General features: G+C 33.1%; 3 protein-coding genes and 1 long non-coding RNA gene across 9 annotated transcripts; 3 read left to right on the top strand and 1 right to left on the bottom strand.

Moving 5' to 3' along the window:
* The first annotated feature begins 311902 nt into the window (after positions 1–311902).
* On the top strand, positions 311903–801620 carry LOC118189621 (GTP-binding protein REM 1-like). The gene is made up of 5 exons (XM_085820595.1): positions 311903–312034; positions 479803–481378; positions 685577–685665; positions 725112–725304; positions 789779–801620. Exons 2-5 carry the CDS (start codon positions 480466–480468, stop codon positions 790075–790077), a joined length of 1494 nt encoding a protein of 497 aa, XP_085676721.1. The 5' UTR covers positions 311903–312034; positions 479803–480465; the 3' UTR covers positions 790078–801620.
* Positions 801621–927485: 125865 nt separating this feature from the next.
* On the top strand, positions 927486–1061150 carry LOC118200414 (RUN and FYVE domain-containing protein 2-like). Of its 5 annotated transcripts, XR_004760085.2 has the most exons (18): positions 985371–985483; positions 987452–987602; positions 993165–993335; positions 996493–996610; positions 998351–998455; positions 999102–999225; positions 1003896–1003960; positions 1006204–1006275; positions 1008080–1008251; positions 1010689–1010805; positions 1016699–1016908; positions 1020962–1021059; positions 1025548–1025634; positions 1031400–1031529; positions 1037789–1037883; positions 1046085–1046211; positions 1053926–1054105; positions 1055356–1055496. XR_004760085.2 is itself a non-coding variant. In XM_035372388.2 (17 exons), the coding sequence occupies exons 2-17, from the start codon at positions 987464–987466 to the stop codon at positions 1055509–1055511; spliced, it is 1944 nt and encodes a 647-aa protein (XP_035228279.1). In that variant the 5' UTR covers positions 985371–985483; positions 987452–987463; the 3' UTR covers positions 1055512–1061150. The 5 variants fall into 5 exon arrangements, 4 of the variants coding, with proteins under 4 accessions (XP_085676719.1, XP_035228279.1, XP_035228278.1 ...); XM_035372388.2 differs by lacking the exon at positions 1053926–1054105 and having other exon boundaries at positions 1016741–1016908; positions 1055356–1061150; XM_035372387.2 differs by lacking the exon at positions 1053926–1054105 and having other exon boundaries at positions 1055356–1061150.
* Positions 1061151–1077392: 16242 nt separating this feature from the next.
* LOC146996264 (uncharacterized) lies at positions 1077393–1103704 on the top strand. The gene is made up of 3 exons (XR_015042157.1): positions 1077393–1077563; positions 1086119–1086250; positions 1103560–1103704. It is a non-coding gene; the product is annotated as an uncharacterized LOC146996264 (long non-coding RNA).
* Positions 1100829–1152317, bottom strand: LOC118203846 (methionyl-tRNA formyltransferase, mitochondrial). Of its 2 annotated transcripts, XM_035376140.2 has the most exons (9): positions 1152050–1152314; positions 1142242–1142296; positions 1138304–1138452; positions 1130312–1130434; positions 1122350–1122452; positions 1117992–1118067; positions 1116902–1116990; positions 1104631–1104795; positions 1100829–1100970 (listed from the first exon to the last, which is right to left on the bottom strand). In XM_035376140.2, the coding sequence occupies exons 1-9, from the start codon at positions 1152247–1152249 to the stop codon at positions 1100836–1100838; spliced, it is 1095 nt and encodes a 364-aa protein (XP_035232031.1). In that variant the 5' UTR covers positions 1152250–1152314; the 3' UTR covers positions 1100829–1100835. The 2 variants fall into 2 exon arrangements, with proteins under 2 accessions (XP_035232031.1, XP_035232040.1); XM_035376149.2 differs by lacking the exon at positions 1104631–1104795 and having other exon boundaries at positions 1152050–1152317.
* Positions 1152318–1153433: the final 1116 nt, after the last annotated feature.

The raw sequence follows: 1153433 nt of genomic DNA, 5'->3' as shown, positions 1-1153433 counted from the left end.
AAGAACTGGATTTTACACGTGGCGCCATCTCATGAATAGAAGTTGAAGTATCTGTCGGAACGCCACAGTACTCCCCCCCAAGTACCATCGGTACGTTGTTATAAGTACTTTGGGTTAAATTTAACCTTTCTTCCAGATCTGGTAGTTTTAGGTTGCTCTTTAACGGGATGTAAGCTTTCTTCCGGGAGTGATGTTGATGAGGAAGTTGTTGGATCTTGCATTAGAAATGCTGGTTTGAGACGATCGATTCCAATCACTGATTGTTTGCCATTGCAGATGATGGTGAAATGTTTCGGTGTTCGTTTGACAACTTTGAATGGACCATCATATGAAGGTGTTAAAGTTGGCTTAATTGCATCGTTGCGCACGAATACGTGCGAAGATGTCTCAAGCGCAGGATGTACAAAATAGCTTGGCTGGTTATGCGAAGATGCTGGGGTTGGCTAGATATTGCTCATGGTCTCACGTAAACGTTGAAGGAATGTTGGAGGGTCGATAACTGGAGTAGATTCTGGGTGAAAGAATTCACCTGGCAGACGGAGGGTTGCACCATATAACATTTCAGCACAAGTGCTACCAATGTCTTCTTTGAATGCTGCGCGAAGACCAAGCAAGACTAGGGGTAAGGCTTCTGTCCAGTGTGTGCTACTGTGGCACTTCAGACCTTGTTTGAGAGATCGGTGAAAGCGTTCCACCATGCCATTTCCAGATGGATGGTATGGTGTTGTGCGAATATGGCGAATGCCAAGAAGGGAGGTGAGGGATGCGAACAAGTGACATTGAAATTGTCGGCCTTGGTCAGTAGTGATGGTGGTAGGCATGCCAAATCTTGAAAGCCACTGGGAGATGAATGCTCGAGCTACAGTTTCAGCGGATATATTTTCAATAGGAATGGCTTCAGGCCATCTTGTGTACCGATCAATACAAGTGAGGAGGTAAGTGTAACCATTTGAAGGAGGCAATGGGCCAACCAAGTCTAAGTGTACGGTCGGTCACAAAAGTAATCGAACACCGGTACCCATTCAGAAAATTTACTTTTCCGTTGAGAAACAAAATTGTCTCCAGAGTCCATCTTGGTTCGATAGAAAAAAAAACAAGGATGGCTCATGTCCAAAATTGGCTAGGTGCATGAAACAAAATACAACATGACCTATCTGGGTGAGATGGGAAACAAAATGGCTGCTCACGTGATCCATTATTGCGCTCATAGAAAACGCAAAGTGTGGCTGCGGCTCGTCTTGGTTCGCGAAGAGTGAAAACCCAAAACGGTCTGTAGTGTCTACCTTTGTTGGATGAGAAAACAAAAGGATGGCTCATGTCCAATTTATTTAGGTGTGGGAAAAAATATAACGTGACCTATCTGGATGAGATGTCTCCAGCGATCCAGTATAGACTTTTTCCCCATCTGCAATAGGTGACATCTATAAACAATTTTATTGAAATCTCCTCGAAATATAAGAAACAGCTAGCTCGTGAAATTGTAAGGTATTCCCAAAAAATTCCACTTCTTGAAGAAGGAAAAACATCCTAGATGCAGATGAGGTAGAGAGAGAGAAAAAGCATGTTGCACTATGGAGAGCCCGCACGGTTCTGAACAGAAAACGTGAAATGCTTTTATAGAAAAGAGTTGAAAGTGAAAGTAAAAGCCGATTGCAAATTTTTCACTTGGTTGCTGACTGGGAAAAAATTTTCAGAGCTCAGAAAAAAAATTCTGAGATGTAAAAAAAAAAAAAAAATTGTTAATTTTTATCATGTCTTCTAGACATGATAAAAATTAACCCTACACACTTTTTGTGTGTGAATGTTGTCTCACTGTTTCTAAAAATAGACCATGACTCATTCTAGGAATTATATGTTTTAGAAAGGATGAGTCATGGTCTTTGGGTTTCTCCATTCCAAAGTAAACAAAGTGAAGACATCAAATTAATAAAAAAAAAGGAAGAGTTTTTTTTTTTTTTCAGTTCTGGAAATATTTTTCCCATTCAACAGCCAAGAAATATTTCCAGCCAATACAATTTCATTTTTACTTTCACTTTCAATTCATTTCTTATATCTATAAGAACATTTCATGTTTCTGTTCAGATCAGTGTGGGTTGTTCAAGACGCAGCAACTCTACTCCATCCCACAACCAGGAAAAAAACAGCCCACTCAATCGCTGAAATGGATTAAAAATAAATTCTTTCATACATTTTTAAACCTCAAGAGTGTTAGCTGTCATGGAAAGAGCCTTTTTTCCCCCTGAGCTCTAAGAAAATGTTTCCCAGCAGACTCAATCGCTGAAATGGATTAAAAATAAATTCTTTCATACATTTTTAAACCTCAAGAGTGTTAGCTGTCATGGAAAGAGCCTTTTTTTCCCCTGAGCTCTAAGAAAATGTTTCCCAGCAGACTCAATCGCTGAAATGGATTAAAAATAAATTCTTTCATACATTTTTAAAGCTTAAGCGTGTTAGCTGTCCTGGAAAGAGCCTTTTTTTCCCCTGAGCTCTAAGAAAATGTTTCCCAGCAGACTCAATCGCTGAAATGGATTAAAAATAAATTCTTTCATACATTTTTAAAGCTTAAGCGTGTTAGCTGTCATGGAAAGAGCCTTTTTTTCCCTGAGCTCTGAGAAAATGTTTCCCAGGAGACTCAATCGCTGAAATGGATTAAAAATAAATTCTTTCATACATTTTTAAACCTCAAGAGTGTTTGTACTCATGGAAAGAGCCTTTTTTTCCCCTGAGCTCTAAGAAAATGTTTCCCAGTCCACTCAATCGCTGAAATGGATTAAAAACAAATTCTTTCATATATTTTTAAAGCTCAAGCGTGTTAGCTGTCATGGAAAGGGCCTTTTTTTTCCCCAGCCCACTCAATCGCTGAAATGGATTAAAAATAACTTCTTTCATACATTTTTAAAGCTCAAGCGTGTTAGCTGTCATAGAGCTGCAGATGAGGTAGAGAGAGAAAAAGCATGTTGCACCATGGAGAGCCCGCACGGTTCTGAACAGAAAACGTGGAATGCTTTTATAGAAAAGTGTTGAAAGTGAAAGTAAAAGCCGATTGGAAATTTCTCACTTGGTTGCCGACTGGGAAAAAATTTTCAGAGCTCAGAAAAAAAATTCTGAGATGTAAAAAAAAAAAAAAAACTTTTTGTTAAGCGTCTTCTAGACATGATAAAAATTAACCCTACCCCCCTTTTGTGTGGGAATGTTGTCTCACTGTTTCTAAAAATAGACCATGACTCATTCTAGGAATTATATGTTTTAGAAAGGATGAGTCATGGTCTTTGGGTTTCTCCATTCCAAAGTAAACAAAGTGAAGACATCAAATTAATAGAAAAAAGGAAGAGTTTTTTTTTTTTTTTCAGCTCTGGAAATATTTTTCCCATTCAACAGCCAAGAAATATTTCCAGCCAATACAATTTCATTTTTACTTTCACTTTCAATTCATTTCTTATATCTATAAGAACATTTCATGTTTCTGTTCAGATCAGTGTGGGTTGTTCAAGATGCAGCAACTCTACTCCATCCCACAACCAGAAAAAAAAAGATGTTCTTTCATGATGAATTTTTTGGCTTTCAAGCTGGCTGCATGGGTGTTTTTTTTCGTGGTTTTTCCCCATGTGTAACGTGAATACGAGCCAGTTTCCCTTCCAAAGTCCTCCACGAAGGCATTTCTTAAGGCAAATAGCCCTCAAATGCTTTACCGTCCTCCGAATCGACTTGACCTCTCTCCAACTTCCACGGTGTCATTTGAACGATCGAGTCGGCTGTTGGAAAAAAATGTCTGACAGCTGAAAACAATATCTCCACACACCTTCACAAAACCTATTTCCAGGAGGAAGAAGCGTGTATTCAGCTCCAGTGCACAGCACAGACTGATTTAAAGCTGAAACGCGAGTGGTTTAAATAGATGAGAACCCTCTATAGAAATAATTTGAATATATCTGGTTTTGTGAATCAAGACGACTGGGAAAAAAATTCTCAGAGCTCAGAAAAAAATTCTGAGTTGTTAAAAAAAAAAAAAAAAAAAAAAAAAAAAAAAAAAAAAAAAACCCTTTTGTTAATTTTTATCATGTCTTCTAGACATGATAAAAATTAACTCCCTTCTCTTTTTGTCTGGGAATGTTGTCTCACTCTTTCTAAAAATAGACTATGACTCATTCTTGTGGAATTCTGTTGGGATTTTACTTTCGATTGGCTTTTGACTTTGTTTCAATTCCCCAGTTATCTATAAAAGCATTCCGCGTTTCAATTCAGATCCGTATGGGCTGTGGAAGAGGCAACACGTCTCTCTCTTTACCCAATCTCATGATATTCTTTAAGAATTTCTTAGCCATTTGTCAAAGAAGAGGACTATAATTGAAGAATTTATGAATTTGGGAACATGTCACCCATGGCAAATCTAAAATCTTGGAAGTGGATACTGGAAAGCCCCGCTCTGATTATAATTCTGAGTTCTAGCATGGGACATTTTTTAAATCAATAAGCTAAACTATTTTTCTAGTCTCATATTCTCTCGTGACTAGGGTTCCAGATTTGGGTAGAGAGAGACATGTTGCCTCATCAACAGCCCGCACTGTTCTGAACAGAAACGTGGAATGCTTTTATAGAAAAGTGAAGAGTTGAAAGTGAAAGTCGAAAAACGAAATGGGATCGGCTAGGAAAAATTTCTCAGAGCTCAGAAAAAAATTCTGAGATGTAAAAAAAAAAAAAAAAAAAAAAACACCAATTTTTTTGTTAATTTTTATCATGTCTTCTAGACATGATAAAAATTAACTCCCTTCTCTTTTTGTCTGGGAATGTTGTCTCCCACTTTCTAAAAATAGACCATGACTCATCCTTTCTAAAGAATAGGATTCCAAGAAAAGATTGGATGAGTCATGGTCTATTTTTAGAAACCGTAAGACAACATTCCCAGATAAAAGGGGATGAGTTAATTTTTTTTTTTTACATCTCAGAATTTTTTTCTGAGCTCTGAAAATATTTTCCCAGCCGATCTCATTTCGTTTTTCGACTTTCACTTTCAACTCTTCTCTTTTCTATAAAAGTATTTCGAGTTTCTGTTCAGAACACTGTGGGCTGTTGAAAAGGCAACACATCTCCCTCTCTACATTAATTGGGAATCCAAGATGTTCTAAAGAAGAATTCTTTGAGAATCTCTTAACCTTTCTAAACTTTAGATGAGCTAGCTGGATATTTCTTCATTTCTTTTTCAAGTATGGGTTCAAAGGATTCTTTGAAATAGTTGCAAGTAAGACGTTGTATCATTTTCTGTTATCATGAATCTATTAAAAAATTTCAATGCCTAGTTTTAGGGCTACCTATACCCGGCATGATTCATATGTTTTACTCTACGTTTTAGATGAGACCCTCTCTTAAAAACACGATTTTCCTATTCAAAGTTGAAATGAGTTTCTAAAAGCATGATTCTTTTAAAAAAACATGTGTGATTGTGTAGGTGTGGTGGGACGGTTAGATTTCTTCTCTTACGAGATAGTCATCTCCACGCTCTCGTGGTCGCTGAAATCTTGTGATGGCTCAAGTGAAAAGAGTTCATTTATTTTGACTTACAACCACGTTAGATTTTTTTGGATATCTCCTCCAACGACTCGTGGAACTCTTTTCCCTGATATCAGGTATGTTTAGCAGTGCACGCCCTCTGAAGTGAATCTCGGAATACTTTGACAAATCCTGTCGAGTGGATTATGAAACCATTTTTAAAGGACCTCAGAGAAACACCCATGAAGACGATACCAACGTGTCGTTTTTCAGAAAGCATGAAGGTGGTTCATGGTGAGAGATGAGATGGTAAAATAGTTTTTTCTTAGAAAGTTGAAAAAATGGAGAGTAGTAAGACACAGTCTCTTTTTTTCGAAACTGAGTAGGAGGGTCATTTTGAGATGAGCTGGAAAATATTTTCTGAGAGATTTGAAAAAAAAAATTTTTAAATAAAAAAATATATATATTATATAATATATATATTATATAATATATATTATAAATACTTTTTGTTCATTTTTATCATGTCTTCAGACATAATAAAAATGAACGACATCTCTCTTTTTTCTTTGAAACCTCTTTCAACCTATCTCGTCCTGTTTCTCAAGTAACATTTCTTTCCTGAAAAGTTAATTTCTTTAGAAACCTAAGACAACTCTTTTCCTGAAAAGCTAATTTCTTTAGACACGTAAGACAACAGGTAGAGACATCCTTCGAACCAAAAAGAGAGTAGAGATCCTTTTGAATAATGTCGAATAGACAAAAGACGAGTAGCCATTTCAGTTCTATGCTTTTTCCTAGGGACGATCCACGAAAGGGTCCTCTTTTGTTCACGAAGCGTGGTTCACCCATGAATGAAACACGTAGGCTCGAAACTTTCTAACATCTCTACCTCCACGGTGCAGTTTGAAAGGAAGGTGACCCACCCATCACCCCAGCTATGAAATGAAACGTCAAAACAGTGCACACGTTCTAGAATAAGAACCCTTGTAGACATTTGGGGGCTCTACAGCACAGACTCAACAGAAACAAAACGATAAAAACTTTCATAGATCCCAGAGAGTGGATGCTTAAAAATAAGGTGATGTCTCGTCGATCAAATCAGCTGTAAATAAATGTCTAAGAGCTGTGAAGAATGGATGGCCTACCTTCACAAAAGCTCTTTCTAGGAGGGAAAAGTGTGTATCCAAGCAGAATACACAGCACAGACTGATGTTAAGTCGAAACTGGAGTGATTTCAATACACAAGTATGAATTCGTTCTAATAACACTTTAGATAGGTCTCGTTTGACTCATCGAGTCGAGGGGGAAAACATTGACGTGTTGCCTTTCCAACAGCCCACACTGTTCTGAACAGAAACGTAGAATGCTTTTATAGATAAGAGAAGAATTGAAAGTGAAAGTAAAAAAACGAAATCAGATCGGCTGGGAAAATTTCTGAGCCGAGAAAAAATTCTGAGTCAGAAAAAAAAAAAAAAACTCTTCCTTTTTCTTTATTAATTTGATGTCTTCACTTTTTGACTTTCTACAAGGTCAAAAGAGTGAAGACATCAAATTAATAAAGAAAAAGGAAGAGTTTTTTTTTTTTTTTTTTTTTTCAATCTCATAATTTTTCCTGAGCTCTGAAAAATTTTTTCCCAGCCGATCCCATTTCGTTTTTTGACTTTCACTTTCAATTCTTCTCTTTTCTATAAAAGTATTCCGCGTTTTTGTTCAGAACAGTGTGGGCTCTTGAAAAGGTAACACGTCTCCCTCTCTCTTTACCCAAATCTGGAACCCATGATGATCTTAAGAAGAATTCTTTAAGAATCTCTTACAATTCCTGAACCTTAGACAAGCTGAATGTTTCTTTTTTGTATTTCGAAGCTATTGATGGATCAAAGAAGAAGATTTCAATGGAATGACTTCAACGTTCTAGGATAGAATATTTTTTCGAAATCTCTTCCTACTTTCGTCTACACAGCAATGTTTTTTACGAAAGTTTGGTCCTCTTTTACATTTACTTTTTAAATAGTTGTTCAAAGGGATTTTCGTTCTGCTGATTCAGGTTTCCCGCGCTTCACGCTACCCATCCTCACCCATTTCTAAAGGATCTCAGAGAAAATTAAAAGGGAAAGAAATAGCCTCCAGTGAACACAACTCCAACAACGACAGTGGATAGTTTTTTTCTGTCCTTCCAGACATATCACCGGTGACCGATAGGTTGTTCAGCCTCACGGGTGTCGTGAAATGGCACACCATGCCTGTTTCCCTCCCAAAAATGTTTCTTCGGAAAAGGGAAAGTTTTTTTCCCACCCCTTTGGAGATTCCTTTTCCGCATCGATACCCAAACCCATCGGCCAGAAAAATAAATTTTTTTAAGAACATTAGGTTTCTGAAATATATTACAAACATACGTATTCATTTTAATATTTTACCTTCATTGGATGAAATAGTCTGTAAACTCTAAATTTCTTAAATGATTCCAACAACATGAAATTTTAGTGTTATTTCATCAATCCTTTAAGTATATTGTGTCTCGTCAAATCCTTTTTATTTGAGATGGATGATTGCTAAACAAAATGGTTGAAATAGCATGATAAGAAGGAAAAATATGTTATGTTAGCAAATAATTTACGTGACATAAATATTATCTAACTATTTACACGGATCCAGCTAACTCAAACTGACTGTATATAAATTGTTTTGAGGGGGGGGATTAAATTCATCTTGTCACAGGTTTTAGCTAAATTGTATATACAATGTATTAGAAATACCTTAGAAACTTTAAACAATATAGTTGTAAGAGGTTAGAAGAAAGAAATAATAATACGGTTCTTCCAAGCTACTTTACGTAAGATTGACGAAGCATTGTAAGAAATAATAGATAAGCTCGTAAAATACATGTATGCGTGATTTATTAAAAATATTAGACTGAATATGTATCTTATATTGAGTTTCAAGAATGGAAATGTTCTTAAAAAAATTTATTTTTCTGGCCGATGGGTTTGGGTATCGATGCGGAAAAGGAATCTCCAAAGGGGTGGGAAAAAAATTTTCCCTTTTCCGAAGAAACATTTTTGGGAGGGAAACAGGCATGGTGTGCCTTTTCACGACACCCGTGTGGCTGAACAACCTATCGGTCACCGGTGATATCTCTGGAAGGACAGAAAAGAACTATCCACTGTCGTTGTTGGAGTTGTGTTCACTGGAGGCTATTTCTTTCCCTTTTAATTTTCTCTGAGATCCTTTAGAAATGGGTGAGGATGGGTAGCGTGAAGCGCGGGAAACCTGAATCAGCAGAACGAAAATCCCTTTGAACAACTATTTAAAAAGTAAATGTAAAAGAGGACCAAACTTTCGTGAAAAGCATTTCTGTGTAGACGAAAGTAGGAAGAGATTTCGAAAAAATATTCTATCCTAGAACGATGAAGTCATTCCATTGAAATCTTCTTCTTTGATCCATCAATAGCTTCGAAATACAAAAAAGAAACATTCAGCTTGTCTAAGGTTCAGGAATTGTAAGAGATTCTTAAAGAATTCTTCTTAAGATCATCATGGGTTCCAGATTTGGGTAAAGAGAGAGGGAGACGTGTTACCTTTTCAAGAGCCCACACTGTTCTGAACAAAAACGCGGAATACTTTTAGAGAAAAGAGAAGAATTGAAAGTGAAAGTCAAAAAACGAAATGTAATCGGCTGGGAAAAAATTTTTCAGAGCTCAGGAAAAATTATGAGATTGAAAAAAAAAAAAAAAAAAAAAAAAACTCTTCCTTTTTCTTTATTAATTTGATGTCTTCACTCTTTTGACCTTGTAGAAAGTCAAAAAGTGAAGACATCAAATTAATAAAGAAAAAGGAAGAGTTTTTTTTTTTTTTCTGACTCAGAATTTTTTCTCGGCTCAGAAATTTTCCCAGCCGATCTGATTTCGTTTTTTTACTTTCACTTTCAATTCTTCTCTTATCTATAAAAGCATTCTACGTTTCTGTTCAGAACAGTGTGGGCTGTTGGAAAGGCAACACGTCAATGTTTTCCCCCTCGACTCGATGAGTCAAACGAGACCTATCTAAAGTGTTATTAGAACGAATTCATACTTGTGTATTGAAATCACTCCAGTTTCGACTTAACATCAGTCTGTGCTGTGTATTCTGCTTGGACACACACTTTTCCCTCCTAGAAAGAGCTTTTGTGAAGGTAGGCCATCCATTCTTCACAGCTCTTAGACATTTATTTACAGCTGATTTGATCGACGAGACATCACCTTATTTTTAAGCATCCACTCTCTGGGATCTATGAAAGTTTTTATCGTTTTGTTTCTGTTGAGTCTGTGCTGTAGAGCCCCCAAATGTCTACAAGGGTTCTTATTCTAGAACGTGTGCACTGTTTTGACGTTTCATTTCATAGCTGGGGTGATGGGTGGGTCACCTTCCTTTCAAACTGCACCGTGGAGGTAGAGATGTTAGAAAGTTTCGAGCCTACGTGTTTCATTCATGGGTGAACCACGCTTCGTGAACAAAAGAGGACCCTTTCGTGGATCGTCCCTAGGAAAAAGCATAGAACTGAAATGGCTACTCGTCTTTTGTCTATTCGACATTATTCAAAAGGATCTCTACTCTCTTTTTGGTTCGAAGGATGTCTCTACCTGTTGTCTTACGTGTCTAAAGAAATTAGCTTTTCAGGAAAAGAGTTGTCTTAGGTTTCTAAAGAAATTAGCTTTTCAGGAAAGAAATGTTACTTGAGAAACAGGACGAGATAGGTTGAAAGAGGTTTCAAAGAAAAAAGAGAGATGTCGTTCATTTTTATTATGTCTGAAGACATGATAAAAATGAACAAAAAGTATTTATAATATATATTATATAATATATATATTATATAATATATATATTTTTTTATTTAAAATTTTTTTTTTCAAATCTCTCAGAAAATATTTTCCAGCTCATCTCAAAATGACCCTCCTACTCAGTTTCGAAAAAAAGAGACTGTGTCTTACTACTCTCCATTTTTTCAACTTTCTAAGAAAAAACTATTTTACCATCTCATCTCTCACCATGAACCACCTTCATGCTGTCTGAAAAACGACACGTTGGTATCGTCTTCATGGGTGTTTCTCTGAGGTCCTTTAAAAATGGTTTCATAATCCACTCGACAGGATTTGTCAAAGTATTCCGAGATTCACTTCAGAGGGCGTGCACTGCTAAACATACCTGATATCAGGGAAAAGAGTTCCACGAGTCGTTGGAGGAGATATCCAAAAAAATCTAACGTGGTTGTAAGTCAAAATAAATGAACTCTTTTCACTTGAGCCATCACGAGATTTCAGCGACCACGAGAGCGTGGAGATGACTATCTCGTAAGAGAAGAAATCTAACCGTCCCACCACACCTACACAATCACACATGTTTTTTTACAAGAATCATGCTTTTAGAAACTCATTTCAACTTTGAATAGGAAAATCGTGTTTTTAAGAGAGGGTCTCATCTAAAACGTAGAGTAAAACATATGAATCATGCCGGGTATAGGTAGCCCTAAAACTAGGCATTGAAATTTTTTAATAGATTCATGATAACAGAAAATGATACAACGTCTTACTTGCAACTATTTCAAAGAATCCTTTGAACCCATACTTGAAAAAGAAATGAAGAAATATCCAGCTAGCTCATCTAAAGTTTAGAAAGGTTAAGAGATTCTCAAAGAATTCTTCTTTAGAACATCTTGGATTCCCAATTAATGTAGAGAGGGAGATGTGTTGCCTTTTCAACAGCCCACAGTGTTCTGAACAGAAACTCGAAATACTTTTATAGAAAAGAGAAGAGTTGAAAGTGAAAGTCGAAAAACGAAATGAGATCGGCTGGGAAAATATTTTCAGAGCTCAGAAAAAAATTCTGAGATGTAAAAAAAAAAAATTAACTCATCCCCTTTTATCTGGGAATGTTGTCTTACGGTTTCTAAAAATAGACCATGACTCATCCAATCTTTTCTTGGAATCCTATTCTTTAGAAAGGATGAGTCATGGTCTATTTTTAGAAAGTGGGAGACAACATTCCCAGACAAAAAGAGAAGGGAGTTAATTTTTATCATGTCTAGAAGACATGATAAAAATTAACAAAAAAATTGGTGTTTTTTTTTTTTTTTTTTTTTTTACATCTCAGAATTTTTTTCTGAGCTCTGAGAAATTTTTCCTAGCCGATCCCATTTCGTTTTTCGACTTTCACTTTCAACTCTTCACTTTTCTATAAAAGCATTCCACGTTTCTGTTCAGAACAGTGCGGGCTGTTGATGAGGCAACATGTCTCTCTCTACCCAAATCTGGAACCCTAGTCACGAGAGAATATGAGACTAGAAAAATAGTTTAGCTTATTGATTTAAAAAATGTCCCATGCTAGAACTCAGAATTATAATCAGAGCGGGGCTTTCCAGTATCCACTTCCAAGATTTTAGATTTGCCATGGGTGACATGTTCCCAAATTCATAAATTCTTCAATTATAGTCCCCTTCTTTGACAAATGGCTAAGAAATTCTTAAAGAATATCATGAGATTGGGTAAAGAGAGAGACGTGTTGCCTCTTCCACAGCCCATACGGATCTGAATTGAAACGCAGAATGCTTTTATAGATAACTGGGGAATTGAAACAAAGTCAAAAGCCAATCGAAAGTAAAATCCCAACAGAATTCCACAAGAATGAGTCATAGTCTATTTTTAGAAAGAGTGAGACAACATTCCCAGACAAAAAGAGAAGGGAGTTAATTTTTATCATGTCTAGAAGACATGATAAAAATTAACAAAAGGTTTTTTTTTTTTTTTTTTTTTACATCTCAGAATTTTTTTCTGAGCTCTGAGAATTTTTTTCCCAGTCGTCTTGATTCACAAAACCAGATATATTCAAATTATTTCTATAGAGGGTTCTCATCTATTTAAACCACTCGCGTTTCAGCTTTAAATCAGTCTGTGCTGTGCACTGGAGCTGAATACACGCTTCTTCCTCCTGGAAATAGGTTTTGTGAAGGTGTGTGGAGATATTGTTTTCAGCTGTCAGACATTTTTTTCCAACAGCCGACTCGATCGTTCAAATGTCACCGTGGAAGTTGGAGAGAGTTCAAGTCGATTCGGAGGACGGTAAAGCATTTGAGGGCTATTTGCCTTAAGAAATGCCTTCGTGGAGGACTTTGGAAGGGAAACTGGCTCGTATTCACGTTACACATGGGGAAAAACCACGAAAAAAACACCCATGCAGCCAGCTTGAAAGTCAGTCGTTTACGTTTAACAAAATATGAAATGGATTTTATAAAAACATATTCGGATCGTATTCAAAATTGGATCATTCTATTGTTTTATCAGAATATGCCAGGTATAATTACGGGGCGCAGCCCCCACCCCACCTAACCAGGACAAGCCTGGTCATATGACTTTACATGGGAGCAAGCCCATCCAACAACAAACGACGAGCCAGCGATCCAGCCGTGCTCAAAACACTTAACAAGAAAACAAGAAAAACAAAAAGAAAAACTACAAGCCCCGGGAAACCAAGCATCAGGAACCGAGTAACATAAAAGTTAGTATAAGGAAAACATAAAGAAATAATAAATACGACCAGGGAATTTCACTTTATCCCTGGACCTAAGACATTCATACAAACGAACAGAACCAAATAATAATAATAACTGTTAACAACAAAAATAAGACGACGTAAGAACAAATAAACACATATACATACATCATTCACACAAAAATTCCTATGGCCTCTTTTGACGAATTTATAATCCTCATAATTTCTCTAGAATATTCTTGAAGATTTTTATAATTTTTCTTAAAGTCACTGTGAAGTTGTTTTCTATATTTAACCCTTGCACTCCGGGTAAAACTACAGTCTTCAAAAAAATGCTTCGAGTCTCCAAGATCATTGCAAACTTTACATTTATCACTATCCTGTAGTCCGAATATTTTTAAATAAGCTGGAAAACGACCATGTCCTGTTAAGATCTGATTGACATCAATATCTGTATATATTTCCATCTTTTTTCCTAAATGTATATTTTTTAACATGCCATGGTTTCTACTAGAGTGTTCCCAGCTGGTTTTCCACTCATAAAAGATATGATCAAATAAAACGGAGGTGGCTCTTCTTTTAGAATATGGTATATATTTCACAATAACATTCTCATCCAAAATAGCAGCTTTTGCCAATTCGTCAGCCCTCTCATTCCCATCATATCCAGCATGTGCTTTCACCCAGTGAATTTTAATATTATGTATATTTTTCAATTGTATAAATAAATTTTTTATATCAAATACTAAACGATTTTTATTTTCCGGGCCCGAGAGGGATTGCAGTACCGACAAGGCATCGGAATAAATATTTATGCAATAACCAACCTTTAAAGTCCTTTTAATCCAATTCAAAGCGTCAAATATTGCATACGTCTCGGCCTGATACACAGAGTTCATAGCGTGGAGTTTAAATTTACAATTATGAATCTCAATGCCATAAAAGAAAACAACAAATGCACCACCAATACCACCCTCGAGCCCCGAACCATCTGTATAGACATCCAATTCTTGATTTTTAAAATAGTTACAATCATAAATAATCAAAATTCTATTAGCAGGATGTATATGGCTATCATCAAAACTTCGGAAAGCATCGCTGTTAATGTTATAATTATCAATCTTTATTTCTTTCACCAAATCATTTAAAAGTAAAAATTTTTGATAGTAAAATCTATATTGGGAAGAGAGGGGAGGAATTCCTGCAAGAATACAGACCACCTCCGTAGAAACAGTCCTGAAAACTCTAGTAATGGCCAGCATCCAGCTCCTCTGCAAAGAATTTAATTTATCTCTTAGTCTAATCAGCTCCCCTGCCCTAGCACCCCAAGCACCTATACCATAAAATATTTTCGGTAATATAACACAGTTAAAATTTTTCTTCAATATTGGTGCTTTCTTTTGTAATGTCTCTACATTAAAAGTACTCCTATAAAAGTGTAAATTCCTATCAATATCTCTGTGTATAAGTTTAAAATGTTCAATAAAATTCAATTTTTCATCAATAACTACCCCAAGATATTTTATATTCTTCTGAAATCTAATATTTTTGCCCTCAAACTTCAATTTCGGGACTCTAGTCTTGGCACCTCCCCTAGGGAAAAAGAGTCCAAACGTCTTATCCACATTAAATTGAATATATTCACATTGACTCCAATAAATCATCTGTCTTTCAACTTCAGTAAATGTATTCTGAATTTTCTCCAAAGAGGTGCCACTGATAAGAAGTAAAATATCGTCGGCGTAGCATATAATCTTTGCATTAGGAACATTAAAACTAGTCAGGAGTGGGTTAACTATAAGGGCCCAGAACAGGGGAGCGCTACATGACCCCTGCGGACATCCTTTATACATTTGCAAATTTATATCCATGTTTTCTGACACACCCTTAAAAACTATACTTCTTCTATTAAAATAATCCTTAATAAGCATATACAACTTTTTTGTTACCCCTAAATCAATCAATTTGTTCAACACGGAGGACCTTCGTACAGAATCGAAGGCAGCTTTTACATCAAAAGAAACAATAACAACATGTTCAGTATTCTTCAATTTTCGTATTTCATCCACAACTTTGAAAATAGCCAAATTCGCTGATCTTCGCTTTCTAAAGCCATACTGACTATCCGCTAAATAATGTCTACCATTTAAAACATATAATAATCTATTCACAATCAACTTGTCCAAAACTTTAGCAAATACTTTTAACAAACACATAGGGCGATATTTTCCTTCATTTTTTGGTAACAAAATAAGTCTACCGACTTTCCAAGCAACCGGAAAAACACTCAAAGACAGACACCTATTATAAAGTATAACAAAAAAGGAGGGGTAACTTACAAAAAGTCTTTTTACTACTTTTGCACGTATATCATCAAGTCCCGGAGCAGCTTTATCTCTGAGATTTAATATAACTTCTCTAATTTCTTCATATGTAAAATCCACTTCATCTTCCAAACTTTCACTACTAAAGTCAATCTCATTATTATCCAATCTATCCATTTCATCTTCCCCAATATTGAGTGTCTTTCTAATAATTCGTCGATATTCCTCTTTAACATCAGTATCCATTCTATTCTCTTCATTTCGTAAGATAATCTGCCTTCTGATTTTATTTGTTGCAATTTTAAAGATCCCCTCATAATATTCTTTATTTTGAATAAAAATCTTATTTTTAAAATCACCCCTAACTTTTTTAATTTTCTTTTTATACAAAGCCAAGCATTTCTTATATTCTATTTTCCTTCTCATTCTTATGTCTTCATCTAGACCTTTTACCTGACAGCTCTTACGGACAGCACGAATTTTCCTTCTAAACAAGTCCAAATCTTGATTCCACCAATTAACATTTCCACCCTGTCGAATCTTACATCTTAAATCTCTCTTCATCCGTCCCTCGCTCTGTCTCTCAATATAAATAATCAAATCATTAAATTCCCTGGCATCATTTATATCAACAAGTCGATCCTCGATTTCCAAGACAAGTCTCCTCATTCTCCTACAGCATCTATCAATTCTTTTAAAACTGTTTGACAGGACAACCCCTTCTTCATTTTTATCACAAATATCCCCAATATTTACTACAATATAGTTGTGATCACTAAGCGAATTTTCCTCCAAGATATTCATATCAATATTCTCTATTACAACTCTTGGAGAACACAGCACTAAGTCAGTAAAACCATCTCCCCGTACGGAGGAAAACGTAGGTTTTGAATCCTCTTTGATAAAATCAAGTCATTTAAAATAATAAAATCCAAAGTTAAAATACCTCTCTCATCCAAACTTTTTGCCCCCCAATTAAAATTCTTTGAGTTAAAATCCCCAATAATTATAAAATCACATTTAAAATTAGATAAGACTTTCTCCAATCTCAAAAGGTATATATGCCAGGTATACGATTGAACAATTCTATTGAATCACATGATCTTGCCTTCTTGAAAGTCATTTTTAACGTTTCACAAAAATATATATCAGTATACGATGGAACCATCATGATCCGTTATTCTGACTGATGGAGTCAGCTGTGGATCATGGGATCTTTTGCCTTGTTGAAAAGGATTTGTTAAAGTTCCACAAAATATATCAGTATACAATGGAACTATCGTGATCCGTTAATTCTGACAAGTCTAGTCAGCTGTGGATCACGAAATCTTGCCTTCTTGAAAGTCATTTTTTAAAGAAATTTCACAAAATATAGCAGTATACAATGGAACAATAGTGATCCGTTAATACTGACTGATTGAGTCAGCTGTGGATCACAGGATCTTGCCTTGTTGAAAACAATTTGTTAAAGTTCCACAAAATATATCAGTATACAATGGAACTATCGTGATCCGTTAATTCTGACAAGTCTAGTCAGCTGTGGATCACGAAATCTTGCCTTCTTGAAAGTCATTTTTTAAAGAAATTTCACAAAATATAGCAGTATACAATGGAACAATAGTGATCCGTTAATACTGACTGATTGAGTCAGCTCTGGATCACGAGATCTTGCCTTCTTGAAAGTCATTTGTTAAAGAAATTTCACAAAATATAGCAGTATACAATGGAACAATCGTGATCCGTTAATCCTGACTGATTGAGTCAGCTCTGGATCACGAGATCTTGCCTTCTTGAAAGTCATTTGTTAAAGAAGTTTCACAAAATATAGCAGTATACAATGGAACAATCGTGATCCGTTAATCCTGACTGATTGAGTCAGCTCTGGATCACGAGATCTTGCCTTCTTGAAAATCATTTGTTAAAGAAGTTTCACAAAATATATCAGTATAGAATGGAACAATCGTGATCCGTTAATCCTGACTGATCGAGTCAGTTCTGGATCACGAGATCTTGCCTTCTTGAAAGTCATTTGTTAAAACTTCACAAAATATATCAGTATACGATTGATAAAATCGTGATCCGTTAATCCTGACTAGTCTAGCCAGCTGTGGATCACGAGATGTTGCCTTGTTAAAGTTTCACAAAATATATCAGTATACGAGGGAACCATCGTGATCCGTTGATCCTGACTGCTCTAGCCAGCTATGGATCACGAGATCTTGCCCTGTTGAAAGGGATTTGTTAAAGTTTCACAAAATATATCAGTATACGATTGATAAAATCGTGATCCGTTTTTCCTGACTAATGGAGTCAGCTGTGGATCACGAGATCTTGGCTTTTTGAAAGAAATTCGTTAAAGTTTCACAAAATATATCAGTATAGGATGGAACAATCGTGATCCGATTACACTGACGTATCTAGCCAGCTGTGGATCACATGATCTTGCTTTGTTGAAAAGGATTTGTTAAAGTTTCACAAAATATATCAGTATACGAAATAATAGCATGTTTTCTATAAAAACAGCTATTGAGTAAAACATTTCTAGCCTTGAAAAGCAAAAAAAGTAGCACGGGGAAAAATATTACCCTACCTCAAAGTATTGAAAGGAAATAAGAATACATTTCTATAAAATGGGTGACTGAATAAATATTTGTAGTCTATGAAATACAAAAGAGTAAGAAAAAAATGTTCACATACCTTCACAGAAGCTCTTCCCAGGAGAGTGAGAAGCGTGTATCCACGTTGAGTGCACAGCACAGACTGATCTGAAACTGAAACGCAAGTGGTTTAAATACATTAACGAGTTGCTTCTAGAAACCGACTGGGAAAAATTCTCAGAGCTCTGGAAAAATTTTAACACATTTAAAAAAAAAAAAAAAAAAACCCTTCCTTTTTTTTTCTTAATTTGATGTCTTCACTTTTGTTATTTCTACAAGGTCAAAAGAATGAAGACATCAAATTAAGAAAGAAAAAGGAAGTTTTTTTTTTTAATCTTTTTTCAGCTTTGAAAATTTTCTTCCCAGTCGTTAACATTTCGTTTTTGGACTTTCAGTTTCAATTCTTGGACCCATGATTTTCTTTTATTGATGTTCTTGTAGTATATTTCTATACAAATTCACTCCTTTTCCCCAAAAAAGATATCTTTTTTTATTTTTTTTACCTTCCAATTTGTATAGCTATATACTGAAAACAGGCATTAAAGTCAGTTTGTAGTACATTCCTATACAAATTCACTTAATTTCCCGAAAAAAAAAAGATGTCTTTTTTTTAATTTTATTTTACCTTCCAATTTGTATAGCTATATGCTGAAAACAGGCTTTAAAGTCCGTTTGTAGTATATTCCTATACAAATTCACTGCCTTCCCCCCCGAAAAAAAAAGATGTCTTTTTTTTTTATTTTTTTTACCTTCCAATTTGTATAGCTATATGCTGAAAACAGGCTTTAAAGTCCGTTTGTAGTATATTCCTATACAAATTCACTGCCTTCCCCCCGAAAAAAAAAGATGTCTTTTTTTTATTTTTTTTACCTTCAAATATGTATAGCTACATACTGAGAACACGCGTTCAAGTCCGTTTGTAGTATATTGGTATACATGGTCTATTTTTAGAAAGGGTGAGACAACATTCCCAGACAAAAGGGGGTAGAGTTAATTTTTATCATGTCTAGAAGACATGATAAAAATTAACAAAAAGATTTTTTTTTTTCATCTCAGAATTTTTTTCTGAGCTCTGAGAATTTTTTTCCCAGTCGACAGCCAACAGAAATGTTTCCAGCCAACGCGATTTACTTTCACTTTCAACTCTTTTCTATATAAGTATTCCACGTTTTCTGTTCAGAACCGTGCGGGCTGTCCAATGTGCAACATTACTATAGACGAGCGGTCCAATAGTTCTATGACAAAATATCGCTTTAATCTTTTCAGTAACATTATTGAGGATACTTTTCTTGTAAAAAAGAAAAAAAGTATTGTTTTCTTTCATCTAGGGAAACAATCATACCTTGGATGTTTAGAAGAAGATCCGTTTAAGTAAAAAAGATTAGCCCCATCGCACAACATCATCATGGGTTCTCAATCTTATCCCAAGAGCCCTGTGATCATTGTTTTTTTCAAAAGTCAGGCCAAAGTATTCCTTTTAAAACATTTTCTGTTCTTCCTGGGTGGGGGATTGCGTACCGAGAATGTATTTTCCACAAACCCCACGGATTAGAACAGAAATATATTACAATCATCACGCCATCGTGGTTTTCGAAAGACAAAACAATTCCTCATGAAACAACATCTTTTCTTCCTGGTTGTGAGATGAGGTAGAGATGTTGCATCGTCAACAACCCACACTGAACAGAAATGTGGAATGTTTTTATAGATATAAGAAATTAACTGAAAGTGAAAGTAAAAATGAAATCATATTGGCTGGAAATATTTCTTGGCTGTCGAATGGGAAAAAATTTTCCAGAGCTGAAAAAAAAAAAAAAAAAAAAAAAAAAAAAAAAAAAAAAACTCTTCCTTTTTTTCTATTAATTTGATGTCTTCACTTTGTTTACTTTGGAATGGAGAAACCCAAAGACCATGACTCATTCTTTCTTACACATATAATTCTTAGAATGAGTCATGGTCTATTTTTAGAAACAGTGAGACAACATTCCCACACAAAAGGGGGTAGGGTTAATTTTTATCATGTCTAGAAGACATAATAAAAATTAACAAAAAGTTTTTTTTTTTTTTTTCATCTCAAATTTTTTTTTCTGAGCTCTGAAAAATTTTTCCCAGCCGGCAACCAAGTGAAAATTCTCCAGCCAAGACGATTGGACTTTTACTTTCACTTTCAACACTTTTCTATAAAAGTATTCTACGTTTTCTGTTCAGAACTGTGCGGGCTGTCCAAGGTGCAGCATGCTTTTTCTCTCTCTACCTCATCTGGACCCAGGACCACTCTTCTAGAAAGAGCTTCTGTGAACACAAGCTTTTTTCCAATTTTTGACGTCTCACAGAATAGAAATCATTCCTCCGTTTAGGGGAAAATGTTTCCCATTTGAAAAGCTAGGACCCCTCGTTTGGATTTCATCGACGGACATGAAAGATATTTTCCCATGACGAAATCTCTCTATCCCACACCTTCTTCTAAAGTGAAGTTAAAGAGATTTTTCATACCGGGTTTTCAATTTTCACCTCAAATCATACCGTTGACGACGTGTGACACACAAACCGTGACATAAATTTCAGTTTCCATGACAGCTAAGAGTCTTGAGGTTTAAACAAATGTATGAAAGAATTTATTTTTGATCCGTTTCAGCGATTGAGTGGGCTGGGAAAAAAAGGCTCTTTCCATGACAGCTAACACGCGTGAGCTTTAAACATGTATGAAAGAATTTATTTTTAATCCACTTCAGCGATTGAGTGGGCTGGGGGAAAAAAAGGCTCTTTCCATAACAGCTAACACGATTGAGTGGGCTGGGGAAAAAAAAGGCTCTTTCCATAACAGCTAACACGCTTGAGCTTTAAAAATGTATGAAAGAATTTGTTTTTAATCGATTTCAGCGATTGAGTGGGCTGTGAAAAGAAAAAGCTCTTTCCATTACACCTAACACTCTTGAGCTTTAAAAATGTATGAAAGAATTTGTTTTTAATCGATTTCAGTGATTGAGTGGGCTGTGAAAAGAAAAAGCTCTTTCCATTACACCTAACACTCTTGAGCTTTAAAAATATAGGAACGAATTTATTTTTAATCCGTTTCAGCGATTGAGTGGGCAGGGAAACATTTTCTTAGAGCTCTGGGGGAAAAAGGCTCTTTCCATGACACCTAACACGCTTGAGCTTTAAAAATGTATGAAACAATTTATTTTTAATCCATTTCAGCGATTGAGTGGGCTGTGAAAAGAAAAAGCTCTTTCCATGATACCTAACACTCTTGAGCTTTAAAAATGTATGAACGAATTTATTTTTAATCCATTTCAGCGATTGAGGGGGCTGGGAAGCATTTTCTTAGAGCTCAGGGGAAAAAAGGCTCTTTCCATGACACCTAACACGCTTGAGCTTTAAAAATGTATGAAACAATTTATTTTTAATCCATTTCAGCGATTGAGGGGGCTGGGAAACATTTTCTTAGAGCTCAGGGGAAAAAAGGCTCTTTCCATGACACCTAACACGCTTGAGCTTTAAAAATGTATGAAACAATTTATTTTTAATCCATTTCAGCGATTGAGTGGGCTCGGAAAATTTTCTTAGAGCTCAGGGAATGTGTCTGCAGGTTGAATGCACAGCACACACAGATGGGAAGTCGAAACTCGAGTGGCTTAAATAAATATACGAAATTTGGGTCATCGAGTGACTAGAAAAAATTCTCAGATCTCTGGAAATAATTCTGAGTTCAAGCATCGGACATGAGAACAGAAATATATTACAATCATCATGTCATCGTTGTTTTCGAAAGCCAAAAGAATTCCTCATGAAAGAACATCTTTTTTTCCTGGTTGTGGGATGGAGTAGAGTTGCTGCATCTTGAACAACCCACACTGATCTGAACAGAAATATGAAATGTTTTTATAGATATAAGAAATGAACTGAAAGTGAAAGAAAAAATGAAATTGTATTGGCTGGAAATATTTCTTGGCTGTCGAATGGGAAAAATATTTCCAGAGCTGAAAAAAAAACTCTTCCTTTCTTCTATTCATTTGATGTCTTCACTTTTTTTACTTTGGAATGGAGAAACCCAAAGACTATGACTCATCCTTTCTAAAACATATAATTCCTAGAATGAGTTATGGTCTATTTTAGAAACAGTGAGACAACATTCCCACACAAAAGGGGGTAGGGTTAATTTTTATCATGTCTAGAAGACATGATAAAAATTAACAAAAAGTTTTTTTTTCTTTTTTCTTTTTTTTTCTGAGCTCTGAAAATTTTTTCCCAGTCGGCAACCAAGTGAAAATTTTCCAGCCAAGACGATTTGGCTTTTACTTTCACTTTCATCGCTTTTCTATAAAAGTATTCCACGTTTTCTGTTCAGAACCGTGCGGGCTATCCAAGGTGCAACATGCTTTTTCTCTTTCTCTATCTCATCTGGACCCAGGAACATTCTTCTAGAAAGAGCTTCTGTGAACACAAGTTTCTTTCCACTTTTTAATGTCTCACAGAATAGAAATCCTTCTTCTGTTTAGGGGAAAATGTTTCCCTTTTGAAAAGCTAGGACCCCTCGTTTGGATTTCATCAGCAACCGTTTATCAGGTTCTAGCGAAATTGGATGATTCATTCATGAATCAGAATTTCCCATCCGTGGTTTGGATTCAAAAAGATTTCAACATGGTTTAAGAAAAATCCTTCAATCCTATTTGAAAGGAGATGTCATGATATTGAAAGACATTTTTCCTTGACGGACATTGAAAGACATTGAAAGACATTTTTCCATGACGAAATCTCTCTATCCCACAGCTTCTTCTAAAGTGAACTTAAAGAGATTTTTCATACCGGCGTTTCAATTTTCACTTCAAACCATACCGTTGACGACGTGTGAGACACAAACCATGACATAAATTTCAGTTTCTATGACAGCTAACACTCTTGAGCTTTAAAAATGTATGAAAGAAGTTATTTTTAATCCATTTCAGCGATTGAGTGGGCTGGGGTAAAAAAAAAGGCCCTTTCCATGACAGCTAACACGCTTGAGCTTTAAAAATATATGAAAGAATTTGTTTTTAATCCATTTCAGCGATTGAGTGGACTGGGAAACGTTTTCTTAGAGCTCAGGGGAAAAAAGGCTCTTTCCATGAGAACTAACACTCTTGAGGTTTAAAAATGTATGAAAGAATTTGTATTCATTTCAGCTATTGAGTGGGCTGGGGAAGAAAAAGGCCTTTTTCTTGAGAGCTAACATGCTTGAGCTTTAAAAATATAGGAACGAATTTATTTTTAATCCATTTCAGCGATTGAGTGGGCTAGGAAACATTTTCTTAGAGCTCAGGGATAAAAAGGTTCTTTCCATGACAGCTAACACGCTTGAGCTTTAAAAATGTATGAAAGAATTTTTTTTAATCCATTTCAGCGATTGAGTGGGCTGGGAAACATTTTCTTAGAGCTCAGGGAATGTGTGTCTAGGTTGAATGTACAGCACACACGGATGGGAAGTCGAAACTCGAGTGGCTTAAAACATAAATATACGAAATTTGGTTCATCGAGCTGACTAGGAAAAATTCTCAGAGTTCTGGAAATAATTCTGAGTTCAGTCATGGGACATGAGAACAGAAATGTATTACAATCATCATGTCATCATTGTTTTCGAAAGCCAAAAGAATTCATCATGAAAGAACATCTTTTTTTTTCCTGGTTGTGGGATGGAGTAGAGTTGCTGCATCTTGAACAACCCACAGTGATGTGAACAGAAACATGAAATGTTCTTATAGATATAAGAAATGAATTGAAAGTGAAAGTAAAAATGAAATTGTATTGGCTGGAAATATTTCTTGGCTGTTGAATGGGAAAAATATTTTCAGAGCTGGAAAAAAAAAAAAAAACCCTTCCTTTTTTCTATTAATTTGATGTCTTCGCTTTGTTTACTTTGGAATGGAGAAACCCAAAGACCATGACTCATCCTTTCTAAAACATATAATTCCTAGAATGAGTCATGGTCTATTTTTAGAAACAGTGAGACAACATTCCCACACAAAAGGGGGGTAGGGTTAATTTTTATCATGTCTGGAAGACATGATAAAAATTAACAAAAAGGTTTTTTTTTTTTTTTTTACATCTCAGAATTTTTTTTCTGAGCTCTGAAAATTTTTTCCCAGTCGGCAACCAAGCGAAAAATTTCCAATCGGCTTTTACTTTCACTTTCAACTCTTTTCTATAAAAGCATTCCACGTTTTCTGTTCAGAACCGTGCGGGCTCTCCATGGTGCAACATGCTTTTTCTCTCTCTACCTCATCTGCAGCTCTATGACAGCTAACACGCTTGAGCTTTAAAAATGTATGAAAGAAGTTATTTTTAATCCATTTCAGCGATTGAGTGGGCTGGGGAAAAAAAAGGCCCTTTCCATGACAGCTAACACGCTTGAGCTTTAAAAATATATGAAAGAATTTGTTTTTAATCCATTTCAGCGATTGAGTGGACTAGGAAACATTTTCTTAGAGCTCAGGGGAAAAAAAGGCTCTTTCCATGAGTACTAACACTCTTAAGCTTTAAAAATGTATGAAAGAATTTATTTTTAATCCATTTCAGCGATTGAGTCTGCTGGGAAACATTTTCTTAGAGCTCAGGGGAAAAAAGGCTCTTTCCATGACAGCTAACACGCTTAAGCTTTAAAAATGTATGAAAGAATTTATTTTTAATCCATTTCAGCGATTGAGTCTGCTGGGAAACATTTTCTTAGAGCTCTGGGGAAAAAGGCTCTTTCCATGACAGCTAACACGCTTAAGCTTTAAAAATGTATGAAAGAATTTATTTTTAATCCATTTCAGCGATTGAGTCTGCTGGGATACATTTTCTTAGAGCTCTTTCCATGACAGCTAACACTCTTGAGGTTTAAAAATGTATGAAAGAATTAATTTTTAATCCATTTCAGCGATTGAGTCTGCTGGGAAACATTTTCTTAGAGCTCAGGGGAAAAAAAGGCTCTTTCCATGACAGCTAACACTCTTGAGGTTTAAAAATGTATGAAAGAATTTATTTTTAATCCATTTCAGCGATTGAGTGGGCTGTTTTTTTCCTGGTTGTGGGATGGAGTAGAGTTGCTGCGTCTTGGACAACCCACACTGATCTGAACAGAAACATGAAATGTTCTTATAGATATAAGAAATGAATTGAAAGTGAAAGTAAAAATGAAATTGTATTGGCTGGAAATATTTCTTGGCTGTTGAATGGGAAAAATATTTCCAGAACTGAAAAAAAAAAAACTCTTCCTTTTTTTTATTAATTTGACGTCTTCACTTTGTTTACTTTGGAATGGAGAAACCCAAAGACCATGACTCATCCTTTCTAAAACATATAATTCCTAGAATGAGTCATGGTCTATTTTTAGAAACAGTGAGACAACATTCCCACACAAAAAGTGTGTAGGGTTAATTTTTATCATGTCTAGAAGACATGATAAAAATTAACAATTTTTTTTTTTTTTTTTACATCTCAGAATTTTTTTTCTGAGCTCTGAAAATTTTTCCCAGTCGGCAACCAAGTGAAAAATGTGCAATCGGCTTTTACTTTCACTTTCAACTCTTTTCTATAAAAGCATTCCACGTTTTCTGTTCAGAACCGTGCGGGCTCTCCATAGTGCAACATGCTTTTTCTCTCTCTCTACCTCATCTGCATCTAGAATGTTTTTCCTTCTTCAAGAAGTGGAATTTTTTGGGAATACCTTACAATTTCACGAGCTAGCTGTTTCTTATATTTCGAGGAGATTTCAATAAAATTGTTTATAGATGTCACCTATTGCAGATGGGGAAAAAGTCTATACTGGATCGCTGGAGACATCTCATCCAGATAGGTCACGTTATATTTTTTCCCACACCTAAATAAATTGGACATGAGCCATCCTTTTGTTTTCTCATCCAACAAAGATAGACACTACAGACCGTTTTGGGTTTTCACTCTTCGCGAACCAAGACGAGCCGCAGCCACACTTTGCGTTTTCTATGAGCGCAATAATGGATCACGTGAGCAGCCATTTTGTTTCCCATCTCACCCAGATAGGTCATGTTGTATTTTGTTTCATACACCTAGCCAATTTTGGACATGAGCCATCCTTTTGTTTTTTTTGTATCAAACCAAGATGGACTCTGGAGACAATTTTGTTTCTCAACGGAAAAGTAAATTTTCTGAATGGGTGCCGGTGTTCGAATACTTTTGTGACCAACTGTCTGATTATATTGTTACAACCACGAAATCTCGAAATGTATGGGTTTTACAGTTGAGTACGTTAAGACGCAGGGAGACCTGTCATCCCTAGCTCCTACTAGGAATTCTGAAGATACTATTACAACCCCAAAATCTCAAAAATGATAGGATTTACAATTGAAATCGAGTCCCGAAACCAATCCAGCTGACCCTAGAGAGATTGGAAAGGAAGATGGATTCGATGGGAGGGAGATTATTCTTCTTTCGGGATGGAAACAATATTTGTACTGCTTTTCTTTCAAGAGGGAAAGGGGCATCCAATCCCACAACCTGTCGAGTGGACCCTAGAGAGGTTGAAAAGGCAGACAGATTCGACTAGGGTCGGTTTCGGGTTAAAAACGAAGAGCCGTTCCGCTTTTCTTCCAACATGGAAAAGGGTATCTAGTCTCACAACCTACAAACGCATCTTCTTTCAAAAAGTTAGAAAGGATTTTAAAATAGGTTGGAAACTATTTTCTTCTTCAAAATTCGGGAAAACAACAACATACGCTTGGGTTCCAAAAAACAGTTAAAGAAGGCTAAATGAACAGCCCGTCTAAAGTGAAATTCCGAAGAGAATAAATGGGTAAGGACTCATCCATCGAGTCGGCTGGGCAATGGGTTTCTTAGAAATTGAAACGGTCCACAAATAAACAACGTGGTAAACAATATCAACAAAATGGTAAAGCAAATCTATTGAGCTGGTCTCTCAAATCTCACCCCGCAAAATATTTTTAAACGTAAACAAGTCAACAACATAGTAAATACCATCAATAGAATAGGATAATAACATCGGCTAGAAGGGGAAAAACCTGTCAGAGAAGCAAAAACACAAAAGAGTGGAAGAAAAAATGTTAACATAATTTCACAGAAGCTTTTTCCAGGAGAGATAGAAGCGTGTATCCACGTTGAGTGCCCCGCACAGACTGATTGGAAGCTGAAACACGAGTGGTTTAAATAGCTAAGTGAGAGTTCTTTCTAGAAACAATTTGGAAGTCTTATTTTGATCATCGAGTCGACTGGGAAAAAATTCTCAGAGCTCAAAAAAGAATTCTAAGATGTAAAAAAAAAAAAAAACACTTTTTGTTTATTTTTATCATGTCTTCTAGACATGATAAAAATTAACTCCCTTCTCTTTTTGTCTGGGAATGTTGTCTCCCACTTTCTAAAAATAGACCATGACTCATCCTTTCTTAAGAATACAATTCCAAGAAAAGAATGGGTTGGGATCTATTTTTAGAAACGGTGAGACAACATTCCCAGACAAAAAAGGGGGGTAGTTAATTTTTATCATGTCTAGAAGACATGATAAAAATTAACAAAAAGTTTTTTTTTTTTTTTTTTTTTACATCTCAGAATTTTTTTCCTGAGCTCTGAGAATTTTTTCCCAGTCCACTCGATGATCAAAACAAGACTTCCAAATTGTTTCTAGAAAGAACTCTCACTTAGCTATTTAAACCACTCCAGTTTCAGCTTCAGATCAGTCTGTGCTGGCCAGTTCACCTGGATATAGGCTTTTGGATACAAGAATGGTTTTTCTCAACTCGCAGAAATTTGTTTCCAGCCGGCTCGTTTTCACTTTCCCATTCAACTCGTCTCTGATCTATAAAAACATTCCGAGTTTCAGTTCAGTTCGGAACGGGCTGTTGGACGCGCAATACAACAAGATGCTTCTCCTCCAGACCTGGAAAATACTTCCCTATTAGGAAGATAGAGATGCATAAAAGATCTCAAAAGATATTCTTTAAAGTGACATTGGAAAAAGGAGAACGTTATCATCAACAATTTTGTTTTGCTATTGAAATGGGAGAAAGAAAAATCACTTCTAAACATGCAAGGAGTTTATATGGAGAAGGCTAAATGTTTCCAGCCGACGTGTGTCACTACTAGTTTTTTTTCAAAAAAAAAAAAAAAAAAAAAAAAAAAAAAAAAAAAAACAGTGGATTCATTGTTATCGATAGAAGTATTTAGATTTCCAATCTACAGTTCAAGGTGAAATATAATAGCCGGAATCTCTTCCACTTAAAGAAGATAACATATTCTATCCTTTTCAAATCTTCAAATTGAAAAGGGGTAAGTTTATGTCTTTCATTCATACTGTCCAGCTTTACTGTTTATTTGTCATTACATTAGTGATTTGTTTGGCCATTTACATGATTTATCAAACACAACAAGCTAGATATTAGGAAAAATTATGTTTTTTTTCCTCCCTTCATGATATTTATTTTTCAAACATATATAATATTGATAAAGTTATTTCTTTTTCAATATCGTCAGATCCTGACACCCATTCAAAAAATCATTAATAATAATTTAATATCATTAATAAAATTTTGAAATCCTTTAATATAAATCTTTTTTATCAATTTATAGTGAAATAAAAAGGATCCTAAAGTCCTAACCCTTCTATTATTATCCCATTACTTGATCAAGGTGCCTTGAGCGAGAAATGGGGTAATATGAAAGGGATTAGGTTTTTATTCTCTTTTCTATTTTACGGTTAAAGGATATTCAAAAGGTTTATAGAAACCCTATATTTTTTTTAATCAATTTAATTTTTAGGTACCAAAAAAGAACTAGATTAAAAAAATATAAGACGGAATCAAAAATAACATAGATAATAATGAATAATTAAGGGTTCGAATCAAGATGAATAATGAGGAATCCACAATTTTATCTGAAAGGAAAAGGAAAAAGAAGGCCTACATGAAACATTATTGGTCATTGGAAAGAGTAAAAGAAGCAAATCGATGGAGATTACGAGAAAGGAGAAGAGATCCAAATGTTCGATTCAAAGAGAGGGAATACCAACGAATGAGACGGTGGAAATGTTGGGAAAACTCTCTTCCTAAACATAGACACAAGCATGACAGTACAGTATTCATACCAAATCCGACAATGGAGGAATGTCAAATTATTATTAAACGTATGAATATTTCGGAAGCAACAAAAACTATGAATTTTATTTTAATGAATTCTATGACTGGTATCGAAAACATGTGATGGCATTAAATATCATTATAAGAGAGCATTAGACGAATATGAAAAGTATCTGACTGAAGTAAAGAAGAAATCGCGCAATCAAGTGAAGAATAAACTCTGGTTTTTGTATCGCTTGTTAAGTGAGAAATGGGAACATCCAAAACAATCCAATATTAAAAGATGTCAAGGTCCTCTGCTTACATTAGATGACCTCAAAAAACTTAGAAAAATAGTTATAGATTGCTATGAATATGAAGAGATGGCTTTATTTATTCTTGTCATTCTTAAAACTGACTTAAAAGCAACTGAAATTTTAAAACTTCTGAACGAAACAGATCTTCGACGACATTATGCAGAAAAGAAATTGGCTTCGTCCAATATATGGGATCAACGTAATTGATTTTTGTATGAATTTCTTACTTGGGTTATTGCCGGCCCCCTTTTCCCTCGAAGATTAGATAGTTGCTCGAGAAGGTTAAAACGATTCTTTCGAAAGTATTTCCCGTATCGATCTTTTAATCCTTCCTATACCATCATTAAACGTTCTATGAAAATTACAAAGTATCGTAAACACATACGAGAAGAAGCTAAAAAGGAGATGGAATCAATAATAACGTAACAGCTTATTCTTTTACGTATCTCTATCTTCCTAATAGGGAAGTATTTTCCAGGTCTGGAGGAGAAGCATCTTGTTGTATTGCGTGTCCAACAGCCCGTTCCGAACTGAACTGAAACTCGGAATGTTTTTATAGATCAGAGACGAGTTGAATGGGAAAGTGAAAACGAGTCGGCTGGAAACAAATTTCTGCGAGTTGAGAAAAACCATTCTTGTATCCAAAAGCCTATATCCAGGTGAACTGCCCAGCACAGACTGATCTGAAGCTGAAACTGGAGTGGTTTAAATAGCTAAGTGAGAGTTCTTTCTAGAAACAATTTGGAAGTCTTGTTTTGATCATCGAGTGGACTGGGAAAAAATTCTCAGAGCTCAGAAAAAAATTCTGAGATGTAAAAAAAAAAAAAAAAAAAAAAAAAAAAAAAAAAACAACTTTTGTTAATTTTTATCATGTCTTCTAGACATGATAAAAATTAACTACCCCCCTTTTTTGTCTGGGAATGTTGTCTCACCGTTTCTAAAAATAGATCCCAACCCATTCTTTTCTTGGAATTGTATTCTTAAGAAAGGATGAGTCATGGTCTATTTTTAGAAAGTGGGAGACAACATTCCCAGACAAAAAGAGAAGGGAGTTAATTTTTATCATGTCTAGAAGACATGATAAAAATTAACAAAAGGTTTTTTTTTTTTTTTTTTTTACATCTCAGAATTTTTTTCTGAGCTCTGAGAATTTTTTTCCCAGTCGTCTTGATTCACAAAACCAGATATATTCAAATTATTTCTATAGAGGGTTCTCATCTATTTAAACCACTCGCGTTTCAGCTTTAAATCAGTCTGTGCTGTGCACTGGAGCTGAATACACGCTTCTTCCTCCTGGAAATAGGTTTTGTGGAGGTGTGTGGAGATATTGTTTTCAGCTGTCAGACATTTTTTTCCAACAGCCGACTCGATCGTTCAAATGACACCGTGAAAGTTGGAGAGAGGTCAAGTCGATTCGGAGGACGGTAAAGCATTTGAGGGCTATTTGCCTTAAGAAATGCCTTCGTGGAGGACTTTGGAAGGGAAACTGGCTCGTATTCACGTTACACATGGGGAAAAACCACGAAAAAAAAAACACCCATGCAGCCAGCTTGAAAGTCAGTCGTTCACGTTTAACAAAATATGAAATGGATTTTATAAAAACATATTCGGATCGTATTCAAAATTGGATCATTCTGTTGTTTTATCAGAATATGCCAGGTATACGATTGAACAATTCTATTGAATCACATGATCTTGCCTTCTTGAAAGTCATTTTTAACGTTTCACAAAAATATATATCAGTATACGATGGAACGATCATGATCCGTTATTCTGACTGATGGAGTCAGCTGTGGATCATGGGATCTTTTGCCTTGTTGAAAAGGATTTGTTAAAGTTTCACAAAATATACAAAATATATATCAGTATACGATTGAAAAAAAAATCATGATCCGTTATCCTGACTGATGGAGTCAGCTGTGGATCACAGGATCTTGCCTTGTTGAAAACAATTTGTTAAAGTTCCACAAAATATATCAGTATACAATGGAACTATCGTGATCCGTTAATTCTGACAAGTCTAGTCAGCTGTGGATCACGAAATCTTGCCTTCTTGAAAGTCATTTTTTAAAGAAATTTCACAAAATATAGCAGTATACAATGGAACAATAGTGATCCGTTAATACTGACTGATTGAGTCAGCTGTGGATCACAGGATCTTGCCTTGTTGAAAACAATTTGTTAAAGTTCCACAAAATATATCAGTATACAATGGAACTATCGTGATCCGTTAATTCTGACAAGTCTAGTCAGCTGTGGATCACGAAATCTTGCCTTCTTGAAAGTCATTTTTTAAAGAAATTTCACAAAATATAGCAGTATACAATGGAACAATAGTGATCCGTTAATACTGACTGATTGAGTCAGCTCTGGATCACGAGATCTTGCCTTCTTGAAAGTCATTTGTTAAAGAAATTTCACAAAATATAGCAGTATACAATGGAACAATCGTGATCCGTTAATCCTGACTGATTGAGTCAGCTCTGGATCACGAGATCTTGCCTTCTTGAAAGTCATTTGTTAAAGAAGTTTCACAAAATATATCAGTATAGAATGGAACAATCGTGATCCGTTAATCCTGACTGATTGAGTCAGTTCTGGATCACGAGATCTTGCCTTCTTGAAAGTCATTTGTTAGAGTTTCACAAAATATATCAGTATACGATTGATAAAATCGTGATCCGTTTTTCCTGACTAATGGAGTCAGCTGTGGATCACGAGATCTTGGCTTCTTGAAAGAAATTTGTTAAAGTTTCACAAAATATATCAGTATAGGATGGAACAATCGTGATCCAATTACACTGACGAGTCTAGCCAGCTGTGGATCACGAGATCTTGGCTTCTTGAAAGGAATTTGTTAAAGTTTCACAAAATATATCAGTATAGGATGGAACAATCGTGATCCGATTACACTGACGTATCTAGCCAGCTGTAGATCACATGATCTTGCTTTGTTGAAAAGGATTTGTTAAAGTTTCACAAAATATATCAGTATACGAAATAATAGCATGTTTTCTATAAAAACAGCTATTGAGTAAAACATTTCTAGCCTTGAAAAGCAAAAACAGTAGCACGGGGAAAAATATTACCCTACCTCAAAGTATTGAAAGGATATAAGAATACATTTCTATAAAATGGGTGACTCATAAATATTTGTAGTCTATGAAATACAAAAGAGTAAGAAAAAAGTGTTCACATACCTTCACAGAAGCTCTTCCCAGGAGAGTGAGAAGCGTGTATCCACGTTGAGTGCACAGCACAGACTGATCTGAAACTGAAACGCAAGTGGTTTAAATACATTAACGAGTTGCTTCTAGAAACCGACTGGGAAAAATTCTCAGAGCTCTGGAAAAATTTTAACACATTTAAAAAAAAAAAAAAAAAAAAAAAAAAAAAAAAAAAAAAAAAAAAAAAAAAACCTTCCTTTTTTTTCTTAATTTGATGTCTTCACTTTTTTTATTTCTACAAGGTCAAAAGAATGAAGACATCAAATTAAGAAAGAAAAAGGAAGTTTTTTTTTTTTAATCTTTTTCAGCTTTGAAAATTTTCTTCCCAGTCGTTAACATTTCGTTTTTGGACTTTCAGTTTCAATTCTTGGACCCATGATGTTCTTTTATTGATGTTCTTGTAGTATATTTCTATACAAATTCACTCCTTTTCCCCAAAAAAGATATCTTTTTATTATTTTTTTACCTTCCAATTTGTATAGCTATATACTGAAAACAGGCATTAAAGTCAGTTTGTAGTATATTCCTATACAAATTCACTAAATTTCCCGAAAACAAAAAAGATGTCTTTTTTTTTATTTTTTTTTACCTTCCAATTTGTATAGCTATATGCTGAAAACAGGCTTTAAAGTCCGTTTGTAGTATATTCCTATACAAATTCACTGCCTTCCCCCCCGAAAAAAAAGATGTCTTTTTTTTTATTTTTTTTACCTTCCAATTTGTATAGCTATATGCTGAAAACAGGCTTTAAAGTCCGTTTGTAGTATATTCCTATACAAATTCACTGCCTTCCCCCCCGAAAAAAAAAGATGTCTTTTTTTTTATTTTTTTTACCTTCCAATTTGTATAGCTATATGCTGAAAACAGGCTTTAAAGTCCGTTTGTAGTATATTCCTATACAAATTCACTGCCTTCCCCCCCGAAAAAAAAAAGATGTCTTTTTTTTATTTTTTTTTACCTTCCAATTTGTATAGCTATATGCTGAAAACAGGCTTTAAAGTCCGTTTGTAGTATATTCCTATACAAATTCACTGCCTTCCCTCCTCCGAAAAAAAAAGATGTCTTTTTTTTTATTTTTTTTTTACCTTCCAATTTGTATAGCTATATACTGAAAACAGGCTTTAAATTCCGTTTGTAGTATATTCCTATACAAATTTACTCCCTTTTCCCCAAAAAGATGTCTTTTTTTTAATTTTACCTTCAAATTTGTATAGCTACATACTGAGAACACGCGTTCAAGTCCGTTTGTAGTATATTGGTATACATGGTCTATTTTTAGAAAGGGTGAGACAACATTCCCAGACAAAAGGGGGTAGAGTTAATTTTTATCATGTCTAGAAGACATGATAAAAATTAACAAAAAGAATTTTTTTTTTCATCTCAGAATTTTTTTCTGAGCTCTGAGAATTTTTTTCCCAGTCGACAGCCAACAGAAATGTTTCCAGCCAACGCGATTTACTTTCACTTTCAACTCTTTTCTATATAAGTATTCCACGTTTTCTGTTCAGAACCGTGCGGGCTGTCCAAGGTGCAACATTACTATAGACGAGCGGTCCAATAGTTCTATGACAAAATATCGCTTTAATCTTTTCAGTAACATTATTGAGGATACTTTTCTTGTAAAAAAGAAAAAAAGTATTGTTTTCTTTCATCTAGGGAAACAATCATACCTTGGATGCTTAGAAGAAGATCCGTTTAAGTAAAAAAGATTAGCCCCATTGCACAACATCATCATGGGTTCTCAATCTTATCCCAACAGCCCTGTGATCATTGTTTTTTTCAAAAGTCAGGCCAAAGTATTCCTTTTAAAACATTTTCTGTTCTTCCTGGGTGGGTGATTGCGTACCGAGAATGTATTTTCCACAAACCCCACGGATTAGAACAGAAATATATTACAATCATCACGCCATCGTGGTTTTCGAAAGACAAAACAATTCCTCATGAAACAACATCTTTTCTTCCTGGTTGTGAGATGAGGTAGAGATGTTGCATCGTCAACAACCCACACTGATCTGAACAGAAATGTGGAATGTTTTTATAGATATAAGAAATTAACTGAAAGTGAAAGTAAAAATGAAATCATATTGGCTGGAAATATTTCTTGGCTGTCGAATGGGAAAAAATTTTCCAGAGCTGGAAAAAAAAAAAAAAAAAAACTCTTCCTTTTTTTCTATTAATTTGATGTCTTCACTTTGTTTAGTTTGGAATGGAGAAACCCAAAGACCATGACTCATCCTTTGTTACACATATAATTCCTAGAATGAGTCATGGTCTATTTTTAGAAACAGTGAGACAACATTCCCACACAAAAGGGGGTAGGGTTAATTTTTAGCATGTGTAGAAGACATGATAAAAATTAACAAAGAGGTTTTTTTTTTTTTTTTTTTTTACATCTCAAATTTTTTTTTCTGAGCTCTGAAAAATTTTTCCCAGCCGGCAACCAAGTGAAAATTCTCCAGCCAAGACGATTGGCCTTTTACTTTCACTTTCAACACTTTTCTATAAAAGTATTCTACGTTTTCTGTTCAGAACTGTGCGGGCTGTCCAAGGTGCAGCATGCTTTTTCTCTCTCTTCCTCATCTGGACCCAGGACCACTCTTCTAGAAAGAGCTTCTGTGAACACAAGCTTTTTTCCAATTTTTGACGTCTCACAGAATAGAAATCATTCCTCCGTTTAGGGGAAAATGTTTCCCATTTGAAAAGCTAGGACCCCTCGTTTGGATTTCATCGACGGACATGAAAGATATTTTCCCATGACGAAATCTCTCTATCCCACACCTTCTTCTAAAGTGAAGTTAAAGAGATTTTTCATACCGGGTTTTCAATTTTCACCTCAAATCATACCGTTGACGTCGTGTGACACAAACCGTGACATAAATTTCAGTTTCCATGACAGCTAAGAGTCTTGAGGTTTAAACAAATGTATGAAAGAATTTATTTTTGATCCGTTTCAGCGATTGAGTGGGCTGGGAAAAAAAGGCTCTTTCCATGACAGCTAACACGCTTGAGCTTTAAACATGTATGAAAGAATTTATTTTTAATCCATTTCAGCGATTGAGTGGGCTGGGGAAAAAAAAGGCTCTTTCCATAACAGCTAACACGCTTGAGCTTTAAAAATGTATGAAAGAATTTGTTTTTAATCGATTTCAGCGATTGAGTGGGCTGTGAAAAGAAAAAGCTCTTTCCATTACACCTAACACTCTTGAGCTTTAAAAATGTATGAAAGAATTTGTATTTTTAATCGATTTCAGTGATTGAGTGGGCTGTGAAAAGAAAAAGCTCTTTCCATTACACCTAACACACTTGAGCTTTAAAAATATAGGAAAGAATTTATTTTTAATCCATTTCAGCGATTGAGTGGGCTGGGAAACATTTTCTTAGAGCCTCTGGGTATAAAAGGCTCTTTCCATGACACCTAACACGCTTGAGCTTTACAAATGTATGAAACAATTTATTTTTAATCCATTTCAGCGATTGAGTGGGCTGTGAAAAGAAAAAGCTCTTTCCATGATACCTAACACTCTTGAGCTTTAAAAATGTATGAACGAATTTATTTTTAATCCATTTCAGCGATTGAGGGGGCTGGGAAACATTTTCTTAGAGCTCAGGGGAAAAAAGGCTCTTTCCATGACACCTAACACGCTTGAGCTTTAAAAATGTATGAAACAATTTATTTTTAATCCATTTCAGCGATTGAGGGGGCTGGGAAACATTTTCTTAGAGCTCAGGGGAAAAAAGGCTCTTTCCATGACACCTAACACGCTTGAGCTTTAAAAATGTATGAAACAATTTATTTTTAATCCATTTCAGCGATTGAGTGGGCTCGGAAAATTTTCTTAGAGCTCAGGGAATATGTCTGCAGGTTGAATGCACAGCACACACAGATGGGAAGTCGAAATTCGAGTGGCTTAAATAAATATACGAAATTTGATTCATCGAGTGACTAGAAAAAATTCTCAGATCTCTGGAAATAATTCTGAGTTCAAGCATCGGACATGAGAACAGAAATATATTACAATCATCATGTCATCGTTGTTTTCGAAAGCCCAAAGAATTCCTCATGAAAGAACATCTTTTTTTCCTGGTTGTGCGATGGAGTAGAGTTGCTGCATATTGAACAACCCACACTGATCTGAACAGAAATATGAAATGATTTTATAGATATAAGAAATGAACTGAAAGTGAAAGTAAAAATGAAATTGTATTGGCTGGAAATATTTCTTGGCTGTTGAATGGGAAAAATATTTCCAGAGCTGAAAAAAAAAAAAAAAAACCCTCTTCCTTTTTCCTATTAATTTGATGTCTTCACTTTGTTTACTTTGGAATGGAGAAACCCAAAGACCATGACTCATCCTTTCTAAAACATATAATTCCTAGAATGAGTTATGGTCTATTTTTAGAAACAGTGAGACAACATTCCCACACAAAAGAGGGTAGGGTTAATTTTTATCATGTCTAGAAGACATGATAAAAATTAACAAAAAGTTTTTTTTTTTTTTCTGAGCTCTGAAAATTTTTTCCCAGTCGGCAACCAAGTGAAAATTTTCCAGCCAAGACGATTTGGCTTTTACTTTCACTTTCATCGCTTTTCTATAAAAGTATTCCACGTTTTCTGTTCAGAACCGTGCGGGCTTTCCAAGGTGCAACATGCTTTTTCTCTTTCTCTATCTCATCTGGACCCAGGAACATTCTTCTAGAAAGAGCTTCTGTGAACACAAGTTTCTTTCCACTTTTTAATGTCTCACAGAATACAAATCATTCTCCTGTTTAGGGGAAAATGTTTCCCTTTTGAAAAGCTAGGACCCCTCGTTTGGATTTCATCAGCAACCGTTTATCAGGTTCTAGCGAAATTGGATGATCCATCCATGAATCAGAATTTCCCATCCGTGGTTTGGATGCAAAAAGATTTCAACATAGTTTAAGAAAAATCCTTCAATCCTATTTGAAAGGAGATGTCATGATATTGAAAGACATTTTTCCATGACGGACATTGAAAGACATTGAAAGACATTTTTCCATGACGAAATCTCTCTATCCCACAGCTTCTTCTAAAGTGAACTTAAAGAGATTTTTCATACCGGGTTTTCAATTTTCACTTCAAACCATACCGTTGACGACGTGTGAGACACAAACCATGACATAAATTTCAGTTTCTATGACAGCTAACACTCTTGAGCTTTAAAAATGTATGAAAGAAGTTATTTTTAATCCATTTCAGCGATTGAGTGGGCTGGGGTAAAAAAAAACGCCCTTTCCATGACAGCTAACACGCTTGAGGTTTAAAAATATATGAAAGAATTTGTTTTTAATCCATTTCAGCGATTGAGTGGACTGGGAAACATTTTCTTAGAGCTCAGGGGAAAAAAAGGCTCTTTCCATGAGAACTAACACTCTTGAGGTTTAAAAATGTATGAAAGAATTTGTATTCATTTCAGCTATTGAGTGGGCTGGGGAAAAAAAGCCCCTTTTCATGAGAGCTAAGCTTGAGCTTTAAAAATATAGGAACGAATTTATTTTTAATCCATTTCAGCGATTGAGTGGGCTGGGAAACCTTTTCTTAGAGCTCAGGGAATGTGTGTCTAGGTTGAATGCACAGCACACACGGATGGGAAGTCGAAACTCGAGTGGCTTAAAAAATAAATATACGAAATTTGGTTTGTCGAGCTGACTAGGAAAAATTCTCAGAGTTCTGGAAATAATTCTGAGTTCAATCATGGGACATGAGAACAGAAATGTATTACAATCATCATGTCATCATTGTTTTCGAAAGTCAAAAGAATTCATCATGAAAGAACATCTTTTTTTTTCCTGGTTGTGGGATGGAGTAGAGTTGCTGCATCTTGAACAACCCACACTGATCTGAACAGAAACATGAAATGTTCTTATAGATATAAGAAATGAATTGAAAGTGAAAGTAAAAATGAAATTGTATTGGCTGGAAATATTTCGTGGCTGTTGAATGGGAAAAATATTTCCAGAGCTGAAAAAAAAAAAAAAAAACTCTTCCTTTTTTCTATTAATTTGATGTCTTCACTTTGTTTACTTTGGAATGGAGAAACCCAAAGACCATGACTCATCCTTTCTAAAACATATAATTCCTAGAATGAGTCATGGTCTATTTTTAGAAACACTGAGACAACATTCCCACACAAAAGGGGGGTAGGGTTAATTTTTATCATGTCTAGAAGACATGATAAAAATTAACAAAAAGTTTTTTTTTTTTTTTTTTTTTTACATCTCAGAATTTTTTTTCTGAGCTCTGAAAATTTTTTCCCAGTCGGCAACCAAGTGAAAAATTTCCAATCGGCTTTTACTTTCACTTTCAACTCTTTTCTATTAAAGCATTCAACGTTTTCTCTTCAGAACCGTGCGGGCACTCCATGGTGCAACATGCTTTTTCTCTCTCTACCTCATCTGCAGCTCTATCACAGCTAACACGCTTGAGCTTTAAAAATGTATGAAAGAAGTTATTTTTAATCAATTTCAGCGATTCAGTGGGCTGGGGAAAAAAAGGCCCTTTCCATAACAGCTAACACGCTTGAGCTTTAAAAATATATGAAAGAATTTGTTTTTAATCCATTTCAGCGATTGAGTGGACTGGGAAACATTTTCTTAGAGCTCAGGGGAAAAAAAGGCTCTTTCCATGACAGCTAACACGCTTAAGCTTTAAAAATGTATGAAAGAATTTATTTTTAATCGATTTCAGCGATTGAGTCTGCTGGGAAACATTTTCTTAGAGCTCAGGGGAAAAAAAGGCTCTTTCCATGACAGCTAACACGCTTAAGCTTTAAAAATGTATGAAAGAATTTATTTTTAATCCATTTCAGCGATTGAGTCTGCTGGGAAACATTTTCTTAGAGCTCAGGGGAAAAAAAGGCTCTTTCCATGACAGCTAACACTCTTGAGGTTTAAAAATGTATGAAAGAATTTATTTTTAATCCATTTCAGCGATTGAGTGGGCTGTTTTTTTCCTGTTTGTGGGATGGAGTAGAGTTGCTGCGTCTTGAACAACCCACACTGATCTGAACAGAAACATGAAATGTTCTTATAGATATAAGAAATGAATTGAAAGTGAAAGTAAAAATGAAATTGTATTGGCTGGAAATATTTCTTGGCTGTCGAATGGGAAAAAATTTTCCAGAGCTGAAAGAAAAAAAAAAAAAAAAAAAAAAAAAAACCTCTTCCTTTTTTTCTATTAATTTGATGTCTTCACTTTGTTTACTTTGGAATGGAGAAACCCAAAGACCATGACTCATCCTTTGTTACACATATAATTCCTAGAATGAGTCATGGTCTATTTTTAGAAACAGTGAGACAACATTACCACACAAAAGGGGGTAGGGTTAATTTTTATCATGTGTAGAAGACATGATAAAAATTAACAAAGAGGTTTTTTTTTTTTTTTTTTTTACATCTCAAATTTTTTTTTTCTGAGCTCTGAAAAATTTTTCCCAGCCGGCAACCAAGTGAAAATTCTCCAGCCAAGACGATTGGCCTTTTACTTTCACTTTCAACACTTTTCTATAAAAGTATTCTACGTTTTCTGTTCAGAACTGTGCGGGCTGTCCAAGGTGCAGCATTCTTTTTCTCTCTCTACCTCATCTGGACCCAGGACCACTCTTCTAGAAAGAGCTTCTGTGAACACAAGCTTTTTTCCAATTTTTGACGTCTCACAGAATAGAAATCATTCCTCCGTTTAGGGGAAAATGTTTCCCATTTGAAAAGCTAGGACCCCTCGTTTGGATTTCATCGACGGACATGAAAGATATTTTCCCATGACGAAATCTCTCTATCCCACACCTTCTTCTAAAGTGAAGTTAGAGAGATTTTTCATACCGGGTTTTCAATTTTCACCTCAAATCATACCGTTGACGTCGTGTGACACAAACCGTGACATAAATTTCAGTTTCCATGACAGCTAAGAGTCTTGAGGTTTAAACAAATGTATGAAAGAATTTATTTTTGATCCGTTTCAGCGATTGAGTGGGCTGGGAAAAAAGGCTCTTTCCATGACAGCTAACACGCTTGAGCTTTAAACATGTATGAAAGAATTTATTTTTAATCCATTTCAGCGATTGAGTGGGCTGGGGAAAAAAAAGGCTCTTTCCATAACAGCTAACACGCTTGAGCTTTAAAAATGTATGAAAGAATTTGTTTTTAATCGATTTCAGCGATTGAGTGGGCTGTGAAAAGAAAAAGCTCTTTCCATTACACCTAACACTCTTGAGCTTTAAAAATGTATGAAAGAATTTGTTTTTAATCGATTTCAGTGATTGAGTGGGCTGTTAAAAGAAAAAGCTCTTTCCATTACACCTAACACACTTGAGCTTTAAAAATATAGGAAAGAATTTATTTTTAATCCATTTCAGCGATTGAGTGGGCTAGGAAACATTTTCTTAGAGCCTCTGGGGATAAAAGTCTCTTTCCATGACACCTAACACGCTTGAGCTTTACAAATGTATGAAACAATTTATTTTTAATCCATTTCAGCGATTGAGTGGGCTGTGAAAAGAAAAAGCTCTTTCCATGATACCTAACACTCTTGAGCTTTAAAAATGTATGAACGAATTTATTTTTAATCCATTTCAGCGATTGAGTGGGCTCGGAAAATTTTCTTAGAGCTCAGGGAATGTGTCTGCAGGTTGAATGCACAGCACACACAGATGGGAAGTCGAAATTCGAGTGGCTTAAATAAATATACGAAATTTGGGTCATCGAGTGACTAGAAAAAATTCTCAGATCTCTGGAAATAATTCTGAGTTCAAGCATCGGACATGAGAACAGAAATATATTACAATCATCATGTCATCGTTGTTTTCGAAAGCCAAAAGAATTCCTCATGAAAGAACATCTTTTTTTCCTGGTTGTGTGATGGAGTAGAGTTGCTGCATATTGAACAACCCACACTGATCTGAACAGAAATATGAAATGATTTTATAGATATAAGAAATGAACTGAAAGTGAAAGTAAAAATGAAATTGTATTGGCTGGAAATATTTCTTGGCTGTTGAATGGGAAAAATATTTCCAGAGCTGAAAAAAAAAAAAAAAAAAAAAAAAAAACCTCTTCCTTTTTCCTATTAAATTGATGTCTCCACTTTGTTTACTTTGGAATGGAGAAACCCAAAGACTATGACTCATCCTTTCTAAAACATATAATTCCTAGAATGAGTTATGGTCTATTTTTAGAAACAGTGAGACAACATTCCCACACAAAAGAGGGTAGGGTTAATTTTTATCATGTCTAGAAGACATGATAAAAATTAACAAAAAGTTTTTTTTTTTTCTGAGCTCTGAAAATTTTTTCCCAGTCGGCAACCAAGTGAAAATTTTCCAGCCAAGACGATTTGGCTTTTACTTTCACTTTCATCGCTTTTCTATAAAAGTATTCCACGTTTTCTGTTCAGAACCGTGCGGGCTATCCAAGGTGCAACATGCTTTTTCTCTTTCTCTATCTCATCTGGACCCAGGAACATTCTTCTAGAAAGAGCTTCTGTGAACACAAGTTTCTTTCCACTTTTTAATGTCTCACAGAATACAAATCATTCTTCTGTTTAGGGGAAAATGTTTCCCTTTTGAAAAGCTAGGACCCCTCGTTTGGATTTCATCAGCAACCGTTTATCAGGTTCTAGCGAAATTGGATGATCCATCCATGAACAGAATTTCCCATCCGTGGTTTGGATGCAAAAAGATTTCAACATAGTTTAAGAAAAATCCTTCAATCCTATTTGAAAGGAGATGTCATGACATTGAAAGACATTTTTCCATGACGAAATCTCTCTATCCCACAGCTTCTTCTAAAGTGAACTTAAAGAGATTTTTCATACCGGGTTTTCAATTTTCACTTCAAACCATACCGTTGACGACGTGTGAGACACAAACCATGACATAAATTTCAGTTTCTATGACAGCTAACACTCTTGAGCTTTAAAAATGTATGAAAGAAGTTATTTTTAATCCATTTCAGCGATTGAGTGGGCTGGGGTAAAAAAAAAGGCCCTTTCCATGACAGCTAACACGCTTGAGCTTTAAAAATATATGAAAGAATTTGTTTTTAATCCATTTCAGCGATTGAATCTGCTGGGAAACATTTTCTTAGAGCTCAGAGGAAAAAAAAGGCTCTTTCCATGACAGCTAACACTCTTGAGGTTTAAAAATGTATGAAAGAATTTATTTTTAATCCATTTCAGCGATTGAATCTGCTGGGAAACATTTTCTTAGAGCTCAGGGGAAAAAAAAGGCTCTTTCCATGACAGCTAACACTCTTGAGGTTTAAAAATGTATGAAAGAATTTATTTTTAATCCATTTCAGCGATTGAGTGGGCTGTTTTTTTCCTGGTTGTGGGATGGAGTAGAGTTGCTGCGTCTTGGACAACCCACACTGATCTGAACAGAAACATGAAATGTTCTTATAGATATAAGAAATGAATTGAAAGTGAAAGTAAAAATGAAATTGTATTGGCTGGAAATATTTCTTGGCTGTTGAATGGGAAAAATATTTCCAGAACTGAAAAAAAAAAAAAAACTCTTCCTTTTTTTTATTAATTTGACGTCTTCACTTTGTTTACTTTGGAATGGAGAAACCCAAAGACCATGACTCATCCTTTCTAAAACATATAATTCCTAGAATGAGTCATGGTCTATTTTTAGAAACAGTGAGACAACATTCCCACACAAAAAGTGTGTAGGGTTAATTTTTATCTTGTCTAGAAGACATGATAAAAATTAACAATTTTTTTTTTTTTTTTTTACATCTCAGAATTTTTTTTCTGAGCTCTGAAAATTTTTCCCAGTCGGCAACCAAGTGAAAAATGTGCAATCGGCTTTTACTTTCACTTTCAACTCTTTTCTATAAAAGCATTCCACGTTTTCTGTTCAGAACCGTGCGGGCTCTCCATAGTGCAACATGCTTTTTCTCTCTCTCTACCTCATCTGCATCTAGAATGTTTTTCCTTCTTCAAGAAGTGGAATTTTTTGGGAATACCTTACAATTTCACGAGCTAGCTGTTTCTTATATTTCGAGGAGATTTCAATAAAATTGTTTATAGATGTCACCTATTGCAGATGGGGAAAATGTCTATACTGGATCGCTGGAGACATCTCATCCAGATAGGTCACGTTATATTTTTTCCCACACCTAAATAAATTGGACATGAGCCATCCTTTTGTTTTCTCATCCAACAAAGATAGACACTACAGACCGTTTTGGGTTTTCACTCTTCGCGAACCAAGACGAGCCGAAGCCACACTTTGCGTTTTCTATGAGCGCAATAATAGATCACGTGAGCAGCCATTTTGTTTCCCATCTCACCCAGATAGGTCATGTTGTATTTTGTTTCATACACCTAGCCAATTTTGGACATGAGCCATCCTTTTGTTTTTTTTTCTATCAAACCAAGATGGACTCTGGAGACAATTTTGTTTCTCAACGGAAAAGTAAATTTTCTGAATGGGTGCCGGTGTTCGAATACTTTTGTGACCGACTGTACATGATCAAAGCGTCTTGCTGGAAGGTTAAATTGTTGAATGGGACTGTGAGTGTGACGGGATACTTTATACCGTTGACATCTAATACATGAACGAGTCCATTCTGTGATGTCTTGATTCATTGCTGGCCAGATAAATCTGTCTGCGATCAGCTTTTTGGTGGCACGGATTCCAGGATGTGCCAAATTGTGCAAGGCATTAAACACTTCACGTCTAAAATTGACAGGAATATAGGGACGTATTCTATTGTTCTCTATGTCACAGTAAATTTTAAGCGTTGGATCAATGTGCAGCGGTTGTAACTGAAGGAAGGTTTGTGGATTTGAGATTAGGTTCTTGAGTTCCTCATCATGCAATTGAGCTTTTGCAATTTCAGAGAAATCTGGAGTAGTGAGGTTGATATTGTTTACCCGAGACAAGGCATCAGCGACACAATTATCAGTACCAGAGACATATCTGATATCTGTACCAAACTGGGCGATGAAATCCAGATGTCGAAGCTGACGAGGAGAACATGAGTCAGAGTTTTTTCTAAAAGCGAAGGTTAATGGTCGATGATCGGTGAAAATGATGAAGTCGTGTCCTTCCAAGTTGTGCCGGAAGTATTTAACAGCACAGAACACAGCAAGTAGCTCTCTGTCATATGTGCTGTATTTCCTTTCTGCAGTAGTGAGTTTTCTGGAAAAGAATGCCATTGGGGAAAGTCCTTTAGTGGTATGGGCTTGAAGCACTGCTCCTATGGCCGTGTCAGATGCATCTACCATTATAGAGAGCTGATCACTAGGTGAGTGATAAGAAAGTGTGGCTGCATTTGCCAGATCGTGTTTGCATTGCACGAATGCTGCAGATGCAGATTCAGTCCAAGGGACAGCTCGTTGATCGTTTTTTTTGCTATTCTTCAGAAACTCATGTAGGCAGGCTTGTGTTTTTGCGGCATTTGGCAGAAAGCGTCGGTAGAAATTTAACATTGCTAGAAAACGCTTCAGTTCAGAGATGGTTTTGGGCTGGAGTAGGTCGTTAATTGCTTTGACTCTTTCCGGTAAAGGTTTGACTCCATTCTGGGTAATAAGACATCCAAGAAAGGAAACTGAGGGTTGACCAAGTACACATTTGGATGGATTTAGTTTTAATCCATGATCTTTAAGGCGAGTGAAAATCTGACGCAGATGTTTAAAATGTTCTTCCGCATCTGTAGATGCAACCAGGATATCATCAAAATATGGGATGCAGAAATCGAGACCAGACAGTACTTGGTGTATGAAACGCTGAAATGTTTAGCCAGCATTGCGAAGGCCAAATGGCATATATAAGTACTCAAAGAGACCAAATGGTGTAGTCACTGCGGTCTTGGGCACATCTTCAGCATGCACTGGGATCTGATGATATGCTCTGGCAAGATCGAGGGTAGAAAATATGTTTGTTCCATGAAAAAGATGGGTACAGTCTTGGATATGTGGGACTGGATATCTGTCAGGGACTGTGACGGCATTAAGTCGACGATAATCTCCACAAGGCCGCCAGTCACCATTAGACTTTTTAACCATGTGAAGTGGACTGGCCCATGGACTTTTAGATGGGCGAATGGTTCCCTGTGCTAGCATGAATTCAAATTCTTTGCGAGCAGCTTTTAGCATCTCTGGAGAAAGACGACGAGGCTTGGAAATTACAGGTGGGCCATGTGTTTCAATGTGATGATACACTTCTGGCTGATGAGTATGCTGCCCTGATTTGGATGGGTTTAAAATGTCAGGGAATTCTGCTAATAACCGATGAAACCGTGTGCTGCCCGATAAAACACTTATGTTGGTAGGTACGTTTGATATGTGAGAAGCTTGGCCCTGTGATGTCAGCTGAGTTGTAGCATCAATTAAGCAATTATTCTTGACATCCACTAGAAGGTGGAAATGTGTCAAGAAGTCGACACCAATAATTGCTTGAGTTACATCCGCAATAATAAAAGGCCAGTTGAAAGTCCGGCGCAAGTTTAAATCAAGTGTCAATAGTTTGGTGCCGTAGGTTGCAATTTGGGTACCATTGGCTGCATACAGTACAAGTTTATTAAGTTGGTGAGCATTTGTTTTAGTTCTCGGGAGCACTGATATGTCAGCTCCAGTATCTACTAGAAAACATAACTGAGTTGAACGATCAGCCAGTACTATTCTGTCGATGTGGCGGACATTCTGTTGGCCAGCAGAAGACCGCCCATTTAGTTTCCCGATTGTTCAAAAGTGCATGGAGGGGCACACTTGCGAGCTTGATCTCCAAAATTCATATGATAAAAACATATGCCACTTGTGGGTTCTTTGTACTGCGTTCGAGTATTAAGACGAGATGGACTCCTGCTTTGGGCACGAAATTTATTACGTGGGCCCTGATTTGATCGATTGTATCTCCGTGAAGCATGAAGACTTGTAGAGAGTTCAGATACTTTTTTGGTCAATTCAGCCACTTGTTGTTCGAGGGATGAACTGGAACGTGCAGCATTAGCAGCACTGACATAAGCTGGAGTAACAAGTTCATTAATTTTGTCAGCCATTGCTGCTAAACGGGTTAGATCTTCATTGGAAGCAGCAAGAATTATTTGTATGTTATTAGGAAGACGCGAAAGCCATAGTGACTTCAACAAGTCGTCACTAAAATGGCTTCCTGCCAGATCACGCATTCGTGACAGCAAGTATGAAGGTCGCTGATCTCCAAGTTCAAGTCCTTGTAGTAAAGTACGTATTTTTGAAGATTCACTTTCTGAATAGATTTCAATGAGCCGCTGTTTCAGTTTGGAGTATTTATCACAATCAGGTGGTTTGAGAATTAAGTCATGCGCTGAATTCAGAATATCAGACTCAATTGCTGCAACTACGTGGTTGAATTTTGTAGAATTCTCACTAATGCGAGCGATAGAAAATTGTGCTTCGATCTGAGCGAACCACAATGAAGGATTATTTTTCCAGAAAGGCGGTGGCTTCACCGAAACGCGTGTGATTTGTGGCTCTGGTGGAATATCGTCGGGCATACTGATAGATAATTTTCACTTTAAATAATAAACACTTAACAGCACAAATATTGTAGCATGAAGATACACTATTGATATTTTACCATGATAACAATAAATATTTTAACCATGCATAAAAAATTTACGTAATGATACACACACAAATAATACAGGGTCAGCAATTACACACACAAATAATATTTTACCGAAATGCATTTGAAAAGAAACCCCTATTTGAGAAAAAAAAAATGATGCGTTCATTTTGTATTGCGCACACACAAAATCACCACTTCACACTGCTAAGGCACTTTCGAAGGAAAAAGGAAATCACTCCTGTAGCACGTGGGAAAGAAATTCACTACTTTCGAACACTGAGGGAAGAATTTTGCCGTAGCACGTTGCAGAAAAATTACTGATGTAGCACATTTAGCGAAAATCACTATTGTATTACATTTGTCACAAAAGTTGAATGATCGAAGAATTATTGCACGACTGGCGAAGTCAGCGGAACGGAACATATCACATTGATGATTTGCTGAAGCTCCTTGCGATGTTATGCACGACTTTGAAAAAAACACAAGCAATATATATCAATACTTCTAGAAATAATTGAAGGGGTACGTTGTAGCATACGTTTAATGTCCATATTCGTTGTTATTTTTAGTCAGTTCTTCAGAATGCCTTGGATGCACGTGGCTTAGGGTCGTTGAAAATCCATTCTCAGTAGCGTGCTCAGTCAAAAGGTCACCACTTTTGGTGGTCGTGTGTGCTTAATGCATGATATAATTAAAGAAAATAAGAGTAGACAATCTCCTATAACAAAAGAATATATTAAGTACTAAATTACAATTTAAATTACATTGCAGAGATCAACATAGAGCTCGGAACACAGTTCATGCTACCTTCGCGTACAGTTGTCCAACGAGAAGTCTGAGTGAGTAAAGATGTCGCTTTGCTGCTCCGATTAAGAACTGGATTTTACACGTGGCGCCATCTCATGAATAGAAGTTGAAGTATCTGTCGGAACGCCACATACATATCAATAAGTGTGGTGTTAACTTATTCTGAGTCTTTACATGCGGAAAGATCTTGAATAATCATAATCGTGCAACTTTATACCTGTTACTTGTGGTGTTTATGTTGCAGCAGTATAGGTAATTATTTCTTAGATTCGATACATAAAACCCGAAAAGACAGATTCCTGTGGTTTACACCTTTTTGTTTCCTTTCTATCATCCACATCAGAGCACTTTTGGACTGACAGATTTCAAGTGTCCTTAATGTGCTTAAGCATAACAGTAAAAAATAGCTTATTTGAAATTTGAATCTTGGCACAAGTGAGTCGGTTCTGAACCATATTGATCAAGTTGCTGCATAGCAATGAATTATCTAGGATTTATATTTCAGAAAACACAAACAGTTCATTGCTTCTGGCAAAAAAAGGGGATGCAATGTCACAAAATAAGCGAAATGTAATCACAGAAAAACACAATGAAGTTCATTCACTATGACATAAATCAACAGTATTAAATCGATTATGTATTAAATCGATGAAGAATTAGCAATTTAAAAAAGACTGGAAGAAAAATAATAGATCGAATAAGAAGCAGACTATATTACTTAAAATGAATGACTCATAAAATTTCTGGGCTGGCATAAACATTCAGGAAACGTAGTGTTAGAAGAATTATTGTGCAATTTGAGAATACAGTCAATGCGTGGGAAGGTGCAGAAAGAACGTCTATGCATACAACGTCGAATATATAATTATTGTTTGATCAGTTGACTTATACGAAAACCGGTTCTTTAAACGAGAAACAGTGCTTCAAACGAAACATTTTCATTTAAGTATAAAATTATCTCGCTAGCTAGGCGAGACGCAGTTTTCAACGAAACATGTTTCGGTTAGGAACACTTCAGTAGTACACTGTTGGCCATTAAAATAGCAACACCGTGAAGAAAAGCAAATACAAAAAAGATATTTATTGCACGTAAACTGTATGGCATACGACGTGCAGTCTCCTCGCTGCCTCCAGACACATACACGGCCATCAGAATATCGCACGCTGAACAGGGACATGTCTGAAAAGACAACATTGTGACATTCTTTTATCCAGCTTTGTCGTTTGGTGCACCAGAATCACCGTTTCTCTCTATGCTGCATTTTCAAGGGAAGCCAAAGTAGTGGTCATCGTGTTGATAGTTCACTCCGCTGCAGGGCTTAAATTTTAAAATTATAAGTGCCGGAGCCTTATGGAAGACCGCCAGCAAAGAGCAATAAAAGTAAATAAATAAATTAAATGACTATTAAACTCATTAATAATTTTAAAATTAAACAGTTAATTATAATCAAATTAATTAATAGCTATTTAATTAAAGTTTATAGATTTTATTCAATTAACAATTATTATATAATTGATTATAATTTAATTGATAATTATTAGATAATTAATTATTATTTATTGAAATAATTAAAACTAAAATAAATGTAAAGCAACAAATTAAAATGTCATAAGCGATTTTTAATATAATTTTATTGCTAAAAATAAAATTTTCGAGTTAAAATTTCTACGGAAATTGTTATTCAGTTATATAAAAGAATTGCCGCAGCTTTCTTATTTAGGGCTCCGGTGCACTCCGGCTAGAATTGTAATTTATCTTAAAAATTGAGAAGTATCTTGCTGGTAAGAATTTCGTCTTAATATTTGAGGCATAACACTATATTCTGAGAAAACTCTGGCCGTACAAAGCACGTTTCGAATGAGAAATCCACTATACAACATTTTTTATGCAATACGTCAGATGTCTTTTCTCCCTCCTGCATGCGCTTAAATTCTAATCCATACCAAATCTCTTCTTCCTTTCACGTGCTTTTACCGTTCGTCACATCATTCCTTCCTAGTGTTGCAATTTTAATGGCCAGCAGTGTAGGTGAAGACAAGCTCATTTCCCGAAAAAAGCAGTGTGCTTATATAAGCCTTCTCTTGTCTTACTTAAAACTGCCTGAGCAAGGTTTATTCAGTTAAGCATATCGACTAACGTGTCAACGTTCTATAACTTTGACTACTTATTTCACAGTTTTGTTTGCATTAGCTAATGAGAATGTATCCGAATACTCAATATAATCCAAATGAATAAATTCGACAGCGACTGCATTACCACTTTCATGGGAACAAACTGATCTTACTGATGCATCGTCTGACCTGAGAACCAGAATTCTGACAAGAGTGTAATACAGTTAGAACTATATTGTTACTAAGTATTACAATAAGGCATTCAGAATCACCAAAAGGACAGACGCAGAGCTAGAATGGCAGTTTCTGGGAAGGATTGTGGGATAGCAAGAGTTACTGCAAATTAGTTGAAAGCTTCTACCATTCAGCATCACTTACCTACATACTCTAGACGTGTAGTTTTAAAAAACAGTGTTGTAAGGAAAGGTGGTTTGAATTTTCAGCGTCTGTTGCAATATCCATAACTCCTAGGCATGGAGAGCAGAATAGAACACTGGAGATGAACTCCTGCCCTGGATTAACTTTCAGAAAAAATCCTCAGATCTGCAGGAGACCATTCAGGCAGACGTAACTCCCGCGGGCTCCTACGGGCTTTATATATATAACATTGTACGAACGATAATGCTCAGTCAATAAAAGTTCCAACTGGGTACCAGTCCGGTTGCAATGATTATATTTGATGTGTTGTTCCATCTACTAAGTGCACCACAGGACCGAAGAGCCAATGACCCAATGAAAACGCCTCATATCTAACCATGTTGCGACCTACAGTCAATAGGCAGACAAGACAGTGCCATATGGTCCCTGCAGGTCCTGAACCATCCTCTGAATGAACGTATGTTCTAGTCCTGTAAAGACTGATTATACGTGGCCGAAACTGCCTATGTATAGATCTTAGACAGTAGCTTACCGATTTTCCGACGTAGATCCCCGGAGAGGGGGCATTGAGAGCAACGTTTATTCTGGTGTTGCGGCTGATAATTTTCGAATGTATCGGGTTAGAACTGGATCATGTTCTGCGATGAATTATGATTTTCGTTAGCTTGGGATTCATACGTGAAAGAAGATTGGCTTACCTTAATTCAGCATAGAAGTCCGAGTGAGCTGTGTACCCTTTGTCAACGTAAAACAACCATAGCTCTGTATATACTGGCATTATTATCTAGGCAGCCAAATTCTATAATAACCAAATTTTTACTGATCTTTCGCAGCCCAATAATTTATGGACAAGATCCTGCCAACTTCTGTATTGCCAAAACTATGGCGTTCGTCAGCGATCATCCTTGAGCAAGACAATAGCCAGCTGCATGCGGCCAATGCCTCCAAGGAATGTCTGTTTAATATTACAACCTCCCTTTTGCTTGCCAGATCTTCATTTTTTTTCCAAAAAGTGATATGTATGCATAAGGCGTGTTAGGACGACAGTTACAACCATTTGACAACGCGCATAAACCTGATCAACAATTAAAAACTCTTGTCAGCAAGTTTTGAAATTATGTTTCAATTTTGTTTCTGAAAGTGCTTATGGGAATGAAACCAAAGAATTGAGTTGGCACGGAAACTATTTATGTTCCGAAATATGCTCTTCAGCCAATATGAGATCAATTATGCACGGTGACTATCATTCTCTTGAAAGTTAACATTAGCATCTGGTGAAATAGCATCAATGAAGGAGTGTACGCAGGGCCAATGGTAGGTTCTTTGCCGCACGGTGCAGTCTTTACTGTCTTAACTTCTGCCACCCAGTGCTGCCCTAAATTCTAAAAAATTTGTCTTCCCTAAGTGCTATCGCCCGGTACGGCTGCACGGGCTCTGATCCTGGTCCTGAGTGAATGTGATCGGCAGCGATATTGTGGTAAGCTGTAGTGCTAATAGCTGTTTTCAGACTTATCAATGAAAACACTGTACTGCAGAGAGATATTTCCGAGAGCATAATTTCATTGCCGTCAGTGAATAGTTGTCTCTTTTACAGTTGTCTTTTTTTCAATCGTCAGGAGTTCACTTTTAGGGCTCTTGGGCCATGTTTATCAGTACCTCTCCATGGGTCCTTCGTCGACATAGGGAAGAGGTGGCAATGCATGAGTTGGCTGCTCTACTTATGCGGGTTAATCGGACCTGACCTCCCCCACGCTGCTCACTTATTCTGCGCATACTTTGGGAGTGGAATATGGAGAAAATTAGCGGCCTTCACAGGACTAGAAGCACCGTTCTGTTCAGTGTGCGCTCAGGCGCGGTAGGAATTCGTAATGATACTACCAAGGTCTGACTCGGGCTGAGTGATCGCTAAATAGTTTTTAGACACCCTTTGGTGTCACAGCATTCAATACTGTATGGCTTATTGCCGGGTCGGAACTATTTTAATCTTTATGGCATGGTAGGCCGCCAGATTCGGGCAGAACAAAATATCGCAGATCTGGAGCGACAACTGATGAATGCTTGGCAGAATGTGTCGCAGGATGACATTAGGAACCTCAACCATTCCTTGCCTCGACAAATTCAAACATGCATTGCCGCCAGAGGAGGTTCGACCAACTACTAACTTGAACACTCAATGGGTGATTGTGAACCATGAACAGGTACTATAACCTTGACCTTTTAATCAGTTTATTACCTGTGTATGAGTTATACATATATTCAATTTCATCAAAAACAACCACTTCCTTCATGGTGCTTGGATTTTTTGCAAAAGAGTGTAGTTTGTGTTCCGAAGTATGCTCTTCAATCAATTTGAAACCAATCATGCATGGTGACTAAGAGTATACTCATAGGCTTCCATCGTATTTTCATTTCTGTATTCTCATTCCTCTTGCATGTTTCATGATGATTATATAATTTTTCTAAATGCACACAGCTGATGGTTAAAGTACTCTGCTTTTGGGTGTTAAAATTGCTACACTTCCACATATGGATACGTCCATCATGATGGCTGACGCAGAACCGAATTTCATCATGATGTTGAAGCAGAACCTCTACAAAGAGGATGTGGTGGTACTCTTGTGTCCAATATCGTCGTTCGTCAATCTACTGGTATGTACGCCTGTCTCTGCTGCGTCACCAATTGAAAACCGCAATAACGGTCGCCGTCCTAACAGTTCGTGGTGCTGCAGACGTCATAGCGCAGTCTGTGCAGACACTTGTAGTCCTGAACATGAGGAGCCAAATTCCTGACTCAGGGCACGTGAAGTGATTGTACAATCCCGCAAAAGTCGAGACGAAAAGATATGGCTGTCCTCTAGGCGCTAGTGAACCGATAAACCCTCCAATCCTGGAGCAATCGATTTCTGACAGGTGCTGGTAGGAGTTTTTCGTTTATAATATGTAGGCGTAATACTCAAACGACCGATGTTCAGTTGCGATTTCTAAATGAAAATCGCGGTGTGACTTTACAATTATACACAATGCAGATGTTATTCATACCTGCTTTGTGTGCATGCGCTAGAATGCTGACCATTAACTATTTGCACATCCCACCATGTAGTACTTTAGGCAAATTTGACATTTGTTGCATGCCACAGTCATGGTATAGTAAGTTTAGCAGCTAGCAGTGTAATACCAATTTCAAGGAAGAAAGCAAAGTATGACAGTAGGGATTCAAATAGGTGGGAAATATAGTCCTCAAATATGTACTTTGTAGGTTATGTAATCATCAGATCCTGACTAAGGCAAGGGCATACGGGGCAGTTGCCCCAGGCCCCCACAACACAGAAGGGCTCTTAATCGACTAGAAAGTTTATTACTATAAAAATTTAAATATATCTAAAAAGTTCGCGTGTCTATTACTGAAGCAGTAAAGCATAGGAGGGTCCCAAAAAAGTTTTTGGTAAAGTCCCCATTTAGGCTAAGTCGGGCACTGGCAATCATGCTTCTTATATCATTGCTTCTCATTTCAGTTTGACAACAGCTTGGATTTTTTTCTGAAATCATATACGGCACATTATATAAGTATTAGGACCAAGCAAAGGAAACAGCGTGATTTAATTAATGCCAAGGTGATCAAGAGTTACATAGCACTAATAATTTACTATTAAAATTTAGAGGTACCAAAAGATATAGCATTGATCAAGAAACCAAGCTGCAGTGTTCTCATATGCTAGCATCCTTACACCAAGAATTGTGTTCTTTCCTAATAAATAATGCTGTATGATACATGATATCTCTAAATATTTATTACAAATATTACTGTTATGTGTAAAAAATTTGAATATTTACGAAACACTGCCTTCGAAAAACTTAAATTACATACCAAGGTAATTTAAGTTTTTCGAAGTGTTTCATTTAACTTAAAGTATGTAAGAGACATCTGCTAATGGAAGGGATGCTTTTGTGGAGGATTTTTGAGATACTGGCTTGTATTCATGTTACAATATTTTAGTTGGTTGTCAGGACGAAAAGGGGAAGTTCACTTTTTACCGAAGACTTCTACATATTTGTTAACATTTCAGGTTTCAATCAATTAGAATCTCCTGAGAAGTTAGAACAACTTCTATGAATTTAGGATAAATAGGAAAAAGTAGGGGGAAAAATAAACTTACTCAAAATTCTGAATTTTAAGTAAATTGAAAATTTGATTGAAATTTTCATTACAGCACCCAAGGAAATTTGACTTATTAAGAAAAGTTAGTATCCATTTTTGATAAAACTCTTAAGGTATTTCTCCGACTTTCTTGGCATGCTTTCATGATGTAATGGTCTACACACCGGGCGCGTATTCCAGACGTCCGTGGTTGGATTCCCGGCGAGAGCATTGCTCATTTTTCATCTTTTCTGCTTCCAAAAAAATACATAATGTCTCTAAAGTGGCGCTCAAACTAAAAGAGTGGTGGATGATGATTCTCCACACCCAGGATTTGGCGAGTGGGTCCCATAAAACCTCAGTCACTCTTTAAAAGGGGAAGTGTATAAGGTAATTCTCCCAGCTTCCTAGCATGCTTTCGTAGTGTAGTGGTCAGCACGCTGGGCACGTATTCCAGAGGTCCCTGTGAAGGCGTCACTAATTTTTTACTTCTCCTGCATAAAAAAAAAACAAAACAATATCTCTACAGTGCCGCCTGAACTAAAAATGATGGCTGATGACGATTCTCCACCATCAGAATTTGGCGATTGGATCCCTTAATCCCCAGTGCCCTTTAAAAGGTGGAGTATACAACGTATTTCTCCCAGCTTCTTAGTGTGCCTTCGTGGTGTAGTGGTCTGCATGCTTGGCGGGTATTCGAGAGGTCCGTGGTTCGATTCCCGGCGAGGGCATTGCTCATTTTTCATGTCTCCTGTTTTAAAATAACTTAATGCCTCTACAAACTCATCAGGGAAAGAGGAATTTAAATTATCACAAATTTTGAATTATCAAAGTTATGTTTGATTTATGAAGAAAAGTTAGTATCCATTTTTAAAACAACTCATCAGGGAAAGAGATATCTAAATTTAAATTATCACAAATTTTGAATTAACAAAGTTCTATTGTCTTTTCAAACTATTAGATATTAGAAATAGTATTAGTAAGTCTGAATACTATTATCAGAAGCTCTATGCTAACAGGAATAATTTTTTAATGCCATATCAGTGAAATCTCCCACCTGTTAGGTACAATTTTATCTTTATTTCCAACTTTAGCAATGAGATTCATTACATTAAAAACAAGAATTTTTATTTTAAAAAAAGTTAAAAATTTCCATAATTTTTAAATATTAAATCTGAGAACTTGCATTGAGATCATGCATTGACAAATTATGTATGAATAAAAAATTCAGGATGTTTATTTCATTAACACATCATGATGCTAAGTTTTTTTCCCCCCTTGAGAAAGTAAATAAAAATTCCATATTAAACATTTCTGAAATGTGAAAAAATTTAATAATATATAATATTGGATTAAAATTATAAATTTTTATTAAACATATTTCTGAAAATCTTTTAAGCATCATGCATATAGTTTATGTGAGAGAGCAGAAGCAAATAATGAGTAATGAAATAGCAATAACTAAATATCTACACAGTGAAATCTCTGCAAGAAGGGCATCCATGGCTCTTATCTTTCATGGAATCCATCATCTTATAGAGATATTTAAAGTTTAATATTTAAAAATGAATTCTGTGAAGTTTGATTTATGATATTAGAAACATTACTCATTTTCAGGAAGTGGTTGCCCCAATGATTTCACTGTAACTGTTAAAAATGATCAATAATTATAAATAAGTAAGCAGTAAAATCAAAACTTCTGCCCATTTCACAAACCACTGCATTTAATAATTGTTATTAACAACTTATGTTACCACACAGTGATGAAATAGGACATATACATATATAAATAGTAAACTATTACATAAGTTATATTAAATGCAATGAAATCTCCCTAAGATGACCATATAATGATTCCTGATGATTTTTCAATTTCTGTTTCTTTTAATAGCTTTTAGATTGCTCAAACAAGAAAATAACTACATATCATTAATGCTCAATAATAAAGCTTTTTTATGTTCTCAGAATTACTGTTAACTTTCAGAAGTTTCCAAAATTGTTTTACCAAAGATTTTGTACAATAATAAAATTTCATATGTGTTATATGTTAACTTTTGTTATACTTATTATAAGTAATGTACAGATCATAATTAAATAGCCAGATTAATTTTTCAAACTGCAGATTGGTATTTTTGCTTACATTGAAAACATCAAAATGGATGTACGTCCAATAGTATGTGGATTTGTGCCTTTATGCAAACAAAAGCAAGCTCTTACGATATAAGTTGCATTTAAGAAATATATAACTTACAATCGTTACACAAAATACAATAAATATCAAACATCTTTAACATGACTCATCCTCGCCATTTTAGGTCAATACTATTTCTTACTGCTGGATAGAAATTTCTATTAAAATTTTATATGCTGGATATGAAGGTTTATATATTCAGGAAAAACATGACTATTGATTTGACCATTTGTCATTTTTTATGGAAATTTTTTTCTATGTAATTTCATACCGTAGTCTGTTTTGTTTTTAAAACAGTATTTTATTCCTTTATTATAAATAAAATGACAAAATAATCATATTTATCACAATATGGTTTATTTTAAATCCTTTTTTTATTATTACTTATTTTTATTTTTCGCCTTTTGGGGGTTTCATTCTGTCCATCAGAATATATAAGTGAATAGTAAAAACTGATGTTGAGAGGATGAAGGATAATTGAATTTCTGTTAAATTATATTTAACAGTACATATCTAAAAAAATATAAATTTAATACAGATCTCCACTTTGCAAAAGGACAGCACTGGTGTAAAATCTTTAATAAGAAAAAATGGTAAAAAGTAATGAAGCAACTAAGGTGAATTTATATAGAAAAACTAACCTTTATTAAAGGATATTATATAGAATCCTTTTTTTTAAAAAAAGGACAGCTATTAAATCATCATTGGCATTTATTTCTGTATGGTTAGTTTCTGTGCTTGTGTCTCAGATGCTAATGTCTGAAATGTTGACTCATACCTGATACTCTGAAGAAACTTATAGAAATGATTCACCACGAAAATTTTATCACAAATGAAATCTGCTTAGGAATACACAGAGCTAAAATGTCTTACAACTAGTCCGAAGACAGTATGAAAATTATAATAATCTGCCTGGGGAAAATCTTAAAGCTGATAATGTAACCAAAGTCATAGGTAATGTTTTCAGTGCCCAGCTGAAGTTTTCGCACCCCCTTTTGTTTGCTAAGAACGGAAAATATTTAATTTTAAAATTTAGTAACATCAGTTTGCTCCCCTTGGGGGGGGGGCCAAGGGACATATGTCTACCCTCACTCCCCTCTAGCTATGCCCCAGGAGGTAACAATGAAAAGAATGTTACATGCGAACCACCATGCAAGGAGACCAATTGTCCTCCTTTGGTAGACTCTGTCCTTCTTCAAGAAGTGTCCTCCCAACTGTCTTCCTTTTCAATATTTTACAACTAATCTGTTTATCTCTGTATTAGTTAAATATGCTGCTTCGAAATGTTACACGTCAATGGTCATGTGATAGTGCAGTTCGAAAAAACATGATTATAAAATGCACAGACAGCACATTCTGGGCATATCAAAACATCATGCAGCCACACTTGTCATGCACCCTCACACTTTTGCGCACTTTACTTTGTTTATTTTAATGTGTCTATAATATTATAGTTCGCATTTACATCTGATGCAAATACAAATTTCCTTTCACTGTATAATTATTATACTCTGAGTATAATAATTGTGACAATATACTTGCAGAAGACTTGAAAAATGCAGTATTTGTAACAGTTTTATCTGAGGCATCGAATCATAATGAAACAAAATTGTATCCAATACTAGTAAGATATTATAATGTTAACAAGGGCACTCACATAAAATTTTTTAATTTAAAGTCTATTGAGGGCGAAGAAATTTTGGTGAACCATCTATACAGAGTAATAAATGAAAACAATTTGAAATATAAAGTTGTTGCACTAACAGCAGATAATACAAATACAAATTTTGGTGGGAAAAGATACAAAAGGAGTAAATAATGTTGTAAGGATCTTAAGTTTTACTAACGTTTATTTTATTTTAAATCTTTACTATCACTTCTTATTTTCTACTTCCGGCCAGAATTATAAGCGTGAAGGAGTTTATGCAAAGTTGTCTGGCGAACGCCAAGTATTTAAGTGTGGCCTTTTTGCCAAGCAGAAGAGAGGAAGCCGTGAGTTCGAAGCAGGCCGCTTACCTTAGAAGTTACGCAGTTGCTACTTTGCCTTCCAGGCCAGAGGTTTTAATCCTCTTGATAAATTAAACGTATTGTAGTGTTCACAGTCTCTGTGCTACATACGCTTTCTGTTATTATAAGGCCAATCTTATTCTAAAGTTAAATTAGAGTTTAGTTTTATTTTGATATCTTTTAAGTTAGACCCCGAGTGGAGGGTCATTGTATTCCGAAGTACGGAAGTCATTGTATATAAAGAAAAAATAAAGGGTTTTGTATACCCTTCGTCTGTATCCTGTCTACTTACTACAATTAGTGAACATAGCTTTAGTAAGCTCTCTGTTCTAGTCAGGTCATTGTATGTTTCCGAAGAAGGTTAGAAGAAACATTGAACCTGATAATGTCTATGAAAAATTACCAGATTTACTCTAAAAGAAAACACTAGGCATAGGTTGTAATACACATATTTTGTCAAATGCAATAAACATGGCATCATCTGCCATGCCAATTGATGTAGAAGTAATAATAACAATTTATTTGTATTTTAGTCGTTTTACGGTTCGTGTGACTGCTTTAAAAAAGTTTTGTGAAGATGCAAATGTCCTGCTTTGTTCGCTTTTTGTCCTCTTTTTCATTGTAAAAAGAAAAGGATCACTTTCATTAAATCATTTTCTTATAATATAAATGTTGTCCTTTTTTAAAATCATATCAATTTCTAAAGAAATAAAACATAAATAAAAGAAACAATCATATGATGACTACATAGATTATGTAGATAGAAGTACATGTATATTCGGTGTAAAAAATGAGTCCATTGGAAACTGTAAAGTGAGTTGTGAAATATCTGGTTGTGCAAGATATAGGAGACAGGTTGAAGACCACTTATTAATATCTAATTATTTGAATCTATAAGATCACTATGTCTATAATTTAGGTGCCCAAATGGGTCAAAAAGTTAAAAATTTGTTACACCTTGACTAATGTTTAGGATAATATACCTAGCTGTTAAAATTGACATCTGCAGATACTTCCTTAAAATTGTTGGTTTCCTTGTTTTCCCTGTTACATCATAATTGGTCCTACTTTTCTGCAGGCATTATATGAAATAAATGTTGCACCATAATTCTGCTTTCCAACTTTCTTCATAAAAGTGAAAAGATGTAAAAAAGAACAACTTTTTAAACAGAAACAGTAAATTTTACATAAGCTGCAATAAGTAGTGTAGTTAAATATAGTAATAAGCAATAAAATCTGTATCTAAAATTATCTAACATTCTCGCATTCAAAATTCCTTAGTTTTTAGTCATCTAAATTTTCTCAGTAATCTGCCGATTATGCCCTAATTTGTAAATAAAGATAAAACAATTGATATCTAAGACACTACTTAACAGTCTTACTTTTATTTTCAAAGAAAATATATCTATACTTTTTGCAAATATGCAGTTTTACGATTGTAAGGACAAATATTGTAGAAATCAACACGGAATCTCTGCATTGATGAACTCTGACATAATTGTTCATTATATATAAAAACAAATTCTGTTAACATGAAAATATATATGTGAACAAGTTTTTTTACATACACAATTCTTTTGTCCTAAATATTTATTTTTGATTGATTTCAAAGGTTGCAATCATAAAAATTCCACATTCATTACATAATATATAAAAACAAATATTTGAGAAAATGAATAATAATTGCCTTCCTTAAATCTTTTAGGGAAATATGTTTTTAATACAATGCAGGTTTCTTTTCATAATACAGTGGACATATTCAACAAAGAGCTAACAGAGCGTAATGTTCGGAAAAAACTTGCTTAGCAAAACAATCCATTATACAGTTTTTATAATATTTCAAAGATTACTCCACTTGACAATAAAACCGTAATATAATAAAACGTATCTCTCCATTAATTCAGTAATAAATAAGTAATACGTATCTCTCCATTAAATAGATAATAAAATATAACACAGATTTCAATCTGATTTCATGCATTTTAAAAACTACTGCACACTCCAAATATTATATACATATATGCCAGAAATATATATTTCTATTTGTGTATGTACGAAGAAATAAGAAGAAATAATAATAATCACATATCTAATGCATTTTTTTAGCAGACTGATTAGTTTTAATGCACGCGTATGTATAATGATAATCTTAAGTTCTTGCTACTATACTATAACACTAAAGAGAAGAGTCGTAAATATTTTGTAAAAACTTCCCCAAACTCATTCACATAGCAATTACAACATACGTAAAAGTATGATAACAAAAAATAACCAGTACGGCGATAAATAGCCAATTACAATAACCCTTCATTCGTCAATAGCACTCGTGTGTCGAGAGTATTTGCCCTGAGGCCGGTAAATATCCGGGTAAGCCTCCTTCGTCGGGTCTCAGATATCAGACAGATTCGTACATCTTGTACGAGTTCAAAAGGCCAGGAAGAAAAGATGGGACAAAATAAAATTTAAAATAAATGGCTCAAAAATAATAGAGGGGAAAAAAAAAAGGGCCTATAGAAAGAAAAGGAAAAGAAGTAGAAAATATCCTAAAATACGATTGTGTCCATGAGTGTAGTTAAAAGGAGAAGAATTTGTCTTCATTTACAATAAATAGTGTCTCACAGGTGTGTGTGTGTGTGGTGAGTGTGTTTGATAATGGTGAATAGATGTGTTACTGGGGAAAAAAATATATTGACGGTGTTAAAATGCTTCGTCAAGGTATTTAGCATGGAATACAAAGTAATATGTATGCTTGCATCCTGAGATATCAGCAAAAGTCATCAAACAAAAGTATATATTAATTTAACTAAAGTAACTTATGCTATTTTCGTTCCCAACATTTTCATACATTTTTCAAAAAACAGCAGCAGACAAACAACATAGAACCATATACAATACAAGACCACAACCGCACATACACACACACACACACACGAGTATATGTATTAAAAACACAAATTAAACATAGTATTTATTAATTTAACCATCATAATTTATTACAAGATTAATTATTTTATTATCATAATTTATTACTAGTTAATTAATGCTAGTATAACATAATGAGGCACACTGTTATTTATATAAGCTTATAGTTCTAAGAATTTATTTAAGGCAGTGAAGAATAAACCATCCCTTACATACGGACATTTAACAGATAGCAAGGAACAGTATGAGAAAAAATCGGTGAGGTATAATATTATTTAAAGGCGAAAATATATTTAAGCGATCTAAAAAAAAAGAGAAACCAGAAGATCCGAGAGGGAAATAGCGCGATGCCCTGAGTCCCCGATTTCCCCCCTCACGAGAATCCTCAAACAAGATAAGGGGAGCTTTGTAAGTGGTGACAGACGTGAACTGATAACGTTGGCGTCTGTTTGGAATTGATTCACAAAGGAAGCCACAAGCAATGAGCAATTTCAAGTATTTTTAATGCTAAAACTGATGAAAAGTTAAAATTTATTGATTTAAAGGCACTTATTTATAGAAATTTGATTTAGTTTAGATGAAAGAAAAGTACTTATCTTAAAATTCCAGGCTTTCGTAGTATATCCTCACATTGTCAGCTGTTTTATTCTCGTCAACATCGGAGCGGAAATTCTTTGGGAACATATAGGTTTTGTAGAAAAAACACTATTTCAAAGTAATTTAATTGATAATCACCAAGGGGAAAGGAATTTTTTTCACTTTTTTAAGGAGCGCTGCGAACGTGCACAGCCGCTTGCCTCGGTGATCGCAGCGCCCTTCCCAACGCTTTATTGTTTGGATAACGCGCGTTACGGTTATGTTTTCATTTATCTTACCTTGATTAAGGTCATAAGCGAAAGCTTTTTCGAATATATGAAAACATAAATATATTAGCTGTTTTACAATCATTGCACATTTGTTTTTCATCATTGCAAATGCTAGATAATATTACTTGTTGCATTTTTGACTCTTTTTATGCTCATTTTAGTTTACAAGCAATTTTATCTACACGCTTTACCTGGAATTAAATACTCAGATCTTTCTCAGCACTCCGTATTCCCCAAAACCGTATACAGGTGTAACACCAAGGAGGTTAGAATAGACGGTACAGGTCAGTCCGACGCCAACGTTTCGACGCCAACGGTTCGACGCCAACGTGTCGACGCGAACGGTTCGACGCCAGCGTTTCGACGCGTGGTTAATTCGACACGAGGTCGTTTCGACGCGGAGTCAGTTCGACACCATAATTTTTTTGCTTTTGTTTGACGCCATACTTTTCGTATTTTTATTTATTTTTAGAATAAGTTTGCATCATCATTCAAATAAATTTGGTGTCATTATCATTTGGTGTTTCACACCCCACATTATGGGAACTCATAGATGGTCTCAGGCGTGTTCAAAAATCAATTGATCAATGTTATGAACAGTTTGTACGGGGAGATGAACCACCGTACAAGGCTTCTCACTAACCTGGGACACAAACAACTAGAACACTTTCACACATATACACACATATATTTATTTCAAATATGCATGCAAACAATCGCCAATTCAATAAATAAAAATCAGTCATATTACTTATTTATATTACTTCATATTTATTCTAAAAATAAATAAAAATACGAAAAAAAAATATGGCGTCGAACTGCCCCTGCGTCGAAACGTACGGCGTCGAAACGTTGGCGTCGAACCGTTGGCGTCGAACCGTCGGCGTCAAAACGACCTGCTTTGAGAATAGGAGGGGGGAAAGAACTGTACTTTCTCCATATTTATATAACATTTACATTTACGATATTCCTAAGGACCCACAAATTACCATTGCTCTTTTCGCTGATGATATTGCAATTATGACCCAAGCTTCTACAGTTACTGATGTCCAGCTCCTTCTTCAACATCAAATCAATCATCTAAAATATTGGCTCACTCTTTTGAGGATTGCAGTTAATATCGAAAAATCAAAAGCATCGCAAAGGCCAAACAAATTTCACTCCACCTTACCTCTTCTGTTTGATGAAGAAATAGACTGGGTTGACGAAATTAAATATCTAGGAGTCATTCTTGATAAAAAATTGACTTTTCGGAATCATGTGGGCCTGTGTAACATCAACATGAGTACGTTTTACTTAGAAAGTCGTCCATGGGGAAATCCATTGCCTTCGGCTGATAGATCTCGTTTCCTTTGTCGTACTCAAATAATCTAAAAATTTTTCAAAAAGACTAACAGATGCATATAACAAAAGAAAATTAAGTAAATGCATATAAGGAAATAAAGTTAAGTAAATGCATATAACAAAATGGAAGTAAATGTATATAACGGGGAAAAAATGAGGTAAAACAAATTTTTAAAGTAAATTTTGCCACTTCAATATTTCAGTATTTTTTCTTGCATCACGTAGTATAAGTTATTTCATCGCCGGAAGGATGGCATAATTGGAAATTAAGGAGCATCTCGAGAGATAAATCGTGAAATTCGGCGAATATTTCGCAGCCGAGGATTTTCCTTACACTTTCTTTCAAGGAATCGGTTAGATAACAACGCATTAAGTTATATTTATTTTCAAACAATCAAGCTTTGCCAGTGTTAATTAGAATCGTTACAAGAGATTAAGATCTTGATTTAAGCTGAAAGTATAATGTAATACGTTATAACGCCCCACAGATATTTTTTTATTTGGTATCTGTTATCATCATTGGTTTGGTTATTTATTTCATTCTTATATAAAATTTTCTGGTATATGCTAAATTATTGTAAATTACTTTACTCGAAAAAGATTGTGAATGCACAGAAATTAAAGATTTGCCCACGCCAAAAATATTAAATATATATTGGTATATATGCATATGCTTGCAAAAAGCATGTATCTGCCTTTAACAAAATACTTAAATATTCATTAAATTATTCATAAATGTATTTGGAAATGAAGGATTTATTCATCCATAAACTTCTCTATAAGTTACTGTGAAGAATTCTAGTTATTAGATATATCTAAATTTAAAATGATTATAAATATTATCTAAATATATAATAACTTAACATTTAATTGTAAACATAAATTTAAATTCTGCTGACAAATACGTTTATAAAACTATTTAAGCAAGAATTGTTCGTACTGGAAAGCAATCTGTTAAAAGGTATTGTAAAGCAAATTCTATGAGATGCGTACTTAAGAACAGTGGCGTAGCGAGAGGGGGGAAAGGGGTGTATAATGCCCGGGCGCAGCTCACAGAGGGGCGCCAAATGGTGGTCTCCAAACAAGATTTTCATCATATCACTGTGTTTTTTCCGGGGGGGGGGGCTCACCAAAAAGTTACTTTGCCCCGGGCACCAGTTATACTCGCTACTCCATTGCTTAAGAAAGCAGTAAAAAAGAGTTTTTAGAATATGTATTGTTGAAATAAAGGGTAAAAAATATCGTAAATATTAAAAGAATTATTTCCTTAGATTCTATAATAAATAACTCAGTTACAAGTTTTGAATAATATTTAGAAAAATAATCCTTTTTTATTCCCTTTCAGAAATATTTATAGAAAGTCAAGTACATGGAAATCAGCACCAATATTTAATACATTTCACTATTAAAAATAAAAGGTGCTTTAACTTGAAATGGACAGAATAGAGCATTAATTATAAAATGACTCAGATTTTCGATTTAATGATGCCTCAGGAGCTAACAAATCTTCTCACATTTGAGAAAGTATTTTAGGAAGAAACTCTGTAAATAGAAAAGAAATAATGTGTAATTTTAATATTAATAATATTAATAATACAATCGTGGGTTATAATCGTGGGTTATGGATTTAAATTTATTAATAGTTTTGAAGATAAGATATTATTAGTATACCTGGGCGAAGATATTCAGGAAAAGAGGTGCACTTTGAAACTGAAGGTAAGTCTTTCTAAATGAACTTATTTCTATTAACAGTAACTTACGGCGGGAATTGCACTGCGTGGTAAACCAAGGTGGATGCATTAGATGGTCAGGTTAGGTTAGGTTATTTAATTACGGCAAAGCCTCGAGGACTATCTGCCTAAGGGGAGGGATGCCTTCGTGGAGGACTTTCTGGATGCACTTAGATGATACTGTTTCGTTTTATAGACTCTGGTATTAAATTTAAAACAGTTATTCCTAATATTTGAAATATAGCTTAAAGAGATTAATAGGCCCTTAATTTTAATTTAAAAACACAAACTGTTTTTGAAATACGTTTAAGTTCTTTTTGTCATCGAAAAGATTGTGGTGAAAGATAGAAAACGATTTATAAGTAAGTCAAGAATTCCTTTAGAAGTTATTATCTTTAATGAGATCACTTTGAGTAAAAATTGAACAATTAACATGGTAAAGCACATAACATAGAAATTAACCTGGAGCAATTAACAAGGAAAGCATCAATATTGAGAACTGATATTGATGAATATTATTCGAAATACAAACCTCTTGCGTGGAAGTTCGTGATTAGATAACGAACGGGACGATTCTTGCAGATACCTTTCTTTTCTAAACACACATGTTTCAGTTCTTTGAATCTCTTCATTAGCAAAATAAAACTCCTTCAGCAGATAGGTTTAATTTTTGAAAGGAAAATTAGTCACATGGAGACAAATTTTCAAACGGGGGGAAAGGAATTAGTAAACGAACTTTTGTTGGGGACCACAGGTGATTGCATACGTTTATTGACTTTTGTAGAGGTCCTGCACAACGCATTTAGAACAAGTTTTCGATTGAACACAGGATTAAAAATCATCTGCGTTTTTAGGTAAAGAATTACTTTCATAAGTGCCCCCTTTCTAAATACCATATCCTTTTCAACCATCACTTTTGTTAGTATTAAAAAGAATACATTCTAATAATTTCATTGGCGCAGAATATTTTGTATGGTACTTCTAAACGATTATAAAAGAATGAGATATTTGTATAAGGAAATTTCATACTTTATTCTCTTTTGTTGCTAGTTTTCAGGTTAGGTTATACAGATATAGAAAAGCACGCAAGAGCTATCTGCCTAGTAGGAGAGATGCCTTTGCGGAGGACTTTAAGGGAAAGTTGCTCGTATTCACCTAACATAAGGGGAAAACCCTGAAAACCAACCCTGCAGCTAACCCATTAGCCTGGGATCGAACTCCCAGTATTCAGCGGTTTAATCTTTCGGCTACTCATGAGGCTGCTAGTTTTTAGATTTTTTTTTCTGAATATAGTATTTGTTATTTATTGTTAAATTAATATACTTTAAGATGCGTATTATGAAAAAATGTGAAAATTTACATCTCATAGTTCTACACGTTTTTTGCTATCACATGAAAGATTTATTTTAAAATTCATTTTATTTAACAGGATAAAACCTGCATGAATCATTTTGAATTAAAACATAATGACCTCAATAAATGAAATAATGAAAACGTAAAAAAATAGCTCACTATTTTTTTTGAAGAATGACTTTTCGAAGAAATATATTTAAAGTCCCCCCCCCCCAGTGACTGGAACAGTTCCTGGCTACGTAACGGTTAGAATGTGGAACTATAATTTTTTTAGGTAATTCAATGAACTTTATCATGAGGCGAGGATGCAATCAAACTGGGATGCCTTCATAACGGTGCCGCAGCAAGGGGTAACGTGCACAAATTGAAGCTGAGTTTCTCCTTGAAATTGATTATCGGCATCCTTACCCAAGTACGATTTTCAATTTCAGTTACCGATTTATTAAATAAAGAAGGTATTATATAAATCTTCGGAATCTTTATGATCTCATTTATACTTCCAAATATACGAAACAATATGTCATACCTTTTTTTAATACTTTTTTTTTTCATCCATAAAGAGCCAGTCCAATTTTGCTAATGTTACCAACCTCGCTTCAAGCGATCCTGGTTGTATTTTTACACGTTATAAAAGTATACATCTTTTCTTGGGGAGGGAACCACGAAAAACTCCTATACATACGGCTCATTCGCCGGAATGTGAAATGGAGTTGATCTAGCTGTTTTCAGCAATATTACCGTGGGCCGCTAATGGATCTTAACAATAAAAAGTTTAAATACTGGTAAAAATTTGAAGCTAACGCATGATTTGCAACACTACTCCTTATATTCTTTATGGTGCATAAGTTGATGTATATTGCATATCAATACATAATTGGTCAGCGAGTTTCTTATCATATGTATTATAGCACGTGGTTTAGCAACGCTTCCTATTTTAAAAAGAAGCGAGTTTTAATTTTTCCATTCGAGTAAAAATTGTAAGACCTACTTCCAAGTGCTAATAAAGAGCTGAAATGCAGAAATAACAACTTAAATTTACAATATATTCACAAGTCTTGTAATTTATAGACACAAATTTTTATTCAGATAATTTGCTTCCATTTTCTTTGTATTTTTCTTATAAAGTTAATTAAGGCTTTTAATTATATACGAAAATTCTATCCTTATTTCTTTAATTCATGTGATGTCAGACATAGTAGCGTAGCTAGAGGGGGTTAGTTCGCCACAGAGAGCATAATTTTGAGGCGCCAATTTCATATGAAATAATATTTGATGGAGATTAGTCCTGTGAATCTTTCAAGCAAATAAAGAACAATATGATTCTGAACTACTTTAAGAAGAAAAATAAATTTTCCTGTAGATTAGTATCCAAAGGAATCTCAAAGAAGAAAAATAAATTTTCCTGTAGATTAGTATCCAAAGGAATCTCCGCGAGATTTCCACAGCTACGCAGTCTTATACCATTTTTATTCATTCAAAACTTGAAAATTACGAATATCAATTAAATTGTGATCTCGGTGCATTAAACCTACGGGGGGGGGTAGCGAGATTAAGCAATTTTTTCTTTCCAAATACGAGCGATATCTGTCAGAAGTAAATTTGTAATACGATCTACGTTTGTTTGCGCCCACTGCAGTACGTAACTGGAATATGAGCAGAGCTCGGTTGAGGACTATCAAAAGATTAATTATTCCCTCAGTTAAAGAGAAGTGTTTCAAAGTTTTATTTCCGTTATTATTACTAAAGAAAGCGAAACGGGAATATGAAAAGGTGGGTCCTATTGACGTTTTACTATTTATTCTAAAACACAGTTCTTCAGATAATGTAATTTTTTACTGCTGAGTACTCTGTAATAGGTGGCTTTGCAAACAAATATTTGTCTGTTTTGAAATTTTAAAATCATGGCATTAAATTTTTTTCAGAATTAAAGGTAGATTTTTAATGCATTTTTCTCTTTGTCGTTTTTACATTCAGTCATTTGCTTATACCAAGAGGAGAGACAAATTCAAAGACTGCCTAGGCGGACACACTCAGAGTCCGCCTTGGGCGCCAAATGTTCTAGCTATGCCGAATATCATTTAAATTGAAGAAATTTACAGAATAGATTATAGCTTTTCTAAGACAATCTTCAGCATGTCTAAATAATTAGGTTTTCTATGAAGACGATTGTTTAAAAGCAATGCTTTATGTATATTTTCAGAAAGACTGGTCATTTTAAGAGGTAGTCTTCTTAAGTTATCACACAAAAAAATTGGCTATAAAACATATGAGTTACATTTTTATTTTACAGCTCCTACTACTCTTTAATGCGGTAAAAATTTTATAATGTCCGATGCAGAATAGGCAAATCAAAATTCCTAAATAAGAAAGGATAAAAAAAATAGTACCAATGCAACACAAGGACAAAAAAAAGGGGCGAGGGGAAGAAAGATAGCTTTGATTATTAATAATTATTATCCTAGAGTTTATAATCTTATCCAAAAGCAAATTAGCGTTTTTTAAATATTGGAAATGAAATTTACTAAATCTACAGAAGGCAATGAGCAAATAGAAAGTATTAATTCATTACAGCGCTTAACATTGCAGAAGTGAAAGACAATCGCTGAATGTATATCCTTTCTGCTTTAAAAAAAAAAAAGCTTATAGACCCCCTATGAAGTCTTTTTCCATTCTAAAGTACTTCAGATGGTGCTTTTAGCTTAAGGGGTTGTGTTATTTAAATCCTAATGCGGTGTTGCTATGGTTACCCGGGTCATTAGCGTCAACTCTCTTTGGTAAAAAATTTCATTTTCACCTCGGCGAGAATCCTGCCAAAGGTAGCAACCCGTTATTCAGACGTCAGAATCAGAAAACAGGTGCAACGGTTAGCGCCATCTATTGCCAAAAGGCTACATTCATACTTTTCAAAATTCACTCTTAACATAGTTTACTTATACTAGATCCTTCAGTTCACTGATTTGGACCTTCGACCAGACACTCACCTTTTTCATCGACTGATTGAGGCCACCTGACCTTTACTTTCGTCTTTTTGTTTTACTGATGTTCTTCACGTGATACAGAGTATAAGGAGGCGCTGCTTTCTGAAACTGATATTCACTATATGTCCTTAATAGAAGGTGAAACTCAAACCGTAAATCTTGGCGCTCATGACCCATGTGTTGTACCTCTCACATACAGCGAGGATAAGTCTGGCAACAGCTGCAGGAAGAAAAACTTGGCAGTGCTGGAATGGCAACAGATATTCTATAGATTTTAATACTTTGATTTTGAGTCGAGGTTTTCTTTTGCGTCTTTTGCGATACTATTTGCGTACAAAATTTGAGTTTTTGGGTGAATGAAATGGAATTCGCTTCCCCGCTGCGAATATTAGTAAAATATATTTAGAAAATTAGCTGCGTTGGAAAGGATGAAGCCTTGTGTTTGAATTTGCGGTATTTTTCCTCTTAAAGTTGCGTCGAGTTCAGAATATTATGGCAGGCTTATTCACGCTGGTGCAGATAAGTTTAAATTTTTGTTATTGTGTTTATAGTGTATAACTTGCAAATATATGAATAGAATTCTATTAAATAAACATTTAAAATTCTGGAATGGTGTTTAAAATTTTAGATGTAGAGTATTCACATTGCTATGTCTGAGCCAGTGGCAGTCAGGTGTAAAGTAAAATTGTTTTTGCTCCACGACATAACTAAATCATTCGAATCAGGATTGCAATCCTGGCGATCAGCCAGGATTGCAATCCTGATTCGAATGTGTTGGGATTATTATATTAATATAGTTGAGAAAGTATTGTGTTTGCTATATTATATTATTGTAGAAGTAAATATTAATTTAAGTGTTATTTGGAAACGTAATGCGTTTTATCGTCTGTAATGTTGAATTTCGTATTTTTATTCGAATTAGTTTCAATTTTCAATCGAAATGCTATGCGTTAAATCGTCTGCAGTGTAAACGTAGAAAAGGTTATGCGAAATCTTCTGCTGTGATATTCAAAATAATTTTGTTTTACTGTGTTATGAATGTTAGGACATATTGTTATTTATTTTTATTATACTGAGTTATATTTTTGGAATTGCTGAGTAAAGACGTTTTTGACGATTTGTCGGATTGATGATAACATTACAGATTTTGAGTTTTAAGTGGGTCTGCATTTAAAGATAAAATGGATACTGATATGTTGAAGAAAAAGCGTGCGACGGCACGCAGTGCCTTTTCTAGGACGGCTAAGATTTTAAAAACCGAACTTTGTAAAGGTGTTCAAGCGGATAGAGATGTATTGAAAGACAAAATTTTGAAGTTGCAGATGATAATTGCTGAGTTGAGATCTTGCGATTCAGAAATACTAGATTCAATGATTAAGGGAAAAGCCACTGAAGATGGTCTAGAAACAGAGTGCATAGGCTGCGAAGACTATTCAGATGAGTTTATCACGCTTAATCGTCGGGTGAAAGAGAATATAGATAGTGCGGTTGATCGTAGTGTCAATACGAGTTCTAACACGGATAGTAGCTTAAGTGCTTCTAATGGAAAACGGTACAAGTTGCCGAAAATTCAAATTAAAAAATTCGATGGACAATTATTAAGTTACCTTACATTTTTGGGGTCAATAAGGAGCTTAATGACGTTGACAAATTCCATTATTTAGCTCAATCAATGTTACCCGGAACTCGGGCTAGTGAGTTGATAAATAGGTATCCTTTAACGGCTGAAAATTACCCGAAAGCCATTTCTGCGTTTGAGGAGCGCTTTGGAAACAAGGAAATTTTAACTGAGATATATGTGAGGGAATTGTTAAAATTAATTATCCAAAATGTACGCTCACAAGGAAAGGATCGGTTGCCGCTAGTGTCACTATTTGACAAAATCGAATCCCGTCTCAGATCTCTAGAGTCTTTAGGCTTAGTCCTGGATACTAATGTTTCCTGGTTATATCCCATGGTCGAGTCTTGTCTGTCTGCTGAGATCCTTCAAGTATGGCAGAGAAGCGTTTTGTTCAGTAAAGAAGGATCACGTCTCACAAATCTCCTGGAATGTTTGCGTAAAGAGGTCGAAGGAGAGCAGAGAGTTAAACTAGCCAAGTCTGGATTTGAAATTTCTTCTACTTCGCGCAATGAACATTTTAATTTTCGAGTCGAGGGGGAGAACTCTCAGAGGTCTGAAAAAAATTTCTGAGTGGCTGAGTTGTTAAAAAAAACTTTTTGTTAATTTTTATGATGTCTTTAGACTTCATAAAAATTAACTTACCCCTTTCGTGGGCCATTTATTTCTCTTCTGAATTTCTCTCGTTTTTTTATGTTTTATTACCAATTAAACAATAGCATTTAAGTAAATATATTTTATTTTGCCAAATTTTTTGTTTACATCTAAATTCTAGCGGTGGGAAGTATACTTCCCACGGGACCTTTTATGGTCAGAGAAAATTCAGTTTAAAGGCAATTATTTGCCATGAAAAGACGAGAAACATGTTGCAATGCACAAGGGTACTTCTGATACTACACACATATAGCGGTCCTCTTTTCTTGGGCCTTTGGGCTACATTTCTTACATCGTCTATAGTTGGAAACCATCTTTGGCATATGATTTCCCACACTGACTAAGCGTACATCATCCGGAACTGAACAACTTTTTGCTTGGAAGCTAGCAGGACGGTCTTTCTTTTTTCGAGGAATATCCGTCTATTAGTTGACGAGCTAATGCTATACGGAATATTAGCTGGTCTAAACTTCTATTTCTCTTGTTTCCTTGCCACAGTATAAAACTATTTATGATGCCAAGTGCTGATTTTTACGCAAAATCCTATGTGATATATCTGACTTCGAATCTAAAATTTTCTGAAGAACACAAAAACCTTGTCTAAAACTTAAAGGTTTTTTCAACTGCAACTTCAAAAATGATGAAACTTAACATCATAAACGAAAACTTAACATCTTAGGTGGAAAACATTCAAAGTGCTTTAAAGTAACAGCTATGCTGGCACGGTGAAGAACACTTTCTTTTAAAAGACAAAATCCATCTAGCCCTTTAGGCATATATCTCCATTCGCTGGATTCAGACTTCCGCTCCTACGTGTTTTGGACTTAAACGGCCGGACTGGAACTGGAACAGGACTGGATTAGGACCGGAACAGGACTGGATTAGGACCGGAACAGGACTGGAACCGGAACAAGACGGGAACCGGAACAGGACTGGATCCGGAACAAGACGGGAACCGGAATCTCTCATCCCCTGGCTTCTCCCCCGGGCAGGTCTATTCTGGCTCGAACTAAAATGAACTGCGGTGCCACTAAGGAAAGCACCTCCTTTATTGAAGGCGGTTGCCTTTACTACAGGCGATTATGAAAATATTTAACACCAAGTTCAATAAGAAAATAAAAGATAAGATGCCCATTCTACAGATCTTCTTCCTATTTGGTACCTTTGTGTTCTTTGATCGAAGCAATCAACCCCTCCCATGATATCGTTATATACGGCAACAGCTTTAGGGCAAGGTACTTCTGTTTTAGTACCATCTTTTTTTGTACGATTTACAGATGTAATAATCGCTGAATTATGTGCAGTAGTCAACAATGTAACAGCCTTTTTGTCCACCCACTTTATTGCAGCAACACCTTCCTTAGTTAGGAACACTGATTTCCCTCTTTGTAGTTTGTTATTAGCCTACAGTATTGGGGAAGATCCTTTCTTTGCAGCTTCACAGTCCCCACAGAAAACAGACCACTTATAAGTAGACTTTTTGCAAGCCTAAAAGATGTCAAATAGTTATCATAGGCTATAAGATGACCTGTCTGATTCACATCTTCCGTTAGTTTAGTTATCACTGTTTCTCCTAAGCTCAATATTTTATCCTTATTATCAGAAGTTTCTTTTCCACAATAAATTTCAAATTTTTGATTATATCTAGTCTTAGAGTCTGCTAAACACCACACCTTGTAACCTCTTTTTATAGGCTTCATTGGCATATATTGCTTCAATGAAGCAAAATTCCTTTGAAAGATATCATATATTCATCTATTCATAATGTTGACAAAGGTTCGTAGACTTTAGGTATGGAATCATTGAGCTGTGAGAGGATGCCTGACTTTATGGAGTTTATCATGCCCAAATTGCCTACATGGATTTGTGCTGTTATCGTTTACATGTAAAGTCTCAGTTATTTTTCTGAACCTCTTTGCGATTATTATTTTTGCTACTGATTGAAAATTGAGAATAGGGTCTGTGCTCCAGTAGTTTTTCAGTTCAGACAATTGATGTTTACCCATGAGTATATGCATACCTACCCATGCTTTCAATTCTTCTGATGTGATTTCTTTCCAGTTCAGGATAACGTATTTTGTGGTATGACCCTGTAAGGATCTTAAGTTTTACTAACGTTTATTTTATTTTAAATCTTTACTATCACTTCTTATTTTCTACTTCCGGCCAGAATTATAAGCGTTAAGGTTGTTATGCAAAGTTTGTCTGGCGAACGCCAAGTATTTAAGTTGTGGCTTTTTGCCAAGCGAGAGAGAGGAAGCAGTGAGTCGAAGCACGCCGCTTATCTTAGAAGTTTACGCAGTTGCTGGTTGCCGTCCAGGCCAGAGGTTTTAATCCTCTTGATAATTTTTAAACGTATTGTAGTGTTCACAGTTCTCTGTACTACATACGCTTCCTGTTAATATAAGGCCAATCTTCCACGTTTATTATTTTAAAGTTAAATTAGAGTTTAGTTCTATTTTTATATTTTTACGTTAGACCCCAAGTAGCGGGTCGGTGTATTCCGAAGTACGGAAGTTATTGTAAATAGAGAAAATAAAGGGTTTTATATACCCTTCTTGTGTATCCTGTCTACTTCCCACAATTAGTGAACATAGCTTTAGTAAGCTCTCTGTTCCGAGTCAGGTCCTTGCATGTTCCCGAAGAAGGTAAGAAGGAACATTGAACCTGATAACCCAATCTCTTCCTTTTCTTAGGCTGCTTTGCATATGAGTTTGTTTCGTCAACAATATTCTGTAATATTTCTTCGGTAAAAATCATGCCAAAATAATCCTTTTTTTTCTCAGTAGAATTGAATGATATTTTCAAAAATATTCTAATTTTTTAAACGTACCTATTGCACGCGGATTTTATACATGATGCAATAGCATTTTCACATTTCATCCATTATTTATTATTCAATATTAGATAGTTACTGCAGAAATATACAAAATAAGAAAACGTTATTATAATAAAAACAGTGTTTTACTTACATTTGTAGCAGAATCGTATAGTAATGCAAATGTCAAATCAAAACAGGTGTCTCGGAACAGATCTCACACAACGCGTTCGAACTTTCAAACAAAGGTAGTAATTCTGTTTTCAATCGATTCAACACAGAGGGTAGCACAATACTGAAGTGAGAATTAGAGTTCCCAACGTTATAATAGCAAAGCCAATATATTATAGTGGGTTTTGCGCTTCCCACAGGTGTATTTCCCAGGAACGTGTAGGTGGGAAGTAACCTTCCCACGGCCCACGAAAGGATTAAATAGATAAGTGTGAATTCCTTCTAGAAACAATTCTGTATGTCTTGTTTTGATTTTCGAGTCGAGGGGGAGAACTCTCAGAGGTCTGAAAAAAAATTCTGAGTGGCTGAGTCGTTAAAAAAAAACTTTTTGCTAATTTTTATGATGTTTTAAACATCATAAAAATTAACAAATTAAATTAACAAAAATTAACTACATTGTTAATCATAAAAATTAACAATGTAGTTCATTTTTATGATGTTTTAAACATCATAAAAATGAACTACATAACCTTTTTGTTTAGGATGATGTCTCACCCTTTCTAAAAATAGAATTCCTAGAAAAACAATGAGTCATCTCTTTCTTGGAAATCTGCTTTAGAAGCATGTTGAAACATGTTGAGACCTGATTCGAACCAGAATAGGAGAGGTAAAGTTAATTTTTATTATGTCTAAAGACATAATAAAAAATTAACAAAAAGGGTTTTTTTTTTTTTTTTTTTTTTTTTTTTTTTTACAACTCAGAAATTTTTTCTATTGAACTGAACTACGGTGCTTAACCACCAGGGTGCCTGGGCGCCATAGCCCTACCCCTCATCGAATAACATGATAAAAGTTTCGAATTATGAGAAATATGACTGAATGTGCTAAATAATTAAATGAGAAAGAGTTTAAATTCATAATTGCTAATAGTTAAATACAAATTTTTTTCCTTAAGTACCTAATTACTAATCCATACATAATTAACTATTTTTTAACAACTATTTCACAGAAGAATACATGTACACACAAGAGAAACAAAATACGAAGTGCAACGCCTTAGTGCCACTAGTAAAAACAAAAAGCAAGAAAAAAGAACAATATACAATAAAGAATCTGAGCAACAATTTGCATAACACATATACAAAATTACACATTACTAACATTTAGGATCGCCCTTGGGCGTTTACTGAAATTGGGGTCCCTAGTATCATAACAATAGTTAACAACCACAGGATTGTCCAGAAGTTCCTGTTTATCATAAAATGCCCTAGATAGGCGGCAATAAAAATCAAAAAGTTTCTGTATTCTTAACTCTTTACGAATTTGGCTATTCCGAATGTACCAGGGGGCATTACATATCATATGCAATACCCCGTTTTGGGCAGCTTGTAACTGCCTTCTCAAACGTTTGCACGAGTATGCCCAGACAGGGCATGCATAACTAAGAATTGGACGCAACATGGTTTTGTAAATGAGCAACTTATTATCAATAGATAGAACACTGTTTCGAGAAATTAAGGGGAAGAGTGAAGCTTTACTAGCTCGAAACTTCCTGAGAATATGTGTAACGTGTGGGTTCCATGTAAGAGATTTACTGAGGATCACGAAATTTTTTCTACAGCTCTGAGAGTTCTTCCCCTCGACTCGAAAATCAAAAGAAGACCGATCCAAATTGTTTCTAGAAGGAACTCTCGTTATCTATTTAGACCACTCGCGTTTCAGCTTCAGATTAGTCTGTGCTGTGGATTCATGCTGTGGACGTATTTTAACATTCTTTCCCTTCTACTGTTTTTTGCTTTTCAAGGCTATAAATGTTTTATTCAATAGCCTTTTTTATAGAAAATATGTTATTATTTCTTTTCAATACTTTGATATTTCGTTTTAAAGTATTTAAAGATTTGTTATTTCATATGTTTGTTCATATTTTGTGAAACTTTAACAAATGACTTTCAAGAAAGCAAGATCATGTCATCCACAGCTGGCTAGATCAGTCACGATCAATGGATCACGATTGTTTTATCGTATACTGATATATTTTGTGAAACTTTAACAGATGACTTTCAAGAAAGCAAGATCATGTGATCCACAGCTAGCTAGACCAGTCACGATCAATGGATCACGATTGTTCCATCGTATACTGATATATTTTGTGAAACTTTACCAAATGACTTTCCAGAAAGCAAGATCTCGTGATCCACAGCTGACTAGATTAGTCACGATCAATGGATCACGATTGTTCCATCGCGTACTGATATATTTTGGGAAACTTTACCAAATGACTTTCAAGAAAGCAAGATTTCGTGATCCACAGCTGACTAGATTAGTCACGATCAATGGATCACGATTGTTCCATCGCGTACTGATATATTTTGGGAAACTTTACCAAATGACTTTCAAGAAAACAAGATCATGTGATCCACAGCTGGCTAGATCAGTCAGGATCAACGGATCACGATTGTTCCATCGTATACTGATATATTTTGTGAAACTTTAACAAAGCCCTTTCAAGAAGGCAAGATCTCGTGATCCACAGCTGGATAGATCAGTCAGGATCAACGGATCACGATTGTTCCATCGTATACTGATATATTTTGTGAAACTTTAACAAAGCCCTTTCAAGAAGGCAAGATCTCGTGATCCACAGCTGGATAGATCAGTCAGGATCAACAGATCACGATTGTTCCATCGTATACTGATATATTTCGTGAAACTTTAACAAAGCCATTTCAAGAAGGCAAGATCTCATGATCCACAGCTGGCTAAACAAGTCAAAAAATAGATGGATCACGATTGTTCCAACGTATACTGATATATTTTGTGAAACTTTAACAAAGCCCTTTCAAGAAGGCAAGATCTCATGATCCACAGCTGACTCCATCAGTCAGGATAAATGGATCATGATTTTTTTTATTCAATCGTATACTGATATATTTTGTGAAACTTTAACAAAGCCCCTTCAAAAAGATAAGATCAGGTAATTCATAATAATTGTTCAATCGTATATACTGGTATATTCTGATAAAAAAACAACAGAATGATCCAATTTGAATACGAATATGGGTCTATATCCCAATATGTTTTATAAAATCAATTTCATATTTTGTAAAACTTGAAGAATGACTTTCAAACTGGCTGCATGGGTGGTTTTTTTTCGTGGTTTTTTTCCCCATGTGTAACGTGAATTCGAGCTAGTTTCCCTTCAAAAGTCCTCCACGAAGGCAAATAACCCTCAAGTGCTTCATCTTTTGTGTGTTTGTGTATGTGTGTGACGGTTAGCTTTCTCTCTTACGAGATAGTCCTGATCTTCTCCACAGGATGTATTTTGGATATCTTCTTCACTCTCTCGTCGTCGATGAAAATCTCGTGATCGCTCAAGCGAAAATGGTTAGAGTTCCCCCCCCCCCTGAAATAGGTTGATCAGAGAAAAAAAAATATTCTCTCAGGCTAAACAGAAATGGGTTGGTTTTTTTTTTTTGACTAAAGTCATTTCCGTTCGGTAGGTCCAGGTTGGAGTCTTTCCCCCCGTTAACGTTAACACTACACATAGTTGTAAAAAAGAATAGCCCTCTCTATATTTTGAAGCTGCCACGCGAATCCTGTCGAAAAATCTTCTTGAAACCCTTCAGGATCATCGTATTCGCTATGAGGGAAAAAATTAGGGTGATGTCTCGTCGGTCGGGTCAGCTGGAAAAAAACATTTCTAAGAGCTGCGAGAAAATGTTCCCATATCTTCATAGAAGCTATTTCTGGGAGGAAGAAGTGTGTCTCCAGGTCGAATCTACAGCACAGACTGATTGGAAGTCGAAACGCGAGTGGTTTAAATAGATAAGTGTAATTTCTTCTAGAAACAATTTTGTATGTCTTGTTTTGATTTTCGAGTCGAGGGGGAGAACTCTTAAAGGTCTGAAAAAAATTCTGAGTGGCTGAGTTGTTAAAAAAAAGAAAAAAAAACTTTTTGTTAATTTTTATTATGCCTTTAGACATCATAAAATTAACTACATACCCTTTTTGTTTAGGATGATGTCTCACTCTTTCTAAAAATAGAATTCCTAGAAAAACAATGAGCTACGGTCTATTTTTAGAAAGGGTGAGTCATGATCTATTTTTAGAAAGAGTGAGACATCATCCTAAACAAAAAGGGTATGTAGTGAATTTTTATTATGTCTAAAGACATAATAAAAATTAACAAAATGTTTTTTTTTTTCACAACTCAGCCACTCAGAAATTTTTTCCAGAGCTCGGAGAGTTCTCTCCTCGACTCGAAAATCAAAACAAGACAAATTGTTTTTAGAAGGAACTCTCGCTTATCTATTTAAAGCACTCGCGTTTCAGCTTTCAGATCAGTCTGTGCTGTGCACTCAACGTAGATACACACTACTCTCTCCTGGAAAGAGCTTCTGTGGAGGTATGGGAACATTGCTTCTTCTTGGAAGGTGTTTTCATTGGACGGATGGTTCTCTTTCTCTACCCAAATCTGGAACCCATGATGTTTTTTCAAGACGAATTCTTTGATTCTTAATATGTTTCTCTCTCCTTTCATTTCGGAACCTTAGATGAGCTGGATGTTTCTTTTCCTATTTCGAAGCTATTTATTGATCAAAGCAGGAGATTCCAATGAAATGACTTACAAATTTTGAAAATATAACCCTTTGAATATTTGGGGGGGGGGTAATCTATCCTTTGAGTCGATACTAGAACGCCCCGAGTGCCGACATCGTTCTAGGAGAAGAATGTTTTGCGATTGATTCCCGCTTTCGTCCACACAGAAATACTTTTCACGAAAGGTAGGTCCTTTTTTCCATTTCTGTGTTTTTTAAGTATTTGTTCAAAATATTCTTTTTTTTTAAACGCTTTCGAGTAAAACATTGTATAATTTTCTGTTTGTCATGAATCTTTAAAAAAAATTTCAATGGCCAGTTCTATTGCTCTATGTCCGACCTGATTCATATATTTACTATACGTTTTAGATGAGATCCTCTCTTAAACATGAATTTCCTATTATTAAGAGGTATAGAATCCTATTATTATTTTCCTAAAGGCATGATCCTTTTTTAAACATGTGTGTGTATGTGTTGTAGGGTTAGCTTTTCTCTCTTACGAGCTAGTTTTGATTTTCTTCACGAGATGTATTTTTTGGGCCACTCTCTCGTGGTTGCTGAAACTCTCGTGATCGCTCAAGCGAAAACGGTTCAGTGGGCCATTTCCATTGTGTTCAGTGGGCGACCCTTTGTTCACCCGTAGACAAACACGGATGCTCTAAACTTTCTCCTACCTCAACGGTGTTGTTTGAAATGAATAGGACAAACAAATCGCCATAGCTATGAAATGAAACACAAAACCGATACTTTCTAGAATAAGGACACTTGTACCCGGCTGGGTCTACCGCATGGACTCAACGGAAACGAAACGGGAAAGGTTTCCAGAGATATCAGAGAATCCATTCTTAAAAATCGGCTGATGTCTCGTCGATCGAGTCGGCTGGAAAAAACATTTCTAAAAGCTGAAAAATATGTTAGCATGCCTTTACAGAATCTCTTTCTAGGAGAGAGAAGTGTGTATCCAGGTCGAATCTACAGCACAGACTGATTTGAAGTCGAAACTCGAGTGGTTTAAATAGATAAGTGTGAATTCCATCTAGAAAGAATTTTGTATGTCTTGTTTTGATTTTCGAGTCGAAGGGGAGAACTCTCAGAGCTCTGGAAAAAATTTCTGAGTGGCTGAGTTGTTAAAAAAAACTTTTTGTTAATTCTTATGATGTCTTTAGACATCATAAAATTAACTACATACCCTTTTTTTTAGGATGATGTCTCACTCTTTCTAAAAATAGATAATGACTCACCCTTTCTAAAAATAGACCTTAGCTCATTGTTTTTTCTTGGAATTCTATTTTTAGAAAGGATGAGTGGTGATCTATTTTTAGAAAGGGTGAGATATTTGAGCTCTGAAAATTTTTTCCCAGCCGATCCGATTTCATTTTTTGACTTTCACTTTCAATTCTTCTCTTTTCTATAAAAGCATTACGCGTTTTTGTTCAGAACAGTGTGGGCTGTTGGACACGCAACATGTTTCTCTACCCAAATCTGAACCCACGATGATCTTAAGAAGAATTCTTTGAGAATCTCTTACCATTTCGGAACCTTAGATGAGCTGGATGTTTCTTTTCGTATTTCGAAGCTATTTATTGATCAAAGGAGGAGATTCCAATGGAATGACTTACGAATTTTGAACATGTCACCCATTGAAGATTTTGGGGGAAACTCTATCCCTTGAGCCAACATCAGAGCGACCCAAAAGCCGACATCGTTCTAGGATAAGAATGTTTTTTTCAAGATCTCTTCGCGCTTTCGTCTACACAGAAATACTTTTCATGAAAGGTAAGTCAGCTTTTACATTTCGTTTTTAAATAATTGCTCAAAGTATTCTTTTAAACATTTTCGAGATTTTCTGTGGTTTTCAGTTTATAGTGTTCGAGTAAAACATTTTATGATTTTGTGTTTCCCATGAATCTTTAAAACATTTTATTTCGTCGTACGATGCCTAAACGTGTGTAGGTATGTGTGGGATGGTCAGCTTTCTTCTCTTACGAGAGAATCTTCCTCTATTAGCCTCTCCACGAGATGTTTCTCTTGGATATCTTCTCTAACATCTCGTGGTCGCTGAAATGTGTGTCATCGTTAGCTTTTTCTGTTACGAGAGACTGTTCCGCTATTCTTCTCGCCAACATCTCGTGGTCGTTGAAATGGGTCTCCAGTGAAACGGTTATTGTTTTTTTGACTCAAGTGATTTTCGTTCTACAGATCTAGGTCCACTCCTCTCCGTTACATGAAAACCACACGGAGTTGTAAAGAAAAAATCGGCTGATGTCTCGTTGATCACGTCGGCTGGGAGGATCTTTTGAGATGGGCTGGAAATATATTTTCTGAGAGATTGGAATAAAAAAATGGGCTGATGATCACGTTGGCTGGGAGGATCCCGTTTGAGATGGGGTGGAAAAATTTTCCCAGTCGAGAGCCAAGACGATTTTTTTTACTTTCACTTTCAATTCTTCTCTTTTCTATAAAAGCATTACGTGTTTTTTGTTCAGAACAGTGTGGGCCGTTGAAGATGTAACATCTCTCTCTATACCTAAATCTGGACCCATGATCTGGATTTAAAAAGAAGAATTCTTTGAGAATCTCTTTCGATTTCTGAACATTAGACGAGCTGGATGTTTCTTTTCGTATTTCGAAGCTAGTATTTATTGATCAAAGAAGGAAATTCCAATGGAATGACTTGTGAATTTTGAACATGTCACCTGTTGAAGATTTTTGGGGAGGGATTTATTCTTTGATTCTAGAACGCCCCGAGTGCCGACATCGTTCTAGGAGAATTTTTTTCGAAATCTCTTCCCGTTTTTGTCGACACAGAAATACTTTTCATGAAAGATAGGTCATTTTTTACATTTCCTTTTTAAATATTTGTTCAAAAATTATTTTTTTAAAAATACTTTCGAGTTTTTTCTGTTGGTAGTCAAATGTTGATGGTTATACCTGATATGATTCGTATGTTTTTTTCCTATACATTTTAAATGAGACCCCCCGTCTTAAACATAAGATTTTCTATAGAGAATTGAAATACGTTTCCCAAAAGGCATGATGACTTTTAAAAAAATGGGCGTGTGTAGGTATGTGTGGGGGTGGTTAGCTCTCTCTTACGAGTCTTCTTCTATTCTCCTCTCCACGTGGTGTTTCTTAGATATCTTCACCAACCTTTCTTGGTCGTTGAAATGGGTCTCCAGCGAAAGGGTTAGATTTTAACTCAAGAGATTGCCGTTCTGCTGTTCCACGTTTTCCCCGCTTCACGCTGCCCATCCAATTATCAAAGCTCTTCTTGAGAGCAGCTACGAGAAAAACCGGGCAGTGCTGATTGAAAGCTAAAAATGTCTGTATAGATCCCATGGAGTGACCCATTTTTTTCAAGATATCAGAGAAAAAAAACTGAAAGGGAGATCGCGAAAAAAAAAATGGAGTCTCCGACATCCAGTGAACACAGCTCCAACGACAGTGGATAGATTTTTTTGTCTTTCAAGAGATATCACCGCTTACCGATAGGTTGTTTAGCAACATGAGCCTCCTTCATCCTTTCCGAAAGACGACACATTTGTATTTTCTTCACGAGTGTTTCCAATTTTTCTCTGAGATCTTTTAGAAAGGGTTCAGGAATCCACTCAACACGATCTAGGGAAGCTTCGTTTCAGAGGGCATGTGATATTGAGATAGGATTCAAACCAAAAAAGGGGAGGTATGTCGTTCATTTTGTGATGCCTTAAGACATCATAAATGAACAAAAAGTTTTTATAATATATATATTATATATATTCTTAGATTTTTTTCAAATCTCTCAGAAAAACATTTTCCAGCCCATCTTAAAACGATCCTCACAGCCGACGTGATCGACGAGACATCAGCCGATTTTTTTAAGAATGGATTCTTTGATATCTCAGGAGGAGTTTCCCGTTTCGCTTTCGTCGAGTCCTTGTTGTGCACTCAATCTCTCAGAAAATATTTTTCCAGCCCATCTCAAAAGAATCCTTCCAGCCGACGTGATCATCAGCCCATTTTTTTGATTCCAATCTCTCAGAAAAAATATTTTCCAGCCCATCTCAAAAGGATCTTCACAGCCGACGTGTTCATCAGCCCATTTTTTTAAGAATAGACTCTCAGAAAATATTTTCCAGCCCATCTCAAAAGGATCCTCCCAGCCGACGTGATCATTAGCCCATTTTTGATTCCAATCTCTCAGAAAAAATATTTTCCACCCCATCTCAAAAGGATTCTCCCAGCCGACGTGATCATTAGCCTATTTTTTAAGAATGGATTTTCTGATATCTCTGGAGGATTTTCCCGTTTCACTTTCACCGAGTCCCTGTTCTGCACCCACCTGGGTACAAATCTCCACATCTCTCAAGATGAGCCTTATTCATCCAGCTCATCTCAAAAGGATTCTCCCAGCCGACGTGATCATTAGCCCATTTTTTAAGAATGGATTCCTGATATCTCTGGAGAATTTTCCCATTTCATTTTCGTCGAGTCCCTGTTGTGCACCCACCTGGGTCAAATGTCCGCATCTCTCAAGATGAGGTTTCTTCATCCAGCCCATCTTTCATCTTTCTTGAACGAGTGTCATCTCTTCTTTAACGGATTCTTGCATGTTTTCTTGAACGGTTCTTATCTCTTCTTTAACGGATTCTTGGCCCACATTCATTTCTCCTATAAATGCAGCAAAGGCTGCCACAAACTGCCTTAACTGTTTCTCCATCGCTCTTGCTACAGGCACTCAAACCCCACTCCTAACATCAAATTTGTTGCGTGAGTGCGGATTCTTAATAGACTGAATGCATAAGTCTGATAAAAAGTTAATAAAATTTATTATCACAAGAAATAAAACAAAATGGTGAAATTTTTTCTCGGAGATATTCGTACAGTATTACAATATCACACAGTAGTTATATTTTAAACTACTAAAACGTTAAATAGAACACAATCGAAAGTGCAGAGAAAGCTAATCCGATCTCAAAATTACAGCAGCTAAGTAAACAACAACAACCAAGTAAACAATTGAAGTGCGATGCTTCTCTACGGCTTTTTAAAGCTTTTTAATCGTGCTCGAGAACGTTCTGGTAATTTCCGGTTTCTCGAGATTTCTGGAAACCAAAGGAATTACAATTACAGCTAGCTTAGTCAATTACATTTATTCAGTTTAATATTCATTTATTCCGTTATTATATAAATTACGAGACATCTATTTATTAAATGGGTGCGCTCCTGTATTTTTAATTTTTCAACGTAGCTTTCTCTTAAAACTCGTCACGCGCTGCATTGCACGGGGAATTGAAACAATTTTAATTACAGTTCTACTAAAAATAGCTAACTAAATACAAAATCCGTAAAACTATGTACAAATAACCTTTAAACACATACTCTGAACATAGGATTTTTAATAATGTCAACCGGGTATGATTTAGGTGCTAAAAAGCCAGGCATATGCAATAAATAATGCACAAATCGTTTAAGGATTGGATTGAACGGCATTTTTTTTTCCCATTATGGCAAGAGCATTAGAATTAATTGCTCAAAGGATGGGAGCATTCGTTAAGGATTTTCAAACGGAAACTGGGTATTGTTTGCATTGCCTACGAGGAAAAACATGCAAACTTGAAACAGCTAACTTATTTAACCAAGGAAATAAAATCAAAATCCAAGGCAAACTATCAGCGTTTGCACCTTTAAGTAATTGAGCTGCTTATCGGCCTACATGCTTTAATAAACAACACAACTTTTTTAATATGCGAATATTTATATTATGCTCACACGAACAAGCTGTATACACGATGATTCAGAAGTGAATTTTGTTCTGTTTTGTTTCATTAAATACTTCTTTTATAGGAGAGAAATATTAAATGATATGGGATTTTAAAATTTTGATCATAATTTATTAACTTTAGGTTATTACATAAAAATAACAGTTTGTATGGATACTTTACTGTTAAAGATTTCCATTATCGGAGTTCACTCAAACATACTTCGTTTGTTCAAGCGTTTCCTTAATAATTTTTAAATACGGAAAAAATTGGTATGTTAATTCAGAAAAAGTTCGATTTTGTGTCAAAATACCTATGTTAAAACAATGCTATATATAAATCTAATATATATTTTAAGTCGTGCTTTCGAGACATGGGAAACGCAAGTTAAATTTCGACAGTCGGTCCAGTAGAACTGGAGGTATAGAACTGACCCATCTTTTTTTTTTTTTTTTTTTTTTTTTTTTTGTGCAAGGTGTTACTTCATATGGATTTACAAATAAGGTATAGGATATACAAATAATTAGTATTCTAGCGCATGTACACAAAGCAAGTGTGTGCACCGCCATCATTTGCACAATGTGTACAAATGGGAAATATTGCACAGCGGGTTTCTCATTTGGAAATTGCATTTGAGCATTTTTGTTTGTGCAACAGAAATTACTGTACCAGGAATACTGCCCATTTGCGGTCAAATCACAAATAAAAAGAGAGAGAGAGACGCTAGAGCACTTGCGCTGTCTTTGAAGGTGAGATTTTTCCATGGAAAGGCCATGAAATAATTAAAAAAAAAAAAAAAAAAAAAAAAAAAAAAAAGAAATAAAAATATGAAAGCTTTCATATTTTACATTACGTCCAAACAGACTTTTTTAACGTTTCGCGTGTTACCTTTATTTATTAAATATCAAGTTCATCGCACTTAAACCATAAAATTCAATTCAACTGCAATATCGCAAAATAATTTAAGAAAAAACATATTTTTAGAATTTAGGATAGACAGTATCGCGGGGCTGGAGATAAATTTTTCTTTTTTTTTTTCCAGTAAAGCGTTGCCATTGTTCGCTTTGACATGGTTGAGTTTGTTAATCAAAAATTTCGTTAAAGTGTTACAAAATACGAAAATGGAAACAAAACAAATTTCAAATTCCAAATTAGGGCTTCCAGATGCCCATATTCGGTGGAAGATTACGTTATTCAAAATATGGCTTTAGGTGCCATTGTTATATCACAATGCGAGAACATACATACATTTATGCAGATTCTACATTATTTAATTTCTTTAAATATAACACGGGCTAATAATATTTGGTAGTAACAGTTTGAAAAGTGAACCGACATTTATAGTGAACCAACGCAAAATGTCAAAACGAAATTAATAGCCCTTTGGGCTAAAAAAATAAATAAATTAAAAATAAAAATCTGAAAGATTTCAGATTTTAAATTACGCCCAAAGGGACTTTTTTTTTACATTTTGTCTGTTACCTTTATTTATTAAACATCACGTTCTTCGCACTTAAACCATAAAATTCAGTTCAAGAGCAATATCGCAAAATAGTTTTAAATGAAGTATATCCTTTAGAATATAGAGTTTCGCGCGTTGGAGATAAAAATGATTTTTCTGTACAACGTTGCCGTTGCTCACTTTGAAATCGCTGAGTTTGTTACTCAAAAATTCGTTAAAGTTTTACAAAATATGGAATCGATAATAAAACTAATTCCAAATTTAAAATTTGGGCTTTCACATGGCTATATTCGCAGTAGGATTACGTCATTCAAAACTCGAAGGCTCTATGTACCTTTGCTTTATCACAATGCGAGAAATATACATACATGTATGCAGATTTTTCATTATTTAATTTCTTCAAATATAATGCAGGACTCTTAGATTTGATAGCAACAGTTTGAAAAGTGAAACGGACATTTATAGTGAACAAACGCAAAATCATAAAACGAAAACAATAGTCCTTCAGGGACAAAGCCCCTTTTTGGACTGAAAAAGATCTTAGCTTTAGAATTTCAGATACACGGTCTCGCGCGCTTGAGATAAAATTGTATTTTTTCTGTACAGTTTTGCAATTGCTCGCTTTGAAATCGTTGAATTTGTTAATCAAAAACTTATTAACTTCACAATTTAATTTATTAACTTTTATTATCTATTTCATGTTTTGTACTTATATTCGGTTGGAGGACTACGTTGTTCATAATTTGATGGCTCTACCGTTGTTTTTTAACAATGCGAGAACATTTATGCATTCATGTAGATTCTTCATTATTTAGTTTCTTTAAATATAATACATGGCTATAATATTTGGTGGCAAGAGTTTGAAAAGTGAATCAACGCAGAAAGTGAAAGGACGCAAAGGGCTGTTTTGAGAGCGCTTTGGGTCTTACGCTCCTTTGGGCTAAAAAAAAAGTACAGCAATAACCGTTAATTTTCATTCCTGAACGAAAGCGCAGTTATGAGTGTGTTGTTACGCCACACGTATCTATAACGGAATTAAATCGCTGTGCTTGGCGACAGTTTTACGTTCGGCGGGATAATATGTAAGTAGCAAAATAAGTAACAACCTGAATTTTGCTTGACTAGAAAGATTAATAAGAGTTCTGGGTAACTGGAATCTCCTGATAACACGCGCTCGAATAATCAGAATTCTGCTGTCCTTAAAAGCTTCATTATTTTAGTCTTCGCGATTCCTTACAGTACTTTCCAGTAATCACGAAATATTTACAGAAGTTATTTTCAGATTCGTTACATTTAAATAAAAGAAAACAACAGCGTTATTAAGATTGTAAAAAGTAGATGAATAATGCTTATGCGGATGGCTACAAATTCCCAATTATCTCGTACTTACACATTTCTTTCCTTGGCTGCCTCTTTTATAGATTATTTTTATCGAGTTCTTGATGTTTGAAACGTGAGAATTCACAAAAGTCAAAGGCTTTCAGTATTACAAACATATCCATTCATACGAGTGATCGATAAGTGAAAAGAAAACAAATATAACCTTTCAGTGTAAATCGACTTTTGCTGTTGTGACAGAGAAACTCATTGGTAATGGTCTTTTATCACTTTTCAGCATCAAGTTTTAAAAACTTTTCAAGTTTAAGGACGATAACTTTTCTTGGCATTAGATTTCAAATCAAACTTGTTCTGTAGCTCTTCTGCAATTATTGTCAGCCATAAATCTTTCCCCGAACAGTAAATCTTTAACCCAGTTTCTGAAATTAAAGTCTTTGCGAATCAATAGAGATATTCTTGGTATTTTGCTTGCGAAAAGAAAGGACGGAAACTGAGAAATACGTTACTGGCATTTAAAATTGTATTCGTATGTATAAAGTTATTAATTAATAAAACTAAGATAAATTTTATCTCCTTCACACGATAATGTCATATGTATTTAAATTTTAATTTGCCGAAAGGCTCGATTTCCGAGTTTTAAATGCTCAGTGAGGATGCAAGTACGTATTCTAATTACCCTCCCTTCTACCGAGATGATTTTAACTAAAATTGTTTGCAATGTGTTTTAGATTATTTGCAGTACCTCAAAAAGATCTTGATTGAAAATCGCAACGTTTTTATACTCAACAAATCTTTATGAATCGAAAGCTTGTAATACTCTATACGTATTTTTTTTACTATACTCGTAATTTACTCTTAGACTTGCAGTTAGTAGATAAACTTAGAACACAAATGATTTTAAATACATAAATTTAGAACATAAACGATTTCAAAATTTCTATTTGACTATTATCTGATAAAAATGTTAAGATTTTTAGAATAGATATATAATTTTGAGTAACTGCAAAATTTACTCTTCAGACCAGAATTAATTCCTCATTCAAGAAACTTAAATAGTAGTTATTAGACAGACATATAAGCAAGGACCTTAAATATAACGAAACGGAGAATATACGGATACTTTTTCTCAGTATTTTGAAATATGTCGTTTATGAATTAAAAAGAATCTCATTTTCTAAGAAGACTGATTTGCATAAAATATTTTCGGAATCTTCCCTACAATTTATGGCAATTCTTGTTCCATACTGAAGAGCAAAATATTTCTCTGCTTGAAGATGAGTGTCTCATACATTTCTTCCTAAATGCGTTTTCCCCTTTTTTGAGAGTTGGAAGAGAAACACATCAGTGTAAAATTTAAAATTAGGCAAAAGCCAACATTATTTTGTTGATTTTTGAAAAACGCAACCGATTTCACGGCGATCAGTTACAGATCAGTTTTTGAGGAGCAGAAATATATTTTTGCTCTTAAAGAACTTTTGAAAGACTACACTAAACGTCGATTGCTTTTTTGCTTAATTTTTAGTCCAAAGGGCGTTAGCCCAGAAGGGCTATTACTTTCGTTTTGGCATTTTGAGTCGAAAATTTTAAAAGTCTGAATCACTTTTCAAATTGTTGCCACCACTATCGCCCTGTATTATAGTTAAAGAAATTAAATAATCAGCATAAATTTATGTATGTTTCTCGCATTGTGAATAAACAACGGCACCTAGAGCAATCAAATTTTGAATAACGTATGTCTGGAAGTCCAAATTTGGAATTCGGAATTTGTTTTAATATCTATTTTATATTTTGTAAGCATTTATGTGTTTTAATTAAGAAACTCAACGATTTCAAACCGAGGAATGGCAGCACTATACGGGGGTGGGGAATTACCTACAGCGCGCGAGGCTGTATTGGAAATGCTAAAGATCTCCTCTTTTAAAAATACTTTGGGATATTTCTGTTGAATTGAATTTTATGGTTTAAGCGCGAAGAACATGATATTTAATAAATAAAGTTAACACATAAAATGTTGAAAAAAGCCCGTTTGCGCGTAATATTTAAAAAAAAAAAAAAAAATTCAGTTGCTTTATTTTTTTTAAGTTTTATAAATACTTTTATCTTGTTTTCAGTACTCTTATTTTGAAAATGAAATTAAGATATTTAATTTTTAAAAATCTTGAATATAATATTAAAACAGCCATAAAAGGATCATGCATATGTAATTAATTATATTTCAAAATATTAGCAGTTTTTTGAGTTTAAGAATTCTGCGGTTAAATTTAAGAGAGCAAGAATTCAGACAACAGGAAATGGCTTTCTTAAATTGCTATATGCAATAAACTCTAAAACTCGTTATACTAGATCTGATAAATAATATTTTAAGAAGAGAGACTCAAACACTGTTTGAGCAACTGAATAAAAAGTTATCGGCATTGGGACGAAATTGTGTTTTTGAACTTTGGATTCAGTGGCTTTATTCCATAATCATTAAGCTGAGAATTTTATGTGTTTTTGATGGCCTTCTCGCTATATCATTGAACATAATGAACATGCACTTTGGAAACGGCCTTGCGCACACGAAGAAATGTATCCACTCATTATGCCTCGCCAGTTGTAATAAATTTTAACAGTATGAATAATTAATATATTGTAGAAAGATTCTAAAGTTTAACTTTTTTATATCTGCAATCTTGTATGCATTACATTTTGAACAGTGGTAATTAAACAATCCATAAGAGAAATACTTGTTAGTTTCTTAAAAGATCGATAAAGCATGCATTCATGCTGGAAGGAAGGAGAAAAAAAAATAAGCGTTGGATTTTATCATTAAAAGTTTATCTTTAGTAATAAAAGTTTCAAGGAAACTGATTATTCTGAATTTATTGTAATTATGGCGAGAATTTTCTCGAGAGCAAAACTGCTGAACTTCGTGCATACAATTTAACTGGATACAATTGCATGCAATTTAACTTATCGCGATGTTAAAAAAAATCCAAATTTAATGTAGCGCAAGGGAAAGAATTTTTTTCATTGATTATATTTATTTCATAAGAGATTACATAGATAAAAATATTTTATTTTGTATAACAAAATACAAAACATAATTTTGTCCACAAATTTAAATAATATAATTAAATTTGCTTAAAAGTTTATCCCATTGATATTTAAACTAAAATGAAACAACCAAACTGGTTTTCGATACATTAGACGTAAAACTAGAATCATAACTTTAAAAAAATTTTCAGTGTACCAAAATTATATTTTATTAATTAATTTAATATTAAATTAATATTAAATTAAACAAAGCAATCATTTGTTTAATACCTCGAAGAATGTCCCCCTCCCCACTACATGAATTTTGTATTCTGAGATAACGGAAACTGTTGTCAGTAATTGCGGGAGATATTTGTTGGAAATTTCGCACGACAGCGATCGATTGGAGAAAGTGTGCAGTTACGCTTGAATAATGTGCATTTTCTTTATTAAATAAAAGTAACCCACTTGGAGTTTATTTATTATGCAATAATATCGCAAAAATTATTATTCTAGAGTTTGGCATTACTATTTCGAACAACTCATTTGAAACATGTAACATTCTGTAGCTTGAATTTCTGAGGATTAATTCTTATATTAATAGACATATTGTACCTGTTTAACTTCAAAACTGCTTAGGTGTTAAAAATGAAATATGAGATTTTCAAGTAACAATGTTTTTTATGAGCAAACTGAAATACTTAACTTTTGTATTCAATAAAAATTACTTTTTGATAGACGTAAAAAATAAAGCAATAAAATCAACAATAATATTCGGTTTTAGCGAAAGTTTCCCACCACCCCAAATATGTCTGCGCAAACAGTTAGCGTTGGCGTGTTTAATCATATTTTGTCAAACGGTTTCGACATTTGAAAGAAAGAGACATGCTTTAGAACACAACGTTGGAAAAAAATATCGTTATCATTAAGTATAAGGTGTCTGAAATGGAACTATCATGCAACCGGATTAGAACCATTATTTACTTCCAGTTCTGTTGCAAAAAGTCATTTACAGAATGTCACCAAATCATGTGTATAGCTTTAGGTACTAATGTTGTATCATATGACGCTTTGAAGATTTGGTACCGAAAGTTCAAAAACAAAGACTATGATATTTTAGAAGCAGAGCGCTCTGGCCGACCTACTGGTGCTGATGAGGCCCGCCTGCTAGAACTTGTGGAAGAAGATCAGCATGCAACCACTCGAGAGTTTGCTAAGGAGTTAGACGTTAGTTCTTTGTCCATTAGTCGTGCTATGCATCGCATAATCTTGACATGTTCAATCGCCAGGTGCCGCATGAGCTGACTCAAACACGTAAGGACAGACGTGTTCGGGCCTGCCCTAATGTGCTCGAATATAAACACAAGGACAAAATTCTGGACCGGACCGTCGCTTATGATGAAATGTGGATTTACTTCAACAATACAGGCCGAAAAGGGGGCTGGTCTGCGCCCGTTGAGCCCGTCGGAAGCGTCGCAAAGCGCAATTTGATTAACAAAAAGATCATGCTTTATATCTGGTGGGATTGCCGTAGTTTTATATACAAAGAGTTGTAGAGACATTAGGTATTTTTGGAAGCAAGCAAGATGAAAAATGAGCAATCGCCTTCGCCGGGAATCAACCACGGACCTCTGAAATACCGGCTCAGTGTGCAGAACCACTATACCACGAAGGCACGCTAGAAAAGCGGGAGAAATACCGTATATATTCCAGCTTTTAAAGGGCGACTGGGGTTTTTAGGGGACCCAGTCGCCAAATCCTCAGTAAGGAGAATCATCATCCAACACCCTTTTTTAATTCGGGCGCCACTGTAGGGACATTAAGTTAATTGGAAGCCGGAGAGATGAAAAATAGCAACCGCCTTCGCCGGGAATCGAACCACGGACTTCTGGAATACCGGCCCAGCGTGCAAAACCACTACATCACAAAGGCCCGCTAAGAAGGTGGGAGAAACACCTTATACTTATAGAGTATCTGGAAAATGTAAAACCCTTGACAGTAAGCTGTACAGCGAGATGCTAGTCCATGGTGACACTGCTATCAAGGAAAAATGTCGAACTGATTTTCAGCTCAAAAAGGTAATGTTCTATCAAGATAATGCAAGACAACATGTGTCTGCATTAACCGTCAGGGCTCTGTACGGACACGAATGAGATCTTTTGCCACACCCACCATACAGCCCGATATCGCTCCTTCAGACTTCAATCTTTTTTCACATCTGGAGCTACATCTTGCTGGTGCTAACTTCAATTTTGCACAGGATGTCCAAAATGAGGTTGCCTAATTAGTTAAGTGTTCATTTTATCCTTCCTGCATTGTAGCAAATTATTGAAATCGGGGTATATTATAGTTGCTTCTATTCGTACTTTCCTATTAAAATCACTGCTTCAGAACATGCCAACCTGTTATGCCAAATGGTTGGTCTGGTAATCATTGTTTTAATTTCATTCACTGACTCTTAAATTTTTCCATTGTTTATATGTGAGTAAAAGTTTTATATATATATATATATAGATAGATATAAACTTAAAGCATCTAAATTATTTAATAAATTGGAATAAGAGCAAGGCAGTTCCTCTATAATAAGCAAGCTATTCCTTACTTTTATTCAAATTTACTAATTAATTTAGATGCTTTAAGTATATTCTTCTTCAATTCTGCAGCTATAGCGCAGGACGGGTTTTTTTTTAAAAAAGTATTCTAATTTATAGCCTATATATATATATATATATATATATATATATACAGTACAATGTCCGTAATCCGGAATGATCTATAATCCGGACCTCAAAGCCACAAACCTTTTTTTTATATGCTTTACGCATGCGCGTTTAATGCATAACGGACGGTATAAGCTAGGGTAAAATTATCTTTATTGAGTCTAAGGCATTTCAGTTAATGTTGCAGATTGCGCTGTTCCTTAATCTTCTAATTGGATTCGGCATATTATTTTTTGCAGGCTGTTAGAGCAATTTTATAAAAATTAAGCTTGAACTTTCCATTTGTCAATTTCCAATTCCAATCCGCCGAAGAGTTTCCAATTCTGGAGCTGCCAAAGAATCTACAAAGCGAAAGTATGTTTCGATGTCCATAAAACGAAAAGTGGAATTGCTGCGAAAAACGGATAAAGGCATATCCGTCTCAAAATTATGTGAGGAGTATGACATTGGAAAGTCCACTGTATATGATATAAGGAAAAAGAAAAAGGAACAATGTGCGACGACAATGCCCCAATCATCAATCAATTAACGGACGGTGAAATCTGTAGTATGGTTCTACTCGTATATCCAGAAAATACCGCTTCTGATAATGAAGAAAGTGACAGAGAGGTTATTGAAAACGAAAAAGTTTCGATTGACAAGTTAGTTGGTATTCTCGACACAGCAATTACAGGACAATGGAACTTTGTAACTGAACAAGAAATTTGGTCTGCTTATAGAATTAAAGAGAAAGTATTAGCACAAAAAACGAAGCAACTTAAACAACTTACATTAAAATAAATGTTTAATAAAGTAAACAAATATATATTAAGCTTTTTTATAAATTTTGATCATAATTGCTCTTTTTTTCATAAATTACGGTTTTATATTTTTAATTGTATAATTTCTGCATGCCATCTTACCAGATTTAAATTGACGATCTATAATCCGGAAAAACCCCTAATCCAGAATCGCGGAAGTCCCGACGAGTCCGGATTACGAACTTTGTACTGTATATATACTGAGAGAGGGAGGGAGAGAGAGAAACATAGTAATATGCCAAAAGCAAAAATTTAATCAGTCCTGCCTTATAACTGCAGCATTAAAATAAATTAAACTTAAAGCATCCGAAATTAAAATTATTTGGAATCAAAACAAGGCAATTCCCTAAAATATTAATTATTGCCACCGCGGATAAATTGTCTAACATTATAGCTAAACAAAAATAATATGCGAATTCATCAGTAGAATAACCATTTAAAAATAAAAATGAAAATTGGTAATATAAATAAAAAGAAAAATTAATCTCCTTTGTCTGTAACCTTAATTCAGAACTCGGGGGTAGATGAATTAAAGTTTCATAAACTTTAATTAATTTTTCCCTGATGAGTCTTGAATTAGGGTATACTTAACAATGAAGTACGTACACTGAACACTTAAGTGTTCAGTTACGTGAAGTTGTATGTTTATCCGTTTCAACTGTCTATATTATCTGTTTAAAAAGCAAAACCGTATAGCTATCGGCATATTAAAAAATCTTGAGAATAATATTCGGCGATTTACTTTCCACAGTAATATTGGAAACTTTTCGCAGTCGGGGAATAAAGCCTTTTTCAGGTGGTGTTGTTAACACAAAAGTATCCTTGCATATGTTACGAGAAAAGAAAATGCATACATAGTTATAAGATCTTCAGTATTTGATTAATTGAATTAACTTAATTGTTATAGTTTGGATTCTAACGAAATAGAACGCATTGTTCTCACAAAATGGCAATGTGACGATCGTTTGCCTGTAAAAGAAGACTTGTTTCAGATATTAAAAACAGAAATCAATTCGTAAATGAAAAACTTTATATGGGATATTTTAAAAACAATGACTTCAATATCTGAGATTGGTGCCCAGAAAATTCTACAGTCACATCTAAAACTATCTTAAGAATTCTTGTCTTAGATTTAATTTCGAAAAAAATTGAAAAGAAAGAGCTTTATTTAAATTAAAGAAATAGTTCTAACTTGTTTATTTTTAGCAAATTTTTGCATGAAAGACTACACTGTCATTAAGTGTTTTTGGGAGAATGGAACTGTGAAAAATCAACCTTGTTTGCAGGAAGGTCGGGAACAAACTGGACACTTTCGATGTGCTGTTCATTGATTGCACGTAAGCACAAACGAAAGGGATACCTCGAAATCATTTCAATCCTTCATACGTTTTATTTTTAGTTCTATAAAGAGCAAATTTTTATAACTCCTGTCCAACAAAACCAAATCGCTATTATTCATAGATTGATGTTTGTAAAATAAATATCATGGAATACTCTTAACATCTATAAGGATATGCCGCATTCCCACATTAATGCTCTCGTTATGTAAGAGGGTAACATGTTCATTTGGTTATATGAAAGATCCGATCATCAAATAAATTAAAATTTTAGACTATTGTATATGTTCATTGAATTTAGTAATTATATAAATACATAACAATACGATGTAAGATGTTTTTTATTTGCACTATGTATTATTTGCACTATGTTTTTTATTTGCACTATGTATTACTATATTTAAAAAAGTAAAATATTTTATGCAGGTTAGTAGTAGGAAATATTTTAGCTGTGAGCATCTTAACCAGAACTGTCTTAGATTTTGGGCGAACGTGGAGGAAGTGAGTGTTATCGGAAGGAATTTCACTACTTGCAATTGCACTTGTATTGTCCTTTTCTATAAAGACAGCATCAGGAGACTTGTCTCCTGACTAATGAACAAAATTCGAATTACTGGCAGGGCTTAAACAGGCTGATTAGCTCCATCCCCAAATAGAGCAGCAACTTTGTAGGTGGAGTAACATAAGATCCGTATTTTATGTCTCTAGCTAGAAGCATCGTATTTTCAGCAAATGCAATTGCTGGCAGCATAAAACAGCTTCGGGCCACTAGTTCGAGACCACTTTTCTAAACTGATAAATGTTGGACAAATCTTTGTGATAAAACTTTAGATATGATTTTGTTGCTAAAATAATTCTTCAGTTATCTTCATGGTGGAATTTTCCATGATATCACGCATATGGAGTGATGTTCACTCTTCTGCGACAAAGCAATGGTCTGATAGACATGATCTTGGCAGGTGTCAGCGTCCACGATTGCTTCAAGAAATGGGGGCCGATAATTCGTTACCATGTTACGGCACATTAGACAATAATTGTCTCACAAAGTGCAAGAAAGATTAAATAAACAGAGCTAAGTTTTCAGGGCTCTGTGTTTGGTAATTTTAGTCATAGACCATACGAAATCATGCCTCATCTGCAAAAAGTCTGGTTGACAAACATGTAATCATAAAACGATTGCCAGAGATGCAGCATTCAGTGCGATTGCCAACATTTGCTTTCCCAACAAACTCATTAAATCCCTATCCGCTTCAGAAGAGTCCTCTTCGACGAAATGGTTGATCGGATTTTTATTTTACATTATTTATCAACATCTTACATACAATGTAATAATAATAATATAGTAAGAGCCGGATGATAGCCATGAACGTATATATATATAATTATGTACCCTCAACTGAGCGGTCCACTTTTAAACTGAATATTACATGTATAAATGTTTTATGCAAATGATAATTATATATTTAATTATTTATTTATTTAATAAAAAAACTGTAATTAAAAATTTTTATTTTAAAGCAAAATCATGACATTTTTCATGGACATTAGATCAGTGGCAGATGAATTGCATTTATAATTTTCTTTATGTTCTTCAACCATCTTTAATTTAATTTTATTTTACCTTACTTTATCTCTGGATCTTTTAGGGTACTTTCAGCGCTCTAGGCATGAGCAATACAGGCTTCTGTCGCCGATATTCGAAAAGCTAAAATGCTGGCTACTGTTGTCATGAGGGATAGGTAAATAACAGTATATTAAAATTATCCACGAACTTCATTTATACGAGGCTCCAACTGTACAGACCACCTAGGAAGCCAAAAATGCTGGAGTTAATCTGATCCGAACAATTATTGCTGGGGTAGCGCGGTGTTTCCAGCTCTTGAAGAAATGCCTGAAGTCACATGACAGTAGTAAGTCTGACGTGGAAATGGCTGGAGTTAAGCATGGATACCTTTCTTTAAATAATCTTTCGTAATTTATTTGTTTATCGACCTACTGGAGCGATTTTCAGCTTCTCCGCTAGTCATTCGCTGTTCCCCCCCGACATTCAGTTCATTGTGCATATCCAATTTAGGAATTCTCAATTATCGATACGTTTCAACGCTTTTTGTTTCTCTCAATAACCAACTTTCAATAATCCGATATGAAACTGCATTATACTTGAACTATATATGTGAATTTGATGCGCTACAGAGCTTCAACCGAATCCTACCGCAGTTCAGCTCAGATTTTGAATGAAATCCAGCGGGAGCTTCAAAACAAGACGAGTAGATAAGTAATAAGATGAGATATTATTAATTTATTACTTAATTATTTGTCATTAAATTCAATTTAATTTACTAATATATCTCTTATTTAATTTAAAGGATTTATTATTTTCTGATATTACTTTTGTTCACCTTTCCCGAAAATCTTGATTAAAAAATATAGCCTGTTGAAGACAAACTGAGCGAGAGCTAATCTAACTAAGATATAATGTGTCGCCATCTGTTGCTTAATGCTGTAAATAAAATGTTTCACGTAGCAGAAACTGAACACTGAATTGATTTGCAAGGACTGAAATAATTACCCTAACACATTACCATATCGAAGTACTGAGAATGAAATAGAAACATTTAAAATCCGATAAAATGTTGATCAAATTCTTTTACATTTCCTTAAAGAATGAAATAAAATATCTGGCGTATATTTTAAACTTCTAAATGCCAATGCTTCATGAAAGTTAAATTTGCTAAACTTTCAAATTTTCCAAAGTGTTAAAAATTAATTAAATCAATTTAATAACTTTCTTATTTAATTTTTTAAATTACCTATAATGAAAACTGGAAAACAGTATTATACTTTAGAAGGCATTTTAATTTCACTAGCATTAAAGTCTGATGTGTACTCCACATGACTTCTTTGTACGGAATATTAAATTATACGCAGTTTTTTTTCCTGCATTTCATTTAAATTCATTTCCTCGAATTTCATTTAAATTCATTTCCTCGAATTTCATTAGAGATATATTTCTCATTCAGTTAATTCAGCTCTCACTTCGCGGCAAGGCAAAAATACATAGAATCACAAAATATCTTCATTAAAAATTGAAAGATAAAACAAAAACATAAAACATCAAATTTATTTCAAACAATTAAAAAAAATTACAGTTTCTATGCAAAAACAAGCAATTCGGCCAGCAGGCAAGAAGGCGGATTTTTCGGTGCACAAAAACTAAAAGTTTCCTTTTGGTCACACTAGGCAAAAAGACACTGAAAGGGAAAGAAAGTTTTAATTCACTACTCTGCTAAGTTTCAAATGTAAACAAATATGGATGCTCTGGTTAAAAAAAATAAGGCTTAGCCGCACTTTAACAACTTTTAAATTGCTGATAATTCTACAACTATTACATGCAGATTAACTAAAGGCATAAAATCCTTTAACGGAATATAAGAATAACATAGTTCGTTTTTAAAGCAAAAAATGCACAATAATTTACTAACATATAAGAATAAAAAACTGAGTTCAATAGGCAGAAATTTCAAATAATTATACTTCCACAGATAACTGTTTTTTTCGATGTTGCACTTTAAATGCGTATTACAGAATTTCTTGATCAACAAAAATATAATTATTTATCCTTCTGAAATGTCGAACTAACTGTGAGTGGCAATTAAGGAAATGAAACGTTGCATCAAAGGTAATTTTGCGTTTCTATTTAAATTATGGCTATGAAACGCCAGGATACAAATTGCATTTGTACGAAACACAGTAAAGATTTCAGGGGATTTTACAAATGCAATGGATAAAGCATATACATTCCGTATTCTGCAATTTTACAAAATGCGAGAATATTCACCCTATTTATGTACAACAGCATGTGTTTAGTACTTAGCTCTGCGCAAAGTCACTGCTTTTTCATTAATTTTCTTAGCTCTTTTTTAGCACACTACGTTTTTAAAAAATACTGGCAAGCGGAAAGCTTTTGAGTGGTTTGGTGGTGGAGAAAGAGGAGTGGAAGACTCTCGGATCTGGTTTGCGGGGTTTTTCCGTCAAAGAGCTGCACGTTTAGTGCGGTACAACTATACCTGTAAAACTCTGCTGGATCACCCACCTCTACCTATATCTATTTCTGAAATACACAGTGGATAGAAATAGATGAATATATTCTTATCGCAAAATAGAATCAGTTTTTAAGAAAATATTTGCAGTAAGTATGTGTACATTACACGCATATATTGGATTTCCAATTAATCATGCAGTTTCAGTTAATTTAGAATTTTTTAAAGTTTAGCTCATATAAGTGCATTTTTATCTATTATCACAAATTCACTCTTGTGTCTAACATGCATTTATATTCGAAGCTGAGGAACTGGATTCCAAATGATTCGAAGAAAGTAATTTTAATGCTTTATTATTGTGTTGCGCTTGTTTAGCAAAGGATGGTTATAAGTTTTGCTAGCCTTGTGAAACGTAAATATCTCCTCTCTTTTATAGATATAATTAATTTGTTTTTCAAACAAAATATTCATTGTATGGCAAAGAAGAAATATTCGTTCAATAACTTCTATTAAGCAGGCTGCTAGTGGATAAATGTTAGAGAACAGATAAAACACTGATTACAATAAATCTTTTATTCGGAATTAACGCTCAGTTTTTAACTCCGCCATTTTCACTATACGCTTGAACTACCATATATAGATGTTTATTAATTACTAAAGTAAACAGTTGATTTATAATGTACATCCAATAATTCTCCCGGCGCAGGAAGTTTAATAGATTCAAAATTTCTTCATTCAGAAACTTCAAGAACGTTTAAAAGCTTGAAGTAATATATAAGCTTTGTTACTTGAAGGACATGCCTTAATTAAATAGGTTGTATGGCAAAGTAATTTTACAGACGAAGCTTTTATTCCGATTAAGAAGACGGATTTTTCATGAAGTAAGGGAGAGACAAACGATTTTATAAATTGTTACTTTTCTATTTTCGGAAGTCATGTTTGAGATAGAAGCATTTCCGCGTAACAGTACAAAAACACTTACCTTACTAGTTACATTATCTTGATCTAAAACTTACGAAACTGTGAATCAAGATAAAAAATACATCGATAAAGAAAATGCACCCATTCAGCATCATTTTACTTTTGCAATGATACTTACGGAGTTTACTTGAGAGGCTGATTTGCCAATTTTAAAATAAATGAAATTCGCTCATTCATTGTTTTCTTTAAATTTAACATTTGAGGGCTTTCAAATCGAGCTGAATGCTATTGCCATAAGTCTTCTTCAAATATTTCGGAAATTTTGTTAGATATTTAATCAAGTGCAAAGAGAAATTTGCGAATTCCTTATCAATTAACTTAGCTGTTCACGCGTTTTCAACAAACACACTTTTTGACAGATCTCTTAGCAGCTAACTAAATATACTAAAAGGATAAGTAAAATATTCTAAGCAGAGGTTTCTTGAACATGTCTGCATATATCACTTTGCTCTTGCAGTGTTGTAATCTAACGATTCTTTGGATTTGTAAATCACATACGTAGTGATATTTCATATTGATGTGTATACTGTAACGTTTCTCATTTTCTTTTCTGGAAAGCTTTATAGAAGATATGTTGTCCTCGAATATAATGTTAGCTTTCTGTAGAATGAAACCTAAGTCTTCCAACAGTTCTCTCATCCATCATAGCTCCTGCAAAGTAAAAGCTAGAGAGATGCATTCAGGTTCTGACGAAGATAAGGCGGCACAATTTTGTTTGTTACTTGTTAATGATCCTATATTCTTTCCTATCTGAAGTATGTGTTCCGATGTGGATTTTCTGTCAGAGCCGTCTCCTTCCCAATCAGGGTTGCAGATTCATTATTTCATTGTAGATGTAATTTGGAACTGATTCCAGTTCTCTATCGTATAACTTTAACTACACCATTCAGTCCGATGTCAATGGATTTTCTAATTTTCTGCTAAGTATGCCAGCTGAATTTACTGTATCGAGTCTTGATACGGTTGCTAAATATAACAGTACTCCCACTTCTTCTCTGTATTTCAGGTTATCCGGAAACATATTCTCATGTTTGTTTTTATTCTTCGTAAAATTCGCAATCATGGGTGTATAACATAGTTTCGTTTCTGCTTCTCCATTGACGTTCTCGATTATACTCCTATTAACTTGATGAAGTCTAAAGCTTCCATCCTTTTCTCTTTCAGTTTAAATTATTAGATATGTGGATATTTCTCCAAGATTTCGAATGTCAAAATACTCTTTGAAAATTTGTTCAACTTCTTGAATTGATGCAAGCTTGTCGCTCATGACTAATATATCATCAACGTATACGACTATTGTAAGTTCTCGTATTTTCCTTGTTTGATATGAAGGAACCTGGATCAGCCTTTCTTAGAATATATCCCCGTTTGCAACAAAATGTCAGCCACTTTGCGATTCCAGTTTTAGAATACCTGTTTTAGTCCATATATACTTTTGTTTAATTTACAGACATTGTTTGCTTTCCCGAAGAGACTTAATGTTCTAGCTGCTTCATGTATATTTATTCTTTCAGTTCTCCATATACACTGATGGCCATTAATATTACAACACCGAGAAGGAATAATCTGACGAACATCAAAATCACATAAAATGAAGAAGAAGTTGGGATATGCAAATGATAAGAATTTCAGTGCATTTAGACGACGCAGGAGGGAGACACGACATCTGAAGCTTTGCATAACATAAAAGTTGTGCAGTGGATTTCTTATTCGGAAAGCGCTTTGCAAGGCCGGAGTTTGCTCAGAATATCAAGTTATGTCTCGAATAATAAAAAGAAATGCTTACCAGCAAGTGTCGAAATTCGATAGAGGCAGGATCGTTACCTGTTTAGGATGTGGTATATCGTTCCGTGATATCGCCCGTCGCACTGGTCGACATCCAACCACTGTCATGCGAATATGGAATCAATGGGTTGCTGAGGGTCATGCGGAACGGCATGCAGCATCTCAACACCCTCCCATGAATTACGCCCGAGAGGACAGATATATTGTGAGGTCAGCCCTGCAAAACCATACAACCACATTACGGACCATTAGCCAGGAAATGGGCATGCTTGCAGTACGCCCAGTATCCGCTCGTACGGTGCCTCGACGTTTGAAGTAGCGTGAACTATCAGCGTGGCGACCATTACACCGTGTTATTTCAATTATTTCGTCGTGTGTAGCAAAATTTCTGAATTTATTGACAAAAGAATTATATAGCGTAATTGTAATTATTTAGAAACTAGAATTATTCTAGCGAAATTTTGCTTCTTTATTATATGATTTAATAGTGGGTTTTATTTCACTGAATTCTTATCTGAAAACCAGTGCTTCAATGCTATTTTTGTGTGTTAAATTTTAATTGGAAAATTGTGAAAATAAGGAAGTAATTTTTCTATGTAAAGAAAATCAGGAGGGCTGGCAAATTTTTACTACGCCATTTTCGGATTCCTGAAAGCAGCAGATTTGTTCGAGAACATTCGCTTCTGTCTTAGCTCTCTCGAGGGTGACTTGAGTACTGTTCTCCTTCAGTAAAGGTCAAGGCTTAATGTTAGGTTACGTAGGAAGGTCAACGAGTTTGGCTTTAGCTGTGTCCACTGTTGGCTTTCGGGCTTAGTGGCCGCGCTTGGGCAAAGGGTTGTTTTTTTGACTAATTTCGCGGAAAAGTGGTATTTAGTTGTTTGTGGGTGCGAAGCTTGAGATTTTTGGTTTCCTGTTGGTTTTTCGTTATGGCGTGAAAGATTATGTGATCTCGTCACTTTCTGCTTGCTCTCAGCCAAGAAACTTTGTTACAGTATGACCTCTGAGCGTGAATGTTAGGAGAGTTCGAGTTTTAAGAAAACAGTGCACTTTGCAGAGTTGTATGCCGTAGGCCTGTATTATAAGATTTTTCCTTCTTTTGGAGAACCTCTACTTTTAGCTAGCATCGCTTTTTAGTGAGCAGTGAACTAACTTAAGAATTTCGTCCATACTTAGACATAGTTAGATAACGAACTCGGATTTTGAGCTGGTTTATTCAACTCGAGATAAAAGGTAATCACCATTTGCCAGTCTAGATATCTTACTGTGGTGATGGGTGTGAATTATGGCGGTCTTCCATGGGTCAACTTAGCTTTACCGGTTAGACAACATGCAGGCGGTATCCAGGAGTTAGATCGACCAATTCTGTTTTTCCGAGGTCTTGATTTCCTTCGAGGGTGGTGCCGAGTTTTTACTGGATGGGTCTGATTCAAGTTCTTCATTATCCGTGTTCCTGAGCTTATGGTCAAGCAGGGAAAGGAGCCCTTGCTCGTTTCAGTTTCAAAGCACCGACGTCAACAATATTCTTTCAAGGTGAGTTCATCGAATCAATTATATTTCCTGTTTAGTCTAATATCCTTTTAACGGATAAAAATTTGATTGACTGTAGTTTTACTTGGTAGTCTTCCTGACTCCAGAAATAATATAAATAATTTTGCTTAAGGACTAAATTGAATTAAGCTTACTGTGTTAAAGGAAAAGCCTCTTTCGTCTGTGTGGCTGAGAACCAAGGTCTCCTCTTGAATAATTTAATTATTTCTCTTTGATGCTGACGTAATGAGTTCAAAAATAAGAAACGATATACTGTAGTAGTTGTTATAATTAACCAGGTACAAGAGATTATAATTGAAAAATTTGGGTACTCAATCTGTTTTCTTTAAAGTATTGCTTAATTGGATGTTTTCCATGTAAAAAATAGAGTAATCAACCTTTAAACTTTTTTAATAAAATAGTAATGGAATGAGCTTAATTTTGTCTGCCGATTGTTTATTTTATTCTAACTGATTACAGTATATTATTGTGAAAATAAGGAAGTCATTTGACCTATATTTCAGTATGTTTGTTACCTATATGCTTCAGTGTGGTTAAGTTAAGGTTGGAGAATTTTAATTCAATATGTGTATGGTCATTCAACCGGCACGAACCCGGCAAACTAATCACAACGCAAACAACCATATGCTCTGTTTAGTTAAGGTAATGAGTAAAGTAGATTCAATAAGTTATTGATGTAATAACTGTATTGCTTTGAATAGTACTTCTTATTAGTACCGAGGGATTTCATGTATAATCACTTCAAATGGTACCTTTAAGATTTGCGCTATTTAACATGATTGTCACCTCCTTGATAGGTCAAAATGTTACAATAGGCTTCCTATGACAATGCAGCATAGAGAGAGGTGGCGACTCTGGTGCGCCCAACGACAAAGCTGGACATAGTAGTGGCACAATGTCTTTTCAGACGAGTCCCGGCTCTGCGTGCAGTATTCTAATGGCCGTATACGTGTCTGAAGGCTCCTAGGAGACTTCGCGTCGCTTGCTTGCTTTCGATATCAGCATAGGGGCCCTGTACATTAGTGTGATAGTTTGGGAAGCCATTGGGTACACGACACGCACATCTGTAATTCGTATTGAAGGTAATTTGGACGCAGATCGGTACATTTCTGGCGTCTTACGTCCAGTGGTTGTGCCCTATCTTCGAGGCCTGCCAAACGCAATCTTCCAAAAGGTTAATGCAAGACCACATGTTGCACGTCGTGTTCTGACCTTCCTCGATACACAGGGTATTCGATTACTGTCCTGGTCTTAATGGTATCCAGATCTGTTACTCACTGAAAATATCTGGTCGTTCGATTCTATCTTCTTCTAGATTCAATATCTTGGTTTGCCTATTCTACTTCATTATCTGTTCTTAAGAATTTTGCTTCCTTCCAGATTTGTTCTTTGTCACGATTACAAATTACCTTAAATGGGAGATAGCTTCCTCTTTTGGAATAGTATCAAGTAGACCGCTGTATACATCGAATAATCCTCGTTGAATGTTATGAATTATTTCTCTCCTCCTAGTGATGTCGTGCCTATCGGTCCACAAATATCCGAATGTGTCAAGTCTAGAACTGATTTTGCTGTGCAATATGTAGCTTGGGATGTGGTAATTCAGTTGTTTTTGATGGAACATTCGCATTCTTTATCTTTTTCAATTTCTGTCTCAGTTCTTATTGAGGTTGTCAGGTCATCATTCTTCAGCCTCTTGATTACGTCAAAATTTCTGTGTCCTAGTCTTCTATGCCAAAGAACTATTTTATTTTCATTTCTTTTCGTAACTGCAGTTTGGCTTTTTTCTTTTGCGATTCGGTTATCTTACATAAATTTCCTCTTGTTTTAGCAATTGCAGCGGTTTTATTTTTCTTCTTTATTCTGCATGTATCTTCTTCAAATTCAAATTACACCATCTGCATACGATGTCCATGGATGTTTTTATTTTCCGCTCGGTATTCCAATAGAATTTGTTATGTCGGGTCTTGATTACTGTTGCCATATATAAGAGCGCTCCACTCTCTGTATTTCAGATTATCGGGAAAAAATGTCTTGTTTGAATTGCATGAAAAATATTCTCTTGTTCTTCATAAAATTCGGAGTCATGTTTGAGTAACTTAGTTTCTTTATAAAATATGTAAACCTCTTGTTTGTGATTTGTCCTGCTGATATTAGTCCTCTTTCGAGGTCAGGAATATATATAAAACGTCTAGGAATTTTATTTCTATTTCGTTATCTTCGTTGTCTGTATAGCATAAGTATCTTTCTCCGATATCTGCGGTCTTCATCTGAGTACCATTAGCAACTATTATTTACTTCGTTTTGCTTCTATCTGATTTCGTGAAAAGGTTTATGTCATCGGTGATATGATATGTAGCTTAACATGATTTATTTGTGATTTATTTGTTCTCCTATTCCTCGCTGTTCGTCTACGATCTCGAGTGTTTAGTTGATGTGGTCTTCGAGATTGTATTCATTTTCTGCTTTTAATGTATACAATTTTCTAAGAAAGTAAAGTTTGCTGGAGAGATTTGTTTCTTTCGTAAATTTCCTTTAATTCTTTCCAGAATTCTTTAGCTGTTATTTTATTTGCTATATGTAAAATCTGGTTGTCTTCTACAAGTAGATTTATGGTAGCTAGTCCTCTCGCCTTATTCACTCTGATTTCTTTTGATGGATCATTTGCGATTAAATCCCTTAAATCTTCCTTTTTCAGAATCATTTCTAGTTCGCAGATAATAGGAAGTTTTGTTTCTGTTTTCGAAATGTGCAGTACAGAACTATACTAGTTTTGTTTCGCGTTTCGAAGGCAGGCCTGGCTTTTTCCGGTTACCCAGTGGTAATTTATGAGAGAGTTTCCTTTCTATTTTTATTTTCATTCTTAATAGTTTAACACGATATGTTTTATGCATTCGAATGAAGTACATGCACTCAGTATCATAATTAAATGTTGAAGAAACGCGTAGTTCATTTGTTTGGCATCTAAATGCAGTTAACTGGCGATAAACAAATATTAAAGCAGAATAAAGTTTGTTACCTGATTAAGAGATAATCCAAGTTGCGAAAAATGTAGAAACATATTTATTATTAGCTGTAAGAAAGAGAAAAATATCGTGCGGCGATAGAAACACTTATCATCTCGCCATAGCAGAGCGTAAAAAAATATGTAAGAGAGAGTTTCTGTAAGATCTATTTTCAGTAAAAAGGGAGAGGTAACGAGGGAAAGCCTCCTCGTTTTCGTATCCGATGGCTATTCTACAACTATGTTATTCTGCGTTATTCTGTGCTCTCATATAACTATTAATATACTAATTTTGGTTCATACTTCTTTTAAATTATGAGAAACATTAAAATTTCATTAACAAAAGTGGTCAAGATTCTTCGTCTAATATACTAGATTACATCAAATTCAAGCGAGCGGATCTGTCCTTTGTTTTAACTTCACTACAGTTTTCTGTATCATTAATAATATTAATAATTAATAATTATAAACACACTTATGTATTATAATGACAGCATCGTACTTCTTACCTATTTAGTTTTTAAATTTATAATCCTACAATGAGGAATTCCAAATTCATGCAACTGAAATTTGGTACTGGAGGGGAAAAAAGTACTGCATAATTGAAAGAAAACTAAATAAGTCGGAGTAAAAAAAAATAAAAATTAAATTATACAGACACAGACACCAAATTTTTTACGGTTAAAACATAGCAAAAAATCCCGAAGACAAAGTATAAATTCTGTTAAAAATTAGCATAGATTGATCAAAAAGGGAAAGGCCACTGCCGGTGTGCATATATCGTAAGTGCACATCTGTATCGCCACCGAGGGAGTGACCTCTAGAAGGAACCATAAGCTTCCAGTAATATTTCTATCATTTCACATGGCCTTAGCGACGCTTTAAGCAAGATGGTTGAAAATGTTTTGCCTTGCAATTTAATGTTCAAAATAATCAAAGCATCGTGGGTCTCTTGTGAAAATTTGCAATGTGAAGTTAGATCAAGTATAAGCAAAATTATATATGTAAATAGTGGAAGTCTTAGCATTTTTTACTGAAGTCTATATGAAAAAATATTCTACAATGATAGCCAATGCAGAAAAGTGAACTTTACTAAACATTTAGTGTGTTAAATTTCCCTTTAACAACTATTCACTTAAATGTATTGCCAGCACAAGAAATACTCTTCAAAAGAATGGATTTATCTGATTAACAATGAACATATTTAATTTATTCCCTACTTTCCATAAGTTCTGATTAACTTTTAAGATTAACAATAGGTATGATCAGATCACTCATAATATATGTTCTTAACCTTACACTTTCAAAATAAAAGGAATGCAAGCATTGACATAAAAAATGTACTAGATTCATTGTAATATTTCCGGTTATTCTCAGTTCAATAAAAAAATATACACTTGAACTGGTTTAATCCGCATATCTTAGTAAATGCACAATATTCGAGGCTAATTGTAGCTTGAGTCATTTTCTCGATATAAAGAGCAATAATATACCACCAACATTCATCCGAATATCAGGCGGTGCGTGAGAAGATTCGAGAAAGTGAAATGTTGACGATTAAATAATCTTATAAAATGAAAGCACCACGGGATTTTCTACTAAAATTATAGAGTATTAATACGTCGTACATTTTTTAATTGTGAAACAAATGTAAAGTAAAATTTAAACAGAAACATGCGGTCACATACACAGTTTCAACGATTCAGTGTCACAAAGGCACTAGAAGCTCATCGGTTCATTTTTGAAACCCTTTCTTCTCTGGTGATACTGATGTGCACTTGGGAATCGTGCCGCCGGTGTAGAGTTTTCAAATGTGATGGTGAAGCGATAGAATGTTAGAATAAAAATAAAAGATTTAAAAAAAGTACAACTAAGTTTTAATTGAAGTAATGGAAGTGTTAAAATGTTGCATAAAAAAGTTTAACCTTACGGTTTACCATTTTTTTATTTAAAGAAAAAGAAATCCTCATGCACTACAAAGTATCACACGAGACTTACAAATCGTAAGTAAAAAAGGCAAAATTGTATGTAATATCATCAGTTTTCAATAATACAATAAAATCATACACAAAGATAAAAAAAAAAAAAAACAAGTAAATACAAAAGTGTAAAAATGTATAAAGAAATCATTTATAATGTTTAAAATAAAGTCAACAAAATCGTTGAAAGCTCGGTAGGCCGAAGCTGAAGATACAAAATCATAACGTTTCGGCGGCCAATGAATTCCAACTAATTTTAATCTACATTTCAATAGATTTCTTGCTTTATCAAGCAATGGGCAGTCAAAAGGCAGGTGGAAAACACTTCGCTGAACGCTAAGATTGTAATAACACAAATTGGAAGATGTCAGCTTAAATCGTTCAAGATAAACATTAAACTTACCGTGTCCAGACAAATATTGCATAACTTTAAAATTGAGGCACACGTCCTTAATTTTCAGTAATTAAATTTCAATAATATTTGTTTTGAATCTTTCAAAAATAGTTGGAAAGAATGTTTTTGTAACAGATCCCTTATCAAAAGAGATATAATCACAGTTCCACCGCTCAATCATTTTAGCTTTGAATGTTTTTTTAAAATAAGATTTTGGAATATTTACATCAACATTAATATCATTTTTAGTTGCATTATTAGCAAGCCAATCAGCTCTCTCGTTTCCATAATTACCCGAATGACCACGGACAAATGTAAAAAACACTGAAATACCCTTCTTCTCCAGATCTCCGAGAGACTGCTGTATATAAACAATAATATCATTACATAAAGGAATGTCATACATAAATAATTGTAATACTGTTTATCATTTGTATTACAATTATTTAAGTTGTCAAAACCCTGAAATTAGGAATTTAAAAACCTGTTTCTTAAATGAAGTTATTTAATTGTTAAATAATTAGCTAATTAATAATATTTTATTAATAATTAATAAAAATATAATGCATTTTTTTTTCAAAGGCGGGCACTTGCCTATGTCGGCATCGGCCACTACTAAGGAAAAATTATTAGCAGGGGTCGGCTGCTATATAATTCGAAAGCATCAAAGTAGTTAATTATTATTTTCGACAATTTAAATCCCCTTTAATATTTGTTTTGAATTTAAATACCGTCATAAACTTTTAACAATTAATCCCTGAAACTAATATTGCGCAATCCCTTTAGAAAAATTTATCTACATCTACACAGTTCTCTCTCTCTCTCTTTTTTTTTTTTTTTTTTTTTAACAGACTTCCAGTTTTTAAGAAGATTGTTTAAAATTTACTTGCGTTGATTAAACGCTGCTGCCGAGTTCATCTGATTTAGGATGTACTGTAAACTTAGATTTCCTCTTCAATATCTCTGAGAATGCATATTGATACTCTTAGAATTAAAAGAGCGCAGGTGTAGGATATTCAGAATCGATACCCGTAAAATGTTTTTCTGATACCAAGTCTGGAAAAGTTATAGAAGAGTATCTTCACTAGTACACTTCTTGACAACTTCCGAAAAGCGCAAAAAGTAGTTTGTAAAAATTTTTAATGCATGAAATGTGTTAAAAAGGGGTATTTTTTATATTCCTCAAAATTGTACTTTAAAAGAACTCCTCCAAGGTTTCGCTTTGGTGTTAAATTTTTTTATGCTGTCAAATGGGAAATCTGAATTTGTCTTCCGAAAGTGAAAAGTGAAAGCGGCATTTTGACATAGGGAAGAGGAATTAATAAAACTTTCAAGAACTCCGATATATTTTAAAAATTATTGGAAACAAAGTGCATAGTTTTATAATATATCTTATTTTTTCTTTTTTTGTTCTTCTATTTCATTTTTGGACGGGTTAGAGGAGAAAGGAACGTTTTTGAAAGAAGTAAAGTATCCATCGTCTTATTTTATCTTTTCTGAACTGTCCATATTCGTAGTAAGAAATAATCATAACCAGATAGTTTCAACGGGTTTCTGTTCTCTAGTTATATGTATTTAATTCTGTTCTCTAGTTATATATGTTTAAGTCTGTTCTCTAGTTATATATATTTAAATCTGTTCTCTAGTTATATATATATATATTTAATTCTGTTCTCTAGTTATATATATATATATTTAATTCTGTTCTCTAGTTATATATATTTAATTCTGTTCTCTAGTTATATATATTTAACAAAAAATAACTTATACTTTTGTTAAAGTTACGACACAACTTTAACAAAAGTAGCATAAGACAGTAGATTAAACTTGATTAAAAATTTCTGGCCCAATAATAACTTCAGGCGGAACGATCCTGATCCAGATCCGAATCCGAATTTTAAAAGGTTCTCAAATAGAAATAGTAGGAGTAAGGAAAAGGAAAATAAGACTTAGACTTAATGTTGAAAGATAGAGCTAAAACAAAATTTGATATGATTATTCTATATTAGTTTTAAACTTTTACCTTGAAATCTTGTCTAAAATCAAACGGCGAACCCTAGGTGTGCCCAGACCGGGCTCACCGATAATCTAGGACAACTGAAAGTCTGTATTCTTTGTTTCTCCGCATCTCATCGGTCAGTTCATTGACAACAATTCTCGTTTCAGCACTCCTTTCGAAGCTCTATTCAATCAGTGTGCCTCTTTGGGCATACCCACAGAATTAAAACGATAAGTGCTATCTTCACAAAATTTTACTTGTGTACTCCTCTAGGCCTAATTAGACAGCCTACCTTTTTTTTTTGTAATCAAAAACTCCGAATTTAAAAGGTAGCGTGCCGGAAAGAGTTAAAACATAACCCTTTCTAAACACGACCATCCATGATTATATAGGACTTTGACACTTCTGTGGAGGTGATTGTTTCAAAAACTATTAATGCTTATATATATGTTCTAAAAACTATTGGCCATTTTTACAGGTGATTGTTTTAAGGATGTGATCACTCGAAAGTTTTTCTATAATTACTTTCTAGTAGATTGTATACTTAATTTAATATTAATTAGATAAATGACTGATTATAAGTGTGAATTGTTCTATGAGAGTTTATAGGGCAGTATAACTGAAACTTTTCTTTTACAGATAACTATTGCGTATGTTTTTCAATGTACATAACTTGTATGCGGCCATGCATTCAGCCGAGTACACAACACTTGTATAACAAAAAATTTAAATTAAAAATATTTATAAGGTATTTTCTCTCTCCTTTCTGCATGCTTTCGTGGTGTAACGGTAGCACACTCGGCGCGTATTCGAAAGATCCAGGTTCGAGTTGCACCGATTTTGTTATTTTAAATTATGTTATTTAAATTTTGATTATGTTATTTTAAATTATGTTATTTAAATTTTGATTATGTTATTTTAGAGCAGGAGAATGAAAAAGGAGCAATGAGATCATTGCTCATTTTTATTCTCCTGCTTTAAGATAACATAATGTTTCTACAATGACGCCCGAACTAAAAAAGGAGGTGGATGATGATTCTTCACCACCAGGATTTGGCGACTGGGTCTCGTAATCCCCAGTCGCCCTTTAAAAGGGGGAGTATATAAGGTATTTCCGCCCTCCTTTCTGCATGCATTTATGGTGCAACAGTAGCACACTCGGCAAGTATTACAGAGGTCCGGGATCGAGACCCGGCGAGAGTATTGCTCATTTTTTATGACTTCTGCTTCAAAATATCCTAATGACTCTACAGATTAATTAAAAGTTTTATATTGTTACTTATAATGCTTTTGACATTTATTTATTTGTTTTCTAACTAATAATTCATTTGGGCTACTTTCTCATTACTCTCTTTTGACCCATGTGTTTCATGCCAGAATGTAAACGAGATAGCGAGAGTTGATTCAAATTAAAGTAGACTGAAGTGCCATTTAAGCAAGAATTTCGGAATTTAGTTTTAAAGTGTGTCTGCCTATTCCAGGCCAAATTGTGCTGTAATTATTAGCGATTTGCGTTAGCAACGTTAAGTGCTCTAGCCATTAAGCTTTGTCCCGCCGGTTTACTATAAGTCAGCGCTCTTTCTGCGCGATAAAGTAATCTGCGAGCCGTTAGGCTAACCTTGAAATTATTAGTTTTTTTGTTATTTTGTTAAACGAGAAGTGCTGGGTTTCCTGTAACCCATGTTGGGTCATTTGTTAATTTTATTTTTGAATAAAAGTGTCTTATACAGCCTTCTTCTGATTTCTGTTTTGTTTCACAAGGCTAGAAGAGAATTCTTTAATAGTCTTTTCAAAGTCTAATTCGTATGTTTTAAAAGAGAAATATACTTTACATGCTATATTATTTATTATATGGGAATTTAATTACAAAAATTGTGCTTATTAATTACATAAGTCTCATTAACTGCTGAGAGGTAAAAATCACTAATCACTGGTAGTTCGGTCCTAGGTCCGAGTCTCGGCTGGTTGCATGGTTGTTATCGTAGCTTTCCCCCATAGGTAACGTGGATACCATCTAGTTCCCCGTAAAAATCCTCCACTGAGCATCCTTCCCTTTCCATGTGATGCCTAATGGCGGAGCAAGTAATAAAGTAAGGAAAAAAAAAAAAAAAAATAATAGTAAAAGAAAAAAAAAAACTTACAGAAATGTGTTTTAATTACATTTGCAAGTTAAGTTCTTTCGAGCTTCTTAAAACTTTCAAATATATACATGTAAAAGTGAATTAAAATAGACGTTGTGTTTTATTCTTATTACAACTTTAGATATTTTACTTCAGTCAAGTCTCCATTTGAAAGGTTGTTTGAGAAATCTTGTATTTCTTTTATGATTTTGACAACTCTCCATTTGTTTACAAATTTGCAGAAATTTTGAGTAAACTCGGCTCTTGAACGTCAATTACTAAATATCTATTTCTCGCTATTTATTATATTTTTTTAATAATGTATAGAAGATATATAAAAAAAATCTTTTTAAACTTCTTTCTATTGTGATTTCTATTGAGTTTTGATAGCAATTAAATCATATTTGTCGGTTTAAAGTTCATGGCTAGCCAAAGGGATGCCATATCTATCTGTACGATTAATGTTAAACACAGGTATTATTATGTCTTAACGATATATCGAGTTTCAAGGGAACATGCTTTATTTAGTTATCTGTATTTGTTTAAATTTTTCAGTAAAAGAAAAAATGCTTTGTGATATTCTTCTGTTTTATTATAACTACAGGACAATATTAGAAATATTACATTTGATATAGCTGTGAATTTGCTATTGGTGGAATTTGTAAATTTTCTTTGATTTTGATGAATTGCTTTCGGCAATTAACTGGCACAGAATTTGACGGCACTGACAAATCATCAAATAAAACTATTTTGATGATATAACATAGTTGTATAAAATGAACCGAGAAATCAAACCATTGTAACTAAATATTGACTTAAAAAAAGATCGATGAAATAATATCAGATAAATATTATTCAACGATAATTCTTTTAAAAATCCAAAATTAGAAAGTTTTGATTGAAAAGCCATAAGAAGAAAATGCATAGTTAGTTTTGCCAGAACTTGTGAAAATTCATTCCGTTTTTTGCTGTTTGTTTTAGGCTTCTCTCAGGTATACTTGATATGCTAATATTATTTCAGAGTATATAAAAATAATAAAGCACATGAATGATTATATAAAAATTATTATATAAAAATAATAAAGCACATGAATATTTTTTAAATAGCATTGGTAATGAAATGCCTTTAATGACTGCAAAAAGAGCAAAAAGAATTTCAGAGACTGACGAATCGCCTGATATTACTCATTGAAAATTAAAACTTTATTGGGATTAGGAAATTGAATTGCAAGCCATTGGACATTTATCACGCAATGTTTTCCATCTAAATAAGTGGAATGATAATTTTTTCCATTGGGAGTAGAGTGATGAGGAGGAAGATTTACCGTAGGATTTAAAGGGAAAGGATGCATTAGGAAATCATCACAATATTGTAATTTAGACAGAGATGTAGAGGAAAGATGATAGGTATCGTCTTGAAGATGAAGGTTTCATCATTCTCATTCGGAATAAAAATATCTTTTCATTAAACTAACCAAATTTAATTAACAAATTTTTAAATCATTATTATTAGTATCATTACCGAGGATTTAATCTCTGTTCAAATCCACATATAGCGCCGGAGACTCGCTTCCAATTCTTATCTAATGTAAAACTGCATAAACAAAAAATAGGGGTTATATTAAATACTTGGCGAAAATAAACCGGCGCCACAATTCAATACAAGTGTGGTTGCAACACGTCTCAAACGTAGAAGCTAATTCCTTGTCAGGACTTTTGTTTCTCTTGATTTGCTTTGGAAACATGGTATGTCCTAAATAAGAACAGGGAGCTTACTCAAGCTATGTTCAAGATTTGTGTATAACAGGCGACACAAGCAGGAAGGGTATACGAAAAACTTTATTTTCAATACTTTACAGGCACTTCTGAACTTCGGAATACAGAGACCAACCACTTGTGGTCTGAACGTAAGAAATATAAAACTACTAACTAAAACTCTAACTAAAAGCTAACTTTGAATTAGTGTACAAATGCCTCGCACTAAGAGTGGCTTTTATTTAAAAAAAAAGGTACGTATGTTGTACGCCGAGCTGCCGAAACTACTATACGTTTGCAAATATCAAGAGGGCTAAACCTCTGGCCTTAAAGGCAACCAGCAACCGAGTGAAAACTCGTAAAACTGCAGTGGCAAGCGGCTTGCTTCCTAAAACTCCTTTTCTCTCTCCCGCTTGGCAAAAAGCCACAACTTAAGTACTTGGGCGTTAGCAAGACAATTTGTATAAACAAGTTAAAGCATTTAATTCTGGCCGGAAGTAGAAAATAAGAAGTGATAGTACAGTGTTAAAATAAAATAAACGTTAGTAAAACTTAGGATCCTTACAACCTTAAGCTTTCTTTTTAGTCCAGGCATTTCAGTACTACCTATCGATAATGTGTGTGTATTGAGAATACGGCAAAGCACACTAGGGCTATCTGCCTAAGGGGAGGGATGCCTTCGTGGAGGACTTTCTAAGAGAAACTGGCTCGTATACACGTTACACATGGGGAAAACCATGAAAACGCCCATGTAGCCAGCCCGTTCGCGGGATTCGAACCTCGGACCGAACTACCAGTGTTCAGCGATTTTACCGCTCGGCCGCTGGTGGACCTTATCGATAATGAATACCGATATTTGTGAGACCAAAGATACATCTCAAAAGAGCAACTAACTGACAGACAAAGATTACTGACTAAGATTAAAAACGACTGACTAACTGATAAAGATTAAAAATTTATAAAGGTGCCAAAGATCCAAATTTTTGTACTTAGAGTTTTCGTTATCCAATGTAAGCTTAATTCAGAGATCTGCGACTAATATTTTATGTGGGATTATTTGATCGAACTGCAATAATTAAAGAAATTTAAAATACGATGACTGGAAGTAAAATTTTATGATGGGTTGCACCTCAAATCCTGACGAAACACATTATTCTGAATGCAGGAAAAAAAAAAAAAAAAAAAAAAATCATGGGATGAATGTAATAATGGATGGGGAACTAATATTGAAATTTCACTAACAATGCTACAGACATGGTAGAAGGCTGTAGAGACATTAGGTTATTTTGAGGCCGGAGAGATGAATTAGCAATCGCCTTCGCCGGGAATGGAACCACGAACTTCCGGATTACCGGAGTACGCTGGGCCGGTATTCTGCCATTACACCACGAAAGCACGCTGGGAAAGCGGGAAAAATACCTTATAATGTAATCCTAATCATTCTGGTTCCTTGTTATAAAACGCACGTAGTAACAATGGTTGTAAAAATGTTCTAACTTTCATGTTGTTGCATCCTCATTTAGCCGGTTTAATCAGTAGTAAAAGTTAAATTTATTTATTATGTGCCAACATTGTCAAATAGGAAAGACGATTCACTTCGCAGTCATTTAAGGTGAAGATTTACGGAGTAGATAATAATTCATTTGGCAGAAGGTGGATCACCCAGAAATTACACGTGTAGTCTATTTAGATTGTGCGAATTCTTGAAAGACTACCTTCAGAGTATGAAATAAAAGCAACCTCCCTTTCACTAGAAATAAATTTTGAAAACCACTAGTATTCATTTGAAGTACTTTGTAATTAGGAACAAGCTTAAGGAGTAATTTTAATTGTAACATCATTTGGTCGCAAAGCAGCTCAGAGAAAGCAGAAGAAAAAAGAAGTTTGTGTGAAGAAGCGAAAATTTATTATAAATCTGATTCCAGAGAATATATATGGTACCTTGATGTAAAGACGATAATTTCCACTTTTATGATGAGTAACAGGAGTCTATTCGCTATGAAAAAAAGTATCAAGAAACTTTTCTTATTAGATTTAATATGCATTGTGGTTGGTAGTGCTGAAATGCTAGCTTTGCACTTTTAAATCGTTTTCGTGAGAATTATAAAGCTCATTTTGGGAACATATTTGTGAACCAAGCATAAAAAAATAGAATAAAATAAAATTAAAAAAGGTTTTTACACAATAAGTTTTTATTTAAACCTCATCATTAATGAACTAATACTAAAAAAAAGGAATTTTTCATATCATTTAATAAAAACGACAGATTAAATAATTCTCTCTTCACAAAATTCATCTACAATTTCGCATCACGCATAACAAAAGCATGGGGCTCCCTTTGTAGTAATATAAAAATAATTAATTATAACAAATGCATTTAAAAATTTATCTATTATTATCATCTGCGATACATATTTTAAAGTATTCGCTGTTTAGTGGTGAAATTTTAAATTAACTTATCTTTTACCCCTAACATCACTTCTGGCGGTTACTTTAGATGCTTCTAAATGTCGTAACTTTCTCATGAATACTTACGTTTATAGAGAACGTGAGTTTTGATTACAAATACTTTGTATATTAAATTTTTATGAAATAAAAACTTCAAAAATGAATTACATGCTAAATATTCTTGACTTAAGATAATAATCTTTACGTTGAGAAGTAGTATAAAAATAAATTTAATGCTTATAACTGAAACTATGTGTTTATCCGCTAGGCATATCTCTCCGGATTTATGTTCGTTATAAAACCATCGCAACAAACTTTGTCATTCCCCTCTAGTTATAGAAAAGATTTAATCATCTTAGGACGTAATAAAAATAGAGAGAGGAAAAAATCAAAAACCTGCGATGCTAGGTCTTTTATTTGCTTTAGCTATCCATGGGAAGAGACGTAAGAGGGCGCTCGGGAATTTAATATCCCTCAAAATGTCAAGGGCTTTATGCTCGAGTGAACCAGGTGTGATGATAGCGGTCCTACTCGGTACGATATTAAGATACTAAATTGATATAAGTACCTGCTGTCGCGGAAATGAATGACGATGTACTCCTTGAAAGAGAATGGTGAAAGTTAGGCAGATATTGCGGAAAATAACACGTGGAGAATTCCACGCATGTCTAAAGCAGGGAATTAAGTAATGAAAATTGACTTTATCATGCTTTGTTTCCCATCTGTCTATTTTTATATCCTATAAAAAGCAGAACTTGTGTTATTTGATGTTCGATAATTAGAAATTTTCAGTATTTCGAATTGGATGTGTTTCACAATGACACAAATTAGAAAATAATATTAACTGCTTTAGAAAATGCAAATTTTTCGTAACCACTAAAATTTGGTAATTGGAAGATTTTCCGAATGGTTCTGAAATTTATTTGAGTTTTTTTTCAAGATAAGCGGAAGTCGTAGAAATTATATCCTAAATCTTCTTCTTGCTCGCAACCGACAGGATAACTGCCGGTCTCCATTTTGATTCCTGGTGCAGTTCTTAGCTAACGGGTTGATTGCATTCATTACGCCTACTTTCTCTTAAAAAGCCCTCTAAGAAGACCTCCCTTTTAAGGTAGATAGGAACTGCTAGGTTTTGGCCTTATCAATTAATCAATCCAGAACTTCTTTATTGAATCCGTAAATATGTGGAATAATTTATTTCTTATTTTTGAATAATTTAGATACTGTACTGCCATCTTGATTTTATCAGCATTTGAAAAGCATTTTATAGAAAATTTTAGTTTTGTTTACAGATGCAGTCTACATTTTCTTTTAGAATTAGGTAAGAGGTTTGATATTTTAGCGTTTTTATTCTGCATTGTAGCACATTTTATTTAAGACATTCAGTAAATTTTATTTAGAAATTAAAAGATAAGATTTTAAACACTGTTTAAATTGCTGAACTTATTAATAAATACACAGAAATATTTCGTTATCAGTTTAAAGTAAATACACGCAATCGAGTCTTCTATTATAATCATATGATTTCCTGCTACTACAGCTTTCTCCTGAGAACTTTCCAATATTTTCACTTGATGTAATACCACAGCCAAAATTTATAGTAACACATATCTTGATTTTCTTGGGAAGTATTGAAAAATACCATATATCTAAATAGTTTTTATGATTAATTTGAGTAATAATATCTGTCTTTGCGAAATACATTTGTACGTTTACCTAAAAAAATGGATACTTTTCTGTTATCGGAACCGGATTCAGAAATGCATGCACGTATGTATGTATGTAGGCATGCATATATGTGTGCGTTACTTATATATGTGTGTGTGCATATACGCAAGTACATATACATACACACATAAATACATGTATGCATGTATACATATATTTCTGAATTCGGTCCTGATAACATTACCGAAAACTCTTACAGCTTTTTTAAACATAATTTTCCAAGTTTCGTTTAATCAGAATTTTTTCTGAATTTTTCGGCTTGATTTAGTTAAAGCTCATTATAAACTTAGCGTGTTTATGGGTAATTCGTATTCTTTGCGTAGCTTAGCTCAAAATTTGTAGTCCGTAGAACAAATGATAGGATTAGTTAGATTTAACGGGAACAACGTGCTGAAGAAACTCCCAGCAGCAAAATTGAAACAGTTGGAAATTATATTATCTCGCAGTAATATTTTAACGGCAAAACGGAGATAAAATGAGTGTTTACTACTTCAAAAATACAATGAAATTGAATGGTAAGAACAGAAAATAAGAGATGGAAGACTAATAAACCCATTATAAAACCTTTTAACGTTTTCGAATGTTATGATGGCCCTGGATAGAGTAAATTTAAAATTTCATTACTTATCTTTCTTTTCACTGAGAAAAATTTGCTAAAAGCTACAGAGATATTTTTTTGTTTAGCAATTTTTAATATTTATGTTTTATGTTATAAGAAAAGTTACACCATTAAAAAATGTTTCACACAAATTTTGTCTGGATGCAGCAGTGAAAAATTTACAAACTGCTTGTATTTCTTATCATGAAATGCATAAAAAGATGCATACTGGTAATATTCCGCTCGACTCGGGATCTACCTGAATTGTCGAAAACGGACTGAATGCATGGTTTGTTTTCGTGTTTTTGTCCATGTGTAAGCTGAATATTGAGCCTTCAAGAAAGTCTCCCCCCCTTCAGGAAGATAGCCTTGGTATACTTTGCCGTATTCCAATACTGCAACTTAATCTAAGAAAGAAATTAGAGTAACGGCGAAAAAAACTGGAGTTAAACATTTAAGGAAAGGTAGCAATGTAATTTTGTATTACATATTCCAGATTATTTTGAAATGTCTCGCTCTGCATAAAACAATTTGTATAAAATCTCTGTAAAGTAAAATGAGAAAGGAGATGTCCGTGACTTTAGGCCATCCAGAGTGCGTGATCAGTGTTCATGATCGCAGAGATACAAAACAAAAAAACTGGTTATCAATACAGATTTTATAAGTTAGTTCTTGGTTCGAAAACTTCAACAAATCATAGTACTAAAATTCTGATAGGGTCTTATACAAGAATTCAGGCTACCTCGACATTTCAGCAGTCTTAGTCAACTTGGTATGGGCTATACAAGTGCATGGACAAAAGAGGTCATTATTCATTCCATAAAATAATGTCGATAGATCAGTTGCATAATTATCTTGCAGATAAAATTTCTCTAGGAAAATGTTTCAAGTAGGCAGAAAAGGTCATTACTTAGTGGAATTGAGCTCTTAAAAGCTGATATTTCCAGCAGCAAACGCGAATAACCCCAGATCGTCGGACAGCTAAAGAGAATGGGTGACAGAGAGACCATGTGACAGACATCAGCATTGAACATGACACTACACATATCAAAAATATCTTTCCATGGATGTGTAGAGTCCAGGGATGTTCCCAGTGAGAATCAAAAACCTAAGATAATGTTACGCGCGCAATATACACAAAAGGTCAAACAAGGAATAAAAGAAAATGCGAATTGCAAAATATGTAAGATAAGATAATACTCAATAATATATTCAGGATACAATACACAATATCAAGTGATGAAATTCTTATCTCCTAACAGACAAGAAACTAAAGACTATCCTCTTCCAAGAAAACGTTATTTAGAGCAGGCCTGACCAACCTAAAAGACTTTGTGAGCAGCTTTGGAAATACTATATTTTATACCGCCGGGCCGCAATGTATATATATATAAATGTTTTTGAAGTGAAAATTTAAAACAGAATGCATTATTGCACACAGAATATCGAATATCATCTTACAGATTTCTTTGCTCCTGATGAAGACAGACCTGTAATCTCAATCGATCAAAATCGATTGAGATCTTGACTAAATGTACGTCAAACATGGGATTGTTTCTTTGTTAATTTTATATTCACTTTGGTGCGTTTCTCTGTTTTGGGAATACATTATTGTTACAGGTTCTTCTTATTATTCATACATTAAAAATAGCACAGTTACACATTTCTGACTGTACTTGATTATAAATGATAAAAATAATAATCACTAACACGATCGAATAATATTAGCTTTACTTTTATTAGTGTGATATTCATTTAGCTTTTCTTTCATTTAGTTTTTTCAAGAGGATTTCAATTAGCACATCGTAACTGATGTTACAAGTTTTCGTCAGTTAAAGATTCCCATGATTTAAGTTTCGTGAATTTTATTTTCGGGAAAAAACGTTTAGCAGACCTAAGTCGATACAAAAGCACTCACAACTTTCTATGTCAGATTTCTCAAATTAAAAACAAATGTATTGTGATATAAAAATCAGTTTTTAATTCTGATATTTGTAAAATGTGCTTCAGTTTGTAGTTGCACTATAAATCAATTAGTTCCATTTGGAAGTTTTCTGAAACTGACTCGATATCAACGTGGGAAGAAATCGAATATATTTCAAATAGTTTATCATGTTTGCCTAAATTGCTGAATTGACTGTCGCCAGCAGTTATAAGCTTTTTATTTCTTTGACATATTTGGAATTATTGTCATATTCCGAATTTTTAAATTCTTTCAATAATAATAATGATGAATGTTATTAACTTTTAGTTTCATTTCATATAATAACAATTTCTTCTAAAATGCTTTAATCTGGTTAAAAACATCAATTATTAACTTATCTTCCCCTTGTAAAAATGTATTCTTTTGATTTAGTTTTTTACTTTTTCCACAAAAAATGTTAATTTAATTAAAGTTAATTTTTTTTAACAAATTTTGCCAGTCTTCTAGAAAAGGCACTTTTCTAGACATCTATAAGCCACCAGCGGCCGAATGGTAAAATCGTTGAACTTTTGTAATTCGATTCCGATTTAGGATTAAATCTCGTTTGGGAGGGTTTGTGACCTTCGCATGTGTACATGAATGCGTACAAATTTCTTTTAAAAGTATGCTCCATGAAGGTGTGCTGTCTCTTAGATTGCTAGTCCCCGTATGTTTAACTATAATCGAAGTAATCCAGTCCAACAGAATGACAGAAAGAAATTGTCTGAGTATAATTTTTCTGTGTCCTGCAACCAAAATTTCACATTCATACTTTCTTAATTTCAAAGGCGTATTTTAATTTTTGTGTTTTAAATTTAAAAATAAGATTAAAGTGAAAATATATTGCATTCTGAATGTATTCAGAAGACATTATTGCCAAAAGAGATACGAGCAAAAATATTCCATTTGGTACTTTTATGAAAACAAATCTGAAGAAACTTTATTCGAAATTATTTCATTCCAGTTTGTGAGTATAAACGGAATTCTACTGTGTGCCTTTTAAAATGGACTGAAAAAAATTTGGCTTGAAAAATTAAATTATTTAAAGCTAACTTTTATCCGGCTGAAGAAAAAGCTGAAATCTTACAGAAGATTATTTCGCTGTCCGGAATGCCTAACTTCAAAACTTTGCAGCAGTTGTTCAAAGAACAGTTTGGTTTATTTAATTACACCAAAGCACGCGAGGGCTGGAGGGTTTTCTAAGGGTAACTGGTTCTTATCCACGTTCTGCATGGAAAAAAACCTGAATGACGACCATGCAGCCAACAGTTCACCCGGAATCGAACCCGTGCCGAAGTGTCACTGTTCAGCGATTTTACTGTTCGGTTGCTGCTGGGCTCTTAAAAAAGTGAAGCAGCTGACTAAATCCAATACATTAAGAACATGCACAAGTAATGTAAATGGTGTAACTAAAGATATTCATTCATACATCGTTCTGGAGTAATATTTAGAATATCTAACTATGAATAAAACGAACGCCTCGAGTTCGATTTCCAGCGAAGTCAAGCTGATTACTTCTTTTTTCAGTTCTAAAAACACCAGTGAATCCATAATCGCTAACTAAAATGTCATGGTCAATCCTTATTGCTTTTATGTGCTCGCCTGGTAGCCTCTTTTTCCCTTCGTAGACTTCCGTAGAAAGTAAAAGGCATTAATGGAGACGCTAAAATATGTACCTGTGGTGTAATCAGCGCATCCAGTTAGCTATTGGGAAGTCTCCATTTCAGTTCGTGGTAACAATATTGATTAATTTTTATGCTTTACTGTATAGAAAATAGAAACGGCTACCCAATCTGCAATAGTACATGATAAAATGATGTTGAGAGGAAATCTCTAGATTAAAATTAGTTTTCAAAATCTGAGAGTTATATAAGGTATTTCTCCCGCCTTCTTAGCATGCCCTCTTAGTGTACTGGTTAGCACGCTGGGCGCGTATTCGAGAGGTCCGTGATTCGAGTCCCGGCGAAGGCGTTGCTCGTTTTTCACCTCTCCTGCTTCCGAAATAGCCTAATGTCTCTACAGTTAAATTCAACGTTTTAAGGTAAATGAATGCAGAACGATTTTCACTGTCTTCTTCGTTTTGTTTCGGAACTGGAAATAAGCAAAGGATGTAGAATTTGATTTGTTTGTTTAATTATGAATTGTCTTTCATATCTGTTTGAATCAAAGGAAATTTTAATATACTTTTAAAAACTGTGATGTACTCAGTTTTGAATTTTTGAAAAGAGGTTTTATATCAGATGGTCATAAATTCGAATTGAATCACGTCAAGGATATTTAAATGCATACTATTTGATTATATGATCAAAATTTCGAGATGTTTCAGTGAAGAAAAATTGCTGTTGCTATCAGAATATTTCCATAGTACACTGAAATAACAAATTGTGAAAGTTTGAAGGTTCTATATAAGTAACGCAGAGGAAATTGGTTCGTCAGAAAGAGAAAAGATTTTCCTGAAACTGCAAAGTGCTGGAACGTTAGCTCATAATATTCTAAAATTAATAATTTAAATGAAAATAAAAGTAAGGAAGTGAAGCGATTTATGTCTAACAAGCTGTTAAACAATCTTTTATTCTGTAATGATTTATTCACAGAACACTGTATTATCATAATTATTGAAGGACTGTTCTGTTCTGCCGCCGTATATCAACATATATGCTACGACAGTTCTTTTGTGAAATTACACAGCTATGCAAAAAAGAATTTTTGTATATGATTTTACACCATTTGAACATCTTTTACTTAGACATAAAAACTGTAAAACAAATACTGAAAAATCTGTCAAAAAGAAATTATCCAGTTAAACTACGTATCTGCTGTGATTCGAATAAATGAAAATCCTAAATTTTAATCATATATTTGTTAACCTATTTTATCATACTTTCATCTCTCCTTTTATTAAACATTATCTCTTCTGTTAATAAAGGAAATAATCTTTTAAATAACAAAAGTCAATTTTTCTTCTTTCACTCTGCGAAAGATTCTTGTCAGCATCGATGGGTGATATTACTTTCATGGGAGAAGAAGTTTCTTTTCTTTTCTTTAAATTGCAACTACGAAAAACGCAGTGATCCACAAACAAAGCATTCAGCTCTACGGCAGATGCTGTTGAGGGTGTACTAAAAGGGTATTAAAAAAGAGGAGATTAGAAAGGAATGCTTAATTTCTTTGGAGCCTAATAATTTCAAAATTATTATTATAAATGTGTGTAAATCCATGATACTGGGTTTAAGTCATAGTCCGTCAGGTAAAGTACAGTTGCGCATGAGTGAATATGTAGCTGATTCAGTGAAATCGTAGACTGGCTGTAAGTTCGTAATGACTTGATTTGTCAGTTTTTATACTAGATGCTATATAGCTGAAGTGTAGAACTTTTAGATAAAATATTTATACCTTTTTCCGTGGGGTACAATTGCTAGTTGCCTGACAACTAATATGTGGCTTATGATATTTGTGACTATAAAGCCGTCGTTTGAAAGCTCCCAAGCATATAACAGGGATCAACTCTGAGCTTCATTTTATGCAAGTTACTATTTTTAGGATAGAAAGAGGTAGTAATAAAATCAGAAATGAGACATTCAGAAATAAGTTCTATTATAAGTAAAAATTTTTTTACATATTTTCTTTGCCTTAACACTCGTACACCACTCACACACATGCAGAATATCTATAAAAAGCATTTACGCTGTCTTTAGTTTAGCAACCATTGGTAGTAGACATGCACTTCCAATTAAAAAAAATGTTTTGAAAGACTCCAATATTCATACTGTAGTATATTTAAATTAAAGAAAATTTTAAAAGCTATGGAATCAATCTTTTCATGATTCCTCGGTCCCTGTACTTATATTTAATAGAAGTTTATGCGCATTAAAAAATGAAACACCAAAGGTTTGACGTCCTTACGGCAAAAATTGACAGATCTTTCAGGGAAAAAGTTTTGAAACTGAATATCCCGGAATATTTTTATAGTACGATTGCGAAATGTTTCGTGTTTTATTTTTTAGAATGATTATGAATTTAACCTTAACTATTTTAATTTTACATATCATATATTTATATATAGGTGAATAGGAATTTCTATTCCTTTTTGAGTCATGGCGAAAACAACCAACTACTGTTATGAATGAAATACTTAACTATAGCAAACGGATAATGCATTTGCGTTACAAAAAGAAACTACTGTAATGCTGTTTACCACCGAAATTCAGCATTTAGTAAAACTATGAGAGATACGGGAAGAAAATACAAAATTGTTTACCTTCATCGATTTAATTGAAAAAGCAATACTGTGTATGCGGGTACTATAAATAATTGCCCATGCAGCTTAAAATACCTGAAATCGATCTGCGACGTTTTGCTATACGTTTGAAGAGTAAAAATTCAGAAGTGAGAAAAAAATACAATTTAACGGATAAAAAATACGCATTATGTCATTACAACGGCATGGCATAGACCATTAAACAAAACATGCAGATGGGCTCATTTGCTTACAAGTTAATGTTAAGCGTGTTCGATGAGACTACCATTGGCTAAAATACTTTATTTGTTTTCGAGAAATACATCTGTATGTACATTCGGAAACATGGAAGTTGTCACAATATTGCATGAATTAGTAATATATTTTTTCCCCAATGGCAGATAGTGAACAATTACAAATGTAACCCAGTCCATTAATCTATACAAGGCCAGATGTGGTGGTCTCTTTATTATGAAGGCATCTAAAGGGCCGTTTCCATTGGGGTTTATCTGAGCTAACGAACACAACTAACGTAGTCGACCCATCTCCAAAACCAGTTTTTCCCCATAGGGCAGCAAGTTGAAAAATCTTAACTGCGGGCACAGCGGAGCTAGTCGGCACATGGAACTGACTCCGCTAGCTCAGATAAACCCCAGTGGGAACGGCGCTTAACAGGTGGGCCACCATCGCCTTTCCTATGAAGGGACGGACAGTTACAACCATGCCTTTTCCGGGATTCGAACCCAGGCCCTTCGGCATCGCAGTCAGCTTTCCTGACCACTATACCGACTGGGCGGCCGGCTACATCGTTATATCTGATATAACGATGTAAATACAGGACACTAGTAATGCATATCGCATGTACTTAAACTTTTATGTAACTCCATAACTACACATTCGTCAGAATGAGGACTGCGAAGGCGAAGAGAGTTGGCATAGCTAGAGATCTATTTTCTAACCGTATTTGACAAACAGCAGAGCACATTAACTGTAAGTGGTGTGCTGAAGCTCAGACAGTGTTAAAACCACAAGGAACTTAAAGTGGACAGAGGAATGCACTCTGAATCTCAGCTAAGAATTCTTGTAAAAATTCGAGATACCTTTGTTTTTTCTAACGAGTCGTTGTAGAATTAGGACTTAATGAACGGTTATTCAAAATACTGCACCAGAACTTTAATGGACCAGTGCACTTGTCATCTAACTTCTCGGCCCCATCAAGAATTGTCTAAATTCCAATAATGTAGGCTATATCAGTTTATAAACCCATCAAGGTGGCATACCGTCTAGTCCGAAGTTACAGAAAAAGGGCTGCATCATCTTTGACTTTCTTCACTAGTTGAATAAATCTTTGCTCATTATATCGAGGGCCCATCAGCGGCCGAGCGGTAAGTCGCTGAACACTGGTAGTTCCGACCAGGTCTTGATTCCAGGCGAACGGGCCGGCTGCATGGACATTTCCGTGATATGCCTCTTGTGTAACTTGCATACACGCCAGTTTCACAAAGGTATCCCTCATCTTAAGTAGATGTGTGCTTTGCCATACTTAAATAAACTGAATCATTATCTTGCGACAACATTCCAAGCAATGTTGTAGCTTGGTAAGGATACGTACTATTCTCGGGAGGTATTTACCGTACCCGATATTTATGTTTTGCCGATATCTCTCGTCCTGCTTTATGAATTGCTAATGTTATACTCTAAAATGTCTTTTGCTAATTCAGAAGTCAAACAACAAAAATCAGCGTTAATTTACAAAATTTTCACAGGACTAGTTTCGATGGTTTTACCGAACCATCATCTTCAGCTGCAAAACCGCAAATGAACAAGATAGGAATTAATGTTTAGATAAGATAAGAAAGCCTGGACAAGAATAAGCAAGTGGCGCCATCTGTTGGCGAAACCAGAACTAAAACATAATTTCTCTAAAAGCCGAAGGCAAATTTGGATTGGAATTAGGATCGTTAACTAGAACAGAAAGATTTTTATGAATGTGCAATGCCTCTAGAAAATCCAGTTCTCCAATAGAAGATGTTTTTTGAATAATTTTGGCAGCAGAAAAATTGAAAGTGTGATTTTCGGACCAACAATGTTGAGCAACAGAAGACTTCTGTGTTTCCTTTTTTCTAACATATGCCTCATGTTCTTTGACGCGAAATTTTAAGGCTCTCTTAGTTTGGCCAATGTAAATTAAACCGCACTGGCAAGGAATCCTATAAATACCCCAGGAATTCATATCGGGAATGGGGTCCTTGAGTATAGAAGTTGGAATTTTATTGATGGGAGAGTAAACAACCCGAAAGTTAAATTTCTGCAAAATATGTGCAACTTTATAGCTAATTGATGGAAAGAAGGGAATGACAGCAGAATTTTTATAATCTCCTAAAATAAGATTGTGGCTTTTAGTGTGTTGAGATGAGAATTTTTTAACTGCTTGATTAATAATGTTGGGTGAAAAGCCCCTGTCAATAGCTATTGCTTTTAAATAATTTAGTTCTTCATCAAGGGCTAGTTTGGAGGAGCAAACTTGAAGAGCACGGAAAACATAGGAATAAAATGAAGCTAACTTTTGTTTAGTCGGATGACATGATTTAAAGTGTGGTGGAAGGCAAACCGATGAAGGTTTACGGTAAACTGTAGTACTGAAGTTGGATGTGTTACGTGTGACCAGAATGTCGAGAAACGGAAGAGAATTGCAAGTCTCAAGTTCAAAAGTGAACTGAATAGCAGGATCAATAGAATTCATTGTTGAAAGAACTCTATTTAAATCATCTTTATTACCTTCAAACAGGGTAAAAGTATCGTCTACGTAGCGGAACCATGCCGGGAAGTTTAAAGTTTCAAACAATTTTGATTCATAATAATGCATGTAGATATCAGCCAGGATGGGACTGAGGGGGCTTCCCATGGCTAATCCCTCAGTTTGCTTGTAATATTTATTTTGGATTTATTTTGGACTTGTAATATTTATTTTGGATTTTGGAAACACATTTTGTTTTCCAAAATAAATATTACAAGCAAACTGAGGGATTAGCCATGGGAGCCCCCTCAGTCCCATCCTGGCTGATATCTACATGCATTATTATGAATCAAAATTGTTTGAAACTTTAAACTTCCCGGCATGGTTCCGCTACGTAGACGATACTTTTACCCTGTTTGAAGGTAATAAAGATGATTTAAATAGAGTTCTTTCAACAATGAATTCTATTGATCCTGCTATTCAGTTCACTTTTGAACTTGAGACTTGCAATTCTCTTCCGTTTCTCGACATTCTGGTCACACGTAACACATCCAACTTCAGTACTACAGTTTACCGTAAACCTTCATCGGTTTGCCTTCCACCACACTTTAAATCATGTCATCCGACTAAACAAAAGTTAGCTTCATTTTATTCCTATGTTTTCCGTGCTCTTCAAGTTTGCTCCTCCAAACTAGCCCTTGATGAAGAACTAAATTATTTAAAAGCAATAGCTATTGACAGGGGCTTTTCACCCAACATTATTAATCAAGCAGTTAAAAAATTCTCATCTCAACACACTAAAAGCCACACTCTTATTTTAGGAGATTATAAAAATTCTGTTGTCATTCCCTTCTTTCCATCAATTAGCTATAAAGTTGCACATATTTTGCAGAAATTTAACTTTCGGGTTGTTTACTCTCCCATCAATAAAATTCCAACTTCTATACTCAAGGACCCCATTCCGGATATGAATTCCTGGGGTATTTATAGGATTCCTTGCCAGTGCGGTTTAATTTACATTGGCCAAACTAAGAGAGCCTTAAAATTTCGCGTCAAAGAACATGAGGCATATGTCAGAAAAAAGGAAACACAGAGGTCTTCTGTTGCTCAACATTGTTGGTCCGAAAATCACACTTTCAATTTTTCTGCTGCCAAAATTATTCAAAAAACATCTTCTATTGGAGAACTGGATTTTCTAGAGGCATTGTACATTCATAAAAATCTTTCTGTTCTAGTTAACGATCCTAATTCCAATCCAAATTTGCCTTCGGCTTTTAGAGAAATTATGTTTTAGTTCTGGTTTCGCCAACAGATGGCGCCACTTGCTTATTCTTGTCCAGGCTTTCTTATCTTATCTAAACATTAATTCCTATCTTGTTCATTTGCGGTTTTGCAGCTGAAGATGATGGTTCGGTAAAACCATCGAAACTAGTCCTGTGAAAATTTTGTAAATTAACGCTGATTTTTGTTGTTTGACTTCTGAATTAGTATTTATTCGGCGTGTTATTGTGTCTTAATGTCTTTTGCTGTTAAATTTGCTCCTAGTGACTTGCCCAAAAGAGAATGGCTGAGAATATTTCTTTGTTTTCTGAGTAGAATTATATTTAGAGATGAGCCCTGGTCTTGAATGTAGATCTACTGAGAATAAAATGGAATATTTCAGTGCAGCCTGCATGAGCGTTTCGTTGCCATTTACTGTATAAACGAAACATTTCACAGTATTCTTCATAAGTTTTCATTTCTGTGTGTAGAACGTAGACTTGTCCGTCTGATGACAATGCATTCACATTTCTTACTTTTAATTTCCAACATGAATATGACGTTACAGTCCGCAAGTCATATATGCATAGGTTTATTTTTGATTTGATACGATTTCATTTGCATACATTTTAGAAATAAAGTTCACGTTTCGCTTTCGGAGAAAATTCGCATTTCGAGTAAACAAAACTTCGTGCGATATTTTTGCATACGCGGATATTTGTTGTACTCTTTTTCGCCTGCACAGTATGACTTCTCACATAGACTCTCGTACTAATACAACTTCATAATTGACCTGAATTTCTCCACCCCCCATATATTTTATAATTTTTCATCTACACATCTGCTGTATTTTTGACATATCTATTAGTTCTTAGTGGGGATGCAACTGGTTCCATTTGCTACGACATGGTTCGTTTTCTATACCTAGAATTTAAATCGATAGTTATGACTGACTCTGTTCAACAATTACTTATAGACGAACGAAATTCCCTGTTAATCTTGTATACGTGATATCCCATTAATGTGAACATATTTTAAAAGAATCACACAAAATCAACAAACTGGTAAGAGCGGTTTGCGACTAAAAACGTTTCACATAGAAGGATTTTTTTAATTTTGTTTATGTTTTAATCCAGATTGACAAATGACATTGTTACTATCACACTTTATGAAAAGATTGAAAAAAAATTAAGATTATGTAGCGTTTATTTGTTCACATTTGCGAACATGTTACAATGCTACCAATATTATAGCAATCTGTCATGAGGTCTCAGTTGCACATTATGTTTCAAAAGATTTAAAGATGCATATTTTTGCGATATTAACGGTGTGCATATGTTCTAACTGCATGTCAATTTCGCAATCGAGATAGAGGCGTTTAGGAACGGACAAATGGGCCTTTATATTTCTAACCCACATATTTCTAAATGTCAGTTGTACTGGTACGAATAAAAGTTAAAAAATAAGCTATAATCATACGAGTCTGAATGCTACCTTTACATAAAAACATGAATGTAAAAAGGATATTGACACCAATTGTAAATGCTGATAGCGGAGGTCTCAGTATCTATTACTGCAAAACATAATAATGGCCAATATACAGTTTTAATTCAAAACGGACATTCTTAGTTTCCAGTCCTACACATCTGCTGTATTAAATTTCCTATTGTAACTGCTCTCTGTTAAATGTATCTATATCGCTTATATAAGAAGTACTCTTCAAACATAATGCATTTATCTTATTCTCAACAATATATTTAATTTATTTACACATAAGTTTTAATGCTAAAAGCAGATCTATTTTCTTTTTTTAAACATTTGTAATCCTAATTTTTGGTAATGTTCCCATCTTCAGGTCTCAACGCATAGTAACCAGCTTAAATTCATAATATAAGCTGTTTTTGTTTGTACAGGCATAATATGTTTATGTAACAATACAATTAGGGCAGTAATTTTATTGTAGGAAAAAAAAAAAAAAAAAGCAAAATTTGTGTGGGAAAATTCTCAAAACTTTCGGGTTTGGAATTTAAATAAAAATTTCAAGAAAAACTTCTCGGTCAATGATTTACAACATTTTATTTTGGACGGGGAAAATTGTTTATCATAAAGAAGCGGTAATAAAAATAATTTGTATATAAATATAGAAATATAAAATTATTTATTTTTTAACTTAGATTTGTATTTTCAGAAATCAATAAAATGTATTCAACGCTGTATGTTAGATTGTCATCGAGCTGGATGGTGTTTATACACAGTACATTCAAATACACAGGTTTCTTCATTATAAAGTACATTTTAAGAAAAATATAATTTGGTACTCAAATTATTTGTCGGCACTAATAATTAATGAGAGGTGACTTTATGTAATCATTAGAAATGATTTTCTCTCGTAGATCCTCGTTATTCCTCGTATACTTCCTAGTAAAGTCCAGTGAAAGTTTAGGTTATGTCCTGGTTTGGATTTCGGAAAGAGATTATTTTACTGTGCATTTTTAAAGAAAGGTAATATAAAAATTAGTTAAATACAAGGATAACGAATTAAAAAACAAGATGAAAATAATAGAAAAAATCCGAAATTGATGGATTTGTTCGACAATTGTGATTCTTAGAAAATCCTTTAAAATTTATGAAAATAATCTTGAAAATTCGAGCCGCAGTAAAATAATTGCCTTAATTATAATTACCATCTTTACTGATTTAAGAACTTGTGATTTGTTGCGACCTTATACCAAGAAGCTGATTCTTAAAACAATAATAAAATTCTTAAGTCTATCAAAGTCAGCTGTCTCTCTGCACAAAATGTATACAAAAAAATACAAAGGAAAGCATTTACCAGAGAAGTGAGATAAGATCAAATTAAAAACTGAGTTTATGACAATCTGAAATAAATTATATGAAAATGTTAATTAAGATTATTCGTCTAAATTACAAGAGAGAATGATGAAGGATGTTATACGGATATTCAGGCAAGAAAAATAAGTCTAAAAATGGGCGAAAATGTTTTTTAAATATATGCATACGTGATGATTTAATTAAAAAACGTAAGTAGAGTTCTATTGTTCTCTTTTTAATTAATATTTGTTCTCGTCCTTATACAGAATTTCGCTCATTTTTTGTTTTGCTGTTTTTTTCTTAGAGAAAGTTATGTAATTAATTCTTTATTAAATTTATCCTTCCAAAAATATAAACACCAGTTATGGTTACTCATTATGGTTAACATTTCTCTTTTTGTCATAGAATTAAAATAATTTTGTTTCCTTTTTTTCCATACCATCATAATGCTATAAAATGTTTGTAGGTTATATTTTCATTTTTAAAGTTGATTAAATTAATGAGATTTCAGATCTTAGTATATGTAGCCCAAATAACATTGCATCAAAAAATTAAAACTTTAGGATAAGAATGCCACATTAGTTTCCTCTTTTTTTAAGTCATCAATATTCTCTTTTTGTGTAACAGGTTTCCTTCGCTAGTTACATCTGAAATTTTATTAGATTAAAAAAAAATAAATAATAAAATCTGAAATGTTTCAGATTTTAAATTACGTCCAAAGGGGCGTTTTTTAACATTTTGTGTGTTACCTTTCTTTATTAAATATCATGTTCCTCGCACTTAAACCATAAGATCCAGTACAACAGCAATATCGCAAAATAGTTTTAAAACGAGCATATCTTTAGAATTTCCGATACAGAGACTCACGCGCTGGAGATAAAAATGTTTTTTCTGCACAATGTTGCCATTGCTCGCTTTGAAATCCTTGAGTTTGTTAATCAAAAATTCGTCAAATTTTTAAAAATAGGAAATCGATCATAAAACAAATTTCAAATTTCAAATTTGGTCTTCCACATGCTCATATTCGTTGGAGGATTACGTTATTCAAAATTCGATGACTCTATGTACCGTTATTTTATGACAATGTGAGAAATATACATACATTTACGCAGATTTTCATTATTTAATTTTTTCAAATATAATGCAGGACTCTAACATTTTATGGCAACAGTTTGAAAAGTGAACCGACATTTATCCGTCCGACGCAAAATGCCAAAACGAAACTAATAGTCCTTCGGGATTCAAATCCCTTTGGACTAAAAATTAATTCCGAATTTATTACATTTTCTTTCTAAAAATGAACTTACATTACTTAATACTTATATTCGTTCTTACAAAATAAACCAACGAATCCTCTAGAAACTAAAACTTTACAAAAAAATTGGCTTCTACTCAAATATTCAAAGTTACGAAATATCTTAAAGTAATTGATTTGCTTTTCTTATGAAAATGAGTTGACATTTGCATCCGTGTTGCAAAATTAAATTAAAAGCAAAATTAAAAGCAGACTATTCGTTGTTACTATATCTGAAAATGCTGATCCAATTCCACTTATCACCAGCAGAGAAATAACGCAAAGATTTCACTCTGCATAGTCAACAGCAATGTATTATTTGAAATAAGTAGAAAAGTTTCCTTGTGCTAGTGTTTGCATTCTATGTGATTCTGTAGCTAAACACGGTCAGCAACAAGAGTCGGTTAGCATTTCTCTGTTCACATGAAATTAAGTGGATATTTTATTAGGGGTACTGCGACTGAATATAAGAAATTAATTATTTACGTTACTATTACTAAAAAAAGACAGCATGTGAACGCAAAAGAAAGCCAAATCTTACAGTAAAATAACGATTCCTATCATTTTTTTTCATTACGATTTTTCTCCGTAAATGAGAAGACATGGACGATACAGTTTATTTTGAACCGTTAAAAAATAATCAAGCCACTGATGTGGAACATTTATAATAAGCCAGTAATTTAAAAACATTTATAATCTTTAGCCAGTATATTTAAAGACATTTATAGCATTCAGCCAGTAATTTAAAAACATTTACAGTAAACGATGGCGTTTATAGTTGAATCTCGTTAACTCATGAGGAGGTTCTATTAAAATCATGGCAAACAGTAGTGAATCTCTCGTTATTGCATGAAAATAATTAATATCCAAAGTCTTCCAAAATTGTAATAAAGTGCCGAAAACTGAATTTTGCTATTCATTTGATTATATAAATATGAATACTTCTGTTTTAATACAAAGAACATGAAGATACAAATTGAAAGAGAAAATGATTTCTAAATTTAAATATTCAAAAATATTTAATAAACCCTCTGTTCGGCGAATATTTTTTGTAGATTTGTGTTAGTTCCCATCCCAGTCCTTTTACTTTGTCTTTTTATTTTCTACCACTTATTGTCAAATTTATGGATTCTGGTTACAAACGAAACAGATCTCAAAAAGAAAACCGCCAAGGTCTGTCCATCAAATTTAGTCTAAATACAATAAAATTAATTCTTGGCAATTAGTTGAAGGTTCTTATATTTCTTATATTCAGAAGGCCATTTTTTTTCAAATATTATTTAATATTAAATAATGGCTATACTATCCGAAACAAAGGGTAGGGAAAGGCTATTTATTTTACTAATTCTTATTAGTCTCATGAGAAGCCAGATGCTAATTAATTTTATCAATAGATTCGAGAAATAAAAAAGACAATAATAATGTAGGGTCATCCCAAATAGATTATATGTATGTGGCGCCCTCAGAGCTTACTGTTTTAGTTAGTTTAACTTTGGATCACGTTCTATTAGATACTCAATTTTCAACTCACGTCTTATTCCCTTGGATAATTCATAACAGACTTACATTCTTAGCTTTATAAAAGATTGATGGACTTCTGCGCTATCTTTTTGTTTCAGCACTGTGGAAAGATGGCGTCTTCAATTTTCATTATCCTGGATTCTTAATAATCTTTGTTAGTTATTTAATTAAGCGTGAAATATTTCGATCCTTTTGATTCAATTTAAGTTTAGAAACTCAATTCGTTTACAGATAATTCCATTTATTCTATAGGTTAAGAAACAGAGTGCGATTAAGAATCGACACACGATGGCGTTTATAGTTGAATCTCGTTAACTCATGAGGAGGTTCTGTTAAAATCATGGCAAACAATAGTGAATCTCTCGCTACTGCATGAAAATAATTACAATCCAATGTCTTTCAAAATTGTAATAAAGTGCCGAAAACTGAACTTTGCTATTCATTTGATTATATAAATATGAATACTTCTGTTTTAATACAAAGAACATGAAGAAACAAATCGAAAGAGAAAATGATTTCTAAATTTAAATATTCAAAAAATATTTAATAAACCCTCTGTTCGGGGAATATTTTTTGTAGATTTGTGTTAGTCCCCATCCCAGTCCTTTTACTTTGTCTTTTTATTTTCTACCACTTATTGTCAAATTTATGGATTCTGGTTACAAACGAAACAGATCTCAAAAAGAAAACCGCCAAGGTCTGTCCATCAAATTTAGTCTAAATACAATAAAATTAATTCTTGGCAATTAGTTGAAGTTTCTTATATTTGCAGTCAATATTACATATGAACATGAAATGCACATCCAAATATATTTTCAAATTGTAAGTTTTATAATTTATTTCATTTTATAATAGGCGGAAATATTTCTTATGAACTTTCGATTTATTAAATATGAGCATTTTATTTAAAAGAAATATTGCTTCTTGTAAGTATAGTCCAATTTTCCCTTGATGACTGCGGTGTGATAAGCGAGAAGCATTCTCTTAAATTATAATAAAAAATTATGAGAGTAACTTTAAATTCTACCATATACCTCACTCATTTCTCATTTTCAATCAGATAATTAGATAAAATTATAAGACTGAAACCTCACAAATGAAAATCAAAGGTAAATGTTATTTTGAGCTATTATTCATGTTGCAAAGCTTCAAGACATTAAGGATCTGGAAGCATTTACCCGAACACATTGGAGTTATTTCTACAATAAAAACAAGATTATTTAAACGAAATAACATCTATTATGGGTACTTGTAAAAAGTGTTGACTTAAGTTAATCAGTACCATGGGAAACTAGATGAGAGAGAATAATAGCACTGTTAAAGGCAATGACTGGAATGTCTTCCCACCATTTTAAAAATTGGTGAGAGATACAGAAAATAAAATGAAAATTAAAACGTTGTTGAGTAATAGCAAAATTATGTTAAATAGGAAATGATGTTTTATCTAAATAAATAATCGAAGTAAAAATATATAAACACGAATTTTCAAAATCTTCCTGTGCAAAAGTTACATTTGCAATCAACTTTCAGTCTAGTACACTATAGTTTCAGTGTATTAAAACTGACAATGCTTTTGCCATGTAACTTTCTATCGCGTTTTCTCCAAATTTAGTGTAAAATACAAATTTAGTAGTTTTATAAATTAAAAGGCAACAACGTTTAAAACGGTTAAAAGGCAACAACGAATTAAAACATCCTGAAACGAACTATTCCAAGAACAAACTTAGATTGACTCTTTCTGTGCTAAATTCTGTTTCTCTCCAATATATATATATATATATATATATATATATATATATATATATATAAGAAGGAAGGTAAAAGAGAAAAGCAATGTAGCGATCCCAATGCTTTTCGCTGCTTTCTTAGTGATTACATTACATTGGGAGCGAATCATCAAAGAGAAGATTTTTTTTCTTTTTTTTGGACAAGATATTGTCTTATGACAGTTACTGTAAACGTTTTTCCGCTTTTTGGAGGAACTTATGGAAAAAGAAATCCAGTGTAAATCAATATTTCCCGGAAATAGTTACATACAGGTGAAAAATAAACTTACGTTATTCTTTCTCTCTAATTCGGAGAAGGATTCGACATCATAATCGTATATGTAAGTTTAAAAATTATTTATCGTGATATATTTATGCAGAATGATATGTACTTTCGAACATTTCCAGAAAGTTAAGATAATATAAGTATTGGAAGCAAAGGTATCGAGGTCAGAGTAATAAGGTAATTTTGGAATTATAATCAAGAAAATAGAGCTTACTCATAGCCTTTTTGGTAATTTTAGGGAATTCGAGGTCAAATCCTTGGCTACTTGGAGGTTTAAGCGTATAGTGTCTTTGCAGCATAGGGAAAATTTAAAATAAACGGTGAACCGGTAGTCCTTCCAGTAGTTTGGTGCATAAAGAAAGGAAGGGAAAGGAGAACAATGAAATTGTTTATGCGTTCCGCTCCTTAGATGCAGGTAAACCTTCTCCTTGTTTATCAAAACATTAAATAACTTATCATTAAGATCAATAGGTTTTGACATCTTACGAAATTTTGTAATCACGCAATAAATATAAATATAAATGTGTATATTTGTTCCCTGCAATATTTGAAAGTCCTAACCATCTGAAAGAATACACTTTTAAACAACATTTCCTTCAGAACGGAACTAAACACCATATATTTCGAGGGCTCAGAATATTTTAAATTGAATTAAATGCTTTCACGAGTTTTCGCTAATTACGTTTGAAAGAAATTTGAAGATAATTCGATTTAATCGGTTAACGATTACAAAAATTAAAACCAAAGTTTATTGCAAAATTAATATTAAAATCACGCATTATTCTTTTCTGTTTACAATACCTCTTTCTGAAATATATTCTTAAATATAAAAAATCAAAAATTATAATAAAATTAGTGCTCTATTTGGCTTATTTCCAATTAAAGTTGTAGGGTTTATATTTATTTTAACTAACATTTATTTTAAGTTTAAACTATCTTTCTTGTCAAGCCTTACTTTCCCCTGGAATTGCCAATGCCAGAGTATGTAAATTTTAGTAGAACGCGCAAAGTATTCAAAATTGTCAGCGGAAGTAATCTGAGTTAAATAGAAGGGAAACGAGTTCGAAAGTGTGCTTTATTGCTTCACGAGCGTGGAGGTGGCTAGTTAGAAATTGAAGAACCACGCGTTTCGGCCTGTGTGCTTGCCTCGGTAGAGAGTTAAATCTTTCAACGTAATATTCAGAAGTTTGCTGAATTGTCAGCGGTATCTTAGAACGCGGTTAGATTAGTTACGCTTTAGAGAGCCTCGTAGGTAGTCACTTGTTATTATTCATTTTTTAGTTTCTTATTTTTATTTTACCGCCGGGTCGGCGTAGTTTGTGAGCGTCAAGAGCACGCATCTGTAATTTCTAAAGTTGAATAAAAAGGCATTTAAACCCTTCTCAAGACTTTCCAGTTCATAGCAGTCACCACTATTGTTGCGTGAATGTTGGAAGCGCGCAACATTACATTGGCGCCCGAACACTTGTCGAACTGAAATGGCCGAAAATTGGATGGGAGCTGCTGGACAACAACAAGAAATGGCAAGCCAATTGGAAGGATTTGGATACCTGGTCCAGATGATGAAAGCGTCAATCAAGCCAAACGTCAATTTCGACGGAAAAAAATTCGGTGGCGATATTTCTAGAAAGCCTCGAAAATCACTTCCAGCTCTACCCTGTGCCTGAAAGACAAAGAGTTGCCATCGCCACATCTGCACTAAGAGGACAGGCCTTGCTATGGTGGAATAATATAGGCAAATTTTTATTAGGGGAATTCGGAGGCCAGACATATACATTTGAAAATTTCAAAAAATTGTTATTAAAGGCCTTCCCCATAGTGAAAGATCGAGCAAAGCTAGAAGCCAAACTGTATAGTTTTATCAACGGGATATAGAAGAGTTGACGGACTTTATTCTGCGAAAAATTAAGGTGACGGATATGCTGTATGGGAAGAAACCCGACGCGGAGATTATTGAAATAATCTTACCAAGATTGCTACCTGCTGCTCAAGATTACTTCGAAATTAGAAACCCAAGCACATTGCAGGAGCTCTTCGAATTGGCGGTCAAGTTCCAAAATCGCAGAATAGCGGAAAAAGCTAGAGGGGCATCATATTCTCAAAGTATCCGAAGGCAATCTTCAAATGAGCAGACCAGAAATGCAAACCGCTCTTATGGGGAAAAGAGCTATCAAGCTAACTCATCAAAGCTCGAAGGTCAAGGCCCAAAAAGGAAATTTGAAAACAACCGTCCGCGTACCCAGAAGGCAGAAGTTGAAAGGAAAGCTTTAAACGAGTAGAGGGGCCTGTGAAAGCGAGGGTCCAGACCCCGGAAGTTTTAAAAAAACCCTCAAGAAGATACTTAAATACGGTCATCATAAAAAACTCACAATTACCAATTATACAAGTCTTGGTTGGCGATGTACCAGTAGAAGCCCTCATCGATACAGGAGCAGAAGGTAATTTTATGAGTGATATTTTTTTAAGAAGAATTTTAATAGGTTTCGATTATTTAAAATTAAAAACACAGAAATCATAGCAGCGCAAGGACAAACTTGTCATTGTATTGGAAAATTATCTTTAAAAATACAGGTTCAAAACGAAAGCCTTAAAGTATTAATTTTTGTAGTAAAAAACTTTCAAAGTCCACTTATTTTAGGTATGGAGTTTTTAAAAGCCGCGAAGGCCAAACTGAATTTTCAGGAAAGTTCTATCGTGCTGGAGATGGATCGGAGGTTGGTGGAACCAGTGGAACAACCGCAAGTCCACCTTAGCCATTTGAATGACTATGAAAGCCAAGCCATCCAGCAAGTGGTGAGTACTTTTTCAAACTTGCTTTCAGAATGGACTGGTAGTTGTCAAATAGTTACGCGTGAGATACAGTTAACTGCCGACAAACCCTGTAGGACTAAACCTTACCTCTATGATAAACAGAAAGAGCAAATCATAGAAGAACACATTCAGGAAATTTTAAAGAACGAAATAATAACGCCCATAAATAGTGAGTACGCGAGTCCAGTCGTACTATGTAGGAAAAAGAACGAGTTTCCTTCTTCGGATAAAACGGCTTGGAGGTTTGCTATCGATTACAGAAAACTTAATAGTGTTACTAAATTCCCAGTTTACCCTTTGCCGGTTATAGAGGAAATTATTAGAAAGATTAAATCTACAAGATACATGACTACGTTGGACTTAACGTTTGGCTACTATCAAATAGCTATGAGACCCGAAGACATACATAAAACCGCGTTTATAACAAAATCGGGCACTTATTCATTTTTACGCATGCCCTTTGGGTTGTGTGGGGCCCCATCAACATTCCAGAGAGCTATGGACGTTGTTCTAAAGCAGGGGTCTCCAGACTACGGCCCGAGGGCCACATCCGGCCCGCGGACAGATTTTGTCCGGCCCGCGGAGAGCTAGCATACTTGAAAACTCCTTTTAGAGAACATATTTTTTATAGCAAATTAAATTTAGTTTACTGAAGTATTCTAATTTTATGTTGAATAATTATTAATATGACATCTACATTGATATGGTCATGGGCTAACTACTCATAACATTGTTGTAGGCTTATTGTTATTGTTTTTGTGATAAGTTGGATAAAGAAACACAGAATTGTAATGAGTAAAGACATGTATAATATGCAGAAAATTTAACTTCAGTATATAATAACTAACAAATTATTGAAATGAATCCAACTAACATTTTATACATTTTAAATAAAAACATAACTTATACCAAGCATAATAACATATGAAATACTAATGAGATTTATGTAATTGAGATTTTCCACTGACAATAGTTTGTAGTTGTGGACTAATTTTACTTGTACCAATTATTAAAGAGATTTAAGATGCTCATCAGTTAATTTAGATCTGTAAACATTTTTTGTGTACTTCATTTTGGAGGTCCTCTCACACAAATAAGTAGTACCAAAAACAGAAAACAGCCCACGAGCAAATTTTTGCAAATTATCAAATTGTGTCAGTGGAAGACTCTTATAAAATTCCAACAAAGATGAGTTTTGATATTTGTTCTTAATTATATCACTGCACTGTAGATCAATCATTTCTATTTGAAGTTCCGGGGCTAGGGTTTCAATGTCAGTATCAAAAAGATTCTGAAAAATCTTAATTTGATTCGGAATGGCATCAAAGTCCGAGAAACGAGTATCAAAATTTATTTTCAAAGCACTCAAAGTTTCGATTGCAAAATCGATAGAAAACTGAGTCTCAGTAGTGTGGCTGAATATTTCACATGTTTTAAAATGGGAAAAACATTTACTTCGTAGTTGTGATTGAAACAGTATCAATTTCTTCCGGAATGATTTGATATTAGTGTATAAATCAGGAAGATGCTGGTTTTCTCCTTGCAATCTCAAATTCAGTTCGTTCACATGTTTTGTCAAATCAACATAGAATGCTAACTTCCACAGCCATGCGTTGTTTTGTAATTCAGTAAGAGGGCGATGCTTTTCATTCAAAAAAATTTCGATCACTGCTCAAAGTTCAAAAAAGCGTTGCAGGACTTTCCCACAACTAAGCCAACGTACGGCAGTATGATAAGGTAAGTCATTTTCTCCAATCTCTTCAATAAATTGTCGGAATTGTCGGTGATTCAGCCCAAAAGATCTGATAAAATTAACAGTTGATATGACTGGTTTCAGAACTTCAGACATATCCAAACATTTTCCGCACAACGATTGTTGATGAATGATACAACCTTTCATTTTCTACAGCCTTTGACAAAAGAGCGACCACTCCTTTATCTTTCCCACTCATGTTTTTGCCTCCATCAGTTGTATTACATTTCAAGATTTTCCATCGAAGTTTCTTTTGATTAATGGCCATATCAACTCCTTTAAAAATATCTGTACCAGTAGTTGCGCCATGAATACTATACATATGAAGAAGTTCTTCATGCACTTCATAGCTTTTATCTACTCCTCGAATATAAATCAACACCTGAGCAGTATCTGACACATCCAAGGCCAAAGAAAACCACTCAACATGTCCATTTTTGTCGAACAGTTGAGAGGATATATTTTCAGCAATGTTTTCTACCCTTCGAGCCACAGTGTTTGCTGACATACTGACAGTTTTTAAGAAATTTACCTTTTCAGGGCCTATTTCTTCGGCTACTGTAATTATGCATTCTTTGATCATTTCTCCATCGGAGAATGGTTTTCCAAGTTTTGCAATTTCAAGAGCCACACGAAAGCTGGCACGAGTTGCAGCCTCTTGTTCAGTTTTGAGTTTTGTAAATGAAAATTGCTGCGATTTCAATCCGCGCTTCATAGCTTCGAATTTTTCTGTCCGCAAACTTCCTGTATATTTTGAGTAATTTTGAAAATGTGTTGTTTCATAATGACGTTTAATGTTATATTCTTTGAGAACGGCTATGCTTTCATTGCAAATCAAACATAGCGCCTTGTTACTGCACTCAATTACGAAATACTGAATGTTCCACTGATCTTTGAATTTTCGCTTCTTTTCCGTATTACTAAATCACACACAAAAGCAACAATTCAAATCAAAATACTGTTACAAAGATGTCTTAAACACGCACAAAAACGTTTTAAGGAGGTACTCACTATTTTATTTCACAACAGTGTCATAGGAACTGACTTCTGTACGTGCTATTAGCGCCATCTGTTAGCGATAGAAGGTACTACCTATTTCCGCTTGTGTCCACCAGATGTCGTGTCACGTTAGTCCTCATGGCTCGTACTCTACGACTAATCTAGAAATTACAGATAATGACAGGAAAATTAATAATATGCAGTGTTGCCGTTTTGCGGACTTTAGTCCGATTTGCAGCCTTTTTTAAACGTTGCGTACTTTTTTTTTCATCAGTGGACTATTTCACTTTTTACTACCGGCAACAATGATAATATGGTTTTGGCCCTCGGAACTTACTGGAGTAATTAGTATGGCCCTAACGCTGGAAAGTTTGGAGACCCCTTAAAGCCTGTCCTAGGAAAATCAACTTTAATCTATCTAGATGATATAATTATAACGAGTAGTACGTTGGAACAACACATTAAAGATCTAGAAGAAGTTTTTAAATTATTAAAAGAGGCCGGTCTTACAATTAACGCCTCAAAATGCAAGTTCGCAACTAAAGAACTTAAGTATCTGTGTTATAAAATTTCGCAAAGGGGTATAGAAACTCAAGATTCAAAAATAAAAGCCGTCAAGAATTTCCCACCTTCCAACACCGCCAAGAAACTTTCTTCTTTCTTTGGGTTATGTTCTTATTATCGGTCATTCATAAAAGATTTTGCTAATATTGTTGAACCTTTGTTAGTAATTAAAAGAAAGAAAAGTAAATTCACGTGGACAGCAGAAGCAAATATCGCATTTGAAAGGTTAAAAGAAACGCTCATCAATGCCGCTGTTTTGAAATTCCCGGAGGGGGACGAAAACCTGGAAATTGCAGCAAATGCGTCGGACTATGCTGTAGGTGCTGTTATCATGCAAAATGGCCATCCTTTGGCATTTTTTAGTAAAACGTTGAACCCTACACAAAGGAATTAATTATACAGCTACAGAGAGAGAAACATTAGCCGTATTAATGGCTGTACACAAATTTCGAGTTTATTTCGGCAAAGCGCCAGTAACAGTCTTTTCGAATCATGCGGCTGTTGGTAGACTTTACTCTGGGAAAAACCTAACGCCCAGGTTAATAAGATGGGCTTTAAAACTTCAAGAATATAATCTCATAATTAAATATAAACCGGGTAAGGAAAACAATGTAGCTGACGCACTTTCTCGTATAAAACTGGACGATGAAGGAAATGAACTCAAATGCGCTGTGTTGACTTCAAAAATTTTAGATTCTAGAGAAACAATTATTGCTGAATTGAAAGCTGATCCTGAATTTGGAAGTATCTATGCATATTTGAAAGACCCCGAAAGCTTTGAACACACAGATATCGATGCGATAAGAAATAGAGCAGAAAACTATAAAATAATAGACAATTTATTATTTTATACGAAAATAACAAACGAAGATCTCGAGTACAAACCAGTCATCCCAGCCTCGCTTCGATTAAGCATTTTGAAGGAATTACACGACGCGAAAACAGCGGGTCATTTAGGGGTCAGAAAGACTTTAAAAAGGGTACGCGAGGTGGTATATTTCCCGCAATTATACAAAATAGTAACTGCGTATGTCAGGTCCTGCAATCAATGTCAGTTAATAAATGATATTAATTACAGCCCGGCCGGGTACTTAAATAGCATTCGCGCTACATTTCCGAATGAAATTTTAGGCATAGATCTTCTTGGTCCTTTCTCCCAGAGTGAGTTAAATAAAAATCGTTTTCTTTTAGTAATTGTAGATCATTTTTCAAAATGGACAGAAATTGTTCCACTTAAAAGCGCGTCAGCCAAAACAGTCGCAGATGCATTCTTACACAGATACATTTTAAAATACGGTGCACCGATAAAAGTCATTAGCGATAACGGTAAACAATTCGTTAGCCAAATATTTGAAAATATTTGCACTGGACTTGGCATACGCCATATCAAAATGGTTCCGTATAGACCACAGGCAAACATCGCAGAAAGAGTTAATAAAAATATTGTAAAAATAATTCGAAGTTATGTTAGCACACATCACACGCGCTGGGATGGCTACATAAATGAATTAGCTTATGCTTTAAGAACGGCAAATCACGATACTACGGGAAAAACTCCAGCAGAATTATTTTTAGGACGGAAGTTAATTACGACATTAGATAAATTATTCTTTGTGCAACAAAGAGAGCAAGAATTTAAACAAAATGATGTGCAAAAACTCATTGACCAGGCGGTTAAAAGCTCGGATACGGCAAGAAATAGACAAAAATTATACTATGATAGAAAACGCCGTGAAGCAGATTTTAAAGTTGGGGATAAAGTGTTGAAGCGGAAATTTTCTTTATCAAGTGCCCCAGACAATTTTACTGCAAAGTTAGCTCCAAAATTTGAAGGCCCCTATGTAATTCAGGAAATAAAGGGATTCGTATTGTACCTTAAGAACGAGAGAGGGGAAATTTGTAAAGCAAGTCCCGACCAAGTGAAAAAATATTATAATCAAAATGATTTTGAAATCCTTAAATTTTTCTTGCAGGACTCAAGCGTAAAAGAAGTGGAAGGTCAAGAAGTAACGTCACCCGCTCCACCACCCAAGAAGCAGAGAACTGAAGAGAAACCTAGCCCTTCTACAACTCATGCGACGGTACCGAAAAGAAGAAATGAAAACGTTCAGACTCCAGCATTTAAGAAATACAAGAAAGCAACGCCGCCGCGTAAAGAAGCTTTGGTAAAAAGGAAAAGACCACTTACAACGTATCGCAGTAGAAATCCTGCATCGAGGAGAACGCTTCCAGGGCCAGAGTGTCAGGTGCAAACAAGGCCGCCGTTCCCGAGAACGAAAAGACAGCAGGAGGAACGAAAAGACCACCACCAACAGAAGAAATTCAAGCATGATTCCAGACCGGAGGACGCCAAGACAAGCCATCCAGGGGCAAAACGGAAAAGACAGCAACCCGACGACTACCACTCCAAGAGCCCAGCATGCAGAGGGCGAAAAAGAAATGTCAACATGGACGACACTCGAAGGACACAAAGGAGACGACTGACGTCGATGAATTCCATATCGTGGGAGCAGTTTTGCCAGAAGAGGATGTCGGAGTTCTAATCATCGAAAACTCAAAGATAAGTTAAAATCTTCTATAAAATTTTTTTCTTTTGTTCTGAAATGTTATGCGTAAATACGAAGTTCTATGTTTTGACGCAAGTCAATTTGTTTCGGTTGAGACTTAGTTTTGTTTTACTTTATTTAGCTAAGGCAAAAGTATTATTTTCTTTAAGTATAAAATCTAAGAACAAGCAGTTTCTGTGGGTCGAAAGACTAATTCTGTTTTGTTAAAGCCAAAACTTGGCCGAAGATAAAAATAACTTCGTATTCTTGTATTAATAAGAAATTTAGTTTCAGTGCCGCCAGCTTGGCGAAGAATACGTAAAGTAAAAATTTATTTTTCTCTTATTCATTTTATGGTAAATTTGTAAAAATCATATGGATTAGAAATTTGTAAATATACGTAATACTTGAAAGTTATGTAAAAGTAGAATTTAGTCTGGAAGCATAAAATTTTAGATGCTAAAAGTAAATGCTCAAAAGAAATGAATTCAAATTTAAGTATTAAACTGTAGATAAAATCATGCTTTAGAGCGAAAGCCTGCATCTCTAAAGATGAATGAGGGGGAATTTAGAATGAATGTGTTTTGTAGGGTTCTCCACCTACACTTGAATTTTAAGAATGTTAAAATAGCTCATCGAGTTTTAGAATGTCGAGTAAGGTGTGTCTATATGGTCGTTGAATTCTAACAAATCATTGTGGTTAGGGGAAGTGTTGCAATACTAAAACACGAATATTTCCGTTTGACACTACACATGCTGGAGAGCCAGGGTAAAGTTAAATTCATGTTTGAATACTTGAGTGAATGTGAATTAAGCAGTAACTAAGGAAAATAAATCGTTCAAAAACAAAAACTTATTCAGTATCAAGAAAGTGTAAATTATAATGTATTTAGAAAGATACTGATACTTAGTCCTTCCAGATGCTGGAAGGAAGAGAACAGATTGATTGCTGAAGTCCAGGAAAGGTTGCTGTAAGAAGAGAGGATGAAATAATTATCTACAGAAATGTATTCTAACTTTTGTGAGAAAACAGTTTTTTTTTTTATGTAAACGAGGCTCTTAAACTTTAGTTCAGAATTGTGAAAACTTTTCAACAGGTCGTTTCTAGGACCTGCTTCCAAGTTTACCAAATTCTGGCAGCGGCAAATGTAGGGTTTATATTTATTTTAAGTTTAAACTATCTTTCCTGTCAAGCCTTACTTTCCCCTGGAATTGCCAATGCCAGAGTATGTAAATTTTAGTAGAACGCGCAAAGTATTCAAAATTGTCAGCGGAAGTAATCTGAGTTAAATAGAAGGGAAACGAGTTCGAAAGTGTGCTTTCTTGCTTCACGAGCATGGAGGTGGCTAGTTAGAAATTGAAGAGCCACGCGTTTCGGCGTGTGTGCTTGCCTCGGTAGATAGTTAAATCTTTCAACGTAATATTCAGAAGTTTGCTGAATTGTCAGCGGTATCTTAGAACGCGGTTAGGTTAGTTACGTTTTAGAGAGCCTCGTAGGTAGTCACTTGTTATTATTCATTTTTTAGTTTCTTATTTTTATTTTACCGCCGGGTCGGGGTAGTTTTTGAGCGTCAAGAGCACGCATCTGTAATTTCTAAAGTTGAATAAAAACGGATTTAAACCCTTCTCAAGACTTTATATACTTTCCAGTTCATAGCAGTCACCACTATTGTTGCGTGAAGGTTGGAAGCGCGCAACATTACAAAGTAACTTTTGTTTAAAAAATTAAACATGTTTAATATTGCTGCTTATTTCTGATTCCATGAACTTAACTTTCTATGTGGATTTCGGGAAGGAATAAAACAAAGTTTTATTAATATTATTTAAAACTTGTAAATGAATTATTATACAATTTAAAGAAAGAATTTTTTAATACTCTCAAAAATTTTTTTCTGACCCTTGAATTCAACAAAACACATTCTTAAAATTCTACTTTACTACTTCCTTACGTACGCATTTTATATACTGTGCTTTACAGCACCTTCTAATTAACTGTTAAGTATTCCGCAGTCCTATTTAAAAAAATCACGCTCAATAGCCTTTTACAAGAATGGCAGAAAAGATGGGAAAGGGAAAGCACACGGAAAAAAAACTTAGAAGTTCTTTCCGAAAGTTTACATGCTCAATTAATACATACAGTGAAGCACAAACTTAATTATACACTGGCCATGATTCCTTCTCACGTTATCTTAAGAGATTCGGCAAACGAGCATCAGAATTGTGTGAATGTGGTGCGGTAGGTGATGCAGATCACTACCTTTTCAACTCCTCACAAACCGATGCATTTAAAAATGCCAAGCAGTGAATACTGGCCGCAATGGGCGGAGAATACCTGCGGCAACAAGCTGACGAAAAACTAAAATAGAGGACGTGATCAGGCTATGCTCAACAAGGTACTTACAAATTCTCCCCGTACCTTGAGAATTGTATCTTCACAACTTAATTTTAATAGCAAATCAAAATACTACAACAACTGAAAATCAGCACTAGAAAAATAGCTCACCCCGTAGAATAGTAACAGGACTGTAAGAGCAAAACTATTGTAATGTAAGCATATTACTATCCAGTTTGTATGCACTTGATAAAAATAATATTGTAAAGCAATTTAAAAGGACATTAAAAATCCAGTCAATGTGTAAATGATTTACAAGTTTACTTTGAAGTAAAAGTATTACTCAGTAAATTATTGTAAATAGGAATTCAGATAATGTTTAAATGTGCACATAACTGTCCTGATTTTATGTAACTATCACACGTAACTTGTACAAGACAATGTTTGTAATTAACATATCTATGCTTATACACAGGCCTTGTATGCCCATGTAATATTTATATTTATATTTTATTATAGAAGAAATATTCCCTTCTGCCAGGAACACTGTAAGACTTTTACAACAAAGTCAGGTCAGTGCTTATCTCAGGCGGCACTCAGTACGAACAATTCTTGATTAAATAGTTTATAAATATATTTTTCAACAGCATTCAAATTCATGTTTACAGTTAAATGTTAAGGTATATATTTAGATAACATTTATAATCATTATAAATTTAGATATATTTATTCTTCCCAGTGACATTCAGAGGACTATATGAATAAGTAAATCTTTAATTTCCAAATACATTTATAAATAATTAAGTAAATATTTAGATATTTAATTAAAGACAAATGCATGTTTTTAAAAGAAAATCCATAAATACCCGTATTAATTTAATATTTTCCCTTTCGACTTGATCAAATTGTTATTTGTGCATTTAATATATTTTTCGAATAAAGTGATATTCAATAACTTAGCATATAACAGAAAGCAGTTTGGGGGTTTAAAGGTGTGCAAATTAGTAGAAACAGCTGCCACCCCTAGCAGGTATAACGGCTCTTACCCGGTTAGGCATGGAAGCGAACTGGGCTTGGATGACAGAAACGAGCAACTCATTTCATGCTGCTTCAAGTCTATGCCCAACTTCATCAACCGCATTAGCTGGAGAGGGGTGGAGGACCAATCTCTCAGCAATTCACGACCAGATGTTTTCAGCGGGTTACAAATCTGCAGACGGTGCAGGCCAGGTCAATAATAGAATACCCTGTGTATCAAAGAAGGTCAGAACACGACATGCAACATGTGGTCTTGCATTATCTTTTTAAGATAAGAGGGCATTTGGCAGGCCTCGAATATAGAGCACAACTTTGTCGTTCGCAAACATGCCCATTTCCTGACTAATGGTTACTGATATGGTTGTATGGTTTTGCAGGGCTGACCTCACAATATATCTGTCCTCTCGGGCGTTAGTCGTGTGAGGGCGGCGTTGAGCATGCCGTTCAGCATTACCCTCAGCAATCCATTGATTCCATATTCGCATGAGAGTGGTTGGATTTCGACCAGTGCGACGGGCGATATCATACAATGATAACAAACTCTCTATAGGCTACCATCCTGCCTCTATCGAATTCCGATACTTGCTGGTAAGCATTTCTTCTTATTATTCGAGGCATAACACGATATTCTGTTCGAATTCCGACCTTACAAAACGCTTTCCGAGTGAGAAAGCCACTACACAACTTTTTTTTTATGCAGTGCTTCAAATGTCACTTCTCCCTCCTGCTTCGTCTAAATGAGCTGAAATTCTAATCATTTGCATATCCCAACCTCTTCTTGCTTTCCTGTGATTCTGACGTTTGTCAGATCATTCCTTCCTGGTTTTGCAATTTTAATGGCCAACAGTGTATATACATATTCACATGAAAAATATATTTAAATGATATATATATATATCATTTTATTATATATATATATATATATATATATATATATATACATAATATATATATATATATATATACATATATGTGCGTGTGTAGTTTAAACACATTTTTCAAAATTTTCTTCAGAATTAGATACTGTTGTTAAAGGCCTTTCTCGAGCATGAAAAATAGGAATCAAATAAGCATTAATGGATAACTGAAGCATTTCATTATTTATTAACGTCTATTTGATCCCTACTTTCCTTATACAAGAAAGGGCTTTCTCAGAATTTTACAGAATTTCTAAAGATAAAGTTTCTTAAAATTTTAAAACTAAAAACATTCATTTTACCACTATCGGTAAAATATAGTTTTCCTATGCTAGCATAAACTGCTTCTAGACCTACTGTAAAGTCTGTTTAGTCGCTAAGAATAGAAGACGACTACAAGGGAGGAAGGGTGTAAAAGACCCTTTTATTGAACTCAATTATTTACAGAACACACGGTATTACGGGCTCATAATTTCACCACCTACTTGTGGTGAGGAACATAAACATAATGGTAACAAACTAAATTTAAAAGGAAGTTAGTAGTTGAAGACTACAAAAATTAATTTAATATAGCAGGTTGACTCAGAAACTTATATCGCCGTGAAATTAACTTCGGCAAGAAAGCGAAGCCGAAATTCAGAATTAAAAAAAAAAAATAGCAAAAATAATAACTTGCGCACTCAGTAACGAAAACAAGCTTTAATTAACCTTTCCGCTACTTCAGTTTAAAGACACTCTCTTTCACTCTATCTCATTTACATCCTAGCGAGGAAACGTAACGGAAACAAGAAGTGGGAGAAAAGGTTTACAAATTAAAATAACTATTAGTAAAAGTAACATAAACCATATATATCGTATTCGAAAATTAAAGTATTAGATCATATTTTAAACATAATTATATTTCTTTCCCAGATTTCTTTTAATATGAACTCAATTTGAAAATTTCGAAAACTTTCGTATATATTATTCTGGAATTTAAAAAAGGAACCTCCCGTGAAATGAAATTTTCGGGATTTTAGTATGGACCACTTTTGTTAAGGCGAAGTTCCAAATAAAGATCTCAGGTTCATATATGAATTTGAAAGGCCACCAACGCATTTATTGACGATGACGGACAGCATTTACTTTTTTAGCCTGAAATGTGGATATGCATTATAAAGATCAGACTTAATATTTTAAATAGCTAAACTTATGTTGTACATGCTAAACACAAAATACATTTGGATATTTTCTTTTCTAAACAATATTTCATTTTTCAATACTAATAACAATATTGCTGCCTGCTCTTTATTGTTTAAATTTCTGCTTTATGTTCTTCCTTAATTAACTAGTTCCATCTAATTCGTTTCCAAAACGTATTAATGTATCATACGTAGATACTCCTTAAATACTCATAGTTATATAAAAGAAGAAGAAAAAAAATTTAAATCTATCCAATAACATTCATGTTGAAACCTTTTGATAACGAAACCGAAAGTTCTTTATGAGGAAGGGGGGAGGAGGATTAAAGATCCACTCATTTTCAAAGACTTCCAGTCTGCTTGCCTTCTAACTAACGAATAAATATAAAACTCTTAATGCTCAAGGTGAAAACAAAATGTGAAATGCTTTCGTACTTCTAAATCCAGGTCATATTTAATAGTTAAAACACTTTCATTTTATAAAAACGTTACTTACGTTCTAAATTACTCATTTAGATTTACTTTGTAATTATAATAGACTTATAAATTTTTTTGGCTGGGTTTATTTGATTGCCGCAAAGCGTTTTCCCACATGTACATATATCATTATCTGAAATATACATTGCATAAAAATATGTGGAAAAGGGATCATAGCAAGTTAGATGCTGGTTTTGGTTTAGGTGGATATTGGTAATTTTTCTTTGCCTATTATCAACCAAAATTCAAAGAGTGTTTTGTCTTGTGTATCCCATATATTTTGCCAAAGACCTTTCTCCGGCTGGCCTGTTAAATAGGGAAATTGCTTCATAAAATGCTAAATTTATTTCAACCTATAATAACCAAAAATTGATAATCTGGGTACCCCCCAAAAAGGTTATATGTCAGTTTCGAAATTTATAAGTGGGCCCGCTAGCGGCCGAGCGGTAAAATCGCTGAATACTGGTAGTTCGCCCAGAGGTTCTAATCTCGCGAACGGGCTGGCTGCATGGGCGTTTTCGTGGTTTTCCCAATTTTTAGCGCGTATATGAGCCAGTTTGCCTTAGAAAGTCCTGCACGAGGGCTATCTGCGTAGGGTAAGAAATGTCTTTGTAGAAGACAGGTGACAGTGCGATTTAGCTCAATTCCGCCCCCCCCCCAGTTTTGATGGAGAACACCCCGGTGGGGGACGGGTACACTCCTCTCCCCTTCCACCAAACCATAAGAGAGGCTTTTGGTTCGCCGCATATTTAGAGTGCCGACACTATACATTTACAAACATCCTTGCCTTCTCCGGGATTCGAATCCGGCCTTGCGGCACGGCAGTCAGCGACTCTAATCACTGTACGGGTTGGGCGGCTTCGTAGAGAGTAATACGGAAGAACGTCACCTACCTGCCTTTTGGTACATTACAGATACTCGCCGTCTTTTAATCAATCTGTCTGTCTATTTGAATTACATAAAGAAATAATGTGAATGCTTATGCGTGTGCGTGTAATTGTATTACTCGGCTTCGCCAGCATAGCTACGATATTGCCTGCAAAAGTAATGAGAGACTCTGACCATTTATAACGCGATCCTGACTGGCACCTGGAAACACTAGCATCAGTTAGAAAAAGATCGAGTATTTAGGATAAACATTTTGAACATATGTGTGTGGGGGGTGGGTGGATGGAAACACCCTTTAAGAGGCAATGTTATTAATGTTCTAAAAATTTCTTGAATATTCTGAAAAGGTCCAAAAATTAAAAAAAATAAATATATCAGTATTTTATTAAAATTAATAATAAACAATAAACGCCAAAATTGTCTCCTAATAGTACGTTTTTGTCTTTGTTCTTGAATAAAAATCAAAGAAAATTCTTTTTAATGATTTATTTAAATAATATTTTACTAAACTAAGCGAGTGGGAATGTATGTATCCCGTGCCCACGAATAATGCTTTAAAATTCCTTTTTATTCCTAGCTTGCATAAAAGAGTTTTCACTTTTACCTATTCGTGACGTCGATACATACTAGTTTCTCTTAAAAGTCCTCTACGAAAGCAACCCTCTCCCTAGGAATAGCTCATGCGTGCTTTGGCGTAATCTAAACAAGCCAATCTGATCCACTCTTTGAGTACCTTCAAAATAAAAACTGTGATTGAATCAAAATATAATTTAAATATAATATTTCTTATTTTGTTAACATAAATGATCCTATTACGTAAATTCTGTTTGTGTTGTTGTAATTTATGCATCAATTTCTCTCCGCAAGAAATGTAAAATTGTGTGGTATTTGTTGCCACTGACTGAAATTCACTGACGCTGTTAATGGCTTTCCGTGTATAGTTCTTTAAACATTTCTTGAGTTAGAGGATGACTGGGAAAAGGAGATCCTGCAGTATATTTTACATTGCGTCGACGAATATGCATATGAATAGCCATGCAGACATTTTGAACGATGCAGATGATTTGCTAAAAAATTGCATACATACATATTTTAGTTGACACATGTAACAATGTTCGGTTTTTTTAAGAGGGTGGTAGTTAGCTGAATAAAGGCTGGCTGCATTCTGCACAGTAATTTTTTCGAAGTGAAAAATAGTTAGCAGAGTAAATAGAAAACTTTTAATACTGTTAATCGCATTGAGTAAACAAACAGTTATCAGGCTAAACTAAAAAATGCAGATCTTTCTCAAAAGAAAGATAACGCGCTGTGAAAGTTTTTAGCGGGAAGAAGAAAGCGCTGCTCAATGTCATGGCAGAAAACCGTTAATTTTCTAAATTTCATTAATCTAATTTTTTTCTGAGAACTGACAGAGACTTCCAAGAACAAAGAGCAAGATTAATCTATCATGAAACAATGACTGAAGTCAATTTCCTGTAGAGAAACTTAGAGCATTTATTAAAGAAAGTATTTTACTCGAAGCTAAATGATATTATATACACTCTTTTGCAACAAAATCGAAGCACCAGGAAAGAAGTGTTTGTTTTTGATGAAATTGAATATGTGTATAACTCATACACATATAATAAAATAATTAAAAAATCAAAGTCACAGCACCCGTTTACGGCTCACAATCACCCACTGAGCGCTCAAATTAGTAGTTGGTCGAACCACCCCTGGCGGCAATGCATGCTTGAATTCGTCGAGGCAAGGAGTGATAGCGGTTCCTAATGTCATCCTGCGACACATTCGGCCAGGCATTTATCAGTTGTCGTTCCAGTTCTGCGATATTTTGTGGTGCCCGAATTTGAAGGCCTATCATGTCCCAGACATGCTCGATTGGTGAAAGGTCTGGTGACCTTGCTAGCCAAGGAAGGGTATCAACTGCACGGAGGCAGTCTAGAGATATGCGAGCGGTACGTTCCCTGGCATTATCTTGTTGGAAAATGGCCCCAGGATGACGTGCCATGAAGGGTAATGCAACTGGCCGCAGGATGGTATCAACGTATCGTTGAGCTGTTAAAGATGTATGGAGGATGACTAAAGATGACCTGCTGTCATAAGAAACAGCGCCCCACACCATCACATCAGGAGTTATGGCTGTATGTTTTCATAAAACAAAGGCTGATTGGGACCGATGGCCCCGTCCTCTCCAGACACGAACACGGTGGTCATCTGCTTGAAGAGTGAAGCGGGATTCATCGCTGAACACTATACGATGACAGTCTGAAGGCAGCCATGATGGTCGGCTGCGACACCACTCCAGACGATTCATCGATGTTGTGGGGACAAAGGCAAACGTCTTAAAGGCCTCTGTGAGCGTAACCCCGCCTCAGACAAGCGCCGTGATATGGTGGACAGTACCATGGGAGGTATAGACGTGGATGTAGTGTGTTGAATAGTCGGCAATGATACCGTTGGAGCGGTTCGGGCCTAGCGAACAATCATCCTATCTTGCCTCGCATTTGTGATCCTTGGACTTCCAGAGCCTTCATTTCGTCGGCAATTTCCTTGTAGCAACCATTGCTGCCAACATCTTTGCACAGCAGTTTCTGTACGCTGCAGGTAGCGGCCTATTACTCGGTACGATCTCCCAGTTTCACGCAACCCTACAATGAGACCACGTTTGAAATCGTTTAGGTGTCTGTAAGGTCTTCGATATCGTCGTAATGGCATCTTTAGTGGCTTCTTTACGGAATTATGATGGCAGCAACAAAAAAGATAAATTTCCCTCCTCTATTACTGGTTTTATACTTTACAAATTGAGCATTAGAAATGCGCGCTATGATCACAATTCCTGTTCTTTTGCCTTGAAACTTTGATCATTTGTGTGTTCAATCAAGATGTTTCTGCATACCAAATTTCGTCACGATCGCTAAAGTCCTTCTTGGTGCTTCGATTTTTTTTGCAAGAGAGTGTACATAATAAATTTTAAATCTTTGAAGAATAATTATAATGTAGTGACAAGGAACAATATTAAGTAATATCATTCTTCAAAAGTTAGCCATAATTCAGTGTTAATATTCTTTGATGATGTAAATTCGTTGAATCGTACAAACATAAATATTGTTACGTGAGTAGGGTTTCGTAATGGATTGAATGCACACAGAACCGATGGCAGCTTGATGCAGTTTATATTGTTTCCAAAAATTAAATAATTAAATAAATAAATAAATAAAAATTACAGTACTGAAGCTTTTCGCACAAAAACACTCGCACATCTCTTCTGAGTATGATGGGGCATAATCAGCAGTTACCACTTCAAACTAAAGAACGTTGAACATACGGCAAAGCAAAGCGAAAGCTAGCAATGTGATTTATGAATAATCTAAGCTCAATACTCAGAGTTCTCAATACTTTGAGCTAAACTGAAAATTGGTGCTCTCTTCGACCTTATACAGCTTTTCTGCGACCGTCGAGAAATTTTCAGTATCTTCGATTTTTTGAAATTGCTGGAAGTCATGTACAGTTTTAGTTACATAGGGCTAGATACAATTACCGTTATATAGGTCTGCAGTTGCATATGAATTGGGAAAATTAGTTACCTAAAGATCCGGTCAAATGTCGCCATATTTTCGCCAAGTTTGGCAACATTGGGCGATTTCTCCCTAAATCTGGCGAAAACATTAGTTGCCAAAACCTTGGTACTATCTAGCCAACTTGGCGAGATAATCATGTTAAATGGACTCCTGTAATCCTATTTAAACTGGCCGTGCTTTGCATTCTTGAGGCCTTATCACCTTATCACGTTTCATGATGCAATGGATTGTATAATTCCACTAAAATTATTTATATACATACAAAATTCGTGATAGTAATTATATTTGTGCCTTATTTGGAGATACGTTTTAGAAAGCATGTGATGCAAAATTGCAGTGGGAGTTTTGGAAAAACCTGTTTTCTCTCAAAGAATTTTCATAAAAAAGAAACTACTTGTTAAAATTGGTTACAGTAATTCATGATTAAACAAATTATCAGAATTATTTAGAAATTCTTTTTGATTCATAAATAATGAATACAAAACATATATTTATTATTAAATGGGCTTTTCTGTGAAAGCAAGCTCCATTTTATGCATTATTTTGCATATTATGACCTTAGACGATCTATTTTTATTTATCACGCAGTTATAAAGTTGCTACATATTGGACTAAAAATTAGTAATGATATTCTATAATTTCCATTATTAAATATTATTTCTTGATGAGAAAACAAGAGCATTGAATAATGTAACAATACTAGCGTATTGTTCCCCAGTTAGACGATAAAGCATTTTTTTTTAAATTTGATTAGCTGCTGGGACCTGTTACTAATATATAAAAGTGAAAGATTCTCTGCACTTGTCTAGCAAACATGCAAACCTTATTAGACTGACAGAATCAAGATTTTGCATCCAAATAAGAAACTGATTTCAGTAAGCGTTCAGATATTAAACATATGAGATTTCAACCTTGTTTCGAAGGCAGTTCCTAGAAACTGCTTCAAATATTGCTGAAGTTTTGACAAGTAGAAAAAATATCTTTCTTAATTACCGAATTACGAGATAGATGTGAAACACGACTTACAATACAGCGAAATCATACGATTATCTTGTAGAAAAAAAGAATCAGTTGTATTTGTTGCACAGATAGGGTGGAGGATATCTAATAATAATTATAAGCTAAAACAAATAGTCAAAAGTTATCTAATAGTAGCAATCGTATAAATATGTAATTAATTACTGAATTTGCACAGAGCGAAGCTGTGTGTATGCATACCACACTCATAACCACAGCCTAGACACTAGAAATATATTATAATCAGAGTTATGCAATTATTTTTACAACGCCCCAAAATCTAAAATAATTGTTCCGTTTCAGCACTCCAAATATCTGGTATAGATAAAGGGTTAGTGCTGTATTTAGCAAAAAGATGTAAATTCCTCCAGTTGGAAGGTTCCTCCAGGATTCCTCCAGGAGCTGAGCAAAGGCATATGTTAGAATTTTTGTCTCACTGCCTAAATAATATTTCGCGTTTCGTTTTCAATATGTTAGACTTTCAGTTCCTTCCAATGGAATCAAACATTAGGTTTGATTGTGCTTTGCCATTGTCACCAAAATGGCTAATTCAGATGATGAGTCAAAAAGTAAGGAAAATTCTACAGTATTGTCATCTGATGAAAAACTAAAATTGTTTAATCGACATTGTCGAAATTGTAAAATTAAATTACAAAACTGGAAACGTCTTAGAAAGATTCAGCTCTAAATGCTGAAAAGCTGCGATTTCAAATTAAACTTGATATGGTTTCGAACATATTATCTCATATCAAATCGCAGCAATTGGAATATTACGATGTTGCTAATGATGAAATTTTATCGAGAGTAGATTCTGAAGAATTGGAAGACTGATTAGAGAAATAAGTTTAACCTTACAAACATTATTTTAAAGTGTAATTTAGTTGATAATTCCCTGACAAATAACATTGAAAATCCCAATTCTTTCTCTGTTAAATTATCAGATTTAAGCTTAACGGAATTCTACAGTTGTATTGAGAAGTAGAATAATTTTGAACATTAGTTTTATAGTTTGCTTATAGATAACTCTTAATAGAATGATATTCAGAAATTATTCTTTTTTTGCGTTCTGCATTGAAAGTAGAATTGAAATTTGTGGAAACTCAAGCAGAGAGCTTTCAGTCTTTAGTTGAGGTTTTAACTGATAGATATGAAAATAAACGTTTGATTGTTGAGTCTTATAATTTGAATATTTTAAATTTTGACAAAATACATGTTGAATCGTATAAGAGTTATAGAAATTTGTTTGATGTGTTGAACAAAAAACCAAGAGGTTTAAACCTTATAAAATTAGACTCTAATGAACTGCTGCATCAATTCTTAACAAATAATGTTATTAAAAAATTAGACAAAGAAACAAGAAAGGAGTTTAACGTCGACTGAATTACAAAATTTTGGAAAGTTCACGGAATATTTAGAAAAACGATCCCAAATGTTAGAAAATGTGCATGTTCAATTAATCGTCACCAAAAACTAAATCTGCTTACTCAAATAATAACAGAAACTTCATCTTAAAATCAAACAGTCCTCTATGATACCACGCGAATAAAAATTTTGAAATAAAAAGAACATATTAAACATGTTGTTTTTATCTTTAATTAACACTACATTATATGAGTGAAATTGTTTAGAACTATAGAGAAGCCTAAGGCTATTTGATAACTAAGAATATTTGATCTTTGAATAAGCAATGTACCAAATCAAATAGCGGAATTTTGAAATCTGGCATCACATTGAAAATTGTATCTTTTCCCAAAGTCTGATTATATATAAGTATTTTCGGAAATTCTATTGGTATAAGAAGCCATTTATTAAATGTGTTAAATCAACCTTTTTAAGTAAATATATTGATGATATTATTTTATATTATTTAGATCTTATAAAACTTTTTGCGTTGTTTTAAAATATCTATTTTTGTTGACCTAGTATAATAGTTATATAATATATAATTTTATAATATAATAGTTATATAATAGTAGATATATAGTTGCATAATATAATAGTTATAAATACATTGGTGGTCTTAATTTAATTTCTATGGCATACAGAATTTGTTTATTTTTTTATCCAAAACGAATTTTTACAGAAAGTACACGATAAAGGTATTTGTGCCCACTTTTCTGGGATATATGGTTATAGTGATCAAGTATCCCTATGAAGAAACTACCTATCATATAAAGGTATTGATGAAATGAAATTAATAATGTTCTAGAGATTCAGTTCCGTATAAACGATATAAAACACAGCTAAATGATAAATGTTTACAAGCGGGTGCTCCTTGATATTTTTGGCGAATCTGACACCAGTAATGACACTAAGGAACAATAAGCAATATGTCCAACATGGCTGTCAGCCAAAACAACGCCGAAAACGTATGTTACAAAAAAGACAAAAGCATTCACTTTGTGTGTTCTTGGCTTTGTGTTATAGTCAACTTCGGATGACTGCAGCATATACAGTTCTTTAATACAATTTATGTAGTCTCAAGAGGAATTCTCTTTCTCCTGATCCTGGCACACGCAACGCCACAAAACCTCTGCCAAGTAAGAATCAGAAATTTCATCTCCTGCTTAATCTGGCTCCACATGCCCTCAGTAACGTTGATATGAATGTCAGTTTCGGGGTCTTTATATGGTAAAGAATGATTTATTGACAAATGCTTGAAAACTTGATTACCGAGGCGATCATTGGCTTTCCAACATTTTGAGATAATAATGGTTCCAGGCGATTTCATGTCCAATAAAATCCCTTTCGTGGGATTCTTCACAATGAAAAGAAAGATTTTGTGTGTTACCTTTATTTGTTTTACCTTACCAGACACACTTATTTGTAAAAACGAGGGACAGCGATAATTTAGAATCAGTCAGCGAGCAAAAAAAATTCGGAAAACGAAAACAGTTTTAGTGTAGAAAAGGATCCCCAATTGGATTGGTGCCAAATATCGCCCCGAATAGACTTCATTTCCCCAATGTTATGACAACCACGTTTTTTTGGTTATGTGCTAATGTCTTTCTTAAGTTTAATCTGATTGGATTTTCGTGATCTATGTTTGAGTGAGTTGTACTACAAATTACGTATTTTGAGTTACTGGAATTTTAATTTCAATTAACTGACCATTAGCTTCCGCTAGCTGACTAGTTTTAAATGATCATTTTCCCATCGCTTTCCCCCAAAACGTATGTCTGATAAGATTAAAAAAAAATCGCTTTTCCCTTTGTAGAAGACCGCACGAAAGAGACATTGTTCGAAGTGACATCTCGGAAAATCTTGGCTGGAATCACCATCATCTCTGACTATCGGAAAGCCTATGATTGTCTCAGTGATTACCGTTTCAAACATTTGAAGTGAATCCTTCTCTTATGAATACTTTTATTGTTTTTCTAACATATATTTCCGGCGTATATTTGGCGCCATTCTTGGTAAAAAAAAATTCGCCAAAAATATCAAGGGGCACTCAGTTCTAAACTTTTACTACGAAAACGAACGATCAATTAGCGTCTGTTAAAATTCATATAATTTAAAATACAATCAAAATTAAAATATGTGACTTATAGTATGTGATATAAGTATTACAAATCACTTGGACCTCTAATCTAATCAGATAACTAAACAAAAAGATCCGATTACATTAAACTTAAAAAAAATTGCCGCAACCAAAAAAAAAAAAAAAAAAAAAAAAAAAAAAAAAAAAAAAAGGAATAAATAAATAAAAAATTAAAAAACAAAAAATTCTTAAAGGTTTCAGATTTTAAATTACGTTCAAAGGGGCGTTTTTTTAACGTTTTGCGTGTTACCTTTATTTATTAAATATCATGTTCTACGTACTCAAACTAAACACCATATAACCATAAGATTCAGTTCAACAGCAATATCGCAAATTAATTTTAAAATGAGCATATCTTTAGAATTTCTGATATAGAGTCTCGCGCATTGAGATAAAAATGTTTTTTTTTCGTACAGTGTTGCCATTGCTCGCTTTGAAATCGTATAGTTTTTCAATCAAAAATTCGTTGAAGTGTTACAAAATATGAAATCCATAATAAAACAAATTTCAAATTCAAATTAGGGCTTTCACATGCTTCTATTCTATGGAAGATTATGTTATTAAAATTTTGATGGCTCTAGGTACCGTTGTTTTATGACAATGCGAGAAACATGCATTTATTCAAACGCTTCATTATTTAATTTCTTTAAATATAAGACAGGATAGTATTTGGTGGCAACTGTTCGAAAAGTGATACAGCCTTTTAAAATTTCCACACAAAATGCCAAAACGAAATTAATAGTTCTTCAGGGCAAATTGCCCCTTTGGACAATAAAAAAAGGTTGCCTAAACATTAGGGAAACAGAAAACATTTTTAGTTGCCAGAAAACCGATACTAGCGGCCCTAGTCAATGAGGCACCCTTTTTTATACTAAAATCAACTAAATTAATTTTTACGGTATTTCTTTATAAAAGGTCTTTGTCGTTTCATATTTTTTTTGAATAAATATGGAAATTATTGTAACATTTTCCTCGCGACTAGATGTAAAATTATTCAAGGAAGCAATTATTATGCATGATTATATGGGAAACGATTTATTCATATAAAAATATGATGTTTACTCCACATGACTTCCTTGTACGGAATATTAAATTATGCGTATTTTTTCTTGCATTTCATTTAAACTTATTGGATTGAATTAAATCTACTTCGCTGATAGCGCATATACTACAATAGAATAAATGCACTCTAAAATTCACTATATTTGTTTACCACAGACACTCTGGCGCTAAGTTCCGTTAACAGCGCTACATTTCATTCATTTTATAACTCAGAACACAAAAATTTATATCATCTGAAGAATTATATAATCGGTGCCACATGCTCGATTCAAATAGTATAATAAATCTAAAACGATGTATAAAACAAATTAAACAAACAAACAAACAAACAAACAAATAAAAAAAAAAAAAAAAAAAAAAAAAAACAGAAACAGTTTTTCACAGACGATTTAGTATTTCTCATTCAATTAATTCAGTCCTCACTTCCCGAAAAGGCACAAATACATAAAAATTCAAAATATTTATATTAATTACGAAGTAAATCTTAAACACTTTATTTTCTCGAATAAATTTCAGAATGGATTAAACATGATTTAATTCGCAATAATAGAAGAAGACATTATCTATGTTACGAAGCTTAGTTTCTCTAGACTGGCAACAATTCAACTATTCCGCCAAGTTTGAAATGTAAACAAATATGGCAACCATGGCAAAAATAATTGGGCTTAGCCGCACTTAAACAACTTTAAAATGCTAATAATTCTACAAATATTGCATGGAGATTTACTAAAGGCAGATAAGAACAACACAATTCAATCATTTTTAAAGCAAAAAATGCACAATTTACAAACATATAGGAATAAAGGGAGGTGCCTCGTGTTACAGTGCGCCATTTTCGCCGCCATCTTGGTTGTGAATGTGATTCGACCTATTTTCCATGATTATTTTCTGAATTCTTGTGGTTCTTCGGAAATTGGATGCACGCTTATTACTGATTTTTGTGTAGTGCTCCTCTTCTAGTGTTTTTGTGTGAGATTTTTCTACATTTTCGAGTTATTTCGACTGTGATAGTGCTCTACGTTACACATGGAGAAAAACGAGTTTCCTCCGCTACCTGATAAATCTAATTCAGATATTGTGATTTCGGCTTGTAAGAAGACCATCTGTGGAATTTCTTCGGATCTTTTGGATTATGGAAATATTACGCTTGACCCGGACTGGCAAGATTTTATCGTGAAAGATCCTTGGACTAAAGATGATGTTTACCGTGCCCTCGTATTTGTGGATACAATCGACAAGGACTTGACTTCTCGTGGAAACAGTTGTGCTAATCTCCTGAAAATTATTAAGAACGAAGCCAGTGCTGCGGCAATCCAGGAGGACTGGGAAAAAAATCGAAGTGTTGGAAATGCTGTGAAAGATCACATACAAAGTAAATGCCAAAGTGTTCTTGCCCTTGATCTAAGTAGTACTGAATTTTCTCCTAATAATATACTCATTAAACGTTTATGTTCTGTAGCTAATGATATGTGTAAGGACAATGAAAAATTTCTAAGAAAGCTGGCCTAAATGTAAATAATGATGTTTTGAGCAAACTTAAGTCCAAGCGGCCCTCTAAAAAAATGGCCAAGCGGTCAATTAATGATGACCGAGATGAGGACGGATTTATTCTACCTAAGAATACCGCCCGCCCTAGTGAATTAATTAAATGTAATGTTGATATTCCTCTGGAAAATAAATTTCAAAAACTTAGTACAACTGATGATGATGTTCAAATTATAGAAAATGATGTAAATATGGATGATACTGTTAATGTTAAAAATGTTAATCCACGACTATAATGGTCAAGCCTGAAATTAAGTTTAACGACTTCATGAAGGTACTTAAAAAAGATGTAAAATGCGAATTTGCAGGCAAGGTGCAGGGGGACTTCTTAAAGATCTTTCCTGAGACTGAAGATGATCATCGTGACATAACTAGATACTTGGATGAGAGGAAAATTGATCACTGTGTGATTCTCTCAAAATTGGACAAACCGCTTAAAGTGGTACTACGAGGAATGCCTATCGACTGTCCGGTCGAGGATATTCATGAAGAGTTACTGCAGCTTGGCTACAAAGTCAGACGGGTAGCACAAATGCACCGCATAAAAGCAAGAGTCCCCATGCCCTTGTTTCAAATTCAAATCGAAAAAATGCCTGGGGTTGAAAAAATCTATGATATGACCAAATTTTTAGGAATCTATGTTACTATTAAACCATACCAAGTGAATGGAAGTGTTGTGCAGTGTCATAACTGCTAGCACTTCCACCACTCTTCTGAAAATTGCAAATTAAAACCCCGCTGTGTAAAGTGTGCTGGTCCTCATAAAACTGAAGATTGTTCCAGTAAATTTATAGAAAATGTAAAATGTTGTAATTGTGGACTGGGCATCCTGCGAATTATCGTGGGTGCCCCAAATTTCCTATTCTTCAGGGTTCCAAAAACCCGGCTACTAAATCTAAAACTACCTCATCTGAAAATAAACATGTAATTAAAAATAATAATTATGTAAAATCTGGTATCTCTTATGCTAATGTTGCTGGTAGTCAAACTGTTATAAAGCTTGAGACTCCAGTCTCTAATGAAAAAACTATAATTGTAACTAAAACCAGCAGTGAAACTAAGTTAAAAAAAATAAGAATTCTAGCAATGATGTAGGCCTCTCTGGTCTTTTTGAGATTATTAAGTTTATTAAGGACATTGTACATATGTTTAATGGTATTTATTTTATAACTGTGTTACGTAAAATAACCAGCCAAATGCCTGAGTTACAGGCCACGGAAAACGCTGTTGATAAACTGTTTTTATTATTTGAATTATTTGAAGAAATTTTTGGATCTGAAAATGCTGTGAATAATGAGTAATGTTTGTAATATTTTGAATGTAATTACTTGGAACGCAAATGGTTTATCTCAGAAAATTCATGAATTAAGAGATTTTATAAATGAGTACACTCCTGATATTATGTTCCTACAAGAACACAAGCTTGGCCCTGCCTCACCTATCTTTGTGCAGAATTATGTTGTGCACAGATCCAACAGAGCTCCTACCATTTCCCGCCCAAGGGAGGAGGCACTGCACTCCTGATAAAACGCTGTATCCCACATCTTTCTGTCACAATTCCGCAGCTTTCGGTCGTAGAGGCCTCTGCTATTACACTCACAACAAACACTTCTACAACATACACTTTCGTCTCCACTTACATGCCACCAGGACGTCATGTTTCGGCAGTCCTGGCTGACTTACAAATTTTACTTAGTCTTGGAAAACACATTATTCTAGGTGGAGACCTAAATGCACGACACCGCGCGTGAAACTGCTATAAAACAAACGACATTGGACGTGTAATTTTAAACTTAGCCCATACGGCAGGATTACACATAGCAGCTCCAAAAACACCAACACGGTACCCCACTATGTCTACTGGAATTTTCGATTTCTTCCTGCTCGGCAATACCCGTGTCCCGCTGGATATTTCCATGCTGGATGAATTATCATCAGACCATAATCCAGTTAAGATGATTCTGGACATTAGTGGTTATACCACAGGATAGACACCAGAGCCTTTCGGATTGACTGGCCAAAAATTTGGCAAAGCTCTCAACAACATACACTACACTCTACCTACGATACAGTCAGGGAATAACATTGATAGTTTTATTCAGGAGATCACTCAAAAAATTATCACTGCAAGAGACAATGCACAATATGAAGTTCCCAAAAGGAAAACTACACGCAATAGAGAATGAGCACAACTTATCAAGCAACGAAATGCTGCGCGAAGGAGATTTCAAAGACACAGAGAAGACAAGCAATAGCTGAATCGTCTTTCTAATGCAGTCAAGTCTCTTACACGTGCATTTCATTTATTAAGCATATTCTATTAGCAATTGAGTACCTTCATATCAAATTTATTAAATCTGTATTGCATATTTCATGTTATGTTTTAATTGTTTACCTGCATCCTCTCTGTCTTACTCCTCTGATCAAGGGCTTGTAATACTTTTGCACTCCTTACATGCAATCTATTGTCAATAACAACTTGCCTTTCAGGACATCCAGCTCGGTGGCTTTCTGCTCTTTACATCTATGAATAAGAAATTATTTATGAATTATATAAATGAATATAGTGAAGCATATTAACTTAAACAAACTCCTAACTTCTAGTACTAATTATATAAATTAAAAAATACATTTAATTAATAAGGATAATTGTACTAATTAATCGAAATGTCTAAACGTTCTACAAGGGGTAGGGCATTCGGCCCAGGTACCCTGGTGTACCAAAGCACCGCTCCATGGATTCCGGAATTCATATAAGAATAAAGAACCTGAGATCACTAAACTGAGTAACAGAGTGGATATATATATATACATATATTTATATACTTTTGATGCGGCCGATTGCAACCAAAATATGAGGTGCACATCTACATTTTATAGGAGTGCTATATACAAAATTTCAACGTTCTAAGTGTACTCGTTTTTGAGTTATGCGAGATACGTACGTACATACGTACGCACAGACGCCACGAAAATTTCTCTTCAGAATTAATTTTAAATCAGTTTTATAATTTTTTTTGGGGGAAAAAGAGTCCTTTACGCTGTCCTTACGTACAGATGTCACGCAAAAACATCGTTAAATTGCATTCGATAGAGGTGAAAATGGATATTTTCTTTGAAATATGATGCCTGAAACTTTTCGTGATCACAATACTTCCTTTTTATTTCGTACAAGGAAGTAAAAATGGTATTTTCTTATTATAGCGGTTCCTAACATTGAATAGCTAATCGACGAGAAATATCTCGCCACGTATTCTAATAACTCTCTACGTGTTACATCTCAGTTGACTGGCGATTAAATATTGGGGGTGGCTACAGTACGGAAGTACCAAAGAAAATATGTGATTAAATTTTGAAATCCTGGAGCAGGGAACTGCAAGATAGGTAATCTGATGACAATGACGATTTTTAGAGGTTCAATAAGAAGCGTACTTAGAGATTTCAAGCGTAATGGATTTTTTTTTTTTTTTTTTTGATGAAACAAATGGAAAATTCTAGCTTGAATGCAAATAATATTGTTATACGGGACGGGCAAACCTAGCTTAACAAGCACCTCTAATAACAAGCGAAGTTCGGATTGCCGCTTGAAGACAGTGGTAAGTAAACAAAAATATCCGTAAAAGTCAAACGCCAAATCATTAAGAAGCGGGAACGAAGTTTGAGTGCTCTTGATTGGACACGTAATCGGTTCACATCAATAGCTCTATTTTTCAAAAAGAAGCCTATGGTTTAGACAGAAAGCTCTGTATGGAGCATTTCAGTGCTTGAGTTACAGTTTTATACCAATTTGCACATTTTCCTGAGCATGTTTTAATGCATCATTATTGTTGTCACCAGAAAAATCTTCCTTGTCAAGTTATAATTTCAAAAATTCGTTTTATCTCGCTTGGTAAGACTAATAGTTTGAAACGAGGAAGCAAGGTTTACCGCATTGTATATATTATTTTTTTTAAACAGCAATAAAAAGGTGTAGAACCAACTCAAAATACGTACAGAAGGTTACAGTAAAAATTCATCTAAAAGAAAAGTTTGTGAACATCAGATGATAATAGGGTAATAGGAGCCTAGAAATTGTTTTCGTTTTTTCTTTCTTTTTCCATGTAAATGTTTAGAAATCTTTAAACCTAAATTTGATCTCCAGGGAGGCTTCACCTGTATTATATGCTTGTTAAAAGATCTAATAATAAATTGATTTAATTATGATTTAAATTAAATATGTTTCTTTATTTGTAACCAGCAATGCTCTTGCTAATGAAGGTTATTATCTAATGTAAATTTTATGTTTTTCTTTGGTACACAGAGCAATTTAATATCATCATTAACTTAAATCTTGGATTAAATTCCTACTTCAAAGTTTTTGTAGGGTCTTGAAAAAACCACTATAGAGCAGTATCGAGTTAATTTGATTGAAATAGTAAACTGAGGAGATTATAAAAATTCTGTTGTCATTCCCTTCTTTCCATCAATTAGCTATAAAGTTGCATATATTTTGCAGAAATTTAACTTTCGGGTTGTTTATTCTCCCATCAATAAAATTCCGAGTTCCATACAAAAGGACACCATTCCGGATATGAATTCTTGGGGTATTTATAGGATTCCTTGCCAGTGTGGTTTGATTTACATTGGCCAAACTAGGAGAGCCTTAAAATTTCGCGTCAAGGAACATGAGGCATATGTTAGGAAAAAAAAAGGAAACACAGAGGTCTTCTGTTGCTCAACATTGTTGGTCCGAAAATCACACTTTCAATTTTTCTGCTGCCAAAGTTATTCAAAAAACATCTTCCATTGGAGAACTGGATTTTCTAGAGGCATTTCACATTCAAAAAATCTTTCTGTTCTAGTTAACGATCCTAATTCCAATCCATCGTTGCCTTCGGCGTTTAAAGAAATTATGTTTTAGTTTTGGTTTCACCAACAGATGGCGCCATTTGCTTATTCTTGTTTGCTTTCTTATCTTATCTAATTATTATTTCCGATCTTGTTCATTTGCGGTTTTGCAGCTGAGGATGTGGGTTCGGTAAAACCATCGAAACTATTCCTGTGAAAATTTTGAAAATATAACGCTGATTTTTGTTGTTTGACTTCTGAATTAGTAAACTGAATTCAATTTGAATGAGCTAAAGTACTGTTAAATATTTTTCACTTCAACAAAGCTTTGAACACTCACAATACGCAGAATAACTTTGATAATACCTACAATAAACAGCCTTTCAGACAAACTTGAGAAAAATATTACTGCTTTCATAAATACAAACAATTTGCAAAATCAGATCACATTGTTTGACAAGCTGAATTTCAGTTAAAATTATTTCTCCCCAAAATTTCCTCGTGCTTTCTTTTGATGTTAAATCATTATTTACCAATGTTCCAGTGGAAGTTGCATTAAGATGTCCAAAAACTAGATTTCGTGAATTTCATTTCTCCTGCATCGATATTGATGAACTAATTTCACTTATTCAACTCTGTTTGAAACATACACATTTTGTTTTCCAAAATAAGTAGTATAAGCAAACTCAGGGATTAGTGATATCTACATGCGTTATTTTGAATCTAAATTATTTAAAACTTTAAACTTCCCAGTTATGCGAACGATACTTTTACCCTGTTTGATAGCAATAAAATGATTTAAATAATGTTCTTTCAATAATGAATTCTATTGATCCTGCTATTCAGTTCACTTTTGAACTTGAGACATCCAATTCTCTTCCGTTCCTCGACATTTTGGTCCCACGTGACATATCTGACTTCAGTACTACTGTTTACTATAAAACTTCATCGGTTTGCCTTCCACCACACTTCAAATCATGTCATCCGACGAAACAGAAGTTAGCTTCATTTTATTTCTTTGTTTTCCGTGCACTTCAAGTTTGCTCCTCCAAATCAGCTCTTGATAAAGGACTAAATTATTTAAAAGCAGTTGCTGTTGGCAGGGGCTTTTCATCTAACATTTTTAACGTGCAGTTAAAAAACTCTCATTGGAACACATCAAAAGGTACAATCCTGTTTTAGGTGATTATAGGAATTCTGTTGTTATTCCTTTTTTTCCGTCAATTAGCTATAAAATTGCACGTATTTTGCAGAAATTTAACTTTCGAGTTGTTTTCTCTCCTATCAATAAAATTCCTAGTTCCCTGCTTAAGGACTCCATTCCGGATAGGAATTCCTGGGGTATTTACAGGATTCCTTGAAAATGTGGTTTAATTTATATTGGTCAAACAAAAAGAGCCTTAAAATTTCGTGTTAAAAAACATGAGGCATATGTTAGGCGAAGGAAACACAGAAATCTGCTGTTGCTCAGCATTGTTGGAATGAAAATCAAACTTTCCATTTTTTTACAGCCAAAATTATTCAGAAAACGTCCTCCATTGGTGAATTAGATTTTTTAGAAGAGTTTCACATCCCAAAAACCTTTCTGTTCTAGTTAATGACCCCAATTGCAATCCATCTTTACCTTCAGGCTTTAAAGAAATTTTGTTTTAGTTTTTCTTGTTTCATCAATAGATGGCGCCGGGAGCTTAACTTCTGTCCAACTTTTCTTATCTTAACCCTTTATTTGGTTCATTTGCACTTAGCACCTGAAGAAGGTAGTTCAAAAACTATCGTAACTAGTAATGCAAAAAAGGAAATTTTTTTAAATTTACGCTGATTCTTAATGTTGGATTTTGTTTTTAATTTTTGAAGCTGTATTTCACTTAAATGAAATCTCTGTGAAAATAAAAATAACTTTCAGGTAAAATATAGCAATAATATCTTATTAAAATTATAAGCAATGGCAACACAATTTAAGGTTTTCAACCAATATGACTATGCAAATGAAAGCACTAATAAAAATTGTTTTGTGGATGAACAACAATAGGAAGATGCATAATGTACGGGTAATACCCCTCAGAAATAACAAAATTGCTAAATGAGATTTATATTCATTCGTTGGAAAAAAACAGAGGAAGTCACTAACTCTTGATAAAGAAATAGAAAACAAGTAGTCAAAGTAAATGCTAGCCGTTAATTGCTATAACTGGACAGGTTGTTTACGACAGACATGCTTGAAAATTTTTTGTCTCGAGAGATAATGATATCTTTGATAGTTTAATATACCAGTGAAATTTTATAAAGTGTTTCTCATGCAGAAAACGGTTCATGTTCTAAAAAACACTTTCTATCAATCCATGGCAGATTTCAGACAGTTTTTAATTACCTTCAGTTTTTTTAAAAGGAGACACCTGCGAAATACTTTTAATTAAAGATAACAAGATATGTTAAGATCCTAAATTACATTATGAAATCTTTAACATAATAACGATTAAAATAAAGTCGATGTTCATTGAAGTATATTTGTTTAACTTTTACAGATCTTTCTAGAGAAAAACTGCATTTTTTTTACTCATAAGTGTGACTTCTTATTCCTCGAAAACTTTTTTACGCTTAAAATTTTTATACCTTTCATGTCTTTAATTTTTTCAAACTTTATCTTTGTTTATACAGCAGTTTAATTAAATGAAGTAAAGTGAAATATGTTTGACTAGTTTTAATGGATCAAAACCACTTCATAAAATGTCTATACATTAAACATTGCTCAGTTATTTAAAATTTTTAAATGTTTACAGTGATTTCAATTTTTATTTAAATGGTGAGGAAGTTCGACTAAAGTTTAAGGACACGTAAAGACACATTTTTTCAGCAGTATCGTAATTATGTTTATTTAATAGAAGTTGTAAAATGTACTTAAAAGTCGAACAGAACGAGTTAAATTGTTTAGAACTTAATAAAATATTTTTTATAAATATTAATGTCTTCTTATAGTTTTATATAATAAATTTAAATGTCAGTATGGATAGATTCTTTAAAAAATTGACTATAGAAAATGTATAGACATTTCCTTGTTCTTATCACTAAAAATTATTCTCTCATAAGTTAAAACACCAATACAACACGAAAATCTTCATAAGCATTTAAGCAGTTTGAAAATTTATGTTACAATTTAACATTTAAGATCAGGTTACCTAATGGTAAGTTATAAAAACAATAAAATTCTAAATAATAATAATAAAAAAAAACTTTGAAAGCTTTCAAATTTTATATTACGCTCAAAAGAGAATTTTTCATTTATACATACGTACACGTTTTGAGGGCATTTGGGCTAAGGCCCCTTTGCGCTAAAAATATTTAAAAACAGCATATTTTAAAATTTCTGACAGACAGACTCGCGCCCTGGAGAAAATGCTTTATTCCATGCAATGTATTGCCACTGCTTGTTTTGAAATCGTTAAGTTTCTAAACCAAATTTCATTAAACTTTAAAAATTATGAAATAGATAATAAAATAAATTCGAAATTCAAGCTTTGGGCTTCCAGGTGCCCATACTCGGGTGGATGACTACGTTATTCAAAATTTGATGGCTCTAGGTATCGTTGTGGTTTAACAGTGAGAGAAACATATAAACATTCATGCAGATTCTTCATTATTTAATTTCTTTAAATATAATACCAGACGATAATATTTGGTGGCAACAATTTTAATAATGTGATTTTTAATAACAATTTTAATAATAAGTGATACAGCTGTTTATATTCATTTGATGTAAACTGCCGATAAAAGACTTCTCTTTCTTAAACCGTTAACTCTTCCGGGCTAACACTCCAATTTGGATTAAAAATAGAAATATTTGAACTTCCCTTCTGTACATATGAATGAAATTTACTGTTATATAAAACTAAGCCTTTAATTTTGAATAAAATTAAAAATATTGACAAAACCTTCAGTTCTAACTGCTTGGTGTTTGTTTTCCATTTAAATTTTTGAACTAAACTGATAAAAATAGAAATATAGCTAAATAAAAAAACACGTATCACTGTTTTAAGCAAAATTTAAAAAAAGAAATACGAGTGTGTTATACACAAATTCACCGTCACATTCACATTTTATTTTCAGTGCCGTCGATACATTTGCACAAGAAGCAAGAATTAGAAATTTTGGAATCGACCTATTAGTCATATAAAACAACATTAGCTGGAATATCTTATTAAAAAGTCTGGTAAAATGACTTTTAAATGATTAACTTACTCAGTGCTGAGCAACATACTTTTATAACAGAAAAGTTATATGAAAATCTTATGCATCTTCCATTAACAACAATGTCTATTTGAGATGAGTAGGACTTTATTGCAAAATGAAATCAATAACACCTCTTCGAGGTATTGAAAATTGAGGCAAACTAAAGAAGGAAATTTAGTATAAAAGATCTCGAAAAATATTAAATGTTAATGTGCCCGTACTAAATGAATGAATCTATAATAAGTAAAAATTTGAACTTTAATTTTAAACATTCAAAAGTAATTTTAAAGCTTTTAAATCTATCACTTTCATTGAATATGATAAGAACCATAGATAAGTGCAGCTTAATTGTTTTCTCCTTCACGTTTTTTGCAGAAAAAGTGTATCATAATGTATGCTATAAAATATGATTTTTAGGAAAACCATACTTTATTAAGAAGCTATATCAACTTTAGACATTAAAAAATAAAAGATAGAGCCAAAAACTATTTTATCCTTCATAATTAATTTTGAAGTCATATTATTAAGTTAAACATTTTAGTCTCGAAATTTCGAAGTTTAGAGATTTTTAATATCTTTTTCTGTCTCAAGTATATAATTTTTTTTCTCTTGAAGACTTGTAGGATGTCTCTTTTTGCAGACGCAAATTAAACGCCAAAAATGTCAGACTAGTATTTTTTTCTCGCGTTAAAATGTGTTTCTAGTTGACGCTGTTACCTTTCTTCTTCCCAAGTATAGCGTCGATTAAGAGGCTCACGTTGACAGGTTGAGTGTAATTAGTTCTTTAATCTCATGATAGATGAGTGTATCATGAGCACTAGTGCTTCAGTCATCTAATCAATAGCGGCTGCTTTACCGTGCTTAAAGCCTCATTTAGTTTAGCTCAAGAGTGAAAACAATTTGCTGTTGCAGGAGGTTTTTTATTAAGGGAAAAGAAAACTGAAATGTTCGAAAAGTTCTTAGAAAAATATGAGGATATTCAGACCATTCATGCATAAATATAATTTTTTAGTCCTTTCCAAAGATCAATAAGCAAAAGAAATTTAATATTTGCTAATTACCAAAGAGTTATTTAAAGACAGACGTTAATTTATAGTTTTAGTTATAAATATTAATCTAACAGTTTCGTGTATAGTTTCGTAAGTGGATCTCCCCCCCCCCATAAAAAAAGAAGGTTACAAGCATCAACGTTTGAAAAGTAATTGCAGAGGTAATAATTTTTCCATAGAGGGTATACAGATGCCACTATAGTTCTCTAGCACCGGTAATGGAGATAGGTAGAGTAAGTTCGCAGACGCGTCAGAGCGGTAGAAATGGCAAGGTGTTTTAGAAAAGTGTTCTCGCTTGGAGGTGCGAGACGTGATTCGTTATTCTGATCGAGTATCTGGATCGTTGCTGCCGCCACTTTGACAAGGTTACGTGAAGTCATTCGACGCAAATGCCCTGGCACGCTGAGTGATGGTGCCATCCTCCTGCATCACAACCCCGGCTCCATACTGCTTGTCAAATTCAAGAATTGCTGCAAATTTTAAGTGGAAAGTCTGGAGTCACTCCCCATATAGCCCCGATTTAGCATCCAATGATTATTTCATTTTTCCGAAATTGAAGGAACGCTTAACTTGGAGTGAGGTTATCTTCAGATAATGATGTGAAAGCAGCTACCGAGAACTGGCTCAACGGGCAGACATGTGATTTCTATCAAGCCGCGTTAGAAATGTTGGTTCTGAGTTCAGATAAATGCCTAAATATGCCTAAATAGATTAGGTAGTTATGTGGGAAAATATTAGGCAAGTATGCCTCTTAATTCCGTTTTATATTTTTTGTATGTTCTTAATAAATAACTTTGTGTTGTGACTTACCCCACTTGCCTGCTAGTTACATCAGAACAAGCCCGCGAAATTCATCATGGCAAGGAGAGCAAGACTGCGCTTATCGTTCGCAAAGCCTTGAGCACCATATAGGTGAAGGTTTGACTTCGATCTGTATAAATAAGAGAAAAAGGTGAACCTATTAACCTTGTAACCATTTTTTGCATTCACACTCCTATTTTCTGAGTATGCAGTCCTATTGGCATGGGGGTAGGAAAGCCAGCTGCCATAGGAAGGCATGGATGTTTATATGTCTGTAGTATCTCTGCGGCAGGCGCTTGAAGGTTATTAATTCGAGAACCCTTTTGAGAGAATTAATTGTAGGGGAAAATAGATGCAACTAAGGAGCATTTCGCATCCGTCTCATGAGGTTTTGTCCATCATAGTTCGGATAGAACTTCCGTTTTCTCGAGGCTGTAATTTTTGGTCGCCATATGTGGTGCACTTTGGACAACGTTTTCGTTGATGAAATAGCTAAATAAGGGATGGGTATGGCCATTCCGGATGGATGCATTACTCTGTAAGTATCTGGCATTTGAAACAATAACAACAACAACTTCTGAATACAGTGCCAGAAATAAGCAGAAGCTGTTAAGTATCTGTTCTTTAAAACCTTCTAAAACGGCGCCGAAATTCTCATAATATAGCTTTCAGACAGGCCCGATCCGAAACAGTTTTGCCCCCTCTTTGACATTTTCCTAATTAGAAAAGTCGTTAGTTCCCTTCCATGGATGAAGTAAAATTTACATGTTTGTCGGACGCTTACGTCCCATAGTAGAGGGGTTGCTAGATTTGCAATTTTTTCGATGATTATTTTGCTTTCATTTAAATGAATTTCTAAATAAATAGTGCATAAATAAATATGCAGTACTGGATGCATATCCAGTGCAAAATTTATTTAGAACAAAATATATGCAATGTTTATATTTCACTCACTATTTCTAATCAATCTCGTAAATAATTTGTGAATTTTTTAACTTTGTTTTCGCTCTTCATTTATATTCGCGTATTTTCGTATTAGAAATTAGAAAGCGAGAACAAAATTTAACAAAATATAGTAAATACGAACTAGATTTGTAAGTCTGCAGGCTGAAATGCGATTTTTAATAACATATTTTCATTAATAAAATAATGGTAATGACTAATTTAATGAAATAATAATAATAATATTTATTACCATTAGATGATTAGAATGAGATTCAATACAATTAGATTTTGAGATGAACTTACAGCAATAATAAAGCTTTACATAACAATAACAGAGATTTAAATCTGCTTTTTTCGATAATTTTGTTATTATAATATAAAAATCAAAATCCGAGATAATTGGTTGCGTTTAATCATTTAACTTTAACAAATATTACATTGGACTATCAGGCAAAGAAGGTATATCTTTAACAAGAATTTTTCTTTGTAAAATTGGCTTTTGTTTATGTTAGAGAAAAAAATCCGTGACCTATACATGCAATCATCAAAAGAATTTTGAGAACAGTTTTAAATGTTCATGAAGAATTAATTATACGTCAATTTCTTTTCATAGGTAGAAATTTCGTCTAAAACCATCGTTATGTCCAAAAGTTGAAGTCTATTTCATTTTCAACGAATATTCTATTTGCATATAATCTATTTTCTAATTTATTTTAGAAAGAGTAATCTTTCACGTTTTCAAAAGAATAAGGACATACTGGGTGTTGGTGTATTTTTTTATTTAAAGTGTGGAATTTTCTCTTTGAAAATATCAAAACTCATGAAGAGCAAAATTAATTCATGAGAAATAACTTTGAAATGCAATAATTCCATCGTAATATGAAATAGTGGAGAAAAGTGCAATACAGTTTATTTATTCACAAATAATACCCCTCATATGCGTAATTTATGTACTGTCGATTGAGAAATATAGGTTAGTAAATTAAACCGGTTATTTCGATACTTTTCCTTTATCAATATTTTTACAGACTCTTCAGTAGAGCGGTAAAGGCGGCTGAACACTTGTAGCTCTCTTGGGTTTGATTCCCGGCTAAATAGTTGGATTCACGGTTTTTGTGTAACGTAAATACAAGCCAGCTTCTCTTAGAAAGTCCTCCGCGAAGGCATAACTCCCCTTATACAGGTAATTGTTGTGTGCTTTGTAATTCAGTAAGCGAACAAAATTAATCCAATCAATACCGATAGCGTTCACGTGCTTTTCCGTAATCCAATCCTAATTTTCATACATTTAATAGTAAGTTGACATACACCTTATTACCGACAAAATAACAACCTTTTTCAAAGATATTTTTTTATCAACTTGTCTGAATTCCCTTTATCTTTTGAGGAGTATAAGAATTTCAGCAAATAAAACTGGCCGAACTTTTATAAAATGTAACTGATGTTTTGATTCAATTTAGAAGTAACGTGAGCTTTACTGATATTTAAATACTTTTTGCCAGATCTCATCCTAAAAGAGGGTCTAAAGATAAATTGATTTTATTTAATTTACAATCAATAAAAATCATTGAAAGCAATCACTGAATGAATGAAAATCACAAAAACTATTATGCATACAAGTCTCTTATTTATCTCCTGATAAATCAGACAAAATTGCCTACATAATAGAAGCACTTTGAAAGAGTCAACAGTTCTTAAGGGTTTTATGCACTCCACAAAAAAATGTCAAAATAAAATCTTATTATTCATAAACGATAAAAGTGGTTTTACCTATTTGCTAGAAGGGCATTAAATCTAAAATATTAATCTATTCTGATTTGTTATGATTAAAAAACATTAAATATGGTAAGCTTAAAGAGCGTGCAAAATCGCTGACGTTTTAATCATAGCAAAAGTCAGTACTAAAAAAATTAGCATTAAAATTATGAGACAGATTGAGAAAGAGATGACCTCTATTTGATTTTCAAGTATATTGGCGCAAGACGAAACCTGCGGTTTTTGCCAAAATGTAGCCAAACTGATAAGAGGGAAATAATGCGTAGCCAGCGGCTACTCTGAGCAGCGACAATGGACCACCCAGAGATCTACAGATAGGCGATTCTCTAAAATGGGGAGGGCGTGGATGGTACGACGGTTGTACCAATGCCGGCGTCTGAGAAAGTCATTCTTCTGGTACAACTGCTGTACCAACCGGCTTCGAGAGGTTAAAACCTTGTTTTATGGCTTAAGTTTTTAGTTGACTCATTGCTAGAAGATTTAGTATTATGATCTTCACGCTTGAACAGTTGTTTAATTTAAGTACCAACTCCTGCTACTGGTAAAAATATAAGAGTTGAATGAAAGATAGTGGCAATAGATCCGTAGTTCTGAAAACATTTTAGTACCATAGATACAAAAACTTCCAGTCTCTTGCAATAATCACTTGCCAAATGTACTATTTTGTGTCGAATTACAGGAAAGCGTCATGTTCCCTCAGCACTTCCATTTCTGTCGATATAACGCAGGCAGTACTGTGTAGCCCGGGTAATCTCCTGTCTACTTTTGTAATGGATCCGTCGAAGTAAATGTTTCATTTTGGAGAAAGAATTATAGTCACACGGATTAATATCGCTTGAGTTGTCCGGTATCGCATACCGCTGTAGGAGAGCCATGATAGCGTTTGCATTATGACCCTGTCCACTATCATGGAGGATATGTGTTTCGTCCCTCAAAATTTGAGAGCAGGCAAAACCTCGCGTGACAAATTGCATCCCTGGAACATCAGTTTTCAGCTGATATGATCCTGTACGACTATAATCTTTTCACGAAGACTACTCAAAGAGCTCCATTTCAGTAGTAGAAAGGTGGTTATCAGTTCTACAGGGCAATCGATGCGGAACATCAGCAGAGGTGGTCGTGCTGATTGTGTATGATGCCTTCCAGTAGTTTGGCAGAAGGTTGTAAACACGACATACACATTGTATGTATTTACATCTAATAAAGCCTTTTCACGATTAACGACATGTTGACACTACTTTTTATTTTTTGTGTATCTTACCAGAAACCCGTGTATCAACCCTTGTAAAGCTTACCAGAAATCGCTTTGGAAAGGTCATTCTAACTCTCACGAATAGAATGGAGTTATTCAAATGTTAATATTTCAAGGTATAGGTAAACATCGCATTACGGGCATGCAGGTGTAGAGTGATACCTCTTGTAGTATCACATCATTGAAATTCTGGTAGTTTATATCAGAGTTTCAATGCTTTTATACAAAATTTCAATGCTCAACACGTTAAGCGCCATGTTGGTCAACGGCGATTGACATCATACTTCCCCCTCGGACGGCGTTATTAGTCATAACTGATTGACAGTACTTTCCTTTACTATCGTGTTACTCAACAGCAACTGACAGCAGGATTTTTGCTCAGACGGCATCAGTCACTATTGATTGACGATATACAATTTAAAAAAAAATATATTTTTCTGTTAAATGTGCCTATAGAGATGATTAGGCGTTTGATTTCAGAGCAGGAGACGTGACATATGTGCAGCGCCCTCGTCGAGACTCAATCTCTGGACGTTCCAGTGCTAGCTGGACTTAATTTCAAATTACACCATGAAGGTAGGGAGGAAGAAAAACCTTATATTATCACCCACTTAAAAGGCGGCTGTGAAGGAGGGTATTCTAGTCGACCAAATCTTGTGGTGATGAATTATCATTCACCTTCTTGTTTTAGTTTCGTGCACAACTGCAGAGTTTTATAGACTTTTCTTTGAGTCAGCGAACAGAAGAAATTGCGCAGTGCCCTCGCCGAGATTCGAACTCTTGATCTTCCGATACTAGGCGGACGAGCTTTCCAATTATGCCACGAAAGCACACTGTAAGAACGGAGAAAAACCTCTGATATCATCTTTCGAATTCCATACAGAGCTCTGGTCTCCAGCATATTGCTGAAATCGGCTATCGCAAGCTAAATGGAAAGAAAGACAAAATAGGCTTCGCTTTTAACGAGTTAAGTTTACTGTCAGTTATTATCGCGTTGAGTGTCAGATTCCTAATATCAGTACTGCTAATAGAATAACTTATGTTTCCTAACCTTTCCTAAGCATCTTTGTTAAAGAGTTTCAATATTTTCCAGGAAAATCAGCTGTGTGGGATCTTTGCTACCAGAATAAGAGCAAAGGCAGTAAGGAAATGTAAAGCGGCGAAGCAATGTTTTGTAATCACTTTCTAGGAGATACCTTTATACAGTTCAACGACAGACGAATAATGATTTTGGATTGCATATGTGCATTTCTTTTTCCCCAGTTCTGTACTCATAATACATATTTGCTGATGGAAATATTCTCCATGCTCATCACTTACAACTGTCATCTAATAATATTGAGATATTTAGAAAGTTTATTTTAAGTGACATGTTACAAACCAGTGCTCGGTTAAATTTCCAGAAGCACTCAGACTAATACGTTTTCTGTAACTTTCTGCCTTTTAGTTTCCCAAGAAATCTCTTCGCCATGTTTTGAAAGATTTTGTGCATCAGATTTAGCGTTATTCGACATGTAATCAAACACAGAATTACTCATTATTTGTCTATTTGAGAATTAACAGAGATAACCTCCTTAATTCTGGTTTGGCTAATTTCGGAGAAATTTGTTTTAGAAAATAACTTATCCTTTTAAAACAATTACCTGTTCAAAGTGTTTCATCAAACAAACTCAAATGTGAAGACTTTTTTTTTTTTTTTTTTCTGTCGGAGTTTTTAAAAATAAAGTTCCTCTTTATGATTACTATTTCTATGGCTCAGAAAGCAACATTATTTTAACTACTCAAGTTGCAGTCCAAAGAAAAAGACTACGCTTATTGTTTCCTATAATATATGCTGCTAACAGAAAGTTGATATACTATTAACACCATCCTATTATGTAAACAGAATAACGAAATGGTGCTGACATTTTCTTTCTTCACATTTCCTATTTTGAAGTAAGACTGATTTGAAGCTAGCTTCTGAGAAGACTATGAATAGTCACCGTTCTTCAGGACTGTTCTGGTATTCCAAGACTTCGGGTAAGGAGCTTGTGTCACTGAAATATGCATCTTCGATTTGAAAAAAAATTATCATCCTTATTTTTCGTCTGAACAAAAACTCTGAATCTTGTGCTTTTTGTTAAGAGATCTCATAAATTTACTCCAATAATCTCAATACTTAGCTCGAAGGTATTGAGAAAAAAAAAATTAGGAAAAGATCATTGAAGTCAGATTGATTGTTGAAGACTGCGGCAGACAGCCAAACTGAGCTTCGACATCAAACAATAATTCCAGTAGAGAGTTTTTCTGCAAAGAACTGAGGTCTGATGGAGAAATTTTAATTTCGTAATCTAAATCAGGCTGAAAAATACATAAAAATCTCTGTTATTTTTTCTTATAAGTAATCCCTTTTAATTCATTTTTGCCACTTATAAACAGAAAACACAGTTGTGAAACATTTATTTACCTCTTTACTAGAATGTAGCCTATTTTTGAACTCACGTGGGATCTAAATATAGGTGTTACTTTATATTGGTTTGCTTAAATTTTCAGTTTACCATCAATGACTGCAAAGGCGATATCTGGTCGAAGACAAGATAAAACTAATAAAAAGAAAATCTGAAAGGTTTCAAATTTTAAATTACGTCCAAAGGGGCGTTTTTTCAAAATTTTTTCTGTTACCTTTATTTATTAAATATCACGTTCTTAGCACTTAAACGATAAATTTTAGTTCAATAGGAATGTAGCAAAATAACTTTAAAATGAGCCTGTCTTTAGAATTTCCGATACACAGTTCCGCGCGCTGGAGATGAAAAGATTCCCCCCCCCCGTAGATTGTTGCCATTCCTCGCTTTCAAATCGTTGAGTTTGTTACTCAAAAATTCGTTAAAGGTTTACAAAGTATGAAATCGATAATAAAACATATTCCAAATTTCAAAGTTGGGCTTCCACATGCCCATATTCGCAGTAGGATTACGTCATTCAAAATTCGATGGCGCTATGTGCCGTTGTTTTATCACAATGCGAGAAATATACATACATTTATGCAGATTTTTCATTATTTAATTTCTTCAAGTATAATGCTATAGTATATGCTTCAAGTATATGTTTCAAGTATAATGCTTCAAGTATAATTCAATGTATAATGCTCTATGGATGGGAATTAATTAGCCTCCTAGGCCAACATAATTCCTTTGTAACAATTGTGCGAAAATACAAGACAACACCAAATAATGCAGCTATCACGGCTCTTTGAAACATTTGGTACAATGGAACACAGACTGGTGCGAATTTATCAACAGAAGTATATCAAATTCCAGAACTGACAGAAATGCGTTTATGTTCGCCCATCTAATGATGCAGCTACTAGGGGCTTACGCAGCTATTGCTGTGCGTTATTCCGTGAACGCGAGTGGTTAATAAAATGCCATACTTTAGCTTACAAATTTGATCACACCTGAAAATTTCGTGGTGATTGTCGTTTCATGACATTCCCTAAAAGACTTCAACTGGAATCCTTCTAGAGAGCACGGCATTTTCCAGTATTAACCGGTTACCGCCTGTTAATTTAGTATGTGAAAATTAAATAAATAATAACTCAATTTATTAAGATTTGGACTTCTAAAAACTGTTCGAGGTATAGTCAAATGTACAGATTAAAAAATTATAGTTCAACTAATCAAAGTACTTATATTAAAGTAAGCTGAATTCTTTTACATTATACTCTCAGATAACTTTTATAAATTCATAATTAACCATTTATTTCTGCAATCTTCACTCAGATACGATTAAGGGGAAAATCATCTTTAATCGGCAACTATGATTCTGAATAACAGTATTCAGAGCAGTAATTAAATTTAATGCAGCTTTATTCAACTAATAATCCATTACGGTTTATGCGCAGTATGTTCTACGGGTTCGTGAATTTGAAGTGAATCATAACGACATTTGATGAAGAGTCAAAGCACTATTTATTCGTCAGTATTACCAGGACAGTTTCAAAGACGCGTTACAGTCGTCGAAAATCTACGACAAACACGTTGAAGCAATTAGCAGCACAACATTCAGGTTATCAGGCTATGACGGTAAAGCATAAAATACAGCTCCTGACTTGGTCGATCGCTCTTAAGCTAATCTCTGAAATCAGGACACTACTACTGAAATCAACATACTCTTTCACGATACATTGCCACTCCGCGTACAGACAGTGTTTTTGTAACTTTTGACTTGCCTCCGAGAACATTCTGGGAAAAACCTATAAGAGTACGTTCTAGAATGTTCTCACTCCATCTATGGCATATCGCTGGTTTCATCGCCAAACGGCCGATTTTATATCCTGGCAATCCTGCCTTTCCTTGACATTTTCTGGTAACCCTAAATCCGGTTTGCGGGGAAGCTGTCTTATCGCAGCAACGCTTTCGCAACATTACATTCCGTCCTCGAAACTATACTATGTATTAATTAACTCTCAACTGCTTTGCAAATAAAAAATCACAAGTGATACATAAGTATAAAAATAACTGCTTAGGAATATAGAATGAATTTTGCAAACTTAGTCATCCAGAGATTTAAAGTTTTACTTTTAAAATTATTCTTATTTATTCTAGCTCATTTACGCTATTTTATTTAGGCGGCTTCTTTCAGCATGGTGTTTAATAAAGCCGGTTGCCATATTTTGTTTGTGCCCGGGCTCGAATTCTGAGAGGGCATTGGTATCTATAGATGTTTACACACTTTGTTTGAGATGTAATATCGATTTTCCCATGTGGTTTCCAAGGCAAAGCTTTCTGTGAATAGATGGCTAGAAAACTAAACAGTTGACCATTCTGGGTGAATATTAACAAATAATTGTCCGGCATTGCATAAAAAGTTTTTTATTTACAGCCAATGAGCTACATATACACTTTTCGTTTGCCACAGTATTTATAATCCTCAGACATGTAAATCTTAAGCAGAAAATTGAAACGTATTCATCTCCGCAGACAATATTTACTAACTATAAGAAATGTAGTTTAAACAGATTATTAAAACTTGTCACTCATCAAAACATACCTTTCCTCCAGATAATAATCATCATCACGAGTTGTAAATATTCGCGAAATCCTTAAGCGTCTCATTAAATTAATGGGTATCGTTCTAAGGCTCAAAATGTCTCAAACTATGTTTTGACAGGAGAAATTGTTCCTTCAACACAGAAATTCGTCTCAGATAATGGGTGCGAAAGCTTAACGTTCAGCGATGTCAACTAAAAACCGATGAGGTGGACATGAAACGGGTATGAGGACAGGTGGTTGTTTACTCAAATGCAGCGAAACGTCAGACAGATAGAGGTCGTTTCGTGTTTGAAGGAGGATGTAACAATAAATTTTAGGGCGATAAATAACATTGTTGTGGGAATATGAAGTGACGTGATTAACTTTGAATTAGCTCATTGCCATAAGTTAGCTATTATGTTGGAATCATTAGGCATTATACTAGCACTATTTTCATTTAATTTGTAACAGTGATATAAAATGGAGAAATCCTATCGAAAGCATAGAGTTTAAAAAATTGCAAAACAAGAAAAAATACTTGTCAAACAGTAGCTCTTTAGAAAATTTCATCAGTCTATTTGACAGTTTATTTCGGGTTGATAATTTTTTAAGAAACTATAGAAATTAAAATAGTTTCAATCTTAGTCAAGAAATCTTAAAAATAGTATAACCTCATTATTATTGTAAAAATGGGACCCAATAACTAAATATGCTAACAGTGAAAACGTGATGCTTTATTCTTAAAAAATATGATGTTAAATTCGATGCTGAAAATTTGAATTAAAATTTATTCTAATACACTTGAAATGCATCTGTATACTACGTCAAGTCTGTAACTGCAAAACGTTTCTTAATGCACCAGTTTGTGCTTTTATATAACTTTTTGAAAATATCCGGATTTGTGAGGTACTTTATAAAAATCAAATTTTTGCAAGCATCTCACGGATCGGGAAAATTACGAAATAAAATATAGTCAAGAAGCCCATTTTTACTTCTTTATAGTAAGTAAAGGAAGTATTGTAATTGCGAACAATTTTCGGCTATCATATTTCAATGAAAATATCCATTCTGACTGCTTTCGAATCCATCTGAACGATGTTTTTGCGTGCCATGTGTTTGTACGGACAGAATAAAGGCCTCTTTTCCCCAAAATGGATTGCAAAATGGATTTTAAATGGATTCAGGAGAGTTTTTGTTTACGTCTGTACGTACATACGTACGTATGTATGTATCTCACATAACTCAAAAACGAGTAGACTCAGAACGTTGCAGTTTTGGGACTGTTATAACATGTAGTTGTGCTCCTCCCGTTTTGGTCGTAAACCGAAAGTTTATATATATATATATATATATATATATATATATATACCCACTCTGTTATACTCTCGGTGAGTTCCGTTTTTTATTCTTATATGTTGGTAAATTGGGCATTTTTTGCTTTAAAAAGTGATTGAATTATGTTGTTCTTATGTTCTGGTTAAGGCTTATATGCCTTTAGTTAATCTGCATGCAATAGTAATAGAATTATCAACAATTTAAAAGTTTTTTAAGTGGTACTAAGCCTAATGAATCGCCATTTGTTGACATTTGAAACTCATTGTAGAATAGTAAATTAAGTGAATTTCTGCACCAACCTCAGCGTCTTTTGGCCGACTGGGACGAAAAGTAAACTTTCGATTTTGTGCACCGAAAATGTTTTTTCGCCGGCCGAATTGCTTGTTTTTAAATAGAAACTCTAATTTTATTTGCAAAAATTGTTTAACTCTTTTAAATATATTTGATGTTTTAGGTGTTTCTGTATTTTATAATTTTAATGAATATGTTTTTAGTTTTTACTTCCTTGTACGAAGTAAAAAGGAAGTATTGTAATCGCGGAAAGCTTCAGGCAGCATATTTCAACGAAAATATCCACTTTGACCGCTTTCGAAGGCAATTTAACAATGTTTTTGCGTGATATCTATACGTAAGGACAGAATAAAAGACTCTTTTCCTCAAAAAAAAAAAAAAAAAAAAAAAAAAAAAAAAAAAAAAAAAAACATTGCTTTAAAATGAATTCTGAAGAGAATTTTTCGTGGCGTCTGTACGAACGTATGTACGTACGTATCTCGCATAACTCAAAAACGAGTAGCCTCAGAACGTTGAAATTTTGTATATAAGACTACTATAACATGTAGATGTGCACCTCGTATTTTGGTTTCAATCGGCCGCGTCAAACGTATATAAATATATTTATAAATATATCCACTCTGTTACCCGGCTCAGTGATCTCAGTTTCTTTACTCTTATATGTTTGTAAATTGTACATTTTTTTGCTTTAAAAATGATTGAATTATGTTGTTTTTATCTTCCGGTTAAAGTTTTTATGCCTTTCGTAATTCTGGAAGCAATATTTGTACAATTATCAACAATTTAAAAGCTGTTTAAGTGCGGTTAAGTTTTAAATAACACGGCGGACATATTTGTTTACATTTGAAACAGCAGAATTGTAGATTTGTTGCCAATCTAGAGAGACTAAGCTTCGCAACACAAAAATAACGCCTTCATTTATTATTGCGAATTAAATCATGCTTAATCCTTTCTGGAATTTTTTCGAGGAAATAAGCATTTAAGATTTACTTCGTAATTTTTAATACAGTTATTTTGAGTTTTTATGTATTTTTGCCTTGTCGCGAAGTGAAAACTGAATTAATTGAATGAGAAATACTCAATTGTCTGTGAAAAACTGTTTCTTTTTCGTTTTGTTTGCTTAATTTCTTTTATACATCGTTCTAGCTTTGTTATAGTATTTGAATAGAACATGTGGCAACGATTAGATAATTCTTTAAATGATACAAATTTCGTGCATTCTGAGTTATAATATGAACGAAATATAATACTGTTAAATAAACCTAGCGCCAGAGTGTCGCTATGGCTAACAAAGTGAATTTTAAAGAATGCATTTATTCTATCGTGGTTTATGTGCTGTCGACGAAGTAGGTTTAATTCAATCTAATAAGTTAAATGAAATGCAAGAAAAAATGCGTATAATTTAATATTCCGTACAAGTAAGTCATGTGGTGTACACATCAGATTTTTTTATGTAATTTTGCATTGCCACGAAGTAAGAACTGAATTAATTGAATGAGAAATACATCTCTAAGCAAATTTAAAAAAAAAAAAAAAAGTTTAAATGAAGTACAGCAAAATATGTGTATAATGTAATAGGCTATGCAAGGAAGTCATATGGGGTCCACATCAGATATTTTAATTTTCGGCAGAAGACAATACGTTAAGTCATTTAAAAAGTTCACATATTTTGCCTTCTAACAAGTAACTCTTAGAAACATGTATTAATATATAAAATCCTCAATTCAATATAGTAAATTGGTGATAAAGCTATAAACAAATATACTAGAATAAATTATGTAATCTAAGGAATGTTTGCTGTTAGAAGTATTGTTGTTGTTGTTGTCCTGTCCATATTACAGGGAACAATAGTTGCCAGAGCCTAGTCCGAACAGAGGTTGGACTTCTATTTCCATCCCCCCCAATTTTTAAAGAGAACATCCTGGGGGATCCGGGGGTCTCCCATCCCTCTCCCCTTCCACCAATTCACATGATAGGACTTTCGACTCATCGCATATTTAGAGTTCCGCCATGCCGCACCGATACTATACATTTACAAACATCTATGTCTTCTCCAAGATTCGAACCCTGGCCCTTCGGTACCGTAGTAGGCTTTCCTAACCACTATACCGCCTGAGCTACATTAAAAGTGTTAAACTGGAACATTTCAACTTAGTATTAAACAAAATTTCCAAGGTACAAATTTGCTCCAACATGCCTTATTGAATGTTACTTGAGTTTTAGTAGCGTCAGACCTTATATTAATTAGTAAGTGCAAAATAATAATTGATAACTAAAAAATAATTAGTTGTTAAAACTGACCATCGGAAAGTAACAAGCAACCATATATTTATTTCACAATTTTCAATAAAAGGTAAAATTTTATTCTACTGTTAAATTATTATTCAGTGAAAGTAGCATTAAAACAATTTTTCATTCTTATAGTATAGAAAAACTTTCCTTAATCTTTTGAAATATTCATGTATCGTTCAATGCATAATAGATGCATTCTCATCGTCAGCGGTTTCAGAAATAGAGCTCATTCGCATGCAGTGCAGATACTATACAATATTTATTTTTGAAGGAAAAAAGGTTGAATTCATAAACGGTTTATAAAAAAATAAATACAGAATATGCGTATGAGCTGCAAGAGCGGCGCATTTGTTTGGATCCATATATTCATGTAAATCTTCGGTTTAGAAAGTGAAATTCAATAAAAATACATGGCATGATTCACTAAAAGACGCTAAATTAGGAAACAAGCTCATGCGCGCAGTGAAGAAAATCGACGAGTAATAAATTGGAAAATGTCATATAAATTTTTATGTTTGTTGTTTAACTTGCTATGTGGTGCACAAAGATTTTAAACATTCTTAAAAAACTTAAAACAAGATTCCTAAATATTTATGAATATGTAGTAAGATTTCAATAGAAACATATTTTGTTTTAATCATCTTGAAAAATTTTTAAACATAAAATTAGCCTTAGCATTAGTTCAGTTTATGTACTTCATCTGATAAATGTAAAAAAATCCCAAAATATGGTTTATGATATACTTTTTGAAAAATAGAGAACATTTGTACTAAGTCGTAAAAACTTTTTATTAGATAATACTTGTAGTTAAGAATGAGCTTTTTCACAGTTACAAAATCTATATTTATAGTAAAGAAGCCAACAGTAAACGGATAAAGAAATATCGGAAGTGTGCAAGAACAACTCTCCAGTGGAGGAGATAATAAGAAAATTGATCACTGGTATTTTGACTCGTGTTTGAATTCCAGCGAATGTCTGGCTCCATGAGCTACTAAGTGAACTCGAAATACTAGTTTTGCTAGGAAGTTCTCGAAAGCGTCCTACCTTTTAAGCTAGCAACTCTCGAGTGCTTTAGCATGATTGACTAAACAATGAAACAGGAGCTTTGTAGATATAATGATACGGTTTCAGTTAATTATTTTTCTCTTAAAAAATTCTTTTAAGAATTTTGTTTTGACTTTTTGCAATGGAAGAATCTTTTTTGATAGAAGTATTATTCCATTCATTCATTCAAAATCTTAAACTTCTTTAAAAATACGCATGTATGTTTTTAATGACTGAACTGCTTCTAGTTATTTTTTCAGTGAAATTTCTTCTGCAATAAGAAAGCAACTTCTTGCAGATTCTCTATCTTGGAAATAATAGCTATTAAATACATTGTCAATGGAACTTGGGATTTTAGAGCTATAAAACTACTTTTATAAAAAGGTGGAGTTCTAAGTAAAATGCTATTGATTATGTAATAACTTACTTTTTTCTTCACTGACGCTTTTTATAGTTGACTAATAAAGCTGACGCATTAGACAGTTAATCCTTTTCTTAATTTTATGTTTTCCGCCTAAATTTAACTCGCTTTATTCTCTTTAGTAAACAATTAGTTCTTCTCAGATCGCAGCTTAGATCACAAACAGAATTGATTTTTAATATAAGTTAGGAGAATAAAAAATAAAATAATTAACTTATTTTTTAAAGAATGCATAGGTTCAAATTTACTTTGCGTATTTCAAATGCGTTACTATTTGAGGTAATCTGTCTGTGGATAAAAGTAACACATTCAAATAAGAAATATAATCATGTTTAATAAAGACATAATAAGCTCAGAAAAAGGGTAAGGAATTTTGCTTTAAATAATACTGCGTAGTTCGTTGTCACTGTTTCACGAAGACGCATTTTATTTATAAACTCAAGTATTTCTAAACGTTTCATTCCTACATTTATAACCTTTTTTGATTTCGTGCATTAATATTTTACTCCTAAGTAATTAGAGATTTTGCTGCATCAGGTAAGTTAATAAATGGAAGTTTGAATCGTTTGTTTTTTAAGTTACAAATCGGGAAGCTTAGGTATGTTGCTTGAAGTGTACGGGGACATCTGCTGTCTAGTTTGATATTTCATTATAGTCTCTATTTATAAGCAGAATAAGGAATCTAGCCAGTAAAAATATTGTACAAAGTACAATGTTAATGCGATATGGATTTATACGAATTTCAGAAGATATATTATATTTCAACACTTAATCAAAAACCTCAACATACACAGCAAAAAATGCGGGCATGATGATGTAATAGAGTTGAAAATATATTAATGAGAAATGAATTATATGGATTTTATTGCCTACGTATAATGGATGAAGTAAAATATGCTACAGAATAACATGCTTGTTTAGAAAAATGAACAAATCTTCGTTTCTGACAGCTATGATAAGTTTGGACGATCAGCAGCATGTTTTTAGCATCTGTCGTTTATAAATTTGTACAGGAAAAGCACCATTTTCATTGTACATAGGCGTATTTTGGTAATTTAGACAGAGAAAGAGTTATGAATTATTACAGCTAATTTGTAAACGATATCATTAGCGCGATATATTTTAAGCCTTAACTCGCTAGTTAACTTTATGTGACGGAGTTCAATTAATGCTTCGATTCGACTGAGGATATCTAGGCACCGATGGACCAAAATTTGAATACCGGAGAAGTCATGGATGGTTGTAGGTATACAGTGTTTGTGCGGTAAATGGGCATTTAAAATACACGAAGTGGCAAAAGTCCTCTCAAAAGATTGCTGATAGAGGAAGAGAAATGACAGACTCTCGAACCTCTCCTCCCGGGCTTTTCTTCCTCAAAACCGCGGCAGAACTACGCTTGTACACCAATGGTGAAATACTGGTGTCTCGCCCATTTCTACTTATATTTGAGAATATCCGGTTAGGTGTACACTTTTAAATAAACAACAAGGTTGCTAAAATATGCAACCTTTCTGTTTATTTCATACGTAGTTATGCCAATATTGTTTCTGTAAAAGCAAAGGCAGTTTCTCCAAACGTCTTGAATTTGTGAGGAATTTTCTTACCTCACACCTTCATGGTGTAAATAGAAGCACGTCTGGTTGGCAATCAGTGGGGGGTCGAGATTTTAAATTCCCGGCGAAAGCATTGACGGTTTTTCATGTTTTCTACTCCGAAATAAACCTAACAGTTCAACAAATTTATAAAACATTGCAAGCATGAAAAATGTATTCCGATAGACAATTTGTACTGCTCAGTAGAAATGTTTGAGTTTTTGAATTATTAAATAAAAATAAACTGACTGATATAAAATAAAAAACGTAAAATATAAACCAGTAAAAACACAAAAGACTCCTACCCAAAATTACTCTAAATGAATATTACATAATTGCTAGCTCTGACTAGATTTTTTCGCCGGTGAAATGTTATGTGGATAAAAAAATTAAAAAACTTTTTAACTAGTTGCTCTTTTTTATCAGTCACATAAAAGCAAATTAAAGTAACTTTTTACGTGGAATATGTGCATATAAAACATGTTTTCTGAAGGAGGATGGAAATATTTAATTTATTGCATCATTAAGCTGCAGCCATTTAAAGGTCGTTAATTTTTACGCTAAAAAGTGATCAAAACAGATGGAAATTACCTCTCTAATAATAAAATAAGATATCGATAAAATGTACTTAATTAAGACGTCGTTTTGAGATTAAAACTCATAATTCTTTTATAATCAGCTAATACTGCAGTGACAGAAATGTTTCTGAAGAACTACAAATATGAGTTATATGAATCTGTTTTTAAATTCTCACAATTCATTCTACTGCAGCATTTGATGCTCCGATGTAATGAATTGTGAGAATTAGGAAGAAATTAACATTAGATTGTTTTGGTTTTATTTCAAACAATGGTTCATTTTTGTCTAATTTTGTTTATGACAATCAAGCATTTCACTTCTATGTAATGACCTGATGTTCTTATTCAGAAGTAAATCACTTCAAAAAATGGTTATTATTCCAAACGTACAGCTATTCGCACATGTAATTAATTTAGTTTTCCTACTTAAGGTTTTTAATAGAGAAATGTTTTGTTTTCTTCCAAAACTTGAAAATTCGTTTTTGAGCTTTCAAAACCGTAAGATAGTATCAACCAAGCAGGAAGTAAATATATGATTTTAGTCTCTGCGTATAACCAGATATGAGATAAATATTCTGCCCGGACGAAAGGATGAAATTTCCATAGTTTCGCAACTGGCTAAGCAAAATCACTCATTCCAAGAAGCCTCCTTTATATGTATAGAGTAGTTAAAACATTTAATTTCTAACAATGCAAATATATGTCAATCTTTTTCATTCATGTGTTCTTGAATTGATTTACGCTAGTTTAATAGCACGTTGTTTGTTTCAGAGAGCATGATATTTCCTCATTCTTTTTTCGATACTCAAAGACGTTATATTATCTCACCGATCTACCTATATGAATTTTATTTTCAATTTTTATTACATATTATAATTTTAAAGTTCCTTTTCTATTAATACTTCTGTATTTTTACAATTATAATTGCTACAGAGAATGAAACAATGTATAAATTAGTATTAAAATATTGCAAAACACGAGAGGGTTATCAACGGTTTCCTTAGGCAAAATTTATTTGTATTCAAGTTACAAATAGAGTAAACCACGAGAAATACCTTTGCAGATGGTCTACTCGCCTGGGTTTGAATCTAAATCGGACTACCAATATTCATCAGTCTTAACCGCTCAGCCAATAGCCACTTAAGTGCCAACATTTGGTGAGATTTTTTAAAATATTTTTAGAATTAAATAATATGTTCAAGGGAATTTTAATATCTAATGTTACCAGAAAAATTCTGATCGTATCCCTGATATACAGCCTACAGTAAACTCGATAGGCAAATCTTTCAATATCTCTTTAGTTTTTGAGGACACTTTTGATGTAGAAAACTAATTTTAACATTATTCTCAATTTCGTATTAGTTTTTGTCTAAACGTGAAATGTATTGTTAAGCACTCTTGATGATGACTGTTAGTAGACTCTGACGATTATATTTTTATTCATTCTTATTTTTGGCACCACTTGGCTTTGCACCTCCTTGTTCATAACATTTTATCAGCTTAGCAGTTTTTTATGCTTGTTTACACCTCCAGTGACTCTATTATGTGACTAGTAATCCTGAAATCTCCTCAGATACATCCTGTATTTTAACTAATTTTCGTCTTTGTATTGCATACATTAGGAAACCATGTCCAGCTATTTCCAGGATTGATTTCGAAGCTTTCAAGTGTATTCAATTTGGCGCAGGGCTTTTGCCCAGGAACCTAGATGTCTGACACCATTTCACGGTCAATCAGCCAATAGTCAACCCAGTACGTACGAGAAGAAACAATACTGTGACTGAATGTGTGACATAATTTATTGCCTCGTACTTCGCCAAGAAACTACAAAACGCTAATGCGTAATAATTAATGAAAGACTTGGAGGATTGAAATAGCCCGAGAGTCTGTCTGCCTGAAACATACTTATTGAGGATTTAGTGCTAGCTTACTTCCATGTTTTGAGCTTGTCGTTATTGCGCGTAACTGTAACAAAAACGTGTTATACTGAGTTCTGCATTTGACTACTCGAGAACTGCATTGCATCGCTTTAGCTATTGAAAACAAAAAAACAAAAATATTTTTCCAAAAACAAAATGTTGCTCAGTTTTTGAAAGATAAATTTTTGTTTTCTCTAAGTAGTTATGGACTTGAGCTTTCCCTTGGGAACAATCTTCTACAGTGGCTTCATGTAAGGGCATAAAAGCTACCAAGATCCAATTCAATAAGAAATTCTGAAATGTTTTATGAAATTATAAATAACTCTGTATATTCCGTTGGATTTAAGATATAAACTATTCTTTATAAATCGCTTTGTTCATTAAGCAATTATAGGATGATTAAATTTGAAATATTCTTATGCATGTGGCAACACTGAGATCTGGCTATTGGTGAAGCTGAATAAAAATAAATAACAAGATAATTTTATGTTGAACTCAAGGCTTATACTTGTCGATGACGAAGTTTGCTAAAGATATGTATAACGTCAAAAATATTACCACTTGCGTATACATGTGAATTTTTGAAAATTTGTTGCTGAAATGAAGCATATTAAAGATAAATATGATTTTTAATTACAGTCGAAAATTCGGAAAATAAATTATAAAATTAATTACAAGCATAGAAATAAATTAAGTAAAATCAAATGATTACAAATCAAAATGCACTTATATGGATTTAACAGCCGTGTGTTAATTAAAGCGATTTCATATTATTGTAATTTTTACACACTGTTTCATTAAATAGATTGAGGATGGAAGTTTTGATATTTTTGGGTTAATAATGCTAATTTTGAAAGAATATTTAAGCAGTAAACAATAGAATTATATAAAGAGTTGTTGCTGATACATCCATTACATTAGTCAAAAAACCTCCAGCCCGACAGAGAATACAATAGCTTCAAATTATTAAATTTGGGTTCATAAATTTACAATTTCAGCTGAGCAGAATTCTAGTTTAGAATCAATGGCAAATTAAAATAGAAAGGGGAAAATGACCTTTAACTATTTAGCTTGTGTAAGAAATTTAATTACTTTTAACTTAAACCTGCAAGTAACAGCGGGTCTTAAAATTACGAATTCTGTTTGGTTTTGTGTCTTAACAAAATCGGGATGCCAACAAAATAGTTTAGTTGTACGTGTAATTTGCATTGTCATTTGGTTTCTAGCATTGATAGTTTCGGGTCTGCATAGAAAAACTGTGGGATTCTAGAATTATAGAATAAATGGCTAGTTTGCTAGAGGCTAGACAATTCTGGATTTGAGTTTATTGCTCTACTTCAGGATATGTGACGGAAAATATACCGGATTCTGTATACATATTTCTAAATGTTGTAAATAGTCGACTTGAATCATCTTAAAGTCGATCGTTTCGTCAGGAGAGATACTTTTGTGCATCAGAAATAAGTTCAGTAACCACATAACTATGCGTTTTAAGTATGCGTTTTATCTCTAGAACGTCTAAACTCGTCTTTTGGATGAAGTGTGTGAGAACATCATCTAGAAGACGAGCTGTTGGTGAAGAGTTTATCTCCTTCTACTTGAACTGCGTTTCACTCTTGGAAAAACGAACATTGTAATTTAATTACCTACAAAATTTTAAATGAATCATTCTTAGAATATGTTACAGAATGAAGGAAGAAATAGAAAAGTTTAACTTTCGCCAGAAAATATTTTGATGAAGGAGAGTTATTCCAATAACAAATTATCCAATAAATATGTTGAATTTAGAAAGGTGTGTAATAGCTGCAAAATTAAAAAAAACTGTTAAAGAATAAAATTGAAATTGACATTTTATAACCAGAGAAACATGTTTTGGCTAGAAAAGTACTTGTAAAAGTTATCAATATCTATGAGAAGATAAATAAGCATGAAAACGCAGATAAATATTGGTACATAATATCATTAACAGACACATTCTCTAACATGACCACTTTCACAGAAGACCGTAACAATTTAGAACTATAAGTTGACTAAGGAGAGTCTAAAACAATGCATGAGCTATTGTAAAATATTACTTTTTAAAGATTGTCAGAATTTTCTTGCCTCGGAAAAAACGTCATCACTTTGCTTTATGATCTACCAACTTATTGTTGGATTGCAAGCTTGGAGTTACCGTTAGTTTTGATTTAAAAAGAAGCTGTTTTGAATATGCGTTTAAACTGAGTGTAATATATTTCGAAAGCAGAAGAGACAGAATAGATCCAAAGTTAAGTAAATTAATAATTTCAAATAAAATTTATAAATGTGTAATTTTATGCATTAAACGAATTATAATTTACATCACATTACAAATTTATCTTGAGAAAGTAAAAATGTTCTTTTGAAGGGAAATCAAATGTATTTCTATGTCTGTGGAATGTAGTTAGAGATATAATAAGAGCTTGATTCAAAGCTGGCTTTTCTTAAAACAATATTTGTGTTCCCCGCAACACAGATTCAGGTGCAAAGAATTAAAATCTAGCAAATGTAATCCTGGCTCGCAGCTGTTTCATTCGCCGTATGTCATCGTTGTGTAAGCGTGACTTCTAGAACAGTAATGTAGTCAAACGATAGGTTCAGAAGAATCATTTAAACACTCTCACCCAAAAGGAAACTCTATTTTGCACAGATAAAGAATGAATTCATGTATGTTCAGAATATTGTTTTCTTCGAATTTGGCAGCAAGTTAGTTGATTCAACTTTCAATGCAGCTGCTCCCACAGCATTGGTAAATAGCTGCTGTTTCACTTGAAGCCATTTTGTATCCCTTTTATAAATTATTCAAGGTGGAAATTATATATAAAATTTATTAAAAAAATGTTGCTTTTACACAAAGTTCATCTACTTAAAATAAAATTGCCTTTCTGAATAGTCTGTATACCATATTTCGTGGTAATATCATATTCAGTAGACGGCTCAATAATTTTATTAAGCTAACAAATTAGAAATCTCGCCTGATATTTTTCATCCAAATATGTTTCTGGGTTCTTAATGGGATACAGTCGTGTCCTTATACTCTCTAATTCATATCCTTGGTTTCACTTATTCGAGGTTAAGTTTATTGTGCTATAGAAAAGCTCAGCAGGGCTATCTGCCTAAGGATATGAGGAAGGCTTTCTTCGTGGAGGACGTTTTGAGGTAAACTGACTCATATTCACATTACAGATAGGGAAACTACGAAAACAAACTATGCAGTCAACCCGTTAGCCTGGGATCGAACCCGGTCGAGTTTTAAATATTCAGTGGTCTTAGCCATCTATCACAGCTAGAGGCTAGTATCCAATAGGAAGGCTATTCTAAAATTTTACAGAAGGAAACATAACAAAACTTTTTACCATTCAATTTTTAATTTTTTTCTGTGTTAGAGGTTTTGAAGATTACATTTGTTTCTAATGGGATGAAATATGGAATTTAATATAACACGCACATTTGCATTTGCAATGTCGATAGAAAGCTTAGAACAGTTAAAAAAAGAAAATGCTTATAATGTTTTATTTCCTAAATGCTTGTTTATTAAATGAGAAACTGACGCTTCCTCATTTAATAAACAAGCATTTAGGCTCTCCGAAGTTACAGGTAGCTCTGTTTAAAACACTGTGAATATAAACTCCCAACAGGTTGCTTCAGTCTAATAGCTTTTTGTTGGCCATATTCAGTTCATCATCGTCAATACACTTATTTTTTGGTGGTAGAATCCCATAACTTTTTAAAAAAATCCACTATTTACTGTTCTATAGATATCAGGTCCCTAGGCTTAATAATTTGGTTTTAAAATTGCAGGAAAAATTAAGTAGTAACAATAAATGCATATATTTGTTCATAAAAACAAAACGTGGCTTATAGAGCATCAATCAGAGTTCATCAAACGAAAGCGGAGTCACGCTTATCCTTAACTGGCATTAACTCGTCCTGCTTGGCGAGAGTTTCACAGTCGACGAGAAGCAAGCGCAGCCAGTGGCTATATGTTTATTACCAATAAATATTGGTAGCTTATTCTGGGTTCAGTTTCCTGTGACTGACAGAAGCCACAACACACTTTTCTAATTTTTATCTTCCTCTATAATATTTTCTGAGAGTTAATTTTCTTCAGAGAATCTTCCACAAAACTATTTTCCGCTTCTTAAAAGCTATGTTTCTAATGTTTCTTGTGGAAGATAGATCCGTAGTTACAAACATCTAAATTATCGCTTACATTGGACGCAAACAGAGCAAGAAGTGTATTTCTTTTTGTATAGGATTAAAATAACGTTTTCATTACTTATGCTTAAATCGGAATATAGTGTTTTGATTTGAATCCATTTTCTGGCAACTGATAGAATAATGTGTTAAACAAACAAACAAAATACACAAACTAAATTTTGTTATGATTAGAATACGTATTGTGAAACTCAAAAATGGTCAGAATTATCAAACTTTTTTTACTGTAGGCAAAAGAAAAAAGAGGTAGTAAACTGCAAATTAACGCCTTTCAGATGTCAAAGAACAACATAAATATAAGCCGCCATCTGAATTTCCTTTCGTCGCTTCAACCCTTTCTATTCCAAACGTGCGCACATCGAATTGATTGCAAGAGACATCAAATATGACAGAAGCAGATACAAACGCATACCTTTAGCAGAATAGAAATGTGCAGATAGCGCTAGAGTTCTGCATGCGGCTGATAAGTTTCTTGAACATTTCCGGTAGTTGCCAGAGGAAAGAGATAACGATGTCATTGGAACGAGGGTATTTTGGAGAATGAGTACAGAATTCCATTTCATGGAATACTTTTATTTACAAAGTTGATGCAGTTCTCTTTCAGTGATACTGAACTGAGCAGGAAAATAGATTCTTTTTATTCAATATTTACACATTTACGAATAAATATTGATAATAGAAATGCAAAGCAACACTTATGAAGTATTAACTTTGCTCACAGTATATTTTCATTAACTGTGTTAAATATAAGGAAATGGGATAGCATTTTCCCTTTGTATTGTTCCTTTACTTTGTGCTTTAAGTATATTATTTAGTAATGCCATGTGAAATCTAAAATGTGTTTAAACTTTATGACGGTGTAAAAGTTAAAAAGTGTTTCTTTCGAAAGCATTTAGGCTCAAGCTGAAATTTACGCTCCAAAAACCGATAATATCTTCTTCTAGCCATAAGCAGTTCCTAAAGTAAGAAGAAATGTCATTTGAGGTATTGGGTAATAAGCCTATTTGCTGGTAATCAATCAACCTGTAAAATTTGTAGATGCGAAAGTTCTGCACAGATTGGTGGCAGAGGAAGTTAATAGACTTCAGCTTCCATATCCTAATCTGGGAACGAACTTCAATAAGCAAAATTCCGATCTATTCCCTTAGTTAAATAATTCAAATCATGGTCCTGATAATGAGTAAAAAACAATGTTTGATTATGTATGACAAAATAATTTTCAGTCAAAGCCTTTATTTAGTAAACATTTCTCATTTCTCCGAAAAAAAATTATTACTAGTTTAAAATTTTTATTAATAATAAAGATTATTAAACAGAACATATAGTGGCATAATAATTAAATTTTCCATATTTAAATATAGTAAAAATAAACAAAGGTAAAAAGTGATTGTGGAAATAAATCACACAGATATTTACAGATTATTTCTTTTCTTTCCTTATTCAGATATTCATCCGTTTTAGATGGATAAATGAAAAACAGTTTGCAAATAAGAAATTAATGCCACTAAATGTCTAAATGGATATTCATTTATCAAGATGCACCTATCATGATTCAGTTCTTAAACACAATGATTAACGTTAAAGAGCTGTCAGGACTTGTATGTTTTTTGACTTGCTTTGGAAATATAACGTATCCTGAATAGGAACAGAGAGCTTACTAAAGCTATGTTCTAGTACGTGTGGAATAGACGACACAAGCAGTAAGTTTATACTGGGCCCTTTATTCTCTAATACTTTACAGGTGCTCCCGTACTTCGGGATACAGAGACCAACCACTTGTGGTCTGAACGTAAAAATATAAAACTTCTAACTAAAATTCTAACTAAAAGCTAACTTTGAATTAATATACAAATGCCTAACATTAAGACTGGCCTTTTTAAAAGGTTACGTAGGTAGTACGAAAACTGCTGAAACTACAATACGTTTTAAATATCAAGAGGACTAAACCTCTGGCCTTAAAGGCAAGCAGCAACTGATTGAAAACTCGTAAGACTGCAGTGGCATGGCGGCTTAAAAGCCACAACTTAAATACTTAGGCGTTAGCAAGTACGATTTGCATAAACAAGTTAACGCATTTAACTCTGGCCGGAAGTGGAAAATAAGAAAGTATAGTAAAGTTTTAAAATAAAAAAAAGTTAGTAAAACTTAAGATCCTTACAGAGTAAGCTACTCAGAATCATTCATATTTCTTGATGAATTTTTCTAATATTTTTTAAGAATATGTATGTTTTTATTCCTTTTCAAAAGTCAGCCTTCAAGTTGCACTTTAATGGTTGCACTGGTCAAATGACCAAGCTGACCTAGAGGAATTATATTCAAAGCATGATTGAATCAGTAGTACGTTTGAGGTGTTTTAAGTATGCTTTGGACCTAAAGCTATGTTTCTAACATATCTTGTTCGACTGAGGTTTGTGGCAGTTAGTTTGTATAGCGGACTGATAATGTTTTACTAAGATAACTATACAGTATAATTAAGTTAATAATATTAGATGATTGTTTTAGTAAAAGCAATAGAAGAATAATATACAAAAGAGGTTTGATTAAAATCATGTTTAATTGCTCTGTAATAATGTTTTGACATAATGTAAACTGACAGACACCTACACCAGTGCCCATAAATTTTAGATTTCGATATGAATATTTTAGTATAAATTCTTGAAAAATTAGCTAGCAAAACACTTGAGATTTTATGGAGTAAATTTCAAAGAAAACAATTTGAAGCTTTAAATATAACTTTTATGACTACTGTTAATCGAAACTTTTCCTACTATTGCATATAAAACGTTTACAGGTTTTATTAAGGATCTTGCAATAATATGTACATTGCAAATTCTCACTCTTTTGGTACCGCTGTTACCCCCCCCCCCATTTTAGCTTCTGGAAATTCCTTTTAATATTGCATGTTATATGATAAATACGTATTGTTATATTTTAATGATTTATTTATGAAGGACAAAGTCGGACTCGTCGGGACTTCAGAGATTCCAGATTTTTCGGATTTTAGATCACCAGTTTAGATCTAACAAGATGTCATGTACAGATTCTAGAATTAAAAATCTATCAATTCAACAGTAATATCACAAAATATTTCAAAACAGTATATCTTGCAGAATTTCCAGTCACAAATTCGTTAAAGGTTTACAAAATATGAAGTAGATAATAAAAAAAATTAGAAATTCAAAATTTGGGCTTCCAGGTGGCCGTGTTCATGAGGATTACGTTACTCAAAATTTGATGGCTCTAGTTACCGTCGTTTTTCACAATGTGAGAACCATACATACATTCATGCAGTTTCTTTATAATTTAATTTTTTTAAATATAATGCTGGACGATAATATGTGGTGGCAACAACTTAAAAAATGATTCTCCGTTTATACTGAAACGCCACAACATGTCGTTTTGAGCCTAATAGCCCTTATGGGTTACCGCCCCTTTGGGCTAATAATGAAGCATTTCTGATCTTAAAGGCAACAAAATTTAGAAAAAAAGAGGCCTCATTAATTATATGCTGACATTGCTAAACATTTCTTTTAATATAAGTTGTTTCGTGTTTTAGTGCTAATATTTTTTTTTGTATAATTTTATAGATAGACATAAAAGTTTCTTTTCGAACAAAGTATTACAATTATCCTCTCAAGAGTTCCCACTAAACTATCAATGGAAATTTTTTCTTCAATATAGATAGCGAAATGTTTTGGATTTGGAACTAATTCTATAGATTTCGCCGTCCTTTAGTTGATTATTGGGGCACTGTTATGGCAATGGAATGTTTTGGAACTGGATATTGTTTGCTTTTTGTTTGCGATAGTCTTCAAATTCGTGGCCATTCGTGGTTAAGTTCAGCGAGCGCCCGCTATGCATTTTTACTAATTAACTTTTACTTTAAATTTTCTAAGTTGCTTAAGGGATGTTTCAGTGTCATGAAAGATCTGGATTTCTGAACTTTGAATTATTTCAGATTTTTATGAATCAAATGTAACATTTTTCCTTTGTGCTACCATGAGGGCTGTTATCATGAGATGTATGGTGTCATACAAGAAAGAATCTTGGTCTTATTTGTCAGGAAAGGTGATATATGGAAGTTTATGAACCTGAATGATCATTGACATTTTTGAATGAAAAAATATAAGCATAAAAATAATTACGCATTAAAGAGCTTCAAAAACCATCAGACGGAATATTCTAGTTATGTGACAACTGATAGAATTTCCTCCAAACTCTTAGGTTGAAACTATTTAGAGTATATCTAATGATGTTAGGGTACACAATTTGCTTAATCTTAGAACTGATAGTTGTAATAACAATTTTTCGGGTTCTAAGGAATAAATACTCTATAATAAGTGATCACTATAATAAAAATGAATTTAGTATAATCTCATCAGAGGGGAAAATATTGCAACGATCGTTTTAATGGAACGGTCACTACAGTGAACTGCCGTTATAGCGAGCATCAGGGGACACATGGGCATGCATAGTATATTAAGTTAAGGAGGGAGAAAAACGTTATGTTTGATGAACTTCAATTTTATATCTATGAAATGTCTAAATACCTGATTCGCATTTATAAATGATATAATATTTAGTTTTGTTCTTATACCACAATGTTCCTTGTCGTGTAGTAAGAAGACAATCGTTGCAATTTAGGCTGAGTTAATTTTTTTTTTCAAAATTATACGCCAACACTGAATTTAATTCATGATCTTCTACAGTTGTTGCTTCTTCCTTCTGAATTCAACGATTTCTACAAAATTATCTTTTTATAGCCATTTTTGCAGCGGTATTTAATCCGTACTCAAATAAACAATTGCAACGCATTCTCATTATGAGAGTCATGTCTTCAAGAACAATAAAAGTAATAAAATATTTTTGTGACCACATTCAATAGTGGTCTCCAGTATTATTTCAGTTTTGTTTTAATTCATTTCTATACGCAAGTTTTATCTTGTACGTAAGAGAAGTCTAAAACTTTTAAAGCCTAACTAACTTGGCTTCAATTAACGCGAACTTTAGCTCAGAGTTCTCAGAAAATGCAAAGGATTTTTTGCCAGAAACGTAGAACGATAACAAGCGAGCATCTCGATGTAAATATTTAACCGGCGATTATTAGAGTTGTAACTTTAAATTATAAATTCGTTCGCTATCAATACTACGCCTGATTTGCGTTATGGTGAGAGCTGGCAGAAGAAATAGAAAATATAATAAAGGATTAATACAAAAATAACGTGCTACTTAAAATATGCCTTATACATAAGAATTGAAATTGAATAAAAAATAGAGCTAATCTAATCTTACAAAAATGACCAAAAAATAAAACCACATTATGGAAAAGTCATTGTGCTCATATTTTTGGAAGACCATATGAAACTCAGACGAAATTACAGAAAATTTCAGGTAACAAGCAGTTGGAGAATGCAAGTTCCTAGAAAACACAAAGCATCTTCGTTAATACGTGATTAACACAAAAATTACGCTCTTCCGTTAAGCTCATTTAACAATCATTTTCCGTTCTTTTGCACTTGCCCTGCGACTCTGGAGAAACTCCGACAATTAAGGAAAGCGATTAAGTCCTTAACCGCCAGTCTAATTTGAAGAGATTCCTCAGTAATAATTATTTAAGCAAACAAGCATTTGTACTTCTAATCTCCGCGGTAAAGTACTTTTTTATGCTATCACATTTTTTAAAACTTGAGTGAAAAATCGAAGAATTTCGGAATATTTCAGCTCATTGTAGAAGGCAGTTTTATTTTATTAATTATGGCTTCACTATTTCGTTAGGGAATAAAATTGAAGAAGAAGCGTGTGAATAAAAAGGGTCTGAAATGATCTCAGAGATGTTTTCTAGAACAGTGTTTTTAAGAGATATTTAACAGTACAATTTTTATGTATCATGAAATCTATTAACTAAACTTCTTTCTAATTTTAATATTGTACTTTCCGAACAATCTTATGTTGTTCTTTCAGGTATATAACTGTACATAATTTAAAAACAATAGCTCTTTTACATGTATTTTGCACATCCTTTTTAAAATATAAGCATTAGAAGAGGTAGTTATGTTTTAATACAGTTTTTAACACATAAGGAGTTTCTTACTAAATTTGCAATAAAAAAGTCATATAAAATTACCAAACTGAGGTATTGGAATGTGGTTTTCGCTAAGGGTTTATCATATAGTTGGAAGTATTTTTTACCACAAGATTTGTATTTTTGTTCAAAACTTCCTCAATAGATGGGACTTGCTGTTCATATTCGCAAAATTGCGCAAATTAAAAACGTTCAAGATGTGTATCTAAGAACTTAAAATGGACTATTACGCTATTAGTAATACACTGACTACCAATAAGTATTTGGACACCTGTGATAGAAAAGAAAAACTAACTTTATTCAAAATCAATAGTTGGTAGAGTCTCCACGAGAGGTAATTGCAGCGTGGACCCTCCGGGGCATACTTTCCACAAGTCTTTGTATGACAGCTAGTGGTATTTTCTTCCGCTCGGCTTGGGGAAGACATAGAAGTTCATTCACCGATTTTGCACGGGTAGTGCACCCCTGAATTCGGGGATGCAACTAGTCACAGAGGTTCTCGATAGGGTTCAGGTCTGGACTCTGGGCAGGCCAGTCCATTCGATGAACTCCATTGGCACCATACCAAGCCTTGGTTAACATCGAAACATGACAACTAGCATTGTCGTCCTGAAAGTAACAGGGGTCCAACCGTAAAACTGCCACAACGTAGGAAGCACATTGTCATCCAAAATAGTGCAGTAGGCATCGGAGTTGAGCTTACCATGAATGGGGACCAAGGGTGACAGCCCATACCAGGAGAAACACCCCCAGACCATAATTCCACCTCCGCCGAACTTGACTGTTGGCACAATGCATTCTGGCAGGAGACGTTCTCCAACCCTGCCATCCAGACCCTGCCATCCAAACGGTAAAGGGTGAACCTTGATTCGTCACTCCAAAGAATCCGTTTCCACTGATCTACGGTCCAATTTCGATGTCAAAGGCTTATGGGCAGCAACACGACCATGAAAACCAAGCAGATGTGCTTCCTTACGGATGGTATTCATTGAAGCAATACCCCCGGATGCCTGTTGAAACTCCTCGCGGATGAGGGCCACCGGTTGGGTGCGGTTCTTCCGAATTTCTCTGGACAGCACTCGTTGGTCTCTATCTCCCAGTTTCGTTGGTCTGCCGACTAGGGGCACATTACGACAATCACCGCTCACCTTCCACTTCTTAATCACATAGGCCACTGTCGATTTTGGGTACTTCAGCTCACTAGATATGTCCCTTAAGGTTCGGCCACATTTGTGATACTCGATAATTATACCTTTCTCGAAATCAGAGAGCTCCGAACTGCGAGGTATCTTACATGCGACTAAAGCCGATGCTGTTTTCTACACGATATATACCGGCGGAGTCCGTGATGTACCTTAGGACCGCAGATATCGTCAAATACTTATTGGTAGTGAGTGTACTATAATGCATTTTTGAATGGAAAGAAATAAAATCCTGTATATTTTCTATTTTTTTCCAATTCTGTTCTAGTGTGATACTAACGTGAAAATTTGAACTAAAATATATCTTATTTCAAAGCGAATTATCTCTGTGATAAGTCTTCAAGGGCAAATTACTCTCTCACACGCTACTACGAGGTTTTTTTAAATATATCCAAACTTATAGAAAAATTTTTATGTTTTGTGTACTAACTGGAAAGTGGAAATAATAACCGGCAAAAACAAGGGAAAAGAAAGAAATAAAAATTATTCTCCGTACGTTTCTCATATGTTTTCTGAGAAGTGAAGGTACAAAACTTATTGAAATCCATTAGCAAATGAAAGTCCACTATGGTGAGGCATGTTCATTATTGCAGCAAGTGTACGATTGAAATAGGAAGTTCAGAAACGGCGTGACTTCTGTAGCATATGCTCCCCGTCTAGGTCAGGCACACCTCGTTGTTACACAGAGTCTATTGCAGTAACTAAATACATCGTGGTAGGCAATCGTCGTGTGACCGTGGATGAAATTGCCACAAATCTGAATATTATTCATGGCTCAGCACATCATATTATTCTTGAAGGGTTTAAGTTTCGCAAGTGTCTGCAAGGTGGGTGCCACTGCATATCACTCCAAAACTGAAAGAGTGACGCTTTGACGTCTGCGAAGAATTTTTACGGCGTTTTGAAGTAGTAAGTAATGACTTCCTTGTGAGAATCGTTACAGGGCACGAAATCTGGGTAAGCAAGCAAGGAATGGCGCCATTTTTCATCACCCAGATAGAAGAAATTTCAGACACAGCAATCTGCAGGAAATGGTATGCTGACTGTCTTCTGGGAGGAACGAGATGTTATTTTGGAGGACTAAACGCATATGGGAAATACTATCATTAGTGCGTCGTATGTTGAAAATTCATCTTCGACCAGCAATCATATCAAAACGAAGTGGAAATCTGACTACAGGTGTCCTTTTGCAACACGTCAGTGCTAGACTTAATATGACTTATGCAACAGTTGCAACCATCACTCGCCTTCATTTTGATTATTCTTCCAAATCCGCCAGACACACCAGAACCTCACCCCAAATGATTACCACATATTTGGACCACACGAAGTGTCAAGGGCGAGTCAAGTGAAAACTTGTAAACCTAATTCCTTTTATCATATGCTATCACCCTTCTTTTTTAAATAGTTTTCGATTTAAAAGTACCTATTCTGTGTTACTTTTATATCTTAGATGAATTTATTTTTACGTCAAAACTTAAAAATTAAAACCTGGGAATTCTTATCTCATTTCAACTGTGATTTCGTACTGAGTGAGTGTCTCATACGCTGTGTCTTAAAATTATATCTAATAACTACATTTCTCGTGTAAAACAAATTAAGAAAACTGTTCTATCATAATTTTTAGAATTAAAAATCTAGAGTTTTCAGTATTTGCTTTCGTAATTTAAAATTTATTTTGCTGTGGAGACCTGACGTCAACTTTATTCCACCAAATTACTATATAGATTATACAAATAGATTACCTTTACATCAATTTTCTATCTTTTTTATTATAAAATTTAATTTGAATTTACTGTAATTTATTTAATTTCAAAATGAAAGAAATATTTATTAGAAAAAGTTTTTAAATTTGTTTAAAAAAGTGCACTTTTGGTCAAGAATATTCCTAGTGGAATAACATATTTCAACTATAATCGGTTATAGAAATCAGTTCTACGTAGTACCACTTTTAATATCAGTTTGGTTAACAATTATTTTGTTTATGGTCACACTAACAAGTGAGTATAAACGTTTGGCGTGCCTTCATTTTTGGAGTCATAAACGAAAGCATTTGTTAAAAAAGGAAAAAAAAAATCAAATAATTTTGTATTTACCAGTACTTATCCATATGTACGCTTGATGGCTAGAAAAAATGTTCTTGTATTTTACATAAGCTGAAAAAAGTTTTATAATTTGCATTTCCAAGGAATCCATTAGTATTAAATAATTATCGTTATGAAGCTAAGGCAACTCTGTCATAGAGCGCGTTTAATCTTTAAAGTTACAAGCTTATATGTTGGAAGACTTTTCTGCAACACTTCCGATTATTAATGCATAAAATGTCAGAAAGGAGAAAACGATCCTTGTTAAAAATGGGCAAAAACGAGGAGTTTCTTTTTAAGGCAATGCGAAAGCAAAATTGTTTAGCTTTGAGATGTTTAAGATTATGCATTCCGCAAAATAAATTAAAGCAGATATGTTTCGTCTTGTTTCTTTTCTGCGGATGCTATTTTATTGAAGACTGCGTTAAGTGCTTCTTGGTATTTTTATTTGAAGTTATTTTGAGATCATGTTTTCAAGAATTACTTAAAGCGAGAAAGATATCGACTTATTCTTCTTTTCTTTTTGAATATTTCCTGCATATTTAGAGAGTATATGTATGAAATAGATAAACCCTTTTTTGACAACGACATCTGAAAGTAGAAATTTTAAAATAATGTTACAGAACAAGATTGACAATCATATTCTTTTAGGTAAAGAACTCCACAGCAGACTTAATTCTTTGAAACATTAGATGGCCGTCTTTGGGAGGTCTACTTTGTATAGATTTTTTATATTTTTCAATATACAGATTTAAATTTAATGACTTGTAATTTATTTGATTTAAAGTTATTAAATTTAAAAAAGAAAGAAGTATTTATTGGAAAATTATTGAAATGCATTCCCAGTTTTCAAGATCTAATAGAATCATGGATCTAAAATCAGTGATATATTGGGCAGAACTCTTAAACATAAAACTTAAATATAAAGTAATTGTTTATCTTGTCAAGTAAAGACACTCAGCTTATATCTGGAAAGAATTCCAGGTATACAAGATAAAACATGCAAAAAGTGTATAGAGCGTTTAGGAGTTTGTTAATGAAACATGGTAATATTTCGTGTAAGAACTATTAATATTTCGTCGAAATATAGTATAAATCGTTTATACTTAAACCTTTTTGTTGAGGAAATATATAGAGAGTAGAAATATTAAAACAGTCTTAAAAATGGATTTTTATTGCGTTATTATTTAACTATACTCGTGCTAAAATAATAAGCTACAATTGCCAAAAGAAAAGAAAATAATGTAAAAAGGGGAATGAAAACACCCAATTTACATATGAAGATCAGGGTGCCTTGCCAAATGCAACTAGATAACCAAAAATTGGCATAAAACACCGTAGTCACACCACAACGCTTCAAGAAGGGGTATGCCGCATGTTTGCTATAAATTTAGTTCGTAAACAGCGATATTTCCGTGAAATCTGAGATATCCAAAACGGAAAACAACAGCCAAAGATATCATTTGCACAATGAAATGCATTGAAGGGCTATCGGGGTGTTGCAGTCTGGTCCAAGACCATCTGCTATTGCGAGAGAGCTGAATGTGCATCGTTTTGTCATTAATAGGCTGTAAACGTGTTGCCAAAGGGATCCAAACCCCTGAAAAGACGTGGGTCTGGATGATAGAGGATTACCAAAACGGCAGACGATCGCTTTCTGTTATTATGTGCAAGACACATTATATTACTACCAGCACGACATCTGGCGTCTCATCTGTCTGTTACGGCAGAACCGCCCGTATCCCGCCAAACCGTGTCGCGTTGACTGCATGAAGGTGGACGGTATCCCTGACGCGTTGTGGTTTGCGGTACTTTGTTCCCATATCATGTCACAAGCGAGATTGAATTGGGCTTGTGAACATCGCAGTTGGACACCAGAACTGTAGGATTAAGTACTCTTTACAGATAAGTCTCGATTTAATATACAGAACAATTCCTGAAGGGCAGTGATACGGCGAAAGCCAGGGACACGATGTCGGGCGCCAGACATCGTCGAAAAAAACCAATGCAGAGTAGGAGGCTTAGTTATATGAGATAGGATTGCAACGAGCGGCCGCACCAATCTCTACCTGATTCTTGGTGGTTCCATCACAGATGTCCGATATTGCGAGGGAATTATTCATCCTTTTATCCCTGCAATGGACACTGATGCGATGTTTATGGACAATAACGTCCGCCCGGATAGAGCTCAAGTGGTGCGGAGTTATCTGGAGAATGAAGCCATTCCATATCTGCCATGGCCTACTAGATTACCGGACCTGAATTCCATAGAACATGTGTAGGAGATGTTGGGAAGACGATTAGCAGGTCACAGTGGACAGCCAAGCACCCTCCATGAGCTCTGACAGGCATTACTACATGGGCGCTACTGCCACAATGGGCGATCAATGACACTATTGCCAGCTTGCTTCACCGTTGTCAAGGGTACATTTCAGCTCAAGAGTATTAGACCCATTATTAGCGTGATATTTTCATTGCACATTCTTCCGCCCCATTTGATCTTGCACGATGTGATGGTCATAATACATGTGTTTTTATATGTCTTTACTGTTTGCTGTGAGGTCTAGTAAAGCCCCACCTAGCTCTTGGATCAATTTCAACGCATATCCATTAGTTTTTGTTTTATTCCGTGTTTTGCCTTTGTTGCCTATTTTTTGAGTAGTAGTGTATTTAAAACAGTTAAAAACATCCCTTTTTAAATTGCCTGTTCCGTTGCCTCAGCAGAGAATCAGAAGTACATTGCTTCCTCTCTGCCTTGTCTCATTCAAAATAATTGTTGTATTTAATTAATCTTGATTACTACTAAATAAAGCAATTTTAAGACATTAGTAAGTGATTAGTCTGTAGATGCACTATAAGCTACGTTTTGCGCCTGTGTTTCCCATTTTTGGAATAAATATAATTATTTCCTTTGTTGTGAATATTCAAAATTAACTTTGCAGATACTCTTTGTGATTGTTTTCTGTGATAAATATACATTATCATGTACTTTTCTGCAACATTTAATTCAGATAATACATGACTTTTATGTTACCCCTTTCCAATAACTTCCGTTTCTTCCGTTACTTTCACCACAGGGCAAATTAATGCTGTTTTAATAATAAATGCTTGTTTAATTTACGGAAAATGGTCATCCAGTTTAGGGTCATCAGTAACTTACCTGATTGCCGGTCTGGTTTCGATGAATGCTTAGCTTTTATTTGCTAGTATTGTTGGGAGAAAATTAGTTATGGTGCGCAAATTAAGAACTGATTCTTATTAATCCATATTTCTGTCACTTAATACAGCTTCTAATGGATAACACAATTTTAAGTTTGTAACAATGTAAGAAAGATAAACGACATAAATAAATAAACTCAAAAAATTTAATTTTTATTATTTCTTGAAGATTTTACACAAGTGTAACATATGTCAAAACTTGATACTATATAAAATTCCTCAGAAAAATGTTAGATCCTGATCAAGACGTACAATAGAGGAGTAAGCGAATTTACTGCTCAAACTCGTAATAGGCTTACTAAAAATAATTATTAGTTAGAATTAAACGTTAAGTTCGTTTTTAAATGTTACAAAATCATTACACACCAAGATGAGATGAGGAAGTTTTACGTCGGTTGATATGAAGAGTTTAAGTAGAATTATTTCAAACATTTCTTGTAATAAGTTCGCATCTCCTTTCGAATAACAGTCTTAACGGTAGCAAATGAATCCATCACTGTAACCGGCTGGTTCCCTAATCAAAGCCCACGAACGTTCAGTCAGTCCCGAAGGCTGTTGAAAAGTAGTCTCCCGAAGCAGAAATATCGAAGGTATATGCTTGGCGTCCGTCGAAAGCACTCAGGAACCTACGAAACGGGATCGAGAAAGACGCTCAGGAAGCTATCTCTGAAAAAGGTGCCGTATACAGAAATACGTCACACTGGTCGTTGTTCTTCTTGTCATAACCAATCACAGAAAGAGTATTTTCAATCCTTCTAAACTGAAAACAACAAAGACACTCAGAAAACAATCTATTCTTGAATATTAGCAGACTAAACAATATTTTAAAGTACATTCCCGGAATCTTTCAAGCTGGATTTAACACGCTGTCAGTGAATTTCTTTCTGCCTCTTCCTTTTTCTCTTCCAGTATTTGTATAGCATTTGCGTATACTGCAGCAGACTATAAACTCCCAGCATTTCTTGCAATGAAACATTGTTTCCATGAAAACTGAAATGTTTCATTTTTATTGTAATACACTCAAAAATGCTAACGGAAATTTAGTCAGGCAACATGAATATACTGTTAGTTTCAATATGGTCAAGATTTACTGCCGAATTTTGAAATGGTTTTTTAAAAATATTGCTGTGTCTTATTTCCGAAGATCCTTAACTTCATTTCTCTGATTTTTACTTAGAGTCACTGCGAATGAATAATATTCTTTCAGGAACAAATAGGATAATGATGTTTATATCTTTTAAGGGTAATTTCAGTATCACAGTTAATTTCTTCAAGAAAAGTTTTGACAAATACCGTTCTCTTGAGAACTGATTATTCAACATAATGCGCTTTCTTTCCACTGAGCTCTACAAATATCGAAATCTGAAATTGTAACACAAGAACATGGGATATTTCTTCACATTTTAACATCTCAAATCATTTAATGGCACTATGCAACTTTGTGCAGTTGCTAGAGCTTGGCTAGTTTGCTACACCCTCAAAACAGACTAACGTAAATAGTCGTTTCCTCATCCTTATTTCAAAAACTCAAAACAGTTCATGCTCTTTGATTTTCTTCCTGTCGTTTCTCTCATTTCCTCCTTTTGCCTCTTACGACAATATTTTCCTATATATGGCTTTAGCTAATCGTCGCAAACACGCCACAGTTGTCCTTCCACTGGTTGAGAAGTATGTCGTACAAATTTTTCTAAATACAGTTAGAGTCCTGAGAGGAAATTAAAATTATACAACACGCTTTCTTATTCCCGAGAGAGAAGCTAAGCGTTTAACGTATTAACGGAACTCCTCGCGTACGATAGAAACCCGAGCGCATTAGACGAAATTACTTTTAAGAAATAATATGCTCACTGGCAGTCTGTTTTCTCCTCTTTTCCAAGGGCAATCCTAACAATAAATAGCGCCAACCATCTAAAGAAAGCGTTTGTTTTTTAATTCCTCTCGTACCATTCATAAATTCTTGTCTCATCTACATGCTTTTTTCCACAGCAAGGAAAATTTAATGTAAAGAGTTTTACTCGAAGTGTATGTTTGAACTGCTCGGGTGATTTTTAGCAAATAAATTTAGTTGCTTTTTGAAATATTTATAAAGTTAAACTTTTCTTAAAAATAATATTATTTAGAAAACTATATGTTTTTAGAAGCATGAAAACGTATGTCTTAGAAGCAACAACATTTTATTTTCTTCGGCTATCCCAAAAATTCAATATGACGTGATTAATAGCGCGTGCTCTTCAGAAGTAAACGAATAAGCAGAATGCGAATTCTGTAACACCCACGGCTTGAGGGTTAATGAAAGAATTGTTTTAGCAAATTTCTTCTTATTTTTGCTTTCTGGTACATTCTCTGTTGCCTTAAAATTAATTTTGAGTCTGTCATTCTTTCCGGTGTGCAGCTGGGTATTCTTAGATATTTGTAAATTCTTTCCTTTTTCATAACTCCTTGCAATAACGTCTTGTTCATGGGTTTCTCAATGTTCGTCTTCTTTTGCTGAAATTTTATTTTTCACTGGCGCTGCTATGTTGCTAAAAAAGATACATTACTCTTTAGCTTTTTCCACGAGGTCCCTTTATTTTCTCTTGGTCTTCTTATAATATATTTTGAGCGTGTAAGGATCTTAAGTTTTACTAACGTTTATTTTATTTTAAATCTTTACTATCACTTCTTATTTTCTACTTCCGGCCAGAATTATAAGCGTTAACGTATTTATGCAAAGTTTGTTTGGCGAACGCCAAGTATTTAAGTTGTGGCTTTTTGCCAAGCGAGAGAGAGGAAGCAGTTAGTCGAAGCAGGCCGCTTACCTTAGAAGTTTTACTCGGTTGCTGGTTGCCTTCCAGGCCAGAGGTTTAATCCTCTTGATAATTTTTAAACGTATTGTAGTATTAACAGTTCTCTGTACTACATACGGCTTCCTGTTAATATAAGGCCAATCTTCCACGTTTATTATTTTAAAGTTAAATTAGAGTTTAGTTTTATTTTTATATTTTTACGTTTAGACCACAAGTAGTGGGTCTTTGTATTCCGAAGTACGGAAGTTATAGTAAATAGAGAAAAATAACCCTTCTTGTGTATCCTGTCTACTTCCCACAGTTATCAGTTATTGAACATAGCTTTAGTAAGCTCTCTGTTCCGAGTCAGGTCCTTGCATGTTCCCGAAGAAAGTAAGACGGAACATTGAACCTGATAAGCGTTTTTCTATTTCCAAGTCTTTTCCTCAGCTTGCTTTTGCATTAACGTTTTAAGGTATTTCCTCCCTCCTTCCAGCATAGCTTCGTGGTGTAACAGTAGCACACTCGGCGCGTATTTCGAGAAGTCCAGGTTCGAGTCGGATAGAGAGCATTCCATAGTTTTCACACCTCCTGCTTCAAAAATAACCTAAGGACCGAAAAACTTCAAGAAGGCGTTATTAACCGAACAATATGTATTCTAATTTGAAAGTTGGTCATCGTAAGTATCTACCGTTCTTTTGATTTCAAATGAAATTTTTGGCATTTCCTCTTACAAATTGTTTTTGAAATAAATAAGTTAAATTCTTATTTTGATAATAAATAAATCTTAGGAACTTAATTATTTTTTATACTGGAGTACGGAAAATTTCTCAGAACTCTTGTTACCTTTGAAAAACTATTCTTCTTATATATTATAGTTGTGGTTCCATCTTTCTTTATCGTAACTAAATGCTGTTTACTTTATTAATATATAAATTCCTTTCTTAAATTGATGTTTCCGGTTTTGAACAGAAAGCGACTTCTATACGAGGCATTTTCAGATTTCTCCTTCAAATTTTATTGGGGATCCTTATTTTTCCAACATCATTTTTCAGCGGAGGGATATTTGACCTCTCGCAGTGGCCTTGGAGGCTGCATTGCAGAACAGCAAAGTCAGCCAACTTCTGGTTCAATTTTATAATTGGTTTAGGTTAGGTTTGGTTATTTAATTACGGCAAAGCCTCGAGGGCTATCTGCCTAAGGGGAGGGTGCCTTCGTGGAGGGCGCTTTAAGGGAAACTGCCTTGTATACACGTTACACATGAGGAAAACAACGAAAACACCCATGCAGCCAGCCCGTTCACGGCATTCAAACCTCGGACCAAACTACCAGTGTTCAGCGACTTTACCGCTCGGCCACTGGTGGGCCTCTGGTAGCCAGAGAAGACTTTCCCCTGAAGAATCTCCGCTTCGTTCTTTTTCGGTTACCGCTAATTGGGCGACTTTTCCATCAACCCTCATCGCCAAGTTCAAAGACCTCATCAAAGGAGAAAAAGCTTCTGCAGCGTCAGCTTCATAGACGAGGAGGAGACGAACATTTCAAGCACCCAGCGGTGAAGAATGGCGCACTGATTCAAAATTCCTGCCTATATCCTGACATAAGAATGGACGGTACTGGTAGTAGAATGGGAACTGGCTGGAAAGAAGCTGCAGAATGGAGGAGAGCTTGACTTCCGATATCCTAAATTTTGTATGAGGGGCCCCTTCCGCGAATTGTGAAACTTTAAATAATGTTAAAGGTATGGTTTAATATTTTTTGTTTCTTCAGAAATGTTTGATGACCAGCCACCACCAATTTACCTCAAAATATAAATTTGTATCTCAAACATGTCACTAACAATAAACGTTAGAAATTTTTCCATACTTATGCTTGTTTGTTATAATTTTAATTAAATTTAAGACACTGGACCATCTTATCTAATTTACTGGGTTTAGTTTGCTTTATCACAACGCAAATAATTTTATAATTGGTCCGATGGAATTACTTTTTTATTTGTGTACACCTTGATCAATGCATAGGCCCACCAGCGGCCGAGCGGTAAGTCGCTGTACACTGGTAGTTCGGTCCGAGTTTCGAATCCCGCGAACGGGCTGGCTGCATGGGTGTTTTCGTGGTTTCCTCCATGTGTAACGTGTATACGAGCCAGTTTCCCTTAGAAAGCCCTCCACGAAAGCATCCCTCCCATTAGGCAAATAGCCCTCGAGCTTTTGCCGTAATTAAATAACCTAATCTAACCTGATCAATGCATATTTGTTCACTCATATTGCCAAAATAGCCAATGTCCAAAAATTGTTATAAGTATTTAGAAATTTCAGAATTGTTAAATCATTCCTTGCATATTATACTATCATGACATATTTCCTGAAGAATATTATAATGTAATGTCCTGAAGAATATGCTAAATATCAAATTTAGTATTGAACATAAATACACTAATTGTTCTTGAATATTATTTATAGAGTGATGTTGACATATTGCACTAATGTTAAATGAATATTGTTATATACTTAACATGTCACAATGATTTATGTGTTAATACCTGGAAGGTGGAAGATAAACATTAGTCTGAGCGACCACCGGATTATTTCACTAGAGTTAGACAATTTTAATTCAGAAAAGTAATAAACAGAGAATGAAACCGTGCCGGTCTGATAGGATGTCTTTAAAGGAAAGTCTAGTTACTAACTGTCAGAATACTGGAGATTTAAATACAGAAAATTAGATAGACAAATTAATTATACGGACTACAAAAGAGCTACATAATATCATGAATAAAACTTCCAAGATCTTTTCGAAATCCCATCCTTGTCGAACAAAAGAATTAACCAGTCAACGGAAAAAGGTAAGACTGCTGAGGCGGAGATATCAGAGTGAGACTTAAAATGAATTAGAGAGAAACAGACTAAGCATCATGTGAAGAAAAGAGGAAGCGCTTTATAAGAGTGATATTCATAAAGATAACGTATAAATCTTAAAATAATTTTTGAAAATAATCTTTCTCTCAGGTCATCTTTTGACTCTTAATACAACTTGGAAAAAGGAAAAAGCATCTTCCCTTTGCAACTTAATCATACAAAGAAACAAGATAGTTCTTTTATAATGACTGTCCAAGAAACAGTGAGTTACAATATTTCCTATCACCTTTTACAAGGTGATACATCGGCAGATACTGCAGAACATGCTTGGATAAGAAAATAAGCTATTAGAACTCAAATGATCTCGACTTTACGCATAATAAGATTAAAGCTACCTTTAAGATGCAAAATAAAGGTAGAGCACTAGATACGATCAAAGTGCTTAAGAACTAGTTGAAGAACTTTATTGGAAAATAACGAATATTTCTTGCATATCACGAACTTTTACTTTAACTTTAGCTGTTTTCCAGAGTCATGAAGAGTAGCTAATTTAGCTCTTTTTCCCAAAATAGGAAATGATAAATCAGATCTTAGTGCCTTCCGACCGATCTGCCTTCTTTTGAAGGAAGATTTTAAATAAACTACTAGCCTAGCACAAAGAATCACATACTTTATCTTGAACAATAAACTGTTACATCAGCACCAGTCTGGATTTATGCCGAGTAAAGAAATAGTGGATGCTCTGGACAATCCAATAATAATCATAAGAAACAATTATACTTGAAATTGGCCCACTTGCGCAATTTATGTAGATGTGATGTGCGCCTGTAATAATCTTTGCTGGTCGGGTGTACTCCCCACCCTCCTAGGTCTTAATTATCCAACAAATTTCTGCACTTTATTGTAGAATTATCTTCATAATAGAAAAGTCATCTATAAAAGAAATGACATCAGCGTCTTCAAAAATTATTGCAAAGTCGCACCTTAAGTATCTAATTTATGTCCAATTTTGCGAAATATTGTGGGTAATACTGCGTTATATTTAGGAAATGATATCACTTTTGAAGAGTATGCCGATGATATTATCGTCATTGTTGGCCGTAGAAATTGAACAGACTTAGAAAGAAAAGCGGAGAAAGCATTAGAGACTATAAAAATGGAGTGATTTATAGAAACCTAGTTTTAACAGCATTAAAACAAAAATATTAACATTTCCTAAGGTTTAAAATTGGTGAGCATCCATCATGATTACGATGGAAGAATGCCTCGTTTCGAAATAATGATATATTAAAATACTTAGCGTTCATTCCTGATGAAGAAATTAACCTGGATTTCGCACGTCTCGGAAATGCAAAATCGGGCACGTGCAATTTAACTTATTTAAATCGTCTTACGAAGCATAAATGAGAACTTAAGAGAGAAAATATGGAAATAATTCTAAGAGCAATTGAAAGTTTAAAGGATTGCCCTGTATTTGGCATTACAGTGACACGGTAAGAGCAGCAAATAAATTGAACGAAGAATACTAGTACATAAAAACTAAAGCGTTTTGTGGCAAACCAACAGCTACTCTTCAAGTTCTAATAGGTACTAGCAGAACAGAAATCAATTACATCTCTCATCTTACAGTTATTACATCTCTTTCACTTTTATAGAGGACTGCATTGCAAATGAACTAAATATACCAAGCTGTATACTGGAAGAAGTCCCAAAATTGAGGGAAAAATAAAATAAAAAAAAAAAAAAAAAAAAAAAAAAAAGATTACTTCGCACCATTTGTATGGCGTACGAACGTTCCCAAAAGAAAGAAAATACAAATTTTTACAGAGGGATCAAAGATCCAGGATAAAGTTCGAGTTGCATTTGTAGCTCATCAAGATTAGCAAGTTCTAATATGTCAAAAATTTGGACTAAAGGATCGAGCACAATTTATTAAGCCAAAGCAATAGCTTCAAAGTAAGCTTTTTTATGGCTAAACGGCTTTCTCAAAATTAATAAGTCACAATATACAGACCAATACACAACCAAAGCGTTTTAAAGGCGTTTTGTTTTACAAAGGAAACATCATTTGTTATTCAAGCGTTTCAAGGGATAATAAGTATGGAAATGAATATTAGTCCCATTACCCTAATCTGAATAATGTGACATATAAGTTATAAGGTATTTCTCCCACCTTCTTAGCGAGCCTTCGTGGTGGAGTGGTCTGCACGTTAAGCGCGTGATTGAGAGATCCGCGATTCGATCCCTGGCGAAAGCGTTGCACATTTGTCATCTTTCCTGCTTCTAAAAAATCCTGATGTCTCTACAGTGGCGTCCGAACAGCGACCGGCGAAGGCGTTACATATTTTTCATCTTGCCTGCTTCCAAAAATACCTGATGGCTCTACAGTGGCGCCCGAACTAAAAGAGTGTTGGATGATGATTCTCCACACCCAGGATTTGACGACTGGATCCTCTAAAACTCCAGTCGCCCTTTAAAAGAGGATATATAAGGTATTTCTCCCACCTTCTTAGCGAGCTCTCGTGGTGTAGTAGTCTGCACGCTCAGCGAGTAATGGAGAGGTTCGCGGTTCGATTCCCGGCGAAGGCATTGCATATTTTTCATCTTTCTTGCTTCCAAAAAATCCTGATGTCTCTACAAGGTATAGTAGGAAATATAGCTTCCGATAGCTTAATAAGCCACATTAAAAGATGTAATTACTATCCATCTTCCTATTTTCAAGACTTATAAAAAGAACAAAATCTCTAAATAAGTTTTAGAAAGTAGCAAAGATGATGGGAAGTGGCAGATACAGGAATATTAACTCATCCCACAAGTATCACTAAAAAGAATGAAAACAGATTTCATGCTAATACAATTAGCAACAAATCATGGAAAGTTTTTTCATATTTCCAGCGATTCTTAGGTAGAAATGTAAAATGTGGGTTTGGAACACCAGCACATACAACAGGGGCCAAACACTGTATTTGGCAATGTTCATTACTTTAAACTGCTAGAGCAAAGCATCTATCTGGATTTGCAAAAAAAATTCCGGTGGATGATTTATACTGCGATACAAAGTGTATGTATGCACTACAACAGATTATGAAACATATTATTGAAATCAAAAGCACGATGCTTACAAAAAATTAATCAAATTTTTATGTAAGTAAATCAGCAAGTACTGAAGAGCATGTAAAATTATAACATGTCCTATTTACATTTGTAAAAAGTAAGAGCAAAGAGAATTATATCAAGTCTTCTTTCCATCTGTACAAATCTTGTACACATTTCGTTCCGTACTTTTATTGTATTACTTTACATGTTTAACCAAGGACTATTGGGTCCCACTGACGAGGTTAACTAAATTTCCAGTCTAGTGCGTTTAGTCCGTGTGCCCTCAGCCGTATTACTGCATATACTGAGCAAATGGCCGATCAATTGTTTCGGCACGGGATTCAAAATTTTTTCCACTTGGTGTTGTTCTTCAATGAACGGAGAGGAAATTCAAAAATATCGTAGGTCTAGCATTAAAAATAATACTTTTTGAGTTTCATCTTTTACATTAGCTCTTTCGCACTGATAAATCCCGAGCTTATTCTTCCAAAAAGTCTGAAATGACCGTATTTAAAAATTCTATTTTGAGGTGAGAAAATCATTTTCTTTTCTCTTTAGAAAATAAACTGTTAGAACGTTAAAAGCAATCTGCTTCAGTGAGATCATTACTTTTTCTCGAGGCGTTTATGAGGTATTCGTATCGAGTACTTTCAACCTTAGTCCGGTCTAATAGCTTTCAAAATTTCATCACAGCCTTCTCATGATCCAGATGACATATAAGTCTAAAATGGTCTGTTTATGTAGTTTCAGTTTTATCTCAAGGGCAGGTTAATGCATATATAGGTGATCAATGAGATTTCTTTTTGTTGAATGAAAGAAAGTTTATTATCATTTTAACCCTCTGAGCATAATGTCCGGCTTTATTCGGTTATCAGAAGTTTTGCTACTTGGTATATATTGGCTTATAATTTAAGATATTTTGCTTTCTCACTTTCTTTAATAACGTAAATATCATCTTAATGAATGTAAGTTTATGAAAATACAGACTAAAATAAGTAATCACACAAACTCACTTAATAAATGTTATTTAAATACCGGTCTTTAAAGACGGATCTAAAATCCCTCGCAGCTCAGAGGGTTTTAATACATGAAATATGCTACGAAATTGTGTATATGATTTTTATTTCATTTAAATTCAGAAATGTTTTTTGTTAGTTGCAGGAAGAAAATTCAATACGAAATGTTTGAAAACCTGTGTACGGAACGAGTGTAAATGATCCTGATTTCATTAAAATAGAGTAATATTTTTGATTATTCATGGGCTTTGGAGCTCGTGTATATAAATTATAATTGCAATAAATGAGAAAATGTTCAAGTAATGACAAACTATTAAATCCATAAATGCTTGTTTGACTGAATATAAAATTCCATTCAAGCACGAACATTTAATTGCGAATTTAAATTTCCTCAGTTTCACTTTCGATAACAAGCACGTTCTATTCAACGCACTGCTGAATATAAAAAATCTGATGTGTACACCACATGACTTCCTTGCACGAAATATTAACTTATACGCATTTTTTCTTGCATTTCATTTAAACGTATTGGATTGAATTAAATCTACTTCGTCGATAGCGCATAAACCAGAATAGAATAAATGCACTCTTTAAAATTTACTATATTTGTTTACCATAGCGACACTCTGGCGCTAGGTTCATTTAACAGAGTTACATTTCGTTCATATGATAACTGAGAATGCATATAAATTTATACCATATGAAGAAATATATAATCGTTGCCACATGTTCTATTCAAATACTATAACAAAGCTAGAACGATGTATAAAAGAAATTCAGCAAACAAAACGAAAAAGAAACAGTTTTTCACAGACGATTGAGTATTTCTCATTCAATTAATTCAGTTCTCACTTCCCGACAAGGCAAAAATACATAAAATCTCAAAATATCTATATTAAAATTTACGAAATAAATCTGAAACACTTATTTCCTCGAATAAATTCCAGAATGGATTAAGCATGATTTAATTCTCAATAATAAAAGAAGCCGTTATTTTTGTTGTTGCGAAGCTTAGTTTCTCTTCTTAGTTTCTAGTCTGACAAAAAATCCTCTATTTTGCCAAGTTTGAAATGTAAACGAACATGTCTGCCATCGCAAAATTCATTAGGCTTAGCTGCATTAAAACAACTTTTAAATTGTTGATAACTCCTCCAATATTGCGTGCAGATGTTCTAAAGGCATAAAAACCTTAACGGAAGGTAAGAACAACATAATTCAATCATTTTTAAAAGCACAAAATGGACAATTTACAAACATATAAGAGTAAAGAAACTGAGAACACTGAGCCGGGTAACAGAGTGGATATTATATATATGCATATATATATTTATATACGTTTGGTGCGGCCGATTGAAACCAAAATACAAGGTGCACATCTACATGTTGTAGCAATCCTATATACAAAATTTCAATGTTCTGAGGTTACTCGTTTTTTTGTTATGCGAGATACGTACGTACAGATGCCACGAAAAATTCTCTTCAGAATTTATTTTAAATCAGTTTTATAATTTTTTGGTCGGAAAATAGTCTTCTATTCTGTCCTTACGTATAGATGTCACGCAAAACCATCGTTAAACTGCATTCGATAGCGGCCAAAATGGATATTTTCGATTGAAATATGATGCCCGAAAAATTTTCGCGATGACAATATTTTCTTTTTACTTCGTACAAGGAAGTAAAAAAGTGTATCAAATACTATGATTAAAATTAAATAATGCTGTTGTCTCCTATTATCAAAATTTCTGTTATATAAGTTGCATCCATTTGATGATACAACTTTTCATATGTGGAGTAGCAATGATATTAATTCATAGAAATTTTAAAGAATAATTTTGGTGTTAATAAACTTTTTGCAGAGCATTAAATACTTAATTGGATAATGAAAAAATATTAATTTATTTATTTATTATTATAATTTACTCGTTTATTTATAATTTACTTATTTATAATTTACTCGATTATTTTTTTTTTATAATTAACAGATTGTAAGGATCTTAAGTTTTACTAACGTTTATTTTATTTTAAATCTTTACTATCACTTCTTATTTTCTACTTCCGGCCAGAATTAAAAGCGTTAACTTATTTATGCAAAATTTGTCTGGCGAACGCCAAGTACTTAAGTTGTGGCTTTTTGCCAAGCGAGAGAGAGGAAGGAGTTAGTCGGAGCAGGCCGCTTACCTTAGAAGTTTTACTCAGTTGCTAGTTGCCTTCCAGGCCAGAGGTTTAATCCTCGTGATAATTTTAAACGTATTGTAGTGTTAACAGTTCTCTGTACTACATACGGCTTCCTGTTAATATAAGGCCAAACTTCCACGTTTATTATTCCAAATTTAAGTTAGAGTTTAGTTATATTTTTTATATTCTTAGGTTCAGACCACAAGTAGTTGGTCTCTGTATTCCGAAGTACGGAAATTATTGTAAAGAGTGAAAAATAAAGGATTTTGTATACCCTTCCTGTGTATCCTGTCTACTTCCCACATTTATTGAACATAGCTTTAGTAAGCTCCCTGTTCCGAGTCAGGTCCTTGCATGTTCCCAAAGAAAGTAAGGCGGAACATTGAACCTGATAGTGGCGCCCAACGAAGAAGAATAACCATGGCCGAATTTCAAGAAGAACCTGTGCTGCCTGCAGAAGCGGCTCAGAATCCAGAAATGCCAGCTGCCGCCCTGGAAGGATTTGGTTACATCGTCCAGACCATGCGCGCTTCGATGAAACCAGAAGCAACATTTAATGGAAACTCACAGGTAACCAGTTTTTTGGAAAAATTGGATGACCACTTCATGCTCTACCCTGTGCACGAGTTTCAAAAAGTTACCTTAGCTACCAGCGCTTTGAGGGGCCAAGCGCTTAACTGGTTCAAATGTATAGGCAGAAGTCTCTTGGGTCAAGCAGGAAGTCCCACCTATACTTACGAAAATTTCAAGACTGCCCTAGTAAAAGCCTTCCCTGTCGTAAGGGATCGTGCGAAATTAGGAACGGAACTTTTCAGTATATATCAGCAAAGAATCGAAAATCTCTCAAGCTTTATTTTAAGAAAAATTCACGTCTTCAAACTCTTGTATGGAAACCGTCCGGATCCTGAAATAATTCAAGTGATTTTGCCGAGGTTACTGCCCCAAGTGCAAGACTTTATTGAATTAAGAAATCCGACTACACTGGAAAAGGTATTTGAGCTAGCAATCCAGTTTGAAAGTAGAAGAACGGCGGACATTGAAAGAAGACGCCAATATCAACAACGAAACCAATTTGGTGCGCCAAGACCACAGCAAAGTCAAGCACACGGCTACGGAAGCAAAGCAAATCAGTGGGCAAGGAAACCCGAGCATTCAAAAACAGCCGGCGAACGTCGACAGTTCAATAGCAACCCAGGAAAAAAGTCTCAAGGCCAGTGGAAAAAGAAGGAAACATGGAAACAAAAAAGGATTTAAATTAAAACGGATTTCTGCTGACGGGAGGGTGCGGAAATCCGAAGGCCAAGAAAACCCCTCTTCCTACAAGTTAAATACAGTAATGGTGAAAAATTTGACTCTTCCGAAAATTGAAGTGTTGGTGAATAATATCCCACCCACCGCACTCCTGGATACAGGCGCGCAGTGTTCCTATGTGGCAGAAGATTTTTTTAGTAAGTATTTTCGTAAATATCGCATATATAATTCGGATAATACGACAGTGTTAGCAGCGCAAGGAGAAAGATGTAAGTGCATAGGTAAATTACCACTATACATCCGTATCAAGGACGAACAAGTAAAGGTTATGTTTTTCATAGTAAAGAATCTGCAAGCACATATTATCTTAGGAATAGATTTTCTTTCAGACGCACAAGCAACACTGGATTTTAATGAAGCGTCCCTTAAGCTGATGATGAAACCAGTTCAAGAAGGAAAGGCTGAACCGCCGATGTTAAACCTTGACCACCTGCCTAATGAAGAGCAACGAAGAATCCGACAAGTGGTAAGTGAATTTGCTTCGTTATTTAGTGACATTCCAGGATTTACTCAGGTTACTAACCATAGTATTGACACCGGAGATTCAATGCCAGTTCGCCACAAAGCATACCGGTATGATAAGAATAAGGAAAAAATTATAGAATGGCATATCACCGATATGCTACGTAAAAAGATCATAACGCCCATCTCAAGTAGTTATGCTAGCCCGGTGGTTTTATGTAAGAAAAATAATGACTATCCATTCACACATCCAAAAAGGTGGAGATTCGCGATTGACTACCGTAAATTAAACTCCATAACTAAATATCCGGTATATCCGTTACCTATTATTGAAGAAATTCTAAGGAACATAACATCGACCAAATATATGACGACTTTAGACTTAACGACTGGTTATTTTCAAATAGGGGTTAGGCCTGAGGACGTGCCTAAGACTGCTTTTATATCCAAGTCTGGCACTTATGCATTTCTGCGTATGCCGTTTGGCCTTTCAGGGGCACCGGCAACATTTCAGCGATGTATGGACATTGTGTTAAGGTCTGTTCTTGTAAAGTCCACATTTATCTATTTAGACGATATCATTATTACTAGTGATAATCTCGACCAACATGTACAGGATTTAAGACAGGTGTTTTCTTTATTAAATGAGGCCGGTCTAAAAGTTAATGTCGAAAAGTGCAAATTTGCAGCCCCTGAATTAAAATATTTAGGTTACAAAATATCTCAGAAAGGAATCGAGACAGACGAATCAAAAATAATTGCTGTACAAAAGTATCCGACTCCAAACACGGCGAAGAAGCTCTCTTCTTTTCTAGGATTTTGTTCATATTATAGGTACTTTATAAAAGATTTTGCAGCTATTGCTGAACCATTGTTAAAATTAAAAAGGAAAAAGGCAAGATTCTCGTGGACGGCCGAAGCCAATAGTGCGTTCGAAAAATTAAAGCAAGCATTAACGCAAGCCCCTGTGTTGAAATTTCCTGAAAATGATGAGAATTTAGAAATTTCAGCGGATGCTTCGGATTATGCGGTAGGAGCGGTACTTTCACAAAATCAGCAGCCCGTGGCATTTTTTAGCCGAACTTTAAATCAAACACAAAGAAACTATTCCGTGACCGAGAGAGAGGCACTTGCAGTTCTGTTAGCAGTGCAAAAGTTCCGAGTCTATTTTGGAAAGGCGCCAATAACAGTTTACTCTGATCATGCGGCGGTAACTAGATTGTACTCAGGGAAAAACTTATCCCCAGGGTTAATAAGATGGGCACTCAAGCTACAAGAATATAATCTGGTAATCAAGCATACCCCCGGAAAGAAAAATAACGTAGCATATGCCCTATCCAGAATTAAAATAGATGAAGAAGGTAATACTGTAAAGGTGGCAATGCTCACAGCATGTACAATAAATTCCCGAGAAACTGTAATAACCGAACTGGGTAAGGATCCTGAGTTTGGAAGCATTTATGAGTATTTAAAGGATCCTGAAAATTTTAGCCACCAAGATATTGTGGCGATAAGAAATAGGGCGGCCCATTATGAACTAATAGATGGTCTATTATTTTATACAAAAACTACGAATTCCAACAACGAATTTCGACCTGTTCTCCCAGCTAGTCTTAGATTAAATATCCTGCAGGAGTTGCATGACAGCCCTTTAGCTTCTCATGCTGGTATTCGAAGAACTATCCAACGCGTACGCGAGGCAGTCTACTTTTCTGAACTGCAAAAGTTAACAAGGGCGTATGTCCAGTCCTGCCCAACATGTCAAGCAGTTAATTATATTAATTTCCGCCCGGCCGGGTTTCTAAATAGTATTAAATCCGAATTTCCAAATGAAATAATTGGCATCGATTTATTGGGCCCTTTCCCAAAAAGTCAGTTAAATAAAAGTCGCTATCTGCTTGTTATGGTTGATCATTTTAGTAACTGGACCGAAATTGTTCCCTTAAAACGAGCCTCCGCGAAATTAGTTACTGATTCTATTTTAAATAAATATATTTTAAAATACGGGGCGCCCCTTAAAGTTATATCGGATAATGGTCCTCAATTTGTAAGTAATGTATTTGAAGACATGTGCCAAAAACTGAGCATACGTCATTTAAAAAAGGTCCCGTATCGGCCGCAATCAAATATAGCGGAACGGGTCAATAGAAATATAGTGAAAATTATCCGTAGTTATGTTAAAAATTTTCATAAAAGCTGGGATAACTATGTCAATGAATTTGCTTTCGCCCTTAGGACCGCAAAACATGATACAACGGGCAAAACTCCTGCTGAGTTATTTTTAGGCAGAAAGATTATAACGCCGTTAGATAAATTATTTTATGTGCAACAAAGAGCCCCAGAATTTAAAATGGGTGATATAGAAAAATTAATTAAAGAAGCAAAAAAGAATACTGAAGTAGCACAGAGAAAACAGAAACTTTATTATGACATGAAACGACGGGGAGTAACTTATAAAGTAGGGGATGAAGTGTTAAAAATTAAGCATTCACTTTCTTCAGCACTAGAAGATAAAACTGCCAAATTTTTTTCCACGATTTGAAGGACCATATGTCATAGAAAAAATAACTCACGCTGTAGTGGTGTTAAAAGCCAGAAATGGTGAAACGTGCTCCGCAAACATTGATCAAATAAAACCCTACTATGATCGTAATAAAATGAAAATTTTCAAAGATCTTTTGCAGGATACGGCACGGCAGACACGGCAGGCACAAGCTCCAGAGGTGGAACAACGTCAAGCACAAGGACAAGCCATTAGGAGGCAGGAGCAATTGAAAAGAAAGTTTCCCCGCTGGAAAATTGAAGGTAACAAGAAAAAGAAGCCGTTCCACAGTCCAGAAAAGAGAGCTCACGAACACCCCCAGAATGAAGAAGGGAGAAGTACGACGAAAAAGAAAACCAGGAGAAATAACGGCAACTATAACCCGGCTCCCAAACGGAAGATCAACTCATCGGATAGGACTCTCCGCACCAAATGTCGCAGAACTGCGAAAGGGCCACCAGCGGCGGAGGAAAAGTTACAAGGAAAATTTGAACGGCCAGCAACGAGGTCCAAGCAGGAACGCGAAAGAAGTGTCCCGGTTCCGCCAAGACCAGCTGCCATCAAACGGCCAAGACCACAGGCAGAGGCGAAAAAGAAGGTATTCAAGGGTGACCGAACTGGGGGAAAAAGAAAGCTTCTAGAGGAAGACACTGAAAGGCGAGCCCTCACAAGAAGGAGGATAAATCAAACCAGAATCTGCGCTACCTTCCAGGACTGGGCTCAGAAAAGAATGTCCGAATATCACAAAGATAAGTAAAACTTTATGTTACTTTGCAAACTTGAGTTAATCTTTCCTTCTTACTGCAAGTGGCAGATTTCAAAACGTTTTACCTCATGTGAGGTCTACCTTTATCGCCAAAAAGGCGAGAAATGAGTTGTTACCGACTTTGGTATTATGTTTTTCAATTACTCGCGCGTAAAACTAAAGTTGATGTATAATAGGAATATGTAAATACTTAAATATTGTAAAAGTTATTGTATAAATTTTATTTAAAACATTCTGGCAAGAAAGAAGTTTTAGTCTGAAAGACTTTTTGAAATGTAGTATTTCAATGTAGAAGAATTGGCACTTGCTTTGAAAAGAATAGAAGTTAACAATGTACTACTAATGTATGTTTTAAAATGCGTAAAATTAACGGCATGTTAATATGTTCTTATATACAATGTGAACTGTTATTTTAAATGTTAAGAAATACTGTGATATGGTAAAAGTGAAAGTAATGCCAAAAATTTTAAACTTATTCGTGTGACTGTAAAAAGACCAAATTATGGTGAATATGTGTTAAAGGTTGAATGAATATAGTTAGGCTCTCTGACGCTACACTTCAGAGTTAGCCACTTTCAGAATAGTACCTCAGGGTTTAGAGTTGAAGATAGGGTGTGTTAAGAGGTCTTGTCATGTTGAATTTTAACACGTTAGTGTTTTGATTGTAGGAGGCAGTGTGGAACACGTAGACAGAAACACATTCGTGTTTGGGGTTCTTTTACAACACATGTCAGAGAGCACGAGGAGAGATAATTAAAATAGTCATGAATGAAATAAGAATGTTAAGAGAAATATAAATATGCATATTACTTGCCATTTCATTGTGTAACATTTCATTAAACTAGTTTTCCTTCCAGATCTCTGGAAGGAACCAGATTTGAATAAAAGCTCCTGTTTAGATGCAGTACAGATGAAAAAATTGGGTGTCCATGGAGCTGCTATTGTAAAAACAATTTTTTTTTTAAATTTCTAGTTTCTAGTAAGGAATGTTTGTAAAAGATTGGCCTCGCGTTAGATTCTAGAGCTAAATGTTTTCAACAAGGTCGTTTTAGACCTCAGTTTCAAACTAATTAACTCTGGCGGGAAGTATGTAAGGATCTTAAGTTTTACTAACGTTTATTTTATTTTAAATCTTTACTATCACTTCTTATTTTCTACTTCCGGCCAGAATTAAAAGCGTTAACTTATTTATGCAAAATTTGTCTGGCGAACGCCAAGTACTTAAGTTGTGGCTTTTTGCCAAGCGAGAGAGAGGAAGGAGTTAGTCGAAGCAGGCCGCTTATCTTAGAAGTTTTACTCAGTTGCTAGTTGCCTTCCAGGCCAGAGGTTTAATCCTCGTGATAATTTTAAACGTATTGTAGTGTTAACAGTTCTGTGTACTACATACGGCTTCCTGTTAATATAAGGCCAATCTTCCACGTTTATTATTCCAAATTTAAGTTAGAGTTTAGTTATATTTTTTATATTCTTAGGTTCAGACCACAAGTAGTTGGTCTCTGTGTTCCGAAGTACGGAAATTATTGTAAAGAGTGAAAAATAAAGGGTTTTGTATACCCTTCCTGTGTATCCTGTCTGCTTCCCACGTTTATTGAACATAGCTTTAGTAAGCTCCCTGTTCCGAGTCAGGTCCTTGCATGTTGCCAAAGAAAGTAAGGCGGAACATTGAACCTGATAAGATGAGAAAATCATTTTCCTTTAAAACAATTCGCTATTTTAGCTTTTGTGAGTTGCTCACAGTTTAAACGTAGGAATTAAGTAAAACCAAGAATAATTTATACTCATCAAAAGGAAAGAGCACTGACATACTGTTAACATTTGAAAAGAAGTGAACAATCTCTTTTCAAGGTTTCACTAATCTTAAAAGAAGGTTATGATTTCTATTTAATCGCACTAACACATATAAGAACATACGTTCATTATAATGCAATGGTACACATGCTGTCATTTTGACCTATATGCACTTTTAATGTTTCTTATCTGTTACCTGACATTAACATATTATATACTGGTATACTATAAAGTTCACATATCTATTACATAAACAGTAATTAGACACACCTTATTGTGAAGCTTTTACCATTAAATTCCAATATGTTAGGACTCATCAGTCGCTTGGCACACGCTGCTAAACGCCGACTCAGTTTAATCTTTATTCACTGCTTACCAAATATACAAAGCATCCTTTTTGTTTTTCATTAATTTGTGTATGCTTTGGGAACGATTGTAGTATATTTGAAACTTAGAGAAAGAAGAAAATACCCTTTGTGTACTATTTATTAGTTATTTGTCAATGAATAAAATCTACAATTAATAAATCTGTAATAATATTTAACTTTCTTTATCACTAAATTCATTACACTGCAAATTTGTTCAATTATTAACAAATAAAATAAAAATTATGATTACGTTTCTAGGAAAATATTTTTAGTACAATTTGTAAATTAAATTTACTAATGAATTTCAGTTACTTAAATATTCTGCTTTTAAGTTAGTTTTTTAAAAAAAACTAATTTTCTTTTACCCAAGTTTATTTCTTATTCGCTTGCCCAAATCCGTTGCCATTCTCCCTTTATTAATAATGAAACAAGCCCACCAGCGGCCGAGCGGTAAAGACGCTGAACGCTGGTAGTTCGGTCTGAGGTTCGAATCCCGCGAACGGGCTGGCTGCATGGGCGTTTTCGTGGTTTTCCCCATGTGTAACGTGTATACGAGCCAGTTTCCCTTAGAAAGTCCTCCACGAAAGGCATCCCCCTCTTTAGGCAGATAGCCCTCGTGTGCTTTGCCATAACTGAATAATCCAATCCAAATCCAAATAATAATGAAACACCTTCTTTTAACCTATTGTTTCACCTCATCTGTAGAACTATCTTCTTTGGCTTATGCAATTAAACTGCTTTTGATATTTTTTATGACATTTAAACATTTTCTGAAAGCTTCATCACGTATTTCTTCTTTTTAACTTGTGTTAACATTTTATCTCAATATTTCATATTTTTGAAATTTACCCTTATATATTATAGTTCATGTAGAAAAGTACTGTTTAAATGCATTACTTAATTTTACCTACAATTACCTTTGTTCATATTCTGAAGGTAATTAATATTTCATACTTAGTTTATGAGTATTTAGTTCATAATTAAGGTGATCAAACATTTATGAATAAAACATTTGTAGAAACAATATTTCTTTTGTTTTCACAAATGTTTGTTCATAATGTGTCAATATAAACTGGGCACATTTCATAAGCTAAATTTGTTTTATACTTTAATTTTCTTTAAAAGTTTGGAATCAGATTTTCAACATTTAAATTAAAAATAGGAGGCTATTTTATTTAGTGTTTTTATTACTTCTTTACAAGTTTTTGCTTTCTTATTTAAATTTCGCAAAACCCTTTCGCCATTTGCTGGCCACGATATCATTGTCAATATGAAAATAGTGGGTTTCACAGAGGCCAACGGATAGCCGTTTCCGTCGAGATGGGCGGCCGACTCTATCAGAGACCCGATTCCAAGTGTCTCCTGGCTTCCTCTTTTACGCTTTTGGAGATCATCTGCTCGCTCTATAACGATTCAGCTGATTTCGATTGAGCTAGACTGTTTCTTTTTCTATCTAACTCTTGAGCAATTCTTTGGTCTATATTGCCCTGAACTCCATTCTCTCCTGAAAAGGAAACTTTATCTCCCTGGCTTAGCATCTATTTTCGTCGTTTTTACATTGTTTGATTTTTTTTTGAGGCTTTGCAGTCTAGTTTCCTTTTTGTTGAGGTTTTCAACACATGGCCCGCGAGCCACGGGTGACCCGCTGAAGGCATTTTAGTGGCCCCACATTTAAATATGAAGAAGAATTGAAGAATTTGAATAAATTTTGATTTCAGAAAATTGCTTTGTCAGCGTTTTAGAGCATTGAGTTTTGATTAGCACGCGGTATCGGAGCTTCGCATCTTCCTTCACCAATAGCGGAAATAATTCATACAGCAAGCTAATTCTGGTATCATCATTTAGAGTAACATAAGTTGCGCATTTTGAGACATCGTATATCCCGATACGTTAAATAGTAAATTTTCTACGAATTAATTAGCAAAGTTATAGCAGCGAATGTATGTACTCTTTGTGTACAGTGCTTTAAGACACAACAGAAGAGCCAAGTTAAGTTACATAATTGGAACCAAGTGTAAGTTACATAATTGGAACCAAGTGTAAGTTACATAATTGGAACCAAGTGTAAGTTTCATAATTGGAACCAAGTGTAAGTTACATAATTGGAACCAAGTGTAAGTTACATAATTTTAACCGGAATCGCATCGGAGCCAAGTGTAAGTTACATAATTGGAACCGGAATCTCACAAGTTTGAGACTATTTTCTTCAGCGTGCGTTAATTAGGAAATTAACTATCGCTAAAATAGTTGTTTTTGAAAGTGGTGCAATCAATCAACAGGAAGTAATCCCCCCCAAGCCATGCTTATTGCGTCTTAGCTGAACGAACGGAAGCTTCACAATAAATAACCGAACAATAGTAATTGAACAATAGCCCTTTACGTGCATAACTTCCGCAATTTTTAATCCAAGGCATCGGAACCACGTTATTTCTTTACAGCACAACAGAAGAAATTCAAAAATCAAAAACTGAAAAAAAATCGGACAGCGGATTCAAATTATATAAATTAATTTTTCTTTTTCTGGACTTTGTCGCAACGAAGAAACTCTCAACGCTCGCAGTGCGTTTTACCGTGTGTTTAAGTGCAGTGATCGTGTTACAGTGTGTAACGACCACATTTACTCATCTAAGCACAGCTATTGCGTTTAATTTTGTACGACAGTGTGTATTTATCCCACTAATAATTGGATTATCCTACGTTTTATAACAGATGAAGAACAGACGAAGCATTGCTGCAAAGGTAGGATTCAAATCATAAGAAATTTCTAAGTCATTTGTAATAAGAACTCAATTCTGCAGTCTAATTTATTTAATTGAACAATTTACTTATTCCTCTAAATTGTATACTGCATAAATTTATCCTTTGTCAATTAACTGTTAATCTCTGTTTCTGAGCTATAAATTCATCCTAATAACTAGACAAGCTCTAATTAGCTACAACTGTTTTCCTTATATTTCGCTAAACATATCAACGCTAATTCTCTCCCTCTTTTTTTCTTATATTTAATTTGAACCGGGGAATATTCAGTAGACACTTAAATTCTACAATTTCAATTCAGTTGTTTATACATATATATATAATGTAAGAAAGGCATACTAACTAAACTTAAAAGAAACTTCATATTAAAAACAATAACTACTACAAGCTGCTATTTTTTGGTTTATAGTATTATAATAATATATAAATTGTAGTATTAGTGCTATGGTGTTTAGTATATATATATATATTATAATATATATATATATATATATATATTATAATATATATATATATGTAAAAACTGTACACACATTGTATTATTTGGTTTATAATAATTTTAGTATATACATTATAGTATTTGTGCTGGGATGTGTATTATTATAGTGTATATATTATAGTATTTGTGCTATATTTTAGTATATATATGTGTGTTCTATATTTTAGTAATTTCGTGTGACACTCTGTGATTTGTGCTTTTGCTTAAACACCCTCCTACCTTGCACATGTGCCACTCGGAACTGTGAATCAGCGTAAGTACTCATTACCTGGTGAAAATAAGTGATTAATGACCTAGCGAATTAGTGGCCTATTGACGAATGCTGATCTAGTGACAGTAACAGATTTTTGCAGTGCTACATTTCAGTGATTTAGTGTAAAATTGGCTGACAATGATTAATACAGATACCTCTGCACTTCTGAATACAGCCAACCTCGATTCTCTAGTAAAATCCAGTGCCGTTTCTCACGAAGAAAAGATTGAAACATTGCACGCTGAGTGCACTCGAATAGCGCAAGTAAAACGAGGAGGGAAACCTCTGCTTCCCTTATACATACGGAATAGCTTACTGGAAACACTACAGGTCCTTAAGTCTCTGGAACTAGAAGGTCCCTTCTGTAGGGTACCACCACAGATCAAGGAAGCCTCAACCAATACGGATCACGTGGTTACTAATGGTTACTAAGAACGCAAAAGTTGCTGTCAACTCAGACACACTGCAAGAAGCATCTCATATTTCTCCTCATCTTCATACATTGGCTGAAATCCTCAAACCTCCTTATTAAGACAGACCTAAGAATAAGTTCCTTATTAAGACAGACCAAACAGCCCAGCTTGCTGATTGCGCCAAAGAAGAACATTTCACACACTGAGCTAAGAGAAGAATTACGCGCAATGGCGCCGATTTCTAAACTTCCAGTGGCTGTGGAAAAGATTGCAGTGCACAAGAAGGGTGTCTTCGAGGTGTTCTGCAAATCCCCGGAAGACCTCACACTCCTGGAGGCACAATTACAAAGAGCGGAAACTCTGGCAGACATTCAACACCCCGCAAGACGAAAGCCACGTTTTATAGTACACAATGTTGCAGAGGACACGAAGCCTGAGGAACTCGTGGATGAACTCAGTACAGCCACGGCAGCCCCAAGAAACACCTTTAGACCGCTTTTCAAGCCCAAGGAACGCAAGGAAAAGAACGTCAAATGGGTCTTTGATTGTGACCCGCATAGCTTCGCAGCAGCTCTCCGAATCAAACATTTATACACAGGATGGCATGCACACACCATCCGCGAATATCTCGGGATCAAGTGCTGCTTTAAATGTCAACAGCTTGACCACCTACAAGTCTCGTGTCCTTTGAAATATCAGTACTGCGCGTACTGTGCAGGTCCACACCCCGTGCGAGACTGCCACGCACGAAAACCAGCATGTATCAATTGTGGGGATGCAAATCATAAGCACGGAATGCAGTACGATACCAGGCACCCAGCTTACCACCATGCCTGTCCTGAGTATCAGAACAGCAAAACGAGTCAGAGACGCCACGGGATATTAACACAGACAATAACGGCAATGCCCAGACACAAGACACGTCTGTTGGTCATTTCCCTACACGAGCAGATCAAATGACAGATTTCAGCATACGACTCATTGACCAAAGTGCACTAAAATAGTTCAAATTAACCTCCAAAGAGTTAGAGCAGCAACGGCGCAAGTCAGTACGCCATGGAAACGGAAGCAGACTTCATCATAGCTCAGGAACCTTACCTTTACGATAACAGAGTATCCGTTTTTCCCCTCTCGTGGACTGTAATTCAGGGCAACACTGCAGAAGGCCCGCGAGCGGCAATAATATGCTGCCAACATAAATGGTCTCCCACCATCGTCCTAGCCTCACGCGATGTAATAACTATAGCTGTAGAGAGACACTAAACTTCAATGTGCTTATCACGGATGTTTACGTTTCACTATCTGAAGACATGACATACTCCTTGGAACTAATTCAGAGAACTCTTGTACAATATCCCAGTGCGTCACATTTGCTTGCAGGTGACTTTAATGCGTACTCGAAAGTTTGGAACTACCCAAGCATAGACGCAAGAGGGAGAACCATAGAAGATTTCGTGGCCAGCAATAACTTAACCTTGTACAACACTGAAGACAGTCCTCCAACGTATGAAACGGTTCATGGTAGGGGTTGGCCTGACCTAACCTTGACCTCAGCTTCATTGGCCCCATTTATCCAACAATGAACGGCACAATATTTACCATCAACTCTGATCATTTCTATATTACTTACAATATTTGCCATCCACATACGAGAATGACTATCAAGCGCTATAAGCTTACAAAGCAAAAGACTACACAATTCGTAAGTAAAGTTCGTTTTTCCCTTAGCAGGGCAGAGGAAGATCTCACAGCATGCACTACAACCCAGGACCTGGAGTCGTTCACCAGCTCTCTCATCTCAACAATACAGGACATCTGTAATAGTACATTTTCCCTGAAGACGCGGAAAACGCTGCATATGCCGAACTGGTGAACGAAAGATCTCCGAGCGCAGCACAGTAAAACACGCGCAATGAGAAGGCGCATGAAAGCAGAATACGACCAGGAAGCTAGGCTGGCACTCAGCATCTCATACCGAAAGGCGCAAGCGGAATATAAAAGAGCAATTCTTAAAGCAAAGCTTGCGTGTTGGAGAGACTTTTGCACTAATAACACGCGCAATGAGAAGGCGCATGAAAGCAGAATACGACCAGGAAGCTAGGCTGGCACTCAGCATCTCATACCGAAAGGCGCAAGCGGAATATAAAAGAGCAATTCTTAAAGCAAAGCTTGCGTGTTGGAGAGACTTTTGCACTAATAACACCGATTTTTATGGTACCGATATTTATCACCGCACTTTTCAAAACAGCACGAGGTAGTGTCTTAAACCACCACAGCTTCGCCATTTTGACAGTTCACCACCAGAGAAAGAGACTACAAAGGAGGCAGTACTCTCCAAGATCCTGGATGCAGTCTTTCCAAACGACAGTCATGAGGAATTCACAGAAAATTCTCACCCGGCATACCAGCTCTTCACGAAGGCAACTGACGATCCTTCCTTTCAGGATCCAGAAGTCAACGCTATTATGCGTATTCTGCCCAAGCGAAAAGCACCAGGCCCGGACTCGTTTGATTACAGCATAGTCAAAGCTGTACACAAGGCAAAACCCGGATTCCTCTGCAAGTATTTCAACATATTTCTGGAGCACAGGTATTTTCCAGTGGCATTCAAAACGGGGCAAGTAGTCCTCTTTGCCAAACCTGAGAAGCATCCGAATGACCCAGCCTCCTTCCGCCCGATATGTTGTCGGCAATAGGGAAGGTTTTAGAAAAACTTGCAGTCACAAGACTAAAAAGCATCACCTCACCCGGAAAACATTCCTGTAGCAGCTACAATTCGATTTCAGGGAAAGCATATCAACGGTCCATCCCTTGATCTCCTGCAGAAAGAAATCATGGAAGCTCGCAGTAACAATCAACACGTAGCTGTACTAAGTTTAGATCTCCAAAATGCATTTGATTTCTTGTGGTGGCCTGCTGTGCTCGAAGCTCTGCACACAGCTGATATTCCAAACAATCTTTTACGTTCTTTAAAAGTTATCTCAGCAACAGACAATTCATAGCTGCGCACGACGGAGGAATCATTACCAGACAACAGACCAGGGGCTGTCCACAGGGATAATGCGCTGGTCCAGTCCTATGGAACGTGACGTTCAATTCGATCTTGTGCACTCAGTGGCCGGAAGGAGAGAAGGCATTTGCATTCGCAGATTCATCGTCAGAGGGCACAGTAGGGACGTTCTTGAAGCCCGCTGCAATGACGTCATCTCGCAGTTTGACATGCTGTGCAACCAAACGAAGCTACGAATCTCGCAGCTCAAGTCGAAATATATAATATTCCATAAACCTGGGCAGACACTCCTTCGCAATCCATGTATTAACCTCAGACAAAAGAGAGTAAAGCGAGTGAAAGAACTAAAGCTTCTCGGCTTATTAATCGATGGAAAACTCTCCTGGCTCCCTCATCTGCGAGTTCAACGCATTAAAGGCCATAGAATAGCCTCTCGAATAAAGAGCATGTAAGGCTGAGACTGGGGGCTCTGGCCCCACATTCTAAAGATAATATACAGCACAGTGGTTGAAAAAATACTTATCTATGGGGCGGCCATATGGGCACTTCCAATGACTACGAGGAAACAACAAATTTTGAACAGCGTTCAACGCCCATTTGTTTTGGCCATCACGAGGGCCTACAGGACCACAGCGACTGCAGCAGCCACAGTGCTGGCTGGACTTATTCCACTGCACATACGGGCCCAAATGGAAGCGGTAACCGAAAAGGTCACTCTCCTTAAGCAACCTGCCCAATACCAGAACCTCCAATTCTCACCGGAGGACTTTGAGAACAATCTACAAGTTGCGGAAGTACACCCGGCCCTTTTCTGCAAGAATGTCCATGCTTACACAACGATGCTTGAAGACAACAACGATAACTCAAATGCCCTTAGGATTTATACAGATGGCTCCCAGGTGAATGGAAAGACAAGTTATAGCTATACCATCAAAAGAAATGGAAGCACCTCAAGGTCTTGGAAAGGCTTTCTGAGCGCAGGAAACTCAGTCTTTCAGGCGGAAACCGAAGCCATACGCCAGGCAATCCTAGCAGCGAGTCAATTTAGCTACTCCACCACACAAATACACACCGACAGCCTGTCAGCAATTTTTGCAATTCGGAATCCTTTTCACAGGTTGCCCATCATAGGGCGCTTTCAGCAAACCCTGCACCAGTGCGAAGGACGCATCCTCATCTTCTGCATTAAAGCACACGCTGGACATCAGGGGAATGAGGAGGCAGATTTGCTAGCCAAAGAATCCGCGAGCAATCTCGATGCGGAACAACTGGCCGCATCGAGTTACCAAAATCCTATGTAAAGAAGGCTGTTCTAAACACCGCACTCAAGCAATGGCAGGAAGAGTGGAATTCTATTCCGCAAGGAAGAAGGACCTATGAATTCTCTCACAAAGTCAGCCTTGACAAACAGATATCTCAGCCACACATCACCAGATTTATTACGGGTCATGGTCCATTCCCGGAATATTTTCTAGAACGAAGAATAACAAACACCAACATCTGTGTGTGGCCAACCAGGTAGTCCAGACCGTTATGTCACCTCCTGCCCACTAATACGAGAGTGACACATGCCGTTTTACAACACAGATCCAGCCTATAAAAGATTCTTTGTTCGCCAACCAGTAGTACTTAAAAAAACTCAAAAGTATTATGGACAGACTTGCAAGCATTAGGCCAGGACATGTGTGATTCGGCTTAATTACAACTCTATCCTTTCCATATAACCAGCCTTTATATCCAATGTACCTATGGCAACGTGCTTATGTATCGAGCCTTCATTAATTGTCACTTATTCTTACTTATGTCATTAATTGTCATTAATTATTTCATTAATCATCAGTGCACCATCAACAATTGTTGCATAGCATTACTTAAGTTATTAACTATCTAGATCAACGCACTCTAATATCAAATGCACATACATCATTCGTTTAAGTGTACCATCCCTGTCTATGTATGTAAAGGCTTGTAGAATAACACAGGATTATGTGTTATCACTAATCGTCATATGTAGTTTTACTGTACAAGCACCGTTTTCAGTGCATCTTCTGTAGTAATGTATCAGTGTTTAAGCGTATCATTTCTACTAATGTCTATATTGCCATGTAGGATAACACACGATTATGTATAATCATAAATTGTCATTTTTCGCATTAATGCACAATTCAGTGTATCAGTTTTATTAATGTATAGGCGTTAAAGATTTCATTTCTAATAATGTATACATAGCCATGCCATGTAGGAAAATTTATGTTCATGTATTTTTATTAATCGTCATCTTTCATATTTATCCACAAGTATCATCTTCAGCGCATCGTTTCTAGTATTAATGTTTAAGTGTAGCACTTCTACTAATGTATGTATAGCCACGTAGGACGCTACACGATTATGTGTATATATTAATTGTCATCTCTCGCAATGATGCACAAGCATTACACCCAGTGCAACAAATCCGGTAAATCCGGCTCTTCTTTAGTCTAAGTTCTAATTGACGTAGTGCTAATCCATAATACAGAATACACATATGCTGTTGTGTTGTTATGACTAATCTCGTTTGTCTGATATCAGAGTAAAACCTCGAAATTCATTGTAGCAAGATTGCGCTTGTTGTCAAGAGCATTTGGCTCCATACGGTGATTGTAGGACTTTTCTAAGTTCTGCCTCCCACTTTTAAAGGAGAGCCCGAGGGGGGGCGATTGTCCGATGGTCTACCTCCTTCCCCAACTAACTACCTCTCGAAAGAACTTTCGGATTGCACTCTATTTTGAGTGCCCCTATGCCAGACAGGCACTATACATTTACAAGCATCCCTGCCTTCTTCGGGATTCAAACCCGGGGCTTCAGTACCGCAACAGGCTCCCCTAACCACTATATCGTCTGGGCGTCAATAACCACCATTTCGTCTGGGCGACTTAATACGCATTTTGAAATAAAGTCTCTTCGTCTTAATAGCTCTAGAAATTGTTTTTGAAATTTCGCCGTGATGTACATTACTGCAGAATAAAACGATTTTTTTTTATATATGTGTGTAATTCAAATTGAATAGAATTTTTGTGCAGAAACTAGGAGCGGAAATTCAAAAGTTAATTTTCTTTTAGATTATACTTTTCCTCCTTCGAACTAGGTAATTGTAAAATGTTGGTTGTCTAAATCAAAATAGAAATGAGGTTTGTTTGCTTCCAATTAATTTTTTCCGATGAAATATTTTGTTTACTTAATACAGAATATATTTATTATAGTATTTGAATAGAACATGTGGCAACGATTAGATGTTTCTTCAAATGATATAAAATGAATGAAATGTAACGCTGTTAAGTAAACATTGTCGCTATGGTAAACCAAAATAGTAAATTTTAAAGAGTGCATTTATTCTATTGTGGTTTATGCGCTATCGACGAAGTAGATTTAATTCAATCCAATAAGTTTAAATGAAATGCAAGAAAAAATGCGTATAATTTAATATTCCGTACAAGGAAGTCATGTGGTGTACACATCAGAATTTTTTAATTTGATGCTATGCAGAAAATCTATATATACACAGCAGAACTAGAAAAAACAAGAAGAAAATTATGATATGTACTCGAAGACAGCAAAAGAAAACAGGATTTACGAAAGAAATTAAAATATAACATGAAGTTCTCCAGATTATAATTTCTATCAAGTTAATGCTATTGTAAATAGTTGCGTATTAGAATTTAATAAAACTTTCTCTGTATTTCAAATAATATTTTAAATAAAAGAAAACTAGGCAACGTATTTTCGAAGCTGAGAGGACTAATAATCGAAACACAGAAAATTTCTTTCCACGATTCAAGTTTTTCTTTTCTTATAAGTTTTCTCTTGACAATATTGCGGCTGCCTGAATCCAACTGCTAATCTGAATTCCAAGGCATGGTTTCGACTGCCTCTTAAGGTTTCATTATTTGTGGGTGCCGTTCGTCTAGTTTCGCTCGTGCAATTGCGATCTATCCTTGCGAAGCACCCTAAGGAGTACTCTCCAGGATGAGGTGGTTAAATGGCTGATGGGTGCGATCATTACCGATGAATACTTTATAGAATGTTTCTTACTACTAGGAAAAAAAAAACATTCTCCTAAGCAGTCATTGACAAATACTTAAGTTTGATAGATGATAAACGAATATGTGACAAATGCATAACATTTTCTAATGGGTTTCCACTGTATATCACTGTTATAAGAAGCTTTCACAATTTTGCTTGAGAGCTTTCTCATTTTTAGCCCAGAAGGGATATTAATTTCGTTTTGGTATTTTGCGTCGAAAACTTTAAATATTCGTTTCAGTTTTCAAATTGTTGCCAGCAAATATTATTGCCCTGTGTTATATTTAAAGAAATTAAATAATGAAGAATCTGCATAAATGTATGTATGTGTCTCGCATTGTGATAAAACAACGGCACCTAGAGCCATCAAATTTTGAATAACATAATTATCCACCCAAATATAGGCATCTGGAAGCCCTAATTTGGAATTTGTTTTATAATCGATTTCATATTTGTAACACTTTAGACAATTTTTTATTAACAAACTATTTCAAAGCGAGCTGGCAACACTGTATGGAAAAAGAAAAACATTTTAATCTTCAGCGATGGAGACTGAGAATCGGAAATTCTACAGATATACTGATCTTAAAATTATTTTGCGATATTATTGTTGAATTGAATTTTATGGTTTAAGTGTGAAGAAAATAATATTTAATAAATAAAAGTAACACACAAATTGTTAAAAAAATGCCCCTTTGGGCGTTATGTAAAATCTGAAAGTTTTCAGATTTTTAATTTTTTTGCTTTGTTTTTTACTCATTCTGATCCTTGTTTATATCCATTCAATTCAGAGTTATGTTAATGACTACCTAATAAAGCATATGTTAAGAAGACACAATATTATACTGATTACTTATTGCCCAAGATATCTTCTAACTACACTGGTGTGCAAAACTTAAGCAACAATGTAAATTTTAATCAGATAACCATGAAATTGTAGAAAAGGGGTTCTTGCGTTCAGTACAATGAACACACAATTGAGTAGAAAGGTCATGCGTATGCAAATGTCAAGAAAAAAAAGAAAGGTCACAGGCTCAACAAAGTGGCGTTTCGCGCGTTTAGAAAGCCTTCTATACCATAGGTATACCTGTTAGAAAGGTTGGTGGTGGCCGTCCCAGGTAAACAACTGCAGGAAATAACCGATATATAGTCCTGCAGACGAAAAGAGTCCGAAACCAGTCAGCAAGCGCCACAGCTCAACAACTGTGAACAGCAACGGGCGACAATTGTCGTGGTTTACTGTGTCCAAATACCTTCACAAAGGTGGCCTATGTGCCTGCCGTTCTGAAAGCTGCATCATTTTGAAAGTTGGCCATCGGCATCACCGTTTACAGTGGTGCAAGGAGGGCAAAAACTGGGCATATCATCAATGGAGTAGTATCCACCTTACGGATGAGAATCGTTTTAGTGCCACAAGCGATTCTCAACACAAATTGATTTGTAGAGAGGTCGGGACACGGTTTAATCTCAGTAACATTACGGAAAGAGACCGTTACGGTGTCCTGAAGATCTCGTCTGGAGAGGCATTATGCTGAACGGGCGGACGGAGCTCCACGTTTGCGACAGAAGTCCTGTAACCGGAGATCGCTATCGTCAGGAGATGATCCTTTCCCATGTGCGTCTGTTCCGAGGTGCCATTGGAGCAGACTTCATTTTTATCGATGACAATACACGGCCACACCAGACTCTTGCTGCTCAGAAGCTACTGAAAAGTGATCACTCGAATGGATTGGCCAGCGTGCTCCCTTAATTTAAATCCCATAGAACTTGTGTGCGATGCTTTGGGAAGACGCTTGTGACACGATTACATCCTCCGGGGAACACCCAACAACTGAAACAGATGCTGATTGAGGAATGGGCACTCTTACCTCAAGATCTGTTGGAAAATCTGGTTCTGAGTATAGAGAGACCGTTCGAAGCAACCATTGCAGTAAGGAGAGGGCATATACCATACTAAGGAACACCTGCTTGTTGTTCTTCCTCTTGTACAGACAATCATGTGTAACGATACTATGAGTTCAATAAAGCCGGTTTTTGTTTGATTCCATACTGTATGCATTGTATTCATTTTTAGAGCAATTATGCTGTCGTCATCGTTTAAATACAAAATGCTGTCTCTTAATTCTGAATTTCATGTCTCTCAGATGATTTCTCGTGGAGTTATGCCAAAAAGAACACCTGTTGTTTAAATTTTGCACACCAGTGTAAAACCTGTAGCCTTATGTGCCCTCTAAAACTGTTCTTACGAGTATATCCTTTGATATCGGTATTAAAATAAAAAGAATTTCTGTGCTGTAAGGATTAGTGATTAAATATTTTTACGTCAGTTGGAAGTAGGAGGTGTAAGATAAGCGTTTCCCTATAGATATATAGTTAGCTGGTGTTGTAGCACACAGTAAGTTTTCTATTGATCTGTAAACATTTTAACATTATTCTTTTGCAGTGTGTATAATCTTAGTTATCAGCCCAAGTTCAGGTTAAATATCGTTTTATTCATCTGTTATAATTTCAAAATTTTCAGAAAAAATGAATTTTAATATCAAGTGCTAAAAATACTGATGTGAGAAAAGGCATAAAAACTAGGTACTAGTCACATTAAATAAGCAGAACAACTATCATATAATTTATACTCCGTGAATTTTCAGACGCAGATGAAACAAGAATAGAACAATTATTGTTAGATAAATTTCAAGGGCGTTTATTTCTGATGTCATGATATTAAATAAAAATCATTAAATAAGTGAATCCTACATTCGGATATTAATATTTATTATAAAATACAACCAGCAAAAATAATGAACAATATTTGTATTTAAAATTGTCAGTTTGGTTTCCAATGAAGAAGATCGATAGATTCAATACTCAGTAGTGTTAGAATTTCGGAACCATATTTTAAATCAAGAAGAAAACTCTGAGTAATCTTTTATCATTGAAATTATCTCTTGAGAACTGGATGCGAGCAGATGTGACTTTGGTATAAGAAAACAAAATCAATAGTAAGAAGATGCGAATTGGAACAGAGCATGTTTAATGCAGTTCTGCCCTCTTTGCAATGAAGCAAAGAATGTGTTCATTCAGCCAATCTGCCCACAGACACGTGTTTAAAGAAAACTGAAAGTAAGATTATTGTAGAACCTTTTTGCAAGTTCTCCCTACGTAATCTGATGGTCCTGTACTTTTTTTCCTCTAACGTTATCAAGTAGAAAGAATAAAAAGATTCCATTGCCGAGATTTTGAAAGAGATAATATTCAGATTTTGTTTGAAATAGACGCTATCATTTTAAATAGCATGGTTGGTATTTAAATTGTTCGTGCTAATTTTATAACTAAATAAATTCAACAACATAATGCCAGCACCATGTCGAAGACATGGGTCTTCCTTTCTTAGCACCATGTCAAACACACGAATCTGTATTTCTTGAATTTATCCTATGGCGTTTATTATAGGCTATTTTACGACATTTTGTAGTGCACGAATAGAAAGTATATAATTCATATAAAATATTCTGAAATGAATGTAGAAACTGTTACCTAAGATTCATTGTTCGGGTTTCTCTTAAACCTGTTTTGGGAATATTCAGTTTTCTTAACTCAATTATTTTTACAAATTTGTGATTTGGGCGCAATTATGATAATCATAATTTTATGGCACAAGTAAAAAAATCAATAAAAAATCACACATACAGCAGAATAGGTTTCATTTTACCTTCCTTCTATTCTATAGCTAGTTTTAAAATTTGCATGCCATTGCCTTAGATACAAACAGTTGTTGTCTCTACGTCACTTAATATGCAATTATGAATTATGAATTACTTTCAAATGTAGGATACACAAATTTGGAAAAGAATGGAGCAGTTGAAAACTCATTTGGTAACTATACCCGTTTTTTAATTATACGGAAGTCTTTCTGAAATTTTTGAGGTGCAGCTAAATGGTACAGTGTAAACTTAACAACTCTTAAGTTCATTGATGTTAGAGAGGACAACTCTTAGCCTCCTCCAACATCAATGAACATTGGCAGATGAATCTTACAAAAATTAGAAAGTTTCATGTCATCCATATCTTGTTAACGATGAAAAATATGCTTTTATAGTCTCATTAATCTCATCTTCAGAATGAAAACGATTGCTGCGTAAATTTAGTTTAAGATTCAAAAATAGCCAAAAGTTACAAAATAAGATCAGGAGAATAAGGTGGATTTTCTATGCCTTTAGCATGATTTTGTTTAAGAAACGGAACTGTAAATTTTGCTGAATTAGGAGCTAAATTGTCATGATGAAGTATGATGCCCCTAAATTTCATTCTTAAAAGGTCTTTGGAAGGCACTTAGTGATGAATTAGTTGGCTGTAAAAGTCTTCGGTACTTCTAACTTGATGGAGCTGACCTATCCTGGACAACTATTTCTTCCCATTTTCTGATTTAAAACGACATATATTACTTTTTTCATTCCTTTTTAACTTTTAACTATTTTTGATTCGGGTTCATCTTCAAAGATTCACACTTGCTACTTATTATATTGGAACATAAAAAAAAACAGTATTTATGTTCCATCATCAGTTAAGATTTCAGAAATAAAGCGGTGTCCATCATCATTAAATAATTTAAAGATTTCTATGCTGATTCTTACGCGCTCCGCGTTTTGGTGTTCTTAACAGAACATAAATTAACATTTATGGGAAACCCAAGAACGAAATAACTTTTTAATATGCAGTTCTTCAAGAATAATTTTATGTATAGCTACTAATATTTTACTTGCATCTGTTTTATATTATAAGTGAGAGATATGTAATACATCTTACCCAAGAGTAATATAATGTAATACATCTTACCCAAGAGTAATATAATGTAATACATCTTACCCAAGAGTAATATAATGTAATACATCTTACCAATTACCCATCTTATTTTCTTGCGTAATAAATGCAGTATTATACTAAAGGTTGTATTTCATTTTGCAGTAATACTGAACGTATGTTTTGAGACCCAGTTTAAAAGGCTTTCTAAATGAAAGTTTAGAATCGAATCAAAAATTTTGAAATATATTTCAAGTTAGGAACTGCTGTGTACAGGAACAGGTAGGAAGCAGCGGGACAGCAGAATTTCACCTTTACCTGTTTAAGTATACGTTCTTCGCATTAACTGCGCAGTTCTACCCCAAGAGAAGAGTTCGAGGGGCTCCTATCCATCTTTATCTACCACCCAAATCATATGATAGCACTTTCAGCTACGTAGTATTTTAAATGTCACTGTACCGCACATACACTATGAACTTACAGACATCTATGCCTTCTTCGAGATTCGAACACGAACCCATCGGAATCCATCGGTACTGCAACAACCATAACTAGCCAGCGACAGCCAATGCGGTACAGATAAATATTTACAAAATTAAAGTCGAATTATTATTATTATTTGTATTTTAAAATTTTATGCATGTTTGTCATTACGAGGTGAAGCGTCCATCAGTGACTGGACGTTAGGATTGCTTGTAGCTGAACCACATTCGAATCCTAAGGAATAGGCAAGGTGCAGGAGTGATTTAGTGGCTCTTTTTATGTTTAACATGAATATGAGCTTCTCCTCAAGAATCCTTCACACAGGTATTCTCTCTGCCAGACAGATAACTCTCGTGAGCTTTGTCAAAATCAGCTAAACAAAATATGTAAAACTTTAAATATTTAAAGCAAGCGTAATCTGAAAAATCCCATTCAAATTAAACAATAAATGATTTAACTCTAAGGTGCATCCTAAATATATTATTTATTTACAAAATTACAGATTCATGTAAACTTTAATATCGCATGCTTTGTCTTATAAATCTCGTTCGTTTTGGTAGCATAAGTTAACGAGCTTTCAAAAGAATGCATAAGGAACTATCCTCAGGTCTTCACAAAGTAACAACGTGGCCTTCAAGTAGGCATAACACGCTCTAAAATTGCCTTCCGAAACCTTTGCTTAAATAACTTCTATCTTAATTTGAATACACAAACGCTACCTGATTAGTATTCTGGCAGGAAAACGTGGGTGAAAAGGGGAACGAAAGGAAATTTGGTTTAAGTAAAAATTAACTAAAAGTTAAAAGAGTGATTCTCAACCGTTTTAAAGCTGCCGCCCCTTTAAGGAACGAAAAATGTTTCAACGACCCCTATGTGAAAATCCTGTTATTTAGGGTATGGAAAAGGGGGGTTCCTGAATTATAAAAGGAAAAAAATTTAAGCAATTTTTTTCAGTAGACTTTCACACCAAATGTGTTTATTCAACTCAATAGTTTTGCCCTGGAAGATAATTATATTCCTTTGGGTGAAACTGAAACAACTAATACAAAAAAAGTCTTAAACGCTCTTTCATGTTTAAAATGTTTTTATTCTTACTTAAATAATTAAAAAAGAGCATAAAAAATTCACTAAATGCATAATAGCAATGAAAAAAATCAAGTATGATCAGTGGGATCTTTGCGTTTAATGTTTCAGAGCCAGTTTCTGAACATTCGGTTCAATATTTTTATAGAGATGAAGGTGAAAGTCCCCTATTTCTACAATTTGGAGTCGGTTTCTCTTTTTTTTTAATCAGATCAGTCACAGCACTGAATTCTTGCTCGACAAGGTGGGAGAAAAGAAAGGCAATTAAAATTATCTTGACGATAGTCCACAATCCTAGGTAAAGGCGACTGATGTTACTTTGAAGCTAAAATTCTGTGAGACGATCACCATTCTGGAAACTAGATTTCAAAGTTTCATTAGTTGTACTAGCTTCGACTAGCTTTTCCTGAATATGAACCTCTGTGTAAATATTTTTAAAGGGGTTCATGATCCATTGAGGGACTTCCAGGGACAAAACATCCTCAAAACGCTCAGAAAAATCTTTCTTAAAAGACTCAAGGTGTTGACAGTAAACTTATGTTTCACTGCTCTTATGCAGATCCGAAAAGATCGAAAACTAGCTGAATTCGTTGCAACCAAAATTTTGCTTCCACGAAGTGAGTTTTTTTAGGAAGGGTGAAAGAACAAATTTTAGTGTGATTAAATTGAGCTCTTCGCTTTGAAGCTGCAAATTAATTTCATTGAATTTTGCAAATAAATCGGTAATGTAATCAACATTAATCTTAAATTGTAGCAATCTGTCTTTCATAGCTATATCTTTTTCTTCGAGGAACTCAAGAACGGAATCAAAAACCTACTGAGGTAGGCGCCTTTGGACAGCCACCGAACCACAGTGTGTAAAAACAAGCGATTGAATTCTTCATCATTGTTCTTACACAGCTGCTCGTATAATAGATTGCTGAGAGCATCACTGAGAATTTTGTTGACAGCAGAGATAACATATTGTAACGACTGATGCAAACGTTTGCTGAGGTTCTTTGCAACTAAATGCTGCCTATGAATCACGCAGTATACAGATAAAATAAGTAAATTCAAAAGGGTGATGAACCCACGATGAGGACCCAACGTTGTAGGAGCTCCATCAGGGGCAACAGACATACTGGAAGGAATATCTTTCTCTCTTTAGTATCTGCAATCAAGCTTATTGCAAAAAGCATTTCATGAATAATTTTTCCTTCCTTCACAAACCGGTCGTTCGCTAACAGTTACTTGACAAAGTTGCTTTATCAACCTGAAGAGAAAATTCGGTGAGTTTCAAAAGCTGCTGCTTCAGCCCAGAATACTTTCGGTAATTTAGAGTATATTAGCATAGCTTTTGTCATTTCTATTAAAGAGCGATTTTTCCTTTCTGCGACGCCGTTCTGTGCCGGACAATAAGGAACCGAAGTTTCATGGAAAATACCAAGTTTCTTTAAATAATTTTCAGTAATTTTGTTACAGTATTCTGTACCGTTGTCGGATCTGAGAACCTTTATTTTCTTTCTAAATTTATTTGTTGTCGATGCAACATACTGTTTAAGTTTGTCGAATACTTCATCTTTTGAAGTAATAAAATAAATTTGAGTTTAACGCGAATAGTCGTCAATGAAAGTTACGAGATATCTTTTCCCTCCTAAGCTGTTGACTTCAATTGGCCCACACATATCTGTGTGCACTAAATCCAGTGGATTTTTAGATCTAAAACTAGTTTTGGGATAAGGTGTTTCAGTTAGTTTCGCTTTCACACAACTAGAACATTCCACACTATGAGGGCATTTGCCAAGTTTAATGCCGTCTGCCAAATCATTTTTCTCAAGTGTTTTTATGACATCTATATTTCTGTGGCCTAATTTTTGATGCCATTTTAGTATACAGTTCGTATTAGAACATGAAATATCATTAGCTAAGTATGCTTTCTCGTCAATTGAGTTTACGGTCAATTTATATAAACCTTGCTGATCGTTAACGTCGGCTACGAGTATATTGTTACGCTTTATGTAACACTTATTACTATCAAATGTAACAATGCAACCTTTATTCGTAACAGACTGAACAGAAAGTAAATTACTATCTAAACCTGGTACATACAATACATTTCGTAATTTTATTTGTGTAACCTGGCCCTTTAAGTTTCGAACTTTAAATTAACCTTCACCAATACCATAAGAATTTAATTTAGCACCATTGGCTACAGTTACTATTTGTTTATTCATTCAACTGAGAGAAAAAATTCTTATCACTCGTCATATGAGTTGAGGCTCCTGAGTCGATAACCCATTCTTGCGTTTGTGTGTTTTCATGTTTATTTTCAACTTTCAGAACTTGATTAAACTGAATCTGCGAATTTTCAGTTTCAATACTTTTAAGATACTTATTTTCTTTAAGTTTTGTTATGTTTTCTACTTTTTGCGTATTTGCTATTTGGCATGCATTACTTTTATAATTTTGAGAATAATTTCTTACTTTACTGTTATTTACATCTATTTTCGGGGAAGTTCTAGAGTTGCGTTTTAAATGAAAACAGTCATTTATCGTATGGTTATTTCTCTTACAATAAGTACAATATTGTGTACTATACTTTGATTTATTTCCGGTTTTACTTTTTAAAGCAACTGAATCGTATTTTTGAACTTTCTTAGTTTCTACACGTCTACAATACTCATCTATTAGTTTATTTTTAACATATTCTAGCGACAATTCAGCTTCCGATTTACTTTCTATTGCAGTTATTAAGGAGTTGTATGAATTTGGTAAAGAACATAATAATACTGCTATTAAGTTATATTCTTTAATTTCTTCACCTATACTACACAGCTTTTCAGCCAATTCTAGTACTCCTTTGATATGTTCCTGCATTTTAGAACTTTCATTATATCTAATGGAATATAGTTTTCTAAGAAGAAATAACTTATTTGTTAAATTTACACGTTCATGGACACATTTTAACTTCTGCCAAACTTCTTTTGCAGATTTACTATGCAAAACATGGATAATTTGCGAATCCGAAATGTTTAGACATATTAAAGCTTTAGCTTTACGATCATTCTTTAACCAAATATCAGTAACAGTTTCCGGTTTTTCTTCGAATACAACATCATCTAAACCTTCTTTTATTAGAAGTTGTTTTATTTTAAATTTCCACACTGAATAACTTTCATCTGTTAACTTTTCTATACAAATTGATTCTTTTAGAATAGACATTATTATTTGTTACAATTATTCTTTTAAACTTTGTAACTAGTATTTTCAACAAGGAGTTTTAATACTTTATGCCCCTGGAATCTTACAACATTACAAAATTTCAATTTTAGAATTTCATTTTCACAAGGCAATTTTCTCAAGCTTATTAACTTATCAGTCTCATAATCTTTTGTTGGTTGTGCATTAGCACTGAAGGCGTTATGAGTACGTTTCCTTAAGCACAGAATTAAAGAATCATAAGTCAAAAGATTAACTACGAAATCTTTATTTAATAAAATAGGATAATTTTGCTTAACTTAAGCATAACAAAAGTAATAATGTTCACGGACATTAAAACACTGAAGTATTGAAAAGAATAACTTACAGAGAATCATCATCAGTCCTAAATCACCAAGCTTACCTAGTTTAGGCAATAAGAAAAATAAACAGGAATATACTTTGCCATCGTACCTGAAAGAGAAGAAAGTACTAATTTGATTTAGACCTTTGGCCCAAGTACAAGTAGCTAGGGTGAAAATCCTCCGGAAGACTTTCTCACCAATACACAATGATTATCTGTATTAAAAATGAAGCCAAGTCGTCGCTAAACACACATTAGTCCACAATGTTCCATCTTATTCTGGGTCGGATTAACTGCAAATGAAGACGCCCGAGCTCCATTGTTAAAGGTAGTATAAATAAGAGACTCTGAGATCCTAGATTCGTTTTTGCTACGCTTCTGAAAATGGTTGGTTAACACAGAGGATGCATTACAGGAACCTGTATTGTGTGAACCGGGTCGCCATATGCGCACGATGGATACTTTTTCCATCTTCTTTCTTGATGACCATCCAGGTCTGTCTGAAACCATTTGCTGTATGTTGGTGATGATACATTTTAAGATGATGTGCTTACTGCTTCGAAATGGTATAGACAAAACACGCTTTACTGACCAGTAAAACGGCTCGTCAACCATCTTTTTGTTGTTAGCTGGAGGTTAAAACTTCTTTTGAACTCATAACTTGATTTAGACCTTTGGCCCAAGTACAAGTAGCTAGGGTGAAAATCCTCCGGAAGACTTTCTCACCAATACACAATGATTATCTGTATTGAAAATGAAGCCCGAACATTGGTCCCGAACTTTACTTTCTCTCGCCAATATATACCTTGGCGCACGTTCGTTTCGTATGCCTTTCGAGTTTCATTATGCAAAATACCTAAATTTATGCTAACACGTCTAAGTATTCTTACACTAGTGCTTCAAAAATTGTGTTATCATTACACACACACATACACATATATATATATTCAGAGAGTTATTTTTACTGCTTCATATATATGTAAATTGATGAAAAATTAATAATGAATGACATTTGCACTAACAAAATGAAGTTTGTACTTAACAGAATGAAGTTTGTACAAAACGAAGAAAACATACTATAACTGCAGAATTACGTATGTGGCTATAATATGCTAATGATCCAAGTTTAGTGCTGTTTCCTATGACTTCATAACATGTTGATGCATTACAGATACAAACCAGTGCGAAGGTAACACTTCAAAAGTGCGAAAAACACCAGACGAAGCAAACAAACAGATATGAGAAATTAGAAGAATGTTCGTCCATTGAACTGCAGAAGTTATGAGTTCAAAAGAAGTTTTAACCTCCAGCTAACAACAAAAGGATGGTTGACGAGCCGTTTTACTGGTCAGTAAAGCGTGTTTTGTCTATACCATTTCGAAGCAGTAAGCACATCATCTTAAAATGTATCATCACCAACATACAGCAAATGGTTTCAGACAGACCTGGATGGTCATCAAGAAAGAAGATGGAAAAAGTATCCATCGTGCGCATATGGCGACCCGGTTCACACAATACAGGTTCCTGTAATGCATCCTCTGTGTTAACCAACCATTTTCAGAAGCGTAGCAAAAACGAATCTAGGATCTCAGAGTCTCTTATTTATACTACCTTTAACAATGGAGCTCGGGCGTCTCCATTTGCAGTTAATCCGACCTAGAATAAGATGGAACACTGTGGACTAATGTGTGTTTAGCGACGACTTGGCTTCATTTTCAATACAGATAATCATTGTGTATTAATGAGAAAGTCTTCCGGAGGACGGCACACAATTGTCGCTGTCGCGTAACAATACTTGTTTACTTCCTTGCTTGAATTATGATCTGGGTAGCCGTAACGTAAAATTGTCGTTTCTTTCCAAAGTTACACATCGATGTATAGATATATCGATCAGCGATATATGGATGAAAGTTTACGTGGATATATAACCACTGATAGGAAAAATTTCAGGTGAGGTATTCCAGCAGAATAATGTCCAAGAATGTACGAGCTTTATTATACAAAGAAGAATGCATTCAAATTGTAGCATAAAAGTAGTGGGAGAGTGAAAAGTGGAAACCAAACATAATCAGCCAAAGTTTTCCATAGCGCTACTAAAAAAATAAAATAGCCTATATAACTTGTGGAAACAGTTTTGAGAGAATAAGGGTAAATAAATCTTTCATTAATGTGAGATCATCTATTGTTTATAGCCGTGCAGTTTATGGCTTGAAAAATGAAGAAAATTAGATGGGTAACAGAATTAGAGATTATTTGTACGCATCTATAAATGTGGGCATTAAAACAAATCTTACGATCCACAAAAAAAAAAAAAAAAAAAAAAAAAAAAAAAACTCTTTAGATAGATTTTTTCTCTGGTTCTAGAAAAACCTCTGTTTTACATCTAGAAAGGGTTAACATACGAAATGGCGTAGCGATAACAAAATTAAATAGTTTCTCACATATAGGAGTTTCTTCATGGCTTTCCAGTTGATTTGGAGAATGCTTTTAAACTAATATGTATGTGAATAGAGCAAGAGACAAGAGAAATTCTAAACGATGCATCATGAAGGTAAAAATTTGAAAGTGACGGAATTGAGAATTCGTAGAATGAGGACAAATGGTTGCATAGATCTGCATAATCTCTCTTAGTGGCTGCTTAAATGCTGTGAGATATGTGGACAAGATCTAATAAGATACATACGTGAAACGTGTTAAAGGAGCTGAAAATGATGAACTCCTCATAACAGACGATAACATTTGAACTTATCGAGCAACATGATACTCGCCTTTGAATATTTGTGAAACGGATATCTAAAGAAGAAAAGCTTTCCCTATTTCTCCAAGTTAAATCAGATTTAATATATCTGGGACGCATTAAGTCGCAAGGTTCCGGAATTCTGCTATGTTCCGAGGACATTCCAGGAGCTAGACTTTAACAAATATTCTCATGATACAGGGAATGTTAAAACTTCTATAAACAGCATGATCGACATTCCAGTCTTTTTTAATCTTTGCTTTGAGGTAGTACATTTTTTCTACGCTTAGGTATTTAAATATTTCCCTTTCCTTTCATTACATTCATTCTTTTGAAATATAATTTATTCCAAACTATTTCATATACTTTTATATATCATATATTGCAAAAATGTAAAGGTTGCGAGTAAATTTTGGGCTTCTGTTTGGAAAACAATTGAAATTATGTGTTTTATTAGTACTATTCTTTAATTTTCTTCGCAGAGTTTATGAAACCTTAGTTCAATTTTTTGGAAATCTGTTTTAACGTACATTCAGATGCTGAGATGTTATTGTCTGTTAGTAAAACTGCTAGTTGAACTTCCGAATTTTCATATCTAAGTTAAGAAATGTATTTATTTTTACACATCGTCAGAATTCTAACAGTAATAATAACAATAATACTCAGTAATAATAACAATTATTAACAGTAATAATAACAATATATCTTTGTAATAATAATCTATATAATAATAATCCAGGATTATAGTAATAATCCATATATCGTAAAACGAATCTTATCTTATCTTATCTATGAGCACGTATTCTTAAAGAAGAATTTCCAAGGTTACGTTCATAAAAAAAGGTTGAAATCTGGAAATCTGCATGTAACACTTAAGAATGCTTCTGACAATATTTGAGGAAACATCTGAATAAAGAAAATTTATAATAGCCAAAAGTTTAGTAAGTCACAAAGAAATGATTTAAAATAACCATTTTATCTTCTATAACAAAGTTTTGGAAAGAAATATTATTTTTCAAAACAAAGCCAATTTCAAACTCCAATACTTTCTATTTTTCCGATAAATTCTACTCTCAGACTATTTGAAATCGTAAATGCTGAGTAAACCGTTATAGTAGGTTAATTGGTCTAGTTAGTTATTTGGAAAGGAATGATTTATTGATTTTGAACGCGTCATAACGTGATCGAAGATTAAGTTTAACATAAATGCTATTCTTTACATCTTCCACACAGCATTATTTATTAACTCTAGAGGTTTTAGAGTTACATGTATCGATATAACATCAATTTCACTAGTAAAAAAATTTCGAATTTCTATCTGCGACATGCCCGAGAACTAGTCGTTATAACTAAATTGATCCTCTTGAATGTAACAAGAACATTAAAAATTCGCAACAGGTAAAGGTTTCAGTGATGGAAGACTGGCAAAATATGCAAATATTAATTTTTTAACATATAATTCTAGTTATAGGCTATTCTTTCAAATCTCTTGTATGCTCTTTGTTTTGAGGTCGCTGGTTAGACTGTATACTAAAGACAACTTTACAATAACAGCAACCAATTTTATTTTGTGGACTGTAACATAACTAAAAATCTAAATCTAAAATGCTGAATTCCCAACCATACGGGATTAAAACAAACATGTATGCTACGCTAGGAATTCGAATCTTAACTAACTGAAATTGCGCAGAAACAAGGCGCTGTACAAAACTTTGAAGTTGCGCAGAAACAATGCGCTGTACATAACTTTTATTGCCGCGTAGGAGGCAACATACCGCCCCACGTTGCAGTATCAATCATATGCAAACTAAATCTGAGCATACAATTCAATATCAAATGCTAACAATACAGCTATTAATTTTTTTAAGCATTAACAAAAGACTTAAAGTTAGTAAATCATTTACAGAATGAAATAAACAATTCAAAAAATTCGATAAAGTTTGAATATTTGCAATTTTTTTCAATAATTATAATAAGTATATCAAAATTTCAAACAGAAAAAAAAAAAAAAAAAAAAAAAAAAAAAAAAAAAAAATCACATTTTTTCATTAAAATTACCAAAATATAAGTATAATAAAGAACAATGTATATTTTTATTAACAATAAAACTTGATCCTTGAAGTTATCCTCAATAGGCAATAAACAAATTTTGGATATTGGCCTTTTAATTGGACCAAACTTTGTGTTAATGACTGCTACTCGTATCTTACCATCTTTACCAGGAATTTTCTGATCAATTCTTCCTAGTAACCATTTAAATGGAGGTAACTGATCATCTTTAATAATAACTATTGTATTTTTCTTTTATTGTCCTTTGAAAAATACCATTCCTTTCGTTGTTGCAAGTGATTAAGATAGTCAGTTATCCATCGTTCCATATAATCTGTATCATTTTAGTTAATTTCTACCATCTTGACAATCTGCTTTCTGACAAATCTACAATTTGAGGTTCTACAATTGAGTTTATGGGTCTACCTATTAAAACGTGACCTGGCGTCAAGGGTTCGTAATCTGAAGGTTCAGACGATAAAGGAGAAAGATGTCTCGAATTTAATATTCCTTCAATTTGATCAATTACGGTTAAAAATTCTTCATAGGTTAGTTTAGCGTCGGAAATAGTTCTTTTAAGATGGAATTTAAAAAACTTGATTCCGGCCTCCCAAATTCCCCCAAAATTGGGAGCACGAGGAGGAATGAATTTCCAAGAGATATTTTCAGATGCAAATACTTACCCAAAACTTCATCAGGGACAGTAACTAAAGAAGCAAGTTTCTTTAACTCTTTGTGAGCTCCTACAAAATTAGTTGCATTGTCACTAAACAGACATGAGCTTTTACCTCTACGCGAGGAAAATCCTTTTAAACATGCTATAAAGGCTTCAGATGTTAAATCAAATACTATTTCTAAATGAATCGCTTTTGTAACTAAGCAAACAAAGATTGCTATATAAACTTTATCTAAACTACCTTTCTTTTGATTTCTATATTTGATTAAGAAAGGGCCTGCAAAATCTATCCCTGTGTTATGAAAGGTTAGATTTGGATTTACACGTTCAGGAGGTAAACTGGCCATTAATTGGTCTGAAATGATAGGTTTATGACGAAAAAAAATTACACATTCGTGAACTGTTTTTCTAGCTAAGTCTTTGCCACCAATGGGCCAAAACCTTTCCCTAACAAAATGTAACAATGCTTGAGGGCCAGCATGAAAATTTTTTAAATGATAATGAATAAATATTAGCTTGGTAAGCTTATTTTTTGGAAATAAAATTCGATGTTTAGAATCATAATTAATTGTGTCATGAGTTAAGCGACCGCCCACACGTAATATATCTTTTCCATCTAAAAATGGATTTAAAGTTTTTACCTGACTTTTGATTACTCTCTGATCTTGAAGTGATTTAATCTCCTCTGCAGATTCTATTACCTGAACCATTTTTATCAAGTGCATTTCCGCATCTTGAAATTCAGTGCTACTAATGGGGCCTGTTTTCTTCACTAGACCTTTCAGCTTGGACAGAAACCTGAAAATAAGACTTAAAATTCGAATTAGTTTAACATAATTATTTGTTAATTCAAAAAAGGTATTCCAAAACAAGTTTAAATTGCAATTCAAATTAATGACTAAAGGTTTTCTTAAGTTCATCCTGATAAGCAGGAAAATCTATGAAAGTCTTGTCAAATTCAAAAAAAGAAGCATCTCTAAGTTCTCTCTGTTCAGGACCATTCCACCACAAAGAAGATGTCACAAGTTCATGAGGATAAGTACCACGAGAAATCAGCTCTGTTGGATTATTTGCTGATGATACCTGCTTCCAGTGTCGCGGCTCTACTAGTCTTTGGATTTTGGAGACTCTATTTGCAACAAAGGTCTTCAAAAGATGAGGAGAAGTCTTCAAGCATGATAGTGCTATCTTTGAATCAGTGCACAGAATGATGTCATCTAAATGCATCTTCAATGAGTTGCTAACTTTTGAAATCAGATGAGCCAATAACAAGCATGCACAAAGTTCCAATCTTGGAATAGATAGGGTTTTCAATGGAGCCACACGAGATTTGCTGGATAGTAGATGAGATGACGAGCCGTGATCTTCATCGACACAAATCAAGTAGACAACTGCACCATCAGCGGCTTCCGAAGCATCTGCATATTTAATGAGTGAAATCTTGCTTGGATGATTGGAGAGGATGCAACGATTAATTTTTGTTTTCAACAATCTTTAAATTTGAAACTATTTTTTGCCATTCGTGAGCAATAGTTGCAAAAAGTGGTTCATCCCAACTCAGTTTTTGAACCCATAATTTCTGTAAAAATATCTTGGCTTTGGTGGTTACGGGGCCAATCAATCCTAAAGGATCATAAAGTCTGGCAATTGTCAATAAAATGTCTCTTTTGGTACATGATAATTTCTCCTTGATTGAGACTTTAAAGTTGAATTCATCCTCCTGAGAATTTCATGTAATACCTAAAGCTTTAACCACATTATCACTTTTGGAAAAGAATGAAAGCTCAGAGCATGTAGAAGAGCTATCCAACAATTCAGGAGAATTAGAGTTCCATTTGTGCAAAGTCATTCCACAACTACGAAAAAGCTGTATAAACTGATTTTTCAATTCCTTTGCTGAGTCTAAGTTTGATGAACCAGAGATGATATAATCAACATAACAGTCTGACAAGACAGCTTTGGCAGCTTCAGGATATTTATGCATTTCGTCATATGCAATCTGCTTTATGCATCTAAAGGCTAAAAGTGGAGCACTTTTAGTACCATAAGTCACCGTTTTGAGTCTGTATGTCACAGGTGAGTCGCTAAGGTTTCTCTTCCATAAGATTCGAAGTAAGTCTCTTTGGGATTCATCAACTAAAATTTGCCGGTACATTTTTTTGTATATCCACAATAACTGCAATTTGATGTTTTCTAAATCTCACAAGAATATCAAAAGTATCTTCTTGGACTGCTCCCGCTAAAAGTAAATCATTCAAACTTAAGCCATTTGAGCTTGGGGCACTAGCATTAAACACAACTCTTAATTTTGTACTTGATTTCTCTGGTCTATATACTCCATGATGGGGGAGGTAATATTCAAGTTCCGGTTTTGAATTATCATCGACCCTTTCCATATGGTCCAAATTTTCATATTCTGTTATGAAATCTTGATATAAATGTTGCAATGTAGCGTTTTTGCTAAGACGTTTAACTAATTGATTGAGTAATTAAGACACAATAACACGTCGAATAAATACTAATTCAGAAGTCCAAGATAGGAAATAATGATTAGATAAGATAAGAAAGCCTGGACAAGCATAAGCAAGTGGCGCCATCTGTTGGTGAAACCAGAACTACAACATAATTTCTTTAAAGGCCGAAGGCAAATTTGGATCAATCCAAATCAGACTAGTCCTGTGAAATTGTCTATTAATAAAAATGTTGAGTTTCTTTAATTTATTTGAACAGTTAATTTTATGTTTCTGACCTTTGCTGTAAATTCTCCCTTTCCGTTTTCCCACCAGAATGTAATTTATGTCGCTTGTATTTATGGTTAGGGTTTTGAGATTATAAGACCGAGCATGTTTTGGCCCTTTTGGCCAAGCTACTAGGTTTCTATTATAGATAAGTTTTCTTTTCTTTCAGCCTTGAACTGCAGTTGTTGATAGTTGAAATTCCCGCCGATGAAGATCGAAGCCAACTTCCAGTTAAATTGATTGAGTAGCCTTCGGTTACTGGTTTATTTAATTTTAAGTTTTATATTTTAGAGCTACTGCATTTAAGTTTTCGCCATAAATGCTGGCGGAATTGTAAGCACCAGGAGTGCCTTCTGTTTATCTTATTTAGTTTTAAATAAAGAGTTTTACACCCTTCCTGAGTTTCAGTGGTTATTTTAGATTTAGAGACAATTCGCTGCCAGTCTGCCCGAAGTTCAAAACAGTAAAGGACTTTTTAATACCATTGCAACTGCCCTCGAACTCCCGCCAGCTTTTTAAAATTATTTACATTGGTTGCCTTGAAGTACTTCAGTAAAAAGAAAGAAATTCTCCTGGTGATAACCATATCTGGTTTTCGCAAATAGGAAAAACGAATAGCATGATCCCTATTAGAATGTATTCTCGAACAGGCTGATTGTCTTCTAAGAGTTTTTTACTTCAAAACTAAACTGATAAAATAAAACATATGTGGACAATTAACGGATTTCAAAATTGTGTTAAGGATCGACCACGAACAGCTGTGGACATTGTCTTACGCGTTCCCGATCTAATCTCTCTTTGCCCTTTTGGGCACATTGCTAAAAAAAGCGCATGTGCTAAAAAAAGTGCGTCGAATCCCTTTTCCGATCAATCCAATGCAAAGAAAGTTTAAGGAAACAAAGTAAGCATCGTGAGAAGGTTCTTCCGTACGGAAAAAAGCCCTTTTCGTTAATACTGCAATGTCAGTGCAATCCGTCCCTTCCTAATTCAATCTTATCTACTTTTTTCTTTTTTTCTTTCTCAAACATTATTAAAATTACATTATGCAAGGGGTTCTTAACACATTTCACTTTGTAGGTTTTGTTACCGATAACGAGCAGCATTAAATCCATTATATTAAACTCAGATCCAACCTTTTTATTTTATTCTTCAACCAAGGTTTTTAGATGCGCTTTTATAGATTCTGCAATGAATGCCGCACACATATTAAATGCAATTAAAAATCTAATAATATAAAATTTTTGAAATGCTATAAATTCAAAATATCCAAATCCAAAACTAAAACTCTAAATAATATAAAAACATAAAAAAAAAATATTAAATCAAAATATCGAGACAATTCTAGTATTTTATTTAAAATATACGTTAACAAATGTATTCAAAATGTACATTCAGTTTTCTATCATTAAAATTTGAAAATAAATGTTAGGATAATACTTTACTAGCAACAGTTAAAAATTTCTGACGAAGTCCATCGAAAACTGTAAAAAGTATAACATACTGGACATTGGACAAATACTCTTCATTTCTAAAATTGTCTGGCAGTAAAAAAACTTCAACTGTTTCCAATTATCTATGCAGTTGATTTACGATGGCTTTCACTATCTTGTGTCTTTCCTGACTTGTCATAAAACTGAAAAGCGGGCGTCCTAGATCTGGGCGTAGATTTGGGACCGTAGGCGACTCTAAATCGTCCTTAGAGCACTTGCATCTGTCATAAACACAATTTACGTCAGCAATACCAGAAAAACAATATTGGATTCAAAAGCCGTCCTCTTTACGTGTCTTGCTTCCTCTCGCTTACGAATTATTCTATCCCTTAAAGTTATCAGAAGTCCCAGATCATGCAAAACAGTTTCACTTCAAGCTACGAGTAAGTCCCTGAAAATGTCCCATCTTTTAAATATTGGCAGATTTTCGTAAATAATTTGTTGATATTTGATTTAACTACCAGTTAAAATTTATTTTGAATCTTTCATTTATGCCTTGTTTCATCACTTACTAGGTCAGTCCAGAGGCTTGCGCAGATTTTATGGTAAGGGGCATGGTTAAATGGAGGAGAAAAATCCTAACCTGTATGTCTTGAAGGTTGTTGCTGCCACTATCTACGTTCCTGCTAAAAAGAAAGTCCTGACAGTAATAAGCATTACTCTGATTTTTGACACGGTTTTAGTAAAAGTAAACTTTAATAGAATTTAGATTGTTAGGTCCAGTTGATATTGAGTTTGAGAAGGATAGCTGGTGTTGTAATGAATTGATATTGTTATACGTTCTAGCCACTAGCTGTAAGCCACAGACTTAAGTTTTGTGTTGTATTAACTGTTCAATCAGCAGTCGCGCGGAAATAAAGTTTTAAGTTACCTTTTACTCTTTGTGTTACCTGTTGAAAACGAAATAACAGAATGATTTCTTGGGTTCGCATCTACCCGATGCTGGGTGTTGTAAACTCCAGAAAGGCTGGGGTCTTTCCGCAAATATGAAACACTTTATTAAAGCACATAAAACACACAAACACAACATACAAAACGCTCCTTACGTTTTTATCTCCTACTCAACCGAAGACTAACTTTTGTATTCTTACATATTCTAAAGGCTGACGTCACACTACTCCAGCTTCAATTCACTTCAGTTCACAAAATTATCTGTTGATTCTACAGTAAGTTTAAAAAGGGGTGATAATTCGTCATCACAGTAGAGGTAACGTTTCAGGGCGAGTGCTTGTAATTAACTAGTTAATAAACCATTAACTGAATTATTTTTTAATTGTTTCCCTCCGATTATGAAAATGTTTTCATAAGATCAAAAGTATGTTCGATAACCAAATATCATATTTAGTAGCTTAAGAAATTTGTAAGATGCTAACAATGACTAAGCTGCGAAGGAATTTCTTGTTATTTCTTCTGGCGACTTTTCTTACTTGAATAGTGAAATAAAACTCATGAGAAAACTGTTAAATGATCACCTTTTGACTACTAAAAAATGCATATAGTTTAACTTCAGAAACCATTTTAACAAAGCTGTCCCTCGAAGCCCTGAACTATGTGTCTTAAATGCATTAACTAATTTGTCTCCTAGTGAGAACCAACGAAAACAGAAGTGACATCGCTTGAAAAAAAAAGAAAGTGCCACATTTCACTTTGATGAGATAATTGCTTAATAATTATAAAACCCTACAGTTATCCTCACCGAAATTTTAATAATTCGAAAACAGAGGTTTTAATTACATTGGTAGAGAACTGCTTACAATTATATATTTCGGATTGACCCAAAACTTATTATCTAAAAATACACTTACAATCTATGATCGCTCTTCCTCTCAGCTTTTCTGGAAGGAAATGTAGTTTCGTACAATATTTAAACATTTCTACATAATTGAATATATGACAATTTAAGTTTAATTTTTTCTCACCCTCCAGTTTCACATTATATGAATAAACGATGGGCTTATGTTATATATCGGTAATTTTTTCTTCTAAAGCAACTTCTACATGATTACTTTAGACAACACAATGGGATCTAAAACAAATCCTACTCCAAAATATGTTGAATATCAATTTATTACTATTAAAAAGTTTCTGGAGAATTTCTACTAAATTACTAATGCTTATTTATATTAAACTTATTCTATAATATATTTTCCCTTCTATATAGTAAATTCCTTATCTACTTCCATTTCACCTTCATTACATTACTCATTCAGTTTCACACATATAATACTAGTATGTACAATGCATACAACTGGTAGCTGTTGTTTTGTACTACACTTCGATTTTCTGACTGCTTAAAATCTTATTGAATTCATTTTGTCCACAATCATTATGTTTGTGGTAACACACAAATTGAATTTTACAAAATACATTAAAGTTCATAAACAAAAAGCTATTACTTAAAATTCACAAATCCTAACTCGAGGTAAAAGATAAGCGCACACGCTTAACAGATATACAAATGAGATACAATAAATATGATTGAATCAAATGTAGTGTATCTTGCAACAGCTAAATTTGGGTTTTCATCCGCAGAGAACCCGTTGGCGCCGTTGCATTCTTACTCGCCAAACTCGCGGTTCATCGACGATGAGCCGAGCCGTAAACGGGATATTTTGTAAACGTGATTTTTAGTGCATGTAAATTCAAGTTAGCACAGAAAAGAATATATTATTAAGCATAATATATAAGCATTTATATATTAGTATATAATATGTAAGCATAATATATGAGCACAATATATAAGCATTTATAACGGAAATAAAAATTCATTTAAAAAATATAAATTAGTATTAATATACTGAAATTAACCGGTTAAACGTGATATACGAAAAAAATTTGTCTTAAATTCCAGTTAACACAGAAAACAATATATTCCTTACACCAGCAGTTGTTTGCTAATTTTGATGACCATGGTGATGCATTAAACTATTCTGTCATCTTAGATAATCAATTATTTTTTTATTTCAATTTAATCATATATTTATGTCACACCTGCCATCCTCTGAAAGGTTATTGTAAGAAAAGCATTAACAATATATTATCTTGTTAAAATTTTACGCCATAAAAATTGCTTTATTCTGATAATTTTAGATGATAATAACCAATAATAAAAATAAAACATTACTTGATTATTTAAAATGCACATGCACATTTTTGCGGTCTACGAAAACAAATTATTGGTAAAATCCTAGTATACGGTGCAGCCTTGGCGCGATTTTGAAAATTATCGCCAACACCAAAAATGATCTAAAGAACGTCTATATATATACTATAATCTATATACACTATATACTATGTGTGTATATACATAGTATATAGTGTATAGTATATATACATAGTATATACAGTATATATATAGTTTATACTATGTATAACCATATATATTCTTTGAATAACCTGTTTACTACTCATCGTATATGTCGCGTTTTTACTGCTCATCATAAAGTAGCCAAATCCCGTGTGCACCGGATACTAGGATTAAACCAAATTATTTTAGACTTTGGAAACCTCATGGTTCTTAGAGCTGTTAATAATTAAGAACACAACGTGAACAGCCGTGTTACAAATTAGCATTCACCCCTCCTTTCATCCCGAACCGAAAACCGGTATCTATCTACGAAAATATTTCTATCTATTCGTTGTTAAAAAATTCAGAAAAAATAATAATAAATAAGAGAAGAATAATATAAATCTGCAAATGCGAACAACGACAGTCTTAATTCAACAAAATAAACGCAAGAGGAATGGTTGCAAACTTCGAACAAGCGAATGGGATAAATCCGAAGGGTTACCAAGTTAGAACTATTATCGCCAAAGTTGGCGATGTTTACATTTACCGGGTTCTCTGCGGAAGTGCTTCCCTAAATTTAAATACCAAATATTATGAAAAATATCTATTTAGGATTCTCAAAATTTTCAAAATAAAAAATAATCTACTTCGGATTTTTAAAACTTCAGTGAAAATCAAAGTAAAGCGAACGAGAAGGTACCGCCATCTGTCGTCAGAAGTGATAATGAAAATTCAAAAATTAAATCAATAGAATTCTTGACGCATTAGAGAGGATTGAATTGGAACGAAGCTGTCTATAGCTTGCTAATTTCGTCTTTTCCGACATAATATTCGTGTTCCTTGATGCGAAACTTTGATGCTTTTTTAGTTTGGCCGTTATATCTCAAAGCACACTGACAAAATATGCTATAAATTTCCCAAGAATTAAAGTCAGAATCTTAATCTTTAAAAATCGAACCATGGATTGTTGATAGACAAATGCATGATTAGGAGATTGAACTTCTGAGGAATCAGTGCAATTTTTTAATTGATAGACGGATGAAATTTTGTAACTCATAGAGGAATGAAAGGGAATAGTTTCATGAATAAAACAAATGTCACATGAACATAATGGAAGTCGTTAAACGGCTAAAAAATTCTTAGAAATATAATAAGGGACTACGATAATTATGATTTCAAAAGTTGAATCTGAAAAGAGGAAATCTGAAAAGAGGAAAAGAGGAAAGATCTGCATGACAATCATGCTAGATCTGAAAAGAGGTCAAATGGAGGGAGGCAATTTTATCAGAATAAGATAATTTGATAAAATTCAGATTTAAAATAGAATGTCGATCTCATTAATAAAGAATAGCGAAAGTGGACGAGGTCACGATACAGGGAAGAAAAAGTTAAGATATTAGATATTGCATTGTAAATATTACTATGTTTTTTATTGGCATGCATGTTTCTGCTAAGTAAATAATATTGCGATAGCTACTGGTAGTTTACCCGAGAATACTTCTCATTTGCTATGTTGTTATTACATTCTTCGGAAATTAAATTATTCGCATATCTGACCTCTTTCAAGTTTTCTGTGATAAAATTAGTAGAGAAAGGGTGGAAAATACGCAAGTAAATAAGCTGTTTGACAATTAACTGTGGCTTTTCCTCCGAAAACGAGTGGGCTATCTTCGATATACCGGACAAATTCGCAAATACTTACACCAAAATATTATATTGGGGTAAAGATTTAGTTCTGTACATTCCCTCAGTTTAAAGGGTAAAAGGATTTGTAGACTGAGGCTATTTAAATTCCTTACATGCTGTCATTAAAACAATAGTTAAGACGTTCCATCCATACTGCGTACTGAAAGGCATGTTATTCGTAAACGTTGGTGATTTGTCTTAAGAAATTATGTTCAAAATTATTGTTTTGAAAAGTATCATTACTTCGAGAACACAGAAAAAAGTTTCACTGACTGAATAATTTATTTAGAAATTAAAATTGATTTTCAAATGAATTTCATGAGTTGCAAACCGCACAATTAGATAACATTCCTAGTTAGTAATAAATAAAATAATAAATAAATAGAGAGTGTTGTTAATATTATTTAACTAATATCCCAGGCATTTTTACATTAAAAAGAGGCTAATAAACTCCGCATATTTTACTCTAAGAAATACATCCGTTGTTTGTTTAATATGCTTTTTTAAATAAAAAGCAAATATTCCACCGTAATTCGGAAAATATTTCGAAGTGCGTAATACATAGCTTTCTGAAATGTTTCCGTTTAGGAACAATAGAAAAGTGAAAATTAAAATATTTCATGACACTAAAGTTGATAGTGAAATATTAACGAACAAATTAAACCTCTCTTTTTATAGTAAAAAAAAAAAAAAACCGCATCTGAAGAACAATGACCACTAAAGCGAATATGTCAGCATACAAATGACTAATGGAAAGCCTCTTAAAAATATTTGAGCAATTCAAAGCAATTCATTAAGATCTTGACCTTGTGAGAATTTTCAAGTACCGTGCCCGTCACTTGAAAGACAAACATTGACTTAAGAGGAAAACAAATTACGATCATTTTAGTTTAATTAAAAAAACACATTATTTTCATTTTTTCATTGGACAAATGTGTATACATGTAGCGAAGATTTATTCGCCAGTATAATGACAAAGAAAAATATATTATTGTATTCCAAACGAAGACAGAAATTTTCGAAGAGTAAGGAAAGTTTTCGTAACGAGGTTTTTACAGTGGTAAGAGATTTTGGATACAGTGACAGATGCAAAAAAGGTGGATCCAAGAACTAAAATTAATTCTACCTCTTTTTTAAAAAAATATAGTTTAGAGAAAATATTTCCTTATGATATCCTTCTATCTTAGAGTGACCATGAAAAACATGTCTGGCTTCTTCATGATAAGACCTGTGTTATGTATTATTCGTTTTTATTTTCAAGCTTGTGTTTTGCTTATTATTTCAGTTTTGATCTGTAATTGAAGTTCTTCTTCTTTTTTTTTTTTTTTTTTTGTTTGTTGTTGTTGTTGTTGTTTTGACCCATAAGGTTGTTTAACTTTTAACTTTACTTATTTTAAAGCCTTGTTGCTGCACTTTTAGTGTGTTAATTTTTTTCCCTTAACTTAAGGTAACTTAATTTTTATCCCCCTTTCTATTAAACTTAAACGAATACATATTTTCTGATTGGCGATAGGAAAAATCTATTGTAATTGTAATTCGATCTGGATAATAAGTGTGTATACTTTAATTGCTGCTGAAGAAACAATTTATATAGTGCTGACTTTTTTATGTGTGTGTGTGTATTGAGAATACGGCAAAGCACGCTAGGGCTATCTGCCTAAGGGGAGGGATGCCTTCGTGGAGGACTTTCTAAGGGAAACTGGCTCGTATACACGTTACACATGGGGAAAACCACGAAAACGCCCATGCAGCCAGCCCGTTCGTGGGATTTGAACCTCGGACCGAACTACCAGTGTTCAGCGATTTTACCGCTCGGCCAATGGTGGGCTCTGACTTTTTTATGAATTATATTGTTGTGTAATTAGTAGTTTCATTTCTAATTTCCCAAAGTCATTTTGTGTTAACTTGGTTCTGAAAATTTTCACCCCTTGCCGTCGGCTTGGAATTCATTCTTGGAATCCTTATCAGAGGATTTACTGCACCCCAAAAATTCTTTCACCCAAGCGAAAAACCATATGCGCGGGTGACGTGTTGAACGGATACACCATATGGAGTTTCCCGAAAAGAGGACCTTGTTTTGCTGGACAGGCAAGCAAGGAAAGGTTCTACAGCGTATTTTATGGAGGGGGAAATATTCGTTGGGTAGGAAGATCTACATGGTCGACTGGGACCTCGAGCGAGGCTAGTTTATCCCCCCTTGTTTTCTTCCTTGTTTCGTCTTACTTCCTACCTCCATGTTTTCGTCTGCGGGGCTTGTTGGCACATTTGGTGTGGCCTTGGAAAGGTGAATGAAGGAATAGCGAAAAAAGGCTCTTCTGGTAGTCGGGAAACCCCTTCCCGTGAAGATTTCTCTGTTTTTGTTGCTGGATTTGGCTTCCTGGTGATCACATTCTACGCCAAATTTTCAAAAAAACGCGCCAGCTATTAAAGTGGATGCGCAGTGTTTTCAGGGAGGAGACGAGGAAACCATTTTTAAATGACACGCTTTGTTTTCTACTAAGAGATATCTTTGACTGCTTCTGCTGGACTCCCTGCGTAATTTTACTTTTGTATATAGTCTTTCTAATTGTGAGAAAAATGCACTTTGATGAGTTTATGCACTGAATATTTGTAAAAATGCACACTGTACCTGAAACTTGGACCAGCATCTCTCCAGCCTACCAGACGCCGCTATAGCCTCACGTGACAAAGTAGTCACACCTTCTTTCATTTTGCATCCTGTCCTCCGGACACACTAATGCATTTGCTATACCTGCAATGTACTTTTTAATTCATGACAGCCGGTATACAGTTTGCTATCAGCAAGCTACACACGGCAATAGTGGGAAAAGGAAGGAATTGAAGGAACCAAGGAGACTTGTTCGTATGACTTCAAAGATGCAGAACGGAAACCAGCAGTCGGTGTTCTTTAGAAGATGAAAAATTAAACAACCTACCCAGGAGGAAGGCTTAGTGGCACCAGACTTGCAGAATGGCCAGCGTTTTGGGGATGACCAGAGTCATGCCGGTTGGAAGCGGCTGTGGGGCGGAGAGCCTGGCCTCCAAAAGGGCTGCACATTATTAATTGTAAATTGTTTTTTTTTCCTTTTACAGAAATCTCTACCGACGAAATTGTTATTTCCTTTCCAGAATGCATTAACAGAAGATAATTGTTATTAACCGCATCGTGTTTGGGTCATCTGAGTGACGCCTGCAACAAGAACCCTAAATTTTGTTTGATGTCCAACAAACGGGAAAAGTGAAAATGATAAATTTGTAAGCAGGTATGTCATTTCAATTGTTTCTTCAGATTTAAGGCTGACCTGCCGCCACCCTTGTTAAATATGTAAATTATTCATACTATTTGCCCATTAATAAACGTTAGATTGATTTTACCTACTTAGCCTTGTAATCATTGTAGTTAATTCCTTACACTGGACCTTAGTCATAGAATGGGTTTAGCTTACACAACGCAAAATTCCTGAAATTTAGAATTGTTTGCATATTTGTTTTTATGTTACACTATGATAACTACTCATCTCCTATGTTATGTGATTGATACAATATTGGTTGAAATGTTCTGTTATGTTACTCATATACATACAGTTACCTACCACATAATCTGGTATGAACATTGATAATGGAAATTACACAGTAAGGCTGTTCAGTAGTAAATATCACGTATGAATTTATATTTTGCATTAATGATATAACACCTTCATCTACACATTAAGTTCAACGGCCCGTTTTCCAGACGTTTATAACAGGAATAAATAAAGCAAAGGAAATATTAGTCCATTTAGATACAACCGTGTTAAATTTCTGAATACGAGTACTTCTTAATTTGTGAGCTTTTTGCCCGCATAAGGAAATTTTAGAAAGATGAAATTTTCACAGTAATATAGGACTGCGAAAAGCAACGTTATCTGAGGAACGTGATATCAGTAACAATTCCAGAAAAATGCTTTCTGCCCTGGAGTGTCATGCAGTCAAATTTACGAGCTAGATTTTACATATAAAGCATATAAAAATCAGTAAATATGTCATTAAATAGCATCAAATTATTATTTTAAAATATTACCTAAATTACAAACAAAAAGATGTCATGTTTTAGTTTATTTTTATTTTTAAAAGCTGCTCTCACGTATTATAAAATATATTCTTACTGAAGACATTTTCCAGCCAGTAATTTAAATTCCACAAAATAATCTGAATTAGCAAACTGTCTTGAAATTTGAAATCATCAAGCAAACTCAGTTTTATGCAGATACATAGTTGCAAGCTGTATATTTAAATATATAAATATCAATACGTATTAATATATTTCAATTAGCTACTATATTAAAGCATTTAAACGAAATAGTTATCGAATTATACTAATATGGTATGTAAGTATTAACAGAGCGAATTTGATATCCTCTACATTATCATCAACAATCGTTAGATTATTTTGAATAGAACTTTATGCTTTGACATTTTAATTGTAAAAATAAGAATTTAATTCTTCAAATCTCTTGATTATATGAAATTAGATTTCCATTTGTTGTTATGATTCCTGCATATTTTAAATACTGCTTATACTTTTCTGTAATTAAATATTGAATCAGAAAAATACACTAAAACATTTTTTTCGTCATTTAAGTAAAATATTTGCTTATAATATAATGTAAACCTTTAACTCGTTATATTTTTCTATGGAAGTTTTGTATATCCCTAACCTTTTTTTAAGCTGTGAAAATGTCTCTGTTAACATTGTATATATTTTTTCCATTATTAACATTGTATCCGGCAGAAAATGAAGTTTTCTTAAATTTTTGAACTTCCTTAGATCAGTGATCATTATTATTGGAAATTTCGTGGAGATTCTAGAAGAAAATTCTTTGGAAAAATCTTAATAAAAGTAACTTTTAACTCCGTAAAAGGAAGAGAGTTGTTTCTTAAGTTCCAGAATAGCAAGCTACACTATAAGATATCAAGAATTTTGTTTATGTACCGACTTCCAGTTTCGAAAGCCAGTTGCATAACTCGCTTCTCTAAGAAAAGTAACTGATTTAACATTGCACTGCGTTTTCGGCCCTTTTCCTTGAAGGCTTGTTCAAAAATTGCTCTGCACCGAGTTTTTATGGGCAATCTCAATATTCAAAAAACGTTTCAAAGTACGATCTTGCTTCAAAGAAAAACACAGAAAGTTGACTGATACCAAAGTGAAGGAATCTGTTAAATATTATCTGTATTAGAAACAACAAAAGGGAAAGAAGTTGATTATTTTGTTGTCAACAAAGATTACTTTGTTGACTTTGGGAAAAGTACAAATAAAAGTAATAGGTAGAATTAAGGTATTTTCTTAGCGAATCAAAAAATATGTAATGATTTTTACAACCTTTGGAACTGTTGCTGTTAAATGTTCTCAGGAGATGTTCAGGCATATTGGAAAATAGGCTTTCGTCCTAAGAAACTTTTGATTTCATTAATTAATCAAAAGTTAATTTGTGTTGCATTCAATCTCAAACTATTCTTTTGTGTTTCTATATGACCGTTTTGTTTCTTTGAGAGATTTTGATTCGTACGTAACTTCCCGCCCGCTAGAAACCAAATCACTTTTGAGGTAATAAACTGTTTCAAATTTAAGTTCCAAAAAAAGACATCTTTGGTCATATTCCAAAAGGGTTCCAAAAGAAAATATTAATCCAATAGTTAGTGTTTTGTATATTGTTCTATAAAATTATTGGCCTAAATAAAGGTGATTGTAAATTTTAACAACTTTTTAAAATTTTTATTTTCAAAATTACATGAAATTTCGAAAACGCATTTAAAATCTTCCACTTGTTTAAACATTTATTCTGGAACAAAGGCAGAAACAATCTGTCATCACACAACTGAACTTAGTTCCTTAAAATCTGTGACACTGTTGTTATAATGCACAGATGAAATCAAAAGTTTCTTAGGACGAAAGCCTATTTTCCAATATGCCTGAACATCTCCTGAGAACATTTAACAGCAACAGTTCCAAAGGTTGTAAAAATCATTACATATTTTTTGATTCGCTAAGAAAATACCTTAATTCTACCTATTACTTTTATTTGTACTTTTCCCAAAGTCAACAAAGTAATCTTTGTTGACAACAAAATAATCAACTTCTTTCCCTTTTGTTGTTTCTAATACAGATAATATTTAACAGATTCCTTCACTTTGGTATCAGTCAACTTTCTGTGTTTTTCTTTGAAGCAAGATCGTACTTTGAAACGTTTTTTGAATATTGAGATTGCCCATAAAAACTCGGTATAGATTCTCCGCACATTTACGCATTTTATCATGTCTTCCAGTATTAAGACTAGTATCCCAATATTAAAAACAGTGAAATGTCTTGAAATCAAACTACAAGAATTCCATTTCCGAAGTTCTGAAATTTATGTCTTTTCATTTACGGTTAAATTTTTCTGTGAACCAGACATATCTCTTCCAAACAAAAGTACTATATACCGAGATAGTTTTAAATTTTTGTTCTTGCTGTTATTTAAACGCATTATTTTAATTTTATATCACTTGAGCTTATATAACATGCATTTCTTCACAACAGCCTTTCGCTCTCGTTTGTTTCATACCTCATCATTCACAACAACATTTGTTTGGATTCACCGCATTTATTTCAATTTATATAACTTTACCAGCTGGCAAACCCGGCATGAGCGGGCTGAAACCAAAGCAAAAATTATATGTTATTTGTACACCTGAAAAAAAAGTGCCTAAAAATATTTCAATATGAATAGGTTAGTTCATTCCTTCCAAGCAACAACCAATTCGTAAATAATTTTTTTGTTGCCAAATCAGGAAACGAACACTTTGGCCACTACAGGGTAATAGAGTATACATATGACGTCCTGATTTGAATTTAAAGTAATATAACAACTTTTTCAAAATATCAATAAAAGAATTAATGTGGCAATAACATACTGTGTCAATTATCTTAAACTGAAACAAAAAAGTTGCCCCCGGCAGCTATGTATTTAAAATGCTGATATTAACCTAAAGCTTTCAACAAACAGTGACGTCACATGAAATCGAGTACTTTCTTCAACGTTAGAACATGACTTTATGTAAGAATAATATATTTAAGAATTGGCAATGCTATTTTTTTTTCATATTTTGTAAAATTTACAATTTTTTTAATAACAAAAAATACAAACTGTATTTTTTCAAGATAGCTATAAAATTATAATGAGATGTAATCATTAGACAATATGAAAATGCTCTTCTCTATTGGTTTGGTTTATCAATGTTACGGGAAAGCACACTAGGGTTATCTGCCTAAGGGGAACGGATGCCTTCGTGGAGGACTTTCTAAGACAAACTGCCTTGCATACAGGTTACATATGGGGAAAAGCATGAAAACGTCCGTGCAGCCAGCGCAGTCGCTTTGAACCAAACCCAGTTTGGAAGTACCAGTGTACAGCGACTTTCCCACTCTGCGGCTGGTGGGCGCTGCTGCTCTTGAAGCGGTAGCCTTTTGATGAAGAACTAATTCCATAAATTAATGATGGCACTGCTGCTAATGCCGTCTATTTTATCACAGATTAATTTTCTTCCAACAAATGCTAACCTCTTAGTGAATAAAGAAAATTTGTTCTTTGAAGCATAAGAAATATTTTTGCATAATATTTCCACCGTAAGTTTCAATACTTACCAAGAGATTTTTGAAATCACATCATTTATATACATGAACGCTATTAGAGTTCTTCATCTCTAAAATTAAATACTTATCAAAAATTAAAATAAAGATGACTACTCTCAGTTCAGTAAATTGTTTGTTGTGGAATATGAAATCTCAAAGGGCTTCAGATTTTAACGGTCGTCCAAAAAGGTTTATTTACGCTCTTACTGATCTCTACTGTCTAACATTCTGCTCTTAAAATTCCTCCAGCAAACGCTTTTTTTATCTTTTTACCTTTATTAATAAGTATCGTTTTCTTTACACTTACGCCAAATCCAGTTTAACGAAATTTTTAAAAGCTGCGTAGCAGCACGCTGGCGCGTGGGAAATAGCGTATTTTATTCCGGTCGCGGCAACATATTGCTTTCATAGAGCCGTGTTTCTTAATTAAAACATTTTTCCAAAGAGCAACAATCTTGTGTGCTGGAAATAAAAATGTTTTATTTCGAACAGTGTTGCCACTTCACTTTCAAATCGTTTAATTTGTTAATCAAAAATGCATTAAAGTTATACAAAATATGAATAAAATAATACAAATAGTTTCAAACTCAAAATTAGCCTTTCAGGTGCACATGCTCGGGTGGAGAACTTTGCTATTAAAACTTTGATAGCTCTAGGTACCGTCATTTTTTCACAATGCGAGGGACATATACTGGCCGACATAGAAAATGCAACACCATGAAAGATAGGGTTGAATAATAGTACAAAGATGCCAGTTGTTACATAGACAGAGCATGCATATGTAAGTACGTGATCCTATTTATAGAAAGACAAATTTATACAGTGCCGAAATATACAGGAAATCAGTAAGATGTATGACCACCTCTTGCGGCGATGCAAGCTGCACCCTAAGAGGTACGGATTCACTTTAGTGTGCGGATAGTGCCCTTAGGAATGGAAGCCCATATGCTGTGTTTCCTTCTCCAAAATTCCTCCTCCGATAACAGCTAGGGTAGAGCAGACAAACGACGACCAATCACATCCCAGATATGCTCGATCAAGGATTGCAAGGTACAATTCAAGGAAATGAGACCCTAGAATTTCACCATTGGTCGTACAAGGTGTAGTTCCATCGCACTAACAGTGCAGTTCCACCCCAACTGAGAGAGAACACCGCGGGTTCGATCCGAAGGTCTCTCACATTTCCTTGCTTACCAGCGTCTCAAGAGGATTTTGTCTCGCAGTGTATTTTGAATGTCCCCCTAGCCACACAGACATTGTACGCTTACAAACATCCATGTCTTCTACGGAATTCAAACCTGGCTCATCGGTACGGTAGTTAGTGTCGCTAACATACCGACTAGGCGTCCCTTTCGATTGTCAGCAAGATGTGCTTCTATTTATATCACAAAGGCACGCAGTAAGAAAGGAGAAAACTCTTTACATATGTATGAATAATTTTTTCCTCTTAGAGTTTCACTACCTATTTTTCGTCCAACAATGTTATCATGAACAAGCTGTAACATTTCTAGTAATTTAAATTGGTTCTGTGTTTTCAATATTATATAAATTATTCGATTTTTATCAGCAGATATCGTTAAAAGTCAATTGTGCTTTTGCGGAAAATGAAAAAGGATCTCCCAATTGCTTGCTGGATATGCTTGATACTATACTACCAGACAATGAAAGGGAGAAATATAATAGTTCCTTACATTGCCAACATTACACAACTATATAACTTACAATAATGTAGTTATCAAATTGTTAGTGTTTTTGCAAATAATTAATTTTAATTACTGCTACTTTCAGATCTACGCATTTGTTTATAGATAAATTTGAATTATATAAATTTAATTATAATTAAAATAATTAAATTCTTATTTTGAATAAGATCTGGAGATCTAGCGTTACCGTTTGTATTTTATTTTTCACTACTTTAATATTATTTCTAAATGTTTTGGTAATTTCATTATATGCATATTTTAAAGTTTCACTTATTTTATTATAATGTTCAATATATATTAATTTTAATACTATATAGACTTAGTTGATGCAATAAACAAATAATTTATGTATTTGTCTAATCTGATAAATATGTATCAAGAACAAAAGCAGACGCAAATTTCACTAAGTTTCCTTATAACTGTTATAACGTGTTTAAGTTTCCACTTCCTACTGATGAAATGCATTAAAATATTCAATATAGTATACTTTCATATAAATAGGTATTTTTATAAACAAATGAACTTTTACATTTTAAATTTTACGAAATAGCGCAATTCAGTCCTCTCAACAAATATTTGCATAGGAATTTAATTTAAAAAAGAGAATTTAAGAAAATCGTATTGTTACCGAATAGTGAAACTATCAATCAGGTATTAAACTAAATTTTTAATTGGTTTAGTTTATTTAATTACGGAAAGCACTCGAGATAAATTGTTAGTAACATACCCACAAAATACCAAGCAACTGCGAAATATTAAAGAATTTATTTTTTATTTAAAGTCTAGGTAAATTAATCAAATGTATAAAATGATATGATTTTTCTTTTCTTAAGACTTCCTCTGCTATATTTATGTTAGTTTTGATATTTTTTTTTCAGTATATAATGCTGCTGATGTTAGCTTGCTTAATTTGTTTTTGCTTTTGCTTTTTTTGAAGAATTGGATAAAAAGGACACTGTAATCCTTTTGTAGCAATCATTATATACTATATTATTCATGCAGTAAAATTCTTTTTATGTCTCTACCTGGTAAATCGTTCTCCAAGAACATTGGAGAAGATCAAGAAAGGAGCTCAAAGGGAATTTCATAAGCTATAGTAGTAACTTAACGGGTTAAATATATAAGGTATTTCTTCTGCCTTCTTAGTGTAGTGGTCAGCACACTCGGCGCGTGCTCGAAGGCATTGCTAATGTTGAGTTAGAAAAACCTTATGTTCTGTTTCTGAGAGAGAAACCTATGTTTTGTTTCTATACTTTGCCGAAAAATCATGGGCACCAATGCTGTGTTACAACTTCCTCTTAGGGAGGAAACTAATGCAGAAACAGACAGGTGAAACCGCAACTAACTAAATATCAACTGAGAAACTAAACTCTTAAGAGTTTGCTAATTACCAAACTTTTAGTGATCGTATAAAGTGAATTTTTAATGCATTGCATTGTGAAAATGCATCCGGGACCGCGCCGTGAGAGGATCGAATAAACAACATGTAAAATCAATATATATAAGAAAAACACATAACAGATATAAAGAAAACATAAGTAATAGGTTTCCAGATTAAATATCAGTTTATTCAGATTCCTCACAATAAAAATTAAATCTTATCCTAATCAGAGAGTCAAATTTCTTATTTGTGTTACATTTTCAATTTACTTATTTTAGACACAGTGGAATTCTTCAATTTGTCATTTACTTTTTGTTACATTTAAATTCATGATTTGCAAATCTATTACATGACTCTTTTAATTTAACGGGTACCCGTTCTATAATTTCTAAGAGGTTAAGGAAAACATATTATTTGCAATTCACATCTGTTCTAAGGAAGATTACACAAACAACTTAAATTATTATATCCTAATTCATATAAAGACCTTAAGGTTTGTCTCGGTAATTTAGAAGGGGAAAGGGAAACAATTGAAAGCCTGAGAATTAATTTAAGATTCGACGTTGTTATTTTACATTCCAAGGAAGTCGTTGAAACCTTACTTAAAGTTCAAACACAAAAAAATAGAAACTTATCTTGTGGTGTACATCTTGAAGTGGAGGACTCGTATCCTAATAAGAGTTGACGTCGGCGGCGCTGATCCATGGTTGCGAATGGAAGTTTCAGAGGACATCGTCTTGTCCTGGCACTATTGGCGAAACACACAAGGCGAACACACACACACAAAAAAAAAAAAAAAAAAAAAAAAAAAACTCGTGCAACGTAGGGCCGAGATTCTTAAATATTTTTAGTATAATTCGCCCGGGTTCAATTTCGCCTTTTAACCAGAACGCGGCAGGGAAGCATGTTTGCAGCTCCCGGCCGGAAACGTCTCTCTAGGCAATTACAGCTCGCCTTCTCTCGCTCATCCCAAGAGCAAGCTCGAAGTTACAATCTTAGCCCAAAAGTAAGTAAGTCTACCCAGTAAGTGATTCCAAGAGTAAGTGAGTAAAGTCTCTAGCCTCTTAGTCAAAACGCGGCCGGGGAGCATCTCTCTTCGTAAATTACATCGTTTTTAACGCTCAACCCCAGAGCAAGTTTCAAGAGTAACGTCCAAAAGTAAGTTCCGCACGAAAATTGATTCAAAGTCGAATTTTCTTCCTCTCCTTCACAAACGCGGGCTCCCACTATGGCTTCAATTATCGCCCCCTTAATTTGGGCAAAATTTGCGTTTCAACCCCGAATGCGGAAATAAGGGCGAACGCGCATGCGCACCTCTCTTCAATTAGCCAAACCGGACCTTCCGATCGCCAAAACCTGAATGACTTACATCGAAGGTTAAGTAGCAACCTCTGATCCTTCTGTCACGTACTTCCTGTCCTAAGGTCAACTGCACAATGAAATTTCTTCTAGAACATTCTAAAGGACAAAGCGCGCGAAATCATGACTTAGCAAAATTGCCTCCCTTTCCCTGCTTCTTTTCACAGTGAATCAAAGCTTGTACAAAAATTGCAAATAAAAGAAAAATAAATAATATCCTTTAAACTAAATAATATTCCCAGAAGCATCTGTTTTTCCCCAAAATTAAAGCATTAAAATAAATAATTCAGAATCAAATAAAATTAAGCTTTCGATAAATAAGAAAAGCATTCACCTAGTTTTATAACGCGATCAGACAAATTCTCTACACAGCACTAATTTTTCATCCCCGGCGAAGGCATTCCTCATTTTTCATCTCGCCTACTTCTAAATACCTAATATCTTTACATATTTGCTCCATCCTTTTAGCATGCTATCATAGTGTAACGGTAAAGTCTCCTACTACAGCATAACGAACATTGAACAATTTTGATTAGAATTATGAGCCCATGCTCAACAAGAACATTAAAAAAAAAGCAGTTGAAAATAAAAGAAATGTGTTATTCCGAGTATTGAAACACTACAGAAGGTTTTTCTTTTATCTAATGTAGCGGGGATATTTCGCAGTGGCGAGGATTTTCTTTAGCCTGCAGGGTTTTTCTGCTTTTGCATAACAAATTTATTTTAAGTTTGTTACTTTAACTGAACTTCTCAACTTCCCCTCATATTCTCTCGCCAAGATGTTATGTTAAGTGAATTGCTTATTTAAACAGGTGAATCTCTGAGTTTCTTCAGAGCATATTTCGCTAGCTAAGCGCACGTTTCGTTGTTATTTCGCTGTTACGATAGTAAGCCTCTTGGCCATATCGAATTAATCATCACGCCGGCTTAGGTTTTTGTGAGTCCACCTAGTAAGCGTAACTTAAGTGCTGTTTTGCACTATTTTATTTTAAGTTTGACTTAATTATATTCTACGTTTTAGTTTCACCGCAAGTTGGACGGTCCCTTGTAACGCACGAAGACCGTGCTTTTCTGTTAACTGTTTTGAATTAATTTAAAGGGTTATTTTTCACCCTTCTTCTTGAGCCAGTAGTTTTCTTTACGCCTGTGCCAGAATTCGCCAGGCCATTTTAGGAGCTATTTTAGCTTATGTGGAACAAGAGAGTAAGACTCTATAAGCGAAAGGTGGCAAGGTTAAATTTGCTTAGCGAATTCATCATCTAAATTATGATTTTATTCAGTTCCTCTATTTTTACACCGAAGAAACTCGGGAGCATGAATGATTACGATTTCGATATTTACGAAGAGCAGTAAACTGCTGCAAAAAAGTCAGATTTTATTCGGTAAATTTTTATAACGTTCTGGTCGTCATTGAGAAATATTGAAACATTATTAAGATATATATTGCTTCTTACATTTCTAAGCAGTGCTTGCTGCTTAACAATGGAAGGTCCAACTGCTTGGCATTTTCTTGGAATTCCCGTATTAGAGTTAATGTATTTTTTAATTTTCACTGTTGTTGCATATTACTTTACTCTCAATTCCCTATATTTTCCGTTATAGTTTATATTATATATTCGTTATAGTTCATATAATATATGCATATTATACATAGTAAAATATATTCCAAAGAGATTTTTCCTGTTTATTTTTGCCGTAATGATTCTTGTAAATATCTACTTTACACCAAATACCGAATTTATTTTCGATTATTCTGAATTACTCTATTCATCGTGTAGAGACATTAGGGTTTTTTCGAAGCTAGAGGAATTAAAAAATTAGCAACGCCTTTGCCGGGAATCGAACCGTGGACCTCCGGAATACCAGCCCAACGCGTGTTTCCGTGGTGTAGAACCACTACACCACGAAAACACGCCAGGAAAGCGGGAGAAGTACCTTACAATTGTATCTTCTAGTCGCTGAAACAAAGTAAAAGATACGGAAAGATAGCGGTTTTATTGCTACCAACTGAATTTAGGTCCTGTTTACAATCTCACAATAAAATAACCAGTGGTCACACATTTTAGCTGCTATTATGCTTAGTTTGTAAAAATTTCATATTTGCAAATAGGTAATTTGATTTCAATTTTTGCATTCGTCGGTTAAAATATTTCCTATGTATCAGAGATTAATTGAATTCTTGATTTCTTCGAATCTTAGCTTAATTTTCACCATGTAGAAATGTTAAAATTACTTGCATTTATCTTTCTAAATTATTTTCAGCAGTTTTCTTTTTCTTTGTACACTTTGAATTAATATTTTCCGGATTAATACCATGCTTTCCTTAAACCTGATGGCAAAGGCTGAATGTCTAAAGAAAATCAAAGGAATAAAAAATATTCCGTTATACTATAAAGCAGTGTTTCTTAACCTTTCTAGCGAGTCGCACCCCATTGAATCTGAAAATATATCTCCCGCACCCCATTGAAAAATGTGTTTTAATTTTTTTTAGTCTAGAAAAATACATTTTTTTGCGAAACTTATTGTTTATTGAAAAACATTGTACATTTTATATAAATACAAAACAATATTATTTTTATTAATGACTAGTCTGTTGTTGTTTGTTCATTATTATACTGGCGAAGCGAGGTTACTTTTTTGAAAGACATACGCGTAAGTCACCACTTGCATTTAAGCGATTTCTCGCTTTAGATTTTATATGCAAAAGCGATGAAGATCCCATTTCGCACAAGTAGGGAGTAGCAATGGGTAAGAGTAACTGCAGTGCTCCGTTCGCCAATTCTGGATAACGTTGTAACTGTGAGCACCAGAATTGTTGCAATTCTAATTGTTCGAATTCCATTTGAACATGTCATCTTGCTTGCATTTCAATAAGTTGATCTTTTTTCAGATCACTATCATCCATCAAATTTAGGTCAAATAGAAATGGATCCAGTATCCATCTCTGAGTTTTGGTAATATTTCCGGTAGAAAAATATCCATTGAATGATTCTCTCAATCGTCTCAAATGTATTACAATGTCAGGTAATGTCGTCTCAAATGCATTGTATTCTTTTCATTTTTCGCAATAACAGAATCAAGCAAGGGAAAGTTTGCAAAATTCCCCTTTTCTACTCGACGTATCCAAATTTTCAATTTTGCGATAAATGAAGATAATTTTTCACTAGATATTATTATATTTATACCAAATCCTTGCATTGATAGATTCAATTCATTTAAATGGCTAAATATGTCTGTTACGCAGGCCAGCCTCAGCATTACATCATTTCTCTCAAAATCTTTTACTAAATAACAATTTTGACTAGTCAGTAATTGAATAATTTCCTCACGCAATTCAAAAACTCTGTTAAGAATGCGACCCTTAGATAACCATCGTATTTCGGTGTGATATAGGAGCATGGTATGATCAGCACCGATTTCTTCGCAAAATGCACGAAAAATGCGATGATTAAGCGCTCGCCGTTGGATGTATTTTACTACATTTACTGCTGTAGTTATATGTTGTTTTAAACTTTCTGGCAATGCCTTCGACGCAAGTGCATGATGATGCAACTTCCGGTAATTCTCTTTTCATGTGTGAAAAAAATCCTGAATTTTTGCCTAACATTGCTGGGGCTCCATCAGTGCATATTGAGCCAATCACATTCATTGGTAATTGATATTTGGTAAAAAAATCTTTGATGCGATTGAAAATATCAATTCCTCTCGTATTCACCTTCAGTGGCTCACAAAATAGAAATTCTTCTATCACCTCTTTTTCCTTCACATACCTGACAAATACCAAAAGTTGGCTACAATTATCAACATCAGTTGACTCATCCAGTTGCATGCTTATTTTTAGTGGACTGATTTTTATGTCTTCAATTACTTGCATTAAAATATCTTCACTGAGATCTTGTATTCGCGATCGTATAATATCATTCGATAATGGAATCTGTTGGATTTTTTTTATGTGCTTCCGAATCTAAAACTGTTTTAGCAATAATTAAAGGAAAAGGTTTAATCAACTCTTCAGCGATCGTGTGAGGTTTCTTTTTTTTCACATAAATATGCCGCTTAATATGACGCTTTTAATAAAGGTTTTTGAATTGCTGGTCCGCACAATTTTAGGATAGTTCCACTGGTATCAAACCGAGCCTTCTTTGACTTCAAGCTGTTCATGCTATGCGCTTTTTCGCCACCATGCACATTATTGAAATGCTCTAATAACTTTGATGGTTTCAGATTGCTGTTTGAAAATATCTTAGAACACAAGATGCATTGCGGTCGTTGCATGCCATTTTTTTCGGTTGTGCAGGTAAATCCATAACCGGCATACTTATCGTTCCATTGTCGTTTTTTTTACATAGTGGGCTTCACTATAATCAATTTAATTATTTAGAAATAATGTAATATAATATATATAATGTTCTTACATTTGTAATATCACTGAATTCTATTCGGCTTGAACGGGCAATTAAGAATCTATTAGTCTCAAGAGGTTTCTGGACAAGTCAGAATACACAATACACATGTCGCAGACACAATAGTTGACTCTACCTAACACAGGCGCAGTAGATGCAGATACAAATCTGTGAATCCGTAGATTTCATTGGAGTAGCACATGTTGAACTCAGCGCATGCGCAAGCTGGGATAACGTTCTCCGCTTGTATCGTCTCTTCGTGGCTATCGAGGTTTCTCGAAGGTCACGCTTGTATTCCCACAAAGTTTTTTTTTCTTTTCGCCGTCACCTAGCTGCTGTTCGCGTTCATTTGTAGCGTTCCATGCCTTTTCGAAGCGTAGTGTATACGCCCATCGGCACCGGCTCTTTCCTGTGTCTTTTGCCGATAAGTGAGCAAGGTGCTACCAATTTTTATGAGCTTCAGTATTGGGGACACTAATGCAGATTTCAAATCTTTTATTATAAGAAATTTAATGAATGATATTTAATAATTTTTATGGTTAGGTAGGGGCTACTCCCGCACCCCCAAAAATACATTCCCGCACCGAACCACAGTTAAGAACCACTGCTATAAAGAATAAACCTTATCATGAACATTTTAAGTGGTACTATTTGTTGATAAAGCAATATTTATAGCACATTGCCTTCGTAAAGCAAATTTTGAAAGCAAGATTCGAAATATAGTGGAAATGAATTTAACCGCGTTTGCTAAAACAGGTATATTACGGGTATTCAAGTGACAAATCGATACCAAGAACTTCATTTAAATAATTTAAATTTGTACTTTTTTACAAGCATTCATAACATAAATATGTTGTAGCGTTCCATGCCTTTTCGAAGCGTAGTGTATACGCCCATCGGCACCGGCTCTTTCCTGTGTCTTTTGCCGATAAGTGAACAAGGTGCTACCAATTTTTATGAGCTTCAGTATTGGGGACACTAATGCAGATTTCAAATCTTTTATTATAAGAAATTTAATGAATGATATTTAATAATTTTTATGGTTAGGTAGGGGCTACTCCCGCACCCCCAAAAATACATTCCCGCACCGAACCACAGTTAAGAACCACTGCTATAAAGAATAAACCTTATCATGAACATTTTAAGTGGTACTATTTGTTGATAAAGCAATATTTATAGCACATTGCCTTCGTAAAGCAAATTTTGAAAGCAAGATTCGAAATATAGTGGAAATGAATTTAACCGCGTTTGCTAAAACAGGTATATTACGGGTATTCAAGTGACAAATCGATACCAAGAACTTCATTTAAATAATTTAAATTTGTACTTTTTTACAAGCATTCATAACACAAATATGTTGTAGCGTTCCATGCCTTTTCGAAGCGTAGTGTATACGCCCATCGGCACCGGCTCTTTCCTGTGTCTTTTGCCGATAAGTGAGCAAGGTGCTACCAATTTTTATGAGCTTCAGTATTGGGGACACTAATGCAGATTTCAAATCTTTTATTATAAGAAATTTAATGAATGATATTTAATAATTTTTATGGTTAGGTAGGGGCTACTCCCGCACCCCCAAAAATACATTCCCGCACCGAACCACAGTTAAGAACCACTGCTATAAAGAATAAACCTTATCATGAACATTTTAAGTGGTACTATTTGTTGATAAAGCAATATTTATAGCACATTGCCTTCGTAAAGCAAATTTTGAAAGCAAGATTCGAAATATAGTGGAAATGAATTTAACCGCGTTTGCTAAAACAGGTATATTACGGGTATTCAAGTGACAAATCGATACCAAGAACTTCATTTAAATAATTTAAATTTGTACTTTTTTACAAGCATTCATAACACAAATATGTTAATAAAACATGCCATATTAATGCCATACATTATGTATAAGGTTTTTGTTTTAAATATAAAATTCATCTGTACGTATAATAAAAAATTCTGGCTTCACGCTCTTGTTACCTATTTGAGAATGTTAATAATTTTACCTTTGTGCTTTGCCACAAATGTACTTGTAGTGATTAATAAAAAGTATTTATTTATTATTACGTGTTCTAGAGCGACACAGAAATGCCTTGCCTTAAAGTTGAAGTAACATTGACATATACTGTAATCTCTTGATATTTGCTACACAAAGCACAATTGTTTCTTTCTCCAGAAGTAATTTGCTGCGATTTCTCTTCCCAATCAACTGAAAACTGCCCCACTTAATAAACTCCTACATTCGTACTTACCGAAACAGAAAGTATGTCTTTCTTAACGTTTGACTTAGTTTCGTCTTTCTTGACGAATCACAAAACAAAGTTTTGTAGAATGAAATTAAAGAGATGAAGTACTTTTCTAGAGCAGCACACGAAGAAGACATTTTTTCAGAGAACTCAACTGAGAATAATCTTTCTAATCTAATAAGTTTTCTAATCTAATTGAGTCTTTATTGTACAGAAAATATTCCCGAAACTAATAAATTTCCTATGAATCTATTCAGTCTCTCGTTCACCAAAGAAACAGAGACAATTTGGAAAGAGATGAGGTTGATAAATAAATTATTTCTAATTGTTTTGGCTGTTAAAAGTTGCTGCATTTGCGTTTTCTGAAGCAATACTACAACCGCTTTTATAAAATATTTCGCAGAGTTTCGATGTTTTTAAAAATATTTTGTTTAGTTGGTCTTCCCTCGTTGTGCAGAAGTCCATAAGAAAAATGTCTGAAAAGGCAGACCGGGTGTACTACTTTAAATAAGTATTTATCTAAGCGTTTTGCGCTGTTATGGATATGTGCAGAATTTTTTATTTATTTTGTTTGGAAATGCAGTTATTTTCTATTGCTTTAGATAAGGAAACACACTGTTCTATTTAAAAACTTTTCTGATTGCATACTTGTTCACTGAAATACACTTTGGTTTCATCGTGATAGTTTAGCATAATTTTTGTCCTATAAAAAGTCTTTGCTTAAGTCTTTAAAGCATTAATTGTCGAGATTTTAGGACAAAAAGTTACTAAATAAGGTTTTGCTTGTCAAGCTCCATGTTCGTCAGCAGTGACTGAAACTATATTTTCCTTCTGGACCGCGTCAAACGTTGTTGATTGCCGATATACAATTTAAAAAACTATGATCATCTATCAAATTCTACCCTAATCTCTAGCGTATATGTGAAATCAGATATGGCGGGCTAAACGGAAAGGAAGACAAAATGCTTAACGTGCAAAGGAAGAGTTTTTCTCCTGCAGTTGGAGACACAACACCTCTAAACGTCTTGACTGATTTACAGAATGTAAAATATATTTATTTTTTTAAACTTTATCGGTCCAAACGCTTCACACATTCAGGAAATCACATAAGAAATCGCATGAGGACTCAATATTTTTGGGGAATACGTAGGAGATAGATTAAAAACAGAGGCAAAGTAGTTCAGTCATTCAATATTTCATATATTATGTATATATTTCATATATCATTATGATGGAAAACAGCTGCAAAGAAACGTATTTATATGTCTGATTCAAAATTTTGCGACGAAGTCAGAGTCATAAGCATAATATGAACAAGATCATTAATAAATATTAATAATAGACAAGTCTAACATTTGAATCAAAAGATTTGCAAAAGAAAGTAATTTTTAGACCATTAACCATTGCATTTATCTGTTATTCTTCAATTATTGTAGAGTCTTCCATGTGTATATACACGCATACATACATATATATACATACATACAGACATGCATGCAAACATACATATCTATACATGTGTTCGTCATAATCTAATAATAAAGATATTATGATATGTCATAACACCCTAAATTTCAAATAATACTCTTCGCTGATGCTACAGCAATTCCGAAACAAAGAAAATAACTAGAAAATATTTACAATTCAACTTTTCCATCATCTTGATTTACTTAGTCGTGGCTTCCAAATCGGAGGATTGGAAGCATCAAAGCCGTCATTCCCGAAATAGCTCTGAAGTTTTTCTACAGTATCAAGCATGAGTAAAGTATTATAATTTCATTTCAAAATCACAAACCATGATGGCACGAAGTGCACTCGTACCCAATTAATACTTTTCTTTTGCAATAATTGGCAATTTACTATTTTTAGAAGAAGAAAAACTTAAATCTCACTTAAAAATTTAAATATCACTGTTAAATATTGTACATGACTCTTGCTACCTGCAGCTCCTTAGCTCTTCTTTAGATTATTTCCTCTTTCGGTTTTAAAAGGAGCAACTGCTCACAACAAATCTCTCTAATCCGCGTCATTTTAAAATTAATTTTCCTCACATGATACTTATCTAAGGCTAACGGCGCAGGCACTTACATAACGTGTCAGCTAATAACTACTTCAGATTTGTAAATACAAACTTAAAACTCAGCCGGCAAAATGAAGCTGAACCTAATCCACTCATTCTAGTTTTGCGCTAAAAGAGTCTTGTTCAGTTTTGTCCGAATCCTTACACGTTCGTTCAGATACTTCTGTGTCATCTTCTCTTTGGATTGTTTTGGAATCTTCGACTGAAGCATCTGAAAGGATTGGGTTATCCTCTTCATCCCTGCCTTCTACTGGCTGATCTGGAGTCTTATTTGGAAGATTATCAGTAGCGATTATCAGTAGTATCAGTAGTAGTTATCAGTAGTATCAGTATAGCAATTATCAGTAGTAGTATTATTTCTCATTCTGACTTGCAATCAGAAAAGGTTTCAAATAGTACAGTGTGTTTCCTTATCTAAAGCAATAAAAAAGAACTGCATTTCCAAACAAAATAAATAAAAATTTCTGCACATACCCATAACAGCGCAAAACGCTTACATAAATACTTACTCAAACTAGTACATCCAGTCTGCCTTTTCAGACATTTTTCTTATACACTTCTACACAACGCGGGAAGGCAAACTAAGCAAAACATTTTTAAAAGAAATTCATAATATCAAATCAATGAGTAATGGTGAGTAATCAATCAGTAAATCAAATTCATGAGTATAATCTTTAAAGTATATGTGAAATCAGATATATGTAATTATTGGATTAATATATGTAATTATTGGAAATTTATCACACTCATCAGTGATATAAAATGATTAGGAGACAGTAGATATTTCTTTTATATGTGTTATGCTTTTCAAAATTAATAATATAGGAAAAGATAAGGTACACAGAAGAAATAAAATATTTGTTTTCATCCATTCTTGACGAATTACTTTTGATATTATGACCATGGTAATAAAACCACATATTCAGCTACATCGCTGACCATTTAGCAGTAGTCAGTGTCTTGTGTGGGTACGTTATAAACAGTAAGTGGATATTATTACTTTCTTTAGTTAACTAAATGAAATAAAAATAATTAGCTACTTCGTGATATTTAGAGGAATGAGGAGATTACTCAGGTGATTAAGATTCTAAGTGTACAGACGAAGCAAATTACGCAAGACAATTGTTGTTATTTTGAAATTTACTGCAGTTTTGCATGTTTCTAAATTAATGATATGAGTTATAAGTATGGAAATCTACAGCAATGGAAATTTACAGCAGCATGTACTCCTACCCTTAAAATCACACTTTGAGAATGTTCTGGAGTAAAATTTTGGTAGATAAAAACTGGATGCATGAAGTCTACAAGTTGAATGTAATCTCCGTTTTGATAAATGACGCAGCTATTTCATTCCGTTGTATGCTAGTTCATTTTTAAACAGGGTTAACAAAGACAGAACTATAGAGGTTGTCACACGACTGTTCACATAAGTGATACTTATATCAATTTTATTCAAAATATTCGTGCATTTACAAAACATTGCATTTTTATGCACCAAATGACATTGAAGAAAAAATATCTTGTTAAGTTTAATAACATAGTCAAATCATCTAGGTATAAGATAGCAGAAATTTATGTTTTTAAATGTGTTTCCACATTTGTTTTGGAAATTATACCCCTTGCTTGAAACACAAAGTCCACTGCCGCTCATTAAGTTTCGGAACAAGTTAAAATAGAATGTAATTCAGTTCAGAAAGAATTAAACAGTAACAAATTAACTTCAAAGCAGACATTTATTCAATATAAATGCAAATTTGCCCTACGTAAAAAATTAAAAAAGGCACATACTCTAAGCCAAAAAAATCAATGTAAGAAATGCGATTTTTAAACAGTATGCTACGATTAGTCTGCAAGTGTACAATGGGACGTTAATAGTATCAGAATGGGAGACAGAAGTTTAAACAAAATGTTAGATAAATTTCATATGCATTGTTCATTTTCTAGAAAGGTTTTATGAGAAGGAAATATTAGTGAACAAATATTAAAAGAAACATAATAAAGCTTCAAAGGACTAGATTTATTTCTTCATTTCTTGCAGATATGCCCATCAATTGTTCACCAAGGAAATTATATAAAATTCGAAATCACGAGGCAGGACTTTGAAATGATATTTGGTACAAAGACCATTTTATTTTTTCTTAAAAAAACTGAAAAATGTTCTTTGTAATTCCAGTTAAAATACCTTTAAAAAACTTCTACTTTTACTCTTTTAATAATGTTTTGTTTTTCTTGTTTTTCTTTATAACTTAAAAATGAAAGACAGTCTTACGAACTTTCGTCCCATCTGACCTTCTGACTAGGAACATCACAAACAAAATCGTAAAAACGACAGTCTTACAAGTTTTCTTCCCGTCTGATCTCCTAACAGGGAATATCACAATCAAAGTAAAATCAAAATAACACAGTGACCTGACGATTACATAAAGAGAAAATAAATGTTCATTGATTTGCAGATAGAATAAACATCTAAAAACAACTTTAAATAATATTTCTACAAGCTAATATAATCATCAGCTTCTTCTGTTTACATCAAAGGAAGTACAAGCAAAACTACTAGGAAGATAGCGTAGAGCGAAAAATAAAGACTAGAGTAATAGTCATCAGACATTTCTAAATGCTATCTCCAAAATTTGGAACTTTATTTATAATTTATTTACACTTTAAAATAACTTACATTCTAGTAAAAAAAAGAAGAAAAGCAAAAGCGTAGATGTTGTGTAGCGAATTTAATTTAATTAAGTGATTCATAAAAATCAAAATTTTAATTTGTAATTATTCAAAATTTGAGCTACACAAGTTTGGTTATATTCTTTTTGGGCCTATTAATTCTAGTGTAATATATTTTGGCTTTCCGAGTTTACGCGAACTGCGTCTTCAATCTTGTACACGCAAACAATGGATAAGTATTTTTTTTTCTACGTAAATAAATAAGTTTTTCTAGACGAAAAAAAAAAAAATTTAGCGTTCACAAATTAACAAATTAAGTTAATTCAATCATTTTAACTGCAGAAATCTATAATATTTAACTAACCAAGAATTAACCAAAAAGAAAAGAACTCATCTGTTCCAAGAGCAGCAGGAGCATCAAACAAAAAAAAAAAAATCCATCGAAGCTCATGAGGAATGCTGGCAGCCTGTTGAATGGAAAAAAAAAATGTTCGTCGAACAGTCTGGATTCATTACGGTAGCCTAGAAGTTCTAGTAGATTTTAGGATGAACAAATGAGGTTCCAATACGGCAAGATAAGTGAAATACAGTGCTGGCAGCCTGTTGAATGGAAAAAAATGTTCGTCGAACAGTAATTATTCATTACGGTAGCCTTGAAGTTCTAGTAGGTTTTAGGATGAGCAAATGAGGTTCCAAAAGCAACGGTTGCAAATTATTCATTACGGTAGCCTTGAAGTTCTAGTAGATTTTAGGATGAGCAAATGAGGTTCCAAAAGCAACGGTTGTAAATTAACGCTCTGGTTCCGAGTGAAGCGACGAATCAATGGTGCGCATCATTTTTCTAGAAATTTACTTTTGTATATTTTTCTTGAGATACACAAACACACACAACAAAAACTGATGAAAGAATTTCGATTTTTTTTGAAGACATAGATGCCCATACCTACGGCCCGCGCTCACAGCGCTTAGCCAAGAGACCCGTAGGTCTATCGGGGAGAAGCTCCATTTTCTTCGTCGGAGTCAGCTGTCGCCTCCGGCCAATTCAAAGGGCAAAAGAAGTGTCAGAAAAGTGCAAAAAGTGTAAAAAGTGCGCTCGTCCCACAAAACAACCCGTTAAAAGGGAGAGCGCCGGACTGCCAAGTTGGCGCAACCCATTTTTCGCCGAAAGTTGAAATAGTTGCAACCACAGCATACCCTCATGTTATCAAACTCGCCAAAACCACTATTTTGAAACCTCAACGGAAAATCTATGTCGCCAAACCCTCGCCAAATAAACACCACCTGCGACCGGGGAAGATTAGGAATTTCAACAACCCTGCAAGGGTCCCAACGAAAGAACGCTGAAAACTCGCAAAAAGTGACTTTTCAACCGGAAAGAAGGCATTTCATCCCCCTTTAACTAAATCACAAGCGAAACGAACAAAAATCTACTAATTAAAGCTCATAACTGAAATGCAATTAAAGTTAGAAAAATGAAAGTTATGCCAAATTAAAGAGCTAATTTTTCTGCAACTAATGATATTAAATACTAAGAAATCAAATTAATTTTTGACATGAAAAACTGAGTTTATTACATAGAAAAAAAAATACTTATCCATTGTTTGCGTGTACAAGATTGAAGACGCAGTTCGCGTAAACTCGGAAAGCCAAAATATATTACACTAGAATTAATAGGCCCAAAAAGAATATAACCAAACTTGTGTAGCTCAAATTTTGAATAATTACAAATTAAAATATATATTATATTCTTTTTGGAAGTGATTCATAAAAATCAAAATTTTAATTTGTAATTATTCAAAATTTGAGCTACACAAGTTTTGTTATATTCTTTTTGGGCCTATTAATTCTAGTGTAATATATTTTGGCTTTCCGAGTTTACGCGAACTGCGTCTTCAATCTTGTACACGCAAACAATGGATAAGTATTTTTTTTTCTACGTAATAAACTCAGTTTTTCATGTCAAAAATTAATATGATTTCTTAGTATTTAATATCATTAGTTGCAGAAAGATTAGCTCTTTAATTTGGCATAACTTTCATTTTTCTAACTTTAATTGCATTTCAGTTATGAGCTTTAATTAGTAGATTTTTGTTCGTTTCGCTTGTGATTTAGTTAAAGGGGGATGAAATGCCTTCTTTCCGGTTGAAAAGTCACTTTTTGCGAGTTTTCAGCGTTCTTTCGTTGGGACCCTTGCAGGGTTGTTGAAATTCCTAATCTCCCCCGGTCGCAGGTGGTGTTTATTTGGCGAGGGTTTGGCGACATAGATTTTCCGTTGAGGTTTCAAAATAGTGGTTTTGGCGAGTTTGATAACATGAGGGTATGCTGTGGTTGCAACTATTTCAACTTTCGGCGAAAAATGGGTTGCGCCAACTTGGCAGTCCGGCGCTCTCCCTTTTAACGGGTTGTTTTGTGGGACGAGCGCACTTTTTACACTTTTTGCACTTTTCTGACACTTCTTTTGCCCTTTGAATTGGCCGGAGGCGACAGCTGACTCCGACGAAGAAAATGGAGCTTCTCCCCGATAGACCTACGGTCCTCTTGGCTAAGCGCTGTGAGCGCGGGCCGTAGGTATGGGCATCTATGTCTTCAAAAAAAAATCGAAATTCTTTCATCAGTTTTTGTTGTGTGTGTTTGTGTATCTCAAGAAAAATATACAGAAGTAAATTTCTAGAAAAATGATGCGCATCATTGATTCGTCGCTTCACTCGGAACCAGAGCGTTAATTTACAACCGTTGCTTTTGGAACCTCATTTGCTCATCCTAAAATCTACTAGAACTTCAAGGCTACCGTAATGAATAATTTGCAACCGTTGCTTTTGGAACCTCATTTGCTCATTCTAAAATCTACTAGAACTTCAAGGCTACCGTAATGAATAATTACTGTTCGACGAACATTTTTTTCCATTCAACAGGCTGCCAGCACTGTATTTCACTTATCTTGCCGTATTGGAACCTTATTTGTTCATCCTAAAATCTACTAGAACTTCTAGGCTACCGTAATGAATCCAGACTGTTCGACGAACATTTTTTTTTTCCATTCAACAGGCTGCCAGCATTCCTCATGAGCTTCGATGGATTTTTTTTTTTTTTTTTTTGATGCTCCTGCTGCTCTTGGAACAGATGAGTTCTTTTCTTTTTGGTTAATTCTTGGTTAGTTAAATATTATAGATTTCTGCAGTTAAAATGATTGAATTAACTTAATTTGTTAATTTGTTGAACCCTAAATTTTTTTTTGTAGTTGATAACTTTATCCTAACTCTATAGAAATCATTTTTCTTTGGTGTATCAATCAAGTAAAAGCATTAAATGGAATAAAGATTTATAACCTTATTAAAATTATTGTAACTTAACTTAATGGTTAAGAAAATTAAGTTCTTCAGGAAATTATTTGCTTGAATGTTTTTTTGAATTACTCATTGGTGAGGATGATTTGAAATAGTGCTTGTATTAGAGCATTCTTGTTTCTCAGGACGAACTTGTTTGTAGAATAGTAAATGTGTCATTACTTATCTTTATCCGGTTAAACCATATTTAATTAATCAAAGAAAAAAAATTTAAATACTAAAAATTATTATGTGCAATAATAGTATTTAAATGATTATATTGAGTGCAATATTAAGCAATATTTTTTTGTTGTATTGATGAATTCTGTGTGAAGTAGAAAGTGTAGCTTGTTAAATTTTTTTTATTATTTTCTCCCCGGGGAGGGTAGTGTTCTTAAATTTATAGTTTATTTTGGTATGTTTTACCAGATTTGCAATATTAAAATTTAATAGTAATTACAAGGATGTTAAAAAAATAATTACTTGGAAATGTTTGATGTGTAAAACAATAGTTCAAATTTTGTTGAATATATTTTGATATTTTTTTCAACTAATGGATATATATAATTGACATTAATAGTTAAATAAATAAGTTTTTCTAGATCATTCAAAGGTTAAATTTTTGTGTGTGTGCTCATGATTTTCACCCGTCTCATTCTCAAATTGATTTCAGGGTTAATCTGAAAACACAACGCAAATGTACAGAGCTTATTGATATTAGTTTATTACTGTTGTTAGAAAATTTTAAGTGTTATGTCAACAGAGTAGGAAACCATAACATTTTGGTACCATGTGATTTTTCACTAATAACATTATTGGTGCCGTGTCTTTTGTCATAACATAGAATAGATAAAGTAACACTGGATGCATAATCGTAGGCATTTTAACAGAATACAGATCATCATCTGGGAAGTATTCTGAAGTATTATATTATGGAACTCTCCTGTGCAATAGAAAATATTTGGCTTCTCTAAGTAAAAGCATTAGTGTCAACTACCTGAAGAAATTCCTGAATCATTGCCGAACGAGAATGGGAAATTACTGGCTTGCATATTAAATTCTCAGAAAAGGTACTGCTCAGCCAGCAACGACACAGCAGAAGAGAAGATTTCAACCTGGCGCTTTTCAAAAGTTTAGAATTTTCTAGTAGCTGCGATTACCGTGGTCTATATCAAGAGAAAAAAAGTAAAATGAAACGTATAAAGCAAAAAAAAAAAAAAAAAAAAAAAAAAAAAAAAAAAAAGGTATGGCTTCATATTTCGCAGGTAATCTTTCTTCCTTGACAATCTTTGAAATCTCTGGCCGATTTCCAAATCTAGAAAAGGGTTTTGGATGCTTTTCATACTTTTTTCACTTCTACGTGTTAAACTCTTAACTCTTTTGCAGAAATAGACTCCGAAAGAAGTAAGAAGAGAATGTAAATATTTACACTTAAAGGAAACGCCTGGCAACAATTTCGAATGCATCAATTCAGCTAAAAAAATTGTGCTTAACAGTAAATACACACGGGTGAAATTTTTGTCTCCAGCGAAGCAAATGCGAAATTTCATAGCCTACTTCCATAACCCCCTTACCTGCTTATTGTAATTTATTTTCATGTTTATGCTTTGGTGTGCTATTCTGTAATCTTACTAATACCATATTTTCTAAAATTTAATTGACACTTTCTATTTGCTATTTTTTGTTTTATTATTTCTTTACGACAGAAATAAAAAAGGTAAAAACTTTTAAAGTTATACGGGTTTAGTTAAAAAATTACAAACAATGCTTTAATTATCACATTGTTCTTAGTCATAAAGGACTAAAAACAGAAAGTAAAAAAATATGAAAGCCTTCAGATTTTATATTAAGCCCAAAGGGGCGTTTTTTAACGTTTTGTGTGTTATCTTCATTTACTAAATACCTTCTTCGCGCTTAATTTGTAAATTTGAAATCGTCGAGTTTAAAAATTTTAAATTTAGAAGTACGACAACAAAAATCAGCGTTATATTTTCAAATTTTTCACAGGAATAGTTTTATTGATTATATAATTGATGGTTTTACCGAACTATCATCATCAGCTGAAAAAGCACAAATGAACGAGATAAGATATAATGAGTAAATAAGATAAGATAAGAAAGCCTGGAAAGGAGTCAAACCACTGGCGTCATCTGTTGATGAAACCAGAAACTAAAACATAATTTCTTTAAAGGATGAAGGTAAAGATGAATTGAAATTAGGGTCGTTAACTAGAACAGAAAGATTTTTTTGAATGTGAAATATCTCTAGAAAATCTAGTTCACCAATCGAAGATGTTTTTTGAATAATTTTGGCAGTAGAAAAATTGAAAGTGACGGACCAACAATACTGGGCAACAGAAGACTACTGTGTTTCTTTTTTTCTAACATATGCCTCATGTCCCTTAACAAGAAATTTTAAGGCTCTCTTAGTTTGGCCAATGTAAATTAAAAATTTGAAAATGTAACTCTGATTTTTATTGTTTGACTTCTAAATTAATCGTTGAGTTTGTTAATGAAAAGTTAAAGTTATTAAAGTTTTACAAAATATGAAATAGATAATAAAACAAATTCCGAATTTGGGCTTTCAGATGCCCATATTCGAGTGGAGGACTAAGTTATTTAGGTCTAGGTACCATTGTTTATTCACAGTGGGAGAAACATACATACATTCATACAGATTCATCAATATGTAATTTCTTTAAATATAATGCAGGGCTCGAGTGAAACGCCGTTGGACGACGCAAAATGCTAAAGCGAAATTAGTAGCTCTTCTGTGCAAACTGCCCTTTGGGCTAATAGTAAGGTTGCTAACAATGGTGCATTTTAAATAAAAATTATTAATAAGAAACTAAATTTAATCGCGTCCTTATTATATATGTCATTTTTCGCTATCTGTTGCTCCTTGAATTTACGATAACATTCTTATGCAATTCATAGTCGGGTGCGAGATTAGGTTTCTCTGTTTGATCCAATATCCTGGTAAGAATTATATCTAAATTTTAAATAAAGATAATCTGAACCTGAAATAGGTTTTTGTAATAATATATTGAAGTAAATTTCTCAAAACATTTTTACTTCATTTGATTGAATATTTTTGTTTGTGTATTATTATATTATCATGAATGTTTTTACTTTTTACTTTTAGGGGGATAATTTTAAAGTTTATTTCGCGCATTTATTACATTTATTATTAATTTGTGGCCACCTCTTTTGTATGTAAGTGTTTGATTCTATTACCTTATTGTAGATTTTTCAGTACTTATTCCAACAACGTTTGAGTTGTAAAACGACCTAAATATGTCTTGATGAAAAGTTTGGTCTCTCAGTGGTGCCATATGGCGATTTTTTGCCAACTTGGAGACTTTCTGCAAGATTTAAGGAAACGCATTTTCGAAGCCTATGATTGATTTTCCCCGAAGCTTCCAAAAGCCTATAAAATACCTCATTAATGTTGCTCCGAGAGATAGTGGGCATTAATTGTTAATGAGCTAGAGACATCCAGGTTGAACCAGAGTTATCTGAGTTAAATTTTAGATTTTACTTTGCGAGCGATTTTCGAATATCTCATGCGCTAATGAGCAATAGCTTAATATCCATATTCTCCTTGAGCTGCTATTTAATTTGCTTTAGGCCATTATTGTTTGTAATAAGTAATTAGTTTCTTCCTGCTCAATAAGAATAATTAGATAATGAAACAGTCGTCGATCCACAGCCCACAACAACTGATTTCAGAATTTGAGTCTCGATTATCAGGAAGATGGAAGAGAAGCTAAAAGCTGTTATGGAAATGACTCCCATGAGTTCCATCGAAATAATGAGTATAATCGCAGGAAATAATACTAAGGTCTAAGAGAAAGTCGTAAATGCTGTAAATCATAAAGCAGCCTCTATAGAAGAGAAACTTGGAAAACCAATAAGGACTGTAAGCGAAGAATGTGCAAGTATAAAATCTTCTGTAAATGAAGAAATCGTGATTGTCACCAAAGAAATTTCTACAGTCAAGAAATTAAGCCAAAGATCAAATTAAAGGAATACATGGAATTGGCTTCATCTGTAAATAACATCTAGCTAAGCCCTCCGTAACTGACAATTCCGTACATACTACTACGAACATCTCGATTTTATTATCGCATCCTGAAGTTAAGCTCTCATCATATGACTTTGAATCATCATTGAATCTTTCTGAAATAAAATTTGAATTGGTTTCTCAGGTAAATCAGTTAGCCCCGTCTCTAAAGCCTTAAACTTGACTGCATTTTTAAGAGAAGAGGCTGCCGACTGTTTACAAACGCTTCTAGCTATGAAGACATTGACGCTTTAGTTATGCTTTAAAATTACTGTTTGAGGTTACATTTCTCAAGAACCAACTGCTGCTTAAGACTCGACACCAAACGACAGCTGAGATCCTTTAAGAACTAGCAAATGATATCGAAAAGTGAATTCAGCTAGTATTTTCAGATTAAGACCAGGAAATTAAAGGAATACTGAGTCTTTAATAGTTTCGGACGCTATTACGGATCTCAATGAGCTATCCAAAAGCTGAAAGCAGTAGATACAGTTAAGACTCGGAATCAACTTACAGTAAGTTAAAGTGCTGATAAAAAGTTAAAGTGCGACAAAGTAAGTTAAAGTGCGACAGTGAAAAACATTTACGGAGACAGTTTCATGTTGTAAAGTATTATATGAAAATATAAAAAAGAACAGAAATGCATTAAAGCAAAATATTCAGCAGCTGTTTTACAGATATCAGTACTTCGTGGTAAAAATCACGGACTATCCGTTAAAGAAAAAGTAAATGTAATTATTTGCCACGTGGTAGTAGACACCGGTGCTAGCATAATTATTCTGCGAGCTGATATAGCACGGCAAATAGAAATCTATTGCACACAGCTTCATTCTTGGCTCCATAGACTGTCAATGGAGAGAAAATATTAAGGCACGGAAAAATGAATATGTGCATCAACTTCGCATCTTGCGTGTATAAGCCCATTATCTATGTGACTAAAATAATACATCTATAGACCCTTGTACCTTCTGTCAGAAAATACAGATTTTCTTTGGTGCCATAAATAATGAACTGCACGTGCACATATCTAATGAACTGAGTTCTTATACAATAATAATGCTCAAGATAATATTATTATTCCTCCTAGAACAGAATGCATTATCAGCGATGTATCGAAAAATTCACGACAAGATGAGCTTAGGAAATCACTGAATTTTCTAAGAAAAATACAGAATTGAAAGGACTTCTAATTGCGACTGCGCTAGTAAGCAAATGAAAATCTGCAGGTAAGGATTGCCAACATAAGTGATAAGTCTTGAACATTAAAAAAAAGACAGAAAACTCTTTCATATTCCTCTGTAACAAGTATCGTGTCAAGTTCATCGATTAAACTCACATTCCAATTGAATGAAAAGATTTAAGTGCGAGCACAGAGCTATATACTAATCAATATATGCAAGTCCTTTAATACAGAGGTTTAAGGATGTATCGTTTTTCAGCTTCTTCTAGTAACGTTGGTCGTATGAATGTAATACAATGCTGGATCGAAACTGGAAGCCATCCACCTATCAAACAACATCATCGGAGTTTTCCTTACGCAAAACAAGGGACAATCAGAAATTTCTGAATGAGATGTAGGACAGTGACATTATTGAGACTTCATTTAGTCCTGGACACCATCTTTCATATTAGTTTGGAAGAAAGACAACTCTATGTGACAGTTGAGTAGACTGTAAGTTACAATGCTAATTACAAGAAAGGGAGTTCTCCTTTGCCCAAAATCAGCGATATCTTAGTCACGGATTTGAAGAGCGTCTACTGGTAAGTGGAAATAGATCCTTTACATCATACCTATAGAGCAGAAATAGATATATAAGAATATAGAATATAAATAAATACATAGAGATTGAAACTAAATAGAAGAATACACAGTTTACTAACGGTCAAAGACTCTGGCAGTTTAAAGTATTGCCTTTTGGATTATGCAGTACTACAGCGACTTTTGACCATTTACCTTGTATATTTGGAAGAAATTATTCTAATCAAATGCTCTTTTGAGGAATGCTTTGGAAATTGCAGAAAGAAAACTCAGAAAGGTAACTTAAAGCTACAAAAACTCAGAAAGGTAACTTAAAGATCAGGCATTTAAGCTACTTCCCAGAAATTAATTTAAGGCTGTCCAGAAATGTAAATTATTTATCCGGGAAGTTAGCTATCCTTGCTATATAATTTCCATGTCCAAAGATCCTGAGAAAATTAAAGCTGTTCATGACTGATGTCGCTCTCAAGATATTTATCACTTAAATTCCTTTTGATATCCTACCTGCAGCTATTTTTATCTTAACTAAAACGTTCCGCTAAATTCATGTGCAAAACAAATTAAGATAACGACTCACATTACTAAATAAATTCAAATAAATAAAAGTGTAACACATCGAAGTCATAGTTGTTTTCATACCAAACTGCATTTGATAAAAACGTGATGCAAACTAAAAGCTTAAAATTATTAAAATTCTTAATATGATAAGGGTAAATTTTAGATAAATATATATTATTTGAAACCCTGATTGTACTTATAACGAACAAGATTGTTTGCTTGAACAACTATTTTTTTTAAATATGAGGTGTTTCGTTTTATCTAGCAATAATAGTATATTTGTCCTCTCCCTCTCCAGAAAGAAAAGTGATCATTGCAACAGTTAACTGCCATGCGTGCCTGCATTATTTCAAGTATTTTGCATTTATATTCAAATATTCACCTTTTCACTTTAAAGTATAATTATTTTTCATTAATGTAACCTGTAAATAAAGAAGTCTTTTGCTTTGTACATGAAAAATAACATTAGACTACTTTAGCAATCTTTTAATAAAAATGGAGGCAATGCATATAAAAACGTTTTGAAATCAAATATTGCGTTCTGATTAACTGATCCAATAATAAGCTGTGCTGGGTTACAGATACATTTTCTAAAATTTTAAATTAAACTCAAAATGAACGCTGATTATACAAAATATTTTTATCGGATGTTTTAAGTTTATTAAGAAATGGGTGACTTTATACATTTTAGCTTGATTTATGATAGTAGTAATTGTTTCAAAACTATCATAATACCTTCTAAGGCTGTAATAATTTTTGACTTGTCAGACCAGTTGAGAAACTACAGAAATCCTTCCGAAAATTTTGAGATTTTATTTTAAATGCTATATGAAAGTATTTAAAAATATACTGGAAAATTTATCGCTTTTCGTTTATAATTTATTAAAAGATACACATAGGCATCATTTAATAGATTGTTTGGCAAAACTCCGATTTTAAAGAATGGGCGTAGTGATATTATTTCATTGGAGACGCCCAGAAAAGCTTTTTTTAGCTTATCCCAATATTTAGCATTTTTGTTTTAAACATAAGAAAGATAATATTTGACCGTCTCGCAATGGGAGATCAAATATTATCTGAAAATCTAAAAGATGTTAAATGAAATGCCTCTCGTGTCCAATAGAGTTCGTCACTATAAATGAATTTGTCTTTTTAAGCTTCTTGAAACTATGTTATTTTCTCAATTATTAGCCAAAAAGAGCTGTTAGTGGCGAAACAGGATTTTGTTTTGATTCACTATAAATGCGTTTTTTCGCTCATTTTCCCAATTTAATCTGCTTATTATTTAGTAACAAACTAAGATTTTAAAAGCAATATTTGCAAGTTTTAAAAATATTATTTTTGATATATTTTAATCTGATTTATTTAAATAAAAATTTATTTAATTAATTATACATCTAATTGAAAGAATTAAATATTTTTATGGAATTATATTACATTTTTTTTTAACTTCAAATATACTGAAGTTATATAACGTTCCCATGTCAGGCTAAATATATATCTTCATCTTGTATTCTAAAATATGTTTCGCTATTCCACATGTGCTACCTTATTGATAATATTTGCTAATAAAATATATTTAACTGTAAAAGTCTCAAATTTATTTATCAGCTGTAGTAAAAATAATTCATTCTTTTTAGGATAATTTTAGCATAGACACGGATTTAAATTTCCTTATTGTTTTTAAGCCTTATAACATAATTCTCCTTCCAATGCAATCTCTAATTCGGGAGAAAAGATCAGAGTTAAGACATACTTGGCGGTCAAATTGTGTTGCTAGTTTTCATCAAAAGTTTTAATTACACAAGATATATTTTGCAAATTTAAAACAAATCTTTGTAGAAGTTCACTTACAATAAAATTCTAGCTATCTTATAAACTTCTAGCAATGTCGTTTATTGAAAGTGTCCTAGGACTCAAATAACAAGCCGACCAGCGGCCGAGCGGTAAAGTCGCTGAACACTGGTAGTTCGGTCTGAGGTTCGAATCCCGCGAACGGGCTGGCTGCATGGGCGTTTTCGTGGTTTTCTCCATGTGTAACGTGTATACGAGCCAGTTTCCCTTAGAAAGTCCTCCACGAACGCACCCCTGCCCTTAGGCAGATAGCCCTCGTGTGCTTTGCCATAATTAAATACACCAACACCAAATAACAGATTTCAAATGAGGATAGGCACTGACGGGATGAGACTGCTTCGGTGAAATTCCATTTATAAGTATAGCAAGTATGTGAAAAGGTTTATTAAATATGTAAGAAAATGTAAACTTTTATACACAAGTTTTTCCATATTGTTTCTTTTATGTTATTTCAGTTTTTACGCTGTTGAATTAGATAAGCATGCTAGGGTATGTTCATGCAAATGTGTTTTAAATGTCTGAATCCATCGCAAAACAATTTGTGAGTTGTATTGATTATAGGATTTAATGTAATTGAAACATTAACGAAAAGTAGAATATTTGGATAAAAACTTTGTAAGGTATTTTTCCCGTCTTCCTAGCGTGCCTTCGTGGTGGTGGTTCTGCACGCTGGGCGGTATTCCAGAGGTCCGTGGTTCGATTCCCGGCGAAGGCGATTATTTATTTTTCATCTCTTCGGCCTCAAAAAAAAAAAAAAAAAAAAATTATACAACTTTTTCTACAACTTTAAACCGAAGCTTTCCAAAATCATAATTTTCACTGTTGGTTGGAAAGAATATGCATTTCAAACTAAGTCCTTTGTGATCTGAAATGTCAGATTCAGTTAAAAATATTGGACTAAAAGCTTAGTATTTATTTGATAACTTTAAAAAATTTTCTTTGAAAACATGGAATTAACAATTATGCTGAACATATAGAGCACACTTTTTTATACTTTTTTAACGTAATCAAAAAAGTATACAAAAGTGCGATTTTTCATGTTTTTAAAACGCATTGACTTCGTAGAACTCTGGACTTTGCTGTGTAATGATGAACATGCGGACTGATGAGCCCATTGCTGTGATTGAGTTAGTTTAACGAAGGTCTCATTAACTATAACATCATGGAAGTAATGGTTCTTGTGAAGCTAATTTGTCGCCTGTCAAAAGCGCTGCATTGCACTGAAATTCCTAATTTCCGTGCTAATCAGTGTTTGCTTAAATTGGAATACGAATAGTTCAGAAGAGCATTATAGAAACTTTAATAATTAGGGTTTAATAATAATAAATAAATGAATAAATAAATAATTAAATAAAAAACTTACGAATAGTTTTCAGTTTTTCTGATAAAGTGTGAATTGTTTTTACGTGTTAGAAACCCTGCGTTTTTCTTTCTCACTAGTTTTAGTTTTCTGCAGAATGACGAAAGCTAAAAAAGAAAACATTTGCTCACCCCATGCCTGCATTTGAACTGGAAAAATGAGATACGAGAAGAGGAAAACGATTGTCCCTTGTGGTAACTTTTAGTTGCTAGTAATGTGTATCATTCTTAATTATGTCTAAAATTCGTTTTATGATGTACTTATAACTCTCAAATTGTATAACTGGACTTCAATGAAAATATTTAACAGTATTTGTCAATTTTGGAAATTATTCGCATGTTTATACAATCAAAATTTGCTAAGCATTAACAGCAAATATTGGAAATTCTGTAAAAAAATGTATTACATATTTTTACAGCCATATCGAATTTAGTTAATTTTATAACTCCAAATTCAGGCGAAATAAAAACTATGAAGATAAACTGTAGCAAAGATTTAAATAAAAATTCTTCTTCCATTAGCAGAGCTCATTTTATTGCCTTGGGTAGTACAATTGACTTCTTTCTCGCATTATATTCCTTCAAAATTAATTAGATTTTAAATTTGATTGCGTGTTTGATTCAATTACATATTGAATTCTTGCAAAAATTCCGTTCAACATTATAAAATAAGTTAATACTTCAAATTATATCATTTAATGTTCGTAAAGAAATGTTAAAGGAAAAATATTTAAATGCGGACAGGATATTGACTATTAAGATTGAAACATGGATTTAATAGTTTATTGAATCATTTAGCGTTGGAAGAGAAAAAAGCTTAAGTAAATATAAAACTAGGCAAAAATGTAACATTAGTTTAACTTAGATTTTGAATAAAACTCAAACAATTTCGATGACTATCAACATAATACCTCATTTTCAGATGCAAAGGTTTTGAAAAGCTAGTGTAAGTGTTCTATTAGTATTTTTCTCGACAGATGGTGTTACATTCGTTTAGCTTTGTTTCCCCATTCTTTCTCTATAAAATGATTGTCGCTTCTCCTTTTTTTGCAAACATACTTTGCTCCTCTAAATCGATGCAGTTTTATTAAAAATCTTTTCCAAACTATGGTTGCACTAATTAAGAGTTCTTCCTGCAAATCATAAAAGTATTCATAAACTACGCAGAATTGTCGTGAAATAATTTTCATTAAATTTCGTTGAAAACTTTTATTCAATAAAATAGTGTAATAAATTGAAATCATTGAAAATTTTTATCGAGTGCAATATCGTAATAAGCACATACTTTAATATCGTGGATGAATGTAATAAATTAAAGTTTGTTATTTTGGGTTATTAATGTTTATAGGTTTTCTTTTAATGATGAAGATGACCCCTAGAACGTAAAATATACGCTGATGTAAAAACTTTTGTTTCGGGTTTCTTTAGAAATTTATATTATATTTTTCGAAAATCATGACACTGTAAAAGCACGAACAGGAAGAACAATTATTTAGCGGAGTGATACCAGCTTTATTTAAAGCCATCGTTTCCTTCGCTATAAAATTCTCATTTAGCATTGCTAGTTACTGACAATTAATTCAAAATATAATAAGCTATAAATTTTTCTCTTCAAATAAGCTTCTAACTGAAAGATTTAATTGTAATGTAAAACAAATTACATTAGGATCGAGTATTTGATGGGAATCATTAAAATCAAGAAGTTAATTTGAATCACTTTTAAAAGTAGGGAAGTTACACACGTTAGCACAACAAATTCTCGATGAAAGAGCTAGAACTACCGTTAATTAGAAATTGGAATAACGCAATGATTTTCAGACTTCAGAGAATACATATTTCTCTAATAATTAATTCAAGATTTTAAATAAAACTTGAAATAAAATTCTAATCAAATACATAGGATTTTTGAAAACAAAGGAACATATTTTACTTGCGTGCAGACTTGCTATTTTCCATAACACGGCCACCTGTCATACATCACCTGAGATAGTCAATCGAAGTTTGCTATAACAGATGTTCTATGTGCGCTGATTCAGAAATCGATCTATACTGAAACGGTATTCAACTTTAATCCCAACGTTTTTTAGCCACTCTACGTACTACTGCGTTCTGCGGGTTCGTGGCTTTGGAGTATTTGACGCGAACACTTGATAAGGAATCAAAACACAATTTATTCGTCAGTATTACACAGGGGAGTCCCAAAGACACGTTTACAGTCTTCGAAAAACTACGAAAACATTCTGAAACAACCAACAACATAGCCTTCAGGGTACTACGAAGGGGATAGCTTCACGGCAAAGCACTATAGTACAGTTCTCGACTCGGCTCGGTCGCTCTCAAGCTAATCTCTAAACTCAAAACACTACTACTGAACTCAATATACTTTCTTTGCATACAGGCAGGGTATATATAGCTTTAAGCTATCTTCGAGAACATTCTCGAGAAAACCCTAAGAATGCGTTCTAGAATGTTCTCTCTCAGTCTATGGCATATCGCCAATTTTATCGCCAAATGGGCGATTTCGCTCAAAATCTGGCAACTCTGCCTTTTCCAACCACTTTATAGCAACCCTATCATCGCTTTGCGGTAAGCTGTCTCACCGAAGTTGGGCATTTCGTAGCAGTACCTTATGGAATGCTCAGTTGCAAGAATATTCTTTGTCAGAATCTTTGTATTGTGATATATGTAACAAATATTCGGTTTCTTTGATGAATCCTCAAACAAACTGATAACAAAATGTCAAATCTGGAGATTTAGGTACCCAAGATCGCATCACGTAGTTATTTTATGCACTTCGAACTACCAAATGATGAGGAACATTTATAGTTAGGTAAATACTGAATGCAACGGAAAACAGAAAAAGCAGTATTTCTTTTTTCTTTTTTTTTTTTTTTTTTCTCTTAGGCAGCGAATTACCCACTTTTGTAATGTGAGACATAAAAATTTGCAAGCAAAGAAAAATCTCCTTTTTTCCGTTTGAAAAATATTATGTATTTTTATGTAAGATTCCTAAAAAATCAGAGAATATACAGTCAGATTTATAGAATTAATAGAAGTCAGATTTTCTCCAAATATAAAACTGAATCTAAATAATTTTGAAGGAGCAGGAAATAAACAATTCTATTTTACATATTTATTTAAAGGTCCTTCGCTATCAAACTGCGAACCTGTAAATTTGCATGTTGTCAACAGGTATAAGCAACTGAATGTTAACCTTTCAATATTGTGGTGACAGGTAATCCTGAGAATAGACCATACACAGTTCATTTTATATAGTACTAGGCAGAAGTACCCGATGCCAATTAAATTAGATTGAGAGTAATGTATCTAACAACGGAGAGAACCACACCGCTGTAATCCTTCTCTAATAAAGAAGCAGCAAATATGATTCACAGTCATACAGTTTTCAGTTTAATGCGATATGGAACCCACATAAAAAATTTCGATATAAAAATAAACTAATTCTCTCTCATTATATCAGCAACAATGACATGCAGTGTTTAATGATTTTCGTCTTTCTAATAAAATGGCCGTAAAAGCTCAACTTCTGTCCGTTATTTTACCTATATTCAATTTTAATGGATTAAATGAGGAAAAACATTTATCATAATTGAACAGAAATACACAACGCGAACAAGCAGACGAACAGGCATTCTTCTTCATATAGAGAGATTTTGTAAAACTTTCAAAGTTTTGATTAATAAACTCTACGATTTGAAAGAGAGCTGTAGCAACACTTTTCAAAATAAAGTATTTTTATCTCCAAATCATGAGACTGTTGCCACTCGGAAAAATGAGTGCAAAAATGATTGTTTTCTGTGTTTTAAATTAATATCTCGGCTGATTAAAGTCGCACGAAGATGGGAATGGTCGAAATGGCTTCCCACGAATTTTTGGAATCGGGAATAATGTGTTTAATGTTTGGCATTGCTATTTTTTTTTTCATTATAAAACTTAGGAATTTTTTATTACTAAAATCTACGATTTGAAAGCGAGCAGTGGCAACACTTCCCGAAATAAAGCAGATTTTTATTTCGGGCGTGCGAGACTCTTGCGACTCTGAAAAATGAGGGCGAAAATGAGCATTTAAGCGTTTTTAATTAATATCTCTGATTTGAGCTAATTTTTTTCGGGGGGGGGGGGAAGTGAAAATCGACCTTTTCCAGGAATCTAGAAAGTTTGGTGACGATAGTTATAGTACTGACTGAGTTATAGCGAATAAAAACACACACAGATCTTTCTCCTTTATATAGATATACAGATGATCAGATCCTATGGGCTTATAAATAAGCATACTTTCCACATATTTTTCTTCATGTCAAGACGCTTTACTTGTAAAATTAGTTACGCAAAGAAATGATTAACAGTTTTCAGTTGAAAATATGCTCAACAGTCTCAATAATATGAAAGAGGTGAAAAATATGAATAGTTTAATGTGCTGTAACAGACAAAAACATTGCCGCATAAATATTAAGGACGAAAATATCTTCCAAAAAACAACACAAGGCGAAAACGACGTCGTACAAAACATTGTGGGAAAAAAGAAATGTAAGGAAAAATCATTGCAATTCTAAAACATTGTCGTCGAGAATAAAGCAGTTAAAAAATATCGTCATTGAAAATATTGCTGTAAAAAATAAATAAAAACCTACCTTCATCGCACGGCGATAACATTGCAGACTTGCGTTTTTCAGGATTTAAAATTTGTCAACAGATATTCGTATAATGATTTGTGAGAGCATGAAGGAATGAGGAATATTTCTACTCTTGTATTTCATATTTTTGATCTAATTAATAAATTTTGTGAAAACGTAAGAGGTAAACTTACAATTTCAGAATTTTTTTTTCCATTCAAAAATTGAAAATGAGTAGAAAATTAATGCTTCTTATAGCAGTTACAGAATATAAGGCTTAAGAAGCTAACTAGTAAAGGCCGTTCATTAATTGAACTCTTTTATAAAGTTTTATTAATATTTTTTATGAAAAATATTCTCTAAAATATGATTAAGAAAAGAAAGGTGACTAACTGTATGAGATAACGTCTATAAAAAATGCCAGTTAATTATCAAATTATCAAATTATTTTCCTTACCCTTTGTTAATCTGGCTATTCTTTTAGCGAAAATTCAATCTGGGTTTGTTTCACTTTATTCGACTTCTTAATTTGAAATAAACATTTTCATATACGGCGTGCAATTAATTGTTTGGATGCCGGTTTGTTAGTTTTGACAAACATTTCAGCTACATAATATTTCAGTACGGGATTTGGATTTATTGAATTATGGCAAAGCACTCCAATGTTATCTGCTTAAGGAAAGTGATGCCTTTGTGCAGGACTTTCTGAAGAACTAATAGTATCGAGGTTATACTTTAGGAAAATTACGAAAATCTCATGATGCTATCATATTTGCCGAATCGAACTACCAATATTCAGCGACTATACCTCTCCTCACTATTAATGGCCAGTTCAGCAGGGTAAACATTAATGAAAATTTCTTACCTTTTTCATCAGTCATTGGGGAAACTCGAATTTAAAAATATTCATTGTTGCTTCTGGGCTTTACAAATGATTATGTGAATATGCAGTCACGACTTTTATAGCCTGAAAAACACGATGTTATCGTCAAGCGATTATTTGCAGGTGCTTTATTTTTTCCACGATATTCTCGATGATGATGTTTTTAAACTGCGAAGTTTCTGAACCGTTTCATTTTCGACGACAATGATTTGTTCCATGATGTTTTAGAACTGCTTTCGTTTCTCCTACGATGTTTTGTCCGACGTCGTTTACGCCTTGCTTTGTTTTCATCCGCGACGTTCTCGCCCGGGATGTTTTTACCGCGATCTTTTCGAGGGACACCTAATATGCTAATTAGCATACAAAATATTCCAACTAATCTTAACCTTTAAATAGTATGGTAAAATATAACCGTAGGAGTAAGTCATACAATACTCAGTTTAATTTGTATCATAAGGTCACGAGGGTGGATACATAAACATATTTTCAGTTATTTACTTTATTAAAAATAATCAGTTTCGTTTATTATTTTTTTTCTGGTTTGTATTGCATTATAGAAGAGGATCCTTCGTTCAGAATGTAATTGAAAATTTAAAAGTAGCGGAATTTCAAGCTGGAAGGGATGCATGGCTGAATGCATTCAACCAAGGATTTCCTGTTTGAGGAAAGAGTCGCAGTAAATTGAAAGGAATTTAAATAATTCGACAGGAAACTTGGTAAAGACGCACAAGACACATAGCAAAACTAGTATATCATTATTTGATTACAAGCACTTACAACAACATGAAATTGACAACCATGTAACTCTTTCAGGAGACTTCAGGAGGCTTTTTCTGGAGCTTTAACTCAGTCAGAAAGTTCGACATCAAAGTAATCTTTCTTACAGGAACCCTTATTTGAAATCGGGCCGACAAACGGGACTGAGACTTAAGTTCAAGTGGTTTGTGTGTTAGCTAAAGAGTCGAGCTATAAGACTAAACTCTGATTTTCGCGTTTTCATATCCGCGAAAATGCAGAAAACTGAAGTTTCGTTCCTAGCATCTCAGATTCAGTGTGGTTGGAGTAGATTCATTATTTAGAGTGGCATTCTAACAAATCGATGCTGTCTTGAAAGACGACAGCTTTGTTGTCCTGGGATTAGAATTTGCAATGATATGCAAAGGCTTACAGAGAGACTTTACGTCTCCATTTCATTTTATAGAATACATAGTTCATACATTCATGGCTGGGTGTATTCATGAATACTTTGAATGTGGAATTATCAATTAAATCGTGTGATATGAATATTGAATATGTCTGGAGGGCTTCAGAGAAGGCATATTGTAAGAAAGCCTTCCACCATTCAAGCAGTAGAAAAATCTCTTGATGGAAAAGATGTTCAATATAAATCTTCTTAAAATTAAAACTAAGAGAGTTCGTTTTCAAGCCTGCATAAGAAAAAGAATCATTCTATCTCCCTGGAGCATTTTTAAGATGCTCTATTTATTAGCTGAACACTGGGGTTTCATGCTTTCATGAGCATTGCAACTGATTATTAGTATACAGTCTTACTCATTAGCGTGTATTCATTAAGTACGAAATGCGTATTTCCCATTCATCATAAAACATTTTTATACTTTTTGATAAATTCGTGATTTATTTTTTTATCAGTTTCTAGATGTCAAAGTAAATACATACAACTATGAAAATGAAGGGATACTAACTAAAGTAGTCAATTTCCAACGTAAATTTATTCAAATGTCTTCTTCTGAAATTTTCTAAACACAAGCCTTATAACAGAGGCATTATGATAGAAAAGAAATTGCTTGCGCTATTCTAGACGTGGTGCTTTCATGCGAAATATTCCTCTGCCTCATCCTCTTCATAACATCTATTTAAAAATACAGCATATTACACTTTATCCATTGCTAACATTACTTTATATACTAGGCTTTTGGTACCGCTGATGACAATGGTTATTATTTGAACGCGAGAATATTTAATCGGAAAGGAGTTGAAGCTTCTCTTATCTGATTAAAGAACGTGTTATGCGACGTATGTCTGACATTTCTGCTTCCATTCAACTCTTCCATTATTGATTTAAAAAGACAGCTGACTTGTATTTTTTCTTGTACAGAAAAACACAAATCTATAGGAGTTTTTGTAAAATATTACGCGAAAAAAATCACAGTCAAGAAGACAGAGAAATAAAAAAAAAATATTTGTTTAGGATAAGTTATCTTGAGAGCATTCCTAAATTTTCCAAAGGGCACAAATCAAATAAAAACAGCAGGAACTTCGTTTTTTGATTCTGAAGAAACGTCAGCTCTAACGTTCTGAAGAAATTCCATTTAATTTCTACTTAAACTAAATAAAAATCCAACTTTATCAAAACGGGAGAGGAAGAATAAATCAACGAAATTAAAAGTCATATTAATTTTTTTTAAAAGCTAAATGCTTTCGTCATTTTTTTTTCTGCTATGCGTATATTTTCCAGTGACATTAAGTGATCTCACTCTATTAAGGAAAGTAGAAGATTTTATCCATACTTTTGCTTTTCCAATTTACTTACTCAAAAGTAAGGTTGGACTAATAAGTAAATTTTCTGTACAATGTACATGGTCCAATTGTCCTTAAGCTTGCTCATTCCCTGCAAGAAGAAGATTTTCGTTCGGTCACGCAAACATTTATGTATCGCTTTCCTCAGTTCATTGTTCTTAGAAAATCGATGACTTCGTAACAGCATCTTTGAAGTGTCTATAGAGATGATAATCGGAAGGAACAGCATCTGAGCTTTTGGCTAGGTGTTTTCTCACTTGCAGATCAAAACTCAGTGATTTAAGCCGCCTGATAAATTGTATATTGAGCTCCATTAACATTCAACAACAATACTTTCTTCTGCAATAGGCCTCGGTTCTGAGTTCGAGGTTTCGATGTTTTGGCTTTCATTACCTCCTTTAGCAAATCTTTCTGTCTCATATTTAATGACTAAAAACACTTTTTTCAAATGGTCTTCACGTGTGTAGATACGTTCGAGAAATTTTTACCCTATGCAAAATTAATTATGTACTGCATTCATTTTTGAGTTTATCTGATTTTCAAGTATCGGCTTCATTGGTAGATTGTTTTAATTAAAGTTTAAACTATTCTAAATGAGTTCCCTGAAAATGGCTGGACAACTAAAATCGGAATCAACAAAAATAATAATAAAAAAAATTACCAAACATGCTAAACCTTAAAAAAGTTTCAGCTTTCTATAGGAAAATTACTCAGTAGCCAGTTTGCTGACGTATATAATACTCAAGAAGAGATTATATAAAATTGGGATTTAAAAATGAAATATTATGAGGCTACATAATTTCTGTTTCTATTTGTACTCTGTATGTTTTAGCAAATTTACAGGTATTTAAAAGACGGACTGACTTCATAATTTCCTTCGAGAGTTTTAACTTTATGTATGAAACATTAATAGTTTTAACATAATATAAATGCTCTAAAATAAAAAAAAAAAAAATAAAAAAAAAAAAAAAAAAAAAAACAGATATACATATTTTATCACAAATGCGTATTCTTTCCTTGACTTGATTTAAAGAAAAATAAAATGATAATTTTATGTTGTTTTCCCATATATTAGAAAAATTTGACCGCCACCAAGAAACTTTAGTCGAGCCGACCTTGCAAGCAATTTAAGTTGGGAAAACGTAGGTAGTTAATATTCTAAATGAAAATAATACAGCGATGCGTACAATAACTCATAAACTTTCATTATATACGATGGATAATGGTATTTGTGTTTGAAAAATTGATCTTTCATGTAATGTAACACATTTTGCAGATTAAATTCATTTTTTAAGAATGTGAAAAAAAGTATAACAGTAGTTACAACTTGAATAATTAAATTCGATTACGACAGCATTGTTTTTCAAATACTTGAGTATCGGCGAGAGCTAAAAAATTGTTTGTAATGTTTTTAGGACTCGTATTTCACAAATAATACAATACTATAGCTACCTCCCCTCCATATGATATTGTGCGTAGTCTAATCTGTTAAAAGAAATGCATTTTGAAAGAGAGCGCAACAAGCCTTAAAAAATATGAAGGTTTTAAATAAATTCTTTCAAAACTGTGTTTCAATACTGAACTGCTAAGATATCGAAAATTCTAGAGCTTTTCCAATTTTTGCAAGCTGGAATTTATATGTGAGTGAAGTTCTGCGTAAAATCCATTACATGCAGTAGTAAAAATGCGACCAGGGCTATTTGTCTTTTCACACCGCTTATACGTTCTCCTGGAATTTTAGAGCGAAGTCTGGGTAAATGACGTCATATCACGTGACTCACTTCGTCATGAAGAAGCGCGGGGAATGGATGCACCACTCAGAGCGTTCTGTGCTTGGCTAAGCGCCGGTTGCAAAAGACGCGCTTTCAGTTTTCAAAAGTTTTTTCTAAGTGCTGTTTTGGATTTGAAGAGAATACTGAAAAGTAAGAGTTTTTTTTTTAAATTTAAATACCTAAGCATGTAATTTGTTTCTTAGTATCTGTGTGTTTTGTTAAATATTTAGTTGAATAAATTTGAAACTAGCGTAATTTAATTTTTGCTTTACAGATTATATTCAAGAATGGGAAATTTGCTCAAAATATTAATAAAAAAATTTTTTTTTCAAGTAAAAGATTTGAAAATTTTAGGAGCACAGAATTAAATCTATAAAAATTTATAATTTCACTAAGCAGGCAAGAGTTTTATAACTTGAATTCAAATTTTCTGTAAATTGTTGAGCTTTAAAAACTGAATGTCGGTGGCATTTTAGTATTACAACGTATATTTTTCTTACTGTTGTTCTTAGATTATACGAGAGATTAGCATACCCCGATGTTTTGCAAATGAATGTAATTTACTCGTATTTATAGTTTTAAAGAATAAAATTGCAATTTCACTTTCAAAAGTAAAGATAAGGAAAGTATTTATGCATTATTATTTATGGTAATATATTAATAAATATATTATTTAAGAGAATTACCCAAAACCAATAAATAATTGATAAATACTTGTGAGTGCTGTGTACAATTAGTTTCATGTATAAGCTATGTTTATTTTTCCTATTTATCAGCTGCAAACTCTCTGTTTTATCATTTTCCTGCATGCATTATTTATGTGAAATATTTCTTTCACTTCAAAGTATTTTGTTTTTTCTTTTCCTGGTGCATTTCTAAGTCGAATAAATAAGTTAATATGTACGAGCTCACATTGCTAATGTTTTTAAATGATTCATTTATCTATAATAGTTCATGCATATCTTTAATACACGCATGTGAAATTATTACATATTGATCCAAGAAATCAAAGACAATTTACCTGTAAAACGAAGAAAATAAACGGACTACTTCAATAAATTAATTAGCTTAGAGATAATGGCAATTATTAGCAAAAATATATTTTTCTCACGCGTTCATTGTGTATTTAATTACCTGTAAAATCCATGCTCAGCGTTTCTCCTATCTCAGAACGTAATTATTCATAGTTTGATAGTGACTTAAAATCTTACTAATAGCATTAATAAATGATTAGATTTTATTTTGTGAGTTAGGTTCGTTATAAACGACAGTCGCTCGTACGGGAAACTCTTCTCGGGTAAAACATGAGGGGAACGTGAGCGCAAATTTAAATTTAATAAATTAAATATTAATATGAATGCGACTAAAGATATTTATGTGATGCTATTTAGATATTTACCTCCGATGTTAAAAATCTGTCTGCACTACCGAGAGCGTTTCGCACTCTTATACGTTCTTTTGAGTTAAGATACATATAAATAAGTTAAAGAAGGAAATTTAATTAAAAGTTAAAGAAGAAGAAATCTAGTAGAATCCCATTTGTCCATATTTAGAGGAGTTGAACTCATTCATTTAACACATTTAATTCGGATAATCCATGATAATTGGTTTCGAAAATTAAAAGATGAAATAAATATATAATTAGAATGTGAAAAAAGCGTGTATTATATTAAAATTATTATTTATTAAATTATTATATTACTTTATATTTGCATATGTATTGTTTTAATAAAAAAGCGTGAGTGATATATTACAAAACTTTTGCATATTTATTTAATTTAAAATAGAGTTATCTTCATCAGGAATGTGCTTTGTAACATTTACCGGCAATTTTACCACTCCGCTCTTTCATGAGCAGCATAGATGATTTCTTCCTTTTTATCAATGACACGTTTGGAATGAAAAATACTTAAGCAAGTCCTTTCATTCGTACAATCCACATTATAATAGCAAAATATTTCCTGTTGGTATGAGAAACTTGAACTTAAATTTGTAATTTTAATAATCCTCTTTTGGAGTATTAAATATCAATCTTTGTACATTGGTAAATTTATCAGCGAATGGCAGAAATTCATGTGAGATGTTCTGTAATTTTTTTTATTTGTATAATCTTTTATGTGTCTTGATTTTTACCAGTTTAAATGGTAAGTATTTTTTTTTAAATTTTACTTAAAAAAATTCATCAGTGAACGTGAATACTTGAATCTATGTCATGAGCAAAGATTTATTACACAGTTGGTTATTTTCTATACAGTAAGCTGAAATCCTTTTTTTACTTCCTTTTATGAAGTAAAAGAAGTATTGTAATCGCGAAATATTTCGGTTACCCGATTTCAACGGAAATATTCATTTTGATCTTTCCCGAAACCATTTTGACTATTTTTTTGAGTGACGTCTGTACGTACATATGTTTCTCGCACAACTCAAAAACGATTAGCCGCACAACGATGAAATTTTTTGGATGGGAGTGCTATAACATCTAATTGAGCGGATTCCCTTTTTGTTTCAATCGACAGTACAAAAGGTGTATATATATATATCCACCAATCCCCCTTACCCGGCTTAAAGTCGTTACACGCCCTTTATTTTTGCAATCGTTGTTGTAACCATATATTTCCAATTACAGGACTGTTTTAAATGATGGAAATATTCGTGTTCAGCGTCAAATTAAAAAAAAATAATAACTTTGTACAAGTAACGAAATCTCACTTTAAACGTGATCTTTCTTTCCCTAAGCTTATATTTGGAAACGTTGTATATTCGTTATGAAAAAGTTTAAAACCGTTCGATAAAATTGAAAATTGATTTCAAATTTTGGAATTTTTTAGGTCATTTTCAATTTACTGTCAGGGTTTGATTACCTAAATTAGAATAATTTCAGGAAAGACGTTTTCATTAAATGGTGCAAAGAATTTGTAAAATTAAATAGGCATACAAGGAAGTCACACGCGTGGTGTCCATATCAGAAGTTTTTTGAAAAAGATATAATGTAAAATGACAAATATATCAATAAAAATTCTAGTTTTAATTCGTAACAGCCCCTTTAAGTCTCTTTTTAAAATTTATTTACTTCCCATTTTTGTCCTAAAAATTAACACGCGTGTAATAAATCTTCCTAAACTTCATTCCAAATTAATTTCGGTCATATGGTTCTTTTACCGCTCAAGATATATATACCGTAATCTATTACTTTAATATGAGAATTTTAGGGTCATTTTCTTCTGATTTAATTCTTAATCCTAGTAACGAGATCTGCGGAAGATGGGTCGAGTCCATTAATTGTTTTTTTCCCATTTCATTTTCGTTTAGCTTGTTTCGTTTTATGATAAGTGTACAAATGAAGGCCAACTTGAAGATAGTTTCAAATGAGTCGAGAAAATAAATGATGTGCGGTGAAGACAGTCGTTATAATCTTAAATGCGGTACGGCTGAAAAGATCTTGAAATACTCATTGTAAAGGAACAGAAATTACGGTAAAGATATTTTAACCAAAATGTATAATGTCAAAGTTTGCAAAATAAAACCTTAATTAATCAATAGAAATAAAATAGAACTATGCTAGCATTCACATTATAATCTACACTTCGTCTCAGGTTCTGTGTTCTGCTAGCACGCTGTCCACCGCTTCTTTTTCTTATTTTATAAAACTGTGAAAAGTGCAAATGATATAAATGAAGAAAGGAGCTCATTTTAAGTCAGTTATCCTGAATATGTTATACTCATGGATGGTTTGTGAAGAGTAAAGAAGCTTTTAGTCGGTCACGAATATCTTCTTTATGTGCAAATTTCGTCATAATGTTCTATGTAATCACATTAAAATTCCCAAATGCTTTTTAAACTCACTGGATCAAATTTAGTTTCGTCATTGTGTTATGTTAAGCATCATTTGATTGTAAACTGTAGTGTTTTTAATCAATGCTTAAGTTTGCATTTTATGTTGTTACACTTATAAATATATTTGCTGATGGGATGCTGAATAATGTGCGCATTACTAATACCAGGCATTACAAATAAAAATTTATAGTTTAGAGTAGCTTGTAACAAAAGAGACTAGCATATAATTTATGCATTAATGACATGTCCAACTTTTCTAATTTTTATGGATATTTCTGTTTTAATGTAATCAGCTCCAAATTAGTGAAATTACGAAGAAATATTTTGTAATATAAATCTGAGTGAAGAAATATTTTATAATGTATTTCCTGAGAAAGAAACCAAGAATCGCGATGATTATGAATATCTTCTGTTTCTTAAGCTCACGATCTTTATATCACAATTATTTCACCCTGAATATATTATCAACTGTCCTTTTGTGTAATCGTGCGTGTAAACGTCGTAACTAGTTTTCGTCAAAATTAGCAATCATAAATAGAAATCAGTGTTTGTATTTAAATATGTTGACCAGTTTACAGATTAAAACAATTCGCCTAAAATATTTGCATAACATGTAAGTGATTTTAACAAGCATTATTTATTTCTTGGAAACAGTGCTATTTTTTAGTTAGTGCAAAAGTAAATTTAAAAGGTACCGGATTGTGATTGATGTTGCATTCGGGATTTCCGCCCCCCGAGCAAATAGGTATTCTGATGCTGAGCTACAGGTATAGGTAAAAGTATGGAGGACACCAGAGAAAGCAAGGAACCAACTTTGAGTGATTCCCTAACTGAATGACAGGTAGACGTCCAAACGCTTTCTTTCTTGAACGTTTTCGGTGTGGTGCATGATAAGTTGAGGTATGACCTTCAAAATTGTTTCCAGATATTTTAAAGGAATCTGCTGTTTCGTTATTTTTTAAATGGAGAGTTTATGTATTTATTTTGGCAAATTTAAAAGATGGGGATTTTCTTTCCAATCGAACTTTGCCATCTACAGTGTTTATCTTGAACTTATAGATAGCGTGTTTTAATTTTTTTCTGTTCTGCTGCAAGCGTTTATTCTCTGCATACACACTCACTCAGTTTATTCCAGGCTGTTGAGATGAAGAGAGACATCAAGTAAATAATTATGTAAGAGGCAAAATGTCTGATAGCTTATAATAGTCGGCACCACGCCAAAGCCAACAGATCTGTAAAATTGTTATTCTGAGATATGTGCGTCTAAAGGCTAAGTAGGTGCTTCATTTACAATTATGAATGCTGCAGAATTACATGCAATTTTGCAAAAACTCTGAGAAACAATCTTTAAAATTCATATATATAAAGTAGAAAAAAAATATGGATTCCCTCTCAGCTTTAAGAACGGAACATTTCGTATAGAAAGCTGGCTTTCTTATTCATTACACATGAAAATTTCTGCCGGCTTTTAATATATCTGATTTTGGTTTGGATGTGTATTGGAAGAAAGGGATTGAAGGTACAAAGTGAGAGATTCATTTTTTAACTATAATCAAGAAAATGCAATTTATTTACGACATTCTGAGGAACTTTGAAATTTCAGGGCTAAACCCGTAACACTCAGAGAGTTAACAATTTTGGTGTAGTGCCATCCTTATCCTTTGCTATTTGTTGGTTATGGACGGGGAGAAGAAAATGCAATTTATTTACGACATTGTGAGGAACTTTGAAATTTCAGGGCTAAACCCGTAACACTCAGAGAGTTAACAATTTTGGTGTAGTGCCATCCTTATCCTTTGCTATTTGTTGGTTATGGACGGGGAGAGATTCACTTCAGATCAGATATTTACTTTCGTTGCAGCTTTATAGATGTGATGCTAAGTTTTATTCGCTAAAACTGTAAAATATAAATGCTACGTTCGACGTTATTTTTTACTAGATGTATCTAAATGTTACTAGATATAATTAAACGTTTCTTAAAAAAATCATAAATTTTGGATAGTCTTCTAAAATATGCCAATTTTTAAATCTTTATACCAATATGTATTGGAATAACTTAACTATGCCTTTTGAATTATTTGGTTAAGCAATAATTTTTTAATGTTTTTGTAAATGAAACCGCTCATAATGGTCATTATACACTATCGTAGACAGAACCCGCTTTAAAAATAGTTTTGGATAATTCTTTGTATCTTTTTTGACAAAATTTAAAAGCTTTTGGTAATGGATTAGCCAAAATGTTTTATTTTTATTTGAATTGAAATTTAAAAAAAATTGTGCTGATTTTTGATTGCGTTGAATAATTGATATTTTCAAGAAGGAAACCTAGACCTCGTCAATTATTCTAAGCATTATAAGGTATTTTTTAGCGAGCCTTCGTGGTGTAGTGATCTGCACGCTCAGTGCGTAATTGAGAGAGCCGTGGTTCGATTCCCGGCGAAGGCGTTGCAAATTTTTCATCTTTCTTGCTTTCAAAAAATACTTAATGACTCTACAGTAACACCCGAAAAAGGTGAAGGTGTTAGATGATGATTCTCCTCACCCAGGATTTGACAATTGGGTCCCCTAAAAACCCCGGTAGCCCTTTAAAAGGGGGAGTATATATGTTATTTCTCCCGCCTTCTTAGCGAGCCTTCGTGGTCTGCACGCTCAGCGCGTAGTTGAGAGGTCCGTGGTTCGATTCCCGGCGAAAGCGTTGCTAATATTTCATCTCGCCTGCTTTCAAAAAAATACCTAATGTCTCTACAATATAACTGAGGTATACTTAAAATCTATATAAATATGAAAATTATTATTATTTGAGGCACTTTCTACAGTGCTAATTTCTCGATCGTCTTCTATGGTCTGTAACTTTATAATAGGCACTTCAAGGTCATTTCTTCCACACAAACTGTGATTCATACCCATGGCAAAGACAGCTGCGGAAGAAAAGACGAATTCTCTAATTCGCTGAAATTTCCTAGTTTCGTCTGTGTAATAACCACGACACGTGTTACAATAATTTGTAATGAGGGAAGGGGAGGGTCGCTCTTACACATAATGAGGCAAGGACAGCAATTATCTTGAAGTGCCTATTTTAAAGTAACAGACAATACAGAGGGTGTTCACACATTTTTGTAACGATTTTGATTTTCTCCATGAATTTAAATATTAATTTTAAAATATAAACGTAACTAGCATCAAATTAGAACAAGGTTTAATTATCGCCTGCAGCATTGAAAATATTCTTTTCTTTAAAATATTGCTGAGAAATAAATAATGAATCGAAGGCTATATTTTTGCGCTGTCCGAAGAGAAATAACTCTTATTCAATTATTAAAAAAACGATGTGAAAAACATGGTTTTAATGTATCTACGCGTAACTACACGTAAAATAAATGACATAATTAAAATGAAAGGAAAGAAATGTGACAGTTTATATCTGACTGGGAAACAGGCTAAAAATACATACTCAACAAAGGTACGTATAGCTCTTATTAAATTTAAAGTCGCATCTCATGTTTTAAAGGAAAATTCAGCCCCTCAAATAGCTATTGCAAAATCTTTAAATATCTCTGTAGGAACTGTGAACAAAATTATAAAATCTCATTTAAAGATAGTCAAAACAAAAAAACATGATGTCATCCCCTAACTCCGAAACATATTTCTCGGCGTAAGACTATGTGCAGATTGCTGTACGAAAATTATTTGGCGAATGAAAAATGGAAATCTATAGTTACTGTTGACGAGGCTTTGAATATACTTCTCTGATTGCAATAGAAAAAGATTCATTTATTAGCGAAAAAGAGGAGAAAAACTCTTAATATGTTGGTTCAGAGAAAACAAGGAAAGATTTTCTAGAGCTTTTAAGATTATTACCGGATTCTCTTATAACGGAATACTTAAAATAAGGAAAGTAGAAAAAATGTCAAAATTAATTTGGATTACTGTCAGAAATATGTTTTAACACCTATTTTAAAGAAGAAATTCCATCTCTTTATTCAAACAATCTTCACTATGTTAAGTTCCATCAGGATAAGGGTCACAGCCATACCTATAAATCTACTACTCTCTTTTGTGAAAAAAATGAGAAATGAAAGCGGAATCGAAGCTATTACTTTTAAATGTATCCCGCCCAAGTCCTTGATATGTCTCCTATGGATTACTGTGCATTTGGACTTTTAAAACAAGCTCTTTATAAGCGTCATCCCCGAATATTGGATGAACTGCGGAAGAAGGAGGAGTGGAATAAAATCAACCTTGATGTTTTAAGGAAAGGACTTTTATCTTGGAAATCAAGATGTGATATGTAAGTTCAGAAAGATTCCATCAGATTGAACATATTAGAAAATAAAATTCAAAGGTGTGTTTATAATTAAAACTCTGCAAAATCGTTACAAAAATGTGTAAACACCCTCTATATTATATCTCTCTGGATTCTAGTAACATACTGTTAACACTGTCTGCACTCAGTCTTATTTTATACTTACTCCAGAATTCCTTTTTCTTTTCTGTTCTATTTTTATTTATAGCGTTAGTGCTCCATGTTCTGAAATTACATGAGGTAAATCGAAATTCAAATAAAGAAAGGTGAATTAATAATAAGGTACTATTAAACAACAATATGATATTATTATATAAAGCCCCATCAAAGGTGATTTCGTTGCACATTTACTCGTATAACCATCAATATATCCTATCATTATTCTTCCACCACTAATATAAAAAAATATTAATATGTAGATATTTATCTTTATTAAAACATAAATGCACATTTTACATTACATATTTTTATTAAAACTTATTATACGTTTTGATCTACAATACTTATTTTCAATTATAATTTTATAGTAAAAACAGTCTGAAATGTTTTTACATTGTTGATGATTGTAGACCGTTACTTGAATGTTAGAAGATATTTTATAATTTGAAATAATAAAATTTTATTATTTTTATAACGGCGGTGACTACTGTTGTACGTATGTATATGGATATTATAACATATGAAAACTTCGGATAAGCTTAAAAATACCACATTATGGGAAAATATAAAATTCTTTTTTTATGTCTTTGATGTTTAAGTCCAGTTGAAATGATTATCGAACAAGTGTTTTTCAAACAAGAACTTGATTTAAGAATCCAAACAATTTTATCTATTGCATATCTTAACACTGGAAGCAAACAAATTCATATACTGTTCTTCTTATGAATGTTATCTAAATATAAATTCTACATTACTATGCCTAGTTATAAAATCATAGAAAAATCGCAGCTCGTTACGCATTGGATAGCTAGATGGATTAACATTTTGGTTGATTTCATCCATTTATTTCAGCTTAATGTATTTTTCGTGTAATTAGTGGGAACTTTCGTGCCTGACCGGCCAGATTCTTTTCCAGGAAAATTATTTCCCTTCTAAACGAGCATGCCTAATATTTAATGCTTGAGATTCAAGCAGTTGTTCTTGACAGGCGTGTACTTGAAGATGGAGGATACCTTAAGCTTATTTGTGCGCGTGGGAATCTAACAACTTATGTCTTCACCAAATTTTTCAGCATTTGTTTTAACAAACCCATAATGAATACTAAATGCCCAAATATCTAAAATAATACATAATCTACCCTTAGAAGCAAGATATATCGCGAGCTGAGAAATGATATTGCATGTATGTCAATATTCTTACGCGTCTCCAAGGTCATTCTGAAAAGGAATACCATTTGGTCTGAAAACTGCTTTAGTCGAAGTTTTCAGCTTACCATCTGCCAATGCTATGCCTACCCGGTATCTCCGAAAACATTAAGTCTATCACAGTGGATATTTCTGGCATCCAACTTCCGATAATAGCACGATCAGCACTAGTATACAGGCGTACTAATGTAACCAGGCAAAGCCTTTTTAACAGAAATTGAATCTAAATATGGAGATTTTCTGTTTTATTCGGACATACGAGGGTTAGGTCGAGGCAAAGTCCTTAATAGATTTGTAGACTCTTTTGATGACATACAAATATTTCTTTACAAAATCGTGAACATGAACGCGGACCCAGTGATAAAAATGATTTTTAGCCTTTTGTTCTTTTAAGAGACTGAAATTATAATAGCGGTTCTTAATGAGCCGTTATAATGATTTCAGTCTGCTACTCCAAAGAAATAAGTATATGGGCTTGAAAATGTACGAGGAATGGAAGACGTTTTCCTCGAAATTAATATTACTTGAAACAGGCGTAAAAAAGAAAGAATTTCGTTTCTTTCCCTTGCTAAAATGGCCACATGAGAAAAAAATATCGATAAAAGCAATCTTAATACGCTCGAAAGCTATATTTAGTACATTAGAAGTGAATTTGAAAGTCAATATCAAACTTTTAAGAATTACGGCGAAATGTTTATTTTTTATAATAAAGCCCGACGAAATAAAAGAAAATATTATAGATTTGCAGTATATCATAAATTAGAAAATTTTAGTTTAGAAATGATTGGTTTTTATGGACGGAAAAATTCAATACATTGCGGAATATTTGTAAAAACTATAAGATTATGATATCAACATGCTGGGCATCACTTCCCAGGAAGTTTTCATCGTTGAAAAAAATGGATTTTCTACATTGTTCGCATTCTGTTCAACGTATGAATGCGAGAAAATAATTTAAACATGGAATTTATTTTAGGTAAAAACAAAAGCAGCTTTCCTACCAAAAATTCAGATACTTATATTCATCTTAAGAAGACTAACTATAAGCCAGACTTGACTAAATTTGACGTCACAAGTTCAGTCATTGATATCGAAGAGAAAATAAAATTCGTTCAGTTATGTTTGTTATTATAATAATTATAAGCATAATATTTATGTTTAAAGTGTATCGTAATTATTTTCACAATAAAATTTATCTTATTATTCACCATTTATGTTTTAAAATGAAAATACCATTGACTTCTTAATACGCATATTTCGGTTGATCTTGAACCGCACAAGATTGTCGACGCCTGGGCTTAATATTCTTAAATGATATAGAAGTTACGTAAGAACACTGCATGGTAGTAGATAAGACTAAGGTACGAGCTTTCTACTATTCGAATACAAAGTGCTATATGAATAATATATGAATAACACGCGTGCAGAAAACTGTGCGCTAAGATGTATGAAAAAAAAAAAAAAAAAAAAAAAAAAAAAAGGGTGATTTTTTAGGATACTTAGGAATGTAGAACTATTAAAATCAATAATTACTAAATGTTATGTATTTATGAGCGAGTTATAATTTTTTATAATCTAGAATATGAAACATTATAACTAAATTATTAAAGACTCGTTAAGATATTATTAAATGTCTAGATAGAAATTTTCTTGCTTGAATATTATTAAATATCAATCATAGTGGTTCCAAAGAAAGAAAAAGAAAACGGAGTGTAGCTGAAAACAACTAAAAAAAAGTAAACAAGAAAGAACTTGTAATCTGATACATTATATTTTAGGTTATAGTTTAAAAATCTGTCATATCATTTTTAGTTTCAAGTTTTATCAATCAAATCGTTCAGATCAAAGGTTATCAAAGTGAGAAAGGCTTGTTGTAAAGATCCCGAAATTTTCTAATTATTGAAATTTACCTAACTCAGCAAGGAAGCATACAAATATTTTATTTCTCTTAATGACAAAAATGTATTAATATTTATCATTTAAACAAATCAAGTTTTATTGTTTAATTCAAATTAAAAATTAAAAATGTAGATAGTTATAATGTATACGCAACTGTATAATTTTATTATTAGATTTTATTTTAGATTTAGACGGTATGTATACGAATATATGTATATTGTAAGAAAATTTGTGATGAAGTCTGGTATCGAAACACATTATATATTACTTTAGTTACATGTTTTATTAATCATATTAATGGTATAAATATTTATAAAATGACTAAACTCACGAACATCCAATATTCCATTTGCACATAACAAAGAAAATCGTAACTCAGACGTCAACTATCCTATTAATAATTCGGTTTCCATGGAAAGAAAAGAAAATATTATTAAGAAATGTATGGCCATTAAATGGCTCGTTTATTTCCTTGGGTATATTTAGTATTGCTATTATAATGAAGGTAAATACTACTTTTCAGAACTTTCATTTGTGTTCTAAAATAGAAGATAAGATTAAAATATAAGCGAAAATTCATTATTAGCTTCCATTTTTTTCCGTTTATAAATGTAGCATTATAGAGATACTAATCACCAGTTGAACATTTGGATTGGCTAACAGTTTCTTATTTTGTAAAGTAAAATGAACTGCTGTTTGGGCGTTTATATCTGATAGCATCCAGTTCTTTAGTTGGTGTTAATATTTCAATGGTGCTGAAACTCATTGAATATTGAAGAAGAATACAAAGAAGAGAAACCTCATCATTCTTTGAAATTCACTGAGCTGTTTTTATATTCAATTGAACTATAAACAGATGCCGAGATCAAGTAGTTACGTTTCACGATCTGGCATCAGCTTCTGTGACTCGACCCTGATTAGACAGCAGTTTATGAGTCTTTTGAAGACTTTTTTCAGGCAATAATAATTATGCACTTAAAAATTAAATTAGGAAGTATGTTCTTATAATCCATACAAATAATACATAATAAATAAGTATATTAATAATTATTGGAACTTTTATTACTGAGAAGTTATAAATTGTAAAAAAGCGCAATGAAAAACATTTTAATTCGTATAAAAGATTTTATTATCTATATAACATATAGTCAACAAGTAAACTGAAAAACTATAGTCAGCTGAAATTCAGTGAAAACATTTCCTTAATATATTATATTCACAGGTTGAATTTTTGCTCATCATCAGGAAAATTTTAATTAAATTTCTCAATTAATTGCATTTCGAGTGAGAATGGCACGGGACTTTTTTCTTCAAAGGCTTTCATCTTGAAGGCTCCACTGAATTACACAGAATTTTTCCATTAAACTTATTATAATCTAACAAGGAAATTTGCTTAGAATTTTATACTGACATGGTTTTCTTTCAAATCTGAAATTTCATTTGCAAAACTCAACTAGTTTAATTTTAAAGGATCAGAATACTAAATTTAAACTTAGGAATAATGATGAAGTTATTGAAAAACTGTTGCAAATATTGTTGAGATGCCTGTTATTTACGTGTGAGGTTATCATATACAAATCCGCCACCACGTAAAGAAAATCTAAAGGAAAGCCGTATTTTGAAATACTTCTATTAACGGGTGCAAGGAAAAGATTGGTAAATGTAAGTTTATCATGAAACGTATGCAGATTTCCTGAAATAATGCAAACATACGCACTATTACGTTTATTTTACGTATTTTTAGGAATCAACAACTGATATTTGAATCTTCGTGAATACGTATAAAGTAAGTATAGAAAACTAAATAACTATGCCCATGAAATATAAAACTTTTCCATTTATAAGTTTCTAAATTCACTGTCACTTATCTGTGAAATATTGCAAAATGTTATGTATTTATGAGCGAGTTATAATTTTTTATAATCTAGAATATGAAACATTATAACTAAATTATTAAAGACTCGTTAAGATATTATTAAATGTCTAGATAGAAATTTTCTTGCTTGAATATTATTGTTATTTTTTGCATTTTATCATCATTTTATTATTTAAATACTTAAAAATGTTAGCAATGTTATTTGTGCATAGTATTTAAAACTGTATTAAATAATTAGACTATTAGATTAAGTAATATTAGAGAAATGTTACAAATGAGCAATTTTGCAGTAGGATGTTTCCGAAGCAGATGTCTAAAATTATGAAACAGAAAGATATATCACTTGAGAAAGTATTACTTATTGTAAGAACCCAAAAGAATATTTGGCATTATGCCTGGGATTTTTTGTTAGATTCCTGTTCTCTGCTAACACATTATGTAGTTGATTGCTTTAGATTTGGTTTCAAGCGATTACGACAAAGCCTCGAGGGCTATCTGCCTAAGGGAAGGGATGCCTTCTTGGAGAACTTTCTAAGGGAAACTGGTTCGAATTCACGTTACACATAGGGAAATCCTCCAAACCCCCATGCAACCAGCCTGTTCGCGTGATTTCAACCTTGGATCGAACTACCACTGTTCAGCAACTTTACCGCTAGGCCGCTGGTGGGCTGATTGCTTTAGGATTCTAGAGGTTCATATACGAGGGCTATACTTTCATCAGTTTCCGAACAGCTTAGTAAACAATGTAGAATTTAGTTTTTTCCCCGAATGGCGGGTAATTGTCTATTCGGTATTGGCCACTCCTGAGGCCAGAAGTGGAGTCCATTTTATTGCGGAAGCACCTAGCAGGCAGCCACCATTGCCTGCTTTAAGGGACGGAAGTTATAACCATGCTTCTCCGGGATTCGAATCCGGTGCTCTACCGCGGTAGGCTTCCCTAACCAGTATACCGTCTGACCGGCATATCTAGAATTTAGTACAATTATTAATATTTAATACAACAGTTTTTGTTTGAAAATAAAATTTAGATACGTAACTCTTCTCAGTATGTCCGTGCTCATATTACTGTAACATGTACACACACATGAAAAATGACATTAGACACTAAAATTGCGAAGACTTTTCGAAGCATACGAGAACAATTTCTTCTTTATTATTTATTAACTTCTCACAAACAAGGTCATCAAACTATTATTTTGATTTTGAAGCACATTAAGTAATAATTCATTCGATCATTTATATGTTTAATGTTGACAAATATTATCGTAAAAAATTCATTTTTGTTTTCCTCCTATGACTTTATTGTTGGTTGATACTGAATACATGCAGTCAATAATGCATAAAGAAATGGTTTTTTTTGTATTTTGTATTAATGTTATTGACTTAAATCTTGTTTTTAAAATTTTTTTCCCTGTATTAGCTTAGATGGATAAGAAAAAAATTTGGTAAACAGCTAAACAAAAATGCAGATTTCCCATTATGGTAGAGCTGCAATGTTTCTTAGGCTGTTTATTCCACCCATGCTATGGCAAAAGATGCTGCAAGAGAGACCACAACACAATGCTGTTCTTTGTGCTGGCATCATTATGCAAGTCAGCTTACAGAACGTTTCACAAAGGCACACGAAAGTACAGAAACGTCCCAGATTTACTTGGAATAAATATATTCACACTTGAAGAGGCAACGTTCGTAAATGTGTGGGCACTCTTATGCAAAGATACTTCTATGCAAATAGGGTTTTAGTTTTCTACTCTGATTAATAAAGAAAATAATTCTTGCTTGCATAAGAATACCCTAGTATGAAGATTTCGGAATCTTTATTAAATTTGCTTTCTTCAAGTGAATAATTCAAGGAGCTGAGATCTTTATGAGGATGTGGAAACTTTATGACGTGCCACCGCTATGGAGACATTCTTTAAGAGATACTAGATATTCTTAATAAGTCAAAATCGCGTTCTTTGAACTGTTCAGTACTAGTATAAGAAACACGGTATAAGAAGAGAAATGCCAAGCATATTATTATAAAGAATAATAGAGTTCAGACATCAAGAATATTGCTTCAAGGATAAAACTTGTCCTTTAGTCTTTACGCGGAGATTGTAGCTACTGGGGAAATTGTTTAGATGACAAAAATGGCACTGATAGAAGTGAGACCAAGCTTTCATATAATAAAATTCAAGTAATTTCAGATTGTTTGCATTATATGAAGAATCGTGTAGCGAGCATTCATATAATTTTTATTTTGCATAAGGAAGTAAGATACACTTCTATTGCTATTCAGTTGATTTGCTATGCGTGAAAATGTAATTCATGAAATAAGATTGCTGTGTTAATTTAAAGGAATTCCAGATGTGTTAAAGTTTACGTCTTAACAACATATGAGATTTTAGTTCTAGATCTGAATAATTGTTGAGACTAACTTTCGTTTGCTGAATGAATAAATACTAAAGCCATTTTAAATAGTGGTTAATATGCCACTTTTATTAGGATTCACGACAAAATTATAGCGTGGAAAGAAAATTTCAGTTCATGTTGTGGAGACTGAGGAAAGGAGAATCATTACTACATCTGGCATGAAAATGTTTTTAGAAGAAAATGCACTTCATAATTATGGTTTTGTTACCAAAGTGAAGCAGTTTTTTCGGTTTCGTTGACAGTTTTAATATGGTGAAGATCTGAATCTTAAACCCAACAGGTAGATCCCAACAGTGTAGATCTTGAATCCACTGCAGACATTTATTCTGTAGTGTAAGAATTCAATGTAAGACGTTCCTTTTCAGCGAAACAAAACTAAGAAACTATGGAACATCTTGTGATTACATTTTTCAGATCCAATTTTAAGGAAACATTTCTTACACTCCGCTTGAAATAGAAAAACTGGTTGAACTCATGTTACTGACTCGCTATAAAGTTTTAATATCCCTCTCAACAGTGTGTCAATGCAAAAGTGTCAAACCATGGTTCCCTTAAAATAAGTTTTGTTATAACATAAATTCGGACATGACTTCCATTTGAGTATTTCGTTTTTTTTTTTTTAAATCTCATTTTGAAGATTTTAATGAAATCATGCATGCCAACACTATTATGGTAAAATTTTACAGTTTCAGACCAATTTTAGAACCTGATGACTTCAAAACTATATTTTTAATGGAATCTCGAAGGAGATGTTTAGAGTAATTATACGGAGTTTTTGAGTAAAATGCGTCAATTTTCGCATTATTATTTTAATTGTTCATAATGTCCTTAAAAGTAAGTAATGTTAAATAAATGAAAATACTGCTGTTTTAAATACTTTTCACATTTGAAATATTTCTGTCATACTTGTATTTTAACAGATTAAAATCTGAGTACTTAATTTTAAAAGTAGTCATAAACTGTTTTGAAACCTGACAGAATACTCTTTGAGAAAGAATATCAGTCATGGTTCAGAGTTACAGTTTAGAGAAATGTGTTACGTAATAAAAATATATTTGAAGAATACTCCAAAAAACGATAAACGGAATAAACGCATAAATAAAATTTAAAAAGTATATGCATTTACTCGTGTATATTCTTCCTCCCCTCTTTATTTTATTTTTTTTTTTTTTTTGTTAGTTTCATCTCTGAAAAAAGTCGAGAGGGGAAAAGGAAAATTACGCTGTGTATATCATTACTGAATAGGAACTGAAGGATGAATTTAGAATATTAAAAAGCACATATGAATAGATGTCCTAACATTGCATAACTCCATTTTATACTAACTACTGTACTAACATAACTTCACTAACATGCTAACAAAACTGCACTAACGTAACTACTGCTGTTCTAACATAATTGCATTTTATATTCAAAAGAAATCGGTTGAAATTATTACTGCCAGTATTATTCTTTTTTATCCACATGCGGTACTTTCCTAGCCATGCGTACCGCTATGAACAGGAGTTTCTGAATGAAGTACTAAAACTATCAGAGAGAAAATACAAAGCAAAAATGTGCGAGTAAATATGGGAAGAAATGCGCGAGTAAACACGGTTATATAAAATAATAATAAACAGCGTAAATATACAAAATATGCAGAGAAAGTAAATGTGGATGCCCTTTAGACTTTGGGAAAGTGAGAATGTGCTGCGGACCACACGAAGATAAGAAATTCATGTGTGCTGTTTCTCTTCGCATGGCTAAAAATGTCTACACGTCTTACAACAGGCTGAACATTTCAGAAGTAATAATTCGTTCAGTTACGGCTTTACTTAACATTACGAGAATAATAACTTCACAGCCAGTGTCAAGGGAATTTAGCGATCTGCACTGCGACTGTCACTAAAGCTTCTTGATTCCAGAGAGGCTGACGGACCAATGATCGTGTTTCTCCTCTGATGTCGTTCCAGTTATAACGAATCAGAGGATGTAAAATACCATCAAAACTATAAGAAGGTATGACTAATTCAGTTTGCAAACTGTTTTACACAAGGCAAGAACACAGAATGCTTTTCGACTCTCCATTAGAGAGATTCTTGCTGATAGCAATATCCTTAACATAATGATGACAATAACCTACAGTAATCGTTTCTATGCTTTCAATGTTATGTATTGTAATAGAATTTTTCAGAGATTTATATTAAATGTATTTTGTATGCAATAAGTAATATGCAGCCTTAACAAACGCAAACAATATCAGTTACCACATGGAGTCGCGCCGTCAGAGTAATGTACGACCATCAATCACCACAACAGTATTCATCGCAGTATTAATCTAAACTAAAGGAAGAAAATCCATTTCTAAACCGCAAAAATTCATAAGAATACAATAAATAACTATGTAATCACCAGGAAAATGTTATGCTCTATTTTTACTTTTTCTGGTGTTTGAAAAATAAGTGAATTTACTTTAAGGCATTATTTTGTAGTGCTTATGTATAGTTATGTTGGGATATTTTTATTCAGCATGCTACAACTAAAATCAACTTCTGAAAAGACATATCATATGTAATTTTGTTAACTCTCCATATTGAGTCATTTGTTATTTTTATAAAACACATACGCAGCTTTTAAAAGAATAAAATACTGAAAATATTAATATTAAAGTCTGGAAATAACTTTCTACGGCTAACATATTTTAAAATTTATTTTACCCATTTTTTTAGATTACACTAGGATCGGGTTATCCGAAATTCGATTAAACAGATTGTAAACTTCTGTTGGGGACTAAGGCAAAATATGGGAAACAATAGGATGTTACTATAGTATATTAATGAAAGTTTAGCAGTGGAAGTAAGAAAGGTATCATAGGCTGATTAGAGAAAAATAGCGACTAGAAAAAAGAAGACGATTCAGAAATATTAGCTTAGATCGCGAAAACGTCTAAGCGATACTCAAGACTATGCAATGAGATTTTTGCTTTATTACACTAAAGAGTTTTCCTACTCTATGTAAGGGTAACGAAAGCTTCTCTCTGATAAATATGGACACAAACTCGAGTCCTAGACAAGAATGTTTGAGACTGTAATATGGTTGTAGAACAGAATATTTAAAATCAATCTCTTAGTGCATCCTTTCGAAAAGAAGACACAAGTAACCCGGGAGACGAGTTCTTTGGATCCTAATGCTTTTTTCAAAACTGAGAATTTAGGTAGATAGACCTGACTGTTAATAACCACATCATTGCACCATTATAATGCAAGAAAATTGTTGTATAGACCAATAAAAATTGTTTTGAGTTTGATTATTTAAAAATTAGACGATATTTCATAAAGAATGGACAGTTTGCTTCGCATCAGTCTTGCATTGCAAATTCACTGGAAATCATGCGTATGCAAATTTAGGTAAATAATAATGTCTATTTTCGAAGTCTCATTAAAATGCTGTGTATGTTGATAGCACCTAAACGTTTATTATTATGGAAATAAATGGGAGAGAATACTGTGAGAATAAATAGGGAAAAGATCATTTCTCCAACTTAATTCGAAAACATAGAACTCCTTAATTTTTCTTAAGGAGGGGAATTCGTCTTAAAAAGTGAAACGTAGAATGAATTTCACATCGAAAGCAAAGTATAAAACTTCTGATTGTGTTTTGTACCATAAACAGTCTTGAATTCAAAGTTTTACATGCTTTAAATTGATAAATAAAGATATCAGAAAAATTAGAATTTAGAATACAGCTGTTTTTACTTGTGCAGCATCAGAATCAGATTCAAAATATTAAAAAAAAGGGTCTAAAAGTGATTGGATTTGTATTTCAAAAGAAATGTATTTCAAATCTTCAGTCGCGTATGGAAAATCTTATATCCAGTTTACTGGAACAGAAAGAATTGAAATAAAACAAATGCCAAAAATGAAACTTTCAGAACAAACTTTTCAGTAGATTCTAAAACTTTAAAAAGAATAGCTGTGAAAATGCGGAAATTGAAAGATATTAAGCCAGTTTTGTGTTCGTTGAATTTCAGTAAGTTAGGAGAAGGAAAAATGGCGGGATTAGGGTTTCGTCTTTCGAAAGAATATTAAAGTATGTCTGAAACACGTCTAGCTATTTTAGTTTGATCAGAGAACTTCGTACTTTTAGTATTTGCTGGAAGGTATAGCCTTTTAAACTTTAGTAAGTTAACATTTTATTGAAAAGCAAGAAATTTTCTCCGCTTTCAACAATTAAATCAAATTTTCTCAGAAGACTTTGTAAAACTTGTATTAAAAGAATTAGTACGACGAAGTAATTTACCTTTCAAAAACCTTTTAGACACTTTTTAAAAATTGCTTGTACATTATCTCGTGCCTTGTACAGAGAAAAACCAGCTATGCTCTTTATATCTATATTTAGCTATATATATATATCAACATATATGTTTTGAATTACAAAAACACTTTCATGTTTTTGTTCCATAGAAGTGTGTGTTCTTTTAAACTGGCAGCAATAAAAGGGAATATGTAGCCGAACGGGATTATTAGAGCTAGGTGCTGCAAAGGGGATTATCAGACACAATTGTAGCAAATACTTCGGTTCGATAATTAAAGATGTATTTGTAACCATTGTGAATAGGCGTGGAAAAGATTCCCTTCAGAAAGAACTATTTTTATTGTACAGTTTACTCTGTTGTTTAACATACATTTGTATTAGACCATTAAGATGAAAGGCTCGGAATCAAGACACAAAATGTCATTCATTATGCGATGAGAACATATAGATTGGCTGAAAAATATCTACAAAACAATCTGAGCTGGAAAAATATGATAGTAATTTTTATCACAGATGTTTAATGTACCAACATGCCAATTCTAAGCACAATATTATTATTATTTCATTATATGGATAAATCTTTGCCATCTAGATGCTGGCATGTCACGATAATACAGGTAAGTATACAGTTGCTTGCTTTCAACAGTTTCAAAAGATGCGATTTCTTACCAGTTGAGTTTTTCACTTGCTTTTTACATTAATACAATCATGTCTCAAGTTAGGATCCTTCAACATAGCCTTTATAAATTGTTTCCGGCTCCAAAAATCAGTCTGATATAATGAAGGTTTATTAATTTGTCTGACCGTTAATATTTCAAAGCTAAGAATTTTCTCAGCTTTCAAATAATTCTTGTAAGTTTCTGCACAAAATCTTAAAAATGCATCATAGTTCCCATGAAAAGTTCCTCTTCAATGTCTAATACCCATATTGTATTTCTGTAGCCGCTGTATACATCTAGCTACTTGATTTTACGGATATTTGAAAATAAGCAACCAACGTAAGGAGGCATGATCAGTCTGCAGGAAGAATTTTCGTCCACAGCGATAATGTTGGAAATGTTTTCCTGCCTTTACGATGGCTAGCAGGTCTTTCTGGCGAGGCAAAAAATATTTTTGGCTTTGTAAAACTTGTATTAAAAGAGGCAACCTGACGAAGTAATTTACCTTTAAAAAATCTGAGCTTTAATTTAGATTCTCCAAGCATCTCTATTCACTTTCCTGGTATTTTGCAACTAATCCTCGAAACTACGTCCGACTAAATAATATTCAAGATAGTCTTCATATGGCAAGCCTTTCAAAACTATTTCAATTAAATGTTCAAATATCTCTGTCAAATATCTAAATACTTTCAAAAAAGCAATACTTTAAAGTCCTTGACCTTCTAGAGTACTTGGTCAGTAATGAATTCAGTCTTCTTTTAATGTTTTGGAACTATTTTCACTTTCTAATAGCTGCTGTTTAGATTCAGTGTAGAAACTCATTTGTTTTCTGTTAAGGTTATAAGGTATTTCTCTCACCTGCTTGGCGTGCCTTAGTGGTGTGGTGGTCTGCGCACTGGGACGATATTACAGAGGTCCGTGGTGCGATTCCCGGCGAAGGTGATTGCTCATTTCTTTTATCTTGCCTGCTTTCCTCCCCAAAATAACAGATGCCTTTGCAATGGTGCCCGAACTAAAAGGGCGTTGGATGATGATTCTCCTCACCCAGGATTTGGCGATTGGGTCCCCTATGAACTCCAGTCGCCCTTTAAAAGGGGTAGTATATAAGGTATTTCTCCCGCCTTCCTAGCGTGCCTTCGTGGTGTAGTAGTTCTGCACACTGAGCCGGTATTTCAGAGGTCCGTGGTTCAATCCTCGGCTAAGACGATTGTTAAGTTTTCATCTTGCCTGCTTCCAAAAAATAACCTAATGTCTCTACAGCAGCGTCCGAAATAAAAGGGTGTTGGATGATGATTTTCCTCACCCAGGATATGTCGATTGGATCCCCTAAAAAACCCCAGTTGCCCTTTAAAAGAGGGAGTATATAAGGTATTTTTCTCGCCTGCTTAGCGAGCTTTCGTGGTGTAGTGGTCAGCACACTCAGTACGTAAATGAGAGGTCCGCAGTTCGATTCCCGGCGAAGGCGTTACTAATTTTCATCTTTCCTGCTTCCAAAGAATACCTAATGTCTCTACAAGGTTTCGTCGATTCTAGGTAAAGAGTAACTGTATTTCTTGTTATGGAGTTTGGATGTCTACAGTCGACACCAAATCGCGTAGAGCCATTTTTTAAAATCAGTTGCAAGCTAACCCTATAAGGTGATGCCTAAATCCTAGCGGATGATTGAATAATATCATTGAACTGCATCTCCTTCCGAAGGTTTTCGATTTCCTCTTGTTTTGGTGAAAAGAAGACGCCGAAGATATTGCTCAATAGGCAGATTGCTTCTAGTACCACTAGATGAAGTTAAAAAGACATCTTGAAACGTAATTCGGTTGGAATTTGCTCTTTATTGATGGCGTTTCGTAAGATATTTGTTACAGGGGTATATTAAACAATTCCTCTTACTTCCATAAAACTAAGTAGACTGCCGTTTGGACAACCGTAATTAAAAGTTTTTTAGAATGTGTAAATTACTTAGAAAGAGTAGTTATATCAGTAATTCATATCAGTAATTATATCTATCATATTTATAATTATATCAGTAATTCCTGTTTTAACTCTAATTTCTTGGGAGTTTTTGGTTTACTACTAATTCTGGATCCCATTTTATAAGGAACAATGATATTGTTCTGAGCAATTAATTTCTAAATAATGAGAAATATCTTCGTTAGAGTTCTTAATTTTATATTTTACAGTATGAGTTTTATTTTCTGCAGATATTCAATATTATAATTTGAGAGTAAATTACTGATTGTATTTATTTGTAAGTTAAAACTTTTTTAAGATCGGGACATATGCGAGAAAATAATGTAATCTAATTCTTTCAAAATTTAAATAAATTTTCTGTTTCCTGTTCATATAAATTTATAATACAACAGACTACTTCATCTTCATGTTTATTTAAAAAGTTTTCATTCAAATCTTAATATTTAATTATTTCATCTCAACTTGCATCATTCAGTTCTTCAACAGTATTTTCTGTTCATTTTTGATATCTGAAAAGTAATTTTATATTTAATTTTCTAAAATTTTGTAAAATAAAATTATTACTTAAAATATGATATTCTGAAACTTTATTCCAATTTATTTTACCGTTCTTGATTAATATGAATTTTTTAGATAATACTTGATACCCAGATGTATTATCGCAATTAATAAGATTTTTGTGTATAATTTTAAATTGTTCTGCTAATTTCGGATAAGCTGAAATATTATAACAGTCTACTCTGTCTCTATATACAATGATGAAAATTCAGGTCATTTTTGACATCTAGAAATAAAATCTCAATGCCATTGTCAAAATTTCTAATTAAATCTTCAGTTAAAACACTGTTTCTAGAAACCTCCAAATAATTAACATCTATTTTAGACTATAAATCAGGTTTCCAGTCTAACACTTCAATTTTTAAATAAGGTTGAACAATATGAGCTTTCTTGTTCGAATTTCTACTTGAAACTAATCACTGTTATGAGCATGTGTAAAAAATGATTTGTCTTGATTTACAGGTGTATCAAATTCATATTTGTTATCACCAACTTGAATTTGAAGTTGAGATAAATCTAAAAGGTAAATTTGAGAAATTAATGTGGTTTTAATATAGTCATCTATGAAAAATTAGAATCTTTATCCAATATTCTGTATTTTGTAAAATAAATAATATTCCATTCATTAGGGTAAGTGTTAATAAAAACATCTGAACTAGAGCATATAAAAGACTAAAATCATTTAAATAAATAGCATCGTTAATAATATCAAAACCACACTTCTCTGTTGTAGCATCTTGATCTTTTACTGGATTTCCACATTTTCTATTTTTCTATAGTTTGCATCTGTAACATCTTTAATTTGTAAATGTTTATCTTCTAATTTCTTTTTAAATTTTAATACACTTTCATTTATACGATTCTCATAACAATTTTCTTCTTTAATCGCTCTTTCTATGACTGTAATATGTTTTGAGTAAAATTTATTAAACTAAAATTTCGTAATTTTTTCAAATAATTGAATTTCAGTTTAAAATTTCTATCTTCTATACATTTTCATAGAAATTCTGTATTAGCAGGATCATGATAGTCTGCAGGAAAAAACATTCTATCATAATTTCCATCATCCATTAATTTAAAATCAATAGCAGGAGGGCCTACAGATCTTTCTTTCAATTCATCATCAAAAGGTGGGTAATAAACATCCATTTATTATAAAGAAAATTTTACAGTATCAATACAAAAATCCCGAAGGTCCTTAAAACGTTTTCTCAGAGTCTTTAAAAATATAAAATTCATCTGATATATCTTGATATCTAGAAATAATCTTTCCAATCAAAATTGTCTTAGAAATTTTCAATAACTTCCGTTAATTTCTGATGTATAGATATGAGCATCGTTTATTACCAAAATGGTTTTTTAGACTTTTAATTACGGGTCCATGAGGATTGGGAAAAACCAATTTAACGTTGAATTTAATAACATTGAGTGAATGAAACTCTAATAAGTCTTATGAGTTTGACACATTATATATACGGGCAAGAGAATTATGTGATCCAAAATATATTAAATTTCAAAAAAAATTATACTATGTTTGAAGATATAGTTAGAGAAGTTATTATAAATTGTCTTTAAGAAAACAAGAAAAACTGCTAAAATTAAATGATAAATCTAAAAAGAAAGAAGTAAAGTTTACTTCGTATTTAAATGATTTTATTACTCTAGATAATTAAATCCACCTCTTAAAAATTTAATTATTATTAATGACTGTGTAACTGAGAGAAATCGAAAAAAAATTAGATTTTTTTGTCATGGGCAGAGAGGAAAGAATATCCTTTATATATAACACAAGTTTATTATTCAATTCCTATAAGTATTTCTTCAACCAAGAGAAATTCAACTTATTATTTGAAAAATAGATGGACCTGAAGAAATATATGTAAAATTTATACAAAAACCATATGGTTTCTTTACGTTAGTTTTAGTTAATTCAAAAATGAGACATTAAAGAAATGTCAATCCTATATGAATAATGTGCGAAAAACTATGCTTATAGCATATAACTATTTCTCGAGTTACAGTTTTACAGCAGTATCGGTTTATAGCGGTATAAGTTACAGTTTTATAGCGGTATCGGTTTATCTCTTTCTACACATAAGTTTCTGTTTAGTACGGATAGTCTTGTGGAGACATTAGGTAATTTTTTTGAAGCAGGAAAACGCGAAAAGGACTGGGGATTTGGAGACCCAGTCGCCGAATCCTGGTGGTGGAGAATCATCATCTACTACACTTTTAGTTTGAGCGCCACTGTAAAGACATTAGGTATTTTTTTTTTTGGAAGCAGGCAAGATGAAAAATGAGCAATCATTAGGACATAAGGTATTTTATTGAAACAGCGACACGTGAAAAATGCGCAATGCCCTCGCAGGACTCGAACAAAGTACCTCTCGAATACGCTCCGAGCTTGCTGATCACTACACCACGAGGACGTGCTAAGAAGGCGGGAGAAATACCCTACAGTCTATCAGCTTTTGTTATATGTCCACTTGAATCACTAAATTTTATTGCTGGTTCGGTTGAATGATTTGATAAAGTTCAAAGCTTCGGAACGGATGGAGGAATACTATCATGCAGGTAAATTTTATAAATACTTATTAAATTCTTTAAAGGCCAATGAAGTAACATAACAAGAACTTCATAGCAAAGAATAAGATTTATAAAAGAATTGAATTTAAATATTTTCCATTAGGAAATATTAATATTAGAAATATTTAAAGAAAAAAGGTTTGAATGATAACTGACTCATCCTTTCATCCTAAATAAATGGTCTCTAAAACATATTCATATTTTTAAAGAAATTAATGAAAAAGGGATAATAAGTTTAATTAAAGGAGGTGATATTGTAGTAGGATTACGAGATAAAATAAATCCTGTGGAAATATATTTACCAGGATATCAGTATTGTGGTCTCCTTATAAAACTAGAAAAAGGATTAGAAAGAGAAGATCCTGGAACAAATAGTGTTTATAAAATCATTTAAATAAATAGCATCGTTAATAATATCAAAACCACACTTCTCTGTTGTAGCATCTTGATCTTTTACTGGATTTCCACATTTTCTATTTTTCTCTAGTTTGCATCTGTAACATCTTTAATTTGAAAATGTTTATCTTCTAATTTCTTTTTAAATTTTAATACGCTTTCATTTATACGATTCTCATAACAATTTTCTTCTTTAATCGCTCTTTCTATGACTGTAATATGTTTTGAGTAAAATTTATTAAACTAAAATTTCGTAATTTTTTCAACTAATTGAATTTCAGTTTAAAATTTCTGTCTTCTATACATTTTCATAGAAATTCTGTATTAGCAGGATCATGATAGTCTGCAGGAAAAAACATTCTATCATAATTTCCATCATCCATTAATTTAAAATCAATAGCAGGAGGGCCTACGGATCTTTCTTTCAATTCATCTTCAAAAGGTGGGTAATAAACATCCATATAAAAAGAATGAACATGGTATAAAATAACATGAGAAAGAACATGGTATAAAATACTGTTAAACAACAGATAAAAAATTAAGACATATATAGCACATAATCAAAAATGCCATTAAAACTATTATAAAAGTTTACGTAAAAACAACAACTATTACAAAATCTAAAAAGAAGTTTGTAATGGGAATGCTGATTTACTGTTTTAAATGCAAAAAGAATTTATTTCCCTCCTGAAAGAAGTATTAGATTTTGCATCATTTTAAGAATGATGGACCATCAGGCCATATTGCTGTCTTACTTTCAAGGTTTCGGTGAAATGGAGTAACAAGCCATCATTTTCAAAATTAATGTCTACAAATGTCTTCAGACCCTCTGTGATGTTTGACTACAGAGCCTATCTGTTGTCACAGGTATATGGAATACCAGTAAAAATGTGCTGTATGATGGAATATATTAATATCTGTTAAAAGTTGTTCTAGTCATTTATATATCTTAACTTGCCTGCTGAAAATGCTCAATAATGAGGGGTAACTTATTCAACATTTAAACTTGGGGTACTTCGTATTTTGGAATGATGTGACATTTGGCGAACATGTCACAAAGAAATTTTCACTCTTTTCAATGAAATACTTTTCAGACTGATAATTAAAAAATTCCTTATTATTTTATGCTTTTTCTATTAATTGTTTTACTAAATATTGAAAGCCTGCAGAAATAAAGGCTTTCTGAACATTTTTTTGATTCTTTTAAATATCTTTAAATCAGTACAAAAATATAAAAAGGCTTCAATTATAAAGAAAAAATGGTATCTGTGAGACTTTGAATCGAGTAGAAGGAAGAACAGATAATCCGCCATTTTCAGGTGTATCTCTTTCGTTTTATTCTTCAGAAGCATGTACAACGCAGAATTTTTACAAAGTCATGCCACATTACATTAAGTTATACTGCGAAATCTCCATCTATGAACCTCGTGGCTTAATAGATATCAGTTATCTAATTTATGTAGGATGTGACAAAAATTTTAAAGTTTGGTATTGCGGTTTTGGTAGTTTAGTTTGGTATTCAAAGTTTGGTATTGCGATAAAGTAGACTATTTCAGAGACCATAAGAAATACTTCGGGGGCTATCTGTCATTACACGTCATTAATTTTTTATAGTAACTTATGTGTCGGCGTTGAAATATTTCCAAACAAAATTCCTACGGTTAAGATTATTTCATGTTATATAAACTATTATATCATTTTACAAATATAATAAAAATGATTCTTGACTGATGCTTTTTGGGGCGAAGTTTATCTCTAGCGAAAAAATAAACCCTCAAAAGCAGAAGTGTTATAGAGAAATAGCAATCTTATGCTTCTCTTTTTTTGGGGAGAAGTATAAGTATAAGAATAAATGTAGTGAATATTTTTTTTATCCTCATTTTGTTATTTGCTTTTCGTTTTCTTCAGCTTAAAAAAGAGCTGAATGGTGATTTAAGATAGTATTTACCTTCCAAATAAAATACATTTTTAAAGTTAAAATAGCAATAAAATTGTATTGCAGAATATTGGTCTTAAAACAAAAGGTACACAAGGCTTAGAAAATAATTCTCTAGTAATACTGAATGTTTTTATTTCGAATCAAGCCGTGAAGAAAACTTATATGCTATCATGTAAGGATATCACGCAAGAATAAGTATCTTCGTTTACGTTCTAATCTGTTGCAGTTTAAAAATATTCCACCTTGAATAACTGTGAATGTTATTTTTTAGTAATACAATATAATGCGTCTTTTGCTGCATGTCATCCCTGAAAATAGACGTTTTAAAATAAACATGCGAATATGATTAAGATACAATAACACGCCGATACAAATATTAACTTAGAAGCCAAACAACAAAAATAAGCGTTATATTTTCAAATTTTCACAGAACTAGATTTTCATTTAGCGCTTTTGCAGCTGCGGATGATGGTTCAGTAAAACCATCGAAACTTAGTCCTGTGAAAATTTGAAAATATAACGCTGATTTTTATTGTTTGGCTTCTAAGTTAATATGCGAATATGTTTGATAAAATTTGATTTAGTATTTAGTGTCGAACGATATGGTAACTTATAAGAAATATTACGGGTTACGTGTAATTGTAATTTTATAGACCTTTAATTGATTTCAGATTGAAATTGAGAAATAATTTTTCTCATTAAGTTTTCTTTAATTGTGACTTCCTTTGTTTCCCAAAATCAGAAGTACCACCAAACTCAAGTACAAGCTACAAGCAATCCGCTCAGTCTACTTACTGATATTTACATACATTATTTTGATGTAAAAGTATGTGAAAAAATTTCTTTTTGATTCTGGATGCTTTACGCTGACATCACATTCGTGCGTTTTTTATTATTAACTTATTATTTACAAAATACACTTGAGAAAATTTTTATTTGTTAAGATTTCGTTTGACCCAGATACATGCCACATTGGAAATTGAATCTGATAATTTAATTTTTTTAATATGCAATGAATTTGATTTCAGAAATGTTTGCCGTAAACAATTTTCTGTTTGTTTGTTTCCCATCGCTAAATCATAACAGTCTGTAAACAAAAACTGGCTTCTTTTTGCCGGCTGATCGTGCTATTAAAGTTTGTTTTTCAGAATGTTTACTTTTTCATGAATTGTCAGAGAGTTTTCTTCCACGGTCATCGGTAAGGATTTAAAAAAATCGTCTTGAATTTTCGTCATCAAACAAGATTTTCTGCTATTATAAATACCATATTAATCTTGCTATTATTTAATTTCATTCTTCTGTCAGTTACAAGATTGTCCAGAAACTCTTATTTCTGATTTTTAATTTATGGTAAATTTACAATGTACCTTGTCAGTTAAATTTAGCATATATCAGCCCACCTAAAAAAACCTTTACTGTTTCACATTAGTCTTACGAATTGCGTCAGTCTCACGTACATCTGGAAAGAAAAAATAAACAAATCTTCTATAATTAGACATAGCTGCGAAAATTATAAACGATGTTTCTTCGGCTGGTGAAATGAATTAAATTGATTTTCGCATCCAAAAATTTTATCATTATAACATTATTTGCATCCAATTTATTCTACAGTTTATAAACTTTTATACCTTAATTTTTCATTTTTATCGCTATATTTCTCAACAGATGACACTACGCTCGTTTTGGTTTATTCCGACCATTGCTTATGACATAATGTGCTTGTTTCTTCTCTCAGTTTAGCAAAATCGTTTTTGTTCTTGAAGAAAAGGTATTTCTCTTGGATCGATAGAATTTTATTCATAAGGACTAAGATGCTTAATTTAAAACTTCATAGTGTTTAAAATTATAATATCATTTAGCTAATATTTCATATGAATAAAATAAATTGGCTTGAAATTTTGCATGATTAAATAATCACAACTTTCTAATTCAAAAAAAATTATGTCAGATCTTAATATATAAAATATAAGATGTGCTGAAGTATTTTATAAAATTATAACACAGATTTAAAGATATTCTTTAAATTTATTTTAAACAAACATTACTATCAAATTTGCATTTTAAACTTTCTTTGCAATGCGGAATGCTTCATTAGTCATTTCCTTCCGAACTGCTAATAATTACTAACGTTTTGTTTTTTGCTCAGTTTTTATCTTTAAGGAACATTAATTTGAGATATCAAATCTGATTTCTCATATCATTAAAAATTTGTTTTCTATTTTTATAATAAATGCCTCATGTTCGTGAGAAATTGTGTTATAATACATATTAGGATTGAGATATTCAAATTCGAAAATTGGAATTGAGCTTTTTTCATCATTAGAATATTTCGAAACCTAACCCAGACATTGTTAAGCAGTTTAACTTAGTGGATTTTGAAGACATAGTGGATTTACTTACATATTACTTTAGACTTAGTTTCAGGATTTACTTTAGACTTAGACATAGTGGATTTTGAAGTCAATTTTAAAAATATTAGTTTTAATGAAGGGTTTTTTATACAAAAAGCGTGAATGTCGCAATTTCAGTGGACCTTAAGATTACCAATAACATCTCATGGTAGTGTTAATTTTTGAGAAAGAATTTATTGTTTTCTGTTTAGGGTTTATCTTTATTAATTCTAGAAATAATCCTACTCTTTCTACACTTGCTTTTATTTAAAAAAGCTCTCGAAATATGTAAAAATTCAAATTGTTATTAAATTATTTCTTGTAAGATTATATTGAAGAAATGAATCAAAGTCTCAAAGTTCTTAATATTTTTCTTAAAGTGTCCAGTTTTAAATTTGTTTTTCCTCAAACAGCGATTTGAAAGTATTCTTTGATAAGAAAATCTTCTATTATTAAGCGAAAATTTCTGTTTCATTTCTCTTTCCTTTATTATTCTTATATGAAGAACTCAAGGGATCCGCGTGCGAAAGTCTCTTGCATCTTTTAGGATTTGGATTCGAATTTGAGAAAAAGTAGGGTTCATTCGCCTCTAATAATTACTGATTGTATTGCAATTATAAACAAAAATCTTAAGCACTTGTGAAAATGTTTCGCAAGTTAATCGTTTTATAGTAATTATATAACTAAGTATTTTAAAATTTTAAATAGGTTTTCGTAGTATGAGGAAAGTCAGTTTAAAATAGTGGTTCTCGATCGTTTTTTGATTTATGCACCTCTTTCACCATTGCTAGAAGATCATTTCCCCTTCCCTCCTTTCCAAAACATGAAAACAAAAACATATATGCATTTATTTAGATTACTTTCTGCCGTGTTTTATAAATTAAACAACAAACCGTATAGAAAATGTTTGCAAATACAAAAAGTAGAATAAGATTAGTTTTTTATATTTATAAATTAAAATTAAGTACTTAACAGCTATATGTAAGGTTAACTGTATCTCATGAAACTATGAAATTCCCCATAGGAGGATATTCCCTCCTGGTTGGAAACCCCTGGTTTAAGCAGTGCAATTTTCTGATAATTGCAGCATAATGTTGTTTAAAATACTTTATTATACTTATGAAATTTATATATTTATGAAATAATGATAAGTGATTTAATTAAGATTCACTGTTTTTGATTAAAATATTCCCTTAAACAAACATAATACTCATATATTTCTGAATCCTAAGATGAACGGAAAAAATACTTAATTGAAATATGCAATGAAAATTAATGCACAAAGTACGGCACTGCTGTCAATTGATGAAAATGAAATCACTTATCTTCCTTTAAAAACACCTTATTTTACAGAAATTAATAGATGGATTATAAAAGGCATTCTAAGAATCAATATAACTTGGATTTAAAATATTTTTCTGAAGTAACATAAAAGTTTGTGTTACTTAAAAACTTAAAATGCAGGAAGTAAAGTAAAGAATGAGTTTATAAACTTCGTTTACAAGTTAAGCTATATTAAAAAATTAATTCTTTTACACACAAAAATCGAAATTTGAATTTGTTTCTTAGATTTATCCAGTTTAAGACTTAATTAGCTCTTATTCTTAATTAACAATTTTAATTTTAGAGTAAGTAGATGCACACTGTGTTTTATACAGCCATTTATATCAGGCAAATAATTTCAAAGCATGTGCCCTAAAGTTTTAAATTTTGTAGAAGGAATTAATTAAAATATTTTAGAGAAATAACTACATTTTATTAATTTTTATTCGCTTTAATAAAATTTACCATTCCGTATAATAAATTGATTATTTTGTTTTCACATGTCGATTATTTGTAATAATTATTATTCAGAAATAGCATGATGAATACATTTAATTCATTCGAAGTTATTTATTTTACTTTCTTTGATATCACTCTGGCATGAATCTATCGACTTGCACATCACTAAGGCATAATCGTTAAGGCACGATGTCGTAATCCTTTGTTTGCTTAGTAAGCGACAGATTCACTGAGCGAAAGATTATTGAAACGAGTACTAGAAGAGTAAGGAAAAACAAGAACATCAGGCTTTTGTGCCTGTTCCATAAGAATATCTGGAAATGAAGATAAGCAAACTACAAAAGCATGCTAATATTATCCATTGTAATGTCTGAAACTCGTTCTCAGGTTCCTGTAACAGCAATCAGACATAATGGGTTTTGAAGTCAACTACCTTTGTATACTATGAGAATAAAAAGTAAATTCAGCATATTTATCCAAAATTCAAAAATAGGTTTTAAATGTTAGTAGTATTCTTGACTAAAGAAAGTATTCCTTGTTTTTTATTTCTTAGGATTCGGCTAATTTCCTGAAAAGTTTTTGAAAAAATGGAAGCAATCCAAAGAAAACAACTTTTTATAGCAAAAGGAATTCTTATGCTTAGTTCTTTTAACGACATAAACAAAAATAAAAGTAACACACGTTGCCATTCACAAACTCCAAACACCGCTAGAAAAAGAAAATCATTAAAACATGGAGTTAGTTAAAATTTTAGATGTGATATTAATACATATTGCTAAATAAAACTATAAACGAAATATTGTATTGTAGAGACGTTAGGTATTTTTTGGAAGCAAGCAAGAAGAAAAATGAGCAAACGCCTTCGTCGGGAATCGAACCACGGACCTCTGGATACCGGCCCAGCGTGCAGAACCACTATACCACGAAGGCACGCTAAGAAAGGGGGAGAAATACCTTATAGTATTATTATAAATAGAAAGCAACAAAAATGACGTAAATCTTGCCCTCCTTCCAAAACCAAAATTGTATTTGAAACGGATACCAAGCAATTTATTTCACTATCATTTTGAAAAATGAATGTAATTATTTTCTAGCCTCTTCTTAAACATTTTACCGTTCTTTACGTACAGAATATTTAATTTTGTTCCCTAAAATGAAGGTTATTTCCAGTGAGTAACTAATATTTAAAAGTTTTGTATTTTTTAACTAAATTATCACATTTCAATGCACGTTTGTTGTAGTTTCTGAAAATTTTAATTAACTTCGAGCGTGACAGAAATTAATTAAAATGAACTGGAGCGTATATTTAAAAATATAAAGTGAATAATTTTTTTGTTATAAAAGATTTTGTGATTTGTTTGATCAGACATTATTAAGTAGAATTAATTTATGTCATAAAAATTAATCAAAAATACATTTATACTTTGTAGCATTAATGTTGCAAGTTTATACATTTATTTGTAACACTATAATGTCTATTATAAAAATGAATTATTTGTAATGTGAGTTCTTCGCAACGGGAAAGACTTTAGTATCAAGAGCAGGAGAATGGAAAACCTTTTTGGGTACAGGGCCACTATCTGAAAAAAAAAAAAAAAAAAAAAAAAAAAAAAGCTAAGTTATGCGTGCTACTTCCAACTTTTCCAATATACTCAATAAAAAGGTACTTATAGGCTGATTATGCAATTTTTATGCAAATAGCACATTTTTTATGTAAGTCTGAGTAACGGACATTTAACAAATAATATAATAAATAAATGAAGTATACAAACTAGAGTTTCTATTGTTAATAAACATTTTAAAGGTTCAGTTAGTTTAATTATGTAAAATAAAAATGAATAATTTGAAACATTTAATTCTAAATGACTATTAAACAGTCAGTACTTAATCAATGTACTTTTAGAAAATGTGTGCTTTTTTTTAAACCAAGTGATCTATATTAGGATTAATTTTTGAAGATACTAACAAAATTTGGGGTTTTAGGTGCATATCAGTTAATCTTGAACGACATTTTGTTTTATTATGTTCATAATAGGAAACATTCGTTCACAAACATATGTAGATTCAAACATAGAACAATATATAACATCCAAATCATGTGAATTTGGAAAATTGCTTGTTGGTACATATTTTCAAAATTCAATATAATTTGGATCACTTGTAGTTGAAATGCGTTCATTACACTTGCTTTTCAAGTACGCTGCTATAGGTCAATAATTTTGATTTCGATTTCAGTTAAGTAACAATTAACGTTTTGCAGAGAAATTGAATTTTTATACTTACTCTAATGCATTTAGTGGTGTATCTATCAACGGAGTTGATAAAGACGTCAATAAGTCTTCGCGTGCCACTGTTAAAGCTATGCCGTGCTACATAGTGGCACGCCCTGATCTAGAGCTACCAAACTGTGAATACACGTTGTCTTACACAGGAACATGTGTATATAAAAGTTCAAATTTTTAAGTTGATTTTTTACTTATTTCATGTATTGTGAGTACATAATAAATTTTTCAACAGACTCAGCGATTTTAGAGCAGTGTGCTGCCACTGACTGAAATAAAACAGTTTTATCTTCCAAGCAAGTATGCTGCCATTCGAAAAAACTTAAGCCATTTATCTTTTAAATTTAATCAACAAACTCACTGTTAAAAGCCACTGTCAGAAACTTTAGCACTGACAGAAATAAAATGTTTTTATTCCCACACAAATATGTTGCTATTCTGCAAAGCTGGTGATTATTGATTGATAAATTAAGGGATTTAAAAGCAATAACACAAATTTTTAAGTGCTTTTTTCATTCTTAATCTGATTAATTTAAATTAAAACGTATTTCATTATATATATATATATATATATATATATTGATTTGTAAATCAGTTTAGTCCCGTTTCTCACAATATGGACTTGAATTTGAGCAAAATACTGATGCACTGATTAGGAGATTCCAAAGAAGACATCCACTTCCAAAGCCTATTCCTATTTCTCCAGTTGAGTTGAACTCAAGGCATGAAACAAAGAACTGAATCATTACTGATCCTCTAGTTTTGGCAACAGTCTGATCAAAGCATTAAGGATTTTCCAACCCAAAGTCATTTTGTTTTCGTGCAATACTTTTAATGCAGGCGTTAATTTCTACTATGATTGTTGAGAAAGTGCAGATAACATATTGTTCAAAAATCTTGAGAAAGGTCTGGATAAATCCCACGAGTGCAGTCTGCTCTCTACACTCGGAAAACTATTTTTTATGTTACCAGACAAGTTAATATATTTATTAATGAACAGCAAATCATCCCTGATGTGCAGTTTAGTTTCCACCGCGTCTTTTTACTGTTCATCACATTTTGAGTGTAGCTGAAACAAAACAAAACAAAACAAAAACAAAAAAAAAAAAAACAAAAAAAAAAAAAAAACGCAGTCAGAGTAAGTCCTTACCCTGGTCCTTGTCTTGATAGTACGCTGAGTTGCTATTAACATTTTTTCCCACTCTCCTTATTTTTAATTTTTCACTATAAGAGAATCTTGGGACAATCATAAATCCCTTACTGAATCTTTCTTCGCACTGAAGGAGGCAGTTATGTAATTTGTATTTCTTTCTTATCAATAATAAATAGACATTTTTTGTTGCAGTCATTTAGGTAAACTTATGATTCATCAAGGGCCTCAGTGTATTTCCATCTGTCTTCTGTTGGACTGTTTCTACTTTTTATACAGGGTTCTGCAAATTGTTCTGCGTTAAGCCACATGCCTTCTGCTGGACTGCTTCTTAGTTTCCATACGAATTATACAAATTATTCTGCGTCGAACCACATGCCTCAGCGAAACCTGTGAACATTCTTTTAAACATTTTTAAGATATAAATTATAATTTATTATTTTAGTTATTGTTGCTACAGATTATATTCAAAGACTTTGCAATTAATTTCTGCGTCGGCGATTCTATATTGTCACCAACGTTTTAACTTTGGAAACAGTACGTACATTTACTGAGTACTCGTTTTGGGACTTCTTCCCATTTAGACGTAATGATTAACAGTTTTTCGATTAATTAATCTTTCATAAGCATAAATCGTGCAGTATTCATTAGTGTAAGTCGTGTAGTATAAGTATAATAAAACAACAAAACTTGTAAAATTTTAGATAATAACTATTTTGTCCTTCTAGTATGGATTTGCTTTCCAGCAATCACATAAGTAAAATAAGAAAACGTATTTACAGTGTAATTGAATGCTGGTTTTCCACGCGTTCCGAAAATTAAATGTGCTCTGAAGTCTAACAGAAACGGTGTAATGTACAGAAGCTGATACAGTTGTTGAGCATTTTCATGCCCAATACTCAGCCTTCGAACTATACCAAGCAACAAATAACACCTTAAAAATATTAAACTATATTCAAAGGAACAATTAGTTGATTATTTTGCAGATTACAGTAGCGCTGTCATATCTGCAGCCAATACGTTTCAAGACTTTTTGTAGATAAAACAAGTACTACATAAAAAAGAATGTTCGTGCAAAATACATAATTATATGTTTAATTTAGTTAAATATTATTAATAGATAAAACAAGTAAGACACTACCAGCAATAAATTAAATGGTCATAAAATAAACTGAACATTAAATATATCGTATTTAGTGTTCAACATAATATTCTGTATTATTAAATGAAAGCAGTGGTAAATTTACTGCACACTAGAATGTATTCTGTATCGAAGTGTGGATCGTACTGGAAATGAATGAATGATTCTTACATTTAGTTTTAATTTCCAGACGATGAAGGAGAAATGAAGAAATGCATTCTTGTATAATGTAACAAACTCTTTCAAAGTGGGATAAATGCAAGAATGTCTTCTTTTTAGCTCAATTAATACAATATTACTTTCCATGAAATTGTAGCATCATTGCTCTTAATTATAGCGGAAACACTTAATGTGGTTAATAAGAATTTTAAATTGTGAGCTGCAGGAACAAGTTATATATACGATAATACTAGAAGATACGTATATATAACTGCAGGAACAAGGTACATATACGAGAACAGCGAGAATACTAGAAGCAAGGTCGGAAAAAAGTTTAAAAAGAACTACAGATTCGGATATAAAGTTACGTCAAATACTTTTTGCACCTCTGGGAACCGAGCTCCCCTAACACAAATGATGGTTATTTATGGGTATTAAGTTGATGATTTTAACTCAGAGTTTAAGGGATTGCCTATAAGATATATACGATTCTGTAATTAATAAATCCATTCTACATATTTAGTTATATCAGCCTAAAATAGAGTGTGAAGATGCGTGGAAAGATGTTAATGCTATACTGTGAATCTTTGAGATGCTATATTTCAGCTATCTTAAGGACTGTGATTGCTTTGTTTACATAAGAAAACTAACGGCGATTCCCGTACCCCTATATCCCCTTTAAATGAGGATTAGTGAAGGCACAAATACTGAATTAACGAATACTGGTACATGACAGTATAAGAGAAGAAGGATGTTTCTATAATTTAGTTCGCATTGCATAGTCGTGAGAGCAGAGGGATGACAGTGTGCTCGACTAAAATGTCTCAGGTTTCTATAATGGCAAGAGAGGAAATCAAGGCACATAGAATGATTATTTATCAAAGTTTTTGTTAGAATGCATCAGGGCAAGTTGGTTACCAATGTCTAAAAAGTATTCATGTTTTCCGGCCTCAGTAATGAAAAGCAAGATTTATTGAACATTCAAGTGGATGTATATGTCTTGAAATATGATAGTATTGTATATCATTAGGATTTTTTGAAGCAGAAGACATGAAAAATGTGTCATGACCTCACTGGGGCTCGAACCCTGGATCTCTCATATACGCGTCGAGTGGGCTTGTAATTACATCATGAAGTTGTGGAAAGGAGGGAGAAAATACCTTACCCTTTTAGTATGCTTAAACGTTTAAGCAGCCAGACATTAACGATATTGTGTCTTGTAGACACTCAAAAATATCTGCATATCTTTCCTAGATTGCAAGATTTTTTCAAAATTAAATTTTTTCGGAAGTCAAGCCTTGAATCCAGAAATGAAAGTTTTACCCAAATTTCTTTCGTTTAGCTGAACAAAATTACGAAGTGCAATTTTCATTTCTTCATGAAAGCGAAAATATTCCTTGGATTTCTTTTATTAAGACAATACGGGTACAAATTCTGATCTTTCATTACGAGATCTTTACTGGGATAAGGCGAATTCTTGAAAAACTAGGGACACTAGCACACTTATTTCAATTATTGAAGGTTTAAATTTATTAGCACCTTAAAATTTCCCAGAAATTAACAATGTCATGAAACGTCGTAATAACTGTCGAAGCTCGGTTTTGCTATTAGTAAAATTAAAATTTGCGATGAAAATATTATACGTTGAAAGAATAAATATTATCTAATTTCCGTTGGAAATTAATATTAACTACTTAGGATATAATTAAGACACAATAACACGCCGAATAAATACTAATTCAGAAGTCAAACAACAAAAATCAGCGTTATATTTACAAAATTTTCACAGGACTAGTTTCGATGGTTTTACCGAACCATCATCTTCAGCTGCAAAACCGCAAATGAACAAGATAGGAAATAATGATTAGATAAGATAAGAAAGCCTGGACAAGAATAAGCAAGTGGCGCCATCTGTTGGCGAAACCAGAACTAAAACATAATTTCTCTAAAAGCCGAAGGCAAATTTGGATTGGAATTAGGATCGTTAACTAGAACAGAAAGATTTTTATGAATGTGAAATGCCTCTAGAAAATCCAGTTCTCCAATGGAAGATGTTTTTTGAATAATTTTGGCAGCAGAAAAATTGAAAGTGTGATTTTCGGACCAACAATGTTGAGCAACAGAAGACTTCTGTGTTTCCTTTTTTCTAACATATGCCTCATGTTCTTTGACGCGAAATTTTAAGGCTCTCTTAGTTTGGCCAATGTAAATTAAACCACACTGGCAAGGAATCCTATAAATACCCCAGGAATTCATATCCGGAATGGGGTCCTTGAGTATAGAAGTTGGCATTTTATTGATGGGAGAATAAACAACCCGAAAGTTAAATTTCTGCAAAATATGTGCAACTTTATAGCTAATTGATGGAAAGAAGGGAATGACAACAGAATTTTTATAATCTCCTAAAATAAGAGTGTGGCTTTTAGTGTGTTGAGATGAAAATGTTTTAACTGCTTGATTAATAATGTTGGGTGAAAAGCCCCTGTCAATAGCTATTGCTTTTAAATAATTTAGTTCTTCATCAAGGGCTAGTTTGGAGGAGCAAACTTGAAGAGCACGGAAAACATAGGAATAAAATGAAGCTAACTTTTGTTTAGTCGGATGACATGATTTAAAGTGTGGTGGAAGGCAAACCGATGAAGGTTTACGGTAAACTGTAGTACTGAAGTTGGATGTGTTACGTGTGACCAGAATGTCGAGAAACGGAAGAGAATTGCAAGTCTCAAGTTCAAAAGTGAACTGAATAGCAGGATCAATAGAATTCATTGTTGAAAGAACTTTATTTAAATCATCTTTATTACCTTCAAACAGGGTAAAAGTATCGTCTACGTAGCCGAACCATGCCGGGAAGTTTAAAGTTTCAAACAATTTTGATTCATAATAATGCATGTAGATATCAGCCAGGATGGGACTGAGGGGGCTTCCCATGGCTAATCCCTCAGTTTGCTTGTAATATTTATTTTGGAAAACAAAATGTGTTTGTTTCAAACAGAGTTGAGTGAGAGAAATTAGCTCATCAATTTCGATGCAAGAGAAATGAAATTCGCGAAGTCTGGTTTCTAGACATCTTAATGCACCCTCCACTGGGACATTGGTGAATAATGATTTTACATCAAAAGAAACCATGAGTAAATTACTAGGAGAAATGCTTTTAACCTATTTTACAAACTCTATTGAATTTTTTATGGTGTAAATGTTATTGTCTAATAGAGTAGAAAAACCTAGAAACTAAATATTTAGCTAATGGATACGAGGCAGTACCTAAATTTGATACAATAGGGCGGAAAGGAATACCACTTTTATGAATTTTGGTGGGACCGCCATTTTGTGATTGTAGGAGTTTCGGTGAGTACATTTTTGCAATTTTCAAGTTATTTTTATGTTTTGTACATTTGGATATTGTGCTTTGCTTGTCTGATTTCATGCATTTTGCTTACAAACGTTTTGTTTTCTATTCATTTCAGTGAGGGATTTTTCTGCTGTTTTGTGTGTACTTTATTATTGCTCAGTTAATTTAATTTGATTTTCTGCATTGTTTATCATGCCTTCATCCGTTAATCGTTCCACTAAATTACGCCTGAAACGGCAAAAATTCCTGAATAATCCTGACTTTTTACTTAAATGTAAATGTAAAAAATTGATTCCCAATTTTATTCAAATCAAATCTAATCAAAAACCTTCGAGTCGCGTTTCAAGAATTCTGTTAAATTGCAAGCTTGCCTTACTTCGGTCCATGATAAGGGATACACGTCAATAATTGTCCAAAATTGAACATGAACTCTATAAGCTTCATCTGGAACTCGCTAAATCATATCCAAAATTCACTGCCCTTGAACAAAAGTCTTGGTCTAGAACGGAGAATGCAGTTAACCGTCATAAAAACACCCTTGCAGTTAAATTCGAAAAACTTCTTTTACAGTCTTCCAGTTCAAGTAGTTCAAAAAATCTTCCCATTGTAAACATCAAGCCAATAGTTAATATTTCTAATGTTAGTCTTTCAGAAGAACAAGAGAGAATTCTAAAATATAATTTTAACTTCTCACAAACCTGTAAGCCCTCGATTCCAAAGATTTTGGCTCCTATCGAAAAAGCTTTCGAGTTCAGTAAAGTTTCAGATTCACAGAAAGAAATGATTAGGCATCTTATCGCTCATAATGTGAAATTCAATAATAAACCTTTGAAACCAAATCTAACTGCGAGAGAAAGAGCTACAATGCGTGAAATTCATTCTAACCCGGATATTATCATTTCAAAGGCCGACAAAGGTGGCCAGATAGTCGTCATGGATAAGAACACTTACATCGATGGTGTCACTAAACTCTTAAACGAAGGACCATATAATCCGATCCCTAAAGATCCTTCACCTTCGGACTTATCCAAAATAAAAACTGCGATCAAATCTTCGCAAATTATTTCAAGCAACTTAAAACATTCGCTTATCCCATCTGTTGCGAATTGTGCCAGATTATATGCTCTTCCCAAAATTCATAAAAGTGGTATTCCTTTCCGCCCTATTGTATCAAATTTAGGTACTGCCTCGTATCCATTAGCTAAATATTTAGTTTCTAGGTTTTTCTACTCTATTAGACAATAACATTTACACCATAAAAAATTCAATAGAGTTTGTAAAATAGGTTAAAAGCATTTCTCCTAGTAATTTACTCATGGTTTCTTTTGATGTAAAATCATTATTCACCAATGTCCCAGTGGAGGGTGCATTAAGATGTCTAGAAACCAGACTTCGCGAATTTCATTTCTCTTGCATCGAAATTGATGAGCTAATTTCTCTCACTCAACTCTGTTTGAAACAAACACATTTTGTTTTCCAAAATAAATATTACAAGCAAACTGAGGGATTAGCCATGGGAAGCCCCCTCAGTCCCATCCTGGCTGATATCTACATGCATTATTATGAATCAAAATTGTTTGAAACTTTAAACTTCCCGGCATGGTTCGGCTACGTAGACGATACTTTTACCCTGTTTGAAGGTAATAAAGATGATTTAAATAAAGTTCTTTCAACAATGAATTCTATTGATCCTGCTATTCAGTTCACTTTTGAACTTGAGACTTGCAATTCACTTCCGTTTCTCGACATTCTGGTCACACGTAACACATCCAACTTCAGTACTACAGTTTACCGTAAACCTTCATCGGTTTGCCTTCCTCCACACTTTAAATCATGTCATCCGACTAAACAAAAGTTAGCTTCATTTTATTCCTATGTTTTCCGTGCTCTTCAAGTTTGCTCCTCCAAACTAGCCCTTGATGAAGAACTAAATTATTTAAAAGCAATAGCTATTGACAGGGGCTTTTCACCCAACATTATTAATCAAGCAGTTAAAACATTTTCATCTCAACACACTAAAAGCCACACTCTTATTTTAGGAGATTATAAAAATTCTGTTGTCATTCCCTTCTTTCCATCAATTAGCTATAAAGTTGCACATATTTTGCAGAAATTTAACTTTCGGGTTGTTTATTCTCCCATCAATAAAATGCCAACTTCTATACTCAAGGACCCCATTCCGGATATGAATTCCTGGGGTATTTATAGGATTCCTTGCCAGTGTGGTTTAATTTACATTGGCCAAACTAAGAGAGCCTTAAAATTTCGCGTCAAAGAACATGAGGCATATGTTAGAAAAAAGGAAACACAGAAGTCTTCTGTTGCTCAACATTGTTGGTCCGAAAATCACACTTTCAATTTTTCTGCTGCCAAAATTATTCAAAAAACATCTTCCATTGGAGAACTGGATTTTCTAGAGGCATTTCACATTCATAAAAATCTTTCTGTTCTAGTTAACGATCCTAATTCCAATCCAAATTTGCCTTCGGCTTTTAGAGAAATTATGTTTTAGTTCTGGTTTCGCCAACAGATGGCGCCACTTGCTTATTCTTGTCCAGGCTTTCTTATCTTATCTAATCATTATTTCCTATCTTGTTCATTTGCGGTTTTGCAGCTGAAGATGATGGTTCGGTAAAACCATCGAAACTAGTCCTGTGAAAATTTTGTAAATATAACGCTGATTTTTGTTGTTTGACTTCTGAATTAGTACTTAGGATATAAATGTAAAGCTGGTATTTTGATTTAATGAAAACCTCTCCTTTTGATTTCGTGTAGACAGATTATTTATTGATGAATAAGGCAGAATATGTATGGCACCCGTAACAGCAAGGCATTTATGTAATTGGCCCTTGCTTTCTCTGTAGTGAAGATAAATGTCAGACAATGAAAAATTGTTGCATGGATGAACTATTTTCCTGCTATTTTTATTTGCTGAAATAGTCCTTCGTTATAGCAAAAATAATTAAAAATAATTGTGTAAGTATAAGAATTTCACTAGTTGTGATTGCGAATAATGATTTTGAATTTGATATTCGCGTTATACTATTGTGTACAACAAATTAGGATTTGGCTTTCATCATTATTGCTGAAAAATACATTGCTTTCTCGGATTTGCATTGCTTAATTTAAAAAGAAAAAGAAAAAGAGAAAAAAAAATTGAAAAATTAATTACAGTTTTTAAGTTAATGAATATACAAGTCCAAGAAACTGAAGTTTGAAGACTAACTAAATGAAATTAAATTAATAAACTTACCACCATTTTAAGTCTGGGAACCTTTTATGTCAATTTGAAATGGTGGCTATATTGATGAAGCAAGTATTGGTGTCTAACTAAAATTTTAAATGCTGCAATACCAGTTTTTCAGGCCTGGGACGGATCTACGTCTTTCTCAGAGGTGTAATTGTGTCTTTTCCTGTAATGTAAACCTGGACAGTATTCTCGATTTTGGGACGGGTTTGGCCATTTCCCATATTGCATTAAGTTACAAGTATCCGGCTATCTGAAACAACAGCATATATTTATGTTCTCCATTTTTTTTTTTTTTTTTTTTTTTTTATTATGTTTTACATGCAGCGTTGAAAAAAAAAATAAATCCAAAAAAATTACTAGAGATCTTATGCATAAACAATAGAAGAAAATATATACGTATTATCTTTGTCGCCTTTGTTTACTTATTTATGAAAGGAAGGCCGTTCTGTATCGTTCAAGATAAAAAAAATTATCATGAGTATTATTAGTATACATTTTTATTTGATGTATATAGTACTTTATATTCTGCTTTTATTGTACTTTTATGCCATATATGATGCCTGCCGTGTACCGATAAATGTTTTAATTTGTGTAGATTTCTTTTCAATTTAATATTTTTTCAGTGCATTTCTTTCTTGCGAATGGTTAAGAGTAAGCTTTCAGTTATTAATTTATTGAAAGCACGATACATGTAATGTCTTAAATTTTTCATAATCTGTGCTTAAATTTTCAGTTTGTGTGCACGGCCTATACACAAAATGATTTTAAGTCTCAGATAGTTTGGGACAGACTGGAGTTTTCAAGGTATCTCGCTTTAGTGTATGTCCAGGAATTTTAAACGAGTTGGAGTCGGTCTATGAATGGACGAAAAATATTCTTACAGAATCACAAAAGAAATACGTTCAAAAATCAGATGTATTCTAGAAATATACATTTATGGAACTAAGAAGGTCCTCAAGACAAAAAGGGCACCGGGTGTCTAAGTTTAGAAAATAACAATTTTATGAAAATAAGGGATTTTACTGGATTATTTTATGGTTCCAGGTCACAAGAAAAATTAATACGGACCTACAAAAAGCTGAAGAAAATTCGTTGATAAAACGCAAATGTAGTGTAGATTCAAACTAATTTCATTTCAAATTAGAAAATAAAGAAGAGCACTTACTAATAAACTAGTTATTAATAAAAGAAAATGTAACTGTGATATTGTTAAATATCTCATTAAGTCAGTGATGCATTGAGCAACTTGCTAGTAATGAGATATTTGATTATCAATATTCTCTGGTAACATATTTAAATTATTATATTATATTATTATATGCCAGAACTACACTCATGTCCATAAATTGAGGATAATGCAAAATCAGGCAAAGGAAGAGTTAGAAGCAAAACAAATTTGACTTATTTGTAAAGCTTATTTATTAAACTAAAGGTAAAGAGCAAAAAAAGATGCTATATGTTTGATATTATTAAAAAAATGAGCGATTTTTTTCTCCCTGGAGCAAATTACAAACAAAAACCTATTTACAAAAACCAATATTACATGGTTGGTATGATTGTTAATACATTGTATGTCTCCAAGACGATGCAATACAGTCCGTACAACGGCTAGGCATGCTGAGTATCAAATTATCGATCTGATCTTTGGGGATATTACACCACTCAAAAAGCAATGCTCTCCGAAATTCCGGTAGACATGTAGGAGGAGGTTGACGGGCTGCAACTCGTCGGCCAAGCATGTCCCACACGTGCTCTACTGGATTCAAGTCCGATGAGAATGCTGGCCAGTCCATACGGGTGATATCCTCCGATTGAAGGCATTCGCTTACGATGTTTGCACGGTGAGGACGGGCGTTGTCATCTATAAACACAAATTGTGCGCCCCGAAACAAACGTACATGTTGTTCCAGAATGACGTCCCGATAGATTTGTCTTGTCATGGTTCCAATTTGAACATGCAGGTCAGTTCTGGAACCCAGAATAATTCCACCTCAAACGAGCACTCCTGCACCACCGTAACGGTGTCATTCAATGATCTTTTCTTGGTGGTAACGGGTACCTGGAACTCTCCATATGAAAGTCCGGCGAGAATCAGACTGCAGGCTAAACCTGGACTCGTCGGAAAACATCACACAAGCCCACTGTTGCGGTGTCCACAATGCATACTCTCTACTCCAGGCTAACCGCAGGCGACAGTGAGTTGCAGTAAGTGGAACGCATCTGACAGGTCTACGAGCATATAGACCAATCTGCCCTAAGCGTCTGTACACGGTCTGCCTTGAAATTGTCGTACCAGTGGCTGAAGAGAGCTAACGACACAGGTCTGAGGCTGTGCTCCACCTGTTTCTTTTGGCAGTAACTGCCAAATACCGGTCCTCATTCGGCGTTGTAACTCTAGGGCGACCTGTGCTGTAACGTCTACTCACATTACCATCATCTTGGAATCGTTGCCAAAGCCTGGAGATGACACTCTGGGCAATTCCAAGTTCGTCTGATACTTCCAGTTAGGTACGCCGACATTACAGACGGCCGATAGTTCTACCACGTAAAAAATCATCCAAATGCGTCCTTTGTGTCCTTTATTCGGTTATTGCACTGAAATGCTTATAAAGCGCCTGCGAACAATTTTACTTCTTTGCCTGTATTCCTTATATATCACTCTCTTACACTCTCGTCATTGTGACGTACCATCGGTGTCATCTGGTTACTTCCTGAAATTTGCATATGATTCTTGTAGATGTGTGTAGTGATTTTACAGGTGATATATTTATTTTAGAGTTCGATTTCCGCGTGACTCCGAATTATCCTTAATTTATGGACATGAGTGTATGTTGTTTTTCACATGCTTTGAAACCAATATATTTTTGTACTGATCCAGAAATCCAAACACTTGATTCAGAAAATACTTTCACTGTTAATTTACACATAGTTGCGTTTTTGTATTTAATAGGGTCCATCAATTTAAAAATTTCACAACTTTTATTTTCTGTGCTTATGAGTGTTACATCACTTTGAATCATCTCTATTTTAGCCTCCGATTTGTCGATAAAGCAAAATTTTGCAATTGATGAAGCTTCTTCTGTTATGTCTACTTCCAAGAAAGGACTTTTTGGGAACGATAAAATGGGATCCGTAGAAAACATATTTTGGAATATTCTTTAACTTTCTAAATAATATGTCTAGATGTCTAGAAGATCATACTTCAGAATAAATTCCGAGTCTAGAATGAGGGTAAATGACGGAAAGTACGTATAGTCTTTCTCCAAACATTTGTTCTTCCACAAATCGATTTAAGGTAGAAAATTATACTAATATTAAACTTATAATTTCTGACACGTGTTTTACATTTCCATGTAACGTGGTATTTATGTCTTTAAGTTTTGCAGTGATGCTGGTTAAAAATGTTAAGTCAGCAAGCCACCCTATGTCGTCCAAGTTTTGGTTACAAATGTCTTTACAAATGGAAAAAATTTAATCTTCAATAGTATTTCAGCAATTTCTTTAAAACGTTTCCTCGACTCAGCTACCTTTTTTCTGCATGGTAAATTGCATCATCATATTTGATACTAATAGTATACATATCATCAAATACTATTTAGCTTATCAAATAAAGCTTTAAGAAGTCCTCGGATAAAAAGATTCAAAGCCCTCGGACAAATTTTGCAATACGTTCAATAACATACATTATGTGTAAGAGACTGGGCCTTTTTAAATGATAGATTTTCTTGATGTCTGCAGTAAAATGAGTTAAATTTAGAAATTTCCTCATATAACAGCCTAATAAACCTGTATTTTTCCCGCTCATAGCTGCGCACCATCGATTATGATTGCGACGAGTTTTCGCATTGGTACACTCTTCTTCAGTAGTAACTACGCTTTTAACTACGTCACACATGTCTTGCTCTCGAGTGTGTGCTTTGCCAAAGGCAACATGATTAACAATGCTTCTTTCACGGAGAAGTCAGGAAAGACCATGTTCGTGAACATCAGCAGTTGAGTCGTGTTGTTAGCTTGTTTTGTGACAGAGGCACATCTTTTGCAGCTGAGATTATTATTATTATTTTTTTGAAGTTGTGAAATAAAGAAACTTACTTTAAAGGAGGCTCCTATGCGATTTTTTGCTTCATTTTTGGCAGTAAAAACACTGCTTTGTTCAGCTTTTACAGAAGATTTCAATGATTGAACTTTATGTGTACGCAAAGAAGATATGGGTAGGTACTTACGTTTGAAATCCTTATCAGCGTCTCTTTGATGTCATTCACTGTTAGTTTTGCTTTGGCAGTGTATAACAAACGAACTGATTTTTTGCCAACGTTTGTAAATAACAGTCGTTCCTTCTATTTGTTGTTGAAGTGGCAGGTTTCCTTTCTTTGCGATGACCCTTGGGCATCACTCATGTCGATAGGCACACCATAAAATATACGAAATAATTTAAGTGTTATTTGAAACTCGTTAGAATCAACTCATTTCAATTGAACTAATGATCGTCGAACGCATGGGGGGCGGATGGATAATTCGTTGTTTATGCTAACGTGCAGCGGCGCAAGCGGAGCAGAGCAAAGCACTCAAAAGCAAAAGCAATTGTTAAAGCAATCACTCAAATCCTAACCTTCCGCGCGAGTTAAAATCGCGGAAACGGGAGAGAGTAACCATGGAGGTAAGAAAGAACTAACTACCATCTAACTTCCTACCTCCATGAGAGTAACAAGTGGGGTAGATGCACACAAATTCAACGCTCCTATACGTGATGTATAATTGTACCTTTTTATGTTTTAGGATTAGCGTAAAGTTTTTGGTCTTATGAAGATATTGCGACTGCGGCTGGCGGGCGCCTCAAGATAAAATTTCGAGCCACCGTGCACACGTGAGCCGCTGGTTGAATACCACTGTTTTATACTTTCATATTCTATGTTGAAATTCTGCTTTAAATCTGTTATTTTTAGTTATTATCTTAGTAATTTTCATTTGCTGTTTTGTCCATATTATATGGAACAATGGTGGCCAGAACTTACTGCAAAGAGAGGTTGGCTTTTATTTTCATTTATCTATTAATATTATCGATGTTGAAGAATGAGTATTTATTAATAATTTTCATTAATTATTATTAATAATAATTTATTTATAATGACTTTTAATAATTATTTGTTAATAATGGCGATGTTGAAGAATGAATATTTTTGACCTTACGGTCATTCATTTCTTATAATAATTATTCCCATAATAACATTTCTGAAGAAATATACTGTGTTTATTATCAGCATTTATTGAAATAATTTTAATACTCTAAAATGTTCAGATAATTGTTTGGTTAATAATTACAAAATCACTATCAAATGATGCGTTTTTTGATTTTGGAAATTTAACCCACAATGTTTCTTCACAAAATTTATAAAATAGCCTTTTTTGCGTTCAGGAACAGCGAGAGAAAGCATTTAATGTAAGTTCGACTTGATAATGCTGGAAAGTTTCCAAATGTTTCCCTTCAGAAATTGCGACGGGTTATGTAATTCTTTTTCTGGTATTTTTTTTTTCATTTTTAATCTATTTCTTCCTGTCTTTTCTCCTTGTCGTCTTAAAACATTACTTCTGTATGTTGTCATCTATTTATTTGCCGGATGTAGAAAGAAACTGCAACGTTTAATAAAATTTAAGATTTTCATTTGGATTCACGGTTTGATTTTCTTAAACTATAAATTTATAATTTACAGCAATTTCTCTCAAATTTATTTTTTATGATCTAAGTTTAAATGATTAGCTATGATAAAATCAAGTATAACTTTTGTGAATAATATTAAATGATTGAGAACCATTTTAATAAATGCATGGTTGTAGATAATTGCCTACCAGAATGTAATGTTTACCTTGCACCGGAGATTGTTATGTATTTCGTTATAATTTGCAGTTGTAACTGACGAAAATAATTAAACAGTTCCTATTCTTAAATGCTCATAATAACTGAAAACGCTGATATTGCTCTTCTAAGAAACCTTTTATGTTTTAGCCTTGGAGTTTAACTATAATTCATTCCTTAATATATTATACTTGATTTGATGCAAGTTTGGTGTTGCGCCTTGCAATTTAGTTAACAATTAATTAAATAGTTTAAGTCAGAAGTCATAAACTAAAGGAAATGAAACGAAACAATTAATTTCAAATTTCAAAGCATATCGTTTCAAAAAGCAGTTCAGTTTGGAAAATAAATTGGTAATAATTAAAATTTACTTTCTATGTATGTAATTCATCTATTATAAATAACATGGAAACTTTCTACCTATATAATTCATTATCTTCAACTCAAGAAATGCAGCATGGAAATAAATTAATGTTTTATACTTTCCTTAGATTTAAAACGTAATATTTCATTAATAATATATAAGATAAAGTAGCATTTCCTATTTCAAATTTGAATTTTTATAAAGCATAGCTTTCAGAAAAGACATTTTCAGTGTTAATAAAAAACGAGAAATTAAATTAATTTACTTGTCTTGCACCTCGTTATGAAACTCATTATTAGGGTATACATATTTGTTGACTTCTCATGAGCTTGGTACTCTTTAAAACTAAACTCATTAAAGAAAGTTATCGATAGCTTTACAAAAGGAGGAATATGAAAGCGGAAATAGAAGACTTCACTTTCTTCACAGGACATATGCTGATTATAAATTTGGAATTAACCTATAAGTGAAGAAATACTGCGTTGTGATATTTTCATCTCAATATTGTAGATAAATTGGTTTCTCTAGTGATAATGTGATAATTAGCTAAAAATGTTTGTCGATTTTTGTTTACAGAAAGTGAATATTTGCGTTATATTGGATTACGTATATGTATAGACAGGTTGTTCCAAAAAAGGCAGTTACGGGTTTTGTTCCTTTATATGTCAGGTTTATGTTCTTATTTCAAAGCTTCTCAAGATAAGGTACATATGTTGATGATAACAGAGATAAAACTGTCAGTGAGAATCGAATAAGAAATGTAAGCCTGTAGAATTAAAGCTCGATTATGAAAATATTTTAAAGTAAATAAAAGAATTTTTCTCTTTTCTAAAAATTAATCTTTAGGTATTTAAATATTAATATTTCTAAAAATGATAAAAGCTTTAGATAATTAAAACCTAAACATCTTCCAAGTAATAAAATTATTTATGATGTTTTGATTATTTAGAAACAAAATACTTAAATGAAAAACAATGTCCATTACCGAAAACATGCCGAACTTTCATTGCGTACCTTTACCCAGAAAATTTGCAGAAGTATGCTAGATGCAAATTTCTACCAAAAGCAAAACTTGAGCTAAAAATTTTATAAAAAATGCTGCTTTGCTTAAGATGAAACGAACTATTATTTTATTTTAAAAATATAATAGCAGAAATGAGAGTGAAATGAACTGCGCAAAATTGAACAGCTGTTTTTATTTTTTAAACACAATTTTTATGCTTTACTTTATTTATTTATTTCTTGTAGTTGACCTTTGCGGTTATTCTCAAAAATCGAATTTAAATCATAATGGAAATGGAAGAAAGATTTAAGCCAATAAATTAATTTTGTAATATCTTCACTTGAAAGCATAGGGCTTTATGCTTTTAATCAACAGAAGCATGAAATAAATTATAATAAGCGGTTTTGACATTTTATACAAAATGTCGAAAATGTGGTTACTTGTTTGAATTTAACATATAAAAACATGATGATTAATCAAATTTATTTCCCCTAGGAACAGTTTTGAATGTTTTTATTTTTCTGAATTCTTTCAGCGGTGGTCATTTAATTATTTAAAAATAAAAGTAACTTTTGTTGTAAATTGTAACTCAAATAGAATAAATTCTGAACTTGAAACGATGAATAGAAATAAATAGTTGAAGTAAAAAGCTTTAAATTTGAGTTCGTGTTTTCTTTGCTATGATAAGATATTCTCTTACTTTCAGCTCTTTTTTTTAGTAACTTAATTCTTTAATTTCTTTATTTTTCATTCGTAAGTTTTGACATATCACCCCAGAACAGTATTTAAAAATTACATTTATTATTTAATAATTAATTAATCATTCAAAATATCTACAAATGAAATCTGGCATCAGTTATGTCAAATGTGTTTCCTCAGGACATAAATCTTGGAAAATGTATGTGGAAACATTTATCATTTATTTCAACTTAAGTAACGAATATTGCAACGTCATTCACAATGGTGTTTGAAAAACTCGTATAACATATATATGCATATGGAACTGAGTCCTAATAAGGGCGAAACCACTTTAACCAATGTCACACTCAAAATTGAGCGCATATAATCCTTCTAGAAGCAAAGTGCAAATTCTAACCAACCTACGTTTCCTGAAGCTGATACTCAAGATATCTTCTTATTCACTGTAATTTTGTTCTCTTCGCAGGCACTGGATCAACAACTCAAATTATTATCCGTTTGCATTCCAGACGTAGAAAATGGCATCAGGTCCACGAGGAATTCCAATTAACTAAGTAAATATGTCAAAGAAATAAACAATAGGGAAATTTGATTACCTGCAGCTATTTTATATACCTGCAGCTATATATCTGACTATCTGAGAAATACCATACAGTGGCAGGATACATTTAAAGAAAATGTAAATTACAGAATGGAAACTCTTTGTGGGAAGAGAGGATTCTAGGTAGGTTTAAAGAATACAGCTGCATTAAAATATCTCTAATGAAATTTCCCAAAGTTTTTAAACTTTGGACTCTTTGTCATAGGGCCGTTAGCGGTTTTCAATTTAACATCTTTTCGGTGTTTTTCAGTCGCAAACACAATCGCTGATATAAAGCAGCTGAAATTAGCACTTGATTGACTCGCAGTGTAGATTGTTCAGATCGTCCTGAGAGACACGGTGTACTATAATGCGGCCTTAATAATTATAAAAAATAATTTTAATATTTTGAAAATGTGAATGCCATAGTGAAAGAATTAGAATGAATCGAGGCAATGTATTATAATTAAAACAAAACACCATAAATATTCATATTTTTCAGAAGCAGTTGCTTACTGAAAAGGAAGCAGTGATCGTTTCAATGGCGGAATGAGAGTGAGAGGCAAATCTGCCCCTGGAAAAGATCTTTGTACAGGATTTACCTTAGGAATTTCCCTAAGCACTCTCGTTATATCTTGTTATACACATCTTAATTAAACTCTTCAATCAAGAAATTTCATTATGTTTTAATAAAAGGTGATAGAAGATGATATAATTTGTATTTTTTACTTTTCCTAATTTTTCATAGACATGTTTACAGTTTAATTATTCACACATTGTAGTAACTGCGCTATGAAAGAAGGAATTACAGCTGAAGTTATTATGTAAAAAATTTCATTCTTAATCAAATAAAAATGTCTTTTAGGTGGAAGCATCATTTAAGACGAAAAATAGTATATTAGATTTCGAAACAAATCAGAAATGACTTTACTTTCTTGTACAGAAAAACATGAAAGCTTAGATTTAAAATTTTAATATCTGCATCTTTTAATATATTTACTCAAAAAACTCGTGTTAAAACTTAAGTTTTCGTGGAAATTCCTCCAAGTCTGAAATGTGAAAAATTGATAAAAATAAGTTAAAAGCTTAATATAGAGAAAACTGTAAGAAGATGTAGAATTTTATATGATTAAAAGAAAGAATTCAAGTCAAGAAGAAAACATTCCAAAGTAAAGATTCAACGTACAAAAAGTATATGAAAAAATCTGGTGCTGTTAACTGAAGGGTACAGTTTTAGAACTTCTATGAAACAGTCTTTTTAAATAAAATATAATCTCTTTACTAAACTTTTAATGATGGGAACAGCTAAGTAATCAATCATTCTCTAACTGACAAAAACGCTTAAGAATTCAAGTTATTATTTTCAAGAAGTTCATCAACTTATTGAAGCAACTCTAGCAAGAAAACAAACAAGGAAATAATAAGGAAACCGTTAATGCTGGTTCAACTGCTCTTCTCTGTTTTCTTTCTGCTTGACGTTTATTATTGCCGACAAATGCTGTATACTAAAGCTTTTTGTCAAAGTCTTGCAAAGTTGTTTTTTGTTCGTAAAAGATTTGTTTGGATTATTAAAAACGTCGGAAACATTTTTAATACTTCAATCATTTAACATACCTGCTTTAAATAGAAAAACAATGTATAGTACATATTTCAATATATATCAAATCAAAATTTAAATAATCAAATAAGTGTTTATGGATTAATTAAATATCCTTTTGAAAAGTTAAATATGCTTTTGAAAAGTGTGTATAATAAGCATAAAATTCTTATCTAGAAGTTTTGAAAATACTTATAGTAGAAGATCAGATCAATCACGGATTTACTAGGACATTTCACAGATTTTGCGCAACGAATATGTTTATTTATGAAAGAAACGTTTGCAAATTTAAAATACTTTTTATTCATTTAAATAAATTTCTATTGAAAATGCTACTCTTCATGTCCTTTTTAATAAAATGCTTTTTGAGTTATAATTTCATTCGCAAATCTATTCAGATTCTGTATACCATAATGTTAATAATATGTTCATGAATATAAACAAACGTCATTAGCTTTGCTCGCTGAAAGCAGAAATAGTAAGGCTGAATTCAGAAATCCAGACAGAATGATTTTTATATTATGAATATTTCTTTTAGATTTTCAGAAAATCAAATCTTTCTAAGAAACTAGAATTAATATATATCAGGTTTTATAGAATACTGAATTACACAGGGTTGGGAGACAGATAAGTTTCTATCATTAATAAAATTATAGCTTTGTAAGTGTTTGAAGATATGTATTGTTACATTGCATGTCATATTCAAAGAACAGGTAAATAACAATAAAAATTAAAATAAAAAAGCTGTTGTTATAACATGACTTTCTTTTACGGAATATTCAATTACATGCATTTTTTGTTGCATTTCACTTATTTCCTCGAATCTCATTAGAATTATATTTCTCCTTCAATTAATTCAATTAATTCAGTTCGAGGCAAGGCAAAAATAATAAAACTCAAATTATCTTCATTAAACATTGAAAATATAGAAAAATATAAAACAACAAATACAATTAAAACAATAAAAACCTATTTTTACAATTAAAATTAAAGTTTGTACGCAAAAGCAAGTAATACTGTCAGCAGGCACGAGGGAAGATTTTTCGGTCCACAAAACTATAAGTTTACTTTTGGTCCCATTCGACAAAAAGACTTTGAAGGCTTAAGTAACTGTTCTGCTAAGTTCCAAATGTAAACAAATATGGATACTATGGTAAGAAAAATTAGACTTAGCAGCACTTAAACAACTTTTAAATTGTTGATAATTCTGAAACTATTGCATGCAGATTAATTAAAGGCATAAAACTTTTAACCGGAAGATAAGAGCAGCATAATTCAATCATTTTTAAAGCAAAAATGCTCAATAAAAAAACTGAGCTCATTGAGCCAAGTAACAGAGTGGGTGTATGTATATATATATATATATATATATATATATATATATATATACATATATACATATATAGTTATATGCTTTTCGTGTGGCTGATTGCAACCAAAAAGGGAGGTACATAACGAGATTTACAGCAGTCTTATGTAAAAAATTTGTACGTTCTGAGGTTACTCGTTTTTGAGTTTTGCGAGATACATACAGACATACGTACGTTTGTACACATACAGACGCCACAAAGAAATCTCTTCTGAATCCATTTCAAATCAGTTTTATAAATCGTTGGGGAAATAAAGTCCTTTGTTCTGTCCTTACCTACAGATGTGTTTTATGAATTTATGAAGTAATTAATAATCTAAAAATAGGAAAGCAATTTATCATACAATTAAATGCGAAGAAAATATTAAACAATTCTCTTTAGAAAATTTATCGAGAATTTTATATCACGGATGATAAAAGTATAGAGCGGCCTAGATAAGCTTAACAAGATAATGGTTGATACTTTCGGCAATGCGGAATTGGTTATTAAATTCTTTATTCAAGCTCTTATCTTTTTATTATTTCTGATATAAAACTGTAGATGGATTTTGTAAAGAGATATATTAATCTCTTGTTCTGATTAAACTGTACAATAAATTAATTTTGTCCTTTTAGCTCATTAATTATTTCATTAGCTTTTAAAAAAGCATATTTTATAAAAAAAAGTATCTTTACTTTTTCTTTTCTTTTTTGCTCAATCTCATTTACACATTATGAATAAAATTATTCAGTTGAAAATCCTTTTTCAGCAGTAAATTACGGAATGTTTATCGACTTCTAATAATTCTACAATTATCTATCATTTTAAAATTAAATGCTTTCCTGTGACTTTTCTCTATTAAGAGTAATATAACCTTGATCTTACACTAACAACGTTTTCTTTAGGTAAATTACCACATTCGGTCTGGCTAGGTAAACATGCTGGTCCAATATCTGGCCGAGCAAGTGGTTAGTTAAAAAACACTATTCTAGAAAGATGCCCAATGAGTATTTTACTATTACCTTTAATTTAAAAGAGGCTGTCCGGGGTTTAAATCTCTTTGAAAGGAGAGTCGCATTAGTGTTTTCTCGGTTTTCCCGATGTGTTGTTACACATACGGGCCAGTTTCCCTTAAAATATCGTCCACGGGTTATCCCTTCATTTGGTGTATACACCAAATGAAGGAATGAAACATTTGGTTATGTACGTCGCAATAATAATAAAAGACGGAAGAAAACTGTGAAACTTTCAAATCTTTATAAGTGATGCACGTTTAGGTAGATAGATACACAAGAACTTTTATATCCATTAAAATATAATATTAAGTTTCAGAATATAAATTAAAAAAAAATCAGCTTTTAAAATAAAATGATTAGAAAAATATTAAAAAAAAGACCAAAACGAATGTTTGCCTAATTTAAAGCATTTTTGTAGTCGGAAGTATATGTCTGCTGCTAATCGGAGCCAAAACTGAAGTTGGATAAGGATGTTGCGAAACGCTTATATAGGACGCTCTCTCTATCTTTTCTGTATCTTCGAGTTACGATTAGAATTTTTAATGTAACCAAATGCATTTAAATAATGCCTGTAAGGGAGTTGACGTCCCTAATAATTTACCGTCAAGAAAGTTTTTATACCCTATTTAATTTTAACTTTTAAATAAATTAATTGTTACTGTGTTTTTAGAATGAGACGTTACCGTCTATTGTTTTAAATCTGAGTCATTGAACAAATTGTTTTAATTGACTTTGTGAATATAGTTACTTTGTTGAATTTTTTTCTAAATGAACATCTTATGATGCATATTAAATACATTAAATAGATACGAACAAATAATACAGAAAAGTGAGCTCAGTGATTTTGCTTGAACTCTCATTCATTTAAACATGCGACTCATTCTTGTTTATGGTCGCACCAAATTTGTTCAGGTGTTTCTGATTTACTTTTCTCTGATAGAGAAATATTATATTATTAGTGTCATACAAATATATAAATAAGTATTAAACGTTTTATACCAGTTAATTGACCAAAATATCTATGTATATTAATGTAGACGATGCATTAGGATTATTTCTTTGTACTTCAGTTCCTTGTGACGTCGAAACCTACCAAAGTATCTTATCTTTATTATTACATCAAACTTTGTGATTCTGGTTCATTTGCGAATGGAATAACAAAAATTTTCGGACTGTTTGACAATTTAAAATTCTTCGTTAATTCGAGTTTTCAGGAAGCCTAAGGAAACGACCAAAAAACCCAAGATGAATGTTGTTCACCTAGTTACTAGCCAAGAAAAGATGTTTAAAATGTATTAACATGAAATTGTTTAAAATCCCTCCTCATTTGCCATCATTTTGTCTCAACGCTTTTCTGGCGCACATAGTTGTAAAGAAACCCAAGCAAAGGATAATTTTTTCTCTTACCAGTCAAAGTTGATTTTAAACCTTTCAGACATGAAAATTACTCTTGGCTTAAATTCTTGTTTAAAGAAACTCTAATTTCCCAATTCGTTTCCGATGTTATTAAATTATGTTTCTAATATTTAATTACCAATAATACATTCTGTACCCGTGCTGCCATCTCAGACAACGAAAGGTCAATCCTTTGAATTTTTGGTTGAATGTCATTTGGAATTAAAATCTTTTGAATATTGATTTACTCTCTATTCTGTTCATGTAAAAAAAAACTGAAATGCTGTTTATTGAAGATACATGAAACATCTTTTCCAAAAGAGTATATTCAAAAGAAAACAGAATGCAATACGCTATACCATGTATACGTTCTCAATATTTTCACTATTTTCCGTCATTCAATAAAAGCTTGTACCAGCAGAAGGGCCAGAAGTCGCATTCTTGAATCTATTTATGTATGAGACAGAATAGTTTTAAAGTTGCTTTCCGGCGTTTCATCGTGGAAGAACTTTGCAAGTAAAAGTTGCGTTCCTTTTGAATTTATTTTGATTTTACGAGCTTTCGCTGATGTGATTTTGCTTGGAATTCAGTCAGCTTAAAAATATACTTCGAAGAAATATTTCAGAAAAGCAATATGAAAGGTTTGAGAGCTGTAAAATTCAAATCTCTCAGACAAAATTATAATTGATTTTAATGGAATTTATAAAGCCTGAAAAATGATGAATTATTCTTGCATTTTGCAGAAAAATTCATAGACATTATTACTGTATTTTTAACGTAGACATGATATTTCATTGAGCTCTAAGGACGGTCATAAAAAAACTGAAATTTAAGTAAATGCATAATTATATTATTATGCGAATTAACGGCAGTCGTGATCAAATCTGTAGCTGGTTACTGAAAGCAAATAAAATTTATATTAACTATAAGTCCAAAATAAATTTTGTTGTGAGGTAGACATTGCTGTTTAAATATCTGAATATAGATAGTCGTTTAAAACAGTAGTGACCAGTGTTTATACATTGAAGTGAAAAGTTAAGATTTTGATGGCTCCGTAGGTCATAGAAATGCTTGTTTAGAGGAAAGAAAGTATAAATATTTTTGAATCAATCAAAATAGGCAGGATACGAATGTATCCTTAAAAAATTATATTTTAATGCACTTTCATTTAATTATTTTTAGCCTTAAGTAAGTCTTAAAATATTACCCATGTTTAGAACGCTAAGCTCTCGTATCAAAGTTCATAAAAGGTCATTTTTGCAATGTTATTTCTGTATATTTCCTAATATTATGAATGGAAATTTGTACGTATTATTATTATTATTACTTTTACAAATAATAATAGTAATAGTAGTATTTATTACTATCTTATAAAATTGGGAGTTCCAGAAGGCAACTTATAATTTAAAGCATATTACATTGCTAAACATCAAAGTTTCTGCTCCGTGAAGAAACGCTTATAGCAAAATTATAAGGTTATAAATAGTAACATTATATGTATAGTATAGATGTATAGAGAAGTACCCCGAAAAGAAATTAATACCCGGAGTATCCGCCTTTGGCAAAATTAGCAGCTGCTATACTGCTATATAGAGCTAATTTATTTTGTATGGCAAGTACGTGTATTGCTGTCCATGTCATTTCAATTATGCTCGAATATTCCTCTGTTTGTGGTTGGTGGGTATTGTGTCAGTTCCCTTACTACCAGCGACCAGACATTTCAGTTGGTAAAAGATCTGCAGAACACGCTGGCCAGGACAGGTACAGATACAAGTGTGAGGAACACCATTGTTTATGCAGGTATAGTCTCACCGCGCTAATTGTGTATATCCGCTCTAATTGTGCATTTATTAAGTGATGAAGTATTGGAATATTTGGATGGAATGCACCCCCAGGGGACGGTCCAAAAATCTCCAATCCTAGCTGTAAATCATTCGAGTTGACTTACGGCTCTTCTGTATTTTCAATGCCCCCTTGCCACGCAGACACTAATTCCCTGCATTATCCAGGATTCGAACCCAATCCAAAATCGCTAACCATCAGAACAACTATAGTCGCTAACCAAATCGATAGGGGCGGTTGTCGTAATGTACACCGATAGGGTCGGCCATCGTCCAAGGCAGAACTCAAACATGCTCTGTATTGATGAAATGGAGCGCAAAATCAGCAATATGCAATCTTGCGTTATCTTATTGAAAGTTCTGGCTAAGTTTAGATTACCAGAGAAATGCATATTACTTCAACGGAACTTTCTCAATTTCTCCAAGGCAAAACGGAAATTTTTCTTGAGCATAGTCAATTCTTGCTTCATTACGGACTTTGATGATGAACTAAATGAATAAATTAATTCTCAAATTTTTCTCAAGAAGAATAAATTAATGTTTGGGTTATTAAAAATAAATTAAAGTTTGTATTATTAAAAATGCCTTAATACTTATATCAAAACATAATGTTTATATCTCTGTTCCATACATCTAAATTAATAAATCTAAAGGAAAAAACACCCTTTTAAGTTAAAAAAAAACTTTGTAATCTAAAAATTTAATTTCTGAAATCTGTCACAAAATTATTATAAACTAAGTTGATAATTTGACCGCCAATTAAGCTTTTCTTTATTGATCTTATTGCATACGGTTGGCAAAATTTTCTGTTATAATAAAATGTGTTTATTAGGTGTAAATTTGTTTGTGTAGTAAAATGAAAAGCTGATTTATTAATCAGTCACCGAAAACATGTGATGGCTATCTGCTAGAGAGGAGGAAAGTGTTTATGAAAGATTTTCGAACACAGCCTCGTAGTCATATTACACATGGGTAGAACAACTTTCTTTCGGTTTATTCTTAATAACAGAAAGTAAAATGTGTAGCTCCACACAGAAGCACTTGAAGTGGCTTTGGATGAGTGACAACTAAAAAAATAAATTTTCTTACAATTTTATTTATGAGTCTTCTAAGATACCATAAGACTGTAGCCCTTTATTGTGTTTGCATAATTTTCCTACGTAAAGTTCTTATTAATCAACACGTCCAAGTAGTTAGACTTAACAACTTGCAGCATTTAACCTCTGTAAAGGGCGGTCGTATTCCTGAAAGTTTCATTTTGCCAGTATTTTCTTACCACAAGTAGCCGAGACATTAATACATATTTTACACTGTTATCACTAATTCTCAAAGTGAGAGATTTTCTTCATTATCCTGATTGTTACATACTTTGCCATGATTTCGCTCAGTCGATATAAGTCTTCGATATAAGTGAATCTGTATTTTCTAAAGCAAGGGAAATTTTGAACATAAAACCGATAGTGTACTAGCGAAAACCTAATGCCAGCCTTAATAAAACTGAATGAAGAGATACAACTACATTGCTTGATTCTAAAATATTTGTTCCGTAGAAAAAATGATAGAAAAATAATTTTACATTCACATTCTATTGTATTTTTTAGCAATTGCATCATAATTGAAATTTTTTTTGGAATCTAAAGTGAGCATTAGGTAAGGTTTGTAGAAGTTTGCTCAGAATCTTTGAGACAATCATTTCAAATAGTTTGCACAATGAGAAAAGTGGACTTATTGGTCTAAGTGGGTGAGAATTCTGGATCCTTTTCCAGTTTTGGGTTAGGTAAAATATTAGCTTTCTTCCAAATGGCCAAGAAATACATGTTGAAAAGAGAAGCATTAATTTGACGATTATTTTATCTCGTATACTATTAAACATATTATTAAATCTATTGATCCTTGGAGCACTTTTTTGTCGTGGATCTCGACATTAGATTTGGTTTCATCTTGAGTGGTGAATATACGGAAATTGTTTGCTACAGGTGCACAGGAACTAATCATTAATGTTTTGCTTCTTTCTACCTTCATGATTGGGATTCATTGATTTAATATTTGGGGATGATCTGAAGTTTTGGTTCTTTAAACGGATATTTAAAGTTTCGGATTTTTTTTTTTCTCATTCGCGCTTAGCAAGGTCTATCAGATTTGTTGTCCAGTGGAAGTTTTCACATGTTTGCCAAATGTTCACAAAGAACCATCCCTCAGATTGAGATTTTCTACATATTGTTGTTTCATCTTTCTACCTTACGCTCTTTGACTTGATGACAGTCGTCTGACTTGTGAGTAATTCGAGTTAACAGGGTATTTAGAATTCTTAAAGTTACTAAAGTAAAGTGATAGTTCATTTTAAAACATTACGGATTTAATATATCTTTTCGTTTTCCTTCCACAGTTTGTTCCTAATAATTATTTCTTGACAATAACTGAAAATAAACCTATTTTTTGTCATAGAACTTTGAATACTGCATCTAAAGCCACAGAAAAACGAATACTTGGAAACACGTTTTGTTTATTTATGAATCAATTTATCAAATTTCACTGGATATTACTTCTAATAAACAATAAGATAAAAAAAATTGAAATACTTGGCAATTGTGGTATATTTTTAACGCTCATCAAATTAAAAGGCTTTTCGCCAAATGCGTTGCTATAGATAAATACATTTGTATGTAAATTGTCAAATTATAGCAAGCTCTAAGACAATTATTCCCACACTGCAATGTGATTTAGCTTTACTGTGGAAATGGTATCATAGAGAGATGATATTCAGTATGAACAGATCCGTTAAAGTTCATAATAAATCAAATATAATGATTCGAAATATGTTTTTCGAAATCTTCTGCTCTGTTTATCATATTTTAAATATTTGAACTAATATGTTGAGTCTTCTTTGATCAATTATTTGTAAAATATACTTTTTTCACATACATTCTTTATAAAGTTTGATAGGCCGCTTTTTCATCTATTTAAGATATGACTGAAATGATATCACCAAAGTGCCCTTTCTTGGGAACAGAATAAATTGCTGATGACAAAGGTATAACTTCAGAAATCCGTATCTGCTAGTGATGCTCCCTTAATCAATTTACGACATCGATCTATTTCTTCTTTCCCAAGTAAGAGTTAGTTATTTCGTTCCTTGAAAGAATTACTTCTACAAACGTTTCGCCAGAGTTCTCTAGACGAAATATTTTTATCCTATATTCTGAGCTCTGCTTGAAACTATAAGTTTTAGTGTACACTAAAAATATTATAGCAACCAACACCAACAGGGATTTCGAGATACATATTGTCACAAAATACATTTCTAGAGATATTATAAAAGAAAAACACATCGAGCGTAAATCTGTCAAGTCAAGATTTCCGAAAATGAGTTATGTTTATGAAATTTATGATTCGATGATTTTAGCATATAGCTTATTCTTGAATTTTTGTAAAAGATTAAAATTCACAAGGGTTCTACACAGTACTATTACCAAAACACAAAGCCACGTACGTGTGCATAAAATACATTATTTAATGTAATAAATAAATCTTATTTAAATAGTTGTGCGTGTTGCTGTGCGTGTTGCTAGGCAATAAAGCTATGTTAGCGGAGGTATAAAGAGAAGAATGAGCTTGATATTGAACTGTAATTTAAGAAAAGTAAAATAAAAGAATCATAAAGTAAAATAAAAGTCTCAATAACTTGATTCTTTATTTTGATTATAAATATATATCTAAATGATATAATTTACTTGAAATACATTTAAACTATACTATAACTGATAAACATTTTTGAATACTTAAAACTAAATCAAATTGTTAGTCAATAAAGCCATTTTCTTGGGACGCCAGCGAAGATAATGATATTTCGCTTCCAAATAAATAACTCACAGAATTTTATTACCCCTCTCCAGCAGTAGCCGAGTGGTTAAGACCCTTCAATACTGGGAGTTCGAACCAGGTTCGACTCCAAGAGATCGGGCTCGCTGTATGGTCGGTTTTCGTGATTTTGTCTATCTATAATGTGAATATGAAACCATTTTCCTTAGAAAGTCCTCCACAAAGGTATTTCTCCCCTTCGGCAGCTATCCTTCGTGTGCTTTGCCATTTTCAGATAACCTAACCATCCTATTAGTTACAGTTTACTTGCATCGATTTATATTCGTTTTTAATTTTTTCTCTAAAATCAACTGATTTAAATCCTCTGGAGTAAATGTTTGCTGCACGCAGTCGGAATCAAACATGGCAGACTAAACCCAAAGGAAAGACTGCTTATAAGTCGAAATAAATTAAATTTGTTTATTATTCCACTACATCTGTTATGTTCACAAGAACATCTCTATCCATTTCAAAAGCCTTTTTTATCAATTGCATTTTCATTCGATATGTGTTTTTAAGCTGATACTTTCTTATAAATATTTATCTTGTTATTAAAATCATTTTTAAGTGCTATATATGGTGCAACTTGTTTCAAGAATTAAAGCGTAGTCAATAACATATTGCCAAATCAATTTCAATGTATAACCTGCAGTATTAGTCATTATCATTCGTTCTTATATTGTTTCATAATAATGTTATAAACTATTTTTTGCACTAAACTAAATTTAATAATTTGAGTTTCAGCTTGATCTGTGATTTAAAGAACCGTAAGTCTTCAAAATTAATTAGTACAAACTTTAAGATCGCCTCCAAAATATTTCTAAAACATATTCGATTACATAAATTGCATTTTAAACGCAACGAATGAATGAATATTTTAAGAAAGTTTAATCATAAAAGAACTTGGTCTACACTCAAGCTAAGAAATAGGCTAATTCCATTTTTGATCTCATCTTCAGATCTTCTTTAATTTCCCCCCCCCCATCTGTTACGTGATATGCCTTTAACTCGTCAAAATAAACAGCAACTTCTATAAAAAAAAAATATGTTTCTAAATTTGTTACGGTTTGTAGCCAAAAAAAAAAAAAAAAAAAACGTAATTAGTGATAAAAACAAGTGTTATTTACAGAAAAAAGGCTCGTCACTTAAAGAGATCTCTCCTTCTCATCCCGGAGAAATTTTGTTTTTGCTGAGCACTTTTATTCGTTGCGCCAAACAAAATCGTTGTTTCCAGTGATAAATTGATCACAAAATCAATAATTATAATTAAATAAGCTAAATATTATGATTTCAAATCAATTGTAAGGAACCTCATTAAGATAAATTAAAAATGTTTTCAGTAGTTTTTCTTTTATTTATTTAATAAAATTTCAAAAAGCATTTTGCTCTGTTAAAGCCAATCATCTCTAAAAACTAAAGCAAAGTTATTTTCCTTTGTATCTGTACTACCAAATACAAAATTAAAACATTTTTGCCTTTCTCATGTCTTTTATATTTAGGACCAAAATAAAATTCCTGTTTATGTTGCTATCATTCCATAGTTTATTTATTAAGACACAATTAATATGCGCATTTACCTTGCTACGTTTAATATTTAGACAAAACATTAGCAATATTTTCTAATACTTCTATCAGTTAGCTTCTTAAAAAGCTAGGAGAAAATTCTAAAGGGAATTTCTTTTCTTAAATGTGACTTTTAAAATATTTTGATAGACTAGATGTATCTGTAAAGGGAATGAAGACAACTATTCTTACGCTTCCGTTTCACAACTGTTGACAAGTAAATAAAAGCAGATGAAAGTATTCTGCTTCATATATTTTAATAATATATTTACATCGATTGTGACACAGCATCTGACGCAATAAGCATTTGCTTCATCATTATCATTTCATATTCACATCCGATATAAAAAGTTATACGGAGCAGGGGATAGCTTTTTCTCACTGAGTGATATTTTCTGGAAAATTACCATAGCAGATGAAAATGCGATGGAGCTGCGACAGACTCTATACTGATTTACAGTCAGTATGTGTAGGTGAGTCAGTATGTGTAGGTGTGTAGGTGAGTATAGAGTCTGTTGCAGCTCTATACTGACTTATATCTTCAACATGTTTCAGGACAATAAATGCGACAATATTTCATAAAATGTCGCACAACCGTGGAAGTGGTTAGCGACACTGATTGCCGTACTGAAAGGCCCGGTTTTGAATCCAGATGAAGGCATGGATGTTTGCAAATGTATAGTGTCTCTGCGGCATGGGGGCACTCTAAATGTGGGGCGAGATGAAAGTACTGTCACCTATATGGTGGTCAAGGCTAGTGGCAACGATAAGCTCGTTTGACGCCTTTCCAGGATAAATTTCGTGGGCTTGCTCTGATTTCAGGGACTTTATCAGATGTTACTGTCGATCAGATGGGATAAGTCCCAACAACAACATATTTTATAAAATAATATAGACCGTGTTCAGGAAGATACATAGGTTGAAAAGCTCAATTTTAGATAATTTCTCCTAAAATATTAATATTTTGTATTAATGTTCAATCTTAAGACTTTATAGTTGGTCACAATTAGCATTATATTATAAATTAATGCTAATAAAATATCAACGAAAATCATTCTAACAGCAATTAATTTCATTTTATACGAGTATATGTATGATGATATGTAAGAAGATCTCAGCTAGAGTACGTTACATCCAGTTATAGAACTAACATCAAACAAATTACATCATTAAACGGAATCTTATTAATTACGAATTTTATTCTCAAATATTAGAAAATTAGATGCTTATTCGAAATTGTTTCTTGGCTTCAGCAATTTAATGATTAAAAGGAGCACCAGAGTTTCTAAGCATTATAAGTTTAAGTAAATATTGCAGTAAACTGCAGATCTAATTATCATTCTAAATAATAGTATAGCATCAAGCAAAGGTATCATAAAAGCGTTGCATAACGGGCATCTACTCATGGACTACTGAAATTCGTTTTGATAGTAGTGCTCATTGGATAAAGATAATTATTTACGATACCGATGTAATCAGAAGAAATTCGTAAGTGGAAAATTTTCAGCCTTCCAAGAAGGGCAGATAATTATAAAAGTGGCAGGTTGTATGCGTGTTTCAAGACAGACAGTCTGTTTTGAAATAGCTCATACTCCAAAATTCTTTATTATAAAGCCAAGAAGAAGTTAAAAAATGAAAATATCTTTTCACAAAATCAGTGTATGTTTTTATATTTGTTCATTGCAACAGAACTGTGGAGATTAAAAGTAGTACTGAATTAACAGCATAGGAGAGCTTTCTTCAATTTATGTAAATGGCGTAAGTGCTGGATTCTGCAACAATGGGTCTGGGCTGGCGTTAATGTTAAACTAAGGCTCTTTTAACGTCTGACAATTAAATCATCTTACATTTCAAGGGAACGCAAAACATTCGCACCAACTTCTTGAATATGAGCCCTACGACTGTGCAAATGTAATTGTCTGCCGACAAATAATGATCAGTGGACATACATTTCTATCTCGTCCTGGATAAAAGTAATGTGTTTTCTCCGTAATATCTATTAGATAAAATCCCTAACTCTACATACGAATTTAGCTGGGCAAGCAAACCAATGAATATTTTACGGTTGATAACGCCCATCAACATACAGAAAACGCAGCTGTTGAATTGTTTTAAACTGAAGTAGAGCTAGTAAAATTTATTATCCAAATCTGACTTAAACTCTCTTGGAAGTATCGTTGCGTGGTAATAACCTTTTCGATATCCTTTTCTTGAAAACAATATAAGACACAGTAAAATCATTTCCCCAAATTTTAAATAATCACTTTATTCACAGCAACAAATTTCATTATGGAGTATGAAAAAAAATAGTGGTTTTAATTTAGTATTTCACATGAATGTTGGCTTCTAAAATGTCGTTTTTAAATGTGCTTTAAAGTTTATTTCTTTCAGAATTAAGTTTTGTACCTTAATTTACCAGTCGTCTTTATCTGTTATGTACTGTGTATCCAATACAAATAAACTCACCCAGTTTGATTCAACAATTTTGAAAAAATTGTGTTTTTCTTCATGTAAAGATAATTTTGTGCATCCCTGTAAAGAAATTATGTAAGATTCGATTTTAAGGATTGTACTGCATCTTTAAATTTACATTTATTACTCTGAAAATGACGGCGTGTGACATCTAGAATTGTACGCCACTTAACATCATATTGCATTTAAATTTTTTTACACATTTGTGCTTTTTTATTTTAAAAAATGAAAAAAAAATTGTCTGCTCTTTATTTACATGTATTGTATGCATTTATGACATAACAATCTTCAAGCGTCTTTTTTTAAACTGTTTGCTGCAAGATATTTTTGAATACGTTTTGTCATATCGCTTCACGTCTCCAAACATCTATCATTACATTTATTGAAATCATTCCAAGTCTATAAAATAAAATTAAAACTGTTAAGGTCCTTCAAAGTCCAACTTATGTCTCTCAGCTCACAATGCTATCTTCGATTCTTTAATGATTCCTTCAAGTTTTTAACATATATCCTTGATCAAAGATTGCGTACGTTCAAGGCAGTAATTTACTTAAATTTTATTATTGACTTTTCTTTATTAAAGTTCATAATTTAAAAGTACATATTAATATTATTTTGTAATTCAAAAGTTCCTTTTCACTGTTTGCTAATTTTAAAAGCATATATATATATATACATTTGTGTTTATTCTTTTATGTATGCTGTGGGAACTTTCACTGATTGAATAACTAGTAACGCTAGTCTGTATTCGTTATATGGGCCTACTTTAAGGTTTCCACGTCTAGACGTGAAAATCTGAAATTCAGTTTTCATGCTTTTGTTATAATAAAATGATTTTGAATTGTTTGTTTTGTCTCACATCATAATGTTTATCGATGAAATATATTATACTGAAGATGAAATAGGATTTCGAATTCATTCTATGGTAAAATGTGCACTTTTACTGTTTCTCCGCGTTAGAAAATGCAACGTGGGGTGATAAAATGGGTAGTTTGGTAATTTAGTTTGAAATAAGAATTCCGGGAAAATGTTGTAAAATTAGTAAGGAAGTAACAGATTCGTGAATGCAGGTTCTTTCAAATTTACGCTAGCTTGTGGCTGAATAGTATTTCTTTTTCTTAAACATGTTTAAAAAAACAGTTGTTTTGCCTATAGGCTTCAGCAAACATTTAGGATAGAAAATTCCATGAACTATTTAAATCTAATAATTAGAATATTTCTAAAACTGTAAAAAGACTCGGAAAGTAAGAAACAAAAAAGTAAAATTAGAAAATATCTTTATATTATTAAAGGGATACGTTGAGTCTTTTATTACATTAAACTTATTCACAGCAGTTAACTAAAATCCATAAAATTATACAGCAAAGCCTCAGCCATCAGAACTCAATAAGAATGGTTCTGATATTCGATTCGTTTGAATAATTCATATTCCCAATTAAAGAAAAAAAACCTGAAAGAATGGAATAAGCGAATGCGTGAAACTCGCTATGGTATGAATTGTATGAAAATGAGAATAGGAGAATTAAAAATTGAGGAAAACCCAAACTGAAAAGCTAACATAATAAACAACGTCTACCAGACGTCTCTTCGGCAACTCCTAAAATAAAGACATAGTATGACATGTAAAAAGTCACATTTTAATTATATGAACACCTGCATTAAACATGCAAACATTCTTCTGGCTACATCTAGTTACTAAGGAAATTACATCTTGTTGCTATATTCTAAATATATTAAATGCAATAGTTGATCACGCGATGTCAGTCTTTGAACTCATACAGTTTGGCGAACGAAATGATGCCATTCGTAGCAATATATATAATGAAATTTTGAAAGCGTTTAAATATGAGCATGTCATATTTTTAAATAAACTTCTTTCAGGTGCTTTAAAGAGACGTTAAATTTGATGCATTTTGAAAAAAAAAATGTTGATTTATCAAACTAGCTTAGGGATTTAGTAGTTTCTTAGAAATTTACTTACTTTTATACTAAGTGAATTACAGTTACCTGATCATAATTTACCGAATTACTGACGAGAAAATGGCTTTGAGATTTTTTGTTACTCAAAGGTAAGCTTTTAATTAATTTTTATTTTGTTTTTAAAATGAAAGTGCTTGCTTTATATGAGTTATTTTAATTCATCCATTATTTCCATGAGTTGTGTTTTATCTTTATTTTACCTTTATCTAGTATTTTACAGCTTGTATATTAAAGAGCAGTTAATTATTTTCATAGTGGGGGAAATAATTTCAGAATAGAATAAATTGTGTAAAAGACCAAAGTATTTTATTTAAACAAATTAACAAACCGTAAGCCGCAGAGACGATACAGTGGTTAGGGGAGCCTACTGCGGTACAGAAGGGCCCGGGTTTGAATCCCGGAGAAGACACGGATGCTTGTAAATGTATAGTGTCTTTGTGGCATGGAGACACTCTAAATATATGGCGAGCCGAAAATCCTCGTGCGGTTTGGTGGTAGCGGAGAGGAGTTGGAGGCTCTCGGACCGCCCACCGACGTGCTGTTTTTCAAAACTGGTGTGAAAATAGAAGTCCAACCTCCTCGAGGCTCTGAAAATCATTCTTCCATGAAATACATGGACAAGACAACAACAAACCACCATAAAATATAATTTCAAATAATGAACTGCTTGAAATAAGTTTGTTAAAGGTTTTAATATCTCAGGAAATCAAGTACTCGGGAGAAAATATAGCTAGAGCATTGCTGTAAATTTTAATGATTAAACTCTGAAGATAGACTTCAGGAAGAATTTATGACTTCATGAAGAAGACATTATGCTTCAGAATAAAATTCGCAGAAAAACCAGGAAAAGTTCATTTCATAATCATTACTATGCCATAGTAATTACGTTATTCCATAGTATTTTCTGCGCAGTTTATTCCACTTCAAGTAAATAACAGTACTACTCTAAAATTTTATCCCGTCACTCCTAACACGCTGTAATATTTGATTGCCCCATTCTAACAAGCTTTGAATTGTATAACTAAGAATTGTGCTTGCTGTTTATCTTCAAAGAAATCATTTACAAGTCTTTTCAATTCTTGTAATTCTTTGATGATTTGAAATACGGCTGAAAATCAATGGAAAATATTTTTAGAATGGAGAAAATGCTATTAACATCTATTTTTTCAGAGATGTTAGAAAATTCGTAATCCATACAATGTATATTTAATGCTGATGTTAATTTGTTCAAGACGTGAATCATTTATAAACGTATTACAAAGGGTACATACATGTATTGAGGTAAAAGCATCCTTCTTTGTGTAGCGTCGTTTCTGTAGCATCTGACCTATTAGTGTAATGGAGAGAATCTAAAATTTGCATTCTACTCAAAGCCGCATTTCACTAACTTTGAAAAGTATGCAAACATAAAGCAGCTTTGATATTTCTTGATACCCTTTGGAGAATTCGTCGACAAAGGGTAAGGCATTAGCAAATACGTTATATTTCCTAGTTTTGAACAGTACGTAAGGTAGACTAATTATGCATCAAAAATTATGATCCATGAAAATACTGGAAGCTTTTAACATGAAAGAGAATATTCCTTTCATTCGCTAACGTTCATGTTGTTTCTGTGCTAGAAATATGATGCTTTAGTTGTTATAGCATAAATATATGCTTACATATTTAAACTCAATTAGATTAAATTAATCTTTAAAAGGTTAATTTGTATTACAAACAAAATAAAGAGAATCACTACACCAATATAAAATTTTGTAAATAAATTCAATTAGTTTTTACTTGACTGTAAGATAAACTCAGAAATAAACTTGTAGAACATATGAAAGAAAATGTAGAAGTCAATTCCCCAGAAATATGAGGGAAGTTAAAAAAATCAACAGATTAGTGTCAACGTGTAATATGTATTACCACCTTTATGTGTAAGAGCTTTAATAATCACGAGGTTTCTAGAACTTTCCTCAATTTCTTTTCACAGAAGCACTAATTACTTTTATCATCTATAAGCGACACCTGTATTCCCTTGCCTGATTATTAAATGCATTGCTATACCTATATTTATTTATAGAAATCTGTCATTTTATATCATGTTCAACATTGTACAGAAAACTATAAAGAGAGTTTGAGTTTTGTTTGGCGTTTCTGATGTTTATTGATAACTTGTGGAATAAATTTTAATCGCTTGTAATTCACTTGCAGAAAAAATAAACTATAAAAATATGTTTTATGTTAAATCTAGCAAATGAAGTCTATTGAAAGGTAGCTTAAATTTTGCTTAAATGTAAATAGTATATTATTACGTAGTCCAGTGTGATTCACCTTCACTTCACAGAAATATGCATTTTTATGTCTGTTTTCGATTTGTGTGAAAACGACAAGAGAATGCTTAAAATTCTAATTTCGCGGATTAAATTTGAATCTGGATAAAAGTTTCCCGTATAGAAAGAGGAATATATCGTCGATAATTCCATTTCACGGATTCTGTGAAATCTGAGAGATTTGGAAACAGGAAACAGAACAATAACTGCAGAACAAAACGTAACCAAAAGCGTTATGTCAAGAATCTGTAAATGGTTGAAAGACACCGGTGATGTGAGCAGACAACCAAGACTAGGTCGAAAACATGTCGCAACAGACTCTTAGGACCCTTGTTTAACTAGAGTATTTAAAAGAAATCGAGCCCTGACATCAGCCTAGATTATAAGGCAATTCGCTGCAGCTGAGGGAACTAAACTTTACAGATACACAATAAGTGATAAATCAAATAAAAGAGGTCTCTAGGCGAAGAAACCCATGGTCTATGCTTCACTAACTCTTGCTACAAATTACATCCGGGTGTAGTGGTGTTGAGATTATCGTAGTTGGAGTATCATGGACTGAAGTGAATTTCTCTTTGCTGATAAGTGTTTGAAGCGTTCTAGTGAATTTGATTAATTAACTATTTATTTATAATTTCATACTTCCTAATCCTTTCCATATATTCCTCACCAGAATGAAAATGAGTAGTAAATGCTTAAACTTAGGTTTTTGAGTTTTGAGACAGAGCGTGGATCTGGCACGGCGTGCCCTCTACATTGTTAGTTTCCTGCTAGATCTGATAATTGTAATTATTCGGCTTTGCATTTTTTCGCTGCTGACACTTAAATTCTGACCCTCCGATAGAATTTTAAGATTCTGAGGACTTTATAATAGTTCTCAGTTATAGCGATTGTTTGCTTCACGTCTATTAGGGTTATTAAATTAAAATAGAATTACGAGATCAGGTATAATTCTACAGAGTTTTTCCAGACTTGTTACAAGCTGGAGGAAACAAAAGACACGAAAAATGCGTCAAAACATACGTTTCACGCCTCGTCCCTTTTGCCGCTTTTCTTACGCATGTTGAAGTGTTCGTCGATATCTTATTCGGATTCCAATTTTTCTACAAAAGCATCATAAATGAATGAGAAAAAAATAATTTAAAGAACTACAGAAATTTCTTCACTGCTGCATTTCCATGAAAGTTGAGATGAGTTTTTATCGACTCATTCGGCCCGCTGCATCACCATGTACACCATGTGTTGTGGTTATGGTGCTGCATGTGCAATGTCTAAATAATTCTCCGTACATGCTGAAAATATCACTTGTGATTTGAAGAACACATCATTCGCCACAATCTGCCAACATAGTTTGTGTTTTCTTAATTAATTAATCCAGCTATCTCAAGATATGTGAATGTGCATGTACAAGCTTGAGATCAAGGGCATGAATACGATCAAGATGTGCTTTTCTTTCACTTTTTTATGAGCGACAATTTTGGTGTAACGATAAAATGATGTACATATTTAATCAAGAAAAAAGAGTAAATTCAGAATGTAGCTACTAAATAATAAAATTAACAAAATGGGCAAAAGTATCTTTCTTGTGTGTTCTTAATTAAGGAAAGGCACTATACTAGTAAGTAATATATTTTAATATTGCTGAATGTTACAGTCGGCAATTCTGATATTTTAACAGTTGGGTTATTGCCCTCACAACGCTTTGAGATAAATTCTAGTAGTTGGAATACTTTTTCTCATTTGGGCACATTTCATGCACTTTAAATAATTATTTGTGAAGACGATATATTGTATGTTAAAGTTAACTTTTGCCATAACATTTGGCCACCGTCTTTTCTACGCAGTCAGAGATGAATGAAATAAATAAAAAAACAGATTATGCTATCATAATTTATTGTCTTGTTTTGCCCCTTTTGAGAAATTTTCGTAGAGTTCCTTTTACTTTAAAAAGTTATTTAGCGGTTACTTAAATATATCAGAATTATTTGGATCAGTATCAGTGTGAAAATTTTGATATTTAGCTCTCAATATGATGGAATTTCAAAGCGTGAACAGCAGTGCAGATACCAATTTTTACGTTAAGGCAGAAAATATGTATAGATTTGAAGTTATTCTTTGCATTATTTTTATTGCATATTTTGAAAAATAATTACTAAACGTTTTAAAGTTAGTTAAAACATCTTGGTTTGTTAAACTTTTTCTGACCCATCAGATACTTTTAGATCATGCATTTAGTACGCGTGAAATTTTGAATTTGAGATCATCGACCTAACACGCAACATGAAAAATCATTATGGACTTTACATTTGAATGAAGAACGTTAACACACTTATTTTTAATACACACATAGTTAATATAACATATACTTTTAATAATTTCTACGCTTCTGTAAAAGGTTCTTAACACCAACGTTTTCCTACCTCACTTAATATCACATTTCGTATTTTCTATTTCTACTTTTTGCCATAATAGGCAGTTTAATATTTTGATGATATGATAAGGCATGGCAATTATTATCCAAGTTCCATGACCTTAGTTGCAAAATCATTCAACTTACATGAGTTTTTATAGTTGTTTCTTTAATTTTCCCCCTCTAGTGTATATTATTTGGGATTATTTCATGCAGTCTGTGTTTTACTTTGGATCATAGCATATAGTCTGTGCATATGTACGCATAAAAATAAAATAATGATCATTAAATGAAGACTAATCATAAAATACGCTACTCATAAACGAAAAGTTTAAAAATATGGGTAGTACAATATAAATGAGATATTGTACAAAAAATCGTAAAATCATAATTTTGTATTAGAGGCTTGTCACAACAAATGTTTCTACAAACATTTCCAAAGCGGGCCAAAACTTAAAAATACACATGTTATACTCTCGTAGTTAATTGTTATAGGTTTTTCATGCTATTGTACTGAAGATAAATATAGAAAAGAACAGCTGAACTATTTTTTTTTTTGGTGTCGCCTGATTAATCTTATCACATTCATTTTTAAATTCAAAGCAATTATTAGTGTGATGTATTGTTTTTTAATGATATCTTCTTTCTATAGATTCAATATCTTCGAAGAAATTTGTGTTACTTTATTCATTAATCAAATTTTCTGTAGCTAGCTGAGAATAAGTGATAGATTCCCACAAACCTGCCTTGATTTAACTATAAAAATGTCCTACAAAGTTTATTCCTTAGCATATTTTATTTAATAAAGCTCAAGAATCATCTTTTAAAAATCACGGCCCACCAGCGGCCGAGCGGTAAAGTCGCTGAACACTGGTAGTTCGGTCCGAGGTTCAAATCCCGCGAACGGGCTGGCTGCATGGGCGTTTTCGTGGTTTTCCCCATGTGTAACGTGTATACGAGCCAGTTTCCCTTAGAAAGTCCTCCGTGAAAGGTATCCCTCCCTTTAGGCAGATAGCCTTCGAGGCTTTGCCATAATCACACACACACACACACACATCTTTTAAAATCAAAGACTCCCATTAAAATAATTAGAACTTACGGAACAAGAGACCTCTATGTTTTAATTCTAAACGTGTTTAAATTATGCAATATTATGCCACACAGAAACACATCACAGGTACTTTAACAGTGTTATATATATTTATGAACGCAGTTAAATTCTTCTCGAAAATAAAAAGCACTTTTACCTTAATGGCACTTTTTTTAAAGTGATGCATATCATTTAACGCTATCACAAGAAAAAAAAATACGAGCTCGTAAATTGCAAACTCTGGGAAACATTTGGCTAAATATATGCTACTCCTTTTTTTCTTTTTCTGTTTTCTGTACCTTTGCGATTTTATGGAAATAAGACACATCTAATCAACATGGCAGTTTTTAAGTAAAAAAAGGTTTATGCGATATTTTGGAAGTTTCGTAATTTATTTAAAGATTACGTGTTTGTAAATTTATAACGAAGTCACGTGGGAAATATTCGAGTTCAGAAATGAAAAAATTCTTAAATTCCTTAAATAAGAAGTACACGTAAAAGGTGATTTTAAAAGTGCAATATTTCACTAACTGCTGAAAACATTTGATGATTCTATGCCTCTTTACCTATAACTCTCTAAATACGAGTATATACTAATTCAGCTAAAATATCAGATTCTGTAAAATGTTGGTCAATTGACGTCATATCTGTTGAAGCGTCAAACTAATTTATGAACAACGAAAAAATTAAGAATTTAGAAAATTTTCAAAGAATTTATTTCATTGCCATTTAGTCTTCATTGTGTTTGAAGCCTGACTGCTGACAAAAACAAGATTTGTTAGGTTATTATTGAGATGCTTAGTATACTTGTATAAGCTCAGTTAGACTCAATAAATTAATATATTATTAAGGTTATGTTGTTGTGCACATATTTAACCTTTAAAGTAGGCAGAAAGTATTGGGATACGTGTTTATCCCAATTAATATGCAAAGACTTGGAGTTCTACTGTAATACTAAGCAAAAATAAAATCTAAAAAATTAAGCTTAGTTTAAAATTAAACCTGAAAATGTAGATATACTGTCAAGTTATACTCTAACACAAAAAGAAATAGAAGTTTTTGTAATTCACCTGTAGGATTCGTGAATTGTATTTGGAATGGCAAAATGCCATTCGGGCTTTTATCCAGGAATTTTAATTGTAGTTTCAGTAGCAAACGAGGTGTGAATGATAGACATAATTTGTAACGCACTATGTCAGCTGCAGTATACAGATTTGGCTTTAAAATATTTTATTTAATGCGTGAAAGAAATGATTATGTAAATTCTGTTACGTAACTGTGATTATTAATTGAATTTACATAAGATGAAGAGTATTTATTTTATTAGGAAATGCTATTAAGGCGCATTAAAATTCTCTTGATTAAATTATCTGTTGAACGGCTGAATAATGAAATCGAAGAGTGCTGAAAAAAAAAACTTGAATTCTTAATTGAAGTTAGAAACTAAATGTTTGAAAAAATATTGAAAACGTTTAAATAATTATCGGAATGGGTCATTTGATTACTTTAGTCGATAACATTTTTTCTCCAAATTTTATGGTTTTTAAGCGTAATTGTGAGTCAGTTAAGCGTGTATTGTTCTTTGTTGGTTGTTGTTTCTTAAGACTAACACAATCTGTTACAATAATGTAGTATCCTATATAACCCTTTTATTTGTTCATTTTCAGTGTGTAGTATAATCTTGTATAGAGTTCAAGAAGTTACTTGATAATATCTTACGTGATGGATGAATTTAAATGGGAATTAATAAAATGAGATCTTCAGAAGCCATGGGTCCTGTTGAATGAATACATTGGTGAATGGTGTCGTGGTTTATATTAGATTACGAGTACTCGAATTAAAAATTATCTTTGAACTCTGCTAGCGAATATGTTTTGGTTCTATCTTTTTTAATATCTGTTCTTGTGATCTATCTTAATTTTCTTTTAACAAATAATATAAAAGCTTTGTTTTTAAGAAAATCGTACAATGATACGTTTATAAAAGTATTTTTTATTTTTTGCATGTAAACCGTCGCTATTATCAATTGTAATCTCATGAATAACACTTTCAAAATATGTTATGCAAATATTCTTCTTTCTAATAAATTATTAATCTTTATTTGCCTTTGTAGAAACTGAAAAGTATATATTAAAAAAGGACTCAAAATGAAATTTACACTCCTGTCTATAATTGTATATTACTCGTGTCTATAATTGTATATTACAAATATTGATTTGCAAGGAAATGTCGTAAATTTTCGCTACCATTTACGCTTTTCATATCAGTCACATATTACAACATATGAATCCAAAGACGCTGAGACAAAAAATGAAAAGATAACACGCCGCTAAATAATTGAACATTTTATATTTAGAATTAATAGACAGAGTTTATGAAGAAAAGACAGAGATTATTTGTTGCATATATTTTTCTATCGGAAAAACAACTGAAACATTGACATGTTGTTGAAACAATATATAAGTGAAAAATGCAATATAACTTTAAATGCAAACTGTATTTAAAATACGAAGACAGAAGAAGACATGACATAGCATGATGTTGAATAAATAAAAGATTCGTTTAGGTGATATAAAATAATGAAATTTTTGTTTTCAAGTTATAAAATTATTATAATGTAAGCCATTAAAATAAATTTTAGAAAGTTTGTAAGTTGTTTGATTCTTCTTTTTGGTGGGATCTTGCGTTATAATACCCCAAGTAACACATGACGTAGCAAAGACGTTACTACGACCACTTTGAAACCGCTCGGACCAGTTTGCAACGTTTTTGCAACGTCATGTGCTATTTGGGACAATGTTAGCCAAACATTAAGCATATTATTTTGAATCGTGAACATTTCACGACTCAAAATTTCGTAACGGAGTGATTTCGGTAAATTTGTGCACTAAAACGAGGCAAGTATGAAAAAGATAAAAAATATTGATAACAATTTTAATTCATCAAATAGCATTTTTTTGATTCATCAGAAAGATATATGTAAAAACGTTGGATATGAGTAAATAAAGGATGTATTCACCTCTTGCAATCATGGTCAAGCCTCATATGATTTTTTTATGTTTCCTACGAGATTTCCCCTCAGCTATATGGGAACTATGTGTTGCCATTTGTGCAGTGTTCCTTGATGGGAGCTAATAGGAAGCACTTCATCCCCGTAGTTCATGCCTCAGATATCCATTCATTCAGCTAGATTCGTAGCGTAGAGGTTTTTTAGGAGCCATTACTTTCGCTGGATATCTTATCTTTTTAAAGAAAATCGGAGGCTGGAGAGGGTGTACGTTTTTCTCACTGGCTATGAAACATAAATCCGCTGTACCTCGAAGATGCTGAATATAAGGGTTTAGTATATCGTTTATGCATCTTTTACCAATGGAAATCAATGTGTATTTTGAACCTGAACTAAATAATGAATAGCATATTATTCTTTCAATTCAAGTATCAGTATATATATATTCCTAAGTTCACTATTAAAGTGCATTCACTCTCTTAGTATGAGCAAGGTAATTGTAGATAATCTAGCATGGGGGCTAGTTTAGCGGGAGTCCCTTACATTACTGTTAGTTTTGAAGTAATTGCTCCTATAATAACTTTAATTCTTCAAATAGCTTATAGCGTCTTGTTTGATTGTCTATCGTAAACTCAGCTCGACGATAGAAGACTGTTTAGTGAACAATCACCCAGTCTTTAAAGTACTACCAAATCAGAAGAAGAGTGTAAAGAACCTTTTATTAGCTCAAATAAAGCTCACAGACGGCACCAACTCATGTTTACAAAAGCCAACACTTTTGGCTAAACTGAAAAAGTAATGAATAACTTAACGGTACTGAAGTTAAATATAACCTAACGGCTTCACAGGTTACCTCTCGCCCAAGTTGACTTAAATAAGCTAATGAAAAGAACAGCTCAACGCCAGAGAAATCTAATCGCTAGAAAATCAAAACATCAGCATGGCCTTCAAGCTGGTAGAACATATTCTGATTTCACCTCCCAAAACTTTCATACTTAAATTCTAATACTGCCCTTAAATACAACACTCTTAAATACTAACTTCATTTATACCTCATTTCAATACACGCGCGCTAGTCCGTTTGCATTCTGGAAAGAAAGTGTGAGTTGAAAGCAAGAGAGATAGGAAAACTGCTTTAACGTAAAATAATTTTTATGTAAATAAAATAAATCCTCACAAGCTGGCTTGCATACATCCTTTGAGATGACGAGCAGTTCATCACAGTCACTGCACATGCAGAGGTGCCCATGCACTTTGAATGAATATATGTATTAAACATCGCATAATATTTTCAGAACTTTGAAAATTTTTTAAAGTCTGGAGACTGGAGACGGAATCATTGAATTATGTTCATAGTTCTGAATAAAGGATTTTGAATTCATCATGACTTACTGAGAAAATATATGCATATTATATTTGCACATTTGAATATGAATGAATATTTGAATTTATAATTTGTAATGATATTTCTTTACACTGTTTGATAGAATCAAGGTATCGGTTCTGGAGGCTCATAATAATATTGGGTATTAAATGACAATTAGATGTTATCACTAGCATATGTTTCATATTTATTCCAGTCTTAAAAATGAATTTGGTAGTGAATTATGCTCTCACTCTAAAGTGCATGATTAGTGCAAATGTTTAAATGAGGGCTGAGTTAGAGTTCAAAATTAACCACATGTTAATCGGCAGAAACCCTTAAATCAATAAAGATAATCAAGTTGCTGCAACTATTAATGTTAACTGGAGAATCACTCTTAAACAAAGAAAGGGCCCACCAGCGGCCGAGCGGTAAAGTCCCTGAACACTGGTAGTTCGGTCCGAGGTTCGAATCCCGCAAACGGGCTGGTTGCATGGGCGTTTTCGTGGTTTTCCCCATGTGTAACGTGTATACGAGCCAGTTTCCCTTAGAAAGTCCTCCACGAAGGCATCCCTCCTCTTAGGCAGATAGCCCTTGTGTGCTTTGCCATAATTCAACACACATACTTAAACAAAGAAATCTAGGAACGTAAATGATGGTAGAATGGAATCATTAAAATGCTTAGCAAAGGGAGCATTCTAATGATGGACTTCAGAATCAAAACGAGAAAGCATGCAATGGCGATTCTCAAACTCAGAGCTGCCCAGTGGATGCCAAAGCGACAGTTTCGCCTGAATTATGGCCATTTTCTTTTAGAGTTCAAAAAAAAATTCTTTACCCATATTTTCTCAGAGAACCAAAAAAAAAAAAAAAAAAAAAAGTCACGCTTAAAGACTACTTAGTAGTTTAAGAAAATACTTGAAGCCTGAAAATAGTTCCAAGGGGAAAGTTGCCCAGAAATTCCCTTTGTTTTTCTCCAGAACAATAATCGTCCTCACACTTCTGCTTTGGCGATGAAAGTGCTACGAGAAGTCAAACTGGATTTCCTGTCTCATCTTACGCAGGCCAGATTTAACACAGTTGTGATTTTATCTCATTGGTCCATTTAAAGGCCATTTAGAAAGTAAGAGTTTTAAGTTTTCGGAGCAGCTTATTGACGGAGTACAAGAATGAGGCAAAATAAAATCGAAAGGGATTTTTTAAGTAGGGAAACAGAAAATTAAAGGAAAGCAAAACTTAAACATTATTTAAACTGAATACAGAAAATGCATTTTATACTAAAACAAAAATCTTCTGTTTATGTGTTAAATAATTTCATTCAAATGATATTTATCATAAAGTTGCTCGCTGTAAACATATATACAAAACACAATGATACTAAGTATATAATGCTGTAAAAAGAAAACCTTACAATAATTAAAATATAGTTGATTAGTTCTAACGTATTATCTCCCTCCTTTTCGCATGCGTTCGTGGTGTAACCGGAAGCACGCTTGACGCGTACTCGAAAGGTTCGGATTTTGAATTCCGACTAGGGCACAGTGCATTTTTCACACGTTCTTGCATCCAAAAACCTTATCTAATGTTTTACATGCATTTTTTTCATAATAGTCATAAAAACATTCGATTCTCTTTCTTTGTTTCAACTTTTGAACAGTATTACCAGCTGCGACAAATTAGTTATCGAAACCTTAGTAACTGTTAGTTCACTTAGAAATAGAGGAATTGATATCCTCTTTGCTTATGTGCTTACTCATCATGGTTTCTATGGAAATGAAAGAGCTGATTTCTTAGGTAAAAATGCCTTAAATTTACCCATTGATTTCAACATTAGAATTCCAAAGAGCTATTGGAAGTCCTTTCATTATAAGAAGCTTTTAGCTATGTGGAATGAGAAATATATTTCATCTTGTAATGCTGAGGTCACCAAAAATTTCTTTCCTTCTATTTACCATAGAGTGCATTCCGAGTCTTTTTCTCTCTATAAATTCTAAAGTGTCTCAGTTTTTATCTGGTCACGGTAAATTTGCAAGTTACCTGTTTCGTTTTAATCTAAGATCAAACAATTTATGCGAATGTTCAAAAAGAGTGCCTCAAAATGTGCAACATTTGATTTTCTCATGCTCATATTTCATGGCCCTAGATTATGCTTACAGAACGATTTGAAAATGTTCGGTGTGACTTGACCAGTGAAATCGGTTTTTGTGAAGTCCAGACTGCTGTTCTCTGCTTTTGTTCGTTTTATTTATGTATGTAACTTTTAATGTTTTAGTTAACTTACTTCTGTAAGCCCCGTGTTGTACATATGTGGTGCACGGGGAGTCTGTATGTTTTCAAAGAAAAATAAAATAATGGATATTTTAATTAACTTTGTTAACCCCAAAACAAAGGCCTTTCTAAGCTGTGTTAAATCAAAGATTTCCTTTAAGTGGATCAGTGTTTTGTATCTATAAGTTTGCGTGTTGAAAAAATCATTATTATCAGAGAATTCTTTATATTTTAATGTAATTAATTGTCTTATTTGGAGGAGAAACAGATTCGATAATGTTTTGTTTTTCATGCATATTAAACTAAAGAATTATTTTGTACTAAATCAGTAACCAGTTAGCTACTAAATTTTTACCCTTAATTTTTGTCTTAAAAATAGGTTCTATTTACGTTATAAAGACATGGTTGAGGTATTTTTAACAAACAAATCTGATGTGGAAACTGTATGACTTTTCTGTACCGCTGTTAAATTATACACATTTTTTGATGCTCTTCATTTAAATTTATTTCCTCGAATTATTCTAGCTTAATACCGATCCCTTATGGTAGGAAAATAGCACCGAAAACTGCAAAGTTTAAAATAAAAAGTCCCTGTCAATTTTTGTTTTACGGGAGTCAAACTTCTTATAATTTTAGTTTTTCATAACAAGTATTAAACTTTTAAAAATATAAGTACAGGAATCAAACCACATTCAAATTTAGATCTCGATACTTATGTTTAAATTAGACATCGCCAAAATATGAACATTTTCATTCATTGGGCCAAAACATGGACATTTTCGTCATTCTAAACACTTCTGTGGTTGGAAGCTATATACTTATAACCCTGGAACCCATTATCATCCGTCAAATATCTGTGAAAGGAGATGCATACGGAAGAGGCAGGGTCTGTGTTTGGGGTGGCATCTCTTTGGGTGGACGCACAGACCTCCATGTGTTTCCAAGGGGAACCGTGAATGCTCATGTTTATAGAGAATACCGCCCATATGCTGGGCAATAGGTGATGCTTTCCTGTTACAGGACGACAATGCAAGACCACAGAGCGCTCGCATCGTATATGATTATCTTCAACAGGAAACAATTATGCCCGTAGAGTGGCCAGCTCGATCTCCGGACTTGAATCCTATCGAGCACGTTTGGGATGCTTTAGGGAGTCGTGTATCTGCTCTCAATCTGCCCCCTTAGACCCTGGCCGCACTTGCAACTGCTTTGCAAGAGCAATGGCTCTCGCTTCCTATGAAACTGATAGACCGCATAATTGAAAGCATCACACATTGCTGAATGTGCTGTATTGCTTCTAGAGGCGATTATATTCCATATTGAAGGTACTTTTACTATAGCAAACTGACATCTTCGATTTGTTCATTTTATACATGTGCTAATTCTATACTCCCATAATTGTCTGGTAATTTCGTTTTATGTTATTTGATACCTTACTATGTGTTGTATATTGTGGGTAAGTTTCATAAAATTCTACATGTAGCTTTTTCAGTAATAGTGATTTTTGTGATTTTTCCTTAATTTATGATAACCAGTGTATATATATACGTCTGAATATTGCCAAATACGATAAAAAAAAGTATTCAAAGTATTCAACTAGATGTAATAGCAGTCTTGTAGACAAAATTTCAACGTTCTGCGTTTAATCATTTTTTCAGTTATGCCAGATATATACCTACTGTTGTGTGTGCGTACGGGTTTATAATAGATGGAATGCCCATGTCTGACAAAAAGTTAATAAAATTTATTCTTATAACAAGAAATATAACAAAACACTGAATTTTTCCTCACAGTCGTACGGTATCACAGTATCATTCAGTGTAATCAGTATCTATATTTTAAACTACTAAAGCGTTAAATAGAATGCAATCCAAAGCGCAGAGAAAGCTAATACGGTCAACTATAATAACAACAACAACAGATCACTAAAAAAATGAGTTGTATCTCTTCGGCCTTTTAAAACTTTTAATCCGTGGCGAGAAAGTTCTGGTAATTTCTGGAAAGCAAAAGAGTAGAATTACGATTACAGCTAACATAGTAGTCAATTACATTTATTCAAATTAAATATATAAATTACCGAGATAAACTTTTATTCAATGTCAAATGCACGTGCTCTCGTATTTTTCAATTCCGGCGTAGCTTTCTCTTAAAATATGTCACGCGCTGCACTGCACAAGGAAATAAAACAATTTTAATTATAATTCTACTAAAAATAGCTGACTAAATACAAAATCCGTAACAATGCGTGTATACGTACGTATGTACAGACGTCACGAAAATAACCCTTTTTACAATCCGATAAGAGTCTTTTATTCTGTCCATAGTGCAGATGTTAAGCAGGGACTTATTTAAAAATTCAATATATTAATAAGGATATATTCAATATATTCTTCGAAATGGATTCGGGAATGTTCAAAATTCTTATTTCATTTGAAATGTCATACCGTAATTTTTTTGCGATTAAAATACTTCTTGTGTTCGTGCAAGGAAGTAAAATCCATTATAATGAGTAATCATGCATTATGTTTTTAGATCTGTATGTCGCGACAAAGCAGTTCCGAGCTGTTTGTATGCCATTGAGCAAAATGTTCTATATAGTCTCCAATGCTGCATTTAACGAATTGATTTCAAACATCTGTTTTTCACCCAACGCATCTGCTTTACTTCTGTTCACAAGACCCAAGAAATCACAACAAAATGAATTGTTAATTTCAGTTACTTGTAATAATGATGATAATAACTCATTAAAATCCTGAAGTGAAATTAAACTCAAGTAAATATTTCAAACTACAGTATACCAATTGTAAAAACACCTGACTCCATTGGTTGGATTCGCACAGAAATCCTCAAGCGGAAATCACGGTATAAAATGGTTTACCAATACTTCATTTATAAGGAATTGTAAACGGAGATATACTATCACATATCTCCATACCATCAAGGTGTAATTGATAGCATATCTAGATAGTATTGAAGGATCCATGAATTCCAATTGTTGAGACGGCATAGGGTATTTCACAGCATTTTCCGCTCCGCAACGCGTTAAAATTTCTATAGTGAAAGGGAGCAAAAAACCTACTAAAGGTAATTCATCACCGCACGGATTTAACAGACTAAATCCTATTCTGTTCACTTGTTCTTTAAATCGGATATAAGGAATTATCTCATTCTGTCATAAGTGCTGTCGTGGCGTAAGTGGTAGTATGTTAAGATAGGATTTGTCCGAATCTCAGAAGCTGCGGGGATGATTTCACATTTCTTTCTTAGTAAAATATATTAGTTTGTACTAGTTAATATACGATTCATATACAGGTCATTAGGCTCATTAAAAATGAAGTTAGATTCGGAAAAATAAAAGCAAGAAAAGAAAATGCACTAAGATTTTTATCAATAGTTTTTCGCTTTGCTCAGTTTCCAAACAAGCAAAATCCTATTCCATTTTAATTAGCGTTAAATGATTGTTAAAATATTACGAACCCATTGAATAATACACACGCTTTCATTTATTTTCTTTTTCGTTGCTTCTGAGATACCCCCTCCCAAATTATTACTATTTTTATTTTTGAAGAACTTTTTAAACTTTCTAGTAAAGAACTGAGCATTTCTGAAGAGCTTTCTTGAGTCGTGTACTTTTAGGAATTTCGCAGCATAGCAGTAATGCTCAGTGATCCCGCTTGCACTTGAAAATTCTCATCACGTGCCATGTTTAAGAATGGGGATTTCTCTGTGTTTCAATGAGGTTATCGGACTCGCCGTTTTAGACAAAATTCTATAAATACGGCTTCTTTTGAATTTGGTACTGCTAGAGGGTTTATTTTTTTATTTTTTTTAACTTTGGTTGTTTTTATACATACAAAAATGGATACTTTCTTTTATAACCTTACAATGAATTATTTTTATAAATTATATGTGAAAATATTTTATTTTATATTGATATTAATATATTGAATTTTTAATAACTTTTAGAACCCCTCCCTTTTTTTCTCCCTTTAAGTTAAAATTTTAATATGGAAACGCTATTCTCGAATTATTAGAGCGAAACATGTCTTAGAAAACTGTATTATATGCAAAATGTATATAGGTTTTAAATGAGTCAGCGTTCACACAGTCATAATGTGTTTATCTAAATGTTGTTTATAATTAAAAATTCAAGTGCGTTGAAAGTACAATATTGCATGAAATTCATTCGAATATGGAATAAATTTATAAGACTGTAACAATTTGTAATAATAAAACTTCGATGTCAACGAAATGTGGTATTCACATTAAATTCATATAACATATTTTTAAATCTGGATAGCTACTTCTTGGCTTTAGAGAGTGGCAACGCAAGATATAGTAAAGCTTATTTGATTTAAATAAAGTTCTGCTTTAAAGGATGATGGAAAATCCTCACGGACTGGAGGAAACGCCGTTCGCCAAAGTCCTCATCTCCTTTCTTCTTGCTTAAAAGCAAGATTTCTGAAGGATCATGAGTGGAAAATCTGGTAGCCCATTCTTTTGATCTGTTTATTAAAAACTAGATACTAGATTTTCTAGATTAATTTTTCTGCTGTTATTACTAATTTTTTCTTTAAAATTAGATTGACATTTTGTCAAAATAGATTTATCGGTGAAATATTTTATGTAGAATTTGATGCGGACGATCTCATTCAAAAGTAATTTTAGTAGCGAATTCGTATAAAATTGTCAGTTTTATACACATTTAATTAAAAAAAGTTTCAGCATTTTTATCGAAGCAGAATACATTTTAATTTTAAAAAAGTTCAGTAATTATTATTCAGCTTGTTGGTCAGAAAATAATATAAACTTACTAATGCATTACAGTTGATGCTCATCTTTTGTTACTTGTTTCATATAATTCGTCTATGGTTACAAATGACTGCTCTTAATGAAGACTAAACGCTCAGCAAATTTTCATTTCTTTCAAATGAGTTATCGCTGAATGGCCCACTATAAGTAAGCACACAACTAAAAGTTTGTAAAAGTTTCCAACATAAAAATTTATTTTTTGATTCAGTAGTTTAGTAAACTAAGAGATTTAAAAGCAATAAATGCAATTTTTATGCTCTGAAACCTTTATTTTTATATAATAATGTATCTAACTCACATAGCATATGCGTCGAAAGTGAAGTTATATATATAAGTGTTGACTATGAAGAATATTTGTAGCTAAAAGAAGGTATCTCTGATGCCAAAGAATAGTTCATATAAATTCATTCATTGAATCGAATCGTTGATATTTATTAAACTTTGGCTTAAAACAAATTAATAAAAGAAATACACCACTCGTTTATGTTTGTAAAGTAGGATTTGTTTTAATAATATACATGTAAGCATTTATTTATTTTATTTTATTAATTTATTTATTTATGGAGCTAATGCCTAAAATATTCCCGGACAGCCACTGAAGTTGTGTTAAACTCAATTTATACTCGAGGGATGATAAAATGAAGCATGTTAAATAGAACAATCAAATTGTGAACTAAGTTTTCCGATTTAAGCACTTAAAATACCTTATTTAAACTGATTTGCCAAACGGTTGTGCATCCTTTCAAAAGAACAGCAGCGTATTCGTGCCATAATAAAAGAAGTATAAGGTATGGGAAAGTTCAAAGAGTTTAAAGTGTATATAATCCCCATATGACACGGTCATTAAATACTGTAATTTAGGAACTAAACAATTGATAAAACATGAAGATCAGGTTCTAAAAGTTTTAACAAAATTATACTATTCTTATTTTGTAATTACACTAAATATATTAAAACAATAATTAACCAAACGTGTTAGATATTAATAATATCTAATGTTTTCTTCGTCTTCATTACTTAATGCAAAAATCTAATGTGGCCACCACATGACTTCCTTTTATGGCCCATTAAGTTATATACATTTTTTGCAGCATTTCATTTAAACTTCTTTCCATGAATTTCATCAGAGATTTATTTCTCATTCAATTTATTCAGCTGTCAGTTCACGGCAAAGCAAACATACATAAAAACTCAAAACATTTTCATTACAAATTGTAAAATACAGAAAAACATGAAACACAAATTACAGTTAAAACAGTTAGAAGAGTTTTAAACTCTTAATCTGGAGTTTCTACGCAAAAAAAGCAATTCGGCCAGCGGGCAAGAAAGTAGATTTTTCGGTACACAAATCTGAAAGCTTACTTTTGGTCCCACTCGGCAAAATGACACTGAAGGTGCAGATAAACTGAATTCACTCTTCTACTTAGTTTCAAATGTAAATAAATGGCAGTCCATTAGGCTTAAGTCGCCCCTTAAACATTTAATTTGTTGACGATTCTGCAACTATTGCATGCAGATTGACTGAAGACATAAAATTCTTAACCGGAACATAAAAACTGTATAATTCAGTCACTTTTAATTCAAAAACTTCACAATTGACTAATATAAAAAAATTGAGCTCATCGAGACAGGTAACAAAGGAAGAATATAAAGTAAAGGCCGGAACGAAAATTAATAAGATTCTGTTCCTCAACTATGAATGAAAATTTCAAACACACAATCGTTCAATGAAAATTAAAATGAGAAAAGAGAAAATAAAAAATGCAGAACATGATACATAACAAAACAAAAACCAAAATGATTTTTTAATAATCTCCTCTGTTTAACGCTTCAAACAGAACTTGTCAAGTGAGAAATGTTTCGGAGCTCGCGCTTTCTAGGTGTGATTCAATTGGTGGCTAAACTGGAATGGGGTTGTTAATTTGTGTTAACGAGAAACAAGGCAACTGGGACGAACAATGACGTCGTACTCTGTTAAATTCTTGTAAGAGAACCATCCAAGATGGCGATGTATTTCTACAACTTCGTTTTAATACTGGCCAAAATTTCACAAAACTAAATAAGGTATAAAAAAAAGTTAAAATTCTTCACGTAATCGAGCTACAGTACGTCCTATAAAAAATCTAAAAAAAACTTTTTTTAGTAAGAAAGGACAGAATGCCAGTAATTCTATATAGAGGTTATGAGATTTACTATTTGTCTGAATCCATTTTACAATCCTTTTTGACAAAAACAAACTTTTATTCTGGCCGTACGTACAGGTGTCACGCAAAAACATCGTTCAAATGGTTTCGATGGTTTCGAGAGGGGTTGAAATGGATATTTTCGTTGAAATATGATATCCGTAATTTTTCGCGATAACAATAATTTCTTTACTTCGTACAAGGAAGTAAAAAATTATGAAAGCCCGTTTACTTACGGAGAAATATTTTCATCAGCAGAATTTGGACTTGTGCATTCTTTTTTTTCGCGGATTTCTGTTAACTTACACATAAAATTCTTATATGAATGCACTTTTACCTTTTAGTGTAATCAAATAAAAATATAAAATTTTATAAAGTATTTTTCATATAATTTATTTTATACTTTTTGTCTGTTGAATGGCAGAGGGGTATAATAAAGAAAGATGATCGCTATCTTTAAATGGAGAAAACGTATTTCTTCTAATGGGCTTAAGCAATGAAGAAAGCATGAAGATATCTTTTTTTTTTTTAAATTTTTTTATCGAAAATGTAAGATTATATTTCGTTTCATTAAAATTTCTGTTTGATTTAAAAATTCGAGTTTATCAGTACTTAAAATGATAGGGATGAGGGCTTCTAATAACAAAGGATAAAAAGTTTTCATTTAACAATCCATTATTTTTAGTAACCATATAATATTTAGAAAATTTGATAAATTAAGTCGAACATTCCAGGAAAACAAAAGTCATTTAAATTTTTTTATAACTATGGTGTAAAAGTTAAAATTCTAAAATATATAGTTTGATCTTTAAGAAAGGATGTGTAAGGAAAGCTCAGCAGTAAATTAAAAAAAATTTACACCGGATTTTGGGAAAGAAACAAATTCCGCATAGTACTAAACTGGCTAACAAAATAACAACACAATAACGTGTTTAAACAAAATTTCAAGGAAATTTTCTGTGAAAGAGTTGGTCAAAATTTATTTCAAAACGTGACTAAAAATAACTTGAGCAAGTTAAGTAAAACTGTGAAGCATGTTCTCTGCATAAGGAAACCATGCAAATGGCTTTGTTTGTATAATAAGCAAATACGTTTCTTAAATGTAGTGCAGCTTTAGAGTTGTGAATCATTAAAATTAAAACATTTAAACTTAAAACTATAGATGAAATTTCTCACCTTTGACATTTATATTATTTTCAAAAAAAGAGAAAATTTTGATGTTTTTTTAAAATCTAGTAACTCTTTCTATAGTAATTTTTCCAACCTTATTTTTACAGTAAATTATTGAAATATAAATGTTAATTAAAATGGCAAAATAAGTAAGCAAATTTCATAAAATTAAATTTTAATGCATTCATATCGTTTTAACTACTAAAATACAACTAACACATCTCCTAAAATCGGAAGTAAAAAATATAGAGAGTTAAAAATAAGATTAATTAAGAGAGGGGGGAACCTGTCTAATGCCATTTTTTTTAAATAACTTTTTTATCGAGGAAAAAATTATGCTAATTAAAACAGACGAATACAGAAGAAGAAATCTGAATAGAAGAGTGAAAAAAGTTGTTATGAACAATCGCATTTTATCTTCGAAACTGTGATTTTAATGCAGGTCACATGACACCTAACCACTGTCAGAGAGAAAACAAAATTCTCTCCTACTAGTAGTGAAGTGGTTAAGAACACTAAATGGTGGGAGTACAGCACTGATTTGATCCCAGGCGAGGGGGGGGGGAGGAACAGGTAAGCAGCATGGTTTTGTTTCTTGGTTTTATATGTCTAACGCGAATACGAGTGAATTTCCCATAATATTTTGTGAAGGTATCTCTTCTCTTAGGCCATTGTATACTTTGCCATATTCTGACGAGTTAAATTTCTCAAAATAGTCATGCTATTTTTATTTAAAAATAAACTGGTAGAAAAGTTTAATTATAATTTTTATTTCTTTGTACGAAGTAAATGGAAGTATTGTAATCTCGGTTATCAGGTTTGAACGGAAATATCTATTATGACAGTTCCCGAATCCATTTTGATTATTTTTTACGTGGCTTCTGTACGTAAGAACAGAATAAATTACTGTTTATACCAAAACGCATTTAAAAGGAAGCGAAAAGGGATTTTTTTCTGACGTCTTTACGTACGCAGGTATGTATGCACGCAAATGTCTCGCCTAACTCAAAAATGATTAGCCATAGAATGTTAAAATTTTGCATATGGGACAGCTTTATTTTCACAATCGTTGGTTGCAGACATTTATTTACTTCCAGTTATAAAAGTGTTTTAAATGACGAAAATATTCCTGTTTTAGCAGTGTCAATTAAAAAAAATGTAATTTTGGTTATTAAAACTAATAACTTTTTAAACGCTCTCCCGCGTACTCTATTTATATTTGAAAAAGTTTTATACTTGTTATGAAAAAATAAAATTGTATGAAGTTTGACTCCCGTAAGACAAAAACTGACAGGGATTTCAAAATTTGTGTTTAGTTACTTTTAATGCTATTTTTAACTTGCCTTGAGGAATCGGTTAATTAAATTAGGATAATTCAAGGAAATAAGTTTATATGAAGGCCAGCAAAAAAAGTGTATAATTTAATCGCCGTACAAGGAAGTCATGTGGTGTCCACATCATGTTTCATTAAAGGAGGTGTGGTGTGTGGTCTATTTAATTATGGCAAAGCACACTAGGGCTATCTGCCTATGGGGAGGGATGCCTTCGTGGAGGACTTTCTAAGGGAAACTGGCTCGTATACACGTTACACATGGGGAAAACCACGAAAACCACGAAAACACCCATGTAGCCAGCCCGTTCGCGGGATTCGAACCTCGGACCGAACTACCATTGTTCAGCGATTTTACCGCTCGGTCGCTGGTGGGTCCATTAAAGGAGGATAGTTGTTTTTATAAACTGTGAAAATTTTAAGACATTATGAATTCAAAGCGGTACAATTTCTTGAAATACGAAAATTACACTTTAAAGCTAACAGAGATATAATTATTGAAAAACATTGGAAGTTTTTTCAAAATCGTCAAATATCTTATACATAGATTCGGAATAAACTTCCATTAAAACCTTTTCCTCTCTCTCCAATGTTGCAAATGGTGATACACCTGTTCAATATATGATAATTGTTGAACTGCTACAGAAACAAATCTTAAATGAACGCTACAATCTTAAACGAAATACGGCTTTAGAACTGTATTTATTACCGGATTTTATTTTATTTATTATTAACTACATTAAGATATTATTTATTTAAAAATATTTGTTATTAGGACAGTATTAAGACTCAATTAAGACTGTATTTAAGACTAAATTAGGACTGTATTTAAGACTATATTGTTTAGTTCTAAATTTTATGCGTAATTTGATCAGTGTTCAAGTAATATTGTATTAAAGCTCCTGGTCGATTGCGGATGCTCACAGCAGCCCTTGCATACTGAAGATGGTTAGTGGATAGAGACGTTACTTGGTGGGCAGTTGGAGACGTATCTGTGCCCCTTTCACTCTTACCTCTACATACGATGCGAGGAAGGGTAGAGAAAAATATTTCTACACAAAGCAAAAAGTATAAGTAAAGTTCAGTGGTGTAACAAGAGAAATAATCAGTACTGAAAAATTAAACGTCAACTCAGCATGCAAACGAAATGTGTGTTATAGCGCAGACCAAAGAGATGCTTTTAAAGATCACTTCAGCTTCATTGCTTCTCATTCTCCCAATTAAAATAATATACTTGGAAATCTTAATTAAAATTCTTGCTTTTGACGTTAATAGCAGAATGAAATGGAATCAAAATTTTAATGTTACTTTAAAACTTTATCACAGTTTCTGTAGTAATATTTTGCAGTCCAATTTCCCCGCAATTTAATGAAATCTGTCCAATAAACGGCAAAGTTGCGTAGAAAAAATCATTGTTACTAAATCTTAATTCAAATTTACGTTGCTAGTATTTTTCAAATTTTACAGGTACACGTTCTAAATTCGAAATAAAAAATATTTTAAGAAAAAAACATAATTAATAAAAATGAACTGACGCTATTTTATATTGCAATTTATACATAACTTGTTGATTATCAAAAATACCTTGATATTGTGCATTTCAAATATATGGTATATTTTGTAGTAAAATTCTTTAAAATTCGTAATATACTGACGTTTGGAAATCATCCTGAGAATACTGTAAGAAATTTCCGCCCATATCCATAGCTCTATAATATACAAGGAGAGATTGATAATGATGGAATTGACTTCACAAATATACCCATAGAAGTAGTTATTAAAATACATATTTTGCTATGAGAGATATTAAGCACTATAGAGGAGTCTCATTTTCACAAGAGCTTTCGCAGCAGGTATGTTGCAGTCAATTTCTGACTAGTGTTCCGACATGGAATGCCTGAACTGCCACCTAATGGTGAAGAACTTCAATTAAAAACGACTTTCCATCATAAGGTGGGCATAATGTATGATAATATTCAGTTTTTCTGCTTGAAATCTAACAGTATTTGTATGATTGGCCAATTAATTATGATGAAGCACTTAATCGCAACCCGAACTCACATAAAAAGTTATTACATAAAAGTTAAAATTTTCTTAAATTCATTGGCTGCTGTGTTTGTAATCAGATTCTAATACAAGCTCTCTACTGAAATAGAGAATATGAAAGGAGAATTCTGTAAATTCGTTGCAAAACTAATTTTCTGTCTTAACATAATCGAAAATGTGCGGATACTTTTAGTATCCGACAACAGCAATCTTAGATGCTAACATCTGCCGCATATCTTCAACATATTGCTGCAACTGCCCCATATATTTTAAAACGGGTAAAACGTATGAATTATGGAATGGTAGAAAAACAAATTTAAGTCCTTTAACGTGTATCTGACTGCAATGCATATTTTTTGCAAAAAACAAAAGGCGGCGAAAATTCGACATCAAAGCGATGTATTTCTGTTTCACTCCTATGTTTGTGTATTAATACTTCAGATACATTACTAAAAACATTTATTGCACTAGATGTCGGTATAGCGTAATAAAGCGGTTGGATTCTCGTAAACACGTAAATTTATAATAAGATTGTTACAGATGTTTTAACATTTCAGGCGTTTCACTGCCATAATCTGTGATGTGTTTTATTATCAGGCAATATTTTCTGTTTCACGCAGGCAATGAGGAAATGTTTACTTGAAAGGACCGCTGCAAAATACCGTCACGCATTTGGGTGCTATCCAAAGTAAAGCTGGAGAAACAGAAACTCTTACGCGTGGGTGGGAAGAAATTTTCTCTGAAAACTGAAATAAAATACGATTTACATCATTACTCTAAGCAGTTAAGAATAATAAATAGGCTAACTTTGGAAACGGAGGAACACAGCGGGAGTATTATGACTTCTTTTAAGACAACACATGAAATTTTATAAAAGAGAAATATGTTGCTCGAAAACTAGTGCATAATAACAAGTACAAACAAGATTATGATTGATAAAGATATTTACTGCCTTCTATATTTTATTTTTGAGAGGATATAAAAAACACATCGGGGGAAGATAACACTGTAGCTTCCAAAATGCTTTAAAAAATCTGTTGGCATTAGTGTTTTTTTTTTCTATAGGATCATAATTAAATGTTAGACTGTAGTATAATGAATAGATAGTATATTTTTTACAAGCATTTCATTTTACTCTTATATTAACTAAAGTAACTTGTTACATAGTGTTTATCTAATTTCATTTGTCAGTGCAATACGAAATATATCAAGCGACAAAAAAGGGGGGGACACGGCAAATCCCACAAAAATATTTTTTTCGTTATGAGAGTTTTTTTTTTTTTTTTTGAGCTGAGTTTTATTCCCGTGACTATTAAGAGTTAATGATTTTACGACGGATTAAAAAAACTGTACTTAATAACATTTTGATTATTAGCAGAGAAACAGTGGCTTTTTTTTCAAAGCAAAATATTTCGATTTTATTTGATACATGCCTTGGAAAATGTAATATATCTGTTTCAGTGGTTCTCAAACTTTTTTGTCCCATGCATCACTTTCACCATTGTTATACGATCAGTCGCTCCCCCTTCATTTCTAAAACTTGAAAAAAATACATAAATTTATTTAAATTTAGATTATAATACATTTCATAAATTAATTAAGAGAAAGTATAGAAAACGTTGATAAATATCAAATTTTGAATAAAAGTAGTTTTTTAATAGTCATACAGTAACACTAAAGTTTTAACGGGTGAATAAAGGCTGATCTTATGATTAGACATTTGGATGCATGAAAGAAGTAAATGTTGACATCTTAGTTGAAAAAAAATTAAGTATATTAATAAATAATTTAAGAAATAAATTGAAACAAAATATTTCGTATCAGACACGGAAGTACTTAGCAAATTTATATTTTGAAATATATCAGTAAAACGTTATAAAGTAACTAATCAAAGCGAAAATGGACGTATATTTATTTATGTCATTTTTATACGTTGTTAATATATAAATTATTATTATGCTTAACAAATACAATGAAGGAAATGTTTCTCTTGATTAAAGCCAACATTTAGTTTCTTCCCAGAGCGATTTGGGCCACGAGGTTTCAACCGTGCCTTTGCTGATCTTTGACAGCTGATCACTTGCAGTTTTAATCCAGAAATGTTGAATCGAAATGTCACTCTTCCCTTCTCGATAGTATGCGAAACTCCCTTAGTGAAAACTCTCCTTCTTCTGAGAATATCTGATTTAGTATTGATTCAACATCTTAAAAATGTTATTTGCAATATCATTGTAAAATTAATCAAAAAGTTAAGATGTTAAATAAAATAAAAGAGACTAATTTTAAATGAAATAAAAATAAGCAAAATTATTTATTGCAATACTGGACACAAATACAGCTTAATTTAATAATTTTTAAGACAGAATTTCAAGGATTCTTACTCAAATTTAATATTTGCCGAAAAAGAAATGGGACGAAAGGCATAAACTATTTAACTGTAGAAAATTTTATCAAACATCACTATTTTTTGAATGAGTAATTCGTTGCCTACTTAAAGAAATGCCAGCTGAATTGGAAAACTTCTGCATACCATTTAATAAGAGTTCAGACTGAAGCAGTAATTATGTTGCTGTGATTAATTTTACTTGTATGATATAACCAGAACAAGCCCATGAATTTTATCGTGGCAAGGATTGCACGATTGCATCTGTCATTACCATAATCATGAGTTCCATATAGGTGACAATACGACTTTGAACATTTTCACTCCATTTTTAAGTGCAGAATCCTGGGGGGCGTGTGTGAGGCGCTTCCAATCCTTTTTTCTTACCTCACAACCACTCCAGAGAACGAACGGCTCTCCGTAGATTTTTGAGTGCCCCAAGCTGCACAGACTTTTACATTTACAAAGATTTATGCTTTCTACCGGGGTTTGAACCGAATAAATTTTTGCAACGTTTGTCTATGCAGTTTCACTGGAAGTGTAGACCGAACACTCATAGATGCCATATGGGGATCAATATTCAAGTCAGAAGAAATGCGTAAAGAAAACTCTCGCACTCCCTGAAGCTGCTTATATACTATGATTCTAAAACCTACGGACGCAACTAACTCTTTCCCGGCGACGACCTAATCCTGCGGATAATGAGTACTTCTACGGAAATAAAAAGGCATCGATATTTATAATTATAAAATTTTCTAAGAGGCTCTGTTTAAATATCAAACATACACAACGAATATTACCAGGATGTAAAAAAAAATAAAGTGCTTTATGTATTAAAGTTTTCGCTTCAAAACATTTTTTACTCTTACTCGTAAGAGCAAAAGTTTTTGGTGGAACAAAGTAATTAATAATTAATTCAATGTGATTAGTTTGCTTATTTAATTAACTGAATGCGGTAAATCTCTAGAAAGCTTATCTTTTCAGATTCGTATAATTTATTATATGGACTTGCTACTCATCATATAACCTATTTCTTTAAATAAAATATCACATTGCTATACTGCTTATACAAGGTGCCACGAAAAGGTAACCCGCCTTCGGCAGTAATATGACAAGTGCGATATGCCCAGAAGAAGTGAATAGGAGTGTAATATTAAAGTTTGAATACTGTTTTATTTGGCGACTCAATTCGTCGGATAGACGGACAGTTAGAAGACAGATGAATAAGAGGCTACGGCCGCTTCCAAAGAGTGTAGCACAAGTATTGAACGTGGGCTATCTTTCTGTAGGCCACCCTCTATATTAACATTTTCATTTCTTGCTTGAGTAGCTACTACTGCATCACAAATCAGTATTGAAGTGGCAGGGAAGTAGTTCTTTAATTCTTATGTTACTGAAATAGATAGCTTTGAATTCAGTGAATCTATGCATGTATTTAAAAAATTATTTCGTAAATCTTAAAACAATTAAAATATTTTCAAATGAAGAAGTAAAACTTTTAAATTTAGCGACTAATAGTTACCGAAGGTATTACTAGAGATTTGTTTCAAAGGGAATTTAATGGCTTCAAAAGACGAATATTTAATAAGCAGGGAAGGTTTTTTGGAAATTATTAAGTCAAACTTCCAACGTAAAATTATAGTTAATTTTTTTAATATTTTACATGAAAGATCTTTTTCCTGTATTTTAAAATGTTATTTATAATACAGTATTTTAGAAAACAAGGTATAGAGATATAGAGTTCGCAATATACAACTGGTCGAAACGAGGAATTTACAAATTCTGTCTAAAATTCAAGAGACCATTTATTAGTGTTTGCCCTGTAGGGGCTGTTTACTACGAAATCAAGGTCTATGACATTAACCTTTTTTTTTTTTTTTTTTTTCTTTAGCTGTCTAAAATTCGTTTTGAGCGGGGCCGAATGTAAGGCTCACGTTTGTGCTTTGTATCGCGGGGACTCAGAAGAAGACATATTTACTTGAATATGTGTGGCAACAGTAGTCTGTAATTCGTTTGTTGTCAGAAAATGAACAAAATGTTATTGGACCATATAGCCTTTGTTTATGTTTTAATAAATGAATTCTAATCAACTTCATCTCTCAGTTTCATATCATTTTAAGAACTTTATCTTCTCTGATATATCTAAGAAAAAAATCAGTCCAAATTATCATTCAAATAATACTTAAAAAATATTTGATATTTCATGCAGAGAATTTAAAATTTTATTTCGTGTATTTATTTTCGATAGAAGTTAATATTTTTATAATACACCAATATAGAGTTAAACACAAACTTATCGAGCAAATATTGGGCAAAATAAAATAAAAAATACACAAGGGAAAAAAGAAATGTAAAAAATAAAAAGATATTCGTAAAAGCTTTATTAAATTCATTTTATGTTTCCCATTGACTATCGATTAGTCATTTAACACAAAATTTTGTAATCAAAAGACACAAAAAGGTATGACGTTTGCACTTTATACACACAAACAGTTAGAAGTACTCAGAATCTGTTCCGACGCAAGTAGTCAGAATTTAGTACATAAGTAACGCTTTGAAAATGCAAAGCAATATAACTGCATGTTTTGCAGAGTAAGTGCTCAGTAACATTTGGATAACAATATTTATTGTTCTATAAAACACCCTTTTATCATATTTATTTTCCTTAAAATTCTTTATTCACTTATTCCCTAAAACTGTCTTGAAAGATACACAAAACTTGAAAAGCAATTTATGCCACCACCTAAGTTTAACGGAAAAGTATAAACAATTTTTCGAGTAGTTACTATGTTTTAGGGAGAAATATTGCCGACATAATAAAGCTGCTTCGATTCAAGCTCGAAAGGAAACTGGAAATTTCTTCGCTTCTGTCAACAAACGTGAAAGCTGAAAAGTGCAGAATGTTTGAGAGCTGCTGTTAGATGAAGAATAAAAGCTGAGCAGTGCGCAGGTCTTCGAAACCTAATATCTATAAAAAAATCACCTGGCCAAGGAAATTGCAAACGTTTACGAGGAAAAGAAATAATAAAAGAAACAGATTTATTTTTAATTAATTATCAATAAAGGGTTATTTTAGTTTTGCTATAAGTTATTTCAGATGTTCCATTTTTATTGTTCACAGCGCTTAGAAAATGTAAATAATTTTTTATGTAAGTTATGTGCTTATTATTTTAATCATTTTGTTATTTCATAATTATTTATATTTTGGAAATTTAGACATTTCAATCGCTTCTATTAATTTTAAGTAAATTAAAAAATATTTAATGATAGCTGATATTGAAAGAGCTTGAATGTACAGATATAAGGGCCAGATTGGCGATGATTCCTGACTTATGATATTCCTGTTTAATTACATTACTATACCAAAAGCTTTCGCCACCATAAGTTTCTCTGAAGTTTATATTTTGATGTTAGATATCTTCGGAAGAAAGGGACTAATTGGCTTATGGAAAATGTTAAGTTACGGCAGCGAGCTGTATATAATGGAGAAACTTCATATTGTTTTAAAACTTATTATTTCTTTTGAACTCTCAATACGTACTGAAAGCCCTTCAAGTCTCACTAGAAGAAGCAACTAATGACTTACTTTTATAATGCCTTCTCCATTCAGCAATTAATATAAATACGATGTCAAACATAATAGCTCTCAGTATTCCTTCAAATATATACATTAATGGCTAATATTGTTTCATAATATTTTTCACTTTCAGTGCAACAAGTACAATATTTGATACGTTGCATGAGATAACCCGGTATTTTATAACCTATTAATTGTATTTAGTTACTTTACCTACTTAATACTAATGCAAATTTCACAAACACATTTAAACTGTTAATTATAAGCTAAACTGTTAATTGTAGGAGATTAATTTTCCGCTCAAATTATTTTCAACTTACGATAGATTTATCAAACCATATTCCTATCAGATGTCGAGCAGCACCAATATTCTACCATTTCGTGGCATTAAATCAATATAAAGTAGCATTGCAATTTCGAGAATCTCTATACCCTGTGGGGTGTGTAGAAAGTAGTGTACGCCATTAGTCCTCTCCCAGTATAGCTTGAAGCCCCCAGACTTCGAGTCGGAATAAAAGCTGCCCTTTAGGAGGTAAAATCAATTGGGTCACCCCATACACCCTACGTTATAAGAGAATGCCCCATAGCATCTTTTATTAGGCAGAGTGGGAAATTAAGTGTTAAGCAAGAGTATATGTAAATGAACACGGATTCTCATCAAACGCTATTCTATCAGGGAGACTAGAAGCAAAATAAATTATTATTAAATATTAAAGCTATGAAAGAATACAAGTACACATATATACTTGTATTAATACAATACAAGTATAATAATATGGGGCATACAAGTCTAAAATACTTATTCTATATACAAGTCTAATAGTACACCTTTCAAGTTTAGAAATAATAGTATGCTTATTATAAATCTTTCTGAAGTACATCATTTCCAAATGAATTCCTGTCTTGTAATTTTTATAGGAAACCTTAATGATAGATTTGCTAATATAATGGCAACAATTAGCGTAAAATATTTTGTGCAATTAAATGAAATCAGAAGCGAAAAACTATACTGTGTTACTCTGCTGAGAAGTATAATAATTTCACCATTCTTATTCTAATGTCACTGCATATTTTCTCCTCTAATCATGCTTAGAACTCACCAGCGGCTCAGCGCTAAAGTCGCTGAACACTGCTAACTCGGTCTGAAGTTCGAATTCCGCGAATGGCCCTGCTGCATGGGCGTTTTGGTGTTTTCCCCGTGTGTAACGTGTATACGAGCCAGTTTACCTTAGAAAGTCCTCCATGAAGGCATCTCTTCCCTTAGGCAGATAGCCCTCGAGGGTTTGCCGTAATCACATGTACCAAACCAAACCAAACCAAACCGTGCTTGACTCTGTAGCTAACATCTTAATCGCTCTTTCCCTGCCCTATCCAGTTGTAACACTAAAACTTTGAGAACATATGCTTATTATTATGGAATACAGGGCACGCGTCTGGTTACAATTTGGCTGTATATGTTTTCCAAAACATTTTGTGGCAAAAATAAAAGAAAAAGAAGGTTACACTTCTATGGCGTAAACTAATGTAACTCTCTAATAAGAGTCTGTAAGAGAGGAAAATTCCATTAAAAGGGATGTAATTCCACTTCGTTGCGCTCGTAAAATCGTATGTGCTCTTGATGGTTTATGATTCCGTTCCAAACGACTTTATCTGTTACAAGATTCCTTTCAAAACTTTGCTAGATCGTATTTTCATTTACTATTATTGTCTTCGGACATCCTGATGCATTTAATTGGTAGTGAAAGAATAGCAATAGTTAAACAGGATTAAACTACTTGTGGCAGGTAACGGTTATCCACAGAAATTAATCCTAATTTGTAGTATTATTGCCCCTAGTACTACTTGACTCTCCATTACAAAATAAACGTCAAATGTATTACAAAATAAATGTCAAAAACTTAACGCGTATTTTATTAGCCACGACCTGTAGGTGGTATAAAACTAAATTGATGATGAACCAAAACGGACCAAGTATTGTCAGATATGATAACAACAGGCTGCTTAACTTTTTTATGAATTTTACAACAGGTGTTTCATCTTTATTATAAAGCTATTAAGCTAAGGTTACGATGTGATTGTATCAATATATCTTAACTTAAATATGCAAATGCATTGAAGTAAAAAGGAAAAACATAGCTTTCCTAAATAACTTCATCTAAACCTCTTCTTAGATCTTGCACATATCACTTGCAAGCAACGTCAGCTAGTGAGACGACTGACTTGCAGAACATATTCCAAACACTGGTAATTAAATTAACATCTTATTTTTCAATTTACATGAACCTCTAATCTGAGCTAGAACTAACTTAAAACTCTCTGTTATTAAATTTTAAAGCATTACCGCAAGTTTATCAAACGGCTATGACAACGTCTACCTTGTAACTAACCAGATAATATTTTCTTCAATGTTACTTACGATAGACTCAATTTTCATCATATATATGCTTAAAAATAGTATTGGAACAGACGTTAGAGATGAGGGAAGAAGAGAGCATAAGTAAATTACAAAAGCGTTTTGTACATTTGGGATAAATCCTAATTAGTTCTAGAACTATTAATACCTAGAAAGAATTGGCTAACTCATTTTAATAACAGAAGATCGCTTAAGCTATAGAAATAATAGGAAAAGAAATAATAGAAATGTTTAGAGGGCTTAGTACTTTTAGGAAATCTGTATAAAAGTATATTCATTCCCTTGTGGATTTCAAATAAAATGAAATGCTGTTTCTATTTAAGTTTAAATTCTTTAGAATCATTTTAGTGCGTTGGCATTAAACGTTTCTTGTGAAGTTTGCTTTCTGTTTGGTATTAAAATTATAACTTTGAAATATTTTGTTAATTATATAAAATGTTAAAATTCTTTTTTCTGGTAAGGAAACTTTCTTGAGAAAAATTTTGCTTCCAGGAGCAAATATGTAACAAGACGAATCCATAAATATAATTTAATACGACATATTAAATAGTAATTCGATCTGCCATCACAATATATTTTCCCAGCAAACAACTGGTGATCCTACTACGGAACCTACATTTCCCGCTAATGGATTTTTGAATCGATTGGAACTTGATGAATCACTTTTCGTTTTTTCCCTATTGTTTGAAATAAAGTAAGGCACAGAAAGACATTTGTTACTTTCTTCGAATTGTTTGTGTTTGTTTCTCCGCTTAGTGGCAAAGGTCGTAAGTGTAATTGTGGCTGGCAGTTTATAAAGAAAGTAAACTGTTTTCTTTTAGTTTTCAATTTCGACTCCCAAACGGTGTCAAAAATAGCTGATATATTTTAGTAGAAGATATATTTCCTGCTGCAGAGAATTCGATTGGAGGTGCTTAATATTTGTTAAATAAAATATACTATACATAGTGGAGAACGTAAAGATGTTCTGCGTAGAAAAGGACTTCGCATGAAATTTGTATAAAACTCATTATTGTAGAAAATAGCCAAGACGCGGCGATTTCGGATTTATTTTGCTTATACTAGGGGTTCTGAACCATAGGGAATTACGTATTTTCAAGGGTAAATGCGATTACCCTTTTTTATACCTGTTTAATATTTGTTTTTTTTTTTTTTTTTGTGAATATAAAACAAACTACTTTTGTTGAAGTTCCAGTATTTAACAATATTTTCTGTATTTTCTGTTTATTAATCAATAAAACACGTAAAAAAATAACCTAAATCTAAAAAAACGTATACGTATATTTTAAAGTTTGGAAAGAAGGATGGAGGAATGAACTTCTAGCATGATGAAACGGGTATAGGGCGCAAAAAAAGTTGAGAATCCCTGGCATTAATTTCCAGAATTTTTAATCTTTGCACGAAAAGAATAAAATAAGATGATTATAGTACATTTTATAAAAAGGTTTTTTGTATCTAAATGAGCGAAGTTATTTGTTAATTTGTTATTTTTAAGAGCCATTGAATTTAAAGCAAGCAGTAAAATGAGCAAAAAATGCATTAAGAATAGTTTGAAGTGATAAAGTGTAGAAAAGATCTTTTAATTGATTGCATTTTCATAAAGTTCCCCTTTTGTTATAAATAAATGTATTTTGAATGAGAAAGAAAAATTCAGACGATTCTGTGCTATTTATGTAACATATGACGTAATAATGTATTACACAGTAATGCAGCAAATATTAAGAAGACATATCACCAGGATATGTTCTAAATTAAATCAGTTCTAATTTATAGCAAATAAATATACTATTCAAACAAAATAAAAGTTTGTTTACCTAGAAGTGCATGTAATGCATTTAAATCCTGCAATTTGATGTGTATACGAGACAAATTCCTTAGAAAGCCCTCCACGAAGGCATCTCTTCCCTTAGGCTTATAGCCCTCGAATGCTTTGCCATAATCAAATAAGCCAAAAAAAAAAAAAAAAAAAAAAAACCTTCAATTTTTTTAATCAATCACAGACTAATTAAATACGATACTAAATATTATACTTGTCGAATAATAAGGCTGTAATATCGTGAGGCCCCCAACTTGTCAGCAACTGTGGTAGTGACTGCTACAAAGTGTGAATTTACGCAGACACGTAAGAAGGCTTTAAAGCCCTTTTTATTCAACTTTTAAAATAACAGCTGTGTCCACTTGACGCTCACAAACTACGCCGACCCGGCAGTTTAACTGAAACAGAATGTAAAACTGAAAAAATAATGACTGGATGAATAAATAGCGAGATCACTATCCACGAGGCTCTGAGATCTTAACTAACCTACCCGCGTTCTACAATACCGCTGAGATTCAGCGAGCTTACTGATTAAGAAGTTGAAAGATCCAGCAAAATCTGCCGAGATAGGCACGCAGGCCGAAACGCGCGGTCCCGAGCGACATTCACGTTCGCGATTCAAGAAGCACATCTACAATCTCGTTTCCCTTCTATTTAAACTCAACTTACTTCCGCTAAATTTGAATATACTGCTCGCTCTACTACAATTTACATACTCTAGCATTGACAATTCTAGGGTAAAGTAAAGGCTAGACTAGAAAGATAACTTTAAATAAATGTTAGTTAAAATAAATATAAACCCTACAAGGCTCAGAGAACTGTGTGCGCAAAGTGGCATGTGAGACATAGTAAAGATTTTTCTTCGCAGTAAAAATAGCACTAGAGCTACTAAAAGAGCATTCGGTTAGAGTCGAGGGTCTTCCAGATGATGCTTTAGGGTACGGTTTCTTAAAATTTTTTTCAGTCGCGACCTCTTTTTATCACTGAGATTTTTTCGCGACTTCTAGGTCCCATAATATTTAAAAAAAAATTGTGGGGCCCCGGAAGTATTGCGCCAAATCCGACACACGCGTGAGTGAAATTGTCAGTTTTGTCAGTTTTTTCACTTGTGGTGTAATATACTATTTCAGTTTTAGGTCATTAAATTTAATTTATAATTTTAAGACATAGAACAATTTGAAAATTTTAAATAAGTAATAGACAAAATGACAGCGTCACGTGCAAACCAAGGAAAATGAACGTTTATTTTATAAAAAGAATGCGGCGAAACGTTTTCGTTTTTTTTCTTTGCCTGTATTGCCTTACCTTTATCTATTTTCAGATACATTGTGTAAAAATATTTGGTAATTGTAAAATTATTATAATAAGTTAAAGAAATATCAAAAGTGCTAAAACTTTTGGCGACCCCTGCTGCAGTCCCGTTCATACCCAACAATACCCGTATATCCAAGAACAAGTGCAAAAGCAACCAAAATATTCTTGTTTTTCAGTTTTTTAAGTTGTCTTTGAATATGGACGATTATGCCATTAGAAGAATAAATACATTGTAGTATCTCCAAGGATGAAAGAGAATCAGTACAAACGAGGTAGTCTGAAACAGCACTAATTTGTTCAGTGAATCAGTTTGCTGGCGAAGTTTAAATGCAGACATTCAGCTTCAAAAATTGTGCATTCATCCCGAAATCTAAATTGAAAGTGCTCGAATTCAAGACCACTTCTTAAGACATCAAATACAAAAACAACTTTGTGATCAAATTTACTGCCATTAGAGTAGCAAGTTACTCGGAAATCATCTGCGATTTCATTGCTACATAGAAAGAAATGCTATTACTGTAGAACAGATGTAGACAAAACACAATCATGACCAGAGGCGGAAGAAACAGAGAGATTTTCTCTAAAGGCAATACTATGAATAATGGCAATGTCGATTGTAGGAAAGCCAAAAATTACATAAACAGACTCATACGATATCCACAAGTGACCCGCAGAAGTATCTGCCTTTGAATGAATTGCAGATAGTTATAATTTATCTGCCCTTAAGCACCATGCCCTAAACGTTAGAGCCGTACATTACGAAGGGTTCGATTCCTTGCTTATATATGAGCGAATGTGAGTTGAAATTAATACCGTACGTGTCTCCTGGAATTCGACTTAATGCACTCTGTAATTTATGACATTTCTCTAATATGTAAGTGAAATATCACTTCCAAGAAAATTGACAGTCAAGATATTTCACTGACTTTAGAACATTCAATGGAGTTCCGTCGAGAAATAACTGAAATGCATCACAACAAACGTTCCGCTTTTCAATAATCCTCAGTGTGGTTTTATCAGGATTTAAGTCCGATTTAAAACCTTTTGACCAATCGGAGGCGAAGTTAAAAGTCTCCTGAGATAGGAAAAATTTAGGAGGAAGATAAAGGCTAACAGACAAGATTTTTAAGCTTTCAGAGTAGATGAATAATAATAATATTCTAAAAAATAGGTCCAGAAATTGAGCCTTGAGGTCAACCCTTTTCAAGGCGGTGGATTACAGAAGCCGGGCCCAGCTGCAATTTAGTCGTCCTATCATTTGAAATCTCAGCAGCAAATGAAAAATTATTCGTTGCAAGTTCCATTTTTTAAGCAGACTGAGAAACCAACGACACCATGCATTGTCGAAGGCGCCTTTTAAATCACGAAAAACTAAAATGGTATGCAATTTTTTTTATCTTTCTCAGCTATCTCATTTAACTGTAAAAGAGCGTTTTTAATACTCCTCTGAGGTGTAAAACCGTATTGATCACCACAAAGAAAGTCTCCTCGGCGCAGATGCCAGAAAAGTATGTTAATAAAAAGTTTTTTCAAGCACTTACCTAGAGCAGGAAATGAGCTTATACATGTAAAGTAATACAGAGAATACTAGAGTCATTTCCTTTAGAAATACGTATGAACCTGAGTATATTTTGAAACACTTCAAAAATACCAATACCCAGAAAAAACATTAAAAAGTTTATGGAGGAAAGAAAAGGAAACATCAAATGAATCTCATTTAATATAGAATCAGGACCATGTGATTTATTTAGTTACAGCGTAGAAATAACTGTATTAACTTCATCTCAGGAAACAGAAGAATCAACAAAAAAATAAGTAGTACGCTGAGACCGACTGTACTTCTTATGTAAATCTTCTTATCATCATTATCATTTTCCTGTGAATCAGAAGAGAAGCATTTCTGAAGCACAGCAATTATTATCTTGCTTAAAGAGTTGGTTGTCTGTACCGTAGAGAGACGAATACCAATTATTTCAATTTTTTTACGAATTCTCAAAAGAGAATGTATAATAAGATATGTATAAATAGATACAGTATAAAGTGTTTGTATATGTACATATGTGTAAATTTTTCCCATACACTGTTAACATCAATGGTCGAATAAAATGTTTTCTGGCAGTCTGATTTAGCGTCAGTAAACCCTTTGGTTATATACTTTTCTACGTTCTTGATATTTACATTTATACGATTCTCTACGAGTAGGATTTCTACAAGACTAAAATCTATGCCTAAAGCCATTAACCATCTTTCTTACAGAACCAATTTCAGTAGAACATTGTGCAGGCCATGGTATGTATAATTATTAACAAATGAATGTCTTAGCTATTCCTGACTTTCGCTCATATGATTTCATTTATGCAGTGTTTCTGCGAGTCTTTTTCGCACGTCTATTACCGACAACGTTCAATAGCTTTCAAACCACCACGTATTTACCATACGCAAGCTCCTTTTCTTATGTACTTGATGTTCTCAGATCATCTCACCTTTCGATTACTCCACGAAATGCTGTTACACTTCTTCTGAGGCACGCTGTATATGTGCGCATCTGGTCAATGTATATTAAAATTATGGCAAATGATAGTTCAAATTTCAGAAGATCTGACGTTTTAAAAAATATTTTTAAGCACTAAACAGCTAATTTCATTAAGAGGAAATCTATTGATATAGATAACTTAAATATAACATAAACAGACTTCGAAATTAATTTAAATATAAGAAAACGCAGTGACTTTTAGAGTAATTTATCAAATGAAATTTGAATAACCAAGTCCTCCGTATTGATCAAGTCAGCAATATCTTTTACCAGCAAAGTTAGAATGTTTGTCTAATTTTAATGTTAAGACGCGAAAGTTTTTCTTCTATCTAGAAATATAGTTAGAATATTAGGCATAGCTTAATATTTTCTCCAATCAGTTATTATATAATGTTAGTAAAGTGTAAAAGTTTCCGTTGGGTTTGTTTTGGTTTGGTTTATATTTTTATGTCAAAGCACTTTAGGGCTATTTGCCTAGAGTTTTCATTTAGAAAGATCTGTGTTGTAGATTAAAAAAACTACACATTAAGTAAGCTGGTTTTTAAACCATTTATACCTACACTATACTAAATATAATTTAACTCCAGTGCTAATCAAATGGTAGCCTACGTCAACAGAAAAGTTCTTTTTATTCTTTAATTCATAAATAATTCGATTCTCAGAAAGATTTAACAGCTCTTCGACAGCTTATTGCAAATTATGAGTCTGAAATTGCTAACCCCTTCGAATTAAACTGTTGAGATATCTGACAATCCATTAACGATTATGTGTGATATGACATATGTTATCTGTAATAATCTAGAATTGTAATTGCTCACTCACTATCCATCATTCACTAATAATAATATCTTTGGATGCAAAATAAATGACTCATGTCCTTCAGAGATTAAGGAAGTTCTTTTTTATATTAAAAGTATGAACCACGGAAATTCTAAAAATGATTTATAGTCTAATTTTATGAATTTCTCCTCCTCTTAGAGATGTCTGAAAATTCTTGGAGATATATTCCTGGACGAAAAAATTATTATCAAAATATCATTCTATAAAATTTCTCTGAAGTCTTATCATTTTGTGTGTTTTTAGCGTTTCCGAAAATTAAATTATTGATTCCAGGGATTAAACAGAAGTTTATAAACTTAAATCTTTTGGAATTCTAATTTCATTAGCTTCTTTTACCTAATTCAGTTGCTTATAATAATAGATTTAAAAATGATTAAATATTTTTAGTATTATATTCAAGTCTACTACGTGTTATCTGTTAAGAATTGATTTGCAGGAAATTGAATAATTTTGTGTATTTGTTTACAGTTTTATTTGGTTTTAAGAACTTCTTTTATCTGAAAAGAATAAAATTCTTTTATTTAGGAAATCAATGGAACTAAAACCAATAAATAAGTCCAAATTGATTTAATCTTGAGTAATTCCAGATAAAATTTCAATGTTGTAAATGCTACTAGGAAAATGTTAATGAGCCGATATTTTGTGATAATAAATGAAATGATTGTATGTGCATCTTAAATAATTTATAATAATATTCAAATATAATTAAAAGTACTTTTAAAGACAATATTTTCCTAAACGTACAATCGAAAATTGATACCTGGAAAGAAAGCAAGTTGGCGCAGTGTCATCCCTAACGAATTTCACTCGTTCCAAATACTGTTTGATAATATCAAAGCAATTAATTCAACCATGCGATAAATAAATATGTTTCAACAAATAGCCACTCACTTGAAATCACATTTAATTGCATTTTTTTGTATCTTTGCATTTCTAAACTACAGTCTTTTCACTTTTGTCAAAGATTTTTTTAATCTTCTACCAGCAGGTAAGAAAGCATTATACTTAATACTTTTTTACGGAAACTGTGCCAAGCTCTGAAGGAAGAAATTGAGTGTTTGGCTTATTTGTTGCGTAAAACAAATGAAAGCACAAAGGTTATTTGATCCAGGGAAATGATGCCTTCACGAAGGACTTTCTGACGGCAACTGGCTCATATTCACGTTTACCATTGTGCCACTTGGGCACTATTTTTATGATGCATTTAAATAATTTTCAAAACACTGCATTTTACATTCTTTATAGGAGAAAAACTCTGTGTTAGATATCAAGTCTCACATTCAGTATTTGCCTTGAGAAAGAAATTTTCGCGGGATAAATTTCTATGTAAATAGGTTTGTAAGTATGGGGAAACCGCACAAATCGCACTCAGGGAAATCATAGTTTCTCACTGGAAAACGACACAGAAAGAATTAGTATAGTTTGTACTATACGTTGCAAGTAATTTCTTAATCAAAGGTAATCAACGACATACGGACTTTGAATATTATTTTTTCAGCTTCCTTTCTTTTGTTCGGGATTAAAAAAGCTCTTAAATTTATTCTTGCACTATAATGTTCTGCATACCACTTCTATAATTAGAAAGGATTCGAGAATCGAAATAATTGTTGCATGAAAGCGAATTGTTAAAAATTATGAACTCGAAATATATTTTGTGTGGATTTCTGTAAGAATCAAATTTCCTCCGACTTACAGAAGCCCAGAGAAAATATTTGTTGATGCTCTTACCTGTTACATTTATCATTAATAATTTTAGTACTTCCATTAATTTTCTTCGATATTGTTTTTGCATATTCAAATGAAAAAGTGCTAATATTGAATATCTCGCAATATTGTTATCAATGTGTAGAAAACGTAAAGTATTTTCCAGGTGGAAGACAAAGTATTTCACTGTAGCACTCCTTTTAAGTAAAAGTGTCTCATGACAACATAGTAGATTCTAAATCTAAATAAACTTATCGCATTCTTAGGCGCTGTGGGAATTAAAATATATTTGAAAGGAACAATTGCATACCAGCTGGTGAGTGATTCGAATCCTAGTGACAGTATCGCTTGTTTTCTCACGTTTTCCATCTCCGAGAAACTTAGAAGGTCACGTTTCTTGTTCATGAAATCCTTATAGTTCACCAGTTTATTTTTATTACATTCCCTTCATTATGATTAAAAACTGCGGATGAACTAAAGTTTAATTTTTAAAACTATTTTCATTTTTAGAGTTAATTTATTTGAATTTTCTTATTTTGTTACTAATAACTAATACAAAAAAAGTAAGTTTGTTAAAAAAATAATTTTCTGTTAAATTCTTTATATCATTTTGTTCTAAAAAAACCTTCCTTTTAGTAGTGAACAAATAAAATTTGTTTTTCGTATAAGTTTTTACAAATTCTATTTAATGCCTCTTTAAAATTGTAATTAATCCCAAGGTTGTAGAGTCTTACTATATTAGAGAGCATAAAATGTAAACCCAATTGAAGGGGAGATAGCGAATACTCGCTATGTCTTGAGAAACAGATGACTGCCAACGAAGGTTATAACAACCTTTTTATTTTAACTAAACTGAACTGAACATGCACACATTCGATTCTCAGTATCTAACCACTACTTGTGGCGAAATAACTTAGACACAAAACAGTACGTACAATCCGAATAAATCAAATTTCAACTATATGACTGGCTTGTACTTCAATTTAGCCCAACAGCGGCCGAGCGGTAAAGTCACTGAACACTGGTAGTTCGGTCTTAGGTTCGAATTCTGTGAACGGGCTGACCGCATGGGCGTTTTCGTGGTTTTTCCCATGTGTAACGTGTATACGAATCATTTTCCCTTAGAAAGTCCTCCACGAAGGCGTCCCTCCCCTTAAGCAGATAGCCCTATTGTGTTTTCCCATAATCTCAATAAACCAAACCATCTACTTCAATCTAAATCAGAAAGCCGAGTCTGAAATATCAAATAATCTAAAGTAAGAGGCTAGCACAAATATTCTGCTACAGAGCTACTTGCAAACACGCGGTATAAATCTCGCTTGCGATATAAACTCGTTCTCGGCGTAACCCGCTCTACTCGTAACGAGCTATATATGTCATTTAAATTTGAATTGTCATTTAAATTAAATTTGAAGTTTCTTAAAATAAAAATAATTTATTTGTACAAAACAAGGTCTTTACAAAGTATCATAAAAAGTGGTCGTTGGATGTTTTCAGTTAAAAGTTTATTGTATCAAATAACAAAATCTGAGCAGATTTTTCATTTTTTGTTTGGTAAATATCTATAATATTCCCGCTTCTGACAACCACGCTAACATGCTTTTATAAAATATAACAGATATTACAGAAAGCGGCACAGAATTAAATTTGATCTTGGTTTATTCACTAGTATATCTCACAAGTTGTTTACATATTTCAACGTAATAACTGTGGCCACCACCGTCACTAATTTAGCGTCACTTTTAGCTTACCTTTGCTAATTACGCTTGATGCTTTGTATCGAGAACAGAATGGCAAGGAATAAAATTCTATAGACTTTATTACCATTTTTCTTCATCTACACATCTGTGTTTCCTATACTTCCTTCAAATCTTTGAATATCATTAAAAATAAATCCATTGCTTTTACACAACATATTTTAAAGTCTTCATACTTTAAAAATATCTGGTTATCACAATGAAACTGAAGTGAACGTAGCGCTTTAGCAGTGATATTAGTTGCATCATCCAAAATGTCACATTTTTTTTATCTTAATCAAATGCTAATTACAGAATGTTTCTGTTACGATTACAGTTGATAATTATATTTATTTTAATTATTTAATTATTTAAATTACAATGTAATTTTTGATATAACTGAATAGCTGCTTGTGGTTTCTACAAATATCATTTAATAATTCTTTTTATATTGAAAGCAGAGCAAAATGTAATTCTTTATCTAATCCTTTTCTCTTTGTGTGTGAGAGAATTTTTTAAAAAGAAAAACAACTTTCGTTCTAGACAAAGATTTTAACGGCGGAAATGTAATCCGTCTACAGTAAACGCTCTTCTTAATTGTTTGGACAAAACAACTGTTTTTTTTTCCCAACAGTTCTACTACTTTTTTCCGGTATCGTTTCCTTGGTGTTTTTTAAAAAATTATTTGAAAGCGCTCCAAGAAAGTATTAGACGTATGATTACTTCAGCATATAGTGAATGTGCATTAAATTATTGCACTGAAGTATTATATAGAAAACCATGTTTGAGTCATTTCTTTAAAATGCGTTTTCTTCCTTTTGCTTCAGAATTGCGATGACTCATGAAGCGCTTTTGCAGTTAAAAGAACAAAGATAAGCTACATTAAAATACTCGCAAACACTTATTTATTATTCCCACTCAATTCTACGTATTTAAAATTCTCATGAAAGTACCAAGAATAAAAGACATGATAAGATGATGATAATCTAAAATTACTTTGAGTTAAAGGTAACTGAGGCAGGAATTTAAACGTTTATGTACATCAAAACATGATACATTGTTATATATATTTCCCCTAAGGATATCAACACTTCTAATTTATAAGTAAACAGTATTGAATGAAAAATACTTATATATAAACTAAGCCATTAATAATACAGCTTTCTGTACCAAACATTGCTTTTAATGTCATTACGAATTCCCCTATTCACTTATGAACGCTCGATACGCAACTGACACAATATCTGATCCAAACATGCATTACCTCGGCTCATTTACTTCGAGCTGATGGAATGTGCTAGAAATGAAATTTGCGAGGAAGACGCTATTTCTAGTTATCCAGGTGATATGAACAAGGAAGAGAGCCAACATTATGTCATAGGAACATGTAATCAGTACATCACACTGCAATCTGTTTCTACAGTTATTGCAAACAACTTAATTACATTCGTTGGAAGTTTCTAGTTGAGTTCGCTGCGAAAAATAATTGAAAATATTTTGATAACGGATGTTAAGCAGTTAATGAGATTTCGAAAAGGAATAACATTGGCAAAGGGCAAAAAAAGATTTAAATTCAACAATCATATTACACATATTATGGATAATTTATGTATAATAAATCAAAGAACCGCATATCATAGAAATAACAGTGAAGATTTTTATTTCAAAAGTTAACATTTAAATATTATTACTTTTAAATTACTGTGTTAAATGAACACATATATGTATTGATATTTATTCAGGTCTGAGCAAAAAATAAACGCCATAATATGTAAAACGTTAAAGGAGAAATCCAAAAGTTGTTATAATTTCCCGATATTTAGTAACTGTTTATACCGTTCTTATTAAAATATGACTAAATATGTACATTTTTTGAATACAAAATACTTGACACATGCATTTAAGTGTTAAACAGGAATTCTCAAGAAACCAATATTTCAAAATTCGTATCTTATATGCATGTTTCACAAAACTGTTTTGTATTTTTATTATTTGAAGCTTACCAGCTATTTTGATTTAAATCTTTGATGTAACTTCTCCTTTTCGTTTTCCTCATCAGAATGTAAATGAGTTAGCTAGTATTTAAGATGTCGTTGGATTTTAAGACACTTCGTCTTTCTGATTGCACCTACATGCTGCATTTATATCCTGCTAGCTTTGATATGTTGCTATTTTGCCGCTCTGGCAGAATTATTGAGCCAGCTTCGAGTACGATTTAAATTGTGTAGCCTTTTAAATTTGATTGTTTATCTTTACTTGCCTCACCACGAGTTGTGGCTGATATTCTCAGCACAAGAAAGTACATTTATGTTCTTATTTCTGTTTAATAAAAATGATTATTAAAATCTTATTATGACTTGCAGTTACTTCACATCTAGAGTTAATTTCCTTACCGTCTAATAGTTATTATTTCCAGATCAAGCAAAACCTCATAATGTTACTAAAGAAATACCAAGATTTTCATCTGTCATTTACCTATTACATTTTTTCAGAGTTAAACTAAACAGTAGCAACTGGCGTACTGACGCCCTTGGGCAGTCATAGCATTAGGCAGAGTGTAGCCAAAAGAAGAATGCGCGCTAGTCAGAATCTCTGGCTCTTTAAAGAAGTCAGTGGAACATCGACTTAAGTACTGTTCTTCCTTCATTTGCATTTAACCGCGATTCTAGAAACATACTCCGCCAAGAAATTTGTAAGCTGGAATTAGAAGTGAGAAATGTACTGTGCAAGTTGTGTTGTAATTTTGTCAATATTTCTGAGAGAAAACACTTTCGGTAGTAGAGTATCCACAAAGTGAAAATTAAATACATGAATAAAAAATCAGAAATCAGCAGGGTACAGTTTAGTGAGGAGATTCCAAAAAAATTCAAAAATATAAAATTTGATCTAAAAGAAAAAGATAATATTAAGATATGAATGAATTAAAAAGGAAATGATTGCAGAAAAAGTTCATACTGATAAACAGCATGAGCGCTTTAGTAACAGGTTTGTAAAGAGGGGAGTTCAGTTGAAAAGCACTGATTTTTGCCAAGATTTCAACAGTAGCTAAATATCATGCCTTTTTAAACTAGAGATAGGAGAATTATTCGGGAACTGATTCGAAGAAACAGTTCGCTTCACTAAGCGAGAGAACGATGATCCGGCTAAATGAAGCCCTAGGTCTTTTGAGTTCACCCATATAGAGCTCTTACAAGCTAATTAAGTTTGGTAGTTCCCATTTTAGGAAAGAAAGGAGCTTTTTTTCCTTATATATAAAAACCTTTCATTTGCGGTTTTGCAGCTGAAGATGATGGTTCGGTAAAACCATCGAAACTAGTCCTGTGAAATTTTTGTAGGTATAACGCTGATTTTTGTTGTTTGACTTCTGAATTAGTATTTATTCGGCGTGTTATTGTGTCTTAATTATAAAAATGAGTTTAATTTTTATCATTTTTCAACTTTTTGAACATTTTTGCATTCTAGAATTTTATTATTAGTTCTATGTATAAAGAAGTTCTACTGAATCTCCAAACTACTGTAGTTCGGAGTGAGCAGTTCGATTTAAACAGTTACTCAAAACACAGAAAGTAAGCGGTTCAATTCTTCTGATATCCAGAAGCAAAAAACACAGAAAGTAAGCGGTTCAATTCTTCTGATATATAATATATATATCATATATCTACATGTTTTATTCTTTCTGCTCTTTGCTACATCTTCCCACATCGCTTTTAGTCCACTACCCATTACCGACCTTATGCATCAAGGCTATTAGTGAATGGTGAATCGGATAAAGGAACCTATTCATTCAGGAGATGAACTGTTCTGATCTGGTTCCATAGACAGCGATTTTGCCCATTTTGACTTTAGGAAAGATTGTACTTTTCACTCGGTTTTCAGTCTTCGTTTTAAATGGCTGATGGATAATGCTATTTTTTTTTCTGATAAAAATAGTTTTACTCTTTTGTAAGAGGATTGAATTACCAAAGCACTTCTGGAGTTTGATTTTCAGATCAACCTGTGGCTATTTGGAGTGAATGAGATTAAATTTTACTGTTAATTTCAGTTGTGATTCAAAAGTAACAACAAACGGAAATAAGAACAATATTTTAAGCATTCTAATTTCAGTAATAAATATATTTTGAGTTATTGTCTTTATATACATTTATCCCTCAATTTTAATTCTAATTTCTGATGAAAATGCATGCTATATCCAGAAACTACTACTACTACTGCAAAAAAAGCGGATTTTTTAAAATTATTGTCTGCACGTGTGTTGTGTTTCTAACTCTGAAGCATAGCAACAGCACGTACCCTCTAATTCTTTCAAGATCATTGCCCTTCGGCGGCTTTGGGTGTGGATCAGAAAATGAAGGTTCCGATGATAAATTTTGAAGATGGAAATTGATTGTTGCGCATCCGATAGCGAAGGAGGAAATGTAAGGAATGTTGTAATGTGGGAACACCCATAACTCTCGTGACGAAAATGCGCACCATCCGTCGTCTTAATTTACTAATTTATGAATAACAACGAGTATCTTCTCATTATTATTTTGCTGTTTTAGTGTTCATTACATGGCGAAAAATATGCTCCGATTACCACTTCTACTGCAGCAATTCATATTAACAGGGTTGTTCTAGTGTTCTTTAGACTGACAAGCAATTAATTCGCTTTATTTACTTGCTGGGATTTCATGTCTTCAGCAAAACGACAAGAAAACTGTTGAGGGTAAAATGAGAAAATCTATGCTTATAAACTAAATTAATTACTGCTATTTCAAATTTTACACATTCCAAACTCATTAAACTGAATCGCGCTGCATTTGCATTTATTTATTAGTAAATATTCATGAGATAAAATGCACGAATTTTAGAGAAATAGATGAGCAAATCAAATTTTCATTAAACTTAATTAGTCGATTTTTAGATTTATCAGTTAGTTTCATCAGAGACAGAAGTGCTTTTACAGATACAATTTAATGCAAACTACTTTACATCATTCTCAGAAGAATCTTTGCTTCGGATTTAACACTTTAACAGTTGAGATATTTTTCAGATTTTATATGAGAATTTTGCACGAGCCATGCGAGCGACAATTTTAAAGTATTAGTTTAACAACGTATTTATTATTACTGCATCACTTTTAATTTTATATAAAACAGCATAGAGATTAGGATGTAAAGTACACGTGAAGTAATTTTCTGTCCTTTCACATGACAAAAGTTTTGCTTTGACCTTGCTGAAATCTGAACATTACTCAGAAACTACAGCATACATCTATTATGACAAATTTAAATCAATATTTAAACCTACTCAATTCAGGAATTTGCCAAAAGTTTCTTCAAACCAGCTTATGCTAGTAGGCTAACGTATCTCGTATAATAATTTTGTCCGTATGAGTGTCCTAAGGTATTTTCTGTACTATGATGCTGAATATTATGCGCATATATATAGTATTTATTTTTCCAGAGACAGAGTTGCTTTTATCCGCATCGAAATAATAAAATGCAGACACACACATTTTTTTTTTTCGATTTTTAAAACAGCAGAAACTATGATAAAAGTTTCACTGCATTACGTGATGACGTCATAAATGAAAATGAAATTTAAATCAATTCTGTGGGTTTTTTTCAATTCTTGACATAAAGAAATAAATTACTTCGTTCTCCCTTACTGATTTCACCTTTGCACACATGATATTGTTTAACTAGACAACGTAGACAAGCAGAGAATGGACTTTTAAAAAATCCGCATATGTATCTTCGAAAAGGAAGTTAATGCTTCTTCACCATACCTATGAATTATATTACGTATTCCGAGCTTTGATGTGGGATTCGGAGTATGTACCCTGTAACATCTTACATTAATCAAACTGTATATTCACTGTACATTTTAATTAAAAAATGATTTAGGAAGTGAAGTTGCAGAGAAGCATTCATCACTTAACATCGCTGCCAGATGGACGCTACTGGTATCGTCTGCGTTGACATCCTTTCTTGAAGAGCCAAATTCCACTTCCTGTATCTCCCCTCTTACTCTCATCTCTAATTTTCGTTCGCTATGGTCATAGGGGCAGGATTAACGGCAGTTAGGCTTACTTCAGAGAATGCCGGACTGGCAGTGTCGTTACAGCCCACGTGTGGGCAATAAGAAAAATCTGGAGGAGCATACTGGAAAAAAGTAGCAAACAAATTTAAATTTCACCAAAACGGTTATCATCGTTAAGATATCTTCTATGAGACAAATGACTCTGCAGAAAATAAAAATTTGGGAAAAATAAGCAGCAGTTAGAGAGAAAGAGCATGTAGGCAAGAGATTAAAAGCTTTTCTTATAGTGTAAATATTTGTTACGAGAATATAAGTGCTCTATAAATTTTATTTTGGGGATTAAATGTCAAGCTTCACAGATCTGGATATTGTAAGTTATAAAATATTTGGCTTACCATAATAATGTTTGCCCAACCCGTGACAATTTTGAGAAAAGGCAGCAGAAATTAAAATTTTCCAGAATAAATATCTATGATTGAAAAGTCTAAATTAGAAGCTGTTAAAAAAAACAACGAGTTATATAATTGTTTAATAATTTAACTGAACATATGTTATTTTAAAGAAGATATTAGTATTTATTGCTATAATATGCTCTGTCTTTAAATATTCTTATTTATTATTTTTAACGACGTCGAGAAATTGACCGCAAATTCTGGAGCTCGATTTTCATTACCAAAATCCCTTTTCGACTGCTGCCGATATCCCTGGCTTATTGAATATATATTCTGTTATTTGAACAATGAAATGTTTTTTTCTTCAAACTGGCTGAAAAATTGCATCTATTTTTCTTCACAACTTTTATTTTCCCAGATTTTGTAATTAGCTACCCAAAAATCTTTTTTGATCACTACTTCATCTAAAGGTTGATCGTTGATTGCATTTTTTCACCTGATGTTTTAATTTCAAACAACATTAATTAATTGTTATTTATGCAAATAAAAGATTCTGCTTCACCAAAACTGCTTTCCAAAATTGAAACACCAAAATTGCTCGTTGTAGGAAAGATATCTCTCGTAAAATTCTATGAAGTATCGTAGGATTGTATTGATATTAATCATTCCATTATTTTCTACTATTCTAAAACATTTTTTTTTGTTATTGAAGTATAAATTTATTGTTATGCCTTTTCTCAAACTTTATTTTTAATTTTCCAGTTTCGCTGGCAATATCATTTGCACTCGTTTTTATACTATATATAATCAAGATAGCTCTGTTAAATAATATGCGTTGCTCTGACATTAACCGCGAATACATTTCACCACAATCATTATTTAAAAAACTGTTTTATCATCACTACAATTTTCTTGCGAAATAAGATTGCTGTCCTTCACATATTTGAAATATTCATTCAATAGTTAAAAGCAGTTAAAGAAAACGGGTATTACCATGTTAATGAACCTTTTTATTCAGAAGTCAAACAACAAAAAATCAGCGTTATATTTACAAAATTTTGTAAATATAACGCTGATTTTTGTTGTTTGACTTCTGAATTAGTATTTATTTGGCGTGTTATTGTGTCTTAAAAAAAAAACCTTTTTATTATCTACATATACAATTCAGAGAAATGTTTTGCTTTAGCGAATATACGTGGAAATAACTCTATGCCTACAATGTCTCAGTGCCTACAATATGTCTTCCTAGTTCATTTTTCAACCTATTATAACTTTTCTTTCCTCCATGTTTAACATTCCAAAATTAGTATAGAATTATCTCGTCAAAATGCAATATTCCCCCCGCCTACATTATGAGATTTTATAAATGGCATTATATGTTAAGGTATCCTCTCCCTCCTTTCTGCATGTCTTCGGGGTGTAACTGCTAGCACACTCGGCACGTATTCGAGAGGTCCAGGTTAGAGTCCCGACAAGAGCAGGCTCATATTTCAAGTCTTCTGCTTCAAAATAAACCTAATATATCTACAGTGGCTCCCGAACTAAAATAAAGATAATGGATCATGATTCTTCACCACCAGGATTTGGCCACTGGGTGCTCTTATTCCCAGTCGCCTGTTAAAAGGCGAAGTATATAATATAAGATAGCTTCTCCCTCCTTTCTGCATGCCTTCGTAGTGTAACGATTGACACACTCGGCGCGTATTCGAGAGGATCAGGTTCGAGTTCCGGCGAGGGTACTGCTCATTTTTCATGTTTTCAGCTTCAAAATAAACCTAATGACTCTACAATATGGTTTGCCAGAATTTATGCAATATCGTCGGGGAGAGATTGAAAGTCTTAAAGTTTACTTTTTACGCCACATTCTGATACAAAATGCCTCACAACAGTTGTTTGTTTCTTTTTTATTAGAAGAATCTATTGATACCTTCATAGAATTTGTTTTCTTTCCAGAAAGCTGCTGAAACAACAATAGCTCAATCAGAATAACAATGGCAGCTTTACATTTTATTTTTGGCTAGTCAAACCTTTGGTTCAAAGACATTCGAAAATTAATTTAGGTGATTTAAACTAGAGATTGTGAATAGCAACGTCAAATGTCATGTTGCAACAAGTTTCTTCTTCAGTTGCTATTAAAAATTCACTGTTATTTAAATCAATACCTTTAAAATATCATTATATTATATTTAAATAGGTTTCTGCCTCTTCTCCTAGGCTTGCCTTATGTCTGGCACATTTCAAACATTTCATTACAAATCAGTAATGTCCAATCACCCACGAGCTTTTCAATAGCGCATTTCACATTTAACTTTGTGAATACGATCAAAAACACTTTTAATAAACGTATAATCCATTTTAATTCATCGGTAAACATACAATTTGGTATTTTGGAGATTAAATTAATTTAATGTACAATGCAAAATAATCCCAAGTGCCGACTCGCACTTTTCAACTCAACTAAAATAGGACATGTTCTATGGCATGGCCAGTGTAAGTTAGTGTTGCCAACTCTTAATCATAAATTCTGAGAACACAATACCTGGATTGAAAAATAAAACATCTAAATTCTTTAGGTCATATGCTTAAGTTTAAAGGAAGAACATGTAGACAACATTAGATACAACATTATTTAGATTGGCAACAGTGTGTGATAACAGAGGGAATATTTTAACTGTCAGATCGCAATTTTATCTTAGGATGCGTTATTTTTAATTCTTATACATTCGGAAGTTTTACAGTTTTACCAAATAACAGGAACAAAATGGAAAACTTTCCCGCATACAGGGACCATGCCATCAAGCCAGGACAGTCTCGGGACGTTTAGTAAGCCTAGTTAAGATTCCGTTACTTTAAGGTTAGATTCATACATTTACTATCTAATTAGTTTTTATAAACTTCGAGCAATGGATTTGCATTTTTCTTCTCTTTAATTTAAAAGGTAATATTAAATGTTATTTTATCCCACATTATTGTAGAATGATCTGCTCCTCTAGTTGATGGATTGGTGTCATTATCTCTTGAAATGCAGAAAATTTCCCCTTAATAAAATTAATTCCAGTTAAAGATTAATTCTATGAATTATTAAATTTTGAATTCATCTCTCATATTTTTATTTTACGTCATTTTCAGTTCAAAATTTCTCAACAAATCATTTCCATCTTCCAGAAGTACTATAAAAATGTTTTTTTTTTTAAACGGCGATCATAGTTATTACTATCAGAACTAAAAATATTCTAAGTTTAATATTTAAGTATAAATCATAACTTAGCCTTTGCAATAGCTTTTCCATTTTTTTTCCGTTGGTTAGGATAACCATCCATCAAAGCAATGATTTAAGAGATCTGGTAAAGTTAAGCAGAAGGGATAGAAAAGTTATTTCCAAATTTAAGAGATTAATGACTTGAAGTGAACTAGACTGCTTTAACTTTTATGAGGTGACCGAGTGACAAGAATGATGATTATTAAAAGTTTCCAGCATACGCGCTCAGTTTTTCTGACTACATTTCCCTTTATGTAGTCCCACAGGAAATAAAGAATTAAATTTGTGATATACGACGTTGATATAGCTATCTTTTATAACTTTCTTCCTTGATCAATAAGTAATATTAAGTATAAGTTAAAAAGCATTTAATATCGTTATAAAAAAGCATAATATAAAGCAACAAAAAGTATCTAATGAATACTGTAAAACATAAAGTCTAGATCCAATGTATAATCTTTCTGAGTCATGTAAATTAAGCTTATTATTAATTTATCTACTTCCTTTAAATTTATTCGCTGATTTAAATGGTGTCAAAAGATAAAAAAGGCAATTTGTATGTTTGAGTATTAAATTAGTGTAATTACAATGCAGTATTCGATAAATATTTAGACTACGGACAGAGCCAAGCATAAGCGACCTAGAATGCCTATTTTCCAAGGACGCCAGGGAAGACCATTTTACAAGAGACTAAGGAATAGTATATTTTGTTTTGAATTCTTAATATGCTTATAATAAAGGCCAACTGTACTGATATGCAACTATTTTACACAAAAGCACTAACTAAACGGGTCGCCTAGGGCGATAATATTGCTACAATTGGTTTGGTATATTTGATTGTAGCAAAGCACACTAGGGCTATTAGCCTAAGGGAAGGGATGCCTTCGGGAAGGACTTTCTAAGGGAAACTGGCTCCTATACACGTTAAATACGGGGAAAACCACAAAACGCCCATGCAACCAGCCTGTTTGCCAGGATTCGAAACCCGGACCGAACTACTAGTGTTCAGTGACTTTACCGCTCGGCTGCTGGTTGGCCTACAGTTGGGTTTGATGAAGATTAACAAATGGGCAACTATGTAAATAACTATTGTTCATTAGTTAATCATTGAATTATTTCTTACCTGTATCAATGTAGGTTTTCTAAAAGTAGACAAGATAAATGTTAGGCAAGTTATGGCTTTTCTGTTTTCGATGTTTTGTTAAATATGTAAATATAAATAGTTTCTTTATAATTTTGTATAATTTTTTCAGCTTAAAAATAAAAAAAAAGTTATGTGTTTAACATGATGACCTACGTAGCTTAAAATTTATTTTATTATTTTATTTGAACCGGATTAAAGGTGGGCTCTACGCTACAAGGAATAACAAAAATTTCATTACTCAATTTTTTAAAGAAAAATGCTTTACGATTAAAGCTATTTTGTTTCTTAAAATGGATTCAGAAGAGGTTTTTTTTCCTTGACGTCTGTACATATGTACGTTTGTATGTATTTTGCATAAGCCAAAAACGAGTAGCCTCAGAAGGTCGAAATTTTGTACATGGAGCTGCTGTAATGTGTATTCGTGCACCTCCGTTTTTCGTTGCAATTAGCCTCACCAAATGTATATGTATGTATAAACACTCTGTTACCACATCCACTTTGTTATCCGGCTCGTTACGCTAATTGATTGAATAATGTTGTTCTTATGTTCTGGTTAAGGTTTTCACGCCTTTAGTTAATCTCCCTGCAATAATTATAGAATTATCAACAATTTAAAGTTGTTTAAGCGCTACTAAGCCTAACGAATCCGCCATTTGTTTATATTTGGAACTCGTTGTAGAATACTGAATTAAATCAGTTTTTGCACCAAATTCAGCATCTTTTTGCCGCGTGGGACGAAGTTTTGTGCGTCGAAAAATCCATCTTTCTTTTCGCTGGCCGAATAGCTTGTTTTTGCATAGAAACTCTCATTTTAATTCCAAAAAATTATTTTCAACTGTTTTAACTGTATTTGGTGCTTTATGTTTTTCTCTATTTTGCAATTTTTATAAAGATTTTTTGAGTTTTTATGTATTTTTGCCTTGCCGCGAAGTGAGAGCTGAATTAATTGAATGAGAAATATGTCTCTAATGAAATTCGAGGAAATACGCTTAAATGAAATGCAGCAAATATAATTTAATGGGCCGCAGAAGGAAGTCATGTGGTATCCACATCCGATTTTTTTAATTAGATACCTCGAATAGGCACAAATGTTTCGGTTTCCCGTTTCTTCTTGCATAAAATTAAAAATTATTTTTGTTTCTGCCGTAATTATGGCTTGATTTAAAGGAATCTTGATGTTGTGTTTCGTAATTGATCCAAACGCCGCCTTTTCTTCAAAATCTGAATTTCTGCATTTTATCACTTTCCCCCCTAACATTATAAAGTATTTCTCCCGCCTTATTCGTATGTCTTCGTGGTGTGGTGGTCTGCACGCTCAGCGCGTTATTGAAAGGTCCGCGGTTCGATTCCCGGCGAAGGAGTTGCTAATTTTTCATCTCTCCGGCCTCGAAATAATACTAGTGTCTCTACAACATACGTGATGATGGAGCAAAATATTAATATTTTGCTGAATTCTGTAAAATTGTTCTTATAACTGGCGATACTAACTTTGAGGAACTTGCGATATTAACTTATCGCTTCCCACTTTTGAATCGATGTATAACTTCAAATGAAATTGCATTTCTCTTACTTGGAATCCATCTTAATTAGCAACAAATAAAAAAATATTTTTTTGCAAAATTGTTAAAACGGAAAACAATCCGCAGATCACCAAAGCAACTTGATATGTACACCACTTGGGAGGGACACGTGTTAGCTAAAACGCAAGCTCGAAGTTCCAAGTGTTCCTGTAAGACGTGTTTATAGCATATTTTCGCACAACGTGTTCCGGCTGTCATGATTTTGGTGCCTAGATTGACGCTTGAAGTAATGGCATACATGACTGTTGGTCTAGAAGACAAAGCTGAAGGTGCAGGAGGGGACAAGGTGTCACGTGAATAGCGAAGACATCGGATTGGTTGAAACGCACCCAAGGCAGAAACTATGTACGTAATGTTGAAATAAGTGAAAAATTTTACATCAGCTCGCAACTTTGAGGTTGCAGATCACTTGAGGTGGTTACCTACCTATTCACTGAATAGGAGGAATACTGCTTAAGATAAGAATAATACGGGCAGCCCTTTAAGATAAAATTTGCGTAGCTGCAATTGAGTATTTAGGAAAACACATAAAAACATTAGGTAGGTGGTGTGGTGTGGTGTATTTAATTATGGCAAAGCGCACAAGGGCTATCTGCCTAAGAGGAGGGATGCCTTCGTGGAGGACTTTCTAAGGGAAACTGGCTCGTATACACGTTACACATGGGGAAAACCACGAAAACGCCCATGCAGCCAGCCAAACATTAGGTAGGAAAGTTTTGGTTGTCTTGTAAAAAATAGGCTGCGTATGGTCGCAGGTGTTTGTCATCATTAAGGATTTCATAGTGAAAAATGTAGAAATATTTCAGATGCTCACAATCAGTAGCAGCGCTGAAAAATTTGCATTTATCTTGCGTAGGAACCTAACAGTTCAATTTTCAGATCATGTAGTAACTTGTTCCTCACATAGAGATGCGAATTTGTAATCATACAAAGAAACCTATTTTGCACTACTTGCCATTTTTTTGTACATGAAATGGTGGCGGCGACTCGTGCAGGTGAGGCGTTCATCATAATAGATCGTAGAGATAAGTCTCATTTTTGAGAGGTCCAGTTTTGAGTGTTTCACAATCAGAGGATACAGACAACTTTTCACGTACATACTGCTTGTGTTGTGTCCAAGTGAGTTGTTCAGAATTACATCTAGATAGCGGACTTGCTTCACAGTCGGCACGGGTTTATTAAATAGCTACCAGCCTTTTCTTTATTTTGACATTTTCCCCCTTCTTATAATAAGAAGCTGGGATTTTTGAGCGTTAATAGAAAGTTTCCATTTCTTTCACCACTCTTCTATATGCGGAATATTGTCATCTAGTTTCCGGATGGTGTGGCTGATGTTAGCAGACTTTACTGCCAAAGCACTATTATATGCATAACATGCCAGCATTGAGGTATGAAAAGACTGTATTTGTGAGATGTCAGCCACATGAAACAGGTAGATTACGGGCCCAATAACCGAACCTTGCGAGACCCCGCATGAATATGTCTTTCGGGTGAGTAGGAGTCTTTCACAAAAAGTTTGAAAAACGCAAGCTAAGCAATATAATGCAATATAATAACCACAGAGCGAGAGACCATCTGAGTAAAGCTGCATCTCTTTGCAGCTCTTTCGCGATGCCTTTCATCATGTCATCCTTCTTATCGTACCCGTAATCAGATGCTCAAGGCTTTATTTTGAAAATATTTCAAAACTACATCCATATACTTTTATTTCAATAAGCTTAGTATCAAAAACTTGCAATTTCTTCAATGTTCTGTAACTCAAAATGCCTTGTATCAATAAATGCCCAGCAGAGTCGAAGCTGTCGATATTGCTTTAAATGTTTATCATACTTTATAAAAATATTTTTGCCTCTGAAGAAAAGACCTGTGGCTGATCGCCATTGAAACATTTTAGGAGCAAAACGTGCTTTTGCTAAGGTGAAAAGTGTTTTCTAATAAATCAAATTTTAGACAATTATTTTTGCTTCTGAAAGAGGTAATCCTCGTTTGATGGCCCTCGAAACCAACAGAAAATTTTCAATATCTGCACCAAACTGTTTCGTTTTTTCCTTAATTTTAAATTATATTTATGTATTACCTTATACATATGCGACGCACTAGCATTATGATTTAGTAATCCTGTTTGATTATGTACTGTATCATGCATATGTAGGATATTGTATTTTTTTTCTTTTTTAATTTTATTTAATTTTTTTAATTATTATTTTTATTATTATTATTTTTTGAAGGTTTTTATGTATGAATAATATAATATTATTTAATCATATAACTTAATTGATACTTAGTATTTTGCATTTTAACTTTTGCATTTTAACCTTTTGCATTTTAACTTTTGCACTTAACCTTTTTCATTTTAACTGTATACGCACCAGCATTATGTTTTAATAATCCTGTTTGATTATATACTGTATCATGCATATGTAGGATATTGTATGGTTTATTTATATAGCACGATATCGTAAGTACTGTAATGTATCTATCCTATGTAAGTACTGTAATGTATCCTATGTAAGTACTGTAATGTATATCGTAAGTACCTGTAGTCCCACTAGTCTCTATATAAGGGTGGACGTGGTGCTATTACCCATTAACCATAACGGTAAAGGGATGGTGCCCACGTCCTCCGTCACTAAACTAAACTATACATATGCGAAATAAAAAAATCATAATCTTAAAATAATATTATGAAGCAAAGTATTCCAAAAGAATATTTATTTATGTGTTATCAGAGATTCGGAAATTTACTCGCAGAACTGAACGGATAGCAAAATGTAATTTATGTGGAACATTAAAGATAAGTCATAACTTATTTCTGTTTCTGCAGCTGTTTTCCACAGACGTAAGTGAGTTCACCATCATTCAGAAAAGAATAAAATACTGTACAAGTTTTAATTCAGAAATACAAAAAATGGCTGACATCATTAATGATGCTATTGTTTATGATTTTAGTTAACACTGGGTGAAAAAATGAGCGTTCCATTATCAGAGACAGTCTTAGAAAATTCATTGTATTCAAAAGAAAAATTTATCCACACCTATTTTATGATAAAATTTGCCCTTTGAATACAATTTAAATATGATTTTATTAAATTTTGAGATTTCATCTGATGAATGTTAAAAGCTTTGGCACTTTTGTAAACTTTTGGCAGATTGAAAAAAAAATGTTGATAAAAAGAAAAATTTACTTTTATATAATTGTTAATTTTCGCGCAAATGGTGGCTAAAAGATGAATATGTCCATATGAAAAAATACATCTTAATAAAAATATTATGTTAATTTTAATTATTCAGGAAGAAAGCCCACACTTTCGCTTGCCAAACTTTTAACTTCTTTTGCACTCTAGAATGTAAAGTTATAAAAGTATGGAATGTTTCTACTGATCATCAATAAAATTAACTTTTTTCATTAAAATGTTAAAAGGGGCAGAAGTATTCGGATGATTAAAAAAACGCGAAAATGTAAGATCTTTTTAGGATTCACAGAATTTGAGGATTCAAATACCTCTATCCTAGTAAAATTCTCATTTTGTTTTTGCTATTTCAATCGAAAATTAATAATTTTTCCATTCATTATACGGGCCCACCAGCGGCCGAGTGGTAAAGTTGCTAACTGGTAGTTCGGTCCAAGGTTCGAATCCCGCGAACGGACTGGCTGCATGGGCGTATTCGTGTTTTTTCCCATGTTTGACGTGTATACGAGCCAGTTTCCCTTAGAACGTCCTCCACTAAGGCATCCCTCCCCTTAGGCAGATAGCTCTAGTGTGCTTTGTGTATTTAAATAAACCAAACCAATTCATTATACGCTTAAACACCATCTAAATTGATTAAGATTTTGTTCAGGCTGAACTCAAACTTAGCATCATCATGCAATACGAAAAATATTTCCATTTACCAATATTAAATCCTGTTCTTCGTGATCAAAAGATCAATGTATACTCTTAATTATTTTAATTTTAGAAATTATTTTTCATTTAAATATATCATAGTTTATGATTATAAATGAATAAAAATAGCAATCTGTTTAATGAAAACAGCAAATGTTCTGAAAATCCAACTAAAATTCTTCGCATTGATTTAGCATTTAAAAAAATATTTAGGAAAGAATATGTATTAAATAAATGGATTTAGCATTTAAAAAAATATTTAGGAAAGAATATGTATTAAATAAATGGATTTAGCATTTAAAAAAATATTTAGGAAAGAATATGTATTAAATAAATGGACATGAAAAGAATTTTATCGCAGAACATATGTAAATAGCTTGAAAATGATTATTGTTTCCTGTGCAGAGGTTTAATACATTTCTGGAGACGTATTTACTAACGAGCACCGTTGAAGAAATAATCGCTGAGGTAATGCCTATGACATAGAAATATGTTGCAAAGCAATATTAGATCGTCATTGTCTATCAAAGCAGAAAGAAGCGAAAACATGTCATTACGCAGACATATCCGAGGCAACAACACATTTTTACGTGTTCCACTGCATAGAAATCTCTCACAATTGAAATCCATCACGCTCGCTAAGCTAAGCAGAGAAATGGATCGGTCGTCTATTGCTTCGTGAAAAGCAAGTGAGTGATGGGATGCCTATTTTCTTGGCGTTTATCCTTACTGCAGTATTTCTCTCGGGTGTACTACATTTCACTTGCGAGTCATACAAGCTGACAGAAAGAGTTTTTCGTTGAATCCAACCGTGTGTTTTGGATAATTCGCTATCACTTCCTGTCATTACTTGTTTCTTTTCCCGCTTTCAGCTGTCTTACAAATAGAAGTAATTTTTTATGCTTTTATATGTTCGTAAATGTGACTTAAGATATAGTTATTGGATATAAAATTACTTTAACTATTTAGGCAGTAATTATTGATTTTATAAACTTAAACTGATGCTCAAACTTAATCAAAATTCGTCAGTTTATGATTTAGAACTTCACCCTTACGTAAAAGTGCGCATTTCTGAAATTATGACTAGGATTTTAAGAAATTTCAATGCCAAATTTCATTGTAAAACATTTTTACACTTTAATCTAAGGTACCCCATTATTCTGAGATTTAAAAATTAATCCTAAATGTGCCACTCAGTAGAATCTTAAACATAAAAAAAATCGCGCATTCTTTAAATTTCATGAAAACATATCATAGGTTATATTAAATATGAACAAAAGTTCCTAAAATTTTAAAATGTTACGCACAATTCAATATGACAAATATTTACATATTTAAAGATATTACAGCGATATTCATGCTGTATCGACCAGCTTTGAATAATAACAGAAATACGGTGAGTATTTGTATTTAATTTGTATGATTGTGAAATATCAGCATATACATAGACATTTTCTGCCGTGTGTAATACAGGTAATATGACATCAGTAAACCTTAAAAATAACGTTTTCTAAATGTCCTCTTTCTACTTGGATACACTCACTGTATGAGGCGTCGCATGGAGGCCTCTATGACGGTCTTGTGGAGTAGGATCGGAGTACATTCATTCTTGTGCTTGTCACTGTGCTTTCCTGTTGCAATTAATTGTATCAAGTGGCCTAAGATAAAGGGAACCCAAAGCAAGTGAAGTCTCCCATGTCCAGCTCGGTTTATCTTGGGCCATCCGATATCCTCCAATCGTTTTACTCAGATTCTGCTCATCAACACTGTTCTACCGCAGTAATTGACTATATGAGCCTCTGTAACAGATCCTATTCCACTGAAAGCTTACACCGACTTCATCTGCAATTACATCGACCAACGGTCTATTGCATACTAATTATCTGACTTCTGACTTTCCGCGGATGTAGGTGTGCTATATATACATAAGTGCATTTTGCTAGTGTTGCTCTCTAAAATGAGTAACTAAAATATGCGCCACTTTGCAGAATTATTTGGGAATTAATGTTTACTGGAAGTTAGAGATCTTATTCCTAAATAAATGTCAGTACAAATTATTATTTATCGAACGCCCTGTGAAATTCATAATCACAGTCAACTTTAATTATTGACACAGAAACTGTCTGACTCTACATCGCCATTTTATTTATCTATTTCTATTAACGTTGTGTTCAATTATTAGCCCAAAGGGGCAATTTGGCCACAAGGGCTATTAATTTCGTTTCGGCAATTTGCGTTTTTGATTAACCATAAGCGGAGAATCACTTTTTAAATTGTTGCTACCAAACATTAGAGCCCTGTATTATATTTAATGAAATTAAATAATGAAGAATCTTAGAACCATCAAATTTTGATTAACTAGAGACATCAAATTTTGAATAACTTACGTCTGCGCTCGAATATGGGCATCTGTAAACGAAAATTTGGAAATTTCTTATTATCTATTTCATATTCTGTAAAACATTTAGGAGTTTTTGATTAACATGATGCAATTATTACGTCATCTAAATAAGCAAAAGTGAAATTAAATCTCTAGAATAGTCACCTTTGAAATGTTGTATGCGTATTTTTCAGACCAAAACTCATAGCATTAAGTTTATACAAGACAAATGGGGTTAAATGTATTTTCTTCTGCTATTAGCATTTAGTAATATGCTTTAAAAAGATGAATTTTAGAAAACATTTTGGTGTCTTTCAAAATGTGTTGAAAATCTCCAATTCTTGGTATTGGGAATATATCAGACACTGTTTGCAAATTTAACTTCCTGTAATCTCCACACGGACGATATGAGCCATTTCTTTCATTACCATATGCTGTGCCCTTAACCACTGAGAGTTAGTAGGACGAATTATTTAATTATCTAGCATAAATTGAAATTCTTTCTTAGCTATTTCTAGGCGTTTTGGGTCAAGCTGGCGGGCTTTGAAATGTATAGATTGACCTTCAATTATTATATAGTGTTTGACATCATGCTTTGTATCTGAGATTAGTAAGTTTGGATTAAGTATGTAAGGTATTTAGAAAGCAGATTTGAATATTTATTTGACTTGTTTTACGTGCTTATACTTTTCATAAAGGTACTGAAGAAATGTCGCCTTTAACTCAAAGCTTAGTTTCTCCATCAAACAATTGTTGCCCTTTTAGGTCAGTGCCATAAAAAATATATACTGACTTCATGAAAGAGAGCTGGTCATACTTACTGCTAATAGAAGCCAATACTTCAAAGCATTTTACAAAAATAATCCTTTTATTTACAAAACCAAACCTGGAAAGCTTCGGTGGTTCTTTTTCTTTACATCGTAAATTGAACTAACATTCTTTTTAAAAAGAGAAGCGCCCTCTATCGGCTATATAAAAATTGTTTGTGGTATATTTCAACAGTAACTAAATTGAATTTGTTTAAAACATCGGCTTTTAATATTCATTTGCTTATTTTTGCTCTTATAAACGAAAACTGGAAATCTTTTCGTAATCTTATGTCAAGATTCAGAATTTCAGTTCCATATGTTGAACTTCTGAATCATTTGCGGCACATAATTTAAAGTCAGAAAAGTTTTTATCTATATTAAGATAAAATATAGGTGATGCCGAGATTATGCTGACATCGGCCCCACTATCAACGAGGATGAGAAAATTCAATTTTTTATCTATCTATGTAAAAATGAATTTTTTTTTAGTCTTTTATACAAATCTACGGTTTAATTCCGATCTTTATGAGACTTGCCACATGCGACCTTCAAAACAAGAGAAAAGTCACTGTCTACATAAGATTTCTGAAAACCTAGCCCATGGTGTCCGCACTCTTTATATACATATACTTTACGCTATTTCACGAACTTTTAAGTAAGCACTCAGCGATTTAAAAGCTTTGCGCTTCCACTTTGCAAAGGGTAACATAGATATCTTTCAGATTTAATCAGAAAATTTTGCGGCACAAAATTGCGTTGCCGCTCGGGAAAACGCAATATTAATTGTCTCGAATTTAATAAATAAAATCGGCTATCTGAGAGAAATGTGTTACCACTGCCCAAATTAAATTATTTTAAAATGTGTTATTGTTCAGCACGGCGTAAAATATTTAACTTTTCACGCATTGATATGCGTTTTATTGTGTCACATGAATTTCCTCTGCTTTTTGGAACTGAATTTGTAATAGTCGTCACAAAGCATTTCTTTTGCTGTGAAATCAATTATGCCACCAGGATGAGAATCGATTGCTCGATCTACACCTCAAGCACGAACAAAAAGGGCATCACGAACTTCAAAAAGAAACGAGTACGGGAAATAAGACTGGAAACCGTTTGAGTATGCACTGCTAAAGCTCGTTCGTATGAAACAAACGAGCAACAGGAAGCAAGACTGCGAAACATTCGAGTAGCTGCTGCTCAAGCCTGTTCGTCTGAAATAAGAAATAGGAAGTTCAAGTACGCGCTTCCCAAGTCCGTTCGTCTAAAACAGACGAGCAATGGGAAGCAAGGTTCGAGTACGCATTGCTCGATAGGGACGTTCTCTGCACTGTGATCGTACACTACACGTTGATTTAAATCTTGGTGCATTGTACTTGTAATCTTGTTACATTGAAATCTTGTTACATGTACCATTACTATACTAATTATGGTTACAGTCTTTATCCAAGTGTGGTCATTGGAAAGATGGATAAATTATCCATGTATTGCAGCGCCATCAAATTTAAGAATGAAGCACCAGGAATGTGGCCGAGTGGAAAAGTGAAATTGCCAAAATTAAGTTCACAACTTGAATCATTATCAACTTTGGTATCGAATCGAAACATGCAAAATACGCATAAAGAAACACGTCATAAAACACAAACACTTTCTTTCTGTTAAAATGCATTGTAACCGCGTGCACGGTAACAGCTATTCTTTTATAAATAAATTAAATTCTCGACAACCCTTTATGCTTACAAGAGAGCTTGTCGCCAAATTTACTGCGACATTTAGTTTTGCTGATTTTTGTTTAATTATTTTTCAAATTGATGTGGTGCTTGAAATTTTCTGACTTGCACTTATTTCTAAATTTAAAATGAAAATAACAATATTTCCCATTAGCATTGTAGGACTTCTGGATCGACTACATGATCGTGGGCAAGAGGTATTACAGTTTGTGTTTGAGATGAAATTTTTTTCAACACTTAGTTTTACTATTTTTTGTTCCAGAAATTGAATTCTGTTTAACAATTCATCATATGTTGCTTTGCTGAGAATTTTTTATACCTTTGTACTCTTACATCTTCACTTTGTATTTCAGCTTAATACTTGTGTGAAAAATACCACGTTTATCGCAAAGTTCACACCATAAAAAGTATAATTAAGGAATTTTACAAATTTCAGAAATCTTTTAGTGGTTTGGCAACAGTAAGACTTTACGAAGTGTTTAAACAGACATATCAGATTTAGGATATTAAACAAAGAGCATCTTTAATTGTGTAAAATGCACAAGCAGAAAATCAGTCAAGAAACAGTGTTCAAGTTTTTGCTTTAATTCTTGGGCGTTATGTAACTCTAAAACAGACTGTAGATTTTTTTTCTCCTTTGCAAAAAGTTAATTATTATGTTTCTCTTTATTCATTATTCTTGTTTAGTGGAGTGCCTTCTAATTAATGAACGTCAGTTATCTTAATGTCTTAATCAAATAAAATATTTTCTTTATCTTTTCAGCTTTTCCTATTAAATCATTCCTCTGATTAGTTGCAACTTTTATTTGTAAATATCGTAAAACAAGAAACGTGCACTTGCCATTCGGAGTAAAATAAATGAAGCAAAAAATTATTCGATTTCCTTTTAGTGACTCAGTATTTCTACCATAACCAATTATTTTCTAGCAGCGTTAATTATTTAATTGTTTTTCCTCAGATAAATTAAAAATTATTTTTCTGTTCCGAACTACGGAGAAAATGTTTTATTTTAAAGTCTGAGGTTACGTTTCGCTTAGAAACTGCTACTAAAATAATATTTAATTTCGCTTGATTTTTAACTTTCCTAGTAATTACACAATAAATCTTTCACGCGTGGATTTGCTAAAGCTCTAATTACTTCTCTTCGTTCTAAATAAGCATCTTCTCATTAATTTATTTTATACTTTAAAAAAAAAAATGGAAGGTAAAGCTTACTAAAAATAATTACTTTGCTCAGAATAGAGTTCAAGATTTATTAGATTTTATATTCAGCTTCTAGTGCAAGATTATTGTATACAGTTTTCCTACACAGCTCATTAAATATAAAAAATAAAATAAAACAATTAAGTAAAACAAAACAAAGAATAAAAATGCTGAATAAATAAAATAAAATAAAATAAAGGCTGAAAATTTACCTCATAAAACTATTCCCTGTAACATCTTTTATTATTCACTGAGGACTAAATTTTTATAAACACATAATAATAACTTATGTTAATATAATTACCAAAGCCCTTAAGCAACGCTAATTAATTCGCTTTCATAATGCCAGGAGTCAGGCAACTGCCAGATTTAAGTATGTAACTTAAGAATGATATGAAATTCCATTCCTTTGTTCTGCAGTCCAGTGTGGTAATATTCGAAGTATTTTGTATACCTCTGGACATTAGTAGCTGCCGTAACTACTACTTTTAGAAGCACATGACCTTAAACGTATGGTGTAGTGGTTCTCTTATAGATGTTTCCTTTTCGGTGGAGAAACATAAGAAATTTGAAATAATTTCGAAACCTCATCTAGGTCTATGAGCGTTTTGGCCACTAGATTGCTTTCTTCGTTTAAGCAATTCCGTTCCCACTTCATGATTCACCGTTTAAATAGATCAAAGCACATTCAGTGTGCGAGAAATCTGTTTGACTGAACGAAGAACCCTAGGCGGTTAATTATATGCCTTCCTTTGAACATACTTATTTCGGACTATTCAGAACCTTGCTGTTAGCGAACTAACTTTTCTATTCGTGGGATAGAAACACTCTAAGACGAGTTTAATTAAAATAAATAAAAAAGAGTATTTAGGTCACGGTAGGTGATTTCTTATATAAACAAGAGACTATAGTAGAGAGTTAGGTACTCTAAAATATTCTTCGAGCAATATGTAACCCCAATGAAGTTAAAAAAATACTGAAATGTTCATTGGTGTTTCCTGTACGTAAAACAATAACAGACTGCTTGTTCATAATGCCATATAACGTTCTCGAGTTTAGGACATGTCTAATTAATAAGTTAGGGGTGATATTTACTCAAACTTTTATATTTTGATTACGTGACGTGTATAATATAACGATAGCCACAATAATTGAGACCCAGTTGAAAGGACACTAAGCCGTTGCATGCTACTTGACATAATTAAAGTTATGGAATCTTAGAAAGCAATGTTAATAAATTAAGAAACATTACCAAAGTATTGATTTAGATGAAAAATGCAACTTTTGATAAAAGATGTAAGCCGCGAATCCAGTCTCTATACATTATACGCTTGATTTAATAGCAAATTTTTAGGGAAATGTGTGAAAGCATGGCTCATACAAATTCTTATTTCCCCTTTTTAAATAAGCAGAATATCCATAGTTGCCATCTAAAAGACAACTTTTATCATTTGGCTAAAATTTAGAAACAGAAGGACAATTTTAAACAATTCTGGAATATTTTATTTTCGCATTAAATTTTAATTTTAACATACAACGTCCTGAATAAATTTGAAATTTATGCAGATTTTTATAAACTTTTGTTACAAAACATATATATTCGCGTCTGCCCGTATCAACAATATATTCGCGCAAGCAGAAATTTATTCACGCCTACCCGTATCATATAATGTACATAATATATGCATATAATGTGACATGTATAAAAACGAAATAGGTGATATCATGTTTCTAATAAGAAAGAGGAAATTTCATAATTGCTTGAAATAATTAATAAAAAGTTAAATCTATGACTGATCTATACTCAGGGGTGTCCGCCACACCGATAACATCGCGGACGAAAACGTCGCGGAGAAACCGACGCAAGGCGAAAACATCGCGCTACAAAACATCGTGGGAGAAAACATCGTAAAGAGAAAACATCGCAGTTCTAAAATATCGTGGTACAAAACATCGTCGTCGAAAATAAAGCGGTTCCAAAACTTCGCAGTTTAAAAACATCGTCGTCGAAAATATCGTGGTAAAAAATAAAGTATCTACAAATCGTCACATGACGATAACATCGCAGACATGCTTTTATCAGGCTTTAATGACTGTAAATGGATATTCCCATAATGATTTGTGAGCGCAAGATGGAAAGAAGGATAATTTTTACTTTCATATTTTTTATTAACTAATAAATTTTTTGCTGAAAAAGTAAGAAGGAAACTTAAGTATAGAAAACTAAATGCAACTTACAGATTATACTTTTCATGAAAAATTACCAGTAAAAACTTTATAAAAAATTATTTATTAATGGCCTTTGTTAGTTAACTATGTCGGTTTAAAATTCTATTAAGTGCTATAAGTCATTAATTTTCTATGCTTAAGTTTCCTTCGTATTTTCTCAGCAAAAATTAATTAGTTAATAAAAAATATGACAGTAAAAATTATCCTTCTTTCCATCTTGCGCTCACAAATCATTATGGGAATATCCATTTACAGTCATTAAAGCCTGAAAAAAGCATGTCTGCGATGTTATCGTCATGTGACGATTTGTAGATACTTTATTTTTTACCACGATATTTTCGACAACAATGTTTTTAAACTGCGAAGTTTTGGAACCGCTTTATTTTCGACGACGAGGTTTTGTACCACGGTGTTTTAGAACTACGATGTTTTGTAGCACGACGTTTCGCCTTGCGTTGTTTTCCCCACGACGTTTTCGTCCGCGTTGTTTTCGGCTGTAACCATACTCAGGTGACAAGGTCTTAACTGAGGACTTCATACCCAGTTAGACTGAGAAGTGAAATATCATTCCATCTGAAACAGTATCACAACAAATGTTTTAAATAACTTTTAAATTATCTCTTGACATGAACACAAAGCACAACTAGTGCCCTCAAATAAATACTCCACCACTTCCGGGTATTTAAGAAAACGTTATTTAAAGTAAAGTTGAAATTTCATAGTAAAGTGAAGTTAGTCAGAAAATAACATTTGGCTTACTTTAGCTGGCTCAAAACCTCAATGGCGCATATTAACTTCGGCTAGAAAAATGACTAAAGTCGGAATGTAAAAAAGCTGAGCTGGGTGGTAAAAATAGAGCTGTGAGCGTCAATTCCAAAAGTCTACACCTAAAACATTCAGACTTCGATTTAAATACACTTCAACTTAATTTGCTTCCTGATGAGGGCTAACCTAATTTAAGACCTAAAAGAGTTTGTGATCTTGGCAGGCATTAAATAATTTATATAAGATAGATGAACAAACATCGTGAAACATTTTATTCGTGATTCTGTTCGGTCTAGGAGTTTTACCTCATTTTAAGTTCTTAATAATATCATCAACTTCAGCTATGGTAAAAGGAAAATCATCATCTACATCATAAGAAGAAGTCATCTCAGAGCGGTAAGTTTTATGAATTTCCTGATCGTGTACTAAGTTATGAAGAGGAAATGGCTGTTGTAAAATGGCATGTATTGTATTACAATTGACATTATCGTATTAAAAATACAATTTATGAAGTGTTATAATATTTTATTATAATTATTAATGTTGTTGTTAAATTATTAATGTTGACAATATCTTCTGTGGGATAATTTATAAATTAAACGCTATGGAATTTATATATGTAACATAGATATCCTGTTCTAGATCTCTGTTATCCGAGGTTTCACGTGTATGCGATATGCACTGGCACAAATTACTCTCGGATAATACTAATGAAGTCGCATAAATAGTAAATGCTGTGATTAGTGTAGCCTAACATAAGGACCACCAAAACTGGAAGGACTCCACTAGAAATAATTCTGATGTTAATATATTAGTTGATATGGGTCATATTTCAAGTTTAATTTAAATTAAGTAAAACGACTTTCTGGTCTAATCAAATCTGAGGAAGCACTTGAAATCACTTCTGTATTCTATTTATGTTTTCATATGAGTATCTGAAATTTTAAAATACGAAATATGTGCAATGCCCTCGTCGAGACTCGAAACTGGACGTCTCGAATACGCGCTGAGTATGCTATCGTTGCACACAAAAGCATGCTGGAGAAATGACGGAGAAAATACCTTGTAACTGGTTAAACATGAATTTCTTAAAAACGAATTTAGAAGAAGGCTACTTAAATAGCTATCCCTTAGATAATTGTTCAGTATGATAATTTTTCCTACCTTCTTCAATGAAATCTCTGCTGTTAGATATCTAAAACACAAAACCATTTAAATGTTAACTGGTGAATTGCAAAATCATTGCTCTATAAAAAATTAAAAACTTCTGTTACTCTCGTAATATATATTATTATTCTGTCAAAAGAGACAATACGGCTATTCTTCTGTCAACACAGTTACTTGTTATTCTTCTGTTAGACTACCATATGTCAGATGTTATTGAAATAAAAGAATAAGAAAAAAGGATTTTCAAGCGCATATGGCAAATAATTTTGCTCGAAATAGTTTCAGTACTTAAAGTATAATTGTTTTCAGTAATATTTTGAATTATTTTGAAAGCTGGTTATATTGATTTAATGATCAAAAAGCGAGTGTGAATGAAATCTTTAGGAGTTTGAAAAGTCTGATTATGTGTACATTGTGCAGTTCCTCAGATTATTATTAAAAATTAACGTTAAATCACGCAATTTAAGAAACAATGTAAGTTCCCTAAAATAAGTTACATGAGGGTAAAAATTAAATGTTTACTACATTTAAAAAATCTGATGTGTACACCACATGACTTCCTTGTACGGAATATTAAATTATACGCAATTTTTCTTGCATTTCATTTAAACTTATTGGATTGAAGTAAATGTACTTTGTCGACAGCGCATAAACCACAATAGAATAAATGCACTCTTTAAAATTCACTATATTTGTTTACCATTGGGACACTCTAGAGCTAGGTTCACTTAACGGCGTTATATTTCGTTCATATTATAACTCAGGATGCACAAAATCTATATCATGTGAAGAATTATCTAATTGTTCCCACATGTTCTATTAAAATACTCTAATATATCTAGAACGATGTATAAAAGAAATTAAGCAAACAAAACAAAAAAGAAACAGTTTTTTACAGACGATTCAGTATTTCTCATTCAATTAATTTTAGTTCTCACTTCGCAACAAGGCAAAAATACATAAAAACTTAAAATATATGTATTAAAAATTACGAAGTAAATCTTAATAACACTTAATCGAAGTAACACTTATTTCCTCGAAAAAATTCCAGAAAGGATTAAGCATGATTTAATTCGCAATAATAAATGAAGGCGTTATCTTTGTTGTTGCGAAGCTTAGTCTCTATAGATTGGCAACAAATCTACTATTCTGCTGTTTCAAATGTAAACAAATATGTCCGCCATGTTATTTAAATATTAAGGCTTAACCGCACTTAAACAGCTCTTAAATTGTTGATAATTGTACAAATATTGCTTGCAGATTTACTAAAGGCATAAAAAACCTTAACCGGAAGATAAGAACAACATAATTCAATCATTTTTAAAGCAACAAATGCACAATTTACAAACATATAAGAGTAAAGAAACTGAGATCACTGAGCCGGGTAACAGAGTGAGTGGATATATATATAAATATATTTATATACTTTTAGTGGGTGCGGCCTATTGCAACCAAAGTACGAGGTGCACATCTACATGTTATAGCAGTCCTATATACAAAATTTCAACGTTCTTAAGGCTACTCGTTTGAGTTATGTGAGATACGTACGTATAGACGCCACGAAAATTCTCTTCAGAATTCATTTTAAAGCAGTTTTATACTTTTTTTGGAGGAAAAGAGTCTTTTATTCTGTCTTTACGCATAGATGTTGGGAAAAAACATCGCTAAATTGCATTTGATAGCGGTCAAAATGGATATTTTCTTTGAAATGTGCTTCCTGAAACTTTTCGCGATTACAATACTTCCTTTTTACTTCGTACAAGGAAGTAAAAATAGAAAATGTCATTTGTTGGATTACATTTGTGCTTGGAGTCAGAAACGTAATACCTGTGATTAATGAGTTTAAAAAATGTAAATTTTGAGATTTCTTTATTATAATTTTTCCAATTATTGAAAGATAAAAATAAAATGATTGACAGCTCAAATTCATATAATAATGACAAAAGAATTATTTGGAATGTGATGAAATTCTTAATCTCCCCTAAATTATAGTTAAATGTATTGATGATTTCAAACCTGAAATTCATTGGCAAAACGCCGATTTGATTTGATTTATGAATGCTGAATAATAGAAATTTCTATTCGCATTCATTTAAAGGTGGCAATGTGTGCACTATCTCTTTTCATTCATTATGTATTTAGAAACGTATTTATAGTAGTAGTTTTCAAACTGTTGCATGGGTACCCCCGAAGTTGCGAAGGCACCTTTCAAATGGTATACGTGCAGCTCCAAAGGAAGTTTGAATAACTAGCATGAGAATCAAACATACAGAATATTTTTTTCGGGGACGGAGGAGGGAAACATACAAGATGTTTTTTTCGGGAGGCATATGAAAATTTTACTTTTGAATGCCTGGAAGTCTTTTTCGCCTATTTCATCGCTATAATATTTTAGTTTAGTTACATGTATCAGAACCTGTTAATATTGTTGCGTACGTAAGGGTTCGTAACAGTTTTTGAATACACACAGGTACGATGATAGGTTGATAAAATTTATTTTATCAACTGAAACACTTCAGAATTCTGGAACTTTCCACTGAAATGCTCGAACAGGTGTTCACAATATCATAGAGTGCAACCAGTAGTTATACTTCAAACGACTAAGAACGTTAAACACAACGCAAGCAAAACGCATCTAAAGCTTTCAATATTCCTAAGTCGCTCTGAATTAACTCACAGCAATAACGAAGGGCAGATGCTCTCTCCGGCCATATATTCCTTTCACCCGGAAGCCGAGATATTTCTAGTACTCTCCGTTTCTCGATATTACTGGAAGGCATATGAGGGCCGAATTACGGTTAATGCTAATATAGTGCCTAAATAAGTTTATTCAGTTGCAATGTATGGGAACACAAGAAATTCAGGTGATACAGGGACAGGACCAAAATGTCGCTAAATGCTCTCCAAGTTTGGCGACTTTGCCACCTTTGGCGACAAAAGTTAGCCTTCAAAACCCTTGCCAGCCTAGCAATATCTCGCCAATTTAGCGAAATAGCATTTTACTCAGTGTTAAATAGATTTACCCCTGTATTCTTATTTTTCCGCAGAGCATCCTCCCGCTGGATTTTCATGCTAAATTGTACAGAAAAATATAAGTTCATTAAAATTATCCGTATATCAGAAGCTTCCCTCATCAGTACACTTATTTCCATTAATACGAAAAGTGGTTATTTTGACTTTTTTATATCGTGATGATTAATTATCGAAGAATTCGCTTTTCACAAATAAACTATCAATATCCAGTACAACAAATGCAAATACGCACACGTGATCATTTTCTATTTCACCTTTTAGAGTTCTCTAAGGAGAGGTTTTATGACATCACTTTCAATTAAATGCATTAAAAATAAAGTAGGATTTTATTTTGAATTTCACTGCTGACTGCATATTTAATTTGCAGAAATAACTGTCAAAATATACTGTAGAAACCAAAAAAGTATGATTATTTAAATAACTGGATCACAGGGGAAAAATTAATATTTTTTTTTTGAATTAGAACCTCATGAATAATTTTTCAGATACCTGTAAAAAATTTCTTAAACGACATGTTTGAAGAAATTTCGCATTTGTTTTTAACATTGCTAAAAGCATACAATCTGAAAAACTATGAAAAACATTGACGTAATATTTGACACTCAGACAGACATTTCTTGCTGTCTAAAACAGATCTTACGATATCATTGCTTAAAGAGAACTGCTAAAATATATTATTCAATGCCTTTTAACTTCTGATTCATGGACCATCAGCAGTAGTACTCTTTAAAAGAAAAAAAGATAGCATCAAAAAGTAGTGAGGAAAATATAGCATTAAAAACTAGTGAGCTGGGAGCATCTAATAATATAAAAAAGAATCAATATAGTCTTACACACTATTTTTCCTCTATAGCAGAGAATATTTAAATGCAAGGCTTACCAGTGCTGTGAGCAGGGGAATTCAGGCTAAAAAAGTATTCTTTGAAGAAGAATTCACATGGTATTAAGTCAGTAGACAGGGGGTGCATCCTGCAAAAGCGGCACATGAGTGTCTATGCTACTAAGCTGTAGTTGAGTTCGCTCAACTAAAGCTTAGATATGTGTCGTGTGATCAATAGCAAACACACAGAACATTTGTACTGACAGAAGATAACTTTGTAAGTTTCTCGTTCCCTTCTTATCATTATTGCATGTGAAATATTTGCAACAATACAATGTTTAGGAACTCAGCAAATCAAGTTAAAAGCTCGTAGCCCGTTTAAGAACTGTTTTATGATTATTTTAATCAACAGAACATTAATTTTCTCATCACTTTTATTCCGTAAAAGTTAATGATAGAACTAAAGGAATATGTCTAACAGATGTTCTGTAAAATTTAATTTCCGGTGAGGAATGTCAATCATTCCACTTTGGTATCAGTCTTGTAAATTTTATATCCTCCCAGATCGTTATTCTTAGCTACCTAAGCATATAAGGACACTAAAGGATATTAAATAATATATAGGAACACAAGAAACTCATTACTTGATTGCTGCTTTCCTTCACTAGGTAGAACGGATGGTATGATTACGTTATAAAATAAGAATTCTTGTTTCATCATAAAAGCACATCTTCTATTTATGCAGTTAACCTTTAGTCAGATGGTTAGGTATTTTTAACATTTTATACGGAAAGATATGCGATTAATCATCTTCACTATGTTTTACGTTGCATATACTAATATAATTAGGTTAAAAGAGCTGAAATGTATGTGGGCAGAAAATAACCATAGCAGAAATAGTACAGTCTAAATGGATAGTATATGAGCAATACATAACTAATTGAGCTTAAAATGCGTTTGGGATCGATACATAAAATTCAGTAGTGATGCGTTGTTTTATTCTGTCCACGAATAAATCGATAATTTCCTGCAAATTATTTTATATTTGATAATTTCTCCCTGAATGTTTCGCAGTCATCAATTTATAAACTGTTGGCTGGGTATTGTTAAATGCAGTGTCTTTACAGTGTGATTACTTTTCACAAATTTTCAGGGATAACAACTTTTTATTCGTATCTTTAAAAATCCATAAAATATCGGCTAATCTCGTCTTAAAACAGTATTATTTACATTTGGGAAAAGAAGGCACGTCATTGTAAATCTCGGAAGAAATTACAAAATGACTGCATTACAAGAAATGCTTGGTTTAATCGTTGTTTTACTGCATACAAATATCTCGTAATATCTGCGCAGGTAATTTGAGAAATAGTGCTATCATACTATTAATATATGCAGTTGTTCTTCAGATTTGGAAAGATGATATGTACATCGCGGGAAAAAAAAAAGAAAAAAAAGGGGAGGACAGTTCTATATCTCCTGTTATACTGGACCGTTTGACGAAATTCAACTAGCGTTTTTCATGTCTCGAAAGCGCGACTTAGGATATGTATTAAATTTACATATAGAATTGTTCTAATATAGGTATTTCAACACAAAATCGGCTCAAATTATGCCAAACTGCCAAGTTTCGTAAAAATCGCACGAGTAGCTTTTAAAAAATTAGCTCTCAACATTTTAGCTTCTCAGTGCTAATTTACTTTGGTATATATTTATTAATCTCTCTTTTTTGTTTAACATGTTTGATTCTTCCTTTCACATTTCGGAATTTAGGTTCATTCCAAAAACATTCGCCCATTTTTTTTCATGATTTGTGTTTTTAATTTGCATTTTAAGTAATTTTTATAAATTTTTCGAAAAAAATTTTGAATTATAATCTATAAAATTTTTACCATCATCTTAAAGTAGATGTATTTTTAAGCATACCTGCAAAAACGTAGAGTTTTTCATTCAAAATTTCTGAAGATATAAGTGAATTTATATATTGACGCGTTTTGAAATGTGGCATATTTGTTGAAAGCGATAATAACATCAAATGTGGTCACTTTGTTAAAATTAATTGAAAGTAGGAACGACGTGATTTTTTTCGCTCATGCACAGTGTGAAAAGGTAAAAGAAAATAGGTTGCCATATATTAAGAAGTTCCCCAAGTGAATTGTTCTTAGCTCAAACTGGAAAAATGCGCCTAGATAAATTTTTAAATTTTCCCGTAAATTACAAAATCTAATATTTATGCATAATTTGAGTCGTAGAGTATCGAGTCGTAGAATCGAAATATGAAAAAAAAAAAAAAAAAAACCGGCATGTCATTTCAGAAAAAGTCCGATTTTGTGTCAAAACGCCTAAATTAGAACAATGTTATATATAAATCTAATATATATATTAAGTCACGCTTTCGAGACATGAAAAATGCAATTTGAATTTTATCAATCTGCCCATTAGAATGGGAGATATAGAACTGTCCTATTTTTTTGCTTAGTGTACGTTTATACTGTTATCACAATCATTTCTGAATATGTTCCATATACGCTAATGTATCTGTTGAGCATAATGTATCTGTTGTACTGAACTGTATTCATGCATATCAAATGTTTCAATCATTTGTTTGCATGATTAATTTCAAGTTTGTCTTCTATCAATATTACTATTGTCTTGCAGGTTACAAAACACTATAGGTGTTACATATATTATTAAATTAATAATAAAAATTATGAGTTTTGTAATAAATGAAAATTCTACATATATATATACATATATATATATATATATACTAGATGGTACAATGAGAAAACTTAGAAGGCACCACTTATTTTTCAAGTATGGACGAGATGTTATGGAGAAATTCAGCTCGCACACAAATAGGCTGCGTAATAACTGGATGGAAATCACAATTAATTGGCATTTCAGATAGATGAAGCAACTCACTAAAAAAGACACCAATTATTTTACAGTCGTAGCTGCGATGGTGATGTCGTTACAATATACAAGAATGTAGTTGCAATCATCTGTAGCCATCATGAATATTAAATATTCACTTTATTTCTGAACATTTCTGAACATATACTGAAATTTTCCCTAAATATTTTGACTTTTCGTACTTCTTGACAGCGATACTTATATAAATAGGTTTTCTATCACATATTAATTATTTTATTACTTAAGGTCTTCTGAATTGTTTGCAGAGCATGCTACAGCTGCAGTAACATGCTATACACAAAGAATACCAATCAAGAACTGCAGAAAATCATGCTTTACTGTAATGTCTTAGGTGCAATGTATTGAGGAAGTAATCAGACAGAGACGACTATGGCAGGTTTTACTGATACTCACCTGAGCTGTACCTAGAACTAACAGAAGAAGGCAACTGCCAAATTACTTCAACAGCAAATGCTTACTGTGCTTAATGTTCCGATTCATCCATAGTTATTTTACTCATTTTGAGCTTAACCATGTAAAATCTGCAAATGTTTGAGGGCTAGATGGGAAAATTTAAAGTTTGATAACATGTTAGTGTTTATTTGAACGTAATAAATTATTTTTATTCATTAAATAAGTCAAAATTTAAGCTTTTTTTTAAATTCATGTATCTATATTTACTAGCTAGTTACTAGTTTGTTTCCCTTCAATTTTTTCTAAATCTCCCCAAAATATTTTAAATATATTTATAACTAAAATTTAAGCGAAACCTGTGCCATTTAAATGTTTCTGATTCTAGTTATTATGGTGAATTACTCTTAGAATTTTTGTATTGAAAGAAAGGAATTTAAATGCTTCAAGTTGTTTTGGTTTTTATTCGCTCCAAATATACCTCTTTGACGGTAAACTATATGTCAAATATCATCATGAAAAGTAGCAAAAGAACGAAGCACGTACGAAGCAAATAAAGAAAACTCACAAATACCGCGGCAGAAATTTGATCCAAAACCCAAAGAAAGAATTTTTCCTCACATCGCTATAATTAATGCGATTTCACCGCAATCCGGTCACGTTTAAATTTATGTTATAGGGAAGTAGTCTATTGCTTTTATATTTTTCCCAAATGCACTTTTACTTACATTTTGTTTCGCTGTTGATTGCGCTTTATTTTATGTCTTTTCCTTCCGTCTAGAGTACTGACGTTGAATGTAAGGAGTATAATGTAAAAAAATGATTGTCCAAAGACGAGTAACGTGAAACTTCGTTGAAGTAATATTATTTGAGAGTTTATTCATATCAAATAATATTACTTCAACGAAGTGTGATTTTCAGAAAAGTAAATTGCAAGGATAGGAATATTATCAGAAGGCGTGATGATGAGATAAGCTTCGGTGGACTCTAGTACATATGGACCCACTAAGCGGTACCCATAAAAGCTAATTTGTTTTGTAGAGACCATAAAAGCTAATTTATTTTGCCACAAGCAGATTTGTTTCGTAGAGCCATTAGGTATATTGTTGAAAGCAGGAGACGTTAAAAATGAGTAGCGTCTTCGCCAGAAATCGAACCGCGGAATTCTGAAATGTGCACCCAGTGTGCAGACCACCACACCATGAAGGCATGCCAAGAAGGCGAGAGTTATAGTTATAGAGGGCATGCTTTATAGTTTCTTTGTCAAATATTAAAAAGGCGTCAAACTTTAGATGATTAATTTTGATGCTTGAATTTGATGCTGTGTAGCTTGAACTTTTCAAAGGTTCTACGTTTTATGATGGAGAGTGCAATGCTATTGGCCCAAATCACATGTAAACGCTAGGTAATGGCTGTTTACCTCTGGCGGAATTTTGAGACCAGCGTCTATTTCATGCCTCTCTATACATCTCTCAGAAATTTAAACAAAGATATAGATGCATTACTTTGGCATTATGGGTTTATTTCATTCACAGGCTTGGAAAGATGTAACGAAAATGTGTATGGGAGGGAAGAAATACCTGCGGATATACAAGGAGTTTTGTCAAGAATTGTATAGCATCGATCAGATTATTCAAACATAAGCAGTGCTAGGATACGTAAATGAACAACACATTGAGGACTTATTGCAGATTCTTGGTAGAAAATTTACTAATGACGATTTTCAAGAACTGGACAAAGCAAGAAATGTGATTGGAATATGAAAACAATGATTCAGTAAAAAGGCAAATAAGAAATGTTTTATACATATCCTCACTAAAATATTTGGGCGAATAGGGCAATAGATAGTAAGGCAATCGATTATGGATCCGTAACTCTGTGCCTCTTAAGAATCTTTGGAGATTGTTTTTTAAGAGTTTCATTGCCGCCAAAAGTATAGCTATCTAAGCATGTTAGAACAACTGAATAACTGCATAATCCAGACAGCGTGTCATGCCACATAAATTACGAGAAACGAATATCTATCTCTGTAAAAGCGTAGAAGCCAATATCTGAAAATGAAGCGTTAAAAGAATACTTTTTTTTTCCTTTTACTTGCGAGTGAAAATGACGTAGTAGGGCATGTTTCCATTTTTCTTTTCCTTCAAGCAGAACGCCAAACGTGATCGGAACTGCAAACTGCCATTCGTTTGATTCTAAAAGTGGTTTTTAGAAACTGATTAAAGTGGAAGTAATATTTTTTTTCGCTCCCCATCTGACTTCTTCAAGGATATAAAAATGGCTGCAGAAAAATTACTAGGAAACAAATGAAAAAGAGATACCTTGTTAAAAAGTTTTTTCGCACATTTAAACTTTGAGTTCAATTCGTAAGAAGAATAAAATTGAGACATAAAAAAAAAAAAAAAAAAAAAAAATAGTTCGAGAAAGAATTTGATAGGATTAAGCCATTTCTTTCTTAATAACAGCAGGAAGCTTTTAATAAGATAGTTTCATGTTCGCTTCTGGATTTTGCTTTAAGGGGTAGAAATGAATCTGAAATAAAGGTAACTTAATAATTAAATACATCAGGTATTAAGGTATTACTAGGGCTGTTTTCTGCATATTTTTTGGGTAAACATGCATCAAAGTGAGCATGGAAATAAACCCGTTAATAGGAAACAAAATTCGGTTTGCTTTGAAGTAAGCATCGTTGTTTGTTTTAAATGTTACAATATTTGTGCGTATGCTCATCTATTCTTATGGTCATAATGTTCTTGCAAAATGCTTGTAGAACAATTCTATTTGATATGCAAGAAAGTTGCTACCTTCTCACATTCAAACTAATGTTCATTGAAAATACATATTTGCCCCAGCGCTGTTGAAATATCAGGAGAATGTTTCTTTTAGTATCTGTAGTAGTCTGGTCATCCATAGTGTCTTCTTAGCTTGAACTGTCTGAAACCGTTGACCCTAAAAAGTAATCTTGATAAGATAAAACAAAAAGATTAAAGAATTACGAATGTAGCATATAAAATTGTGATTACGATTTAAACCTGATCAAAACATCCTAAGCTCATTTATTCATAAACTTTGTTCAAAAATCATAATCGTGCCGTATGGCCTAAAAATCTTTTAACGCATTTTACACTAAAACACAAACTATATACTTTCAAGTGAAAGACGTCACTTCGTATATTTCTTAAAGCGAGTACGCTAATGCCATCGAACAGCCAAAATCAATTATTAAGCATTTCTTTCACATGATAGGATGCAAACGTTTTGATAAGAAGAGTTTTTTTTAAAATCCACAAAGCATAATCTTTATATCTATATGAATAACTCATCTATGTAAGGCATATTCCTTGCCTACGGAGAGTCACCAAGGAGAATATATCATAGCCACAAATATGTTTACACAAACAAGTTTACTGGAAAATTTTTAATGTAAGATTTCTGCTCTAAAATTAATTCAAACTCAGATCTCTGCACTTGAATTCAAAATTTTAGACTTCACAGAGTGTGTAGATTTCTTAGAGAACTATGAAATCTACACACTCTGTTAAGTCCAGAGCACTCTTAAATGCTGTTTCTGCGTTAGGTGCTGTTCTGTTTCTCTAATCCTTTAATTTCTGTTTCGCAAAGAATTTTATGCACTTTGGGGTCCTAAGGAAAAGAAATGAGTTTCGTTTCTAATTTGAAAAATAAAATCCAAGTTCTTTACTCATTTTACTCAAGTTTCTTTACTCTTTATTGCTCGAAATGCGACATTGCACCAAATGATTGAAGGATGCTTTAAGTTATTTTGCCCTGCAACATGAAGTAGGCCATCTTAGACGATGTACTTGATACCCCTCTTCTATATAAGACACGGTAACATCATCTGACAGCCAAATTTAAGTACTGTATTTTTATATTAGCTTTCTATGAATTATTTTAAATGATCCCTTCGTGAAATGTTTGAACACAAAAGTATGTATAGGGTCCGACAGAAAATATACAAGTACTTTCAATGTTGCCAGAAATTTTGAACTAAAATAACAAAAGAGGCCTCAGAAAGTCTAAGAAAGTGATGACAAATTTAATTCCTTAAAAATTTAAATTAGTTTTCAGATATCTATACTCATGTATTACTGAAATGGTAGTGTGATTGCTTCATATGGTGGCTTCAAAAGATATAAAAGAAAAATATTCGTTTTGAAGCAACTATTTTTCAATATAATTAGAAATAAATTTTCGACATCATCAGGAAATAATATAATAATTTCAAGAGTAATAGAATAAAATGAAATTTGAATGTAATTCAAGAACAATGGAACAAAATATTGAAAAAGTGTTTTCGAGAATTGTAGAGTAAAAATATGTTTGCATTATAATTCAACAACAACGCTGTAAAAACGTTTTGCATTGTTAATTATTATCTTTTCAGTTTTTTAAAAGCTGGTGATTAAAGGCAACATTTTGAAATGAAGAAGTGCAACTCGTTAAGCTTACACTCATAAAAATTAATTAAAATTTCCATCTAGAATTCGATAAGGTAGGCAGGAGTGAGCCAAAGTTTCATTATAAATGTTCATGCAATTAATTTTCTAGGCTTTTATCTGTGAGCATGGTAAAGCTTCAAACCTAAATCCAAGCAAGTGCTCTATCATTACAGTCACATTGGTGTAATTGTACCTCACTAATTTTAAGCTACAGAATTCCGTATCTCAGAGCGTTGCTGCTATGTAGATTCGCTTTTCGAATCTCATTGATTATTCTGTAACATACATCATTAATCCGCTGCCAACAACATACCATTTATGGGATGTAACATTTGTGTGAAGAAATTATTTCAATTGTTGATGGAAAAACGATTACAGTCAACAAATTATAAAGAAATTTTAACAAGAATTAAAATTCAACTTTGCATGAATTAAAATGCAACTATTTATTTTTTGTTTGCATTTTTATTTGTTTCCAGTAATGATCAGGCGTCTATAATAAATAAATATTCATATATGTTTTCAGTTAAATATTACAGATTTCATTCTGATTGTAAATTAATGCTTCGCTTTCTGTTTAAACATTTCATTACTATATCAGAAAATAGTTTTATTTTCTCATAAAAACAAAGATTAAACCATATAAGCGCTAAGTACAAATAACTTTGAAATTTATATTATATACACGAAATTCGAACACTCATTTTATATGTTATGCGAGCCGATCTATAGCATATTCTTTTATATTCATGCAATATATACTATTCACTCATGCTTGCCTTTGTTACGATAACAATGATTGAGTGCCTTATTGTAAACTGAAAACGCAACCTTAAAACTACGTTTTTATACTACATGATTGTTTTATTAGAGCCATTCTTCAAACATCTTTCTGCTTATGTATGTGAGTTTGATTTTGCATATGTTGAGCCACTTAATTGCAAGTTTGATTGAAAGTTTTGAAATTATTCGCCTCATAACGTTATTTTTTGTCTTTATTTGCTTGTTAATGGTAGTTCCGTTTATGTCCATGAAGATAAAAAGTTTCAATGGAATAATGAGTTTCCTAGAGGTTTCATAGTTTAATTTTGAAATTATTTATTTACAGTAAATATATTTTGATTTGTACTCTTAAGTTCAGGTAACTCAGCATTGAAAGTGTTAATTTATCGTGCTTTTACCTCGCTCAGCCTATATGCGTAAGTAATGCAGGTAATGGTTTCGGTCCAAAAACTCAAATTACTATTAACGTTTTTTCAGTGAATAAACACGAATTACTTTTCAACGTTTTTACTATTATTCTATCGGTATATGTGTGATGACGTTTTCGCCCATGATAGCATTATATATGAAACTTTCAAAAAGTGTTCTTTTCGCGTATTTAAGCTTTCAGTATAAAGAAATGAATAGGTTTTGGGTAAAACTGGACAGCCGGAAAGGATACTTTACTTGAAGCTCTAAAGAGATTTCATGAAAAATATGGAATGACATAATCCAAAAGTTCTGAAATTCGGTATTTAAAACTCGTATATGCACATACGATGCATATACAATAAAACCTGAGTATATACAATAAAAACATACTAGATTCTCATTATATATGATAAACCGGAAGTGCCACTTGACTTGGAACTCTTAATAGATTTTCACGAAAACATATGAAATCACTATAATAAGATTGTAACCTAAAATAACGCAGCACATATTAAGACTGTTTCTATTATGTCTAGATATAATATTTACCAATATCAAGCTGTAGAAGAGAATGATTGTTATAACAATGTTTCATTCGCATAACTTCAAAACTCTTGTCATGCAGTTATATGTTACTAAAACATGCACTTACATTGCACCACTGATGGATCACGAGGCCTAAGAGTGAACTGCAAATTCAAAAACCAACTTCTCCTTTACTTCTTTTTGATCCCATAACGCACGTTAATGACTGACTGTTCATTTGAAAAATCCAAAAATAACGAGTATTCTTTACTGATATTTAAATATTACGGGGATGTACATGCAGATCAAATTCAATTTAGATTTATAGATACTTTAGAAATAACACAGAAGAAATTTAAATTATGATGTTCATCTAATAGTATTTATTTTAAATACATTATAAATACTTAATTTTCTTTACATTAGAAACAAGTTAAAATATAAGTCCGTCAACTTTCCAATAAAATATAATTTCTAATAAACAGAAATAAAGAGGCAAACACCTGATTATGCTATTTTAAATTAAGAAAAGTGTTTGCTATGGCTAGTTATACTTAACAAAATATAATCCCAAATTTAGAAATAAAGAACTTCCTATTTATTGGAACAACGAAATTAGATTTTGTTTACAGACTATTAACTGTAAGTGGTACTTTACTTAATGCTTGTTGTTATTTAAAATATGGAACTGATGGAATGTCCGAATAGTTAATATTGACTTGCTAATAACAGAGGAGATTTCTCATTCCTCCTCTCTCGGATAAGTCGTTTGTTTGGACATAGTTCTTCGAAACCCACGCCTCGTTCTCCTTTACCAGCACGTTTCACTAGTCGACGATAGCATAATTTGTCAAATATTGTGAGATAGTTACAGTGTATAACACATTTCACAGTGTTTATTAGGAAATAAATATGACACGTCTTAAAAGTAAATTGCCAACAATTAGAGAAAATTAAAATTGGAAAAAAACATAAATGAGTGATAATGAAATATTCTACAATGTATAAGAAGCCGTTTTCTTGATATTATGGAAGGAAAGCGACTGTCGTAGCCTGGGACTCGTATTCGAATCTGGGAGAAGGTATGGGTGATTGTAAGTGCGTAATGTACACTGCTCAAAAAAAAAAAAAAAAAAAAAGGGACAGTGCTATATCTCCCGTTCTACTGGGCCAATCGACAAAATTCAAACTGCGTTTTTCATGTCTCGAAAGCGTGACTTGGGATATATATTAGATTTATATATAGCACTATTCTAACATAGGTATTTTGACACAAAATCGGACTTTTTCTGAAATAACATACCAATTTTTTTCCATATTTCGATTCTACGACTCAAATTATGCCATAATACCAAGTTTTGTAAAAATCGTACGACTAGTTTTTAAAATATTAGCTCTCAAAATTTTAGCTCCTCAATGTTAATTGAATTTGGCAAATATTTATTAACATCTCTTTTTTTATTAAACTTTTTTGATTTTTTCTCTCACATTTCGAAATTTAAGTTCATTCCAAATAAAATTTACCCATTTTTTGTGTTTTATTTTTTAAATTTCTATTTTTAAATATTTTTTATAAATTTTTCGAAAAAAATTTTGAATTATAACCTATAAAATTTTTACCATCATCATAAAGTAGGGGTATTTTTAAGCATATCTGCAAAAAATTAGACTTTTTTATTCAAAATTTTCTAAGATATACACGAATTTACATATTTTCGCGTTTTGAAATTTGGCATCTTTTTTTTGAGCGATAATAACGCCAAATGTGGTCTATGGATTTTTGTTACACTGAATTGCCACAGCTATTTTTAACCTTATATTTCAAGTAAAATTTTACGGAGAATTAATTATATGAATTTTTTCCCCTCAATAAGGCGTAATAAATATTTATTAATACTATATGAAAAGCTATTTTTTTAAATTATAGATGATATTATTAAACTATTTAAAATTTTTTTAAAAATTTCTCTCTTTCTTCCTTTTTTTAAAAAGAAATAAGAGTACATTTTTCTAAGAGTAAATTTTTTCCTTCGGAGTTTTATCGTCTGCTACTTTAATTCGTTTATATCCAATTGTCTAAAACAGAGAATTTTCGTTTAATGTTTATTTGAATTTTATGACATTAACTGCATAATTTATTTCTAAACAAACTGTTGCTTTTGAAGTGGCTGAAAGAGCGGCAGATACTACCATCCATATTTTTAAAGCACAGTATATTTTTATAGAAACATAAGATTTAGAATAATCATTTATATAAGTCAAATTATGATATAAACATACAACCCTCTAGAGACTGAATTAGTGGAAGTTCAATGGTTATGTAGAAATGATCTGCAGCTACTTAATGGCTGGATAAGTCAGCAGCTTCTGTGGACAAGTAAGAATAATTATATAAACGACACACAACATTCTGGATTCAGTTAACAACGAGGATACGATGTTTATTAAATGAATTTAAGAAGTTTTAACACATAAAAAAACCAACTCATTTTTTATCCTAAAATGTATTTTTGTTCGCAGCGTATTTTCATTATATCCTTAAAATTCAAATTTAGAATGTAATTTTCAAGAACTGAATCCTAATCATCAGTAATGTAATAAGTAATCATTACGGTTATTAATAATCCTTCTTATAAAGTAATTGCAAATATTTCAAAAACTTTCTGTCTGAATGCAAATATTTTTCTATGCAAAATTTTTAATTTTATATTAATCAAGATCGCACACGATATTATTTATTTGCACTTCAATTTTTATTGTCAGCTCTAGTAGAAGTTACAAATCAATTATATTTAATTAAGGATTGGATTGGATTATTTAATTATGATAAAGAACACGAGGGCTATAAGCCTAAAGGGAGGGATGCCTTCGTGGAAGACTTTCTAAGGTAAACTGGCTCGTATACAAGTTACACAGGGGGAAAACCACGAAAACGCCCAAGCAGCCAGCCCGTTCGCGGGATTCGAACTTCAGACCGAACTACCAGTGTTCAGCGTCTTTACCGCTCGGCCGTTGGTGGGCTATTTAATTAAGGAATGACCATCTAAGTTAAGAAGTTAAGAAACAGCGTACCGTAACAACATTTCAATTATTGGCGCCGTATCTTTCATGTTACTTCCGATTGGCAAGCTACATGATTTTTAATGAGTATTCGGGTTTTGCTAGTAACTTCATTTGGAAATCGCGCTTAAACTAGGTTAGTTGGTTATTTGAACATAGAAAGAACATGGGAGCTATTTGGTTAAGATGCTTTCATAGAGAACATTTGTAAAGAGAACCTAGAAAACTACGAAAACCAACCATGCAGCCTGGATTAGACTTCGCAACAAACAATTAGTATTTAACAATCTTCAAATGCTAGGCAACTGGTGAGGCTCCAATTAAATCTCCAATTTAATATTTCATTTGTAAATATTTAAAATATTGTTGTATACTTAGACACAAAAAGCAGAATTTAAGTTTTGTTAACTCGTTAATAAACTACCAAGCCGTAGTGCAAATGAATATTCAATTTCTTTTGCAATAATTGTATTCATTTAATATTCTTGGAATATGAGCTAAAGAAGGAACGTTCTCGGAAGATTAAAGAAGTGTTTAAATCCAGTGATATAAGGTTTGTTTCAGAAGCTCAGGATCAAAACGATTCTGCAATTGCCCCAATAGTTGACTTGTAAATGGCTGTGAATTAAGCAGATGACTTTTAATCTTAAGTTTTCAGTCAGACAACGTATTCCAAATGTTTTCTATTGCATGATAATGCATCTTTTCATTACTCAATAACCAGTCGGAGAACCGCTTGTGTTACGAAAATAAGTATGCGTACTCAATCTTCCTGCATGTTTTTCAAATTTGTCTTCTTGTGATTTTTTTTCTTTCCCCAAAACTAAAGTTGCCCCTCAAAGGAAAGTTTTTTGATATTGAAGAGACAAAAGGAGTATGACATCTACTTTTAGAGGCATGTCAAAAACAGATCTCTACAAGCCTTCTCTTCCATTACATGTTGTGCAGTCAGACAAAATGTTGCATTAGCGTAAATTCTATAATCTATTTTATTACACTCTGATTACTTTACTAACATACAGTGAATATATACTAAATCTTTTACTTCAGCTTAAGTAATTTGGAATTTTTGACGGAATTCTTGTCGGAATTAGGACTTAGAAGATAAGTCAAATTAAATATTTCGATAACCCAATAAATTCAAGATCGAATTTCAAAATTTTATTTTCGAAGGAAGGAGAAATTTTTTCAGTTTTGGTCCATTATCCTAAGTATATTTGCTTCGATTCTTTATTTTTCCATAAAAGCGAAAAATTTACGAATGTTATACTGTTATACATATAACGCATAGCTTCAAATGAAAATTTAATAATATACGGAGTAGTTTAATAAAAGTTCCACATTGAAACGGTCATAAAACGAAAACTACTGGATCAAATGTTATCAAACTTGGTAATCGTGTAAAGGAGGTCATAGGAATTTATTTTCCGGGAAAAAAGGAAGTTCGAAACCTCACCACCAGGGGGGAAATGGCGCTGTATGCAATATTGTTAAACGAAATATGGGTCGGAATCTAACTTTATCAGGTTCAATGTTTCTTCTAACCTTCTTCGGAAACATACAATGACCTGACTAGAACAGAGAGCTTACTAAAGCTATGTTCACTAATTGTAGTAAGTAGACAGGATACAGACGAAGGGTATACAAAACCCTTTATTTTTCTTTATATACAATGACTTCCGTACTTCGGAATACAATGACCCTCCACTCGGGGTCTAACGTAAAAGATATCAAAATAAAACTAAACTCTAATTTAACCTTAGAATAATACACGTGTAAGATTGGCCTTATAATAACAGGAAGCGTATGTAGCACAGAGACTGTGAACACTACAATACGTTTAATTTATCAAAGAGGATTAAAACCTCTGGCCTGGAAGGCAAATAGCAACTGCGTAACTTCTAAGGTAAGCGGCCTGCTTCGAACTCACTGCTTCCTCTCCCTTTCGCTTGGCAAAAAGGCCACACTTAAATACTTGGCGTTCGCCAGACAAACTTTGCATAAAAACCTTCACGCTTATAATTCTGGCCGGAAGTAGAAAATAAGAAGTGATAGTAAAGATTTAAAATAAAATAAACGTTAGTAAAACTTAAGATCCTTACATACTTCCCGCCAGAGTTAATTAGTTTGAAACTGAGGTCTAAAACGACCTTGTTGAAAACTTTTAGCTCTAGAATATAACGCGAGGCCAACCTTTTACAATCATAACTTCGTTAGAAACTAGAAAATTTAAAAGAAAGAAATTTGTTACAGTAGCAGCTCCAGATCTACAACAATCTTTTTTTTTTCATCTGTACTGCATCTAACCAGGAGCTTTATTCAATTCTGGTTCCTTCCAGAGATCTGGAAGGAAAACTAGTTTAATGAAATGTTACACAATGACATTGCAAATAACATAGAATGTACTTCTCTTAACATTCTTATTTCATTCATGACTATTTTAATTATCTCTCCCCTTGCTCTCTGACATGTGTTGTAAAAGAACACCAAACACGAATGTGTTTATGTCTATGTGTTCAACACTTCCTCCTACAATCAAAACACTAACGTGTTAAAATTCAACATAACGAGACCTCTTAACACACCCTACTTTCAACTCTAAACCCTGAGGTACTATTCTAAAAGTGGCTAACTCTAAAGTGTAGCGTCAGAGAGCCTAACTACATCATTCAACCTTTAACATATATTCGCCATGATTTAGTCTTTACAGTCACACGAATAACAAATTTTTAACATTACTTTCACTTTTACCATATCACGGTATTTCTTAACATTTAAAATAACAGAACACATGTATATAAGAACATATCAACATGCCGTTAATTTTACACATTTGAAAACATACATTAGTAGTACATTGTTAACTTCTATTCTTTTCAAAGCAAGTGCCAATTCTTTCTACATTGAAATAATACTACATTTCAAAAAGTCTTTCAGACTAAAACTTCTTTCTTGCTAGAATGTTTTAAATAAAATTTATACAATAACTTTTTACAATATTTAAGTCTTTACACAACGCTATTATACATCAACTTTAGTTTTACGCGCGAGTAATTGAAAAACATAATAAGAAAATCGGTCACAACTCATTTCTCGCCCTTTTGGCAATAAAGGTAGACCTCGCATGAGGTAAAACTTCTTGAAATCTGCCACTTGCAGTAAGAATGAAAGATTAACTTAAGTTTGCAACGTAACATAAAATTTTACTTATCTTTGTAATATTCGGACATCCTTTTCTGGGCCCAGTCTTTAAAGGTACTGCAGACCGTAGCCTGGTTTATCCTCCTTCTTGTACGGGCTCGCCCTTCAGTGCTTTCCTCTGGAAGCTTCCGTTTTTCACCAGTACGGCCACCCTTGAACACCTTCCTTTTCCCCTCTGCTTGTGGTCTTGGCCGTTTGAAGGCAGCTGGTCTTGGCGGAACCGGAAAACTTCTGTCGTGATCCTGCTTGGACCTCGTTGTTGGCCGTTCAAATTTTTCTTGTACTTTTTCCTCCGCCGCTGACGGCCCTTCCGCAGTTCGGCGACTTTTGCTGCGGAGAGTTCTGTCTGATGAGTCGATCCTCCGTTTTAAAGCCGGGTTATAGTTGCAGTCCTTTCTCCTGGTCCTCTTCACATACGTCGTCCTTTTCCCTTCTTCATTCTGGGGGTGTTCGTGAACTCTGTTTTCTGGACGGTGGAACGGCTTCTTTTTCTTTTTACCTTCAATTTTTCGGCGGGGCAATTTTCTTTTCACTTGCTTCTGTCTCTCATTGGCTTGCCCTTGTACTTGTCGTTTTCCCACCTCTGGAACTTGTACCTGCGGTGTCTGCCGTGCCGGATCCTGCAAAAGATCTGAAAAGATTTGCATTTTATTACGATCGAAGTAGGGCTTAATTTGATCAATATTTGCGGAACAAGTTTCACCATTTCTGGCCTTTAACACTACAACAGCGTGAGTTATTTTTTCTATAACATATGGTCCTTCAAATCGTGGAAAAAATTTGGCAATTTTATCTTCTGGTGCTGAAGAAAGTGAATGCTTAATTTTTAGTACTTCATCCCCTACTTTATAAGTTACTCCCCGTCGTTTCAGATCGTAATATAACTTCTGTTTTCTTTGTGCTACTTCCGTATTCTTTTTTGCTTCTTTTATTAGTTTTTCTATATCACCCATTTTAAATTCTGGGGCTCTTTGTTGCACATAAAATAATTTATCTAACGGTGTTATAATCTTTCTGCCTAGAAATAACTCAGCAGGAGTTTTTCCCGTTGTATCATGTTTTGCGGTCCTAAGGGCGAAAGCAAATTCATTGACATAGTTATCCCAGCTTTTATGAAAATTTTTAACATAACTACGGATAATTTTCACTATATTTCTGTTGACCCGTTCCGCTATATTTGATTGCGGCCGATACGGGACCATTTTTAAATGACGTATGCCCAGTTTTTGGCACATGTCTTCAAATATATTACTTACAAATTGAGGACCATTATCCGATATAACTTTTAGGGGCGCCCCGTATTTTAAAATATATTTATTTAAAATAGAATCAGTAACTAATTTCGCGGAGGCTCGTTTTAAGGGAACAATTTCGGTCCATTTACTAAAATGATCAACCATAACAAGGAGATAGCGACTTTTATTTAACTGACTTTTTGGGAAAGGGGCCAATAAATCGATGCCGATTATTTCATTTGGAAATTCGGATTTAATACTATTTAGAAACCCGGCCGGGCGGAAATTAATATAATTAACGGCTTGACATGTTGGGCAGGACTGGACATACGCCCTTGTTAACTTTTGCAGTTCAGGAAAGTAGACTGCCTCGCGTACGCGTTGGATAGTTTTTCGAATACCAGCATGAGAAGCTAAAGGGCTGTCATGGAGCTCTTGCAGGATATTTAATCTAAGACTAGCTGGGATAACAGGTCGAAATTCGTTGTTGGAATTCGTAGTTTTTGTATAAAATAATCTATTAGTTCGTAATGGGCCGCCCTATTTCTTATCGCCACAATATCTTGGTGGCTAAAATTTTCAGGATCCTTCAAATACTCATAAATACTTCCAAACTCAGGATCCTTACCCAGTTCGGTTATTACAGTTTCTCAGGAATTTATTGTACACGCTGTAAGCATTGCAACTTTTACGGTATTACCCTGTTCGTCTAATTTAATTCGTGATAGGGCATCTGTTACGATATTTTCCTTTCCGGGGGTATGCTTGATTACCAGATTATATTCTTGCAGCTTGAGTGCCCATCTTATTAACCTTGGGGATAAATTTTTCCCTGAGTACAATCTAGTTACCGCCGCATGATCAGAATATACTGTTATCGGCGCCTTTCCAAAATAGACTCGGAACTTTTGCACCGCTAACAGAACTGCAAGTGCCTCTCTCTCGGTCGCGGAATAGTTTCTTTGTGTTTGATTTAAAGTTCGGCTAAAAAATGCCACGGGCTGCTGATTTTGCGAAAGTACCGCTCCTACCGCATAATCCGAAGCATCCGCTGAAATTTCTAAATTTTCATCCTTTTCAGGAAATTTCAACACAGGGGCTTGCGTTAATGCTTGTTTTAATTTTTCGAAAGCACTATTGGCTTCGGCCGTCCACGAGAATCTTGCCTTTTTCCTTTTTAATTTTAACAATGGCTCCGCGATAGCCGCAAAATCTTTTATAAAGGACCTATAATATGAACAAAGTCCTAGAAAAGAAGAGAGCTTCTTTGCCGTGTTTGGAGTCGGATACTTTTGTACAGCGATTATTTTTGATTCATCTGTCTCGATCCCTTTTTGCGATATTTTGTAACCGAAATATTTTAATTCAGGAGCTGCAAATTTGCACTTTTCGACATTAACTTTTAGACCGGCCTCATTTAATAAAGAAAACACCTGTCTTAAATCCTGTATATGTTGGTCGAGATTATCACTAGTAATAATAATATCGTCTAAATAGATAAATGTGGACTTTCCAAGAACAGGTCTTAACACAATGTCCATGCATCGCTGAAATGTTGCTGGGGCCCCAGAAAGGCCAAACGGCATACGCAAAAATGCATAAGTGCCAGACTTGGTTATAAAAGCAGTCTTAGGCACGTCCTCAGGCCTGACCCCTATTTGAAAATAACCATTCGTTAAGTCTAAAGTCGTCATAAATTTGGTTGATTTTATGTTCCTTAAAATTTCTTCTATGATCGGTAACGGATATACCGGATATTTCGTTATGGAATTTAATTTACGGTAATCAATAGCGAATCTCCACCTTTTTGGATGCTGCAAAGGATAATCATTATTTTTCTTACATAAAACCACCGGGCTAGCATAACTACTTGAGATGGGCGTTATGATCTTTTTACGTAGCATATCGGTAATATGCCATTCTATAATTTTTTCCTTATTCTTATCATACCGGTATGGTTTTTGACGAACCGGCAATGCATCTCCGGTGTCAATACTATGGTTAGTAACCTGAGTAAATCCTGGAATATCACTAAATAAGGAAGCAAATTCACTTACCACTTGTCGGATTCTATCTTGCTCGTCATTAGGCAGGTGGTCAAGATTTAACCTTGGCGGTTCAACCTTTTCTACACGCACTGGTTTCATTGTCAGCCTAAGGGACGCTTCATTAAAATCCAGTGTAGCTTGTGCGTCTGAAAGAAAGTCTATTCCTAGGATTAAATGTGCTTGCAAATTCTTTACTATAAAAAACATCACCTTTACTTGTTCGTCCTTGATACGGATATATAAAGGTACTTTACCTACGCACTTACATTCTTTTCCTTGCGCCGCTGTCGTATTATCCGCATTATATATGCGGTATTTGCGAAAATACTTTCTAAAAAAGACTTCTGCCACACAGGAACACTGCGCGCCGGTATCCAGGAGTGCGGTGGCCGGGATATTATTTACCAAGACTTCAATCTTCGGAAGAGTTAAATTTTTCACCATTACTGTATTTAACTTGTAGGAAGAGGGGTTTTCGTGGCCTTCGGATTTCCGCACCCTCTCGTCAGCAGAAATCCGTTTTAGTTTAAATTATTTTTCCTTTCCGTGCTTTCCTTCTTTTTCCCCTGGCCTTGAGACTTTTTTCCTGGGTTGCTATTGAACTGTCGACGTTCGCCGGCTGTTTTTGAATGCTCGGGTTTCCTTGCCCACTGATTCGCTTTTTCTCCGTAGCCGTATGCTTGAGTTTGCTGTAGTCTTGGCGTACCAAATTGGTTTCGCTGTTGATATTGGCGTCTTCTTTCGACGTCCGCCGTTCTTCTACTTTCAAACTGGATTGCTAGCTCAAATAACTTTTCCAGTGTAGTGGGATTTCTTAATTCAATAAAGTCTTGCACTTGGGGTAGTAACCTCGGCAAAATCACTTGAATTATTTCAGGATCCGGACGGTTTCCATACAAGAGCTTGAAAACGTGAATTTTTCTTAAAATAAAGCTCGACAGGTTTTCGATTCTTTGTTGATATATGCTAAAAAGTTCCGTTTCTAATTTCGCACGATCCCTTACAACAGGGAAGGCTTTTAGTAGGGCAGTCTTGAAATTTTCATAGGTATAGGTGTGACTTCCTGCTTGACCCAAGAGACTTCTGCCGATACATTTGAACCAGTTAAGCGCTTGGCCCTTCAAAGCGCTGGTAGCTAAGGTAACTTTTTGAAATTCGTGCACGGGGTAGAGCATGAAGTGGTCATCCAAGTTTTCCAAAAAACTGGTTACCGGTGAGTTTCCATTAAACGTTGCTTCTGGTTTCATCGAAGCGCGCATGGTCTGGACGATGTACCCAAATCCTTCCAGGGCGGCAGCTGGCATTTCTGGATTCTGAGCCGTTTCTGCAGGCAGCACAGGTTCTTCCTGAAACTCGGCCATGGTTATTCTTCTACGTTGGGCGCCACTATCAGGTTCAATGTTTCTTATAACCTTCTTCGGAAACATACAATGACCTGACTAGAACAGAGAGCTTACTAAAGCTATGTTCACTAATTGTAGTAAGTAGACAGGATACAGACGAAGGGTATACAAAACCCTTTATTTTTCTTTATATACAATGACTTCCGTACTTCGGAATACAATGACCCTCCACTCGGGGTCTAACGTAAAAGATATCAAAATAAAACTAAACTCTAATTTAACCTTAGAATAATACACGTGTAAGATTGGCCTTATAATAACAGGAAGCGTATGTAGCACGGAGACTGTGAACACTACAATACGTTTAATTTATCAAGAGGATTAAAACCTCTGGCCTGGAAGGCAAATAGCAACTGCGTAACTTCTAAGGTAAGCGGCCTGCTTCCTCTCCCTTTCGCTTGGCAAAAAGGCCACACTTAAATACTTGGCGTTCGCCAGACAAACTTTGCATAAAAACCTTCACGTTTATAATTCTGGCCGGAAGTAGAAAATAAGAAGTGATAGTAAAGATTTAAAATAAAATAAACGTTAGTAAAACTTAAGATCCTTACAACTTAACCTTTTGTTACACGGGTTTAATATGTTGTATACCCTTAAGAAACTTTAAAGTAAGCAAATTACCATTTAAAGGCGTTAAATTCGATAAACGTTGAGTGCGCCATCCGTGTAAGTGAGAAATTCGTCCGTGAAAACCACGAATTAGCGATTAGAAAATGTGAGATCGCAAATCACTCGCACAAGTCCGTACAATCTGGAAATCATTTTCTTACAGATCGCTAATTTGTAATTTTTGAAGCCTGAATTTGGCCCTAAAACATAAAGATACTGATTCAAAACGCTTTTAATCGATTTGGGCCGAAGAAATCCGTAATGTTATATATCTAGTTCCATTGCATTCTCCTACTGCATTCGATTGCATAGCAGTCATTCCACACCGTTTAGTGTTGAATGACAGCTACTGTTATAACTGAACCATTTTTCTCTGAAGAGCAATCGACAGCTGGACCACTGTGATTGCAGCTCACTTAGAGTCAATGTTAAAATGTTTCGTGATACATTAACTGCAGTAACATGGCATTTTAGATACTACGATTTTTATGCAGGGCTGGGCCCCACCTGACGTGTGTCGCACAGTTACTTAGGCAACATTTCACGAATGAACGTCTTATAGGCCAACACTTCCCCTCTTCCCACCAGTCCTCAACCTCTGTGAGTTTTAGCTATGGGGTTTTCTCAAAAGCACTGTTTATGGTGATATTCTAAACAATTCGGCAGAAATGAGAAATGTCCGTAACATTCCTCCTGATATGCTAAGAACTGCTGTTAAGAATGCAGTAACAGGATTTAACTTGCTCTCGGAAAATGCTGGACGCTACATTGAACATGCTTTGTAACACGTTTCGGAAACTATTAAACACATTTTAAACAGATGTTTTCATGTCTTATTTCATTTATCAATATTGTATACAGCGCCATTTTTCCACTGGTGGTGAGTTTTTGAACTCTTTTTTTTTCCCGCGGAAAATAAATTCCCATAACCTCCTTTACACGATTCCCAAGTTTGATAACATTTGGTCCAGTAGTTTTCCTTTTACGACCATTTCAAATTAGAATTTTAATTATAACCACCATGTAAATTAAACTTTAAAAGTCTAACAGTTTGGTTCAAGTCCCAGCTTTAAAAATATATATATTTAAATATAATATTTTATATTAATCCTCTTAGAAAGAATGTTTTAAAAAGCTAATTTTTCTCTCGCGTTATAGATTGTATAAAAAACATGGTCTTTTAATATGATTTAGATTGTTTCAGCCGATATAAGAATCGGGTCACTCGGTGGTACAGAATAAACCCTGCTGGACTGTTTTATTTCTTTGTCATTTAGCAAAAATCTTTTAATTAAAATATTTATGCTTTGGACTTTGCTCTATACTTTGTTTATAGTTAAAATGTCTAGAAAATGAAAAGCTGTCATCAGCTGAAACGCAGTTGATGTAATTGATATTTTAAAAAAATTGACAAGAATGCAAGATTTATGGAAGTCTAGGAATCGAAAAATCTTAATTTTTTGTGTGAGCACTGAAAATAACTGTAGAAGGAAAGAAGAAAATTAGGGAGAAAAGTAAGCAAAAATTTGCAGGGAAATTTGGCTGTCAGACATACCAAGATGTTTCAAAAAGTTGGACGCTTTTGAATATACCTTCAGGATACTTCAAAGAATTTAGGTGTTCAAAGAGAAAACACTTGGACGTGTACACCACCACCAAATACCATCAATTGAGCTTGTGTTAACAGAAAAGACAAAAACGATATCATTACAGATTAAAGTGAAGAGCGACTGGTTGTAGACTATATGGTTGTATAAATTTAAATTACGTTATAGAACATCATAACGTATCATAAATGGAGAATCCCATGATTTTCTCAGTCGAATTACTTGAAGATTCAGGAGTTTATCCAGTGATGTATGTGGATGTCACCTAAAGACGTTTTTTTTTTTTCCTCCTGATGAAACAGCGGCTGACATCCCTTTCCTTAGGCATAATTAAATAAACCAAAACCTCTTAATGAAACCAGACTTTCCTTTCATCTCATACCTTCAAAATGTTTAGCCTCTAAAGACTGATAAAGGCTTTGACAAAATACTTCGTGATGAACTTTCTAAGAGAAACCAGCTAGCATACACGGTACACATGAGAAAATCCACGAAAACGCCCATGTAACCAGCCCGTTTACCGGGATTCGAACCCCGGAGTGAACTACCAGTGTTCAACGATTCTCTACCGCTCGGCCGTTTGTGGGCGTTTATGAAATGGAAGGCGGTAACTTTATTTAAAATGATTGTCAGAAATACCAAGATTATTTCGAAAAGTTGGATACTTTTTAATATACTTGCAGAATGCCTAAAGAAAAAGAGCAAGAATAAAGTAGAATGCCTGAAGAAAAAGAAAAGAAAAAATAAATTTTTGCGTAAAATTTAATATTTCTACTTTTTTTTTTAAATTTAAAACTTTTTAATCTTATGATATTTGATTCTTGTGATTTCAAAAATAAAATATTTGACTATAATATGAATATTTCTTTTCTGAACGGAACATTGAAAGGCGTGTTAACTGTGCTTTATTGTAATTTCTCTTTTAATATATGCAGTTTTCAAATGCATCATAGTCTGGGTTACAAAATATTCTTCGGAAAGAAACGCAATTCAAATAAATAAAATCAAATTCTGGAAAATTTATATTAATAAATATATTTAAAATGCTCAGTTCGAAGGAATAAATAGAAAATTTAAAACAATTATCTGAAGAGACAATGCAACACAAACAATTAAAATAAAAGTATAAAAATTTCCTAAAATAATAACTATGACAAATAAATATATATAAAGAAAACTATTTGAAAAACAAAATAAACGCTGCACCGTTATTGACGCAGTTTGAATAGGTAAATAGAAATTTTTAAAACAGTTATTCGAAGAAAAAAATGCAACTTAAACAATTAAAATGAAATTCGAAAAAGAAAAAATTACTTAAAATAATAACAGTTATAATAAAAAATATATAAAGAATATTATTTGGAAAAAAGAATGACGGTGACTTTTTTTCCTCTCACGGGAAAGGAAACAAGGTTGCCATATATTAAGACGTTCGCCAAGTGAACTATTCTTGGCGCAAACTGAACAAAAAGTGCCAACATAAATTTGTGAATTTCTCCGTAAATTTCGCTCCACATTTTACAAAATTTCATATTTAGGCGTAATTTGAGTCGTAGAATCGAAATATGTAAAAAAATTGGTATGTTATTTCAGAAAAAGTCCGATTTTGTGTCAAAATACCTATGTTAGAATAGTGCTATATATAAATCTAATATATATCCTAAGTCGCGCTTTCGAGACATAAAGAATGCAATTTGAATTTTGTCAATCGGCCCAGTAGAACGGGAGATATAGCACTGTCCCATTTTTTTTTTTTTTTTTTTTTTTTTTTTTTTTTTTTTTTTTTTTGAGCAGTGTACATATGTGCAGCAAGGGAGCATGCAAAATGCTATTGAGATGAACGTCATCTGGAGGGGCTGGTGATAAGAAAGGAGAGGGAGAGTGATGTATATGCTACGTCTTTCGTTAATAACACTGCGATAGTCGCACTCCGATGTTCTCGGTGATGAGATGGCTAAAGTATCCAGTCACTGATGGAAATTTAGCATAAGAACTGTAAAGAATATATAACATTATACATATAGCTAAAGATACATATAATGCTATGTATTTTTGGTAGTGATGCATTATTATAATATATACTTGTATATATAATTGAATATTATATATAACTGAATATTATATTTAAATATATAATTGAATATTATATATAACTGAATATTATATTTAAATATATAATTAAATATTATATATAACATAATATTATATATATGTATATATAATTAAATATTATGTATAACTGAATATTATATATGTAATTAAATATTATAAATCACTTTAGTATATTATTTCTTGATTACTACATTATTGTATAAGCATACTATGTGGAATAAATTTTCCTCCATTTTATGAAACTGGGGTGTTCCTGTGCAACTTTTCAGAAGCTGAAATGATGTAAAAGAAAGATACAGTTACTATTTATTTATATACAAGAAAAAACATTTTTATATGCCCAGCCCTTCTTAAAACGCATCTTATCCAACTAAGTAGCACATAAAAATTTGATCATATAAAGCAAAAATAATACCCATATATTTTGCATATATAAACACTGTACTACATGCTTTGCCATTTCATCTTCCAAAATCACAAACATAACGAGCTCGCTAAATGGGCAAAAAGACGATGATGCTGCATTTAAAAACTATAACAGAGATTCAATAGCAGGGATTGCTGGAGAGATGTTCAATATGTACATGATTAGAATCATCTATTAATTCTTTAGCGTAAGTTTCGTGGCCACCAAATTCCTTAAGTCCTTAAAATACCGTTACACGATAGATTTCTTATAATCGAATTACACATTTGACTATTGTGTTTACGCATTTTTCTTGATCGTACATATTTTTATCCTCATTCAAAACATTCTAGAAACTTTTAAATCTGCGTTCTTTTCTCAATTAAAGTTTTTTCCCCGGAATCCTAGCATAAAACGAAACGTTGAACGGCCTTTATTCCTTTTCGTGGTTTTTATTAAAAACGAAAATTATCTTCAAATTTCTACGTGAATCAAGTTAGATCTTTTATAAAAGTGTTTTATAGTAATTGAACTTTCGTAAAGCGAAGGACACTTTTTCAGAAAAATAAAGTAAAAAAATAAAAGAGTAAATAAAATGCTTAAATAGGTCTTTTAGAGGCTCTAATTTAAAAAAAAATTCGATATGCAGATTCTGATTATTGAAACTGATATTGTGCTTAGTATATTTTGAGATTAATGTACATCTATGGTTGATCTTTTCCTCTTTTATGCCCTATTATCATATGCAAGATCTTTAATTAGGAAATGCATAATTATAATTAAAACACCTCAATTAAGTAACTCTGTTTTTTTTTTTTTTTTTTTTTTTTTTTTTTTTTTTTTGCAGGTAAAGTGTGTTTTGAAGCGAAGTGAAGAAGTCATAAAAGTAGCTAGTGTTTATTGACTGTATAATATTTGAATTCTTTTCGATCAATATTTTTGTGTGTGCTGGTTAAACGAGATATCTAGCGAAAGTATGACAGAAAAACAAATACTAATACTGCAGAGAAAGCACTCATTATTTTATATTTTTGAGAATAATTATTTCAATCAAATCTAATATTATGTCAACATTAGGCATTAAGAAGCATTTTATGAAATACTAGAACAATAATTTGATTATAGAATCATAAAAAAATCAGAATTCCCCCCCTTAAAGTATATGTTATTCACCTTAACTTTTAATCTATAATTGTTGGATCAAAAGTGCTACTAGAAAAATTTCTACAAATACTGTGAGTTATGTTTCCTTTTATGAAAATAAATTTACGCGCATTCTTACTCTAAAACTTTGTTTGGAAAACATATTTGCGTGGCACACATTTTGAATGCAGAGATCTGTGTCAAAGTGTTGCATATCCAGCGAGCAGAAACTATTGTTTACTTTTGTCGCTCTCCATGCGTGAAGAGGCATCTGGCATATAACTGTGAGTGAAAGATCAGTGACACTTGTCAGCCTAAAGATAGATACAGGTACTAAAATAAACATACCCCTGCTAAACTCATCAAGATGCTAACCGATCAAGACGTACTAAATTTGGCACCCAGCCCGTCCCATCACGGTTTTCCTAGAGAGATTACTGACGGTGACAACAATGTCTTTGAAGAAGTAGCGGGAGCCAGCACGCCGCCCGTTTCTCCCCGATCGGGCCCCACGCCAGGCATCATTTTGACAGTGGAGGGGGATGGGGATCGCTCTCCTGAAGTTATAAACGTGGTAGGAAGGCACGGCAGTCGGAGCAAGACAAGATCCAGTCGCCGCGCCATGCAGTCACCTGCGCACCATCGCAGCCCATCCAACTCCAGAATTGCCAAGCAAAATGGACATAAACTCAGGGACCCTGCCTACTTGGCCGGCAGCGGGGTAAGCAGGTCCCAGTCCATGCGAACGGCCCGAAGACCTCAATCGGTTGATCCAACCCATCGATTCAGGCAGCGAATAGCCAGCATCCCCAATGATATGACTCTTCCTTCAGATAGTTTTAATGGTCAACGACTTGCATCGAATCAGTCTCTACCCTTACCAGGTGACGAATCAGACTACATGAGGTTGAGGAATTTCGCTGTTACAAGTAAAGGCTTAGTTAACCGTGGAGATTCCTTTAGATCTAAATCAAGGTCTTCGCATAGTGTGGCTTCCATAGGAGGCAGTGGACAATTACCTTTAGCACCAGGACAGCCTAAAGATGATTCAAGCATTAATTATCCTACTGCTGTTACTCCAAGTGGTCGGCGAGAATCATCCAATGAAGCAGATGCAATTCAAGCTGAAGCTGCTGTAGCTGGTGCCAGTGGTTCAACGGAGAATCCAAGAGTTAATAGACACAGGGTCTTAGTAATCGGACCACCTGATGTTGGAAAAACAGCTCTCACAAATCAGTTTATGACGTCGGAATACATTTGCGCCTATGAGAATTCTCAAGGTAAGTTATTTTGTTATTATTTCAATGGTGAAATTTTATGAATCTGAAATTATATGTACTCTTTCTAGGGAATGACCTGTAACTTTTTAAAGTCATATTGCAAAAACTAATATAATTTCAATCATGTTCTAGTAACTCTCTCGTATGATACCATAATTGCTTGGTCATAACAAAATTTCTCTTTCTTTTAAAATAAACATTCTCTTAGCAAGTATAATGATATTTTACATTATTTCTCATTCCTGAAATGTTATAAAAATTATATAAATACAGGTGAATTTAAAGCTACAAATACGGTGTTTTCAGTAAAAACACTATAGTTATTACAAGATGCTAATTTCCAAGTTTGTTTCTTAAAAAATAATTAATTGATTTGTTATAATTATTATAAATAGAGTGAGACCCTCCCAAGTTGGCTACACAAAGTTCGGGACTATTTTGTTTTCCCATAAAAATGCTTGCCTCAGATGATGTTTAATACTTTAGCAAGATACATGCAATGCTTTATCAAAGTACATATTTTGCTTATTTATGTTATGAAAAGCATTAATCACTTACGAAGCTCTCCGGGGTTCTTTATTCTTAGGGAAGTGATCGAGCTGACAGATTCCATTTATGATATACATACATTTCTTTATTCTCGATACTAATATTATTGCATTACATTTTGTAAGTAAGCAGCAGTTAATATGACATTTCATCGTTGCTTTAGAATCTGTTAAACGAAATCTAATGTTTCATTTATTTCTAATAATTAGAACTCGACTACTGGTTTTTAAGCCCGAAACAGTATTTTCTTCTTGTATGTATGAATGTAAAAGCATCAGGTCAATATTTCTGAGACGGACGACTTAATAAACTCATACAAAACAAAGCAGGAAATACCAGTCTAAAAATAAAGCATTTGAAAACAATTTGTATCAGATTCATCGGTTTATTTTTATTGATTTATGATTGCTTCCAAGACCACATTAAAGTTTTATAATTTAACATTACAGAGATACTTTTTAAAGTCATTAGACAGTTTAAGTTCCAGATTGCATTATTTAAACATTTTAAGGCTATGTATATTCAAAATGCGCATCTTTTAAATTTTTATTCATTTTGAAACAGGGTGTTTTGCTTATCATCACATAAATAACTGGATAAATAATCAATTTACAAACCTCACTACTCTCATAAAGGAAAATCTTAAAGCACAAAACAATACAGCTGTTCATCTGAAGAAAGGAAGAGCTTTCATTTTAGAGTATAGACTAAGAAAGCAAATATTATACAAGCATTTAAAGAAGAATTAAAACAAGATACAAGAAGAGGAATGATGAGGATGTGCTGAATAATTTTCTGTATATGATTTCATTTTTCATCTAATGTGTATTATTCAATTTAGAGATCTGGTCAGAATTAAAATAATATTATAAATGAAAGGAAAATAGCCATCAAACTGCATTTGTACACATTTCTTGGGTTCAAAATTATGGAAGCTGATTTTCGACGCAGATAACCTAGTGACAGAAAGAAACCTTATAAAACAGAGATTTCGTGGAGTCAAGCCACTTAGATTCTAGGGCTTTATCATTTTTAGAGTAGATATACAATGAAAACAAAATTTGTCAATATTTTAGGATGAATTTGTTTTAAAATATACAGTTATTTAGTATATGGAATACGTGTAGTCCCTTTTATATCGAAATTAATTATTAACTGGAGAGAGAACTAAAGCAATAAAGTTTTGACATACATTGGACAACACAAATAGTAAATATGCAGGCATTTTTAATCCTTTTTAAGTGCATTTTTATCAATTCCAGTTGATAGATTTTTGCTATGTTTATAGACTGATAGTAGATGTTATTTAGTAGCTCTTTTTATCTTTAATTATATGGTTTCTGGTATCTTTTTTACTTCCTTGTACGAAGTAAAGAAAGTATCGTAATCACGAAAAATCCGGGTATCATATTTCATCGAAAATATCCATCTTGACCGCAATCAAATGCAATTTAACGATATTTTTGCGTACGTAAGGACAGAATAAAAGACCCTTTTTTTCCCAAACCAATTTATAAAACTGATTTAAAATTCAGAAGAAACATTTAATTCAGAAGAAACATTTTCGTGGTCTTTGTATGTACGTACGTATGAATGTATCTCGCATAACTCAAAAGCGAGTAGACTGAGATCGCTGATATTTTGTATATAGGACTGCTATAAAATGTAGTTGTGTACCTCTGCTTTTGGCTGCAATCGGCCGCACCAAAAGTATATATATATACATACACTTTGTTAATTAGCTCAGTTTTCTATTTTTATATGTTGGTAAATTGTGCATTTTTTGCTTTAAAAATGATTGAAATATGTTGTTTTTATCCTCCGGTTAAGGTTTTAACGCTTTTAGTTAATCTGCATCAATAGTTATAGAATTGCCAACAATTTAAAATTGTTTAATTGCGGCTAAGCCTAATTTTTGTTACCATAGCAGCCATATGTTTTTACATTTGCAACTTAGCAGAATAGTGAATTCAGTTTCTGCACCTTCAGTGTCTTTTTGCCGAGTAGGAACAAGGGAAAACTTTTAGTTTTGCGCACCGAAAAATCTGCATTCTCACCTGCTGGCCGAATTGCTTGTTTTGTGTAGAAACTCTAATTTTAACTGTAAAAATTGTTTTTAAAATTGTTTTAACTATATTTGACTTTTTATGTTTTTCTATATATTTCAATTTTTAATGAAGGTGTTTTGATGATTTTTAGGTATTTTCTCTTGCCGTGAAGAGAGAAGTAAATTAATTGAATGAGAAATCTATCTCTAATGAAATTCGAGGAAACAAGTTTAAATGAAATGCAGCAAAAAATGAGTATAATTTAATATTCTGTATAAGGAAGTCATGTGGTGTCCGCATCAGATTTTTAATTTAAAGTTTTCTTTCTATTTGAATGTTTTCGGGTGTGCTCATCTTGGTGTATTCTCTTTGGTTTCTTAAGGAACTAGCGCACTTTCATTTCGCATATAAGAAGAAAGATGCGAATTTTCCTTCCACCCAATTACGAATGTTCCAGCCGAATTCATTCTGTTCCCAGAAAACACAAATGACCAATACCGGAGTCCAGTATGCTTGTCCATTTGGCTATTGACTGGACGAACTTAACTTGGCTTTTATGCATTTCTTCTTCATTATTTTGTCATTAAAATTTTGTTCAAATAATAATTTATTTCAGAAGAAATGATAAAACAAATTTAGTCAGTTGCAAGTTTAGAAATAATAAGTTATTAACTTAGAACAGTCAATTCGGAAAGTTCTGAATGATTGGAACTTAGCGATTTAAAATGTTGAAATTCTCAGATCTATCTATCAGATCAAAATTTTCATTAATTCCATATTTTCATGCAGCGTTATGTTATCTAAATTTATATTTATGCAAAATTTCATAAGATTTTAGAAATCTCAAGTCACATGAACAAACTTCTGCATTTTAAAAGTGTACTAGATTCATGTTTAAAGCCACAAATCTATGACTAACCTGGCTGTCTCGAAACGTCTTGTCTAATTTAATACTATTCCATAGGATATCATAGAAATGAATTTATGCAATAAATTACCATATTGATCGATTAAATGATAAATCGATTTAATTATTAAGTTACTGTATTGTTTCGCAATTGATTAAATGCAATCTAATTTCTCGATTTATTAGCAATGTGAATTTGAATTAGTTCTGCTTATCAATAGCTATCTTGAGGTGATGATTAAATTTATCTATCTCAAACATTGAGGTAGCCCTTCCAATTTATACATATTCGTTTTCAATCGTTTGAAACTTTTCAGATGCATATATTCTTACATCGGCTGTTTATTTCTTTTATATATATATATTATATAATATAATATGCGCTGTTGTTGTTGTTCCTTACTTCTTTCTAAAAAGTGTGGAAAATCATGTCGAACGTTTGATGGAAGATTCTAGAAATAAATTTAATGTTTTTAGAAATATGCGAAATTGGCTTTCCCATAACAGTTTTCTGAAGGAATTCTAAAATTTGTTTAGATAAAAAGTTGACTTTTATATTCTCTTTCAAGGTTCATAAATGCGTGCAGAATTTTGGCTTAGGAAGTTTATTTTTTACATCCTTTATTTTCTTTACAATGTAGTTGGAATACACTCGTCCGATTAAGAAGAAAAACATGATTTGACTATAACGCAAAGGTTCGATTATCGAAAGACTGGTTATCCAAATTCTTTGAAACGTGTTCTTGCAAATGTCAATTACCCTAAAAATTTTTGGAAAAGTCTGGAAGTAATATATGATGAGCGAAATTCTTTAAAATCTTTGTTTCGCTATTATTTTATTATTCGGCAATTTTCTCTTGAAGCTCTAATGATTTCAGCATTCTTGTATTCTTTTATCTTCACATTTTTTCTCTTATTCATTCTGCTTTAGTCTTGGGCCTGGATAAAAAGAGTCTGTGTTGCATTTGTAACTGCATTTAATTGCAAAATAGTTGTGCTTTTATTTAAGACACGTTAACAATTCTAAATTATTAAAACATTGAACCAGCAAGTGCATTAATTTTTCACATATAATATAAATATTCACGTACTGTGGATATTACATTTTTATGCTGAAAAACAAAATTTAATCCCTCCCCCCCCAAAAAAAAGTAGTCAATGCATAAAAATAATTTTTGGCGAGCTAAATTAAATAAAACGATGTAAGCAAATAAACTGCTACTTAGTCCTTTTTATTTCAAATATGAATTATGAATATTAATTTGTCCAAATTCTCTTAATTTCAATAATGCATCTGCACTGCATAGTTAAAGTCTTATTGTCCTTCTTCCACACTCAACGCAGAACCTACCAGTTTGGTGTTGCCGCTATCAGTTAGCTTGTTTGTTGGTAGGTTTCCTTCAAGTTTGACAAATTGACGTGGACTGTTAGAGCATATGTTATTCTGCTTGGTCACTAATATTCGTCAAGCAAGAGTGTTTTCTGCAAGCGTGCATTTCAGGAGTTTAACTTCAGAACGTGCAAATTGTCAGAGAGACTTTTTCACAGTTTAACTTCACATTATATAATATACGACGCGGCAATTCTTTGATGTCCGATTCTTTGCATGCCCTTACTAAGATTTAAAACCCACGAAATATCTTAGACGTTTACTCTTTAACTCATTTTCATAAACAATCTGTCAGAAATGCGCTCAGTGTTCGAGCAGCCACGTCAAGCAATATAAGAAGAGAGTTTTAACTCCTCTGCCGGCTCTTCATTCACTATGAAAACCAGGCCTTTAACTGAAATTTTAACAGACTGCCGAGCGCCTTCGCTTATCCAAGCTGTGGTCAAGCTCGTCTTCCAAACTGCTATGGAATCAACTGCCTTGGACAGATTCAGTGAAGCATGGAAATCAAAACCAAGGTTATTCTATTGTAAGGTTTGCTCTTGAGTGGCGTCTAATCAATTCAAAAGCAACTACTTCGTCTGTGTCTTTGTTTCTTTGACTTCTCTGCTTTGTAAAGAGTCTAAACTTGTTTGTTTACTGACCTTGGGACTGCGAGCTTGAAGACCGTTTGTAGAGACCATTACGTTTTAGAAAGCAAATAAAATCAGCTGTGCCCTCCCCGGAATTCAAACCACATATCTCTCGATTTGCGATATTTTTTGTGTTACTACTTGGATGGGTAACCCATTTTTGCCATGAAAATAAGCCTTCCGGAATGCAATGGTCTTTGTATTATCATCCGCTTAAATGGCGACTAAGAAGAGACAAGACAGTCAATCAATCCAGTTCAAGTGGTAACGAATTATCGTCCACTATATTTTCAGTTCGATCACCACTCTAGATACTTTTTAAGAGCATAAACCGTGAAACATTAATCATTTCTTCTCGGAATTCTATCAGAGATAGTCCAGCTTTTGCATACATATTCTCAAGGATTTACTCTAAGCAGACACATTACTTAAAGCACACACATTGGAGTGCAGTTATTCCTTATATATTTAATGCAGAGATAATATTTAAGAACTGGTATGCTATGCCCAGATATTTTTATGAAGCAATTAAGATTAACTCAGGTTTTTATAGATTATTATTTTCTGAAGAAATAAACTCCTGAACAAGAACGTAAATATTTTGTTTCGTATTTTATTTAAAAGAAGAAATTGATTGGATATTAAAACTTGTATCGTAACTTTGAGATTTACAAGGATGATAATACCATGCTGATTATAATTATGTATTCTGTTGGATATTAATATGCTTCTTGAAAAGGATAAAACTTTGTTTGTCTAAAAGTGATGAGTACCTGAGATTTTTAGTTACATAAACTGACAAGCGTAAATGGAGCAATAATAAAATAAATTATAATGAATAATATTTTGTAAAGAAACGTATATAAATTTGTATTTTGTACAAACGATTTAAATTTTAATTGAAATAAAACATACGAATTTTAACAATTAAACGGGGATTAAGAAACTCAATCACAGAAAATAATGAACCGAAGAAAATTTCTTCTAGGAAAAAAAATAAATGGATTCCCTATTGCACAAATTTAAATCACTTCAATTATTTTCTTCCTGCACAAATTTAGTCCTGGGGATTTCAAGTTAATTAACCGCGATTGCGCTTATTCTTTAACAGTGCGATAAATTTACATCAGTCGCCTGGAGACAAAGTGTTACATCTCGAAAAGAGAGTTTTCTTTAATTTATTTGCCAAATAACTGAAATGCATCCGAATTTATGCATTTTTAGAGAAGTTCATTTCTAATATTTCACCCCATTCTCAGAATATCTACTGTATAATTATGCCTCTAGGAAGTGAAGTCAGTCTTAGATAAAAATAAAATAACTTGTAACTTTTTACATTTTAAAAAGGAGATGCATACTGTGTCCAACAGATAATTAAATATGAACAAACAATAAATAACACGTATTACCCAAGAATTACATTCATAATTCATAAATTATCTTTGCAATAGTACTTTTGATGCTTGTGTTTACACTTTCGTATCCTTGGGACGTTACTGCTCATCGTTAATTAGTAATACTCTTACAATTTTTATAACGTTTCAAGATAATTCGGAAATTTTTTGTGCAAAGCAAAAGAAAGAATAAAATCAAACCTATATAGTTTCAAAATTTTGTTACATTTTACTTTAATATAAATATACTAATCTCAAGAAATTAAGAAACAATCAAGTAATGAGCAGAAGTTCTACATAAAAATCCTAAGAATGCTGTTGAGGATTTGGATGAAACTTGGAAAAACTAGGAACTGCATTTTTAGCTTAAAAATGGCAAAAATTAGCTAATAAAAGAATTTAGGCAAACGTGGGATATGACAATGGAAATTAGCAGAGATTTCAATGTGGAATGAAATCATATGTTACAACAGTGCTAAACCAATAATGAATTTCCATGCTATTCACTACGATGCCAATGAATTCAAATAGGAATATTGACCATTATTCCTTATAAAGTCAGTGAAAGTTGTCGGTCAGTTTGAATTTGAAATTCGAAACCACATCTTTATTTTCATACACTGTTCCACACTTCTAAGTTTTGTGGGTCAATCCATGAGCACAAAGGTCTTTCTTTAAGGGACAGTTTCCTTAGACACACTTCGTTAAAACACTTTACTTAGACAAACTTTATTTGGGTGAGTTGTATCATTTTGTAGCATGAATCTTTTCCCAGTTGGACCTGCATAAAGATATTCGGCAATGTCTTGAATATTATTTCTGTTCTTATTAAGCAATGTACTTTTTAACTGTCAACACGCACAGATCAATGCGTCCATCTGAAACTGCATGCCGTCTCCAGCATACATCTAGCCTCTTCTAGCCCTAGATGGTACAAACTTTGCATTAGTTTCAACGAGAGAAAATTATAACTGTGACCGAGTAAACGTCCAGCGCTATCTCAAAACGAAACACATATTTTGGCCTTTTGTAATGAATCTTAGTTGTAGGCATTGCCACTAAATTTTAGGAAGAATCTTTATTCAAAATCTGATGTCAAAACTTATAAATATTATAAAATTTTACATTTAAGGATCGTATACCGTTTGAAAGATCACAGGGGTTCTGCAGTCGGGCGGCGGTACTCCATCACAGCTCGTTTTGAAAATGAAACAAGTCTTTTCATCAAAACATTTATTTTCAGTTTTTTAAATTCATGTTTAGATTGCGAAGCAAAATATCACGACAAAATATCTCTTTGAATCTATAATCACTACAAAAAAATTAGTTTCAATTAATTTGTTTACATAAATTTGTTCAATTAAAACTAATTTTCGTACAGCGTGGTGTTGATACATTCCTTTACTAATGGGTGAGATTTCGCGTAAAGCTCTCTAACTGATTTGATTAAACAAAATGGGGATGACGTCGCTACAAATCTCCACAACGAATCTATGATTTTCAAATGCCGTTGATTTTCAAATGTTACCTTGACCGCATTTGATGTTATGGACAAAAACATTTTCATGACAGTAGGTAGCAACGAATGATTATGAACCATGTGTAGCATTACTTCACATGCATATGGATTTCAGGTGTGTCTGATTAGTCTGCTGCCTGAAATTAGATTAAAAAGTCCTTTTTATAAAAATGCGGAAAGAAATTGCAAGTTCAATTTAATACCGCATTTGGCATTCTAATGCAAAGCTATTCGAAGACCTTTTTTGCACTCGACAATTTTTGCATAACTTTCCTGTATCAGAACTTCGTATCCACAACTGTCACATTTTCCCTTGACCCCACACATAAATTTTGTTCCGGGAAATGAATGATGCTCTTATGGCTCTTCTCCACACATTTAACCCTCTGTTCCGTGAGTTTTATTGCTACGATTACATTTGACTGCCTGGATCTCACATAATCCAACAAGTTTTCTGAACTCTAAAAGAAATGTGCATTCTGTTTATGGGCAGTGTTTCAAGAAACCTAACTGTCTTCATATAAAAGGAACACTCTTTTATTCTATTGGCTTGTTGATTTCGGCTGATAAAAGCATGTGATTGCATATTTACACTTCACGAAAGAATTCTATAAATGAAACGCCATTTTCAGGCAACACATTCTGCAAACACGTCTATCACTGAGCTCGAAACGAAAACGTGCTATACATCGCAAACTTGTACACAGTTATTCCTTGCTACGTGATGTCGCAAACCTTTTTCTTTTCCATAGCACCTGGCATGATCAAGACTATGCTTGAAAATGACTGATTATCCCATATCCTAAAGGGAAAATATATAGCGTCAGCGTCATGTTTTTTACTTGAGAAAATAGTACACTTTTAGGTATGCTTTTGCGAATCCTTTGAAAGAACCATAATTAATAGAAACCATTGACTACTGCTTTATTATTAGCAAATAACTCAAATGTTTAAACATTACAGAATTTATATTAAATTTTAAATATATGTATTTGTAATAAGGCTCACAAATTATCTCCGAGAAATAAGTTAGCTGTTGTAAGTCTAGTATTTGAAACTCAAAATAACATACTAATTCAATACAAAAACTAGCAATGAGCGAAAAAGTTTTGAATTCTTAAATTTAAAGTAGAGCCCAAGAAAATAACAGTTAAATACATAAATGAAATTTATTCTTCGGTTAACTTTCGATATATAAACATTACAACATAAAGAACATAGTTTAATCTATCATTTATATATATTTTAAATTTCTATAACCACTAAATTAAATTATAGTGATAGGATTTTCATCTTGAAATAAAATTGCTCTCAAATTTATATTTATAAATAAGGATACTGAAAATTCCATTCGTTTTAACTCGGTTTTCACTATTTGAATAATTTTCTTTTAAATTGTATATTTTAGAAAAGGATTACTGTACATAAATGCACTTTTTTGTATCTATTAGAAAAAAAAATATAAATTATTTACAGCTCATTCATTTCATGAATGATGTTTGCTAAAGTGCAATTCCCGTCGAGCATAGAATATAAAAAATTAACTTCGCATTAAGTAAACACAATTTTAAATTGCAGTTGTCAAATGTATTATTTTACTTTTCCTTGAAAAGAAAATTATTATTTACCTAAAACTGGTTATTGAAATATTTATTCTTTATCAGATAACCATAATTCCTCGTGATATGGTGAGTTGGTATGATTTTTGAGCTCATTCTTCTGCACGCTTGCCAGCCATTCATAGAACGCACAAGAGAATGTTTTTGCTTCGTCTTGGATGTATTTCCCAGCAAACGGGCTGGCTGTTTGCGGTTTACGGAGTTTTTTCCCCAATATCGATTATGAATATAAGACTATTTGCCTTAGGACGTTCACCACAAAGGCATCCTTTCTAAAGCAGATAACATACTTTGCCATAATCAGTTTTTTAGCTATTTGCAAGCTTAAATGAAAAATAGAAACTGAATTTTTTTATTAGGAAACGTACCATGGCTTACTGTTATTTTTAATTTGTTCTTCCGTCATTCTTTACTTGATTTAATTTCTTTCAACTATCAAGAAATGTTTATCGTGTCTATGCACTTTTGATTACTCTTTCTGCTAGGTATTTAGCCGAGAAAAACATCTATAGTTTTGTAAATCAACTGTAAATTTGTATTTTTGTAGAGTGAGAACGTGTGAAATAAAAATTACAATATTTTTTCCTTGCATATTAGTACGCATTTTTCATTGATATAAAATGCTGCAGTAGCAATAATATATCATTTTGTGAATCATTGTCTTCCAATATTTTTTAATTTAAAATAAAGCCTGATATCTGAAAAAATGCAAAGAATTCTAGAAACATATTACCGTTTCTCTTACTTTTAATAAACGCGAAAATCCAGGTTATGGTCATTTACGACTGATTTGTCAACAGTCATCATCTTATCATACTCATGTAAGACTTGTCAGGAAACGTATGTCTCTTCACTTGTTTAGGGAACATACTGTATCCTGAATAAGAACAGCGAGCTTACTAAAGCTCTGTTCCAGATTGTGTGGAATAGACGACACAAGCAGGAAGCGTATACTAAACCCTTTATTCTCTATTACTTTACAGGTACTCCCGAACTTCGGGATACAGAGACCAACCACTTGTGTTCTGAACGTAAAAATATAAAACTACTAACTAAAACTCTAACTAAAAGCTAACTTTGAATTAGTATACAAATGCCTAGCACTAAGATTCTCCTTTATTTAAAAGGGTACGTATGTAGTACGCCGAGCTGGGGAAACTACAATGCTTGTCAAATACACTGACTACCAATAAGTATTTGGACACCTATGCAAATGACGATATCTGCGGTCCCAAGGTACGCCACGGACTCCATCGGTATATATCATGTAGGCAACAGCATCGGCTGAAGTCGCATGCAAGATGCCTCGCAGTTCGGAACTCTCTGATTTCGAGAAAGGTATAATTATCGGGTATCACAAATGTGGCCGATCCTTAAGGGACATATCTAGCGATCTGAAGTACCCAAAATCGACAGTGGACTATGTGATTAAGAAGTGGAAGGTGAGGGGTGATTGTCGGAATGTGCCCCAAGTCGGCAGACCAACGAAACTGGGGGATAAAGACCGACGAGTGCTGTTCAGAGAAATTCGGAAAAACCGCACCCAACCGATAGCCCTCATCCGCGAGGAGTTTCAACAGGCATCCGGGAGTGTTGTTTCAATGAATACCATCCGTAAGGAAGCACATCTGCTTGGTTTTCATGGTCGTGCAGCTGGCCATAAGCCTTTGATCACAAAGTCCAACTGCGCTGCTCGGTTAATGTGGTGCAAAGCACATCGAAATTGAACCGTAGATCAGTGGAAACGGGTTCTTTTGAGTGACGAATCAAGGTTCACCCTTTACCGTTCGGATGGCAGGGTCTGGGTCTGGCGTCTACCTGGAGAACGTCTCCTGCCAGAATGCATTGTGCCAACAGTCAAGTTCGGCGAAGGTGGAATTATGATCTGGGGGTGTTTCTCCTGGTATGAGCTATCACCCTTGGTCCCCATTCATGGTAAGCTCAACTCCGATGTCTACTGCACTATTTTGGATGACAATGTGCTTCCTACGTTGTGGCAGTTTTACGGTTGGACCCCTGTTACTTTCAGGACGACAATGCCAGTTGTCATGTTTCGATGTTAACCAAGGCTTGGTATGAGACCTGAACCAGTCCAGACCTGAACCCTATCGAGAACCTCTGGGACTAGTTGCATCCCCGAATTCAGGGGTGCACTACCCGTGCAAAATCGGTGAAGGAACTTCTATGTCTTCCCCAAGCTGAGGGGAAGAAAATACCACTAGCTGTCATACACAGACTTGTGGAAAGTATGCCCATGAGGGTCCACGCTGTAATTACCTCTCGTGGAGGCTCTACCAACTATTGATTTTGAATAAAGTTAGTTTTTCTTTTCTATCACAGGTGTCCAAATACTTATTGGTAGTCAGTGTATCAAGACGGCTAAACCTCTGGCCTTAAAGGCAAACAGCAACCGAGTGAAAACTCGTAAAACTGCAGCGGCAAGCGGCTCGCTTCCTAAATCTCCTTCTCTATCTTGGCAAAAAGCCACAACTTAAATACTTGGGCGTTAGCAAGACAATTTGCATAAACAAGTTAAAGCATTTAATTCTGGCCGGAAGTAGAAAATAAGAAGTAATAGTACAATTTTAAAATAAAAATAAACGTTAGTAAAACTTAGGATCCTTACAGACTAACAGACGCTATGACGATAATATCAAATTTCAAGTTGGTCTGTTATGCGTGTGGTTCGTTATGGGATTCATTAGAAAGTAAAGAAGATGAAACTATTCGATATGTAATAAACCGCCTTTACTACACCTGCCTGCTTCAGCACAAACATACCGAAGACTGAACCCGAATGTGCTATGGGTTCATGTGATGATCAATATCAAAATATACTAAATCTATTCTAAAGTCGTTTGCTTTTTTTTCCCTCAGGGGACTTAATTGTAGCATAATGTAATTAGCAATAAATAGTCATAACATTCCTTTTTAATCACTAAGGGGAGGGGTAGTGGTCCCAGATGAATGGATGCTTAGCTAATTACTACCTTTAAAGCATCATTCAAATTACTTAGTAAACTGTTTATCAAAGAAAGGTGGCGGAGCTTCTTAACAACATTTTATTATTTCTGATTAACAGAAAAATGGTAAAAAAACAACTAATTGTTTGAAAATTTGAATGATTATTAATTAGGAATATCATTGTTTAAATTTGTCAAAAGGGTTCACAGAAAATAAATCTTCGAAACAAAATAAGATAAGCCTTAGTAATACAATAGTGAAGGGATATTTAACTCTCTAAAATTTGAAATATTGCTCATGAAGTCTTATTAGTACTAATCTCATAGTCATATTAGTATTGCTTCTTGATGCCAGCAAGCTTCTTCCTCTCCGTTTGCTGCTCTCAGGAATATTCTGAAGTTTGCGTTTTGCCGCAGAAAATATTCAAAGGACTTAAAAGATAATCCTGTCTGTCTTTCGTGATACGTAGGCTCAGAAAAATGATTTACAAACGGCTTAAAGCATATATTTTAAACAATAAAGGAGAAGTTTAACAACAATCTTAAACCTTCTTTAACATTAAAAATGGATTAATTCAATCATGTTATTCAGAGACCCGTAACACACTTTCAAACATAATCCCATTAATTACATACACACAATCATGCTTAGGTTGTTGAACTTTACATAATTTTCTAGAATTGTGCGCTGATCGCATTAGCTCAAAATTTCATGTTAAGGAAAATGTTTTAAAACTCATTTTCTGAAAATAAGAAAGATGTTTTTAATTTCAGAATTATTTAAAGAAATACTGTTTAAGCTTGGAGTCTAAGAAAACATATACTTGCCTCAACAATTTCCCATTTGAATAATATACAATTGAACTGATTATAACGAAAAGAAAGGATTTCGAGACTCATTTAATATGGGCTGAAAGAATAATTTCTTATCCTGAAGCAATTAAGAAAGTTATATATCCCTGGATGTTAGTATTGTTATCCAGATTGTTATAATGCTGAAAATTGAAGAAGAATTAAGAAGCTACGAGATGCGTATTCTTTTCACTTAATGCAATCTGATAAGCATATTTTACTAAACATCAAACATTTGAGATGGCTATTTAGTTCATTCCTTTAATATGTGCAAGGTGATTAAAATATTGTTAAATTATTGTTTTCGCAAATACATATGATATTCATAAATTCTTCTGCTTTGCAAAGAGCTTGGGTTTAAAATATGTTTACTTTATTAGAAAAAAATGAACGTAAGTATTTACAAACTAACAGGATTAAATAAGGAAAATAAAGGAATTCTATGAAATAAATATTTAAAACTGGGAAGGTAGAAACTGTAAATTCGCAGATTAATCTTTTTCTTAATATACTTATATCAGTTTTGATTAATACGCGGTGTGACACAAACAAACGAGACTAAGCGTTAAATAGAGACTTAATGAATGATAAGACATGATTGAACTAATTAATAATAATAAATAATAAGTCCAAATAAAGTCTCAGTTTATGCAGCTACAACCTGAAATTTTCTTAGGTTAGAAACATATCTTTACAGTTAAGCACACAAGGTGTGACACACACACACACACAAAACAAAACAAAACAAAACAAAACAAAAAAAAAAAAAAAAAAAAAATCTGAAATGTTTCAGATTTTAAATTACGTCCAAAGGGGCGTTTTTTAACATTTTGTGTGTTACCTTTCTTTATTAAATATCATGTTCCTCGCACTTAAACCATAAGATCCAGTGCAACAGCAATATCGCAAAATAGTTTTAAAACGAGCATATCTTTAGAATTTCCGATACAGAGACTCACGCGCTGGAGATAAAAATGTTTTTTCTGCACAACGTTGCCATTGCTCGCTTTGAAATCCTTGAGTTTGTTAATCAAAAATTCGTCAAAGTTTTAAAAAATAGGAAATCGATCATAAAACAAATTTCAAATTTCAAATTTGGTCTTCCACATGCTCATATTCGTTGGAGGATTACGTTATTCAAAATTCGATGACTCTATGTACCGTTGTTTTATCACAATACGAGAAATATACATACATTTATGCAGATTTTTCATTATTTAATTTCTTCAAATATAATGCAGGACTCTAACATTTTGTGGCAACAGTTTGGAAAGTGAACCGACATTTATGAGTCCGACGCAAAGTGCCAAAACGAAACTAATAGTCCTTCGGGATTCAAATCCCTTTGGACTAATAACAGACTGAATAATAAATTAATGAAAACTCTACAATCAAAAAACGCCTATATATATGTGTGTGTGTGTGTGAATGTGCCAACCTGTAAACAATTATCTACATAAACGTATAGAATCTTGTGCATATAAATTTTTATGAAAATAAATAACGTAAAATTGATAAACTGATGAAAACACTTTCCGTTTCATCACTTTTACATAATTTATTTTCATGTATCTGTTGCAAAAGGATTCTGAATGAAAAAATAAAAATAAAACTTTGATTTATGGTAAATTGACAGATAAGTTAGTACAAAGAATTTTGTAAGGAAACTATCAAATAACAATAACCAGTAGACGCTCAAATATAAAACCCGAAGGAAAGCCAACTCAAAATAAACAATCAATTCTGTTCCATTAAATAGTACGCTAAGCATTTTAAACATAGTAAATAAAATAAGAGATGGCACTACATTTCTTATCTTAACCGCAAAAGAAAGCGTAAGCTATACATGGTTATAAAATAATAATATTTTTTTTTTATTAAAGTCCTGCAGAACAGATGTTTGGAAACTACATGGTATTTTGTCTGGCAGCTACAAACCACTTATCAACTAACAACTTTTTTTATACTTTGATAATTAAATAAAACAGCTTTAATGATGCATTTTACATACATTATTCAATTGTTATTACACTGTTATTCTGCACGCTTTCAGAATAGAAAGCAAATAATAATTTATGTTCCAAAATGGGTAAAATGACGTCTTGAATAGTTGGATTGCTATGCAAATTGCTTAGGGTTAATTTCCTTTTCAAGACACAAATATTCCACATGCGCTTTTCAAGGAAGGATTAGAAATTAAACAAAGTACCCGAAATTAGTTCGCAACTAATAATTCACTGAGAAATTTTGGAAAAGAATGAAAAATTATTGCTCTGTGCTTTTGAAGACGTTAAAAATGAGCTGGTGTTAGTAAAATGACGATTTATCAAATTATGATGCAAGATAAAGGTTTAACAGAAAAAATACACACACTTTGATTAATGATCGGAAAACTATTCGTAATGCATAGATAAGAAAAAGACTATCTGTAATTACGTAAGCACTGTGAAATATTTTCTGCAGTTCATTGCAGTAGGGACCAAATATGATGTGCCCAAAATACCAGAGTATTCAACGGAATTCGCGACAATAACCAGTGTCGCCAAATAAGGCACTATTTCATCAAATTTATCACCATAGTTAATACATTATGGATTTCAGTATCTCCACTCCTCTCTGCAATATTTTTTAACAACTAAAAGGTGCGCTTAATTATCAGAGTGCTCCAAAATTTGGAATAATGTCTTTAATCATGCTTCAGCTTTAACAAGCAAGGTCACGATTTTCTTATATATATATATATATATATATATATTTGTTTTAAATTCAGTTTTAAAGATGGGATTTGCCAGCAATAGAAGAAACTGATGTAAAAGTTCTGTAGGATTCTGTCATATTGCATCAAAAGAATACTTGCTTTGAATCTATTTTTAAAGTGATCGCTACGAAATTTCGAACAGTATAAAAGAAACAGATTCTGGCTTAAGTAGGTGTATTGTTAAATTTACACAGTAAGACTTTTATCTCCCTTCTTACCGCATGTCTTCGTAGTGTAAAATTTCTGAAGTTCGAATTCCGGCGGGAGCATTGACATTTCTCGTGCTTGTTGCTTCGAAAAAAAAACCTAATACGTTATTTTCTTCCTTCACTTCTCGTTCGTACGGGAATCATGTGGATTTTGAGTGAATAACGGCGACAGCATTTGATGGACTATCGAAACACACTTTATTTACCAATAATAATCAGAACAGCTCCAAAACACTTTTACAGTCGTCGAAGATCTACTATAAACACGCTGGAACATTCAGCGACACAACCTTCACACTGTCAGACAACAACGGGGAAGACAGCTTAACTGCAAAGCACCAGAATACAACTCCCGGCTCTTCGGTTCAGTCGTTCCCAGAGCTCAACACACTCTCTCGACGATGCACTAACCGCGATACACTAAGAGACTCTTCGATGCACTCGACGACCAACTCCGGGCTAGACCTCGAGACACTCGCTCAATGACTGACTATCAGCTCGCTAGACGAGGCATACTCACTGACTGCGGAGCAGCAGGGTTTATATAGCTTTCGGCTTGTGTTCGAGAACATTCTGGGCTAAACCGGTAAGAATTCGTTCCAGAAGGTTCTCCATCCGTCCATGGCATATCGCCAATTTTGTCGCCAAATGGTAATTTCTCGCTAAATGTGGCAACCCTAAAACTGCTTTGCGTATAATGTGCTTTGCGGAAATCTTACCGCGCATGTACATTTCGTAACACTAGATGCAAAGTTGAAGCGTTCATGAGATTTCCTGTCCATAACAATCCAAATAACGCTAAATTTAATGATAACTGCGAAAATGTTACCAATGCATCATATACGGAGGAAAAAACCGATGGTGGACGATAATTTATCAGCACCAGGGTTTGGCGACTGTGCCTCGACCTTCCCAGTCTTCCTTTAAGTGTAGCAGAATGTAAGGTTTTTCTCCTTTCTTACAGCGTGCCTTTGTGGTGCAATTCAAAAGCACTCCGGGTAACATCGGAATATTCAGAGTTCGAATTCCAACAAGGCATTGCACATTTTTCATATTTCTTGCTTCGAAAAAAAGCTTTATGACTCTCCAGCCTAATTAAAACAAAATATGCAAGTAATAATATACAGTTACGTAACAAATAATTTTCCTGTATCATCAGAGATTTTCTTCTGTAAATGATCACCAAACTACGTGGCTGCTAATAACACATCTGACTGGGGCAATTTTTCCATATCAGAAATTATGATATTACAGTAATGACAAAATTTAAGAGATAGAATGCCGTTCTTGACAATTTTCCACATGTCAGCTAACTGAGAATATTTAGTGCCAAATTTAAGCAATCTTTATCTTTTAATTATCACTACATGTCGTTTATTATTTTACTTCCAAGTTTTATCCAAACTTGACATTCATATTTTCATAGTGCTACTAAATGTATCTGCTGTCTCATTCTTTCCAAATCTAAACACACAAAATTGTGACAACAGTGGATAAGTGTTATTTTTAATGTGAGAATATTTCTGAAATGTCTATCAGAGCGGAAATTACCCATGCCTCTCCAATTTCCGTACGGAAGTCAATGAAAACTCTGAATTGAATAGTTCCATATAAGCTTAAAATCGATATTTTCTCATACTCACTCCAAAGGCTGTCTTCAATAGATGCGATTATCTATGCTTTATATTTTATTTTAAGATTTTGCACTCAATGGAAAAAACGGCAGTATTGTAGATTACCAAAAGCGTGTTCTTTACAAAAACGAATTTACTTTTGAATTTTTAGAGTCTACAAAAATTACATTATTTTATCGAGCTCATTAAACTGACGATGATTACTTATTAACAAGTAAAAGAGTCAAATTTTGCTTCATAATTGCCAATTACTTTTAAGCTCATAAAATTTTTCACTTAACCTACATATTCTACGGAATAGTGAGAAGTGATGGACAGCAGTACGAATAGGAAAATATTCTTAATCATTTAATAAGCTGGTAAAGCTTTGAAAACTTGTTAGTATAAATATTTCTAAGGGGAATATTCATATTCAGATTTCTAAGGGGAATATTCAGATACTTTCTCAGATATTGATGAATTAATCGCACTTTTAGATATTTAGATTAATAAGATTGAAATTATTATAAAATCATATTCTACTAAATTTTACAGCTCATAAATAAAATTTAAAATATAATTTTACAACGTCCGGAAAAGAGAAATTCTTTCTTTCTGAGTGATTTCCAAAATTTATTAAAACTTTAGTTAGTTTAAGACTTTATAAGGTATTTTCTCCCGCCTTTCTTCTTCGAGAGGTCTAAGTTCGAGTCCCGGGGATGGCATTGATCCTCTTTCATGTTTCCTGCTTCAAAATAATTTAATGACTACAGTGGCGCTCGAACTAAAATGTGGTGGATGATGATTCTTCACCGCGAGGATGTAGTAAAGTCACTAAAGCCTTTGGACCTACTCAAAAGATAACATATAACAAGGTGTTTCGTCCTACGACCCTTTCGCCTATGGTGAATAGTACTGCCTCATCCAGCATCGAAGTAATCATAAATGCATAAATGCAGTTTTTCCTGATGATGATGAAGAGGATTTCTTAGAGGAGCAACAGGAAGCGAGAAAAACCTACAATATGAAATTTCGCCAAGTTACCAGATGAGACGAACTCCCTCCTACGCAAATGGAAGTGGACAATATCATACGTACTCTGGCACCCAAAAAAGCTCCAGGTCCGGATGGACTTGATAATATCATCATTAGAGAGATACACCGGGAATTCCCAAAACTATTCCTTGCGGTCATTTCAGCTTGCTGTAAACATCAGTACTTTCCTAAAAATATGAAGTTGGCAGAAGTGGCGTTATTGCTAAAATCAGGCAAAACTCCGGCAGAACCTTCATCTTACAGACCAGTCTGTCTACTGCCAGCGCTCGGTAAGGTATTGGAAAGAGTAATTCTTTACAGACTGGACTTCTTCCTGCAAAGGAGCAACGCCCTGCATCCCAACCAATATGGATTCCGAATGGGCAACTCAACTGAACATGCCATAAAAGACTTAATGGCCACTATCAAACAGAACAAGGATAACAATTTGCACTCATTGGCAATAGCCATTGACATCAAGGGAGCCTTTGACTCCCTTTCGTGGCCAGACGTAATAAATTTTCTGCACAACATGGCCTGCCCAACAGCCATTATTACCATCCTTCGCTCGTATCTTCAAGATCGAAGTGTACAAGTAGCATCAGACAGCGTAATTTATGTCAAAAATATCTTTAGAGGGTGCCCACAGGGGTCATGCCTTGGACCAACACTGTGGAATATAGTGGCAAACTCGGCATTTCGTCAGTTTGAGAGCGTAGAATACGCTCGAATCATAGCCTATGCGGACGATTTTATGCTAGTTGTGGCAGGAAGGAGTAACCTCGAAATGAGATCTCAATACTGTCTTGATTTGTTCTCCCAATGGGCCAGAGCACATAAGCTTCAGATTTTGGCAGAGAAAACTAAAGCTTTACTCATAGGCAGCTAAGACGCAACCCAAGCATTACACTCCATGGGATACCGGTAAATGTTTCCCCCCATTGAAATATCTTGGGCTATTACTCGACAACAGACTTTCTTGGATGCCACATGTCAGGAATCTTAAGATTCGAATTAGCATCCTAAGCAACAACATGAGACGCATGACTTCACATAAATGGGGTATCTCATCTAAGCTACTAAAAATTTGGCATAGAACCATTACAGAAAGAGTAATAACTTACAAAGCAGCAATCTGGGATGGCGAACTTACCTCTCACATGAAAAGATCCCTGCTCTCTATTCAGAGAAAGCAGCTACTTCAAGTATGCAGGATCTACCGTACCCCGTCAACACTAGCCCTACAGCAACTAGCAGGAATTCGTCCCCTAGATTTGATAGTAGAAAGGGAGGCAGCTATCGTAAGGCTTACCAGGCTGGATCAAACTTCAACACTCTGGGGTCATAGTTATCACCACTCGGACTACGAGGAGCAAAACTGCTGCAATAACTTTCATCCAGCAGCTTTTAATCTCTCCGACGGTATCAGTATAAACGACCAACCAATTCAGAGGTACAGTAATAACCTTTATCACAGATGGCTGCAAAACTGAGAACGGCACGGGCAGCGCCTTCTGTAGACTAGAAAATGGAGTTGTAGCATTCGAGTAGAAAAGGAAATTAGGCTTGAACAACTCGGTATACCAAGCAGAGCTTCTAGCTATCAGTGCTGCAATTAGATATGCGAATACATGTCAACAGGAGAAATTCTCCATACTCAGTGATTCGGCATCAAGTCTGGCGGCTATCGCAAGTCAAAACAGCCGGAGTCCTTTGGTATACAGAATTCAGAAACAGCTTCTGACAATGCCTATTTCGCAAAGACCCACTTTAAAATGAGTTCCCGCTCACACAGGGATTCAAGGCAATGAAGCCACTGACCTACTGGCCAAGCAGGCAGCCAAGTGCACGGATATATTAGAAAGACCAACTAAACTTCCTTGGTCTCATATTAAGCGAACAACTTTGACAAGTCTGTTACAAAATTGGCAAAGTAGATGGACAACAGAAGAGACAGGAAGAAGGACATTTCGCTTACTGCCAAATGTTAACATGGAAATAAAGACCCACTGTGCTAGCCTAACACAGTTCTTGACAGGTCATGGACCATTCCCAGTATACATGAACAGATTCAAACTTAGGGATACTCCTTTCTGCGAATGCGGAGAGGAAGGCGACACTGTGCCTGGGCAATGTGGACGACTAACACACTCAAAAACAGAATAGCCCTTGATAAAATAGAAAAAATCTCATGACACTGCCTAAGCAAAAACAACCGTGGATATTATAATGTTTCAAATGTTCAGAACTTAAAGCAGATAACCAGAATAACGCTTAGTGCCTTGCAGTTATCAATATGTAAAAACTGTTATTAGTATATAATATTCAACCTTTTTACTCTGGAGTCTTCCCCGCCGTGATGGTATATAATTCCGTTTGGTTCATGTTCGTGGTCGGAAGCCATCATAGCGGTGCACTCACTCACTCACTCACTCACCGCCAGGATTTGGCGATTGGTTCCTCTAATCCCCAGTCGCCCTTTAAAAGGAGGAGTATATATAGTATTTCCTCCCTCCTTCCGACATGCCTTCATGGTGTAACGGTTAGCGCATTCGGCGTGTATTCGAGAGGTTCAGGTTCGAGTCCTGACGAGGGCATTGAACATTTTACATGTCCGCTGCTTCCAAAATTTCCAAATGTCTCTACAACTTATCTGATCCCATCTGCTTCTGATACAAATTTACCGCAATGGGAGAAAAATGAAGTGCTAGGTAGAAATGCATATCAGGAGAAAAATTGCAAATTTGCAAAATAGCTGTTTCTAGAAAATCGCATTAATACTTTGACATTTTAGAGAAAAAAAAACGCTTTATATTTTATTTCCGGGTGCTTATTTTACATTATGTTACGTGATGATTTTTTTCTAAGCTTTCTCTGCATTTTATCACTTCTGCTTTAAAAACATATAGACAGAACTGTAGAGTCTTTCTTAAATGACGTATATGTCGATTAATTTTGTAAATAATATAAAGGTTTATTGATAATAGCAAAACATTATTAATTATTAATGTTGAAATGTCTTTTTTAGTACTTTGGTAATTAAATTTTCGGTTTTCAGCTTAAAAATCAGATTTCTCATTGATTTTTGGCTGTAGCTATAGCTAATCTTTAGACATTGCTAAGACTTCTAACTGCCGTATTCTCACAATTTAAATGCTGATGGATTGAGAATTTCAAGATCTACAATTTTATACAAAAAAAAAAGCACTTGAAAATATAATACGTGGCCATAATTCGATTAAACAAATATAAACTCTAAATTATTATGTAAAATTTACTATTTTAACATTTTTAACTAATGTATATAAGATGTACAATTTTTAAATAAATAAATAAAAATAATATACACGATTAGATATATATACAAAATACCAAATTAGGCTGCATTTTGGATTAAAAAATACAATATCCAATATATTACAGTCTAATAATTTCAAATATTTACTCAAATTTTCAAGAGTTCCTCGGGACTGGTGTTACGTGTTGTATATTTTCGTTCTTTTAAAGTGCTTACACTCGCGCTATATGTTTTATCCTTTAAAAGCATAGAAACATTCTTAATAGACAAAGAATTAAATGAGCATTTTGACATACAGTGGAATCACCATCATACTGTGGAATCTTATTTGACATACAGTGGAATTGCCATAATGTAGCGGAATTTCACTTTACATACAATAAAAATCCCGTCACCTTTTTTTTTTTTTTTTTTTTTTTTTTTTTTTTTTGTGCAAACGAATGAAATAACGGGGACGATGCTGATTAAGATGACAAAGTTTTTCGAGTAATCTATAATTAACAATAATAGTTTTGTTTTTGAATACATTTAGGATGACGCAAATTCTAAAATTTCCATTTTTAAACTCGTTCTTTTTATTTAAATTATGTGAAAGCTTTAAAATATGTATAGCTAATTATTTTTCATAAATAATAATTAATCTATGGATATAATTACAAGTTTCACCTTGCAAATAAATAAAATAAAATAAATTTTATCTCATTATGCAATTTTGTTACTTATTTTGGTAAATAAATAACAAAATGTGATAAAATAAAAATACTGTGTTTTATTAGTTATTACATATTTTGAAAAGTTATTAAATGAAATAACTACTTAGTTTGTAAAAACAATTAAAATATTTTTATTAAATATGCATTAAATATTTTAATAACTATTATTTGATGCCTACAATGTGTCTAAAAAAGGCAGACCTATTCAAAAAATTGGGTTTTATAGCAAATTAAATATCCTGATGAAGCAAGTATGCAAGCAAAATAAATCTTAGGAGAGCTTCTTATAGATTTTTACGTAAACATTAAGTGAAAAATAACGTGTTTTACGTGACTGAATTCATAGAGCCAAAGAAATTTGTGTCGTAATTATTTAACTACAGTTTGTTCCTAAAGTGATAAAACAATTTGAATAAAATTTAAAAGTGTATGCAGCAATAAATTAACTCGCAATAATTGCTGAGATTCAAGAACTGAAGAAAACGAAGCTTGTTTTGTTAAAATTTGACCGAGCAGCTTTCCAAGCCTGATTTGGAAGATATGTAAATATATATATATAAGCGATGCGAGATAGGCGATATTTTGCTGATGTACATTAGAACGAATTGTAAAATCGAGGCATTTCAAAGTTTTTCAGTTGTTTATACTTTATTTAATGGCTCAAAACTAGATATTCATTTAACGACATAAAAGAATGTTTCCTAGGCAAATGGAGACTTAATTAATTGTCGGTACAAAGCAAACTGCATCTTTTGCATGTGTAAAAGTTACCTAAATCTGCACTGGAGTTATACGACAAAAAAGGCTCTTCATCAAAAAATTAAATATCGCCCTTTCTATATTAATAATATATAATATATTAATAATTTAATGGTATAGTAATGATTTTCATATAATTTATAGTTCTTCTTGCCGTGAAGTAATGTGTTAATTTTTTAAGGTGCGTTTATTTCACTTTGAATGAAATTTATTATCATTAAGAATTTCAACAGCTGGCTTTTGATTGCGTAATTTGTTGATTACTTCTTTTATTAACACTGACGTTTTTAGATCACTCAATTAAACGTTTGGAATTTTAAGAAAGAAAAGAATGGGAGGGGGAGGAAAGACTGAAACTTGAAGTGAAATGCATACGTGAACAATTCTTAACTAAACTGATGATAAAAATAGTCTCACAAAAAACTTGTTTCGATTTTAAACATTATTTTTCTGGTCCTTGTTTGTTTAGACGGAAATTATTAAATACAAGAGAGTTAACGGTAAAGATATAACCTTTATGAAGTGATAGATACACTACAAGAGAGCTAAAAGGAAGACATAACTTCTATGAAGTTATGTTTTCTTAACTTAAGACATAGTATCTCCAGAAAGAATTCTCTAAGGAAAGCTGGCTTGTATTCAGATAGCATCATAAGAGACCTCGAAATAAATAAGTCCTTTTCTTTTCCAGTATTTCTAATCTGGGTCGAACTATTAGCATTCGGTAATCGTACCCACTATGTCGTTGGTGGAATGACCTTTAAATATGATTATAGAACATTATCACTTTTAAAAGTAAGGCTTCATATATGGACTTTAATATTAAATTTTAAGAAAGGAATAATATAGCAATAATATAGTTGTGCAAGGAGTATCTAAAACATTTAAAGAGTAACTTGGTAATATCAGTATTTGAAATTTATTGACAAATTACGTCATTTTAATCCAGAAGCATTTTAGATTGCCTCAGATGCACTCTATAAATTGAATACCGATATTTCTACGACATCAGAGGGATAGACTGACTGCTTTTGACAAGAACTCGACATCATTTGTAAAAGTGGAGAAAGTAAAAGCATTGATCCAAATATGGAGGAAATATTGGAAAACTGAAACATTTCTGCAGAAGCTACCTCTTTGACTGGATAGGAACGCATTTTACAGATGAAATGGAACTCTTTTTCTAAATTTTCTTCCAGAGATGGGAAAGTATTTTGAAACACAAAGATGGCAGGTTTGCAAATAAATATGAAAAATTGACTATTATACTTTCATGTGATTCTTGTACAGATTATTAGAAAAAAAAGATTATTACATGCTTTGTTTCCTTAGATACTAAATTCAGACAACTACTTTTAGACTCCGCAGTTTTTTAAAATAAAATAAGGATGAAAATTTTGTGAAAATAGTTTCATATTTGTGGGTGAAAAAAATTTGCTTTTATAAAATTTAATTTTATGCGCTGTCTATGTACAGTAAATACTCCAAACAAAAGTGTCATACAAGGCAAATAATTTACAATGCTTTTACAAAAAAACTATAGAATTTTAAATTTTCTCAAAAAAATTTAATTTTAATTTTCGGGCATTGCTGATACTTAATATGCATGAAAAGCAAATATCTTAAGAGGAAAATAGCAAGTTAAAATTGATTTACTTTTCTGTTTCTTGGATAGGTATCCTCCACAACCTAAATTATCACGGAGAAACAAAGAATTAGCTTTATATCAAAGAAATTCCAAGTGGAACCTTATGTTCCAACTATAATAGGACTTAACGTTTTAACTATAGTAGGAAGTCTATGTTCCAACTGTAGTAGGATCTATATGTTCCAACTGTATTTGGACCTATATTTTCTAAATATAGTGAGATTAATAGTTGGAATATCAATGCAAATGTTATGCAAAGAAAAAACAATTAAAATTAAAACTAGCAGGTCTGATTTGTAACGCATTTAATGCGTTTTTAGCACTTTTTAGTAGCATAAACAGTTACGCCCTTGCATGTATTTTATAGCTAAAGACTCCAAATTGATTAATAAATTATCTAGGCAAACTCTACTGAAATTCATACTATGTACACAAATTTTTAACTTTTTTAAAGATGCCTGTGAAGCCTGTGAGTACTGTGCACTTCAAGGAAGATAATCATACTTTTTATTATTTGATTTTATTTAACAAATAATTGCACTCTTTGATGTCCTTACTTACGAAGTAATACAATTCCAGTTCTATGTAAATAAGTTTATCAAATTCCTCTTTGAAATGTTGCAAATGTTTTAAAAGTTGTAGTTTACAGAAAGCAAAATTTGCAAAAACTGAAAGGAAAGACGGTTCCGTTTATTTTCCGATCTGGAAAATTTAAATTTGTATTTTTCTTTTACGAAGAGGTTTAATCGTATTAATTACTTTAAAGTTGGAATCAAAACCGTCCTTTAAGCGTTTTATCACCTGAGACAAAGAGGTAAATGTGCCTATATGCAGTAAAATTAGATGTGTCTGTATACGTCGATTTTCGACAAAGGTAATTATTTAAAGCCATATCATAAGATTTATAATATATCTAATCATAAATTTATTCATTCATAAATATAATATATAACAATTCATTATTTTTTAAAACGTTAAAAGTACCTTTTTCGTAAACAGGAAATGACACTGAAATAATGTAAGTTCTGCTGCACTTAATATAAAAATTATTACATTAATATTCAAGCCGTTTTTTGGTATTTTAATTTGTCTTGCTTTTGATGAAATAAAATCAACAGTAATTTTTTATCAAAATCTGATTAGTTATTTAAATGATATTTTAGGTAGAAAATAATAATATTCGAAAGATGTTCTGGGCTAAGAGGAGTTGCATGTTTTTAAAAAATTTAAATTTTTCCAGTTGCAATTTTTAGAAACTTCTTTTACCTTAACATAACAGTGGAAACATTAAAAACATTCTCAGCGCAATTTCCGATTTCAGATATAATGGAACTAAACTGAATTCCTGAATTCTTTTTAAAAGATTTGATTTTGCTTTATTAAAGTAGCGTGGTTTTATCCGAAGTATTTATTTCATTTGGGTATTTAAGTTCTAAATAAAAGCTACTCCTTTATAAAATACTTAAATCCAACTTAATTTTAATTCTTCACCAGCAAAAAACTGAAAATCGGAAACTATCGCGTTTAATTTTTGATATCTGCTTTTCAATTATGAGGTAGAAATATCTGTAATTTCTTTCATTTCTACTGTGAAAGAAATATTTTTCTGCTAAATCCAGTTCTTTTAACAATTGATTCTTGACAATATGATTTAATAAACACTTTCTCCTTCTTCTTTTTAAATTCCATTGATATATTGCTTCTCAAAGCTAAATTTTGACGTTTCTCATGATTATTTTGTCTCATTTTCCGTAAGGAATAATATCTTTCTTCTATTATGTTTGTTTGTTTAACTCAATATGCAAAGTATATGGCTGCTGTTTGTCAAATTCTTTCCTGAATGAAAGTGCATCTTAATCAGATGACATGAATAACTCGATATCTGGAAATGCGGCCTTAAATATAAAGTACGGATGTAGAGAACTATTTCATTGATGGAGCTATAATGTTTTAAAGCAATATATATCACGTCGATTACTCGATCTTCAATATTTCGAGCTTTTAATAAGTCGAATTAGTTTCCGCAACGAAAGTTATTGGAAATTAATATTTACTGTTATCAATACGTCAAGTTTCTTTAAGTACTTTATTTGAAATAATTGCGAATTTTGGCTTTGCATTTCTTTCATGGTCAGATGAAATCACGTAAATATCTAAATCATGGGGATCATATCTCAAACCTCCGTTATAAAGTTGTTAAATTTGAAATAATTTGCATGCCTGTGATATTGGGTGACATAAAAACTGGTGAGTCAACCAGTTATTCACATATGTAAATAAATGTATTATTTCTACTGGCAGGATTTGAAAATGTACTTTAAATAGACTGTAATTAATTTTAGAAATGTGGCCTATGTTGTAATTTTGAGGAAAGCAAAACTGACTTGTTCTGAATTCAAAGCTTTTGCTTTCTATGTTTTGAATGAAATCAAAAAAATGACTGGTTAGAAATATATGTTTTTAAAATTGTTTGCATAAATGTTTTCATGTAGTATTTCTAATATATAAAGAAAAGGTGCAAATTATGTATTTTATTAACTTCCTGAATCATTTTTCAATTCATTCAGAATATTTTATATTTGTTAAAAACGTTTCTGAAAATTAGAAAGTTTCAACTAGATTTGGCTAAACACCGCTTTGGTTCTGCAGACGTTGTAGATTCCAAGCGTTTTCAAAAATTCTGTTTGAGTTATTTGCGAAGTTTCAAGATTAGCTACTAAGAGCTGCAACAAATTGACCCATGAAAAACTGTTTATAGATCTTTAATCTTATAAAAGTATTGCATCCAAATTAAATATAAAGCCAAACGCAAAAAGAAATAAAGTTACAGTAAAACCATATTTAAAATATTTCGTAAATATAATGTTTACTTTTTATAATTTCTTAATGCCAGCTTAAAATTAAATTTTTTCACTTCGTTTAACTGGACTGATTCTGTGGCTTACTATTGATACCTTTCGTGAAAAAAATATTTTATTACTCTTCATTTCCGTATTTAATGTTCTGTTGTCACGGAAAATGCATTTCATACAATATTTACTTCTACTACGTTGCTAAACATTTTTGCCAATGTAATTCCGTTCAAGATAATATACGTTTTACGTAGCCTTCAGCCAGTTCCATTGTGAAAATAGAAACGAGATCAGTTAGTGGATACCTCTACTTTTATAACAGCCAACTTCAGTTGCTCGAAGAAAAGAAAAAGAAACTTCACAGAACTATGTTACAATGCCTCTAAAGCCATACTTTGCCGCAAGCAGTTAAAGACTTCGACCGAAAACCGCTGCGTCGTCACTTCTCCACTTCTCTTTCTTTTCTTCCTCTTATCCTGTACATTTCCCTTTCCTTTGACTAAGATAGGGAATTTTATTCACAATAGGGAAACTTACCGCATCTCCACTGTAAATCACATCTTCTCCAATTTGAGAGTAATACGGAAGTTTTCGAATTGTTTTCTCGGTGAGTAATGGGAGTCGTTAATCCCAGTTTGCGAGGAGGTAATGCCGAAGCATTTTATACTGGCTGGATTGGAAAAGAAACTAATTTTATACTTGCAAAATTTGGGTTTGAATTAAAACTATGCCACAAATGTTTTACAAAGAATTACTTCAAATAATTTTTCTTTTCTTTGTCTTTGCAGGTACAAAATGTTTTTTCTTTCAGAAATAATGTGTTTGGATCCATGGCATTCATGTACGTTACAATCGTACGCAGAAACTAAACAATATGTTTTGACGAAGCATTATATGCATCAAAATCATAAACCGATGATTCATTTCAGAAACAATACCGGAACATATACTATATACAACAACTTCATAAACGAATGCAGCATATTACGTCAAATAAATAAAATTGTACCATACATATTAATTACATAAAGCAGTGTCACACATATATTTAGTACTATATTCACATAAACAATATTTTTATCCGAAACTCACTTCATAGTATTTTATGCAAACATTATATAAATTATATAACATATCTGTACCGAATATTAAGCACCAAATTTTCGGATTGTATTGTTTAAAATTGTGAAGTAACTTAAAGGAGGGGGAAAATAATATTGAATTAGATTAAGCGTAAGGTAACACATGTTACGAGTTGCCCAGAACTGAATTTTAATGTAGCAAACCGTTATACACACACTGACCAATGAATTAGAAACTTTCGAGATTTTCATTTGAATGCGTGCTAGGGATGAAGTATGCGAATTTTGTTTTATGACGTGGGTTACGAGTGATTAGGATGCTAGTTTACGTAAGGTGAAGGAGTGTTTTGCCCAACGAATGGGGGGGGAGTAAAATGGGAAAAACGACAGTTCTTTCACCATTCGGAAAAGGGCTTATTGGTGATGCCCGTTTAACAGGAGCCCCCGATTTCGAAGACAGCAAACTTCACTGGCTTCTCAAAAACAGCCATATAAAAGGACATACTGCCAGATCAAGTGCACCGTGCAATGTTGCAGTTTTACCCTGATGGCCACCCGGTTACTTCATGGACGACAATGCAACTATACATCGTGTCAGAAGTGATCAAAATTGGTTTGCTGAACATCAGTCTGATTTTCAACACCTTTCCTGGCCACCTCATAGTCCAGATCATTAAGACCCATAGAAAATATGTGGGATATGGTAGAAAGACGCATCCGACAGCACTCTCGTCTTCCATCTAATTTTAAAAGCTGCATAGCCAGTGCATGGTATTTTCTGGGCGTAAATGCACTCCAGAAGCATGTAGGCTCGAAGCCCAAACAAATCAGAGCAGTTATTTATGCAAAAGGTGGTCCAATAAAATATTGATCTTGGGTTTCTAATTCGCCGACCAGTGTATGTAATATACGTCCCGGAAAGTCTCGTGAATGGCATAATTAGTCCCAGATTTTAGAACTTGTGCAGAGTCTCAGATACCATTAGGTCTTTGTGAGTGAGAAACGTGAAAAATTAACAATGTTGTCTCTGAGATTCGAAATACGAATCTTCCACTTGTTAACTAGATGTTATTATGACCTACATCTCAATAATACACAGGCGAATGTGATAATTTCTTACAATCTGCTACATATAGAGTACGACAGGAAAAGGGAGAGATGCGAAATCTAAATACTGACGAGTTATCGTACTCTACAAGATAATCCATTTAATTTTAATGTAGACTATTAACAACGTCAAAGGAAGAAACACAAAACATCAATATGCCTTCTTAGAGATTCTAACTACGGATCTTCCACTTGCTAGCTGGACATGCTAACCGTTTACACCACGATAGCATGTACGGAAGACTGTGATAATAGCTTACAATAGAAGATTAGATTTTCACATAGACCTTCAACAAAGAATTCTTAATTAGTAAAGTTAATTACTAATTAAGAATAATTAGTTCTTAATTAGTATCTTATTCAAGAACATTTCTTTCCAAGGAAAAATCTAATGATTTAAATGCAGAATTTCTCCTGGAAAAATTTGAAAAAGTACTTCTCGTTTTATGAAAATAATTCATACTTAATGCCCTTAAAACTAATAGACTGGTGACAGTCAGTCAATTGTTTTCCAAACAAACCTGGTAGTCCGTCACAATGATATTGATTTTATTAGATAGTTTCCTAATTAGTCACACAAATTTTAGTTAGAACTAATTGTATAAGAGAAATCCTGCTTCTCATGACTGGTTCTACCTGAGTAAGTCTAAACTGTATAAGGATACAAAGGGTACAGCAGTATCTCACATAGTTCGACTTCGATCAGTCCGAATTCATTATAGATTATTTGAAATTTTAAAACAAACTAAATTTTAATTCAGAAGAATAAATAAATGTCTAAAAAGTTATTTTTTAAATGCATACGTACTTTTTTATATAGGACATAAATAAGTGGACGAGACAGCAGGAGTTTTTAATGTTAGTTATATAGATATGGGCCTACTACACTACCTGCAAAACTTCATCCCTGTTTTTGACTTGAATATCCCGGGAGGACGGATCCGAGTGTCCCTCTATTCCTAGCATTAAATCTCTCGATATGCCTTTCTGTTCGCCAATATTTTAATTAATCCCCCTGTGTTATAAAGAGAGTATACATTTGCAAACGTCTATTCCTTTACCGAGATTCGAGCCCGGGCATCACAAGATTTAACAGTTGAATTATTTAGTGATTAAAAATGGCTGGAATGTTTAAAACCTCGTCAAAGCAAAATTAAAAGTTGATCCAATATTGGGCATAGACTTACAAACTGCCGATTAAAACAGTAGCTAGGAGAAATGATTGAAAAGGAAAAGTTAAAGAACAAAATCATATATATTGTAATTATATAAGGATAAAAAGTGAATTACGACAAAGATAATTTTTAAATCATTTATGATAAAGATATTTGAACTTATTAATCGCATTTATTTATTATAAAGTAAAGATAAACTTTTTGGAACCAATGATCACTTTTGTACACATTTAGTTCCTCGATTAATCTGGTTTCAAACAGTCCAGTACAGTGGTGGAACCGATTATCCGGATTATGCAAGATATGCTTATATTGGGCTTTTATATAAATTTTCCCATATGCTTCCATGATCACATATTTGGGTAAAAAAAGCAAAATTAAAATTTTTTGTGTGAATATTTTGAAAAAAGAAGTAATTTTTTAAAACTCTTGATCATAAAGCATTTAAATTTTAGCTGCCTTTATACGCTGTTTCCAGCAACGAAGCCAAATTATGCAAAAAGTCATTAGTGGTTGTCACAGTGAAAGTGAGACTTCTCGCGCACTGAATTTATAACTCTGGTACTGCAGGCTTACCTAAACGTATATTTCAAGTTAAGATACTTCTGAATTGTCGACAAATCAGCGTCCTGAATCCGATCAACTTGTACGTAAACACAAATTTAAAACTGAACAAAATGTTTATTCTTCTGCTCCTGGTGGGTTACAGGTAAAACTAGAATGTATTGTTGCGTTTTTCTTTTCTGACATCAGTTGTTACGTTATTTTCTTCCTTCACGTTCGTACGGGGTTCGTGAAGATTTCGAGTGAATAATGACAATACTACTTGATGAAGTATCGAAACACACTTTATTGGCCAGTATTGTCAAGACAGCTCCAAAACACGTTTTTACAGTCGTCGATGAACTACTATAAACACACTGACATGATCAGCGACACAGCCTCCAGGTTATCAGGCTATCACAGTGGAGACAGTTTCATGGCAAAGCACTAGAGTACAGCTCCCGACTCTGCTTGGTCATTCTTGGAACTCCACGTATTCTCGAGACTCTCCACGCTACAACTCGCGATGCACTCGACGACACATAGAGCACAGCTCTCGATTCTTCGGTTCAGTCGTTTCCGGAGTTCAACACGCTCTCTCGACGATGCACTAACCGCGATACACTACGAGACTCTTTCGGTGCACTCGACGACCCACTCGGCACTCGCTGGCCGGCTGTCAACTCGATCGACTCCGCAGGGATTGACTCGCTAGAGGAGATACTAACTAACTCGCACTCTAGACGAGGCAATCTGACTCGCCATCTATGCGAGGCACTCACACTCTGAGACACTAACTGACTGCGGACCAGCAGGGTTTATATAGCTTTCGGCTTGTGTTCGAGAACATTCTGGGCTAAACCGGTAACAATTCGTTCCAGATGGTTCTCCATCCGTCCATGGTGTATCGCCAATTTTATCGCCAAATGGGCGATTTCTCGCCAAATGTCGCAACCCTGCCTTCCCTTGCCATGTTATGGCAACCCTAAAACCGCTTTGCGGGGAAGCCATCTTACCGCGCCTGTACATTTCGTAACAATATGACTAGAATGGTCGATTACGTTGCAAGGATATTTTTCTTTCCTTACAGCGTGTCCTCGTGTGTAATTGGAAACTCTAGCAGTCAGGAAGCTCGGAGTTCGAGGGCATTGATAAATGTTCATCTTTCCTTCTTTTATAAATACCAAATGACTACAATTTCTGGACAATAACTTTTAAAGCTTAGATCTGTGGTATCGATTTCTACTAAAAATAATTGTTACAAGCGGGTAGACTGCATGATCTGAAAACAGCTGATGGGCCAGGTTTCTTTTTGAAAATTTTTATTAACGAAATAAAAATAATTAAACAAATTGTAAATTTCTCTTATTAAATAGATATCAAAACATTATCATTAATAGTGATAATAATGTCGAAAAGAAAAAAATTCAAATATCAATTTACTTTCCTTCTGAAATTTGAAATTTGGTGCTTTCATGTCATTTTTTTGGTTGCACTTTGTAACTCAAACATTTTGACAGCTTAACATTAAATTTTCAGTTTGACATTTATTAAGTAATTCTAAAATGTTTAATGAATCTTTAAATATATATTACTTTAAATTAAAGTATAAATAAACAAGTTATTAAAACTTTTTGATTCCTCGGAGAACACTTTCCAAGTGGGGCGTAACTTGCGATTAAAAAAATGACATTATTTTAATTGCTTCCTCTTATTTATCAAATTTTTCTTTGACGCATAAATAAAAATATGCATGTTTGTACATAAATAATTATAAACGCCTTTATTTTTACTACAGCATGACACTTGATGACGTTTCAATTGAGATCAAGTTTGCAGCCTTGGAGAGAGATTGAGTGAAATTATTGTCATCTGTTCTTGTAGATGCTCATCTGTCAATAGGGCTCTTTCGTTATTAATTTTCAACTTCGAAAAAAATATCTTCACATATAAATATATTCCCAAACAAAGATATAATTCTGAGTACAAAAATTCGTAATTGAGTGTACTTATTTTTTAACAATTACGAATAAAAATTAATAAAATATGTATCTTCAAATCTTTGAATGAGATTTATATTACATTTGAAATTAATTAGCTGCATTTTAAAATTTTCTCCATTTATAAACACTGTACATTTTTAATGGTAATGAAAATAATGTAAAATCGGGCTTCAAGAGACTGAAATCTTGAAACTTTTGCAACACCGTATTTGCAATAATAATATCATGAATAATTGAAATGTGTATTATAAATAGTTACCATGTGTATATTTAAATGTTACAATATAATAAATAATTGAAATATATTCACAGGTGGCATAAAATTGCTTCGGGGAAGTATGCGCCCGCAGGCCACCAGTTTGAAACCACTGGCTTTAGAATATTATAATTACCACGAAATAATTTCTTTTACAAAAGATACGTGAATATTTCTTCCCTCTAACTACTTAAAGAACACTTACTAACATCTAACACTTGGTTTAGAGGTAGTAAGGACGTTTAATACCTCTAATCATTAAAAGTATTTACACAAATATCAAATGAGAATCTCTGCAGCATGCAATAAATACTGGCAGTAAATATCACAGTCGGAATGTCAGGTTTTTATTGCACTACATATGAGTTGCAGTTAGTCTAGCTAAATTTTAACTTCCTTTTTTGGGGTCTTCTTCTGCATAACCTTGTCATCTCATTCAGAAAGTACTGCAGGGGTTAAATGAAACTTTTAGTAAAACTTAAAATAATTGTCACATGTTATTTTTATTATGCCACAGAAACTGTAGGAGCGTATTTACATCAAGGAGAACTGCGTCCACGCAAGACTTTCGGAAGAAAACTAAGCCGTATTCAAGATATGCAAATAGTGAAAGCAAGAAATCATCAGCGACCCTGCCCCTTTAACCAACAAAAAAATCCAGCTTATTGGTGCGTAATCGATTTATTTCCTTAACATAGATTTTCCAGTCCTTGAATAATTAAAATGTGTTTATTTCTCATTAAATTGAATTTCTCAGCTTGCATACTGGTAAGATGGAAATATTCAAATTTTGTACTACTGTCCATTTCTTTCGTAAGCATGTGAAAATTTTCAATTTTTATAATGTGAAAAAAAGTAAAATATTTCAGTTTACAATATATGTTGTTGTTGTTTGTGCTCACTTGTCTGACATAGTCAGCCCAAGCCTAAGGAACTCCTCGTGGCAAAGAGCGCTAGATTTCTCCAGCCGTTGGCAACAGCATTGAGCACCATTCAGGTGACAGTGCGATTTTCTTCATTTCTACCTCCAATTTGGATGAAGACGGCCCGGGGGGGACGGGTCCGAAAGTCTCTCACCCCTTTCCCCTTCCTTCAAACCACACGAAAGGACTTTCGGCTCGCCGCATATACAGAGTGCCGCATGCCGCACCGTCGCTATACATTTACAAATATCCATGTCTTCTCCGGGATTCAGATCCGTGCCCTTCGGCACAGCAATCAGAGGCGCTAACCACTATACCGCTTGGCCGCCGTTTACTCTATATAGATACAATGCGTATTTATTCTTCAAACACAGCGAAAAATCATCCATCATTTTAATATATTTTCTAGTGCTGGAGTTAAGATTCACTAAAATGTAAAGTGATTTGGGTCAGAAAATTCTCTGCTTTTATAGTGGAATATTTCCTAAGTGCGCTTAGAATTAACAATTTGTTTTTCGAATATTAAATGACAAAGATATAAAATTTATTAAACGAGACTTAACTACATAAATATGAAAAAAAAATTTTGGAACATTCGTTTCATTAAATGAACATAGTTTTACAATAAATTAATAATTTTAGAAAAAATATAACAATTTTACAAAAAAGCACTAATTTTAGTAGCTTTCAAAATTAATTTCTGAAATCATATCTAGAGATAAATATTTATGTTAATACGTCGTAATTGTGATTAATTTTAAATAATGAATTGCAACCTTTAAAGTTTTATTTCTTTTAATTGGATTTGCGACTAATTATTTAAATAGTTAGTAATTTTTACTTTTTATTCTATTTATTATTAACTAATCAGGTTAGTTTCTCTTTACAAGCCATGAGAGCACTTTTTCTCAACATGTTTTTAGAAACATTTTTCATGTTCTCTGAATAAAATTTATTGTATTTCCTAAATGTGAACAAGTATTACTAACGATGTAGCTACATGAACCTGAATAAGTATCTGAAGGATTTACTGGTGATTTATACAATATATCTCAAAAAGAACTAAATAAAAATTTTAAATATCCATAGAAATATTGGGTGCTTCAAAATTGAATATATTATAGCAATAGAATTCCATTAATCCGAACTAACTGAGCTTTTGGGAATGAACTAAGCGGAAACAGAGAATTAACTAGAGCGGAATCAATTTAGTAATTTTCCCAAGAAGCCGTGATAGCTGCTTGGCACCTAAACTAGAAAAATAAAATACTTTTATTAAGCCTGTTGAGCAAAGGTGAGCGTAGTAGATTTATATATCTATATTACAATGGATTTTAAATTTCTTTTGTTTCGACTTTTAAATGCATCACAACATTCACTATGTCTAGACTTGTCGTCATGCTGCTTTTTAAAAGATATCAAAGTGGGCCGTTATTGCATAGCATTTTCAACTATAACATTACTTTTGAGCACATTTTTCAGAAACTGAATTTTACGGACTTGTTTATTTAATTAAGAATATTAAATTAATCAACTTTATGTGTGCATCAACAATTAAGATAAAACAGCATTTACATAGTTTAAGCTTTATTCTCAGAACTTCTTTATACATAATTATGTATATAGTTCTTAGCAATATAAACGCATGACTGCTTTAACCTTTTTCTCGTCAGTTTTGAAAATTTCATAGGAATTTTGAATCAAAAGTTGATGGTTTAAATTCTACACTCAATTAATCTCTTCAAAGCAACAAGATATTCGTTTCGACTTTGAAATGCTGTTTTCTCAAAACATTTCCGAAAGTTTAAATTTCTTAATTGGGGTTCTAAGAATTTCAAGTAATAAAAATTAAGAACATTTATTACTCAGTTTTATCAAAACTGCAGATTATTGCAAATGAAAGTAGTTACTATCTTTATCTGAGCAGAAAATTTTCGAGCAACTGCATAGAAGTTAGGAAAATTCTTACCCGTCAGTAATTTCAATATCCGTCTTTCAAAACTTCAATTTGAATTAATTTATTTTTTAATTCCTTCTTATGGTTACCAGACTTTTTATTAATTTTTTAAAAGTGTTTTCAAATGAAGGAATGAATTACTTTTGAATGAGAAGTAAAATATGTTTTTATATTCAAAATATTTAATTCTCTTAGATTTGGATTAAATCTTTATAGCAAACTTTCTGCGTTTACTGCGTTTAAGAGGTTCTCCAAGTCACTATGTCTAGACTTAGACAAAAACATAATTTTCTGGTTGAAGTTTGCATTATTTTTAAACTTCTGATTTTATAAATTCTGCGCATAAAGTCTCTCTTTGTAAGTAGGTATCACAAATATTTTCCAAACTTTGTTCACTTGAAAATGCAAGCTTTTTAAGGAACTTATAAAAACTAGGAGTGAAAGAGCTTTTTTTTCTTTATATTCTACATTTAGGTGTATGAATTAATTGATTAGGTAAGAGATAAAAGAATTACCTATCTTCAAAAGAGGGATTTAACGCTGAAGACTTCCCAGGCGAAATTTGCTCGCATTTTTGTTGCACACATGAAATAAAAAATAAAGTCATATGCTGGAAACTATACAGTGAAAGTGCATGATACATAACAGAGTTATTTTCGATATGTGAATGAGGTGTGCGTGTGACGTTGATCAAGTGGCTGCACCACTTAGACGCATAATCAGCAAAACTTCCTGATCGACAGAATATCTTACCTCCGAGAAAATTGAAAGTAAAATCTCATGCATAGAACCGAAATTGAGAGAGGAGATTTGTTAAAACAATACTTGTCAAACTTTTTCTTGAAGAGATTCTTTATGAACGAATTATTTTTTCATCGTCCCCTTTAAATTTTTCTCGAAAATATGCAGTATGTAACATAATAATACAAATAATTGTACATAAATAGTTTAATAATTAGACTAAGAATGTGGATAAATGTTTTGGAAAAAATATTTGTTAAATTTATGTTTCAATATTTTTTGTAGTATTATTATATTTGATTTTACAAATATTGACTAGTTTTCAGAAACAAAATCATATAATTCTAATCAAACGAAAATTCCATTTTAATTTATGTGTTGGCTACGCTCTAAGTACTGACGGTCTCTTTAATATTTGGCCTTAAGTTTGAAAACGTCATTCTTAAATCACCCTGATCAAAAATATTCTACCTGTTTCTTGTTTTCTGTAGCAAATTATTAACTTGGCTATAGCTGGCTAAGAAAAGGAAAGCAATTATTAGCTTCAACTGAGCAGAAAATTTTGCCAGTCAGTAATCACAGATATTAGTCTTCTTTCGAAATATTGAAGTTACTTGTATATCATCGAGCAAATTTTGCGTTCATCTTAATTTTTGGTTTTGTTTTCTCGTCTTTCAGAGTTTTATGTTTTTGTATTGCATTTATGCATAAAAAAATTGTGTATTTAAAAAAAACTGTTAATTTTTGTGTATTTTTTCCTTAGGTTTATTTTATGTGATTTCTTCCTCATTATATAATAGAGCTTTATATCAATAAATAATAATCAATTTTATTAGTATATATTTTTCTAAATGTAACTTGATAATAGTATAATACTATTATCAAGTTACATTTAATATTTAATACCCGAATTTGGGTAAAAAATTAATTAATATACGTATGTTTCTTTCAAGAAGTCTAAATAAACTGCATAAGAATGAAGTCAGTTGCATCATCATAAATAAAGGAATCTGAATGCGTAACATTGAATCTGTGTTTGGTGTTAATTTCGAATGAAAAGATTCATTTCATTTAAGAAATATGAGCAGTTCACTTTCATTGCCTGTGAAGGTGAGTTTACAGAATACTTTTCTCCTGAGGAAGGTCCTCCTCAAGGCTTTGAGAAATGAAGGCTTGAGCGTTTTGACAGCTGTTATGCCCATTTTTTTCAGTAAATATATTAGAAAATATGTTCGAGGTTTACAAGAGTTCAAAATTCTTATAGAAACTATGTAACTCTTTCAGTTTAAAAATCATTATATAGGAAGTGTCATTACCACAGGAGCGCATAATACTGCACACTATTATATAGGAATATATGTGTTTCCTCTGCATTTTTTCTTTCTAGATCAAACTAAGCGTTAGCTTTCTTTAGGTGTTCAATATAATTGCTAATTCTGACTAAACTATTTCTTTAATCGATGACTTGAAAGAAACCAATTATTATCCATTTTGAAATTCTAACTTAACATGAACATTTCAAAAGAAATAACATGAACATTTCAAAAGAAAGTCAACATTATATTACTCACATGACATATAACTGCTATTGGTAATTCATATATCTTCAATATCCAACGTGGCTAACAAAAATTAACGACTTAAATAATAATAAAATAGAATTGGGAAACCAATCCTTTTTTCCTAATTTTGTTCGCTGAGTTTTGAAGTATCTATGACTGGCCCAAGTTCATAATAAATTTCGGGTATATTTTAGGCTCTTCTACGAACAGAAAACGTTTTTTATGGTATGCTGTCTTACAAAAGACGTGAACCATATACGTTTGATGAATTATGTGTTGTCTTCAGTACTAAAGCTTTCATTGTCTGTTCTTGGTAAAACTTTATTTAGAAAACTGACAAGCACGCATCAGGAAACAAACTGCTTGAAAGCCATTCATATAATCGATATCTAGAGAAAAAAACTTTTGGACCGTTGCTATAGAGATGTTAAAAAAAATAATCCATAAGTGACTTTGCCTTCCGTTGATCCGTGGTGTTAAAATTAGTGAAAGAATAATAGATGAATTTTTTAGTCATGAATTTTCAATTACTATAGACGCCGTGCATTTTCAGTTGAGATGCACCTTAAAGATATTTAAAACTGTAAAACCTAAATGTACATTTAAATTTAATAAATTTTAAATAAACATCTTGAAGATTATTTAATCTACTAGTACACGATTTGGTAATTGTTTGGTCAAAATCATAAAACTGTGAAAAATTCTAAAAAGATTAAAAATGTATAACTATCGAGTAAATGGATATAATGAAATGCTGTTTGCAAGAAACTACTCAGCACTGATTTTTAATACTCTTTTGAATTGTAATCGCTGCTGTGGATATTGCATAGCGCGCCCTATGACTGAATTTCTGACCAAAATATTATTTTTCTGCAAAGTATTCTTCCTTTCGATTTATCTTCATCCAGATCACATTTTGTCATTTCAAATTGTTGGATTTTTAAATACATTTCTCTTCCCCCTTCGTCTTTTTTTAAATATTGATTTCCTCACAGGTTTGTACCACTTGATTTCTAGGTTGTGAATTTTCAAAAACTAAAGTTACAAGTCTTGATCCTTTAAAGACTGATGTATCTGAAGTATCTATGACAAGCATTCTTAAAATAAAGTAGAAAATTTTATGTAAAAAGTTTCAGTACTGTGGCGGAGTTCATAAAATTTTGGAATTATCTATGAAATATTTTTTTTGTAATTATAATTTATAATTTTGTCTTATTAATATATTTCTGATTTAGTTAATTCGTTAATTTAATTCCGTTTCTATTATTTTTAATTTGATTTTATTTATTCATTTCAGGTATAATTGCATTCATTATTTAATTTTTAATTGGTCCTTCAAAAAATGTATAAGTATTTAGTTTTCATCTAATTTTTCTCGTGAAGGTGTGGAACGTTTTAAATTAATTACAAAATAATGAATATTTGAATAATTGGAAATTTTGCTCTATGGGGATCATATAGTAATTAGTATTTAATTTTTATGGAATTTTTACTACGTTTAAATTATGTTCATGAAATTGTCTACCATAAATTCTTATGAAAATGCATATTTCAATTTCTATTCCTTTTTATTTCAATTTATTTCTAGATTATATCAAATGTTAAGATTTAGCTTTTTGTATTTCCAGTAATTTGTCAAAAACATGCACATGTGTAATTCTGAAGAATTTCCAAAATTCCTGTTCTCAAGCAAGGCAATTTTATACACTCGGGTGCAAAATTAAGAGAATTTGCACACACATGTGGAATGTCTGAAAACCTAATGGACAGATTTTAATGACATTTTGTAGAACTATACATTTGTATTAGAGAGGGAGATGCACCAATCAAAAATTATTTTATGTACGATGATTGTCCGTAAAACTTATAGTGCTGGTATGTCCGAAAACACACGTTGCAATATCGCACTGAAGACCTGTCTGATGTGGAGTACTGTCCCCTCTGATAGCCAGACAGGTCGTGCAGAATGATAGTATACTGAACAGGCGCCGTTGAAAGGTCCCTGCGGTAGTCCATCCCACTCTTGCAGCAAAGCACTTTTCAACTCCGGGATGTTCTCGGCGGAGGATGGCGAGACTCAATAGCGCCTCAAACATGCTCTATATGATTAATGTTAGGAGATTTGACTGATCCTATCTATGCAGCGAATATCATCCATTTCCAGGTAATCGCTGACCATTTGAGTCCTATATGAACTAACGTTAACGTCTATTAACAGGAATCCAGGACCAATTGCATCCCTGAAAACTCGGACATGGGGCTTTGATATATCCTCTCTGTATCTCATAGCAGCCAGGGAGACTTTATCAAATACATTCAGGTGTATTCAACGTAATGACTGCTCAAAACCATTACATCTGCACCACAGTAATGGTCCCTTTCCCTGATGATCGAGGGATGGTGTCGTGTTCTATGTTCTTTCCAGATCAGGTTCCCCGAAAATCAATGCTCAGATAGAATTTCGATTCATCTATAAAATGCAAGGCGCTCAACTGAAGTTTGGTACAATGTCTGCAGCATGATAAACGTGCTCTCTTGTGTGCTGCAGTAAGCGGAACGCAAACAGCGATTATTCTGGCGTGCAGCTCTATCTGATGAAGCCTATAAGATATTTCTCCCCCTTTTAGCGTGCCTTCGTGGTGTAGTGGTTCTGCACGCTGGGCCGGTATCCAGAGGTCCGTGGTTCGATTCTCGGCGAAGGCAATTGCTCATTTTTCATCTTGCCTGCTTCTAAAAAAATACCTAATGTCTCTACAAGCCATCGAACAATTATAGACTGTGCAATTTTGGTTCCTGTGGCAGCATACAGCTCACATAAGAGTAGCGATGCTGTAGCAATCCTATGTCGTCGCGTTTAAAGTTCCAAACAATGATCTTTATTCGTCATTTTAGATCTTTATTCACCTTAACCAATCTTCTCGATATAGATACAGTGTTCTGAAATTGTCAGACGACAGCGGGCATTACATTGGACTCTGAAGCTACTTGCGCTTGTGATTGCCCTGACTTCAATCTGACGACAGCTCTCCATCTCATTCCCTCATCCATAAGTTAGTGACTTTTCAATTTATCTTGTACCTTATAAAATTTACCCAGACCTTGATACAAAGACAGCGAAGGTGGTAAAAGAGCCTAAGCTTACATATTCGACTTTGAATGTCTGCATAATTCTTCGGCTACATGATTAGTATATTTGGTTCAATACATTTTGTAAAAATAGACATCATTTGCAAATTTTCTTAATTTTGCAAAGGAGTGTGTTAGCAAAGCAATTTATCACCTGCGTTTTGAAATTTCTTATTATCAAGACAATATTTTATTTCATGAAACCGTTACGTTCATCAGTATATTTCCAAGCAGCAACAATTCTTCGACTTCATTTAGACCACTCGACATTGAACCTACCCCTCCGTGGAAGTTATTTAATAGCTGAAACTTGCATGCGTTTGGATAGTGTTATTTGCATTTGCATACGGAATCCTTGCGTGCAAAAGTGTACAGCGAAGTTTTTGGCTGTATGACCAGGAAGGTTCAATTACGTTCATTTCCGAGAATTTGTAAGAATCCATGTTACTGGAATATCAGAAACATGTTTTTAATTCGACAAATTGCAGCATTCGTAGATATATTAAAGACTTGATTGCTCGAACATCAGTTGCTAGTATTCCATAAAATTTGTCTGTATGGACGTCTAGGAAGAATTCGGTAAACTCAGACGCAAAAAATAAGTATTCTACACGAAATGATTCACTTAATTTAATACACTTAATACCCTGGAGTTAGATTGAATGAAAATCATTCAATCTAACTCCAGGGTATTAAGTTCAAACACTTCTCTTAATGACTCCGCTTCTCTTATTCGACTTTTTCTATAAGGCTGTTGTAAAAGATTTACTGTATTTCAGAGTACTGTATTTCAAAACGTAATTTATGTACAAAAATAAAATACGATCACAAACAATGGAAAGTCACGAAGTTTTCCACACACGCTGTAGATGTGTATCCCATTAGTTTATACGACAAACGTCCGACTTCGTCCCAGAATTCTAGCATAGTCTCCCGGATCTAACTTCCAGGTAAATCATTTTTTTAGTGGTGCATATTACGGACAGTGATTTTTCCCATTGTCGTCAACACCAGAAAAGTTCAGACAATACATCAGTATTCCTGTGATGATGACTGAGAAGGAAATATTACAAAATGTACAGAGAGACCTCAGCTGTCGCCTAGACGTTTGTTATAATATCAACGGAGTAGACCATTTGTGACATGTTAGAAAACCTTTATGAGTTTCCGGTTCTTTCATGCATTCATTCTTTTTTGTTAAAAATGCGTTAAAAATCTTTTTGAATTACGATTCATCACTTCATTTGCCCTACTCAGTCTGCTTCAGTTTTGAGATGAAATGTCGAATACTGTATTACGAAGAAGATTTGTATTTCTTTTTAAAAAAATTAATATTTATCATTTTTATAGAAAATAGAGTTTTTGTTAGACGCGAATTAATATGGAAGAATCAATATTCCCTAGTAAAAAATTATTACGTTTTCCTGTTCTTGTTGTTTTTTACGCCCTGGAAACCATAATATAATACTTGTACTTGAAAATAGTTAATTGATTAGTAATTCGTCGGTCAGCAGAAGCAAAGCAGTTTATTTGGCTTTCACAAAAATGATTAATTTGGTTTATTAGTATCTACTCGTATATGTTGCATAAGATTTCGTTGTGTACTCGTAATTTGTTCTTGATATTTCTTGAAATTTAGTTTTAATTTTATAGTAAATAGTTATTTTTTCAATTAAAGAAAGCTATAAAATATAAAATAAGCAGTATTTTTAGATTTCTTGTTTATCAATGGATATATTGCGGATAATTTTCAAAATCGCCTGCATCTGATAAGATATACGAAACGGGTGGACTTTAAATTATGAACCCAAAAGTGCTCCAAAATACTCGCTGAAAGTAAATAAATCTGAGCTAGGAAATCTTCAGTAAGCATTGAAATGAATTTGATAAATACGTCAAGTACTGCATTGAAGCTGTTTCTAAAACTCTTGTAATAGCAGTGAGAGGATGAATCTAAGAAAATTATTAAAAATCTGCCCCCTAGTTTGCATATTTTAATCTCAATTACAGAATTAACAATGAAATAATATTTCGTACAAATGCTGGATTTTTTTACCAAATTTGTAAATGCGTTTTCATCATATTTAAAAGTAATAATTTTATGCACATTTAACAGAGCAATTACTTTCCAATATTTACATTATCAACACTGTTTTATAGTTATTTAGACAAATTGCGATAGTAGCCTAATTTTAAAGCGTCGTTATTTGTGTACATTAAGGAATGCGTAAAATCCATTGCTTTACCGCGTATAACTTTCATGTTAGAATTTTAAATTAATATGCCTTTACAGTACCCTAAAGCACACAACAATCCTATCTCAGACTGCCACATAGGTTGTTGTGCGTTTCCGTTCAGTAATTAAATTAAACATTCCTAATTTTGTTAAAAACTATTATTGAAAGAGCTGCCACATGGAATTCCATTTAGATGAATTTCTCAAATGAGGCAATTTCATGATTACATTATACTGGCAGGTAGGAAAAATGTAATTCAGTATTTTAGGCTTCCTAACCGTCAAAATCTGACAACCTAATACCTGTGTGTTTTTAGATTATGCTGCTCATCTTTCTTTGCTTAACTGTAGTTGCGGTGTATTTTATCTTTTTGTTTGAAGAAAAATTTTTCGAGGGTTCTTTCAGTTGTCAAGGATACGGGGTAATTTGGAAGGCTGGCTTTTCTTTAGCATTAAACTACAGTTCAGATCTAACGATAAACCCTTTAGAAATATGCAGGAGGATAATGTAATTAATGCTTCCGAGAGTTAGTCTGATCGTAAAAAATACAAAAGAAAGCACTTTGCAATGTAAAATGAAGCTCCGTAAAATATAAAATGAAGTCTTATGTTCATAGGCGCATTTTTTTATTATTTAAATTATACATTATTTAGAACTAAGCAAGCACCGTAATTAAATAAATTTCAGAGGAAAACAATCTTAATAACCGATCAATTAAAGTAATGTATGCCTTTAGAAGTATGATTACACACAATTTATATTTATTGTGCATAAATAGAAGCGTTCATGAATTGTAAATGTGCATTATAAAATAAGGTATGCATCACGATGAATTTTATGAACCGTGGTATTAACACTAAGTGAGTTATCCTGTATTATTCTTGACGAAACTGGAAAGCAAAGAAATATATATAATAGCTGCTTATAGTAATAATTGTAATTAACCCTTGGTATGAATTTTTTAAATTAAATTTATTATGCAGGTCTCTTAGCATGTATGAGAAAGTTAATAATTTATTTAATTTTATTAATTTTCAACCAGTTATTACGTTTTTACTATTTTTTGCGAGATTACATAACTTTCTAAACGTAATCATAAACGGAATAAATGGTGATAAAAAAATTCAGTTCATCGGAAGTTCAATGCATTGGGATTTAACTACACACACATACACACAATTACAAATACACAGACATGGTTACTTTTCTTAACTGTAACTTAGATAAATGTTTTAAACTAGTATTTATAAGTATATTTTGAATCTTTTGTTGTACATTTAATTTGCTGCTTAATTTGCTACTAAGCTTCAGATTTATGCTTCTTAGTTTAATTGTGCTTATTCGAAAATAATGTACAATGTATTTACAATGTATCTAGAAATCCTATATTCCTTACTCCTAATTAGAAAACCGTATGACAGTAGTAAAACGCCTTTCTTAAGTTAAGGAACTAAACTAGTCCCTCTGTTTGAGAGAATTTGTACCTTTGTTTAATTCTAAAAGTTAGATAGTTGATCCTATGTTTAAAAGGTCTGTCACTTGAGATATCGAGAAATTTTGTACGTTTTAATTCATTTGATATTTTTTACACTGATTGCCTTAAAATATTTTCTAATAACTGCCGAGATAATGTACAATCCAGTAAGAGGGTATTAGTATGCTTTATATATAATACAACATTCATTTTATGCACAATTAATATATATGAGCATGAGAAATTTAGAAATCCATGCTCAGCCGGAGAAGAAAAACCATAATCCGACAGAATATCTAGCGAAGATGAGTTAAAAAAGAAAATTCATTAAGGTATTAGATTCTTTCACTTGAGAAATTTAATCTCTTGTCTTTTCAGACGAAAATGCCATAAAAATGCAGCAAAGGCAGAATTTGAGCTGTTTCCAAATTAATTTACTTGGAAACTGCTAATTGCATTCCTTTCATTCTAGAGTATAATATGGCAAGTTGCATATTTTTGTTAGAATGGGAAGAGTAAATGGTTTACTGTTCGTGAAGAATTGCATCCTTGGATTCTTTTCCTTATTTTACTTGTCTTTCAGACGCTAATCAATGTATCGTATTTACAATAAATAATTTGGGAATTTTTATCTTATCTCGTTATAATACATGTTCTTATAACATAAAATAAATAAATGACATTTACGGCTAAGAAAGTTTAACATATTTTCCGAATCGATTGCTTCTTCAGTGAATTAGCAAACTTAAGGGGTGTTGGAAAAGATAAAAGCATCATATGTACGGCTTTCTAGTATTTAATTTAATTTTTAATTTCGCTGATCTGCATGGCTTCGGAAATCATGGATTTTTTAAAATAATTTACGCAACTTCTTTGTTTTTCTAACAAGGTAGAATTTTTTTTTTATAATTTGCCCTTGATATTTCAACAAAAATTAAGCAAATTATCAATTTTCCACATTTTATAATTATTTTTAGTCGTAATATTTTGGCTTAGTCTTAAACATATTAATTTCTGTTTAATTAAATAACTTTATAATAAAATATCGTTGCTTCATAATTTTTCTTTAAAACTTTTAATTACTTTTTTATTAACTTTAAAACTTAGTATTGATAGAACCTTGGAGATGGAAATAGGTTTCATCTGTCCACGTAAACTTCCATTGCCATACATTATCCACTTCCATCTGAACTATTGTAAGACAAAAAAAATTGTTGCACTTTAAAGCCAACAGAAAGCAACGCCTGACCGTGCGTAGTATTAAATGGATAACATTTCGGAGTGTTTCGTAAAGTTTTGCGAACCGTGCTGATAGTCATGTCTAAAGATGGAGCAATTTATCTTGCTCTTCTCATTCTCACACCGATTCTTGTCACTTCTTGCAGTGCTATAGCCGTATCTTTGTTGAAAGGAAGCAGTTGTTTTCCTCCCTCTGTCAGATCTCATATCAAACGAACTGGTCTGTTCCAATTTACGAATCATTTCCGGCAGACCTTTCATAGCTATCGAACCACAGCCGCATCTTATATCCATTAACATCTAGAACGAACACAGTAATCGTTCTCGTAAAAAAGGCTTCAAATTAAGAGCCTGATTCTTCATTGACAGAGCCATGACAGTATTCTCAGGTGCAGAATAACGGGACTTGAATGTACTCTATGTATTTATTATGTCTGATAGGTAGTACGTATATTACGTTTGTTAATTAGCATGCTTAGCATGCATCGCACACATTTTGAAACATTTGTTTTCTTTCCCCAGACAAATTGCCACTGCGTCTTGTACATTCAAGTCAAATTTTAGGTCACTCTGTTCTTTTTTACAGTCCTTTTAAAATAGAACTTTAATTATAAACTTCCTACAGAATCATCCCGTTTAATCCTCTGAGCGGCCAGGGTTTTCTCGCTAAGAAAGCACAAATTTCCCAAAACTACTTAAACTTTCCCAAAACAAAATTATTTTTTTGATTTTAAACTAAAATCTCTGCTGGTATTTCATACCTGGATTTGTATACTTTTGATATATTGCCTTAATTTCTTTGACATATTTTAATATGCACGTATATATGCGTTCTTACAGATATCACAAAATATATTCTAGGCCGTAAATATACGGCCTTGCCGCTTAGAGGGTTTTAATCATATTTGCCCTACAGGTTTCTGCAAATATGCAGCTGACGAATTTGAATTGAAAAGTAATTGCATCCTGTGTATATTCTAATTAGAACCTTAGTTAAAACTGAATTAAATTGAAATGGCCTTCATCTTCCCCACCCACTTTGTTTACAAACAAAAAATAGTTCCGCGGTTTAATTTAATAGCCTGAAAACAAAATAAGATTGCGTAGTTGTAGTTCTGAACAGAAATTATCTCTCATTTAAATTGCAGTGGACGTAGATTGGTATGTATTTATATAGTTTTTTTAAAAAGTCACTACTTAATATTTTCGAAGAAGTGTGTTTTGGGCTTTGCTTGGTGGAAGATAAAATATTTTATTGATCGCCTTAACCTTCGTTACAATATACTATGATAAGCGAATCATTTTCATTAATGAATACGTATTGGTCATACATAGTAAAAGATTACTTTAAATAAACTTAATATACTGTAAATGTACGTGAGTTTTCTAATATCTTTATTGGAATTTAATTGTAGTTACTCTATGTAATTAACTACTAGACAGTTGTTTACAACACAACGTGTTTTTTTATAAAAGAAAAGGGTATGAAAGTATAGAATGTTTTCAAACTTTTCTTAGCATTTAAAAAAATAAAATATTCGTTACGAGTTTTACAAATATTAAATCTTCACACAATTAAGATTTCAAAACGTTATGTTTTAAATTATCATTTGCTAAGCTGAAACAAATTTCTAACTGAATATTTTGCATTTCGTATTAGTATTTTAAATTATAACATATCAGTATTAATTACGTAATCTCTTAAGTGGAAAGAGCCATTTTAAGATGTAAAGCTTAATATTACTCCTCCAAAAATCAGATAATAATTTGAAACTTTATTAAAATAAAAAAAAAATGTTGACAAGTTTATAAAATCTGATACTATTTCTATGCTTCTTAAACTATCTTTGGAGAGTTATTTTTTTTTCAATTATGAATAATTACGTGTGTTCAGTAAACATTCAGATGCATTGTCTCTAAATTGACTTCCTTTACTCTATGCCTGACTCTTATAATTCAGAAAAGAATTTTTGTAAAATTTGCACATTATAAATGTTTCTATCAATTCAATTAATATGCAGTTATCATAAATTCAATTAATGTGCAATTATCATTAATTCAATTAATATGCAATTACGCTAAATAACGAGAATTGTTAGGCAGTGAGAAAATGATTATTCTGTGCTAAGGTAATTAATATAAGTCTTTGTAAGCATCTTTCATTAATAATAATGATAAAGCAAACGTCCATAAAAATTTTTTATTAGATACACTATAAATTACACTGGTGTGCAAAAATTAAGGACGAAGTCGAAAAATTAGCATATCAGCTGAACGAAGAGGCAGAGCGGACAGAAAGTCCAATCAGGAGATTAAGTAAGGTGACGTACGGTAGCACATGCGCAGATATGCAGGTAGACGTAAGGGGGAGTGTCTGAGTAGTATAAAGCATGTTGTCGGTGTAAGATCAGTATTTCTGGCAAAGAGATTGCACGCCGTATAGCAGTTAAAATCACACCGAGTTGCTGCCTCAGCGAGAAATGGCGAATAATCAATCTGTTAGACGACATCTGGATGCTTTTACCCGAGGTCGAATCATTGGGAAGTTGGAGGAAGGCCGCAGTGTGACACGTGTGGCTGCAGAGTTCGGAATTGTTCACAGCGTCGTTTCACGACTTTGGAGACAATTTCAAACTACAGGAACAGCTATCCGGGGGTTTAGTAGTGGTCGTCCACGAGGAACCACACCCGCAGATGACCGGTATATTGCCTTACAGGGCAGAAGAAACAGGCGGCAGACAGCGGGAGAAATCGCTAGACACACGACACAGGCGACTGGACGACCGATATCGCGATTTACCGTGGCCAGAAGACTGCACGGTGGTGGCCTGTTTGCACCACGCCGTGTACGGTGTGTACCTCTAACGCCTGCCCATCGGAGAAGGCGTTCTCTGTGGTGCCGGGAACACCGTGTAAGGATCTTAAGCTTTACTAACGTTTATTTTATTTTAAATCTTTACTATCACTTCTTATTTTCTACTTCCGGCCAGAATTATGAGCGTTAAGGTTTTTATGCAAAGTTTGTCTGGCGAACGCCAAGTATTTAAGTTGTGGCTTTTTGCCAAGAGAGAGAGAGGAAGCAGTGAGTCGAAGCAGGCCGCTTACCTTGGAAGTTACGCAGTTGCTGTTTGCCTTCCAGGCCAGAGGTTTTAATCCTCTTGATAAATTTAAACGTATTGTAGTGTTCACAGTTCTCTGTACTACATACGTTTCCTGTTAATATAAGACTAATCTTCCACGTTTATTATTCTAAAGTTAAATTAGAGTTTAGTTTTATTTTTATACTTTTACGTTTTGACCCCAAGTAGCGGGTCGGTGTATTCCGAAGTACGGAAGTAATTGTAAATAGAGAAAAATAAAGGGTTTTGTATCGGTGTGATTTTGTATACCCTTCTTGTGTATCCTGTTTACTTCCCACAGTTTTGAACATAGCTTTAGTAAGCTCTCTGTTCCGAGTCAGGTCCTTGCATGTTCCCAAAGAAGGTTAGAAGGAACATTGACCCTGATAGTGGCGCCCAACGAAGAACAATAACCATGGCCGAGTTTCAAGAAGAAACTGTGCTGCCTGCAGAAACGGCTCAGAATCCAGAAATGCCAGCTGCTGCCCTGGAAGGATTTGGTTACATCGTCCAGACCATGCGCGCTTCGATGAAACCAGAAGCAACATTTAATGGAAACTCACCGGTAACCAGTTTTTTGGAAAAATTGGATGACCACTTCATGCTCTACCCCGTGCACGAATTTCAAAAAGTTACCTTAGCTACCAGCGCTTTGAGGGGCCAAGCGCTTAACTGGTTCAAATGTATAGGCAGAAGTCTCTTGGGTCAAGAAAGAAGTCCCACCTATACTTACGAAAATTTCAAGACTGCCCTACTAAAAGCATTCCCTGTTGTAAGGGATCGTGCGAAATTAGGAACGGAACTTTTTAGTATATATCAACAAAGAATCGAAAACCTCTCAAGCTTTATTTTAAGAAAAATTCACGTCTTCAAACTCTTGTATGGAAACCGTCCGGATCCTGAAATAATTCAAGTGATTACTGCCCCAAGTGCAAGACTTTATTGAATTGAGAAATCCGACTACACTGGAAAAGTTATTTGAGCTAGCAATCCAGTTTGAAAGTAGAAGAACGGCGGACGTCGAAAGAAGACGCCAATATCAACAGCGAAACCAATTTGGTACGCCAAGACTACAGCAAACTCAAGCACACGGCTACGGAGGCAAAGCGAATCAGTGGGCAAGGAAACCCGAGCATTCAAAAACAGCCGGCGAACGTCGACAGTTCAATAGCAATCCAGGAAAAAAGTCTCAAGGCCAGGGGAAAAAGAAGGAAAGCACGGAAATGAAAAATAATTTAAACTAAAACGGATTTCTGCTGACGAGAGGGTGCGGAAATCCGAAGGTCACGAAAACCCCTCTTCCTTCAAGTTAAATACAGTAATGCTGAAAAATTTGACTCTTCCGAAGATTGAAGTGTTGGTGAATAATATCCCACCCACCGCACTCCTGGATACAGGCGCGCAGTGTTCCTGTGTGGCAGAAGATTTTTTTAGAAAGTATTTTCGGAAATACCGCATATATAATTCGGATAATACGACAGTCTTAGCGGCGCAAGGAGAACTATGTAAGTGCATAGGTAAAGTACCTCTGTATATCCGTATCAAGGACGAACAAGTAAAGGTGATGTTTTTTATAGTAAAGAATCTGCAAGCACATATAATCTTAGGGATAGATTTTCTTTCAGACGCACAAGCAACACTGGATTTTAATGAAGCGTCCCTTAAGCTGACAATGAAACCATTTCGGGCAGAAAAGGCTGAACCGCCGATATTAAAACTTGACCACCTCCCTAATGACGAGCAAGGAAGAATCCGACAAGTGGTAAGTGAATTTGCTTCGTTATTTAGTGATATTCCAGGATTTACTCAGGTTACTAACCATAGTATTGACACCGGAGATGCAATGCCAGTTCGCCAAAAACCATACCGGTATGATAAGAATAAGGAAAAAATTATAGAATGGCATATTACCGATATGCTACGTAAAAAGATCATAACGCCCATCTCAAGTACTTATGCTAGCCCGGTGGTTTTATGTAAGAAAAATAATGATTATCCTTTGGAGCATCCAAAAAGGTGGAGATTCGCTATTGATTACCGTAAATTAAATTCCATAACGAAATATCCGGTATATCCGTTACCGATCATAGAAGAAATTTTAAGGAACATAAAATCAACCAAATTTATGACGACTTTAGACTTAACGAATGGTTATTTTCAAATAGGGGTCAGGCCTGAGGACGTGCCTAAGACTGCTTTTATAACCAAGTCTGGCACTTATGAATTTTTGCGTATGCCGTTTGGCCTTTCAGGGGCCCCGGCAACATTTCAGCGATGCATGGACATTGTGTTAAGACCTGTTCTTGGGAAGTCCACATTTATCTATTTAGACTATATCATTATTACTAGTGATAATCTCGACCAACATGTACAGGATTTAAGACAGGTGTTTTCTTTATTAAATGAGGCCGGTCTAAAAGTTAATGTCGAAAAGTGCAAATTTGCAGCTCCTGAATTAAAATATTTAGGTTACAAAATATCTCAAAAAGGAATCGAGACAGATGAATCAAAAATAATCGCTGTACAAAAGTATCCGACTCCAAACACGGCAAAGAAGCTCTCTTCTTTTCTAGGATTTTGTTCATATTATAGGTCCTTTGTCAAAAATTTTGCAGCTATTGCTGAACCATTGTTAAAATTAAAAAGGAAAAAGGCAAGATTCTCGTGGACGGCCGAAGCCAATAGTGCTTTCGAAAAATTAAAACAAGCATTAACGCAAGCCCCTGTGTTGAAATTTCCTGAAAAGGATGAGAATTTAGAAATTTCAGCGGATGCTTCGGATTATGCGATAGGAGCGGTACTTTCGCAAAATCATCAGCCCGTGGCATTTTTTAGCCGAACTTTAAATCAAACACAAAGAAACTATTCCGTGACCGAGAGAGAGGCACTTGCAGTTCTGTTAGCAGTGCAAAAGTTCCGAGTCTATTTTGAAAAGGCGCCGATAACAGTGTACTCTGATCATGCGGCGGTAACTAGATTGTACTCAGGGAAAAATTTATCCCCAAAGTTAATAAGATGGGCACTCAAGCTACAAGAATATAATCTGGTAATCAAGCATAACCCCGGAAAGGAAAATATCGTAGCAGATGCCCTATCCAGAATTAAAATAGATGAAGAAGGTAATACTGTAAAGGTGGCAATGCTCACAGCATGTACAATAAATTCCCGAGAAACTGTAATAACCGAACTGGGTAAGGATCCTGAGTTTGGAAGCATTTATGAGTATTTAAAGGATCCTGAAAATTTTAGCCACCAAGATATCGTGGCGATAAGAAATAGGGCGGCCCATTACGAACTAATAGATGGTCTATTATTTTATACAAAAACTACGAATTCCAACAACGAATTTCGACCTGTTATCCCAGCTAGTCTTAGATTAAATATCCTGCAGGAGCTCCATGACAGCCCTTTAGCTTCTCATGCTGGTATTCGAAAAACTATCCAACGCGTACGCGAGGCAGTCTACTTTCCTAAACTGAAAAAGTTAAGAAGGGCGTATGTCCAGTCCTGCCCAACATGTCAAGCAGTTAATTATATTAATTTCCGCCCGGCCGGGTTTCTAAATAGTATTAAATCCGAATTTCCAAATGAAATAATTGGCATCGATTTATTGGGCCCTTTCCCAAAAAGTCAGTTATCTCCTTGTTATGTCGCTATCTCCTTGTTATGGTTGATCATTTTAGTAAATGGACCGAAATTGTTCCCTTAAAACGAGCCTCCGCGAAATTAGTTACTGATTCTATTTTAAATAAATATATTTTAAAATACGGGGCGCCCCTAAAAGTTATATCGGATAATGGTCCTCAATTTGTAAGTAATATATTTGAAGACATGTGCCAAAAACTGGGCATACGTCATTTAAAAATGGTCCCGTATCGGCCGCAATCAAATATAGCGGAACGGGTCAGTAGAAATATAGTGAAAATTATCCGTAGTTATGTTAAAAATTTTCATAAAAGCTGGGATAACTATGTCAATGAATTTGCTTTCGCCCTTAGGACCGCAAAACATGATACAACGGGCAAAACTCCTGCTGAGTTATTTTTAGGCAGAAAGATATAACGCCGTTAGATAAATTATTTTATGCGCAACAAAGAGCCCCAGAATTTAAAATGGGTGATATAGAAAAACTAATAAAAGAAGCAAAAAAGAATACGGAAGTAGCACAAAGAAAACACAAGCTCTATTATGATTTGAAACGACGGGGAGTAACTTATAAAGTAGGGGATGAAGTTTTAAAAATTAAGCATTCACTTTCTTCAGCACCAGAAGATAAGACTGCCAAATTTTTTCCACGATTTGAAGGACCATATGTTATAGAAAAAATAACTCACGCTGTAGTAGTGTTAAAAGGCAGAAATGGTGAAACCTGCTCCGCAAACATTGATCAAATCAAACCCTACTTCGATCGTAATAAAATGCAAATATTTTCAGATCTTTTGCAGGATCCGGCACGGCAGACACCGCAGGCACAAGCTCCAGAGGTGGAAAAACGACAAGTACAAGGGCAAGCCATTAAGGGGCGGGAGCAAGTGAAAAGAAAATTTCCCCGCGGAAAAATTGAAGGGAGCAAGAAAAAGAAGCCGTTCCACCGTCCAGAAAAGAGAGTTCACGAACACCCCCAGAATGAAGAAGGGAGAAGGACGACGTATGTGAAGAGAACCAGGAGAAATGACGGCAACTATAACCCGGCTCAAAAACGGAAGATCTACTCATCCGACAGGACTCTCCGCAGCAAATGTCGCCGAACTGCGGAAGGGCAATCAGCGGCGGAGGAAAAGTTACAAGGAAAATTTGAACGGCCAGCAACGAGGTCCAAGCAGGAACACGACAGAAGTTTCCCGGTTCCGGCAAGACCAGCTGCCATCAAACGGCCAAGACCACAAGCAGAGGAGAAAAAGAAGGTATTTAAGGGTGACCGAACTGGTGAAAAAAGGAAGCTTCCAGAGGAAGGCACTGAAAGGCGAGCCCGTACAAGAAGGAGGATAAATCAAACTACTATCTGCAATACCTTTAAAGTCTGGGCCCAGAAAAGGATGTCCGAATACCACAAAGATAAGTAAAATTTTATGTTACTTTGCAAACATTAAGTTAATCTTTCATTCTTACTGCAGGCCCACCAGCGGCCGAGCGGTAAAGTCGCTGAACACTGGTAGTTCGGTCCGAGGTTCGAATCCCGCGAACGGGCTGGCTGCATGGGTGTTTTCGTGGTTTTCCCCATGTGTAACGTGTATACGAGCCAGTTTCCCTTAGAAAGTCCTCCACGAAAGGCATCCCTCCTCTTAGGCAGATAGCCCTAGTGTGCTTTGCCATAATTAAATACACCACACCACCACACCACATTCTTACTGCAAGTGGCAGATTTCAAGAAGTTTTACCTCATGCGAGGTCTACCTTTATCGCCAAAAGGGCGAGAAATGAGTTGTTACCGATTTTGGTATTATGTTTTTCAATTACTCGCGCGTAAAACTAAAGTTGATGTATAATAGCGTTGTGTAAAGACTTAAATATTGTAAAAAGGTATTGCATAAATTTTATTTAAAACATTCTAGCAAGAAATAAGTTTTAGTCTGAAAGACTTTTTGAAATGTAGTATTTCAATGTAGAAAGAATTGGCACTTGCTTTGAAAAGAATAGAAGTTAACAATGTACTACTAATGTATGTTTTCAAATGTGTAAAATTAACGGCATGTTAATATGTTCTTATATACAATGTGAACTGTTATTTTAAATGTTAAGAAATACCGTGATATGGTAAAAGTGAAAGTAATGTTAAAATTTTTTTTATTCGTGTGACTGTAAACAGACTAAATCATGGTGAATATGTGTTAAAGGTTGAATGATGTAGTTAGGCTCTCTGACGCTACAATTTAGAGTTAGCCACTTTTAGAATAGTACCTCAGGGTTTAGAGTTGAAATTAGGGTGTGTTAAGAGGTCTTGTTATGTTGAATTTTAACACGTTAGTGTTTTGATTGTAGGAGAAAGTGTGGAACACGTAAACAGAAACACATTCGTGTTTGGTGTTCTTTTACAACACATGTCAGAGAGCACGGGGAGAGATAATTAAAATAGTCATGAATGAAATAAGAATGTTCAGTAAAATATAATTATACGTGTTACTTGCCATTTTATTGTGTAACATTTCATTAAACTAGTTTTCCTTCCAGATCTCTGGAAGGAACCAGACTTGAATAAGAGCTCCTGTTTGGATGCAGTACAGATGAAAAAAAGTGTGTATCCTGGGAGCTGCTATTGTAAAAACAAATTTCTTTCTTTTAAATTTCTAGTTTCTAGCGAAAAATATTTGTAAAAGATTGGCCTCGCGTTAGATTCTAGAGCTAAAAGTTTTCAACAAGGTCGTTTTAGACCTCAGTTTCAAACTAATTAACTCTGGCGGGAAGTATGTAAGGATCTTAAGTTTTACTAACGTTTATTTTATTTTAAATCTTTACTATCACTTCTTATTTTCTACTTCCGGCCAGAATTATAAGCGTTAAGGTTTTTATGCAAAGTTTGTCTGGCGAACGCCAAGTATTTAAGTTGTGGCTTTTTGCCAAGTGAGAGAGAGGAAGCAGTGAGTCGAAGCAGGCCGCTTACCTTAGAAGTTACGCAGTTGCTGTTTGCCTTCCAGGCTAGAGGTTTTAATCCTCTTGATAATCTCCACCAGTAACGATTCAGGAACTTCGATTGGCGCTGCAAGACGAATGGGCAGCAATGCCTCAACAACTCATTGACACCCTCATTCTCAGCATGGGCAGACGCTGTGCAACCTGCCTAGCAGTCAGGGGAGATCATATCCCCTATAAAAGACCGGATGTTTCTTGCTGGACACCCATCACAGGGAGGTTTCGGCCTTCAGTCGCATTGCGCTCCATGCTACTTTTTCAATAAAGCTTCTTTTTATCCCTCTGATTTCTCTTTTAGTAAGTGTTGCTTACATTACTCATGTCCTTACGTATTGAGGATCTTACGGTATTAAATGTGTTGATTTGGAAAGCTTTTGTACGAAGTTTTATTGAAAAAACCGTCTCGTCCTTAATTTTTGCACACCAGTGTATAACAGTTAAATATATCAGGAATTATACCAGTTAAATGCATTATTAAAAATAATAAATAAAGACGGTAATCCGAAAGATTATTTTGTAGTCAAGTACATAATGATGGCATTAGAATTACCTTTTATTGAATACAGTTTTGGTGTAAAAGATACTAAAAAGTGTGACTTTGTTGTATTTTAGATCACAAAATTGAATGTATCATATGATTAAAAATTAAGTAATGGTATAAATCACTGTGTGTGCTGTATCTATTTCCTGAAACTCTAGTCCACGGACCACAAGTAGTTCTCCAAAGTGTCCTGTTATTTTCAAACTAAATTAACAAGATTTTACATCATTTCTTACTGTTGACACATGGCTAAGTACACTGCAATATCTTTCAGATGTATTCTCTAAACTAAATGAACTAAATCTCTGTGTATAAGATAATTCCTTGATTGTTCTCACTGGTCATGAGAAATTAAAGGGGATTGAGGAGGAAACTTTATTTTTGGGTTGGTTTAGTAAAACAGAGGAACTTCTCACCATTTCTAATCTTAGAATCCTTTTAGTAGAAAATTATATCACCGTTGGAAAAGAATTATAAAATGAGATATCCTTGCACCTTGAAACATTAATGTCACAATATGAATTTTTTTTTCAACCAGTAAATACAAGGAATTTTAATGGTTCTTGATCCTTTCCGTTGTGATTTTGAAAATAACAGTCATTAAATAGAAGAGTTTTAGTTGAATTTAGTTATAATTTTTAGATTAGGAAAATATGTAGCAAAGGCTTTCTAATTATAGGGGCCCTTATGCTATGTTGTGTAGTTAGTTCAACTAGACACCGAATTTTAATGAAATTCCGAACAAAAGGTATTATTAGCTACTGAACCTCATTACCAGTGAAAACGGAATCTAATAAACTGTGTAATGATGCTTTAAAAATTATAATTCAGTTTTTATTCTACATCTCTGTGAAAGAAAGTGTTTTCATTACTCATTCAAACAAAAACAAGGGACCGAAATCTACTTGATGCCTGCGCCAATCTCATATGTAATCTTAATAGCATGCATCTAACCACAGAATACCTGCGCAAAAATCGGCAGGTTCGTCCATGTTATTCATATGAGAGAAACGTTGGTATAAATCTTTAATAAATACGTTTATTGTTAAAAATCTGTCCGTTAGTTAAGCAAATACAGTTATAATTTGAGAGGTAAAAAGATAAAAGTTAAATATCCTATGCTACGTTAAATAGCAACACTTGGAGAACTGGCTATCTGCCGTGCCGCGTGTGACTTAAGTCAATGAATAATTCATTTCTGGTGGATTAGCAAAATATCTGCCTGCGTAATATAACATAAGGGCCCCTAAAATTAGAAAGCCTTTGCTACAGATTTTCCTAATCTCAAAATTGTAAAATATTATGATACAGCATATGATGATACAGCGATGAAGATACAGCATACATGTATTTCTCATGTATGTATGGTGTATCTTCATCGCCCATTTTGTTGAAATGCTAGACAGTGAATTATTAGTAGTTGAGGAGGACCTTATGTTGCAGCTTTCCAGCAACTTTCAGAAATGCAATTTTCCTTACCTTATCATTGATGTCAATGAATAAGTAACTTAGTGAAACATAGTGATATTAAAATCGGAAAAGTAGGTTATGTATTTATCTGAATCAAAACAAGAAAAATGAATTTTAGAATTTTTCTCTGTAAAAAATATACTGATAGATTATTTATTTCAAAGAATTTCAAGGAGATAAAAAAGATAAATTCCTACAAAACATGCAATTCATTCTTTTAGTTTCTCACATTATTGGTAATTGAAAGTTTGTGATAATATTTTATATAAATTCTACCTGTTATCACCTTTTTTTTTGTTGTGGGTAATCACTCGTGAAATATATTTTACACTTTTTTCCCCAAATTATGCAAACAATTTATGTTTGCTAATATTATATTTGCAAAGTCTGTTCCCTAAATTCTCAACAGTTAATTGCTTCTGAATTACGATGCCGAAATATTCCAGATTTACTTTGTTATGCAATAAACAGAAACTTTCACCATATAAAATATGCTACTAATTTTATTGTATAATTCAACTTCATACCTCTTTTGTACTCTAGACTTCTGTCTTTGTAAAACATATAGTATCTGAACCGGCCAAGCTGAGATAATAAGTTAAGTATGTTGGACGGTAATTTAATGAAATATATTAAATTTATACGAAAGAGAAACGAGTACGAGTTCAGAGCATAACTTGGCATTTCCCAGAGTTCAAGACATATAGGCTTTTATTGGTAATTGAAAATAATGGCACACTATCCATTAAAGCACTTAACCGAAGTGGGAAAGAACGGAAAATTGAATTATACTGCTGATAGGCGAATAAATTCGTATATCGACGTAATCATTTCCCCGCGAGAACCTGCGTTACCTGCGTAAATCTCCGATCCTATTAGAATGCACTTTAATTTGTATACTTTAATTTCATGTTATCAGATAATGGCGTCTGATAACATTACAATTCATGTCATTAAATACGTCATTATAACGATAATCATTTATATGCTTTATTCAGTTACAAGTTAGAATTTTACTAACATTTTTCTAGAAGGAAATATATAACTAAATGTATAAAAGGAAAACCTGAACATATTTTCCCCCATTTTTCATTTAAGGACACTCACATGTGCTTTTCCATAAGTGAATTGATTTCTACTATATATTCATAAGTCTATACTGTATATTCGTAATTCGCAATGTCATTACGTAATTATATTGAATTTTGGTTTTAATTAACTTTCATTTCTATGCTGCCTACATCAAGATGTTTATTAGTAAAGCAAAAAACGAATGCTGCAGCAAAATATAAATAAATATGAACAGTTTTAGCTGAGGCAAATTAATTTTAGAATGATTTAAACCCAGACAGTAAAGATGTTTATACTCAGAACCAGTAACATAGTTTGTCGCAGTGCTTTATGTAAATGCTTACATTGGGAAAATTGAAGGGTAAAAAGAAAGTGTGCTAATTTATAATTGTGTGAAACATACGTAATTTCTTGATGCAGCCTTCCTTAATGCAGCCCCTTCTCTTCCACATGTTTCACGTTTAATCCCATTTACTGGTGTTCTTTGGGGTAAAAGGGTATTAACTTTCTTTGAGTCTCCACTTCCGTTAAGCTCCTGGAGCTTCACAACCTATCACCGATGTTTTGAATTTGATCAACAATGAAATATTTGCACATACATCGGATGAAACAATTGTTACATAAATATCTGCTGTATCAACGAAGGTCAACAAATATACTGGGCGTTAGTAAAATATGTGAAACATTTTGATATGTTATCTCTATTTCAGGATAATAAACGTTGGTATCGTGTCTGTACTTTATTCGGTAATAATGTTTAAAATATTATATAGAATTACGAGTAACCTGTACGTAGTTCATTAATTATCGTTTTGAAGTCATTACTATATTTTGTAAGTAATCTATATATTAATCAAAATTATATTCGATGCATAATCATCATTATGTATAAACATTTAGGAATTTAAAAATTCGAAAAGCAGTTCAAGGAAAAGGGAAAACAGTTCTACCATAATTGTTCATTATTATTGATTATTCAAGTCTGATTTTTAATTAAGCTTCCGTAAGTTAAAAAAAAAAAAACTTTTAAGAAAGTGGTGAAGAATCGATAAACATTAACAAAAAAATGAATAAAATTTTTAACATATTTAGAGAGAAATCCTGCTCTGTCTGCCTCGACAGCTAGAAAGTAAATGCATCAAAGCTTGAGTTTCTTGCATACCCCTTTTGCTTCGTGAATGAAAACGTCCTACATAAAGCACAGCCATTTATTCTTAAACAAGAAAGAAGAAATACCACGTTCCATTTATTGACGAGAAGGAAGTGTGAGAACAAATCACGAAACATTAAGATGTCTTAAGTCTAGACAGTAATAATGACTGGAATTCGAGCTATTTCAAAAAAAATAGAATGTCCATTCAGTTAATAGCTGTCGAAAAACAATATGAATCATTTTAGGATATATGGAATTGCTTCGATTATTTTTTGTTCAACCTGAGTAACTGCAAATTAAGCATCTTTATTCTAGAAATTTATATGAACAATATGTGAAATGGTTCGATAGAATTAAGGAAATTTATTAATTTGCTAAGCGCTTTAGACACTTATCGCAACTGTGTTATTAGCTTAACTGTGATTTCATTTCTTTTATTATTCTTACGTGAAGCGATTGAAACTAATATATATTACTATAAATATATGAATTAAAGAAATGGAAAATCACGAAGAAGTAAACAAGGAGAAAGAGAGTCATTAAATTATAAAAAGAGAAAAAAACTTATGGCTCATCAATTCAGAATGTCAGGAGTTCTTTTCCTATCAGCAGTGTCTACAGTTAAGTATTAAAGAAAAAGCAGTTTGTTGGATAACAGTGATAGCAGAGGTATTATAACATTTGAAAATTAATACAGTATGCTCAGTTTAATTGTATGTAATCAGGAATATATAAATATTGTGCAATAAAAAATGTTCTAACCGTCAATTTGACACTATTAAAAATTCAGTGACATTGTTTAAGTTAATTTGTAACTATCGGACTCTAATGCTATTTAGAAATTAAACTTTAACCAGTCCTGGCGTAATACAGTTATGATGCTATTTAGAAACTTTTTTTCGTATTTAATGATCCTTAAACGTCTGTCGTTAGATCCTTAAACTTATGTTATTGTTGGTTTACTCCTGTTTCCTGCTTTCTTTTAACTGCCCTCGTATTAACCGCAGTTTTGAGCTATCCCTTGATTTTCATCCCTAGCATTAGCCCGCATAGTTTATAGCACTACACTGTACAAAAAAGAGATTTTTGTGACAGCTTTAATGTATCTTATTATTATGATTAGGTTTTATTTTCTTTGACTTATAATCATCAGATAAGGAAGGAAATAACCACATTTTAAAGAAGATTGACAGGAAAATAATTCTTATTATTTTGTAAACTAAATTAATATATATAAGTCACATTTATTCTATAAAATGTATAAACAGGTTTACGAAATTGAAACATGGTTATTGCTATTTACTTAAATATTATTAATTAAAACTACTTATTTTAAGACTAATGTTTACGATAGAAATTATTTTTGCTTAAAATTAATTAACAGAAATTATTATTTATTTTGGAAGTTTTTTAATTTAACTACTAGAGACAAAATTTGCCGGCATCAGAAGATGTATGTTCAGTTATAGGGAAAACCAAAACTGTTCTTAATTATCGTAACAACTATAACTTATAAAATACTAGGTAACAAATATTCCTTACAGAAAAATAACTTATAATTAGTATGAATAATAGCTGAGAAATTAATAGCTGGAATGATAGATTATCGTTTGGCGTTACCATAGCAACGAGAAGAATTTAAACAAGATATATTAAAATATAAAGCACTACATTCATTTTAAATCGGAAATATAATCTAGGTATGTATCGTTTTCAGGTTCCCAAATTAACCTCACGGGAATTTTAAATTGTTTTCATTTAAAGTAAGTAACATAAATTACTACAAATTAATTAAATTTGCATAAAATTTCTATTTCTTTGCTCTTTTGAGGATAGATTATTTAAAATCTCTGTATAATTGGCCATTAAGTGCTATTATGAATTCACAAGTAGTGTTTACTATTCTAAGTTTCCAAATTGTTAAAAATAACGCCCAACGAACTTTTCTTTGTAAGATGAAAGCATTAAACTTTCGTCAAACAAATTAACTGTAGTTATGTAATAAATTAAATATAATTATGTAATAAAGATTACATTACAAAAAATGGAAAATTGTAACGCAGATATTTTTCTATTGAAGTATTCGAATAACTGTTTAAACTGAATTCATAAGGGGGATCATTAATTATTATAGCAAAGCGTTCCACTTGGCAACAAAACGATAAACATGGGGCATATTTTAAAGGACTTCTGATATTTTCGGTAACTTTACAGCTTATAGCCCATAAAATATTTCACTAGAAACAAACAGGTTAGGAAATTACAAGTGATCTAGGGATTTAGTTTCTGGATGAACGGTGGAACTGACTTTTAATAAGCAAATTATCATTTAAAATGATATTTTATATTTTTTCTTTTAGAAAAAAGAATAAGTTGCACTTCAATGTTATGACTAGACTACTTTTGTTATCTTTCTACCTGCATTCCTGTTCTGGTTAAAAATTGCTGGTGTTTTAGAGCTTTAGAAAAAGCGAATAATATGTAACATGTAATAATGAATAGTTTGCTTTATGAAGAAATTAATAAAGCCATTGTTTTAACTTTTTATCCAGTATATCAATTTTTTTTGCCGCTATGAATTATAAAGTATGCTTGTTAAATAAACAAAAACAAATTATAAGCAGAAAAGTGGGTGTTTGGTGACTTAAACCCTTTCGCGACGGCGCACCTTTAAGACGCTCGGGCGGGACGGAAGGGAATCGAAGGCAGTCACCGTACAGGACGGAGGTTTTCCATCGCTAAGCCTAATTTTATAAAAAGAAAAAAAAAAAAAAAAAATCAGAAAAAAAAAAAAAGTTTTGCTTCTATTATCGTAATTTTTGGTATCATGTTTAGATTATTACTCGAGCTCTTATATATGCTAAAATAAGCAATTCATAACGTTTTGTTTCTTTATTTTATATGAAAATATACTTAAAAAATTGTTTATCTTGTAAAATAGTTTTCGGAAGCGCTATTCAAATTATTCCAAAGTTTCAATTGATAAAATCCATCATTACAGTTTAGAATTAATAAAACAACGCAATAAATACTATTTACAGTAAGAAGTAGCAAAATTTAAAATGAAAACTGTGGTATATCTCGAAGCACGGAGAAGTATCACTTTCTAACTCTTTAGAAAATGAATCATCACTCTCATTTGCGTTAGTAAATGATTCACTAACCATACTAGGGTATTCTTCCTCTGATAAATAGCGCCTTCCCGCCATAATAGACTGAAGGTGAGGCTTTCTTAAATAAAAACAGAAAAAACGGAAATGTGTTTGAAGGTAATGGAAAACGTAGACGAACTCCACACAGTAACCTTAAAAGACCATACATAGTAGAGGATAAAATAGAATAAAAAAGGAATTGGATATAAATTCAGACACACGAATGTTTTCATTAGGACGCGGCGATTTAGAGAGCCCATCTCTGTTTACGCTTCCCACACCCACCCTCGCAACAGCTGATGAATAAAATACCAAAGTCAAGCAGAATATATCAAACTCAAGGTCAGGAACTTAAACCTGTGTTCATTTCAAAAGTAATGGACATAGGATGCCATCTAGTGGCCTTTAGAAAAAGTTCCATCTTGAAATGCGTATACGCATCACCCGTCCTCTGAATGCAATCTCTAGTGATGCGTGGGTGGGACGCCCAGCTGTAAGAGAAGTTCTTAGGGAATGCGTATATGGGACACACGTCCTGAAAGGGTTTTAAGGCCACTCATAAGATATCAGCCGCTAGTGATGGCGTAATACAGTTTTGATGAGTTAGTTGCTGGCTTCAGCACTTGAGTCAGTCTTTGAAACTTTGTCATTCGTTAATCTTGCATACAAGAAGTTAGTCGTCGGCATGAGATTGGGAAAATCTAATGGTCTTGTTTAAGCTGCTCAGAAACTGCCGACACTTCGCACAGACAGATGCCACATAGAAGCGTCGATTGTAGCGTTGAAGGCATTAAACAACAAGGCAAATTAAGCTTAAAGAGAAACACTTAGACCCCAACTGCTTCTATTATCTAGTAGAACTTCGTGATAACATTTTTAATGCTGTGCCAAATAGAAAATTCTAGGTTTCCAGGAACAAGTAACAAGAATTGTATCAAAAAATCAAACAGCAGATTAGTCAGCAGCCAAAAACTTAATTTTTTTGCAGTTTCAAATACCGTTTAATTTTTCCCGTAATTGTACCTTTGATAACTGAAGGCATTAATACTGTCTGCAATTTTGTTGCCATTGTTTAAAGTTTCATAAAATAAGTCTAGTCATCAGCATCTGATGCATCTTCTTTTGTCTTTCTCCTTTCCTGGTGCATCTTCCTTCTTTATAAGTTTAAAACCAACACTATACTAACTCATTTCCGTTTTCAGAACAGTTACTCAAAAGTAGCTGTAAAAAAACGTACAGCAGAGAATAAAATTCTTAGCGAAAGTAAATTTTATTCTTTTTCCTCAGATTTCCCTTTAATAAAGTTAAATTTCCATTTGAAAACTAATATTAAAACTTCAGTTTAATTTATTTCAATGCAAATTAGAATTTTTAGTTGGCATGAAAGGAACTTTACTTCATTCGCTAGCAGTATTAATTAATATGCTGGCCATGTATAATTTAGAATAAAAATTCTAAAAAGGAACTTATGAAACATAATATTTTTTTCCAATACGTTAAAAGAAAACATTTGTCAAAATCTTTCAGGAAAAAAATAAAAAAATATATTAATATTATTACTCTTCTTAATAATGTACCATATATCTTATATTCCATATTGCTTCAATAAGCATTTAAGCTATTCTGATTTAGCCAGGAGTAAATGAATAATGAAGTATTTGTACAGTTTTTTTATCAACCGTTACCTTTTTGATTAATACGTCGAATGCCAATTATGAGACAATTTATAAAAATATGATCTGCCTCGAGGACCGACTACAAGGTAACTTGTAAATGCTGAATTTAGAATTGTTTCACTAATGGCTCATTGATGAATTTATACACCTATCACTGACTCTGCAGCACGAAAAAAACGAAAATTGCAAGCGCGTTTGTATGAATTAACTCTAATTAGCTATTACAAAGAAGGTCTGCCAGTTTACAAGATATTTCATGAGAAGCTTTTCTTCGTCGAGGGAGGGGCTTATCCCCTATGTTTCTTGGTGATTACTATGTTTCATAATTAGGATTTTCAAATGATCAAATTTGATTCGCTTATAAAACTGGAATTTTGAAACTTAAAATGACATTTAAAAAGGACTGAAGCATAAAATAAAAAATAACGTGCATTAACAAAAGAAATTAAGGAAATTTCAAATGAATTTCAAGTGGTTAAAATTTAACGAAAATACCAAAGTATTAAATAGATGTAATGCTTAAAAAACCCATATTTTTCATTAGTTTTTTCTTTTGGCCTTTCGAATTGAAAGTTATTCGTGTGAAAATATACAGAACATGCAGGCAAGGGTGAACAAAACAGTAACTAGATTGCCGATAATGTCCAAACCAGCATTAGGTATATAGCATTTATATTTCAGTATCAGAAATTTGTAGTTACTTTTCATGTACACTATATTAAAAAGTGAGCAAAATTAGTTTATGTAATAACTTTCAATCAAATATAAGATAAATTGTACTAAATATATCAGAAAGAACTTGACATCATATTTCACATTTGTATATGGGATTAAATTCATGCTACCGTTTTTATATTGCTAAAGGATAAAAGCATGCTAATTATGCAAATTCTAGAATCTTCATAAACCGCATTTTTGCTATTATTTAGAAACGAAATAACCGTGAAAATCCTTTATATCACAGGAATTTGAAGAAAATTAAAATAATTTTAAGTAGAGATGGAAACTGGGAAATATATAAAACTTTTGCGTTTCTCTTTTCAAGATTGTAAATTTTTGAATTAAAAATATTAGGGATTTTTTTAAAATATGTTCTTGTTCTCAGCAACTTCATTTACTAAATATTTGTCGATTTCAGTTGCTCCATAGCTTTGACGTCATCACTATTTAATGAACGCTTGGGAAATATGATTAAGAAATGTCGAAATCTTTAGTTAATTAAAACTATAAAATAACAAATGTTTTTCATTATACTCATTTTAAACTTTGCCATTATAAAACTATTTATTTTTTGTCCCGTGAGTTTTCTCCCTTTTTTGTATGAAATAAGTTTTTAATCTTTGGATTCTGAAATCTTTAATTTGTTTAAAGACTAGTTTTCTCATATTTCCTGCTGCTTTTGCTTCGACATCCCGCTTTCTGTTAGAAGTATTTGCTGTGAATTGCGTGGAGTTTGGCTCGTTTCTAAAATGCTTTATTTGCTAATCAATAGAAAGGCTAAGGCTGCTTTCACTATGCTATCTGTGTTGCGAAAAGGAGTGAAAGGACATAACCATCTTTTCAAAGCTATGCCATTGACGTAATATTGGCCTTGCCTAGTTCTTAGTTTTTATTTCGATCCTTAGTTTGTATTTCGACCACATACGTTTTGAATTCGTTCACGAACATTCTTTGAGTTTTTCATGAATTGCATTGGAAATTTTATCATTAGTGTTAATGGAATTTTTGCGTCACTGTTATCTTTTGTGAAGACTTTTGCTACTTTCGCGTTATTTTTTATACGCAGTTAATTAGTGATATTGCTATAGATTAGCTTATTTTATTCCAATAATTTGCTTTAATTTTTTTAAATACTGATTTTTTTTTAATTTTAAAATAAAAAAAGAATTCTTTTTTTCCACAAATAAGCAGCGACTTTGTGATGATTGATATATAGATGTGGTGATTGATATATAGTATTTGACTCTACATTTATGGTGAACGTGATAACTATTAGACAACGCTGAACTATTAGCTTGATAATGGAAATGAAGCTTAGCAAATACACATTATTAGCTTAGCTAATAGACAAAATATTATTCTCGGGAAAAAATATATTAGCTTTATCATACATCGTTTTTAGGTTGTTGTATCGCTACAAAATTTTATTGCAATCATTTTGTTGGCTCCAAATAAGATTTATAAAATGTCTGTTGTTAATGTTATATTTTTTAATGAGAATATGTGACGATTTTGAGTCAGTTTTATTTCATTCACAGAAAAGTTAAGCGTCATATTTTGTAGAAGTTTTTCTTTTTTTTAATAGAAAACATTTTTAGGTTTTTGATTTACTTCGCCATTTGCATGTATTGAGATACATTAGGAAAATGTTTCCTCGATAACCTGATAAACAGATCATTCCCACACATATCAGTTTGGCAAGAAGTGAAAACATCGTATAGGGAAAACAACAATAATCCTGGCCTCCCAAAAAATTCTTTTTTTATTATTATTATTTCGCAAACAAAATACTGCCTTTTCCTTCCGGTGAAATAGTTAAAAACTTTAGAATCTGCTCAATAAATAAAGCTTTGCTTCCATTCTTTTTCCATACCTGTGTGCGAGAAAATTGGATTTCTGATTTTGGTTTGACTTTGACATCTCACATTGCTTCGCGATCATTTTATGAAACCTTTCAGGCGTTAAGCTGAAACCTGGATTATAACGATTGCACGTTGTAATATTATTTTTGAATTTCCGGATGATTTTCTATTCAGTTATTACTGTAAGATTTTTAAGATTAAGTCTTCGTCAAAAAACATTATGCGTGTTTTTCACGTCCAGGTTATAAATGCAAAAAAATTAAAAGATGTATGTAAATTTCTCGCTATGCATTCTCAGTATGTTAGTGTTAATAAATTTGCAAATATTGTTAGTATAAATTAAACGGGAAGCAAAATAACTTTGAAATCAATATAACAACTGTTCATTTACATTGCTAAAAAGGGAAATTCGATCAAACATCTTGAGTTCGACCATTTGTTTTTTTTATAGTTTGTTTATAAGCAAGTTTAGAGGAATAATTAAATATTTTGGATTCTCTCTTTTCCACCCCAATTATATATTCAATTTTGATTAACTTAAGAAACTGAGCCATTTTTTATATAAAAAGTTTGTATTTTATGTAACATTTATCAGTTTATAGATGTAATATAAAGTTCAGTTTTCCGGGGAAAAATACTCTTATTTCTAAATCATATTTTAAGATCTATTATTACACAGGAACTTAAAATCATTATTACACAGCGATTTACATTTAATATCACACACATTCTCTGAAAAATTAGTCAAAAACTTACCCATGCCTTCAGAATAATAATAACTATTATATTCTCAGAAGTGAAATCATATAAACTTCAAATTTCTTAATCAGTTAAAGCAGGAGAAAAGTTAAGAGTTGTTCATGTTTCGCGAAATACTTTTTAATAGTGCATCACAGCAAAATTGCGTAATCAATACCAGATTTATTACAAGTAAAAATAAATTAGAAGTTTGTTTTGCATACTTTTGAAGAAAATAAAAAATTTATCTTTTTACTAATAAGGCAGACATTATTCATTCTGTTTCCCCCGCGTAACAGCAATCATGATAGATAAAAATTTTACGGCAGTCGTGAAAGGGGTATCAAAATTCTGAAGTTTAATGAACGACGGAGGCTTAAAAAAGTATCCTCGCAAAAAAAAAAAAAAAAAAATACTGACATGGCCACAGCCTTAAGTCCACAGCCCACAGTTCTAACACATCATCTTCTCATCTTGTGCGTTTTATCTCAAAGATGCAAAGATTTGCATCTTTGCAATAATTTGCGCAAAGATTTGCGGCAAATTCTGCTTGCTATTTTTCACATACTGATATATTTTTGCACGTAGCGTCGATTTGTTCAAAGATGTAATTATCAATTATATCTTCCACAAATCTTCCCAGTAACGGTGGGATTCTCAAAGAAAGATCGTCTTCTACGCGTCCTCTCGAAATCGCTCATTTAGCTTTGCTGAGTAAAAACATTTATCTTTGGTGAGCCTCGCATATTCTCGATGATAACGTTGGGGTTCTCAGTTCCCAGTTAATCACCCCTATCTAGACAGATGGAAAGTTGCTTCGTTGCAATTTAACAAAAGCGTCAACTTCAGATATTTCTTGCAAGTCATTAAGACTTTGTCAGAAATTAAGACTTTGTCATTAATGCTGAGATGATGCAGCTGAAGTCTGTACGGTTTACAGTTCAGTCTCTTACGAAGAATTCGCCATGCATTTGATTGCAAGTTCCAAACTATACATTGTGCATATAAAATTCTTGTCTATGCTCATAAGTGTGTTCAATGTTACAATTACTTCGCTTCGTCCTACGCATTCCGACGATGTACTCTGGGCAGAGAAATTTTTTATTGCAAAATTTTGCATGTAATTTATGCTTTCAAAAGGAGACACAGAATTTTGGAACTCCATTCGAAATCTTCTCTGCACTAATAAATTAAGCAACGTTTTGTGTACAGTAAATTCCCACAAACTCGACAACTTTCTAGGAACTTTTTTAAGATATCTGTAGGCGAAACAGAGCAAATATTGCATTCAGTATATATACTTATTATTTATGCGAATGTCTTCCCTGTTCTCTTTAAAAATTTGAGTGTTCTTTTTCTGTAATTTTTGTCGTTTTCTTTGCACTATTAATTCTTGGAACTGCCTAAAAAATTTCAAGATATGCTGTAACCCTTGGCAACGCTGTTTGCTTCTTCGGAATAAGTGTAAGAGACAATCTACCATCATATGATATTTTTATACCAACAACTACTAATAATTTTTCTTCATTTTTGCATGTAATTTTTTACTCAATTTTTAGGATATTTGTTCTTTTTATAACTTTTATTGTGCTAGAACTTGACATAAAAAAATCAACATTCATTTCAATTGTATGCTGTACTTTTCCGTCACCATTATTGGGCTACAAATGGGCAGTTATATTTGTAGCCCAATAATGGAGTAAATAATTTACAGTTAAATATTAAAAGTTCTGAAAAACCCACCTCTTATTCCGTAAACCTTGACAGTCTCTTAGTCCACATTATGTTGAGTTTGTGGGATTCTACTGTATTATAAAACACAAAAATAACTGCTCAGATATACTGAACGGCATATTGCTACCTCTATTGCAAAAACCAAGATAACTATACTCGCAAAATATTTTTAAATAGTCTCATATATAAAAGTTTGAAATTAAGCAGTTCTTTAAGTTTTATTTGAAACTAGGGATCCTGAGTTTTTTTTTTCTAAATGTTAATGTTTTTCTAAAGCTAAATGTGTGAATTTTATTTAGGTTAGGTAAATTTTATTTAGGTTAGGTTTCTAAAGCTAAATGTGTCTTAACTACTTATTTCTTTCTACTAGTTCTTTTTTATCCTTCTATTATCTATCGGACTCCATGCAAATTAGGTAGAATTTAAAAATAATGTGTATCTAAATCTAAATCAGCAACAATTGTTTAGTTAGGCTTCAATGGCAAAACTTATTGAACATTTATTAACTTTGTACAAAATCCTGCAGCGGCGGAGGCGTTTACTTGGGGCTAAACTCATATTTTAGTGAGCGCAAAATTTCTTTGTTTGCCGAATAGTTTATTAAAAATTGATTTTGAGTTATTGAGATTTAGGTATTGATCTATAGATTAAATTCGTGTGTTAAATTCAAGTTTAGGGTTGATTTGATTTAGGACATCGCAAGCAGCGTTGCATAAGTTTTGCAAGATTTTAGTTTTTGTATATCTAAAAGCCGTATAAAAACTTTTAGATCATTTTTATTTACGTAGCGGTTCATCGATAATTTGTCTGAACGTAATAATATTTGGATAAGACTCCTAATTAAACCGAATCTTTTAAAATATATTCTAGAAACCGAAATTCTAAAACTTAACAATTAGTTATTATTGCATATAAATTCTTCCAAACTTCTAATTAAGGAGATCTCGAATAAGTTTGATCTTAATAGGATAGTTTTTGCTTAACTCTATGTCTGCGACTTTTCGAGAGATCTTTGTTTAGTTCTGCAGTCGTTTTGAAATTTTGAGGTGTTTCCTAGTAAGTAGAAGTTTTAAATTAATTTTTTTATATTTTTGCTTGCGATAAAACGTTGTTGTCATTTAATTTTTAGCCCACCAGCGGCCGAGCGGTAAAGTCGCTGAACGCTGGTAGTTCGGTCCGAGGTTCGAATCCCGCGAACGGGCTGGCTGCATGGGCGTTTTCGTGGTTTTCCCCATGTGTAACGTGTATACGAGCCAGTTCCCCTTAGAAAGTCCTCCACGAAGGCATCCCTCCTCTTAGGCAGATAGCCCTAGTGTGCTTTGCCATAATTAAATACACAACACACATTTAATTTTTAATTATTGTAAACTTACCTCTTTACATTTAGAATGATTATATTAGCCACTTACTTTAAATGCTGTAATAATCATGAAAGATTCTCCAGGAAAGCTGAAGGTAAGCCAATGTAGGCTATAGGTTGGGTTATTTGGGTTACGGCAATGTCCGCAAGAGCTATTTGCCTATGGGAGGGATGACGATTTGGAAGACGGTGTAAACGAAACTGGCTACATTTACATGTGGGAAAAACTATGGAGCCTTCCATGCAATCAGCCTGATCGCTTGGATTTGGACCTGGGTAAAACTACTTATAATCAGCGATCTTATCATGTGGCCGCTATTGTTCTCCACCGGTATGAAGTTGAATGAAAACTAAATATTACAGTGCTGTTTAAGTAAGAAATGTATAAAATCTAGGAATATCGGACTTCAAGTAGATTAAACGTTAGCTATAATCAAGGAGAGAACATACGAAATAATTTTTAGTTGAGAAAGGCAAAGCTGTCTGGATAAAGGAGAATGCCTTCGAGGGCGACTTTCTAAAGGAATGTTTTTTCTATTCGTGTCAAACGGGTGGAAATCATAAATACCTGCCATCAACCAGCTTGTTAGCCTGGGTCGAACTACCAACATTCAGCACTTTTAACCACTTGGCCACTAACGGATCTAATTTTTACTAATATATTATAGTTCTTTGTATTTTGCTATATATATTTAAAATTAGAAAGATTTTTTAGCAATAATAGACCTTAGGGAGAAAAGTTTTATTGAAATAAGATTTAATTCTAAAAAAAAGCTATGCCTTTAATCTACTACTTGACTGATCTTTAATCTAATAAACTGCAAGAAAGCGAGCTTGCCTGCTAATTTGTTTTATAGCTAGCTACTTTCCTGGATTGAAGGGAGCTGTTGTCACTAAATTTCAACCTGTTTTGATAATATATTTTAATGAAACGTATCAGTTATTCTTTGTATGGAAATTAATGCTCTACGTGTTCCAAATTCTTTTCACATTTACATGTGAAAGCTATGCTACACTGTTACTAAGAATCAACGAAAATCAAGTTAAAGAATCAGCGAAGGAAATATTGGGCTGAAAGTTGACAATTTTCTAGCAGAAACGTGACGAATATTAATAAAGCCTATCCTAGAATAATCTCAAACTTTGTAATTTCGAATGGGTTTGCTATTCTAACAGATGAGCAACCAATACGTCATTGTACTTAATGCTACAGGTTTTAATAAAATGCTTTTCATAGTCAATATGCCTCAAAGTAGCACGTTTCGAGTTCTTGAATGTTAAATTTGGAATCTGATAATTCAATTACTTGTTAAAGAATGAAGGTTGATATAGATTACGATAATTGCAACTCTTTTGTGCTAGCTTTACCAGGCTGAGGTTAATTGCTTGAATCAACAGATTTTAAGCCCAGAATTAGAAAACTGAGTGAAAGATGATGATGAACCCAGGAAAGCTAAATTTGTCATGTGAAATTACATAAACGCATGCTTTCTTTAGATTTATTTCAAGATGATTCGTGTTTATAAGACTAAGGTGTAGTTAATGGGATGGAACCCAGGTCAGTTTCTGTACGGTTCGTGCATCTTTATTGCTTACAAATTTAAGATTTAATTAGTTACCCTCGTATTTAATATTTTAATTAATGAACTAATAATGATTATTCATTTGTTGCTAAATAATCATTTTTAAAGAAAGGTACCACACATCGGTTAAATTTTTGACTATTTTTAGAAATCGTAACTTTGTTAGGGCATACAAATGTTTCTTCAAATTCTTTTAACTCGATGTACAAGAGGATCAATTTTACTATGTAAATAATAGTATTGTAGCAAAGGCCCTCAAAGATACAAATTCGAAATACAAAAATACTTTCTTAAGAACTATTGCTTTCAACTAACAACTCGTGTTGAAAAAATAAAGATTTCCAAAAACTTAACTCCATATCTCAGCAAAATTACAAAGAACAGTATATAGTTGAGAGTGCAGAAAAGATATACATTATTGTACATTATATCGTTGATAGCAAAGAGGAAAAATATAATTATTATTGATTTAAATAATAATAGAAAGAATATTTTTTAGGATTATATAAAAAATTTATTTTGAATGCGTTTTATATTTATTATATATAAAACGTTATTAGCGTTTTCATATTCTTGATCAACATTTAAATAAAGAGAAAATAAAAAGCGCAATAAAAGAAAAAATTATCTCTTTTTAGGTCAATGGATTCATAAAAATTTTAATTCTAGTACGGAAGAAAGCGGGGTGAAATATCATTCGGAACCTAAACTGCGGTAGTTATATGATCAGTGAAGAGATTGACTGTATGTGATTTGTTATTAAATGTATTGATACAAATTTGTAATGTCTATGGAATATTGTAGGATAATAAAATAGTAGTTCGGTAACGCGGCTTAGATAAACGTGAGAGCTTGTCGGTTTTCAGACAGATGTCGTTTTCACTTTGAGAGTGTATTGGAACTTAGCAGTATAGTCTGTTTTTGAAAAATACATTATACGGTTCTAATTAATTTAGCGTCCTCGATAACTATAACTTGAGAAGAATGTAACACTATTCGCTGTTTTTCACACAACTACAGAAATAAAGTCCAAAGAATACCTAATTACCTTTTTTTATTCAACTCAAAGAATGATACAGTCGGCCCCTCTTGGCCTTACCGAAAAGCTTCCACTTGGACTTTAACTTAAGCTAGAAAATAATAAACTAACTAAATTTTAACTAACTAAAACATAGCCGAAGCTGTAAAAAATAATTAACCGAATTGGCTCTTAATTAAATCTTACCAGCGAATACTAACAGGCACGTAAGATTATGACCGAACGTAGTAAGATATACTTAAAGCAATGACGTGGCCCGAAGGCAGAACATGCTCCGATGAGAAATGAGCACTTCTACGGAAGTGAATGAACTTCCTATTAAATACTGGTTCTACCTCATTTACATAAAACGCGATACTGAAAACTCAGTCTGGCAGGGAGTTGTAGGTAGGAAACAAGAGAACAAAATAAAGTTGTTTTAAAGTTAATGATAACTCTTAGAAAATTAAAATAATCCCTATAACATTTCGGTCCGATGTTTTCATAATTAGATCAGTAATTACAACAAGGCCTGAATAGGTCACTTCATTGTTTATGCAACAGGTCGAAATGTCGAACATTAGAAAGTTTGGTATTTCGTGATATATGATTGTGTACTCGCTATTGTGAGCACTATATGAAATCTGTACTATGTACTATAGTGTTGTGTTTTACGGGTTCGTGGATTTGGAGTGATTGATGACAACACTTGATAAAGAATCAAAACACAATTTATTCATCAGGATTACACAGAGCAGTTCCACAAACGTGTTACAATCGTCGGAAAACTACGATAAACGCTCTGAAACAATCAGAAACACAGTCTTCAGTCTACAACGGTTAAGGCAGCTTTACGGCAAAGCACTAAAGTTCAGCTCCCGACTCGGTTCGGTCGCTGTCAAGCTAATCTCGAAACTCGAAACACTATTACTGAATTAAACATACCCATGATACTCTCTTACTCCACATACAGGCAGAGTATACGTAGCTTTTGATCTGCCTTCGAGAACATTCTCGAGAAAACTAGTAAGAATTCCGTCTATGGCATATCGCCGATTTTGTCTCCAAATGGACGATTTCGCGTCAAATCTGGCAACCCTTAACATCGCCTTGCGGGAAAGCTATCTTAGCGCAGCTGTTTATTTCGTAACAATATTAATAACACTGGCCAGATTACAGAAAAAGATTTCGTTAAGAAATTATACGCAACTTTTACGAGCTAGGTAAAATATCGTTTTGGAGGTCTTTGCTTTTTCAAGAACTTTACTAGTGTGGCATCATAAATTAATTTTAAATGTAAGATAACATATAATTATTGTTAAGAACTATGTTATATAATATAATTTCTGAACAATTTTAATTAGCAGAGCAATAATGGAGGAAATTCATTTGCCTGAAGGTCATATTGTTCCGATAATTTAAAGAAACAAGATATGTTAGTAATCTGCTTAATTTACTAAAAGTAAAAATTCATTCCACCAGTTTTTTTAATATAAGTTGATTATATTAAGAAGTAAGCGTACAGCTTCTGCCGCCTTTCATTCAACAACATAGAAACAAATTAATAAGTTGATATATAAACTTAAACCATTGAGGGAAAAAAGAAGCTTCCATTATGTGTTAAGCAAATGATATCTTTCTTGTTGTATTATAAGTTTTTACTCCTTTTTTAAGCGCTGAACGTTTAAGCGCGGTTTCTTTCTTATTAAGTCTTTCTACTTAGTCTTCAAAAAGCAAAGTACATATATGTATATGTCATGATTCTGTGCAGATGACTTGAGGATTTGAAGATAGCGTAGATACATTAGATGACACGATGAAGAAGGAAAACTTGCAGACGTTGGCTTAGATAACAAGACAAAATTATATTTCTTGGTGACTAATTGTGAGCACACGTTTCTCATTTACATAATACTATTATAGGCTGCAAAAAGTATCCCAGAATTTTTCGCAGCATATGATATTTTTTCAGACATAAGTCGACACAGAGAATAGAACTCTGAAACAGCACATCTTAGCGTAGCGAGAGGAAAGCAAGAAGACGTCGTCCGCATTTTATCAAAACTCATTTATAGAGTATAATCCTTTGTTTGAATTTTGAATGGTGATTGGAAAAGAACTAAGCGCCTTGAAGGATTGATTATGATGTAATGTAGATTAGTTTTCAAGTGAATGCAGTTTATATTCAAGGCAAGGGATGCAGCCAAATTAAAATGCGGAAATAAGAGTTTGCTGCTAAATTAAAGTTAGTAACTTTCTTTTATGTTTTATAAATTACATACTATAAGATAAAGTAACTTATACATATTATAATGCAGTATAAGTAACTTTATAAAATTGCTTTTAATAATTATAATGACCATAATATAAAGATAAAAATTAACGCTGTGATTATAGGTAACACTGATGGGAGGCATCTTATTGCTGTTGATCTGTACGTATCACTTACCGTTCAACAACATTTATTCCACATACATCCTTCTTGAAACTGAAGATACTTAATGTTTTTAAACTACTATACAAGTGTTAACGAACTTCTTTTGATTTTATTCTTATTTTGGACTTAACTTAATTTTTATCTTGCTATATTTTGACTTCTTAATTCTCAGCCTTCCCGGTGAAGAATGTTTATTAAATTAATAAAATTAATAAAATTAATTAAATTAATAAAATTAGTTTTTCTGTGACTAGATTTGAAAGGACAGAAAATTAAGAAATTTACAAAAATTCTAACTATAGCTGCGTTTTGAATTATGTTGCTGAACGTGTAATTATCAGTTTCATAGATATCTAAATGGCATTTATCTAACTTTGGGTAGTCAATACTCAGATCTCGTTATTTGAGACAATATTATATAAAGGGACATGGTTAAATTAAGTAAGTAAGAATATATGGTTGCATAGCATATAAGAAAGCTTACATTAAATTAATCAGAAACAGAATATTAAGTAGTGTTGCAATTACCATATATGCTGTTTTGAAGACACTTGAGCAACAGAAAGACATATTTCAGTTTTGAAGCACATAGCTTTGTTTTTAATGCTATTTTTATTTGTTTTAATGTCATTTTCATTTATATATTTGTCAGAAAATTAATTCATGAAAACAGACTTTAGAGGAATGGCTTGAAAATAGTTTAACAAAATTTTCAAGAGAAGAACACTCAAACATAAATCAAAATTATCAAAATTTTCAAGGGAAATAAATTATGATTTGCTTTGTTCGTATTTATCGCATTTGATCTGCAAATTTAATTGCAGTTAAAAGCATGATTTTGTTAGAAATAGATTTAGACATAAAAGTTTCTGCATTGTGCATACTAAACAAAGGATGACTTATGATTTAAACCCTAACAGAAGTCCTCCTTTGTATGTAATTTAAAAAGTGAAACACGTTCTTTTCTCAGTCAGCAGACTATTATTTCTCTATCCTTTATCTGAAAGACACAAATTTAACATTGGGCCAAAAAATAAAAAAATGGTGGACTAAAAAGCAAGTCTTGATGGCATAATCGCGTGAGGCTATTTTCTGATTTTAAATAATCGAAAACTACAGTTTGTACTTCTTTGATAAACTTTTAGTCAAGACTCTGAAAGTGCACATCAGAAAGCTGAGACAACAGAGCATTTTCGATAGAATGATTTTAGATCTCTTCGAAGAGCCATCATTTCCATCCATTATGATCGTATGATTATGAATCGTCTTAAAAGACCTATAAGTTTATAAAAGGCCTATAAAATAAAAACTAAGTATAAAATGAAAGTTAATGCAAGATGCTGTAATAGCAAAGAAGTTTTTTAAGTTTTTGCAAATTGAAAACACAGTTTTACATGAAAATTCTGTAATCAGTTTTTTAGAATTGTGATACGCCCTTTTAACTCTTTTAAATAATCTGACAATAGCTGGTGCTCCTACTATTACCTACTTACTATTACCCTACTAATACCTACTTACTATTACCTACTACTACTACCTACTTTCAGTCTGGGTATACAGTTTTTGTAAACAGGAAAAAAAAAAGTTTTATACTCATTTTCCAAGCATCATTTGAGTGAACTACCTGTTATTTGTTGTGGAGTTCAAAATTTACTTCTATTTCACTATTTATAGCTCTTTCACCTGTTCACGATGAATTGTGGTTTCTGTTACGTGTTTTACTAATATTAACATGAAATTTGATTGGTGTTTATTATAATAAATACTAATCAAATTTCACAGTCCCAACACAGTAATCAATAAATAAAATAATGACGGAATACAGTCCTTAAAAGACTGGAGAGTTTCTGGAATTAAGTGATTTCTTTTCAACGCCTTACCCAGTTAAAACTTACTCTGATGATGAAATGTTGTTGTAATAAGGAAATCTTTACAATAATAAATTCTTATATTTCAGCCACAGCTTTCTAATAGTTTCATTAATAGCTGAATTTGACTCTGCATGTCATTCAAAGTGTGCATAATTCCAAATTTACATCCATAGTATATTCATATATAGTTTCCTAAGTACTTTCTCATATACGAAAAACAGCAGAATTCCTTTAGTAAATACCACTTACTTGTTATCAACTACGAGTTGTGTACATCATGTAGCTTAGCTTGTAGTTCGCGACTAACATATTGATTGATGATTGGTAGAATTAATTAAAGCAGTGGATTCAAAGGTGAAGAAGGGGTGATTTAATTGATAAATTTCTAAGAGAAATTGGCTTGTGTTCATGATACAAATACGAAGAAAATTCAAATCTCATTCTCTGAGATTCGAAACCTGGTCAAAATTTCAGTATTCAACTGTCTTATATCTTCGACCACTAGTAAGCTCGCATATATTTTATACGCGTTAAAGGAAAATAACTTACACATTCTAAATAGGCCTAATAATACTATTTCCTGAAAAATGACATTTATGAGTCATGCCCTAAAAATATATAAATAAAAATTTATTTCATTGCTCCATTTCAGTTGAAAGAGAATTTTCTTTGTATTCTAGTAAACAAAAAGTGGTACCGCAGGGTTAAAAAAGAAAAATTTAAAAAATATTGTTTTGTATTTATAGAAATAAACAATGAGTAGGTAACCTTTTTAAAATAAATTACAACAAGAAGGAATAAAATTTCGTCATTTGTATAGCTATAAATATGTATGTAGTTTCGAAGAGTTTGAAGAAGAAAAATCAATTTATATAAATGAACAACAGCATCGGAAGAATTTCGAACTGATCTTTTCAAATGACTTTAGTCCTAAGAAACCTATCCCGTCAAGCTATTAAGTATGCATATAATGTTCATAGTTTTAAACTTTATCATAGTGAGTAATACATATTCGTTAATTATTTTAGAAATACTCATACCAGCATTAAATATATATAGGGTGGGTTGTCTTGATGTATATTAATATCTTTATATATATTATATTAATATCTAACTAAAATTTTTAATGTGCATGCTCCTTTTCATATGAGTCTGCATATTCAGAAAATTGAGATGCAGGTATAAATTTCAGGATTTAAAGTTATTAAAGATGAGTAATATGGAACATAAATATAGTAAATACAGTCTTCAACATTACAAAAACTCGATACCACGAGATGCGCAGTCTCCGTAGGATTTTCTTTCAAATAAACAGGGTTTTAATGTTTTGTAGAAATCAATTCCATAATTTGAGATGTTTTATCTGCAATACAGATTTCCACCTGCGTGGATGAAGGAATGACCAATATAGCATTACTTCGCAAATTTCGAAACTATACATCTTCAGAATGTGTGAAACTGTTCAGAATATATTGATTAACAAATAAGTGGCACAAAATTCCAATCTAGAAATAGGTTCTTGTTTTATGGACGAGACTTTAATATTTGAGACAAAAAAGCTAACCTTAATTAGACCATTGTGTATTCGGCGGTTGTAAATGGATGCTGATTTACGAGTGAAGATGCATCACAGTATCTGCTCAATTGTTTAACGCAGTCAGTTATAAATATGACACATCTCGTAATATAACCGTTATTGAAGATTGAATGTCTCCATTAACATTAATAAGTCGTCCGCAAATTCTTGGGAAACAGCTGAATCCCAGACAGTTTTAAGTAGTCATAGATTTTAATGGAATATTTTGATCAAAATAACAGCTAACAGGGAATATTCTTAAAGGCTGCTAAGTCCGGGAAGATTCTGCCAACATTCGTCTTTTTGTATTGGTTCAATGAACTGCAACGTGGTTTAAAAATTGTTAAAATCATTAGAAGAATTCCAAAAACCGTCCCTAAACTTTTGAAGTTTCGTTAGGGAGTATATCGAAATATTCTAAGGAAGTATTCACTAAGTTAACAAGAAATTTCTGAACTGTAAACTGATTGCTGTGCATGCATACAAATCCCCAGGCTTTGAAATGTAAAAGATAGATAATTGTTCTCTTTATAAGGTATTTCTCCTGCCTCCCTAGCTTGCCTACGTGGTGTAGTGGTTCTGCACGCTAGGTCGATATTCCAGAGGTCCATGGCTGATTCCCGGCGAAGGCGTTTGCCCATTTTTCATCTTGCCTGCTTCCAAAAATTACCTAATGTCTGTACAGTGGCGCCCGAACTAAAACGGGTGTTGGGTGATGATTCTCCTCACCCAGGATTTGGCGATTGGGTCACCTAAAAATCCCAGTCACCCTTTAAAAGGGGGGTTATATAAGGTATTTCTCCCGCCTTCGTGGTGTAGTGGTTCTGCACGCTGGGCCGGTATTCCAGAAGTCCCTGGTTCGATTCCCGGCGAAGGTGTTTGCTCATTTTTCATCTTGCCTGCTTTCAAAAATGGCTTAATGTCTCTACAACTTAACATTCACGAATGCCATTCCTTTTAGCTGTATTAACTGATCTGAATGTGGTTATCATAACTTTCTCTCTTCTGGTTTCTTGTAGTAAAATATAATACCAAAATGTATGTGAATCATTGGTTGATTATCAACAGAACTTAATACGTAATCAAATTGCATGAGCGACATAGGAATCGGGAACTATTTATATGTCATAATATTAATATTATATAGTTATAAGTTTGTCACGCAGTTAAATATTTTGTAAAATATGTTACAAATTTTTCAATTCTCAAGTGGCTAATTATTCGAGAAGTTATTGCTTTCTAGTCAGAGCTGGACATGTCATCTGCACTTCTCAATGGTCCGGTTATTCGTCATATTTGTGATTGAAATGTTGTAGCTAAATCTTGCACCAGTGAGTATATTTTCATGTAGATTGCCATATCTTAATCACTTGACCGTACGATTAGAGGCCGTTGACCAGAAATGAAAAAAAAAATTGCAGGTGGCTATTTTTTCACAAAAGGAAAACAAATTTTAATTGGATAGGAAAAGAATATTATATTTATTCTGATATTTTGAAGTGTTATAAAGTGTTTTGTGAAATGAACCTAAGTTACAGTTCAATTGTAAAAAGCATAAAACAGACAAAAATTAGTGTTTTTGACTTAGTGTAAATAATAAATATAATTTTATTAATTAACTGAGCTTATAAATTTATATGATCTAAAGTTAATCTGTTTATTATTGAAATATATTTCTAATAGGTTAATCATTTCTTAGAAAGTATTCAGTAATCTTTCCTTAATCATTTTACATCATACAAGGCCGGATTTAGACGTGATAAGGTCCTAAGCTATTTGATATATGGGGCGCTTTATAAATCCAAATCTATGTCAGTGCCAAATATGATTTTTGGATACTAGAGGGTTTTTTGGGGATCTCCAAGAAAGCGGGTGCCCTAGAAAACGTCAGTGCTCCAAGAAAACGTCAGTGCAGGATTTGCGTATAAGCTATAGCTTGTATAGCTTATACGCCAATCCTGCACTGACGTCATAGAACAGACATTATTTTCAAGCATAAATACGCATTTTTTCACTATGTTCACAATTTTGATTTGCAGAATGAATCATTTTATCGCTCTAGAGATTTAATTATAAAAATGTAATTATATCATTTTCTCAATAGCAGTTACTTCTAAAAAGCATACTTTGTAGCATTTTTTAACGTTAGTCTTTTTTAAATCTGCTTGCCAGCGAAATTTTTTATTCAATCGCAGGTTTTTAATTCTTTTTTTTAAATTCTTTTATTCCAAAATATATTATTTTTATCACTATGTATTGAAATTCTTATCTTGATAAGAAAATATTTTCATTTCTTACTTTACATATCTCATTTCACTTCTTTTTATTTACCACTCTAGAATAAAATTGATCTTGTAAAGGAATTCCGAAAAGAAAAATGCGGATCTTAGATATTGTTTTCTTCCTCCCACCCACTCTTTTTTTATGCATTTACAAAAAAAAACTTTAATTTATTTTTACGAAATAAACATTAAAATTCTTTTTGTGTCGCTTGCTTGCCAATATCCGTGTAGCAACCGTAAGCTGCCGCTACTTTTTCTTTAAATTTTTCCACGCTGATTAAACCTAAGATTTTCATATTAATAAAGGTTTTTGCAAAAGATGATTTAATTAGATACAAATACATATCATTTCTTTAATATCAAAAGTATTTATCATATTTATCATTTTATTCTCGAATAAAAATGCGTAATTTTTTCTTGCCCTTTGCAATAATAGCATATTAAGGTGGGTTAAAAAATTAATATTTAAAGTTTAACATTGTACAGTATATAAATATGTAAAATTGAGCTAAACATATCTCTAATGCAAATAAAAATAGCTTAATTTAGAAATGAAAATAAAAATTTTAATAAAATCCTAAAATGAGCCTCTATTTTACCTATGTAATTACAAACTGTTCTTTTTGATGTTCTTCATGAATTTTTGAATAAATGAAGAAAAACAATTATTTAAAATCGTACTATAAAACAAGCTGGAATCACGGAGAAGGCTTGGATGTTTCTAAGTGTATAGTGTCTGTGCGACATGGGTGCCCTTAAAATAGAGCTGAAAGCCCTTTCGAGCGGCTAGGTGGTATGGAAGAGAAATAGGAGACCGTCAGATCTGTTTCCCCTAACTGTCATTTATTAAATTTGGGTCAGGGCTTCCCCTTTCAAACGGGCATATTTCGATCACCCGCTATGGTGATAAGACGGTTAAATTCTCCATGAATGTATTAAGTTGCAAGTTTCAATCGTTTGGAACAACAACAACAACATTGTTTCTGTTTTTTATCAGTATTCGAAAACCAATGATCCAATCATCAAAACTTTTGTCGCCATCAACGTTCTTCACATTTAACTTACTCACCCTTTTCTTCGTGTGAAATTTGAAACTTCCCACGCGCGCTTCAAGTCTCCCACTATTGTTAAAATATGTAGATTTTATTCTTTTTTTGCCGATATTTGAGACATCGAAAAATACGCCGAAATATTCTACTGTACGTACGTGGGAATGCATATCGTTGCTGAAATTAAATATTTGACTTATTTTTCCTCTATGAAACCAACCTTTTGCTTTCGCATTGTCATAACGTTTGGTTGTCATTTAGGAGATTTAGATTGCAACATGTAGATATCTAGTTTCTTTTTATTGTTTAATTTAGAATTAAAATGTTAAATATTAATTTTTAACGCTGCGTAGCAGACATATTAAACTGGCGGCCACGGGTCATTTGAGGCCCTTATTCATTTTTCTTTGGCCCTCGGTTCACCCTAAGAAAACAACAAAACTATATAATCACAACATATTAATAAAAATTGGAATTTTATCTAAAATCCTACTAAAGGTTTTTCCCATACTTCCCAAATTTTGCTCAGCATAAAACAAATTCAGGAAGACTGTTTTGTTCAAAACGTCTGCAGATAATCTTCAGAATGAATTCACTGAATTCGAGAAAACGTTTAAAATCTAAAAAAGATGAGTTCTCCCTGTTTTCTGCCTATTTTGAAACCGACTTTTTGATAGTGTCAGTCTATTTAGAGATGGAATTATTAGAAATTAAACAATAAAGCGAAACTTTAGTGAAATGGGTAATCTTGAATTTTACGAATACTTACATGCTTGTGTCCCAAAAAACCTAAAATTTTCGTCGTATGTGATTTTCATGTTAGATATTACGTATGAGTGTGCAGAATTCTTCTCACTTCTTAAGTTTCAGCGGGATTCACATTAACATACATTCATCTGACTTCTATTTTGAAAATCGCTACTGCGAATACCATGACTCTAGACATCCGAAAGTTTATTGCGGTGAAAACGATGATAGATGTCGAGGGAAAACAGGTACAGATTTAAAGCCAAGCCGGTATCTGTGTATCCAAATAAGCATATTAGGTATCCGCGGGCCTTTCTAATTGCGCGTCCGGGATGAAATTCAGAGGAAGAACGCCCTGAAGTGCGGTTAGAGAGTCTCCAACCTCTCTTCTACCATCAACATTCCGAGAGGATTTCGGATCGCCATATATTTTAAGAATCCTTTTGCCGCACAGATACAACTTCCATGCCTTACAAACTTCCATGCCTTCTCTAAGATTCGAAACGGGGCCCTTCGGTACACCAATAGTTTTCTATCTACTATTCGGATTTGCTTATTTTCCTTCTATTTTTAAAGAACTACAGTTGGTTAAAATATCCAGTTTATTGGCTAACCTTCAATAATATGAAAATCAGTAAATGTATTATTAAGTAATATATTAGTATGTATTTTCTAATATATTATATTAGTTAAAATTGTATGTAATACTTACTCATTTACACATATTAAATACATCATTAAGCATGAAAATGTTTTTTTTTTTTTTTTTCTTGCTACCCTCGATGTTTAGTTTGCTATGCGTACTGTACAGATTTCTCTTTTACCCGTAATAACGCAAAGTACTTCACCTCTTGACGATAATAGCCATATATTTAGAGGTGACCAAACATGTGAGTACAACAACAACAAACTCTTATAACCGCTCCTGCTACTGAAAGCAACTGCGGTGTTTTGTAACGATTCTAATTGTTACAAAACGATCGTTAAAGTGTAACGATTGCTGCCAGTAAGTGGGCTTGAATCCACGCTTCTAACCACTTCGTTATCTCACTCCGGATTAGCCAGGAGGAGACAGGTGCTAACTACCGAAGTGGGCAAAAGCCAATAGGCTAAAACGAGGCATAGCACTTCAACTGAGCAAAAGAGCTTAAAAAATGGTTAAGCGGCTAAACGAGGAGGGGGTGACTTTCGGCTAAAAAAGGAAAGAAAAGGCTAAAAACTAGTGTAAGAAGGGGAGAGCCATTACGACTAAAAAGAAAGGGAACAGGAGAAATGAAGCAAAGCCTATCGACCAAAAGGGGCTGAGAGGGAAGGCTAAACGGCGAAAGGGAAAGAAAAAGCTTTGTAAACTTGAAACAAAAAAAACAAAAAAAAGGGGGAAATCATGACGGCTAAGACAGGAAGGTGAAGGGACAGCCAGTGAAGTTACAATGCTAGCGTAATTTAGGGGGGAAAAGCACTTTTTATATAAGTGAACAGTTAATTAAAGCAGAGTAAAATTAAAACAAACATATATACAAACAAAATAATAATCATAACAAATAAAATAATAATCTTAATCATAACAAATAAATAATAATAACAAAATAATAAATAATAATAATAACAAAAATAAATAATAATAATAAATAACAATAATAACAAAATAATAGAAAAATTTAAATAAACTTATAAACAGATATACAATTTCCTGCAGGTGTAAACACTACGTGTGAGTAAAAGAACAAGTTCAAAGTTCACACACTTAGCAATCATTGAAAGTTTCGTAACCAGCTGTTTTCAGGATAGATTTCCTTGCAAGTAAAAGAGAAGTAGTTTCGATAACTATTAAATGTCGTTCAGTTACTTAAAAGTCACTTTATCGAGTAGCGATTTAATAATTGTCTTTACACCTGTATAAAAGAGAAAAATACCTTTATTTTTAAAACATCGTTTTGATCCATGCCTTGCATTGACACACTGTATGCGTGTACTTAATATATAATTAATATAAAACGGTACATTGGTTTGGAAGTTTTCAAGGTAATCCTCTTACGTTAAAAAAATTACCACGTAGCTAAAAGTGGAGTTAAAAATCGATCAAAATACAAAAATACGGAAGGAAGAAGACTTCAAAGTTATTTCAGAAAAGCCAGTTAAAATGCATTATATACGTAAAAAAGAACAGTTTCTTTCATTACTGGACGGAAGCAAGCTTGCGGATGTCAGACTCCCTTTCATTATTTTAATGACGTTAAATCAGAAGACTTATTATTCATTTCGGTTTTCAGTTTCATTGAGCTCTATAATAACAAAAGAAAAGACGTTCCTTTATTAATAGTTTTAGGTACATAATATAGAAATGGAGGATTTTATGATAATGCGGTTTTCCATTATAAATTTTGAGAAAATCCATTATGAAAAGCATACAATTTATTAAATGGCCGAGGAATATGTTGCTTATTCTGTTCATCTTTCTTATCTTTAATGAGAACAAAATATATTTTAATTGAATTATGTAATAAGCTTTTGCTGATATGCTTAGAGAAAGGCATATTTTTACGCGTAATATGATCAACTAATCATCGTATTATTTAACAGTTGCGATGCGAATAAAATCATGAATATGTATCTAGAGAAATTTGACTTGTATTTTAAAGAGACACAATTTCTTTCTTTTGAAACCTAAAAAGTAAAATAACAAACAAGGAGATGGGTGTAAGAGCCGTTATCTATTTGTAGTTTTGTACAAATCCATTAAGTACCATTATTGGGAATTCTCTAGATATTTCTTGATTTTCAGATTGCATATACTTGTAGCCAAACAATTCAAAATATTGAAAATTAATTTTTTAAATTGTTTTAGTTCACTGTTGTGTATCAGGAGTATCTTCGAGAGAATCATCAACGAAATTCTTCTGTATTCATTGGATTGGTTTTCACGTATCTGGTCTTAATTAAATACTCGTATTTGCTTCAGTTCTGAAGATGAACTTAAATTTCGCCGTGAATGTCTTACGTTTGTCCTGTTCTTTCAATTAACAATTCAAATTGATTTCAAGTAATATTTTTGCTTTAATAGCACTCTTTTTTTAAAGAATGTTTATGTGAAATTCTTAAATAAATGTGCTATACATATCTTATCTTACGATATTTCAGATAACTAAGCATTTGGATGCTGTCATGATTATAATATATAACTTTTCAGGAGTAAGTTAATCCTCCAATATTTGAGTATATAAAATAACAAAAATGGGATAAATTCTCTCGAAATTCCATTTGTGAAGGATTGCTTTAACTGCTTATTTCACTGATCTTTCTCCAGTATAGTAACATAATACGCTGATTTTATTTGCCACCCAAGGAAGACATACTTGGTTAACGCAAGACATACCTGGTTAACGCATACCCAGGAAGACATACCTCAAGGTTAACGCATGATTTTCCTATACCTAATTACGCAGCCTAAAAATAAATGTTTTGCTTGAATACGACTGAATACAAGAAGTCACCTGCCTAAGGGCAAGGGGAAGTTTTATGGGAAATTGGATGGCATTTACCTTTTTATATTTGAAAAACAGCATCATTCATCGTTATTCTAATTGAGTCGAACTGCCAATGTTATGTGATCTTGAAAATTTAGCCACTGGTAGGAAAACGACTAATGAATCTGAACACTAACTAGTGTTTGAATGAGAGCTTTAAATAATAAGAACGAAAAAGAAACGTAAGATTTATTAGAATTTTTTATACTTAAGATTTACATCTGAGATTCCAGTTACATAATTTGAAGTAGTGTACAATGTTTCCACAAAGGTTCTTATCCAGCCTCTATTTTTGCAACCATTGGTCATGTATTCCAGTTACGAAAAAATGTTTTAAGGGACTCAAATATTCATGTTTTGCCATTTTTAATTAAATTTAAAAGAAACTAATTTTGTTAAAATTACGAAATCTAACTTTTTACACCTTTTTCCGGTTCGTATGCTTATATTTAAATAATTTTGTACTCATTTTGAAAAAATTAAACAAAAACTTTTGACTCTCGTGCGACGAAAGCTGACCTACACATTTGATATTAAAACAAGAGATCATACTATGGGGCCGTACACAAATGGAAGAGCGAATAATAGTAAAACATTGCTTAGGGAAAGATGTCTAATGTTGTTCTAACGTTGAGAGATTACGTTATAAGGAATTTCTCTAGACTTATTAGCGTGCCTTAATGTTGAGAGATTACGTTATAAAGCATTTCTCCAGCCTTATTAGTGCTCATTTTTCAGGACTCCTTCTTCCAAAAAAATACCTAATGTCTCTACAAGGTGAAGAGCATTTCCATGCAGATTATTGTGGAATATAACCTTTTGTCAAAATGAAGATATTTTTCACGAACCTTATAGAATTCGCGTTCTCTGAAATACTAGCAGACTTCAATATTGTTATGTAGCCAACTCTTAATATTATTTGCATTAATCAAAAATGAAAAATATTTGCACTTGTAATGAATTTTTACATTTATTAGAGTGTGATTATAAATTAATAGATTTTCATGAGAATATTAATAACGTATTTTTATATTTTGAAATCTTGAGTGAAAAGTTTTTCCGTATAATACGTACATCAACATTATAATTAAAGACACTAATAAAACAAAAAATATTATTGAATGGAATTTAACGTGAAAAATTCAACCTCGAATTATTCAAATTTATTTATTAACCGACACATTGATGTTAATTGAAAATGATGTCAAATGTCGCAGATTTTGAAATTAAATACCGTCAAATAGTCCAAATTTTGAAATAATGATTTTTATCATACGGAAGTCAAACTGTCTCCGTTTTATTTTTGATAGTGTGCATAAAAGGTTTCTGTATAAAAATATAGAGACCGGCGAAACATATAAAAAACTTAAATTTCGTAATTTTTACGGAACTGATTGCTTTAAATTAAAAAAATCCCAAAACATGAATATTTGCGTTATTTAAAACACTCGTTTATTTCTTTAACTGGAAGAAATGTTTACGACGAGTGTTTGAGAAAATAAAGACCGCGTAAGGACATTTAAGAACAAGATGTATAATAATCGTTAAAATCTTATTCTTTCTTATACTTTCTTTTTTACTTAAGGCGCAGTTAGATAGCTGAAAATTTTCTCTAAAAACCTCTTCGCGGTTCGTAAACACTGCTTCTATTCGAATTTCCGATCAGTGAGAGTTACAGCATCATTAAAGAGGGTATATTTACTATCTTGGTCATTTCCGAGAGGAAGACGATTCCCACTGAGGTCGTAAAACATTGCTCTTAGATACATATAGCGTTGAAGAGACGAAAATATGACCAAATGACCCAAAAAAAGCATCTTGAACAGCTAGAAATAGCTTGCATACGTCATTTGGTGGTCCTGAATTCTAGAAAGTGATGCTGTCCAACATAAACAAAGTACTAAAATCTTTCAAACTCAAGCAGAAATTAATGCTAGTTTCACTTGTTTTTGCATAAACGTAAAGGTTCTGAGAATTTAGTAAATGTTAAATTATTCTTATGATACTTTTAAAAAAAGTCTTTAAGTTTATGTGCTAGGACATATTTGGTAATAATTTTATTAATATTATTCTAAAATTAGTAATATGTGCGTGGAGGTCATAAGCAAAGCGTGCTGTGTTCTATAATATTAAAATGCAAAATAATAGTAGTAATAAATTGATTTTTAAAATAATTCAAGTAATGCTGCTTTATTTAACAAAATTAGGAAGGATGTCCCAATAAGTGGAAGTCTGTTAAGTAAAGTAAATCCAGAACCTAACATCGCTTAAATGTCTTTTCGAATAATTACAAGATGTAGACAAGCGAATATAATATGGAATTTTAAATAACTTTTATTTTCAGAATTGAGCGAAATGTCTCCCTAAATAAACCTTTCTTAAATAGATGTCTTAGATTAGAATTGATATAATCAATCCTAAGTCCAATATCACTTAAATGTCCCTCATATCCTATCCTGACCACTATACTACGAAGGCATGCTAAGAACGCGGAAGAAATACCTTATAAACGCTTCCATTTTCTGGAAATCAGGTTACCAAACGAAAACTCATTGTCTTACTAAATTCACGAACATTTTGGAAGGTTAAATTAAACAAAGTTTCAAAAAAGTTTAATAATTCATCGTCAAGTAATGTTCAGTCATGAAAAAAAAAAAAGAATTCTGCTTTGGAAAAACCCATATCTGTCTTGAACCAAACAAATGGCTTTGAAAGCTAGCAGCTGTAACTGAAATATCAGGTGAAACATTACTTCTTAAAAGTGTTTCTTCCATTACTGAACTACTACTTACATTGCATACTACTGAACTTTGCTCGATATGCGTAGTGCGTAAGGCAACCAGCTCCATACGTTTTGATTACTTGGTACTTTATGCAGCATTTCTTCAAGCTGGGTATTTTTACCAGATGACTTCAAATCATTATCTCATATACGGTGGATAAAAATGTTTTGATTTTTCCTTTTGTATTGCATTTTATGCCGATACAGTTTTTCAGATTTACCTAAGATCATACATTTTGTGACTATGCAATTTTTTTAATTTACCTAAGATCATACTTTCCAAGAAACTTTTGTATTCATTTAGATATGTTAAGTTATTAATTATAGAACATTATAAACATATAGTCATATGCAGTAATTACTGCTAAACATCATTACTGTGCAATTGAAAATTCATGTTAATACCTATATTGTAGTAGGTAATTGTGTTAATATGTGCCCACATAAGTAAACATTTTCTAGCAAGAGTAATCAAGATGAACATACATCATTATAATCAGACAATATATATTGCGTTGTGCAAAAAAAAAAAAAAAAAAAAAAAAAAAAAAACATTGCAGCTAACCCATTCTATGACTAAGGTCCAGTGTAAAATTAATTACAATACAAGGTAAGTAAAATCAAACTAACATTTATTTATGGTGATACGAGTAAGAATACAAGTTACATTTTCAATTAGTGGTGACTGGTCATCTAAATATCTGAAGAAACAACGGAGAAAGTTAACATACCTTCTTTAACATATATAACATTTCACTGTTTCCGGATGGACTCCATCATACAAATTTTTGGATTGCTTGATACAGGTAAAAACAATGACAGGATACATTATTGTCTCAGGGAATAATTACTATACGTCGGGAAAATCATCTGTAAGAAGAAGAAAAATGCAAATGATAAAATTAATCAAAGGCCAATGTTTCGGAGGCCAGGTTTTCCTCCTTTTGCACCTTCTAACCGGTAGGACACAAGTCTTTCCACCACAGGCCATTATTGAATCAGGAATTCAGCAAGAATTATAGATGTAGAACGCCTTTCTTCAGTGCAGGTTATTTAAATGTTCTTCTCCTCCTAGCCTCCGAAGCGACTGCCCACCACGCTGAACGATATAGTTGACATCTTTTGTTGTGCATCGAACGTCTCATAAAATTTCTTTACTCTGTCTCTAGCCGTCGTCATCCGCTAAGCAGCCACTTTAATAGCTGGCGCGCTTTTGAAAAAAATTGGCGAAGTAAGATGATCGGAAGGATGCCAAGCACAGCAACCCAAGCAGAGAAATCTTCACATGAAGGATTTTCCCGACTAACAGAAGAAGCCAATTATCGCGGTTTAAACCATTCGGCCTCCAAGGCCACTCCACTGAGTCAACATACTCTCTGCTGATGGAAAAAGGGGGGGGAACTAGCCTCATCTCGAGGCGCAACTCCAACATTGCGAGCTTCCTATCCAACGACTTTTCACTCTCATAAATAAACTCTCCGTAGAACCTTTCCCCGATAGAGATGTCACAGCAACCGGGGTCCTGTTTAAGTAAAAACTTCAGATGGTGCAAACATCCAACATGTGTTCAAACGCTTAGGCAAAAGAATTTCGGTGTATAGTAACTCCCTTTTAAGGGATTCTGAGAATGAATTCCAAGCCGACGGTTGGGATGGGAAAATTTTTCAGAACCAGTGAATAGTTATTCAACACAAAAACGAATTTAGGCCATTAAAAATTAAACTATTACATAACAATTAAGTTTATTTAAAAAAATGTCAGCATAATATAAATTGTTTCTTCAGCGGAAAATTAAGTATACACACCCATTATCTAGCTTGAGTTTCAAATACTTTTGATTTACCTTACCACCAGTCAGAAAATATGTATTCGATAACTTTAATAGAAAGAGGGGTAAAAATTAAGTTACCTTAAGTAAATTTTAAAACACTTAACACACCAAAAGTGTGGCAATAAGGATTTAAAATAATTAAAGTTAAAAGTTAAACAACCTTAAAGATCAAAACAAAAGTACAAAACCCAAGTAAACTTAAGTCCCTAAACACAAATTAAAAATTAAACAACTTCAACACAAGGAAACTTTTAAAGCAACCAGACCTAAATGCAAAGTTTACAAAAGTTAATATTTAAACTTACAACCAACTTTAAACAACTAAAGCAAAAATTAATAACTTCAATTACTGAACTAACCTGAATTAAATAAGCAAAACTTAAAGCTTAAAAAATAATAACAATTAATACACAACAGATAAATATATGCAGCATGTACATCAAAACTCATATAAGCCAATACATCTATAGTACACATTCATCTCATGCAATGCAATAAATTTTCTCGCACTTCAGTGCATATCATTCGGCCAATATGTTACTTTCAAAAAACATATTGTTATGAATTTTGTACTTAGATAGCTAGTTTTAGTAGAATTATAACTAAAATTGTTGTATTTCCTCGTGCAATGCAACGCGAGAAAAATTTTAAGAGAAAGCTATGCTTGAAAAATAAAAATATAGGGACACTAGCATTTAATAAATGGATATTTCGATAATTTGTGTTATGAATTGTATTGAAATTGAATAAATGTAGTTGACCACTGTGTTAGCTGTAACCGTTATTCTATCCTCTTATTGCTTTCCAGAAATCTCGAGAAGCAGAAATTACTAGAAATATCTCGCGTTGAAATCTATAAAAAGCCAGAGATAAAGCATCTCAACTCAATTGTTGCTTACTTACTGCTGTTGCGGGTTGCAGTTCCACGTGAACTGAGGTTAGCTTTCTCTTTACGTAACGCTTTGCACTGCGTTGTATTTTAATGTTTTTAGTAGTTTGAAGTATAACTACTGATTAAACTGCGTGATATCGTGAACAATTGTACGAATATGTCTGAGGAAAATTCCAAGCGTTGTGATATACTTCTTTTAATAAGAAAAACATTTATTAACCTATTATCGGACTTGTGCACTCAATCTGTTACATACCCGTATGCACACAACAATATAATCACATAGTCGCATATAGTTGACAAATGTATAGCTTGTCAAGGAAAACTAATTACTCATTAATCTTTATTTATTCAGCGTAGAATTTTTAGACAGAATAAGCGCTTAAATAAAGAATAAAGAAACGAGGTGATACTATATTTGTTCTGTTTCCATTCAGGGAATTTTATTTTGTACTAGGACTCAAAACCTACATATTGACTAATGATGATATATTATATAAATATGACGATATTTACATAATAAATTAAAGGAATTGCTATGGTATGTTTATTAGCATACAATAATTTTTAGAAGCCGATGAACATGCCATAAGCATTCATTGAAATTAATTTAATAACTTCTCAAGTATATTTACAAATATGTACGTGTACTACATAGTTTTATGTATTTGTGTAATTTATATTAACAGGTTTGTATTATATGAAATGTGAAACTTCATATCATACAAATAAATTAAAAAAGAGCTTAACTTTTAATATTTGCGAAAGAAGAAATTCGAACTGAATAACTGAAGCTCGACTGCTGCGATAAAACTGAATTATTGTTTCCAAAACAAAATAATTATTGGTTTAATTTGGGGAAAGTAATTTATCAACTTTAACAGACATTAACAGATTTTCTTCGTGCATTTACTGTCGTATTTGCGTTCACGACTAGCAATTTTTAGTGATTTTAATAATAAATTCTAATTAAAATGGGGTTCTTATTATGAAGATATATATGCATTGGTTCGCCCATTTTTAAGCAACTTCGAGTTACGTACAATCTTTAAAATAGTAGATACATAAAATAACTTTCTGAAGCTCTAAAAAGAAAAGCAGCTTATCAATTCTATTTATACTGCTATGCGCTTACGTCTTTTGATAGTAATATTGTGTTATCCTGATTTAATTCACTATTCCATTCAATGCAAAATTTATAAAATATGATGAATGAGACTTTAGAAGCAACATAATAGCTTTATATTTTTGCTTTATCTTTCTTCGTTTTAAATTTATCACCACATCTGTCCTTTATGTCAATATTAATGTTAACCATTACTTAAGAAGTAACTAAAGTAGTTGGTCCATAATAATCAGCAAATTCAAACACGCCTCTCTAAATTGAAATTCTGCTATCTTCTATCTTAGGTAGCTTTCACAGATTTATTTTTAAGACAAACTATTCAAAGCCAGCTAAGCGAAGCAAAAAGAAAGATGAAAGCATCTCGTAAATTTTCCAACTCGAATCCCAAGAGGTCTTAACAAAATAAAATACTGTAAAACTTATCTAGGCTTTTTTTTTCCCTTTTCGACTTGGAATCCGATTACGGCAAAAATACAAAAATACTTTCTTCAGTCTTCGTGAAAATTTCTAAATAATTCTGTGGCTCGGAACTTACTGTATGCACTGCGTTTCATTCTACAAGATTTATGTTTTTCTTTGGTGTAGATATTAGTTTAAAATTCATTTATCCATCCATTTTTGCTGGTATCGTTCTTCATGATTTAATTGTTGAATGAATGTCTTAAACTTAAGGACTTGTACTATTAAGTGTATTTTGAAAATATTTATTGTTTTAAGTTATCTGTGCAAGAACGATGTTTGATATTTTTAGAACAACACATATTTTACTATTGAGATATGCTGAAATAAATTTACACGATCATGTTTCCAAATTTCATAGGAAGGAATTTTCATGCAGTATTACGTATAAAAAGCTAAGATTACAATAAAATTAATGATTTTACTGAGTCAGAAAATATGCGCATCATTTCTATATAATCTATTGTAAAGTATTTTAGATTTTCTATATTTTAGTAAGAATATGCTTTTCTTTTCTTAAAATCGTTCAAAATTCGAAATATTTCGGGATCAACAAATAACCTCTTACTACCTTGTGTCACCAAGTTTAAGATTTCGGTAAAGTAATGTGGTTCGTTCATATTTTTTCAAAGTATTATCTTGGCGAAATTATTTATGAAATAGATTTAGCAATATGTGTTATGTATTAATGGAGCTAAAACTTAATAATTGCCCGCATGCATAACCTAAATTAATGTAAACATTACAGTTTTATTTTAGCGATATGATTTACTTTAGTATTAGATTACATTATTTAGATTATGGCAAAACATGCTCCAGTATGTAAGAGTCGTATTTTACACTAACCAGATATTATGATTTGGATCCGTAATTTAATTTCTTCTTTCCATATTCCTCACCAAAATGCAAATCGGTGTATTTAAACTGAGGTTCTTGGATATTTTTCTGGCACTAACGTAATAAACTTAATTTCTGCTAGCTCTAACAGTTATAAATTATCTCGGCTGTGCTTTCTCTCACTGTGGATACTAAGAAATTAATGCGCCAGTAATTTATTGAACCAGCTCATAGCTTAGTAATTGTGCAATCTTAGATTACTTATCAACGTTTAAATTTAATTGACTGTTCTTATTTATTTGCACTCACTCAAGATATGCTTATTGTAGCCTAAAATCATGCTCTTGCGCAAGTTTTGTTTAAATTTCCTTAGGTTGTTTAACTTTCCTAAGTTTTTGTCGTTATATCTCTAACATACAGGTAGCTTGCTATGTCTGTTAAGATTACAGGACTAATAGCAGTACTAATCCAAGTATAACCTTACACGCAATCTGCTTAGGTGAAAGTATGTAATCGTCAAGGGCTTAAGAAAAATTGATTTGTACTTAACGTTCCAGTTGGGTAAAACCATGAAATTGCCCATGCAACCAAGCCTTTTCCCCAGACTTTGAACATGAGTTGAACTACCATCAGACAGCATCTTACCACTCAGCTTGATTTATGATTTCATCATGGCTGCTTTGTTTCAGACCGTTCAGAAAAGTCTATGTGGACGGACGGTGATTAGTAGCATTGGATGCTATGCCGTTTGGTTTGGATTCCTGCCGCAGAAAAGCAACTCCATTTGTAAACATTAAAATGTCCCGACCGGAGAGACTTTTCGAACAGTTTATTTTAAATGAAAAAATTAGTTAAAAGTATTAAGCCTTGACCAAAAGTATTAACATTTATGATGATGTATTTATTTTAAATTACTTTTGAGATAAGTAAAACTCGAACCTTTTATTATTAAATATAAACAAAATTCTATTATATTTTTAATATTTTGTGTTCTCAACTTTAGTTTTTATTCCATCAACAAGCTCTATTTGGCATACTAGCCGTTAATTTACCACACTCTTCCGCATTTATATTATTTCAAACTTTCTCAGGCGTATTTTTAAAATGCATTTTAAATGTTTTTAAATATTGGCATAGTTTTTCCCTTTAAAAGACTGTACAGCTGTTCCATCGGGTGATGATCTAGAAGCTGTGAATTAATAAGAAGAATATATTAATTAGAATATGTTATTTAATTAATAAGAAGAATAGACTGCACTGAAATAGCCGATTTGTGACATAGTGCTTTATGTTGTAGGGCGTTGATGCAATCCATTTTTGCATCACTGAATAATTTAAAGAAACATAGTTCAAAATTCATTTTAGAACATTCATGTATTTTCGGTTATTCATGTGAGTTTTACAAATATATATCTTGCCACACTTCTGACTGTCATGAATCTCTAGATCATAATACTGCCCCATTCATGTTTTACATTAGGAACTACACTCTTTGTTGTACTCCATCTCACACAGGAAAATCAAGAGAAAATTATACTTTTCTTAAAGGCTAGTTTTTTAATAAAAAACTTTTGGAGCAATATTGAAAAATTATATTTGCGTGAAACAGATGCAAAGCAAAGCTTACGTGAAAGTTCAATTCATGAGACAAAAAAGTATTTGACCATTTTTTCTCTGTAAACTTTTGCGTGATAAAGGCCATCATTTTTATTTTTCAGAAACAGAAGAGGCTTCTTTCTAGCTTTGTAACTTTTGAAACCAGTTGCTACAAGGTCTCCTTTTCACAATTTAAGAACTAAGAGAGCGCCCAGTTTCCTTTAATAACACTGTATGAAACTCTGAAAATTTTTTCTTCGCTTTATTACTACTTTTCGAATCAAAGTTCGATCGTTCCGCTTCGATATTACTTTGTTTTCGTCAAGTTCTTTTTCTATTTATGTGTCAATCAGTTTCCTTAAAACGCTCCAATAGTGTATTGCACAGCCCACCATATACATTTAAGATTTTTGACAACCTCAACTTGTTTTTTCTTGCTTATTTAAAAGCAAGATTTGATGCTGTTTTTGAATATTAAGTTCATGTTGTGGAATTTTCTGTAAAAATTACTCTAATTCTCAAAATTATAGACTTTCTAGCACAGCGCAATAATTAAATTTCCTTTTAAACAAAATAGCATGACAATTTTAACTATATTTAGAATTAGCTGCAGTTATAAAATAAATGTTTGATATACCAAAATTTCATGTGCTGCTACAGCCGAAATTTGAAAGCCGATCCTAGCGCCGAAATTTGAAAGTTAAATTAAGTGTTATCTTTCGGGGCCGATGATGTATAATCAAGTGCCTCTGCAATTAAAAAAAAAGTATTATCTTTCTTACAATTCATGTAACAGATATCATAGTTCCAGCGCGACGTGGCTTTTAAAGATAAAACTGCAGCGCTATAATGCACATGTTTTTAAAAAATATGATAGTCTGTAATTAATATCATCAAAAGATAAACAGGGGCCATTCATTTTGTAACGTGAACTTGTACAATTTTGAAATGAATTTGTGTTAGACATTCAAACAACATCTATCTGTTGAACATTTGGTTGTCACTTACAAAAACCCAAATCCTTAAATATAAAATCCAATTATAAAAGAATTAAGATTTTAAAAGCTGGGGTGTGTTTGTTACTGCATTCCTTTTCTAAATCTTAAATGGTATGAATAAAAAATATGAAAATATTTCGAGGAAAAGCTAATAGATATATTCGTGTCAAAACTTAGCAAGAAATTTTCTTATCTTCCAGCAAAATCAACATTTAATGAAGCTATACGAAAAGTTTTCCTAAACATTCCTTATAAACATGAAACAGTTTATTAAGAAATGTAATTTGTTCAATTATTTGTATGACCATATTTTTCAATTTCTAAATACAACATTTTAATGTAAACAAGTTTCTCATAATTTAAATAGTATTTCGCTTGTTTTCCGGGATTTTTTCATGAAAGCAGCAAATCTATTGTTTGTTTTTGAGGATAAATTAATTATTTTTGAACATTTTGCATTATCTTAAGTTGCAATTTTGTTTCATATAATATTTTGTAATGCATTCAAGTTACACTGAGGACTCAAAACATCCATATAAATTATTTTCCAAATCTAAACGAAAGGATAATGTTTTCTATTTCTTCCAAAAGAGACATAACATTGAATTCAGTCCTTTAAAAACTGGCGATAGATTCAAATGATGGTCGTTTAATTTGGGTATTTAGAATTAATTTGAAATTGTTTCATTCTGATTATTTATTCAAAAGCTGAACGACAAAAGTATCCCGTTTCCTACAGTTAATTAGAAACACAGAAAGATATGTAATTTCTATTCTTCTTCAGTACAGTTATCCTCATTCTGTTCATATCCTGTTTCATTTATCACTATTTCAGTTATTTTTGTTTCTTTTAAAATCAGAGCAAAGAGAATATTTGCATTACTCAAAATATTAATACTGGGTAAAATGTTGTTTACATTTCAGTCCTACACCTGCTTTAGATATAAATGTGCATAAAATTCCATATTTCGTTCTAACTCAAGTGATAATTTAAATGATTTCCCCGTTCGCTTGTCACAAATGCCAAATTTGCTAACATCGAAAGAATACAGACTTGACAGTGTAACTTAATTTTCCTGAGACTGCACGAAATAATTTCTCCCGACAGTAATGTGCTCAGATATTATAATCTATACTATGCAAGGAAAAGGCAAACGAAGCTAACAAGGTTAAAGAGGATGATTGGAAATGTTTCCACTGCAGTTCGTCCATCGTTTATGTCCAATTCGAGATTGGGATTTTGCGAATGAGCATGATTAATGGATTTATAATATCTTTCATGCTTGCAGGCATTTTAGTAGTTTGGACTGAGAATTCGTGCACCATTTATTCTGCCAGATATCAGATTTATAATTGATATTTAACACCACTACGGAATTTTCCATAATGAAATAGATAGATTTAAACATTTATAGCACGAAATAATTAAGAATTTATTCTAGCATTATGATTAATGGCAAAATTCGATTTTGCACACATTTTGGTGAACTTTTGGGTGATGCATCAAATGCATTTCGAGTGATATACAAATGAATTACTTATTTTTAAAAGTTTATACAATTTAAAAAAGATATTTTAGAAAACTTAGGTACGTATTAAACTTTATCTAATGAATATGCCCTAAAAACGCGATGTAAGCTGTAATTCCAATTGGCATTACAGTCCTAATGTGTTTTGATTTGCATTATTCTGACAAGCACCATTATTCAGTTATAATGCTAAATTCATATAATCTTTATAATCATCTGCAGCGTTCATTTAAAAGCAACCGTGTTATATTTACCATTCGCAAATAAAAACTGCTCCTTTTTCTGCCGTTTACCTAAAAAAAAATAATTTATGCACTAACGCAGCTTAAGGAAAATTTTTATATTCATTTAATGTGTTTTTAGCCCAAATGGGCGTTAACCAGATTAGCTATTAGTCTCAAAATGGCATTTTGCTTCGAATCACTATAAAAGGGCTGCATCACTTTCCAAATCGTTGCCGCGAAATATTATCGCCCTGTATTATATTGTTTGCATATCTACGGATTCGTAATAGATTGAATGCACAAGTCCGATAATAGGTTAATATTTTTTTTTTTTTTTATCAAAAGTAATATTTCAGAACTTTTCACATAAATATTCGTACAGGTGTTCACATATCACGTCGTATGATCAGTAGTTACACTTCAAACTAAGAACGTTGTATACAACGCAGTGCAAAGCGCATCTAAAGAGAGACATAACTCGGATATCTCTGTTCACCCGGAACTAAACAACTCGCAACAACGATAACTGAGCAATTGATAGTCGATTCTCTCTTTGCGGCTTTGAACAATTTTCAACCGGCTGCGAGATATTTCTCGTACGTTTTGCTTCTGAAATTTACTGGAAAAGCAAATACGACGGTGGAATTACGGTTCCTGCTAACATAGTAGCCAATTACATTTATTCAAATTCAATACGAATTACGAAATACCCATTTACTCAATGTTAAATGCTCGTGCCCCTGTATTCTTACATTTCTGGCATAGCTTTCTCTTAAAAATTTGTGTCGTGCTACATTATACAGAAAAATACGACAATTTTAATTATAATTCTACTAAAATTAGCTATCTAACTAAAAAATTCGTAAAAATATTAAAAGAAATTAAATAATGAAGAATCTGCATAAAGCTATGCATGGTTATTGCACTGTGAAAATACAACGATACCTAGAGCCATCGAACTCTGAATAACATAGACCTCCACCCGAATATGGGCACCTGAAAGCCCGAATCTTGAATTTCGAATTTGTTTTATCATCTATACCTTATTTTTTAAATTAAAAAAAAATTTGATAAAGAAACTCAACGATTTTAAAGCGAACTGTGGCAACACTCTGTACATAATAAAATATTTTATCTTCAGCTCGCGAGACTGTCTATCGGAAATTCTAAAGGTATGGTGTTTTTAAATATTTTTAGTTCAATGGGGCATTAGCCTAAATGCTCTCGAAACGTGTATAAATGAAACGAATGTATAACATATGTATGCATAATGTTATGCATAACATATGTATGTAACATATGAATGTGTAAACATACGTATAAATGAAACGAACGCTCGTTTAGGAGTAATATAAAATCTAAAAGCTTTAAGATTTATTTGGAGGGGGAACGTATTTTGAAATGTTGCATGCGAATTTTAAACTTTTTGTGGGTTCATGTAATTCTACTGCAGTCTCTAAAATTATGTCTGTTCTATATATAGACATATGGACTAGGAAATTCCGCATTTCTGGAGACTGTAACGTAAAGAATTCACAGGTAACGTGAACAAAAGTATGTAAGATATACATTGATAGATACAAAAATATATTCAACGCAGAAATTTATTCAGACGATTTCACTGAAAATTATCGTTTGAAGAAGTAAACGCGAAGACGCGTGTTCTCCTAAGGATTTCTTATCATTATGTCATTCAACAGGAAGTTAAACTATTATTAAAATTACAGAACTATTTTAATGAAGACATAAACATAATTAGTGCAATTTTTGCGGTAATGTTATGCACTTCTTTCATATTAATTCAATGAAAATTTCTCCTCCAAAAGAAAACTTCGTATATAACCTGTAAACTTTCGTAACATTTCACAGCCAGCTGAGAATTAACATGAAAAGAGCTTCTGAATATGCATTTACTCTCTCTGAAAACAAGGCTAATTGTTGCAATTCTGCTAAAGTAAAAGTTTATCAAAGTTCGGAATTCCTTGCAAGAATTAAAATATTTATTCAGAATTCTAGAAGACGAAATTCATAATATTATGGAAACCGCAGTCTTAGACGTTTCCTTCGTTAGCATGAAAATAGTAATTTCATAAAACCGCCATCGTGAGATAGTAATACTTTTCCATATTACTATATACATATATCATACGATAACAACATTTAAAAATATCACTGAGACTTTTAATCATTCGACAGAATTTAAACAGCTTTAAAGGTATTTTTCGCTCCTTTCTGCAAGCCTTCATGGTGTAACGATAACACATTCAGCGCGTATTTGAGAGTTCCAGGTTCGAATCCCAGCGAGGGTATTGCTCATTTTTCACGTTTCTTGCTGCAAAACAACCTAGTGTCTCTACAGTTGCGCCCGAACTAAAACCGGTGGTGGATGATCATTCTTCACTACCAGAATTTTGCGAGTGGGTCCGCTAATCACCAGTCGCCCTTTAAAATGGGGAGTATATAACGTATTTTCTCCCTCCTCTCAGCTGAAGATCACCTGGCGGGAATCGTTGTTACTATGTACAAAATTAAACACGATCCGGAAATCTTTGAGAGGGTGCGCCAATCGTTCCTTCGCCGATGCAACAGTGCAACGACACGCGAGATCGTCAGTTAAAGAATTCTCTGTGAGTTTTTCACTAAACAATAAATCTGACTGCGCATCTTTTCGTCTCGTTCATTCTCTTTCCCAACACTGTTGTAAGTTCAGGTTGGAATTCTAATATTCCTCTTTTCTGCCTCTTAGAGTGGAATGCGACCTATGTTCTATGGCAAATTATTGCTCGTCTGGGTAGGTACTATCACTGCTCTTAATTTGTAAAAACAATTTAGAGTCACTCTGTATATATATATATATATATAATTGAAACAGAAATTGCAAAGCAACAAGTAATGAGACGTAAGACCTATTTGGTCTTAAAAATTTTTTGCGCATAATGCTGCAAAAAGATATGAAATAATAGTAGGTAGAAACATTGCAGCGATCTTGCTAAAAAGTTACCAGGAGCTGTAGCTACACGAAATAGTTCACGTTGTATTATTAAAATATTAACAAAGAAGAAATTTTTTAAAAAAAATATTAATCTGGAAAAAAACCGTTAAAAATAATGTTGGAAGACATGCGAATGCACGAAAAAACTAATCTGACCGTTGTGATATGTGTAAAGTTAATACACATAAAAATAGATTGACGGAAAAAATATTAAAACATAAAATGCAAAAATTATAATGAAAACATAAATTGAAAAATTACAAAAATACAATAATTACAAAAAGGAAAATGGTAAATTAACCCACTCGTACCCTCAACCAGGCTTTTCAAGGAAAAAATGATTGAGTGTCGAACTAGGCTAAATACCATTACGCGTTTCGCCGAAACAGGCCATTGAAGCTCTTTTTTGATGAGTAAAATTTTTTTATAAAAAACATGAATTGTCTCGAATAAATTTTTTTGGAGCTTCAATTCTCTCTTCCTTTTTCCCTATAACTACAAAACAATTCTTTTGAAAACAAAATACAAGCATACCTAGTGTTTTCGCGCATTAAGCTGCAGAAAAATTATCATTAAAGACATAAAGTAAGAAATTTAGAACTAATATTTCACAAAAACCAGGCCTTTGTGAAATATTAGTTCTAAATCTCTTACTTTACATTCTTTATCTTACTATATATAAACAGCTATACGCCATTTATTTTTCTCATGCTTTGTCTCCAACGCAGACAATCATGGCTGTTTTGTTTCGATTAGTTTGAATTGTTATTCTACTGATATATTATGCTCACGAATATTAATTCGTTATCTTGAACTAAATTTGATGCTCTAGATATCACTCCATTAGTTAATATGTGAGAAGATCTGCAAAAAGCGTAAAGTTCTTCCTACTCTTGTGTAAGGAGTCTGCGCAGTAAAGATTTTATTCTGCTTTCGTAGTACAGCGCGTTTGCATGGTAAAATTACAATTATTAAAATTACAAATAATTTAATCACAGACTTTGAATATATCAACCGGCTGCTATAGCTAGAGAGCATAAATATAAATTGTTTCAATTCATATGTATCCATAAAACATTAGCATGATTTGCTTGACAGACTGATTTCTTTATTAATGACTTTATTAATTGCGATTTGCAACCAAGGGCTTTTAAATGATACGTTAATGTTTTCTTCATTTAGATACTTGCTTAGAAGCAAATGTAATTTATTATAAATTATTTTTTCAATCTCTGAGCATTTACTTAACTTATATTTGATATATTCAATCAGATGCATGCAGAATTTGTAGGGAAATAATCATGTTGAATTTAAACTAATTTTGTGAATTTGAAGAAATAAAATAAGATTTTTCATCATGAATTTGCAGGAAATTTTAAGTGTTGTACAGACCGATCTACATGCTGCAATTTTTAGTTTACTGAAGAACAAAGCTAGTCTAGTCTTAATTAATTGAAATTCTTTGTGTAAATGAAAATAACGCTAAACAACGAATGTAGTCGAAAAACATCTGCAAAGCACTTCCTCTTTTATTGTAGTCTGGGGGAGTTTTAATTTTAGTCACATATTATCAATGCAATGCGAGCAATTTCTTTAAATATTCCTCTAAAATTGAAATTTAGAATTCCCTTTAACTTTTATAAAATAAATAATTTTGAAATCTTTCATTTAGCTTTACAGAAAATACAGCTAAGTAAAGTGGTTGTTTCAATATCGAAATGTGTACTCTCAAAGATGAGTTTAAGATTATAAAAGGGCATTATGTTTGATTAAAAAATAAAATATACAAAAGAGTTAATCTGGAAAAATAACATTGCCTTTTTTCCAACAGTTGAAAGCTTCATCATTATTTTTATTTTAATGTAATGGTATGAGGCATTTTCATAAAATTGATACAACGTTTGTGTTCTTCTTTTATACTTTCTTTGAGAGGTTTTTTTTTTCCGAGTAGCATTTAGTGAGAAACTGAAAGCAAAAAAATTTATAAGAAATATGTTTAAAGTACCCTAGTTTAAGCATCCATAAATCCTAAACAAGTTCATGCCCATTTGCTCTTAATTTTAGAAATCACTTTCAATATTAATTTCAGTTCCTTGAAGCAACTTGAAAAAATAAAATAAAAAGCATTTGAATGTGCATTCTGTTCAGTTTTTTTTATTTGATAACAGATTTTGGTCTTAAGCTTTTTCATAGAAAGAAGTAAACAAAATTTAAACCTTGCAAATAAAGATGTTCATATTGTTAAAGGGCAATCTTTTCGTGATTATTGCATTAACCTATGCCAATGTTTAAGCATGCTAAATTTTAAAAAATCGTTCTTGAATTCCTTATTACAATTTCACTACATTGTGTAAACTATTACACAATATAAAATTAATTTAGCAATTCTTTTGAAATTGAGAAAGAAAAAGGAAATACATTAATTCTTTCCTCAGTTACAGTAGACGTAGATATCTCAGATGACGAAACTTATCACCTTCTATAACAATACGTGGTATCATAATGCTGTCACAGATCTAAAAAGATCTTAGATCTTAAAAAGATTTTAGATCTTCTTTCTTCTTTTACGATTTAAGGATGGCGGTTGTAAACCATTCTTTGAAACTACAATGCTTTTTAGATTGTAAATTTTTGTATTTACGGGAAATAAGTTTTTCGGAAATATCGACTTGTGGCCACTAATTATTTTATCTAGCTATTTGACATCTATTAGGCTTCTTTTTAACAAAGGGCATTCCACATATGTACAGTTATTATTTCGAAAAAGCGAAAAAATAAAATTTTAAATCTAATTCAAAAGCATGAACTATGAAATACGAAAACTTAACAGTTGCCTCATGAGAAACTTAATACATTCCTTTACAATTGGATAAAGAAATATAGACTGCAATCTTGCCACAAATATTTATTTTTAACAACTAATATTTATTTCTGGCGGACTTCTGTTAGTTAAATTGTTTTTAATTTATTTCATGCATATACAAAAAAATCCAAATGCACAAAAAATGAGACAATGATTTTTTTTTTTTTTTCAGAATCAACTAAAGAGTTTTTTTTTTTTTTTTTTGTTCAACTAAAGAGTTGTCATTTTCATTCGTTCATTTAATACCGCATTTTCTACAAGAGTTAGAAAAGAAATGTTATCCCATAAATCATTTTTGAAAATACAATCCTCGAATTACATCTTTCTATAAACGCTGTTACTTTCTGTAAAGAAAAAACACATCGAATACGCCCATCATTAAGCGTTCGCTATCATGCGATAAAAAGACGCTCATAACCAAATGCTTATCAATTATTCATACAGGTTTACCCACCTGCGCTCTCTTGTGGGTTAAAGCGCTCTGAATTCAGAAAGAATTCTTAGGACGTACCATACTCTTGAAAACCATAAAAGCTTATTAATATCGCAACAAAAACAAATTGGTGCAGGCATAAGGAACTAAGCACTTAAACTGCCTTGTATGCGAACATTCTGGAACTAACAAGAAACGAATGAAAATCTGGCCTTAACTTCTATTTCATTCGCTTGCAAATTTTATAGAACATACGAATAAGATTCCTTTCAGTTCGTTAATGGAGCAAGTAACTCTACTCTTGGGATAGTGTTGCAGAATTTGAGAAAGAATTTTCTTGATTCGCATAAGTGAGATGGAGCAGCGTTCTAAACTACGGTTAAGATCTACAAGAATGAATATAATTTATCTCCTTTTTCCTTCACTGGTACTGTGAGAGCATTTAAAATTTCGAAAGAGGGCTCATGTTATTTATCCATAAGGTTTCCTTAAAATGGATGAGTAGTGCAAGTGCTAGGTACTTGAAAGTTTATGGACATCTTCTTACGATGAAAGAAATATATTATTTTCGGTACTGAAATAAGTTTGGTGTACATTCAGTATTAGCCCTTTATTTGCCATGATTGCTCATAATGCATATGTTTGTTGACTATTTGCCAAGTCTTTAATTTAACAAAGCATATATATTATGCATTTTTTATACTACAGCTTTTAAAACCTCTCTTTGAATTGACGTCCAAGAAATTTTTTTAAGTATTTCTTTGTTAACAGGGTTTAAAAAAGAAGCTAAAATTATAATAATATATCTTATAATAGAAACAGTATAATAATTAAAAGGTTTTTGAAAACTGATCGCTTTGTACTGTTTTATTAAAAAAAAGGTAAAGAAATGCAGCTTAATAATTAGAATAAATAATGTGTAACCTGAATTTTCATTCTGAGTGACAACTTCAGCACTTCACTCTTTGGCTGTAAATATTCATGCGAACAATCTTCAAGCATGATATAGAAAGTAAATTGAGAAATCATCATATTGAAGTGAAAATGGAATCCTACTTGAAAATAAAAACGGCACGCAAACCTGACTTTTCGAAACTTTCCAAAGAAATGCAGGGTCAATTTTCAGATTAAATGCATGCTTTCTCATATTTTCATTTTAATGTAAAAAATAGTTTTGTCAGTATTTAATATTATTAATATTAAGATATCTGGTTTTATTTAATCTTAATAGATAATTTATGCCGACTCCTAAAAACATGGTTCTTGAAAAGAAATTTAGCTCCTAAAAGAAATCTTCATTATTGAACTGCTGATCTTTGGCTCTTTTGACTAATGAGTTTGCCGACCATTTGTCTACGCCATAAGTCTAGTTTAGGGAATGTTTACTTCCCAAAATTTAATGAATATGAAAAAGCCAAAAACCTATGAAGACAAAATTGCCTGAAATAAACCTATGCTACTGCTGCCATGCCATCTACTGAAAGTGTGTCGGTGCTAATGTGCTATAAGATGCTAAACAGGTTTTTCAATATCTATACACATTAGTTGTCATCATTCAAAGCTAGGGTTTTCAAAATCTAGTTAGAAGCTTCAACAAATATAGTTCTTTTTCAAAGAATACAGTCATGAATATTCACGCCCAAAATGGGTTATTCCGATGAAAGTAACTCCCCCTCTCATTAGTTATCTGAAACACGGGTAATTTGAAGACCGAACTTGACGACTTCCAGGAATTTACCTTAGAGTATAGTGTCAAAATTTGCCTCATTTTGGAAACGCACGCCACTCTAGGTGATAGACTATGTCCGTCAAGTGTTGTTGTAACATTCTTATTAGCTGCATAACGATACTAGGTTATTCACAAGTCACCCTACAAATATCAATTTAGAAAAGCTCAATTTCGTTTCCGTTTCTTCTTCCTTGAAGCTGTAGGGTTTTCCTTATTTTGCATGACAAATTTATTTTAAGTCTGATACCTGTACTAGACTTCTCATCTTCCCCTCACATTCTCTCGCCAGGATGTAAACTTAAAGTTAAGTAAGTGCTTATCAATCTCTCAGATTATTGAGAGCGGGTGTCGTTAGCCAAACGCACGCTTCGTTGTTATTTCGCTGTTACGCTAGTAAGCCTTTCGGCCTTATCAGATTTAGCATCACGCCGGTTAGGTTCTTGTGAATCTTAGGCGAAACTTTAAGTGCTATCTTGCACTATTTTTTTAGGTTTGACTTAAACTATATCCTACGTTTTAGTTTTCACCGCAAGTTGACGATGCTTTTCTAACGCAAGAAGATCGTGCCTTTCTGTTAACTATTTTGAATTAATTAAGGGTCATTTTTACCCTTTGTCTGATTCAGTAGCTTTCTTCACGCCTGTGTGAGAATTCACCAGGTCATTATAGGGTATATTCTAGTTTATGTGGAATAAAAGAGAAAGACTCTATAAAGCTTTCTCCTAGAGGATGTTTAACTCCAAGATCATTTTGTGGGGAGACTCCTATGTTCCTTTTGTGACAGCAAGTAATGGCCTGTTTTGGCTACAAACTTATTCAACTGTTAATAAAAGTATACAGGCGTACCCATCTTTACATCTTTAAGCAATAACAACATGAGCAATTGGAAAAAGAAAAACTAATTTGGAAAACTGCAAGGATAAAGAGATTTAATGACCATGATCTTTGAACGTTTAGCCATATCGCAAGTGGCCAGACACAACACCAAATCTTAATTTAGATGAGCATCCGTAAATGAATACTTCCAGGTAATCAGAGTCCCAGTCAGAAAGTCATCACATAAATTGTGCAGCTTTCATTTTAAAGTATAGGCTCCAGAAGCTGAAGACCCAAGACAATACTACTTCTCAATGAACGCTGGGGCATGCTATATCATCGGCGAGTACAAGCAAGTACCAAAGAATAATGTGTAGAATCCGTCTGCATCACTCAAACCCGTAGTCTCGCATCTAGTAGTCTGTTGCACCAGCCACATAAAGCCATGTATTTAGACTACGACATTAGAAATTTGCACAAGCATGATGCCTCAGTGGTGACTTGAAGTGTTTTCTTTGGTTAGTTTTGGAAACTTTGGTACCTATACCAAACACTCTTTTGGCAACTACGTATATGCTGGTAGATCATTTACTCGTTTATGTTACCCGAATGGAATGTACGCAAGATACGTAACAGCTCCTGCCAAAGACCGCAGTTGGCTCACACGTCATTCGAGGAGCATTCCTATCCTAACATGCATATCCGGGCTGTCGAGTAGCCAGGATACGAATCCCATTTAACGCTTTCGGGATAATAGGGAAATAGATGTGAAAGTACACGTCATTAATCAGCAGCATTCTTAATTTATGGGAAATCCAAAAGGCTTTTGGTAGATCATACTTCTAGAACATTTCTGTAAAATTTTGAATTGATTTGAATGCGTGCAAGGGATGAGGAATGCGAATATTTTTATGACGTGGGTTACACGTAGTTAGAATGCTAGTATAAGTAAGATCTAAAAGTACATGTCCCGAAGAATCAAGTAAAATGGGAAAAAAACAGATCTTTCACCATTTGAAGAAGGGCTTATTGCTGGTGTCTGTTTAGCAGGGGTCGTGATTTCGAAGACAGCAAATCTCACTGAGTCCTCGAAAGTAGCCATATCAAAGTTAGAATCAGAACACGCAGTCCGTCTGTAGACGACATAACTGCAGTTCGAGCATACTTTTCCAAGAGAGTGATCTGACGAATTGTACGGCAGAACAGGGACTCTACTGTCAGACAGATCGACACAGATCGTTAACCAAGTCTCTCTTTAACAGATTTTAGCTCGAATGCGCAGCGAATTGCAGAGGATAGGAATGCATACTCGGGTGCCTGTGAGAAAACCACGCATTTCTGCCACACATGCAAGAACACTAAATTACTTTATAACATGACATGGACTCTTCCCCACATATTTCTGCGCAAGAAATATGACAAATCCTGATATCTGTATATGTGGGGAACAGGGTACTCCTGATTATTACACTTTCAAAAGCCCCTTAACTGATGATAATCACATAAAATCCCCAAGAACTGATCTCCTGGCATTCCAAAGGTTTTTAATTAAAGATAAACATCAGTATCCAAAGTTTCAGAAATTTATGCAACGACTGTCTTCCTACGGCCTAGATCTTTGTCAAGTGTAAGTCTACATGCTGGCTTAAACTTACTGAACTTTCACATGCTATGATTATGAACAAAATGGCTCCGCTCGTGAACTTTATAAACTGCAATAAACTAATATATCTGAAATAACCCACGGACACCCACTTCTTTAGCATTATTATTACAATTCATTTTAACATTGTGTTACCAGTACTAATTATAATTATCTCATTATGTTTATCTGTTTATTAATTATGTTTATCTCCTATTTTTGTTGCACCAAATCAGATGGTCCATTTATCTTGTGAATCTCAAATTGTATTCGACTATTTTGTAATCTATTTATAGATGTGAAAGTACATAATTATTTTTAATAAATACTGGATGCGGGGTGTACTGTGCACGAAGTACCATAATAGGCAAACTCCAGACCTTTTAGAAAGCTTCAGTCTATGTAAATTCTTATAAAACATGCAATTCCTCCCCTTTTTTTAAGAGTTATTATGGGAAGGCATTACCAGTTGATCTATGGTACAGGTAAAAGTATGGTATTCCCCATACTTTTACCTGTACCTGTACTTGCAAGGGACTGGTGGGAGTATCACGATATGGGGCATGTTCTGCTGGCATGGACGTGGTGCCCTGGTGTTCCTCGAGTGTAAGCAAACAACAATGAGATACCTAGATTAAACTGGCAGATCAAGTGCACTCTGCAATGCTGCATTTTCACCCTGATGGCGACGGATACTTCATAGACGATAATGCAACTATATACCGTACCAGAAGTGTTCAAAATTGGTTCGCTGAACAGCAGTCTGAATTTCAACATCTTTCCTGGCCACCACATAGCACGTATCTTAACCCCATAGAAAATCTATGAGATATGTTAACGCATCCAACAGCACTCTCCTCTTCCATCTAATTTACAAGATTTAAAAAGCTGCATAGCCAATGCATGGTATTCTCTGGACGTAAATGCACTCCAGAAGCATGTAGACTCGATGCTCAAACGAATCAGAGCAGTTATCCGAAACAAACGGTGTTCAAATAAAATATTGATCTTGGGTTTCCAACTCACGGCCTAGTATGTGTATTATTTCTAATAAGTTATGGCTGTCTCTGTGGCACTTCGTTATAGAATGAATTACCAAAAGTTTCTTTCGTTATTTTTACAGAAAAATAGATTAAGAGTCCGCAAACTTGAAAACCTTTCTTTGTTTTATCTAATATATTATGAAGAGGTTTGAAAATTATCTGAGTTTTAATTCTAACGCACGAAGCTTTGGAACTGATAGGGAACTTATTTTACGCATATACTGTCTTTAAAATACTTTTGTTTCTAAAGAAATAAAAATGTCAGATCTGTGGGCTAATATTTAATGAAAACACAGCTACGATTTCCTTAATCTCTTAATTTATTAAATACACTGTTTAAAAATGTGTGCTAACATTTCTGAGAACAAAAAAGATCGAGGCTACTTGATATACAAAAAAGCGCCCCGTAAAAGCGTTGTTATGTTCTTTACGTTTATGTGTTTTGATAATTTGAAATGTTGTGATATGTAAAAAAAGAAACTTTTTGGTTGAAGTTAATAACTCGTCGGTATTACCTTACTCGTCTCTTCAGTATTACTTTAAATTAAAAGCTCAATTAAGATTAAACGCTGTAAAAATAATATTCGGTGTAAAATACTACCCCTAAGACTGACTGGTGTCCTGTATAACTTATTTTACACCAAAATCGGTCCTAAAAATTCTGGATGTTTCGTTACTTCTGAGAAAGAGTTATATTGAAATTAATGAAAAACGTAACGCTGGATTGACACAGATTTTAAATAACACCCTGCCGAGGCTGAGAACGATATGACATATGTATCGTTTCTCCAGGAGCAAAATGAAAAGGATTTTTTTCCTTTTAAACTGGAGGGTTCATATCACCCTCACATTCGATAGAGTTACGCCAATCAAAATTTGCTACTCAGCGTAATTTCTCTTCCAATTATAATTAGTTAGTTTTTAGCAAAGAAAGAAATGACACTAAAGTAAGCGATTTTATTAAAGCCCTAGTAATTTTTTTTTAAATTTTAATTATTCATACTTGTACCATAAAGTATCGTTTCATTATCAAGTCAAACAATGAGGTTTTTAGAACTTGTAAATAAAATTGTTACTACTCTGATAGTCAATGGCTGATGTCGGAATTATGCATTATGCCGTCATAGAGCGCAAATACTAGAAATTTTCCGTCTAGCTGTTCAAAATAAATTATCAAAGCAGTTTTAATATTTAATAAATATGAATTTAAATTTATTCTAATTACTTATAATGCAAACACAAAAGATATCAATTCAAACTTCGAGTATTATTTAAAAATATTTACTTTGTTTTTAAAACCATTAGCAGAATCTATACTCTGATCTAAAAAATTTATCTATACGAAATGTAGAGTGCGAATATAATGTCTCGAATGTAAGGCCCAGCGAAATGTAGATGTGTTCATTCTTCGAAACTGTGGCGTGGGTTACACGTGGTTAGAATGCTAGTATTATAACGTAGATTACACGGTTGGTCATCCACCGAAAACATTACAGACCAAAATATTGTGGAATGAAAAACATCATTACGCAAAACAGTGTGACAAAAAAGAAACAAGGAAAAAAAGCACAGTTCTATGACATCGTGGCAGAAACAAAAATTCTTCCGTAATTTTTCGTCGTGGAATAGAAAACACCGTTACGCAAAAGTCTGATTAAAAAAAAAAAAAAATCCTGGAGATAATGTGGCAGAAAAAAATTTCAAAGGAAGAAAATTTCAAAATATCATCTTACCAAGCATTGTGATAAAAAATAAAGCACCTTATAAAGTATCACATGAAGATTACATTGTAGACAGACGTTCCAGATTCCAAACGTAATAAAATCGGAAATAATGCGGATAAATATATTTCTCACTAGCAGCTTCGCTGCCAGCTTTCGTCTGGCTTTTAAAGGTACCGGAAAAATGGCTGAAGGGAACACCAAACGTTAAATTTAAAAACTGCGTAGAATTTTACTCTACAGATCAACTTCATAAAAAAAAGTTATTATGTATAATAAAACTACAATGAAATAAGCAATATCCCTTAATACAAATATTAATTATCCTAATAAATAAATTAAACAACTTCCCTTTGCAAAATCTTAAGAACTCAAATCGTATAAAGGAGGTTAAAAACTTTATTTCCTAAAAAAATCACTCAAAACTTTTGAATATCTTAAAAAGAGTGAAATGAGCAATAAATAACATAAAAGAATACAAAAAACAAAAAATTCTGAAAAGCAAAGTATAATTAATGATATTTTATCTTATACTTTCAAGAGAAAAAAATTACAATGAAATAAGCTATATCCCTTAATACAAATATTAATTATCCTAATATCCTAATAAAAAAATTAACCAACTTTCCGTTGAAGAAAAAAAATCATGCAAAACTTTTCAATATCTCTAAAGGAATGAAACTATTCAAAATGATGCGATTTCATAAAAAATCTATCAACAACAATAAGACAGGAAAATTGTTGCCAAAATCACATTTTTAAAGATGTGAGAAGTGTACTCGGAAGCTTCATTTAATTTTTTTTTAAATACGAAATATTGTCATTTTTCCAAAATTCTTTTTGTAAAAGCAGTCGCAAGGATCAAAGTTTAATGTGTCCAAAAATCAAAGAAAAATACACTGTACATTTTTAAAAATAAACTTTTTTAGAAAAAATCCCGTTGAAAAGGTGTTAAGCTCCCTTTGTTAAATAAATTCGTATTTAATCGATTAATTGAAACACGAAATTTATTTTAAAATCGTAAAATAGCTAAGTGCCTACGTTTCATGACGATGTGAAAATGGAGTATGTAGAGTAAAATCTCGCTTTCCTATAGCTCATTATGTCTCAAAATGACGCGATTTCGTCACAAAACATAAAATTAAAAAAATTCGAATTCGAATTTCGAAAAAATCGCTTCGAGGTGCACTGGCTCTTGTCTAGATGCACTTATGTACCAAATTTCGTAGCCATGGGTCTATTAGCTTACGCACAGCGCGAACGAAAGACACACACTCACAGACTCTTTCTTTTATTACACCTAGAGATTTCTTCTTGCGCTGTCTGGTCTTTATATGTTAAATACATTTGAAGCTCCTAAATATCTATACATTTTTTAAAATTTCATCACACTGTTTTATACGATGATATTGAAACTGCTAAAATTTGTCGCCACTTGGTTTTCTAGTGTAATATTTTATATGTGATTTGTTATAAATGCGACGTTTTCTCCTTGTTTCCTTTTATTGCTACTACCCCATTTTCTCTTTGCTTTGTTTACTCCTCGATGTTTGCGTCCATGATAGTTTTGCAGAAATAAATTCACTAGTAACCGTATATTTACAGGACTGCAAGGAGGCTATATCAAAAACTGTCTTACCCAAGAAGAATTTTTCAAACCTAAAAGTATTACATCATAAGAACTGCTTCTATATGAAATTCTACTTGAATACCTCGTTAGAAGAATATAATACACTTAACCTTAAATATTAAATTAACCTAATGAGTCTGAGTACTAAATTTAATGAGTCTCATTAAACTGCTTTTTAAAGCAACGTATATAATGGCTGAGGATTTTAAAAGAAATTTACAAGTTATGTTAATTTCTTGATTCTCTTAAAATGGCTGAGTGAGAGAGAAACATGAAGTCATCCATTTTGAGGGAACTACAGATTTTACAATTTTGAAAAGAAATAATGATTTCTACATAGTAAAATGTATACGAAATTCCCAAAGTTTTGCTGGGAATGAATGTTTGAATTCAAATAAAATGGCTGCATACATATAGACTGTAATTAGAAGCAAAAACCTGCTTGTAAATTTTACTCTGGCTATGTAACAAGAAAAGATAATAATTGCTTAATCATAAAATTTATGTTAATTTGATCGACAAACTTAAGTCACAAATTTGTTTTTAAATAAAGTAATTTGCTTTGTGTTATAAATTGTATTGCTTATTTTAATGGTGAATCATATAATTTCTAAATCTATTACAATAGAAAGTTAAAAATATTTTAATCCACTAAATCACGTTTCCGCCTTCACAAAGCTTTATTCGATAACTCTTACACTTTCATACGGTATTTCTAAGCAATTTTTAGAAAACTTCACGGATGAACTTGATTTATCATTGAAAGGAGCAACAGAAAAGTATCTCATGGAAAGAAAGAAATGACATTTTTTAGAAATATCTCTTTAGGGTGAGCTTATCTTCTTTTCTTTAAAATTTCTTTCGTACAAAGTACTTACCGACTTTGAATAGCCCTTATTTGTGGTTTTTTTCAGTTCCATACATTTTGGTAGTGAATGGCTTGCTGAATTTTCTCACCATTTTTTTTTTTTTTTTTTTCCTTTTTTCTAGTTCTTACTTTTTCTCTCACATTTTGGAAGTCTTTCAGGAATCTTTCTTCGTGATTGGACGCATGCGATCGACAGTCATTTCACTCCACTTCTAGAAGTGCATAGACAGGCACTGTTTACCGAATGCCTAAAACCTCTACTGAAAATTGAATTTTCTATTTTGGGGATGTACTGCTTTAGATAAATAGGATAACAGTTTATTAATATGAATAGTGTGCTGTAGGTATTAAAAGATATTAAAAGGGGATCGATGCAGTCATGAAATTTAAAAGGGCACTGAAATTCGAGGGCAAATCGACGGTTAATATAGTTTAACATAAAATGTTTAAAAAAAGGCTAAACTATACATTTGTTAAGTTTATATGTTTACGAATTTACTTTAACTCGATCAATGATGAGCATACCTGCGTTTTGAAGCCAGCTCGGAGAAATTACAGTTAAAAAAAGGTAGCATTAAATCATTTAAAACTTTAAAAAACCTTAATACTAATTTTGTGCTCTTACGCTTAAGTATTGTTTTAATTTCGTTTAATTGTATAAAAACGTATACCATTTTAAGTTATTGGAAGAATTTTGAGCATTAAAGATAGGCTTATTTATTTACATCGAAGACTGTTATTTCTATTTATTATTTTTATTTATTTCATTTTTTTATTTATTGAGTAGCAGATTTCAAATTCATTCAAAGACATTTTAAACGGAATTTCGTTTCAACTTTTCATTTTAAACGAATTTCATATTTTAAAATTAGGCAAAAAAGGCAGCTTAAGTTGGCTTCAATTTTAAATAAAACTCTGTCTATTTAGAGGGCAATCAGACGTTGATCTGTCTTCTTTGGAAGCAAAAAACTCCTTTGCTGACCTAAGATTGTTTTTTTTTTCGCTTAATTTCAAATTTTACATTTTGCGCTCTTATGTGCTGTTAGCTTTAAACGACATTGTAAAGTAAACAACATTGTACAGCTAGTCAGACTGACGGCACTGAAACGGCATTGAAACGTTTTTGGAAGATCACCTGGCAATCTTTCACGGACTACCGGGTTACTTTTCACCCCGTTTGAAGGCTAAATCCCAATCAAAGTACTTAACCTTCTCTATACTCAAAAAGCAATCGCAGTAGCAGAAACGTCTTGCAGCAACAGAGAAACTGAAACAGAGAGTTTCAGAAAGTGCTTGGCAGAATAGACCGTTAAGCGCTCTCCGAAATGTTCCAAACCTGCAAGTTTATTTAAATTAATTTGTATTATAGTGGAAGTTGACGAAAGTAGACGTTATAGCAAAACCAAAATACTCTTAAGACTCCTTTACGTATGCATTTACAATTGTCTGATATTTCATTATTTGAAGAAAATGTAGGTACTTATAAAGAATTTTTATGGTTTATTTACAACACTATCTTGCTAGTATCTACATCGGTTACAGCCATTCTGTTTTCATTATTTAAAAAGAATTACCTCATGCCTGTTCTTGCTAAAGATGCTTTGAGTGTTGCTAAACTAACTATAATATAAAGATGACCTTCACCTTATATTGGAATACTTTAGCTACTAACATACGACTATGATTTTTCTCTTAAAAGGAATATCTCCTAAACATACATTTGTCTTATGTTCACAGTCTAACATTTGAAAAAGTATTTAAAATAATTTATAACGTATCTCTTAATTTTAAAGGTAAAAAACCGTATTTATGCAGTTTTCTCAAACGTATAGTAATTATAACATTTAATTATCTTTTATAATTAACAGGTTTAATATATCCTTTCACATGTGAAAAAAACCACATACAATTTACATACAAATATGAAGCTTTTAGTGTGATTGAAAACAATCTTATATTATGTATAATAAGCTGAATATGATTTTCATAAAATTCCACCATTCTAAACGAACGTATAACTACTTTTTAGCCTTCTGTTCTTATCCAAATAATAGTAAATAATATTTGTTTAATGCTAAAGCGATAAGTGAAGAGCTCATTTGTTACCTTTCTATCCTATGGCTGGTATCTGCAAAACAGAGGAACAGTCCAAACGGAACGTAAGAAGAGAGATATAAACAGAGGAACAGATAAGTCGCTCTAGATGACAATAATTATTCAATCATTGATTGCTCATATGTTTCTTCTTCTTGAGGAAGACGCAAATTAAATACTGTTTGGAATATTATTGTCAATTTTTATCGTGCAAATGAGAAACACTATAAGACATCATAACTGAAACATATGTTGTTCATCAAAATTTTTTTAATAAAATTAACTGCGTTTTTAACACAACTACTAAAAGATTCTGGTCTCCAAATACGAATGATGGTATACTTTTAAGCTGCAATGATAAGAACTTATATGTTTAAACAACAAGAATCCCTTTACAATTTTATATATGTATATATGAATGATATACATGTTGTATGATCTTAAATTCATTTAGTGCGAAAACAAGTTATTCTACTACTTGCGCAATTGCTGCAAAGTAAGTTAATAATAATTTATTTACTAAATAATATTGATTAATTGATTATATTATCTCCTAAGTTTAATTATAGTAGAATTATCTTAAAAGAGTGAATCCATACTAGTAAGTTCTATTTTGAAAGATGTTTTGAAGCAACTTGAATGTTAAATGTTAAAAATGTTTTAACGGGGACTGGAATTAAATCATGAATAACAAAATTTCAATTGTAAAAGGAATAAATTAAAAGCAAGAATTAAATTAAATGCATGTAATCATTGTCATTGATCGGAAATTAGTTGACTTTTCAAGGGGAACAAACCAACTCCCGTTTAATGAACAATAATTAAGAAATAAATACGAAGGTGTTTCATCTTTCCTCGAGCAATAAGGCGAAGCCAAACTGGCAATTCAAGTCAAGCCAAATATTTCCGTGAATAGAAGGGATTATGAACCAATGCTGATATCCAAAGAACTCATTCCTATTAAGCATTTTAGCTAATTCAATTTTGAGTGAAAAGCAATTTCTGCAGTAAAATTTGATAATTCTCGAGTAACCGTCCCCCGACACCCTCGTGTTTATGCATTTGAGTTCAATATTATTTGTAAAAATTAAGCATTGGAAATGATCATTATGAAATAGAATTCAAAGTAGTTGAAATAAACAATAGAAAATTAAAAAATATAAGATAAATAATGCAAACTTTGCAAAAACAAATAAAAAATAATATAAAAATAAAATAAAAATAAAAATTATAATAGGAAAAGTGAATGTACATGAAGATATAAAGGCCAGAAAAAGTATTAACTTACGTTCTTTCTAGTGGCCAAAGTGTTCTCTTCGCGTCTGACTCAGAAGTGTAGTGTTTCCGAAAATTCTTTAGCGGCAGCGTGGGCTTTGTATAATATCAGTCGGTAAGACTTGTGTGAAGTAATTTATGGTAGTGGGTGGGACTAGGAATTCTTGAAGGATGTATTCTGTGGAGTTCTTATTTGAGTGAAACTGTCTGTTGAAATTTTTTTGAAAATACTAATGAATGGAAATTAATTAATTTCTGGCTAATTGTCGTGTCCAAACGATTACGAATTTAAGAAAGGAAAAAGGAATTTTCACTGTCAAAGAGCTATTTGACAGATTAAAGATTATGAAACAGGCCCATTTTTTTAGTAACAGCATAAGTCTGAAGACAATTAGCTCTTTACAATATATACAGCTGAGTAATTACACTATATACAAATCCTTCAACTGATAGTCATCCAACTTATACCACCTTCTCAGGTTTAGGAACAAATTATCATATCCGTATCAGTTAAATGATTTAGAGTGAGTATTTAACGCCTGTTCTTTCAAGGCAATAATAGTTAATAAATTGATTGGGTATTAGATTATTTTTGAGAATTTTAATAAGGAGCAAAATTTCGCGTTGTAAATCTATTGTATCTGTGCAGATATTTTTAATTTGTTGTATTTGATTTATTATTGTATTGTTAATTACTTTTTTGGATATGTTGGAATTCCAATTTATTAATTTGTTAGTATTAAAATTGAAGTTTCTTGTTTTGTCAAAAAGTAAAATTTTTTTGTAGTTAATGATTAGAAGATCTAGATAATCTATGCTATTTTGTGAATTATTAGTTTTATTAAGTGTAAGACAATTTGGATAAATCTCAGAATGTTCAATTTTACTAAAATTATTAATTGTAATAAGGTCAATATATCTGTAAGTGTGCGTGTAGTAATTTAACTCTTGTGGTTGTAGATTTTTTGGGAAGTTAAATTCTTTGATAAATAAAAAGATATTACAGTTCGAGCTACTGGAATGTGAGCCCATTGACTTGTTTAAAAGTTGATTTAGAAATTAGATGTAGTTATGAAAAAGTGTGCATTTTAGGTAGGTTTTCCATTTGTTAAGAGTCAGGATTTTGATTATATCAGGGAAGAGTTTAGGCAGATCTAGTAGACTAGTATAGATTTCTAGAGGAAGTGAGGTATATAAGTTTTCAAAGTCATAGTAGTTAATGTTTTGTATGTTAATTGTTTGAATGGCATTAATGATATTATTGAATTTGAATGGCATTAATAATATTATTGAATTTGAATGGCATTAATAATATTATTGAATTTGAATGGCATTAATAATATTATTGAATTTGAATGGCATTAATAATATTATTGAATTTGAATGGCATTAATAATATTATTGAATTTGAATGGCATTAATAATATTATTGAATTTGAATGGCATTAATAATATTATAGTATTATTATGGATGATCCAGCAATAGTTATGATTAGTGTTACAATCGTTGAAAATAAATTTACAGATTTTTTTAAGTTGAATTGAAAAATAATAGTCTACATTTTTCTTGTAATTATTAGTTCCATTAGTTATAAATCTGAATTTTAATGGTGTTTTATGGAATTTGGGAATTGCATATAGGTTAGTAAATCTGTTGCAGCTTGGATTTAAAGTAATATTTAGTTTTTTATGAAAAGTTTTAATTCTGTTTATTATAGATGTTTCTGTAAGGTTGGCCAATTGATAAGTAGTTGCGTTGAGAAGTTCTTTATGAATAATTTCTGCGTAGAATTGTTTTCATATAATGCTAAAGTTATTATTTGCTTTATCTATTTTTGTAATAGTAAAAAGTCGTTTTAATTTTTTAATATCTGATGTAAGTTGCGATCACTTCAATGTACTTTTAAACTTGAGGTGACTGTTTTCGGTGGATATGCGTTGAAGAATTATATCTTTCCATTTTAAAAAGGTATTTATAGGTAAATTCAGTTGATAGCTTGCTTTAAATATAAATTCGTTGATGTTGTTTTCGAAAGTCTTGTAACAGTAATATGATATATATATATAATAGGGTTCGTTTGTTGGTAATTAAAACAAATTTGTACTATTATTCTGATCTTGACGAAATTCCTCATACTTCATCTTCAAAACAAGAGGAAGATCATTGTCTATATAGGATATCACTAAAACCAACCCACGGGCTCCACACACCTCTTTATACAGAAATTATGTGGGAATTTAATGAACGTTTTATTAAAAACACGGCGATTTAAAAGTTTTGTACTGCCACTCTGCAAAGCGCGAGTGTTTGAAATTCGATCATAAAGCTCAGCCATATAAAGGAAATGAATTTCCACTCGACAAAATGTATTAAATTTATCTTTCGCATTTAATAAAACAAATTCGGTTATTTAAAGTTAAAATGTTTCTTGTCTTCCATGCAGCAGTGTGTTGTCGTTCAGCGGACCTCAAGATATTTAACTTTTCTTTCAAATTTCTTCTATTGTTAATTAAGAAACTCAGCGGTTTAAAAGAAATAAACGTAGATTCATATTACTACCTATTAATTACTAGCTGACTCATGAAATTACCCTAGCTGGATTATTTAAAATCAGCTATGCATATGACTAAGCGTATCCATGTTTTTGTTTATGCATATCCGTGTTTTTGTTTATTCGTATATCTTAGTTTAATTCCGATCCTGGTGAAATTGTGCACACTTGACCTTTAAAACAAGTGGTGTGTAGTGTATTTAATTATGGCAAAGCACACTAGCGCTATCTGCCTAAGGGAAGGGATGCCTTCCTGGTGGACTTTCGGAGGGAAACTGGCTCGTATACACGTTACACATGGGGAAAACCACGAAAACACCCATGCAGCCAGCCCGTTCGCGGGATTCGAACCTCGGACCGAACTACCAGTGTTCGACGACTTTACCGCTCGGCCGCTGGTGGTCCCCCTTAAAACAAGAGGCAGGTGTATGTTTACATACAATTTTGAAAAACCGCTTCACCGGGTTCGCAGATTTATATTAGAACATTGTGTTCATGACACACAATAAATTTCTCGTTACCAGTGGATGTTAAGCAAATAATTTTAATTATTTTTTTACAAACAAGATAAATAAATAATTAAATATTAATATTTCTACACAATTTCTAATAAGTTAAACAACCTTAAGGGTCAAAAACTAAGTCCCTAAACTCAAATTAAAAACTAAACAACTTAAGAAAACTTTTAAAGCAACCAAAGCTAAATTTTAAAGTTTACAAAAGTTACAGTTTAAACTTACAACCAACTTTAAACAACTAATACAAAAAAATTAAGAACTTCAATTACAGATCAAATCTGAAATAGTAAGCAAAACTTAAGCTTGAAAATAATATCAATTAATACATAACATCATACTCATGAGGAATAACATGAAGACATACTCATGAAGCAATGATGTGAAGATATACTCATCCCTGTCATTCCATTGATATCCAGCGGTTTAAATATGCTCTTCGATTTCAAGAAATCGCATGTTCCTATCTCGCTTGCATTCACTATGAGTACAGAAGCAATTCTTTTATGCGACATGTACTAACTTGAAAACGGCACGTTTTTCATAGCCAGCTATATGTGGCTTGCTCAAGAATGGAGATGCCGGATAATTTGTTTGTTTGTGCTCCGGATAAGCAAACGAAAAAAATAATTGTAAAATCTGAAGCTTTTCCAAAAAAAATATTATTTTTTTTCTATCTAAATAAAATCGAGAGTTTTATTCGAGTTAAGTAAAATAATAAGAAGAAAATCATTGTCTATGTGACATTTCGAAATAACTGGCCCCTTTGCTTAACTAACACCTCTTCACTCAGCGTAAATTACAAGCGACTCCGGGTATTTCAGCTAGTACTCTATAATAAAAAACGAGTTTTTTTACCACTCAACTTTTAGATCGAGTTTTCCGTTATTCTTTAATTTAAATATATAAAATTGACTTTAAATTAACTAGAACTATCTTTCCAGTGCATAATGTCTTTGTTCAGAACATTCTAACGTAAATTGGTAAGGTTAGAATCAATATGTCATTCGAGTTGTACATGGTAAATCCATGGCAAACTAATGAAACCAACCCATTTAGTCACTTCGGAATAGAATTCAGACTGAAACAACTACGTTCCGTTGCTTCAGCCACTCGGCAGGTCAAGTTTCATTCCGAGTTATTTTTAGTGTTGAAAAACAGAGTAATAATTAACGCAAAAAATCCATAATTAAGTTTCTGATATGATTTGTATATGTGTAATGGATAAAATATTCTAGTGTTAAAATGTTTCAAGAAATGAATTCATTGATTTTCATTTTGTTTAGTTCATTCATTTAAAGATACACTGTCTCCTAGAAACTGGATGGGCAAAATGAAAATCACTTTGATGCACAAAATGGTGAAGAATTCTTCTTTATGGTCAAAATGTAATAAGTTTGCACGCTTTCAGAAGCATACTCTTTACAGATTACTCTCTTAAGATGCGAAAGATATTGCAAAATAGAGTTATTCTGTGAAAAATTAGAAATCTTCTGTAGTGCTTATAAGGTATTTTCTCCCTCTTTCCAGCATGCTTTCGTGGTGTTACGGTAGCACACTCGTTGAGAAATCGAGAGGTTCGTGTCCGAGTCCCGGCCAGGGAATTGCACATTTTTCACATCTACTGCTTCAAAATTAATTAATGACTGTTAATTCAAGGCATATGAGGATATTTTCCTCGTTTCATTTTTTAAAGAGAGGGTAGAAATTCTCGAAGACTTTTCCGAAATGTTGTTAGACTTTAAAGTAGACTTTAAAGATCACGAAATGTTGTTAGACTTTAAAATTCGTGGCTTGCAGGTAATTAATTATATTGACGGCTCTTGCTTGTAGCATATGATGTCTTTTTGATTGATATACGAAATTTTCATATATGCAACCTCCGTCATCTTTGTACATTAATTAGAGGGATCGCTTATAAAATATTTCACTATTTAAAAATTTGTTGTTGATCCTTATTTGCAGGCTGTGCATTATACCAAATCCTGATCTGCAGGCTGTGCATTTTATGGTTGTTTGGAAAATTTGTCATATATAGAAACAAATATTATAAGAAATTATCTATTTTAGCCTCCACTGTTTACACAATGTTTAACGAAGTACAAACGCAGTTTTTTCCATGAGATAACTACATTCTTTACTTCTTTAGATATTTATTTCAGACACCTGCTTCCAGATACAAAGTTTCCCCAAATGATGTAGACAATTTTATGATAATACTTTCAAACTTTCAGTAACTGAGATAGAAAAAATTTTGTAAATACAAAATTTAACTTTTTATATAAGCTAATTGATGCAAAACGTTCTCAACAGTAAACTTTTCACCTAACTTTCATAAGTTAAATGCAAACATAAAAAGCAGAAACTTAAATGTATGTTTGTATTTAAAACTTGAAAACTTAAAAGTGTATAGTTATAAGTGCAAAAATCTCGTAAGAAAATATTTGCCATCTTTTATCACTGACTATTATTTGAATACATTTCTCTCATGTTCTTCTTTCAGATTTACGGAGAAAACTACAAAATAGAAGTTATTCATTTTGACGATAAATAGCTCCGTGCAGAGTAAAAGAGCATTCACTATTAATTTTGACACTAACAGTATGTAATTCTTAATTATAAATATATCTGAGAAGTTTGCTTAAATAAATGAAACTTTCTGTATATGAACATATTTGAAACTTTGGACGTATGCATGTAAGCAGTATTAACATTTTACTGTTTGGCCATTTTGCTCAATGCGAAGATATGAAAAAGTAAATGAATTCTCTAATCTCTTTTATTAACGCTTGAGTATGAGCCTTCAGATGAAAGCCATACAGTAAGGTTAGATACTCACGTCTAGGCAGAATATTTTACTTTTATATTTGGTTTCCAATTTAAGAATTAACTATACAGACGGTTACAGTTAAAGAACTGTTCATTGAACGAAACTTTATGCTTCAAATTTTGCTAATAAGTAGAAGATATGACAGCTACTTTCTGTAAACTAACGGAGATTGCTGAATTTCAAGACAGAATTAATGAGATGTATAAAAAATTAACGATACTAATGAAAAGATTTCTGAGCAGTTGATTACTGCCGCTGTCAATTCTATTGTTCTTTCAAGATATAGCTTTAAATACTGTTTTAACGATTTCTGAAATGTAAAAGAGAAGAGATAATACTGCTAAGTTTATGAATCCAGTTAGTTATTTAAAAATCATATCATTATCGTAATTTAAATACTAAGCTGTCATTGTTGTTAATTGGAGAGGGTGAAATAATGAATAGCATTATGACAAAAGAAGATTAGAAATTTTTCGGTTGTGAATAATGGCTGATTTTCGGTTTTCGATAGAGAGTTCATTAGTGAATTGAAGTGCCGTCACAGTCCAGACAAATTAATTTTTGTCTGAAGTATGCATATGGTTTGTTTAGCCTCCGGAAGTTGTATGCTTACTCAGGAATATGTACGCCATGTAAAGAACGCTCAAAACCATAGAAATATTATAACTGGAAAAGTGTTCGAGAATTTCTACACTCCCTTTAAAAAATAAAATGAGGAAAATATCCTCATATGCCTTGAATTAATTAAGTAATCCAATATAATGCAATGGAGGATCTGCAAACTCTCCTGTGTTTTGTGATTAAGCTGATCTCTTCCAATTTTTTGCTAGATAACTCATGTATCAGATGTCATTAATCGTTTTAGATTATTTTTGATTCTATAGTTCTAATAAAGAGAACACTTTTTACCAATCGTGTTGCATGAAAGCACAAAATATATTTCCTGTAGTGTTTTTTTTTTTTTTTTTTTTTTTTTTTTTTTTTTTTTTTGCTGATGATTCGACACCAAAAACTGCAGGATATTGAAATCACTAAATCTAAAAAAATATGTACGAATATTCCTTGGCCCTTCACCACCTCCTTCATATGATCATCATTAGAATTCAAAAGCCGTCTACTACGTGAGGCATCTTCACGTCTGAAGCCTGTAGATTTTACAAAACGTTCTTCTGTCATTAATTTTCAGAGTGCAACTTCAATAAAGGCTTTACGTATACGTATATTCTGACCTGCATCTGGAGCTTATATTCCAGTCTAAATTCATAATGCGCCAGAGAAGTCAAAAATCACGTTTTCCTATTTTTTAAAATTTTCTTTACTAAGAATAAAGCGAGTCAGAAATCGTCTTTCGTGCAGAAAAAAGTTTCAGTTATGGTATGTGTAATATGAGAAAACTTGCCAAAGAAATTTGCATAATGTAGGACATTGTGATGCGTGAATCGAACTACTGCTTAACACATTAGAAGTTTCTTAATGACTTAATAACATCTTTTTGAGACTGTTTATCATGCATAGTCATGTTAATAGTTTACTGTAAAACAACTGTTCAGAAAGCGGAAAGCACTGAAGTAATATGTTTTCCGAAGTTAATTTCTGTGCGCGTTGCTTCATTTGTCAACTCTTACTAAAATCTATTAAACATTCTTACAAATTAGCGATAATGTCGATGTCATTTGTGTATTCTTATTCCACGTTTTAAAAGAAGACTGCTTTTTCTTTTTCCTAAAGAGACTGTAAGCTTTACATCTTTCTTGGAACTTTACCGCAATGGATGGGGAATTATTCAACGAATTATGTCTTTTCGCTTCATTATTTATTAAAAAGACTGCTTTTTCAGTCTAGATTCAATAAAACTCCTGGTTTATTCCATTAAACGGAACTCTCTTTTTCTTAGTTTAAATTAAGTTTTGTGTGATATTTGTTGCAGCGAAATTATAGCGCTTTAATCTGAATTCAATCTTTTCTCTGATATTTTTAGCTTTTAGGACTCTTTATATAAGTAAAGTTATAATGAGCGAATGTCTCTTTTTTGTAATTGGCAATATTTTATCAAAGAAAGGGAATGAAACGTATATCGCTATTATTAACTTCAGAAAAAGCTATTATCGCTAGAAACTTCTACGTAGAATCAAAGTTAATTGTAACTTTATTGAAAAAGGTCAAAGCGCCTAATTTTTTCCTTTCACAAAATTTAAGAACACTTATGGTTAAGCAGCTCATGGAAATATTAAAGCTTTTTCTGTAATAGTTAAAATTACTATTACATTAAATTAAAAATAACTTTGACATATTTTATCACAAATCAATTTAATTTTTAAAGTAAAAATTTAATTCTGTACTAGCATTTGTTCAAACTTAATTCTAAGTGTTTAAAAATTCAATCAGCATTTAATGTCAAATGCAGATCTACTCTAATATTATTACAAATATTACATCAAATGAAAATTTATTCCTTAATAATTTCACTTCTAACATGGAATCTGTGAATGTAATTGCAGCTCTGTAAATCCAGATAATAAACAGATAGAAAAGATGAATAACATTTTATTAAAAATTATTTTAAAAAAGGTTTTTTAAAAATATGCTTTTATTTAACACTCATAAAATAATTAATTAATTAAAAAGGAAAAATAGTTTTTCATGTAGTTTAGTGGGAACAAGGGAATAAATAATTCTCTTTACAGAATTCATATATTACAATACATTCTCTTTACAGAATTCATATATTACAATACATTCTCTTTACAGAATACAATTACAATTTTATATAGCGAATGATAAAAACGGATGAGGGGTCCTTGATATAGTGATAAAGATTGGCTTACACTTATGCAATGCAATTAAATGAGCAGATTTCATTTTTGGCGACCACACTTTTATTACTTGCGATATAGAATTGTAGATCAATTGTGTAAAACTAATTGCATAATTTATTGTTCCTGCTTAATTATTTTTCTCCTTTCAGTTCATTTCCATTTTACAAGTTTTAAATGAAGACTTATTTATAAAAAAAAAAAAAAAAAAAAAAAAAACACCTATTTTATTTTAAAGGCTTTTTTTATGTGTTTTACTCTCAATAACCCGTTATCAATTATATTATCCAATTTAATGATTTTTCAGCAGTAACTGATCTCTTACTTCCAACAATTCTGTTACGCGAAATGAACTTACAGTCATTGTGAACTACATCACATTGTCATCATAGTGAGTGTTTGGGCAAGTTTTTATATTCATAGCTTGTCGGTAAATAGCTTAAAATGGATAGAAAAGTTTTGTTTTTGTAAGGAATGTTATTTTCATTTTGTAAGGAATGTTATTTCAGTTTTATTCAGTTACTTAGCATTTCTGTCTTTCCGCATTTACATTTCCTACCAGAATGATATTTCAATTTCGCATAATATGCTAAATAGAATGTAGCAGAAGATAGTAGTAGTAGAAAGATATTCTTAAGTATACTATTACTACTACAAAGTAGGGTAGAATGATACTATTTAAGCCGTTGTGTCTGAGTAACCTCAAACAGAGCGTGTTCTGCCGTTCGGCCACGTCGTCTCGCTGATATTTTTAAGTTTGCTGTTAAGGCCGTTCATATTAATTGCCGATTTGTGTACGTCCGTGGTAGGGCTAAGAGCCAACTCGCGTTAATTATCTCTATGCAGCTTCGGCTGATTATTTAACTTAGATTTATCTTTTGTTTATCTTTACTTTTTTGTTTAACTTTAATTTTATGTTTCTCTTTTGAGCTGCAGCCATTGGCTAAATTTGTAAGCACCAGGAGTGTTTTCTGTAAATTACTTTTTAAATAAAAGGGTTTTTTCACTCTACTCACGCCTTGTCATTAATACTGTTTGAACTTAGCGAATAGTTGCTTCACAATTCAAGTAAAGATCTAACCCATAAAAGTAAAATTAACTAAACGTCTTACAACTTTTAGTTATAATCTTACAATTTTATTAACAAATATCATGGAAGAGTTAATAACGCATAATTAATATTGTATTATCATTCTTGTTTTTAAAGAGGGTTAAGGGTTCTTTCTATAAGCTTTCGAAATTTCAGATTTTTATAGCAGATGTGTTTTTGAATGCTAGAACTTTAAGTCCCATCTTTTAAAATGAAATGTTGGGCAAATGTAGGCATATAATCATATGAAGTGAGTAAAATTTTAAATGTCACTGTAAATTTCATTACAAATATCTCTAAACGCTAATCAGTCCTTAAATGTTTAAGAATGTAGATTAAATAGATTAAATTTTTAAAAGCATATTACTAAATCAGTTACCATCACCTTGTATTATCAGCCATAATCACTGCGCATTTAAAGTTTGAATTGGGTAACTTATCAGGAAATAGTTTATAAAAACTATGGCAAAATTTTGACCATAGATGATAATTTTAAAAATTTAATTATGAATAATTTTAATACTGAATAATTTTTAAAAAAAACTCATAAAAGTCGCGACAAGTTTTTAAAAAAAAATTTAAACTGCATCTAATTAATATTTTTATCATTCTTGTTTCCAAACAGGGTGAAGAGTTTTATAAAATTTCAAATCTTTAAAAAGAATTCATTTTTAATGTTATAGTTTTAAACATGTATACAGGAATGTGATATTATGTATCACAATAAAATTCAAAAATCAACTTTTAAACCAAAATACTGAGAAAAATGTATCTAGACGTACTAAATGGAATAAATTGAATACGACAAAGCATATTTCACTTCAAATAATTTTAAACGCTAATCGACATCAATTCCTTGAAAGTAATGTCTGAAAACGATGGGATGACTGGAAGAACTGATTCTCCCTCCTTCTGCTTGAGAGAGGAAATTATTTTTTAGATAAATATAGGAAAACGCTTAATTAATATTTTTTTTATAATTCTTGTTTCAAAATAGAGCAATGTGTTTGTTTTATATTCTGTGAATATTTCATGCTGTACATCCGATACATTTTAGGTGACGAACTTTTTAAATCATAAACAAATAGTCAAAAAAAAAATCGAGCCAATTTCGAAAATTTGCATAACATTCAGAAATTAACTTGCAATTTTCTTACAAATTTCATTTTAAAGGTTTTTTGCTGCTGTATTTGATGATGCGAACAATGGTATGGTATTTGTAGTTTGTTCGTTAAAGGAAGATATGTGAGAAAAATCGTTTAAACTTTAATAAAAAACATCCAAATAATATTTGAGTTTTGTTTATTTAATCAGGGCAAAGTACTGAAGCGCTCTCTGCCTAATGGGAGAGATGCCTTCGTGGAGAAGTTTCTAAGGAAAACTGGCTCTTACACACTTTACTAATGGGAATGACCCTGAACACGCCCGTGTAGCTAGCCCATTCGTCTTGATTTGAGCCCCAGACCAAACTACCTGCGTTCAGCGACTTTACCTTACTGCTCTGCCACTGGTGGGCCCAAATAAATTTGGAAAACATCCTTTTTTCCCATTGAGCTGTCAGTGACAAAAGTATGGTGTCAAGATTACAATAATTTGCAAAAATTTGGTTTGTAGGATTTTATTATATTTCGATGTATATGAATTTTGCGAGATAAAAAATATTTCCGTCCTCTCCAGTCAACCTGACACTATCACAGTTGAAATATTTAAAGTAACCAGAAAAGTAAGCTAATATTAAAAAGGCATAAAATGCAGTTTTATATATTCCACAGTATTAAAAATGTATACTTTTACAAATAAGCATATTTATTCATACGATATTTTCTTTAAAGTTCGGTTTTCTTCCATTAGCCACCGTATCCTTGTATTTCCGTTCCCTGTGTTACCTAGAGCTATTTTACGATATTCTGAAAGCTCAAAACTTTTAGAGTTTGCATTTATGATTTATAACTTTCAATGAAATATCAGTCAATTTACAAACCATTCATAATGCTTTCTTCGTTTCTTTCTTAAGGATTCTAGCAAATCAAATACGCGTGGTACGCTTCAGAGTTATGAATAAAATATGAGGCTTAGTCTAGGAGGTGAAGAATATATTTTGGAGATTTGAGTATATGTATTCGTTATCTGAAAAATGCTATCCATATTTATTCGAAAAATAACTCAAATTTCATATTTGCATGCTTTTTTTCGGTGTATACGTAGTGGCAAGAGAGTTTTAACCTCATTCCGAATAAAGATCTTCTCCAGTTTCTGAATCAAAAGAGCTTCTAAGACCATTTAATGTTATTCATCGAATTCTTATTGCACCACCTGGCGTTATCAAGTAGAATAAAACTGCAATTATCCAAACTCCAATTATTCGGACTATTAAACTGCAATTATCTAAACTCCAGTTGCTCTAACTTCCTGATAAAAATATGTATGGACTACCAAACAAAGAAAGTTTCCCACTACCAATTAAATTATAAGTATAAAGTTTAATGCCAAATCCTCATAATGTTGATTTTCTCATACTATTTAATGTCACTTAAATTGTTAGGTTCTAATTTAATTTTACGTCAGTAGAAAAATAAAATTAAATATTTAATTTTACTGAAGAAAAAAATAATTTTTTTAAATTTTAGTACCACAATAAATAAATTAAAAATAAACATGACAATATGTATACGTTTTGGTTTTATAGCTAAATCTATGTGTAAATAAAACATAATTTCTTTTGAGCAATTATAGTTAGAGTTTAGTTAATAAAATTGCACTTTCGTATTACATTCTAATACTTTGAAGAAGTTGCTATTAAAAATTTAAAAAATTTAAAAAAATAAAAGATTATTTAACATCATCAAAAATTTGAAAGGACAAATTATTTTGCCCCATTTACAGCATTAGAAACATCTGTTATCATATTAAGAATTATCGCGTCATTATGGTACTTATTACGCAGCTACTGATAATCACAAATGCACTTTGGAATAGATATTTCTAGCAAAATGTTTGTCACGTTGTACGAGTTTCTGTAGATTTGTAAGTGACAGCAGATGAAGAATCCAGTTCTTTTACAGACAGCGCGTAGTAGTCTGTCTTCTGCAACTAGTCAAAAAGTACCAGTAAGCACTTTGTACTGCTGTATATTTCATACTGAAACTGATCTAGTACCAGTTATTTCTTTGAGATCGAGGAGTAGGGGGGGCTAGTTTATTGAGAACATTTGCCTTGTAGTTTCCATTTCCAAATTGAGACACATTATGAATGCAGCACTTGGACAGAGCACAGTATTGAGAATTTGGAATAAAATACTCAAAGCTATAAAAATTTTGTGTTTCTGAGAAAAGAAACTTCTGTTAGTAGTTGCTATTATTAGTGCTATTAGCAAACATCGTATCTGTGCCAAATAATATGATAATTTATAAGGTATTTTCTCCCTCCTTCCAAAGCGGGAGTATATAAGGTATTGTTTCCCTCCTTCCAAGCATGCCTTCGTGGTGTAACCGTAGCACACTTGGCGCGTATACGAGAGGCCCAGGCTTCGAGTCCCAGTGAAGACATTGCACATTTTTTCATGTCTCCTGTTTAAAAAAACACCTAATACTGTACAATGACGCTCGAACAAAATTGAGTTGGACAATAATTCGCCACCACGAGGATTTAGCGATTAGGTCCCCTCATCCCCCGTCGCCCTTTAAAAGAGAGAATAAGGTTTTTTTCTCTCTCCTTGAAGTATATCTTCCTTGTGTAACAGTAGCATACTCGTCTCGTATTCGAGACATCCATGTTCCAGAGTCGGCGATGCCATTGCTCATTTTCCATGTACTTCTGCTCCAAAATAACCTAATGACTCTACAAATTTACTTAAATTTCTAATGATAGCAACCTCAGAACTGATGTTATTAGTACGATTAGTTTATTTAACCAATCCTTTGACACCTAGCATTTTTAGTATTTAGATTTTGATTTTCTGATAATTGCATTATATTCTTGAGTTAATTACAAACTGGAAGCGAGCATTTAAGTTCCATTTTTAGTCTTTTGAACTTTGTGAGTAGTGGAGACAAATAAACATTTTCAATTGACTTTATTCTATCGGGAAAGATTTTGTTTATTCGATCTACTGAAATTGTGATATGGGTAAAACATCTTCATTCATCAAAACGTGAAGCTAATTTGATAAATAATTTTCAATTAAATTTAGAAAGGTTAGAACTTTAAGCGTTCATGAGTGAATAAAATTATGAGAAATACCATTAAAGCGTCCAACGAAGCCAGTTTTATTAATTTATTAAAGTTTATGCGATGTAATTACTCGCACTTAATGTATAGTGTCTTTTATCTCTTAACCGGCTTCATAGAATCTAGCTTTATTAAACATTAATGGTGATTAATGAAAATTGTAATTACTTTCTGAAACTAGAAGCGTTCATTTCCACATAAATCTCTTTTAAATCAGCGAAAGTGAAGGGCATTATTTAAAAATTTGTGAATACATTGTTTAATTAGAGTATAATATGTATTTAGTGATATAATTTGTAACACAGTTTTACTCTTATTTCTAGAATATTTACATATCATTTCACTTTAATTATGCTTGGCTTATTTAATAAAAGTATCTGTTTATGAGACGATCCAAAGGATATTTGCTCTCATAGAAAGTTTTGAAACACCATTTATTTAAATTATGAATGCTTTAAATAAATGCTGTTTCAAAACTTTCTATGAGAGCAAATCTCCTTTGGATGCTTAGTTATATCTCAGCATCGTAACAAAATTAGCAGCATATGGGGCAGATTTAATACACAATTTTCATTATGAACAAGCATTTGTCATCATTTACTTTAGTAATGAATTTAATGAGAAACTAAATTTACGTAAAATCTGGTAGGCACGATTTTTGACAAATTACTGTCTTTTTTTTTTTTAGTTAAAAACTGAATGCATTGAAATTAGCGTTTATTACTTACGATTTCTTTTCTGTATTTTCTCTCATTTATTTTGCAAAATTTTGCTCTATAATGTGGTTATGGTTTTTTTAATATTAGTTAAACCTTATTATTCTTCTTTAGAATAGTTATCGGTAGCTCGAATCACGAGGCATTTTAACAAAGTAAAACTTCTGCATAACCGAATCTCACATTAATATATCCGGGCTTAAGCGGAACAATAGTTAAAAATAACATCAAATCAGCGTCAAAGCAAATTGTATTCTTCTCCTAGTTTCATTATTTAAGAATAAATACATATTTTTAATTTAAATAATTGATTGCAATATATTATACACAAAACATTACGGGCAGTTCGATTTTTCCAACGATGTATTTTTTAGTATAGTCAACTCCGATTAACTGTTGTAATTTTGACGACTACATCTCTGGCAAACTTAATCACGATTAAGCTCAAAACAGTTAAAGCACAGAGTAAAAAGGAATAGCCCATTTAACATAAAAATACTGTTACTAGTTTAGCTATATTTTAATACTTATTCTGAAAACAAGTTCATTTAGCTACGTAAATTAAATCAGTATTCAACGTTCTTTCTCTATCTCTACTGGAATTCACTGTTTTCATGCTGTATGTTTCTGTTTACTTTGCCCTTGTATTTTGACAGCAATTAGTATGAAAAAGAAGTGTAATGACTCTACAATTAATTTATTTTTAAATCTGAGCAATTTCTTTTAACGAATAATTGTAAAATGTTTAAACATTCCGTATTCGATCAAATTAAATTATGTATTTATATGAGTACATTTTGTTTCCTTCTTAGATTTTCTGTAGTCATTTCTCGTTTGATTTGGTTTATTTGTTTATGGCAAAACGCGAAACATCTGTCTAAGGAGGGGGATGCGTTCGCTGAAGATTTTCAAAGAGCAGCTAGCTCGTATCCGCGTTACACATGGATAAAATCACAAAAATGCTGATGCAGCCAGCCCCATTCGCTTGCAGTGGGACTGGTAGTTACAGGCAGCTCTTTGTTATGCTGATAGTTCGTGACATAGGTACAGGTATAAGAGAGGCAGAACACAATAATTTCACCATTAATCGTATATGTGTACTATTGGTGTATATATATACAGAGAGAGCGTCCAGCTAGTTTAGCTGTTAAACTCCGCCTCAGTTTTGATGGAGAACATCCCGGGTCCGTTTAAGGTCTTTCATCTTTCTTTGTCCAATTTGAGAAGATTTTCTGCTAGCTGTGTATTTTGAGTGTCCCCATGCAACACAGATATTATACACTTACAAATATCCATGCCTTTTCCAACATTCGAACCCGATCTCAATAATACAGCTCCAAGGAGGATTAACCTCTATACCGATCAGGAAGTCTGATGATATGTGAGAGTAGTTTTTCCAACATTCCGCAGTATATTTTTAAGACACTGCTCAATTAATTCACAATTCTGGTAATCCGTCCCTGGATAATCGAGAGTTAATTGTATAAAGGGAAATTCAATTTATCTTTATAAATTCTAGGCTCACCTTATAGACCACAAGATGAATTTTCTACCCATCTACTCGTATAATTAACAGTACCAATATACAAAGTAAATGCAACAAAACTAGAACAACTAGAGATTTAGTTTTGATTTCAGCTTAAAGTACAGAGCTAAACAAACTGACACAAATTACATCCGCTTCTCGGATGAATATTAGATAACGGTAAGTCAAATTATGTACATTTCAAAACGTTTAAACTGAGAAAGCTCTATCTGGTGCAGCCGTATCTGGTCATTACAACTTCCATTCAACTGCTTGAAAGATCGCTTATGCCTGAGAGCAATAAGGGAGCTTCACTGTGCCCGCCTGAAATTACCAGTCTTCACTCGCAAACTTAGATTCTTATTCTTATTTAACCCACTTCAATCACATATTCTGGTGAGGTAGACGAAACATTAATAATATAGGACAGATTTTAGCATAAGAAATAAATCGTTAATTAAAACAAACAATCTTTTATATTCGTGTGAACGCTCAAACGATTCTGTACTGAGTATGTAATATGTGTTTTTAAAAAATTATTTATTATAATTTAACGTTAATGCTGCAAATATTTCAAAAAATTAACCGTGGTGGGGATATATTATTACAAATTAAATGCATTTTAGGTTTTAGTAATTAGACATATTACAAGAAAATAAACTAAATATATAAAATGTTAAACACTGTTTTAATCGCTTTTGAATTGTTCAGTTTGTTAAAGAGTTATCATTTGAAATATAAATTAAAAATAGAAAAGCAACACGGTGAAAAGTGACAGTTCGTCAGATTGTTTGAAAAATAAAGATTTTTATTTTCCGGCAATGGTGTGAATTGCTAACGATGACGAATAAACTGGTATTGTAACGTCATATAGCGGGCCAAAACTTTTGGAAAGATACAGCTGAAGATAATATACATATTATTTAATAGGACTGAAATATGTTTAGGATAGTAAGGTTTCATTGTAATTTACTGAATTTCGGTTTGAATTCCAGTAATATAATGATTACATCTTCGTAATTTCCAATACGTCCACTAATATAAATACGCAGCAGTCTGGTAACTTTATTCTGCTGAAAATACAGGTCACTAATCTACTCATTTCGTCACTGCAAATAAATTCACAGATATATACATATATATAATTCTGAACTGAGTAATGTAGTGATGCGGCAAGTGACAATTCTATATACTAAGCTGATAGCATCAAATTCCACAAATGCGTTTATAAGGGCATAAATTCCCTAAACAATGCGCATATCTAATCGTGGTTAGTTTGGAATTAATTGCGGAAGAGTCTTGAATTTCCATTTCGCAAAGGGCCAGTTTTGGTGTGAATTGTATCAAATGTGCAGTTTCCGTAAGCAATAACGGAGTGATTTGAATGCTAATAAGCCATTTCGGGTTTCGTTCATTCAATTATTTTGGTGAAGATGAATATTTATTAATTCACAGATTTCTGAGCCTTATATCTATTATAAAATATCATACTGTTACGGATTTTGTATTTAGTTAGCTATATTTAGTAGAATTATAATTACAATTGTTTTATATCCTCGTGCAATGCAGCACGAGACATATTTTAAGAGCTACTCCGGAAGAGTAAAAATACAAAAGCACGCGCATTTAACATTTAATAAATAGATATCTCGTAATTTATATTTAAATTGAATAAATTTAATTGACTGCTGGATTAGTTGTAACCATAATTCTACTCTTTTGCTTTCCTGAAATTTCAAGAAGCAGAAATTACGAGAACTTTCTCGTGTCCCATTAAAAAGCTGGAGAGAAATATTTCAGTTCAGTTATTTAGATAACTGTTGTTGCTGATTGCAGCGAATTTGCGGTGAGATCGGATTACCTTTCTTCGCTTTGGATTGCGTTCTATTTAACGTTTTAGTAGTTTAAAATACAACTACTGCGTGCTATTGGTTGATATTGTGATACTGTACTGACGAAAATTCCAGCTTTGCTATATTTCTTGTGATAAGAATAAATTTTATTAAATTTTTATCGGACTTATTCAATCTATTACGAACCCGTACGCATGCAGCAATACAAACAGAAATATGAGCGAGCTTTGATTTTCCTGAGTTTTCTGCTAAATTTCATATTAACTTTAGCTCATATTATTTAGAATAATATTGCTTGCATTTAGAAATAAATATTTTATATGCATCGTAATTTGTATTCATTTACAATTCCCTAGTCACGAATATGCATAATCATAGCGGCCAGTACCAGAATATAGAATATAGAATATGTTTTTGATTTTTTATGTATCGTATGTATCGATACGTTATGTTATGATCGTTTTTATGTAATAGGAAGTATGATTTAGTCCTGTGAGAGGTTATTCATAAAAAAGCTAAAGGATTTATGTTTATTCCTACTATTTACATTTATAAGGAACTTTGAAATTCATTCTTATTGTGTATCCATCTGACATCCATTATTATCACTGAAATTTTAACTATAAGAGCTTGTATTTAATTAGCTAGGAAGGCTCGAGCAGAGGTTCTCATCAGCGTGGGAATTACGTAGAGGGGAATGCGGTCAGCTTTTTATTTATTTGTATTTAATTTAGTTTTAGGTCATGAATATAAAAAACTACCTTTATTCCAGTTTTGCTATTTACCAACATTCTCTATTCTTTTTATTATTTAATTTATAAAACACATTAAAAATAATTTAAGTTTAAATAAATGTATATGCATTTTTCGAGCTTGGTAAAGGAGGGGGGAAATACATTGTATGAAAAGTCGTAGAATTTAAAGTCTTTTTGGAAAAAAAATTTCATCAAACTATCATCTTTTTGTATGCATCCAATCCATATACGAACCCCTAGGCAAGTAGCAATATCAATTAAGACGGCTTTATTGTTTATATTACATTCCTAATAATATATTCTTAAGAAATTCCAAATGTATGAATTTTTAAGCGATGCACCATATTATTTGTAATGTGTTGCGTTTGAGAATCGGGCCTATTTAACCTTAGACTTAAGAAATCTTAAGACCTATACTTAGTCTTAAGACATTGAAATATAAAGTTTTGTAATGCTTACACAATGTTTACAATCAGAAAATTACAAAACCCCATTTAACATCTGAAGTTCAAAATATTACTGTGAAAATCATTTTTGATAAGCATCGTTTACAGAGTTTCGCTAATATCTTTAATTTAGTAAAAAAAATTCCTCTTTAAATTAATAGCATTTATGCAAGATTTTATTGAAGGACTAGAAATATTTATTACTATTTTCTTTATCATAATAAATACATATCCTAACCATGATCAAGTGCATCTTTTGGTTCTAGTAAACTACTTCATTTTTTGTAATAACAGAAAGCATAAATTTCTAAGATAATGCTTAAAATTTCTTCGTACATTTTTTTTAAACAAAATTTTGTCGTAAGAAACCTTTCTAGAGACTTTTTTAGGGCAGTAAACCTTTCTAGATATTTCTCTAATAATATAATTTGTAAAATTCAAAAATTCTTCCTCCTTAGAGTCCATATTTCTTTCAGCTTTCATTACACTAGTCACTGCTTCATTCCTAACAAACCAAGCTGCTAAAAATTATTCTTTCTAGCTAAAAATATAAGATTTACAATGCAAAGGAAATCGCATTTGCAATGTAAATTTAATTTTCTTTAGATGTTCGAGCCAGCGGCTGATAAACCTAAAATAAGAATAATGCAACTCAAATAATCCTTTTATAACACAGTATTTTGATTCTGTTATATGCTTTTACGCTGAAGTAAGACGAAGAAGCAAGAAAGAGTTGTTAATATCTAAAAACATGCATTCTAAAAGTTTGCGTAAGAAAAGAAAATTTAGAATTTAATTTTTTTTCTTAAATTTCTCTTTTCAATGTTGTTACTTTTACTTAACATCAAACCATATAATGAGATATTAAAAATGAAAGATTTGCTCATTTTTTACCCACGATTTGTTAATTTGAATACACTAATTACAAATTTAATACAGTTAAAAATTTGAAACCTACTAATGCATGTGAAAAGAAATAACAGTTCTTCAGTTAGAGTAAAGAAATATAAACACAGCTAAAAGTCATACCATCTTTATTTTCTAATAATTCTAAACATACGATACTTATAAACTTTTATTCATTTATGAACTTAACCCCTTTTTTAATGAATTTAATTAATAAGATAACACAGCAGCAAAAGGAAAACTATTTAAAGAGAAATAATAATTTTAATAAAGTTCAGTTTTAAAAACAAACACCAAACTTATTGCCATCTGAAAACTTTACATAACAGCTTAAGAACAAAAGGGCTTGAAATTAAAGTTTCAAAAACTTATAATAGATTTTTGTGTTTTTAGGCTGTAATCTAAACTTTCAAAAATTTTAAGAAACAGCTAAGTACAAACTATCAAAAATTATAAGATTAAAAAGAAATTTCAATCTGATATCGGCACTTAGATTTTAGTTTATTATCTCAATTTTCTTTACCTTAAGCAGTTGGGATTGGCTTACTAGTTTAAAAACTAAGCCCTCGAGTTTCAAGGCGGAGGTTTAATTTTTAAATTAGCAGATGTATTGCGAGGCTGAAGTTTCTAAAATTTTTTACTATTTTTAAGTCTGAAAAATTTTTTACTGTTCACTATTTAAGCGCAATGAATACACTGACGTAGGTTATGAATATTTGGCTTGCAATGGAAACACCAAGCCGAAATAAAATGAAATGTCTGGGTTAATTCCTGATTTATGTAACGCAATTTCCAAATAAGAAAATAAAAAGGCAATTCATATATATAATTCATATTTTACTATAATTACGCTTGGAAAAAAAACTTTCGCTCTTTGTGTCTCAAATTAATCAAATTTATTAATCTAACAGCATATCTTCTTTATTGAAATGATTAATTGACAGATTTCTCTCACGCAAGTACTTTTCATGAAGCCTTGTTCAATTTTATATGAGTACCCAATAAATTATTCATTGAAAAAAGAAATCGGTATAAGTGTGAAAGAGTACAACTTTCTGGTATTCTTAATTAAAAGTTTTAAAGGACATCCTTTGAAGGGTCGAGTAAAATAGGAAACATGCGGAAATTTTATAAAGAATGCTCTTCTTTCCCATGGCGTTCTTTCGAGTTTTAAATGGTTAACACGTCCAACTGGTTTGAGTCCAAATGAAAGATCTCTGGTTTGAGTCCCGAGAGGGCATAATTGATTGTTCGCATTTTCTGCTTCTAAAGGCTTAATAGATTCTATAACTTCAAAGGTCTTCATATAATTTCCAAATATGAGAAATTTCCTGGTGAATACATGTACTAAACTCTTCGCCTGACTGATCCAAAGTTATTAGGGAAGAAATCAATGAAGAAAAGTGAAAAATGAAATTTTATTAAAGACTTTTATTTTTTGTCTTTGTATGCCTTCCGATATCATCCACTACTTTTTAAGTAATTGAACTGTTCTTGAAAGACTTCCATGAAGATCTGTTAACCTGTATTAGGTATTGCTTCCCTCCTTTCCGCATTCCGTCGTTATGTAACTAGAAGCATGCTTAACGCGTATTTCGGAGGTTCAGAGTTTAAAATTCCGGCGACGGCACACTTATGTTTCAGCATTTATATAACCTAATGACTCTACAGTGGCACTCAAAATAAAAAGGTGGTCGTCACCACCAGCATTTAGCGACGGTGTCCCCTCATTCCTCATGTGTACGTGGCGTAGCTGAAAGAACTCTCGATGTGTATTCGGGAGGTCCGAAGTTCGAATCCTGGCGAGGGCATTGCATTTTCATTTTCCATCATCGATATAACCTCATGATTCTACAACTGAATTCAACTGTTAGTCGTATTATGTATAAATACGTTTTAAAATTTTTACCGGGTTGATTTTACCGCCACTTTGAAAGAAACTTTGATCTGTATGTTGTCTCAAGAAAATTCTTCATAATCATTGACTTAATGCTTATTGGAATGAAATACATTATTTAAGGAAGTACCCTCTTCATCACGTTAAATTTCATGAGTTAGTGATGTTCATTTTAACCAGTTTGTTCCTTCACATATATATTTCTTGAGTTTGATATCCCATTTCTCCAAGGCTAGGCGATCCTTTGTAACCCATTTCAATTTCAAGAAAAACAGCGATTACTTTTTGGTCATCGTAAGTATTCTATTTATAATTTTCGGCAGGAAATATTTTAAAATTTTTATAGTGACAACAAACTCACTTTCTACATTACATTTTTTTCTGTGAACTGTGAGCGAAGGAAAAATTCCGACATAATATTAAAAGAAAAATTGTACTAAATCATGTGTTGCTTTCGGTATCAATAGCAGGTGTAGTCGCTGGATACAATAGCAATTAGGTAATAATAATATTAAAATATTTCTCAAATTTTAAGTACCTCTTTATAATACCTGAGTATTTGAATTTAACATTAGTGTTAATTTTATGATGTTTATAATGTGGGTTAAACTTTCGACTTGTGGTTTAATGTATTGAATGAAACTTGAATACATAGTAGTCTAGCTTGTTTTGAAAGCATAACCTAGTTCTAAACCCCTAACAGACAAAGAGCTAATTATCGCTGTGCCTGAAATATCTACAAAGACAAGAAAAGATTTAAACAAACTTTTTTTGAAACAGAATTTTGAACATAACAGCACTACTTATGCTAACTGAATCAACCACCACTTGTGGCGATGTAAGTAAAGTAACAGTCAAATTCAAATTTAAAATGTAGATTAGCAGTCAAGGACTACATAATTTAATTTAAATCTAAGCCTACTCATAACTCTAACTTCCGTATCGAATTTAAATGTCGTCACTGATAACGCAAATCCCAGTAATTACAGACATATCAGAGCTAGCAGCACTAACGTAACAGGCCTCGCGAGGCAGACACACGCTCCGCCTTACAGTCCGAAAATTTCAGCATAAATACTCACTAACGTCAATTTATATTCTGGTGAGGAAACGGAAAAAATAAATTGCCGTAAAGGCTAAAATTATAAATAACTGGCTAATTTAAATAATAAATTTTACAATATGATAAATTACAGAATTTTAAACATAGTATTGGTGTTAAAAAACGAAGTTCTCAGTAGTAACATTGAATCTTTGTGCTCTGTGTTACCTTCATGCTAAATAAAATAATTAACTGACCATATTTATTAGTTAAGAATGTATAACGAAGATGTAACTAGAATTCTATTAGAATAATCTATCTCTTTTGTCAAAATCTATCTCACTCCTCTCACACAAAATTATTACATGTTACGAAATTTTTGCGATTATTTTCGTATTCAGGAAAGTGCGTTTACTGATAATGGTCCGCTTTCTTTTCACTAAGTCGAGAAAAAGTTGAAATTTGTTGACTAGTGGAAGCCACTCGACGGCGGACAATTACTGCAGCTAAAAGCAAATAAATTAGGCAAGCCGTAACAGAAAGTAAATTGCTTTAGAAAGACTGTCAGAAATGGACAACTTTCTACAGCATCAATTTAATGAGAAAATCCGTACCCACATCTTCAACAAATAAGTGAATACAATTTGTCTTGTGAATCTAATTCAGCCGCACAGATCCTTGATTGAATCAGACTCGGTGCTAATTTATTTACTTTCAGTTGTTGTCTACTTTTTTTTTTTTTATTTTAGCCATTCAATCACAGGAATGTCTTCCTTCCGAAATTCTCCAACTTCCACTGTACTTTCATTTAAACCAAACGAAATATTAATATAACTTATATAATTACTCTCTGTACACAAAATGCGCAATTCATATTTAAAAATTTAGGAAGTCGCCAAATTAATCGAGCCTTTGACAAAACTATAAAATAATGAATGGAGAGATAATAAGCGAAAGATACATATTTTGGTTGTAAACACAAGGTGCATTTCTAATTTTTAAAATGTTATATATATAGTATTTATATAATTTTTTAGGGTCCTTCTCACTTATTTAACTAATTGGCCCCTATTGAGACTGTTAGGACCCTTTTATACAGTCTCAGATGAAAGTTTGAACAAATTGTTTTATTTGATACTTATATGAATTCAGTACTGCACAATTCACTCCTTGTGCTTGCAATTGGATCTCCGCATCTTGAGGGATTTCGGATATCCTAATATGTGAAATAAAATAAAACTAGAGGTTTACAGCAGCAAAAAATTAAAAAGAGTTGACTCTAACTTCGTGAGTAATTCGGAGAAAGGCTGGCGATACCGAAATTCTCAGAGCTGAACGGGGGATTACCACAACGGTTGCCACCAAAGCACTCTCTAATTTTCAAGAACTCTGTTCTTATACATAAGGATCTGAATTACTCCCTGGGGAGAGCTAACGGAAATATGATATAGTTCCAATAATATGATAGTGGTTAATTCGCACAAACTTAAAACTATGGTATATTAAATATATTATTTGAAATTTATTTGCTTTAATAATAACCCGTTTGTTTAATTTAATATTGATACTTCATAATTTCAGTTTAATCCCATCATTTTTTTTACTTCCTTGTACAAAGTAAAGTAAGTATTGTTATGGCGAAAAATTTGGGGTATCATATTTCAACGGAAATGTCTATTTTGACCGTTCCATTTGGACGATGTTTTTGCTTGACGTCTGTACATACGCACAGAATAAGAGACTGTTCAAAATGGCTTGTAACATGGGTTTAAAATGAACTCAAAAAGAATTTTTCATGACGTACAGACGTTACGAAAAAACTCAAAAACGTTTAGTCGTAATGTTGAAATTTCATGTATGAGGCTACTATAGCATCTAATTGTTCCACCTTTTTTTACTGCAATCGGCAGTACCAAACATTTATAAATGTGTATGTAATATATAAACAATGAACAAAATTATTAAACTTAAATGCAGTCAATAGGCATCATATCCACCAAATGCATACATTTTAACTAAGTGCATTTCTTCTTCAAACTATACTATACTTTGCTGCGTCACTCTGCCGCATGTTATTGTTTTTTTTTTTTTTTTTTTTTTTTTTTCTGTCTCTGCACTGTGCCATCTGTAACCAGTCGCTGCTCAGGTTTGGCTCTAAATAGGACCGAAATGAGTAAACTAGTCACGTGACCGAGAAATCGCAGGTTTCAACTTTCTGCATATCTAGTGTAAATAGCGTATATATGAATTACAGACTGAATTTCAAGACCTTTAAAACCGCAGCGCTCAATTCACTCGCTGATAAGAACTTCGTGAATTTACTAACCAAGCTTTTAATTCTTGACTTTGCCAAGTTCGCAGCGGCGTCTCCGGATGTAAGGTGCGATTGCACCATAATTCGAAAAATTACCGTGATTGGCCTTAGGGCAATAAACTAAATCAACTAGTAAAAACTCACAGTAGTTAAAGCTAGTAGCAAAGTGATGGTCCGTGATTCCTGATGCATTGCTTTTTCCGCTTGCCTGTTGCCTGAAGAAACCACGTCTTTCTTCACCTCATTCTTCATCATATAAAATGTGAACTAGATATATTGAAACAATGGAGCATGTTTAGCACTCCTAGAACCAGAAATTTATTTCTCAATTATTGTTAATATAAAAAATAGAAATGATGTTTTGACCAGCAAGCCAGTTGTGACTTCACCAGTCCTAAGAAGCAATCTTCTCGGCCGTGAATCAAGCATGATTTGGGTTTCCTCTCCCCCCCCCCCGAAAAACCACATCATCACATATATATAATTTAAATTTAAAGAATGAAGTTCTAAATTGTTGTAGTCACTTTTAGATGCTCTGTAGAGATAGTTTTTGTTACTTTATTCTTTTTCTCTTAATAATTTTACTCAAAAGGTCAAGTGGAACTAAATATGAATTCAGTACTGCAAATTATTCCCTTTCGAGAAGAATTTTTAAAGCATTAAAATATGAATGATAAATATATGAATAATATTTGCATTTTCACTTAAATTTAAAAAAAAAGTTTTTGTTATAAATTTAATTGGTTACATTTTATTCGATTTATAGAGCTTTCCCAGTATGTTATAATCTACTTCTTCTAACTTATGCTGGTCAAAACATCATTTCTATTTTTTATATTAAATTTTAATTTTTTTATATACAACATATATATATATATATATATATATATAAATCAAAAGTTGCAACATATATATATACACACCTTACTGGGCTTAAAAGTTCTTACCCGGCCTGTATTTTCAGAGTTGTTGGTCGTAATCATAGACTTCCAATTACATAACTGTTTTAATTGACGAAAATATTTACGTTTCGGCAGTGTCAAATTTAAATGAAGACTAATTTTCGGCAAATAATGAAATTTAAATATATATGTTTTTGTCTAACAATACTTAATATCAGTTTATCGTTTTTAGAAAAAAAAAAGAATAATGCCATCTTGCCTGCTGGCTGTAATCACGAATAGAAGTAACAGGTACCAGATGGCATCTATCAGAATGATAAAACATTGAGATATTTGTCATTTCTTAGGTCCGTGGTCATGCTGGTTGCGTTTCGTGGAATTCTTCTTCAGAAGTGGGACAGATCTGGGTGAATTCGTGCTATCACGTGTAAGGTTTCAAAGCCTAAGCCAACGATAGGCGCAATCCTTGTCACCTGCCCACGATAACATTTGTGGACTTCATTTGATTTACTGTTAGACAAGTGAGATCCACACAACTCCATAGGACATCAAAATGCCCTATATTTAATGATGAACCTAAACGGAATCCCGTATGTAATTATGAACATGTAACGGAGTTTATAACATTGTCACACTTCAACTGGTTTATAAATGCAAATATCAATTAAAATATGTGATAGGATAGAATTTCAAATATCTACAGCAGGCGCTACCATGATCCATCCAGAGTTTTGGAAGATACGAGTAATAGTATTGTCGTCTTACTGTAAGCCAAATATGCATTTAGTGCAAAGCAAATGATTAAAATTTATTTTTACCTTTAGCAAGTTTTTTTCACCAAAGCTTGTTCGTTGCAAATTATATATTTCTTTAAAAAAAATTACAAAATGTGCCTTTTCCAATAATAATATTCTATTTCAAATTTAAATAAGATAATAAAATTTATTTTTACCTTTAGCAAGTTTTTTTTCACCAAAGCTTGTTCGTTACAAATTATAAAAAAATTACAAAATATGCCTTTTCCAAAAACAAACAATAATAATATTCTATTTCAAATTTAAATAAGATAATAAAAATAATTTTAACTTGAATATGGCTTTAAAACTGGTATCGGGTGCCTGCCATGTGTAAAAGCTCAAGCTTCAATAAATCTGTTACAAATTGTATTGCAAAACTTTCCATAATTAATTTCTTTCGATGAGGGTGTGCTTAGTATAGAACAAGAATAAAAGCTTGTAACGTGCAGTCACAGTGAACCTCCACATGCGGGCTTTCTTCAAGCATTAGCAGCCAGTTTAATGTCGAAAATCAAGAATATATTCTTCTCTGTGAGCACATAACTCTCATATATAACATTCCTGTAAAAGCCGATCTGAATATCAATCGATTCAAAATTTCTCAAGCAGTGCAGTGGTGGAATAAAATACAAATTTATCAGATTTGTGCGAATTCTGTTAAGACTGTGAAAACAAATAGGAAAGGTTTCGAACGAATTACGAATGAAACATTATTTGGCGTCAATTTATCATTCTATTAAAGCCCTTCTTCTGAATAAATGATGCCAAACAATATCCGCTTTGTTCTTTAACGATATTGTTTATGCTGTTGTCGTTGTTGCTTACAATGTTGTTTATACTTAGTTTTATCTCATGGCTCATTCTTTTGAAAAGTTTTAAACATTTCTCCAAGTAGAGTAACAGTGCAAATAAAAATCGAAGAAACAGAAAAGATTTACTAGCTTAGACAATGAAATATCCAAAACAAGGTCATTTACCCCAGCAGAAACAGCATCAATTTACAAAATGAGAAAACCGATGCATGTTGTCAGCAGGCCAAATAGTGTATCTGCATTTTGCATTCAATCCATTAATGAAAAATTTTCAGTAACGTTAATATAGTGTTTGAAAAGCGAGAGCGATGTCAAAGTGAAGGACATACCGGAAGTATTTTACGTTCAATCCTGACGAGAACGAGATGGACTTAATGCAATCGGTACTTCAATGGGACGTTTTTGAAGGGTGGTTATTGCAATATTTTCTACATATACAATTGGAATTTATTTAAGAAAACCCTACCGATAATTCATTTGTGATCCTAACCTGATGGAGTTCAGAGTCTCCTCACAAAATTAATTCGAAAATTCTTTTCTCAGTCCTTCCCTTAATGCATTTGAAAACCTCACTACTTGTTAAAACTAATGGAGTTTTGTGTCCACCGAAGCCAAGCAGCTTTCTCACTTTCCACTGCATAGCCTGTCATTTATGTAATTCGAAAGACTGCAGAATGAAGGCAATTTCAGCAGGCCTGACTCTATTGGCGATCTGTGAAAAATAAACATTAATAATTCAAAGCGAAGTCCATCTTTATTCATCTGTAGTTTGTAAGAATAATATGGCCGATGACCTGCAAAAATTAGCGCCCTAGACTTCTACCTATATTGCTCATTCTTGTAGCTGGCCCTGAGTTTCAGCAGAGTCAAGCAAATAATCAACGTACCAATTGATAGTATGAATTACATAGTTCGCCAGCTTTTAGACGACAATGGTGTTCATATAAGATTTTAAAAAAGCCAATGTATTCTTGTTAGTTGAGTTAGTTGAGTTCATTTCTTGCAGTTCTTAAAGATGTATTCGTGTATAAACTAGCGGTAACCGAACAGAATTTATCCCTCATTTCTTTGTTTATTTAAAAGACCGAAAAACAAAGCGCAAACTCTTATTGTTAATATGTGGGAGAGCAACAAGTCACATTAAAAATTTTGAATTTCATTTGCGCTTTTCTAACATTAAAGAAAGAAGCTATTTTTGATCACGCAAAACAAACTGCATTACCTATTTTTATTCCATAATAAAAAATATAAAGTATAGTGCTTAAATTGTTCTTCTTACAGATTCTTAAAAATTGCGTAACGTCCTAACGTATTCCTCCTCCTTTTTTTCTACTAATTTTAATGTTCAAAACTCGGAGGATGGGGGGAATTATGAGAATAAATTTATTTCCGATGGACATGGTTACAGTAAAACCGTAACAAATGAGAAACAGTTATGGATAAGCTACAGGTAACTCTCATAATATTATTTCTTTAAAAAATTATAAATTCTAATAAAAACATATAGTAACATTAACATTACAATATCTAATTAGATGTTTTCATTTCTTTTTTCTGTAAGTAATTAGAGAAGCTGAATGTGCAGCAGGTTAAGTGAATTCATAGACTGAATGTCAGTTCGTGTTTGCTCCGATGTGACAGCTTAATTATTGTATTAGGCTCGCGTAAAATTTGACAGTTAGAAGGTAAAGTTTCGGCATAACTTTTGTATTTGGTTTGCGACGTTTTGTCTTTGTTGGTTAGACGAAAACAATCATCACGTGGATGAATCCATTCCAAAATTTAGAAGTTCGTTCTCTAAACGCATTTCGAAAAAGCAAAACTGCGTGAACATCTTTTTAAAATGTTCAGAACCTGGAATTAAAACGCTAGGGGAGAAAATTCGCAAAAACGTATGGTATAAATTGTTCTTATATTACTTCTATCACGAAAATGTGACCAGCATCCGTAAGGTTATAGAGTCGAGCCGTCATCAGAATGTCAATCGATGGGAAATCCTGTTTAGCAGCTAATAATAATTATAATAATCAATAACTTCACCATCTATGTAAATGTAAATTTTCCAGGAAAAAACAATTAGAGATACAGTTAATTACAATTTTGGTTATCTGAACAGATATTAAACATCCGTTTTATTTAACAGTTATAAAACTGAAATTCGTATTAGATACTGAATACACATAACCTATTTTCTTAAAAAGAGCAAAATCCGCTGGACGATTTGAACAGCTGAGGAAAAATTATCCCTCGTGGATATATGATTCTGTCAGGAAAATAGATTTTATGGGGTGTATCCAACTAGTCAAGAAACCATGAAAGCTTAGAAACCAAAATTAATATGCAGTTTTAACCTGCCGTGAATAATACTGTTAAATTAGTCCACCAGATTTTGAAGAAATTTTAATTCATGCACAGTTTGCTGAATTAAGTATTGTAGAATCTGTTTATCCTCGGTTCGATTCATTGAGTTAATTTCAAATATGCTTATTAGGATAATGTGAGATATTTGGTAGTTGAAAGATTTCAGTGTATTTAATATAAAAAAATTAAAATCTCGATCTGAAAACTTCACCTTATAATCTAACCACTTGAATGACTGAGTTTTCAAAAGGTTAGAGAACAAAAAGTAATTAAAAATCATGATATTTAAAAAGACAGCTTGGTATTCAAGATAAGCCATTACAATTGGCCTAATAATTAGAAAGTACCCTCTAAAATCATAGATATAGGACACAGAATCTCAAGCTAGCTGTCAAACGGCAAAGCCGAATGGTATAAAAAGCAATTTTTATGATACTAATTTATCGCAAATTAAAATCATCATAAATACACTAAATATTTTATTTATTTAATAAGGAAAAATCTTAATTATTTATTTATTTATTTAATAAAAAAGAGTTTTGTTTATTTATTTATTTATTTAATAAAGAAGAGTCATTATTTAAGACATGACTGTGTGTATAAGTCTTGAAATAAATATTTGTTCAACTGGAAAAACTTTCTATTTGCCTTTTGAAAACAAATATATTATCTATCTATATATATATATATATAGATAGATAGATATATATATATGTGTGTGTGTGTGTGTGAATTTAATTTTTGTTGCCATTTTAATGCTTAATATGGGATAATGCTAATAGGGTGATTTAGAGGTGTGAAAAATAAGATAGGTAATATTTTATCGCATTTATATGGACAAAGTGTATGCTTTAATTTATTTTTCTGTAAATTTCTAGAAGCAGCTTTGTTTATAATCATTAAATTTCTTTCTTTCAGTAGACGAAGGATGCCTAATGAATATCTGCTCGCTTGTGCAATATTCTCTTGGCAAAATCAAATTGCTTTATTCTATGCGAATTCTCCTTGCATCATTCTGAAACTTTATTATGTTAGAACACGAAGAAAGAAGTTACAAGACTCGTTTTCTTTAGACGTTTCATTAGCCTGGGCGTGGAATTAATGCATGTCTCCTCCTTTCATGTCGCTTAACATATCTTCAGAATTCATCTTTTATCCCCTACATAATGGTAAGATACTGTTATTGGCTTTAGCACGAAATTCCCGTCTTTCATTCAGCCTTTGTTGCATTCTTAAATGCAATTTGGTGCATGTTCTGGGCTTAAAGTGGCAATTCACGGCGAGGTCTCTAATGGAAAATTTTAAAACTTATATGACGGGGATAAAAGAGAAAATCTTACGATCAACCTTTTAAGTAACGATGAATGGTAAGAGTTGCTTGGGCTTAAAATGTGAATTAAATTTTGTGTGTAATTTTGTAATTAATGTTTAATAACATTACAAATAATTTGTCATTAGACTGGCGATGTGGAGTGTGCGAGGCCCTTGTCAAAGATGATACGCTTTCACGCTTATCGATAAATGCTTTAATTTTAAACTTTTCATTTTTCTTTTGCAAATTCTTGTTAAAATAGAATAATTTTAGTATATTCGTAAGCATGAATTATCATTACTCATAGCTTAGACTCCAAAGTAAATCCTGGATTTCTGATATCACCATTAAAGTTAGGTAGCTCTGGAATGGCAGCCCCGGGCATAAGGAATGGAATTTGCCATTATTACCCATAAAACCAGGTTTAACATTATATAAATTTTGAGACTTGGCGATAGGATTAAATGAAATTAAATAATAGATAAAATAATATTCTGAAGATTAAATTGGGATGGAGCAATTATTTTATTGTTTTGTATTACAACATCCTAATTCAAACATTACGCAACAATGAGCAATAAAATTAACAACAGCCAAGACATTTATTCGCCCATTTGTTTTTTCTTCCTTTGAGAACATACAGACTCCCCGTGCACCACATATGTACAACACGGGGCTTACAGAAGTAAGTTAACTAGAACATTAAAGGTTACATGTATAAATAAACATTAAAAATTACATGCATAAATAAAGCAAACAAAAGCAGAGAACAGCAGTCTGGACTTCACGAAAACAGATAAGTTCACTAGCCAAGTCACTCCGAACATTTTCAAATCGTTCTGTAAGCATAATCTAGGGCCATCAAATGTAGAGCACGAGAAAATCAAATGTTCCACATCCTGAGGAACTCTTTTTGAACATTCACATAAATTGTTTGATCGTAGATTAAAACAAAACAGATAACTTGCAAATTTACCGTGACCAGATAAAAACTGTGACACTTTAAAATTTAACTAGAGGAAAGACTCGGAATTCAGTCTATGGTAAATAGAAGGAAGGAACTTTTTGGTGACTTCAGCAGTACAAGATGAAATGTATTCCTCATTCCACATAGCTAAAAGCTTTTTATAATGAAAGGACTTCCAATAACTCTTTGGAATGCTAATGTTGATATCAATGGGTAAATTTAAGGCATCTTTAGCTGAGAAATCAGCTCTTTCATTTCCGTAGAAACCATGATGAGCACGCACATAAGCAAAGTAGATATCAATACATCTAATTCTAAGTGAACTAACAGTTACTAGGGTTTCGATAACTAATTTATCGCAGCTGGTAATACTGTTCAAAAGTTGAAGAGAAGAAAGAGAATCAGAACAAATAAGGTACTTTGAGGATGTAGTCCCATGATCCTGGATCCATTTGACGGCAAGATAAATGCACAGAAACTGCATTCTGCTTGAAAAACTGTACATTCATTCCGTATACGGTGTCTAAGAAAACAAATCTCGGAATGGCCTTCAAAAAGAACAAATGCAAGGCCAATCTTGTTGTTCATCTTGCTGCCATCTGTAAAGAAAACCATATGAAAACTTATTTTGGAAGCATGCTTGGAGAAAGGAATGAGCAATTATCCGACTTTTTGCACCCAGAATTAGACCGAGATTGGTCGACCAGCAAAAGTAATCTTAGAGATACGTTTTGGGCGTTGATTCAATAGGTTTATTTCTGAAACCCTTTAAAATAATACGTGTTTAGTACAGCCAATCTACACCATTAAAATCTTTGCGCGTCTGTCTCTTTGTTTGTTTGTTTCTAACGTCTTCTCCTCCGCCATGGCGGAGAGTTAAATTTCGAGAGAGGCCCCCCCCCCCTCAGATTTCAAAAATTCGTGGGAAGCAATTTCGACCATTCTTATCTTCTACGACTTTAACCAGCGGAGGTATTAATTAAAAACTCTGAAAACGCTAATTTTCGCACAGATTTTTCCGAGCTGCAACAGCCTGGTTCGCTGGTGATAAAGATGCTTTATTTCGAAAAGTGTTGTCACTGCTCGCTTTCAAATCGTAGGGTTTGGTAATAAAAAAATTTTAATTTTCGCAAAATTTGAGATAAAAATAGCATTGCCAAACATTTAGCGTACTATTATTATATAAGTTCATTTTCTGACATTAAAGATAACACGCGATTGCATGTGACATCATTGTATGTCGAAAATGTTTCTTGAATGTTCATTATAAATAAATAGCTGCTGTTAGTAGCATTTTTACTTGAGGTTAGGATAACTGACGCGATATGATATTGTTACATTAATTTCTTATTGATATTGAGAAAAAGTTGCTAAATTTCATTAAATTTAAATTATGACGTCATAGGTGTACTTGAAGTGTCAAAAGTTTTTGTTTCCTGGTTTGGCAACAAAAAATTATTTACGAATTGGTTGTTACCTGGAAAGAATGAACTGATTTCATCCATACTGAAATGTTTTTATACATTTTCTTTTCAAGTGTACATAGAAATTATTAATTTTGCTTTGGCCGCTGCCCGCCCATCTGGCAGGCTTGCCTGCCTAATGAGATAATAAGCTGTGTTTCAGTGGCCGCATAACTACTCAAAGTTCTTCTTCCATAATCTAAGCGTGTGTTCTTACAGCACTGATATAACTTTCAGTGCGATGGGGAATTAAGTTAAAACGATGAAGCGTTATCAGTCTCATTTATACATATTATATTATATAACTAAAAACATTCTATTTTTTATCGCGATTTTTTCTCATATTTTTCAGTAAAGCTATATCACAACATATAGGAAATATGCATTAATTTATTTCTGTCTAAATAACTTAAAACGCGATTTTAAAATGTCAGATGTAACTTTCATGGAGCTTTCCTAAAACTCTAATTGCTGGGGGAAAATAAAACTTTATATGGAATGAGGCATACTAAGAGTAGTTCTGTGCTCATAAACTCAATGATTACATTTTAAGAAACACAGTAATTGCTTTTTCTACCACTATTAACTGTATGAGTGCATAATTACACACAATTTATTAATAGCGTAATAATTAATATAAATATTCAATATTTTTGTTATTTAAAATATATTTTTAATGTTCAGGCTATGCTGAATCGTATGGTGTAAAATTTTAGGTTTTATGTTTAAATAATAAGATAAATTCGTAAAGAAAGAATTGAAAATAAAAGTAATTTTTAATATAATAACATGTCAATTATTCTTCGATATTAACACCAGATTTACGGAACTTCATGAACAAAATTACAAAAGCCCTTATTTTTATAGTTTTCTAATTTATGCTGACAGTTATCGGTATAATGCAACGAATACATATGCTAATTTATTTCTCCTTCAGTCATTTAATTTTAGAGTTATGTACGATCTATACCTATCTCTAAGGACACCCATCGAAATGACGGGTAAGCGAGTTTCATAGTTAATCATAATAATCCGATTTTTTTAATGAACTTATTTTCCTAGTGACAAATGTCAAAGTAGTTCGAACGCAGATACTAAATAAAAATTACAATTTAACGGAAATATCTTTTGATAACTGTGAACCCAAAATAGACGCCCGGCGATTCGCCGGTGCAAGAGATATGTCACGTGTCACGAGCAAGGGATCTGCTAAAGCGTAAACATAAAGCGTTAGGCTCAAAACTAAGGACCGATCTGCAGTCGTTGAATTCCAGTCAGTGTGTCAAGAGGTTTTAGAAAAGATTTTGGTTAGCACGAACACAGACGATCGATAGAAATGTGTTAGATTATTAAAGTGGTATCATTATAGAATTAGAAGAAAGTGCTTTATTCTGACGAAACACCCTTCTTAAGTCATTATGAATAATTCAAGAACAGATGCTGAACTGCTAGACAGAACAGTTAGTATTATCCAGGACAACTCTGGTACAAGCTGTGGTAGGTCTGTTAACACTAAAACTACCGTGTGCTTTTTGACACCGATAAAAACAACTACAAATTCGTCAAACTGACTGTTATCGTGGCTCTAATATTAAGACTATAAGACTGTAGTTGATTTTTAAATTAAATAATTCCTTTTTTAAGGAAATACTTGGTTTCCTGTACCTGTATACTTGGATTCCTGAACTGACAGGTATCCGTAAATATAGTTATTCAAAAATATTTCAATAAAATCAGCCCGTTAAAATATTTATTCTTAAATTTAATTTTTTATGAAGTGTAATTTAGTTTATCTTGTTGTAACTCTTGTAAACATTGCTATTACTTACCAGTTAAGATTGTATCATTAAAAATAGAATGATCCCCCATAACAGAAATCCGGCTTAACCGAAGGGATGATATTCAATAACTAAATATGAAAATGAATCATGTCCCGAGTTTTCATAAATAAGTTTTTTTCCGTTATTATATAGATTTATTATGTATCATAGGAATTTTAACAATGCATGAAAATCCCTGATTAAGTCAGCATTTTAATGTATTGTTATTAAAAAATAATCCACTGCAAAATATTTGTCTAGGATTCATGTTTTATGTCTATTGTTACGGATTTGGTATTTAAATAGCTTTTGATTGATTGATTAAACTTGATTAGTTTTATTTATTGCATTTATTGTTCATGTTGTATTGTAATGTAATGCTTATTATTGCATTCATGCCTTAGTTGTAAGTTTGGCTTCCTGTTCAGCGATTGTACTGCCCGGGACGTGCAGTCCTTGGGAAGGGAGCAGTGTTACGGATTTGGTATTTAAATAGCTTATGTTAGTTGAATTGTAAATTAAATGCTTTTATTTCCCTCGCTGTGCAGCGTGTGATGAATATTAAAAGAAAGCTAAGCCGGAAAATTGAAAATACAAGAGCGCATGCATGTAACATTTAATAAATATCTCTTTTTGATTTCGAGAAAGTACTAGAAAATTCTCGCGCCCGATTTTAAAATCTTATAAAAACGAGGAAAACCTCTCAAGTCAGTCAGTTATTTTTAGTTAGCATGTTGTTGTTTAGAAAAAAAAATTGTTGCGTGCGTACGGGTTCGTTACGAAATGAATGCACAAGTCCGATGAAAAATGAACAAAATTTATTATTATCACAACAAAAATGCTTACATTTCCAAAAATATTCGTGCAGTATTACAATATCTCACAGAAGTTATCTTTTAACTACTCAAACGTTCAACAGAACTTAATTCAAAACAGCTAAAGAAAGCTAATCCGCGAATTCGCTACAATCAACAAGAGCAGTTTTCTAAACAAACTCTTAAAACAACAACAAGCTAACTAAAAATAACTGACTGACTTGAAAGTTTTTCCTCCTTTTTATAAGATATTAAAATCGCGCGCGAGAATTTTCTAGTACTTTCTCGAAATTAAAAAGAGATATTTATTAAATGTTACATGCACGCGCTCTTGTATTTTCAATTTTCCGGCTTAGCTTTCTTTTAATATTCGTCACGCGCTGCACAGCGAGGGAAATAAAAGCATTTAATTTACAATTCACCTAACATAAGCTATTTAAATACCAAATCCGTAACACTATTTATCAAGGACCTATTATGTTAATTTATAATATATTTGCTTTATAGTGTAAGAGTTTCTTGAAAGTAATGAAACAGTTAAAAACAGAAGTGTTAAAGTCTGTTAAAAATGATAATTTGTACTAATCCCGAGTGAGTTCTGACATATTGTGAGGTAATATTTCAATGAAGACATATTATGTGTGTGAGTGTGATTATGGCAAAGCCTCGAGGGCTATCTGCCTAAGAGGAGGGATGCCTTCGTGGAGGACTTTCTAAGGGAAACTGGCTCGTATACACGTTACACATGGGGAAAACCACGAAAACGCCCATGCAGCCAGCCCGTTCGCGGGATTCGAACCTCGGACCGAACTACCAGTGTTCAGCGACTTTACCGCTCGGCCGCTGGTGGGCCGAAGACATATTATGAAACTATACTTATAGTTATTTATGACAATCATTAATGTATGTTATGCTTGGAAAACGTTTAATTATAACGTTATTTTTTCCCCAGATAAAGTATGTTAATTTATAATATATTTGCTTTATAGTGTAAGAGTTTCTTGAAAGTAATGAAACAGTTAAAAACAGAAGTGTTAAAGTCTGTTAAAAATGATAATTTGTACTAATACCGAATGAGTTCTGACGTATTGTGAGGAAATATTTCAATGAAGACATATTATGAAACTATACTTATGGTTATTTATGACGATCATTAATGAATGTTATGCTTGGAAAACGTTTAATTATAACGTTATTTTTTCCCCAGATAAAGTATTAAAAAGGAAAATTTTCATATTTTTTTATAAATCAAGATACATTCTAAAACAACATTAGTCGAAAATGCACAAAGATGAACAAAAGAATCAAAATGAAAATTTTTTATTTAGAGGAAGAGCAAAACTCATCACTGTCTCCACGAAACGGCTTTGCTTCTATCATTTCGAATAAATGGAGTTTTGCTGTAGAGTTAAATTTCAAATGATTATTTTAAAGAGAAGTCTCAATTCATTACATCCGTTTTATGGATATAATTTTGCTTAGTATGTATAAAAGCATGGTTTTGTAAAGTTTTTTTACAATCAGTATGGCATAATACTTAATATGTTAGATCGATATCACATTTTTGATTTTAAAATGGGTTCCTCTCTCTCTAAAATGTATTGAAAAAATCGAATATATCTAGCTAAAGGAGTAAAATACTTATAGTAGTTTAGAAGGGGTTATTTTTTTCAAGTGATATAACTGTTTTAAAAACGTATAATAGATTTTTTAGCTAGAAAATATATAAGATAAGTGAAAGTCGTGTTACAAATAAAAAAAGTTCTTCATTCGGCAAAACAACTTCGTAAAAATTATGTATTTCACGGAACACATACTTTTCCAAAAAAGGAAATGTAGTGAATATATTTTGAAAAACCAATATTCATCATCAAATCTTTCTTTGAAGAAATTATCAAATTAATTTTAACGTTTTCTTTTTTTAAAAGGATTTTAAATATCCATTACTTCATAAAAAATATGTTTTTAATAATCGCCACTTTTGTTTTAGAAAATGATACATTTTCGCAGTACTTTAATTCAACATTACGTTTATTGATTTAAATGAATGTTTTGCTATTTTTCAAAAATATTCTAAATCACTGATAAAATACCAAACATTCACATTTCAGCAAGAATTCAATTGCTTTTGTTACTAAAAAAATCACAAATAATGCCTCAACTTTAAAGACTCCGAAGTCGTAATCGGATTAAGCGTTTAACATTAGAATTCTTCATTTCCATTGTCTTCGGGTATGGAATTGGAAACATTTAGCTTTAAAAAATGCAAATCTGTTTCTAGCTTTTAAGCAATTCTCTTCTGATGCCGGAGTTTTTTAAATGAATAAGAAATCTTTATTTCTTAGGATAAATACGCATTTCGAAGTACTTTCTCAAGCAGAGTGGCATAATCTACTAGAATTGGGATTACATACGCCTTTTAAGAGGATTTCATGTTTTGAAATTCAATTAGATTTAAGAACTTTATCTCAAAAAGGAATAATGAAGTCAAAAAAATGACATTTTTGTAAAATAAAATTAAATGAGAAAATTTCTTCATTTAATGATCAAATGCTCATGAAAAAAAAAAGAAATAAGGGAAAATGTTATAGTATATCTGTAATTGGTGCATTGCGAAATAATGTTGTGTCTGTCTTGTAATTGGTATTTATTGTAATTGATTTATAGGCTTTCCTCTCTCTTATGAGGTATTTTCGGTTGCCCCTGCGGTGTATCTTGGGTATTGTCTTTTTATATGTTTCATTTCTCTGTCAAGGAAATCACATTACATATGAGATTTCTCGAGAATTTCAAGATATGTTTTATTGTTGCTATTTAAAATTAAAAGCAATCTGATTTTGTAACAAATAGAAATTTATATAATCAAACATCAATAGTCCACTTTCTTTAATGTTCTTTCTTATTTATTTATATGAAAATTATTCTTGCATATTACATGTTTATTTTCAATAAAAAGACATTAAACATGCTTAATACAAAAACTTAATTTATACAAAAACTTAATACAAAAATTTAATACAAAAACTTATATTTCATTATTTCAATACTATTTCTATACCAAAGAAGAAACTACTGCTCATAAAATGATATTCGGAGATTTACTGATATTTATTTGACATTCAATCTGTATCATAAAAAAAAATTGTAACGCATAGTAAATAAAACTTAGGTTCTGACATTTGGGAGACTTTACAGACTTCGAAATTAGATTTCTAGAAAGATTCTTTGCGCCTTCGCCGGAAACAATCCTGTGACGTATGGAGTTTGGAGTTTACTCTGCTAGTCATTACTACACAAGCACAAGCGAAAAATCCTTTATCTCCTCATTTACTTAGGAATACCACTTAATTCTTCACTTGAGAATACAAAAGTCGGTTTATACAAAAACCGACTTTTTTAAACCTTTTTTTTTTTTTTTTTTTTTGACAAAAACCGGTTTTCAAATTCAATATTTCCAAAAAAACGGTTTCAACCGGTTTTCAAATTTTTGTCAAAAAAATAGAGTAGGGGAATATATTCTAACTAGTTTATATAAAATCACAAAACACAAAATCAATATCAAATACAATATATATAAAAATAAATTAAGGCTTACCATATACATATTACTTGCACAAAATAACGAAATCAATATCAATGTCAAAATATAAAAAATAAATACATATACATATTACTTACACAAAATAACGAAAACTCAAACAAAAATTTCAAATAATATTTAAATTATTTTCACTAATTTTAATTTCTCCTAAGAAAATAGCAGTTTCAAAAGCATAAAATGCCCACTGAACGGTGGCTAAGTCTTGTTCTTATTTTGGACACAGTATTGCATAAAATTGAAAATACTCGTTCACTATCTACTAAACTTGGTTTAATAGTTTTCAGGGTATCAAATAACAAATTTAAGTTTTTAGTTCATTTATTCATTGCCTCAAATAATGAAAATTCAACTTTCAGTGGCGTTGGATTTGTGATCAGTGGCGTTTTTCTTCAGGGTCTTCAAGAAAATTATGAATTGATTTTTCCATGGCTTGTTTTAAAAAAGCATTACTCTGATGAGTAATTTCTTCAATTTGCTTTTCATAGGAATAGGTTTCTACATAAGAATTTGTAAATATTCTAGACAATATCTTTCCCGATAACTTAATAATTTCGGTTTTTGAAGCTAAAGAAAGTACACTAGATTTCTTCGCTGAACTAGAAATGTTTTTTGAATTTTGCAAATATAGCAAAAGAATTGCTAATTCTACTTGTCTTCTTTCTCGAATTTGTCCTTCTAAAGCATATAATAATTTCAAACTTACTTCAGTATTTACATTTTTGGTTCATTTAACAGAAATTCAAATATACCTTCGCTTTAACAAGTAAATTGGCATCTCGTCGTCCTAAACCTTCAGCTGCTAGACGAATCGGTCCCAAAACTTTATGAAGTTCTAAAAGTTTAGGACATTGAGTTTCATTCCACATGTAAGAAGAACCAATATCATTCAATGCTAAAACAATACATTATTTTACTGCCAGAAATCATCCAATCATGTCATCCGTACTATTCCAACTTGTTTTGCAGTCAAGAATTAAATTTATTTCCTTTCCTTTTTCTTTTTTTTTTTAAATAATTTTGAAGAAAGGTGTTTCTTACTGGAGATTTTCTAAAGAAATTACAAATTTTTCTAATTGGTGAAACTGATTGTTTGTTTTTTGATTGGCTTTTTAAGAAGAGGAATATCCAAACGTTTCTTCTTCGCCGATCTTTTCTGATTTCTTTCCGATAATAATTTTATGAACTGCTTTCAAATGATTATGTAGATTGCTCGTAGATGATCCTTTGCAACTCAACATTTTATTACAATGATTGCTGATTGCCTTGTCTATCCCTATTTTTTTTTAATTATCCCAAACTTCCAACTTATTCATTTTTATCTAAAAAGGAATTTAAAGTTATTAAATAAATATTTTTGAAGTTTATTTTATTATTTTAACTATTAATATTAATCTAATTTAAAGAAATCTAATTTGCACATTTTTAAGAATTTTGAAAAACACACGCATTTTTTAATCTAATTCCGAAGCTTGATAAAGACATAATTTATGTCGAAATGTTGCGAAAGAAAATATATTTATATAAAATAAATAGTTAGTATAGAAAATATGTTTATATAAAGTAAATAGTTTTTAAATGTAAATTGGAAATTATAAACATAGATATTAGTAAAATACTTAATACTTCCGTTATTTTTACCAAATATATTTAACAACTATATATTTGTGTTTGCTGCCAGTTGCATGGAATGAATAGCAAGTCAAATAAGTTTAAAATTAATTTTTACATAATAATGTCAATTCTTTAAACCGGTTTTCTTAATTCGAATGTGGCAAATTTACTTTAAAAACCGGTATTTTAAAAACCGGGTGTGAAAAACGTCAAACCTTACTTGAGACAGAAGTTCTTGCTCTTTCTGCACCATCAACGACAGAGTTTTCCAGAGAGATTCACAGGAAGCTCCAGAAAATATTTGTTTATCTAAGAGATTGTATCAATAAATATAAATGTGAAACATTATTATGAAATCGAAAAAGAAATAAATTTAAAGAAATAAATTTAAAATTTATTGCTTCATTAAACTGTCAAATCTTCTGTGGCGTGCTTGGATAGGCATTGTCTTCTAAGAGTCTCATTTAAGAGATCCTGATAATAATTAAGCCTAATAGTAAGGGTGTTTAGATAAAAACTAGTTTATTTCGTATTCGAATTTTTTAGATCTATATAGCTACTTTCCCGCTTTTGAACATGTTTCTGTTAGAGGTAAAAACTAAAAAAAAATAATATCTTTATGTAATTCATGTTTAAGAGACACATTCATTGAAAATCAATGAAAATGCTTTACGTTACTTGAAATTCACTATTTAATCTATTTTCAAGAAATATAAAGACATTAATCAATCTTTGAGCATCCTTTTCATAAATGCAAATAGTACGAATATAGCATCCAGTTTTTAACTATTTATCTTACCACAGAATTGTTCAGTTGGAGTTTTATATCAAGTCTGCTGACTCAGGTTTTTTAGTGTTCACCGCATTATTAAAGCAATTCTGAGAGCAAATTTCAAGTCATTTTTCGCACATTACGTGTCTTTTAACCCTGGCAGATTTAATTCATGGGAAATGTCTTAAATTAAAATAGTTTGGAGTGCGCATTCTGATCTCATTAATTCAATACCTTTTTAACCAGTCCACTCTACAAGTGATCAGCTAATATAAAAAGTTATTATTTCCAATTGGTTCAATATCTTACCAATCTGGGTAATTCCAGGTGACTTCTGTTGGTTATTCATACATCAACATAAAATATCACTGCTCTTTTTTAAATAGCTTATTCCAACTCATAAAAAAGGTAAGTGATTGAGTAAATAAAACAAAAGCTTTTATCTGTTAGCGAAGTAAAAGTAATATCTTGCGTCAAAGAGATTAAGATTAATGGCCATGAAACAAAAACGGTTCTTCTTTTTATTTTTAATCTTATTCTGAACACCTTTGATGTTGCAAAAAGAAATCTGTGTAAAAAGAAGCTATGAAGACAATTACATCGATTTTCCTTTGATCGATATTGAAAATAACTTTTAAATTTATCTCTCCTTTAGGCATAATTCATTGTAATCTTTCAGGAAATTTAGAATATATATACACCATATATTTTTCAAAGCTGTCAAACTTTCGCTACTTTTAAGCAAAGTATTTCATGTAGTACTCATAGTCGCTTCTGACATTTTCTACCAGAACTTTAACAACTATTTTTGATTTATATTTTTAGTAGATCCAGGAGTGGAAATTATCGACCTGTTACGTGTTTCTGTATGTCAAGCACCTTAACTTTGTAGGAAAGTAAATTTAGCATAAAAGCTGTAAAACTTTGAAAGGCTGCTGAAGTATAAAATTTTAACTCTCGTTAGAAGGGGTGGGTTTTTTTTTCAGCAAGAAACTTTATGAATTACATTTCCACGGTGAAGGAGTAATTCTTTGTCAGTGACATTGCAATTTTTATTTTTGTGGCATGAAAAGTGAAATAGGAAGTTCCATTAAAACATCAAACAGCATCTGTTAACTTTGATATAAAATATGTCTCTTTTCGTGTCGCATTTAGTACGATCTTAAAAGATTATGCTACAGGAAAGTACTATATCTTTTGACAAAATGAGTTAAAAAGATTAACAATACAGTTCAAAATTTATAGCCGCCTCTTTACTGTAGCTGTAACTAAGGAAAATATTAAAATTATACTAGTTTTAAACTTGGCTACTGAAAAAACGGTTTACCGAAAAAAGGTTTTTTTCAGTAAATTGCTCTGCATAATTTTAAGCAGTGAATTTTTATTATTTTAAATATGAAACACAAAGCATTACTCTCACTAAAGAGATTTAACATCACATAGAAAGCTTTTTTGACATATGTTTTAAATACCGCTCTATTTACTTTGAAAATCTACAGTTTCTGAAGAATGAGTAGGCTGGTCAAATGAGGTTAACCAGGGGATAAGCTTGTTATTAATATGGATTAGTTACCCTAGGGAATTCTTTCTCCTCTTCTCTTCATTGCTTGCACATATTCTGAATTTTTGGCTGAAAATGTTGCAGGTTCTGGTATCCAGTGAAAAGAAAAATTACTGAATAGTTTAACATGGAGCACAGATGTTAAATGTAACTAGAGCTGTAAGGCCGCACTGTAATTTTTCTAGTTTATTGCATGATTAAACTGCAATAGAAACTTTTCTTTATAATGGCAGTTCTCCTGCGACGATTGGTTCACTTCTCTGTTTTAAATCGTGGACAAGTAAGTGCTTTATCGGGAATGACGTCTTACGTCTTCACCTCCTCAGCCGAAGTAAACAAGTAACATTCTAAGAAAGAAATCTTCGCTCTCACCAAATAGGTAAGGCAGTGAAAGTGAAGACTGAAATAAAATAATATATCATAAGACAACTAATATTGTATAAGGCAGTAGTAATATGTTATGCATCTTTTACATGTAGCATCTTCACTTCTTGTTCCTAATCTTTATTTGTAACGGATAGAAGATTATCCATTAGTTGGCAGAAGAACCAAACACCCCTTCAAGTGTTAAAAGCATAAAGCTGAAAAAATTCAAAATAACATAACTACTAAGGCTATCAAACAATCACTAATATGCTGAGAAAATCGTAAATGAGTTTATAGAACAGAAAAAAACTTTAAGAGAAGTGCAAAATCGATTAGCATTATATAATAATTCCTTTCGCAATCTTTAGTTTCTCTCAGTTTTGCAATTTGCATTTTAATATTTCATGAAAAATTAAAGAAGTGGTTACCAAACAGATGCAATCAGTTGCATCAAGTGCCTTCATTTTTTTCACTGATTTTAAGAATTGTAATTATGGACTGAAAATTAAATTTAATGTACTCAAAAACTTTATTGAATTCTTCAGAAAATATATTCAGTTTACAAAATTTTAATGAAATTTAACACATAAATCATTCATTAAAGTACATTATTTTATTAAGACAATCTCTAAAATATTCATATTTCAACGTTTAATGTGAATCAAAATAACATTTTCTATATAATAAAGCTTATATGTCTTTACCCTATGCAGGAAATAAAATGTTATTGATTTGTTAAAGTTACCGTACGGCTTTCTTTTTTCCAGACATGTATTCATTTTCTAGGATTAAATTAACGTCTTGGTGGAATTTTCAACTGAATGCATGTCGAGAATTTGGAACTACAAATTGTAATGTTTTTTAAATGCATATTAGCTTTTAAACAGCGAAAGCTAAAAATCTTTTTTTACAGAGATAAGAAATAAGTTTGAAAAGATAAGTATTTCCGAAATGCTGTTGAAATTCCTTTCATTAATTGCTCAAAATACATAAATAATATACATAAATATCCATGCATAAATATCCTGAACTGTTTAAAGAGTTTTATTGTTTCAAACGGAAGATGAAATCTGTAAACTTCTCATTTAGAGAAACTGAACCATCGCTGAATACATTGGGGGGGGAGGGTAAATGAAATTCAAAATTCAAATTCAAAATTTGATGTCTCTAGGTACCGTTGTTTTTTCATATTGCGAGAAACTTAAATACATTCATGCAGATTCTTGATTATTTAATTTCTTTAAATATAATATAGGGCGATAATATTTGGTGGCAACAATTTGAAAAATGATACGCTTTATAGTGATTCTAAGCAAAATGCCGTTTCAAGACTAATATCCCATTCAGGATTAACGTTCCTTTGCGGCCAAAAATTTGTAAAAAAAATCGTTGCTTTAGAACAATTCTGCTAAGGATGAATCAAACAGCAATGCACTAGGTATGACTCTTTATAAATAATGTATAATTAAAGAAAAGCTTATCTTTTAAATCTTCGCCTTTACCAATGTAAGACATGAATTGAATGCTTATACTTTTTAAACAATTTATGGCAAATAACGAAAAAAAACGAATTTAATTAATGACATTTATTTTATACAATTAAACATTACATGTTAAATTGCGTTGCTATTTAAAATATTGCACGCTAAAATACTTCACTTTTTTATTAATTTATGATAATGGTTAAAAAAAAGAAACTGAAACCAAAACACATCGTATTTCTGCCTTTCATTTCCGCTTCCTAAATTCCAAGATTTAAGAAATCTCCAGAGCGAAAAGTTATTTCAGATCCATCCATGCCTCGAGATGTATGTATTATGTGATGCAAAACAGCAAAGCGTTCAATTTAAATGCAAAAATGAGATGCCTTTACGGAATTAAGGAAGTTGGATTTGTTATACGGAATTAAATTATTTCAGCTTTATAATAATCATAAATTTTGGGGTTGTATTGACTGTGGTTGTTAAAATGGAAATATTTTGAAGTGCGCTTAGTAGATGTTTGGATTTATTAATAAGCCGCATTCACATCAAAAGGAGAAATGTCTCTTGTTCATTTCATTTCTATTCTCCATAGTAATGTAATCATTAGGTATGTTTCATTTACTGCAAAGAGTTGTGGTTTTTTAATCGGGAAGTATAATATATTTGAAAATCTTATTCCCATTGAATAATACTTTTATTAATATTATGTAGCTTTAAATCGTGACTATTGTCCAGTATTTTGGTTATAATTCAATTTTATTCTCTACTTAATTAAAATATATTATCGTACTAATAGTTGTTCTGCTGGTTTTGTTCTTTTATTAAGTGCTTTAAAGACCATTGCTAGTCTTTAGGAAAATTTATGTATATATATATTTTATTTTAAATTTTGCATTATTTTGGTAAAAATACTGTGCTTGTGACATCAAGTAGTCTGGTGTATTATTCCTTTTTCTTTCAATGTTAATTTCACCGGTTTCAAATGTTTATCTGGTTTAACTTGGAAAGAATTACATAATAAAAAAACATAATGTATACTAACATTAGAAAAATATTATTTACATTGAAAAATTTATTATTATTTATTTAACCTTACTAATAGCATAAATATTTATATAAAATGTAACTAATTTTTCAGTTCCTTATACTTTTGGCTTTACACATTTATGACTATGAATCAGGTTCAAAATATATACTATTATATTAATTAAACGAAGATGAGCATATCTTGTACATCTAGGAGATGGATGTCATCTTTCCAAAAATGTGTTGCACATTAAAGAGCGATTTTTAGGATTCAAAAGATATTTTTGCATTAAATTTAAATTTCTGCATATTTCAAGAATACATTTCACCGATCTGTAGTTAAATGATTTGTTATTTCATTTCTAAAATGCACTATACTTGTTTCTATTTCTCACTATGAGGTATAACCTTTTACGAACATAAAACAAATGATTGAGTTTTGTATTATTTTGTTTAAACTTCCATTCAGCAAAGCAGGGGAGAAAAATATTAGCAAGAGTATTTTTCAGAGTTGTTCAAGTTTTCGTTTTTAAAAAATAATAGTTGAAATATATTGTCACTAGAGTATTGCCTTTTAAGCACTATAGGCACATTTCAAAAAATTATAAATGTGTTATAATAAAAACAGTATGAAAGGTACGTCATTGTTTTATTATTCTAACTTATTCCCACGTGATTTAGAACTGAGGGGAAAAAGCAGCCCTAGCTCTTCAGAAGTTATTAAAAAAATAAATTGCAAAAATGGGGGAACGACATCCATTTTATATGGGAAACAACGGGCGGTATAAAGCAAAATTAAACTTAGCGCCACCTGTTGTCGAAAACTGTAAAGATGAAAAAGTACGATATAATTATTGAAGTGTCAGGAAATATTAAAATTCGAAAAACGTAGAGTAATGTTTATGCATGATCGAACTAAACGTTCTACGAATGAATTTTGTCTTAAATATCTGACAAATATTATCGTAACTTCCATTTCGAGATTTGATTAAATAAAACAATTTTAAAATATATGTTAGTAGTCGAGAAACCGGATGATTTAAAATGTAATAAAAGTGCAGAAAGCGGTAAGCATAAATTTAAAGAAAATTCGTAAGCATAAAATTAATTGCTCAAATACACATAATGTGAATACAATGGAATCCCATAAATCTGACTCTCGATGACTCGACAATTCGTAAAATTCATCATCTCTCCCTTCCATAAAAAATATCTGACTTTCCCTTTTTCATATTTTTATTTCTGCTGCTAGATTCGAGGACGAGATATTGGCTGTTATTTTTGTTGCCTTCAGAAATTAAATTTCTATACCATGAAATTCAAGCCGAAAATTCATAGTTAAAATTTTTAAGCGATTTTGTTATTGTTCGATCTTGTCCATTGTTTCCTGTTACACATAGTTCCCTTACACTTGTTAAGGGGAGCGATCCATTTCTAACAAATTTCGTTAAAACTTTAACAATTTCAAAATTTGAGTTCAGTGTATCTCAAACAGCTTCTCTAGTCCTACATGCATGCAATTATTTTCATTTTATGTGCATGTTTTTTCTTCTTTTAGACTAAGATCTTTTCATCTGACGATGCAGTGAAGTACGATAAAAGAGCGGAATTTAATTATGGGGGGTCAACAAGGCCGGATCAAATGACCTAGAATTTACCTATAAGATTGCAAGGGCGGATGAAAGTTGGCGCAGAGTTTGCTATCGTAGGGTGAAATTTGATTAGTCTCTAGTCAGGATGCCAAGCCGCGTAATTTTAATACGTCTGGAAAGTGTCTTGAGAAAAAGGAAAAAAAATAAATGATGTTACAATTTAGATGAGACTGTTTGCATTAGAAAACCTTAAATAAATTCCAAAGATGAATAATGTAACATAACATATGTCAGTCGGACCATGCATAGCGAAGATCTCAAACTTCAAGAGCAATTTCATATACAGAATATAGCTTTTCAATGCTAGCGACTGGCTCAACCAACTGAAAACGTAGTATGGTAATCATTTTCGAAGAAAACATTTCCGTTGATGTTAAAACTGTTTTTTCTTTTAAGAATGTTTTTCATCCAAATATGGTCATAAGGAAAATCTCTCTGGAGATCAGATTTACAGCCTTGCCATGATTGGCGTAATTTGTCGAATATTACATTCAAGGGCATTTGCATGTAGATAATAAATCTGCTGCAGATTACAAAAGAAATAAAGAGAGATTGGAACAAGGAGAACTCATACTGAAGTTGATGCTTTTGATGAAAAGCTTTATGAAATTCGATGTTCAGTACGGGAAGCAGTTCGTATTCTAAATATTAACGAAAATTAATCTACACTAAATTTTGAAAAACTCCTGTGGAATATCATATTTTTATTTTAAGGACATACGTGTATCTGGTCGATGGAAAGGAGTCGGAAGTGAACTTCAGTATTTGAATCAAGGGAACACAGAAAAAAAGCTTATATGAAACCTTCTTAAAAAAAAATTCTATTGAAAATGTAAAGTCTGTAAGAATTTGAAGATAAGCGAAATCAGAGAAAATATTGTCTTACATAAACTAAGATAGCTTTCAAATAGGAATACCTATCTAACAGCACATTTCCTATGTTTCTGTACATTCAAGTTTTCATACGCCTAAGAAAAGATCCCACACATTTCTGAACTACAAATTTGATTTTTATCTGTTGCACTCCTTCGTATTCTCTGTAGAAAAAGCTCTCATGCATCGTTCTATCGTAATCCGTAAATGCTCAATTGGATTTCATCCATTGATGTTAGTGTGCTAATACAATGCGACAATCATTTTTTGAGCTTTTGCAGCCTCTCAGTTGTAGAAAATCGATGATAAGGCGTACTGTCTTTGAAATAATGGCATTCTTTTGGAAGAAGATATGTTATATAGAATATGTAGGAGGGTAGCAACCTAATACACATTTTTATTGAAATCTAAACGCAAAATATTCGTATAACAATGAATAATGGCAATACATAAAATACAAAAGAGACAACATTATGATCTGCATTATAATTTACTCAGTGCATATAGTGTAGACTGTTTATTTTTATAAACACAATTTCTAATCCACAATCATGTATCCATTCAAAATTGTTATTTTGCAGTCTTTTTATTAGACATATATGCTCTATGAAACCGTCAGTTTCCTTATACTTAACCACATGGGGGTATTACATATATAAATGTAAGTAGATGAACGTAGACAAGCAGGTAAGCTGAGGATATAGATTACGTTGAAAATTATAGTGCACATACTAGCTTCTTAGGAAAATCCTTAATAAATTAATCAGTTGTGAAAAGCATGTTTTAATACCACAGGAGCACAACATTTTACACTGGTGTGCAAAAATTAAGGACAAAGTCGAAAAATTAGCATATCAGCTTGTAAGGATCTTAAGTTTTACTAACGTTTATTTTATTTTAAATCTTTACTATCACTTCTTATTTTCTACTTCCGGCCAGATTTATAAGCGTTAAGGTTTCTATGCAAAGTTTGTTTGGCGAACGCCAAGTATTTAAGTTGTGGCTTTTTGCCAAGCGAGAGAGAGGAAGCAGTGAGTCGAAGCAGGCCGCTTACCTTAGAAGCTTTACGCAGTTGCTTGTTGCCTTCCAGGCCAGAGGTTTTAATCCTCTTGATAAATTTAAACGTATTGTAGTGTTCACAGTTCTCTGTACTACATACGCTTCCTGTTATTATAAGGCCAATCTTCCACGTTTATTATTCTAAAGTTAAATTAGAGTTTAGTTTTATCTTTATACTTTTACGTTTTGACCCCAAGTAGCGGGTCGGTGTATTCCGAAGTACGGAAGTCATTGTAAATAGAGAAAAATAAAGGGTTTTGTATACCCTTCTTGAGTATCCTGTTTACTTCCCACAGTTTTGAACATAGCTTTAGTAAGCTCTCTGTTCCGAGTCAGGTCCTTGCATGTTCCCGAAGAAGGTTAGAAGGAACATTGAACCTGATAGTGGCGCCCAACGAAAAAGAATAACCATGGCCGAGTTTCAAGAAGAACCTGTGCTGCCTGCAGAAACGGTTCAAAATCCAGAAATGCCAGCTGCCGCCCTGGAAGGATTTGGTTACATCGTCCAGACCATGCGCGCTTAGGTGAAAACAAGAGGCAACATTTAATGGAAACTCACCGGTAACCAGTTTTTTGGAAAAATTGGATGACCACTTCATGCTCTACCCCGTGCACGAATTTCAAAAAGTTACCTTAGCTACCAGCGCTTTGAGGGGCCAAGCGCTTAACTGGTTCAAATGTATAGGCAGAAGTCTCTTGGGTCAAGCAGGAAGTCCCACCTATACTTACGAGAATTTCAAGACTGCCCTACTAAAAGCCTTCCCTGTTGTAAGGGATCGTGCGAAATTAGAAACGGAACTTTTTAGTATATATCAACAAAGAATCGAAAACCTCTCAAGCTTTATTTTAAGAAAAATTCACGTCTTCAAACTCTTGTATGGAAACCGTCCGGATCCTGAAATAATTCAAGTGATTTTGCCGAGGTTACTGCCCCAAGTGCAAGACTTTATTGAATTGAGAAATCCGACTACACTGGAAAAGTTATTTGAGCTAGCAATCCAGTTTGAAAGTAGAAGAACGGCGGACGTCGAAAGAAGACGCCAATATCAACAGCGAAACCAATTTGGTGCGCCAAGACTACAGCAAACTCAAGCACACGGCTACGGAAGCAAAGCGAATCAGTGGGCAAGGAAACCCGAGCATTCAAAAACAGCCGGCGAACGTCGACAGTTCAATAGCAACCCAGGAAAAAAGTCTCAAGGCCAGTGGAAAAAGAAGGAAAGCATGGAAACAAAAAAGGATTTAAACTAAAACGGATTTCTGCTGACGGGAGGGTGCGGAAATCCGAAGGCCAAGAAAACCCCTCTTCCTACAAGTTAAATACAGTAATGGTGAAAAATCTGACTCTTCCGAAGATTGAAGTGTTGGTGAATAATATCCCAGCCACCGCACTCCTGGATACAGGCGCGCAGTGTTCCTGTGTGGCAGAAGATTTTTTTAGGAAGTATTTCCGTAAATATAGCATATATAATTCGGATAATACGACAGTGTTAGCTGCGCAAGGAGAAAGATGTAAGTGCATAGGTAAAGTACCTCTGTATATCCGTATCAGGGACGAACAAGTAAAGGTGATGTTTTTATAGTAAAGAATCTGCAAGCACATATAATCTTAGGAATAGATTTTCTTTCAGACGCACAAGCAACACTGGATTTTAATGAAGCGTCCCTTAAGCTGACAATGAAACCAGTTCATGCAGAAAAGGCTGAACCGCCGATGTTAAAACTTGACCACCTCCCTAATGACGAGCAAGGAAGAATCCGACAAGTGGTAAGTGAATTTGCTTCGTTATTTAGTGATATTCCAGGATTTACTCAGGTTACTAACCATAGTATTGACACCGGAGATGCAATGCCAGTTCGTCAAAAACCATACCGGTATGATAAGAATAAGGAAAAAATTATAGAATGGCATATTACCGATATGCTACGTAAAACGATCATAACGCCCATCTCAAGTAGTTATGCTAGCCCGGTGGTTTTATGTAAGAAAAATAATGACTATCCTTTGACGCATCCAAAAAGGTGGAGATTCGCTATTGATTACCGTAAATTAAACTCCATAACTAAATATCCGGTATATCCGTTACCGATCATTGAAGAAATTCTAAGGAACATAAAATCAACCAAATTTATGACGACTTTAGACTTAACGACTGGTTATTTTCAAATAGGGGTTAGGCCTGAGGACGTGCCTAAGACTGCTTTTATAACCAAGTCTGGCACTTATGCATTTTTGCGTATGCCGTTTGGCCTTTCAGGTGCCCCGGCAACATTTCAGCGATGCATGGACATTGTGTTAAGACCTGTTCTTGGAAAGTCCACATTTATCTATTTAGACGATATCATTATTACTAGTGATAATCTCGACCAACATGTACAGGATTTAAGACAGGTGTTTTCTTTATTAAATGAGGCCGGTCTAAAAGTTAATGTCGAAAAGTGCAAATTTGCAGCCCCTGAATTAAAATATTTAGGTTACAAGATATCTCAGAAAGGAATAGAGACAGACGAATCAAAAATAATTGCTGTACAAAAGTATCCGACTCCAAACACCGCAAAGAAGCTCTCTCCTTTTCTAGGACTTTGTTCATATTATAGGTCCTTTATAAAAGATTTTGCAGCTATCGCGGAGCCATTGTTAAAATTAAAAAGAAAAAAGGCAAGATTCTCGTGGACGGCCGAAGCCAATAGTGCTTTCGAAAAATTAAAACAAGCATTAACGCAAGCCCCTGTGTTGAAATTTCCTGAAAAGGATGAGAATTTAGAAATTCCAGCGGATTCTTCGGATTATGCGGTAGGAGCGGTACTCTCGCAAAATCAGCAGCCCGTGGCATTTTTTAGCCGAACTTTAAATCAAACACAAAGAAACTATTCCGCGACCGAGAGAGAGGCACTTGCAGTTCTGTTAGCAGTGCAAACGTTCCGAGTCTATTTTGGAAAGACGCCGATAACAGTGTACTCTGATCATGCGGCGGTAACTAGATTGTACTCAGGGAAAAATTTATCCCCAAGGTTAATAAGATGGGCACTCAAGCTGCAAGAATATAATCTGGTAATCAAGCATACCCCCGGAAAGGAAAATATCGTAGCAGATGCCCTATCAAGAATTAAAATAGATGAACAAGGTAATACCGTAAAGGTGGCAATGCTCACAGCATGTACAATAAATTCCCGAGAAACTGTAATAACCGAACTGGGTAAGGATCCTGAGTTTGGAAGCATTTATGAGTATTTAATGGATCCTGAAAATTTTAGCCACCAAGATATTGTGGCGATAAGAAATAGGGCGGCCCATTACGAACTAATAGATGGTCTATTATTCTATACAAAAACTACGAATTCCAACAACGAATTTCGACCTGTTATCCCAGCTAGTCTTAAATTAAATATCCTGCAGGAGCTCCATGACAGCCCTTTAGCTTCTCATGCTGGTATTCGAAAAACTATCCAACGCGTACGCGAGGCAGTCTACTTTCCTGAACTGCAAAAGTTAACAAGGGCGTATGTCCAGTCCTGCCCAACATGTCAAGTAGTTAATTATATTAATTTCCGCCCGGCCGGGTTTCTAAATAGTATTAAATCCGAATTTCCAAATGAAATAATTGGCATCGATTTATTGGGCCCTTTCCCAAAAAGTCAGTTAAATAAAAGTCGCTATCTCCTTGTTATGGTTGATCATTTTAGTAAATGGACCGAAATTGTTCCCTTAAAACGAGCCTCCGCGAAATTAGTTACTGATTCTATTTTAAATAAATATATTTTAAAATACGGGGCGCCCCTAAAAGTTATATCGGATAATGGTCCTCAATTTGTAAGTAATATATTTGAAGACATGTGCCAAAAACTGGGCATACGTCATTTAAAAATGGTCCCGTATCGGCCGCAATCAAATATAGCGGAACGGGTCAATAGAAATATAGTGAAAATTATCCGTAGTTATGTTAAAAATTTTCATAAAAGCTGGGATAACTATGTCAATGAATTTGCTTTCGCCCTTAGGACCGCAAAATATGATAAAACGGGCAAAACTCCTGCTGAGTTATTTTTAGGCAGAAAGATTATAACGCCGTTAGATAAATTATTTTATGCGCAACAAAGAGCCCCAGAATTTAAAATGGGTGATATAGAAAAACTAATAAAAGAAGCAAAAAAGAATACGGAAGTAGCGCAAAGAAAACACAAGCTCTATTATGATTTGAAACGACGGGGAGTAACTTATAAAGTAGGGGATGAAGTTTTAAAAATTAAGCATTCACTTTCTTCAGCACCAGAAGATAAGACTGCCAAATTTTTTCCACGATTTGAAGGACCATATGTTATAGAAAAAATAACTCACGCTGTAGTAGTGTTAAAAGGCAGAAATGGTGAAACCTGCTCCGCAAACATTGATCAAATCAAACCCTACTTCGATCGTAATAAAATGCAAATATTTTCAGATCTTTTGCAGGATCCGGCACGGCAGACACCGCAGGCACAAGCTCCAGAGGTGGGAAAACGACAAGTACAAGGGCAAGCCATTAAGGGGCGGGAGCAAGTGAAAAGAAAATTTCCCCGCGGAAAAATTGAAGGGAGCAAGAAAAAGAAGCCGTTCCACCGTCCAGAAAAGAGAGTTCACGAACACCCCCAGAATGAAGAAGGGAGAAGGACGACGTATGTGAAGAGAACCAGGAGAAATGACGGCAACTATATACCGGCTCTAAAACCGAAGATCTACTCATCCGACAGGACTCTCGCGCAGCAAATGTCTCCGAACTGCGGAAGGGCCACCAGCGGCGGAGGAAAAGTTACAAGGAAAATTTGAACGGCCAGACACGACGTCCAAGCAGGAACGCGAAAGAAGTTTCCCGGTTCCGCCAAGACCAGCTGCCATCAAACGGCCAAGACCACAGGCAGAGGCGAAAAAGAAGGTATTCAAGGGTGACCGAACTGGAGAAAAAAGAAAGCTTCTAGAGGAAGGCACTGAAGGGCGAGCCCGCACAAGAAGGAGGATAAATCAAATGAGAATCTGTGCTACCTTCCAGGACTGGGCTCAGAAAAGAATTTCCGAATATCACAAAGATAAGTAAAATTTTATGTTACTTTGCAAACTTAAGTTAATCTTTCATTCTTACTGCAAGTGGCAGATTTCAAGAAGTTTTACCTCATGCGAGGTCTACCTTTATCGCCAAAAGGGCGAGAAATGAGTTGTTACCGATTTTGGTATTATGTTTTTCAATTACTCGCGCGTAAAACTAAAGTTGATGTATAATAGCGTTGTGTAAAGACTTAAATATTGTAAAAAGTTATTGTATAAATTTTATTTAAAACATTCTAGCAATAAAGAAGTTTTAGTCTGAAAGACTTTTTGAAATGTAGTATTTCAATGTAGAAAGAATTGGCACTTGCTTTGAAAAGAATAGAAGTTAACAATGTACTACTAATGTACGTTTTCAAATGTGTAAAATTAACGGCATGTTGATATGTTCTTATATACAATGTGAACTGTTATTTTAAATGTTAAGCAATACCGTGATATGGTAAAAGTGAATGTTAAAATTTTTCTTATTCGTGTGACTGTAAAAAGACTAAATCATGGTGAATATGTGTTAAAGGTTGAATGATGTAGTTAGGCTCTCTGACGCTACACTTCAGAGTTAGACACTTTCAGAATAGTACCTCAGGGTTTAGAGTTGAAATTAGGGTGTGTTACGAGGTCTTGGCATGTTGAATTTTAACACGTTAGTGTTTTGATTGTAGGAGGAAGTGTGGAAAACGTAGACAGAAACACATTCGTGTTTGGTGTTCTTTTACAACACATGTCAGAGAGCACGGAGAGAGATAATTAAAATAGTCATGAATGAAATAAGAATGTTAAGTGAAATATAATTATACATGTTACTTGCCATTTCATTGTGTAACATTTCATTAAACTAGTTTTCCTTGAATAAGAGCTCCTGTTTGGATGCAGTACATGTGAAAAAAAATTGTGTATCCTGGGAGCTGCTATTGTAAAAACAAATTTCGTTCCTTTAAATTTCTAGTTTCTAGCGAAAAATATTTGTAAAAGATTGGCCTCGCGTTAGATTCTAGAGCTAAAAGTTTTCAACAAGGTCGTTTTAGACCTCAGTTTCAAACTAATTAACTCTGGCGGGAAGTATGTAAGGATCTTAAGTTTTACTAACGTTTATTTTATTTTAAATCTTTACTATCACTTCTTATTTTCTACTTCCGGCCAGAATTATAAGCGTTAAGGTTTTTATGCAAAGTTTGTCTGGCGAACGCCAAGTATTTAAGTTGTGGCTTTTTGCCAAGCGAGAGAGAGGAAGCAGTGAGTCGAAGCAGGCCGCTTACCTTAGAAGCTTTACGCAGTTGCTTGTTGCCTTCCAGGCCAGAGGTTTTAATCCTCTTGATAAATTTAAACGTATTGTAGTGTTCACAGTTCTCTGTACTACATACGCTTCCTGTTATTATAAGGCCAATCTTCCACGTTTATTATTCTAAAGTTAAATTAGAGTTTAGTTTTATCTTTATACTTTTACGTTTTGACCCCAAGTAGGGGTGTCGGTGTATTCCGAAGTACGGAAGTCATTGTAAATAGAGAAAAATAAAGGGTTTTGTATACCCTTCTTGTGTATCCTGTTTACTTCCGACAGTTTTGAACATAGCTTTAGTAAGCTCTCTGTTCCGAGTCAGGTCCTTGCATGTTCCCGAAGAAGGTTAGAAGGAACATTGAACCTGATAAGCTGAACGAGAAGGCAGGGCGGACAGAAAGACCAATCAGGAGATTAAGTAAGGTGATGTACGGTAGCACATGCGCAGATATGCAGGTAGACGTAATGGGGGAGTGTCTGAGTAGTATAAAGCATGTTGTCGGTGTAAGATTAGTATTTCTGGCAAAGAGATTGCACGCCGTATAGCAGTTAAAATCACACCGAGTTGCTGCCTCAGCGAGAAATGGCGAATAATCAATCTGTTAGACGACATCTGGATGCTTTTACCCGAGGTCGAATCATTGGGAAGTTGGAGGAAGGCCGCAGTGCGACAAGTGTGGCTGCAGAGTTCGGAATTGCTCACAGCATCGTTTCACGAATTTGGAGACAATTTCAAACTACAGGAACAGCTATCCGGGGGTTTAGTAGTGGTCGTCCACGAGGAACCACACCCGCAGATGACCGATATATTGCCTTACAGGCCAGAAGAAACAGGCGGCAGACAGCGGGAGAAATCGCTAGACACACGACACAGACGACTGGACGACCGATATCGCTTTTTACCGTGGCCGGAAGACTGCACGGTGGTGGTCTATTTGCACGACGCCCTGTACAGTGTGTACCTCTAACGCCTGCCCATCAGAGAAGGCGTTCTCTGTGGTGCCGGGACTACCGGAATTGGAGAGACAATGAATGGGGACGAGTACTCTTTACAGATGAGAGCAGATTCAGTCTGAGTAGCGATTCTCATCGCATATTCATCTAGAGAGAGCGGTGAAGACGCAATCATCCCTCGAACATCATTAAAAGGGACAGGTATGGAGGTGGCGGTGTTCTCGTTTGGGGAGGCATCATGCTTTGTAGTCGTACAGATCTTCACAACTTCGACGCAGGTTCAGTCAACGGGACCCGTTATTGTAACGAGATTCTTCTTCCATATGTGCGTCTTTTTAGAGGCGCTATGGGTCCGCAGTTCCTTTTCATGGACGACAATGCACCATATCATCGCACATTAGCTGCCGAACAGCTCTTAGAGAGTGAGGATATTGAACGTATGGATTGGCCGGCACGATCTCCGGATCTCAATCCCATCGAGCATGTATGGGATTTTCTAGGCAGACGCTTGGCAGCTCGTACCTTACCACCAGTAACGATTCCGGAGCTTCGTTTGGCGCTGCAAGACGAATGGGCAGCAATGCCTCAACAACTCATTGACACCCTCATTCTCAGCATGGGCAGACGCTGTGAAACCTGCCAAGCAGTCAGGGGAGATCATATGCCCTATTAAAGACCGGATGTTTCTTGCCGGACACCCATCACAGGGATGTTTCGGCCTTGAGTTGCATTGCGCTCCATGCTACTTTTTCAATAAAGCTTCTTTTTATCCCTCTGATTTCTCTTTTAGTAAGTGTTGCTTACATTACTCATGTCCTTACGTATTGGGGATCTTACGGTATTAAATGTGTTGATTTGGAAAGCTTTTGTACAAAGTTATATTGAAAAAACCGTCTCGTCCTTAATTTTTGCACACCAGTGTAGACCATGCACAATCGTTCAAATGTGCTTTTACCATATTTAATTGTAAAGAAGTCGTATACGGCAATCAGAAAAAGAAATTTCGAAATAAGACTCACAAAAATTTCCATTTAGATCATGGCAAAACTGTAAACGGTACTAGTCTCTGCAAAAGAGGTAAGTAAACCAGCACAATTTTTCCGGCAGATATCGTACAATATTAAAGCGGTTACGTAACCGCAATCGCTTTGTTGCAAGTAAATATCGCCATTTTAAAACTGGTATTTCTATTTCATAGTTTTTTTTCTTATTTTTTGTCTCGGAATTAGCTTTTAAATTACAAACGTTATCACTAGCAACTCCATGCTAATGTTCAATTGACTGTGCTTAGTCACTTCCGTAACGTAATGTGATATTCTCACGGTCCAATGTTATGCTATTTCAAACTATAAAGAGTATATGATACTTAACGTAATGTGATATGTATTCTCACAGTCCAATGTTACGCTATTCCAAACTATAAAAAGTATATGATGTTTCCAATGTCTGTAAGTTTACATTTATTTCGATATGCATAATGTATGCTATTTACGGTTGTTACGAAGTCAAATGTTACATTTTTACACACTGATACCCCGATGAAGTTTTTATTTTCCTCAAATTAGTATCTGATTTATCGGGAATTTATTCCTCACGTTTTGATTGCCCAGAAGTATGGCCTGTCAAGGACTGACTGCATAAAATGATAAAGTAATAATTTCTTCTTCTAATTTTTTTTATCTATGTAAGAAAGTTTCCGCAGTTTTCCCTGGATCTTAAAAGAGTGCGAACAGCATTTCCTAGAAATGTCTTCCAAAGTAGCATTTCGTTTAAGGCAATCACACTTTTTGCCATATTCCCTTGAAACTAATACTATGTAAACAGCTAGAAAAAATTAATTAAATGTTATATTAACATGCTTGACGTCATTAAACTACAGTGGCTACCTATTTGGCCAAAATTTAAAAGTGTACGTTTTGGTATTGTGTATTTAATAATTTGTTTGTTTATCATGAAATAATGTAAGTAACAAAAGCAAACTTCAGTTTCCTGAAATACTGCTATCTGAGTAATATACATCCTAGCATATTTTGCAAAGCTATATTTAAACATAACATTTATAAACCTTTGTGAAAGCCAGATAATTCATGCCGTCGATGCAACAAATACGAAGTATAACATTACTACTTTTTGTACTTTTAAGCCAATTATAAATGTAATCTAAAACGCCATAGTAATCTAGTAAGCTAAACAAAGCTCCAGGCTAGAAAAGATATATCTTTAGTTTGAAGATATGTATTAATTCACAGAATATCGGAACTTCTATATAGTTCTTTTTTTAGGAATGGTCCATATGACTTGAACGTTGAACGTTTTTTATACTATTCAGGGTTCATTTTCCTGTAAGACGAATGTATATCTCTATTCTATCTTAATAAATAAATTCTTTGTTTACACCTGAATGAATCATGTAAAATTTCTCTTATACTCAGTTCATTCGAGTACGGATATTAAATATCATGAGATACATGGGAGAAAAACTGCATTTTAAATAACTTTCTTGCTTTTTTTCCCTCATCATTTGTTTCTTCTTTGATTTTACCATTATTAAGACAATGTTGCGAGAACCATTTGTATATCGACGTATGAGAACCTGTACCATAAGACCATCTAAAAAGGTGGAATACGTGCTCAAGAGGTCTTTAGGGAAGAATATAACGGAAAACGTGACTTTCGTCGAATTAGTAATCTTCTTAAGGCACAGATCACTGGAAGGTCATTTCGTTCTGTGAATGTTTCTCTCAAAAGCTCATATCATATATGCGGATATTTTAAAAGCATATAATATCACTAAAATTATTATTACGAAGTGCTATATAGGATGGTAGCATTCTTTTTCAAAGATATCTTGAGCACATATTCAAATCGTAATATCATTCTTTCATTACTAGCTGGTTTAATCGATATTTTAATAAAACGCGCTCGTTAGAAAATTTTCAATTGTTATTCATTATCCTGTTTAATGAAAATTGACGTATATAAATAAAAAAGAGAAATAACTAATTATGGGAAGTAAAATTAATGTATCGAGTATAGAAGTTAATGTATTATAAGTACAGTCTAAACCAGACAAGCATTTTTATAATACACATTTGAAAAGCTTTAAAAGTTATTTTTTTGAAATTTTAAAGGCGCACGTCTTTTAAAACTAAAAGGCAATTTTTCTTCCTTTTATTAGTGGCATGTTTACCATATAATCACCTTTCATGCTTGATATGAAATGAAATTTAAAATTTACGTTTTTAAATAATGTATTAATTAGTAGAAGGACAAATGGTGTTGCTTTATTATCCTATAAGCCACTCATTTATTTTAGTTATTTTAGTGTCAAAAATTTCAGTAAAATTTAAGAAGTCACGATACCAAAATTTTAGTAATTTATTTATTTAGCAGTAGTTATTTTGATTATTTTTCTGCACTGCTGACGCAATAACCCTGAATGAAGAGAATACTTAGATTTAATTTATGTGTGGCTTAATAACATAAAATTGGATAAAAGATAAATGTTGATTTACCCACGTATAGTACCAAAGGAACGCCTATCCTCACCTGAGAAATACGTATTTACTCATAACTCGATATTTTTGTATAAATTCAGGTACATATTTGGTTACAAGAAACCTATATAACACCAGTCACATAATGACAGAAGAACAAGATATCGAAGGAAGTGAAATCTTGAAGCATAATTAAATTTCGACGTCATGCTTGCAGGATACTACGACGTGGCAGGAATGAAAAATGCCCAATTATTTTTTACCAAGATGCCCTGTTTGGCCGATCTTGTTCACAGGTATCAAAATAAGCATAAGGACTTGCTGAAGAAAACTGTATCGCCGAATCGGTGTGGGACCAAACAGGGTGCCTGATGTCTTATCAGGCATGTCTTGCAGCCTTCATTCACGCTTGCATGCGTAACACCAAACAGGGAAAAGAAAAGAACCAATGATTAATTTTACGAACTTTCTACAGTTATTTACCGTCTACCCAAACATCAGAATATCTTAAATGTGAGTGAAAATAGTAAAAATGCATAAAGTGAGAAAGGAAAAGAAAGAAAATCTGAAAGATTTCAGATTTTTATATTGCATCCAAAAGGTCGTTTTTTAACGTTTTGTGTGTTACCTTTATTTATTAAATATCATGTTTTTTGCACTTAAACAACATAAAATTCAATTCAACAACACTATCACAAAATATTTAAAAACAGCAAAAGAGTATATATATATATATAGAATTATTGTATAAGTACAACTAAAGTAAATCAAATTCATCATAAATAAAAACATTGTAAAATTTGTAATAAAGTTTGTAAATAAGCATGTGTAAATGGTGCGTCAATATAGTTATTACCTTAGATTGAAATTGAATCTAATACAAATCATATATATACTAGCAAATAAATGCTTTGCGTTGTGAAACATACAATATAAGCCCAGCAAAATTTAGTCCAGTATATTATAGTAAATAAAACAAAAAAATAAGTAAATTCAATATCTATCTTTTATTAAGAAGTTCAATTACTTTCATTAAAGTTACATGGTATGATGGCATGATGATCTCATCAATTTTTGATTTGTAGAATGAGTAAATAACATACCTTGTTTTTCTTGACATAGTTTAGACAAAAAACGAAATGGGATAAAAGGGGGCCCATTTTCTCGAAATTATATAATTCTAAATCATACTTTTCTGCAAAATATGAATAAAATCAATCAGCTTTTAGTAATATAAATAAAGGTCCTGTTGACACCGGACAAGATAAAAAGAATTAGAACCATTTATAATTTCAGCCACAATTTAATTTAGGAACTTTTCTTCCAGTTATTTAACGAGAATACCATTCTCTAATTAATGTATAATATACCTTTTCCAAATAAAATATGGCAAACTGCCACAACACAGTAAACTGTTATTACATTTTTCAAGTATAAACTTTTCAAGGTGACTAAGTGAAAATTTTAGAAAAATAGAACCTGGTGACCGGGGTGCACTGCCGTGTTCCTAGCGCGGGTGAAAAGTTCTGAATTCCAGATGAGTGAAGTTCGCTGCCGTTTTGGTCGATGAGTTACAAATATGGGAAAATTGGGAATCATCTACATGAAATTGAAGAAAATAACAAATATTACTTAGTACGCTGAATAGTTTATGTCGAAGGATTCTCCTGTTGGGCTCCTGAATCCATAGGGAGAGCAGTAACAGCTTCCAAACCAGGTAGCAGCATCATTTTTGGAAGGCCGAGAAGTAGCTTTCGGTCTTTCACTCTCGGTCTCTCCCTCTGAGGTTCCTTCGTTGTCGCCGCCGCTCTGCCTCCATTTCAGCCTCTCGGAAACCTAGCGCTGACGTTTTTCTTCACTTGTTCGGAACCTTAAACGTCAACGCGAAAGAAATGTCGCCCAGTTACAGCAACCTTCCGAGAGGTGAACCTGTGTTTTTCTGGGAAAGTGCGTCTTCCGGCTTCCAGAACTTGGCACACTTCTCCCATTTTCAATGCAGCACTTCAAGGCCACCACGAGAGGTCAAACACCCCTCCGCCAAATTGCGACTTAAACAAAGCTCTTCGAGCTAGCCTCGTCTTCAGGGTCCCGATCTAATATAGTAGAAAAACGCTAAACGGCCAAAACCATCGCAAGCGCACCCTCTATTACCTTTACATATAGAATCCAGCTATAATATAGGACATATAGAAAACCATCCGAAGTTCCTCCTTCCAGCCTCTGCTCGACGGAATCCATCTAAGAAGTACCAGCACATGAGCAAGGAGCTTCTTTTTTCTCTTTCTCACTACACATTTCCACCTCCACGAGACAAAATTCCATTCAGGTTTCTTCACTGTCAGGCCCTACAAAGGACTCCATCAGGAACAGGCAAGAGCAGGATATTGTTTTCCTGATGATGGCCAGTATAGCCACAAAGTTCCAAAGACCCAGACGGTTTCACTAAAACCTAGCGCTGACGTTTTTCTTCACTTGTTCGGAACCTTAAACGTCAACGCGAAAGAAATGTCGCCCAATTACAGCAACCTTCCGAGAGATGAACCTGTGTTTTTCTGGGAAAGTGCGTCTTCCGGCTTCCAGCCACGAGAGGTCAAACGGCCACCATGAGAGGTCAAACACCCCTCCGCCAAATTAAAAACACTAAACCCTCCACTAACAAGTCACCTTGAAAAGGAAAGGGCGCTGTTTACCAGTGAGACAAGAAAACAGATTTAACATAGTCTAGGCACTGGAATGTTTTTCGTGACATCAATTTACACTTGTTGGAAAAATACTTTTAGCAAATAGTACTGAAATTTAATTCCATTGCATAAATTTCTTTCATTACAATTAAACAAATTCTATGTACTGAATTTTAATTCTAGTACACGAAGCATGAAGTTTCAATTCATTCTCATGCATGCGGTTTCCTTACAAATGTCGAAATACTATAGTTACACAGTTATTCAGTAAAGTATTTATTTCTATTAATTAAGATTATTCATTATATCAGTCGAAATTATACCACCTGTGTCAGAAAATATGAATTCGTAACTTTACCAGAAAGAGAGGTAAAAATTTAAACAGAAAAAAACAAAAGTAATTAAATTTACACATCAAACTAGCGTAACTAAACAGAAAACTTTAAAATTTTAAAATTTAAATAACCTTAAAGGTCAAACAAAAGTAACCTCTAATAAAACCAATTAAAACTGAAACTAAGTTTTTCAAGCAAAAATTAAAAGTTGAAACCAAACTTCACCTTTAAAGGATAATAAGATTAACATTGCCAAACTTAATTTAAAGTAACTAATTAATTACAGCTTAGAAAGATCAACTTGCAACAACTACTTTAAAACAGAACAATAAAAATTAATATTAAATCTTAATTACTTAAAAATCAAAACTAGGAAATAGAATTACATATGCATATCTTTAGAATTTACGATACAAAGTCTCGTGCGCTGGAGATAAAAATGTATTTTTCTCGTACAGTGTTGCCATTGCTCTCTTTGAAATCGTTGAGTTAATCAAAAATTAGTTAAAGTTTTACAAAATTTGAAATAGGTAATGACACAGATTTGGAATTCAAAATTCGGGCTTCCAAGTGCCCATGTTTGGTTGGAGGACTACGTTTTTCAAACTTTGATGGCTATAGGTACCGTTGTTTTTTCCACAATGAGAAAATGTCTTGTCGCGGGACCTATGTTCTGTTTCTATACTTTGCGGTAAAATCATGGGCACCAAGGCTGTGTTACTACTTCCTGTTAGGGAGGAACTTAATGCAGAAACAGACAGGTGAGACCGTAACTAACTAAATATCAACTGAGAAACTAAACTCTTAAGAGTTTGCTAATTACCACACTTTTAGTGATCGTATAAATGAAGAGTGGTTAGCACAAATTTTTGCGTTGTGTATTGTGCATCCGGGACTACGCCGTGAGAGGATCGAATAAACAAAATGTAAAATCAATATATATATAAGAAAAACACATAAAAGATATAAGAAAATATAAGTAATAGGTTTCCAGATTAAATACCAGTTTATTCAAATTCCTCAACAATTAAAATTAAATCTTATCCTAATCAGAGAGTCAAATTTCTTATTTTTGTTACAGTTCAATTTTACTTATTTTAGACACAGGTGAATTCTTCAATTTATCATTTTCATTTGTTACATTTAAATTCATGATTTGCAAATCTATTACATGACTCTTTTAATTTAACAGGTACCCGTTCTGTAATTTCTAAGAGGTTAAAGAAAACATATTATCTGCAATTCAACATATGTTCTAAGGAGGATTTCACAAACAAATTATATTATTACATCCTAATTCATAAGAGGACCTTAAGGTTTGTCTCGGTAAATTAAGAAGGGGAAAAGGGAGGCAATTTAGCTCCTTAGAATTAATGAATTAATTTGAGATTCAAATTGAAGTAAAGTTCTGATTTCCAAAAGTTCGAAAGAAAATTGATAGCAGAGCACTTATCTGTGGTTTAGACGACTCGAAACGCACCCGGAAAGGTCACTGGCTGGCCTTGCATTCTGGGAGAAATCAGGTATAAGAAGTCCACCATAATTCCTGGGAAAAAAGGCATTTCGTAAGGGGAAAACAGGCGTCTAAGGAGTCTCATACTTTCGGTGTCACTGGCCGCAATTCAGGCGAACACCGACTCCATTATTTTTCAGCAACACATCCGCACGCTCAGCATCGCAGAAAGTAAGCCACTAGAACCAGCACCCGAGCAGAATCTTCAAGCTCGCAGTCCGGATGTCGAGTATAAAATCTCACATTGGCCGGGGTGGAACTTGGCCAATAATTCTTGGAATTTAATACTCGCTGGAGGAAAAAAAAAACTTAATACTCGCTGGATCATTTTTTTTTTTCGATAGCAAGGCGACGGCCGGATAGTGTCCGCCGTGCTCCGCCTAAATCACAACTTATTCATTCCCGGAAGCGTAACAAATCCTTCAGCTTCGAAAGTCGGGCAAAAAGTCTTAATCTTGAAAATCTTAAATCCTTTAGCAAAACTCGTCCAAAGTCGGTCAGAAAAAGTCTCTTTAAACATTTCAGTAAAACTCGCCCATCTTCAATTTCGCCTCTTAGCCAAAACGCGGCCGGGGAGCATATTTGCCGCTCCCCGCCGGAAAACCTCTCTCTTTGTAAATTACATCTTTTCTATCGCTCAACCCAAGAGCAAACTCGAAGTTACAGTCTTAGTCAAAGCCTAGCAAGTAAGTCTCGCACGAAAGCGATTTAAACTCGAATTTTCTTCGTCTCCTTCACAAACGCGGACTCCCACTATGGCTTCAATTATCGCCCCCTTAATTTGGGCAAAATTTGCGTTTCAACCCCTGAATGCGGAAATAAGGGTGATCGCGCATGCGCGCCATTCTTCAATTAGCCAACAACCGGACCCTCAATCGCCAAAACCTGAATGACTTACATCGAAGGTTAAGTGGCAACCTCTGACACTTCTGTCACGTACTTCCTTTCCTAAGATCAACTGCACAATGAAATTTCTTCTAGAACATTCTAAAGGACAAAAGCGCGCGAAATCATGATTTAGCAAAATCGCCTTCTTTTCCCAGCTTCTTTTCACTATGAATCAAAGCTTGTACAAAAATTGAAAATAAAAGAAAAATAAATAACATTCTTTGAACTAAATAATATTCCCAGAAGCATATGTTTTTCCCCAAAATTAAAGCATTAAATTAAATAATTCAGAATCAAATAAAATTAAGATTTCCTTAAATCAGAAAATCATTCACCTAGTTTTTATAACGCGATCAAACGATTCTCTACACAACAAAAAACATTCATGTATTCATGCAGACTCTTCATTATTTAGATAACGTATAAATCTTAAATATAAAACAAGGCAATAATATTTGGTGCCAACAGTTTGAAAAGTGAATCAATGCAGAAAGTGAAACGATGCAGAATTCCGTTTTGAGATTAATAGCCCTTTGGGTCTAAGTACCCTTTGTGCGACTAGCGATTAACAATTGATATGTTTCTTGGCCAATGGCATCTGATCAGAAGTCTAAGATTATCATAAAGTTTGCTCTGAAATATCCAAAGTAGAAATTAATACAGCGGGGAAAATGTTATTCTAAGTGGGAAAAAAGAGCAAAAGGGCACTGGCGAGGTGAGATAACTTCCCCTCAAAGCAGTTTTGCCATAAAAATGTCAAAGGAAGACAGGGTTGCCACATCTTGCGAGAAATCCCCCATTTGGAGACAAAATTGTCGATATACCATGGACGGATGGAGAACCCTCTGGAACGATTTCTTACCGGTTTAGCCCAGAATGTTCTCGAACACAAGCCGAAAGCTATATAAACCCTGCTGGCCCGCAGTCAGTTACTGTGTGTGCCTCGTCTAGCGAGCTGATAGTCAGTCATTGAGCGAGTGTCTCGAAGTCTAGCGCCGAATTGGTCGTCGAGTGCATCGCGAATTAGTGCATCGTCGAGTTTTGTCTTAGACTCTGTTGAGTCGAGAGCTATACTCTTGTGTATCGTCGAGTGCATCGCGTGGAGAGTCTCGAGAGTACGTGGAGTTCCGAGAACGACCAAGCAGAGTCGGAAGCTGTACTCCGGAAAGCAGAGTCGGGTGCTTTGCAGGAAGCTGTCTCCACCGTTATTGCCTGACAGTGTGAAGGCTGTGTCGTTGATTGTTCCAGCGTGTTTGTAGTAGATCTTCGACGACTGTAAAAAGTGTTATTGGAGCTGTCCTGATTAATATTGGCTAAATAAATTGTGTCTCGATACTTCATCAAGTGTCGTCGTCATTCACTCCAAATTTACGAACCCCGTACGAACGTGAAGGAAGAAAATAACGTAACAATAGTATTTCAGCATTTTCGAAGCGAGAGCTCCGAGAGTTGCAGAAATTATTGGGGGCGTCACTGCTGGAACAGAGATGGAGGGAGAGTAAAAATAGGGAATTTCAAAGTCATTTTACTACAGTCTGGTTGCCACAGTCGAAATGGAGTTCGGAGTGAAAATGTAAGAGTTTGCCCTCACACTAAGTAACGTCAGTTAAAAAGAAAAATTAAATTTTTCCTGTCAATGAACTAGAAAATATACTTTTAAATGTCAAGTAAAGTAACATTTCGAATAAACATAAACATTTTCGATAGAAATTGCTAAACATAAAGTTTTGTATTCTTTAAAAACACATAAATGGGTTTTTAAAAAATTGCTTTAAATCATTTGAGCGTTTTAGAAGAGAAATTGTGTTCAAATTTTCCTTCTTAGCTTTTTCATTAGTGTTTATAAAAGCAATGCACAGATGCGCTGTCTTAATAATGAATAATAATAACTAAGCTGGTGAAAATAGGCTGGTTCACGCAGAGATCGATGTGGTGAAAGTGTATTTCTTGAAGTACATGAAATTGTTTTAACTTTAAGAATATTCATTCTGAAATGTAATTATGTAGACTGTTTAATTGCTAAAATAAAAATGACAGAATCGAACGAAAATCCTTTTTCTATAGAAGTTTATTTCGAAAATAGAAGGGACCTTAAATGACTCGTTAAAGGATACATTTAAACGTGAAAGTTGAAGAATTATGTGATCTTTCTAATGAGTTAAAATAAACGGTTAATTCGATAAAAGTTTTAGATAACGAAATTGAGAATCATATGGATTTAAATGAATTAAAATAGAATATTATTCGTAGCCAAGATTATCAAGAAGATGTTAAATGGCTAGGCAGGGTAGAAAAAAAATAAAGTTGTATTCTAGCACTGACCGAAGTCTTAATAGTTCGCAGAATGTAATTCCTGACAGATTTACTAGAAATGCTGCGAAACTGATGAAGTAGGAAATATCGAAGTATTGTAGGGAACATAGTGCGTGGCTAAGCGTTTGTAATAGTTTTGAAATAGCAATACATAATAATATAACACTGAAAAGTTTTACTTGAAACCCTATTTGTCAGGAAATGCTCATAATGCGGTTTCAAGATTTTCTTTAAGTTGTGAGAACTACGACTGTTCCACAGCATTGCTTAAAGAGCAGTTAGGTCTAACTGACTTTGTATAGTCATAAGATTAGTTTGATGCTGGAGACATGAAAAGAAAGCCATGCCCTTCCCGGGACTCGAACCTGGAACTCTCGAATACGCACCGAGTGTGCTACCGTTACACCACGAAGGCATGCAGAAAGACGAAAGAAATACCTTACACACTCACCCTTTAAAGGGCGACTGAGGAATAGGCGACCCAAACGCCAAATTCTGGTGGTGAAGAATCATTATCCACCACGTTTTAATTCAGGTGCCACTATAGAGTCATTAGGTTATTTTGATGCTGGAGACGTGAAACATGAGCAAAGCCCTGGCCCATGCTCTAACCTGGACCTCTCAAATACGCCACTGAGCGCGCTTCTATTACACAACGAAGGCAAGCAGAAAGAATGGAGAAAATACCTTATAACCTTTTTATAAAGTTCTCATATAAACATATTGTTAGCTAGCAAGCCAGTAAGAAACTCCAATAATGTAAAAGCATTAAGAAAGTCGCACGACGAGGGTCAAATACAGTTAAAAAGCTTACAAATTAAATTCTTAACGGCATAGCAGATGCGTACGGAAATATGTTATGTCCTTTAATTTTACAAAAATTGCCGGTAGTAGTGAACCTAGAATAATTATAGAAACGTTAATAAGGAAGTCGGGAAAATACACCTTCGAAGAAAATTAGGCTTTCTAGGGGGAATACGGGAAGTACAGCTGCATTAATCAGTTCATTGGAAGCATCAGCTGCATTAATCAGCTCAAGAAAGCTGTATGTATTTAGAGTTAAAACACGTGATGCAGAAAACTGCAAAGTGGTAATTGGAAGCCTAGAAGCAAAACTGCAAGGATTATGTCTGAAACGTAGCATGTCACCAAACAGAGTTAGCGCAAAAACACATGTAACATACGCAACCAGTCACATAATTATTTCATTTACGATAGAGTAGCTATGAAGAGTGAGGCCACACCCGAATCTGAGAATAGTCAGTTCAGTTTCTAAATCAGATTATTCACTAAAAATAAATAACTTTACTACAGACTAGTAGCACTCTTTTAAAGGCAGGAAAAGAAAAAGAATTTATGAGAATTTTATGTGATTCTGGGTCTCGGTGTTGCATTTTTAAAAAGGAAGTTACGGATGCTTTAGCGCCAGAGGTAGTTACGAAGGACCCTGTTAAAATATATGGATTTTGGACTTACAATTAACCTCGTTCGGTTTACGACGTAGTTCGTATGAATCCACACATCAGATTCAACCCGGCGTTGCATATTCCAGTGGATGCTCTTGTTTCAAAGAATATCGCGATTGGGTAAATAGCAGTTCCGTGGTTGAAACGAGTGGCGCTTGCCAAAGAATTTGAATTTTCAGATACTGGAACACGTAAGTATGTTTATGTTGTAAAAGGAGCCGATTGTTTGTGCGTGATTTATATGCTAAATCTACAAGAAGATTATGCAGGATAATTTCTACTGATGGTATTTTTGGATTTGTAGTTCAAACAAGAAATTTTCTTGGGCCAAGTTCTTCATCGGTAAAAATATAAGATATGAAATAAGCAAAGGTCACCGGCATCTATGCAATAATTATGAGATCGCTAAGTTTAGATTCTTCAGGTTGGATAATAAATTAAGAAACAATCTTAAATCATTCCAGGGTTATGACAAAGTGTTACGGAAGCAGTTAATAAAAAAGGTTAATGAGAATGCCAATTTCAGGTTCAGTTCGAGTTGTTACCTTCTTCATCTTCATCATGAAGTTGTCAGAGAACAAAAATCCATCCCTAAATTACGTATTGTCTATGAAGCTTCGTCTTAAGATAAAACGGAAGTATCCTTTAAATGACTGTCTAAATCCAGGAATTATTCTTCTACCATATTTTTTCAATATAGTATTAAATTTTCGCACATTTAAGGTTGGATTTGAAGGATATATTAAGGAATTGTTTCCGCAGGTAGGAATTAGTGCAAGAAATGTAAATTTTCCCCGATTGGTCAGGAAATAATCACTTAGATTACTAAGAAAATAGCTTAAAATTGCTTAAATTTCCAAGAGTTCCGTTTAGGGTTTCATGTAGCCCTTTTCTCCTGTTCAGCTATTTGATTAAATTTAAAGAAATACACAAAATGTAAACACGAAGCTTTCCAAGCAGCATAATTTTTATGTTGATGATTTATTACGGAGCAGATAACTGTGGAAAGACTTCGTTCTTGTCTTCGGATGCGCGAGAAAGAATGGAGGAAGACAGTATGAAGTTACGAAAATTTACCGCGAATTCGGGACAGCTGAATAACATATAGGCAGAGAGAAATATCGAATGTCAGCCTGTTTATAACTTCAACGATATGCCATCAAAAGTGTCGAACTTGTATGAAATAACTCAGAAGATATACTGAAAATTGATTTGTCCAAGATTTTAGAGAGCTAGATCACTCTGGTGAAATGTAGGCTAAAATGCGTGCCGTGTTAGTATCAGTGGCAAGGTTTTCGACCCCCTTCGTATGAGTGTATCTTTTATGATCAGGATGAAACTTTTACTTTAATCGCTTTGGGAAATGGGATTGGTTGGGATGAACCTTTACTGATGATTTACAGTATCAATGGAACGAGTGGTTCATTAAGTTTCTGGTCGCGAATTAAGCTTCTGGGAGCAAGATCAAGGAATAATATAATCCCCTCATTTACATTTCTTGAACCTAGTGATATATCTTTGGACTGCGAATCCTATACTGAAGTTTTTTATGTTGATAGAAACAGTGTTAACTTTCAGAAAAGGTCGGCTTATAGTAGTAATCCTCACAAAAGAGTTTATTTTATATGTTTAGAATGCTAATGTGTGTTTTTTTAAATGCTCTTTCAAATCTATTTGAAATTTGTGTCATCTTTAAAATTTCTGAAGCCTTTTTGTTATTTTTTGTGATGAAATTTTGTATTGAGCCTTGTTTCCTATGCTAATGAGTAGAATTGAATAACTGTCTCTTCTTTAGATGTTTAACATCTAATATAACATGTAAACTCGGCGTCTAGGGGATTTCTACGCTGACGACAAACATTTAGGTGACTAAGTATTTGTTCAGTTATTGATGGAGATACAGTGATGAGTATTTACAAATGGAAAAAGAGTTATAATTGAGAAGTTAACAGCTTCGCCATCTCTTAATACGTCTTAGTCGAAAACATGACTGTTCTCTTTCACTTCCATCGTCCATCCTTCGTCTCACTGCAGTGCCGTTAGTTGTGCTGAGTTGTCTCCTGCTACTCACACTCGGGTATCCTGACACGACAGGGCCTCCTGGCGATGATGGAGTTACAGCAAAATCTGAAAAGAGTAATTAAAAAAAACTTCGTTTGGATGTACCATCTTGGAACGTCCTGAGGAAAAAAAAAGAAGCGTCATTTGCTTGGAGTGTCAATACATCATTCTGAAACACCTTGAGGGAAAAAGAAATGTTATTCCTCCAGACCGTCTTAAATGCTCAAGCGTCTTTAGGAGCATATCTGGGACATCTTGGCGAAGCAAAAAAATGAACATCTTAATAAATCTTGTATATATAAAAATTCTTTGTAGAGAGGAAAAAAAACTTTTCAAGTGATTAAAAAAAGTAATGAACAGGAAAAAAATGAAAGGTAGTAAATACTAAATAGAATGTCCATTTGTAGAGTATATCAATTCTAAATTAAGAGTTCATTGTTGAAAAGACCATGGTTTCATCAAATCAGCAGCCGTGGAAGTTTTATTCGGACCTTCATGTATTTCAACTTTCTCTACCTCATAGCGGTCATTTGGCTTAACAGCTGTCACTTTGTAGGGTCCACAAAATCGGGGGGCGGGGTTTGATTCCAGTTCCAAATTGAGTACGTTGAATTGCGACTTAATCACCAACTTTGTATAAGTTTGGCTGTTTGCGGCGTTTTTTATACTGACGTCTATTTTCTTCTTGAAGTCTGAGAATATAGTTTTCCGCTTCGTCGCGTAATCTTTCTTTCTCTTTTAAAGTGGATTGGAAGTGTTCCTCTTCAAGTATTTGCTTAATTTTGATATCGTCTTTGTTTTTCATCTTTATTCCAAAAAGTAATTCAAAAGGCGTGAACTTAGTGGCTTGAGATGTAGTGTAATTGATGATTCTCTGCACAGAAGTAACATGTTTAAACCACTTTTCGGGATCTTCTAAAGACAGCTTAATTAAGACGGGAATCAAAATACCATGCATGCGTTCAATCTGTCCATTTGCACGTGAAACGCTCATAGTTATTGTGATGTGTTCAATATTCTCTTCAAGACAATAGGTTTAAAATTCAGTTAAAGTAAAAGTTGCACCCCTGTCTGAGATAATGCGTCGAGGATTACCAAAAGTTCTTTGCTGTAATTTCAGTTTGTCGACAGCAGCTTGAGTGGTTGTTGATTTAACAGGATAAAGCCAAAGAAACTTTGAGAATGCACCAACAACTGTAAAAAGATATTTGTAATTCTTGTTTGTTGACGGCAGTGGTCCCAGAAAGTCTATATGATAAGTATCAAGTGGTGTATCGCCTTTTAGATTCGGCTGAAGAAACCCTTCCGCTTTACTAGCCTTTCTGGAAGAATGAATGCAGGGTACGCAGTTCAAAATGATTTTTTTAACAATCGCAGATAAATTAGAGATGTAATATTTATTTTTAATAATGGATTCCGTTTTGAGAGCAGAAAAATGACCTTTACAGTGAATTTGTGTTTCACTATTGAACATTTTGCACTATTTCGGTTTACATTGCCTGAGGTACACCTAATAGTTCTTGTTCTTCAATTATTTTATACAGAACGCCGTTCTTTAAGAAGTAGTCATCTAAAGAGGTTTTTTCTAAAGTATATTTGATACCCGTAATGAAGTCATCAGTTGATTGTGCGTCAATAATCTTTTGAGTGACACTGTCGATGGCAATTAACACGACAGGGAAACGACTTAGAGCATCTACATGTTTCATAAGCTGTCCAGAGCGGTGTTTTATTGTGTAATCAAAGTCTTCAAGGTAAAGAGTCCATCGAGCAATTATGGGCGTTATCTCTTTTTGAGACATGGTTTATTTCAAAAGCCACGCAATCTATAACAATATCAAATTTTGTTCCGGCTAAGTAATGTCTAAATTTTTTAAGGTCTTCAGTGATGGCTAGGATCTCTAATTCATAGCTGGAGTATTTCTCTTCTTCGGGGGTAGTTTTCTTGCTCACATAGTAAATTAGGTGGAAAGAACCATCAGTGCTTTGTTGCAAGAGAACAGATCCGTAACCGTATTTACTTTCGTCACAATGAAGTTGAAGCGGTAAACCGTGTTGGTAAAGGTGCAAAACAGGATCACTGGAAAGTGCTTCTTTCAGTTTTAAGAAAGCGTGCTGTTGCGCAGGACGAAACTCAAAAGGAGTGGACTCACGTAGTAAGTCACTGAAGGGTTTTGCAATTTTGGAATAATGTTGAATGAATTTTCGAAAGTACCCAGTAAAGCTAAGAAAACTTTGAACCTGTTTAGCTGTTTTGGGTTCAGGAAATGACTGTACAGCGTGTGCTTTGGATGGTGAAGGTCGAATGGTGCGATCTTGGATAACATAAACTAAAAATTCAATTTTTTTCTTTAGAAAGTTGCATATCTGAAAATTTATTTCTAGACCATAGTCTGAGGCAACTTGAAGGGCTCGTCGTAATTTTTTAATTCAGTCGTCTTCGTCCTTAGATGGAATAATTATATCATCCATATAAATTATAACAGTCTGATCACTAATGAGAGGTCTGAATACGGTATTGATAAATCTTTAAAAACGCTAGGAAAGTTGCACAGTCCAAAGGGAACTTTAAAGAATTCATACTGGCCTTCATGAGTAACAAATGCAGTGTATTTGCTGCTTTGGGGATTCACGGGAACACGAAAAAAAACGTTTTTCAAGTCAAGAGAGGTAAAGATCTTCGAATTCTGTAAATTATCAAGAATTTGCTCTATAAATGGTAGAGGAAATTTGTCTTTCACTATTTTCTTCTTAAGACGTCGGTAATCTACACATAGTCGGTAAGATCCATTTCGCTTTTTGCAGAGGACAATAGGGGCAGCAAAATCGGAGCAACTAGGTTTTATAATTCCTTCGTTCAGCCACTGCTGGATTTGAGCTTCGACAATACGTTGTTCGGCTATGGATAAGCGGCAAGGACGTTGACTAACAGGGATTTCATCCGTTAAAATTAAAGACATTTGCAAATCAGTTGTTTTGGTTTTATTAGGTTTATAAGCCGAAACTAGGTGTTTGATTTGTGAGCGATGATCTGGTTTGGTCAGATGCGTTAAATCAGGAGAATCAGGTTCATCGAAATTATTTGCAATATTAACTAGAAAATTATGTTCAGGAGTTTCCGCTTCTCTTAGTTTAATACTATGCTTTGTAATAGAAAATTCAGCTTGCTGGATGCAATCACTTCAAATAATTGCGTCAACAGATAAGAAATTATCTTCAATAACATGAATGTCAGCTTTAAAATTTGTATTTTGAATTTCGAAACAACCTGTGAGATATCCTACTGGGTGTATAATGCGATCACCAAGTCCTGATAATGTTATAGAAGATTTTTGAAGAACTGTAGAACCAATTTTTTGATATGTTGATGTGTTAATTATAGTAGCTTGACTGCCAGTGTCAATCAATGCTTGAATGATAACGAATTATTGATGTGAATCATCATAGAATGTAGAGGGTGTGACTGTACGACAACTTGATTGAGAATTGTCTCTGGTTTTTGTGACGATGGAGGTGATGCACGACTTGGTTCCTGAGTACAAGTAACGATTTATGGCCAAATGAACCGCATGAAAAACATTTAGGTTGTTTATGAGAACAATTAGAACTTTTATGGCCTTTAGACCCACAATTGTAGCAAACTATACGTTGGGTAGGCTTCTGTGAGATTTTGCTCTCTAAGTGATGAGAATTATTTTGTTTAAATTTCAGATCACTTGAAAATTTAGCATGCTTGGAAGCAGACACAAGCTTCTTATAAATTTTTAACTTATCTTTGAATTCACTTACAATTTTACAACCAAATAATAAAATTTTGTTAGGGGTTTCTGTAATACCATTTATCGCATAATCAAAAAATAGAAGACATATCAATTTGACCTCTAGAACCAATTTCTCTCATAGCAATAAAATAATCGAATAATGATTCGTTTGACTTTAAACGTCTTTTAAACAGCAGTTTATGCAAATCTGCACTGTTTAGAGGAGCGTTCTTCTAACAAATATTGTTTTAACGTAGTAAAAGTTTTGACACCATGTAAAGAATTTACAAAAGTTTTAGCAGAGCCTAATAAGCACTTTTTGTTGAATATAATCTTGTGAGCGTCATTTGTAATTCTAGTCAGTTCAAATAATTCTTCTATGTCATTTAAAAAAGATTCAATTAAATTATCAGAAGAACCATCAAAAGGTTTAATGCATTCGTATAAATCACGAAACGTTATGCTGAATTCTTGTTCATTTACCATCGATGACATGACAAGCGTATGATGTATTCGATGTTTATGTAAACAAACACCGGAGCTGGAAATCTGCGCGTTTTGACTAGCTGCCAAGTTCGAACATGTAATTGAGTGCGTAGTGGTTTCAAAATCTGTTTGATTTTAGGCAATTAATTTTTGTTCTGGGTTTTCTTATTCGTGGTCAGAATCAGAATCGGAAATAGCAAATTCTAATAGCAAATCGAAATTAGTTAAAGCCTTCACAATTGTAGTATAACATTCATCAGCGTAAATGGCACATTCTAAATTCAGAACATTAAGAATCGAAATTAGATCAGCCAAAGTGAAAATATATAATAAACGTGCCTTAACTTCGGCAGTGTGAAAAGAGCTATCTAGTCCTGTGAATTCAAGAAGTCATTTGTGATTTGCACGGTCGCCTTCTTGACCAACCACAAATTTATGTAGTAGCTTAATTGCTTTCGTAGAAGCTGATTTTAAGGATTTAGCTATATGTGGTATATCATTTAAAGTTGACATTGTCACAACTTAACTATTTCGTAATACAATAAAATGAAAATTGAGTTTCGGTTTCGAAAGCAAAAGTTCTGGTTTTAACACAATACGTTCTAATGGTAAAAATATGGTTTCAGTTCATCAAAATTGAATTCAAAGATTCTTTAATTTCACTTCATTAAAACTGAATTCAAAATATTCTTTATTTGATTCGGCGTCTAGGGGGTTTTTATGCTGACGACACACATTTAGGTGACTAAGTATTTATTCAGTTATTGATGGAGATACAGTGATGAATATTTACAAATGGAAAAAGAGTTATAATTGAGTAGCTAACAGCTTCGCCATCTATTAATACGTCTTAGTCGAAAACATGACTGTTCTCTTTCGCTTCCATCGTCCATCCTTCGTCTCACTGCAATGCCGTTAGTTGTGTTGAGTTGTCGCGCTTCTGATACTTACATAACATGCTAACTAGATTATAGTTAAAATCTAGAAGACCATTTGATTTTATCCAGTAACAGTTGAAGAGTTCTATTTCTTTATCAATTCATAAACTTTGAATGTTCTATATATAAAAAATATTTGTAAATAAGCTATGAAAAGTTATCTATCAATAAACATTCATTATATGTTCAACGCCTTAACGATAACGCTGAATGTTCGTTATTATGAATCTTCACTAGTTAGGTAAAAAAATAATCTACTGTCAAAGGAACTGCATTGAGTCTTTCTATTTAAAACCAAACTAAAAAAAAAATTAAATTTTAGCAATAAATACAATTGTAGTTGGAGCGCATGTCTTCCATCGAAAGATAATTGCTCTTTCTAATTAATTCTATTCTTATTCCTTCCTTGAAGCATTAAAATACATTCGTAAATTTAATCTCCTTAATAAAAGTTTCAAATTCAGGGAATGTGACTTCAATAAACTATCTGAACAGCAAACGGACTGCAATCAGTGCTCTGGTTGTTAATTATTAGAATCGTTACCTGTTGAAAGCCTCGATGCTAAGGAGAAATTGAGTTGAATTATAAACAGGATAATGCAAACTGTGTGCAATTCTTGGTTACAGCTGTTGTGGCTAAGCTTTAGGGAGAAGTATATTAATGGAATATTTTAAAGTCCTTAATTTATTCTGAAATTCTCACATGCGTTTAATTTAAGTTCATTTCTATCGAAATCATTGAAAGGTGGTCCAACTGCACTATTTTAAAGGCTAGCTAAAATATTAGGTAAAGTTGTTCAAAGAATAGATCGTAATTAAAATACTGAGTTAAGTATTAGCTAAAGCTGACCAAGGCTGCAGTTTTTCGTAGATGTCTATGGTTGGTTTTCATACAAAATTTTTAATGTACGAAACGTTATGTTACTTTGTCAATGAGGATTCCATTTCAGTCAAAGATGCTATATTAATATTATATTTTCTCCTGTTAATTAGAAAATAATTATTTACAGCTGAAACATGCATTTATTAAATCTGTAATAATACGAACGATTGCTCATCAATTTTTAATTCATTTTATATTAAACGAAATGCAAGTCTAAAAAAAACAAGTGCTATTTTTTTGTGCTGCCGACCGAACATCCGTCTTGTTTGTGACCTTACAGCCTTCGAATGCCCTGCCAGTGGATCGAATTTAGGAAAAAAGGAGGAAACTTTGCAGTGCTGTCAGTATAACAGGCGTACGCAAAACGTACGTAAAAATGCTACATCAACCGATACTACACAATGATGGAAGAGTGATTTATTATGAAACGAAACGCACTGCAGTTCGATTTAAATTGAGGAACAATGCAATGATCTAAAATGATGAAAATGCAATGAACAGTGCAGTACAGTATAATGAAATACGCTGCAATGCGATTTTAAAAGGGTCACTATCGTGATACTTTTACAAAGGTACTTCTAGAAAAAGATCATTTGGCCAAATATAGGTTACACATTAACTGAGGAATTAGAAAAACAATGAGCAACAGGAAAATTGTAGATATATAAATACAGACGTGATTTTATATTCAGTGCAAGAATAACTTTCGGAAGATGGCGTTGTTTCTAAAAACCATTAGAAACAAGAATAGCAATGAATGATCGACTTATAAGAATTGCCAACTTCCTTTGTACCGAAATTTGTGGTGTCATTTTCTGTAAAGTTTAATAAATGGAATTGAGTTCAACATTCGTCAAAGCGAGACCGCAGTAAAATCTCTGTATTGAAACCGTAAGGTACATTTTCTCTGTCGTAAGATCAGGGCTTCTCGGAGGCCAGAGAAGAACATCTGCATAGTTGTCCTCGCTTCGTTCGATCCAGTATTCTGAAAGACTGCTCAGATGATATTGAATATGCGATGTAACGTGGGACGCTATCCCGTTTTATTTGAACGCAATGCAAGATTTCCACAGCTCGCAAATGTAGGATTAATGAGTCGTTAAGCATTGAAGGAAATAACGTGAGTAACAAATGCAATAAGAAAGTAAGAACTGAACAAATTTGTAGCTATCATTTTGACACATATCATAATATGAGATAACCAAGTGCATACAAAATTGTGCAGTAGCCACCAGTAAGAATAAAGCATGATTAGGTTCACATCATCATCATGCATAATATGAGGACGTCATGCATAATATGAGGACAGCAGCATGCAAAATATGAGGACGTTAATAAACTATAAGCTATAAGAAAGCCATAAGAAACAACATTATGGCTATCTAATTATAGCCATATTCTTATCATACCCTTTAACTAGCCATATTCTGCTTGAGACTACTTAAAATGATCAGTTACTTAATTTATTCCATTAAAACATTTTGCCTGTTGAGGGGATAATTTCGTAGAAGACTTTCTAAGAGAAACTGGCTTAGATTTGCGTTGCACATTAGGAAAAAAAGGCAGGCACCCAGACGTTTACGAAGTTATTTACGAAGACTGCTTAAAATATATATGCTTCTGTAAAGAATTTTAGCTTCAATATACATTCATTTCGGGAAAAGAAAGATAAAAAATAATTTCTGCATATTTACGAATATCTGTCTACAAAAAAAAAATGTTTCATAGTGGATATTTCTAAGAACCTCTTCGTATTCATTACATTATGAGAAAATCATGAAAATGCTTATATAGCCAAGACTCACAGCGATTTGAACCCGAGACAAACTGCCAGACTTCAGGGCTTTTATTCATTCGGCTACTCACGGTTGTTTTGGTAATAGAATTTAATGTTTGTTTTAAGTTTTTGTAGCCAAATGAGTAAATTGGTTGGGAAGTTTAATTTGAGGAAATACTATAATGAGAATCAGCCAGTGTTGTAAAGCATTAGCTGCCTCTCAAGCTACACCTGAAACATTTTGAAATGTAAAAGCAAAATGAAAAATGGTAAGTAAAAAGGTTGCAGCAACACCAGTTATAAAAACAAAGGAAACTTAAAAAATTTGCAAAATTGCTGTGCAATATAATATGAGCAAACAGTATTTTTCCCCACAAAAAGAACGGTGATAAAAACAGCGGAAATCCTAAAACGAATCTTACTAAAGTTTATTAGTCAAAAACGGCTTTGTCCCTGAAGGACTATTGTTTTCGTTTTGTGATTTTGCGTCGAATATCACTTTGAATGTCCGTTTCACTTTTCAAACTGTTACCACCAAATATTATCTCCCTGTATTAAATTTGTAGAAATTAAATAACGAAGAATCTGCATAAATGTATGTATGTTTCTCGCATTGTGATAAAACAACGGTACCTAGAGCTATCCAATTTAGAATGATGTAATCCCACTGCGAATACGAGCATCTGGAAGCCTAAATTTGAAATTTGGAATTTGTTTTATTATCGATTTCATATTTTTTAAAACTTAAGCGAATTTTTAAATAACAAACTGAGGATTTCAAAGCGAGCAATGGCAACTTTGTACAGAAAAACATTTTATCTCCTGTGCACGAGACTGTGTATCGGAAATTCTAAAGGTATGTTCCATTTAAAATTATTTTGTGATATTTCCCTTGAACTGAATTTTATGGTTTAAGTGCGAAGAACGTGATATTTAATAAATAAAGGTAAAGCACAAAACGTTAACATAACGCCTCTTTGGTTGTAATTTAAAATCTGAAATCTATCAGCTTTTCTTTTTATTATTGAATAAAACTATAATTAAGCAATTCATCTGCTTAAAGGCAAATATAACAGACTGGATTTCTTTTTCTTTGCTCATATTTTCGTTTTCTTAGTAGTCTTCTTACTCTTAGTAAAACAAAAACAAAATGAATGCATCAAAGTCGAGAAACGAATCCGAATAAACAAGTATTTAATTGATGTAGGAGACACAAGGAGTATTAATTGAAAAATATTTAGAATGAATCCGATTTTTCTGACTATTTCTCTTCTTTCAAACTGTATTAAATTAAAGTAATGAAACCAGTTACCTCTTCTAGTGATTTATGTTGTATTTGAAACAATTTTTGTAATTTCTTGTGATCAAAGCACATTTCTTGCTGCCACATTTTACCAATTAAAAAAAAGTATCATCAGAGTGTTTTAATTTAGAAATTAAATGCATCATGTTTGGTGAATTATCCCTTAAATATGAGGCTCAGTTTTCTCCTTATCGTATTGTAAGATTATATTATTGAATTAGTTTCATTGTACTGATTGATGTATGTCTCTGAAGGTTTTGTAAATGGCACATGCTACATTGGAAGAGTCTTTCACGTACTTCAAAATATAGCAAAAAATTTTTAAAGTATCATATTTTTAAGTTAACCGACCCTGCATATAGGAAGTACGATTATTTGATTATTTAATGTATTTCAGATCCCATAAAAAACTTCTTTATTATTGTAGGTAAAATTCCTGTGAATAATAAAATTCATGTTATGTCACATTTGCAAAATCTACGAATATTTACCGAATGCGAGATCCCTTTTCGAACTTATCCTGTGGCGAGCAATTGCATTAAAATTCGAAACACTCTCTAATATAGTCGTCGAGTCATTTTGGAATTAATTTAAAATGAAATAATATGCAAATCAAAAATAATAATGATGGGAGGGGTTTTTGTATGTGCTTTAATTCTGCGAAATAAACTAAAACAATTAGATCATAATTTAGAAAAATAACAAGATTGCCTTTTTTTTTCCATACGCTAAACAAAACGTTTTTGGAGTAGTTTTAAATGCTTTGAAGAGGTTTAAAGAGATTGTTTTCAGAAAGCGGATTCTTTGTCTTCAGAGAAAAATATTCCTGCTTAATGAAAATATTTATTGCAAGTGAAGTTATACAAGAAAATGAAAAATTTAAGTTTTAGGCGTATTAATTTTTTAATTGAAAATTTTATTAAATGTTAAAATTTAATAAAATTTTAATTAATCTATTTTATTTAAATGTTAAAATATTTTAAGGTAGAATTTTAGGCAGTAATGTTCAAAAATTTCACTTCAAGGCTGACACTTATGGTTAAGCTCAAATATTTTTAAACCTAAAGTAAGTATCAGTTTTCTTTTCTCACGTAATAATTTTCTATTGGTTTCGATTGTAAAAAAAAATACTGTTAACTGATTTATTTTAAACTATAGTTTGTTAATTATGTAATATGAATGCTCTTACGTAATCTTTGATTTTTTTTCATCAGTTGCTTTTAGTTTCTTTTATTTAACGATATTTTATACATTTTTGTGTATTTTAGCTTTATAGGTTCTATAAATTCATAATTTTTCGGTATCAGAAGTCTATGTTTGTGTTATAGAAAAATATTTTTTTTCAATAACAATAATTTTGATTTCTTCTATTTTTTTTTTTCAGATGAAGAAAATGAGAAGTCTGTAGGCGTTATATTAAATGAGAAAGAGTCCGAGTTGGTTTTCTCCGAGTATCAATTTATTGGTGATTCGGTAAGTTTTTCAAAACCCTAATTAATCAAACTTCACTAATATTACAATTTGCCATTAAGAAACGAAAATAGGATGTGATACTCCAAACGACAGAATACAGTTTTGCAGCGAAAGCTAGACAGTCAGTCACCCTTTAATTATCTCTCCTCTTGGAGTTGTTTATTCTGTTCGCTGATAGTATCTGTTGCAACTGAGGCATAAAATACACGGACCGGGTTCCTGCTTAAGATCCCTCCAAACAGATCCTGCGTGGCGGGGAGTTATCTGATTACAAAGTTCAAATAGTCTAGTTGAAAAGGTCTGCCTTCCTGGGTTCGAGAAAGGCCGGCTAGGGATTTAGGCCAGAAACTTGTTGTCCCAGAAGGGATGCTTTGTCGAGTTCGCTCCTCCTATCTCAAATGGAGTCTAACAAAAAAGTGTGGGATCCCACACTGTTTTTTCCTGTCTGGAATGGGTACAAAAATTTGATTGGTTGATCCCTTGGTTATAATTAGGTTATTGGATATTTAATCATAATTTATTTACATTTTATACTTAATATTATTTTATTCATCTTTGATGATAAGAGATACTTAATGATAAGAGACAGAATAGTATGGCATCTTATTAGCAAGTATAAGATACCAAACAAAGTCCAAGAAACATTGCAGTTGATGCATGGGAAAAGTTTTTGCTTTAAAATCTGTTTTTAAATTATAATATGGAAAGCAAGATATAAAACTTTTTATGATTGTTATAAAAATATAATCATTATTTTTTACTATTGTTGTTTTATATGACAGGAAATTCTGGGTAATCATTGAAATGCATTTTGAATTTTTGATATTTAAAATCAAGTAATTGTTCTACAGGGTTCGAAATTTGATAACTCTAGAGATTTAAAATAAAAGAGTTGAGAAATTTTCAGTTATTTTGAATTTTCTTCTGAATTGTTTTCATTGCTTCGTAGGATAGGATTTATTTTTCTTGTATTAGCTTAATTTTCATTTGTTCTATCAGTGATTTTATTAATTTTTATCATCATTTTCTGCTATTAGTGTTTATGTACTCTCAGATTAAGATAAACAAGGAAGATAATTTTTAAAACTTTATCATTACCTTCTTTTTATACCTCAGAATGACGGATGTTCGAGTTCTTAAATTCGGGTTCAAAACCCTGTTAAGGCATGAATGTTTATAATTGTAAAAAACTTGCATCGTAAGAGCACTTAAAATTTGTCAGGAAGAAAGCCCTCTCAATAGGTTGATGGTGGAGGAGGAGAAATGCAAGATACATGGATTCCATTTCCAGAAGGCTCATAAGTCACACCTGGATAAATGTTTAGCAGATAAAACTTCACATTTCGTTTAAATAAATTAATTCTAGTCCTAGTCCAAACAGTTTCTGCCATACCGATCTGAAAACAATAACAAACCGAAGCAACGGCCTTGTGTTTGGTGAATATTTTAGACAAGACTTTATCGATGATGAGGGCAAACATTGCACAAGTCCCTCTTCATCAGGAGCTAAGAAATATGCAAAAAATAGGAACTTGTACTTGTTTATCTTCGAAATCTATAGTCTTGACTAAAATGTACGCCAAACACAAACTTATTATTTTGCTAATTTTTAAATCTTATATGATTTAGTTTTTAAAGTATAGCAAAATGATATTATGGAAATTAGAATTGAGTTATAAAATCTCAGTCGTCAGTTAAAGAATATGCTTGAGCCAAATGGGCATTCTCATAAGGAATGAGGGCTCAGAACAGAGATCAGTCAAAAAGGTCAAAAAACAAAAACCGCTGAATAGAATTTTTCACTCATAATAGTTATACCTTCTCTCAAACTAAATGGTAGTGGAATAGAAAGTGCGGAAATGTATTTGAGAATATAAGTCATGTAACCGAAACCTGAGGATAAACGCTTGAGAATAAATTGCACAGTAAAAAATCAACCATGATACCTGTTCATGTTTCACAGGGTAAACTGTTTCGTATCATCCCATGTCAACACTCGTTTAGAGACTTGTTCTACGATAGCTTCACTCGAATTATGGCGGAATGCTTGTCGTTTCTCCAAGTAGTTACATTTGCCTCTTTCTAGGACTTGATTTAATTTACGATTTGCTTCGCTTCCTTGGCAGAAACATTTCCGCTCATTACCGCAGACGAGGCAACATCTGTTGCAGATTGATTTAGTTTCAGAAACTCCTAGCGTATAAAGAGCGCCTTTAATTCCCCTTTAGTCTCTCATAATGGGGTAAGTCACGTGACCCGCTAATTGAAATGGGGAGGGCAAAAAGCAGTCTATCGAAAAGGGATCTGGCCATGCTTGGGAGAGTAAGTTTCTAATTTGAGAACCGAGTTCACTGGGGACGTTCCAAAGTCCTTGCCTTTCAGATAGGAATTCTTATAAATGCTTATTCAAATAAAGACTGTAAGAAAGCGTATAGAAGGACTTCAGTCTCAGGAATTGGAAAGTAACCTAGATATGTTGTGTTAAAGTTTTTTTCTTGTCGCTTAAATTTAGATCGTACGACAGAATTAAAATTCCCTCGGTGTTTGTACAAATTAACTCTTTTTGTTATTGCCGACTGATTTCGACTTATAAATCAAACAGAAAATAATACCTTAAATTTCCCCCCAACTGAAGTTCGACTGACTAATACCGGAATTCATGGAAATGCTGGGGAAAACTAATATTGAATCAAAAAATTATCTACTGTTTTTAAATTAACTTTTTATAACTATTTCCTCTGAGGTAACTTTATAATTTGTAAATAAAATCAAAGGTATTATACTTAATGAAAAAAAAAACAGTCCAAATTCCTGCAAAAAAATTACTTTACTGGCAGACTTTACACGTACTTTTAACTACAGATACAGCTACAAATTCGCCTTAAATGCTGCGAGGGAAACGAAGCACTTTAAAAATATTCCACTCAATAGTCTTCAACAATATCATGATGTAACCTATTTTCTAAACTGCTCGTTGCATTTAAGAGAGAGATTTATATTATACAGAAGTAATAAATTACACTAAGTTTCACTTCTCACATGAGTATGGGCAAGATATTTTCTAAAGTAAAAAAATATTGGCTTTGAATAATATAACAGCTACATATTCACAAATCTTTAGCAAATACTATTGAATGTACAGCTTTTTCTGGCTTCGAATATCCATGGTTAAAACTTATAAGGTATTTTCTCCCTCATTTTTGCATGCCTTCATTGTATAATTGGAAGCAAACTCGACGCGTATTGGAAAGATCCAGGGTTCCAGTCCCGGCGAGGGCATTGCTCTTTTTTTCACATCTCAAGCATAAAAAATCCTGAACACTTTACAAATGGTGCTCGAACTAAAAGGTTGTGGATGATAAATTGTCACCACCAGGATTTGGAGACTGGGTCCTTTAACGGTTAAGTTTTCGCGGGTTAAACCCCACGTATAGCCTCTCATCGTTTTTGATCGTGCTATTTGTTCTTACATATAGAATTAAATTTCATTATAAGTCAGAAACTTAACTTTACTGTTATTTCTTATAGACTATATTCATTCCTTGGCACTTCTACTTGGATCGAATCCCAGCGAACAGTCATTGGAGTTTTCGTGGTTTACTCCATGTATAAGGTAGATGCGAGCCATTTTCTTTTAAAAGGATCTTCAATGAAGGCCTCACTCCTGTCAGGCAGATAGCCATGAAGTTGCTTTCCCTTAATCAGTTAACTTAACCTAATCTTAACGAATGTTTAGGAGCTGTATCGAACACAGCTAAATCACCGTGAATATGCATTTAACGAAACAGTTCTCTTGCTTCAATTTTTCCAAGCATCTCAACCTATTACAGCGATTATAACTCTTTTTTTAATGTAAAACATTTTAATGTGACAATAAGTAATTTGTGATTTTGATGTTAATTTTGTGTGATAACATGGAATCAACATATAATAACTTTTAACGCTACTTAGATTAAAACGCATCTGAGGGTAAAATGACTGCTCTTTAACAGTAGTTCAGTTACTCCTGCATTTGTGGTTTGAATGGAAGATGTGAAACATAGTACTATTAAAAGAAAAATGATCATGCCGATGTAAGTATTAATTCTACCCTCATGAAAATTCTTTACTCACCTTTTATCAACGTCCTTATTGAAAAACGTTTTCACATAAAGTAGCAAAAGGAGAAATTACGATGTGGCTTTTTCACTCTTTTAATCCTTTTTTACGGGTTGCGTTCCATCCTCAGTGATTGAAATTTGGTAAGATGTATTTTTACAGCATTTTATCTGATACCAGGGGAAAGTCTTTCTATCTGGCTTCAAGATAGAGATTTCGTTTTTTTATAAAAATATCTACAATATTTTTTAGTCACAAGAAAATATTTTTAGTACGTTTTACTGAAGGTTCATCTGAGTAACATTTAAAGAGTTATATAAACTACTTTTACAGAAAATTCGGATCTTCTAATGTCAGAATTTATGAGTTTTTCAAACCGTCTAAATATTCCTTTACATCGGAAATAAATTTTCGTTCTTTGCGAAACACATTATCCAAGAAATCCAATTTCATATACCAGTCATAAATTTAACAGTAAATCAGTACTTCAATTTTTAAAGGATTTTTAAATTATGTTTAATATCTATCATTTAAATCAAACTGTTATTTATTTGCAGTAATTATATTTCCATAGTTAGCAATATCTATCTCGCAATAAAATCTGATGTAGCACTCTAAGTGCGGTAAAATACTTCAGATTTGTATCTGAAACACTGTTCGCTGTCCCAACACATCCATGGCAAAGCCACATTTTCTAAGTAATAATTACAAATATCGCTTTTTTTCTTTAACTGATTTTGTACCATATAACCTTAATGGTCTGAAACAATTCTCATATCGGTTCCTGCATACGTCCTTCTACACACTGAAATTAGTACTGTTGATTGTATATATACATTGTATATATATGCTGCTCCCCGAAATGTTATGCTGCCCACGCAGCTTGATTGCAATTTGAATCTAGTAGTTGTAAAAAGATCGAAATAGAATTTGTGTTTATGAGCTGATGTTGCTGCTTATCTTACTTGTCTGAGAGTGACATTAGGAAAAGTCTACAAATTTTATAATATGAGAGCATAGGTTTGCGTCTGTCGTTGGCAAGGACTTGGAGTACTTTAAAGATATCGTACTTACGACTTTCCCTGGCTTCGTCCAAATCTTGAAGGAGAATTATTTGGCGAAAGGAATTGTGCATCTGTTACTTGTCTTCTTCTAACACCAAACTTCTTGCGAGGGCTTTCCTTTCGCCGTATATTTTAAATGCCTCCATGACGCAAAGATATTATGCATTTACAAATACACAGGCTTCCTCATCATTCGAAACTGGGCAACTTAATGAAATAGTTGATAGAGTTGCTAATCGCTGTACGGATCAGGATGGCAGAATTAATGTTTAAAAATACATTTTACATTGAAATAAAAATTAACTTTAAGTTATTAATCTCTTAAAATAATAAACCACAGGAAAATGCACGTTTACGCTCGCATTAAGATCCGACATACCAGGTATAAATTACGGTAGAAACTATAATGGACAATTTTCACTCCGAGATTTTAATTATGAATAAAAATTACTCGGGTGGCCATTAATCTTTGCGTAAAAGAAATACACCATAAAATACATTATATTTCGCTTACTAACACATTATAAATGGAAAGAAAATCAAAAGCCAAAATTTTAGGGAATTTGGACAAAAATCCAAACCCCGAGCATCCGTCTATGCAAACATAGCATCTATTATATGCTTGAGCATGACATCAAATACACTGTGAATGACATTGCTGCAGGCTACGCGGATTGCGCTCTATGCTCAATTCGGCCTCAGTCGCACCATTCACACGCTGTTATCATTTTTTGTCTGATGCGAGTGCTATTTGAAGAACTTTGGAATGCCTTGCAGCATATTATTCACCACTCACTGAATTTGGAAGAATTTCTCTAAACGAGTGCGTCACAGATTTATATTTTATATAATGCAGTGGTATTGTAAAGATATCTCTATGTTGTTAACCTGACCGAAGAAGACGGGAAAATGCAGAGCATTTAAATACACTCATGTCCATAAATTAAGGATAATGCAAAATCAGATAAAGGAAGAGTTAGAAGCAAAACAAATTTGACTTATTTGTAAAGCTTATTTAATAAACAACAGGTAAAGAGAAAAAAAAAAAAAAAGATGCTATATGTTTGATATTATTAAAAAAATAGCGATTTTTTTCCCTCGAGCAAATTACAAAAAGAACCTATTTACAAAAAAACAATATTACATGGTTGGTATGATTTTTAATACATCGTATGTCTCCCAGACGATGCAATACAGTCCGTACAACGCCTAGGCATGTTGAGTATCAAATTGTCGGTCTGATCTTGGGGGATATTACACCACTCAAAAAGCAATGCTCTCCGAAGTTCCGGTAGACATGTAGGAGGAGGTTGACGAGCTGCAACTCGTCGGCCAAGCATGTCCCACACGTGCTCTACTGGATTCAAGTCCGGTGAGAATGCTAACCAATCCATACTGGTGATATCCTTGGATTGAAGGCATTCGCTTACGATGTTTGCACGGTGAGGACGGGCGTTGTCATCCATAAACACAAATTGTGCGCCCATGGCGCCTCGAAACAAACGTACGTGTTGTTCCAGAATGACGTCCTGGTAGATTTGGCTTGTCATGGTTCCAATTTGAACATGCAGGTCAGTTCTGGACCCCAGAATAATTCCACCCCAAACGAGCACTCCTGCACCACCGTAACGGTGTCGTTCAATGATGTTTTCTTGGTGGTAACGGGTACCTGGAGCTCTCCGTATGAAAGTCCGGCGAGAATCAGACTGCAAGCTAAACCTGGACTCGTCGGAAAACATCACACAAGCCCACTGTTGCGGTGTCCACAATGCATGCTCTCTACTCAAGGCTAACCCCAGGCGACAGTCAGTTGCAATAAGTGGAACGCATCTGACAGGTCTACGAGCATATAGACCAATCTGCCCTAAGCGTCTGTACACGGTCTGCCTTGAAATTGTCGTACCAGTGGCTGAAGAGAGCTGACGAGACAGGTCTAAGGCTGTCCTCCGCCTGTTTCTTTTGGCAGTAACTGCCAAATATCGGTCCTCATTTGGCGTTTTAACTCTGGGGCGACCTGTGCTGTAAGGTCCACTCACATTACCATCATCTTGGAATCGTTGCCAAGGCCTGGAGATGACACTCTGGGCAATTACAAGTTCGTCTGATACTTCCAGTTGGGTACGCCCACATTCCAGACGGCCGATAATTCTACCACGTAAAAAATCATCCAAATGTGTCTTTTGTGTCACAACTATTCGGTTATTGCACTGAAATGCTTATAAAGCGCCTGCGAACAATTTTACTTCTTTGCCTGTATTCCTTATATATCACTCTCATCATTGTGACGTACCATCGGTGTCATCTGGTTACTTCCTAAAATTTGCATATGATTCTTGAAGATGTGTGTAGTGATTTTGCAGGTGATGTATTTATTTTAGAGTTCGATTTCCGCGTGACTCCGAATTATCCTTAATTTATGGACATGAGTGTAAATACAAGTTGCGTTTAATAACTAGGGGATTTTATGTAAGCTTAAGCACAATTTTTGAAATTTTAATCAAATACTGTGTATCAAAGAAAGCGAGTGGAAATGCTCTTATTAAATTTGCTAAATAACCATAAAAGATTTAGTAATAATAAAAAGCTTTCCTATGAAGTTCTACAACGCAGTTTGGTGTTAAAAATATTTACCTATAAAAATAATTGCATTGAATATTAATTTGAAGTAAAAGAATTCGCTTGACCTGACGCATTCAAAATAAGATTGGAAATGAATTGAAAAGGAAAATCTTCCGTTATTGCATAATTGTAAATACTGTTGTACCAAATTGTAGATACTTAATTTTAGGTAGTGCTACTCACAGCTAATTTTAATAGGAAAATATTGAAGTTATAAAATTCGTGTTTAATATGATCTGTGAGCTCTTCCTATCTTCCTTCTATGAGATCTATGAGTTATGTTTAATATCTCATAGATCTATGAGAGTTCTTATGATCTGTGAGTTATAAAATTCGTGTTTAATATGATCTATAAGATATATGAGTACTTCCAACCGGCGCGAGGTATTGCTAAGGAAACCCAAATTTCTCAAAACTCTCAATTGAAAAAAGGCATTTTCTTGATTTTAATACTCAAATGCCCCTGATATTTTGTACTTGGATTTATGTATTTTCAACATATTGCCTTAACTTCTTGGGCTGTTTCAAGATGCATCTGTGCATATTTTTTTTTAAGACGCCGTAACAAATATTCTAGGCTGTATACGCACTGAAGAATAATTTAATTAGTGATAGCTGGCGTTATACAAATTTTGAGCTGTGCCCAAGCCTGGAATTGACTTGGAAATGACGTAAGCAGCAGTTTGACAAGGTAAGAAGTGCTCCTCACGACATAAGTTCATCATCGATTCGAGAGGTGGATTTCGTGCGTGAAGGTTCCCTGTCTCAAACCTAGTTCTCTGTCCTGTCACATGGCACAAGCCGCGTGAGTTGTTAGCTGTACGTTCCTGCCTCGTGCTCGGTTCGCTGCCGCCATGCCTAACGAGCACGTTCAGTTCTCATTGACCAGACTTATGCGATTTTACATCATGGAGATTCTCATGAAAACGATCCGGAATCTAATCAAGAATTATGGAAGGATCTGAAAAGTGTTGATGAGTTGCAGATTCAACTCAGTGAAGGAAAGCCAGTGAAGTCTGCGTTAAGGAAAGCTGAAAAGATTTTCTGGTCTATTATGGATCAAAAAGGCGGATCTCGAAAACAATTTTACGACAGAAATTTTCTGAAGGATTTCGGTAAAAATTATTCGATAGTCAAGGAGCTTAATGAAAGACAAAAGGAAAGACGTAGAAAGATGGCAGAAAAATTGCAGAATCCTGCCGCTGCGTTTAAGAAAGATGACCGTTCCACACCTAAATCTACTGATGACGAAGATTGGATTACGCCAAACAAAACTGCCAAGATTTATTCGACTCCCGTGTCGGAAGCTAAGAATTCTGAGACTTAGACGACTCTCGCCACTGAAGTAGTTAACGTGGTTAATACGACAAACAATTCTGAAGTTCTGACGTCAGTTATTGCCGCCGCAGAGCCCATCGACTGTGTTAATGAGAAGAAAAAAGACAAAGATCACTCACTCCTGTTCCTGTGACTGACTCAAAAAAGGAGAAGCTGCCGCCCATATTTCCCCCCTGACCTTAGGTAGAATCGAACGAGCTACGAGAACTTCTCTCAAAAAGTGAAGTGTAAAGCTTTACTGGAATGCTGACGAGAGATAGAAGTACGCTATTCTTCGGCTCCTCACATCATCGCGATAGAGCGCTCGCCGTTCTAATGAAGAACGAAGTGCAATTTAGCACTTTCAGCAGTAAGAAGAATACTCCACTCAAAGTGGTTATCCGTGGACATTCAAAAGACTCTCTGGTTGAAGAAATCAACGCGGAGCTAAAGAACAATGATTTCGCAGTGATAAATGTCATTCAGTTCACCCGGAAAATATATGGAAATGTGACTAACCTTCCCGTTTTCTTCGCCTCTTTTAAGCGAGACGATAAAAGCAGAAGTATATACCGCAAAAAGACGTTACTTGACCTACGTGTCACTTTTAGGAGATTCAGATGCAATCAAAGCACTTTAATGTGCTTTCGGTGTCAACGCTACGGCATTGGCCAGAACTTCTGTAATAATTTACCTAGATGTTTGAAGTGTAGGCAAATTCACTTGACCTACACTTGTAAATTACAGAAACAGGATAAGCCGAATTGTGTGCATTGCAAGAATGATCATATCGCGTCCTCGAAGTCGTGCGAATTTCGACCCAAGATTCGCGTACGAAATAGTACCAAGAAATCACCTTAAGCTCCCAAGCCGCAAAAATCAGATAAAAACCCGCCGGTGTCTGAGAAATCTGTGAAATATGATAATCCTTCCCATCCAACTTCCCACTCTGATGCTGTGAAGTTTACCTCAGCGGATTTAAATTTGGATGAAAATGTTAAACTCTTGGTCTGCAAGTTCCTCAAATTTGTAGAAAAGTGTAAAAGAATTGACTCACCCGAAGGAAAGTTCTACTTGCTCTATGCATCGTAGAACAGAATATGCAAATGGACTTGTAAATTCTTCTACTGCCACTGTACGATGAATTAGAAATTAACTCTGCTTACTTTCTAGTGTGTTCGGGCTTCAGGAGATGAGGCCACCGTCTGGACTCTGCGTTCCTGCTCTGGTTTGCAATCACGCCCACTCATCATGATTGACCTCTCTCTTCGCCTGCCTTGTTTTTGGCTCCTCCTCTTCTGCAACTCAAGATTTTCCCTATGGAAATTACTTGTCCGGAATTTTTAACGTCATGTGCCTTTTGGCTTAATTTATCATCGAGCAGCAGACATCGCGCTTCACTCTAAATTCCTGCCATAACTGTATGGATTGGTTTGGATTGGAGTAATAGTCAGAAGCAAAATGGGTAATAGTACGGATCTAAGCGTATTTGATCATGGCCAAATCATCAGGGCCCGACGAAAGAGTCACTCCATTTCGGAAATAGTCCAGACACTGAGAATTTCACTTCCACTGGGTCAAGAGTGAACTGTAAGTACATCCGATTCCGGTAAAACCATCCCTGCCAGGGTCAACTGCCGCAGAGCGTGTGGACGACAAAGTCGATGGGTAGACCACATTGTAATAAGGTTATAGACGATCCACAGTGCAACAGATCACCCCTGAATTTAACGCTGGTGCACAGCAACGTGTTAGCTGCCACATCGCACAAAACCGTCTCCTCTCAAAGCTGTACGGGAGACATACTACGAGTGTCTCTCTGCTGACGGCACAAAACATGGCGCAATGATTAGCATGGACATGGGAACATCGCCAGTGGATCGTCGAGATGTGGAAAAATGTTACCTGGAGTGATGAATCGAGATTCTCTTTGGTACATGCCGATGACAAAGTACGTGTACGGCGTAAACCACATGAAGCGATGGATCCTTCCTGGCAGCAAAGGACTCTTCAAGCTGGTGAAAGTGGTATTCTTGTCTAGGTTTTGTTCACATGAAATGAAATGGGACCAATATTACGTGTAACATCGTCTCTCACAGGTGAACGTTATCGCGATATCCTTGACGACCATGTGCTCTCGCATGTCCTTTTTTGTCAGCCCACTACAGAGTATCTTTCAATAAGACAATGCACTGTGCCATTGCTCCAGAGATGTAATGGAATGGTTGGATGAATGTTCCACAGAACTTCACGTGCTTTTCTGGCCATGAAGGTCACTTGATTTGAACCCGATAGAGCACATCTGAGATCGAGCACAGCGTCGAGAGATCTTCGAGGTTCCGTCCACTTTCCATCTAATTCTGCTCAAATTATGGAAGGTTGTTCAGGAACCGCTGAGAAAGCTTTATGCAATATTTAGCACCATCGCTTCGTGTAAGTAAGTGTTTATAATTCACTGGAAACGGAGTATAAAGTACAGATACGTTTGGAAAATTGGAAATAGTTCATTTTTGCCTTTATTATCCCATTAAAGTTTCATAGTTTACAGCAGTCAAGAATAGAATAAAAATTAATAATAATATTTTTTAGGTTTTAAAATGCATGTCAAGAGAGAAAGCAGCATAATATGCCGCAAAACCAACATCACAAATGCACTTAAAGCTGTCTTCTCAAATCAGTTAAAAATACAAGCACTTGTAGATGCGTTTGGATCTGCTGAACTGAGTAGGGGGCTGAAAATTAGCCTTGTAAAACCTTGCATGTGTTTTCTAGTTATAGTCACTTCTAACTTGTAATTTTAGGTAATATTTTAGAAGCCCATATACTGGGTTGGTCTTAACCTCATACTTGGCGCTGATTGAAAGAGAATAATCATGTCGCAAGGAATCCGGCTGATTATATTGGTGTCCAGCTATTGAAGTTTATGCTCAGTGGCTAAAAGCGGTATCAGTTTGTATTCGGTGTATCTCCTCTACTGCACAGTTCATTATACTGCGAACTTCCAATACTTTAATTTTCGTTGTTCTCTCGTCTTTGAGGACTAAGTTAAAACATCGAAATGCATTTTTTATATAAGTGACGGAAATAAAATATATTGCGAAGTCAAATATGTTGTGTATTACTTTATTCAATAGTGAGGCATGTAACATAGCGTATAGATTCTTATTAAAACATATTTTTATATTATATAGAAGACTGTACTAATTTTCCTGTTAGTAATGTCTTTCTGCACAAAATTTATTAATCACTCATGTTATTATTTATGTGTAGTTGAGTAGTACTATATTTACTTGCATTTCAGAACATCTTGTACTTGAATTTGCTTTATTTTTTCATTTGTATTTCAGTAATTTTATTGAATTAAAGTACTTTCTCTTCGTTGTAATTGAAATATCTTTCTCTAAAATTTAAGAAATAGTTGTAGCGGATATTATTTTGCATATTTCTCTTCCAATCTTATTTTTCACAGCACTTGCAGATTATAACAAGCAAGATATCACTGATTTGTTAAAGAACTGCCATTATTGCAGTTTAATGCTATTTAATGATTGAGATATAGTTTAATTATTAAGAATGAATAATATACAATATAATAATTGAAAAATTGTTTTAACTTAATTTTATTTTAATATAAATTTTATTTAATATTTAATTTTATTTGATTCTAATATAGAATCAATTTCTTTGCCTGTTCCCGATTGTATGCTAAATCATAATAGTGGCTCCAAATGTAATATCTCTTGCGTTATAAACTATTTTTGAAACGTTATATAGAGTTAAGAAACATCGTATGCACCAACAAAATGCATACCTTGTATATATTTATTGTTTGAAATCAATATGCACTTTATTAGAGAAGCTTTTAATATATATTAACTCACTTTTCTTAAATGTGCTAACTTTTTATAGCCTTTGTTTTTAGAAAAAACTGTTTCATCTTCTATAGAAAGAATAATTTGAAAATGAAAGTTTCTCGATAATGCTAAAAATTGAAATGGAAAAGCAGATGGCAAAATAATTTAGAATTTATGTCATGTGAAAATGGAGTATCTGAAAACCAATATTCCTTAGGAATTAAGAGAAAATACCCGGTGTAGAAGACTAAATATTTTCAGCATAACAAAAACATCGAAGCTAGCTCGAGTATGGTTGAAATTTATTGCCTAAAACTGTCTTGTTTTCTTCTAAAAATAAAATTCAGGACAATGACAGAAATCCTTTCTTTGCTACCAACAGTAATTCTATATGATATGTATACACCATGCCGATAAATGTCCTTTTGTGGATTTTATTTTCGCTACCATAAGTCGTAGATATATATTTCCATTTAGAACTACGCTTTAAATGTTAGTTTAAATGACATAAACAATCGCATTTTAATTCATTTAATAAAAATTAATAAATCTATGTATTTTATTTTTCCGAAATTTTTATATGGTTTCATGGTCCTTGTAATTAAATTTAGAAAAAGGTTTCTATTCATTCTAAAAAATGAAATACAAAACGTTTGACTCCCGTACGACAAAAATTGACCCAGATATAAAATGTTAATGATAATATTTTATGATGCCAGGAAAACAAATTCATTCTTCTGTTTGAAGGGTCATTCGAGATTGATTTGTTTCCGCTTGATGCCATTCTATTGCCGTTTAATAGCGCGTAACATTCATTGATTTATGGTTTTGTTACATTTGTCCTTTTGAAAACATTTTTTCAAAATTAATTTTTAACTTTCAAATGTTAAAATACATCAATGTATTTGTATATGATTTTATTATTTTCGCTTGCATTTTATCAATATTTGCACGCAGTTTTATGACATTCATAAACGAAGACTCGTGCAATTAATATTAAGACTTTGATGTTTGCTAATATTTGATTCCTGAAGTTTATTTCTGAGACTTAAATTTTATAAGAGTTTCTGAATAAGATCTTTTTTTCTGAAATAATTTGTGGTGATAAAGACGGATAATGGAAATACATTCTGTCGCTTGATAAAACATGGGAAACATAGCTAAATGACTGCAACAACAAAACGTCTATTTATTATTAAAAATGAAGAGGAAACAAAACGTACAAACCCCGTTCCGTCACTGCGAAGAAAGTTTCATTAGGAGGTTCATGATTGTCGCAGAATTCTCTTACACTAAGAAATTGAAAATAAGGTAATGGAAAAAATGTTAAAGTCAACTGAACACACTCTCAAGAGAAAGTTTACGTCCGATATTTACAGAATTTCCATTTTTTACCCCAATGATTTTCACAGTGTGAAACTATCAGGTTCAGTATTCCTCCTTACTTGCTTGGGGAACATTCAATGACCTGACTTAAGCTATGTTCAGGGAGCTTACTAAAGCTATGTTCAATAAATGTGGGAAGTAGACAAGATACACAGGAAGGGTATACGAAACCCTTTATTTTTCTCTCTTTACAATGACTTCCGGACTTCGGAATACAGAGACCAACCACTTGTGGTCTGAACGTAAGAATATAAAAATATTAACTAAATTCTAACTTAACTAACTTTGGATTAATAAACAAGGGTCTACTTGAAGACTGGCCGTATATTAACAGAAAGGCCGTATGTAGTACAGAGAACTGTTAACACTACGATACGTTTAAAATTATCAAGAGGATTAAACCTCTGGCCTTGAAGGCAACCAGCAACCGAGTAAAACTGCTAAGGCAAGCGGCCTGCTTCTACTAACTCCTTCCTCTCTTTTGCTTGGCAAAAAGCCACAACTTAAGTACTTGGCGTTCGCAAGACAAATTTGCATAAATAAGTTAAAGCTTTTAATTCTGGCCGGAAGTAGAAAATAAGAAGTGATAGTAAAGATTTAAAATAAAATAAACGTTAGTAAAACTTAAGATCCTTACAAAACTTCTTCCAGACAAAGCGATAAATCTACCTCGAAATATACACTGCATTCTTCGACCAAAATGAAACCTGATTCTGGCACTTCATATATACCTTTTCAGCATATTGCTGCGAAGTCTCCTGATGTTTTACATATGGACTATTTTGCCTTTGGTCTCTTTAAAAACAATTTCTAAGCGCAAACCCATCACTATTGATAGACTCTGAAGAGATCAATACTTCTAGGAAAAGCCCTTCTACCACGGAAATCGCGATGTAGGCTTTCGGATCAGAAGTCGGGCTATGAGATCGAACGTTCTGAAAAATACTCTTTACATTTTAAACACTAATTAAATGGCCCCCGAGTTCATTCCAAAAATGCGTAAACACTACACTGACTACCAATAAGTATTTGGACACCTATACAAATGACGATATCTGCGGTCCCAAGGTACGCCACGGACTCCGCCGGTATATATCGTGTAGGAAACAGCATCGGCTTTAGTCGCATGCAAGATGCCTCGCAGTTCGGAGCTGATTTCAAGAAAGGTATAATTATCGGGTATCACAAATGTGGCCGGTCCTTAAGGGACATATCTAGCTATCTGAAGTACCCAATATCGACAGTGGCCTATGTGATTAAGAAGTGGAAGGTGAGGGGTGATTGTCGGAATGTGCCCCAAGTCGGCAGACCAACGAAACTGGGGGATAGAGACCAACGAGTGCTGTTCTGCAAAATTCGGAAGAACCGCACCCAACCGATAGCCCTCATCCGCGAGGAGTTTCAACAGGCATCCGGGAGTATTATTTCAATGAATACCATTCGTAAGGAAGCACATCTGCTTGGTTTTCATGGTCGTGCTGCTGTCCATAGGCCTTTGATCACAAAGTCCAACCGCGCTGCTCGGTTAACGTGGTGCAAAGCACATCGAAATTGGACCGTAGATCAGTGGAAACGGGTTCTTTGGAGTGACGAATCAAGGTTCACCGTTTACCGTTCTGATGGCAGGGTCTGGGTCTGGCGTCTACCTGGAGAATGTCTCCTGCCAGAATGCATTGTGCCAACAGACAAGTTCGGCGAAGGTGGAATTATGGTCTGGGGGTGTTTCTTCTGGTATGGGCTGGGACCCTTGGTCCCCATTCATTGTAAGCTCAACTCCGATGCCTACTGCACTATTTTGGATGTCAATGTGCTTCCTACGTTGTGGCAGTTTTACGGGTTGGACCCCTGTTACTTTCAAGACGACAATGCCAGTTGTCATGTTTCGACGTTAACCAAGGCTTGGTATGGTGCCAATGGAGTTCATCGAATGGACTGGCCTGCCCAGAGTCCAGACCTGAACCCTATGGAGAACCTCTGGGACGAGTTGCATCGCCGAATTCAGGGGTGCACTACCCGTGCAAAATCGGTGAAGGTACTTCCATGTCTTCTCCAAGCCGAGTGGAAGAAAGTACTACTAGCTGTCATACAAAGACTTGTGGAAAGTGTGCCCCGGAGGGTCCACGCTGTAATTACCTCTCGTAGAGGTCCTACCAACTATTGATTTTGAATAAAGTTAGTTTTTCTTTTCTATCACAGGTGTCCAAATACTTATTGGTAGTCAGTGTATCTGTAGTTGAAAATGAAAAAAGAAAATAATTATTTCGATACACTTTTACTCGTTGAAACAGATGTGTTTCATCCTATATCAGGTAACAATAACAACCGAAATAAAAAATATTATTTCGTGAATTATTTTAGTTGTTTATTTCCGTCATCCGCATGGTCTCGAAAAGTTCTTGCAAATTTTAATTTCGAACTGAGGAATCCTTGCACAGAGTTTCAAAGTTCCATGGCACTAAGTTTGAAATTAATTATCATGTAATTATAATACATTGGAGATACAAATCACATGAACTAAATGCATTATAATTTATTACATCAATAAAATATATTATTATTAATATAAAATATAATTATAAATTATTAAAAATCGCATATAATCTCTCAATTAGTTAAGTAAGGCACAATTTAAATTTGGTGATGAATCAAAAGTGATATACAAAGTAGAAAGAAAACAAATTTAAGAGCTGAACACCTTGGAAGTCTATATGGAAGATAAATAAAATACAGTGGACCACCGTTTATACGTTTCTCGTATATACATCTTTTACATTTATGTATGGTTTCATCTTGGTCCCTATTCAATCGTATTTATGTTAATAATAAAATATTTCTTTTATGCGTCGCTTTTATTTTACTTACTGCATTGGTTTACATTTCGCAGTTCCATCGTTCAAGCATTTTTCCCAGAAATGGGAAGAGGCGAAGAAAGCAAAGTCATGAGTCATCATAGGAAGAGTTGAAGCCATTTTATGAATAGCGAGGATACTTGGAACAAAGTACAGGAGTTGAAAACCATTTTACGATGAGGGAATACCTGGAAGGGAAAAAAAGGCACGGCTGTTTCTTCTGAACAGAGCGCTGTGTTAAGTAAAGTTGGTGGAGGAGAATTAACTGATATAGAATATCACAATAAGAAAAAAGTATTCTCGTTAGAAGATAAAATTCAAATCTTAAAGGAATTTGATGAGAATGTTGTTTGACAAAATTTGAGCTAGCAGAAAAACTGGATATTACTGTGACTACGCTAAAAATGGTTGTTTATGATAGAAAGTTCAAGAACGAGCAGAAATTTGCAGATGGTCCACTTGAAAGAAATTACGTGTTCAAGATGGAAAATATTCTAAGGTCAAAGCCATTTTGCTAAAGTTTTTCGCTCAGTGTCGTGCATTCAGTATTCCAGTGAATTGTTCCATGTTAATCGTGAAGATAAAAGAAATAGCATTTCAATTGAATGTGAAGTACCGTTTGTACGTTTGGAAGGAAGTTTGCTTTTTAATTGGATGGCTGATCAAATTCAAACTGCGGCATGGAATCTCATATCATATTATACATGTAGAATCAAAACTTGCTCCTGCTCAGTCAGTTGAAGAGTAGTTTAAGAATTTATCCTCTAAAACAGATGGACAGGAATTGAAATTTTTAATGTTGATGAAACTGTTTTTTTCTTGAAATTTAATGCCTGCAAGAACCCTAGATTTCTAAGCTGACAACGGTCATGGTTGATAATATGGAACTGTTTTACAAATGTTGATGGTAGGGAAAAATGGCTCCTTTAGTTATAGGAAAGTCACAAAATCAAGGTTGCTTCAAGCATGTTCAAACTCTGCCATTACAATCTCCTTAAAAAGTAAGAAAGCATGGATGACTAAGGACATTTTACAAAACTATGAGGAGACAAAACCGCAACAGTTTACTTTTTATACATCAGTATACCGCCTGTGCTCACACGAAAACTTTTTTGCAATATGGAAGTTGTTTTCTGCCTGCCAATTTGAATTAATGTCTTCTGGGTGTCATTAAAAATTTGAAAATGTTCTGCAGCCAAAGGTTGCTTCAAATATACCTTCAAAATATAACTACAGAAAGCACACAAAAGTATAGCTACAGAAATACGCATAACTATAGAAAACACGAAAATTTTAAATATTCTTAAGGCTATGAATATGATTTCACTGCCTGAACTTATGTAAAACCGCAAACAATTAAATATTCCTCCATGAAGATAGATTTCTGACAAACAATTAAATATTCCTAAATGAAGATTTCTGAATACAGAAAAATTCAATAACAATAGGGTTAGAATATAACCCAATATAAACAATTGGGTTAGAATTCGCCTTATCAAACGTCTGTTTTAAGGTTCAGATAATAGGCGAAACACTGTCATGTAGCTGAATGGTTGCTGTCTATTTACAGAGGTTACAAAAATATTTCGGTATATCTGTGAGTTACGACCGCATATAGTTTCCTTGAGTTGATGAGTCTTGAGGAGAAAAATGATGATTAGACTATGATTATGGATGAAGAAAATTGAAAATTGATGGGATTAGATTGTACATTCGAGGAATACGTAAACTGTGATGCCAGTATAATGACTCATGCACAGTTGAAGAACTGATTGAAAACGTTTTACCCGGTGAACATTTAAGTAGCGGGTAGATAAAAAAATGAAAAAATAATCCCACCTTCTTTTCATAATGCTGTCTACTACATTGGCACCCTCAGATAATTCTTTACGAAACATTTAATGACCTGAATTTAACATTCAGAATCAAAAGACGCATCAGACGACAATTAAAGACTTTTTTCTTTAAAAAAAATTTTAAATTTTGCTTTAAAATGTTTTTGGAAAAACATTTTACATTTACTTTACTTGGAAAAACATTATAACTCAAATAACGGGCATTTTGTTTCCTATTTTACGTACCTATGTATAGAAATTCGCACGCATGTATTTATATACATTTAAAAATTTTAATCATAAAAATTGTTTAAATTATTTAGTTGTTTAAAATATTAATATTAATTAAGCATTTATTTAATATATTGCTTTTTAAATTTGCTTCAATGTAAATAGTATTTTAAACAAATTGAAAATATGATAATAAAATTGTGTAATATCATCGCTGGTTTAGTAATATCAAAATCTTGCAGCGAATATATGAATGTTAACAAAGTAAATTAAATTTTGTTTATATGTCTTTCTCATTTATACATTGTTTGTGAATGCTCCCTTGAAAGACGCATAAACGGTGCTGTACTGCATGTGTATATCTTTGAAATGGCCTCACTTGGTAGCTTGGTGATAAATGTCCTGCTAGCGTAGCGTAATGGAATGGAATGCGAAAAATAGAAAGACAAAGCTATACACATTCTTATTCTCAAAAAATCTCACGATAAGACTTCTAGACAATAGGGTTAGAATTCGCCTTATCAAACTTCTGTTTTACGGTTCTGATAATAGGCGAAACACTGCCATGTAGCTGGATGGTTGCTGTCTATTTACAGAGGTTACAAAAATATTTCGTTATATCTGTGAGTTACGACTGTATGACGTTTCCTTGGATGTTTTCTCTTATAATTATTTATTTTGAATTTTCGCGATTTAATTGCATTTTATGGAACTGTTCTTTTATGTCAGAAACCTCTGCCATTTTCTGTTCTTACCCCTATTTTAATTGTGATGACATTGTTTGCGGTCTTACTCATGTAATTTCTATAAATGTTCTGACCATTGAATAATGTAAAAACGTTGTGAATAAATCATAATTATTTTATTAACGTTTTGTAAAAATATTGTTTAGGATTCTTTGAAGTAACAGGATATTCATATTAGTTTTGTTTGTGTATTTCAATATGACAAAGCACAAGAAGGCTACCTGCCTGAGGAACGATCCCTTCGTGGAAGACTTCTGTTTTTAACAAAGAAAACGCGCTTTTACTTACATAAATCTACAAACGCAATTATGCGATCAGTCCGTTTACCTTCTGCACATTCTTAGTTACTGCACATTCTTAGTTTAACTAAGAATGTGCAGAAGGATAATCGGAAAACCTTTAATTAGTAATTTACCGAAGAGTTTGCTCCAAGATCTGGAAAACGACATATATGACCAATAAATACTAGTCATGTATGTAAAATGTTGCTCATAAATGTTGGTTGTGTATGTCTCATAGTTTACGTCAAGTATGCATTATTACAAGTTCAATGGTAAGCAGTATTTTCTTCAAAGGGGTATGTGAAAAGTAGATGAAGAGAAACACCTGTTTCATTGCATTTACATTTCTAGTAGGTTCTGGGTAAATACAAATGAAAGCCCTAATGGATATAGAAACACATATCGGTAAAATAACACTTCTACACATAACAATTAACCATGAGCAGACTTCTTAATTCATTATAGTTGACTATGAATTCAAATTGCATTTTTGTGCTGTATTTTTCATTTTGATTTCTTTGTGTTGAAGACGCATTTAGGCTACTTGACGACAGTAGAAGAAATTTACGTAATCCTCTGTCAGTCGTGAATTCCTGCTATTCGCTTACCTTTCACTCAAGTTACATAATTAATTCTCTTTCGTTTCTCATCTTTCTAGTTGCATGCAATGAATCTAATTTCAGCACTACTGTATATTATAAATCTTCTTTAAATTGTCTTCCTTTTCGTGCCAGATCCTTTCATTCTTCTAAGCAGAAGTTCATGTACTCAGCTTTTGTTCCTCCGCGTTAACTGTTGATCAAAATCTCAATTATTCAAAATCTATGCAAATGACTAAGATTTTTAATTACGCATTATTATTCAAATGGTCAAAGGCTTTTTCCCTTATGATAAGAAAAAAAGAACAACTTTATTTCAAGCTTTCTTAATATTTATTATTAAGTTTTTTCTTTGATTAGTTATGACTGCATATAGGTTTTTTAACCTCCGTATAGCATTTTTCTCTTACTAATGAAATTCATGTTTCTGTTCTTGAAAAGCTTATACCTCATACGAATTCCAGGATAACTATGTGCATTGCTGAACAAGGCGAGTCTGGAATTTCTAAACAAATAACATGAAACGTAAGAGTTCTGAAAATTATCTTTCTGCGCATCAGAAGGCAATTTTGAACAAACAAAGGTTAAAAAATGAATTTTTTTAGTTTTCTATTCCCAAACAATTGTATTAACAAATAGGTCTTGATTTGGTAAACTAGGTTTCCTGGAGGCTTTCTATATCCATAAAGGCATTCATTTCTAATTCTTGCCGTTAATCTAATTTAGTTCTCCAGATGCGTGTGCATATTTTTATAACACAAAATGGGGATAGAAGCTTTTTTACGTATACAAGCTCTCTGAAATATCTTTCAGTGTTCACATTGAAATGTATGTTTCTATTAACATATTTCTGTGTTTGCAAAAATGATATTGCGAGAATTCAGAAACTGTCGTTCTACAGATTTTATTAATAACTTCTTTATTAATAAAATGACAATTGTTTTTCTTCTCTTAAATTAAATTCCTATGGCATTTATTTTATTTGCTGTGAGATGCTAAGATTATGAACCTCCCTTTACATGGTAACTAAGTCACTGTAAATTATTTAGGGTACAATAAATGCTTAGAATATTATAAATATGTTAGACAAAACAGTTTAATTCAAGAAACAAAACTCAGTGTTGCATATAATTAGAAGAAAATAGAGAACTCTTATAGATTACTACTGTTTTAATTACTTACAGATTTGTTTCTATATTACTATTCTTTTATAGAATTTACTATACTTAACCTATAGGAATTATTGTTCAGTAATTCTTACTAGAAACTTACTAGAGAGTTCTGATATAATTTACTACTTGTAATTTATGTATAAGGATACCACTGAATCATTCACAATTATTTTTTTTAAATTCACACTTTCGTATTTTTATTAGCATTATCTGTTAAACAAAAGAACTTACATTTTTTTTCAATATTTCAGTAACTTTTCTATAATGCAAACATTTAAACAAGTATATTTTATGATGTATTGAGAAGTGTTCATGTTGGAAAATAGAATTCATGATGTAAAGTGGCTCTCAGTTGAAATACTTTTAAAATTCTAATTTTTAATGAAAGAAAAATAAAGTTGCATAAAACTTACACATAAACTTTGGGCACATGGAAGTTTTATATTTTCGATAGTTTCTGATAAAATAGTACATAAAATGGTAAATTTATCGCGATGAAGGTAAGAGTTTATTAAATTTCCTCACGTGTTATTGATAAACCACTGAGAAGCTAATAAACGCTTAGTACTATTTACATGTATCCTTCCAAAAGCTGTCAAAGCATTTTGGGTACACAAATGGAAACGTATACAAGAAGCGGATTAATTCTTTGCAAGTGGTTGCACTCATAAAAGGTGAAAGAATGCTGTTAATGACATCATGTATTTCTCTGAACTCAAAACATTTTGATGTAGATAATGGACGTTGGAATAGCTTCATTCAATACGTTATCATCGAAAAAAGCTATTCAAAGAAACCTTCTGTTACTTTATCTTCTTGGAAAGTGGAAATGCACTGCAAAAGAATGATTTCGAGCTTCAATAGTATAAGGTGTAATACCTCAGTTTCTTTTAAAGCTGTACACTTAACAAAAGTGTTCCGAAATGTCACTAGTTCATTTAATACTTGAGAAAAGAATTCTATGGTTAGAATAGAGGCTCTTTATCTAAAAACATGAATTTTCTGCATTTATAATTGATAAGTTTAATTTCATCTCAGTTTTTAAAGTTGGAGTTACTTCGCTGTATACATATTTAATATTTTCAACAGATTACTTTAATCAGCATAAACTTTGCTGTACCTCATACCCCGACCTTGTTATGTTGAGAAAAAGTAGGTATTTCAGGGACACTTAAGTCTTATTTACAAATGACATTTCATTACGTTAAGATATTTATTCCCGCGACATTACTTAACGTTCACATATTATATGCCTAAATAAATATGGGTGTTCTTTGAATTTATATTATTTTGAATGCCAACAAATTTAGCTAGAAATTTGTTTTATTTACGAATCTAATTTAGAGCTGAATTTAGTGAAAGGAAAGAAAATATTCGAGTAACATTATGCTTCCCAAATTAAATTAATTTTATGTAAAAGATTAACACTAAACTTGAAACTATAAGAGAAATATAATAAATTTCGCGAGAATCGTTATGAATTTTAAATATAATATTACTAATGTTCTTTTAACACTTTTTCAGTGCAATACAGCTCATTCATAATATTTGAATAAAATACTACTTTCTGGAGACAAATATCAGAAACTGCATGATGTTTAGATTAGAAATGGGCATTCAGTAAATGGAAAATATCATATGTCGCTTGTTCTAATTTTATAAAGGAGAGAAGACACTTTACTTCTCATCTCCACAAAACTTTCTATAAATTTGCTTCAAATTTATTTCAATAAGATCCTATCTACTTTAGACGCAGTCTTACTGCATAGATATTGAAATGAAAAGCAGTTCAAAAACGTAAGATGTTAGATGCCGTAAACGAAAAATCTCGTCAGAATAGGTTTTTTTATTTAATTCTGTAAACGGATGCAACATGACATGAATTTTCTACATAATTTTATTTTCCTAAAAATCATAATTTTATTCCGTATGCATTAAATAATAACTCCCACTATAAACGTTTTCTCAAGAACCGAATAATTGCTGCCTTGCGAATAACTTGTCGAAGTACAAAGTTTGTTATAAATGTCTCGTTCAAAGCGCAATGAACAAACTCTGAAAGTAAAGGAATTGAAAGCACAATAGAAAACAGAAAACGTCAAATAATACAGAATCGTTTAAAGCATCATTAGCTTCTAATATCTGGGACTGAAATTAGCTCATTTCACTCCAGTAATTATTTTTCTGAGACTGAAATAACCTTGATAAATGGAGTGTAAAATTTCTCAAATCTCAAGGAGTAAAGGAACTAAGTACTCGTTTTTCTTGTGGAATGAAACTTGCTCTTGTATTTAGTATTCTTTTATTCTAAAGTATTTGCTTGGAATCATTCTCAGTATAATGGTGAAGTACAGGCAAAACAATAAAAGCTTATGTCTCTATTCAGACACTAAGTGAAATGAACTATATATAAATGGAAGTTGTTAAATTAAAATGCTATAAAACTTCTTTATCGAACTTTTGTCGTTATAGTAAAGAATTCTTCTTTGAGTTCGGGATCCATGCATCAATACAACACATGCTTTGATTATTTACAAAACAGTTAAACTTTAAGTTGAAAATTATATTTTATACCATTCTATTAGATAGTTTATTTGACAAATTGTCAGAACCTCATATGCTCATCAAACGCCTATTAAAAGGATAAGAACAAGAACGATATTACTCAGTAATTTGCACAATTCGTAGATCATGGCAAAGTGTAACTAATTAACAGAGTAGTGCACATACAAATCATGGTGACTTTAGCACTTTCTGATACTGATGTAAGAAAAGACGATACAGAAGTAATATAAAGCTTGAAGCTATAATCAATCGCATCTCTTTTTCACGAAGATTATATTCCGATTTTGCTCATGGAAGCTTCCAGTAGTCTCCGAAGAACACGTCTGCAATACGATCAAATTTCAGGCATTAATTTAAGATGCATTGTGAAATTACGATTTATGCGTAAACTGAAGTGGAGTATGTATGGAATTTCCTGTCTAGAAGTTGATGCACGTACTGAACGAAATCAAATTTCAGTGCTGACAGTATGGCCAGAATGAAGAGAAGAGGAACAAATATCTCCATATACTAACAACATGCAGCTAAACATCTAATCCGCACAGCACAACTAATATGTACACAGGCAGTGAGATAACTTTTGCATTCATCATGCAGGTGTAGCAGCAGGACACTTTTCCTGTACGGTCAGCGTTTTGGCTATCGGGAACTGTTTGATATATTAATATTCGACATTGTAGCTTTGGAGATTTCCTCGCTGTGATGGTATATAATTCCGTTTGGTTCATCTCCGTGGTCGGAAGCCATCATAACGGTGCACTCACCCACTCACTCACTCACTCTTTGTGGTTACAATGGTATTAGGAACTTTGTACATAGACAAGCGGTTGATATCATATTGACTTTTCATATAAAACCCGTTTCTATGCTTAAAATCAGGGTTGATAAATCCGTGTTTATTGATACCGCAATGAAAGATTTGCTGCGACGTTTGTCAAGCTACGTCATCCATCTTTTGTACTTTGTGTTATGGTACAGAGTACCACTGGCCTCGGCTACCTTTGATATTCTTCAGCATTGTTTCTGCATTGAAGACTTTGATCAGCTAAAAAAACATGTCCGATGCGTCGGGGTCTACGGCTGTGAGTTGTTTTCAGAGAATCCTTTGCACGATTTACCTACAAGACAATGCAAAACTACCTGTAGCATGCAAACTCCAACAATACTTTTAAATAGTCGCGTCTGTTTTCATACTGTTTGTTTGTGCAGCTTCTAAGATTTAGCTAATTATTGTACACCATTATTACACAACGATTAGTGCACTAGACATTTATCTACTGTTTGTTTGAATTTTTCTTAAAAGATTATTTACTCATTCCTCAACGAATGCTTAGACAGAAGTCACTCACTATCTGGTTGCAGCACGCTTCGGCATTAATAGTACATTTTTGAGATATTTTAATTCGACTTCTGTAAGCTTTTACTATAGTTGTGAATTTTGGAATGTAATAGAAAAGCATGTTAGTATATTTTTAGACTAGTAAGTTTATAATGTGTATTATGAATCACTGAGATCAGTTAGAAAAGTATTCATAAGGCAATTTAAAAATATTTGTCTGTACTTTTAGTAGCTTTAAATATTTTTGAATAACATAATGTTTAAAGTCCACTGTTAATTTAAATAAAATAGTTTATGAGTATCAATAGTTTAAATTAGCTAATGCTTTAAAAATACATAGCGACTGTAACTAAAAACTCAATATTTCCATAATGTTTATTATTTTTTGCTTCCTTGTACGAAGTAAAAGAAGTATTGTAAAATTTCGGATATCATATTTCAACGAAAATATCCATTTTGACCGCTCTTGAATCCATTTGAGCGATGTTTTTGACTGGCATCTGTGCGCACAGATATAATAAAGGACTCTTTATCCCAAAACGAATTGTAAAATGGATTTAAAATGGGTTCAGAAGAGATTTTTTCGTAATATATGTACATACCCATGTGTGTATTTTGCATAACTCAAAAATGAGTATTCCAGAACGTTTAAATTTATACATGGGACTGTTATAACAAGTAGTTGTGCATCTCGCCTTTTTGGTTCCATCCGTCGCACCAATATATATACTCACTCTATTACCCGGGTGGTAAGCTCAGTTTTTTTTATTCATATATGTTGGTGAAATGTGCATTCTTTGCCTTAAAAGTGATTGAAGTATGTTGTTCTTATGTTGCTATTAAGGTTTTTATGCCTTTAGTTAATCTGTATGCAATATTGTAGAGTTATACACAATTTAAAATTGCTACTAAGCCTAACGTAGCCGCCATTTTTTACATTTGAAACTCTTTAGTAGAATAGTGAATTAAGTCAGTTCCTGCACCTTTGGTGTCTTTTTGCCGAGCGGGACCAGAAGAAATCTTTCAGTTTTGAGCACCAAAAAATCTTCCCTCTCCCCCGCTGGCCGAATTGCTTGTTTTTGCGTAGAAACTCTAATTTTAACTGTAATTTTTTTAACTGTTTTAACTGTATTTAATGTTTTATACTTATCTGTATTGTAGAATTTTTAATGAAGATGTTTTGAATTTTTATGTATTTTGTCTTGCGAAGTGAGAACTGAATTAATTGAATTAAAAATAAATCTCTAATGAAATTCAAGGAAATAAGTTTAAATGAAATGCAGCAAAATGTGTATAGTTTAATAGACCGTATAAGGAAGTCATGTGGGGTGGGGGGGTGTCCACATCAATTTTTTTTTCAATATATTTTACTGATTGACACGCGAAATTGTATAATCTTAAATTATGCCTTGAATGAATCTTGAGATAAAAGGAAGACTATCTAATATAAAATTTTATTTTCTTAAACCTCATAGCTGTCATTTTTATTATAATTTTCGTTTATGTTTTAAAATGCACCACGCGCACTTATAGTTTATGCATAAAATAAAAAATATAATTTCAATTTATTATAGTAAAATTATGAAAATAAAGACAGACGAGAAGCACGCCAAAGTAAAAAATAAAATTAAGCAATGCACAGCTTTATGCTTGGCATAGATTTAATCAAGGCTGTATCGATTTCGAGACCAAGTAGGTACAGGTACCTCTTTTTCAGGAGCAGAGAAATCTGCCACACAGCTCAAAAACAGATTTCTTTTCTCCTGATGAAGAGGGACCATAACCTGTGTGCTCTCGAAATCAAAAGTCTTGATTACAAACACAATACTGTAGCTTTGCCTAATTTTATTTGAAAATAATATAACAAAGGAGCTAGAGACTTACGTGTTCAATAAATTTAGCCATAACTTTTTGCAATAATTTAAAAAATTCCTTCTGTCTAATATATATAAAAGCCACCTAACTAATTTCGCATTATGTATATTCATATACAAATAAAGTGAGAACACTTAGATATAAAATAGGTAATATACTTTAGATCAGCGGTCGTCAACCCTTAGAACTTTACGGACCACTACATATACAATTTTATATTAAGCGGACCACTAATGTGAATTTTGAAAAAGGGTAAATACATTTATACAATAATAATCAGCAAACTACACATATTTCGTTCCCGTTGAAAAATTACATGAAAAGTACAAGAATCATACCTTCTTGTACAGAAAGCTTCACATTTCCATATCACTGAAAGGGAGCTTCACGAAAAGCAAGAACAAATCAGCAAACGCAAAGCAATATGAAAAAACTGATAGTGTTATGCCGCTAGTTTTTAATTATTGTAAACATAATAATCATCGCTTACTCAGCAATAGCGCCATCGATAAACAGTTAGACAAAACAAAACGGGAACTTCCAGTGATGGAATTATAAACAAGAATGCAGATTGTTCTCATAAAAATTCTAGTGACACGGAGAAAAACTGTGTTATTAATGACTACAATAGCATATGTTTGTAATTCAAACGGAAAGGGAATTCCAGTTCGCGCTAATGTCGATAACAGCAGCATATCCATGGATGCAAACTCTCACTTTCAAATGTCGCTAGATACATCTGCAAAAGTAGCTAAAAAGTCGCTGAATTGAGAAGGAATTTCATTAAAATATTAGCTAAATTTAAAAAAAAAAAAAAGGTGTAACACATAATCTATAATAGGTGTCGTTAGTCGTCATTTTTTGAACTGAATCTTCATAAAAACATAAATAATGTCCCCGTTTTTCTGCGGACCATCAAAAGGTTATCACGGACCACCGGTTGGCGACCACTGCTTTAGATTCTTATTATTTTTAACCTGCTAAAAAACGTCTTACAAGAAAGTTTTAAATTTTCATGCGGAAAATTGAAATAATTAATTGATACAATAGTAGTGTATATCAGTTGGTACATGAGCAAAACAAGCTAGAAACAGTATGGAAAATGAGGGAAATGATTCTATAATAAGCTTTAAGGAATTCAAATTCATGATTCCATAGCTCTAACCATGCTAGTAGCTTTATCTACACGCCGCCGATATACATGCAGGTTTTATTCAAATGCGGTTTACCTAGACGTGTAAGTAAATGAGTTTTGATCTCATTTAAATGTATCATCACTTAAAAGGATTATCATAGTGTATTACTGCATATCTAGGAATTTTTTAAAAAATTAACAACGATTTTTTGATGAAATCGGAATAAGGTTTCCAGAAAGTATATTTAAGCTATAAAACGTATATTAAATAGAAAAATACATATAACTCTTTATGTACTTAAATAGACTATTTAGAAAGCTACCATATTTAATTTGTAAAGCATGCCATCATTTTTTTTATTTGCTATAATACGAAAGGTATATTAATGCCAAAGATTGCCTTTCCTACAGCAGTTTTAAGAAATCAATATTTTTTGTTTAAAACTAAATGCGCATATGCAGAACTAAGGGTGAGAAATATTTATCACGCAACGGTTTGCTAATTCATGGCCATGAACTATATTTTAACACCCTTCATTTTTACTATTGATCACGATTCCAAATGAAAAACTCTCTTTGAAGATGCAGTTCTCCCTTTTTTTAACTAAATGCAGTTGGTTACAGTCTCCTTCAGTTCATAAGTTTCTCGCTTCAATGTTGAACTTCTAAAATAAGTATCATCCCTTGAACCCCGTTACTTCTCAGCCACTATTATTTTTTATTGAAGCAGCCCAATTACTTGTCTTTCTCCCCATTAACTTAAAACTTTCGCTGACGTGGGAGTAGTTCAGTACGGTTAAACTCCATGCGTTCCGTCACCGTTCACAGCATCACAGATATCAAAATCAATTCACTCGTTGATGGGAGAACCGCACAGGGATTGAACACATACCGCGCTAATGGAACGAGGCTTAAAGAAATGTTCAAAGATTCAGCGCAGCTCCTGTTGAATTCATGGTACATTAAATAATTCTTCTGAATAGCCAAAATGTTTTCTGAGGAATTACCTTTTCCTTTTTTATGTGGTTCGACAACTAACCAGTGTCATGATTCAAAAAAACATGTTTATTAAAAAAAGTTATAAAATTTTGCTGTCATATCTTAACCTTAATCATGAACACTATCGACAGTTTTTCGAACTTAAACCTTTTATACCTATATCTAATCGACTACATACTAGTGTATTTTCTTATGTTGCGTTTTCTTCTTAAAGGTAAATACCATTTCTCAAATAGCAGAACCAAAACGAATATCATATTCTTAATAAATTACCATTCCAAATACTCTATTTATTCAGACCACAATACATCTGTCCATTCGAAAAACTCAAATATTAATTAATTCATTTCTATATGTAGGCCAAATATGTATTTTAATTCAAGTGACAGAGTTGTACTTTTGCTTATTTACTTTTTTATTTTATTATTTCTTAATTGATTGTTTAATTAGCGTATTTTCTTTTAACAAATATAAAATATTATAGAATTAGATAGTTACGTTTTTATTTTTGTAAAATAAATGACACTTTTCAATAATATTATAATTAAATTTTTTATTTGCTTAAATAAACAATTCGTTTCTGCTTCAACAAAATGAATCATGACATTCAGTTACATTTACATAACTCCAAAATCTTGCTTTTACTTCCTTGTACGAAGTAAAAAGGAAGTATTTTAATTGCGAAAAATTTCGGGTAACGAAAATATCCATTTTGACGGCTATCAAGCGCAATTTAACGATGATTTTACGTGACATCTGCACGTAAGAACAGAATAAAAGACTTTTCCTCAAAAAAAAATTATAAAACTTATTTAAAATGAATTCTAAAGAGAATTTTTCGTGGCGTCTGTCCGCACGTACGTACGTATTTCGCATAACTCAAAAATGAATATCCTCAGAACGTTGAAATTTTGTATGTAGGACTGATATAACATATAGATGTGCACGTCGTATTTTGTTTGCAATCGGCCGCACCAAAAGTATATAAATATATGTATATATATATTGTAATGCATTTTGCAGTAATTGACAAAACAGGCAATCTTCTTATTAGAACATTAATTTTATTTCTAGTTCACGGAGATAGATAATTTGAAGAAATTATTTAGTGACAAAAATTTCATACTACTACTAGCTTGTAAAAACTTCAGAATTCTAATTTTAAAACAATTTCTCACGTTGCTGAGCAACGGTTACATAATGCAAATATGGAGTTGCCACTTCAACAATAAATATAGTTATTTATTAAATAACAAGATATTACAACCTCTCACCACTCCAGATAAACTTTAATTTATATTTTTATAAATTAAAGTTTACGGGTGTTTAAAAAAAACAATATCAGCACAATACATAAGTGAAATTCAAGAATTTAAAGAAGAAGTAAACAAGAAATAACATAATAACATACACTAAGGAAGAGGAAGGAACAAAATATTTTTTTATCTATATAAAATATTTTTGTTATCTATATAGAGAAACAAATTATTTAATCAGGCCAGGGAGTACGACTTAATGCGTCTACATTTTTATGGTTTTTACCACTTCGATGAACGATCGTGTAATTGTAGGTTTGTAGTACTAGTGCCATCTCATAAGTCATGGATTTAGACTCACATTATTTTTGAGCTAAACTAAGGGATTATGATCGGTCTTGATGAGGAATTTAGTATACCTGTCTAAATAACATTGAAGTTTCTTTACAGCAAATATTATGGAGGCGCATTCCTTTTCTGTTACAGCAACTATGTACTTTTTACAGCAACTATGTATGTATGTTACAGCAACTAGAATACTTTTTTTCAGTTTCTGTAAATTTCTTACTGAGGTATACTACTGGATGTTCATTCTCTCGTTCATCTTTTTGATCTAAAATGACACCCATTCCAGAGTCTGAAACATCAATTTGCAAAATAAACTCCTTATTGAAATCAGGTGAGTGTGACAGAGGCTTTTGTGGCAGTTTTGCTTCTTCACCAACTCGCTCTTGCCTGTTTACTTCCTTTAAAAACTTCTCCTTGACTTGCATCTCAACTCCAGAACTTGGTAATTCATCTAGAGCTTTTAACTGAGAATCGTTTAATTTTGTCAGTTCTTTCTTGTCAGATAGTTTTGCTCTTTGCGAGGTGAATCTTTGTTCTTATCTGCTACTTGAACTCTCATTAAAAGTGGCAACTTTTCGTATCCTTCATAATGTTTGTGTCTCTTTGCTACGTTTTCTGAAGCGTGCATAGATCCTGAACGTATTTTTAACTTCTTAGCCTTAGAAGCACCTTCATGAGTTCTTTTATCATATGTTCTTTGATTTGCTGTTAACAAACTGTCAAACACATCTTTGCTTTTTGGAGAAGAAACTGGGGAACTTGTAGAGGAATAATCACACACATTATCCATAGAAGATGAATCACCAGGTAAATAAACTGAAGTTATTTATATGGAAGAGTCAACTTCCATATAAATAACTTCAGTTTTCTCATCAAGAGATGAACGCTTAGATTGTTTGTCAGATTTCTGTGAAGCATTGACAGAAGCTTGACTTTTAGGAGGATGAGTGTTGACCCAATTACCCTGAGTTTTAGCATTTGCATCAAAGTTGTGTAGTTCTGTATTTGATCCCTATATTTTTCAGGAATAACAATTAATTTCCTTTCATTTCCATTTTTATCTAATTTCTTTTTCATCAAGAGCCTGTTCTCCTTTACTTTGAAATCATTTCCGAAATTTTCACTTTTAAATTCGCTAAGTAATGAGGCTAGATCTCTGCTTTGATGCTGAGATTCAATTAATTCCTTTGAATAAACATTAATCTTTTTCTTAATTTCTTTATCTTCCTCATCCGCCTGCGGTAAAATATCTTCATCAGTCTCAATAACAGACAGTTCTTCTTGTTTCTTCATTTCAATTTTTCTGCTTTGAACTTCATCATGAGATCTTTTTGAGATCGTGTCAAAACCGCATTTATTTTTTCTAAATTTAAGCATGATTTATCTTTGAACAAATGAGCAGTTTTGTTGCCCAATACATATCTGCCGCTCTCATTTGTAACAACAGCTGCCTTTGTCTTTATATGACTAAGTTCGCAATTAATTTCAACTTCCGCTAATTTAGACACACTAAATGATAATTTAAAAGATATTCTACTCAGACATGTTCTCCAAGAATAGACATTTCATACCCATTAATTAAACCGTTAATTGTATATGTCTCTAACAAATCATCATTCGAAGATACGCAAGTTACCTTTTCATTTGGTTTTAAGCGAGGGCACTGAGTCTTAAAATGTTCGTATGACCCACACTCGAAACAACGTGGTCGATATCTTTTGTCATATAAATTTTCTTGGTTCTTGTTTTGGAACTGATTCCTTTGTTGATGATCTTTCTTGTAGTGTGTATCATCCCATCTATCAGAATACTTAAAATGAGGCGGATGCTCTATTTTTTTCGCAAACCCTTATTAGAACATAAATTTTATTTCTAGTTCAGAGATAGATAATTTGAAGAAATTATTTAGTCACAAAAATTTCATACTACTATTAGCTGGTAAAAACTTCAGAATTCTAATTTTAAAACAATTTCTCACGTTGCTGGGCAATGGTTATATAATGCAAATATGGCGTTGCCACTTCAACAATAAATATAGTTATTTATTAAATAAAGATATTACAATATATATATATATCCACTCTGTTACTCGGCTCAGTAAACTCAGTTTCTTTATTCTTATATGTTCGTAAATTGTGTATTTTTTGCTTTAAAATGATTGAATTATGTTGTTCTTATCTTCCGGTTAAGGTTGTTATGCCTTTAGTAAATCTGCATGCAATATTTGTAGAAATATCAACAATTTAAAAGTTGTTTAAGTGCGGCAAAGCCTAATTATTTTTACATAACGGCCATCTTTGTTTACATTTGAAACTTAGCAGAATGGTGGATTTGTTGCCAATCTAGAGAAACTAAGCGACAACAAAGATAACGCCTTCATTTATTATTGCGAATTAAATCATGCTTAATCCTTTTTGGAATTTATTAGAGGAAATAAGTGTTTCAGATTAACTTCGTAATTTTTAATATCGCTGTTTTGAGCTTTTATGTATTTTTGCCTTGTCGCGAAGTGAGAACTGAATTAATTGAATGAGAAATACTGAATCATTGGTGAAAAACTGTTTCTTTTGTTTGCTTATTTAATTTCTTTTATACATCGTTATAGATTTATTATAGTATTTGAATAGAACATGAGGCAACGATTAGATAATTCTTCACATGATTTCCATTTTGTGCATTCTGAGTTGTAAAATGCGAGTTCCGAAATTTTGGATTTTTATTTTCTTATTCAGGATTACCCGAAAGGGACAAATGTAGAGTGGTGAAGACTACTTGATCGTACGCCACTTACTAAAGTGATGACCTAAGACCTAAGGTATAAAATGAATGAAATGTAACGAACGCTGTTAAGTGAGCCTAGCGCCAGAGTGTCACTGTGGTAAACAAATATAGTGAATTTTAAAGAGTGCATTTATTCTATTGTGGTTTAAGCACTATCGACGAAATAGATTTAATCCAATCCAATAAGTTTAAATCAAATGCAATAAAAAGTGCATATAATTTAATATTTTGTACAAGGAAGTCATGTGTTGTGTACATGAGATTTTTTATTTCGGCAAAACAAACATATAACCTAACCAAAATTATTATTAATATTTACTGATGTAAAATATTTTTAAAACTTTGATATACTTTATTTATTTATTAAAAATTTTAATATTTTATTTTTGATAAAAGCAGTATTTAAATGAAAACCTTAATTGAAATGAAGTAAAAAATTAAAGCCTATTACCGACGAGTGTATATCCGGATAACAGGACTTCTCGATATCTGAAATTCGGATAACTGGAAATTCCATTCATTTCAACCTTTTGGCTGATTTCTAATGTTCTTGATGTGGATAAGCAATAAATTATTGCAGAATAATTATTTGTACAGTTAAATAAATTGAAAGCTGCTGTTAATCCTTTGTTTTCTGTAAGTTGCCTTTTTATCTCAGTTCGTGCATCAAAACTGAAATGACATAAAAATAAGTTTTGAAAGCACACCAAATATTACCGAACATGGAAGATTATCTTTATTTTATTTTACGTTCCTTCCCCATTTCCCTAATAGCTTCGGAAAAGCATTTTCTTTTTAACTAACAACATAAATTTAATAGCATTAAACGACTTTATATTAATAATCAGAAAAAAAGGAGTAACTTGATTAAAATAACATTACCTAAAGAATTTTTCGTAATTCCTCTTTTTATAATTCATTTAGATGCTGTGAATAGACTTCTGTGTCAAAATAATCTGTCGACTTGTATCTTAGAGAAGCGTAACTGAAAGTGAAGTCTTAAATTATGTTTCAAAATCTGTCAGTATTAGTAATAAGCTTATGGCCTCATTAAAAGTGATCTTCGACTTGCATTATTAATGTTTTAGAAAAAGGAGAATTTTTCCTTACGTTATAAAATCTTGTTATGATTTAGTTAATGCATTATTCTTGGGAATCAGTTTATTCCATAGAAAACGAATGAATGGTAATTTGGTTTACATACTTTTTAATTTTAAATACTATTTAATTTAGTTACGCTTACCTTCGTTATAGTTGCTGTAGCATTTTGTTACCACTTGCTGCAGCTTCATTTCATTAAATATCATACTCTTCTCATAATTTTTAATGAAGTTTTCCTTCTGCGTGTAAGCATGTTAACAACTCTGTCTGTCTTTTTTAAATTCCATTCTAACACACGTATTGTATAAAATGATGGAGCATTCACACAAGATCTGTGCGGTCACAGCTGAACTAAGCTGAAATTCATTGCTAGACAATCTGACCTTTCCACGTCATGAAAATAGGTATAGGGATTTTTTCTAAATGTTCTACTTTTTCAACTTCAGGCCAAGTTGGCATAAGAATAGACCATTTACAGCGAAAAAAACACAAACTGGCATCCGGTCGATGATTTAGCAGCGTCATCCGCACATTCATGCATGCGCAAATTTACCTTCCCGGACTGGCTACGACACACCTATTCCACTGGCGCGAACGCAGCTAATGACTTTTACGTATTATGACTAGGAGAACTGTGATATCTAGCTCATGATGTGAAAGCTTCCTGACTCATCATGTAAAACTGAGTATAAGAAAACCAGCCATAATTGGCATAGATATTATTTTTCAGAAACACTTTCAGCAATTCTACACAATCGCATTTTTCAGTTGCAAAACCGCACTGTTCTATTGTAGCTGAAGGACGTCCTCGTTCAGTCCACTAATTAGAATATTTACGATTTCGAGACTCTAGCACAGTCGGTGAAAATACAGAGGTACTCTGTTTTGTTGAAAAAACATGTTATGTTTCTTACTTGGAATCTGATCGAAAATCCTCAAATTACGTCCTTTGCATATGTACCTTTCAGCAAAGTTTTAACTGGCAACATTTTTCTTTGTTCCTTAGTTGTCTGAATGCATGTTTCAGTCGCGAGGTTCTTGAATTGTAATAGTTTTAAACACACAATTTTCAGTGACTATGATTCACGTTTGATGAAACTTCATCAAGATTTGTTTCGGTTTTAACTGGCAACATTTTTCTTTGTTCCTTAGTTGTCTGAATGCATGTTTCAGTCGCGAGGTTCTTGAATTGTAATAGTTTTAAACACACAATTTTCAGTGACTATGATTCACGTTTGATGAAACTTCATCAAGATTTGTTTCGGTTTGACTTTAATGCATTTTATGCATTCCTTTAATACAAAATTTCTCAAACTTTTTTTTCAAGCAGGGACCCCTTTCATAAATTAGAATGTTCTGCAGACCATCTACTCTTGCCCTCTTCCAAAGCAGTGTATTTTAGAATTTTTTACTAATGGTATAGTTATATTTCTTAAATATCATTAATTAAAATTCCTGTAATTTTATATTGGTATCGAGTGATTAAGTTAATAGAAGGAAATTAATATTCCCATTTAATATTTTATGTCTAATCGGCCACTTTGTTTTTATTTGAATTGTTGATGAAAACTCTTTTCACATGGATACACAGAAGCAAACTGAATTACAATGTTTAAATCACCATTGTACATTTCACTATGTCACTGGTAATGTGGTCCAGAAATCCCATGCTTTTTTTACTTGGAATTTCATTTTGATGTCGGTATCATTCTTGTGTTCAATTAACTGTTCTATTTCATTCAACACCATTTTCTTAATTTCAACATTACAATTAAGGGAAAAGGAAGTCATGAAAATTCGTTATATTTATCACTTGAAAAATGAGATGCGAGCACATGTCATTGTATAATTCTTTCCCAAAAATGATATCATTTCCTACTATATTCTAAGGCTAGAAATGGTGAAATTTTCTCTGTTTTACATAACTAATTCACCAACCAAGTTTTCTTCTAATCTTCTAATTTCCTCATTTAAATTTAGCAAATAAATTATATTTAAATGTATTATGTTTTTCATTTTGTATGACTGTCTTTGAATTTCAGTACGTCATAAAATTTTTGATAGAAATATTTAATAAACATAGTTTGCTTTTTTAAATACATACCTTTGCAGCTATACACGAAAAACTTAACGATGTTTTACTGATTATTTTTAACGAAGTGTAATACTTCTTTGGCGATATGAAGCAACTCCAATGATGGAACACAGCAATAACTTTTATTTAACATTCGAAAAAATGGCGACATACAAACAAGAAGAGAAAACATATTCTATCATTTAAAAATAAATTACATTCTTCGTGCGAGAGTCGCACGAGGCACTCGAGTCTGGTTTCAAATATTGCCATTCACAAATACCTTAATGTTCATCTATTTAAATTATTTAATCTACAAGATTTTAATATTATTTAAAGCTGTTACAGAAGCATATTATTTATTTCACTATCGTTGAACAGTGAAAAATAAATACATACATAAATAAATAAAAAAAAATAAATACAATACATAAAAAATATTTCCTGAAGGGTTAAATTAGGATTAGGATAAAATTTTTTCTGTAACAAATTCCAAAAAAAATGTTTTATTCGTTAGCTGCTATAACTTATAATTTATGTGTCACATGGATTGGCGGATAAAGATATCAACATTTTTTCTGCTTTAATTGATTAACTTTCAAATTACGTATTGTAAGATTAGGTTTCTTATTCCATATTATAGGACATGCATAGCAATATGATTTTTTTCTCATTTCTTATATATTATAGTGGAATATCCACTGTCAAGAAATTAACATTTTCAATTATCGTTTCGTTCAAAGTTATTATTCGTTTGCTAGAAACATAACACAAAGACTTTCCTGCTTCTTTAATTTAACTGCTAAGAAAGTAACTTTACAGTATATTTGAACGTGCGAAAAAGGTATCTCGATTTTTATTTTGCCATCCATTATATTTAGAGAAAGTGTTTCTTTTCTTCGTTAAAATTACATTATGGTGCATAAGTGCTTTTCTTTTTTAAGTTTAAAAAGTTACTTTCTTTCTTTGACAGTCTTAGAATTAGTCTCAGAACACGTACGCGATAAAGGTGACCTAAATACCAAAGGAAAATTCATTTCATCTTTTTAGTTTTTTTTTCCATAATGATAGTTGCCAAAAGTAGAGAATAAGACAAATGAATAAATTAAAGGTTTCAACTATTCGAAAAATAATAAATGCATATAATTTCACTAAATTAATTAATAAAAACGGTTTCTTGAATCCCATCTGAAATGCGCTTTTCGATATATAAACTACTTGATATATAAAATACATGTCGCATATCGTTCTGATGCTTAGCCAACGGTAAAATAATTATAAATCTTTATCAGGAAGCAGAATGGTTGCACATGAAAAGTAAGTCCTTTATTTAAATGTGTATCGACAAAGCTGAACCTAATCCGATGAAATATTCATAGCGTTTTAAGTTAGAAATTTAAGTGAGCGAAAAAAGAGAAATGATTTCCATTGTTTTGACACGATTGAAAATACTAAGCTTTTCACCGCGCTTGAACGTGACTTATTAATCAGGTTTTAGTCAAACTTTTTGAATTCCGGCTATTAAAAATGTGAGAAAAGCAAGTGACTAACCATTTTGTGATCCGAATTTACGACCCTAAATTTACAATTCAAATTATAATCGGATTAATGATCCAAAAAGATTTTTGCAGCAGAAACTCTTGCACTTTAGCAGTGAGACTGGCATGAATATTGAAATCCATTATTGCTCAAGAATTCTGCGCAAAGAATATCGTTTAAATGTGGATGGTATATGATTAAGTCTTTTCTTAAAGTATTGTAAGAACATTCCGAAATTTGCATTTGTATATTATATAAGACACACCGTTTCATTACGTAATGTCAGAAGTTATTTTAACTTACTGTTAAAAGGCAATGTAAATACAAGAAGTAGATTTCTAAGTGGAAAACATTTACTTATTTCATATCTTTGTCTCTTTCAGAATGCGAATTTCACTGAAATTTTCAATCCGGATGCTTATCTCGTCGTGTATTCTGTCACCTCGAAACGAAGTTTACAAGCAGCAAAAGAGGTGCTTCGTTTGATCCAAAAATGGGACAATGTGGATAGTAAAGCTGTCATCCTAGTGGGCAACAAAACCGATCTCGCCCGTCATAGAGTTCTCTCCACGGACGGTACGTTTTGCTGAGTTTCACATTTTTCCCTTGATGTTTCTTTTTCATCATACATCTTTCCTTTTTAGCAACATTTTTAAATCTCGCAGCTCGTTTGATCAAGCCCCATGGAAAAGAAAATAATTCCTTTATATGGGTTAAATAAAATTATTATATTACTGAACGTAAAATAAAGGACAGTCATTTAATTTTAAACATATATAAAATTTCAGTATAAGGACCTAATCTTTTAATTTATGGACACCTGAAAATAGAAGTAGATTTTACATTAATTATGTTATAAAGTGAAGACATTTTTACATTAATTATGCTATGTAGTGGAAATGAGAACTTTTTCAATTTTACAGAAAACAAAATCTTTTATAAGAGAAGTTTACATTATTCAGTATACTGGGTAAAAGAAGATTACATCTTATAAAGTGAAGATATTTTTACATTAATGATGCTATTTAGTGGAGATGAGAACATTTTTAAATTTTACAGAAAACAAAATCTTTTATAAGAGAAGTTTACATTACTCAGTATACTGAGTAAAAGAAGATTACATGTTATAAAGTGAAAGAAGATTACAGGTATTATACAGTGAAGATATTTTTACATTAATTACGCTATTAAGTGGAGATGAGAACGTTTTTCAATTTTACAGAAAACAAAATCTTTTATAAGAGAAGTTTACATTATTCAGTATACTGGGTAAAAGAAGATTACCATGCGAGGTTAAAAAATGACAGACGTTAAGGACTGCACTCTTAACAGACCTTTTATTTTTATATTCGTACTAGAGCAAGTAATACCTGTTTGGCAGCCTGCAGCGGCTATGTCTCCAGTACGATTTAAATCGATTATATCTTTTACTTTTGTGGAGACAATTCTCTTTTATGTTTTATTAGGTATGCATCCAATTCTCTTTTATGTCGTCGACAGGCTTCTGAAAAAAAAAATTTTGCGAAAACCAGTATTTAATTTTAAATTAAATTTTGAACATACTATATAGTGTATTAAAACATAATTTAAAATTAAATAATATAATGCCGACATAATTAAGCTTTAGATCCGCTATAATCCATAATAAAATTATCAAAAGTTTGAATATTTCAGATATGGAATTGCGATGTTATTCATGAAATTACGAAAATGGAATATTTTACTGACTTGTAGTTGTTGATAGCATCGCAGTTTTATAATGAGAGCATCGAATACAAATATGTTTTACGCTGCAAATTTATTATATTTACTGACATAATTGTTTATCTTGATTATTTATTAGATTGACCTACAAAACCTCGTGATCATCTCTATATACTAACATACAGCAAACACGCAAGTGTTTATCCTATTTAGTTTATGTTATAAACAAATAACGTGGTGGTAATCGCAATATTTATTTACAATAACTTAGTGTTGACTTACAGTATTGTAGTATTTCAATTGTTTCAATATAATATTGGTTTAGCTAACTCTTTACCTCAAAACGACTTTCTCAAAATTGACTCGCGTTCGTTCATCTTATAAATTGAAATCTCCTCCATTACTTTCTCCATCTATGGTAATTGGTTTTCTCGAAAAATGAATAAAAATTAGTGCTTGCACGCTGGTAGCTCTTCCAGCCGCGCCATTTATGCTCAAAGAAACGTGTTTCTCAACAAGAAAGGCAAGCTGTTCATTCAAACTTATCAAACGTCGTGTACACTTCTGTTAGATAAAAGGCATAATCGATGTACAACGACACTCTTTTTCTCAATAAGTGTATCATTTACTTCTTCCCTTTTACGATGCATAGTCGAAGCATAATCTATTCTGTTAAAAGCCTTTGTCTGAGGATGATACGAACGATGGATAGAACTATATATGAAAAAGATAAAGTACAGTCTGTGAGCATCGTACATCAAAAATTCGCAGAAATTTCTTATAGTATAGCTCAAATTTAGATGCCTTATTACTCGGTTTTGCTTTGCTTTATTTGATCATGGCACATACCGTAACGGCTATTTGTTTAAAGGTAGGTATGACTTCGTGGAGAAATTTCTACGGAAAAATGGCTCAGATCCAAGTTATGTATGAGGAAAACCACAAAAGTGCTCTTTCAGTCGGCTCTTTCGAATCCAGGTCGAACTACCAGTGTTCAGCCATTTTGCGCTCGGCCGCTGATAAAACTGCCTGATTATTCGGTAAACAAATTAATTTAGAACAGAATATGGAACGAACATGTTGTAGAGAAAATGCGAGGGTTTGCAGTTTCGCTGCATAGTAAATTCACCGAACGTGGAACTAAAAGTATGGCAAAAGAAACCAGTCGTCTAGCTATCAAACCAGCGATCGTCGTACTAGCTATCAAACCAATCTGTCTTAAAGCTTAGTAGATGAAGAGAACCAGAGACAATAGGTGTCCGATGAATCCATCATATAGAGATGTCTTCCACACCCGTTACGAAAAAAGTACGAAACTGTATTTTAGGTTATGATAACTAAATACAAATAATTATTCGATCCCAATTAAATCATTCTAACTTTTTAATTAAACTTTTGTTTGCAATAGTGTTGTTTAATAACTTCTATTTAAATCTTATGCATGTTAAAATGCGTAAACATTTCTTTTCTATGGCAGAAACATAAAATACTTTCTCGTAAATATGTTGTAATATTCAGTGTTATTATGAACAAAGTAGGTTTCCTGTATTATTTATAAATACACATACTCTTGCTAATTGAAACCGTTTTTACTTAATTTACCATTCATCAAATTAAATATGCTTTTTTAAATGTTCTTAACCTTGCAAATTTGATTTTTAAAAAATAAAAATTGTTAATTTTTTAGAATCGGACATCGTTTGCCATGTAATTACGTATTTATCTTAGTGTTGTTTTTATTTTGAAGTTTCAACGTCCATATATGTATCTACCGTATTATTCCGCAGATAAAATGATAGTTGAATCATAAGAAAAGTCCCAAAATCTGGGGTCGTCTGTATAGGACAGATGAAATTTATATAAATTAAAACCATTATAAAAAAATCACTCGATAATATATTTAAAATCCTGCAAAATCATCATATTCATTATCTAAGAGAAAATAGCTTCTCAAGTGTATCCTCACTTTCGTTGTTGGGAAGCTCGTCATATGGGTCCCATTCTATAACTAACGAGTGGATTTCCACTTGGTCATCCGTATTGCATAACAAATCATCCTTACTGCAGTCCTTAGCAGTATAAAAACCCACCCTTTTTTGAAGGATTCGATCACTTTTTCCACATTCACTTTGTCCCATGATTTGATCACGAAATCTCAGTGCAGATCAAGTGACGCAGCCCACATAACTCCACCTTCCGTATACGACCTTTCGTCCCTCGTCCTCCAGTTATTCACTGTACACGCTTGTCCTCTTTGAATTATTTATTCAGAGAGACATTTGAAAGGTTGTAACATCGAAGTTAAACCACTCAGTTACAGGTCTGCTTCTCCTGACTGTCGATGAGTTTTCCGTCATATATATTGGACAGCCGTGAATTCGTTCTTCCTTCAAAAATAAGAAATAAAGTCATATTTCAGTTGTGAAATAATTGCTAACATGTGATTTGCATTGATTTCGGAAATATAATTTTTTAAAGTATATAAAATACATAACTTAATAACTCACTTTATAGACTAGTTTCATTTTTAAATATTTTGCTGTAATATTTATAAAAATATTTTAAGTATTTATTATTTTAACAAAATTTTAAACAATTATGTGGCGCATATTTTTAATACTAATGAAATTTAATAAATCAAAAATATTTACATTAAATTTACTTTTCATTAAATGAATCTGCTTTAGATTAATACATTTAGATGAAATAAAGTAATGAAACGTTGCAAAGTAAATCTTATGCGGACTTCAGATTCTTGAAAGGGCAGATTTAGTCTCTTTTCATTCTAAAAGTAATGCTGATGAACTAAAAAAATGCTAAAACGACCACGTCTAAAAGTGGTCATATCATAACTTTTCAGAGACGTCGACAAATTGCCAAGATGCAACGGCAAATATTTTGCGTCTTCGCAACGTTGTAAAAACGTCTTAAAAGTTACCACGACCACTTTGCAACCTCTCGGACCAGTTTGCAACGTCGTGTGCTACTTGGGATAACAGCAGTCTTAGTGTTGTTCCGAGCTAAACGATTTTTAATGTTCTCATCTGTATGACTGCGATACCGATCTCACGCCAAACTGTGTTTATTTTGTGTTTTACATCTTTTCCGTCCACCCACCCCTTTTTATGACAGTATACGAAAATATCTGACAGGAACTTTAGATTAGGAGTAGTATTCCTCTTGCAAATGACCATGGGTTTTAACTTAGTTCCATCTGCTATGCATGTCAGTACTATTACTAACTTGGTTTTTCAAGGCCAGTATTTCTGACTTCAGCAGTTGTTTTTATGCCTTTTGTTTTCACAGTTGTAATTTTTGTCAAATCCACGTGCATATGTGTTTCATCCATATTTCCAGTATTAGCTAATAGAAAATTATATTTTAGCCTCATATGAATAACAAACTTGTGAAACCTCTTGCCTTTATAGTCAAGACCTTGTGGTAATTTCTGCGCGGTATTGTTTTCTGTCGCATCACCAGATTTTTCTGTTCGCGAAACGATTGCACCAACGTGTTTTGTTCTTGAAAAAAATGCCCCGTTTGTTGCTTTAAATTCTTTGCCTTCTTATGTATTCGCTCGTACCCACTTCAGGCGCTTAATACCTAATGGTATTTATATGGTTCTATGATGAGGTCTACTCTTTACAAATTTTACGCTGATCAGTGAGCCTTTATGTTCTAGATTCTGTTCAAATAAGGGTTATTTATAACCTTCTCATGACGTAGTCGTTGTTTCAGGCATAACAATAATCAGCCATAACAATTCACGTCTCTTATGGTTATTCGACTAAATAGTATTACTAGAACAAACGTAATTCTACAGACTTACCTTACTGCCATAATATGATAACACCTTTTTTTTTTCATCTTGTTATAAATAATAAATATCTCAGGATAAGCTAAAAAAACCTGTTTCATTTCATATGAAAGCTTAGGTATAAGAAACACGTATTGCACAAATATTTATTGCTTAACTTCTCTGCGTAAGAATCTGTAAGAAAACGTAATTTTCATTATAAAACTCTATTATAAGCGCAAATTTAAATTGTAAACTTTATTTAAGTATAAAATGTTTTTATTACAAAATTTTATTTAAATGCACTAAAATTTAAAATATAATGCTATTATAATATTATATCATAATAATTTTATCTGGCATAATGTACTTGGTCGCATGAGGCTAAAATGAAAGTCATGGCAGTACTAGAAATGATCGATTTTAAAAACATGTAAGTGAATTAGATATAATCATTCTTATATATAGTATTTCTATACTATCAGGTACTTTGGATTAAATAAATAATTCGTAATAAAAATTGGATGATAATATTTCGAACTATCATTTTAAAGTGAGTAAATTATGCACGATAATCGGTTTTGAGAAAAATGAATTTTAAGTTCAATTTATGGTATTTATATTAAACCTGCCACAACATACCTATAATCCTCCATATTTATAGTACTCTCCTTTCGCATACGTTTAGTCGTTTTCCTTATTTACCCTAATCTATATTTTTCCTGCCAATTTTTACTTCAAGCAATTAGGGACGCCTGCATTCACTAATTCATCCTTCTTCTAACTCCGAGGGATGTTTTCATTTTGCAAATACCTTAAGCAGCCCTTTATGCTCCTAAACTTATGGTTTGTTGTATTATAAGGTATTTCTCCCACCTTCCTAGCGTACTTCCGTGGTGTAGTGGTTTTGCACGTTGGGTCGTTATTCCAGAGGTCCGTGTTTCGCTTCTTGGTAAAAGCGATTGCTCATTTTTCATCTTGCCTGCTTCCAAAAAAGTACCTAATGTCTCTACAGTATAATGAAAATGCCTTTTGAACTTAACTTTCATATCATATTTTTGAAACTCTTGACTAAGTTTGTATTCTTTCGTGTAAGTATTTCACGGCAAATTCAGTAACATCATGTCCACATATGTAATTATATTCGTTACTGTTTTCCCGTCCTTTGGGATTATTTCTGCATTTTGTAGCAGTTCCTGCAGCTTTTTGAACTTTGTATTAGCTTTCGAGATTGATAGGATAATGCCGGCTGCTTTACGCTTGAACACCAACGGAACGTTATTGCAATTCTTGCATTCTGCATAATTTGCATATTATTAAGCTGCAAGCTGTAATCCTGTAATAATTCTGAAGTTTAACAACAAAGGCGTTAATTAATTTTTTGAAACTTGTTTTCAATTTGAAATGTAGAGACGATACGCTTCTGAAAGTGTCCAACATAATTCACATTTGATTGCATCAATTTTCTAAATTATTATCTCAAAATTGTGCTGAAAATGTAATCTTAAAACTTAGCTATTGAAGTTAGATTCAAAGAGATGTTCATCCTTTTGAAAGGCCATTTTCTGATAGGTAAAAACTCAGATCCGATTCTTCTTGCGTCCAAAAGTCTTTAGTAATATATTCTAACTCATTCGGAAATGAAAGCAAACTCGTTTTGTACAGCTAAAAATATGCTATATCAAATAAAGCAATAAAATATTATTTCTCATTAAAATTGCTCATTTCAAAACTCTCGTACACTTTTAAAGCAAGGGTCTGCTAATACTGAGGAATTAAATCCTTTGATTTAATAAACTACTATTGTTAATGATCGCGTAATACTAAAACAATCGAATGAATTTCAAAGAATCACCAAACTATGGTTAATTATGTTAGAAATTCAGAAAAACTGTCATTTTAAAAGTTATTTTTCGATTTGTTAAATAGTGTAAAATTTAATATTAATTTGATCGCTATCAAAGATTTGTAAGAAAATTTCGATACAAATAAAAAACATTTTTACCTTGAATTTTTGGAAAACAGATTACGTGTATTGCACTGTTATCGCAAATATGTATGTGTGAAAAATAACCAAAAATTTAGGATACGTAGAGTCAAGAATTTTGTCCAAACAAAAAAAAACTGCGAAACCAAGTAAAATGAAATCATATAAAATTGGTAACGTTATTTCATGCAAAATTCTACTTCGGTTCAAAGAAAGACATAAAATCCGTATAAAATTATTATTATTTTCAAAATCAAAAATGAAGAAATAGGTTTCTACATTCTTTAACATTTGAATATTATACTCCAAAAACCTTGTGAAAGCAAGAAATCTTAGTTCAAAATATGATGATGAAGCTACGTAGACTTCGCTTTGGTTTTTTATTTGTTCTGAAATATAATTAGGTTTTAGAAAATTGCATTTTGAAAGTATTTTTCAACACAAATAGCTTTGAATCAAAGTTATCTGTATACTAAGACATGTTTTGGAATGTGAAAAGCATTCGTTCAATATTTAATAACGATTTTTAACTTAGAGACCTAAGATCGAATATCTTCTAACTAATGGGCGAATCTTGTGCAGAAAACCAATATCAATTTCAATAAGACTGCGAGCAATAAATTTATTAAAAAGTATAATAGATATGAAAAAAGGTGTTTAAAGTAGTTTATGAGATCAATAGATTTAAAACACTTTCATAAGTCCAGGTTAGAACCAGACAAGCTTATAGAACTTATTATTTCTATTTATTTCCAACTGTTATTTCAATAAGACAGCATGATTATTGCTCTTATAAACCGGTACGTTCTTTCTGAAACACTTTTGAAAATATCTAAAAAACAGTATATAAAGCTATAAAAAATTAGCAACTTCCTGCAAAATGTATTTTTATAAAATCACGTAATATAGAATACGTAGTGAAGACTAATAGGATGAAATAGCATAATTCCAAAAAATATAACAAGCTAAGCAACGCTTTCAGGGTTTTAGTTCTGAAAGTTTAAAAATCAAATGAAAGTGCAAAGTCTGAGTTTTACACTTTCCCATCACATTCAACGATTTCAGTTCGTGTCTATTTTTAGCTTTGTAGATGGCAGCAGATGGTGTCTTCGATGTTCATCTCTGTTATCAAACGGAACTGTGTGAGTACCTGGGAAATGAAGTACTTAATAGCATATCGCATTTTTCTTCCGAGCTTTCTATACACTGCTCTCATTTTACAAATTTATCCTCATGATTTTCGGAACCGTTTCAGAGGATTTAAATTATGATGCCTGTCCTTCCACATCCCACTTTTGTGGATTACATGTAGTTCTGAAGGATCTCATTCATATAAATGATTTAAATAATGTGCATACGACATAATAATCTTCGTCGCCATGCCAGCACGCAAAAGCTAGCGAAATGGAAATGTTTAATGGTATTTAATTCCATTCTCGATCGAGAAAAACTTTAAATCTCTTACCAAATATGTGAGTTCTCACACCATTTTTGCATGGGCAAAGCCATTAAAAGGAACATATTAATGAACCCTGCGGTGAAAGACAGCGAAAGTTATTCAGTGTAAACTGCTGTTCCATGCAAAAGACTATTACAAATCTTGTTCTAAGAATTAGTTATAAAATTATTTAATGGACCTTTCTTCCTCTTAATTATATAGTTTTGGGAATTTCATTAAAGAATAATTCTAAGTTAATATAATCTGTTTGGTACCTTAAAAATTTGGTATTCTTAGGCTTTATGCTTTTATTTAACTATCTGTTTTAACTAACTAAACAAGCTGGACTTGGCTGTTATTTGCAATTTGTAAGCATAATAATTAAACAGAGAAAGATCGAAGTGTGTAAAATTCAGATAAAATATTTATTTAGCTCTGTAATTGATGGTTACAGAATTAGTAAAATCAGCTTAAAGATCTGCAGTTTGCAGTGTCTGAGCGAAAATTTATAACCTTTATAACAGTAACCGGTAACGTTTTCTAATTAGAACTGAATATTTTCTTTCTAATAAAGAAAGAAATAAGTTAAATTTGAAAACAGACAGTCTATTGCATTCTAAATGTAGTCCGAATTAACATTATTATCGCAAATAAGCCATTTCTGTTTTCTAAACAAAATCAGTCATGAGTAACCTGGTTTAAAAAAATAATTATTATCTTTAATCCTTCCTCCCAAACAATTTTAAGTTAATAGAACATTACAGTATATTATTTTTAGATATCAAAAGCCTGTTCAGTTGTGTGGTGTTATAATATTCAAAAGAATATAGCCAAAATTATTCAGCATCATACATCCATGAAATATTTTACCATATATTGATTAGAATAATCCGGAAGCTCTTTCTAAAGATATCGAAGAAGTGCTATAGTTCATAGCTGATGCTCCAGGCGATATCATTCTATGTGATAGATTTTGCTGATGTCATACTTTTTCGTTGTCAGCAGTTCTCTTTTGTTTATCTGAGAAGATACTGTTTGATGACATTAGATTAAGAATATTAGATTCTTACTTCATAATATAAATAACGAAAATTAGACATTAATTCCTCAAAACTTCACTAATTCTACAAGAGAATAGCTTAATTGCAGATTATTTGTCAGTTCCATGATATTTGCATATTTACTGAGGCGCACGCTAACATTTGTGTTTTCCTTTATTTAAAATGATGTTATAAATAAAGATACAGTGTAATCGCGTTCTTTATTCATATATAAGTATGTTTATTAATATTTTTATTAATATTTTCAGCTTCCTAATTATTTGGGGAAATCGATTAAAAACCCTGTTCCCAATTTAATTTGAGAACTCATTAATATTTTTACTACTGAGATATTTGTTTCTTTTCGTTATACCTGTAAATTCATTGACTAACATTTATTATCACACTTACCTATCGCACATCACTTTAAGTGATTTCTCAAATTAAACAGAGCCAGCTTAAAATTTTATTTTTATTAATCATCAAGAATTTTTACGTAAATAAGTACTATTTTAGGCTTTTATTTGGTGATTTAATATTTTAAAACATTTCTATATTTTCTATTTTAATTTTCTATGTGAATGCTTTTGATTTTTAAAAGGTAGTTCTTGATTTTTAATAAACCTCATAAATTTAATGTTAATGCACTGCAGTATATGACAAATGAGGTTTTTGTTCAAGGGGAAGAGATTTGCGAAAACTTAGTAAAATAATCACAAAACATTTTGTCTGATCACGAGTCTCTAAGGCTAAAAAAAGTTTGAGAAATTTTGTCGGATGGTATCAGCTTACATAATTATTGGTATAAATAATATAATCTTCACCTTGGGATAAATTCCAAGTTAATAGATTCATCAACGAAAGAAGGACTAACATCATCAAGCACTAACAGCTTGTCTTGGGTTCGATTTCCGATCACTCAGCTCGTGGCCGAATGAAGTTCTTGTTAAAGCAGTAATGATAATTAATGATCTAGTTTCTTGGTTCTTCCGTAAAGGTATGCCTTCTTCACCAAGTTGCCCCATACTGCTTTATTGAAATAAATAAATAGCGTAGCAGTTCATATTAATGCTTCTAATCTGTTACATTAGTTATTGTATAACTGATTATATTTTTTTTTTATTTTTGAGAAGTAGCTATTCGTTAAATTTTTTTAAAACAAAATCAAAGAATTCGTGTCTTCTAAATAATGGATTTTTATTTTTTTTAAAATTTAGATGCTTCGGAATATTTTAGTTTTCTTATTCTTTTTAATGCAATGTAACTTTTGTTTTTTCGAAAGTTAGGAAAACTGATTTTATATTTTTATTAACGTTAACCTTTCTTTCAACGTCTTACCAAAACGCGCTGTTAAATGTTATGTTAATGACAAACTTCAGTTAGTGCTGCTGAATATGCATGAAAATGAATTTGAAACTTCAGCGTTTTAAAATTAGTCAAAACATGAAATTTTTAAATGCTTACATTTACTAAATAAATGTTTAGGTTTACCTAACTTTATAACTCTCCGATATTTCTAGCTTGAAGATTGCCCATAACATACTTCGGCATCAGTTCCATCCACTATATTATCGACTTGGTAGAAGAGGTTCTTGCTTTTCGGTAATCTTCGTTGCTATACAAATTTCCCGTTCATCTGGTACATCTGAAACGAAGATTCATTTATCTCATAAGTTTCCAACGGAGGCAGTAGCTCGTCCATAGGCAAATGGGGGGACATTAAGGCGGTCCAGGGCAGCTTTTGCGCATCTACTTATTTGGGAAATTAATGTAATAAAATTCTTTGAAAATTCTACTTACTGTTTCCATGGATAAATATTTTACCTAACTGTTTAATTTTTTTATTTTATTGCTATCGCGTAAATAAGCATAAAAATTTTTAAAGCTTTAGGTTGTACATATACCTAATTCCATTTAGTATTATTGGTGATAAGTCTTTGCAAGTTGATAAGTAAAGATACAATTCACACATTCAAGCATATTTCGAGAAAAATATGGGAGCTCGTTATGACTTGTTTACGCAGCAAATGCATAGGCTTCGCAAATATGTAAAGGTGCATAATTTGATACGTGCACGAAATCACATTTATAAAAGCCAGGTCCAGTTCTAGGAATGTCTTATTGCTTTAGTGTGCTTGGAATGTCACTTTTAACTCCGTACTGAATGCGCGTTGGCCGTCGCATACAAAGACAGTAGCCTTTGCAGATGATGCCACTTTCATCGTTCGAGGCCATAGCAGGGACGAATTGGAGAAAAACTGCAACGAGGTTATCTCGCTCTTTGACAACCTCTGCACTGAAAAACACTTTAAAATATCACAGGAAAAATCTAAATACATTATATTTCACAAGCCTAAACAAACCATCATAAGGAACCCGTGCATCAAGCTAAGAGGAGTGACGGTCAAGAGGGTCAAGGAGCTAAAACTCCTTGGCCTCATCTTGGATGAAAACCTCACTTGGATTCCTCACTTGCAAGCCCAAAGGGTCAAAGCCACAAGAATAGCAACTAGAATTAAAAATATGCAGGGCAAAGATTGGGGATTACGACCCCACTTCCTCAAGACTATTTACAAGACGGTAGTAGAAAAAATAGTTTTGTATGGGGCAGCTATTTCGGCCCGACCCATGACTGCGAGGAAATTGAATTTACTTAATAGCATTCAACGACCTTTCGTCCTTGCTATCACGAAAACATACAGGACAACGGCCACAGCAGCGGCAGCGGTTCTAGCTGGACTTATTCCTCTGCCAATAGCCGCACTACAAGAGGCAACAGTCTCTACTGTCATGCTTCTTAGGAAGTCAGCCTCATTTAGGGGAACTACATTTGTACCATCAGACTTTGAGAACAAAAATTCTCAGCTCAAAGTTCATCCCGCTAGTTATGGGTTGGGCATTTGTGCCCATACCTCTATGTCTCAGGATTTACGGGTAAGAGACACAGGTAATGCAAATACCATCAGCATATTCACTGATGGCTCAAAAATCAACGAAGAGGCAGGCTGCGCTTTTATTTCTCATTATCATGATAAAATCTTAGAAACTTGGAAAGGATACATTGGACTTAATAGATCGGTATTCCAAGCTGAAGCAGTAGCATTGCGCCAGGCTATAACAGCAGCTATGAAGTTTGTTGACCGAGAAATTTGCATTTTCTCAGATAGTCAGTCGGCAATCTTTGCTCTTCGCGATCCATTCCATTCATCACCAATCATAGCAGATATACAATGCCTGCTCAAAGAAATTGCGCATGACTGCAACATCCAGATTTTATGGATTAAAGCACACGCGGGCCACAGAGGCAATGAGGATGCAGACACTCTTGCAAAGGAAGCTGCAAAGAATATCGGTGCGCAAGATGTCCAGATCCCGCTTCCCAAATCTTATCTGAAGCGAGTCTGTCGCATTAAATCGTAGCAACAATGGCAAGAGGAATGGGACTCTATATCGCAAAGCCGTAGAACCCATGACTTTGTCCATAGAGTTTCCCAAGATCGACTCATCTCAGCCCCTTTTCTTTCCCGTTTCATTACAAGCCACGGACCATTTCCCCAATATTTCTATCAAAGGGGAATATCAACAACTGATCATTGTGTCTGTAATGAAGTAGGTACACCTGATCATTACGTTACATCTTGCCCTCTCACGGAGAATGGCACATGAGGCTTCCTGATACTGACATTGCTTATAAACGCTTCTTCATTAAGCAGCCGGTCTACCTCAAGAAGCTCAAAAGCATTATGAACAAACTTGAAGCACTAGGACTAAAATTATGCAGCCCACAATAACAGACTTAAATTTCGCAGAGATTCAAAGCATCAATGCACACTGGTTTCCAGTGGCCTCTGCAAGAAGCCCATCTTGAGTCAGTACGCAGAGTAACATTAGGCTGTGAACACGAAAAACAAATGTAAATATGATTTAATATTATCCAAATGTAAATAGTTCAAGTATGTATATTTGTAATGAGCATATTAATGCATGGGTGCAATATTGTAAGCATGTGCATTTTATAAATAGAATATTGTGCAGCGTATTGTGAATAATGTATTGTACAGCACACTGTGTATAGTACCTTCGTAAAATGTGTAAGTGCTCGTAGCATGCAGAGCTATGCTTTGAGCCGCAGGAAGCATAATAATTATAACTGTAGTACTACAGCTTAATGTATTTAAGAGCACAGAATGTAAATATTATATTAGTAATTATTATAGTAGTTATATGTATGTAAATATTATTGCATTCTGTAAATTTTAGTGTATTGAGTGATTTAAATATAGCAATGTGTTAACGTGCATATTATGAAATGTATAGTGCATGGTAAATACGGTATTTAATGTATCTAGCACATGTAATTTTTTAACTGCAATTAATTTAATCTGTAATTTTTTTCCCTCAATGTGTATTTCTAACAGTGTTTTTATAAGCTTTTTGTATTAAGAATTATGTTGTATATAACAAAGAGTTACTACCACTGCCTATATTATTTAATCAAGAGTAATGTTCAATGCAATATGTAGCCACTACACACAGTGCATTAAGTGTAGAAATGAGTTTTGTAAGGTGTCCTAAATATAGTGCAGTGTTCAATGTAATATGTATTATAAAAATTTTAGTGTATTGAATGTTTTATATATAGCAGTATGTTAAGGTGCAATGTAACCAGTAGAATGTTTAATTACAAAGTTATTTTTGGTATGTTTTAAGAATACAGCAAAATTTATGCCACAGTTAACTTTTAACATGTTATTTAATCAAAAGTAATATGGGCTGTACTGTGTTCTTAAATCTGTATTTTGTATATTATAAGTACAGCACAAAGTAAACAAAGAGGATTTCTGTGTGCAAAATGTGCAATTTGTTTGTAATGTGCAATTATGCTCTTTATTTAAGAGCTCTTTTTTTATTTATCTGTTGTATCAAGTTATTTATTTAAGTCTGTCTTATATAACGAAGTTATGTACTATATAATCCAGTTATGTCAGTTTTAAACAATTACATTGTTCAGAATCTATGTTGAATTGTCAAGAATAATGTTTATCGTAATGTGTTGCAAAGAATATATAGTGTATTAAGTGTAGCATTGAGTTGTAAATGTGCCTTAAGTACAGTGCAATGATCAACGCAATGCATATTATGAAATGTATATTGTAGCGGGTATATGTAGCAATGTGTTAGCATGCGATGTAGTTAGGAAAATGTTTAATTTCGCACGCAGAAAAATCTATATTTTGCCCTTGTATGGCCATGTACTTTGCCCTTGTATTGTTTTCGCAGTGTAGCTTCAGATAGTTGCGGGATCCGGACGATACCCGACTAGTGTCTATGTAAGCCGTCCGGATGTCCGGACCTGCTTTCACCTGTCACCTGCTTTAGTGTGCTTCGCCAATAATCCATTTTCGAGAGTGAAATTGATATAAAGTCATTATAGCCATTATTTTCGTAACTACCTTTATATCTATTGAAAAGTTAATTTATTTAAAATGTATCCAATTTTGCATTTCAAAATGCCTGTATCTAAGAAGAAATGCCGGCAGTAGAACACTGTTTCAAATATGGATTTTAACCAAATAGCTTACAATCCAATCATTACCTATATGTTTAATTTACCAAAACTTGCTTCAAATGAAGACACGAACCCTTTTAGGTTGAAAGAGCCCTGGATTAACTGCATGCTAATAAAAAGGGCAAAGATTTATCCTATTTTCAAGGACTGCAAAAGATATATTGAAAACATCAAACCTTTTTTGTCCGTCATCTTCTAATCAAGAAATTGACGGACTACGAACGTCATAATATTTCAGTCTTAATCGCAAAAGCTGCAAAACCACACATAATTGGCGAGAAATTAATCTTGCATGCAGACAGAGAAATAATAAAAACTGTCTTCATTACAAGATGCCATCAAGTATCATCGTAAAAATTCCTCTGAGTGAAGTAATTCGGAGCAGAGATGAAATGGACTTGAAATTTTCCATTCAGCTCGATGAATCAGCTGTGCGAAATAACGAAGCACTACCCTTATCATACGTTCGATTCATAAAAGACAAAAATAAAGCTGTCAAGAGTTATTATTTGCTAAACATTTGGATACTGATACAAAACGCGAATCGATATTGAATACCACGAAAAACATTTTTGTAGAGAAAGGAATTCGAATTCGTACTATTTTATCATTCCTAATATTTTCAATAAGATCACAATCACTTCATTGCATTATAGATTATATGGCCAACTCTGTAGTGAAAATGAAGATTACAGTCGCTTGCTGCTGCACACAGAACTTCAAAATGTATTTGTTTGAATTGCTTTTGCAATTTATTTCGCTCATTACTCCTCTTACCAGAAACCAAAGATGAGAAACTGTGCAAAAATCTGATTACGTCCAAAAATGAAATCTCTTATTTGACAGACCTGTTAAAAACATTTAATAGTGTCAATTTATATCTGCAAGTGCATGAGTTGAATTTAATTAAAACAAAAAACGTCACAACGAGTTCTGTGGGAAAACTTCTGTTCAAACGAAATCTAAGTCGAAATTAATACAAACACTTTCCTACAATGTCAGCAGTCTCCTCAAATCAAGACTGCCAACAAGACTTCAAAACAAGTACTGCCAACACTGGGATGTTGGGATGTTCTTCATGCTGATTTTATGAAGTGACTCCAAGATATTTTATAACACGAATATACCGAATTGGGTCTTTCGCAAATAGCAGAATCATCAAATTCAAAAGAAAACCTCACCGTTTGTAGAATTCCCAGCTAAAAAAGAACTGAAAGTAAAATTAATATTAGCTATCTACCCTAGATTGGGGGCAAGACTATAGTAATTTTTAATTACTTTTCCTTCAGCGTATTTAACTGAGTTAAATACGATGAAGTTGAACTGTGGGTTCAAAGCAAGAGCTAATTTATTATCTAAGAAAATGAACAGACTCCACATCACTAAACGTGGCACTTTGAAACTTAAGTTAATGGAACTGGAATCCTACATTAACAGATTGTTAAATTTCCATCAGCCTGAACCATCTCATTAATTTTTTTATTTTTTATTAACTTTTTTAATCTTTAAATTTTTAATAAAAATTTGGTGGTTACTTTAATTAATTTCTGTTTTATATATCTTAATAGGTATAACGCAGATAATATAGACACAGACTAATAGACTAGATATAATATAGACTTAACAGATAGTATAGACATGAATAATATACAGCAATATCTTTACTTGTGGTAAAACTATTGTGGAAGAGGTCCAGCAAAAGTTGGGAACCTCTAATCTACCCAGATAACGGGCCCTCTGCGGAATTTGAAATTCAATAAAGCCGGCACGAGCAGTTAACATTAATACCCATAGAATCTGCTTCCTATGGTTTTTAAAGTCCCGTATACACCAGGAGACGTAACTCCGAACAAGACTTCTGACACCATTTCCTCTACACAGCCTCACCATAGGCCGAGTGGTTAAGATCGTTGACTATTGGTAGTTCGATCTGGCTTGGATTCAAATACAAGCAAACGGGCTGATTGCAGTATTGGTTTTCGTAGTTTTTCCCATATGTAATGTTAATACAAACTAGTTTCACTTAAAAAGTCCTCCACGAAGTCATCTGTACTCTTAGACCTTGTGACTTTGCCATATTCAAATGATAATCTCGTCTACACAGGGAGATTTTGTATCCAAGTTGATCTGAGCTACTAAGCCAGTCAGAATAGTCAAAGCCGATGACGCGATTTTTACGCATTAGGAGACCTCCATCTAACTCACAATAAACATAATAATTTGCAGCTTTTTCCATACTCTTATTTTAAGAACCTATTTTTTAAATAAGTTGTAATAATGACAATAATAGTAGTAATAAATAGAAGACTTAATACCGGACAAATATGACCCTGGTTAAAAATGCAAAAATACAAAAAGTAAATAAAAATTGTAAATTTTAAAAAATAATAAAATTAATGTAGCGTAAAAAGGAAAGCAATTAATTGTGAAATGTAAGCGAAACTTTATTTTTAAGAAATTAATAATCAAAAAGTGACAAACATTTTATCTCACAAAAGTCTTCGTACACTTCAAAAAAATCTTGATATTTTAGTAAATATTTTCCTTTTTCGTTAAATTAATATTTAGTAGGATATCCTTTAGCATCCACAACAGCTTTTAAACGTCTGGGAATAGATTTTACTAATTATTTTGTAATTTCTGTATCAATGTTCATCCATTCTTCCATCATGACAGTTTTGAGTTCGCTTTTCGTTTTGTTGTCGTAATTTCGTACTCTAATCTTCAATTCTTTCCAAATGTGTTCTATTGGGTTTAAATTTCGCGATTGTGGTGGTGTTTCAAAAACCTGTGACAATTATAGAGACACCACAGGCAAACGTTGGGAGCCCATATGCTTATGATCGTTATCATACTTAAAAATAAAGTTACTTTACAATACCCAAATTTTGGGCTGATAATTTTGAATTGTCTCTTGAAATATTTAAATAAAGAGAATGATTCATTATGCCATCAATAAATACCAAATTACCTAGTCCTAATGCTGCCATGCACCCTCCACAAGAACACCTCCACCGCCATGCTTAACTGTTCCAAATAAGTTCTTAGAATGAAGTTCCTGATTTTTTCTTCTCCATACAGTTATTCGACCATCGGAACCAAAAATGTTAAATTTGCTTTCGTCAGCAAATAGGACATTATTCCAGCACGTTTTGGGTGTGTATATCATTGATTTTGCGAATGAAAGCTTAAGCTTTCTGTTTTTCTCATAACAAAAAATGTTTTACGGGCAGAAGGCCCATGTAATCCAGCTTCTCTGAGAACTCATCGAACACTTTCAGGTGAAATTGAAGAAAACATTTTGCATTAAATTCTGCAGAAACTTTTACAGCATTCAAACGTGGGTTTTTCACAAATTTTCTAATAATAAATCTCTCATCACGTTTAGTTAACCTTGTTTTCAATCCGAATTTCTTCTTTAAAGCGTTTTATCACATACTGCACTGTAGAAGGGGATAAATTAACTAGTTTAGCGATATTTCGAATTTATTTATTACTGCTTTGGTGAAACATTATCAGTTTTCGAATGCTGTTTGTAATTTCTTTACCACTGCGACCCATTTTTCAATAATAAATAGAATATTATGAAGTAAACACTAAAAAATTAAAGCAAACGATTTTTTTAAATGCCACCACAATGCAAAAATTTAAAAAAGCGGCAAATGATAATTCTAATTTTGATTTTATCCAAAAATATTTCAGTGTACGAAGACTTTTGTGAGATAAAATGTTAGTCATTTTTTGATTAATAATTTCCTAAAAATAAAGTTTCGCTACATTTTAAAAATATTTCGTGTAATTTTGTTACGAATAGATTATAGATCTTATTAAAGTCTCATTCAGAAATTTTACTTTTAATTAACAGATAGAGTCCTATTTCAATGAAAATCATAAGTGTACGAACACTTTTGGGAGCCACTGTATATATACATAATCATGACATAAAAAGAAGAAAATAAATCTACTACTTCATATGAAACATAAAATATAACACACATTCATCTTGCAAATTATTCAAGTACATGGAAGTGGAAAAACAGACTTTATAAGGTTATAAAAATATGAAAACCCTTATAATTATGTTTATTTTATTAATAATTCTGCGATTTTCCCGCTCAACCGGTAATGGACTATTTCGGCTGTATTCGAAATCGCAATATGCTGGTTCCAGGAAACATTTAGACAAATGCGCCAAACGATCGAGCTAGTTGGACCTACTTCAAAAGTTTAAAATCATTAACAATAAAAAATCGGAAATATAATCAAATTAAAACAGACGATAAGTTAAGCTTTACTTCTTTGTCAGCGTCTGCGAAATTGCAGTGATCCTTAAATAGGAAACAAGTGTTCTAGCAGATTTAGTTAATGCTGACAAAGATTTATTTTCTTAATTCAAAAAGCAATATTTTTACCCAATCCTTGTTTTCATTCTTTACTGGGATTTATTTCTGGGAAGATTCTTTTCATTTAATTCATTTACACTTGATGACTCTTGATGTTTTGGTTCATGAAACATATCTAAATTCAGTGTCTCACAAAAGTGATGGGACACTTGTGCTTTACAAAAGGAAACTGTAACAAAATAAATTAAAAAAAACATGTAAAAATTTTTTGTGGGTGTGTTTCATACTTAAATTTAGTAAAAATTATTACATAACATACATTTTCTCAAAATATTAAAATATTAATTTAATAAAAATACAATTGTTTAAAACGGAGCAAAAAATGGTTCACGTAAGTGATGGGACACCATTAGATACTACTACGTACTACAATAAAAATATTTTTTGGGGTTTTTATTTTTACTCAAAAGCAATTGGCAATAATTTATAAAATCGTCTGCAGTATTTCTCTCCAGTTTGTTTTGGAACTTTTGTGTTTTTTAGCTCTGTGCAGCCATGAATGCTAAACGAAAAGAAACTTTGCCTGAAATTCGAAAATTAGTTATTAATTTGCATATTGAACGTGGAAAATCTATTAGAGAAACTCCTGAAACAGTTAACTTGAGTCATTCAACAGTTTACAATATCATTAAACGATATAAAAAGAATCATATGATTCAGGATGAAAGAAGACCTGGTCGACCATCAAAGCTATCCAATGGAATAAAGCGAATTATAGTTCGAAATATTAAAAAAAAATCCAAGAATGAGTGCTCCTAAAGTTGCTGCTGATTTACAAGCATTATATGGAGTAATTGTTAAACGTGAGACTATTAGAAGAGTAATTCGATCTGCTGGATATCACGGTAGAGCAGTCAGGAAGAAATTCTTCGTAAGTGAAAAGAATACTGTGAACCAGTGAACTCAGACTGGCTTTCGCAAAATCCAACATAAATAAGAATTATGATTACTGGAATGAAGTTATATTTGCTGATGAGAGTAGATTTAATATATTTGGTTCTGACGGTAGAATCTTGGTGTGGAGAAAACCCAGGGAAGAATTTCGAAAACAGAACTTGGTGCCAACAGTAAAACATGGTGGAGGAGGAGTTATTGTATGGGGGTGTATGTCGTCCGCTGGAGTTGGTACTCTTGTTTTTATTGACAATATAATGGTTCAGTACAAGTATATTGACATTTTAAATCAAAATTTGAAATCTTCAGCGCGAAAATTTAACCTTCATAACGATTTTGAATTCTACCAGGACAATGACCCCACGCACACTGCTTTGAACATTAGACTCTGGCTGCTGTATAACTGTCCTGAAATAATAAAAACACCACCACAATCTCCAGACTTAAATCCCATACAGAATATTTGGCAAGAATTGGAATCAAGAATTTGCAAACACACCATTTCTTCAAAATCGGTGCTTCAAGAAGAATGGAGTAAAATCGCTCCAGAAATCACAAAAAAATTAGTCGAATCCATTCCAAGAAGATTCAATCATGTTTAAAAAGTAAAAGGAAATCCAACAAAATATTAAAACCTTTTAAAAAGTAAAATTTTTCGATAAATATTTGATGGAAAAGTAAGTGTCCCATCACTTATGTGAGCCATTTTTTTTTCCGTTCTAAACAATTGTATTTTTATTAAATTAATATTTTAATATTTTGAGAAAATGTATGTTATGTAATAATTGTTACTAAATTTAAGTATGAAACACACCCACAAAAAATTTTTACATGTTTTTTTAATTTATTTTACTACAGTTTCCTTTTGTAAAGCACAAGTGTCCCATCATTTTTGTGAGACACTGTACTTACCAGATGAACATCGGAAATCTAATATCCATTTATCAGTTTTGAAATTAGCACTGTGGGTTTTACCAATTATGCTATTCATATATGAATTTCTATAATAAAGAAAAATTTTATATCATTTCGCCCTGAAATTTATGGCAGAGAAAGAAAAATAAACTTCGGAACGATAAGGGAAAATAAAAACAAAACGCTTCCAGGAAAGAAAACAATAGTATACAGCTAAGCAAAGTTAAGGTCGTTACGAAAACAAAGTAAATTCAGTCTTCCATAAGTTACAACAAAGAAGCTTAAGTATAAATTTATTGTTGGAATAATCGTTAAGTAGGAAATAAATTGGTTCATCCATCAAATTTATAACTTTGAAGACAAACTTTAATAAAACCAAAGATACAGAGAAAAAGTTTTATTTGTATCGAAACTCGTAAACTCTCTTCTATTATTTTATCTCTTTATAAATATATGAAATGCAGTGTATGGCTTTATAGAAAAAGGAATATTTTTTCCTAAGAAGAAGACACTGTCACCGAGATTTATCTGTTTCCAGTGTTTCAATTTTCAAATATGATAATATTATAGTAATTCGAGATTTTGAATGCTTTCCTTTTTACTAAATTTCTTTTTTTAGAAACAGTGCTTTTTATTCATTAATATGCTTAACTATAGAATAAAAAATACGTAGGATAATAATTTTCTAATAGCTGTGACTGCTGCGAACGATATGGTCGTCAGCGCCAGTTGTTCAATTTCTATACTGTTGGGTCCAGATTCGGATCCCAAGTAAGACATAAACTTATGTAACTACTGGTTTTTCGGCATGAGGATAATTTAAAACTCCCAAGGTGAAAGTCTTCTGGAGAGATTGCTGGCATTAAAAAAGGTACGAGACTCTAAGATTCCGCCTCCTGGGATACTCTCGGTCAAACTTACATTTTAAATCTTTTAGGTATAATACATATTTTTTAATTCTTTTAAAATTTTCCCAATTAAAATGTTAATGACGATTTTAAATTAAAAATCTTTTCCTGTGATTTAATAAGGCTGGTGAAATTTAAAATGGTAATGCGAGTTAATTATTATTTTCATTAGCATTTTTATTAAGAATATCTCTAAAGCAAATAAAGAAACGTAACGACGTTTTCAAAATTATTGAGTAACCGGTTAAAATTAATACGTACACAATTATCATTGATTTGAAATATTCCGAAGAAATGCTTTTATTTATGCATGTATTTATTTACCCGTTGAGTCAAAAGAGGGCTTAGAAAATCTCTGAACTCCAAAAATTCTTATGATAGTTTTGTGGGAAAAAATTTTTATCAGACTTAAGCAAGAATTGCGACAAGAAAATTTTAAATTTTGGAATTGAAAACTGATTTGGGATCTGAAATAAAGTTGTTTTACATAGTGCGCCATTCAGGGGTTTCGCCAAAACTCCATTTAATTATAACGGACTTTTCATAGTTAACGCATTTACTAAAATCTGATGCGTAGTGCTTAAAAAAAGACGTAAGTCGAGCTGAATTTCCTAAGCAACTTATAAATTATTCGATTTTCGTGTTATTGTAGATGTCGCCGTCGGCGATATTTGATGCAAATTACCCGTGCTCGCATACATGGAATTCTTTTATTTCTGTTATCTTTTATTCGTTATTTTTCGTTAAATTGCGAGTTAATTATTAAGAGACGAAAAGGATAAAAACTAATCCATAAAAAAAGCTTTCTGCTCAAAATTAGCAAATTTCATCTGTAAAATATTTTATTTACTGAATTTGAGTATAGCAAAGCTCGAAGGCTATCTCTTTAACGGCAGAGATGCCTTCATGAAGGCATTCCAAGAAAAACTTGTTCGTATTTACATGGCACATGGAAAAGATTACGAAAACACGTACGCAGCCTGCCTCTTCGCAGGGATTCGAACACGGGTCGAACTATCAGAGCTGTTACGTAGAAAACAAAATTAAGTTGTTTTATATAAATCTTTAATTTTAACCTTATTGTTGGATCACTGGTGCCGGACAACTAAATTAAATTAAAAGTAATATAAATCTGAATCTCGATAGTGGTGATTGTGGATAATATAAAATATTATATTAACTGTCAAGAATTTCAAGATATCCTGGTTCAAAAAACACTAATTCAAATCACACATAACATCAAGATAAATGAACATTACGAATCAGATTTCTAAACTGCCAAGTTTATTCATGTCTAACACACATTCAACTGGCGGTGCCAGATCCAAGCACAAGCAGTATAACATCATGAAAGATTTACGCCCTCTTTGGCGATTAAAATATATTTCGTCGTAAAATTTCTTACACACTGGGCCCGGCTGAACTGTAGTTCAGAACAATCAAGATTATCACTGACATAAACATTTTCAAGAATTATTTTCTAGAATCATTATGCATTTCAATACAAATTCAAGTTTTTGTAATAAAGAAATGTCACATAAATATCAAGAACATGTAAAACATACCATATGTTTCAAGAATATCAAGTAAATTTTCAAGTAAATTTCATCAAGAATTATTGTCATAACATTCCTGTTCAAGCATCACGATTTAAATCAAGAATTTATATAACTTAAAATAATATTAAACAAATGATTTCAAAATCAAGATTATCATAATTCAACTAAAATACTAGAATTATTACAGGTGACAGCAGGACAGGGAACCCGGACGGCTTTCTATGACTACTCGGGTATTACCCTGGCCCTGCAACCATCTTGAGTCTTCACAGTTGTAAGATGCTTTTATGTTTATTGCAGGTGCCCTATTCCGGCCTGCAGAGGTCTATGCCCATTTTTTCTAGTTTGGCCATTATGCATTTAAGCTTTTGCCGCGTGCCTCGATGTTTTATGAGAAGGCGTTTGAAAGGCAGAACATTGGTAGTTGGGAATTTTATGTGCCATTCTGCTGTTAAGGGGCACTCCGTGACATAATGGTCTGGTGAGCCCACGTTGCCACAAACACACATATCAGTTGTTGCTAGACCCCTTTCTGCAAAGTACGTCGGAAAGGGGCCGTGGCCTGTTATATATCGCGTGAGGTAGGGCGATGAGATGAGCCGGTCCACCTCTACCTTGGGCAGGAACTCGTGTGCTCTGCGGCCTTGCGGGATTTGGTCCCATTCATTCTGCCAGTTTCCAATGGCGGACTCCTCTATTTGCCTCTTTAGGCATGACCGGGGCAGGGGCACCTGAATCTGCTCCGTTTCCTCATTTTGGGCAGCCTTCTTGGCAAGAGCGTCTGCTGCTTCATTTTCCTGGATTCCGGCGTGCGCCTTCACCCAGGAAATTTGGATTCTCATTGACTTTTCTTGTAGACGGAGGACTTCTTGCAGGTGCGAGATTAGTGCGGAGCGCTGGAGAGGGTTGTTGATAGCATAAATGCTTGACAGGTTGTCAGTAAATATCGTAGCTCGACTCTGCCGTGTGTCAATGGCCCATTTCACTGCCTTTGTGAGGGCAACTACTTCCGCTTGGAACACTGAGTTCTGTGCTCCCAGACGGCCCTTCCATTTCTTTGCTATGTTTCCATTTATATAGGCTATATAGGCACTGCCTACAGCGTTATCAATTTTTGACCCGTCTGTATAAAGCACCGCCCCTGGTCCGTCTAAGCGCGGGGTTAACGCTGGTGAGTGGAAAGTCCTTATGCCCAGTCCATATTCCGACGGATGTGTGCTTAGTTTGGACCTGCGTGTTTCGTAGACTTCTGGCAGATAGCATGTATCCCCATATGTGCATGGCTGTTGGAGTTGCGTCACCTTTGCAATTGAGGCTTCTTGCTGCGCTTTGATTGGGAGCGGCATAAGCCCTGCTAATACCGAAGCGGCCGCACTCGACGTTGTCCTGTAGGAATTCGTTATGGCCAGGACAAATGGTCGCTGTGCACTACTTAGCAATTTTGCCTTTCTGACTGTCATCGGGGCTGCCCAGATGGCTGCTCCGTACGTTAGGACCCTCTCCGCGACAGTGGAGTAAAGTATCTTGTAGATATTGGGCCGAAGGCCCCAGTGCGGGCCTTGCATTTTTTGCAGATTGTTTGCGATTTGGCAAGCCTTTTCTCTTTGGGCTTTAAGGTGAGGCAGCCAGGTGAACTTTTCATCCAATATAATACCCAGGAGTTTTAGTTCTCTGACCCTTTTGATGGTCTTCCCATTAAGCTGGATGGTTGGGTTTCTTATTAAAGTTTGGCCTGGCTTATGATAAATTATATATTTCAATTTTGCCTCAGAAATTATTAGCTTTTTCTCCTGACATAGCCGAGAGAAGGTATCAAGTACATCATTGCAGTTTTGCTGCAGTTCATCTCTACTCTTGCCGCCCACCACAAAGGTCGCGTCATCCGCAAAGGCTACTATCTGGGTATGGGACAGCCATTCGTATCGTAGGATGGAATCGAAAGTTGCATTCCACAAGTCTGGACCCGCGCACGATCCCTGTGGATAGCCTTTTGTCTGGCTTCTGGTTATGACACCGCCAGTGTGTGTTACTATGAACTTTCTATTGGACAGGTATTGCTTGAAAACCTGCAAGAGGTTATCAGGGATCCTTGCCTGGTGCAGTGCCTCTAAAATTGAGGGCCACCACAGAGAGTCAAATGCGCTTTGCAGGTCCAGACTTAGGACCGCTGCATGCTGTTTCCTTTCATGCAAGTGGCTGATATAGTCTCTTATCTTTGATAGGGCAGCAATCGTTGAGCGTAGCTCTCTGAATCCATATTGTGCGTCAGAGATTGCCCCACTCTGCGTCATATGAAATTTAAGCCGCTGGACTAGGAGCTTCTCATAGAGTTTCCCTATTACCGGGAGAAGACAAATCGGCCTAAACGAGGATGGGCTGTTTGGATCCTTCCCTTCTTTCTTAAAGAGCACAACCTGCCCCATTTTGTAAGGTTCTGGAAAGCTTTGCAGTGCTAGCAGTTTGTTAAAATAACGCGTGAGAAAGCCGGATCTTGCTTTATGTATTGCTCTCAAGATTGGATAGTCTATTGAGTCCGGACCAGGGGCTTTACTTTTCGGGAGAATTTTGATCGTTGCGGAGACTTCCTTCTCCGTAAATGGCATATCATCTGGGACAGATGTGTGCAGCGTATAAGCCTGGTGGTCGGACGGATCTGTAATATCCTCTTCCGGAATTACGGCGTCAAGAATTGTCCTGAGCGTGATTTCTGTTATGTGTCCAGCCTGCTGCCCTGCAAAGGCTCTTAGCTCCGGTGGTCTGTAAACTTTGTTCGAAGCTATCTTGTGGAGAGCACCATAGACTTCTACATTCTTAGTACAGAACTCCCTCCAGCTGTCAAGTTTTGCGGCTGCAATTGCCCTTTTGTACTGAGCTTGCTCTTTATTATAAAGAACACTAAGGGCTTGCCTCCTGTCTGGGTCTCTTTCGCTCTTCATCTTACGCCTAAGTGCCCTGGTGCGACTGCGCTGTGCACGGAGCTCTTTCGTCCACCAGTTTGCCACTCTTAAAACTTTTGGTGATTTCAGGCCTAGGGTGCCATCACAGATAGATTGAATATCTCGTATCATACTGGTGGTTAAGTCGTCAGCATCCTTTATGTTCTGACATTTCATAAGTGCCTCGTTCACCTGCTCTAGTACTGGTCCTAGCCTGCTTACAAGTTGTTTTAATTTTCTGCCATTGGTTCTATAACGCTTGTTCATAAACTGCGCATGTGGCTGACCTATCTGGAACGTTATATAGCGATGGTCCGAGTTTGAGGGAGTGTCACTTACGGTCCAGTGCTGTATTTTCTGAGCCAGACGCGCTGTTGACAGAGTGATGTCGGGCCATCCTTTTCCCATTTGGGTCTCGAAGGTCGGCAGACTGTCCGGCACGTTATGAAGAATGAGTCCGTTGCATGAAATGAAGTCCACAACTTCTCTACCTCTTGGGTCTGTGGTCGGATATCCGAAGTCCTCCGCATGAGAGTTAAAATCTCCTGCCAATACATGGTGTGCATGCGGGTAGGACGTAAGGATATTCTGCAAGGCATCTAATGTGGGAGAAACGTCTACTGTAGGTGGAATGTAAACATTCGTGACCAGGACACTCAGTCCCATAGCCTCGACTGCAATTGTGACCATGTCTCTTGACTTTGCTAGCACAAGTGGCAACCATCTGCTGTGGCAACAAACTACTGCCGCTCTTGTTCCCTCACTTCCTGAATCCTGGATGACGGTCCATTGGAGGGGAAATTCTGCTGCTTGCCCTGCATAAAGAAAAGGTTCTTGAATTAAAAGGAAGTCCGCCTCTTCCTCCATAGCATATTGCACTAGCTGTGCAGTAGCCGCGCGCGCTCTTTGGAGGTTGATTTGGACAAACTTGAGCACATTGCTTTCCTCTGTTCTTGAATTCACTTCCATTACTTTTGTAAATTAATTGACTTTTAAGGTAAAATTAATAACTGTGAAAATACTTGACTTGCTTCCTAGAGAGTTGCGCTTGTTATTAAGTGAACTGGCTGTTATAGTAGGTAGACGATGCCTTGCTTGCTGGGCTATTAAATTAGTTGTCTTCGCCGTAGTCAGTACGTGCTTTAATCTTCTGGATGTGCGCATGGAATGTTGGGCAGTTTGCTGCGTACGCTGCATGGTGTGTATCCACTTTAACTTTTGAATCTCTGTTTGCTATGATGCAGACATTCGTTAATGTCATGACAGCCTCCGCAGTAAGCGCAGTAAGGCCTGTGGCAGCAGTCTTTCGACGTATGTTCCAGGTCCTGACAGCGGAAACAGCGCTTGGCTCCTGTAAACTCGTAGATACTATGTTCCCTCCATCCTTGGAACAATCTTCGTTTGGACATGAGGACATGAAAGGCACCAGGGGTACATTCAATCACCCACTTTGTGGCTCTATTCCTTCTGTCCGGGCGCTTGAAGAGGACTCTACACTCTTCATTCCCAAGATTGCAAGACTTTTGTAGCATTTTCTTGTACACCTCCGAGGTGCCGTACGGTACATTGTCGATTGTGCATTTCGGTGTTCTCTTCCGTGGTATACGCGTGCGTACTGTATCCTTTAGGTTATCGTGCTGAGCTAGGAACTGACTTATCTTCTGTACTTCATCCTTGTTGTTGCATCGCACCGCCACACCTCCACTGCTTAAGTTCGTAATGCCCCGAAGGTTGACACACAGATCTTCAATTTGGACATGCTTTTCTAGTACCCCGCGTATATCCGCACTCTGTTCATCACGTTTAGGAAGGATCAGCAGTGTCGGCATGTTCGTGACTTTCCTTTTCCATCTCCGCTTTACCGCTTGCGCGTACGTAGGTTGGCCATCTTTGCCCTCTATAACCGGGTGCTCATCCTGCTGTATAGTATCTTTGCTTGCATGGAGCTGCTTCACCTGTCTTTTTGCATTTTGCTGAATCGAGTGAGCAAGTTCACAACAAAGAACCGTCGACGTGTTTACTTCTATGTCTGCTAGGGTTGGACTCTGTGCAAGGTGTGGGCCTCTCAAGGCTAGCGTTTCCAGAGCGTCCAGAGCACATAGCAGTCGCTCACGAAGATCTTGAGGTAGGAGGAATTTGCCCCTTCTATAAGTGCTGGCTGTCTTTCTTATAAATTCGTAGAGCAGGTGAACTTTGCCTTGATGGTCTTGGTCACTGTCGAGTATCTCTTGCGGATCGAAATCCGACCTTTGCATCTGAGGCTCTCCTTCCGACTGTGCAGATGAGTTACGTGTCATTCTTGAATCACCGATACACGTTGAGCACTTTTCACTTAATAACACATTTATATCACTTTCACGTTAACACTTGTATCACCTTAATCACTTTAAATCAGTGTTGATGGAATTCACCACGTAATATCACTTTCACGTAAACACTTTGGATCACTTTTAAATACGTTAAAACACTTTAAATCACACTATAAATCACCGTTGACAGAACGTAAAATTTTAAATCACTTTTCGCGTAAATCACTTAACACTTGAAAACACTTTCACCATACAATATCAACACTTAATAACACTTTAAATCACTTTTCACCTGTGCCACGTACATAACTTTCACGTTAATTTGACATAATAACACACTTTTCCACTTTAAGAACACCACATAAATGCCTTGTATATTATTAGAAAGTTCTGGAATTATTGCTGGGTTGGATGTAACAGGTACATTTTAATACATAAATATTGAGTGCTATAATCAATAGTGACCAGCAAGTAAATTGAAGACACGTTAACACTTTGGATCACTTTTAATCACGTTAAATAACACTATAAATCACCGTTGACGGAATGTAAACACTTTAAATCACTTTTTGCGTAAATCACTTAACACTTGAAAATACGTACACCATGCAATATCGAAACTTAATAACACTTTCACGTTAACACTTTAAATCACTTTTCACCTGTACCACGTACATAACTTTCACGTTAATTTGACACAAAAACACACTTCCACTTTAAGAACACCGCAAAAATGCCTTGTATATTATTAGGAAATACTGGTATTATTGCTGGGTTGAATGTAACAGGTACATTTTATTACATAAATGTTGAGTGCTATAATCAATAGTGACTAGCAAGCAAATTGCAGAGAAATGCGCTTGGCTGCGATACTTCTTCTGTGCATCAGCTCTACACTATAGGTAGTTCTGCGGAGTAATCCAATTGATAAACACAGGCACAGAATTAATTAAAAAGCACACACACACTGCATTAATCACTGTTGTAGAAGACGATAATCCTAAGTCCTGGTAATGCCGGAAAAACAGTAACTTTTGAAGTAGCAGACCGATCTTCTTCAAATTTACAATCTCATATAGCCCATGGCTTGAATCAGAAGAATCCGTTTGAACAAAATCGCTAGGCCAATTAGGGGCTTAATTAGCGATTCGTTTAATTGCCTCCAGTACCTCTTTCTCCCTTTGTTGACAACAGGAAATCACTCGGGTTAACAGGCGACGGGGGGTCGAATGCTTCCAACTGACCGTAGGGACGGGGAAAATGTCAAAGTTCACGGTGAAAAACTTGTAAAAGCAATTAAAAATCAATTACTCGGCATCCATTGACCGCACACATACATAATTACTGTCAAATTGCTCAGCGTAAAATACCGCATCCGACGATACTAAACACCAGTGACATCGGGCAACGGCGGCTGCTATGCGAATCTGAAAACACAGTTCGATATGAATTACCACGTGCACGACGCGTTGAGGCAGTAATTAGTCTCTTAGTAATTACTGGATGATCCGATCTTGACGAACTTGGTGTCTAATTAAAGCTGAACGTCTTGGCTATACATAGCAATTAAAATTAAGACAATCCGCTGAATATTTCCGCTTCTAATGAGGAAAATGCCGGAGCTCATAGAAACAATCTACACTCGTCCCTCTAGGCGGTTAGAATTATTACAAGAAACCTGTCTTTTTTTTTCAGAATTATATTAATTTTTTAAATACACTAATGCATTTCTACAACCTTAAAAGCCCACCAGCGGCCGAGCGGTAAAGTCGCTGAACACTGGTAGCTCGGTCCGAGGTTCGAATCCCGCGAACGGGCTGGCTGCATGGGCGTTTTCGTGGTTTTCCCCATGTGTAACGTGTATACGAGCCAGTTTCCCTTAGAAAGTCCTCCACGAAGGCATCCCTCCCCTTAGGCAGATATCCCCCGAGGCTTTGCCATAATCACACACACACAACCTTAAAATTTTCTTATATATGCATTTCTTTAAATATTAAATATACAGTACTTTAAATAGCAATTAAATAAAATAGATACAACATTAGTAGCATTAATATTATAATTTCAGTAAGGAAATATAGTGTCACACAATATTAATACTCTTAGCACTCTAGACGGAGATAATGGTGCTATGACTTGTCGCATCGGTCAGGAATTATAACGCTGACACAGTACATAGTTTCTCATAACACGTTTCGCATTTTGTCTGGATCCAATTATCCAGTACTTTTCACGGAGGAATATGAGAGTACTAGCTACACCTGTATGAAGAACTCGTTCATGTGCATCACTTACTAGAAGATCTGTAAAATGAGTTTTTGAAGGAATAATTATAGAATGCTTTTCATGAAGACTTAAAGTTGATTTTTGTAGTCTTCCTCCTATTAACAAAACTCTTTCCTCACTTAGAAAAGGATTTAGTTCATAAATGTTTGAGTGTTTTGAAATCAACTGTCCAGAATTTAAACTAATTATTTCATCAGAAAAATGTTCATATTGAACTTCTTTTATCAAATATAATTCTGCGGCAAAGAGTTCTTCTGCTATCAAGGGTCCTGTTTTCTTGTCAGTTTTATTTTTCAGATTGTGAATAAACCTAAATATACATGCAGTCACTCTAATAGCTCTAAATAATTTACTATAATTTTCAAGATTCAACAGAGAATTAGATTTTTCTGCAATAGACGGCAGTATTGTGGTATTATTTATACACCTTTTCCGCTATAATTCAGCATCAGAAAACTCTTATCACGATAAATTTACTAGGCCAAGCACTCACTGATTCAACTAACCAGTCTGGCCCAGACTGCCATAATCTTGAAAACAACAAATATTCGGCTGAACATACTCGAGATAAAGTGTCCGCTGGATTGGACTTCCCATTACAATGTGTCCAGTTATTTGGGCAAGTTAATGATTGTATTTCAAATACTCGATTTTTTACAAACATTTTCCATCGTTCAGGAGCACTATGAATCCAGTGAACCACTATCATACTCTCAGTCCACAGATAAATAGTTTCTTCATGAATTGAAAACAACTCTTTTAAATTTTTAGCAAGTCTTGCCGATGTTAATGCTCCTAGCAACTCTAACCTTGGAAGTGTGAGTTTTTGTTTTATTGGTGCAATTCTAGATTTTGCCATAATGAATGCTACCTGTCCTTCTTCAACTGATCTAAAATATGCAACTGAACCATACGCTTTAATAGATGCATCACAAAATAAATGAATTTCGATATCTTTATTTTGATTCAATTTGCAGGGGAAATATTCTCGGGAAATTTCAAATTTCTTTAACTTTTCAATTTCACCGCTCCACTCGGACCACAACTGCTTACATTCAGTTGGAACTTTGTCGTCAAATTCTAAACCTAACTGCCAAAGGTTTTGCATTATCAATTTTGCACGTAATACAAATGGCGCCAAGAAACCTACTGGATCGAAAATAGTAGCAGTCACCTTTAATATATTTCTTTTTGTGGTTTTTCTACAACTATTTAATGTTTCGCACAAGTTGTCTATGTTCAAGGAAATTACATCTTTACTCGTACACGAGTTAAGCCCTAATACTTTTAAAGAACTATTTAGTTCATTTTCTGATTTAATTATTCCACAATCATCCCAAAGTTTTTTTAGTTTCTCGGAATTTGTATTAAACTGACGCAAATTCATACCGGCATCTTTAAGCACGCAATAGGCTCCAATACTTAACTTAAAAGCCTGTTCCACAGAATCTGCACCATAGAAAACATTCGATACGTAGATCGAACAGTTCAACATCTCAAAAATATCTGGATTTTCCATTTTTTCTTTATATTTTTTTCTAGTGCACACCAGAATAAAAGGGCTACAGGACACACCGAAAGGAACGCGAGTCATTCTATAATGTTTCAAATTGTAATTATTATCAAAGTATAAAAACCGTAATACATCTCTATCAATTTCAGAGATTCCAATCTGGAGAAAGGACTTTTCAATGTCTGCTGAGAACGCATGTTTGTATTGTCTGAACCGCAATATCCAGTCCAAAACAGAAGGATTCAAATTTGGGCCAGGCATCAAACAATTGTTTAGAGATACCCCATTACACTTCGAAGATGCGTCAAACACGATACGGACTTCAGTTTTTGATACATTTTTTCTTACAACTGGAGAATGTGGCATGTAATACATTTTACTACTATCACAACTTTCAATTTCGCACTCTTCAATTATTTCATTTTTTAACTGTTCGTTTATTATGCTATCATAATTCGCCCTAAGCCATTCATCACTTTTTAGTTTATTAACCAAAGATACTAGACGTCGCTCGGCATTTTCTAAATTATTACCCAAGTTTGCATGATGTGATTTCCATAACAAACGAGCTACATATCTACCATTAGTAATATGCAATTCTTTTTCAAATTTCTCAATGACTGATTTATCGTCAGGATTCTCGTTCTCCTCTAAAGCCGAATGGTCCAAAGTCCAAAACCTTCGCAAACAGTTATTAACTGAATTATTATCTTTCTTCAAGCAATGAGAAGCACCAGCTGTAAAAATACAGGCACTAGACTGATCACCTTCTAAAGATCCAACTAAGGACCAACCAAATATAGAAGACACTGCAAATAATTTATTACTTACTCTTTTCTTTTCGCCTGTTTGCACTTCCCAACATGAATCAGATCCTAACAATATTTTTATTTCAGCTGCTTCACCATTATCGGCTAATTTTAGATTTTCTGAATTTAATATTTCTAAAATGTTTTTGGAGGGAATTTTTATGATCGCTTTAGAAATTGTATCTGTAACAAGAGCTTCAACTAATTGAGTCATTAAGGAAATGCATACTTTTCAGGGTAATTTGAACAACCTTATATTCTATTAGTCTACCTTGGCTATACCCAAATGAATAAATATATTACCTTTCTTTCCTTAAAGTCCTTAATTTTAGTTTTTTAGCTAAATCAGATCTAATAAATGACCTCTGTGATCCACCATCAATTAAGATTTTTACTATTTGGCTTCCAGTATTATCTGTATCTGAAGCGTAAACAGTGCAAGTTTGTAAATATACACCTTTATCAGCAGTTTCAGAAATAGTCCTAGAGTTAAACGACAGGGATGCAACTACATTCTGCTTAGAATCTGATACTGTAACTACTTTCTGTTTAACATCTGAAACTGCTTCCACTTCAGGAAGAATATTTTTACAAAATAGCTTATTATGATTTAAACCATTACACAACTCACAAGGTTGAAGTTTCATTTTACATCTGGAAGATACATGACCTCTCTTAAAGCATCTGTAACAACGACCATGGTATTTTAATATCGCTCTTTTTTGCTCATTAGTTTTCTCACATTTTCCTACATCATGTGTATTTTGATTATAATAGAAACAATACGGCTTAGTCACTGTAGCTAACGCCGAAGCAGTAGGAACACTTGCCTCTTTTAAGTAATTATTTTTATTCTGCTTAACACCGTAATTTGTGTCTCTTTTCTTTGAGTTTATTATTAAATTAGAAGCTCCCGACTCTCAACTTCCAATCTAATGAATTCAAGAAGTTCTGTTAGGCTATATTGCAGTTTAGAGTTTCTTTTTCTATTAAACTCCAGATTCATATCGTTTGGCAAAAGCTTTAAAATAACAGGTCCTAAAAGGATTTCGTAAGCTTCCGACACAATACCTAATGAATTTAAGCTTCTTATATTAATTTCACAGGAATCGTATAGTGTTCTTAGTGCTTTCACATTGGACGAACTTCTAACCGGTTCAAGATTCAAGAGTTTATTCATGTGCGAAGACATTACCAAATCTGTTCGTTCAAATTTTTCTTTAATTAAACTTATAGAAGCGTCATAATTTTCATTAGATAGTGCAAACCCGGATACTACACTTAAAGCAGGTCCTGCGAGTAAGGATTTAAGATAAGTAAACTTCTCGACCTTTGTTAACTCATTATTATTACCAATAGCATTTTCAAAGGAATTATAGAATTCAAAAATAAACTAGGATCACCATAATATTTAGGAATTGAAATTTTAGGTAACCGAATGTTATTTTTGTTTTCGACCTTTACGGCAGCAGTATAGTTACCAGGCGATTCACTTTCAATGCTCACTATCTGAGAATTTAAATTAAGTTTCTTTTTAGCCCTAAACTCATTTTTTAATCATACTCTAACACAGTATTACATTCTTTCTCAATTTCAGACTCATCCCCTTTAAAACAATCCAATATTTTTTCATTAATTTCTTTCAACGCTGACTGTTTAGAAGTAAGTAAAAACACATTTTCTTCTACCATATTCTTATCCCAAATGTCTTTTTTAATTTCAGGTTCTACAACATTTATTATTTTAGAAATAGCTTGTCTCATGATTTTTCTAGTAGCTTTCAATTTAATAATATAGTTTGCCATAATTACAACAAAAGTAATTTTATTCTCTTACCTGGTGCAGGCTTCAAATGGTTAATTCCTAATTTAGTAACTCACTTTCCTGGTGAAGCACATACACAAGTATTCTGAACTTTAATCCTGCCACGTTCAGTGCAAAGCAATAAATTTTCACTAACATGAAAAACACCGCATTCTAAATAAAAAAAAATTGTTCGTGCGCAACTATTGGGCACCAAAAATATAAAATATTATATTAACTGTCAAGAATTTCAAGATATCCTGGTTCAAAAAACACTAATTCAAATCACACATAACATCAAGATGAATGAACATTACGAATCAGATTTCTAAACTGTCAAGTTTATTCGTGTCTAACACACATTCAACTGGCTCTGCCAGATCCAAGCACAAGCAGTATAACATCATGAAAGATTTACGCCCTCTTTGGTGATTAAAATATATTTCCACGTAAATTTCTTACAGATAAATTACGTTACATAGATTATCATCTTTGTAAGTAAATGATGGAAATTCAAATCTCAAACTCTTTAAGTCATTACTGAAAAGATAATATCCTCCGTGGTGTTTTGGTATAATCAAAGGATTGTTTTTCAAAGACATACGAAAATGCAATTCACTTTAAAATTCTACAAATGCTATCTCTCTATAAATAAGGCAATATCATCTGTCTTTCCTGAAAACACGTAAATCTCAGTACAACAATTCCTAAACTCTAGAGATAGTCACAAGCTCTTTTCATTTAAATATAATCACAAAATACCTGAAAACACCAGGGAAGGATTAATCACACAACTTAGATTTGATCACCAATTGAAATAAAATAAAAATCCGATCGTATAATTCAAATACACTTAAAATTAATTTCCCAACTACACATCCTCTATAACTTTACTTCCCAAGTTTCGAATTAAGAAATCCATGTTTTCCGTAAGGATCACACGGGTGACATGAAATAGTCCACTGTATAAAATAACTCAAATAAAACATACAAGATTAAATCACTAAACATATTTATTTAATTTTCTTGAAAAGCATAAATTAAGATAACTGTGGTAACTGGAACCAGACGAACACTCACAAACTAAAACTCGCACACTAAATTTGAGGTTTTCCTCACCAATATTACAGCAATATTTCACCTTCTGATATTTAGTAATTAATTAAATTACTTAATATAATATTCTATACACCTTAAATTAATTATATTTTCTTTTATGAAATATTCAGGTTTCCCTCGTCTGTTAATTGAATTTAAGTTATAACCCATATCAATTAAACATTTTAAAAATTCAAATTCTCAATTATTAATTACAAAGCAAGTAACATTTCAGATTTTCATTTGACATCTGACGGAGATTTTGTTATGATAGAAACCATACAAACGCTGAATTTTAAAAGCTACGGGTGTAAAACGTATTTGTCAAGAAAATTACAACATCTAAGTTAAAAGAGTTTTAATCATATTTATGCCATCATCTAGACAAAGACAAAGGATAGGAGAAAATAAAAACGAATATGATTTCAAATTAAGGATCATTATGCCACGTACCCTTACTTTCTCAGAAAACATCAGTATTTCCAGAATAACAAATCGATCAAATTATAATTTTAATATCACTTATAATTTTAGAGTAATGAGAACTAAAATAAACTACATTTTCATTGATAAAATGAGTTAGTTAAGAAGTATTTATGTTTTATTTTGCATACAAGGACCAATTAAACTCATACCTACTGTTTTAATGAATCTCTGCATCTTTAGCCTGATTTTAATTCTGTTTCTTAAATAAAATTTTGGATCATTCATTTATCAGTAAGATGCGCGAATGGAACATTTTCCTCTATCGCATTATATTTGTCATATACTATGAAATCTACAAAACATAACACTTCTAAATATGTGCAAAACAAATCTTTGTAACAGACGTACTATAAAGTATAACTGCTGATGAATCCTGTAATCATCCGATACTAGTTGTTTCGAGAACGAGAATTCGTTTGGATAAATCAAAAAAACTATAAATACTATTGTTGCAATTGGGTAAGATTTTGATTACAAACACTATTGTTGCAATTGAGTAAGATTTTGATTATAAACACTATTGTTGCAATTGAGTAAGATGACAGATTTCTTGAATCTAGCCTTTCTTCTTCTTAACCAAAAGCTGGATTCATAATTTGGACCTTATGCATGACATCTGTGTATTCTATTAAAAGTCTTAAACTTTTATCAATAAATAGTTTATATGTGCCTTAATGGCTTTGCTAATAGCAAGTGTAGTAAAATTACCTACCACCACGTTTTACCCCTTGCTTTCTTTATTCTTTAAAAGGCAATGACTCTTCTTAAGCGAAAAATAATGTTCCACAGAAAAGCTCTAGATTAATATTTATTACTTATATGCATGCTTATTTTCTGTACCCATCTTATTTGTTGTTCTACAACAAATTCTTAAATTACTTTTTTTTTCCTTTACAGTACGTCATATTTTAACTGAATGTCCATATTTTAACTCGCTTAGATTGAAGTATTTTAACAATTCTGATTTACCTCTTGACCGTATAATCGGGAAAGATGCCAATTCTAATTTATTTCAGTACCTCAAGGAGAGCGGTTTTTGTTATTTAATTTGACTTTCTTTTGATGAGTATTTGGATTTTAGTGCTATTAATTTTATTGTGCAACATGTTTTATGATTTCATACATGCATCACATCTTATATCATTACCCAATTCACGAATTACTTCATTTTAACTTTCGCCATTTTTATTACCTCTTTTATCTTATAAGTCTGTTCTTGTATTAAACTTGTGATTGCGTTGAATTTATATGTGGATGTGACTGCAACTTGTTTTTTTAACTATCATGTGTCTCGTGCTAATAACCTGTCCAGGTTGTGCGCCATAATAATTACCATTACCATTATTACCATTAACTTACTTTTTCTCTAAAATGTTATTTTTACTCTTAAGCGAAGTAAAACGTTGGTATTCTAAAAGATTCGGTATTTAATTAAAGCTGGTATAATTTGTTTCATGTTTCTTTCATCTAAAATAGTGGTTCTAGCCTCTTTTGCCCCATGTACCCCTTTCACCATTACTAGACCTTCATTTACCCCTTCTTCTTCCCAAAACTCGAAAAATAAATATACATTTGTTTAAATTTAGGTTATTGTTAACGTGGTTTGATTCATTAAAACAAGAAATAGTATAGAAAATATTGATAAATACCAAACTTTTAATATAAGTAGTTTTTTTATATTCATAAACTGAAACTAAATACTGATAATTCATAAACTGAAACTAAATAAAAAGCTATTGGATTCCCCCCCCCGAAACTATGAAATCCCTCACGGTTGAAAATACCTGACCTAGAGTTATGTTCTAAAATACCTGAAATCCAATACAATAAAAAAATTACGAACAGTTACACAAATTAATCAAAATATAAAGCAAAATATATATATATATAAAGCTTCTGGCTCTCTCAGTTTTCTTTCATTTAATGAGGTAAGCAGAAAATGTGCAACCTATTTTGTATAGTGCAGCGAAATCATTTTTTTCTATTTTTTGAGCCACTTGTATGGCGACGAACGATAATGCATGTACTTGAAGCATAACTAGTTTTCAATTAAATCTGGAATCACGCACTTCAAAAACTCTTTTCAATATTTAATTGGTGTTAAATTGCTATGTTCGTAAATGTGCTACTTGAAAAAATGTCGAATATATTGTTTTTTTGCATTGCATTTTCTATTATATAATTTCTACTTAAAACCAAAGATAATCCAACAAATAAATTTTTATCATTTTTTGCAGAATTTAATTATTTTTCAGCTTATTAAATCGCAAAGGCTTCCAAAATTCATTTCGTGTCTCATAGCAATTCTTTTGTTCATATCTTACACGAAATTTTCTTTCAAACTAAAATGAATTGTAATACAGATTTAAAATCAATTAACTGAGATTTATTTTAACATTAAAACCACAACTATTATTGTATACGTATTTTAAGCACGAGCTGATTGACTAGTAGTTTTAATATGAAACAAAACTGTAGATCTGCTTGTGGCAAAACAACAAAGCTTTACAAATAAATAGATCAAATACCTTGGAAGGATCATGAAGTGAATTAGTTCTCACTTGAATAGTGAATATATTCGTTAAATTTTAAACTTAAGTCAAATTTCCTTAGGGTTAATCATATTCTAACTCGAAGATTCAGAAGAAATAATACTTTGATATTGCAACGAGATTATTCATGGCCTAACAGTTCGAACACACTATTCTGTGTAAGCAACTTTCACAACTAGCCCATTTTAATCTGACGCCAGCTCGCTACCAGCTGAGTGGCTAAAAACGGCTGAACACCGGTGGTTTACCCTGATTCTGTTCTTGGATATATAAAACAGTTGGTTAGTTTTTTACAGTCTTTTATATATAACATATATAGTAAATGCAAGACAGTTTTCCTGCAAATGACATCAACAAAAGCATCCTTTTATTTAAGCGAACAGTTCTATTCTTCTGTACGATATTTAAGATACCATATTTAAGGTTTTCTATACTGTATTTGTATATAATACACAGTAATACAAAATTCATTGGGTTTCCCTTATCATTTTCATCGACACATGAGAATAATTTAGGACTTTTCTTGAGATGAAGATGTGTACGAGTTGATATAAAGGACAAGCTGAATTTAAAGCAAAACTTGAGCTAGAGTTGATTATAAACCTATTATTGTGTTTTAATGTATATATATGTTTCTCCCCTTTGGTTATAAATGCTTTATTGAATGCGGGCAATATGTAAACATAAAGCTGAAAATCAAAAATCAATAAAAGTTAAAATAATTCAAATTTAATTCAAATTAATTATGTCATTCAGTAGTTGCGTGAAGTTTCAGCATTAGGTCAGTTAGTCGGGAAACCTATAAGGTATTTCTCCCGCCTTCTTAGCATGCCTTCGTGGTTTAGTGGAGTGGAGTTTAGCATGTGAACGTTCGTGAAGCTCAGCACACCAGTCGCGTATTCGAGAGGTCCGAGGTTCAAGTTCCGGAGAGGGCATAGCTCATTTTTCATCTCTCTTACTTCGAAATAACCTAATGTCTCTACAAACCTTCATGCTGAAGAACGCGAATAAATTTCTGTCTCATTCCAACGACGTTCACCTTAAACATTAGACAGCATTATAAGGTATTTCTCCCGCTTTCCTAGCGTGCCTTCCGGTTGTAGTGGGTCTGCACGCTTGGCCGGTATTCCAGAGGTCCGCGGTTCGATTCCCGGCGAAAGAGTTGTTAATTTTTCATCTTGCCTGCTTCCAAAAATATACCTAATGTCTCTACAACATAAACGATCGCTTTATCTTTCTATCGTAATTTATTTGTTTTCTTAATACGGCAAAGCACACTAGAAATATGTACACTGCTCAAAAAAAAAAATGGGACAGTCCTATATCTCCCGATCTACTGGGCCGATTGACAAAATTCAAATTGCGTTCTTCATGTCTCGAAAGCGCGACTTAGGATATATATTAGATTTATATATAGCACTATTCTAACATAGGTATTTTGACACAAAATCGGACTTTTTCTGAAATAACATACCAATTTTTTTACATATTTCGATTCTACGACTCAAATTACGCCTAAATATGAAATTTTGTAAAATTTGGAGCGAAATTTACGGAGAAATTCACAAATTTATGTTGGCACTTTTTTGTCAGTTTGCGCCAAGAATACTTCACTTGGCGAACTTCTTAATATATGACAACCTAGTTTCCTTAGGAAAAAAAGTCACCATCGTTCCTTTTTTCCAAATAATATTCTTTATATTATATTTTTCATTATAACTTATTATTTTAAGTAATTTTTTCTTTTTGAATTTCATTTTAATTGTTTAAGTTGCACTTTTTTTTTTCTTTTTCTTTTTTTTTTTTTTTTTTTTTTTTTTCGAATAACTGTTTTAAAAATTTCTATTTACCTATTCGAACTGCGTAAATAAAGGTGCAGCGCTTATTTATTTATTTTTTTTTCAAATAGTTTCCTTTATATATATTTTTCGTCATAGCTATTATTTTAGGTCATTTTTAAATTTTTATACTTTTATTTTAATTGTTTGTGTTGCATTGTCTCTTCAGATAATTGTTTTAAAATTTTCTATTTATTCCTTCGAACTGAGCATTTTAAATATATTTATTAATATCAATTTTCCAGAATTTGATTTTATTTATTTGAACTGCGTTTTTTTCGGAAGAATACTTTGTAACCCAGACTACGATGCGTTTGAAAACTGCATAGTATATTAAAAGAGAAAATACAGTAAAGCACAGTTTTACACGCCTTTCAATGTGTTCCGTTCAGAAAATATATATATAAATAAGAGAGATGTATAACCGATATTTTAACTTAGGATGACTTGCATACACTGCTTTAAACAGTTTTATCATTGTGCCCATTGCTTTACACAATTTTATTCTACATTTGGTTTCTTAAAATGTTATTCATATTTTAGTCAAATATTTTATTTTTGAAATCGCAAGAATCAAATATCATAAGATTGAAAAGTTTTAAATTTAAAAAAATACGAATACTAGATTTTACGAAAAAATTTATTTTTCTTCTCTGTTTCTTTAAGCATTCTGAAAGTATATTGAAATGTATCTAACTTTTCGAAACAGTTTGGTATTTCTGACAATCATTTTAAATAAAGTTATCCCCTTCCATTTCATAAAGGCCCACAAACGGCCGAGCGGTAAAGTTGCTGAACACTGGTAGTTCACTCCGGGGTTCGAATCCCGGTAAACGGGCTGGTTGCATGGGCGTTTTCGTGGATTTTCTCATGTGTACCGCGTATGACAGCTGGTTTCCCTTAGAAAGTTCTTCACGAAGTATTTCGTCAGAGCCTTTATCAGTCTTTAGAGGCTACACATTTTGAAGGTATGAGATGAAAGGAAAGACTGGTTTCATCAAAAGGTTTCGGTTTATTTTATTATGACAAAGCACACTACGGCTATCTGCCTAAGGGGAGGGATGCCTTCCTGGAGGACTTTCTAAGGGAAACTGGCTCGCATACACGTTACACATGGGGAAAACCACGAAAACGTCCATGCAGCCAGACCGTTCGCGGGATTCGAACCTTGGACCGAACTACCAGTGTTCAGCGACTTTACCGCTCGGCCGCTGTTTCATCAGGAAGGGAAAAAAACATCTTTAAGTGACATCTACATACATCACTGGATAAACTCCTGAATCTTCAAATAATTCGACTGAGGAAATCATGGGATTCACCATTTATGATACGATATGATGTTCTATAACGTAATTTACACAATCATATAGTTTAAAACCAGTCGCTCTTCACTTTAATCTGCAATGATATCGTTTTGTCTTTTCTGTTAACACAAGCTCAATTGATGGTATTTGCTGGTGTACTCGTCCAAGTGTTTTCTCTTTGAACACCTAAATTCTTTGAAGTATCCTGAAAGTATATTCGAAAGCGTCCAACTTTTTGAACATCTTGGTACGTCTGACAGCCAAATTTCCCTGCAAATGTTTGCTTACTTTTCTCCCTAATTTTCTTCTTTCCTTATACAGTTATTTTAAGTGCTCACACAAAATTAAGATTTTTCGACTGCTAGACTTCCATACATTTTGCATTCTTGTCAATTTTTTAAAATATCAATTATATGAATTGCGTTTCAGCTAAAGACAGCTTTTCATTTTCTAGTCATTTTAGCCATAAATAAAGTTTAAAGCGGAGTCCAAAGGATAAATATTTTAATTAAAAGATTTTTGCTAAATGACAAAGAAAGAAAACAGTTCATCAGGGTTTATTCTGTACCACAGAGTAACCCGATTCTTATATCGGCTGAAACAATCTAAATCATATTAAAGATCATGTTTTTTTATACAATCTATAACGCGAGAGAAAAATTAGCTTCTTAAAACATGCTTTCTAAGAGAATTAATATAAAAATTTATATTTATATATATATTTTTTAAAGTTGGGACTTGAACCAAACTGTCAGACTTTTAAAGCTTATTTTACATGGTGGTTATTATTAAAGTTCCACTTTGAAATGGTCATAAAAGGAAAACTACCGGACCAAATGTTATCAAACTTGGGAATCGTGTAAAGGAGGTTATGAGAATTTATTTTCAGCGGAAAAAAAAGAGTTCAAAAACTCACCATCAGGGGAAAAATGGCGCTGTATACAATATTGTTAAATGAAATAAGACACGAAAACATCTGTTTAAAATGTGTTTAATATTTTCCGAAACGTGTTACAAAGCATGTTCAATGTAGCGTCCAGCATTTTCCGAAAGCAAGTTAGATCATGTTACTGCATTCTCAACAGCAGCTCTTAGCATATCAGGTTTGGTTTTCGTTTGGTTTATTAGATTACGGCAAAGCACTCGAGGGCTATCTGCCTTAAGGGAGGGATGCCTTCGTGGAGGACGTTTTAAGGGAAACTGGCTGGTATACACGTTACACATAGCATATCAGGAGGAATGTTATCAGTGTATCACATTTTTCATTTCTGCCAAATTGTTTAGATTATCACCATAAACAGTGCTTTTGAGATAACCTCATAGACAAAAGTCACAGAGGTTGAGGTCTGGTGGGAAGAGGGGAAGTGTTGGCCTATAAGACGTTCATTCGTGAAATGTTGCCTAAGTAACTATGCGACACTCTTGAGGTGGTGCCCAGCCTGCATAAAAATCGTAGTATCTAAAATGCCACGTTACTGCAGTTCATGTATCACGAAACATTTTAATATTGGCTCTAAGTGAGCTGTAATCGCAGTGGTCCAGCTGTCGACTGCTCTTCAGAAAAAAATGGTTCAGTTATAAAACTAGCTGTCATTCAACAGTAAACGGTGTGAAATGACTGTTATGTAATCGAATGCAGTAGGAGAATGCAATGGAACTAGATAGATAACATGAGAGATTTCTTTGGCCCAAATCGATTAAAAGCGTTTTGAATCAGTATCTTCATGTTTTAGTGCCGAATTCAGGCTTAAAAAATTACAAATTAGCGATCTGTAAGAAAACGATTTCCAGATTGTACACGCTTGTGAGAGTGATTTGCGATCTCACATTTTCTAATCGCTAATTAGTGTTTTTCACGGACGAAATTCTCACTTACAGGGATGGCGCACTCGACATTTATCGAATTTAACGTCTTTAAATGGTAATTTGCCTACTTCGAAGTTTCTTAAGGGTATACAACATATTAAACCCGTTTAACAAAAGGTTAAGTTAGATTCCGACCCATATTTCGTTTAACAATATTGCATACAGCGCCATTTCCCCCCTGGTGGTGAGGTTTCGAACTTCCTTTTTTTCGCGGAAAATAAATTCCCATGACCTCCTTTACATGATTTCCAAGTTTGATAACATTTTATCCAGTAGTTTTTCTTTTATTACCGTTTCAATGTGGAACTTTAATTATAACCACTCTGTATATTATTAAATTTTAATTTAATAATATACAATCTAAATCATATTAAAGATCATGTTTTTTTATACAATCTATAACGCGAGAGAAAAATTAGCTTCTTAAAACATGCTTTCTAAGAGAATTAATATAAAAATTTATATTTATATATATATTTTTTAAAGTTGGGACTTGAACCAAACTGTCAGACTTTTAAAGCTTATTTTACATGGTGGTTATTATTAAAGTTCCACTTTGAAATGGTCATAAAAGGAAAACTACCGGACCAAATGTTATCAAACTTGGGAATCGTGTAAAGGAGGTTATGAGAATTTATTTTCAGCGGAAAAAAAAGAGTTCAAAAACTCACCATCAGGGGAAAAATGGCGCTGTATACAATATTGTTAAATGAAATAAGACACGAAAACATCTGTTTAAAATGTGTTTAATATTTTCCGAAACGTGTTACAAAGCAATGCGTTAAGCTATGCGTTAAAGCTATGCGTTATATGTATACCATGCGCAAAATTTTCGCTTTTATGGAAAAATAAAAAATTGAAGCAAATATACTTAGTATAATGGACCAAAACTGAAAACATATCCCCTCCCTCCGAAAAAAAAATATTGAAATTTCGAACTTGAATTTATTGGGTTATCGAAATATTTAATTTGACTTATCTTCTAAGTCCTAGTTACGACAGCAATTCCGTCAAAAATTCCGAATTATTTAAGATAAGTAAAAGATTTAGTATATATTCACTGTATGTTAATAAAGTAATCAAAGTGTAATAAAAATAAATTATAGAATTTACGCTGATGTAACTTTTTGTCTGACTGCACAACATGTAATGGAAGAGAAGGTTTGTAGAGATCTGTTTTTGACATGCCTCTAAAAGTAGATGTCATATTAATTTTGTCTCTTCAATGTCAAAAAACTTTCCTTTGAGAGGCAACTTTAGTTTTTGGGAAAGAAAAAAAATCACAAGAAGACAAATTTGAAGAACATGCAGGACGATTGAGTACACATACTTATTTTCGGAACACAAGCGGTTCTCCGACTGGTTATTGAATAATGAAAAGATGCATTGTCATGCAATACAAAACATTTGGAATACGTTTTCTGGCTGAATAACGTAAGATTAAAAGTCATCTGCTTAATTCACATCCATTTACAAGGCAACTACTCGGGCAATTGCAGAATCGTTTTGATCCTGAGCTTGTAAGACAAACCTAATATCACTGGATTTAAACACTTCTTTAATCTTCCGAGAACGTTCCTTCTTTAGCTCATATTCCAAGAATATTAAGTGAATGCAATTATTGCCAAAGAAATTGAATATTCATTTGCACTGCGGCTTGGTAGTTTACTAACGAGTTAACAAAACTTAAATTCTGCTTTTTGTGTCTAAGAATACAACAATATTTTAAATATTTACAAATAAAATATTAAATTGGAGCCTCATCAGTTGCCTAGCATTTGAAAAAAAAAAAAAAAAAAAAGATTGTTAAATACTAATTGTTTGCTGCTCAGTCTAACCCAGGCTGCATGGTTGGTTTTCGTAGTTTTTTAGGTTCTCTTTACAAAGATTCTCTATGAAAGCATCTTAATCAAATAGCTCCCATGTTCTTTCTATGTTCCAATAACCAACTAACCTAGTTTAAGCGCTATTTCCAAGTGAAGTTACTAGTAAAATCCGAATACTCATTAAAAATCATGTAGCTAGCCAATCGGGAGTAACATGAAAGATACGGCGCCAATAATTGAAATGTTGTTACGGTACGCTGTTTCTTAACTTCTTAACTTAGATGGTCATTCCTTAATTAAATAGCCCACCAACGGCCGAGCGGTAAAGACGCTGAACACTGGTAGTTCAGTCCGAGGTTCGAATCCCGCGAACGGCCTGGCCGCATGGGCGGTTTCGTGGTTTTCCCCATGTGTAACGTGTATACGAGCCAGTTTCCCTTAGAAAGTCCTCCACGAAGGCATCCCTCCCTTTAGGCAGATAGCCCTCATGTGCTTTGCCATAATTAAATAATCCAATCCAATCCTTAATTAAATATAATTGATTTGTAAATTCTACTAGAACTGACGGTAAGAATTGAAGTGGAAATAAGTAATATGGTGTACAATCTTGATTAATATAAAATTAAAAATATTTGCATAGAAAAATGTTTGCATTCAGACAGAAAGTTTTTTGAAATATTTGCAATTACTTTATAAGAAGGATTTATTAATAACCGTAATAATTACTTATTATATTACTGATGATTAGGATTCAGTTCTTGACAATTACATTCTAAATTAGAATTTTAAGGGTATAATGAAAATACGCTACGCACAAAAATACATTTTAGGAAAAAAATGAGTTGATTTTTTATGTTTTAAAACTTCTTAAATTCATTTAGTAAACATCGTATCCTCGTTGTTTATTGAATCCAAAATTTTGGGTGTCGTTTATATAATTATTCTTACTTGTCCACAGAATCTGCTGACTTATCCAGCCATTAAGTAACTGCAGATCATTTCTACATAACCACTGAACTTCCATTAATTCATTCTCTAGAGGGTTGTATGTTTATATCATAATTTGACTTTTATAAAAAATGATTATTCTAAATATTATGTTTCTATAAAAATATATTGTGCTTTAAAAATATGGATGATAATATCAGCCGCTCTTATCAGCCACTTCAAAAGCAACAGTTTGTTTAGAAATAAATTATGCAGTTAATGTCATAAAATTCAAATAAATATCAAACGAAAATTCTCAGTTTTAGACAATTCAATTTAAACGAAGTAAAGTAGCAGATGATAAAACGCCGAAGGTAAAAATTTACTCTTACAAAAACTTACTCTTAAATTTTTTAAAAAAAAGAAAAGATACGAAAAAATTTTAAAAAATAATTAAAAATTTGAATAATATCATCTATAATTTAAAAAATAGCCTTTCATATAGTATTAATAAATATTTATTACGCATCATTGAGGGAAAAAATGTCATATAATTAATTCTCCGTAAAATTTTACTTGAAATTTAAGGTTAAAAATAGCTGTGGCAATTCACTGTAACAAAAATCCATAGACCACATTTGGCATTATTATCGCTCAAAAAAAAGATGCCAAATTTCAAAACGCGAAAATATGTAAATTCGTGTATATCTTAGAAAATTTTGAATAAAAAAGTCTAATTTTTTGTAGATATGCTTAAAAATACACCTACTTTAAGATGATGGTAAAAATTTTATAGGTTATAATTCAAAATTTTTTTCGAAAAATCTATAGTAATTATTTAAAAATAGAAATTTAAAAAATAAAACGCAAAAAATGGGTAAATTTTATTTGGAATGAACCAAAATTTCGAAATGTGAGAGAAAAAATCAAAAATGTTTAATAAAAAAAGAGATATTAATAAATATTTGCCAAATTCAATTAACATTGAGGAGCTAAAATTTTGAGAGCTAATATTTTAAAAACTATTCGTACGATTTTTACAAAACTTGGTATTCTGGCATAATTTGAGTCGTAGAATCGAAATATGTAAAAAAATTGGTATGTTATTTCAGAAAAAGTCCGATTTTGTGTCAAAATATTGTTAGAATAGTGCTATATATAAATCTAATATATATCCTAAGTCGCGCTTTCGAGACATGAAAAACGCAGTTTGAATTTTGTCAATCGGCCCAATAGAACGGGAGATATAGCACTGTCCCATTTTTTTTTTTTTTTTTTTTTTTTTTTTTTTTTTTTTTTTTTTTTTTTTAGCAGTGTACCTAAGAAGAGGAATGCTTTAAGGAAGAGCTGGCTAAAGGAAACTGACTCATATTAACATTACATATGGGTAAATTCAAAACCCTTATGGCAGCCAGCCTATCCGCCAGTATTCGAGTTCGGTCGAACTACCAGTTTTTAGAGGTCTTACCCACTAGGCCACTGAAACAAACATTTCTTAGTACTTTGAGTTTCAGCTTATATTTCCTGTTTTTATTCCTTTTTATTCCTATGTCATTTTCAAATAATTAAACTTTAAAAAATTCAACAGCATCCAACTTTCTAATTTTTCGCAATTCAGCTGTAATTAATGTAATTTTGATTGCTAAAATGTAACTTTAATGAGTTAAAAGCTGTAAAACGCAAGCTGTTGCTGTAAGAATATTTAAAAATTCTTTGAACATTATTAGTTATAAAAGCAATTTTTAATTTACGTCTTTGGGAGAAAAACGTCGCATCTTCATTGTTCATTTTTTGATACTTTCATTAAACATTGTTCTAGAAAAGAAAAGAGGTATGCTTTCAGGTTTTTCCTAAAATATTATTTTTTGATGTGTTGTTTTTTTCACCTCGAGCATGAACCTGACGATGCTTAAAATATATTTACTGGAGGAAAGAAACTACTGTTCGGTTCGAATGTTTCTGACTTACTTTTATAAAACAGCGCTCACTTAATGATCGTAATGACCTTCACTTCAGTGAGCTGTTAATTAAATAATTAGCGAAATCTTCATTAAACGTTTCAGGCGTTTGCATCCGCTTCAGTTAGTAAACATCAGAAGCGTGAAACTTGTTTATTAAACTGCGAATGCATGGAAATTTTATGCTGATTATATATATATATAAAATAAAAGTGTCTAGTATTGGTTTTTTATTTAAACAATAATAATATTTTCCGCCTGCTTTCATCAATAAGAATGAATAAAGATTCAAGTGTTAGAATAAGACTCAATGTACTCAATATTTAAACAGCTTTAGATTGATAAATGTTTCAAGGTAAAAATGAGTGGAAGAAAAAACTTATATGTTTAATATAAAAAAAAATTATTGAATAATGACTGACGAAGGAAGAATAGTAATTTTGAGAAACAAAACTTTTTGTTTATCACGCCACTTCTGAGAACCACAATGGAATTATTCTCTACTTTTATTTAAATGTTGTTTGAAATCATATATCGTCCATAAAAATATTTCGCATCACATAAAACGTTTCAGGAATTTTTGATATATTTCAGAAACTTAGCAATCTAATTTACTTGTCATGAGCAATTTATATGCCATGTCTCTATTAAACCTTATTAAACTCGTTAAATATTTTATTTTATTGGGCTTTTCTTACGTTTTGATAAATGGGATTCTAAAAACTTTCAAGATAAATTTCACGAGTACGCCTTTGATTTTAAGATGGAATGTTTCTTTCTTGGCAGTTTGAATTAACTGATATATATATTTTATGACTCTTATTTAGATCAATAGCCATTTTCTTCTCAATTCAAATTAACTGTTGCGTTATAACCAATTTTAAACAGCAGAGTCAGTTAACGATTTTTAGATCGAATTCATGAATTAGTTCCCAATTTTAATCCTTAAAATTGGATTTAAAGTCTTAGTTTAAATAGTTAAAACAGCATTATGTATGAGCTCTTTATTTTCTCTGAACGTGTTGCTCGGTGTAAGAATAACGTTTGATGAAGAAATTTCTACGTGAAGTGATTAATCTGATAAGAAGCTATTGTTCAAAATAATCTATGAACCTCTGCAACTATCAGTACTTTTACTAAAGTAATTTAATGTCTGTTATTAAGTCACTAAAAGCTGTATTATAATACCTCATTATTTGTTGGGCTTACTAAAAACTTAAATTAACAGTTCTAAGGGACTATTTAAGAAATTTTACGTTTATTAATCATTTGTAGCAACTTCCTAAACAAGTTTCAAATGCTTACGGTGAGGGCGTTATTTGTTGATGAAAGCAATTTTCATGGGTTAAGATCAAACCATTGATTTTTTGGTTCTCAGAAGAATGCTCAGCTCTCTTAATAAAAGCATGCTCCGAGAATGGCCACTATGCCTTTTCAGAAAGTAAGCAAGATAGTCACATGTGTTTCTGCCCTTCACTTCTTGAACCATACCTATCAGGCTAGAAATACGAAAATTAATGCCATGTAAAGTTGATGATATGCGTGTTTAATATGTGGGAAATAGCAATTCTAAGTTTAATTCCTAAACGACTACATCACCACTTTGATCAGCTGTGCATTGTAGGTGGAACGGGGTTTTTGAAAATAAGCTGGTTTATTCTTCGTAAATGAGTGTTGAGCTTTGATTTAAGTTATTGTGTATTAGATTTGATAACAGTTAAGTAGAAAATTATTTCTTTGAGTAAGGAAGGGAAGGAATTAGTTAAGCGTCAATATCGACTATTATCAAATTTATAGCTGCAACTAGTTGTTTCCAGTTGCAGACTGCAAAAGTTTGTCACTATCGAACTGACTCAAATCTAAGTCAAATTCACATATAAGATGGCTTAAAACGGTTTTACAAGAAAGTAAAGAACTTACATATAAGATTGCTTCTCATGCATGATTTTGATAGGTTTAAGGTAACATGCAAGAAACATGGCCTAATTAAATAAGAAATGGACTTCAGTTGTGAACAAAAGCTGCAAATTGTATTCATAGCTCATGATACACACAAGACGACAAGAAAATGTGATGCAATTAATTATGCTTTCTTACTGCATTTATATGAGTCTAACGAATAGAAACTTAAGAAATCCTGTCAATGATAGCATATTGCATGTCTGTTACTAAACAGTTTTTCTTCGATAGATAAAGAATGGTTTTTAAATCCATCAGTTTCTAATTATGTGTCTGAAATTTTGTGGCTATACAACAAATTTAGGTCCTTTTTGAAAAATCTTCACAAATAATGATGAAGAAAAATATTCACGTAATAATGATGAAGAAAAATATTCACATAATAATTATGAAGAAATAACCTTAAGAGAAAAATTTATATTATGCTATTTCCGAAATTAGTTTATGTAAAAGCAATCACCAAATGAAAGAACTAACATTCAACAATTTGGCACTTTTACATGCTATTGTAGCAAGTGTAGCAGCTTTAGTTCTTCAAATGTAAAAAGTCTTCGAAATCGAGGAACAGAAATCACACTTGTTCTTGTGATGGCAAGGAAAATACTTTTGCATGATTTCCATTTCGATTCTAGTATATAAAGGGAAATAAACTTCGCAGCTGCGCAGAATCTAACACATAAGCAAAAAACTAACTGCTTGTCGTTCAACGAAGCATGTGTCTTATACAGACATTATTCCTTTTTCCTCTCTGATCGACATATCTCAGAGATACAGGTGCTAATGAAGAGAAGTAAAGGCTTCGTCTGTAAGTAATGTACCGTCATCATCATTTTCACTACACGTTAATTCTGTCGATAAGCTAGTTTACATCTCTCTTCTTTGTCGCATAAAAAAGGCCTAAGAACTTTTTCTTTGTTCGTGGGTCTGTTCATGTAATTGAAATCTGGTGAAAGTTTTCTCTTTGCAATGAAAATGGCCATTCTTTCTCATTTAATTTGCCTAACGCCTGCATTGTCATGACTTTCATATGTTATGTTCTTTTATACATAAACAATTTTAATCCAGATAAATGTTTTCATATACTTGTTAAAACTATAATTTACAAACTTTTCGTTTAAAATGGTGATCAGGAATTTTATTCATTTTTTCCAATTCATGTTTTTCTTTTTGTACAAGTTGTATCAAACCATTACCGTTTATGACCGCTCAAAAGGGAATATCATAAAACGTGCAACATAAATTGATTACATAATTTGAAATTACTATGAACCTAAAACATAATTCGGTAGAAGACACGTCCACTAAAATGCTTAAAGGATACGTCAAATCCATTAAGTTCATTATTCTTACTTGAGTCAACGTAGATGTTAAGGAACCTCTCAAACCTATTTGTTCTTAAATCTATAACACAGAAAAGAAATGCAAAAGAAGCATAGAAATCATTCAAACGGAAAACGTTAACGTTAATTAACGTAATAATTACGTATTAAGTCAACCATGAGCGTAATACGTAATTGATTTTGACAGAGAACTAAGACGTTCTTTGTAATTTGTTAGGAGACAAACTCGTAATATTTTGCTAAAGTAAGTTTTTTTTTTTAAGAATCATAGGCAAGAATTCTTTGATTACAGTAACATTTTTACGAAAGTAATTTACTAACACAGATCGTAAATATCAGCTTTAAAGATAATTTGTACAATTAAAGCATTGTATGGTTGAAATATATAGGCCGTAAAAAAGAGGTTCGTCACAGATGTTTTATCAATGCCAAGCCAACATTTCAAAACTCTGCCCTAAACATTTAACAAATGTAACTAAGAACCTAGGAAAGTTCTATCATTAAGTACATTTTAATTTAAAACACTATGAATGTATCATAAGTTTTAATTGTTATGTGTCATATTACTCTTTTATTATGGATCATTAGACACATAAAATTATAAAATTCATAACGCACGTAAAATAATATTGTGTCATATAATTAGTCGTATATGTAATATAAATTAAATTTTTTTTTATTTAAAGAAAATCCAGTAGTTCTTATATTTGAAAGCAAGAAAAATAATTAAAATTATCAAGTTCAGAAATGTTCCCATATTAGTGAAATATTATGTTCATTGATACATAAATCACATTTTGTGTTATCTTAGAAAACATTATCACGTATTTATTTATTTTAAATTGGTGACTTATCATAGTTATTAAAAGTTATAATTATTTTTAGATTACCTTATTAGTGTTTGCCATGAAATAAATTAGTAACTTAGAATTTTTAAAACTGGGCATTGTGAATACCTCATTAAAAAGTAATTCAAGTTATATTCTGAAAACATCTGCTTACCCATTTCAGACGATAACATTACCAAAAACGATACGATAAATAAATACATGTGAAACTGCAATTTTATATTTGACAGTGCTGCTACAGCTGATTCGTGACTAAGCAAAAACAATAACACACAGAACATTCTGCTAGGATGCAAAAGAAGCATATCACTTTAAAGAATGAAAGATATTGAAGCATAATACTCTTAACATTTTCGCTTTTTTTCATCATCCGACAATACGAAAACTGTTGGCATATCGGTGAATCTTAACAGAATCATTGAATAATTGGTTCTCTCGTTGATCTCAGTCCATCTTGAAAACAAATAGTCTCTTCAAATTAGCATCACTTCATCATTTATTTTACTTTATTCTTTATCATTTACTTATGCTACAAAAAAAACATCGTAGAACTAAGGCGACCAGACAGACCTACTTATTACTCCGACTTCTCTTCGCACTCCAAAGGTCACAAAACACATCAGATCAGTATCTTCACGCCAGATAAAATCACTCTCATGAAACATGAGGCTTGTCCTCACAAATCTTTAGGAATCTCTTGAAATTTTATTACTCCTTTTTAACCCAAGACACTCAATTAACGCTGTAAAATCCTCAACAAACGAATCAATATCCTGCATAATATGAATACCTATTAACAAAGACATAATACAATAGTCCATTATGATTTCACAAACATTTCTATGAAAGAAAAATACTGTTCTGAATCATTCAATCCATAACATGGATACTTCCAACTGAAGTGTTGTAAAATTTTACAGTACTTGCAAACTGCTTTAAAAAATTTTCATAAATCTCAAAATGTCTATCTGAGCTATCTATGTGTACTGTACAAGGATATTACAATGTAAACAATTTCAATTATTTATAAAATGAGTAAGGATGTCGACTGAAACTTGATAGAGTTTAGGGATGCTAAATGCGCCCCATAATTTGAGAAGGGTAATTACATTTTAATTATTGGCAAATAGCTAGCAGAGGTTCGGCGGGAAAACAGATGAATTTAGGGTGGAGAACACCGAATTTAGAATCGTTAATATTTAGGTCACCAATTATTTCTTAAAGCAGCCATCGTATTTTGTTATATCTTACATAAGTCTGACGTACAAGTACATCTAATCTGTGATTGGTTAATTGTGGGTTTTATTTCCATTTTTCAACCAGCGTTATGTAACATGTAAAGGTCTCGAATTTGGAAGAATCGATGAATTTAGGAAGAAGAACACCAAATTTAGAATAGTTAATTTTGAGGTCGCCAATTATTTCTTAAAGCAGCCATCGTATTTTGTTATATCTTACAGCCAATGTCCCAAACAGCCAATAATAATTTGACATTATTATTAATTATCCAGTCAAATGCACTGAAACCAAAGCTAACTCCTTCTGAATTAAGATTATTCCATACTGAACACAAGGCATTTTGCTTCTACCTCTGTTCTCACTAAGACTGTGTTTGCTGCTTTTCTTCCTGCCGCATCAAAATAAGAAATGCAAATGTTCTGGAGCAAGTACGATTAACGTGCCAAGTATTTGGGGCCGCAAAATGTTTAGTGGCCTCAAAGAAAAGAAGTACGATTTAACCCGTTCGAGGCGCCGTATTTTTTGGAGACCGAACTTTTGGAACCCAGAAGCCGAAACTTTTTGTTTGCTTTATATCGACCGTTTTTAATTTTACGAAATGTTTGCAATAGTCAGTTCGTTACTCACTACATTCAAATAAAATGATTGAACACAATGTGTGGAATTCAAAATAAAATAAAATGACATTATTAAAATGGAATAGCATTTATTCCAAAAATAATCAGATAACATGAAAACGTTATTTTAGGTTAGTAATGAAGAAAGAATATAATCCACAAATCAATTTTTAGGAAGCAGTACAAAGGTAAGAAATTTTGCTGGAACGACTACCCTTATTTTTTTCCCATGATGATAACGCCTGAAATATTCTCCCAAACATAATCCAGGGTTACCAAGCAATTTTCCCTCTAACAAGTAAACCTTCTCTCCTTTGATACCGATTTTCCTGAAAACCATATATTTTCTGAAAGCTTATGTCACAAGTAGAAACACTGTGAAATCTTAGAGGTAGAGGGACAAGCGTTTAGGAGTTATGGTACCCACAAAGTATCAGTAAAATGTTGGAAACATGACACCAAACGTCGCTAAAATGCTTGTTTCACGTATTTCTATGAAATATATAATCATATATCAATATAATATATAATCATATATACCAATATTGTTAAGAATAAGTTACAAAAACAAGGTAAGCGGACTGTAATTATCACTTATTTATTTTACATAACACTTTCAAAAAGAAGGAATGCCGTCTACATGACGGCACAGTTCATTACCATAGCAACCAGAATTGAATCATCATTCTGGTTGCGCCATCTATTGTTGCAAAGACACACTAGTAATTCGTTTGGTAACAAAAAATATTAAACATAGCCCCCGGCCTTGAAGCCTTCTAAGGGTTCAAAAAAGACAAATAGTTAAAGCATACATAATAACATTAACAAAAAAAATAATTTAAAATATAACTAAAATTAATGTTTTAAGTTCAATAATATGAAAAAGTCAATAGTTCATATTAGTCACGATTGGGGATAAGACACAATTTAGTAACAGCTCGTTTGAAATCACCAGCGGCTGTATGGATTGTAGCCATTCGAACTTTTCTATCACTACCTGGATGAATTAAGGCAATTCTTCCAATTTTACATTGGTTTGGAGGCAGATGTTCGTTTTTGATCAGAACTAAATCACCACATTTTAGATTTGGAGACGCACGAAACCACTTAGCACGTTGTTGAAGTGTTGTTAAATATTCTGCACACCATCGTTTCCAAAAATGTTGCACAGTCTGTTAAACTAGAGACCAACGTTTAAGTCGTGAAGATTTCACATCACTCAAGTCAGATTCCAGAATGGCAAGCAAAGGGGCTCCAATCAGAAAATGACCTGGAGTCAATGCACTAAAGTCGTTTGGATCACTAGACATCGCACAAAGAAGACGGGAATTCATACATGCTTCCACTTGTGTAAGCACTGTTAAAAATTCCTCGTAAGTTAGAAGTGTGGATCCTAATACTCGTTTAAGATGAAATTTCATGGATTTCACATTAGATTCCCACAAGCCACCGTAGTGAGGAGATGTTGGAGGATTAAATAACCAAGTTATACCTTCTGAGGTAATGTAGTCACATAATTCACTGCTTTTCTCAATGCTGCATTTTTATAAATCTCCTTCAGTTCCTTACTAGCACCTTTGAAGTTAGTAGCACAGTCACTCGAAATTTTAGATGGTTTGCCTCGTCGGGCGATAAATCTTTTTAGAGCTGCTAAAAACGTTGAAGTTGATAGATCATTGACTAACTCCAAGTGTACAGCTTTTGTTGAGAAACACACAAAAATGGATACGTAACACTTGAAAGTTTTTGTTCTACTCCCAACTTGGGACTTAATAGAATATGGACCAGCATAATCAACACCGGTGACTGCAAAAGGTCTTGATGGTTGAACTCTGGGCGAGGGTAAATCACCCATTATCTGGGTCACAGTCTTGCCTCAATTTCTAATACAAAGAATACATCTGTGAATAATCTTTCTCACTACGCTTCTCACCGCAAGAATCCAAAACTGCATTCGTAAAGTGCTTATTAATAACTCTTGACTAGCATGCAAATAATTGACATGGTAATGAGTTACGATGAGATTAGTGACATGTCCTTCCTTTGGAAGCAAAATAGGATGTTTGCCATTTTCAGGAATGTTTGCATTTTTTAAGCGACCACCTACTCGAATGACGCCTTCTTCATCAAGAAAAGGAGTTAATTGTATTACTCGGCTGCTCACACCTTTTAATTCTCTCGATGCTTTTAAATAAGAGAGCTCTTGAGGAAAATATGATTCTTGGACATTTTTTATCACTGTTTTTGTAGCTAATCGAAGCTCATCGGTTGTCAGAAAACCTCTCAAACGATTTTCGGAGAAGTTTCGACAGTTGTAAATAAATCTTAGGCATAATGCAACTATACGACGTAATTTTGTCCAAGATGAGTACCGTTTAAAAATGTCATTTTCCTTTACCGCACAAGATACTGAAATGCAAGTTTTTCTTTCTTCTCTACGAACTCCTTCATAATCTACATCAGCAAGATGTTCACTGTCAGGACATGGTTCGAAATCTTGTGAATATAACCAAGTAGGTCCAATAAATCATCGCTCACACTTCAGAAATTCTGCTGGAAACATTCCTCTTGTACCTGAATCAGCTGGGTTCCGCTTTCCATTGATATGGTTCCACCTTACATTAGGAATTGTCTTCTGTATTTTAGCAACGCGGTTTGCAACAAAGGGAACCCAACGATATGGTTCTGCAGAAATCCAGGACAGTACAACAGTTGAATCTGTCCAGGCCAAAACTTTACGTATAGGAAACTCTAAATGTTCTAACACTGATTTAAGCAAATTCACTAACAAAACTGCGGCGCATAACTCTAATCGAGGTAATGATTGCACTTTCAGAGGGGCAACTCTTGTTTTTGATGTTAAGAGTGTTACTTTGATGGCCAAATTACGTGACACTGAATGCAAATAAATTGCTGTACAGTAGCCTTTCTCGGAGGCATCCCAAAAAGCACAGATATCAATATAGTTCACGGCAGGAATCAAAACGAATCTCGGTATTTTTAATTGTTGAATAAGATGTAAATCATTTCGGAAAATCTTCCATTTGTTAGCAATCTCATCACTAACAGGTTCATCCCACGATAAATCGAGTTTCCACATGTCTTGTATCAAGATTTTGACATAAATAATACAAGGAGCAAGCCAACCCAATGGGTTGGATTTATTAGAAATAAAGATTTCTTTTCGCTAAATCAGAAAGGATATCTCTTTTAGAGTATTTAAACCTTTCACCAGAAATGGATACGAAAAAGTTAAAGTAGTCTTCACGGGGGTTACAATTAATTCCTAAAACTTTGATTGAGCTATCGTCTTGAATTTTCATAGCCTCAGAATCATTTCTCAACTCCTGGGATATATACTCTAACACTGACAAGTCATTGGATGACCATTTACGCAGAAGAAATCCTCCCCGTTTTAACATTTGCAAGAGTTGATTTACTAGATTTTTGCACTCTTCAGTGTTTTGAGCACCTACCAAACAATCATCTACAAAAACGTTTTGAAATACAGCCTTCGAAGCTAAAGGATAGTTATTCTGCTCATCGTAGGCAAGTTGGTATAAAGCACGAATAGCCAAATATGGAGCCGAGACAGTGCCGTATGTGACAGTATTAAGTCGAAATTCTTGAATAGGATCACTTGGACTGTCCCGCCAAAATATCCTTTGAAAGTTTCTATCCTCTTCATTAACTAGAATTTGTCTAAACATTTTCATGATATCAGCTGTGACAACTACTGGGTAACATCTGAATTTGACCAAAACTGGAAACAGCTCTTATTGTATTCTGGGACCTGTCATCAATATGTCTTTAAGAGATAGTCCTGATGAAGACTTACTAGTAGCATTAAATACCACACTTATTTTACTCGTAGAGCTAGATTCCTTAATTACTGCATGATGTGGCATGTAGTATGCCTGAATTGGGGACTCTGAACTACGGACTGGTTCCATGTGCCCGAGATCCAAGTATTCCTTCATGAAATGTTTATACATATCATATGTATCAGGAGATCTTAATAGATTTCTCTCTAAAGATTTAAATCTTTGTAAAGCAAGATCTTTAGAATTACCCAACCTTGAAGGGTTATCTTTAAATGGAAGTTTCACTGCATAACGACCATTTTGATCACGGAAGTGTGTTGTTTTAAAGAACTCTTCACATTTTTATCTTCACTTGAAGTACGTTTGATTTCAGGAATGAAGTCTAAAGACCAAAATCTTTCAACTAATTCGTTTGTATTCAACTGAAGATTATTCACTGTAAAAGTGTTAGTTAGATTCGAGTCATCAGTAATAGTGTTCCCGGAAATGATCCAACCCAACTGAGAACAAATTTCAAAGGGTAATGATTCTCCTCTCTTTATGATGTCTCCCTTAAGCATAGTAAAAAATACATTTACACTTAACAAAATATCTATAGATTTTCTTTCATAGAACTTAGGATCAGCTAAGACTAGATCGTCAAAATGATTCGCAATTTTAGAAGGAATCGACACGTTAGGCACATCTGAAGTTATCCTTGGAATCACGAATGCATATGTTCGAAATCTGAAATTTGACTCAAAGTGTGGGGTAAAAATTAATTCCATTTCTTCACTTGTGTTGAACGAACCAAGGCACGATACTTCAATTTTTTTGTTAAATCTACCTAACTTTAGTTTTCTGACACACTCTTCACTTATAAAGCTGGCTTCACTACCACAGTTTAGTAAAGCCCTGCAAGGGATGGCTTTACCATTGGAATCACTAACTTTAATGAGAGCCGTACACAGTAATACACGTTTTGCTTCACTTTTAGAATAACTAAATTGTCCTGTACATGTTGTGGCATTTGTAACGACTTCATTCTTTGGTAAGAACACTTCGGCTCTGGGGGAGAGTGAGGAAGTTTGTTTTGGTTTCTCATTTTCCCTAGTTTTGATATTTCGATCAAAATGAAGAACAGTATGATGAGGTAACTTACACGTCATACATTTATGTAAACTACGACAGTTTTTCACTAAATGAGGCTGAGAAGATAAACAATTAAAACCAAGTTTGTGTTTCTTAACAAATTCGATTCTTTTTTGGGCACTTAAGTTTAAAAACTTACCACATTCTTTAGATTGATTTCTACTATTCTGAAGGGTTCTAGCGTGGTCTTTTAGAAACTCGAGTAAATTATCTGAAGTACCTAATTCATCTTTTTTCAAAGTTCTTTCCCACCAAAATTTTATGTTTTTATCTAATTTCTCAGTTATCAGATAAACAAAAAGAACATCGGAAAGATCAGAAAATTCTAGCTTAAGAGTTCTCAAAGAGTGTACACATTCATTCCCTACATCAACACAATGTAAAATAGCTTGAGCTGAATCAGAAACATTTGGCAAATTAAACATTTTACGAATTAATGCATTAGTTAATTCTTTTTTATTAGAATAACGTTCCTGTAAAAGTTGCAACTCTATATCATAAGTAGCAAAAGAAATAGGAATTGACTCAATAATAGACAGAGACTTTTTTCTACAAGAAGCCTTTAAATATTGAAACTTCTGACATTTAGAAATATCCGGATTGTTATCTACACTAGCCTTAAAAAGATCATAGAAACTAATCCGCTCATCTATATTTTCCCCTGTAAAGGTAGAAAGTTCTAATTTTGGTAATCGAACGTCAGACGAATTTACTTTTGCTACACTACTTATTTCGATAACAGAGTCACTGGAAAGTTTCTGTAACTTTTTATTTATAGTTATCCATAATTCATCTTAAAGTTTCTTGTATTGTTTGTTGTTCCGTAATGAATGTATCATAATACTTTTCAGGACACAACAAAAATATTTCCTCATAAATAGAACGAAGTTAAAAGCATTCAGTTTCGTTTCGAACAACTTTACCTCTAAAATTTCTGCTTGTTCTAAATTCGATGTTTACCTTGCCTTTAAACGTTGTTATATTGCTTTTTAGAACCTTCGTTTCAGTTAAAACTGGTTTCAAATCAGCCATTATGAATAACAATAAATATTATACTAACAACTCTAGCAAAAGAAGATGAAATATTGGAACGTACTCACCCCAATGTTGAGGTTTCTACGCTATACCATGCCACGGGAATATTCCACAAATCGAAACTGATTTCACCACAGATGCCACACGCATAATCCACAAATCGAAAGTGATTTAACTTGCTAATATTTGAATAAATCACATCATATCCAAAGCTCGCTAACTCTTCTCTCCGGTCGCTACGGACCAGGAATGTTAAGAATAAGTCACAAAAACAAGGTAAGCGGACTGTAATTATCACTTATTTTTTTTACATAACACTTTCAAAAAGAAGGAATGCCGTCTACGTGACGGCACAGACACTTCACTCTTAGCACTGTAGCAATTAAAAAAAAAAAAAAAAGAAAGAAAGAATAGAATACAAATCACATAAGTTATGAGTTGAAAGTTCGTTACCATAGCAACCAGAATTGAATCATCAGGCAGCAACGCCATCTATTGTTGCAAAGACACACTAGTAATTCGTTTGGTAACAAAAAGTATTAAACAAATATGATATATAATCATGTATATCAATATAATATATAATCATATATAATCATCACTTTCAATATGTTAAGAAGGTGGAGATCTCAATATGAAGGGAAAACACTACTCGTTGAAAAGAAACAATACAATTTGGGATGTTGAAAATGTGACAAAAAAAGGAAAAAAGACAGTTAACATTGCACACATTTCACAAAAGTGATAATTTCACACTTTGCACACTCATCATTTGCTAGTGAATCGAAGCAGTAATCCATTGGCGCAATCCTCATTCCAGGTTCGTCGTCCAAGTATCCGCCCTGATAAAAAGCATATTTAATCAAGTTTAAACGATGAGGGCTGAACTGATACAGTGAAAAGTCTGCAGGGACAGAAAAACCTATCGCTATGCCAAATGTGCTGTGTGTCGATAATGATTGTGTTCATTATGTAACGAACAAAAGATTTGTAGTGTCTGAAGAAATGAATATTTAGAGTTGGATCTTTTCCGTACATCCTTCAGGTACCAGTTCTTTTTGTAGGACCTTACCATCAGATACTTCGGAAGCAGACAATGCATGAACATATAAGAAATAGAGATATCATTACGAGAATATGTCCATCTTTACACACTTTAATGATACTTTGTGGGTCCTATAGCTCCTAAACGCTTTTTTCCCTGCCCTTAAGACTTCGCAGTTTTTCTACTTGCGAAATAAGCTTTCAGAAAGTATACACGGGTTTCCGGAAAACCGGTATCATAGGAGAGAAGGTTTACTTGTAAGATCATTTCACCGTACTTGTTTGTCTCATTCACAGTCATAGAGGAAAAGGTGTCATCAAATAAGAGTTGTAAAAAACGTCGGATGACTCCTTTAAGTAACTTTTGGAGACCCTGGCTGTTTTCAGAAGAAATTCCTTTTAAATCACCGTCATCGGCCCATCTCTCAGTTCAATTAAGATCTTCAATTTCACTTTCATTATAATCTCCCCAATCAGTTTCCTTAAAAATTTCATCAAGTGTATCATCTATCAGTTCTTTATTCGCATCCATGTATTCGTCACATTCCGGATCTCTATCACCGTCTATAATAACATTTTGGTTCTTTTTTCTATTTCCTGCAAGCAATAAATCATCGCTTTCAATATCACTGCTTATTTTCTGCATTCCTGATGGTTCTCGCTATGGGTCACTTATTTTAGGAGCTAAATTAAGCCAATATCAAACTGTGTGTTTACACACTTCTAAGAAATTTGTTTATTATAAGAAACTTGTTTATTATTATTCTTGTAACTTGTTTATTATAAACTTGTTTATTATATTAACTTAACTTGTCTTATATATTAGTAGTTTGGAATCATGGTAAATAATATTAAAATATATTGGTAATTGTATGTTAAGTATAAAATATTTATGTTGAGGAAGTACTGGTTCATAAATAGAGGCCTGTTGTTGCCCTCTACACAAATGTTCCTTTTACTCTCGTCATACAAGATAATGTTGAAGCTGTAATTTTATGATTGAGTGTAATTTTTATATATATTATTATTATTATTTTGCTTTTTTATTGGAATATATGGTGTAGTCCCGAAAGATCAGTTAACTTGTACAAGGAAAGGAGACCTCTTAAAGTAAATGTCATAGAACACCTTGGCCACTGGTGCAGAACACACCAGTTAGATCAAGTGGATATGCCCAGTCAATGGAAACATTTATTTTGAAGTACTGCAGGTTCCTCTGCAGTCTGGTAAAATAAAAAAATTGCGAATGAAAGATAATAGCATAGAAACCATAATTTCAGCAATATTACTACTATATTTATGATATTGAAAAGCACTTTTTAAATATGGAAATTCCTGTATTATGAAATTCTGAAATTTGTTGTGATTATTTAAATCATAACAGATTTCAAAGTAAAACTTTTATATTTGTGACATCAAATGTGAAAAGTTTTTAAAAGTCTTCCCTGAACAAATATGATTATGTAGACTCTAAAATATAAATACCTTTGGACTGAAACTTTAATTCCACTTTATAAGTTTACCAAAGTTAATATTTCGCAATTACTTAAATGATTATTTTTGTCTAACTTTCAGAATTTGTATTAGTCATATTATGTTTCTCTTCATTTGCTAATGCTTTGGCACTTTACCATTTAAAAAGACTTCTCTGTCGCTAAAACGTATTCTCTCTGAAGGGAGAAATATGTAAAATAAAAATATGCAAATATGAATTATAATTTAAATTACCAATAGGCCCCTTCATGCTTAATTTAAATTTGGGTATTAAAATTATAAAAATAGTAATAACTTTTTCTGAATTGCAGCATTTTGAGATTAATCTATATCACATGTCCTTTACATAACGATGGTGACGTAAATGGAACTAAAACAACTAATAATAATTTTGCAAAGTTATATTAATTATCCAGTCAAATGCATTGAAACCGAAACTAACACATTTTGAGTTAAGATTTCACAAGACACTTTACTTCTACTTCTGTTCTCGCTAAAACTCGGCTTGCTGCTTTTCTTTCTATCGCAATAAAATAAAAAAAAAATGTATTTGTCCTGGAACAGACACGATTAATGTACCAAGTATTTGTGACCTCAAATAAAACAAGTATGACTTAAATCTGCTAAGACTGCGTTTTGTTACATTTATTCTTCATTTCGTATCTACTATGTAGACTTCAACATCTATCTGCGTTATTGCCAAATCATATAACTGTATATTTATTTTATTTATACATAGTGATATGATTATTGCAGGAATTAATTAAAAACAAAAAATATCTGTGCTTCTTTCAGATGGTCGCTCACTGGCAATTGAAGAAGGCAGCAAATTTATCGAGACTTCTGCTGGTATCAATCATCACGTTGATGAGCTGCTTGTCGGCATACTTTCCCAAATTCGTCTGAAACAGTCTTCCATGGAAAAAATACTGCAAAAAAGGGAATCCGTTAGCCTCGGTTCTTCAAGTGGCGCTAAGATGCGCGGTGGTCGATGCGCGGGATGCGCCGGATGCAAGGCTAAGGGTATCCTTAAGCGTATTCTCAAAAAAGCTTGTTCTAGGTCCAAGTCCTGTGACAACCTCCATGTATTGTGACTGTAAATGTATCGATGACATTTTGATGCTAAAGCTCTAATTTTTATCAAAATTTTGAACAGTATTTAAAATAGCTAATCTTTTTTAAGCTGTCGTGGACCAAAACTAATACAGTTGTTTATTCAGTGCTGGCTTTCTTCCAGTACTACTTTGCGTGTTCCTTTAAATTTATACATAAGAATTAACTTTTGTTTACAGTTCTTAATACCGAGCATAAATGAGTGTTTCCCAAGCTATATTTCTTATAACGAAATGTTAATAATTACATGGAGAATGAGATACAATTTACCCTAAACTTAAGATAGGAAATTAAATAGATTTCTAGCTCCAGGATTTTCATATAAAGAACTGCAACTATCGATTTATTCTTTTCTCTACAAGTAAAATTAAAATTTTTGCTACTTGTTTACTTTTTGAATTTTTTATTTAGATCATGTAACTACTATGCATGATTTCTATAATTTAGATGATGATAATACAACATAGTACATATTTACACAGTGCAAATTTTAATAATATATATTATATTGTCTTTTTCATGACTGTCGTAATTTAGTTAGCTGAATCAAATAAATTTTGCATTTCTTGTACACAAATAATGTATAACTTTTGCTAATTTTAGTGCCGTATTAATAAAAAAAAATATGTTTTTAAAGTAGTTTTATAAAAATAAAAATATTATATTTTTCAAACCTCATACTCTTCTCTGAAATAAAATAAGATGAACTAAGTAAAATCTTTTCATTTGCATTACTAAGAACTTACCTGCCCTTCCGAAAAGAAAATTTAATTATTTGAATTTTCATGTGTCGAGATAGGCTATTATTTCAATCAATGCGCATTTTTAAAATTCTATTATATTACTCAAATAAAACCTACATCAGTTACTTTGTCATGCGATCTTATGGAATTAGAAATATTTGATACGATGAAGTAATTAGAGGATATAGTTTAGGAATTTACGTAACCTTTATACGTATCGATTATCATATCATATGCAGTTTTAAACAGACTTACTATTTAAATGGAATTAAAACTTAAAAATTTCTAATCAAATCAATTTTGATTTTGAAAGTTGATAAATTTTATTAACCTTACCCCTCAAAATAAGGTCAGTGCTTTCGCATTATATTATTACTGATATTATTTAAACAACAGCAAAACGACTTATCTTTCTGTGTTGCTGAAATAATATCGTTAATTAATTCGACTTGTTTGTATACACTTATTTAATTTTCCTAACCACAAGCTCATATCAAATGCCTAGAATTAGAATTAACTAATGTTTCCTTGTTTTGATAGATCTAGAATCGGCTGTGATAAAAATATTAAAAATGCTGATTAGTTTATGCTAAGATTATTGAGGCTAAGAAGGAAATTAATCTTGTCTTATCTTCGAAACAGTAAATTATTAAAATTCAGTACATTACCTTTTTCTAAATGATCTGTTTCACAGTATAATTTGCTGAATTATTTCAGCTCATTAAATGCAAAAGTGCATCAATTTTGCAAAAACTAGCTCTCTTGATCTCCGAAATTACAACAGAAAACTCTTTATTAAAAGCTTTTGAAGTGTATAAATGCCAATGAGCTTTTCTAGTTATTGCGTAGCTAAAAATGTTATCAAAACATAAGGAAAACTTATTATACTTTATGAGTTTTTTTAAAATATATTATGTTTAAAATTTATTCTGACATTTTGAGCTTAAGGAAGTCATACTAATCAAATTCAGCATCGCAAAAGGTAATCGTAATTACAAACATCGTGTATTTGTTATCACATGGAAGTCTGCAGTTACTTGAACCTTATATTTTCGAGTCTAAATTTTATAATAAGTATTTCTGACGTACGTAAATATATAATAAATGCTCTAAAAGTAAAACAAGTATGAAACTCATGGAAAACCAAATAAATGTTTATTTCCAAAGAACTTTACATTTTGGATATTTTAACAAGCATATTTTAAATTGCTATTTTTTATTCTATTTTCGTATTCTTTTGCAGTCTACGAGTGCTATTTCTTTTACCATCCGAAACTAATCTTTCCATCTAAACATTTTAAAAGCCCCAACAGCTAAAATGGAAGGAAAAAGTTTCGTTAATTTATATGGAAGACGTTAAACGATCCGGATTTATTAATCAGAATGCAATATATTTTCACTTTCCTCAGGCACTAGATGACAGGGTGCTATGTTGAGTCATGGTAAGATATAGTTACAGAAAGACTGGGAAAGAAAGTAAGTAAAATATCTTTAATTAGTGCATAGTCATTGCCAGGACAGGCCGCTGATGTCTGGAACTGAGATTAGTCGTTTGACGAGAGAAGCGCTTCCATAATATGTTGACCGTTTAAACCCATATACATATATTTTTATCATTAAGTCTTTTGTATGCCTCAAAACATCTCGCAACCTATCTTTCGCATATTTGTTTAAAATTATTTGCCCTAAAATTTTGCTTTTATGTTATCATTACGCAAGGGAAAACACTAAATATCAGGACTGGTTTCTCCATTTTTTCGTAAAGGCAATAATCCTTTTCAAATTAAAAGGCTCAAATGAAATTTAGCAAACTGGTGAGCTCGTGTATAATATAATGCATTGACAAAAAAAGGCTGACTTTAAAATTTTATGTAATACTTGCACATCATAGCTACAGAGTTAAATTTCTTACATAAGAAACTGGGCTCTAAATCAATGCAAATTTTTATCACACATCAACAAAGAAATTAGGTTAAAAGCAGCATGGAAGAAATTATATCACATATGAATTAGTAATTGAAAGTAACATCCAACAAATAATATTTTATCTGCTAAATAATTTAAAACTATTAATACTGTAGTAGAATGAAATAAATGATTAAATATTTATTGCTATGGTTTGTTTAATTAAATAGAAATACTAGTTAATAATGATATTTTTTCTTTTAGTGGAAGCATTTTAATGCATGATTTGTTTCCTACTTACCCGTAAACGCTTCTATATCATGAATTTTCTAGGAAAGCTGCGAAGTGGTAAAAGTGATTGAGTTTCTGAATATTATCTTTTCCTTCAGCAAACCTATTTTATACTATATTTGATTTAATAAGGAACATAAATTTTAAAAATAACAAATTCCATCATTAAAAGAGCTTCTCTAATTTCGCCTTTAACTAATATTCTTGGAATAACTTATAAATTATAGTAATAATTAACTCTTTATGTATGAATAATTAAGGTAGAAAGTTAAAATATTTCAATTAATTATTATTAATAACAAAAATGAAATTTACTTAAGTCAGTTTTAAGAGTTTCTGAGAAAAACCTTTACTTGGTAAAGTTTGGGGAACGCTTTTGTAGATTTCTGCTATAATTTTAAGAATAGGTGTTAGAAAATTTTTGTCTTGTTTCTGGTAATAAATAAAAACCGAAAAAGAAATTTTATAGATGAAATTTTGATGTAATTAAACCCGAAAGTAAGAAATATGTGAGTTACGATACCAAAATTTATGTTTCATACTCATAAATGTGTCTAAGAAATTATGCTCAGTTCAATGAACATGAATAAGGGAGAAATTCTGTTTTCTTCAAAGAGAAGAAACATTTTACAATTCTGTTGCATAAAAATATTCAATCATTCTAAAAGAGTTTATAAATAACTGAAGAAAATAAATTATAAATATTGAAGAAAATAAGAATAAAAAATTTTTGAAAAATGAATGAATTTATGAAATAATTTGTAAATATATTCATAAATTCACTTAACGTTTTCTATCAGAGAACAATAAAAAATGATTTAAGTTACTTGAATAAAGTTAATTCATTGATTTTTCTATCCAGGCTATAAATGTATTTTCATTCTCCTTGTGTTAATTTTCAAAAAGGTGAGACTTGTAGAAAATATTGTCATGTCATTTATTTTACTTGCTCAAATAATAATTTTACTTTATTTCGTACTCCAACATTTTATATCCTCTGAAATAAAACATATTTAAGATTTCATACGAATTATTTTAAAAATTTTAAAAGGAATTTTGATTTTATATGGAAAGCAATATACAGATAAATGCCAAGTAAAATTATTTTTCATAATTACTCGAAATATAGTACAAATATTAGTTTCACACTGAAATGTGCACTGAAAGCAAAGATTCTACAACGTCTATACAGTACCAAATATCATTGAATAAAGGACTAGGATGATCAGAAAAATGTTTTAAATGCAGATAATAACTGGAAAAGCCTCCAGATTTTTTTATGTGAATAGCTAGCAATTAAAGCGATACTATTTATGATGTAGACGTTAAGAAAATACATATATCATAAATATAAAATTTCATACTTATTAAAAAAACGGTTAAATATTCAAATGAAACCCACAAAAAATATGTGATTAGATTTGTCTTATGCTGGAATCTTAACAACTCCAAATTTAGGTAACCGAAATTTAAATTTTATGGATCTCTTTTCTTCCATCTAAACCAACTGAAATTAAAACTGTATTTACAGTTGTTTACTTTGTTGCTTCAAAGAATATAAAATAGTAGCATTAATAACTTTCAGCAAAAATACGTTGCGTGACAAAATTTACTAATAATGTATTATAGTGTTAATATTTTATTCTCACTTTTATTTCAATGAAAAGAATGATGGTACAAAAATTATTCGCTTAAATTTAGTGCAGCGGAAATAAAATTAAGACTTTGTGTTTAGCTTTATAGATTACAAAATAAAACTGAACTTCAGACATTTTATTTCAGTTGAACTGTTTTCAGAAAAAAGTACTTTTTTCTCACAGAAACAAGTATTTTATTTTTTATTACATATTTGTTTAAAAAAGCATAAAACTCCACTTACTTGCTTTACAGTAATTACCTATTTGGTTTGCAGGAGGGTAAAATCTAACTAATTACGCGTATTGTGCAAATATCCAGGTAGACTATGGTTTTATGTAAAGAGCTTGAATATGCGAGTTAAAAGGAAAAGTATTCTAAGACAAGGAATAACTGCGGTAAATTATTTAGATATGCTGAACAGAAAACTAGTAAAATGCAAATAATCAAATTATTGAATATTACAGAAAATAATATAAGAAAACTCGCTGAACAGTAACTGAAATAATGATCCTGTAAAGACTTTTGATTAGAATACTAATATCATTGATATAGTTTCACTCTATGAAGGATGAGGAAAAATCAAAATTAAAATTTACAATTATACAATAGAAGACCTAAAAGACTTAGTAAAGATAAAAAAAAAGGAAAATTAAACAGTTTGGTAAATTAATTTAAATAAAATAAACTTTACTAAACGCTGAAAAACAATTATACACCATGGTACGTAATATATATGATGTTATATAAGTCTTTCATTAATTGCAATTATGTAGCAAATACTTGTAAAAATTACATAGTTTAGCTATGTTTAAAATGAGATGAATTTGTATCATAACTTGCTCCATTTAAAGATATTACTAAAAATTAAGTTTAGGTGCAAACTATTCTGTATTACTTTTACGTATTATGTACATTGGTTTTAAATAGTTCTGTTAGCGAGAAATATGTAGCATTAGTTTCGAGAATAAATTGATGTAGCATGATGCCAAAAGTAGAAAAATGTGGCTATAAACATTTCTAGTAAAATTAGCTAAATCGAGGAAAAGGCGCGCTCATAAGCAGGAGCAAAAGAAAAGGCAGCTGTCTTGTTTTGAAGGATTTTAGTGATTGTTAATTTAATTTGAGAGATAAATATTTCCTTGTATCCAGTACTTTATAGTAGTACTTTAAACAAGCTAATCAACAAAAAATGAATTTTTATTAAATATGTTTTTGGAAATGAATATTAATTTATTGTAAACTTTTGAACCTTTGTAACCAATTCAAGCTATATTTGTGAAGTGTTGATATTGCATTCTTGTTTTTTACATGTACCTAATAATTTAAAATAGCTAGCACAGATGTACATTCATAGAATTGTCAGACATGCAACATACGTCTGTATCTAAACTTATACTGTAGCTGCAATTTTGGAATAAATAAGATATCTCATGTGTTTTAACATGATGTTTCCCTTTGATCTTCTGCCTGTGTTGTAGTTATTTTGCTTTCTTCTAATTAATACTTCGACACTGTTGTTATATTCTATGTATTTTGTGTGTTGCATTTATGTATGTATATTCTGTTTATTGCGTTTGAAAACTAAACGTTAAGATAATGTAAAGGAAATACTTTGCTCATTCAAGTTTAAGAATTTATGTTAAACTTGTGACTATTTTGTACACGTAAATTTCGATCACTGAATATTCTTTTCAAGTTTTAAATTAAATTTTAGTCTGAGTGCATTTTAAACAAGTATTTTACAAATCTTACTCTTCGAAATAAATATTACATTATAAAATCAAGCCAGTGTTTAAACTCTGCAACCTGCAACAACAGTACATATCATCAGTATATTAATTTCCACAATTTTCTGAAAATAGTCATCGTTATTAAATTTACACTTCTGATAAAATTTTGCATCTGTATTACGTCTTCCATAAAATCAGCATAATCAAATGTATTTTACTGTTGTTAGTGTCGATGATCGCAGAAAGGACATCTTTTTATATTTACTACTATTTGAAAAATTCATGTACCTCTATTTTAATTTAATGAATTTCACCATATGTAATAGTTTCTCTGAATCTGACATTTGTTGCTGAACTATAAATGTAAAACATATATGTATTTCTGTCTGTGTGATATGTCGTACTCTTAACTATGAATGTCAAGCACTTTATTTGATGATAAAGCAGCAGTTATACTGACTGACATATTTTTATTGATTATTAATATAGATTTTTATGTGTTAATAAGCGTCTTTATAAAGAATGAGAAGCTGTCAATATCAATTAACAATTTTATTTTCTATGTCTAAATATATGACATTCATATTGCTTTTAAAAGCTGTACATACATTACCTTTTCTATTCAATAATTATAGTATAATCATAAGTCAGTTAAATTATCTAAATAAAATTAATCTCTGTTTTAAGTGCTAAAAAACCATTGGATGTTATTGTTTTGTAAACAGAAATTCGGCAGAAATGTAACATCAAAATACATTTTACGTGGCATATTTCAATGCATTCTGCTAATTTTAATATATTTTTTTAATTTTCTTTTTACTGAAACTTGTAACCTGACGTGCAGTGTAACCCGAACTTTCATCCATATTTTATCAATTTTTCATGCATATGAATGTTCAGATAATATATTTTAAATTATTATCGGACGAAGATAACATGAAAAGAAATCCGAGACATATATCATTTATATATGGGGTGTGTTGGTGTATTTAATTATGGCAAAGCACACTAGGGCTATCTGCCTTCGTGGAGGACTTTCTAAGGGAAACTGGCTCGTATACACGTTACACATGGGGAAAACCACGAAAACACCCATGCAGCCAGCCCGTTCGCGGGATTCGAACCTCCATTTATATATGAGCAAGATTTTAAAGGTAAATGCTTCAAAAAGATAATCTCTTATTAAAATAAAATTCTTCCTCGGAGATTTCAAATCCTTTGTACAAAATTCTGACATAAAATTTTTAATATATTTTATGTGATGTATAAAATTCAAATTTAATTTTTAGTTTGCAGGCACTCATCGCTTGTTCATTTGTTGGGAACAATATTATTGTCAAAGAACGTATATCATTAATCCTTTTCCTAGCCTTAAAAATCATATTGGCTACTCATAAACGCGAATAATTCACAACCTCACATCCTGTTTCTTAAATACAGTTGAATAAAACTCCACATATATGGAAAAATAAGTAGATAACGTAAGACTTAATGTAAAAACACGACGAAGAAAGTGGGAACATAAAGCTATTCGTCGAAAATGGGAAAAGGTTTAAAATGGTAAGTGTCTATAGAAAGGATTGTAGAAAAGCAGGAAAATCCTGTATTTAAATAAGTAAATCTAAGATTACAGAAGTGTAAACTGCGTAGTTTAATCTATAAAATACAATTGTGCTCGTTTTCCCCTATGAAACAGAATTGAGCGCTTTGTCTTTTATATGATAGTTGTAAATTCTTTTCAACTAACTAAAATTCACGTTACGTTATTTTATCGTGCATTTTCAACACCAATTTATCTATAACGTACATATGCATTGTTTTAATTAAGTATTTCAGGAAATGTTATTAAACATAATATAATTTGAAAAATCAAAATATACAGTGATTTTTAAAAGGCAACATTTTCTGCAATCTTTTTACTTACAATACGATACTATGATAATCATTAGACCGAGAAATGCCAAACAGTTAGCAATAAATCTAATGTTCATGCTTTTCATGCCAACCATTTTTAACAAAAGCTCTGCAAAACAATTGGTTTTATAATTTAGCAACTATGTTTGCAAAATGTAAAATTTAAGATTCAATTAGAATTTTTTCTTGGTTAATTTATAACTGTGGTTTTCATTCCGTTTTCTGATATTTGATACATACATATCGTCCTCTTAAGTGTTCTCTAAAACACTGCTTTTGGAACAATGACGAATGAATCAATAGCTAAAACCACAAGTTTCTCTAAATAATGTGTCTGGCGTAGGTTCAGTTCTTCGTTTCATAAAAATTAAGTGCGTAGTATATTTTAAATTTCGATAATTTCAGAATGGTCGTTGATAAGTGGTGAGTTATATATTTTTATTACTTGGATACATAATTTATATCGAGAACAATAGATATCCAGGATATCGAGTTTCGAAAACATTTTATTTGTATTGAATGTTATTGGCTTGGTGAGAAAATAATGTAAATACATACTTGTTTATATTGCTTTGCTTCTTTTTTTTTATAACTCATTTTTTATTACGTAAGTTCTTTCGTGTCTCAAGTTTTTGCGAAAGTTTGGCAAAAAAGCTAATAATACCAGTGGTAAAACATATTTGAGAAAGAATCAGAAAATTGACTCTCAAATTTTTCGAATGCTTTCTGATTATCAAATCTGCTTTTCAGGAATTCCTTTTTAAACGAGCGACGTAAAAATAATTAAATTGCTGGCACTAGATTGTGTGAAATATGGCGAATAAATTAATAATTCTCAAACAAGAGTGCCAATATACTCGTATTTAATGTGCTTCTTTCGAAAACTGAGATCTAACGTTATCAGGAAGAGAATAAATTTTATTCAATTGTAGATTTTTCTTGATGCGATCTTGATAGCTTCTGAAACATTAGTTAGAGCAGTATTTATTAGTTGTTGCTTTCATATTAGTTAAATAATACCTAGTATATTATTTTGTTTATATCCTGGTATATGGAATTCATAAATTTTGCAGGATGAGTTGAAATTTCATAGTTAGTTCTATCAGTTGATAATGGTGCTAAACATTAGTTCTTTATGGTCCTCTTTTCAGCTTCAGTTATAAGATGCACAGATCGTTGAGTCGTGTACCTTAGTGATGATTCATGCATATGTCCACACACTGAGCTAGTTAATTTGAGGTTAATGAATAGGATACTCAAATGCTAAACTTAAAAATTAATTACTTGTTGTGTAACTGATTCCATAGTATCATGATTGTACCCAAATATCCTGTGTACCAACTAGCAAGTGAGTAAAAATTAGCTTTGAATCTCTGGTAATTAGCTTGCTAAGGAGCTAGTTTATAATATTTAAATGGAATCGACCGTCCAGATTTGGATTTAAAAGCTCTAAGGATTTTGAAGCACTAAAACTTGTAGTACTACACTTGTAGCCAATATAACGTTTCAGTGAATGAAATACCGTGCAATCCATAAAGCATAAAAAATTATGTTTACTGAAGAGTAAAATACTCGAATTTTGGATTTCTTTACTCAAAATGTAAGAAATATAATGTAAGATATAACAAAATACGATGGCTGCACAAAGAAATGATTGGCGATCTCAAAATTAACTATTCTAAATTTGGTATTCTCCCTCCTAAGTTCATCTGTTCTTCCTAATTCGAAATCTTTCCACGTTACATAACAACCCAAAATTAACCAGTCACAGCTTAGCAACACTTTATGCACCTATTTAGTATAAATACTGCTCGCAAGCAACTATGTCATTCTTTTTCCTAGCTTCCCCATGCCAACATCTCCACGCCGCTATGCCCATTTGCCTAAAATGACATCGTATACTTTTTTATCCGTGTGTATAAAAATTATCATATTTAACTATCATCGGATTGAAAAAATAATCTGTCTATAAAATTAAGCTGATGTGAATTATCATGCACTAAAGTTGTGTTTTGAAACGGCCATGTCCGGAAGTTTTTGGTTTATGCATCCATCTATCTAACTACGTAGACTTCAAGCTGTAGCAGATCAAAATATCCACCCTCGGCCACAACGACTGCAAGCTGCTAAAAATACCGGTTTCGTCCCCTCACTGCCCTCACTGAAAATACCATATATAGAAATACTTTTTAATCTATTAATTGTGCAGCGATTTATGCTTCAAAAAAATGTGTAATTCAGTAAGTAGATTTACGTAGTACTTCTTGTTTACCTGTCATGGTTTACAGGCCAAAAGGCAAAAAGATAAAACAAAATCACATTCATATAAATAGGCGGTGTAGAATAAAAGAAGGAGCTATTATGAAAATCTGCACTTTCCTTATTTATGCATATCTGAGAGGTGGAATACTTTTGAATCTTTTTGTAGAATTTTATATTAACTTTCGGAAAAGGTTTTCAGTATTTTTTCGCCAACCTTATAATGATAGAAAATTATTTCATTTTATATATTTAGATATTCTTGTTTTCCCTCTTACTATTTACAGCTTTATTTCATTTTTATTGATATTTTAAGAACATTTTTTCATTATTACATTAATTCTATTACATATTTCATTATTTCTTATGTTTGAACTTAAAGCATCTGATTACTATAAATATTTATGTTTTAATGAGTTTAATCTGTAAAATAGAATCTTTATAGTACAGTTGTCCTGGAGAGGATGAAGTATGAATACACAAAAATATACGCTTAACCAAAATATATATAACTGCATTTAACTTTGTATAAATGTAACTTCTTGAGTTTTTTCCAAGAAAAACCTCGTTGAAGAATCATGTTTTGTTTCTCGTACAGGTGTTATTGTTTATCAGAAATATCTGTAATTCGTCATATCGTATTCAACGAATTTTATAATGTGTGCATTTGCTTCCTTAGATGTCTATAATATTTTGTGGTTTTTCTGATGAAAATGACTGAGTCAGTATGTCTTCTAGAAGATTTATTCATCTTGTTTTCCATATTAGTCAAATGTGATGAAACTCACTGTAGTATGTAAACAACTGCACTCATAGATATTTTAGCATCCGTGTAAAAGTATAAGACATTTTGTCAAAAAGGAAGGAGAATACCTGTGTTATTTTTAAATGCTAAGAGTAAACCATAATTATTTTGCATAAAAGTGATTTAAATTTAGATTTCTGCACATGTTATAAAAATGTCTGTAGAATTTTGTATCAATTTAAAATTTTCCAAGGATTCATACTGTGTATAAATTTTGAATAAATTGGCATTCTAATGAATATGTGTCTTTACTTGTTATCGGTGTTATTGTGGTATTACCCGCATTACACTTTTCTTATAAAAATTAAAGACCAAGTATCTCATTCATCATCATAAAACGATAATAACCATATTCATTTTAAATTTGCAAATTAAAATTTAGTTAAATATACTTAAAATATAAATACTTCATATATATAACTTAATCTGTGTAAATTATAATTAAAGCTATGTTTGGGAAATAGGCATGAATCTTAGGGTATCTAAAGGCGTGAAAGGCTTTTTCGTGTATCTATGCTTTGTAATGTTTTCATGTAAATGAATTAGTCTGTTTTTGATCCCTCATGTCGAATTGCAGAATTTAGAAATGCAATTCATCACCGAATGCCTTTACTAAAGAAACGGTAGTGACTCCAGTAAATCAGTGCGTACAGAACATTGCTCTTAGTATTATAAATGGTTTTAATGGTCTTAACTAATCCATGACTTGAACTCAAACAAATAATTCATAAATTTTTGTGTCAGAATTGCTTTGTATTGACAAGATTGACGAGAAGGCGCTGCGACAAAGATGTAAATGCGCTGTGTCTTTGGCTCTTCTTATAATTATTTATTTACATTTATATTTTATGTTATTCTTTGGATTTTATGATTTTTTTGAAGTGGACCTAAAATCCTTTCTTTGAGTGGACTCCGTTTTCAAAGTATATGCAGCTTTTTATTCTTTGTAAAGGAAAATTGTAAACATTATCGCTAATCCTAGCTTATCGGCGACGCTGCCGGCATGACGGTAGCTGATGAGGATGCTTTTTACAGGATGCTGATTAGTTAACTCTTTGCAAAATTGTGCTTTTCCAAAGATGTTAGATAATATTCTTGTAAAACTGCATAATTTAATTATTTCTGCTGAAGAACACTTCATTGAAGAAATCTCGTTTATATAATGTTCCATGGTGATCAATCCAGATTGGTTGTATAAGCAAACAGTTAAACGCAACTAGAAGGAGGTTTCAAAAAACTAAAAACGCACTTTATTTACGAGAACATTTATTTGCAAATAAAGCTAAAATGTACGTTTAAGTTAGAGGAAAGTAAGCTTAATTCTTTGAAAGAGTTTCTCAGCGATGTTATTATGCATAATGTTTGGGAAAATATTTATTATTTCGATGCTAAAACGAATTTTTCAAAAAATATTCAAATTTCAAAAATTGAGACGTCGTCAGAGCAAGTTACTTCATATTTTGAGGTTACATTATATGCCATTTTATAACGATCATTTCCTCTTCACAGTTTAATTTACGTTGAGAAAATTAAAAAACCTTTCGGCTGTGAAATGACTTCTTCTTATGATGCAGATGATGACTTTGCATTTCCCAAAAGAGAAGTTGATAATGTTATTAAGTCTTTAAAATTAGATAAAACTCGGACAGAATCACACATAAAATGATTTGGAATAATCATAATGTTTGTACATCTATCTTACATAAAATATATAATGCCGTCTATATCAGAAACGTTCTCAAACAGGGTGGAAGAAAGGTAGAATTGAGATTGCTCCTAAATATACTGAATTTTAGGGGTCTAGTATTGAAAATATTAATGTATCATTCTTTTGCCAGCTTAAGTAAATGTCTCAAAAAACTTTGTTTAAATATACTGAATTGGCATTTAACAAGTAAAAATATTTTGGATGAGGATCAGCATTTATTTACGCCTCAGCGTACAGCTGAAGATGCCTCACCACTAAAAATCTTGAGACAAACGCCTCAGTGTGCAGCTTCGTTTATGTGACACAGTAACGGAAAGTAAAAGAAAACCCTATGTTACGATTTTGATGTTTCCGGACATAAAAGGCCCTTTGACAATGCTTGGTGGCCAGGAAGCTTAAATTTATTGAAACATGCTAACATGCCTGGGAGCATCTTCTACATCAAGAGGTTTTTGCATACTCGCACTGTAGCACTTTCTCTAGACAATACTACAAAAGATTAATAGTTTGCAAAAGGGCTGTACTCAAGGACAGTCTCTGGACACTTTTCCTGGAATCTTATATTCAATGATCTTTTGTGTGAATTATCTGCTTTTCAGTACTGTTTTAGAGTTGCTTTTGCGGATGATCTGCTTTAATTGTTCGATACAAAAGTTCCGTTGATGGTTGTCCTTTGTCTCAAGATTTTTAGTGGTCTAAACTTCAAATACAATTCAATTCAAATACAATTCTCTTAAAAGCAAAGTTATTATCGTACATAAAAATATGAATACTGACTGCGTTTATTACGTGGTAACGTTCCTTTAGAAGATGTTACTCAAATAAAGTATTTGAGAGTTATCTTGGATAACAAATTTCAGTGAAAGTATCTTATTTCCCATCTCTTAATGAAAGTACCAAAAGGTATTCTGAGAGTCAATACAGATGTTGTTTTTAAATTGATCTATGAGCAAGGAACAGTGCCGTTTACTTTCTATGCATCAAGTGTTTCGGGCGGTTCTCTGCTGAAAAATGTAGACCGCTAGCTTCTAAGGAGAATTCAAAGAAGATTTCTTTTAAGAATTGTTCCTGGTTACAGAGCCATTAGTTTAGAGGAACATTTTACTGTCGCTGGTATTCCACCTATAATATTGTAGGATCATAACTTACTGTCTAGGAGTATGATGTTTGTTAACTTACTTCTGAGGTGGCTGTCTAGAGGCTAATAAACTAATTCGAATTACAAATAACTTGAATATTTAATGGAAACATGAATAGTTGTTACAAACTACAAAATGATTACATGAGTAGAAGAAAATATATAAGATTATTTACAGATGAAGAGAAGTAACCGTCTTTTACATGCAAACATCTTTTAATCGCGTCATCATCTTATTCCATAATCGTCTGTGATCTCTTCTCGAAAAAAAAAAAAAAAAGATTTATTTCCACAGCTTGCTGCGTCATTCGATTATTTTAGACGATGCCATTATACAATATTAAAATTTTCAGCAATATTGCGATGAAGGAAATCATTTGCATTCAATCCTCATCAAATTTTCTTGACAGCAGTCTTCCAGTTTCTTCTTCGCCGTATCATTTTATAAGAAATACTATGCTAGGTTTCGGATATTCCAGTGCTGTTCTTTGAGAGTATATTTTTTTTTACAGATGGAAGTAAGATGAATCATAAAGGTGGCCTTGCTTTTGTTGTTTATGATGATAAACAAAAAAGAGTTTTCTAACAGTACAGAATTAGTAAAAAGTGCTCTGTTTTTCAGGCTGAGTTACTATGCTTAAACCTTGATGTGAAATAAATTCAGAATTCTAGTAGTGGTTTAAGATCAATGCGCATTTTAATATGTTAGTGATTCTCTTTCTTCGTTACTATTACTATGGAAAATTAGTGTTTCAGAGAAACTTGCTGTTGAAATTCAGGTTACTATTAAAACCTTGCAAAATCCTGATACTGACGTTCATTTCGCTTACGTTCATTGACACTGTGAAATTTTGGAAGTGATAGAGCGAATGCTCTGGCAATAATAGCTACGAAACGCACATTGATTTGAATCTCCGTGTTCTTGTTTCTCATTAGAAGCGGTTTTGTAGACGCGGTGGCATCTGTATTTCGAACAGAGAATATCTGGTTTTATCAAAAGCACAATGAACCAAAATTTTTTTCCTACAATTTTTCACGGAATAAAACTTTTCAGTTTTCAACAGAGTTTAAAGTAACTCAAATTTTGACTGTACGTCGAGATATTTAAAGCGATTTTAAGAACAAGTTAAAGCGATTTGGACTTGCTTCAAGTGCTTTGAGCAGCTGCGGTAGCGGCCGCGAAGATGTAAAGCGTATTCTTCTTGAGTTGGTTCATTATGTCCAGCAGAGGAAGGTATTTCAGCTAACTTTGATACGTCTATCTATATCTTGGCCAAAACGTTTTTATGAAATCTTTTGGACTAAAGAGACAATTTTTGTTTTTTGGGGATTTCACTCTCAATTTAAATTATAGAGGTATCTAAATTTTATTACTTTTTTATTTTATTGTATTTTTTCATTTATTATTTTTTATTTATTAGCCCAAATGAGCATTAGAGCAGAAGAGCTTTTAGTCTCAAAATTGTTGCCATCAAATATTATCGCCCTGCATTTTAAAGAAAATAAACAATGAAAAATCTACATGAATATGTGTGTATATCTCGCAATGGGAAAAAACAATGGTAACTAGAGTCATCAAATTTTGAATAACATAGTCATCCACCTGAATATAGGGCCACATTTTGTAAAACTCTAACAAATCTTTGCGGTTCCAAAATCTCTAGTTTTTAATCTCAACAATTTCAAAGCGAGTAATGGCAACACTGTAAGGAATAAAATATTTTTATCTCCAGCACGCGAGACTATCTATCGGCTATTCTAAAGATATGCTGTATTTAAATATTTTTAACCCAACGTGTCGTTAGCCCAAATGCTTTCGAAAAGTATATTTGTCTGTAAATTAAAAAAACGCCTGTTTAAGCGTAGTATAAAATCTGAAAGCTTTCAAATTTTACTTTTAATAATTATTCCGCATTACAGTGCTATTCCCCATTTGTTTATTTATTTTGCTAGTGGTTTAATTTACTCGAGTAAGCTTCGTGCTATACGTTATGGAACACGAGGAGTTGAAATTAGAGTTAACAAAATAAAATATTGCTTTGATTTCATTGAATCTAAAGTTTGCTGATTATTCATAATATTTTACTGTGTTAGTCATTGGTGATAATTTATTAGAAACATTGTTAGTAAAAGGGGAAAGAAACGTTGACAAAGATGTATTATAAATAAATTGTCGTTAAATAGCACGAAAGACAGTAAGTTTCCACTGTTATTTGAGTTTTATGAACGGAAAGAAATGTTTGAAAAAAATTAACATTTCTTAAATGTTGATTTATTAATTTTACTATAAATTTTGTTTAGCCAAATCCAACATTACCTAAATTATAGGAAAGAATACCATTGAGTTTTCTAATTTAAAACCCAATATTCAGTTTTTAAATTAGCATTTATCTTTGTTTCATTTTCAAGAATTAAATGCGTCACCTTATTGGCATTGTGGTAGGAGCCGCTTGCGGTATCTTTAGGCTTGGAATTCAAATCTCGTAGTAAGCATGGATATTTGTAAGTATGTCTTTGCAACAGAGGAAATTAAAATAATGTTCGGCCAAAAAAACCTCTCGAGAGGTTCGTGGAAGGGGAATAAGGGTGCGACTTGTCCTCCTGGGATTCTCCTCCAAAACTGAAATCGAGTTGGGGACATTCGTACTGTCAGCTACAAAGTGCCCAATGCCTGAGTCAACTACATGCGCAAACCTTGCCTACTGAAAACGATAAAATTCGCCAACTGGATCCGATATTAGTATCAGACAACTTAGAATAACTTATAATGAAAAAGGAATTATATGCATATTTCATTGTATGCAAAACTAGGACTATGAAATCTTTAACCAGGAGATGGCTTGTAAGTACCTACATTCTATATTCGCTCATAAATTACGCCAATTAAAATTTGCTTCGTGCCGGAAAAGGTCCTGACTGTACACTGGTGGGCAAAAATTAAGGACGAAGTCGAAAAATTAGCATATCAGCTGAACGAAGTGGCAGAGCGGACAGAAAGACCAATCAGGAGATTAAGTAAGATGATGTACGGTAGCACATGTGCAGATATGCAGGTAGACGTAATGGGGGATTGTCTTAGTTGTATAAAGCATGATGTCGGTGTAAGATCAGTATTTCTGGCAAAGAGATTGCAAGCCGTATAGCAGTTAAAATCACACCGAGTTGCTACCTCAGCGAGAAATGGCGAATAATCAATCTGTTAGACAACATCTGGATGCTATTACCCGAGGTCGAATCATTGGGAAGTTGGAGGAAGGCCGCAGTGTGACAAGTGTGGCTGCAGAGTTTGGAATTGCTCACAGCATCGTTTCACGACTTTGGAGACAATTTCAAACTACAGGAACAGCTATCCGGGGGTTTAGTATTGGTCGTCCACGAGGAACCACACCCGCAGATGACCGGTATATTTCCTTACAGGCCAGAAGAAACAGGCGGCAGACAGCGGGAGAAATCGCTAGACACACGACACAGGCGACTGGACGACCGATATCGCGTTTTACCGTGGCTAGAAGACGGCACGGTGATGGTCTGGTTGCACGACGCCCTGTACGGTGTGTACCTCTAACGCCTTCCCATCGGAGAAGGCGTTGTCTGTGGTGCCGGGAACACCGGAATTGTAGAGACAATGATTGGGGACGAGTACTCTTTACAGATGAGAGCAGATTCAGTCTGAGTAGTACATCGCGTACTCATCTGGAGAGAGCGGGGAAGCGCAATCATCCCTCGAACATCATTGAAAGGGACAGGTATGTAGGTGGCGGTATTCTCGTTTGGAAAGGCATCATGCTTGGTAGTCGTACAGACCTTCACATCTTCAACGCAGGTTCAGTCAACGATACCCGTTATTGTAACGAGATTCTTCTTCCATATGTGCGTCTTTTTAGAGGCGCTATGGGTCCGCAGTTCCTTTTCATGGACGACAATGCACCATGTCATCGCACAGTAGCTGCCGAACAGCTCTTAGAGAGTGAGGATATTGAACGTATGGATTGGCCGGCACGATCTCCGGATCTCAATCCCATCGAGTATGTATGGGATTTTCTAGGCAGACGCTTGGCAGCTCGTACCTTACCACCAGTAACGATTCTGGATTCTGGAGATTGGCGCTGCAAGACGAATGGGACGAATGCCTCAACAACTCATTGACACCCTCATTCTCAGCATGGGCAGACGCTGTGAAACCTGCCTAGCAGTCAGGGAAGATCATATCCCCTATTAAAGACCGGATGTTTCTTGCTGGACACCCATCACAGGGATGTTTCGGCCTTCAGTCGCATTGCGCTCCATGCTACTTTTTCAACAAAGCTTCTTTTTATTCCTCTGATTTCGCTTTTAGTAAGTGTTGCTTACATTACTCATGTCCTTACGTATTGGGGATCTTACGGTATTAAATGTGTTGATTTGGAAAGCTTTTGTACAAAGTTATATTGAAAAAACCGTCTCGTCCTTAATTTTTGCACACCAGTGTAAATATACTACTAAATAAAAGGAGAATAAAACATGCCGTTAAATTAGTTTTAAAAACAATAATTATGAATTGAAATTTGCTGTTCTATAAGATTTATCAGATGCTGACAGTATTCCAGAAAAGAATTTTTATAACTCAAAGCTTATATTTGTTTATATTCTTTTTAATACTCATTTCAGAATTCTAAAGTAAATTCATTTCATTTACTTTACGAAGTTTCATTTCAACACGGCTTAATTAATCTTTAATATTTATCACATTTTTCAGTTTAAACGACTGACTATAATTTTAATCTGAATAAAAATGTAACTTCTTTTCGTGAGTTCACATTACTTCCTATATATGATTTAAAAGAAAACAAAAAGTGTAAAAATAAAATTCTGATGCTACTAAAAAATGTGAAGTTATTTTATAGCCATAAATAAAAAGCATATAAATAAGCATTTTTCACATTTTATGAAAATTAGCCTTACCATGAGATATCTGAAATAGCTCCACCGCTTTAAATAAAAGATTATAACAGAACCTCATTTCGAAACTAATCCTCAGCTGAGAACAGCCTATAATGCTAACGATTTAGAATAATGACTTAAGTTACCAAATAAAACGAAACTTGAGTTATTATTCAAGAAAATTCAAAGCCAAGAAGAGCCGGGTATGTTTAATGGTAGTTTCTTTGGATTTTCCATTATATTCTATATGTTCTGAATATTTCCATTATATATTATATACTTTATAATACCCTTTTTAACTATATAAACATATTATATGAACAGAATAGTATTCTGATTTCTGCGAAGCAAATTTTCGGAAAAGAGCCTGCTCAAACTGTACCATCTATTGCGCTTATGTATATAATTCAGTAACTAAGGATGTAACAGAACTAATAATGGGATGTTGGACTATGTAGGAATATGACGTCAGATAAGGCTGCAGCATTTTCACTCGGGCCTTATTTTAGAAGCTATTTATATATTTTTAAACTATATCGTTTTAGAACTATTCATATACGCATTTATAGTTTATTCAGAAATCCACTTTAGTTCATTTTAATACATAATGAATTTATTTTGTGAATATAACGCTGATTTTTGTTGTTTGACTCCTGAATTAGTATTATTCTGTTCTATCAAACGGCAGCCGAGATACATAAGCTCCTTCTCTTTTCAATATCTATTAATTTCTATTTTATGAAGAAATACTCTGCACGTTTATTTCCTTAGTTTTCTAATGCATTATAAAATAAATTATATTTACAGTATAAAAGATGTATGAGAATTTTCTGTTGAGATTAAAATATCTTTGTTTGAAACGATTTCTTTGTATATTGTTTTACATGAATTAGAAAATAAATTGTTATTGATAATAAATTGGATTCCTTCAGAAATATAATGTACGAGCAAAATTTACGAAGAATTTTAGACTATATTTATTCTATTTATTCATGAGGAAATGTGCATGTTCTTTGTTTTTCTATACTCATCCTATAATGAACTTAAGAACAAACTACAATTAATACTCATTTAAATACAGCAAGATCATTTTTTCAAACTTTTTTATTTCAGAGCCCAGCTTAGTCTAAACAGTACAGAATAAACAATGTTTAATCTATTAAACCCTAAGTCTTTGCACTTGTTTCAGTCAAATTGTTTTCAAATTGTCAGTCAAATTGATTATTTAAATATAAATGCATCTTTAAAAAGTATGTTGAGAAGTTGAATTTCTTGTAAAGTGCTATAAACAGTGCGATATAACTGATCGTAAGCACCGAGGCAATAATTGCCAAAGAAAATTGTTAATTATTTTAAATGATATGCACGATTTATCGCAAGACATTTTTTCCACAGAGTTACATAACATTTATATCCATCTGTATCTTCTTAAAAATGAACTGACGTCCTCTTCTTATTAATTCAGATATTTATCCAAATATCTGCTGTTAATTAGGTCCTTTTCTCGGATGAAATTAGTGTAAATAATATCCAAGCAGGAAAATGCCTTTCCCAATTAATTACCTTAAATTTTTTAAATAAGTGAAATTTTTTAATGTAATCATATAAGGTATTTCTCCCGCCTTCTTACCATACCTTCGTAGCAGCACGCTCGGTGCGTATTTGAGAGGGCCATGGTTCGAGTCCCGGCGAAGGCGTTGCTTATTTTTCATCTCTCCTGCTTCCAAAAAAACATCTAATATCTCTACAGTGGCGCCAGAACTAAAAGACTGGTGGATGATGATTCTCCATCACCAGGATTTGGCAATTGGGTCTCCTAATACCCAGTCGCCCTTTAAAAGAGGGAATACCCCGTCTTCTTAGCATGCCTTCATAGTGTGGTGGTCAGCACGCTCGGCCCAAATTCGAGAGGCCCGTAGTTTGAGTCCTGGCGAAAGCGTTGCTCATTTTTCATTTCTCCTGCTTCCAAAAAAATATCTAATGTCTCTACAATCATTTTTAAGATGTCCGTTTAACGTGCATGCAATCGAAATGAAATTGAAAAAACAGAACAACATTTCGAGGTGTAAAATGATATTCCTTACTGTTTCCTTTTTAGACTTATTACCAGCTTCCAGTGGAACAGAAAAAGCACACCAAAACTGGTTATCTGGACTTCAGATATCGAAACTTAATATCCGGACAAATTCTTCATCTTTATAATGTTTCTTAGTCAAGTAAATAAGTTTGTTACTAATTTATTTACGTGGTTTTACTTAATTGATAGCTAAAAACACACAAGGGCACCGCTGCTTTATCGTGGGGTGAACAGGATCCTTCGACTACAACTTTCTGGCCGCTTTTTCAGAATGCAAGCTTTACTGCTTAAGCAGTTCTGAGGACGAATAAGTTGTATACTTAGTGGTCTTGAATCTTTGACAACCCAGTGTTTGTGATGAATTCCCCTGATGATTACTCGTCTAAAACATAGATTATAAGGTGGTGTGCTGTGGTGTATTTAATTATGGCAAAGCACGCTAGGGCTATCTGCCTAAGGGGAGGGATGCCTTTCGTGGAGGACTTTCTAAGGGAAACTGGCTCGTATACACGTTACACATGGGGAAAACCACGAAAACGCCCATGCAGCCAGCCCGTTCGCGGGATTCGAACCTCGGACCGAACTACCAGTGTTCAGCGTCTTTACCGCTCGGCCGCTGGTGGGCCATAGATTATAAGGAGTAAGTTTAAGTTATAACGGGGAAGCTGGTGACCTAACATAGTTTATTTATACAGAAAACATGAGGAGAAGATGTGTGAGAAAACTGTGGAACATATTAGAATTTGTTGTCGGGTGGGGCATTTTTCAATAGGGATAGCACAAACCTGTGCCTTTATACTTAGTAAAAGTGGTAAGGTGTTGTGCTGTATGTTGGAATAAGAAACTCTTCAGATAGATAAAATGAACGCTCCCATCTTCTATAATAATACTACAATTTTGCGCACTTTCGTAGCAAAACAGACAACCGTTTTAAATTTATTAAAACCTCAAATAAATTATAGACACTTAAGGGCACAAATTTAATGCATAAACTGTTAAGTGAAAAGTTCACGAATTTGAATAAGAATTTCTTTTCCAGTATAAGTTTCACCAGCCAGTTTTTCTTTATCTCCAAGTATGGTTAATTAATAGTAATGGCCCTAAAAATCATGATATTCTTTCATAACTTAGAGCTTCCAGCTTTAATCTTCTTCATTTCATACCCTTTTAACTTCCTTGTACGAAGTGAAGAGAAAGTACTGTAATCGCGAAAAATTTCGGGTATCATATTTCAACGAAGATATCCATTTTGACGGCTATCAAATGCAATTTAACGATGTTTTTGCGTGATATCTGTGCGTAAGGACAAGAGGATACTTTACCCGCCCCCCCCCAAAAAAAATTATAAAACTGATTTAAAATGAATTCTGAAGAGAATTTTTCGTGGCGCCTATGCGTACGTACGTGTCCCGCATAACTCAAAAATGAGTAGACTCAGAACGTTGCAATTTTGTATGTGGAACTGCTATAACATGTAGATGTGCACCTCGCATTTTGGTTGCAATCGGCCGCACCAAAAGTATATATATATCTGTATATATATATATATATATCCACTCTATTACTCAGCTCAGTGAGCTCAATTTCTTTATTCTTATATGTTTGTAAGCTGTGCAATTTTTTTTTTTTTTTGTTGTTTTGTGCTTTAAAAATGATTGAATTATGTTGTTCTGGTTAAGATTTTTATATCTTTAGTTTGTATAGAATAATTGTGGAATTATCAACAATTTAAAAGTTTTTTAAATGTGGCTAAGCCTAATTTTTGATTAAAATGGCAGCCATGTTTGTTTACATTTGAAACTTAGCAGAATAGTGAATTTGTTGACAATCTAGAGAAACTAAGCTTCCCAACAACAAAGTAACGTCTTCTTTTACCATTCAGAATTAAATTATGCTTAATTCATTCTGAAATTATCATTTAAGTTATTAGCTTGTTTTTGCATAGAAATTAATTTTAATTGTACAAATTGTTTTTATAATTGTTTTGTCTTTGCCTGGGACATCTGCTCCAGTTGAGAGAATTATTTCAAGTATGGTGAACATTTGGCCTGCAGAAAGAGGTAGACTTTCAATATCTGCTGTTAAACATCTGCTAAATTTTAAAAATTAATTCAGAACTTTCTTGTTGTGAATTTTATGGTGTAACTAAATCAAACTACTTCTAAAAAAAGTCATGTTTAGTGAAAAATACAACTGAATATTTGAAACTTATTGTTTCAGTAAACTGTTAAAACGTTTGAGTAATTTTAAAAATATGTCCTGAGTTGTACCCAGAATAATATGATAAGCTTATATGCATTCCTTTTTATCCCGGAATTTTAGTTTTCTAATGTACTATAAAATATTGTAGTAAATGATATTCTTCAACACTGACTTAGCACTTATTGAAGACATTTCGATGTTTTGTTCCTTTATAGTACGTTTCGTGATATCGAAAGATAAACCTAAACCAATGTATATGAAAGATAAATCGAAAAGATATCATCACTACCTGTCAAAAACACTGTTATGAAAAGAAATCGCTTTTCAAATCTAATTCACAGCTCATAACTGCAAGAAATAATTTCAGTATGCTTTTAAACTCGGAGCTACTTCCAGAATTCAAAACGTATTTTCTAAGACGTCATCTGCTAGAGAAAGAAATTTTTATACTCCCTTTGCAAGACTTGATTTTGGATTTTATAGGCTAAGGTGCTTTTGAAGAAGATTTCGCCGAAAGTTGAGCTCTCCCATGAAACGATAAACGAAATTTTATTTGCAAGCCCCTTGCGGAAAAGCTTTTAGTAGGAAAGAACTTATAAAATACTTTTTGTGCGCAAGGTACAGCATCTGAAAAAAAGGGAAAGGAAAACTAAACCGTTCTGACGCATGTCGGACCATGTCAATTTTCTGGACATAAATAAAGATGGCACTTAAACTCTTCATTTCATTACTTTCCTCTGACTTTCGCGAAAAATGTGCAGAAGGTTCTTACATTTGATCCAATTTAAAATAATTTTGCCTTATTACTTTTCTTTTCATACTTACGCTGAAATTTGAAAAAGCTCAGGATTTTGTTGTCATAACAATGTTTTTATTTTTATGATTTAAAGAGCTTTATAAAAATCAACAGTCTATAGTCTAGTTATAAGCCTACTCTGTTAGATGCTATCATGCCTACTCTGTTGGATAGTTTTAATCCTATGTTTCCGAAAATAAGAAATCGTTTTTGGAATAAATAACTGTACCAAAATATTTTAATGGCTATGAAAAACTTACTCTTTTGCTTCATTAAGTATTAATATAAATTCATGTCATTGTTCCTTTCTGTCCTGACATCTTTCGAATAATCTTGGCCCTCAAATAAGAATTGCATGTCTGTATCTTTTTGCATTTTGTTTTATATTCTGTACACTTATATAAACATTTATAGATATACAAACTCTAATTATTGGGAAAGTTTGAAACAGATTGCAAATGACATTGTTTACAGACAGTTAATCAGATATTTCCAATGGTACTCGTGGACGTGTATTTCACTTCATCGTTAGGAGGAGACACTAATGAAAACATATTTGAGTTAAGGTAATTTATAATTCTACAAAAAACGTCTGAAACAAGAAAAGAAAACCAGAAAGGTTTTAAAAATGTTTATGTACGGTATATAGTCTAGAAATATTGTTTCTATACAGATTGAACCTGATATTATGCTCCGTATAATTTGTACAATGTATTTGTATGTAGCAGTATATGTTGTAATACAATGATGTAATATGTGATGTATGTATTATAAACATAGCAGAGAGGCATTTATAAGGTAACAATATTCACAATTTATTGATACGAGGGCAATCCCAAAAAAAAGGTCTCCTATATTTTTAGATATACAAAGAACCGTTTATTTTCTATAATTGCTACATCACTTTAAAGATTAAAGAATGCTTTATTTTTCAACATAATCGCCATTTCGGTCGATGCATTTTTGTAAACGCTATGGCAATTTTACAATGCCCATGTCATACCAGCTTCCCGCCATGCCCTTCAGGAAGCGTTGAATCATCAACAGTTTAATCTTCAGAAGAATCAACCCGTTGCTGTTTGTGTCTTCTGTCAGCATACGTGGCACCCATCTTGCACACACCTTCCGATATTGCAACTTCTCCTTTAAAATCCTGTGGATGGTGCTTCTGGAAACCTGAGGAATCAAAATGCAGAGAGCATCCAGAGTGATCCTCCGATCTTTACGCATGAGTTCCTCAACTTTCGCGATTGTCTCGTCGGCAATTTACGGCCTCCCGCTCCTTTCTTCGTCATGAATTTCAGTACGACCGGCTGTAAACTCTACACCACTTGCGAACGTTTTTGACATCCATGCACGACTGTCCATACACTTCCGTCAATAGGCGGTGAATTTCAACCGGTTTAACGCCTGTTGCGTTCAAAAATCGAATAATTCGCACTTGGCGGTAACGTTTATCGGGAGCTCCATTTCGAATGGCTGCCAAGCCAAGACTGAGCATCCGAGCGAAGCGCCTGCGTGCTTATGTGGTAGCAAAGAAGGCACTACTCACAACAGCGTTGCCAACAACCGTATTAAAACTTTCTCTACGTCCCCAAAAAATTGGAGACCTTTTTTTTGGGATTGCCCTCGTATCTGCTGAATTTGTAACACCTTCTGTGGGTTCCAAATGACTTAACAAAGACAATGCGATAACAATATATTGTTACTTCTGTGGGTTAAATTATCATCACCAGAATAACTAACGAACAAGCAAATAGACACAATTAAAACACTTCAATTTGTTGTACCTTACCACTTGTGAGAGATTAAATTAAAATATATAAACATAAAATTACCAGCCAACCTGGACCTGGTTTCAACGTAAGCTAAGTGGAACTAACCTCAGCCTGCAATATTTACAGCAAGTCCTGCATTAGTATCGCTAACAATATGCTTTGCATTAAAGGGCAAGGCAGCGGATTGGAGGCCAAACTGTCACAAACCTCTTCGTAACTTTGCTATCACTTTATAACAGAACTGCCTGTCACTCAAATCTACATAATCTCTGGAATGTGCGAACTTCATGGTAAAAAAAAAAGCACAAAGTGGCGAAGTAAATTAAGTAACATTTCGTAAGTCAAACATAAACGTCAAACTTTTTTTTTTTTTTTTTCTTCTTTAAATAAACTTCCTCAAACGCTCTTTATGAAAAAGCTTTTAAAAAAAACCTACCATTCTAATTTTAATCTTTCTTTTTTTAATTAAAATCTTACATATTCCATCCTTTCAAGTAAACCGTGAAGGAAAATGATTCCTTATAGTAATTAAGCACTATATTTAGTTGGCTTCTAGACATTCATTTTTGCACACGACATTTGTTTCTTGCAACCTCTTTACATCTCCTCAACAACACCTTACATAACAACGGCTTTACAAAATCTACCCTAATGTCTAAAATTTTATCTTTTACATAAGTAAGCCTGGCTTTTTACATAAATTTAGCAAATTTCGCCCATTATTTATTAAATTCTTCTTATTAAAAAGTTGAAATAAGACCTTTTTTTTTATCTTTACAAGTGCTTTACAATTTCAAACAATTAAATTGGAATCTTTTCAAATTTAACATTTGAACATATATCATGCTTCAAAAAAAAAACCTAGGCTAAAAGCTTTCCAAAGTTAACGTTTCAACATACATAACAGATTAGAAACAAATATGAAATATTTCCAGAAGGTCTTTTGCACTTAAACTATCATATTTAATTTCCGCTAATTCCGCTACTATAAAATTGGAATTATACTTCATTTTGAAATATTAACAATGGATGCATGGATTGACGCATCCACCGACAACCGGTGGCACACCCGCAACCCACTTCTACCTCCAATTTGCAGCATAAGACACCCTGTATGTTCCCATATCAACCACAACCATTTGCCGTCGATTGGTGGCTAGCGATCTGCACTCATGGCGTCCGTTAAGAAGACTTCCATTGACCCCACATTCATAGACGCCAACGTCTGCAATGGTGCCTGGCTTGAGCGATGTTGATGATGGAATGGCACATGGTCGTGTTCTCAGATGAGTCATGCTTCGTTTCCTCCAATGATAGTCGGCGCTTACGACTGTAGCATAGATGTGGAAACAGGTCGGATGCGGCAGCAATTGTGGGGCGCTATTGCATATGATTCCAGGGGACCTCTTGTTTGTATTTAGGGCACTATGACGGCCCAGCGATACGTGGATGATGCGCTACGGCTGGTGACACTCACCTACCTTCAGGGTGCGCCCAGTGACCCTTATCAGCAGGATAACTACAGACCACTGCTCGCATCAACCAACGTGCTCTGCAAGGTATACAGATGCTTCCCTAGCCATCGTTCTCTCCTGATCTCTCTCCAATCGAACACATTTGCGATGTGACTAGATGCCATTTGCAGACCCTGCCATTGTCGCGTTCAGAAGACGAACTGTGGCAAATGGTTGGCAGGGAATGGAGAGCCATTCCTCAGGACACCATCCGTAATCTCACTGACTCTATACCTAGACGTTTTGCTTCGTATATCGCCATGCAAGGTGGTTCTACATCCCACTGAGCCTACGCTGTTTTCGCACTGTATCATATCATTCGAAACAAATATCGCTTATTTTTGTTGCTATCTCTGTCTGCTTGCCGAGTTTCATCACTCTCTGGCCACACGTTCTTGGTGCTGCATTTTCAGTGCCAGATATTTTTACCTACGTTGTCCTTCAGTTTTTCCCAACTTCTTTGCCACTAGCACCTTTACATTGACAGTTTGCTGCACCTTTTCTTATTTTCTACTTTATGGACGACACATTTTTTCTCAAATTCCTTACCAATCCATCTCGCTCAGCCTTCCCTGCCATCTCTGTCTGTCTTCTACGCTACACCTTTGCATGAATTCTCATTTAACTCAACAATGGCATATCCTTTCTCTTGTAATATTTTTAATTTGATCGACATTCGTGCAACCTGCCCCGAATTGGTTTTCAAAAATACTACGTTAGTTGACACGTCTTATGTTCACCACTACATACGGCTAGTCAAATTTGGGATTAAATTTACTTATTTAATTTTTCTGTCTGGATGACAGCGTGTAATTTATTTTCAAAACATTTTCTCCAATATTTATATCTACTTATCTTCATCTTTTATCATAATACAGTTTTTGCCTGCCCCTGTACTTATCCGATCTTTTGAGTTTCTCAAGAATTAACTTTTGTATGCTTTTTATTGAAGTACCTGCACAAAAAGTAACTTATCTAAAAAGGTTATTATTTTTCAGCGCAAACGTAATTCTGTCGGTGACTTTTCCGTTGTTTCATATTTCGCGGACCGCAGTACGGACATAACAATAATGTGTTACTTATGTTCTGTGAGATAAATTATCACTATCAGAATATTTATCCAGCCCACAAATAGATATAGAATTGAAACACTTTGAGTTTATTCAACCTTATCACTTTCGAAGGATTAAATTAAAATATACAAATGTAAAATTATCAGCCAGCCTGTCTGTTTTCAACACATCTGTTTTCAAAAATTTCTATCGATTCAATAATTTTAATCTTATCTGGGCAGAGACTATGCTGCGACAGAAATTCAAACGCATTCACACAAAACCCGCACTTAACTGTTTTTCAAAATGACTAGTTAGTCTCCCAGCCATCATACTTTCTCTGGCAGAAGTTTTGCATAATCTTCATCAACGAGGATTTACCTCCAGTTTATTGATAAACAGCCAATTTAATATTGACACGTTCCTCTATATGAAAAATCTGCAAGATGCGGGCAATAAATCCATTTTTATAGTTGTCGTAATAAACATCTACATATTCTTAGCTTAATATGCAGCAAATGTGGCATGATATTTTTTAAATCTATGAGTGTTTGTTTTTTATTTTAATCTATTCTACAATTTGCATTGTTCATTGACGCTTATTCATATCTTAGCTGCCCTATTCACAAAATAGTAGCTGTATATTGTACAGCATGGTTTATATAGTCTTAACATTCTAATATTATCTTCAGGCCTTATTAGACGGACAAGCATGCATCTGAAAATGTAAAAAAAAAAGTCTTCTAAAATTTGAATTTTTTTAAAGCTTGAACTGGACGTAGAGCACAACTTGTGTGTAATCTCCGTCAATCGCCAATTTTAAAATAAAATAAAGTTGAATTTACAGTTTAAAAAGGTATTGTATCTCAAGATTGCACCAATTTAGTCTAACTAACCTGGTTAAGCCCATAGGTTTAACCCATAGGATACGAAGCGTTGAAAAAATGAATACTTTTCTATAAATTCTTAAATATGTATTTCTCTAAGTCAATGTATACATATAAAATAAAAAAGCTTGCCAAATTTTTATTGATTAATACAGCCTGTCCTAAAAACATTACAATGGTATAATCCACTGCTAATCATTCTTACTTGGGTGGAATGGGAGAAAGCATCTTAAGCATAGTCCAACGTTACATTTTTTTAAGACAGTTGTTCGTTTTGCTGTATAAGGTTTTGGCTGTCACCTTCTTTGTCTATTTTACGGGTTTTTCACAATAGCATGTTCATTTTGAACCTTGAAGAATCTTCATTAACCTGTTGAACACCGAGTTTTCTACAAGATGTTTTTCTTGGAATAGAAAGTCCCAAATAGGCAACTGTTATGTGTCGTCGAAAATCAAGCAGCCTCATCATTAAATAACTGATTTGAGTTTCTATGAAACAACAAATGCTGTTTCAATTAGCAAATAAAGGCCAGTGCCCTTTCTTTCCTTGAATTGTAGTAACATTAGTTGCTGCATGATTATCATATAAGTCAACTCCGCTTTTATATTTATTGTAGGATGAAATGCACATTGGTATCTTTACCTCTTTTCTGACACCTTTTACTCTGCTTTCAATGGCTGATAACATTATTGAAACAACACGACTGCCATACCATCGAACTACTACAACTTTGTTTTTTGAGTCAAAACTGCTATCTGAAGAGCGGCATTCCATTTTTGACATTATTTTAAAGGGTATAAGAGACATTCTGTGTTCTCTAATAGTACCTGTAGCGAAGAAGGTTTTATTTGCAAGAATGGATAATAATTCATGGGAAGGAAAGAAATTATTTATTTAAATCTTATGCATCTCAAGGTTTACAATTATTGACAGCAAATTCTGGACAATTATAAGAGATACGGCCTCATTTACGATTTTCTTAGTAGGTTTCTTCTTTTGCCTCTTTGAATTTTGATTCTTCTCCAAAACTCAAGTATTTGCATACTTAAGTTTTGGTTTTGAAACGAGAGAAATTTAGTCTACTTCGATGAATTTCAGAATACAAGCTGACTTCATGACTCAGTATTTGAAACATTTACTCAAATCCCTCCCCCACATTTCACACACCTGTCTGTCACGTGATGTGCACCTGCCAGCTAGACTAAAGTGTCTGAGTTATTTGCAGAACAGCAATGTTTGGAATGTAACAGAGAAAGGATCCCATTACAAACTGATGAGGATTTGGGAGTAGTGGATTTTACTGTCGTCCTGTTTTTAGGACAGTTAAAAATGCAAGGAAAATTTATCTTTTAGATAAAATTTCATGATAATGTTTTTCACTATTATAAAAGTATGGAATATTATATCGGTAAATTTATATGTAAGTTTTTCTTGCAGCTCAAAATTTTAATAAATTTGTACGTTGAAACCAAAAGGAAAATAAAATCTGCAAAAATTCTCATTTTGAAAAATTAATAAAACATATCTAAATTAATTCTAACTTGCGATAAAGACAAATATATACTTAAATGATTCTTAAGTAATAAATCATCTTTAATTTGAATTTAATTATTTCAAAGATTTTATACAAAAGCCATTTATGTGTGACGTCCTATTTTTAGGACGATGAGGAGATATGGGTTAATAGCACGATTTAACGTCGGCTAGCAAATGGCTAATGACGGGATATTAATTAGCAGAGATTGACGATAGAAAATAAAGCTGAGAATGCCGCTGCCAAAAGCTCTGTATCTAAAACATTCAAAATTCTAGCCTTAAATACTCTTAGCTCATTTGCATGCTATGACGGCTAACGAAATGAAGATCCAATTCCTAAAAATTGGTGATTAGCATAAAATATCTTATAACTTTTAAATAAAATGGATTATTTTGAAACTGCTTCATACAATCTTATACTTTTTGTGCTAGATATTTTGTAAACATACTTTTCAGATTTTCATAGATTGCTTTAACAGTGATAACATGAGCTAATGATAGATATTATTCTATTTTTGAAAACATTATAGCTTACTTCACTCTAACAGTTGATTTAACTCATAAGAAAAAAATGAGAAACAGAAGTAAAATATCAAAAGCAGTTTTAAAAATATTCTTGTAGCTTTAATTTCAGCGTACCTGCAGGGATAACTTCAATATATCAACATGTTCTGTGGACAGATTTACTGTCTATCATGTTACTGTAAGCCTATTATGTTTATTTAGAGGAAGAAGCACGAAAAATCAGCTATGCTTTCTGAAGGATTGGAATCATTGATCTTACGTCTGCTAGTCGAACATGCTACCAGTTTTATAATGAAAGCACACATGTGGGAAGGCGATGATTCTTTATAATGTCAATGACTGATCTCACACAAAAATTGTGGATACTAAAAACTATGCATGAGTGCACGTTTATGGATGAGTTACACACAAAATGCGAATGAGTGCTAGTCTGAAATTAGCATACCCGAATGAGAAAAGAGAACCTGCGAAGAAGCCTTGTTATTAATTTATTCTGAGACTAATCTTTCCTGACCAGGGAATCTGCTGGGAAAGAAGAATGACTTGTAACAATTGTTACAAAAAACGAAACTCGTTAACTTAATAAAGTACCAGCGATTACGCTTTTTGTATTTTTCCCTAACAAGAAACACTCTTCAGAAAGCATGCAAGAGAGCTGCTCTTTTGCGTTGCTGAATGAATAATATTTTTTTTTCCTGCATATTGTAAGATTCTTCTTTAAAAATGCTACTCGAGCCAAATGGCATGTCCGTGACTGTGCTTGGCCGAATCTATATAATAATTAACGAGTTAGCATACAGGACACGAATTTAAAATAATGATAACAACTTGTTTTATTTCCAGACCTTAATTTTGCAGAGTTATATTCAATTTTGGAAGATTATGAATTTAGTCTAACAGTGTAACATTTCTTTTACTTTTACCTATTGTTGTTATTAACTGTATTTACTTAACAATTAATTACAAACTAATTAAAAGCTGAAATACCATATCTTGAGATCGTTTTAACTGCAAAATATTTGTACACCTTTCAAGAAAGTATCTAGAAAATTAGATCATGTTCGATGAGTCTTTTCTCGGCAGGAAAATATACTACTTGTAATATATTTTAGGGTTGTCTTCATATATAAATAAAGCAAGTAACAAAAGTAACATAATAATATACATACTATCCACTTTACTTCTAAAAGATCTGCATGGTTGGTCTTAAGCAATTAGCAAGCATTTCAGTGGCACAACTAATTAACCAATCAAGCAGCTATTTAGTTTTTCCATTCAGAATTTAAATTAGGATTTTTTTTATTATTTTAAGATATTAATTTGGTAAACAACTTCTATCTTTTCCAAAAAAATCTTTGTTTTAAAGTAACAAATTAGAACACAATTTATTCGATGTTTAAAAATTTAAATATACCATAAACGGTTTGAACTCGAGAAACATAGATCTTTAAATCCGAAAATCCACAAACTAATTAAATTTCTAGTACTTTAATTAAATAGAAAAATGAACGCACCTTTTTCTAAATGTTTGCCTTTAAAATACCAGCTTTTTTTAACGCGTGGATTTTGATTAATTCTTATTTTAAGCAGGGCTTGCTTTTTATATGCAAAATATCTGATATTAACAAAAAAAAACTGCATTCGGTAAAAAATATAAAACACCGTTTAAATATTTCTTGAAATAAGAAAATACCAGATGCATAAAATAATTACAAGTAGGATGATTATGCATGCTGCAGCTGAAATGAAAGGAACGCAAATTAGGATTCTCAATTGCTTCATTTTCATTCTAACGGCTGAAATAAATTAATGAAAACACTTCCTATGAACTTCCAAAGCTTTAAGTTTGATTTTCCCAGCAAAAGAACATAGTACATACTACTACAACAGAAGGTAACGTTCGGCACTAATCGAAGATTCAGTAAATCATTGTGTCACCGGATTTATTCTCTTAAGTTTAAGACTGATTCAATTTAAATAAATGATTTTGCCAGATAAATCGAATGAACCTAGAATTTTTCTGCAAACGCATTAGAAAACACGAAATTCGATTAAAAGATGTGTGCCAATAATAGCTGAAGTCTGAAATATTTAAAATTGTGGATTCCAAATACTCAGAAATGTGAATACAAAATAGCATTCAACTGATGTGCACAAGTGAGAAAGTTGGAAAGAAACTACGTACTCGAAACGTATAATATATATATATGTGTGTGTGTGTGTGTGTGTGTGTGTGTGTGTGTGTGTATGATGTACCAGCTTTAGTCGTAGCTTAAATTATCAGACGATAAGTTTAAAAAAACAGGATCCATTTATTATTATTCAGGAGAAAGAGCAGTTACAAAATCAGATATCCGGAGTAAATAAAAAGAATTACTAATATCTTTTTGTATAAGTTTACTACATCATGACATTTAAGAAAAAGCCCCCGATATTCCTTTGCGAGTCCTTTTATAGCCTCTGGAAAGGCGGAGCTTCCAAGAAATGACGTCAGCCTCGTCAGCCAATCCAGTTCGCTTTAAATATTTCCAGAACATTCTATAACTGTACGTGTAGAAAAGGCAGGAAAAACAACTTGACTACGGGGCTGTGCATTTAATTCCACGTACTTTCAAATAAAAGAACGTCGCCATTAAAAATGAAAAGAACATACAGTTAGAATTTTAAGTGTATTCTTAACTATGGAATTTTATTATTACATATGTATACAAGTACATACATATAAACTTAAAGCATCTAAAGTTAAAATTAAATTGGAATCAAAGCAAGGCAATTCCTCAACAATATTAATAATTGCAACCGTCTATAAGAGGTTTAACACAATTTCTAAACATGAGTTCACGATCTGCTCGATAGTTAACCTGTGAAGCCGTTAGAATATTTTTAACTTTGTAGGGTTTATATTTATTTTAACTAACATTTATTTTAAGTTTAAACTATCTTTCCTGTCAAGCCTTACTTTCCCCTGGAACTGCCAATGCCAGAATATGTAAATTTTAGTAGAACGCGCAAGGATTCAAATTATCAGCGGAAGTATTATGATTTAAATAGCAAGGAAACGAGTTCGGTGTGTGATATTCTTACTTAGCGAGCGCGGAGGTAGTTAGCGAGAAATTGAAGAACCCCGCGTTTCGGCCTATGTGCTTGGCGGGAAGTAGTGGTAATCGTTCCAGTGAGCTTCAAGTCTGCTGAATTAGCAGCGGTATTGTAAAACGCGGTGAGTTAGTTATTTTAGAGAGCCTCGTAGTTAGAATCTTGTCTTTACTTTCTTTTCAGGTTATTATTTTTATTTGACTGCCAAGTTGGCACAGTCTGTGAGCGTCAAGAGCACGCAATTGTAATTTATTACGTTGAATAAAAAGGGACTTAAACCCTTCACAAGGCTCTATCTTTTATACAAGTTTTCACAGTCACCTCTTGGTTGCGTGCAAGTTGGAGGCGCGCAACGTTATATTGGCGCCCGAACAATTATCGAACTGAAATGGCCGATTGGATGGAAGCCGCTGGACAACACCAAGAAATGACAACTCAGTTAGAAGGATTTGGATACCTGGTCCAGACGTTGAGAGCATCAATCAAGCCAAACGTCCATTTCGACGGAAAAAATTCGGTGGCGGTATTTTTAGAAGGTCTAGAAAACCACTTTCAGCTCTACCCTGTGCCTGAAAGACAAAAAGTTGCCATCGCCACATCAGCACTAAGAGGACAGGCCGCGCTATGGTGGAAAAACATAGGAAAATTTCTACTAGGTGAATTTGGAAGCCCGACGTATACATTTGAAAATTTCAAAAAATCGTTAGTAAAGGCCTTCCCCATAGTCAAAGATCGCGCACGGCTGGAAGCCGAGCTATATAGTTTCTATCAACGGGATACATCAGAATTGACGGACTTTATTTTACGAAAAATCAAGCTAACGGATATGCTGTATGGAAAGAAACCCGATGCGGAGATAATTGAAATAATATTACCAAGATTGTTACCCGCTGTCCAAGACTACTTTGAAATTAGAAACCCAACCACATTGCAGGAACTTTTCGAATTGGCGGTGAAGTTTCAAAATCGCAGAATAGCGGAAAAAGCGAGAGGGGAAACATATTCTCAAAGTACCCGAAGGAAGGAGGAAACCAGAAATGGAAATCGCTCTTATGGGGGAAAGAACTATCAAGCTAACGCATCGAAACTCGAAGGTCAAGGCCCAAAAAGAAAATTTGAAAATAAACATCCGCGTACCCAGAAGACACAGATTGAAAGGAAAGCTTTAAACGAGTAGAGGGGCCTGTGAAAGGAAGGGTCCAGACCCCGGAAGTTTTAGAAAAACCCTCAAATAGACATTTAAACACGGTCATCGTAAAAAACTCACAGCTACCAATTATACAAGTCCTACCAATTATACCAATTATACAATTATACAAGTTGGCGATGTACCAGTAGAAGCCCTTATAGATACAGGAGCAGAAGGAAATTTTATGAGTGAAAATTTCTTCAAAAAGAATTTTTATAGGATACGACTATTTAAAACCAGAAATACGGAAATTATAGCAGCGCAAGGAAAAACATGTCACTGCATCGGGAAATTATCATTAAACTTACAGGTAAAAGAGGAAAATCTCAAAGTATTAATTTTTGTGGTGAAAGACCTGCAACACTCTCTTATTTTAGGTATGGACTTTCTAAGGGCCGCGAGGGCCAAATTAAGTTTTCAAGATAGTTCCGTGGTGTTGGAGATGGACCAGAGGGTGGTGGAACCTGTGGAGACACCTGAATTGGACCTTAGCCATCTGAATGACCATGAAAGTAAAGCAATACAGCAAGTGGTGAGTAATTTTTCTTATTTGTTTTCAGAAAAAACCAGGAAACTGCCAAATCGTGACTCACAAGATTCAATTAAATGCCGAAAAACCTTGTAGGACTAAACCGTATCGTTATGATAAACAAAAAGACTTAATCATCGAAGAACATATTCAGGAGATGTTAAAGAATAAAATAATAACGCCCATAAATAGTGAGTACGCGAGTCCAGTCGTACTATGTAGAAAAAAGAACGAGTTTCCTCCTTCGGATAAAAGGGCTTGGAGGTTTGCTATTGATTACAGAAAACTAAATAGTATTACCAAATTTCCAGTTTACCCTTTGCCGGTTATAGACGAGATCATTAGACAGATCAAATCGACAAGATATATGTCTACTTTGGACTTAACGTCTGGCTACTATCAAATAGCTATGAGACCCGAAGATATACATAAAACCGCGTTTATAACAAAATCGGGCACTTATGCATTTTTACGCATGCCCTTTGGGTTGTGTGGGGCCCCATCAACATTCCAGAGAGCTATGGACATTGTTCTAAAGCCTGTCCTAGGAAACTTTAATTTATCTAGATGATATAATTATAACGTGGAGTACGTTGGAACAACACATTAATGACCTCGAACAAGTTTTTAAATTATTAAAAGAGGCCGGTCTTACAATTAACGCCTCAAAATGCAAGTTCGCAACTAAGGAACTTAAATATCTCGGTTATAAAATTTCGCAAAAGGGTATAGAAACGCAAGATTCAAAAATAAAAGCTATTAAGAATTTCCCACCGCCCAACACCGCCAAGAAACTTTCTTCCTTCCTTGGATTATGTTCTTACTATCGATCTTTTATAAAAGATTTCGCTAATATTGTTGAACCACTCTTAGTAATCAAAAGAAAAAAGAGTAAATTTACGTGGACAGCGGAAGCTAACACAGCTTTTGAAAGATTAAAAGAAGCGCTTATTAATGCCCCTGTTTTAAAATTCCCTGAGGGGGACGAAAACCTGGAAATTGCAGCAGATGCGTCAGACTATGCGGTGGGTGCGGTTCTTATGCAAAATAACCATCCGCTGGCATTTTTTAGTAAAACATTGAATCAGACACAAAGGAATTATACAGCTACAGAAAGAGAAACATTAGCCGTATTAATGGCTGTACACAAATTTCGAGTTTATTTCGGCAAATCGCCAGTAACAGTCTTTTCGGATCATGCGGCTGTTGGTAGACTTTACTCGGGAAAAAACCTAACGCCCAGGTTAATAAGATGGGCTTTAAAACTCCAAGAATATAATATCACAATAAAATATAAACCGGGTAAGGAAAACAATGTAGCTGACGCACTTTATCGTATAAAACTGGACGATGAAGGAAATGAACTTAAATGCGCTGTGTTGACTTCAAAAATTTTAGATTCTAGAGATACGGTTATTACTGAACTGAAAGCTGATCCTGAATTTGGAAATATCTATGCTTATTTGAAAGACCCCGAAAGCTTTGAGCACACAGATATCGATGCGATAAGAAATAGAGCAAAAATCTATGAAATAATAGATAATTTATTATTCTATACGAAAACAACGAACGAAAATCTTGAGTATAAGCCAGTCATCCCAGCCTCGCTTCGATTAAGCATTTTGAAGGAGTTGCACGAAAAAAAAAACAGCGGGCCACCTCGGGGTCAGAAAGACTTTAAAAAGGGTACGCGAGGCGGTATATTTCCCGCAATTATACAAAATAGTAACGGCGTATGTCAGGTCCTGCAATCAATGTCAGTTAATAAATGATATTAATTACAGCCCGGCCGGGTACTTAAATAGCATTCGCGCTACATTTCCGAATGAAATTTTAGGCATAGATCTCCTTGGTCCCTTCCCCCAGAGCGAGTTAAATAAAAATCGTTTTCTTTTAGTAATAGTAGATCATTTTTCAAAATGGATAGAAATTGTTCCACTTAAACGCGCGTCAGCCAAAACAGTCGCAGATACATTCTTACACAGATACATTTTAAAATACGGTGCACCGATAAAAGTCATTAGCGATAACGGAAAACAATTCATTAGTCAAATATTTGAAAACATATGCAATGGACTTGGCATACGCCATATCAAAATGGTTCCGTATAGACCACAGGCTAACATAGCAGAAAGAGTTAATAAAAACATAGTAAAAATAATTCGCAGTTACGTTAGCACACATCACAAGCGCTGGGATGGCTACATAAATGAATTAGCTTATGCTTTAAGAAGAGCAAATCACGATACTACGGGAAAAACCCCAGCAGAATTATTTTTAGGCAGAAAGTTAATTACGCCTTTAGATAAATTATTCTTTGTGCAACAAAGAGAGCAAGAGTTTAAACAGAAAGATGTGCAAAAACTTATTGATCAGGCGCTTAAAAGCTCGGATACGGCAAGAAATAAGCAAAAAGTGTATTACGATAGAAAACGCCGTGAAGCAGATTTTAAAGTTGGAGATAAAGTATTGAAGCGGAAATTTTCTTTATCAAGTGCCCCAGACAATTTTATGGCAAAGCTAGCTCCAAAGTTTGAAGGCCCCTATGTAATTCAGGAAATCAAATGGGTAGTATTATATCTTAAGAACGAGAGAGGGGAAATCTGTAAAGCAAGTCCCGACCAGGTGAAAAAATACTATAATCCAAATGATTTTGAAATCCTTAAAAGTTTCTTGCAGGACTCAAGTCTAAACGAAATAGAAGGGCCAGAGACAACTATTCCACCACCCAAGAAACAGAGAACTGAAGAGAGACCTAGCACTTCTACAACCCGGACGTCAGTATCAAAAAGAAAAAATAATTTTCAAACTCCAGCGTTTAAGAAAAACAAAAATACAGATGAACCGGGTAAAGAAACCGTGGTAAAGAGAAAAACACCACCTACAAAGGATAGCAGGAGAAATTACACATCAAGGAGAACGCGCACACGGCCACAGAGTCAGGTGCCAGCAAGGCCGCCGTTCCGGAAACTGAAACGCCAACAGGAGGCACAAAAATACGAGGAACAGAAGAAATTCAAGAAGGACTCCAGACCGGAGGACGTCAAGACCAGCCGTCCCAGGGAGAAACGGAAAGGTCAACAACCAGACGATTACTCCGCCAAGAGGCCAGCATGTAGAGGACGCAAAAGAAAAAGCAACGTGGACGATACTCGGAGATCAGTAAGGAGAAGATTAACATCCATGAAACCTCTAACTTGGGACCAATTCTGCCAAAAACGAATGACGGAGTTTCAAGCATCGAAAACTCAAAGATAAGTTAAAATCTTCTATAATTTTTTTTTTCTCTTTTGTTCCGAAATGTTATGCATAAGTACGAAGTTCTATGTTTTGACGAAAGTCAATATGTCTCGGTTGAGACTTAGTTTTGTTTTACTTTATTTAGCTAAGGCAAAAGTATTATTTCCTTTAAGTGTAAAAGCTAAAAACAAGCATTTTCTGTTGGTCGAAACACTAATTCTGTTATGTTAAAGCCAAAATTTGGCCGAAGATAAAAATAACTTCGTATTCTTGTACTAATAAGAATTTTAGTTTCAGTGCCGCCAGCTTGGCGAAGAATGAGTAAAGTAAAAATTTATTTTCTCTTATTCATTTTATGGTAAATTGTAAAAATCATATGTATTAAAATTTTGTAAATGTACGTAAATACTTGAATGTTATATAAAAGTAGATTTTAGTCTAGAAGCATAAAATTGTAGATGCTAAAAGTGAATGCTTAAAAGCAATGAAGTCAAAATTTAAGTAGTAAATTGTAGATAAAGTCATGCTTTAGAGCGAAAGCCTGCATGTTTAAAGATGAATGAGGGGGAAGTTAGAATGAATGTGTTTTGTAGGGTTCTCCACCTACATTTGAATTTTTAAGACTATTAAAGTAGCTCATTGAGTTGTAGAATGTCGAGTAAGGTGTGTCTATTTGGTCGTTGAATTCTAACAAATCATGGTGGTTAGGGGAAGTGTTGTAAGACTAAAACACGAATATTCCCGTTTGACACCACACACGGTGGAGAGCCAAGGTAAAGTTAAATTAATGCTTGAAAAATTGAATGAATGTGAAGTAAGCAATAACTAAGAAAAACGAATCGTTTAAAAACAAAAATTTATTGTGTCAAGAAAGTGTAAATTATAATGTATGTAGAAAGATACTGATACTTATTCCTTCCAGATGCTGGAAGGAAAGACCAAGATTGATTGATGAAGTCCAGGAAAAGTTGCTGTAAGAAGAGAGCTTTATAACAAGCAACAGAATTTAGTATACAAATTGTTACATAAGATTTTTTTTGTGTAAACGAGGTTCTCGCCAGTTAGTTCAGAATTAGAGAAACTTACAACAGGTCGTTTGTAGGACCTGCTTCCAAGTTTTCCAAATTCTGGCAGCGGCAAATGTAGGGTTTATATTTATTTTAACTAACATTTATTTTAAGTTTAAACTATCTTTCCTGTCAAGCCTTACTTTCCCCTGGAACTGCCAATGCCAGAATATGTAAATTTTAGTAGAACGCGCAAGGATTCAAATTATCAGCGGAAGTATTATGATTTAAATAGCAAGGAAACGAGTTCGGTGTGTGATATTCTTACTTAGCGAGCGCGGAGGTAGTTAGCGAGAAATTGAAGAACCCCGCGTTTCGGCCTATGTGCTTGGCGGGAAGTAGTGGTAATCGTTCCAGTGAGCTTCAAGTCTGCTGAATTAGCAGCGGTATTGTAAAACGCGGTGAGTTAGTTATTTTAGAGAGCCTCGTAGTTAGAATCTTGTCTTTACTTTCTTTTCAGGTTATTATTTTTATTTGACTGCCAAGTTGGCACAGTCTGTGAGCGTCAAGAGCACGCAATTGTAATTTATTACGTTGAATAAAAAGGGACTTAAACCCTTCACAAGGCTCTATCTTTTATACAAGTTTTCACAGTCACCTCTTGGTTGCGTGCAAGTTGGAGGCGCGCAACGTTATAACTTTATTAATTTTAAATATTTCATTACCTTTTGTGTTAAGTAAAAAAATGTTGACTTCTAAGCACGAATTGATTCTATCTGTAAACTTAAGTTAATAAGAAGTTCTTTACACCCTTCTCCTGATTTTGTAGTGCTTCAAGAATTAGTTGATTATTCACTAAACAGTCCCCCAACATCGAGCTCAGTTTATGATAGTTCAGCATACAAGACGTTATACGTTATAGATTAATCGATTGAATAAATAATATCGAATGAATCATGTTCAAAGAATAATACAAAAGAATTACTATAGAAAATCATATAAGCAGTTAAAAATCTTACATCATCTATATTTCATAGTTAACAGTTTCTCATTTCATATCATACTTTGCTAAAAGAATATTAAAAATTCTTCATATTTTAAATTAATTTAAAAATAACATCCTCATTAGAATATTTAATATACCTTCGCTTTCGGTGCCTGTAACTGGCATCACATATCAACGCATGATTCTTCAGTACTTATCTTAATTAATATGTTTTGAAGCATCACAAGATAAAATTTTCTTGATCTTAAAACTATTAAAATATCCACAAAGTACTGTAGAGCAATAAATACTTAATTTAAAATGCATGCACTTGATAACTTGTTAACTTAACTTTGAGACAAAAATTTAAATTTATGTATTTATTTATCTCATAACTATCCTTTTTATATATTACCAATATTTTAAGAAGATTTCGTGTTTTTTTAAATACTTTAATATCTTGATAAACACTGTTTGAAGTCTCAATTAGCCATCATCATTAGCGCAAAAATCAACTCCTTCATTTCCTGTGATTTTTAATCCATAAAACCTTTTTTCTCTTCCATGAAATATTTTATTTCAGCAATAATCGCGTAAAACGTATCTATTTATTCGTAGTATCTATTTATTGCCTTCAGAGCGACTTGACTATGAACAGAAATTCTTACTTTATCTTACTTATTACTATTATTATTACAAAATACTGCTTCACATAAAATCTTCGATTGGAAAATTAAAGCATGCGTTGTTAATTTAAATTGACGATCGAGATAACATTTACAGTAAATAAATAACAAAAAAGCAATTTAGGACAAATTTTGGAACATCAGTGAATATATGTTTGGTAATGTCGTGATGCAACAAACATTTTCAAACTTACTTTCTAATTAAAATTAAACAATAATACCATTTCATACCAATTTATTTCTCTACATCTAGATGGCCGATCTGCAAGTATCGAAAGTTAATATGCTTGTCATATTTCATCGAAAGTTAATATGCTTGTCTTATTAACTTTCATATTAACGATTACGTTTTTAAGTTATAAATCTATCAGAAACGAATTTTTCAGTACCATGAAGCATATGCTATATTTTCAGTATTTTTTTTTTTTTTTTTTTTTTTTTTTTTTTCTAATGGCGGACACTAGCCGTTATAGGCATTGACCATTACTAAGGCCAGAAGCTGTGGTCGCTTTATTATGGAGGCACCTAAAAGGCGGGTTAACGTCGTCTCTTATGAATGGACAGACAATTTACATTCATGCCTTCTCTGGGATTCGAACCCGGGCCCTTCGATAAGGCAGACAGAGTCACTAACCAATTTACCGTTTTAGCGGTATTTCCAATAATTTAGTTATCATTTTTTCACATGTATTAAGTCAATATACTTTTAACAGTTTTGCTATGAAGATTTTTAGAACTATATGTGATAATCCTCAGTTATCACCAATCATTGAAATTAATCTATGTAAAGTTTCAATGATATATATATATATATATATATATATATTTTTTTCGAAAATGAGAAATCCGGAGTTTTTTATAATAACTGATCTATGATACCTAAATATTTCATTTCTTTAACTCGTTTTATTTTTTATTTATTACTGTTTTTGCATGTAATTTGATACGAAATATTTCAGTCCTCTAAACAGTTGTTAAACATAAAAATCAATGTTATAACATTCCGCTTTTAAATCGATATATCAAAGGTGCCCAAGAAAGAAATGATGAAAAAGAACGACACATATATCCAAACTCAACGTGTTTACTGCATCGTAGTTTGCTTTAATCAATGTGTTTACTGCATTTGGAAAGAAGAATTTAAAAGGTTTTGTTTCTGAGAAGATTGGCCTGGAGTGGACTTGACATCTTTAAATTTGCGTGGCCGAATTATCGAAAATGTAAATTACATTACTGATGCTTTCGAACTCCTGGAATAAGACAGATTAACGTCTAGAGCAGGAAATCCCAACACAGTCAATGTTAACCCAATGAAAGACGATGAAATTTTAAAACGGGTTAATGATGATCAAGGAATTGACTGGGGTCGATAACCTAGCATTTGCCGGAAAACTAAAATCTCATTGATTCAAAAATGTGCTGAAAAAATTAATAATTAATTGTTTATTGATTTAAAGCGATATCACGTATTAAAGACAAAATCATATAAAATAAATGTAAATAAAAAAAGACACAATAACTATTAATCTGTCTTCGAGAAAATAGCAATTTTTAATATATAGTTTTTACGAAATAAATGCAATATAAAAAAGTGAATAGAAGCACCACAGGAAAACAAACAAAAAAAAATAACGAGGGCAATCCCAAAAAAAAGGTCTCCTATTTTTTGGGGACGTACAGAAAGTTTTAATACGGTTGTTGGCAACACTGTTGTGAGTGGTGGCTTCTCCGCTACCACATAAGCACGCAGGCGCTTCGCTCGGATGCTCAGTCTTGGCTTGGCAGCTGTTCGAAATGGAGCTCCCGATAAACATTGCCGCCAAGTGCAAAGTGCGCGCAGTTATATGATTTTTGAACGCAAAAGGCGTTAAACCGGTTGAAATTCACTGCCTATTGACGAAGTGTATGGACAGTCGTGCATGGATGTCAAAAACGTTCGCAAGTGGTGTAGAGAGTTTACAGCAGATCGTACTGAAATTCATGACGAAGGAAGGAGCGGGAGGCCGTAATTTGCCGACGAGACAATCGCGAAAATTGAGGAACTCATGCGTAAAGATCGGAGGATCGCTCTGGATGCTCTCTGCATTTTGGTTCCTGAGGTTCCCAGAAGCACCATCCACAGGATTTTAACGGAAAAGTTGCAATATTGGAAGGTGTGTGCAAGATGGGTGCCGCGTAGCATGTTCCTAAAGCGTACTCGCCGTACCCCCTGCTGTGACAATGCTTAATCACTATTGGCTGATCGACTTGCTACGTAAAAACGTCACTTGTTTGGTCACGTGACAAGCCAATTGCATGCATTCTGAAGTGTCGCGGAGCCGCTGTAAATTGTAATTTGTAGTTTGCTCTATAAAACGTAATAAATTTTGTATGCATATACAATTCTGAATTAATAATAAACCACTTAAAGGTACAGCTGGTAAAGAATATAGAACACAAACCTCTTCGGACATAACGCTTGAAGTATTTTATTTGGACGGCATAAGATATGTTTACTAGGAAGACAAATTCCGGCAAGCAAAATATATAATTATGTAAAAGAAATTTCGTTACCAGAGCATAAAAGTATCTAATCTTGTACTTTAGATTTTCAAATATCAGAAGTTGTGAAATAATGTAAGAGAATTTTGATTTAACATAAGAGATTCAATTTTGAGGTAGTTGGAGCTTGACATGAAGGGATTTTTAATTTATTTTTAATAAAACAAGATTGGTTTCGTATTTTTGAAAATTTTTGGCAGAAGAACAGTTTAATCTTTTAATATTTCATTGGTATGTTAATATTTTCTGGAACTAAAATTAAAAAAAAATGGAGGACTGTTAATATTTGCAGTAATAACCTATATTCTGAAAAAGAATATTGTTTTCGATTATTTAAAAATATAGAGCAACTTCTGATGATGTCCGTCTTTTAAAAAGGTACAAAAAGGCAAATTAGAACACTACTTTGTCATTGTCACCAGTAATGTATCAAAAAAGCATCGTTTCAGTTTTGGATGTGGGTATTCAGTTGCATACTAAGTTATGTGAATCATAGGAAAAAAATAAGCATTCAAAAACTTGGAAATAGTCATTATGGTATTTCTAGGCACAGTTTCTCATGATGAATTAATAATTTCAAAAAGTTGTGTAGTGGATTTGTCATTCGAAAAGCACTTCATAAGGTTGGAATGTGCTCAGAATATCATGATATGCCTTGAATAATAAGAAGAAATGCTTACCATCAAGGGTCAAAATTCAATAGAGCCAGGATTGTTGCCTATAGAGAGTGTGGATTATCGTTATATATAAGTGGATTATCATTCTATATGAGCCAGGATTGTTGCCTATAGAGAGTGTGGATTATCAACCGTTGCACTATTCGACATCCAACCACTGTTAAGCGAATATGGCATGTATAGAATGCTGAGGATTATACTGAACGGCATGCAGGATCTCAGTGCCATCCCATTATTAATACCCGAGAGGACAGGCATATTGTGAGGTCAGCCCTCCAAATTTACAACCACATCACAGACCATTAGTCAGAAAATGGGCATGTTTGCAGCGTTCCCAGTATCTGCTCGTACGGTGTGTCAACGTTTGCATCAGCATGGACTATCAGCACAGTGTCCATTACTTTAGCTTTCCTTGACAATGCAGCACAGAGCGAAACGGCTACTGTGGTGTGTTCAACAACAAAGCTAGATATAGAAGGGGCACAATGTCGTCTTTTCAGATGAGTTCCGTTTCTGTGTGCATTATTCTGATGATTGTATAAGTGTCTAGAGGCTCCAAGGAGACCGCACATCGCCTGGTTGCAATTAGTATCGGCATAGGAACCCTAATGTGATGGTATGGGCAGCCAATGAGCACATGGCACGCACATCTCTAGTTCGGATCGATGGTAATTTGAATGCCAGATCGGTACATTTCTGACATCTTACGTCCAGTGGTTGTGCCCTATCTTTGAGGCCTGCAATGCAATCTTCCAACAGGATAATACAAGACCATGTTGCACGTTGTGTTCTGACCTTTCTCGATACGCAGTGCATTTGATTGCTGCCCTGGCCTGTACGGTCTCTAGATCTGTCACCCATTGAAAACACCTGTTCATGGTTTGCTGAGGACTGGCCTAGCAACCCTCTCCATCTAATACGATTGATGAAGTGTGGCATAGACTTGAATCAGAATGGAATGAGATGCCGATTTCTGTCATTCAAGCGAAATTCTACTCAGTGCCTAACCAGATAAGGGCCGTTTTACCTGCCAGGTGGAGCAGTTGTTTCGACTGATTTCGCAGCCTTGTAAACCCCCAAACTGCTTACAAATTTAATCATTTTTTCTTCATGCCATACTATTTACGTACAACAAATATTTTTTTATTTGCTTTATTTCATGCTGTAGCAATTTTAATGGCTATTAGTGTATTATTGATTAACAGTTATCTAAGAGACTTCAAGAGTAGGTACTCTAGTCAACATAGTTTATAAAATTATTGCATATTTCTGTATAAAAAATTATTGATTCAGGATAGATAGCGCCTAAAGACTTCATGCAGCCATCAATGGAGTTGACAACACATTCATATTAGATGATTTTCTTTGATACGTTTCCCGCCCACCAAACCCAGTAGATTGCAAATGAAAAACAAAGTGACTTACAATTACAACACAGCCAGACTGTCCTGAAGTAAACATTAACGATATATACAAAGCCAAAATAATTATATTCGCATAATATGTGCATGACACTTTGTTACTAATAAATATCAGAGTGTCTTGGATCAAATTAATATTTTAACAGATGAAAAATTAAGTTTGACACTGTCATAAGTAACTGCAGTTTTTTATTATCATACTGGCAGGGATATCTTTGAAGATATAATTAATGGCATCATTAAAACAAAAGTAAAACCACCCACTACTAGACAGTTACAGGATCGCTATATATGTGTACAGTGGTTCTCTGCTTCGAAATCAGGAACTGTCTATTAATGGGGTATATCTGATAATGTGAAATGTCCATTGCTGGAGGCTCGACTTACATTATCATCATGTTGGGAAAATATTTTGCATCATGACATAATTTATGTGCATGATAAGATGCATAAAACTGTTTTGAGTGATATCAGCTGTAAATTTAGAAAGACACTTGGTACACTCCCTATTAAAGTGGCTTTTCCATAGGTCTCAGGCATTGTTTAAGATTACATAAAGCAGTCAAGTTGATTCGTGATGAATTACTAACTCTATCTCATATTTTATTATACTTATGAAAGCTACAATCTTATTTAATAAAAAGCACCAGAAATAAACACTGTCTTATTGACTAGCCATTTAGTCGCTCTCATACCATTTGCCATTGTGCATAATGATATAAAACTAATACCTTACTAGCATTGCTCAGTCAACATCATGATATTCATGAAATTTTCTAAGGGATAAATCAAACAAAAATGTAAGCAAAAGTCTTCTAAAAGATTATCTTCCCTAGAAAATACCATATATTATAATTTCAAAACAAGATTTACACAACTGATATTCAACTAAGTCTTGCATATCTATTATTTAGCTTCATAAAGTAATATATTGTCTAAAATGAAGTAGTAATATAAAAACATATTAAAAACAATATATTTTTCTTAATGATGATTATTTAAAATTTCTTAATAGAATGGTTTTTCTGAGTAAATGAATTAGAGTTTAAAACGATAAATCTAATAGTGCTATAATAAAGCTTCATAGGACTAAGGCTATATTTCCTGCTAATTTGTACTTTAGATTTTTTTTCTGCTTTGTGGAACTTTTCTCTTCTTCATAACATCATGCTTTTAATGTACCTTTAAAAGCTAATTAATTAATTTTGACAAGTATTTTGCTTGAGAGATGCTCTCATGGAAGCTACTAAATGATATTTGTCTCATAGCTGCTTTTCCGATTAGAAAATACATGATAGACCAAACCAGCCGTGACCTACCTGAGATCAGCGTACAAATGTTTTGTGTCTTTAAATATGAAGTTAGGTTAAGTGATGTGTGTTTAGTGAAACTCTTAATCTTTATAATAAAATATATCATAAATATATTATACCTACGTAAATATGTATCACAGAACATTTGCTTAGATACAGCTAGGATAACTTCTCTTGTTGATGTTATTTTGCACAGATTTTTTAATCAACATTGTCTCTGAAGTAATGTGCTATAGCTCTGTTTTGAGATTTAGAATGATGTCAGACAAAACTGGACAAAATTTATATTTTCCTAGATACAAATTTTCCAACTTAATGGAAATAATGCTTACTCATCACATGAAGTAAAATTCTGAGAAGAAAAAAAAAGTTATGAATGCATTTTAATGAAAAATTAATAACAAACAGCAATACAGTCAAAAGTCGTTAATTCGGACACCCACAATACGGAATGATCTATAATCCGGACCTCAAAGCTAAAAACTTTCTGCGCATGCGCATAGGCGTTTACGCGTAAGACCTTTACGGCTGCGAATATGCATGTGCGCATGCGCATAATACGTTTACGCATGCGCGTTTAACGTATAACGGACGGTATAAGCTAAGCTAAAATTATCTAATTCAGTTAATGTTGCAGATTGCGTTGTTCCTTAATCTTCGAATTGGATCCGGGTTATTATTTTTTGCAAACTGTTGGAGCAGTTTTATAAAAGTAAGCTTGAACTTTCGATTATGTCAAATAGAATTTCCGATATATGTTTACTAATACGTAAAAGATCTACTAAGCGAAAGTATGTTTCGAAATCCCAAATGTGTTTATCAATTTCACGCTGTTCTGCGTGGGGGGGGGAATGCCGCGCACTTAATTGGAAGTTGATCTGTCAGCACTGTCCTTATCTTCAGGGCAGATGTTTTTATTTTATTTGGCTTATAATTCCTTCTTACTAAATGTAGTATTTCATCTTGATGTACTCCATCTTTGATATGATTTAAATCAAGTTCCTCGTCATAATAATTCGCTTCCGATAGTGAAGAAAGTGACAGAGAGGTTATTGAAAATGAAAAAATTTCGATTGACAAATTAGTTGGTATTCTCAACACAGCAATTATAGGACTTGAACAGCGGAACTTTGTAACTAAAAAGAAATTATGTCTGTTTAATAGAATTAAAGAGAAAGTATTATCACATGAAACGAAGCAACTTAAACAACTTACATTGAAAGACATGTTTAATAAAGTAAACAAATAAATATTAAGCTTTTTCTTTTTGTAAATTTTGATACCCTTTAGATCATAATTGTTCTTTATTTCATAAATTACGCTTTCATATTTTTAATTTTGTAATTTCTGCATGCCATCTTATCAGATTTAAACTGATGATCTATAATCCGGAAAAATCGATAATCCGGAATCGCCGAAGTCCCGACGAGTCCGGATTAACGACTTTTGACTGTACCAGTTTCTAGGAAGTGATGATTTAAGTGAAAGAAATATTAATTAGAAAATATGTAAACTGACGTTTAACATGTATGTTACAAAAGTGCATAAACGCTAACAAGTTAGGTAAAATGTATTTCATCAAAAAGTAAAATCTTCTATTAATGATTTACTATGAATAAATTATTAGTAATTATGTGTACATTTGAGAAAGATTATGAAAATCATCAGTGCAGCGAATATGTTCTACTGATATTATCACTTAACACACTTACCATTTGACTGTTAATAGACAAAAATATGAAAATTTCCACAATTTGTTTGCAGAATGAGTGTGGATGAATCTAAACAACATAGGAACATTTCTTTAGATCAGTTCTCAACCGGTGGTATGCAAAGAAGCAAAGTATTTTTAACTTTTAAATTAAAAAATTAAAACCCAACATCCTGATTGAGTTTTCTTTTCGAACACTCGTAAATTTATGTGATTTGAGCTTTGTTCAGGAGTGGTGGTGGTATTAAAGGTTTTCAATTTTTTTTAGATGGTATGCGTTAGTCAAAAGGTTGAGAACCGCTGCTTTAGATTAAATATTAGAAGAAAATGATAATTGCAGTTTGTCTAATTTGTAGATTTCCATAGTGATTAAATTTTTTTGGGTTAACATTAATATAAATAACTGTTGTAATCATAAAACACTGACAGCTATTAGAAGCATAACATTACAGAAGACAGTAGGTAAAATCATATTTATTATGCAGATAACTTTTGATACATGATTTAACTGTACATGTGTAAGCAAATCAGTTAGACTTGAAGTACATGGTTTAAAAAACAGTTAAACTTGGAATATAGCTCCTCGTACAGCCATTGCATGAAGGTAAACAGATACTTAGATGGGAACCTAGAATATGTGAGAAAATGAGATTTCAATTATTACCAGTGTTCAGCTGATGTAGCCATGGGTAGACTGTGGTGCATAATCATAGGCCTGATATATTCAGTAGATAAGAGATCTGATGAAATCATAGATCAAGGGATAAATAGATCAGTAAAAAAATGGTGGGAATTTAAAAGTTGTTTTCTGTTATGTGCCAGACATTCCTTGTTGATCACTAGTTCTAGACAACCTCTAATGTTAGACAGCAGTGAGCTTCGAAAACCTCAGAGTAATACAGTCAAAAGTCGTTAATCCGGACTCGTCGGGACTTCGGCGATTCCGGATTATCGATTTTTCCGGATTATAGATCATCAGTTTAAATCTGGTAAGATGGCATGCAGAAATTACAAAATTAAAAATATGAAACCGTAATTTATGAAATAAAGAACAATTATGATCTAAAGGGTATCAAAATTTACAAAAAGAAAAACCTTAATATTTATTTGTTTACTTTATTAAACATTTCTTTCAATGTAAGTTGCTTCGTTTCATGTGATAATACTTTCTCTTTAATTCTATCAAACAGACATAATTTCTTGTTTAGTTACAAAGTTCCGCTGTTCAAGTCCTATAATTGCTGTGTTGAGAATACCGACTAATTTGTCAATCGAAATGTTTTCGTTTTCAATAACCTCTCTGTCACTTTCTTCACTATCGGAAGCGAATTATAATGACGAGGAACTTGATTTAAATCATATCAAAGACGGAGTACATCGAAATGAAATACTACACTTAGTACGGAATTATAAACCTAAATAAAATAAAAACATCTGCCCTGAAGATAAGGATAGTGCTGACAGATCAACTTCCAATCCGCGGCGTGAAATTGATAAACAGATTTCGGATTTCAAAACATACTTTCGCTTTGTAGATACAAATTACATATTAGTAAATATATATCGGAAATTCTGGAAGCACTTCCGCAGAGAACCCGGTAAATGTAAACATCGCCAACTTTGGCGATAATAGTTCAAACCTGGTAACCCAGCGGATTTATCCTATTCGCTTGTTCGAAGTTTGCAACCATTCCTCTTGCGTTCATTTTGTTGAATTATCACTGTCGTTGTTCGCATTTGAAGATTTATATTATTCTTCTCTTACTTATTATTATTTTTTCTGAATTTTTTAACAACGAATAGATAGAAATATTTTCGTAGATAGATGCCGGTTCTCTGTTCGGGATGAAAGGAAGAAAATACGGGAGGGGTGAAGCTAATTTGTAACACGGCTGTTCACGTTGTGTTCTTAATTATTAATAGCTCTAAGAACCAGCAATTTAAATTACTAAGTAATGCTTTTATTTTTATTATTGGTTATTGTCATCTAAAATTATGAGAATAAATCAATTTTCTGGCGTAAAATTTTAACAAGATAATATATTGTTAATGCTTTTCTAACAATAACCTTTCAGAGGATGGCAAGTGTGACATAAATAGATGATTGAGTTGAAATAAAAAAGATTATTCATTATCTAACATGACAGAATAGTTTGATGCATCACCATGGTCATCAAAATTAGCAAACCACTGCTGGTGTAAGGAATATATTGTTTTCTGTGTTAACTGGAATTTAAGACAATTTTTTTTTTTTTTTTTTTTTTTGTTTTTGTTTTTGTTTATCACGTTTAACAGGTTAATTTCAGTACATTAATACTAATTTATATTTTTCAAATGAATTTTTATTTACGTTATAAATGCTTATATATTGTCTTATACTTAATATATTCTTTTCTGTGCTAAATTGAATTTAATATAATTTTCGTATATCACGTTTAACAGGTTAGTTTTACATCTACATGCTTATTATCTGTGAATTTTTACTACTATATGCTTAATATATTGTTTTGTCTGCTAACTTTAATTTACATGCACTAAAAATCACGTTTACAAAATATCACGTTTGCGGCTCGGCTCATCGCCGATGAACCGCGAGCTTGGCGAATAAGAATGCAACGGCGCCAACGGGTTCTCTGCGGATGAAAACCCGAAATTCTATTTGACATAATCTTTCTAATCTATCATAATCTAATAATGATGTTTCTGCCCCCCCCCTCTGCCGCAGAGCAGCGTGAAATTGATAAACAGATTTCGGATTTCAAAACATACTTTCGCTTTGTAATAAATATATATCGGAAATTCTATTTGACATAATCGAAAGTTCAAGCTTAATTTTATAAAATTGCTCTAACAGTCTGCAAAAAATAATAAGCCGGATCCATTTCGAAGATTAAGGAACAACGCAATCTGCAACATTAACTGAATTAGATAACTTTAGCTTAGCGTATAACTCCGTTACACATTAAACGCGCATGCGCACAAACATATTCGCAGCCGTAAGGGTCTTACGCGCTCTCGTAAACGCCTGTGCGCATGCGTGAATGCGACGCATGCGCAGAAAGTTTGTAGCTTTGAGGTCCGGATTATAGATCATTCCGGATTATGGGTGTCCGAATTAACGACTTTTGACTGTAGTAAATGATTCATCAGATTTTAAAAACATTGCCTTTTCATAAATAGTATACATACAATAATCAATTTATGGAAATGAACTAGAAACTAAAAAATTACCTCGCGTGCTACAGACATTTTATGAACATTGATCACATAGCACACTTCCAAATTGCTATTGATATCACATTTTTTGTACCCCGAGTTTCCATACTGCATCATCTATCACATTTGAAGTCTTCCATTGGGCAAACATTAAGGAGTGCATTTTTTTACATAATGTACTGGTAATACATTATGTACAAAATGTATCTGGTGCTCACATAACATACACAACAAAACATTTGTTGTACGTAAAGAAAATTTGGATAATTTCTCATTCTTTATTTGGATTCAATCATTATAATATGCATAATATTTTCAATATTAGAATTTTTAAATCTGATAAATCATTTCAGTAGCCCTAAACAATGGCACCTGTTCAACTGCGCATTAAACATGGAGGCTGTTTTTTGGGGGGGGGTGTTTAATTTATTTGATTACAGTATAGTGTGGCTAAGGGTAGAGATACTTTCAAAGAGAAATTAGCTTATACATATTTCATATATACGACCACCAAAAGTGGTGACCTTTTGACTGAGCACGCTAATGACAATGGATTTTCAACGACCCTAAGCCACGTGCATCCAAGGCATTCTGAAGAACTGACTAAAAATAACAACGAATATGGACATTAAACGTACGCTACAACGTACCCCTTCAATTATTTCTAGAAGTATTGATATATATTGCTTGTGTTTTTTTCAAAGTCGTGCATATCATCGCAAGGAGCTTCAGCAAATCATCAATGTGATCTGTTCCGTTCCGCTGACTTCGCCAGTCGTGCAATAATTCTTCGATCATTCAACTTTTGTGACAAATGTGATACAATAGTGATTTTCGCTAAATGTGCTACATCAGTAATTTTTCTGCAACGTGCTACGGCAAAATTCTTCCCTCAGTGTTCGAAAGTAGTGAATTTTTTTCCCATGTGCTACAGGAGTGATTTCCTTTTTCCTTCGAAAGTGCCTTAGCAGTGTGAAGTGGTGATATTGTGCGTGCGCAATACAAAATTAACGCATCACTTTTTTTTTCTCAAATAGGGGTTTCTTTTCAAATGCATTTCGGTAAAATATTATTTGTGTGTGTAATTGCTGACCCTGTCTTATTTGTGTGTGTATCGTTACGTAAATTTTTTCTGCATGGTTAAAATATTTATTGTTATCATGGTAAAATATCAATAGTGTATCCTCATGCTACAATATTTGTGGTGTTAAGTGTTTATTAATTAAAGTGAAAATTATCTATCAGTATGCCCGACGATATTCCACCAGAGCCACAAATCACACGCGTTGCGGTGAAGCCACCGCCTTTCTGGGAAAATAATCCTTCATTGTGGTTTGCTCAGATCGAAGCAAAATTTTCTATCGCTCGCATTAGTGAGGATTCTACAAAATTCAACCATGTAGTTGCAGCAATTGAGTCTGATATTCTGAATTCAGTGCATGACTTAATTCTCAAACCACCTGATTGTGATAAATACTCCAAACTGAAACAGCGGCTCATTGAAATCTATTCAGAAAGTGAATCTTCAAAAATACGTACTTTACTACAAGGACTTGAACTTGGAGATCAGCGACCTTCATACTTGCTGTCACGAATGCGTGATCTGGCAGGAAGCCATTTTAGTGACGACTTGTTGAAGTCACTGTGGCTTTTGCGTCTCCCTAATAACATACAAATAATTCTTGCTGCTTCCAATGAAGATCTAACCCGTTTAGCAGCAATGGCTGACAAAATTAATGAACTTGTTACTCCAGCTTATGTCAGTGCTGCTAATGCTGCACCTTCCAGTTCATCCCTCGAACAACAAGTGGCTGAAATGACCAAAAAAGTATCTGAACTCTCTACAAGTCTTCATGCTTCACGGAGATACAATCGATCAAATCAGGGCCCACGTAAAAAATTTCGTGCCCGAAGCAGGAGTCAATCTCGTCGCAATACTCGAACGCAGTACAAAGAACCCACAAGTGGCATATGTTTTTATCATATGAATTTTGGCTCTCAAGCTCGCAAGTGTGTCCCTCCATGCACTTTTGTACAAGCGGGAAACTAAATGGGCGGTCTTCTGCTGGCCAACAGAATGTCCGCCACATCGACAGAATAGTACTGGCTGATCGTTCAACTCAGTTATGTTTTCTAGTAGATACTGGAGCTGACATGTCAGTGCTCCCAAGAACTAAAACAAATGCTCACCAACTTAATAAACTTGTACTGTATGCAGCCAATGGTACCCAAATTGCAACCTACGGCACCAAACTATTGACACTTGATTTAAACTTGCGCCGGACTTTCAACTGGCCTTTTATTATTGCGGATGTAACTCAAGCAATTATTGGTGTCGACTTCTTGACACATTTCCACCTTCTAGTGGATGTCAAGAATAATTGCTTAATTGATGCTACAACCCAGCTGACATCACAGGGCCAAGCTTCTCACATATCGAACGTACCTACCAACATAAGGGTTGTATCGGGCAGCACACGGTTTCATCGGTTATTAGCAGAATTCCCTGACATTTTAAACCCATCCAAATCAGGTCAGCATACTCATCAGCCAGAAGTGTATCATCACATTGATACACATGGCCCACCTGTATTTTCCAAGCCTCGTCGTCTTTCTCCAGAGATGCTAAAAGCTGCTCGCAAAGAATTTGAATTCATGCTAGCACAGGGAACCATTCGCCCATCTAAAAGTCCATGGGCCAGTCCACTTCACATTGTTAAAAAGTCTAATGGTGACTGGCGGCCTTGTGGAGATTATCGTCGACTTAATGCCGTCACAGTCCCTGACAGATATCCAGTCCCACATATCCAAGACTGTACCCATCTTTTTCATGGAACAAACATATTTTCTACCCTCGATCTTGCCAGAGCATATCATCAGATCCCAGTGCATACTGAAGATGTGGTCAAGACCGCAGTGACTACACCATTTGGTCTCTTTGAGTACTTATATATGCCATTTGGCCTTCGCAATGCTGGCCAAACATTTCAGCGTTTCATACACCAAGTACTGTCTGGCCTAGATTTCTGCATCCCATATTTTGATGATATCCTGGTTGCATCTACAGATGCGGAAGAACATTTTCAACATCTGCGTCAGATTTTCACTCGCCTTAAAGATCATGGATTAAAACTAAATCCATCCAAATGTGTACTTGGTCAACCCTCAGTTTCCTTTCTTGGATGTCTTATCACCCAGAATGGAGTCAAACCTTTACCGGAAAGAGTCAAAGCAATTAACGACCTACCTCAGCCCAAAACTATCTTTAAACTGAAGCGTTTTCTAGCAATGTTAAATTTCTACCGACGCTTTCTGCCAAATGCCGCAAAAACACAAGCCTGCCTACATGAGTTTCTGAAGAATAGCAAAAAAAAAACGATCAACGAGCTGTCCCTTGGACTGAATCTGCATCTGCAGCATTCGTGCAATGCAAACACGATCTGGCAAATGAAGCCACACTTTCTTATCACTCACCTAGTGATCAGCTCTCTATAATGGTAGATGCATCTGACACGGCCATAGGAGCAGTGCTTCAAGCCCATACCACTAAAGGACTTTCCCCAATGGCATTCTTCTCCAGAAAACTTACTACTGCAGAAAGGAAATACAGCGCATATGACAGGGAGCTACTTGCTGTGTACTGTGCTGTTAAATACTTCCGGCACAACTTGGAAGGACACGACTTCATCATTTTCACCGATCATCGACCATTAACCTTCGCTTTTAGAAAAAACTCTGACTCATGTTCTCCTCGTCAGCTTCGACATCTGGATTTCATCGCCCAGTTTAGTACAGATATCAGATATGTCTCTGGTACTGATAATTGTGTCGCTGATGCCTTGTCTCGGGTAAACAATATCAACCTCACTACCCCAGATTTCTCTGAAATTGCAAAAGCTCAATTGCATGATGAGGAACTCAAGAACCTAATCTCAAATCCACAAACCTCCCTTCAGTTACAACCGCTGCACATTGATCCAACGCTTAAAATTTACTGTGACATAAAGAACAATAGAATACGTCCCTATATTCCTGTCAATTTTAGACGTGAAGTGTTTAATGCCTTGCACAATTTGACACATCCTGGAATCCGTGCCACCAAAAAGCTGATCGCAGACAGATTTGTCTGGCCAGCAATGAATCAAGACATCACAGAATGGACTCGTTCATGTATTAGATGTCAACGGTGTAAAGTATCCCGTCACACTCACAGCCCCATTCAACAATTTAACCTTCCAGCAAGACGCTTTGATCATGTGCACTTAGACTTGGTTGGCCCATTGCCTCCTTCAAATGGTTACACTTACCTCCTCACTTGTATTGATCGGTACACAAGATGGCCTGAAGCCATTCCTATTGAAAATATATCCGCTGAAACTGTAGCTCGAGCATTCATCTCCCAGTGGCTTTCAAGATTTGGCATGCCTACCACCATCACTACTGACCAAGGCCGACAATTTCAATGTCACTTGTTCGCATCCCTCACCTCTCTTCTTGGCATTCGCCATATTCGCACAACACCATACCATCCATCTGGAAATGGGATGGTGGAACGCTTTCACCGATCTCTCAAACAAGGTCTGAAGTGCCACAGTAGCACACACTGGACAGAAGCCTTACCCCTAGTCTTGCTTGGTCTTCGCGCAGCATTCAAAGAAGACATTGGTAGCACTTGTGCTGAAATGTTATATGGTGCAACCCTCCGTCTGCCAGGTGAATTCTTTCACCCAGAATCTACTCCAGTTATCGACCCTCCAGCATTCCTTCAACGTTTACGTGAGACCATGAGCAATATCTCGCCAACCCCAGCATCTTCGCATAACCAGCCAAGCTATTTTGTACATCCTGCGCTTGAGACATCTTCGCACGTATTCGTGCGCAACGATGCAATTAAGCCAACTTTAACACCTTCATATGATGGTCCATTCAAAGTTGTCAAACCGAAACATTTCACCATCATCTGCAATGGCAAACAATCAGTGATTGGAATCGATCGTCTCAAACCAGCATTTCTAATGCAAGATCCAACAACTTCCTCATCAACATCACTCCCGGAAGAAAGCTTAAATCCCGTTAAAGAGCAACCTAAAACTACCAGATCTGGAAGAAAAGTTAAATTTAACCCAAAGTACTTATAACGTACCGATGGTACTTGGGGGGGAGTACTGTGGCGTTCCGACAGATACTTCAACTTCTATTCATGAGATGGCGCCACGTGTAAAATCCAGTTCTTAATCGGAGCAGCAAAGCGACGTCATTACTCACTCAGACTTCTCGTCAGACAACTGTACGCGACGGTAACATGAATTGTGTTCCGAGCTCTGCGTTGATCTCTGCAATGTAATTTAAATTGTAATTTAGTACTTAATATATTCTTTTTTATAGGAGAGTGTCTACTCTTATTTTCTTTAATTATATCATGCATTAAGCACACACGACCACCAAAAGGAGTGCATTTTTTTACATAATGTACTGGTAATACATTATGTACAAAATGTATCTGGTGCTCACAAAACATACACAACAAAACATTTGTTGTACGTAAAGAAAATTTGGATAATTTTTCATTCTTTATTTGGATTCAATCATTATAATATGCATAATATTTTCAATATTAGAATTTTTAAATCTGATAAATCATTTGCAGTAGCCCTAAACAATGGCACCTGTTCAACTGCACATTAAACATGCAGGCTGTTTTTTTTGGGGGGTGTTTAATTTATTTGATTACAGTATAGTGTGGCTAAGGGTAGAGATACTTTCAAAGAGAAATTAGCTTATACATATTTCATATATGCGGAAAACTATGAAAACACACATGCAGCCAACCTATTCGCCAGAATGTGAACACAGGTTGAATTATCAGTATTCAGCTACTTTACTGCTAGTGAAGCCAGAGCTAGACATTTTATTACCTAATAGAATAACTGCTGCTTGCAAATTATGCTTTCCAGTTCCTGCCAAAATTCTAAAAATTTTGACGCTCCTATGTCTTGCTGTCCATTGCACTCATACAGGTTGCCCTGGCCACCGATGAACATTAAACATGAAGGCAACTGGGATGTAATGGACCATACGATTACACTTGGTTTCAGAACTGTATGGAGATGCATAATGCATGACATAATGTGGCATTTTGTTGATGCAGACCATTGATGTGATCCTTGATGGTGTTGATGTATTAAGATTCATCTGGAAAAAATGAATTTATGTTATTTATCCTTGTATTTGCAAAGTTCTATGCACAACTATAGCTGTAGTCACTTATAATGTTCGAACGAGGGTTTAGTTAGGTTATTTGAATATGGCAAAGCACCTGAGGGCTGCTTATTTTTTCTACCAAAGTTAGCTGAAACAATGGTCACTTTAAAACAACTACTTTAATTTTTTGCTATGTAGCACCTACTTAGTTCTGAACTGAAGAATAATATAACTGAAACAGCCATACATACAGATTATGTTATCTTAATCAATGAGTCAAACTAGTGAGTTCATTGCTTAAGCATTCACCAGCTTTAGGAAAACCAGATCAAGTAGGATATTGCTTTTTTTTTTTTTTTTTTTTTAACATAATTAAGTATCAATGTGCTTTAAAAATGATAATTCAAATTGTGACAAAGGTACCCTTTGATTATTTACTACATCTCAGATTTTTAGAGGTAGTTATTTCCCAGCAATGATGTCTGTGTGTTTTCTTTGGTGGTAAAGTGCCAATAAATAGTATTTAACTGTAACAGTCATGTATAATCATAACTGACTTCTGATAATGGTGTATGTAATTTTATATTTCATTTTTGTTAGCCATTTCGCATTTTATAAATATGGGTCTTTTTGATTTGCTAAAAATAATGAAAACAGAAAACTGTTCGTTTTTTCTAGTTTCAGTCTGCTATGTCATGGGATAGTAAAAATCTCATAGAATGAAATAATAATCATTCCAAAAGCATATTGCAGTACTAGTAAAGTTCTGATATATGCAAATAAATCATTATGTGAAAGAAAGAAAATTGGTTTAAAGGGAAGCATAGCTTATTAATTTTTGTTCATCAGAGTTCACAAAGTGTATAACTTACTCAAAATAATTCTAAAATGGTGAATTTTGGTACTTTCTAATTTTCTGAACCTCACCAGAATGCTGTGAAAAATTATTCATGGTCTAAACCATGTTTCTAAGAAAAATTTATGTGGCTACACATGTCACTAAAAATCATTTATGTGGCAACCCAAGTATACACATAGCATTCTCCCAGACAGCACTTCTCCAGATATTTTCACCAGTGTGGTTGAAGATTATGATCCCTCCTATGGGAATTTCAGTACTTCAGCATTGCGGTGGACCACATACTGCAGTTTCTGTTGTTTCTGGTAAAATCTTTGGCAATGTAGCTTTCTGCATGCATTCAACATAAAAGGCATCACATGCCCCTCTTTCCTTTCTCATTTTAGGATTCTGGTGCCAAAATTTTGCAATTTTCTGATTTTTTTTTTAATTAAAAAGATTTATAGGAAGAACAACGGTGAAAAAAGCCTAGAATTGTGCGTGTCTTGTATTGAAGAATGTAAAACAATAGGTAGTGGTGAATGCATCGTTGAAATAAATTTAAAGATATGCAAACATCCTAACTCACCAACAAGTTTGCAAATGCTCTCCAAAGTTGCCAATGGGTTCATGACTTACCACATCTGTGGTAAGAATGTAAATTCCATATATTTTATGGCTCTTGTTAAAGATCGAATTAAACACAGTAATTTTAATTTAATAACTTATAATATTTAAACACAAAAACTTATTTCTATGTTTCCCTTGAGGGGAGAGCAAACATAAATATTGTTGCAAAATGTAGTTTAAAATATTAATGGTAAATTTAAAATACATTCAAAATGCAATTTGTCACAGTTCTTTAGAATAAGGGAAAAAAAGGTAATGAAGTAGAAATAGATAATGGAAATGACACTGTGTATTTTAAAATATAAATGAAAATTTGGGATAATCCAAGCAATGTTTATGTGTGTAAAAAGTATATTCCTTACTACCTTATGCATACTAAAGGTACCTGATAGATTTAACTGACAACATTTACTTTTAAAAGAATAATAATATTAAGATCAATTCAAAGGTTGTATTTAATTTAAGGGACAGTAGGCAATGTAGGCATATATATTTTGCTGTAAATTGACTGGCAAATGTTATTCAGTAAAGGAAAAGATCCCACATGTGCTTTCTCTATATCACTACTTTAATCTAGTCCATCATTAACAATATTTTTCCTGGGATTCCATCTCAGGGTAAAATTGTAAGCTTTGTAATCTTGTTCTTAAAAATGTAGTTGTATCACGATAAAGCATTAATAAACTATGTTAAATATTGTTTTTCCAACATTCCATTAGCAAAATAGAATAAGGATATAATCCTCTCAAGCAAATAACCCATTTTCCTTCCTTTGTAATGATCCGGTATTTCTCAAGGTGTATTGCATAAAGTAAAAATATATATTAACATATGAATTAATATTAAGTTGTACATAAAATCACCTCTGACTTCTTAACTGATTTTTTTAAAGGATTAAAACATAACCGCTGTACGCCATAAAACGATTTTTAATACACGGGCTCCAGAAGCTTTACCACGTGACAAAACAAATGACGCCGAAAGCTCTATGTTACGTTTGTATTCTTCTAACCAATAGCAGCGAAGCAGCTATCACAGCAGGAGGTACAGCGAGTACGTTTTAGGAACATGCTGCCGCGTATGCTGACAGAAGACCACAAACGGCAACGGGTTGATTCTTCCCGCGAAATTCTTCGCCGCTATGGAGACGAAAAGGAGAACTTCTTGGACTCGATTGACGCTTCCTGAAGGGCATGGTGGCGAGCTGGTATGACATGGGCATTGTAAAACTGCCACAGCGTCTACAAAAATGCATCGACCGAAATGGCGATTATGTTGAAAAATACAGCATGCTTCAATCTTTAAAGTGATGTAGGAATTATAGAAAATAAACGGTTCTTTGTATATCTAAAAATATAGGAGACCTTTTTTTGGGGATCGCCCTCGTACGAAGAACGCAAAACTTTGTTAGAAAATATACTGTTATATATAAGCCACTTTCAAAATTTAAAAGATTTTATTGCTCCCTTCCAAGGCACTGAAAATTTGGATGGACCCGCGTATAAGGGCCCTTCATTGAAAAATGAAAAGTGCTCCGGAAGGGTTGAAAATGGAAATATGGATAAAATACAAGCAACAATTAGCAAATTACAAAAAGAAAATAACTGAAGCAAAATTACGCAGCTGGAAAAATTACTGCTGTAGTAATAAAGATACATACGGCCAGCTGTATAAAATGGCTACAAGTAAAGTTTTTAGTCCCGCACATATCGGTCTTTCGAGAGATCAACTCTCACGTAACAGCCAGCTTGGTAATGTCACTGAAAAGATTCTCAACAATATTCTAGATGATGTCTTCCTAAAAGATAATGCAGAAGACGATGGCCACTCACATTCCGACATTAGATACAATAATACCGCTCCAAATACTCCAGACGATGTGGAATTCCACTCACAAGAAATTTCAAAAATTATTAAGTATCTTCCGAATAATAAAGCTCCGGGACCTGACGGATTAGACAACAGGATTATTAAGATAATTCACCACGCAATGCCTTTTCTGTTCCACAAATTACTAAACCTCTGCCTCAAATTTTATGTCTTCCCGAATTGTCTCAAACAGGGACAAACAATACTATTCAAGAAAAATAATAAAGATCCTACGGATCCGGAAGCCTTCAGACCAATCAACCTCTTACCTGCAATAGGTAAACTTCTGGAACGTGCAATCGCGGGCAGATTACGCCACTACTTAGAGAAAAACGAAACCATAAGCCCCAACCAATACGGCTTCAGACCTCTCAAATCTACATCACATGTGATAGTAGAACTTCAAGAGCAGATCCGTAGGAATAAATCTTCAGCTCTCCATACAGCAGTACTCTGCATGGATCTCAAAAATGCGTTTGACTCCGTGTGGTGGCCTGGTATCCTTGAAGCCTTGCGCAACATTAAATGCCCTCAGAACATATTCAAGCTAATGAATAGTTTCCTAACAAACAGAGCAACGATAATCATCAGCAACAACTGTATAGTAGAAAGAAGAATAACGAGGGGCTGTCCACAGGGCTCTTGTCTAAGTGCAGACCTGTGGAACATCACCTTCAATTATATCACCTCCTACAAGTGGCCGGACCATACAAAGCTCATCGCCTTTGCCGACGATGTGGCCTTTGTAACAAATGGGCATTCAAGAGAAATACTAGAAAAGAATAGTAACGAGACTCTCTCCATATTCCATTCCCTCTGCGTCAATCAAAAACTAATAATTTCAGAGCCCAAATCACATATTATTTTATTTCCAAAATCGGGCAAATCGCTACAAAGGCTACCTTGCATTAAAATCAATAATAGAAGAATCAAGATCTCAAAAGAAATCAAATTTCTTGGATTGAAAATTGACCAAAAGTTTTCTTGGATCCCACACCTCATGGAAATTCGGAAAAGACCCAAACTATTTCTAAAGCCCTCGCAAGGATGCAAGGCACAACGTGGGGCCTCAAGTCGAGGATGCAAAACATTCTCTATAATACCGTGATCGAAAAAATAATCCTCTACGGGGCATCAGCATGGACTCACCCTATGACAGTGAAAAAGAAAAGACTCTTAGCTTCGATCCAACGCCCCTTCCTCTTACAAATAGCAAAAGCATACAGAACTATCTCAACGGCAGCTCTCTGTGTATTAACAGGAATCCCACCCCTCCACCTGAAAGCAAAAGAAGATGCAGACTTAGCCACGTTATTCCACCTCAAGAAAAACATAGAGGTAGAAGATCAAAACCTGTGCCCCCTTGATTTTGAACAGCCACGAAATCCTTACCTAAGACACCCTGCAGTACATGCAAAACTCAGAATATCTACAAAAGAAGACACCCTCAGTGTACCTTCATTTCCAGTCGTGTACACAGATGGGTCAAAGTTAAACGAAGAAGTAGGATGCGCGTTCTTTGCACTCCTCTCAGAACAAGAAACAACAGAATGGAAAGGACACCTAAGGAACAACAACAGCGTTTTACAAGCTGAGCTTTCAGCCATAAAACACGCTATTCTATGGTCTCATCAAAAGCATCTAACATATGTTACCATTTACAGTGATAGCCAAGCGGCAATTAAAGTTGTCGATGATGCAAGAAACAAATCATCAATAGTGCAAGATATCTACGATTTATTATCACAGCGCAAGAGAACATCTATAAAAATAAAGTGGGTAAAAGCGCATGCTGGACAAGCCCAAAATGAAAGGGCAGATGCGCTTGCTAAAAATGCAGCTCAAGACCCATCTCTACCTCCAATCAATATCCCATTCCCTAAATCGTATGTGAAACATATGTTGAAAAAAATTACATTAAAAAAATGGCAAACTGAATGGGAAAATGCAGAAGTAGGTAGAAGGCTTTTCAACTTCTACAAGAAACCCACATATGATCCAATCTCTTATAACTTCTTCATCAACATATTCTTATCTGGACATGGTCCTTTCCCCACGTACTACTTTGCACGAAATTTGAGCGATTCAGACAAGTGCGTATGTGGGGAAAAGGGAGACCCAGAACACTATATTTTCAAGTGACAGCTCACAAAAGAGCTACACTGCAAAGGAAGGTCACAAATTACGCCTGAGTACATTAAATGCATGCTAACGATACCTCAATTACAACAAAAGGTTTCCTTGATTATGAAGAAACTTTTTGCATATAAAAGAGAAGACATATGTCAAGATGCTATCACATCTGTATAAATACCTCTTATTCTACAACTTGCAAAAATAATGCAAGATTTCAGAAATATTGCAAGTGTCTGAAACAGGCTAAATATGGTATAAATAATTTTTATAAAATAGCTACATTAAGAATTTGGACTGTATTAATGTAATAATTAAATCATTAATTAAAAAATAAGATAAATAATATACGACTCTATTAGATATATCAGTGTAAATGTAAGTATTATGTGATTTTCTAATGTATATTTTCTGTTTTTATGATACATTAATTTACAAAAATAATAATGTAAGACTTCAGTGCTGATGCATTTGTGTGTAACAAGTTAAAAAAATGAAAGGAAATGTATTAATAAGAGAATTCGCCTTAGTAATTCAACTAAGTATGATAAAATGCACAAAAAAAAAGAAAAAAAAAAAAAATTCTTCAATTAGCTCCTTAAAATGATGTTTATTTTAATTCGATGTAACTAGATATACTAATGTAAATATATTGTTTGTATGAAGTACAATGTACAATGAAAGTTTGTATGTATGTTCGAAGTAATTATGTTATTTCAATCTGCCATAATCCAACTTTTGTTAATAGGTTAATTTCTTTGCAATAATTGTATACTATGTAATTGTATATTCAATACGTAAGTCTAATATTAATGTAAAATTACTATGTAAATGTCTTGGTAGGCTAGCAACCGATGCGGGCCAACTAAAAGCCCAGCGGGGTACAGTAGTGCGGCGGAGCAACACCTGTAAAAGTCACTGACGAAGTTCTGGTGCTCCGTCCACTTTTCCCTGTCCCTGTCCCTGCATTGGAAGAGGATGTTAAAGCACAAGTCTTATTCAAAAACAGAGGGAAGCTAATTTTTGGAATTTAAAAGTCCTCTGAAGGAAATATTATTAAAATAAAAGTTGTTGCCAAACCAACACTTTTCTCTTTTCTTACCTAATAGAATCAGGCTTTAGTCAAGTCAATAATTTACTTCGAGAAACAAGAAAGAGTTAGAATATTTTCGAATGAGATGCTTTAAAACTAGAGTAATTTTATGATAAATATTAAAACACTTCCGTCAATGCATGAGGTTCAACCATTACATAAATTAAAATCGAGCTTTTCGCAATTATAATCCGTGATTTTATTTCTGAAAGCTTGTTTCTACAGTAGGATCTCACTTACCCAACATTCCGTATTATAGAAAATACCATCGAAGAAAAAAAGGAATAGCATCAATAAGCAACAAATTGTGAATAGTCCTTTTTGTTGTTGCTTTTGTTGTTCCCGAGTCTGCCGCGAGGCGCGTCTACGTACACTATGACTCATATATCTGTTATTCAGAGCAGTACAGATTATCTTTGTATGTGAATCGGTTTATTTTCTGTTACTGTTCCAGGATATGTGTTTGTGTGTGCTGTGCCTGATTTGGCAAACACTGTTGTTTAAAAGCTGAAATTTACGCAAATACAGAAAGAATGGCGACGAGAGGAAGGAACTTTTTTGTATTTGTGGAACAAAAGCTTTAAAAAGTCAAGAGACTGGACAAGGGAGAGAGACAATATAGTAGGTAGCTGACGACTTTGGTGTTGGAAGGAGACTCCAGTGAAGAAGACTGGAAAAGAAAACGAATGGAAATAGAAAAATTATGTGCATCCAAGAGATACCGAATGTGAATTAAAAGAAAGAAAAACTATGAAAAATGTGATTATGAAAACGTGAGTCAAGATTTGCATATTTAGTTTACTCAGTTCAGGAACAAAGATCACTACTCCAGTGCCTGTTTCACATTAGGTGTTGCATTTTCGTAATGGTTTAGATAAAGGGTAACCAGATTTCACAGCGAGTGTCAGTTGGCTCGACCGATAAAAGAAACGCTACGGTATTCCTCAATTAAGAAAAGTGGGGTGAAAAACTATCATCAAAATTTGAAGAAACAGACAAAAGCTTCAGACAAAAAAAAAAAAAAAAAAAAAAAAAAAAAAAACATTAAATTATTAATTAAATGAAAATGAAAATGAAAGCCTAACGGATAACCAGATATTTAACTGTCATGAGTCGGGCCTTAATTACAAAACATAACCTTATACAGTCTTCCTATAGACTGTAAAAGTCTTGCAGCAAGACATGAAGCCGCAGCCCCTGGCTATAAGCATGATAAGGAAAAGCTGATAATTTTAGCATGAAGTAAAGATATAATAAACTTCAAAAAGTCCCAAGATCCTAGACTCTTTAAAACAGTTTTTAAAAACGCTCTTCCTGTAAAAAATTCTAGTCAGAAAAGTGCATGGATGAACAGTGAAATTTTCAAACTCTTTAAGAAATTCATTCTTTCAATACAGAAGTAAATAATTTACCCAGAAAAGTTATCTTTCTGCTAAACAATGCTCCACTACGCTCAATGAAGAGCAACTTTAAGATGGTGATATTAAGGGACTATTTCTGATCGTCCCCCTATTAATGTAACCTCAGTATGCCAACTTACGGAGCAGTGGGTTTTGGAAAAGATAAAAAGGAAACATCTCAGGAAACTATTGTCCACAATAATAGAAGAAGGACATGCTTGAAACATTCAATCGATTTCGAGGGCAGCTAAAGATCCTCCTCATCAGGAGAAAGAAATTTCTAAAAAGGGCAAAAAAGAAGAAAAATAAAGCATTGGCAAAGGAGTCTCAGAAACACGTGATCGTTATCAGCACTGCACCTGGTCGTAACCGGATTTTGAATCAGAGTTACAAAGATTCGAGGTTCAGACTTGGTGCGTGAAGGTGCAGTTGCCCGTCGCTCCCTATTTTTTGCCTTCGCTTATTTTTTTTGCGTTTTAGTCTATGTGTCATATGTTTGATCAGATAGCCTGGCCTTGAAAATGTAGGCGGCCAGTGTAACAAAATCCGGTTACGACCACGTGCTGTGCTGATAACGACCACGTGTTTCTGAGACTCCTTTGCCACAGGGGCGTAGCTAGAGGGGGGCAAGGGGGGATCTGTCACCGGGCGCAGAATCCAAGGGGCGCCAAACTGGTGTTACGACATTTTAGAATTAAATGTTTTCCATCCTTGGCAAGCAGTAGGGGGCGCGAAATCTTCAGTTGTCCCTGGGCTCTGAAAATCCTAGCTACGACTCTGCTTTGCCAATGCTTTATTTTTTTTTTTTTTTTTTTTTTTTTTTTCCTCTTTCTAGTAATTTTGTTCTCCTGATGAGGAGGGACCTTAAGCTGCCGTCGAAATCGATTGAGTGTTTTAATATATGCACGCTAAATACAAGGTTGTTATTGCGATTTTGACGAAGGATGTTGTTGCTTATTAAAGGCTACAATAACTGCAAAATCCTGGAAGAAGCTTCTAGGGAATGATGAATACATGAAAACGAAAAACTCAGGTAAAACCAAGAAACCGTTTTACCTTTGATGCAAAGCATCCCTGAATGTGAAGACGCATTTTACAAGAAATCAAGAGATGAAAGGTGATTAATATAAATTAATTGATAAAAGAGTTGTCGCTTTTGCTAGTCGCGATGAAATTGAAGATCAAGATCAAGCACCAGTATGTTTTTTTTTTTTTTTTTTTTTTTTTTTCAAAACCAGTTTAGTATTCCAGATTGAAAAATCTCTTCTAGTATTATTGAAATGCATCTACTTTTGACAAAGCTTTCATAAAATTGGATATCAAGCAGTAAATCGTATACTTGGCGTTAAAAAGAAAAAAACGACATAAATGTAAGATATCGCTTCACCCTTGAATTCGTATTTTTCCATTTAGGAAACACATCAACCTTTCCAAATCGTAACGCATTTCTGAAGATTCGAGGAATCATCTCTAGGGAAAACATGACTTTCAGCGGCTTAAAGCAAAAATAGATTTCTTACGCCACAGAAGTTTGGATCAGACTTTTCCTACCATCATAGAATATCGCAACAAAGGAACAGAAGCAGAAGTTAAATTGAAAAAGTCGGAAACGATGCGTATCCTGAATTCCCAAGACTTGAAAATTTGTACCCCTTGAGAAACAAGCACGAGAAAACTGGTGTTTACATCACTTCCTGTGATCTCGTAATACTCCAAGGAGAAAGCGCATCTTCGTTTTTAAATCGCAGCTTCTGAGAAAGATTAGATTACATTTTTTTTTTTTCCCCTCTTTTCCACAATTTTTTATGCAGATTCTAGATTAAAACTGAGAAAGTAAAATGTTTTCTTCTGTATAAACTTTTCCAATTGCGTATTTCTCCTCTCCTCCCTCCTCCTTTCATTATGCGCTTCTAATTTTTTTTAAAAAAATTACACATTGTTATCTAAGTATTAATATTCGTCTAACTTTTAAACCTCGTAATCCATTTGAGTTATTGTAGAAAAATGTAATATCCGTTCCCTAAAGCATTTTAAGGAATTTCCTCTAAAATGATCTTAGCCCTTTTCAAAGCCCATTTAAAAGAAAAGAAAAAAATTCTTAGCAACTTTCACAGTTTTTACTCTTTAAGAAACTAATCCCTAGGTTCGGAATAAATTTGAATTTATTGTAAACATTTCATTGTGAAACATGCAACTCAGTTTCCTAGTAGCATGCAAATGAAAGCTTATTGTACTGAACTTGTTTCGCAAGAGAGCATTCATTGTTTTTGCTTACTTGTATTGTATTTTAAGTTTAAAAATTAAGCAAAGATGTAGCATTTCGATATTTTAATGTAAGCAGTGGTCTTTGTGTTACCTTACCTTCAAACTGATTGAAAAGGTGTTTTGAAACAAAACGTTCCTTCTGTGTACCCCATGGCTGCAACATATCTCAAATTGGAGCTCGTACGTACAGAAGTTGGCTGCCATTGTTGAAGTGCCTTTTAATGAAAGAATGTATATTTATCATATCATGTTCCAATGTTAAATGTTCAGGAAATAGATAAAAAAACTAATATTGCTGAATTTCGACGCAATAATGTTAGTCTTACGACTGTATAGAGCTAATAAGAATTTTTGACAGGAAATGAGAAAAATTTAGCTGTGCCCTCACAGGGGTTCGAACTTCAGATCTTCCAATCAAGCCGAATATGTTACTAGTTACCTATACAAATTAAAGAAGATCAGTTCTCTTTGTAAGGTATTTCTTCTACCTTCTTGGTGTGCCTTTCTGGTGTAGTGGTTCTGTACGCTGGGCCGGTATTCCAGAGGTCCGTGGTTCGATTCCCGGTTCAGTTTGTTAATCAAAAATTCTTTGAAGTGTTACAAAATATGAAATCGATAATGAAACAAATTTCAAATTCACATTAGGGCTTCCACATGCTCATATTCCATGGAAGATTCTGTTATTCAAATTTTGATGGCTCTAGGTACCATTGTTTTATCACTATGCGAGAAACATACATACATTCATGCAGACTCTTCGTTATTAATTTCTTTAAATATAATACAGGGCGATAAAATTTGTTGGCAACAGTTTGAAAGGTTTCACGATAAGCCTAGCGAGTTTGGTGGCAACGCTTATCGTGAAACGACGCAAGATGCCAAAGCGAAATTAATAGTCCTTCTGGGCAAATTGCCTCTCTGGACTAACAAAAGTATTTTTGTGAAAAACTTTCTGCGTTACAGAATTTTCTTTTAAAAGAAATATATCCATATATGAAACTTTGACTGTTTGGCTGTAATTTTTTATTTATTTAATTTATTTTTCTTTTTTTTTCTTTCTTTTTTTTTTTTTTTTTAATTTTCAATTATTTATTGGCTTTATTATTAGTTAAGATGTTACTTTTTAGTTTTAAACAAATATACATTACTTTCTAATAAATTACTCATTATATACTGTTATAACTTTTTAAGAAACTAAATATACAATTTTCTTGCTTTTTTTTTGTAGCCCACCAGCGGCCGAGAGGTAAAGTCGCTGAACACTGGTAGTTCGGTCTGAGGTTCGAATCCCGCGAACGGGCTGGCTGCATGGGTGTTTTCGTGGTTTTCCACATGTGTAACGTTGTATACGAGCCAGTTTCCCTCAGAAAGTCCTCCACGAAGGTATCCCTCCCCTTAGGCAGATAGCCCTAGTGTGCTTTGCCATAATTAAATACACCATACCACTTGCTTTTTTATATCATACTTAAAAGTTCGCAACATAAGCTCTACTAAGGCTCACAGATTCGCTCTACGACACTTGAGGAGAATTTTTAAATGTTTAAATTATTACAAATTAAAAACTGAAATTATTGATTGACAAAAAAGTGCGTTGTAGCATGATTTTTGTTTCAAATTAAAATTATATTTAATAAATTGGATTATTACGACGTTTATTATTAACTGCTATTGTTTATTACGACACGAGCGGCATCTAAGTGGTCAAAGAGCTGCATGTGGCTTGAGAACTGCTGTTTAGTCGCATTTGTTATATAATGAACGGAGGCCTTTTCAAGTGAATGTTGAGCATTTTTAAACTGCAGTAGTACTAGTCAGTTAAACCTTTGCCAAATTTTAGATAGAAAAGTTTGTGTTTAGCGAGTTGTGGAACCTTCAGCTTGTATAAAATTAGAATTGAAAATAAAAAAGTAAATAAGGATGAAACAAATGAATTTCAATAAGATATTACAATATTTATGATGCGAAAATGTAAATTATAAATATGGAAGTTAAAGCGTTCTAAGTTTTTATGATTCGTTATAATGTATCGAAATAAATTTTGGTTATTAAAAAGTTTCTATATTTATGACATTTTATAAGAAACGTTAGGAAAATCTTCCTTGAAAAATCATAATCGTTAATTGCACTTTCAAATTAAATTTTTATGCATAAATGTTTAATTATACTTTTTTAAATTACATATATTTTTATTTAAAAACAATTTTATTGTTTAAAATAAGGTATTGTTATCTTATTTCTCTTCTAAATTCTTTTCTATCACTGATAAAAAATATAAATAATAAAACATAAAATTAAAAAAAAAAAAAAAAACGGATTGTGAAATGTGTGTGTGTTTTTTATTTTTTATTTTTTTACACCTAGTCCGCAGGCGTGAGTCTAGCATCTTTAAACGCCGATCCTGTTTGTAACCTTTCTGTGAAAACCTTTCTGAAGTGCCGTATTTACTCGCGTAATAAACGCACTTTTTTCTCCCAATTTTTACTTCCTTGTACGAAGTAAAAAGAAAGCATTGTAATCGCGAAAAGTTTCAGGCAGCATATTTCAAAGAAAATATCCATTTTGACCGCTATCGAATGCAATTTGCGTGATATCTGTACGTAAGGACAATGATGTTTTTGCATGATATCTGTACGTAAGGACAGAATAAAATACTCTTTTCCTTCAAAAAAATTAAAAAACTGCTTTAAAATTAATTCTGAAGAGAATTTTTCGTGGCGTCTGTACGTACGAAAATTTAAAAAAAAATAAATGAAAAATAAATTAAATAAATAAAAAATTACAGCCAAACAGCCAAAGCTTCACATATGGATATATTTTTTTTTAAAAGCAAATTCTGTAACGCAGAAAGTTTTCACAAAAATACTTTTGTTAGTCCAGAGGGGCAATTTCCCCAGAAGGACTATTAATTTCGCTTTGGCATCTTGCGTCGTTTCACGATAAGCGTTGCCACCAAACTCGCTAGGCTTATCGTGAAACTTTTCAAAATGTTGTCACCAAATTTTATCGCCCTGTATTATATTTAAAGAAATTAATAACGAAGAGTCTGCATGAATGTATGTATGTTTCTCGCATAGTGATAAAACAACGGTACCTAGAGCCATCAAAATTAATTCTGAAGGGAATTTTTCGTGGCGTCTGTACGAACGTATGTACATACGTGCGTACGTACGTACGTATCTCGCATAACTCAAAAACGAGTAGCCTCAGAACGTTGAAATTGTGTATATAGGACTGCTATAACATGTAGATGTGCACCTCGTATTTTGGTTGCAGTCGGCCTCACCAAACGTATATAAATATATTTATATATATATCCACTCTGTTACCCGGCTCAGTGATCTCAGTTTCTTTACCCTTATATGTTTGTAAATTGTACATTTTTTGCTTTAAAAATGATTGTATTATGTTGATTTTATCTTCCGGTTAAGGTTTTTATGCCTTTAGTAAATCTGTGTGCAATATTTTTAGAATTATCAACAATTTTAAAGTTGTCTAAGTGCCGCTAAGCCTTTTTTTTATGGCGGCCATTGATGTTTACATTTGAAACAGGAGACTAGTGGATTTGTCGCCAATCTAGAGAAACTTAGCTTCGCAACAACAAAGATAACGCATTCATTTATTATTGCCAATTAAATCATGCTTAATTCTTTCTGGAATTTTTTCGAGGAAATAATGTTTGAGATTTACTTCGTAATTTTTAATATAGATATTTTGAGTTTTTATGTATTTTTGCCTTCTCGCGAAGTGAGAACTGAATTAATTAAATGAGAAATACTCAATCGTCTGTGTGTTTCTTTTTTTGTTTTGTTTGCTTAATTTCTTTTATACATTATTCTAGCTTTATTATAGTATTTGAATAGAACATGTGGCAACGATTAGATAATTCTATTATTTAAATTATATAAATTTTGTGCAATATGAGTTATAATATGAACGAAATATATAAGTTAACTCTTATATAATTATTGGATTATATAACAGTTAACTTAGTTTCCGTTATATAATTATTATATAAGTTAACTGTTAATAATTATTATATGATTATTAATACTGTTAAGTGAATCTAGCGCCGGAGTGTCGCTATAGTAAACAAATACTAGAGTGAATTTTAAAGAATGCATTTATTCTATTGTGGTTTATGCGCTGTCGGCGAAGTAGATTTAATTCAATCCAATAAGTTTAAATGAAATGCAAGAAAAAATACGTATAGTTTAATATTCCGTACAAGGAAGTCATGTGGTGTACACATCAGATTTTTCATTGTGAAAGTTTAGCGGGAAAACCTACCGCACAGTACTGTACACTTTTGACGCCTTTTTCTGCTTCAAAACAGGGGTACGACTATTACGTGGGGGCGTCTATTACGCGAATAAATACGGTATACGCAATTTTCTAAGGGATCGTAAATAAATGTAAAATTACTATTTAATAAAATAATGCTAACAGTTTGAAGTTATCCAGAATTTCTCCACTTTTAATACTAAACAAAACGCTTTTTAAGGGAAAAAAGTATCTTTACTACACTGAAAATATATAACTACATCACGGTTAATTGGAATAAACTAAATTAAAAACCGAGCTTATTTAAACAGACTTTGCTGAGCAAGCTATGTGGCGCCATCTAGGAATTACCTTGGGTGCTAAGTTTGGTGAAATGGAGTGTATGAACTCTTAATTTCAAAGTCGTAAGTTATAGCTCGAGTAAGGACTGACATTTATGTCCGATAAAATGGCGAAGAGGTTAAAGTATTTTCAAATAACTTCCCTAAATGAATTCAATGCGTTCCTTTTATGTTATAAATTTTGAATAACTAAGCAGATGTTGCCCAAATTAATAAGTACTACGTTCTCTACCGTAAACAGAATAGTATTCTTATATGTTATATTATATGTTATATTCTTATATGTTATATGTATGTTAATATTTAACATATTGAATGCTTAATTTTCATACTGAATGCTTTTTTAAAAAAATTTGTTTCTATTTATGCATTGCGCGTAGTTTCATACAATAGACTGAAATAAATCCCCTGAAATTAAGAAAAGAAAACACTTCGATTTATATTTGAAACGGTAAGAACCGTTTATACGAAAGATGTAATAGATGTTTTCTAATTACGATTCATAAAATTTAGATATCATAAATTTTATGAATCGTAATTAGAAAATTATAAAATCTTGGAAGACTTCTCGTAATAAGCATTAATTTTAAACCATTTAAATACATTTAATTTAGTGATGAAATCACACGTTTGTGTTGCTTTTCATTTCGAATGTATTAAAATAAAGATCTTTTTTAGGTAACTATAAAATTTTATGAAGACACACTGATAAAGAAAATGAAGTATTAGCGATTCAGAAGTTATTTTTAATATTTAATTTATTTTTGAATATATTAACTTTGTTCCATATTTTTAACTTTCAGAAGATCAAGCAAACTATAAGAAATAATCTTCCAATTTATTCTCATAACACTAGCCAGTTTCCCTTAGAAAGTCTTTTAAGAAGGCATGCATTTCTTAAGCAGATAGCCCTCAAAAGCTTAGCCGTATTCAAAGGACCTAACCTCATAACACCAGCTAAATGCACATCTTCTTCACCTATCATGTCCATTCCTGAAAACTGCTCTTTCAGATGGCAATACAGTTTATCTAGGCTGTCTAGTATTGCAAACCATCTATCGTAAATAAAAATGAAAGCATTAATATATCTTATTTCTAAAGACTGTATCTTATTTATTAAAACTGCCTTCTTATTAAAGTTTAAAAGTTCTCTTAAAGCAAGTATGTAACTTGCAGTAAGATAACAAGAGATTGTTTATGTAATTTATATTTGTTCGTGCTTAAATCAATTGTTTTGAATACGAGTATGCTACTGGTTCTTCTTAGTATAATTTGAATAAATTAATTTAAATTTAGATTATTCATAAAAATAATTTACCATATCTTAAATTGCAGATAAAAGGAAGCAAATCGACATAACAAATATTAATTATAAATGTATGTATAAGTATTTGAAATATTTTACGTAAATAGGCATGTATTTTTGTTTAACGAGTAACCACGGTGGATAGTAATCAGACATCATAATTTAAAATCACGTATGGCGTTTCATCTATTTTACGAATTACAAATGCCATGCACACGAATTCTCATTTCCAATAGAATTTTTTTAGATGGCTATTGCATCAGGATGTGATTAATTGATTCTATATCTAGACATGTTTATATGATCACGAAATAACTGAAAACAAAAACTCATGAATTTGCAGTATTTTACTACAATCTTACAGCAAAATTAAGAATTATGATTGACGATCAGAATACCTCCAAATTTAGACGTCGTGCACTAACCAGCCACAAGTTTAAAAAGAAACGTGCTATCAGATTTTCGAAGCAAATTTTTCTTAATGTTTTATGAAAATAGATGGCTATGTATGTTACGGCGCAAGGATATCAGATTTAAATAATCAAACAATTGCATCTTTTGTTCATTCTTGGTAGACATAGCAAATTCGAAATATCACGCGTCATTTATAAGCCTCTGAAGCCAATTACGAAGTTAAAGAGTTCCTATTTTTTAACTTTAATTACTGCTAATGCTTAAACTACATTGTGACGTCAATAAACATCAAGTGTCGAATTTGAAAGTATACAAATTATCTAAATCAGTGGCAAGCAACTTCTATATATACGAGCGCAATTTTAAATTTTATGTTTTTGCCTAGGGCGATTGAACAATGTATTTTCTAACATGTAGGAGTAAAGTATTTTGTGGCTTGTGGCACTATTTAGGAATGGTAGAAAGTACCAATATTTCGGAAAAATATTTATTGGACATACAATTAACTGCGCACATAGTAGTCATATTATTAAGCACACAGTAAGTTAGTACATATAGTGAGGTGATGTTCAGTATCGATATTCATTTATTTAAAAAAATACTCATCACATTAAGAGATGCTAAAATGCGAAATCTTTTGAAGATAGTTTTTCTACTTATTTCATATTCTATCTACAAGTAATTTTAAGAGTAAAATAATAAGACGGTATGCATGATAATACACGTAAGGAAATCAGACTTCCGTACTGAATGTTTCTCAAGGGTTGTAACGTTTTCTTGTACACAGACTCTAAGAAAAATCGTTTAATATTAACAAGGTGAACATTTTAGATACTGATCTGTTTTCTGTTTCTGTTAGATTTGCTCTCTGTTAATTTACTTTCTGAAATATCTAAAGGCCGATAGCTTTAGTTATATCTATCTTTCTTCTGCTTCTGTCTGCTATCTGTTCCTCTGTATTACAGGCGGATCTAATTTATCCAAAATAGGACCATTTTAAATAATACGATGATCTGTCATAATTCCAAGTATTTAAATTAAATGATTTATTTTTCTCTCTTAAGTGGTACGTGAGGGTAAATTTCATGTCTTCTAATTCCCTCCTATAATTTATAGGCTTATACTTGATCTGGTAATGTTATTCTAGTCCTATAATCCTAGTAGATGTCAAGCGAATTATATATCTGTCTAAGATAAAAGTCTCAAGAAGATTATAGTAACCTTTTTTATTTAAACAGAACTTCGAATATAAGTGAATGCGCTTGTGTTATAACCAAAATCTGTAGTGATGAAATAGGCAGAACAGTCAAATTTGAATTTAACGTTGAACAGTAGTCAAGGACTACACAATTAAATACTATACTAGAAGTTGACTCAACAACTTTACCGGGGCGTCAGATTTAAACTTGTGGGCAGTGAGAGACAACAAAGCTGTGTAATTACAACAGTTAGAGCAAGCAGGAAATAACAACGTTAAGAAGCGATGCCAGAAACACTCTCTTGCTCAAGTACAAAAATCGCAGCTTAAATCGTCGGAACTAATTTTTCAGCTGCTCACCAGAATGTGGAAAGAAGAAGTTATTTTAAAGTCTGAAATCATAATAACTCGTTAATTAACATAAGATATTCTACAGCTTCTAACACCTCCTAATTAGTAATAGTATCTGCCCTTTTCACTATCTGTATCAGTAAAAGCTGAAATAGAAGCTCATTATCTCAATCAAGTTTAAAATAAATATTCTCGAATTCAAAGAGAAATGAACGAAATGAAGCAAAATCATGATGTGTTTCTTTAATATGCTCTAAATGTGTTCTTATCACAATAAGACAAAATTGTGATATTTTGCAAACGCAAATATAGAAGAGTATACACAGATCAGAGGATTAAAGTACAGTCTTATGTAATAGAAGATGATAAACATCTTCGGTGGGGATCAATTCGTTTGCATAATATACACAATCTGGTTACTCTTAACTCCACTCCTAAATACCTTGCATCAACCACTCATCACTTACCGCTTGACAAACTGAAACTTAGAGTATCTTTAATAGTAGGAGCCGCATGCCTGATAAATATCAATGGGAAGGAGACATCTGGATGTATTTACCCAGCAAGGTAACTGCAATGCATTTCACTTGAGAGATCGATAAAAGTTTTAGTAAATTACACGACACTACGTTTTAAAATTTTCTAAGGGTTCTGTGTTTTACTTTCATTAGAAGTTTAGGAAATTTTCTGCTCTCAAGCTGTCTTTAGATTTGTTTGTACTGCATTTAAAGTGTTTGCTGCTTGTTTAAAGCAGAGGTTACTCAGAAAAATGCTTCGAAGATAAATATCCTTAATGCGCACTTATAAAGCCTTATAATTTTGCAAAAGTATATTTTAATGCAATACATACGTAATTGCAATTAAGTTTTGTATCCTTTCCTGATAGTACTTTACACATTTTTTAGTCAAAATCGCTGAAGTTCGTCCTCTCATATGTGTGTGTATTACAGTATGATATTTAGTGTTCATTCTTTTGCATTTTACCTATTTTTCTCAATATGTCGCCAGATTTTTGTTGAAAATTGAACTCAAGATAAACTTAAATATACCATAACCATGTGAAGGTAAAATACAAGTAGTATTTGGGAAAGAATGGCACGCTGTGTAAAACTGACAGCAAGTGTTATGTCGCGAATTTTAATTATACAAATATGTAATTTAAGTTATCATTATTGTAGAAATTTTATTTGTAGTCATGTATATTTTAATCTGGAAAAAAAAAGAATATTCTTAAATTGTGAAAGTCTTATTTAGCTGGTAGTTCTTGAAACTGTTGGTGTAACAAAGGAAATGTTTACGAAAACACATCTGGTTTATAGCCTTTTACTAACAGAGATAGCAGTTAGGGTGTTGTCGCTTTCTTCGTTGGTAGCCTTTTTATTAATGGCGCTGAAACATAAATCGTCTTTCTCATTTCTCACTTGCTTTCGCTTTGTTACAGTTGCAATTTTTCCTTTAAGACAGTGGGGTTGTTATAAGCTTAGGTAATTGGATTTTTCTTATCGCTAGTTAGCTGGGGGGGCCACTTTACTTTCCCACGATTCTGAGTACAGATGTTTGGCTTCATTGTCAGATTTTTCTTGTTTTTGATTCTTCGTGGGGGTGGAATTTTTTCAGTTAAAGATAAAGTAAAATTCTATTGTAAGGATTATGTTAATTTTATTAACAGTTAAATTTTAACTTAAAGTTCCTTTCCTGTCAAATTCTTAACTTCAACATACTACTTCCGGCCAGAACGTAGTTTTGGAATTTGCTGAATATTTAATGAGCGGTATTTAAATCACGAAGTTACTTACTGAGACAGAGAGAGAATCAGAGTTTCTGAACTACGCGCGTCTGCCTTTTTGGCCGCTCTCTCTCTCAAAGCTGTTTTTTACGCTCGGCCGTACTCAGGCCCTTGCTAAGCTTCGTAGTAAAATAAGTTAAGGGGCCAACTCTAACTGAACCTTGATAGCTTTGGCTATACTTATTTAGTTAATCTTAGTTTTAGTTTAATTTAGTCTTTTAAGTTCAAGTCCAAAGTGCGAGCTTTACTTGTACACACCCAGGCGGAGTTTTGTTAAATCTTATCGAAATAATAAAGGGTTAGTTACCCTTCTCTATTGTTGTTTCCTGTCATCGAACTCTAGCGATTATTCGCTTATCAGTTCTTAAGTTCCTCACTTCCAACATTAACTTAGAATTCCAAAGTGAGGTACGTCACACTAGGATTGGTGAAATTTAATTTTATGATATTTTTGTAAGCCTATGAAATTTTCGGGGGTGGAGAGACGAGTTTACTTAGGTGCTTGCACCTTGTTAGAATTCATTCTAATTCTGATTTTCAAGCTAAAAGGGAAAAGAAGAAAACGAGTGGGGGCTTGACCCCTTGTGGGTCTTGCTCTCACGAGCGGCGTGTACCAGCGCGCTACGGAATGGATTTCTCTCGACTTTCAGCTGATGAGAATGTTACTCGAGCTGAGACAAAGTGCTCTACGTAAAATATAGCTTCGCTACTTTTTCGTTACATTTTTCCGAGAACTTTAATTAGACATTCTCGAGGTGATCTTAATACAGGTGTTCGTCCTGGATATCCCTACTTTTTCCTGACCAGTGTTTTTCCATTTAGTTTGGGTCCTTTCAATGAGTTTTTCCTGGTTTATTGAAGAGTTCCTGATAAAGACTGTTCCTGATTTAAAAGAAGCATCCGGTACCTGTGTTTTCCTTTGGTCTTGATTTTGTTGAAGCGTTAGCGTTCTTGATTAAGAATGTTCCTGATTTAAAAGAAGCTACCTGATACCAGTTTTCCCCTGGGGTTTTGACTTAATTGAATCGTTCCTGATATCAGTGTGTATCATTGACCTGCATCCGGCAAGCAGCACGATTTGGGTTTTGGTGGATTTCTTCGAAGGTCAACGAAATAAGCTGGACGATCGGTTGAACTATTAAATCTCCGTATTTATTCGTCGATGAAGGCACTCCGAAAAAAACAGGATTTTGATGTATTAACTTCATCCTGTGAATGTTTTTTTTTTTGTTTTATATATATATATATATATCTTGTCTATTCTATTTACAAATATTCTCGAATTAAGTAATGTTAAATTATGTACGTACTCAGGCCTTTGCTAAGCTTCGTAGTAAAATAAGTTAAGGGGCCAACTGTAATTGAACCTTGATAGCTTTGGCTATACTTATTTAGTTAATCTTAGTTTTAGTTTAATTCTTAGTCTTTTAAGTTCAAGTCCAAAGTGCGGGCTTTACTTGTACACACCCAGGCGGAGTTTTGTTAAATCTTATCGAAATAATAAAGGGTTAGTTACCCTTCTCTCTTGTTGTTTCCTGTCATCGAACTCTAGCGATTATTTGCTTATCAGTTCTTAGGTTCCTCACTTCCAACATGAACTCAGAATTCCAAAGTGAGGTACCTTACAATTGGCGCCCGAAAAGAATTCTAAACGGACCATGTCGTTAGAATCCGGGAAGTTTACGTTGACCCCTCCGACCTTTCAGGTCCCTACAACATCCACGAATCCAGTAGAAGGGTTTGGATTCCTCGTGGAAACGCTGCATGCAGCCATGAAACCAACAGCCACTTTTGATGGCAAGGGCTCAGTCCTGACGTTTTTGGAGCAACTAGACCTACATTTCACCTTACACCCTGTGAATCAGCTACAAAAAGTGATCATCGCTACGACAGCCTTAAAAGGTCAAGTCCTTAGCTGGCAGAAGAGTATAGGAAAGTTCTTGTTGGGGGACCCAGGATCTGAATCATATAACTGGGAAAATTTCAAATCTGCATTAATAAAAGCATTTCCAGTTGTTAAAGATCGTGCGAAGCTTGAATCAGAATTATATAGCAAATACCAAGGCGGTTTCGAGGATTTGACGGAATTCATTTTAAGAAAAGTTCATACTTTTAATCTATTATACGGGAAAAAGCCCGATAAAGAAATTATTGAAATAATTCTGCCACGTCTTCTACCGTCAGCGCAAGATTTTCTCGAAGTGCGTAATCCGCAAACATTGGAAATTCTATTTCAGATTGCAATGAAATTTCAAAGTAGAAGAAACTCAGAGAAAGCGCGTGCAAGTCCGTTTGGCCAGTACTCAAGATTTACTCCCCAAAAGAAACCACAAGTTCAGTACAAGGCGTATCGGCAGACGGGAAAAAGTGAAATGTTTAATAACAAGAGCGCAGATAAATCTAAGGCGGTGGATATAAAAATCAGCGAAAAGAGGCGGCAGGTAACCAGAATTTAAACGCAAACCGGTGATCGAGAAGGGGCAAGGGTAACCGAGTGGGACAGAAGGCCCCTCAGAAATTTGTTTAAATACATTCGTAGTACAAAATCTTGCTATGCCGGAGGTACATATTTTGGTAAATAATGTACCAACCACTGCACTCCTGGACACAGGGGCACAATGTTCATTCCTGTCGGAAAATTTTTTCAAAAAACATTTTCGTCGTTACAGACTGTTTAAAGCGACGGAACAAAAAGTAATTGCCGCCCAGGGCAAACAGTGCGTATGTTTTCGGAAAACCGCACTGCATGCTCAGATTAAAAACGAGGTCCTAAAAATTAATTTTTTAGTCGTGAAAAATTTACTCACGTCAGTGATATTGGGGGTCGATTTTTTACGCGCATCCGGGGCAAATCTTAATTTTCAGAATTCTACGTTTCAGGTGCACATGGACCCGGTAGAAAAAGATGAAGTTTCCATGCCGGAATTGAATCTACAACATTTGAACCTGGAAGAGAAAAAGAAGATTGAAGGATTGGTAAGGAAATTTAATTCTTTGTTTAACGACAAACCTGGGTTTTGTCAGGTAGTTAGTCATTCCATAGACACTGGGAATTCCTCTCCAGTCCAGTCGAAACCGTACAGATATGACAAAACTAAAGAAAAAATTACAGAGAAGCATATTGAAAAAATGCTACAAAACAAAATAATCGTGCCTAGCACGAGTTCGTACGCAAGTCCGGTGGTCCTTTGTAAAAAAAAGAACGGACTACCTCCTGAACACCCGGACGCGTATAGGTTTGCAGTTGATTATCGTAAATTGAACAGTATAACAAAATATCCCACATTATCCCACATATCCCCTACCAATAATTGACGAAATCATTAGAAACATTCGCTCGACTAAATTCATGACAACCCTAGACCTCACGTCGGGTTACTTTCAAATCGCCGTTAAGCCAGAGGATGTCCAGAAGACCGCGTTTATAACAAAGTCAGGCGTCTATGCCTTTTTAGGAATGCCCTTTGGTTTGAGCGGAGCGCCAGCTACGTTCCAAAAAGCTATGGACATAGTCTTAAAGCCAGTTTTAGGTAAAAGTACAATTATTTATTTTGACGATATCATAGTTACCAGCGAAACATTAGAGGAACATTTGAAACATTTGGAACAAGTTTTTGCCTTACTTAACGAGGCCGGTTTCAAAATAAATGCAAGAAAATGCAAGTTCGCGGCGAAGGAATTACGATACCTCGGGTACAAAATCTCTTATAAGGGAATAGAGACTGATGATTCAAAAATTAAGTCAATTAAAAGTTATCCTCCCCCAAATACGGCTAAGAAATTGTCTTCATTTTTTGGGCTTATGTTCCTATTATAGAATGTTCATAAAAGACTTTGCGAAAATAGTTGAGCCTCTTCTAGTGCTAAAAAGAAAGGAAAGTAGATTTTCTTGGACAACCGAAGCGAACACCGCGTTTGAACAACTAAAGAATGCCCTAATCAATGCCCCAGTCCTTAAATTCCCAGAAGGCGAGCAAGGTCTAGAAATTTCAGCGGATGCATCCGATTATGCAGTTGGAGCGGTGCTCTCCCAAAATGGGCAACCTATAGCTTTCTTTTCGAAAACCTTGAATGCTACTCAAAGGAACTATTCCGCTACTGAGCGAGAAACGCTCGCTCAGTAGCGGAATAGCAGTTCAGAAGTTTCGTGTCTACTTCGGAAGTTCACCGATAACGGTCTACTCAGATCATGCGGCAGTGGGTCGCTTGTATTCAGGAAAAAATTTATCGCCTTGCTTGATACGTTGAACTTTAAAATTACAAGAGTTCAACTTAATTATAAAACACACTCCGGGAAAGGAAAACTTGGTCGCCGATGCCCTTTCGCGAATAAAAATTGATGAAGAGGGAAACACAATCAAGTGTGCCATGCTCACCTCAAGAGTTATTGAGTCCCGTGAAACAATAATCGAAGAATTAAAAAAGGACCCAGAGTTTAAAGATATTTACGCATACCTGGAAGACCCTGAAAAATTTGAACATATAGATTTAACGGCTATTCGCAATAGGGCACAGCATTACGAAATAATCGACAAATTGTTATTTTACGCAAAGATAACTAATGAAAATCAGGAATACCGACTAGTAATCCCAGCGAGTCTGCGTTTAAGTATCTTAGAGGAGTTGCACGATCTACCTTCTCCTGCACATTTCGGGATACGAAAAACACTAAAGAGGGTACGCGAAGCGGTTTATTTTTCGCAGTTACAGAAAGTTGTTACGGCGTATGTTAAGTCGTGCCATATGTGCCAATTAATAAACGATGTTAATTACAGCCCGGCCGGGTATTTAAAAAACATAAAGACCACTTTTCCAAACGAAATAGTTGGAATAGATTTGCTAGGACCCTACCCTAGGACAAAAATAAATAAAAACATTTTATCTTTTAACAATCGATGACCATTTTTCAAAATGGGTAGAAATAGTCCCTCTTAAACGAGCTTCAGCTAAAATAGTCGCAGATTCGTTCTTAAATAAATATATATTAAAATACGGGGCCCCACTAAAAGTAATATCAGACAACGGAAAACAGTTTGTTAGTAGTATATTTAAAAATTTGTGCACAGGACTTGGCATACGCCATCTAAAAATGGTACCATATAGACCGCAGTCGAATATAGCGGAACGCGTAAATAAGAATATTGTAGAAATTATCAAGGGATATGTGAAAAATTTTCATGACCGCTGGGACAGCTGTGTCAATGAGTTAGGTTTTGCCTTGAGAACCGCAAAGCACGATACTACGCAGAAAACCCCCGCGGAGTTATTTTTAGGAAGAAAAATTATAACGCCGTTGGATAAGCTGTTCTTTGTACAACAAAGACAAGAAGAATTCAAGTTAAAAGACGTTAAAAAAATATTGACGAAGCAATTAAAAGTTCTGATATAGCAAGACAAAAACAAAAAGTTTATTATGATAGAAATAGAAGGGAATTGGAATGTAAAGTGGGACAAAAAGTTCTTAAGTTGAAATATTCGTTATCGTCGGCACCAGAAAACAGAGTTGCGAAGTTTGAGCCCAGGTTTGAAGGGCCGTACTTGGTGGAAAGAATAAGAGAAGCAACGTTTTATTTAAAGGCCGAAAATGGCCAACAACTGGTGGCAAATATCGATCAGTTAAAACCTTATTACAGCCGCACTGACTTTAAAATATTGCAGGATTTATTACAGGATCCTGGAAGTAAGGAGAGAAGCCCGCCAGCTCAGGAGTACAGCTCGAGTCCCCCAACACAAAAAAGAAAGCAGAGCCAGCAAATTTCGACCAGGGAAATCCATACTAGTAATGCTACAAGCGCACAAAAAAGGAGAAATTTAGCACCGACAGATCAACGAGTCAGAACCGATGATGCTGCAAAAACTCAAGTGCCAACCACCACAAAAGGGAGGCCTGCTGACAAGGTTCCAGGAAAGGAGAAAATTAAGCGACGAATTAAAACTAGACGTAAAGCACAGTTTCCAGCATCAACAACTACAAGGCAGACCCTAGTCAGGACCAGCGTGGAGATCGAAAAGCCAGAAAAGACCAGTAGACACAACCGTGCCGGAGCAACAAGTTAGAAGGGCCAAGAGAAGATTCAAAGACCCTGAAGGACGGATAGCCCCACAGGAGCAAAAACGGAAGTTGGCATTCTAGAATCCACAACCTGCCCACAAGAGTCCCAGATTCCTACATAAGGAAAAAAAAGAAAAGCACTGAAACTAAACGGAACGGAACATCAAACATCGAGAAGAAGATTGGAGGTCATCAGGTTTTCTACATTTGAACAGTTCTGCAATGACAGGATGCAGGAATTCAGAAAAAGATAAGTGAAAATTTCTTTGCTAATTTTTCTTTGAAGTTCAAATTATATCATCTTGTTATAAGTTGCTAAATATGTTTAGAAAAGTTAAATCGCAGATAGCGAAATTTGGATTGTAAATGTTCGTAAGCATAGATTTTTATGTTAGTAATTTGGCGAGAAGCTACTAAGGTTAAATACTAAGCTACTAAGGTGGCGAGTTAAATACTTTTTGTTAATAACTCGCAAGTTGCGAGAAGTAAATTGTGAATAAGTTTAGTCGGAAAACTATTGGAATACTAAAATCTGTTAACGTAAAGTTAAGATTTCGTGTAAATATTGGTAAAGTGTAATTAAGCAACTATGACTGTTGATGTAAAATGAATTCAAAAGTGATGTGTAAATATTTAAATGTTCATGTTCATGTAGAAATGTTTGATCTTCGTGTTTAAATATCGTAAAGATTAAAATGACATAGAAAATAAATTTTTATTTCTGTGTATCGCAGTTATGGAAGAATGGAATGTTTATATATATGTGTGGTTGATCTTTACATTATGGTAACTTGGCGATTTTTTGCCGAAAATTTGGCGACCAACTCTCCTACAGCAACTCTCTATTTTTTTTTCCCCGCCGCCATTTTGTCTTCACGAAGTAAAGACATGTTTCTTTTCTTTTTGTCTCCTGAACACTTCTTCCAACAATCTACTAGCCGAATTACACTTATGCTAGAAATTTTATCAAACAAAACTGCTTAATCATGACAAATATTCACTGCAAAATTAGGAAAAACTGCACAATACCATTCTCCTTACGCATTTTTCAAAATAACACATACACATAAACCATGTACACGCCGACTTATTTTTACTTAAAAAAACATCCCAGAATTGCACAAAAATGGCATTGCGCACACTCTTCACTATATCCATGTACACTGCTTTTTTCTCATAAATTACAAAAATTTCACGAAAATACATGACAATTTTCTCAATCTTTAAACCCGGTAAAAAGAACATATATGAAATTACCTGATCGCGAAAAAATATTTACCCTTTACAAATATGAACATTTCCACATATAAAATAAATAAAATATCCAAAAACTTTTACCTCTAAATCATCTATTACATTATACACGTCACCAACGAATTCATACCGCAAGCATTACAAATACTTAGTATCAAATATTTAAATTATTTCCATGCACGTTTATTTCAACTTAAACGTATACCAAATTCCTACAAGCATAAAATTCACAAAATAACTATCATTTCATTAAAATATCACTAAACCATGTACACGTCGACTTATTTTTACTTAAAAAAACATCCCAGAATAGCACAAAAATGGCATTGCGCACACTCTTCACTATATCCATGTACACTGCTTTTTTCTCATAAATTACAAAAATTTCACGAAAATACATGACAATTTTCTCAATCTTTAAACCCGGTAAAAAGAACATATATGAAATTACATGATCGCGAAAAAGTATTTACCCTTTACAAATATCAACATTTCCACATATAAAATAAATAGAATATCCAAAAACTTTTACCTCTAAATCATCTATTACATTATACACGTCACCAACGAATTCATACCTCAAGTATTACAAATACTTAATGTCAGATATTTAAATTATTTCCATGCACGTTTACTTCAACTTAAACGTATACCAAATTCCTACAAACATAAAATTCACAAAATAACTATCATTTCATTAAAATATAATTAAATTCAAAAACACTACTTAAAATATAAATGAGCACATACATTAAATTAATAAAAATTACCTTACAATCCTAATTACTTTAAACTAAATCATTGCTAATAACAATTTTCCCAATAATACCAAATTCCTTTCCACCTTACATTTACAACAATGCATAAAAATAATATCCTCAAATAATTAAAAATACTAACTTACCTAATCTTCTTCAGAATCTTGATTACGTGGCGGATACACTTTTCTTACTTCTGTTTCAGAATCTTTAAAATCATACTTATCTTTCAAAGCAAGATACCAGGTAAAATAAATAACATAATAAAACATCTTTATTTCTCTCTCGCACAACCTTAAAAAACATTTATTACTATCCTTTTCAATACCACTAAATACCCATTTCGAATTCACTTTAGTTACGGCCATGGGATCCAAAAATTCACAAACACTATTTCACACAACACAGAATAAAGCCAAATACAAAATTGCCAGATTTTTTCCCGATTAAAGAACAGTAACTCGTCCATTAATATCACATAACATATCCCATGATCTCTCATTTCCCTCACACAAAATAATGCGTAATCAGAACTGAATACTACTCACATTCTTAACAAAGTCTAACTAACCTAATCTTCTTCCGAATCTTCCTTACATGGTGGATACACTTTTATTATGGATTCAATAAAATTACTGAACGATGTTTTTTCCGAATTTGATAGAATTTGATAAAAAAAATTCTCTTTATCACATCTACAATTCACTTTAGACAGCGCCATACAATCCCAAAATTATTCAACCCTACTTCACACAACACACAATGAAGCTTAATACAAAATAATATACATCCACAGATACTTGTCCAAATTCCCCCCTTTTCCGATTAAAGAACCGTAATTCGTCCATTAATATCACATGACATATCCCATGATCTCTCATTTCCCCCACACAAAATAATGCGTAATCGGAAATGAGTACTGCTCACATTATTACCAAAGTCCCAGGTAGTAACCTTTATCGCCTCCAAAATGTCGCCAAACTACCAGTTACCATATTGTAAAGATCAACCATATGTGTTTAATGTTAGGCTCTCCAGTTAACACGTTTAAAAGTAAAATATAAACTTTTGCTTACTACAGTAGGAAACAGTTTTCGTGTAGGGAGTCTTGGCACGTCTAATGTGTCAAATTTAACAAAGTTAGGTGTTGTGTAGCGGTAGTTTGTTCGCGGTCACACAACATAGAAGACCGTAAGTACATTTCAGTACATTTGCTGGAGAGCATGGGTGAAATAAATCTGTAGTATGAATGAAAGTGCATAAGGGCCAAATCATGAATTAAAAGCGTAAAGTTAGGATTTTAAAGAAACGTTTTGTAAAATGCATTACTAATGACATTTTCTTCCAGATATGGAAGAATCAAGACCTGACATAAGTCTAGCAGAATAAAGAGTCTATGTAGGAAGAAGATGTATGTCAAAATATAATGTCCAGAAAGAACACATTGTAAATTTTATTTTTCCTAGCTTTAGTCTAGCTTTTAGAATTGTTGTAAAGTTGGCCCAAAAAACGAGACTTAAAAGTCATTTAGTTAATTTAAAAGTTGGAAGAGTGTAGCTAACGGAAGTTTTCAGACTTTAAAGTCTTAAACAAGGTCGTTTTGAGACCTCATTTTTCGAGTATTTAAAGTCTGGTCGGAAGCTATGTAAGGATTATGTTAATTTTATTAACAGTTAAATTTTAAGTTCCTTTCCTGTCAAATTCTTAACTTCAACTTACTACTTCCGGCCAGAACGTAGTTTTGGAATTTGCTGAATATTTAATGAGCGGTATTTAAACCACGAAGTTACTTACTGAGACAGAGAGTTGAGAGCAGAATCTGGACACCCGTGCGGCTTACTAAGACTATTCGGGACTGAGACATACACACAGAGAGAATCTGAGTTTCTGAACTACGCGCGTCTGCCTTTTTGGCCGCTCTCTCTCTCAAAGCTGTTTTTACGCTCGGCCGTACTCAGGCCCTTGCTAAGCTTCGTAGTAAAATAAGTTAAGGGGCCAACTCTTATTGAACCTTGATAGCTTTGACTATACTTATTTAGTTAATCTTAGTTTTAGTTTAATTTAGTCTTTTAAGTTCAAGTCCAAAGTGCGGGCTTTACTTGTACACACCCAGGCGGAGTTTTGTTAAATCTTATCGAAATAATAAAGGGTTAGTTACCCTTCTCTCTTGTTGTTTCCTGTCATCGAACTCTAGCGATTATTCGCCTATCAGTTCTTAAGTTCCTCACTTCCAACATTAACTTAGAATTCCAAAGTGAGGTACCTTACACTATGATTGGTGAGATTAAATTTTATGATTTTTTTGTAAGCCTATGAAATTTTCGGGGGTTGAGAGACGAGTTTACTTAGGTGCTTGCACCTTGTTAGAACTCATTCTAATTCTGATTTTTAAGCTAAAAGGGAAAAGAAGAAAAAGAGTGGGGGCTTGACCCCTTGTGGGTCTTGCTCTCACGAGCGGCGTGTACCAGCGCGCTACGGAATGGATTTCTCTCGACTTTCAGCTGATGAGAATGTTACTCGAGCTGAGACAAAGTGCTCTACGTAAAATATAGCTTCGCTACTTTTTCGTTACATTTTTCCGAGAACTTTAATTAGACATTCTCGAGGTGATCTTAATACAGGTGTTCGTCCTGGATATCCCTACTTTTTCCTGACCAGTGTTTTTCCATTTAGTTTGGGTCCTTTCAATGAGTTTTTCCTGGTTTATTGAAGAGTTCCTGATAAAGACTGTTCCTGATTTAAAAGAAGCATCCGGTACCTGTGTTTTCCTTTGGTCTTGATTTTGTTGAAGCGTTAGCGTTCTTGATTAAGAATGTTCCTGATTTAAAAGAAGCTACCTGATACCAGTTTTCCCCTGGGGTTTTGACTTAATTGAATCGTTCCTGATATCAGTGTGTATCATTGACCTGCATCCGGCAAGCAGCACGATTTGGGTTTTGGTGGATTTCTTCGAAGGTCAACGAAATAAGCTGGACGATCGGTTGAACTATTAAATCTCCGTATTTATTCGTCGATGAAGGCACTCCGAAAAAAACAGGAATTTGATGTATTAACTTCATCCTGTGAGTGATTTTTTTTTTGTTGTTGTTTTATATATATATATATCTTGTCTATTCTATTTACAAATATTCTCGAATTAAGTAATGTTAAATTATGTAAATATACCGGAAATGAAGTTGTAAACATTTGTTTTATATGTGTAAACTACTAAGTGATTAGTATATTTTTAATAATGACCAGTTAATTTAAAGTCTGTAACTAAAGGGTAAAAGACTTGTTTACCATCTTAAGTTAGTGAACTACTGAATGTCAAAAATAATAAACTTACAAATTTATATGCGTATGTTAATTTTGGAATGAGATAGGTGTTATTTTTATCTCAAAGTTTATTAATTATTGTAAGTTGTAATTTGGTGTGGTATTATGAGCTATTTTGCATAGTATTATTATGATAGGGAACTGATCAGCTTACCCAGTTAACTTATGTTAGAATTATTCAAAAAAATTAATAAATGTGTTGTCTTATAATTTTATTGCATTTATTTATCCCGTGTGTATTTTTGGGTGGTCTGTCATGTCACTCCATTTGTTTGAGCCGGGAGGTTTTTTTAAGAAACATGGAGCTTTTATTGAATTTCGATTATTGTTTTTCCCTAGTGGGCTTCACATCGCGCTCTATTGTACTAACCCATTACCACTATACGATCGTCTTATGGTATATGATTGATTTTTAGTTAGTGTGTTCGACACCACAAATCACTTTAAGTTTAAAGTTTAAAAAGTTAAAACCCCGTAATTTTCAGCTATTTAACACAAGAAAAACAACGTTAATTTATGTAAAGTTTATTTAAGAAAAGAATGCTTTCAACAATTGAGCACTGTTTTTTTCTTCGACTGCAACTAAAGGAAAGGAACGTGTAACAAACAGAAAGAGAGATTAGGGAATTTTCAAGAATTTGCTAACAACGATGCCTTCTGTAATGAGAGGGAAAAGAAAATCAATGCAAAGAAATCATGAATACTTAATTCAGCAGTTGAGGAAATTTTTGAATGATTTTGGGAGAGAAGAAAAAAAAGCTGAATTTGTGATTTGCAATGCTGCGTAACTGAAAATTTATTTGGTTTAGTTTTTCGAATATAAGATTTGATGCTAAATTTGATAGTTCATTTTATTTGTCCAATGTAAGCTATATTTACACTGCCTATAGATTTTCTAAGAATCGAGTATAAAGTCTTTAAAGATAGAATTGTATATTTTATTTCTATGTTATTTGTATATCCAAGATTAAAATTTAAAAAAATATTTACATTGCGAACTGGCAATCAACATTTAATCTCGACAACATTAGGGTATGTATAAATATCATCCATCGTCAGTAAACTGGTTATTTTCATCCTTTTTAGGTGCATAGATTGACAGACATTATATTTTCGTACTGTATACTTTTCCAATACTTCCTGTGTCTGCTTAAAATATTCTTTTTCTTCCCCATCTGAAAAACGTAATAATCACCTTTGTAACTAAAGTAACGCAACAGCATTATTAAAAAATATAATTAAATTTTGAAGCAAAAAAAATTAACTTTTAATGCATTTTAGAAATTATTCTATTATTAAAATATACAGCTAGTAAATCTATGTAGAAAAAATCAGAGCATAAAACACGTAAATGATATTTAAGTATTAGTTGATTTTTACTTTTGGATCGTGGTCTAATTGAGTGAAAACTGAAGATCTGCTTCAACTTGGTCATTTTTTCAGCGCGAAATAATTCTGATCACTAAAGCAATTCCATTAAGACGATTTATATATTTTAAGTAACTATGCCTATTTGAGAAATCCGTAGATTGACAACAGCCTCTAAACATCAGTTTGTTTCATAAAAAAGCATATGTGAAATTTATCAATCAGTTTAAAATTTAATTGTTTTAATTGGCCTATAAGGAAATTTTACAGTTACTTTCATTTGTACTGACAATTTATTCTTGATTGCTCAAATGCAGAAAGCTCTAAATTTACTCTGAAAGTGAGTGAAATTTTTCATTTCTTTAAACAACTACTGATAACGCACATAAATTTCTAAATTTACCCTTACTCCATACGTTTCTTTCTCAGTACCATAAATTGACACGACCAAAAGAAAAACCTTTCATTTGCATCATAAACTGCTGATCAACAAACTTTCTCGCATTACTTAGTTTGAATCTGTTTCGCATTTGTAGACTAATATTTATTAAGCAGCTAGACATTTAAAGCATTTTATAAGCTAGACATTTATTAAGTAGTCTGTTTGAAAAGGGAAAAGTTCTATCATTTTTAAGTAGTTTTTCAGAGAAGGATTAAAAACTAAATATCTATATTGAATTCAGTCTTTCAAATTCAGTTCTGTATCATTTTCTGTCAAGCTTGAAATTTTTAGGAATATTTTTCTACTTATAGATTTAAAATACTATCACCTGGAATTTGAAAAAAAAATCAAAATGAAAACAAACCAATGCTAAACAAAATATATATTATATTTTAGTAACAAATGCCGCATGGAAATCGCTTGGAACTGCATGGAAATCGACGGAAACTCTCTCTTCTTTCGCATATTGTGAAAGGAATGTTGGAAAAGTAAAAAGTTCCCTTGCACTCTAAAATATATCTTTTAACTGATACGCTGCATTCGGCAACATGCACATTCCCTTTGTAAAATGCAGTAGCAGAATAAGGTTAGCAAAACACATTAAGTTTGAACAGGTTGAATGCAAATGCTATTTTTAGTTGTTAAGTGGTGATGCCGGCAGTGTTTTCTTTTACCTGCCATACTCTGGAATTGATACCAACAGCTGTTTCTTTATAAATATACTTTTTCTATAAGTTCCTGTGTCATTCTGTGTTACATTTTTCGATCTTCGCTTTCTGAAGCATCACGTTCTTCATTTTATGAACTATGAATTCATCTTCAAGGCTCTCTTTATTATCATTGTTAAAGAACTGCTATTCCCCCTTGTTGATGCTTCAACTTCAAATTCGTTTGTAGTTTTACGTTTGTTACAGGAAACGTTTTTTAGTTTAGTTCTGGTTGACTACTTATTTAACACTTTACGCAAAAAACTGAGATCACAATTTACGCAAAAAACTGAGCAATACTCATAAACGATATCAGAGTATGGACAGGTACAGTGGATAATACCAGAGAGAGATGCGTCTTGTTTCAAGCGAAAATTCAATGCATAGTTAGTATCAAACGTAGCTAATTATGAGCTTTCGATCCTATTTATGATTTATTACATGATACCAGTGGAAAGTAATATTTGAATTTTCGTACTTTCAAATGTGTATGTATTATGTGTGTAAGATATAACAAAATATTATAGCTGTTTTAAAAAAATAATTGGCGACCTCAAAATTAACATTCTAAATTTGGTGATTTCCCCCTTTGTTTATCTTTTCCTCACAGGTTCCATATTTTCTATGTTACGTAACGTTTTAATGCAGATACCTCTTCTCCAATCAAATTAATTGTAAACCAAAACTCTAAAGTGAAACTTTCCCACTCCCAGCCTTCTTCCTCCGAAGTGCTATGATACTCTCCCCTTTTTCGGATAAGCTCTCCTGCTGGCAAGACGCATTTCATTGATGCTGCTGCCACGCTTACTTGCTTAAGATGACGTCGTACTTCAAAATGGAAGTTATTGTATTCAAATATAATTAGGAAACACCTTGTCTACAAAAGCATGATTTGATATACGTAAAAAAATAAAGATTTGCCATTATTCAAGATCCGTTGTGCTAAATGCGTCATCATGCTTTTCCACTCAGCCACCTTCAAGCCACTACGGTCTTCTCAGTCGTCTACGCAATATCATACGCTGTCAAATTCCAGTAACTTCATCTACGCATTTTTAAAATCATTACATATATATATGCTTCTTATGAAACGCATTAAACAGCACAACGTATTTATTGATAACACGATCCCATTGGTTAAACTTTTGCTGCTATATCAACTTCTCCCGTACAAATACACTATTTAGCTACAACAATATTATTAGGTGGAGCTGTTGAATTTAAAGCAAAACCTTTTTAATTCAAAATTTATAGAATAAAGTAATGAATGAAGCATGTTATGTATGTAATCATGAATTGTCTCGACAGCATTTTAAGTGCACGGAGCTCCCAGTTGTAGGGAATCAAACACGCTCCAGAGTGCTGGTGGGAACATCGGAGGAACGAAAACGGCGCCGCATTCTTCCACGAACGTAGTTTTCTTCGAACCACTGAACGACTTCTTGAGCATCGGGTGGCAAGTGAGGAAGTAAAGTGTCAAATGCTGCTGAAATTTCGTCAGCTGGTATAAACGCTAACGCAAATAAATGACGATGCATTAAACTAAATCTTTCATCTGTGCCGTAGCGAGAAGCCAATCCACTCGATTGGATTTTTCTCGAACCACACTGACACAGATGTAAAAAACAAGCCTTATTAATAACGTCAGGGAACTCTGATTTTGAAGCATTTATAGCTGCCTTTTCTAATCACTAATGATTCTAGATGGCCTCAGTTCAATATTATTTTCTTCAGCGAAATCAGTTAAATCTTGGAATAATATTTTGTAATTTTCTTCAGATTTGCTAGTCATCAAAGCATATACTAGTGGAAGAATTCTAAAATTTTGAGATCCAACAGGTGCGTGAATTATAAATAGCTGGTAAAATATTGTGGGCACCGTTTTAAATGTGCCGTCCATAATCCAATAAGGTGCCTGTGATAAATGTTTAACATTTGCAACTGTTGTAAACATTAGAATTCTCTCATCTCCAACTGCAGAATCTCTCACTAAAAATAATTCACCAATTAAAGTATTTCTTAAAGTAGCTGGAATATCAATTTCATTCAATGTTTTTGGTTCTGGTGGCCTTTCGATTTGCCTGACCCGTTTAATTTTTTTCCGAATAGCATCTTTTGATGGAAGGTATGGGCGAATGTTCTGAGAGGTTTTTTACGACGTTGTTTTGAATTATCTGACACGGTTCACTTCCGGTATGCCGAGCATCTTCTTTCAATTGGCTAATACATTTTGCGATAGCAGCTGCACTCGCTTGTGGAGCATGGTTATGCTGAGTAAATTTACGGAGATGATGTTGTCCATTCAGAAATATTGTTGTTACTCGACCTTTGCACATATCGTATTTTCTTTTTCACAACACCAATAATATAAATCGTTGCGAGTCTTATATTTCACCATTAAGTAAACACATGCATTAATTTCATTGCTTCCTTTTTGAGACGGAACAATTTCACAAATTTCAGACATATTTTGGAACTATTTAATGAGCAAAAAATAAACCGGCAAGTGAACACTGTCTATCTCGAGGCGAACGTAACCCTATAGCATGTAGAAAGCCTAGAGCTGTATCATTCCATCATTGTGAAATAGTTTCCTCTTTCTCCTATTCACATAGATTATTGTGAAATAATTCCCTCTTTCTCCTATTCACATAGATTATTGTGAAATAGTTCCCTCTTTCTTCTATTCACATAGATTATAAAAGGCCTAATGATAAGAAATGAGATCAGCCGACCCTTTGTCATTACGATGTCCTTCCGTAAGCAGCTGTGGAAATATGTTAAGGGGTCATTAGGCCTTATTGGGATTTCGCCCGTGTCGGTATTTTGACCCTGTCGGGATATTGGACAACTGGGATTTCGACCCTGTCGGGATTTCGACCCTTTCGGGATTTTGGTTTGTCGGGATTTCGACCCTGTCGGTATTTTGGCTTGTCGGGATTCCGTCTGTCGGGATTCTGGCTTGTCGGGATTTCGGCTGTCGGGATTATGTCCGGATACCTGGGTTGGGCACTTTGTTGTTTCTACCAGCTGTTTGAAATCCGAATCTCGGCTTAGCACTCTTTCCGCCAAAGTTAAATATCACGCTGGTGTAGGTTTCTGAGTCAAACTTTCGTAGGCTAAATTAATTTATGCAGTCTTGAACTACTACTTATCTTTAAAATTTAGTTTACTTTACCATAATCTTTAGTTTTTATCACCACAAGTGGATGGTGGATTTGTAGGCACAAAGACTGTACCATTTGTAAATAAATGAGTTCAATAATAAGGTCTTTTACATGCGACATGCGACGGAGGACGTGGGCACCACCCCTCTACCAATACGGTTAATCGGTATAGCGCCACGTCCACCTTTATCTAGATAACCATACGTGTTCAGTGTGCTAATATACTACTATATAAACATACATACAAATTTGGTACCTCATACAGTGGTGTTAAAGCTAATTAATGTTAGACACTGGATAATACATTGCCATGTTACAAGGTGTATGCAAAAGCATGGATGCAAAGCTATGAGTTTTTATTAGAGATATGGGTTTTTTTTTTTTTTTTTCTTTATACCCATACAGTTCTACAGGTTTCCATCTACAGGGATTTCGCCTACGGGTATTCATACAGTTGTACGGGTTTCCGTTTATGGGTTTTTACGAGGATTTGGCCTACGGGTACCCTTAGGCCAATTCCCCGTAAAATAATTTTATGGGTTTATACGGGGCATTTTTATATACATAACGTGTGTACTCATATGTTGAGTACACTATAATCCTTTGAAGCATTATCATTAGATTACAGAAGACATGTACATACTGAAATATTAGGTGCGCAATGTTATGCTGGAATAAGTAATTAGTACAGTGAATTAAAATTTAGACCCTAGATTAGTACTGTGTGGTACAGTGTCTTGCTACTGAATTATTTGTACTGTTTCCTAAGTACATTAATCAATGTACAAAGAAAAAGAATCAATGTACAAAGGTCTTTTACATCATCTCTCTGTTGTATTCATTTTCTAAGCTTAGCGATAAATCGCTAAACAGACTTTCAAGCAGGTCTAGTAGCAGTTTATAATGGCCAAAAAAACTAGACTTTGCAAGTTTAAGATTTTAACGAAAAGGTTATTTAAAACTTTCGGAGGACTTTCACAGACAGTCAGATAACTGGCTTGTGAATCAAAGTACGGTTTAAAGACTTAGTTAAATTTAATAGAAAGTTAAATTTATCCAGAGTAGAGAACTTAAAACTAAAGGTTTTAAAATCATGAAACGGCACCTTTTGTGCGTTTCGCTATCAAGCACATTTCACGGGAAAACGTTTATGGAAATTTGATCTAGAGTTTATATTTTTGTATTGTTTTTTATTCTGTGTATGGATATCCGTTCTATGTACGATTCTGTATATGGATACTCCACTACGGTATGATTCTACTGGTTTTGTTTATGAATTTTTGTCTACTGGTTTTTATGGGGATTTGGCCTATGGAATAGAACACCTATTCTATGCTTTTTTAATGGAGATTTGACATATGGCTACGCATAAAGTTCTGGTTTCTGGCTATGGGTTTTTATTAGGGATATGGTTTTATTTTTTTTATTTTTTTATTTTTTTATTTTTATTATTTTTTTTAATACCCATACAGTTCTACAGGTTTCCATCTACAGGGATTTCGCCTACGGCTATTCATACAGTTGTACGGGTTTCCGTTTATGGGTTTTTACGAGAATTTGGCCTCTGTACGGGTTTCTGTCTATGGGTTTTTACGAGGATTTGGCCTACGGGTACCCTTAGGCCAAATCCTCGTAATTATTCCTCGTAATTCCTCGTAAATTCCTCGTAATTAGGGTGATTACTTTTGGCACCAAAAAGTGCCAAAAGTGCCAAAAGTAATCACCCTAATTCGTGTACTTTCAACGCGGATTCGGAGAAAATTTACCCTGACACATTCTGCTTGACAGTTTTCAAGCATATCGTGGCGAGAAAAACAATCAGTCTTCTGTCTTTGTTTTCATACCTGTCACACCTCCCTTAAAAGTTTCCTTCCATACTATTAGCATTTTCATTGCCGCCCAACCGGTATAGCAGTTAGTGACCGAAACGCCGTTGCATGAACCTCTGACCTAAGGTTCTACACCAAATCAGAGATATACCCATGCAACGGAAAAGAATCTACCATCCACCGCCGGCGGCATTCACTGAATCAGTGATAGTAATATTACAATGCTAAATTGACAATGTCATCTATACAATAATTGTCACACAATAATCCGTATGAAAAATAAATATACAATCAATAAATCATTACATTGTCATGGAATTTTGGTTTATTTTGTTGTATTGCTGTTAAATTGAATTTTATGTTTTAAGTGTGGAGAACATGATACTTAATAAGTAAAGGTAACAATGAAAACGTTAAAAAAACGCCCCTTTGAGCATAATATAAAATCTGAAAGCCTTCAGATTTATTTATTTATTTATTTTGTGTGCGTCTGTGTATGGGACAAATAATCAACTAAATACCGATTAAAAGGAAATATAAATTAAGAGAATTTAAATAAAATGAAAAAAAGCATATAACCCATTAGTGGCCAGAACGTGTAAGATTGATGAACGGTACTAGTTCGACATAGGTTAGAATATCAGAGAACGAGCTGAACGAGCGTTTATGGTTTTTCCTTGCGTATAAGGTAAACAAACATGTGCCCCTTTGAAAGAAAATTTGATGTAATTGTAAGATCGACATCGTCGACATCATGCCGAAACTACGAATCAACAATATTCCTTCCCGAGAGAAATATCTTTATTGGCATGGGCTTTGTTTTGCAAAAATCGATGTTCTACACTATACTTTTAACATGTTTATCGAAAACGAATGCACTTTACTTTTTGATCATAATTCAAAACAAAAAATAACATAAAAATTTCAATATTAATATTAAAAAGTATCACTGTCGTCCTCGGCAGGGAATGCGAAAATATTGTTCATTTTTTTCCTGGTTCATTATAATAGTTTAAATTCATGGCCTAAAATTTTAAAATTATATTTATTCATTTTTTAATTCTATAGCGTAGAACAGTCCCGGATCTAGGGGGGGCCAGCCGGGGTCTGTGACCCGGGCGGCAACTTCTGAGGGCGGCAAATTCAAGCGTGGTGCTGGATCGTATTTGGAATGTTGTGAAATTTTGATACAACATTAGTAGTTTTAACCCCAGGTTTAAAACCTCTTTTAAGAATATTTATAATTAATTACTCTTAAACCTTTTAATGGAACAAACAGTTAAAAGTAAGCTAAGTACAGCCGAATACGACTCTAAAAATAAGATCAGAGCGAGGACAATAGAGGGACTCCAGGCATCGCAGACAACGTCAGACGACCTTGTCCTTCTGCTAATCCTACATGTAATTTTATTGCAAAGGTACTCCGTAAACTCCTTGGTCTTTTGTCCCTGTAAATGGCGTCTGAGTCCCTCTGTTATCCACTTTCTGTAGGCGGGGATATTCAAACGAGAAACAGAACGATAGCATAGAGGGTCTTGTTTTCATATCGATACTTGCGAAATAAATGGGGAAGCATTGTAACTCTTTCCTAATTCCCAATACAAATTAACCTTGAACCAATGAAATAATTTAAATTAATGTATGTCTAGAATATACAACAGAAATTGAGTAAGGTATTTTGGTTTTTTGCAGCTAGTCGGCAACATAGGTTTTAAAAATAGATTTATTATTTTTATAATTTTAAAGTTTTTTTTTTTTTTTTTTTTTTTTTTTTTTTAAGTTTGCTGTTTTTTCTGCTTTTTTATTTTCTTTTAATATGCCTGCTTCCAATATTCCTCACCATATTAAGTGAGACGCAACCATTTAGTTAGCGTGCGCGTCCGCGACGCGACCGTAAGACTGCTGGGTGTAATTACATCGATTTTTAGCTTTTCTTATTAAGGTAAGTTTTCTTATTTAAGGTAGACCAAGGAGTTTACGGAGTACCTTTGCAATAAAATTACACGTTGTATATAATTTAGGGTAAAAGAAATCATGGGAGCGTCTAGAAAGAACTCTCAGGGGCAGAATATAGAAAAAGAGCAAAGAATCAGAGAAAAGAAAGAGAATAGAGAAAACAAATTGCAGCTAAAATGAAAAAAAGGCTTCACAGAAAAGACGAACCGTCACACGCTGCCGCAACTTCCGATGGTACCGAGATTCTAAAGGATATTGATATTTCTTGCAATTTGAATGACCAAGATGAATAATCTTCATGTATCATTCTCAGACTACATTTCAGCAACTGAGAGAGTAACCTTCTTCATCGACCTCAAACGAACATCTAGAGGACATAAAATTAGGAGATAAAGTATTTTCTCATTTAGGTGCGTGTGGGCAGCAGAAAGAAGACTTAAAAACTTTTGATTTGTCGGACCCAGGTAGTTGGCCAATTACAGAAAAAAAATTAACGACCAGCAACAATCTTTCTTAAGCAGTCAAGCTGTATTATTAGCCGAAAATCATCCAGAAAACGTAGACCTTAGGCCCACTGAACGTGGTGGAAGACATCTGATATCTTCATTGTGGCACAGCACATTAACAAATAATGAAAAGATTAACACATCTTGACTTATATATTCTAAACTTAGAAATGCAATTTTTGTACACCCTGTGAGATTTACGAGAAACATGCCACTGCCGCTACATCAGCATTGTGTACTACAGGATTAATTAACTGAAAAAAAGCTTCAGAAATGTCAATTGAGTACAAAGCATCTGAAATCCACAGAGGGTGCATGATTCGACATTCGAAGTGGAAAATTCGACTACAACAGATGAAACAGTGTCAAGGCATCGATCATGACATTTTAGCGACTAATTCACACAGAGAAAGAAAAATTGAGAGAGATCCTACAGGTAGCTATGGATGCTGTATTGTATCTTTTAACAAACTGTCTTTCTTTCCGTGGGTGTGATGAAACCCCTAGAAGTCTGTTTACTAAGTGTCCTCGGCCTAGTCAAGGCAATTTTTTGAATTTAATGACTCTGATAGCCAAACGTAACTCACTTCTTAAGTACCAGTTAGAACACCTAAAAAAGGGACAAGTATCATATTTAACAAAGATAATTCAAAATGAAATTACTGATATAATGGCGAAAACAGTTCGCAATAGCATTTTAAATGACATTAAAGAAGCCAAATATTATAAAATAATGTTCGATTGCATTCCAGAAGTGTCGCATACAGAACAAATGAACCAGGTGATTCGATACGTAAAAAATATGTGGTGATGCGTGTGAAATAAAGGGGAGCTTCATTGATTTCATAGAAGTTGGTGGAAAGACAGGAGAATGCATTTCTCAGCGGATTGTGGGAAAAGTGACTCATGATGGTTTGGATATTGGATAATGTGGTGGTCAATCTGACGATAACGGATCTAATATGGCCGGTACTTATAACGGAGTACAAGCCAGGATTACAGAAATGAATCAGCTGGCCAAATATGTGCAATGTTTGGGTTACTCTTTGAGTCTTGTAGGCGTGCATTCTGCCTCATCTTGCCCCAAAGCCTAAATATTTAGCATTTTTGTCGGATCCACTATTCGATGGGATATTACAAAAAGATGTACAAAAACCAACTTAAAAGGAAGCAGCCAGACGAGATGGTCGGCAAAATACGTGGCTGTGAGAGCTCTTCTAACGAATTTACCAGAAGTAGTAAAATCCTTGAAAGAAATTAATTATCTTTCTCTTAGTGCAGAATCAAAGTACTAAAGCAGGACATCTGCTACATGTTGTAAAAAATATTGAATTTATTATCAACCTGATAATTTGGGCTAATAGTCTTCGAGAAATCAATCGAATAAATATTGAAATTCAAAAGGAAGAGACTGTTCTTGCGCGTTCCGTCGCATTAATGGAATGTCTGACCAAAACTTTGAAAAAAATGATTGAAATTCCTATGGCATATTGAATAGAAGAAACTAAAGCAGCAGCCGAAAAAATTGAGATTGAACCTATTTTGACAAATAAACGAATTCTAAAGCGCAAAAAGCAATTTGATGAGTTGTACGAGGACGAATCACGAACTGTTCAGCTATTTTCTAATGCAATGAAAATTGTATTTGATCGAATCTTATCAGAAAATAAAACGAGGATAAACAACGCTACTACACTAAATTCGCATTTCGCATTTCTCATTGGTCGTGAAATCTTGAATGTATCAACTGAAGAATTGCAAAAGAATGGAACAGATTTTGCACGAAAATATGAGCGAGATCTAAACGCATTTGAGTTCTGCCAGGAACTTGCAAAGGCTAGAGTTCTTTTATTTCTTGCGACAGATCTACACCTATAATTTTCAGGATATATTTTACAATATTTGTATTGCTCTGCAGATTTACTCTACGCTTCTAACTACATCCGCAAGTGAGCGAAGTTTTAGCAAATTAAAACTTAATAAAAACTATCTGAAATCATCCATGAACCAGGAGCGTTTATCAAGTCACGCAGTTCTGGCAATCGAAAATCAAACAGTACATCAAGTTAATTATGACGATGCCATAGATTTATTTGCAGAGCAAAAGGCTCGCAGAGTAAAATTTTAATTCCGTAATATTTTAAGAGCATTAGGTAAGAACTTAAAATTATTAATGAAATAAGAATTATGAAAAGAAGTACATATACTAACCTTTTCCTTTCAGCAGTAGCTCGTATTGTTGTTAAGTATAGCTAATGAAAGTTAGTTACGTAATTAATCAGCTCATCGATTGTCCCAACTTATGTTATCTATTGTTTGTAACTAAAGATTATTTTTATTACGAGTGCATATTTGATTGAACGTTAGGACTTACTTATTTAAGTACGTTATTGAAAGAAAGGATTTGATTATTCATTGTATTAGTGATTTGTAAATTGTATATATTCATTTAAGCTATTATTAGTAATGTGACATTTCTATTTTTCGTACTATGCTGAACTGCTTTAGTATTTAGTACTGAATTACTTTCCATTACTATGGCTAATAATTATTGCAAACATTGCAAAACTACATATTTCAAAGGAAACGCAAATTTGATTATTACAGTCAAAAATAGTTTTTTGTATGGATATGTAAATATTTATTATGTTATCGGGCTGTGTGAGGCCGATAGTAGAGTTCTTGAGTAGCCTACATAAAGGCGTTACAGGGAAATGGAATTTTAAAGTGCCAAGTTAAAGTTGTTATTTTAGAGAATTTGGTGTGTTCATTATTGAATATATTTCATTCGTGATTTGTAACTTATATATATTTGTTTAAGATATTAATTAGTAATGTGTCAGTTCTATTTTTTTTTTTTTTTTTTTTTTTTACTATGTTGAACTGCTTTAGTATTTAATACTGAATCATTTTCCATTGGTCTGGCTAGGTATTGTTGCAAATATTGAAAAACTGCGTATTTCAGAGAAAATGTAAATTTGATTATTACAGTACAAAAATAGTCTTTTGTGTGAATATGTAAAATTTTATTGTGTTATCGGGCTTGTGAGGACGATAGTAGAGTTCTCGAGTAGGCTACATGAAGGCGTTATTGTGAAATGAATTTTTAACATGCTGGGTTAAAGTTACTGTTAGTATCGAGAAATTGGTGTAAAATTATTCAATCCATTGCATTAGTGTTTGTAATTTGCTTATATTTGCTTAAATAATATTTGTTATTACTTAGTAGTGTGTGATTCCCCTTTTCGTACTGTGTTGAACTATTTTAGTACTGAATCGTTTTCTATTAGTATCATTTATTAGTATGAGTAGGTATTGTTGCAAATATTGATAAAAATCCCTATTTCAGGGAAAATGTAAATTTGATTATTTCAATGCACCGAAGAAGAAACTGCATTAGGAGGGTTTGCGCGGGTTTTTAATTATGTAACTTTTGGTATGTATGTTGGGCCACCAGCGGCTGAGAGGTAAAGTCTGAACACTAACAATTCGGTCGGGGGTTAGAATCAAGCGAATTAGCGGGCTGTATGGATGTTTCCGTCGTTTCGCTAATGCAGAACTTGCATATGAGCCAATTACTCTTAGAAAGTCCTCAGCGATTTCTCCTCTTAGGCAGGTGCTTTGTCATAAGTAAAGAAATTAAACCATTTGTTATGTATATTTCTTTTATAGCAAAAATGGCACATAAAGAATTTCTTATTATAAAATGGATTTTACATTTTATCTCAAACCCTAAATATTTCTATGTTTATTCAAAGAATTAAAATTTGTTAGAGAAACGTAAAGGAAGCTGGGTGAGGGCGGCAGTTTTAAGTTTTTGCCCCACCTAGAAAAAAAGCTAAATCCGGCGCTGGTGTAGAACACCGATATTTGCAAAATTTTTAAAGCTGCATTCGCCCCCACCCCCAGTTTTAAAGCTTCCCCACATAGAACAAAAACATCCTTGGGATATCCCGATGATGTGCGCACATCCTCAGGACATCCCGGAATATCCCGCAAACCTCCTGAACACCTCCTCCCGAATGCTTAATGTCACATCCCAGTACATCCTCAGGACATACTAACTAAGTCCCATCCAGAGCGTACGGGATGTTATTAGGATATGAACTCCTACTTACTACATCTTCAGGACATCCCGGAATATCACACTAACCTCCTCAACACATCCCATTATATCCTAAGAACATCCTATCTATGTCCCATCGACAGCGTATGGAATGTTATTAGGATTTAAAGGTCCTACTTACTACATCCTCAGGATATCCCGTAATATCCCAGTTCCTTCCTAAATTCATCCTCCTGAGTGCTTAATGTCACATCGCAGTATACCCTTAGGACATCCTATCTAGGTCCCACCGACAGCGTATGGGATGTTATCAGGATTTAAAATTTTTACTAGTTACAATATCACTTTAACCTCTTAAATACATACTCTCAACCGCTTAATACCCAGTATATATAAAGAAACTTCCAGTGAAAGTATGTGAAGGTGTCGTAATGATCTAAAACCTACTTATTTTATACAGATAGTCTCAAATCCTTCTCCTATGGTTACTCTGGAAAAATCAGAAATGTTGAGAATATTTATACAACTTATTTTGTTTTTAAAACTGAATTTGTGAATATATTAAAATTGAGCAAGGAAATTAAAATGAATTGTTAATACAAAATATTATAACAGAAAATTTTGCTTTTATTTTTAAGATATTAAAAATCTTTCGATCATTTTTAAACATCCAATAGTCCCCAAATTAAAGTATTCATAATTAAACTGTTTTACAAAACCAGTTTCTAATTTCAGTTAATTTGTATTAAAAATTCAATAATAAAATTAGCCATTTAATAATCTTTACATAAATGACTCATCTTTCTTTAAAACATGTAAAGAAATTTTAGTGTTTTGATGAGACTGTTGGGAAATTGTTAAAAGGAATAAATTGTATTTTTAAAACTAAATCAATTCCTAGCCATAGAATAAATAAATATGTTTTCGTAACATGAAAAATTCTGCAGGCTGTTTTATATATTTTATATTTAGTTGTAAATATTACGTTCTTGACATTATGTTAACAATTCTTTATATCATTCAAAAGGTAACTCAAAGAGCTCTTCTAAAATTCGTTCTGCTCACACAATTAAAAAAAAAAAAATCTAAATAGGCTCAGATTTTAGCAGTCTCTCAAAAGAGCTCAAAGTTTATGAGTGCATAGATTATCAATACAGATGGGGCAGTGGAAATAGCAAAACATTTTATAAGATACTGACACCAGAAAGTTAAATATCTTCTGTATATTTGAAAAGTAAAGAACTATATCATGTAATTATATAAAAATATTAAATGTTTTCAATTACATATATCATGAATTAAATGCATTTTAAATCAATCAGATTGAAAAGTAAAAAAAATACATTGTTAAGAACTGTGTGTATTGCTTTTAGACTCGTAGCTTGGCTTGTTAATCAATAAGAAATTAAATTTTAATATGTTAAATTTTGCCAAATGACAAGACTTGAATGAAAAGTGAAACAAGTTTACGATTGACGATATGTAGTCACATTTCGAGACTAATAGCCCTTTTGGATTAAAAAAAAAAGTTCTGAAAATAATTTGCACTTGTGTTTTGATATTAGATTATCCAAATTTCAGTAAAATGAAATTTAACAGTTGAAATCAGCACCAAATTAAACTTTATGAATTCTAGCACATGTTAAAAGTTATCTCATCCAGAATTTTATTACTAACCATTCATTTCAGAGCAAAATAACACAGTAATTGCCATTTATATGACAATCAATATCAAAAATTTAAATCTGCATTTTACGCAACACAGAAAAACTCCAAAAGAAGATCTACTGTTTACAATGCATTTAAGGCATTTTATTCTGCAATCAGCTCAACCAATTATTAATTCTTCTAAGTATATTCAGTTTACTCTTTCTGGTTAATATATGCTGTGTAAAAGGTTTCATAAATTTATTAATTCATTTTATTTTGAGGTGAACTGTTATTCAACTCTCAATGTCAATGAAAATGTTTAGTTCATTTTTTATTTGGTCTCAAAAGAGAAATCAATTATCCCACGACTGTAACTCAATATCAATAACAGATCGCGCGATTGAAAAACATTTTCTGTCCTGTAATTAGGGGGGGGGGGGAATTTTCCTCTTATGAGGTATTTCTCCCGCTTTTCTAGCGTGCCTTCGTGGTGTAATGGTTCTGCACGCTGGGCTGGTATTTCAGAGGTCCGTGGTTCGATTCCCGGCGAAGGCGGTTGCTAATTTTTCATCTCTCCGGCTTCTCAAAAAACTTCCTGATGCCTCTACAGTGGCGCCCGAACTAAAAAGGTGTTGGATGAGGTATATCCACACCCAGGATTTAGCGATTGGGTCCCCTTAAAAAAAGTCGCCCTTTAAAAAGGGGAGTAATATAAAGTATTTCTTCCGCTTTCCTAGCGTGTCTTCGTGGTGTAGTGGTTCTACACACTGAGCCGGTATTCCAGATGTCCGTCGTTTGATTCCCGGCGAAGGCAGTTGCTAATTTTTAACCTTTCCTGCTTCCAAAAAAATGCCTAATGTCTGTATACCCAAATTTAAACAAAAATTCGTTTCCGTAATTAAAAAAAATATACATATAATTTTACCTATATTTATAGTAGTGTTTGTAATCTGTAAGTAATTATACATGTAATTTATACATTTTTTATAAAAAAAATATATGTTATTTAGAATTTAGCAAATATTCCAGAAAATGCTAATCCATTGAAAAAAATCTTTTCCATGACTTGATAAATTTTTAAAAACGTGAAAAAAATAGCAGTTAAAATTAATAACAAAATAACAAGAATAAATCATCAATCATATCAATATTTTTAATATACAGCATTTAGAAACAACTTAGTAAAATACGTATGAAAATTAAATAATTTGCAAGTTTCAGATGTGCAATGTCAAAAAATTAAAACTAGTAAATTTGAGAACAAATATCCTCAGAATGTTTGACAACTGAAGTCCTCCAGACAATGCAGAATGAATGTCCTCAGGATGTGAAATTGGACCTTAGGACATCTGAGAATCAACATCTTCAGGACATCCTCTCATATTCCGAGACATAGCGACTTAAATAAGACATCCTCAGGATGTTAAATTACTATCTTCTCAGGACATCTGAGAATCAACATCCTCAGGACATTCTAAGTATATCCCGGGATATTGCGACTTAAATAGCACATCCTGAGGATGTTTTGTGCTATGGGGGTCTGCTCCTTTTTACGGAAGAAAGTAAACAATTGTTGAAGGTATTCGTGGTTCATTTTTGTTCACTGTTACAACATCGCTAAGTCGAGACGAGCAGATGAATAAAACAGAATTAAAGTTCTTACCTTAATAAAGTGTAATCCAAGCTGCCGATGTAAGGAACACGATCATTATATTAGCAAACAGAAAAATAACATATTTATTAGGTATTAGAAGAAAAAAAAATATAGCGATGATTAAAGCGTTGTTTACTGTCCATTGCATAACGCGAGAAGTGAGTTATATAAGGAGAGAATGTTTCTCCTTCTTTTACAATAACAACTATCAAGTATGGAAATACAAACTTGAAATGATCCTGAAAAAGGAAAATTTATGGGATTTAATAGCAGATGATACACCAAAAGAAATAAACGTCGAATGGAGAAAACGAGATGAACAAGCACAAGCTACCATTAGTTTACTCGTAGAAGACAACCAAATCGTACACATAAGAAATAAAAAGACAGCCAAAGAAATATGGAATGAATTAAAGAAAATACATGAAAGAAAGAATCTTTCCAGTAAACTTTACCTTCTGAGAAAGCTGTATACGTTAAAAGCAGAAAACGAATACAAACTCGAAGAACATGTCAACAAAATGATCGAAATCGTAGACGAACTGCGAGGAATCGGTGAAGAAATAAAGGACAGTCACATTGCAGCGCTCTTACTAAGCGGCTTACCAAAAAGCTACGAAAATCTTATTACAGCTTTAGAAGCACGCCCAGAAGAAGAACTAACGCTGGAATACGTAAAAACGAAACTCATCGACGAATGCCTGAGAAGAAAAGAAGGCACGCGAGCAGAAGGAAAGAAACAACTGCCTTCAAAACGAATTTTAACACAAAATTCAAGCATTTCAATCAACGAAGATGCAATTATTGCAAAAAAATAGGACACTCAGAAAAAGAGTGCACATTCTTAAATAACCACAAAGAAAAAGATAAAAACGAAAGTAACTCATTTTTCAAGAATGAAAAGCAAACAAATAAAGGAAATTATGGAAATAAACAGAAAACGAAAGTTACTGTAAACGAGGATACACATGAAGATGAAAACGAAAATAAGAATCATGAGAAGACTGAGAATTACACGTTCGAAGTCACCAGAGAAAGAAAATTTCAAAACTCAAACTGGTCAGTTGACTCAGGTGCTACTTGTCATATGACCGATAACATAAACTTTTTTACCAAATTGGATAGAAGCAAAACTGAGCAGATAACAATTGCTAATGGCACGCAGATGAAGTCCGAAGGTATAGGAGAAGGATACTTATACTGTACAGACGACGAAGATAACGAAATAGAAGTGAGACTCGTAGATGTTCTGTACGTTCCTGACCTAGAAGGAGGATTGATATCCGTAAGAAAAATTATAAAGAAAGGATTTACAGTTGAATTTGAAGAAGATATTTTCAGAATAAAGAAGAAAAATAAAACCATAGGAATTGCTAAAGCAGAAGGAAATTTATATACCGCAGTTGAATCGCAAAGAAGAAAAGCCAAAATTGCAGCTCCAGAAAGAAGAGAAAATGGTATAGATCTTTGGCATAGAATGCTAGGACACAGAAATTATGAAGCAATCAAGAGGCTAAAGAGTGATGACCTGGCAACCGGAATAAGGATTGACGGAGAAGCCAAAAAGGAAAAAGAATGCGAATGCTGTATCAGAGGCAAAATGACTGAATTCCCGTATCCCAAGCTAAACAACTATAGAGCAAAATCAGTTCTAGACTTGATACATTCAGATATTTGTGGACCAATCGGTACAACATCACTAGGAGGAAAAAAATACTTCATAACATTCATCGACGATCATTCGAGATACACAACGATCTATCTGCCAGCTACAAAAGATGAAGCTATCTCCAAATTAAAACAATTTGTAACCATGACGAAGAACAAATTTGGAAAGAAGCCAAAAGTCTTAAGAACAGACAATGGAGGAGAATATACAAGCAAAGAGATTGAAGACTATCTAAAAGAAGAGGTAATCGAACATCAAACCTCCGTAGCATATTCACAGCAACAGAACGGTAGAGCAGAAAGAAAAAATCGATTCTTAATGGAAATGACAAGATGCCTGCTACTCGATTCAGGACTCAAAAGAGAATTTGGGGGTGAAGACGTAATGACAGCCACCTATCTACAAAACAGGCTACCATCAAGATCAGTTGAAAAAATACCGTACGAACTATGGAATAATAAGAAGCCGAATCTAGGCCATATCAGAGTTTTCGGCAGCATAGCTTATTGTCGAGTTCCAAAGCAGAAAAGAAGCAAACTAGACGAAAGAGCAGAAAAAGGAATTCTTGTTGGATATAGTGACTGTACTAAAGGATATAGAATTTACATGCCACATGCGAACAACGTCGTGATCGGAAGAAGCGTAATATTCGATGAAAACAAAAAAGAAGAAATGCCTCGTCAATTAAATGATCAGCATGAGGAAATAGAATGGCCTTCTAAAGAAAATAAATTGACAGAACCACGTCCAAATGCTATTACAGAGGAAGTAATTGAAACAGAAGAAATTTCCCTATTACCGAGAAGATCCCACAGAACGACTAAAGGAATTCCACCAAACAGATTCTCATACATGGCTAAGAATGAAGAAATCAAAGTTCCTAAAGACTGGGAAGAACTGCAAACTTTTCCTACCAAAGAAAAGGAACTGTGGTTAAAAGCTACAAAAGAAGAAATGGAAGCATTGAAGAGGAACAAAACATGGGAACTAGTCGATCTTCCAAAAGGAAAGAAAGCAATTGGAAACAAATGGACATTTAAAACAAAATCCGACACTTCAGGAAATGTTATCAGATACAAAGCTCGTTTAGTAGCTAAAGGATATTGCCAAAAATTTGGGCACGACTACGACGAAACATTCGCACCAGTCGTAAAGTATACCACACTAAGGACTATTTTGGCAATAGGCAGCTCAAAAGAAAATGCACGTAAATCACTTCGATGTAACAACAGCTTTTCTATATGGAGATCTGAAAGAAGATATATATATGAAGCAACCAGAAGGCTAAATCTCTGCTTCAGAAGCAAATAAAGTCTGTAAACTGAATAAAAGTATCTATGGACTAAAACAGGCAGCCAGAAACTGGAATCACAAGATAGCTGAAATCCTGCGCAAACAAGGATGTGTTCAAGGAAAGGCTGATCCATGTTCCTTCACACTAATCGAGAAAAACGCAAGAACTTACATAATCGTTTACGTTGATGACATATTAGTCGCGAGCGACAAGTGTGAATCAATTCAAGAAGTTGAAAGAATTCTCAAAGAATATTTCGACATTCGAAATCTTGGAGAAGTGTCTATATATCTAGGAATTGAAATCGAAAGAGAAAAAGACGGAAGCTTTAAACTTCACCAAGCTAACAAGATTAAGAGTATGATCGAAAAATTCGACGGAGAGTCACCAAAGAAACTAAGCTATACGCCCATGACTACGAATTTTACGAAGAACCAAAACAACCAGGATGACGTTTTCCCGATAATCGGAAGTATAGGGAAGCAGTGGGAGCACTTTTATATTTAGCACAGTATCAAGACCTGACATAGCAAATTCTGTTGGAATACTCAGCAGAAAAGTAGAAAATTCATCAACATTGGACTGGAACGGTATCATTAAAATCATACCATATCTGAGAGCTACAATTAATTACAAATTACATCTAAAATCCAATGGTACACCAGTCATCAAAGCTTACAGTGACGCTGATTGGGCAGGAGATACCTCTGACAGAAAATCCACATCCGGATATATATTTCAAATACGAAACAGTACGGTATCATGGGGAAGCAAGAAACAAAATTGTGTTGCCCTATCTTCGACAGAAGCCGAATTCAAGAAGCCTTAACATTGCAAGAGCTACAATGGGTTAGACAAATGATGGGAGATTTAGGTTTCGCTCAACAGGAAGCGAACATCGTATTCGAGGACAATATATCATGCATAAATCTTTCCAGAAAAGAAAAAGGAAGCAATTACACCAAACACATCGATGTGAAATATCACTACATATGTGATCTACAAAATCAAGGAATTGTTAAATTCATACACTGCAACAGTAAAATGATGTATGCAGACATGTTCACGAAACCTTTGCCCAGACAACAACTGGAATTTTTATTAAAAGGAATCGGCCTTACTTCGGACAGAACAGCTCATCGAGTGGGAGATTGTGGAGCAATTCAGAATGACAGCGATGAAGCTGTACACTCCGACATTAAATTCCCCCTCACCCCCGATAACTGTGATTGTACTTGATCCAAAAAGGAGAAACATTCTCTCCTTGTAATAAAAGAGGAGACTCACTTCCGTGACTTCGAACGTGTAATTCTCAGTCTTCTCATGATTCTTATTTTCGTTTTCATCTTCATGTGTATCCTCGTTTACAGTAACTTTCGTTTTCTGTTTATTTCCATAATTTCCTTTATTTGTTTGCTTTTCATTCTTGAAAAATGAGTTACTTTCGTTTTTATCTTTTTCTTTGTGGTTATTTAAGAATGTGCACTCTTTTTCTGAGTGTCCTATTTTTTTGCAATAATTGCATCTTCGTTGATTGAAATGCTTGAATTTTGTGTTAAAATTCGTTTTGAAGGCAGTTGTTTCTTTCCTTCTGCTCGCGTGCCTTCTTTTCTTCTCAGGCATTCGTCGATGAGTTTCGTTTTTACGTATTCCAGCGTTAGTTCTTCTTCTGGGCGTGCTTCTAAAGCTGTAATAAGATTTTCGTAGCTTTTTGGTAAGCCGCTTAGTAAGAGCGCTGCAATGTGACTGTCCTTTATTTCTTCACCGATTCCTCGCAGTTCGTCTACGATTTCGATCATTTTGTTGACATGTTCTTCGAGTTTGTATTCGTTTTCTGCTTTTAACGTATACAGCTTTCTCAGAAGGTAAAGTTTACTGGAAAGATTCTTTCTTTCATGTATTTTCCTTAATTCATTCCATATTTCTTTGGCTGTCTTTTTATTTCTTATGTGTACGATTTGGTTGTCTTCTACGAGTAAACTAATGGTAGCTTGTGCTTGTTCATCTCGTTTTCTCCATTCGACGTTTATTTCTTTTGGTGTATCATCTGCTATTAAATCCCATAAATTTTCCTTTTTCAGGATCATTTCAAGTTTGTATTTCCATACTTGATAGTTGTTATTGTTTAGTTTCATGATCGAATATTTATTTTCGCAGCTAGTAGCCATTTCTGCTTCTGTATTTCGAATGCGCAGTACACAACTATGCAGTTTTGTTTCGCTTTTGAAGACAGGCTTGGCCATTTTCTTTTTCGGATTATCCAGCGGTAATTTATGGCAAAGTATCTTTTCTGTTTTTTATTCTTGATAGCTTATCTCGATATATTTTATGCGTTTAGTTGAAGTAAACATATTCTCGGCCTCATAATCTATTGTTGAAGGTATTCGTGGTTCATTTTTGTTTACTGTTACAACATCGCTAAGTCGAGACGAGCAGATGAATAAAACAGAATTAAAGTTCTTACCTTAATAAAGTGTAATCCAAGCTGCCGATGTAAGGAATACGATCATTATATTAGCAAACACAAAAATAACATATTTATTAGGTATTAGAAGAAAAAAAATATAGCGATGATTACAAGCGTTGTTTACTGTCCATTGCATAACGCGAGAAGTGAGTCATATAAGGAGAGAATGTTTCTCCTTCTTTTTGGATCAAGTACAATCACAGTTATCGGGGGTGAGGGGGAAATTAACGTCGGAGTGTACAGCTTCATCGCTGTCATTATGCATTGCTCCACAAAAATAACACAAAATGTAGGCACATACTCTTTGCTCTCTTCCTCTGTTTAAGAACAAAGGCATATCGACGAATAGAAGAGGCATTTTAGTTAATTACAGGAATCAATATAGAAGGTCTAATTAGCTCTTAGGGATGAACTAGGAGGGATCAGGCCAATTTGATTGTGAGAAAGTGGAAAGTAATGAATCCGATCTAAAGTCTTCTAAAGTTACTGTTTATGTTTCCTACAAATTTTGCTGTGTGTTGTCTTACTAGAAATAATCATTTAACTTGTATTGGGTTAATGTGAATCACTTAATATGGGACGCGCTCACCAGCGGCCGAGCGGTAAAATCTCTGAACACTGGTAATTCGGTCCGAGGTTCTAATCCCGCGAACAGGCTGGCTGCACGGGCGTTTTCGTGGTTTTCCCCATGTGTAACGTGTATACGAGCCAGTTTCCCTCGGAAAGTCGACCACGAAGGCATCCCTCCATTTAAGCAGATAGCCCTAGTGTACTGTGCCATATTCTCAATAAACCAAACCATAATATGGGAAGCTCTGAAAAAAAAAGCATAAATTAGAAAAAAGTGTAAAAAAAATTTAGGCTCTTTTCTCCAAACAAGTGTAAATTTTCTAACGAAGTGAACTCTACCGGAAGCATTTCTGTTGTGAAAAAAGGCAACCAAATTTTCCCCCTCATTTGAAAATTATGATTATTATATAATTATAGCTATTATAATAATAGGTATAATTATAATAAATAAAATAATTTTAATGCATTCAAAATTCATGCTGTATGTGCTGTTGTGTATTTAAATGTATTTATCTAAACTGAAAATTTTGGTAAGTGGTAAAAATTTTTAAAAATGAAAGATATCCATCCGATTTTGTTGATTATCAAGAAATTCTTACAAAGGATAAGAAAGTATTTATTTTAAATTTTGGCACCATAAGATACCGATTTTCCCCAAAATAAAGACAGCAAATCATTTTCTTCTGTTCATTATGCAAGGATTAATAACTCCGTTTAGAGACAGATTTTGCTTTATTATTCACTTGAATTTAACAAAGACTATTGCGAACAATGCTGGTTAATTTCCCAAATAAGGATAGATGTCGTCAGTAGGAATACAGTACTGACAAACATTACCCATAAGAAAAGAAGGCGATAAGTTCTCATCATATCGCAAGCTGTATCCAAAGAAAATTGGGAAAGAAATAACTGTATTAATCAAATAATGGGAAAATCTGTAAAAGATTAAATTAATTTCAGTAAATTTTAAAGAGATTAAATCCAGACAACTTAGCAATTAAAATTGGTTACATCCATAGCTAATTTTTTTATCTGATGTCAAATTATTGGAAGAATATGACACTGTGATGAATGACGTTATAAAAATTCTCTTAGGCACTGTTAAATATAAGAATTCTGCAACATAACATGAGTTAATTGATTGTTTAAGTAGTAGTTGTTTAAAACCAAAGCTTTTGGATGAATTTAAAAATTCTCTTTTTTATTTCTTTGTATGAAGTAAAGAAAGTATCGTAATTGCGAAAATATTTGATTACCTTATTTCAATGGAAATATCCATTTTGACTGTTCTCGAATCCATCTGGGGCCCACCAGCGGCCGAGCGGTAAAGTCGCTGAACACTGGTAGTTCGGTCCGAGGTTCGAATTCCTCGAACGGCCTGGCTGCATGGGCCTTCGTAGTTTTTCCCATGTGTAACGTGTAATACGACCCACTTTTCCTTAGAAAGATCTACACGAAGGCACCCTTCCCTTAGGAAGATAATCCTCGAGACTTTACAGTAATCGCATAAACCAAACCGAATACATTTGGTTGCTTTTTTTGGGGGGGGGAGATCGTGACGCCTGTACATAACATACAGACAGGGGGAAAGAAAAAAAAATTTTTTTTTCCAAAAACGAATGTGCATCGCATAACTCAAAAACCGATTACCCATAGACCGTTGAAAGTTTGCACATGGGGAATGCTATAATACCCATTTTTGAACTTCTCTTTTTATTGTAATTGCCAGTGTGCACTTACATTATATTCGCCCCCTTGCCCGCCTTTATTTTCGAAATCGTTGGTCGTAGACATATCCTCCAATTACAGAAGTTTTTTAAATGACGAAAAATGTTTTGGCTATGTCAAATTTAAAACAGCATAATTCTCGGCAAATATTAAAATTTAACTTCCCTATTCCTATTCTTATACTTGAGAAAGTTTTGTACTCGTCATAAAAAAAGTAAATTAGAAGAAGTTTGATTTGCGTATGACCGGAATATTTAATTCAAAATCAAAATTTGCAAATTTTTATGTCATTTTCAGCTTTCTTTGAGGAATCGGGTAATAAAGTTAAAATTATTTGAGGAAATAACCTTAAATGAAGTGCAAAAAAATGTGCATAATTTAATAGGAAAGTCATGTGTCATGTGAAAGTCATGGAAGTCATGTGTGTCCATATCAGATTTTTAACTATTAATCCTAATCTGATAAAAATCATTATCAAAATTTGTCTTCTGGAAACCTCGATTTGGGTGAGGGAGTTAGTAAATTTTTTAGGAGGGGGCAAAAATTATTTTTTGCATAGGGGCCCTTAAGTGCTAGGTACGTCAATGACTGCATCATTTCTGTTTTGCATACAACCATAATATGTTGAAGGTGATACATAAAGATGATTTACCCTCTCCGGAATTTCTAAGGGAAGAGACGAAAAGTTGGCGATGGCATTTTAATGTCTATTCCCTGAGCAAAGCTGCCAGACACCCGAATTTTGGCTTTAAAAGCTTCAAATAAAATCTTTTTACCAAATACTGATGTGCTTTTGCACATAGCTGCTTACACTGTCAATAACATCTTGCGAATGTGAACATTCCGTTAGAGCTTTGAAAAGGGTAGACAATTATAATAGAGCTACTATAATGAAAGAGCTCAGAAATTCTTTGGCAATAATGCACATTTATTATAACAAAAAAATAGTAATTGACAAAATTATTCTCAACATCTTGCGAATGTAAACGTTCCACCAGTGTTTCGAAAAGGTTCGAAAATTATAATAGAACTGCTATAACGGAAGAGCACAGAAATTCTTTGGCATTAATGTACATGCATTATACCAAAGAAATAGCAATTGACAAAGCTATTGATATATTTGCCAGTTTACAGCCACGGAAAATGGAATTCGGGAATGTTTTAATTGCCGAACCAAAATTAAAGGCCAGAAAAATATTTGCTTTAAAAAATTTTTTTAAATTATTTGCAGTTTAATTTTATGTCCAAAATAAATTATGTGTTTACAATTTTTATGCATTTAATTCAATATCTTTAATATATAATTATACACAACAGAAATGTGGATTTTATATATTTATTTATCTTTATAATTGTATTATGAAACCAAAGAAAGATGAATTTCAAAATTCTGTTAATATTTTAATAATAATTTTTAATTAATTTAAAAACAAAAATATTGAATTACGCATTTAATATGTTTGTAAGGTAATAATTATAAATACGATAATGAAATGCAATATATCCATAATTGTGTTACATAATTTTACCATTAATAAAATTCATAATATAATTACTATTTATATTAAGATAACTGCCATTAACATAATATATTTGTCACGTAATAATCATATATATACTTGAAAATGCTATAATAGCCATAGGAGTCTTAACGGACACCCCCTCCCGTAATTTGAGCTGGCTACGCCCATGCACTGGTAGACTTAATGAAATAAAAGAAGCCTATCTATTGACAAGATATTTGTATTATTTAGTACACTTGAAGAAATCTTCAATGGGGAAACTTCAGGGAGTTCCATTTAAAATATTACTTCCCTTAATATAGTGACTTCACGTATGCTGAAGTTATTAGTAGTTGGTTGTTTTTGTATCGTATCTGGTAATTTAGTATATGGTGTGTATTTGTATCTAGATTTTGCATTTTGCATTTTGAACCCGTCTATGATTTTTTGTTATTTTAAAATTTGTTATGATGTCCTTAAGAACTCGCACTGCCTTTACATGAGCATTTAAAAGCCCCTATGCTACTTCTCAGTAAATTAGAAATTAACTATTTTCTCGTTGGAGATAGGTCGCCACAGACCTGGTACTCATGTGTTTGCACCACTCGAAAAAGCAAGGAAAGTCTAGTTTGAGGGTTCTTTGTGTAAACCGTAGAAACTAGAACTGGAAATTTACAAACATTAAGTTGATTTTTGTTGCCTCGAAGCCTTCAGTTAGCGCTATTCCGCATATTATCTCAATTCAAATATATTGGTTTTCAATCCACAATTCATTTTGATATTTAACCTTTTAACTGCTTAAGACGTGTTTAAACGTTTTTGGAATTTCTTTAAAAATGCTTAAGACGTCTTTACACGAATTTCAAATCGCACGAAAAATGCTTAAGACGTGTATACACGAAGCCCGAATTTCGCGAAGATTGCTTAAGACGTGTTTAGACGACGCGATCTGGTCTTCCTTCCCCTATCTTTCTGCAGGTGGCTGTCAGTTGACACAAAGGTCTTAATAGGGTGTGAAGTCTCTTTGAAAAGAGCACTTTAGGAAAAAGTCCTTAGAGTGAAGTATCTTTGTCAGACAGCAGGTATGTATTATCTGTGTGCCGACTAAAAATTTGCGAAAGAAGATAAATCGTTTTACAACTGTTTGCCTTGTGGTACTTTATACGAATGAAAGTCAAACAGGATCCGACGTTGTTATAGTGCATTGCCGAATTTTAGTAGAAACAAGAAAAAATAAGAATTGTAACGGAGGACGCCTTTATGCCTATATGTTATAGAATCAAATATTTTATTTTTGTATTGAAAAATGATTACAATTTCTGATTCGTCAGGAAAAAATATAAAATGTTGCAACCAGCTTTCTCGTTTGCCTTCGTATTTCAAATGCGCGTTATTATAATGTTATATTCTTCTTTTTACATTCTTAAATGTTAAAACTGTGCTTTCAGCATGCCTGAGTTTTGTACTTGTATGTGTGGCTCTATGCTCCGTAGAAATGGCGAACTGACATATAAAAATTATATGAATGTTGAAAGGAAGATATTCTACTCGAAACTAGTACCCGTAGGCCGAATACCCGTAAAAACCCATAGAAAGAAACATGCACGGCTGTATAGGTACCTGTAGGAGAAATACTCGTAAAAAACCTGTAAACGGAAACCTGTACGACTGTACGATTACGAGTAGGCCAAATCTATGTAGAACTGTAGGCACTATGAACAAAATCCCAGTAAAAACCCATAGCCAAAAATCAAAACTTTATATGCATATCCATTGGCCAAATTTCCATTAAAAAAATGGATATTCCGTAGGTCTATGCCTTGTAAAAACGAGTAAACAAAAGCATGTACACCTATACAGGCACCCATACGCCAAATCCTGTAAAAACCACTACACAAAAATCCACAGACCAATAAAGGTACCTCTTGGAAAAATCGCTGCACAAAACCCATAAACAGAACCAATAGCATTATACCATAGTGGAGTATCCATACATAGAATCGTACATAGAACGGGTATCCATATACAAAATCCCTATAAAAAACAATACACAAAAATAGAACTGTAAATCAAATTTCCATAAAAACATAAACCAGCAGAAGTACATAATTAGCACTGATTAAATGTACAGAACTAAATTGCGGAGATAGCATGTAAAGTAATTTTAAATAAAACTCAGTGCGAATAAATAAAAAATTTAAAATATCTAGAAGCCTACGAGCCCGTCCTTCTTAATGCACGTCAATATCTATAAACATATTACAAAATATTTGTATAAATTCTCTTTACAAAATTTTAAACTACCTTTATATAATTCTGAAAATAAAATGAATAGAAAGATAATAACCAAAGTCATGATTCACAACCATCGAATGATATATGTACATATATATATGTAAGAAAAATAAGGAATATGCAAAAGATTAAATTAGCAGCGTAAAATTAATTTTCCTTCTCTATTCTAAAAACAGTAATCTTTCTGCACTGCATCATTTGGAGATTAATTCATGTCATGTGACTCTTACATAATTTGATGTTGTAAAAGAAACTAAAACAGCCAATAGTAATTTTACAGCAGTATTAACTATCAAAGACGAGTAAAAATTCATCGAGAACGAAAATTAACTCGGTCTGAATTAAGATTTCACCCTTAATGTAACGCATTTGCTTTTTACGCTTTGTATTAGCTGGATTGCAGTCTGTCTGCTCCTTGTTTCTTACTACACATTTATCAAAAATGTTAATTTTTGGAATAGGCATAAATTGCCAACTTGTTTGTGGCTGCAACATATTTGCTGAAAGAAAAGTTGAATTAAATCTACCTCGACTGCCAAATTTCTTATTCATTGTGGATTGGAGTTTCAACATCTCTAAGCCATCAAAATTCTTGCTGTTCATTACGGATTCAGCTGCTTGTATTTGACTACAGAATCTATTACATATATATATAATATCATTTCATTTGATGGTTGCGAATCATTACTTTGACTGTATATATATTATTGATTTCATTATAAATATATACATATAGTACTGTGCCTCACTGCATATATTTGTATTTCAGTTCTTTAATTGGGAAATTAAACAATTGTATTTAATCACATCAGCTTGTTTAACAATTTGATACCTAATGAGAAATGTATTGCCAAAGGATGGTACTTTCTAGCATCTGCTTAAATTTTAAGTTACCTACAATGCACTAAACCAAATTAAAAAACAAAACTAGAAGAAACCCAAATTTTCAGGAAGAGAAACATTATTAACAAGCAAGCAAAAAGAATACGGGACTTGCAAATTAGAAACTTAACACAGAGTTCAAATTTAGCATACTTGCTATCCCCTTAAAGCTTGCTTACTGATGATAGTAACACCCTGCAGCTTATTATGACATGCATACACATAGATGTTTTGCGTGGAAGAAAGGATGAATCCAAGAATATAATGTAGTAAAGAAATAATAATATACAAATACTGTGTCGACCCCTTATTACAATACTTTGAATGTTACCTGTATCTCTCAAAAGATAAATGAAACATGAAGATAACATATAATAAACTTAATAGTACCCAAAATACAATAAATTATATTGTAACAAAATGAATTTTAAAAAATTTACAAGTTTCAACAAATACCAATTCTCAACACACAGTTCGGGAATTAAGAAAATATCTCATAGCGTAAAATGTTTTATTCCATATCTCACTTTTAGTGCTATATAATCTTCCACAGATTTTATATAAATAAAATCTATAACATAATGGGTATTTATGGTATATGTAGTTCTTGATGTAAAAAAGATAAACTTTCGTACTGTAAAAATTCCATCTATGTGAATAAGTATGAATATACTCATATACACATAATTATACTAAATAACTAATTTAATGAAACTAAATTCCTATAGAAAAATGGAGTGCCCACTGCTTGGCATGTTTTTAAGAATTGCACATACTCAGTATCCATGTACACATCGACCTATTTTCACTTAAAAAAACATCTCAGAATTGCACAAAAATGCCATTGTGCACTCCTTTCACTTTATTCATGTACACATCAACCTATTTTCACTTAAAAAGTCAAAAGAAAATTGACAAAAATCCAATTCCTTTTACTTTTGTATAAAGTGCCAAATAAATAAGTGGGCGATTCTGCACTTTACCCGAAAAAATATATAAAAATACCATTTACCTATATATATTAATAATTTATTATTACACAAGGTTTTTCATATATCATCTCAAAGGAACATAAATTTAATTAAAGCGATGCATTATTGGAATAAATTTGAGTCAGTGTTTTACGTGCAAGTTATTTAGATTTCTATTGTAGAAAGAATACTTGAAATAATGTATAGAAATATTATTTTGAACCATAAAAATTCTCAATAGTAAAATTTAAAGTACTGAAAAGGTAGCTATTGTTTTTGACAGTAGATTATATAATATAAAAATACCTCATGCTGAGCATTTTCTGAAATTACAATGCTAAATGAAATTGATATAGTGCAGTATTTAGCAATAATAACTTTTTGTAAACAAATGTGGCTATATTCGCTTAATTGTAATGACAGTAAGTTTAACTGCATTTGTATAAGGCTGTACAGAAGATTTATTTATATGGGTTTTCATCCGCAGAGAACAACCAGATTCCCAGTGGAAGTGATTCCGAAAATAAATGTTTAAATATTACTCTAACTATATTTGAAAGCAATGCTATAACAGTGCCCTTATAAGACTCATGATCCGAAAAGCTTTGGTTTTAAATGTCTCGTAAAAACTTTCAATTACTTCTGCAAAATTCATACCCACGTAAAAATTACTACACCAATTGATTATACAGCAAAACGTTCCTAAAACAATTAACTCCACAATTCGAGATAATGCGAGTTTCCTGTAGCCTGACAAAACTATGAATGATTTTTAAGTCCTGTTATTTAATTATTGTCCTGACAAATGTGCCATTATCAGAGGTGGTCATTTAAGAAAATAACCACTATATGAGGTTTCAACTAAATGTAATTTTTTTCAAATAAATAATTCACTTTTTATACTCCCAAGACTAGTACATTTAATATTACATAAATCTTATTCACAAATCTACTATTTCAAAAGCAATTTATGAAAAACACATTTGAAATTTTCTTCATCAAACTAATAATAATGAAAATTAAAGTATGCATAAAAATGATTATATGTGTTTTAACAAAATAGCACAAAATATTTAATGTAAAAATGTGGTTCTAGTCTCATACTCGTAAAGAAAAATAGACCAAAAAGAAAAAACAATGTAAGCTACTATGATCATCTAAATTTTCACATAATTTTAGTAGTGGAAAAAAGATTCCTTAAGCTTGTATGTCTTGTCTACCCCATTCAATAAGTAATAAACACATTAAATACTTCAATGTTTATTTCATTAATAAAACTTACCTTTTTTGCTGGCGAAATATAATTAGTACATTTTTTAAAACATAAAAAAACATTCTTTTTGCTCGGCCACATCACATTAGTCGAAAAATTCAAAATTAAATCATGCAAGATCATTTTTAAGTAAGGTATGCTCAAATTTATTAGTACATAATATTCAAATGATAAAGCATCTACATGAACAAGCTTTAAAAAAGTATTTCTAAACTGCAATCAAAAAAATAAATTTTCCAAAATACAGTTTCAGTAGAATGCAAAAACTACATTTCTGCATCTGCACACTGAAACAAATTATCAAGCCTGAAATTATCACTTTTCAGTCTTTAAGCACATTGTTTTTCAGAATAAAAGTAAAGATGGAAAATCAATTTCACGCTCAGAAACTACATTTCACAAATAGTCAGTTATCAGCAACGTTCTCTCAAACATTAGATACGATTACACGTGCATGGCTTTAGTGGTATATTCATAGTCAGTGCTGGTATTTTATTATTTATTACTAATTTCTAAACAGTAAAACATAGTAAAATTTGTAATACAGTAAATCCTAGTAAATAATATATTGCACTACTACAACCACGAAGAAAATAACACCACCATCACACAACAATAACTAGCGCGGCGCCATATTGCTTGTTTGGGAAACTTCTGAGATTGGGAGAGGGAGGGAGAATTTTTTTCTTCACGTCAGCGTTAACAGGGAGAAAAGTTTTGCGATTGTGAATGAACTTGTTCGCGTTAAAGAGATGTTGGTTGATACCGGTGTTTATTTGTAATATCAGAAATGTAAGTGCTTATGTGTGTGTATTCAGAGAACCAACTCGTAGCAAAAACCACCTCCCTAAGACGACCGCCTCTGAAAGAAACCAGTATTTCTGAAAACATAAGTATACTTTGGTATTGAATATTCCCTCTGTAAGGCGACCATTCACAAAGAAAATTCTGCAAGTGTGTCTGGTCGCCTTAGAGAGATTCATTCCGTAGATGTAATCTCCCTAAGACGACCACCTCTAAAAGATAAACGTATCTCTGAGAACGTGAGTATCTATTGGTATTGAGCATCACCTCTCTAAGGCGACCACTTGCAAAGATTTTTATTTGCGGCTGGTCGCCTTGGAGAGACCTCGTTGTGTGTAGTGTATATGATTACTGTTATTGTTTCCGAAAAAAAATTTAAATAAAAAAAATAGCATATTTAGTAAAAACCCTCTCTAAAACGACCACCTGCGTTTACAGGTTACTCTGGTGGTCTTAAAGAGATCATATTTTCATAATTTTGTTTACAAGAAGTATATTAACGTCAGATAAAAAAATAGCGCAAACCCATATAAACCAACAGAAGATTTATTATTATATTGATACCAGTAAGAAAACCAGCAAAAGTCAATATAAACCTATACAAACCAGTACAAAGTTCTGCCATTGAATGTTGGTTGTATGGGTGTCAATTGATACCAGTAAGAAAAACCCACAGAGATCAATAGAAACCAGTAAAAGTCAATAGAGACCATCAAAAATTCTATAGGTACCAGTAGAAAGTTTTACTGGTTTCTATGGGTCATTTTGAAACCAGTAAAAAAACCCCACAGAGACCCACAGAGACCAACAGAAACCAGTAAAAGTCAATAAAAACCCATAAAATCTTATGGGTACCCATAAAAAGTTTTACTGGTTTCTATGGGGCATTTTTAGTAGGGAAGAAATCTATCGATATAAAATCTCTTAAAATTAATGGAGTGTAAATTAATTAAAACAGTTAGTGTACGAAAGGGTTAGATATAATGCGCACAAAAAATTACAGTCAGATCTATTATTTAAAGATATAAATTAATTACATTAAAATAATTTTAAATAAATTAACATCTGTGTAAATGTCAATGCTAACAGCAATAGCACGAATGAAAGTTATTCTTTAAATTCCGAACTTAGTTCATCCGTCGGTACGCAATGATTGTGTCTTTGCGATTACTTTTCTTGTAGATACTACAAAAGGCCGCCAACGAAGTAGCGGTAAAATCGTTGAATACTAATAGTTTGAAGCGGGTTCAAATTCTGATGAATGAATTGCCTGCATACCAGTTTTACCGAATGTTTGTTGCGCATGTTTAATGTGAATATGAGACAATTTTAGTTAGCTTTTCATGATGACGTGCCTTGACTACGAGTCCTCGCTCGGGTTGAGTTGTTAAGAGAAGCGATTCCAAGAATGTTTAATTATTTTATTTAGTTTGTCATAAACTAAATAAAATAATTAAATATTCTTGAAATCTCTTCACATTACTGAAATGGCAATAACTTCGAATTATACTATGCTACCACTTTTCCTCTAATATAAAATTTTAAACTTTTCCGTTATCGGACAGCCCACCAGCGACTGAGCAGAGTCTAACGGAACAACTGGTGGTTCTGTCCGGGGTTCGAAACCCGGCAAACGAGCTGGTTGCCAGGATGATATTCTTAGTTTTCCATATGTGTAACATGTATGCAAGCCAATTTCCGTTAGGCAGTCCTCGAACGAAGGCATCCTTCACCTTAGGCAAATAACCATCGAGTACTTTGTCATAATCAAATAAACCTTTATCCATAACATGCTTCAAATATTTTTATGTTGAAAAGTTCATGCGCCAAAGTTGGCCCCTGTTGAATGAAATATGTTGTTTATTTTTTCTTTGTTTTTTATAACAACAATGTTCTTGTTTTCAGAATCTGAATTATCAATAAAATTCTTTTAATAATATGCGATTCTATTTTGTTTTTTTGTTTAATGAAAAATTAATTTAAGCGACAAATCTCTTACATTTAGAAAAATTTTCGATTTTCGAAACTAGTTGCTGTCAAAAGCGCATCTTCTCGTTGCTGCATATATTTATTTAAAGCAAACTGCTTGGCGCGTGTGCTTTTATGTTTGAAAAGATTCAGAGAATTTTCAACAGGGAAATAAAGTTATTAATTTTACTGAATTTTGTGGATTCTTTGTGTTTTGAGGTAAAAGTCAAACCATCAGATATGTGATAGCCTTAAAATAAGGGTATATATAATCAGGATTCTGCGGCCAGACATTCCCAGCGAAATACATTACGAAAAATTATCTATGTAGAATTAATGTATATTCCGTTTAGTATTTAATTTATCAGTGTTATTACACATCAGTTTATCAGTTTAAGTTATATCGAGTTTTAGTTGTGTTCGATATAAGAATTTTATTTGGTTTATATAAATCCGATTCGTTTAATAATATTATATTTATTAAATACTATTTATTAGGTTTCCAAATCTGTCAAACCCAATCAATGGCCTCCTGGCTAAGATATCTGATTATTGCTATTTCGACTCGTATTCGAACACAAACAAACGAACTGATTGAATTTTGTGATTTTCCCTATGTGTAACATGAACACGAGTACGTTTTACTTAGAAAGTCGTCCATGGAGACATTCATTGCCTTCGGCTGATAGATCTCGTTTCCTTTGCCATACTCAAAAAATCTAAAAATTTTTCAAAAACACTAACAGATGCATATAACAAAATAGAATTAAGTAAATGCATATAAGAAAATAAATTAAGTAAATGCATATAAAAAAAACTGAAGTAAATGTATATAACGAAAAAAAAATGAGGTAAAAACAAATTTTCAATAATTTTTCAATACAGTAGTTTTTAAATTGCTTGATTTCAAATTTTATTTAATTTTTATGTATGTACTAATATACAGTGTATGTGTGCGAAAGTGTGCTTGTTCGGCATATCCATATATATTAATTAAATAAATCTGATTTGAAAATGCATGCACTAACGCGCTATTCTCGTAATTTGAAAAACACTAAAGTATTGTCTGAGAAAAATATTTATAAAGAAAATTAAATTTCGTCTCCTTACTCGGTGCTGTGTAAAAAATTTAAATAAGCTTATTAATTTTTTCTTCTTTATTAAAAACAAATTAGTTTCTTTTCATCTATATATGAAAAATAACAAAATCTTGCTGTCAGAATGGAAATTCTTAAAAATATAAAACTCGTTTTCTTGGAGCAAAAGTTTCTGAGAAATTTCTCTAGGTCAGCGGGTAGTAACAGGACCACTGACTGCTTTGTTTGAAAAACCCGATGAAGTGGATGATTTTACCCCCAAAAGGTTTTCTTTAACAAAGAGGATGCGGTCCAAATGGCTTTGCTGAGAAGCATTCGTATTTGAATAGCTTGAAGCTTGAAAGCTTGAGTTGGAAGACTTATTGTTTCCGAAACAATAAGTCAAACAGCAATAAAATTTGTTATAGATATTTCTCTCTCTCTGTGAGTTCTTGAAATCTTGGAATGGGTGAAAGTTTATTTTGTTTTACATATATAAGGAAATTGCATGTAAAGCAAAATAACTCAAGGCACATATTGTATGTTAATCATTGTACGTCCCGTCAGCTCTTCGGTTGGGTATTAAGAAAAGAAATTCCTATACTGCTTTTGTATTACTTGTATAATGAAAGATTTGAAAAAAAAATAGCTTCATATGAAAAGTTTTTTTCCGATGAACGAATACAGCTGAAACATGTTTCTGTCTTCAAGTATATCCACAAAACATGAAATAGTATTGTACTCTTTTGTATTCTATTGCATTTTTATATTACTTCGTGGTAAATTTTTTGATTCTTAAATTTCTCTCTCTCTTTTCTTATAATACACAAGTACTCTTTCAAATATGGCTGAACTATGAACCTAAATTTTTATACTATAAAATTTTATATAAAAATTAGCCGTAATCATTAGACACAGCTTTGTGTATATTATATTCTTGAATGCATGCCTGCAATTAATACTAAGAATACTATTGATAAAATTCGTGATATAATTAATAATGAAAATACTGTTTAAGCTAAAAACCGATTTGAATCTTTTTTTCATTATAGGGTAACATGATCCAAACAATTTTCGTTAGAAATATACATTTATGCTAACTTGACACATCAGATAGAAAATATTTTATCGTCATCATCGGCTATGATAAAAGATTTTTACGCTTAAGATTTTGGATTATGATAGAGCACACAGGACCAATTTGTCTAAGGGAAAGGAAGTTTTCGGGGTAGATTTTTTTTTTTTTTTTTGTGGGAAACAAACTGTTAATTCACAATCAATTGTACTTATGAAAAACCCCTAAACCCCCCATGCAGCCGCTAGAATTTACCGGTGCTCAGCTATCTTACCGCTTGGAGACTAGTTGGCTATCTGAACTTACGCAATACCTATCTGAATTTGAATATTTGCATAAAAAACGAGCAAAATAAATGACACATTGTAAATAGTACATTTTACTGAAATCAAACTTTCTTTGAAAAAGGAAAATTAATTGTAAGGAATAAGATGGATGCATTTAATTAAACGGCGGGCAATAACAGCGCTGATCATATGTTTCGTATAGGAAATCATTTTCTTCGTGTTATCGTATAACGGAAAATATCCACAAATTATATTTTACAGTTTTTAAGAAGTCATGGGTTATCTGCTTTAAGAGAACACCTTCGTGGGCAATTTTCTAAATAAAATTGGCTTGAATTCACGTTACACATCGAGAAAATCTTAAAGACCACAAGCAGCTAAACTGTTCGGTTGCCAACAACAAAATACCAACATCCAGCAATCTTATTCACTCAACTATAGTGAACTTAAACTAATGTTTGTATATTATTAGTAGTATTAAAATAACGAAAATATTTATTCTAATAAAAAATTTTGTTTGAATATCCTCCCTAGTAAGGTATTTCCTTTGGTTGGAGATTTGTCAACAATAAATGCTATGTTTAAACAAGACATTTATTTAGAGTATAATGCTTCAAAAATGTATGCTGGGATCCCTAGAAATAAAATATCGCCGGAAAATATATCTCCGAAAAAATATTTAATTATTCATATTCTTATGATTAATTATTAAATAATTAATAACATTTATAATTATTAAATGAAATGCTTATTTATACTTTACCAAATGTACAGCAACACTCTTTCTTTACAAAAATACCATATTGAATAAATTATATTGTAAGCTAATAAGTAACAACATTGCTTTGTTTAATTAAGATACAATAACAAGCCGAACAAACATTAAATTGGAAGTCAAACAACAAAAATCAGCGTTATATTTTCAAATTTTCACAATCTAATTTTCATTATATCTTATCTCGTTCATTTGCGCTTTTGCAGCTGAAGATGATGGTTCGGTAAAACCATCGAAACTAGTCCTGTGAAAATTTGAAAATATAACGCTGATTTTTGTTCTTTGACTTCCAAATTAATTGCTTTGTTTGTTATTAATATGTCTCATCTTTCCTATTTCAGATAAAGTTTACTAGTGTTTCTTGGACAGGAAAACAAGAATTTTTAATTTGAATCAATAAATTTATGATACACTGAAAACGGTTTCGTGTTATAATTCCCTTTCTGAATATCTTTAATGTATATGAAAAATTAAAATGCAAATTTAATATTAATATTACCACCCTTAAAAACACCCAAATATTTCGTTTATTACTCTCTTAAAACTACGTAATAATTAAGGAAAAAAGAAATTATTTAAAATAATTATTAGTTGCCTGCAGTTGAAGAATATAGGAAAATGCTGAAGGTTTTAAAGATTTTTAATTAATGACAAAAATACAGAAAATCGGAAATAATACGAAATGTTTCAGCAATATCTCAGAAGGAATGAAAATTGCACCAGATATTTGTCAGAATATAATTTTAGCGATAGCAGTTTAGTCAGTCTGCATTGAAATTCCGGTGATAATCAGTGACATACAGATTTAGGTTACTTAGGTTAAAAATGCGTAATAATTTAAAATTTAACCGGGTAAATTTTAAAACCAATTTATTTGAAAACTATCAGCTTCGCTGCGAGCCTTCGTTTGGCTTTTAAATGTACGGGAAAAATGGCTGAAGGGAACTCCAAACGTTAAATTTAAAAACTGTGTAGGATTTTACTCTGCAGAACACTTTCATAAAAAAAGTTATTACGTATAACAAAAGTACAATGAAATAAGCAATGTCCCTTAATACAAATATTAATTATCCTAATAAATAAATTAACCAAATTCCCTTTGCAAAATCTTAAGAACTCAAATGGTATAAAGGAGGCTAAGAACTTTGTTTCCTAAAAAAATCAGTCAAAACTTTTCAATATCTTAAAAACAGTGAAATGAGCAATAAATAAAATAAAGGAATGCAAAAAACAAAAAATTCTGAAAAGCAAAGTATAATTAATGATATTTTATCTTATGTTTTCAAGGGAAAAAATTACAATGAAATAAACTATATCTCTTAATACAAATATTAATTGTCCTAATTAAAAAATTAACCAACTTTCCGTAGAAGAACAAAAATCATGCAAAACTTTTCAATATCTTATAAACAGTGAAATAAGCAAAAAAAATGACATGAAAGCAACTCAAAAAACATAAAATTCCGCGCAGAATTTTACTCCACAGAACAACTTTATAAAAAAAAAAAATCAATAAAAATATACTATATTTATATAAAAATGACAATGAAATATGCCAATCTCTTAAAAACAGTGACATAGGAAATACGATGAAAAATTGTTGCCAAACCCATATTTCTAAAAGAATGAAACTATTCAAAATGATGCGATTTCATCAAAAATCTATCAACAACAATAAGACAGGAAAATTGTTGCCAAAATCACATTTTTAAAGATGTGAGAAATGTACTCGGAAGCTTCATTTAAAAAATCTTTTAAAAATACAAAATATTATCATTTTTCCAAAATTCTTTTTGTAAAAGCATTCGCAAGGATGAAAGTTTAACGTGTCCAAAAATCAAAAAAAAAAATAAACTGCACATTTTTAAAAATAAACTTTTTTAGAAAAAATCCCATTGAAAAAGTGTTAAGCTCCCTTTGTTAAATAAATTCGTATTTAATCGATTTATTGAAACACGAAATTTATTTTAAGTTCGTAAAATAGCTAAGTGCCTACGTTTCATGACGATGTGAAAATGGAGTGTGTAGAGTAAATTCTCGCTTTCCTATAGCCCATTCATTATGTTTCAAAATGACACGATTTCGTCACAAAACATGAAATAAAAAAAAATTCGAATTCGAATTTCGAAAAAATCGCTTCGAAGTGCACTGGCTCTTGTGTAGATGTACCTATGTACCAAATTTCGTAGCCGTGGGTCTATTAGCTTAGGCGCAGCGCGAACGAAAGGCGCACACACACAGACAGACTCTTTCTTTTATTATATGTAGAGAAGATATGTAGAGATAAGATTGTTTAAGGGAAGGAAACTTTCAAGTTTCGCAGCTGTAGCCTGCGGCATTAAGACGATGATCACGGAGAGTCTAGCCTTTTGCAATTCTCTTGAGAGCTCACAGGTACTGAACAATATATAGCAATCAATCTCACTTAGCGGAATCATTGAAGTAAAATTCTGGGAGGGATGGGAAATAACAAAAGAACTGCTTGACAATTTTCAGAGGTTTAGGGTTATTTTCGCGACATTTTACGGGAAGTTCGGTCCAAAACTAGCGACAGTTTTAAAGAGATTCGCAGATAATCACTCGACAGGCTAAGGGTTAATCGTCTGTTCATTTGAAAAATACTGATTCAGCTCTAATTGTTGGGAAGCAATCAAAGGTATTAGGGCGCACACAAATTGTCCAAAATTCTGTCTTTTTCCTGAAAACAAGTATTTTTTAATGAGCATTTGTTTGTTTGCCTTGAAGTTAGTAACCCTAGCATGACGCAATCGCAGATACTTGCTGAAAAAAAATTATTCTTAAATTGTAAGATTGTTCTTGATGAGATCGTCAAAATCATTAATTTCATAAAATCTCGGCCACTAAATACTCCTTTATTCAAAACACTATGTGAACACATGGAAACTGTACATACATCTTTCTATTTTATAAAATGAAGTCAGATGGTTATCTTGAAAAATATACTAACCTGTATTTTTTATCTAAGAGACGAGAAAAGTGTTTTTTTTTTCTTCCAGAATACAGTTTTGAATGAAAAAGTCAATGACTTAAATTGGCTGTTTAAAAATACCTGTTTAAAGCCACATATTTGCAGAGATCAATGAACGTCTCATTGAAATTTAAAGGGTTAAAATAATTTTTGACTCTAAATTCAATAAGCTGTACAGTCCTATGAATTATACCTTTGCTCCATCGGTACAGATATCAAAGCAGTTACCCCATGGTGTCTATACCTGTAATCATTGAAAAATACATATTTGTCTGTTATTCTGGTTAGATTCTGTGGTGATGGCGATAAAGAGCGCGCCTTGCGCCCTCCCATAAGTGTGGCAACCCTAGAGAAGAAGTTTCTTACGAGTAGCGAGCAGAGCAGGCTGTCGGGGGGAGTATGCGCGATGTTCCTAAATAAAGCTTAATTTTTATTGTGCACTATGTCTCGTTAATATTTATATTAATGCAGTAAGAACATAATCTGTGATATGGAATTCGAGGGTTGGTGGTAAAACATATAGGAAGACACCATAATGGTAACCCGGACTGTGTTAAATCAAGCCGTATGAACAGTTCTCAAGCACTTTCCGTTTTGACAACAAGCCATCACTCAAGATCTCCAAACCAGAAGTAATGGATTACATCGGTTTTCATCCTCCGGATCACAGATGAGTAGTAATTATAGATCATTTTATAATTCTGTTTTCTACTTATCATTTAATTTCATTTTCTTTAGTTAAATATTTGCTTAAAAACCTTGCACAATGTCTGATGTTCATGCCGTCCAAATTCCGGTTTATAACCGATCAGACCCATCTTTATGGTTTATTATGTGCAAAAGTACCTTTGCTCTTGTCATCCCCAAACCTATCACAGAATCCATTACTAAATATAATTATATAGTTGCTCATCTTCCTCCAGATATTGCATCAATAGTACGGGATTTACTTATGAAACCAGACCCTATTGATCCATATACAAAGCTCAAAACTGAGTTAATAAATCGTTCAGGAGAATCTTCTCAGCAAGAAACTCGCCAATTATTATCTGGAGAAGAATTAGGCTCTCGAAAACCTTCCGATTTGCTTAGAAATATGAAACGTCGAGAAGAATCTTTAAATGTTCCTGATAACTTAATGTTAGAATTATTCCTTCAAAGTTTGCCTTCGACTGTTCAGTCTATTTTGGCAGCGGTTTCCAATTTAACTGTAGATAAAGCTGCAGAAATTGCGACAGAATTTTAGAAGTAAATCCAACTCCAGGGACTCGTGCCGTTTCTCGCACAGTCGATCAGTCTCTTGAGGATAAATTATTTAAACAAATAGAAAAATTAAACGTATTGATCGCATTTCTCTTTCTCGTGGTCGCTCGCCAAATCGCGGAGATCGCAATAAGGAAAGAAGCAATTCCAAAAGGAGAGATTATTCTGTTTGCTGGTATCATAGAGGTTTTGGGAAAAAGTGTACAGATGACAAATGTACAAAACCTTGTTCATGGCAGGGAAACGAAACCAGCAAAGAATAGAGGCGACTTATTCTTTGCCTCAAGTTTCACGTCGCCTGTTCGTTCGTGACCGTAGAATAAACCTTTCATTCTTGGTCGATACCGGCTCTGACGTGTCCTTACTTCCAGCAAATAATTCTCAAAAACGGAATTCGTCCCAACAAACACTTTTCGCTGCTAATTCTTCTACTATTCATGTTTATGGTAAAAAAAAAAAACTTTCTTTGGATTTCAAATTAAGACGACAGTTTACATGGACTTTTCTTATAGCAAATGTTAGTACACCCATTCTTGGAGCAGATTTTCTCCATTTCTTTGAATTGGTGCCTAATCTCAGAAACAAATGTCTCAAAGATTTAAAAACACATTTTAAAACCGTCGGTTGCGTGAAAAATGCAAGCATTTATTCAGTAAAAACTGTATTTAGTGATACACCATATCACAAAATTTTAAAAGAATTTCCTTCAGTTACTAGATTACCAGATCCTAACCAACCTGTTAAACATAACACCGTTCATTATATCATAACTAAAGGTCCGCCTATGGTTGTAAAACCTCGTCGGTGAGCTCCAGATCGCTTAAAAATAGCAAAACAAGAATTTCAAACTATGATGCAATTGGGGCATTTGAGACCTTCGAGCAGCAATTATGCATCCCCACTTCACATGGTTCCAAAAAAGGGAAGTCTGGAATGGAGACCTGTAGGAGATTATCGAGCATTGAACGCTCAAACAATAAAAGACAAATATCCTATTCCATGCTTAGCCGATTTTACTGCTGCATTGCACGGTACTAAAATTTTTAGTCATGTTGACCTGATTAAGGCATACTATCAAATACCAATTAACCCAGCCGACATCCACAAAACCGCCATATGCACACCATTCGGTTTATTCGAAAGTACCCGTATGCAATTCGGCTTATGCAATGCATCCGCGACTTTTCAACGTTTTATCAACGTTTAAGTCTCAACGTTTACGTCACGCGGGATTTAGAAGGTGTTTACGCTTTTGTCGATGACTTGCTCATAGCCTCTAAAGATTCTGAGGAACATTGCAGGCATTTGAAAGCTTTATTTTCCAAACTTCAGGAATATGGACTTTGCATAAATGTTTCAAACTTCACCTTTGGTCAAACGTCTATTGATTTCTTAGGTTTTCACCTTAGTGAAAACGGAATTGAACCTCTTCCTGACAAAGTCAAATGTATTTTAGATTCTCCTCAACCTACCACTCTCACTCAGCTTCGCCGATTTTAGGCATGTTTAACTTTTACAAATGTTTCATACCTAAAGCAGCACATATTCTTTCTCCTTTAATAAAATTGTTAGAAGGCTATATGAATAAAAAGAAATCTCGTTCGCGTGTTCAGGATTCATCCCCACAATTAAATTGGAACGAGAATGCTGAACAAGCCTTTATTGCTGCCAAAAATGCCATTGCTCAGGCTACCCTTTTGAGACACCCTATTCCCGGAGCCCAGCTAAGCATCTGAGTAGATGCTTCACACGTCGCAATAGGCGGCACACTTATGCAGTTGTCTCAACAAACATGGGAACCTATAGCATTTTTCTCTATGAAACTCAATAAAAGTCAAAAGAAATGGTCCGCGTACGGTAGAGAATTATTTTCAATTTATTCTGCAATTAAGAAATTCCGACACATGTTAGAATGCAGAAATTTTATAATTTATATGGATCAAAAACCGTTAATATACGCTTTTAAAGAGAACCCTCATAAATGTTCACCTCGACAATTGCGCCATTTAGATTTTATTTCTCAGTACTCTACTGATATTAGGCATGTGCAAGGTTCAAAAAACGTCGTTGCTGACGCTCTTTCAAGAATCGAAATTGATTCCATAACATAATCTCCATTTTTGGATTTTAAAAAATTTTCGGAAGCTCAACGGCATGATCCGGAGGTACAAGACCTTCTCAAAAACAACACATCATCTTTGAAACTGGAATTTAAACCGTGCCAATATTCTGATGGTAATATTCTTTGTGACATATCAATGAACATTCCCCGCCCATTTCTTCCGAATCCTTTCGCAGACTCATCTTTAATCATCTGCATAATCTGTCACATCTAGGAATTGCAGCTACTACGAAGCTTATTTGTTCTCGTTATGTATGGCCCGATATGAAACGTCATATCAAAAATTGGGTGAAATCCTGTGAATCTTGCCAAAAATCGAAAATTACTAGGCATACTAAAGCACCACTGGGCACATTCTCTCTTCCTGATGCACGTTTTTCAGAAATCCATATGGATATCGTCGGACCGTTACCTCCATCAGAAGACAATGTGTACCTTTTAACTCTAATAGATAGATTCTCCAGATGGCCTGAAGCCATTCCCATCCCGGATACGAAAACGGAAACCATTTGCAGAGCCATCTTCAACTGTTGGATATCTCGTTTTGGCTGCCCATCGATCATAACAACAGACCAAGGTTCTCAAATGAGATCCGCACTTTTTGCAGAATTTACGCGCATTTTGGGTACGAACAGAATCACAACAACAGCCTATCATCCAATGTCCAACGGCATTGTTAAACGATTTCATCGACATTTAAAATCTTCTCTCAAGGCTCACGAGACCAATAACTGGACTGAAACACTACCAGTTGTTATGCTTGGTATTCGGACAGCCGTAAAGGAAGATCTACAGTCATCTTGTGCTGAACTGGTGTACGGCACAACTCTCAAGCTGCCTAGTGATATGATAACGTCATCTAAGATATCTCCGTATGACACACAATTTATCACGAATCTTCGGCATAGAATGCAACAATTGAATCCAATAGCAACATCTGCACATTGCCAATGAAAAATGTTACGTAAGTGCTTCCTTAAAGTCGTGTACGCATGTATACTTACGTGTCGATAGAGTAAAGCCACCTCTGTGCCAACCATATACAGGTCCGCATAAAGTCCTTTTTAGAACGGACAAAACTTTCACAATTGATAGTAACGGTTTGAAATCTAGTGTGTCTATAGACAGTGTGAAACCAGCCTATTTGCTTTCGGACTCTAAATTGCCTGAACTGAAAACAAATAAAGACTTAAAGACTGTTAGTAGTAGAATAAATCTGCAAACGAACTCTCTAATACACAAACTGTCACCAGATCGGGAAGACATGTTCACTTCCCTAAGAAACTTGCTTCTTACATAACAATTTAAAACATTTTTTTTAAATTCATATCTTAACATATTTTTTGTTATTTCATGTTTATTATATGTGTCAATACCTTGTTATATATTGAATTGCATTTTGATCTTTTCTAATTTTATATTCTAATTTGTAATCATGTAAAAAATACCCGACAGTCCGGATCCTCTGAGATAATTTCATAACCTATGTCGTTCCTTTGAATAGCCATTAAAGGAACTGGGGGGAAACTCTGTGGTGATGGCGATAAAGAGCGCGCCTTGCGCCCTCCGATAAGTGTGGCAACCCTAGAGAAGAAGTTTCTTACGAGTAGCGAGCAGAACAGGCTGTCGGGGAGTATGCGCGATGTTCCTAAATAAAGCTTAATTTTTATTGTGCACTATGTCTCGTTAATATTTATATTAATGCAGTAAGAACATAATCTGTGATATGGAATTCGAGGATTGGTGGTAAAACATATAGGAAGACACCATAATTCCCTTATAATTTATATTTACGTTTCCGGAATGTTATACTTTTATCTTATCGAAACGAAAGTGTGATGTGATATTATAACCAATAAAGTTTGTCAATAAATAAAAAATTAAAATAGAAAACTTTCAGTAAATTTATATTTTATAAGACATACATCGATAAGTGACTGTTATTTTGCCTACTTGTAGTATCCTTTTATATTCAGATATACAGCATCCCTCTGTACTGTTAAAACTGGGGGATTCTTTATATTTCTAAGTCTAGGAATATTTCGTGCATAGCGATCAATAGGGAAATAAGCTGGGTAATCACCGATAGCGGGATTCCGGTTGATTCCCCAGCGTAGCTGCTATAGAATGCCAAAAATTGTCCCGACCATGGAACGTGGGACTTACATTTACATCATACGACGTCGGATTGTCGCATTTGGATCGACTGTCTAGGTTAAAATGGTAGACGCGACTGTTAGTTCAAAACCTATTTTATTAATTTAGTAGAAGCATTAATTTTTATTGCTCAAATTACTTTTTTGAACGTTATGAAAGAAAAAAAAAACCTAAATTTCTCTGAACTCTTAAATGATTTCCATGGAACCACAAAATAATATTTAATAAACGGTGGTTTACACAATTCTCAGCCCTGCAGGCTGTTGATGTTGCAAGCGATTTTGATGCGCTATCTATCGGCTATTATAATCTTTCATAAAAATTCGCAGTTAGCTTTATTTTTTCCCTGCACATCGGGCCAAAAGATCTGGCATTTGTATGCACAAAATGACAACTGAGTGTTTGTGTACAGTTTGATTAGTGAATCAGAGTGTTAATTTATGTAATGAAATGGAAAATGAAACTGGGGAAAGTAGTGAACAAGCTACGTTAAAAAATAATGAAGATCGGTGGCCAGTGCTTTTGGTTTCCTCTGAGCCTAGGGTAAAGCGCCAATATACTAGTAAGTAAAATCCTTTCGTCTTTTCTTTCACCCACGTAATGTTTTGAACGCTAAAATATTTGCATTTCCTGTAACATGGAAATGATGTGTGTATTTTAATAATTGATTCACTTGCCTTAGTACTGTGTTGTTTTATAACTCTGATATGCTTTTAATATGTAAATAAAGTGCAGATGTTCGAGAAACTGGAGCATATTGTTTCAGTGTTATGAAATAGATGTCTGATGGAAAGGGATAAATTTGCATGAACCTTTCTCACTGAAGATTTTATTTCGTTGTGAATGTTCTGAAACTAATTGTAGTGTTTCAATGGCACTGTATAACGATTGTTTATTTAATATCTTTATTTTTACATTCATTTGTCCAAAAGGAAAAATATAGTATACATTAAGTATTAACGCGTGACATTGTACTGCGCTTTCGATGGAAATGTGTTATTTAAAAATACAGTTTTATAGAATGAAAAGATTAAAACTTAAAGTGCATTTTAAAGTATCTGCAAATAATTAATGACTAACATAATGGGCTAAAGCGAGATATCAGGAGTACATCATATTTGACAGTTTTTGTTAGGCAATGATTTAAATTTGGTAGCCTTATTTACTAATGCTGAATGCCCAGTTTTTGCAGTTTGGTGATTTATTTTGAGCAAAAACTTATTGTTGTGCACATGGGAAGAAAAATACTAATGGATCTTATAATGTTTATTAAGGACAATACTGAATTGTGAAGTTCTTTAATTTTTTTTTTTAAGTGGATTATAATTATCATGTAACATGTAATAGAGTCTTGCAGGCTCGACTCTCAATTACTCGACCTTCCACATAATTAAATGTGAAACTATATAGGTGATATTAGAAATATTATAGTAATTTCTAGGGTTGATCTTTGGATTATGGTAACTTGGCGATTTTTTGGCGAAAATTTGGCGACCAACTCTGCTACAGCGACCCTCTATTTTTTTTCGCCGCTAAAGATATGTTTCTTTTCTTTTTATTTACTGAACACTTTTTCCAACAATCTACTAGCCAAATTACACTTATGCTAGAAATTTTATGTAACAAAACTGCTTAATCATGACAAATATTAACTGCAAAATTGGGAAAAAGTGTACAATCGCAAACTCCTTCCGCGTTTTTCAGAATAGCACATACACATAAACCATTGGTACAACTCTAATATACGCCCTAATTTCACCAAATGTGGCGATATGTGTTCTGCGCTGGTTTTTGGCACGATTGCGTGTTCTATGGCAACCCTGTTGACATTGAAAAATCTTTCGCTGCAGCTCGTTGGTTCGCCTCTGTGTTTGACAAGATGGGAGGGAAAGATAAAATGGTAGTTGTTGAATTGAAGTTCGGCAAAAGGAAATATGATTGTGGCTATCCTGTTGAGGGATAGTGGGTATTTGGAACTGTGGAAAGAGGGTCTGGGAGATTATTTTTAATGGCAGTGCATGATAGAAGTAAGGATTTGTGATTTTATTTATTTGTGAACCATAGTATAAATTTTCTGGATAGTGTGTCTGGCTGTCATGTAAATACGATAGTGGCAGCATGTTAAAGGCGGTATGAAATTTATATTTCTGCTATTCGAAAACGCATTAATTCATGGTAAGTGCATTTTATTTTATCCTTGTTCTTATTTTGTAGAATGTTATGTTCATTGGTTCTTTAGTATGAATTTCTGTCGTTATTGTTGTTTTGGCTGATCTTTAGAATATGGTAACTGGTAGTTTGGCGACATTTTGGAGGCGATAAATTTTACTACCTGGGACTTTGGTAATAATGTGAGCAGTACTCAGTTCCAATTACGCATTATTTTGTGTGAGGGAAATGAGAGATCATGGGATATGTCATGTGATATTAATGGATGAATTACGGTTCTTTAATCGGAAAAGGGGGGAATCGGGGAAAAAATCTGGAAATTTTGTATTTGGCTTTATTCTGTGTTCTGTGAAACAGTGTTCGTTAATTTTTGGATCCCATGGCCCTAACTAAAGTGAATTCGAAATGGGTATTTAGTGGGATTGAAAGGGGTAGTAATAAGTGTTTCTTTAAGGTTGTGCGAGATAGAAGTAAAGATGTTTTATTAAGTTATTTATTTTACCTGGTACCTTGGTGTGAACTATAAGTATGATTTTAAAGATCCTGAAACAGAAATAAGAAAAGTTTATCGGACATGTAATCAAGATTCTGAAGAAGAATAGGTAAGTTAGTATTTTTAATTATTTGAGGATATTATTTTTATGCATTGTTCTAAATGTAAGGTGGAAGTAAAGTAATTTGCGTAAACGTGCATGGAAATAATTTAAATATTTGACACTAAGTATTTGTAACCATTTGTAATGTTTGCGGTATGAATTAGTTAGTGACGTTTGTAATATAATAGATAATGTAGAGGTAAAAGTTTTTGAATATTTTATTTATTTTATACGGGGAAATGTTCATATTTGGAAAGGGTATATACTTTTTCACGATCAGGTAATTTCATATATGTTCTTTTTACCGGGTTTAAAGATTCAGAAAATTGTTATGCATTTTCGTGAAATTTTTCTAATTTATGAGAAAAAAGCAGTGTACATGGATATAGTGAAGAGTGTGCGCAATGCCATTTTTGTGCAATTCTGGGATGTTTTTTTAAGTAAAAATAAGTCAACGTGTACATGGTTTAGTGATATTTTAATTAAATGATAGTTATTTTGTGAATTTTATGTTTGTAGGAATTTGGTATACGTTTAAATTGAAGTAAACGTACATGGAAATAATTTAAATATTTGACACTAAGTATTTGTAATGCTTGCGGTATGAATTCGTTGGTGACGTGTATAATATAATAGATGATTTAAAGGTAAAAGTTTCTGGATATTTTATTTATTTTATATGTGGAAATGTTCATATTTGGAAAGGGTATAAACTTTTTCGCGATCAGGTAATTTCATATATGTTCTTTTTACCAGGTTTAAAGATTGAGAAAATTGTCATGTATTTTCGTGAAATTTTTCTAATTTATGAGAAAAAAGCAGTGTACATGGATATAGTGAAGAGTGTGCACAATGCCATTTTTGTGTAATTCTGGGATGTTTTTTTAAGTAAAAATAAGTCGGCGTGTACATGGTTTATGTGTATGTGTTATTTTGAAAAACGTGTAAGGAGTATGGTATTGTGCACTTTTTCCCAATTTTGCAGTGAATATTTGTCATGATTAAGCAGTTTTGTTAGATAAAATTTCTAGCATAAGTGTAATTCGGCTAGTAGATTGTTGGAAGAAGTGTTCAGTAGATAAAAAGAAAAGAAACATGTCTTTACTTCGTGAAGACAAAATGACAACGGGGAAAAAAAAAATAGAGGGTTGCTGTAGGAGAGTTGGTCGCCAAATTTTCGCAAAAAAAAAACGCCAAGTTACCATAATGTAAAGATCAACCCTTGTTTTTTAAAATTGTTTGAAATTTATTTTAGTTTATTTTGTTGTTTAGTGTCTAGACTCTACAATTCGTAGATGTTTTTTAAAGTTGAAACAGAACGCTGTGTACCTGGTATTATTTGAAATTTATTGTTGTTATGTTATTTTATTAAAGCGAGGAGTGCGTAGATCGTAGATTCCTTCCTTGCCTAAATTGTGCAATTCGTAGAATTTTTTTAAAGTTTAAACAGGATGCTGTGTACATGGTATTCTTTGAAATTTATTGTTGTTATGTTAATTTATTAAAGCGAGGTCTGCGTAGTTTGTAGATTCGTTCGTTGCCTACATTGTGAAATTCGTACATGTTTTTTTAAGTTAAAATATGTCGCTGTGTACATGGATTCTTGTCAAATATTTTTGGTTAGAAACTTTACGTTTTTGCTATCTAAATTTTTTGTTTTTGTTTCGGATTTTTAGCTAAATTGTGTGTTCAAAACGTAGTTTTTGCATGTGCGAAAACCGCGTTTTTTGAGACATTTTAGGCTAAAAGTTCAAAATGTAGACAAAAAATTTAGATAGTAATATGGCAGCGTGAAGTTTCTCGCCAAAAATATTTGGCGAGAAATTTGGCGACTTGAGGGCGCATATCAGAGTAGTTCCAAACCATTTACACGTCGACTTATTTTTACTTAAAAAAACATCCCAGAATTGCACAAAATAGGCATTGCACACACTCGTAACTTTATCCATCTACACTGCTATTTTCTCATAAATTAAAAAAATTTGCACGAAAATGCAAGAAAATTTTCTTAATCTTTAAACTCGGTAAAAAGCACATATATGAAATTACCTGATCGCGAAAAAGTATATACCCTTTTGAAGGATGAACATTTCCACGTATAAAATAAATAAAATATCCAAAAACTTTTACCTCTAAATTATCTATTATATTATAAACGTCACCAACGAATTCATACCGCAAACATTACAAATGGTTACAAATACTTAGTGTCAAATATTTAAATTATTTTCATACACGTTTACTTCAACTGAAAGGTATACCAAATTCCTACAAACATAAAATTCACAAAATAACTATCATTTAATTAAAATATCACTAAACCATGTACACGTCAACTTATTTTTACTTAAAAAAACATCCCAGAATTGCACAAAAATGGCATTGCGCACACTCTTCACTATATCCATGTACACTGCTTTTTTCTCATAAATTAGAAAAATTTCACGAAAATGCATGAAAATACTCAACGTATTCTACTCAAACGTATTCCAAAATACTACAAATATATAACTCACAAAATCACGAATATTAAATTAAAATATAATTAAATTAAAAAACATTACTTAAAATATAAATAAGCACATACATTAAATTAATAAAAATTAGATTACAATCCTAATTACTTTAAACTAAATCATTGCTAATAACAATTTTCCAATAATATCATATTAATTTATTTACTCCTTACATTTAGAACAATGCATAAAAATAATATCCTCAAATGATTAAAAATACTAACTTACCTAATCTTCAGAATCTTCATTACGTGGCACGCACACTTCCACTATTTCACACAACACACAATGAAGCTTAATACAAAATAATATAGTACTACAGTTTTCCAAATTCCTCCCTTTTCCGATTAAAGAACTGTAATTCGTCCATTAATGTCACATGACATATCTCATGATCTCTCATTTCCCTCACAAAAATAATGCGTAATCGGAACTAAGTACTTCTCACATTATTACCAAAGTCCTAGGTAGTAACCTTTATGGCCTCCAAAATGTCGCCAAACTACCAGTTACCATATTCCAAAGATCAGTCATGATAAAAACTTCCTCCAAAGTTAACTTACTACACGAAAACGATGATCCAAATCTTAAACTCCGCTGACAGCCACATACTTTACCAGCAACCATTTGACTGCAAACCCACACAAGTCTATCAGAATCACCATTCTTTGTATGAGTTCTCATATCGGCTCCGCATTTCGGACATGCTAAACTCTGTTTTAAAAATTCCGACTCCCCCAGAAATTCCAAAAATGCACTTCTCATAAACACACCCATGAACAAAAGACTCGTTAACAACTCCAACATCGTAGCTTTTAATACTAAATTTACTTTACACTCAATCTAAAATACACGACTGAAATCTTGCCACCACATCTCTCATTGCAACATTCAAAACACGCACAACACGAACCAACAAGCAATTAAACCACTGCAGTTTAAACATCGAAAGGATTGCCATATGCCATACAGCATCATTCCCCTAACCATCCCACAGCATGCAATCATGCCAAAAACCAGCGCAAAACACATATCGCCACATTTGGTGATCTTAGGACGTATAGAAGAGTAGAGCCTACAAACGCTATACATTTACAAATAAATGTTCTTCTCCAGGATTTGAACTCGGCCCATTTATACGACAGCCAGCACTACTAACTACTATACCGTCTGAGCAGCATATACAACACAATACTTGTAAGTTAAAATATAAACTGAGAAATTCTACTCAGAATGAACTGAACATTTAGCAAACATCAGTACAGTCATAAACCTTCAGTCAAAAGCTGCTAAGGGATAAGAACAGGAAAAGGAACATAAATTGTAATTGAAAGCAGCTACCTTGCTTTCTTCAGCTACTTTACCAAAGAAAAAATTTGAAATGGACTAGGAATTGAGTAAGATATTTTAATAATGATTTTTTAAATGAAAGAAGTGCTTTCTTATCCCGTTTTTCCTTTTCTACATCTTCTGTTCTTTTATTAGAAGGTTAATTTTTTGTGCATGATTATTGACATTGTATTTGTCAGGACTGGTATTTCTTAGGACAGTTTTATGATTAGTGACAGGTCTAATCATAATTTTACAGTTAGCCACAATGTTACAATTAGTGACAATTTTATGACTTATTTCTAGTGTCAATTATTTTTGACTAATTTCTAATGATGATTTTACATCTATTTTATTACCTCCTGTCTGATCATTTTGTCGATAATTCATCCCCAAGAAGAATTTGGATGAAAATCCATGTTTTCTTGAAGTATAGCTATGAGGGGCCCACTAGCGCCCGAGAGGTAATGTCGCTGAACACTGGTAGTTCAGTCCGAGGTTCGGGCGCGAATGGGCTGGCTGCATGGGTGTTTTCGGGGTTTTCCCCATGTGTAACATGTATACGAGCCAGTTTCCCTTAGAAAGTCCTCGACGAAGGCATCCCTCACCTTAGGCAGATATCCCTAGTCTGTTTTGCCATAATTAAATAAACCAAACAAAACCAGTATAGATATGAATTGAATATTATGGTGAATGTTCATATGTTGTTTCCTGTCATATTCATTAGTGGCATTCCTTGCAAATATTCAGTGCCACATTGTGCAGTAATATCTCTGAGATATTCCAAACAGCATGTTAGAATATTCCAGGAAAATACTATAATCTTCCATATATATACTAGAATATACATGGAATATCCCTATGTCCACTTGTTTTCATATGCTAAGAATGTTCCTAGAAATATTCTTTACATTTTCTATATATGTTCCAGAGAGTTAGACTTCAGCAATAAATAGAAAATAAATCTATAACCATACCAATATTTAAAGAATTTTGGTTTCTGTGTAAAAAAAAAAAAAAATCACTACCTTTTTTTAAAAAAATTTATCATACTTTCTAAAAATATATGATGACCACTTTTGCAATATAAAAAATTATTCCTATTTGGAATGTTTCAGATCACTTCCTTCCTATTGGTTTTCTAAATTTCAATATGTTTGAAACATTTTAAGAATATTTCTCAGACATCATAAAATATTCCCAATAGTCTGCAATATTTGGAATCAGTTACAGGTGTTCTGGAATTGTTGTAAGATGATATGCAATGAAAATGGAATATCCCTGGGATACTCCATGCTATATGAGGGAAAGCTGTATAAAAATATGAAACTGTAATTTATGAAATAAAGAGGAATTATGATATAAAGGGTATAAAAAAGGAGCTTAATATTTATTTGTTTACTTTATTGAACATTTCTTTCAATGCGCGCATGCATAAAGCATACATTACGTGCGTGCGTAATGTATGTGCATGCATAATGTATGCGCATGCGTAAAGTTTGTGGCTTTGAGGTCCAGGTTATAAATAATTCCGGATAATGGACGTCCGGATTACGGACTTTGTACTATACATTTTAATTGTCGACATTTCCTTGAAAAGTCGCCATCCTACCTACTGTTCTACTGTATCTAAATTTATGTTACTTTCTCCTTTGGCTATCTTCAAAGTATTTAAACAAGACTTCTAAGAAGGGCAGTAAGTAAGCTGCTTGTATTTATAAGAAGGGAAATTAAATAAATAAAAAGGAATCAAAGATAATTAAATTCTAGTAGCTTGACAACTAAGTTCTATTAATATATAATGAAAATGAAAATTAAATGCAATTAATAACTTGTATTTAATGTGACTTCTACTGCAAAAAAAGGTACAAAGGATAATTCTAAAAAGTTGTGCGCAGGGAGTGATTCTAGAGTTGCACTCATTGGAATTTTAAAATTGTGAAAATTCCAAAGCGAATTTTAATGGCAAATTGTTTCAATAAATTACACTTCATTACTCTTATAAGTAATGTATCATTTTAAATTCCATTTGCAGATTATGTTATTAATTTTAAAAACCTTTTGTTATGTTGTTGATTTGATTTCAGTTGCAGTGTATGCTGCAGTTCTAGCTTCAATTCCAGTTGCAATTTATGCTATTATCTTTAAAAACTGTTTGGTGCAAAATGGAGATGAGCTTTTTGTAACAATTATTATGATTTGACATTACTTTGCAGTGCATTAATTCATCTGTGATGTCGTATTTCTCATACTGTTTGTTAATCACAAAATTTTATGAAATTCTTTTTTCATATCCATTTTTGCCAGTAGAAGGAACTGGCTACCACTTCATTTCCTATGGTGAATGCTTCCACTATCTCGGCATCAGGTTACCAAGCAGAAAATTGTTGTCCTGTTATGTTCATGAGCATATGAGAAGGTCATTTTAAACATTTAAACAGTTTTTCAAAAATAAAATGCATTGTGAAATAATGCTCAGTCATAAGAACTCTTTCTGCCCTGAGGGAACTATTTTCACCATACAAACAATTTTTAAAGCTAACATCATAAACTGTAATTTCGGGAGTGTCTTCCATTAAAACAATTTGTTATTAATATCCATTTTGGAATTTCCACAATGTTTGAAAGTTTCATATGTGCAATATTTGAAGCACTTTGTATTTTATCCTTTTTAGTAGCAGTTAAAAAAAGGAAAAGTGATGTGTTGTTTATAATTTAACCTATTAACTTTTTTAGATGTTTTATTTGTTGCAGTCACTTAAGAATATGCTTACCGACTAAACTTATATTGTTGTTTCAATTCGCTTGCTAAATTAACTCAGCCAATTTATATTTGGCTTATAATGAATGCAGTATCTACTCCTGAGCATCATGATTGGCCCATGCAACAATGGAAAACACTGCCTTGTCAGATGAATCATAATTTTTTTGCATCATGTCTGTGATCATCTTCTAAGTGAACAGAAGACTGAGACATGTACTGTGGGGTGACGATAGACCCCCTAGTGAAGTATTGTGTGTTGGGGGAATATTTTATGGGCATTTCTGGTACCAGTGGTGGTTGTACGCCATATTATATGGTGCAGTCAGCTATACAGACTGTGTAAACACCATTGTTGTATAATTACACTCTTCCATTACCTCGTGTCATCCAAATCATCCAGGAATTCCAGTTGATATCTTAACCTCCACACTCGTTGACTGTTAATCCCGTTGAGCATATCTGGACTGTAATTGAGCATCAGTTTAATGCTCAACAATCATCACATCCAGAATTGTATGAACTCTGATCGCAAATTTGACACAATTTTCCTCCAGTCACTTATTAAGGATTTGTAGAACATATGGTGCAATGAGTTACAGCCATTTCGCGTGCCATAGGAAGAGCAATATTATTAGGAGGGTGATCATAATATTTTAATTGATCAGTGTTTATGTGTTACAAAACTCATTCAGCAGTTGTTGAGTTGTCGATGTATAAATATTTTATGTATATATTTTTTTTGTTTGTTAACTATATTTTCTCAATATTCTCTCTATTCAAAGTTTATCCGAATGGGAAAACTTATACAATTCAAAGGTTTTACATTTTAATTATTTAATATACTATTAATGTTTGCATTTAAATGTAATACTAAGTATTTAATAACTATTGTTATTGATGCAATATATGTGATAGTTAATAGCTACTGTTACTGATAATTGACATGTGAATATTGTTAAATGCATACAGTTCATAATGAATGGAATGCACACAGAACCAATGATAGCTTGGTAAAATTTATTTTCTGAGGGGGGAAAAAAAAAAAAAAACGCTTTGCAGCTATGGAACTTCCCATGAAAGTACTCGTACAACTTGTTTCAGTGTAACAGAACACAGTTGGTAGTTATCACTTCAATATACTAAGGTTTTCTTTTTTTAATTTACTCAGATTATGGCGAAGCACACTGAGACTATTTTCCCAAGGGGAAGAATGCTTTCGTGGAGGACTTTTTATGGAAAAGTGGTTCGTAGGCACGTTGCACATGTGGAAAACCACAAAAATGCCCATGCAGCCAGCTCGTTCCTCTGGAATGGAACCCAGATCGGAACTACCTGTGTTCAACTTATCTGCTTGTAGGCCTCAACCTACTAAGAACATAAAACACAATGCAATGCAAAGCCCATCTAAAGGGTAAAGCTCACATAGAGATCTTTCAGTGCTCCTACTCTGGAAGTACTCTGAACTGAAAAACTGAAAAATTATACTTTCTCCAGGCTTTTATACTTTTTCCCTGGCTGCTTAGAAATCTCTAGAACCTTGGAAGGCATATGTGGTTAAAGTTACAAAAAAGGGTGAATATGGTTACAGTTACATATAGAGATCAATTACAGTACTGATTACAATTATACAGGGATTGACCAAAATATCGCCAAATCGCCAAGTTTGGGAACTTTTGCAATTTATCACCAAATTTGGTGACAAAAATTAGTCGCCCAAACCGTCGTCAGTTTGCGATATCTCGCCAATTTAGCAAAACAGCCATGTTAAATAGACTTTATTTATTTTTCTGGCTGAGCTTCATTTTCTTCGGACTTTTCATGCTGCATTATACAAAAATTCATAACAGTATATTTAATAAATGCTGTTTTTAATGCAGTGGCCCGTGGTAAAGTGGCCGAGTGGTAAAGTTGCGGAACACTGGTATTTCAGTTCGAGGTTCGAATCCTGCAAACGGGCTGGTTGCATCCGGCAGAGCTTCATTCTCTTCAGACTTTTCATGCTACATTATATAAAAATTCATAGCAATATGTTTAATAATTGCTGCTGTTTATGCAGTGGGCCTACCAGTAGCCGAGCAGTAAAATCGCTTAACACTACTAGTTCGGTCGAAGGTTCGAATTTCACGAACGTCTTGGTATGGGGGTTTGCATGATTTTCCTCATATGTAACGTATATACGAGCCAGTTTCCTTTAGAAAGTCCTCTACGAAGGCATCCTTTCCTTTAGACAGATAGCCCTCGAGTGCTTTGCCCTAATGGAATAAATCAAAAGCTACTGATGCAGTGCGCTTAATTTTCAAATGACTTTCCAATTAAATGTTATTGATATTTTTTATAATTTAGGAAGCTTTTACTGCAGGAAATATCTTATGCATTTCTTTCTATCTGTAGAATCGGGAATTTAAAGTAAATGTGGAGTTGTTTCTATTTGAGTTGTTTAAAAGTTTCTAGTTGAGGGCATCGCTGGAGCACATACGGAAATTAACGTGTCGCCGATGCGGGTATATAAGCACCATCTTGGCAAGATATTATTGTGGCAATCGTCTGTTTCCGGAAAGTTGTGGAAAGTGCTCGAAAATTAACAATTTCAACATTATTACCAGATGCTTCCAAAGAAAACCAACGTGCTTTTTTTTTCCTTCTGCCGAAGAATAAAAACCGGTAAACATTCATCGGAGAATAAAGAATGTGTATGGAGAAGCATGCCTGTCGAAAACCACTATTGTGGAATAGTGCTGTATGTTCAGTGCTGGTCGCAATTCGACTCAAGGTGCAAATCGATCTGGGATGCCCTCCGCATCAATTTGAGACAACAAGTGGGCAGCTGATGATGCAGTGAGAACAGAACGTCGCATATCCATTCGTACGCTCTCAAAGGATCTCTACATAAGCTTCGGTAGTGTGCAGGGCATTATTTGATTAGAGTTAGGCTACTGTAAGGTCTGCAGCCAATGGATACCCCGGCATTGGATTCCGAGCAAAAACCAAACCAGAATGGCTGTTTCCCTGAAGCACCTGATGCGTTTCAATGTTGAAGGGAATGCTCTCCTTGACCGCATTGTTGCAGACGACGAAAACTGGTGCCACCACTGGAAACTTGGGTCGAAAGCGTCTACTATGCAGTGGTGTCATCTGTCGTTCCCTCGTCCCAAGAAGTTCAGGAGCCTGTCATCTGCTGGAAAAATGATGTTTAGCCTGTTCTTTGATTTCCAGGGTCCATAGCTTATTGATTTCAAGAATCCAGGTGTCTCCATCACTGGAGGATGATACTGCAAAACATTGAAGAGATGGCAATCAAGGCGAAATGTCCGAGAAAAGTGAGGAATGGGGTAATTCTGCTTCATTAACGCACGTCCCCATATCGCAAATGCCGTAGCATGGAAGTTACATACACTAAAGTGGGGGACACTCGAGCGCCTGTCTTACAGTTCTGATCGCTCTCCATGCGATTCCCACGACGTTGGTGCCTTAAAAAAATCTTTGAAAGATGTACAGCTTCAGTCAGACGGAGAATTGCAGCAGGCAGTGTCGGACTTCTTCAAGCAGCAGAAATGGGAGTTTTAACTAACGAGTATGTATATTCAGGCCGTTAGTGGTGGAACTCCTTGAAGTGATAGGGATTACTGCTTAAATGCTCACGGCTATTTTGCATGATTGGCATGCCAAATCTGGACTGTATAGCCTTCCAACGGAAATTTCTTTATCTTTCCTTTTAGTTTTGGTTCTGATTGTAGTCACGCAGATTTAACCGGGTTACTTTCCAGAACTTTTAAGTTTATCTTAACCGATTCAACTTAAAGGATATTAACACGTTGAGCGCCACGCGTATGTTTTAGGCAATCCCGTTCTGGCCACGCGCTTCGCTTAAAAGCGCTGGTATTGTAGGGCCAGTGATTCGTATCGCGGTGGAAGTTAGCAACAAGTTGTGAAAAAGGAGACATTCCGTCGAACAAAAATGCAAGAATATCTAGAAAACGACAACATAAACTCCGAAGAAAATTGGGAAAAGCCTCTGAAGTACGAAAATATTGTAAATTACGTTATGATAAAAATGCAACAGAAGCTGGTAGAGTAATGGTCAGAAAAAAGACTAAAAGAGTGTTGTCACATTTTGTAATAGCTGTAATGGAGAACCGTTTTTATGTTTACCGTGTCTCAATGAAATCCAATGAATCAAAATCAAATCATGAATCAAAATTAAGTAAATTTTAAATAAATTTTGTGTAATTTCATAAAACAGTGTAAATTTTATAGTTATATATCATGTTACACGCTGTCAGCCAGCGGCGGTCGACGCGGCCTAAACGAAAAGGTCTAGTGTCAGCCACAAATGGTTGACGCGACTTAAACGGAAAGTTTAGTGCAGCCACAGATTATTACTTGGGTAACGGGGACAAAATTTATACAAAGCAGGATGATCTCCACCGCAGTTGCAGCATGTGGCAGGTACATCTAATCCGTACACTCACGTGCCCAATGGGGTCCAGAGCATCTGACACAACGGATTGGAAGGGTGCAGAGTTCCGAAGAATGGAAAAAGCCCTGGCACCGAAAGCATTGAGTAGGGCCCTTGCGGCCGCCGTAACGCTCAATGTGCCCCACATGTCAGTGAAGGCGAACAGATGATCGAGGAAGGGGTGTGGGATGACTTGTAAATATACAAGTGGCATAGGATGTCTGGAGCCAGGCTGAGTAAGCCGAACGATGCGATGCACTTTAAATCCCATCGCCTCAACTTCCTTTTTGATATCCCCGACGTCTGTTTCAACAGGGAGGCCTATGATGACAATTTTGACTGGCCGGTCCTGCTTTAGGTCGAAAGTTTTGAACTGGATGCCGGCTTGTTTCATCCAGCGGGTGACCTCCCTGAACTCCAGCTCTGTTTGTACAAAAATTTTGAGATATGGTCCAGTCAGGATGCTCCGTAAATTTGGGGCAATTTCTCTCATGAATGACACTTGCGTCTTCCAGTTTTTGCTGCTCTTGAGATGAATAGCCGGAATCCTCTCGTCAGTGTCAGCTCAGTGGAGGAATCAAGGGCGTTAACGCGATCTATCGAAAATGTGTCCGCGAGCTACTAGTAGTTCGCGATCGGCGGTTTGGCGATCACTGGACTGCACCAGCATTTTGAAACACTATATAGAACGTCACGAATTCTCTTTCACACATCTTTTTATTCAAAAGATTCACCAAACTATGTTTAGCCTATGTAAATTTTACGTTTTTTATTTACACATTTTCCTTTACATTTAACTTTATAGCTTATTATAATGACTTAACGGTTTTACAGCCAAGTTAGATAGTAAGTGAGTATTTCCTAAAATGTTGCACGTTTCAAAATTTTCGAGCATAAATATAAACATTTTCAATTTTGATGGAATTTATTTGCAAATATGTGCTATGTCATCATGTTTTCGAAAACCACTTTGGGAAGTTCCTTATTGATAACCTTTCTAATACGCTGAATATATTAGTATCTCCTTTTACATTGCTGCCTCTGTATCGAATTTGCTACAAAAGTAAAAGCTTTGAAAAGAATATTGTCGTTGCCACAAAATAAAAACTCATGCATGATGTCATTCAAACACCGTTTGCGTCATTTACGCCTACTGGATAGGGTCGCTTACTACTCATATTAAGTCGTTAACTCGCTTGGTTTTGATTTAAGATTTAATGGGCCATTTTCTAAGTTTAAGTAAGATCGACTGTATTAATCTTAATTAGCGAATAACGAAGCGGAATTTTAGAGGAGCTTGCTTTTTCTCCCAAAGAAATCTTTAAAAAAAAAACTTCAAGTTGCAGCATCTATGACAGAAGACATATTTGCTATAGGTTTTCATCCTTGAACATCTTGTAATAAACTTCCTGAAAAAAGAAATGATAAAATTGGCGAATTTTTCTATAGCTGCTGAGATGAGGGATGCCGTATGCATATTAAGTACATTTATATTAAATTAGATTCTACTGAAATTTTGAAGCATTTTCTCATCGCTTAATGTTATCAAAATAGTCCTGGACAAAAGTAATCACATTAAACGGTGCCTATTGTATTGTCACCTAACATTTTTTATGATTCATATTGAGTATCGGATAAAAAGAAAAAATTGTTTGTTTAACTTTCTCATCATGAAAAAGCAGCTTTCAGTTGAACATTAACAACAGGAAGTCGGAATAGAAACAAAAAGTGCCGGAAATACCGCTTCTGAGTTGTTGCAATACATGAGTGGTGACTGATAATTGTATTTCGGATCGGATTTAAAAAAAAAAAAAAAAAAAAAAAAAAAACCTTGTTTCTGGCCGGCACTAAGTGATTATGCTATAACGAAATAAGCAACGTATGGCGTTGGAAAATCTTATTAATTTAATAGTGAACAGAGCGTAGCTAGGGTCTGGCAAGGGAAAACATCTGTCCCCGGGCGCAGCATCCAAGGGGCGCTAAATTGATGCTACGAAATTTTGTAATGAAATGTTTTCCATTCTTGGCACACAGAAAGGGGCATAAATTCTTCAGTTGTCCTCGGGCGCTGGAAACTCTAGCTACGCCCCTGATAGTGAAGCAGATGTTTATAAATATCATAGATTAAACTCAAATTATGCGAATATCATTATATTTCATATTTTGTGAATTACTTTATTTAAATTTATTAAGTATGAGATAAACTACCTTTTTAATTTTCCCAGTTTCGATATAGTAAATGATAGCGAAACCATATAAGCATCAAATAAAATTGAACAAAAATTGAAACGAAAAGTGTTTTGAAGTGCCACTCTTAATATTTGTTGTCAACAGTCTGTGTCACACTAATATCACATGTTGCTTAGTTATTAATCCTCCTTTGTTAATGTGTTTGAATTGTGATGACAATTGACTGAAATTTGGAGCGCTTTTTTTTTTTTTTTTTTGGTGTATCTGCCAAGAATAATTCTTTATATTCCGAAAGAAATCAATACTTTGTGTTTTATTTTGAAACATTCTTCATTAATAATGCGACCACATTTAAATCTGAATCTTAACTTTCAGAACTCTTTCTTCTTAGAAAATACTGGTGGTAAAGTCACAGCAAGTTTACATGAAACTGAAAAGATAAGTAGGTTAGTACCATTATCACGTGCAATTATTCTGATGATAATAAGTTAACACAAATGTTGCCCCCCCAGAAGTGCTATAGGAAAAATAACCCTATATTTGTTGATATGGAAACACAGTAGTCGTAAAAATTTCCTATAAATGCATAATGATGCGTTTCCCCCCTTCTCTGCGTTACTGATAAATGTGCAGCAGTGCTTTTTTTCTCTCCGCCTCCCAATGGCGAGTTCTAGTCGTTTATAGGCGTTGGCCACTACTAAAGTAAGAAGCCGTGTTCTCTATACTGCGAGGCACCTGATAAGTAGGCTACCCTTGCCTCCTATGAACGGACGGACAAATTACATCCATGCCTTCTACAAGATTCGAACCTGGGCCCTTCAGTATGGCAGTCAGAGTCGCTAACCACTCTCTGGCGGCATGCTTTTTTCTCTGTTTTTGGTTTTCCCCCCTTCCATTCATAATTAATTATTGTATGGAAACTAGAAGAGTCAAAAGCTTCCATTTCTATTGGAATTAAAATTGAAGGAGATGGAAAGTTAAAGAAGTACCCCGATCTTCCGAAATGTGTATGTGTATTCAGTAAATTCTGCAAAAGGTATGATTGTAATGCCTTTTTCGTTGAAAATTGTATTTCGTCAAGACGTGCTTGAAATTAAGGTGATACAAATGTCGGTACTTAGGATGAATTTATTTATTACTGATGAAAAAAATTTGATGTTCTTTAATAACTTAATCTGCTACTTATTAATTAATTAAATAATTAGTTTAGCATATTTAAACAACGTAAGACATCAAAAACTTCTTTTATTAATTTTAAAAATGTGTAAATTAGGGATAGAACGCTCGAAATTCAAAAACTTAAACCTTCGGACGAGTGGGCATTTGTATCTTTCCAATCATAATCGAAAAAATTGTTATCGGAAAGATAAGTTTTAAAGTCAAAGATAGTTCATAAAAAAAAGAAAGAAAAAGGAGAGGTTTTTGCAATTTCTTTGGGCCTAAATCACAAAATCATCCTGTTGTGGCCCTGAATGCTACATTCTGAAGAGAATGAGCTCTAATTTTTACTGTTTATCAGTCTTATCTCTGGAAATAATCGTAATTCTAACCTAAATTCTTAATAAAAAATTTAAAAAAAAAAAAAAAAAATTTTTTTTGCAAGTCGTATTGGTATTCATTATCTATGGAAATTGCTGCAGTTGTGTGTGTTTTATTTATTTAATTTTTTTTAATGAAGACTTGTATTAGATGTCGAATAAAATCGATCTTCCAAAAATTTTGAATTATAACATTTAATGGCCTTTTAAGCTAGGATTCGAATGAAGAAAAAGAACTCGAAGAATTCGAGATTCGTGCATTCGAATGTACGAGGGCTATCCAGAAAGTAGATTACGTTTTGGAATAAAAAAATAAACAAAGTATAGGAAACAAATTTTATTATATACAGATGAAAGCCACACTCAAATACTACTTTTCTACATAGTCACCATACAAATTAAGGCATTTATCGTAGCGATGTACGAGCTTGGAAATTCCTTCGTCGAAAAATTCGGCCGCCTGCGCCTTCAACCACTTCGTTACCTCTTCTTGCAGCTGTGCGTCGTCATCAAAACGCTGCATAGCCAGCCACTTCTTCATTGCTGGGAATAGGTGGAAGTCGCTCGGTGCCAGGTCGGGACTGTACGGCGGATGAGGAAACAACTTCCACTTAAAAGATTCAAGAACTTTACGAGTGACATTTGCCGTGTGGGGCCGGGCGTTGTCGTGAATCAACAAGATCTTAGAGCTCAACATTCCTCTGCGCTTGTTTTGAATTGCTCTTCTGAGTTTTTGGAGAGTTTGGCAATACCTTTGAGAGTTTATTGTAGTGCCTCTTTCCAGGAAGTCCACCAAAATTACACCTTTTCTGTCCCAAAAAACAGTCGCCATCATCTTCCTTGCCGACATTGTTTGCATGCATTTCTTGGGTTTTTGGGGAGAACTTGTGTGCCCCCACTGCATTGATTGCAATTTCGTTTCACAGTTCACATGTTTCACCCATGTTTCGTCACCAGTAACGATGCGATCGAGTAAAGAGTCACCATCCTTATGGTAAGCGTCCAAAAAGTTCAACGCTGCAGCCATTCGCTGATTTTTGTGGTCCTCTGTCAAGATTTTTGGAATCCATCTTGCACAAAACTTGTGGTAACCAAGCTTTTCGCTGATAATTTCGTGCAACAAACTTCGCGAAATTTGTGGAAAACTCAAAGAAAGTTCCGTTATTGTGAAATTTCGATTTTCACGGACTTTAGCATCGACTTTTTCGAGAAGTTCGGCGGTCACTATGCTGGGTCTCCCACTTCGATCTTCGTCGTGAACATTGGTTCGGCCATTTTGAAATCTTATGACCCACTGACGCACTCCACCTTCAGTGATAATGTTGTCCCCATACACTTCACGAAGCTGCCGATAGATTTCTATCGGTTTACAGTTTTTTGCAGTCAGAAACCTTATTACTGAGCGCACCTCGCAGCTCGCGGGATTTTCAATTAACGCAGACATTTCAAACCGTCACAGTATCTGAACGGAGCACAGCGCGAACCTCTCACTAGCACGGCTAGATGCAGACTGAGCTGCGCAACGCTCTGACCCCAAGATGGCCGCGCTAGCCCCGCCCCTAGCGGACACAGACGGAAACGTAATCTACTTCCTGGATGGCCCTCGTACTTACTTTTCGAATTCGGATTTAAAAAAAAATGCTAAGTCCGAAATTTAATGCCTAGTATCCGGAATGTTCTAAAATCCTTAACTCCGGGCCACTAATTTGGTGACTTCCTATATGTTTTACCACCAATCCTCGAATTCCATATCACAGATTATGTTCTTACTACATTAATATAAATATTAACAAGACATAGTGCACAATAAAAATTAAGCTTTATTTAGGAACATCGCGCACACTGCCCCACAGCCTGCCTGTTTCGCTCTGCTCGCTACTCGTAAGAAACTTCTCCTCTAGGGTTGCCACACTTATCGGAGGGCGCAAGGCGCGCTCCTTATCGCCATCACCACAGAGTTTCCCCCCAGTTCCTTTAATGGCTATTCAAAGGAACGACATAGGTTATGAAATTATCTCAGAGGATCCGTACTGTCGGGTATTTTTTACATGATTACAAAATTAGAATATAAAATTAGAAAAGATTAAAATGCAATTCAATATATAACAAGGTATTGACACATATAATAAACATGAAATAACAAGAAATATGTTAAGATATGAATTTTAAAAAAAATGTTTCAAATTGTTATGTAAGAAGCAAGTTTCTTAGGGAAGTGAACATGTCTTCCCGATCTGGTGACAGTTTGTGTATTAGAGAGTTCGTTTGCAGATTTATTCTGCTGAACTGTCTTTTAAGTTTTTATTTGTTTTCAGTTCAGGCAAATTAGAGTCCGAAAGCAAATAGGCTGGTTTCACACGGTCTATAGACACAGTAGATTTCAGACCGTTAATATCAATTGTGAAAGTTTTGTCAGTTCTAGAAAGGACTTTATGCGGACCTGTATATGGTTGGCACAGAGGTGGCTTTACTCGATCGACACGTAAGTATACATGCGTACACGACTTTAAGGTAGCACTTACGTAACATTTTTCTTGGCAATGTACAGATGTTGCTATTGGATTCAATTGTTGCATTCTATGCCGAAGATTCGTGATAAATTGTGTGTCATACGGAGATATCTTAGATGACTAGGCAGCATGAGAGTTGTGCCGTACACCAGTTCAGCACAAGATGACTGTAGATCTTCCTTTACGGCTGTACGAATACCAAGCATAACAACTGGTAGTGTTTCAGTCCAGTTATTGGTCTCGTGAGCCTTGAGAGAAGATTTTAAATGTCGATGAAATCGTTCAACAATGCCGTTGGACATTGGATGATAGGCTGTTGTTGTGATTCTGTTCGTACCCAAAATGCGCGTAAATTCTGCAAAAAGTGCGGATCTCATTTGAGAACCTTGGTCTGTTGTTATGATCGATGAGCAGCCAAAACGAGATATCCAACAGTTGAAAATGGCTCTGCAAATGCTTTCCGTTTTCATATCCGGGATGGGAATGGCTTCAGGCCATCTGGAGAATCTATCTATTAGAGTCAAAAGGTACACGTTGCCTTCTGATGGAGGTAACGGTCCGACGATATCCATATGGATTTCTGAAAAACGTGCATCAGGAAGAGAGAATGTGCCCAGTGGTGCTTTAGTATGCCTAGTAATTTTCGATTTTTGGCAAGATTCACAGGATTTCACCCAATTTTTGATATGACGTTTCATATCGGGCCATACATAACGAGAACAAATAAGCTTCGTAGTAGCTGCAATTCCTGGATGTGACAGATTGTGCAGATGATTAAAGATGAGTCTGCGAAAGGAATTTGGAACAAATGGACGAGGAATGTTCATTGATATGTCACAAAGAATATTACCATCAGAATATTGGCACGGTTTAAATTCCAGTTTCAAGGATGATGTGTTGTTTTTGAGAATGTCTTGTACCTCCGGATCATGCCGTTGAGCTTCCGAAAATTTTTTAAAATCCAAAAATGGAGATTTTGTTATGGAATCAATTTCGATTCTTGAAAGAGCGTCAGCAACGACGTTTTTTGAACCTTGCACATGTCTAATATCAGTAGAGTACTGAGAAATAAAATCTAAATGGCGCAATTGTCGAGGTGAACATTTATGAGGGTTCTCTTTAAAAGCGTATATTAACGGTTTTTGATCCGTATAAATTATAAAATTTCTGCCCTCTAACATGTGTCGGAATTTCTTAATTGCAGAATAAATTGAAAATAATTCCCTATCGTACGCGGACCATTTCTGTTGACTTTTATTGAGTTTCATAGAGAAAAAGGCTATAGGTTCCCATGTTTGTTGAGACAACTGCATAAGTGTGCCGCCTATTGCGACGTCTGAGGCATCTACCCAGATGCTTAGCTGGGCTCCGGGAATAGGGTGTCTCAAAAGGGTAGCCTGAGCAATGGCATTTTCGGCAGCAATAAAGGCTTGTTCAGCATTCTCGTTCCAATTTAATTGTGGGGATGACTCCTGAACACGAGAACGAGATTTCTTTTTATTAATATAGCCTTCTAACAATTTTATTAAAGGAGAAAGAATATGTGCTGCTTTAGGTATGAAACATTTGTAAAAGTTAAACATGCCTAAAATTCGGCGAAGCTGAGTGAGAGTGGTAGGTTGAGGAAATTCTAAAATACATTTGACTTTGTCAGGAAGAGGTTCAATTCCGTTTTCACTAAGGTGAAAACCTAAGAAATCAATAGACGTTTGACCAAAGGTGCATTTTGAAACATTTATGCAAAGTCCATATTCCTGAAGTTTGGAAAATAAAGCTTTCAAATGCCAGCAATGTTCCTCAGAATCTTTAGAGGCTATGAGCAAGTCATCGACAAAAGCGTAAACACCTTCTAAATCCCGCGTGACTTCATCTACAAAGCGTTGAAAAGTCGCGGATGCATTGCATAAGCCGAATTGCATACGGGTACTTTCGAATAAACCGAATGGTGTGCATATGGCGGTTTTGTGGATGTCGGCTGGGTTAATTGGTATTTGATGGTGCGCCTTAATCAGGTCGACATGACTAAAAATTTTAGTACCGTGCAATGCAGCAGTAAAATCGGCTAAGCATGGAATAGGATATTTGTCTTTTATTGTTTGAGCGTTCAATGCTCGATAATCTGCAACAGGTCTCCATTCCAGACTTCCCTTTTTTGGAACCATGTGAAGTGGGGATGCATAATTGCTGCTCGAAGGTCTCAAATGCCCCAATTGCATCATAGTTTGAAATTCTTGTTTTGCTATTTTTAAGCGATCTGGAGCTAACCGACGAGGTTTTGCAACCACAGGTGGACCTTTAGTTATGATATAATGAAGGGTGTTATGTTTAACAGGTTGGTTAGGATCTGGTAATCTAGTAACTGAAGGAAATTCTTTTAAAATTTTGTGATATGGTGTATCACTAAATACAGTTTTTACTGAATAAATGCTTGCATTTTTCACGCAACCGACGGTTTTAAAATGCGTTTTTAAATCTTTGAGACATTTGTTTCTGAGATCAATCACCAATTCAAAGAAATGGAGAAAATCTGCTCCAAGAATGGGTGTACTAACATTTGCTATAAGAAATGTCCATGTAAACTGTCGTCTTAATTTGAAATCCAAAGAAAGTGTTTTTTGACCATAAACATGAATAGTAGAAGAATTAGCAGCGAAAAGTGTTTGTTGGGACGAATTCCGTTTTTGAGAATTATTTGCTGGAAGTAAGGACACGTCAGAGCCGGTATCGACCAAGAATGAAAGGTTTGTTCTACGGTCACGAACGAACAGGCGACGTGAAACTTGAGGCAAAGAATAAGTCGCCTCTATTCTTTGCTGGTTTCGTTTTCCTGCCATGAACAAGGTTTTGTACGTTTGTCATCTCTACACTTTTTCCCAAAACGTCTATGATACCAGGAAACAGAATAATCTCTCCTTTTGGAATTGCTTCTTTCCTTATTGCGATCTCCGCGATTTGGCGAGCGACCACGAGAAAGAGAAATGCGATCAATACGTTTGTTTAATTTTTCTATTTATTTAAATAATTTATCCTCAAGAGACTGATCGACTGTGCGAGAAACGGCACAAGTCCCTGGGGTTGGATTTACTTCTAAAATTCTGTCGGCAATTTCTGCAGCTTTATCTACAGTTAAATTGGAAACCGCTGCCAAAATAGACTGAACAGTCGAAGGCAAATGTTGAAGGAATAATTCTAACATTAAGTTATCAGGAACATTTAAAGATTCTGCTCGACGCTTCATATTTCTAAGCAAATCGGAAGGTTTTCGAGAACCTAATTCTTCTCCAGATAATAATTGGCGAATTTCTTGCTGAGAAGATTCTCCTGAACGATTTATTAACTCAGTTTTGAGCTTTGTATATGGATCAATAGGGTCTGGTTTCATAAGTAAATCCCGTACTAGTGATGCGATATCTGGAGGAAGATGAGAAACTATATAATTATATTTAGTAATGGATTCTGTGATAGGTTTGGGGGTGGCAAGAGCAAAGGTACTTTCACACATAATAAACCATAAAGATGGGTCTGATCGGTTATAAACCGGAATTTGGACGGCATGAACATCAGACATTGTGCAAGGTTTTTAAGCAAAAATTTAACTAAAGAAAATGAAATTAAATGATAAGTAGAAAACAGAATTATAAAATGATCTATAATTACTACTCATCTGTGATCCGGAGGACGAAAACCGATGTAATCCATTACTTCTGGTTTGGAGATCTTGAGTGATGGCTTGTAGTCAAAACCGAAAGTGCTTGAGAACTGTTCATACGATTTAACACAGTCCGGGTTACCATTATGGTGATTTCCTGTTATGTTTTACCACCAATCCTCGAATTCCATATCACAGATTATGTTCTTACTGCATTAATATAAATATTAACAAGACATAGTGCACAATAAAAATTAAGCTTTATTTAGGAACATCGCGCACACTGCCCGACAGCCTGCCTGTTTCGCTCTGCTCGCTACTCGTAAGAAACTTCTCCTCTAGGGTTGCCACACTTATCGGAGGGCGCAAGGCGCGCTCCTTATCGCCATCACCACACTAACAACCTTTATTTTTTGTGCGTGTGTTTTAGGCTTTAGGCATAAGCATTTGATTTCTTTTCCCGTAATAAAAAGTGGGGGGGGGGGGTTCCTGATTCTTAATTTCACTTCGCATTAAATAAAACATCTCTATATTGAAGAAGCTATCATTTGTTAATATAAATCTGAAAGATCAATAATTGGGCTCCACAGCCTCATACATCTCAAAACGAAACATTCTACATTGAATCGTTATTTATTACATTTTCCCTTTTATTACGGCATGACTATTAACCCGATGACAGCTTGAGAAATGATTCATGCAGCGATATCTAAACACTTTTTTTTAAAATGTTAGTAGCTGAATACCAAAGATCAGGTAAACTTCTATGTTAATGTTGCGCTTGGCAACAATTACGGACTTCAGTTAATTTTTCTGCGAAGTGTTGAGTGAATTGACGAAGAGAAATGTACTAGAAATTTCTTTCCATGTGCAAAAAAATAGATTTAGTAAGTGGTACTGATATGCCAAAAAAATAGCATTTAAGGATATTTGAATTAAAAATAATTGATTTGTTATTTAGATAAGCTCAGAACCGTCACTAGAGGTGGTGCGACCATACCAGACGGTAGAATTAGTAGAGTCAAAATTTTTAGAATTTAGAAGAGCACTGAGCAGCAAAATTGAGGAGGCGAAATCTTTAAAATTTAGGGAAGGCAACTTATGCGAAATTTAGGCACGGTGAAATTTTTAGAACTGCACCAAGTGGCAAAATATCTAGCGCCGGCTGTGAATAAGTCTTAATTTATTTATTCGAGACTCAGATGAGCCTTAAGTGTGTGCGAGAAGTAGGCGTAAGAATAATAAATAATTAAGCTAATACAGTTCAGATTTAACTGTCTCAACGCGCGATAGGAGCAAGACAAAATTTAGTGGAACAAAATGTCTTTAGTCGCCAATCTGATGATACATCACCAGTAGTGTATACCGGATACAGGGTTCGTAGCGGTCCTTATAAGTGCTTATAAGTCCTTATATTTGAAAATAAAATATAAAGGCCCTTATAGGTGCTTACTTTTTCTTTAAAGCACTTATTTTTTTTTTTTTTTTTTTTTTTTTTTTTTAGTGCTTATTTTTTGCTTTAAGTGCTTTTTTTTTAATGAACGTGCTATTTTCGCCGTAACAAAGCCGAAATTAAATAAACAACTTTTCTTCCTAATATGGAATGTCAGATGGTGAGTCATACTCCCGGAAATAGCTTTTCCCCCTTTCTCTGCATTAACATAACCTTTGGTGTGCACGAAGAGTACAGACAGGTGCCCGTCGTTCTATTGGTCAAAGAATTGCGAAAGCAGTAGAAAATTCCGCTGTATTCGGCATTCTTTTCCTCCCACCCAAATACTACACACGTTTGAATTTATATCAAGATCTTAAAAAGATTTGCATTCTCGTTCTGCTTGGTCAGTTCATATTCGTGTTTATTATGATCGTTCTGCTTATATTATGAGCATATGTATGAATGTTTATAATAACATAGTTGCAGTAACTGCTGAAGTATAGTAAACTTCCAAAAATGGTTGTGTTTTAACACAGATTAGCTTTCTAAGGAATAATATTCGGAATGGCTTAAATAAAGGGAAAGTAATCGAATAGTCAAAATAGTTTCATTTTTTTTTTTGCCAATACATTAAACAGTACAGAGGTTGGGAGGTCTCCCCTTTCTCCGCAAAATCTTGAATATTGAAACTGTTACAGTTCGCTGCAAAACAAGCAACGGACCTTTCTTTTGGGGAGGGGGGTCACTTTCCAATTTGGATTGAATAGGACTAAAAGTTCTGCAGTCTACCAACCCGAGCGAAGAGTGATTCTATTCCGGAATTTTAACGCCGTCTGTTGAAAATTAGAATGAAAAACACTCCAGTTATTTAGTTCTTTTTTGTCTCAATACCGGCAGTTGTTGATTCCGATTGCGTAATATCACGTAGGGAAGAATTACGGCGCACGTATTGGGCAATAACGTTTGCGATATTTTGCAGAGATAATTAATTTTGATGTTCAGTCCGAGATTTGTTTATGAGCACTTAAAAGAGTTTTACTGTCCTTACTAAACAGAATATTTTTTAGTTTGGCTGGCTTATTTTTATATGATGCACATATTGAAATGTCAAAAGCATTTATTTAGCGGGAAAATCTAAAGAGCGGCTACAGTCTACCCCCCCCTTCCGCTCCTTCAAGTTACGCTCGACTGTCCGAATATTCGCCAAATTTCTGTCTTCTGATTTCAGAAATGTTCCTCTTTTTTACTTAAATTACTTTGCTTGCAATATCTGTTAAGAGAAAACTGATATACAATGAAAATTTAGAAAATGTTCAGAATTTAGATTTAAATTATTTAAATAGCAATATGAGTGGGAAAATAAATTGTATTTAATATTAGGTTCCAAGCGAATACAATAAATATGCTTTATTATTATTTATTTTCTCTATTTTGAACTGAAATTTCATCATTAAATCTTGTAATATAGTTTAGTTCTTCATAATTTTTTTTCTCTCATTGTAAACTAGTTCTGTAAATTGAACTATTATTTAAAATTAAAAACCAAAAAAAGTAATTATTTTCCATGGTTGAGGTAATGCTTATTCTCTCTTAATAAGTACTTCATTTCTCATATTTTAAATTACAAGTCTAATTTTTAAGGTTATGCAGTTGTGTATGATGTAATTAGGCAGGTGCTTATTTTTTTTTTTTTTTTCTTAAAATGTGCTTGAAAAGTGCTTATAGGTGCTTATTTTTTTAACTAAAATGTGGCTATGAACCCTGCGGACGTTAGGACTGATACTGAAGCAGCTGAACTACCCGGGTGGATAAAATTAAGAGATGGAAAACATTTTCCCACATTCCTTCCTAAAATACCAGCCAAGTCTAGACAGTTGGTTGCTATATATTATCACTGTGATGCGGGTGTCGCTGAAATGAGTTTGTGTTCCTATAAGCATCGCTACACCAGCAGGAGGTCTATGTATAAAAGTCCACGCCCAGCTCAGTTCATTTCGGTCTGCAACATAGTAGTGATTTTTATTATCGTTCTTGAATAATCTCGCTGTTTTGGGCGGTTTTTTAGGTGAAATGAGTGCACATCATCGCTTAGACAAAAGTACGAGATGAAGCATCGTGGGTGGACTTCAGGCAGAACAATCCCAAGCTCAGGTTGCAAAAGAACTGGATGTAACACCGAGTGCCATCCGTAATTTGTAAAATCAGTTTAAAATCAGCGAAACAGTGTCCGAAAGACCAGGACAAGGTTGCCGGAGAGCCCCAATGACAAATGACAAACTGGTATTTGGTGTCCGCCGATAACATCGCGGACGAAAACGTCGCGGAGAAAAAAACGTAAGGCGAAAACGTCGTGCTACAAAACATCGTGGAAGAAAACATCGCAAAGAGAAAACATTGCAGTTCTAAAACATCGTGGTACAAAACATCGTCGTCGAAAATAAAAAGGTTCAAAAACTTCGCAATTTAAAAACATCGTCGTCAAAAATATCGTGGTAAAAAATAAAGTATCTACAAATCATCGCATGACGATAACATCGCAGACGCTTTAATAACTGTAAATGGATATTCCCATTATGATTTGTGAGCGCAAGGTGTAAGGGAGGATAATTTTTACTTTCATATTTTTTATTAACTATTAAATTTTGGCAGAGAAAATAAGAAGGAAACTTAAGCATAGAAAATTAATGCAACTTATAGCACTTAATAGAATTTTAAACCGACATGGTTAACAAACAAAGACCATTAATAAATCATTTTTTATAAATTTTTTACTGATAATTTTTCATAAAATGTATAATCTATTAAGTTGCATTTAATTTTCTACAAGTTTCCTTCTTACTTTTTCAGCAAAAATTTATTAGTTAATAAAAAAATGTGAAAGTAAAAATTATCCTTCTTTACGTCTTGCGCTCAGAAATCATAATGGGAATATCCATTTACAGTTATTAAAGCGTCTGCGATGTTATCGTCATGCGATGATTTGTAGATACTTTATTTTTTACCACGATATTTTCGACGACGATGTTTTTAAACTGCGAAGTTTTTGAACCGCTTTATTTTCGACGACGATGTTTTGTACCACGATGTTTTAGAACTGCGATGTTTTCTCTTTGCGATATTTTCTCCCGCGATGTTTTGTAGTACGACGTTTTCGCCTTGCGTTGTTTTCTCCGCGACGTTTTCGTCCGCGATGTTTTCGGCTGTAACCCTGGTATTTGGTTCTTTCAACCAAGCGCCGGAGGATGTCTACAGCCACACAACTGTCTTGTGACCTTAATACTGCCACAGAAACATCAGTTTCAAGGAAGACAGTTGCCAGAAGGCTTCATGAGACAGGACTGTATGCCAGAAAGCCCGCTATTTGCATCCCACTCATTCCCTTCGACAAAAGATAGGGTTTACAATGGTGCAACTCTGGAGACAAATGTTTTCTTCATGAATGAGTCCATATTCAGTCTACAGCCTGATTTTCGGTGATTATTGATATGGAAACCTGGGATCCGATACCATCCCAGCAACACCTGGAAAGCGATTATTATTTTGATGGACCGGGTAGAGATTATGCAAGATACCCGTACAGCGCTCCATATGCTTGACACTGGTTCCATGAATGCCCAGAGGTACAGGCAGGAGATCCTAGAGCTCTATGTGCGAAGTTTCAGGTAACTGTTGGCCTTGAGTTCATTTTTATGGACAACAATGCACGACCACATAGGGACCATGTGGTTGATGATTCTGGAAAGCGAGAATATTCATAGAAAGGTTTGGCTAGCCAAATCTCCGGACCTTAATCCTATTGAACATGTTTGGGATGCTCTTGGGAAACTATTACAATACGCCAACTTCCACCCAGAACAATTCAGGGGTTAAAAACTGCTGTGGTGGAGGAGTGGATTCCACAGGCACTCCCCTGAATCCTCTTGTTAACAGCATGGCTGCTCTTTGTGTATGCTGTATGTCAGAGGTGACCACACACTATACTAGCCACATTTTCACTGCTATCTTTCAGCCTTAAGTTTGGACTGTTGGTCATAAACTCATGCTAATGAACGGTATTTTCATTGTTATTATGTACATATTATTGTCGTAGAATAAGCTATATCCATACCTAATTTCATTTATTTCTATCCGGTATTTCTTGAGATATTTGGGGAAAAGTATTCCATGTCTTAATTTTTTCCACCAGTGTATTTGCAGATGAACTCATTGAACTTATTAATACTGAAAAATTATCTCCGGAACTAATTTACAACGCTTATGAAATTGGTCTTTTCTGGCAATATATACCCCGAAATATAATAGCAACCTCTGCAGAAAAGGCTCCAACTGAGTACAAAGATTCTAAAATGATACTAACAATTTAGCATGTGCAAATGCTGAGGAACGCCCTTTGTGTATATTTTACATAATCGGTAAAAATAAATGACCTCCAGCTTTTAAAGGAGTAAAGATTTTCTCCGTTATCTACTGTGCAAATAAAACAGCATTTATGAGCGATTGGTTTGAAAATCAGTTCATACCGGAGGCTCGGCAACATTTGAAATCGGCTGATTTACTTGAAAATTATCCTGATTATAGGCAACTAATCGTTTGATTTTTCAGCTTAGTGAAAGATAATGCCCTCCGTCTTATTCTTTCTTCCAGAGTGTGCCTCCATCATTTAGTCTATGGATATCGGAATACTGCACGCCCTGAAATGTAAATACGAAGTAGCCTTTTTTAAAATATATGCTAAATTTTCTGAACACTGGCAAAGCCATTCAAGAATTTTTTTAATATTTTAGCATAAAATCTGCTGTGTGCAGCGTTGCAATGTCATGGGTGGATGTTACTGCTGATATTTAAAAAAAAATGCTTGGTATAATTTATGGCCAGATAGTGAAAAGTAGCCATGAATTTGAAGTTATGTAAAAATGAATGTACAGTGAAAATCGTTTAACACGAAACTAATGAGACTGAAATACTTTTTCTCCGTTATCTAATGTGCAAATAAAGAATTTCGTATTAAAGGATATTGGAAAAAAAATAATACAAACAAAATTAAGTTTATTAAAGTACATTTTATTTATATAGATATGTATATATGCATGCTTTTAATAAAATCAATGAAACAAAAACATCCACAAGAACTTCATGAAATTTAATACATAGTTTTTTATTTAATTTTATTTATTTATTATTATTTTTTTAGAAGCAGAACATTGAGTTTTTGGAAAATAATCTGATATTTTCCTTTGCATTGTCTTTTTTAGCATCAAATTGTTAACACATTGTTCAATGTCGTCAATTTGTTATTTATTTCTTCACCATTGGAAATGTGCGTCTAAGTAACTGCGCATACTTTTTATGATGTTCCTCATTTCGGATGACGTGGGAACAGGAGCTGCATTATTCATTTCATTTTCTTCGTCGGAATCTGCATTAATGATATTTTTTGAGCTTAGAACAAACCCCAAAATGCCTTTCTCTACCATAATTGGTGCTATACACACATTATCATCAACTACTGCAGCGAATTCTCCCGATAATACAGTAGGAGAGTCCATTAATCAGAAACTTCCTCAAATATTTCATTACGTGTCGGCTCAGTTTCAATATCCTTTCTTTTGGCGCCAAAGAATCTGATACTTTTGAGAATCCTGCATGACGAAAACAATATTCATTCGTCCTTGGAGTTACTGAACCCCATGTAAAGTAACACAACATATGAAGAGACAAAAACATGCAGAGTGCAACATATGAACTAAACTCACTAATTTTTACTCACACTGCGATGTACTCGTTACTGATTCCAAAGCCAACTAATAAGAGGTGAGATGTTTGTGTAGCGTTTGTAGGGGTGGAAGGTGAATGTAGCTTAGATAAACAAAACTGGCTCGTGTCACAGGCTATTCCGAGCAAGGAGGTTAGAATAGAAGGAGGGAGGGTTCGCGGTTTCCACCACTATCGGGGAATGAAACTCCGCCGAACAAGCGGCGTCCATGTTTGTGACTTCAAAACATTGCATTACGGCAGTGACATGTACGTGTTTCTAACCTGTTCCGTGCATTTATTTTCCAGTAAAAATATGTTAAATTTATAATGAAATCCCTCGCTATTGTTGAATTTTTGTTTTAAAGTAATAAAGATGATATCCATAATTTACTATGAACAGCAAATTATTAAGAAATAGTTCGAAATCTAAATGCATGCGCATAGCATTAAAGCCTTTAAAAAATGATGTTTCTGCATATTTCACGGACTTGCTTAGGTTAGAAAATAAATCTTAATAAAATAAAATAGATTTATGTGAATTCATTGATTTCAGTTTATGCGCATTTCATATTTATTAATCTCAAAGAAACTGCCTTTAATTAAGTTGAATTACAGAAATACACCTATATAAGTTTTTGATACATCTTTTCACATGTTCAATTGTGTAAATATTTTACTTAATTTTATCACTATACTGCCCAGAAATTTGTAAGTTTATGCAAAAAAATTTTAACAACAGAATAGTTTATCTTAAAAAATGAATAATAATTAATATATAAAGAAAAGCATTGCTTTATTTAACACCTTTACAATTAATAAAAATAGTAACAATTGATTTCTTACTTTTCATGAAAGTTATAAAACGAATTAACTAAAACGTTCAAATTATACAATTTAAATCCTACCATATAGCATTATATCTTAAGGAACGAAGATACCAGCTATAAACAGAAACATTAAAATGTATTTAATATATTTTGATTATAGTTATATTAAATAACCTATTTTAAGTCCTTTTTTTTCACATCTGGAAAGAAACACACATGACGTGATATTTTTGACATAGTTGTCATATTACATAAAAAAAGAAAATTAATACTTACGTGTGAAAAATAATGCCCGGAATTTTTTTCGAGAATCTATTTGTGCATCCATATGCAATACAAGCTGACATGCTTCAAAAAGAAAAGAAAAAAATGTTGCAATGACAGACTTCCTTGCACAAGTCACGGTGATAACAGGAAGATGGCCGCCAAGCTTCACCGTTTGAGTTGAACCTTCCCTCCTTCTATTCTAACCTCCTTGATTCCGAGGGTATTTCCAAGTTAGCCTCCTTTTCTAAAGGGAAATAATGTGAAACCACCTCTCTTTTATTTCACACTCCGCTTAAATCTCGCCTGCGGAGCCGGTGTTTTCCGTATTTTGTTCATTTCAGAAAGGATATCTTTTCGTGTTAAGCGATTTTTATTTCGTGTTAAGAGGGAAAAAATCCATAAAAATACATAGTAGTTTGTCGGGACCGTTGTATTATTTCCTGTTAACCGATATTGCGTCTAAAGCGTTTTCGCATTAAACGTATTTCACTGTATATAAAAGTGAAAAGTTGTATGTTTGTTAGGGAAAGACTTTTTTTACTATTCAAGGCATTGACATCATATTTAACCCTAGAAAGCTAATTATTCGTAAATTTTGCGACATCGCTTGGCACGTTTCGTATATTCCCCTTTCCACCTTTGAATACATTTTTCATCTTTTCGTATAACCTTATTTGACCATGAAACTCCTGCATTCCGCGCTACTTCAATCATTTGTTTAAATTTGACGAATCTCCGTAAGTTTCAATTTTGAAATTCATCTCAATTTTTTTTTTTTAATTTAATTTTTTTTTTTTTTATTATTATTATTTACTTGTTTGGCGAGTAATATGTTTGTCGACTATACGATTGACGATATTCTTTAGGTCGGGAAGTCTACAAAGAATATAGCTGAATGCCATTACTTGAATATTATTTAAAAGATTATGTAAATCTATACATGGATCATATCGTAATATAATCATTGTCTGAGCGTCACTGAGCTTTTGGAAAAAGCGTTTTAAACTTACCATGGTTGGAACTTTAAAAAGAACAAACCAGAAATTCCAGATGAATGTCTTAATATAAAATAAGTAGGCAATTCTTTCTTCTCTTGACTTATAACAAAATAACTCTCCTGTCTCACAAGCCCAAGCCAAATATAGTAGTTTTATTTCTTTCACTGACACATAATATTCACAAGTCATAAATGCAGAAAGTAACAAAACGGATATTGTAGACTTTGTATAATTCTACGAAAGGTGGCGTGGACACTTTTGATCAGATGTGCAGCCAGCGTCTTGCAGCCGATAAACAAGGAGATGGCTTTTTCTTCTTTTTCTAATGGAATTTTAAATACTGCTTTAATAAATTCCATTATTTATTGTCGCAACGCTTATCAGAAAAGAGATAGAATGCGATCCCGACTAGAATTTAGGAGAGATGTAAGGGTTGAATTGATCACCTTGGTTAGAAAAGTGTGTTATGATTCCAACTGTTAGCTGCCGTCTACGAGATGATATATGCGGAGTTGTTAATGCGGTCCAAGACGTTTTCAGGTAGAAGAGAAGTCAAATAACAGGACAATTTGTGCATTCTGCTCTTATTCTAAACAACGAATGACCTCAATGTATATTCGTATGTTCTATACGCATGTAGGCAGTTAGGCTTAGCGTTTCCACGTGGTTCGTCCAACCAAGCCTTAAAATGTCATAGGATCAGATGTGGCCATTCCATTGTGGGCGAATATAAAAGAGGCGCGCGCACCGGACAAGAGATATATTTCCCTCCTGATTACTGCCTTTTTGAGCTACCATTGTCGGCGAAACTCTGTGTGAAGTGTCTTCATGACCTTATTTTATTGAGTCAAACACACTGCAATCTTATGTGGTATTCGCGGCGATACTACATCTGTCAGTCAATCAATCACAAGGGATGTATGTTTTCGTAACGTAACTAAGAGCACGCTGGATTCGTATTTTGGAGATCCAGAGTTCGAATCCTGGCGAAGATTGAGCTCGTAAAGCCAAACTCTACCCTTAAATTGCTCGAAACAGCGTTCGAACTGTTGATAATAAGTTACTTATCTATAAATCTATACTGCGTCTCATGTTTTGTTATGCCTCTCCAGTCTGGGCATACTCATGCAAATCCAACAGAAAACAATCCAAACGATGCAAACTGCGAACTTGCCATGGTACATTAGAAATAATACTATTCATGAAGAGCTGAAAATTATTCAACTGAGAACCTTCTACTACCATCTGGCGAAGAGCTTTCATGTAAAAATGAGAAACAATAATAATTCCAAAATTGGAACTTACAATTATAACTACAGTGATATGAATTATAGAAACAAAGACGTATGGACATTTTCAGTCCTGCCGTTGTCACAGAAAATGAATGTATTTTTGTGTGTATCTTATTGTTCATTGTATTTTATGTAACTTTGGTTAGGTTCGTATGCATTTATCCCCTATTGGTTCTGGCAATTGCATTTCCTTGTATGTGTTAGTCACCAGCTCTGCAGCTTTGGTAATTCTTTTACAATGACGACCAGTTCTACTTAACTTTATATATATTTTTAAAAAGTACGATTTTCTTTTAAGTTATGCTTGCAATGATTTAGAAGCTTTAATTTTTTTTTAATATAGATCAATGATAATAGATTTTAATATATAATATAGCAGAAATATAGATCAAGTTCTATATTTCTGCCAAACCATAAAAAATGCTTTTTTTTTATATAACCTTAAACCTACTCATCATACAGTGGCTGCCCTTTTGGACCTCATGAAGGCCTTCAATAGAGTTTGGAAGCACAAACTGATTTTAAAACTACATGCCACTTAACCTTCGAGGAAATACTTTATCATGGATAGCAGATTTTCTGCTGCAAAGACACATTAAGGTAAAAGTTAATAAAACTATCTCAGACTCTTATAAGCTTAGCCAAGGTGTCCCTCAAAGATCGATTCTTAGCCCTACGCTCTTCACCTATGACCCTTCTATGACCGATTTGAAGAGAGTGCCTTCTTCGGATGAAAGAACTGGATTATTTGCAGACGACATTGTCCTCTGGAGATCTAACACCGATATAACTAAAATAGAATTAAAACTCAATAATTATCTGATAGCTTTGTCAAACTTTGCTGCAGAATTGAAACTATGTTTTAATCCAGCCAAATCAAATGTTACTTTCTTTACTACAAATAAGCACATTTACAAATATTAGCCTAAGTTGAGGCTTAATAATGAAGAACTTACCTACGAGAAGTACCCTAAATATCTGGTGATTATCCTAGACCATGAATTCACATGTTGCAAGCATATTGAACATATTGTTCTGAAAAGTAGAAAGCGACTAAACATGCTTAAATACATTGCGTGTAGGGATTGGGGAGCTGACGCGACTACCCTCAGAACTACTTATTTGGCACTCATTCATCCCATACTCGAGTTCGGGTTTCCAATTTATTGTTGTGCTTCTGATTCCAACCTGAAGAAATTTAAAAAAAAAAGTTCATTTAAGTGCTGCCCATATTATACTGAGTTGAGGCACAGCTGCCCTATGGAAATAGCCCTTTTTGAGGCCAATTTACAGACTAGAAGACTAGTTGGTCTTATAACAAACTCTGTCGTTATGGCCTATACAATAAAACTTCAGCGTACGTAAATAAATGTAAAAACCGAGAAAGGCTAAAGAAAAGCATCCTTTCGGCCTTCCTATTAGAGTCTACTATTTTGCAATGTTGAGCCTCATTCACTACAATGCTGTTTAAACCATCGGAGGGACTCTCCAGGGTTCACTTTCGCTGTAACTTTTCCACTCCTATAAATAAGAAAGAGCCTTAGACAATTGGCCTTGAAGGTAATAGACAATATCCCCAAAAATGCTACCAAGATCTTCACAGATGGCAGTAAAATTGCTGACTATGCAGGTAGTGGTATTTATCTTGAGACCTCAGAGGAAAAATGACACTCCGTCAATGTAATCCAGATAACTGTTGAGTTTTCAGAAGTGAACTGATTGCACTCGAGGCTGTACTAACGGAGAAGAATTTTGAAGATCTATGGATCTTATCTGATAGTCGAAGCTCACTCCAACATCTTAGTAACTGTATTTATATGGACGATAAGACTAGTATCTCTGTCCTACAAAAACTACACTTAATGTTTCAGCATCGTGACATCTATTTTCAGTGAATCTAATCCCATGTGTATCTTTATGGCAACGAAATGGCAGACAAACTAGCAAAGGAGGGCGCTGTGGCCTTTTAATTCCCTTCTTTCCCGCCCTTACCTATCTGGAATTATATTCTCTGAAATCATCACAAATCATGGTAGAGTAGTTGGTGCCTCGCACCCATCTCTAGTTACCTGGGCAGCAAGCGTGGTTGGATTCTAATTTTTGAGTGTGACGGGAGCTCACGAACTGCGCTCTCACATATTTCCAACGGTCATACTATGAGCCTCTCTTTCAAAGAGGGCATGAAAATCTTTGCCACATGCACCAAGTGCTGAGAACATCAGGCGTCTGCCGAGCACATATTAGGTTGCTTTGGTCTCTCTAGGTAAGATATTTACTCCAATCCCTTGTGTTAAAGTCAACCGTGTTTTGGACCTTGTTTGACTTTGTTAGAAACCGGAGGAAAAACAACAACAGTGAGTATATATACACGAGTTTAGTTTTATTTTTTTTATCCGCAAATGCATATAAAATGCACTATTTCATCTTTGCCAAAAGTATGTATCAAACATTGATCGTTTCGTCAAAACTGAAAAGCAAGTTCGAGAAGAAATCAACTTTTATCGTACAGGGTGGTCAAGAATTACTGAGTGCATTTCATGTTTGGAAAAAAAGTTAGGTGCGTACATGTTTATTGTTTCCTGGGAAAGACAATTTAAAACAGTTTTACGCAACAAAATTTTACACATTAACTTCCACATGAGCTGTGGCACGCAAAATATCTAGCCGATATTCAATTCCACGCCAAATGTTTTTCAGTATTTCTGCAGGTTTTCCCCGAATGACTTCGGTGATTCGTCTTTTTAGGTCATCGATATCCGAAAATACGTAGCGTATTCGGAAACTAAGTACCGTTTCATTCTAGCGCCGTCGCCGCGCCGTGGTAGGCGTCCCGCGCATGCGCACTAGTCTTTCTTGTTCACTGACTTTCAATTGTCGCCATTTTGGTTGCTCTATGTTGTGTTTTCAGTTTGCTGTGCACATTCAAAATGTTTAAGACAATTAGTTCTCCCGCTGACTGTGAGATTCGTGCCGTGATTAAATTTTTGAACGCGAGGAATGTTAAACCGGCCGAAATTTATCGTCAAGTGACACAGGTTTACGGTGAATACGCGATAAGTGATGAAATGGTGAGAAAGTGGGTAAGAATGTTTAATGCAGGTCGAACAAATGTCCACGCCGAGGCTCGGAGTGGTCGGCCTTCTGTTGTCACCGATGATTTGGTAAGGAAAGTTGATGAAGCAATTCATGAGAACAGACGCTTCACAATGACAACTCTTTCAGAGGCATTTCCACAAATTTCACGTACTGTTTTGTTCGAAATTGTGTCTGACCGCTCGAATTATCGCAAACTGTGTTTCCGATGGGTTCCAAAAATGCTCACTGATGTTCACAAAACAAAGCGACTTGGTAGTGCCCTGACATTTCTCACGCGGTACAGTGATGAGGGAGAAAACTTTTTAAACTAAATTGTGACAGTTGATGAAACTGGGGTGTGTCATTTCACACCAGAATCGAAACAACAATCGATGGAGTGGAGACACACTCATTCACCGAAAAGTGTGGAGTCGTGGTTATCGAAACTGGCGGGAAGTTTCTTTGACGATGGTATACAAAAACTGGTCACCCGCTATGACAAGTGTTTGATCATTGGCGGAAACTATGTTGAAAAATAGTTTAAGACATGTATTTTCATGTAAAAATAAAATTGGATTCGAAAAAATTGTTTTACTATTTTTTTTTTTCAAAACGGTATTTAGTTTTCGAATACGCCTCGTAGAATTGCGTACCGTCGGTCCGTAACATACCCCCAGAAGAAAAAGTTTAGGGGTGTAATGTCGGTATTGGCTCCCCACGATTGATTCAACGATCAGGAAATATTTTGTCCAACTCCTTTCAAACTATGGAACCCCAGTGTGTTGGAGTGCCGTCTTGTTGAAAGATAACTCGATGCTGACGGCTTTCAGCCTGAGGAAAAGAAAATCACACTAGCATGTCCAGATATATAACGCTTCTCACTGTCTGTTCAGTGAAGAAAAATCGTCCGAAGATTTCATCTGCGGCCTGTGCGCACCAAACATTCATGTTCGGGCTACTGTGTGCTTTTTTCTCTGACTGCATAAGGAGCTTCAGTTCCTCAGATCAGACAGTTACAACGTATAACATAACCAGAAATATGGAAAGTTTCTTCACCGGAGAAGATGACGTTTTCTAAGTAAGAGTTGTTTTCGTCGATTGTGTTAAGAAGTTGCCCGGCAAAACCGAAATGTTTGCCGTTTGTTTTCAATTCGTGTGAATTGCAGTTTGTATGGATGAAGTTTGAGATGTTTATGTAAAATTCTCAGAACAGTTGTTTTCTGTATTCCCATATGCAAACTGGCACGACAAGTTGATGTTCTCGGGTCTCTTATAAAAGCTTCCCTCATGCAATCAGCAAATCAATAATATCTCCATTCCAAATGAAAAATGTGTTAAATATTTAGGCGTTTATCTCGATCAAAAACTAAACTTCAGAAACCATATCGAAAATATCTGTAAAAAAGCCAACCAAGCAATAGGCAGTATCTATGCATTCATAGGGAGAAATTCTAAACTTAGTCTCGCTACAAAAAGAGTTATTTATATCTACAAGCTATCCGCCCGATTTTATTGTATGCTTCTTCAGCGTGGGCTGCAACTTCAAAAACTCATCGCGAAAAAATACAAAGAATTCAAAACAATGCCATCCGAATAATTACAAATACGCCTTGGTTCGTACAAAACAGCACTCTTCACAATGACTTAAGGATTAAACCCACAGATTCTGAAATTCTAAAAGCTTCTCATAACTTTTTTATGAAATGTGACAGTCATCCTAAGAATATCATCAAAAAACTAGGAAATTATGATTTCACAATTGCACAACGCCACAAGAGGCCCCGCACTATTCACCATAATAGTCAGTGGTAATGTATATATTTTTGTTTTCTTCTTATTTAGTCAAGATTTTACTTCATTCTCTGTACTTATAGATTTACTTATCAAATTACAAAGCGCTATGAACTTTGTTCCTGCCAAAGCAGGTAGACTTTGTGTGTAAATAGTTTTTAACTCTTGTGAAACGTTTCAATGTACTGCAAATTGTGTTTTTCATCATTTTAATTGCCAATTATTGCTTATCAGAAGAATAATTTTTATGAAATTTTAAAAATGCCTTACAATACATCCTGCAAGAGATGGCGCAACCAGAGCTCCAGTCAACTAAAATGCTTTTGATCCCTACTAATAGATGGCGTCACACGAGCACTTCATTTGTTCAAAGTTTACTTATTCTACGGACGGCGGCACAGGAGCCTCCGTCGCTAGTAATCTATGAGTTCTAGCACAGCATGTGTACAAGTACTTCCATATTATTGGATACAACTTACTTGATTCTTCAAGCATTTAAAAGTCAAGTACAGTCAAAAGTCGTTAATTCGGACACCCATAATCCGGAATGATCTATAATCCGGACCTCAAAGCTAAGAACTTTCTGCGCATGCGCCGCGTTGGGACATGCGCACAAGCGTCTTACGCTTGCGCGTAAGATCTTGACTACTGCGCATATGCGTGTGCGCAAGTGCAGAATACGTTTTCGCCTGTGCGTTTAATGTATAACGGACGGTGTAAGCTAAAATTATCTAATTATCTATTTCAGTTAATGTTAATGATTGCGTTATTCCTTAATCTTCGAATTGGATCCCGCTTATTATTTTTTGCAGACTGTAAGAGCAATTTTATAAAAGTAAACTTGAACTTTCGATTATGTCAAATAGAATTTCCGATGCTGGAACTTCCAAAGGATCTACAAAACGAAAGTATATTTCGATGTCCATCAAACAAAAAGTGGAATTGCTACAAAAATTGGATAGACATGAAGAATATGACAGAGAGGTTAGTGAAAGCGAAAAAATTTCGATTGACAAATTAGTCGGTGTTCTCGACACAGCAATTATAGGACTTGAACAGCGGAACTTTGTAACTGAACAAGAAATTATGTCTGTTTAATAGAATTAAAGAGAAAGTATTATCGCATAAGATGAAGCAACTTAAACAACTTACATTGAGAGAAATGTTTAATAAAGTAAACAAATAAATATAAAGCTTTTTTTTTTTGTAAATTTTGATACCCTTTAGATCATAATTGTTCTTTATTTCATAAATTACGGTTTCATATTTTTAATTTTAGAATTTCTGCATGCCATCTTACGAGATTTAAACTGATGATCTATAATCCGGAAAAATCCATAATCCGGAATCGCGGAAGTCCCGACGAGTCCGGATTAACGACTTTTGACTGTATCATGCACTGGTGTGCAAAAATTAAGGATGAAGTCGAAAAATTAGCATATCAGCTGAACGAAGAGGCAGAGCGGACAGAAAGACCAATCAGGAGATTAAGTAAGGTGATGTACGGTAGCACATGCGCAGATATGCAGGTAGACGTAATGGGGGAGTGTCTGAGTAGTATAAAGCATGTTGTTGGTGTAAGATCAGTATTTCTGGCAAAGAGATTGCACGCCGTATAGCAGTTAAAATCACACCGAGTTGCTGCCTCATCGAGAAATAACGAATAATCAATCTGTTAGACGACATCTGGATGCTTTTACCCGAGGTCGAATCATTGGGAAGTTGGAGGAAGGCCGCAGTGTGACAAGTGTGGCTGCAGAGTACGAAATTACTCACAGCATCGTTTCACGACTTTGGAGACAATTTCAAACTACAGGAACAGCTATCTGGGGTGTTTAATAGTGGTCGTCCATGAGGAACCACACCCGCAGATGACTGGTATATTGCCTTACAGGCCAGAAGAAACAGGCGACAGACAGCGGGAGAAATCGCTAGACGCACGACACAGGCGGCTGGACGACCGATATCGCGTTTTACCGTGGCCAGAAGACTGCACGGTGGTGGTCTGTTTGCACGATGCCCTGTACGGTGTGTACCTCTAACGCCTGCCCATCGGAGAAGGCGTTCTCTGTGGTGCCGGGAATGCCGGAATTGGAGAGACAATGAATGGGGACGAGTACTCTTTACAGATGAGAGCAGATTCAGTCTGAGTAGCGATTCTCATCGCATACTCATCTGGAGAGAGCGGGGAAGCCGCAATCATCCCTCGAACATCATTGAAAGGGACAGGTATGGAGGTGGCGGTGTTTTTGTTTGGGGAGGCATCATGCTTGGTAGTCGTACAGACCTTCACATCTTCGACGCAGGTTCAGTCAACGGGACCCGTTATTGTAACGAGATTCTTCTTCCATATGTGCGTCTTTTTAGAGGCGCTATGGGTCCGAAGATCCTTTTCATGGACGACAATGCACCATGTCATCGCACAGTAGCTGCCGAACAGCTCTTAGAGAGTGAGGAATTGAACGTATGGATTGGCCGGCACGATCTCCGGATCTCAATCCCATCGAGCATGTGTGGAATTTTCTAGGCAGACGCTTGGCAGCTCGTACCTTACCACCAGTAACGATTCCGGAGTTTCGATTGGCGCTGCAAGACGAATGGGCAGCAATGCCTCAACAACTCATTGACACCCTCATTCTCAGCATGGGCAGACGCTGTGAAACCTGCCTAGCAGTCAGGGGAGATCATATCCCCTATTAAAGACCAGATGTTTCTTGCTGGACACCCATCACAGGGATGTTTCGGCCTTCAGTCGCATTGCGCTCCCTGCTACTTTTTCAATAAAGCTTCTTTTTATCCCTCTGATTTCTCTTTTAATAAGTGTTGCTTACATTGCTCATGTCCTTACGTATTGGGGATCTTACGGTATTAAATGTGTTGATTTGGAAAGCTTTTGTACAAAGTTATATTGAAAAAACCGTCTCGTCCTTAATTTTTGCACACCAATGTATATTGGTAAAGGCCGTTAATGGTCGATTGCCTCTTACTAAGTAATAAGACATAGACATAGACATCAGCATCTTCGTTCGATGGCTTACCAGTGCTTTTCCTATGTTCCGCATTTCCTGCGTCCTTAAATTATTGGTACCAGCGTTTAGAAAAGGCCTTACTTGGAGGACGACGATTTGACTATCTAGGAAAGTGTCTCTGAACAGGTACAACGGATTTGCTCTCGTGGAACCACAACACGCACATTACTTTTTTGTGTACAACACCCATTTGCGAACTGATGCAATTAGTAACATTTTCTGGCGAATGCTTACGAAATGCCATGTACTGGCTTATGTGGAAGTTATTTATGTTTAAAATTTCGTTGCGTAAAACTGTTTTAAATTGTATTTCCAAGAAAACAGTAAACAACATGTACATACATCATTTTTCTTTTCAGACGTAAAATGCGTTCAGCAATTTTGGGCCACCCTGTATTAAAGGTGGAGGAAAATGATAACATTAAAAATTTTCTGATTTAAGATGGTGTTGGTGTATTTAATTATGGCAAAGCACACTAGGGCTATCTGCCTAAGGGGAGGGATGCCTTCGTGGAGAACTTTCTAAGGGAAACTGGCTCGTATACACGTTACATATGGGGAAAACCACGAAAACACCCATGCTGCCAGCCCGTTCGCGGGATTCGAACCTCAGACCGAACTACCAGTGTTCAGCGACTTTACCGCTCGGCCGCTGGTGGGCTCTGATTTAAAAAAATACTTTCTATAGCAATGACTCATTCAAATGAGTTACAGTTACTGACCTTTTATTTTTAATTAAGTACGTCGTTTATATTTTTTGTTCACATTAACTAATTTAAAAGAATTTATGTTAATTTTAGAAATTTTTCGTGTATGTAGTACACGTGTATGTTTCGTGTTTGTAGTATATGTGTGTGTATATATACACAAAAATAAATTGTTTACAAATATTATGGAAGTTTATACAATCTTAATCCCATTTTATGTTAAATAAAATCATAATTTATATAAATATTATCAAAGGTATTTAGAATAAAATGAGTCCCCGACTTACGTCAGAATCGACTATTGACTGGATCAGAACAGCACTCGACGTAAGTCGAGGACTGTTTATATTGTTACGAATTTGGTATTTAAAAAGCTAATATTAGTTCAATTACAAATTAAATGGTTTTATTTCTCGCGCAGTGAAGCGCGTGACGAATATTAAAAGAAAGCTAAGCCGGAAAATTGAAAATACAAGAGCGCGTGCATTAAATAAATAAATATCTCTTTTTGATTTCGAGAAAGTACCAGAAAATTCTAGCGCGTGATTTTAAAATCTTATAAAAGGAGGAAAACATCTCAGTTTGTAGTTGTTGCTTAGTTTGTTGTTGTTTAGAAAAACTGCTCTTGTTGATTGTAGCGAATTCGCGGATTAGCGTTCTTTAGCTGTTTTGAATTACGTTCTATTAGACATTTGAGTAGTTAAAAGATAACTACTGTGAGATATTGTAATACTGCATGATAATTTGAGAAAATTTAAGCTTTTTTTGTTGTGATAATAATAAATTTTTGTTCATTTTTCATTGGACTTGTGCATTCATTTCATAACGAACCCGTACGCACGCAACAATTTTTGGTGTCAGAAGTGGGATTTGAATGCCAATAACAAGAGCGATGGAAGAACAATTCAGGGAAATGATGACTGCATTTGCTGCTTTCCAAGAAAATATGGAAGGGGCCGTCAACTCCGTTAAGGAAGAAATGAAATTGGGCCAGGAATCCGTTAAGGAAGGAATGAAATTGGGCCAGGAATCCGTTAAGGACGAAATGAAAGCCGTTCAAGCTGGTCAAGAAGAAATGAAAAGAGAAATTACCTGCATAATAGAAAATAAATTTGAAGCTATAGAAGGCAGAATTGACACAGTTGAAAATAAAGTTGGACAAATTGAAGAAAAAGTTTCTTCCGTAAAAGATCAAATTGAAGAAAGAGTTTCTTCGGTGAAAGAAGAAATAGAAGAAAAAGTTTCTGCTGTGAAAGAACATATAGAAGGGAGAGTTTCTGCTGTGGAGGAACGAATTGAAGGAAGAGTTTGTGCCGTCCAACACCAAATCGAACAACAAATTGATGATAGGGTTTCTGCAGTAGCCAAAGAAGTGGATATTTTAAAGAAATTCGTAGCGACGGCAGGGAATAATAGTGATGGTTTTAAATTCTTACCGATGCCTGCTCGTCCATCTCTGAAGCTATCCACATATGATAGGAAGACATCCTGGCAAGTGTATAAAACACAATTTTCTATAGTTGCGGATGCGAATGGATGGGATTCCCAAGCGAAGGCCTGTCATCTCGCCGCTTCTTTAAGAGCCGACGCAGCGGATATCCTTCAGACTCTTCCCGAAAACAAAAGGTTAGATTTCGAAGCTCTGTCCGGCGCCTTGGAGCTGCGCTTTGGGGAGAAGTGTTTAAAAGACTACAGCAGGCTCCAATTAAAATCTCGTCAACAGAAGCCTACCGAAACACTTCAGGAGCTCGCCACGGATGTTGAAAGGCTGTCCCACCTCGCCTTTTCGGAGTGCCCGACAGAAACAAGAGAAATCCTGTCGCTGCAATATTTCATCGACGGCATCCGGGATCCTGAAATACAGAAAGCTCTTCGAATGGCAGATGTAAAGGACATAAAAAGCGCTCTGTTGTACGCCATGAAGTTCGAGGCAGCCCAGCAAGCAAGTAGTAGAGATCGCTACCCAGTTAGAGCTGTGCGAGTCCATGAGCCAGTGGATCAACTGATGGCTCGTTTAGATGATTTAGCCAGACAAGTCGAAGCTTTGATACAAAGTAGGAGCGAGAAGAAAGTGGCTCCAAAGTGTTGGAGATGTGGTAGTGAAGGTCACCTAAGACGGAATTGCAGAACACCCCAGGGTACGGAATATAAAGCAGATGAATTTACCAGACAAGTCAGTGGCTTGAGACGGAACAGAAGTGAAAAGAAACTAATTCTAAAATGCTGGAACTGCGGAGTTGAAGGCCACATACGAAGAAATTGCAGAACATCCCGAGGTACGGAAAATAAGACCATTTCCCAGCAACGACGCAGTAAACAAATTAGTGACCATATCGAGGAACGGAGGTTGTCAGATAATGAAAAACCTTGTTTTAAAGCGCTTAAGATCTCTATAGTGAGTGGCAACAATAACGGACTGTCCATCAATAGGGATATCGATGGAGTTCCTTGCAATATGATCATTGACACAGGAGCTAATGTTACCATCATTAGGAAAGATTTAGCTGAACAATTTAAAGATAAACTTATTTGGACGCCATCCTGTGTTACCCTTCAGATTGCGTCTGGTGGAAAGATCGACATAACTGGGAAGTTAAACGTAAACATCACGTTTGGAAGTGCCGCCTACCATCACACGGCATATGTGGCGGATATTACAGATCCATGCATACTCGGATTGGACTTTTTAAGGAAATACAATTTTTCCTTAGATTTCAAAAACAATAAGCTGCTTTCAGCATCTGATGGCTTGACTATCCATCCTCAAAAGGGATCCTCGCCTGGAAATGTCGACGCCTTGTCCGAAAGATCGAGCTCGGGAAGCTGCCGAAATTATACCAGGGTCGAAAAGAAACGCAAGACTACCAGCTATTCTCCATCTCAGAAGCTCTTCGGTCAAGACCTTCGTCTGCCTTGTGACCGCTGTTTAGTCGCGTTGTTATTAAATTCTTTAGCTATTATAGTACTCTTTTTCATATAGAATTAAAAATAAAATCATGGAATTCCTTATGATGGCAAATTTAAAATCAAAACTCTTAAGTGAATTTAGTGTGATTAGATTTAGTATGCCCTGCGGATGCGCCTTCATCGCCTGAGGAACACATCCAAGATGCCCAGGCCCGGTTTGAGAGGATGCATCGTTCTGCACGAAAGCGAGTCAACTTGGCGACGGAGAAAATGAAGACCAGATGCGACACAAGAGCTACTAGACATAGATCCAACAAAGGAGACAAGGTGTGGTTGTGGAACCCGATTCAACGAAAAGGACTGAGTCTTAAATTACAGTCACCATCGGATGGTCCATATACAGTGCTGAACACGAATGACGTTGTGGTTCGGATCCGTGAATCTTCGAACTCTTACGACAGGTTAGCTTAATACTATGGCCATAGTACGTAATGTAAATAATTGTAAATAGTATCAGACCATGGTCCTTTATGTTTTTAAATGTGTATTTGATTTGATTTGTATTTAGTATTTGATTTGTATTTGATAGCATTTGATTTGTTTTATTTATTGCATTTATTGTTCATGTTGTTTGATATTGTGATGTAATGTTTATGCCTCAGTTGCATTTATGCCACAGTTGTAAGTTTAGCTTCCTGTCCAGGGATTGTACTGCCCGGGACGTGCAGTCCTTGGGAAGGGGGCAGTGTTACGAATTTGGTATTTAAAAAGCTAATGTTAGTTCAATTACAAATTAAATGGTTTTATTTCTCGCGCAGTGAAGCGCGTGACGAAAAGAAAGCTAAGCCGGAAAATTGAAAATACAAGAGCGCGTGCATTAAATAAATAAATATCTCTTTTTGATTTCGAGAAAGTACCGGAAAATTCTAGCGCGTGATTTTAAAATCTTATAAAAGGAGGAAAACATCTCAGTTTGTAGTTGTTGCTTAGTTTGTTGTTGTTTAGAAAAACTGCTCTTGTTGATTGTAGCGAATTCGCGGATTAGCGTTCTTTATCTGTTTTGAATTACGTTCTATTAGACATTTGAGTAGTTAAAAGATAACTACTGTGAGATATTGTAATACTGCATAATAATTTGAGAAAATTTAAGCTTTTTTTGTTGTGATAATAATAAATTTTTGTTCATTTTTCATCGGACTTGTGCATTCATTTCATAACGAACCCGTACGCACGCAACAATATGTCCCTGTAAGCCTGTAATAGTATGTTGTATTTTTAAGCGGATTTGCCTGTAGTGCAGCCGTATTCAAACTTCCAAATATTTATAGAAATTCATAGCCTTTACTCACAGTTTTAGAAAAAACTCTAAAAATTATTTGTGAGCATGAATTGTAAGCATAATTTGAATTTTGTAACTTCCAGTTTGCTTAATTAGAGAGATTGTTTTTAAACGGATAATTAAGAACTGTTTAACTTTCATCAAGAAAAATTACGAAAGCGTATTTCTCAGCCTAATGTTTTGAAATATTTTCACATGTATGTATATGGATTGGCAAAATAGTAATTTACAGAAATTTTTTCAAAATTCAATATTAGGTTTTTATTTATTTATTTAATGCTAAATGTTCCTCTCTAATACTTGTTTCACTCTCAAATTAATCATTGTAGAATTTGGATCTTTCCATCATCAGATAGACTGGAAAATACTCTTTCAGATGAAATTTTTTGGAATTCATAATGTAATTTGCAGAATTTTTGCAATTAAAAAAAAAATTCAGTTTTTTAGTTGGGGTGCAGCTGCTAACAGTGATGGGCTTTTGAGTTAAAGATTTAATCCTTCACTGTTATCAGGCTCATGATTTTAAGTGAATGGTAATATCAGATATCTAAATCAAACATAAATTTAAATGACTGAATATAATCTTATACCGTATTAGAAGGAATATATAGTATATATTTTTGCTTTTAGAGGCAGTGTTTTTTATTATTATTATTATTTTATTTTATTTCTACTATTCCGAATTCTACGTGTAGACTAGAAGTATACAATAAAATGTGTAAAAAAACTTTTCTAAATTATATGGTTTTAATCAAATGGAATAAAAAAACAATATTAAATTCTTTAGCTATTATAGTACTCTTTTTCATATAGAATTAAAAATAAAATCATGGAATTCCTTATGATGGCAAATTTAAAATCAAAACTCTTAAGTGAATTTAGTGTGATTAGATTTATATATGTCATTTCTGTATCATCATTTCGACAGTTATCCAAATTTTGTTTATATCCCAGTGCAGTTGATAGGTGGACGCCTCACGATTTTATTTTTAATCGCATGGTCAAAAATGTTACAAATAACTTACAAAACTCTTTCTGATATTTCAATGCACATGTTTGAAACTGTAATTTAGAATGGTTTTATTATATATTTTACGAATGAAATTTTTAAATTGCGTCTGAAATTCGTGTGTGGTTTTTATGGGATTTGGTTTTTCGCAAGATGCAGATATTGTGAAGACATAAACGTTCTGAAACATGATAATTTCAGTGGAGGAATGCGATCAGCCTTTTATTTGCCTGTTAAGGATTTAGTTTTAGTTTATGAATAAAAAAACTACTTTTATTCAAGTTTTGGCATTTATCAACTTTTTTTTGTTTAACCTTTTGCGCTACGACTACTAAACTTCACGTTTACGGTGCCGTGCGCTACAATATAACAAGCGGTTAAGTGTCTCATTTACGCCGCTCCGCGTCTGCGAGTGCTATCCGGAGCAGTAACTCGAGAAATAAACACGTGTGCTACGTGTGCACCACGTTATTTTCATTTTTGCGATAAATGCTTATCGACGTGGTGTTCACGTCGCTCGCGGTTTGAGACAAAAGCATCTCGACGTGCGTGGCACGTCTTTTTAGCGCAAGTGGTTAATTTATAAATCACTTTAGAATTTAATCTAAATAAATGCATATGTATTTTTGTAGTTAAAGGATGGCGTAGGAAAATTATAATCTGCAAATGGTGAAAGGGAAGGAGTAATTAATAATTGCTTTCAAATTGGCCGATGTCTAAGAAGGAATTTTTAGTCCTCGCACATTGTATAAATACAGTGTGCGAGGACTAAACATTACACTTTTGCTTCTGTTTTCTATTCCCAAGCAATGTCAGGAGTTGCTCCCATTTTCTTCGATGCGTTTTACACCAGCAGTGTATAAACAGGCGTGCTTGTTGTGCTTCCCGTGTTTCATATCGAAACTTTCCTTGACCTTATTTGGGGCATTTTGCTATGCCACTTTGCTTTTTATTCCATAGATTCATTAATTTCACATAATACTATGTTTACTCATTAGTTAACGATTTATTCTTTTTTGATTTGTTCTAGGCACGGTAGTTAGTTACAGTTTACAGTTTTCCTTAGGCAGCGTAAGTTAATAATGTGAATGGTAATTTTAAGCATTAAGATAAGTCTCAGAAGTCAGTTGTGTGATATTAAACAGGTATATTGTGGATGATTCTGCGTCCTAAATTTAAATGGCCGTTTTATAAGCATGATATTTAATGAAGCCGTTTAATCTGTAGTTAATGAAGGAATATATTTCGAGTAAAACAATCTTGTATATTTCTTTTAATTTCCCCGTCCAAATCAGTCATCGTTTCTGAAGTGTGATGTCTTCCCGTTTAATCTGCGGAAAAAATACGAAGCAAAAAGTATTCCTATATATTTACATATTTTTGAAAATTAGGTTGAAAGTTGAATAACCTCGGCTGTTATAGTAGGCATCGTCTGTTTGCATATCTCTTAACTGGCGAGGCTGATCTTAAATGAGTATTGGATGAACAAACAAGAAAAACTACTCAATGACGCTAGTTAATTATGAAAATAAATTATAAAAGGAAATTAATTATAGAGTTATTTAGTTGAAGATTTCTTTCCATAAGTCTGGTAATATATTTACCTTAAGGAGCAAACGGAATGAGCCAGTTGATCACTTTCCGCCTGAACTTCTAACGAAAATGCAAACAGTAAATGTGAACCGCAGATTTATCTCCCCCCCTTTTTTTTTTTAGTCAGTGGTAGTCTTTTCGTGGTTGTTAGTTGAGTGAGCAAAAGGGCAGAAAATATCTCTTTAGCCCATCAGCGGCCGAGCGGTAAAGTCGCTGAACACTGGTAGTTCGGTCCGAGGTTCGAATCCCGCGAACGGGCTGGCTGCATGGGCGTTTTCGTGGTTTTCCCCATGTGTAACGTGTATACGAGCCAGTCTCCCTTAGAAAGTCCTCCACGAAGGCATCCCTCCCCTTAGGCAGATAGCCCTCGAGGCTTTGCCATAATCACACACTCACACACAAAATATCTCTTTAATAATAGAAAATTATTTGGAAATGGTCAGCAAAAGGGAAGTAGCAGTTGAGAATTCAGTTGAAGTTTCGTTTTCACAGTCTGATAAACCGATTTGCGGGAATAAGAAAGAATGTTGAGAAAGCTGATTACTTTCTTTCAGAAGATTAAATGTACTTGAGACATTGGGTTAATGTTAAATTACCCATCTGCGTTATAAAACCTCCATTTTTATGAAAATTTATGAAAACAAAAGATATACAGTGTGTCCCATAAATAGCTCCCAAACTCTGCACAGCCAGATAAATAGTCCAAGGAACTGCTGGTTGGAGTACATAAAAAATTTCCAAAGAACTGTACCTGTACGATACATAGTTTACGAGAAAATTACGTCACAGCCGGTGCAACGAATAAAACACCTCACTGGACACATCAACAGCAGTATTTGTGTTACGGTGAAACACCAAAATCTGGAGAATGTCGACTTTCACTCGTGAATGTCAACATTTACATAGCCGCTTGGTGTATGTCCGAAATATTTTCCAAATACTCTTATTTCTGACTTACACAGGTAAATATCGACATTGACCATGTATTAATGGTGAATGTTGAACATATAAGAATATTACATTTTTTTCTCTGTAATTCAGTCGCGAAAAAACGCACTTGAGACTTAAAATAAGAACTTCAAAATGAGAAAGAAAAATAATAGGAGTTAAAAACTTACTAAATTATGTGATTCAAATCTTATTTATTGCAACAACTTAAACTATTATGACACTTTATAACCTCTCTTTTCGACGTACACCAGAGCATACCTGTGATTGTCGACATACACCGGTGAGGTCCGAATGTACAAGAATGTAATGCAATATTCGATCTTTCACCGACGTATTTGGTGAATGTTAGCATTCTCCGGTGAAAGTCGACATTCTCCAATTTCGGTTTTTCACGGTAACATTTGCATATCTTTCCAGACAATAACGTTCAAAACGTTCGCTGCGCATATCGCATCACGCATGCTCGTGCTGTTGAACTCGTTTCTTAAAAGACTGCATCTTGCAGCTACTGGTATTTTGCGTATGGCGGTCATGTATTCCATTCGTGAATATTGCGACATGTATTTGATGAACGGCCAGTGTGATGGAAATGCCGTACGAACTGCTAGAGAGTATGCCTGTCGATATCCGTCACGCCATCCTCCGATGCCAAAGTCATCCGCAGGCTGGACGTGGGGGGTCCGTTTCTGTGGCCGCCACGATCGCCAGATCTCACACCTTTGGATTTTTAGCCATGGGACCATCTCAAGGAATTGGTGTATCAAGACGTAGTAACTACACAAACGGACTTCCCATTCCACGCAGCGCTCAAGCCTGTCTTTATATGCACTGCGGACACTTGAACATCTGCCTTTATATATACTGCTGTTGATGTGTCAAATAAAATGTTTTTTCGTTGCATCGGCTGTGACGTATTTTTCTCGTGAAGCATCGTACAGGTATATTGTGTAGATTGTAGATTTAATTAAAAGGAAGTAAATATGGAGTAAAACAGTATTTAATTATTTCAAGTGAATTGAATTTCTTAAACAGGTACTAGTTGTCTATCTAATGCTTTTTGAGTAGTGCGAAAGTTAAAAGCAAATGTAAGAGTTTTTCGTCTTCCTTAATAATTCTCGTCTTATTTAGAGCAGTGTAGATTTAAAAATACTAGAATTTATAAATAGTTAGAAAACGTTTTAATATTTCTTTAGTGGATTGTATAATGGATAGCTATGTAATGTATTCCCCTCCCCCTTCCTTTAAGAAACTGGAATTACTTGAGAAAAATACAATAACCATTCTTTTGATGATGAAATGCATCGGCTTTTCATTTTACCGATGTTAAATTTCATCAGCAATTTTCTTCTGCTGTGTTGCTATGTGCTTAGCATGTACCAGTAGAGAATTTACATCAAGTCGAATGTACGCAAAACAAATATTATGTTAGACAAATATTAACTAATTTTCATTCATCGTATTTCAGAACTTATTACCGAAAACCGAATAGAAAGCGAAAATTTGCATAATTAATCTTTCGGATCTGTAAAAACGCCTTACTGAATATATCTTTTCTACCTTTTTACTTCATCACTCAGTCGGTGAGAAGGAAAGAGCATCTGGAAGTGATGGATTGCACTATTCCTCATCAAAGAAAAAGAAGGAATCAATAGACCAATGCCATTGTTCGCCTGACCGCTCTAATTCGACTTGCTAGGCATGTTAGTAGCTGGAAAGGGTGAGAGTTTTGTAAACAGTAGAAGTTGAAAGCAGCCATTGCTGAGTGTGCGAGATAGAAGAATATTTGGTTGTTTCTTTTTTCTTAGCCTGCCATGTAGAGGAGTATGCATACGCTGTGTAGTGTTACTGACATTTTCTTTCAAGTAATGGAAACATAATCTCATTCGATCTTTGATAAAAGTGGCTATTTAATATATTGTAATTAAACTTTTTCGTTGAGTAGTCTGACAGTAATAAATTTGTGCTGCACTCAAACGAAAAGTTTCAAATTCTGAAGATGGCTTTTTCAACATAGTTAAACCAGTGTTTTTTAAACTTTGTTAGTTCATACCTGCCAACTTTTACGAATTTTTCGTAATTTTTACGAAAATGCGTTTGTCTTTACGATTTTACGATCGTAATCCATTTTTTACGATTTTTTTTTCTTTTTCAAGTGTTTTTAGTGATTTTTGTCGAAATTTTAGAATTTTTCGCCAATTCAGCGATTTTCGCCAATTGCATCGTGTTTTACCGCCAACTACCGACTACTTCGAATCCAGTAACCTGCGGTTTCTCCCAACTCGCCGCTTAACCAGCCAATCCAATGCGCTGAACTTGTTTCTCCCACTCTTTTCTTTGTGGGCGCCAGGTTATTTTTTCAGCGTGGATAGTCGCATTCTTTTTTTTTTTTTTTTTTATGTGTGTGTGTGTGTTTGCACGTGCTACGAATTTTCTTAATACGTCGTTATTACGAAATGAGTTCAAAAAAACCGTATTCTCAATATTTTCGGCCTGCCTACAAAGCCGAATTTCCAACAATTAAAGAATCCTTCAAAGGAAATAACTATGCATTTTGCAACGTGTGCGTGTGTGACTTCATACGCACACGTTGCAAAATGCATAGTTTGGTTGCAAAATGCATGGTTGACTTCATAATAAGTCACGGTGGAAGAAGCGACATTGTGAAGCATGTTAAGTCTAAAAAGCATGAAGTTAATGCTTCGGCTTTAACAACGTCAAAGAAAGTGATTGATTTTTTTTCAAATTCGGCTACGAATTCGGATGCCGATGTAATTTTTGGCAGAATGTTTGTTTACACAGTTTGAAGACTTTGCCAGTTCTGGAGAAGATAGACTTGATGTCCTCGTTGGTACCTTAAAAAGAATAAAAAGAGCTGATGGAACACCAAAATATGATAGACTAGCAAGAGTTTTATGTGGTATTTATTCTCGTAATTCCACACAGTAATGCTGAGTGCGAGAGAGTCTTCAGTGTTGTGAAGAAAAACAAAACTGTGTTTCGTTCTTCAATTTCACCAAAAACTCTAGAAATCATTTTAATTGCTAAATGTTATGAGGAAACTAATTGTTATGACAGGAAATTTTCCAAAGAATTTTTGGCTAAAGCCAAAAAATGCACTCTAAATTCATTGCAAATTTTTTTTTTTTTTTTTTTTTTTTTTTTTTTGTGTGTGTGTGTGTGTGTGTGTAACATTAAGTTCTTGTTTTATGTTTCCTAATAAAGTTTTTAGTTACTACTTAATTGAGATTTACTAATGTAAGTACAATTTTCTTTTTTCTATTTGTATAAATTGTTATTTTTTTTAATATCAAAGCATGATATTATTTCTTCGTGTTCTTCTGAATTTTGGAGAAACCTTCTGAATTTTTATCTTTAGAGGTTGGCAGGTATGTTAGTTCTAAGTTAGTTTATATGATAGTTAGTTCTAAGTTAGTTTATATGATCGTTAGTTCGTTCGTTAGTTTATATGATGTACACTTTACCGGATTCCCAATCATTAATCACCGTGTCTACTTTTATTATATTTTTCAAAGCGAAATCGAAAAACAACTAAAATTTAATTTTGAAAAATCTCTTGCACGCATCCGACTCTTCATTCCCGAGAGTCCGCAAACCAAAATTACAGTAAAACCTCTCATAACAGGCATTTAATTAACCCATAATACCAAAATAATGCCACTTATGAAGGTCTAAATTTAAGTCCGAAATTTAGACCTTCATTTAGACGGTAGAAATTTAAGTCCGACATTTAATTAACCCATAATTCCAAAATAATGGCACTTATGAAGGTCTAAATTTAAGTCTGAAATTTAGACCTATGAGATAAAATGTAGTGGGTTAAAGAACTGAAATGAATGTGAAAAAAACATTTGTGATGTGTATCTGCCACTCACTGTAGCAAGCTGTATCTAACCAATGAATCAATAAATTATCCAGAATATTAAGGTGAACTACCGATTCCCTTTATATATATATATATATATATATGGACTTTGAAGAAAACTTGTAAAGAACATTACCAAGCCGATGTTAGCGTAAATTGGGGCTTCTGACCATGCTTATAGATGATGCGTTCAGTACCAAAGATTCTATATTGACTTTAAAACGCGTTCGGCACTCATGGCCGACATCTTGGATATATGTATATGTGCCAAGAAAATTAGTGGAGATACAAGCTTGGGTGAATGTAGAAAATTCTGTTCATCGTCATAATATCTCAAGATGATAACGGTTTAATGGAATATGTATTAAGAAAGGAGAAAGGTGATGGGGAGAAGGGAAAGCATGAAGATGACGACGACAGAGTAAGAAAGTTTTGTAGAAAGAAGCTAACGAAGAATTGCTGACTTTCGTAAGATTTTCCGAGAAATCTTCATCTATATCCGTTCATGATGCTATGAAGCTTCATTGTACACACAGCGAATTTCTCAAACTTCGGCGACAATTTTGTGAGCAGGCAGACATTGAAGTTATATGCCATTACACTAAGAATTCATAAGGTTTGTGTAATAATGTATGTGGTCATTTTAAAATGTTTAATAGTGCTTTCCTGAAATATAAAATCATGCATATGTGTTTTAATTTTAATAATCTGTACGATTTTCGATATTGATTAGTTGTCTTTCGTCGATATATTTAAGAACACGACCAACGAACTTCGCATGTTACAGTTTCTACCGGTGGCATCACAAAGCATAAACAGATAAGTTCAGTAACTAACTGTATAATCAATTATTTCGAAAAATCTCTTATCCAGAATCGGCGAAGTACCGTTTCTGCTGGTTAAGAGAGTTTCTGCTGTATAGCTGAAGACCATAATCATTAGGCAAAAAGCAACTGCTAATTAAATCGATCCACAATTTTTTTAAAGAAATTTTCTAGGAATAAAAGCAAATTTTTTCCTAATAGTATATCTGTGAACTATGAATCTTATCTGCGAATACGAGAAGAGCAGTGGCATATCTTGAGTTTTCACATAGTGTATGCTGCTGAATACCAAATTTTAAAAAGAAATTTATTTATGAATATAAATTAGAATTACATGTATTCGAAAGTTGCCTTTAATATTTGCACTTTAATATATAGTTAAATATTGCACAGCATTTAAAGTAATGAAATGCACATAATAAAAATTTAAAAATTTTCAGATTAGAATAGCGGTATGGAATTATAGTATTATAGACCGCTATTATTAAAATAGGGGTCTGAAATAGAGGTATGGAAATTTTTTCAGATAAGTTCGCGAACAATTTTATATTCAATATTGAGTCATAATTCATTTTTTTATTAGTGCATATCACGCAATAATTTATTTCCAAGTAAAATCAGTAAATAAATTGCACTAATCAATTACGAATTCATCCTAACAGCAGATAAAAAAGGAATACTGGTACAGTTAATGTTAATATTCCCAAAATCAGCAACTCAGTCTTAAATTTCACTTCCCATGTTACGAATAAGACTGATGTTACATATATTCAATAAAATTTCATATTAACTGAAAATAGAAGGAAAAAAAATTTTTTAACTAATGGAAATATGTAGAAATATTATAGCAGTTCTGTATGATCTCATGCAGCCTGTGAGTGCCGTATTGATGAAGTACGAGGTTTTACGTGAACTGGAACCGTTAATGAATCCAAAACCCTTAAATAGAGGTTCGAATCTCTTAGGCAGATAGCCCTAGTGTGCTTTGCCATAATTAAATACACCACACCACACCACCATAACCCTTAACAGACGGGAAGCAAATGAGAGCTATGTCTGAAAGTAACTACGCAGTCAGAAAAAGGTTTAAATAAACCTTTTTATTTAAGCGGAACTTGACATAAACGCACTTTCTTGTGCACAAAATCAACCACAGCTCATGGTAATGGAACTAAAGGAACAGTCTATTTCAAGTTAAGTTTCATGAAAAGAGCTACACAATTTAAATATACTCCTAAGCTGGTTTAGTGATTCTAGAGACGTATCAATGTGAAATACCGGCAGCGGTCGCAAAGCCGAATAATTACAACTTATCGTAAAGCGATATAACGCAAAGCGAAATAATTATAACTTATCGGAGCCGTCATGAACTCAACATAGCGGTCACGCGTAGACCAGAAACACGTTCTGTCTTAAACTCCAAAGACCTCACTTTAAATAATAGTTAAATTCATTTACATTCTGGTGAGGAAACGGAAAGGAGAAGTTATATTAATGGCTGAAATTTAAACAATAACCTTATAAAGTAATAATAAAAATATTAACTTCAAAGGAGCCTATAGAAACGTAAGGAAAGAGGTGCTCCAATTTCACATTTAAAATCAGCCGAAATTCAACTTTAGATTCATACTGATTTTATAAACCAACTTTCAGTCTTAGGATAAATCCTGCGAACGGGCTGGCTGCATGGGCGTTTTCGTGGTTTTCCCCATGTGTAACGTGTATACGAGCCAGTTTCCCTTAGAAAGTCCTCCACGAAGGCACCCCTCCCCTTAGACAGATAGCCCTCGAGGCTTTGCCATAATTACACACACACAATCTTAGGATAAAATTAATCTGATGTGAAATGTTTTCTGTTTCTGTCTCATCGCATTGAAACTTCTTGTTTTGTTTTCATAAAGCTTATTTCGGTGTTTATTTAATCGAGAAATCGTTATTATGAATGTTATACGGCTAACGGCTTTTAGAATTTTCTCTTTTTTTGTTTTTTCATGTATAAAGGATATGCATATGTGCATGCATATTATATAAAGAGAAACGAAGAGAAAGACTAAATTATATTAATTGCACATGCTAAATACTACAGCAAAGAATATGATTGATCATGAAAGATTAAAAAATTCTTACAAAATTTCTGATTACATATGTATATATAAGTACATTCGTTTTCTTTTTGTGTGTTTGTGTGTGTATATACATACATTAATATGCGCATTTTCCCTTTTGTTAGGGCTATTAAAAAGGGGGCTGGTAATATCGGAAGAGATATTTTCAATCAGGAGAGCTATCATTGCATATTCGTGGCTACGTATACGTGTGAATTCTTTTTCCTATAACGTTTTTCTTCATCTCCTCCTCCTCCTTCCCCCCTTTTTTAAAAATGCTTTTGGGATTATATCTTTTACTTTTGCGGTGCATATGGAGCAAAACCTTCTCCCCCTTTTTTTTATTCCTTTCTTTATCGTTTCCTTTGGGAGAGTCACCTTTTAAAAAAGTGTATATATTATTATTTCCTTGATTTAATAGCAGACAAAATTCCAAGCTGCGAAAAAAATTTGTCTTATACCACTAGGAAAAAATAAATAAAAAGGAGGGGAAATGTTGGTTTGTTCAACACGTAACACGCTTTAAATAACAAATTTATTTACGTGTGTTTTCTTAAGCAGCATATTTAATGAATGCATTATTTATTACGAAATAGTCTTAAAATAAATTTCTTTTTTTATGGGATTTATACGTTTAGTCTGACATCCTTAAAGATTAAGTAACTTCCAACTTCAAAAATTGGACGCTAGTTTAGTTTGTATCCGCTAGGTGGTTGGATCAATATCGATGTCACCATCGATCGTCTAAATTTTGCTTGTGACGTAGTTTGTTAGGTATTCTCCATGTTGTGTCGCGATTGCAGACCACCTTACTGAGAATATTCTGTTATTAATTTCTCTATCAAAGTTCATTCTCTGTATCCTTTGCTGAGAAAAATCTCTCATCTCACTTCTCCCTTTTATTGTAATCGTATACGGAATTGATTCACAAATATGTTTGTGATTGTTGTCATTTTATAATGTAAATGTGTATTTTAATGCCACCGTCTAATTCTTGAGTTACGGTTTGAACTCATTTTTAGAATTCGTAATTATCATGTGTCATCCATATAGTCTGTATTATGCAATTTCCATCCTGAAAATAGCATAGTTACTTTATTCCTCACTGTCGTTCTTCAAATTCTGAGAGCTATTTCGTTTGAACGAAGTGTTTGATTAAATCTCTAGAAATAAATGTTCCTTACATATTTTTTACTACACGTTTATAGTAGTGTGATAATTTTCCTCTCGATCTAACACTCGCTCTACTACCTACTTGTTTTAAACCTGATTATAATATTTGTTGTAATGCTGGAATTTGCAGTGATTTTGCAGGCGTTTGTCTTTATTTTAAGTACGACAGATTTTATATTTGCAATTTTAGTGAAAAGTAGTGTAAAATTCATTTATATACGAAAGGAGAAAAACATGTATATTACATAGAATTGGTAAAATTGTCAAAAATCTTTTCGAAAATACTTTTGTTAGGCTTTGATAAATATTGCTGTAAACACTTGAAATTTTATTTCTAAAAGTATAACGTGGATTGTAATTTTAGTATGAGTCATTAGTTATTACATTCAGTTTTACCTTCGTAATTTTTTTATATTTAGTATTATTAAGGAAAAAATTTATGTTTATCAAAATATTTACATTATATATTACTGTGATATCCCTTGTGATTATATTATATTATATATATATATATTGAACGTAAGGATGCTAATTCTTTAGGAAATTTAAATAGTTCACTCTTCTGTTTAGGAATTGCAGAAACATCTGGTACTTTTTTTGTTTTGTTTTCATGTTCAAATTTATATATATGTGTGTGTGTGTGTGTGTATATATTTTTTCTAAATAATATATGTATATATAAATATAGTTCACACTTTTAAATTGTGAAACTTAAAATTTGTCATTTACACATGAAATGTAATATTTTTGAATAGCCGACTATCACCATCCATTTACCATATGTTCGTTCACACGGTCCGTGGTAGGTGTCTTGGTGCATAATCTGAAAGATCGTGATGCATTAGGAATATTTGATTCATCGTCAGATTATTCGAACGAATAATTATCGCATTTATTTATAATCGTCAGAGTTATTTTGCTATTTTTTGATTTGAATTTATGGCTGAATTTGAGTAGAATTTTAAAAAAATTTAATTCCTGTATCTTAATTCAGCTTCACATTCTCCTTTTAATGCAATAATTAAAAAAAAAACTCTGAATTGCTGATTTATCCCTTATGATTGCCATCTACGCGACCCCCATAAATCCGTCTCTGTTTTTGAGTATATATGTTGCATATGTGTTACTCTTACGTATATCAGTTTTAATGGATGTAGATAGACATGTGAATACTTTATTATGGAAAATCATTCGAAAATTATCTGCCAAGAGGAATACTTTCTTGGCCAAGTATATTATTTCACAAGCTTCATATAGTCACCCCTTTGAATCGCCGGAAATTGAAGCACTTACATTTAATGTACTGGCCATTAGCTAGCCTTCAGGGATGAGTCTTTGATCTAGATAAGGTCAACAGTGAAAAATGTATTTGGATGCTTTGAAATAAATTTCTTCTTAGTGGATTTTTGTCGTGACTTTCAGTACTGTTTTCCCGGTTTTGGAAGTTTTAAAACTGAATCCACCAGTCGGTTACCAATTTCCAAATTTCTAGAACCTGAAAAATTAATAAAATTGCATTTTTATTATTTTAAACACAAATAAATTTTATGTCTAAACTAAGTTAATGATTATTTATAAAAATGTTCATGTGACTTCAAGCTGCTTGTTAAAAATGTTTATTTTTTAACATCCTTAACTAATGTTTAATGCAGTATATTTTCAAAATGGCTAAAGATACAATTTATCTATGCAATTTTCGAGTTTCTGTTGATGGTGAATGGCTTTGCCTTAGGGAACTGACTGATGTCCAGTTTGATTTAACTCAACCACCTCCTCCTGAAAAGCCTTATGAAGTCAAAGAAGGTTGAAGCATTTTTAAGTTTTGAAGTCTTATGTTATAAATCCTTTCTTATTTTTTCAGTTTCTTTTTACTTTTGGGGAAATTTGGTAACATTGTGAATAAGTTAGTAAAATACCTAGGATATAATTTTAGAAATAGCTTTTTTTTTTTTCCTTGTATGTAATATTGAAATTTAATCTTCGAGTTGTTCATAGTTCAATGTTTTATCAACTAAAATGAAACTTTTTGTTTCGGTGAAACTAATTTTTTTTTCGTTAAATGTGAATTATTTTTATAAAAACAAAAATATTATTTTCCATTGTAACATGCAAATTATCTTTTTACTTTCTTGTACGAAGTAAAAAGGAAGTATTGTAATCGCGAAAAGCTTAAGGTAGCATATTTCAACGAAAATATCCACTTTGACCGCTTTCGAATGCAATTTAACGATGTTTTTGCCTAATATCTATACCTAAGGACAGAATAAAAGACTCTTTTCCTCCAAAAAAACTAAAAAACTGCTTTAAAATGAATTCTGAAGAGAATTTTTCGTGGCGTCTGTACGAACGTATGTACGTACGTGCGTACGTATCTCGCATAACTCAAAAACGAGTAGCCTCAGAACGTTGAAATTTTGTATATAAGACTACTATAACATGTAGATGTGCACCTCGTATTTTGGTTTCAATCGGCCGCGCCAAACGTATATAAATATATTTATAAATATATCCACTCTGTTACCCGGCTCAGTGATCTCAGTTTCTTTACTCTTATATGTTTGTAAATTGTACATTTTTTGCTTTAAAAATGATTGAATTATGTTGTTTTTATCTTCCGGTTAAAGTTTTTATACCTTTCGTAATTCTGGAAGCAATATTTGTACAATTATCAACAATTTAAAAGTTGTTTAAGTGCGGTTAAGTTTTAAATAACATGGCGGACATATTTGTTTACATTTGAAACAGCAGAATTGTAGATTTGTTGCCAATCTAGAGACACTAAGCTTCGCAACACAAAAATAACGCCTTCATTTATTATTGCGAATTAAATCATGCTTAATCCTTTCTGGAATTTTTTCGAGGAAATAAGTATTTAAGATTTACTTCGTAATTTTTAATACAGATATTTTGAGTTTTTATGTATTTTTGCCCTGTCGCGAAGTGAAAACTGAATTGAATGAGAAATACTCAATCGTCTGTGAAAAACTGTTTCTTTTGCGTTTTATTTGCTTAATTTCTTTTATACATCGTTCTAGCTTTGTTATAGTATTTGAATAGAACATGTGGCAACGATTAGATAATTCTTTAAATGATATAAATTTTGTGCATTCTGAGTTATAATATACGTACCTGGATCTTCAAAGCTCTGATTATTTATTGCTAGTGTAAAATGTTTTTCACCATTTGCCACTTCGCTCAAATACCGCCGTCCCTATATGTACATAGTGTATAGTTACAGTAACTCATGTGCCTCAGTGTTGTATAAGAACTTTAGTGTTTAATTTCTCAGACCAAGACTTCACTGAATTGTGATATCTACTATTTCAAGATGCATTGGGCTGTGGACAGTTCACGGGAGGGTGACTCCCACGTGACTACCACTGTCCAATCCGTGTTTTACAGAAAGGATGAATTTGAATATTTTGTTTAGCTAATCTGTTGCACTTAGTTGTGCCATTTGTCTTCATTTAGATCGTGATATTAGTTTAATTATTCCAATCTAGATAACCTGTTTCAAAACTTGATAATTATTAATATTTCCAATATTTCTCATTGTACGCGTAAGCTGGTGACCACCCGCGTGACAGGCTCCTGCCTGTCACGCGGCTCCCTTACTCACCTACATTTCACAAAATTTGACAAGTTTCGCCTAGTTGGCGCGGCGTAAATCGCCTTAATTAAAAACTTAAGTACCAACGCCTTAGGGCAATTTACCAACAGAGACGGTTAAAGTAGCGGTTGGCTACTAATTGCCGCCTAGCCATTGACTCGATTTCGATTTCGTTATAATATACTGCATACTTCTGAAGGACTTTGAACTCTTATGCCATTCACAGCTTCAAACTGTCTTCGCGCCATTTTCATGATGTCTCACTATTGCTTATCCTGCACTCTTACTAGCTATATAGAGCTCACCACCTGCATTTGCCATACAACTCACTGAACCTGCCTACATGCTTCAATTTAATGCCATTGCTTACCACTGCACAATTTTTATGATAAACGCCTACTTTCGTAAGTATTAAGATATGCCTGCTCACGCAGCTGAATTTTCTTCGGCCACGGGTGTTGGTACTTCCCTAGTACCATTTATTTGAAAATATCTTTGCCTAGTGCACTTTAATGCGATCTACTGGCAAAAACTCTTTAGTAGTTAATGACCAGAAAAAAGTAAGTCATAAGTCAAGTCATAAATTATAATATGAACGAAATATAATACTGTTAAGTAAACCTAGCGCCAGAGTATCGCTATGGTAAACAAAGTCAATTTTAAAGAATACATTTATTCTGTTGTGGTTTATGCGCTATCGGCGAAAGTAGGTTTAATTCAATCTAATAAGTTAAATGAAATGCAAGAAAAAATGCGTATAATTTAATATTCGGTACAAGGAAGTCATGTGGTGTACACATCAGATTCTTTTAATAACAAAGCGAAGTAATTCGCACTACATTAAAATCTAGATTAGAGATTTGATTAAGATTGTGTGCGTATAAAATCTTACGTCCGGCATTTTGTCTTACAGGCAGTGATTTATAAGAGAAATTCCTCAATATTAATCCTTTTACTGGTTTTACTCAATTATATCCTTTTACTGGTATTTTCGTGTACAAAATTAAGTTTATTGTTCCTTGAAAGCTTGTGAAATCCAGTGCCCTAATCTAAATATGTGTGCTCGAATCTAAACACCAGTCTAACTTGCATAGTTACTAAATATAATTAAATTTGAATTAGCATATTTCTTCGATTTTAAGACGCATCCCATAATACCTGTAACAGAAAAAAGAAAAAACTAATTTTATTTTATTTATAAAATGAAACTTTAAAAGAACCTAGCAAACATTTTTTTAATAATCGACTTTGACTGCAGCGCTGTATCTGTTTAAAAAATTTTAGCTGTACTTTTAAAAAATGTTTTACTTCACTAAATTAGTGGTTGAAATTAGTGGGAGAATTGCTGTATCAATCCAAAGTTTTATGCGAAAAATATTAAGTCTTAATTTCGAAGAAATGCGGCATCTAAATACCATGCTGATTTATTTAAAGTTTCTACATTTCGCATCATAGTTAGACTTATTATAAATTAAAATCTATCAAGATCATTATATATTATCTTTTTTTCAATATTATCTCATAATAATCAACTCAAGATAAAAAATTGTATTTAGTGTTTTTTTTTTTTTTTTTTTAAGTGATTCATTGTAATTAAGGCATAAATATACTTTTTGCTATATTTTGGAAATAGAAAAATAGCTTTAAAATATCCACTTTTTTTTTTGTAAAAACCTTATCTGAATAATGAAATTGGGGAAATTCAGCGGTGCCCAACCTTGTGCTCGCCAGCCTGGTTAGGTACTATGAACAAAAAATATTTTTAAAATAACCATTCATTTATATTTCTTAATTGTTAAAATATGGTAAGCATTTATAGTCATAAGAAATATCTTGCAAGACGTTATTAAATATTGATTGCTGACTGATGAACTTGATAGCGAACATGGAATCTTATTGCTTCATTCCGATGTTAAATGGCTCAGCAGGGGAAAAGTACTTCAACGATTTGTAGAACTTCTCTCGCCAATAAAGCAGTTTTGGGAATCCGGAAATGAAAGTTATAAAGAATTAGACGACAATAATTGGTTATCCGATCTGTATTTTCTCACGCCTAAATTGAAAAGATCTCCAGGGACAAGAATAAACCTTTTTTCAGTTGACTGGGACTGTAACTGCTTTTCAGATAAAGTTAAATTTGTGGATAAATTAGATGAAAGAAACAAATTTCACCCATTTTCAGAGTTTATCAAGCCATGTTAATAACAAGCCAATTGAAACAGAGAAATACTCGGAAAACCTAAATGCACTGAAAAATAATTTTGAACTCTGCTTCTCTGATTTCCATAAAGTTCAACCAATATCATTATTCATTTCAAACTCATTTGCCGAAATTAATATTTCAGATGTGTCATATGAGATTGGAAGTATGTTTAACAAAAATGTTGATGTTTTGGAAATGTGCTCGCCATAGGCCAAAATTTGCTCGCGAGACACCAAAGTTTGGGCACCACTGGGGTAATTTATAAGGTTTCATTGAAATAAAAATTTTTGTAAAAGATAAATTACGATTTAATGTTTTAGTTTATGTAGTGTTCTATTTAATGTGTATGGTAACATTTATTACATTTCATATTTTTTCTGAAAACAATTTATGACGTCCTCAAAGTGAGGTTATGAAAACATGGATTATTTTGTATGAATGGTATTTCAACCTTTTGAAAAGAATAGAGTCTTCTTTTTTTAACGCGGGTAAAAATGACATGCTGAAAATAAGTTGCTACAAGGCTGTACTTTGCAACATTTATTTTGAAAATAGCAACTATTATTAATCAAGAAAATGCAGGAAAAGGGAGTGAGAGAAACATATTTGATACAAGGCCAGCTTCAAGCATAGACGATACTGCCTAGCGTAGTCGCCCAGGGCGCCAATCTGACGGAGGTGTCAGCTAGGTTTTTCTCGCAAACCACAACTGAATGAAAGGATATTTCACCTTTAGTAAGTATAATTTTTGCGGGCTCCAAATATACTAATCGCTTACAGCGCTGTAAAATATACAGCTTCCTAGAAAAATAATGCGTAAATTTGTTATTAAATTGGTCTAGAAACAAACAGCTCAACAACTACACATTACAGATCAGAATAGACGGAATAAGGGCTATTCTGATCTTCTGTAATGTGTAGTTGTTAAGCTGCTTGTTTCTAGACCAATTAAATTGCAAAAATACTCTTTATTTTTCTATATATTCATACCGGTTAATTTTGAAAGCAGAAAGATTAGTGGTCTTGAAAAGCTTAATAGTTGTTTGCGCAGTTACATGGGGTTATATTTTTATTCTTTTTGTATAGGAAGTTGTTCATATTTTTTAAATAAGATATCAATAATATATATTATAAGATATAATAATTTTAATGCATACTAAGAATTTCCTCTTTATACGTATAAAAATTTTATAATGTGTAAGGAGAATGGATATTAAAATTGAATGCTCATTTAGAGAAAGTAATATTTTATATTTGTCTTCAGTATTTTTAAACAGAAATTTAAATTGAAAGAAAACACTTGTAATATTTACCTCGGTAAAATATGTATTTGTTAAGAATAGATGTAAATATTGTTTCATAAATTGACTAAAATTAAGTTGTTCTTGAAAAATGTTTGAAGTTAAATTCAGGTTCAGGCAAAAATTATCATCCATGATCTTAAGTTATGATTCATGTTATAAGTTTTAAAATAAAATGTTAAAATACGTTTTTTTTCTTTCACAAATTAAAAATTTCATTTTTTATTTATTTATTTATTTTTTATTTTCAGAAAGAGATCCTGTTTCAATAGAGAGGTCAAACCTTCTTAATGTGATAAAGCTGGTTATTAAAGAACTCATTGAATCATCTTTAAAATATGGTCGTCAACTTGATTCTGATCATGTTCCTCTTCAGCACTTTTTTATTCTATTAGAACATGCTATGAGGCATGGTTTAAAACGTAAGTTAATTTTTCTTCTGTGAAGCTATTTCTGTATTTTTAAAGACTTTGTGTCCCATTTTGTGGGTCTTGTATAAAAAAAAATTGTCTGCTCCATGTTATTCAAATTTTATTTTCTAAAAAAATAATACTACAATATATTAAAGTAAAAACTCTGACATTTGAACAAAATTATTTGACTCTTGTGAAACCTGTATCTCTTTACAAAGTGCATTTAATTATAAAACTAATTAATAAAATTTGATAAAAAAATAATAAAATAGAAAAATACTGAATTATTATTTATAATTATTTTATATGGAATAGCACTGCATTAAAAGGGGAAATGGAAGTTATAAAGCTATGGTTTTGTTCAGTTAAAAATCTTACTGAAATAGTGTTATAAAAGTAAAATTGTTGACAGATTTGGGCCTCATAAAAACAATCATGGGTGGCTCAAGAGGTATATTGTTACTGTTCAAAGCCCTTGAATAACTAGCCTCATCTCAGTTTTGATCAGCACCAGCCCTAGGTGAGCACTTTATTCTTCTACCACCAACAGCTCAGACTAATAGAATCTAAGTCCCCCATTTCCATGAACTACAATCATAAATATTCTTTTATCCAGGCTGAGCTCATCAGCATGGTAACAAGTTTCATCTAACCACCATACTGAACAAGGCAGCTAATAATTTTGCAGTATTTATTAATGTCTTAACTTCAATAAAATGAAGCAAAAAGTAAGTACCTGTCAATAAAGTTAGTAAAGTAGATAATTAATTTGAATAAATTAGTACCAGAGAAAAGCCTTACTAATGATCATCACTAAGGCATTTAACATTCAATGTTATTTAATTTTTTTTATTCTGAATATATGTTTTATATTTGGCAGTGATATTTTGAAAAATATGTATTTTACATATCAAATTTTAGTATCAATGTACAATTTTAGTACAATATCAAGTGTGTTTAATCAGTTTCACTTTTGTGGCACTGAATGTTTTATCAAGAAATCAGAAATACATAATAATCTTTTTATGCAATTAGAAATTTCTGAAGTATTTACAGTCATTCATCTTCTCTTTCTTAGGAGATTCAATAATATAAGTTCTATGTATATAATTTAAGTGTATTCAAGCACTTGTGAAAAATTTTTAAAATTGCACTTTGGAACTCATAATTACTGTTTATCTTATGAAATACTGCATAAGTATTTCTTCTGATTTTGTATTATGCTATTAAATTGATATATACATTAAATTTTGAATTTTGTCATTTTATATGAATTTCCTTATAATGCAAAAAATGGAATATCCATTTGGAAAGAAAAATTCTTATATTCCATTAGGTATATTATTGAATATAACACTGCTGGCCACCCAAATTGCAACACCAAGAAAGACAAGAGATATCACAACAAAATTTATTTAGTAGATAACATGTTGACCAAGTATCAAATGATTAAATTTATAGACTTCTGTTAAGTGTGGTTCCTTCCAGAATCAGTAGCCAGAGTAGCTGCCATTGTTGGAGATCACCACTGCCATACGCCTCGGCATTGATTCAAAGAGACTTTAGCAGACCAAGCAGCTTCCATACGTTGCCAAAGTTGATCTGGTGTGGCAGCTTGGGATGTAACCTGGGTCAATCGCTCAGCAACCATGGACCACATGTTTTTATCGGCGAAAGATCCGGAGAGAGAGCTGGCCAGGGAAGCAATTCAATCTGGTGATTGACGAAGAACCCTTGGACAATGCGTGCCACACGTGGTCGCGCATTATCCTGTTGAAATATGGCTGTGGGCAAGCCCTGTTGGTAAGGAAGAACAATTGGTTCCAACACCTCGGAGCTGTAGTGCTGGCTGTTTAAAGTACCGTACATATTAGAGGAGTGTGAGAGTGATAGCCAATACCGGTGCAGGAGCAGTGTGGCTGTGCATAACATAGCTGTTCAGCATTCTCTCTCCACAGTGTCTCTAGACTTGAATCCGACCATCGTGGTATTGCAGACAGAAGCGTGACTCGTCAGTAAAGACAATTTCATTCCATTCTGTGGTCTACATCTTTCTTTCGTCGCACCATTGGTGGCGGAGAAGTCTGTGGTTCTGCATCAAGGGTAGACGAAGCAATGGACGTCTTGTGGACAGACCACTCTGCTGTAAACGGCATCGAATGGTACGCGCAGACACTGGATGATGCATTACTGACTGAATGTGCTGTGCTATGGTTCCTGATGTGACTGAACGATCCGTCACTGCCATGCGCACTATGTTCCTGTCATCAAGTGAAGTGGTGTACTAAGGTGAATGCGATCGAACACGTTGCCCTGTTGTACTCTCTTGCATCCAACAGTCACATATCCGCATTACAGTCGTTTGGTTTCATCCAACATGACTACCAATTTTCCTGAAAGATAATCTACACTCTCGGTAGGCCACTATCCTTCCTCTGTCGAAGTCAGATACTTGATCAAACGATGATCGCTGTTTACTATGAGGCATAATTGATCATTTTTTTGAAAAAACCACAAGAAAAACACAATTGCCGAACTTGAAATCGTCGAAAACTCCAAGCCTTAAATAGCGCTTTGAAGTGGCGCCACAGGCGCGCGCTGACGTGCGTCTGCGCTGTAATTCTAATCATTTGCATATCTCACCTCCGCTAATGCATGTTGTAAATTTCATGTTATTTGCATGCTTCCTTCAGGGTGTTGCATTTACGGTGGCCAGCAGTGTACTTTAGATACACTTTTTTTTAATTAAGGCAGAAAATGTGTACCAAATTTGAATGTATTATCTATCTGTTTTGTAATTTATCAGTGAAAAAATGTATAAATAGCATTTTTAATGTAATTAGCTTTTGAGAAATCGGCTAATTATATCATTTATTTTTTAAGAAAATATTTTATATAATATGCAAATACTTGTATTTTTAAAGCTTATTCCAGTTCATTTTAATGCTTGTTTGTATATTTAATTTTACTTATTATTCTGTTCTAAATAAACTTCCTATATAAATATGTTTAATATTTCAGTTAATATTTGTGACTGTGAAGATGTTATCATTGTGTCAAAGATGATACTGCATATGTTTAGGCAGTAAATCTTTAAAATTTTTAAGAATGTTTTAATATTGTATTTGTGTAAACATAGCATATTTAGATGCCTTTCATAAAATAGCTAAAAAAGGTCTGTTGGGTCCAAAAAAAGAATTGTGGAATGTCTTGGAAACTGTAGAAAAATACATGCCTGAAGCTTCTGACATAACATCAAGTGTAAGAGAACTTCCTACTGTAAAGTAAGGGAACTATATATTTTTTCTTTTAATTTTTAATATTTTTCTGTACATTATGTTTATTATTATGAGACTCAAAAAATAAGTAAAAATTTTATTCTAGAATTTTAATTGAAGTAAAACATCTTTAATACTAATGATATTTTTATAGTCATAATATGAAGATCATTTTACCAAGTATAATTAATTCTTTTCATGTATTGGATGTTAAATAAATTAATAAAAATATTATACTTCTGAAATCGTCTATACAAAAAGGAAGTATTCAAAATAAATCTTAAGGTATTCATATATTTTGTAATTAACATCACTTCGTTTTTATAATACTTCATCTACTTTTAAATTAATTTGTTATTACTATGAATTGTCCACCTCTTTTTTTTTTTTTTTTTTTTTTTTTTTTGGAAGCTTTTTTATTTCATATTTTATAAGGACTTCAGTAAGTTAATAATTTGATTTTTGACTTATGAATAGACTTAAATGCACTCGACAGATATTTATTTTTTTTCAAAATCAAGTTTTCCTTTGCTCTTTCTTAGTATTAAATGTATCAGAATTTCCAGATTTCAGATATTTTTATGTTTATTTTTATTTCTATTTTTGTTGCTGTATTTTTAAAATGCAAATATTAATTAAATATGTTTTAAAAGCAAAAATAAAAATAATATTTTATCTTGCATTCAATGAGAATAATATAATACAGTCAAAAGTCTTTAATCCGGACATCCATAATACGGAATGATCTATAATCTGGACCTCAAAGCTACAAACTTTCTGCGCATGCATCAACGCATACGCATAATACCTTTACACATGCGCGTAATACGTTTACGCATGCGTGTTTAATGTATAATGGACGGTATAAGCTAAGCTAAAATTATCTAATTATCTATTTCAGTTAATGTTGCAGATTGTGTTGTTCCGTAATCTTCTAATTGGATCCGGCTTATTATTTTTTTTTTCAGACTGTTAGAGCAATTTTATAAAAGTAAGCTTGAACTTTTGAATGTGTCAAAAAGAATTTCCGATTCTGGAGCCACCAAACGATCTACAAAGCGAAAGCATGTTCCGATGTCTATCAAACAAAAGTGGAATTGCTGCAAAAAATGGATAAAGGCATATCCTTTGATTCTTTAATCATTCCGAAATATGTTTATGAATTTCATGCTGCTCTACGGAGGGGAAGGGGGGAACGACGCAGCACGCAATGAACTGGAAGTTGATCTGTCAGCACTATCCTTATCTTCAGGGCAGATGTTTTTATTTTATTCGGCTTATAATTCCTTGCTAAATGTAGTATTTCATCTCCATGTACTCCGTCTTTGATATGATTAAAATCAAATTCCTCGTCATTATAAATATCACGAATACACATCAAATAGTTTTCTGGTTGCAATTTTCTAATTTCGACTATGCGTAATATATGCTTTACGCATGTGGTCGTTGAAAGAAATGTTTAATAAAGTAAACAAGTAAATATTAAGCTTTTTTTTTTTTTTTTTTTTTTTTTTGTAAATTTTGATACTCTTTAGATCATAATTGCTCTTTATTTCATAAATTATGATTTCATATCTTTAATTTTATAATTTCTGCATGCCATCTCACCAGATTTAAACTGATAATCTATAATCCAGAAAAACGGATAATTCGGAATCGCCAAAGTCCCAACGAGTCCGGATTAAAGACTATTGCCTATATATGCTTAATAAATCTATAACCAACGATTTGTCTCATTTTCTGTAGAACTCATTTGGGAAGAGCAAGAGCATGGTTGAGGTTAGCTTTAATGCAAAAGAAACTTGCAGATTACTTTCGAAGGCTAATTGATAGAAAGGATGAAATTTTAAGGTGATTTTTAATGCTTAAAATAGACATTTTATATTCCTCCTCTTAAGATAAATTGTTAATGAGCCTAGGATCAAATATTAATTATTTATGTTGAAATGTATCTATTTCATTCAATGGTATGAGAACATTATTATTCCATTTTACTTTATTTTATTTCTGGTTTCCTGCATGAGAACTTCTATGTTGTCTTTGCACTACTTTAAAATGTTTGTTGTTTTTCAATTTTTCTCCCCTTCAGTTATTTTTAAGTATTACTTAAAGTTTTGTTTAGAAGTAATCAGAGTACATATGCTTGCTGTAAGTGAGTTATACTAAAGCTTTATTTTGAAACTTCTTGTATCTTCTTATGTCATTATTAAGAAAAAGAAAGACATTATGCATAGTCTTTGCTAATTCTTCGTGTCATATTATAACATGAAGTAATTCAAATGCACGTAAATTTTAATTAAAAAAGTTTTATTTCAGTTTTAAATTTTAATCCTGTGTATATGGGGAGAGTTTGTACAACTCTTAAAAAAATATGATTTTTCAGGACAGTTTTGCTGTTTTTAAAGTTTTGATTAAATTGTTATCTTTTGGGTTTGTAGTTTAACATGTGTGTATGGGTGTCCCTTATTTATTTAATGCTTATTTTGTTATTAAATAGGGACTTTTATGAAAGAGATGCTTTAATGATGTCTGAAGAAGCTGTAATTGTTGGTGGCCTTCTTGTAGGACTAAATGTTATAGACTGTAATTTATGTGTGAAGGAAGAAGATTTAGATTATCAGGTAAATGTTTTATAAGCAATGTTATGTTATACATATAATCACATTGCTGCCTTTACCTCTTGTGTGTTTTATATTGCATTTAGGAAGTATGTTCAAATGTTTTTTCAATGATTGTATAAAAATTCTTATGCATGATTTTGAATAGTATAAAAAATAAAAAAAGACAGAAAAAAATAAGTTGACATGATTAAAAATATACCTATATTGAAATGCTACTCTAAAAGATGTCAACTTTGGATATTAATCAGTAAAACATTTTGTTTTATTGTAAAATTATAGGAATTAATTTGAAAAATTGACTTGAGAGTAATCTCGCCAATAAACAAATGATGAAAAGAGCATTAATATTTAAAGATTAATTTAAAAAATTAGTCTAAATAGATTTAAATGAGCGGAAAAGCTTCCCTCTTCAGAACATTTTTTATATTTTTCTCTCCCTATTTTACATAATTTTTTTTTCTAAGTAAAAAGCTTATTAATAAATGCAGTTGTAAATGTTTATGAATAGGTAATGCTAATATGCCATTAAACTCTCAAAATACCATACATCCCATCATATGACATGCACCTATAATTTCAAATTACATTTGTTAAATTTTAGGTACATTCGCTGTATAATGTGTACCCTTTTCTTTACAAATAAACCTCAAAAATACATGTCTGATACTCTTACTTTAATACTTTAATTGAAATACAATTGATTTAGTATGTCTTTTAGAAGTCAATATGACTCCTGCAAAACAAAACTCAGCGTTGGTTTCAAATGCATAGTCATTCAATTTGCAGGAAGAAAAAAAAAGGAGATTGTGCTGTAGCAAGGATGTTTGGTGTTGGTGAAAGCTCCATATGTGAGTGAAACAAAATTAAATCACAATAATTAATATGCTAAAGAATAAATGTGCTTTCCATAAAGGAGTAATGAAATAGTCTATCCTAGAAGAGTGTTGAGAACCTGGTACTATAAATTTGCCAGAATTGATTAATTGTAACAAGAAACAGCATACATTTTATTTGCCTTAAAGTCGGCAAAATTAATGCAAATGAAAGTGAAAACTTTAAAGCAAGTTTGAGTTGGTGTAGAAGAAACATGATACTGAAATGTAATTTCCCATATGGTGCTTTCATTCTTATTCAAGAGAAAGGATGGATGGATGAAAACAGTGTAAAATTGAGGATAAGAAATGTTTGGCAAAAGCATCATGTTACATTAAAGAATCCAGAAAGTCTCATAGTTTGGGACATGCTCATATCCCATCTAATGAATAATATGAAGAAATTGTTGTTATATAACAAATTTTGTAATAATAATAATAGCCTTTTGGGCACTTTGTGTGTATGTGTGTGTTTGTGTTATATAAAGAAATAAGAGTAATAATAACTATTTTTTGAATATGAAGAAATTGTTGTTATATAACAAATTTTGTAATAATAATAATAATAGCCTTTTGGGCACTTTGTGTGTACGTGTGTGTTTGTGTTATATAAAGAAATAAGAGTAATAATAACTATTTTTTCAAAAACTAGCTTATTTAACATTCTCTGTCACTGGTGCCTGACAAAAATAAAGAAATAAGGTATCAAGCTTAAAAAAGCTGAACTAAATTATACTGTGTTGAGGAACTGTGTAATTGATCTGAACTGAAGTTAAATCAATAAATGTCAATTATATCCACTTCAAACATATGAAATCAATAACCTGAAAAGAAAGGAGACTATGCTGGTGCTTGGTATAATAAGGAATGATACCTATCTTAAAAATACCGCTACTTCAAATCACATAAACTAAATCAATTTCATAACTTTCTATAGAGATAGCAACAACTTCATTTTGTTTAATTTACAACCCCACAAACACCAGGAAAGAAATATTTATACATATCAATCAATCAGTTCCTCATAAAATTAAATTAGTTTAACTAATTTCTTAGCATCTTCAATTAATCAAATAATTTATCAATAATCTTCCATAATAATAAATAATTAGTACATATAATTACATGTTTTCTGCTTGATCATTAAACCCAAGTAAGTTGATCTCCAAATTAAAAAAAAAAAAAAAAACTTCAAACAAATGCAGTGACTGGACAGACCAGCAAATAAAGAACAAAAATAAAGCATACAATATTTATCACTAAACACATTTATTATTTTCTAGTTAAAATGAACTTTCAAATGATTCGGTTAACTGATCAATTGCTTACAATATTTTCAGTAAAATGCATTTAAACACATATATTTAAATTTACTAAATAAAATACCCTCATTCAGAAGTCAAACAACAAAAATCAGCATTATATTTTCAAAATTTTCACAGTGACTGGACTGTGAAAATTTTGAAAATATAACGCTGATTTTTGTTGTTTGACTTATGAATTAGTATTTGTTCAGCGTGTTATTGTGTCTTAATTAAAATACCCTCATCTTAATGTATTATATCTTATTTTAATATTGTTTTTACATTCCATTATTCACAAATTTAGATAGTTAAGCAAATTCTGTAATCTTTTCATTTACATATACATTAAAAATAATTGATCATTGCATAGTTGCTAACTTTCAAGGATCCTTACAGTATTAATTAAAATAGAAGACAAGGTAAAAAATCATCACTGGCAGGTTGAAGACCAAACATCAAACTGCCTTTACGGTGATTGTAGTGATCACCAGAATACTAACGAGATCTCACAGTCCATTAGATCTTCCTGCACTTATTTTGGTTAACAACCTACGAAATGTCCACTAAGTCCAAAACCATGCATTGCTACTGGAGGCAGATCAAGGATATTTAATTGCTCTTGATTCCTCTTTGCGTTCATATCACTTTCGAGGTTTGAAGTGATTAGTAGGTATGGTGATAATAGTCTGTGCTAAATCATCTCGCACTATATTGCATTTTCATTATTCAATCTCCAAAACACTACTTGAAATTCAACACCACAGTAAGCATTAAAAAGAGACTTTTCATCAGGAATACAAAGTTGGGCACTAGTCATTCAATTTAGCTTCATCTCCTTACTTGCAATTGCTTGATAAAATCAGCCAGCTTTTACACAGATTCATGTGGCCCCCAGCCAGTTAGGGCCTGTCGCTAAACAGCGCTGGCTGTGCTCCTTCAGTCCCCTTCCCTCTAAAATTTCAGACAAATCTTTTTTTTTTCCCCTAAACAAAATTTCTGATGAGAAAAGACACAGTTAACTTAACCCCTTCCAAATTCTAAGAATAACATGGAGAATAAGGTTACTCCTGCCCTTTTAATTGCCACCCAAAAGAATCCACTCAATGCCTCTCCATTTGAAAAACCATTTATCCATGACTTGCAACCTTCTCAAAACAAAATTGAAACAAGATTGATTTCCTTTTTTCAGACACAGTAAATGAGGCCTCCCATAACAACAGATACTTTAAACTGCTCTTTCTCATTGTAAACCCGATTCACAAGCTGCCAAGAGAATAAATTTAGGGAACACTGACTAAGTAATTTCACTCCCACTTCTCTCCAAATATTCCGAAAACCCACACCCTGCTTCTTCGTGAGAAATATCTAACTATTGAAAATAAATACAACTAAAGCTTTTAACTGCTAAAAACAAATATCTGCTACACTAGTCACAGTTTCAGTTAAATAAAAAACCTTAATAGCAATTAACTAAATTACGCTAACACAATTGAAATTTAAGACGCAAACTTTTTAAAAGAGTGTAGTATAGACACGGCAGTTATTCCAGGGAGATTAATGCCATTAATTTAGCCTTTAGATGTGTATATCAATAAACCATTCAAAGAAAATTTAAAGTGACAGTGGAATACAAGGATGTTGGAAGGTGAAAAAACGTTAACCCCAAAACAAAAAAGCCAAATGTGTCATGCCAGTTTAGAAATAATGTGAGAGTAAATAATAAAACCATGGAATGAAATTAAACCCGACATAATTCAGAAGTCATTAAAAAAATGTACTATACCTGACAATTTAGGTGAAATGGAAAATGATTATTTATTTATGGATCAGAGTAACAGTGATGGTGAAGATGAAACAAAATTCAGTGAGGTGCCTGAAGATATAATGGAAGACAAATATGGAACTTTTCATATTATCTGGTAATGAAAATGTTAAGATCATAAGGTATTTATGTCATTTCATTTAAATAAGAAGCATTTAAGTACACGTAGAAATCTAATTTTTGTATGCTCATCTTTTCCTTTTTTTTTAAATCTAACATTTTTATTTCTAGCATATAATCGGCTCCTGTAAATTTTGATATTATTTTTTGCATTAAAAGTGTGCATTATATGCCATAATATATGGTATATGCCAAAACCTTCAGCACTTCATCTTTTCATTTATTTTGGTAAGATTTTCTTAAATATTTAGCAGTGTAACTATCAAATTTTAAGACTGAGTTAACTTAATGGTTAAATAAATAAAAAATGTATTTTTAATGAATTACATACTTACAATTATGGTTTAATCCCCCACTCCTCTGTGTTGAAATTGAATCATAAATATTTTCTTAAAAGTATATACTATACCAAGCAGAATATTTGAACAAATTTAAAGAATGGGCATGTAATCATTTTACATATTATTGATTATCCTTGTAGAATGTTAGTTTGCATAACCTAATAATATGTAAACCTGTGCATATTAAAATGATTTAATGTTCATATTTTAGCAAGGTGTCATTGACTTCAGTTTGTATTTGAGGGAATCAAATGGCGAAGTACAAGTACCAGAAGGGTATGTGTTATAATCTTGTCAGTTACGTTATAGTTTTGTTCAGTACTAAATTTTTAACTCTCATATTTTTCTTATTTTGTAAAAATTTGTAATTATTAAAGTATTAGCTGTAAATTGAATATTATTAACTATTCATAACTAAAATTAAAGTATGCCTGATTGCATACACAGTAGGAAATATATAGCAGAGAGTAAGTTATATTAAGCTCATTGTAACCAGTTTTGATGATAAAATTGTAACAGTACAAATATATTGTATATGCTTCTAAGTTTAGGTGACATAAACGTAAGTTTACTGTAAATGCTGATTTCAAAACCATCTTATTAGTTTTCGTGTAATGATTTATTTTTTGTGCGTTCTAATTTATAATTTTGCTGTATAATTTAATGTTCATAACTAAATAAAATTTTGTTAGTTTTGACATTCTATAAGTTAATATGTTTACTAAATTAACATTTTTAAGATTACTTGGTTGTATATTTCCTGCTTAAAATACATTTTGATTAAGAAATCATCATAAATATAATTTAAGTACTTGGAGTGTGTTATATATAATGTGCTTTTAACTCAGTTTTCATTGTCTCATTAATTTCTTTGCATGTAGCCTGCATTGAACTTTTATGCACAGTCCAGTCACATTAATGTGATCACCACCTACTTTCGATGTCAACGTTAAATAACCAATCACAGAAAGCAGGTGACAGCACATAGCAGACATAGCTGTGGAGCATTTATAAAGGGTGTGTGAGAGAATTAGAAAACATTGCAGTTGTTGATGTAATCCAGAAATGGAGCGATTTATCTGACATCCAAAAGGGCATAATCATTGGCATTTGGGCCAAGGGTGGAATCATTTCCAAAATGGCTAATTTTGTAAACTGTACACATGCCAACCTTGGTAAAAGTATGCCATGCATGGCAAAATGGCACGATCAAAATCAGCGACGTAGCAAATGTGGTGCACCATGGGCCTTAGATGACAGAGATGAAGGATGGCTGCAGAGATGCATTTGGGTGAATAGACGTGATAGTGTTGCACAACTGACTGCCCAGATGAACCAAGGGGCTATCAACAGTGTCTCCTCAATGATGATTCAGCGAACCAGGCTGCATATGGGCCTCCATGGCAAATGCCTGATTAAAGCACCTATGCTGACTGCAGTTCATTGGGGGCAAAGGCTAGAATTTGCACACAAGTTTGCACATAAGTACACAACTGGACGTCCTCTGAGTGATGACAAGTGGCCTTTTTTCAATGAATCACATTTTATGTTCCATCAGAGAGATGGACATTGGTAATTTTGTAAACCAAGGAAAGCCTTTCCAGCATGAAACATTGGAAAGCAAACACCCTGCAACATTTTCATGAAGGATCAAGTTGGAGGAAGGAGTATTATGGTCTAAGGAATGTTTTCATGGCATTCTCCGGGTGTAGTCATCATTGTGGATGGCTCAATGGATCAATAGAAATATGCATCTGTCCTTGCGGACCATGTCCACCCTGAGAATGATGCCATCGACCAGCAGGACAATATGAAGTGTCATACAGCTTGCAGTGTATGTGCATGGTTTGAAGAGCACTAGGATGAATTTACCATACTTTCCTTGTCAGCAAACTCCCTGTACTTAGACGCAATCAGAAATCTGTGGGACCACCTCAAAAGGGTTGTTCGCACCATGTAACTTATCATAGCTGGGCACTGCACTGGAATCGGCATGGCTGAACATCTTAAGTGAACACTTTCAAGAACTTAACTAACTCTCTTTCTGAAAGTCTCGCAGCTGTCTGCTCTGCGAAAGGTGGTTATTCTGGCTTTTGACAAATGGTCACATTAATGTGACTGAACTGCGTATTCTTGTGTAATTAATTTTTTGTTTTGATGGGTATTTCTAGAGAACCTCTGGAGGTCTAAAAATTATTAAATTTAAAGTTTATGTGAGAGGAAAAACTTGTAGTAAGAAAATTTTTGCAAACTTGTGAATTTTTAAAACTCTCCTTATAAAGTTTTTTTACCAGCTAGTGGTAATTTCATTTTTAACTGTTCTTGTGTTTTCATATGGGAAAGGGGATCAGATGAATTGAATGACTACTCTCATTTCTTTTGTAGCAGATTTTTGGGCAAGACAAAATATATCCCCCTTCTCAAAAAATGAGGAATAGTAGCATATTTTTTTTAACAAAATATTAAATATTAACAGTTAGGTATTAACGTGATCCTTTAACATTTTTTTTCCCTTAAAGGGTTGATACAAATAATTTTACTGCTGTCTTGGATCAAAAAAATTATATTGAAGAACTGAATCGACACCTTAAGTAAGTAAATTTCAATTTTTTATGTGTGGGAAAATGTTTACGATTTTTTTCATTTTGTGCAGAGATAAATATTTCTGTTTATTCTGTTATATGTTTCATTTTCAACAAAGTAACTCATTTTTTTTTTTTTTTCTTTCAACCATTTTTAATCAAAAAATCAGATCGTTATTTCCTTTCTTGAATATAGATGCAGTTTGTTGGAAATTTCTATGTTCAGTTTGATGCTGCATAATAAGATTGTGGTTAGTGTTATCAGTTTGGATACTGTTATTGAGTTTCTGAAATCCCAGCCATTTGTATTTGGAAAATACATCACTAATTATGATCACTATGAAATCCATCGTAAATTTGTAGCTTATTGTGTTTGTTATGAAATACATCACTACAAAAATATGGAAAATACATTGTGATTCACTATTCAGTTAATAGTATCAAAATATTGTCAAATAATTTTTTAATTTGAAGTAAAGTCACCAAATAAGCTCAAAACAGATTTTAAAAATTTGCTGAGAATCAGAAAAATGTTGCCAAATAGCTTGTTTTCAATTTAGTAATCATTTAAAATTAAGCAAAAAGCAACCTTTATTTTGCTTAGATTGTGAATAACTATCTATTTTAAAGAAAAATTCGTGAAAACATCTATGCCAAACTTTTTTTTTTTCTCTAATTTTAAATTTTGTATGTTTTCTTTCAGTGAATGAGGGATGCTGTGTGAGTATTAAGATTAGGGGTATAGCATTGGTCAAATAATTTCTAGAAATATTATGAACTCTTTGTGTTAAAGAAGTTATGAACACGTCATAAAAAAATTTTTGCATTTTCCTAATTAAAATTCTGTGCAAGTAAATGCTAAAATGTTTCTTTTATTTGTATTAAATTAGTTAAATTCTATTGCTGTTGGGAAGGATAGTTTTCCCGCATCACTTAATGTTCCCATTTGATCAAGGCCCACCATCAAGGCTGATCAAGGCTGCATGGGTGTTTTCATGGTTTTCCTTATTTGTAACATGTATGCGAGCCAATTTCCGTAGAAAGTCCTCCATGAGGGCATCTGTCCCTTAGGCAGATAGCCCTAGTGTGCTTTGCCATATTCTCAATAAACAGAGTCAAACCTATTTGATCAATGTTATCAAACGATCATGGACAAACATGATCACATTAAATGGTGTCTACTGTAATTATAATAAAATTAGTTAAATTGATCAGAAAATAAAACCTTTAAGACATTTTATAGTCTCTGAGGATAATAAGTAATATTATTTGTAAAGGTAAAACTTATAGTTATGTAATTATTCATAAACAAAATAGAATTTTAAAATGCTGTTCTAAATTCATTTTTGTGGATAGTGGTCTTAATTTGCAAACTTTTAATCTACATTATATTTAGAATTAAATAACTAAATAAGTTAATCTATAAATTAAAAGTTGAATTTTTTTCATTGTCAATACTAAAAGTGGATATAAATAGTGTATCTCATAAGTGGGTTTTTTAAATCAATTTAACAAATTATTAAATTCCAGATAATATATTGAATAACTGAATAAATTATTAATTCAGATCAATTCAATGAAATTTTCTGTAAAATGATTTGTGCTACTTTAATTTATGCTTGAACTACTATAGAAAATATATTTTTATAAAAGACAAAAAGGATATTTAAGTTTAGCATTTTAGGTACATGTTGTAATAGCTTAATTTTCAATTATTATAATTATTATTATTTTTTTTTTTTTCAGTTTCTCTCTTTTTAAAACATTAGTATTTTGAAATATTTAAAACAACATTAATGTTTTCTATTTGTAGTGCTACTGTAACAAATTTACAACAAAAAGTAGAACAACTACAGACAACTAATGCCTTGATGAAAGAAGATTTAGCTATATCAAAGAATCAAATAATAACATTACAAGATGAAAATGCTCAGCTTCGTAAACTGTGTGATCAACTAACATTAGAAAATAAAAAGAAACTCGAAGTATGTTTTTATATTTCAAAGTTTCTGCATTTTATGAAACAATTTTCATTAACAACCAATTAAGATTTATTATACAGTCAAAAGTTGTTAATCCGGACTTGTCGGGACTTCGCTGATTCCGGATTATCGATTTTTCTGGATTATAGATCATCAGTTTAAATCTGGTAAGATGGCATGCAGAAATTATAAAATTAAAAGTATGAAACCGTAATTTCTGAAATAAAAAACAATTATGATCTAAAGGGTATCAAAATTTACAAAAAAAAAAAAAAAAAAAAGAAAAAGCTTAATATTTATTTGTTTACTTTATTAAACATTTCTTTCAATGTAAGTTGTTTAAGTTGGTTCGTTTTATGTGATAATACTTTCTCTTTAATTCTATAAATAGACATAATGTGCCGCAGAGTTCCCCCCCCCCCACACACACACACACCCCGCCGCAGAGCAGCATGAAATTGATAAACAGATTTCGGAATGGTTAGAGAAATGAAGGATATGCCTTTATCCATTTTTTGCAGCAATTCCACTATTTGTTTAACGGACTTCGAAACATACTTTCGCTTTGTAGATCCTTTAGTAAATATATATCGGAAATTCTATTTGACATAATCAAAAGTTCAAGCTTACTTTTATAAAATTGCTCTAACAGTCTGCAAAAAATAATAACCCGGATCCAATTCGAAAATTAAGGAACAACGCAATCTGCAACATTAACTGAATTAGATAATTTTAGCTTAGCTTATACCGTCCGTTATAAATTAAACGCGCATGCGTAAATGTATTATGCGCATGAACACACGCATATTCACAGCCGTAAAGGTCTTACGCACATGTGCAGAAAGTTTGTAGATTTGATGTCCGGATTATGGGTGTCCAAATTAACGACTTTTGACTGTAGTATGTCTTTGTTTTTATTTTTTGGAGTTAGTATTCATGTGAGCCATGTGAAAAATGCTCTTAATAATTAATAATAATAAGAGCTAGAGGCATGGGAAAACAAATGTAATGAGAAAAGTATAGAAACTCTACTAATCTATAACATATTAAACTTTAGTTATGATAGGGAGTAAAAAACCCTTAAAACGTATATAAAATCAGTTTTAATTGTTATTTTATTTGTTTAAATTAATATTTGAATGATTTTAAATCAATTGATATAGTATAAATTAGTTTTTTAGCACAGTCAAAAGTCGTTAATCCGGACTCGTCGGGACTTCGGCGATTCCGGATTATGGATCATCAGTTTAAATCTCGTAAGATGGCATGCAGAAATTATAAAATTAAAAATATGAAACCATAATTTATGAAATAAAGAACAATTATGATTTAAAGGGTATCAAAATTTACAAAAAAAAAAGCTTTATATTTATTTGTTTACTTTATTAAACATTTCTTTCAATGTAAGTTTTTTAAGTTGCTTCGTTTTTTATGTGATAATACTTTCTCTTTAATTCAATAAACAGACAAAATTTCTTCTTCAGTTACAAAGTTCCGCTGTTCAAGTCCTATAATTGCCTTGTAGAGAATACTGACTAATTTGTCAATCGAAATTTTTTTGTTTTCAATGACCTCCGTCACTTTCTTCGCTATCAGAAGTGAATTATAATGATGAGGAATTTGATTTAAATCATATCAAAGATGGAGTACATCAATATGAAATACTACATTTAGTAAAGAATTATAAGCCAAATAAAATAAAAACATCTGCCCTGAAGATAAGGATAGTGCTGACAGATCAACTTCCAATTCGTTGCGCACCGACCGCGGCATTAAAGATAAACAAAGTTTAGATAAACAAAGGATATGCCTTTATCCATTTTTTGCAGCAATTCCACTTTTTGTTTAATGGAAACATACTTTCACTTTGTAGATCCTTTACATATTAGTAAATATATATCAGAAATTCTATTTGACATAATCGAAAGTTCAAGCTTACTTTTATAAAGTTGCTCTAACAGTCTGCAAAAAATAATAAGCCGTATCCAATTCGAAGATGAAAGAACAACGCAATCTGCAACATTAACTGAATTAGATAATTTTAGCTTAGCTTATACCGTCCTTTATACATTAAACGCGCATTCGTAAACGTATTTTGCACACACGCACATGCATATTCGCAGCCGTAAAGGTCTTACGCGCATGCGTCTGCGCAGAAAGTTTGTAGCTTTGAGGTCCGGATTATAGATCATTCCGGATTATGGGTGTCCGAAGTAATGACTTTTGACTGTATAATCATTATTATTTCTTAGTTTAAAACTGAATTATTTGAATTCTATAAATCTTATAAAGTGAATTTATTACAGTTTAGGATTGTTAACCATTTTAAGAGTATTTTATTTTAAGTTTTGTGTTTATTCATTCTGTAAATTATGAAGTTTTGTATTTAAAAGAATTTTTGAAGCATTTTAACTGCATTCACTTTTTCTGAATGATTTAGGAAGTTAAAGTAGATATGATTGCAGAGAGGGAAACATACCAGACAACTCAAGTTGGTCTTGATTCTATGTATACAGATATTAAAAATCAGCTTCAAGAGGAAATTTCCAAAAGGCAGGCACGTTCTGTATTTGCAGATTTATAAAGCTATATTAGAAACTTTTTTAATTTATATTAAATTATATATATTTTATTATATTACTTATCATTTATTTATACCAAGAAATACATTATCATCATAGAAATTTACTTGTTTTTTTTGGGGGGGGGTTAGTGTGCATATATTTGATTAAATTTGCTGCTGCTTGTACATCTCAATTCTCTATATGAATTCTAAGTATAATTATTATATTAGCCATTTTTTAAAGAAAGTTACAACTGTTAATTTAAAAAGGTTTAAAAAAGAATCATCTGATTTTAAAAAATCATAACTATTCAGCTTTTCATCCGATTTGATCAAATAATGTGTAGGTAGAAAAAGGAAAATCTCGAGTTCTATGCAGTTGGTGATGATAGCATTAATTCTCTACCTTAAACCACTACTTTAGTGTTTGACTAGATGGTGACTGCATAACAGAAATTGTTTTGTGTTCAACACTTCACAAAACATGAGTCCATAACAACTAGTCAGAATAATTTTTGTCGACAGTACACTAGTGTTCAACGACCTACTGCTCAGAGTGTTAGTTGATAGTATAAACAGTTCCAAGACATGGGTTGTCTGTGTAAAAAGAAATCACCTGGCCATCCCCACATGTCAGATGAAAATGTGGATTGCATCCTACAGAATTTCACATGTAGTTCACATAAATCCTCTCATCGTGCTGATTGGGTACTTGAAATTCCAGCAACATCTATTAAGTTAGATTATGCTTGTCATAAAATAATTGACATATATTTTAATATAAACTGAATAACCTGATAAAGGTATTTTAAACTGAATAACCTGATAAGGTATTTTAGTAATGTTCATTGAAATAACTTGTGTCAGACATGAATTTTGTGAGCAGTACACTTTTTATACTGTTTTTATTATTCAGTATCTATACTAGGGATGGGCAAACTACAGCCCTCCGGAATGTTCTATCCGGCCCGCATGGATAGAATTTTAATTTGCTGGTCCGAGGCAAATTAAAAGACATATATATTATATACAGGAGCAAATTAAAAGACATATATATTATATACAGGGTTCATACGGTCCTTAAGAGTCCTTAAAAGTCCTTAGATTTTTTGGAACCGATTTTCGGTTCTTAAAAGTCCTTAATTTTGGCCAAACTCAGCAGAAGGTCCTTAATTTTAATTATTTGAAATTTTGTCTGTTTTAAGACTGCCATTTTGAGTGTGAATTAGCATTTTGGAGGAACATTTTGGGCGATTCACTGACATGTATCTTTTGAATGGATTCATGGGTTATAATTTGTTTCTATTTCAGATGTAAATGATGGAATACTCGAGTTTCTAAGCAAGGAGTGGAACAAGCATTTCGAAATTCATTTTTTCTATTAAAGAGCTTTTAAACAACATTTCGCTTTTGGGAATGTGAATTCTTTTATTAAACATTTCTAAATTTGGCGACTTATCAATATTTTGGCGATTTTAAGATAAGTTTCTGTAGAATTTTAATTCCAAGATCTGAGAATTTTTCAACGATTTTTTTTTAAAACATCGTAACATTGATAAATTTCATTAAAATAATAGTGTTATATTAAAATTATATTTAAAAAATAACATTACTTTTTTTTTTTTCACTGTCATATTATAAAGTTTCATTTTGGCAACTTATTATTCACTATTTTGAATCTGAAAAATAAACAAGGTATTATGCTCTAAAGTAGAATTTACGAAACATCTCTTAGCAAAAGCAAAATTAGCTATGTAAATAATTAAAAATGTTTTCTTTTTAATTTTTTCATAGTAAGAGTTTTTCCCCATGTAATTGTCTCAGAATATTCAAAATTCTCAGAATATGCTATATAAAATTAATTTTACACTTTTCCCTCCTCCTTTTTTTTTCAAAAATATTTCTGGCTTTTTGCTGTTACAGAATTGGTAGGGCTAATTTTTCTTTAGGATTTGAAGGAGTTGAAGGCAAGATTTATAGACCCACGATTCGGGAAATATGTGACAAAATGAAAAATGTCTCTATGGTATCAACACGTAATGGATATATTTTACAGAAAGTTTGCAATAATTTTTTTACTTTTTGGAGAACGTCTGAAAAACAATGAAAACATAATATTTGAATGTTTTTACTTATGATACTAGAATCTTTTAACATGTTTCTCTTCCCTTTATTTTCTGTACTTTTCATTAGACTCAAATGTGGAAAATATCAAAAAATGATTCTAATCTTATCACATGGGCAGGCATTATAGAAAGAGATTTTTTTTTTATTAATAAAGAAATTGAAAACTCACAATTTAAAAGATTCATCTAATATGTCTTAATGTATCGCACACATAGCTGGCACTAGGCATTTTTCCACCTGATGCAATCTCTGTGGATTCTAAATTCTGTTGCCTAGTGCCTTCCTAATTCTGCTTCCAATGCCTGCTCTAAATTCTAAAAGTTTTGCCATTTCTAGATTTTGTTGTTCGGTCTGTCACTAAATTCTAAAAATTCTGCCACATCAGCTCTGTAACTGGCCTTTATCATATATATTTCATATAAATGTTCATATTACTAAAGAAATAGAATTAGCCACTTTTTCTATACATTCTAAATGCATTTAGTGTTTTTTAGAATAACAGAATCCTTAATTAAATCCAGAAATTCCAAAATGAAAAGGAAACATGCTGAAGAAAGAAACTGAATACATAAAGAAAATTATTCTTCAAAGATATGTGCAGCTATTATTATTATGTAAATTACCTAATTGTTTAAGCCTTTACTATAATTTCCCATTTCTATTTCCTCATTTGATAGAGTTACTGAGCCAGATTAAATTTTAATTAAATTGTATAATCTTTGACCACTACTCCACATTTTTAATTTGAATTTGACGTCACCGTGAGCTGTAATTGATTTTGTTAGCATCAGAACATGCCTTTATGTTCTAAGTTCTTTTTAAATAATCCTAGGGATCCTAAGGGATCTATTTTATTTTTAGAATGGTATTACAAAAGTTAAATTTAGGCATAGAATAATATTTTCAATTGAATTTATTCAATTCTCATTTGCTCATAGGTCCTTAATTTTTTTCATTAAGGGTCCTTAAAAGTCCTTAAAAGTACTTAATTTTCGTGTGCCAAAATGTGTACGAACCCTGTGTATATCCATCTTATTTTCTACTTTGTTTAAATATTATTATTTGTCTTCCCTTTTTTTTCAAAAGACTGATGATCTTTTTACTTTCTCTATTTTTGTTCTACAAAACATAAATTGATGGAAGTAGCAAGCACAGGCAGCTTTCAATTGGTAAAGTGTTAAAAGCGGAAGTTCTTTGTTAGTTATAGCTGTAGAATGGCACGAACAAGCGTTATCTCTTTCTCATGGAGCAGACATAGGGAAATCCAGTATAGGTGAATTAGACCTCACATGTGCCAGACTTCGCATTTTAAGCTCCAGCCAGCGGCTTTTTCTTTTGGCGAAAGTTCTTATATTATTGATTGTGTATGGAAAAATTGCGGACATATAGCATCATTGTGAATAGTTGTAAAATTAATAAAGCGTAGCTAGTGTTTGTTTGGGTTATTCGTAAAACATTTCTACCCTGAAATGGCTACTAAAAAACACAAAGTTGATTCAGAGTGCAGTGCTTTACATGATGAATGGACCTGGAAGTATTTTTTTTTACAGTTGTAAAAGATAAACCAGTGTGTCCCATCTGCAGTGAAGCTGTAGCAGTCTTCAAAGAATATAACATTTCCCGTCATTTCACATCTAAGCATAAGAATTCCAATAACAAAGCAATGTCCGAATATGAAAGAGAACAAACAGCAAAACACTTTTGTAAAAAATTAGCAGCCCAACAAAATTTTTTCAAGAAGGTAAACAGTATCCAAGAAGCAGCTACACATGCAACTTACATTGTAGCATACAATATTGCTAAAAATAATAAAGCTTTCAGTGATGGGGAGTTTGTTAAATTATGTACATTCCAAGTTAGTGATGTTTTACGTCCAGACAAGAAAAATAATTTTGAGACAATAAGCTTATCTCGAAAAACGGTGACTTCTAGAATCAAAGACATCGATAAAAATTTGACATCACAATTAGAGTCAAAGATTGGCCAGTTTAAATTTTGCTCCATACGATGTACTGTTTTACATGAAAATAAGGTGGCTTAGAGCAGGATGTGTTTTCGAGCAAATTTGGCAGTTCAAAGAGAACATTTCATCATTCTTCCATGAGATACAGTGTTCTGCAGAGTGTGAAATGTTAGATGATACAGAAGACTTTCAGACAGCATTTTTTACAGATCTTCTTTGTCATATGAGCAACTTGAATGCCAAGATGCAAGGGAAAAATCAATTTATCGACAATATCTGGGCCCATCTCAAAGCTTTTAAATTAAAACTTAATCTGTTTTATGGGCAGCTAGCTAAGAACGAATTGTCTCATTTCCCGATGTTAAATTCAATATCCTCAGTAAATGAGGAAAAGCTTAAGAATTATGAAGATGGCTTGAAAAAACTGGATTTTGAGTTCAAACGCAGATTTCAAGATTTCAAGCCATTCAAACAGAATTGGATATTTTTACTATACTTTTCAACGTAAAGTGAGGTCAGATTTGCATCTTGAATTAATTGAGTTGCAATCTAACAATCATCTCAAGCAGTTGTTTCTAAATATACCAAAGTTAGAATTTTACAAATCATTGTCGAAAGTAAGTTTCCTAAATTTAATATCTTAGAAAGAATACCTTAGAAACCTTAGAAGGAATTATTTCAGAAGTAGACTAACAGATGAGTATTTAGGCTCATTCTTTAGAATGAGTACAACTCACTTCGAACCTCAATATAAGGAACTTTTAAAAATTAAATCGCAATTTCATTCATCTCATTAACATATATAAAATGTAATACTTGTATATGGTTTTTAAAATTTTAGAAAAAAATTATCTTGGCCCACCAAACATTTTTTTTCGCTTTTTGGCTCGCGACTGAAAAAGTTTGCCCAGCCCTGATCTATACTTATAATTTATCATTGTTAAAAATATAATTTTTCTTAAAAATTTTAGCAGTTAAAATTTGACAATGATCATCGCTAATAAACATTTGTAGAATTAATGCATGAGGAATTATATGTATAATTAAAGTATTTGACCAAAATTAAATGATCAAGTTTGCATTGTTAACTGTAACATTTTAATATCTATATTTTCTAAAAATTGCTGTAGTGCTCTTGATGCAATAGAACACAGGAAACAATATATTAAAAATAATTTATCTCTTATTCAATAGCTTCCAAATTAAAAGGAAAGATATTCTTTGATGTATTTTAAAATACTATATTAAAATCAGTAAATTATCTTTTCCATAAAATACTTTAAATTTCCTGACAAAATATGTTTGAGTACAATTACAGTAAACAATTTCATTTATTGTGGCTTTTTTTTTTTTTTTTTTTTTTTTTAATATGATTCTAGAGTATAATATTTTTTTAAAAAAATTTTTGCTTTTCATGGACTTATAAATATTAATTGTTGATGAAATCTACTTAATGCACATACTTAGCACATCATAATGACAACCATTCATTAATATGTAGTGCATTATAATAACAATTATCTAAATTTGTTATTCAAAACTAAAAACCTCTTGTGTATTGCATGTATCTATTAGTTAGTTGCTTCCCTATTGCATCATTCATTATAGTGATGCTTATTATTGTACCAGTTCCTTATGTATGTTTTATTTAGAGGTGATATATATATTAAAATACATCACTGAATGTAATCAAAATGTGACTTGTAACTTCCCCAGTATAAAATCTATGATTTACAAAATTTACAAATATTTTCATTTACACCTCAGCTGCTGAGGTAAAAGTTTACTTATTTTCAGGTTGGTTTTACATGGAATGATCCAATGCTAACTTCTCTACAGGAGCTAGAAGTTGAATGTGAACTACAAAGGACTTTGAGAGATGAAGCAGAAGTAGCCATGAAACTTCTGGAGAAAGATATACATGAAAAACAGGACACCATTCTGTCAATGAGAAGACAACTAGAGGATATTAAAGCTATAAATCTGCAACTTTATAACAAGTTACAGGTAAATTTTAAGGAGGGAAATCAGATGCATATTAATATAATCCAAATCCATGTAATAGGTACTATTTAATTCTTCTTCTGATTCATCATATTTTAAATTACACTGAAGGGAAATAATAGGTATTCTTTTGGCTTACAGTGCATTTTGATTTTTTTTAATTTATTCAAAATACATATTTCCTTTTAAGAGTGTGATAACTTTAAATTAAGAAGATAACAAATCAAAGAGCATAATTTCATATTACAGATATGTAAAGGAATAAAGATAAAGATTAAACAGATACTTGATTGAAGATTTTTGAGTCATTTATTATCATTATTCAAAATGGAATATTAATTATGAGTAATAAATAAAATGTATAAAATGAGAACCCAGTAAACATTTGACAATTTGGCATGCTGAAGGTTTTAACAGTGGTTTATTACTAGTATAATGCAGTATAAATGATTTTCATGCATTATATAGAAATTATAATTTTTCCTTGCTTATAAATTATTAAACATGTTATAATTCATTAGGGAAAAAATTTAGAATATACATAATTAAACATTTTTTATCAATTTATGTTTTAGAAAAATAGTAACTAATATTACTTAGCATACTGTCAAAGATTTAATGAATGTGATTAATTTATATTCAAAAAAACTTCATTGCAATACCAGTAGCACTGTTTATTTCCATTTATTCAAATACCTTGCTCTTTTTTTCCAGTACATATATATCGGGTTTTAACGAAAGTTTCCACCACTGCAAATATTGTCTGCGCAAACAGTTCATGTTGCCATGGTTAATTATATTTTGTCAAACAATTTTTGGCATTTGAAAGAAAGGGACTTGCTTTAGAACACTCTATTGTAAAACTTTAAAGAAAATATCATTATCATTAAGTACAAGGTGTCTGAAATGGAACTATCATGCTACCTGATTAGAACCATTATTTACTTCCAGTTCTGTTTCAAAACATCAGCTACAGAATGTCACCAAATCATATATACAACTTTAGTACCTAAAGCTGTATCATATGACACTGTGAAGGTTTGGTACCAAAAATTCAAAAACAAGAACTATGACATTCAAGAAGCAGAGTGCTCTGGCCTACTTGTGAGAACTTGTGGAAGAAGATCAGTATGCAGACATTCGAGAGCTTGTTAAATAGTTAGACATTAGTGCCATGTCCATTAGTCATGCTATCCATGCATAAACTTGATGTACAAATTCAATCACTGGGTGCCGCATGAGCTGACTCAAGCAGATAAGGATAGATGTGTTTGGCCCTGCAACTTATCTGCAATTATCAACACAAAGACAAAATTCTGGACTGGATTGTCATTTGTGATGAAAAGTAGATTTAATTAAACAACACAGGCCGAAAAGTGATTTGCTCTGCACCAGGTGAGCCTGTCGGCACCCTCGCAAAGCACCATTTGACTAAGATTATGTTTTATATCTGGTGTGATTGCCATGGTATTATCCACAGAGAGTATCTGGAAAAAGGTAAAACCCTTGATAGTAAGGTGTGCAATGAGATGCTAGTCCATGTTAATGATGCTATTAAAGAAAAACATTGAACTTAATTCCGGCACAAAAAAGTGATGTTCCATCAAGATAATACAAGACCACATGTTTCTGCATTCACAAGTCTGACTCTGTATGCACTTGAATGGAATCTTTTGCCACACCAATGCTCCTTCAGACTTCTACCCTTTTCTACACCTGTAGCTACATTTTTCTGGTGCTGTCTTCCATTCTGCACAGAACGTACGAAATGAGGTTGATCTGTTTTTGGACTCACGGCCACCAAGTTTCTGGGTGAAAGGCTTTGGAAAACTACCAAAGCATTGGCAGAAAATCATGGATTTGGGTGGTACTACCTGCACTAAAGGTACTGCATTCATGTTTTTTCCCCCTAACTTTATTAAGAACTTTTTTGGTGAGAAACTTTCGTTACAACCAAATATTTTATTTTTATACATGAAAATATAAATAAAATCCCATCTCTCACTGTGCATTAAATACATATTTTACAGTCAAAGTTGCAAATTTTTAAAAAAATTTCATATACCCCAGTGGTCTGCAGTCTCAGTTATTCTGGATTTTAGAGTTTTATTATGCTGCCATAGCATGTTTAAATGTTCTCTTGCTTCACGGTATGATTTCATTTTTTTTTTTTTTTTTTTTTTACTTTCTTCTTCAAAGTGAAAAGAAAGTATTGTAATCACGAAAAATTTCGGGTATCACATTTCAACGAAAATATTAATTTTGACCGCTATCGTATGCAATTTAATGATGTTTTTGCATGACATCTGTACGTAAGGACAGAGTAAAGGACTTTTTTCCCAAAAAAAAAATTATAAAACTGATTTTAAATGAATTCTAAAGAGATTTTTTTCATGGCATCTGTACGTATATATCTCACATAACTCAAAAAACGAGTAGCCTCAGAACGTTGAAATTTTGTACATAGGACTACTATAACATGTACATGGGTGCATCCCATTTTGGTTGCAATCTGCTGCACAAAAAATATATAAATATTACTTGGCTCAGTTTCTTTATTCTTATATGTTTGTAAATTGTGCATTTTTTTGCTTTAAAAATGATTGAATTATGTTCTGGTTAAGATTTTTATGCCTTTAGTTAACCTGCATGCAGTAATTGTGGAATTATCAGCAATTTAAAAGTTTTTTTATGTGCGGCTAAGCCTAATTTCTGATTACCATAGCAACCATGTTTTTTTACATTTGAAACTAAGCAAAATAGTGAATTTGTTGCCATGCAACGCCTTCGCCGGGAATCAAACTGCAGACCTCTCAATTATGCGCTGAGTGTGCAGACCACTACACCACGAAGGCTCGCTTAGAAGGCTATGGGCTAATGGGCCTAAATGATAGATAAAATTAAGGAAAATAAAATAATTTCAAGTGTTTTTGAATGACTATTAGAAGTATTCTAAAGGCACATCGCTAAGCTATATGTTAAGTCTTGAGTGAACAAACGTTATTGTAATCTGTAAGAAGTGTCTAAGCTTCCTAACAACAAAGTAACATCTTCTTTTATTATTTCCAGTTAAATTATGCTTAATTCATTCTGGAATTATCATTTAGGTTATTAGCTTGTTTTTGTGTAGAAACACTAATTTGACTTGTAAATTTTTTTAAAAAATTGTTTTAACTGTACTTGGCGTTTTGTGTTTTTAATAAAAATATTTTGAATTTTTATATATTTTTGCCTTTTCGCAAAGTGAGAACTGAATTAATTAGTAGAGCATGCGCATTAGATAAGCGGCGCTGAACTGTCTGCGAAAAACTGTTTCTTTTTTTTATTTGTTTAATTTCTTTTATACATTGTTTTAAATTTATTATAGTATTTTGTATAGAACTTGTAATTCTTCAGAATATATAATTTTTGTGCACTCTTAGTTATAAAATGAATGTTAATGCTGTTAAGTAAATGTAGTGCCGAAGTGTCGCTATGATAAATAAATATAGTGAATTTTAAAGAGTGTATTTATTCTATTGTGATTTATGCACTATTGATGAAGTAGATTTAATTTAAATTTCATTAACTGTTAATTCAATATGTTTAAATGAAATGGAGGAAAATTGCATGTAATTTAATATTCCGTTCAAGGAAGTCATGTGGTATACACATCAGATTTTTTGTCAGTTATTTTGAAGACTAGGCAAATTAATTATTTCTTCAATGTTATAATGACTGTTGTACTTTGCCTATTTCATAAGTATATTTCATTTTTAAGCAGCCATATGTCAGATGGTAGTAGCAATTTACTTTTAATAAAAATAATTATTTTAATGTAAACAAAATTGAGATATATTAACAAACTCATTGAATTTTAAATATTGCAAGCATATAACATTAAATGTGCTAACCAGAATATTTTTGCTCTTCAAGGGAAAGAGAACTGATGCAAATGTTTTCTAAACATATAAAAATTTTCCATAAAACCAGCATCCAATTGAGATTTAATTTTGCTTTATTTTAGCTGTGTGCTCTTTTTTTCTCATGTATCTTTTATCATGGTTTTTATTTTAGGAATGTGAGAAAGCTCTAAAGACAAAATCTGAATATGCCTCTGAATTGGAAGCAAAAGTTGTTGAACTGAACAAATCTCTTCATGAGCTGGAGGATAAGTACGAAGTTTTATGTCAAGCGCAGTCTAGTCTTGGAAATGAGCCCCAAAAGACTTTATTATGACATTGTCAGAATAATGTTTTTCTTAGAGGCTAGATTAATTTTATGTTTTTTACTCTCTCTGTCTATTCTGTTTTGGCAGTGGTGGGTTGAAAATGGTTTTATGAAGTGAGATAAAACTATGTAAATAAAGCATTTTTTTACTGCATGAGGAAGTATGATAGTATTTGAATTGCCCAGAATATTGGTAGGAAAATTCCTGCTAGTAACTGAATGGTGTTTGGCCTTATATTGTCCTTATTTGTTGTATAATATATTGAAAGGGTCTGCATTATTACAGTGATAGAGAAACTGTTCAATTAGAAAGCATAAAAGAAAGGTATAATATATATAACTTACATTAGCAGGAACTGATTGAGTAGTGTAATTTTTAATACTGATATAATTCTAAAGAAAATCATAATAGCCAGCCCACAATTTCCTTTGCTATGTGATAAACAGTTAGTTAAAAATTATTAAATATTGCCTGAAAAAATGTAAGTACAATTTTAAAAACATAATATATATATATATTATGGTTTTTATTTTGTTTTTTGAGTTTTGCTTAATTAATTTAAGTTGCTGTTAAATACTTGAATTTGCTTGCTTTCTGCCTGTGTGCCTGAAACTGAGTTATGAAATGAAGACTGTGCTGTATTGTAAGCTTTCATTCCTTTTGAGAGCTAATTGTGGTTTTATATGTTGAAACTATTTCTATTTGATACATTCATCTGAAGTTTTTATATTGTCAGCTGTTATAACATTTAATCTGAGAATTTTTTAAGTTATTAGATAATTACTATCTAGCAAAAGAGAAAAGGTCAGTTTGGATTCAAACAATTAGTCAAAGTTACAAATTTGTGAATGTCTATATGAGCATTAAACTTTTTTGAAAAGGAATCTAAGTTAGTAAAAACTTTTTTTGATAAAGGAATCTAAAATAAAGTTTGAGAACCTTTTCTGCATTTGTGGCAACATAATAACTGTGATCCTAAAGAAAAACTGAAATTTTAAGTATTCTGTATAGAGCTTTTGAAATGCAAAAATACAACAAAAAATTTGGCAGTTGTTCATCAGAATAATAAAAGAAATTGATAATTATTTACACTTTTTCATTTATTCTGACTTGATTAAAATTAATAAGAAATCACATCAGGTAGTAAAGACACATTTGAATGAATAAGTGCAATCGAAATTGATGTACATGCGAACAAAATTATATTTAATAAAGAAAGCTTTCACACTGTAAATTATTAAAAAAGTGTTTTCAGTACAAACGTGCATACCTATTTTTATTCCAACTTAATTCTATAATATGAACAGAGTTGATTGGCTTTATACTGATTATTATTCATATTATTATCTAACTTATCAAACATTTGAATTATCACTATTGGAATTATCAAACAATTTGAATTTTTGGGGAGAGAACAGTTGTATTTTTCCAATTAAAAAATATTGTATTAAATTAATTTTAAATTGTGGTAACATGATGAAAGTCTGATAATCTTTCATTTTCCTCTTACTTTTACATTTTTAAATGTTTGATCATTGTTATAATTTCCAGTTTCTTTCCAAATTCTTTAAATATGCAATATTTTTCTGAATATATATTTCATCTTTTTTTTTTTTTTTTTTTTTTTTTTTTATAAATGTTTAATTTAAAAATATTTGCTGTAATGTACATTATAAAGAATGGAATATTTTATGACTATTTTGACATGTTTTATCTTATTTTTAATCAAATGCCTTTTTTATATGTGAGGGCATATGCTAGTCTTCCCCAGCTTCAAAGCTGCTTTTTTTTTTTTTTTTTTTTTTTTTTTCTTCGTGTGTGCGTATGTGTGTGCAGTTCTGAATCTTTATGATTTTTTTTAATTAATCAAAATATATCACGGTTCTCAACTTTCTCCCTCTCTTATTTGTTTATTCAAATTAAAATAAATCTTTTAAATATTTAGAAAATTTTATATTAAATCTGAAAGTATCACTTTTAAGAACTAAATTTTTCTAAAAACACTAAATATTTTATATTTTCATAAACTTTTTACAACAGAGCTTAAGAACAAGTTAATTATACTATAGCTTAATTTGCATTTTGATTATATTTGGGCATCCAAACTTTAAAAGCTGTTTAACTCTTTATGTTGTTAAAATTTTTAATTTTTAGCAGTAAATGATTGCTAATTCCCCATACATATAACTATGTGGATGTGTTTTAACTGCATATTAAAATATCTGTTGGCACAAAAGCACATAATAGATTAATCTATATAATGGCACAATATGCACAAAATGGGCATCAAAAGTTTAAGATTTTTAATGTTGGTTTACATATTCGTTTAGTGACCTTTATTTGATTTATTTTTCAAAATATAACTGCTTGACAAACTGGGTGATTTAAGCTGTAAAAGTACCTCTTAATGATTTTTATTTTTACTTTATTTTTGAACATCTAACATATGTAATTTGAAGTGCATAAAATTTACCGTCTATCCAGCTGATAATTTTGAATATATTTGCAACACTATATTAATTAATAAAAGATGTTTTCTAATTCCATGTAATATGTATATATATATATATATATCTTGATACAGAATCATTTGACTTTTTGCAAATATTATTACCATATCATTGGCTATTAGTTTGAAATAATTCAGACACCTTTTTCAGTCTGTAATCAGACCATAAGCATTGGCACCAAAATTTTATTTATTAATGTATTGACATAAATGTATGGAAAAATGAAATACAGGGAAACTATTTTCTGAATTAGATATCCTCTATGCAGATTTATTCCAGTATGTTATATATATCTTTAAAAATAAACTACAATTAAATATCATAATTATTAACTTGATAAAATATGTGAATTATTTTTATTATTATTATTTATTTAAAAAAAGTCTTGCTGGAACCTTAAATCTTAAAAACTATAGAATTTGATTTGATAGAAAGTTAAGATATCTAAGATCGATTAAAAAAAGGGGGGAATAGAAAAGGTTAAATTAGCAGTATTAATGTTAATTATTTCTTAATCAATCTAGCAGTTATTTTAATATTTTGCAAGAATTAAGATATTTTATGCATTTTTGGTTAAGTTTTCTTTAAGTTATGACCTAAAATATCTTGTATGTACTTATAACCTATTTTTAATTTATGGAAAAGGAGGGAAAACTGTTTTTTAATCATTTTTGTTATTATCAAATTAATCCTAATCTAAAAGAAAGATTTTGTATTATTGATCGTAAGCCATTGATGTGCATAAGCTGTTTGTATGCAATTGTGCATTTTCAAAACGTATATATATTTTGTAGTAAATTTTGCTTAAGCTTGAATATTCTGATGGTCATATTATTGGCCTTGTTGAAATGGGTGCTCATTTAGAGACTAAGTATTTTTTCTGTGCAATTTCACAATTTGTAGAAACTGTATGATACATCTTCAAATTTTATTATTGCTCTGTATTACTTTTGTATATGTACTATGAGAATTTACATTGTAAAAACTATTTGCTTGTAATAAAATCTTGCTCCTGTATTAAAATCTAATTTTATATTTCACACTAACGCCTTCACTTTTCATATATGCTTATGGATACAAAAATTTGAATTTGTTATTTTTGTATGTAATGTTTACAAATGAAAATAAAAAAGTCTACTAATTTTTGGTAGTTAAAGTTTACTAACAGTTTTCCCATTTATATAATTTACTTTTTATAATGAATGAATAAGTGTAGCATGATTAAATCAAATAGAGAGATTGAATATTTTCTTAAATAAATGTGGTAGATGTATGGAAAACTCTTACATAATCATAATAAAAATGCATAAAAAATTGAATTAGTGATTTATTTATTGTTGTTAAAAGCTAAAGAAGCATAACTTAAGAAGTATTTTTCACTGCAGTTTTAATTTAAAAGAACCTGGGATGTTTTATAAAAACCATTATTTAAGATGTATTTGTACGAGTTTACTATACTGATTCATTCATTTTAATATATTCTCTTTTAAAAACAAATGAAAAGTATTTGAATTTGGTAGCAATTAAAATTTAATTTTACATTCACAAATGCATTTAGTGCTTTATCCAAGACAGTTCGAAGCTTTGAGAAATGTAGAAGATTTTTTTTCTAGAGGAAAGCTCAAATGACAAAATTATATTAAATAGTTTAATACAAATATGCCAAATAACATATAAAAGTAATTACATAAATTTAAAAACTAGAGTAATATTTAAATGCAAATTAGCATTCTGAAAACTAATTTTTTCTCCCAAATTAATATATAAACATGCATAAAAGACAGAAATTCTAATTAAAATTATTAGCAAAACTTAAACGTCTGCATGTAATTTATTTTTTCCAATAATGATATAATTGAGAATAAGTATTTATTAATACCTTCACAAAATTTTATTTTAATAATTAAACTTTCTTTTTTAAGGAGTTATGATCTGGTGATTCTCAAAAGTAAAAATGAGGAGCTAGTCAGGAAGTTTGGTGCTCAGTTAGCCGAAAAAGATCAAATTAGGTATGCATTTGTTTTTAATGGATTTTGAAAGATATTTCAGGGAAGGAATGGGATTCTAAGAAGTGTGGAAAGTAATCGATGAGTTGTAACAGGACACAATCTTTACTCTGCTTTTCAATGAGGAAAAAAGCCTTCACAATGATTTAAAATATATATAAATATGAGATTATACTGAATTATTAATTTCTAGATTAATGTAAATGTACATGTACATTTCTTATTAAATTATTTTAGGTTTTAATATAAACAGTCTTCTATTTATTTAAGCACAGTTCTGAAAAATTGCAAAGATATATGTGGGGAAAGAAAATATAAATGACAGAGTACTATAACTTTGGAATTTAAAAAGAGGACTTATTTTGAAATTTACAAATATATTTAAATAATTATGAAAATTTTATAACAGAAGTTAGTTTTAAAGCAGTTTTATTTATAAATTCATGATGAGGATATATGAAAATAAAATACATACTATGTGTTGAGGTGGATAATAAATATGCATTCATTTTCCAAAAACATTTTTTGGAGGAGGGTTTGTTTGTTTTCTTCTAATTTAATTTTAATTATCATTGAAACTGAAACATATTTGTTTTTAAAATATGACTTTCTTTAATTTCTCAAATAATTACTAACTATTATGAATACCTCTTTATTTTTGTTTCTGATCATTTTCAACCTTCCCTCCCCAACACCACATTTATTTCTATAATTTTGGCAAAAGAAGTTTCATAAATTTAAATATATCTAGAACTTAAAGGAAGAGTTTTTGATTTTCTATTAATAACTAATCAGAAGGCTCTTTATATAGCTTACATTTTAATCTTTTAAAACATGCTCAAATGTACCTTTCAGCATCTGTACTTTTCCCTGTTTTTTCATGTACAGTCAAAAGTCGTTAATCCGGACTCGTCGGGACTTCCGCGATTCCGGATTATCGATTTTTCTGGATTATACATCATCAGTTTAAATCTCGTAAGATGGCATGCAGAAATTCTAAAATTAAAAATATGAAACCGTAATTTATGAAATAAAGAACAATTATGATCTAAAGGGTATCAAAATTTGCAAAAAGAAAAAGCTTAATATTTATTTGTTTACTTTATTAAACATTTCTTTCAATGTAAGTTGTTTAAGTTTTGCTTCATTTCATGTGATAATACTTTCTCTTTAATTCTATTAAACAGACATAATTTCTTGTTCAGTTACAAAGTTCCGCTGTTCAAGTCCTATAATTGCTGTGTCGAGAACACAGACTAATTTGTCAATCGAAATTTTTTCGTTTTCAATAACCTCTGTCACTTTCTTCGCTTTCGGAAGCGAATTATAATGATGAGGAACTTGTTTTAAATCATATCAAAGACGGAGCATATCGAGATGAAATACTACAGTTGGTAAGGAATTATAAGCCAAATAAAATAAAAACCTCTGCACTGAAGATAAGGATAGTGCTGACAGATCAACTTTCAATTCATTACGTGCCCGCCGAGCAGCGTAAAAATTGATAAACAGATTTCGGATTTCAAAACATACTTTCGCTTTAGATCCTTTACATATTAACAAATATATATGGCAAATTCTATTTGATATAATCGAAAGTTTAAGCTTACTTTTATAAAATTGCTCTTACAGTCCGTCAAAAAATAATAAGCCGGATACAATTCGAAAATTAAGGAACAACGCAATCATCAACATTAACTGAAATAGATAATTAGATAATTTTAGCTTATACATCCATTATACATAAAACGCGCACGCGAAAACATATTCTGCACTTGCTCACACTCATATGCGCAGTCGTAAAAGGTCTTACGCGCATGCATGAACGCCTATGCGCATGTGTCAACGCGGCGCATGCGCAGAAAGTTTTTAGTTTTGAGGTCCGGATTATAGATCATTCCGAATTATGGGTGTCCGAATTAACGACTTTTGACTGTATGGTCATTATTTTGTTCATGTCATTTATAGTGTTGTACAGTTTAAGAAATAACTGTGCATTTTGTATAAGTTGATAAATTGTTTTCCATATTATAGATTTTTCCACCCATTCTTCTTTATATTTTCTTTTTTCAAATAAATAGTTATATCTTAGTAATTAGAATAATAATAGGTTTGCATATCAGTCTGAATTTAAGGAGCTTTGCATTCAACACAGATTAAAATATATTTGAGTATTACCTGACAAGAAGATTTATGCTTTTTCCCATTTTTATTAGTATGTGATTTTAATTCAACTCTTACACACACGCAAATATATTTATGTTTGTGTTTTAATACTTCAACTAATAACTGCATGTAACTCCTTAAAAATAAATAACAATTAATGTAATATTTATTCTCATATTTCTCTCCATTGCAAAATTCTTCCTCTAGCAGTTTTAGAATATTATTTAAAGACTTCAGATTTATTCACATAATTTTCTCCTTACTGTTAAAATTCAAGGTATAAGCTTCTGCACAATAATGACCAAGCTTGTAGAATTTCTTAAATTGCTATTCTTTTCACGTGCATTCAAACATCTTGGCCAGTGCTATGCATCCTTCTCTTCCTTGAAGATTATGAAAGAAGAAAATGGACGTAGATTATAAAGGCCTTGTAATCTAACATCAAGTCTAATCTATTGAGACTTGATGTTAATAAAATCACAAAATTATACTTGTTATGAATACTCTTTTTTAATCTCAGAAAAGGCACATTTATTGCAGCTTTCAGTATCACCTGGCATCAAAATAAGCTGTGTAATTTTATACTTTCTTAGATTCTTATAAAGGTTATTGTTGTAGATCTTTTATTGTTAATGGATATCATCAGATGTAAATTAAGAAGCTTATAATGAAAATTCATCTAAAAAATAGGTACTGTAAGTATAAATTCTTCTTCTTGAATTCCTTCTCTCAGAACTGACATATACTACATAATTTCCCGCTTATGGTTTTCAAAGGTGAAATTATGCAAGTGAATTTAGTAATTGAAAAAAAAAAAAAAGAAAAAGAGTGAGGAATTTACTGTATACAATCTTAATATTTTCATAGAAGGAAATCTGAGGAAATCAGTATAAATATTTTTCTTCATAAGAACAAAATTGATTTTATAAGGAAATGAATTAACTTTTATTTCTTCCACAATATTTTTAATCTTTTAATACAAAGCAAAAATATTTAGTTTAATGTATGTCTAGAATATTGCTATAAATAGATATTTTCTACCAAAGTCTTTTGTTGTTTCTCACATTTTATATTATTTGAACCTATTATTTACTTGCTTAATATTCTTTAAATAAAATTTCCATTATCTCAGCAAATATTATAATTGGTTTAGTTTTATCTTTAGCAAATAATGAATAATTTACATGTATAATATTTATTTTAAAAGCGTAGACAAAAAATTGGAATAAAGTGTACTGAAGTTCGATCTTCCTGATATGCATAAATATCTGCATTTTTAAAAACATTGCAAGTTTATTAAATTTGCATCACACATTCAAAACATTTGGGAAGAACTATTGCTTATGAATAACTCAATTTTTCTACTTTGTCACAATATAAAACAGCCAGTCACCATGGATCACTCAAATTATTATGTAAATAGGAAATTAATTCTACATTATAAATATTGGTTGATGATGGGAAATTCGATACTGATAGCAGATCGGTTGTTGAAAACAAACAACTTTTCTTTTTTTTTTTTTTTTTTTTTTCGCCAAAAGAAAGGAAAAAATCATGCATCTTTCTTTCAGTGGTGAAGCGGGTAGTAAAATTGTTTGAAACAATTGTTTGTTCAAAACAAATAAATGTATGATAGCAGACTTAAAAAAAAAGAAGAAAGGAAGAAAAAGAAACTAGGTTCACTCGAATTATCCTCCCAGCCATGACAAAAATCACCACAGAAAATGTTACTTCACTAAAGTAGGCAACCCAGAATTTTATGAAAATGTATTATCTGGCAGCCCACTAATGATTGCATGCACATTATGCAAGCATGTAATGTGAGCAGTTTGGGAATTTAAGGGTTATGTTTATGGTTTCAGCTTATGTGTGTAGTTTTCCCCCCGGGATGGGTAATGAATCATAATGCCTCTATTCCTATTAATGAAAAAGAAAGTATTGCATCTTTTCCAGAAATATGGTATGTTGGCTAGTAGTAGAATGCAGGAATTTTCATTCTATTAAGTTAATTTGTGCAATTCTTGGATGACTTTTTAAGTTAAGAAAGGTTGATGTGTGCTTAGAGAACAGTGCCAAGTTGCTCAATAATGCCAAGAATTTTGCAATTCTGTTTTTTTCAGGGGGGGGAGTTAAAACAGGTCAGTGTGTACAGGCAGAGCAGTTGTCAGGTTGCTCTGTGATATGGAGAATTCATCAATTCTCTAATGTTTTTTTTTCAGTTAAAACAGATTGCTGTGCACATGAGCAGAAATCTGGGGAGGAAGTTAAGTGTTTTATTATGTTGCTTTCTTAATTTAGTTGAGTTTTTGTTGTGTCATGTAATATTCTGTGTTGTGTTATGGATGCTTTGTACGTTTTTAATTTTTTTTAGTTTGTTGCTGTTTTTCAGCATGCCAACATTTTTTAAATGTCTACTGTTTTTCATGAGTTAGATTGGCAAAAATTAGTTGCTAATGATTAGCATCTTTGCGGGAAGGGTTGGGCAGAAAAGTACCAAAAACGGTTACTATTGTTAATAGCTATGTTAAGAGTAAGCATTGCTAGTCAGTAATTGCATAAAAGTACTGAATTGAAAATTTGAAATTAATTGCAAATTTAGTAAACTATCTTGAGAATGAAAAAGATAATTAGAAACTGATTAATATAATTCCTATGTTTTCATACATTGAAGTAACAGTTTATCCCACATTTTTATCCAGCTTAGGAAAGCATAGTTATGTATAATTTCTCGTGGGTCATGGTTTTGTTTCTTTTCAGAATTAACATGTGCTAAAACTGATCAAAATTTATATTTGTTATTATTGCTTATATGTGTGTCATGATATGTAACAACCAAACCACTAAGTCTGCTCATCTTAACCAAGCTTTTGGGCCTGCGTGATCAAAAAGATTCTAACTTTGATCAAAAATACTCTGGGTGACTGAGACTCTTGTTTTATTTTTCTTAAATTTATATATCTTTTTCATAATTAAACCTGAGACCAGAGGTGTGGCAGATAACCTTCATTAATCAGTATGCAAATTGCTTCACAATTAATCACTTGCTTATGCAAATTTATCATGATCTTTCATTGAGAATTTTTTAAATTAATGTGTAAAGGTCTGTAAATGTAATAGTTATTCTTTTTTTTTTTTTTTTTTTTTTTTTGATTATAAGAGAATTAATTCCAAACACTTTTAAGAGAAATTAGTTGCAAAATATTTTTAACATTTTATGTTGTTGCATCAACATTTTGTAAAATCTAGCTTTTAGAAAACCGACTTATTTGATCGATGGGTACTTCTTTTGGCTCAGGTATTTGTGGAAATGTGAGGGAAAAAAATTGTTTTGGAGAATTCTTGGATGACCATAATGTTTAAATAAAAGTTCAAAAATCATCAACTAGCTTATTTTAAAGTGTTCTTGTTCAGTTTCCCCCCCCCCCCCATCGAATCTACCTTTTTATATAATATCTTTTGATCAGTATTTAAATATGGAAAAAATGTATTAAATCTTTGCCCATGGTATTTAAATGTTATATATCTTTTGTGAAAACAAATTCAATCCATTATTTTTCTTATTAATGCATGAAAGAATTTAAAAGCATGCTTTAAAATTTTAGGTCAGGCTTGGAGTCAGATCTAAGAATCGAAAGAGAACTACGTACATCTTTGCAGTCTACTGTTGATGGGTATGAAAAACAGATAACTAATCTCAAAGATACTGTAAAGAAACTACAAATCATGGCACAAGTAACTAATTAACCTTCTTTCTCATATGGAAAAAAAATATATTCTGTAGTTTATATACATGCATTTAAATTAATAATTAAAGAATATTAAAAAAATTCTAAAATGTCCAAAAAATTATTAAAGTGTATGTAGTATATGCAGTTTTAAGGCTATAACATCAAGAAATTTATTAAACATCTCAATTTTTTAATGCTATATTAAATAATTTTGCCAAAAAATGTAACGTCAGTTTATTTGAAACAGCAGATGAGAATAATTTGTAAATTATATAATTCAAATTTATTTTACTAAAATCAGATCACTCTTTAATATTAAAAAGCTACTATTTGGATAAGCTTATTCATTATGTATATATGTAAGTCAAAAAACTATCCATATTTTTCATTCTACAATTTATTTACATGAAACTAGGGTTTCACTTTGCACATAATGTTTCTATATACTTTGCCCAATGTTCAATAAGCTTATGTATTCCTTGAAATAAAACATTTTCAGTTGGTCACGAAAGCTCTTTTGCGCTGCATTTTTCACGTCTTAAGTCAGGTAAATTGGCGACCTCGTAAAGTATCCTTGAGCGGTTCAAGCAAGTTAAGGTCAGATAGAGTCTGGACTGTAGGGAGGTCTTCCAATAACTCATATTTTATCTTATTGATGTTTTCAATAATGTGACAAGCCATGTGTAACCATGCATTGTCATACAACAACAACATTTTCTTTGACAGCAGACCTCAATGTTGCAAATTGCTTGCTTCAACTTCTTTTTCAACATTTCTGTGTAACTTGCACAAAAATTATAGTTATGAAAGTAAAAAATCATAGTTACAATAATAGAAATTATTAAATTAAGTATAGTTCATGTTCCATGAACTCTCTCATTAGTGCCCTTTTGTGTATCAAAAAACAGATAACATAACCTTTTCTGCCTCTGGGCCAGTCTTGGATTTTTTCTTCGTTGGAGATCATGGGTGTTTCTACTCCATAGTCTGCATTTTGATTCTGGCCTATAGGGATAAACCCATGTTTCATTGCTCAAAATGCGTCACTTTCATTGTTGAAATGATCGAGTTAGTGTTAACAGACCCTAATGTAAGTAAGCTTGTGTTCTGTAACACCCAGTTTGTGCACACTTTACGAAATCTGAGCTCATCATGGATGCAGAAGATTGATGTTCAAAGGAGATACTATCTCACTGATAGTAATTCACTTATTCACCAGAACTATCTTGAACTCTCTCATTAGTGTATCAAAAAACAAATAACGTAACCTTTCCTGCCTATGGGCCAGTCTTGAATTTTTTCTGCATTGGAGATCCTGTGTATTTCTACTCCATATTCCGTATTTTGATTCTGGCCTATATTGATAAACCCATGTTTCATTGCTCAAAATGCATCACTTTCATTGTTGAAACGATTGAGTTAGAGTTAACAGACCCTAACACAAGTAAGCTTGTGTTCTGCGGGACCCAGTTTGTGCAGACTTTATGAAAGCTGAGCTCATCATGGATGCAGATGATTGATGTTCAAAGGAGATACTATCTCACTATAATACTGATAGTAATTCGCCTATTTGCTGGAACTATCTCTCAAGCTTGCCGCATGTTTTTCAATATGTAGCGGAAATACATGGCTGTCTTGCTCCCTCTTCATGCATTATGCTTTGTTTGGCCACTTTTAAACTTCTCAATCTACAAAGGCACTGTTTTACATGATAGTGCATTTCTTCAATATTGCGATGATAGTCTATGATGAATTTCTGAACCTTTAGCACCTGCCGACCAGAGGATGGAGTCACTGTTCGTTATTTATCTTTGGTGCAAACTTCTAATAGAATGGCCATGATTTATTTGCAACAGGAAGAAGGAAATTGTTGAGATTAGGATCCATCTTTCAGAGCATCACCACACTAGTATAATATAATAAGCAAGGACAGAAATCTGTGTGCACATGCAAGAAAAGTTATGTCAAAAGTGTAGACAATTTTTACCTTCCCTCATATTTACACACTCATTTATATAATACTTATACACAAGATGTTCATTAAAGTGCAAATATTTCAGAATAGAGATAACTGCAACTATCCAAAGCTATATCCTAATCCAATTAACCATCCAAAGTTGTATAAGTGAACTCAATAATTATTTATGTTGTGTTATTATTCAAAGTTATATAGGTTTATCAAAGCAAGGCATTTGCGTAATCAAATTACCAAACAGTACAAAACGAAAATGGCAATAGTGGGAGGAGTATTTGAAATTAATATCATTGTTTCAAAAATCGGAAGAAACTCAATATAATTCAAATTTAAAAGTTGTACAGCATTATCATCAAATTAAAAGCTGGCATTTTACTGAAATGAATAATGGAAATAGAAAGCTGAGAGCATTTTGCTTTTATAATCATGACTTTTATCGCTTGCATATGCAAATATTATAGCTGCAGTTTGACATCACTCTTGAAGATAAAACTGAATCAACTAAAAAGTACATTACAGATCATCAACTATCCGGCATTCTTGTAATGAATGTTATCTAAAAGTAGCACTAGGCTATGAAGGATATGGCAAGAGTATAGTGTTTTGAATGAACGTAGGAAAACTGTCTGCCAATTGCTTTTATATTTTGAATGTTCTGACCAACGTTAAACTGAAAGTAAGGTAAATAATTGTGCATTAAATTATATTTTTAACAGTCGACTCGACTCGTACAACTTTTTGTTTACACCATTCGTTTCTTAAAATGTTGCTTCTTGCTAATCAGTGATAAATTTTGTTTGTCAGTTATATATCTTTTTTTTCTCCTTATGTGTCTCATAATTTCTGAGAAAGCAGTGCTAATTTTCATATTCGCCTATTAAAAAAAGTGTTTTCAGTTTCATGAATTAATACTTGAGTTAGTTTACTGTACCAGTATCTAATTTCCAGAACTGTGCCCTGCCTTAGAGAAAAAGTTATTTGATTGTCTTAGAACTTTAAATGGGCACTCTGTATGGATGTTTGCAGAGTCAGTGTATGCAGTGTTTTATATTATTGCTGACACCAATTAGTAAGCAAATGAATATTTGAATACAAGTTGAGCAAGAATTTATGTGTTTATGTGTTATCATAATGTAGCATCTATATAATTCTTATAAAAAATTATATTATTAAATTCCAAAACATTTTAATCTCTTAATGTAATTTGTGTTCCTATAAAATAATTTTAGACATTGTATTACACTTATTTACAAAATATTATAAATATTTATTGTTCTGTGTTGTTTGCAATTATTTTTATAAAGGGGCAATGAGATTTCAGTATCAGCATATTCATTATTATAGCATTAATTATATTGTTGCTTGTACATAATAATCCACATAGCTGTTTGTCATGTATCTGTTCACAGTTAGCTAATCAGCTGGCTTTTTATTGTAGTGAAGAGCCAGCAAAGAAGACAAACCGTTAATTGAAGATTGCAGTTGTCTGCAAGGACTTTGGTAGGGTGTTCGCACTCGTGTTTGAGTTTGGTTTTTAGCCAGCTTGAGTGGTAAAATTTTGTAGGGTGTTGAGAACACCTGAGTTAAAAGACTAAAACACATGGTTGTTTCTCTAACTACATTTTATTTACTTCTATAAATATTCTTGTACATAAAAGTTGTGTTTATAGATAACAAAAAAATGTTTAAATTAGATCTGTGTGAGATATAATGTCATCGTCATCCCGACAAGCATGGCACTTTTGCTTGTATTTAATGGCAAGTGAGAAGTAATTTGAGTCATTTAAATTTAATGAAAGTAATAAATATTTCCAAAGATGTTGAATATAGACATATTAATAAGAACTTAATTAATTATAATATTTGCATTTTATAACTTAACCATTTAATTATAATATGTAATTTAGTTCAACTTTAACAATGTTCTAAATTTTCATTATATACATGCAATTTATAATTGTGTTATATGCATTTTATAACTAAAATAAACTGAAAATATAATGTCTGCTTTCAAAATACATAAGAAAGATTGTTTTAAAAATTATATGTACAATTTGTAATTCAGTAACATTTGCCATTTTCTATCTTGAAAAAAGAATAAAACTGTACATTACTTAATTTTTTATCAACTTGTATGTGACAGTTTGATTATATTACTATTTGTAATTTGATATGTATGATAAATAATACTTATATACATTTTTGTAAAGTTTTTAAATTTTGATTTCAGATAATTTCCACATGTTCATAATAGGTAACATTTATTTACAAATGAAAAGGTTATATTTTGATCTTGGTAAAATCAGTCACATAAATTGGAGAAAATGATTATGTTTTATAAATGCGATTTTATTTATGTCTCTATATGCACACATTTTCTCTTAACTATGGTTAAGTTAGGTAAAGATTTTTTTAGGGACAAGCTTTGAAGGTTTGCCTTCACAAAGAATATATTATATTAAGGGAAATAAGCTGATATTCATGGTACACATGTGGTAAAGTATGTAATCCCATACCACTAGTCTAATCATATGTTTGGAACCAATTGTGATATGAACTGTTATTATTGTTCAGGAATCCTATTTACTTAATCATTGATTAACCCTTTGACACACGCGATATTATTTTTATAATTTTTTTACTAAAACTCTAGAAATTGAATATTATGATCCTAGAGACAAATAACATATGCATTAAAAAAAATCTACTCTTGCCCATTTTTCTGTGGGTAGTGGTCACACTGTGAAACCACCGCGCGTCTAGAACTTTGAAACTTACTGAGGTAGTAGAAAAATAAACTTACCTTTTTCCATGCACGTTTCCAATAAATGATGAAATTTACGAATTTTTAAAAAAGTGTATGTAAGAATTGCATTATATATAATTTTTTACATTATTTTACAAAGTAAATCGTTAGAAAAAATTAAAAAAAGACATTTATGCAATTTTTCTATAGCAGTGAAATTTTCTATAGCAGTACCTACATAATAAGGACGTTCGGATAAATGGATTAAAAAACTCAGCAAAATAAGGATTAAAAAAAACTCAGTTTTTTTAAAATTTGAAATTTAATATATATTTTTTGTATACTTACGTTAAATTTAAATCACACGAAATAATTTATAAAATCACAATACTAGCTTGGGGAGCAAGTGTGTTAAGGTCAGAGAAAAGTCTCTGGAAAAGAAAGACCTTTTTAGTAGGCAGGGGCATGTATTGTTTAGTAATAAAATAACTCAGTGGTTTCAAAGCCCCTTATCTATATCTGGTAAAAATAAACATTCCTATTTGAAAAGCAAGCAAATGCCATTGTGAAGAGCAGTGGTTTCAAGGTGCGACCGAGCCTCTAGAGGATTGTGAGCAATTGTGACACAATGCTCTAGTGACTTGGTCACTCTCTGAAACCACAAAGCAAATGCCATACATATAGAGGATTTTTTTTTTATATATGCAGTTTAATTATTGCATTTTTTTATTGTTTATGATAGAAATCATGATGTGCGATGAATAATTTTTGAAATTTAAAGTTGTTTATATTAATAAAAGGAAGTTATTTTTTCTCATTGAAAACAAATTTTAAAAGGCATCCGATTTGAAGTACTAAGACCTAAAACATGCATGATTCTGCAGTCATTTTGCGTTATTTAGAGGTAAAAGATCAGTAATCAATTGATCTTCAATCAAAAATTTTGGAAAGAAGAGGAGAAAAAAATTTGAAAATTGGTGGTTTCAAGGTGCGACCACCACGCGTCAAAGGGTTAAGTGACTATGGTAATTCAATTTTTAAATCAAAATTTGAAAAATGTTGGAAATGAAGATTATCATTAGAAAAAATTCAATAGTTACTCTTTTCTGTGCATTAAAAGTAACTGGAATCAGATATTAAGGCTTGTGAGAAAATTCACAAATAACAGTTTAGTAAAATTAGTTTTGAAAAATGTATTCATAGTTTTTGTCCTATGTTAGTAAGTGTTTTCCAGGAATTTCGTGTATTAACTGCTCTTAATGTTTTCAATAAGTACTCTTAATATCTTTTTATTAAATTTTATTTTCCTTTTTGCACAAGGTTAAAATGCATTAGTTTATCATTATTCATTTTTATCTTTATAATTAAAAAATGTAATTTCTGATATCTATGCTATAGTCCAAATTAAATATTTAATTTCAATAGTTATTTAATTTTTAATATATTAAAGTTTCATTATTAAAAAATTAACTTGTTTATTTCCCTGAGATAGAAATTAATTTTATGAAATAATATATATATATATATTTTTTTTTTTTACAGGAATATGAAAAGTTGAAAATTAATCATTCACAACTGCAGAAGTTACACGATGAACACGAAAGAACATTAGAAGAAATGGGAACTCAGTTAAAAGAGTTAGTACAAAATATAAATCCATTTAAACATTTGAATTTCTGCAATAATATTTCTTAAATTCTTCTTAATGTGTAGCTTTTTATTTGCTGTAGTTTTGTTTTAAACTTTGAATTAGAAGCAATTCTTTTCAGCAATGATATCTATCTAAATGATGTAGAACAAAATCTATTTCTTAAAAAAACAGTCTGAATTCCTTTTGTATTGTTGTAATAATAACAACAATACAAAAGTTTGTAAAGTTTATTCCATCATTTTAATAAGTAAACTTGTTATAAAGAGAAATTTCCTTTAGTTTTCAAATAATATTACAGTTCTAAAATTAGCACTTTATTTAGATTACACAAAATTGATTGGCAAAACCAACCTAAATTGCCATTATGAAGAAAAAGGCAAAATTTGTTCCAATTGCATGCTGACAAGAAAGGAAGAATTTGTGGTTAAAAATGTGAAGAATTTTAAATTTTCTGTTTCTTGAGCCTCAAATCTCTAGAATCTGTCAGAGAAGAATGATTTGAAGAAGGAGAAAGAAATAAAGTCTTTTTTAATATTAAAATCTTTTAATTAAAGCAGACTTATGTGTTTAATGAAAAATAAATTTAAGAGTATAGTTTTTAAAATGCAGCCATATTTTTTTTAATAATATACAAATGAAATGTATAAAATAAAAAGCGCAGTTAAAGTTCTTGAACCATGAGGTGCATTTCCTCAATGTAATTTGATAAAAAGTATTTGAGTAATTTTTATTCACAATGTAAATCAAAGGAAGTGTAGAGGGAAGGAAAATATTTTAAGAATTAATGCAGTTAAACATGGACTTCAGAAAATAAGAATATGGCATTTGAGATTGCCACAAGGTACTGGTTGTTTTACTGGCCACTAGTCTAAATGGCACCAAAAAATAACTGCAAAATCTCATTTAATTACGACTTTAATAAATTTAGTCTACTTCTATTAAATATAATCCAATCAATATATAATCTGCTTAAAAGTACATATGAAAACAGTTGTTGGTTAGCTACATTTTAAAATTCATGGCAAGTATAGTGCTATATCATAGTGCTAATGAGACCACCTGGCATGAGAGTAAACATTCAATGCTATATCATGTTGCTAACATGGCCAGCAGGCATGAGAGTAAACACTGGTGATGAAACATTAAATTGCAGTGATTGCAACCTCTTTTTAATGAACATTTATACTGAGCATCAATAAAAATAATCTTTTTAAAATTTCAAGTTAAAACATTTATGGGTGTTTAGGTAAGGAGTCAAAAATTTCAAGTTGTGAAAAAAGCATAGAAAAATTCATCCTTTTTTTTATTTGTGAGATTAAATGATTTGGATTTGCTATTCCTATTTATAATAAGATTTAACTTAATATTAAATTTTGTAAATTAAATGCAAATACTTTTTCTTATCAGAAAATTTATAATTCTGTCAGTAAACATTGCTTCTGTTTTTTATATTACTATTGCTGTACTAATTTCTTTAATACACTGCTCGACATTGAAAATGCAATACCAAGAAGGAGTGGTCAGAAAGTGATGAAATTTGGAGAAAAGACAGAGACAACAAGCAGCAATAAGTGATATTTATTTCAAAATGATAGTCAGAATACAGAGCGAGAATGGCGTCGGCTCAGTAGGATTTAGAACCACCGTGGACAGCAATGTACGAAGAAACACATTTAGGCATAGAGTCAATAAGAGTGCGGATGGTGTCCTGAGGGATGGCTCTCCATTCCCTTTCAACCATTTGCCACAGTTCGTCTTCTGAATGAGGCAGGGGCAGAGTCTCCAAACGGCATCCAATCACATCCCACACATGTTCGAGTAGTGAAAGATCAGGAGAGTATGGTGGCCAGAGAAGCCGCTGTATACCTTGCAGAGCATGTTAGCAGATGCAAGCACTGTGTGGTCGGGCGTTATCCTGCTGAAAACTTGCATTAGGGAGCCCTGAAGGTAGGGGATTGCCACCAGCTGCAGTACATTATCCAAGTATCGTTGGGCATAGTGCCCTAAATACGAACTAGAGGTGACCTGGAATCATAGGCAATAGTGCCCCAAACCATTACGCCACGTTGTCGCGTGATGGGGCGTTCCAAAGTTACTGCCGGATTAGATCTGTCTCCACGTCGACACCACATGCATATGCGACGACTGTCACTGGATAAATAGAAGCGTGACTCATCTGAGAACACGACTTTTCGCCATTCTGTCATCCACATCACTCCAGTCCGGCACCATTCTAAACGTTGGCATCTATGCTGTGGTGTCAATAGCAGTCTTCTTAACGGATGCCGTGAGTGCAGTCCGCGTTCAACCAATCGACGGGAAATGGTTCTGGTTGACACGAGAATATCCAGGGTATCTTGCACATGTTGCAGAATCATGGTACAAGTTACTTGCAGGATTGCCACAGCTTGTCGGCGGATGCGTCGACCCACGCATGCTGACATCAGTTGGGCTGCGCCTGCACCCCTCCTTCTTGCCGCATTTCCTTGTTCCAACCATATTCTCCATAGCTGATGCACCTTGCTCCCATCCATATGGGTATCAGCTGCAATTTGACATAAGGACCAACCCCCCCTTCTCAGTCCGATCACCATACCCCTCGTAAAATCATTTATCTGCCGGAAGTGCCTTTGTTGATGGCGGTTTGGCATTCTCTCCTATTACACGTATCCTCCGGGACAAAAACCAACTTTCTTCGATAATTCTTCTGGCAGAAATAATGACACAAATATTGCCCATTCTGCACATTCCTTCCCTTATATCTTACTTCACATGCATCGGAGAGCTGCACATTTCGCATCATTCGCATAACTCAGTGACGTGCGTCTACTCCAAAATTTGCGTAAATTTCTGACCCTTCCTTCTTGGTGTTGCATTTTCAATGTCGAGCAGTGTATAAATGATAAATTTAGGAGAATGAAACATTTGAGTCACAGATGATGTATTGAATAATAATCCCTCCCTGATGCCTCACGAAATTTCAGAAAGAGATTGTTATAAAAACAGAATCAAATTCACACTTTTTAAAATTTTAATAAGGTCTAATTTTGATCAAGGTTATTTTTTTCCAAAATAATTTGATTTTAATATTTATATTTACTGATACTTTTAATTAAAAACTGTTAACTTATAAGGTATTGCCCCCGCCTTCTTAGCATACCTTCGTGGTGTAATGGTCAGCACACTCGGCGCGTATCGAGAGATCTGTGGTTTGAGTCCCGGCGAGGTCATTACTCGTTTTCCATCTTTTGTACTTAAAAAAAATCCTAATGTCTCTACAGTGGCCCCCGAACTAAAAACGGTGGTGGATGATAATTCTCCACCGCCAGGATTTGGTGATCGGGTCCCCTAATCTCAGTCTCCCTTTAAAAGCGGGAGTATATAAGGTATTTCTCCAGCCTTCTTAGCATGTCTTCGTGGTGGAATAGTGACCACACTGGGTGCATATCGAGAGTTGCGTGGTTCGAGTCCCGGCAAAGACATTGCTCATTTTTCACATCTCTGAGCATCAAAAATAACCTAATGTCTCTACAAATTGACTTATTTCACAGTAAAGTTTTAGTTAGTTTAATTATGATTCTTTATATATTTTCAATTTCAAAGTTTTAAATTTGCGTATTTTTAATTTACCTATTTTTAAATTGCATTTTGAACTGCCAATAAGATGTATTACTGCCAAATGATCCAAACACATACATAACTTTGAGTTTGATTTAATATTGTTACCAATTTTGTATTTAGTTTTCTATTTTTAGTAGAATCAGTTAAAATTGTTTTATGTCCCCGTACAATGCAGCACGTGATTTATTTGAAGAGAAAGCTACGTAGGAAAATTTAAAATACAGGAGCACGCGCATTTAACATTTAATAAATAGATATCTCTTAATTGTACTCGTTTGATAGCCAAAAAATCGGAAAAATACCAGAATGTTCTCCTGCAGGATTGAAAAGCTTACAAAAGCCGAAGAAAAACATCTCAATTCAGTTGTTTATTAGTTGTTTACTTAGTGCTGTTATTGATTGTAGCGAGTTCGCTGTGAGATCGGATTAGCTTTTTCAGTGTTTTGAATTGAGTTCTATTCAACGTTTTAGTAGTTCAAAATATAACTAACGGCGAGAAATTGCGATATTGTGCGAATATCTCTGAGGACATTTCAGTGTTTTGCTTATATTTCTTTTGATAATAATAAATTTTATTAATTTTTTTTTTTTTTTTTTTTTTTTATCGACGTGTGCATTCAATCCATTACGAACCCGTACGCACGCAACAATATCTAAAATGGAACTTTGGTATAGTTATTTTCAGCAAAATTATTATTATGTAATACTGTATTCTGAGCGAAATTGGCAATTAGTATTATTAGTTCTTGCTTATAATTTACAGTCATTTTGCATACATTTTCAAATGAGTATTATTAATTTTTTATGTATCTGTTACCGTGAAGTAGTTTATAATCTCTTGACAGCAACTTTCCTGTCACTATTAAATTTACTCAAGTCAATCTCTCTTTTAAAAAAAGTTTAATTTTAACTATTTTTTACTTATATATATGTATACATATATACAGTACAAAGTCCAGAATCCGGACTCGTCGGGATTTCAGCGGTTCCAGATTTGGGATTTTTCCGCATATTAGACCATTAATTTGAATCTGGTAAGATGGCATGAAGAAATTATGCAATTAAAATATGAAATCATAATTTATGAAATAAAGAGCAATTATGATCTAAAGGGTATCAAAATTTACAAAAAAATCTTAATATTTATTTGTTTGAATACCAATTGCCAGTCGAACTTGTCAATCGAAATTTTTTCGTTTTCAATAACCTCTCTGTCATTTTCTTCACTGTCAGTAGCAGTATTTTCTGGATCTAGAACCACACTACAGATTTCGCCGTTTGTTAATTGATTGATGATTGAGGCATTGTCATCACAATGAAAAACTTCTGTTATATCATCTTCATTTGTTATCATTTGTTAGTTTGCGATATCAGAAAAAAACCTTCAAATTCGTGGCTATCAGCTTCATCGTCCTCACCATGAAATATGGTAGCTGGTGATAAATTATGCCAAGCATTTTTTAACATATCTGGAAGACACATCCTCCAATGATCTTGTGATGCTCCACACAGATTTTATGCTAAAATATTTAAAAAATTCTTGAATAGTCTTGCTATTGTTCAAGAAATATAACATGGATTTTAAAGATGCTACTTTATATTTGCGTTTCAGCATGCGCACTATTCTGGTATCCGTAGGCTGAATGACAGATGTACAATTGGGAGAGAAGAATAATACAAATACATTATCTTTCAACTTAAACTTTAAGTATGAGCCAAACAGTTGTCTACAATCAGGACTATTTTTGAGTCATCAGGTAAACCAACCGAATTCAAATGTTGCTGATCCTCAGGTATAAAATGATTTTCAAACCAATCATTCATTAACGCTTGTGTCATCCATGCTCTTTTATTTGCAAGATATATAACGGGGGAAACATTACTCCTTTAAATGCTCAAGGTCATGTATTTTTCCGATTAAGAAAAGTTTGTCTTAATTTTGCGACTCGGTGCTTCCCCAAATTCCAAAAATTTTGTCTTCCCTAAATTCTGCTATTCGGTGCTGACATATTCTGCCTCCACTTCTGGATTTATGGTGAATATCATATCAGTTATTCTTAATTAAATACCACTAAATGTAATCTTTTGGCTTATGAGTTTTATTCACAAAATTTATTTTTAGCATATGAAAAAAATTTTGTTGAATTTTTCCTCATCAACATTTCTTAAAGCATTTAAAAATCTGTAATCATCACCAAGCGTAATGTTAGCTAAAATGTTAGTTAAAAGGTTGCCAAACTCTTGTTATTCAATTACTAATATAAAAAAAATGTTTAGACATTACTGCATGAGTTATTACTGAAGCTGTCATGTATTGATAAACATGCGGTGATGAAAGCAAAATATAATAAATGTGGAGGTTGATTCTTCGACTACCTTCACTTCTACTTCAACTCAGCAAGCCATGACGTAGCGCAGCTTGCAGAGCAGCAGACGACCACTGGAAGTACTGAAATTAAGATGTAATTGAAGCACAGAGCGGATAACTTCGAGTTGAAAGATGGAATGGAATAAGCGGGCAGACAGTCCGCAGATCCTCCAAGATGCTTGTCTATATAGCTAGCCATATTAGGGCAGACAGGCCCATGAATGTATTTATTGAGGACTGTGTGTTAGTCATGAATCCTGTAGAACTGTTGGACTTGCTTTCACCATGAGATCGCCATCTGAATTATTAACTTTATCTTTTATTTCATTTATTTAATATTAGTAAAAATAAAGCAGTAATTATGCTTAAGTCATGCTCTACCATGTTCTTTGAAAGTAAATCCTACATAAATAATGACTCGCCAAGTCGCTGTCAGGGATATAAAATAGGTGAATGTTTCAGCTTGAGATATATGCCAAGCAGACACTCAGCTACGGAGCCAAATTATTAATCTCATAAATTTTTCCTTACATGATTGTTTTTCCATAATTATGTATTTTATTTAGTGCCTAAGTGAAATTAAGAATTGGAACTTTTAAGTGAAAATCTCCGCATGTTTTATTATGGAAGGAAAAATCAAATGTGCATGCGTAAAGCATTAAAAAAAATGTTTGTGGCTTTGAGGTTCAGATTTTAGATCATTCCGGATAATGGATATCCAGATTTCGGACTTTGTACTACATATATGTATATATATATATATGAAATGTAATTTCTCATACATTATTTGTTTTCTGCAGCCGGGGCAACAGGAATGAGACAAATTTTGGAATATAAAGTGCTAGGTTTATTTTAGCATCCATCTCACAAGCGTTCTTTTTCGTACCTTGAGCAGAAGCCCTATTTATACCTATGTGTGCGTCACGAGGCTCATCCAATCAGTGATATTAATTGAAATCACGAGGTGACGCTATCTTCTCATCAGGAGTGTTCTTAAGTACTTTATGTAATATGACAGATTTATGAGTTTGGCGATTTGGTTGGTGCCAACAGGTTAATATATTTTATACTAAAGAAAGGATTTCGCCAAAATTTAGGAGCAGGGATGCAATTTTGGTAGAGAATCGCCAACACATTATTAAGCAATATTAATAGAATTTAATTTAATCAATTGATTTAAAAATAGCATTACATATATATATATATATAGGGGGGATGGTTACTCGAGCATTATCGAAATTTACTGCAGAAATTGCTTTTCACTCAAAATTGAATTGGCTAAAATGCTTAATAGGAATAAGTTCTTTGAATATCAGCATGGGTTCATAATCCCTTCTACTCACGGAAATATTTGGCCTGACTTGAATTGCCGGTTTGGCTTCTTAGCCTTATTGCTCGAGTAAAGACGAAACACCTTCGTATTTATTTATTAATTATTGTTCATTGAACGGGAGTTGGTTTGTTCCCCTTGAAAAGTCAAGTAATTTCCGATCAATGACAATGATTACATGCATTTAATTTAATCGTTTTACAATTGAAATTTTGTTATTCATGATTTAATTCCAGTCCCCATTAAAATACTTTTAACATTTAACTTCCAAGTTACTTCAAAACATCTTTCAAATATAACTTACTAGTATGGGATTCTCTCTTTTAGGAGATAATATGATCAATTAATAAATATTATTAAGTAAATAGTGTGTGTGTGTGCGCGTGCGTGCGCGTGTGTGTGTGCGTGCGTGTGCGCGTGCGTGTAAACATAAGGTTACTGTTTTGTCTAATTTTAAGTAAATGTAATCATTTATTTTTTTAAATAGCATTTACTGAAGTGCTGATATTAATAATCATCACAATTGTAATTTACTCATAAGAAAATCTTCAAAATCTATAGTCCAAATGTGAGCTAATATATAAATTTAATTTTGTATTTATTGATCTTTCAAGATTCATATAACATTACATGTTTCAATGGGAAAAAAAAAAAAAAAAAGCTTGTTCATCCTTAAGTAATGGGACCTTGTTGTTTGTAATATTTCAAATATTGCTATAATCATCCATTTGTTTATTAAACATATTTTAAATTTAAATTTGTTTATTAAACATATATGATCTTATGTTAAAATTTTTACTAAAAAAATTCTCCTAATATTATATAGTTTCTGTATTTGAAATTGTCATCATTTTTTATTGTAATTTAGATCAAAACTAAAAATAGAAGATATGAAGGAAAATCAAATGGCTCTGAAGGAAGCAGTCTGGACTCATGATAAACAAGCAACAATATGTAGACAATGTAATAAAGCTTTTTCAGTAGCAAGGCGAAAGGTGCATACTGATTTTATATAATGTCTTTCTATGATTTCTAAGTATTTTCAAGTAATTCAACGTTAAAAATACCATTTTTATCAAAATTTATTTTTTTTACATGTGTAACAAATTTTAGAATTTTTATCATTATTGATTTTGTAATTGAGTTACATGAGAGTATTGACTATAATTTTGCATATTTACTGCTAATTAGCTAACCCGATTTTAAAGATATTATGGTATTTTTCTGTTATTAAGACCGGATTCAGAAACATACCTATGTACCAGAGTCGTAGCTAGGGTTTTCAGCGCCCAGGGACAACTGAAGATTTCGCGCCCTCTACTACTTGCCAAGGATGGAAAACATTTAATTCTAAAATGTCGTAACATCAGTTTGGCGCCCCTTGGATTCTGCACCCGGGGACAGATGCCCCCCTTGCCCCCCTCTAGCTACGCCCCTGCTATGTACACATCTATGTGTGGGTATACATGCCAGAATCAGAAACACTTATACGTGTATACACTTTGTTTGTAATCAATTGTATACACACCAAATAGAAAAGTGCCTATATTTATGTTCAGATATGAATGTGTTTTTGATACATGCATGAAATTAAACTTATTTGTTTATTTTAATGTACAGTTAGAAATCCGCAAAGCTTGGGACCAGAGGTTGTGCGGATTTTAGGACAGAAAAGATAAATCATAATATTCAGACTCAAAGTGCAAAATAAATAAGGTGTATTAGATACATTTAACTAAATTATTATATACATTATTGCAATAATTTATTATATGCATTAAATTATTATTACATATATAAATTGATTATATTATTCATTGTATTATATGTACACAGCATCCAGGTTTGTTGATTTCACCTCATGCAAAGATTTCCGGTTTCGGATTCCAGTGTTAGATTGCTGTAAAATTTCAACAGCTTTTCTTTATTTTTCCATATATCATACATAATCGTGTCACAATTCCATACGAGTCTGTTATAAACCAAGGAGTGGAAACTGCCTCCATCTTTAGCAGAATTTGCCCTTTTTGCATTACCGTCAATGCAACGTGTTTACGTTTTTCAACGTAGCAAGCAGTAAAATTGTGAATGCGTTTCTTATTTGTCATTGTGTTAAAAAGGACTGAAATTTAAAATATTCTTAATTTATCCACAAAATATCCAGATAAAAAAAAAAAGCAGCACTAAATAGTCTCGTGAAATAGCAAAACTCAGAAAATACAGCAACGTGAATCGTGAACTTGAAAGAAGAGTTGAGTGAATCGTCTGCTTTTTCTTACCTTGATGTAGATTAGAGGGAAAAACAACTTTTATTATGATGTCAATAATTTAGTATTTCCGTTATGACTCATTATTATTTGGTAATTATGACGTCATTATTTGTTAGTACTTTTTCTTTGATATTTCGTTCTCAATGTTGTGGTTTCCGGAAACTATAAGCTGAATGTTTATATTTTGAGAGGCAACGCGGATTTCAGGAGTTGGCGGATTTTCGGTATTTGACTGTATATGTTATTGGTAAAGTATGAAACGCCACCATTCTATAGAATATAGAACATAAAACATGCCAATATATTGCATGAATCACCTCCCCCTTTTTGACCTCAGGAGTAGGAACTTGCAGAGTAATTCCCAAAGAAGTGGGAAATTGTTTTTCCAAATTCATTTTAATTTTTTTGGCTTGTATTTCCAGATTGATTTTAGAACAGTAGCATTTTCAGTTTTGAAACAAAGGGTGCACAAAACATCCATTTCATCATCTTTACTAGCATGGCCACAGATGGTGTGCATTTTTTATAACATTTTTTGCATGCAAGTACATCATTCGTTTCCTTTAAATACACACAAAAGGTATCATAAACGGGATTTTTTCATACATTGCTGGCTAGTTTTAAGCTTTATGTACAATGCCTAGGCATTCTATAGAATGCCATATTTCAAACTTTTCTAGTAACATATATATTTATATTCCACTATAAGTGACAAAAAATAAATTATTCTGTCTGTAGTTTTATGAAAGTAATGTACAAGTATCTCAAAGGCTGTGATTTAAAACTGGAAACTGAAACTGAAAATTTTATATGTACACTAAAGATATGTATTAAATCTATAATAAATCAGACTGGACCAAATTTAAAGTAATAAACAGAGAGCATTATTACCTACCATACTCATTCTACTACAAGCTCACTCACTTTAACACCATGTGTGATTTTAATGGCAGGATTGTCTGATGCAGGACAATGATACCACATAGTCAATGATGTTTTAGCTTGAATTTCTGATATGCGATTTTGTATGAATGTTTTCCATCACCATGATGAGTTCTTTATCTGGTGAAGCACAATAAGAGAATCAGTCCATAAATAAATCTTCACTTGAAAAAAAATGCACACAGACTGTAGTTATAAAATTTGTACTTAACATTGCTACGAGTTCGAGTCTTGGTTAAGATAATTTCTTGAGATGAACTAAACTTGCTCCAGAACATTTTAACTTACGGAATTTCATATACAATGCAGATCCATGAGCAGTATGAGATGAATCACAAAAAAAAAAAAATGTAGTTCCAACACTTTAGGCATTTCATCAACATCATGAAAATACCAACGAGATGTTTGAGTATTTGGTTGATCACATAGTTGCCTACACCATTTGTTTGATTTGTCTTGCAATTCTGGTTTGATGATTTCATCTCAATCAATACCATTAAGCCATAAATCTTGTAATAGAACTTTTCTTGAATCTAATATGGAGCAAGAAACCCAACAGATATTTGAAGTGGCTTTCAAAACTCAGTGCTTTGTTTGATCATGTAACAAGATAAAATCTATAATATCTTGAACATTGAAACAGAAGATATCCTTATTAGTGTTCTATTGAAGCCCAAAAATCTTTGAGGGGTTCACAGTCGGCAGTTTAAAACTGACGATGTTGTTATTTGATTAATACTGGTTCTTTAAAGTATCGGAATTAGAATTTCATTTGGTCAGAGTCATTGATGCCTTTTTTATTATATCATTAACTTCACGATATATTTGTACAGCTTCCTTCTCAATATCTGATCCACAAATAAAGTTATCAATATACACAAAGTTTTCTAACATTTATACAATTCTGGGATAGATATTTTCAAATTTCTTTAAATGATGCTTAATGTAAACATTCAGTGCTATCTTTCCGTGGAAGTCTTAACTTCATATCTTTCACCCTTTTGTGTTGTTTTCAAATATTTATAAAGCCATTTCATTTTGTTCTTGATCAGAAACATTTTTTATTCCTATAGATTGAATTTCACAACATGATTCCATGCTTTTTAAAGGCTTCTCTTCAACACTTATGTTTAAATATACATTGTGCATTTGAAAATCTGAAGAAGAAACTCTGCCTTCTATATATTAACTGAACTAGGTTTTCATCACCCTGGCATTACTGTTTATTCTCTTTATTTCTTCACTTGCTATTTTCCATATAATAACCATGCTGATTAAAATGGAAATCTCATGGTTCATTCTGTTGGTGCCACTGGAGTATGTTAACCCCTTCATGCCGACTGTCACATCTACGTGCCAGCAATGAACATACTCACCTACCAGCCGACACGCAGGCGTGCCAGAGCATTTTCCCGTTTACTAACGACTGTCACGTATTCGTGCCAGTACCCTGGAACGTTTTAGAAACTATAATTTCAGCTACAAGATGGCACTGTATGTCCATATGGTTTCAGATACATGTACATTAGACCTTCTACTCGAAATGAGAGAAGCATGACTCACATACACGTGTTTTTGATTATATAAACAAACAGGGAACTAAATGTTTCCGAATGGCGTGATTTATGACGTCTCTTTAAATCGTACTTTATTCGCACGTGGTAGTTGTTTATTGTAAGTAGAAGTTTTATATGCGCTAAAGCGTTGAGTATTTCGGTTTACAGTTCAGTTTTTAGAAAATAATTAGATCTTGTTAGACGTGAATTCTTTCTGTTTTTACCGTTGCAATGTCGAAGCGTCGAAAATGTTTAACAGAGCATGAAATAGCAGAAATGATGCAAAATATTTCAGATATTGATTCTGAAATTCTGATATTCTGATATTGATTCTGAAAGATTAACTGAAAGACATTTTCCAAAACTTTGTTCAGAAGAGACTGATAAGAAAATGAGACGACGATGCTTCGTTTGTTCACATTCCCGGAAAAATCCTCCAAAACGGCAAATGAGTTATTACGAGTTCAAGGAATGTAACGTAAGACTGTGTGTAGATCCCTGTTTTCAAATTTTTCATACGAAAAGAGAATTTTAAGTAATATATTTAGTTTTCAGATTTATAATTTTAAAAGTCATAAAATTGTGATTAATTAAAATGAAATGTGTAAAATATGCATTTAAACAAGAAATAAGGTAATTAAAGTATATATATAAAAATATCTATAAAGCATAAGCTTTTTAAATACTCTATAGAGCATTATTAAACAATGTTTTGATACTTGCAAAAAAGCCCCCCGGCCCTGGAGAGACGCTCGCGGAAGACACTGCCGGCCTCCGTGATAAACACGCATTTTTGCTACCCGGCTCGAAGGGGTTAAAGTGATGCCGAATATTTGGAGTTTTAACTGATTTTTATATCTGGTACCCATATGTCCGCATTTATTAATGAATGGTACTTTGATGATTTCAAGATTTATGTATTTTGCAGGGTCATTAGTATTTTTTAGAATAAGTTCAGTTTTGTTTCAATGGCAATGTTTTCTGTTCTTTTCACGGAAAGTATGCAGATTTAAAATAGTTTCCTCTCTCACTGCTAATTTTAATTCTCTTTATAAATCTTCTCTAATTGCAGAGATTTGACTATTGTTGTCAAGAAGACACCTCACAATACAATGTTATTTCTATCCTCAGCCATAGCGTACACCATTTGAAGCATACAAGTAATATTAGATCCAGGTTTAGCAAAAGGATTTGAACAATTTCCGACGATGTTTCGGTTTCCTTATTTTTTACAGTGGATACAGCTCATGTGGGATTTATACAAACACTTTCATGATGTTTACCATGATAATTTTTGCAGGTAAAGTGTTTATTTTTACAATTGATTGCTCCAAAACACAGAAGACACCTCCTGGTTTGTTTCAAAATGTTGTTTTCTCTTTGGAATTCACTTCAGTGCATTTGTATTTCGTAGGGTCTTCTTTATCATAAAATATACATTTGTATCCAATTGTTGACAAAGCTGAAGCAGTCAGAATTTTTGGTTTATAATTTGGATAAGCTTTCGTATGTTGTTCATTTTGACGAATGCATAGTTTCTGATTGGTTTTTGCAGAATTTATCAAACTTAAAACTTCTCAGCAATTAACTTCTTTTTTAAGAATTCTGTAAGTTTCCTTACATCAAATATTGCTTCTATTTTTCAACGTCAATTAAATTCTAAATTTAATACCTTTGGAATTAAATTTAGTCTTGCAAAATTATAGGACAAAGGATATTTCCATAACTTCCAGGAGTAATGTTTAATGATTCTAAACTTTGGATGTTGACTTCACATTCATCATACAGTTTATGCAGGGCTTTAACATTTGAAATGTTCCCCACTGTTTCAAGAGGTAATGATGATTTTGTATGCCAAGTGATGACTAACTACATCTTGTCTTCTGAAACATTTACAGTATTTCTAATGTGGAATCATAATTCTGCCCACTTAAAGGGAAACTGGAAATGGCAGCTAAAGCAAGCACTAAGTAAAATTTTAGGTATGCAAATTTATAAATTTTTCCAGTCCACTGTTATTGTAAATTGTATTTTTGAACTGGTTCCAAAGTCCAACCATTTACATGAATCTCTATTATAAGTTCCGATTTGCAGACATGATACCTTCACTACTTTCATTTCTTCTGTAAGTGTAACATTCGCCATTTCATTCTAATGTACTGCAGCTTTAGAACATTCTGAATTCTTTTTCAAAAATATCTTCTATCCCCCTCCCACATAGCAGTTTTATCCCAGTATTCTTGACTTACTATAACTTCATTTTCAGTCTCCTCCAAAGTTACTTTCGTTTCGATTTCTAAATCTAAACATTTCAGCTTGTTGATTTTCTCTATGAGCTATCATAAAAATCATTAATTATTTCAATTTTTCATTTAGTGGACTATTGTTTGCTAAATTCATTTCGACTTTGGTTAACAGTTTTGTAGTTAACTGCCTCACAACAGATAATTTATTTTTCAAATTTTCAAGAATGCCCTCCATTTTTGAAATGTTCAGTCTGTCAATTATTCCAATTTGTAATAATCTGAGTAAGGAGGCACCATTAAAAAAATGTATACATCTACAATAAATCAGACTGGATCAAATTTAAAGTAATAAACAGAGAGAGTGTTACTCTACACAATGTTTATTCATGAACATCAAAGATGAACTACTACATATACACAATTATAACATCACAAATAAACACTACCACCATCTATTGGTAAGCTGAGAATACATAATCACAAATTTATATTTAACAACATGCACGCCACACACACACATATATATGTAGTATGTTTGTATATATATCTATAGATGTATTCAAATTTCAAGAAAAAATATGAATACAATTTGGTAAAAATAGATATTTAGTGCAAAAACAGCTTTAATACTTTATACTAGAAGTAAATTAATAGTGCCCTCCTAAGACCAAAATAATTAATTTCAAAATTCAAGATATAAAACCAGTATTTTGGAAAAAAAACTGAATACAGTTCTTTTTAATTTAGTATTTAAATTTTAAATATGGAATCATGATAATTATTTCCCTGAGTTTAGAGCTCATCAGGGAAATGGCCATATCCAAAGGCATTCTACTACATTGTGAGTGGTTTTGAAAAATTTTTATTGAATTTTATAATAATACAAAAATGCTCACAAACCCATTCCCCTGTGTTTGGATTTCTATACTGGAGGGGAAAAAATGCAAACAATAAAATCCATATTTTAAAATGTATTTTCAAAAATGGTTTTATAAATAAATTGAATTGATAGAATCAAAAATAGTTAAAAAATTTTATAACGGATAATCAAAATTTACAAAAAATTTAATTAAAATACCTTCAGTTAATGTCAAATATACAGAAAAAAAATTTACTGATTGCTTTCAGTATCCTATTGCGCTAAATGCCAAGTAACAACTTAAAACAGTGGGGAAAATGAAGGGTTGCCATTTGGCATCAATTTTAAAGAAAACAGTGATTGGTATGGAAATTGTATCAAAAAAATGGTTATTTGGTATGCAGAGCTTATTGCAGAGATTTTTTTTATGTAAAATTGGGAAACTGAATTTTCAAATAAATTATTAAAAAATAATATTCTGTGGAAGCTGTAAGTATAGAAGAAACAGACAAATATACAGTTTTCATGTTTTTGACAGTAATGCCACTTGAAGAGAAATTAGGCTGTTAATAACAGATTTTTGCTTCAGGGAAAAATACAGTACAAAGTCTTTAATCCAGACTCGTCGGGATTTCGGCAATTCCGGATCAGGGTTTTTTCCGGATTATAGATCATCAATTTAAATCTGGTAAGATGGCATGCAGAAATTATAAAATTAAAAATATGAAATCGTAATTTATGAAATAAAGAGCAGTTATGATCTAAAGAGTATCAAGGAAAAATAAAAGAGCTTAATATTTATTTTTTTAATTTATTAAACATTTCTTTCAATGCAGAGGCGTAGCTAGGATTTTCAGCGCCCGAGGACAACTGGAGATTTTGCACCCCTTTCTGTTTGCCACGAATGGAAAACACTTTATTCTAAAATTTCGTACCATCAATTTGGCACCCCCTGGATGCTGCGCCCGGGAACAGATGCCTCCCTTGCCTCACCCTAGCTATGCCACTGTTTCAATGTAAGTTGTTTAAGATGCTTCCACAAAAAATTCAAAAAGTTCCTTTTTCTTTTTTCTTGTGTCATCCAATGCCATACTCCTCACATAATTTTGAGACAGATATGCCTTTATCCATTTTTTGCAGCAATTCCACTTTTTGTTTGATGGACATCGAGACATGCTTTCGCTTTGTAGATCTTTTGGCAGCTCCAGAATCGGAAACTCTTTTTGACATAATCGAAAGTTCAAGCTTACCTTTTATAAAATTGCTCTAACAGTCTGAAAAAAATAATAAGCCGGATCCAATTAGAAGATTAAGGAGCAACGCAATCTGCAACATTAACTGAAATAGATGATTAGATAATTTTAGCCTAGCTTATACCATCCGTTATACATTAACCGCACATGCATAAATGTATTACGCACATGCATAAACATATTATGCACATGGGTTATGCATATGCACATGCGTAAAGGTACTACGCATGGGCAGAAAGTTTGTAGCTTTGAGGTTCAGATTATAGATCATTCCTGATTATGGACGTCCAGATTAAAGACTTTGTACTGTAGTTACATTTTTAACTTAAAGTACTCTTGTGCAAATAACATCCTTCAGTTTAAGTTAAAGCTTCATATATAACTAAAAGTTTTATTGTGTAATTAAAGCCAAGTTTGTGTAACTAGAAGTTTTATTATGTGTAATTAAAGCCAAGTTTATGAAAGTATTTTAATAAAATAAAATGGAACTTGGTTTGCAAGGAGTGTTTTGGAAAGTAAATAAGGCTCATTTTTAAAATATAAATGTGCATGCAAATATTTTTAATCCTCAGAAATTGGTTGATGATGTTGTTAGTCAAAACCTTTCGGGAAATGTTAGAGTGCCAGTGTATAAGTTTGTTGGTATTAAATTCAAAATATCCTTTATCAGAAATGGTGATATGTTGGTAGTAAATCATGTTAAGATCCAAATAAGTTAAAGTCCAAATAAGTAAAGTTAAAAGGGTGTTTGTCCTTTATTAGTTTCATGAAGCTTAAAGCTAGTTGGCTAGATGAGGTGTTTTCTAATAGTCCATCATTATTAATGGTAATAATAGTTTTCTCTCTTTTTTTCTGAAAAATATTGTTTTTATATGTTGCATGAAATTAAATTTTATGGTCCTTTGATGTGAGTTATTTATTTCTAGTTTAAATATATATCTGTATATATTATTTAAGTTTAAAATATTCCTAGAAATTAAACCTTTTTTTTTTTTTTTTTTTTTTTTTTTTAGCATCATTGTAGGCATTGTGGTGACATATTTTGCAATGCATGTTCAGATAACACTATGCCTCTACCATCTTCAGCAAAACCAGTCAGAGTTTGTGACGTATGTTATACCCTTCTACTGCAGCGATATTCTGCTTCAGCCGAATGGATGATGGAGTGAAATGTAGCATTATATTAAACAACCAAAGTGTTTTTGTATAAATATACACATATATATTTAAAATTGTTGAACGTCTAGGTTTTATACTACAAGAGATACAGCATTTTGTATTATATAAAATGTTTTCCCTTTAGTTGTGATTAAAGGGATTAAAATGTATATTTAATTGTATAATTAAATTTTTTATTGAGGTGTAAAACAAAATTTTGTGAGATCTAATTAAGAGTTTTTACTTGAAATGTTGCTCATCTTGAGATAATATGAATAATTCAGTGAAATGTATAGAAAATATATTTTTACATTGATGTCTATTAATATAAAATAAGTTAAAAAGAGGATTTATAAATTAAAAGTATAATGAGGTATTTTGCCTTTATGTGAATATGTATTAACTGAACATGAGCATCAGTTGTTAGTGTTTTGCCTTGATTTACACAGAAGTAACATTTATTTCTAAGTAGTATAGTATTTAATGAATTAATATATTAATGTTTTGTAATAAATAATCAGAAGCAGGAAGTTTAATTACAAATATTTATATATGAGTAAGAAACAGAAAAACTATGAGTATTTAATTACATAATTATGTATATTTATTATGAAAAATACTAATATGGCAGCTTTTATCAATTTGCATGTTAATAAAAAATTACATTTTCTGAGTAATAATAACAACAGAAAAAAAATATGCTTTTAAAAAAAAATTTAGAAAGCTGATGATGAAGATCTGAAATTCTGTATAGCAACCAAATCTATTGGTTCCTATACAGAATTTCTGATCTTCTGTTCACCATGATAAGGATAAAATTAAAAATAGGTAGAAAAGTATTTGTTACAATGGGAAAGGAGGATATGCTTTATAATGGCTGTTTTATTGTATGCATAAAATAACTAGGTGTAAAAATTAAAGCTGTATGAAAGAGCAATCCTTTATCTGTTCTGACTAACTTTTCTTATATTAGGTTGAGTAATAAATAACTTCTTTTTTTCAACAGACATTTATTTTGCTTTCAGTAAATAATACAATTTATTTATTATGTATGGCCTTCTCCTATCGTCATGGCAGTTTATCAATTTCCTTTTTGTAAAATTTGGTTGGTTTGGACTGAAAGAAATTTTTGACAGCCTGACTGACTTATTCTTCAGAATTGAAGGTGTCTGTATTAAAAAAGTTTTGTAAAAAACAGGAAAAGTAATAATCTGTCAGGGCAAGATCTGTGGAGTAGGGTGGATATAATAAAATAGACCTTCCAAACTTCAGAATTTTTGGGGGGTCATCATTGCTGTATGTGGCCATGCACGTTTCTCGTGCATACTTTTCAGCTGCTGAATGTATCTGTAGTAATCATTAAATTTGACTTCAACAACTCATGATGAATTACACTTCGGCAATCCGTTTATTCATATAATAAAATCATTTTGCTGTGCATGTTTGCTTTCGAATCTGTGAGGAGTGGTTGATCCTTATCAAGCCACTGTCTTTTGTGGATGATAATATCATTGACAATCCAATTTTCATCACCTATTGTAATCCCATCTTAAAAAAAGTCTCGATTTTGACACTTGAGAGCAGACTTGTGGCAATTGACATGTGATCTTAATATTCACCGAGTTTGTCAATTACCTAACTTGCTGAATTTCTCTAATTCCTCCAGCTTGTGACAAGCAGTTGGTTGTAATATATTAAGCCTTTCTGCTATACCTCTTGTTAATTGATGTAGATTTTGTTCCAGTATTGCCTTTAAAAGGTCATTGTCAAAGTCAAAATGATATTCCACCCTAAGTTTATCTTTTAAGGTTGTATCTCCAGAACAAAATTTGACTAACCAATTTCTAAGTGCTTGTTTGGTTATTAGTTCTTCATCATACACACTGCATATTTTTTTAGCTGTTGTGTAACATCGTTGAATTTTTTAAATTCTCTAGGTATCACATGACAAATATGCACTTTTCCACTGTCTGTTTAAGTGTGTCCATTGTCTGTTGCATATAACATTTACAAAAAGTAATCAGAATACTAAATGAATCCTTATCAAGTGAAAGCAAAAGTTTGTTTTCCCATCACTCATAGTGGGCAAATACAAATTCTGCCTGCCTGCATTGGAAGTTATTTATGACTCAACCTGATTTAATAAATTTTAGCATAAAACATTATTCAGAACATTTTCAGAAAGTGGTTATAATAAATAACATGTCTATATATAGTCAATAACATGTATATTCAGTCTGTTTGTAAGATATATGAATCCCTCAAAAAGGTTTTTGCAGTATTTCTGTCTTGTAATAAACTATCAGGATTGATTTTTCTATTATTTCAATAATTTTAATGGGTCTTAATGAATGTGATTAACCATATCAATAATAATTTACTTTCTCTAATAACAACTGAAGTTAATAGCAAAAGTAGTAAGTTTAAAAAATTAATTTTAGAGTTTTTCAAGAAATAAATAAATCTAATTTATAGAATTTTATTTAAAAAACATTATTTAAAAATTAACTATTAGGCTTCTTGATGATTTAGTTCTTATTGAGCTGTGGTTAATAAATATTATGTAATAAAGTAACTGCTTAAATGTGAAAAAAATGAAGTGTAAAGAATTTTTAAAAATTGAGCCATTTTTGCATGTTGCTTAAATATCAAACTACCCTTTTTATAATTCCAATATAAAGTATATCTCATATTTAGAAAATTTACCACAGAATCTTTTACCCACATCTCATGGAAGAAACACCTTTATTATTGTCTGGACCATTAAATAACTAAAGTTTTAAGTGAAAAGAACTTGATGATAACACATGTTGTAGTGTATGAAAGATACCTGACATTTCATAGCTTGAATTATTCAAATAACATGTAATAGGAAGCGAACTATATTGCACATTGTTTTACTGTAACAAACTCTTCTTGCTAGTAAAATTGTCATCAGTTTTGAATTGTTTACTGTAATTTCTTAAATGCTTCACAGTATGATTTAGTACTGATAATTACAGTATTCAATACAAAATACATGAAATATAATTTGCATAAAATTAGTACATGTATAAATTGATTTCTAATTTGCAATTAGATTTTCTCCACTGAATGTTTCTTTGAATATTTCTTTTTCCAAGGGATGACTATACCACTTAAGTTAAAACTTTTTTTAGCAAGTTTAAGTTAGGTTATTTACCTGTTGCAAAGCATTGAATGCTACCTTGTCTTAGAAGGGATCCTTGATGGAGAATATAAGAGAAATGTGCTTATATTTATCCTATACCTGAAAAAAGTTACATGCAGCCAAACCATTCATTCATCATGAATTGTCAGTGTTCAGTAGCTTATCTATTCAGCTATTTTGGGCTTTTCTGGAATTATCAAGAATACATGTATCTCATTAATAGTGATAATATGCTCAAAAAAACAACTTTGATAATGATGCACTAAAAATCAATGCAGTTTTGTTTTATACTTAACTGTTTTTGCAGCTGGAACAGTTTTTTTTTTTTTTAAGAAGTTTTTATAGTTTAGCAATGTAAACATATATAAATTTTATTTCTGTACTGAAAATACTGTTAAATTGTTTGTTGTGTCAGATTTTATCAGTGATATCTGCCTCATTTTTCATCATGCTCGTTATGGTTATTACTAAGCATCCCTATTTTTCTTTACTTTTTTTAGTCTGTTACAATTTTAGAGTACAGTGATTTGCCCCTTAGTTTCTTCTCCTCTCCCAGGTATTTTTAAATATTAAGTGTAAGGATTTTTGATAATTTTGAATTCAATTAAATAGGGTTTTATTGTTAAAATTAAACTGAAACCTATTTATTTGGGAATCAAAAAGATAAACTTGAATTGTGGGTAATGCAGTATATCCTCATTCTATGCAAAAATTACAGTATTAAGATCATACTGTGTATGAATAGATTTGTCCATCTTCATTCGTCTTCTGGTGCTGTATTTTTATTTAGGAGTAGCATATTCAGATTAGATTGAGTTTATTATAATATATCTATAGTGATGTTTCTATATAAGAAAAGTGCTCTTCCTCCTGCTTTATTTTATTTATTTATTTATTATTTTAATTCTGAAAGGTTTCAGATTTTAGTGGTTGCCAAAAAGGGTTAGTTTTTAACACTCTTGCTGAGTCTGCTGTTACACTCACTCCTGCTAACCTATTTCCTTTTGTCTTATAGCTTTATTATTAAACATCCTTTTCTTCACGCTTACACCATACAATTGAACATCAAAATTGCAAAAATTTTAAAAGCAGTATAGTTTAGGATTCCCAATGCAGTGTTAAGTATTGGCATACAATTTTCTATTTTTTCTGTCTTTTCTAAGTTTATCATTTGAATTTTCTTAGTAAGTTGGTTTACAAAACTTTTTTTAGTCTTTTTATTATTAACATTTTGTGTGTTAATTGTATTTATTAAATATCATGTTTTTCACACTTACACCACATAAAATTCAACTGAACAAAAAAAATCACAAAATATTTAAAAACAGCACATCTTCAAAATTTCCAACAAATAATCTTGTGCTCTGGATTTACACACACATGCATGTTTCGAGAGCATTTGGGCTATATTTCCAATACACACTCGTGCTGATGATAAAGATGTTACATTCTGTACGGTGTTGCCACTACTCACTCTCAAATCATTGAGTTTGTTAATCAAAAATTCATTAAAGATTTACAAACTATGAAATATATAGTGAAGCAAATTCAAAACTAAAAATTTGGGTTTGCAAGTGCATGTTTAGGTGGAGGACTATGATATTTGGAATTAGATGGCTGTATGAATCACCTTTTTTTTTTCACGATGTGAGAAAAGTACATACATTCGTGCAGATTCTTCAGATTTTAATTTCTTTAAAAATCATAAAGAGCAATGGCAACAATTTGAAAAGTGATTCTCCGCTTATAGTGAACTGACACAAAATACCATTTCAAGATTAATAGCCCCTTTTGGGCTAAAACAGCTATTGCATTGCTTAACTTGAGACTAATGCTACAGTGTGTCGTAAGACGAGCTTTGCTTGTCAAGCAGGCCAGACTGTGACCTAAATAAATACTGTAGTATAGCTGTATTGTTCATTTACATAATAAACAGATAATCTCTGTGAAAAAAGATACGAAATTCAACAGCACTAAAATAAGTAAGTGTTAAAATTTCACAACAGACTAAACTTTAATAAATTAAAGCTCTTAAACATCTTTATAACCATGTCTTATTAGTGAGTATATTATTTATTACAAATATTTGTTTTTAACAAATAATTTTATACATTATATTCTTGTATGAATTTATGGACATTTACTAAAATTATAAGGAGTTATATTTTATTTTTCTCAAATATTTATTGTTAATAATTAATCTTATATGCATTGTATTTTGTTATGTAAATGTATTCAGTCATTTTTAAAAGCTTTTATTTGTTCATATAACATATTTAACTCACTTCTCAATATATATATATATATTATGATAAGTGCGTGTAAAGTTTAAATAAATATAATTATATGAAATGTGCATGTAGAATATAATTATATAAAATGTTCTTTGTATCATGTAAATAATTTCATTTATATTTTTCATTTTTCACACGAATGGTTAAAGGTTTTTATGTTAATAATAAATATTTGTTACTTTGCCAATTTTTTGTCTTAAATTTACTAATTTGGAGTAAATAAAAAGAGTATAGTCATGCTCGCACATATACAAAAAAAAGTACAATACTGTTGCATGCATACGGGTTCATAATGGATTGAATGCACAAGTCGATAAAAAGTTAATAAAATTTATTCTTAGTTCAAGAAATTAAACAAAATGCTGAAATTTCCTCAGAGATATTCGTATAATATCGCAATATCTCACAGTAGTTATATTTTAAACTAATAAAATATAAATAGAACTCAATTCAAAACACAGAGAAAGATAATCTGACCTCACCGTAAATTTGCTACAATCAACAACAAGAACTAAGTAAACAACTCATAAAACAACTGAATTGAGATGTTTCAGTCTGGCGTTTTAAAGCTTTTTAATCATGCACAAGAACATTATGGTAATTTTTATTTCTCAAGTTTTCTAGAATGCAAAAGCAATTATGAGATATCTATTTATTAAATGTTAAGTGCATGCTCCTGTATTTTTACTTTATCATCGTAGCTTTCTCTTAAAACTCGCCACGCGTTGCATGGGGAAATAAAACAATTTTAATTTAAATTCTACTAAAAAAGCAAACTAAATACAAAAACGTAACAATAATTTATTCTTTTATATTATTAATTACTGAGAATGGATTAAATATTATTTTCATTTATTATAACTTCTGTGCATATAATAATAATATATATGTCAAATGAATAATTTTTTAACATCAACTTTGACTTGTTGATGTTATTTATTAGTAATAAATAAACCAAACACAAGAGATGTTATTTATTACTAATAAATAAACCAAAATTTATTGAGGATTATTTTGCATAGAGAAACAAACATCATATCAATAAAAAAAAATACCAATTACAACTATAATGTAATGAAAATCCATTTAATACCAATTCAGTGCATGTAATAATCAGTTAGTATTACTGTATGAAAAAATATTGTTTCCTAGTTTAATATGGTTGACTAATTTGTGCGATTTTTTGTCATGTAATGTGAAATTTTTCACTATCAGTCAAGTTTACAGTGTCATGTAATTTATTAGTAAATTTAAGTAAGCATCACAAGATTTTAATAAATGGTAAATATTCCTTTTCTGTAATAATTTCAATAAAATTGTAAGCCAGCATGTTAGGAAATGAGAATGCCATTTTTGTAAAAGCAAAATTATTCTGATTCATATCACAAACAATAATTTTGTATTAAGTCAGCAATTTCCCACTGGGAAAAGAGTTAATTCTTATGTAGCTTTTATTTTCATAACCATGTTCCTTTCACATTTGCATTAATTTTTGTGAAATTATGGTTGCATACAATATCTTAAACTCATATTTAATCAGTCTTATTGTTTCAATACCCATATCTTAGTTCCTTTCTAAAATTTCTTTGGAAGAAAAGTTTTTTAAAATGTTCATCTGTCTGCTTTAAACAATAAAATGAAATAATTTGTGCAGTTATTGAAACAAAAAGAAACTAATTTTTTGTTACAGTATTTACTGTTAACTTCTTCATAAAATAGTATGAGTGCAGGATAAATTCAGTAAATGTTTTTGCTTTCTGTTACTCTTTTTTTTTTTTTTTTTTCCCCAGTCATGTTAGCCTCTTTAGAATGTCTTTGCATATATCATCTAAAATTATACGAAAATTACAAATTTTTGCAACTGTACTCTGTCTGATACTCAGCTTTGATGTGCTATAAATCATAATGGGCTAAGAAATGCATTTTTAGATTGTTTAGAAACAATTTAAGCAACATGCCTGATGACATACTATAATCCAAAGGCCTAGGTCCCCATGTCTTAAAGAATCCAAAAATCGTGCTTCAATCTCCATGCTGCTGATTTTCTCTACAAAAAATATGAAAAGAGTGCACTGTGGTCCCTTAAAGGAATGCTGTACCCAGGGCCCATTTACAGAGTACTATGCCCTATCGAACAGTAATCAACGTTTGTTCTGAAGGTGACTCTAGACAACACTCATCTGATGTTACTGGCTCAAGTCAAAGCTAGTAAGTAATAAGTTAAATAAATTTGCCTTCAAAATTTTTTCTTATCATTTACGATACAAAAAATCAGTAATTTTACAAAACTTTTGTAAGTCACAATTTAAAGTTGCTTTAGATTGACAAACTAAAGACTGAAAAACAGAAATAAAGAGCATTAAATTAAGTTTGTATGATATTTTTATATAGGTTTGCGTGATAAAATGGACAAGACTAGTGGAATATATGATAAAAACATACCGAAGGTAAATACAAACATAAAGGCAGATGAATGACTTGCATGGCAAATATTAAGATTTCTTTCTTTCTTTTATTATTATTCTGAATGATTGATGAAACCTTTTGAAGTCTCTACAATTGGTTGAGGTTGCAAACTATTTCCTTTCATTTTCTTGTTATCCAAAGAAATAGATGAGATTTTCAAGGGGCATTGTCATTACTTTTTCACAAAGAAGCTTTGCTTTAGGACTGGTTAAATCTATGAGTCTAGGAGTTGAATAAGTGCAATGGACGCTACTATAGTTCCCAAGGACATTCATGAAAAAATGCTCGTTTTGTTAATTGATAGGATAAACAGACAATGAATGCTGACTAGAGGAAACTTCTGGAATTAACAAAATTACTCATTACATACAAATATACACACATAAGGATAATTTTTTATGATTTGATACGGGAATCACAGTTTCTGTGGATCATTTTTTTGATCTAGCCATCATAGAATCCATGAATCACGTTTAGCATGATGCATGGATCATCTGTTTTGGTATCACGTTCACATAATCCGAAAATAGCAAGATTCGTGATCAGTTCTGATCCTTGTATCACATCGTTCGCAAATCATGTTTTTATTTAAAAATCACAGTACGGATCCTGTGATTCTTGGATTGCACTTTAAAATACTTTTTCTTTTTAGTGTTCCTTAATTTCATAAGCCTTAGCAGAAATGCTAAAATGTAGTGGTAGTGGTAGCGGATTTCTTGGCGTCAACGGTTATATGCGCCGGAACTCATGTCAAAAATTCTTTAGCGCAAATAGACATATAAACAAACAGACAAAAAAAAAAAAAAAAAAAAAAAAAAAACACAAGAATACCATCATTGTATTATGAAATACAATGATGAAGTTACCTACAACGCTAATGAATACAGTGATAAGATACTTGAAATAAACTTCTACACACGGTGGCTTTGCAAATGCGGTCAAGAGCAAGAGACTCACGTTAATTACGGAAGGGGAAAGTAAACGGCTGTGTCACGGATCATAAGGGGAGATATGTTTTAAAAGAAAAGTGTTTTTAGGTCTCATTCAGTATAAGTATATCAGGAATATATATTGCGCGCTGGAGATAAAAATGTATTTTTCGTATAGTGTTGCCATTGCTCGCTTTGAAATCGCCGAGTTTGTTAATCAAAAATTTGTTGAAGTGTTATAAAATATGAAATCGATAATAAACAAATTTTAAATTCAAATTAGGGCTTCCACACGCCGATATTCTATGGAAGATTACGTTATTAAAATTTTGATGGCACTAGGTACCGTCGTTTATCATAAGCGAGAAACATACATACATTCATGCAGAGTCTTCATTATTTAATTTCTTTAACTGTAATACAGGGAGATAATATTTGGTGGCAACAATTTGAAAAGTGATTCACCATTTATAGTTTTCAACGCAAAATGACAAAATGAAATTAATAATCCTTCTGGGCAAATTGCCCCTTTGGACTAATAATGTATTCTAAGAGCGATGGACTGATGCCTAGCAGTAAGGGTTTGGAATCAAGAATATATTTCGCTGAATCCATTATATTACTTGCAAGTATTTCATTAACTGATATCGTTAAATTTTGAAATTTCATATAAACTAGAAAAGGGATATAAAAATTAGGAAATATTTTATTTTTAAACGGGGAAGTAGGAAATTCCACTGGTTAAGTAATGGAAAATCGAGAAATTTATGCGATCGAGGAGCAAAACGCTTTATTCTGAGAGGAGGGGGGGGTCTATACCAGAAGCGAAGCAAACACACAGATAACTAGCATGTAACTAAATAAAATATTATGACTTCTTTAAAATTACAAATTTACATTTATTAATCAATTCAAGAAATACATACAAAAGCATTGAAGTCAAGATTACTGTTTAATTTGACGGTATTTTTAGACATTATGTTGTACATAAAACGGCTTTTCTACGTTTGTTTTTAAAAAGGTACCATTTTTCATCGAAATTGTCGGCACTGATACGAAATGAAGGACGATTTATACTATACCTCAATTTCCTGGTCTGTAAGACGCGCAGTGATTTATCAAGTTAAAACTTGGGAAAAATACTTACACAGAAAAGGATTAAGTACCTATTTTAATGATAACACTTTATACAACGAAAACGGAACTGTTGCATTAAAAAATTAGCAAATACATCAGCGTTTCTTAGAATCCCAGAAATTCATCATCACTGTTGCTAAAATGATAGTTATTTTCACTTAGGTTGTCACTGTAACTAGATTTGCAACTTTCCTAAAACACAATGTCATCCTTATTTCCAACTAGTGCACTGTTAATTCCACACTTTTTAAAAGATTTATTGTAGGATAAAATTGGATAATAGGATAAATGTATTTTTCAGTATTAACTTCATTCTGAAGAATTTTCTGCAGTCTAATTTGCGTTATTTTATTCATAAGTCTCAAATTAAAAACAATTTAATGTTTATATGTCATTAGAAAATTAACCAAAAAGCAGCGACCACAATGTAATTGAAAAACAGTCCTCAAACATGAAAAGGTTGAAGGCCATTTGGGTTAAGACTATTTTCTCAGATACTCAGCTATACTTCGCATACATGGAACATAGCATTCGAAATGAAAAATTCAATATTTACTACAAATTCATTGATGTAGCAAATATCTGTCTTTCTACTCCTACTTTAAAAAAAGATGTTATTTGCCGTACAGTTTATAGTTCAATAATACATTTTCATTGTACAAAATTGCATTTATTCGAAGAATTCAATTTGTATTTTCCTCTGTATAAAAATTGAATGTACAGAAATTAGATGTTTAAACGACCCCCACATTTTCTCAAGACCACGAGCAAGATTATCCCCTCCTTTTCAGCACCCCCCGTGAAAAGGGGGTTCTAAATTTACGACCTGACCGCATATAGGATGATTTCCTACACACACACCACATAATAATCTCAATTACAAAACAAGACTAAAATAATCAAACATGAGATATATTAAAAACTTCTTATTAAAACAATAAGGTAACACAACAAAATCAAATTTCTTTCGGGTACTAAAACAAGTTTGGATTGACCTCTTTTCCAATGATATGGTCAAGAGGCAAGTCACATTTCTTAAAATGTTTCAAACGAAGATTTTTAAAATTTGGAAACTCTAGTAAGAAATGACAAACTGACATTACAGCAAAACAATTTGGGCACGCCGGTTCACTCTCACCTTTTAACAGATAACTATAAGTAATATAAGAGTGACTGATTCTCAAGACGGGTCAGCAAAACTTCCTCCTTCGGTTCCTAGTTGGCTCCCAACATTCAATTTTTGGTTTGATTCTTTTCAGCTTATTTTCTAGCTGAATATCCCAGATTTCCTGCCATTTAATCAACACTTTGTCCTTGATGACTTTATTAAAGGGGACGAGGCGATCTGCAAGATGAACTGCAGATTTGGATGTGATGTCTGCTAGCTCGTTCCCTTTAATACCCACATGTCCTGGAACCCAACAGTAAAGAATATCATACACACGGCTTCTTAATTTGAGATTAAGGCTTAAAATATCAACATTGGGATTCTGAACATTATAACTTGAACCTAAGGATTTCAAAGCACTAAACGAATCTGTATATACAGGGTGCGGCAGCGTTCATAGTAGGCTATTGGGCTAAAGTGCAGAACCGCCCACTTATTTGTCTGGCGCTTTTTACAAGAGTAAGAAGAATTGGATTTTTGTCAGTTTTCTTTGACTTTTTAAGTGAAAATAGGTCGATGGGTACATGAATAAAGTCAAGGGAGTGCGCAATACCATTTCTGTGCAATTCTGGGATTTTTTTTTTTTTTTTTTTTTTTTTTTTAAGTGAAAATAGGTCGATGTGTACATGGATACCGAGTTCGTGCAATTCTTAAAAACGCGCCAAGCAGTGGGTGATTCTGCACTTTCCCCGGATAGTGTTGCGTGCGTAAGGTTCGTTATGAAATAAATGCACAAGTCCGATGAAAAATGAATAAAATTTATTATTATCACAACAAAAGTGATTAAATTTCCTCAGATATTCGTGCAGTATTACTATATCTCACAGTAGTTATCTTTTAACTACTCAAACATTCAAGAAGAGAACTTAATTCAAAACAAAACAGCTAAAAAAAGATAATCCGCGAATCCGCTACAATCAACAAGAGCAGTTTTCTAAACAAACTCTGAAAACAACTACAAACTATCTAACTGAATTGAGAGGTTTTCCTCCTCTTTATAAGATTTTAAATCACGCCCGAGAAATTTCTCAAAATAATAATAATAATAATAATAATAATAAAAAAAAAAGAATATTTATTTATTAAATGCTAAATGCTCGTGCTCTTGAATTTTTAATTTTCCGGCTTAGCTTTCCTTTAATATTCGTCATGCGCTGCACTGCACGGGGAATAAAACAATTTAATTTATAATTCAACTAACATTAGCTATTTAAATACCAAATCCGTAACACTGTCCCCTTCGCAAGGACTGCACGTCCCGGGCAGTACAACCCCCGGAGAGGAAGCCAAACTTACAACTATGGCATAAATGCAATAATAAACAACATAAACAATAAATGCAATAACTAACTTAAACAAATTAAATGCTATCAAATACTAAATACAAGTCTCGCTCAGACTGGGTAGCGATCTCTACGAGTTGCTTGCTGGGCTGCCTCGAACTTCACGGCGTACAACAAACAGTGGCGTAACTAGAAATCTTGGGCCCCTAAGCAAAAATATTTTTGGGGCCACCCGTAATTTAGAGTACTCAAAATAAATAAATAAATAAATAAATAAATAAAAAACTGAATGCTTTCGGACTTTACATTACGCCCAAAGGGGCCTTTTTTTAACGTTTTGTGTGTCACCTTTATTTATTAAATATCATGTTCTTCGCACTTAACCAATAAAATTAAATTCAACAGCAATATCCCAAAATATTTAAAAAGAGCACATCTTTAGAATTTCTGATGCACAGCCCCGCGGCGTTGGAGATAATTTTCTTTTTTTCCCCGTTCAGTGTTGCGCTTGCTCCCTTTCAAATCGTCGAGTTTCTTAATAAAAATTTCGTTAAGATTTACAAAATATGAAATAGATAATAAAATATAAGCTTTCCTCTAGAGGAGAGTCAGAACAAAAGCATACAGCTTCATTGTTATGTATTCAGTGCAACACTGAATTCATCTGTTTTATGTGTTTGCAAGGGCCTCCTATCTGCGTCTATATATGGCAGGTACTAGACCTTTAAAAACTTAGAGAAGACGAATTCTATTACATATATCTGTTTTCATTTAAATATAAACCTGTAAATGTAGTTCAACAGGACATTCAAAGCCCCCTAAACATTTGGGCCCCTATGCGACGGCATTCCTTGCATACCCTTATTTACGCCACTGACAACAGAGCGCTTTTTATGTCCTTCACATCCGCCTTGCGCAGAGTTTTCTGTATTTCGGGATCCCGAATGCCGTCGATGAAATATTGCAGGGACATGATTTCCCTTGTTTCTGTCGGGCACTCCGGAAAGGCGAAATGGGACAGCCTTTCAACATCCGTGGCGAGCTCCTGAAGTGTTTCTGTGGGCTTCTGTTGACGGGATTTTAACTGAAGCCTGCTGTAATCTTTTAAACACTTCTCCCCAAAGCGCAGCTCAAACGCGCCGGACAGAGCTTCGAAATCTAATCTCTGGTTTTCGGGAAGAGTGTGCAGGATTTCAATTTTCAATTTATATACGAAGAAACACTAATAATTGCGATAATTTATCAGAATAGGAAATTTTATATTTGCTCAGCACAGGAAGCCAAGTTCCAAGCATTTCTTCGTGTATGCAAGATTCAACGAGGGAAATATTAAAGTTTGAAAATTAAAATGAGGTTAATAATGACGTAAAATAGTAGAATTAGTCATGGTAAGAATACTGCAGAATGATTAAAAATATGAATTGTAGAATTGACAAATTAAAATAGTAGTACAAAATATAGACTAAGTAAGGGCTATTCAACGCATTGGATATAAATAATAGTTATCGGTTGTAAAATAAAATGCTTAATTGTAAACTGTTTCTATGTTTAAGACATTTAAGTATGTAAATTTAGCTGAAATAGTAAAATCAAATGCGTGAATACAATCGAAAATTATAAAAAGGAGTTAAAATTTAGAGTATGTTGAAAGCTGGAAAGAAAAAAGTGTCAGAAAAGAATTAAAATTACATCTAAAATTAACTAAAGTTCATGTATATGGTAGGAAAATGTAATAAACAAGTTCAAAATTAGGGTACTTTAAAAATTACGAAGGTTTGAAATGTATGAAACAGTTAAAAATAGCTTCTAAAATCAAATAAAGCCCATATGTATGTAAGAAAATAAAGGAAATGAGCTAAACTTAGGAGCCTGTTTGAAATTACGAAGGTTAAGACGTGTGAAAGTAGTGAAAAATTAAATGAAAGTCGTACATATTTGTAAAAATATAGCAAATTAGTAGTTGTGAGCTCCATGATTTATATTGTAACGTTCCCCTTCTCTAAAGGAACACTTGGTCACCCGCCCTAAAAGAAGGAAGAGAACCCTCTTCTCGCCTCGGCCGTAAGAGGGGAGTGGACTTCCCCCCTGGTCGCAGGCGGGAGTGAGGAGATTGAGATGTGAAAGAGAAAGGAGAGGACGCTAGTTTGCGCGCTCTACTGTAATGAGAATGTATTTTAAAGTATTTCTAAATTGTAATCTGTACATAGTTGTATATAAAGATAAATATTTAGCCTAGAACAGGTTTTGTTTATTTGGAGGAGATACGACTATGGTACAATATTTGTTAACGATATTCAACAGACGTTGTGTTCCTTTTTAGACAGCGTTTTGTTTTTGTAGTTTGGCAACAGTAAGAAAGATTAGAATAATGTTTTGATTTCGTTAAGTGATTTGTGTTTTTGTGTGTGTCCTTAAGTGTTTGATTTTCTTAAGTGCAAATAAAGTTTTCGCTTTCTTAAGCAAAATGCAAATGTTTATTTAAAATATTTCTTTTCAAGTGTTATAGAATGGAGTCAGATTTAATTTAATGGCGAGAACGACTAAATGAAATAATACAGTCAAAAGTCTTTAATCCGGACTCTTCGGGACTTCGGCGATTCCGGATTATCGGTTTTTCTGGATTATAGATCATCAGTTTAAATCTGGTAAGATGGCATGCAGAAATGATAAAATTAAAAATATGAAATCGTAATTTATGAAATAAAGAGCAATTATGATCTAAAGGGTATCAAAATTTACAAAAAAAAAAGCTTAATATTTACTTGTTTACTTTATTAAACATTTCTTTCAACGCGCGCATGCGTAAAGCATATATTACGCATAGTCGAAATTAGAAAATTGCAACCAGAAAACTATTTGATGTGTATTCATGATATTTATAATGACGAGGAATTTGATTTTAATCATATCAAAGACGGAGTACATGGAGATGAAATACTACATTTAGCAAGGAATTATAAGCCGAATAAAATAAAAACATCTGCCCTGAAGATAAGGATAGTGCTGACAGATCACCTTCCAGTTCATTGCGCGCCGCAACGTCCCCCCCCCCGCAGAACAGCGTGAAATTGATAAACAGATTTCGGAATGGTTAGAGAAACAAATCACCTCTCTGTCACTTTCTTCATGCCTTTATCCATTTTTTGCAGCAATTCCATTTTTTGTTTAATGGACATCGAAACATGCTTTCGCTTTACTCCTTTGGCAACTCCAGAATCGGAAATTCTCTTTGACATAATTGAAAGCTTACTTTTATAAAATTGCTCTAACAGTCTGCAAAAAATAGTAAGCCGGATCCAATTAGAAGATTAAGGAACAACTCAATCTACAACATTAACTGAAGTAGGTAATTAGATAATTTTAGCTCAGCTTATACCGTCCGTTATACATTAAACGCGCATGCGTAAACGTATTATGCGTTTACGCATGCGCAGACAGTTTGTAGCTTTGAGGTCCAGGTTATAGATCATTCCGGATTATGGACGTCCGGATTAAAGACTTTTGACTGTGTTCAGGTAGATTCAACGCAGCATTAGTTAAATTCAGAGTATGTTGGAAACTAAAAACGTTAAAAAATAGAAAAGAAGTTAAAATTTATATCTAAAATTAAGTAAAAGTTAGGTATATGGTAAGAAAATATGATGAATAAGTTTGAAACTAAAGTACTTTCAAAATTATGAAGGTTCAAAATATACGAAACAAGTTAAAAATAACATCTAAAATTACATAAAGCTCATATATATGGTCAGAAAATAGAGGAATTAAGCTAAAATTAAGAACATGTTTGAAATTACGAATTTTAAAACGTGTGAAAATCAGTTAAAAACTAAATGTACTGTGAAAATATAGCAAATTAGTTATCATTCAGAGTATGTTGGAAACTAAAAACGTTAAAAAGTAGAAAAGAAGTTAAAATTTACATCTAAAATTAAATAAAAGTCAGGTATGTGATCTGAAAATATAGGAATTGTGTTAAAATTAAGATTATATTGGAAATTGTGAAGGTTAAAATGTATGAAAGAAATCAAATAAAATTCATGTATATAGTGTAAAAATATAATAAATTAGTTAAAAATTAGAGTATATTAAATGTTATGAAGGTTAAAATCTGCAACACAAGCTAAAAATGTTACACCTAAACTTAAGTAAAGGTCATCTATACGATCCGAAAATACAGGAAATAAGTTAAAATACAGAATATGTTGAAGATCACTAAAGGTTAAAAAGAATGAAAAAACTTAAAAATTACATCTAACATTGAATAATACAGGGTGTTTATAAAGTCCCGGACCTATTTTGATGTTTAATGACTCATAAAATAATAAAGATAGGTTAAACTTTGTGTTGTTGCATGGCCCCAACTTGTCCGCAACAGTAGTAGTGACTGCTATGAACTGGAAGTTACACAAACTCGTAAGAAGGGTTTAATCCCTTTTTATTTCACTTTAGAAATTACAGTTGCATTCACTTGACGCTCACAAACTACGCCGACCCGGCGGTGTAACAAAAATAGAAAAGTACAACTAAAAATAAATAACAGGATGCATAACTAACGAAGTCACTATCTACGAGGCTCTATAATTGTAACTATCTTAACCGCGTTCTAAGATACAGCTGAGATTCAACAAACTTTCGGATTGAGAAGTTGAAAGATTCAACTAACTGCCGAAGTAGACACACAGGCCGAAACGCGCGGTTCTTAAATTTCTACCAAGCAACCTTCACGCTCGTGAATCAAGAAGCACACTTACAAATCTCGTTTTCCTTCTATTTAACTCATATTACTTCTGCTAAAAATTTGAATACTCTGCGCGTTCTACTAAATTTTACATACTCTGGCATTGGCAATTCTAGGGGAAAGTAAAGGCTTGACAGGAAAGATAGCTTAAACTTAAAATAAATGTTAGTTAAAATAAATATAAACCCTACAACTTAATAACATAAATGGTTAGATAGACTCAAAAAGTTTTATGGCCCTTGTCAATGAACTTTCACGTGTGCCCCCTTCGTTCGCTCGGAGAATATCAAGTCGATATTCAATTTCACGCCAGCTACCAGCAAGCATGTAGGCATCTACAGAGGCTATTGCGGTTGTAATTCTGGCTTTTAGGACATCAATGTTCGACACTCTCCTCCTGTAAACGTTGTCCTTTACAAATCCCCAAAGGAAAAAGTCCAGCGGCGTTATATCAGGTGATCAGGGTGGCTAAGGAATTCGACCTCCTCGCCCACCTTCCTGTAAAATGGTCGTTCAAAGAACTACGAACGATGGTACTCCAATGAGGTGGTGCACCATCTTGTTGCAAAAAGACATGTGGCTGAAGCTCTTCTAGTGGAAATACGAAGTTTTCCAACAGGTCTAAGTATACGACTGAGACCGTCTTTACTGTAAAAAAAGAAAGGCCCAATGACTCGGTCATTAGTCCACACTACACATTAACCTTTGGGGAATCCCTTTGTGCCTCACGGTATTCATGGGGGTTTTCAGATCCCCATATGCGCACATTATGGCGATTAACAATGCCAGAAAGATGAAAGGATGCTTCGCCGGAGAACATTATGCGCTTCAGAAATTCAGCATCATCTTCTATCCTCCTTAGCATATCTGTTGCAAAGGCCATCCTCCTAGGCCTATCGTCCGGTTCCGAAAGTTGAACAATTTGAACTTTGTATGCATGCAGTCTTAATTTTTTCTTAATAACCTTGTACGCCGTCGAAATTGGCATATCTAATTCTCTTGCCGCTGATCTCACAGATCTTCTAGGATTGTGTAAAAATGTCTCTCTGGCACGTCAACATCAAAATCACTTGTGCAGGGACGTCCGGAACGTTTCTTATCTGCTATACTTCCAGTTTCTAGAAAATTCTTTTTCCGCCGCAAAATGCTGCTTTTGGATGGAGGGTCTTTTTGGTAAATTCTGCAATTTCTCTGTGTTTGCATTATGGATTTCGTTTCTATGAACCACCATAAAACCTGTGTTTTCTTTTGTGGTGTATGCATTCTCCTTAATATCCGGTCGAATAAAACATAACACACAAAAGTACTAAAGAACAAGCACATCAAAGGTAAACATAACATTGCAATAGTTGCCGAAAACAAAAGAGAGAAAAATGCAATCAATAAGCAGACGATATTTAGAAAAGTACAGATATTTAGACTGGAAAATGAAATTATCCGAAATTAGTCACACGCGCAGACGATATTTACAAAAGTCGATATTCAAACCTGAAAAGGAAAATATATAAGTTATTCCATCAATAAATGCCATAAGTTTGTTTATATCTTCATTATTTTATGAGTTATTAAAAATCAAAATGGGTCCGGAACTTTATAAACACCCTGTATAATAAACAAAACAGCTTATTTTAGTAATTATACTGGTAAAATATAACAAGTAAGTTAAGAGTATTGGTTAAAACGAATGAAAATAATTTTGGGTAGAATGAGTTTAATACTAAAAATGAGTAATGCAATTAAGATTACGGAGAGTAAATCTGGTATCATGAACAAACGATTTAGGAAATAAGATAACGTTCTGAGTATATAGGGAATTAAAAATGTATGGAAACAAAAAAAATTACATCTAAAATTAAGGCCTTCTAAATCAATGATTAAATTCGAAAAAAAAGCACCGTTAGTGTACCTAGGAAATAATCATCATATAGTAAAATAGCTGGAATACGAAGAAAATACGTGGCTAGAAATTCGTTAACAAAAACCTTCGGAAAATCAATAAAAGATAATCTCTTATCAAAGTGTCACGTCATCTTATCAACTAAATGAGGAATCATAACACACTCCTTTTTATTTATTAGCCTCCACCTCCCCAATCCGTCTGCGAGTTTGAGATCCTGGTGGTGAACTTGTAGAGACATTAGGATTTTTTGGAAGCCAGAGAGATGAAAAATATGCAACCGCCTTCGCCTGGAATCAAACCACGGACCTCTGGAATACCGGCCCAGCTTGCTACCGTTACATCACGAAGGCACGCTAGAGGAGTGGGAGAAATATCTTATAAACTCTCCCTTTCACACTAATAATCTGCCAAATTAACGATTTGCATTTCTATTTACTTCAGGATAATGTTTCTCTAGTTTAGTAATTAAAATAACCAATTACATCCTTTCCTTTATAGTAAGTTGTACCATGAACGGCACAAAATGTTTTTTCGAACTGTATTTGAACCGTAAACTCTATTCATCGATGAATGGAAAGGTACAGTGTGAAAAAAAAAAAAAAAAAAAAAAAAAAAAAGAGAGAGAGAGAGAGAGAGACATTTGTATATTTCCCGTTCTACTAAGCCGATTGACGAAATTCAAACTATATATTATATTTATATATATCAATAGGTATTTTGACACAAAATCGAACATTTCTGATATTACATTCCAATTTTTTTTTCCATATTTCGATTTTACGATTCAAATTATGCCTAAATATTGCATTTTGTCAAATTTGGTGCGAAATTTACAGAGAAATTCAAAAAAGTATCTTGAAAATTTTTTGCGCCAAGAATAATTTATTTGGCGAACTTGTTAATAGCAATCTATCTTCCTTTTTTTTTTTTTTTTTTTTTTTTTTTCCATTGTAGACGAGCGGGAAAAAAAATCATGGTTTATACTTTCAAATAATTTTAGCAAAGTGCGTAAACCACATTTGGCGTTATTATCGCTCAAAAAACCAATGCCAAATTTCAAAACGCGCCAATATGTAAATTCATGTACTAAGGTAGAGGGACCAAAAGTTGACCATGCACTAATAGTTGACCATTTCAGGGAAAAAGCTTCAAAATAAGGGATACTTTGGTTTGGCGTTCGTGCAAACCTGCTTATTAGACGTGACTGCCATCTAGTATCACATTTTATCAACTCCCAGTTGATATGCCTATCAGTTAAGTAATGGCTGACAGTGAACCTTGTGCTCTCCCAGATCCTGCTAATTCTTGCCGCCTGATTACCATTTTCGGATAGGGATTGACTTCGGTTTTTGTGTTAGTAGAGTTATTTATTTGTATTATTCAATTCAGCAATCAAATATTTATTAAGTGCATGTATTATTGAACAAAATGACCGGTGAGTTATGTGGTTTACTCGTCCCTTTATCTATTTTTTGTTGTGGTCAACTACTGGACCTACTAATTGTTGATATTCAGAAGTTGTCCATGGTGGTCAACTACTAACGTTTTAAAAAAAAACTTTTTCTCAACATAGGAACGAGTGTAATGCTACACGAAAATGTGTTTACCTTAACATCACAAATTAGCAAGTCCTTATCACTGCTTTTTCCAGTGGTTGACCACAATGGTCAAGTTCTGATATAACCCATGGTCAACTTCTGAATTACCTTACTTTTTTGACTTTTTAGGCTATTCGAATTTCATGATGCCTCCTGCGAAAGATAATTTTCGAAATTATACAGAAGAGACATTACTAAAAGCGGTGAATGACGTTTTACTACATAAAACCACCAATAAGAGAAGCTGCTAAGAAGTTCGGTGTTCCTCGTACAACTTTCAAATACAAAGTGGAAGGGGAAAGTACCGATGGAAAGTTATCTATACTTTCTTAAGTACTTACTTGAGTATTACTAGGTTTAGTAAGTATCTCTTTAAATGAACTTACTTGCATTTTCAGTCTTTTGATGTAAGTAGGCACCTACCAACTTGAGGACTGAACAATGCTATGCATATATCTGCGTTATTGTTTTTCCAGGAAGATGAGACCATCTTCCATTTTAACCAAAGCAGAAAAGGAAACAATTTGCCAATGTATCATAAAAATGGCTGCAGCCAGTTTCCCAGTCACAGTTGAGCAATTAGTGTGTGCGTGTGTATGTGATTATGGCAAAGCCTCGAGGGCTATCTACCTAAGGAGAGAGATGCCTTCGTGGAGGACTTTCTAAGGAAAACTGGCTCGTATACACGTTACACATGGAGAAAACCACGAAAACGCCCATGCAGCCAGCCAGTTCGCGAGATTTGAACCTCGGACCGAATTACCAGCGTTCAGCGACTTTACCGCTCGGCCGCTGGTGGGTAGTTGAGAAATTAGTGACAAGTGTAAAAAAAAAAATTATTAAAGAAATGCAGCGTCCGAATCCCTTCAAGGATGATACTCCAGGCAAGACCTGGTAAAATCTTTTATGAAGAGAAACACAAATATATCTCGACGAGTATCCCAAGACCTTACTTCATCAAGAGCAGCAGTAACCAGTTCTAATATACGTAATTGGTTTTCTGAAGTACATCAATATTTAAAAGACAACGAACTCGACATGATCATTAATGACCCTTCAAGAGTTTTTAACTACGATTAAACAGCCTTTTTTCTTAATTCCAAGGGAAAAAGAGTGCTGGCTAAAAAGGGGGGAAAACGGTTTATCAGCAAGTTAATGCAGATGTTTTGTATTAGCTGAGAAACACATTCCGAGGTGGGACAGCGTTCGAGATAGACGTCTTACCGCTTCGCTCTCCGTTTCCTTGCGTTGCTACCACCCCCGCTACTGTACCGAGTTCATCGACCTCGCCTCACGGGCTCTGGGTTGTTTCTTCTTTGGCTTTCGCCTCGCAAAAGCGTCGCCTTAACTCCACTGCTGCACCCTTCGCTGGATAAAACAGGTCGTATTTTATTCTTTCTTCTGATTTTCTTTATTCACCGTGCTGATAAGGGTACCTTCGGGTACGGCCTCTAGTTAGGCCTTTTTCCAACTTATTTGCCTCACATGATTAATCAATATGACACAACAAACATAACTGTAACTAATAATAACATAAACATGGAAAATTCACCTCCAAACTCAGAAAATCCTCACATGAGACATCTCAATGATGAACCCAACGTTCTCCAAATATTAAGTCACAAAATTACTTTATCCAATGACGTCGAAACTACCAGATCCTTGGTGGAAGATATCCAAGATATCCGTAACGACACAAATGTGATTTTGTCCGCTAGTGATCAAAAAGAACTAAACTTTCTCCTTGTTAAAGCCATTAATCAACTGCGTGTGCAGGAAAACGAGATGGCCAATGCAAAAATAAACGAATTACAAACCTCTAACGAAAAGCTCGCTAAGCAATTTGAAGAGATTAAAAACTTCTGCGACATACTTCAATCCACTAGTGGTTTCAAAGAAAAAGAAAATTGCGCCATAGACAAACGGATTCTGACTCCGATGAGGAGCCTTCCCTCAAAACCAGCAATCGATATAAACAATTAGAGAACCAAATAGACGACATGCATTTGGACAACGAAGATGAATCAGCCACTCAGCTCACTACCACCCCAAAAGACCAACCAAACAAAAGTGACACCATTCCCGCAAATAGAAAACCAAACTCCAGCCCCAAAACAAGCAGATGTCGTACCAATTGTATTATTATGTCGTACCAATTATTGTCGTAGATGACGTACCAAAAGCGGATGAATTCTTAAAAAACTTAAACAAGCAAACCGGAAAAGAGATAACTGGCACCTTAAAAGGACGCCGCCTTGAAATACAGCCTGCAGACTCTGACTCACATCGATTCATTCGCAAAATAGTCGAAGAAACTAAGCTTAAAGCCCACACCTACTTACTGCCCGAAGATAAAGTTTTAAAAGTCATAATAAGAGGCTTACCCATCACCACAGATCCCCAAACCATCACTCAAGAACTTCTTGACAAAGGATTTAAGGTTAACTTTATTACACTATTAAGAAACAGAAAAGAAAACAAACCAATGCCGCTTTTCTTAGTACATATACCAAAATAAGAAGAAAATAAGAAAGTATTCAAAATCAAAAGCATAGGTTATATGAACGTAAAAATAGAATCATTACGCAAGAAACCTGGCCCTCCACAATGCTATAGATGCCAGGGATTTTTTCACAGTTCCCTGCTCTGCACCAGAGACTGGGTTTGTGTCCGTTGCGGAGGCAATCACAAACCTATAGAATGCACCTGTAGTCGCGACCAGCCAGCCATATGTGATCACTGCAAAGGTCCTCACCCAGGCAACTTTTCAAATTGCCCAGCCAGACCAAAAAACAAACAAGTTCAGTTCCAACCCAGTCCTCCACCAGCAACCAATCCCTGGACTAACAGAAAACAAGACTTTCCTCCGCTGACATCAAACAGTAACGAAAATATCGCTCAAACCTCCATTCAAAACGAAATTCTAACAGAAGAAAATACCAGCACCGCAGAGTCCTCCCTGTCAGACCTCTTTGACTTCTCTACGCTAATAACAATCTGGAAAATAGTGATACAAGGACGCAAAAACATTAAAACCAAGAAATCACCTCTTGATAAAATAATCGCAGTAGTCGAAATCATTGAAAAAATAGGAAATCATCTTTAATGCTAATAAATTCAAGAACAGATGCAACATAAAAATCCTCTCTTGGAACGCTAACGGTCTTTACCATAAAAAAGATGAATTATCGAACCTCATTATTGAAATTGAACCTGACGTAATACTCATACAAGAGACTCACCTTAAACCAGCATTCAAAGTATTTTATGCTAATTATAACACCTACCGTACGGATCGTGAGACAGGAAGAGGCGGTGGCATCATCACATTTGTTAAAAGGAGCATATAACACGCTCAAATTCCTAATTCCAGTACCACTTTCGAAAGTAACACAATAGAAATTGTAATAGAACATAAAAAATTCAAAATTTCGAATATATACATCCCACCAAATAAGAACCCAGCGCACAAGAATTGATTCACCTCCTTAATTCTAATACTTCTACCATTGTCGGAGGGGACTTCATCGCCAAACACCCCTGTTGGAACCGAGGACCTGCTAACGAAAAAGGAAATGACATATTTAAGCTCATTCAATCAAATAATTATAACATTCATGCTCCAGACGAGCGCACCCATTACGGGTACAATAGCGCCACCACAATTGACTTCTTCATCTCAAATAACATTACTAACAGATGCAATATCTCTGTAATTTCAGCCCTGTCTTCCGACCGCAACCCCATTGTATTTGAAATCCCCCATTAATAAATACCTCCCCTCACTTGACAGAAGTATAGGAGTTACAAATTGGATCAAATACTCTGAAATTCTGAATAACTCCATACAAGGTAACCCATGCATCAACAATACAGAAGATTTAGAACACGAAGTCTCTAAATTTACCAGCAGCATCAATTCTGCTTTAAAGGAAGCCACCAATACTTTTTATGTGAACAAGCCTTTCCTTTCCCTGCCTGCCGATATAAGAAATAGGATTAAAGAGAAAAACCGGATCCGTAAAAGATGGCAAACCACCAGGGATCCACAACTCAAACACGAACTAAACTCTATGCAAAAAGAAATCAACAGAAGAATCAAGAACTTCAAAAACCAAAAATGGAACAATTTCCTAAATAACCTAGCTATAGAGGACAATTCCCTATTTGACATTTCCCGCAAATTCAAGAAACCTTATAAACCTATTCCACCTATCCATGGACCTAGTGGAACTTCATATACAGAAGAAGATAAAGCTAAATCTTTTGCGGACTATATGGAAGATACATTCACTCTTAATCCCACTCCGTACGACAATAACCATATTGAACGGGTCAACCAGGTGGTCAATAACTTCCTTAACACCCCTGCTCCGTACAACTGCACTTTCCTGACTACCCCAACCATCGTTGCCAACACCATCAGCGCCTTACAAACGAAGAAAGCCCCAGGGCACGATGGCATCTCGACCAAAGCACTGAAGCATCTTCCGATCAACGCTCTTACCTGCCTAACCAAAATAATTAACAACATTATCAAATTCGCTCATTTTCCTAACTCATGGAAGCAAGCTATAATAATTGTTTTTGCTAAACCGCAACAAAATCCAACTCTCCCGCAGAACTATCGCCCTATCAGTTTACTTAGCCACCTGTCTAAAGTTACTGAGAAAATCCTACTTTTCCACATCCAAAAAATTCACCCTTCCATGAATTTTCTCCCAGAAGAACAATTCGGTTTTCGTAATCATCATAGCACTTGCCACCAACTTCTTAGTTATCAACATTATCACTGAAGGCTACAATTGCAAGCTTCCGACCGGTGCTATATTTCTCGATATCGCGAAAGCTTTTGACAGGGTATGGCATCCAGGACTTATTTACAAACTAATCACTCTCAATTTTCCAGATCATTTTATTCGTTTAATAGCCTCTTTTCTCAGCAAAGAACATTCAGAATCAAAATCAGTACTGCTTACTCTACCAACAGAGTAATCAATGCTGGTGTCCCACAGGGGTCGGCACTTTCGCCGTACCTTTTTAATATTTATACACAAGATATCCCTAAAGACCCTTCTGTTCATCTTGCACTCTTTGCCGATGACAACGCCATACTTACTAAAGCCTGCACTGTTATCGCCATAAGAAACCAACTCCAAAGCTATCTCATAAAACTGGAAAAATGGCTTACCCTCTGGAGGATTAAAATTAACACTGATAAAACTAAGGCAATAATTTTCCGTAAAGGAAACATGAAATACTATCCTCCACCCCCTGAAATATTTAATGAAGAAATAGACTGGATTAATGAAACCAAATACCTTGGAGTCACCCTTGACCAAAAACTTACCTTCAGAACCCATTTCCAGTCCGTAGTACAAAAATTTAAAATCACCACAGCTACTATGCGACCTCTTCTTGGTAGAAAAAGCAACTTATCTACTACAAACAAATTAATTCTTTATCGCTCCATACTGCGCTCAGCTCTTCTTTATGCAGCACCGATCTGGGGACATGCAGCTAAAACCAATATTAAAGAATTACAAATTCTACAAAATAAAATTCTACGAGAAATTATCAATGCTCCTTGGTATATTCCCAACATCTATATTCACAGAGACCTTCGAATCGAACTTATTCAAGAGTATATTAAACTATTAGCGGTCAACTTCTTTTATTCTGTACAAACCCACAGTAATAGCCTTATTAGCACTCTCAGACACTCCCCGCGTCCCAGAGGAAAACATCGTTACCTTTGTGACATCCTTCCCACACAAGAATCACAACCTTAATTGACTCATTCACTCAAAACTGACTCTGCGGTTTTACCACCCGCAGCTACATTTTATAACGACACTGAACTTGACACCCCTCTTTTCTCGCCGCCGCTAGTGCGGACCTCACTCTCTTTCATCCGCCTCCCACACTCCTTTCACCCTTCTCTTTCTCCCCCCACCCGATCTTTATCAGAAGTCGAATAAAAAGATGTTTCTACACCTTGACACTCGAGAATAAAATACGATCTGTTTGTGTGTGTGTGTGTGTAGAAACACTTGGCGACAGAGGAGAATCTTGTCTAATAGCGCATGCGCCACCAGAATTGGCGCTGAAATATATTCTGTGAGAAACTTGACTTTTGCTGTGCATTCGAAGTTGCGAATCATATGTTACGATGTAAGAAAGAAACCTAGCGCCAGAGTGTCGCTATGGAAAATAAATGTATTGAAAGTTAGAGTGTGTTATTTTCTGTAATCTGTGTGGTGTTATTTTATTGTGATATATAGCTATCGACGGGAAATAGAATAAGTCAATTCAAGTTTTTTGATCCGTCGAGCCGGAGCAACGAATGAAGTTTATGAGAATGTGATATTACTTTCGGTTTTGTTAAATAAAGAATTACATAGGATACTTAAAGATTGAAGTTCTGTAGAAACAAAAGGGGGTTGATCTTTACATTATGGTAACTTGGCGTTTTTTTGGCGAAAATTTGGCGACCAACTCCCCTACAGCAACCCTCTATTTTTTTCCCGCCGCCATTTTGTCTTCACGAAATAAAAGACATGTTTCTTTTCTTTTTATCTACTGAACACTTCTTCCAACAATCTACTAGCCGAATTACACTTATGCTAGAAATTTTATCTAACAAAACTGCTTAATCATGACAAATATTCACTGCAAAATTGGGGAAAAGGGCACAATACCATACTCCTTACGCGTTTTTCAAAATAACACATACACATAAACCATGTACACGCCGACTTATTTTTACTTAAAAAAACATCCCAGAATTGCACAAAAATGGCATTGCGCACACTCTTCACTATATCCATGTACACTGCTTTTTTCTCATAAATTAGAAAAATTTCACGAAAATACATGACAATTTTCTCAATCTTTAAACCCGGTAAAAAGAACATTTATGAAATTACCTGATCGCGAAAAAGTATTTACTCTTTCCAAATATGAACATTTCCACATATAAAATAAATAAAATATCCAAAAACTTTTACCTCTAAATCATCTATTACATTATACACGTCACCGACGAATTCATACCGCAAGCATTACAAATACTTAGTATCAAATATTTAAATTATTTCCATGCACGTTTACTTCAACTTAAACGTGTACCAAATTCCTACAAACATAAAATTCACAAAATAACTATCATTTAATTAAAATATCACTAAACCATGTACACGTCAACTTATTTTTACTTAAAAAAAACATCCCAGAATTGCACAAAAAATGGCATTGCGCACACTCTTCACTATATCCATGTACACTGCTTTTTTCTCATAAATTAGAAAAATTTCACGAAAATACATGACAATTTTCTCAATCTTTAAACCCGGTAAAGAACATATATAGTTCAGTTCAGTTCAGTTCAGTCATCTGATTTAGACAGCATTTAGCAGCCCACTGCTTTAACTGCCTGTCATGGTATTGCCCTAAGGCTTGGAAAAATGAGAATAAGGCGGTAACCGCCGCGCCTCTATAGGCGGAGCTAGAATAGTACATGAGTACACAATGAAATTTAGAATTTAGAAGTGCATCTGGGAAACTGTTAGAGCTGGCAACAAAATATGAAAATATATTAAGTTATGTAGTAAACTAGTGATGAAGAATCATAATTAAATCACTAATACTTTGAATTTCATAATTTAAATCAAATGGCACTTGCTAGGCTGAATTGCAATGAGTTCTACCCAGTGGGTGTGGCTTGAAACGTCGTAGGTCGGCTGCAGTTACGACAGGAGTCACCCTCCCGTAAACTGACCTCGGCCAATGTTTCTTGAAAGTTCACACTCCGGTGGAAAAAGAAATCAGTACTTGCAGGTAAGCACAGTCAAATAATAAAGTAAAAATGAAGAATTCACACTTGAAGACACACAATAATTGTAAAGCATAGTAAATTAAATGTGTACACAATAAAACAGCAAGAGAACACTTGATCAACCAACAGACAGTGTTTTTAGTCTTGTACTCTGTAGCTGTTATTCTCAAAACGCGAAGTGGTGAATTTCTCTATATACACAATATGTACACAAAAGCAGATACCTATGAGCTAAGCCATTACCCATTTGGGTGTCGCAAAGTCAATCATAAGTAGTAGAAAACAAATTGAACATGAAAAATATAAAAAGCTACCAAAGAGCAATGCCATTATCCATTAGGATCTCGCAATGTTCATCTGAGGTAGTTGAAAATACGAAGAATAAGTGAGCTTTAATCCAAAGTCCGATGCTGTGGGATATTGTAGTCTCATATAATAAAATTGTTTATATACACTATTTACAATCCACCACTTCACATTATGGAAGATGCTTCTGGGCCTTTTTGCAGCACATTCCAGGGAAGGATCATAATTAATTAGCTAGCTATTTTTTGAAAGAAATTGTGGCTTGTAGTGAGTATCTCATCAGGAACGGGCCGGATCTTCAATTCTTTATGAATCTGTAAGTTTCTGACAAACCACGGCGCATTGATGATATCGCGTAGAATTTTATTTTGAAAAATTTGTAGTCTTCTTCTGTAGGTTTTATAAACGGTGGCCCAAACAGGGATAGCGTACAGAAGTATCGGACGAATAAGTGTAATATATATTTTCTTTTTAATTCTCACATTTAACTTGGATTTTCTGCCAATCAAGGGTTGAAGAGCAATTTTTGCGACAGTCGCTTTTCTGAGTGCATATTCGGAATGTTCTTTAAAGAGCAATTGTGAATCAAAATAGATACCTAAATATTTAGTGCTGTTAACCACAGGAACTTCTTGATTATTAATTTTAATGTTCACTTCAACTGGGGTGAATTTTCGATGTCGGCGAAAAAGTAGAATGTTGCTTTTAGAGGGATTAATGCTGAGTCTCCATGATTTAAGGTAATGCACAACGTGATTCACTGCAATTTCAAGCTTATCAACAGCAAGTTGTGGTTTCATTGATCTGGTCAATATCGCTGTATCATCAGCAAACTTAACTATTTTTGAATTATGTGGGACGGGCATGTCATTTGTATAAATGCAAAAAAGACTGGGTCCAAGAACACTTCCTTGTGGAATTCCGCTTTTGATATATTTCTTCGTAGAATAAGTGTTGTTAATTTTTACTTGAAAGGTACGGTTTCTCAGATAACTTTTTAGAAGTTTAATGAAGTTAATTGGCAGATGAGCAAGGTGTAGCTTGTAAATTAAACCATCATGCCACACCTTGTCAAATGCTTTTTCTAAGTCCAAAAAACAACTTGCAATTGTATTCTTTTTAACGAATGAACCAGCGATATATTCTGTTACATTAAGCAGTTGATGAACAGTACTGTGTCCAGTTCTGAAGCCGAATTGTTCACTATTTATGATATTTTTATCTTGAAGGTGCTTTATAAGTCTTCTTTGTATGACCCTTTCGAAAACTTTGCCCAGCCCAGGAAGCAGACTAATTGGACGGTATGAGTTAAACTCTCTTGGTTTTCCCCCGGTTTAAGGAAAGTAATAATATTTGCATGTTTCCACTGCTGTGGAAAATAGTTTAACCTGAGACACGCATTTATGATATTAGTTGTTAGGACAATGTAGCTTTTAGGCAGAATTTTTAGAATTTTATTTGAAATCCCGTCGAAACCCGGAGCTTTTCTGATTTTTAGATTTTTGATTATGTCATAAATTTCATCACCTTCCAGTGGAGCGGTGTTTGAGACACCAGGGTGCCTGTGCCTGAGGCACTACCCCTTGTAGATCATATTAGACGTTTCGATTCACAATACAGTTAGCCAAAAATAAAGAGTATCGAACTTTACTTTATAATTTTTAATTTTAAGATTGTTTTGTTATTTTTTTTTTTATTATTACATAATATTTTATTATTTTTAAATTTTTTTTCTTTTTAATATTTTTTCCTTTTTTTTTAAAAATTGAGCCTGAACTCATTTTTTCTTTTAGAATAAACAAAGCCAGAAAGCAGTCGAGCTGGTGAATAATCCTGGAAAGGAATGTGTTAATACATGGACAGAGAAGTGTGAAGATTTTGGTGCCGAAGAATAGATAAGCAGTAAAACAACATTGAAGCTACTGGTAAGTATAAAAGCAGTACAAGTACACCATATAAAGAAAACAGTATAATATAAATAAGACAGGTGGGATTAATATGCTCATTACCAATACGGTCCGAGAGGGGAATATTAAAATTATAAACATCCTCTTCTATTTCCTCATTGTAATAATTGTTGTTAGTAAAAGTATTTTCCAGATGGGCGGCAAAAGCTTCTGCAATATCTTTTTCAGAGTAGGCGATGCCATAATTAGTGTCAATAGGACTAATATTATAGTCTTGATTTTTACGGAGTGTTTTTGCAATTTTCCAGACAGTTCCTGGGTTAAAGTCCATGGAATCAAGGAGATCATCCCAAGAATTTGACCTATATTCAGAGATAGCTTCTTGAATTTCACGGATTTTTCTATTTAATTCGTTTTTAATAGTAGGATCAGCCGTCCTTCTCCATTGCTTGGCAGTCCTATTTTTGTCTTTAATTTTATCAATTAAGTAGTCAGGTAATTTGGGCTTCTGATATTCTTTAAAAGTAGTAGAATTGATAATAGCAGTGTTAATTCTTCTGTTGATTTTAGTGATTTGTTCTTCGATGTGTGAAATATCAGCTAAAACCGGATGTGCAGGTAGTGTTTCAAGGATTTCCTTAAATTTAGTCCAGTTAGTGATGCTTTTGAGAGGGAGTGACCTTTCATATCCATAAAATGTGAAATTGACTGGAAGGTGATCTGAACTCATTTCATTATTCACTTTAAGATATGGAATTTGAAGAATATTTTTCGTAATGACAATGTCAAGAACATCAGCTGTACCTGTATGGTGGTAACGGGTAGGGTCAGTAGGGCCATAAATTCTGAGATCGTTATTTAGTGCGAAATTATAGAGTATGTTACCATTAGTGTTCCTGATTCTTGAGTTCCATGAATTATGTTTGGCATTAAGGTCGCCGGTTATGACAACCGGAAAAGCGATGTTGCTAAAGCTGATGAGATCGTGACCACTGATGGTGTTCCTTGGTGGATTGTAGGCAGAGATAAAAACCACTGGTTCGTTGGTACGAGAGTGCACAATGATAGCTGTGTGTTCGATGCTGGTATTGCCGCTGAGGCTAAATGGAGTGGAGCGAAGATAATTTTTAACAAGAATCAAAGTCCCGCCTCCTCTATTATGAGAGCGGTCAGAACGATAAGTTCTAAATCCTTGTATTTTAAATTTGTCACATGCTCTGAGATGAGTTTCGTTAGCGAGAAAAATATCAATATCATGACGATTAATGTAATTAAGTATCTCGGTATTTTTATTTTTTATACCATTTGCGTTAAAATATGCGACATTTAAACTACTCGAGGCAGTGATATGATAACTAGTAACATTAATATAAGGATTAGAATTCATAGTTCATATTGCTTAAGAGTTCAAATGCTTCAAATCCGATTTGGATTTTGTCAATTAGTGATTTTGCTGTCATAAATTTTTGGAAAAGTAATTTGCCTTGGTTGAATAAGTTTTTTAGCCATAATATGAATCCGGGGGCGGAGTTTTGTGCTTCTCCTGAGCTTTCTGTGTTCCGATTGGTTTGACTTGTATTATTTTCGTTGTTATTATTTTCAACATTTTGGGTTTGATTTTGAGTAGGAAGCGGCGGAAAATTTTTTTAGTCCCTTGGAGGTGGGGGTGGGTTATTTCTTCTGGTATTACGATTTTCTTCTCTTGATTTCTGCTGGGCTATCTTCTCTTTTATATTATCAGGGTGCATTTCACACCCACGATAAGAACTTATATGCGGACCTCCGCAAAGGGCACAGGTACCAGGTAGATTTTTATCTTTAGTACAAGTATACGTAGCATGATTTTGGCCACATTTTAGGCAGCGCGTTTTATGCTTGCAGTGCATTTTACTATGACCGTACCTTTGACAGTTGTGACACTGTGTCGGACCTGGCGTAGTTTTGAAGCTAACAACTTTAATTCCTAAATCTAGGATATGTGTAATTTTATAAATATTTTTCCCTTCGATGCTTCTTTTTACTTCCACTAAGAAGGTGGGCATTTTGACAATTTCGCCATTAATTTTCTTGGTGAACTGCTTAACAGCTTTAACTGGGATTCCTTTTTCAGTTAACTCTTCAAAGATGTCTTCTGTTTTAGTGTGTGCTGGGAGTTTTTTAATCACAGCGCGTATGGGTTTTTCAGTTGGCAGAGGAAATGTGTGATACGAGATAGTTTTATCATCTAAGAATTTAGTGATTAATCTGTAATCATCTGAACTTTTAACTTTGATGTGTATATCGGTGCCTTTAAAGTTGCATTCCATTTGGGAAGTTAGTTTCTTAATTTCATCGCGGAGTTTTTTCCAATCGTTTACGTCCGAAATGATTATAGGAGGTATTCTATTAGCGGTTTTTCTGGGTTTAACGAATCCTTCGCTATCTTGAGAATTCTGAGAACTGATGACTTGAACATCCATATCGTCTTCGTTAGGGAGAGCAGAATATTTATTTTTAACAGATGTGGTTGAATGATTGCTATCTTCGCTAAGATTGCGTTTGTGGGTTTTTTTGGGATAGATCCATTCCTCTTTCTGTTTATATAATTCATTCCTCTTTCTGTTTTCCGCATATAAGTATCAGCAGTAGCCTTCTGAATATTATCGGGAGGTATTATTATGCTTTGCATATTTTGAGAATCAGTTGGTTTACTAGTACTAGGCTTACTAACAGAAGATTCATTATCAATGGGAAAATTTTCATTAAGTTCATCAAGGTTTTTGAACATTTTCATGCCTAAGTTAAGGACTTCAGTGAGTTTACAAATTTCATCAAGAATATCAGGAGCAACAGTAACCTTTCCATTTAGAATTTGATTACTATGCGTATTTAAGTTAATCCATAACTTATACTTATCTTCCGGAGTGCCATTATCAATAATATCATGAATTAAATCCCTATTTCTAAGAAAATCTAAATCCATAACAAAACCTAAACTTTACGAGATCCTTAACGTAACTCGAAGTAAGGCATTTTTCATCAAAAGAAAACAATCGCTAAGAACAAAGCTTGAAAATGCTTACCAAGAATCCGGATGCGTGAAAGACAACCAGCTCGAAGCAAATCCAAACCAAAAGTCAATGGGGTTTTTTTTGGGAACATATATAAATTACCTGATCGCGAAAAAGTAATGAACATTTCCACATATAAAATAAATAAAATATCCAAAAACTTTTACCTCTAAATCATCTATTACATTATACACGTCACCAACGAATTCATACCGCAAGCATTACAAATACTTAGTATCAAATATTTAAATTATTTCCATGCACGTTTACTTCAACTTAAACGTGTACCAAATTCCTACAAACATAAAATTCACAAAATAACTATCATTTAATTAAAATATCACTAAACCATGTACACGTCGACTTATTTTTACTTAAAAAAAACATCCCAGAATTGCACAAAAAATGGCATTGCGCACACTCTTCACTATATCCATGTACACTGCTTTTTTCTCATAAATTAGAAAAATTTCACGAAAATACATGACAATTTTCTCAATCTTTAAACCCGGTAAAAAGAACATATATAAATTACCTGATCGCGAAAAAGTAATGAACATTTCCACATATAAAATAAATAAAATATCCAAAAACTTTTACCTCTAAATCATCTATTACATTATACACGTCACCAACGAATTCATACCGCAACCATTACAAATACTTAATGTCAGATATTTAAATTATTTCCATGCACGTTTACTTCAACTAAAACGTATACCAAATTTCTACAAACATAAAATTCACAAAATAACTATCATTTAATTAAAATATAATTAAATTCAAAAACACTACTTAAAATATAAATGAGCACATACATTAAATTAATACATACATAAATACCCATTTCGAATTCACTTTAGTTACGGCCATGGGATCCAAAAATTCACGAACACTGTTTCACACAACACAGAATAAAGCCAAATACAAAATTTCCAGATTTTTTCCCGATTTCCCCCCCTTTTCCGATTAAAGAACCGTAATTCGTCCATTAATATCACATGACATATCCCATGATCTCTCATTTCCCTCACACAAAATAATGCGTAATCGGAACTGAGTACTGCTCACATTATTACCAAAGTGCCAGGTAGTAACCTTTATCGCCTCCAAAATGTCGCCAAACTACCAGTTACCATATTGTAAAGATCAACCCAAAAGGGTAAGTACCCTCCCCCTTTTTGAAACTCATTGTACATTTTGAAGCTCTTTATTTGTTTATTGACTTTTGCTAATTAAAATGTCACTAAAGGAGATATTAGCGAAAAAACATACATTGAAAACACAGTTAACAAAGTTAAAACAAAAGGTTGCGGACGAAAATGTCCAAAGAAGTGACTTGGAAGGACTGAAGAATAAATTTAAAGTGCTTGAGACAGAGATAAATTCCAATTTCGATTCTTTGTTCGGGTTATGTACGGAAGAAAGTATTGATGCTTATGTAAAAGAGAGAGAAGAGATTGACGATATTCCCTTAGATGTAGAAGTCGAATTAAATCGTAAATTAGTTAAACTTTCCAAAGAAAATAAATCGGAGCCTTCGGTTTGCATGAATACTGAGAACAATGTTAAATTACCCAAAATTAGTTTGCCAGCGTTTTCGGGTAACTTACATGAGTGGCTTTCATTTAAAGATATCTTTTTAGCCAGTATTGATTCAAATCCTAATTTAACAGATGCAGTCAAATTACAGTACTTAAAATCTGCGCTAAGAGGAGATGCATATCGTATTGTGCGGTCAATATCCATAGCTGACTCTAATTATAAATTAGCCTTTTCATTACTAGAAGAAAGGTTCTCTAATCACCGCCCTATGCAAATTGAGTTTGCGTCAGCAATATTAAACTTAATTGACATTACAAATGAATGCGTGAGATCATTAGAAGTTTTAAATCAGAGTGTTGAAGGATTTTCTTCAAGTGTATTTGCATACAGTTTAGGGCAAAAATTAGATCCCAACACCAAAATATATTGGTAAAAAAAAATTAGAGAAAGAGAATTTGCCTAATTTAACAGATGTTATAGAATTTCTTAAAGATCATGCAGGAACTCTCAATGCTTCAAAGAGTGTGACTAATACAAAAAAAGTTACACATAGAGTTACTACTGTCGTTTCTAATGGAAATGAAAAACATATACAGAATTCGTGTAGGTTATGTAATTTGAGCAGTCACAAGTTTTTTAATTGTCCTAAATTTCAGAAAGGGTCGATTTTTTTAAAAAACAGAATTTATGTTTTTGTTGTTTTAATTTGCACAGTGTGAGAAATTGCCGTTCTAATTACTTGTGCAAGAAGTGTAAGAAAAAACATAGCTTTCTTTTATGTTATCAAAACGAAAATAATTGCGTTGGTACCACAGTAGAAGGAGCAGACACTTCAGATCAGGAGTTGGGTGATCAAAACAGCAATGCGTTAAATGTATATGTACACTGCTTTAAAAAAAAAAAAAAAAAAAAAAAAAAAAAAAAAAAAAAGGACAGGGCTATATCTCCTCCTGTTTTACTGGACCGATGATTGACAAAATTCAAACTGCGTTTTTCCTGTCTCGAAAGCGCGACATAGGATATATATCAGATTTATATATAGCACTATTCTAACATAGGTATTTTGACACAAAATCGGACCTTTTTCCAAAATAACATACCAATTTTTTCCATATTTAGATTCTACGACTCAAATAATGCCAGAATACCAAGTTTTGTAAAAATCGTACCAGTAGTTTTTAAAATATTAGCTCTCAAAATTTTAGCTTCTCAATGTTAATTGAATTTGGCAAATATTTATTAATATCTCTTTTTTTTTTATTAAACTTCTATTATTTTTTCTTTCACATTTCGAAATTTAGGTTCATTCCAAATAAAATTTACCCATTTTTTGTGTTGTATTTTTTAAATTTCTATTTTTAAATAATTTTTATGAATTTTTCGAAAAACATTTTGAATTATAACCTATAAAAGTTTTACCATCATCTTGAAGCATGTGTATTATAAGCATACCTGCAAAAAATTAGACTTTTTTATTCAAATTTTCTAAGATATACACGAATTTACATGTTTTCGCGTTTTGAAATTTGGCATCTTTTTTTTGAGCGATAAAAACGCCAAATGTGGTTTATGGATTTTTGTTACAGTGAATTGCCACAGCTATTTTTAACCTTAAATTTCAAGTAAAATTTTACGGAGAATTAATTATATGAAATTTTTCCCTCAATGATACGTAATAAATATTTATTAATACTATATGAAAAGCTATTATTTTTTAAATTATAGATGATATTATTCAAAATTTTTAACTATTTTTTTTTAAATTTCCTCTTTCTTCCTAAAAAAAAAAAAAAAAAAAAAAAACATTTGTAAGAGTAAATGTTTATCGTTTATCCTCGACGTTTTATCGTCTGCTATACTTTAACTTCTTTTATCGTTTTATCGTCTGCTATACTTCTTTTATCGTTTCATCGTCTGCTATTTTGTCTAAAACTGAGAACTTTCGTTTGATGTTTATTTGAATTTTACGAAAATATTTTATGACATTAACTGCATAATTTCTTTCTAAACAAGCTGTTGCTTATGAAGTGGCTGAAGGAGCGACTGATACTATCATCCATATTTTTAAAACACAGTATATTTTTATAGAAACATAAGATTAAGAATAATCATTTTTATAAAAGTCAAATTATGATATAAACATACAACCCTCTTAGAGACCGAATTAATGGAAGTTCAATGGTTATGTAGAAATGATCTGCAGCTACTTAATGGGTGGATAAGTCAGCAGGTTCTGTGGACAAGTAAGAATAATTATATAAACGACACCCAAATTCTGGATTCAATTAACAACGAAGGTACAATGGTTATTAAACGAATTTAAGAAGTTTTTAAACATAAAAAATCAACTCATTTTTTATCCTAAAATGTATTTTTACGCATAGCGTATTTTCATTACATCCTTAAAATTCTAATTTAGAATGTAATTGTCAAGAACTGAATTCTAATCATCAGTAATATAATAAGTAATTATTACGGTTATTAATAAATCCTTCTTATAAAGTAATTGCATATATTTCCAAAAACTTTCTGAATGCAAATATTTCTAATTTTATATTAATCAAGATTGCACACGATATTATTTATTTGCACTTCAATTCTTACCGTCAGCTCTAGTAGAAGTTACAAATCAATTATATTTAATTAAGGAATGACTAAGTTTAGGAACAGCGTACCGTAACAGCAATTCAATTATTGGCGCCGTATCTTTCATGTTACTCCCGATTGGCAAGCTACATGATTTTTAATGAGTATTCGGGTTTTGCTAGTAACTTCACTTGGAAATGCGCTTAAACTAGGTTAGTTGGTTATTTGATCATAAAAAGAACATGGGAGCTATTTGGTAAAGATGCTTTCATAGAAGACCTTTGTAAAGAGAACCTAGAAAACTACAAAAACCAACCATGCAAAGCCTGGGTTAGACTTCGCAACAAACAATTAGTATTTAACAATCTTCAAATGCTAGGCAACTGGTGAGGCTCCAATTAAATCTCCAATTTAATATTTTATTTGTAAATATTTAAAATATTGTTGCATTCTTAGACACAAAAAGCATAATTTTTGTTAACTCGTTAGTAAACTACCAAGCCGTAGTGCAAATGAATATTTAATTTCTTTTGCAATAATTGTATTCACTTAATATTCTTGGTGGCGTGGTGGTGTATTTAATTATGGTAAAGCACACTACGGCTATCTGCCTAAGGGGGGAGGGATGCTTTCATGGAGAACTTTCTAAAGGAAACTGGCTCATATACACGTCACACATGGGGAAAACCATGAAAACACCCATGCAGCCAGCCCGTTCGCGGGATAATATTCTTTGGAATATAAGCTAAAGAAGGCATGTTCTCGGAAGATTAAAGAAGTACTTAAATCCAGTGATATTAGGTTTGTCTTACATGCTCAAAATCAAAACGATTCTGCAATTGCCCGAGTAGTTGACTTGTAAATGGCTGTGAATTAAGCAGATGACTTTTAATCTTACGTTATTGAGTCAGAAAACGTATTCCAAATGTTTTGTATTGCATGACAATGCATCTTTTCATTATTCAATAACCAATCGGAGAACCGCTTGTATTCCGAAAATAAGTATGTGTACTCAATCGTCCTGCATGTTCTTCAAATTTGTCTTTTTGCGATTTTTTTCCCCAAAAAACTAAAGTTGCCTCTCAAAGGAAAGTTTTTTGACATTGAAGAGACAAGAGTATGACATCTACTTTTAGAGGCATGTCAAAAACAGATCTCTACAAGCCTTCTCTTCCATTACATGTTGTGCATTCAGACAAAAAGTTGGATCAGCGTAAATTCTATAATCTATTTTTGTTACACTCTGATTACTTTATTAACATACAGTGAATATATACTAAACCTTTTACTTCAGCTTCAGTAAATCGGAATTTTTGACGGAATTCTTATCGGAAGTAGGTCTTTGAAGATAAGTCAAATTGAATATTTCAATAATCCAATAAATTCAAGGTCGAAGTTTCAATATTTTATTTTCGGAGGGAGGGCAATTTTTTTTCAGTTTTGGTCCATTATCCTAAGTATATTTGCTTCGATTATTTATTTTTTCCATAAAAGAGAAAATCTTACGCATGATATTATAACGCATAGCTTAAAATTAGAATTTAATAATATACAGGGTGGTTATAATTAAAGTTCCACTTTAAAACGGTCATAAAAGGAAAACTACTGGATCAACTGTTATCAAACTTGGTAACCGTGTAAAGGAGGTCATGGGAATTTATTTTCCGCAAAAAAAAAGAAAGTTCGAAACCTCACCACCAGGGAGAAATGGCGCTGTATGCAAGCAATATTGTTAAAAAAAATATGGGTCGAAATCTAACTCAACCTTTTGTTACACGGATTTAATATGTTGTATACCCTTAAGAAACTTTGAAGTAAGCAAATTACCATTTAAAAGCGTTAAATTCGATAAAAGTCGAGTGCGCCATCCGTGTAAGGGAGAAATTCGTCCGTGAAAACCACGAATTAGCGATTAGAAAATGTGAGATCGCAAATCACTTGCACAAGTGCGTACAATCTGGAAATCGTATTCTTACAGATCGCTAATTTGTAATTGTTGAACCTGAATTCGGCCCTAAAACATGAAGATACTGATTAAAACGCTTTTAATTGATTTGGGCCAAAGAAATCCCTCATGTTATCTACCTAGTTCCATTGCATTCGATTGCATAGCAGTCATTCCACACCGTTTAGTCATTCCACACCATTTGGTGTGGAATGAACCATTTTTCTCTGAATAGCAGTCGACAGCTGGACCACTGTGATTGCAACACGCTTAGAATCAATGTTAAAATGTTTCGTAATACATGGACTGCAGTAACGTGGCATTTTAGATACTACGATTTTTATGCAGGGCTGAGCCCCACCTCACATGCGTCGCACAGTTACTTCGGCAACATTTCACGAATGAACCTCTTATAGGCCGACACTTCCCAGGGATAAGGTTCGGGTTAGGTCATTCCTTTCTTCGACTACTCGCCGACGCCAGCCTTATGGAGGGGGTTAACTGGAAGTAATCTGACATGTCTGTGTTACGGATTTGGTATTTAAATAGCTTATGTTAGTTGAATTGTAAATTTAATGATTTTATTTCCCGCGCAGTGCAGCGCGTGACGAATATTAAAAGAAAGCTAAGCCGAAAAATTGAAAATACAAGAGCGCGTGCATGTAACATTTAATAAATATCTCTTTTTGATTTCGAGAAAGTACTAGAAAATTCTCGCGCGCGATTTTAAAATCTTATAAAAGGAGGAAAACCTCTCAGTTCGTAGTAGTTACTTAGTTTGTTGTTGTTTTAAGAGTTTGTTTAGAAAACTGCTCTTGTAGCGAATTCGCGAATTAGCTTTCTCTAGCTGTTTTGAGTTAAGTTCTCTTGAACGTTTGAGTAGTTAAAAGATAACTACTGTGAGATACTGTAATACTGCACGAATATTTTAGGAAATTTAAGCATATTTGTTGTGATAATAATAAATTTTATTCATTTATCATCGGACTTGTGCATTCATTTCGCTTTGATTTCGCGCTTTTAAAACTGTAGTTTCATTCAGTTGTGAGACGATTTTCTGGAGGTCGCATATCCCAACTTAATTTTAATCGTACATATTTGTTTTCTAAAAATGCAAATATTTTAAATAATTTGTGTATATAAATATATAGTTTTAGTCAGTTTTCCTTTTAAATACTGTATTTAAAGTATCCTTTATGTGATATGGATTCATGTGCTTTAGCAACGTGCCGTAACACTTATAGAAATACGAAAGAAGAGATATTGTATTTCATGCTTTCCCAAAGGACAATTTGCTTTTGACGAAAGAATAGATACATAAACTTCGAAGACAGGATTCTATTGTTGCGTGCGTACGGGTTCGTTACGAAATGAATGCTCTCCGATGATAAATGAATAAAATTTATTATTATCACAACAAATATGCTTAAATTTCCTAAAATATTCGTGCAGTATTACAATATCTCACAGTAGTTATCTTTTAACTACTCAAACGTTCAAGAGAACTTAACTCAAAACAGCTAGAGAAAGCTAATCCGCGAATTCGCTACAAGAGCAGTTTTCTAAACAAACTCTTAAAACAACAACAAACTAAGTAACTACTACGAACTGAGAGGTTTTCCTCCTTTTATAAGACTTTAAAATCGCGCGCGAGAATTTTCTAGTACTTTCTCGAAATCAAAAAGAGATATTTATTAAATGTTACATGCACGCGCTCTTGTATTTTCAATTTTTCGGCTTAGCTTTCTTTTAATATTCGTCACGCGCTGCACTGCGCGGGAAATAAAATCATTTAAGTTACAATTCAACTAACATAAGCTATTTAAATACCAAATCCGTAACACAAAAATCAATGAATTTGTTCTATTTGTCTATCAAGGTGTATATTAACCCAGGAAAGATAACGCATGCCACAAAGAAAGAAGCCACAATCAGTTCAATGAAAAGGTGTGGGAGATTATGGCAGTGGCCAGAAAAAGCCTGATATTTTGACATACGAGTGGAAGGATGTTGTTTCCCATATTGGTGAGCCATGAAAAACGAGCAAGACTTTGAATGTGTATAGTGTGCCTGAGTTTGACTTTTTGTGGGATTGATCGTTTTTGTGAACACTTAAGTATGAGCTCTTAAAATCTTGAATTTCCTTGAATATTCCTTGAATTTCCTTGAACAGTGACCTCATATTACTTCTAGTTAACTTTCACTATGAGGGTCGCGTCGGCGAGGAGTCTCTCAAAGGAATGAACTAGCCCTTCTGTTTAACCTTGGGTTACAAAGGCTTTCGATATCGTATAGTATGTGATTTGAATGTATTGAGGTGTTTGTGAAGTATTTTTTTAAGACTAGTGCAATATATTTATAAACTATGGTATGCTGGAAACCATATGTATGTGTGTACATAAAACGTGTTGAAAATTATGACAGAGCCATTTAGTAAAACACCTTATACTAAAGCAAAACAAACAAAAAAGAGCATTAGAACAATAAATGCGATTTGAGAGTTTTTGTGAGAATTTCTTGTGTATGAAACTCAGTACTTTTACATAATTATTTCAATATTGAAATCTGTATATATGTTACTTAATCTTTTCTAAAGCATTTTGATATATATCTAGTAGTAAGTTTCAGATCACAATTTTTAACACCAAAATAAAATTATAAGTTAAAAATTAAAGTCTTATATGACTGCAAATTGCCAGCTGTAAATTGTGCTGATGTTTTCACATTTATTGCAGTCTTTAAATATACGGACATTTTAAATTCAGCACAAGGAGAGGGGAGAAAAAAATTCCATGCTTTAGGTCAGGGATGGGCAAACTTTTCTGTCGCTGGCGAAAAATCTATTTTAAAAAAAAGTTTGGCGGGCCAAGATAAATTTTTCTAAAATTTTAAAAACAATATACAAGTATTAAAAATTAAATGTGTTAATGAGATGAATGAAATTGCGATTTCATTTTTAAAAGTTCCTTATATTAAGGTTTGAAGTTAGAGGTACTAATTCTAAGGAACGAGGCTAAATGCTCATCTGTCAGTCTACTTCTGAAATAATTCTTTTTAAGGTTGAGAGTTGAAAACACTTTTTCACATATATAAGATGAAGCAAATGTAACACTGATTTTCTGGGGGTGAAATATTAAATTTGGGAAACTTACTTTCGATAATGATTTGTAAAATCTAAGTTTGGCACATTTAGAAACAACTGCTTGGGATGATTATTAGATTGCAACTCAATTAATTCAATCTGCAAATCTGACTTCACTTCTTCACAATTTATGTTAAAAGGCATGGTAAAAATATTCCATTCTGTTTGAATGGCACAGAAATCTTGAAATCTGCGTTCGAACTCAAAATGCAGTTATTTTCATGCCATCTTCATATCTGTTAAGCTTCTCTTCACTGAATTTAACCTCAGGAAATGAGACAAGTCGTTCTTAGTTAGCTGCCCAGCAAACAGTTGTAAGTTTTAATTTAAAAGTTTTGAGATGGGCACGGATATCGTCGATAAATTGATTTTCCCCTTGGATCTTGACATTCAAGTTGCTCATATGACAAAGATCTGTGACAAATGCAAAGTCCAAAAGCCATTCTGTATCTTCTAACACTTCGCACCCCGCAGAACACTGTTTCTTTCTTTCAGCTGCCAAACTCGCTCGAAAACACATCCTTCTCTAAGCCACCTTATTTTCGTGTAATACAGTACATCAGAGTATTCAGATTGCACGGACGGAAGAAAATCTTGAAATTGCCTGTGAGTAAGTCCACGAGATCGAATAGTATTTACAAGTTTCATGACTGCATGAAGCATGGGTTTCATAATCAATGCAGATTCACATAGAGCATCTTGATGTATAACACAATGTAGAAAAACGACATTGTTCCCTGGATAGTTTTGATTAAAAAGTCCAAGAAATCCAGATTTTTTCCTGTGATATTTGGTGCTCCATCGGTCGTAATATTACATATATTTGTTATAGGCACTTCAAAGTTCAAAGCCCTTCCTGAAATACACGAAAAATATCCCTCCCCGTTGTAGTTTCTTCTAAAGAACGCATGCACGCCAGTTCAACGGTAATTTCAAAGTTCTCATCAACACCTCTTATAAATAATACTATTTGAACAGTATCATTTATATCAGTGCTTTCATCCATAGCTATGGAGCAAAATTTAAACTGGCTAATCTTTGACTCTAATTGTGATGTCAAATTTGTATAAATGTCTTCGATTCTAGAAGTCACTGTTTTTTGAGATAAGCTTATAGTCTCAAAATTACTTATCTTATTTATACACAAAAAATCACAAACTTGGAGCATGCGCTGTTTAACGAACTCCCCATCACTGAGAGCTTAATTATTTTTAGCAATATTGTTTGCTACAATGTAACTTGTTTAGATGCTTCTTGGATACTGTTTACCTTCTTGAAAAAAAATTGTCGGCCTGATAATTTTTTACAAAGACTTTCTGCATTTTGTTTTCTTCCACATTCGGACATTGCTTCGTAATTGGAATTCTTATGCTTAGATGTGAAATGACGAGAAATGTTTATTCTTTGAAGACAGGACAGCTACAGCTTCACTGCAAATGAGACACACTGGTTTATATTTTACAACTGTAAAAAAATATTTTCAGGTCCACATTCATCATTAAAAGCACGGTACTCTAAATAAACTTTAGGTTTTTTAGCAGCCATTTTGGGGTTGATATATTTTATGAATAAACCAAACAAGCACTAGCTACGCTTTACTTTTAACAATTTTACCACTATTCACAATGATGCTGTATATCTGCAATCTTTCCATACGCAATCAATAATATTAGAAGTCGCACCAAAAGAAAAAGCCACTGGCTGGAGGTTGTTGGCTCCAATCTACAGCTATAACTGACAAAGAACTTCCGCTTTTAACACTTTACCGATTGAAAGATGTCTGTGCTTGCTATTTCCATCGATTTATGTTTTGTAGAATAAAAATAGAAAAAAGTAAAAAGATCATCAGCCCTTCGAAAAAAAGGAAGAAAAAAATATTTAAACAAAGTGGAGATAGATATATAATATATAAATATATATTTCTTTTAATTTGCCTTGGACCGGCAAATTAAAATTCTATCCGCGGGCCGGATAGAACTTTCCGATGGGCCGTAGTTTGCCCATCCCTGCTTTAGGTGTATCTGATATTCATTTAAACTTCTAAGAGTCTAACTCTAATTATACATCTGACAGCCATCTCACAGCAACAATGGCATGCTATGCACAGTTCCAACTGGAAAAATTGTGCTGGAATCTCAATAACAACATTTGTTCACATTTTCAAAGTAAGATCCAATTAGTTAAGACACCAGGAAAAATTAAAAAATGGTAAGCTGAACAACTAACAAAATATAATAGCAGAGAAAGCTTGCTTACTAATTTCTTGTATACAATATTGTGAAAATTAGGTTCATGAGAATAAAATCCAAGAAATCACAATCTAAATGGTACAAAGTCAAGAAGGATTTTTATTCAGAAAGAAGTAACAATTTTTCGGAATTTCCTTGCTCATAAAGCCATTGTAAAAATCAAGAGCTGTGATTTTGCCTCTTTTTGGTATTTTCACAACTGTTATTCCAAACCATCCATCCTAAAAAACAAATTTTTATATTTTTTAACATCTTATTATAAAATAATTTTCTTTAAATTAAAAAATAAATTATTGGTTCTTCTCTTGGAATTTAAGATGAGAAAAATAACATACTAAAAGGTTTTCTATTCAGAATTATAAAATAAAAAATTCCAAATAATGTTTCATTGCTTTTTATGAAAACACTACAAAATATAACTACAAAATTGTGCCTTTTTTTAACGGCCCAGTTCCATGTACTTAAAAAACCTTTTTCCTCAAACTTAATAAAACTAGAAGGAAAATAGATTAATAAAATAAATTACACTCATCACAACAAATATACTTCAATCCTAAAATTATAAGCATTAGAAAAATTAAAATTATGTTACACATCAATCCAGTGGCATAGCGAGGGAGGCGCAAGGAGGTGTATGATGCCCAGGGCGCCGCTCGCAGAGGATAGCCAAATGGTCTCCAAACAAGATTTTTATCATATCACTGTGGTTTTTTTTTTTTTTTTTTTTTTTTTTTTCAGGGAAGAGGGGCCGCCAAAAAGGTATTTTGCCCCGGGCACCAGTTATGCTCGCTACTCCACTGCATCAATCAGAAGCTTACTTCATAGAAAAGTTATAATAATGTTAAAGAGAAACTTAAAACCTGTAATAATAAGAAACATTTCATCTAGATTGAATATTATTTGAGTGAAAAAACAAACTTATTTTTTATAATAATCACAACCAAGATAAAATACAAAACTTGTTTCTTGAAATATATATAAATCAAGGTTGAATTTTGATTACTTTTTAAATTGGTGTGCACCTCTTACCTATGAGGGGCAGTCAAATGAAAACCAGGCAGTTTAGTAATGCAGGTAGGTTTGTGTATAGAAGAGCCCTCTTTTGGGAAGCAGGAAAAAAATCCAAAGTTGTACATGCCAGCTCTCTTTTTCTTTTACTGCAAATGCTCACTGTTCTGTTATTTGTCTATTAGATGTGCACAAAGTGAAGTCAGCAAGTCACGTGTGCATCTGCTCTCACTATGGAGACAGGGAAAGAGGAACAGCATGCTATAATGCATTTTTTTATTGTGGAAGGAATGTTAGGAAGTGAAATTCATGCCCGAATGTCTGCTGTGTATGGCCAATACAGTATGTCATGTATGCATGCGTTTGAATCAAATAAACAATATCGAGATGGTCAAGTGTAATTTGAAAGACCAGGAGAGGCTCATTGTGTCATTAACTCCTCTGTCATTGCTGCGGTGGATGCTGCCATCAGGGAAGACTGACAGCATATGATGGAAGACATTCAGCTCATACTAGGTACTAGTCATGGTACCACCTACACCATCCTGACAGAGCATCTGAAGTTCCAGAAAATCTGTGCACAGTGGCTTCCCCACAGCCTGATGGAGGAGCAGAAGTTGGACAGAATGTTAACATCACTGTAGCAATCGGAATGGTATCACAATGAAGAATATCATTTCCTGTCTCATATTGGTATGGAAGATAAAATATGGTGTTATCATTTTGAGCTGAAAATCAAGTGTCAAAGCCAACAATGGAAGCAAATGGATTAACCCCCAATCAAACAAAATCCAAAGCTGTACATGCCAGCTCTCTCTCTTTTACTGCAAGGACCGAATACTCAATGACTTTCTCGAACATGGCACCAAAATTTATGCACAGCAGTGCGTGAAAACTTTGCAAAAATTGAAGTGCACCATCAAGTCCAAACATCCAGAAATGTTGGCAGATGGAATCAATCTGTTGCAGGATAATGCCCGCCTCCATGTTGCCATGGTTGTTAAGGCTACATTTCAAAAGTTTTGCTAGGAAGTGCTAATCCATCCTCCATACAGTCCGATTTCTCCCATTAAGATTTCTGTATTTTTGGAGCCCTGAAGAAAGACATGGCTATCAATTTGCTTCGGATAAAGAGGTGCATACCTGGGTACAATCACGATTCTGTAGACAACCAAAAACATTTTTCCATTATGGTACTGACCACCCTGTCTCACAGTGGAAGTGAAATAAATGTATTAACAGTTATGGGGCTTACTTTTGAAATAATGAACAGTTTACTTACTTTTTTTCTATCTGTCTCATTTTCATCCGACAGTCCTTTATATGTCACATTAAATTTAAGTCTTCAGAATTGTTACTACTTTATGAAAAGAGCTAAGAGATTTCACCTATTTCTTTTGGCGACATTTTTTTTTTCTGCAAACAGGTTTGTTGTAACATGACTAAGCAATTTCATCAGACAAGAACTCATTTCAGTTTAAATTTGTCTGATAAGAGATAAGAGGAATATTATGTTTGGTTATTCTTCCACTGCAGAAATTTTCATTGGCTGAGATGCTTAACTTTTGATTTAACTGTACCAGCTTATAAATAGTGGGAATTTGTAAAGCCTGTGGCTTTTTTGGTTTTTGCTGCTACTACTCTTCCTGCTGTCCTTTTCACAGTTGGCTTTTCTTCCCCCTTTTCTACAGTCTGATGAGTAACTGCTGTTTGGCATTACTACTGCATGCAAAGGCTGTGGTAACGGTTGCTGTTATTATTCATACCTTCATTTAATAATAGTCTCTTCCCTTTTGTTCTAGATTTTGTTTGGCTTTTCGTCCACACTTACTATACTTGAGTTAGTGGCTGCAATTACGAAGGCTGTAGAGCTACATTTGGAACAAAGGAATACTTCTTCAGTGTAAGAAATAGGAGAAAGGATTCTACTGTGGTGGACCTCGAACAGTGGAGCAAAGTCTAGCATGGAGTAATGAATAAACAGTCTTTATAAATGTAACTGGCCTGCTTAATTTTGTAGCAACTGGACAGGTCACCATGATATGGCAAAAACCAGATCCTACTTTGGATAAGCATAGCCACTAAACTGTTAAAGTTATTGAACATCTTCACGTCTAACACATCACCACCATGATAACATGAAGCAATGTTGTCTGATGGACACACAGTATGGTAATGGACTTATAAATGAAATTGGAAAATGATAACATATTTACAATAATATTCCCAATATATTTTTGACAGATTTTTAATACTTTTAAAATTATCATGCAGCCCTTAATAGTTTTCCAGCAGTGATGATGCATATCAAAAAACACCATTAATGAATGAGCATTACTAAAAACATTCTAAACGACATAAAATATTTATATATATATGTTTTTTCAAATGTTTATTATTTCACTATTTGACATATTATCATACTTAAAATATAATTTTATTCATAACTTTTCCTATTAAAACATCTAAATATTTATTCTAAAATATTCTCTCTGCATTTATTAATTAGTGCCACCCGATATGCAAAGTTTAATATCCTTTTGTATTACAACATCCCATCTAATGAAGTCATTTTAGATTAGAGAGAGGATAATATATAACAAGACAAAATATTATTGCTAATTTCTACAATATTAAATAAGATCTTTTTCATGTTTCAAAAAATTTATGTGAAATAATTCAGCACATTTAAAAATGTGAATACTATATAATGAAAACAAAAGAAAAATACTAATCATATTTTTTAAGTTGGATATAACCTGAAGTTCCAAACCAACCTATTTAAATCTGAAATTATAGTTAATTTAAAACCTTATGTTTTCACTAGAATATCAGTGACTTTGATGGAAAGTGGAAGCCAATAGTGATCTTACCTGACATTTAACAAACAGAACTTTTCTTTTTTTATGGAAATGACAAAATCCTGGAGAAACAGGATCACAGACTAATTTGGACACATTTGCCTCAACAACATCATTCATGCTAGTGATTTCAATAACAACAACTTTCATGGACTTCCAGAATGTAAAAACCTCAAACTAAAAATAATAAATTATTCATGAACACATCAGACATGTAAATTAAAAAAAATTACTCCACATATTACATATTTTATCATTTTAAATATTTCATTAATGTAAAATAATTCCAGCAAATAAATAGCAAACTAATGACAATTTCTAAAGACAATCCAAAAAATAAATAAAAGTTGAAAGAAAAGGTTGAGGTAAATTATCTGGCACCACTTAATTCTGCTACCATGTCATCCCAGAAAGGGATAGAGCTTTCCTTAGAATTTTTTCCCGTTTGGCTACAGCCCTCTTTCTCCAAGTGGTAATTTTAGTAACATTACAGTTACTATTGATATAGTCCAACCATCCAAGACCTTCCTCTAACTCATTTTCTCATTGGTTTATAGTACAAAAATTTTAAATGATAAAGAATTCATTCAGAAATGTGACCCAGCAAATGTCATGCGATTAATAATCTCATTTTCTTTACATGACTTATACACTGTGTCCATGAAAGTCTTTACCCAGTTTTTATTTTCACATTCTTTGGTTGTAGACATACACTTCCAGTTACAAAAAAATTTTTCACTCTCTCTCAGGCATATTTGATCTGCTAGGCACACTTCAAGCAATTTTATTTGCCCTGCCTCTGTGAAACGTTGTCACTCCTTCTTCATCTAATTAGTTTCCCATCTTCTACTGCCACTGGCAGTCATAAGGTCAGTCAGTGAATATACTATTTATTCATTTCCAGTTGACAGGTGAAATGATCTAATAGGTTCATTGCACCCGATTATGTTGCAGTTTGACAAGTAATTTTCTGGGATGTTTTAATACTGCATGATATTTTTTAGTAAGCAATTTCATATAATGTTGATGCCAGAGGTGCCATCTGTGAAAAATATGTAATATTTGTGTTCGCTGATGATTTTATAGCTCCACCTGGCGGGCACTTGTATTGAGTTTAAGTGTGTTCTGAGACGCTGCCGAGAGATGTGAAGTAACTATGAGGCTTTTTCAGTAATTAATAAATTTTAGTATACAGTCCATTTTTGAGTTTTTGTGTAAAGTGATTTATTTAATTATGAGTTTTACTGAGTTATTGATGGGCCCATTGTTGGTCCTTACTGAGCTGGAGTTGAAATTGTGTGTCAAAGTCGGAAGACAACTGTCGTGTAAGGAAAACTAGTGGATTACTCTTAAATAGAAGGTACGTGGCGTTAATTGTAAAAACTGTGTAATTGAAAAAGTTGATTCAAAATGTTTAAAAGTGAAAAAAAAAAAAAAAAAAAAAAAAAAAAGATTATCAGCGTATTGCTGTAGAACTGAATTTAGACATTTCAGAAGCGAAAACTATATCAGATTTAACTGATATAATTAAAAACAGTGAAAGCTATAAGAAGGATCCTGTAGTAGTTGAAGGTATAGCTAATAATATTATCAACGAAAGGAAAAGTGACAAGAGCCGATTGCTCAAACTTGAGAAATTGAAAACGGAACGAGCAAAATTGGAACTAGAACTCGCGAAGTTGCGAGCAGAATCAAAGAGTGAAAACCACATATAATATGAGAAAAGAGAAAATGTAGAATCTCTTGACTCTCTTATTAAAAGAATACGCACATTAACAACTAAAATTCCAATTAGACCGGAAGGTTGGGGTTATTTCTTTTCATCGTTAGAAAGGGCGTTCATTTCAAAAAGTGTTCCAGAGAAATTTAAATCAGAAATTCTTCTAAATTTGTTGGGAGAAAAAGCCACAAATGTTATTACATACATTAAAGACGACGAATTAGGAGATTATTCGAAGGTTAAAGAAATTGTGCTCAGAGAATTTGAACCATCCCCCCAAATTTGTTTAGAAAATTTTAGGAAGACACAACGAATGACGAATGAAACTTATGTGTAGTTCGCGTTTAGATTAATTATGAGTTGGGATTATTATTTGAAACTGAGAAAGGTAAATGACTTTGAAACATTAAAACAATTAATGGTTTCTGATAAAATATCTCAAACACTTGATAAAGAGGTTATGTGTTTTATAAATGTAAGGCAAGGAAATTCTTGGTTTAAACCTGTAGAATTGGTGAAGGAGATATATTTATTTTATTTATCAAAGGGAAAACCTGTAGTGGATATTTTCTAGGTTGACTAATAAAAACAGTTATCCTAAAAATATGTCACAGGTTTTCTAACTGATGTAAAAAACTCGAAATGTATTTTATCATGCAATGAAATTCATCCTTTGTACTGTCTGTCTACGGTAAGAACACCTCCCGCCACGGTGTCTGGCGGGTGGCGGTCGCTATAGCAACAGGGCTAGTATATTTCAAATAGGGACGAACCAAGGGTTGCTTTATTGTTATTTTGTTTTTGGCAACTGTTGGCTGAAGGGAAAAGAGTTTATCATTCGTCTTCTTGGTTTCATTCCAGCTGCACGCATCTTTTCTTAAGCCTTATATTATTACTATTAGCTATTTTTATTCTCGTTGTTATATCTGTACTGGTATTTGTTCAAATTTGCTTCTATTTAGCTTGATTTTCGTAGTGCTTTGTTAATCGCCAATTTTTTAAAATGCCCTTCCAGTTTAAGAAAGGTCAACCTTTAAAGTCTCAGGCACGTCAAATAGTGTACAATGTCGCAGAATTTTGCGCTTCTGAAGCTTCGGCGAACTCTTTAGTAGTTCCTCTTCCTCAAGTTTTGAAGAGAACATCGCAAGCTACTGGAGTATTGGAGTATACAATTAAAAACATTAAGCGCGAAGTATCAACAATGGGGGAAGATCAACTTCTAAACACGCCTGGAAAGAAACGTAAAAGCCCTGCTAATCATAAGTGCGAAATTGACGATTTTGACAAATGCGTTATACGGCAGACTATACAAGACTTTTACATCAAAGAAAAGAAAGTGCCATCTGTGCGGAAATTATTGCCTGTCTTGAGGCAAAAAATAGACTTCCCGTGGCAAAAAGACTCATTGTGCAAAGTTTGGCGTTCGATGAATTTTCGCTGCAAGAAATGTGTTAACAAAAGAAAAATTCTTATCGAAAGACTCCACATTGTATTTTGGAGGAACAATTATTTACGCGAAATGAGGAAACTCAGAGCAAGTGGATGCCACATCGTTTACATCGATGAAACATGGATTGACAGCAATTTAACTTTTAAGAAATGTTGGCAGCATGATACGGTTTTGGGCGCACAGATAAATGTCAGTTCCAAAAATAGACTGATTGTTGTCCATGCTGGCTCTTCCGCAGGATTTATTCCAAGTGCCCAACTTATATATAAAGCATCAGCTCAAAGCGGGGATTACCATGGGCAAATGAACTATGGAAATTTTGAAAAATGGGTGTAGGAAAAGCTTCTTCCAAATTTACGACCTCAAAGTGTGGTATGCATGGATAATGCCCCGTATCACACAAAAATTGAAGATCCGACACCCACGAAATATGCTACAAGGCAAACAATGGTAAATTGGCTGATGAAGAAGACGATATGCTGCGATCCCAAAATGCGAAAAGCGGAACCGTTCAGCTTAATAGAATGCAATCATCCTAAAAAAGTAATATATAAAATTTACAACATCATAAAGGAAAATGGGCATCATGTTGTACGTCTCCCTCCTTACCACTGTGATCTAAACGCAATTGAATACGTTTGGTCATCAGTTAAAAGACTGATCAGGGAAAGGAATGTGACTGGGGACTTAAGCTTGGAAAATTTGAAAAATTTAACACAAAAAGCTTTGCATGAAGTCACTTCTCAAGAATGGCAGGCGCACTGCAACCACGTAGAAAAACTTGAAAATTATTATTGGGACAAGGACGAACTTTTAGAAGAGATAGTGGATGGATTACTAATTCAAACTGGCAGCAGCGATTCTGATTCTGATTCAGAAGAAACGGAATCTTGCGACAGTGACTCAGATGACTTTTCAGATGTTATACCTCTATAAAAGTCCTCCACGAAGGCATTCCTCTTCTTCATCTGATAGCTTTGTCAAGTTGTAAGGATATTTCTAGGTTCAATATTTTCTTTGCCACTATGTAAATGAAAGATTACCAAAAGTGGGCAACAATGAGCCTTCGGCAGAGGCAAAACCCCCCCGTGGATAATAAAGAACACTGAATGGTTGCTTCATTTCCCATTACTGTGTTCTTGGGGACCCACAAGCCATGGTATAATTTGCTTAAAAAATAATTTTTAATCTTTAATTGAAATTAAATAAGTTTTGTTTTATTATGAAAATATTAATACAAAATTATATTAATGGAACAATGCTCACTGCAGTTATAAAAGCCAAATTTTGTATAATTATATAAATTTCGTATAATTTTAAATATAAAATAGGTAACTGAATAATTTAAGAGACCTTAATTTTGTTCTGATTTTAACATTTTATTATGTTACAAGCTATTACAGTGTCTATAAAAAGCATCATGATGCATAAATGGGCGCTGGTAATTAAGAGGCCCAGCAGCGGCCGATCGGTAAAGTCACTGAACACTTGTAGTTCGGTCCGAGGTTTGAATCCCGTGAACGGGCTGGCTGCATGGGTGTTTTCCCCATGTGTAACGTGTATACGAGGCAGTTTTCCTTAGCAAGCCCTCCACGAATGCATCCCTCCTCTTAGGCATTTAACCCTGGAGGCTTTTCGTAATCATATAAACCAACCCAAACCACTGGTAATTAAGTAAAAACAGTTTTGATTTTAATTTACCTTCGCTTCCTTTCGTCATTCAATTGACCAGCTTTTGGTTTAGTTTGAAGGTATGGGAAAAGAAGAAATGTTCGCAAAAAGTATTTATTGAGAGCATTTTTCTTCAAAAATAAGCACGGATTTTTAAATGCATTTCCCTACAAGTTATTTTGATATATTTTTACTCATTGTACATCTAGAAAGATGGCAAATTCAGCGACTTGCACCTCACTCGGCAAAATCAAAGACCGTTCCTTAACTGCAAAAACTTTATTTACGCCATCAATTTTCATTTTCGGAAATTTAATGTCGGGGTCGACGCAAAGGGTCAACAAGCATTTTACTTGAAACTAAAACAAAATGTGAATATCGCCAAATCATCTTTAAATATGCCAAGGTGGCAAACTGAGAAGTAAATCTTCAAGACACCCCTACGAAAAATGGGTCACGGCTCGTTTCTATGGCAACAGACAGCCGCAGACAAACTGGCGAGAGCTGTTCTTACCGTAGACAGACAGTACAAATGCCCTGTTTATAAAAACATGACAATTAGCGATAGAGTTGGGCTAGTGAAATCGAAACAGCTATGTTTCAACTGTTTAGGAAATCATAAGGTGATTAATTGCAGCAATAAATTCTCTTGCGGTATCTGTAAAAAGAAACATCAAATGACTCTTCATTTTCCTCGAGAACAAAAAGTAAACAAAGACATAGTTGCGCAGGTGGTGAGTCATGAAAATAAAAATATTCCTTCGAATTTGTGTGCTTCGTCTCCATCATTTGAACCTCTGCTAGCTAAAATGAGTTATGATCAAAATTTATTATCAGCAACGTGCAATCTCACAAATGAATTGAAAATTGTCTTACTCAGCACTTTTGTTTGTTTAATTATAGATGCATCGGGTAACTTTTTTAGGGTTAGAGGTTTGTTAGATGTCGGCGCTAATTCAAATTTTATGAGCAAAAGGTTAGCAGATTTGCTTCAATTAAAGGGAGAAAAGACTAACATTTCTGTTTCAGGAATAAATAATTTGTCTTTGAATATAAAATCTAGAGTTAGTGCAACTATTTTAAATAGAGACAAGAGTTTCAATTTAAGTTTAAATTTTTTGGTGGTTCCTAAAATAACAGAATATACGCCCTCTATGCCTCTCGAAATTAATGTTTCATCTTTAGATAATGTCAATTTAGCAGATGACAAATTTTTTGAGCCAGTCCCAATTGAATTTCTGATAGGTGCAGAATATTTCTATGAACTTTTAAAACCAGTTCAAATTTCCCATCAGGATTCAAATTTAAGATTACAAAATAGTGTTTTCGGCTATGTTGTAAGTGGGACTCTTCATGCTAAAGGGAAAAGTAAATTACATTGTGGGCTTATTACAGATAATTTGGAGTTAGAAAGAGCAGTAAGAGAGTTTTGGGAAATCGAAAACGTAGAAAGAGAGTCTGAGATTTCTAAGAGTAAAGAAGCAGAAATTTGTGAACAGCATTTTCTCAAAAACTATTACAGGACTGAAACCAGAAAATATGTAGTCAAGATACCGTTTAAGGAAGATCCAATGTGTTTAGGGAATTCGAAACAAATCGCGCTTAAGAGGTTGAACTCATTGTGGAATCGTTTAAGTAAGGATGAAAATTACTTATTATTGTACTCTGATTTTCTACATGAATATAGTGAACTAGGTCACATGACTGAAGTGAAAGATGAAGATGAGCAAAAGGGGAAATATTATATTCCACACCTTGGTATTTATCGCCCTGAGAAAAATTCGACACCTTTGACAGTAGTGTTCAATGCTTCGACTGCAATGTCAAAAGGTAATAAATTCACTGAATTCAATTCAGTATAATGGTGGTTTAATTCAAGAGGACTTGTTTTCAATTATGGTACGTTTCCGTAAACATATTTACAGCAGATATCAAAAAGATGTACCGAATGATATCAATTCATCCTAATCAATGGCAGCTACAGAGAATTTTGTGGAAAGAGTCAATTAATGGTCTAGTTAAAACTTTTCAGTTGAACACGGTCACCTATGGCACAGTAAGTGCACCCTTTTTAGCTATGAGAACATTATGTCAACTTGCTATAGATGAGTTCACAAATTTTCTATTAGCAGCTGCATTTCTACAGAGTGATTTTTACATGGATGATGTTCTAAGAGGGTCCAGTTCATTGAGTTTGGCAAAAGAGCTACAGCATGAATTAATCAAGATTTTAAAAAGTGCAACTATGACTCTGCACAAATGGTGTAGCAACAATCCGGAGCTTGCAGTTAACGTTGATGATGAATACACATTTCAGTGCGTGAAGTGGTAACCAGTAAATCAAAAGTTTTTCCTATAAAGCAAGTTACCATAACAAGATTGGAGTTGTGCGCAGCTGTATTGCATGCAAAGTTAATGACTCTAATATCTGCTCTGAAACTTAATGTGAATAATGTATTTTTCTGGAGTGACTCTTCAATAGTCTTGGCTTGGCCTTGTTGTATGAAAACGTTTGTTGCTAATCGAGTTGCGGTGGTTCAAGAAATGACGGAGGTGCGACAGTGGCATCACGTCCCATCTAAACAGAACCCTGCGGATCTCATTCAAGAGGTGTTGATCCAGCCAAACTTCAACTGTGTGAACTGTGGTGGTGTGGTACCTCACTTCTCCTTCAACCTGTGATGACTAAGTGCCAAGATGATATCCCTGAGGAGTCCGAAGAACTGTATCTTTGCAAATTAAAACCAGCAGTAATAAGTGAAATATGTGCACTTATTAACACTTATGAGCCATTAAATGTCATCAATAATTGTTCATCTTACAACAAATTGCTAAGAGTAGTGGCTTGGTGCAAGAGATTCTTGCATAACACCAGGCATCTATTGAATGCTACACGTGGACCATTGACAACCAATGAACTTTCTAGTGCGTTATTGTGTATTGTGAAAAACGTTCAAAGGACTTCATTTGTGACAGAAATCCAGTGCTTAGAAAAGGGTGCTCCTATTCCTAATAATAGTAAACTATTGAATTTGTGTCCATTTTTAGATCATGATGGAGTACTCAGAGTGGGTGGCAGACTGAAAAACAGTGACTTAAGTGAAATGAGAAAACATCCTATGATTCTGCCAATCAAACATAATTTTACTGTTATTGTGATTAAAAAATTTTCATGTTCTTTATTTTTATGCAGGTGCTGAAACAATCCTATCACTTATAAGGAATAAATTTTGGATTTTTTTCTGCAAGAAATGTAATTAGAAAAATTATACTTAATTATATGACTTGTAAAAAGGTAAATTCTAGGTCTGTGCAGCAACAGATGAATGATGTACCAGCTGTGAAAGTGACCATATCAAGAGTTTTTGCTAGAACAGGACTCCATTTCTATCGTCCATTTATGGTAAAAAATTTTGTAGGTAGAAGTAAACAGGTAAAAAAAGTATTCGTATGTATTTTTGTATGTTTCACTATGAAGGCCTTGCACTTTGAAATTGTAAATGATTTAACAAGTGCAGCATTTATAGCAACACGTTTTATTGCCAGGCGAGGTAAACCCTCAGATATTTTCAGTGATAATGGCAGAAATTTTATAGGTAGAGAATTAAGAGCAATTTTAAAATCTTTATTTAAGGATAAAAGTGAGGAAGAAATCAAAGGTTATTTGGCTACTGAAGGCATAAATTGGCATCTTAATCCTCTCTCTACTCCTCACTTTGGAGGTTTATGGAAAGCTGATGTCAAATCCCTTAAATATCACTTGAAACATATGGTGGGAAAAACAGTTCTAACTTATGAAGAATTTTTTACTCTAATTGTTCAAATTGAATCTGTACTTAATTCTCGCCCTCTTTATCCCACATCAAACGATTCAAATGATGTAGAGGCATTGACACCTGCTCACTTTTTTATTGGTTCATCTTTAATTGCATTGCCTGAACCTAATTTTACAGAGATTCCTATAAATCGGATAACTAGATGGCAAATGGTTTAGAAATTAAATCAAAATTTTTGGAAAAAATGGTCATCTGAATATTTAAACAAACTTTTAAATAGACCTAAATGGTATAAAGGAAAAGTAGAAATGAAGGAAGGAGATTTAGTTTTAGTAAAAGATTCAGATAATTACTCTCCTTTAAAGTGGCATTTAGCACGAATTATTAAAACCCATCCAGGTCAAGATAATATTATTCAAGTTGTGACACTTAAAGATAAAAATGGAACCTATAAAATGCCAATGACAAAAATTGTACCTTTGCCTTTTGTTAATGAAAAAGTTTGTTACTTAAATTTTATTTGTAGTTAATTATTGAGTTTGTATAATTGTATAACCATCATTATTATTATCTTGGAGTGTTGTGTTTGTATTTTATAACTTGTGTTTTAAATTTATTGTTGAACGTAACATTCAAGGCCGGGCTGGATGTTGACGCCAGAGGCACCATCTGTGAAAAATATGCAATATTTGTATTCTAAAACGATGACGCTGATGTTTTTATAGCACCACCTGGCGGCCACTTGTATTGAGTTTGAGTGTGTTCTGAGATGCTGCCGAGAGATGTGAAGTAACTATGCGGCTTTTTGAGTAATTAATAAATTTTAGTATACAGTCCATTTTTGAGTTTTTGTGTAAAGTGATTTATTTAATTATGAGTTTTACTGAGCTATTGACGAGCCCATATAATAAAATATATTATGATTGTCTACAAAATTGAGTATGTTTATGGACTCTGGCTTTTAAGTGCATTATGCCTGATCATGTCATGAATTGTAAAATTTAAAATATTGCTTATTACAAGTCATTTTCATAATGACAATATAAATACTTGCTTGATACTCTCTCTTGATTGAAAAATAATCTGCATTTGAAGATATCCTTCTCTGGATAATGGCATGATGACAAAAAAGAACAAAAGCAAAGTATGGCTGGTGGCAAATTTGAATGAGAAAGGGATGTAAATATTTGTGTTAGCTTTATTAATGTAGGGATTATATAGGAAAGTACTTTGAAGGGATGAGAACATATTAAAAATAAATATTTTTTCACTTTGGTTTTTTAGATTGATAGAATGTTGACGGATTTTATCTCTCTTAAATATATAGGGTCAAGGCATACTAATGTGACCACTTCTTACATTTGATACCCATGTTAAATAACCACTGACAATTAAGGGATGCACCAGCAGAATATTTGTTGGCTACAAAATGTGATTTGTATCATATGTACAAACTTATGAGAGAGCTACCCTATTCAAATTTTAATCAGGATCAGGTTGGAAATGGAATCATAACACAATAAAGGAAGTTGGTAAGGAATTAATAAAATGTCTGCATGGAAAAATCATCATTTGGCCATTGCCTACAGGTGTAGAAAGATGGAAAGTTTCAAAAATGCGGTGCTAACAGATGAACATCTAAGCATACTGAGACTGTTACGAGAAAGTTATTGTGTGGCCTTACTGGATTCTGAACCACTGGATGTTTGCATCACTGCATCAAAGATTATGTGAAATGGGTTCTTCTGAGTGACGTGCTATGAATTGCAGAATATGGCATGGGCCCCTGAAATCAAAGCAAGATTTGTCATGAAGAACACATTCCAAGTGCTTAGCACACAAGCAATCACTACTTGCTTTGGTCTTTTCCAAACAACAATCTGGAGGATTCTGAACTTGAGCTACATATCTAGAACCATGAGCAGTGTGTACAGCTACTGCAGCTTGATGATTACCTACAGAAAACTGCTTTTGTTTACTGTTATTTACAGAAGAGTAAGGCAGAACCTATTTTTTCACTTCCACCTATTCACAAATGAGGCATACTTCGCCAGGGAAGGTTGCTACAAAAACATGAGCAGCACAGCACTGATTTGCTTTAAGCGTTTAATCCTGTACTGAGGGAGATCACTTAAATCCATATTTTCTGCTGGTTTATTTAGACAGATAATGTTATAAGATTTTTTTTATCATCTGACTGGACCAAAACATCCACAATTTCATGTGGCACATGTCAGGCTTGTGTTGTAGCTGGTTGCTAAACCTTTGAAAACCTTCTGTAACCTCTCTTAATATAGTAACTGTTATATATTTTCAGAAATAAAATAATGTTTTTATGCATTATGTGTTGTTTTTTCATTCCTCGAGTTCTCTGCAAAATTACACATGATGATAGCATTTCTGACCCTGCATTGCTATTTTATTCCAATTTGTCTTTAACCTACCTATTTTAGAAGTTTGTAGTAGCTAATCATCCTATACAAAGTGTTACAAAGTGCCTTCAGGAAATAGTTGTTTTATAAATGAGGAAATGAGGTGATTTATCAGACTTTCAAAAAGGATGATTATTGGTTTTTGGGTCAATTTCAGAAACTTCACAGTTTATGAACTACTCATATGCTGCTATGATAAAAGTGTACCATGAATGGCAAATACCATGAAAATACCATGAAAGAGGTGGTAGCAGATATGCATTCCATCCTTTTTCTGCCAAGAGATCAACATGCCACACTAATGTACTAAAAAAATGATTCAAGGGATTGTGCCCAAAATTGCAATTGTGTCCAAAATGACAGTTCAGTGAACCTTGCTGAATATGGGCTTCTGTAGCAAATGGATATTAGCACCTATGTTAATAACTGTTTAACAGCATGGCAGCTGGAATTTGCATGGCAGTACCAATGTAGATCTTTATGGATTTGCAAAAGGTCACCTTCTATAATGAATCACATCATTTGTTTTATCAGATGGATGGATGTTGGCACATATGGTAAGAAAAATCGAAGAACAAACACTCCCCAACTATCTGCAGACAAACTGTACAAGCCTTCAAAAGTTACATTATCATCTGGGGAATGTTTTAATTGCATTCTCTGAAACTACTAACCATTGTGAATGGCACTATAGATCACATTAAGAATGAATCAATTCTTACAAACAAAGTATTCCCCCCACACACCCACACAGATTTTTGTTCCCTGTGAATGATGTCACCTTCCAGCATGACAATTTAACAAGGTCACACAGCTAGGATTGTACAGAAGTAGTTGGAAGATCACAAGGAATACTTGCATTTAGATGGCTCAAAATTCCTCAGACTTAAAACCAACCAAGATCACCTTGATGGGGTTGTTTGTTCCATGGATCCTTCACCACATATCCTACAGCAGATATCAACTGCACTGCAGTTAGCATGGTTCCATATCTCTGTGAATACCTGTCAGCACCTTTCTAACCACTCCTAGTCTTGTCTAGCTGATGCCCAAATTGCACATCATGCTTATTCTGCATATTAGCAGGTGGTCGCATTAATGTGACTTGACTGTCTGCATTATCTGGGTATGTTGTGTGTACACATCTTCACAAAAACATTCAACATCTTTTTCATTAATATTACTGAAATAGTACAAAATAAATACAAAAGTGGTTTTATGATTTCATACTTACAAATCCATCAAATGCTTTAAATTTTCTATAGATACTCAATACAGGATGTTCCCAGTTTATGCAGCCAAGTTCAGGTTTTATTTTGCGAGCTATTGGTAAAGAGAAAGTAAATTGAAATTAATTTAACAAGAGAGGTCAACTGAATTAATTTTAATCATAAAATATAAAATAATGGATTTCTTTATACACATTACACTCAAATGCGTTTCGTATTGACCTTTATCTTGTATTGTATGTTCCAAAGACTAGTACTAAATAGTCAGTTATCTAAAAACAAATTTTATGCATTCCAGTTCACATATAATATCTAGCCACTGCCTTGTATCAATGGTTTTGCAAATATTTAGTCAGACATAGTTTAGCTTGAAATATAAAAAACAAAATCCACCTTTCAGTGACTAATAAATACTTTACTGTGTTTGCTTTTTATAACATATGAATGGACAGGAGAAGAAATATAAATATTATTCAAAATTATCATTCTTTGAATTGAATGCTGACTGAAAAGCTTATTCCAATAAAGATAAGTGTTATCAACATATCAAACACATGTTGAATGCAGCCGTTTCCCCTTCCAAGCTTCCATCAAAAAGTCAATTACAAAATTTTTCTCTCCTAAGGCATATGGTCATTATAATACATGGTCATTTGCACATTTTGCCACAAATAATTAATCATAATCAGTTGAACATTTTGTCATAATTGACAGAGGTTGACTACAGAAGAAAGTTAGTGTATTTCCTGCTGCAGCTGACTTTAGCTTATTTAATATTTAAATAGCAGGCAGAGAAAGAAATAAATTTAACTTGTTTAAATTTAACATCATAAAATTTAACTTGTTTGATCAATTTTCTCTCTCTCTCTCTCTCTCTTTTTTTTTTTTTTTTTTTTTTTTTTTGTATTTTATTTTGTATGTGCATTTTCTAAGAATACACAGAACATATAGAGAGTACTACATTTTAAATTTAATTATGCTGCGCTTGTCTATTTTTCATTAGAATTATCAGTTCTTTACAAAATATTACTCTAAATAAACTAAACATTATTATCATTATATAAAAATACATCAATTAATAAAATACAAACATACCATAAGTGACACCTTCCGATGGCTGAGGGTAACTTAATTCTAAATAATGTGGCAAATTTTCCAAAGTTTTCAAGACCTGTAATATTAGTAAGCACTTTTAGTTCTGAATATGATATAAAGGAAACATAATACAGAAATTTACTGCCACTTATATTATTATGATGATAATAACTAAACAAATGTATTTTATAAAATGTGACAAAAACATGCATTCTAACAAGAATTTTAGACCTTTCCTTTATTTCATACTAAACTTAAATTTTAAAATTACTGTCTGAGAATCCTTAAAATCCAAAAAACTAGATAGACTGTCTCAAGCAGTTCACATTTTTGGACTTGTACTGTATATTCAAATCTATTGTTTTTTATTAATAGTTTAAATTCTAAGGCAAGCTATCCATTAGTCTAAATTTTGATTTGGTATGTTTCTGTTAAGCTCCTGCCATACGTTTTGGCACCTAAAAAGTACCTATAAAGTAGGAGCCAAACACATGCCCCAACAATAGCACCATCTGGAGAATGTGTGCATGGATGTACATGTGTAAGTAAAAATAATTAAATACACAATAACAACCCCAAAATACATGGCAGATGCATAACAGAAAAGCAATTTGATTCAAATGAAATAGATATAAAAACTATGCACTAACATTTCTGTGCCATGAAATTCTACAGAAAGAAATTCTTTTTAAATGACGTTTTTTTTAAAAATAATATCAGAACTAAAACTTAATTACTAAACCATTTCTGATGAAATTTTGATTTAATAATATTTAATAATACATATACAGCATGATTGAAAACATTAACAATCTAAAATATTAGAATGAGTGCATGTTACATTTTATTTTTAAAAAACATACATTAAATGTTGTGAATTTTCATTTCTACACCACGAAATTTCATTGAAGAATGAAACTCTAATTAACTAAATCATTTGTTTTCCTTTTACGTCAAATAACACTAAGACTGCAATTTTTGTACTTTTATTTAATTATTTAAATAAAACAAGACAATAATACAGTACTGTACCCATTTCTTAAGAATGTATTAAATTATTAACTTTAATGCCATTACATATAGTTAACCTATCACATTTAGTAGCAGCTATGAATTGTTCACAGAAATGTTATTTTTATTGCTTGCTGTCATTGTCTAAGCATAATAAATGCTCTTTTTCTACACATAGACTAATGAAACATGATAACATTATGCCAATTCCCTATCTTAACAAGAAATTTTGTTTTTTAATATAAATCTCTTCATTCTTTCAAAACTTAAAAATAATAAAATAATTTTCAACTTTTTCTGAAATCCCAAAGCTGAAATAACCATCTATTCTATTTCATGAATTGGGTAATAACTCAATGAAATGAAAGCTTTTACAATGTATTTTATGATGATTATGATTAGTTTATGTATTTTATGGTGATTATATTATATGTTGTATTTTATGAAGGAAAATGATTTTTTGTGAATTATATGATTGTTATGATTTTAGTATTTTAGTATGCATTGCATTTTGTTTTACAGAAACCATATAAAAATCTTTGTTAAAATAAAATGTGAGAGAAACAAAATAAATTAATTAAAGTTCCTTCAATAAATATGTAAATACATATTTGGCCTATAAGAAAAAGGGCAATTCAATTATCCAGATGAATAACAGTTGCAGTTAACATGGACATTCAGAATTCTATACTATTTGTTACTCAATATTTGCACTGAATAGCGCATAAGCCTTTGTACTGAAATGTTGATTTATATTAAACCCAATATGCAAGGTATGGGGTAATTATGTCAAACATAGTTTTAAATGTACAAGAAACTAAGCATAGAAAATATATGAACATGTTTAGAAAATGAAAAGAACTAATAGCTCAAAAGTTCAATAAAACAGTTTAAATATTTCAACTTTTCACTGAACAAGTTATATATTAATATAAAAATAAAAGACTTAATTTTTAGCCTTTTTATATATATATATATATATGCATAATACAAAATTTGTTTTTAGAAAAAACATGTTTTAATTACATTGTTGACAAAATGCTTCAAGATGATTAGTACTAATCATATGTGTACTGAGGTGTACACATACGATTAGTACTGAGGTCTTGTAGAAATTTCATAAAGGTAAGCATGCTATTTTATTTTAATTATTTTGAACTATAATTTAAAGGTTGCCAAAAATATTTCTTAATTCAAACCATATAAAATATTGAAGAAAATGAGAAATACAATATAACACACTAGACCAGCAGTTCTTAATCTTTTGACTAATGCGTACCATCTAAAAAAATTTGAAAAACTTAAGTATATTTCACTATATTTCACAATGATTATTTTTCAATAGATATATTTAAAAAATATATTTTGCCATTTGCACAACCTATTGGTTATCTGTATTAAATATGCACACCAAAATATTAAATTAAAATTTAGCATTTAAATTATCAAAAATTAAGTTAAAATACTTTAATTACAAAATTTAGTGTGAAATTTGGGCCTGCTTAAGAGATACCAATTTCTTTATGTCTGCTCTCATTTCACTTGGTTTTTGACCACTTTTAATTTTGTTCTGTATTTATTTTTCAAATACACCATGAAAGAAAAATCCTTGTTCACACAACCTAGTTGTGACCTAGTTGAACAACCTAGTTGAACAGGGCAATAAAATTTTAAAACTTTATTTGAAATGCCTTTAAATTCTTTGTTTCAATTTGAGCCAAAAGTTAATAAGTGTGTTATTTTTAAAATCTTCAATGACAGTTTGACCACAAGAAATTTCTATCAAATGTTCTTTTTCTTTGCGAGACAAAATTTCAAGACAAAATTTCAGGTACATTTGAACAAAATGGATTTCTAATCCAATTTTCTTTTTCATAATTCCCCACAAAATACATGTTGAAATTATTTATCAATGAAAAACAATGATTTTTAATGTTGAATGCCAATTCTTCTTTTATTTAAAAATTATTTTCGGTTAGAAAACTTTCTAGATGTGGTAAAAAGCTTAAAATATTGTACAATTCTTTGATTATTAGTTTAAGTTCTTTTAGCATTGCATTTATTTTATCTCTAATGGTAAACAAATTAATGCTTTGTTCTTGTAATCCTAAATCTAATTCATTTAACTTTCCAAAAATATCAGCTAAATATGCTAAACACGCCAACCATAATTCATTACATAAACATTTTTCCAATTCAAATTTTGAATCACAGAGGAAAGTTTGAATTTCTGATGGAAGTTCAAAACGATTTAAAACTTTGAATTTGGATAGACAACCACCCTACTTTGGAATGTAACAAAAGCATTTCATGTAATAAATTGCCCATTTCTTGGCATAATATCGTAAATATTCTTGAATTTAAAGCTTGGCTTTTAATAAAAATTAACAATTTTCACAGCTTGATTAAAAACAATTTTCAAGTTTTTGGGGAATGTTACTAAAGCTTCAGTATGAATGGAGCAGTGTGTAAATTTAGTTTAATGTGCAACTTTCTTTATTTGAGAAATAACAGCAGAATGTTTTCTTGTTAAAGCCTAAGCTCCGTCACTGCATACGGCAAAAAACTTATTCCAAGGAATATCAATCTCTGACATAAAATTGTCAGTTATTCTTTTCTGAAAATTCCATTTGCATTTGCCTAATCATGAAGAGATTCACAAAATTAGTGTATTCACAAATTAGTATATTCTTCAACAATTAGTTTATCTTCTTTGAAACGCATGTACATTAATAATTGAACAAAATTCATTATATCAGTACTTTCATCCTATTGTAATGCGAAATATTCACTGTGTTTAATTTTTGGAATTAGTGTCTCTTTTATGGAATTTGCCGTTTTATAAATTTGTCGACCTACTCTATCATTTGATAATGGAATATTATTAAGCTCATTATCCACTTTTTCGTTCAATAACGTCAAAATGATATCTTTAGCTGCTAGTAATATAAGATTTTCTCCAACAGTGTGAGCCTGCTCAGACGTTGCAATTCTTAGGTTTTCTAAGTAACTAGTTTCCAAACTTTTTTTCTCTTGAAGTAACAAAAACCTTTCATTACGTGTATATTATTTTTGAACTCCGATAAATTTCTCTTAAAATATTCTTCAGATTTATCCTTTAAACTGACATGTTTAGATTCAGGATGTTGGGGTATTTAATTTTTGTATTTAATAGTTATAAATACTTTGTTTCTTTGCATACTACCAATTTTTTCTTGCGTACCACCGGTTGAGAACCCCTGCACTAGACTATACAAACAACAGAAAAAATATGGATTGGAACTAAATGCTTAAGCATTCTGAAGGAAAGACTAGAGAACATTATGCTAATTAAAAAAGTAACATACTAGTTTTGCAGCTATTTTGCTAAGTTCATCAGTTAGAAGTTTTGATGAACATTCTTCAGGTACATCAAATTTTTCCTGCATTATTATCTTTCCAATATCAAACCTATAAGAAACAGGATTAGTTATTGAATATTTTTTCCATGAAGAACAAATAGAAATAAATGCTATACAGGGGAAAAAAAAAAAAAAAGAATACACTTCATCATTTTACTTATTTATTTATTTTCCAAATTTCTTTATACTTAAATAAAGCAAATGAAAATAAGAATATTCTGAATAAGTTAACAGAAGTAATTTCTACATTTAAGCAATGGTGAAACCTGAACATAAATTTTAAAATACAGACAAGCAAAATGCAAAAATACTTATAAAATTAATAATAGACAATTAATCATCAAATATAAAAGCACATTAGGATCATTAAGCAAAAAATTCGCAATAACACTCAAATGTAATAATGCTCAAATAAAAAAGTTCTCTACAGTAAAAAAAATTGGAATCCTTAAAATTATAGTACTATGGATTAAACTGCAGATAATGATAGTATTAATCAGTAGATAACTGTTTTTAGACAAGAATAAATAACATAAGAAAGCATGTCAGTTTAAATTCTGAAATGAAATAAAATTCGATTAAATAAATTTTTGATCTGGGGGGAAGGGATAGAGCTGCATGCATTTTGAGAGATTCTCTCAAAACCTGAGTCAGATTTTATCTCTTTCCTTCACAGAGCAAAGTTGTCAGACCCATTAATTTCACCATCTTCAGTTAACAACATAGCGTTAATTATTGACAACTCAAAATCGATGGTATTGGCAAAACAGCATCAAAATTCAATTTATTTTAATCGGCGATTTGACAATTTGTAAAAATATTAATTTAAATGGTATTTGACTCAATCCTCACCTCCAGGACATTATCTGCTCGTGTACTTTCCTAGGACTGCAGCCCCCAAATTAATATATATATATTTGACTCAATCCTCACCTCCAGGACATTATCTGCTCGTGTACTTTCCTAGGACTGCAGCCCCCAAATTAATATATATATATTTGACTCAATCATCACCTCCAGGACATTATCTGCTCGTGTACTTTCCTAGGACTGCAGCCCCCAAATTAATATATATATATATAATGTCCTGGAGGTGGGGATTGAGTCAAATACCATTTAAATTAATATTTTTACAAATTGTCAAATCGCCGATTAAAATAAATTGAATTTTGATGCTGTTTTGCCAATACCATCGATTTTGAGTTGTCAATAATTAACGCTATGTTAATCATTGAGTATATATATATATACTCAATGATTAATAAAATTAAGAACTTACATATGACAAATGGTATAAAAAGTACATACATATGACAAATACTTACAATGAATTTAAAATATTTATCCTGGTATCGCGAGAGTTCGGCCACTCCTGATTTTCACCGCCCGCGTACTTTTATGAGCTGCACCCCCGCTAGGAACGGCTCTGGACCGCAATAAACTACAAATAATCTTATCAGAAATAATCGGTTTCATAGAGATCTCAAACTGGATGACCTTATTACCTATATATAAACAAACTTAACAGTAATTTTTACGCCAAGGCAATTTAACGTGAAGAGGTTAAATATGCAGATAATTTCAATATGATGAACTGATCGACATGGGCATCAATCTACAGACATATACTACTCTTGTTCTCGGGAATATTGCTCAGAAAAGATAACCCTTCACAAATTAACGACACTAGTTTTTACATTCATCTCATCTCTCTCTAATTTACATTCTGCATTGTATTCATCCTATCTTCTATCTGACGGAACCAACTTCTCCCAACTCCGAAACGCAATACAACATCTCTGGACGCAGGTATTTCTGATTCGCCGATTTACACCATGTGATAACACAACACTTTTGATCCATCTATTTGAATCATATGAGGCTAAAACTTACGTTCGCTTTTGCAAGACTCATCTTGCTACAATTCCAAGACTATAGTTTCCCTTTGTTTTTAAATTTTCGGACTTTCCTCCTGGAAAGTTTCTCGAGGTTATTAATGTAAGGTAACCCCACCCGGGAACATCTGAGGTGCTGAAAACAGCATGACATCTTTCATTCTAAAGCCAGCAAACAGAAAGTATCAAAGTATCAACACACTGCTCTTCACTACGGATGTTAACGTTTCCAAACTGGCCTCCTGGATTCTCGCATTTTCTAGATTAAACATTTCGGAGATGAAATGTTTAATCTAGAAAATTCTGCAGTTCCTCTCCAAGGTCTTACCTTAGCCAGATACAACCAACACAACGCTGAAAAAATGAAGCATACTGATTCTCTTTCAAAATGCTACATTTGTTCCTAACGAAGATGCTGCAAATTCGCACCCACTGCTATAACGAGTGTCACTACCAGTGTAAATGTTCCCAGTATTACTTTTAAACTTAAGACCAAGCACACAACACAGACTGATGCAGAGGATTTTTAAAGAAAAGTGCATTACAAATAAACATAAATTCTCAATCACCGATTATGAGGAAACCCCTCAATAACAAGTTTAATGATCTAAATCCAGATGATAATAATGGAACAAGATAGTGTCTTTGACGAAAGTGTATAAGTCGCTCCAAGAAAAACTTCTCGCCATATCCCGACGATCATCATTTCCAATTTTAATCTCGACTGGGAGAGTATGATACTACAATTGAAAGTGGAAGGTGTCAGGGAAATCCTAGAAAATTTGAAAGCAGATTCTCTGAAAAAAAAAAAGATGACAACAACGACTAATTATTAAAACTCGTACAATTACGAAAATCTTTTAAGAAGGAGGAAATCCTTTCCATAACTTTAAATTGAATTCGGCTGAACTAAGAAGCTTCTACATAATTGCAACATTGAACTAATTCAGCATGAACTTTTCGATCTGGGAATTTCAGTTTTAAAAATACAACAGCTCCGCAGATACAACGATGTGCTGGGGGGGGGGGAGAACGACTTTTGAATTTGTTATCCCTTGAAATGGTGCATAATGCGTATAATCAAGACTCAAATTCAGAAGGAGATCGGTTGAGCTGCTTCTTAGTTTCTGAGTGAAATTGCAGGTCCAGCTGAAACCCCAAATAACACGAGGCCCGAAAATTAATTCTTTATTTAACTACTGAGAATTAATAATTTATTAGATTTCTCCTTATTTCTTTGCTTTTAATTAAAATTTAATCATTCAATTAATTTTTAGTTATTTTATTTATTTATTTTTTCTTTTGTTCCTCACAGTCATCCCCATGGCTCTGACACTTGCACCCTGTTTTTCATACAGACTTTTCTTCTTCCTGTTACTGCTGCAGTTTTCTAGTCCACATCGACCCACATATGGTGACGCCTATACACGAACTATGAAAATACTATCATCCTTTGCTAGGTTTTGTTTACCAAGTACTTGTCATCTCCATCTCTGGATGTACTACTGTAAGATAGCACTTCACCTCCCCTAAACGCCTGTGAGTGCCTTCTAAGGACATTTTCATGATGCTAGTAAAAACTTCTAAGAAGTTAAGGTTAGAAGAATGAAACAGTTCCAAGTGCCCACCGCCTGCTGCAGCTTGAATAAATCACGTCTCTCGCTTCGCCTGCTTTCTTTATTATCTGAAATGTGAGCTATGTATATCGAAATGATGGGGCGCGTTTAGAACCCATAATGTTGTACCAGTTTTAAGCAAAAATGTATTTCTGAATAATTATTTCTGCGCAAAATAAAAAAAAAATGATGTTTTAACCATCAAGCCAGTTGTCATCTACACAACACTCTTTTCGGCCATGACTAAACAGAGAACTGATTTCATCTTCTTCCACAAAAATTCCATCCATCCCCCAACACACTGAAGTATCACTGAATTATAACTTAGCACTTATTATTATTATTATTATTATTATTAGAATTATTATTTCCGTAATCTGCTCTAAGGCACTATACAGAAGGGAGGTATGCCTTCGTTGAGGACTTTCTAAGGGGAACTGGTTTGTATTAACATGTTACACATGAGGAAAACCTCGAAAACGCACATGCAGCCAGCCCAACTTCCCAGCCCAGGCTTCGAACCTCAGACCAAACTACCAGCGTTAAGGGACATTACCGCTCAGCCGCTGGTAGGTTGCCACTGAATTAGGGACACATATGGCTATGCAAATTTTGTAGCACTGCGCCGCATTTATGCTCAGGTGAGTGCATAGTGGTAAGTGCATATATAGCTAGTACTACGGTTGTTGTTAATCAGTCGTTTCAATTGCCAGTATGGGTAAAGCTTCTGATTTAGACACCTTCAATCATGGACAGATAGTAAACGCTCGACACATGGACATTCAATTTTCGAAATCGGCAGAGGGCTAGGATTTTCAAGGTCAACAATGTCAAGAGTATATCAAGAATACACTGATGGCGGGAGAAAAACTAGAGATCGGGCAATTGCAAAGATGAGCGTGATGTGAGACAGCACTATACATAGCCAGCGAAGCCAAATTAACTCAAATTACCACCCAGCTGAATCACGTGTAAAGTTTCACATACCCAGCTGAAATCATATAGTCAGTAACTCTCTGCCAGTCATATAGTCAGTAAATGGATCGTGCAACGCTCACTTCACCATACACGCTTAGACCCATGAGAGTACCAATGCTCAATGCATACCACCAAGCTGCCCAGGCAAGATGTGCAGCTATTCTCGCTCTTTCAAATGCTTTCAAATTTTTAATAGCTTTACGTTTCATTACTATTTTACACATCACATCATGTAACATTCTTTCCCTTACAAAATGGTTTGGCTCCTCCCACTAATGAAATTTCCTTTTCCTGTCACGAAAAATCTGAATAATGCAATAAAAATTATTGTTATTCTTGAATTATACTTTCAATGGAAACATATGGTGGTGAGGGTTAGTTTAGCAAATATATTTTATTTTGTTATTAAAAACAATTTTAAAAAGTGAATTTTTAAGACAAGCAAAGGTATAAATTATTTGTGACCTCTATAATTTGCAGTTCATGCCACCATTCTTGAGATAGAAATTCTGTAACATTTTATTGACCAATCCTCTTGCTTAAAATATTTGCTTAGGTTAATGTTTATAGCCCTAAACTAGTGCATAATGTTTAATTTAGAAGTAAAATATTCTTTAAGGTTTTGTTTTATTCATTTTCGAGAAATTTCAGCGCTTTTTCAATTTGACCAATGTACACCAAACAGCACGATGCATATCAAACAATGCTAAAATAACACAATAATTAATAGCACATATGATATCTTTAAGAATCAAAAAATGAATTTTACTGATTAGGTGAAAAAATGACTTAAATATTGATCATATGGAATAGTCAAGAAATTTTGTAATTGATAGTTTAAATAATTTTTGGGTACGTGTCAGTTAAACATCACTGTCAGCTTAGTAACCTGTTGACTAAATGTCTTGACAGGTAAGTGTCCCGTAACTAAATGTTTTGATGGCTAACTCTCTGTGTCGGTCAAATGTCCTGTCGGCTAACTGTCCGTGTTGGCTAAATGTCCTGTCGGCTAAGTTCCTTGTCAGCTAAATGTCGGCTAAATGACCTGTCGGCTAAGTGTCCATGTCGAATGACATGGACACACTGAATGTCCTGTAGGCTAAGTGTCCGTGTCAACTAAATGTCCTGACTGCTAACTCTCTGTGTCAGCCAAATGTCCTGTCGGTTAACTGTCCGTGTTGGCTAAATGTCCTGTCCGCTAAGTGTCCTTGTCGGCTAAATGTCCTGTCCTCTAACTGTCCATGTCGGCTAACTGTCCGTGTCGGCTAAATGTCCTTGTCGGCTAAATGACCTGTCGGCTAAGTGTCCATGTCGGCTAAATGTCCTGTAGGCTAAGTGTCCGTGTCGACTAAATGTCCTGTCGGCTAACTGGTGTCGGTTAAGTGTCTCGTCAGCTAAGTATCACGGACCCGTTGTCAACAGATACTGCAATACACCAAACAGTAGTGCTGCCAATGGTTTGTAATCTGCCTTCCTCCACTTGTGTCGCTACATCATTCACTACCTGTGCTGCAACACACACATCGTCCCCTTCCTGGCCGAAACCCCAATATTCCCATTGCTTCAAATTCCCTAATCATGTTTCTTAGTCCTTGACTAGTAAGTGGACCTTTTTGTAACTGCGTCAAAGACCGAAATTTTGGTGAAGTATTGATAGCAGAGTCTCCGTTTTGGTAAAACAATTTCACCAGTAAAGCATGCTCCTAGAGAGTTAATGTCATCTGCCTTGACTTGGAAACGAGTATGACTGTTTCAATACTTCGATACAGAGGTGTTATATATGGTTTCTACTGCTAAGTGCAGTACTTCCCTGTAACCTGAAAGGGGTCGCATAACGGGCCTTTTTTTAAAAATAGCCTGGGTGGATCTTCAGATGAGAAAAATGACAGTTTTTATAGGGTTTCTGTGTACACACAGGATTACTATTGTTATGACATTTGCATATGACAATAGTTTACATTGCATAATGCTTTCTAGCGGGGGTTTTTGAAACTCGTTGTTTTTCCCCCTCGATAAAATTCCCATTATTTCATTCTGCAGTTACCCAATTTTCATGCAATTCTGCTGCATAGTTTTTGTTACAGAATGCTTGCAAATTTTAGGTTTAATTATGGACACACTGTATATGTAGGTATGAATGAAAACAAGAAAAAGATGGAGCAGTGTTGATGCGTAGTATGTAGATCCATATTGAAGAGGTAGATCCATATTGAAGAGGAAGAATTCTGATTGTGTAGTATGCTGAAATGTCGAGTCCACAGTATTTGACAGCCGAATAATATTAAATATTCATTTTTATTTCACTTGTAGCCACAATTTACTTAGCACTCTAATCACACCTACTTCCAGAACATTTACATTTTTGATACTATTGCGATAGGGAGACAGCATAGTAAAACTGCCTCAATGCAGCACAGAAGTTGAAGCTAAAGTGAGCATTTATTCAATACGGCAGTCTAAAAGAAAAGTTTTGGCTTAGGTTAGAAACGTTTCAGTTCTCAGAGTTTAGGTTCCGAATTAACTACATCATTAGCATTATGCAAGCGCTGTGACACAGATTAATCTAAAAAGGTCGCAGTGCAGAAATAATGTTATTCTTTTTAGAATAGAGAGAGGAAGTAGCCAAATTAAAAACCTATTGCTAAATTGAATTAAAAAGTTAATTTACATATTTTTATCTTACATATATATACATACATACACACACATGTTTTAAAAATCCTTGATGTTATACAGCAGTTTATCATTTGGTGAAAATAAATTTTAGTTTATTGAAATACCCGACTCCTTTTCCATAAAGCACAACCTGAAAAATTGTTTTGATTGATGAAAATTTTGGCACTCACAGGTTCACAGGATTTGGATCAATTTGTACTCCAGCATTATCACACAGATGCAGGCACCTTTATGCCAATTTGCTACTTTTTATAAAGACACCAACAGCTGTAAAACAATTCAGCATTTTTTATAAAAATGCTACAGCTTTCCCTGCTTAATAAATTAATCAGTAACTGAATACGAAAGCTGGACTTGTAAAATGGTGCATGCACCTTTATGAAAAATGCCAGACTGGCATAAGAGTGCCAATGATCAGTTTCAAAGGAGAAACTGGTTTACAGTCTCTGCATGCTCCTAATGCCATGGCACTATTATGAAGATTTCTGTCTTTTTGAACAGCGGTTGACTTCCATAACAATGCAGCTCTTATAAAAGGTATCCTGGTACACTGTACACCCTACCTTAGTTTGGAAAACTACTGTCCAGAGTAAAAAAGTTAATAAAAACTGTGTAGGATATCTTATTACTAACAAAAATAGTTCAAAATATGTTTAATAATATAACATAATTTAATAATATAATAAATGACGTCAAGATTATTAAGCATATAAAGTATTAAGATAATATTACTCAAAACATACTTCTTGGCTGATACTTCAGTAATGGTGACTCCAGTTTCTGCATCACCATTGAGAATTGTATGAAAAATTGGAGCTGCACCTCTCCAGCGTGGTAACAAACTAGGATGAGCATTGATGATTCCACTGGAGTGGAAAAAACAACAACAATATATAAATAAAAACATATACCGGGTGATAAAAAAGTCAGTATAAATTTGAAAACTTAATAAATCATGGAATAATGTAGATAGAGAGGTAAAAATTGACACACATACATAGAATGACATGGGGTTTTATTAGAACCAAAAAAAAAAAAAAAAAAGTTCAAAGGTACTGTTATCGGGCCTTTTTTTCTTCGAGGAAATGCGTGATTCTGGTTTTGTAACTGCTACCGTGACGGGTGAGAAGTACGCCGATATGTTACAGAATCGCATCGTCCCCAGCCTGGCTGATAAACACCTGCTGGAACGTATGATTTTTACGTAGGATGGCACTCCACCCCATATTGCTAGACGTGTGAAAGATCTCTTGCGAAGGTGATGATCGTGTGCTCAGCCGCCACTTTCATCATGCTTGGCCTCCCAGGTCTCCAGACCTCAGTCCGTGCGATTACTGGCTTTGGGGTTACCTGAAGTCGCAAGCGTATCGTGATCGACCGACATCTCTAGGGATGCTGAAAGACAACATCCGATGCCAATGCCTCACCATAACTCTGGATATGCTTTACAATGCTGTTCACAACATTATTCCTCAACTACAGCTATTGTTAAGGAATGATGGTGAACATATTGAGCATTTCCTGTAAAGAACATCATCTTTGCTTTGCCTTAATTTGTTATGCTAATTATTGCTTTTCTGATCAGATTATTGCTTTTCTAATAAAACCCCATGTCATTATAAGCATGTGTGTCAATTTTTACCTCTCTATCTACATTATTCCGTGATTTATCAAGTTTTCAAATTTATACTGACTTTTTGATCACCCAGTATTATTGACCTGAATGTAAAATGCAGGAGTAGAAAATCAAAAATTTTAATAATAGTTGTAAAATAACTGCTTTAAAAGCAACTATCCCATTAAACTATTAAGTATATTACAGATACAAAATAAACATGCTTAATATCAAATTGTCAAAAAAAAAAAAATACTTAACACATAGAACTTTCCCCCCTAGTTATGACAGAAACAATATTTGTATTTTAAAAAATAATCTATTACATAAAAAAGTCCCCATAATTTACATAGGAAACTAAATATAAACTAATATCATAACAAGAATACTGTCAACCCTTTATCTCCTAATCGGCATGCACTGATTTTATGGCAAAGCACATGAGGATTATCTGCCTAAGGGAAGTATGCCTTCCTGGATGACTTTCTGAGGGAAATTGGCTCGTATTCATGTTACATATGGGAAAACCGCAAAAACCACCTGCAACCAGTCCATTTGCCTGTGTTCAAAAAACAGGTTTAACTACCAGTGTTCAGCAGTCTTAGCCATTCAGACACTGGTGGATTCCTGTGTCCAGAGAATTAATTTATTAATATTTTTTTATTTTTTAAAATTCATGTATTTTGTTTTTAATCTTATTTAAAAGTCTAAGATATTAGCTGAGTTCCCTATTATCTTTATGTTATCAATTTGCAATCAAATGAAAATTTCTAAAAAGATCTTTTTTATCTAAATGATCAATTTGCTTTTGTTTGGAATCTAAATGTTATGCAGTTTCATCATAATAATTAAATTTTATTTTGGATGCAGGCAACAGTTAGGAAGTTTATAATACATACAATAGGATATTAGAAATCCATTTTATTTATGACATTCAGAATATAAAACATCATTTCTAGCAAATTACTGTTAAGGATTAGATAAAATGACTTTTTACATAATTATTTTATGCTGTACACAGAAACATACTTTTATATTATCAAAGATAAACAAAAAAAACTTTATTCATCATTCATCGGCAAAACAATTATTTACAGTTAATGAACAGGATTGTATTGCAAATTGAACTGAAGCCTTAAAAAATTGCCAAAAATAAATGATACAGAGACAAGCAAATAATTAATTTGAATTAAATAAAATAGTGCCTTAAAACTTTATCTCGGAAATTATTTTGTGCCACTTTTCTAACACACCAGTGTCTGAGTGAATTACAAATTTTCAAAAAGTATATATAAATTCGAAATAAAATTTGATACCTTCTATTAATATAGAATGAGAATTTATTTTGCTCATCAGTTGTTTATTGACAAGTAATAACCTACTCTATGAAACAGAATATAAGCATTTCCTCCACCAAGAAAATTTATGCTGACATTCCACGAAAATCGATTTTAAAATCTGTACATTTACGATTTTCTAGCCACGGAAGGTAATACCTATCTGCTTTTTATGCTGATGATTGTCTCATTTTTTAGAATTCAGATGTCTAAATCATGAGATTCAACATCTCGAGATTAAAATGCTTTATAAAGAATCATTATGTCAAAAATGAAAGGTAAATATCAATGCTGAAAAGTCTAAGTTTCTTTCATCAGAAAATAGCACTGATCTGACCCAATCACTACTTATTAACTTGTTAAATCTATTGCCAGAGTACATAATACTAACAAAATAGTTTTCATGGTCAAGATTTACCAACCAAATGACGGAAAAGCTTAGATGCCTATTTTCAAATTTACATTAATTTTATTTAGAGTTCTCCCTTGGATCTGAAAATAAGAGACATATTAGTGATCATATTTACATAGCGATAATCCAACTGATTATTATCTGTACGGGCTAACTCCTGCAATCAAAATACAAAACTACTTCAGGGAATTCAATTTCCTCCATCTAATTCTAGGTCCTCCCTATTACTTAAGAAATATTTTTTTATATAAATTCCTGAAACTTTCCATGACTCAAGAATACCTGAACTAAATAAATCAAAATTTTCTGAAATGGCATGGAATAATAATGCTACACATTTCATTGACAATCTAGCTCAATCTTGAAGAAGACGTTTTAGAGTGGCTTCATGCTATACACATCATCAGAATTTCATATTTTCTGTAATAAGTTAATTTTTGTATATACGTTAGCTGGCGCTTATTAACTCATTGGTTAATAAACTTTGTAGCTTATTACATTCAAATTTCTAGGCAGCAAAACAGACACATCGTGATCAATAGAAAAACTGCCATTGAATAGAAAATCAACTCATCTCTGCTGCTTATTAAAATCAGATTAGCAAAAGATTGACTTTTCAGTGCCAGAATATCTTATCTGTACCTATCAAAGCTCCAAGTAGTTCTTTCATTTAATATTATGGACTGTTGCTTTGTCACTCAGGTATGCAATACTACTTAAATAAAGCAGGTTTAATCAAAAATTCCGTAGCTATGGTCCCTGTGCTATGGAATTCAATTTCCTCCATCTAATTCTAGGTCCTCCCTATTACTTAAGAAATATTTTTTTACATCAATTGAGCTGGGACATAACTGGGGACATAGGTGTTGTATTTTTTAATATTATAGTGCTCCATTTTATTGCTAGCTATTTCTTTTCTCTCTTCTCACATATAATAGTATATATACAGAAAACATTGTAGCTACTTATGTAAAATCATATTAAATCACAGAGAAGTTTTAAGATAAACTGGTTCTTATTCACAACACACATGGAAAAAGCAAAGAAAAATTCCATGCAGCAGCCCTTTGCCAACTTTTGGTACTCTTCTGTTATCAGGGCCAGATTCAAAAATGTATGGATGGATGGATGTGTTCATGTACACATGTATATATATATGTTGTATGAACTTAAATCCATTTAGTGCGAATACAAGTTATTATTACTTGTGCAATTGCTGCAAAGTTAGTTAATAATAATTTATTTCCTAAACAGTATTGATTAATTGATTATATTATCTCCTAAGTTTAATTAAAGTAGAATTATTTTAAAAGTGTGCATCCATACTGGTAAGTTATACAGTCAAAAGTCGTTAATCCGGACTCGTCGGGACTTCGGCGATTCCGGATTATCGATTTTTCCGGATTATAGATCATCAGTTTAAATCTCGTAAGATGGCATGCAGAAATTCTAAAATTAAAAATATGAAACCGTAATTTATGAAATAAAGAACAATTATGATCTAAAGGGTATCAAAATTTGCAAAAAGAAAAAGCTTAATATTTATTTGTTTACTTTATTAAACATTTCTTTCAATGTAAGTTGTTTAAGTTTTGCTTCGTTTCATGTGATAATACTTCCTCTTTAATTCTATTAAACAGACATAATTTCTTGTTCAGTTACAAAGTTCCGCCGTTCAAGTCCTATAATTGCTGTGTCAAGAACACCGACTAATTTGTCAATCAAAATTTTTTTGTTTTCAATAACCTCTGTCACTTTTCTTCGCTATCGGAAGCGAATTATAATGACGAGGAACTTGTTTTAAATCATATCAAAGACGGAGCATATCGAGATGAAATACTACATTTGGTAAGGAATTATAAGCCAAATAAAATAAAAACATCTGCGCTGAAGATAAGGATAGTGCTGACAAATCAACTTCCAATTCATTACGCGCCCGCCGCCGAGCAGCGTGAAATTGATAAACAGATTTCGGATTTCAAAACACACTTTGCTTTAGATCCTTTACATATTAACAAATATATATCGGAAATTCTATTTGATATAATCGAAAGTTTAAGCTTACTTTTATAAAATTGCTCTTACAGTCTGCAAAAAATAATAAGCCGGATGCAATTCGAAAATTAAGGAACAACGCAATCATCAACATTAACTGAAATAGATAATTAGATAATTTTAGCTTATACATAAAATGCGCACGCGAAAACGTATTCTGCACTTGCGCACACTCATATGCGCAGTCGTAAAAGGTCTTACGCGCACGCGTGAACGCCTCTGCGCATGTGTCAACGCGGCGCATGCGCAGAAAGTTTTTAGTTTTTATGTCCGGATTATAGATCATTCCAAATTATGGGTGTCCGAATTAACGACTTTTAACTGTATTATTTGTAGAAATTAAACATTGGAAATTGTCATCATGAAATCGAATTCAAAGTAAAGTTGAAATAAACATAGAAGATTATAACAAAGATAAATAATGCAAACTTTGTAAAAACAAATCAAAGAAAACATAAAAATAATATAAAAATAATATAGAAAATAATATAAATAAGATCAGTGAATGTACATGAAGATATAAAGGCCAGAAAGGTATTAAGTAACTTACATTCTTTCTAGTGGGGGAGTTGGCAAAGTGTTCTCTTCGTGTCTGACTCAGAAGTGTAGGGTGTCCGAAAATTCTTAGCGGCAGTAGGGGCTCTGAATAATATCAGTCGGTAAGACTTGGGTGAAGTAATTTATGGTAGTGGGTGGGACTTGGAATTCTTGAGGGATGTATTTTGTGGAGTTCTTATCTGAGAGAGACCGTCTGTTAAGATTTTTTGAAAATACTAGTGAATGGAAATTAATTAATTTTTGGCTAATTGTCGTGTCGCAATGATTAAGAATTTAAGAAAGGAAAAAGGCATTTTCGCTGTCCTTTGTGGCCTTTATATCTTCATGTACATTCACTGATCTTATTTATATTATTTTCTATATTATTTTTATGTTTTCTTTGATTTGTTTTTACAAAGTTTGCATTATTTATCTTTGTTATAATCTTCTATGTTTATTTCAACTTTACTTTGAATTCGATTTCATGATGACAATTTCCAATGTTTAATTTCTACAAATAATATAGTTTTCAAATACATAAAGATGATAGTGTCGGGGACGGTTACTCGAGTTTTACAGGATTTCTCTACAGTAATTGATTTTTACTCCAAATTGAATTGACTAAAATGCTTCATGAGAATAAGTTCTTTGAGTAGCAACTATTCGCGGAAATATTTGGCCTGACTAGAATTGCCGGTTTGGCTTTAACTTATAACTCGAGTAAAGACGAAACACTTTCATATTTACGTATTTTTATCAATTATTGTTCATTGAACGGGAGTTGGTTTGTTCCCCTTGAAAAGTCAACTAATTTCCGATCAATGACAATAATTACATGTTTTAATTTTTCCTTTTACAATTGAAATATTATTCTTCGTGATGATTTAACTCCAGTCCCCGTTAAAACATTATTAACATTTTGCTTTCAAATTACTTCAAAACATCTTTCAAAATATAACTTACCAGTATGGATGCACACTTTTAAAATAATTCTACTTTAATTAAACTTAGGAGATAATATAATCAATTAATCAATACTGTATATATATATGTATATACATACATGTGTGTATATACCAGGGCTGTGAAGTCAGAGTCATAGAGTCGGAATCGGAGTTGGGCAGATTTTAGAGTAAAAAGATTCAGAGCTGGAGTCGCTAAAAACACGTTGACCCTGAGTCTAGTTTTTGTGGGACAGTTTGAATTTGAAATGAAATTAAAATGAATTGAAAAAAATTAATCACAAGCTGAGTTATTATTTTTATTTATGCACTGTATACATTAATAAATAGTTATTTTCTATTTTATTGACATATTACTAATAAATAGAAGGGAAGAGGATGGATGTGATATTTGCCATTAGTGATTAAACTGATTCATTTAGTTACAAATCTCATTGGTAAATTTAGGTAAGCAGCAATAGCTGCAAGAACTTCCAAAATTGATGACAATCTTAGGAAGCGAGCAGGAAAAGGAGCAATTATTGATCAAGCAACACAATAAGGAAGTACATATTTGATGATAAAGAGGTTTTTAGAATTAAGAACATTTTTAGAAGATGTAGATAACCCTAATGTTTCAGTAACAGAAAGACTATGGAATGATCTTGCAGAATTGAAAACTCTTCTTTCTATACTGTATATAGCCACAAAAATGTTGCAATCTGCATAATTGATAGGAGGCGAGAATGGAAGAATGGGATGTTTGTTCTTTCTGAAATGGAGGGTTTATTGCAGAAGGAATTATTTCTTCAATGAAGAAAAGAGAAACTAGTTTGCTAGACAATGAGATCTTGCTGGGTTCAATATATGTAGATCCGAAATACTGAATTTTCTTGGATGATGAACAAATTAAAAAGGCAAAGAAAGCCATCTATGAACTTTCACTAAGAATGAAATTATTCTCAGAAAAATTGGAGAATTCGAATCAGAACAGTCAAACTGCAGACATTGCAATTGAGTCTCTATCATCCTCTTCCACTTATGAATTAGATTTTGAGACATATTTTTGGATAATATAGAAAAGGCTAATGCAAAGCAAATGAGAATAAAGAACCAAGAGCCTTTACATATAAAAATGAAAAAATACAAACAAGATTTCTACACGGCCTTTGAAGAAATAGAGAAATATGATTGCACTTGCAAGACACCTCTTTTACTTATAAAAATATATCCTGAAAAGTTAAAAGAAGTAGCCCTAACAGTAGCAGTTCTTCCTCCTATTCAAGTTAGTGTGGAAAGACTCTTCTCAGCTCTGAAGTTTATCAAATGGGATCTATGGCCCTCCAACAAAGAAGCCCTTGCCGAAGCTATACTGTTTCTTAGAAGTAACTAATGCCAGTTTTTCCATTTCATAATAAATGCTAATTAATATAAATAATTTGCTATGCCATCAATTTTTTTTTCTGTAGCATATATTACTTCTTTTATATTAAAAAATGAGCTGTAATCCATGTGTAATGTTTACATTATATATATATATATATATTTATACTTATATATACATGAGGAAATCGGAGTCGAGTCGGAGTCTTTAAAATTCCAGGAGTCGGAGTCGGCCATTTCCCCTACCGACTTCACAGCCCTGGTCTAGCACACATGCACATATACACATGCATACATAAATTCATTTCTGAATCTGGTCCTGATAAAAGAAGAGACCCAGCTTTTAAACCTGGACCAAACTATCAGTGTTTATAAATTTAACCATTCAGCTACTAGTAGACTCAATTAAACTAATACCTGCAATTAAAGTTAATAAAATCTATTAACATACTTACTATTTGCAAGCAAGAATACTTTCACTTGGAATCAGATGTCCAAATGATACAACAATCCCAACATCATAAACACCCACTGGAACATCATATGGCCATGTATGTACAGTTAAATTATGCAACTCTGCATATCTTCTTACCCTGCAATCTGTCTTAGGAATTAAATTGAATTGTTAAAATATGAAATCATACTGCTTAATACAGCCTTAATATGTTCATTTTTAATATCTGTTAATATAATAGCATGATATTTTCATAATAGTCAGCACAAACATGAAAGACCATTAAAAATATACTTAGGTGTTTAAAACTGACAGATATCAAGGGTTGGGAGGTATGTTTTCTGAAATATATATAAATTTATATATTTAAATAAAAAATTATAAAATCACTCATGATAAAAATCATTTATAGTTAAACTTTAGCCCAAAAATAAATCAGCGGACATAATAAAATTTTAATTTACGAAGTTTTGCATTTTCAAAGCCAAAAGCACAATTCATACTTATATAAAACCATACAAAGCATTTAATTCTTACTTTTATTGCAAACACATACACATCCATATCTATCTGTATATATAATTACAATGAAATTTAATTTTTAGTAGAATTGTGGATATAAATAATATTTACATATAATTATATACCACAGAGTGAAATCAGTCCATAAGGAACAAAACACTGACTTTAATTGAAATTTTATTGATGCAATTACAGAAATGAATGAATATGCATGATTGTAAAAACACAGTAGAAGAACATTAATAAAGGGATCTCTGCTTAGCAGTCCATTCATCTTCTGCACAGACTCTTAATGCTTCAGACTACAATTTAGTGAAGCAGGGAGTCAAACATTTGATGCTCTCTACTGGATGTTGGTTCAATTTCCTATGCAATAGGATCCAGATCCCTGATACTGCAGCATGATTATAGCTGGCATATCAAATGATTCTATACAAGCTTGACAGAAAACAGATCAGATTAGTGGGCAGATTATGGAGATGTCTAGACATGAAGCCAGTCAAAGAAAAAAAAAACGCTATTTGTGGCATATAAATTCTAGCTGACAATGAGAGCACATGAAGCTACCGTACCTCATATAGATACAGTTTTAACAAATTTTAAAACCAATGAGCAAGCCTATAAACAACAAGAAGGATTCTTTATGAGAGTTACAGAGCCTCCTGTTTTGGTTGTAATTTATGTGCAATATGTCAAAAATTTTCTTAAAAGTTCTCCCAAAAGCTCATTTTAGGAATAGGTATATCAATGATATTTTTGCCCAATAGAAATATTCAGTAAATTCAAAGCACTTTTTTCTTCATTTAGCTCAGAAATTTTTTCTAAATTACAGTTTACAGTTAATAAAGAAATCAGTAGGATCATTCAGTTCTGCTTCAACATTCTGAAGAAAGCTTGTCATGGTAAGCTATGGTTCACTAGACATTAATGTATACAGTGATGGGAATACTTCACTTGATAGGCACTACTCTATTATTTACCAGACCTCCATACCCACACAAATGATCATCTGGTCCCAAAATAAACTGGAAAGCATCACTAAGCAAATCAATATTATTAGTATATGATGTTTTAGATTTCTCTGAATCGATACCATTGCAAATGGAGCCACTGAGGTTTCCTTGTCAAAGGAAGCTCTCATAAGAGGTGCTGGATCAAAGACTCACTTTGAAAAACAAAAATGTCTTGGTTTACACATTAAAACACTGCTTAGGTTAGAGCCATCACAGATAACCCATCTGCTACATTAGCTAGAATAATGAATGGCTTGAACAAGATCACCTCTTTTTGTTCCTGTCATACAAGTTGCAGTGCTATTTGAGAATTGATATTCACATATATGGAAGACTTGAAGAAAGGACTATATTGCAACATAATCTTATGGGGATTCTGATAGCATCACTAATTTTAAAGTGATCTTCATGATGGGATTGTTGATGTTCTAACAATTATTTTACAAAGGATGAGTAATTTTCATTGTTATATATACTGACAGAGAATTTATAACTATCTAGCTTATGCCAAGATATTCTTCTTGATAATTTTCTACATGTCAAACCAATATACTGAGTTTTAGTATTTGTTTCTTTGTTATGGACAGGAATAATAAAAATACCTGATGTGTTAGTTGTACTGGCATCTGATCTATCCAACCTTAACAATTTCCAAATGGATAGAGCAAGAATTATGGTTAATTTACAGGTAAATCTTTTGAAAACTAAGCTGATGTATATTTGTGGGGTAATAGGATAGCAAGGCAATATTCAAATGAATTTACTTCAGTTTGGCTGTTGTATCTATAGCAATTTTATTTTTTTCTGAAGTAAATGCAGAAATTTGTCTTTTTATTTTATTGTTAAGTTTATGAACAAAGTTGAGTGCATATTTATTGTGTGCTGCTAAATGTAAAATGTAAAACTCTATAGTAATGCTAAATGCAAAATTGTAAAATGTTCTTATATCTATTTTTAAAAAGTTTAGGTGTAGAAGAGAATTCCTCAGCATATAATTAGTATAAAATTTAGTTCTAAAGATAAAGGCACCTAAGAACTGAATGATCCTACTGATTTCTTTATTAACTGTAAACTGTAATTTAGGAAAATTTTCTGAGCTAAATGAAAAAAAAAGTGCTTTGAATTTACTGAATATTTTTATTGGGCAAAAATATCATTGATATACCTATTCCTAAAATGAGCTTTTAGGAGAACTTTTAAGAAAATTTTCGACATGTTGCACATAAATTACAACCAAAACAGGAGGCACTGGAACTTTCATAAAGAATCCTTCTTGTTATTTATAGGCTTGCTCATTGGCTTTAAAATTTGTAAAAACTGTGGATGAAATGAAAGGTTTCATGGCTTTTCATTCATAATAATTTCATGACCATGGTTAGGCAAATTTGAATGTAATTTTTAGCTGTTCAATCAAGGTTTTTACCAAAAGCATGTGAGATTCAAACCATCCCATTTGAGACAAAAAACAGATATAATATCTCCATGCATGACACAAAAACATATACTACTACTTAAATTCAGTATTCTGGTTTAAATCTACAGAATTATCAGTACGAACTGCCAAGGACAAGAAAGTTATTTATAAAATTTCATCAATTAATACAGAAATAAAAATATCACACCTTGGTAAAACACAGCCCTACCATGTTAAAGCAAATTTCAAAAGACCAAAAGTTTATTTACTCTAGTAAAAAAAATGGATTATCTCACAAAAATATGAAAAAATTCACTGATAAATCACAAAAAGACTAATTAGCATTGTAACATCTGGCAAAAGAAATGAATAAATTCTAATAAAAATTATGTTAAGGATTAAAAACAATTGCTATATGTGTAATTATTAAATTTGCTTTTTACTCTTTTTGAGTTTTACTGCATGTCAATAATTTTACATAAATTATCAGCATTAAGATCATTGCAACTTCTCCCTGAAATATATATTGTCCTCTAAAATACATATTTATAATTATGAATAATCATTTTCAAGACACAATATGATCCTCTAAGACAGGGATTCCCAACAGGGTCGGTAAAGACCCTTGGAGTTGATGAAATTTTAAAAGGGATTGACAACTAAATATGTATCGGCAACTGAATGACATAATCAAGATCACATTAATTATAAAAAATGCATTAAAATTGATAATTAATTGTTTATTGATATTAGAAATTGCTTACTGGAAAAAAAAAGGAAAACTAATGACACAGTTATCTGCATCTACTCTTTCACCCATGCTGGCCAGTGAAACTTATTAACAGAAGTTATGCTCAAATGCAAATTATATCATCAATATATAAGTATACCCTTAACATTTCACTAGAAAACACTAAGCTAACTGCTGCTTTTTATATACATGCTACATAATTTACTTTTACACTGAGAAAAATAATAATCAGACAGTACCTTGATACAAACAATATCTAAGCTTTTCACAACTTTTGAAGGACTTGGTGACAATCTAAAAAACATAAATTTTATCATCACAATATTATTAAAGTAATACTGTTTACTACTAACTTTACATACGAAATTTATAATCTTAATTAGAAAATGCATGTCCTTTCCACAGAAATATAATTAAATTAAAAAAAATATTTTATTAAAAACAATGAATTAGAAATTAGTAGCCAAAAGGGGCATTAGCCCAGCAGGGCTATTAGTCTTGAAACAGCTTTTTGCATTGAATCACTTAATTACAATGTATCACTTTTAAAATTGTTGCCACCAAATATTATCACCCTGTATTATATTTAAAGAAACTAAATAATGAAGATTCTGCCTGAATGTATGTTTCTAATATTGTGAAAAAACAACAGTACCTAGAACCATCAAATTTTGAATAATGTAGTTCTCCACTCGAATTTAAGCACCTGGAAGCTCGAATTTGGAATTTGTTTTAGTTTTTTTTTTCTTTATATTTTGTAAAACTTTAATGAATTTTTGACTAAAAAAGTCAACAATTTCAAAGACAGCAGTGACAACACTGTAGGGAAGAAATATTTTTATCTCCAGCACATGAGACTGTCTAACGGAAATTCTAAAGATATGCTATTTTACAAATGCTCTCGAAATGTGTATATGTCTGTAAGTCTGTAAATAATAATAATAATAAAAAAATACTAGATGTATTTTTTTATTATTATTACAATTTAAATTGTTTTTAACCACTGCAAAGACTAAGAAATACATGGAATGCACATGCTAATAAATGTGCATGTTTTGTTTATCAAGTCTCATTAATGACCAGCCAGTAAATTACTTGGCCATGAATTTAATTCATAATGTATACAAGTATTCGATCTTTAAATACTGTTGTGTGGATATATATAAGTAAAAATATTTATTTAATAATTAATGTATTAAGTTCAATACTATCAGAACCATTAAACTGTACCTAAAATTAACAACAATATATTTATTTAACAATTGATTTTGCTCAGATAATTTAACATCATTACAGAAATGAAAATTACATAAAGCAATATAATATTCAAAATAAATACAAATAAGTGAATACCTCAGATGCAATAAGAGGCAATTTGGTACTTACGTATTAACGCAACCAGGCGAAAATTCGCATAAATCGCCAAATTTGGCAACCCTACTTACGGCAACCCTACGTGTGTAGAAATAGACGAAAGTTTATTTGTAAAAAGAAAAAATAACACTGGGCGTGTACTACCACAGCGTTTTCGGCGGAATTTGCCGAGAAAAGAAAGAGACGTTTTTGGGTTACTGTACCTAACAGAAGCGCCGTTACCCTCATGGAAACAATTTGCGAAAATATCAAGGAAGGAAGCATCATTTATTCGGATTGCTGGAAAGAATACAATACAAGTGAGTTCAAAAATGCTGAATTTCTGCATGGAACTGTTAATCACAAATATAACTTTGTGGATCCCAACACGGGCATTCACACACAACATGTAGAGCGCATAAGGGGCTCAGCCAAATGGCGCAACAAAAAACAGAGAGGAACAGCCTGTCATCATCTTGATTCATACCTTATCGAATTTATATGGTGCCAAGCTCAAGCTGTTAATGGCGAAGATGGTTTTCAATCAGTGCTAAAAGCAATAGCGAAAAGATTTCCGCCGAAAAAATAATTCTGCAACTTATTCAAATTTGAAACCGGAAGGGTTTAATTGCTATTTTATATTTTAAAACAAAATAATATAAAAAACTGTATTAAAAATTATCTGTAATTAATAAATGTATATTTTCTTTCTATTCATACTTTTTTACTCAAACTTACATATTGCGCCAACCTGGTTGCGATAATACGTAAGTACCGATAATTTTAACTTAAAACAAAACATTATACAGGAAATATATTGTCAAAATTCTTATTAGTACTATGATAATGAAACTTGAATGCGTGTGAGGAATCGGGAGAAATTTTCTGGGTATTTATCGCAGCCACCGTAATAGAAGTCGCTAAATTTTTAGAATATGCCAAATTCTGGCAACCATGCAGGTAACCATTCCTCAGGCAACTGGGTGCATAACAATTCTTCAGTCAAGCAATGCCGACATTCTTGCATACATGCTTTTTGTTGCAGTTCAAGTTCCAACAGTTTTTATACACAAATTGCCAGAATGCTTTTAATTTAAAATAAGCACTTGTATAATATGGCAGCAAAGAAAGAAACTGCACCAAAATTTCTGCAGGGATACAGCATTTCATCTCAAAAATGGCTAAAGAGAGCAATGATGAGATAGGCTGGCATACAGCCAATGCACAATGGCAAGGTAATGCCTTGTTTCTGCAATTTTCTGATGCTTTTTAAGTGAAAACAGATTGTTGTATACACAGGGAGAACAAGGAAAACAATACAGAGGATATCTCAAAAGCTGTGATTCTTCTTAAATTGTAAAATTTTATTCTTTTAAATGTACCACATAAATTTTATTTAATAATTAAAATTTCTATTTTGGTATGTCGGTAATGTTTACTGAGTATAAATATCAATGGTTTGTGAATCCTTTTTGAAAATAACACAAAAATCGGCAACTTGCTCCCAGTAAGTAGCTTTTCTTCTGAAAAACTCACCAAAGTGGTTGTAATAATATATAAGTACCCTCTTCTGTTTAGGGTGCTGCATCTTTTCTTTTTAAGAAGCAGAGTGATGAAATTTCTCTAAATATAAGACTTTCGTGGCTAGCTATTTCAATAAAATTACAGCTAAAAAAAGAATAACACACTTTAAAAACTCTCGATTCATAATACTTACTTTGAAAACAAGAAAATTTTTACCTCATCCAACAGGTTTTGAGCCTGTGAAGCTCCTCTATGCCCCTAATTCCCCAAAGTAGCATTCTCTCAATTGACAATAAGTTACAAAACCATATTCCCTCCTATGTTCTATTATGCCTGTCATGTGTGAACATATTCTTGCTGAATTAATAGGAATGCTCTTAAACCTTCTAAAATAGTCTGCTAAGATTCAGACAGTCCCTAATATGTCACAATTTTTTTTTTAATAGCGGGAACTAGTCATTTTAGACTTTAACCCCTACTTAGGACTACTCTTACTTTTGGAGAGAAGTGGTGGTCATTTTATTATGGAGGCACCTAACAAGTGGCCACTATTACCTTCTGTGAAGGGACAGGCAGTTTACATTCATGCCTTCTCCAGGATTCGAACCCAAGCTGGTACAGTAGTAAGAGTCACTAACCACTTCTCCATATGGGCGGTTAACAGGAATATTAAAATGCATGAACAGTTCAATATAGCACAGTTATGAGCCTATTACTGCAACTGGCATACCAGTTTCATATAAAACTCAGACAGAGCAAAAATAGCATAATCCCAACTTAAAGTCCCCTTGTAACATAAGTATCCCATGATCATACTAAGTACTCACCCATAAATGGTGTTATCTACATATATTTCTTATTTTATTTTACATTCTTTGTACTGAAACTGCAATTTTGTATTAAGATTGTAAATATATTTTATGTTTTAATGTATTTCTTTTGTACCGGCATCTATGTTTTATGATTAGCCCTAACGGAACAGGTGTATCACATTTCAGCCCCCAACTGTGTCAAACAGTTGGGTGTGTCATATATGAATCACCATTTAAATCCAATGTTAGGATGGATGTACAACATATGAAGTTTTAAACAGAATGTTCATATCTTTTTTGTCACTAAATTTAGTCCTATGTCTGTTATGGTGGTTTTCATCGAGAATGGAGAATACTGACCTACATTTCACCACAGTATTTTTTATTTTTGGCGTTTTGTTTCAAAATCAGAGCAGAAATCTTAGGTTGAGTAACATAAATAAAAAGAGCTGGCTATTAACTGCATCAGCTGATATAAACACATGGGGATGTCTTCGATGTTTCTGAATACTTTTGTCTTATTTTTGGCATTATGGGGATATACAGTACAAAGTCCGTAATCTGCGAAGCAGGTCGTTTCGACGCCGACGGTTCGACGCCATAATTTTTTTTTTCATATTTTTATTTATTTTTAGAATAAATATGAAGTAATATAACTGATTTTTATTTATTGAATTAGCGATTGTTTGCATGCATATTTGAAATAAATACATGTGTGAAAGTGTTCTAGATTTTTGTTTGTGTCCCAGATTAGTGAGAAGCCCCCTCGCCAACGTCAAGGCCCCCGGACATGAGGGAGGTTTTTTTTTTTATTTATTTATTTAACAAAACAGCATCAAAAAGGCAAAATACACAAATGGTAAATAAACATATGGTTACAAAGTAGTTATATAATATTGCAGACAAATATAATTACAGATAAATAAGATTACATCACAGAACTGTTATTATACTAATCCATTGCAAAATTATGCACCACACCTTTCAGGTATTCCATTATTTCTTGATTTTCAAAATCTTCAACTATTACTTTAATTCTTATATCAGCTCGCAGATACCTATTCCGCTTGTACGGCGGTTCATCTTCACGTACAAATTGTTCGTAACATTGATCAACTGATTTTTGAACATGCCTGAGACCATCTATGAATTCCCATAATGTGGGGTGTGAAACACCAAATGATGATGACACCAAATTTATTTGAATGATGAAGCAAACTTATTCTAAAAATAAATAAAAATACGAAAAGTATGGTGTCTAACAAAAGCAAAAAAAGTATGGCGTCGAAACGACCTCGTGTCGAATTGACCACACATCAAAACGCTGGCGACGAACCGTTGGCATCAAACTGACCTGTATAGCGTAATCCAGATGTCCATTATCCGGAATGATCTATAATCCGGACCTCAAAGCCACAAACTTTTTTTTTGTATGCTTTATGAATGCGCATACATTACACGCCCTATACTTCCACAATTATAATACCTTGGTTCGTTACTCTTATTAAGTATAGCGCATGCTTTATTTTGTGTGTTAGTTAGTACTTGAATAACCCTTATTCTTCGTATCTGGAACGTGGATTTTCTCATAAATTTTTAATTTCTCTTAGAATTCAGAAATAGTTTTACACCCATACAAAATATTTTTTTTACTACTCTGATTGGGTATCCCATTGATTACATAATCAAGAATTGATGAATCATCAACAGAATCGCCACTGGCTATTTCACTCATGGCAATTAAATATTTGGAAAGGGATTCACCAGGTTTTAAGTGTTGTTTAAGTCCAAACATAGTCTAAATGAACCACATTTTTTTCTACTTAGCACGATATTATTTGCGTAATCAAAACAGCTTGGCTTAATAATTTGTTTCTCTAACAATTTCATGTTGCTCTGTGGGGGGGGGGGGGGGGGAATGTCGCGATGCGCAATGAACTGGAAGTTGATCTGTCAGCACTATCCTCATCTTCAGGACAGATTTTTTTTTTTTTTTGCTTATAATTCCTTACTAAGTGTAGTATTTCATCTCGATGTACTTTGATATATTAATCAATTTCCTCGTCATTATAAATATCAGGAATACACATCAAATCATTTTCTGGTTGCAATTTTCTAATTTTGACTATGCATAATGTATGCTTTACCCATGCATGCGTTAAAAGAAATGTTTAATAAAGTAAAAAAATAAATATTAAGCTTTTTTTTTTTTTTTTTTTTTGAAATTTGATACCTTTTAGATCATAATTGCTCTTTATTTCATAAATTACGATTTCATATTTTTAATTGTATAATTTCTGCATGCCATCTTACCAGATTTAAATTCATGACAAATAATTCGGAAAAACCCCTAATCCGAAACCGCCAAAGTCCCAGCGAGTCCGGATTACGGACTTCGCACTGTATATCCTATTGTTTTAGAGATTTTATTCATTCCTCTTTGAGTTTGGCTAGCAATGAGGAAAATATTTTGTGTATCGTTTAGCAAAACATTTTTTATACTTCATACGGCAAAGAAAATATGATGATAAAGATTTCAAATTAATTCCAGAGACTACCTAAGTGTTACTCTCATTACCATTCAAGCAATCCAAAAGAATTGCTTGAATGGTGTATGAGTGTAGGATTAATTGCGGATAAGTATGAATGTCCAACATGTGGGAATGAAATGAGATTGTGTGAAAGGAAAGATATTACAGATAAGTTTGAATGGCGGTGCAAATCTGGTGAAAATGGACATTTTGTGAAACGGTGTGTAAGGAAGGGTATGTGGTTTGCTGAAAGTCGTTTGAGTATGGGTGAAATTTTATTAATTTTTTATTAGTGGGTGAATAGACTGCGAGTTGACTACTGGATTATTGAATCTATAAGAAAAGTTTATCGCCATGCAATCAAGATTGTGAAGAAGATTAGATAAGTTAGTATTTTTAATCATTTGAGGATATTATTTTTATGCATGTAAGGAATAAATGTAAGGAATAAATAAATTAATGTGGTATTATTGGAAAATTGTTATTCGCAATGAATTAGTTTAAAGTAATTAGGATTGTAAGCTAATTTTTATCAATTTAATGTATGTGCTTATTTATATTTTGAGTAGTGTTTTTTAATTAATTATATTTTAATTTTATGATCGTGCTTTTGTGAGTTATATGTTTGTAGTATTTTGGAATATGTTTGAGTAGAATACGTTGAGTATTTTTATGCATTTTCGTGAAATTTTTCTAATTTATGAGAAAAAAGCAGTGTACATGGATATAGTGAAGAGTGTGCGCAATGCCATTTTTGTGCAATTCTGGGATGTTTTTTTAAGTAAAAATAAGTTGACGTGTACATTGTTTAGTGATATTTTAATTAAATGATAGTTATTTTGTGAATTTTATGTTTATAGCAATTTGGTATACGTTTCAGTTGAAGTAAACGTGCATGGAAATAATTTAAATATTTGACACTAAGTATTTGTAACCATTTGTAATGTTTGCGGTATGAATTCGTTGGTGACATTTATAATATAATAGATAATTTAGAGGTAAGGTACTATTACGTTTTGAGGACTGTAAAAAATTGCAGCAAAAATGTATGCACAAAAGCACCAAATCTAGCAAACGCGTCCATTCAACAGTGCTCCAAATCTAGCGTACGCGCTGATTTCAGATTGCGTAAGTTTATATAGTTCTATATTTCTTAAGACGCCATTGAAATATACTAGTTTAATTTTTAAATCCTTTTTTAATATCCTATGGATTTAACAATTTGTGAATTGCCCATGACAAAAAGTCGGCAATAGAATTTTAGGTAAAATGCAAAATCACCCACTGCTTGACGCGTTTTTAAGAATTGCACATACTCGGCATCCATGTGCACATCGACTTATTTTCACTTAAAAAAAAATCCCAGAATTGCACAAAAATGGCACTGCACACACCCTTGGCTTTATTTATGTACACATCGACCTATTTTCACTTAAAAAGTGAAAGAAAATTGACAAAAATCAAATTGATTTTAACCCTTGTAAAAAGCGGCAAACAAATAAGTGATCGATTCTGCACTTTACCGAGAATATTTTCAAAGAAAAGGCATCATTCATTATAGAAAATTACGAATGAACAACCAACGAGATGAAATTATGCTTGGCTGATCTTTAGAATATGGTAACTGGTAACTTGGCGACATTTTGGAGGCGATAAAGGTTACTACCTGGGACTTTAGTAATAATGTGAGCAGTACTCAGTTCCGATTACGCATTATTTTGTATGAGGGAAATGAGAGATCATGGGATATGTCATGTGATATTAATGGACGAATTACGGTTCTTTAATCAGAAAAGGGGGCAAATCGGAAAAAAATCTGGAAATTTTGTATTTGGCTTTATTCTGTGTTGTGTGAAACAGTGTTCGTTAATTTTTGGATCCCATGGCCCTAACTAAAGTGAATTCGAAATGGGTATTTAGTGGGATTGAAAGGGGTAGTAATAAGTGTTTCTTTAAGGTTGTGCGAGATAGAAGTAAAGACGTTTTATTAAGTTATTTATTTTACCTGGTACCTTGGTGTGAACTATAAGTATGATTTTAAAGATCCTGAAACAGAAATAAGAAAAGTTTATCGGACACGTAATCAAGATTCTGAAGAAGAATAGGTAAGTTAGTATTTTTAATTATTTGAGGATATTATTTTTATGCATTGTTCTAAATGTAAGGTGGAAGTAAAGTAATTTGCGTAAATGTGCATGGAAATAATTTAAATATTTGACACTAAGTATTAGTAACCATTTGTAATGTTTGTGGTATGAATTAATTAGTTAGGTATGAATTAGTTAGAGCGGTATGAATTAGTTTGTAATCTAATAGATAATGTAGAGATAAAAATTTTTGGATATTTTATTTATTTTATATGGGGAAATGTTCATATTTGGAAAGGGTATATACTTTTTCGCGATCAGGTAATTTCATATATGTTCTTTTTGCCGAGTTTAAAGATTCAGAAAATTGTTATGCATTTTCGTGAAATTTTTCTAATTTATGAGAAAAAAGCAGTGTACGTGGATATAGTGAAGAGTGTGCGTAATGCCATTTTTGTGCAATTCTGGGATGTTTTTTTAAGTAAAAATAAGTCGATGTGTACATGGTTTAGTGATATTTTAATTAAATGATACTTATTTTGTGAATTTTATGTTTGTAGGAATTTGGTGTACGTTTAAGTTGAAGTAAACGTGCATGGAAATAATTTAAATATTTGACACTAAGTAATTGTAATGCTTGCAATATGAATTCATTGGTGACGTGTATAATATAATAGATGATTTAGAGGTAAAAGTTTTTGGATATTTTATTTATTTTATATGTGGAAATGTTCATATTTGGAAAGGGTATATACTTTTTCGCGATCAGGTAATTTTATATATGTTCTTTTTACCGGGTTTAAAATTCAGAAAATTGTCATGTATTTTCGTGAAATTTTTCTAATTTATGAGAAAAAAGCAGTGTACATGGATATAGTGAAGAGTGTGCGCAATGCCATTTTTGTGTAATTCTGGGATGTTTTTTTAAGTAAAAATAAGTCGGCGTGTACATGGTTTATGTGTATGTGTTATTTTGAAAAACGTGTAAGGAGTATGGTATTGTGCACTTTTTCCCAATTTTGCAGTGAATATTTGTCATGATTAAACAGTTTTGTTCCATAAAATTTCTAGCATAAGTGTAATTCAGCTAGCAGATTGTTGGAAAAAGTGTTGAGTAAATAAAAAGAAAAGAAACATGTCTTTACTTCGTGAAGACAAAATGGCGACGAAGAAAAAAATAGAGGGTTGCTGTAGCAGAGTTGGTCGCCAAATTTTCGCCAAGTTACCATAATCCAAAGATCAACCTATGTTTTTTTGAGTGAAAATATGTCATGTGTACATGGATACAGAGTTTGCGCATTTCTCTGTCTTTTTATTTTGGCTTTGTGTAGCGGCGATTTAGACTAGTTTGTGCAATTCTCTGATATTTTTTTTAAGTGAAAATAGGTCGATGTGTACACGGGTACAGTCAAAGGAGTCCACAATGCCATTTTTGTGCAATCGTGGGATGTTTTTTTATGTGACAATAGGTCGAAGTGTACATGGATACCGAGTTTGTGCAGTTCTTTGTCTTATTATTTTGATTTGCGTAGCGGCGATTTTTGGCACAAAAAATCACGCTACGCAAGCCAAAATAACGTAAAATTTGTAAACGCCAAATACTTAAAATTTAAAGGTGACCAAGTGGTAACAATGGAAGCCAAAAATCTGTGCAAATGGGTTTCACTTATTACAATAAAATATATTACTCATATACGATGGAAATTATATAGAAGAAAATAATGGCAAAAAATAATATACCTGTTATTGTTTAAAGCATTCAAAGTTACTTCAGATAGTGCATCAGTACCGTAAAATAAAACTTTATACGCTTTCAAAGAATTTAAATTAGTACAAAACAATCTAAATAATGGTTGGTAGATTTTTAACCTAACTTTTTTAATTAATTTAGCTCTATGAAATCCCCCTACTGCTATCATTTTCATGGCAGTAATACGCATAACATATCGAAATACAGGTCTGCAACGAAAACATCAACAAACGAGAACATTTGTAAACAAAACTGACGGTATTGCCAATAGGTAAAACGAAATTATTTGCCAGATGGAGAATGCGGTTTATTAAAAAATAATAGAAAAAAAATAAAGAAAAATAAATTGGAAATAAATGCAGTTTAATCTTGATTCAGAATTTTCCTTTAAAACTGTGAAGTTGTGAGTGTGACAACTGTGAGCTGAGGCTTATCTTTAATTCAAAGAAAACAGAGGAGACGAGGGCGCTGTGATCACGTACGATGGAGGCAGGATTTTAGAAGAGCTCCTAAATTTTCAAAGATTTCTTTCAGAAAACGTTCATTTATTTAAGAAAAATTTTCGCGAATATCCTCTACATTGTCTCGTTCTCAAAACCGAAAGTTTTCGTGTACCTAAAGGTCTTATCTTCCTTGCAATCTTTACAACACCAAGACGGAACATTCAGATAAGTAGAACTTCTTTTCTTTAAGCTAAATCAAATATCTGTCACTAAAGTACTTTTGAATTCATGTATTTATTATGATTGTTCATGCGATGCGTGTGTTGTTATACAACAATTTCAAATTAACTAGAAGTGGACTGTACTAAATATTTTATTCGACAACTTTAATCAAATGCGTGCCATCTTTCAAGCGATGACTTACTACTAACAACAACAGCAATAAAAAAAAAAAAAAAAACTGAGTAAGCGTTTACAGGGTTGCTGTAATGAACATCTGCGCCATGCAAGGCGCCAAGAAGAGAAAAAATGACGTAATCTTACAGTTAAATAGTCTTAATGACTTAACATACCCCCCGGCATTGAAGGGTTACTTCAATAATTTCGTACGATAATACTCATAATAACCTACAAAATTGTACAATTACTGCCTTATACAATAATGCAATACGAATAACATCTCTTAATTCAATATAATAATATTCAATTTTCAATACAAAATTTTGTGCACAATACAATGTAAAATACAAGTTTTATAATAATAAGCTAACACTTAACTAACTTAGGAAGCTTCTTCTTGGGGTAAAATTGCAATTTTTGTAATTCCACGCTTAATGATGCCCTTTGCTGTCTGTATTTCTACTACTCTAACCTTACCGTCAACTCCAGGAAAAATTCTTGTAATGCGCCCTAACACCCATCTACAAACAGG

Source organism: Stegodyphus dumicola, chromosome 7 (genome assembly GCF_044657685.1).
Source record: "Stegodyphus dumicola isolate Sdum_Otavi_A_Nest chromosome 7, ASM4465768v1".
Lineage (NCBI taxonomy): Eukaryota > Metazoa > Arthropoda > Arachnida > Araneae > Eresidae > Stegodyphus > Stegodyphus dumicola.
The sequence above is the reverse complement of the archived record's forward strand: the minus strand, read 5'-3'. Positions and strand labels throughout refer to the sequence as shown.

Bases quoted from the DNA above. Each gene is read 5' to 3' on its own strand.
- LOC118189621 (XM_085820595.1), top strand. From the start codon at position 480,466: ATGCTAACCGATCAAGACGTACTAAATTTGGCACCCAGCCCGTCCCAT. The intron at 685,666-725,111 runs GTAAGTTTTTCA...TGTCTCTTTCAG, and splicing joins ATCAATTTATTGGTGATTCG to AATGCGAATTTCACTGAAAT. The intron at 725,305-789,778 runs GTACGTTTTGCT...TGCTTCTTTCAG, and splicing joins TAGAGTTCTCTCCACGGACG to ATGGTCGCTCACTGGCAATT.
- LOC118200414 (XM_035372387.2), top strand. From the start codon at position 987,464: ATGGCTAAAGATACAATTTATCTATGCAATTTTCGAGTTTCTGTTGAT. The intron at 987,603-993,164 runs GTTGAAGCATTT...TTTTATTTTCAG, and splicing joins GCCTTATGAAGTCAAAGAAG to AAAGAGATCCTGTTTCAATA. The intron at 1,031,530-1,037,788 runs GTAACTAATTAA...TTTTTTTTACAG, and splicing joins AACTACAAATCATGGCACAA to GAATATGAAAAGTTGAAAAT.
- LOC118203846 (XM_035376140.2), bottom strand. From the start codon at position 1,152,249: ATGCGTATTACTGCCATGAAAATGATAGCAGTAGGGGGATTTCATAGA. The intron at 1,130,435-1,138,303 runs GTAAGTATGTTA...TTTCCACTCCAG, and splicing joins AGTATTCTTGCTTGCAAATA to TGGAATCATCAATGCTCATC. The intron at 1,118,068-1,122,349 runs GTATGTTACTTT...CTAATATTACAG, and splicing joins GCAAAATAGCTGCAAAACTA to GTCTTGAAAACTTTGGAAAA.